Source organism: Macaca thibetana, chromosome 10 (assembly GCF_024542745.1).
Source record: "Macaca thibetana thibetana isolate TM-01 chromosome 10, ASM2454274v1, whole genome shotgun sequence".
In the NCBI taxonomy this organism is placed as follows: Eukaryota; Metazoa; Chordata; class Mammalia; order Primates; family Cercopithecidae; genus Macaca; species Macaca thibetana.
The window spans coordinates 62479836-63522335 of record NC_065587.1 but is presented as its reverse complement, the minus strand read 5'-3'; the positions used below and the strand labels follow the sequence as shown (position 1 = coordinate 63522335).

Genomic DNA, 1042500 nt, shown 5'->3' with positions numbered 1-1042500 from the left:
ACACCACACACACCTCACATACACACTACATACACACACCACATTCACACACACACAGACCACATACACACACCCAACACACACACACCACACACACACACACCACATACACACCACATGCACACCACATACACATACACACAGGCGTGCACACACATACCACAGACATACACACACACCACATACACACACCCACATACATACACCCACACACCCACATACACACACACATACACATACACACCCACATACACACATACACATACACACATACACCACATACACACACACACCCCACATACACACACACCCCCCATACACCCCACATACACGCACACACACCACACACACCTCACATACACACTACATACACACACCACATTCACACACACACAGACCACATACACACACCCAACACACACACACCACACACACACACACCACATGCACACCACATACACACTACATATACCATGAGGGATAGATGGAACTTTTCATCTTCCTCTGGGGGTGATTCCAGGGGCCTATTGACTTCTCACCCTGAAGGCAGCCTTACTTAGCCTCAGTTTCTCCATCTATAAAACACGGACCATAACGAGCCCTGCCTGCCCTCTGAGGTCGGTTGCATTCAAATGATTCAGAAGAGGGAGAGTGGTTTTTGAGAGCTGTGCCCTTTTAAAGAGTGACAACTCACCCTGGAACAGGAAGCTGACCTGTGCCCAGGGAGGAGTCTCTGGGAAGAAAAACCTTGGGGCGCCTAAGTTGCAGAGGAAGAACCATCTTTATTCCCATATTCCAGGCAAGTAAGCTGAGGCTTAGATTTGGGACATGATTATCTCTAAGTGGTATGGAGCTGGTAACAAAAACATCAGTGGGGAGGAAGGTCCCTAAGAGGAAGGGCAGGTTCCCTTAACAGACATGCCTGACCTTGTAAGTTTCCCTGGGGCAGCCCTGTACTCCCTTGCCATGGGGGTAAGGACCAGTACACACGGACTTGCCTGAGGGCTTGTTAGAAAATGTAAGTTCTGGGGTCTCACTCCATTTAGACTCGGGTGAGTCCTAATTCAGGGGTTCTGGGAACCCAACTTGAGAAACCAAAACTATTCTATCCAGAGCATGCATTCAACTGACATTCACTAACAACCCTCCCGTGTCACGCCCTGGCCAGCCTGCAGGACCCAGAGATACTCCCCAGAGACCTAAGGGTGGTATATGTGGAAACTGGCAGGCACTCCCGCCCTTCTCCCTTCTTTGGATTTATTTTGGTGTTTCTTTTCTAACTTTTGGAGTTATCATATTACTTTTCAGTCTGTTTTTTCTTTTTCTTTTTTTTAATATAAGCACTGAAGACTATATGTGTCTCTAGATACAGCTTTAGCTGCATCCCACAAATTTTGATCTATTGTATTTTCATTATCATTCATTTCTAAGTCTTTTCTTATTTTCCTTTTGGTTTTTCTTCAGCCCATGAGTTATTTCGAAATAGCAGTTTTTAAAATTTCAAACATATGGGGTCATTTTCAGTTATCTTTTGTTATAGCATTGTTTCCTTGGTATTTGCTGAGATTTGCTTTGTAGCTTAAAACTTGGCAGAGTAGGCCAGGCGTGGTGGCTCACACCTGTAACCCCAGCACTTTGGGAGGACAAGGCAGGTGGATCACCTGAGGTCAGGAGTTCAAGACTAGCCTGGCCAACATGGTGAAACCCTGTCTCTACCAAAATACAAAAATTAGCCAGATATGGTGGCGGGCATCTGTAATCCCAGCTACTCAGGAGGCTGAGGCAGGAGAATCGCTTGAACCCGGGAGGCAGAGGTTGCGGTGAGCTAAGATTGTGCCACTGCACTCCAGCCTGGGCAACAAAAAAACTTTGCCAGTTTTTGTAAATGTTACATATATGTTTGAAAAAACACATATTTGCTAATTTGGGGGTTCAAAATTCTCTCTGTTCTTGATGTCCAGTGACAACTCTGGTGTGTTAGAGAGAACCAAGGGCTGTGGGACCCAAGAGGAGATTCCTGATCCAGTCTGTGTGTCTCAGGGAAGGCCTTCTGGAGGTCCTACTTAAAAATGTAAGCGTTAGACTAGGAGGCAAGATGGGAAAAGCATTCCACCCAGAGGGAACAGCATGGGCAAAGGCATGGAGGTATGGAGTAACTCTTGGCAAAAATGGAAACACTGATAAAATTTGCTAGGAATCAGGGTGAGGTAAGATCAGTCTGGTGGAGGTGGTGGGGTCAAAGGAGTGATGTTTATTAGAGAAGATATTACCAACACAGCCATAGAAAAGAGTATATCAGGTGGCAGGAGCTGTGGAAGCAATAATACCAGCCAAGATCCCTTAAACTCTTATTGCTTGCTAGACACTATGCTAAATGTTCTATGTGATTGCCTCGTTTAACCCCCTTTAACAGCTCTGTGAGATAGATACCATTACCTCCATTTATAGATGAGGAAATGGAAACCAGAGAGGTTGAGTAACCTGCCCAAGGTCACACAGCTCCAAATGGTAGAGTCAGGATTTGAAGTCAGCCAGATACAGTCTGACTCTAGCTCCCACATTCTCAGCCACTATGCTGTGGTTCCTGGGTATGATGGGAGTTGCTGGGGAATAACGTGTGGCTGGCTGTGACTGGAGCTTGGATTACCTGAGACACAGCAAGGCTAAAAAGCACAGGCTAGCCAGGCGCGGTGGCTCATGCCTGTAATCCCAACACTTTGGGAGGCTGAGGCAGGCGGATCACTTGAGGTCAGCAGTTCAAGACCAGTCTGGGCAACAAGGCAAAACCCCATGTCTACCAAAAATACAAAAATTAGCTGGGCATGGTGGTGCATGTCTGTAGTCCCAGCTACTTGGGAGCCTGAGGCACAAGAATTGCTTGAACCCAGGAGGCGGAGGTTGCAGTGAGCCAGGAGGTTGCTGGAGGTTGCACTCCAGCCTGGGCAACAGAGTGAGACTCTGTCTCAAAAAATAAACAACAACCAAGAAAAAAAAAAAAAAAAGATGGAAAAAAAACATAAAAAGCACAGGCTGGACAAGATGAGGGCTTTACATTCAAGAGAATTGGGTTCCAGTGCTGACTACTTCCTAGCTCTGTGACCTTGGGCAAGTCACTTCCACCTGAAGAGGCTTGGTTTCCTTATCTATAAAATGGGACCCATACCCTTGCTCTGCCTGCCTCACATTCTGTGTAAGAAAAAATAAGATTATGCCTGCTTTGCAATCTCTGAAGTTCTCTGCCTGTGTCTGTCATTATTGGACCAACCCAGAGAGAGCTGGGAATGGCCAGCCAAGGGACAGAGCTGTCTGCTGCCAGCACTAGGGAGCTATGGGTGGGCCTTGAGCTGGGGAGTGGCAGGGAAGCCTGGAGCCTTATGAAAGTGAAACTAAAGAACCTCACAGACCCTACAGTTAGCTCTGTCAAATTCTGTAAGTATTTGGAAGAGTTGAATGAGTTTCAAGTTTCAGCTCATAAGCTAATTCCAGTGGGTTGCATAGAGTGCAGATTCGAGGATTCTAGGCCTTATCCCATCAGTGAGAAAGTGAGGTTTCCATTAGTTATGTCTGCCACAGGTGCAGGAAATAGAGCTGGTGGTGAGCTCTGAATCTGCTAGTCAGGCTGTAGTCCTGAGGCTCTCAAGGGCAAAGCAGCGCCTCCCAGTGGCTATTTTTGTTACCACAGTAACTGAGCAGGGGCTACTAGCGTTTAGAGGGCAGGAAACTGGTAACGTTCAGGCCAAACTTTCACAGTGAAGAATTGTCCCAGCTGCGTTCCATGTGACTTTCAAATGTCCTGCCAGCCATTCCTGTAGACAAAAATAACCAAACCGAAACAAACAAACAAAAAAACCTATTTGTAACTCCCTGATCCTGGACCCTCACTGTATTTCGTATACAAGCATGAAGTACTTTTTTACCCCGTTTTAATATACCAGGAATGTAAATGTCATGAGTGCCAAAGAATGCATGTGCTTCTTCTGTTGGTTCAGAATATTACCAAGAGTTGGTCACCATTTTAGAAGGATCATCCCTCTAGCTTGTGGTACCAGTGATATTTGAGCAGCTGATTCAACAGCACATCTTTCTCTGTCTGCATTTGTAACTGTCACGGATTCTGCGTGTAGGTGCTGGCATCCGATTCCCTCATTATGCCTTCTTGACGAGTTGTATCCCAGCATTGTGCTTTACAATATGAGTCGTATTATAAATTACTTTCCTTTCACTTCTCCTTTATATTTCAGTTAGGGCATTGCATGTTTTTAAATTATGTGTGCAGGTAGGTAATATGATCTATGAATTTTATTTCAGGAGAATGAAAGGGGACATTACAAAATATTTTCTATAAAAATGGCATTTGGGGTCTGAGGGGGTTGGGTGGGCGTGGGAACGCTGCAGCCCAACTCCTTCCTTTCTGATGGGGAAACTGAGGCTAGGGGTTAGGGAAGAGGCTTGCCTTTGTTCGTATGGAAAGTGGGAGGCAGAACTTGAAATGTATACTTTAGGAAGATCTGTTGCACTCTGGAGTGGGGGGAATCTGGGGGCAGGAGACCAATGACGTGCCTGGTACAGGAGAATAGGAGTGAGAGGAGGGGCTGCCTTTGGCAATGGCGATGAAAACCAGGTGCAGAGTTTCGAGATGTTTTGGAGGCCACCAGGCAGCTGTCATTGGGCGCTGAGGGGCCAGGGGGGAATGGGAGGTGAGGGTCAATGTGCTTTCTTGAGGAATCCCTCCCTTTGCCGGAAGAACTGGCTTTCTGTGGCTGGGAACCTCAGAGGAAATCAGGCCATCCCACAGAGAGGCCAGTCAGACTCCTCCTGCCACCGCCACCCCACACCCAACACACACACACACACCGCCCAGCAACCAGAGGCCCAACCTGGCCCTGGCCAATTGGGCAGCCTGAGGCCAAAACAGCACCCATCCAATCCTGGGCGGCAGAGGCTGCCGCTTCCTGAGAAAATGATGTGCCTATTCCGAGAAACCAAATATCCTACAATGAATCCAATTAGATTTCATAGGCACATGAAAACGCGATCCATCTTAAATGTCCTCTGCAAACCTCCAGCCACAGATAAATATTTTATTCCATTCCAAGCAGTCCCGGGCAGAATATCAATTAGCCTCCAGCTGCCTCCCTGGTGGGTCCAGACAGTCCTGGCTGAGGAGGGGCTCTGAACTGAGAGGCAAGCGACCAGTCTTTGTGACGTGCTGCTGCTTAGCCCTGGTGTCACCCCAGGCAGGTCGCTTTTCCCTCCCAGGCTGTGTGGCCTCACTTTCAGAATGGGTTTGCAACATCACCCTTCCTGCTTCTCCCCCAATGCCCTAGTGCTGAGCAAGGAAGTTCATGTTCATTCATCTGACAAAGAGTCCCTGAGCAGCTGCTGGGTGGAGCATCGTGGTTAGCGCTGGGGACACAGCCTTGAATAAGACAGGTCAGTCTCTCCCCTCTGGCAGAGCTCACAATCTGGGAAGAGGGCAGCAAAAATGAGCACATAAATGAAGACCACTTTTGACAGAGATGAGTTTTACAAAACACACAGGCTGCTGTGATAGAGAAAAAGAGGGAGCACCCACTGTAGACTGAAGAATCAGAGAAGGCCTCCCTGAGGAGGTGATGTCTGTGCCAAGATCTGAATTGGGAAAAGTATTCGAGAAAGAGGTACAGCCAGTGTGCAGGCCCTGAGGCAGGAAAGTGCTTGGTGAGTTGAAGGATCAGGAAAACCAGTGTGGCTGGAGCCAAGGGAGTGACTGGGAGTGAGGTGTGAGAAAAAGCTGGAGACAGTGGCAGGGCCAGGGTTGGGGGTGTCGGTTCATGCTACATCTCTGTTCAGTAGATGAATTGTGAAACCATTCACAACTGCAAATGAGCAGGGCCAGGAAGACACATGTCATGCCAATGGGAGGGCCACCAAGTCAGTGCAAATGCAAACCTGGCCCCAGGTTCCCTGCCAGGGTTCTACTGATGGGAATAGGCTGACAAAAAGGAACTTGCTGTTACTCAGGATATCCCTTAACCTGGTCAGAGTCATTTGGGGTTCAAATCTCATCTCCACCACTTACCAACTGGGCAAGTCACTTTGCTTCTCTGGACTCAGTTTCTTTCTCTATAAATGAAAAAAAAGGCATAATCTCATCTACACTTCGGGTTTGTTAAATGGGCTAATGTGTGTCAAGCGTCTAGTGGATCATGTGTGCCTAATGAATGAAACAGTTGCTGTTACTCCTGCGATCATCATCATTACAGTAATTCAGGCAGTGGCTCATACGTAATCCCAGCACTTTGGGAGGTCAAGATGGGAGGACTGCTTGAACCCAGGAGTTCAAGACCAGCCTGGGCAACACAGTGAGACCCTGTCTCTACAAACTATTAAAAAATTAACTGGACATGACGGTGCATGCCAGTAGTCCAGCTACTTGGGAGGCTGAGGCAGGAGGATTTCTCGAGCCCAGGAATTCCAAGCTGTGGTGGCTATCATCACAAACTCCAGCCTGGGTGATACGGCGAGACCCTGCCTCGTAAAAAAAAAAAAAAAAAAAAAAAAAATTATTAAATACAGTAATTCATTTACTCCTCTTAGTCACCCTCTGTTACTACCTTCATCTTAACAGTGGCTCAGAGAGGGGAAGAAACATACTCAAAGTTCAAACAGATGGTGGAGGAATTGGGATTTTAGCCTGGGTGTGTTGGATTCTATAGCTGGTATTACTTCCTCTTTGCCACTCAACTCTGTGATAATCTAGAACATGGCTTAAAGAGAGCACAGAGTGGGTAGAAACCTGGAGCCTTGTCCTCTGAGAAAAGAGGACAGAAAGAGGGGTGGATTTGCCCAGGGCTGTGTAGCTGGCAGAAGAAGAGATGGCTAGAGGGGATGTGTCTTAGTCCATTTTGTGTTGCTGTCCATTTTGTGCTGCTGTGGAATACCACAGGTTGGGTAATATATAATGAACAGAAATGAATCGGCTCACAGTTCTGTAGGCTGGGAAGTCCAAGATCAAGGTGGTGGCATCTGGCGAGGGCCTTCTTGCTATGTCATACATGGTGGAAGGCATCACATGGCAGAAAGTCAAAGACAGAGAGAGAAACGATGGAAAGAGGAGGTGAACCCACTCCTGCAATATCATTCATGAGGCAGAGCCTTTATGACCTAAACACATCTTAAAAGTCCTACCTCCCAAGACTGTCACAATGGCAATTAAATTTCAACATGAATTTTAGAGAGGACAAACATTCAAACCATAGCAGGATGCAATCCCTGTGTGGCCAGCCAAGGGCAAAGGGAGCTTGTGTTACCTATCATCCCAGAGGGCAAAGCTGGGGCCAAAGAAGAAACCTCAAGGAGACAGATAGTCTGAGCTGCTCAGTGGTAGAACGACTGCTTTGTGAGGTAGTGGTTTACCCATCTCTGGAAGTATACAAGCAAACTCAACGTGTTTCCAGAGGAAATTTGTATTGCTTATCTATTCCTGCAAAACAACTTTAGCAGCCTAAAACAACACTAAACACATGTTATCACACAGTTTCTGTGGATTGAGAATTTAGGACCAGCTTAGCTAGGTGGTGTTGGCTCAGGGATCTCTCATTAGGTTGCAGTCAGGATGTCAGCTAGGGCTGAAGCCATCTGAAGGCTTGACTGGGGCTGGAAGATTTGCTTCCAAGCTCACTTATAGGGCTGATGGCAGGAGGCCACATAGACCATTCCATAGGGCTGCTTGAATGCCTTTGTAACACAGTAGATGTCTTCCCCCAGAGCAAGAGATCCAAAACAGCAAGTTGGAAACTACAATATCTTTTATAATCTAGCTCTGAATGTCACATGCTGTCATTTCCACAATATCCTATTAGTTACCCGGGTCAACCCTAGTCAGTATGGGAGGAGACTGACCATTCAAGGCTGTGAATACTAGGAGACGAGACTCATCAGGGGACACCTTGGAGGCTGGCTATCACAAATTGACTGTACCTTCCAGTGTCAGGTGTCCCCTCTAAACCTCAGTTTCCCCATCTGTACAATGGAGGTTGGATTTGGTGATTCCTAAGAGTTCCTGTAGGGACCTATGGTAGGGTGAACTCAGGGTCAGTGTGTCAGAGCAGCTGCAGAGCCCCAGGTGGTGGAACTCAGGGGCAGGGCATGCCAGAGGGGGACATACAGGCCTGTGGTTACCCCCAAAGTCCCTGAGAGGCACCAATGCAGGCTGCAGGCTGCAGGCTGTTCCCCTGGAAGGTACCATCCCCAGGCACTAGACCACCTCATTGTAAAGGAGGCGTCTCGAGCAGATAGGCTGCAACTGTCACATCCCTCCACTCCTGAGAAATCCCACATAGATCCGATCCTATTTCATCCATCTCGCCTTCCAGCGAGCTTTTTCTGAAAGCTCCTCTATGAGAGACCGTGTATGAGGGGGTGGAGTGGAATGCAGTGAGCAGAGAGGATGGGCACGCATAGATGGTGTTTCTGTGTGTGACGTCAGTCTTCCCCACAAGACAGCTCTCTTAGCGAGCACTGGCCTAGCCCATGGGAGATGTTTACAAATATTTGTTGGATGGATGAATGAATGAATGAAGCAGAAACAAAAATGAGTAAGCTGCCATTGCAGCTTGTGCAGAGCCCACCAGTCCCATGGGGACCCTCATTCCAGTACAGAGTCCAGATGATCTAGCAGCCTCTGCACGGTTCGGAGCCTCCTGGAGGGAGGCAGCTGCGGCCGAGAGGGTAGTTGAGAAGCAGGTCAGGGAGGGCCTCTGGAGGAGGTGGTGTGTGCACTGGGCCTTGCTGCAGACCCGGGGGAGGAGAAGGCCAATCAAGGCAGAGGAAACACACAAACAGCCAGGAGGGAGTGTATCCTGGGAAGAGTGAATGGTGTGGGCTGGAGATGCTGCCACAGAAGTGGGCAAGGGCAGGTTGCCAAAGGCCTTGAATACCAGGGAAGCAGGGCAGCCTGGGGAGGCCCTTTAGTCAAGGAAGAGGAGGTTGGAGTCAGGAAGATGTGGACAGTGGTTAAGAGTATGGACTCTGGACTTAGACGGCCTGGGTTCAAATCCCATCTCCGTGACTAAGGCAAGTTACTTATTCTCAGTGTCTCAGTCTCCTCGCCAGCAAAATGGAGATGTTGCTAGCAGCCAACTGTCTCAAGGGGCTGTTGAGGGTGAAAGTGAGTTAACATACGTAAGGTGCTTAGAACAGAGTCTGATACATCATGAGGCAGTGTAAGTGTTAGTTATTCTAAATATTATGTACACATGCGAGGGAGGCTGGGACATTTCTGGCAGACCACATGAGAAATTCCAGGGAGTACACATGGGGCGCCTTGGTGGGAGGGAGACTTACTATTCTTTGAACACATCCTAGGCGTGTGCTATTTTAATAATGATGGTGGATGGGGCAGGGAGGCTGGAGCGGGCTGGGGACTGGTTGGGCCAGAGCTGATAGGATCCAACCATGCAGAGAACGTGGGGAGGGGAGCCAGGACTGGGTTAGGGTGTTGGGCACTGCCACCATAGAAGGACCTGGTGCCTGTTAAATGGGGAGTTGGGGAGGGAGTGGAGTGAGGGCACCCCAATGGTTACACACCTATGTTAGGACATCCAGGCCTACATGGACTCCAGGCTGAGGACCTCCAGAAAGGGGAGACCAAGAAACCATGCCAGGCTGGTCCCTGAGAGCAGGGCCCAAGGTAAGAGCAGCCCCTGGGGTGCAGCGATGCTTCTTCAAAGGTGCTGAGGCAGTGATCCAAGGAAAGTATTGGTGCCACCGGGAGTCTGGAGCTGCGGGCTCCAACTGCGACATTTGCTGTTGGAAGTTGGGGCCATAAGGAGAGCATTCAGCCCCCTGTTCCACCCATTCAGCCCCTCTCCTTGGTGGGGAGTTGGGTGGCAGTGAAAAATTCACCCTTGAAGGCCGGGCATGGTGGCTCACGCCTGTAATCCCAGCACTTTGGGAGGCCAAGGCGGGTGGATCACGAGGTCAGGAGATTGAGACCATCCTGGCTAACACAGTGAAACCCCGTCTCTACTAAAAATATAAAAAATTAGCCGGGCATGGTGGTGGGCACCTCTAGTCCCAGCTACTCGGGAGGCTGAGGCAGGAGAATTGCGGGAACCCGGGAGGCGGAGCTTGCAGTGAGCCGAGATGGCGCCACTGCACTCCAGCCTGGCGGACAGAGCAAGACTCTGTCTTTAAAAAAAAAAAAAAAAACACCCTTGAAATCATGCTGGCTGAGTCACCTCTGCTCTGCAAGGCACAGACGGTCTGCGTGTCTTGGTCACAGTGCTGGGTCTGCTCTGCAAGGCACAGACGCTCTGCATGTCTTAGTCACAGGGCTGGGAAGGGGTGACAGAGCACCTGTGGGGACCCCCAGGGGGCTGGCCGATCAGTTGTTGATGCCCCTCTTTAAAGTGGAGGTGCAGCTCATGGCAGTATGTTTGGGACCATGTTGGAACCTTGGATGGCTCCCAACGCTGGAACACAGCTTTGTAACCACAAAGTACTGTGCGCAACCCCCCTTCCCATCCCTGAGTGATGAAGGGACAGGGCGAGTCCCCTTCACCCAAGGCAGTGGGCTGGCAGACCCTGGAATCCTAGACAGTGTGAGCTGTAACAGACCTTAAAGACCCCTTTTCGGCCAGGCATGGTGGTTCACGCCTGTAAACTCAGCACTTTGAGAGGCTGAGGTGGGTGGATCACAAGGTCAGGAGATTGAGACCATTCTGGCTAACACGGTGAAACCCCGTCTCTACTAAAAATACAAAAAAAAAAAAAAAAAAAATTAGCCGGGCGTGGTGGTGGGCGCCTGTAGTCCCAGCTACTCAGGAGACTGAGGCAGGAGAATGGCATGAACCCGGGAGGTGGAGCTTGCAGTGAGCCGAGATCATGCCTGGGCGAAACAGCGAGACTCCGTCTCAAAAAAAAAAAAAGACCCCCTTTCTAGCCAACCCCCGCATTGCGTACGGAGGGAAACAGGCCCAGAGATTAACAGGGCCCAGCCTCAGATGATGTAGTGAGTTAGCGGCCCAATGAGGACCAGTCAGCAACCTCTGTGCCCGAGTTTTCTAGAGTAGGGGTGTGGGGGACAGTGGGAAGCCTACAGGAGTCCAACAGACCCAGGTTCATATCCTAGCTCTGCAACTTACCAGAGGAGCTAGAGCCTCAGTTTCCTCATCTTTCAATCAGAAGTAATAATGCCCTTTGGGAGGTTGAGGTGGGAGGATCACTTGAGGCCAGGAGTTTGAGACCAGCCAGAGCAGCATAGCAAGAACCCTGTCTCTACAAAAAGTGAAAAAATTAGCAGGGTATTGTGGCACATGCCTGTAGTCCCAGCTCCTTGGGAGGCTGAGATTGGGGGACCGCTTGAGGCCAGAGTTTAAAGCTGCAGTGAGCCATGATTGCATTGGGGCTGGAGTACTGCTGACCTTCAGTGAATGGTATTCCCCTTTAAATTGTGATTCTAAATGGTTATTCACTTCTTCCTACATTGTTCATCCATTCATTCACCTGGCTTTTACAGCACCTGCTGTATACCAGGCTCTGAGCTGGGCATATGGTCATGACTTAGAAATGCATTTGCCCTCAAGGGGCTCACAGTGTGGGAAAGAAGACTCCAGAGTTGCTAGAGGGGTGACTCGAGCACCATGTACCCCCCAAGAGTCAGAAGAAAGGGCATTTGGGCCCAGCCACTGAGATGAATAGGAGTTCCCTTGGCAATCAAGGAAAGGGAGAACATTCCAGGTAGAAGATATGGCAACCGGCTATGGTCAGTTGAGGAGCAAGTCAGGGAGGGCCTCTGGAGGAGGTGGTGTGTATGCGGGGCCTTGCTGCAGACCCGGGGGAGGAGAAGGCCAACCAAGGTGGAGGAAACACACAACAGCCAAGAGGGAGTGTGTCCTGGGAAGAGTGAATGGCATGGGCTGGAGATGCTGCTGCAGAAGTGGGCAGGGGCAGGTTGCCAAAGGCCTTGAATGCCAGGGAGGCAGGGCAGCCAGGGAGGCCCTTTAGTCAAGGAGGATGTGGTTGGAGTCGGGAAGATGTGGACGGTGGTTAAGAGCATGGTCTCTGGACTTAGGCAGCCTGGGTTTGAATCCCAGCAAAGTCATGGAAGTCTGGGACATCAGAATGTGTTCTGGAAGCTCCGAAGGGCCCTTTGTGTGTGGCTTCCAGGTGGGAAGCTGATGAGGAAGGAGACACGGGGATCTGGGCAAGGTTAGACTTAGGGGCCAGGCCAGGGGGCTTGGGTTTTATCTTAGTTTGGGTTTTCCTGGAGACCCTGAGACAAGGATTGTGGGGAGTTTGTTTGGTAGATAATCCCCGGAAACTATGGTAGGGGATGAGAAAGGGAAGAACAGGGAGAAGGGCAAGGATTATTATCCAGGCAGTTATCCCTGTTGACGGCTGGGCTCAGCTCCACTAGGAACCCCTGGAGGACCAAGCAGAATACACAAGGCAGAGTTATATGCACCCGAGGACTAAGCAGGCGGGATGTTTATCCACCAGCTCCCCATCCATCATTGGTTGAGAGCTGCTTCCGCAGGCATCGTCTCCCGGATATTTCCTGCTTGGCCCATGTCCAAGCTGAGCTTGTTCCTGTAGGCAGTCACAAGCATTTGCAGTAGGCATCTGCCACAGGTTTCATCCTGCCATTGCCTTTGCGGGAAGAGGGACCAGCCAGTGCCTGTGCTGGGGGAACCCTCAGAGTTAGAAGCCCCTGTGTGCTCTTTGCACAGCCTGGGCTCACCTTTCCCCAGGCGTGCAGCACTGAGGTGCCATCTGGTAACCCCCAGTCAGGTCATGCCTGCTGGGAAACCTTAGGACTCCCAGGAGCCTGCAGCTTATTATATTTTAAAATAAATTTTTACAATAGATAATATATTCACATGATTAAAATTCTAATGACTAAATGCAATGTGATATCCCCGATTGGATCCTGAAACAGAAAAAGGACATTAATGGAAAGATGAAATCCGAATAAAGTCTGGAATTTAGTTAATAGTAATGTACCAATGTTAATTTCAACAAATGAACTATTGTTATGTAAAATGTTAACATTAGAGGAAACCAGGTGAGGGTTATACAAGAACTCTCTGTACTATCTGTAACCTAGAATAATCTAAAACTATTGCCAAATAAAAGGCTTTTTTTTTTTTTTCGAGACAGTCTCACTCTGATGCCCAGGCTAGAGTGTGGTGGCGCCATCTTGGCTCACTGCAACTTCTACCTCCCGGATTCAAGTGATTCTCATGCCTCAGTCTTCCAAATAGCTGGGATTACAGGCATGTGCAGCCATGCCCAGCTAATTTTTTTGTATTCTTATAGTAGAGGCAGAGTTTTGGCATGTTGGTCAGGCTGGCCTCGAACTCTTAATCTCCAACTCCTGGCCTCAGCCTCCAAGCTGGGATGACAGGCATGAGCCACCACGCACAGCCTAAAAGACTTATTTTTTTCATGTGTCCCAGAACTTAAAGTATAATAAAACAAATTTTTTAAGACTTATTTTTTTTAACTCTAAAGAAACATAGACCGGGTGCGGTGGCTCATGCCTGTAATCCTATGGGAGGCTGAGGTGGGCAGATCACCTGAGGTCGGGAGTTCGAGACCAGCCTGGCAAAACCCCATCTCTACAAAAATTACAAAAATTAGCTGGGCATGGTGATGTGCACCTGTAATCCCAGCTACTAGGGAGGCTGAGGCAGGAGAATTGCTTGAACCCGGGAGACAGAGGTTGCAGTGAGCCGAGATCACACCACTGCACTCCATCCTGGACAACAGAGCAAGACTGGCTCAAAAAAAAAAAAGAAAAGAAAGAAAGAAATGTAATAAAAAGTCCTCCTCCTACTCTTTCTTCCATCCACCCTGTTCCTGTTCCTAGTTTCTTGGGTACCGTTCCACTGATAGGCAAATACGAATAATATTCTTTTGCCCCCTCTTAGAGGATTGGTAGCCACATGCTGTAGCAGATGCTGTCTGTGCCCTGCCTCTACCACCTCAAGCTCAGTTAGGTATATGCCAACCACTTCCTTCTGGAAAAATCTGCATTTCTCCAGCTGAGGGCTCTCTTTCAGCCTGCATTGGGAGGGTGGAAGTGCTGGGGTGTTCATTTCCCTAGGGGCAGCCCTCAGCCATCGCAGAAGGAAGTGGAGAATACCAACTCCCTCGCCCTTGCATGGGATAACTCTGAGATATGTGTTCTACCTGAAGTGTAGATGTGATAGTCCAATTTTGCATCACTATAAGAAATATCCGAGGCTGAGTAATGTATAAAGAAAAGAGCTTTAATTGGCTCACAGTTCTGCAAGCTATACAAGCATAGCTCCAGCATCTGCTTCTGTTGAGGGCCTCAGGAAGCTTCCAATCACGGCTGAAGGTGAATCCGTGGCAAGAGAGGGAGTGTGGGGGACAGGGGAGGTGCGTACCCTTTTAAACAACTGTATCTCTGGTGAACTACCAGAGTGAGAATTCACTCATCACCACGGTAATAGTGCTAAGCCATTCTTGAGGGATCCGCCCCCATGATCCAAACACTGCCACCAGACCCCACCTCCAACACAGGTGACCCCATTCCACATGAGATTTGGAGGGGACAGATATCCAAACCATATCAGCAGAGTTCCCAGCAGGGTTGAGCCTGGGTGTCACAGCGAGGTTGTGTAGCCTTCATTGGCTCTCCTTGTGTCCCCACCCCTACACTGTACTTCCTGGGTTCACCTCCCAAATAGATTCAAATTCTTTTTTTGTTTTGTTTTGTTTTTTGAGATGGAGTCTTGTTCTGTTGCCCAGGCTGGAGTGCAGTGGGATGATCTCGGCTCACTGCAACCTCCGCCTCCTGGGTTCAAGCAATTCTCCTGCCTCACCCTCCAAGCAGCTGGGACTACAGGCATGCGCCACCATGCCCAGCTAATTTTTGTATTTTTAGTAGAAATGGGGTTTCACTATGTTGGCCAGGCTGGTCTCAAACTCATGACCTCAGGTGATCTACCCACCTCGGCCTCCCAAAGTACTAGGATTACAGATGTGAGTCACCGCTCCTGGCATTAGATTCAAATTCTTATCTAAGGATCTGCTTCTCAGAGAACCCAAATCAAGACAGATGCCCTAACCCTGTTCTGCCCCTCGCTATTTTCACAGTACCTTTGGAGAGCTTTCCATGTCAGTACACTCAGTGCCGCCTTATTCTTTTTGACAGCTGCATAGCATTCCATAGTGTGCTAGGTGATCTTGTATCAGGTCTCCTCATGGACAGCCTTTTGGGATGTTTTCAGGCCTTTGCTAATACAAATAGTATGTCAGGAAACGCCCCACACACCCATCATTTCCCATATGCAGAAGGCAAGGCCGTTGGTAATTCCTAGAAGTGGAATTGCTGGCACCCATGGCCTTTGGGGTCTCCTCTATTTTGATGGCTGATGGCCTACAGTTTAAATCCAGAGTTCCTAGAGGGGCAGGGGGCATCAAGCCCTCCATGATCTGAGCCCAGGCATTTGCTTCCCTGTCCCCCTTAAAGCCCACGCCCACCACATGGACAGTTTGCTGTCCCCAGCTCTCCCTGAATCCCTCACCTTTGACCATGATTTTGTCTCTACTTATCCCTTTTTATGAAATGCTCTTCCCTGCACCTTCGTCTGTTGAAATCTTACTTGTCCTCAGAGATCTGGCAGAAATACCACCTCCTCCGGGGACCCTTCCTGGTGCCCCCCTGAGTATTAATCTCTCTCTTCACAGGACTGCACATCCTGGCTTCGACACTCTGGGATTTATCTTTATGTGTTATCCAAGTGCTGTGTGTATTTCTGCCTTCCTCCACTTGTCCACAAGCTCTTTAAGGGCTGGGACCATCTGAGTCACAGAGCAGGCTCCATAAATGTTGGAAGAATTGAATTAAATGTGCTGGCAATTGCTGCATTCTGACCATTTTGTTCTGCTGTTTGCCAGCATGACCTTCCAGGATGGTTCCCCAGTGGGGACCAGAAAGAAATGGGGCGAGGCAGGTGGCCTCCAGAATCCGCCTGCCCCGCAGTCAGAGCTCTGAGGCTGCAGGGCAGGGCAGCATGGACAGCCTTTGCACAGCCCTCCCCTGAGAGTCATCTCCCAGCCTGTCTGTTGGAGGAAGGTTTTGGTGAGCCCACAGTTAGAGGCTATGTTCCCTGAGCATGGACCAAGCTCAGGGTTCTGTGAGATGGTGACCAACTGAACATTGTCTCCTGAGAGCTGAGAAACAGCACAGGAAGCTCATTGGTGGCATGGGCTTTGGAGCCAAATTGACTGGGTTCAAATCCCAGCTCTGACACCTGTGTGATCTTGTACAAATCATCTCTCTGTGCCTCTGTTCTCTCTCTATAAAATGGGACCAGCAATGAAACCTCCTTCATAGGGCTGATTTGAGGATTCAAAAACATCATCCAAACAAAGTGCTTACGTGTATGTAGGAAGCACCTGATCAGTAAGCTCTGAAAAGGTCTTCATTCACAAGAGACAGGGTTTCGCCATGTTGGCCAGGATGGTCTCAAACTCCCCACCTCAGATGATCCACCCACCTCGGGCTCCCAAATTTTTGGGATTACAGGCATGAGCCACTGCACCCGGCCTTATTCCAGAACTCTTTCATCACCCCTAACAGAGACCTTGTACCCATTAAGTAGTCACTCCCCATTCCTCTGTCCTCCCAGCCCTTGGCAATTACTAATCCACTTTTTGTTCCTATCAATTTGCCTGTTCTGGACTTTTTTTTTTTTTTTTTTTTTTTTTTGAGACAGTCTCACTGCGTTGCCCAGGTTGGAGTGCAGTGGCATGATCTCAGCTCACTGCAACCTCCACCTCCTGAGTTCAAGTGATTCTCCTGCCTCAGCCTCCCAAGTAGCTGGGACTACAGGCGCCCACCACCACGCCCGGCTAATTTTTTGCATTTTTAGTAGAGACAGGGTTTCACCGTGTTAGCCAGGGTGGTCTTGAGCTCCTGACCTTGTGATCCACCCTCCTCGGCCTCCCAAAGTGCTGGGATTACAAGCATGAGCCACCGTGACTGGCCTATTCTGGACATTTCATATAAATTGAGTCCTATCTTATGTGGCCTTTGCATCTGGCTTCTGTCAGTGAGCATGTTTTTGAGGTTCATTCCTGCTGAGGCGTGGATCAGAACTTCATTCCTTCTTATGGCAGAATTATATTCCATTGTATGGCAATACAACAGGGGAAGAGGTGGAGTGAGATTTGTATCCAAGTCAGGTAGGGTCTAAACCTGTTCCCTTCCGCCTTTAGGGATGCCTGGTTTACAAGCACTTTCCCATCCAGCTGGTCCCATTTGCCCTTCACGAGAGCCCCACACTGTTGGGATAGTCAGCTCCAGTTTCAAATGAAGAAAACTGAGATGAAAAAGGTGACTTGCCTGAGGTCACAAGGTAAGGTAGCCAGGACCGGGGTCCCAGCCCTCACAAGTGCAACAACAAACACTGCTTGAAAACGGCAGCCAAGGGGGTGATCATGGTTTATCTGGATCCTGCTGGAATGGGAAGGGGGAAAGATGAATGCCTGTGCTGGTCCCCTTCCCAGCCCTATAGTTGTCCCATTGGTGACCTGGAGAGCCGTCTCTAGGGCTGATGGGTGCTCACCCTGCAGCTGTGGCCAGCTGTCCCCCACCAGCTCTTCTGCAAGGCCCCAGGAATGTCCATCCCAGGGTGTTTTTTGGTATTTATTCATCAGCAAAAAGTTGTTTCTGTTGACTAGCACTTCTGCCAAGCGTGGCCAGGCTGCTGATTCTCCAGCTTGAGTGTACAGAAAGCTCAGAGTCAGGAGAACTGAGCCCTTGGCAGCCTCCACCTGCTGTGTGACCTTGGGCAAGTGTCAGCCCCTGCCTGAGCCTAGTTAGCAAAGTGGAGCATGAGAGAGTTGGACCAGACACGACAGGTTTGGTGCTGAGTGACATCCCACAACTCATAGGCTTTAGAGAATATTCCATGGGGGCTCCAGAGGGCAGAGGCCCTGTTCCTGTCCCCATCCAGTTCCATGTAAGCCTCATGGGAAACACTGACATGCAGTAATCAAGTTCTAGGCCAGTGCTGCCTATGGAGAACCGTCTGTGCTGATGGCAGTGGTTTACATCTGCACTGTCCACAGGGTGGCCACTAGCCATTTGTGGCCACTGAGCACTTGAAATGTGACAAATGCAGCTGAAATTTTACATTTAATTCTATCTAAGTTTAATCATATGTCTAGAGCAGGTCTAGACAGTTGTGCTCTGGGAATACAAGGAGGGATGAGGGCCATGCAGAAAGAGCTCACAGCACAGAACATACCCAACCTTTGTTCGTTCAAAACCTCCAGAGAGGGCCAGGCACAGTGGCTCATGCCTATAATCCCAGCACTTTGAGAGGCCAAGGCAGGTGGATCACCTGAGGTCACGAGTTCGAGACCAGTCTGGCCAACATGGTGAAACCCCATCTCTACTAAAAATACAAAAATTAACCAGGCGTGATGGCACATGCCTGTAATCCCAGCTACCCAGGAGGCCGAGGCACGAAGATCACTTGAACCTGGAGGCAGAGGTTGTAGTGAGCCAAGGTTGTGCCACTGCACTCCAGCCTGGGTGACACAGTGAGACTCTGTCTCAAAAAACAAAAACAAAAACAAACAAAACAAACTCCAGAAACCTCCAGAGAGCACTGGCCTAGGAGTCCAGAGGTCTGGGTACAAATTGCAGCTGCCACCAGTATGCTGTGTGACTGGGCCAAATCTCAGTCCCTCTCTGAACTTCTAGATGGCTAAACAGAGACTGTGCCCAGTCCTGTCTGGCTCTAGAGCCCACCCTTCCTCTAGCACCCTGACCTCCTTGTGTAGGTGGGTCTCATTTTTAGGGATAGTAACAGCAATACTTGGGTATTTGCTGTATGCCAGCCACTGTGCTGAGAGCCATCTGTCTGTGTTAACTCATTGATCTCTCCCAACAACCCTTTGAGGACACTGGGGCTCAGGGAGGTTAGGTAAGTGGCTCAAGGTCACACAGCAAGTAAATATCAGCACCAGCATTCAAACTCGAGGAGGCTGGCTCCAGAGCCACATTCCCAGCCTCCATGCTGCATGCACACATACACTATCTGCAGGGGCGGGGTTGTACTCAACCTCCCTGTGGCCAACACATGGAGTGGCAGTGAAGCCCGGAATCTCAAGTGGTGGTCTCCAGGTGAGGCCTGGAGTTGGAGGGGAGGGGCCATTCATGATCATCATCAAGATCACCCTCTCATCCCCTCAACTCAGACTTTTACTAGGTGAGGGTGGGGGAACCTGATTCCCCAAGGGTTGAAGGGATCTTGGCTTGGGAGTCCAGGGAAGAAGCTCAGATCAGACTCATGTGCTTCACATCAGCCACAGACCTGTCTTCCTCTGCTGATGAGCATATAATTCGTTAAGCCATGACTTTTATTTATTTTTATTTATTTATTTATTATTATTTTTGGAGATGGAGTCTCGCATTGTCACCCAGGCTGGAGTGCAATGGCATGATCTTGGCTCACTGCAACCTCCACCTCCTGGGTTCAAGCAATTCTCCTGCCTCAGCCTCCCGACTAGCTGGGATTACAGGCGTGTGCCACTGTACCTGGATCATTTTTGTATTTTTAGTACAGATGGGGTTTCACCATGTTGGCCAGGCTGGTCTTGAACTCCTGACCTCAAGTGACCCGCCTGCCTTAGCCTCCCAAAGTGCTGGGGTTACAGGCGTGAGCCACCGTGCCTGGCCTAAACCATGACGTTTTTGAGAATGAAACAGCACTAACCATCGGGGACTCTGGGACAGTTGGTTGAACCTGGGCAAACCAGGATGTCTGTCACCCTCTCCGTGCACCACCATGTACAGCGGGCCAGCTCTGCACAGCGTCATTGCTTCTGGCTCAGGGGGATACTTGGGTTAATCCGTGACTCCTCATACGGGAGCTCCCATCAGGGGGAGCCCAGAGGAGGCCTTACCCACCACTTTCAAGGTCAGGGAAGATTTCTTGGAGCAGGGCGTGTCTTCTCTGAGCTTCAAGGATATTAAGCAGGGAAAGACTTGGCTAAGGACAGAGTGTTTTTAGGAATGTTCTCAGGAACAGAAATATCAGCCCAGCCTGTGTGGGATTCAGACATGGAGAAGAAGCAAAAAAAGAGATGTGGAGAGACCTAGCCATCAACTCCCTTCTCTCCCATCGGGCAGCTGCAGCTCTCTAGCTCCCCTCCCTTTGAGGCTCTGTCCGTCTGACTGCCTCATTCATTGAACAAGTGTTTATTATGCACCTACTAGGTGCCAACTCCATGCTTAGCACCAGGGATAGAGTGGAAAATGAAACAGGTGCAGTCCCTCCCCTCTCGGAGCCCACAGAGCGCAGGAGGCACTAATCAAGAATGTGAGGAGCCAAGCAGGATAACGAGAGACCCCGATACAGGTCTGGAAAGCAATCAGGAAGGGTGTCAAGAGAGCGCAGTGGGAGGGAGGTGCCTTCTAGACACAGGAGTCTGGGGAGGCCTCTGAGGAGGTGACGTTTAATCAGGGATCTAAATCAATAGAAGCAGCCGAATATGTGAAGTGTTGACGGGTGGATGGAACGGGTGGATGGAACAGGTGTATGGAACAGCATGGGCAAAGGCCCCATGGCAGGCAAGAGCTGGGAGTGCTGGGGAGGTAACTAAGAAGGAGACTGGCATGGCTGGGGAGGGCTGAGCAGGCTGGAGTTTTGGGTTGTTTGTTTTTTTTGTTTTGTTTTGTTTGTTTTTGAGATAGGGTCTCACTCTGTTGCCCAGGCTGGAGCACAGTGGCACAATCACAGCTCACTGCAGCCTCAACCTCCCAGGCTCAAGCAATCTTCCCATCACAGCCTCCTAAGTCACTAGGACTACAGGTATACACCTCTACACCTGGCTAATTTTTTTTTTTTTTAAGACGGAGTCTCGCTCTGTCGCCCAGGCTGGAGTGCAGTGGCCAGATCTCAGCTCACTGCAAGCTCCGCCTCCCGGGTTTATGCCATTCTCCTGCCTCAGCCTCCCAAGTAGCTGGGACTACAGGCGCCCGCCACCTCGCCCGGCTAGTTTTTTTGGTTTTTTTTGTGTTTTTTTTTTTTTTTTTTGGTAGAGATGGGGTTTCACCGTGTTAGCCAGGATGGTCTGGATCTCCTGACCTCGTGATCCATCCATCTCGGCCTCCCAAAGTGCTGGGATTACAGGCTTGAGCCACCGCGTCCGGCCGGCTAATTTTTTTTTAATGTTTTGGAGAGACAAGGCCTCACTATACTGCCCAGACAGATCTCAAACTGCTGGGCTCAAGTGATCCTCCCATCTCGGTCTCCCACAGTGCTGTGATTACAAGCATGAGCTGCCATGCCCAGCCTGAGGCTGGAGTTCTGCCTGAGGTTGAGGGTAGACCTTGAAGCATTTTAGGGGAACTGAGTGAAGCGATCCCATTTGAAGTTTGGTGGGGTTTTTTTGGTTTTTGTTGTTGTTGTTTGAGATGAGGTTTTGCTCTTGTCGCCCAGGCTGGAGTACAGTGGCACAATCTCAGCTCACTGCAACCTCCACCTCCCAGGTTCAAGCGATTCTCCTGCCTCAGCCTCCTGAGTAGCTGGGATTACAGGTGCTTGCCACCATGCCTGGCTAATTTTTGTATTTTTAGTGGAGAGAGGTTTCACCATGTTGGCCAGGCTAGCTTCAAACTGACCTCAGGTCACTGACCTGAGCTGACCTCAGGTGATCCGCCACCTCGGCCTCCCAAAATGCTGGGATTACAGGCGTGAGCCAACGCGCCTGGCCTCATTTGGTTGTGTGTGTGTGTGTGCGCGCGGGCGTGTGTGACAGAGTCTCGCTCTTGTCGCCCAGGCTGGAGTGCAATGGTGAGATCTTGGCTCACTGTAACCTCCCTCCGCCTCCCGCGTTCCAGCAATTCTCCTGCCTCGGCCTCCCAAGTAGCTGGGATTAAGGCACTCACCTGACTAATTTTTTATTTTTAGAAGAGACAGGGTTTCACCACGTTGACCAGGCTAATCTCGAATTCCTGACCTCAAGTGATTCACCCACCTTGACCTCCCAAAGTGCTGGGATTACAGGTGTGAGCCGCCACGCCCGGCCCGTTTGGGGTTTTTGAAGGACAACCCTCGTTCCACCTCTGTAGTCCCTTTGCTCTGAGGGTCTAGAAGCCTTCAGTTCTTAGGTCTGTGTTTTCTTATCTTTTTGGTATCTACCACAGAAAGATAAGTGCTGTGTATGGAGCCCCTGTGACCCCCAGAGTCTCTGCTGAGGCTAGGCAGGTTTCCATGGGGGTGGGGTCACAGAGAGGCCAAGTAAGCAGCTCTGTCCCTACCAAGCGCCGAGCCCCTGAGGAGCTGTGGCATCCACATCCTGGGCCCTGTGTTCAGAGTTCACTGTCAGGATGGGCCCGGGAATGCACTTCTAATGGTTGTCTTCAAGTGGAGGAAGGACCTGAGGTGGGAGCAGTGTCGGTCACACATCCCCAGCAGCCATGGCCTGCTATCTTGTTGACCAAACAACTAGTTGATTGAATGTCATGCTTTTCAGACAGTTGCTATGGACACGGACTTAGGCTGGAAACAATTCAGACCTTGAATGCATCAGGATTATGGAGCTGTCTTAGATGGAAAGAATCCTGGAATCTCAACTCAGCTTAATGGGCAGGGCCATGGGATGTGGGCTTAAAGATCAGGCTCAGATTCATACCCAGCGCCACCCCCTCCTGGATATGGGGCCTAGAGAGGTGACTTTAGCCATTGAGCTGCTGTTGCTCCTCTAACATGGGTGGATTTGCGACCTATTTCTTCCTTTCTTTCTTTTTTCTTTTTTTGAGATAGAGTCTCACTCTTGCCACCTAGGCTGGAGTGCAGTGGCAAAATCATGGCTCACTGTAGTCTCCACCTCCCAGACTCAAGCAATCCTCTCACCTCAGCCTCCTGAATAGCTGGGACTACAGCTGTGTGCCACCATACCCAGCTAATTTTCTCATGCTTTATTTTTGGTAGAGATGGGGTCTCGTTATGTTGCCCAGGCTGGTTTTGAACTCCTGGCCTCAAGTGATCTTCTTGCTCAGCCCAAAGTGCTGGGATTATAGGTGTGAGCCACTGCACTTGGTCCTCAGGGAACTATTTCTGCATAGTAAATCACCCCAAAACTTGGCCATGGTTTCCAACAATAAATATGTATCATCTCACAGAGCTTCTGGGGGTCAGGAATCGGGTAATGGCTCAGGGTCTTTCATGAGATGCAGTCAAGTTGTCAGCTGGGGCTGCTGCCATTTAACTAGGGCTGCAGGATCCCCTTCCAAGGTGGCTCACCCACAGGGCTGGCAAGTTAGTGCTGGCTGTTGGCAGGAGGCCTTAGTTCCTTCCACATGGCCCTCTCCTTAGGACTATTTGAGTGTCCTTACAACATGGTGGCTAACTTCTCCAAGGGAGCAAAGCAGAAGCTGCAGTGTCTTTCCTGACCTAGCCTCAGAGGTCACACTCAGTCATCTCCACAATATCCTATTGGTGACACCAGTCAAACCTGCTCATGTTGGGGGAGAGGGGTGTACACAAGGATGGGACTCCAGCAGGTGGGGACCACTGGGGTGTATCTTGGAGGCTGGCTGCCATGGTGGATGCAGCATTCCCAGCAGGAGGAGTTGTAGTGAGGATTAAATGAGCTCACATATGTGAAGCACCTGGTATACAATAAGCACTAATAAAGGATCACACACAGCTCTCCCCACTAGCCTGACTGGCTTGAGTGGAAAACGTAGCTGCCTCACTTTCTACATCGTTTCTTGGCGTCCCCAAGGCCTTCCAACCACTCTTTCATTCAACACAATCTTCATGAACACCTACTATATCCAGGCCCCGTGCTGGATGCTGGCGACACAGTAGTGGCAGAGACACAGTCTGTCCTTGCTATCCCAGGCTGCTTCAGGCATACATCCGAGACAGCAGAGAGGGGCTGGCAGGCGAGGAGCGCTTTGGACGGTGTGGTCAGGGATCACCTCTCAGTGGAGGTAGCCTGTGAGCCAAGCCCTGAATGAAGTGAGGGGGCATTATGTGGACACAGGAGGGAAGAGCACTCCAGGCAGCTGGATCAGGCAGGGCAAAAGCAGGAGCAAACCATCCATGTCCGAAGGACAGAATGAAGACCCAAGGGAAGAGGGGCAGGAAATGAGGTTGGGAAAGCCAGAAGAAGACTGGTTTTTAGGCCAGGCACAGTGGCCCACACCTGTAATCCCAGCACTTTTAGAGGCCAAGGCGGGAGGATCACCTGAGCCCAGGAGTTCAAGACTGGCCTGAGTAACATGGGGAAACCTTGTCCCTACAAAAAAATACAAAAATTAGGCTGGGTGCAGTGGCTCATACCGGTAATCCTAGCACTTTGGGAGGCCGAGGCAGGCTGATCACCTGAGGTCGGGAGTTCAAGACCAGCCAGACCAACATGGAGAAACCTGGTCTCTACTAAAAATACAAAATTAGCCAGGCGTGGTGCTGCATGCCTGTAATCCCAGCTACTCCGGAGGCTGAGGCAGGAGAATCGCTTGAACCCGGGAGGTGGAGGTTGCAGTGAGCTAAGATTGTTCCATTGCACTCCAGCTTGGGCAACAAGAGCGAAAACTCTGTCTCAAGGAAAAAAAAAAAAAAAAAGTAGTAGCTGTGCCTGGTGGTGCACAGCTGTAGTCCCAGCTACCCAGGAGGCTGAGACCAGAGGATCTCTTGAGTGACATATGCCTTTAATCCCAGTTATTTGGGAGGCTGAGGCAGGAGAATCGCCTGAACCTGGCAAGCAGAGGTTGCAGTGAGCCAAGATCACACAACTGCACTCTGGCCTGGGGGACAGAGCAAAACTCTGCCTCAAAAAAAAAAAAAAAAAAAATAGGTTTTAGTCCAAGGGCCATGGGAGTCTTTGAAAGGATCTGAACAGCAGTCATCTGAGTGAGAGACAGCGGGGACTTGGCCCGGGGCAGCGCTGTGGAGGTGGAGTGGAGGAACTCCGGGGAGATGTGGAAGGGAGACTTGTTTTTAAAGTATGTGCTGCTGAATGGGATGCAGGGGAAGCGAAAGAGGAGTCAAGGGTACTTTCTGGTTTCTGACCTGAACAAGCAGGAGGGTGATGTTGTCATGAGTAGAATCGGGGCAGACTGTGGGTGGAGCAGGTCAGGGCGGGTGAGAGATCCAGTGTTCTATCTTGGACCTGTCAGACATCCAGGGCAAGATGTCAAGGAGGCAGTTAGAGATCCGAGTCTGGCGTCTGAGACAGAGATTGGGCGGAAGATGTAAATTCAGGAGTTGTCAGATAGGTGGTGTTTAAAGCCACGTGTCAGGATGAGATCAGCAGGGGAGAGGGTGTGTTAGAGCAAGGCCAGGAGCACCCGGGTCCTCTAGCATTTAGATGTCAGAGGAGAGAAGTCAGCAAGAACCGGAGCAGGTATGAGAGATGTGGGTTGGGCACGGGAAGGGTGCCCAGAGACTCAGCCATGGTACAAGACAGCCAGCCACTGTCTACCTTCACCCCACCCCAGGAAGCAGCAAGGCCCTGGAGGCCCCCAGAGAATCCATCCTTCCCCTTCCACACATCGTCCCTTCAGAGGTCTAAGGCAGAGAATGTGTCCTCCGTGGACTGCTATGTGCACCCCCAGAATGTTCGGCCATTCCACCTCACTTCATTTCTAAGCCTTCATCATCCAACTCAGCGTTCAGCAGGACTACCCCTCCCTTCACTTAGACTCTCTACCTCTGTTCATGCCACCTTAGACAGAAGCAGGCTTTCTGGTAGTAGCAAATATGCAAGATATGAGTGGGGAATTGTAAGGGATCTGGGCTGGTTAAAGGGAAGGGCTGTGAAGAAAGGAAATGGGATTGGTAATGTCTGAAAAAGGGTTTAGGGTTAGATCAGTGAGGGACTTGATCGCCACACCAAGCAGTTTGGACTGAGGTGGGAAGAAGGATTCACAGAAGGTTCTGGCTTAAGGGAATGATGCAGTCAGGGGAGTTTTGTGTCAGAAAGAGCCATGCTGGGTTCTGTTCCTGGCCTTATCCCTAATTAGCTCTCCCATGCTCACAGGCCCACTCTGGCACCACGATGAGGTGAGGTAGGGCAGGGAGGTCCCACTCTGGCATGTGGGGGTGGTGGCTGCAGACACAGAGGCACCATGGAGCAGGGAGGTTCCCAGGGAGGCAGCAGCTTTGCTGGGCCCTCTGCGTTTCCATGAAGGCAATGAGGCTTATATTAATGAGCAGTAATTATGGGCACCCGGATGAGCCTAAGTATAACTCATTGAAAAAGGCAGCTTGAGGCAGCCAGCTGCTTCCCCCGAAAGGTCAAGGCCTGCCTATTTTAAGACCTCCCCAAGGTGAGGATCCTGCCACCCTGGGTGTTGGGTGGCTGAGGGCCTGGCACCCAGTGGGCCAGGAACCCTGACCAAGGGAGCTCAGAGGAGTCAGGGTGACCAGACGCTCAGACTGTCCTCATTCAAACCCCCCATTGCCTAGAGGAGGAAACCGAGGCATAGAAGGAGGAAGGGACCAGTTCAAGGTCACAGCAAATAAATAGCAGGGTTTGAATTTAAATCCAAGGGGTCAGGCGCAGTGCCTGTAATCCCAGCACTTTGGGAGGCTGAGGCAGGTGGATCACTTGAGGTCAGGAGTTCAAGACCAGCCTGGCCAATGGTGAAACCCCATCTTTACCAAAAATACAAAAATTAGCCAGACGTGGTGGCAGGCACCTGTAATCCCAGCTATTCGGGAGGCTGAGGCAGGAGAATTGCTTGAACTTGGGGGACAGAGGTTGCAGTGAGCCAAGATCACACTACTGAACTCCAGCCTGGGTGACAGAGCAAGACTCTGTCTCAAAAAAAAAAAAAAAAAAAAAAAAAAAAGATAGTATTTGAACACAGGTCCAACTACACGCAGTTTCCACCATGCTGTGCAGCATTCCTCACCTGGAAGCTTTGACCTGTCCCCAAGAAGCATAGTACAGTGAGGTGAGGAGGGGAACGGAGTGTGACTGATACTGATTGGGCATCGAAATGCCAGAGGCTTTCTATATGACATCACAGTTCAACCTTATTATAATTTTTAAAAGTAAGGATCATGGCCAGGCGCAGTGGCTCATGCCTATAATCCCAGCACTTTGGGAGGCCGAGGCGGGCGGATCATCTGAGGTCAGGAGTTCGAGACCAGCCTGGCCAACATGGAGAAACTCTGTCTCTACTAAAAATACAAAAAATTAGCTGGACACGGTGGCGCTCACCTGTAATCCCAGCTACTCGGGAGGCTGAGGCAGGGAGAATTGCTTGAACCCGGGAGGCAGAAGTTGCAGTGAGCCGAGATCATGCTGCTATACTCTAGCCTGAGCTACAGAGTGAGACTCTGTCTCAAAAAAAAAAAAAAAAAACGAAAAAGGATCATTATCCCCATGTTATAGAAGAGGAACCTGAGGCTCAGGAGGAATGACTGAATCACCAAGTGTCCTGCAGTGAGGAGGGGAAGGAGTAGAATCCAGTTCTGTCCTAGCTCAGGTTAGCTTCCCAGGAAACAGACTCAGGTTTGCATGTCGAAGTTTCCTGGGAAATCACTTCGGAACACCTGTGACAGGTGAAGGGGATAGGATTGGGCAGAGGGAAGAGTCGAACCTTGACACAGCACAACAGAGGCCTCAGCGAATCCCATGGGGAGCTCTGGAACTGGGATGGCCCTTTAGGGTTGTTCTGAATTGGGGCAAGGGAGCCACACCTTGGTACCCAAACATTGACCAGTTATTGGATGCAGGGTGCCCCTGGGAAGGAGTGTAAGGACAGACTGTGGGTAGAGCAGGTCAGGGTGGGTAGGAGAATGAGTGCTGTATCTTGGACCTGTCAGACTTCCAGGGCAAGATGTCAAGGAGGCAGTTAGAGATCCAAGTCTGGCATCTTGGGTGAGGCACCTCCCTATGGCTGAGAGCAGCTCCTAGTGGGAACTTGGCTGTAAATTGTCAGCAGCCAATGCTTTTGGCAGCTGGGGTCGTGAGTGCCTCAGTGCAGGGGGGTCCTGGGTGGCCATCACAGCATCCACTGCACATCCATCTCCAGAGCCATTCTCATTCCTCTGCCCCCAGATGAGAACTAGCCCCTGCTCTCAGGAAAGTTACGGGCACATGGACTCCTGTTTTTTTGTTTGTTTTGGTTTGGGTTTTTTTGTTTTTTGTTTTTTGTTTTGAGAGAGTCTTGCTCTGTCACTCAGGCTGGAGTGCAGTGACACAATCTCAGCTCACTGCAGCCTCCACCTCCCAGATTCAAGCGATTCTCCTGCCTCTGCCTCCCAAGTGGTTGGGATTACAGGTGCAAGCCACCACGTCTGGCTAACTGTTGTATTTTTAATAGAGATGGGGTTTCGCCATATTGGCCAGGGTGGTCTCGAACTCCTGACCTCAAGTAATCCACCCGCCTCAGCCTCCCAAAGTGCTGGGATTACAGGTGTGAGCCACCACGCCTGGCCTTACACTCCTTTTCTTTATGACGCTCACAGGCCAGGGGATGCTGGAGGAAGGGAGGCCATCAGTGCTAATGAGGAAGGAAAGAGTGAGTAAGTGGCCAGTCCTGGAAGAGGAGAAAAACACTACTGAAACCCCACAGGGACAGAATGGGAGAAAATATTTACAAACCATATATCTGTTAAGGGTTCAATATCTAGAGTATATATAAAGAATTCCTAGAGCTCAACAACAAAAATGACAAACAACCCAATTATAAAATGGGCAAAGGACTTAAATAGACATTTCTCCAAAGAAGATATACAAACAGCCAATAAGCACATGAAAAGATGCTCAACACGGTTAGTCATCGGGAAAATGCAAATCAAAGCCACAATGAGATACCAGTTCACACCTACTAGGATGACTATAATTTTTTTAAAAAGGAAATAAGTTCTGGCAAGATCTGGGAAAATTGGAACCCCTGTACGTCGCTGGTGGGAACGTCACATGGTGCAGCTGCTATGGAAAACAGTTTGGTGGTTCCGCAAAAAGTTAAACATAGAGGCCAGGCACAGTGGCTCACGCCTGTAATCCCAGCACTTTGGGAGGCCGAGGCGGGCGGATGACGAGGTCAGGCGTTCAAGAACAGCCTGGCCAAATGGCGAAAACACATCTCTACTAAAAATACAAAAAATAGCCAGGTGCCGTGATGGGCACCTATAATCCCAGCTACTCGGGTTGCTGAGGCAGAAGAATGGCTTGAACCCAGGAGGCGGAGGTTGCAGTGAGCCAAGATCGTGCCTTTGCACTCCAGCCTGAGTGACAAGAGCAAGACTCCATCTCAAAAAAAAAAAAAAAAAAAAAAAAGTTAAACATAGAATTACTATGTGATCCAGCAATTCCACTTGGATATTAACCCAAAAGAATTGAAAAAAATTGAAAACAGAGACTGAAACAGATACTTGGATGCCATTGTTTGTAGCAATATTATTCACAATAGCCAAAAGGTAGAAATAACCGAAGTGTCCAGCCATAAAATGGAATGAAGTTCTGACACACGCTACAACATGGGTGAACTTAGAAAACAAACATTATGCTACATGAAATAGGTCAGACACAAAATGACAAATGTTATATGATTCCACATATTGGGAATATTTAGCATAGGCAAATTCAGAGAGACAGGAAGTAGGTTATATATTACCAGGGGCCGCCAGGCATGGGGCTCATGCCTGTAATCCCAGCACTTTGGGAGGCCAAGGCAGGCATTTCATTTGAAGTCAAGAGTCTGAGACCAGCCTGGCCAACATGGTGAAACGCATTCTCTACTAAACATACAAAAATTATCTGGGTATGGTGGCATGCGCCTCTAATCCCAGCTACTTGGGAGGCTGAGGCATGAGAATCGCTTAAACCCAGGAGGCAGAGGTTGCAGTGAGCCAAGAGCACCACCGCACTCCAGCCTGGGTGACAGAGTGAGACTCTGAGACTGTCTCAAAAAAAATAAAGAAAAGAAAATAGAAGAAATTACCAGGGGCTAGGAGAAGGAGGAGAAAAGAAGTTTTTGCTTAATGGGTACAGAGTTTCTGTTTGGGGTGATGGAAAGGTTTTGGAAATAGATCGTGGTGATGGTTACACAACATTGTGAGTGTCCATAATGCCACTGAATTGCACACTTAAAGATGGTTCAAATGGCAAATTTTATGTTACATGTATTTTACTACAATAAAAGTAAAACCTATGGGAAATAGGAAAATTTATAGATACAGATGGTATCTATGGCCTGTGGTTGTCAGAAGCTGGGAAGAGCGGAAAATAGGGAATGACTGCTTATTGAGGATGGGGTTTGCTTTTGGGGTTATGAAAATGTTTCAGGACTGGGCATGGTGGCTCACACCAGTAATCCCAACACTGTGGGAGGCTGAGGCAGGAGCATTGCTTGAGCCCAGACCAGCCTGGGCAACATAGTGAGACTCCTGTCTGTACCAAAAAAAAAAAAAAGTTTTTTCTAATTAGCTGGGCATGTACCTGTTGTCTCAGCTACTCAAGAAGCTGAGGTGGGAGGACACTTGAGCCCAGGAGGTCAAAGCTGTGGTGAGCCATGATCACACCACTGCACTCCAGCCTGGGCAACAGAACAAGACCCTGTCTCGAAAGAAAGAGACTGGGTGCAGTGGCTCATGCCTGTAATCCCAACACTTTGGGAGGCCGAGGCGGGTGGATCACGAAGTCAGGAGTTAGAGACCAGCCTGGCCAACATACTGAAACCCCATCTCTACTAAAAAATACAAAAATTAGCTGGATGTGGTGGCATGAACCTGTAGTCCCAGCTACTCGGGAGGCTGAGGCAGGAGAATTGGTTGAACCCAGGAGGCAGAGGTTGCAGTGAACTGAGACCACGCCGTTGCACTCCAACCTGGGTGACAGAGTGAGACTCCATCAAAAGAAAGAAGAGAGAGAGGAAAGGAAAGGAAAGGAAAGGAAAGGAAAGGAAAGGAAAGGAAAGGAAAGGAAAGGAAAGGAGAAAGGAAAGGAAAGGAAAGGAGAAAGGAAAGGAGAAAGGAAAGGAGAAAGGAAGGGAGAAAGGAAAGGAGAAAGGAAAGGAGAAAAGAAAGGAAATATTTCAGAACTAGATGGAGGTAGTGATTACACAGCATTGTGAATTTACTAAATGTCACTAAATTGTACACTTTAAAATGACTAATTTTATGTTTCATTAATTTCTCCTCAATTTTTTTTAAAAAAGGACAAAAGGGCCGGGAGCAGTGGCTCACGCCTGTAATCCCAGCACTTTGAGAAGCCGAGGCAGGCAGATCACGAGGTCAGGAGATCGAGACCATCCTGGCTAACATGGTGAAACCCTGTCTCTACTAAAAGTAAAAAAAATTAGCCAGGCATGGTGGCGGGTGCCTGTAGTCCCAGCTACTTGGGAGGCTGAGGCAGGAGAATGGCGTGAACCCAGGAGGCGGAGCTTGCAGTGAGCCAAGATCGCGCCACTACACTCCAGCCTAGGCAATACAGCGAGACTCTGTCTCAAAAAAAAGAAAAAAGGACAAAAGAATGGGCACGGTGGCTTACACCTGTTATCCCAGCATTTTGGGAGGCCAAGGTGGGTGGATCACAGGAAGTCAGGAGTTCGAGACCAGCCTGGTCAACATGGTGAAAACCTGTCGCTACTACAAATACAAAAATTAGCGGGGCGTGGTGTTGCATACCTGTAATCCCAGCTACTAGGAAGGCTGAGGCACGAGAATCACTGGAACCCAGGAGGCAGAGGTTGCAGTGAGCTGAGACCGCCCCATTGCACTCCAGCCTGGGCGACAAGAGCGAGACACTGTGTCAAAAAATAAAAATAAGGCCAGGCGCGGTGGCTCACGCCTGTAATCTCAGCACTTTGGGAGGCCAAGGCGGGTGGATCACGAGGTCAGGAGATCGAGACCATCCTGGCTAAGACGGTGAAACCCCGTCTCTACTAAAAATACAAAAAATTAGCTGGGCATGGTGGCGGGCGCCTGTAGTCCCAGCTACTCGGGAGGCTGAGGCAGGAGAATGGCGTGAACCTAGGAGGCAGAGCTTGCAGTGAGCCAAGATCGCGCCACTGCACCCAGCCTGGGTGACAGAGGAGACTCCATCTCAAAAAATATAATAAAGTAAATTTAAAAAAATAAGGGAAAAAATTGGAAAAATAAAATCCATGATATGCAGCTAATAGGTACTCAGGAAAATATATAACTTTTCTGCGACACATTTATTAGAGTATAAGGAGATCAGAAAACAAATGAACTAAACTTATAACTCAAAAAGATGGAAAAGGTATTAGAATAAGAAAATGTGCTGAACCCAGCTTTAGCAGGGATGAGGGAGGGAGGCACCTTCCAAGGGGAGGGTTGAACCTCTAGGACTGGACTGTCAACCTGGCAGTCACTTGCCACATGTGCTATTTAAATTAAATGTTTTTTTTTTTGAGACAGAGTCTTGCTCTGTCGCCAGGCTGGATTTGCAGTGGTGCGATCTCGGCACACTGCAACCTCTGCCATTCTCCTGCCTCAGCCTCCCGAGTAGCTGGGACTACAGGCGCCCACCACCATGCCCAGCTAATTTTTTTGTATTTTTAGTAGAGAAGGGGTTTCACCATGTTGGCCAGGATGGTCTCGATCTCTTGACCTCCCAAAGTGCTAGGATTACAGGCGTGAGCCACCGTGCGTGGCCTAAACTTTTTAAAATACTAAAAATTCAGTTTCCCAGTTGCACTAGCTGCATGTCAAGTGCTCTGTGGCCCAGTGGCTACCATATTGGACAGCACAGATCTAGGGGAAGATGGACAAGAAACTAGAAAACAAGTAAACACATGAGAGTTTCCCAGAGCAGTGAGAGCTATGAAGAAGTCCTGAAGGGTGTGAGCTTGGCTAGCAGGTAGACAGCAAAAGATGGGGACAAGGCTGGAGAAGCTGATGGAGACTGGGCCATGCCAGGCCAGATGGACATCCACTCTTTGCTGAGGTCACGCCTGGTACTGTCCCATCCTCCTCACCCTCTGCCCCTCAGCTGGTGGATCCAGCCCCCACATTGTTCCCTTTCTTTGCACATCCTCCAGTTCAGCAGGGCCAGTGGGCTGGGTGGGGCCTGCATTAAGAGTCAAGAAGACCTGGGTTCCAGGCCTGGTTCCGTGTGACTTTGTGCTGTCTGATTCCCAGACTGGCGCACTTTGAATCATAGGATGTTCTAGTGGTCACAGTCTAAAACGGATTGCAGAGCTGCATTCTCTCTGGAAGCTCTAGGGGAGAATCCATCACTTTTTTTGAGACACAGTCTCACTTTGTTGCCCAGGCTGGTCTCAAACTCCTGGCCTCAAGCAATCCTCCTGCCTTGGCCTCCCAAAATGCTGGGATTACAGGTGTAAGCCACCGTGCCCAGCCACCTCTGCCGGCTTCTGAAGCCTGCCTGCATTCCTTGGCTCATGTCTCCACATCACTCTGATCTCTGCTTCTGTCAGCGCATCTCCTCTGACTCTGACCTTCCTGTTTATTTATTTATGTATTTATTTTTGAGACAGAGTCTCACTCTGTTGCCCAGGATGGAGTGCAATGACACAATCTTGGCTCACTGCAACCTCCACCTCCAGGTTCAAGTGATTTTCCTGTCTCAGCCTCCCAAGTAGCTGGGATTACAGGCGCACGCCACCACGCCCAGTAATTTTTGTATTTTTAGTAGAGACGGGGTTTCACTATGTTGGCCGGGCTGGTCTCAAACTCCTGACCTCAAGTGATCTGCCCCACCTTGGCCTCCAAAAGTGCTGGGATTACGTTTACGTAAAGGTGTGAGCCACCATGCCTGGCCCATGCCTGTTTCTTTTCTTTTCTTTTTTTTTTTTTGAGACAGAGTCTCATTCTGTCGCCCAGGCTGGAGTGCAGTGGCACGACCTCAGCTCACTGCAAACTCTGCCTGCTGGATTCAAGTGAATCTCCAGCAGCCTCAGCCTCCCAAGTAGCTGGCATTACAAGCACATGCCATCACACCCAGCTAAGTTTTTGTATTTTTAATAGAGACAGGGTTTCACTGTGTTGGCCAGGGTGGTCTCAAACTCCCAATCTCAAGTGATCCACCTACCTTGGCCTCTGAAAGTGCTGGGATTACAGGTGTGAGCCACCATGCCAGCCCATGCCTGTTTCTTATAGGAACCGTGTGATTAGCTTGTGCCCATCAGGATAATTCATGATAGTCTCACCATCTCAAGATCCTTAATCACATTTGCAAAATAACCACACCTGCCAAGTTCCTTTTGACAGGGTAGTGTGCATATTTGGGGACCATTATTCTGCCCTCCATGCTTGATGTCAGCCAGAGCTTTTGTGCTATGACCTGACCCAGCCCCTCCGAGAGCCCTCCCTCTACAACCCTTGTCCTCACTTGCTCTGCTTCAGCCACACTGACTCTTTGCCAATCCTCAGCACACCAGGCTCAGGCCACACCAAGTCTTGGGACTCCCACGTACAGGGCCGGTGGGGGCCGGGGGCTTAGAAACCTTGCCAACCTTTCTGCTCCATGGTAGACAGGAAGACTGAGGCCCAGGCCCAGACAAGGGAAGGGACTTACCTAAGTTTTGGACTAGTATTTCCAGGATGGTCCCATTTTACAGCAGGGGAAACTGAGGCACAGCAACTGCACCTAAGTGCCACCCTCTTGTGAGCCCTTGCCTTGTCCTGAGGATGTGCCCCCGTTATTGACTCTGAGAGCTCTATTCCAGGCTATCGTTGCTTCATCTCAATTGGAAATGATGGGCCTATGGGCTTGTTGGCCTCTTTGGTGTCTGAAGCCCTCAGCACCTGCCCAGCAGTCACACTTGGTAGACACTGGGTGAAGGGCAGAGTAGGTTTTTGCAGAGGGCTTACATTTGACATAGGAATTCCTCTGTTAAAGAGTTGGACGGTACTGCCCTCAGACCTGGATGAGATGGGCCTTGCCCTGGGTCCTGCTTTTTGGAAGGCCTCTCTAGCCAGGCACAGTGGCCCTCAGGTATAACCCCAGCACTTTGGGAGACCAAGGCTGGAGGATCACTTGATCCCAGGAGGCCAAGGCTGCAGTGAGCTGTGACCTTGTCGCAAAAAAAAAAAAAAAAAAAAAAAAAGCCAGTCATGGTGGCTCACGCCTGTAATCTTAGCACTTTGCGAGGCCAAGGCAGGCAGATCACTTGAGGTCAGGAGTTCGAGACCAGCCTGGCCAACATGGTGAAACCTTGTCTCTACTAAAAATACAAAAATTAGCCGTGCATGATGGTGTGCGCCTGTAATCCCAGCTACTGGGCAGGCTGAGGCAGGAGAATCACTTGAACCTGGGAAGACGGAGGTTGCAGTGAGCCGAGATCGCACCACTACACTCCAGCCTGGGTAACAGAGTGACTCTGTCTCTAAAAAAAAAAAAAAAAAAAAAAAAATCCTCTCTGGCCTTCTAAAAACCCCTGTTTTTCCCCATAAGGCAAGGAGAGTTCAGGAGTCCTGGGGACATGCCCACCAGCAGACTGTATTCCCCCATAGACCACCCTGGATACTGGGCACCCTGGGATTCCCTGCTAAAATGACCCAAGCCTGCCTCCAGGACCAGCACAGGGTCCTCCCATGGGAGGTGGACCCTGCCACAGGGACCATCCTGGGGTTCCAGGATGACTGTTTGGGGGCCTGTGGACAGAGCTAGGAGATGTGGGCTGGGGTATTTGCATCCATGTGGCCCCTCGGGGTGAGGGACAGAGTCAGAAACGGAAAGAGTGGAGGATGGGCAGCCCACCACTCATATTCCATCATGGAATTCAGAGGAGACCCAGAACTCTGAGTTGGAGCCTGGCTTTCCAGGTTGTTTTGAAGATACAGTCCTCAAGCTAGAAGAATGGAAGATGTTGTGTTTGTCTGATAGTCGGTAGCTTGAGTTGTAACTTTTATTTACACATAGAGTACGTGGGCCTCAGTGTGTACTCCTGTCTTCAGGCCCACAACATGGAGGACTGGCTTCAGAGATCCTCCCAGCCTGGCGATCTGGATCTGACCTTCCTGGCACCCCTCCCCCAAATCCAGCTGACCAGCTGACCGCTTTCTGTCTTCTCTCCCCAGGATAGCTGCCGCCCGGGAGAGGCGACCCGGGCGCCCTGCTAGGGTGACAGCCCCTGCCCTCGGCCCGGGATCATGAAAGGCCTCGGTGACAGCCGCCCCCGCCACCTCTCCGACAGCCTAGACCCACCCCATGAGCCCCTGTTTGCAGGGACCGACCGCAACCCCTACCTGCTGTCGCCCACGGAGGCCTTCGCCCGCGAGGCCCGCTTCCCCGGGCAGAACACCCTGCCGGGGGATGGCCTCTTTCCCCTCAACAACCAGCTGCCCCCGCCCAGCAGCACCTTTCCCCGCATCCACTACAACTCCCACTTCGAGGTGCCAGAGGAGAGCCCCTTCCCCAGCCATGCTCAGGCCACCAAGATCAACCGGCTGCCCGCCAACCTCCTGGACCAGTTTGAGAAGCAGCTGCCCATCCATCGTGATGGCTTCAGCACCCTCCAGTTCCCCCGTGGTGAGGCCAAGGCCCGTGGTGAGAGCCCTGGCCGCATCCGCCACCTGGTCCACTCAGTCCAGCGGCTTTTCTTCACCAAGGCACCCTCACTGGAGGGCACAGCGGGCAAGGTCGGTGGCAATGGCAGCAAGAAGGGTGGCATGGAGGACGGCAAGGGCCGGAGGGCCAAAAGCAAGGAGCGGGCCAAGGCTGGGGAGCCCAAACGGCGCAGCCGCTCCAACATCTCAGGCTGGTGGAGCTCCGATGACAACTTGGACGGCGAGGCCGGCGCCTTCCGCAGCAGTGGCCCAGCCTCCGGGCTGATGACACTAGGCCGCCAGGCAGAACGCAGCCAGCCACGCTACTTCATGCACGCCTACAACACCATCAGTGGGCACATGCTCAAAGCCACCAAGAACAACACTACCGAGCTGACCGCCCCACCACCCCCGCCCGCACCCCCAGCCACCTGCCCCAGCCTTGGGGTGGGCACTGACACCAACTACGTCAAACGAGGCTCCTGGTCCACTCTGACACTCAGCCACGCCCACGAGGTCTGCCAGAAGACCTCGGCCACCTTGGATAAGAGCCTGCTCAAGTCCAAATCCTGCCACCAGGGTCTAGCCTACCATTACCTGCAGGTGGGTCTCTGCCAGGGTCAGGGGTGGGGTGAGGGCTCTGGGAACGACACCAGTTTTGAGGCCTAGCTGTACCACAGATTCACTTGGCAAGTCACTTCATTCTGGGCCTCTGTGGCTCAACTATAAAATGGGTGGCCCAGTGGTACCTGCTAATCAGGGAGTCCTTCCACTGGTCATGCTCTCAAAAGAGATTAATTAGGGCCTTTCTGAGCCCAGCCCTGAGCAGGGACTAAAATATGTTCCTGCCCTTTAGAAGACAAATCTGGAAGTTGTGCCATCCCAACCCCCTCACAGAACCAATTGCATGGCCTTCTAATTGCCAGCCTCTGCCTGCCATCCCTATCAGACTGATAGCTGTTTGAGGACAGGGATCACATCTGATGCAGCCATGTGTCCCCAAGGCCCAGGACGGGGTCTGGCATGCAGGAAGTGCTCAGGAAATGTAAGTGAGGGAGGGGTAGATGGACAGATGGACAGTTAAATGAACAGAGTCAGAAATAAAGAAGACACAGTCCCAAAGATTAGGATACTGGGAAAGACATGAACGGTCATGTCAGTGTCAGCAGAGTGTCATGGGGATCAGTACCGAGAACTGCAGGGACCCAGGGGGTCCTAACCCAGCTTGGGGGAATAGCCGCCTTCTTTCAAATGCTCACACTGATTCAGGCACTTGCTGTGCATCAAGGCCACATGGCTTGAAAGGGGCAGAAGGCTGAGACATCACTGTGGCTGCACATTTCCAAGTGGCTCTCAAGGCGGGTAGAACAAGGGGCTGTGAACTGAATGGCTCCCCAGGGCAAAACCAGGCTGTGGGTGGAAATTACAGAAAGCAGATTTTAGGTGGAAGGAGGCGCTTCTGTAGGTAGTGAGCGCCTCATCTCAGGGGAATGCAAGTGCAGGCCTGGCCAGCCCTTGGGAACTCTAATGAGTCTTTTGTGGTTTTTTAGACAGTTTCATTTTTGTTGCCCAGGCTGGAATGCAGTGGCGCCATCTCAGCTCACTGCAATCTCTGCCTCCCGGGTTCAAGCAATTCTCCTGCCTCAGCCTCCCAAGTAGCTGGGATTACAGGCACCTACCACCATGCCTCGTTAATTTTTTGTATGTTTAATAGAAACGGGATTTCATCATGTTGGCCAGGCTGGTTTTGAACTCCTAACCTCCAGTCTGCCTCAGACTCCCAAAGTGCAGGGATTACAGGAGTGAGCCACTGCGCCCAGGCATTTTTTTTTTTTTTTTTTTTTTTTTTTTTTTTTTCCCGAGATGGAGTTTCAAACTTATCACCCAGTCTGGAGTACAATGGCGCAATCCTGGCTCTCCTTCCTCAGCCTCCCGAGTAGCTGGGATTATAGGTGCGAGCCACCACGCCTGGCCAATTTTTGTATTTTTAGTGGAGATGAGGTTTCATCATGTTGGCCAGGCTAGTCTCGAATTCCTGACCTCAGGTGAGGACCTGCCTCAGCCTCCCAAAGTGCTGGGATTACAGACGTGAGCCACCACGCCCAGCCATGAGATGCATTTTGAACGAGATGATATTTGGGGTCTAACAAAGCCCTGACTTCTTATCATCTTGTATGAAATACCAGAAACAGTGAGACATTTTCTTTTTCAATAGGAGGAAACTGAAATCCAGGCAGTATTTGATATATTTAGGGCTCTTGTGGTTCTGAAACTGCTTCCTTGGTTTAGAAGCATTAGGGAGGGTGATGTGTGACCGGGCTTCCTCTCAAAATGGTATGGTTGGGTCTGATCATGTAACAATGCCGCAGAAACACCATGAGAGGGTGGCCCTGTGGGCCCTGGAGTCTGTGCTGCCTGCTTGGGTGACAGGAGGTGAGTGGGTGGCTTAGCAACAGTTTCTGAGCAGTGATGTACAAGGCCACGTTCCCAAGGGACACTGGGGATAATGGGGCTGGACTAGCAAGTGGCTTGTAGGCAGAATGCACTGGTCCTAGGCTGGGCAGTCTGCTGAGGGTTTATGGGAAGGCTGGGTGGGGCAGGAGTGGGAGTCCTAGACGTTACCTTTCCTTTGTGGAAAGTGGGCCTCTGGCATGGAGGGCATGGAGAAGGGTGCCATACCTGTGTGGGCATGGCCCTTGGGCAGTGTGCGTATGTGTATGTGATAGAGAGTGGGCATGCCGTGTACACTCAGTATGTGGGCTTGGACATACTGTGGTGACATGTGTAGCCTGGTGAGGGGTATGCTGTGTGCATGTGGAGGCGGGAACAATGCAAGGTGGATACACGTTGTGTGTCCACAGTGCAGTAGTTACTGGTGCAAATGTCCAGAGGGAGGGTAGTGGGAAGGTGAGTGTGCTCTGTGTATATGTTGCATACTTGTGGAGGGGTTGCCGTGACGAAGTGGCTGCTGGTGTGTGTCCTTGGTGAGGTGTGTGGTACACTGGGGGTAGTCACTGTGGGGCATGGGGCGTATGCTTGTTCTGTACATATTGAGATATGTGTATAGGATGAGGCATGTTCACTCTGTGCACAGGCTGTGTGTGAGTGCTGAGATGTATGCATTTTTCATTACACAGTGACCGTCCACTGTGTTTCCGTAACAGTGTAAATGAAATGGCCAGGAATGTAGCCTGTGTGCACTGCCCTGGCGCAGCCAGCAGAGCCTGGCCTCAGAAGGACAGGGGAGGTCCCCTCAGTTGGTTACTGCCACCATAACCACTGGGGACTGGGGGACCAGGGCTGCCCTCACAGCCATGACCTCACCTGCCCTATCACAGCCCCATTCCGTGGACGGATTCCCTGAAGTTCAGATGGGAAAACAGCCCTTTTTCCAGCTCACCATGTGGCTACCTGAACCGGGGAAGCACTCTGCTCTCTGTATCTCAGTTTTCCCACCTTGGGACAGAGAATATCCATTGACTCTGGGACCCCATCCCCCCTCCATGCTGATGTGCCAGGGTCCTCTGATTCCCCATTCTAGGCTCAGGTTCTGGATCCAGGTCTAGGGCCTCTTTCTGCAAGTGCCTTGCATCCCTCAGGCCTGGTGTTCTCATCTGTGCAGTGGGATCATAAGCATCCCCTGAGACAGCCAGAGTGAAGTGACTGTGGGGCCAAGCAGAGATGGCTGCAGTGGAGGCCACCGTGACCACAGGGCCTAGGGCATTGCTTCTAGGGCAAACCCAGCCTGGGATCCATGGAGAAATCCGAGGCTGGAGAGACTCTGGAACCCGGGTATTCCTCCCAGCCCAGGGCTCTGCTCTGCTGCCCCTTGGTTTCAAAAGCGGGAAACCCAGCACGTGAGCCCGAACTCTGCAGGGAACAAGGGAGATTCAGGTCCCAGAGATGGGGGTTCTCGCCATCTGCTCATTTTCTGCGGTGGCCCCACTGAGTCCTGTGCCCCATCCCCAGGTACCCGGCGGCGGCGGCGAGTGGAGCACGACGCTGCTGTCCCCACGCGAGACGGATGCCGCGGCCGAGGGCCCCATCCCGTGCCGGCGCATGCGCAGCGGCAGCTACATCAAGGCCATGGGCGACGAGGACAGCGACGAGTCTGGCGGCAGCCCCAAGCCCTCACCCAAGACCGCGGCGCGGCGCCAGAGCTATCTGAGGGCCACGCAGCAGTCGCTGGGAGAGCAGAGCAACCCCCGCAGGTAGGTGCGCAGCTCCACCCCTAGGGTCCCGCCCACAGGCAAGCCCCGCCCACTACGAGTCCTGATCCCTGGGAGGACTCTCCCATTAAAATAAGCCCCGCCCGCGTGGTAGCCCCGCCCCCTTTGAGCCCCGCCCACTTATGAGTCCTGCTCCCTGAGAGAACCCCCTCATTAAAATAAGGCCCGCCCGGCCCGCTGGCTCACGCCTGTAATCCCAGAACTTTGGGAGGTCGAGGCGGGTGGATCACTTGAGGTCAAGAGTTGGCCAACATGGGGAAACCCCGTCTCTACTAAAAATACAAAAATTAGCTGGGCTGGCGGCAGGCGCCTGTAATCCCAGATACTTGGGAGACTGAGGTAGGAGAATCGCTTAAACCCGGGAGGCGGAGGTTGCAGTGAGCCGAGATCGCGTCACTGCACTCCAACCTGGGCGACTGAGCTAGACTCCGTATCAAAAAAAAAAAAAAAAAAAAGGAAGAAAGAAAGAAAAAGAAAAGCCCCGCCCGCGTGGAAGCCCCTCCCAGAGGCTTTTCTCGCTCCTTCGGGTGAGCCCCGCCCACTTGTGAGCCCTCCCGGGGAAAACCTCTTTCGGTAAGTACAAGTCCCGCTCACCCGCAAGCCTCCTCCCCTAGGTGAACCCCTCATAGATATGCCCCACCCCGGGAGCCTCGCCTTCCTCCCATTCGGTTGTCCCCCGGAGATCCCAGCCCACAGATGAATCCTGTCCCTCAGCTTCAGATCCAGGTGAACTCGCTGCTATAATGATCCAGGCCCCCTAAGTGAACCCGCGGTCAGGTTAGCTCCCTCCATGAGATCCTCAGGTTGGCCCTGCACTCTGATGAATTGACCTCGGAAGAGTCCCGCCAATTAGAGAACCACCCCTTGAGCCCCACTCACAGTTCAGCCCTGACCACAGGTGAGCCGCATCCTTTGGTAAACCCCAATAATGAAAGCCACTCTTGGGTGATAGGTCCAGGTAAACCCCTCCTACAGGAGCCACTTCCCCAGGTAAGTTCCACTCCCACAGGGGAACTGTCCCACGGGATCTTGGTCTTCAGGTTAGGAGAGCCTGCCCTAAGTGAGTGCATCACCTGTAACAGCACTGTCTAGGGAAGGACAGAGGGCGCTCTACCTTTGCCACTGTAACTGATCCCTGTGGGGAGCTCCAAGATGGGGGAGGGAGGTGAATCCAGAAGTCAAAGAGTGATAGACAGGCTTTTCCTGTCCCAGTGCCTGCCTGGAATTCACCAGCCAAGCCCCATTGTGTTGCTGTAAGGCTTGGCGGAGTTAGGGGAACAAGCTTCTCCCTAGATCTTCAACTATGGGAGACAGGAGCCAAGGCTTCATGGAGGAGGTGGCCTGGGAAGACTGAGACAGAGGGAAAAGAACAGGTCAGGTGACACTGGTACCTAGGCAGGAAGAGGGCAGTGTTCTCGGAGCAGCCAGGAGTCTAGTTGACTGGGCAGAAGACAGAGAATGGCCTCCAGGATAGAATTCAGGACACCACCAGACAATTCCAGGTCTGCCCCTCTCTTTACCTTAGTTTCTCCATCTTTTTTGTGGGGGAAGTGGGGAACAGGGTCTTGCTATGTTGCCCAGGTTGGAGTGCAATAGTGCAATCATGGCTCACTGCAACCTCGACCTCCTGCACTCAAGTGATCCTCCTACCTCAGCGTCCTGAGTAGCTGGGAGTACAGTCATGGGCCACCATGCCCAGCTAATTTTTTAAAAGAAGTTTTTGTGACTGGGCACAGTGGCTCACGCTTGTAATCCCTGCACTTTGGGAGGCCAAAGCAGGCAGATCACTTGAGGTCAGGAGTTCGACACCAGCCTGGTCAACATGGCGAAACCGCATCTCTACTAAAAATATAAAAATTAGCAGGTCATGGTGGTTCACGCCTGTAATCCCAGCTACTAGGGAGGCTGAGGCATGAAAATCACTTGAACCCAGGAGGCAGAGGTTGCAGGGAGCTGAGATCATGCCACTGCACTCCAGCCTGGGTGATAGAGTGAGACTGTCTCAAAAAAAAAAAGAAAAAAAAAAATATATATATGTATATATTGCTCTCCCCTTGCTTATCACCCCCCGCACTGCCCAGGCCGGCAGTGACTTCCGTTTTTCCCTCTGCCACTGGATGACCTTGGCCAGTCTTTTTCCCTCTGGGCCTCAGTTTCCCAGGCCTCACTATGTTGCCCAGAGTGGTGTTGAACTCCTCGGCTCAAGTGACTCTTCTGCTTTGGCCTCCCAAAGTGCTGGGATTATAGGTGTGAGCCCCCACGCCTGCTCAGTTTCCCCATCTTTTTTTTTTTTTTTTTTTGGAGACAGAGTCTTACTCTGTTGCCCTAGGCTGGAGTGCAGTGGCACAAACTTGGCTCACTACAACCTCCACCTCCCGGGTTCAAGCAATTCTCCTGCCTCAGCCTCCCGAGTAGCTGGGATTACAGGTGCACGTCATCATGCCCGGCTAATTTTTGTGTTTTAGTAGAGATGGGGTTTCACCATGTTGTCCAGGCTGGTCTCGAACTCCTGACCTCAGGTGATCCACCTGCCTCGGCCTCCCAAAGTGCTAGGGTTACAGCCACGCCCGGCCCAGTTTCCCCATCTTTAAGTGAAGGGGCTGAGCTGTAGGATCTCTAAGATCCTTTCTAGTACTGAGATCCTACTAGGATATCTATGAGTGACCAGTGGGCAGTAAGGTGGGAGAGGCAGGAAGCCCGGGGCTTAGGCCTAGATTCAAGGGAAGCAATAATAATAACAGTAGTAATAGTAGCAATAATAGTAAGAGCTGCTGTCTGTTAGCACTTGCCCGCTGGCCACTGTGCCTGACCCGATGTCCTTTAATCTGCATCACTGAATCCTCACTGCAGCCCCAGCAGGAAGGCAGCGTCATCCCCATTTTAGAGATGAGGAAACTGAGACTTAAGTAAGGGATAATGGCTTGCCCAGGGTCACCCAGCAGAGAAAGCTGGATTCCAGTCCAAACCCTTCTGTGTCAGGGGCCCGAGCTATTGGATGCTTGGATTTTATCCCCAGAATGAGGACTGGGGGAGGCCCAGGGTCAGGTAGACGTGAGAAAGATTAAAGGACTGGGGTCATGGAGATAAGGGGTGAGTCTAGGGGCCTGATAGAAGCCACTTGAACATCGCCACAGAGCTGATGCCCTTTGGGAACCCTAGGCTGTAGAACTTAACCCACCTCTGTCAGGCCTCTGGAAATGTCCCAGACCTGCAAGGAGGAAGGAAAGGGGCTGCAGAATTGGGCAGGGCCAGCCTTGGTCTTTAAACAGTCAAATGCAAGCTCGTGCTGCCACCCTGTGGCTCCAGTGGGCATCACAGGGGTGGACCACCTGTGCATCACAGATGGTCAAGGCCTCCAAAAGCTGGTTGAACAATGGGTGGGCTGAGCCCTGTCTGCTCCCCACTCCCCACCAGGAGTCTGGACCGCCTGGATTCAGTGGACATGCTGCTGCCCTCCAAGTGTCCAAGCTGGGAAGAGGACTACACCCCTGTCAGCGACAGCCTCAATGACTCCAGCTGCATCAGTCAGGTGAGGGTGGCAGGCAGGCTGGAGAGTCAGGGGGTTTGAGTACTGACTCCCGTCTGGGAAGAGTACACCCCCAGGCCCACCCCATGCTGAGTGGCCCCCAGATGTCTGCACTGTGCTTCTGTTTGGTCCTTATTCCTGAAGCCTCCTGTGTGTGTCTCTGCCCCACCGACTGTCCTGTGGCTGGAGAGCACAGTTATGGGGCCTGACCCAGGACCCCAAGGGAGGAAGCGCATACCACCATTGTAAACACAGGATGCCAGCAGGGCGCCTGTTGCTTCTCATGGGGTTCAGAACCATGAGGATAGGGAACTGGAGACCTGGGTTCGAGTCCCAGTTTTGTCACTTGACAGTATGAACCCAGGATAGTCACCTCCCCTCCCTGAGCCTCGGTTTCCTGATTTACCAGAGGAAGGTGAGCATTTCTATTTGGGGGCTGTTGAGAGGAATAAGTGGGATTGTGAAGGCGGTGTGCTCAGCAGAGGGTAGCTGCCTTTCTGGTTATTATTAGCATCTTGTGTGGCCTCCAGCAAGTGACTGCTCTACTTTGGACCTCTGTGCCCACCTACTCAGTGGGCAGTTGTGCTCCCAGGCGCAACCAGCTCTGCCTGTGTCAGTGAGGAGCACGCTGTGCTGCACGTTGAATTTGCATGCCACCCTCTCAACCATCAGCTCCTTGAGCCCTTAACCATCCCCAGAGGTGGCCTTGTTATCCATATTCCCATTTCATAGGTGAAGCAACTGAGGCTCAGAGAGGTGAGGTCATGCAGCTAGGAGAAGGCAAAGTTGGGCAGGGATCTGGGGCTGTCCAACCCAGACCTGGACCTCAGCTCCTGCCATGTACTCAGCACTTTAGGGTTTGCAAAGGGAGAACCAGTCAGGACCAAAAGGCACCCCGCGTTGTCTGGATGGGGAGATGAGCCCCCCGAGAAGGCAGACGCCTGCTGGTGGTAGCAGTTAGGCAGTGGGGCAGCCAGGTGCGAGTCCAGCCCCCTCTCAGCAGGAATAGGCCACTGTGTGCAGGCCCAGGACCAGGGTTAGAGGACTGCTTAGAAGGTTTTGGGACCCCAACTCCTCACAACTCCATTATTCCTGGCCTAGCCAAACTCCTTCCCCAGCCCCTCAGACATGGGGAGGGGTAGAGTGCCCAGCCCAGGGAACCCCCTGCCCCTGCCCCCCTCATCCAGACTCCACCAAGTCACACCTGAACTGCTGTCCTCCAATCCATACTCAGTGGCCAAATGGAGCTGTCAAAGCCACACCCCTGCTCAAGACCCTCCCTTGTCTCCCACCTCCCGCAGAGGGAAAGCCAGAGTCCTTACTTGGACCTGTGAAGCCCTGTAAGACCTAGGCCCTGCCTCCCTGTTGGACCCTGTCCCTTGCCCTGCTCCAGCCACGCTGGCCTCCTTTCTGCTCCTTATATAGGAGCATGCCACATCATTCTGCTCCAGGCCCTCTGCATTTGCTGTTTCCTCTTCTCAAATCTTTGCACAGCTGGCTCCTCGCGTTTCAGGTCTCTGCTCGAATGTCACCTCCTCAGAGAGGCTGCCTGTGATCGCTCTGTCTAAAGTAGCCCTCCCAGGCGCTGTTCCTTTACCCTGCTTAACTGACACTGCCTGGAACTAGAATCGTTTGCTTATTTACTTAATGTCTGTCTCCCTCTTAAAACTAGGATCTCCTGGGGGCGGGGGCCTTGCTGTCTTGTTGCCTGCAGTGTCCCCAGTGCCTGGCACAGTGCCTGGCACAGGGCAGCTGCTCAGTAGGTGTTTGCTGAATGGATGGCGTCCCTCCCTGTCTCTCCCATCCCACCACGTTTTCTCATCTCAGTCTTCCTGTCTGTGTCTGTCTCCGTCTGTTTTTTTTTCTCTCTCTCCCCTCATTCACATTTTTCTCTGATTCTCTCCAGTGAGTCTCCATCTCCATGTCTCTCTCTGTGTCTGTCTGTCTCTCTACACATCCCATCTCCACCCAGGCCTGGGCCTGGCACCCGGGACACCTTTGCCCTTTAACTACACAAAAAGGCTTATGAATCAGCCAGGCTGGGGGCAGCAGCAGGTCTCACCTACCACCCGCTGCCCAGTCCCAGTTCTCTCCTAGTCCAGGATCCTCTGACCCCTCACAGCCTCACCCCTAGAAGCTTGAGTGACCCAAGCCACATATTTGGCCCCAAAGTCAGAGATATCCTAGGCTGGGACAGAGCAGGCTCTGGGCTCCATCCCTAATCTGTATCTCCAGGTGGGCTGCCTGCCAGATGAGAGGCAGCAGACAGAGGATACATGGTCACAGGGGCTAGACCTAAAGAAGAACTTTTATTTTATTTGTTTGTTTATTTGTTTATTTATTTATTTTGAGACGGAGTTTCGCTCTTGTTGCCCAGGCTGGAGTACAATGGCGTGATCTCGGCTCACCGAAACCTCTGCCTCCCGGGTTCAAGTGATTCTCCTGCCTCAGCCTCCCTAGTAACTCCCACAGGCATGTACTACCATGCCTGGCTAATTTTGTATTTTTAGTAGAGATGGGGTTTCTCCATATTGGTCAGGCTGGTCTTGAACTGCCGACCTCAGGTGATCCGCCCACCTTGGCCTCCCAGAGTGCTGGGATTATAGGCATGAGCTACGGTGCCCGGCCAAGAAGGACTTTTAAACAGCAGATTATAAGTCCTCAGTAATGCCCAGCCCCAGAAGGAGTGAGCCTCCCATCCCTGGAAGAAGCCAAGTGAGACCTCCTAGCAGCTGGGTCCCAGCCAGTCTGGGGAGGAGGTTAGACCAGCCAGCTTCAAGTTTCCTTGCAACTGACCCTGAATCCCCGACCCCAGCCCCAGCCCTGGTCCTCCCATAACCCTTACCCTCTCTTTCCTGCAGATCTTTGGACAGGCCTCCCTGATCCCCCAGTTGTTTGGCCATGAGCAGCAGGTCAGTATGTTTGCCCTTCTCTTCCACCCCAATCCCAGAGTGTAGGTCTGGGTCTTAGGCCTGCCCTCTGAGTGGTCCCAGCACCCAGTCCAGGCGGGTACAAGCAGAGCCATCACCAGGAAATCCACTTCCAATGGATGGAGTTTAAGCTCACATTGGTGTCCTGACCCTCCACTCCCTGCCCTTATTGCTTCACCTCTGTGTGCCTCAGTTTCCTCCTTTTGAAGATGGGGAAGAATGAGCTAGGTGCTGTGGATGGGGCAAGAAATAACTCCAGGACTCCTGCCCTTCTCTCTCCTCCCACAAAGCCTGGGTCAGGCCTAGGGAGACTGTTGAAGTTGGACAGGTCAGGGGCTGGGGGCTGGTGATATTAGCTTCCAGGTCCCAGCCCCCAGATCCCTTGGCTTTTCTCCTTTCTGGAGCCCCAGGAGGACATTTAAGGATGCTGGGGTGTTGGAGTGAGTGTGGAGACTTTCCAGCTTCACACAGGTTGGCGAGGTTATGCTGCTTACAGCACTGTCTGGCTGCCCTAAGGGCACCACCTCCCAGACACTCCTTTCCTGCCCCTGGAAGTGTCCCTCTCCTCCCTCCCAGGCCAAAGACCAAAAACCAGGGGCAGGAAAGGTACTCTGAGATCAACCCCACTTTGAGCCAGGAGGGTGTAAGGGACTTGTGCAAGGCCACACAACCCATAGGGGCAAAACTAGGACCAGACCTCCAGCTACTGATTCCAGCCATGGCTGCCCCATGTGTCCCTCTCCCCCATGTCACAGGAGCTGTGTATTCCTCCTGAACACATGATTCAAGAAGTTGTTTAAAGAGCCCACAGTGGGCCAAGCCACCTCTTCCCCATCTACCTTTAATAGGCGAGTGGTGGCCGGGCGCGGTGGCTCAAGCCTGTAATCCCAGCACTTTGGGAGGCCGAGACGGGCGGATCACGAGGTCAGGAGATCGAGACCATCCTGGCTAACACAGTGAAACCCCGTCTCTACTAAAAATACAAAAACTTAGCCGGGCGAGGTGGCAGGCGCCTGTAGTCCCAGCTACTCGGGAGGCTGAGGCAGGAGAATGGCGTGAACCCGGGAGGCGGAGCTTGCAGTGAGCTGAGATCCGGCCACTGCACTCCAGCCTGGGTGACAGAGCGAGACTCCGTCTCAAAAAAAAAAAAAAAAAAAAAAAAAAATAGGCGAGTGGTAAGGATGTGATGCATTAACATACAAAGCCCCCAGGACAGTGCCTGCTACACAGTAAATCCTCAGTGATACACACACCAGCAGCACTGACCAGCTGGTCTCGCCTCTGATGGCTCAAGAGCATCTTAACCAACATTGACAGACTCCACGGAGTTACCTGTATTCGTGGGTAGAGGTTACTAGGTGCATACTCTCTTGGACTCTATCCTAAGCCTGTGATATGAATTCTCTCATTTCATCTTTACCACAACCCTGTGAAATGGGGACTACAGCCCCATTTTATAGGTGGGGAAACTGAGACACAAAGTGATTAAGTGACTTGCCCACGTTCATATTGCGAGGAAATGATGTTGGACCCATGGCAGTCTAGTTCCAGAGCCATGTGGTTCCTGTGTGATCCCAAAGCAAGACCTTATGCCCCCGGCAGTCACGAGGGTCTCTTCATAACTTCAGGATGCAGTTTTGGAGGAGAAACACCTATCTCTTTAACACTCCTTCTGAGTGAATTTTGGGTTTGCCACATGGCCTATATTTTAATTTATCAGTACGATACAGTAGAACTTTATGTAATGATGGAAATGTTCTATAATCCACACTGTCCAATAAGGTAGCCACTAGCTATATGTGACTTTATTTATTTACTTATTTTTGAGATACGGTCTCACTCTGTCACCCACGCTGAGTGCAGTGGTGCGATCATGGTTCACTGCAGCCTCCACCTCCCAGGCTCAGGTGATCGTCCCACCTCAACATCCTGAGTAGCTGTGACTACAGGCACGCACTACCATCCCTGGCTAATTTTTTATTAGAGACAGGGTCTCGCTATGTGGCCCAGGCTGGTCTCAAACTCGTGAACTCAAGTGATCCTCCCACGTCAGCCCCGCAAAGTGCTGAGATTACAGGCGTGAGCCACTGTGTCTGGCTTACCTGTGGTCTTGAGCAAGTCAAATGTAGCTCCTGTGACTATGGAACTTTATTTAATTTTAATCAAAAAAAAATTTTTTTTTGAGACGGAGTCTCATTTTATCACCCAGGCTGGAGTGCAGTTGCCCAATCTCAGCTCACTGCAACCTCCCCCTCCAGGGTTCCAGTGATTCTCCTGCTTCAGCCTCCCAAGTAGCTGGCACCACAGGCATGTGCCACCACGCTCGACCAATTTTGAGATTTGTAGTAGAGACGGGGTTTCGCCATGTTGGCCAGGCTGGTCTCGAACTCCTGACCTCAAGTGATCTACCCGCCTTGGCCTCCCAAAGTGCTGGGATTACAGGCATGAGCCACCACACCTGGCCTAATCAATCATTATTATCATTTTAAAATTTTTTTAGAGGCAGGATCTTGCTTTGTCCCCCAGGCTGGAGTGCAGTGTCATGATCATAGTTCACTGCAGCCTGGAACTCCTGGGCTCAAGTAACTGGGACTTGAGGTACACGCTACCACACCTGGCTAATTTTTATATTTTTAATTTCTTTTGTAGAGCTGGGGTCCCACTATGTTACCCAGGCTGAATTTTAATTAATTTAAACCTAAATAGCCATACATGGCTCGTGGCTGCCATATTGAAATGCACAGATTTGGCCAGGCGCAGTGGCTCATGCCTGTAATCCCAGCACTTTGGGAGGCCAAGGCGGGCAGATCACGAGGTCAGGAGTTTGAGACCAGCCTGGCCAATATGGTGAAACCCCATCATTACTAAAAATACAAAAATTAGCCGGGCATGGTGGCACACACCTGTAGTCCCAGCTACTCAGAAGGCCGAGGCAGAAGAATTTCTTAAACCCGGGAGGTGGAGGTTGCAGTGAGCCGAGATCGCGCTATTGCACTCCAGCCTGGGAGACAGAGCAAGATTCCATCTCAAAAGAAAAAAAAAAAAAAAAAAGCCCAGATTTAGAACTTTCCATTCACCCTCCAAATTGGGTGAACACCCATCTAATTGTTTGACCTGATGCAGTCTCAGATGAGAACATGAGCATCTATTTCACGTAGATGAGGAGAAACTGACCCAGAGAAGATGGTGATGGCCTGAGGTTACACAGCTGGGTGGGACACAGCTGGCCCCAGGCCCAGATCAATCTTTTCCTCCACATGGTCAGTCAGCTTGTGCCCCCTCCCACTCTGGCCCAGGCCAACCCCCAGGATGTCCACATCTTTGGCCAACTGACTCCCCAGCTTATCCTCTGTGGTCTTCAGTTACCAACATGGCCTGAGACATGGGTCAGATAGCCCTTCTAGAACCCTCAAAGAGTATGTGCATGGTGAGACCCCTCAAGGCCCACACCCTTGGCTTCAGATTTGCAGGGTCCTAGACAGTCATTTCTGGAGAAATACTTAGGAACCATCTACACAAAGTTGAATTAGATGCAAGATAGCAAATAGCATACACATCACCGTTTTCCATACTGTCCATGGCAGACATCATTAATCAATCCTCACTGCAACTACCCTCACTCCAGTTTTATCTTCTCCCACCAGACAATTGCTTCAGCTTCATCTCTGGCCTCAGCCTCCATTCCAGACCCCTTTCCCAACATCCATTCTGTATACCAGAGCGAGATTAATTTTCCTTAAATACATATTTGGAGTGTTGGTTCTGCCACTTCCTCACTGGGTACCTGTGGCAAATGTCTTCCCCTTACTGACCCTTGGTTTCTTTCCTTGTAAAATAAAGGGATTGGACCATAAGATGGTAAATATCCAGCATACCTACTGCCATCCCCATTCCAACATTCAGGACAGACATTGCTAATTGATTATAGACCTCTTTCACACTAAATTCAGATGTGCCCTTAAAGTCTATTAATCAGTTTGGACCCTGATTTTTATCACAGAGTTAATATCCTGAGATATTCCAACTTTGTCCTCATTATAGAGATGGGAAAATTGAGGCCCAGAGAGGTGGGGCTGTTTCTTTCTTAAGGGCTCCATCTGCCCATCACATACCCTGAGTGAGATGGAGCTGAGTGGGCTGAGGTCAGACCCCACAGACTGTCCAGCCCTGCCCTGAGCCCACCACCAAGAACCTCTCCCCCCATGATGGGCAAGATAGCCAGCCCCTCATGCCTGCCTTTGCCTGGACAGGTACGGGAGGCAGAGCTGAGTGATCAGTATGAGGCAGCCTGCGAGTCAGCCTGCAGTGAAGCAGAGTCCACAGCGGCAGAGACGCTTGACTTGCCACTGCCCAGCTACTTCCGCTCCCGCAGCCACAGCTACCTGCGTGCCATCCAGGCAGGCTGCTCGCAGGAGGAAGACAGTGTCTCCCTGCAGTCCCTCTCCCCACCGCCCAGTACTGGCAGCCTCAGCAATAGTCGCACGCTTCCGAGTGAGTACTGTGATGTGGGAAGGGTTTTTTTTTCTTTTCAAGGGGACTCTAAGGACCATGCCTGGTGGGCCAGCCTGGGAGGATACAGGGAGGAATCTGTCTCGGGCTGGCCCGCACCAGGGGGATGGTTGGGAGCAAAAGCAGGAGACCTTGGAGCTGAACTTCCAGCCAATTGGCCACTGGAGCTCAAATGGGGGTCCCAGAGGCAGATGCCACCCCTGGGAGGTGTGGGAGGTATTGGAGGGGGCTGGAGCTTGTGGGGTACTTGGTTGCTCATTGGCTTAGAGCAGCCACCTGCTGTAGTCAGGGCTTCCTGAAGCTTGACCTGCCTCTTGGAATTAGTTCAGGTAGGCAAACCTGTAGGGGAGGTTGGAACCTGGAGAGAAGCCTGCAATGAGGGTGGGGTCTGCACTGAGCCTTCTCAAAGGGATGCGTTTACAGGCTTCTTTCATATACAAAATCAGGGAATACCTTCTGGATTCTTGGGTGTTTTGTTGTTGTTGTTGTTGTTGATGAGACAGAGTCTCACTCCGTACCCAGGCTGGAGTGCAGTGGCATGATCTTGGCTAACTGAAACCTCTGCCTCCCAGGTTCAAGCAATTCTCATTCTTCAGCCTCCCAAGTAGCTGGAATTACAGGCACGTGCCACCATGCCTGGCTAATTTTTGTATTTTTAATAGAGATGGGATTTCACCATGTTGACCAGGCTGGTCTTAAACTTCTAACCTCAAGGGATCTGCTCATCGTGGCCTCTCAAAGTGCTGGGATTATAGGCATGAGCCACCACACCTGGCCCTGGATTCTTGATCTAAATCATCTGAAGATAACCCATATGTGATCAGAGAAAAAAGGGACCCCGTGTAACTGAGCAAGCCATGAAATAATAGAAAATTGCATGTTGTCACTCATAAGACGGAGGTAAACAATGAGAACACATGGACACAGGGAGGGGAACATCACACACCAGGGCCTGTCGGAGGGGGTGGTGGGAGACAAGGGGAGGGAGAGCATTAGGACAAATACCTAATGCATGCAGGGTTTAAAACCTACATGACAGGTTGATAGGTGCAGCAAACCACCATGGCACATGGATACCTTATTAAGTAGTATTAAGATGGTCAAAAAATAAAAAGAAATAATTGAAAATTAGCCGGGCGCAGTGGCTCACACCTATAATCCCAACGCTTTGGGAGGCTGAGGCAGATCACTTGAGCCTAGGAGTTGGAGACCAGCCTGGGCAACATGATGAAACCCGGACTGTAAAAAAATAAAAAATTAGCTGGTCGGGTTGGCATATACCTGTGGTCCTCGCTACTCAGGAGGCTGAAGCAGGAGGGTCATCTGAGCCCAGGAAATCAAAGGTGAAGTGAGCTGTGTCCACACCACTGCACTTCAGCCTAGGAGACAGAGCGAGACCTTGTCTCAAAATAATAATAGAAAATCAAAACCAAGGGAAAACAGCACAATTTATTGTTTATCAATAGTAGAGAGAGGTTTGAGCTTTCTCTGACAAGCTAGTTCTCCTCCCTGAGCCTCAGTTTCTCCATGTATAAATTGAGGTCATACGCCAGACCCCAGGGAGCTCTTAAGGAGATGAAATAATACTGTGCACAGGACATGTTTAGGCAGGGACTTGCTTGTGGTAGGAGCTTGGTAAGTGGTAGCTGTTATTATTGGTTCTCAGACTTCATTCTGAGCTTCCTGAAAATCAAAAGCAATTACGTGGCTCATGCCTGTAATCCCAGCACTTTGGGAAGCCAAGGTGGGCAGATCACTTGAGGTCAGGAGTTCCAGACCCACCTGGCCAACATGGCGAAACGCCGTCTCTACTAAACATATAAAAATTACCCAGGTGTGGTGGTGCATGCCTGTAGTTCTAGCTACTAAACATACAAAAATTACCCAGGTGTGGTGGTACACGCCTGCAGTTCTAGCTACTCGGGTGGCTGAGGTATGAGAATCGCTTGAATCTGGGAGGCAGAGGTTGCAATGAGCCGAGATCGAGCCATTGCGCTCCAGCCTGGGTGACAGAGCGAGACCTTGTCTCAAAGAAAAAATAAAAAAGCAATTGGGGTTGGGGTTGGATTGTTGTAGGAAGAGAGGCACTGCTTCAAGTGCTCAACCCGTGTTTGATGTAAATAAATGAACTTGAATCCCATAGATATTCTATACACAGGTAACCAATTTATTGACTGAATGAACTTCTATTTGCAGGAGGCAGAGCAAGAAACAACTGTCTCACTATTGCCTGTCGCACCCTCTCTGGTCTCCCCGCCCTGCCAATGGGTTATATCTGGGGCAGATCCTTGAACTTTTCCAGTCACTTTTAATATTTAAGGAACAGTCTCGTTTTCATTTAGTAAGGGTCCAATCTGGTCTGATTTCAAAACTTCATCCTTGTCCACCGCAAATGTCGCACACCCACGGCTAGGGCTTGACCTCAGCTGGGAAGCCCACAGCGGGGAGCTGGGTGTGGCGATCGGTGTCTTCTCTGTTCCTTGTTCACCTCTGTCGGTTTCTGGTTCCTCCACTTGGGAAGGGATGGTGGCCAGGGAGGTGTTGTCTGGCACTGGGACTCTCTGATGCCACATGGTGGCTCTTTCTCCCACCCTGCAGGGTCCCCAGTGCTGTCTTTCCTGGCATGGGCAATCTTCCTTCACCTCACTGTTTCTTATTCCCCCTCAGCTTCTCCATCTGGCAGTCTGCCTCCTCCCCACTCAGCTTCTTTCTGCTAGGGCACCTGGCTCTGCTAGTCAGGCATCTTGGGTAGAATCCTTTGAAGACAACTCCAGCACTACTTTCCCTCTTGATGACCACTTAATGCATTTGAAAACAAGGGCCTTTGCCTTATGGGACTCTGAAAGTATAGACTGGTCCGCTACAGCCTCTAGAAGTATAGACTGGCCTGCTACAGCCTTCCTTCTAGTCCTGCTGTTACCGGTAGCCCTGCCAGCCTCTCCAACTTCAAGGTCTCCAAACAGGAGCTGAGGCCCAGGTTCTGTGTCCTCCAAATCCAGAAGAGCTCTCCCAGGCTGTCCCAGACACTGCTACAATTCCAAAGGGGCCTTGGGTGAAGGATAACATCTCCCATATCCTCACACCCATGCGAAGTTCTCTAAGCATTAAGTGGGCCTGGAGGGATAGACAGCACCCCTAGCAATTCTCTTCAAATAAACCATCCCTCACCAGTTTTTCCAACCCCCGTCACTCATGAATGGACTGAAGACAGGGGATGGGCTACATGTCCCAATACTGCCTGGGTCCCTGTATTGGTCAGCTCTTGCTGCAATTATGCTGCATAACAAACAACCACAAAATCAGCGTAATACAACAATTCACATTTATTTCTTTCTCCCAAGTTTGTCAGTTGGGACAGTTCTGCTCCACATGTCTTTCATCCTCCTCCTGGGACCAAAGGGTCCTCCTGGGATCAGTGGTCTAGCCAGGGCATGTTCTCCTTATGGTGATGGCAGAAGGCAGAAGAGCAAACCTAACTAACCAAACAAGCACATTTCAAGGCCTCTGCTTATGTCACACCTGCTAACATCCTATTGGCTAACACAAGTCATATGACTGAGCTTGTAGACAAGGGATGGAGAAGTACCTGCTCACCTTTGTGTAGGAAACTATATTCATATGGCAAAGGGTATGGCCACAGGGAGGGGTAAAGAATCAGGCTTTGGCTGGGCGCGGTGGCTCATGCCTGTAATCCCAGCACTTTGGGAGGCCGAGGCGGGTGGATCACTTGAGGCCAGGAGTTTGAGACCAGCCTCGCCAACATGGCGAAACCCCGTCTCTACTGAAAATACAAAAATTAGCCAGGCGTGGTGGTGCCTGCCTGTAATTCCAGCTACTCGAGAGGCTGAGGCAGGAGAATCGCTTAAACCCAGGAGGTGGAGGTTGCAGTGAGCCAAGATTGCACCATTGCACTCCAGCCTGGGCAACAAAAGCGAGACTCCATCTCAAAAAAAAAAAGAATCAGGGTCAACAATTCAGTGCTCCATGATCCATTGTCTTGACTGTATTTACTTATGCCCTTTCCATGTAGAAAATGTTTATTCCCAAGACCCCCAAAAATCTCATCAAATCATGAGATTGGATCAGACTCTTAAGATCTATGTCAGGTCTGGATGTGGCTTCTGTTGAACAATTGACTTAATTTTTTAAAGAAACTATTTATCTACCCCACAGTCTAACCCTCCCCAACCACACAGCATACACTGGTGAAACAGGGACAGGATAACTGCAGTTAACACTCCTGTTCAGAAAAGGGGAAAATGGAGGTTCAGAGACTTACTGATCCACAGCAATTCTGAAGTTCTGAAGTCCTGAGCAACTGTTGGGCAAATGCGTTAAGGCAAATGCGTTGGGCAAATGCGTTGATAAGGTCCAAGTTCTCCCTGGGGTTGATTTTCTAGTCTGTTGTTCTCCACAGCTCTTGGTTCTGCTCTCTGAAAGCCCTTACTTCTCCATCAGCATTTTTGGCCACTTCTAAAGAGAACTTGGAGAATATAGCCTTGGGCAGTGGAACACCTTTCTTAGCTTGCTTCCTTCCTAAAGAAAGTTAGGGAACTAGATGTCCTTTGCATCTTGAATGGTCTTACTCCCTTTAGCCTAAGCTGGTCAATCTTACCCATGCACCTACCTCAAACATTTGATGAGTTTTCTATGTATTTGATTCCTTGTAATTTCAGGTGCCAAAAACCACACCCATAATTGTTTTTCAGTCATGCCTCTCTCTTGACTTGATGCTTACTTTGGGCTTCTGTGGGACTGTGGCCTTAAGTTTTTGTAGGCCCTTTTGAACAGATAATAGCATCTGCTACCTGGTATCTTGATTGATTGATTGCTTACTTGCTTGATTGAGACAGAGTCTGTCTCTCTGTCGCCCAGGCTGGAGTGCAGTGGTGCGATATTGGCTCACCACAACCTCCACCTCTCAGGTTCAAGCAATTATCATGCCTCAGCCTCCCAAGTAGCTGGGACTACAGGCGCACGCCACCATGCCTGGCTAATTTTTGTATTTTTGGTAGAGACAGGGTTTCACCATGTTGGCCAGGCTGGTGTCAAACCTCAAGTGATCCACCCGCCTCGGCCTCCCAAAGTGCTGGGATTACAGGTGTGAGCCACCACGCCTGGCTCTACTATTTTTAGAGTGTTAATAAGACATATTATAACCACACTTTGATTTGATCCTGTTCACATACTGCATCTTAACTGGCCATGACCTTGGTTTGATCTTTGCCCTGAGGATGTATCTTTTTTTTTTTTTTTTTGAGTTTCTCTCTTGTTGCCCAGGCTGGAGTACGATGGCGCGATCTCAGCTCATCGCAACCTCCGCCTCCTGGGTTCAAGCAATTCTCCTGCCTCAGCCTCCCAAGTAGCTGGGATTACAGGCATGCGCTACTACGCCCAGCTAATTTTGTATTTTTAGTAGAGATAGGGTTTCTCCATGTTGGTCAGGCTGGTCTCAAACTCCTGACCTCAGGTGATCCACCTGCCTTGGCCTCCCAAAGTGCTGGAATTACAGGTGTGAGCCACCATACCCAATGAAGCTGTATCTTAATTTGAGAATGGTTTACTGTCTAGAGGGGCTGGAGTTGACAAATTTATTTTCCAACTAAGCAAGTTCTGGTCTCCTTCCCTTTCCTCTAAACACTCCTTGAAGATCAGCTATTTTTTACTTTTTCAGACAGGATCTCCATGTGTCACCCAGGCATGGGTGCAGTGGCATGGTCATAGCTCACCATAGCCTTGACCTCCCGGGCTCAAGTGATCCTCCTGCTTCAGCCTCCTGAATACCTGGGACCAGAGGCATGCAGTACCATGCCTGGCTAATTTTTAAATTTCTTGTAGAGATGGGGTCGCCTTATGTTCTACTAGGCTGGTCTTGAACTCCTGGGCTCAAGTGATCCTCCCACCCTGGCCTTGTAAAAGTACTGGGATTATAGGTGTGAGCCATGGCACTTGGCCTAGCTATTTCTTTTGAGTTCCTCCTTTTCTTATAAATCTTTTTTTTTTTAGACAGAGTCTTGCTCTGTTGTCCAGGCTGAAGTGCACAATCTCAACTCACTGCAATCTCTACTTCCTGAATTCAAGCCATTCTCCTGCCTTAGCCTCCCAAGGAGATGGGATTACAGGGGTGTGCCACCATACCCAGCTAACTTTTGTATTTTTAGTAAAGATGGGGTTTCATCATGTTGGCTAGGCTGGTCTTGAACGTCTGACCTCAGGTGATCTACCCCCCTTGGCCTCCCAAAGTGCTGGGATTACAGGCGTGAGTCACTGCACTTGGCCTTTTTCTTGTGTAAGTCTTTTTTTTTTTTTTTTTTTTTTTTTTTGAGGCAGAGTCTCCCTCTGTCACTCAGGCTGGAGTGCAACAGCATGATCTTGGCTAACTACAACCTCCGCCTCCCAGGTTCAAGTCATTCTCCTGCCTCAGCCTCCCAAGTATCTGAGTCCGCAGGCATACACCACCATGCCTGGCTAATTTTTGTATTTTTAGTAGAGACGGGGGTTTCACCATGTTGGCCAGGCTGGTTTCGAACCCTTGACCTCAAGTGATACGCCTGCCCTGGCCTCCCAAAGTGCTGGGATTACGGGCATGAGCCACTATGCTCGGCTCCTTTGTCTTGTAAGTCTTTAACAAATGCATCCAAAAGGAGCAAGCTCAGGCCAGGTACAGTGCTGAGCATGGTGCTATAATCCCAGCACTTTCAGAGGCTGAGGTGGGAGGATCTCTTGAGGCCAGAAGTTCAAGACCAGCCTCAGCAACATAGTGAGACTCCATCTCTACAAAAAAATTTTTTTAGTTAGCCACTGCACTTCAGCCTGGGTGACAGAGCAAAACCCTGTCTAAAAAGAAACAGAGGCTGGGTGCAGTGGCTCATACCCATAATCCCAGTGCTTTGGGAGACCAAGGTGGGAGGATCACTTGAGCCCAGGAGTTCAAGACCAGCCTGGGCAACACAGTGAGAACCTGTCTCTACAAAATAAAAACATTAGCTGGGCATGGTGATTGCAGCTGCTTGGGAGGCTGAGGTGGGATTTGCTTAAGCCTGGGAGGTCGGGCTGCAGTGAGCCATGATCATGCCACTGTACTCCAGCCTGGGTAACAGAATGAGACCCTGTCTTTAAAAAAAGAAAAAAGAGGCGGGGCACGATGGGTCACACCTGTGATCCCAACACTTTGGGAGGCCAAGGCAGGTGGATCACCTGAGGTCAGGAGTTCGAGACCAGCCTGGCCAACATGGTGAAACCCTGTGTCTACTAAAAATACAAAAATTAGCTGGGTGTGGTGGCGGGTGCCTATAATCCCAGCTACTCTGGAGGTGAGGCAGAAGAATCACTTGAACCCAGGAGGCGGAAGTTGCAGTGAGCTGGGATTGCGCCATTGCACTCCAGCCTGGGCGATAAGAGTGAGACTCCGTCTCAAAAAAAAAAGAAAGAAAGAAAAGAAAAAGAAAAAAAGGCTAGGCGTGGTGGCTCACACCTGTAATCCTAGCACTTTGGGAGGCTGAGGCGGGTGGATCACCTGAGGTCAGGAGTTCGAGACCAGAATGGCCAACATGGCAAAACCCCGTCTCTACTAAAAATACAAAAATTAGCTGGGCACCTATAATCCCAGTTACTTGGGAGGCTGAGGCAGGAGAATCACTTGAACCCGGGAGGCAGAGGTTGCAGTGAGCCGAGATCGCGCCATTATACTCCAGTCTGGGTGACAGAGTGAGACTCTGTCTCAAAAAAGAAAGAAAGAAAGAAAGAAAGGACACTCCTTAAGACACTTAACTGCCATCTGTTGAAAAACTGTCAGGTCACACTTTTTATTGGAATAAGGTCCTTTACTTCCATTTGCCAGAAATTTGTCATAATAATTATATAATTAAATTATGTCTGTGTGGTGAATGGCTCCCCCCACCCCGATATGTAGCATCCTTGATCGGTATAAAACTTGTACAACCATATATGGCGAGCCTGCCCGAAATCACTCCCTCCACAGACAAACACCAGCACACACAGGCACATCCTCACCACTGCACATCCAGCCACTGTCTCCCTGCAGGGTCACCCCTGCTCAGAAGGCTGCCCCCTTACTCCTCAGCATCTGTCTCCAAGGAGTGAGCAATCAGGTCCTGTCCCCACCCCCGGGCTGTTCTGAGCCCTTACACTGCTGAGGGGCATGAAGGCTCTGTCCCTCTCACAGAGGCATCTGTGCAGGCCAGTGGGTAGATGTGGGGGAGCGGCAGTTTTGAGGCAGTGAGAGCCCCTCTCAAGCAGGGCATGGGCAGGGCGAGGAGCTGCCTTCCTGCCCACCCACCCACATGTGCCTGGCCAATTCCCCACTGCCAGTGCCACTACTGCTGTCCCCTTCTCCCTCCCCCTGTCTGACCCAGATTCCACATTCCAGAAATAGCTCTGGCAGGTGACAGGCAGGCGGGGTCAACTCTAGCTGGGATGGTGGGAGAAGCAGCCGCTGTGGATGCATGCCCCTCCCCAGCCAAAAGACCTATCTAGAAGGGGGCTTGGGGGTGCCATCACTCCCCAGTCTGCCACCTCCTGCCTCTTCTCTCTCTGTGCCTCTGAGAAAAAGAAGGAGAACAGCCTCCCTCCTCCTCCCTCCCTCCTCTTACTCTGCCCGTCTCCCTCTCTTTCTTCCAGCTTACCCTCCCTTCCTCTTCCTCTTTCTCCCCCCACCATCTTTGCCTTCTGTCTGTCTCCCTCAGTTCTCTGCTTCTCCCTCCCACCCTCTCTGCCTTCCTTCCCTCTCAGTTTCTCACCCTCCTCCCCTTCCTCCCTTTCTATGTCTCTCCCACTCCCTCTGAATCACAGGGAGGCTGTGATGGCAGCCAGGGGCCTGGGCAGGCACGGTGGTGGGCTGCGGGGTGTACCCCCATTCCTGCCAGCTGCATTCTCTGCACCTGAGTGTGTGCAAGCACACAGGCACACACACTTGGGCTCACTCCCTGACAGTGCTTGTGGCTCTAGGCTGAGCTGGGATGGGCTCCAGGCCTGGGAACCACCCTTGCTCCTTGCTCAGGGACTCTGAGATCTGTGTCACTCTGAGTGGGCTCCTGCCCTTCCCTGGCTTCCCTGGGCCTCAAAGTCTCTATCTGTGTTATGAGGCCTTGGTTTGGGGACCCACGGGTACCTCCCATCGGTGACAATCCAGTCACCAGCTGCTATGCCTGCCCCGCTTTGTCCCATCTTCCATCCCCCAGCTTCTTCTCTGACTGACTCCCTTCTTACCCCTAACCACACCCCCACACTCCATATACAGGAAGGGAGATTGATAAAATTGCAGTACACAGTCAACCCTCCAGTCAACCCTGTCCTCCAACCCTACCCTGGGCCCACCCGTCCCCTTACTCCACCACAGGCTCTTGTCAGCCCAACCCATCTAGTCCCCACAGTGTCAGGGCTAAGAGGAAACTCAAAGACCATCATGTCCAGAGATTGCAAATGGACTTCAACCACGTGTCATCTCTGATCCCTGGAGCTCAGTTCTGAGATTTGGTTAAGCAAAGAAAGGTGCCACCATCAATTCGCGATGTCTGCTGTAGCCAGAAGAGTTACATACATCTGCAATTCCTGATCTATCCCACTTATCCCAACATGCACGTGCACACACACACACACGCACACACATTTACAGATATTTCACAAACGTCAGCCTAGAGAAGGTGATTGTCTATCAAGGTCAAAGTCACGCAGCGTGTAGGCCAGGGAGCTGTTTACTACCTGGATGTGCCTGACTTCAAAGCCCTGAGTTCTCCATTGTCCCCTGTGCGTGGGAGCCACCCAGTCCTGGTAAAGAGGTACAAGCATGGGTGATGAAGGTATGTTGCAGGACTTGCAGGGGAAGTCCTCTAGCAACATGGGCAGGATGGATTAGAGGCTGAGAGGTCACTCACAGCTTGGTGCAGTGGTCTAGGTAAGTGACAGTGAGGTCAGGACAGGGGCCATAGGGTCAGAGAATAACGAGAGGACTCAGGAGGCCTCCCTAGAGTGAGTAATGAGGAACCAAAATTCCCTACTGCTGGAACAGGCGCCTCTCCACAGAGGATGCTGGGCCAAGGGCAGGCTTCCTGTCTGGGGTCCACCAAGCCTGGGACTAGGACATGCCTGATTAATCGAGTGCCTACTGTGTGCTGAGTATATGGATCCTCACTCTTCCCTGTCCCTGTTTTTGAGACAGTGTCTCACTCTGTCACCCAAATTGGAGTGCCATGGCACGATCACAGCTCACTGCAGCTTTGACCTCCTAGGCCCAAGCAATCCTCCCACCTCAGCTCCCTGAGAAGCTGAGGAACCACAGGCACATGCCACCACACCCAGCTAATTTTTTTTTTTTTTTGAGACGGAGTCTCGCTCTGTCGCCCAGGCTGGAGTGCGGTGGCTTGATCTCGGCTCACTGCAAGCTCCGCCTCCCAGGTTCACACCATTCTCCTGCCTCAGCCTCCCGTGTAGCTGGGACTACAGGCGCCCGCCACCGCACCCAGCTAATTTTTTGTATTTTTAGTAGAGACGGGGTTTCACCGTCTTAGCCAGGATGGTCTCGATCTCCTGACCTCGTGATCCGCCCGTCTTGGCCTCCCAAAGTGCTGGGATTACAGGCATGAGCCACCGCGCCCGGCCCCAATTTTTAAATTTTTGTAGAGACAGGGTCTCCCTATGTTGCCCAGGCTGGTCTTTTTTAAATAATTTATTTTTTTTGAGACGAAGTTTCGCTCTTGTTGCCCAGGCTGGAGTGCAGTGGCGCAATCTCAGCTCATCACAACCTCTACCTCCCAGGTTCAAACGATTCTCCTGCCTCAGCCTCTCAAGTAGCTGAGATTACAGACATGTGCCTCCACGCCCGGCTAATTTTGTATTTTTAGTAGAGACAGGGTTTCTCCATATTGGTGAGGCTGGTCTTGAACTCCCGACCTCAGGTGATCTGCCTGCCTTGGCCTCCCAAAGTGCTGGGATTACAGGTGTGAGCCATAGCGCCCGGCCCAGGCTGGTCTTAAACTCCTGGGCTCAAGTGATCCTCCCATCTCAGCCTCTTGAAGTGTTGGGATTACAGGTATGAGCCACCATGCCTGGCCTGAGTCTGCTTTTCTTTTCTGTTTTTCTTTTTTCTTTTTTTTTTTTGAAGAGAGTCTTGCTCTGTCACCCAGGCTGGAGTGCAATGGTGTGATCTCGGCTCACTGCAACCTCTGCCTCCCAGGTTCAAGCTATTCTCCTGCCTCAGCCTCCCGAATAGTTGGGACTACAGGCGCGCACCACCATGCCTGGCTGATTTTTGTATTTTTAGTAGAGATGGAGTTTACACCATGTTGGCTAGGCTGGTCTCGAACTCCTGACCTTGTGATCCACCCGCCTCGGCCTCCCAAAGTGCTGGGATCACAGGCGTGAGCCACCACACTCGGTCCAGAATCTGCTTTTCAATTGGTGCCCCCAGTGATCTCTATTCAGGGTGTCAATCATGGTCCACAGTTTGAAAAATCTTGCCTTGGTCCAGTTTCTCTCCAGGGAACAGATAGGGCTGGTGAGTCCCAGAGAGGGAAAGGGACTTGTTCAAGGTCACACAGGGAGTGTGTTATTGAATTTGGGAGGGTGGAGATGGAGGTGGAATAATGATATTTCGTCCTGTGCTGTATGTGCTGCCTTGGGTCATCTGGGCCCATAACAAATGTACCTTATTTTTTTCCTAAGTAAATCAACCTTGGCTCACGCCTGTAATCTCAACACTTTGGGAGGCCGAGGTGGGAGGATCGCTTGAGCCCAGGAGTTCAAGACCAGCATGAGCAACAGGCTTTTATTGTCTCTATAAAAAATAAAAATAACCAACTTAAAGTGAATAGTACAGGCGTAGCATAAGTGACTGAGGATGAAGTAAACTGTGACCTTCAAAGTGCTTAGCACAGTGCCTGGATTCAAAATGGTTGGCTAACCCTCAGTTCCATTTATTATTTTTACACCTTAATGCAAAAACCATGACAGTGGTATTGGAAATATTATCATCTTCGCCAGTCCTCAAAATATTTTGATGTGTCAAAAATTCTTTTCTCCATTTTTTGGAAAACAGATGTGAGAAAGGGAAGGACTTGCCTAGGTCACCCAGCAAGGCAGATCATGAACAAGAGTTGGGTCTGCGTCTAGCAGACCTACCATAGGTGCAGCCTGGAGAGATGAGGCCCACAAGGCAGTGACAGGACCTGGATTCACTGAGGAGAGGGGACTCACGGGGTAGAAGCCAGCAACCGGGAAGGCAAGGAGGCGTGAAGACACCACCTACTGCCAACCGGGCTCTAGCTGGTGGTCACTTTGCCCTCCATGAGATCGTAGGTGTGCTTGTTTTATTTTACGCAGGAGGAATGGAAAGCTCAGGGAGGTTGAATGCGGATGTTGTTCAAAATCACACAGGCCTCCAGAGGCGGAGCCGGGATTGGAACCCAATCTCTAGCACTCTGGGTTAGCAAAGCAAAGGAACGATGCAGTGGCGAGGACAGCTAGAAACACCTAGGACGCAGAGCAGCCAGGATCGGAGGGCCAATCTGACTATGCAGGGATGAGAGGGCCACCTCGGGCAGCTTCCTCGGAGCCTCGGTTTCCCCCCCTACAGCGAGGTGTCGCCGGGGTGAACTGGTGGGAACTCCCGCCTCGGTCCACCTCCCGCACAGAGCATGCGTCGCGTTCCAGCTGGAACCGGTTTGGCGAGGCGGTTCGAGGGGCGGAGCCCCCCGTCCTCGGGCATGCGCGTGCCGACGTGGGCGCGCGCTCCTTCCCTGGGCCGGTCGGCCTGGGCGTGGGCCGGACGCGGCGGCCCGCGCGCCTGCGCACCAGCCCGGCTGCGCGCGGCGGGCCACGTGCCAAGCGGGCTGCGCGCGCCCCCGCCCGGCCCGGGAGTCCCTGGCGACGCGCGCGCGGCTGACGCGGGGGGCGGGGCGGGGCGGGGCAGTCGCGGGGCTTTAACCCGGAGGCCCCGCCCCTCGGGCGTACAAAACCGGAGCCTCGGGCCGGGCTGCGTGAGGGAGGAGGGTGAGTGCCCGCCGCTGGCCGCAGCTGCCGCCAGTCCGTCCGTCACTCCGTCCGTCTGTCCGGTCCACGTCGTCGCCGCCACCTCCTCAGCCCGGACGCCCGGGGCCCGCCCAGCGCCGCCCGGAGCAGCCGCGGCCCCGCGAGGAGACGGGCGCCGCCCCCGCCCGACCCGGCCCTGCCCCGCCCCCGCCCTCTTCCCCGTCTGTCCGTTCGTCCGTCCGTCCGCGCTTCCGTCCTTCTGTCCAGCCGCTAGTCCTCCGGCCCGTGTCCCCGCTCCGCCCGCTTTGTCTCTCCCCGGCTCGCTGTCTCTTTGTCTCTGCCCTCGCGCTCCCCCGCAGCCCCTCCCTCGCTCCTCATCTCCGGTCCCCTTCTCAGAGCGCTCTTCAGCCCTCAGAGCCACCCTTTCTGGGCGACCCGATTCTTCGGGACTCCCCCTCAGAGCGCCCCCAGATCTTTTGGGGCTCCCCTTGAGAACACCTTCCACTCTCCCCAAGGGTTCCCCGTGAGCTTCTTGCACATCCTTTGGGGGTTCTCCTGCACCCCAAATCGCTGGGGTCTCGCCTCCTCTGAGCCCCCATTCCCCCTGGGCTTTCCCTCTTCTGGGTATTCCCCATATCCACTGGGAGCTCCTAGGTCCCTTGGGGTCTTTCTCCTTGGGACCCCCCCCAATATGTCCTCAGCTCCCTGACTTCAGGAGCCCTTCTCTGCTTTCCCCTGGTTTGTCGCCTGTCGCTGTCTCTCCTTGTTCTCTCTCAGGTCTTCGAGCACCCCCACTTCTTGGGATCGGGGTCCCCTGCTTTGCTCTCCCTGCCCCTCTGTGCCGCGACATCTGTTTCGGTGGTCTCGCCACTCTGTGTCTCTTGCGCTGAAGGTCCCCCTTTGAGCCTGCTTCTTTGCCTGGGGCCCTTGGTCCCCCCCTTGCTTTTTCTGCCCCAGCCCCCTGTCTCCCCTTCTCTCTGCTCCCTGTCTCCCTCTCCCTTTTTCTATCTTTGCCGGGTCTCTGGGTCTCTGACCCCCATCCGGCCCTCATGGCTTTGTGTCTGGAGCTCTTGAAGCAATGTGAGTGGTGGGGTGTCCGGGTCGGGCCGGAGTTGGCCCGCAGGCTGGCCGCGGCCGAGGCTCCATGGGGTTGGCGCTGGGGCAAGGGCTGGCGCTGGGGCAAGGGGGCTCTGGTGCCTCCCACAAAGGGGGGGGGAGGAGGGAGGGGCCAGGCTGTCTGGCGGAGGAGGGAGTGGGGGGCCTTCCTGCTCTGAGGCTTCTGCTTTAGTTGCTTGAGTGTGTGGAGTGCACCACGGGCTGGGCATCCCTGCCCACTTGGCCCCGCATGGCCTGGCACTTTGTGATCGCTTGTGGGCAGGCCGGGCTATTTTGGAGTCGGCAGGATGTGATATCATTTGGACGTTTATTTAGCCCCGGCTGGGTGTGGGGGCTGCGTTCTTGCCAGCTTGAGTAATGAAATTTCGCAGGGGGGGGTTTGGGGCGGTGGTCAGCCTCCTAGGCAGCTGGGTTGTGGGGTTCATGGCCAGAACTTTGCAGAACACCAGAGTGGGCAAGTGAACAAAGGTCTGTGCTGCCTGGATCTTGCTGAGACTCGATTCAGGATGAGCAGGGAGAGGACTTCTTAATCTGACCACCCCGAGGATTGGCTTTGGCAGTCTAACCTCTGGGGCCTTGGTTCTGCCAGGTTCAAGTTGTGTAACCTTGAGTGAGACCCTTGTCCTCTCTAAGTGTCAGTTTCCCAATCTGTAAAAAGTGGATGATTGTGCTGGCCTCACAGGGTTGTCATGACGATCAAATGAAACATCTGTAGACATGCTTTGTGAACTGTCAGCTTGTCTTTAAACAGCCCCATCGAGGGAGAGGAGCTTGCCCAAGGGTAAACAGCTGGCTCGCTCCTGCCAGAGCTGGGACAGGGATCCAGGCCTAGGACACTACAGTCCAAGGCTCTTTAACCTCCTCCCCACTGCCTCCTGGTTATTAGGGAATGCACCTGCCCTTCCAATAGAGCAGGGAGACGGCTGTTTCTTAATTCAGGCCCCAATCCTGCTTGCTCTTTGTTAGTCCGTTTGTAAAGATAGGTGGGCGTGCCCATCGGGATGTCTGTGCTGGGGGACAGTTGGATTTTCCATGTTCCATCCCATTGTTGTTTAAGGGTGGGCCCTGCTTGGACAGTGGCACTTGGAATAAAGTCACTTTGTAGTTGTGAGCCGTGGCTGCTTTTCCTGCTTCCCCTGTAGAGGAGGGGAACAAAGGCCTCAGCTGAGAGAGGCTCTGCAGACAGCTGGGGTTTTCTGTCAAGGAGCTTAGGATGTTCTAGAACTTTGGTGCAGAGAATGAGATCAGCTGTTCAAGCGCCTTGTCTTACAGATGAAGAGATGAGGCCAGAAGGACCAAGGACCCACAGAGGGTTGAGCCAGGACTTCTGGGTCCTGTTCCATGGCACTGCCTCTGAAGAAGTCACTGTCATGCTGTTATCACCTGCCCCTGGTGTATAATGACAATCTCTAACATCCTTTGACCTTTTTACTGTGTGCCCTGTGCTTGGTGCTTTACTTCAGCTACTTGCAGTGGGAAAGAAGAAGGGCTTGGTCCCTGGCCTGGAAGTGAGGGGTGCAGGATCCCAGTCCCCACATCTCACCCACTTTTAGGGATGTCACTTTCCTTTGGGCTTCAGCTTCCTAATCCATAAAATGGTAATAACATTCCTAATCCTAAGACTGATTCTGAAATCATGGAATCCCTCAAGAATTGTGTGAGCAGCGGCTCATTCCTGTAATCCCAGCACTTTGGGAGGCCAAGGCAGGCGGGTCACTTGACCTCAGGAGTTTGAGACCAGCTCCAAAAAATACAAAAATTAGCTGGGTATGGTGGCATGCACTTGTATTCCCAGCTACCTGGAGGAGGCTGAGGCAGGAGGATCGCTTGAATCCAGAAGGTCAGGAGGTTGAGACTGCAGTGAGCTGAGATCGTGCCACCGCACTCCAGCCTGGGTAACAAAATGAGACCCTGTCGACCGGGCGCAGTGACTCACGCCTGTAATCCCAACACTTTGGGAGGCTGAGGCAGGCGGATCACTGGAGGTCAGGAGTTCGACATCAGCCTGACCAACATGGTGAAACCCTGCCTCTACTAAAAATACAAAAATTAGCCGGGCGTAGTGGCACACACCTGTAATCCCAGCTACTTGGGAGGCTGATGCAGGAGAATCATTTGAACCTGGGAGGCGAAGGTTGCAGTGAGCTGAGATTGGGCCATTGCACTCCAGCATGGGTGACAAAAGCAAAACTCCGTCAAAAAAAAAAAAGAAAAAAAACTGTTCCAGAGAGTAGAAACTCTGGGTTTCAGAACCACAAATGCCTGGTTTTAATCAGTCTCCATCATTCACTGTGTTTGTAATCTTGGGCAAATTATTTCTTTGAGCTTCAGTTTTCTTATCTGGACTCAAGATTTATACCACAGGATTATGATGAGGATTAAATGAGATTATGTATTTTTTTAAATCTAGTACACAGTAGGCACTTAATAAATGTGAACTTTCCCTTCCCAAAAACATCTGGGTGACTTTTCTCTTTGTAGGAACTAGACAGAAGCCCAGTCTCTCCCTCCCCCCACGCCCTGTGGTTGAGGTTCAGGCAACTAGGAAAGCACCTGTGACTATTCTAATAGTAATAGGAGTGATCTTCTCATTTCTCCCAGGCTGTATGAGGCATTGTGTAATCAGCCAGGCTCTTTCCCGACCATTGTTCTCCACCAACAGGCCTGGAAGTCAGAAGCCAGTGGAGTTCTCCCTGTTTCACAGGTGAATGAAAAATAGGGGGCCCAGAGAGAGACAAGGACCTGCTCAGGGGCCCACAGCCACAGCAGTGTCAGGCAGGCTTGGAGCCCCGGCCTCTTCTCCACAGCCCACAGATTTATGGGTTCTGCCTGTTACCGTACCCCCTCAGGCCACCTTCCCTGGGTCTGTTCCCATCTGTTCTGGGAGGAGGGTTTTCTTGACATTTCCCCAGTCTCTGAGCTCATCTTGAATTTAAAAGGAGGCTATCTGGAGGCTGGGTGGGGACTGAGTCACCACCTCCCCTGGCTTTCTCATCCTGAGCAGCAACCAGACACACCCAGAGGACCACTGCTGGAGACCTGCGGGTTGTAAACGCCACACAAGCTTTCTTCCGAGAAGCTCAGATGGGCTCTTGGGGACAAGCTGCAGTTGTGGTTCCGTATGTATTTCTTCCTTCCCCTAGCCACTTTGAGAAGTTGTTGCCTGTCCTGTCCTGCTTCAGCCTTTATTAATGCTGTCCTCTTCTCCTGTAGTACCCTCTCTTCCCCTAGAGGCCCACACTGTCAAATGCCACCTTTCCCAGGAAGTCTCTCCTTGCTGGCTCTGGAGTCCCACCAGGACTCCTGAGTATGCTTAAGGTATGACCTTGGCAGATCACGTCACCTTTCTGTGCCTCAGTTTTCTCATATATAAAATTCAGGTTTCTTGTCTTTATAAAGCTCCATCCCTAGACACACTCATCTGTCAGATCTGGGGGCAGGAATCAAATGCCCCTAGGTTTTTAAACCAGCCCTCTAGAGGATGCTGGTGCTGAGAGCCTGTCAGCTACGACCTGGGAAAAGCTGAACTGAGAGGATCCTGGGTTTGTATGACAGCCTGGCTTGTTGCTGTGTGACCTTGGATTAGTCAGCTTTCTGTGCCTCAGTTTTCTTCCCTGTCAGATTGGGATGGAAATGAGAACTCATGTAGTAAAAGCCCCTCGAGAAATGGCAGTCATCACCATCATCAGCTTTGTTTTGCATGGGGATTGGTGGTTTTCAGAAGTAAATCACCCTTCCCCTACTTGGTCCTGGCAGCAGGCACTGTCAAGTCAGACTGGGCCAGGGTGCGGGCTGTGGAATTGAACAAATTGAACACCTGAGCAGGAATGAAATCTAGTCCTTACAGGAATGTAATGAGGTTGATGAAGTGTGTGGTATAAATCTCTCTCAGGTTCCCAGATTTCCCAGACCTAACTGTGGCTGCCTTTCCTCACTCAACCTGTGCTGGAATCAGCTGTGTTAATAGATAGACCCACCCATTCTTAGAAACCAAGGCTACCTTAAAGAGAGATACAAGCTACATTCTAGAGCTAAAACATGGCTGTTGTTCCACAGCACGGAAGCAGGCCCAGGGACGGGGAAGGATGGCTAGGATCCCAGAGCAAGACTAGAGCCACAGCTCTGCCTCCCTGCCCCGGGCTCCCTCGTCTCTGTACATCGCTGGCCTAGATCCCCAGGTGGAGAACTGGAGCCCTGAGGTCTGGTTTGGCCAGTGAACAGTTTCCTCACAGGACAGAAGCAAGAGAAGTGGTCCCTAGTGGTCAAAGCGAACTCGTCCTGGAGCTGAATGAGGCTTGGAAAACTCCTCCTTTTCTGGGCCCTGCCTTCCTAGCCCTGGGCCAGGCTCTGAGAGGATGGGGATTCATAGACAGACAAGGCCTCTCTGCCCTGAGGAACTTATGGTCTGACAAGAAGACAAGCCTGCAATTATGAGAGACTGTGTGACAGTCTGTAATTAAGTGTCTGCTGAGGAAAAGCATTGTCTGAGAAAGAAGAAGTAAGCATGAGCCAGAGGAAACAAGAGCCCTTTGAGGGGGGCTGGATTTGCAGAGGCAGAGGGTGGTGCTGACATTCCAGGGAGGCGGAGGTGGCAGAGGGCATAGCTGGATAAGTTTGCATTTAGGGAAACAGTGAGTGTGCTAGTTTTGCTGAGGCATCAGGGCTCTGGCTGGAAAATCTGGGCGAAGCCAGGAGGTTGTAGGCAGTGTTAAACAGCTGAAAAACAGAGGCACCGGGGAGCCATGGAAGGTTTTAGAGCAGAGGTAGCACAACTGGAGGACTTTTTCCAGAAGATGAATTAGGCTGGATAAATTGGAATGAAAAAAAATGACAACAGGGAGGAGGCTTTGCAGGCGTCCAGATGACACAAGAGGGCGAGGTTTGGGTGGGGCCCGTGGGAGTAGGAAGAGCCAGTTGGGGTAGCAGAGAATGCTTGTGTTCCCTTAGGAAAGCCTGGCCATCACCCTGATGGGCCAGAAGGGAAAATGTTGGGTGTTGCTGGTTTGGGGCAGGATGTAGCAGTCTGAGCACATTTCTTGTGCACCTGCTGTTTGCCTGGCTCTGGGCCAGGGGCTCCACAAGGGGGCTCATGAAATCTGTACAACAAGCCAGAGGCGGTGGACTTACCATCCCTGTTTTGGAGATAAGGAAAAGGTAGCTCAGACCCAAGGCCAATTGTCTCCAAACCGTGGCTCTTCCCACAGCTCAGCTCTGCTTCTTGGAAAGGGAACTCCTGCTTTTAGGGTCCAAGGGAGCTGAGCCTTCTTGTCCTTTAATTAGGAGCAAGCACATTTATCCTAAAAGCCCACAAATCCTGCTTTCTAAGGATCCTGAAGGTCAGGGTGCCAGTTTAGAATTCCTTCAAGGTGGAAGAGTCAGAGGAGCTAGGGACCCTCACACCAGCAGTTTTACATACTGGACTGTGAGAAGCTTCCGGAGTTGTGCCGTGTGTATGTCCAGCACAATATTAGGCATGTCCACCACTGAGCCTGTTGGAATTCTCAGCTAGCCACCACCAGAGAGGGGCCCAGCCGCAGTAATCAGTCACCCACAAAGGCAGGAAGGGACTTGCCTCCAAGGTGCCTCGCGCAGGAGAGCCAAGTGACAGAGCCTAGGACCCATTTCTCAGGCTGCAGCCAGGAATCCCCAGTGGACAGAGGGAAAGGGAAGGGGACTAGTGCTTACAGAGTGGCTACCATGGGAGGCAGCAATGGTTGGTCCCAGTGTACAGCCAGGAGATTGATGGCTTGGCCGGGGTCTCCCAGCCAGTCATTCTCCTCTGTGTGCAGCCCACACTCCTCTGAACACAAATTTGGTCATGAGGCAGAGCAACCACATGACAGGCACAGCCTCCAGGCGCCCCTCACCCCGCTGCTCCCTTGCCTCCAGCAGACCCCAGCATCTATATACCAGTTTGCTTTGGCAGATACTCTCTGAGCCCAGCGGTATGCAGGGTACAATTGTAACTGTAACCGTGTTCTTCATACCATAATCTGGACAAAGGTTTTGAGGAGAGATTTTTGTGCTCCTTTGGAACAGAGATGGCCTGAGAAATGGTATTTGGACTTTGGAGCAGTGGACTAGAGGGACGTATGCCATCCCTTTCCATTGTAGTAATTCATTTGATGACCATCTAGAGCCAGGTGCTTTCTCGTAATTTTGCTCATTCTCACGTATATTCTTTTTGTTTTGTTTTCAGCACGTTGGTTCTGGATCTTTAATATTTGTTTAGCCTGTTTTGATTTGCAGAGTACTTTTATATACATTATCTCCGTAGATCTTTATCCAGCTTTGAGAAGTATTACTATTCTTGTCATCCTTGTTTTTCAGAAGAGGAAACTGAGGTTCACTGGTAGAAAGAGGCTTGACCAAGGTCACTGTGGCTGAGCTACTTATTCAATAGATATTTATTAAGTGCTGCTCTGTGCCCGGCAGTGAGCTGACCCTGGGGAAACACTGACAGTCAGAGCTGCCTTAGAGACTTAGTTTCTGACTCCCAGAGTCTGCAGCAGCAGCAGCACCGAGATCTAGCCAGGATCCACCACCAGGCTCCTAACCTGCATCCTGGGCCCTCTCCACTTCAGGTCCGTGTAGTTTGGGCCTGTGGCTTAGGTCTAGACTGTTGCAGCCTGTAAGCCCTCAGCCTGGAGCATCACGGTGTAAAGCAAGCCAAGGCATAAGTCTCTGCAAACTGAACTTCCAAAGTAACAAAAGAGGCCAGGCATGGTGGCTCATGCCTGTAATCCCAGCACTTTGAGAGGCTGAGGTGGGCGGATCACCTGAGGTCAGGAGTTTGAGACCAACCTGGCCAACATGGCAAAACCCCATCTCTACTAAAAATACAAAAATTAGTTAAGCGTGGTGGTACATGCCTGTAATCCCAGCTACTTGGGAGGCTGAGGCGGGAGAATCGCTTGAACCCGGGAGGTGGAGGTTGCAATGAGTCGAGATCACGCCATTGCCCTCCAGCCTGGGCAACAGAGCAAGACTCTGTCTCAAAAAAAAAAAAAAAAAAAAGGTAACAAAAGAGGTCTTCAGGCCGGGCGCGGTGGCTCAAGCCTGTAATCCCAGCACTTTGGGAGGCCGAGACGGGCGGATCACGAGGTCAGGAGATCGAGACCATCCTGGCGAACACGGTGAAACCCCGTCTCTACTAAAAAAAAAATACAAAAAAAAAAAAAACTAGCCGGGCGAGGCGGCGGGCGCCTGTAGTCCCAGCTACTCGGGAGGCTGAGGCAGGAGAATGGCGTAAACCCGGGGGGCGGAGTTGCAGTGAGCTGAGATCCGGCCACTGCACTCCAGCCCGGGCGACAGAGCCAGACTCCGTCTCAAAAAAAAAAAAAAAAAAAAAAAAAAAAGAGGTCTTCAGTAATGGCTTAATTATTAACAGGGTGAAGAAGGGCCTCTCAGCAGAAGGCCATCTGCTCCTTCTCCCTGGGGGGATGTCGCCCAAGGGCTGCTCTACCTAAGATCCTGGTGTGAGTGTTCTGGAGCCTCCAAATATTTAATTACACTGCACAGGTGTGGAGCTCTGTGGCCATGTGCTGAGCTTGGGACCCTCCCCACCACCTTTAATATTAAATGAGATGAAATAAAGTAAGGTCCTAGGATAGCAGGTCTGGAAAGGACTCTGGCCCAGCCCCTTCCTTTCCCACGAGTTGGAACCAAACCTCGGAGGGAAGGAACTTGCCAGGATCCCATATTGAGAGACATTCCTTCCCCTTCCCTTCCCTTCCCTTATCAGTTTCACTTAATTTCCTGTCCTTCCTGATAGGAACTCTCATCCCAGCTGTACCTGTTCAACATTCAAAGCCGCCTTCAAATCTTCCCTATGCCTCAAAGTCAAGTTTTCCCTCAGTCTTCCCTGACACTCTCCTCCACACCCCAGAGCCCCACAGTGTCCAGTCTGTCTCAGTCTACTTTCAGAGGCTGACTGCCTGTTCTACAAGGCTAGACCAGCAGCCCTTGAGGAGACATTTCAAAATCTGGGTGCCTAGGTCCTGCCTCCCCTCCCAACCCAGGGAGTCTGATGCCTGAGATTTAGGAAGAGTCATCTCTGGATACATTTTGCTGAAGGGTTTTTTTTGTGTGTAAAAGTTATATTTTTACTGAAAAAGCAATACTTGTATGTTGGTTAAAAAAAATTCAAACTTGGTTAAAAAAAATAATGAAAAATTAGTCCCTGTCCTACCCAGACACCTAATCACTGTGACCAGTCTTGAGGTTTCCTTACAGAAATACTCAGCATCCACGTGCAGCTATTGTCAGTAACATCCTTTTTTGTTACTTAAACAGTGGCATATTCTCTCTCTGCTTTTCTATACCTTGCATTTTTCATGTAAGTCTCTGTTGCAGGTTATTCTTGGTGGGCACGTACAGGTTCGTGGCCACCTTTGCTCCTGAGCATGTGACTTTCCATTGACACATAGACCACCAGTTGTTTGTCCTCTACTCAAGGATGTTTAGCTTGTTCTCAGTCTTGCTGCTGTAAACAGTGCTGCAGTAAACACCCTTTCCTATGTGTCTCCATGCACGAGTGCATGTGTAGCTGTTGGAGCCATTCCTGCACATGGAATTGCTCTTTCAAGGGTCTGTGCACTTAAAATTTGTCATATATTTTTTAATTGCCTTCTTTTTCATTCTGAAAATGTGTATATTTTAAAAGGCACCCCGCCTTCACCCCCAGATTCAAATTTGTTTCTTCCATGAGCTCCTCTTGTGTTGCACCTGTTTGGCAACGGTGGGGCCAGTGAGCTCATTCAAATATTTACTGACCTTGCTGGGCATGGTGGCTCACGCCTATAATCCCAGCACTTTGAGAGGCCAAGGCAGGCAGATCACAAGGTCAGGAGTTTGAGACCAGCCTGGCCAATATGGTGAAACCCTGTCTCTACTAAAAATACAAAAATTAGCCAGGCGTGGTGGTAGGTGTCTGCAGTCCCAGATAGGAGGCTGAGGCAGGAGCATCACTTGAACCCGGGAGGCAGAGGTTTCAATGAGCTGAGATTGTGCCACTGCACTCCAGGCTGGGTGACAGAGCAAGACTCCATCTCCAAAAAAAAAAAAAAATCCTCCTGAATCCCAGTGCTGGCTTGGCAGCTATACCCCTGTCCTTCACTGAACCTCAGTTTTCCTCGTCTGAATGGTTGGGAGACTCATTCCTGCCTTTCTCATGTTCCTGGGCTATTTGGTAAACCAGCCAGTGGGAAGATGTCGTGAAATGTATTACAGTGGTCTTAGTTAGACAGAGTGGGCATGCCAGGGTCAGCAGAGATTCCGAAGTCTAGACCAGCTCCCCGGTGAGCCGTTGTCAGTCCTAGCAGATGGCCAGGTCAGCCCTCTGGCTAGAAATTTTAGGGCAGCTAGTGGTAGGTGTCTCCTCTTGCTGTGCTGAGATGGGGTCAAGATCACACTTAGGCTTTTGTTGAAAGAACATATAAGATGAGAGGGAAAAAAAAAAAGATCATACTTAGGGGCCTCCTGAATTTGCTCTGCCCTAGGTTGCTGGGACCTCTAGGACCTGTGCAGACTAAAGGAACTCAGTTGGTAGATCCAAGAGAGGTGGTCAGGGAGACCAGGAGCATGTCTACACTGCTAGCAGGCTTTTGCCTCCTCCCCCAAGGCAACAGGATGGCCCAAAAAAGCACCCCCCAGCGGATCATCTTTGCAACTCCTGTTTTAGCTCCAGTGGCAGCAGGGATGAGGAAGGTGAAGTTCTATCATTTTTTTTCTAGTTTGAAGTGACATTTAAAATCACTAGCCTAGGGGCCAGGCGTGGTGGCGCATGCCTGTTATCCCTGCACTTTGGGAAGCCAAGACGGGTGGATCACTTGAGCTCAGGAGTTCAAGACCAGCCTGGGCAACATAGTGAAACCCCGTCTCTATAAAAAATACAAAAAGTAGCTGGGTGTGGTTGTGCACACCTGTACTCTTAGCTACTTGTGGGGCTGAGGCGAAAGGATTGCTTGAGCCCAGGAGGTCAAGGCTGCAGTGAGCTGTTTGTGCCACTGCACTCCAGCCTGGGTGACAAAGCAAGACCCTGTCTCAAAAAAAAAATCACTAGCTCAGTTCCTCCCTCTTATTTTATCAGCGAGAAAACTGCAGCCTGGAGAAGTTGAGGGTCTCCTCCCAAGTCTCCCAGTGAACTTGACAGGTCTCAGCTCACTTCCGCTCAGATTAGAAGCCAGGCATTTGACTCTCCTAGTCCTTAACTCTAAACATCTTTCCCAAATTGTTCAGGTCGTAAAGTTTCACTTCGGGGTTAAAAACCAAAGTGAAAGAAAAACAGCAAAGCAGGAAGCAGCCGCTTCAGACCCAGTCCAGGCTGAGGGGAGGCTCTGAGGGACCCAGGCCCTGGTGGCTTCATGAGGAGGGGAGCCGGCCTTTTCCCTACCCACTCCCACCCTTGCTCTGGGAGCCTGACTGGGGCAGGGACTGGGTGGGGCCCCGCAGGGAGAGGCGCTAGGCTACAGACAGACAGTGGCGTCCTGGCCTGGCCCACTGCTGTCTGGGAGACAGCCAGTAGGACGGGTTCCCTAGTGAAGTCAGCCCCATGTAGGTGTGGTCCCAGCCGGGTTCCAGGTAGGCCTTTTAAACTCCGTCCTTCCGGGGCAGAGCTGAGCTGGAGCTGGGCCTCTGTCAGCTTGGGAAAGAAGTCCTGGCTTCCCAAACCCAGCTTTCACAGAGCATTTCACTCTCCCTGAAGGTAAGAGCCAGCGCCCTGTCTTTACCATGAAAACTCTTAAACTTTTGGTCACTGTGGGCACTTACCTCCTATAGTTTCTTTTTGGGACCAAGATGACTTGAAAGCCAAAGGATGGGGGAGCTGGAACTGCTGGCTTCTCACCTCTTTATGTCACTGAGTTGATGGGTGGCCTCAGGCAAGACCCTTCCCTTCTCTGGCCTGCAGATTCCTCCTTCGTTTATCAGCAGGAGGGAGCTCCTTCTGTCTCTTCTATTAAGTTGAATTTGGTTCCTGGAAGCTGGTGAGAGAGTATCGTAACACCCACTTTGGTTGGCCTGTGTATTTCAGATATTAACTGTTACCTGATTAGCTGGGGTCTCAAGTTCCTATTTCCTGTGCTTTTACTAAGGAAATTCTCAGACTTATCAATGCAAATATGGTATCAATTTTGTCGCTAGACCAAATATGATTTTTTTAAAATAGAGATATCCCACTATGCCACCCAGGCTGGTCTCAAACTCCTGGGCCCAAGCAATCTGCCTGCCTTGGCCTCCCAAAGTGCTAGGATTACAGGTGTGAGCTACCATGCCTGGCCAGCAAATATTTTTATGTACCTCTCTTCTCCCTTGCACAGTCACAGGGTCCCTAAGTACAGAGGTGGAGTCCAGTCTCTAAGGGCACCCACTGAGCATACAGTAGGTGATCAGGAAATCCACACCCCAAAGGTCATATGTACCCATAGTTAAGAGCATCTCTGTGGAGTTGGGCTGCTGGGGTTCAGTTCTTGGGCTGCTAGTTAGAGCCGTGAGACCTTGGACAAGGTACTTAACCTCTCTGGGCTTGTTTCTTCACCTGCAAAATAGAGATGCTAATAATACCTGATTGTAGTCCAGCATGAGGACAAGAGAAATGTGTGCACAGCACTAAGCACAGTGCCTAGTACAGAGGAAGCATTTAAAAAGTAATAGCTGCTGCTGTTACTGATATCCAGGGGGAAAGAAAAGACTTGAAATAGCCAAAAACTGTCCATGTCCCATGCCTGGAAAGATGTAGATGGATTGGGTGGGCTGCTTGGAGTGGAGTCAGTTATTTGATGGCTGTTTATCAAGTGCAGGGCTCTCATGGGGGAAGGTGGCCTGGGTAGGGGAGAGGCGAATGCCCTGAGTGAGGGAAGGGGAAGAAGGGCAGGCTGTCCAGGGTTCAGGACACCCAAGATCAGGCTGGAGAATCTACCCAGGGCTGTCAGAATCTGCCAGGTATGTGGAGCTAGAGTTTTGTCTGCAGGATCATCACTCCATCTGGGCAGTTTCCTACTGGGGACTGTGATGAGGACCTGTTACTGACTGCAGAGAATAGGTTTGATAGTTCTAGCCTCTCCTGGAACTTTCTTGCTTTCCCACGCTTCCTGACGTGGCTGTTGCCCTGCACAGGGGTGCGGTAATAGGAGTTGTCTGCCTGCCTGTGGAGTGCACACCAAGGTCGGGTGGGGAAGAGGGGCCTTGTCTGATATCACCCAGTAAAGGTAGGGCTGCCACCGTTGCTGCTGTCCCAGCAGTTTCTTTAAGAGAGGCACATGCAGCAGTGTGTGGGAATGGTGGGGGGTGGAGGGCAGGGATTGGGCTCCTCCCTCCTTCCCACCCCACCTCCACTTCTCTTTCCAAACAATCAGCCATTCATTTACTTGAGTGCCAAGTGCTGTGCCAGGAGCCAGGGAGAGACTAGGGAACAAGATTGACTTCCCTCCAGCTTGGAGTCCCCACCCAAGCAGGTAACAAATAATCAAGATACTATCTAATCTGTTTGTGATGAGAGCCCTAAAAGAAACAAATAGGTGCTGAGAGATTGGGGAAGGCATCTCAGGGAAGGTGACTAGGGGATGGGAAGGAGGCAGTCAGGGGCTGACTGGGAGGTGTCACTACCCTAAGGTGGGGGTATCTTGAGGGAACAGGAGAGGTAGGGGTTACATCTGGAGCAGTCTCAAGGTCAGGCAGGACCCTGGGGGTCTCGGTGAACCTAAAGAGGTGTGATAATGAATGTACTGCAAGTGAATATGTTTCTTCCCTTTTCTTTCTTTCTTTTTTTTGAGCGTTTGAGATGGAGTCCTGCTCTGTCGCCCTGGCTGGAATGTAGTGGCATGATCTCGGCTCACTGCAACCTTGCCTGCCGGGTTCAAGTGATTCCCCTGCCTCAGCCTCCTGAGTAGCTGGGATTACAGTGCCTGCTACCATGCCTGGCTAATTTTTGTATTTTTAGTAGAGACGGGGTTTCATCCTGTTGGCCAGGCTGATCTCGAACTCCTGACCTCGTGATCTGCCTACCTCGGCCTCCCAAAGTGCTGGGATTACAGGTATGGCCACTGCGCCTGGCTGTCCATACAATCTCTTACCCAGTTCCTATCCAAGGTTCTATGATACACATCCATTACTGCCTTTGTACACCTCTGATCTTTATTTTCTATTTGAATTATTTTTCTTTTATTTATATTTGCTGAATTCCAGTAAATAGATTGTAGGCAGATTATTAATCAGCCCTTGCTCACAAATACAGTTAAAACAAAATTTTTAAAAATACTTAGTTTTAAATATTTTATTTGTGACTTTTAGGTTTGGAATGGCATGCGCCACCACGCCCAGCTAAAATCAAAGCAGTTTGATAACTGCTGGGACTCATTCTTCAGTGGGCCACTCACTCGTCCATTTTTAACACTGTGTTAATGACCATCTTAACCTTTTTGTTTTGTTTTGTTTTGTTTTGAGACAGAGTCTCACTCTGTCGCCCAGGCTAGAGTGCAGTGGCGCAATCTCGGCTCACTGCAACCTTCGCCTCCCGGGTTCAAGCAATTCTCGTGCCTCAGCCTCCCAAGTAGCTGAGATTACAGGTACCTGCCACCACACCGGATTAATTTTTGTATTTTTAGTAGAGACGGGGTTTCACCATGTTGGCCAGGCTGGTCTCAAACTCCTGACCTCAGGTGATCCGCCCGCCTCAGCCTCCGAAAGTGCTGGGATTACAGGCGTGAGCCACCATGCCCGGCCCTCACTAGCCCATTTTAAGGAGATATATTTGAAGGGCAGCTGAGGGGAATGCTCTGAATAATTAACTCTTATGGTAGTGATTAATTCTCCAAGATTTTTTTTTCTTTTTTCTTTTTTTTTTTTGAGGCAGTGTCTCTGTCCCCTAGCTTGGAGTACAGTGGCATGATTTCAGCTCCCTGCAACCTCCACCTCCTGGGTTCAAGCCTCCCAGGTAGCTGGAATTACAAACACCTGCCACCACACCAGGCTAATTTTTGTATTTTCAGTAGAGAGGGGTTTCACCATGTTAGCCAGGCTGGTCTTGAACTCCTGACCTCAAGTGATCCACCTGCCTCGGCCTCCCAAAGTGCTGGGATTACAGGCATGAGCCACTGTGCCCTGGTAATTCTCCAAGTTAATGCACAATGCACATTTCAGCTTATGTGTGGCCTTATCCTGGCAGAATTGCTAAGGGACTGATCATCTGGGAGAGCCTCCTCTGCAGAGGTAGCCTTGGTTCCAAAGCCCCTGGTGGCCTGGTCACCGCCTCCTATCGAGGCAGGATAATGGGATGAGGAAGGCTGTGGATCTGATCACAGGACCCAGGCATAATTCCTTCATTAGCTATTTGCTCTAGGATTTAGGCCAAGTCCCTCCACCTGCCTCAGCCTCAGCTTCCTCTTCTGGGAAATGGGACAATACTTTCCAACATATTTATGACTCAGAGTCAGTGAGACAGATGATGGACTTCCCTTTGCAGTCTTGAGAATCCTAGCACAGTGTTTGGACACAGTTAAATGCGAGGAAAATAGGACTCCTGATCCCAATTTGTAGAAGTAGTGGAGACCCAGAGATATAGTGACTTGCCCAAGGTCATACAGCACTTCACTGATAAAATTGGGCTGAAACCCAGCTACCCTCCACAAGTTGCTATTTAAGGTTTCTTGTTGGTCAGTCTTTCAAAGGACAGTAGACTTGAAATAGATGTTTGCTTTTCCATCTTACTGGATTACTGGATTTGAAACATTTCTCAAGAAGTTCCGGTGTTGATGGGCCTGTGAGGGAGGATAGAGGGTAAAGGTTTGGGTAGGGGATAAGGACAATAATTCTGTGTCATAGGACTGGAGTCCTAAATGACTTCCATGGTGATCATCTTGTCCAGGGACAGCAAATACCTTGCACTTGGCAATTACCCCTCATACTGGACCCATGGCAGACAGCATCAACCATAGCACTCCCATTGACCCCCGGATACAGCGTGAGGAACCTTCTCAACACAGGCAAAGCCAATCAACCAGAAGTAGCATGCCCAGTGGAACCTGTGCCCTCCCCAGTCTAGTGCAGTCCCCCGCTTTTACGGATGGGTGGCAGTCCTGGGAGGGGGAAGGACTATGAAGGGCAAGTGATGTCACAGGTCTCTTTGTGAGAGCAGAAAGGAGTCTGGCAGGACAGTTTGAAGCCTTCGGAAGTATGTTTGCAAAAACATCGGGGCAGAGCAGCTCCCAGGGGGTAGGTGTTATCAAGGTAAAGTCTGTTTTCTCCAGATGTTTCTTGGGATGCTGGCTTGGCCTCAGTGTGTTTTGTGAGAGTGTACCATAGTCAGATTCCACCAACCAGAGCGGGAGGACAAACTTGTCTTTCTACAGCAGCTTCTAAGCTTTGTAGGAATGTATGTGTCAGTCTTGCCGAAGCAAGCTTGTATTTTTACTACTGTGAGACTGGATTCTGTGAAGGTTCCATTCTGGAGGTTGAAACCTGTGGGGTTTGCACTCAGTTAGCAGATAGAACACGACTCACTGTGTGATCCCGAGCAAATCCTTCAACCTCTCTGAGCCTCCTCCTTCCTTAGTAGCACAGGGGTGATGATGAAAACATCTCCTTGAGGGGATCAAATATAAGATGCAGAGGTTAGGACCTCAGATGGTGACTGGGCTACTGCAATAACCACCAATTCCTGAGCAGGTGAAAAACATCTGGCAACTATGATTATTAGCCACTAATATTCAGCCACTCCTCAGTGTGGCTGACCCCATGCCATTGTTGGGGCAGAGTTCTGTGGACAGGATGGGATGGTTGGTGACCTTCTGATTGGTAGGTGTTCTTTCAAAGAGATCTTCCCAGATGTTACCATGCTGTGCTTTCAGAGGTAGTTGAGAGGAAAATTGAATGGGGAGGGCTCTGTGGGCATGAGGGGGAACATATGGTCAAGACTTGTTCCAGCATCGCTGTCATCTGCTTGCTAAGTTGTTTCTTACTCTTCTCTACTTAGAGTCTTCAGAGTCTTCTAGGATGAGGGCTCTGCCAGCCTGTGTCATTTTTTCGGGTGAAATCAGAGGGTGGGGTTCTGCCTCCTAAGTGTCAGCAGGCATTCACCTGGGTACCTCTTTTGGGCCAGGAATGAAGGTCACAGGGATGCAGCCCTGCCTTCAGGAGGCTCAGGGTCTTAAAGGGGGAAGCAGAAGAGTAAAGAGGTTTGTAAAAACAATGTGGTGGGCAAGGACCTGTGGTGTGCCTGAATGTGGGATATTGTTCAGTGAGGGAGCCAGGGCAGGGGCCTGGGAAGACTGTCAGGGAAGGCTTTTTGGCAGGAGTGATGCTGGAACTGAGATTAAAGGAGGAGGCAGAATCAGTGAGGAAGAAGGTGTTCAGGCAGCACAGAGGCCTGGAAGCTGAGCATGGTGTGTTGGCATGAAGGGGGTGATAGAGAGTTAGAGGGGTGATTGACAAGGCAGAGAGGCCAGTGGTCTCTGCACTGAACTGTTAGAATGGTGCTACTACAGCATGGTGTGGAGGGGCTGGATGGTTGTGAGTGCTGGGCAGGGCAATGAACCTTCCCGAAATCAATCCTTGGAGAGGATGAGGCCCCTCATTTCTGCCCCAGGCCAGAAATCCTCAGCCTCTGGCGTGCAGAGTCCCGGGAGAGCCTGGGATTGGGCAACAGCTCCGTGGGCCCTTTGCTCAGGAGATGTGTAGGCTCCTCAGGCAATTGTAATGACAGTTCCTCACCTGCCAAGCCCTTTCCCACCTGTCTTAGGAAACTCACAGCAGTGGTAGGGCAGTGGACAGGGCAAGCCTCATTATTCTCATTTTATAGATGAGAGAAATTCAGACCCAGGAGCTTAAGTCACACAGTGAATGAAGGCTGGTTCCAGGGATTCCTAACCTACTGGCAGTTTCTGTCATAGCAGGTATTTTGAAGGGGGCGGGGTAGCAAGTATCAGCTGATCTCATATTCTGCTGATGGATTCATCATCTCAGATGGGAGGTCTTGTGCAGCTAGACTTCCCAGATGAAGGTGTTTTACTTCCTGACTTTGCTGTCTGAAGCCCTGGTGTGTGTTCTCACAAAATCTCTTGTGTGGCTAGGCTGTGTGAACTTTCTCCTTTTGTATTTCACTGTTTGTTGATAACAATTCTCCGGAGGTAGGGGGAAGAAAAGACCAGACACGGTGGCTCACGCCTGTAATCCCAGCCCTTGGAAAACCAAGGTAGGATGATGGCCTGAGCCCAGGAGTTGGAGATCAGTCTGGGCAACATAGCGAGACCCTGTTTCTACAAAAAATAAAAATTAAAAAAATTAGTCAGGGGCGGTGGTACATACCTGTAGTCCTAGCTACTTGGGAGGCTGATGTGGGAGGATCACTTGAGCCCAGGAAGTTGAAGCTACAATGAACTATGATCACACCCTGTACTCCAGCCTGGGTGACAGAGTGAAACCCTGTCTCTAAACAAAAAGTTGACTGGGCACGGTAACTCACGCCTGTAATCCCAGCACTTCAGGAATCCTAGGTGGGAAAATTGCTTAAGCCCAGGAGTCCAAGTCCAGCCTGGGCAACATAGTAAGACCTCATCTCTACAAAAACTAAAAAAAATTAGCCAGGCATGGTGGTGCACACCTGTGGTTCCAGTTACCTGGGAGGCTGAGGTGAGAGGATTGCTTGAGTCCGGGATGCAGTGAGCCGTGATCACGCCACTGCACTCCAGCCTGGATGACAGAGTGAGACCCTGTCTCAAAAAAAAATGTTGAACTATGAATGTCATGCACACAAAGATGATGTCTGATATCACATCCAGAACTGGACGTAAAGTAGGAGGGCAAAGAGCGTCTCAGGCCCAGTAGGAATCTTAAAGTTCACACCCATGGGGACTTCAGTTTCCTCCCTGGCATCCATCCTACCTGCATCTAGCCTGGCTGGCCGTTTTCTAGGCCCTTCCTCTGTCTTTGGCCAGCTCTGCTTCTTAGAAAACTCCTCTGTATAATTAGGAAAAATCTACTTCCCATTAACAGTCCCCATCTTCTTTTTCCCCTCTGATTGTAGTGTGACCTTCTGGGGCCACATGTGTATTTGACAGTCTTTTAAGATTTGAGGACAGTCATGCCCTTTTAAATTGTCTCTCTTCTCCAGGTGACCAGCCTAGCCTCTCCAAGCCATCCCTCACTTTACGCTAAGCACAATTTTTGGTGCATATGTGTCACATGCCCCATTTGTGACAAGTCCGTCCCAGACACACCAATCACTTGTTGAGTCAGTCCTGGGCTTTCTCATGCAACTCCATGTGACTGCCACAGTGCCCAGTCAGTGGAAGAGGCTTTTCATTGTCATATCTGCACATTCCTGTGGGTTTCTTGAGGACAAGGACTGCTCATTCTGGGTCCCTAGTGGCTGGCACTCTGCATGGCTTTCCCTCTGTAAATAAGCACTTGCTGGGATGGAGTTGAGACTTCTCCCTGTGTGGGTCACCTTCTGTCATCAGGCTCCAGTTTGACAATATCCCTTGCCTGGAGTTACCTATGATACCCTCAGTATTATCCAGAGTTCGGTGGGGACTGCGCCCTCTCTGGTCCTGTGACTTTCCTGTAACACTGCATCCTCAAACAGTGTCTGTGGTCTGCTGACATCACTAAGCCATTTTTCCACATATGCCGCTTTTCTTGTGTAATTGTGTTACTTGGGTTCCCAAACTCAGCGTCTTAATATAAGCTCTGAGGGGAAAAAAAATCCCTCTCCTTTCCTATGTCTCTGTCCCCAGGGCGTCCCTGGCACAGAGGCAGGCAGCATTACCTCTGCTGACCTGAAGTGAACTCATGGTTTTCCCCATTCAGTCCTGCACTATTCGTCTCATCCCGACTCTTGGCTGCCCAGGGATCTTGGCTCCTACTCCTGTCACCTGATATGCCACCTGCCACTCCAGGCCCAGTGAATGAGCTTGTTAACACTGCGTTTCTATTCTGGGATTCGCTTGGTCATTCAGAATGGTGAAAGAGGCCACAAATCGAGGTGTACAGGGCCTGGCAGTGTCTGGCTTTACTGGACACAGGGCCTATGACAGTTTGTGAAAGCCAGGCTTTTGTGACCTATCACCAGGGTTTGACATCAGCCCTCCAGAAGTGAGGGTAGTTGTTTTTGAGGCTCTTTCCAAGTAATACTTCCCAGGCTGGGCTCTGGGATCTTAGGGCTTTGGAAAGGTAGCAGCAAAGCTCTTATGATAGAGCCAGTATTTGAAAAGCCACATTTTGCGTTCTCTATCCTCAGTCCTTCACCAGACCAAACAGAGGCTGCACATGTCAAGTTTTTGCACTGTGCTGCAGCCGAGGCAGCTCTGAACTGGGCAGCTTCTGCTCACTAGCACCTGCTTCTAGTGGGTTGGTTTTTTGTTTTTTTGTTTTTGTTTTTGTTTTTTGAGACAGGGTCTCACTCCGTTGTTCAGGCTGGAGTGCAGTGGCGTGATCTTGGTTCACTGCAACCTCCTTCTCCCGGGTTCAAGTGATCCTCACACCTCAGCCTCCTGAGTAGCTGGGATTACTGGCAGGAGACACCATGCCCGGCTAATTTTTGTATTTTTGATAGAGACGGGGTTTCACCATGTTGGCCAGGCTGGTCTCAAACTCCTGACCTCAAGTGATCCTCCCACCTCAGCCTCCGAAAGTGCTGAGATTACAGGCATGAGTCACCATGCCCGCCCAAGTTGGTTATAGCTTTGAGAAACAAGATTGTGATTTAGTAACAGTAGCTTGGGCGCTACCATCTCTTTAAAGCTTGGACTCCTAGGGATGATGGTAATAAGGTGTCCAGGGTGGGCTGGGGCAGGGGCCACTGCAGACTCTGCAGGTGGGTCTCTGAGGATAAATAAAATGATGTTTGTGACAGATTCCAATACAGAATGGGTGAGGAGTAGATGTTTCCTGACAGGCTGCTTACTGGATATGGTTGCAGTGGTGGTAGAAATGGTTTTTCAGAAACTACATGCTATTTGGATATACTGTTTGGAGGTCAGTGGTCGGGGCTAGAGGAGGTGGAGTTTAGCTATGGGAAGGTGCCTCCCTGAATGCCTGGAACTGTGTTCTCCGGGCTGGGGGGAAACCAGGAACATTCCCACACTCAGAGCCCCAGGCAAGGGTCCCTGCTCTGCTGCCAGATCCTCAGCGAGTGCATTTGCCTTCCTGGTCCTTTTTCATGTGTACTGTGAGAGAGTGAATTAGTCTGGTAGGTCCTAGAATACCATGTGGGAATTCTATACAGAGAAAAAAGGGGAAATGGAGCTGCTCTGAGGGACCTGGGGTGGGGTGAGAGTCCAAAGAGCCTTCCCCAGGCCCCCTTGGGAATCCCTAGAACCAGACTCAGTCACACTGGAGAAGTCCTGAGTGGCTGGGAACCCATGTCAGCAGTTCCAGTGTTCCTGGTGAGAGAGTCAGAGCATGTGGGGCCATGTGTCTGGGAGCAGGACCTGAAGGAGGACAGTGGACAGCAGCAGTCACAGGCAGGGTGGGTGCCTTAGCCATGTGCTGGGGTTCTGCACCGGGGTCACCAGGCCCCTGTCCTCATGGTCAGCAAAGCCAGAGCTGCCACCCTCTAACCCACTCAGGAAATAGTCAAACCCTGCCTAAGGACCCCAGGAATAAAGGGCCCATTTAGGCCCTGACTGGGGAACTGGCCTGGCCAGGATCTCAGCCAGGCTCTGGCAGGTGGCACCTAACTCCCAGCCCTGGAGGGCGTGGCTAAAAAGCAGCTAAATGCACTGGTTCTGGGCGGAAAGCCTGGGCTCAGATTCTGGCTTTTCCACTTCCTGTCTGTGTAATCCTGGGCTACTCAGTTCTCTGAGCCTCAGGGGTTTTTTTGTTTGTTTTTTTTTTATCCTTGAAATCAGAATGGTAAGCCTGGTGAAGAGTTGGTGAGCCGATATAGTTAAAGTGCTTCATGCTAGGCCAGTTCACGTCCAGCCCTCTGTCAGTGGGAGATGTCTGGGAGCTTCTGAAGTCTCCCAGCCAGCAGACAGCTTCCCACCCACTGAGGACCTGCCACCCTGGACTGTGGGTGTGCCTAGAGGCCCACTCTTGTGGCCCCAACATGTCAGGAAAAAAGCCCCTCATACACTTGACCCCAGTTGGGGAGTGAGCAGCTCTCCTAAAGGAGCAGCTGGGGGTCGGGTGGAGGCATTGCCCTGGCAACTGAGCAGGCCCTCTCAGGCCTCTGCTCCAGGCCCCTGAAGGAGGGTGGCTGTCTGCACTCTGGATATAGCTTTCCTGCCACCTGTGTCCTGGTGCCAAGAGCCTGAAACCAGACCTGGCCTTCCGGCCAAAAGGGACTTTCTCTGCTTTCACCCAGCCGGAACTGAGACACCGCTAGAAGTTCCTCCTGGCTTTCTCCACCTCAAGGTTCCCACCGGGCTAAGAGGAGGCTCTTATGGACAGGCTTCCTGGGGAGCAAGGGAGGGGGCTGGAGCCCTAGAAGGAGCAAGGAGGTCTGGGGCAGCTGCTGTAGCAGTCCATAGACTTGTGTGCCACAGGCCACTGCCGCTGCATGCGCACCTGCATTGTATTTCTTAAAATTATGAATTAACACCATTTGAAAATGCAGAGGAGTTTTTTTGCCAGTTGATTTTTTTTTTCCACTGACTGTTTCTCAAATGATTTTTCTGTTGATATATAATAGATGTACATATTTTCAGGGTAGATGTGATATTGTAATATATCCATATAATGTGTAATGATCAAATAAGAGTAATTAGGATATCCATCACCTTAAACATTTTTCTATATGCTGGGAACGTTCAAATTCTTTGGCTGGGCAAAGTGGCTCATGCCAGTAATCCCAGCACTTTTGGAGGCCAAGTCCAGAGGATTGCTTGAGTCCAGGAGTTTGAGACCAGCTTGGGAAACATAGTGAGTTCCCATCTCTACAAAAAAATTAAAAATGAACCAGGCATGGTGGTGCACACCTGTGGCCCCAGCTACTTGGGAGACTGAGGTGGGAGAATCATTTGAGCCCAGAGGTCAAGGCTGCAGTGAGCCCTGACAGAGTGAGACCCCGTCTCAAAAAAAAAAAAAAAAAAAACTCTGCTAATTTGAAATGTATATTTTAAAATCCAGATTTCTGGTACATTTGGCAGCTCTGACAATGCTGGGCCCTGGTCTCCTACATGGCAGCTGTGAGCCAGAAAGGGTTGATGCCCTGTACACATTTGAACTGTGACCCCCATTCAGGGACAACCCACTTAGTTTACAGCTGTGGAAACTAAGGCCCAGAAGGGACTCAGGCCCTGTGCAGAGTACACAGCCCACTATGGCGAGCACTGATTTTAGATCCTGGCAGCCTGGCCTTGCAGAGCAGAGCTTTCTGCACTGCCAGTCATAAGAGTAAAAAGCCTCTTCTCCCATCTATAAAGCATCAGTGATAATTACCACTCCTCTCAGAGCTGTGTCAGGATAAAGTAGCCCCTGGCCCGGGCCTCAGTAATGATTCTTTTAAATCTGTACAAATCCTACATCTTGCCCGGAAAGTGTTGCTGGAAGCACCACATGCTTTCTCTGCCACCTTTCAGAAATGATTATTTTTCACACACTTGCCATTGCTCAGTGCTGAAGGTTTGTTGCAGTCTCATTCCCACAGCTTCACTGCCCAGCTGCAAGCAGATTTGCTCAAGGTTCTACCTCCCACCAGACTGTGCTCCTGTGTGTGGTGGGGCGTGATCTGAAGGAATTTCAAAGCCCTGGCCCTGGGCATTAGATCCAAACTAAAAGACCAGGAATAAATCATTCTGCTTCCCTGTGCCTCTGTTTACCCAGTTGTCAAATAGGGGTTTGTTCATTCATTCAGTAAGTATTTACTGAGCCCAACCATGTATTGAGCTTGCTACTGAGAAAGCACCATGATTATATGAGAGACTCAAGTTCCCCACCGTCAGGGACCTGTATCAGATACTCAGGTTCCCTGTCTGGTAGAGGAGAGAGACCAAAGACATGTGAGCTAATAAATGACCAGTGCTTGAATGAAACAAGCAGAGTCCTTAATGAAAGAATAACAGCTTTAGACGGGTGGTCAGGGAGGTCCTCGCTGAAGACATGCCACTTGAGCTGAACCTAAAATAATAATGAGAAGAAGCAGACATGCCAACATGAGGGTGAAGTTCATTTCAGACAGGGCATGGCAGGTCTAAAGGCCCCACGTGGGAGCATACTTGGAGCGTTTGAGGAATAGCAAAAGGCTGGTGTGGCTGGAATGGAATGAGGGAGGGGCGGGTGGGCCAGTTCCTATTGTAGGCTGAGGCGAGCAATGTGGATTTTATTCTGCATGGAATGGGGAGCCTTTTTTTTTTGAGATGGAGTTTCACTCTTGTTGCCCAGGCTGGAGTGTAGTGGCACAATCTCGGCTCACTGCACCCTCCACCTCCCAGGTTCAAGTGATTCACCTGTTTCAGCCCCCTGAGTAGCTGGGATTACAGGCATGTGCCACTACACCCAGCTAATTTTTTGTATTTTTAATAGAGACAGGGTTTCACCATGTTGGCCAGGCTGGTCTCAAACTCCTGACCTCCAGTGATCCGCCTGCCTCAGCCTCCCGAAGTGCTGAGATTACAGGTGTGAGCCACCTCACCCGGCCTGGAATGGGGAGCCTTTGAAAAGCTTTAGAAAAGGGGAGAAGCAGTCCAGTTTGAGCTTTTAAAAACTGTCGGGGTTCCAAGAGTGATTGTGGGTAAGATGGGCCATAGAGAAAACAGGGAGGCAAAAGACCAGGCCTGTGGGGGCAAGGAGAAGCTGGACTCTGTTAGCTGTGTTTTTGTGGTAGAGGGGTGAGGCTTTGCAGATGGAGGAGGGTGGAAGGAGGGGATAACTGAGTGCTCAGGGCCCCTCTCTGGGAGAGCAAGGCTGATGTGGAGGAGGAGAGGATTCAGATTCATTCTGGACACACTCAGCTTGAATGGCCTTGGCACTCCCTGGCAGAGCTGCCTAGTGCACTGGGACTCTCGAGATAGTAGGTGATACTCCCTCCTAACTGCTGTCAGTGTCTGTACACTGTAAAATCCTCTGCCCATGGGCCAGTCTGGAGGGACTTCATGAGAAATGGGATGTTACGGCAGGAAGAAGGTGCCTCTGTTCCCATTGCTGCTGAGAGCAGCCCCAGGAAGCTGACAGTCCTGAGAGGAGGCAGCCTTCCTTGGATCTCCTTGCCTCAATCCCTATCCTCCCTCCACCAGCTAAGGTACCTAAGTTAGACGTTTCGCCAAACCGTGCCCCACTCAGCATCTGTCTTCCCATGCTTTGGGTTGTCCTGCCCTGCTCCTTTGCTCACAGAGTATCCCTTCACCAGAAAGCTCTGTATTTCCTTGCCACTCAGTGACTCTGGCCACCCATCTAGACGCAGGCAACCTCAGTGTCTTCCAGAAAGGCCCCCAGATTGCCTCCCAGGAGGCAATCACTTTCTCCTTAATCCAGAAACCATGGTAACAAATTGGCATGGGCCCACCCCAAGATCCAAAAGTACCTCGTGCCTGTCAGCTCCTTGGCTCCTCCCCGGAGCACATTGAGTATCGCATCCTATTTTTAGGGGTAAAACAACTGCCATGTAAAAGGTAGTTAGTGCAGCAGAGGGGCCATCAGGTAGTGGTCAGCCTTCAGGCACCCTGGTTTCAGGCTGCAGCCTGAGCACTGCCTAGCTGGGAGGTGAGTGGAGGCAAATCTCCACCTCTCTGTAAAATGGGGCGTTTACATTTGAGAAATGGGAACCTCCCTCATACTGGTTTTGAGGATTCAGTCAGCTAAAGGATAGCTAAAGTAGATTCTCATTATTCACTGTAGGTTACAGAGTCATAGTGAATGCTAAACCATTGCTCTTCTGGGCAATACAGGGTCACTGCAAGCCTGTGGTCATAACGTTTCTACCAACCAACCAGTCAGTCCGTAACCTTGTGTTATGTGTATCTCTGTTGAAAGTTTTTTTTCTTTTTTTCTTTTTTTTTTTTTTTTTTTTGAGACAGGGTCTCTTATTGCCCAGGCTAGAGTGTGCAGTGGTGCAATCTTGGCTCACTGCACCCTCTGCCTCCCAGGTTCAAGTGATTCTCCCACCTCAGCCTCCCAAATAGCTGGGACTACAGGCATCGACCACCACATCCAGCTAATTTTTGTATTTTCAGTAGAGACAGGGTTTTGCTACACTGGCCAGGCTGGTCTCCTGACCTCAAGTGATCCGCCCGCCTCGGCCTCCCAAAGTGCTGGGATGACAGGCGTGAGCCACCGCGCCTGGCCGAAAGATTCTTTACTTAATATACTGTTGATTCATTAACATTGAACTCATGACTAGCAGCACTATGACTCATGCATGGATGAAGCGTACCTAACACTTTTCTCCATAAGGGACATCACAGCCTTGTTGCACTGAGAACACTGGGCAGTGCTTCAGCACTATGTGGGGGCCATTCTAAACAGTGAAGTCACCAACAGAAAGCCCACAAATGGGAAAAGTATAACACTAAATAGACCTGTGAAAGGATACTTGTTTACAGTATGAGAGCTGCAGTGAGAAGGTGGAGTGTCACCTTGTTCCACCTCAGCTGGGGATGTGTGCAGCGGGCACACGTCTGCGAGCCCCTTAAGTGTTGGTTTTGCAAGTAAATTCAAGTGAGTAGGTAATTTTGCACATATAGAATTAGTAAGTAGGATCAGCTGTATATAAAGCACTGCTCAGGCCTGGCCATGGTCAGCACTCAGTAAGCTCAGCTGTTAGCATCAGAATCATTACCGACGGGAGTGCATCCTGGCTTCTGGACCAGGCTCCAAGGACAGCTAGCTCCCTGAGCTTTGTGGCTTTGTCTTCACCAGCCTGACACCTTTTTAACTTCTTGGCTTCTGTGGATGTTGGGGTCTGAGGTAGATGCGGATCCTGGAGGCCCTGAATGCCCCCACTGAAGGTTTGGTTTGTTCCAAGTCTACAAACTGTTGAATGGTTTCAAACAGTGACATGATTGGATTCCTCAAATGGCTGGGGTGGAAGGAGGGACAGGAGGTCAGAAGGCCAGAGGGCATCTGTGGTAGTCTCAGGGAAGCTGGCTCCAGATCAGGGGGAGAAGATAAGGATGGGAGGGGCCTGGCTGTGAGGGGCGGAGGAGGATCTCCAGAAGGACTTGGGGAGGATGCTGCTGTGAGAGGGGCTGCCAGTCCCTCTTGCTGGAGTTTGAAAGTAAAGTTTGATGTTGCTAATTCTTTTTTTTTTTTTTGAGATGGAGTCTTGCTCTGTCACCCAGGCTGGAGTGCAGTGGCGCAATCCTAGCTCACTGCAACCTTCGCCTCCTGGGTTCAAGCAATTCTCTTGCCTCAGCCTCCCTAGTAGCTGGAATTACAGGTCTACACCACCATGCCCGACTGTTTTTTGTATTTTTAGTAGAGATGGGGTTACCCCATGTTGGCCAGGCTGGTCTCGATTTCCTGACCTCAGATGATCCACCCACCTCGGCCTCCCCAAACGCTGGGATTACAGGCATGAGCCTGTGCCCGGCCAGTGTTGCTAATTCTTAAGGCACAGTGAGGGAGGTGGCTCTCAGACTGAAACAGTGGGAAAGGAGAGGGTCACATGGACTGTCAACAGAGAAGGCAATCTGTCCCTGATCCTGACCTAGCTGCTTGGAATTCTCTTCCCAGCTGCTTCTGCCTTGGGCTGAAGAAACAGAGGAAAGGAGGGAGGGATTTGAGGCTGGGTGGGTGGGAGTCTTTTAGCTCTGTTTTTATCGTAGCACACAGATGAGTTGCCCAATTTAGCTGTGTGGTTTGACAAGTTACTTGCTGGCTGGGAGAGGGAGTGGGATCTTACCAGCCCTCAGCCCTCCCACTAATGAGCCTTTTCCCTAGCTTGGCAGTACCAGCAAAGGGAGTTAAGGAAGTCTGCCTGTCTCTGGGGTCAGCTTCATCCATTCATGGGGGCCTTGAGCCTGGCCCCACTGCCTTCGCTGTAAAGCCTGAGCCATGGCTTGCAGGTTGTCTGTGGCCCCATGGCATCTGTTCCTCTTGAGTTCAGACCACCTCTCCTTTGCCCCCTCATCACCTGGGAGCCAGCAGGCATGAGGCGTGTGTTAGGCCTCAGGACCAAGTTCAGCCTGGCCTCCAAAGACACATGCAGGGGACTAGCTTCTTGAGGTTGCTGTGTCCTCCACATCCCTCAGGAAATGGAGTCACAGCCACTCCTGAGTATTTGGCCATCTTATAACCTTTACAATAAAAAACAAAACGCAGGCCGGGCACGGTGGCTCACGCCTGTAATCCCAGCATTTTGGGAGGCCAAGGCGGGCAGATCACGAGGTCAGAAGTTCAAGACCAGCCTGACCAATATGGTGAAACCCTGTCTCTACTAAAAAATACAAAAATTAGCCAGGCGTGGTGGTGCACGCCCGTAATCCCAGCTACTCAGGAGGCTGAAGCAGGAGAATTGCTTAAACCTGGGAGGTGGAGGGTGCAGCGAGCTGAGATCGTGCCACTGCACTCCAGCCTGGGTAACAGAACAAGACTCCGTCTCAAAAAAAAAAAATGCAGAAACAAATTCATTCTGACCTGATAAATACAGTTTGGAGGATAAAATCTTGGGGTAGAAGACAGAAATAATGAGATAAGGAAGCTTCTCTAGAAAAAGCAAAAGACTTAGGTGCTGAGAGGCAGAGAGGCTGGACTAGATATCTGGGGCTGGGAGCAGGCTGCATAGAGGATGCATCGTACAACTGGCTTGTGTCTGGGCTGTGGCATGAGGGACCTGCATGGCTGAGAGGGGGTTGGGAGAGGCAAGCATGCAGCCCACGGGGATGGGTGGTTTCATGTGCTGTGGTTTAGGGGCTGGCAGGATGACAGGAAGCATGGAGGACAGGGGAAGGGGGCTCCAGCAGAAACCGATGCCCATGTAAAGGCTTGGACACACGGAGGTGTGCTGTGTTTGGGAATGGTGCACTGTGCATCTGGTTCTCTGAAGCTGGAAGGGGGCGGTATGCTTAGGGGGTGGGAGGGGCATGAGATGAAGCTGCCGAGATGGATGGGCAGGGACCAAGCAGAAAGGGCTCAGGTTTGGGAGGGGCCCTAGAACCTTGGATACTAAAGTGTTGGGAGCCTTTGCTGTATGGCCAAATAATCTGGGTTTTTTGCAACTAAGAGTTTTTGCAGTGATAATGAGGTTTATTTTCTCTTTCAACAAATTATTGAGAGCCTTTGTGCTTGAGGCATAACCCCAGTCCTCGCATGTGGCATGATTTGGCAGGACAGAGTTCCCTCAATTGCTCCAGGCCTGTAGCTGTCAGGTGACTCCTCCAAGCCCATGGACTGATGTGGTCAGTGCTCTGATGGAGATTCCCAGGTGGAAAAAGAGAGGGCAGTCAGGGGAGGCTCTCAGAGGAAGAAATTCTGAAACTTATGAGTAGCTGAGGGAAGCCTTCCAGGCAGAAGAATAGTATGTGTGAAGGCCCCAGCAGGGGAGGAAGTGGCCGGGGTGAGGTATTGGAAGAGGTGGGGGCGAGGTATTTCCTCACTATATTTCCTGCATTCACACACTTGAAATGAGAGCTCTCCTGTACAAGGTTAGGTCCCATCTCCCTGCTCCAGGGGGGCAATACTCAAGAGCAGAGGGGTGCCTGCCCCCCAGAGAGCCCCTGAAGCCCCCAAATCTTGTATGCTAGTCAACACCACTTATCTTACTGTGGCCTCAGAAGACATAGAGGATCCAAGATAAGCTCACTTTCCTCTTATCGAATCAGGCCTGGACTTGCTTTCTGGCTGGGTCACCTTTCCCTCTGATAACTGGCTGCCTAGGCCAGAGCTCAGGGCTTCTGAGGGTGCTTAGTAGAACTGTGGGCCTAGCAGCTCTGAGAGTGAGGCTGGAGGGTTAATCCTTTGTCCAGACCCTGGCTGTGGGCAGTCCTGTTGTCTTCCATTGTGTTCCATTGGGAAGAAGGTGTGCCTCTTCCCCACCAGACCCCCGTGAATGCTGCATGCACACTCTTCATGGACAGTGTCATCCCTACCCCACAGATGGGAACAAGGACTCTGGTGTCGCACAGCCTAAGCTAGGTTTAATGCCCAGTTCTTGCTCCCCCATACTAACTGCTGCTCTCCTAAGGGAGATATATACCCCTTTAAACATTTTGAGCAAATTGAGGTTGGCTTCAGTTTTCTGATCTAGGGCAAAAAAACCCATTTGTTTGGGACTTTAGGCCAAACAAATCCATTCCTTTCCTGAAATCCTCAATGAGTTAGTCCTTTCTCTGCTGGGCACTGGTGGCCGTAGATTTCAAGAACTGCTCTAAACGAACGTCCAGGTCTTAGGGGAAATTGTTCCTGGGCCAGAGAACCAGCCCAGACTCCCTGCCAGTGGCTGGGGAGTAGTAGAAATTTGGCTTGCCCCCTGTCCCCACCCTGTCCACAGGCCCGGTTGCCTCTGTACCAGAAATGAGGAGTCATGCCAAGCCTAGGCCTGGCCCAGCCTTAGCTTCTGCAATGCAACCTACGTAATCACGCCCTTTTTACAAGGAGGAAACTGGGGCCATACAACAGGTCAGTGACAGAGCTGGGACCTGAACTCAGGCTAGTCTGGTTCCACACTGCCCCCTGGCTTCTGGACCCTTACCACCACCAAAATGATTCAAATTAGAGAATTTCAGGCATCCGTGGAAAGGGCATTCACAGAGGGGATCTTCCCTGCAGTCACAGTGATGGGAGGCTCCACACCCGTCCTTGAGGAAGAGGATGAATGGGACAGTGCTTTGAGTTTGTCAAGGGCTGTGTGAAGACAGTATGCTGTGACCCAGTGAGAATCCCTCCCACCCTGGCTTCTGGAACAGATGAGAGTACTGAGAAGTCCAGAGGGCAAGCAGGAGCCTGGAAGCCAGGCCTCAGCCTCAGTCAAGGCCCTTTCTACTCCCACAGTCAGATTTTGGTTTGGTGTACCCCTGCAGACTGGTCCCAGGGCCCAGCAGGATGCTGTAGGGGTATGGTGATGAGTGAAGGCCCCAAACACCTGCAGCCCAGCCCAGCGAGGAGGGGCCCAAGGCCTGGAGAGCAGAGTGAGGTGGCTGTGCCATGGAGCAGATGCGGCTGCTGCTTACTCCTGCAATCTGAGCAAGTTGTCCAACCTTCCTGAGCTTCACGCCCCACCTGCAAAGTGGGCATAATCATGATCTCTACCTCACAGGCACTGAGGCTTACATTACAAAGCTGCAAAGCTGCTGAGCACAGCTTAGTAAATGACCCAGCTTTTGGCCCGCAGCCTGTGCCTTGTGGCCAGCTGAACGCAGGCGCTTCTCTTCGCTGAGCAGGCCTGTCCCCCTTCTCGCAGGATGTTGTGTTAGAGGGCCATACTCCTTTTGACCTGAGCCCTGCCTCCTGCCTCCCTGCTGCCTTTCTTCTGGCCCAGAGAGGTGGCTGTCCTTCTGCCTGCACACTGCTGTTTGGTTGGTAACCAGAGATGCAGGTGTCTGTCTGGGGGATCCCTGAGTTTTCTCAAGGCCTGAGCAGGACTGGGACATTTCGAACAGATGAGTAGGAAGTGAGTGTTCCTGGCTTGGAACTCAGAGCACTTTGTCCGCCTCTGGACTAGGTTGGGCACAAGGCACAGCATCCAGTTCCCTGGGCTTAACATCGTGGCATGTGTTACTTTCAAAGAACTCACTGCAGAGCTGTTTCTCTGCTGATGAGGGCTCCTGGCTTTCCTGGAATCCAGTACAAGGCCTTGGTTCCATAGATGTCTATTGGATGAACAGATGGCTTATTTTAAATTAAATTTTTAGGCCGGGCGCCGTGGCTCAAGCCTGTAATCCCAGCACTTTGGGAGGCCGAGACGGGCGGATCATGAGATCAGGAGATCGAGACCATCCTGGCTAACACGGTGAAACCCCGTCTCTACTAAAAAATACAAAAAACTAGCCGGGCGAGGTGGCGGGTGCCTGTAGTCCCAGCTACTCGGGAGGCTGAGGCAGGAGAATGGCATAAACTCAGGAGGCGGAGCTTGCAGTGAGCTGAGATCTGGCCACTGCACTCCAGCCTGGGCGGCAGAACGAGACTCCATCTCAAAAAAAAAAAATTAAATTTTTAATTTTTAGACAATTGTAGATTCACACGCAGTTGTAAAAATAATACAGAGGGGTTCTTCGTACCCTTTACTCAATTTCCCTCAATAGTAAGATCTTGCAAAACTGTAATACATTCTCACATCCAGAATGTCAACAGATATAATCCACCCACCTTATTCAGATTTCCCCAGTTCCACTTGTGTTCACTTGTGTGTGTGTTAGTGCTGTGCAATTTTATCACATGCATGCATTCATGTAACCATCCCCACACTCGATACAGAACTACTCTATCACTTCATACAAGGGTCCCTCTTGTTACCCTTTTATAGCCACACCTACTTCCCTCCTGCCCTCCCCTTCACCCTCTCCCTAGTGACCTCCTCTGCCCTAGCCCCTGGCAACTACTAATCTGTTCTCTATAATTAGGTCAGTTCAAGAATGTTATAGGCCAGGCACAGTGGCTCACACCTATAATCCCAGCATTTTGGGAGACTGAGGCAGGAGGATCCCTTGAGTCCAGGAATTTGAGACTAACCTGGGCAACATAGTGAGACCCCATCTCTACCAAAACTTTTTTTTTTTTTTTGAGACGTAGTTTCGCTCTTATTGCCTAGGCTGGAGTACAATGGCATGATCTCGGCTCACTGCAGCTTCTGCCTCAGTCTCCCGAGTAGCTGGGATTACAGGTGTGCACCACCATGCCTAGCTGCATGTTTAGTTTTATAAGAAAATGCCAGTGTGTTTTCCATGACAGTAGTATCACTGTTTCTCCACATTCTCAATAGCATTTGATGTTGTCACTTTTTAGCCATTCTTATAGGTTATGTGATAGTATCTCATAGTGGCAGATGGGTGGTTTCTGCAGTCCTCTGTCCACAGCTCCTATGATACTGGGCCTTGTTTTTTGAGTTTCTCCTGGGTTATCACCATCACCGTGATTGTAGCCCCTTGACGGCAGGGCTTATCTGGCTCGTGGGCCCAGACCAGGGTAGGGGCTTGTTTCAGTTCTCACAGGGCAACAGGCAGCTGGAGTTAAGGTGCTGAGAAAGGCACTAGATCCAACCTCACTCTCCTAGCAGGTAGCTACTGTTGGAAAAGCAGTTTCTATTGCCAACAGAGTTCATCGTCTGAGAAGCAAGCAGTGGGCCTTTGGTGTTTTGGGCCCCTGCTGTGGGTCAGCCCCTGGCTGGGATCGGGGTGAGATTCAGAGATGGCTCAGGTTCCTACCCATGGCAGGGCCTGGCTCTGGGAATCTCAGTGGAGAACAGGGAGGCAGACCAGTGTACAGGGTTTCCCATAAGGAGGAAGAGGTGGGGCAGGAATGGCAAGATAGGGGAGGGGGTTAGCTGGACCCTGAAGGATATGTTTGTGTGTGTGTGTGTGTGTGTGTGTGTGTGTGTTTTGAGATGGAGTTTCGCTCTTGTTCCCCAGGCTAGAACCTCGGCTCACTGCAACCTTCGCCTCCTGGGTTCAAGCAGTTCTCCTGCCTCAGCCTTCCGAGTAGCTGGGATTGCAGGCATGTGCCACCACGCCCAGCTAATTTTCTATATTTAGTAGAGACGGGGTTTCTCCCTGCTGGTCAGGCTGGTCTCAAACTCCTGACCTCAGGTGATCTGCCCGCTTCGGCCTCCCAAAGTGCTGGGATTACAGGCATGAGGCACCGTGCCCGGACGAATGTGTTCATTTTTGACCAGACGGAGAGGGGCATCCAAGCAGAGGGAATAAGGGAGAGGGAAGGTGGTGTGGAAGGAAAAGACCAGGGGAGCACTGAGTCTCTCAGTGACCTTGAAGATAGCAAGGTTAACCATTCCTTAGCTGTTTTGACATCTGCTCAGTTGTCACCACCTCCCCACGACACGGGTCAGGGTCTGTCAGAGCCTTGTGGCCCCACGCACTTCACCTAGCACATGCCCCTGCTGGATAATAAGGTTTGTGTGTGACTGACGTGGGGGATATCTTTGGCCAGTGGTGGCATCCCCTCAAGACTTTCTCTCGAATGAGGGTCGGTAGGGCCTGTGTCTGTCTGTCTTGGTCGTTGCTATCTTGACCCTCATTCTCCCTGCTCCAGAAATCCTTGTGGACAGAATGGCTGAGGCCAGAGCTAGGGCCAAGTCAGGCAGGGCTTCTGCACTGGAAGGGGCTTGAGAGGGTTGGGGGCTTCACCATCTCACCTCTCCCCTGCCCTTCTCTCATCCATCTGCAGGTTCATCATGCCTAGTGGCGTATAAGAAGACCCCGCCACCGGTCCCTCCACGCACCACTTCAAAGCCGTTCATCTCAGTCACAGTCCAGAGCAGTACTGAGTCTGCCCAGGACACCTACCTGGACAGCCAGGACCACAAGAGTGAGGTGACTAGCCAGTCGGGCCTGAGCAACTCATCGGACAGCCTGGACAGCAGTACCCGACCGCCCAGCGTGACACGTGGTGGAGTCGCCCCAGCCCCTGAAGCCCCAGAGCCACCCCCAAAACATGCATCTCTGAAAAGTGAACAAGGGACGCTGACCAGCTCTGAGTCCCACCCCGAGGCCGCCCCCAAAAGGAAACTGTCATCAATAGGAATACAAGTAGGGGCTCCTTTTGCACTGTGTGTCCTCAGCCCACTCCGTGCACCTGCCTGCGTGTAATTACATCTGGTGGAGGCCCACTAGGTCTCCTGGGAAAAGGTGGTTTGTCTCTCTATTTTGGGGGATCAGCCCCAAGTGGGCAAACCGAATTCCACCCATAGCCATGCCTCCCTGGTGTCTGCCCACACGCGCCGCTGGTCAGCAGCCGCGGGCATGTGTTTCTGCTTCTCCAGTGGGTTGTCCCAGTGAATGTAGTTACACTCAGCCAGCCATCTCCTGTCCACTGTTTGTCCACTGTCTGTCTGTCCACTCCACCCTTTGCCCTGCCAGCTGGCCCGTGGGAGGCGGGACTGGCCTAACAGTTCTCTAATCCAAGGTCAGCTCGGGTGCGGAGGCCATAGCCCCGCTTGGCAGCAGGAGCAGCATGGAGCATAGACGCTGATGGGCCAGGGGCCCAGGACCCAGGGCCCTTGAGCCATGGGGGTTGCTCGAGGGGAACTTTGCCCAGAGCCCTCTCGGGCCTTGGGGACAGGTAGGTGGCTTGAGGGACCAGGCTCGTGTCATTGAGAAAGGTGATACCGGTCTCAATGCCTCCCTCCATGGGATAGGGTCCAGGCGATGATTCCTCCAGGGCTAGGTGGCCAAAGTCAGCAGGCCCTCCATAGTCGTGGCACACAGCAGGGCAGGTGTGCCAGCTTCCCCTCCACTGCTTCATTGCACTCCTGCATGCACCCGATATCAATAATCTGTCTTGTTTGCTGAGCTGGGGAAACTTGGGCCCTGCCTTGTAGTTTTTAAGAGTTTGTCTAAATCCAGATTGAGTGGACTCTCCCTGCCCTGGCTGGACCTACAGACCAAACTAGGGCACATTCAGAGCTGTAGGGAAGGGGCAGCTACAGTGGGTGAGGGTGAGCAGGGAGACAGGCCCCCTCCAAGCCCAGGGGGTGAGTCAGGGAGGACGAGGCGTTGTGTGTTGTGGCACAGGCTGCAGGGGACTCCTCCAGCCACCCCCGAGCAATTGGATGTGGCCCAGCTGATAACAAAGCACTGAAATGCAGGAGCGTGGGACACAAACTGGAGCTTGAATGGAACAGAGAAGGCTTACTGAGCAATTTCTTGCAGTTGCCTGGACTTGTTTCCTCCAAGAGGCAAGCTCTAGGCTTCTGCTTCCCCACATACAAACAGGGAGAGAGTTGGCCAGGAGACTCTGCTGTCTGTTTTCTGGGCTTCTTAAGTGTCCAGACCCTGCCCTGCAGGTGGGATTCTCAGAAACACAGAGAGTAGCCTGATCTTTGACCCTTGGTCCTGACCACCCATATCTTTGGGCAGCCCCACCCTCTTTTTGGCCAAACCAGATGCGCTTATCTTCCCGGAAAGCCTAAGAGTTAGGACTACCCTTGATTGCTTTCACCCAGAAAATGACACCGGGATAAGGACTCTCTTAGGCCTGTCCTGGGCATCCTTTCCCTGGATTCACCCCAGCCCCATTCTTGCTCTCACTGCAGCTTCTTGGAGATCCAGTGATGCTGCATTCCTTGAGCCGGCTTTTGCCGAGGGGAAATGTGGCTGCATCCCTGTCCCAGAAAGCTTCCCTGGCCCCTACTTTTCTCCACAAGGCCAAGAGACTGAAGAGTCCCCAGTTTCTGAGGATGCCCTGAACCCTTTGGTGCCTCATGCCCTAGGCTGAGTGTGGGTTCTCCCTCATTCTTGAGTGATGATAGGAAGGCTGGCCTGGCTGCCCTGTGGCCCAGCACCTTTGTCCCGGAGAAGAAAGGCAGGCGTGGGGCATCACTGTTGTCCTGTTCCTTCCACTTCACAGGAGTGGAGGGGTGACAGCTTTCCGCTTGGCCCTGACCCCAGTCCTTCCTACTGCTCCCCAGGGCTACCCAGTGCTAAAGGTAACCTCAGCCAAGTATGAATAATGCCCAGGGACTTCGGTGGCTCCTGTCTGGGTGGCAGTTTCTGAATCGAGAACTGCTGTCCAGGGTTTGCCCTTAGTGCAGGCACCTCTGGCCTGCCCTCCAGGCTTCCACCACAGGGTTTGGGGAGTGATCTTTGCCTCAAGACAGCCGCCAGCTTCAACTACACCAGATAACGGCTGTGGCTTTGTGTGTGTGTGTGTTTTCTTTCTCTTTCGTCGTCCTTTTTTTTTCTCTCTGATGCGTGTGAAGGAGAGGACTAGAAGGAACGGTTCCCACCTCTCGGAGGACAACGGACCCAAAGCGATCGATGTGATGGCACCCTCCTCAGAGTAGGGAAAGCCAGTCATCTCCACCCCATCCCACCTCCCATCCACCTGCCCGCCCGCCTCCACGCGAATGAGCAGTGCCCGGCTTAACCTGGTCCGGCCTCGGGCCCACGTGCAGTGTCCGCATGCCTTGTGTCTGTCTGTCCACACGTCCGTTTGCGTCGTCCCACTAATGTGAATTTCAGCAGCAAGTGTGGTGTTTGTTTTTTATTTTTGTCTTTGTCTCCGTGCCGTTGCTGTCGTTGTCCTTCAATAAGGTTGACTGCATTCAGCCAGTGCCAAAAGAGGAGCCCAGTCCCGCTACCAAATTCCAGTCCATCGGGGTTCAGGTAGAGGACGATTGGCGGTAAGTCGGACAGAGGTGGCGGCTGCTTCTCCCCTCTCCTCTCCCTCCCTCCGCTCTCACCTCTCCTGCTCTCCCTAACCCACTTCTCCTTGCTGGATTTCTAATAACCAAGCTGGGTTTGGGTTGCGGGTGGTGGCCCAGGCATGGGAGGCTGGGCAGGGGCGGGCGGGTGGACAGATGAGCACTTGCTCTGTGAGACCAGTCACCCACGGGGGCCACGGCTGGGCCTGGACATGGCCTCAGCTGCCCTGATGCTGGTGGTCTTCCTGGCCCCACTGCAGTAAACAGGCAACCTTATGACCTTGTCCTCGTGTGTGTGTGCGTGTGGGCTTGGGCGGGATGGGGCAAGGGCTGAGCCAAGAATGAGATGGGGGCTGTGGGACCCGCTTCAGGCGCATGGTGAGCAGATGATGCATCCGTTTCTCTGTCTCCCGTGTGTCCGGGTCAAGGCGGCCTCTGGTCTCTGGCCCTCTTGGTGACTCACTCCTTCCTGTCCCCACCCCATCCACCCCCTACCCACAGAAGCAGCGTCCCCTCTCACAGTATGTCCTCCCGACGGGACACAGACTCGGATACCCAGGATGCCAATGACTCAAGCTGTAAGTCATCTGAGAGGAGCCTCCCGGACTGTACCCCTCACCCCAACTCCATCAGCATCGATGCCGGTCCCCGGCAGGCCCCCAAGATTGCCCAGATCAAGCGCAACCTCTCCTATGGAGACAACAGCGACCCTGCCCTAGAGGCGTCCTCGCTGCCCCCACCCGACCCCTGGCTTGAGACCTCCTCCAGCTCCCCAGCAGAGCCAGCACAGCCAGGGGCCTGCCGCCGAGACGGCTACTGGTTCCTAAAGCTACTGCAGGCAGAAACGGAGCGACTAGAAGGCTGGTGCTGCCAGATGGACAAGGAGACCAAAGAGAACAACCTCTCTGAAGAAGGTGGGTGCCACACGGATGGTCCTTGGGCAAGGGTAGAAGGTGTTCGCAGCTGGTTCTCCAGCTGGTGGCCGGCAGCTTCCGAACTTCTGAGGGGGGAGGGTCTCTTAGGTTCTCTTCTTGGGCTAGTTTTTGAGCTCCTCCTTACTTTCTTCGCATTCTTCCGTCCATCCACCTATTGAACCAAACCTCTTTTCAGAAAGGGTTGCTGGTGATAGCTGCTTGTTGTGCAGGCTGTGAGGTCACCCACACCTGAGTTTGAATCCCAGCTCCTCCCTTAGTAGTGAAGTAACCTTGGTCAGGTTACTCTGAGCCCCCATTTCCTCATCTGTAAAATGGATTCAATCCTCTGCTCACTATGTGAGCATGTTGTAAGGGTTGAATGTGGTCGTGCATGTAAAGGGCCTGACACAGAGAAAAGTGGGAGCCTAATTATGACTTCAAGAACTTCCTTTTTTTTTTTTTTGAAATGGAGTCTCGCTCTTGTCACCCAGGCTGGAGTACAGTGCCACGATCTCAGCTCACTGCAACCTCTGCCTCCCAAGTTCAAGCAGTTCTCCTGCCTCAGCCTCCTGAGTAGCTGGGACTACAGGCACGTGCCACCACACCTGGCTGACTTGTATTTTTAGTAGAGACGGGGTTTCACCATGTTGGCCAGGCTGGTCTTGAACTCTTGATCTCAGGTGATCCACCCGCCTCTGCCTCCCAGAGTGCTGGGATTACAGGCGTGAGCCACCACACTCAGCCAACAGCTTCTTCCTGAGTGCTTCCTGTGTGCCAAGTACCAGGGATCCAACTGGGTCTCAACAGGGCGTGAAGAAGTTATGCTTTTATTTCCCACTTATGTTTCTACCTATATCATGCCAGTTTCCAAAAACTCCTTTGAGAAGTTAGTTCAAGAAAGTGCTAGACATGTGTAGGGAACCTAGATTCAAAGGTGGTTGAAAGGGGATTGGGTGGTGGAAGGGAGATCCTGGGCAGCTCCAGGCTGTTGACCTGCACCCACCTGGTTCACCTGAGGTTCTGGTTCCCATTGAGCTACTCCTCCACACTCAGGAAGGACAGGTCTTCAGAGTGTCCAAATGGTGTTGACCCACATCCCATACATGATGGAGGGGCCCTGAGGACAGCAGCCTTTGATGATGCAGAAGGCTCATCAGAGTCATTGTTTTCACTGTCCTCTAGGCCAATTCCCAGCTTTGATGTCACACCCACTAGTGCAGGGGAAGTGTTGTGAGGAAAGTACCTAGTAACTTTTTACAAGAAAATTATTTTAAAAAATCAAAACAGAGACAGGGATCAGAGAGCATTAAAAGTCTTCTAAGAGAAGGCCGGGCGCGGTAGCTCACGCCTGTAATCCCAGCACTTCGGAGGCAGGCGGATCACGAGGTCAGGAGGTCGAGACCATCCTGGCTAACATGTGAAACCCCATCTCGACTAAAAATACAAAAAATTAGCCGGGCGTGGTGGCAGGTGCCTGTAGTCCCAACTACTTGGGAGGCTGAGGCAGGAGAATGGCGTGGACCTGGGTGGCAGAGTTTGCAGTGAGCCTAGATTAGACCACTGCACTCCAGCCTGGGCCACAGAGCGAGACTCCATCTCAAAAAAAAAAAAAAAAAAGTCTTCTAAGAGAAAATATCCAGCCCATCGCCCTACCTTTAGTTTTTACTAGCTATATATTCTGGTATTTGCCTTCATGTATGTTTTTAAAAATGTGACTGATTACCTTATATTTCCTCTCTAAAATTAATCATTTCTATTAATTTCCTGTTACCATAGGCATAGATGAGTGTTTAGCTCTCACACAACCTCTATCTCCCTTTCCCCCACCCTCTGTATACATCACACTTTATGGTTAAATAGTAATCAGTGTTTCTGTTTACTGAGTGTGTAAAATTGTTTATTGCAGAACTTAACAGTATATTATTATTGCATTTTCTTCTTTTTACATTTTGTTTTTCCTAAAACAGTTTGTCCTGTTGCCACATTTTAAAAATACGCTCCATTTGCTAAATTAAAAAAAAATTTTAAGAGACATGGCCTCACTGTGTCATCCAGGTTGGAAGTACAGTGGCATAAGCATAGCTCACTGCAGCCTCAAACTCCTGGGCCGAAGTAATCCTCTCGCCTCAGCTTCCTGAGTAGCAAGGGTCCACCACAGAGTGCCACCATGCTCAGCTAATTTTTTAAATTTTTTTTATAGGGACAAGGTCTCCCTGTGTTGCCTAGGCTGGTCTCAAACTCCTGGGCTCAGGTCATCCTCCTGGGTTGGCCTCCCAAAGTGCTGGGATTATAGGCATGAGCCACTGCAGCCAGCCTACAAAACTTTTTTTTGTTTGTTTGTTTTTTGAGATGGAGTCTCGCTCTGTCGCCCAGGCTGGAGTGCAGTGGCATGATCTCTGCTCACTGCAAGCTCCACCCACTGGGTTCACGCCATTCTCTTGCCTCAGCCTCCTGAGTAGCGGGGCCTACAGGCACCCGCCACCGCGCCTGGCTAATTTTTTGTATTTTTAGTAGAGACAGGGTTTCACTGTGTTAGCCAGGATGGTCTCGATCTCCTGACCTTGTGATCCGCCCACCTCGGCCTCCCAAAGTGCTGGGATTACAGGAGTGAGCCACCGCGTCTGGCCAAAACTTTTTTTTTTTTTAAAAGAAAAATTAGCTGGTCATGGTGGCACATGCCTGCAGTCCTCGCTAGTCTGGAGGCTAAGGCAGGAGGAACACTTGAGTCCGGGAGTTTGAGGCTGTGGTGAGCTATGATTGAGCCCTGCATTCCAGCCTGGGCAACAGAATGAGATCTTGTCTCAAAAAAAAAGGTGCCGGGCATGGTGGCTCATGCCTGTAATCCCAGTGCTTTGAGAGGCTAAGGTGGGCAGATCACTTGAGCCCAGGAGTTTAAGAACAGCCTGGGAAGCATAGTGAGACCTTATATCTACAGAACATTTTTTAAAACTTAGCCGGGTGTGGTGGTGGCCACCTGCAGTCCCAGCTACTCAAGAGGCTGAGGTAGGAGGATTGCTTGAGCCCTGGAGGTTGAGGCTACGGTGAGCTGTGGCACCACTGCACTCCAGCTTGGGTGACAGAATGTGACCCTGTCTAAAAAAATAATAATATATTTATACGTAAATACAATTTGTATATTTCTATGCAAATATAAAAATGATACGAAGTTAAAAATAATTTTCCCTCAGAATCTTAAAGACTCCATCTTTTTTTATTATTTTTTTGAGACAGAGTCTCGCTCTGTTGCCCAGGCTGGAGTGCAGTAGCGTGATCTCAGCTCACTGCAACCTCCACCTCCTGGGTTCAAGTGATTCTCCTGCCTCAGCCTCCCTAGTAGCTGGGATTACAGGTGTGCACCACCATGCCTGGCTAATTTTTTGTATTTTTAGTAGAGATGGGGTTTCACCATGTTGGCCAGGCTGGTCTCGAACTCCTGACCTCAGATAATCCGCCTGGCTCGGCCTCCCAGAATGCTGAGATTACAGCTGTGAGCCACTGTGCCTGGCCACCTTGTATTAATTTTTAAAAGTAATTTTCTCACTTCTATTTGTTCTGTTGTCTAGCTCTGGAATTTCTGTCAGTCAGTTGCTGTACCTGCTGGGTGGATCCTCAGGCTCTCACCTTTTCTTCCTCATGTCTTTTTGTTGGACTTTCTGGAAGGTTTTCTTTTTCTTTTCTCTTTTTCTTCTGCCCTATAATGGCTTTACTGAGATATAATTCACATACCTCAAAATTCACCCTTTTAAAGTACACATTTAATAAACTCACGGCCGGGCGCGGTGGCTCAAGCCTGTAATCCCAGCACTTTGGGAGGCCGAGACGGGCGGATCACGAGGTCAGGAGATCGAGACCATCCTGGCTAACACAATGAAACCCCGTCTCCACTAAAAATACAAAAAAATTAGCCAGGCGTGGTGGCGGCGCCTGTAGTCCCAGCTACTCGGGAGGCTGAGGCAGGAGAATGGCGGGAACCCAGGAGGCGGAGCTTGCAGTGAGCCGAGATAGCGCCACTGCACTCCAGCCTGGGCGACAGAGCAAGACTCCGCCTCAAAAATAAATAAATAAATAAATAAATAAATAAATAAATAAATAAAAAATAAACTCACAATGGCACTTAGTGTACTCACAGTGTGGTGCAACCATCACTACTGTTTAAGAACATGTTCATCGCCCCAAAAAGATGCTCTCTACTCATTAGGAGCTGCTCCTGCAGCCTTAGGCAACCTCTAATCTTTCTGTCTCTGTGGATTTGCCTATTCTGGACATTTTATATAAACAGAATAATACCATATATGGCCTTTTGTGTCTGGCTTTCACTTGGCATGTTGAGATTCATCCATGTTGTAGCATATGCAGTATTTCATTCCTTTTTGTTGCTGAATAATATTTCATTTCACACTACATTTTATTTGGCCATTCTTCTGTTGATGGACATTTGGGTTGTTTGTACTTTTTGGCTATTATGAATAATACTGCTAGAATATTCATGTACAAGTTTTTGTATGGATGTATATTCATTTCTTTTGGAGTAGAAATGCTAGGTCAAACTTCTATTTTTGTTTTCCTTTTTTGTTGTAAAATAACATATAAAATTTACCTTTTAACTGTTTTTAAGTGTGCAATTCAGTGGCATTAATTACATTCACAATATTGCTACCATCACAAGCATCTATTTCCAAAACTTTTTCATCTAAAACATAAAATCTACCCATTAAACAGTAATTCCCCACTATCCTCTCTGGCTAGCCCCTGGTATCCTCTACTTGCTGTGTCTACAAATTTGCCTTGTCCTTTTGTGTTTAGCATGTTTTCAAGGTTCATCCATGTTATAGCATGTATCAGAACTTCCTTTTTGTGGCTGAGTAATATTCCATTATGTGTACAGTATACACCACATTTTGTTCATCTATTGCTGGGCACTTGGATTGTTTCCACCTTTTGGCTATTGTGAGTAGTGCAGCTGTGAAGATGGGCGTGTTTGAGTCCCTGTTTTTAATTCTTTGGGGAGTACAATTGCTAAGTTATCTGGTAACTCTATGTTTAACTTTTTGAGGAACTGCTGAACTGTTTTCCATGGAAGCTATACCATTTTATATTCCCACCAGCAAAGCACGAAGGTTCCAGTTTCTCCACATCTTCACGAAAACTTGTCTTCTGTCTTTTAAAAAAATTATAGCCATCCTAACGGCTATGAAGTAGATGAAGTAGTATCTTATTATGATTTTGATTTGTATTTCCCTTATGACATTGAGCATCTTTTCATGTGTCTGTTGGTCATTTGTATGTCTTCTTGGAAGAAATGGCCAAGGCCTTCACCCATTTTTTAATTGGGTGATTTGTCTTTTTGTTATTGAGTTGTAAGTCCTTTATATATTCTGGGTGCTGGACCCTCATCATATATATGATTTGCAGATATTTTCTCCCATTCTTTTCACTTTCTTCCTGGTGACTTTTGATGCACAAAGGTTCTTTTTTTTGAGACAGAGTCTTGCTTTGTTGCCCAGACTGGAGTGCAGTGACGCCGTCTCGGCTAACTGCAGCTTCCACCTGCTGGATTCAGGCAATTCTGCCTCAGCCTCCTGAGTAGCTGGGATTACATGTACGTGCCACCATGCCTGGCTAATTTTTTGTATTATTAGTAGAGACGGGGTTTCACCATGCTGGCCGGGCTGGTCTCAAACTCCTGACCTCATGATCTGCCTGCCTTGGCCTCCCAAACTGCTGGGATTACAGGTGTGAGCCACCACGCCTGGCCGACACACAAAGTTTCTTAGTTTTGATGAAATCCATTTTTTCCTTTTGTTGCTTGTGTCTCCACGTTTTTTAAAAAATTATGAGCATATATTAATATAAATTTAAGATAAACAGTTGAGGCACTGAGAAGCTGACTGGCAGTTTTGTGTGGGCAGAGCTTGTTTTAAGTAGGCTTTCTATGGACCCCTTCTTAGAATAGTGGTTTTAGGCTGGGCGTGGTGGCTCAAGCCTGTAATCCCAGCACCCCAGCACTTTTCGAGGCCGAGGCGAGAGTATCTCTTGAGCCCAGTAGTTCAAGACCAGCCTGTTCAACATAGCAAGACCCCCATCTCTACCAAAAATGTAAAAATTAGCCAGGCATGATGGCATGTGCCTGTTGTTCCAGCTATTCGGGAGGCTGACAAGCAGGGAGGATTGCTTGAGCCCAGGAAGTTGAGGCTGCAGTGAGCCAAGATTGGGCCACTACATTCCAGCCTGGGTGACAGAGTGAGACCCTGTCTCAAAAGGAAAAAATCATAAGGAAGAGAAAATATATTTACTGTTCATTAAGTAGAAGCGCATCGTCATAAAGGTCTTCATCCTTGTCTTCACACTGAGTACACTGAGGAAGAGGAATGGGGAAGAGGAGGAATGTTGGTCCTGCTGTCTCAGGGGTGGCAGATGGGAAGAAAATTGATACATAAGTAGATTTGTGCAGTTCAAACCTGTGTTGTTCAAGGGTCACCTGTATTTCACCATATATTCAATATAAAATTATTGCAATATTTTATATTCCTTTTCATAGTAAGTCTTTAAAATTTAGTGTATATTTTACTCTTACAGCACATCTTAATTCAGACAAACTACATTTCAGGTGCTTACTGACCACATGTGGTTAGTAGCTGCTGTATTGAATAGCACAGATTGAGACAGTAAGCCTGGGGCAGGGTGCACAGATTGCTTCATGCCAATAGGATGATTCTGTGGGTTTGATTCCCTTTAACTTTCCTTTACTATATTAATTATAGTTATTTCTAGAGCAAGAAGATGTTTACCTGCAAAGGAAATTATGTCATGCCAAACAATATTGGTATTACCTTCCTGTCTACCTGGGAGGGAAGGGGTCTTTCGTGATGTTTCTGGATAACCACACCACAACTCCTGCAGCTGAACACTCTAGAGGGAGCCCTTTCCATAGCCCTGTAGCACTTACTGCAGCTTACAGACAGATGGAGTCACATAGCTCATGTCCCTTATCTAAAATACGTATTCTGACTGCTCAGGGAACCCAGCAGTGCCCACCCACCCAGATGGCTGCCTGTCTTGATTGGATTTTGCATTGCCCTCTTGTCTAAACCTGAAGAACTTTAAACTTGACAATGTTCTTTTCAGACAATTTCTTTTTCTGAATTGTGGTTAAATATATATATCATGAGAATTACCATTTCAACCAAGTGTACAGTCTGTGGCATTAATTAAATTCACATTGTTGTACAACCATCACCACCGTCCATCTCTAGAACTTGTTTTGTCTTCCCCAACTGAAATTCTGTGCCCATTAAACACTGACTCCCCATTCCCTCCTACCCCCCAGCCACTGGCAGCCACCACTCTACTTTGTCTCTGTGAGTTTGACTATTCTAGCTACTTCATGTAAGTGGAACCATGCAGCATTTGTTCTTTTGTGACTGGCATATTTCACTTTGCATAATGTCTTCAAGGTTCATCCATAGCATGTGTCACAATTCTCTCCCTTGTTAAGGCTGAGTAATATTCCATTGTATGTAGAGACCATATTTTATGTATCTATTAATTTGCCAATAGATGGGTGGATTGCATCTACCTTTTGGCTGTTGTGAATAATGTTTCCTGTCTCTTAAGAATGATAATTAAAACAACAAGGCTCTCTGATTAAATTCTGTACATCCACTCAAGGTCCTGACTTGTGACCACAAGTTAATTTTTTGGTATTTTGTTTGTTATGTTTTTGTGAGACAGAGTCTCACTCTGTTGCCCAGACTGGAATGCAGTGGCGCAATTTCTTCGGCTCACCACAACCTCCGCCTCCTGGGTTCAAGTGATTCTCGTGCCTCAGCCTCCTAAGTAGCTGGGATTACAGGCACGTGCCAACACGCCCAGCTAATTTTTGTATTTTTAGTAGAGACGGGGTTTCACCATGTTGGCCAGGCTGGTCTCGAACTCCTGACCTCAAGTGATCTGCCTGCCTCGCCTTCCCAAAATGCTGGGATTACAGGTGTGAGCCGCCACACCCAGCCATGGCCACAAGTTTTAAGGTCACCCCTCTTACGTCTGTGAGGAACTCCACCAAGGAGATACCATTCGTAGCTGGGCCTCAGAGAGGATCTGCAGGCTCGGGGAGAGGAAAGGCATTCCAGATGGAGGGAGCAAAGGCACAGAAGCACGAAGGGCATAACAAGTCACCCCAAACCTAATGGCATGAAACCACCATTTTATTATGGTCATGGATTCTGTTATGTCAGCAGTTCAGAAGGAGCGTGGCAGGAACATGTTGTTTCTTCTCCATAAAGCCTGGGGCTTCAGATGGGAAGGCTCAAGGGCTGGGGGTGACATGACACCTGAGGGATGGAATTACCTAAAGGTAGTTAAGGTGTGTGCCTGGCACTTAGACAAGGATGACTCAAAGGCCAGGACAGCCAGCCACAGCCCCTGTGTATGTCCCTCCACCTGCCTTTGCTCCCTCGCAGCATGACAGCCTTCCCGTGGTGGCTCCAGACCCAAGTATGTGTTGAACACTGAGGCTGCATCACCTTTTCTGACCTAGCTCTGGAAGTCACCTGGTAACTCCTTCACTGTATTTGATTGTGTCACAAGCAAGTCACAAGCCCAAGGCAGGGCTTCAGGTTGAAGGAGGGGAGTATTAGACCCTACCTATGATACTTCACAGGGAAGTATCAAGGTTCTAGAAGAGGAAGAGGGACAGGAGAGACTGTTGGGGCCTTCAGAAAATATAGTCTGCCACAGCAAAGAAGCAGTTACATCCACTGTTAAGCTGCAGTTAAAAGAACAATTTTATTTTGAACGCTATGTCTTGAACACTCTTGTCTACTTTGATACATAGAGATCTAGTTCATTTCTGTTAAATTCATACGCATATACTACATTCTCTTTGACCATTTTCCTAATGGTGTTTCGGGGGTTTTGTTTGTTTGTTTGTTTGTTTGTTTCTTTTTTTGGGACGGAGTTTCGCTCTTGTTACCCAGTCTGGAGTGCAATGGTGTGATCTAGGCTCACCGCAACCTCCCCCTCCCAGGTTCAAGCGATTCTCCTGCCTTAGCCTCCCAAGTAGCTGGAATTACAGGCATGTGCCACCACACCCGGCTAATTTTTTGTATTTTTAGTAGAGATGGGGTTTCTCCATGTTGGTCAGGCTGGTCTCGAACTCCTAACCTCCGGTGATCCGCCTGCCTGGGCCTCCCAAAGTGCTGGGATTACAGGCGTGAGCCACTGCGCCCAGGCCGTTTTGGTGTTTTCAGCGTTTCATCAACACTGGTGCATATCTTTCTACCACGACATGGGAGAATTTCTCTGGAGTACTTATCTTGGACAGAATCACTGGATGGGAGGAAACACATATTTTAATAAATTCTGCCTGATTGCTCTCCAAAGAGGTTATATCAGTTTATCCTTATACCAACTGTTTGAAAATTGCCATTTCCCTAGTATACTTATTGATAGTTGATCTTGTTGGACTTTAAATCACTTACTTGATAAGTGGAAAATTAAAACCGGTTGATATATTTCACATTTACTTGGTTACTAGAGAAGCTGTGCATATTTTAATTTTATTTATATTGGCCATTCAAACTTTACTCCTGTGAATTACTTGTATACGCTATTCATTTTTCTGTTGGATTCTCAGTATTTTTCAAATCCTCTGGGCATGGTGGCTCATGCCTTTAATCCCAGCACTTCAGGAGGCTGATGTGGGAGGATTCCTTGAGTTCAGAAGTTCAAAACTAGCCTGGGCAACATAGCGAGACCTCATGTCTACTACAAATGAAAATTAAAAAATAAAAAAAATTGGCCAGGCACGGTGGCTCATGCTTAAAATCCCAGCACTTTGGGAGGCCGAGGCGGGTGGATCACCTGAGGTCAGGAGTTCAAGACCAGCCTGGCCAACACAGCGAAAATACAAAAATTAGCTGGGTGTGGTGGCAGGCACCTGTAATCCCAGCTGGCTGAGGCAAGAGAATTGCTTGAACCCGGGAAGCAGAGGTTGCACTGAGCCAAGCGCATCACTGTACTCCAGCCTGGGTGACAGAGCTAGACTCCATCTCAAAAAAATAAATAAATAATAAAAAATAAATAAAAAATTAACTGAGCACTGTGGTGCACACCTGTAGTCCCAGTTACTCAGGAGACTAAGGTTAGAGGATTGCTTGAGTGCAGGAGAGTAAGGCTGTAGTGAGGTATGATTGTGCCAATGCACTCCAGCCTGGGCAACAGAGTGAGACCCTGTCTTTAAAAAAAAGCACTTTAGGCCGGGCGCGGTGGCTCAAGCCTGTAATCCCAGCACTTTGGGAGGCCGAGACGGGCGGATCACGAGGTCAGGAGATCGAGACCATCCTGGCTAACACGGTGAAACCCCGTCTCTACTAAAAAATACAAAAATCTAGCCGGGCGAGGTGGCGGGCGCCTGTAGTCCCAGCTGCTCGGGAGGCTGAGGCAGGAGAATGGCGTAAACCCGGGAGGCGGAGCTTGCAGTGAGCTGAGATCCGGCCACTGCAGTCCAAGCCTGGGCAACAGAGCAAGACTCCGTCTCAAAAAAAAAAAAAAAAAAAAAAAAAGCACTTTAAAAATGAATTTGTAGTTCTTTATATATATGGATAATTACACTATGCCTATTATAATATGACCAATATTTTCTGCCACATTATTGCTTGTCTTTTTTTTTTGAGACAGAGTTTTGCTCTTGTTGCTCAGGCTGGAGTGCAATGGCGCGATCTTGGATCACCACAACCTCTGCCTCCCAGGTTCAAGCGCTTCTCATCTCAGCCTCCCAAGCAGTTGGGATTACAGGCATGTGCCACCACGCCCTGCTAATTTTGTATTTTTAGTAGAGATGGGGTTTCTCCATGTTGGTCAGGCTGGTCTCGAACTCATGACCTCAAGTGATCCACCCGCCTCAGCCTCCCAAAGTGCTGAGATTACAGGCGTGAGCCACCGCTCCCAGCCTGAAGTCTCTTTCTTTCCCCAGTGTTTAGTGATGCTGGCCAGTCATTATCTGTCAGATTCCATACTTATGCAGGGGTGTGTTTCTGGGCTCTGTTCTGTTCCTCTTTTGGCTGCTTCTGTGTTAATACAACTATTTTCATTTATTTATTTAATTTTTTTTGTTTGTTTGAGAGTCTCGCTCTGGCACCCCATCTGAAGTACAGTGGCATGATCTCGGCTTACTGCAACCTCTGCCTCCCAGGTTCAAGTGATTCTCCTGCCTCAGCCTCCCAAGTAGCTGGGACTACAGGTGCATGCAACTGCACCCCGCTAATTTTTTGTAATTTTAGTAGAAATGAGGTTTTGCCATGTTGGCCAGGCTGGTCTGAAACTCCTGACCTCAGCTGACCCACCTGCCTCGGCCTCCCAAAGTGCTGGGATTATAGGTGTGAGCCATTGCGCCCAGCTGACACCTGGCTAATTTTTGTATTTCTAGTACAGATGGGGTTTCACCATGTTGGCCAGGCTGGTTTGGAATTCCTGACCTCAAGTGATCTGCCTGCCTCAGCTTCCCAAAGTGCTGGGATTACAGGAGTGAGCCACTGTGCCCAGCTGTGTTAATATAACTTTTAATTACCATGGCTTTATAGCATGCCTTGATATCTAATGGGGTGAATGCTCCTTTATCCTTTTTGTGCAAAAAGAAAAACTATTCTTGTATATTCATTCTTCCAATATAAATTATATAATTTGTATATCAAGTTCCTCAGAAAAATTCTGTTGGGATGAAAACTGGAAGTAAAGTGAGCTTATAGATTAATAGGGGAAGAATTGATAACTGTAAAACATTGAATCTTCTCAACTATAAATCAACTTTATCACTCCATTTATTCAAGAATCCTATCATATCCTTCTACCTAAGTTTGAGTAATTTCCCTATGAAGGTCTTTCATATTTTAATTTTCATTTAATTTAGTTTTTTGAGAAAAGGTCTCGCTCTGTCACCCAGGCTGGAGCACAATGGCATGATCTTGGCTTATTGCAGCCTCAGCCTCCTGGGCTCCGGTGATCCTCCTGCCTCAACCTTCCAAATAGCTGAGGCTACAGGTGTGTGCCACCATGCCCAGCTAACTTTGAGATTTTTTTGTAGAGATAGGGTCTCAGTATGTTGTCCAGGCTGGTCTTGAACTTCTGGGCTCAAGCAGTCCTCCTGCTTTAGCCTCCCAAAGTGCTGGGATTTCATGCATGAGCCACTGCATCTGGTCTCCTGCATATTTTTATTAGATTTATTCCTTGGTACTTTCTAGTAGTTTTTGTTGAGTTTTGTGAAATTGATCATTTAAAAAATATTTGTGGCCAGGCGCAGTGGCTTAGGCCTGTAATCCCAGCACTTTGGAAGGCCGAGGCAGGCAGATCATTTGAGGTCAGGAGTTCGAGACCAGCCTGGCCAACATGGTGAGACCCCATCTCTACTAAAAATACAAAAATTAGCTGGGTGTCATGGCGGGCACCTGTAATCCTAGCTACTTGGGAGGCTGAGGCAGGAGAATCACTTGAACCCAGGAGGTGGAGGTTGCGGTGAGCTGAGATCATGCCACCACATTCCCAGCCTGGGCGACAGGGAGACCCTATCTCAAAAAAAAGAGGAAAAAAAAAATTGCTTACTCTAATTAGTCACAGCTAGTAGGTAGAAATGTGTGATCCTTGTATGTTGATCTTGTGTCGGGCAACCAAGAGAATCCAACATGGTTCTCTTGGGTTTGCATCATAAATGATTATATTGTTTGCTAAGAACACGAATTTTGTCTGTCCTTATTGATATCTTGTCCAACTGTATGGCAAGGTGCTTCAGGACTGTGTGGAATAATAGGTCCCTATCTCTACCTTGGTCCTGAACGTCATTCACTCAGTAAATATTTATTGAGTACCTACCATATATGCCAGGTACTGTTGTAGCTTCTGGAGATGTAGCAGTGAACAAAACAAAATCTCTCCCCTCATGGGAAGAGATACAAATAACCAAATGTGGTAAGCAGTAACCAGGTAAGCAGTAACAAATAGCCAGGAAGGGCAAGAGCAGTATAGTGTCTGCTGCACAGGCAGGGGCAGTGTTGCTGTTGCATTGAGGGTGGTCAGGGAGGGCATCCCTGGTCAGGTGACCTGTGAGCAGAAACCTGAAGAGAGGGAGGGAGGAAGTCTGTAGAGATCTGGGGAGAAGAGAACTTTCCAGGCAGAGGGAGCAGCACCTGACTTACGGACAAGTGCTTGACATGCTCAAGGCTGAGGGAAGCCACCAGCAGGCTGAAGCCATAAGCCAGAGGAGAGGGATGGGAGATGAAGTCAGAGTGGGAGTCAGAGTGGGGGCATCCCAGATCACAGGGGATCTAAGAAGCCCTTTTTTTTTTTTTTTTGAGATGGAGTCTCACGCTTTCACCCAGGCTGGAGTGCATTGGCAGAGTTTTGGCTGACCGTAACCTCCAAGTGCCAGGCCCAAACAATCCTCCCACCTCAGCCTCCCAAGTAGCTGGGACCACAGGCCCGCCACCACACCTAGCTGGGAGTTTCACCACGATGCCCAGGCTGCTCTTGAACTCCTGAGCTCAAGTGATCCGCCCATCAGAGGCCATTATTAAAGGCTTGGTTTTACTCCAAGAAGAGCTCATCAGAGAGTTTTGAGTGCTGCAACTTGACATACTTTTTTAAAGGATTAATCTGGCTTCTCTATTCAGATGAGAACCTCCATGTACCTTTCATTGGCACACAAATGGAAGCTGGGAGATGCATTAGGAGGATTTAACAATCTGGGTGAGAGAGACTTTAATGGAGGAATCAGATTGTGGATATGTTTTGAAGATAGAACAGGATCTCTTGACAGATTAGATATGGGGTAAGAGTAAGGGAGCCAAACATGGCTTGGAGTCTGAGTGAGGAAGAGGATAGCGTTGCCACTGAAATGGGGAAAACTATAGGAGGTGTCGATCTGGGGGAAAGTGAGGAGTTTGGAACATGTTAAATTTGATATGCTTTGTTAGACATCAGAATAGAGAAGTCAAGCAGGCAGTTGGATATATTAGTCTGAGGATAGGTCCAGTTTGAAAAGTCTATTTGGGAGTCACTAGAGTATAGATTAAGTGAATGAGATGAGAATGCCTAATATGTAGAGAAGATAAGCAGTCTAAGGACTGAGCCCAGAGACATGAACACTTAGCGGTGGGAAGGGAGGAATAAACAGCAAGATCAAAGGAAGAGCAATTGGAAGCCACCTGAACAATGTTCTCAAGGAGAGAACGTTGTCAGAGGCAGCTGATGGGCTCACCAAGCCAGATCTAGAAAGGCAGAGGTCATTAGATACAAAAAGGGCCATTTTGGTGGAATGGTGATGGCGGAAGCATGGGTAAGGCAGCCTGATAGGAGGAGGATTAAGAGAAGAGAAAACAGGAGAGTAATTGGAGACCACTTGCATGGATTTTCCTGCACAAGGAAGCAGAGAAAGGGAGGGATGTAGGGTCAAAGGAGAGAGCTGGTTTGTTGTTGTTGTTGTTGTTTTGAGATAGGGTCTCACTCTGTCACCCAGGCTGAAGTACAGTGGTGCGATCATGGCTCACTGCAGCCTTGAACTCCTGGACTCCACTGATCCTCCCACCCAGCCTCCCAAGTAGCTGGGAACACAGGGGTGCACCACCACACCTGCCTAATTAAAAAAATTTTTTTTGTAGAGATGCAGTCTCGCTTTGCTGCCTAGGCTGGTCTCAAACTCCTGGGCTTAAACAGTCCCCCAGTCTCGGCCTCCTAAAGTGTTAGGATTACAGGCATGAGCCACCATGCCTGGCCTTGTTTTGTTTTTTTAATGGAGCAATATAAGCATGTTTATATGTTGTTGAGAATGACCTTGTCAGAGAAAGGGAGCTTATGCTGGAGAGAAGGGGCAACTGTTGGGGTTATCCTTAGGTAAGAAGGAATCGAATTAGTGCCCAAGTAGAGAACAGATAGCTTCTCCACAGGGACAGGAGGAAGGCCATGTCTGAGGTGAGGTGAGGTGAGGCAGGCGGGAGCAGACTCAACACCTCAGGGCGAGGAGGTGGGGAGGACGCATAGGACGTCTCTGGAGAGCAGATTTGAAACTGGCGTCCAGGAGAGAGGAGGCTCACCAGTCACTCCAAGGCCCACTGAGATTAGATGTGAAGGCAGAGCTGGAATGGGGAAGGGGTGTGTTCATCCAAAAGATGAGCTTGAGTTTACTGTTTAACATTCATTGTATGATGTCTATATCACACCACTTTCTATAAAATGGTTTGTCCATTTCTCCTTAAAATTTTGTCAATTTTTGCTTTATATATTTTTGAAGATACTGGATGGAACAAGTTTAGAATTGTAATATTCCTGGCAGATGTTCACTGATCCATTCTGTTTTTCAGAATCTATGTTTGTGTTTGCCTGAGAGTCATCTTATATGTATTATGACTATTGCAGTAGCAGCCTTCCTTTGATTAGTGTTTGTTTGGTATATCTCTTTCCATCCATTTACTTTTAACCTTTCACTGTCCTTATCAATCATGTCTCTTGTAGTCAGCATATACCTGGGTTTTATGTTTTATCTGGTTTCCTGGTTTTTATTTTAGAAATAGGTAATGTCCATTTTTATGAAGTGATTTTTATATATTTAGGTTTATTCTTACCATGTTATTTTGGGGGATTTGTACTTTTTAAATGTATTTTAATTTATTTATTTAAATAGAGACGGGCTGTCACTATGTTGCCCAGGCTGGTCTCAAACTTCTAGCCTTAAGCAATCCTCCCACCTGGGCCTCCCAAAGTGTTGGGATTACAGGTGTGAGCCACTGCGCCCAGCCTCCTTTTCTGAGGTGTCTTTTTTCCTCTTTCTTCCCTTCTTTTGGATTAACTCCTCTCCCTACTCCTCTTACAAACCCTACTAGTTTTGAGGCTATATTAATTGGGATTACTTTTGCCTACAGGTAACACTAAAACATTTCTAAAAAGTGATTTAAACAAGACTGTTTATTTCATTCTCAAGAATGTCTGAGATGGTGATGGTGGAGCCACAGGCTTTTTTTTCCCTTGCGGTTTGATGCCATTAATTGGCTTTCATTGATAAGATCTTCTCATCTGTCAGAGTGCTGCTGGATCCCAGCATCCTAAGTGCATTCCAGCCAGCAAAAGGAACCAATAGCAAAGGAGAACAAGCTGGCCCACCCACTGCTTCTGCTTCCACCCCTTTGGCCAGAATTTAGACATACAACTATGCATATCTTGCTGCAGGGGAGTCTAGGAAATGTTTGATGCCAGGCTATGTGCCCAGATAAAAATAAAAGGTCCACACAGATCACTTGTTTTCAGAAGCCTATGCTGTGCTTAGTAGACAGTGTGCACATTATAGAGAGTTGGCATAATGCTAACAACAGAAATCCGTATTCCAATCCTGATCCTAGTATAACTTGTAGGATTCTAGTACCTTGCATGCCATACCTCAGAGTTTTAATTTGACTGTACTGGCTGGGCATGGTGGCTCATGCCTGTAATCCCAGCACTTTGGGAGCCAAGGCGGAATGCCTGAGCTCAGGAGTTCGAGACCAGCCTGGGCAACGTGGTGAAACTCCATCTTTACTAAAATACAAAAAGTTAGCTGGGCGTGGCAGCGTGCGCCTGTAATCCCAGCTACTTGGAAGGCTAAGACAGGAGAATCGCTTGAACCTGGGAGGCAGAGGTTGCAGTGAGCCCAGATTGCGCCATTGCATTCTAGTCTGGGCAGCAGAGCTAGATTCCGTCTCAGGGGAAAAAAAAAAAAAAAATTGACAGTACTTTGTCCTGAGAAATTCACACTATGCCTAAAGGCTTGCTGTGTTTTCATTTCCTCTGAATAAAGTTGCTATTAGATATAAAGGAAAAAAAATCAAAACTTCTGTGTATGGCTGGGTGCGGTGGCTTATGCCTATAGTCCCAACATTGTGGGAGGCTGAGGCAGGTGGATCACTGGATCCCAAAAGTTCGAGACCAGCCTGGTCAACACAGTGAACCCCCACGAAACACCATGTAAAACACCCCACATGAAACAACATGCCTGGCTAATTTTGTATTTTGTATCTCTATAAAAAATACAAAAAAGTTATTCAGGCATGGTGGCGTGCGCTTGTAGTCCCAGCTCTTCAGGAGGCTAAGGTGGGAGTATTGCTTGAGCCTGGAGGTGGAGGTTGCAGTAAGCCAAGACTGTGCCACTGCACTCCAGCCTGGGCAACAGAGCAAGACCTTGTCTCAAAAATAAAAAGGTTCTATTTCTGAGGGGGAAGTAGAAAACAAACACTGAGGACGGCTAGCCTATCTGCCCCAGAAATCACTGTATTTGTATGCTTTCTACCCTTTAAAATTTTTATAATGTTTATTTTTTCCTGATATAATCAATGTTGAAAGAAAAAAGGCTGGGTGTGGTGGTTCACACCTGTAATCCCAGCACTTTGGGGAACTGAAAGCAGGAGGATTGCTTGAGGCCAGGAGTTCGTGACCAGCCTGGGCAACCTAAGGAGACCCCTATCTCTGAAAAAAAAAAAAAATATTTTTTGAGACAGGGTCTCCCTCTGTCACCCAGTCTGGACATGAACGCTGCTCACTGAAGCCTCAACCCCCTGTGTTCAAACAATGCTCCTGCCTTAGCCTCCCCAGTAACTGGGACGACAGACACACACCACCATACCCAGCTGTTTTTTTAATTTTCTGTAGACATGGGATTTCACCATATTGCTCAGGCTGGTCTCAAACTACTGGGCTCAAGTGATCCACCCGCCTCAGCCTTCCAAAGTTGCTGAGATTACAGGAGTGATCCGGTAGTGAGCCCTTCCTGGAAGTATTTAAATTTCATTTCCGATTGTTCATTGTTAGTGTAATAGAAATACAGTTGATTTTTGTATACTGATTTTGTATCTTGCAACCTTATTGCACTTATTTATTAGGTCTAATATTTCTTGTGGGCCAGGCTCGGTAGCTCACACCTGTAATCCCAGAACTTCGGGAGGCCAAGGTGGGTGGATCACGAGGTCAGGAGTTCAACCTGGCCAACATGGTGAAACCCCGTCTCTACTAAAAATACAAAAATTAGCTGGGCGTGGTGGCAGGCACCTGTAATCCCAGCTACTCAGGAGGCTAAGGCAGAAAATTGCTTGAACCCAGGAGGCGGAGGTTGTAGTGAACCAAGATCACACCACTGTACTCCAGCCTGGGCAACAGAGTGAGACCCTGTCTCAAAATATATATATATTCATTTATATATATATTTATATATTTCTTGTGGATTCCTTAGGATTTTGTTTATTACAAGATGATGTCATCTGAGAATACAGATGATTTTACTTTGTTCTTTCCAATATGTATTGCTTTTATTTGGTGTTTTGTCTAATGGCCCTGGCTTCAGGATAATGTTGAATAGAAGTATAAGGACAAACATCCTTCTTTTTCTTATTCCTGCTCTTAGGGGGAAATAATTTGGTCTTTCACCATTAAGTAGGATGCCAGCTGTGGATTATTATGAACGTATTTTAACTATGTCTCATGGTTCACATATACAAGGGTTTTCTAAGGTATGTACTGGGATTGGAAATGCTTGTTATAGGATATTTGTTCAGATTTATGAGAAATGCCAAATTGTTCTCCAAAATGATTATACCAAATACTACTCACTTCAGCACTGTGTGAAGGGACTGAATGTTCTATGTCTTTGATCACTCTTAGTCTATACTCTCCTGGTTAGAATTATTGAATGAAATAATCTTTTTTTACTATCCACTTAATCGTATGTTTTTTCTTTTTTAATGTAAAATGTGGTGAATTTTATTAATAGATTTTGCTCCTTTCTTGCTTTATTTTTGGATTAATCAAGTGTTTCCACTTTTCTCATGTGAACTTATGAAATTCTTTTAGTAGTCACTCTAGAGATGAGAACCTGCATCCTTGTCTTTGTAGACTAATTCAAACTAGTACTTTTATCACTTCCCAGATCAGGAAAGACGACCTTTGAACACTTTCATTCCCTTCGTTTCCCTTCATGACTTTTGCACTATTGCTGTACTATTTAAGATCTACATATATTCTAAATGCTGCAAGTCATTTTTTTTTTTTTTTTTTTTTTTGAGACAGAGTCTCACTCTGTCGCCCAGGCTGGAGTGCAGTGGCCGGATCTCAGCTCACTGCAAGCTCCGCCTCCCGGGTTCACGCCATTCTCCTGCCTCAGCCTCCGGAGTAGCTGGGACTACAGGCGCCCGCCGCCTCGCCTGGCTAGTTTTTTGTATTTTTTAGTAGAGACGGGGTTTCACCGGGTTAGCCAGGATGGTCTCGATCTCCTGACCTCGTGATCCGCCCGTCTCGGCCTCCCAAAGTGCTGGGATTACAGGCTTGAGCCACCGCGCCCGGCCAACAAGTCATTATTTTATACAATCAATATTTACTTATCTTTACCCATATGTTTACCCATTTTGTTACTTTTCACTTCTTTGTATATTTGTGTGCTTCTACCTACAATTGCTTTCATTCTGTCTAAAGAACTCCCTTTAGTATTATCTAATGCTATTTTATTTTATTTATTTATTTATTTATTTATTTATTTATTTATTTATTTATTTTGAGACAGCTTTGCTCTGTTGCCCAGGCTGGAGTGCAGTGGCACAATCTCAGCTCACTGTAACCTCCACCTCCCAGGTTCATGCAATTCTCATGCCTCAGCCCTCCCGAGTAGCTGGGATTACAGGTGCCTTCACCATGCCTGGCTAATTTTTGTATTTTAAGTAGAGATGGGGTTTCATCATGTTGGCCAGGCTGGTCATGAACTCCTGGTGGCCTCAAGTGATCTGCCCACCTCGGCCTCCCAAAGTGCTGGGATTACAGGCGTGAAGCACCACGCCCAGCCTTTTCTTTCTTGTTTTAAGACACAGGATCTCGTTCTGTCTCCTAGGCTCCAGTGCAGTAGCGCAATCATACCTCACCACAGCCTCAATCTCCTAGGCTAAAGCAATCCTCCCACCTCAGCCTCCTGAGTAGCTAAACTACAGGCACACACCACCACACCTGATTTAATTGTTTTATTTTTTGTAGAGATGGGGTCTTGTGGCTGGGCACAGACCCTCTACTTGGGCACTAATTCGATTCCTTCTCACCTAAGGACAACCCCAACAGTTGCCCCTTTTCTCTCCAGCATAATCTCCCTTTCTCTAACAAAGTCATTCTCAACAACATATAAACATGCTTATATTGCTCCATTAAAAAAACAAAGTCAGGCGCAGTAGCTCATGCTTGTAATCCTACCACTTTGGGAGGCCAAGATGGGGGGACTGTTTAAACCCAGGAGTTTGAGACCAGCCAAGGCAACAAAGTGAGACTGGGTCTCTGCAAAAAAAAAATTTTTAAATAGCTGGGTGTGGTGGTGTACCCCTGTGATCTCAGACTCCTTGGCCGTAGGCGATCTTCCCACCTCAGCCTCTCAAAGTGCTGAGATTAGACCGTGCCAGGCCTAAATGTGTCTTTGATTGTCTTCTAATTTCCAGCCTTTTTATTGAAAAGTAAGCTGTCAGTCTTACTGCTGCTCTTCTGAAGATTAATTTTATCCCCTCTATCTGCTTTTAAGATTTTCTCCTTGTGTTTTAGTTGTACAAGTTTTACTATGAGATCTAGGTATGATCTTCCTTTTATTTTTCCTGCTTGATATTCACAGGGCTTCTTGAATCTTGAACTATAATATCTTTCATGAATTTCAGAGAAGTCCTGGCCATTCCTTACTCAAATTTCTGCTCCATTATATTTCTTCTCTAATTGTGGACTCTAGTTACACATATGTTTGACCGACTGTCTTGTCTCTTTATTGTTTTGTTTATTTTTTACCTTTAGGCCTCAGTCTGGATATTTCCTACCAGATTATTTTATAGTTCAGCTATGACTAATCTGTTAAACCCATCTGTTGGCTGGGTGTGGTAGCTAAGCCTGTAATCCCAGCACTTTGGGAGGCTGAGGCAGGCAGATCCTGAGGTCAGGAGTTTGAGACCAGCCTGGCCAACAGGGTGAAACCCCATCTCTACTAAAAATACAAAAATTAACCAGGCGTGGTGGTGGCCACTTGTAATCCTGTACTCAGGAGGCTGAGACATGCGGATCACCTGAGGTCAGGAGTTCTAGACCAGCCTGGCCAATGGTGAAGCCCCGTCTCTACTAAAAATACAAAAATTAGCCAGGCGTGGTGGCGGCCACCTGTAATCCCACCTACTCGGAGCGCTGAGGCAGAAGAATTGCTTGAACCTGGGATGCAGAGGTTATAGTGAGCTGAGAAAGTACCACTGCACTGCAGCCTGGGCAACAGAACAAGACTCCATCTCAAAAAAAAAAAAAAATAATAATTTTTAAAAACCATGTGTTACATTCTTAACTTCAGTAATATACTTCTTCTAGACTTTTTGTTCGATACTTTTTTTTTTTGTTCGATACTTTTTTGATAAATTCTGGTTCTCTGCTGATCTTCATCTGTTTTCTTGTATATGTATTTATTTACAGTTATTTTAAAGCCCTTGTCCAGTAACTCTGTAGGTCTCTGTAGGTCCAGACCCTGTAGGTCTCTTTCTTTTTTTATTTTTTCTCTTTTGGTGTATAATTATTTCATCATATCTCCTGGTGTGCCTGTTAATTTTTATTCAGTGTCAGAAGTTACATTTGAAAACTAGAGGTAATTTGAGGCTCAGGATGATTTTCTGCCCTTTGAGAACTTTCGCTTCTTACAGGTAATTAGTGTATGGTGAGATCAGTTTAATCAGAATGGTATTGAGGTGATTCAGAGCTGGGTGCTTGTGACAGCTCATCTATTTCTAGTTGGCAGCGTTCACATGTCAGGGGGTCACAGTGGTAGCCAGTGGTGTTTTCCAAGCCCCTCCTTCATGGCAGACTGAGCTGCAGTTTTCCTCTGTCTCATACCTCAAGACTACTGGAAGCTTTGCTCAGCCTAATGTACTTTCCAGGTGCTGTCTGCCTCAATAGCCCTGAATTCCAGATTTTGTGTCTGTTCCCATGAAATTGCTACAAGCTCTGCTCAGCTTCTTATAAATTGGGAGATGCCTTATGGGCCCCCAGCTCACAGATGATACATAATATCAGACTTGACTATATCTTATTTCTCATTGGGATCTTGACCTCTCAAATTCTGGTTGTGCTGGTAGTTTCTTTTTCTTTTCTTTTCTTTTTTTTTTTTTTTTTTTTTTTGAGACAGTCTCGCTCTGTCACCCAGGCTGGAGTGCAGTGGCACAATCTCGGCTCACTGCGGCCTCCGCCTCCTCGGTTCAAGCAGTTCTCCTGCCTCAGCCTCCCGAGTAGCTGGGACTGCAGGCGCCCACCACCATGCCCGGTTAATTTTTGTATTTTTAGTAGAGACAGGGTTTCAATGTGTTGGCCATGTTGGTCTCGAGCTCCTGACCTCAGGTGATCCGCCCACCTCAGCCTCCCGAAGCCCTGGGATTACAGGTGTGAGCCACCGTGCCCGGCCTGGTAGTTTCTTAATGTTTTGAAAATGAGGTTTGTTGTTACTGATTTTTTTTTAATTTGTTGGTGGTGGGAGAGGTCAGCTTGTCTGACACTCACTGGTTTGTCTTAGCCAGAATCAGAAGTGATCACAATTGTCAATGTTGAATCAGTCTTGCATTCCCATAATAAACCCAGCTGAATTTATGATATATTATCATTTTAGTACACTGCCAAGTTTGGTTTATTTTGTGATTTAATAATTTTGACTTTGTTCACGAGACATTGGCTTGTAATCTTTCATTTCTATCCTTGTCCTGTTGTAGTATTAAGGTTCTCTAGCTTCATAAAATCAGTGTGGGACGTTTCCTCTTCTCATAGTCTCTGAAGGAACTTAACAGGATTTTGTCATGCGCAGTGGCCCACACCTGTAATCCCAGCACTTTGGGAGGCCGAGGTGGACAGATCACCTGAGGTCAGGAGTTCAAGACTAGCCTGGCCAACATGGTGAAACCCCATTTCTACAAAAATACAAAAATTAGCTGGGCATGATGGCGGGTGCTTGTAATCCCAGCTACTCTCAGGAGGCTGAGACGGCAGAATTGCTTGAACCCAGGAGGCAGAGGTTGCAGTGAGCTGAGATCCTGCCACTTCACTCCAGCCTGGGTGACACAACACGACTCGGTCTCAAAAAAAAAAAAAGAAAAGAAAAACAGGATTTTATTTCCTGGTTTTGTATAACTCTCGTTTTGAGTATCTTTTCTAGTATAGCTATATCACATGATCCTTTTTTCCATCCTAATCATTATTTGCATCTGTCTTCTTTTTATCTTGATCAGTCTGACAGGGTTTAATTTTATTAACCCTCTATTATTTTGATTAATTTCTCATCCCTTTGGGTTAATTGTATTATTCCCTTACTAATGTCTTAAATTGGAAGCTAATTTATTTTTTCAGCCTGTCCAAATTTTATATAAGCTTTCAGCCTGTGCATTTCTCTTTACTACTTTAGCTGTATTTGACAAGATCTGCAACTTCCACTGTTATTTCTTTGACTACTGGGTTATTTAGATGTGTAAGTCTTTGTTTTATATTGGAGTTTATTAATGTTTTCATTACTGGTTTCTAGCCTATTTATATTAATGTCAAAAAACATGATCTGGTGGCTCATGCCCGCAATCCTAGCACTTTGAAAGGCTGAGGCAGGAGGATCATTTCAGCCTAGAAGTTCAGGACCAGCCTGGGAAACACAGTAGGACCTCTTCTCTATTAAAAAAAAAATTAGGCCAGATGCAGTGGCTCACGCCTATAATCCCAGCACTTTGGGAGGCCAAGGCAGGCGGATCACCAGGTCAGGAGTTCGAGACTAGCCTTGCCAACATAGTGAAATCCCGTCTCTACTAAAAATACAAAAATTAGCCGGGTGTGGTGGCGCATGCCTGTAGTCTCAGCTACTTGACTTAGGAGTCTGAGGCAGGAGAATCACTTGAACCCAGGAGGCAGAGGTTGCAGCAAGCCGAGATTGCTCCACTGCACTCCAGCACGGGCAACAGTGCGAGACTGTCTCAAAAAAAAAAAAAAAAAATTAGCTGGGCATGGTGGCGCACACCTGTCCTAGCTACACGGGAAGCTAAGGCAGGAAAATTGCTCACGTGCAGAAGGTCAAGGCTGCAGTGAGCTATGATGGCACCACTGCACTCCAGCCTGGGTGACAAGACGGAGACCCTATCTCAAAAACAAAACACATGATCTGCATGATACCCAGTTCTTTGAAATTTATTGTATATTTTATGGCCAAGACTGGTCATTTTTAGCAAATGTTCCATGTGTGAGAAGTACATTTTATATGGGGTTTAGAGTTTTCTCTGTGCATGTGTGTGCGTGCGTGCGTGTGTGTACACACAGATGTTTTTTAGTTGAGGTCTGTTCATCTATTGACAGACACTTGGGTTGTTTCCACCTTGTGGTTACTGTGAATCAAACTGCTATAAACATTGGCGTACAAATATCTGTTTAAGTCTGTTTTCAATTCTTTCGGGTTTATACCCAGAAGTGGAATTGGTTGATCATGTGGCAGATCTATGTCTCGCTTTCTGAGGAACCACTCAGCTATTTTTCACAGCAGCTGCATCATTTTATATTCCCACCAGTAATGCACAGGGTTCCAGTTTCTCCACATCTTTGCAACACTTGCTTCCACTTTTCTTGATAGCTTTTGGGTTGTGTTTTTTTTTTTTTTGGAGACAGGGTTTCACTCTGTTGCCCAGGCTGTAGTACAATAGTGCCATCATAGCTCACTACAGCCTTGACCTTCTGGGCTCAAGCAATCCTCCCACCTCAGCCTTCTGTGTAGCTGGGACTACAGGTGTGCGCCACCATGCCCAGTTGTTTTTTTTTTTTTTGGTAGAGAAGAGGTCTTACTGTGTTGCCCAGTCTGGTCCTGAATTCCCAGGCTCAAGTGATACTCCACCTTGGCCTCCTAAAGTTCTGGGATTACAGGCAGGACCCTTGATAGCTATCTTAATGGGTATGAAGTATTATGGTTTTGATGTGCAGTTCCCTGATGACTAATGCTGTTGAGATGTTGAGCATATTTACTGAACATCTGTCTATCATTGGAGAGATGTCCTTGTATATTTGAAAACTGGGTTGTTTATCTTTTTGTTGTTCAGTTGTAGGGAATTCTTATATACATATATTCTTGATATTAAACCCTTATCAGATACATGATTTGCAGATATTTTCTCCCATTCTGTGGGTTGTCTTCATTTCTTCATATTGTCTTTTTTTCTGTGAGACAGAGTCTCGCTCTGTTGCCCAGGCTGGAGTGCAGTGGCACAATCTCAGCTCACTGCAACCTCCACCTCCCAGGTTGAAGTGATTCTCCTGCCTCAGCACCCCCGAGTAGCTGGGACTAATAGGCATGAGTCACCAGCCCAGCTAATGTTTGTATTATTAGTAGAGACAGGGTTTCACCATGTTGGCCAGGCTGGTCTCGAACTCCTGACATCAAGTGATCCACCTGCCTCAGTCTCTAAAAGGGCTGGGATTACAAGTGTGAGCCACTGCGCCCAGCTTTTTTCTTCATAGTGCCCTTCAATCCATAAAAAGTTTTCCATTTTAATGAAGTCCAGTTTTTCTGCTTTTTTTTCCTTCCTTCCTTCCTTTGCTTATGCTTTTAGTGTCTTAAGAAACCATTGCAAAATCCAAGGTCATGAAGATTTGGTCTTATGTTTTCCTCTGAGAGTTTGTTTGTTTGAGACGGAGTCTCGCTCCATCACCCAAGCCAGAGTGCAGTAGTGCAATCTCGGCTCACTGCAACCTCTGCCTCCCAGGTTCAAGCGATTCTCCTGCCTCAGACTCCCAATGCTGGGATTACAGGTGCCCGTCAACAAGCCCGGCTAATTTTTGTGTTTTTAGTAGAGATGGGGTTTCGCCATGTTGACCAGGCTGGTCTCGAACTCCTAACCTTAGGTGATCCGCCTGCCATTTATCAAAGTGACCTCTCCCCATCACATTCTTTTTTTTTTTTTTTTTAGACAGAGTCTTACTCTGTTGCAGTAGTGCAATCTTAGCTCACTGCAACCTCCACCACCTGGGTTCAAGTGATCCTCCTGCCTCAGCCTCCCCAGTAGCTGGGATTACAAGCATGTACAACTACACCCAGCTAATTTTTGCATTTCAGCTAATTTTTGCATTTTTAGTAGAGACGGGGTTTTGCCATGTTGGCCAGGCTGGTCTTGAACTCCTTACCTCAAGTGACCCACCTGCCTCAGCTTCCCAAAGTGCTAGGATTGCAGTAATGAGCCACTGTGCCTGGCATTTTTTTTTTTTTTTCTAACCTTCCACACTACACCAATGTATCCACATTCTTTTTCGTTTTTTTATTTTCTTGAGACAGGGTCTTGGCACAATCATAGCTCTCTGCCACCTCAAACTCCCAGTCTCGTGGGGTCCTCCTGCCTCAGCCTTCCAAGTAGCTGGTTCTACCCCTGCACGACCTGGCTGTTTTAAAAAATGTTTTTTAAGACATGAGGGTCTAGCTTTATTGCCCAGGCTTGCCTCCAATTCTTAGGCTTAAGCAGTCCTCCCTCTTTGACCTCCCAAAGTGCTGGGATGACAGGCATGGGCCACTGCACCCACCCCACATTCTTTTTGGTTTTGTTTTTTTTTTTTTTTGAGATGGAGTTTTGTGCTTTTGTTGCCCAGGCTGGAGCACGGTGGCACGATCTTGGCTCACTGCAACCTCTGCTTCCCAGGTTCAAGCAATTCTGCCTCAGCCTCCCAAGTAGCTGGGATTACAGGTGACTACCACCACACTCAGCTAGTATTTGTATTTTTAGTAGAGATGAGATTTCACCATGTTGGCCAGGCTGGTCTCAAACTCCTGACCTCAGATGACCTGCCCACCTCGGCCTCCCAAAGTGCTGGGATTCCACATTCATTGTTGAATAATACTTTCTCTAATGTAGAAATGTAAATTATACCTTTATCTGAATACTTTGAATATATTGTTTTACTGTTTTCATCCATTATGGTTGAGAGTTTGCTGTTAAACTCATTCCTTTGGCAGCAATTTTTCCTCGCCCTTTATTTTTTAAAATAAAAATTAATATGTAGGCCAGGCGCTGTGGCTCACACCTGTAATTCCAGTCCTTTTGGAGGCCAAAGCAGGAGGATCACTTGAGCCCAGGAGTTTGAGACAGACCTGGCTAACATAGTGAGATTTCATTCCTATAAGAAATACAAAAAAATTAGGCCAGGCACTCGTGTGGCTCACACCTGTTATCCCAGGACTTTGGAAGGCCGAGGCAGGCAGATCACCTGAGGTCAGGAGTTTGAGACCAGCCTGGTCAACATGGTGAAATGCCATTTCTACTAAAAATACAAAAATTAGCTGGATGTGGTGGCACATGCCAGTAATCCCAGCTACTCGGGAGGCTGAGGCAGGAGAATCATTTGAACCCGGGAGGCAGAGGTTGCGTGAGCCAAGATGGTGCCACTGCACTCTAGCCTGGGCGACAGAGTAAGATTCCGTCTCAAAAAGCAAAAAAAAAAAAAAAAAAAAAAAAAAAAAATAGCTGGGTCTGATGGCATGTGCATCTATAGTCCCAGTTACTTGGGAGCCCAGGAGGTTGAGGCGGCAGTGAGCTATGATGGCACCACTGTACCCCAGCCTGGACAACAGAGCAAGAGATTTTCTCAAATAAAAAATTTAAAAAGTTAATATTTGCATTATAGGAAACTGAGAAACACAAGAACAACAAAGTCATCCGCAATCACAGCTGTTTACAGTTTGACATGTTCTTCTAGGTCCTGTATGTATTTAGACACAACATCCAGTTTTATGGGATTGAGATCGTACTTTCCTCCCTCTTTCACTGCCTTTTAAGAGCTTTCTTTGTATTACTATAAGTAAGTATGGATTTTGCTTAGGATTCATTTGACTTTCTGGCTCTGAGGGCTGGAGCAATTTCTGGGGGAAAAAAAAAAAATTTTTTTTTTTCTGAGACAGTCTCACTCTGTCACCCAGGCAGGAGTGCAGTGGCACCATCTCGGCTCACTGGAACCTCTGCCTTCCAGATTCAAATGATTTTCCTGCCTCAGCCTCCTGAGTAGCTGGGATTATAGTCATGTGCCACCACACCTGGCTATTTTTTGTATTTTTAACAGAGACAGAGTTTTACCATGTTGCCCAGGTTGCTCTTGAACTCCTGGCCTCGAGTATCTGCCTGCCTTGGCCTTTGCCTTTCAAAGTGCTGGGATTACAGGCCTAAGCCTCCACATTGATAACCATGATCCCTCTGATTTCTCCCATCTCTCTGTCCCCTTTTAGAACTCTGATAGATGCATGTTCTTTCTCTTCCATGTCTCTGAATCTCTTTTTAGTAGTTTGTCTTTTTAAATACTTAGTCCCTACTTCTGTTTGTAAAAAGATAAGGTACCCAGGTACGATCTTATAATTTTTTAGGAAAGACTCCCTTTTATTCCCACACTTTAAACTAAGCCAGGCACAGGTCCCCACTGTCTACCCTGGGGGGCTCATTTTATTCCCCCCAGCTTAACTATTCGTTTAAAATAAATGTTGTGTTCTGTTCATGGGGCAGCTGAAGCACTTTGTACCTGGAGCCTTTCAGCCCTCCTCTCCCTGTAGGGCTCTGCTACTCAGGACAAGTCCTCAGCAGGGTTGAACCTCTGTGCGACCTCCAGTGTGGCCTTGTTTCTATGATGGCCTGATTTTCCTCCTGCTCTAGTTCCAGAGCCCCTGTTTTATCTCCTTCCATTGTCTCACTATCTCTGCTTTGACTTATTTTACATATTCATGGATAAATGTTACAATTTTCATCTATTCCCTGGCAACAATTTCTGGTAAGTATTCATGTGCCATTTGCTGTTCCTGTAATATCTTTAACTCCTGTGTCAGTTCCCTTTTAATTAGTAATTTCTTAATGAGGCGAATTCTTCCTTGATGAGCTCTTGTAAGTAGATCATTGTGAGATCGGGGCCAGGACTGTGTCCCAGGCCAGCAGGAATCATATGTGGGAATAGGGTGGGAATGGGTGCCTGGGAGAGTTCTATCAGGCTTTTCTTCTCCACAGGCAACTACAGGGCTGCTCACAATGCAGGGCCTCCCCAACCCTGTCATTCTCCTTGCTGCCGGCTAGGTTCAGGAAAGCTCTTGCTGCAGTCCACACTCTTTTTTGTTTTTGAGACAGGGTCTTGCTCTGTCATCCAGGCTGGAGGAATGCAGTGGTACCATCATAGCTCACTGCAGCCTTGAAACCCTGGGTTCAAGCAATCATAGAGACAGGGTTTCACTTTGTTGCCCAGGCTGTCTTGAACTCCTGGGCTCAAGTGATCCTCCTGCCTCAAGACTCCTAAAGTACTGGAATTATAGGTGTGAGCCACCATGCCCAAGCCTCCTTTTTAAATTTCAAATAAAATTGGGTGTGCTACTTTTTGTTTGATTTTTGAGATGGAGTCTTACTCTGCCACCCAAGCTGGAGTGTAGTGGGCGTAATCTTGGCTTACTGCAACCTCCGCCTCCCAGGTTCCGATTCTCCTGTCTCAGCCTCCTGAATAGCTGGAATTACAGGCATGGGCCACCACGCCTGAATAATTTTTGTATTTTTAGTAGAGACAGGGTTTTACCATGTTGGCCAGGCTGGTCTCGAACCCCTGATCTTGTGATCCCCCCACCTTGGCCTCCCCCTTCTTGTTTACTTTGTTTGCTTTTCAGTGATTTCTAAGGGGGTTGGGGATGGGTAGCATTGTCTTTATGCCAGCACCTTTTTTGTGTCTGGTGGGGGCAAGGTCTCACTTTGTCGCTCAGGCTGGAGTGCAATGCTGTCATCACAGCTCACTGCAGCCTCAATCTACCTGGTTCCAGTGATCCTCCCAAGTAGCTGGGGCTACAGGCACATGCTACCATGTCTGGCTAATTTTTGTATTTTCTGTAGAGATGGGCTTTTACCACGTGGCCTAGGCCTCTCAAAGTGCCCGGCTGTGCCAGTACTTTATGATTTTTTGAGGCAGGGGGCCTCACTCTGTCACCCAGGCTGGAGTACAGTGGCATGGTCCAAGCTCACCACAGCCTCTGCCTCCCAGGTGGCTGGGACCACAGATGCGCCCCAGCGCGCCCAGCTAATTTTTTCTGTTTTTGTCGGGGACCTCCTGCCTCCCTAAGTACTGGGATTACAGGCATGAGCCACTATGCCTGGCTGATGCCAGCACTTTAAAACTGGAAGTCACAAGACAAGATCAACCTTGTATTCCTGGGTTAAATACTTATCAATTAGGATGTTTATTTTTTTACAATTCTTCTGATAGATCCTATTTGTTTATACTTTAAGACTCCTACATTTATGTTAGTGAAAGTGGTCCATTCTTGGCATGTCTTATCTGCTGTCAGAGTTCCTAAAACAAGTTGCATCATTTTCCATGTTTATTTAATCTCTGGAACAGAATATATAAAAAAGGGATTTCCTGTTCCTTGAAAGTTTTTAATACCTCAGCTGTAAAACTTAGACCTAGTTCCTTTTTTAAGAAGAGTTCTGCTTCAGTTTCTTAAAAATATTTGAGTCTAGGCCGGGCGCGGTGGCTCAAGCCTGTAATCCCAGCACTTTGGGAGGCCGAGACGGGTGGATCACGAGGTCGGGAGATCGAGACCATCCTGGCTAACATGGTGAAACCCCGTCTCTACTAAAAATACAAAAAAACTAGCCGGGCGAGGTGGCGGGCGCCTGTAGTCCCAGCTACTGGGGAGGCTGAGGCAGGAGAATGGCGGGAACCCGGGAGGCGGAGCTTGCAGTGAGCTGAGATCCGGCCACTGCACTCCAGCCTGGGCGGCAGAGCGAGACTCCGTCTCAAAAAAAAAAAAAAATTTGAGTCTAATCAAATTTTTTCTTTTTCTTTTTTTTTTTTTTTAAAGACGGAGTCTCGCTCTGTCACCCAGCCTGGAGTGCAGTGGCACGATCTCGGCTCACTGTAACCTCCGCCCCCTGGGTTCAAATGATTCTCCTGCCTCAGCCTCCTGAGTAGCTGGGATTACAGGCACCTGCCATTATGCCCAGCTAATTTTTGTGTATTTGTAGAGACGTGGTTCCATCATGCTGCCCAGGCTGGTCTTTAACTCCCGACCTCAGGTGATCCGCCTCAGTCTCCCAAAGTGCTGGGATTACAAGTGTGAGCCACTGTACCCGGCCTCTATTTCTTAAGACCTTCTTATGTTTTTCTGGAAAATGTTTTACATTTATACTCAGTTTTCATATTTGTTGCCATAAAATATCCTCAGGAAATGGGATGGGGTTCACTTTATATTGTTTGTGTTTTTCTCAATGAGAATGGACTAATGTGTAGGTAAAATGAAGACCACCACCATCATGAAATAATGAGTTCTACCCTAAGGGAGTGTGCGGGGGGAGATCAAAAGCATGATGCCGTCCCCACAAATGCTGTGCTGTGCTAAATCAGTCTTCCCACCCTCTGCTTCTCAGTCTTAGGAAAAGTCCTCAGTGCGGTGGGCAGTGCCCAGCTACTGATGTCCCAGAAATTCCAGCAGTTCCGGGGCCTCTGTGAGCAAAACTTGGTGAGTGTGATTCTTCTTCTTCCACAGCAGGGCTTCCAGCCTTTGGCTGCCCACTACACTCTGCCACCCCCACGAAGCCTCTGTGCCCTCCTCTGTAACACAAACAGTGCGGCCAGTGGCAATGTGTGTCAGTGTCTACACAAGAAAGGGGGCGAGAGCGCATGCCTGTAATCCCAGCTACTTGGGAGGCTGAGGCAGGAGAATCGCTTGAACCCGGGAGGTGGAGGTTGTGGTGAGCTGAGATCGTGCCACTGCACTCCAGCCTGGGCAACGAGCAAAAACTCCGTCTCAAAAATTATATATATATATATATGTATGTTTTTTCTGTACCTTAGAAGACATTCAAGGTAAGAACTAAAGAAATACCACTGCTGGGATTGGTGGCTTGGCTTTCTCCCTCCCTCTTACCTGTTAGGAGGGCTGGCCCTGCTGGGGTCAAAAGCAAAGTCCTGGGCTGTTCTGCCTGTGGGAATCTGTGTGCTCCCAGTGGGACGCAGTGGAGAGTGTTTGTCTCCAAGACCTGGAGAGACCTGGGGGTTGCATTGTCATGGAACAGAGTGACACGAGGGAGACAACACGGATTCCGTGATCTTCCCCACCTGGGAGTGAATGGGGCAATCGGTGTCACTCACACCATGGCCAAAAACTTGTATTTCTTCCTTGCAAAACAACTGTCTGCTTGGCATACATTAGGGACAGGAGTGCTTTCCTCACCACAGCCCTATAGGCTGTCCCCAAGGATCTCCACCACCAAGGCTGGTGCTGACCAGAACTGGCTTAGATTCATTCATACAGATACTGACCTGGACACTAGGCCTCAAGGGCCCCCTCGGGTGCTGGTGGGGCCAGAGGAAACATGCTTCAGCAGGGCGCGGGGCGGGGGAAGCAGAGACGGCGGAGACGGGGGGTCAGGGGAGCAGGACAAGCCTCTGCTGAGCCCGCCCCACTGATCCCCATCTGGCCCACAGAACCCTGATGCCAACCCACGCCCCACAGCCCAGGACCTGGCAGGGTTCTGGGACCTGCTACAGCTGTCCATCGAGGACATCAGCATGAAGTTCGATGAACTCTACCACCTCAAGGCCAACAGCTGGCAGCTGGTGGAGACCCCCGAGAAGAGGAAGGTGAGCATGGAGCAGTGCGGAGGGGAAGTCCAGGGACAAATTCCTGGTCGGCAATAACGCTGCCCACATCGGTCAGTGCTGCTTGGCTCCCTTCTCCGTGTGTCGTCTTTGAGCTGGGGGCTCACGTCCATCACTGCGTGGGGTCCATGCTTGGCACTTGTCTAGCATGCCGCTTGCTCCGTATAGTTGAGGCTGCCCCTGAAGCATGTGTCCTGCCCTGCATGTCCAGAAAAGGGGGTCCTGGGAGAGGCACGCCCACAGCCTCAATCACGTTGTAACAGAGGAGGTAGCAAAGTGGTCCCTTGTCCTGGGGCCCTGCTGCCAGGAGTCCTGGGGTCTGGAGCCAGTTCTGTGACCTCGTGGTAGCCAGCCTCTTCCCCGAGGCCTCCTTCTGCAAACCAACAGCACCAGTGACCCCTATTGAACCATGGCCCTGTCTGCTCCCCTAGAATAGCCTGTAAAATGGGACCTGAAGCCCTAAATTTAAGTCTCTGACTGTACTCGGGCTAGCTCCTGCCTGAGTCTCAAGCTCCTGGTGGTTCAACATGAGGGTGGACACGGGGATCTGCCCATCCTGCTGCTCGAGCACCTTCGGAGTCTAGGCTTGCTTTCCGTTCCTGTGCCTTGTGCTCTTCCCACTGTCATCGCTTCTCGTGGCTTCCTGATTCCAAGTGTGTGTTGCTTGTGCCCGATGCGGGGAAGCTGGGGTGGAGACTCCAGCTGCCAGCATATGGTGGGGGTAGCGCCACACAAAACGTGGCACCTTTATTTTATTTTTGTTCCCTCCTCACTGTCTCACTAAAGGAAGAGAAGAAACCACCCCCTCCGGTCCCGAAGAAGCCAGCCAAATCCAAGCCGGCAGTGAGCCGCGACAAGGCCTCAGACGCCAGCGACAAGCAGCGCCAGGAGGCCCGCAAGAGACTCCTGGCGGCGAAGCGGGCAGCTTCTGTGCGGCAGAACTCAGCCACCGAGAGCGCAGACAGCATCGAGATTTATGTCCCGGAGGCCCAGACCAGGCTCTGAGACCGTGCAGGAGGAAAGAAATGATTTTAAATCATTAAAACCACAAAAACTAAGTGCGAATGGAACAGAGTTTTCTCAACCTTTGCTATGGTTATTCTGTCTAGAGACCCTGAGCCAACTTTCAAATTGACGCATACAAGGGCTCACATTTGGCTTTTTTGGGTCCCTCCCAGCTTTAGGTTATGAAAATTTTACTCACAAAAAATCAACAAAAATCACGAAACTAGAAAACTTTTTTTTCCTCTTGCTGGCCGTGGTGGACTAGATAGATGGACGTCGGCAACTCCCGGCCCAGCCTCCAGACTGCGGTCTTTTTACTCCTTCTATCTGACGAGAACTCACACTAGCTTGTTTACAAGATGACGACAGTCCAAGGGCAGCCTTGGGCACCTGCCATGTTCCCTCCTCCTTTCCCCAGCTACCCCCCGCTCTGACCTTGGATTTTCATTCTTATGTTTTTCTCTTTTCCCTTCAGAGCTCACACAGTGGTCACCATTGTGGCAAGCGGCTTTCTGGGTCTCAGCCCTCTCTGCGGTTTGAGGGCCCAGAGGACAGAGAGATGGACACGCGTCCCCTCCCTCCCCCGCCAAGTGCTCACACACAACCTCACACGCGCACACACACACGCAGATGGAGGCGCCTCACTGGGAGGTGCCCCGCCAGCCCTGGGCAGTGTCAGGCAGGACTCACCACTGAGCAGATGAGGGAGGTTTTAGTCTTGGAGGGGGAAATGAGACGAAGCCACAGTTATCACACTCCAGACTCCCGCCTTTTTATTCTCTCCAGCCCCTTCTTCCTTCAGCAAAATCTAGGACTCAGAGTGGCTTCCAAGGGGCTGTCTGTCCTCAGCCGCGCCTGTGTCTGGTGCCCGAGGGGCGGGCGGCGGTGTCTGTATGTATGTGTACATATGCACATAGACCTTAGAGTGTATATTTAACAAACGCCCATCTGCTCACCCATGCCCACCCAGCGCCGCCGCTGGCTCTCGGGGCACCTGGCAGGAGGCGGGTGTGTGAATAGCATATATTTTTACATGTACTATATCTAGGTGTGTGTACAAGTGTGTGTAAAAATACATACCTTGTGTGTAAGCAGCCCTCTTTTATTTTTGGTCTCCACCCCCTCCCCCCTACTCCCAAGGGCCCATCTGCCCAGCCTCTGAGTTTTCTTTTTTTTTTTTTTTTAACCCCAATTATCCTTCTCTCTCTCCAGCCCCCCAATCCCACTCCCAGGGTGTCACGAGCCCTGAGCTGCAATGGCCTGGGCCTGCAGGGCAGGGTGGGGGAGGGCAGGGGCTCAGCCCTGAAGCCAGCTCAGTACCCGAGGGGCTGCTCTACGCTGTGTATGCGCCTCTCTGGCATCCGAGACATCCTCTTGGCTGGCGCTTGCTGCAGGGGGGACTCCCCCAGGTGAACCAAGGGCCTGCTCCGGGGCCCATTTCCAGCTTGGCCGCCGTCTGTGACCTTGGGCAAGTCACTTGACCTCTGTGTGCCTCAACTTCCTCCTCTGTAAAACGGGGACAGTCCCTGCCCCTCCCTACCTCACAGGCATGTTGTGAGAATAAATGAGGTAACGTGTACCAAGGGCTTGTGGCATTATTGCAGGGGGATGAGCAGAGTGGGCCCAGGAAACTGAGCCAGACCCCCCCCAAAAGGCAAGCTCTGTGGAGACAGCCTGATGCGAGTGCCAGCCAGGATGCCAGCTGTCACATGCCAGCTCTGTGATCTGGGGCAGGAAGATGGGGCTGACAGTCCCCTCTCCCGAAAATGAGTGTGCACTTACCAGCTTCCTGTTTGAAATAAACCCTTGAAAGATAGACGCTATCACAGAAGCAAGGATAGGCTGATAAAGACCACCCTAGAGGACAGTTTACACTCCCCACAGATCCACAGTCTGCACATTCTCCAGGGCGGGGTACTCAGTATCCCCCTGCCTTGCAGCTGCTGCCACTCTGTCGGGTGTAAGCCCTGAGTGCATCTCCAGAGCACCTCTACAGGCCCAGTGCTGGGGCAGAGTTCACTCTGGTGAGGGAGACATACTGAACGTGACAGACAAGGTCAAGTCAACGACAGGTGGTGAAAAACAAGACGCAGCAGAATGAGGCTGCAGGACCCCGCAGGGCGACTGCCAAACCCAACCTGGGCAGGAGTGTTCTGGTAGAGACTGGAAGGATGAGTGGGTAGCCAGCTTTGGGGGAGGGAACGGCACGCAGTCCACACAGAAGCAGGAGGTGCCGAGCCCTGGTGGTAGGAACATGCCTTTTTTTTTTTTTTTTTTTGGAGACAGTCTTTGTCACCCAGGCTGGAGCACAGTGGCGCAATCTTGGTTCACTGCAACCCCCGCCTCCTGGGTTTCCAGGGTTCAAGCAATTCTCCTGCCTCAGCCTCCTGAGTAGCTGGGATTACAGGCGCCTGCCATCATGCCTGGCTAATTTTTGTATTTTTAGTAGAGATGGGGTTTCACCCTGTTGGCCAGGCTGGTCTTGAACTCCTGACCTCAGAATCAGCCCCCATTGGCCTCCCAAAGTGCTGGGATTACAGGCGTGAGCCACCGCACCCGGCCGGAACATGCCTTTTAGGAAGTTCTCTGGCCAGGCTCTGGAGCCACAGATTCCTGGTCTCCCTTGGCCCAACCCAGCCAAGAAGCTCATGACCTCAGGCCCAGTGGATGCACAGACCCTGCCTTCCCAGCAGCTTTGTTCAGGCTGCCCGGCCCTCCCCAGAGAGGTCCCTGGGAGCCCATCCCAACTGTGGCCAGACCCCAATACACCTGTTAGTGGTGACGGAGCATCTGGTGACCACAGGTGGCTCAGATTAACTCCGGGGCTGGCACCTTCCCAGACCTACCCCTACCCTGAGACCCAGCTGGCGGTGACTTGAAGGGTAAGTGAAGAGGTTTCCGGTTGCATCAGGCATTGAAGCAGAAGTTCAGGGGTGCAGCCAGCAGCCGGCTCTCCCGGATGGGCCATGGGGACTGGGGATGGACCCTAAGCCTTTCAGAGCCTGCTTCTCCTGTGGCAGGGGAAGGGACTTGAGGGTTAGATTAGGGTCTCAGGAGGGATCCTGCACTCTCTATTAAGCACAAGATGGGGTAGGGGTGTCTGATGTACAGAATCTGGACCCCCACGCCCAGCCCTCCTGGCACAGCAGAGAAGATGCCCCCTCCATTGAATGAACAGTATAATAATGAACACATATCCGGCGGCCAGAATCACCAATTACCGATATTTCGCTCATATGGGCATTATCCCTCTCGGATACATACACATCGTTTTCCCCGCGAGCCATCTGAGAGTCAGTGGCATACACTGATATTTCACTGCAAAACACATCACGCAACTCCCAGGCACAAGGACGTTCCTGCACAACCACAACACCATCACCACCCTCAAACTTAAGAAAGGAATGTTCCAGGGAGCCCCTCCTTTACCCAGGAGAGCACTCAGTGCACATATTAATATGGCCTAAAGCATAGTCCATACGCCAGATGCCCTCACAACCTTGTCCCTTACACCTTTTCCCTTTTATCCATCCAGGATCCCATTAAGGATCAGTCACTGCTTTCAGTTACCATGTCTGTCTGGTTTTTTTTCTTTCTTTTTTAGACAGGGTCTCACTCTGCCGCCCAGGCCGAAGTGCAGTGAGTGGTGTGATCATGGCTCACTACTGCAGCCTCAACCAACTGGGCTCAATCAATCCTCCTGCCTCAGCTTCCCAAGTAGCTGGGACCACAGGTACATGCCACCATGCCCAGCTAATTTTAAAATTTTTTGTAGAGATGGAGTCTCAGTTTGTTGCCCAGGCTGGTCTCAAACTCCTAGGCTCAAGTGATTCTCCCGCCTTGGCCTCCCAAAGTGCTGGGATCACAGGTGTGAGCCAACGTGCCAGGCCACCATGTCCTTCTAGTCTTTCTAGTCTCTTTACAAATCAAAATTTCCCTACTTTGTTGGTTTTGTTTTTCGAGATGTTGATGGTGTTTTATTTTTTTTTCATGGGTTTTTTTTGGTTTATTTTTTTTGTTTTGAGACCGTCTCGCTGCGACACCCAGGCTGGAGTGTAGTGGCGTGATCTTGGCTCACAGCAACCTCTACCTCCTGGGTTCAAATGATTCTCCTGCCTCTGCCTCCCAAGTAGCTGGGATTACAGGCATGAGCCACCTCGCCTGGCTAATTTTTGTATTTTTAGTAGAGACGGGGTTTCACCATATTGGCCAGGCTGGTTTCAAACTCCTGACCTCACGTGCTCCGCCCGCCTCGGCCTCCCGAAGTGCTGGGATTACAGGCATGAGCCACTGCGCCAGGCTGAAATGTTGGTGTTTTTGAAGTATCCAAGCACACTCTATAGAATGGTGCACCATCTGGGTTTATGTTTTCTCATGGCCAGATTCAGATTAAATGGTTTTCACAAAAGTATGACTTAGATGATGTCCCATGTCCTTGTACCTTGTTCCATCAGGGACGCATTTGTCACTTCAGGGAAAGGCTGACAGCAACTTCCCAGAGATGCTGGGAATGAGTCCTCAGCTTGTGTTTCCAAAGCCTAGTCCTTGAGGAAACAGGCGACCAGGACAGGGACAGACAGGAAGCGCCCTCCTAAAGGCTGCAGGATATGACCACAGAAGTGGCGGAGGGGACAGGAGACTGTCAGCCACCTGTAGGTCCCTGAGAACCCTACACGGCCCAGGTTTCCCTTGTAGAACCCCAAGCTCCCCAGGGTTGCATGTTTGCATATTCAGCACAGAGAAGGCTCAGCTACCACCGGGAACAGCACTGGGCGCCCAGACCTTATAGACAGGACAGTAGGACAAAGCCACTGTCACCAGGAGCCTGATGGCCAAGTACCACGCGGAGCCTGCATGGGCAAATGCTGTGGAGGACAGACCCACTGAGATGAGATTTCTAGCACCAGCAGTGGAATGGGCTTTACGACAGAAATTCTAACAGTCTCCTGCCCATCTGAATCTGTGGCTGATCTGAAAGCTGGTGTGGTCTCTGCTGCCGCCCCTGGCCCTACCATATGGTGGCCACGGGAATTTTTCTTTTTTTTTTTTTTTTGAGACAAAGAGTCTCGCTCTCTTGCCCAGGCTGGAGTACAGTGGCGTGATCTTGGCCCACTGCAAGCTCCGCCTCCCGGGTTCACGCCATTCTCCTGCCTCAGCCTCCCGAGTAGCTGGGACTACAGGCGCCCGCCACCAAGCCCGGCTAATTTCCTTTCTTTTTTTTTTTTTTTTTTGTATTTTTAGTAGAGACGGTGTTTCATCACGTTAGCCAGGATGGTCTCGATCTCCTGACCTCGTGATCTGCCCACCTCAGCCTCCCCAAGTGCTGGGATTACAGGTGTGAGCCACCGCACCCAGCCAAGAGGAATTTTCAAAATGCTGACTGGCTGCATCACCCTCTGCTTAAAACCCCTAAACCCAGGCAGGGGTTGCAGTGAGCTGAGATCCCACCACTGCATTCCAGTCTGGGCAACAGAGTGAAACTAGGTCTCAAAAGAAAAGAACCATTTGGCAACCATCATATTGTAATAATGGAATCATCCATGGATGTTAAAAGTACTGGTGGCTGGGTGCGGTGGCTCACGCTTGTAATCCCAGCACTTTGAGAGGCCAAGGTAGGTGGATCACCTGAGGTCAGGAGTTCAAGACCAGCCTGGCCAACATGGTGAAACCCATCTCTACTAAAAGTACAAAAATTAGCTGGGAGTGGTGGAACGCACCTGTAATCCCAGCTACATGGGAGGCTGAGGGAGAAGGGTTGCACTGGGATCGCCAATGAACTGTACTCCAGCTGGGCAACAAAGTGAGACTCTGTCTCAAAAAAAAAAAAAGTATTGGTTGAAATTTTTATGAGGAACAGAATATTCACAATCCCAAAGGAGCACACCACAAATTACTTATTTTCCAATGTTCATGGATTGGAAGACTTAGTATTGGTAAGATGGCAATGCTCCCCCAAATTAATCTACAGGTTTGACACAATCCTTATCAAAATCCCAGCTCCCTTTTCTGCAGAAATTGAGATGCTGACCCTAAAATTCATATGGAAATGTAAAATTTACTACAAAACTAATGTAATCAAGGCTGGGCACCATGGCTCATGCCTATAATCCCAACACTTTTGGAGGCTGGGACAGGAGGGTCACTTGAGCCCAAGAGTTTCAGACCAGCTTAGGCAACACAGTGAGATTCCATCTGTATAAAAAATACAAAAATTAACCAGGTGTGGTGACACATGCCTGTAATTCCAGCTCCTCAGGAGGCTGAGACAGAAGGATCCCTTGAGCCCAGGAGGTTGAGACTGCAGTGAGCTGTGATCACACCACTGTAGTCCAGACTGGGTGACAGAGAAAGACCCTGTCTCAAAAAATAAATAAATAATCAAGATTATGTAGTACTGGCATAAGGGTAGACATATATATCAATGAAACAGAATTAAGAGTCTAAAATAAACCCATACATTAATGGACAACTGACTTTAGACAACAGTGCCAAGGTATTCAATGGGGAAAGAAGTATCAACAAATGGTGCTAGTGTAACTGGATATCCAAATGCAAAAAAGAGAAAGCTGCACCCTTACTTGGCAACATATACAAAATTAACTCAATGTGGGTTAAAGACCTGAAAACTCCACCCTGGCTAACACAGTGAAACCCCATCTCTACTAAAAATACAAAAAATTAGCTGGGTGTGGTGGCAGGCGCCTGTAGTCCCAGCTACTCGGGAAGCTGAGGCAGAATGACGTGAACCCGGGAGGCAGAGCTTGCAGTGAGCCGAGATCGTGCCACTGCACTCTAGCCTGGGCAACAAAGCAAGACTGCATCTCAAAAAAAAAAAAAACTGAAAGCTAAAACTATCAAACTCTTAAAACAGAAGTGGGCCTGGCGCAGTGGCGCACGCCTGTAATCCCAGCACTTTGGGAGGCCAAGGTGGGCAGATCACGAGGTCAGGAGATCAAGACCATCCTGGCTAACACAGTGAAACACTGTCTCTACTAAAAATGCAAAAAATTAGCTGGCTGTGGTGGCGGGCACCTGTAGTCGCAGCTACTCGGGAGGCTGAAGCAGGAGAATAGCATGAACCTGGAAGGCGGAGCTTGCAGTGAGCCGAGATCAGGCCACTGCATTCCAGCCTGGGTGACACAGTGAAACTCCGTCTCAAAAAAAAAAAAAAAAAAAAAAAGACCTGAAAGCTAAAACTATCAAACTCTTAAAAGAAAACAGAAGTGGCCGGGCGCGGTGGCTCAAACCTGTAATCCCAGCACTTTGGGAGGCCGAGACGGGTGGATTACGAGGTCAGGAGATCGAGACCATCCTGGCTAGCACGGTGAAACCCCGTCTCTACTAAAAGATACAAAAAACTAGCCGGGCAAGGTGGCGGGTGCCTGTAGTCCCAGCTACTCAGGAGGCTGAGGCAGGAGAATGGCGTGAACCTGGGAGGCGGAGCTTGCAGTGAGCTGAGATCCGGCCACTGCACTCCAGCCTGGGCGACAGAGCGAGAGGCTCAAAAAAAAAAAAAAAAACAGAAGTGTAAACATTTATAACCTTGGATTAGGCAATGATTTCTTGGGTATGACACCAAAGCACAAACAACCAAAGAAAACACAGATAAACTAAACTTCAAGGTTAAAAACACTTGTGCTTCAGCCGGGTACGGTGGTTCACGCCTGTAATCCCAGCACTTTGGGAGGCTGAAGCCGGTGAATCACAAGGTCAGGAGTTCAAGACCAGACTGACCAAGATAGTGAAAGCCCGTCTCTACTAAAAATACAAAAATTAGCGAAGTCCCAGCTACTCAGGAGGCTGAGGCAGAAGAATCACTTGAACCTAGGGGGCAGAGGTTGCAGTGAGCCGAGATCGCACCACTGCCCTGCAGCCTGGGTGACAGAGCAAGACTCTGTCTCCAAAAAAAAAAAAAAAAAACTTGTGTTTCAAAGAACACTATCAAGAAAGTGAAAGGATAACCCATATAATATGAGAAAATATTTCCAACTCATGTATCTGATAAGGGTACAATAGCCGGGATATATAAAGAATTTCTATAGCTCAAAATCAAAAAACAAATTTTTAAATAGGTAAAGGATCTAAATCGACACTTTTTTTTTTTTTTTTTTTTTGAGACAGAGTCTCACTCTGTTGCCCAAGCTAGAGTGCAGTGGCAAGATCTTGGCTCACTGCAAACTCCACCTCCCGAGTTCAAGTGATTCTTGTGCCTCAGCCTCCCGAGTAGCTGAGACTACAGGCACCCACCACCACCCCCAGCTAACTTTTGTATTTTTAGTAGAGACAGGGTTTTGCGCCATGTTTGCCAGGCTGGTCTCAAACTCCTGACCTCAGGTGATCTGCCCGCCTCAGCCTCCCAAAGTGCTGGGACTACAGGCGTGAGCCACCACGGCCAGCCTAAACAGACACTTCTCTGAAGAAGACACACAAATCTCCAATGATAAGCATGTGAAAAATGCTCAACATCTTCAGTCACTAGACAAATGCAAATCAAAACCACAATGAGATACCACTTCACACCTGATAGGATGACTAGAATTAAAAAGACAAGCAGGGCCCGGTAGCTGTAGTCCCAGCTACCTGGGAGGCTGAGGTGGAAGGATTGCCAAGCCCAGGAGTTCAAGTCCAGCCTGGGGTAACGTAGTGAGACCCTGGCTCTAATACAAAGACAGACGAGTATTAGTGAAGAAGTAGAGAAACTGGAACCATACACTGCCGGTGGAAATTCAAAATGGTACAACATTGTGCAAAATAGTTTGGAAGTTCCTTAAAAGGTTAAACATAGAGGCGTTACCATAAGACCCAGCAGTTCCACTCTTATATACCTGAGAAAGTGAAAACGTATATCCACACATAAACTTGCAGATTAATGTTCACGGCACCATATTCATAATGGGCAAAAAGTAGAAACAACCCAAATGTCTATCAACTGACAAATGCAAAAACAAAATGTAGCATATAGCCATACAATAGAATACTATTTGGCAATGAAAAAGACTGAGGTACTGGGACATTCTACAACACGGATGAACCCTGAAAACGTTATGCTAAGTGAAAGAAGCCAGACATTGTATGACTGCATTTGTTTGAGTTTCTAGAGGAAACAAGCTGGCCAGGCGCGGTGGTTCACGCCTGTAATTCCAGCACTCTGGGAGGCTGAGGCAGGCAGATCACTTGAGGTCAGGATTTCGAGACCAGCCTGGACAACATGGTGAAAACCCATCTCTACTAAAAATACAAAAATTAGCTGGGTGTGGTAGCGGGTGCCTGTAATCCCAGCTACTAGGGCGGCTGAGGCAGAAGAATCACTTGAACTCAAGAGGCGGAGGTTGCAGTGAGCCCCGTGCACTCCTATCTGGGTGACAGGGCAAGACTCCATCTCAAAACACAAAAACAGGTTTCTACAGTAAACAAGCTGATAGAGAGGGAAAGTAGATCCATAGTCTCCAGGGTCTGGGATGAGAGGAGAATGAGAAATGACTGCTAACAGGTACAGAGTTTCTTTGGGCGATTACTTACTAAAATGTTCTGGAATTACACAGTAGTGCTGATTACATAGCTTTGTAGATACACTAAATCCATTGAACTGTACATTTCATAGGTGAATTTTATGGTTTATAAAAGATAACAATTTAGGATTTTCTTTAAAATACAGAAAACCTGTAGAACAAGAAAAATATTTGCAAATCATATCAAGGGATTAATATCCAAAATATATTTTTAAAACACCTAGAATCTTAAAAAACAAAACAAAACAAACAAAAAAAGAGCTTTTACATAGGCAAAGTTTTTTTGTTTTTGTTTTTGTTTTTTTTTGAGACCGAGTCTCACTCTGTCTACCAGGCTGGAGTGCAGCGACACGATCTCGGCTCACTGCAACCTCTCTGCCTCCTGGGTTCAAGTGAGTCTCCTGCCTGAGCCTCCCGAGTAGCTGGGATTACAGGCATGTACAACCACACCTGGCTAATTTTGGTACTTTTTATAGAGAATGGGGTTTCACCATGCTAGCCAGGCTGGTCTCAAATTCCTGGTATCAAGTGATCCGCCCACCTAGGCCTCCCAAAGTGCTGGGATTACAGGCAAGAGCAACCACACCAAGCCCCTTGCACGCTGTTGATGGGAATTGAAAATGGTACAGCCACTACAGAAAACAGTTATTGCAGTTCCTCGGGATGTTAAAAATAGAACCACCATTTGATCCAGCAATTCCATTTCTGGGCATATACCCAAAAGAATTGAAAACAGAGACTTATATGTTCACAATGTCAGGTTAAAAAAGCAACAGCAGGAACTTGAAGAGACCCACGTTCACAGAAGCATTATTCAGAATCGCCAAAAAGTGGAAGCAACCAGTGTCCATCCATGATGAATGGATAAACAAAATATGCATACAATGGAGTATTATTCAGCCTTAAAAAGGACGAGAGCCTGGGCAACATGGCAAGACCCCATTTCTACAAAAAGAATTTTTAAAAAATTAGCCGGGGCCAAGCACAGTGGCTCAGGCCTATAATCCTAGCACTTTGGGAGGTCCAGGTGGGAGGACTGCTGGAGGCTAGAGGTTTGAGACCGGGCTGGGCAACACAGGGAGACCCTGTTTCTACAAAAGCAGAAAACTTAGCTGGGTGTGCTGGCGCATGCCTGCAGCCCTAGCTACTTGAGGGGGTCGAGGCAGGGGGACTGCTTGAGCCCAGGAGGTCAAGGCTGCAGTGAGCTATAATTGTGCCACTGCATGCCACCCAGGGCAACAGAGTGAGGCCCTATCTCAACCCCCCACCCCCAAAAAGAAATTCTGATATACGCTAAACATGGATGAACCTGGAGCTTGAGAACATTATGCTGGGTGAAATAAGCCAGTGACAAAAGGTCAAATGCTATATGATTCCACTTACATGAGACTCCAATGAGTAGAGAAACTCACAGAAAACAGAGATGAGTGATGGCTGCCAGGGCCGGGAGAAGGGGGCAAGGTGGAGTTAGTGTTTAACTGGCAGGGAGTTTCGGCTGGGGAAGATGAAAGCGCTCTGGAGATGGATGGTGGTGATGGTTACACAACAAAGTGACTGCACTTAATGCCACCAAACTGTACACTTTAAAACACTGAAAACGGTAATTTTATGTTATGTATATTTTACCACAATCAAAAAATAAAATTTAAAACAGGGATACTAAAGAAACGTGATGACAAATGATCTTACTTTGGCTCTTGGACCAGAAAAAATTCCTCTAAAGGACACTATTGCGATAACCGGCACGACCTGAATATGGACTGTGAATTAGGTCATTAAATCAATGTGAAAACTGTCCTGACTTTTATCATTGTACTAGGCTTATTTAAGAGAATCTCCTTTTTAGGAAGTACTCACTGAAACACGTAGAGATAACAGGACATATGTATGGAAGAAACTCTCAAATGGTTGGGGGTGGGAATAAATAAATATAAATGTATGTATATGTATTATATATATGTATATGTATATGGAAAGCAAGAAAATATGATAAAACCCAATGGTAACAAATGGAGAATCCAGATGAAGGTATACAGGGTTCTTTGCACAGTTCTTGTAACTTTATCCTAAGTCTGAAATCATTTCAAAATAAAGTTTTTTAAAATTAATTTGTCCAAAGTAGAGTTTCTTATCCCTAAACTGCTCCACACAGCAAACCCATCTTAGAAAATGGCTGCTCTATCTTTCTGGTCGCTCAGATCAAAACTCTCAGGGTCCACCCTGACCCTTCTCTTTCACACCCATTCCAATCCACCCGCAGATCCTCCCGGGTGCACCTCGGAAACAGTTTCTGCACTCGTCCCTCGGCCTCCCCGCTAGTCCGGATCACCTTGATCCTTGCTGGGTCGCTCCTCACAGGTCCCCTGCTCGGGGACTCGGCCCCCGCTGCGCTATTTTCAACACATCACCCAAAAGGATTCCGTAAAAACCCAAGCCAGGTTGTCACTCCTTGCTCAGAACCCTCCGACACCCCACGTGGCCTATGGGGAGCCACCGAGGGGTCCCTGCTCCTTCTCAGCCCCTCCGGCTCCCGCCCCCATCCTCCTGGCCTCCTGCTGCTGGCGACCCTGAGCCCGGGAGCCCTCACCCCCGCACCTCCTGTCTGCCCAATGTCACTGCCCACAGCACCCTGCAGAACAGCCCACACGCCCCCCAGGTCCCCGCTCCTTCGAGGCCCTAGGCCGCTGAGCTACTTGTTCATGGTATTTCCCTCCACGAAACCAGTGCTTCCCGAGTGGGTCCTTCGGTCCCGCTCTGGTGGGCGGCCGCTGAAGTGGACAGAGCGAGTCATCAGGCATCGGGGTCCCTGGGGACTCCCTCACCCACCGTCTCTGCCCTCCCCCCGCCGAGAGCCGTTCCCACGGCTGCGCTCCCACGGCTCCCACGGCCCACACAAGCGGGAGGCCTCTGGGGAAGCGGCGCTGGACGTTCCGCTTGCCTCGCTGGAGGGGAAGGGGCAGCCCAGAGCGAACCCCCACTCCCCTACTCCCATTGCCTGCTCACCCCATCACCTCCCCTCCCTACAAGGCCCTCTGTGCAGCCAGGGCTGGCACAGCAAGGAAGGGGGGCTCACCCTAGAGCGCCCCCGCCTGCCAGCCCGTGGGCCGAGGCCAAATAAGGCCGGACGGCAGCGGAGGGCCCCTCCACCCCGCCCCGCGGCCCCGCCCCGTGCACATTCTTCTGCCTTGTAAGGCCCGGCCGCCACGCCCCGCCCCCGCCTAGAGTCCCAACCCGACGGCCGGCCCAGTTCCACGCACCCAGCGAGCCCGAGCGCCTTCTCCGCACCAGGTGGGAGCCGGGGCCCAGGGGTCTTGAGAATGGGCCTGATTGCCCAGGGCTGGAGATGAAAGGTGGCCCGGGCCCAACCCGCTGTCACGGGAGACAGAGGCGGGCCCCACGGACTGAGATGTGGTAGGGTCTGTTGGGCACAGATCGCGGGGTGAGCTGGGGCAGCGAGTTTGTTAGGGGCCGACAGGGACTCTGGCCAGGGGCCGGGCAGCAGGAAGACTGCTCTGGCCTCTGGGAAGCAGTGGTCCTGCAGCAAGGGAAGGCCGTCGTCCAGTCCCTGCCCCTTTGCTGAGGAGCTAGAGACGCCAAGCCCAGAGCTGCGGGGGGGCCGGGAAGCCTGGGTGCAAGGCTGCCGGGGAGGGGGGTTGCCGTCGCCAGTACCCCAGACCCAGTAAAGGCATGTGTGTCACAGATGGAGAAACAGCCCTGTGGGACTCCATGCCCCTACAGCATCCGTGTTCCCTCCCCATCTCCCATCTCCACACCCTGGGCCAGGAGAGAGGGACGGAGACCAGGGCACAGCCAGTGATGTATGCAGGGACCCAGGCTTCCCCTCTCTGGGTCATCTCGCCTGTGGGTGGGGAAGGTCTGCTGAGGGCCCTGATGGACTCACCTCTAGGGAGCAGGACGAGGACTCGGGCCTGGGAGAACCCCATACCTGCTCTTCCCAGCCCTCCAGCTGCTCTAAGGAGGAGCCTCAGATGAGGTGCACTCGAGAGGCAGGCATCTGGCCTGCCCAGCCCCAGGGGCTGGAGGTCATGGGGGCACTGCCCTGTGCTGGCTTCAGCCTGGCCTTTTCTGTTATGCTGGGAATCTGGACACCAGGATGGGGGACATGGTATATAGTCACAGCCAGGCCAAGCATCATTGCTGATCCCTGGGGTCTAGGGCCCCTGAACGGGGAAGCGATGGCCCCAAAACTAAAGGCCCCATGCCTGCCCCTCACCCCTCCACCAGTTCTAGAAGGTGCCTCTGGACACACAGAGCCCTTTCCTGCTTTGCTGCCCCAGGCCCACCTGAGGACCAGTGCTCCCTGTTTTGTTCAAGCCTCGAGGGCACCAGGAGCCAAGTTTGCTCTCCACAGACCCAAACCTAGCCCAGAAATCCTGGCTTCCAGGTGGCCCCTCCCCCTCTCATGGGCACTCCATTCCCCTTCTGGGGCCTGTTTTTCTAGCTGCACCATGGGGGGCACCCCTGCCTCTGCCCACCACTTCCCACGATTGCTGGGGTGGACATGGTGGCCTTGTGCAAGCCCGTAAGTACAGTGCCCCCAGTCACACCATGGCAGAGAGTGCAGACCGGGTGGCCATGAAGGCAGACGGGCCCAGCTGGGCTCAGACCCAGCTGTGGATGGCCTGGCCGTGCCTGCCCTGGAGCTTCATGGAGTGTGGTAGGGACAGTGATGGCCATCACAGCCTCTGTTGGGCACAGTGCACTGCCCCTCTGCATGCAGCCTTCTGTGGGCACCAGGAGTCAAAGTTCCCGAGAACACTAGACTCAGGCAAGGAATAGGCCCCTCCAAACCATGGGAGAGGAGGGGGCCGGCATCTGGGTACAATGGCACTCCCATCCAGGTCATGGGCGAGAAGGACTTCTGTCTACCTTCCTGAACCATGCAAGAAACACTGAGGGTTGGGTGTGTTGGTCCCTGGGACACAGGCAGCTACTGTCTCATGACTACAGGCAGTGATGGCCCTGGGGACCAGCTGGGGCTGGCCAGGATCCCGGTCCAGGGTTGATGATCTCAAAGGCCAAGGACCGAGAATGACTGGAACAGAGTCATGGGAGGAAGGCCTGGAAACAGCTCAAGTAGCAACCACACAGCCTAGGGTGAACAATAGGCAGAGCAGGGTTCCTGGAGGCCCTGGGCCCGGGGGTTCGGGCAGAGGAAAGAGGGGCCACAGTCCTGGAACCTTAGCCAGGCCCACTGCCCCAGCCGAGGGAAAGAGGCACTGGCTCTTCAGGCGCATATCCCCACAAGCCGTGACAAGCATTCAGGGAAAGAGTCCCAGGCCTGGCCTCAGTTTTCCCATCTGTACAGTGGAAGCAGCAGACTGGCCGTAGTTGCCTTCATATAGTCATTCGTCAAACAAGCATCTGTTAGCCCCACTATGGCCTGGGATTGGCGTAAACTGGGGGATCTATGCTGGCCCACAAGGGAGGGAGATCTTTAACTGTTTACTGTGGAAGCAAGCGTGCAGGGAACAGCTCCCCAGGAGGTGGGGGTCTCAAGAACTGGGCTGGAGAAGAAAGAGCACAGGGGAGGAGGGACCACAGAGGAAAGCCTGGAGTGTCCAGTGAACCACAGAGGTCCGGAGGGCAGGATTGTGGGTCACAAGCGGGACTCACACAGGGCCTTGAATGCCAGGATGAGGGACCCAGACTTGCTCTGAGGGACGGCAGGAACCTTCGAGGGCTTCAGAGTGACAGGTGTAGGTCGGCGTCTGTACGGGACAGAAGAGGCCGGCTGGAGGCTTAGAAGCCAGGTCTAAGCAAGAGTGAAGAAGCTGGGGTTCTCAGCCCAAGCAAGCCTCACTCCCTGATAAGCACTGGGGAGTGAGAACAAGCAGTGGGACCCAGGATCAGGCTAGACCACTCCCCACTGGGGGGCTGGTCGAGCTCCCTGAGGTGGGCAGGCAGGGGTTTGACTGCCCAGAGTCTCCTAGAACGTCAGGCGGGCAGTGGAGGGATGGAGTGGGAGGGTAAGGAACGGCAGGAATGCAGGACTGCTGATCCAGCTCCTTCCTGCTGGCCCAGGGAGCCTGGATGGCAGCCCAGGAGAGCCCTCACTGACTCCCACGAGTGGACCCACCTTGTCACATAGAAAGAGAGACGGACAGTGTAAATGCTATTAAGGATTAAAGGAGATAAAAAGCATGGTAACGGTTGGCACCAAGCCCAATCCTAAGTGTTTTACCCAAACAGTCACAGCCAAAATAGCTGACTCCATGCCCGGCACTGTTCCAGAAACTCTCCGGCACTGGGTCAGTTAATTCCTACTGCTGGGCACTCCTCATGTCCCAAGTCCCAGATGAAGACTCTCAGGCTCAGAGAGGCAGAGGAAGTTGTTCAGAATCGCACAGCCCACACTTGTCTGCTTTTGTGAAGAACTGGCTGGTGGGAGCCCCAAATCCGTGGGTAGCCTTGAATGCCAGGCCCAAGTGCTAAAAGCCGGTCTGGAGGAGGCAGGAAGTTTCCCTGGCCCAGAGTCACAGGGCCACCCGACCCCCACCCCTTCCTGCAGGGAAGCCCCACCCACCAGAAGCCAAGATGTCCAGCAAGCGGGCCAAAGCCAAGACCACCAAGAAGCGGCCACAGCGGGCCACATCCAATGTCTTCGCAATGTTTGACCAGTCCCAGATCCAGGAGTTTAAGGAGGCTTTCAACATGATTGACCAGAACCGTGATGGCTTCATTGACAAGGAGGACCTGCACGACATGCTGGCCTCGCTGGGTGAGCTGGGACAGGGACGGGGTGAGATGGATGGGGCCAGGCAGGCTCTGCCAGTCATTTACAGGGCCCCTCCTGTGTAGTGAGACGCGTGGTGTCCACCTTAGAGAATAGTTGCCATTACTTAGTCCGTTCAACAGGGAAACTGAAGCACAAAGCAGGTCCACCACTGTGTCTGAACGTAGAGAGGCTGACCCCACAGTGGGCCTGTCTTAGGCAGATTTGTGCACTGGGCTGCCAGGTATCATTTCATTGAAAGAAAGGGGTCAGCTGGCCAGGCGCGGTGGCTCACACCTGTAATGCCAGCACTTTGGGAGGCCGAGGCAGGCAGATCACGAGGTCAGAAGATCGAGATCATCCTGGCTAACATGGTGAAACCCCGTCTCTACTGAAAATACAAAAATTAGCCAGGCGTGGTGATGGGTGCCAGCTACTCAGGAGGCTGAGGCAGGAGAATGGCGTGAACCCGGGAGGCGGAGCTTGCAGTGAGCCAAGATCGCGCCACTGCACTCCAGCCTGGGCGACAGAGCAAGACTCCGTCTCAAAAAAAAAAAAAAAAAAGAAAGAAAGGGGTCAGCATCTAGATGAAAGAGCGAACGGCAGGCTGTCCACTGCACAGATGGGGAAACTGAGGCCTAGAGGGGAGGCCAGACCAGCTCCCCTCCTTCAGAGGTCACCCATTCCAGGCTCTCATAGCCTCGCTGGTCCCAGTGACTTCCTCAAGATCAGGACCTTAGAACTAAGGGTACAAAAATCAAGTTCAATTCTCTACTGCAGATGGGGAAATACAGGCCCAGAGGCAAGGCCTCCAGAGACCATGCCCCAACCCACAGGCCTGCCCCAACATCCCTCCCAAAGTGCTGGCCACAGCCAGCCACTCTCAGCCCAGTTCTCGCGCACCCCTCATGCTGGGTGACAGCATCCTGACCAGACACTGCCTGGGGGAGGGAGAGTCCAGGACCAGAGGACACAGCCCCGTGACAGTCAAGCCTCGAGCTTTGGGGCCAGAGAGTCAGTCCCTGGTACAGCCCTGTGCACATTCCTCTTCCTGTGAAATAAGGCCATGGCCCTGATGTTTACCCACGAGGTATTGAGCAGGAGAACCAGGCAACCCTGAGTGGGAGAACTGACAGCACACTGCCCCTCGCCCTGAGGACCAAACCTCTCCCAGCTTCAGGCCAGGCTCGCTTGAAGACTCCCTCTCCCAGGAGGTCACCTGGCAGGAAGTAAACCCCAGGGTTCTTTTTTTTTTTTTTTTTTTTTCCTGAGACGAAGTCTCACTCTGTTGTCCAGGCTGGAGTGCAATGGCACCATCTCGGCTCACTGCAACCTCCGCCTCACGGGTTCAAGAGATTCTCCTGCCTCAGCCTCCCCAGTAGCTGGGTTTTACAGGCGCCTGCCACCACGCCCAGCTAATTTTTGTATTTTTAGTAGAGACAGGGTTTCGCCATGTTGGCCAGGCTGGTCTCAAACTCCTGGGCTCACCCGTCTCAGCCTCCCTAACTACTGAGACTACAGGCGTGAGCCACCATGCCTCGCCAACTCCAGGGTTCTTATCTGGGGCCTTCCCAGCTTCATGGAAGGACTGAAGCCTGGTGAGAGAAGGGGCTGGGCTTAAGTACCCCACAGGAGTCCTGGTGTCACAGCTCCTCTTGGGCCTCAGCTGCCCTGGCCATACCAGGGGGACACAGCGGGGTGTGTGAGACTCAGGGACATGAAAACTTCCTATTTCCAAGGCCACACCCTGCATCCAGGCCCCTGAACTCCTGAGACTTCATGACAGCCCTGGGTGTCTACCCAAAAAAACATGCATTGTGTCTGTAGCTTGTATCAGTGGGTCTGCAGATGAGCCACACCCTCATCTTCAAGTTAAAAACAAGAGCAGCAAATATAATCATCATCATCATAATAAGCCCTGCAGGTATTATCTTAAATCTCAAAGCAATCCTGTTGAACAGATGCAATTATCATTCCTTCTTTACAAACAAGGAAACTGAGGCTCAGAGAGGTTAAGTAATTTACCCAAGGTCACACAGCTACCAAGTAGTGGGGCTGCAATAGAAACCCAGCAGTTGATTCCAGAGTCCATAGGCCTGTGCCAGTCATTGTTATGAGCCTTTTGCAACTACTGTCTTATTGTCTTCACAATTCCCCTAAGAGATGGGGGAAACCAAGGTGCACAGCTGAGATCCAAACCCAGGCCTGTCTGACAGCAAAGCACTATGTCTGTACTTAGGAGTTAGGCTGCCTGGGTTCAAATGCCAGGTCTACTCAAGTCTCCTCCTTACTTGCTGTCTGACCCTGGACAAGTTGCCTGGTCTCTCTGTGCCTCAGCTTCCGTACCTGTGAAGTGGGTAAGAATGCTGATTTCACAGGGTGGTGAAAGTTAAATGCAATAAGGCACGTGGGCCACCAACCACAGTAAGCAGTCTGCAGAGGGTTGTTTTTATTATACTTTAGTGAGCACTGCCGACTGCTGACATCCAGGCCACAGGAGGAAACTGGTGGAAGCAGCCAGGGACTCCAGGCGCCCACTGCTGTGGCTGCCCTAACGCCATGCTTTCCAGTTCACAAAACCCACTACCTCCCGTCTCACACAGAACCGTGAAGGGCAGGGGTGGGAGACGGGGGTGGAAGTTGCCCCAGCTGGGGACAGAGGGCCCAGGACCACAGGCTGGAACACCCCACCTACCACAGGGAAGAACCCCACAGACGAATACCTGGAGGGCATGATGAGCGAGGCCCCGGGGCCCATCAACTTCACCATGTTCCTCACCATGTTTGGGGAGAAGCTGAACGGCACGGACCCCGAGGATGTGATTCGCAACGCTTTTGCCTGCTTCGACGAGGAAGCCTCAGGTCTGTGGCGCCCCTACCACCACCCTGCATGCAAGTGGGGCCAGGGCCGCCCCAGGCATTCAGTGCCTCTGCCCCTAAGGGCCAGAACAGACATCACCCATCTCCCACGTTCTGTTACCACAACTATAAAAGCCAGGCCACCTCCTTATTGTACCCGCAAAGGCTAGGCCAGAACAGCCCATGCCCCAAGGCTCCTGCCTTCTTGATCTCCCCCGCTGGCCCAATGCACATTCTCCATCTGCTTTAGACCTTTCCGGAAATCAATCCATTTCATGCCTTTCTTGCCAAGAAGGTATAGAAACTGGCTCCCATCCTCAGATCTCCTAACGGACGTTTTGTCCCTCAGCTCATTTTTCCCAGGGACATGTCAGGGTAATGATGGCCATAGTAACATTGCTTGGGCCCGCACGGGCCTGACTCCCTTCACAGTCCCTCACCAGAATGGCAACATGTTCATCCCAGTTTTCTAGATTCAACAGGCACACGGAAGCTAAGGGCCTTGACTAAAGGCACACAGCTAGGGAGAATGCGAATCAGCATTTCAACTCAGGCAGCGGAACTCCAGAGTTCATGCTTAAAACAGGGCATACCCAGGGCCCCCTGTGTTCACAGCCTCAAGTTCCCCAAGTGACACCTTGGAGGCAGTCCCACTGCACAACTCCTCCCCACAGGACCCGGGCACCCCTTCACGTGGGATCCGACACCCCTTCACGTGCATCCCCACACCCCTCCTGCCTCGTCCTCATTCCTCAGACTGACCAGAGACTAAGATGGTATCTTCCCAGCCCCTCTAGGTCTGCAAGAGCTGCCGGAGGGATGAGGGATGGGGCTGCTGTGTGTGTCTCAGCCCGAGTTCCTGCTCTCACCCACCCTGCCCCTGCCCCCAGGTTTCATCCATGAGGACCACCTCCGGGAGCTGCTCACCACCATGGGTGACCGCTTCACGGACGAGGAAGTGGATGAGATGTACCGGGAGGCGCCCATTGATAAGAAAGGAAACTTCAACTACGTGGAGTTCACCCGCATCCTCAAACATGGCGCCAAGGATAAAGACGACTAGGCCACCCCAGCCCCCCAACACTCCAGCCCCTGCCAGTCACCCCTCCCCACACACACTCGTCCATACCAGCTCCCTGCCCATGACCTTCGCTCAGGGATCCCCCCTTTGAGGGATTAGGGTCCCAGCTCCCAGTGGAAGAAACAGGCCAGGAAAACGGTATGCCGAGCTGAGGCAGGTATTCCCATGGTGACCCCAGAGCCCTGGGCTGGAGTCTCTGACACCTCCAAGGAAAGACCACCTTCTGGGGACATGGGCTGGAGGGCAAGACCTAGAGGCACCGAGGGAAGACCATTCCCGGCCTGCTCCCCGAGGAGGAAAGGGCTCTGTGTGCCCCCAAGGAGAAAGAGGCCCTGGGTCCTGGGATCCTACACCCCTTCATGTGCATCCCCACACAAATGCAAGCTCACCAAGGTCTCCTCTCAGTCCCCTCCTCTACACCCTGACCAGCCACTGCCACACACCCACCCAGAGCGCGCCACCTGCCACGAGAGTGTGCTCAGGAGTTGCGGGCAGCATGGACATCTGTCCCAGAGGAGGCAGAATCTCCAATAGAGGGCTGAGCACTGCTTCTGGTCTGTGTGTCTGTGGTTGGGGTGAAATAAGGGGACCCCGGACCTGAAATCCTCTCCCACCTTCTCCTGCCATCCCCAGTTACTGCCCTGCTCCTCCCACCCTGGCCCAGGGAAGGACTGGGTGTCCTCCAGCCATATGGGCCCTGAAGCCCCTAGGGACCAGAGTCCCTAGTAAGTGGGCTCTATGTTCAGCTGAGACCAGCAGGGGCAGGGGATGGAGGGAATGGGCCTGTTGGCCTTCTCGGGGCTTGTGGGAAAGGGAGGACCACGGGAATCACCACAGCTAATCCTGTTGAGGGTTCCAGGCCTCTTGCGGGGCAGAGGTCAGGCCACACAGCCCTCAGGACTAGAGCTCCGGTTCCAGAAGAACATGGAGCCTCCAGGAACAGCAATGAGGCAGGCATCCCAGCAGCTCAAGGTTGGAGGTGGGAACGAGGGGTTTCCCAGCCCCAGGGAGCCGGAGGGCGAGTTCAGCCCCAGGACCAGCAGCGCGGCGGCCACAGCTTTCCATGCCCCTGTGTACGTAGGGTGGGCACGGCCGGGACCCCTGCTACTGGTGGATGATGGGGACACTGATGGCAGTGCCTGGGGCCTAAGAGGGGCAGAAAGAGCACTGAATGACTGAGCAGAGAATCCAGAGGGGCAGGGACTGCCTGGGTCACCCAACGGGCCTGGGGCAGAGTGAAGGCCGGACCCACCCCACCTGACCCGGGTGAGTGGACCCAGCTTGGTCCTGAGGCCTTCTCCAGAAGTCACCCAGTGCAGGCAGCTGAAGCACTCAGCAAAGGGCGACCCGAGCACCAGGGGACCCTGTGCCTGACCAGGAGGCCCTAACCTCCTGCAGGCCTCAACGCCAGGCCCTCCTCAGAGCCCGGCTAAAACTCCTCATCCTGGCTCCAAACGGAGCCCCAAAAGCCCCCGGTATCAACTCTAGAAGGGGCGAGACCCGAACAAGCTCCAAACCAGGCCCAAATAGTATCCCAAACTCGGTCCCAACCACGTTCTCACCCCTGGCCACAGGCTGCAGTCCTCCAGCTACACACACGGCCCTGGGCGACCCTCAGCCTAGCCACCTATTCGATGCTGCCAGACCCAAGGGTGTGGGAGGGGGGTCTCAGGGTGTCCCAGGGTACAGACCACACATGCCCGACACCAGGGTCATAAGGTCCTCTCAGCAGAGCCACTGCAGCACCAAAGGCATTTCTGGAAGGAGGCAAGGACGTGTCATCTAGATGTCAAGCCCCAATGTGCAATTCTGTCACAGCCCACCCCACCTCCACCCTGAGACGGAAGAGCTTCGCATACAGGCGGGAAGAGGTCAGGACCAGTCCAGCCTCACTGGCTTCAGAACTGGCCTGGGGGCTACTGTGACCCACAGGAAGGGAAGAGGAAAGCACTCTGGGCAGGGCAGGGCAGGGCCTGCAGCACCCGCAGGCCAGCAGTAAAGGACCCCCAGAACTTTGCAAGTCTAGCACAAAACACAGAAGCCACAAAGGAAAAGACTGGCAGATTTAAATGCATGAAGTCAAAATTATTTTTATAGGGCTAAAGAAACCATAAGCAAAGTGAAAAGCCAAATGCATACTGGGAGGAAATATCTGCAGCATATTTAACTAAACAAGAGTTAACACTAATCTGTATAAAGCTTCAATAATTCAATCAGAAAAACACAACGCAGTCGGAAAAAAATGGTAACGTGAAAAGGAATCTCAGAAGAAATGCATACACTTCTTTTTTTTTTTTTTGAAACAGAGTCTCGCTCTTTCTCCCAGGCTGGAGTGCAGTGGCGCAATCTTGGCTCACTGCAACCTCTGCCTCCCAGGTTCAAGCGATCCTCCTGCCTCAGCCTCCTGAGTTGCTGAGACTACAGGTACACACCACCACGCCCAGCTAATTTTTGTATTTTTAGTAGAGACGGGATTTCACCATGTTCGCCAGGATGGTCTCGATCTCTTGACCTTGTGATCCGCCTGCCTCAGCCTCCCAAAGTGCTGGGATTACAGGGGTGGGCCACCGCGCCCGGCCAAAATACGTACACTTAATAAGAACATTTTAAATACTCACCAAATACTTTTTTAAGTGCTCAACATCATTGTAAAACTATAAATTTTTCTATTTCTTCCTAGTATTTGTCTAGCTTTTTGAGACTGGGTCTCTCTTGCTCAGGCTGGAGTGCAGTGGTGTGATCATAGTTCCTACAGCCTAGAACTCCTGGGCTCAAGCAATTCTCCCACCTGAGCCTCCTGAGCAGCTGGTACTATAGACCTGTGCCACCACACCTGACTAATTTTTTTTTTTTTTTTTTTAGAGACGGGGTCTTGCTATGTTGCCCAGGCTGGTGTCAAACTCCTGGGCTCAAGCAATCCTCCCACCTTGGCCTCCCAAAGCGGTGAGATTACAAGTGTGAACCACCACGCCTGGCCTTAATTTTTAAATGTTTGTGTTTTTTCTTTTTTGAGACAGAGTTTCACTCTTGTTGCCCATGATGGAGTGCAATGGCATGATCTCAGCTCACGGCAAGCTCCACCTCCCAGGTTCAAGCAATTATCCTGCCTCAGCCTCCCAAGTAGCTGGGATTACAGACACCCACCACCACACCTGCATAATTTTTTGTATTTTTAGTAGAGACGGGGTTTCACTATGTTGGCCAGGCTGGTCTCAAACTCCTGACATAAGGTGATCTACCTGCCTTGGCCTCCCAAAGTGCTGGGATTATAGGCATGTGCCACCACACCTAGCCAATTTTTAAATTTTTGTTAGAGATGGGGTCTCACTTTGTTGCCCGGGCTGGCCTCAAACTCTTGGCCTCAAGTGATCCTCCTGAGTAGCTAAGACTACAAGCGCATACCACCACACCTGACAGGTTCCTTTTTTATTCCTCCAAAGGCTAGAACTTTTAAAACATTAGAAATTCCATTTATTTTCTGAAAATTTTTGTGTTTCCTTATCTTTCTGGCAGCCTCATTAGACCCTATAAAAGAATCAAAATGAATCTTAAATTTTTTTTTTTTTTTGAGACGGAGTTTCACTCTGTCACCCAGAATGGAGTGCAGTGGCATGATCTCAGCTCACTGCAACCTCCCCGCCTCCCAAGTTCAAGTGATTCTCCTGCCTCAGCCTCCTAAGTAGCTAGGATTACAGGCACGCACCACCATGCTCAGCTAATTTTGTATTTTTAGTAGAGTTGGGGTTTCACCATGTTGGTCAGTCTGGCCTTGAACTCCTGGCCTCAGGTGATCCACCCACCTCGGCCTCCCAAAGTGCTAGGATTACAGGTGTGAGCCCCAGCGACTGGCCGAGATCTTAAAATTTAAGAGACATTATAATTTGATATACTATGGTGGTAGAAGACTATTTCAAACTCTTATAAACACAGAGATTTGAAGCTTCAGTTCTACAATCTCATTCATATATCAAGTTAAACCAAAAAAACACAAAAACTCACTGATCCACATCTCAATGGGCTTTCTCCTTTCAATGTTTCCTTAAGTGACATGAGATCACAAGCATACAAAATAATGACCAAAAAAAATCTAACAAATCAGGTTTCCTGTCATCTCTCTCTAGATAAAAAACAGACCGCCACCATCCTGATAAACAAAGAGATCATAAAACCATTGTTGCCAGCTATGAGAAACAGCTTGGTCAAGAGCCAAACACAAAACAGAGAATCAGGCCAGCCATAGTGGCTCACGCCTGTAATCCCAGCATTTTGGGAGGCCGAGGCAGGTGGATCACATGAGGTCAGGAGTTCAAGAGTAGCCTGGCCAACATGGTGAAACCTCATCTCCACTAAACATGCAAAAATTAGCCAGGTGTGGTGGTGCACACCTGTAGTCCCAGCTACTCAGGAGGCTGAGGCAGGAGAATCACTTGAACCCAGGAGGTGGAGGTTGCAGTGAGCTGAGATCACACCACTGCACTCCAGCCTGGGCAACAGAGTGAGACTCCATTTCAAAAAAGGAAAAGAGGCTGGGGTGGGAGGATCGCTGAAAACCAGAAGTTCAAGGCTCCACTGAGCTATGATCGTGCCACTGCACACCAGCCTGGGTGACAGAGGGAGACTCTGTCTCTTAAAATATATAAATAAATAAATAAATAAACAAAAAAGGAAAGATAGACAGGTGGGGGAAAACACCAGAGTCTATGAAAGTATTTTGTTGTTGTTGTTCTTTTTTGAGATGAAGTCTCACTCTGTCACCTAGGCTGGAGTGCAGTGGGGCGATCTTGGTTCACTGCAATCTCCACCTCCTGGGTTCAAGGGATTCTCCTGCCTCAGCCTCCAGACTAGCTGGGATTACAGGCACACACCACCATGTCCAGCTAACTTTTATATTTTTAGTAGAGTCTGGGTTTCACCATGTTGGCCAGGCTGGTCTCGAACTCCTGACCTCAGGTGATCCACCCACCTCGGCCTCCCAAAGTGCTGAGATTACAGGCGTGAGCCACTGTGCCCAGTCTTACTGTATTGTTTTTTGGTGGTATTGTTATTTTTAGTGGTTTTTTCTTTTTTTGAGATGGAGTTTCGCCCTTGTTGCCCAGGCTGGAGTGCAATGGCGCGAACTCAGCTCACCGCGACCTCCGCCTCCTAGATTCAAGCGATTCTCCTGCCTCAGCCTCCCGAGTAGCTGGGATTACAGGCATGCGCCACCATGCCTTGCTAATTTTGTATTTTTAGTAGAGACGGGGTTTCACCATGTTGATCAGACTGGTCTCAAACTCCCAACCTCAGGTGATCTGCCTGCCTCAGTCTCCCAAAGTGCTGGAATTACAGGCGTGAGCCACCACGCCGCTCATTTTCTTTTTTTTTTTTTTTCTGTAGAAGCAGTCTCCCTATGTTGCCCAGGCTGGTCTCAAATTCCTGGGCTCAAGTGATCCTCCTGCCTCATGATATTTTCTATCAGAAGTTGGTTGAATCCATGGATGCAGAACCTGCAGTATGAAGGGACAACTGCAGTCAGAAAGAAAAGCAAATTAAAGATAAGAAGCCATTTTATGCCCATCAGCTTGACAAAATTTAGAGATAGGGATAATACCATTGGAAAAGATGCGGAGAAGTCTAAGGCATGGGTGATGGGAGGACACACTGGCGCACCAGTGCAGGAGAGCAACCACGCAGCACCTATGAGCAAGCAAATCCCTTCTGATGCAGCAACTCCACACTTGGAAACGAATACGAGAATTGTCCATAGGCCCAGAAGGGGCAAGAACATGTTCACTGAGGCAGCACTGACGGTAGCAGGGAATTGAAGGGAACCTACGTATCTATCAAGAGGAAAATCAGCAAGTGAAACGTGATGAATGCCTACTGTGGATACCATGCAGGATTCAATGTCCACATATCAACAAGGCTACATATCAAAAGCAATGTGAGGGAGAAAAGACAAGGGATGAGAATATCGCCCAAGAACTTCAGTGTAATTTTAAAACATGCAGACTTAACCACTGCAGAATTGCCCAAGGGACTCTTCATACATAGCCAAGGACCCATTCAAAACCCTCAAGAGTGGATTCCTAGGGTGGGGTGGGGCTTAGAGGTGGTGTCTGGGGACATAGTGATGACCTTGTGTCCTGAATGCAGTGTGTCATATGCAAGTGAGGAGGACAAGGAAAAGATGGAGCCACCCTTACTGGGAAGAGAGAAAGAGTGAAGCTTATATAAGACAGTACCTGAAATTAACAGGGTCCTACCTGATGAATAAACCTCAATAAGGACAAGCATGGATGGAGAAAGGACACAAAAACTGATGGAGGTTTATCTGCAATTCAGAAGGAACCCTGGTCATCACCCTTAACTGATGAAAAAACAAAGCCAATTGCCCGGGCGCGGTGGCTCACGCCTGTACTTCCACCACTTTGGGAGGCCAAGGCGGGCAGATTACCTGAGGTCGGGAGTTCGAGACCAGCCTGGCCAACATGGAGAAACCCCGTCTCTACTAAAAATACAAAATTAGCCACCCATGGTGGCGCATGCCTGTAATCCCAGCTACTGAGGAGCCTGAGGCAGGAAAATCGCTTGATCCTGGGAGGCGGAGGTTGCAGTGAGCCAAGATCACGCCACTGCACTCCAGCCTGGGCAACAGAGTGAAACTCTATCTCAGAAAACGAAAAAACAAAGCCAAAGTGAAGGAGGAACTCTGCCCGTGGTCTCAGGGCTAGAGATTGGGGCAAGGTAAGGAGAAGGATGTGGAGCCAGATGGAACGCGCTGCAAATGCCTCTGTGAGATCTTTTTTTTTTTTTTTTGAGACAGTCTATCTTTGTCGCCCAGAATGGAGTACAATGGTACAATCATGGCTCACTGCAGCCTTGACCCCCTGGGCTCAAGCAATCCTCCTGCCTCAGCCCCCACAAGTAACTGTGGCTACATGTGTGTGCCACCACACCTAGCTAATTCTTGTATTTTTTGTAGACACGGGGTTTCACCATGTTGCCCAGGCTGGTATATATTATTTTTAATCATTCTGTGCACAATACAAAGTTTTGACTGTGACCCATCACACCTGGTGAATTGTGGAGTATTCCATGCGTGGCGCCATGTTGGTGCTCAAAACGTTTCAAATGTTGGAGCATTTCAGACTTCAGATTTTCAGATCAGGGATGTTCAACATGTATATAGTAAGAAAACACACAGGATGTGCATTTATTGAATGAAGCCCCATTCAATAAATATAATGGTGTAAAAGCAAATACGAGAACTGCACCCAAGCAAATAACAGCAACTAAAAAGCAAGCCACAATGCAAAAAATATAAGGAGGGAATTCCTACCCAGCACCTGCTGCAAAAGTCAACAAAATCTGGCACAAAGCCACAAAACCCGTTCCTGCCGGACACGATGTTGCCACACTTCACCACTAGGGGACGACGAAGGTCACACAGCGAATTTGGGCCGCAATGCTCAGAATTCCCAGACAGGCATGGCCTCTTCAGCACCAGTAAGGTCCCCCAAGCTGAAAGATGCTAGGAAGCAATCTCAAGGGACTAGCAGCCCCAGGCCTATTAAGCCCTCAAGAGTCTAAATCAGCCTGGGGTGCCCAAGGGCCCCACTTTGTACCATTCTCTTCCATCCACAATATGGGCATGTTATAAGAAGGTAAGGAAGGCTGGGCGTGGTGGCTCACACCTGTAATCCCAGCACTTTGGGAGGCTGGGGCGGGTGCATCACTTGATGTCAGGAGTTCCAGACCAGCCTGGCCAACATGGTGAAATCCCGTCTCTAATAAAAATACAAAAATTAGCTGGGCATGGTGGCAGGCGCCTGTAAAACCCAGCTACTGAGGAGGCTGAGGCAGGAGAATCACTTGAACCCGGGAGGCAGAGGTTGCAGTGAGTGGAGTGCCTGGGCAACAGAGCAAGACTGTCTCAAAAAATAGGCCAGGCGTGGTGGTGCACGTCTGTAATCCCAGCACTTTGGGAAGCCGAAGGGGGTGGATCGCCTAAGGTCAGGAGTTTAAGACCAGCCTGACTAATATGGTAAAACCCCATCTCTACTAAATATAAAAAATTAGCCAGGTGTGGTGGCCTATGCCTGTAATCCCAGCTACTTGGGAGGCTGATGCAGGAGAATCGCTTGAACCTGGGAGGCGGAGGTTGCAGTGAACCGAGATCATGCCATTGCACTGGACAACAAAAGCAAAACTCTGTCTCAAAAAAAAGAAAAGACAGCAGGGAAGCTGCAGAACAGGCCAGGCACCGTGGCTCACAGCTGCAATGCCAGCAGTTTGGGAGGCCAAGGTAGGCGGATCACTTGAGCGCAGGAGTTCAAGACCAGCCTGGGCAACATGGCAAGACCCCATATCTACAAAAAATATAAAAATTAATCAGACATGGAGGTGCATGCCTGGAGTCCCAGCTACTAAAGAGGCTAAAGTGGGAGAATCATCTGAGTCTGGGAGGTCCAGGCCGCAGTGAGCTGAGATTGTGCCACTGCAGTCCATCTTGAGTGACACAGCGAGACTGTGTCTCAAAAAAACAAACAACAAAAAAAATCAAAATTAAAATTAAATTGCAGAAGGCATTTTTTAGAAAGGGGTAAAAGGGGTAAGTGAGTCATATGCCAGCAAACAGGATATCATCCCCACTTGAGAGATGAGGAAATAGAGGCTCAAAGAGGTAATGCAACCTATCCAGGCTCAATCATACCGCTAGGGAACATCAGAACCAGACTCAAAGCCAGGTGGGTCAGACCCTTGTCACTGGGACACTGTACCCCCAGACATATCTGTGAGAAGAGACAAACAGTCAAGAAGAGTATCTGAGGGAGGGAGGGGATATGAAGAAATGACTTCCTCCCGCAGAGACCCTCCATGCCTTCCCCAAGTGGTCCAAGAAGGCCATCCCAATTCCCCGAGCCACAACACTTGACGATGGGTGTCAGGCCTTCACTTGGCTCCCCTTCCTAGCAGGACCCCCAGAGCTACAGAGTCAGTTTGTTCATTCAGCAACGGCTCCTAAGTCTCACTCAGACATTTCCACCTTCAGTTCTCAAGTGTGACTTGATTTTCTCCCCATGTTGGCCCCTACCTTCACCCAATCCCTCTTCAAACTCTGGAAAGCTCTAAGCCAGAATCCTGCCCAAGTCACCAGACTTGTCATACTATTCCCGCTGGGCCTAGAACCCCTTTATCTGAGCTTTAAACTTTACAAGGACCACTGTGATTTTCAGTTTTTTGGTTTTTTCCTTAAATAAAGATGGAGTCTTGCCATATTACAGGGGCTGGTCTCAAACTCCTTACCTCAAGTGATCTTCCGAACTCAGCCTCCTGAGTTGCTGGGATTACAGGCAGCCACCACCATGCTCAGCTGTGATAGTCTTTTTTAAAACAATTGAAGCATGGGCTGGGTACGGTGGCTCACGCCTGTAATCCCAGCACTTTGGTAGGCTGAGGCAGGCGATCCCTTAAGCTCAGGAGTTCAAGACAAGCCTGGGTAATATGGCGAAACTCTGACTCTCCAAAAAAAATAAAAACAAAAACAAAACCTGAAGCATAATTCACGTATGGAAAAATGCATAAATGTCAAGCGTGCAACTACACGACCTGCAATGGCCTCTTAACTGGCCTTCCTGACCCTCTCCTCTACCCTCCACAGGGCCATTTCAGGTTGCACTTTCCAAGTCTATCTGACCACATCACTACCCCAGCCAAAAACCTCCAATAGTTTCTCCTGCTCTAAGGATGGAGATCCTCAGAAACAGAATTATAAGCACTCATCTTTGAGAATGAAAAATGAGGCCAGGCACAGTGGCTCACACTTGGGAGGCCAAGGCAGGCAGATCATTTGGGGTCAGGAGTTGGAGACCTGCCTAGCCAACACGGTGAAACCCCGTCTCTACTAAAAATACAAAAATTAGCCGAGCGTGCTGGCACGTACCTGTAGTCTCGGCTACTCAGGAGGCTGAGGCAGGAGAATTGCTTGAATCCGGGAGGTGGAGGTTGTAGTGAGCCAAGATTGTGTCCAGCCTGGGCAACAGAGAGAGAACAGAGAGAGATTCTGTCTCAAAAAAAAAAAAAAAGGAAAATGGAAGTCAGATCTAAATCTGCCTTTAAGAAGGGAATCCACTGGCTGGGCACGGTGGCTCACACCTGTAATCCCAGAACTTTGGGAGGCTGAGGCAGACGGATCACGAGGTCAGGAGTTCGAGACCAGCCTAGCCAACATAGTGAACTCTCGTCTCTACTAACAATACAAAAATTAGCTGGGTGTAGTGGCATGCACTTGTATTCCCAGCTACTGGGGAGGCTGAGGCAGGAGAATCGCTCGAACCCAGGAGGCGGAGGTTGCAGTGAGCCAAGATTGTGCCACTGCACTCCAGCCTGGGTGACAGAGTAAGACCCTGTCTCCAAAAAAAAAAGAAAGGAATCCACTTTAGTTAAAGGGGAACTATCAGGCACATAGTACTTTGCCTTTTTTTTTCCGTCTTTATTTTTTTTTAATTTTTTTCCCTTTATTTTTTTTCCTTCTTTCTTTTTGAGACAGGGCCTGTGTTGCTCAGACTGGAATGCAGGAGCATGATCACGGCTCACTGCAGCCTTGACCACCTGAGCTCACACTATTCTCCCACCTCAGCCTCCTGAGTGGCTGAGACTACAGGCACGCACCACCACGCCTCGCTAATTTTTGTATTTTTTGTAAACATGGGGTATCGCCATCTTGCCCAGTCTGGTCTCAAACTCCTGGGCTCAAGCAATTCACCCACCTCAGCCTCCCAAAGTGCTAGAATAACACTTGTGAGCCATCGTGCCCGGCCTTGGTACTTGGTCCTTAAAGGACACTGTTTATTATTGAAATGCTGAGCTGCAAAATGTCTCCATCTGGGGTGATGAGAAAGTAGACTTACAACCCAGTGAACCAAGAGGGTAGCTTCACTGAGTATGGCAGCTGTTGGTCGACCTCAATTTGACGTCTGATTAAGTTTAACTATTTGCTATTGTTGCATTTCCTTTTCTTTACTCTTGGTTTGTCCTTGTCCCATAGCTGTGTGGGGTTTTTAAAAACCATGTAATTTGGCCAGGCGCAGTGGATCATGCCTGTAATCCTAGCACTTTGGAAGGCTGAGGAGGAAAGAATGCTTGAGGCCAGGAGTTCAAGACCAGCCTGGCAAACATAGAAGTCCCCATCTCTATAAAACATTTAACAAATTAAGCCGGATGCAGTGGCTCACGCCTGTAATCCCAGCACTTTGGGAGGCCGAGGCAGGTGGATCACCTGAGGTCAGGAGTTCCAGACCAGCCTGGCCAACATGGTGAAACCCTGTCTCTACTAAAAATACAAAAATTAGCCGGGCGTGGTGGCATGTGCCTGTAATCCCAGCTACTTGAGAGGCTGAGGCAGGAGAATCACTTGATTCCGAGAGGTGGAGGTTGTAGTGAGCCAAGATCACGCCACTGCACTCCAGCCTGGATGACAGAGCGAGACTCTGTCTCAAAAAAAAATTTTGTATATATATATGGCTGGGTGTGGTCACTCACTCCTATAATCCCAGCACTTTGGGAGGCCGAAGCAGGTGGATCACCTGAGGTCAGGAGTTTGAGACCAGCCTGACCAACACGGTGAAAGCCCATCTCTACTAAAAATACAAAAATTAGCCAGATGGCCGGGCGTGGTGGCTCAAGCCTGTAATCCCAGCACTTTGGGAGATCGAGACAGGCGGATCATGAGGTCAGGAGATCGAGACCATCCCGGCTAACACGGTGCAACCCCGTCTCTACTAAGAAATACAAAAAATAGCCGGGCGAGGTGGCAGCGCCTGTAGTCCCAGCTACTCGGGAGGCTGAGGCCGGAGAATGGCGTGAACCCGGGAGGCGGAGCTTGCAGTGAGCTGAGATCCGGCCACTGCACTCCAGCCTGGGCTACAGAGCGAGACTCTGTCTCAAAAAAAAAAAAAAAAAATACAAAAAATACAAAAAAACTAGCCGGGCGAGGTGGCGGGCACCTGTAGTCCCAGTTACTCGGGAGGCTGAGGCAGGAGAATGGTGTAAACCCGGGAGGCGGAGCTTGCAGTGAGCCGAGATCCGGCCATTGCACTCCAGCCTGGACAACAAGCGAGACTCCGTCTCAAAAAAAAAAAAAAAAAAAAAATTAGCCAGGTGTGGTGGTGGGTGCCTGTAATCCCAGCTACTCAGGAGGCTGAGGCAGGAGAATCACTTGAACCCCAGGAGCCTGAGGTGGCAATGAGCCAAAATCGCGCCATTGCACACCAGCCTGGGAGACAGAGCAAGACTCTGTCTCAAAAAAAAAAAAAAAAAATCCTTGCATGTTAGTGCACACCTGTAGTCTCAGCTACTTGGAAGGCTGAGGCAGGAGAATCCCTTGAACCTGGGAGGTTGATGCCGCAATGAGCGCTGATTGAACCACTCAACTCCAGACTGGGCAACAGAGGCTGTGTCAAAAAAAATAATTTTTTTTTTTTTTTTGCAGTGAGCCAAGATCGTGCCACTGCACTCCAGCTCTGACAGCACGGTAAGATTCCGTCTCAAAAAAAGAAAAAAAAAAAGAAAACCCATATAATATACCCACTCTATTGGCATAATAAAATTAGTTTTGGCAAATGTTCCTTTATGCCCCTCTTTAAATCAAGCCCTTCTCCCACCCCTCACCCCAGGAAACCACTGATTTACTTTCCATAAATTTCTTTGGCTTTTCTAAAATTTTATATGAATGGGTTATACAATATTTATTATTTTGTGTCTGGCTTCTTTCACTTAGCATAATATTTGTGAGATTAGCCTATGTTATTGTGTGCAAATATAGTTTTGAATGCCGAGAAATATTCCACTGTATAGACAGAATACAACCAATTTACCCTTTTACCAGTCGATAAACATTTGGGTTGCTTATAGTTTGGGGCTATTATGAATAAGGTTATTACGAATATTCATATACAAATATTTTGCGTGGACATATGCTTTGTCCTCAACCAAAAAGGACAGATTTCTCTTTGGTGCTTCCTGCCATTCCATGTAAAACATAAATATTCTCTGTCAATTTGACTTACTACAGAAACTACTTTCTCATATGAAATACACACACACAGCCGGGCGCGGTGGCTCACACCTGTAATCCCAGCACTTTGGGAGGCCAAGGCAGGTGGATCACCTGAGGTCAGGAGTTCAAGCCAGCCTGGCCAACATAGTGAAACCCTGTCTCTACCAAAAATACAAAATTAGCTGGGTATGGTGGCGCATGCCTGTAATCCCAGCTACTTGGGAGGCTGAGGCAGGAGAATTGCTTGAACCCGGGAGGCAGAGGTTGTGGTGAGCTGAGATCACGCCATTGCACTCCAGCCTGGGCAACAAGTGTGAATCATTCACACACTTTTTTTTTTCGCTCTGCCATCCAAGCTGGAGTACCACTGTAGCGCAATCTCGGCTCACTGCAATCTCCACATCCCAGGCTCAAGTGATTCTCCTGCCTCAGCCTCCAAAGTAGCTAGGATTACAGGCACCCACCACAATGCCCAGCTACATACACACTGATTTGTGAAACACATCAGACCGACCAGGCGCGGTAGCTCATGCCCGTAATCCCAGCACTTTGGGAGGCTAAGGTGGGTAGGTTGCTTGAGCTCAGGAGTTTGAGACAATCCTGGGCAACATGGTGAAACCTCATCTCTACAAAAAATACAATTCGCCAGGCATGGTACAATGTGCTCATCATCCCAGCTACTCAGGAAGTGGAGGCGGGAGACAGAAGTTGCAGTGAGCTGAGATTGAGTCACTGCACTCCAGCCTAAGCAACAGAGTGAAACCCTGTCTCAAAAAATAAATTTTTAAAAAGAAATGCATCAGATAATTATAGAAGTCATCAAATGTGACTAGTGAAGGTGCTTTTTCTGTAACTTTCCCTACTGCTTGCCAAGCCATCGGCAGGGCATGGCAGGAGTATTTTGTTGCTTATCTCTCATGACAGCCTCAGGAAGAGACAGTGCTGCTACCCAGATGGGAAATTAGGCTCAGGGAAGGTGGGGGAATGACCCAAGGTACACCCACCTCAGGGCTCGCCGAAGTCAAGATACATCCCAGGGCAAGAGGCCTGAAGAATTGGCTCCACCACTGACTTACTGTGAGTTCTGCCTGGGCCTCAGTTTGATAATTCCCTCAGAATCACAAATCTCTCATATTCTTCTGGAAAAGTCCTGACTTCAAATATTTTGCTCCTGACAGGTGTGATGGCTCCTGCCTGTAATCCTAGCTCCTCAGGAGGCTGAGGCACAAGGATCACTTGAGCTCAGGAGTTCAAGACCAGCCTGGACAACATAGGAAGACTCATCTCAAAAAAAAAAAAAAAAAAAAATAATTATTCTCCCACCAATCATCAAAAAGTCCAGGAAATGCCAACAGTAGTCCCAGCTACTCATGAGGCTGAGGCGGAAGGGTTGCTTGAGCCCAGGAGGTGAAGGTTGCAGTAAGCCTTGATTGCGCCACTGTACTCCAGCCTGGGTGACAGAGTCAGACCCTGTCTTTAAATAAATAAATAAATAAATAAATAAAATATTTCACCCAACTACAGTAGTAAGTTGGAACAAGAAAGCCAGCATGAAATTAGCCGGGTGTGGTGCTACACACCTGTAATCCCAGCTACTTGGGAGGCTGAGGCGAAAATCTCTTAAACCCGGGAGATAGAGGTTGCAGTGAGCTGAGATCGCACCACTGCACTCCAGCCTGGGTGACACAGTGAGACCCTGTCTAAAAAAAAAAGAAAAAGCCAGCATGGAAAGCCAGGTGGGAAGTTTTCTTATCTAACTGCCTCCATATCCCTCTTACTAAATTACTCTGGGCTTAACCAAGGAAGACAGTTAGAGCCTGACCCTTGAGGGGGCCAAATAAACAAAGACAACAAAAGCAGCTGTTAAATGGCTCTGCAGGAGGCAGAGGGAGAGAAGTGTTTTTGCTCCAGAGAGGAAAGGGGAGAGGGAAGGAGGGCTGGGAAATGCACAGAAGAGGAGACCAGAGTCAGGAGCTGGATAGTGACAGGAGGCTGCATACTGGTGGGCCAAGTCAAACCCTGCAAAACCAGGGCCTAGAAGATGCCCAAGGATGGAGAACATGGAAACTGATCTCTGTCTTTTTGTCAAGTGTGCCTTTCCTCTCATCCTCCAGCACTAAAGGGCTCAATTCACTTGTGTCACCAAGGTTTGGTGACTGCAGAGTCTAAGGCGAGCCTGGCAGAGATGAAGGCGAAAGACTGAACTGTGGAAACTATCAACTTAGCCCATTTTGTGCTTCTATGACAGAATACCTGAGACTGGTAACTGATAATGAAGAGAAGTTTATTTGGCTCACAGTTCTGGAGGGTGAGAAGTCCAAGATCAAGGAACTACATCTGGTGAGGGCCTTCTTGCTGCCTCATCACATGGTGGAAGGCCTCTCACATGGTGAGAGAGTACACAGGAGAGAAGGCAAGAGAGTGCTGAACTCATATTTTACCAGGAATCCACTCCTGTGGTAACAGCATTAATCCATTCATGAGGGCAGAGCCTCTTAGAGGTCCCATCTCTCAACACTATTGCATTGGGGATTAAGTTTACAACACATGAACTTCGCGCATGGGGCACATTCAAGCCACAGCAACTACACAGCACCAGGGTATGCTGCACGCAAGCAGGCCCCAGAGGCCAAGATGATGGAGAGTGGGAACTTCTAGAATCTACAGGCATCTGGGGAAGGCCTGAGGACTTCCTCAGAGTACGGAATAAAATTTCAGCTGGTCTTATCAAGATCCAGGGCAGGAAGACCAAGTTGACAAAGATCACTTAGATGAATCCAAAATGAATGAGGATACAGGAGATGGAGAAATACCAGAGGTCACACCTTCAGGGACAGGGCAGTTGGGACAGGCATAAGAGCATGGGCTCGGGAGTCAAGATCGTCTGGGTCTAAGATAGTATTTCCTACTAAAGCAGGATATTTTATAATTTTAAAAAGGTCATTCCATCAAAAAGAGGTAACGTTTTAAACATATATGGAAACAACAGAGCACCAAAATACAGGAAGCAAAGGCTGACAAATGAAGGGAGGAAACAACAGTCAGTTGGACTTCAACTCCCACTTTCAATAATGGATAGCACAAGTAGGCAGAAGATCAATAGGAAACAGAAGACTTGAACACATGACAACACTACCAACCACCCAGACCTAACACCGATCTACAGAACACTGCACCCTACACCACCTAGACCTAACACCCATCTACAGAACACCGCACCCTACAACCACAGAATACAACACTACCCACCACCTAGACCTAACGCCCATCTACAGAACACCGCACCCTACAACCACAGAATACAACACTACCCACCACCTAGACCTAACGCCCATCTACAGAACACCGCACCCTACAACCACAGAATACAACACTACCCACCACCTAGACCTAACGCCCATCTACAGAACACCGCACCCTACAACCACAGAATACAGGTTTTTTCTTTCTCCATTTTTTTGAGATGGGATCTTGCTCTGTCAACCAGGCTGGAGTGGAGAAGTGTGATCACAGTTCCCTGCAGCCTCAACTTCCCAGGTTCAGGTTATCTCCCACCTCAGCCTCCCAAGTAGCTTGGCGTATAGGCATGTCCCATCCCAGCTAATTTTTTTATTTTTTGTAGAGATGGGGTCTCACTATGTTGCCCAGGTTGGTCTCAAACTTCTGGGCTAAAGGGATCCTCCCACCTGAGGCTCCCAAAGTGCCGGGATTACAGGCATAAGCCACCATGCCAGGGTCAGATTATTCTTAAGTGAACATGGAACATTCTCCAGGAAAGACCATATGCTAGGTCATAAAACAAACCTCAATTAATTTAAAAGGATTCAAATAATACAAAGTGTGTTCTGTGAGGACACTATAATGAAATTAGAAATTTGGGAAACATGGGAAACTCACAAATATGTGAAATATGTGGAAATTAAACAACATACTCTAAATAATGAATGATTCAAAGAAGAAATCCAAAAGGGAATTATAAAATATTATGACATGAATAAAAAGGCTTAAAATTTATGAAATGCAGCTAAAGCAGTGCTTGAAGGAAAATTCACAGCTATCAATGCCTTTTTATTCCTTTGAGACAGTGTCTTGCTTTACTGCCCACACTGGAGTACAGTCATGCAATCGGGGCTTACTGCAGCCTCACACCCCTGGGCTCAAACAATCCTCCCACCTCAGCCTCTGGAACGGCTGAAACTACGGGCGCAACCCACCGCACCTGGCTTAATTTTTCTATTTTTTGTAGGGATGGGGTCTTGTTACATTGCCCAGGCTGGTCTCAAACCCCTGAGCTCAACTGATCCTCATCTCAGCCTCCCAAAGTGCTGGTATTACAGGATGAGCCACCATGCCTGGCCATACGTGCCTTTTTTTTTTTTTTTTTTTTTTTTAATTTATTTTTGAGACGGAGTCTTGCTCTGTCACCCAGGCTGGAGTGCAATGGCACGACCTTGGCTCACTGCAACCTCTGCCTCTCAGGTTTAAGCCATTCTCCTGCCTCAGCCTCCCGAGTAGCTGGGATTACAGGCGCCCGCCACCACGCCTGGGTAATTTCCTATTTTTAGAAGCGGGGTTTTACCATGTTGGCCAGGCTGGTCTTCAACTCCTGACCTCAGGTGATCCGCCCACCTCGGCCTCCCAAAATGCTGGGATTACAGGCGTGAGCCACCGCGCTCGGCCCATACGTGCCTATTTTTTAAAAAAAATGAAGATTGTAGGCCAGGCGCAGTGGCTCACGCCTGTAATCCCAGCACTCTGGGAGGCCAAGGCGGGCAGATCACAAGGTCAGGTGACTGAGACCATCCTGGCTAACATGGTGAAACCTCGTCTCTACTAAAAATACAAAAAATTAGCCGGGCGGCCGGGCGCGGTGGCTCACGCCTGTAATCCCAGCACTTTGGGAGGCCGAGATGGGCGGATCACGAGGTCAGGAGATCGAGACCATCCTGGCTAACACGGTGAAACCCCGTCTCTACTAAAAATACAAAAAAAAAATTAGCCGGGCATGGCGGCAGGTGCCTGTAGTCCCAGTTACTCAGGAGGCTGAGGCAGGAGAATGGCGTGAACCCGGGAGGCGGAGCTTGCAGTGAGCCGAGATCACGCCACTGCACTCCAGCCTGGGCGACAGAGCAAGACTCTGTCTCAAATAAATAAATAAATAAATAAATAAATAAATAAATATTGTAAATCAATAATCTAACCTTCCACTTTAAGATACCAGAAAAATTAGAAAAGAAGAGCAGGCCGGGCGCGGTGGCTCAAGCCTGTAATCCCAGCACTTTGGGAGGCCGAGACGGGCGGATCACTAGGTCAGGAGATCGAGACCATCCTGGCTAACACGGTGAAACCCCGTCTCTACTAAAAAATACAAAAAACTAGCCGGGCGAGGTGGCGGGCGCCTGTAGTCCCAGCTACTCAGGAGGCTGAGACAGGAGAATGGCCCGAACCCGGGAGGCGGAGCTTGCAGTGAGCTGAGATCCGGCCACTGCACTCCAGCCTGGGCGACAGAGCGAGACTCCGTCTCAAAAAAAAAAAAAAAAAAAAAAGAGCAAACTAAATTTAAAGTAAGCAAAACACAAGAGGAAAAGCAACAAATGCTGGGGCAGAAATGAATGAAACAGACAACAGAAAACAATAGAGAAAATAAAACCAAAAGTTGGTTCTCTGAAAAAAGTCAAAACAACTGACGAACCTTCAGCTAGACTGACCAAGAAAAAAAGAATAAAGACTTGAAATTACTACAGTCAGAAATGGAGAAGATAATATTACCATTAACCTTTCAGGAATAAAATCCTGCCTCCTCCAATGACCAGTTTTATAACCTCAGGTGTTACTTAGCCCCTCTGTGCCTCCCTTTTCTCTAAATCTTTTTTTTTTTCCTTTTTTTTTTTTTAGACAGAGTCTCACTCTGTCGCCCAGGCTGGAGTGTAGTGGTGCAATCTCGGCTCACTGCCACCACAACCTCCACTTCCCAGGTTGACACCATTCTCCTGCCTCAGCCTCCCAAAGTGGCTGGGACTACAGGCACCTGCCATTATGCCTGGCTAATTTTTTGTATTTTTAGTAGAGACAGGGTTTCACCGTGTTAGCCAGGATCATCTTGATCTCCTGACCTTGTGATCCACCCGCCTCGGCCTCCCACAGTGCTGGGATTACAGGTGTGAGCCACCACGCCTGGCCCTTTTCTCTATTCTTTAATCCCAACACTTTGGGAGGCTGAGGCAGGTGGATCACTTGAGCACAGGAGTTCAAGAGCAGCCTGTGCAACACGGCAAAACCATGTCTCTACTAAAAATTCAAAAATTAGCTAGGTGTGGTGGCGGGCGCCTATAATCTCACCTACTTGGGAGGCTGAGCCATGAGAATCGCAGGAACCTGGGAGGCGGATGTTGCAGTGAGCAGAGATCACGTCACAGTGAGACTCTGTGTCAAAGAAAAAGAAAAAAGAAAAAAAAGCAGTGTACTCCTAGATCCTACGAAGGCTGCAACCCAGACCCTGCCAAGAGATCAGAAATTTATTTTCCAAAGAATACAGAAGGTCCTGGACTGATGGACACCAGGCACAGGAGAGGGAGAAGACAGCAACAACAAAAGGTTTATACAGAAAGTAATATACTCAGTGTTGAGGATATCCAGACCCTTAGTCTTCTTCTTCCACTCAGCTTGGGAACACCGTCAGCGAGGCACAGAGCTCACTCAGGCCTTCATGCCCCACTCAGCTCCCAGGGACCCAGACCTTCCAGTACAATGGAAAAATGAGACTATCAGGGCACAGCTCTCATCAAAGAAATTCCAGGCCTGGCACACTGGCTCACACCTGTAATCCCAACATTTTGGGAGGCCAAGGCAGGTCAGGAGTTTGAAATCAGGCTGGGCAACATGGTGGAACCCCATCTCTACTAAAAATACAAAAATTGGTCAGGTGCAGTGGCTCACACCTGTAATCCCAACACTTTGGAAGGCTGAGGTAGGTGGATCACCTGAGGTCAGGAGTTCAAGACCAGCCTTGACAACATGGTAAAACATTGTCTCTACTAAAAACTCTAAAAATTAGCAGGCGTAGGCAGGCATCTATTGTCGCAGCTACTCAGGAGGCTGAGGCAGGAGAATCACTTGGACCTGGGAAGCAGAAGTTGCAGTGAGTCGAGATCGCGCCACCGCACTCCAGCCTGGGCAAGAGCAAAACTCTGTCTCAAAGAAACACACACACAAACAAAAAACAGCCTGGACAACATCATGAAATGCCAGCTCTACAAAAAATTTTAAAAATTAGCCAGGTATAATGACGCACACCTATAGTCCCAGCTCCTCAGGAAGCTGAGGCAGAAGGATCCCTTGAGCCTGGGAGCTCAAGTTTACAATAAGCTATGACTGTGCCACTGAACTCTAGCCTGGGTGACAGAGCAAGAAGACTCTATTTCCAAAAAAAAAAAAAAAAAACCAGGCACAGGCACAGTGGCTTACACCTATAATCCCAGATCACTTGAGGCCAGGAGTTTGAGACCAGTCTGGGCAACACAGCAAGACCCCATTTTTATTAAAAATAAATAAAAAGAAAAAAATTTGGCCAGGCGCGGTGGCTCATGCCTGTAACCCTAGCACTTTGGGAGGCTGAGGCAGGCAGATCACCTGAGGTGGAGAGTTCAAGACCAGCCTGACCAACATGGAGAAACCCCATCTCTACTAAAAATACAAAATTAGCCGGGCACATGCCTGTAATCCCAGCCACTCAGGAGGCTGAGGCAGGAGAATCGCTTGAACCCGGGAGGCGGAGGTTGCGGTGAGCTGAGATCCTGCCATTGCACTCCAGCCTGGGCAACATGAGCAAAAACTCCAGTCTCCAAAAAAACAAAAAAAAAAAAGAAAAAAAATCATAGAGATAAAAAGGAGAAGAGGGGTTACCAGCAGCTTCAAGGAGGAGAGAATAGGGAGTCACTGCTTAATGGGTTCAGGGTTTCCATTTGAGAAGATGAAAAAGTACTGGAGATGGATGGCAGGTGGTTGTATAACATATGAATGTACTTAATGTCACCTGAAAATGGTTAAAATGACAAATTTAATGTTATGTCCATTTTACCATAACAAAAGAAAAATCTGAAAAACATTATTTCCAACCTAAACTTCTACCATACATTGCTGATGGGAATGCAAATGCTGAGAGTTTCTCCTACAGATAGCCTCATACTCATGTGAAATGATATATGTGCAAAGTTACTGCAGCACTGACAGTGATAACAATTCCGGCATCAAAATCCAAATGACAATTAACAAGAGAATCATCAGACGGAAGCGAGATAGCCACGTAAGGGCATAAGGACAACTGCTAAAAAAAAATGAGGAAACGGCCGGGCGCGGTGGCTCAAGCCTGTAATCCCAGCACTTTGGGAGGCCGAGACGGGCGGATCACGAGGTCAGGAGATCGAGACCATCCTGGCTGACACAGTGAAACCCCGTCTCTACTAAAAAATACAAAAAAACTAGCCGGGCGAGGTGGCGGGCGCCTGTAGTCCCAGCTACTCAGGAGGCTGAGGCAGGAGAATGGCGTGAACCCGGGAGGCGGAGCTTGCAGTGAGCCAAGATCACGCCACTGCACTCCAGCCTGGGCGGCAGAGCGAGACTCTGTCTCAAAAAAAAAAAAAAAAAATTAGGAAGCTCTTCATGTAGCGACAGAGAAAGGTCTCCAAGACATGCTGCTAAGTGAAAAAGTCAAGGTAAAGAACACAGTACATGAACTGCCCTTCACTTAATGATCCCTTTCCAAGTTTTATTTTAGGCTCGGCGCACCTGTAATCCCAACACTTTGGGAGGCCGAGGTAGGCGGATCACTTGAGATCAGGAGTTCGAGACCAGCCTGGCCAACAGGGTGAAACCACATCTCTACTAAAAATACAAAAATTAGCTGGAGGTGGTAGCCTGCGCCTGTAATCCCAGCTACTCTGGAGGCTGAGGCAGGAGAATCGCTTAAACCGGGAGGCGGAGGCTGTGAGTCGAGATCATGCCACTACACTCCAGCCTGGGCAACAGAGCAAGACTTCGTCTCAAAAAAAAAAAAGTAAGTTTTATTTTAGTGTCAAAATCACAGTATGCAGATACGACTGTATGAAAGAAGAAAAAAATAAATCAGAATAAAAGACAAGAAATTCCAATTTCCAAAGGGCCAGAAGAGACAAGTTATAACTAGATATTCTAAAAGGTTATGGCTTATCTTTGACAACATACTCATCCTAATGGTTGAAGACAGATCCAGGTTTCATGGGACCCGAACCTTCTATAATTTTTGGAGCCCCCTTTTAGAAAAAGAATGTAAAATTAAATGTACAAAATCTGGCACAAATGTGAATGTTTATTCAAAATGAGAAAAGGAAAAGAAATTATAACAGATTATAAATTTTTTTTTTTTTTTTTGAGGCGGAGTCTCGTTCTCTCACCCAGGCTGGAGTGCAATGGCCGGATCTCAGCTCACTGCAAGCTCTGCCTGCTGGGTTTACGCCATTCTTCTGCCTCAGCCTCCCGAGTAGCTGGGACTACAGGCGCCTGCCACCTCGCCCGGCTAGGTTTTTTTTGTATTTTTTAGTAGAGACGGGGTTTCACCGTGTTAACCAGGATGGTCTCGATCTCCTGACCTCCTGATCCACCCGTCTCGGCCTCCCAAAGTGCTGGGATTACAGGCTTGAGCCACCGCGCCCGGCCTATAAATTTTTTAAAGTTGACAAATATCACATCACAAAATCCAGATAGATAACATAGTATTTTAATTATTTGAATGCCTGGAACATTTCTCTTTTTCCTTTTTTATTTTTATTTTTTTTGAGACAGAGTCTTGCTCTGTCGCCCAGGCTGGCGTGCCAGTGGCGTGATCTCAGCTCACTGCAGCCTCCGCCTCCCAGGTTCAAGCAATTCTCATGCCTCAGCCTCCCAAGTAGCTGGGACTACAGGCGTGTGCCACCACGCTCAGCTAATTTTTGTATTTTTAGTAGAGATGGAGTTTTCCCATGTTGTGATCTGCCCGCCTCAGTCTCCCAAAGTGAGGTGTGAGCCACGATGCCTGGCCTTCCTACTTTTTGGGGAACATTTTTTATCGTCCTTCATATGACAGTGGTTTTACACTACCATTTTATATCGAGAAAATAAAGAAAACTCAGTGTTTCTTCTCAAGTACCTTCCTGGTAGAATAAAACTCCCTCCCCTTCTTTTTTGGAGACAGGGTTTTGCTCTGTTGCCCAGGCTTGAGTGTAGTGGCATAATCATGGTTCACTGCAGCCTTGATCTCTTGGGCTCAAACAATTCTCCCGCCATCACAAGGTCAGGAGATCGAGACCATCCTGGCCAACATGGTGAAACCCTGTCTCTACTAAAAGACAAAAAATTAGCCAGGTGTGGTGGAGCGCACCTGTAATCCAAGCTACTCAGGAAGCTGAGGCAGGGGAATCTCTTGAATCTGGGAGACGGAGGTTGCAGTGAGCTGAAATCGTGCCACTGCACTCTAGCTTCGTGACACAGCAAGACTCCGTCTCAAAAAAACAAAAACAAAAACAAATACCAATTCTCCTGCCTCAGCCTCCTGAGTAGCTGGGACCACAGGTGGGCACCATCATGCCTGGCTAATTTTTTTTTTTTTTTTTTTTGAGATGGCATCTAGCTTTGTAGCCCAGGCTGGAATGCAGTGGCGCAATCTCAGTTCACTGCAAACTCCGCCTCCCGGATTCAAGTGATTCTCCTGCCTCAGCCTCCCAAGTAGCTGGGATTACAGGCGCCTGCCACCACGCCTGGCTAATTGCTGTATTTTTAGGGGGTTTCACTGTGTTGGCCAGGCTGGTCTCGAACTCCTGACCTCATGATCCGCCCGCCTCGGCCTCCCAAAGTGCTGGGATTACAAGAGTGAGCCACCATGCCTGACCTTTTTTTTTTTTTTTGAGACAGAGTTTTTGCTCTTGTCGCCCAGGCTAGAGTGCAATGGCGTGATCTCAGCTCACGGCAGCCTCCACCTCCCAGGTTCAAAGTGACTCTCCTGCCTCAGCCTCCCGAGTAGCTGGGAGTACAGGCACCCGCCACCACGCCCAGCTAATTTTTGTACTTTTAGTAGAGATGGAGTTTCACCATGTTGGCCAGGATGGTCTTGATCTCCTGACCTCGTGATCCGCCTGCCTTGGCCTCCCAAAGTGCTGGGATTACAGGCGTAAGCCACCACGACTGGCCTATGCCTGGCTAATTTTTAAATTATTTTGTAGAGACGGGGTTTCACCATGTTGCCCAGGCTGATCAAAATCCAAACTCCTGGGCGCAAGTGATCTTCCTGCCTCAGACTTTTTTTGGATCTGGCCAAGGGTTGAGTTTGGAATACGTTTACTTTAGGTTTATCTATTTATGTGGTTTGCAGTCACTTCCATGGGCAGTTCAAATATAGATAACTGTCCTGATATAGGAAAGGCTGCCATGGCACAAAGTTGCAGGAGCAGAGGTGGGATCATGATATATAGGTGTCCTATAAGTCTGTATCAGAAGTACATGAGTAAAGTAAGACAAACGAGGTTTAAAATGATCATAGTTAGAAGCTAGTCTATGGAAAATTCTTTCAATCATTAAAACTATAAAAATGGAAATGGAGGCCAGGCACTGTGGCTCATGCCTGTAATCCCAGCACTTTGGGAGGCTGAGGCGGACAGATCACCTGAGGTCAGGAGTTCAAGACCAGCCTGGCCAACACGGTGAAACCCTATCTTTACGAAAATTACAAAACTTAGCAGGGTGTGGTGGCACACGCCTGTAGTACCAGCTACTCGGGAGACTGAGGCAGGAGAACTGCTTGAACCTGGGAGGCAGAGACTGCAGTAAGCCAAGATTGTACCACTGCGCTCCAGCCTGGGTAACAGAGCGAGACTCCATCTCAAAAAACAACAACAACAACAACAACAACAAAAAAAAAAAACGTTGCCTTAACTGATTATGATTACAATTAAAATTTCTGAATTTTGTAAATTTTATAAAAACATGACTCCTCCCAGGGCTTTGGAAGAGAATATGGGCAACTAGGATCCTTAAAGGGCACACTTCATTTGCTTCATGGGAGATATCCGTTTCCACTACAGAAATGTCGGCCTTCCCAAGCCAAAATCTGTCTTTTCATCCTCTAAAGTAGCAGTATCAAGGTAGCTCTCCTTGGGTTATACCATGAAAAATAATGTAAGAACTCAACACCTTGGAAAAGCCATGAAGAAGGGAAAGATAAGGCTGGGTGCAGTGGTCATGCCTGTAATCTCAGCACTTTGGGAGGCCGAGGTGGGTGGATCACTTGAAGTCAGGAAGGAGTTCAAGACCACCCTGGCCAACATGGTGAAACCCCGCATCTCTACTAAAAATACAAGAATGAGCTGGACGTGGTGGCAGGCACCTGTAATCCCAACTACTTGGGCGGCTGAGGCAGGAGAATTGCTTGAACACAGGAGGCGGAGGCTGCAGTGAGCTGAGATTGTGCCACTGCACTCTAGCCTGGGTGACAGAGTGAGACTCCATCTCAAAAAGAAAAAGGAAAGATAAGAAATGGTGGCTGGGCGCAGTGGCTCACGCCTGTAATCCCAGCACTTTGGGAAGCCGAGGTGGGGGGATCACGAGGTCAGGAGTTCAATACCAACCTGGCCAAGATGGTGAAACCCCGTCTCTACTAAGATACAAAAAAAAAAAGGAAAGAAGGAAATGGTGTGCAGTTCAGAAAATCAGACAAAAATAAAAAATAAAAAACCTGTAAGGATTCTTACTGCACATTGCAACCCAAAATACATTCCAGATGCAGCAAAGGGTTAAATGTTAAACAAGCCATTGAGAAACAAAATCAAAAAGAAAACATCAGATATTCTCTCTGAGACTCAATGCAATGGGTATCGTCACAAAGACTGACATTTGACCAAGTGAAAATTTTAAACCCCAAAATTAAAACACTTTAGAAAAATTTAAGGCAAACAATAATCTTAGACAAAAGGAAAACTACTTGGAGCAAATATGACAAACCAGGGTTGAGAATCCTTACCATAGCTCAGCACTGTGGCTCAGGCCTGTAATCCCAGCACTTTGGGAGGCTGAGGCAGGAGGCTCACTTGAGCCCAGGAGGTCAAGGCTGCAGTGACTGCATTCCATCCTGGGTGACAGAGCTCTTGCCCTGTCTCAAAAATGAAAAAAGAAACAAACAAACAAACAAAGAGAACCCTTACTAGTATAATAGAGCTTGTAAATCAGAAAGAAATCACTATGACTGCAAAAGATATGGAGATGATTCACAGTGACCAGTGTCCAATCATTCTGAAATTGTAAGGTGTTCAATCTCACTAATAAAAAATGCAGATTAAAAACCTAGACTACAGGAGAATGGTGTGAACCCAGGAGGCGGAGCTTGCAGTGAGCCGAGATAGCACCACTGCACTCCAGCCTGGGCGGAAGGGCTAGACTCCGTCTCAAAAAAAAAAAAAAAGAAAAAGAAAAAAAAAACCTAGGCTAGTCTTCACCCATCAAATGAGGAAAGATTAATTAACACAAAATTGCTAACAGCCGGGCGCGGTGGCTCAAGCCTGTAATCCCAGCACTTTGGGAGGCTGAGACGGGCGGATCACAAGGTCAGGAGATCGAGACCATCCTGGCTAACACGGTGAAACCCCGTCTCTACTAAAAAATACAAAAAGCTAGCCGGGCGAGGTGGCGGGCGCCTGTAGTCCCAGCTACTCGGGAGGCTGAGGCAGGAGAATGGCGTGAACCCAGGAGGCGGAGCTTGCAGTGAGCTGAGATCCGGCCACTGCACTCCAGCCGGGGTGACAGAGCGAGACTCCGTCTCAAAAAAAAAAAAAAAAAAATTGCTAACACTTGCTGTGGCTGCGGACTGGGTAAAACAAGCTCACCAACACCACAATCGCCGGCACGTGAGCACTTTGGTAATCTGCTTTCACAATATCTACCCATGCTGTCGGTCCCAGTAATTCCACTTCAGAGAATCTATTTCAGGAAATTCTCACAACTGCAGAGATGTTTATGTAGAAAGTATTAAATACAGACCTATTGAAAATTGAGGCAAAATAAAAGAGAGAGCAACAGGGAAGGCAGTATCTCTCAGGACCTGTGTGGACATCTACATGCACTTATCTGATGGTGGAAAAGAAAGAATATACACCTAATTGTCATCACTGCTAATGCTGAAGGGAGGGCTCAGGGGAGGGGTCTTCGCTTTTTCTTTGTGTGCCTCTCAAAGGTTTAACTTCCCATCCTGAACATGGTATATTTGCTCTTGTAATTTAAACGATATTCCGAGAGGTAAGAAAATTCCCACATATAAAAAGGATGAAACCATGCAAATGAAATCTGATCCCCTTCCATTCTATAGCCCTGACCCTAGTAAAAAGAATGAAGAAAATATGCTCATTAAGCTCCCTGGCCACACAATGGCCAACTCAGACCTGCTGATTTCTACTGCTCTGATTGGGGATGCCATACCCAGCTGTTTCCGGGTCCGAGCGCAGACTCCCAGTCTTCCAATGAAGCCTAGGTGTCAATGAGTGGTAATATTTCATAAGGAGCCTTTTCTGAACTGTAGGTCTCAAGAGTGGGACCTACAGTGGAACCTATATTCAGTACACTATGCTGTAAACAGATGTGCTGTTATCCAGGCTTTCTTGTTCCATTTCTGGAGCACAGGCAGAGTAATTTAGGATCTTTTTTTTTTTTTTTTTTTCTGAGATGCAGTTTCACTCTTATTGCCCAGGCTAGAGTGCAATGGCAAGATCTCGGCTCACTGCAACCTCCGCCTCCAAGGTTCAAGCGATTCTCCTGCCTCAGACTCCTGAGTAGCTGGGATTACAGGCACGCGCCACCACGCCCAGCTAATTTTGTATTTTTAGTAGAGATGCGGTTTCTCCATGTTGGTCAGGCTGGTCTCGAACTCCCTACCTCAGGTGATCCGCCCACCTTGGCCTCCCAAAGTGCTAAGATTACAGGCATAAGCCACCACGCCTGGCCAGTTTTTGAGACAGGGTCTCACTCTTTCACGCAGGCTGGAGCACAGTGGCACAATTATACCTCACTGCAGCCTCAACCTCCTGGGCTCGAGCCTTCCTCCACCTCAGCCTCCCAAGTAGCTGGAACTACAGGTATTTGCCACCATGCCCAGCTGATTATTTTTTGTTGAGACAGGGTCTTGCCATGTTGCTCAGGCTGGCCTCAAACTCCTGGGTTCAAGAGACCTTCCCGCCTCGGCCTCCTGAAGTGTTGGGATTACAGGCATGAGCCATCAGACCTAGCCAGATAGTTTTGGTTTGTTTTGAGACGGAGTCTTGCTGTCGCCCAGGCTGGAGTGTAGTGGTGTGATCTCAGTCCACTGGACCCTCTGCCTCCCAGGTTCAAGCAATTCTCCCACCTCAGCCTCCCCAGTAGCTGGGATTAGAGGTGTGAGCCACTGCACCTGGCCAATAGTTCTTGAGTGAAATTAAAAGTGCTACTCCAGAGGCAGGGCATGGTGGCTCACACCTTTAATCCCAACACTTTGGGAGGCCAAGGCAGGAGGATCACTTGAGCCCAGGAGTTGGAGGCCAGCCTGTACAACACAGCGAGACCTCACCTCTACTAAAAACTAAGAAAAAACAAAAAAGGCCTATCTTGGCTTTCAACATGCCTTTCTCACCGAGCTTAATTATTTCTAGCTCTCGATGTGAAGTGAGAGATTTGCAACACATTCTTACACTTGAACACTTAGAGGCCACTGTAGGATTACTAATTGCAAACAGCTGGTTGGTGGAGCGGTCAGAACGCATACAATATTGATGGATTAAGTTTGCTATCTTACACAGGCATCACTCATGACCCCCCAAAACAATTACAATAGTAACATCAAAGATTACTGATAGCAGATCACCATACTAGAAATAATAACAACAAAACCTTGAAATATTGCAAGAATTACCAAAATGTGGCACAGAGACACAGACTGAGCATCCTTTTGGAAAAATAATGCCGGTAGACTTTGCTCGACGCAGGGTTGCTAAAATCCTTCACTTTGTAAAAAATGCAGTACCTGCAAAGCGCAAAAAAGCAAGGCACAATAAAACAAAGGGTGTGCCTGTTTTCTTTGACTCTCACCAAAGCCTTGTATTTCCACAACATGAGAAAAGGGAGGCTCAGAAGGTGTGGATGATTATCCTAAATCACCTGGCTAGCAACCAAGTCCCAGGGCCACAGCCTTCCCACCATAAGGCACTGTCGCCCAAAGCCTTCAGGACTAAGGTTGGCTGTAGGTTTTCCAGCTGTAGGCACACAGCCAGACACAGGCGGGCACTCAGGAATTAGTTACGTGAGTAAATACCCAACAACTAGGAGAGAGCTAGGCAAATTATGGTTGACCAACAAGACACTACAAGACTTTTCAGGAGGAAGATGTGGAATTCCACTTACCAACATTAGATGAAAATGCAGAACCTAACATAACAGCCACAAATCTCCCTAGATCTCAGAGGCGGGTCTCCATCCGCCCAGCCTCAATTACCCAGAGCTGAGTCACCAACTATTCTCCCTCAGTCTCTCCCCAGCTCTCCACAGGAACCAGCTGGGGCTCTCTACTGCCCACACTGCCAAATCCAAATTCTTTATGCTGGCCTTCACGGCCCTTCCATCTCACCCAATCCAGTTGTTTCCTGAACACTTCCACTTTCCCTGGCCTTTGCTGGACTCTTCCCTCTACGCCACAGAACCCCATCTTCTCCTTTATCCTGAGACACGACTTGGCTCATGTGGATTCTCAGTAAATGCTGGTGCCTTTCCCCACTTCCATCAAAAATGGAGCGGTGGCCACGTGCAGTGGCTCACACCTGTAATCTCAGTACTTTGGGAGGCCGAGGCAGGCGGATCACCTGAGGTCAGGAGTTGAAAACCAGCCTGGCCAACATGGCGAAATTCCGTCTCTACTGAAAATACAAAATCAGCCGGGTGTGGTGGTTGCATGCCTGTAATCCCAGCTACTCAGGAGGCTGAGGCAGGAGAATCGCTTGAACCTGGGAAGCAGAGGTTGTAGTGAGCTGAGATCTTGCCACTGCACTCCAGCCTGGGCAACAAGAGCGAAACTCCGTCTCAAAAAAAAAAAGGAAATGGCTCGCCTTTTTTTTTTTTTTTTTTTTTTTACAGTGGATTTATTCATTTGAACCTACGTGATTACCAAGTTCACTAGAAACTGGCAGGATGAACCTGGAGCCTCATATCCCAGAGCCTCCGGTTTGGGTTTTTCTGGCACGGAGGCAGGGAACTGACTTAGATGACCTGGGCAGCCAGGCTGGTCTCGGCTTGGATGCCTTTCCACCTCTCCTTCCTCTCCTAGTCTATCCCCAGCTCCCTCCCGGGGTCAGGACCCCAAACTCGTATTAGGCAAGTCTCTTCTTCCCTTAGTGACCCAGTTTCTTCAAACACGGGGAAAAAAGGTGGGGGGAGCTTCTTACCACAATATTTTTTAATTTAGAAAGAGGGGGAGAAGGCTGGGCTCACACCTGTAATCCCAACACTTTGGGAGGTTGAGGCGGTGGATCACTTCAGGTCAGTTCAAGATCAGCCTGGTCAACATGGCAAAACTCCGTCTCTACTAAAAACACAAAAATTAGCTAGGCATGGTGGTGGGCACCTTTAGGCTGAGGCAGGAGAATCGCTTGAACCCGGGAGGCAGAGGTTGCAGTGAGCTGAGATCGCCCCACTGCACTCCAGCCTGGGAGACAGAGTAAGACTCTGTCTCAAAAAAAAAAAAAAAGAAAAGAAAAAAGAAAGTGGGGGAGAGAAAAATGACAATAAAATAACTTATCACTTTGAAAAAGTTTTCCCACTAAAGTTCTCACCAAGTATGTCCAAAGTCCCTCCATGTTGGGACACTGTAAGCTGTCAATAAACACACCTTGGCCATGCCTCTACATTAGCGTGCACCAACTTACCCCATTTTCAGAGCCTGCAGTAGAGAGGTCTCAGAGTTGCTATAATGGGCCAGCTCCTGGTGAGGGGTATTTAGCTGTTTGCAATCTTCCCGAATGAACAGTTCTGCAAAGAATAATCTTCTATAAGCATTTATCATTGTTGTACAGCTACTTCTAAACACAGATTCCTAGAAGTGGAATTACTGGCTTAGAGAATCCACACATTTTAAATTCTGATACTTACTAGTTGAGAAACTTTACACAGTAATTCTCAAACTCTCATTGCACTAAGGCTTTACCTGTGAAGCTTGCTTACGTGCAAAATCTGATGGGCTACCAGCCTCCCTTCACCCCTACCCCGTCCTCCAGGAGGAAGGTCTTTGTCATGCAGCTCTCAGGTGGAGGTGGAGGCAGTCACTCCCTTCCATTTCCCCAACCTCATCTAGCACCAGACTTGGGAAGAACTGGTCTAAGGGGCTGCTGCAGGCACAATTTATGGTGCGGTCTCTGCCTCTAGCCCAGGCCCCCAGTGGCTTCCCCAGAAAGGGCAGTGTGGCTCTTAGGCATACAGGAGAAAAATGCCTAGTGCAGAGTTCAAGCTCAGCAGCCACTACCGGAGCCCCCTCTCCAGGCTCACCTGATCCCACCCGTTTCCCCCTGGGGCTCCCCTCTTCTGAAGGTCCCTGTCCCATACATTTCCTAGAGGCCAAGGCCCATTGGTTTTACATTTCTTACCTAAGGCAACCCAGACATGGCTTTTTCTTTCAGAGGGCTGTGGGGGAAGCACCATTTATTGGGCCAAGAAAATTGTTTCTGACCCACACTCTGGGCCTCAGTTTCCCTGTCTGTGAAATGGAGAGCAACGGGCAGTGCCACTGACATTTCACCCGCTGCTGTGAGGAGGTTTTTAACATTTCCAGGAAGTTTGGCTTCTATGGGGTGTCCAGGTGAAACCTTAACAATCTTTTAATCGGCGTTCTGATTGGCTTAAGGCTTGCTTGCGAAAAATTAACGAGTATTGTTCCTAGAGTTCTCCCTTGCTAAAGGGCCATTAAGACCAAAAGCTGTTTTCAAGGCGATTTACAAGCTCAGGGGCCCTAGATATCTGGGCCCAGCCGTGCCCGGGTACAGGGCTGGGGGGCGTGGGGGTGCCCTAGGAGATTGGTTAACAGGTATTTCACAGTATGTGGTACCCACAGCAGACAGCGGGGGAAGAGTGTACTGACCCGGGTGGGGGAGGCCAAGGAAAACCTTCTGGAGTAGGGTGTAACCGGCAGAAGAGGAAAAAGAAACCAGACAGGAACTCTGGGAGCTCCTGGACTGATGGTTTAACGCCGAGCACAACGGGTAAGGGATCAGGCTTCACTATCGACCGACCTGGGCTGAATGACACCGGTTGACTCTGTGACAAAAGCCAATCAAGAACCTCTCTGCGGCTCATGAACAAGCCAGAGACTTACAAAGGACAACACATACCCCATCACCCAAGGATGAGACGGGATGACATACACGAAGTGACCCGCACAGCGTCGCTGCAAAACACTGGCAGTTTTCACCTCTGGCCGCCCCCTGTGAGCCCGACCATGTGCTTTTTGGGCTTAGGTCGGAGGCGGCCTCCCAGACTCTATAGGCCCTTGAGGTCATAACAGGCGTCCCCATCAGAGCCCAGTCCTTTACCAGCTGAGGGTAAGTGCCCGGACTAACTGGCCTCAGTTTCCCCTCGAAGCAACGGGAGCAATCGCACCGCCGGCAGGACATCTTGTGGGGGGCGCGAAATGACAAAAGTTACGATTTACAGAAGTTCCCCCTCGGTAACGACCCCCACTCCGGCGAGGAGCACAGTAGGCGCTCCGGAAACACCCTCCACGAGGAGGGCCGGGCCACTTCCTGCCCCCGAGCGGGCTCTCCCCGGCTGAGGCTCCCACCGCCGCTCTGGGGAGGCCATGCAGCATTCCTGAGGGCGGGGTGGGCGCAGGAAGAAGGTGCCCGCGGCCCCGCCCCCTCCGGGCGCGCTGGGCGGGGCGAAGCCCCTCGGCGCCTTCGGCCCGCCCCGCGGGGGGTGGGCGCAGCTTGTCGCGCTCCTCACAAAGTTTGTTTTCTCCCTCCGGGCGGGTGGGGGAGGGCGCGGAGGGCGCGGGGGGAGGAGAGGGGATCTGACGTCAGGCCGCGAGGTGCTTTCCAGCCGCGAGCTGTCAGGCCGAGTGTCAGGCCGGGCAGGTACGCTGCGCGCGCCCCCGGGGCCCCCCGCCCCCCGCCGGGACTCCCGGCGCCGAGCCCGAGGCCGCGTGGACCCGAAAGCCTCTCGGAAAAGTTAGTGCAGGGAGCAGGAGAGGGCCAGATGGGGGTGGGGGCGCGCGGACAACTTGGAAAGTTTCTTTTTCTCAGTCGGACGGGGGAGGGGGCGTCGTCCTGGCGCGTGCGGTTGGGGGTGTGCGAGCTCGGGGGTGTTTGTGAGTCCCGACGGCCCCCAGGGGGTGTTTGTGAGTCCCGAAGGCGCTGCGCTCCGGGGGCTGGTCGGGGGCTGTTCCAGCCCCCGGGAGGAAGCCTGCTCGGGGCCCTGGCGGGGGGCCCAGCTTCATAGGATCCCACCCCAGGAGAGGGCCGATCCTGCGCCGGACCTGAGTGAGCGCGCGGGGGGGCGGATTTGTTTGGTTTCAAAAGTGCACGTTGCTAACCGCCGGCAGGGCCCCCCCGCCGCCGAGCCGGGCAGGGGGCGGCCGAGAGTGACAGCTGGGAGTGGGGGCCGCGGTAAGGGCCCGGAGCGGGGGGGCTCTGGGGAGCCCGCGCGAGTTCCCCTTTCCTTTGGAACAAAGGAAAGTCTGTCTCTGAGGCATCTGTCACTCCCAGGCGGGCCAAGGAAGCGGGGCGCGTGAGGCCGGCGCCCCGGAGAAAGTTTGTTGGCGCCGGGACCCTCGGGCAGGCCGAGGGTGAGCCGAGCCTCCCGCAGGAGAAGCGCGCAGCCTGCGGGGCAGGGGGCGGCCAACATGGAGTCTGGGCGCAGGGCTGTGGGGGGGCGGCGCGGAGGTGGGAGCCCAGCCCCCTCCCCTCCCTTCCCCTCCCCTCCCCCTCAGGGCCGACTTCGGAGCACAAAGCCGAGCGCGCACGCTCCGCCGGCCCCGCGCCCCGAAGAGTCGGCCAGCCCCGAACTGCCGGGGAAGGGGGTGGGAACCAAACTTTTTCCTGCTCCAGGACAGACACGTGAGTTTTCTTTCTTCCAGAACCCCCGCCCCACCGGGATGGCGGGCCCGCCGGGGAGCTGGTGCGCGGAGTCGGCCAGGGGTGAGGGTATTGTGGGGTGCAGGCGCCCCAAGCGCCGGCCGATTCCTCGCCGACCGGGGAGCCATGTGCTCCGACTCGGTCTGGGCCGCGGGGGAGGTTGCGCGCTTTGTCTGCATTGCTGGGAATGCGGGCGTGAGTGCGCGGCCGGGGGGAGTGTCGGGGCCGAGCTAGGGGAGTTGTCAGAAAGTTGGTGCGGGAGTGGCTGCAGGTGGCGTCGTGGGAGTCTGTAGGAGGGTGCATGGGATGTTGTGTCGAGGGGGTGCTGCCACTGGTCACTGAGGGTAGAACTGATTGTTAGTGTGATGACGCCTGGAGTTTTCCCTGTCGGAGAAATTGGGGGTGGCCGGGTCGGTTGGAGTTCGTGGGTGGGCGGGTACAAAAGTTGGGTTAGTTGCGTGGGTCACTGTTGTTCGTGCTAGGCCTGGGTCTGTAATCTGTGCGTGTGCGTGCTGTATGTGTCGGTGATAAACCCTAGGGTTTGTAGGGCTTGAGCGATGGGTCCGGGCCAGTTATCCTAGCACTGTTGGTTAATTGCCTGGCTTGAGTGTGTCTGGGTGCGGTGTAGGGTGCATATGTGGGAAACCTCCCAGCCTATAGATGGCCCTGGGTTGCAGAACTACCGAGGTGGAGAAGTTTGTGTAGGCTGAGAGGTCGTTCCCCAGGGCCCACCCGGGGAACCCTGCAGACAGACTTGGCTGTCAGCCAGGGTGGAATTTGTACAGCTAACCTTGAGTAAACTTCTCACAGCCGGCCAGGGCTGCATCACTGAGCCCGGATCCCAGCTGCCCTGGCCATCTAGAAATGTCTGTCTGACCTCAGAAAGCGCCTGCTGTGGTGCTGTCTGAGGAGTGGCACCTCTAACCAGTGCCTGTCTCACCTCCAGGTGGCCTGGCTGTAAGGGTAGACCCTTCCCTCGAAAGCCTGGCCTAGCCAGCCCAGAGATCTGGGCGCAGGTCCAAGAAGAGGAAACAAAACCTGGGAGATGCCAGAGTCTGTTGGCTGGCCTGCTGGGGAGCTGTTAAAAGGCTGAGAAGGGAGGAGCCTTGAGATCCTGGCATCAGCCTGGCCTAGAACTTTTGCTTTTAAAATGAAAATCTGGCCGGATGCGGTGACTCAGGCCTGTAATCCCAGCACTTTGGGAGGCCGAGGCCGGCAGATCACCTGAGGTCAGGAGTTCGAGACCAGCCTGGCCAACATGGCAAAACCCCATCTCTACTAAAAAAAAAAAAAAAAATTAGCTAGGTGTGGTGGCACACACCTGTAATCCCAGCTACTCGGGAGGCTGAGGCAGAATTGCTTGAACCCAGGAGACGGAGGTTGCAGTGAGCCGAGATTGCGCCACTGCACTCCAGCCTGGGCTACAGAGCAAGACTCCATCTCAAAAAAAAAAAAGAAAATATTTTTTGCATGTGTGAAACAGAACTTTGTCGGGGGCTGAGCAGCTGATTTGGGTTATCTAGGGAAAATCCTTCCTTCATTTGACAGGTGAAGACAGGACTCAAGCCCAAAGAGGGGAGGATCCTTGCCCAGGATTACAGTGCCAAGTGGAGGGTGGGCCTTGCTCATTCATCTGGATTTTGAGTGGTTGAGTCTAGGACCAGGCCAAGGGGCCTGACAAAGGAGAATGTCCAAGAAGCAACCAGTAGAGAGATGACTCACCTCTCTCACTGCAAGGTACACAGTAGGTGCTCCTTAAATATCACATGGACTGCTGCAGGACCATGGTGATCTGTAGTTTCCGGAGTTCTCACTGGGCGTTGGGAGACCTAGGAGGCAGTACAGTATACAGCCCACAAGAGAAGGTGGGTAGACACCTGGTCCAAATCCAACTTTAGTATCCTAAGCTGGGGGTGGGATTTTTTTCCGTTACAGCTTTATTGAGATATAACTCACATACCATGCAATTCACCCATTTGAAGTATACTTATCAGCAGGTTTTGGTATGTTTGCAACTATCACTATAGTCAATTTTAGGACTTTTTTTGAGGGGGATGGGGGGACAGGGTCTTGCTCTGCCTCTCAGACTGGAGTACAGTGGTGTTATCTCATCTCATTGCAACCTCTGCCTCCAGGCTCAAGCGATTCTCCCACCTCAGCCCCCAGAGTAGCTAGGACCACAGACATGTGTTACCATGCTCAACTAATTTTTGTATTTTTTTTGCAGAGATGGGGTTTCACCGTGTTGCCCAGGCTGGTCTTGAACTACTGAGCTCAAGTGATCTACCTGCCTTGGCCTCCCAAAGTGCCAGGAGTATAGGTGTGAGCCACAGCATGTGGCTTTTTTTTTATATTATTTTATTTTTTAAAATGGGGTCTTACTATATTGTCCAAGTTGACATGCACTGGTGCGATCATAGCTCACTACAGCCTTGAACTCCTGGGTTCAAGGGATCCTCTCACCTCAGCCTCTCGAGCAGCTGGGACTACTGGCACACCATACTGGGCTAATTTTTATTTTATTTTATTTTTTATTTTAATTTTTTTTTATTTTGTTAAGACAGAGAATCGCTCTGTCACCCAGGCTGGAGTGCAATGGCATGATCCCGGCTCACTGCAACCTCCACCTCCCAGGTTCAAGCAATTCTTCTGCTTCAGCCCTCCCCTGCATAGCTGGGATTACAGGTGCCCACCACCACACCCAGCTACTTTTTGTATTTTTTGTAGAGACGGGGGTTTCACCATGTTGGCCAGGCTGGTCTCGAACTCCTGACCTCAGGTAAGCCACCCGCCTCAGCCTCCTAAAGTGCTGGGATTTCGGGTGTGAGCCACCACGCCTGGCCCCAATTTTTATTTTTTGTAGAGACAGGGTCTTCTTGTGTTGCCCAGGCTGCTATTGAACTCCTGGCCTCAGGGGATCCTCCCGCCTTGGCCTCCCAAAGCATTGGGATTACAGGCATGAGCCTGTACTACACCTGAGCCTGTATTACACCTGGCCCAGGATGTTTTTACCCCATCAGAAAGAAACTCCATACACTTTAGCTATCAGCATTCTGTCTCCACAGCCCTAATTGCAGAGCTGTTAGTTAGCTAATCTACCCTGTCTCGATAGAGTTCATGATCAGTGAAATCATATAACATGTAGTCTCTTATGACTGGCTTTTTTCCCTTAGCATAATGCTTTCAAGGCCTACTATATTGTAGCATATGTCAGGACTGACTTTTTTTTTTTTTTTTGAGACAGAGTTTCGCTCTTGTTGCCCAAGCTGGAGTGCAATGGCATAATCTCCACTCACTGCAACCTCCATCTCCTGGGTTCTAGGAATACTCCTACCTCAGCCTCCCGAGTAGCTGGGATTACAGGCTCGCACCACCACGCCCAGCTAATTTTTTTGTATTTTCAGTAGAGATGGGGTTTCACCATGTTGGCCAGGCTGGTCTTGAACTCCTGACCTCAAGTGATTCACCTGCTTCAGTCCCCCAAAATGCTGGGATTACAGGCATGAGCCACCGCTCCCGGCTATGAATTCCTTTTTTTAATGGGCGAATAAACCATTGAAAAGATAGACAACTTTTATTTTTTTTGTAGAGATGAGGTCTCACTATGTTGCCCAAGCTGGTCTTGAACTTCTGGGTTCAAATATTCCTTCTACCTCAGCCTATACTGCTGTGAATATGTGTGTATGAGGTTTTATGTGGACACAAGTTTTCATTTCTCTTGGACTATCTAGGAGTGAAATTTCTGGGTTGCATAGTAACTCCGTTTGACCACCATAGTATCTTGGGCAGCTTTTTTTTTTTTTTTTTTTTGAGATGGCGTCTCAATGTGTTGCCCAGGCTGGAGTGCAGTGGCATGATCTTGGCTTACTGCAACCTCTGCCTCCCAGGTTCAAGCGATTCTCCTGCCTCAGCCTCCTGAGTAACTGGGACTACAGGCGCTTGCCACCACAGCTGTCAAATTTTTGTATTTTTTGGTAGCAACAGAGTTTCACCATATTCGCCAGGCTGGTCTCAAACTCCTGACCTTGTGATCCACCTGCCCCGGCTTCCTGAAGTGCTGGGATTACAGGTGTGAGCCACCGCGCCCGGCCTTTTGTTTGTTTGGTTTTGTTTTTGTTCAGATGGATTCTCGCTCTGTCACCAGGCTGGAGTGCAGTGGCACCATCTCGGCTCACTGCAACCTCCGCCTCCCGGGTTTAAGCAATTCTTCTGCCTCAGCCTCTGGAATAGCTGGGACTACAGGCGCGCGCCACCACGCCCAGCTAATTTTTGATTTTTTAGTAGAAATGGGGTTTCATCATGTTGGCCAGGATGGTCTCGAGCTCTTGACCTCGTGATCTGCCTGCCTTGGCCTCCCAAAGTGCTAGGATTACAGGCATAAGCCACCGAGCTCAGCCTTTATTTTTTGAGACCTTTTTTATTTTATTGTTACCCAGGCTGAAGTGCAGTGGCACAAACACAGTTCACTGCAGCCTTGACCTCCTGGGCTCAAGCAATTCTATCTCAGTCCCACAAGTAGGTGGGCCTACAGGTGCACACCATGACGCCTGATTTTTTTTTTTTTTTTTTTTTTTTTTTGTGAGCCACTGCGCTGGCCTTGGGCAGCTGTCTTAATCTCTCTCTGTTACCTCAGCTATCAAATGATGATAATAATAGCTTCTCCCTTATTGAGGAATTGTAATTAAATGAGATAACGTGTAAAATGCTCAGTACAGGCCGGGCATGGTGGCTCACGCTTGTAATCCCAGCACTTTGGGAGGCTCAGGCTGCCAGATCACTTGAGGCCAGGAGTTCAATACCAGCCTGGCCAATATGGTGAAACCCCGTGTCTACCAAAAAATACAGAAAATTAGCCAGATGCATGCCTGTAATCGCAGCTACTCGGAGGCTGAGGTGGGAGATCACTTGAACCCAGGAGACAGAGGTTGAAGTGAGCTGAGATGGTGCCACTGCACTCCAGCCTGGGCTACAGAGTGAGACCCTGTCTCAAAAACAAAAAAAAGAAAAGAAAAAACCAAATGCTCAGTACCGAACGTGGAGAATAGTAGACCTCAGTGGAAACTGTAATTATTTCCAGTCCGAGTCCTGCTTGTGAATGAGCTGCCATTTGCTAGTCACCTACCTGTTCCATGAAGTGGAAGAACTTTGGACTCATACCTTCTAGCTTGCTTGGGCTATGTTATGGCCTGAGACTCTGAATAGCAATTACCCCATTTCTGGTGTCCCAGGCTCAAGTAATGCTGAGCATGTTTGGAGACTAGGAAAAGGCAGTACATGCTAATGATGTTCCCATCCCCTGTGTCACTTGTCCCAGGTTTACCCAAGGTCCAGCCCCCTAGGCACCATGTCGGACAGTGATCTAGGCGAGGATGAAGGCCTCCTCTCTCTGACGGGCAAAAGGAAGCGCAGGGGGAACCTGCCCAAGGAGTCGGTGAAGATCCTCCGGGACTGGCTGTACTTGCACCGCTACAACGCCTACCCCTCAGAGCAGGAGAAGCTGAGCCTTTCTGGGCAGACCAACCTGTCAGTGCTGCAGGTAAGGAGGGGATCTGGATAAGGGGGTGGTAAGAGGATCTGTGTTCTAGTCCTATTCCAGCCACGCCACTGACTCACTGTGGTCTTGGGCCAGTCACTTTCGCTGTCTGGGCTTCAGTTTCTTCTTGGGTTAGGGGAGAACACCTAACTCTCCCTGTCTCAAGGGAAGACAATGAAATAGGGTCGCTGTGGTCAATTTCAAACTTTAGATAGTCCTTTTTTTTGAGACGGAGTCTTGTGCTGTCACCTGGGCTGGAGTGCAGTGGTGCGATCTCGGCTCACTGCAACCTCCACCTCCCGGGTTCAAGCGATTCTCCTCCCTCAGCCTCCCAAGTAGCTGGAATTACAGGCGCCCGCCACCATGCCCAGCTAATTTTTTGTATTTTTAGTAGAGACAGCGTTTCACCATGTTGGCCAGGCTGGTCTTGAACTCCTGACCTTGTGATTTGCCTGCCTCAGCCTCCCAAAGTGCTGGGATTACAGGCGTGAGCCACCATGCCCGGCCCAGACTTTGGATAGTTCTGAAGAGGCAAGGAATGTAATGTTGTCAAAGTCTGGGTGTCATCATTAACTTTGGAGGCCAAGGGAAGATGAGAAGGCATCGAGCATCTAGGATTCGGCCCCCTGCCCCAACGTAGTATTGGATGGCGACTTGGTTGAAAGGGGCAGCTGTGATTTGCAGTGTGGTTAAGAGATGGAACAGAATCACAATCCAGGAAAGGACAGAAGTCAGAGGTTCTGTGTTCATAATCCAGTTCTGCCTCACGTCTTGATTTCCTCATCTGTAAAGGAGCAGGGGGTGCGCTGAATCCTCCCCTGCCTGGTGGAACTGTTGTGACAAATAGATTCAGAACTGGATGTGAAAGTGCTTTGCTAACCATGCACATGAACACACTCAAAAGAGATAGCCTTATCCCCTTTTAATCAGAGTGCAAAGTATTGTCGCCTTTGAATCGCGCCTACTGCTGACCCGCAGGTGCCTTTGTTCTGCTTTCCTGGAGCAGAGGCGGGGGACCCCGGACCACTGTTGCTTTGCCTCCAGTTTGCTTCTCCCCTTCCTAGAGACACACAGTAGCCTGTTAGCCTAACACCAGAGGCCCAGCCCTGCCCTACTGGCCCCCACTGCTCCCTTCCTGAGCCAGTCAAACCTCTCCCCCAAACTCTCCTGTTTCTCTTTCCCCCTCTGTCCTTTCTTTTTTTTTTTTTTTTTTTTTTTTTTTTTGAGGCAGAGTTTTGCTCTTGTTGCCCAGGCTGGAGGGCAATGGCATCATCTCAGCTCACCACAACCTCTGCCTCCCGGGTTCAAGCAATTCTCCTGCCTCAGCCTCCGAGTAGCTGGGATTACAGGCACCACGTCCGGCTAATTTTTTGTATTTTTAGTAGAGATGGGGTTTCTCCATGTTGGTCAGGCTGGTCTCAAACTCCTGACCTCAGGTCATCTGCCCACTTCGGCCTCCCAAAGTGCTGGGATTAAAGGCTTGAGTTACCACGCCTGGCCTCCCTCTCTGTCCTTTGATAGCTTGTTACTCCAACCTTTGGTGCTGTCTCTCCCTCCTTCCCTTATCCCCTCTGAACCTCCCACGTCTTCCCACTTCCTATCTTTCTTCCATGTAGAGACACGGTAAGTATTTCAGCCCTCAGAACTCCTGTCACCTGACTTTATACTCTGGGCAATGGTTAATCCAAGTATCTGTATGAGAAAAGCTCTAAAGTTACAGATCCTGACTCAGATTCCATCTTCTCCACAAGAGGAAGCCTGGACCTTGGCCAAGTCACTGCCTTCTCTCTGAGCCTCATTATTCCCTCATCTGAAAAAAGAGAGGTGATTGTAGCACCTTCATGAGTGTAGGGAGGAGGGGAAGAGGAGAATTCAAGGCTCACTCAGGCCCTCCCTGCACAGTGGCTCACGCCTGTAATCCCAGCACTTTGGGAGACCAAGGCAGGAGGATCACATGCGCCCAGGAGTTTGAGACCAGCCTGGGCAACATAGGGAGACCCCATCTGTACAAAACAAAAAAATTAGCTGGGCATGGTGGTACATACCTGTAGTCTCAGCTACTTGGGGAGCTAAAGTGGGAGGAAGGATTACTTGAGCCCTGGAGATGGAGGCTGCAGTGGGCTGTGATTGCACCACTGCATTCCAGACTGGGCGACGGAGTGAGATGATGTCTCAAAAAAAATGACCAGGTGTGGTGGCTCATGCCTGTAATCCCAGCACTTTGGGAGGTCAAGGCAGGTGGATCTCCTGAGGTCGGGTGTTCAAGACCAGCCTGGCCAACATGTAGAAAATCCATCTCTACTAAAAATACAAAAAAGTAGCTGGGCGTGGTGGTGCATGCCTGTAATCCCAGCTACTCAGGAGGCTTAGGCAGGAGAATCCCTTGAACCCGGGAGGCAGAGGTTGCGGTGAGCCGAGATGGCTGCATTGCACTGCAGCCTGGGCAACAAGAACGAGACTCCATCTCAAAAAAAAAAAAAAAGGCTACTGGTCAGTGTTTGGCATACAGTGGGTGTTTCTACTGTTTTCAGCTTCATGTCTCTGCCTAAGGCACAAAGTCTTGGGCTGACCCTGGGTGCCCAGCAGTGCATGGCATCTCACAGTGTACCTCCTCAGCATGGGGCTGTGCAGAGTTGGGATCCCAGAGAGGTTCCAGACACATTCTTACCCTCGAGGAGTGCGTAGACAGCCTCTTTGCGGGTCTCCCTGCCTTCAGCCTTGTTCATTTAATCCATTATTTTGAACAAAAAAGCCCAGATCTGATAGGGCCAGGCACTCCTAGACTCTACTGCCCTCAGGATAGAGTCCAGACTGATCCACAGCCTAGGTTTGGGGCTGCTGCTTATATTCCCAGTGCACCTCATCCTGTCCTGTCAAACCACTTGTCACATTCTATTGGAATTACTTTTTGTCAGGGACACTTTCTCAAACCTGAGAAATATACTCTTTTTTTTTTTTTTTGAGACGGAGTCTTGCTCTGTCGCCCAGGCTGGAGTGCAGTGGCCGGATCTCAGCTCACTGCAAGCTCCACCTCCCAGGTTCACGCCATTCTCCTGCCTCAGCCTCCCAAGTAGCTGGGACTACAGGCGCCCGCCACCACGCCCGGCTAATTTTTTATATTTTTGGTAGAGACGGGGTTTCACCGTGTTAGCCAGGATGGTCTCGATCTCCTGACCTCATGGTCTGCCTGCCTCGGCCTCCCAAAGTGCTGGGATTACAGGCGTGAGCCACCACGCCCGACCTACTAACTCCTTTAATTTATTTATTTGTGTGTATGTGTGATGGAGTCTTGCTCTGTCACCCAGGCTGGAGTGCAGTGGTGCAATGTCAGCTCACTGCAACCTCTGCCTCCTGGGTTCAAGTGGTTCTCCTGCCTCAGCCTCCTGAGTAGCTGGGATTGCAGGCGCATGCCACTGCACCCCGCTAATTTTTGTATTTTAAGTAGAGACGGGGTTTCACTGTGCTGGCCAGGCTGGTCTTGTACTCCTGGCCTCAAGTAATCCATCCACCTCAACCTCCCAAAGTGCTGGGATTACAGGCGTGAGCCACCATGCCTGGCCCATCCTTTTAAAGAAAACATTTTTCAGCCAGGAATGGTGGCTCATGCCTGTAATCCCAATACTTTGGGAGGCCGAGGCGGGCGAATCACCTGAGGTCAGGAGTTCAAGACTGGCCTGACCAACATGGTGAAACCCTGTCTCTACTAAAAATACAAAATTAGCTGGGCGTGGTGCCGCATGCCTGTATTCCCAGCTACTCAGGAGGCTAGGGCAGGAGAACCACTTGAACCCGGGAGGTGGAGGTTGCAGTGAGCCAAGATCGCACCATTGCACTCTAGCCTGGGCAACAAGAGCAAAACTGTCTCAAAAAATAAAAAAATAAAATATTTTTCGTGGGCCCATCTGCCCTCAAGATGTTAACTTGAATCATTTTTATCACATCACTTAGGTAAAACAAAACTGGGTATATTAAAAAACAAAAACCGCCTGTAATCCCAGCACTTTGGGAGGCCGAGACGGGCGGATCACGAGGTCAGGAGATCGAGACCATCCTGGCCTACACGGTGAAACCCCGTCTCTACTAAAAAATACAAAAAACTAGCCGGGCGAGGTAGCGGGCGCCTGTAGTCCCAGCTACTCGGGAGGCTGAGGCAGGAGAATAGCGTAAACCCGGGAGGCGGAGCTTGCAGTGAGCTGAGATTCCGTCACTGCACTCCAACCTGGGCAACAGAGCAAGACTCCGTCGCAAAAAAAAAAAAAAAAAAAAAAAAAAAAAAAAAACCACTTCTTTTTGCTTTTGTTCTTATACCTAACCTTAAAATCAAACTGTTTCGGCCGGGTGCGGTGGCTCAAGCCTGTAATCCCAGCACTTTGGGAGGCCGAGACGGGCGGATAACGAGGTCAGGAAATCGAGACCATCCTGGCTAACACGGTGAAACCCCGTCTCTACTAAAAAAAAAAAAAAAATACAAAAAACTAGCCGGGCGCGGTGGCGGGCGCCTGTAGTCCCAGCTACTCGGGAGGCTGAGGCAGGAGAATGGCGTGAACCCGGGAGGCGGAGCTTGCAGTGAGCTGAGATCCGGCCACTGCACTCCAGCCTGGGCGGCAGAGCGAGACTCCGTCTCAAAAAAAAAAAAAAAAAAAAAAAATCAAACTGTTTCCAAAGTAGGTAAGTGTAAAACCCGTGACGTTCCACCTGACTGTTAACTGAAGATGGCGGGTGGTGCTTTGCTGACTGCACTGCGGGATATGGTGTGACAAAGGCACAGACTCAGTAGAGTAGGTCTGGATGGCCTTAGGCCCCGATGCTCCTATTGGTGATGAAAATGGAAACCCAAAGCCAAGCATCCTTCTAGAGAACTAGCGAACCCCTCAAGGTGACACATCCACAGATCTCACCTGGAGAAATGTGAGTCTAAGGAAAGGAGACTGGACATCCCCTGGAGGGAAGGGACCCATGGTGGCTACCTGCTCTAAGTCATGCCAAGAGTTAAGAGCAGTGGGGACCACCCAGCCCTCCTTGATGGAAACTGACCATGAATCCCATGTCAGCCTCAGCTGCACACCTCTCTGGTAACTCCTCCCAGTTAGCTCATTCCCCTCAGCTCATTTGGTCAATTACCAGCTCCTGTACATTTACCCCTTAAATATTTCAGGGTTTTGGCTTCTTTCTTACCCTTGTCTAAACCATCATTATCTGATCACGATCATTTATCACTCTCCAACTTAAAACCCTTCAGGCCAGGCATGGTGGTTTGTGCCTGTAATTCCAGCACTTTGGGAGGCTAAGGCAGGCGGTTCGCTTGAGGCCAGGCTGGGTGTTTGACACCAGCCTGGCTAACACGGTTAACCTCTTCAATGCTAAAAATACAAAAATAGCCGGGCATGGTGGCACATGCCTGTAACTCCTGCTACTCAGGAGGCTGAGGTACAGGAATCACTTGAACCAGGAGGAGGAGACTGCAGTGAGATCGCACCACTGCACTCCAGCCTAGGCAACAGCAAAACTCTGTCTCAAAAAAAAAAACTTCAGTGGGCTGGCAGGGTAACTCATGCCTGTAATCCCAGCACTTTGGGAGGCTAGGATGGGAGACTCTTGAGCCCAGGAGTTCAAGGCTGCAGTGAGCTATGATCATGCCACTGCCCTCCAGCCTAGGTGACAGAGTGAGACCCTATCTCTAAAAAAAAAAAGGCTGGGCGCGGTGGCTTACATCTGTAATCCCAGCACTTTGGGAGGCCAAGGCGGGTGGATCACCTGAGGTCAGGAGTTGGGAGACCTACATGGCCAACTTCGTGAAACCTTGTCCTACTAAAAATACAAAAATTAGGCCGAGCGCAGTGGCTTACGCCTGTAATCCCAGCATTTTGGGAGGCTGAGATGGGTGGATCACCTGAAGTCAGGAGTTTGAGACCAGCCTGGCCAACATGGCGAAACCCTGTCTCTACTAAAAATATAAAAATTAACCAGATGTGGTGCTGTGTGCCTGTAATCCCAGCTACTCGGGAGTCTGAGGCAGAAGAATCGCTTGAACCTGGGAGGCAGAAGTTGGAATGAGCCGAGACTGCGCCACCGCACTCCAGCCTGGGCAACAGACTGACTCTGTCTCAAAAAAAACAAAAATTAGCTGGGCATGGTAGCAGGTACCTGTAATCCCAGCTATTTGGGAGGTTGAGGCAAGAGAATTGCTTAAACTGGGGAGGCAGAGGTTGTAGTGAGCTGAGATTGCACCATTGCACTCCACCCTGGGCAACAGAGCGAGAGTCCATCTAAAAAAAAAAAGACAAAAAAACCTTCAATGGCTTTTGCCAACCTAATGACATCACCTGCCCGTGTCTACATCTTAAACTTCAACCCTGATCCCCCACATTCCTGCTACATTGATCCACCTCCCCAGACCATTTTCCTCCTATCCCTGACCAGGAGGCTCCCATCCCCTAAAGGAGCTGTGTGCTCTCACAGCAGATAGAGGGGTCAGAGCACTGGGACACTAAACTGTAATTGCTTTTAGACTGCACCAAATTCTAGAGGTGTGGAGAGCACTGACCTAGTTTTGTTCATAGTTATAGCCCTAATGTAGCTTAGTGCTTGGTATCTAGTAGGTAGGTGCTCAGTAAATAATGTTGAAGTAGCAGAAAAGGACTATAAAGTGTTGGAAGGGTCAACAGGCAGGACCTCAGAAGTAAGGAAATGTAATGGTTCCTAATCATGAAAAATTGCCTAAAGCCTGGGAGCATCATTTTTTCCTGTATTTATTATTTTTTTAATTTTTTTTTTTTGGAGACAGAGTCACTCTGTCGCCCAGGCTGGAGTGCAGTGGCTCAATCTTAGCTCACTGCAACTTGTGCCGCTCGGGTTCAAGCAGTTCTCCTGCCCAGCCTCCCGAGTAGCTGGGATTACAGGTGCCTGCCACCAGGCCCAACTAATTTTTGCAGTTTCAGTAAAGACAGGGTTTCACCATCTTGGCCAGGCTGGTTTCGAACTCCTGACCTCAGGTGATTCGCTCGCTTCAGCCTCCCAAAGTGCTGGGATTACGGGCATGCCACTGCGCCCGGCCTCCTGTATTTAATTTTTTAAAATTTCATTTTCCATTAAGGACATTTTTTTTTTTTTTTTTTTTTTTTTGGAGACGGAGTCTCGCTCTGTCGCCCAGGCTGGAGTGCAGTGGCCGGATCTCAGCTCACTGCAAGCTCCGCCTCCCGGGTTCGGGCCATTCTCCTGTCTCAGCCTCCTGAGTAGCTGGGACTACAGGCGCCCGCCACCTCGCCCGGCTAGTTTTTTGTATTTTTTAGTAGAGACGGGGTTTCACCGTGTTAGCCAGGATGGTCTCGATCTCCTGACCTAGTGATCCGCCCGTCTCGGCCTCCCAAAGTGCTGGGATTACAGGCTTGAGCCACCGCGCCCGGCCCATTAAGGACATTTTAAGAATATCTATAAAAGCTGAGCACAGTCTATAATTCCAGCACTTTGGGAGGCTGAGGCGAGTGGATCACCTGAGGTCAGGAGTACAGGACCAGCCTGACCAACATGGAGAAACCCCATCTCTACTAAAAACTGCAAGATTAGCTGGGTATGGTGGCACATGCTTGTAGTCCCAGCTACTCTGGAGGCTGAGACTGGAGAATCACTTGAACCCAGGAGATGGAGGTTGCGGTGAGCCGAGATCGCGCCATGCACTCCAGCCTAGGCAACAAGAGTGAAACTCCATCTCAAAAAAAAAAAAAGAAAGAAAAAGAAAAACACTAGGCCCAGTGTCTCACGCCTGTAATCCCAACACTTTGGGAGGCTGAAGCGGGTATATCACTTGAGGCCAGGAGTTGGAGACCAGTCTGGCCAACATGGTGAAACTCCGTCTCTACTAAAAATAGTCCCAACTACTCAGGAGGCTGAAGCAGGAGAATCACTTGAACCTGGGGGTGTTGGAGGTTGCGGGGAGCCGAGATCACACCACTGCACTCCAGCCTGGTCGACAGAGTGGGACTCTGTCTTTAAAAAAAAAAAAAAAAAAAAAACAAAAGTAAGAGAATATAATAATCAACCACCAGCACCAGTCATTTGGCTTGAACAAGTATCAACATTTTCCTAGCTTGTTTTCTCTCTCCCTGGGGGCATCTCTTTTGATTGTCTCCTTTAACCCCCGCCCCAGGAGCGATTCATTAGCAAGTCAATGAGTCACTTAACTAACTGGTTTGCTGGTACTTGCCTGGGGCTAGGTAGTTGGGAGGGTTAGGGAAAAAGAAGTCTTTTGTAAAGGATTTTCACGGGTCCCTCTGACATCCTCTAAGCCCAATTTATTGGTTGGACTAGATCTATGACTACCTGGCAGGATTCTGGGCCCCATTCCTTTACTGTAACAACGGTTGGGGATATACCACGTGCCCAGCCCGGGACTCTGTGCTGGGGTACACAGTAGTAAGATGGGTACCTTCCCATTACTTCCTGGCTGTCGGGACTGCTTTCATATGCAGCTTCCTGAGGGAAGTCTTCCCAAAGCCAACACCAGGGCAAGGCAGCCGTCCCCCTGGCAAGGGCTATTGGGTGAGAAAGAGGCCTGGTGCAGAGGCTGTAGTGGTCAGCTGTGGGGGAGGGGTGTCCTGGCCTACCCCCAGGGCAGCCAGGGATGTAGGAGCTGCTGTTTTCTGACTCCAAAGCTAGCTGCCCTCTGATTCCTCCCCCAAGCAACTTCTGTTTTTCCTCATCTCAAGGCCTTTCATCTGTCTGTATTTTTTTTTTCAGCTTCTATGTAAGCTTTTTGGCTTAAATAAAGGGCTTGGCCTGCAAGGACAAGTAACCAGTAGGCTAAACCATTGGTTCCTAAGCCTGGGTGGCCAGACTTTCTGGGTAGCTGGTCTGAAAACACCCGACTCCACCCCTCACCCTCACTAGATCAATAAAGCCAGAGGGGAAATCACTATCTTAACAGTTTTTAAAAATCTCCCCCAGGCAGGGCGTGGTGGCTGTCTCTGTAATCCCAGCACTTTGGGAGGCCAAAGGGGGCGGATCACTTGAGGTCAGGAGTTTGAGACCAGCCTGGCCAACATAGTGAAACCCTGTCTCTATTAAAAATACGAAAATTAGTCGGGCATGTTGTCACATGCTTGTATTCCCAGCTACTTGGGAGACTGAGGCAGGAGAATTGCTTGAACCCGAGAGGCGGAGGTTGCAGTGAGCCAAGATCGTATCGTTGCACTCCAGCCTGGGCGAAGAAGCAAGACTCCATCTCAAAAAAAAAAATCTCCCCTAAGGTGATTCTAATACAGAGAACTGCCTTCAAGAGCACCTGGATATGGCGGTCCCAGCATGAATGGTGGTACCATGACGTTTGGGAAAGGCGCCTCAGTGCCTTCACTTCCTTGACATGAAAATGAGAGAGTTGGCCGGGCGCGGTGGCTCAAGCCTGTAATCCCAGCACTTTGGGAGGCCGAGACGGGCGGATCACGAGGTCAGGAGTTCGAGACCATCCTGGCTAACACGGTGAAACCCCGTCTCTACTAAAAAATACAAAAAACTAGCCGGGCGAGGTGGCGGGCGCCTGTAGTCCCGGCTACTCGGGAGGCTGAGGCAGGAGAATGGCGTAAAAACCCGGGAGGCAGAGCTTGCAGTGAGCTGAGATCCGGCCACTGCACTCCAGCCTGGGCGACACAGCGAGACTCCGTCTCAAAAAAAAAAAAAAAAAAAGAAAAAATGAGAGAGTTTGTGCCTGCATCCATTAGCTGCTGCTCCTAGCATCACAGCCCTTGTCAGCCTCCTGGTGCTCCTCCTACCCCCATTTGCCACAGTGATTCCTCCCTTGTCCCTCAGCAGCCTTTCAGATAGAGCCCTGTTTTATGGTAGAGACCGGCTTTCAGGCCCCCAGCCTATGTTACGCCACATACATCACAGAGTTCACTTTGACCTTCCTACCATCTCTCCATGACCTTGAGTGGGGACAAGTCACAGGTTCTTTTCCTGACTTAGGCACAGGCTGCGCAGCTGGAAGGGGCTGCAGAAAGGGCACTGGCAGCCACTCAGTTCCCCCGCCTTGCCTTGCCCAGCCCCTCAGCTGTGCATTTTTCTGGGCTAAGAAGACAAAACAAACAGATGCTAGGCTGCCAAGTGCTCTGGACAGGACAGTCTTGTGGGGGAGTGTGTGGAGGGGGTGTTTTTCTGTTCTCTGAATCCTCAGCCAAAATGGGAGGTACCTTTAGGGGCTAGGTGTCCACACAGCTGCTGAGGAACGCCCAGGCTTCCTTCCCTGAGACTGCCTGCTCAACAACACTCCTTCTTAGTTTGCTTGACCCAGGTCACTGTGACCTGACCATTTTTCCCCTGCATCCAGGGCTGAGGTGGAGAGGGGCAGTGTACTCCTGCAGCACAGGTACGGGAGGAGGCAGCTGTGGGAGGGAGGGAAAGAAGGCCACAGGCACTGCTCTTGTGCAAGGAAGCCTCCCTCTCACTCTTCAGCTGGCGGTGGGTGGCTGCCCAGAACCAGGCTGTCTGGATCAAACCCAGCTTTTGCACTTGTGACCTTGAACAAGTTTCTGAACCTCTCTGATGTGTTTCTTCAATGGAGATAGGCATAACCTGTCTGATAGGGTGAGATTGAATGAATAATTAGATATGAAATGTGAATAGCACCTGAGACTAGACATGGTGGCTCACACCTGTAATCCCAACACTTTGGGAGGTTGAGGTGAGCAGAAACCTGAGTTCAGGAGTTCGAGACCAGCCTGACTAACATGGAGAAACCCCATCTCTACTAAAAAAAAAAAAATGCCGGGCGCAGTGGCTCACGCCTGTAATCCCAGCACTTTGGGAGGCCAAGGTGGGTGGATCACAAGGTCAGGAGATGGAAACCATCCTGGCTAACATGGTGAAACCCCGTCTCTACTAAAAATACAAAGAAAAAAAATTAGCCAGGCATGGTGGCAGGCATCTGTAATCCCAGCTACTCGGGAGGCTGAGGCAGGAGAATCACTTGAACCCAGGAGGCAGAGGTTGCAGTGAGCCACTGCTCTCCAGTCTGGGCAACAGAATGAGACTCTGTCTCAAAAAAAAAAAAAAAAAAAAAAAGCAACTGAGGTGTTTTGTGTTCAAATGTTTGCTATCAGGATTATGATGTTTATTACTCAGCTATCCCCTTTGTTCCTCTGGAAAGACACAGCAAAGCTGGCTGGGTGCTATGGCTCATACCTGTAATCCCAGCATTTTGGGAGGCTGAGGCAGGCAGATTGCTTGAATCCAGGAGTTCAAGACCAGCCTGGCCAATGTGGTGAAACCCCATCTCTACAAAAAAGAAAAAAAAAACACTACCTGAGCGTGGTGGCACACGTCTGTGGTCCCAGCTACTCGGAAGGCTGAGGTGGGAGAATTACCTAAACCCAGGAGGTCAAGGCTGCAGTGAGCTGTGATTGCACCACTGCACTCCAGCCTGGGTGACAGAGTGAGACCTTGTCTTTAAAAAAAAAAAAAAAAAAAGACAGCACAGCAAAGCAGTGGAAGCCCTAAAGCCAGGAGGCCTCATTTTAAATCCCAGCTCTGCACTGGGAGGATGTGTGACCGCACAAGGGCTTTCTTCTCTTTGAGCTCAGTTCTCTCTAGTACTTTTGGGACATTGCCCTCTACTCTTCAGGTTGTATGCAGATTAAACATAATGCAGGTGGGGCTGGCATGATACTGCTATCAAAGGTGTTTGAATAAGTTTGTCCCCTTCCTTCATCCCACCCAGCTGTTCAGCCCTTCCTTTTTTTTTTTTTTTTTTTTTTGAGATAGAGTTGCTCTGTTGCGCAGGCTGGAGTGCAGTGTTGCGATTTCAACTCACCGCAACCTCTGCCTCCTGGGTTCAGGCAGTTCTCTCAGCCTCCTGAGTAGCTGGGACTACAGGCACACACACTGCTAAGCCCTTCCTCTCTTTAGGGTTTTCCCACAGCTCTAGCAGGATTTGGCTCAGCCAGCGTCACCGAAGCCTGCTGGTATGTGTGTGTGCATTGGAGCACCATAGTGGTGAAGAGGAGCAGTAAGAACCCCAGGGCCAGGGCCCCTCCTGGCTGGAATGGAATGGGAGAGAAGGGCCACAGAAGCCTCTGGCTCTGCCCTGCCTGTGAGCCTTCCAGGCTGACAGCCTGGTGCTGTCTTTGAGTCACCTGTGAAATAGATGCAGCTGCAGTTAGCTAGGGTAGGAGAAAAGACAGGACCAGAAGAAGGACCTAGAGTGTGAAATCTCAGTCAAGCCACCGTTTAGACCATTTAATGGTTTTCCATGGTGCTCTGGCCTGGTTGTCAGCCCTGCCCACCTCTGAGCTCCTGAGCTACCATTCACCGGTTCCTTAAGCCAACCCTTTCCTGCCTCGGTTGAGCTGTTTTGGAGGACCATAGAGGTGAAGGAGGGCAGATGAGAACCCCACGGACAGGGCCTTTCCTTGGAATTGTTTAGAACATTCTTAGCTTTCTATATGGCTGGCTCTTCCTTATCCTTACGTCTCAGCCTTCCAAAACCCTTAGCCATGGAAGTTTCTCTTATCTTTATAACCCCCCCACCTTTATTTCTGTTTCCTTTTTGGCACTTATTGGTGGTTATTCACCTAGTTGTTGTCAGTCTCCATGACTAGGTGCACTGTAAGCTCCACAGGTTGGTGTGCATGTCTGTTTAATTCACAAAGGCATCCCAGCACCAAGAACTGGGCCCAATATAGCAGGCACTCAAATGATAATTTGAATGAGCAAGAAGCCTTGAAGAGCAGCAGGAAGGTGAGAAGCTGTAACTTTTTTTTTTTTTTTAAGATGGAGTCTCATTGTGTTACCCAGGCTGGAGCGCAATGGCATGTTCTCGGCTCACTGCAACCTCCACCTCCTGGGTTCAAGCAATTCTGCCTCAGCCCCCACAAGTAGCTGGGACTGCAGGCACGCGCCACCACACCCGGCTTATTTTTGTATTTTTAGTAGAGACGGGGTTTCACTGTGTTGGCCAGGCTGGTCTCCTGACCTCGTGATCCGCCCACCTCAGCCTCCCAAAGTGCTGAGGTTACAGGCGTGAGCCACCGCACTTGACCGACATTTTTGCCTTTGAGACGAGGTCTCACGCTGTCACCCAGACTGGAGTACAGTGGCACAGTCACAGCTCACTGCAGCCTTAACCTCCTGGGCTCAATTGATCCTGTCACCACAGCCTTGCAAGCAGCTGGGACTACAGACACACACCACCATACCCAGCTAATTTTTGTACTTTTTGTAGACACAGGGTTTTGCCATGTTGACCAGGCTGGTCTGGAACTCCTGAGCGAAAGCCGTCTGCCCACTTTGGCCTCCCAAAGTACTGGGACTGCAGGCATGAGCTACAGCATCCAGCCTGACTCTCCAGGCTGGAGTACACGGGCATGATCATGGCTCACTGCAGCCTCGGCCTCCCTGACCTCAGCCTCCTGGGACTATAGGGCACGTGCCATCACAATAGCTAATTTTTTGTGTTTTTGTAGAGATGTGGTTTCACCATGTTGCCCAGGCTGGTCTCGAACCCCTGGGCTCAAGTGATCTGCCTGCTTCAGCCTCCCAAAGGCTGGAATTACAGGTGTGAGCTACCGTGCCCAGCCAGGGGAGGGTCTTCATGTCCAGGCTCTGGAGTCTGGACTTACCGTGTAGGCAGTAGGAGACAAATGGCAGTTTTCTAGAACAGGAATGACAGCCATGGCATTTTAGAAAGAACATGAAACCAGTAAAGAGGCTAGACTGAAGAGCTGTAAAGTTGGGGGCTATTCAAGAGCGTCCAGAGATAGGGGGCAGGGTGCTATAGGTGTCCCCCAAACCACATGCATATCACTTAATGGTGAGAAATTTTATACTTCTAAACAATCAACTAGATGGGAATGGGGTCAGAGTTAGTGGTAGCTTTCTCAACAGCATGTGGAAAAAAGTCAAGGATGTTGGTTGAGCGCATGTTCTGCTGAGGCTACTACTCCTGGTATTGCTGAGAAATAAGAATGACTTTCTTCCAGGCCAGGCACAGTGGCTCATGCCTGTAATCTCAGCACTTTGGGAGGCCGAGGCAGGTGGATCACTTGAGGTCAGGAGTTCGAGACCAGCCTGGCCAACATGCGAAAACCCCATCTCTACAAAAAAAATAATAATAATAAGGAAAAAATAAAGAATAACCTTCTTCCTGATAGCTCCCTTGTGCCTTTGTGGCTTTCTCCGGCCTGCAGTGAAACTCTGCACCACAAACTTGGGAATGAGTTGCCCTTAGCATCAATCCCTCTCTTCTTCTTCATCCACCCAGGCAGCAGGTCCTGCCATTCCAATATCCTAAACGCAGCAAACGTTTGTCCTCTCGCCACCTCCCTCAATGTAACCTGAACTACTAGCAGTACCCCGTCTCCCTGCTTCCAGTCTGTTCTCCACATGTTGCTCCTTACGTCAAACCCTTATATAGCTCCTCAGTACCCTTAACAATAAAGAAGCAAATCCTCCTGCTAAGAGGTAGCCTTCAGTTACCACTCTAAGCTCCAGCCACATGAAGTTTTTGTTTGTTTGCTTTTTTGAGACTGGCTCTGTCACCCAGGCTAGAGGGCAGTGATGTAATCTTGGTTCACTGCAACCTCGTCCTCCTGGGTTCAAGCAAGTCTCCTGCCTCAGCCTCCTAAGTAGCTGGGATTACAGGTGCCTGCCACCATGCCCAGCTAATTTTTCTATTTTTGGTAGAGACAGGGTTTCACCATGTTGGCCAGGCTGGTGTGTGTTCTTATTTAACTCTCTTTTCCTACTATTAACTTCTGTGTTTTCTGCTGTGTTCCCAGGTCCTAGGACATGCTTCATAGTTGTTTGTTTTGGTTTGTTTTGAAAAAGGGTCTTGTTCTGTTGCCCAGGCTGGAATACAGTGGTACGATCATAGCTCACTGCAGCTTCCACCTGTTGGGCTCCAGCGATCTTCCGACCTCAGCCTCCCAGGTAGCTGGAACCACAGGGGCGCACCACTGCACCTGGCTAACTTCTTTTGTAGAAACAGGGTCTCCCTGTGTTGCCCAGGCTGGTCTTGAACTCCTGAGTTTAAGCAATCCTCCCACCTTGACCTCCCAAATTGTTGGGATTACAGGCGTGAGCCACTGCGCCCAGCCCATAGCTGTTTTTGATTGAGCGAACTGATCGGTCTTGTATATTCATTCCAGATATGTAACTGGTTCATCAATGCCCGGCGGCGGCTTCTCCCAGACATGCTTCGGAAGGATGGCAAAGACCCTAATCAGTTTACCATTTCCCGCCGCGGGGGTAAGGCCTCAGATGTGGCCCTCCCCCGTGGCAGCAGCCCCTCTGTGCTGGCGGTGTCTGTCCCAGCCCCCACCAATGTGCTCTCCCTGTCTGTGTGCTCCATGCCGCTTCACTCAGGCCAGGGGGAAAAGCCAGCAGCCCCTTTCCCACGTGGGGAGCTGGAGTCTCCCAAGCCCCTGGTGACCCCTGGTAGCACACTTACCCTGCTGACCAGGGCTGAGGCTGGAAGCCCCACAGGTGGACTCTTCAACACGCCACCACCCACACCCCCAGAGCAGGACAAAGAGGACTTCAGCAGCTTCCAGCTGCTGGTGGAGGTGGCGCTACAGAGGGCTGCTGAGATGGAGCTTCAGAAGCAGCAGGACCCATCACTCTCATTACTACACACTCCCATCCCTTTAGTCTCTGAAAATCCCCAGTAGGCATCTGCCAACAAGGGTGCTCAAGGCTCAAGCCAGCTGTCCTGGGTTTCCGTTTTGGTTCCCTTTCATACAGAGGGTTTTCTATGGATCACTGCCAAACATTGGGATCATCTCCTCTGTCCAGAGGTCTTCAGCAGGAAGACGCCAGCTGGCACCACTGCACTGTGATGGGGGCCCTCTCCTCTGCTGACTCTGCCGTTTCTCCAGGCCTCCCCTCAGTGATGAGACCAAGAGATCGGAGACAAGCATGGTGCTGATGCTGCTGCTGCTTCTCCAGAAAATCCCTGGGACACCTTTGTTCCAGCCTGGTTTCCTGGGCTGGGCTCAGGAAAGCTGCCAAGTTCAGTCCTATGTTGGGTCCAAGCTGCCCCTGTGCTGTTTCTGTCAAGCCAGGTATGGACATTCCAAGTTCATATGCATGAACAAAAGAAAAGAGGAACCCAGTGGATGTAACAGAACCGACTCCAGTTGAATGTTTAGATTTTTGCTAAACTGTTTTCTTTTTCCCTTTTTTGCTGTGGTTTGCATTCACGGCAGTAGTTAGCCCAGGTGTGGGGAACGAGAGTGCACTGCATGATAGCGTTATGGTGAGCTGGGAAGGACCCACCACTGCCACTGGGGATTGTTTTGCAAGAAAGGAATATTTTTATTTTGGGGGCCAGCTAAGTCTCTGCAGTAGTGTGAAATTCCAAATGGTGGTTTTATCGTTGGTTTGGTTTACCCAAAAAAAGGCAGGGAAAAAAAAAAACCCATATGAGCGCATTGACTTTTCTGCCACAGGCACAGAAGGGTAGAAAGCCACAGCAGGGGGCAGTCCAGCGACTCTGACTCAACTTTCTAGGTACCTAGCAGAGAAGGATGGTAAGATCAAAAGGTGTTTGGTTTTTCTTTTCTTTTTTATTGTAGTGTTTTGGGGGGTGGGGGGAGTAAACTAGACTGAAGCGATGGATTTTTTTTTTTTTCTTTAATGTTTTTCCCTTTGTTCTTGAACATTTTTGCCCTGCAGCCTGAGTTTTGAATTCTTTTAGGAACTTGGATTAGAGGGGCCCTATGTCAGAAGCTCCCAGCACCTCCTACTTGGGAGAGAAGTGAGCCATCTGCTGGTCAGGAAGTCCTCCAAAGAGGCAGCCTTTCCCACAATGGTGGCAGGAAACTATCTGGGGAAAGCAGGAATAGTGTCCACTGCTGCCAGGGAACTGCCTTCAGAGAAGGCTGGGGCTGGAAAAGGGTTAGAAGCCTGCTAGCTGGGATTGTCTTTGTTTCAGCTTCCTTTAAATTAGAGTTACAGGGGCCCCTGCCCAGTGAACAGATCACAATTGGTCTTATGCTCCTCCCTCTCCCCCATTTTTTCTTTTGCTGTTTTGTTTTTTGTTTTTTTGAGATAGAGTCTCACTCTGTCACCCAGGCTGGAGTGCAGTGGTGCGATCTTGGCTCATTGCAGCCACAGCCTCACGAGTAGCTGGGATTATAGGCGCCGCCACCATGCCCGGCTAATTTTTGTATTTTTAGTAGCGATGGGGTTTTACCATCTTGGCCAGGCTGGTCTTGAACTCCTGACCTCGTGAGCCACCGCGCCCAGCCTCTTTTGCTGTTTCATTGCTGACAGTGTTCAACAGCAATATGTCCCATCTTTATGTATCCTAAGAAACACTAATCCTAGGTTATTGCTAGCCAAAATATTTTTGTCCTGAATAACGTCACTGGGCCAAAAGATAGATCAGTACCGCAGCCTTTAGTTTCCTGAAATCACCAGGTCAGGCACAAGGAGAAGAGAGGTTCCTGGATACTGACTAACTTGGGTGGGCCTAGCCAGGAGAAAGACAGTAACATGTGTTCTGTACTTTCTTGGAAGATCCCTGAAGCCATCACAGAGGCTCCCCAACTTCTGAGTCGCCCATCTGTTGCTGGAGTGGGAATGGATTGCTGAAGGAGAGGGAGCTTTGCTCTCTCTAGGTGGGCAAGTTTCCTGGGCTCTCTGTGTTGCCTCCCTCTGGCTTCTTCCTCCCGTGCCCTCTCCCCGTGTGCCCCAGGGGGATCAGGGATCCTCACCCTCCTGAGGCCCAGTGGGGAAGAATGAACATGGCTGCGTCCAGGTTAACTGAAGCTGCCATTTGCCCAGCCTTTTCCATCCCAGCCCTGTCAGTGAGCCCTGGTCTGGTGCAACTGCTGCAGGATGCCTGTAGTAGGGAACTCTGGAAGTGTACTGGTCTGAGGTGGGATTTTCCCTCCCCACAGTGCACTGAGCAACAGAGGGTGGTGAGGGGTGAGGGAGCCATGCTGCTGAATTCTGGTTGGCATTCCCCCATTATGCAGAGTGGGGTGTTGGCGTGGGGCAGACTCTGCTTGGGTTTGGTTGTAAGATAAACCTGGAGGAGAAGCACAGTTGTCCCATTGAATTATTTGAGCAAAAACTACTGTAAATAACTTTTTTGTCTTTTGTCAAATAAAATTGTTGTTTTGTTTTTTTAAGCAGAAACAGGGTTCTTGATGATTGATCCACCAGGGCTCAGGGCCCAGGCTTGAAGACAAGGCAGTTACTGGCTTCCTACTTTGCTTTACATCTTTTACTCTCTCTAGTAGCCAGCTGTGAGTTCTGTGCACGCTGTACCCCCATTCCCTTTCACCAGCTCCATTCTGTATCCCATTCAACTCAGGGTAAAGGGGGCCTTTGCATCCCACATTGAGCCAGTCTTCCCTGGGATCAACAGTTAAGCTTTGGGGTTGCTAAGTGGTGAGGATATAACCTTGAGGAACTGGCAGTTTTGTCCTTCCCCCCTCTCGGTAAGAAATGAGCACAACTGCAGCGTGAACCCAACACAGAGAGAAGCAGCTATGAGGTGGAAACTCCAATCATGTCTGAAACCAGGACTACCTCTAGACTTCCCTATTATGTAAGCTAGTGAATTCCCCTTTTTGCTTAAATTAGCTGTTCATACATTTCTGCCATACTGAAATGACAACACACTAACTGCAGCCCAAACTACAAAAACCAGGGTCTGCAACAGTGGGAGACTGAGTTTGGCTGAGTGGGCCTGGGCCTGGGTCTGGGTCTGTGCTGTGTTCGATCTCTCTTTTTTTTTTTTGATACAGAGTCTCTCTATCGCCAGGCTGGAGTGCAGTGGCGCAATCTCGGCTCACTGTGACCTCCACCTCCCAGGTTCAAGCGATTCTCCTACCTCAGCCTCCCAAGTAGCTGGGACTACAGGCGTGCGCCACCACGCCCGGCTAATTTTTTGTATTTTTTAGTAGAAACGGGGTTTCACCATGTTGGCCAGGATCATCTCCTGACCTCATGATCTGCCCACGTCGGCCTCCGAAAGTGCTGGGATTACAGGCGTGAGCCACTGTGCCCGGCCCCAGTTGCTTAATGTTTGTATACACACATGGAATTGAGATGCCCCAGGTAAAGAAACTGAGTGGGCTGTGGTTTGTGCCTACAGTCCCAGCTACTCCAAGGCTGAGGCTGGAGGATCACCTAAGCATGGGAGTTTGAGGGTGTGGTGAGCTGTGATTGGACCACTGCACTCCAGCCTGGGTGACTGAGACCCCTTTTTTTTTTTTTTAAGAGAGTAATTGAGTAGGGATTTAAGATACTTGCCTGATGGCCGGGCGCGGTGGCTCAAGCCTGTAATCCCAGCACTTTGGGAGGCCGAGACGGGCGGATCACAAGGTCAGGAGATCAAGACCATTCTGGCTAACACCGTGAAACCCCGTCTCTACTAAAAAAATACAAAAAACTAGCCAGGCGTGGTGGTGGGCGCCTGTAGTCCCAGCTACTTGGGAGGCTGAGGCAGGAGAATGGCGTGAACTCGGGGGGCGGAGCTTGCAGTGAGCCGAGATCGCGCCACTGCACTCCATCCTGGGGCACAGAGCAAGACTCCGTCTCAAAAAAAAAAAAAAAAAAAAAAAAAAAAGATACTTGCCTGAACTCATATAGCCCATATAAATATGGAGCTAGAATTCAAATTCAATTATGTTTTCCTTCAGGGTCACTCAGGTCTGCCCAGAACCTATCTGAATTAATATAGTGGGCAGTTATATATAGTGACCACTAATGTATTATCATCTAGCTGTCTAGAACACTGCTACGAGCTAAGCACAAGAAGTTTCTTTTCGTGAACGAAATCTTAATTTCTCCCCAGTACACCTGGATGGAGGATGTCTGGTCTTCTACAGGTCATTCTCTAGGAATTTCGAGAGAGAGCCTCCCCACTCAAGTTTCCCAGATTAAAGAGCCTCAACTCCCTTAGCCATTCACCCATGGTCCTGATTTTCCCCCACTTCTCTCTTAGTATCTCTCAAACTGCACACTTGGCTCTGGAGCTCAGCAGAATAGGCTCGTGCTGTTACGCCTTTTCAAAGTAAGTTTAATATATAATTCACATTGGCTGGGTGCAGTGGCTCATGCTTGTAATTCCAGCATTTTGGGAGGCTGAGGTGGGTACATCACTTTTGAGGTCATGAGTTGGAGACCAGCCTGGCCAACATGGTGAAACCCTGTCTCTACTAAAAATACAAAAATTGGTGGGTGTGGTGGCACACCCCTGTAATCCCAAATACTCAGGAGGCTGAGGCAAAGAGAATCGCTTGAACCACGGAGGTGGAGGTTGCAGTGAGCCGAGATCGCGCCACCGCACTCTAGCCTGAGCGACAGAGCGAGACTCTGTCTCAAAAAAAATAAAAGGAACTGAAACCAAAAGTGTCTTCTGCATCAAGCTTCAAATGAGCCCTGGAGTGAGCAAGCACTCTAGATAATGAAAGTGAACTGCGGGATAATGTGGCAAGGGCCCCTTCTCTGAAGTTGGGAACATGATCTAAGGACATCCACCTTTCTTATTATAGTCTCATTCAGGAAACAGCTTTTAAATGCATCTGCCCCGGTCGTGAATAGCTGCTCTCTGGACCTGGCTATGGATTGCCTGACGGCCTCTCTGTACCCTTGTTCTTTTCTTTTCTTTTCTTTCTTTCTTTTTTTTTTTTTTTTGAGATAGTCTCTTTATTAAAATAAAATAAAAGTAGTGGTAGTGATTGGTGGGGAGGGTGTATGCCATCCTCTAGACTGGTGGTCAGAGAAGTCCTCTTCCTTTCCACTGTTTTTGAATGGTAGTTTCTCCATGGCCCCCAGGCTTAGAACCTTTTTTTTTTTTTTTTGCATCGACTCAGCCCTATGAATAAGCATCTCTGGGGTAAGACTCAGGACTCTGGATTTTAAAAGTACAGTCTAGCTTGAAAGCTGCTACATGGACTGGGCACGGTGGCTCACGCCTGTAATCCCAACAATTTGGGAGGCCAAGGCGGGTAGATCACGAGGTCAGGAGTTCGAGACTGGCCTGGCCAAGATGGTAAAACTCCATCTCTACTAAAAATACAAAAATTAGCCTGGCACGGTGGCGGGCACCTGCAATCCCAGCTACTCGGGCGGCTGAGGCAGGAGAATTGCTTGAACCTGGGAGGCAGAGGTTGGAGTGAGCCAAGATCGCACTGCTGAACTCCAGCCTGGGCAACAGAGCAAAACTCCATCTCAAAAAAAAAAAAAAAAAAAAAAAAAGGAACGCTGCTACATGAAAACTCCCATAAGGCAGAGGCCAAGTCTGCCTTGTATGGGTGTATCCTTGCTATGTTATGCGCTAGAGCTGCAGAGGATAAGGTGTGGCACTCAAGAAGGATGCAGAAATAACCATCACTGCTGTCAGAGTTACTGATTTCAAAGGCATTTCTGTATGACCCAAGCCTGGTGTCAAATTTTTGGTCTGTCACAGATTAGTTGTCGTGACCATAGACAAGACAGTTCACTACTCCAGACTTCAGTTTTCATCATCAATAAAGTGGGAACAGTAACATCTCTTGGGAGGATGAAATGGGATAATCTATATGTTACTATCTAACCTTGCTTAGCACACAGCTGAGGGAAAAACAACCTGTAAAATAACTTACCCCATACCACACAGCTTGTAAGTGGCGGAATTGGGCCTAATTACACAGAGAAGTGATTCTCAGGCCTAAATATCCATCAAGATCATCAGGAAAGCTTATAAAGATGCATATTCCCAGACCTCACGCCCAGAGAGTCTGGGCAGGAATCTGCATTCCTCACTGATGCCACAGGAGATTCTGATGATCTTGCTCCACAGACCTTGATCATTGTCAGGACACTGACCTATCCCCAGGAAACTGCTGGGCTGGGAAAGTAGAAACTCTTTGTCTTTCAAAGTTACAAGATGAGAGGAAGAAGGGTCTCTGAACCATCTGCCATCTTGGCACTCAGGCGGCTATGGTAACTTGAAGGTTAAGTGTAGCCCTACCATTTTAATTACCAAAGTAATCCACACTCAATGTAGAGAAATTGCAAGTAAAGGTATAAAAAGAGAAGAGTTTAGTATAATGGTTAAAAGCCCAGCCAGGTTTTGGATGAAAACAAATGTGGCCAGACGCAGCGGCTTATACCTGTAATCCCATCACTTTGGAAAGACAGGCAGGTGGATCACCCAAGGTCAGGAGCTCAAGACCAGCCTGGCAAACGTGGCAAAACCCCGTCTCTACTAAAAATACAAAACTTAGCTGAGCATGGTGGCAGTTGCCTGTAGTCCCAGCTGCTCAGGAGGCTGAGGCGGGAGAATCGCTTGAACCCGGGAGGTGGAGGTTGCAGTGAGTCGAGACTGTCCCACTGCACTCCAGCCTGGGTGACAGAGTGATAACAAATGAATGTAAAACATTTAGTAAAGTGACTGGTAGCTAGTAAGGGTTCATTAAGTACTAGTATGACATTTATTGTAGGCCAAAAAAAAAAAAGGCCCGGATGCGATCTCAGACTCCATTCCAACAACAGGTGCTCTTTCCATGGCTGGTAGTTGCCCCCAGGATTTCTGATACCTGTGATCCATCAGTGCCTGTGAGGGGCCAGTCTTACCTCTCAGAACATACCTTCCTCTCCAAACCCCACTCCAAGCAGCTGGCAGTGCCCTCGGGCATTCAGCTGGGAGGAAACAGCCCTAAGGCTGAGCTCGTGTTCAACTAGTGCTAAAAAGCTACAAACTCACAAAGACAAAATTTGTCCTACTTCTAAATCTGTCTCTCCCACTTCCAAATCTGACCCTTCATCAAGTTATTTTCCATCTCAGACCACCCAAGATGTTTATTTTAACCAGATGGATTCGCTGAGATTCAGCCAGATTCCCCGCTTCCTAAGATAAGGAAACCCTTGTGTAAAAGCAAAAAGGGAACAAGTCTGAGTCCCAAAAATACCTTCTAGAGAAGGGCTTCCACTCTGCCTGCCAGCTTAGCTTTGTCTGATCCTAGAAAGGTAAGAGGAGGAACAGGGAGCAGGTTTCAGATGCCTGTTGAACTTCTAACTTCCCATATGACCTTGGGCTACACTGCAGGATTTGAGGACCTTTCTGACTAGAACTTTCTGTGACCTCTCCCAATCCCATGCAAACATAGTGGCTCTTGGAGTTACAGTCAGAGCTTCACAATGTAATACAAACATGACCTAGAGCGGGACGCAGTGTCTCATGCCTGTAATACCAGCACTTTGGGAGGCTGAGGTGGGTGGATCACTTGAGGTCAGGAGTTTGAGACCAGCCTGGCCAACATGATGAAACCCTGTCTCTACTAAAAATACAAAAATTAGCTGGGCGTAGTGGTGGGCACCTGTAATCCTAGCTACTTGGGAGGCTGAGGAGAATCCCTTGAACCTGGGAGGTGGAGGTGGCAGTGAGCCGAGATGGCACCACTGCACTCCAACCTGGGTGACAGAGCAAGACTCTGTCTCAAAAAAAAAAAGAAAAGAAAAGCAAACATGACATAAAAAGAAAAAAATACTGCCTAATGAGATGCTCAGTCATTACTAATCACTAGGGAAGTGCAAATCAAAACCACAATGAAAATACTACTTTGCACCTAGTAGGATGATTATTAACAACAGAAAAAGGCTAAGCGCAGTGGCTCGCGCCTGTAACCCAGGGAGGATTTTGGGTGGCCGAGGCAGGCGGATCATTAGGTCAGGAGTTCCAGACCAATCTGACCAACATGGCGAAACCCTGTCCCTACTAAAAATACAAAAATTAACCTAGCATAGTGGCGGACACCTGTAATCCCAACTACTTGGGAGGCTGAGGCAGAAGAATCACTTGAACCCAGGAGGCGGAGGTTGCAGTGAGCCAAGATTGCGCCATTGCCCTCCAGCCTGGGCGACAGAGCAAGACTCCTCAACAACAACAACAACAACAAAAATCATGTATCTCCGAACCCTTGTGCACTGCTGGTGGAAACGCGAAATGTTGCAGCTGCTGTGGAAAACAACAGTTCCTCAAAAAATTAAAAATGGAATTACAATATGATCTAGCAATTCCACTTCTGAGAATGTGCCCAAAATAACAAAGCAGGGACACGAACAGATATTTGTGCGCTCCAATCCATAGCAGCATTATTCAGAATAGTCAAAGTGTAAGCAACCCAAGTGTCTATCAGTGGGTAAAAGCAAAATGTGGTATGCACATACAACAGCTTTAAAAGGAAGGAAATTTTAACACATGCTACGGTATGGGTAAACCTGGAGGACATAATGCTAACTGAAACAAACCAGTCACAAAAGGACGAATACTGTACTCATATGAGATACCCATTAGAATAGTCAAATTCCTACAGAGAAAGTAGAATGGAACTGGTTTCCAGGGACTGGGGAAATGGGAGAATGAGGAGTTATTTTTAATGGGTACAGAGTTTCAATTTTATAAGATCACGAAGTTCTGAAAAATGGATGGTGGTGATGGCTGCAGAACAAAGTGAATGCACTTAATGCCACTGAACTATACACTTAAGTGTTGAAATGATAAACTTCGTTAGATATATTTTACTAAAATTTAAAAAACAATTTTTTTTTTTTTTTGACACTGAGTCTCTCTGTCACCCAGGCTTCAGTGCAGTGGGCTTAAGCGAGCCTCCCACCTCAGCCTTCAAATAGTTGGGACTACAGGCGTGTACCACCATGCCTGGCTAATTGTTTTTTTCTTTTCTTTTTTTTTTTTTTTTGTAGAAATGGGGTCTCTCTGTGTAGCCCAGGCTAGTCTTGAGCTCCTGGGTTCAAGTGATCCTCCTCTCTTGGCCTCCCAAACTGCTGGGATTACAGGCATGAACCACCATGCCAGGCCCTTAAAAATATTTTTAATTTGGCTGGGTGTGGTGGCTCACACCTGTAATCCCAGCACTTTGGAAGGCTGAGGCAGGCAGATTGCCTGAGCTCAGTAGTTCAAGACCACCCTGGGCAACACGGTGAAACCCCATGTCTACTAAAATACAAAAAATTAGGCAGGTGTGGTGGCACACACCTGTAATCCCATCTACTCTCGGAGGCTGAGGCATGAGAATCACTTGAACCTGGGAGGCAGAGGCTACAGTGAACTGAGATGGTGCCACTGCACTCCAGCCTGGGCAACAGAGTGAAACTCTGTCTCCAAAATAAATACATAAATAAATAATATGTTTAATTTAAAAAAGAATGGGCTGGGCATGGTGGCTCATGCCTGTAATCCCAGGACTTTGGGGGGCTCAGGCGGGTGGATCACCTGAGGTCAGGGGTTCAAGACCAGCCTGGCCAAACATGGTGAAACCCCGTCTCTACTAAAAATACAAAAAAAATTACCCAGACGTGGTGGTGGGCGCCTGTAATTCCAGCTACTCAGGAGGCTGAGTCAGGAGAATTGCTTGAACCTGGGAGGTGGAGGTTGCAGTGAGCCGAGATCATGCCACTGCACACCAGCTTGGGCAACAAGAATGAGACTCTTTCTCAAACAACAACAACAAAAAGAACTTTTGAATCCAGTTTTCTGCATCTTCAGTGCCCTCACCAACTCTCACCTAAATGACTTTAATAGACTTTTAACTAGTCCCCCATTCATTCTGATCCAGTCCTCCAAATAGCAGCAACCATGATCATTCTAAGATGCAAACCTGATGGCTTCCCCTACCCCTGGGATAAGAAGCAAGCTCTTCGGCATGATTTTCCCGTGCTTCCCCTCTGGTGGCTTCATTCCTTACCATTAGCCCACACGGTTTCATTTTCCTGAATGTTCTCTCCCACCTTTACCTCCCTCTTTTCCTTCTAATCTCTTCCTTCAGAGTTTAGCCTTCCCTAATCCCCCCAGATCAGGTTCCCCATTATATATCTTCACCAGGAGGAGACCTGGCAGAGTGAAAACTTACCTTTAGGCCAAGGGTTAGTCATTCTTCCTTCGTTCCGTGACAGATTCATTAGTTTGTCTTCTGAACTACATGCTAGCAGGGAGTCTGTAAAAGAGGTTTTGTAACAATGGTACACTTCCAAACAAGTCAGTTTGGAAGCTCTTGGCCCCCTGAAGTTTCCCTGAAAATCAGTAATATGAGGCAGATTGATTACCAGGAGAAAAGGCATACAATTTGATTTAACACGAATACACAGGAGTCTTCAGAATGAAGACCCAGCTCCCCAACTCCCCAGTAAGGTACAGAAGCCTCTTTTTTTTTTAGATGGAGTTTTGCTCTTGTTGCCCAAGTTGGAGTGCAATGGCATGATCTTGGCTCACTGCAACCTCCGTCTCCCAGGTTCAAGTGATTCTCCTGCCTCAGCCTCCTGAGTAGCTGGGATTACAGGTGCACCCCACCATGTTTGGCTAATTTTTTGTAAGTTTAGTAGAGATGGGGTTTCTCCATGTTGGTCAGGCTGGTCTCGAACTCCTAACCTCAGGTGATCCACCCGCCTCGGCCTCCCAAAGTGCTGGCATTACAGGTGTGAGCCACTGCACCCAGCCAGGTACAGAAGTTTCTGTACTATCTTGAGGTTACAGAAAGAATGGGGACTTGGATCCTGGTAGAACAGGTTATGGGAAGGGGGAGCACAGGAATTTTATTGAGGGACAACAAATGATTATTAGGAAGAATGGATGAGAAACAGAAGTTAAGTTGTAAACAGTTATCTTTGGAATTTAAATCATTTTTGGGGACAGTCACTACCTTGAAAAGGATCTGTTCAGGTGTGGTTACACTGTCTTATCTTCTGCAATAGAAAGTGATATAACAGGGAAAGGAACAAGAACTCTTCTCCTTGGTGGGTCAGTCATATCTTTATGTAGATAGGGGAAAAGTCTCTTCCAGCCCCCTGATCTCTAAAGGTTTTCAATTTCAGATATTCATTATGCTAGGCACAGTGGGTCATGCCTGTAATCCCAACACACTGGGAGGCTGAGATGGGAGGATTGCTTGAGCCCAGGAGTTCAAGACCAGCCTAGGCAACATAGTGAGACCCCGTCTCTACAGAAAATTAAAAAAAAAAAAGAAAGAAAAAGAAAAAACATGGCAGGGCGTGGTGGCTAATGCCTGTAATCCCAGCCCTTTGGGAGGCCAAGGCAGGCAGATCACTTGAGGTCAGGAATTTGAGACCAGCCTGGACAGGATGGCAAAACCCCATCTCTACTGAAAAATACAAAAATTAGCCAGGTGTGGTGGCACGCACCTGTAATCCCAGCTTCTGGGGAGACTGAGTCAATAGAACTTGTTGAACCTGGGAGGCGGAGGTTGCAGTGAGCTGAGATCATGCCACTGCACTCCAGCTTGGGCAACAGAGTGAGACTCTGTCTCAAAAAATAATAATAATAATCAAAATAAATAAATAAATAAACTTAGCCAGGCGTGGTGGCATGTGCCTGTGCCTGTGGCTCCAGCTACTTGGGAAGTTGAGATGGGAAGATCATTTGAGCCCAGGAGATCAAAGGTGCAGTGAGCCCTGATCATGCCACTGCATTTGAGCATGGGCAACGGAGCGAGACCCTGTCTCAGAAACTAAACTAAAATAGTCATTATATGAGGGAGCCATATTTTGGGGCAAAATATTTTGATTTCCTTCAACTGGCTAAGCTTTACCATTTCATATGGGAGGGAAACTGGATCAGAAAAGAGGCAGGGCTGAAAAGAACAAGACCCATGGGGAAACTTAGGACAAAAGGTGTGCACCCATACAATGTATACGGCCCTTCCACCAGTTCCAGACAGTAATGTGATCGCAGTATGTTTCACCTTGGGGGTCCAGCTCCACTTAATCTACTGAAACAATGTCAGGGTAGGCTTGGGGTGGAAAACAGCAGCTATGGTATTCTGGAAAAGCTCTCTAGGAGGTTCTTTTGTTTGTTTGGTTTTTGTTGTTTTTGAGACCAAGTCTTGCTCTGTTGCCAAGGCTGGAGTACAATGGCGTGATCTTGGCTCACTGCAACCTCCGCCTCCAAGGTTCAAACAATTCTCATGCCTCGAGCCTCCTGAGAAGCTGGGATTACGGGTCCCCACCACCACGCCTGGCTAGTTTTTTTGTTGTTGTTGTTTTTGTTTTTGTTTTTTTTTTTTGTATTTTTAGTACAGACGGGGTTTCAACCGTGTTGGCTAGGCTTGTCTCGAACTCCTGACCTGAAGTGATCCACCCACCTCGGCCTTCCAAGGTGCTGGGATTACAGGAGTGAGCCACTGCGCCTGGCCTCCCTACGAGGTTCTATTACTCACGAAAAGTGAAGAATTACAGCTGAATGTTGATAGGTATGCAAAAGATGCTCTGACCTCATTGATACTCTTTAAGCTTTAAAGTTTAACCGTTAAGAGCACAGATTTTGGAGTCAAGACACACCCAGGTCCAGATACATTACTTGCCTCTATAAATCCACTGTCCAGAGGCCGGGTGAGGTGGCTCATGCCTGTAATCCTAGCACTTTGGGAGTCCAAGATGGGCGGATTGCCTGAGCTCAGGAGTTCGAGACCAGCCGGGGCAACACGGTGAAACCCCCCTCTCTACTAAAATACAAAAAAAAATCAGTGGAGCGTGGTGGCGGGTGCCTATAATCCCAGCTACGTGGGACGCTGAGGCACGAGAATCGCTTGAACCTGGGAGGTGGAGGTTGCAGTGAGCAGAGACCGTGCCGTCTCAAAAAAAAAAAATCCACTGTCCAGAAGGGATGTGCCTTGGTCTCTGGACTTACCAACACAGTGCGCCTGGCACCACCTGGAGGGCTTGTTCAAACATCGGAAGGAGCCCCATCCCCAGGGGTTCTGAGTCAGTAGGTGTGGAATGGGGGCCGAGAACCTGCCACCCTATCCAGTTCCCAGGCGATGCGGCCGCTGCTGCTCTGGAAGCTCATTTTGTGAAGCACTGACGCAGCACATGGTGAGGACGCTGTATGTGAACACTCAGATATTCTGACACCTAACCCAATTCTTGTATTTGCCGCTCAGGAGTCCCCGGTTGAGTCCACCTTGCTATACGGCTTCAGAAACTCATTTCCTCTTTTGGGGTCTCAGGGCTCTCGTATGCCAAAAGAGTGTGCTGGGCAAGATGAGATGCTTAGTTATTACAGAAGAGTTAACATCTTGAACAAGGCCCTACAGAACTTGCAGGGTTAGGGGAGAAAATAAACCGGCTAAATCCTGCGGGGCAGCTTGGGGCTACCCTGGAGCAAGGTCTGGGCTCAGCCGGCGTGTAGGTCGCAAGGAAAGGTAGAGCCGCTCCTGCCCCACTCGCTGCTCGAGGGTCAGCTGTGGCCGACTGGGCGACGCTGACGTCCAGCCTCGGTGTTCCCTTACCTCCTCGGTCTCCACAGCGCCTCCTGGCGCCCATTTCAGCGTTCTACCAAGATTGTCCCTTCCCTCACACCTTACCGCGAGCCTGGCAGAGGCTGACGTCATTTCCGCCACGAGTAGCGCGCTTGCGCCAAGGCGATGGTTGCTCTTTCACTCGGACGGCTGCGCGACTGCCGATTGGCTGCGTCAGCACGTCGGCGGGAGGTCGCACGACACTGTGCCGCCCCTCCCTTCGCGGCGCCTGCTCAGTAGAGCCAGCGGAGCCGGGTAGGTTGGCCAGGTGAGAGGAACTGCAGCGCGCCGCAGGACCGGACCGCTGAGCCTGCAGCCGACCCGCGCCGTGACCCGCGACCCTAGACCCCGACTCCCTCTGGCTCAGCCCGCGCGCCCCAGGCCCGGCCCGGGCGGCGCGACGGGAGGATGAGCGGCGGGCGGCGGAAGGAGGAGCCGCCTCAGCCGCAGCTGGCCAACGGGGCCGTCAAAGTCTCCGTCTGGAGCAAGGTGCTGCGGAGCGACGCGGCCTGGGAGGACAAGGTACGGTGGAGCCCGAACAGGGCGCGGACGCGAGGAGCCGGCTGGGACTCGGGGAACGGGAAGACTGGCCTGGGCCTGCCCTCGCCCCCGTTCCGGCGCTATCGAGTAGGGCAGTGGGGCGGGTGGCCCAAGAGTATCAGAGCAAACTTGGCGGGCACTGGGCGGACAGCTGGGCTTGGAGCTCCCCGAAGGGTGGCCTAAGGCCGAAGCCCCGTAGTTATGCGGAATTGACGAGGAGCGGGGAGAGGCTTTGTCATCCGCGGGCAGGGCTTGTGCCTGAACGGGGAAAGGGAGCTGAATTCGATTCGGCCTCCGCCTTTTATGTGCAGTAGGGTTTTGAGTAAGTTACTTGTCTCTTTCGAATTAACTAGTACAAACTAACACTAATAGACTTCTACTGAGAATGCTTTCTACGTGCCAGGTGCTCTCCTTGCGGAATCTAAGTCAGAATAGCTCTGAAGTGAGGGTACGGTGGTGCGTTAAAGCCTTTTGCACATAGTGAGGCTCGCTAATCTTGAGCTGTTGTTGCCTGTTGAATGAAAAGGACTGAATACTTTGATAAGCATGAGTCAAGAGGGGAGACTGAGACCACCCACTGGGTGAGTGTGAGGTGTCGGGGTAGAGAAATGCCACCAAATACGTGTGAGAATTGGTTGGGACTTCAGGACGTTCTTACTCGTCCCATTCGGAGGATGCTTCGTAACTCTGCTCCATGATCTGGAAGGGGTGATCACAAACCGCTTGATTCCAGGTAGTTTGGAAAGAGTATTATATTTGCAGTCATTTCTTTGGTTTTCTGGGCTGCCGAAGTGGGATTTTCCTTCCTGAAGTTCCTGTAAGGGGGGATGGGAGGCACTTCCTGAAGGTGCCCTTGTTCTGCCCCCAGCCCTGCCCAACTCTTGCAAAACCTGCAGTCTCTAATCTGCTGTGTCATTTCTTTCTTTTCTTGTATAAGGACTGGTTTCTGGAATCTAGGGCAGATCAGAAACCTGAGTCGTCGTCTGTGTTCTTCCATGAAACTTAAATATGCTGGCACCTGCCTCCAGCATTTTTGCTTCTAGTCCATATGTGCGGCCAGTAGCACGATTACTATCACAATCATTTCATTACAGGTCATATTATATATGCAGCTCTAGAATTTTGATTTAGAGCATAGATTCTGGAAGTGATCGCTTAATGATGTCGAAATGTATCATTTCTATCACATTTTAAGTAAGGTGAAACAGGAAGCACATACCGTTGCCTTTGGGGGAAACAAATTTCCTGGATGTGTTTAGCAGAAAGGTTTAATATTCCCCCCTCTGGCTGTACTATGGCACCCATCCCCAGATAATTCTTGCATTTTCTGTCTTTTCTACAGGATGAATTTTTAGATGTGATCTACTGGTTCCGACAGATCATTGCTGTGGTCCTGGGTGTCATTTGGGGAGTTTTACCATTACGAGGTTTCTTGGGAATAGCAGGGTAAGTCTTGGGTATCTTACATTTTCATGGTATCATTTCTTTTTAAATAGAGGCTTTTTTTCCTGTTAGAGGAAAGGCCATTGCTGCTCTGGAGCTGTGTGTGTGTGATGAATAGAGCAAAGCAGCGGCCCTACAATGGCAGTCCTGGGTCTGGTGCACCACTCCTCAGGAGCATCTCAGGTCAGGCAGGTTACCTTCCTGCCTTCCTGAAGGCTGGGCCAGTCCATTCATTCATGGGTCTAAAGGGACCTCATGCAAGAGGCTATCACATTACTTGTTGGTGGCATGCCCTCTAGTTCTGCTGTGACCTTTGTTTCTGTGCAAGTTTGGGAAGTAGGAACTTCTGTATTTGACGACCATTTCCCTTGTGCCTGGCACTATGCTTAGTGCCAGGTGCTAAACCTTGGCTTTGGCAGAAGTTATTTCAGGTCCCTTCATTTTGTTTTTTTGAGATAGGGCCCCACTTTGTCGCCCAGGTGGGAGCACAGTGGCACCATCACGGCTGACTGCAGCCTTGACCTCCTGGATTCAAATGATTTTCCTGCCTCAGCCTCCTAAGTAACTGGAACTACAGGCGTGAGCCACAATACTTGGCTGATTTTTAAAAATTTTGTAGAGACAAGGTTTCTCTACATTGCCCAGGCTAGCCTTGAACTCTTGGGCTCAAGTGATCCTCCTTCCTCGGCCTCTCAAAGTGTTGGGATTACAGGCATGAGTCAAAATGTCTGGCATAGGTCCCTCTTTTTTTTTTTTTTTTTGAGACGGAGTCTTGCTTTGGTGCCCAGGCAGGAGTGCACTGGCATGATCTCGGCTCACTGCAACTTCCACCTCTCAGGTTCAAGCAATTCTCCTGCCTCAGACTCCCAAGTAGCTGGGACTACGGGTGCCCACCAACATGCCCGGCTTATTTTTTTGTATTTTTAGTAGAGACAGTTTCGCCATGTTGGCTGGGCTGGTCCTGAACTCCTGACCTCAGGTGATCCGCCTACTTTGGCCTCCCAAAGTGCTGGGATTACAGGCATGAGCCACCGTGCCTAGCTCATTGCTGTTCCTAGTCCCATAACTGATGGTGAGCTGAGGGCAGGAACAGTCATCTTCACATCTGCATCCTATAGCAGTAACAGACAGTGGATATCCAGAAATGGTCTCCCACTGGGAGTTGTACAGGGGGTATGCTGTTGCCTGCTCAACTAGGCTGTGAAGCAGCGGCTTCACGTGTGTTTCTCCCATAGCCTGCCTCTAGCTGGAGCTACCTGGAGGCCCATGTCAGGTTCTGTTTGGGACAGCTCAGCAGCCATTCTGTCTGTCTTCAAGGGGCTTTGGAGAACTATATAATACACATACACACACACACACACACACACACACACACAAAACATATACTTACATATGGAGTTTTGCTGTTGCCCAGGCTAGAGTGCAGTGGAATAATTTTGGCTCACTGCAACCTCTCCGCCTCTGGGTTCAAGCAGTTCTCCTGCCTCAGGCTCCTGAACAGCTGGGATTACAGGTGCCCACCACAATGCCCTGCTAGTTTTTGTATTTTTAGTAGAGACAGGGTTTCATCCTGTTGGCCAGGCTGTTCTCGAACTCCTGACCACAAGTGATCCACCTACCTCAGCCTCCCAAAGTGCTGGGATAACAGGCGTGAGCCACCACGCCCGGCCCCAAGTTCTGAGTCTTCTAGTTTATGTTTGGTACTTGTTCTCTCTTGCTCCAGATTCTGCCTGATCAATGCAGGAGTCCTGTACCTCTACTTCAGCAATTATCTACAGATTGATGAGGAAGAATATGGCGGCACGTGGGAGCTCACGAAAGAAGGGTTTATGACCTCTTTTGCCTTGTTCATGGTATGTGTAGCTGATAGTTTTATAACAGGTACTGTTCATTTCATGAGGTGTCACTTACAGGAGGGGACCCCACTGATTGAGTTACACTATGTGAACAGGGTGCTGTTTTTCTAAAGGCTTCTGAGGCTCAGGGCCATGGCCTGTGTTGAGCCACATCCTAGAAGATGTGGTCTGAAATACTGTACAGTCCCCTGTAATGTGTAAATCCAGGGCCCATCGTCAGCTTCTACATCTGATTCTCAACCCTGGCTACATATTAGAAACTAGGAGGGCCGAGCATGGTGGCTCAGGCCTGTAATCTCAGCATTTTGGGAGGCCAAGGCAGGCAGATCAACTAAGGTCAGGAGTTCAAAATCAGCCTGGCCAACATGGTGAAATCCCATCTCTACTAAAAATACAAAAAATTAGTTGGGCGTGGTGGTGGGCACCTGTAATCCCAGCTACTTGGGAGGCCGAGGCATGAGAATCTCTTGAACCTGGGAGGCAGAGGTTGCAGTGAGCTGAAATCATGCCATCACATTCCAGCCTGGGCAACAAGAGGGAAACTCCACCTCAAAAAAGAAACTAGGAAATATTTTTCATAATGGCTAAAAAGTACAAACAATCCAAATGACCATCACTTGATGAATGGATAGGATAATATATATCCATACAGTAGAATGTTATTTGGTCTTAAAAAGGAATGAAGTGGCCGGGCACGGTGGCTCACACCCGTAATCCCAGCACTTTGGGAGGCCGAAGCGGGCGGATCACAAGGTCAGGAGATCGAGACCATCGTGGCTAACAAGGTGAAACCCTGTCTCTACTAAAAAAATTAGCCGGGCTTGGTGGTGGGCGCCCATAGTCCCAGCTACTGGGGAGGCTGAGATGAGAATGGTATGAACCTGGGAGGCGGAGCTTGCAGTGAGCCAAGATTGCGCTACTGCACTCCAGCCTGGGAGACAGAGCAAGACTATCTCAAAAAAAAAAAAAAAAAAAAGAATGAAGTACCGATACATGCTGTATAACATGGATGAACCTTGAAACATTATGCTAAGTGGAAGAATCCAGATATAAAAGACCATATATTGTGTGATTCTATATGCAAAATCTCCCAGTGAGCAAATCCATTGAGGCAAAAAGTATATTAGTGCTTGCCAGTGGCTGGGAGGAGGGGAGGGAGAGTAGCTGATAAAGGAAACAGGCTCTTTTTGGAGTAATGTTTTGAAATCAGTGGTGATGTTTGCACACCTGTGCCCATATAGAAAACTTCTGAACTGTATACTATTATTTTTTTTGACACAGGGTCTCACCCTTTCACCCAGGCTGGAGTGCAGTGGCACAATCTTGGCTTACTGCAGACTCCGCCTACTGGGCTCAAGTGATCCTCCCACCTCAGTCTCCCCAGTAGTTGGGACTACAGGCGTGAGCCACCATGCCTGGATAGTTTTTGTATTTTTAGTAGAAATGGGGTTTCATCATGTTGGCCAGGCTGGTCTCAAACTCTGACCTCAAGTGATCCACCCGCTTCCGCCTCCCAAAGTACTGGGATTACAGGTGTGAGCCACCGCGCCCAGCCCATTTTTTTTTTGAGAGGGAGTCTCGCTCTGTCTCCCAGGCTGGAGTACGGTGGCCGGATCTCAGCTAGCTGCAAGCTCCGCCTCCCAGGTTTACGCCATTCTCCTGCCTCAGCCTCCCGAGTAGCTGGGACTACAGGCGCCCGCCACCTCGCCCGGCTAGTTTTTTGTATTTTTTTTAATAGAGACGGGGTTTCACCGTTTTAGCCAGGATGGTCTTGATCTGACCTCGTGATCCACCCGTCTCGGCCTCCCAAAGTGCTGGGATTACAGCACTATAGGAGGCTGAGGCAGGCAGACTGCTTGAGTCCAGGAGTTCAAGACCAGCCTGGGCAATATGGTGAAACGCATCTCTACAGGGGGAAATAAAAATAGCCAGGAGTGGTGGTGTGTACCTGTTGAGTCCCAGCAGGATTAAAAAAAAAAAACCTTATGTGTCCAGACTCTAATCCAAACCAATAAAATCTTCTGAGAGGTATTGCTGGGGCATCTATATGTTTTTTAAAGAACCAGGAGATTACAATGGGTAGACAAGGTTTGAGAATCCCTGCTTTGATATGCACCTGACAAATTATAATGGTATTTTCACACTGGTAGTTGCAGCACCTGCTAGCAGTGTAGTATGCTTTACTTGAATCATTTCCACCTCTGTACCTCAATTCCCTGGGCCTGGGGTTGCCATTTGGTAGGGGAGGAACTTATCAGGAGTTGCTTTGCAAGTGCAGGTGGGCAGTCCTGGGCTCTGTTAGTGACAGTGTGATTTCAGTGAAATTTTAACTTAGACTCCCCAAGCCGATTGTGCAATGGATAGTCCCGGGAGAGCCCTGTGTTCACATTCTCATCTGGCATTTTTGTTTTGTGGAATCAGGGCCTGTGTTAACCCAGGTGACCTATGAACAGTGCTTGTCTCCTCACTAGGTCATCTGGATCATCTTTTACACTGCCATTCATTATGACTGATGGTGTACAGCTCCCAACTGCTCCCTATCCAGTCCAAAGGACCCTCTTGATTACAGCACAGGAACTTGATCGTTGGGGAACCCCAGCCCCTTGGAACTTGGAAGACCCATGTTTCCTGGACCGCGAATCAGTGTGTTGGGCATCAGTGTTTTCTGCAAGGGTTGTGACCTGAAACTTTTTAAAAACCACCCACCTTTGGAGAAGCATTTCTGAATTTATCCGTCACCAACCATTTCTTCTTGGATACCGTCAAGTAACAGCTGTTTGCCAAGTGGAGCTGTCATTTAATTTGATGCACCTCTGGATTCAGATGAAACATTAAATTGTCTTCCTCGATTCTCCATCAGGTGTACAGTTTTTAAACTATCAGTGGCATTTAAAGTCTTCTGAAACAGCATGACTGTATGTATGTGGTCCATAGCACAGTACAGGCAGCATCTAATAACAGTTTCCATTGTAGAATGTTTTCAGATACTTGAATAAATCAAATCTTTAATTGAGAACCTGTTGATGATACCTGATAAAGCCTTTCCCACCCCACCTGTAGCTTGGGAACCCAGTAGGAACACTTGAGGTGGTACCTCCCACCCCATCCCTCGTTCTTCCTCTCCGTGCTCCCTTAGCAGATCCAGCAGACCTCTTTCTCTTTATGAGGGCAGCAGGGAAATTAAGCGCTGGATTTGGTGTAGGCTGTGGCCTCAGTCTTGGCATTGTGGAGAGAGGGCTTAGCACCTTCTGATGCCCCTGCCCAGCACTGAGGTGCCTGGCCTCACTGCAGTGTGCTAGACTTAAGAGGTGTTATTTTGTATTTGGCCACAAGATGGCAAGGCCAGTGTGCTAGGGAATGGTAAGCCACAAAATGAAATAGAGATCTGAAAGCTAGGCTGGGTACGGTCGCTTACACCTGTAATCCCAGCACTTTGAGAGGCCGAGGCGGGTGGATCACCTGAGGTCAGGAGTTCGAAACCAGCCTGGACAACATGGTGAAACCCCATCTCTATTAAAAATACAAAAAAATTAGCCAGGCATGGTGGTATGCACCTGTAATCCCAGCTATTCTGGAGGCTGAGGCAGGAGAATTGTTTGAATCCAGGAGACGGAGGTTGCAGTGAGCTGAGATCACGCCATTGCACTCCAGCCTGGGCAACAGAGCAAGACTCCGTTTCAGAAAAAAAGAGCTGGGGCTGTTGTCCTCAATGGGGGATATTTGAGGACTTAGACTGTCAGAAGTCTTTCTCATTGCTCTGGAGATCATGTAGAGGCTGGAGCACCTATGATCTGCTGCTACGGTAAGACATCATCTCCTCAGTTTTCCTTTCCCTTCTAGGCCACAGTCCTTTCTTCTGAGGTACGGTGGTGGTCTCAACGAGACTTGTCAATTTCCCGAAAATGATTTTCTCACAGAAGCTAGGGGTTGTTTCTACCTTGTGGGCGGGGCCTGGTTAACGGGGGATGTAGAACGGGGCTCAGCAGGCAGGGCATCCAGATGGTACTGGAAACAAACTCAAGAACTGACTAGGTCAGACCCGCAGGAGGCTTACTCTCTTTTTGGAACCCTGGCCCTGGTCCCAACTTCTCTGCATTTGGACTAGAGGTCGCAGGTGGGGTCATGGCACTGGGAGGAGGTAGGTGACGACTTAGGGCCAAGAGAGGAAAGAGCAAGGGTACAGGTGGGACCTTCGATGCACCTCTGTGTCCCAGCCCTCCCTCACTGAGTGCACAGCCTTGCCTCTGGGGTGCTCAGGTGGCTGGGCTGAATTGGGGTTCTAGGTGTGCAATCTTGGTTTCCCTTTCGGCCTCTCTTTTGGGCCTAGGCATCATCCAAAGAGACAGCCTCCTCATTCAGGCTGATGTAGGAGCTGAGGGACTCCCGGAGACCCTCACTGAGAAGAGACTCCTCCCCTGTGGGAACTTCAGAAAACAGGAGGGAGCTGTGGACAAAGGAAGAGAATTGGGTCAAGGAGCCTATTCCTCCTCCCTGCACTCACTACACACAAAAATGCACTGTTCTCAAAACCCCTCACTCCTGATGAGGACCTCATGGGGCTCCCCTGTTCCCTATCAGATCAGCTTCCCAGCCCCACCTGCCGAGCCTGGGCTGTGCTCCAGGAGTTGAGTCAGTGTGCCCTGGCTCCAGCTGCCAGGTGTCCCTGAGTGTGACAGGTACATTCGGGTTGTGGTTCCCAGGGGTGGGTCCTTCTAACTCTTGGTCTTGCTTTCATGTTTCCAGGAGTCCCCGACTTTACCTGTCCAGCTCTTTCCAGTTGAGTGGTGTCCTCTGTACAGTCACAGGTAGGGGTATATCCTTGCTAGGGAGCGGGCCAGCCCTCTGCAGGACACAGGGCTCCTTGAGGAGGCAGCAGATGTCATCCGCCAGCTCTGAGGAAGAGACCTCCATCCCTGACATGGCCGACTCCACCCTACTTCTCTCCAACAGCCCTCATCCTGACAGCCCCCCACACTTGGCAGGAGGGGGCATGGTTACAAAAGAGTGACAGGACATGAGCCCCAAGCTGTTGGTTTCATGGAGACAGATGCAGTCAAAGGTCTTTCTGGGCTAACTTTTGGGAGATAATCACTGTATGATTTAGGGTGAGTTCATGGACCTCCTGAGCTCAAGTTTCTGGTTAGGAAATTGCTTTGGGAAGAAGAAAGCTAAGGACTGCTCAGTCTACTTCTACTGTCTACTCCTGCATGGAGTGACCTGCAGAAAACCCCTGAGTTTTCTGAGAGTGCTCTTCCCTCTCTGCGCCCTGACGCTGTGCCCAGTGACTGCATCTTCCAGTGTCTGTTGGAGGACCGGCATCAGGAAGTACTAAGGAGAGTCAGGATTGAATCCCACACAGCAGCAGCTCTGGGTCCGGTTCCTGTGGAGAGAACTCCACCTGCTGCCAGGGGCTTTGAATCAGAACCAGGGTGGTAGGCAAGGTACTGACCAGAGCCTACACAGGAGGTATGTGGCTTTTCTGCTAGGGCACGAGGTGAAGACAAGGCTTCCAGCCTGCATTTCTTGGCATGGGGACTGGTGTGAAAATAGGGGACGCCTCTCTTCTGTCTGTCTGAATACTCCATAGCAGGTAAAATATCCGAAGACACCACTGCCTGCTCCTCCCTGCAGACTATCCCAGCCTACTCCTGGGGGCAGGGAAAGGCCATACCAGAGTAATGGTCCACCAGGGCCTGGAGTGAGGGGAAGGTGAGGCGCGGTGAGATGTACAGCCAGCCATTGTCAAGGCGCTGGATCCTGTAGTGTCTGATTCGGTCCCAGGATGCAGGGCGGCTGAGACGGACTGACAGGGAGTAAGAGCCTGAGGAGAAAAGGGTCCAGGGGTGGCGCTGAGGCCCTGCTGGGACTCAGCCCCACCCAGGTTGGGAAACGAAGATAGGCAACATGGCCATGGGGCCCCGGCAGAAGGGAAGTGTCTTGGGCAGAAGCAAGACAAAGACTTGCTCTCTTGGTCATCAATAACATGTTCATAATAGATGGGGGTCTTGTGAGGGTGAAATCAAATCACACACAGAGCCCTCAGTACAGGGTCTGGCACCGTGTGAATGAACATTCAGCGTTGGCTGTTCTTACAAAGACTCAGGTGGCAGATGTGTTAGGATGCAAAAACACTGTCAAGAAGATGCTGGCAAGGAAGTGGAGAAGTAGGACCTCCCACCCTGCTGGTGGAAGAGAAATTAGTACAACCCACCTTGGAAATAGTTTGGCATTAACTAGATGAGCTGAACATGCACGTACCTTACAACCCAGCAGTTCTACCCAGGCACATTACCTCAGAAGCACACAGGCAAGAATATGCACAGCAGCATTGTTTGTAAAAGTCAAAAACGGGCCAGGTGTGGTGGCTCACGCCTGTAATCCCAGCACTTAGGGAGGCCGAGGCGGGTGGATCACAAGGTCAGGAGATTGAGACCATCCTGGCTAACACGGTGAAACCCCATCTCTATGAAAAATACAAAAAATTAGCCGGGCGTGGTGGTGGGTGCCTGTAGTCCCAGCTACTTGGGAGGATGAAGCAGGAGAATGGCATGAACCCAGGAGGCAGAGCTTGCAGCAAGCTGAGATCGCACCACTGCACTCCAGCCTGGTTGACAGAGGGAGACTCTGTCTCAACAACAAAGTCAAAAACTGCAAACAACCCATTTATGCTCAAGAGTAGAACTGTGGATTATAGAGTGTAGTACTATACAACAGTTAAAATTAATAACTGCTACATATATAGGCATAAGGAAATCTTGGAAATAAGCAGAAAAACATTACAGAGCATACATTCAGCCCGATTCTATTTAAAGTTCAAAGACAGCCAACTGACATTATATGTTACACAGGCACACATGGCAAAGCTCTGAAGAAAAGCAACTGATTAACACAGTGAAGCATGAGAGGGGGCTACGAAGGGCTTGTTAGGTAATTTCAGCTGGCAAGTAGGCACATGGATGTCAGTTTTATTCCTGCTCCTCAACCTATATGTATATATTACATATACTGATGCATGTGACAGAGTTTTGCCAGTTTTGCATGTTTCATTTTTTCATTTTTTATTTTTTTGTGTGTGGAGACAAGAGTCTCCTTCTGTCGCCCAGGCTGGAGTGCAGTGGCGCAATCTTGGCTCACTGCAACCTCTGCCTCCCAGGTTGAAGCGATTCTCCTGCCTCAGCCTCCCGAGTAGCTGGGACTACAGGCGCCCGCCACCATGCCCGGCTAATTTTTTATATTTTTAGTAGTGACGGGGTTTCACCATATTTGCCAGGCTGGTCTGGAACTCCTGACCTTGTGATCCGCCTGCCTCGAGATTACAGGTGTGAGCCACTGCGCCCAGCCAGATTTTAATTTATTTTTAGAGCCATGCTCCCGCTCTCTTGCCCGGATGGCGTGCAGTGGCATGATGACAGCTCCCAGGCTCAAACAATCCAACTGCCTCAGCCTCCTAAGTAGCTGGGATTACAGGCGTGAGCCACCGTGCCTGGCCATAGAAGCACATTTAAAATACTGAAACAGGCTGGGCACGGTGGCTCACCCCAGTAATCTCAGTTCAAGACCAGCCTGGCCAACGTGGTGAACCCCATCTCTACTAAAATACCAAAGATAGCTGGGTGTGGTGGTACACACCTGTAGTCCCAGCTACTCGGAAGGCTGAGGCAGGAGAATCACTTGAACCCAGGAGGTGGAGGTTGCAGTGAGTTGAGATTGTGCCACTGCACTCCAGCCTTGGCAACAGAGCAAGACTCCATCTCAAATAAATAAATAAATAAACAAACCAACCAAGGCCAGTGACAGGCACGGTGGCTCATGCTTGTAATCCCAACACTTTGGGAGGTCGAGGTGGGCAGATCACCTGAGGTCAGGAGTTTGAGAATAGCCATGGTCAACATGGTGAAACCGTGTCTCTACTAAAAATACAAAAAGAAAAAATTAGCCAGGTGTGGTGGTGTGCACCTGTAGTCCCAGTTACTTGGGAGGCTGAGGCAGGAGAATTGCTTGAACCCGGGAGACAGAGGTTGTAGTGAGCCGAGATCGCACCACTGCACTTCAGCCTGGGCAACACAGCAAGACTCCCTCTCAATTAAAAAAAAAAAAAAAGGCCGGGCGCGGTGGCTCATGCCTGTAATCCCAGCACTTTGGGAGGCTGAAGTGGGCGGATCACAAGGTCAGGAGATCGAGACCATCCTGGCTAACACGGTGAAACCCTGTCTCCACTAAAAATTCAAAAAATTAGCCGGGCGTGGTGGTGGGCGCCTGTAGTCCCAGCTGCTGGGAGGTTGAGGCAGGAGAATGGCGTGAACCCAGGAGGCGGAGCTTGCAGTGAGCCAGGATCATGCCACTGCACTCCAGCCTGGGTGAGAGAGCAAGACTCTGTCTCTAAATAAATAAATAAATAAAAATAATAAAATAAATAAAATAAAAACAAGGCCAGGCAGGCAGAGTGGCTCAAGCCTGTAGTCCCAGCTACTCAGAAGGCTGAGGCAGGGGGATCATTGAGCCCGGGTGGCAAAGGTCGCAGTGAGCCAAGATTGTGTCATCCAGTCTGGATGACAGAGTGAGACCCTGTCTCAAAAAAAAAAAAAAAAAAGGCCCAGCACTTTGGGAGGTCGAGACAGGAGGATCACGAGGTCAGGAGATCGAGACCATCCTGGCTAACACAGTGAAACCCCGTCTCTACTAAAATATACAAAAAAAACTAGCCGGGCGAGGTGGTGGGCGCCTGTAGTCCCAGCTACTCGGGAGGCTGAGGCAGGAGAATGGCGCAAACCCAGGGGGCGGAGCTTGCAGTGAGCTGAGATCCGGCCACTGCACTCCAGCCCGGGCGACAGAGCGAGACTCTGTCTCAGAAAAAAAAAATAATAATAAAATAAAAATTAAAAATTAAAGGCTAAATGTAAAAAGATGGAAAAAAATATTCAGACAACCATAAGTAAGCTAGAATGGCTTATTAATGGGAGAATATTAGTGGGATATTAATATCAGACAGTAGAATTCAAAAACGAGAGTATTACCAGCAATAAAGGTACACATCAAGAAGACAAAAAGTCCTTAATTACACAGTTTCAAAATAAATGAAACCTAACAATTGCCTAGAGAAATAGACATCCATGAATGGAGATTTTAATCCTCTTCAGTAATAAGACAAAAACAATAGGGATATAGAAGACTTGAATAATGCAATCAACCAATTTGATTTGACATAAAACATGGCACCCAGAGACAGCAATACATATTTTCTTTCAAGCACACCTGGACTACTCTAGATGGATTAGTCTGGGTGGTAACAGAATTTTGGTTTTTGAGGTGGAGTCTCACTCTGGTGCCCAGGCTGGAGTGCAGTGGCGTGATCTCAGCTCACCACAACCTCCGCCTCCTGGGTTCAAGCAATTCTCCTGCCTCAGCCTCCCAAGTAACTGGGACTACAGGCGCATGCCACCATGCCCGACTTTTTTTTTCAGTAGAGACGAGGTTTCACTATGTTGGCCAGGTTGGCCTCGAACTCCTGACCTCGTGATCCGCCCACCTCAGCCTCTCAAAGTGCTGGGATTACAGCCGTGAGCCACCGCACCCGACCAACAATTTAAAAGGATTGAAATCATTAAAAGTATGTTGTCTGGCCACAATTGAATTAAATTAGAAATTAATAATGAAAATGTATCTAGGCTGGGCGTGGGGCTCAAGCCTGTAATTCCAGCACTTTGGGAGGCTGAGGCAGGTGGATCACCTGAGGTCAGGAGTTCAAGACCAGCCTGACCAACAAGGTAAAACCCCGTCTCTACTAAAAATATAAAATTAACTGGGTATGGTGGCACATGCCTGTAAATCCCAGCTACTTGGGAAACTGAGGAAGGAGAATTGCTTGAACCTGGGAGGCGGAGGTTGCAGTGAGCCAAGATCATGCCACTGCACTCCAGTCTGGGAGACAGAGCGAGATTCCACCTCAATAAAAAATAAATAAAAACAAGGCTGGGCGTGGTGGCTCATGCCTGTAATCCGAGTACTTTGGGAGGCTGAGGTGGGCAAATCACAAGGTCAGGAGTTCAAGACCAGCCTGGCTAACATGGTGAAACCCCGTCTCTACTAAAAATACAAAAATTAGCTGGGCATGGTGGTGGGCACCTGTAATCCCAGCTACTCAGGAAGCTGAGGCAGAAGAATCATTTGAACCTGGGAGGCAGAAGTTGCAGAGAGCCAAGATCTCGCCACTGCACTCCAGCTTGGGCAACAGAGCGAGACTCCATCTCAAAAAAAATAAATAAAATAAAGAAGATACAGAAGAATATAATTTGAGAGACCTTTGAAAAGTATGGCAAGATTAAAACCATAGAAGTTATGGAAGACAGGCAGAGTGGAAAAAAGGATTTGCTTTTGTAACTTTTGATAATCAAGATACAGTTGATAGAACTGTTCAGAAATATCACTTTTTTTTTTTTTTTTTTTTTTTTTTTGAGACAGAGTCTCGGACTGTTGCCCAAGCTGGAGTGCAGTGGCGAGATCTTGGCTGTCTGCAACTTCTGCCTCCCAGGTTCAAATGATTCTCCTGCCTCAGCCTCCTGAGTAGCTGGGATTACAGGCGCGTACCACCACGCCCAGCTAATTTTTGCATTTTTAGTAGAGACGGGGTTTCACTGTGTTGGTCAGGCTGGTCTCGAACTCCTGACCTCATGATCCGCCTGCCTAGGCCTCCCAAAATGCTGGGATTACAGTGCCATGTTTTATGTCAAATCAAATTGGTTGATTGCATTATTCAAGTCTTCTATATCCCTATTGTTTGAGCCACTGCACCCAGCCAGAAATACTACACTGTTAATTGGCATAATTGTGAAGTGAAAAAGGTCCTTACTAAACAAGAGATGTAGTCTGCTGTATGGCAAAGTGGTCATGGAGGTAGATCTGGCAATTTTATAGGTTACAGAAGAAACTTTGGAGGTGGTAGAGGTGATTTTAACTGTGGTGGAAACTTTGGTGGAAGAGAAGGCTGTGGTGGTGGAGGTGGTGGCAGAAAGGTAGTTATGGAGGAGGTGATGGGGTGGAGGTGGCAGCAGCAGAGGTAGTTAATGGAGGAGGTGATGGGGTGGAGGTGGCGGCAGGGGTAGTTATGGAGGAGGTGATGGGGTGGAGGTGGTGGCAGAGGTAGTTATTGAGGAGGTGATGGGGTGGAGGTGGTGGCGGCAGAGGTAGTTATGGAGGAGGTGATGGGGTGGAGGTGGCAGCAGCAGAGGTAGTTATGGAGGAGATGATGGGGTGGAGGTGGTGGCGGCAGAGGTAGTTATGGAGGAGGTGATGGGGTGGAGGTGGCGGCAGCAGAGGTAGTTATGGAGGAGGTGATGGGGTGGAGGTGGCGGCAGAGGTAGTTATGGAGGAGGTGATGGGGTGGAGGTGGCGGCAGAGGTAGTTATGGAGGAGGTGATGGGGTGGAGGTGGCGGCAGAGGTAGTTATGGAGGAGGTGATGGGGTGGAGGTGGCGGCAGCAGAGGTAGTTATGGAGGAGGTGATGGGGTGGAGGTGGCGGCAGCAGAGGTAGTTATGGAGGAGGTGATGGGGTGGAGGTGGCAGCAGAGGTAGTTATGGAGGAGGTGATGGGGTGGAGGTGGCGGCAGCAGAGGTAGTTATGGAGGAGGTGATGGGCTGGAGGTGGCGGCAGCAGAGGTAGTTATGGAGGAGATGATGGGGTGGAGGTGGCAGCAGAGGTAGTTATGGAGGAGGTGATGGGGTGGAGGTGGCAGCAGTAGAGGTAGTTATGGAGGAGGTGATGGGGTGGAGGTGGCAGCAGCAGAGGTAGTTATGGAGCAGGTGATGGGTGGGAGGTGGTGGCAGCAGAGGTAGTTATGGAGGAGGTGATGGGGTGGAGGTGGCGGCAGCAGAGGTAGTTATGGAGGAGGTGATAGTGGTATCAATGATGGTGAGCCTGCTTATAGCAGCAGAGGGGACTATGGTGATGGTGGAGCAAGATATGAAAACCAAGGTGGTGGATATGGTGGCGGTGGCAGAGAATATGATGGTTAAAATGAAGGAGGAAATTTTGGCACTGGTAACTATGGTGGTGGTGGTAACTATGATTTCAGCAATTATAGTGGACAACAGCAATCAAATTATGGACCTATGAAAGGGGGTAGTTTTGGTGGAAGAAGCTCAGGCAGTCCCTATGGTGGTACTTACGGATTGGTGGTGGAAGTGGTAAATATAGTAGCAGAAGGTTCTAAAAACAGCAGAAAAAGGCTATAGATCTCGGCTCACTGCAACCTCCTGGGTTCAAGGGATTCTCCTGCCTCAGCCTCCCAAGTAGCTGGGACTACAGGGATGCGCCACCACGCCCAGCTAATTTTTAGTAGAGATGGGGTTTCAACATGTTGGCCAGGATGTTCTCGATCTCTTGACCTCATGATCCACCCACCTCGGCCTCCCAAAATGTTGGGATTACAGGCGTGAGCCACTGCAGCTGGCCATTTTTTTGTATTTTTAGTAGAGTTGGGGTTTCACCATGTTGGCCAGGCTGGTCTCCAACTCCTGACCTCAGGTAATCCACCCGTCTTGGCCTCCCAAAGTGCTGGGATTACAGGCCTGAGCCATCACGCCCAGCCAGGGCTACAGTTCTTAGCAGGAGAGAGAGAGCAAGGAGTTGTCAGGAAAGCTGCAGGTTACTTGGAGACAGTAGTTCCAAATGCGTTAGAGGAACTTTAAAAATCCGCCACAGAAGGAACGATGGTCCATCATCAGAAAAGTTACTGCAGCTTCAATAGGAAACCCTTCTTGTGCAGGACTGTCAGAGCCGCAGTTTGCAAAAAGTGCAGCAATTGATTAATATAATATAGTGTTGTAGCCTTTTCTTTACATCAGGTATATTGCCCTGTAAATTGTGGTAGTGGTACCAGGAATAAAAATTAAGGAATTTTTAACTTTTCAAATTAAGAAAAAGATAACATGATGACCAAATTGGCTTTTTCCCAGGAATGCAGAGTTGACTTAAAAACTGAACATCACAGCCGGGCGCGGTGGCGCACTCCTGTAATCCCAGCACTTTGGGAGGCTGAGGCAGGTGGATCACGAGGTCAGGAGTTTGAGACCAGCCTGGCCAAGATGGTGAAACCCCATCTCTACTAAAAATACAAAAATTAGCCGGGCATGGTGGCGGACACCTGTAATCACAGCTACTTGGGAGGCTGAGGCAGGAGAATCGCTTGAACCCGGGAGGCAGAGGTTGCAGTGAGCCGTGATTGCGCCACTGCACTCCAGCCTGGGTGACAGAGCAGGACTCCATCTCAAAAAAAAGAAAAAGAAAAAAAAAAAGCCCACAAAAAACAAAAACTGAACATCACTTGCTTAACAATAAGGATAAATGTAAAATTAAAATTTATTTACAAAATAAGAACTGAACATTGGCCAGGGACAATGGCTAATGCCTGTAATCTAAGAACTTTGGGAGGCTGAGGTGGGAGAATCACTTAAGGCCAGCCAGGAATTTGAGACGAGTCTGGGTAACATGGTGAGAGTCTGTCTTTGCAAAAAATTTGAAAATTAGTCAGGCATGGTGGTGCGTGCCTGTGGTCCCAGCTACCCCAGAGGCTGAGGCAGGAGAATTGTTTGAGCCTGTGACATTGAGGCTGCAGTGAGCCATGACTGTGCCACTACACTCCAGCCTAGCCAACAAAGCAAGACCCTGGCTCAATCAATCAATAACTGAACATTGGCCGGTGCGGTGGCTCACACCTGTAATCCCAGCACTTTGGGAGGCCGAGGCAGGCGGATCACCTGAGGCCAGGAGTTCAAGACCAGCCTGGCCAACATGGTGAAACCCCATCTCTACAAAAATAGAAAAATTAGCCGGGCATAATGGTGGGCGCCTGTAATCTCAGGTACTCCAGAGGCTGAGGCAGGAGCATTGTTTGAACCCAGGAGGCAGAGGTTGCAGTGAGCCAAGATCGGGCCACGGCACTCCAGCCTGGGTGACAGAGTGACATTACATCTCAAAAAAAAAAAAAAAAAAAAAATCTATAACATACTTCATGGGATTATTTTCCATCTAAGATTGGGAACGAAGCAACAATGTTCTTACCAGGTCTACTCAGTGTTGCACCAAAGGCCCTAACAAGTGCAGTAAGACAAGAAAAAGAAATGTAAAGTATATGGATTGGAAAATAAAATAATACAGCTACGTTTACTTACAGATAACACAATCATATACAGATAATCCTAAGGAATCTGCCATAAAGCTACTAGAACTAAAAGTAGATTTAGCAAGGTGACCCAGAGTCAATATGCTTTGAGAAGTGTAGTGACCCCAGTGGGGTCTCTGCCTCCTTTTCTTTGGTTTCTTTGCCTGACTGAGAGCTCTTTGACCTTTGTACCCTTAATTTTTTTTTTCTTTTTATTTTTTAGAGACAGTTTCACTATGTTGCTCAGGCAGGCTTCAAACTCTGGGCTCAAGTGATCCTGTTGCCTCGGCCTCCCAAGTAGCTGGGCCTCTAGGTGTGCACCACCACGCCCGGTTTGCATTCTGTACCTTTGAGAAGAGTCTCTTCTTGAGCTGTGCTGTAACCCTGAACAAATTCTGTGGTTGGGAATGGGCTAAATATTTGAACATAGGCCCAGAAGGCCAACCAACCCAGCTGAACTAGTGACCAAGACCTTATATCTTTTGCATGGTTCTTGAACCACCCCACCCTAGCCACTGTCACCAGTTATTAGAATCAGAAAGGGTAGCTACACTTGGGATCTGGTCTCAGGGATAAAGAGGTCAGGGGTCATCCATCCCTGATTGCTTCCTCTCTCTCAGCCTCACATCCAGCCCAACAGAAAGCCCTACTGGGTGTGGTCAGAACACAGCTAAGAACCGACCACTTCTCACCTGGACAGAGCCTGCTGCAGCTTCCTGCGTGGCTTCCTCTCTTCGCAGCAGGCAGGAGGAGTCAGGTCATCTCACTCCCCTGCTCAGAATCCTCCCTGTCACACTTAAAATCAATCCCGAGTCCTCTCCCTGGAAAGGCTCTGTGTGACCTGACTCCCAACTCCCCACTCCCCTCGTCCTGTCTCCTGTGGCCGCCTGCTGAGGACGCACGCGCCTCCCTGAGGCCTGTGCTCACACTCACACCCTGGCACTCCGTGTCCTCTGAACGCTGCTTTATTTCCTCTTGGCACTTATCACTCTCACATTCTTTTCTTATTTGTTTACTGTCCACCTTGCCAACTAGATTGTGGGCAGGAATCTTGCTTTTCATACTGCAGAATCTCTGGTTTTCTGAACAGTGCCTGGCACAGAGTCAGCACACAGTATCTGTTTGTTGAATGAATGACTGAGTCTCTGTGATAAACACTCGGATGGAGCCACGATGACAAGCAGTTTTAAAGGAGAGCTCATCACCGTTTGCACTCCTACTGTCTGTGGGCACAGATGGTGTTGGGAATGATTCTTGAAGGCCTATCATTGCACGATTTGCAGCAAACACATATTGAGCATTTACTAAGCCCTACTCTGCCCTGGGGACAGAAGGCCCACCCAGAGCCAGCCCTCAGCTGAAGACAGAGTGCTGTGGGGCACACAGGTCCAGGTGACTGATGGGGGAGCAGGTCACTAGGGGTAATGGGGAGGTGACTTTGGTTCTGTCTTTGGAACTGATGCTACAAATGGCCTGAATCTTCCTGTTTGAGGGGCAGTATCCCCCAGCTCTTCATCCTCTCTCCCCCTCTCAACATGCATAGGTGTGCTGACCTGCTCATTCATTTATTCAGTAAACATCTGCTGAGCACCCACTACATGCTGGACACTCTGCTCTGGGCCCAGACACACGTATGAAATCATCACACTCGGGGGAAATAAGCGCTGTCTTGTCAGCACATCCACAGCTAGGATTTTCCTTAACGGTCCTCATTTCACGTATGTAGTTCCTGTATTATTCTCATCAGAGCATGTCCCCAGATTTTTTTTTTTTTTTTTTTTTGAGACGGAGTTTTGCTCTTGTTCCTCAGGCTGGAGTGCAATTGCACGATCTCAGCTCACTGCACCCTCCACCTCCTGCGTTCAAGCAATTCTCCTGCCTCAGCCTCCTGAGTAGCTGGGATTATAGGCACCTGCTACCATGCCTGACTAATTTTTTTGTATTTTTTAATAGAGACAGGGTTTCACCATGTTAGCCGGGATCGTCTCTCGCCAGGCCCATGGCCTCCCAAAGTGCTGGGATCTCGAATTTTTTTGTATTTTTAATAGAGACTCCCATGTTAGCCAGGCTGGTCTCGAACTCCTGACCTCAGGTGATCAACCCACCTTGGCATCTCAAAGTGCTGGGATTACAGGCATGAGCCACCGTGCCTGGCCATGATTTTGTTTCAGGAAATAAATTTAGCCAGCTGTGGTGGCTCACACCTGTAATCCCAGCACTTGGGAAGTCTGAGTGGGAGGATCGCTTGAGCCCAGGAGTTCAAGACCAGCCTGGCAACATAGTGAGATCCTGTCTCTAAAAAAAATTTTAAAGTTAGGCATGGTGGTGCACCCCCCTGTAGTTCCAGCTACTCAAGAAGCTGAGGTGGGAGGATCACTTGAGCCCAGAAGTTCAAGACTGCAGTGAACCATGATTGTGCCACTGCACTCCAACCTGGGCAATAAAGTGAAATCCTGTCTCGAAAAAAAAAAAAAAAAAAAAAAAAAAAAAAAAAGCTGGGTGTGGTGGCTCATGCCAGTAATCCTAGCACTTTGGGAGGCCAAGGTGGGTGATCTCCTGAGGTCAGGACTTTGAGACCAGCCTGGGCAACATAGCAGAACGCTGTTTCTATTCAAAATACAAAAATTACCTGGGCCAGGCATGGTGGCTCACGCCTGTAATCTTAGCACTTTGGGAGGCCAAGGTGGGTGAATCACTTGAGGTCAGAAGTTCAAGACCAGCCAAGGCAACATAGCAAAACCCCGTCTTTAAAAAAAAAATACAGGCCGGGCGCGGTGGCTCATACCTGTAATCCCAGCACTTTGGGAGGCCAAGGCGGGCAGATCACGAGGTCAGGAAATCGGGCTCATCCTGACTAACACGGTGAAACCCCATCTCTACTGAAAATACAAAAAATTATCCAGGCCTGGTGGTGGGTGCCTGTAGTCCCAGCTACTAGGGAGGCTGAGGCAGGAGAATGGCGTGAACCCGGGAGGCAGAGCTTGCAGTGAGCTGAGATTGCGCCACTGCACTCCAGCCTGGGTGACAGAGGTTCCGTCTCAAAAAAAAAGAAAAAAAAATACAGCTGGGCACAGTGGCTCATGCCTGTAATCCCAGCACTTTGCGATGCCAAGGCGGGCGGATCACAAGGTCAAGAGATCAAGACCATCCTGGCCAACATAGTGAAACCCTGTCTCTACTAAAAATACAATAATTAGCTGGGTGTGGTGGCATGCGCCTGTAATCCTAGCTACTCGGGAGGCTGAGGCAGGATAATTGCTTGAACCCGGGAGGTGTAGGTTGCAGTGAGCTGAGATCGTGCCACTGCACTCCAGCCAGATGACAGAACAAGACTCTGTCTCAAAAAAAAACCCACAAAAATTAGCCAGGCATGGTAGCATATACCTGTAGTCCCAGCTACTCAGGAGGCTGAGGTGGGAGAATCGCTTGAGCCTGGGAAGTGGAGGTTGCAGTGAGCCAAGATAGTGCCACCGCACTCCAGCTTGGGTGACCCTGTCTTTAAAAAAAAAAGAGAAACTGAAAAGAAATAAACCTATTATAGCTACAGAAGAGGTCTTTTCAAGATGCTATGGGAGTTGAGAACAAAGATTGACATAGTCTGGGAAGGCGATAATCTGGGAAGGCGATGGTCTGGGAAGGCGATGGTCTGGGAAGGTGATGGTCTGGGTAGGTGATGGTCTGGGTAGGCGATGGTCTGGGAAGGCGATGGTCTGGGAAGGTCCCATTGGAACAAATGGCGAAGGATGAGTGTGAGTTTGCCGTGAGGAGAAGCAGAGGGCAGGCTTTCCAGATGGAGGGAGGGGTATGTGTAAGGATGCAGTGGTAGAAAGAACAAGGCATGTTTACAGAGTGGCTGGTGGGCAGAGGGTCCAGAGGGAACACTGGAAGCTGTGGCTGGATGCGGGGCCTAGAGGAGGACCCACCAGAAAGAAAGGCACAGTATAAGTTCCTGGTTTCAGAAAGCTCCGGCAGGGGTAGGCAACATCACCTCTGGGACCTCTGGGGTCAGGTGGTCCAGTGACAATGCTGGGAGGGGCTATGAGAGATCAGATCAGGAGCTGCGTGTGGGAAGTGGGCCTAGTAGGACCCTCCTGAACCTTCTCTGCTGAGGCCTCTGAGAAGCTTTGGGGATGCTGAATCTGGCTGCCTCCACTGTCTGCACCCTGAGGACAAAAGCCATGACTTAGCAGGCCTGACTCAGAGGAGATGCTCAGTAAGTGTTTCCCAACTGAAAGTGGGCAGAGGTGAGCCCCACGGGGGCAGGAACGACGTCTTGCTCATCAGTCTCCCTTATAGTGCCTGATGCAGAACAGATATACAGCAGGACAGCCAGGTGGGGCTGCTGCTGGGGCCTGTCCCCAACCCTGTGCTGACCTCTGCACAATCCTGTGACCTCCACAGAGTCTTCCAGGCACCCTTCAGCGACCAAGATTTGGGGCCTGAGTAGAGCCTGGCCATGGCTGTCCCGAGGCCTGTCATATAGCCAGGTATGCCAGAGGGACTTGGGAAGATGGGGTCTTCCCGCTCCGGACTCTTGAGTAGTGTCCTGGTAGCTCAGGGCCCCAGGCCTTCCTCCTTGGTCCACACACAGGCTTGAAGCCCCTGTGGAATCAGTGCCTTTGGGCCAATGAAAAGCTGATCCTGGCATCGCTCACTCACTCACTCGGTCAATGGCTAATTCCCATTATATAAGGGAATATATATAAGGGAATATATATAAGGGAATATATATAAGAGCATACTGTAAAATACATTATCTCTTATTACTTCATTCTGGGTTCCCTAGAATGGAACTCTGTTTTCAAACTCAAGAGAACAGTAGAACCATCCAGAGAGCTTGTCCAAGAAGCAGATTTCTGACCTTTGCCCCCAAAAGTCTGATTCAGTTAGGTCTGCGGTGGGGCCCATGAGTCGACAGTGTCAACAAGTTCCCCTGATGATTTCTGTACACTCAAGTCTGAGAACCACTGTTCTCTGAGGTCACTTGGGCCCTTAGAGTCACTGCGGTGTCAAACCACAGTACAGAAGTTTACACTGTGACCCAGGACACACCTTATAAAAAATCTGAAACAAAAGTTTTATGACGCAATATTTACCCCAACCATGGTAATGTTCTCTGCTCAATTTCACTACCAACACGCACTGGTCCAGACCCACTAAATTAGTGGGTTCTGACCCTGGCTACCCATCAGAATCACCTGGGCAGCTTTTACAGTGTGCAGGCCACATCCCGGACCAGTGAGTCAGAAACCCTGGAGGTGGGGTACAGGCATCAGTAGTTGATTTATTGAATTTATTTATTTATGTATTTATTTTTTAGAGACAGGGTCTTGGTCTGTCACCCAGGCTGGAGTCCAGTGGTGTGATCATAGCTCACTGCAGCATCGACCTCTTGGGCTTAAGTAATTCTCCTGCCTCAGCTTCCCAAGTAGCTGAGACAACAGGCACATGCCGCCACACCCGGCTAACTTAAAAAAAAAATTTTTTTTTTTTTTTGAAGAGATGGGGGTCTCCCTTTGTTGCCCAGGCTGGTTTTGAACTCCTGGGCTCAAGTGATCCTCCTGCCTTGGTCTCACAACATGCTGGGATTACAGGTGTGAGACACTGCACATGGCCCCTAAACTGATTCTTGTCCCACAAATTGACCATGATCTGCAGGAAAACTTTACCTTTCCTGAAAAATTGGCAAATTCTTTTTTTCTTTCCCTGTTCACGTTTTTCGTCTTCCTCTTTGATAAGAAGAGCTGCATATTGATCCATCCCCTTTTGGAGTTGACTATGGGGACCTGGATAATCAGTCCCAGTAATTATGTGGATTTTTTTTTTTTTTTTTTTTTTTTTGGAGACACAGTCTCACTCTGTCACCCAGGCTGGAGTGTAGTGGTGCCATCTTGGCTCACTGCAACCTCCACCTCCCAGGTTCAAGCAATTCTCCAGCCTCAGCCTCCTGAGTAGCTGGGATTACAGGCACCCGCCATCACGCCCGGCTAATTTTTTTGTATTTTTAGTAGAGATGAGGTTTCGCCATGTTGGCCAGGCTGGTCTCAAACTCCTGACCTCAGGTGATCCACCCACCTTGGCCTCCGAAAGTGCTGGGATTGCAGGCCTGAGCCACCTAGCCCGGCCTTATGTGGATCTTATGGATCTTTAAAGATCTTCCTGGATCCGGCCGGGCACGGCGGGCGGCTCCGCCTGGCACGGCGGGCTTCACCGTGCCTTCTCGTTGGAAGTCTGTATTTCTGGCCGGGCGCGGCGGCTCATGCCTGCAATCCCAGCACTTTGGGAGGCCAAGGTGGGCGGATCATCCGAGGTCAGGAGTTTGAGACCAGCCTGGCCAACATGGCAAAACCCCGTTTCTAGTAAAAATACAAAAAAAAAAATAGCCCGATATGGTGCCTCATGCCTATAATCCCAGCACTTTGGGAGGCTGAGGCGGGTCAATCACCTGAGGTCAGGAGTTTGAGACCAGCCTGACCAACATGATAAAACCCTGTCTCTACTAAAATCACAAAAATTAGTTGGGCATGGTGGCACATGCCTGTCATCCCAGCTACTCAGGAGGTTGAGGCAGGAGACTCACTTGAACCCAGGAGGTAGAGGTTGCAGTGAGCCGAGATCGCGCCACTGCACTCCAGCCTGGGCAACAGAGACTCTGTCTCAAAAAAATAATAATTACCCCGGTGTGGTAGCACACGCCTGTAATCCCAGCTACCAGGGAGGCTGAGGAATGAGAATCACTTGAACCCAGGAGGCGGAGGCTGCACTGAGCCAGAATGTGCCACTTCACTCCAGCCTGGGTGACACAGTGAGACTCTGTCTCAAAAAAAAAAAAAAAAAAAAAAAAAAAAAAAAAAATTCATGGATCCATACGGCTTTCTCCTCTATCATTCACACGGTTTTCTCTTTGCGTCTGTGCCTTCTTAGGTAAGGGGCAGAGTGGCCATAAGGGCTGGCCACTATATTCTTGGGGCTGAACCAGGCCAGAGAATGGGCCAGGGGTGGGGCAGCTGAGCACTGAGCACTTCCTGTGGCTTCTCAAGCTCCGGGGGACAGTCTGCAGTGGGGCCCTGCTCCACTCCGCACCGCTGCTGTGGTTTCCTGTTTGCAGCTGCTGTGCTGGGCTGGCCTCCCCAGCCCCTCCACCAGCATATGGATGTATGTGAGGTGGGGGTGCTGATGCTGCCTAGAAAATAGCAGGAGGGGCCTCAGAGAGGTCAACCCAGGAGCGCCCAAGGGCAAGGGAGGAGACATAAAGAAGCTGGAGAGGGTCCTGGGAGGGAGACTGAGGCAGAGAACAAAGGGTCCCGACAGCCTCTCACAGTTGGTTCATATCAAGGCGGGTGCCAGGAGGTCTGTCCGCTCCTGGTACCTCCTTTCCTGGTCTGTCACTGTGCTTGCAGTGCCAACATTACTGCCCCATGTGGGCCTTTCTTGGGGGCCTGGAGTGAGAGGAGCTGTGGCTGAGTTTGAATCCTGGCTGTGCACTTACTAGCTGTGTTTCCCCAGGCAAACTATTTCTCTTCTCTAAGCCTCAGTTTTTCCATCTGTAAAATGAAGACAATGGGAGTACAATCCCCACACATTGTTTTAAGTCACTTAAAGGGTTTAACACAAATGTGGGTGCTGCTGCTCCTTCAACGTCCCTCTTTGCCTCTGCCTTAAGGGACTCGGGCAGCAGCTCAGAGGGAGGCAGGGTCATCAAAGAGACTGTCAATCAACTTTGTGTTTTCATTGCAAAAGGCCCTGCACCTGGGGTGGGAGACGTCCCACATGAATGTGTGATGTGGCACATCCCTACCCCTCTTTGGGCCTGTTTTTCAGTCTGTACGGTGGGGAGAGGAGGATCCATGAGGTGACTTCCAATGGGTTTCTAGCTCTGACTGGCTACTGACCCAAGAGATCCTGTCACTGTTTTAACGTTTTGCCAAGAGATCAGAATCATGTGGTGTTTTGGGGAGGGAGGAATCCCTCCTAGTCAGCGCAAGGAAATTCTGTGACTATACTCTATTAAAAATCCTAGTTGCCAATGTATTGGCTGAGCCTAGATCCCTACTGTGGGCCATTCACATTCACTTTTATTTTTTTAAGATGGAGTCTGGCTCTGTTGCCCAGGCTGGAGTGCAGTGATGCAGTCATGGCTCACTGCATCCTGGAACTCCTGGGCTCAAGCAATCCTCCTGCCTCAGCCTCCCAAGTAGCTCAGACTACAGGCAGGCACCACCATGCCTCACTACATTTTAAATTTTTTTGTAGAGAAGTTGTCTCATTATGTTGGCTAGGCTGGTCTCAAATTCCTGAGCACAAGTGATTCTCCCACCTCAGCCTCCCAAAGTGCTGGGATTACAGGTGTGAGCCACAGTGCCCCGCCTGTATTCGTTTTTAGAAATGCAGATTTTTGCTCTATTGCTGATAGGCTCTCATGGCAGCAACATGGCAGACAACAGCCAGACTGCTCGACACCAAGGCTAGGAACTCCAGCCCTTCACATCTGGCCTTCTGCCTGCCCCACCCTCAAGTCATATCATACTTGGCTCTCAGCATTGGAGGGGCAAGCCCTGGCATCACTGTGAATCTCAAATAGAGATTCTGTGCCATGGAACACTGGTTTCCAGTGACCTAGGAGCTCTCTGAGAGCAGGGACCATGTCCACCTCCCTTAGCAGAGATGCCTAAGGCCTGACACATACAGTAGGTCCTGTCCTTCCCTGAAGGCTCCCCACATCATGGGTGCTGGAGAAGCATTTGCTGAATGAACGAACATAGAGTGAATATTACAGGTGCTGCATGATGAAACGCTCCTGCCTTCAGAAACACTTGGGAAATGCCCAGTTAGGCAAGCGCGATGCCTTAAGAAGTCTTGTGTTAACACAGATTATGAACCTCTCAGAGAAGGATGATTTTCGGTGTCCTCTAAACTGACCCCCCATCTCCTCTATTTCTAAGCAGGTGGCCCACAGAACACACTCAGAGAGTCCCTGTAATGAATCCTCTCGTCTCCCCCAAAGCCCACGCCCAGCACCGTGTCTCTGCTGAGGAGCAGTTCCACTGCCTTGGGAGAAAACCTGAGCTTCTCAGCCCAGCATCCAAGGCCTCTATGCTGGAGCCTTGCTCACTTCTAACCTCCTATTGTCCTGAGGTACAGGCCCCTGGCCCACCCCAGCACCAATGTGTCTTGTTGCCTGGGATCCTGTGGGAACATCCTTCAAGTTTCCACTCATGGCCCACTCCTCCATGAAGCCTCCCTTGATTGCTCGAAAGTTAGCTGCCTCTCCTCTGCTTTCATGGCCTGTCTCCATCTCCCCAAGCCTGGGCCCCCCATGGCTCATATGGGCAGGACATGGAGCTGGGGCTCAGGAAATCTTGGTTGACTGAGGAGTCAGGCAAAGCCTATTTTCTGGGCCGCGCCTGCAGTCATATATCTGTGGGCTCTTTTCTTTTTTTTTTTTGAGACGGAGTCTTGCTCTGTTGCCCAGGCTGGAGTGCAATGGCTGGATCTCCACTCACTGCAAGCTCCGCCTCCCGGGTTTCCACCATTCTCCTGCCTCAGCCTCCCAAGTAGCTGGGACTATAGGCGCCCACCACCTCGCCCAGCTAGTTTTTTGTATTTTTTAGTAGAGACGGGGTTTCACCGTGTTAGCCAGGATGCTCTCAATCTCCTGACCTCGTGATACGCCCACCTCGGCCTCCCAAAGTGCTGGGATTACAGGCTTGAGCCACCGCGCCTGGCCAGGGCTCCTTTCTGAGACCTCCACGCAGGGAGGGCCTGGGCTGGCGCTGAGCTTACCCACCTCTCCTGGTCTGGCTCTCCCGGATGAGGAAGGCCCCTCCAGGGTTCCCAGGTAACAACAGCAGTTCCTCAGCTTTCTCCCTGCTTAGGCCCTCATACAGCCACCTGGAGGAGTGAGAGAGAGGGACAAGGGACAGGGTCAGCCTGGAGGAAGAGGGAAGCCAAGATTTTACCACCGCCTCTGAGTGACCCTCACAAGGCCCTCCCTCTCTGGGCCTCAAAGTTCTACCTGTTCCACAAAGAGCTGGGCTCAGGGTCTCGGAGGCCCACGCCATCTTTGTCCTCCTAGTCCTGGCTCCAGGGCCCTGGCAGGATAAACTCATGGGGACAGCCTCAGCTTTCTCTGCCTGGAGACCTCATTCCCAAGTAACCTGGGTTGGTCCCAGCCTCTCTGCTATCCCTGCTCAGTGCCCCCAGCACCCTGATTCTATCTACTCACCTTTCTAAGCCCCACCTTCCCAAGAGCTGCCCCTCTGATGTTTTTCTTTTTTAATTGAGACAGGCTCCTGCTGTGTGGCCTAGACTGGAGTGCAGTGGCACAATCACGGCTCACTGCAGCCTTGACCTTCCAGGCTCGGGCGATCATCCCACCTTAACCTCCCTAGTAGCTGGGACCACAGGTGCGCACCACTGTGCCAGGCGCTCACAGGGCATGCTCCCATCTCCTATTTGGACTTTTCAGTGTTTTCCACCATGAGATCCTGGCAACCTCCAAAGCCCAGAACTCCACACCTCCTCTATGGGCCTTCCCAAGCCCCTCCCCTGGCTCCCACGTCTCACAGGCCAACCTGTGCTAGGATGAGCTGTCTGCCCCTCTTGAGGGCAGGGCCTCAGTTCAATTCTCCTCCATCCTCAGCTTTGCTCAGCGCAGAGCCGCGCATAAAGGGGAGCTCTTGTGGGAAGAGAAAGCAGGAAGCTCCGCAAGGCGGGCCTGGGGTGGGAACTCACCCATGGGAGACTTTGGCCACGTGGACGCTGGGGATGTTGTATTCTCTGCCTGAGACTTCAGACAGCACCCTCCACCAGTCTCCATCCCTGGAGAGAGAAAAGAGTCGGGGTACCTTTTTCAGATGAGCCAAGGCCCCAGGAACTGCACATTCAGGGTTGGCAAGGAGCCTCTCAGGCTGGGTCCTGCAGCCACCTGTCCCACCTGTTTCCCAGGCTTCCCTGCATTAGCCTGTCCAGGTAGCTCCTGAGTCAGGGCTGGGGCCAGTGGTAGATGGCACGACTCCAGGCTCCCTGCTACAGGGCACTGGCCACCCACTGCCTCTCCCTGTGGGGGTGTCCAGCCGCCTGAAATTCCACCACAGGGTTCCTGTGAGCACTTCAGCAAAGGCTCGTGCTTTTCTACCTGGAGAAGGGCCCCTTCTCCCGGGACAGCATCTCTATTCCTTCCTTCCTTCATCTATTTTTATTTTTTTGAGACAGAGTTTTGCTCTTGTCGCCCAGGCTGGAGTGCAGTGGCGTGATCTCAGCTCACTGCAACCTCCGCCTCCCAGGTTCAAGTGATTCGATTCTCCTGCCTTGGCCTCCCGAGTAGCTGGGATTACAGGCACCTGCCACCAAACCTGGCTAATTTGTGTATTTTTAGTAGAGACAGGGTTTCACCATGTTGGCCAGGCTGGTCTCAAACTCCTGACCTCAGGTGATCTGCCTACCTCGGCCTCCCAAAGTGCTGGGATTACAGGTGTGAGCTAGCACACGTGGCCCATTCATTTATTTTTAAAGACAGAGTCTTGCTGTCACCCAAGCTGAAGTGCACTGGCTTGATCATAGCCCACTGCGGTCCTGAACTCCCGAGTTCAAGCGATTCTCCCACCTAAGCCTTCCAGACAGCTGGGACTACAGGCACGCACCGCCATGCCTGGCTCTATTAGTGACACCTGGGACTACAGGCACACACCACCATGCCTGGCTCTATTAGTGACACCTGGGACTACAGGCACACACCACCATGCCTGGCTCTATTAGTGACACCTGGGACTACAGGCACACACCACCATGCCTGGCTCTATTAGTGACACCTGGGACTACAGGCAGGTACCACCATGCCTGGCTCTATTAGTAACAGCTGGGACTACAGGCACGCACCACCATGCCTAGCTCTATTAGTAACAGCTGGGACTACAGGCAGGCACCACCATGCCTGGCTCTATTAGTAACAGCTGGGACTACAGGCAGGCACCACCATGCCTGGCTCTATTAGTAACAGCTGGGACTACAGGCACGCACCACCATGCCTGGCTCTATTAGTGACACCTGGGACTACAGGCAGGCACTACCATGCCTGGCTCTATTAGTGACACCTGGGACTACAGGCAGGCACCACCATGCCTGGCTCTATTAGTGACACCTGGGACTACAGGCAGGCACCACCATGCCTGGCTCTATTAGTAACAGCTGGGACTACAGGCACGCACCACCATGCCTGGCTCTATTAGTGCATATTCAGGTACCCAGTGCCCATGGACTTACTCAGAGACGATGGTCAATGGCTCCCCCAGTCTCAGCGACAGCTCGGCTGGGCCACCTGCTGGGAAACTGCCCAGGGCCACAGCTGTGGACTTGCTTCTCTCTAGATGGAGGGACAGAAATGGTCACCCACTTAGCTAGCCCTGCTCCATGCGTGACGTCTAGTGGAGTCTGGCCTGGGTCTGGCTCCCAGCATCAGCCCTCCACAAGCACCCTGACGGAGTCCCATCCACTTCCTAAGAGGGCCACCCTTGAATCAAGCTTTGCCAGCAGAGCTTTGCAGGGCCCTGACATTGCCCAGACAGAAAGAAAGAAAGAAAAGATTTGCAATTGGGTCGTGCTCCATCAGCACCGCATGTAGCCTGAGCAACAGGGCAAGATCTTATCTCTAAAAATTAGGCTCAATGCAGCCTTGACCTCCTGGGCGCAAATCCTCCAGCCTCAGCCTCCTGAGTGGCTGGGACTACAGGTGTGCACCACTACACCCAGCTAATTTAAAACCATTGTTTAGTAGAGATGAGGTCTCGCTATGTTGCCCAGGACATGATGGCCATGAGGCTCAGGATGTGGTGACCATAAGGCCCAATTTCAAGGCTGGGCCTCAGGCGGCAAGGGCACCCTCAGCACAGGACGCATGCCCTCACCCACCCCAGAGGGCAGCCTGCTCAGGCCAGCCAGACTCCCTGTGACTGCCGAGCCTTGTAGCCTGAAAATCCAGCTTTCAGCAGCTGCTGAAGGCCACCTCACTGCACCCTAGTGTCCCTCCCTTCTTCCCCCTGTCCTTTCTCTGTAAGGATTCCTGAGACACTTGTAGCACATAAACGCATTAAGTATGAGAAGCAGCCAGGGTCAGCAAGAAGGGTCCATCTGCATCCTAGACACCCTGTAGGAAGCAAGGTCTTAGAGGACTCTGGTCCTCTAAGATGGAGCTGGGACCCCAGGAAGTGGGGCAGGGGACGCAAACGAGCAGACAAGGATGTGGGGGTTGGGTGGGGGCGCCGTGTGGGCTGAAGGGCCTGTGCTCCAAGTGGGCATGGGAAGAGTGAGGCTGATTCTGGAAATGGACTAGTTCCTCCACATCCTCCCAGACACATGTGGAGACCCCTGCAGTGAACCCAGCCTGGAGAGCTCCCCAGGGGTCTCTCCTCTGAGGTCTTTGCAGCATAAGGCCTGGCCATTCCATAGTGCAGGGAAATGTCTGATGCTTGGACAAATGATGCACATCTTGTGACAGGTGCTCTCTGATGAGAATGGGAAAATGTGGCCTGGGAGGGCCCCTTTCCCTCCTGGAAGCCCTGGCCTTGCACCCCTGGGGGCAGCCACCCAGCTGCATACACTACACTGTCCCCCTGAATGGCCTCACTCTGCCTGGCTGACTTACCTTCATCCATTTCCCAACCGAAACGTCCCTTCTTCCAGGAAGCCTTCCCTGACCAGCCACTTCTGCACACACTCTTGGTCAGAATCCCTTAAAACATACTGCCACCAAAATCTAAGTTCTAGTTGGTGATTGGTTTAGCACCTGTCCCTGGGGCTCAACTGTCCCTGAAGGCATGGACTGTGCCTGTCTTGTCTACTTCTGTGTCCCCAGGTCCTGTCACAAGGCCTGGCATGTGGTAGATTTAAAGTGGTTGCAAGAGGCCGGGCGCAGGGGCTCACGCCTGCCATCTCAGCACTTTGGGAGGCCGAGGCACGTGGATCACCTGAGGTTGGGAGTTTGAGCCCAGCATGACCAACATGGTAAAACCTCATCTCTACTAAAAATACAAAATTAGCCCGGTGTGGTGGCGCATGCCTGTAATCCCAGCTACTTGAGAGGCTGAGGCAGGAGAATCACTTGAACCTGGGAGACAGAGGTTGCAGTGAGCCAAGATCACACCATTGCACTCCAGCCTGGGCAACAAGAGCTAAACTCCATCTCAAAACGAAAAAAAAAAAAAAAGGTTGCAAGACTGACCAGCCGTGGTGACTCACGCCTGTAATTCCAGCACTTTGGGAGGCCGAGGCAGGCAGATAGCCCGAGGTCGGAAGTTCCAGACCAGCCTGGCCCACATGGAGAAACCCCGTCTCTAATAAAAATACAAAAATTAGCTGGGCGTGGTGGCGGGCACCTGTAATCCCAGCTACTCAGGAGGCTGAGACAGGAGAGGCGGAGGTTGCGGTGAGCCACCATTGCGCCACTGCACTCCAGCGTGGGCGACAGAGCAAGGTTCCGTCTCCAAAAAAAAAAAAAGAAAAAAATGTGCTTCAATCTGTTTTACTGCAGTGACAGATTAATAGCTTGGTTGGCAGAATTTACTCACAATTCTAAATAATTTTTCTTTGAGGTAAGTAAATCTGCTCGGAATTGTCTTGGCTCATCAGTGTTTGCTTGTCAGCATTTTCTGTAACTGAAATAGGAGTGAGGTGACCCTTGTTCTATTAGTCAAGATCTACCTCTAAGGCATGTGTTTTTTTTTTTGGTTTTTTGAGACGGAGTCTCGCTTTGCAATCTTGGTTCACTGCAACCTCCGCCTTCCAGGTTCAAGCGATTCTCCTACCTCAGCCTCCTGAGTAGCTGGGATTACAGGCACCCACCACCACACTTGGCTACTTTTTGTATTTTTAGTAGAGATGAGGGTTCACCATGTTAGTCAGGCTGGTCTCGAACTCCTGACCTCGTGATCTGCCCGCCTCAGCCTCCCAGAGTGCTGGGATTACAGAATTGAACCACTGTGCCCAGCCTACCTCTAAGGTTTTAATCGTTTTGAACCCAGTACTCTTGTTTGAAATGTCCAGCTGTAAACTTTGCTACATATTTGTAGGCACAGTGATGTTATTTCTTCAATGTAGGCTCATAGTCTGTGAAGTTTGCTTTTTTTCTTTTGAGATAGTCCCACTCTGTCACCGAGGCTGGAGTGCAGTGGCATGATCTAGGCTCACTGCAATCTTGACTTCCCAGGTTCAAGCGATTCTCCTCCCTCAGCCTCCTGAGTAGCTGGGATTACAGGCACATACCACCATGCCTGGCTAATTTCTTTTGTACTTTTAGTAGAGACAGGTTTCTCCATGTTGTCCAGGCTGGTCTCAAACTCTTGACCTCAGGTCTGCCTGCCTCGGCCTCTTTTTTTTTTTTTTTTTTTGAGACAGAGTCTCACACTGTCACCCGGGCTGGACTGCAATGGCATGATCTTGGCTCACTGCAACCTCCACCTCCTGGGTTCAAGCGATTCTCCTGCCTCAGCCTCCCAACTAGCTGGGATTACAGGTACCCACCACCACGCATAGCTAACTTTTTGTATTTTTAGTAGAGATGGAGTTTCACTATGTTGGCCAGGTTGGTCTCGAATTCCTGACCTCATGATCTGCCCTCCTTGGCCTCTTAAAGTGCTGGGATTACAGGCATGAGCCACCACACCTGGCCTGAAGTTTGCTTTTTTTAGTCAGCTCCATAAAACAGTGTGCTAAGATTTTCACATCTTTAATTATCACATGGTTGAGGAGAGTTCTACATTACAAATGAAAAACTTGAGATGGGGAATTTAGGCGATGTATTGTTTTGTTTTGTTTTGTTTTTGAGACAGAGTCTTGCTCTGTCCCCCAGGCTGGAGTGCAGTGGTGCGATCTCGGCTCACTGCAACCTCTGCCTCCCAGGTTTAAGAAATTCTCCTGTCTCAGCCTCCAGAGTAGCTGGGACTACAGGTACATGCCACCATGCTTGGCTAACTTTTGTATTTTTAGTAGAGACAGGGTTTTACCATATTGGTTGAGCTGGTCTCAAATTCCCGAGCTCAGGTCATCCACCTGCCTCAGCCTCCCAAAGTGCTGGGATTTACAGGCATGAGCCACCACCCCTAGCCAATTTAGGTGATTTAACTAAAGTCCCAGTAGCAAAACTTGCACAAAAGCCATATAAGGCACATGTCCCTAGGCTCTGTCCAGGGGAGCGAGGAAATACTCCGTGAAGTAGTGTGATCTTGTTATCTGTGCTAGTTGATTTTATGTGTCATTGTGGCTAGGCCACACAACCCAGATATGTGGTCAAATACCAGTCTAGATGTTGCTGTGAATGAGATTGAATTTATGTATTTTTTTGAGATGAAGTTTCGCTCTTGTTGCCCAGGCTGGAGTGCAGGTGCAGTGGTGCGATCTTGGCTCACTGCAACCTCTGCCTCCCAGGTTCAAGTGATTCTCCTGCCTCAGCCTCCCAAGTAGCTGGGATTACAGGTGTGCGCCACCATGCTTGGCTAATTTTGTATTTTTAGTAGAGATGGGGTTTCACCATGTTGGTCAGGCTGGTCTCAAACTCCCAACCTCAGGTGATCCACCCACCTCGGCCTCTCAAAGTGCTGGGATTACAGGCGTGAGCCACTGCGCTCAGCCGAGATTGAATTTAAGTCAGTAGACTGAGTAATGCAGATGACCCTCCATAATGTGAGTGGGCCTCATGCAATCAGCTGAAGGTCATAAAAGAACAAGACTGACGTCCTTTGAGGAAGAGGGAATTCTGCCTCCAGACTGTGGTCGCACTCAGGACCACAGCATCAGCTCTTCCCTGGGTCTCCAGTCTGCCTTGCCGATTTCAGACGTATAGCCTCCACAATCGTGTGAGCCAGCTCCTCAAAACAAAATCTCTATACACACACACACACACACACACATTCCCCCACACATCATGTATTGGTTCTATTTCTCTGGAGAACCCTAATACATTATTGAAATCCCAATCAAGGTGTGACTTGAGAAAGGATTTGTGGCCTGTTTGGGGGAACAAGAAATAGACCTGGGGCCATAGTTCCAACATCAAAATACCAGAATTGCTAGGATATTTTTATTGTTCAACTGTCCTAGAAACTGAGAGTTTTAGTCAAGACTATATTAGAAAATCATGGTTATAGACTCAGGATATGCATTGTCTATGCTATTTTTCTACCATTAAGACAGTCCTGGCAAGGGCCAGGCGTGGTGGCTCATGCCTGAAATCTCAGCACTTTGGGAGGCCAAGGCAGGAGCATCACTTGACCCCAAGAGTTCAAGACCAGCCTGGGCAACATAGGGAGACTCCATCTCTACAAAAACATTTAAAATGGAGCCAGGCATGGTGGCATGTGCCCGTAGTCCCAGCTACTTGGGAGGCTGAGGTAGGAGGATCGCTTGAGCCTGAGAGGTTCGAGATGCAGAAAGCCATGATCACACCACTGTACTCCAGCCTGGGTGACAGAGCAAGATCATGCATTAAAAAAAAAAAAAAAAAAAAAAAAAAAAAAAGGCACAAAAATAAAAAAGACAGCCCTAATGTCACTTCAGGTAATTTCACAGTACCTGTCAGGTCCACTAGAACAGTATAGCAGAACTTTCTACAATAATAGAAATGTTCTGTAATTCTGTGCTGTCTAACAAGGTGGTCACTCGCTACATGTGCTATCAAGCACTTACTTAAAATAAATGTGGCTGGGGTGATTTAAGACTGTTTTTTTTTTTTTTTTTTTTTTGTGAGACAGATTCTCACTCTGTTGCCCAGGCTGGAGTGCAGTGGCATGATCTCGACTCACTGCAACTTCTGCCTCCCGGGTTCAAGTGATTCTCTTGCCTCAGCCTCCTAAGTAGCTGGGATTACAGGTGCCTGCCACCATGACCGGCTAATTTTTGTATTTTTAGTAGAGACAGGGTTTTACCATGTTGGCCAGGCTGGTCTTGAACTCCTGACCTCAGGTGATCTGCCTGCCTTGGCCTCCCAAAGTGCGAGATTACAGGCATGAACCACTGTGACCGACCCCGGCCTAAAATTTTAAATTTAAGCAGTTGCGTGTGGCTGGTGGCTACTGCAATGGACAGTGCAGCTCTAGGGGGCTGCAGAGGTGGGGATGGCCAGCTCGATGTTTGGATAAACAACTTGTTGAGAAGGAGGGAAGCCTTGGGAAATGCCTGGGGGTCTATCATGCCTCCTGGTTTAATATTCTGGTCAGTGCCTATTGCTTTCTCCTATTTTCTCATTTACCCCATTGTTTACTATTACTGCTAAGGTGGGCTCTATAGGAGCAGTAGGACCCTGCTGTATGGCTCAGTAGGCAGGGCCTGGTATGCAGCAGGACCTCAGTGGTGCTTATGCTGTGTTGGAGCTGCTGGCTAGGAAGGCCCACAGAGGCAGTGAAGTCTAGTACTGTGTGGGAAGGGCCTGGCTGTCACAGGCCCCGAGGCTTACCTGCTTCTGTGGTCACAGGTCCCTGGCCTTGGACAGAGGGACTCAAGCTTGGGCTTGGCAGGGATTTTCTTCTGCTGGGCAGACTTCCCATTGTTCCTCAGCAGAGCACTCAGAAGCACATCATCGACGGAAATCTGAAAGAGACACAGTGAGGGGGACAGAGCCGAGGCTTCTGGCCCAATCTCAGATAACTCTCCCTCCCCAGATCGACCCTGGCTATCTCCTCACAGAGCATGTGAATGACCTCCCTCCTGTGGGGCCAGGCTCCAGCTCCTGAAGGCTTCCTGCACACTGGACGCCGTTTTCTCCACATCTCATCTTTTTTATGCTGCAACAGGCTCAACTTTTTCTTTCTGGGCCTCTGCTTAGGTCCCTCCCATGGGCAGTTATGCCCTCTCCTCTCCGTCAGTCCTGTTTGGATCCTATTCTTCCTTCCCCAGGAAGCCTTCCCAGCCCCTAGCCTTTGTTGATCACTCCTTTGACTTCCTACGGCTCACTTAGAACCCTTTCTCTGACCAGGGATCACACTCTGCTATGGGTGGGAGGGGACAATGACAGGACAGTGAGCTCCCTCCAGGCATACCAGGACCTGTGGCTTGGGTCAGAGGTCTGCAAGGAGGGCTGGGTGTGGTGGTTCATGCCTGTAATCCCAGCACTTTGGGAGGCTGAGGCAGGTGCATGACCTGAGGTCAGGAGTTCAAGACCAGCCTGACCAGTATGGTGAAACCTCATCTCTACTAAAAATACAAAGATTAGGTGGGTGTGGTGGCATGTGCCTATAGTCCCAGCTACTCAGGAGGGAGGCTGAGATAGAATTGCTTGAACCTGGGAGACAGAGGTTGCAATGAGCCCAGATCAAGTCACTGCACTCCAGCCTAGGTGACAGAGCGAGACTCCCTCTCAAAAAAAAAAAAAAAAAAGAGGTCTGCAAGGGGGATCTAAGCAGGCGTGAGAGATGGTGTCACAGCAAGCCACGGTGACACAGATACACTTATTGGTGTCACAGTAAGAGTACCTGTCTCAGCCTCCTGAGTTGCTGGGATTACAGGCGTGAGCCACCAGGCCCTGTACTTTAAGAGGCCGAGTACTTAATCCCAGCACTTTAAGAGGCTGAGGAGGGTAGATTGCTTGAGCTTATGAGTTCCAGACCAGCCTGGCCAGCATGGCGAAATCTAGTCTCTATAAAAGAAACCACAAAAGTTAGCCGGCTGTGGTGGTGCACACCTGTAATTCCAGCTATTCGGGAGGCTGAGGTGGGAGGGCAGGAGGATTGCTTGAGCTTGGGAGGTGGAGTTCACAGTGAGCCAAGATCATACTATTACACTCCAGCCTGGGCAACAGAGTGAGATGCTGTCTCAAAAAAAAAAAAAAAAAAAAAGTACCAGGGGTTGTATGATGCAGTGATGACTTGCAAGGCTTCGGGGGACTGACTGTTGAGCCACTTCCCCTCTCTGTGCCTCCTTTCCTCATCTGAAAAATGGGGATAACAACACTCAACATACAGGTCCGAGAGATAACGCACATGAAAACCCTGGCCAGCCCCCTGTTTCCTTTACCACGTCCTGAATGTCACTTCATCAGAGGCCTCTCCTGGAAGCCTCCCCAGGAGGTCTTGCTCCGTCACCCAGGCTACAGTGTAGTGGTGCAGTCCTAGCTCATTGCACCCTTGAACTCCTGGGTTCAGGGGATCCTCCCACCTCAGCCTCCCAAGTAGCTGGGATCACAGGCATTAGCCACCACACCCAGCCTCTTTGCAAGTTTTTTTTTTTTTTTTTTTTTTTGAGACAGAGTTTTACTCTTGTTGCCCAAGCTGGAGTGCAATAGCGCGATCTCGGCTCACCACAACCCCCGCCTCCTGGCTTCAAGTGATTCTCCTTCCTCAGCCTCCCGAGTAGCTGGGATTACAGGCATGTGCCACCACGTCCGGCCAATTTTGTATTTTTAGTAGAGACAGGGTTTCTCCATATTGGTCAGGGTGGTCTCGAACTCCCGACCTCAGGTGATCTGCCCACCTCGGCCTCCCAAAGTGCTGTGATTATAGGCATAAGCCACTGCGCCCAGCCCTTTTTCTTTTTTTTAAGTTATGGGCTCTCGCCTTTTTGCCCAGGCTGTTCTTTTTTTTTTTTTTTTTTTTTGAGACGGAGTCTCGCTTTGTGGTCCAGGCTGGAGTGCAGTGGCCGGATCTCAGCTCACTGCAAGCTCCGCCTCCCGGGTTTACGCCATTCTCCTGCCTCAGCCTCCCGAGTAGCTGGGACTACAGGCACCCGCCACCTCGCCCGGCTAGTTTTTTGTATTTTTTAGTAGAGACGGGGTTTCACCGTGTTAGCCAGGATGGTCTCAATCTCCTGACCTCGTGATCCGCCCGTCTCGGCCTCCCAAAGTGCTGGGATTACAGGCTTGAGCCACCGCGCCTGGCCGCCCAGGCTGTTCTTGAACTCCTGGGCTCCATCAATCCTCCCACCTCAGCTTCCCAAAGTCCTGGGATTACAGGTGTGAGCCATGGGACCCAGCCTCTTGGGAAGTTTTCGTCATTCATTTTAGAGTTCACTTCTTTAATCTGCCACTATCCTGTAACTGCATCAGGACAAGAACTTCTTTTGTTTGCCTATTACTCAGCATTTAGGGAAGCACTCAGCACACATTAACTAAATGAGACCGCTTCGGACAGGTGTCTTATCCTTAGAATAGTTTAAATCACCAGATTTCCAGGGTAGTGCTGACTTTTCCAAACACTATATTAAAGTGTTTGGGGAGTGGGAGGCAGAGCTTTGTATTTCTTTTCAGATGGTTTCATTCTTTTCAGTAGGGACAAGGCACAATTACACATTTGGCCCAGTTCAGCTGGTATTCATGGAGTTCCTGCTCTGTGTCAGGCACCTGCCAAGGGCTGGCAGTCCCTGGAGGGGAACCCATGCTCCTTACTCTGGAGGAGCTCACTGAATGGGGTGGTGACAGAGTGGGCTCCTTCCTGGATGAGGACGGGTGTCCATCAACATCATGGAGTGATTTCTGTGGCCTCCTGGGCCAGTCCTGTCTGGGGAGTAAAGATCCTACCTTAGCGGATGGAACAGCCTCTCTGTTCTTCAGCCTCATGTCATTGACATGGGAATAACAATACCTGGGCCGGGTGCGGTGGCTCACTCCTGTAATCCCCAGCACTTTGGGAGGCTGAGGCGAGCAGATCACATGAGGTCAGGAGTTTGAGACCAGCCTGGCCAACATGGTGAAACCCTGTCTTCACTAAAAATACAAAAATGAGCCGGGTGTGGTGGTGGGTGCCTGTAATCCCAGCTACTTGAGAGGCTGAGGCAAAAGAATTGCTTGAACCTGGGAGGCAGGGGCTGCAGTGAGCCGAGACTGTGCCACTGCACTGCAGCCTGCGTGACAGAGCGAGACTCTGTACCCGCCCTGCTGCAAAACAAACAAACAAACAAACACCCAATACCTGCTTGCTGCTGCCTCCCTATGGGGAGTTCAGCATTCATCTGGAAGGGAGCTCTTGAACACAGAATGGGCATGTGGCATGGAAATGAGTCCTGACAGCCACTTCCTGCTCAGAGTTTTAGGATCCTGCAGCCTGGGTACACTGAAATGGTGCTGCTGTTCTTGAGGAGGTTTTTTGGTTTTGTTTTACATTATTGGGGTATTGCTGTGTTGCCCAGGCTGGTCTTGAACTCCTGGGCTCAAACGATCCTCCTGAGGAGGAATTTTACAAACCCAAGACCAGGAAACCCCAGGGAGAGAACCTCTGGCTTGGGTAGGGTGAGTGCCCCCTTGAACCTGGTTGGAGCTGTGTGGCCTCAGGCAAAGCATGCAAGCTTCCTGCATCTCATCTGTGAATGAGGTGCACCACAGGCGCCACAGGGCTGTGGGGAGAGTCGCAGGAGTCCGGCACAGAGTGGGTGCTCAGTAAGGCTTAGTTTCCTTTCCCCTCCTTCAGGAAGACCACAGTCACCACCTGCAATAGACCGAGAGACTCCTTCCTGCCGCAGGTGGAGCTAGGGGCTGGGCCCAAAGGCAGACGGAGACAGGGGAGCTGTACTCAGGCTGGAAGCCTCCCCAAAGTCTCTGCAGCTCCCCTCACCTGGTCAAGGACTTGGTCAGGTCAAGGCCAATAAGCCCCTGGGAGCAAAATAAAGACCATGCGATAGGCCAGCCTAGGAGGAGGCAGTATTAGCCACAACTTTTATAAGACAGCATCTAATCATTAACTACACAAATTTTTGAAAATCTTACTATGTGCCAGGCACTTTCCGGAGGACATGAGGCATCGGGTGAAAGGAAAAAGTTAGTCAACGGCAGCGGAGATCAGCTCACTGCCCAGAATATTGGTTGTTTTTTTTTTTTTCAATGTCTCACTTGGGCCCCATTTCAGATACAGTGACCAACTCCCTGAGAGGACGACCTTGTGCTTCTGGTCACATAGCCCATTCGTGAAGGGCTGGGCCTGCTGTCATGTGTATTTTGCGCTTCTGAAGATCATTTTTCAGCGGTGGGTGTAAGAGTGATGGATTTGACCAGGCACGGTGGCTCATGCCTATAATCCCAGCAATTCAGGAGGCTGAGACAGGAGGATTGCTTGAGGCCAGGAGTTTGAGACCAGCCTGGGCAACACAGTGAGACTTCCCCCCGGCCCCGCCATCTCTACAAAAATATAACAAATTAGCTGGGTATGGTGGTACATGCCTGTAGTCTCAGCTACTTGGGAGGCTAAGGTGGGAGGATCCCCTGAACCCAGGAGTTCAAGGGTGCAATGAGCTAGGACTGCACCACTACACTTGAGCCCAGGGGTTCAAGTCTATAGTCATGATTACGCCGCCGCACTCCAGCCTGGGTGACAGAACGAGACCCCAACTCAACAAAAAATAATAATGAATTTGGATCGAGTTAAAAGGAGATCTCTCCCTTTCTTTCAACTGAGAAATATCACCCTTTTGAGAGTGAGATTTCACTGTAGGCTCTCCAGCTGAACTGTCTTGAGAGATGATAGCCCTCACATTCCTGCCTTTGGAGTCTCACTGCAGTGCAGAGAGGGGCCCAAAGTCACACAGCAAATGCGCAACTGAGATGGGACTAGGACGGGCGTGAAGACAAGCTGCAGGGAAGAGCGTAGGCTCCAAGAGGCAGTCAAAGGTGGAGCAGGTGGGTCTTGGTTCTTCTGGGACCCCCAGAAACCACCCCTCTTTACAGCCACTCTCCCTTCTCCTTGAGCTGTTTTTTTCCCAATAGCAAATAAAGCCCAGACCCAGTCTGAGCCGGGGAGATCATTCTTCCTCACCTGGCTCTAGGCCATCCGAGAACAAAAGCAAGCATACTTACTGGTTTGTCATCAAAGGCTTGGGAAGACGGCTCTGCTGAGATGCATGCTCTGGCTGGACAGGTTAGGGCTTTGGGGGCCTTCTGGAAGTCTGCCAGTGTCCTTGGTCCTAGGACTCTCAGCCTGGGAGGATCTTCAGGGAGAGGCTAGGTGTCGGTTTGGGTAGCTCAGCATCCGTCTGCAGTCAGCAGTTTGTACAGCAGGTATAGATCAGCTGCCCCATGCTCCTGAGGGATTCTGGATTGGGGAACCCTCCCAAGCACAGCCGAGCCAGGGAAGGAAAGCCCAGGGCCCTCTGAGCTCTGTCACAGAGACACAGGCGTCGGGTCCTTGGAGCTCTAGCTCCGACTGCAGACTCTGTGGTTCTCACAACCACCCGTTTCCTCTGACGGCATCACAGACCATGGAGGAGCCACCTTCCCCGAGTTCCTGTTTCTAGGGGAGCAGCTGCTGCCTTGTCATGATCCTGGAGCAAAAGGTTTTTCTCTGGCTTTGTGGCATGGTCTTGTCCAAGGAACACAGGACTGAGGAAAATGAGCAGGAGTTCCCATGCTGGCCTAACCATAACACTCACTCAACCGGGCTTAATTGTAGTAATTTCTGGGATCTCCCAAACCTTCTAAATCCAAGTCACCAGACAGGGAGCCCAGGAATCTAAATTTTAAACCAAGCGATTCCCTTGACTGCCGAGTTTGGGAAGCAGTGCCTTCTCAACCTTTAGTGTGCATAGGAATCACCTGCAGATCTTGTTAAACTGCAGGCTCTGATTCAGAAGGTCTGGGGCGGAGTTCAATATTTTGCATTTCTAATAAGCTCCCAGGTGACCCCATGTTGCCAGTCTGGGGACCACACTTTGAATAGCAGTATCTGGACAGTGGTCTCCAAGTGTGGTCCCTAGACCAGCAGCCTCAGCGGGAATTTGTTAGACATGCAAATTCTCAGGCTGCATCCCAGATCCACGGAATCATACTCTGGGGGTAGGCCTGGCAAGCTGTTTTCATGCTTCCAGGTGATTCCAATGCATGCCCAGGCTTGATTTCTTCTTTAACAGGGTCTTGCTTTGTCACCCAGGATGGAATGCAGTGGCACAATCATAGCTCAGTGCAGCCTTGACCCAGGCTCAAGTAATCTTCCCTTCTCAGCCTTGAGTAGCTAGGACTACAGGTGTGCACCAGCACTCATGGCTAATTTTAAATTTTTTTTGTAGAGATGAGGTTTCACTGTGCTGCCCAGGCTGGTCTCAAACTCCCGGCCTCAATTGATCCTCCCGCCTCTGCCTCCCTAAGTGTTGGGATTACAAGCATGAGCCACGGTCCATGCCTAAGCTTGAGAGTCACTGGTCTAGGATAAAGAATCTGACTCCGGCTGAATTGTCTTTGATCAGTGTGTTACCTTCAGTCCCACCTTTCATTAAGATTTAACCACACCCTCTTGCTGCTTCCCCATTAGGGGGATTAGTACTCTTGGAGACAAAGGGCCCACTGCACTGAAATGACTCCTGACTCCAGCTCAGCCCATGCAGCCCTTTCTGGGGCCTTGCCAGCTAGAGCACTCCTGCTGAGGTTCTCCCTTGATCCTGGGGAAGGCTGGTTTGATTTTTATCTTTGTAGGCACTCGGCATAGCGAGCTGAAGGAGTCAGAGTGGAGGCACACTTCTGCACGAAAGTTCTCATCAGGATGTTAGAATGGGTGACAGCCACTCAGGGACGTAAGCCTTGGCTTGAGCCCACCTTCCCACTCCTGCTGCCATACAACTCTAATGCCCATCTTCTTATGACAGGCAAATTTCCAAAACAAGCGTCAAGGTGCAGTTCATGAATGGGGCAGGAAGTAGGGAAACTGGTCTCTTCTTAAAAGAATCCCACCGCATAACTCTCCTTTTCTACTTAGGGAGGCACCTAAGAATTACAAAATTTAAAATCCTAGGTCTTCCACTAAGAAATATGCACTGGTATTCCTCCCTGGCTCCTGGCCAGAGCTCTTAAAACCCTTCTAATTTTCTCGGTGACAGAAGTGTTTTCTGTTCTAATGAGGCAACACTTGGTGGGCTCCTGGATGCGGACTGGTCACTAGAAAGACAAAGCCATCATTATGAGCTTGGAGCTTTCAGTCCCACCCTCATCCTCTGGAGTAGGGAGAGGAGCTGGAGATTGAGTTAATGATTGATAATGCTTATGTAATGAAGCTTCTATAAAAATCCCTCAAGTACGGGGTTCAGAGAGCTTCCAGGCTGGTGAACACATCCAGCACACCAGAAGGATGGCAGACTCCAACTCCCTGGACCCCTCCAGACCTTGCTCTACATACTTTTTTTTTTTTTTTTTTTTTAAGATAAGAGTCTTGCTGTGTTGCCCAGACTGGAGTGCAGTGGTGCAATTTAGGCTCACTATATCCTTTGCTTCCTGGGTTCAAGCGATCCTCTTGCCTCAGCCTCCCGAGTAACGGGGATTACAGGTGCCCACCATTGTGGCCAGTTAATTTTTGTATTTTTAGTAGAGAGGCAGTTTCATCATGTTAGCCAGGCTGGTCTCGAACTCCTGACCTCAGGGGATCCACCCACGTTGGCTTCCTAAACTGCTGGGATTACAGGCTTGAGCCACTGTGTCCAGCCTCCTACATATATATATATATATATATATATATATATATATTTTTTTTTTTTTGAGATGGAGTTTTGCTCTTGTTGCCCAGGCTGGAGTGCAATGGTGCAATCTTGGCAACTTCAGTCTCCCAGGTTTAAGCGATTCTCCTGCCTCAGCCTCCCAAGTAGCTAGGATTACAGGCATCTGCCTCCATGCCCAGCTAATTTTTGTATTTTTAGTAGACGGGGTTTCACCATGTTGACCAGCCTCAAACTCTTGATCTTGTGATCCACCTGCCTTAGCCTCCCAAAGTGCTGGATTACAGGTGTGAGCCACCACACCCGGCCCTATATACTTCTTTATCTGGCCATTTACCTGTTGTATCCTTTATCGTATGCTTTTTTTTTTTTTTTTTTTTTTTTTTTTTTTTTTTTGAGATGGAGTCTTGCTCTGTCACCCAGGTTGGAGTGCAGTGGCACGATCTTGGCTCACTGCAAGCTCCGCCTCCCGGGTTTCCGCCATTCTCCTGCCTCAGCCTCCCGAGTAGCTGGGACTACAGGTGCCTGCCACCATGCCCAGCTAATTTTTTGTATTTTTAGTAGAAATGGGGTTTCACCATGTTAGCCAGGATGGTTTTGATCTCCTGACCTCATGATCACTATATTGCCCAGGCTGGTCTTGAACTCCTGGGTTCAAGTGATCCTCCTCCTCCCAAAGTGCTAGGATGACTGGTGTGAGCCACCGCATCCAGCCTCATATCCTTTTGAATAATAAACCAGTAAATTCAGTGTTTCCCTGAGTTCTGTGAGCCATCCTAGCAAACTATCAAACCTGAGGGGGTCCAATTTGTAGCCAGGGTGGACAGAAGTATGAATAACCTGGGGATCCACTGCTTGCAACTGGCATCTGAAGCAGGTCTTGTGGGCCTGAACCCTTAGCCTGTAGGGTCTGTGCTAACTCCAGGAAGCTGGAGTCATAACTTAGGACACCTACTCCGTGTCTAGGGTGTTGGAGAATTGGTTGGTATGGGAAAAAGCTCATACATTTGGTCACAGAAGTGTTGGAATTGTTGAGTGTGGTGGAGGAAACTGTCTCCCATACAGCCACTTACTAGTTTTGTGACCATTTACAAACTAGTTATCTCTGGACCTGTTTCTGCATCCACAAAATGGGAATAGCATGTATCTCACTGGATCAATAGAAGGAAATTTATAGGAAGGCATTAAGGGCCTGGCCTATATATAGATGCTCAATAAAGGGCTGATTCCTACACCTGTAATCCTAGCATTTTGGGAGGCTAAGGCAAGATCACTTGAGGTCAGGAGTTCAAGTCCAGCCTGGGCAACAAAGTGATACCCTGTCTCTACAAAAAATAAAAAATTAGCTAGGCATGGTGGTGCATGCCTGTAGTCTCTGTTACTCAAGAGGCTGAAGTGGGAGGATGGCTTGAGCCCAGGAGTTTGAGGCTGCAGTGAGCTATGATTACACCACTGCCATCCAGCTTGGGTGACAAAGCAAGACACTATTTAAAAAAAAAAAAAAAAGTCCCAGCGCAGTAGCTCATGCCTGTAATTTCAGCACTTTGGGAGGCTGAGGCGGGCAGATCACTAAAAGTCAGGAGTTCCAGACCAGCATGGTCAACATAGCGAAACCCCATCTCTACAAAAAATTAGCTGGGTGTGGTAGCACATGCCTGTAGTCCCAGGACTCGGGAGGCTGAGACAGGAGAATTGCTTGAACCTAGGAGGCGGAGGTTGCAGTGAGTGGATATCGTGCCACTGCAGTATAGCCTGGGCGACAGAGCGAGACTCCATGTCAAAACAAAATATAACAAAACAAAAAACAAAAAAAGGGCAACTGAGGCCATCAGATCAATTCCTTCCCACGTCAGCATTCTGTGGACCACTGGCCTGCATTGTAAGACTTCAGCTTGGTAATCTTTATCTGTTCACATACATTTGTTTCAACTCCTCTGCAAGAACGGGCAGGGTCCATGTCTTTTTTTTTTTTTTTTTTGAGACAGTCTCGCTCTGCTGCCCAGGCTGGAGTGCAGTGGTGCTATCTCTGCTGTCTGCAAGCTCTGCCTCCTGGGTTCACACCATTCTCCTGCCTCAGCCTCCCAAGTAGCTGGGACTACAGGTGCGTGCCACCACGGCCGACTAATTTTTTGTATTTTTAGTAGAGATGGGGTTTCACTGTATTAGCCAGGATGGTCTTGATCTCCTGACCTCGTGATTTGCCCACCTCAGCCTCCCAAAGTGCTGGGATTACTGGCGTGAGCCACTGCACCCTGCAGTCCATGTCATTTTTTACGAGTGCCTCTCGCAGATGTAGCAATCCACATGCACTTTTGCTGGCACTTGTCCCTGGGTCATTGAAAACTCATCTGAGATGGTGGTCTCCTGAAATGATTATTATTATTTTTTTGAGACGGAGTCTCACTCTTGTTGCCCAGGCTGGAGTGCGATGGTGCAATCTTGGCTCACTGCAACCTCCACCTCCCAGGTTCAAGTGATTCTCCTGTCTCAGCCTCCCGAGTAGATGGGATTACAGGCACATGCCACGATGCTCGGCTAATTTTTTTTTTTTTTTGTACTTTTAGTAGAGATGGGGTTTCATCATATTGGTCAGGCTGGTCTTGAACTCCTGAACTCCAGTGATCCACCCGCCTCGGCCTCCAAAAGTGCTGGGATTACAGGTGTGAGCCACCACACCTGGCTTTTTTTTTTTTTTTTTGAGACACAGTCTCGCTCTGTAGCCCAGGCTAGAGGGCAGTGGTGTGATCTTAGCTCACGGCAACCTCCAGCTCCTGGGTTCAAGTGATTCTCCTGCCTCAGCCTTCCAAGTAGCTGGGATTACAGGCACGCACCACCATGTCCGGCTAATTTTTGTATTTTTAGTAGAAACAGGGCTTCACCATGTTGGCCTGGCTGGTCTTTAACTCCTGTCCTCAGGTGATCCGCCCACCTCAGCCTCCCAGAGTGCTGGGATTACAGGTGTGAGCCGCCGCACCCGGTCTGAAATTATTCTTGATGGGTACAAATATAGCTATTTCTGGAGAAACACAGGCTGGTCTCTTAGAGGAACCCAGACAAGTGGTTGCAGATTATTAAATGAGAAGTGAGACTCAGCAATCCCACACAGGTGGTAGAGCTGTGACGTGGACCACCTTCTCAAGACCTCAGCTTCTCCATCACAAACAATACTGTCAGGCTTCTCACGATTTTTTGGCTTCAGGGAAATATAGACACATCAGATAGAATTCTGCATAATTCCCTAGGATTTGATCCTGGCTGGAGTTACTGGCTGTATGACCTTGGGCGAATGATTTATCATCAGGCTTCATTTCCTCCTATAAATGGACAGTGTCGCTTGGTGGATAAGCAATCACATGTGAAAATGCCAACACAGAACCAGCATACAGCAACTCGTCCCACCCTGAACCCCAGTGAATGGCTTGAAAGAAATACCACCAGCAATCAGGTAACAATGAGACATATACAGCTTTATTTAATAATCTGTAAAAAGTCATACTCTGGCAGAGTGATGCATTCCTTATCTCAGCAGAAAGCAAACAGTGTGTCTGAAAAGCCCCTTCCCAAGATTTGGAACTGTGTAACCCTGAGCTTACATCTCAACGTTCCCAAGAGCTGGGCTCTTGCTATGTGGCAGTTGGTCTCCACAGTTCTCTCACCCTCCAGCAATACTCTCTGTCTTGCTGTGACTTCCTCACTTAACAGTAGACAGGAGGCTGAAAACAACTTTACCTGGACAGGGCTGCCCCTACAGAGTGGCCCTTTCTCTCCTACAAAAGGGAGTTCATAGGATTAACAATCTTTCTGATGGCTGGGCAAAATGACTCATGCCTACAATCCCAGCACTTTGGGAGGCTGAGGCGGGCAGATCACCTGAGGTCAGGAGTTCCAGACCAGCCTGGCCAACATGGTGATATTCCATCTCTACTAAAAATACGTAACTTAGCTGGGCATGGTGGCAGGTGCCTGTAGTCCTAGCTACTCGGGAGGCTGAGGCAGGAGAATCGCTTGAACCCAGGGGGCAGAGGGTGAGCCAAGTTTGCGCCATTGCACTCCAGCCTGGGTGACAGAACGAGACTCTGTCTCCAAAAAAAAAAAAAAAAAAAAAAAAAAAAGATTCTGAGAAATGGGTTCTGTATCAATTTAATTTGGCTTCCATTACATCTACTGAAATCAAGGCCATACTTATTAAACATGATACTATGTTAATGGTTGTTCCTCTCTCCCCACCCATTTCTCCACCATCTACATGCTTTTTAGGCCATACCTCTCCCCTCTCTGGTAACTGAGGAATGGAGACACTCTCCGTCATAGACCTAAGAGGCACTTCTTGTGGATATGTGGATGTCCAGTATCAGATACTGCAGCGACAGCAGTTTTGCTCTTCAGAGCAGAGGCCTGGCATTTTGTTTCCACCTTCCTGTGCTAAGAGAGTCCAGTAATTAAGCCACATTCACTCCTTGGAAAAAACTCTATGTTGTATCGGAACCTCACCGATGGTTCATGGGCTTCCAGCAGAATATATTCCTCCCTTTTATTTATAGAAGAGTATACAGAAATTCACTTGGACAGAAGGAGTCTCTCTATGTAATAGGCACCCTTCTACTATTGCTCACAATCAATCAATGGTCCAGATACCAATTATGATTTTCCACATTCCTCAGAGCTGCTCTCTCCTGAAATCACTCTGCAAATTTTGTTGACCAATTTGCAAACAAAAGAGAACGCAGTGGCCTACCCAACCTAGAAATCTATTCTGCCTAATTCCCTTAAAAACACCATTGAGAATGCAAAATAAGTCCCTTTTTTGTTTTTTTGCAGAAGCACTACAAGAAAGCGTGTCTAAAACCACAGAACTATGCACACACAAACAGAGACACGTGCTCGCACACACACAGAGTTGGGATCAAAGAATCTTATCCGATACATAGTTGGGGGAGCACGGGAAAAAGCTGGCAAGAGAGGATATGGAGAGATCTGATCAGCTAAAGATGTTAGAATGTTACAGTATGGCATGGAAGTGGTTCTTGGGCTATACAAAAAAGGGGGTGGGCAGGCAGAGAGAATGATAAATCCAGGCTACTAGAGAGAGGTTCAGTGGCCATGCATGAGTTAAAGATAGTAGAGGCCAGTTTACATGGATGAAATGTTATATTATGGAGTGGTCATTTGAAGAAGGATGGACTTGCAATGGTCCAGGGGAGGAGCATCTGCTTAGCAGGACACCTCCATGGTCTGGTGTCTGTCCAGGACATCAGGGGACTCACAGGATTCTTGAGTTCCATCTGACTGATTGCTGGTGACAGACCGGCTGAAGGGACTTTCTCCAGAGCCGAGGCTACTCGAGGTTGAGTGGGTTCGTGATCGGGCGAGCCGAGTCATGCTGGCAGATGGTACTGTAACAGAGAACCAAGGGGACTAGAAGATGAAGCCCTAGTTAAGCCCAGCTAACCTAGGAGTCTCACCAAAGGCTTTATGTTTAGCTTTTCCGACTCATTTACAATGACACCCAGGACAAGATATAGCCATCCCCATTTGGTATTATTTGCTCTAGGTGAGTGGTGATATATGAGGCCACTTTAATCCTTTAGATCTGGTTGGAATCTCAGCTGATTGTAGTCACCACAGAACAAGGGGAAACCCTAAGTCCAGAGTATGGCCTCTTAGCTATGCCCACACCATTCAGACAGTGACAGAATGGAGGCTTTGGGAACTCAAACAGGTAACCAAAACCTACAGTGCATGCAAGACTAAACCAAAAGAAAAGAAAGACAAACACACAAGTATGAAGGTGTTTCACAAACACAGTGCAAGCCCGATACAACGAGACTACCATCCGTGTCCACAGGCTACCTTGCTACCAGGGAGGAGATGTGTAGGACGGTGCAGGTGAAGGGCAGGGCAGGTTGGCTTGGAGCTGACCTCGACACAGGGATGAGGTACAGGTTGCCAGGGATGGAGGAGCTCTGGGGGTAGGTGTTAAATTCAGACTCCTGTTCTGCCACTGCTTGACTCTAAGGTCCTTCCAGCTTGGCTGGGACTGGGCCTTACCTGGCATATAGCCTCCCTGCCTATCCTCCTGGGCAGCAGCCACTGTATTTCAATGCTGTATTTCAATGCTGGGGTCAGAAGGTGCTATCATCTGCAGAGTTCTCTGGGCACAGGCTCTGATCCTCCTATTTAGAGCTAAGGCTGTCCTTGGATTCCTATGTCTGGAGGTTAATTCAAGGATTAGTAGGTGGCAGTGGAAGATGTGCCCTGCCTATCAAGTTTCAGCTGCTGCTATGACCCTGGATTTAGGATGACAAGAGGAGGCCTGCCCCTTACAACCAGATCCTTTCTTCCTCCTGGGAGACCAGGGCTGGACCTGTAGGCTAAACCTCTTGGGGCGTACTGAGCCACGTTCTATCGGGCTCTCACTGCACAGGAAGACCACGGACATGCTGCAGGCAGCCAGTGCAGCCAGGAGAGACTGGAAGGCGGGGCGGGGCCAGCACAGAGGAAGGTACCTGACTCAGTGCTCAGGTGACTGAGCTGCACATACGGGACTGGAAGCAGGATGGACACAGGAAAAGGCAAGTTAGTGATCCGAGAGTGCCAAGTGGCAACCTTAGCTGCCTGGTAGACATGACAGAATACTCTAAGCCAGGGATAAAGTTTTATTTTAAGCTCCCAGAGAGGAGGTGAGGCTGACAGATACTTCAATAACATCTCAAATGTTACTTTCCCCAACTAGACAAAGGCAATTGTTTTCCCCTCGCCTATAAACAGTCATCTTGCTTTGGATCAGAAGTGGGCTGGAAGATCAGCTATTTCATAGGAAAAGGATAAAAATGGGATAGGAGAGGGGCTCCTGCTCCTCCCAGTGAGCCACAAGGCTGTGGGTGTGGGCTCGGTTGGTAGCAGCTCACAGGCAAGGATGACACAGCCACTTAAGACAAGACATACATGGTCTGCCTGGCAGGTACAGGGCTGCACCCAGGGCCCAGCTGCCCAGAGCAGCTGACCAGGCAGCTCTCCAATGACCATTATCCACACTAATACCAAAGACAGGAGAAAAATCACCCTACTGGGTAAGAAGCTCTGTACCTGGGTGAAAGAGTTTTTCTTAAAACTCCAAGAAAGGAGCAAGTGTAGATAATTCTGTGACCATGAGAAAGCTCAGGGGTCTTACAACACAAAAGACCAAGACAATGGCATATGGTATGGACACACCCTTGGACTTGCTCTAAAACACTCTCCAAGTTCATCTCCTGGAGTGGAGGAGACTTTCCCAAGTATACTGCCCTTTTCTCCTATGTCTCTGTTTCATTTCTCTTGGTCAGGAGTTATTAACCAGCTGAGTTTAAATGTAAATCATAATTTCAGATTCACACCTAGGACAGCCTAAGCTGCAGGGGTTCAAAATTGGGCTTTGGAGTCAGACTGCCAGGGTTTGAATCATGGCCCTGCAGCTGAATTTTTACCCTTGGCAATGTGCTTAGTCTCTCTGAGCCTCAGTTTCTTCTTCTATAAAATGGCACTAATAACAGAATGACCTCTTAGATTAAGAATATATAGGCTGGGTGTGGTGGCTCACACCTGTAATCCCAGCACTTTGGGAAGCCGAGGCAGGCAGATCACGAGGTCAAGAGATCAAGACCATCCTGGCCAACATGGTGAAACTCTGTCTCTCCTAAAACTACAAAAATTAGCTGGGCATGGTGGCATATGCCTGTAGTCTCAGCTACTTGGGAGGCTGAGGCAGGAGAATCGCTTGAACCCAGGAGGCAGAGGCTGCAGTGAGCCGAGATCACACCACTGCACTCCAGCCTGGCGAGAGTGACACTCCGTCTCAAAAAAAAAAAAACAAAACAGAAAACAAAAGAATATATAGTGCCTGAAAAAAGTAAGTGCTGAGTGTTAGCTTCTCATAAATATGGACAAATCAATGTTCCATAACCATTTCAGTTTCTACTTGCTTAAGGCTAGCTGCCACAGAGGTTATATCTCAGGAATTGTGGGCTCCCAGATGTGAAACTGGACCCCAATAATCCTAAATTGTTGCTAGATAGAAAGTTGTATACTACTCACTGTAGCCCATTCCCTGCAAAAAGTACTTGAAGGCCTCGGTGAGCTTCCCAGGCTGGGGGGATAAAACAAGAGGGCATTAATCTTCGCACAGACAGAGAGGCAGAATTAAATGGGTGTTTAAAAAAAAAATTTCCTTACCTGAACTACCTGGGGCAGTCCCCCACAGTCTGCCATCTAGAAAAGGAAAAACAGGCAAGTCAGCTGGGACTTACCCTTAAGAGAATTGCTCTGAACACCCCAAGTCCTTTCAAACAGAACAAGATCGAATTCTAGGTTTTAATGTTTAACTGCAAGTTTACCTACATACAAACATTTATAACCTTGGATGAAAATCTGATATCATTATTACATACTTATTCCTCAATAAGACTGAAGCCCTGACTTTCAGGCCCATGGTGGGAATTTTCTGTTGAGGTGATAGTGAAGTTAACCACTATTCTCAACCATGAAAAGCACCTGAAGAATGTTCCCTTCAGAGCCCTCGAACAGTGTGACCCTAACTTCTCTGTGCATCGTGCTTTCCAAGTCCCATTTCAACTCTACATTATCTTTCCTCCATGAGTAAGGACACTCAGCCATCAAGAGCTGATACTGATTCAGCCAGCTCGCTCAGTCAGTTACTTTCCTCTAATAGCTGGGTTTGGTAATGCTGCTTTTCACTTCATAAACATTTACAGCTGGTTATTCTCATGCGTGCAAGGATTTCTAGGATATGGCTTCGTTAGTGTGTGCTGGAATTACTTGAAGGACTTGTTAAAACTCAGATTCTTGGATTCCTGTCCCAGAGATTTTGATTTGATAGGTTTGGGGTATGGTTCACGATCATGCATTTCTGGCCAGGCGCGGTGGCTCACATCTGTAATCCCAGCACTTTGGGAGGCCGAGGCGGGGGGATCACCTGAGGTCAGGAGTTCCAGACCAGACTGGCCAACATGGTAAAACTCCATCTCTACTAAAAACACAAAAATTGGCTGGGCGCGGTGGCTCACACCTGTAATCCCAGCACTTTGGGAGGCCGAGGCGGGTGGATCACGAGGTCAGGAGATCGAGACCATCCTGGCTAACACAGTGAAACCCCGTCTCTACTAAAAATACAAAAAATTAGCCGGGTGTGGTGGCAGGCACCTGTGGTCCCAGCTACTCAGGAGGCTGAGGCAGGAGAATGGCATGAACCCTGGAGGGGGAGCTTGCAGTGAGCCGAGAGGGCGCCATTGCACTCTAGCCTGGGTGACAGAGCGAGACTCTGTCTCAAACAAACAAACAAAAAATTAGCCAGGCATGGTGGCACACACCTGTAGTCTCAGCTACTCTAGAGGCTGACACAGAAGAATTGCTTGAACTCAGGAGGCGGAGGTTGCAGTGAGCCAAAATCATGCCACTGCACTCCAACCTGGGCAACAGAGAGTCCACCTCCAAAAAAAAAAGGAACTTACAGTTCTAATAAGCTCCCAGGTGATTTGAATCTACTATCCACAGTAAAGCATTTTTAGGGCATGCTGGCCCTAGGCCTGCTCTTTCTTCTAGCTGTTACGCACTCTGGGCTCAGATGATATCCTATTCAGGCTGACTGGCTTTTTTCAAAAAGGAACATGAACCCCATGGTTTCAATTCAGTGGCATCAAAACTTATTATGAGGAGGGACTACAACTGAGGAGAATGCCACAGAAGACGTAGAAGTTTGAGATTAACAAGGGAGAGGCCGCTGAAAATTCTAAGCATAAGATTATAAACAAACATTTAATCTAACAAATATACAAAAAACCAAACCAGCACAGGCTGTATTTTCATGAAGTTTAGGAGCTGAAACCTGATCGGAATATAGAACAGGTCCCATATGCAGAGAGAATACTGGAAGAAACTATTTCCAAGATGGGTACCTATCAAATGGTTTGAGAATCAGTTCGATCTGCCATAGGAGTTATCCACTCTATTCTATGGTGTTATAGATGGGCATTTTTGCCCAAAAATAACTATGTCTATGGTTATTGTAGGGTTTAGTTTTCTGCGTTTGAATATTGATTCAAACCTGAAGTGAGAAACTAGTTTGAAACTACAAACTTAAAAAAAAATTTTTTTTTTTGAGATAAAGTCTCACTCTTGTTGCCCAGGCTGGAGTGCAATGGCACAATCTCAGCTCACTGCAACCTCTGCCTCCCAGGTTCAAGTGATTCTCCTGCCTCAGTCTCCAGAGTACCTGGGATTACAGGCGCCCGGCATCATGCCTGACTAATTTTTGTATTTTTAGTAGAGATGAGGTTTCATCATGTTGGGCAGGCTGGTCTTGAACACCTGGCCTCAGCCTCCCAAAGTGTTGGGATTACAGGCATGAGCCACCATGCCCAGCCCCTCCCCCAAATTTTTAGACCAGCCCATCAATTGCCTGGAGGGCAGAACATTTTGAATGTGGTCACCTCAGAGCATTAACCTCACATTAGATTTCTAGGAACTACAGGCTGTTTCTGGTAACAGCACTTCCCTTTCAAACACACTTCAAAGAGAAAAGGAAGATGGCAGAGGTCTTTCAGACTGAAAATGTAGCAGTAAGCAACATATGATCAGCACTGAAATCTACAGTAGTCCAAGTACAAACTAGAAGGTCAGCTACCTAAACACTTTAGTAGAGGCTCTAGGAAAAGCTAGGTTGAAACAATAACAGGTAGAAATTCTTGCCTCCTATATACTCAAAAGTGGGAGACACTTGATACTATCTCTAGATATTTAGCATAAGAGTTGGTCTGTATTTGTCCTAAGAGAAAGAAAATGCATACACTCTCATCATGAGAATTGTTACTGAAAGCTTCCTTACCAATACAGCAGCAGGGCTTTGCATATAAAGAATTTACATCCATTATGTTAATTCTCACAACATTAAATAATGTTGACAAAGTTTTTTTTTTTTGTTTTGTTTTTTTTTTTTTTTTTTGAGACGGAGTCTCGCTGTGTTGCCCAGGCTGGAGTGCAGTGGCCAGATCTCAGCTCACTGCAAGCTCCGCCTCCCAGGTTTACGCCATTTTCCTGCCTCAGCTTCCGGAGTAGCTGGGACTACAGGTGCCTGCCACCTCGCCTGGCTAGTTTTTTTTGTATTTTTTAGTAGAGATGGGTTTTCACCGTGTTAGCCAGGATGGTCTCGATCTCCTGACCTCGTGATCCGCCCCTCTTGGCCTCCCAAAGTGCTGGGATTACAGGCTTGAGCCACCGCACCCGGCCTTTTTTTTTTTTTTTTGAAACAGGGTTTTGGCCGGGCGCGGTGGCTCACACCTGTAATCCCAGCACTTTGGGAGGCCGAGGCAGGTGGATCACGAGGTCAGGAGATCGAGACTATCCTGGCTAACATGGTGAAACCCCGTCTCTACTAAAAATACAAAAAACTAGCCGGGCGTGGTGGCGGGCGCCTGTAGTCTCAGCTACTTGGGAGGCTGAGGCCGGAGAATGGCATGAACCCGGGAGGCGGAGCTTGCAGTGAGCCGAGATCACGCCACTGCACTCCAGCCTGGGAGACACAGCGAGACTCCGTCTCAAAAAAAAAAAAAAAAAAAAAAAAAAGAAACAGGGTTTCACTCTGTCACCTAGGCTGGAGCGCAGCGTCAGGAGCACAAATCCTCGAATTCCTGGGCTCAAGGAATCCTCGTGCCTCAGCTTCCTGAGTAGCTGGGGCCACAGATGCACACCACCAAGCCCAGCTAATTTTCTTACTGTTTTTGTAGAGACAGAGTCTCACTATGTTGCCCAGACTGCTCTCAAACTCCTGGCCTCCCACCTCTGCCTTCCAAAGCGCTGGGATTATAGGTGTGAGTCACTGCGCCCAGCCAAAGTTTTTAGTTACATGGGAAAGGCTATGTCATAAAGTTGAGGAAAACATACAGGGTTGTAAATACTCTCTGACAGGGTATCACTCTGTCACCCAGGCTGGTCTCAAACTCCTGTACTCAAGCGATCCACCCACCTCAGCATCCCAAAGTGTTGGGATTATAGGCATGAGCCACCGTGCCCAGCCCCTCTTTAATTTTAATGATGTAAAAATGTATAGGAAAAAGACAGCAATATTTTACCAGAGGTTTGGGTGGTAGGATTACGAATAATTTAAATTTATTTTATTCCATATCCTTTCCTCTTTTTTGCAATGCTTTACAATAAGAACATATTCAGGAAAAAAGCTTTATTTTATTTTATTTGTTTATTTATTTTTGAGATGGAGTCTTGCTCTGTCGCCCAGGCTAGAGTGCAGTGGTGTGATCTCGGCTCACTGCAACCTCTGCCTCCCGGGTTCAAGCGATTCTCCTGCCTCAGCCTCCCAGGTAGCTGGGACTACAGGTGTGAGCCACCATGCCCGGTTAATTTTTGTATTTTTAGTAGAGACGGGGTTTCACCATATTGGCTAGGCTGGTCTCAAACTCCTGACCTCATGATCCACCTGCCTCAGCCTCCCAAAGTGCTGAGATTACAGGTATGAGCCACTGCACCTGGCCAAAAGCATAATTTCAAAAAGAGAATGAAGGCTGGGCGTGGTGGCTCACACCTGTAATCCCAGCACTTTGGGAGGCCAAGGTGGATGGATCACAAGGTCAGGAGACTGAGACCATCCTGGCTAACATGGTGAAACCTCGTCTCTACTGAAAATACGAAAAATTAGCTGGGGGTGGTGGTGGGCGCCTGTATTCCCAGCTACTCAGGAGGCTGATGCAGGAGAATCGCTTGAACCCGGGAGGTGGAGGTTGCAGTGAGCCGAGATCGAGCCACTGCACTTCAGCCTGGGTGACAGAGCAGGAGTCTGTCTCAAAAAAAAAAAAAGAAGAGAATGAGATAACCAAAGAGAGGGAAGCTTTGCTTCTTTCTGGGCAATTATTCCAATGATTAATCTGAAGCATATATAAGGGTTGGAAGTGAGGAAAGAAGACACATTACCTTTAGCAAAGTTGTATTTACAGGGTTCAGGCGGGAATTGCATTCGACCTAAAATTTAAAAAAAAGGAGAAAATAATTTTATGAGTTGCTAGGAAAAAAAATGAAATAGCTCGGCATGAGAATGATCTTGCAAGATCAACAGCTCAGTTTGCAGAAGGCTGAACCAGCCAAAGAGATTACCAAAATACATAATGGGAGATATATTTATATGATATACTTTGATATTTCTGAGCAGATCTAAAAATTTAACTTATCTAATTTTCTGAATCAGTTATGTGTCTTTAAAAAACTATAAGCTGAATCTAAGTCTTCCTACTGACTAGCTATATAACATGAAAGTAGGTTACCTTACTTCTTTGAAAAATGGACTGGACCGTGGGTCCTCTCCTGCTGGAATCTCTTTAATGGCTTCTGAGCACAACTGGTTCTAATGGCTAAGCCCTGGGCACCTCCCTTGCCTCACTTTTCACCTCTTTCCTTAGTGGGTTTGCCATTCTTTATATCCTCACTCTTTTCCATCTCAAGGTCTTTGGCTATCCAGTCCAAAGTTGAACTCTTCTCATTTTTCTCTCATGGAGTCATTTAATTAAGAATCGTGGCCCTGTGCATTCACATGTCTGATATCCTGCACCCTTGTGTTCATGAAGGCAGAGATCTCAAAGAAAATGTTCTGGGGAGACAATATCTCGGTTCCGCATTGTTTTACAGCTATTTTGATCAACTGGATCTCTCCGTTTATATGTTTGCTAAGAAAATACATGTAAAACCTGTGCTTAGAATCTGGATCCAGCAGGGTGAAATATGTAATACAAAGCAAAATGAAACCACTGCAAATGCTTCGCAACTGAGCTGAGTGAACACAGAAAGAAGTGGGGTTTCTACAGGTAGATAAAGGGAAAGGGTAAGTGCTTGAGGGCTTCCAGAATTAAGGTGAAAGCATAAGCAAAGCCCCAGGGGTGGGAACAGAACAGCTACCGAGGCAAGTGTGAGGTGAGGTAGACTGAAGGTGAGGCTGGGGCACAGGCTGGAGCTGACTGTGGAAGGCAGGATGCCACAGAAGGTGTCTGAAGTGACAGGATTTGAGTTGTTTTAGGAGAGCAGTGGCCTACATGATAGACTGCAGTAGCAGCAAGCAGTGGTTAAAATTACCTAAGCAAGACCCAGTAATCCAGATGAACTTTTACTCTGGGGATTGCGGGTGGGGGGTATACAAAACTCTTCTAAAATCAGGGAAAATATAAAAGTCAGGATCACCAAATCGGAGTTTTGATTTGCTCTATACAAAGGACAATGCAGACAGTGACAAACGAATGTACCCGTTCACTACAGAATGTGCATTAACTCTAAAACGTAGAATTTAAAAACTGGATCCCTAACTGCTAGGTACAGTGCTTAGAATATAGTAGATAGACTATAAATATTTTCTGGAAGAATGAACTCTCAAATCTGGATTTAATATAATCAATCATGCTTTCCTTAGTTCACTACTTTGCAATTTCTACATTATATAAGAAGTCTTTTTTTTTTTTTTTTTTTTTTTTTTTTTTTTTTTTTTTTTTGAGACGGAGTCTCGCTCTGTCACCCAGGCTGGAGTACAGTGGCCGGATCTCAGCTCACTGCAAGCTCTGTCTCCCAGGTTTATGCCATTCTCCTGCCTCAGCCTCCCGAGTAGCTGGGACTACAGGCGCACGCCACCTCGCCCGGCTAGTTTTTTTGTATTTTGTAGTAGAGACGGGGTTTCACACGTGTTAGCCAGGATGGTCTCGATCTCCTGACCTCGTGATCCGCCCGTCTCGGCCTCCCAAAGTGCTGGGATTACAGGCTTGAGCCACCGCGCCCGGCCAGAAGTCTTGATACCTAGTAGACCAACCACAATCACTGTGGGTTTTTGTTGTTGTTGTTGTTGTTTTGTTTTGTTTTCTTTGAGATGGAGTCTTGTTCTCTCACCCAGGCTGGGGTGCAGTGGCACGATCTCAGCTCCCTGAAACCTCCGCCTCCTGGGTTCAAGCAATTCTCCCACCAAGGAGCTGGGATTACAGGTGTGTGCCATCACGCTCAGCTCATTTTTGTATTTTTAGTAGAGACAGGGTTTTGCCATGTTGGCCAGGCTGGTCTTGAACTCCTGACCTAAGGTGATCTGCCCATCTCGGCCTCCCAAAGTGCTGGGATTACAGGCATGAGCCACAACCACTGTTTTTTGACATCTACTCTCTCCCCGGCTGCCTGAATGCACTCAGTCTTACTCATTTTCATGTTCTTCATAGCAGAGTAAATAGGAAATGCTCAAAATATGATGTTGAATGAATAAGTAAGCAAGAATAGTTACTGACAATGACTAGAATTTGTAGAGTTTCTTTTTGCTCTTCAATGCATGGATATTCCTCTTAATCCCTACACACTTGTGGGATAAAATGCTCTGGCAGAGGAACTAGGTTTGACTGCGTATGAAAGAGCATCTACTTGTGGTATAGACAGGGCTGCAGAATTCTCATAAACACTGAAGGTGTGGAAATCAGAAAGAGGAAGAGCCCTTATCTATATGGCCAAATTAATACAGTCTTGAAAAATAACTGCAGAGGTTGCTTTAAGTCCACACAATTTTAAAAAGGCAAATAACTAGATACAAGATGAACAGAAATATTTAGCATTATAAGGAAATTCTGATTAAGGATATTTTCTAAAAATATTTTCCTGTATTAAGTATATATGTTCATTTTAAAATGTTTTTGATAGTTTAGAAGCATGTATCTCCACCTTTTTAGCCAGCAAACAGTGACCTTTATAAAGTTCCTTCTTGATAAATTGGGGTCACCTCTATAACCTTTTTACCTCTGGGGAATGTTTTTTGAGGAAGGGGAACTGAGCGTTATTGGCCTCTATGGGAAGTCATGCCATGTATTTCACACCAGACACGGAGTGTTTTGCAGGACAGTTCAGGGAGATGCAAATGTATCCTTTCACATCTGCATGTTCTCACCCTACAAACATTTCCCCACTCTACAAACCTTCTCAACTATGTCTACACCTCTGATTATTTGTTAGACTTCCTTTCCAAAAAGCTTTACTCCATAATGTTTTGCTCTATTTAGGGCAAAGAAATCAAGTAATTTCACAGAGATATTTAGTTAAGTTATATATGCTGTAGGAAACACATAATAAGACATATGAAAAACTATCAACTTCATTTGTAATCAAATAAATGCAAATTAAAACAGTGAGATACTATTTTTAACCTATCGAATTAACTACTAATAAAAAAAAGATTCGATGCTAGACAGTGTGCAGTGAAACAGGCATGCTTATACAGTGCTGGTGGCAATATACTGGTATATTCTTTCTGGAAAGGAACCTGGCAAAATGTATGAAAGACTTTGTAAAGATTTATAATTTTGGACACATTAATCCCACTTCTGGAAATCCATCCCAAGGAAATAATAAAAGATTCAAAGATTTTCTAAGGATGTCCAACAGTATCATTATTTTTATTTTTATTTATTTTTTTGAGACAGAGTGTCTCTCTGTCTCACCCAGGCTGGAGTGCAGTGGTGCGATCTTGGCTCACTGCAGCCTCTGACTCCCAGGTTTGAGCGATTCTCCTGTCTCAGCCTCCCAAGTAGCTGGGAATACAGGGGCATGCCACCACACCCAGCTAATTTTTTGTATTTTTAGTAGAGACGGGGTTTCACCATGTTGCCCAGGCTGGTCTTGAACTCCTGACCTCAGGTGATCCACCCACCTCGGCCTCCCAAAGTGCTGGGACTATAGGCGTGAGCCACCGCACCTGGCCAACAGTAACATTAATAGTGCAAAATCGGAATTAATCAACATGAGAACAAAGTTAAATAATGGTAAATCTACAGACATACTGATTCTGTAATGGAAAAATGCTATCAATAGTATTAAGTCAGGCCCCCAAATCTTGTATATTTAATATAATCAGGTCTACGTAAGGCAAAAAATAATACTCTGTCTTTAGGTAATAGGATCATGATTTTCCCCTCATCCTTCTATTTTTAAATTTTTTTCATATTTTCTACAATGAGCATATATCATTTTTATCCATGTGCTATGTCCTTCAGAAGGAGGCAGAGGTGGCCTTCCAGCCTGCTGGATTTATGGTGGTAATCTATTCCAGATTAAAGGCTGAGGCTGTCAGAAATCTGACAATAAGTAAACGGTGTTTAGTTGTACTACTTGCCACAAAGTGAACTACACAACACAAAGCAATCAAGAAAAAAACTGACCCCATCTAATGAAATCTAATGATGAATTAATTTTCCAAAATGTATGACAAAGAGCAAACCCTGATATGTGCAATCAGAAAGAACAAAAACTAGTATTTACCGACTGTTTCTAGTGTGTCAGCAGTGTGCTACATACTTTTTTTTTTTTTTTTTTTGAGACGGAGTCTCGCTCTGTCTCCCAGGCTGGAGTGCAGTGGCCGGATCTCAGCTCACTGCAAGCTCCGCCTCCCGGGTTCACGCCATTCTCCTGCCTCAGCCTCCCGAGTATCCGGGACTATAGGCGCCCGCCACCGCGCCCGGCTAGTTTTTTGTATTTTTTAGTAGAGACGGGGTTTCACCATGTTAGCCAGGATGGTCTCGATCTCCTGACCTCGTGATCCGCCCGCCTCGGCCTCCCAAAGTGCAGGGATTACAGGCTTGAGCCACCGCGCCCGGCCCATACTTTTTTTTTTGAGACAGGGTCTCACTCTGTCACCCAGGCTGGAGTGCAGTGGCGCAATCATGGCTCACTGCAGCCTTGACCTCCTGAGCTCAAGCAAACCTCCTACCTCAGCCTCCAGAGTAGCTGGGACTACAGGCTGTCACCATGCCAGCTAATTTTTTTTTTTATTTTTTGAGATGGAGTCTCACTCTGTTGCCCAGGCTGGAGTGCAGTGGCACGATCTTGGCTCACTGCAAGCTCTGCCTCCTGGGTTCACAGCATTCTCCTGCCTTAGCCTCCCGAGTAGCTGGGACTATAGGTGCCCGCCACCATGCCCGGCTAATTTTTTGTATTTTTAGTAGAGATGGGGTTTCACCGTGTTAACCAGGGTGGTCTCGATCTCCTGACCTCATGATCCGCCCACCTTGGCCTCCCAAAGTGCTGGGATTAGAGGCGTGAGCTACTGCGCCCGGCCACGCCAGCTAATTCTTTTAAAAAAATTGTAGAGTTAGGGTCCCACTGTGTTGCCCAGGCTAATCTCAAACTCTTGGGCTCAAGTGATCTTCCTGCCTCAGCCTCCCAAAGTGTTGGGAATACAGGCGTGAGCCACTGCACCCGGCCTATACATCTTATTACATTTTGATCTCATTCATCTTCACAGCATGAGGACATACTTACCACAGCCTCAACTGCAGGCGAATTGTCCCCTACCACCAGTAAAGTAGAACACCTAGGTAGGCAAAGTAAGAGGTGTCACTCAGCAAATAGACACATAAATTCCACTGAACACCAAATTAGTCTATGAAAGGCAAAGATATTTGGCAAGTCAGCTGAGGAAACTGAAGAACTTACTTTAATGTTTTTGATTTGTTATCATTTTGGCCCAGTATGGGTCTTTCAATCTCCAGGTCTCTGCGTCTAGAAAAACAAAGCAGAAGCAATGCCCTTTTTGGGTAAAGTCATAGCAACTCAGGTTTTCTGGTCATAAACACCAAAATTTATCAAGGAAGGTGAAACTATCTTTTCTTCACACCTGAGAAGGGAAGAGGCCTGTGACTTGGTTCTTGAGTCGCCACTTCAGTGGCATCTGGTACGGAGCAGGAAGGAGGCTCCTGGCTTAACCCTGAAGGACTCTTTGGGATGTTACAAGGAGACAGCCTCAACACTCAACAGTAACACCACTGAAACTCTCAAGTCCTAAGTGTTTAATTAATTAATTTTTTTGAGACAGAGTCTCAGTCTGTCACCCAGGCTGGAGTGCAGTGGTGTGATCTCAGCTCACTGCAATCTCCGCCTCCCAGGTTCAAGTGACTCTCCTGCCTCAGCCTCCCAAGTAGGTGAGACTACAGGCGCCCGCCACTATGCCTGGCTAATTTTTGTATTTTTGTAGAGATGGGGTTTCACTATGTTGGCCAGGCTGGTCTTGAACTCCTGACCTTGAGATCCGCCTGCCTCGGCCTCCCAAAGTGCTGGGATTATAGGCGTGAGCCACCGCGCCTGGCCCTAAGTGTTTAATTTACAGGAATAAATTCCTTAAGAGAATGACTTACATTTTGAGGAGGAGGGAGGGGTGTTTTCCTTGTAACTGAGTTTAGCACAGGGCTTAATCTTTCTGATTTCAACTAAAAATAGGGAGGCTCTGTTATACAGAGGAAAGAGCTAGAGAGACAAGGTTCAAAATCTGGCTTCACTCCTTACTGGCTGTATAACTTTGGTTAAGTTACAGCTGATCCATTTCCTCAATCTTTGTCCATGTTTCTAGAAAGCCAGAAAGGGCTCACACTTTCACCTCAGAGAAGCTCGTCCCAACATTAGATACAGTCCTCTCTCCTTCTCCCACCCTCCTCTTTTTAGAGCTGTTTACATTTAAGTGAAGAAATGGGAAAAAACTATACCCATTGTAGGAATTCAAGAAGAGCTGCAGGTTGTCTTGGTTGATGTCTTGGGCAATATGCATTCTGTAGGTTTGGATCAGGTCCAGGTTGGCCTGTAACTCTTCCTAGAACAATTTAAAGAAGACATGGGCAAGCTTTTGAGCTCCAGAATAAGTCCATCTTGTTTGGTTTGCATTTTCATTACCACGAGTCAAATCGTGCAGCTCATGATGGGAACTGGGGCAGAGCCTGGGGACTACTGATGTGCTCGTAGGCTGAATGGCTGATGATTTGCATCAGACTGGTTCAGTGCCATATTCTGTGTCAGATGAGGGCAGCAAAGGATTCAAGTACTAGTTGTGGAACTTAGGTCACCTCATCACTCTGAACCCTGATTTCTTTGTGTGTTTTTTTAATGTTCTGCCATTCTTCACAAAAACGGAGATACTATAAAATGAAGACAATAACCAGCTATCTGACAAGGCTGTTTTAAAGATTAAGTAAGAAAAGTTATAGAAACATATAAACCACAAAGTGTAAAACAAATGGAGCGTAACATTTCTTTTCTTTTTTTATGAGACAGAGTCTTGCTCAGTTACCCAGGCTGAGCAATGGTGCAGTCTCAGCTCACTGCAACCTCCACTTCCCGGGTTCAAGCGATTCTCCTGCCTCAGCCTCCTGAGTAGCTGGGATGAGGGTCATGCACCACCATGCTCAGCTAATTTTTTTGTATTTTTAGTAGAGACAGGGTCTCACCATGTTGGCCACACTGGTCTTGAACTCTTCACCTCAAGTGATCTGCTGCACCTGGCTGCATTTCTTCTAATAACCATAAATCTGTGCAATTAACTTATCTATATCTTCAATGATATAATCAGCATATTACCTATCTATATGTACCACCATTTAATATTATACACTGTATAATTATATATTCCATTGCGTTTATGACACTTTATTGATTTAGTAATTCATTATTTATTTTAATCTTTTAAATTTTATTTCAGAGATGGGGACTCACTATGCTGCTCAGGCTGGAGTGCAGTGGCGATTCACAGGCAGTATCATAAGGTACTGCAGCTTGGAACTCCTGGGCTCAAGCGATCCTCCTGCTTCAGCCTCCTGGGGAGCTGAGACAACAGGCACACTCAACTGTGCCTGGCTCATTTATTTTAATCTTATTACCAATACTTTTGAAGGTATAAAATACGAGAGAAACAAAATGGTCTATACAGTGAAAAGTCTCCCTCTCCACCACCCACTGTTTAATGGTCACTCTGTTGCTGGCCTTCTCAGATGTCATCAGAGCTAGTTGCCAGATTCTTGAGTACATAAGCATACATGTAAATACGTGTGTGCATACACACATACATCATTAAGCAGTTTTAAGCAGAAAGGAAAATTCTTGCATTGGAGGAAAGAAATAATATCAGGGATAATTAAGAAATCTGTTAATCCAGGGCAATGTGTAAAGTTCACCGGTGACCAAGCCTTGTTAGAGAAATAGAGATATGGAAAAACTTTCTTCACATTTTCACAACCATGTGGATGAAATGAACCCAGAATACAGTGGGAAACTGACAAGAGTCTACCTGAAACTGAAGGGTACGTGAATCACTACTAGAAAACTTTGTGAGAGCCCCAGTCTCATTCTAAAGATACTATAAGAAAAGTTAATACCAAATGATAGGCCAGGTGTGGTGGCTCATGCCTGTAATCCCAGCACTTTAGGAGGCTGAGGCAGGAGGATCTCTTGAGGCCAGGAGTTTGAGACCAGCGTGGGTTAACGTAGCGAGACCCCCATCTCTACAAAAAATTTTAAAACTAGCTTAGTGTGGTGGTACATGCCTGTAATACTAGCTACTCAGGAGGCTGAAGGAGAAGGATGGCTTGAGCCTAGGAGGTCGAGGCTGTAGCAAACTAAGATGGCACCACTGCACTCCAGCTCGGACAACAGAGCAAGACCCTGTCTCAACAAACAAACAAATAAACAGACTCCCATGTTTTTAAAAACACAAATTATAGTCCTCTAGACATTGTTCTACACTTGCTTTCCCTTGTAAAGTATGGTAAAGATCATTCCTTATCCGGATATATAGAGCTATCTCATTTATTTACACTACCTGTCTTCCCACATCCTTGCTAGTACAAACGTATTTTTAATTTATTTCTCTTATTGGTGAATTGAACATTATTCATGTTTAAAAACCATGTTTGTTTCCATTTCAAAGTAATACAAGCATTAACTTGCTTACATGTTTTAAAATTTATTTTTAGGCCGGGCGCGGTGGCTCAAGCCTGTAATCCCAGCACTTTGGGAGGCCAAGACGGGCGGATCACGAGGTCAGGAGATCGAGACCATTCTGGCTAACACGGTGAAACCCCGTCTCTACTAAAAAATACAAAAAACTAGCTGGGCGAGGTGGCGGGCGCCTGTAGTCCCAGCTACACGGGAGGCTGAGGCAGGAGAACTGCGTAAACCTGGGAGGCGGAGCTTGCAGTGAGCTGAGATCCGGCCACTGCATTCCAGCCCGGGCGACAGAGCATGACTCCGTCTCAAAAAAAATAAATAAAATAAAATAAAATAAAATTTATTTTTAATTTTTATTATCTTTTTGACTGGTCAAGAGTAGTAGTGAGAAAGGGGAAAGAGTAGAACAGGGAATTCAATCTGTAACTAACCGTGAACAATCAATTCAGATAATTCCCTACCTTCAGACCAGCCTGGATGCTTAAATTTTAATGAACTCTTCAGTCTTACGAAAATAAGACTTATGAAAATCCACTGTGACCTCATATGTTTTAAATTAAACATATATATGTTTAATTTATATATATGTTTTAAATTAAAAAAATATATTATATATATATTTCTCTCTCTCTCTCTTTCTCTCTCTCTCTCTATATAAAACTCTCTATATATAGTGAGGATGTTCTTGCTTTTTGGAAATTATTATTATTTTTTTTTTTTGAGACGGAGTCTCGCTCTGTCACCCAGGCTGGAGTGCAGTGGCCGGATCTCAGCTCACTGCAAGCTCCGCCTCCCGGGTTCACGCCATTCTCCTGCCTCAGCCTCCCGAGTAGCTGGGACTATAGGCGCTGCCACCTCGCCCGGCTAGTTTTTCGTAGTTTTTAGTAGAGACGGGGTTTCACCGCGTTAGCCAGGATGGTCTCGATCTCCTGACCTCGTGATCCGCCCATCTCGGCCTCCCAAAATGCTGGGATTACAGGCTTGAGCCACCACGCCCGGCCTGGAAATTATTAAATACTGGCCTTAGCTTTCCCCTCAGAGGCCTATATGAAGTAGCATTTCTTTTTGCTATGTTGCCCAGACCGGTCTCGAACTCTGGGTTCAAGTGATCCTCCCATCACAGCCTCCCAAGTAGCTGGGACCACAGGCATGTGCTACTAAGCCCGGCTGATTTTTGAAAATTTTTTTTTTTTGAGACAGAGTTTTGCTCTTGTTGCCCATGCTGGAGTGCAATGGCACGATCTTGGCTCAATGCAACCTTTGCCTCCTGGGTTCAAGCAATTCTCCTGCCTCAGCCTCCTGAGTAGCTGGGATTACAGGCATGTACCACCACACTGGGCTAATTTTTTGTTTGTTTGTTTGTTTTTCCCGAGATGGAGTCTTGCTCTGTCGCCCAGAGCTGGGGTGTAGTGGTGCAATCTCGGCTCACTGCAACCTCTGCCTCCTGGGTTCAAGCAATTCTCCTGCCTCAGCCTTCCGAGTAGCTGGTACTACAGGCGTGTGCCACCACACCTGGCTAATTTTTTTGTATTTTTAGTAGAGGTAGGGTTTCACCATGTTGGCCAGGCTGGTCTTGAACTCCTGACCTTGTGATCCACCTGCCTGGGCCTCCCAAAGTGCTGGGATTACAGGTGTGAACCACCGTGCCCAGCCTAATTTTGTATTTTTAGTAGAGGCAGGGTTTCTCCATGTTGGTCAGGCTGAACTCAAACTCCTGACCTCAGGTGATCCACCTGCCTTGGCCTCCCAAAATGCTGGGATTAGAGGTGTGAGCCATGGCACCCAGCCAATTTTTGAATTTTTATAAAGACAGGGTCCCACTATGGGGCACCTGCCTCAGCCTCCCAGGTAGCTGGCACTATAGGCATATGCCACCACGCCCTGCTAATTTTTGTATTTTTAGTAGAGACAGAGTTTCACCATGTTGGCCAGGCTGGTCTCAAACACCTGACCTCAAGTGATCTGCCCACCTCGGCCTCCCAAAGTGCTGGATTACAGATGTGGAGCCACTGCGCCCGACCCCTAATTTGTAGTATATTAATACAATGAACTGCTGCTACACAGTAATAAAAAAGAATGAACTACTGACACATGGAATGACATGGATGAATCTCAAGATAGTATGTTGAGCAAAAGAAGCTAGACTCAGAGAAGTAAACACTCTGTTATTCCATTTATATGAAGTTTAAGAACAGTCAAAATTAATCTATGGAGGTAACAGAAGAGTGAAAACGTTGTTTGGGGTGGGGAATTATTGAGTGGGAAAGGATAATGAGTAAACCTTTGTGGGGTGATGAAAATGTTTTATTTGTGTTCTGGGTGGTAGTTACAAGAAACTATACATCAGTAAATGGTCACTGAGATGCACTTAGGATGTGTGCATTACACTATGTATAAGAATTACCGGCCGGGCGCGGTGGCTCAAGCCTGTAATCCCAGCACTTTGGGAGGCCGAGACAGGCGGATCACGAGGTCGGGAGATCGAGACCATCCTGGCTAACATGGTGAAACCCCGTCTCTACTAAAAAAAAATACAAAAAACTAGCCGGGCGAGGTGGCGGGCGCCTGTAGTCCCAGCTACTGGGGAGGCTGAGGCAGAAGAATAGCGTAAACCCAGGAGGCGGAGCTTGCAGTGAGCTGAGATCCGGCCACTGCACTCCAGCCTGGGCGGCAGAGCGAGACTCCGTCTCAAAAAAAAAAAAAAAAAAAAAAAAAAAAAAGAATTACCTCAATTAAAGAGAGGGCAAGATGGAGGCAAAGCCCAAAGGAGTCAGCTGGAAGAATTAAAGTGGTTGCCACTAAAAAGCAGAATATGGGGTAGGTGACAGATTCTTTGTAATAAGCCCTGTAGAACTTCTCTACTCTAAAATATATGTGAATTTCTAACTTTGATAAAAATATGATGACATAAAAGACTATGGACTTCGGACTTAGCCTGACCTGGATTCAAATGTCAGCTCCACACTTACCATCTGGACAGTGGTGGCAAGTTATGTGGCCTCTCTGGTCTTTGGTTTCCCTATCTTAAAATCAGACTAATAGAACCATGTAAAAAGCAACTTGGTTTGCACATTTAAAGTACTTATAAATAATCAGTACTCAGAAAGGAAAAAGCTAGCAGTTTTCTTCCCATCTGCCATTTTCCTTCAGATAGTATTTTAAATTAAGCAGATTACAATTGAGCACCCATGCTCGTCTCCTCATTCCAGACACCTCACAGCTCTCTGACCTCACTGCTCATTTACTCCATCACTCCTTTGTCAGTCACCCAACTCACTTTTCCCTTTGAAGGGTCCCCCTCACCTACCAGTTAAGCTCCCTCCCCTACCCAGCAATTATGTACACGATAACTGCCACTTTCTGTGAAGACTTCGGTTTCCTCACCAGGTGAAAAACATGGGGCTTGAACAAGATAATCTCTAAGCTTCTTTCAGCACTATTATTTCACAGTTTTCCCCCCTGAAATTTCTATTTTTGTGAAGCCTTTCCCAGACCTCCTAATGGCTCTAAAGATGTCTGGGGAGGCACGTGATGTCAAACATTAACAGATGGCATGCTACTTACAGGAACAGGTAGCAGGAGATGCTATCTTCTCTCATAGCTCCACATGTCAACAGTCATGTGGCAATGAGTTAAAGATTCACCTTTGCAGGGCCACATGCCTTTCAGACTACATCGGAACTGTTATTTACTAGGGTCAGGTGAATTCTAAGGTAACCCTTCTTTCCTGAGGTAAAATAAGAATTTGCATGCAAACCAATAAACACAGCTCTTCTGGGTGGAACAGGTACTTACCGGCCCAAAGTGATGAGCCAAAATAATGTCCACAACATTGGTTGTCAGGCCAGAGAGCTGAAAAGATAAAAACTCTGTGTTAAGAACGTAAGCATATGCAAAAATTTATCAAGCTACCCAATTAAAATGAATGCACTTTATTATGTATGTTATCTCTTAAAAAACAAATGAAAAACCCTTGGCTGGGCACGGTGGCTCACACCTGTAATCCCAGCACTTTGGGAGGCTAAGATGGGCAGACCATGGTCAGGAGATCGAGACCATCCTGGCTAACATGGTGAAACCCCATCTCTACTAAAAATACAAAAAAGTTAGCTGGGCGTGGTGGCAGGTGCCTGTAGTTCCAGCTACTTTGGAGGCTGAAGCAGGAGAACGGCGTGAACCCGGGAGGCGGAGCTTGCAGTGAGCCGAGATTGTGCCACTGCACTCCAGCCTGGGCAACAGAGTGAGACTCCATCTCAAAAAAAAGAGAAAAACCCCACAATTCATTGTTATACATTTTCATGGTTTCAAAGAAACACAGAGATGAGAAACAAATCAGAAAAAACTGTCTCCTTTCCAGGGTGATAATAAAGCCTGCTGTGAAACAGGGGACTGGAAGAGACACTGAACATTCCTTCTTTGAAACCCTAAGACCTAGACCTCATGGCTGTTTGATATTTTATTCCTGTCTGTATTTCCGTATTCACACTGGACTTATGGTTGATAAGGACTAACAATCACTCCCATGACTTCCAAGAGACAAAAACAATTTTTTTCTCTTTCTTCCCGTTTTTGCTATCTTCATTTCAGGAAGTAGGAGGAAATGAGTTGTTTACAGAATGTTCTTGAGTTTTAAACATTTTTCTCCTAATTTTTCCCATTTCAAAATGATGCATCTCACAGTCTAATAAATGCAGCAATCTGTGTAAATCCACATACTGTAGTCTATTTTCAGAAAAATTTCCAACTCAAATTATGTTGCTGATTCCTGTTAAGCCTTCTTCCTTGGTTTTATGCTGAACTCGTACTGCTGATCAGGGGTGAAGTACTGAATTGGGGGTAGGCATGGAGAAGAGGCGCTGAGGGAGACAGACATGGCTATGCCTGGAGTAGGATCATATAGTCCCAGAAAGAAGTCCTGAAATCTTTGTATAGGTTATCAGTGATGCACAGGTTATGAACTAGAAAATCAGGCCGGGCGTGGTGGCTCACACCTGTAATCCCAGCACTTTGGGAGGCCAAGGCCAGCAGATCACCTGAGGTTAGGAGTTTGAGACCAGGCTGACCAACATGGTGAAAGCCCGTCTCTACTAAAAATATACAAATTAGTCAGGCATGGTGGCACGCGCCTGTAGTCCCAGCTACTCGGAAGGCTAAGGCAGGAGAATCACTTGAACCCAGGAGGTGGAGGTTGCAGCAAGCTGAGATTGTGCCACTGCACTCCAGCCTGGGCAACAGAGCAAGACTCCGTCTCAAAAAAAAAAAAAAAAAATTGTACCCACATAGTAAGAATTAGGACAGTTTGGTTGATTGACTGACAGGGTCTTGCTCTGTCACCCAGGCTGGAGTGCAGTGGCGCCATCATAGCTCACTGCAGCCTTGACCTCCCAGGCTCAAGTGTCTTCTGGCCTCAGCCACCAAGTAGCTGGGACTACAGGTGTGCACCACCACACCAGGCTAATTTTTAAATTTTTTATAGAGACAAGGTCTCACTATGTTGCCCAGGGTAGTCTTGAACTCCTGAGCTCAAGCAATCCTCCTGCCTCACCCTCCCAAAGTGCTGGGATTAGCAGTGTGAAACACTGCACCCAGCCAGGACAAATTTTAAATAAGCCAGGCTGTGAGAAGGAATTTCCACAGCATCTGGCAATAGCACTGTTAATGTGTTTCAGCTAAGAAATACCTCATTTCTCAAAAATGTAAACATAGGAAGAAATGGATATTTAGACTGCAGTTTGCTGGTGACTAGAATATTTTAACAGTTTTAATAAAAATATGCTTATCACAGAAAATTACGAAGAAACAATACAAAAGACATCATTTGTTTGTTTTGTTTTCTTTTTTTTTTTTGAGACCGGGTCTTGTTCTCTTGTTCTGTCACCCAGCCTGGAGTGAAGTGGCGCAATCCAGGCTCACTGCAACCTTCACCTCCCAGGTTCAAGTGGCTCTCCAACCTCAGCTCCCGAGTAGCTGGGACCACAGGTGTGTGCCAGCACACCTGGCTACGTTTCTGTATTTTTAGTAGAGATGGGCTTCACCATGTTGGCCAGGTGGCCAGGCTGGTCTTGAACTCCTGACCTCAAGTGATCCGCCCACTTTAATGAATGCTTTAAAGCATTAAAACAATGCTTTAATGAATATTCTGGGTCTGCAACCCCCTTACTAGCAATGTAATTTTAAGTAAATAATTTCTCTGTAGGATAGTAATAGTACCAATGGATTGCCCTGAGGATGAAAAGGTTAAGTATATCTAAAACATTTGGTTGGGCGCGGGGGCTCACGCCTGTAATCCCAGCACTTTGGGAGGCTGAGATGGGCAGATCATGAAGTCAGGAGTTAGAGACTAGCCTGACTAACATGGTGAAACCCCGTCTCTACTAAAAATACAAAACTTAGCTGGGCGTGGTGGCGTGCATCTGTAATCCTGGCTACGCAAGAGGCTGAGGCAGGAGAATCACTTGAACCCGGGAGACGGAGGGTACAGTGAGCTGAGATCATGCCATTGCACACTCCAGCCTGGGCAACAAGAGCGAAACTCCGTCTCAAAATAACAAAAAACAAAAAACAAAAAAGACATTTAAGAACAGTACCTGGTACACAGTAAGCACTATATAGGTGTTACATTAAAAAAAAAAAAATTATTATCCATCTCTTTAAATCCTTTTGTTTGTTTGTTTGTTTTTTTGAGATGGAGTCTCGCTGTGTCACCCAGGCTAGATGGAGTGCAGTGGTATAATCTTGGCTCACTGCAACCTTGCCTCCTGGGTTCAAGTGATTCTCCTGCCTCAGCCTCCTCAGTACCTGGGAATACAGGTGTGTGCTACCACGTCTGGCTAATTTTTGTATTTTTAGTAGAGATGGGGTTTCACCATGTTGGTCAGGCTGGTCTCGAATTCCTGACCTCAGGTGATCTGCCCACCTCGACCTCCCAAAGTGCTGGGATTACAGACGTGAGCCACCACGCTCTGCCCTCTTTAAATCTTTTTAAAGATCACTAACTACCTTTCAAATAAGTTCCTACATATCGACTTATTGAATCTCATGGTTTGAGTATCAATAAAGCTTTTTTTTTTTTTTTTTTTTTAGATAAGGTCTCTCTCTGTTGCCCAGGCAAGACTGCAGTAGCATGATCATGGCTCACTGCAGCCTTGAACACCTGGGTTCAAGAAATCCTTTCCCTTCAGCCTACCGAGTAGTTGGGACTACAAGCACGTACCACCTTTTACATTTTTGTAGAGACAAAGTCTTGTTCTGTTGACGAGGCTGGTCTTAAACTCCTGGACTCAAGCGATCCTCCTGCCTTGGCCTCCCAAAGTGCTATGACTACAGGCATGAGCCACCATGCCCAGCCAGATTCTTTTTTTTTTTCGAGACAGGGTCTGTCTCTGTCACCCAGGCTGGAGTCCAGTGGCATGATCATGGCTCACTACAGCCTCGACCTGCTGGGTTCAAGCATTCTTCCCACCTCAGCTTACCGAGTAGCTGGAACCACAGACGTGTGCCACCACAACTGGCTTTTTTTTTTTTTGAGACAGTCTTGTCTGCTGCCCAGGCTTGGAGTACAGTGGCACGATCTTAACTCACTGCAACCTCCGCCTCCCAGGTTCAAGCGATTCTCCTGCCTCAGCCTCCCAAGTAGCTGGGATTACAGGCATGCACCACCGGCTAATTTTGTATTTTTAGTAGAGATGGGGTTTCTCCATGTTGGTCAGGCTGGTCTCGAACTCCTGACCTCAAGTGATCCGCCCGCCTCAGCCTCCCAAAGTGCTGGGATTACAGGCGTGAGCCACCATGCCTGGCCCAAATTGTAATTTAGAACTACTGCTACACACAACTTGGATGAGTTTCACAAACACCGTGATGAATGAAAGAAACCAGACAGAGAATACATTTTCGGCCGGGCACAGTGACTCACGCCTGTAATCCCAGCACTTTGGGAGGCCAAGGTGGGCAAATCACGAGGTCAGGAGTTTGAGACCAGCCTGGCCAAAATGGTGAAACCCCATCTCTACTAAAAATACAAAAATTAGCTGGGCGTGGTGGCGCACACCTGTAGTCCCAGCTACTCGGGAGGATGAGGCAGAGAAATCGCTTGAACCAGGAGGCGGAGGTTGCAGTGAGCTGAGATCACATCACTGCACTCCAGCCTAGGCGACAGAGTGAGACTCTGTCTCAAAAAAAAAAAAAAGAAAAAAAAAAAAGGAATACATTTTCTACAATTCCAATTTAACAGATAAAACTGTTTAAAAACAGATAAAACTTATCTCTGGTGGCAACAGTCAGAACAGGTAATTTCTGGGAAGGAGAAGAAGTATCAATTAGGAAAAGATACAAAGGAATCCCCTAGTGAGCTGGGAACATTCTGAAGTATCTTGATTGGTTGGTGATTTTATATGTAAACAGTCTTCAAGCTGTATACTTAACATTTTTACCCTTAACTGTATATATACCTCAATGGAAAATTGGTAAGCTGTTTTGAGATGGGCGAAGATGAGCCGATGGACACCTTCATGTGGTACTTACTTTGGAAGCTGCCCAGTCAATCCAGCCTTTTGCACAAGGGTCAACATTAATGAGCACAAGGCCTTCCACAAGCTCTGGATGGCTGAGCTGAAAGATGAGGCAAAGACGACAGTATGAAAGCTACACTCCCACAGTTCTTCTAAATAGTTGGAACATGATTGATCAATTCTTTCTTACATGCCTTAACGCCTCACATTTGAAAGTAAAACTACAAAGAAGGAGAACATGTGGAAAAATAGCTCTTGAAATCTGACTTAGCATCTGGAAACCAGTTTCTGGTTTTACTATCAAATTACTTATTTTACTATCAAATTATCTTGCCTTGCAAAGATCTATATGCAGTTGTTCAACTCATGGTGGATCTTTCTCATTGGGAAAGTGCCGTTGGCACAAGCGGCTGATCCACACTCATATATCTTTGTTCTCAACAGGGGCTTCTAAAGTTTTTTTTTTTTTTCCCCCAAAACCACCTGAACAGTTTATATCATCCTCAGAAGACTCTCCTATCACTGAGGAGGTATTGAAAAAAATAATGATAATAATTTCTGGCCGGGCACAGTGGCTCGTGCCTGTAATCCCAGCACTTTGGGAGGGTGAGAGGGGAGGATCATGATGTCAGGAGTTACAGACCAGCCTGACCAACATGGTGAAACCCCATCTCTACTAAAAATACAAAAATTAGCCAGGAGTATTGGCGGGCACCTGTAATCCCAGCTACTTAGGGGGCTGAGGCAGGAGAATCACTTAAACCCAGGAGGCAGAGGTTGCAGAGAGCCAAGATTGTGCCATTGCACTCCAGGCTGGGTGACAGAGCAAGACTCCGGTCTCAAAAAAAAAAAAATTTCTTTAAAACAAGTTCTAGCTCTCTAGCTTATTTAATTAATTAATTTATTTATTTTGAGACAAAGTTTCACTCTTGCTGCCCAGGCTGGTGCAGTGATGCAATCTCAGCTCACGACAACCTTGGCTTCCAGGATTCATGCAATTCTCCTGCCTCAGCCTCCCAAGTAGCTAAGATTACAGGATTACAGGCACCTGTCACCATGCCTGGCTAATTTTTATATTTCTAGTGGAGATGGGGTTTCACTATGTTGGCCAGGCTGGTCCGAACTGCCGACCTCAGGTGATCTGCCCACGTCAAACTCCCGAAGTGCTAGGATTACAAGCGTGGGCCACTGCGTCCAGCCCCTAGCCTACTTTTTTTCTCTTACTACAGTGATTACATTCACTGTAGAAAATTTGATAAGCAGGCCGGGCGCGGTGGCTCAAGCCTGTAATCCCAGCACTTTGGGAGGCCGAGACGGGCGGATCACGAGGTCAGGAGATCGAGACCATCCTGGCTAACATGGTGAAACCCTGTCTCTACTAAAAAATACAAAAAAACTAGCCGGGTGAAGTGGCGGGCGCCTGTAGTCCCAGCTACTCAGGAGGCTGAGGCAGGAGAATGGCGTGAACCCGGAAGGCGGAGCTTGCAGTGAGCTGAGATCCGGCCACAGCACTCCAGCCTGGGTGACAGAGCGAGACTCCGTCTCAAAAAAAAAAAAAAAAAAAAAAAAAAAAAAAGAAAATTTGATAAGCAGAGAAATTATAAAAAGCAGAAAATAAAATTTCACATTATCTTACCACACATCAATCCATTAATATTTTTTGGTACATTTTCTTCCAGTCCTTTCCTACAGTTATGACAAACTTTACATTTTGTCATATTCTATTCTATTCTAACTTTTTTGTTAACATTATAATGTATGCAAACCATGTATCATTATAAAGCTTTTCGTAAACTTAATTTTAATGGCTGTACAAAATTCCATTATAAGCAGCATCTAGGAATGGCTTTTTATTGATGATGTACTGTCCCCATTTGTGATTTTTCAAGTATTATAAGTACAAAGCAAGGCTTTATACAACCTGCATCTAAAGCTGACAGAAGTTACAGAAAAATTGACATAAGTCCCAGAATACTGCCTGGTCATTTAACACAGCATAATAGCTGTGACCCAGGCAGTGCCTCAAGCATGTTGAGGCTAATCCTCTATATACTTACTGCAAATCTGCTGAGGATGTAAGCTCCGGCTCCAACTCCAATTCCAATGACGCTTTTCAGGCTGTGAATGGGACATAATGACAAATGACAGAGTCAACTTCATTTGGAGGCAGCACTGCATAACTGAAAGCATACAACCTGGGTTGAAATCCTGGCTCTGATATTTATTAGATGTGAGAATTTGGGCAAGTGCTTTTTTCCTTTTCCCTAACTTTCTGAGCCTCGGTTCCTTCCCTATCTATAAAACAAGGATCCCAGCTGGGCGCAGTGGTTCATGCCTGTAATCCTCATGCCTGCAATCCCAGCACTTTGGGAGGCTGAGGCAGGTGGATCACGAGGTCGGAAGATCAAGACCATCCTGGCCAACATGGTGAAACCCCGTCTCTACTAAAATACAAAAAATTAGCCAGGCATGGTGGCGTGTGCCTGTAGTCCCAGCTAAACAGGAGGCTGAGGCAGGAGAATCGTTTGAACCCGGGAGGCGGAGGCTGCAGTGAGCCAAGAGCACGCCACTGCACTCCAACCTGGTGACAGAGTGAGACTCCTTCTCAAAAACAACAACAAGAAGGATCCCACCACCTACTTTCAAGCTGGTTTTAATGGTTAAATAAAATATAACTAAGGCTGGGGGCGGTGGTTCACGCCTATGATCCCAGGACTGAGAGGCCAAGGCGGGTGGATCACTGAAGGTCAGGAGTTCAAGACCAGCCTGGCCAACATGATGAAACCCTGTCTCTACTAAAAATACTAAAAATACAAAAAAAATTAGCCAGGTATGGTGGCCTGCGCCTATAATCCCAGCTAAATGGGAGGCTGAGGCAGGAAAATCGTTTGAACCTGGGAGGCAGAGGTTGCAGTGAGCCAAGATCGCACCACTACACTCCAGACTGGGCAATGGAATCAGACTCCATCTCAAAAAAAAAAAAAAGTAGTGTATATATATATACATATATATACACACATATATATACACACACACAGACATACACACACACACACACACACACACACACACACACACACACATATAAAACTGAAACCTGGGAGTTATCCTTGGTAGCTTACTGTCAGTATCCAACCCATCAGCAAGTCAGTGGAGTCCACCTCCAGAATATATCCATCTACCTACTACTATCTACTTCAGTCATCCCCAACAGCAGCATCCAGTACCATGCTTTCATTATCTCTTGCCTGGACTATTGTTAAGTTTAACTGTTCTCCCTGCTTTCTCTGATTCCTCTCCAAAGCATTCTCTTCATAGTGAGATGAACCCCTTAAAAAAAATTTAAACAGCTTTATTTTTATTTTTTAGATACAGGGTGTCACTGTTACTCGGGCTGGAGTGCAGGGGTGGGATCACAACTCACTGTAGCCTCAAACTCCTGTCGTTAAGTGATCTTCCCACCACTGGGCCCAGCTCAAGGTAGATTTCTAAATCTTCTAGGTCTCAGCGTATGTGCCACCTTCCTAGAGTAATTCCCTCACTAGCCTTACTAATGTAGATCCTGCCCTTATTCTCCATCACAACACCCCCACTGACTTATTTTATAAAACTTTATTATTTGTTTGCTTACTTGTTACCCCACTAAGCTCTAGAAGGACAGTGACTATTGTTTTCCTAACCATCGTATCCTCTGAAACAGACACTAAAGAATTCGCCATAGAAAGTCAATAAAAACTGCACGAAAGACTACAGAATGAACCTACCTTAGGTGGGTAAGAACAGGAGGCAGCATTTCGGCCAGCTCATCCATTGTGGGGTACTGATACCTGAAATCCAGAAGGATATCTCCTGAATTAGAAAGTACTCACAATTCCCAGTTACTAGAACAGCTGGAAAGGTACAGAAGTCTTAGATAAGCTGGGCACAATGGCTCACGCCTATAATCCCAGCACTTTGGGATACCGAGGTGGGCAGATCACCTGAGTTGGGAGTTCAAGACCAGCCTGACCAACATGGAGAAACCCCATCTCTACTAAAAATACAAAATTAGCCAGGCATGGTGGTGCGTGCCTGTAATCCCAGCTACTCGGGAGGCTGAGGCAGAAGAATCGCTTGAGCCTGGGAGGTGGAGGTTGCATTGAGCAGAAATCACGCTAATGCACTCCAGCCTGGGCAACAAGAGTGAAATTTCGCCCCCCTCCAAAAAAAAAAAAAAAAAAAAAAAAAAAAGTCTTAGATAAAAGCATTTCCTTTTACCAAAGGCTCAAAGGAGGTGATGTGGCACCTGAAAATGATTGTGGCATATTGTGTAACTCTCTACAACTGCCATGCTAAGGAGAAAGTAAAAGAATCCACTGTTTCTATATCCTAACGAGCAGCCCTTGAGACCAGAGGGTGCCACATGAAAAGAATTAGTAACACAGTTCTCTCTTAGGGTATTTCCAAACCTCTAACAATCACTTCAGTTAGAGTCCAGGCTCAGTAAACCTCTGGCAGTTAAGAGTCAACTCAGTAAGTGGGTCTTGGTCTACCGCTATATTTAGACAACTAAATGCAAAAATAAACAAAGGTTTTCTAGTTATGCGCACACAGTTACAAACCCTTAGCATGAATGCTTATTTGTTTCACTTAGGCATAGAATAACATAGTTATTTTTTAAAATTTATTATTAAATTTTTAAGAGACATGGTCTCACTCCGTCACCCAGGCTGGAGTGCAGTGGTGAAATCATAGCTCACTATAACCTTGAACTCCGGGGCTCAAGCTATCCTCCTGCCTCAGTCTCCTGTGTAGGTAGGACTACAGGCGCGTGCCACCACGCCTGGCTAATTTTTCAATTTTTTGTAGAGATGGAGTCGCACTATGTTGCCAGGGCTGGTCTTGAATTCCCGGCCTCAGGTGATCCTCCTACCTCGACCTAACAAAGTGCTAGAACTACAGGTGTGAGCCACTGTGTCTGGTATGGTTATTTTACTGTTTTTGAATTTGGTTCATAGTAGGAACCATCTGATCCTAAGATATTCGAGCAAGCCCAGGAACAGACCCAGATCAGAATTCTTAGAAAAGTAGTAAGCATCTGACTGGGAGTGTTGGCTCACGCCTGTAATCCCAGCACTGTGGGAGGCTGAGGCAAGCAGATTGCTCGAGCCCAGGAGTTTGAGACCAGCCTGAGCAACAGGGCAAAACCCTGTCTCTACAGAAAATACAAAAATTGGCTGGGCATGGTGGCTCACGCCTGTAATCCCAACACTTTGGGAGGCCGAGGTGGGCAGATCATGAGGTCAGGAGATCGAGACCATCCTGGCTAACACAGTGAAACCCCATCTCTACTAAAAACACAAAAAATTAGCCGGGAGTGGTGGCAGGTGCCTGTAGTCCCAGCTACCTGGGAGGCTGATGCAGGAGAATGGTGTGAACCTGGGATGTGGAGCTTGCAGTGAGCGGAGATCTCGCCACTCCAGTCTGGGCAACAGAGTGGGACTCCATCTCACAAAAAAAAAAAAAGAAAATACAAAAATTAGCCGGACGTGCTGAAAATACAAAAATTAGCCAGGCGTGTTGGTGCACACTTGTAGTCCCAGCTAGTAGGGAGGCTGAGATGAGAGGATCACTTGAGCCCAGGAGGTTGAGGCTGCAGTGAGCCATGATCACGCCACTGTACTCCAGCCTGGGAAACAAAGCAATATCCTATCTCAAAAAGAAAAGAAAAAAAAAAAAAAGCGATTACAGAATTGAAGATGGAATTGATCCTAAGATGACCACTTATATATGAGGCAGTATCTGTTCTACATCCTGTTCTACATCTGACAGGGAAGTCAGCCTGCCTCTGCCTGAACACTTAAGGGGATGGTGTGCTGTGGAACCATTTGTGCACAAAATAGAAAAAAGGAACTGGATCCAAATCTTGCTGGATATAAACTGACCACTGGCCAATTTGCATTATAGAGTCAGAACAGCACAGATTCTGGCACCAGACTGTCTGGGTTCAAATCTTAGTTCTGCCACTTATTTGCTATGTAATGTTAGCCATGTTACTTAAGTTTTCTGGGGCCTCAGTTTCCTCACTTATAAAATGGGAATAATAGTAAACTTATCCCATAAGGTTATGAGGAGTAAATGAGTTAACAAATGTAAAGCATTTAAAGCAGTGTCTGGAACATGGTTTGAGTACTATTTAAGTATTAGCTATTATTTGTCTGCAATTGTCTATTTCCCAGCAGTCACTGGCCAAAGGCACCTCTGGAGATGAGTGAAAGGAGAAGGGAAGAATTAGCATTCCACAGTGTGTGTGCTCACTCCTCCTAAGGTCTTCTCGATAAGCACACCGTCCAGGGAACAAACAGGTAGGGAGCCTGTAACTCTGCCCTGCAAAGCAGACATAGGAGGAAGCTGAGAGTGCCAAAGCCAATCAATCGGCCCACACCTCTATCTGCCAGGACAGACTCTCAGAATAAATAGTTACACAGATAGTCAAATTTCCATGATCAGATTGAGAGTCAAATTTCCATTATCAGGATGGGGAGATGCTCCCAGGAAAGCTCAGGAGGACCTGAATTTGGGCCTAGGTAGTTGGGAGTTTTGAGGAAGGACACAAAAATGACAGTTTTGTTTTGTTTTGTTTTGTTTCTGGGGACAGGGTCTTGTTCAGTCACCCAGGCACTGCAGCCTCAATCTTCTGGGCTCAAGTGATCCTCCCACCACAGCCTCCCAAGCAGATGGGAACACAGGTGAACGACACCATGCCTGGCTGGCTAATTTTTAAATTTTTTGTAGAGACAAGGTCTTCCTATGTTATCGAGGCTGGTCTTTTTTTTTTCTTGTTTTTTTTTTTGAGACGGAGTCTCTTGCTCCATTGCCCAGGCTGGAGTGCTGTGGCTCGATCTTGGCTCACTGCAAGCTCCGCCTCCCAGGTTCAGGCCATTCTCCTGCCTCAGCCTCCTGAGTAGCTGGGACTACAGGCGCCCGCCACCACACCCAGCTAATTTTTTGTATTTTTAGTAGAGATGGGGTTTCACCATGTTAGCCAGAATGGTCTTGATCTCCTGACCTCGTGAACCGCCCACCTTGGCCTCCCAAAGTGCTGGGATTACAGGCATGAGCCACCGCACCCGGCCTGCTATCCAGGCTGGTCTTGAACTCCAGGGCTCAATCCTCCTGCCTTGGCCTCCCAAAGTGCTGGGATTATAGGTGTGAGTCACCACATCTGGCTAAAAAATGACAGCTTTCAAATAGATAAGGAAGGGAAAGATAAAGACAGTGAGAAGTAGGTGTTCCAGATACTTATGCCTTGAGATTACAGGAAAGCAGGCACCTGCTACGGAGAGCCATTCCTGGATATGGGAAAACATACAGTTTCCCCCAAAAAACTGTAAATACCAGTCCTCTCAGCCCAAGGAGAGAAAATATGAGGATGGATGGTCAATAAGTATAACCTATAGACTGTAATAAAATCAAAGGGAAGCACAAACCACTTGTCCCATTGGAGCTCAGCCAGTTGCTCTGAGTGCTTATCTCCCAGATGATCTTTTTGTGGCCTTACCCTGTTGGGAAAGAGGGTGCACCTTCCTGCTGGCCTGGGGCATCCACATGACAGACAGCAAAGTGCTGGGTGATCTCGTGCATATCCTCAAAGTTAAAGAATGCATTGAAACAGGATTTATCTATAAGAATAAAAATACCCATAAGTCACAGGCTCTCCGTATCTCCTCAATTTTCCTCCACTCAGTCAATGCCTATCATCACCTCCTTTCACTGCTTTTTAACAACCAATCCACCAAAGTGAGGTGTCTGAACAATCTGTCTGATTCAAGCTGCCCTAAAGGCTGAATATAAGACATCTCATATTGAGATACATATTGAAAATAATTCTCAATTCTAAATAATGTCTGCAAAGTAGAAATTACTTTGTTAATGTTTGGTGGCTTCCGATTATTGCACAAAATAATCTTACACCCATAATGCTGTCATTTCTCATGGACATTATTCCTCTATCTCACAAAGAGACACTGATTATATCCCAAGAGCACAGGTGGAGTGAATGTCCTGAGCTGCTCACATTCACCTCATGGGAGTTTGCCTCTCGGCAAAATTGCCAGGGTGCAGGGAGGGGCTGCTGCTTCCACTTCTACCCTCTTTGTACCTGCTTAAATCACTTCTCATGCCAAGGCGGCTACAAAAGCTTTAACACTCAACTGTAGCCTCAAATGCAGGGCATTTATGAAAGCCAGAGCAGCGTGAAAGAAAACACATGTATGCAGACTCTGTGTGTCCATGGCTGGGGCCAGAATCTTACACTACCATCTAGAAAAGTCCACTTAAAGTCACTGGTGACAGACTCGAGCAAGAACTCTTTTACTAATTCATTGAAGAGCTCACAACAAAGTTAAGTTCCAACTCTGAATTTTCTAACCTGAAACAAACAAACAAACAACAACAAAAAAAACAAAGTACAGGCTTGAAAACATGGATTTCAGTTCTACTTTCTTAAGCAATTCATTGTATAATCTTCAATCCTTTAGCAGACATGAAGGTGAGATATGATTCCAGTATCCCCAAAATATATTCCCCTGCACACTTCCCAGGAACTTTATACCATTAACAAATGTGGGAACAAGGAGGGAAGGTTACCACAGAGAGGGGAAAACCTCTGCTCTATTAGAATATTATTGTTGTTTGGTTTTTTATATACAAAGATCAAGTATGATAAGAAGGGAAGGTGTAAAATCAAATACATACGGTTGAGGCCAATGTCATGATATGTTAGTATAACTGGTCTGTTTCCTTTGGGTAAGCCTCTTATAGTGACGTGGACCACACCATGAGTTGTTTCTATGTCATGTTCCTGTAACAAGATAATATAAGGTCTCAGAAAAAGCAGAATGAACTTCCCAGGTTGCCAAAGTTTTACAATACCTGCTTTACCGCCATTTCCCACTAGCTGGGGCAGGACACATTAATAAACTACATGTTTATGCAGTGGCTCACGCCTGTAATCCCAGCAGTTTGGGAGGCTGAGGTGGGTGGATCACTTAAGGTCAGGACTTTGAGATCAGCCTGGACAACATGATGAAACCCTGTCTTTACTAAAAATACAAAAATCAGCCGGCTGTGGTGGCACACACATGTAATCCCAGCTACTTGGGAGGCTGAGGCTGGAGAATCACTTGAACCTGGGAGGCAGAGGGTGCAGTGAGATCGTGCTACTGCACTCTAGCCTGATGATAGAGCAAGACTTCATCTCAAAAAATAAAATAAAATAAAAGGAAATGGAAGATATGAAGAAGTTGCTGGGTAGCAAGTGAGAGGTTTCAGAGCTTCTGAACACATGTTCAGAAAATTTATAATTAATTTCAGTAGATAATTTCACTAGACACCTATGTGTGTGTCTGCCTAGGATCTCTTCTTTCCTGGGAGCTGCCCTTCTGTGTCATCCACACGTTACAGGGGTGGGTCTTGGCTACCACGTCTGTGGAACATAACCTTATGCCACAGCTTACTGGAGTCAGGGAGGCATCTGGCCCATGCTGAGTGAGTATCTTTCCCTAGGTATTTGTAATTGGAACTAAGAGATTCTAACTTCAGCTTGGCTCTTCTCTTGAAAAGAGGAATCAACTTGGGAGCTTTTAGTAGGCATTTCTACTACTCTACTTTCTGGTGCTAGTTGTGTGTACTTGTAAGTTCTAAGACATCCCTGATTGCCTCTGGTGTAAGCGATATTGGGTGAGTTTGTACCCTCTACTCCTAAAAGATCTTAACCAAGCCAATAAGTTAAAGATGTAGCCACAGCAAAGCTCAGGAACTGAATAAAGCAGACAAAGGATGCACCGAGCTGCTGAGAGTAGATGCCGCACTAAGAGTGGTTGGGTGGAAAAAAAAAAGGGATTACAGAAAAGTTAACTGAGATTTATTCTAGTCATGCTCAAGTTTTACATTTCTCAAAAAAAAAAAAAAAAAAAAAAAATTACCATGCTAGCCTAGTGAATTTCTGTTGATAAAGCCTGTAACTATCTCAGAAAGTCTTACATTAGGCAAGACAAGATGCACTCTGTCAATGAGAATCCCAAAAAAGGCAAAGCGCTTCCAGTTTAATTTCCTATCTAATAATGAACCTCATCAGAACTTTGGTTTCTCTGATGTGGGCCACAGAATATAATCTCAAGCTAATTGGACATCAATATATCTCAAATTACAGGCCGTAGGCTGGAGCTGATAGCCATCCCTATCAAATGAAACCATGCGTGACTCAATATTTCTGTTATTTTCTATTACTACTACCTCCTAGTCAAGTATATTCAAAGCCTTGAAAAATGAACGTAAGAAATGAAGACTAGAATAAGGTACTGTGTAGTGGCTATGAAATAAAGTACAGGCCAGGCATGGTGGCTCACACCTGTAATCCCAGCACTCTGGGAGGCCGAGGAGGGCAGATCACCTGAGGTCAGGAGTTCAAGACTAGCCTGGCCAAAATGGTGAAACCCTGTCTGTACAAATATACAAAAATTAGCCGGGCATGATGGCAGGTGCCTGTAATCCCAGCTACTTGGGAGGCTGAGGCACAAGAATTGCTTGAACCCGAGAGGTGAAGGTTGCAGTGAGCCAAGATTGTGACACTACTGCACTCCAGCCTGGGCGACAGACTGAGACTCCGTTTCAAAAAATAAATAAATAAATAAAGTATAAGGTTTGGATGGGGGAAGATAAAGAAATAACTTCCTATTTCTGTATTTCTCTTACAATAATGTCAGACTTATTAAAGGACTCACTTCCCGACCCTGGTTCATTCATTAAACATCTATTTATTGAATGCCACTCCATGCCAGACCCTAGACTGAGCTGTGGGGATAAAACAGTAAACTTGAGAAACGTGATCCCAGCCTTCACAAAGATTATGTTCTAGATAGGGAGGCACACAATAAACACAGAAACAAACCCACCCATAATAATAGCTTGTGATAGGTGCTATAAAAGAAACAAATAGAGTGCTATGATAAGAAAAGAAGACATTACCTTCACTAAACAGACAGGAAAATGGAAATTAAATTCAATAAAATACTGTTTCATACATACCACAATGGCAAAAACTTAAAGTTAGATAATGCCAAGTAGTGGCCAGGATGCAGAGAAATAAATAAGAACCAACATATACTGTTTTTTTGTTGTGTTTTCTTTTGTTTTTGAGACGGAGCCTTACTCTATTGCCCGCTCAGGCTGGAGTGCAGTGGCATGATCTCAGCTCACTTCAACCTCCACTTCCCAGGTTAAAGCAATTCTCTTGCCCGTCTCCTGAGTAGCTGGGACTACAGGTACCACCACCATGCCCCACTAATTTTTGGATTTTTAGTAGAGATGGGGTTTCACCATGTTGTCCAGGCTGGTCTCGAACTCCTGACCTCAAGTGATCCACCTGCCTCGGCCTCCCAAAGTGTTGGAATTACAGGTGTGAGCCACCGTGCCCCACAAGAATCAACATATATTGTTGGTAAGGCATATAAACTGGAACAACTACTGGGAGAATAATTTGGTAATTTCTAGTAAAGTTAAGAGGTGCCTACCCTATAGCAATTTTACATATAGATATAATCTAAGGCTGGGGCCTTAGTTTCTGGTGCTAGCTGTATGTATTTGTAAGTTCTGAGACATCCCTGGATTGCCTCTGGTTTAAGCTGTATTGGTTTGTACCCTATACTCCTAAAGGATCTTAACCAAGGCAATGGTGGTGGCTCACGCCAGTAATCCCAGCACTTTGGGAGGCTGAGGTGAGAGGATCGCTTGAACTTAGTTCGAGACCAGCCCTGGCAACATAGCGAGACCACGTATCTACACACACACACAAAAACATTAGCCAGGTGTGGTGGCATGTGCCTATAATCCCAACTATTCGAGAGGCTGAGGCAGGAGAATGGCTTGAGCCCAGGAGGTGGAGGCTGCAATGAGCTATGATCACAATACTGTACTCCAGCCTGGGTGACAGAGCAAGACCCTGTCTCAAACAACAACAACAACAACAACAACGACAACATATAATCTAAATGAACTATCAAAGATGGTCACATACACAAAAGGACACGTGCAGAGATGTACGGGTGACCCTCAAACACAAGGGTTAGTAATGCCAACCCTGCCAACCCACTGTGTAGTCAAAAATCCACATATAACTTTTGATGCCCCCAAAACTTAACTACTAATAACCTACTATTGACCAGAAGCCTTATTGATAACACAAACAGCTAACTAACACGTATTTTATATGTTATATTATATACTGCAGGGGTCCCCAACACCTGGGCCACAGACTGGTATCGGTCTGTGCCCTCTTAGGAACCGGGCCGCATAGAAGGTGAGTGGCAGGTAAGAGCGAAGCTTCATCTGTCTTAAGAGCTGCTGCCCATTGCACTGCCTGAGCTCCACCTCCTGTCAGATCAGCAGTGACCTTAGATTCTCATAGGAGCACGAACCCTATTGTGAACTAAGCATGCAAGGGATCTAGGTTGTGCACTCCTTATGAGAATCTAATGCCTGATGATCTATCACTGTCTCCCATCACCCCACATGGGATCATCTAGTTGCAGGAAAACAAGCTCAGGCCTCGCATTGATTCTACATTATGGTGAGTTGCATAATTATTTTATTATCTATTACAATGTAATAATAGAAAGTGCACAATAAATGCAATGTGTTTGAATCATCCCCAAACCATCTCCTACCCCCCAAGGATGTGGAAAAATTGTCTTCCACAAAACCGATCCCTGGTGCCAGAAAGGTTAAGGACCACTGATATACTGTATTCTTAATAAAGTAAGCTAAAGAAAAGAAAATGTTAAGAAAATCATAAGGCAGAGAAAATACATTTACTATTCATTAAGTGGAAGTGGATCATCACAAAGATCTTCATCCTTGTTATCTTGTTGAGTAGGCTGAGGATGAGGACGAACAGGAGGGGTTGGTCTTGCCATCTCAAGGGTGGCAAAGAAGGAAGAGGTGGAGGTGGCGAAAGGGGAGGCAGGCACTCTTAACGTAACTTTACAGAAACACATGGTAATTTGTCTGACTTTTTATGTCTCATTTTTCTAAAAATGTTTCTATACGGTACCAATCCTTCTTCCACTGTTTACTTTAGTTAAAGTGTGAGTATCACAGAATAGTTCCTGACATAAAAGAAGTGAAAAGCAGTCTTGAATAACTGGAACCCTTCTGCCAGGCTGTCTAATGTCAATTTGTTTTCTGGCACTGCTACTTATACATAGTCCTCATTGCCTGGCACTGGTTCAGAAGCATTCATCTCCATCAAGTTGTCTTCTGCTAATTACTCTGGTGTGGTGTCTACTAGCTCTTAAATTTCTCCAAAATCCATACCTTGAAACTCTTCATCCTATGACCCACTTTTTTTTGGTCATATTCATAATCTTTTTAATGATACTTGATTGGCTCTGTTGTAAATCCTGTGAAGTCATATACAACATCTATACACAGTTTTCTTTGGCAGAAATTTATTGTTTTTGGCTTCATGGCTTTCAAGGCTTATTTTATATTTTATTTTATTTTTATTATTTTTTTGAGACAGGGTCTCATTCTGTCACCCAAGCTGGAGTATAGTAGCGTGATCTTGGCTCACTGCATTCCCCACCTCTTGGGCTCAAGCGATTCTCCCACCTCAGCCTCTTAAGTAGCTGGGACCATAGATTCATGCCACCATGCTCGGCTAATTTTTGTACTGTTTGTAGAGTTGAGGTTTCGCCATATTGCCCAGGCTGGCCTTTAACTTTTTTTTTTTGAGATGGAGTTTCACTCTTGTTGCCCAGGTTGGAATGCAATGGTGTGATCTCGGCTCACTGCAACCTCTGCATCCCCAGTTCAAGCGATTCTCCTGCCTCAGCCTCCCAAGTAGCTGCGATTACAGGCGTGCATCCCCACGCCTGGCTAATTTTGTATTTTTAATAGAGATGGGGTTTCACCATGTTGGTCAGGCTGGTCTCAAACTCTGACCTCAGGTGATCCACCCACCTTGGCCTCCCAAAGTGCTGGGATTACAGGTTTGAGCCACTGTGCCTGGCTGGCCTTGAACTTCTAAGCTCAAGCAATCTGCCTGCCTTGGCCTCCCAAAGTGCTGGGACTGCAGGTGTGAGCCACCGCATATGGCCTCTGGCTTTTTCTTTTTCTTTTTTTGAGACGGAGTCTTGTTTTGTCGCCAGGCTGGAGTGCAGTGGCACAATCTTGGCTCACTGAAACCTCTGCCTCCCAGGTTCGAGTGATTCTTCTGCCTCAGCCTCCCAAGTAGCTGGGACTACGGGCGCGCACCTGCCTTAAAGTCTGGTACCCATTTCTCATACCCATACCACATCATTGAAGATGCCATTGTTGTTATAGAAAAGGCCAGAGGCGTTTTCTATAACCCGGGAGGTGGAGGTTGCTGTGGGCCAAGACCGCGCCATTGCACTCCAGTCTGGGCAGCAAAAGCGAAATTCTGTCTCAAAAAAAAAAAAGACTTAATACTGCATCTTTACATTTGTTTACATTTCTCTCAACCATGAATGGCGCCATGTATGATCTATAAGTGTGTGCATAAGTTTTAACTTTTTGTAACAGATTTGTGTATATTTTGTTAGTAAATGATAAAATAGACTAATGTCTACATATAGTTTATACAATCATGGCATACCTAACTTTTTCTTAATGTTTTCAATAGCTCTAGGTTACACAGTTTGCGAGGTTTTTTTCTTTTATCTTTTTTTTTTTTTTTTGAGACAGAGTCTTGCTCTGTCACCCAGGCTGGAGTGCAGTGGCCCGATCTCGACTTACTGCAACTTCCACCTCCCGGGTTCAAGCGATTTTCCTGCCTTGACCTCCTGAGTAGCTGGGACTACAGGCAGGTTCCACCACACCTGGCTGATTTTTTGTATTTTTAGTAGAGATACAGTTTCAACATGTTGGCCAGGCTGGTATCAAACTCCTGACCTCAAGTGATCCAGCTGCCTCGGCCTCCCAAAGTGCTGGGATTACAGACACGAGCCATCCCGCCCCGCTCTGGGTTTTTTCAAATTGCTATAAATCTCCAAAAGCTTTCTGACTGTGTGTGATAGCTCATGCCTATAATCCTGGCACTTTGGGAGGCTGAGACAGGAGGACTGCTCGAGCCCAGGAGTTTGAGACCAGCCTTGGCAACATGGTGAGACCCTGTCTCTACAAAAAATTTTTTACAAATAGCCAGGCCTGGTGGTGCACGCCTGTGGTCCCAGTTACTCAGAGGCTGAGGTAGGAAAGTCACTTGAGCTACAGTAAGCCGTGTTCCTGCCACTGCACTCCAGCCTGGGTGACAGAGCAAGACTCTTTCTGAAAAAAAAAAAAAAAAAAATCCAATATATGTATTGAAAAAAAGCTATGTATAAGTGGACCTATACAGTTCAAACCTGTGTTGTTCAAGGGTGTAAACATCACAACCTTCTCTATAATGTCAAAAAAATTGGAAACAGCCCAAATATTCATCAATAGGGAAATAAATGAATTATGATTTATTCATATGACATACAGATAAAAATGAACTAGAATTATTAGCATTACTATACACAGAAAATCTTGAAAAAAATGTAAAAGAGCAAGATGCAAAAGGATATATATTAAAAAATACCACTTATGACAATTTTTAAAAAAGCAACACTATAGATTCTGTTTATACATATGTGTACGCACATATACATACACATATATATTTAGAGACAGGATCTCATTCTAGTGCCCAGGCTAGAGTGCAGTGATGTGATCATAGCTCACTGCAACAGAACTCCTGGGCTCAAGCAATTCTCTCACCTCAGCCTCCCAAGTAGCTAGGACTACAGGTGCACACGCCTATACCTGGCTAACTTTTATTTTTTAGATTTCTTGGAGAGACAGGGTCTCCATATTTGCTCAGGCTAGTCTTGAATTCCTGGCCTCAAGTGATTGTCCCAAATCGGCCATCCAAAGCACTATTACAGGCATGAGCCAGCACAGCCAGCCTATAACTAAAGTATAAAAACTTGGAGGAGAAACAAGGTACACTAACTTTAGAACTTTGTTTCCTTCTGGGAGTGGATAAATTATCAACGAGAACTAAAGGAGGTTTCAGTATCTCTCATGTTTTGTTTCTTGAGAGAAATAAAGAATAAAGCGGGGGAGGGAGTAAGAAAAAGGGAGAGAAGGAGAAAGTGTCTGCCATATGAAGTGACACTACAGGCAAATCCAAGTTAAAGAGAGTGTCCAACAACTTGTCACCTTGACAATCTGGTTGCTGGAACCTGTCTTCTGTCAAACTCAAACCTTCAGTAGGGTCCTGCTTAAAGATTCCAGTTTGGCCACTACTGAGAATCGAGGGAAACACCAGTTTATACTCTGACTCTAAGCATAGCAGGACCTCGCCAAGGCCCGGTAACTGATGGTAACTAGTGGTGGTGGTGGTGGTGGTGGGGGGTGTGTGTGTGTGTGTGTGTGTGTATACACACAGGAGGTGGACAGGGATGAGACAGTGAGCTGCCAGGGAAGGTCAGGAGAAGGATGGTAAAAAGGGAGATATAACAGGTGGGGTAAAACACAATACTTTAAAAGTAGATGAGGGAGGCTGGGCACGGTGGCTCACACCTGTAAAATCCCAGCACTTTAGGAGGCTGAGGCAGGTGGATCACGAGGTCAGGAATTCAAGACCAGCCTGACCAACATGGTGAAACCCGTCTCTACTAAAAATGCAAAAATTAGCCAGGCGTGGAGGCATGCACCTGTAATTCCAGTTACTCAGGAGGCTGAGGCAGTAGAATTGCTTGAACCCAGGAGGCAGAGGTTGCAGTGAGCCGAGATTGTACCACTGTACTCCAGCCTGGGCAACAGAGTGAGATTCCATCTCAAAAAAAAAAAAAAAAAAAAAAAAAAGTAGATGAAGGAATAGGGCAAAGTTACTACTTTGTTGCCATTTCATAATTTGGATGATATTCAAAAGTAAAATTGGCTCCTTACAAAATTTCAACTTTTTAGGGATATCTCAGCCCCTACCATGCCATAATATGCCCTCAAGTCATGTAACAACCAAAGTATCAACGGCCAAGAGTCCTAGGCCCTGTTCATTGCCCTACTTGGAGCAGCCCCAAGTTGTCAATGTCTCAAAGTTCTTCATTTTCAAAGTATGTGAATGTAAATATGCTTAGCAGAATAAAAAACGAAAAGAAAGGAAGCACTCACCTCTATGGTGATGGGCATGCACATTTTTCGCGGCCTTGTGAATGAACAGCTTGAAAAAAACTCCATCTGAAGATGAATGTGCAGAGACCCTGGCTAAGGAGCTGATTCAATTGTCAGGCCACTGCAGGGAGTGACTTGCTGTTGCTACCTTTTTGTCTTAGTCAACTATCATCTGTTTTACTGGCTCTTCATCCAGTTATCTCATCTCCCATCCCAACATTCTAGAGTGTGACTACACAATGAGCCTGTGCTCAAAGAGCACAGCCTAAGGGAACATCTGGTCATAGATCTCTCCCCTCTCTCCCAGCAGTTTCTTTGCTTTTTCTTTTCTTTCTTTTTCTTCATTTACTTATTTTTTTTTGAGACAGGGTCTCGTCGTCGTCACTCAGGCTGGAGTCCAGTGGTGTGATCATAGCTCACTGTAACCTCGAATTCCTGGGCTCAAATGATTCTCCTACCTCAGCCTCCCAGGTAGCTTGGAGCACACATGCTTGCCACTATACCCAACTACTTTTTAAATTTTTTGCAGAGATGAAGTCTCCCTATATTGCCCAAGCTGATCTCAAACTCCTGGGCTCAAGTGATCTTCCTGCCACAGCCTCCCAAAGTGCTGGGAATACAGGCGTGAGCCACCATTCTCCGGCTCTCCCAGTACTTTTTGATTATTTATCATCTCCAAGGCTATGCACTTTAAACATAATCCCTTTATTCTCCATGTTTATAAAACAACCTGAAATCATAAAGGTCCTTGACATAATTCTCTATTCTGGACTGTCTCGCCCACCTAATGAAAGATGTAGTCTTAAACAGAAGGTCTTTTTAAGGTCAGGCAGGATGGCTCATGTCTGTAATCCTAGCACTCTGGGAAGCCAAAGTGAGAGTATCACTTGAGGCCAGGAGTTCAAGACCAGTCTGAGCAACATAGCAAGACCCCATCTCTATGAAAAATATATATATATTTTCTAATTAGCCAGGCACAATGGCATGTGCCTGTAGTCCTAGCTACTCAGGAGGCTGAAGCAGTTGCTTCAGCCCAGGAGTTCAAGGTTACTGTGAGCTATAATCGCGTCACTGAACCCCAGCCTAGGTGACAAAGTAAGACTCTGTATCTTTTTTTTTTTTTTTTTTTTTTTTTTTTTTGAGATGCAGTTTCACTCTTTTTGCCCAGGCTGGAGTGCAATGGTGCAATCTTGGCCTACCGCAACGTCCGCCTCCTCGGTTCAAGTGATTCTCCTGCCTCAGCCTCCTGAGTAGCTGGGATTACAAGCATGTGCTATCATGCCTGGCTAATTTTGTATTTTTCAGTAGAGGCAGGGTTTCTCCATGTTGGCCAGGCTGGTTTCAAACTCCCAACCTCAGGTGATCCGCCCGCCTCGGCCTCCCAAAGTGCTGGAATTACAGGCGTGAGCCACCGCGTCCAGCCTAGACCCTGTATCTTTAAAAAAAAAAACAAAAAGCCTTTTAAGAATGTAAGAGTTTAAGATGTTACCATTATGTGATAACCAACTTTCACTTTTTTCTTGAGTCCTCCGACTTCAATAAATGTGTTGACACCAGAATGACACGATCTGACTTGTCCCATATTTCTACACTTAACTAAATCATGATCATTTCATACCTGTTACTATTTCTTCCTCTCCCTGGCCAGTCTAAACTAGTTTTGTTATATTTGCGTGACAACATGCTCTAGAAAATGTCAACTTTTTTTTTTTTTTTGAGACAAGAGTCTCACTCTGTGGCTCAGGCTGGAGTGCAGTGGCGCGATCTCGGCTCACTGCAACCTCCACCTCCCCGGTTGACGCCATTCTCCTGCCTTAGTCTCCCGAGTAGGCGGGACTACAGGCACCCACCACCATGCCTGGCTAACTTTTTTGTACTTTTACTAGAGACGGGGTTTCACTGTGTTAGCCAGGATGGTCTCGATCTCCTGACCTCATGATCCACCCGCCTCGGTCTCCCAAAGTCCTGGGATTCCAGGTGTGAGACACTGCGCCAGCCCCTATATTTTTATTAGTATGAACTGTTATTGTTTCCAATAAGCAGGCTACTGTATGAGACTTGGGTATAGTTTTTGTTATAGAAGATTTTTTGTTTGTTTGTTTTTGAGACAGAGTTTCACTCTTGTCACCCAGGCTGCAGTGCAAACGCTCAATCTCAGCTCACTGCAACCTCTGCCTCCCGGGTTCAAGCCATTCTCCTGTCTCAGCCTCCCAAGTAGCTGGGATTATAGGCGCCTGCCACCATGCCCAGCTAATTTTTTTTTTTTTTTTTTTTTTTTTTGAGACAGAGTTTCGCTCTTGTTGACCAGGCTGGAGTGCAATGGTGCGATCTCGGCTCACTGCAACCTCCGCCTCTCAGGTTCAAGCGATTCTCCTGCCTCAGCTTCTCAAGTAGCTGGGATTACAGGCATGCGCCACCACGCCCGGCTAATTTTGTATTTTCAGGAGAGACGGGGTTTCTCCATGTTGGTCAGGCTAGTCTTGAACTCCCGACCTCAGGTGATCTGCCCACCTCAGCCTCCCAAAGTGCTAGGATGACGGGCGTGAGCCACCACACCTGTCCTAATTTTTGTATTTTCAGTAGAGACAGGGTTTCACCATGTTGGCCAGGCTGGTCTTGAACTCCTGATCTCAGGTGATCTACCCGCAGAAGTATGAGCAATCTTTATTTTTATGCTTTTCCAAGTTTTCTAAATTTGTTTCTGATTATACACAAAATAAGTGTTATTTATCTAAAGCAATATATCATATACACATATAAACTACAGCATCTATCCCAACACTCTCTCTAATATACATATATGCATACTACATGTGTATATATGTATATCATATATATGTATATTAGAGAGTGTTGCGACAGATGCTATAGTTATCTGTAATATATCTATATAGTTTACATATATGTGTGTGGGTATATATAATATACCCACATATATATATATACTGAACATAGTGAGACCCTCATCTCTAAATATATATATGTAATATTCCATCTCTAAATATATATATATTACATATAGAGAGAGAAAGACTGGGGTCTCACTATGTTGCCTAGGCTGGTCTCAAACAACTGGGCTCAAGCAATCCACTCGCCTCAGCCTCCCAAAGTGCTGGGACTACAGGCGTATGACATCATGCCCAGCTAATTTTTTATTTTTTAATTCTTTGTAGAGAAGGGGGTCTCCTTATGTTGCTCAGGCTGGTCTCAAACTCCTGGGCTCAAGCAATTCTCCTGCATCAGCCTCCCAAAGCTCTGGGATTACAGGCATGAGCCACAGCACCCAGACTTTCTATTTGTATCAGAACTGAACTAAAAGTTCTATTTCACAAGGCCAGAACATGTTACTATTTTAAAGCTTTACCCAAAGTATCAAGAATTTTTGCCAGACTATTTTTAAGCCTTAATATTACAAAGTGATTCATAATTATATTTCTAAAACTCAATTTCATATCTACAATTATATATATGTATGGAAAAAAATCTCAAATGACATATGCCAAAATATTAACAATATTAACACTGGTGAAATAACAGGTGATTTTTATTTATTTACTTTTTGGTGTTTTCTCATTTATTTTGCAACAAGTATGTAATCTATTATATTCTAATTTTCTTTTCTCTTTTATTCCTTTTTTTCGTTCGTTGAGACAGAGTCTCGCTCTGTTGCCCAGGCTGGAGTGCAGTGGCAGGATCTCGGCTCACTGCAGCGGCAGGATCTCGGCTCATTGCAGCATCTGCCTTCCGGGTTCAAGCAATTCTCCTTCCTCAGCCTCCTGAGTAGCTGGGATTACAGATGCACACCACCATGCCTGGCTAATTTTTGTATTTTTAGTAGAGGCGGGGTTTCACTATGTTGGCCAGGCTGGTCTCAAACTCCTGACCTCATGAATTCCTGACCTCAGCCTCCCAAAGTGCTGGGATTACAGGTGTGAGCCACCGCACCTGGCTATATTCTAATTTTCTTACTTCAGGGGAGGTGCTGAATTTGAAGAAAATTAATACTTCTACACTTTGGGGCAGGAGTTCACGTGTATACACATACTATTTCTGGAGTTCTTCACCTTGAATTTTACTGTCACCCTCTCTCTAATGTTTTCCTTCTAGGTAAATTATGTCAAATATTAACAGTAATCAAGCTCTACTGGTTCAACCTAGGATCCAAACCATAACTGAAGTTAGATCAAATTAAAAACAATCAAACCCAAACTTCATTGTCACTATTTATTAAAAAATAATGTAACTTACTGTTTTAGAGGAAAGGAGCCATTGCCTACAGTGAATGACTGTAACAGCACTAGGCTGATTATGTTGTATATACAAAGTACCAAATAGTTATTACAAGAGGTGTTTGCAACTGAGATTCAGAAATCTATAACTATACTATGAGCCTGACCCTTCCAAGGTGAGTCTCATCTGTTCTGCCAAGGAACCTCAGCTTTAAGAACAACTAGTTTCTTACATTTCAGCTCCGGATACGTCCAGGTTGGGAAAGAATGGGCAACAGATTCAGGAAGAATGGGGTTTTTCAATCCCAACCACTCAATGGCAAGTTATAAAACTTAATTCTTAATTTTCTGACTATAAAACAGAAATAAGAAAAACCATCTTGGCCAGGTGTGGTGGCTCATGCCTGTAATCCCAGCACTTTGGGAGGCTGAGGTGGGCGAATCATTTGAGGTCAGGGGTTCGAGACCAGTCTGACCAACATGGTGAAACCCCATTCTACTAAAAGTTCAAAAGATTTAGCTGAGCATGGTGGTGGGCGCCTGTAATCCCAGCTACTGGGAGGCTGAGGCAGGAGAATCGCTTGAATCCAGGAGGCGGAGGTTGCAGTGAGCCGATATCATGCCACTGCACTCCAGCCTGGGCGACTGAGCGAGACTCTGTCTCCAAAAAAAAAAAAAAAAAGAAAAGAAAAAGAAAAGAAAAAAAGAAACCATCTTGTAATATTGCTCTAAGTATTGAAGATACTATATGTTTATTAGGTACCCTACAGTAGCATTCAAATTATTATAACTGTTTTGCTTATAAATAGTCCTTTGTTCTGATGCTAATGCTTAGAGATTCCACTGACTTAACATAAAATGCATATTTGAAAATAACTATTTGCTGGTGGGTATACAGGTTGGCTGAATACTGGAAGCAAGGATGTTGCCAGCACTTTCCTTTCCTGCTAATACCCTCTGGGTCTACTTCATGTCACTTCTGTTGCTGCTATGGCATCTATCCCAAAAGTGGGAGGGTCAGGATGCCCAGTTTATAAGGTTTCCATTTCCCTGTACTTATTTCTTACTCCTATGTTTTCTTTTTTCTTATTTATTTCTTATTTATTTATTTATTCATTTATTGAGACAGAGAGTCCCACTCTGTTGCCCAGGCTGAAGTGCGGTGGTGTTATCTCAGCTCACTGCAACTTTTGCCTCCCAGGTTCAAGAAATTCTCCCACCTCAGCCTCCTGAGTAGCTGGGATTACAGGCACACATCACCATGTCCAGCTAATTTTTGTATTTTTAGTAGAGATGGGGTTTCACCATGCTGGCCAGGCTGGTCTCAGACTCTTGACCTCAAGTGATCTGCCTGCCTCAGCCTCCCAAAGTGCTGGGATTATAGGTGTGAGCCACTGTGCCCGGCCCTTAGTCCCATTTCTTTCAGGACCAGTCAACAGATAAAAGAGGTAGATGAACTGCTGGTTCATTTTACCGATTTCCAAACTGGCAACAGAGGTGATGCAAAAGCAGACCAGGAAGAACAGTTTCATTTAAGAAAACACTAATGAGTCAAGTTGAATTTTGCATTTCCAAACATAAACCCAAGAGAAATCTGCACATGGTATTCATAACAATTTAGGGAAAGATTTCTTTTAGGGAAAGATGTTACTGTCAAGAAATCTCTCCTCCATCTGCCCCTCTCCTATCTTCTCTGCGGTAAGGTAGCAAACCTCCATTTGCCACCTATGACAAATGAGGTTTCCAATATCATGTGAGGAAAAGAACTCTTAATCACAAAGAGACAGCTCTATTCAGTAACCTACAATCATAAAACAGGTACCTGGCAGGCAATTTCTGAACATGACAGCAAATCAGTTGGTTTTTTTTTTGTTTGTTTATTTTGTTTTGTTTTGAGATGGAGTCTTACTCTGTCACCCAGGCTGGAGTGCAGTGGCACGATCTCGGCTCACTGCAACTTCCGTCTCCCGAGTTCAAGTGATTCTCCTGCCTCAGCCTCCTGAGTAGCTGGGATTATAAGCATGCACCACTACACTTGGCTAATTTTTGTATTTTTAGTAGGGATGAGGTTTCACCATGTTGGCCGGTCTGGTCTCAAACTCCTGACCTGAAGTGATCTGTCTGCCTCAGCCTCTCAAAGTGCTGGAATTACAGGTATGAGCCACTGTGCCAATGGCCAACAATTGCAAATCATTTTAAGTGAACTTGATCCAATGACCAAACGAACATTAAGGACTCATTATTAGCTATAAGGAGAGATCCACTTCTACAAGACCACCACTACAGGAAAGGAAACACTGCAGAGATCCTGTACAGAGCCTCCTGGTTGCTTGTACAGTCCTTACCTGACAGTCAAAGTCCTGGAAGTTTCGTGTACCATTCTGTCAACAGAAGACACAAAACACAGTCAGTTTCCCCACATCGTTTCCCCACATGTGCAGCAAATTCAGTTCACAGTGAAAGCAGTGCATGTGCAGCCTTTTGGTTGCCATAAAACTGAAATGGTTCTCATCAGAAGGTTTCAGAGGCAGGGAGGGTTATGAACATGTGTTAATAAAGGCTAAATCTTCAGAGGTGAGATTATGCTTTAGCGGGCTCATGAGAAGATAAAAGGGAAGGGGCCTAGTTTTCTAGCAAGCTAATAACTTCTTACCTTCCTACCTAAGGAGAGCAGTGGGAATTTGTAGGAAGAGGGTAAAACGTGGATCATAGTCTGGAAGCATACCTTGAACACGCAAGGGAAGCACCTGGGAGGAAAGGAGTTAGAGGCCAAAGCTGAGAAGGGTGAAGGAGAACAGGTGCAGAACCAGGAATTAAAGAAAGGATCAGGAAGAGGACAAAGATATGGATGGATCAGAAATGGAAGCCTTGAAAACTAACAGAGAAGAAAGGCAGTGTTACTGAAGGAGAGAAAGAAAGACAAAACAAGGTTCTTAACACATTGGCCTGTCTGTTGCATCCTATGAAATCACTGATAGGGAAAAAGGACAAGTCATGGAATCATTTAAAAAGTAAAACATAGGCCGGGCGTGGTGGCTCAGGCCTGTAATCCCAGCACTTTGGGAGGCCGAGACGGGCGGATCACGAGGTCAGGAGATCAAGACCATCCTGGCTAACACGGTGAAACCCCGTCTCTACTAAAAAATATTAAAAAAAAAAAAAAAAAAAGGAAAACATAGTCAAAAAATCTAAGGAGAATTCACCAAGCTTCTAAAAAGGGATTATAATAATGACGATTAAGAAAAAAAAAATCAATGGCAATAATTCAGAAGCATTTTTCCAGCATTCCAGATGCCAGTATTGCAAGTCATAAGAGTATAAAAAAGGGGCCGAGTGCGGTGGCTCACGCCTGTAATCCCAGTATTTTGGGAGGCTGAGGCGGGCAGATCACCTGAGGTCAGGAGTTTGTGGGCAGCCTGATCAACACGGTGAAACCCAGTCTCTACTAAAAATACAAAAATTAGCCAATGTTGTGGTGTGTGCCTGTAATCCCAGCTACTTGGGAGGCCAAGGCAGGAGAATCGCTTGAACCTGGGAGCGGAGGTTGCAGTGCGCCGGGATCCTGCCACTGCACTCCAGCCTGGGCAACGGAGTGAGACTCTCTCCCCCAACCAAAAAAAAAAAAAAAAAGTATAAAAAAGGTGGCCAGGCGCGGTGGCTCAAGCCTGTAATCCCAGCACTTTGGGAGGCCGAGATGGGCGGATCACGAGGTCAGGAGATCGAGACCATCCTGGCTAACACGGTGAAACCCTGTCTCTACTAAAAAATACAAAAAAAAAAAAAAAAAACTAGCCGGGTGAGGTGGTGGGCGCCTGTAGTCCCAGCTACTCGGGAGGCTGAGGCAGGAGAATGGTGTAAACCCAGGAGGCGGAGCTTGCAGTGAGCTGAGATCCGGCCACTGCACTCCAGCCTGGGCGACAGAGTGAGACTCCGTCTCAAAAAAAAAAAAGGTAACAAGTGGGCCAGGCGCGATGGCTCACACCTGTAATCCCAGACCTTTGGGAGGCCGAGGAAGGTGGATCACGAGGTCAGGAGTTCAAGACCAGCCTGACCAACATGGTGAAACCCCATCTCTACTAAAAACATAAAAATTAGCCGGGCGTGGTGGTGGGCGCCTATAGTCCCAGCTACTCAGGAGGCTGAGGCAGGAGAATTGCTTGAAACTGGGAGGCGGAGGTTGCAGTGAGCCAAGATTGCACCACTGCACTCCAGCCTAGGCAACAGAGACTCCGTTTCAAAAAAAAGGAAAAAAAAATGGTAACAAGTGATGTATTTGGGAATAAAAGAAAACTTCTACTTGAATTTTCACAAAGTGTAACCCCTTTCCTGAAAAAAGTCTCCCATTATGTAGAAACTGATTTATCACGACTATTTATTCTGTCTCTACAATGACTTTCAGAAAGTTCCTAACAGCTTCCCAAAAGCTACCCCTCCAGAGATACTATAGCTATCCAATCCCCAAAAATACTAAGTAATCTCATCTCCCTTCAAGATGATCCTCCTAGAAATAGTTCTTTGGGTCCAGGCACGGTGGCTTATGCCTGTAATTCCAGCACTTTGGGAGGCTGAAACAAGTGGATCACCCAAGTTCAGGAGTTCGAGACCAGCCTGGCCAACATGGTGAAACTTCATCTCTACTAAAAAAATTACAAAAATTAGCCGGGCGCGGAGGTGCCTATAATCTCAGCTACTTGAGAGGATGAGGCAAGAGAATCACTTGAATCCAGGAGGCAGAGGTTGCGGTGAGCCGATATTGACCCATTGCGTGTCAGCCTGGATGACAGAGCGAGACTCCATCTCAAAAAAAAAAAAAAGCAATAGTTCTTTGGGATCCCACCAACTATACTGCTGGCTGGACAAAAGAGAGGTTAAAAAGCACAGCCCAGGCTGGGCGGTGGCTCATGCCTGTAATCCCAGCACTGCACTTTGGGAGGCCAAGGTGGGCAGATCACCTGAGGTCAGAAGTTTGAGACCAGCCTGACCAACATGGCGAAACCCCATCTCTACTAAAAATACAAAATTAGCCAGGTGTGGTGGCGCGTGCCTGTAATCCCAGCTACTCGGGAAGCTGAGGCAGGAGAATTGCTTGAACCGGGGAGGCAGAGGTTGTGGTGAGCTGAGATCACGCCATTGCACTCCAGCATGGGCAACAAGAGTAAAACTGTCTCAAAAAAAAAAAATCACAGCCCAGTGTGGTATAAACACCCAAATAAACAAACTATCCACTCCATAAGAGGGACTATCGAGAGCTGCACTATCCAGTATGGTAACCATTAGCCATATGTACGCTTTAAATTTAAATTCAATAAAATAAAATCTCAGTTTCTCAGTTACATTAGCCATATCTCAAGTGTTCATACTCTTGGGCAGTACAGACACAGAACATTTCCATGACTACAGAAACTTCTACTGGATAACAGTGATCTAGAAGCCAAAAGCTTCTGAAGGAATAAGGTTATGAAAGAGTAGCCCTTAACTTTCTAAAAGCGGCAGTAAACTCACAACAGATTACCAGTTATAGAGAGACTACAGATGCCACTGAGAACGGGCAAGAGAATGGTAGAGACAGTAAAGTATTATTCCTAACACGAAACTGAATTCACAAAAAGTCTGATACAGTCACAGTATGGAAAGACAACTAAGATACTGTGCAGATGGGACTGGGCAGCACATTTCCAAGGAATGTTGCTATTGATTAAAAGGAGCATAGTGTTCCATGGCTCCCACTAGCCCTAAGAAATGTCTGAGGACTTCTTCAGAGAAATCATTGTGCTTAATTTACAGATAGACTATGAGAAGCAAAAGGAAGGGCCCTCTCATGGATTAGGATAGATGGTTTTTGTAGGATATAAATGGTCAGCCAGTGAGTTTCTGGTTCCTGATTCAACTTGTACCTTCCTCCAAATATAGCACAGGGCCTGGTATAAAACAGGTGATTGATACAGATTCATAAAACAAATAAGCCAATATTAAAAAATTAAATATTGAGGAAATTCTGTTAAAATCTGGGGTTTAAAAAAAAACTTCTGCTGCATTCCAGCTTAAGATATGTATGGTTAGTAAGAACCATGTAAGGAAAAGAAAGTAGGATACAAAATAGTCTTTACAGTTTGACCTTGGCTACACTAAAAATATGTATTTAAAAAGACTAAAAGGCTGGGCACAGTGGCTCATGCCTATAATCCTATCACTTTGGGAGGCTGAGGTAGGCAGATCACTTCAGGTCAGGAGTTCAAGACCAGCATAGGCAATATGGCGAAATCCCATCTCTACAAAAAAATGCAAAAATAATTAGCCAGGCATGGTAGTGCATGCTTATAGTCCCATCTACTTGAGGGGCTGAGGTGGGAGGATCACTTGAGCCTGGGAGGTCGAGGTTGCAGTGAGCTGAGATCGCACCACTGCACTCCAGCCTGGGTGCAAAGTGAGATCCTGTCTCATAAATAAATAAACAAATAAAAGACAAAAAATTAACAACAGCAGCTGCTTCTGCAGAGAGAGTTTACGGGTGATTATAATTTTCTTCATATTATGTACAATGAGCATGTACTTCCCTTTCTGAAATTAGAAAACTAGAAAAAAAGGGTCTAGCAAACCCTAGAAAAAATACCAAATTTAGTATTTTGTAACATAAGATTTAAAGGGCTGGGTGCGGTGGCTCATGCCTGTAATTCCAACACTTTGGGAGGTTGAGGTGGGCAGATCACAAGGTCAGGAGTTCAAGACCAGATTGGCCAATATGGTGAAACTCCAACTCTACTAAAAATACAAAAATTAGGCCAGGTGCGTTGGCTCATGCCTGTAATCCCAGCACTTTGGGAAGCCAAGGCAGACAGATCACAAGGTCAGAAGTTCAAGTCCCGTCTGGCCAACATGGTGAAACCCTGTTTCTACTAAAAATACAAAAATTAGCTGGGCATGACGGCACGTGCCTGTAATTGTAGCTACTTGGCAGGCTGAGGCAGGAGAATTGTTTGAACCGGGACCCAGGAGGCGGAGGTTGCAGTGAGCTGAGATCGCGCCACTGCGCTCCAGCCTGGGCTACAGAGCAAGACTCCATCTCAAAAAAAAAAAAAAAAAAAAAAAAATTAGCCAGGCATGGTGGAGCATGCCTGTAGTCCCATCTACTCGGGAGGCTGAGGCAGGAGAATCACTTGAACCTGGGAGGCGGAGGTTGCAGTGAGCCGCCCAGACAGCACCACTGCACTCCAGCTTGGGCAACATAGCAGACTCCATCTCAAATAAATAAATAAATAAGGACTGGTGCAGTGGCTCATGCCTGTAATCCCAGCACTTTGGGAGGCTGAGGCGGGCGGATCACGAGGTCAGGAGATCAAGACTACCCTGGCTAACACATTGAAACCCCGTCTCTACTAAAAATACAAAAAATTAGCTGAGTGTGGTGGCGGGCACCTGTAGTCCCAGCTACTTGGGAGGCTGAGGCAGGAGAATGGTGTGAACCCTGGAGGCGGAGCTTGCAGTAAGCAGAGATCGTGCCACTGCACTCCAGCCTGGGCGACAGACCGAGACTCCATCTCAAAAAAATAATAATAAATAAATAGATTTAAAGATTGACCTCACCTTTTGAGGAATGATTTATAATGATGTCTAAACAGACCATATTAGGACTTCAGTCTAACAGAAGTCCCAGAGGTTCCTTTAGCGATTATTTAGAAAGATTAGAAAAAATCACTCTAGATTGAATTAAAATCTCAGTCATAGAATATAGAGCCACAAATTCTGATTAGCTCTTTGGGACGCAGCTGTCATTGTATCCATGAATTCTCCTTTCTTACAATGATGTGACCATGACCATGAGGCATTCTGTAAAGCCCTCAGTTCCTGACATGAGCACAAAGGAGCATGCCAAAAGCAGACAGGCAATGCCCTCAATAACCTCAAGCTATGTCTTATTTGTTGAGTACCTAGCAAAAAACAACTCTGTGTTCTCAATCCCATCTTCATAGCTATACTCCCAGATAAAAGGTACCAATAACTGAGGGAAGACTATTTAGCACTTGTTTTCCTGGCTTTTTATTTATTTATTTATTTTGAGATGGAGTCTCGCTCTGTCGCCCAGGCTGGAGTGTAGTGGCGCCATCTCGGTTCACTGCAAGCTCCACCTCCTGGGTTCATGCCATTCTCCTGCCACAGCCTCCCGAGTAGCTGGGACTACAGGTGCCCGCCACCACACCCGGCTAATTTTTTTTGTAGTTTTAGTAGAGATGGGGTTTCACCGTGTTAGCCAGGATGGTCTCGATCTCCTGACCTCGTGATCTGCCTGTCTCAGTCTCCCAAAGTGCTGGGATTACAGGCGTGAGCCATCGCACCCAGCCTTTTTTTTTTTGAGACAGATCCCAGACCCTCTTGGAGAAAGGCTTCCAGTTTCATGAGTAATCACCCTGGAAAATGGGAATGACTAGGTCTATGTGACAGTAATTGGCTCCAGAGTTTCTGAATGGGGATCATTAGCCGGTCCTTGATTCAACTGCGGTTAACTGAGGCCATATTATTTATTCTCGGTACTCATTAAAAGTTCAATACTTGGCTGGGTGCGGTGGCTCAAGCCTGTAATCCCAGCACTTTGGGAGGCCGAGACGGGCGGATCACGAGGTCAGGAGATCGAGACCATCCTGGCTAACACGGTGAAACCCCGTCTCTACTAAAAAATACAAAAAAAACTAGCCGGGCGCGGTGGCGGGCGCCTGTAGTCCCAACTACTCGGGAGGCTGAGGCAGGAGAATGGCGTGAACCCGGGAGGCGGAGCTTGCAGTGAGCTGATATTCGGCCACTGCACTCCAGCCTGGGCGGCAGAGCGAGACTCCGTCTCAAAAAAAAAAAAAAAAAAAAAAAAAAAAAAAAAAAAAAAAAAGTTCAATACTAGTCATTGGGGGCATTCTAAAAGGCTGAATACCTTCTGGGGCCCTTCCCTAGAGACTTCTTTTTTTTTTTTTTTTTTTTCCTGAGATAGGGTCTTGCTCTGTCAGCCGGCCTGGAATGCAGTCACATGATCACAACTCACTGCAGCATTGATCTCCCAGGCTCAGGCGATCCTCCTGCTTCAGCCACTTGAGTAGCTGGGACTATGGGCATGTGCTGCCCTGCTTGGCTAATTGTTTTTTTTTTGAGACTGAGTCTTGATCTGCTGCCCAGGCCGGAGTGCAGTGTCGCAATCTCCACTCACTGCAACCTCCGCCTGCCGGGTTCCATCGATTCTCCTGCCTCAGCCTCCAGAGTAGCTGGGATTACAGATACGTGCCACCACAACTGGCTAATTTTTGTATTTTTAACAGGGACAGGGTTTCACCATGTTGCCCAGGTGGCCTCCAACTTCTGGGCTCAAGCAATCTGCCTACCTTGGCCTCCCAAAGTGTTGGGATTACAGGCATGAGCCACTGCACTTATCCTGTTTCTTTTTCTTTTTGAGACAGAGTTTTGCTTTGTCACCCAAGCTGAAGTTGCAGTGGCATGATCATAGCTCAGTGTGGCCTTGACCTCTGGGCTCAAGCAATCCTCCTGCCTCACTTTGTTTGCTTCTGATGTTCACAGTATATGGTTCCATTCTAACAAAACTTCTAGAAATTTCAGGCTATGGGTACTTTCTTTTTTCTGTCCATTTTGAAGATGCCATTAATTCCATATTCTGAGAAATTCTTACACAAAGCAGACTTAAGCAGCAGAAAGGGATTCAAGGAAAAAATTAAAACAACAGAATAATTTGAAGAGGAAAAAAGTCAAGGAAAGCCATTAATTATTACTGAAAGTTGCAGTCAAAGTAGAAGCCAGCTAACAGGAGTGTTTTCTGATGGAGCCTAGTGGCCATATGTAGAAGGTAAATAAAGTAACCCAAAAGGTAAATTACAGCAAGTAAAACTCACAGCAAGTAAGTTACAAGCTTAGAGAATTAGCAAAAATAAACTAGAACGGGTCAATGATTAAAGTGAATTATGAAAAAAAGAAAGGGGGGTGTGAAAGGGAGAAATGTTTCAAAAACAAGTCATTCCTAGGGAGAGACATGTCGTTTCCTAACATGAGATCTGGTCAACAGGCATAGTTTCAAAAGACAGAAGCAACAGACATAATGTAAAGAAAGACGAGATAGATAAGACCTTAGACCAACTATCAATAGGAAGAGATTTCGGGTGAATTTACCTGTTCTGTGAATGTAAAGGAAAGGTCTGTGTCTGATTCACCGCTCTATTCCTGGTCCTGACACTTAATGAGTGTAACAAATATCATTTTGTAGAGGTTTTGAACATCTCAAAATAGAGATACTTGATTTGAGGAAGAAACGAATACCAAAGAGGAAAGGTTATATGTAATTGACATGCTAGGGACTAAAGTGGAGAAAGTGAGTTGTTGCAATAGTAAAAGGTTTCAGAAATAAGCTGATTCAAAAAACAAAACAAAACAAAACAAAACAAAACTGTTAAAGAGAATAAAATATGACTTTGTATTAAAAAGCCATACACAAAAAAGATAATCCTTCCCAACAAAAAGTGGAAACAAAGATGGGGGATTGTACAAGCAAAGAGTTAGATAAGCTCAGAAAATACTCCGTTTTTCTTTAATAATAAAGATTAATATAATCAATTAGTATAATAAATCAGTGTATTAAAATCATCAGCAGGGCCATGTGCGGTGGCTCACGCCTGTAATCCTAGCACTTTGTGGGGCTGAGGCAGGTGGATCACGAGATCAGGAGTTTGAGACCAGCCTGGTCAAGAGACCAGCCTGGCCAATATGGTGAAACGTCATCTCTACCTAAAAATACAAAAATTAGCAGGGTGTGGTGGCAGGCACCTATAATCCCAACTACTCGGGAGGCTAAGGCAGAAGAATTGCTTGAACCTGGGAGGCAGAGTTTGCAGTGAACCGAGATCGCATCATTGCACTCCAGCCTGGGTGACAGAGCGAGACTCCAACTCAAAAAAAAAATCATCAGCAAATCATTTTCTTTCTTTCTTTTTTTTTAGACGGAGTTTTGCTCTTCTTGCCTAGGCTGGAGTGCAATAGCACGATCTCGGCTCACAGCAACCTCTACCTCCCGGGTTCAAGCCACTCTCCTGCCTCAGCCTCTGGAGTAGCTGAGGTGGCATGTGCCACTAGGCCCGGCTAATTTTATATTTTTAGTAGAGACAGGGTTTCTCCATGTTGGTCAGGACGGTCTCGAACTCCTGACCTCAGGTGATCCGCCCGCCTCGGCCTCCCAAAGTGCTGGGATTACAGGCATGAGCCACCGCGCCTAGCCCAGCAAATCATTTTCAAGTAGAAATCAGTTCAAACTGATAATCCAGGGACAAGAATGAAAATTCTATATATACGTGCATATATATATATATATATATATATTTAAGTATCTATAGCAATCATTACCTTCAAAATATACTAAGAAACAGACTTCATAAAGAAATTTATAAAGAGGTTGGATACTTAGATAAAACTATCTACAATCAGATAATCCCCTGTAGATTGCTGAAAAAGTAGAATTTCCACTCTAAAAATCCCATGGGCATTCTGCTAAGGTGTGGCTAAGACGTGGATCACCTATTGCCTCCTGTAACTGGTTAAGGGTCATCTGGTCTGTAATGGTGGCATGGCAACTTGTTTGGGAACCCATTTCCTGCTGCAGTCCCATCTACAGCAACAGATGACAACAGATGTAACACTCTTGTCTTAGTACATTAAGGGACACCCACTCTCTAGTCCACACTAGATGTAGCACTTCATGAATATTCTTTGATGAAAATGTCAATAAATCTATTTTTAATTACAGCTGCTTTTTCTTTTCTCTCTCTCCCCCTCGTTTTTTCTTTTTTTTTTTTTTTAAACAACCTTGGAGCTGGGTGCAGTGGCTCATGCCTATAATAGCAGCACTTTGGGAGGCTGAGGCAGGAGGATTGCTTGAGCCCAGGAGTTTGAGACCAGCCTGGGCAACATAATGAGACCTCTTCTCTACAAATAATTTAAAAACTGGCCAGGCATGGTGGCGCACACCTGTGGTCCCACCTACTTAGGAGATTAAGGTGGGAAAATTGTTGAACCCAGGTGGTAGAGACTACAGCAAGCCATGGCCATGCCACTGTACTCCAACCTGGACGACAGAGACCCTGTCTCAAAAAAAAAAAAAAAAAAAAAAAAAGGCAGTGGTTCATGCCTGTAATCCTAGCACTTTGGGAGGCCAAGATGGGTGGATGGCTTGAGCCCAGGAGTTTCAACATGGCAAAGCTTGGTCTCTAAAAAAATACAAAACTTAGCCAGGCATGGTGGCAAGAGCTACTCAGGAGGCAGAGGCAGGAGGATCGCTTGAGCCCGGGAGGCTGCAATAAGCCATGATTGTGCCACTGCACTCCAGCCTGGGCAACAGAGCAAGCCCTGAGCACAAATGCTTTGGCTATCTCTGTTGTCCTGGAGGTTACAAAATGTTGTTCCCAGGGTTCTCCCTCCTCTAGTTCTAACACCCTCCTCCCTCCTCTGTTTACATGTTGCAATTAGTAGAAAAGGAAAACTTAAATTGCAGTAAAATTTACCCCACTTTCAGGTGGGTGTGGTGGCTCATGCCTGTAATCCCAGCACTTTCGGAGGCCAAGGCGGGCGGATCACTTGAGGTCAGGAGTTCAAGACCAGCCTGGCCAACATGGCGAAACCCCGTCTCTACTAAAAATACAAAAACTAGCTGGACATGGTGGCAGGTGTCTATAATCCCAGCTACTTGGGAGGCTGAGGCAGGAGAATCACTTGAATCCAGGAGGCGGAGGTTGCAGTGAGCCAAGATCATGCCACTGCACTCCAGCCTGGGCAACAGAGCGAGACTCCATCTCAAAAAACAAAACAAAACAAAAAAAGATTTACCTCACTTTCTACTGTAACAACCAAAACAAAGTACATAACTTATTTCTGTTCTCTCTACTAAACATTTATTCCCCTTTCTGCTATTTCCTCAATTCTTCAGAAGCTAAGTGTGGCCTTCTACTTGTTTTCTCAAGCCTCACCTTTTGCTTTCACAGGGTTCGGTAGCATCTGAACCAATAGTAGGTAGAGGAAGGCAGGGAAAATGAAGCAAAACAGTATACTCTCCTGTTTATTACAAGGTGTTTTGGGTGAGGAGAGTGGAGCAACCAGGTACAAGAGGCAGCAGATGGTGGGAAGAACCCTAGACCCCCAGGTCCAGGTCAAAGTCAAAAGACGTAGCTTCTATCCTGGCTTCACCAACTTAACAGACACTAGCTCTGAACAAGTCACATAACCTCTCAGTGTCATCTGTAAAATGGAGTTAAAATATCTTCAACTACTTACAAGAGACTGGAAGATTAAAATAAGATATTATTTGTGAAAGTGCTCTGAAAATAGTTAAATGCTATTTTAAAAATCACTTCATATGCCCATGGAATTTCTGCCCCGCAAAACAAAGTACTGGTGGTTGCTTCTTTTCATCACTGGAGCCAAAACAAGTATGGCAAAATTATCCACTTCTTGACAATTCTGAGCCATAGACAAAATTACAGGCTTACTAAAATAAAATGGGAAAAGTACCAACAAATGACGTGAGACAAGTTAACATAAGCCTTGCTCAAAGCTATATTGAGAATGCCTCCTTACAGTCATCTCAGGACAATTTTCACGGTAAAACGTTGGTTCTAGTCTTCCTTTAGCTTCCTGAAGCCTGGAGGATGCAGCAATGTCTTTAGCAAAAAGTATATTTATAAGGATAATGGACAGAAGGATAAGGTGAAATACTGTACATTTTTAGGCTTCTCCTTAAAAGAGACAGGGCAAGCCACAAAGGTGATGCCAAAACATCTATAGGATTAACCCAGTGGAAACGGCTCAGGTTTTAAGAGTAGGAAAGACTTTGGTTTCCGTCTGGCTTTGCCACTTCTTTACTAGGCAAACCAGCATTTCATTCGGATTTTTAATCTGTGAAGTAGGAATACTACTATCTATCTCAAAGGGATATTCTGAGAATTAGAGAGAATGTATGTAAAGCACTTGGCACATAAAAGATAATAAATAAATCACAGCAGGACAGGCAAAAACAACAACAAAACCCTCAAGCCATCTACTTCTATGCAAATCTGGAGGTTTTTCCTCTACACCAGTGGTTCTCAACCAAGGCAATTTTGCCTCCCAGGGACATCTGGCAATGTCTGGAGACATTTTTAGTTGTCCACTGGGGAGTGCTATTAGCATCTAGTGGGTAGAGGCCAAAGATGCTGCTAAACATTCTACAATGCACAGAGCAGTGTTCCACAACAAACAATGATCCAATCCAAAACATCAACAGTGAGAAATCCTGCCATACAGCAGGCATTCTTTGATACTCAATAGGAGTAAGCTACTTCACCTTTTCCAGCCTTTGTTCACTCACTAGCAATGTGGGAATAAATTTATCTGTGTTCTCTTCCTCATCAAGCTATTGGGAGGTTCAAATGAAGTAATGGATGAGAGGCATTATTATCATTATACCGTTTACCACATACACAAAACCACCCACCTGCTGGGCAGACAGAAGCATTCACGTACTGGGGAGGGGGAGAGGGAGGCTAATGGGACAGAAGTCTTTGTTTGGAAGTGCCATGATCTAAAGAGGGCCTCTTGCCTATCTACCTGCTTGGCAAGAGCCGAGAGAGTCCTCATGAACAGTGATGGCACAGGAGCACTTACATCTCAGGGAGAGAGAGGAGTAAGGTGGAATGTGGGAGGTGGGTAGGAACAGCATAGGCCTATCAAAGAGGAGCGGATAGATGTTAGGAAGTGAGACACTGCTTCGTGTCTTAGTCTACTCAGGCTGTCATAACAAAATCACATAGACTTGATGGCTTAAAAGAACAGAAATTTATTTTCTCACGGTTCTGAAGGCTGCAAAGTTCAAGATTAAGGTTCTAGAAGGGTTCAGTTTCTCATGACGAATCTCTTCCTGGTTTGTGACAGCTGCCTTCTTGCTGTGTCCCCATATGGCAGGGGAAGGGAGAGAGAAAGAGAGCCTCTTTCTCTATTTATTTATTTTTTAAGACAGGGTCTTACTCTGTTGCCCAGGCTGGAGTGCAGTGGCACAATCACAGCTCACTGCAGCCTCAACCTCCCAGGCTCAAGTGATCCTCGCAGCTCAGCCGCCCAAGTAGCTGGGACTACAGGCATCTGCTACCACACCTGGATAATTTTTTTAATTTTTTGGTAGACAGGATCTCCCTTTGTTGCCCAGGCTGGTCTTGAACTTCCAGCTTCAGGTGATCCTCCCGCATCAGCCTCCCAAAGTGCTGGAATTATAGGTGTGAGCCCGGTTATAGGTGTGTGCCTGGCTCAGATTTTATTTCCTTCCTCCTCTCCTAGGCACAACATTTTTGGAACAGCCCTCACATATACACATACACAAATAGTACTTAAAGGAGAGAGTTTTCTGGAAATATGAGGGGAAGCAGCAGAAGAAACCAAATGGAGGTTAAAAAAGCATGCAGTGGCCGGGCGCAGAGGCTGACACCTGTAATCCCAGCACTTTTGGAGGCTGAGGCGGGCAGATCAAGAGGTCAAGAGATCGAGACCATCTTGCCCAACACGGTGAAACCCCATCTCTAGTCAAAATACAAAAATTAGCTGGGTGTGGTGGTGCGCACCTGTAGTCCCAGCTACTTGGGAGGCTGAGGCAGGAGAATTGCTTGAACCCAGGAGGCAGAGGTTGCAGTGAGCCAAGATCACGCCATTGCACTTCAGCCTGGTGACAGAGCAAGACTTCGTCTCAAAAAAAAAAAAAAAAAAAAAAGCCTGCAGCTTGCCAAGGGAGAGAGAAGTCTGGTGAAAGATAAAAGAAGGGGTGGGAGTGGGAATGGAGAGGTCACAGGGATGAAAATGGGGTGGCAGGATTCCAAAGCAAACTAGCAAACACATAAGACGTCAGCAGCTCCAGAGGCTGCAGGTGAAGGGCCTTGCCTTGGGCAGATAAAAATAATAAGCAACAGATTATCTCCTGGTGTCACCCGCACATCCCCTCCCCGTCCCCCCCGTCCATCCATCTTTATCCTCATACTCCATCAACACTCCCTCAGGAAAGGATGGCATGACCTCACTCACACAAAGCTACAAGAGTACTTCAATAGAGACAATGAAAATAAACCAAAACAATAGAGTGGAAAGGAAGGAATTTCAAGCAGCTGGGCACGGTGGCTCATGCCTGTAATCCCAGCACTTTAGGAGGACAAGGCGGGTGGATCACAAGGTCAGTTTTGTAAAAATACAAAAATTAGCCAGGTGCATGCCTGTAATCCCAGCCACCCAGGAGGCTGAGGCAGGAGAATCACTTGAAACCGGGAAGTAGAGCTTGTAGTGAGCGAAGATTGTACCATTGCACTCCAGCCTGGGTGACAGAGTAAGACTCCGTCTCAAAAAAAAAAGACGGAATTTCAGGCACATTTACTGAACACTAAGGAACAAGAGAGAAAACAAAACTTTCTTTTTTCTGAGGCAGAGTCTTGCTCTGTCACCCAGGCTGGAGTGCAGGTGCATGATCTCAGCTCACTGCAACCTCTGCCTTCTGGGTTCAAGTGATTCTCCTGCCTCAGCCTCCCAAGTAGCTGGGACTACAGGCCTGCACTACCACGCCCAGCTAATTTTTGTATTTTTAGTAGAGATGGAATTTCACCATGTTGGCGAGGCTGGTCTCAAACTCCTGACCTCTAGTGATCCGTCAGCCTTGGCCTCCCAAAGTGCTGGGATTACAGGCGTCAGCCACTGCACCCGGCCAAAACCTTTCTTTTGGTAAATCATATCACACCAGTGTCTAGTGGTCATCAACTGTGCTGCTCATCTGCTCCTTGTGTAGTTCTCTGACACTAACATAAAAATGTGGTATACGACTGACATCCAGTCCTCCCTGATAAAAACTGTGATACTGACAGAAAGATCACATCATAGACTTGGCAAACTTTAGGGAGAACACTGTAGCCCACATACATCACCAGTCATGGATGGTAAATTTTCCTTATTGAAACTGAAAGTCAAGACACTTGGATTCTGAGTCAAACTCCACCCTCATACTTTCTTTTTCTTTCTTTTTTTTTTTTTTTTTTTGAGACGGAGTCTCACTGAGTCACCCAGACTGGGGTGCAGTGGTGCGATCTTGGCTTACTGCAACCTCCGCCTCCTGGGTTCTAGCAATTCTCCTGCCTCAGCCTCCCAAGTAGCTGGGATTACAGGTGCGTGCCACCACACCTAGCTAATTTTTCCATTTATAGTAGAGACAAGGTTTCACCTTGTTGTCCAGGCTGGTCTCAAACTCCTGACCTCAAGTGATCCACCTGCCTCGGCCTCCCAAAGTGCTGGGATTACAGGTGTGAGCCACTGCGCCCAGCCCCACCCTCATACTTTCTGCTTAACATTGCCACATTATTTTTTCCCTTAACATCTCTATCTGTAAAATACAAAAATCTCAAAGATAACTTGATTGAATGTGGCTCATGGAAACAAAAGTAGGAAGAAAGAAAAGAGGGGGAAACATCAAAAAGATGCTTAAGAAATAGATTTTTTTGGCCTGGCATGGTGGCTCACACCTGTAATCCCAGCACTTTGGGAGGCCGTGGCGGGTGGATCACGAGGTCAGGAGATCAAGACCATCCTGGCCAACATGATGAAACCCTGTCTCTACTAAAAATACAAAAATTAGGCCGGGCGCGGTGGCTCAAGCCTGTAATCCCAGCACTTTGGGAGGCCGAGATGGGCGGATCACTAGGTCAGGAGATCGAGACCATCCTGGCTAACACGGTGAAACCCCGTCTCTACTAAAAAATACAAAAAATTAGCCAGGCGAGGTGGTGGGTGCCTGTAGTCCCAGCTACTCCGGAGGCTGAGGCAGGAGAATGGCGTAAACCCGGGAGGCGGAGCTTGCAGTGAGCTGAGATCCGGCCACTGCACTCCAGCCTGGGAGACAGCGCGAGACTCCGTCTCAAAAAAAAAAAAAAAAAAAAAAAAAAAAAAAATTAGCTGGGCATGGTGACGTGTGCCTGTAATCCCAGCTACTCAGGAGGCTGAGGCAAGAGAATCGCTTGAACCAGGGAGTCGAAGGTTGCAGTGAGCCGAGATTGCACCACTGCACTCCAGCCTGGGGACAGAGTGAGACACCATCTCAAAAAAAAAAAAAGAAATAGATGTTTAAACTATTCCTTTCATTGAAAATCAAGCCACATATGTTTTAAGTTACTATTTAGATGATACGGAAAATGAAATACTATCAGAAGAAGAGGCTTGTCCATATTTTAGTGAAAACAGAGAAGTCTTTACCTTATCATTTAGAAGTGGTTTGATCTCTGTGAGCTGAACATCCTGAAGTTCATCCATGAGGTCAGATGACGAGAGTAGAGGAGTCTCAAGAATAAATTGGTAACTCTGAAACAGAAAAGAAAGAAGTGAAGAAAAAGGCTTAAGCCAGAAGTTGGAAACATAATAGTCACAGTACACCCATTCATTCAAATATGAGACGTACTCTGTGCCATGCCCTGCTCAGGGCGCTAAAGACGCATAGTCACGGCAGACAGACACTAACGTGGTCTGCAGGATTCTTGCCTCCTGGTATTCACACCTTTGCATAATCCCCCCAGTGAGTGTGGGTAGGGCCTGTGGCTTGCTTTTAACCATTAGAATATGGCAAAAGTGATGGAATGTATATGAGTGACTTTACATGATTACATTATATAGTATTTTCACATCTGTCTTGCTGAGGGACACTCTCTCCTGCTAGGTCTGAAGAGGCAAGCTGATGTGCTGTGAGAGGGCCACGTAACAAGGAACTGAGAGCAGCCTCCGGCAGAAAGACAGCAAGAAACCGAAACCTTCAGTTCAACAATCTGCAAGGAACTGAATGCTGCCAACAACAGGAGCCTGGAAGCAGATCCTTCCCCAGCTGAGTGTCAGATAAGAAGCTGCCCGACACCTTGATCGCCATGTTGCAGAGGACCTACGCAACCCACACCAGACTCCTGAACCACAGAAATTGTGAGACAATAAATATGTGTTGTTTTAGGCTACTACATTTGTGGTAATATTTTTATGCAGCAACAGATTAATACAATTAATAGTCTTTGCTCTCATGGAGCACACATTTTAATTACTGAAGATGGATAAAGAAACAACATACTCAAAGCTATGCTTGGAACAGACTGAAAGACGGATTAAGCGGGGACAAAAATTGAAAGTTATTACTGCCGGATGAGGCCTTGAATTAGGAATGGCAGTGGGAATGAAGGAGGAGGGAATCAAGGCTAAGCTTACTAATCCTCATTTGGGGAATCACAGCAGTGGATGAAAGGTATGGTAGTCAGCTCCAAGATGGCCTTCAACGAGCCCAGTGATCCCTGACTCCTGATATTCATTCACACATATGTATAATCCCCCACCCAAATAAATCAGGGATGGCTTGTGTAACTAATGGAATATGGAGGAAGCAACAATAGGTGACTTCTGAAGCTACATCATAAAACACATTACAGTTTCTAATTCAAGACACTATAAACTGCTAGTTCTGGGGGAAGCTAGCCACCGTATCATCAGGACACTCAAACAGCCCTCTAGAGAGGCCCATGTGGAGAGGAACCAACTTGCCAGTGCCAACCTGCTAGCCATATGCATGATTTACCTTGCAAATGAATCCTCCAGCCCCAGTCAAGAGTTTGGATGGCTACAGTCCCAGGGACATCTCACTGCAACCACATGAGAGACTCTAAGCCAGAACCACCCTACCAAGCCTGCTCCCAAGTTTCTGACCCACAGAAACCATGAGAGATAATAATTTTGTTTTAGAGTGATCTATAGCAATAGAGAGCTAATACAGAGGGAGAGCAGAATGGGGAGTTCAGAGAGAAGAGGCAAGTTGGAGAGAGATAGGCAGGGTAATGAATTACAGATTCTTCTTCTATCCCACCATGCAAGAAGCCATGGAGATAGGCTGCAAATACTCAATATTGCAGGAAAGTGATTCCCACCTAGACTTCACAGCTTCAGGCATCATCCTTTTTGTCTTGGCCCTAAACCTATCAAGTCAGGAAAAATGTTAATTCAGAGTTGGGGATTTACACTTAATAACCATTTATTGAGTACCCATTGCACTGTGGAAGATACAAAAAGGGTCCCTGCCTCTAAAGAGTAGAGATGACATTGATCTATAAATTGACAAATAAAAAGAAGGGCCATAGGAATTCAAAGGAGAAGCAATTATGTCTGATTGGTGGGAATCAAGAAAGCCTTCCAAAGATATCAGTCTAATATATACATATGTGTGTGTGTGTGTGTGTGTGTGTGTGTGTGTGTGTGTGTATATATATATATATATATTTTTTTTTTTTTTTTTTTGAGACCTAGTCTTGCTCTGTCGCCGAGGCTGGAGTGCAGTGGCACAGGCACAATCGTGGTTCACTGGAACCTCCACCTCCTGGGCTCAAGCGATTCTCGTGCCTCAGCCTCCTGAGAAGCTGGGATTATGGGCACCTGCTACCATGCCCAGCTAATTTTTGTATTTTTAGTAGAGAGAGGGTTTCACCATATTAGCCAGGCTGGTCTTGAACTCCTGCCCTCAAGTGATCCACCTACCTCAGCCTCCCAAAGTGTTGGGATCACAGGCATGAGCCACTGCGCCCAGCCTAGTGTACTATATTAATCCACTGTTTTGTTTACCTTCTAGAGATAGAATGACATGATTTTGATTTAATTACCTATGGAGAGGGTATGTGTCCCAGGCTACCTTTTAGCTATTATTTGCCAACTCACTGAAATAAATCCTGCTCCCAGCTACGCCTATGTTAGAACAGACTAACAAAAAAAGCCCTCTTATCATTTATTCAAGAGACCCAGGGGATGTCTATTGAGAACACTCCTCAGGCTATGAACCCGACATGCTAACTGTGAATATTCTAAAAGTATGAACCACCTAGAGACCACAAGCTTGATGATGTTTGACCTCCCTATAGGACAGTGGTTCTTTTGTCAGATCCCAAGCACCCAAATACTTGAATGAGCTACTTAATGCCCAGAAGTTGAATTTTTTTTGTTTATTTTTATACCAGTCACATTTCAAAAGGGGATGAGGTGGTTTGACTCTTACACAGTGAGTTTCAGCCAGCACCTACATTCTCTCTTTCACAGTCCCCACTTAACTCTCAAAATACTGGCCTAACTGGAATCTACTCCTTGCTTATTTATTAATAACACTATAAACTGTGGCTACTTTTTATTTGAACTTTGCTATTTATCAGTTATTTAAAATGGCAACTTACAACCTTTTCCCGGCCGGGCATGGTGGCTCATGCCTGTAATCCCAACACTTTGGGAGGCTGAGGCTCGATCACCTGAGGTCAGGAGTTCGAGACCAGCCTGGTCAATGTGGTGAAACACCATCTCTACTAAAAGTACAAAAATTAGCTGGATGTGGTGGCACAAACCTGTAATTCCAGCTACTCCAGCAGGCTGAGGCATGAGAATCACTTGAACCCAGGAGACAGAGGTTGCAGTGAGCCACGATCTGGCAACTGCACTCCAGCCTAGGCAACAGAACAAGACTCTGTCTCAAAAATTTAAAAACAAAACAAAACAAAACCAGCTTTTTCCCTTTTATAAAAGCAATATGTGCTCACTTTAGAAAATATGGAAATCGGCCGGGCACAGTAGCTCACACCTATAATCCAGCATTTTGGGAGGCCGAGGTAGGTGGATCATTTGAGGTCAGGTGTTCAAGACCAGCCTGGCCAACATGGAGAAACCCCATCTCTACTAAAAATAAAAAAATTAGACAGGTGTGGTGGTGCACGCCTGTAATCCCAGCTACACGGGAGGCTGAGGCAGGAGAATCGCTTGATCCTGGGAGGCGGAGGTTGCAGTGAGCCAAGATCACGCAACTGCACTCCAGCCTGGGCGACAGAGTGAGACCCTGTCTCAAAAAACAAAAAAGAAGAAAATACGGAAATCAGCTGGGAACGGTGGCTTACACCTGTAATCCCAGCATACTGGGAGGCTCACCTCAGGTCCAGAGTTCGAGACCAGACTGGACAACATGGTGAAACCCTGTCTCTACTAACAGTACAAAAATTAGCTGGGTGTGGTGGCAGGTGCTGTAATTCCAGCTACTCGGGAGGCTGAGGCAGGAGAATCACTTGAGTCCGGGAGGTAGAGGTTGCAGTGAGCCAAGATCATGCCACTGCATTCCAGCCTGGGTGACAGAACGAGACTCTGTCTCAAAAAAAAAAAAAGAAAATACAGAAATCACAGAATAACGAACAGATAATTTACTCATAGTCCTTCCATCTAAAGAAAGCCATTTTAGCCTATTTCCACTTGTTCTTTTTTCCCAGTTAAATGGTGATTTCCTGAAATTGTTTTTTCAACTCACCCACTTTATTCCCTACTTTAATTCACTGACTAGAAAGCAATGCACTTCAAGATGGGAATTATTCAAATATGACTCCACATGGGTGGGCCTGTCAAAGGGTCAGAGAAAGGCCTAAGGCGCCCTCAAGTCCAAAGTGACAGGCGTTCACCTAGTGTTCCTTTTTTTTTTTTTTTTTTTTGAGATGGGGTCTTACTCTTTCACCTAGGCTGGAATGCAGTGGCACAATCATGGCTCTCAACCTCCCAGGCTCAAGCAATTCTCCCACCCCAGCCTCTCACGTAGCTGGGACAACGGGCATGTGGCACCATGCCTTGCTAATTAAAAAAAAAATTTTTTTTTTTTTTTTTTGAGACGGAGTCCCGCTCTGTCGCCCAGGCTGGAGTGCAGTGGCCAGATCTCAGCTCACTGCAAGCTCCGCCTCCCGGGTTCACGCCCGTTCTCCTGCCTCAGCCTCCCGAGTAGCTGGGACTACAGGCGCCCGCCACCTCGCCCGGCTAGTTTTTTGTATTTTTTAGTAGAGACGGGGTTTCACCGTGTTCGCCAGGATGGTCTCGATCTCCTGACCTCGTGATCCGCCCGTCTCGGCCTCCCAAAGTGCTGGGATTACAGGCTTGAGCCACCGCGCCCGGCCTAAAAAAAAAAATTTTTTTTAGAGACAGGGGTTTCACTATGTTGTCCAGACTGGTCTTGAACTCCTAGACTCAAGCAATCCCCCTGCCTTGGCTTCCCAAAGTGCTGGGATTACAGGTGTGAGCCACCACACCCAGCACTACGTAATTTTTTTAAAGATGAAGAAAAATGCAATTTTTACACCAACAAACGAACGAAGACACAAATTAAATGAGAAGGCTGTCCCTATCAGCTAGGCCCAATGCAGGCTCGGGCAATAATGCTGTGCAGGACAGTAAGCTGCTCCAGGGTGACTCAGGATTTGGCATCACGGCAGTAGACATTCACCTTCCACGTATTAGGGGATCTAATGCATTCTTCTGGAGACTCCATTTCTGCTCCACTTTGAATGTCTCAAGCCCTTGCCAGTGAGCAGTTGTATAACATATACAAGAAAACTAAGATTCTGGTGGAAAACTCCATCTCCAGATCCCTCAGCTACACAGACAGGTTCTCTCCTGGGGATCTAAGGCCTGCAGTTCCAGCATCTGCACAAATGGTAGGGTTGCCAGATCCCATACTGGTACTAAAAGCTATTAATATTTTCAAAAGGCTAGTAGGGATTTTATAAATTGCAGTAAATAATTTTTGCCTCTTTCCTAGTCATATGAGTAGGAGGGAGGATTGACAAGGAAAAACTAGCCATCTTCAAATTAAGGAAATGAGTCTGATACCAAATGGCTAGAAAGGGAAAGGAGAAAAGGTGGCCACCTACTCTGTCAGGAATTATAATCTCGGCACTTTATGTTTAATCCTCATAACAATCCTCTCTGGTAGATATCTTTCTTTCTTTCTTTTTTTTTTTGAGACAAGAGTCTTGCTCTGTTGCCCAGGCTGGAGCGCAGTGGTGCAATCTCAGCTCACTGCAACTTCCGCCTCCCAGGTTCAAGTGATTCTCCTGCCTCAGCCTCCTGAGTAGCTGGGACTATTAGGCACATGCCTCCACGCCCAGCTAATTTTTGTATTTTTCAGTAAAGACAGGGCTTCCCTGTCAGCCAGGCTGGTCTCAAACTCATGCCCTCAAGTAATCTGCCAGCTTCAGCCTCTCAAAGTGCTGGGATTACAAGTGTGAGCCACCCTGCCCGGCCTAGATATCTTTATTTATTTATTTTTTTCTTTGAGACAGAATTTTACTCATCACATAGGTTAGAGTGCAATGGCGCAATCTCAGCTCACTGCAACCTCCACCTCTTGGGTTCAAGCGATTCTCCTGTCTCAGCCTCCAAAGTAGCTGGGATTACAGGCGCCCGCCACCAGGACTGGCTAATTTTTATATTTTTAGTAGAGATGGGGTTTCATCATGTTGGCCATGCTGGTCTCAAACTCTTGACCTCAGGTGATCCGCCTGCTTTGGCCTCCCAAAGTGGTGGGATTACAGGTGTGAGCCACCGCACCCAGCCTTTATTTCTTTATAGATGAGAAATTTAGGCTCAGAGAAGTTAAGTAACTATTCTAAAATCCCCACATCTAATAAAGAGCCAGGAGTGGTGGCATGCAACTATAGTCCCAGCTACTTGAGAGGCTAATGCAGGAGGACTGCTTGAGCCCAAGAGTTTGAGTCCAGCCTGGGCAACACAGCCAGACCCTGCCTCTAAATAAGTGAATAATAGGGAAAGGATTTTAAAACCTTTGCTCTCCCATTACAGGTTGAGCATCCCAAATTCAAAAATCTGAAATCCAAAATGCTCCAATGGGCTCCTGGAAGAAGTGACAAAGGACAGATGGATGGATAGATGGATGGATGGGTCGATGGATACATGGACACACACATACATAAACAAGCTCCAATGGGTATCTCCCTTGAACATCAAGTCCATGTTCAAAAAGATTGGGGTTTTGGAGCATTTCAGATTTCACATTTTCAGATTTGGGATGCTTAAACAGCAAGTATAATGCAAATATTGCAAAATCAGAAAAAATCCAAAATCTGAAACACTTTTGGTTCATGGCATTTTTTTGGATTTTTGGGGGGGGTTTTTTGAGACACAGTCTCACTCTGTCACCCAGGCTGGAGTGCAGTGGCTCGATCTTGGCTCAATGCAACCTCCGCCTCCTGGGCTCAAGCAATTCTCCTGCCTCCATCTCCCGAGTAGCTGGGACTATAGGCATGTACCACCATGCCCGGCTAATTTTTGTATTTTTAGTAGAGACAAGGTTTCACCATGTTGACCAGGCTGGTCTCAAACTCCTGACCTCAGGTGATCCACCGACCTCAGCCTCCCAAAGTGCTGGGATTATAGGCGTGAGCTACCACACCTAGGCTGTTCAAGGCATTTTGGATAAGGGATACTCAACTCACGTACCATAATGTCTGTGCCAGGCCCCATCTACTGATTGTAGGACCCTGAGCAAGTTTTTTTTTCTCTTTACCCACCCTGTGGCACCTCCTTGAGGTAAGAGAAGCCTAAAGCAATCCTATACATACCAACAATGACTCAGATACCTTAGAAATGAAGCTCTGAGTCATCACACCAGGACAAGAGCCCTCACTATCTCAGTAGTTATAACACTAAGGGCATAGAGGATGTGGAATGAGTAGAGAAAAGACAAATGAAGTTCTAGCTATTACTTGGCAACCAGTTTCAGAGGCAAGGGCTATTTCTTGCTTGTTAGAACAGTGAGCCTCAAAATCTATCACCTGAGAATCTTGTTTAGGATCTCAGATATAATCAGTTTTAAGTGATGAAAATCTAACATGTGCCCTCATCACTGAGGAGAGGTGGAGATAATCTGAGGTTAGGAGATGAACTGAAAGGCTTATTATTAGCAACAATCTTTTTTTTTTTTTGAGACAGAGTTTGGCTCTGTCACCCAGACTAGAGTGCATTGGCATGATCTTGGCTACCTGCAACCTCTGTCTTCCAGGCTCAAGCCATTCTCCCACTTCACCCTTCCAAGCAGCTGGGACCACAGGAACACGCGACCACGCCTGGCTAATTTTTGTACGTTTTGTAGTGTCAGGGTTTCACTTTGTTGCTCAGGCTGGTCTCTAACTCCTGAGCTGAGGCGATCCACCCACCTCAGCCTCCCAAAGTGCTAGGATTACAGGCGTGAGCCACCATGCCCAGCCAATTAGCAACAATCTTCAATAGAGATCAGTGAGGATGGGGTAAAGAAAGACTCCATTGATTTTGTCCTGCCTTATTCCAAAATTTCAGTAAACTAGATGGAACTTTTATTTTTTATTTTTAAATTTGGGGGCCGAGTATGGTGGCTCACATCTGTAATCCCAGCACTTTCGGAGGCCAAGGCGGGCGGATCATCTGAGGTCAGGAGTTTGAGACCAGCCTGGCCAACGTGGTGAAACTGGTGTCTACCAAAAGTACAAAAATTAGCCAGGCATGATGGTGCGTGCCTGTAATCCCAGCTACTCAGGAGGCAGAGGCAGGAGAATCGCTTGAACCTGGGAGGCGGAAGTTGCAGAGAACTGAGATTGTGCCACTGCACTCCAGCTCGGGCGACAGAGCGAGACTCTGTCTCAAAAAAAAAAAAAATTGTTTTTTGCTTTTCTTTTTTTTTTGAGACGGAGTCTCACTCTGGTCCCCCAGGCTGGAGTGCAATGGCACGATCTTGGCTCACCACAACCTCTGCCTCCTGGGTTCAAGCGATTCTCCTGCCTTAGCCTCCTAAGTAGCTGGGATTACAGGCGCCTGCCACCACGCCTGGCTAATTTTTTTATTTGTAGTAGAGATGGGGTTTCACCATGTTGGCCAGGCTGGTCTCGAACTCCTAACCTCAGGTGATCCGCCCGCCTCGGCCTCCCAAAGTGCTGGGATTACAGGCTTGAGCCACCACGCCCGGCCAAAAAATTGTTTTCTTTTTTGGAGACAGGGTCTTGCTCTGTCACTCAGGCTGGAGTGCAGTGGCACCATGTTACCTCACTGTAACCTTGAACTCCTAGGGTCAAGCAATCCTCCCACCTCAGCCTCCCAAGGAGCTAGGACTACAGACATATACCACTATGCCTGGCTAATTTTTGTTTTTTGGTAGAAACAGGTCTTACTAGGTTGCCCAGGCTGAGATGCGATTGTTTAAAGACTCAACAGGTCTGATCAACTAAAATGTGAATATACTGGAGAAACAAAATAGTTTGCAGAAACCTTGCTGAAAGGTAACAAGGGGCTGTTAGACTCCTGAAATTACAAAATGTCAAAAAAAAAAAAAGAGAGAGAGAGAGAGAGAGAGTGGGAGCTCTGGGATAAAAAGTTTGTAAAAATAGCACAAGGTTGGCCAGGGCACAGTGGCTCATGCCTATAATCCTAACACTGTGGGAGGCCAAGATGGGAGGATTATTTAAGGCCAGGAGTTCGAGACCAACCTGGCCAATATGGTAAAACTCTGTCACTATTAACCATATAAAAATTAGCCAGGCGTGGTAGTAATTCCAACTACGTGGGAGGCTGAGGCATGAGAATCGCTTAAAACTGGGAGAAGGAGGTTGCAGTGAGCCAAGATCGCACCACTGCACTCCAGTCTGGGCAACAGAGGGAGATGCTGTCTCGACAAAAAAAAAAAAAAGTAGAAAATAGAACAAGGTCAGAGAAGAGTTAGATTTTGCCAAAGTTTTCAGTTAGGGAGATAAAAGAATTATGGCACAATGAATGAAAATGAGTGAGCTGAGAAAAAGTAACAGAGAAACTGATTTGTTAAAAAGAAAATCAATTTCAGTCAGGAATCCAAGAGAGACCCAAGGACAACTGGGAGTGAGAATGAGTGAGGTAAGCCTCCAAATGATCACCAAACCAGAGATAAGGAGGTCTGTAGGCCTGGGCTCTTCTGAAGGACAACTCAGTGATGGAAAAGAAAGAACCAGTAAGAGACAAAGAAAAAATATTCAGAGATGCTAAAAGGCAGAAATACAATGTCAAAGAATTCAAGGGAGAAGAGAGATTTACACAAAAGTAGAGGAAAACTGTCAAATGCTGAAGAAAAAAGGAGGAGGATGAAGACTATGAAAGGGCCATTAACTCTGGACAATAAAAGTCAGTGGTGTCAAAATCTAGGAAAAATGAAGTTCAGTTCTCCATGCTGAAAAGTCCATGACTATATAGACCACTTTTTAGAAATATAGAAATTAGGCCAGGTGCAGTGGCTCACATCTGTAATCCCAGCACTCTGGGAGACTGAGACGGGTGGATGACGAGGTCAGGAGATTGAGACCATCCTGGCTAACATGGTAAAACCCCGTCTCTACTAAAAATACAAAAAAAATTAGCCGGGTGTGGTGGTGGGTGCCTGTAGTCCCAGCTACTCCGGAGGCTGAGGCAGGAGAATGGCATGAACCCAGGAGGCGAAGCTTGCAGTGAGCCGAGATCACACCACTGCGCTCCGGCCTGGGCGACAGAGCGAGACTCCATCTCAAAGAAAAGAAAAGAAAATAGTTGGCACAGTGGATTAAGTCTGTAATCCCAGCACTTTGGGAGGACGAAGTGGGAGGATCACTTGAGTCCAGGAGTTCAAGACCAGCCTGAGCAACACAGTGAGACCACATCTCTACCAAAAATTAAACAATTAGCAGGGCGTGATGGTACATGCCTGTAGCATCAGCCACTCAGGAGGCTGAGGTGGGAGGATCGCCTGAACCCAGGAGGTTGAGGCTGCAGCGAGCCACAACTGCACTGCTGCAGTCCAGCCTGGACAACAGAGTGAGACCCTGTCTCAAAATAAATAAATAAATAATAGAAATACAGAAACTAACATTTCTGAATTGAAATGCAAGCAAAAATCTCACCAGGAATCCAGGAGAGACACATACTGGGAGGGGCTTTAAAAGATCAACAAGATCAGTGACTTTCAAGTTTTACAGCAAAACTCTGAAATAGAAAACAGAAAACATGTAGAAGCTGTGCTTGAAGTGGTGGTGAGACCACTAGGGCTCTGCAGAACACAGTTTAAAGCCTGATAATACAGAGTGCAATCTTTGTTCACTCAGAAAAAAGACAAGACACGCAGAGACACATGGATTCTTCCAGTAATGGAAAGAGCCTGTAAGCACATCAGATGTGGATTCTAAACCTAGATGGGCACCTACATAGCTCAATGGCGCTAAGCAAAGCATTTTCCCTTTCTGGGCCTCAGTTACCCCATCTGTCAAGGGAAGAGATTGGGAAGGATGACCTTTTTGAGTCCCTGACAGGGTTGGCATTCTGTGATCCTGAAGCTCCCTGTAAAAGTAGTACTTCACATTCTTCCCCAGCATGAGCCTTACTACATCCTAAGCATTTCCCCAGGTATTAGCCTAGTGAGGGTCAACCCAAGAGTTTGAGACCAGCCCGGGAAACATGGCAAGACCCTGTCTCTATAAAAAATACAAAAATTAGCCGGGTGTGATGACGTGTGCCTGTAGTCCCAGCTAGTCAGGAGGCTGAGGTGGGAAGACTGCTTGAGCCCAAAAGGTGAAGGCTGCCGTGAGCTGAGATTGAACCGCTGCACTCCAGCCTGGGTTACAGAACATGACTCTGTCACACACACAAAAAAAATACACACACACACACACACACATATATATATAAAATAGATTTCTTTGTTAGTTTAATAAACACAACAAGAACAATAAGAAAGTTACTGGCTTTTGAAACTGCAAGTTGTCTTGTTTTATAGCTTTTTCCCATGACCATGTTTGGTCTATGTCAGGCCTTGCCAGGATGTGCTGACACCAGGCCACTAGCTAGTATTCTAGGGGCAGAGTCGATCACTTTTGATTTTGGCAAGATTGCAGACAGATAACCAAAACAGAATGAAGGCAACAAACAAAGGAGGCACACTGGAGAGAATAACCTGGAAGGGGTCAGCTGGAGTTGATGCTGAAGCAGTTATGGTTAGAAAGCCACAGGAAGTGGCCAGGGGACTAGCTGGGAAGGTAGTCAGCAGAGCTCCTAAGCAAACAGATTCACATCCTCTCTCTTTATACCTTTGAACAGTGGATATATGAGTAATCATTACAGCACTTTCCAATTTACAGAGCACCTTCACATTTAACATCTCACTGGAATATCATGATGGTACCATGAGCTAAAACACTGAGGCACTGGCATCATGGCTATTACAGACATGAAGAAACTAAGGCTTAAAGAGGTGACATGGCCAGGCGCAGTGGCTCATGCCTGTAATCCCAGCACTTTGGGAGGCCAAGGCGGGCGGATCACCTTTGCAGTGGGTCGAGATCGTGCCATTGTACTCCAGCCGGGGTGACAGAGCGAGACTCTGTCTAAAAGAAAAAAATAGAAGAGGTGACATGGATTGACCAAAATACCACAACTAATAAATGGCACAGCTGGAATTGAAACCCAGGTATTCTTATCCCAAATGCTCACTTTATGCCCTAAATCACACTTTCTCCCAGGTCATCACAGATGAAAAGACAGAGAGTGAAAAGAAGAGAAATTCAGAATTGAGAAGACTGCCTCACCACACACACTCCACACTGAACATGTCTTTATCTCTGCTTAAGCAGTTAGGATTAGGCCACAGGCTCTAGGATTAAGCCCTGATATGTAGTGAATAACAAGAAAGCACAGATGGAGGACTAGAATTAGTCTTCACCCATTAATTCAATTAAGTAGGGGAGATAAGGTCTATAAACAAATTGTTACAGTTCAAGGCAGTATACATATAAGCTTACGAACTGGACAAACTCAAAGGCAATTTCTCAACCTTGGCACAACTGACATTTTAGGCCAGATAATTCTTTGTTGTGGGAGGTCTGTCCTGTGCATTGTAGAATGTGTAGCAGCATCCCTGGCCTACAATACTAGATGACAGTGGCACACTCTCCCAACAGCTGTGACAACCAAAAATGTCTCCAGATAATGCCAAATGTCCTCTTTGGGGCAAAATCACTCCCAATTGAGAACCACTGCTCTAAGGGTTACAGAGGTTTACGGCATAATTGAAGCAATGCAGCTTGTGGGTGCTGGGAAGAAGTTTCATGGAGGAGGTAATATCTGAACTGCACCTTGAGAAACAGAGAAAATTTCTGTAGATGAGAATAAGAATAAAAGAAGAAATTCCAGAAAGGGAGGACAACTTAAAGGCAAGGAGATGAGAAGGCACAAGGTCTGCTGGAAATAGGAAATAAGGATAAAAATGACAGCTGGAGGCTGGTCATGGATAGCTATCCATCAACTAATATTTACAAGATATACATACATAATGAAAGAGCCAACAATACACCATATCACACGTTTAACAGTATACAAGTCACCCCAGTGGCACATATTGAGCCTCTCCAATCTGAAAATCCAAAATCCGAAATGCTTCAAAATCTAAACCTTTTTGAGCACTGACATGATGCTCAAACTAAATGCTCATTGGAGCACTCGGATTTCAGATTTTCAGATTAGGGATGCTCGACTGGTAAGTATAATTCAAATATTCCAAAATTGGAAAAAATCCAAAACCTGAAACACTTCTGGTCCCAAGCATTTTGGATAAAGGATACTCAATCTATATTTACATGTGTCCCACTCTCTGAAGGATTGAATGTTGCTTGAGTTATCACGTTTACATTGCAGTTAGTGTTTGGAACATACACTCAGAGCTAATGAAGCTCAAAACCTATGCAGAGGCAGGAGAAATAACTAAGGACTAGGATGGTCAGGAGTTTCCCAAGGGAGGGGAGAATGATGGGCCCTGAAGGGATATGTTTTGAAAAGGGGAAGGGAAGAGAGACATTACAGGTGAGGACATCAGGTTTGGGAAAGAATTAAAGACAATACATTCAGGCAGGGCACCTGTAATTCCAGCACTTTGGGAGGCTAAGGCGGGAGGATCACTTGAGGTCAGAAGTTCAAGATCAGCCTGGCCAACATGGTGATACAACATGGTGACAAATTATCACCATGTTGATAATTTGTAATACAAATTATTACAAAATTTGTATTAATTTTGTAATAATACAAAAATTAGCTGAGCATGATGGTGCATGCCTTAATCCCAGCTCGGAATGTTGAGGCTTGAACCCAGAGGGTTGAGGTTGCAGTGAGCCAAGATCGCGCCATTGCACTCCAGCCTGGGCAGCAGAGCGAGGCTCTGTCTCAAAAAAAAAAAAAAAAAAAAAAAAAGACAATACATTCAGGAGACACCAAGAACAATGTAGCTGGACAAGAAGACAAGCTGCAGAAGTAGGCTGGGTCAGAACGCAGAGCACCTGAGCTGGACTTTACCACACAGACAACCCCTGAAGGTTTCTGAGGAGCATAATGACACAGAAGCTTAACTTTTTTTTTGTTTAAAATTTGGTCATGTTGGCCGGGCGCGGTGGCTCAAGCCTGTAATCCCAGAACTTTGGGAGGCCGAGACGGGCGGATCACGAGGTCAGGAGATCGAGACCATCCTGGCTAACACAGTGAAACCCCATCTCTACTAAAAATACAAAAACTTAGCCGGGCGAGGTGGCAGGCGCCTGTAGTCCCAGCTACTTGGGAGGCTGAGGCAGGAGAATGGCGTGAACCTGGGAGGCGGAGCTTGCAGTGAGCTGAGATCCGGCCACTGCACTCCAGCCTGGGTGACAGAGCGAGACTCCGTCTCAAAAAAAAATAAAAATAAAAATAAATAAATAAAATAAAATAAAATTTGGTCATGTTGTGCACATAGTTATCTTAGCTACACTTAAACCTGGGAAGCAGAGAAGATTATCAACGACTCAGCCTCAACCTTAAAGATCCAATTTAATTGGGCTAATGTAGGGCCTGAGTATTGTTTTTAAAGCTTCACAGGTAATTCTTACATGCAGCCAGGGCTAAGAACCACTGGTTTACAGTAATGCCCTCATTCTCCAGTGAGGAAAGAGGCCCAGAAAATTGAAGTGATTTCTGAATTCACGCAGCCAGCTAGGTGTGGAGCTGGAACTAGCATGTGGATTCCTAGCTCAGCTCTGAAAGAGATCCCAGAGTACTGGGCTAAATTCCATACTTCAGTCTAGAAGATGCACAATTATCTGAAGACTTGGCTCTTAAGTTTCCTCAGGGTTAAAGCCTGAATTAATCTAATCATAAAACTATTGACTTAAACATCCCCTCAAGTGTCTACGGTAACGGTAACGGATGTTGGTTCTATTGCTGTCTCCTGGGGGCCCTTAGGAAAGCAAAGGATCTCAGGGGACTCCCCCAGGAAGCCAGATAAACAAGCCAAACCACCCAGCTCCATGGAACACTTTTAAAAATACAGTTCACTGAGATTTTTCACTGCATAAAGGAAAGTCTGGGTACCTCTTCGCCAGAAGAAATACTCTCAGAGACGCTATCCCCCCTATCTCCATAAGCTAAGGGGTGGGAAGGATCAAAGGCAGCTACTTAAGTAGCCCATATGCTCACAGATCCTCACCGTAACAGGAAGTACCCCTGCTCATCCTCAGGCCTAGATAAGAGCCATTCACACCCCTCATATTTTCCTGAAAGGAAAAGGGCAGCAATCCCTGCAATAGGCCCACCTTCCTGTTGTGTCACTCCTGGGTTCTGGCAGAAGGTGGTAAATGAGAGGTTTGTAGAGACTGCCAAGCTGGGAATCTGAGTCTGTCCTATATATTAATTCTATCCATCCCAGGGTCCTGGTATAAATAACTGCTAGAACAAAGCAAGATCCATCTAGAAGCCTTCTGGTTAATCCCAGACACCCATCGGCCAGCAGAAGTTTTAACACAGGAGTCATACTAAGGTAACTCTAAAAGCAGAAGCACAACCCCCTGCCTTCCACTCCTGAAGAAGGCCACTCAGGACACGAGGAAAGCTACCACCAGCAAAGCCCTTGGGCGTGCTCTTAGATGGCACCGGGTTCCTGACAGCTGTAAGGCGGAATCCCTGAAAACAATTTGTACTTTAAGGCGGCCTGAGTGAGGTAAAGGACAAACAAGAGCCCTAAAATGCAGTATATAATACTCATACTAGCCAAATTTATTGAGCACTTACATTATGCCAGGTACCGTGATAAGCACTTTATCGACTCATGATTTCATTTTGCTTCCCAACATATTTAGCTAGGTACTGTAATCCACCCCATTTTACAGATGAAATTTGTTGTAATTTGCCAAAGGTCACACAGCTAGCAAGCAGCAGAGCAAGGATATGAACCTGAGCAATCTGCATCCTGACCTCTATAACCAATTTTCCCCACTTGATGCCATCTGATCATTAATCCTTCTAATGCACACTCTCAGGTTAGGTTACTGGAGCTTACCAGGATGTTACTATAAAATAATTCTGAAAATTGGCTGGGCGCAGTGGTTCACGCCTGCAATACCAGCACTTTGAGAGGCTGAGGTGGGCGGAGTTTGAGACCAGCCTGGCCAACATGTCGAAACCCCGTCTCTACTAAAAATACAAAAAATTAGCTGGGCGTGGTGGCGGTCACCTGTAGTCTCAGCTACTCAGGAGGCTGAGGCATGAGAATTGCTTGAACCTAGTGGGTGGAGGTTGCAGTGAGCTGAGACTGTGCCACTGCACTCCAGCCTGGTGACAGAGCAAGACTGTCTCAAAAAAAAAAAAAAAAAATTTCTGAACGTTGAAAAGCCCCATACAAAATTTAGGTACTGTTATTATCATTACTACTTTAATATGAGACTTGTACCTATCTGGGGGTATTGGAAATGCAATACACCCTGTGGACTAATCATCCAAAGTTATATTTTAGTGAACACCCTGGTTAAAACCATCCAAACAAAATGACTTAAAAGCAACACTTTCTCCCAGCACTTTGGGAGGTCGAGGCAGGAGTTCGAGACCAGCCTGGCCAACATGGCGAAACTCCGTCTCTACTAAAAATACAAAAAGTAGCCAGGCGTGGTGCTGCATGCCTGTAATCCCAGCTACTTGGGAGCCTGAGGCAGGTGAATCACTTGAACCCGGGAGGCGGAGGTTGCAGTGAGCCAAGATCGTGCCATTGCACACCAGCCTGGACAACAAAAGCGAAACTCCGTCTCAAAAAAAACAAAAAAAATAAAACCAACAACAACAACAAAAATATATATATGTATATATATTTGTAGAAGCACTATCATGCAAAACAGTAGAAATCTCAACACATTCACACCTGGTTCTAGTTACCCAGTAGTATTACTTGTGTGCAATTAAACAGATGTGATCAAAAACTCTGTTTTAAGGTGTTTATTGTAGTGGAGTAATGTGTTTGCAGTAATAAGTCATACTTTTCCACTGAAAGGGAGGGCTTCGGAATCCCCGAGACTAGCTAAAGTTAAGTTGTTGGAAGAATTCCTTGACTGAAAATTTTACCTTTGTGTTTTGTTGCTCTGTTTCCTGAAAATAACTTGGGGATGCTCCTGGTTTGTCCATCTACTGCTTTGATTCCTTGGATCCCACCCATTTTTTCGCTTTAAGAAAAAACAAATAATTGTTCCAGAAGTCTCCGTATTTTGCAGCTGCCCTTTTGTAAGAAGCACCTTCCCTGACCCCCCCAAAAAAAAAAAAAAAAAAAAATATATATATATATGGAAGCACTGTAAGGATAAAACTGTCATTTTAAATAAACAGGCCGGGCGCGGTGGCTCAAGCCTGTAATCCCAGCACTTTGGGAGGCCGAGACGGGCGGATCACGAGGTCAGGAGATCAAGACTATCCTGGCTAACACGGTGAAACAAAAAACCGACAGAGCGAGACTCCGTCTCAAAAAAATAAAAATACAAAAAAAAAAAAAAAAAATACAAAAAACTAGCCGGGCGAGGTGGTGGGCTCCTGTAGTCCCAGCTACTCGGGAGGCTGAGGCAGGAGAATGGCGTGAACCCGGGAGGCGGAGCTTGCAGTGAGCTGAGATCCGGCCATTGCACTCCAGCCTGGGCAACAGAGCGAGACTCCGTCTCAAAAAAATAAAAACAAATAAATAAACAACCATATCTGTTTCGAAAGCACGCATTTCTGGAAAGATTACCACATGATGATTACAAATTAAAGGAAAAGCAGACATGATTTCTAACCTTTTTTGAGCAGGAGTCTCACTATGCTGCCCAGGCTGGTCTCAAACTTCTGGGCTCAAGTGATCTTCTCACCTCAGCCTGTAAGTAGCTGGGACTACAGAGACTGGCCTGATTTCTGATCTTTTTTTTTTTTTTTTTTTTTTGAGACGGAGTCTCGCTCTGTGCCCCAGGCTGGAGTGCAGTGGTGCAATTTCGGCTCACTGAAAGCAGGTTCAGCCATTCTCCCTGCCTCAGCCTCCTGAGTAGCTGGGACTTTTTTGTATTTTTAGTAGAGACGGGGTTTCACCGTGTTAGCCAGGATGGTTTGATCTTAAATTATTACTAGAAATGAGAAGGCCAGGCATGGTGGTTCACACCTGTAATCCCAGCACTGTGGGAGGCCGAGGTGGGCAGATCACAAGGTCAAGAGATCAAGACCATCCTGGCCAACGCAGTGAAACCCCGTCTCTACTAAAAGTATAAAAATTAGCTGGGCGTGGTGGTGTGCGCCTATAGTCCCAGCTATTTGGGAGGCTGAGGCAGGAGAATAGCTTGAGCCTGGGAAGCAGAGGTTGCAGTGAGCCAAGATCATGCCAGTGCACCTCCAGCCTGGCAACAGAGCGATACTTCATCTCAAAAAAAAAAAAAAAAAAAAAAAAAAAAAAGGAAATGGGAAGCAATTTCATGTTATCTTTATGAGCTACATATAATTTTTCTTACTCTGATTTATTGGGTTTATGATTTTCTTAGGCCATCACACTAGCGGTACCCCCAAAATGACAGCTATTGCCCTAAAACTAAAAACAGCAGCATCTTTTGAAAAAACACTGCAGGCCAGGCACGGTGGCTCACACCTGTAATCCCAGCACTTTGGGAGGCCAAAGCGGGTGGATCATGAGGTGAAGAGATTGAGACCACGGTGAAACCCCATCTCTACTAAAAATACAAAAACTTAGCCGGGCGTGGTGGCGGACACCTGTAGTCCCAGCTACTCAGGAGGCTAAGGCAGGAGAATGGCGTGAACTAGGGAGGCGGAGCTTGCAGTGAGCTGAGACTGCACCACTGCACTCCAGCCTTGGTGACAGAGCGAGAATCCGTCTAAAAAAAAACAAAAAAACAAAAAACACTGCAAGACTTACAATAGAAAAACGTAATAAGTAATAAAATTAAGTATAAAGAGTGGCTATATCCAGAATTTTACTTGATCAATTGAAAACCCCAGACTGTAGACCATGGGTACTTTTAGGTAATAAGGGGATTATTGTCAAATGCTATAGCTAAAGCCTGGTGGAAACCACCACTGTACTTAGAAAATTAATCTTCATTTACTATATTAAATCTCTAGGGAAGATAAAAAGTGGCACCTCCACACAAAAAGACTCCATATAACACATTGTTCCCAAATCCAGGGAGGACATCAGCTCCCTATCAAAAACATTAATTAATGTTTGCCATTGTAATTAGTGTTTATACAGAATTAAATTCAGAAGGCAAAGAAGCTGGATTCCTCCAAAGTGCACCCCATTGGGCCAACAACAATTATTTATTTATTTTTTTTTTTTTAAGACGGAGTCTCACTCTGTCACCCAAGCTGGAGTGTAATAGTATGATCTTGGCTCACTACAACCTCTGCCTCCCAGGTTCAAGCGATTCTCCTGCCTCAGCCTCCTGAGTAGCTGGGACTACAGACGCGTGACACCATACCCAGCTAATTTTTGTATTTTTAGTAGAGACATTTTGCCATGTTGGCCAGGCTGGTCTTGAACTCCTGACCTGGTGATCCGCTTGCCTCAGCCTCCCAAAATGCTGGAATTACAGGCATGAGCCACCACACCTGGGCAACAAATTTTTGTTTATGACTGATAAAATGTCAAATTCTGTCAGTTACTATGAGACATATCACAGAACTTTGAGTAGACTACTAGCCCTTTCACTGAAGAGATAAAATCAAAAGACATAATACTACCCACTTTTGTATAACATTTAAAACATCCTTCATATATCAGTTAATTTCACATGAATGAGAGAACAATTAATTGTAGGTAAATATTATACATTAGTTTTATAGAATTAGCACTGTGATTTTTAAAAATTCATTTACCAAAGAAAGCTCTGAAACCTGGTAAACATCCATAATCAAGCTAGCTAAGTTTTTGTGTGCTATTTTCAAGCGCTATTAAAAAAGAAATGTGGGGGGGGCATCTTTTAGAAGAAACAATTTGACATCCAGTTCTGCAGTAAACCCAAAATGTTATCAATCTTTGTACTTGAAAGTACTTTTTGATGCACCCCTTCTTTTCACCATTCCTATCCAGGCTTGCCTGTTTTCTTCCAGAATCTCCCATTTGGCCTTTTTTTCTTTCCTTCTGTCTTCAATTCTTACCTGGATTTGCTCATTCATTCATCATTTACTAAGTGCCTATTATCAGCCAAGCACAGAGCTAGACCCTGGTCCCTGCTCCTAGGAAGCTCACATGATACTAACTAAAGCTGTTATCTGCCCATCTCAATCACCATCACCAGCCTGCAAGCTTTAGCAAAGGCTTTGCATTTCCAGAAGCTAGCAGCATCTGGCACATAGCAGACACTCTAAAAATGTTTGTTGGATGACACCAGATTACTTTAGCAAGGTCTTTTTTTAATCCATAAATATTTTACTATATATCTTCAAAAAAGATTCTTATTTTTCTTTCATTTTTAAAACACAAAAGCTTTATGTGCACAATACAAAAATAATACAGAAAGGTAAAAAAGTAAATTCCCCAAGTCTCTAAATCCCACTCCCAGAAGTGAGGACCATTAGAGCTTGGTATGTATCTTTCCAGAACTCTCCCATGTCAGTATACCCTCACATCTGACACACATGCACTTTTTTGGAACAAGTTATTTGACAGTTTCTGATTCTAGCTTCTCAACCTTCTAATCAAGTGGTTCTCAAAGTGTGATCCTTAGACTAGCAGCATCAGCATCATCTGGGAACTTGTTAGAACTGCAAATTCTCCGGTTCCACTCCAGAGCTAATGAATCAGAAACTCTGAAGGTCAAGCCCAGGAATATGGGTTTTTTTGTGTTTTTTTTTTTTTTTTTTTTTTTTTTTTTTTTTTTTTTTGAGACGGAGTCTGGCTCTGTCGCCCAGGCTGGAGTGCAGTGGCCGGATCTCAGCTCACTGCAAGCTCCGTCTCCCGGGTTCACGCCATTCTCCTGCCTCAGGCTCCCGAGTAGCCGGGACTACAGGCGCCCGCCACCGCGCCCGGCTAGTTTTTTTTTGTATTTTTTACTAGAGACGGGGTTTCACCATGTTAGCCAGGATGGTCTCGATCTCCTGACCTCGTGATCCACCTGTCTTGGCCTCCCAAAGTGCTGGGATTACAGGCTTGAGCCACCGCGCCCGGCCGAATATGGGTTTTAATAAGCTCTCCAGGTGATGCTGGTGCACATTAAAGGCTGAGAACCACTGCTCTAAGCCAGTCAAGCCAATTTTTTTACTGTCCGTTAAACATGGTAGGCACTGCTATCTGGTCTGTTTTATCAGCCCCTGATTCAAAATGTTTTGCTGTCCTTTTGATTAATGCTGACCCTATCCACCTGTCAAAGCCCAGAAAGTCAAAACCCAAAGTGGTCTCACCACCACATCTCATACTGATCCTTCTTGCCCCCCTTTCCCCAGCTCCCATGATACAACTAGTCCCTCTACCATACAATTTAACAATTACATATATGCTGACTTCAACATTAGAGAACAGTGCTTTACTCTTCCCCAACAGACCATAACTTCCTTGAAGACATGGATCATGTTTCTGTATGTCTTCTCCCACCCCTGTTCTAAGCACATAAATGGAATCTTTTTTTTTTTTTTTTTTTTTTTTTTTTTTTTTGAGATGGAGTCTCGCTCTGTAGCCCAGGCCGTAGTGCAGTGGCCGGATCTCAATGCAAGCTCCGCCTCCCGTTCTCCGGCCTCAGCCTCTTTTTTTTTTTTTTCTTTTTTTGAGAGGATGGATCTCCTGTCTCGCCCATCTGTTGCTGGGATTACAGCTTCAGGCTGGAGTGCAGACGGAGTGGTTGCGCAGGCTGGAGTGCAGTGGCCGGATCTCAGCTCACTGCAAGCTCCGCCTCCCGGGTTTACGCCATTCTCCTGCCTCAGCCTCCCGAGTAGCTGGGACTACAGGGGTCCACCACCTCGCCCGGCTAGTTTTTTTAATTTTTAGTAGAGACGGGGTTTCACCGTATTAGCCAGGATGGTCTCGATCTCCTGACCTCGTGATCCGCCCGTCTCGGCCTCCCAAAGTGCTGGGATTACAGGCTTGAGCCACCGCGCCCGGCCTGGTTAATGTCTTTAAGGATGAATTCACTGAGAAAAATACTGATAAACCTTTAGTGGCTAAAAAGTCTGGAATTTCAAGTCGTAGCCCCAGTTCTGCGACCGTGGACAAGTTCAATTCTCAGGATGATGCCCCCCGCCACCTTTCTTTCTTAACAGCACTTGAAAATAGCACACAAAAACTTAGTTAGGTTGATTATGGATATTTACCAGGTTTCAGGGCTTTCTTTGGTAAATTAACTTTTTTAAATCACAGTGCTAAGTGAGAAGGTCACTTAATGGGCCGGGCGCGGTGGCTCAAGCCTGTAATCCCTGCACTTTGAGAGGCCGAGGCGGGCGGATCACGAGGTCACGAGATCGAGACCATCCTGGCTAACATGGTGAAACCCCGTCTCTACTAAAAAATACAAAAAACTAGCCGGGCGCGGTGGCGGGCGCCTATAGTCCCGGCTACTCGGGAGGCTGAGGCAGGAGAATCGCTTGAACCCGGGAGGCGGAGCTTGCAGTGAGCCGAGATCTGGCCACTGCACTACGGCCTGGGCGACAGAGCGAGACTCCGTCTCAAAAAAAAAAAAAAAAAAAAGAAAAGGTCACTTAATGACTCAATGCTCCTTTTCAGCCTGAATAACATACAATTTTATGAAACACCCCATGTAGGAATATCTTATTCCATTATAGTCTAATATTGCTTTGTTTGTAACATTAATATGAGAATGTTTAGACTTGATTTTAGTACAGTTAGATACAATGTTTCCCAATTAGCTAGTAAGCTCTCTCAACAAGACCCTGTTTGATTCAACTGCGAATCTTCCACCACATCAGGCGCCACACATCCATGCCTTACCCATAGTTAATATATTTACAGAAAATTATTTGGAAAAACTTTTAGAAGCTTCATTTAAATAGAGAATCTATGCATATATCTGCTGCCTCCCAAAGGACTCTTTTGAATATTTGTTATTATAAATTCCATGTAATGATATACAGTAAAAATTGTGATTACTTTGATACAACCAGGGGCAATCAGCCACAGAAGGTAAAAGAATGTAAAAATGGATCTCTCAAGCATTTAGGGACAGACTAAAGGAGTATAAGCCTCAGGCTATCCTACTGCAACATGCAAATGAAAACTGACCTGTACATCGAAACAGCATATACCAACTCCACTGTTGAGGATAAACAGGCATTTTTCCCTGCTCAAAAGTAACAATTTAGAATAAAACAAAAGCAGCCGGGCTCGGTGGCTCACGCCTCTAATCCCACCACTTTGGGAGGCGGAGGCAAGCGGATCACCTGAGGTCAGGAATTCAAGACCAGCTTGGTCAACATGGTGAAAATCCATCTCTATTAAAAATGCAAAAAATAGCTGGGCATGGTGGCGGGCACCTGTAATTCCAGCTACTTGGGAGGCTGAGGCAGGAAAATTGCTTGAACCTGGGACGGGGAGGTTGCAGTGAGCCAAGATTGCGCCATTGCACTCCAGCCTGGGCAACAAGAGCAAAACTCTGTCTCAAAATAATAATAATAATAATAATAATAATAACAACAACAACAACAACAAAACAAAAGCAGCTCGGCCGGGTCTGGTGGCTCACGCCTGTACAATCCCAGCACTATGGGAGGCCGAGGTGGGTGGATCACGAGGTCAGGAGATCGACACCATACTGGCTAACACAGTGAAACCCCGTCTCTACTAAAAAAACAGAAAAAATTAGCCGGGCGTGGTGGCGGGCGCCCGTAGTCCTGGCTACGCGGGAGGCTGAGGCAGGAGAATGGCGTGAACCCGGGGGGCGGAATTTGCAGTGAGCCGAGATCACGCCACTACACTCCAGCCTGGGCGACAGAGCGAGACTCCGTCTCAACAAACAAACAAGAAAAACCAAAAGCAGCTCAACTATGAGTGCACGTTCGAGTAACATAAACAGGCTTTTTTTTTTTTTTTTTTTTTTTTTTTTTTTTTTTTTTTGAGACGGAGCCATCCTCCAGGGTGGATGGAGGCCTTTGAGTGGTAAATGGTGATGACAAGTTGAATCTAAAGGAAGGGACAAGCAAAGAGAAACTGAAGGGCAGGAAGGAGGAACAGAAGGGCAGAACACCACCCTTTGAGTAATGAAAAGGGGCAGTGGAAATTCACTGAGTCCTTACCAAGGATCTACTGTGAGCCAGGCATCTGGAGCTGCAAAGATGGACCATGCCCTCAAGGGGCTAGAAGTCCGCAGGGTAAGACTGAGGCTAAGACCCTGTTTTGTGAACGTGTAATTCTAACTGGGAAAATCAAGCAGGGAAGGCTTCACAGAGAAGGTGGTGATTTAGTGGAGCCTTTGAAACGTGGAGGAGGATTTGCTAAGGGAGAAAAACGACAGTTTGAGCTAGTTATTTTGGGGGAGAAACATTCACATATTTTTATAGCTGTTCATTTGGAACTTTAAATCATGGGAGACTTCTTAAATTCAGCACCACTCTATCAATGTTCTCTTTCTCTTCTTACTTTATCTTAAATACTGAAATGTTCAAGCCTAACCTTAGGGCAGAACCAGAAAGCCCCGGAATGAGGTGAGTGCTAGCCAAATCTGCTCTGTCACCTCCAAATCCAGCCTGCCCAGCTAGCCCAGTCAGCCCAGTCCTGCTGTCTGGGCAGCCGAGAAAGGACGGCTAATAATATCCCCTGAGGGCCAGGTAAGGGAGGGGGGCGCGGGGCGGGGGGGGGGGGCGGATCTGGATGCCCGTAGGGAAGGATCACTCTTGTTCTGTCAGTAAGCCACCAAAGGAGAGCTTCCCTGCCTCCTAAGCCATGGGGCTCCTACCTGTGATAGGGAGGCCAGCTCTGCAGGAAAAAAAAAAAAAAAAAAAAGGGCTTCATGACAAGGAAGGGGGCAGCATTTGGATTGGGACATGCAGAGGTGGTTATGCGAGGTTATCTTAATAAAATGCTTAGCAAGACCCCTGGCACACAGCAAGCGTTGGAAGAACGTTAGCTCTTATATTAATAACACTATTACTATTACAATAACACCTCAATTGTACTCCGACAACAAGAAAATCTTCTTTGTGCAGCCTACTTTTATGACGTTCGAGAGTAACTTCAGAGATGACAAGTGATTTCAAAATTTTTTCAAAGGTACGAGATCAAATTCCAACCGCACTGGCCTGAGAGCCCGAGACCCTGAGTTGAGAGCTGACCCTGCCACTTGTCAGCTGCGTGACCTTGGGCATGGCACTTCACCTTTCCGTGCCTCAGTTTCCTCGGGTGTTAAGTGGGGCTAAGAAGCCTCTCCCCGGTAGGGCAGTAGTAGGGTCCCGTTAGAGGATGCCCTCTGCTGCTTTGGGGCCGGACGGGTGCAACGGCTGCTCACAGTCCCTCTTCCAAGCATCTGGGCTCTTGGAGCGGGCGAGGTAGATGGATGAACAACCCCAAGGCCCACCGAGCTCTGCTGCCTGCAGAGCCGGAGCGAGAGAAAGGTTCGCGCCTGCGGGGGGCGTCCCTGTGACCTAGGGCGTTGAGCCCGGAGAGAGGCTCTCTTGCTGCCCGCACGCTGTCGCCGGCGGGCTGGGCTCGGGGAGCCGCCGAAGAAAGCCGGGCTGACCTGGGTCCGGCGGGCGGGGCGGGGCAGAGGGCCCCGGGGGTAAGGGGGAGGCAGGCAGCACGGGCCCCCAGGGCCTCGCTGTGCCACGGAGATGATACAGTGAAGGAGCAGGGCAAAGGAACGACGCCCCCGCATGCGGCGCCGCGCGCCCCCCGCGGGCCGGGCGGAGGCGCTCACTCACCTGAGGCGCGGGCACCCGCCGTGAGTGCAGCAGCAGCGGCAGCGGCGTCGGCGGCGGCGGCGGCGGCGGCGGCGGCGGGGGGGCGGGGGAGGTGCTGCGGCCGCGCAGGCGCGCCGAGGACGCCAGGGCCGCTCATGCGTGCTGTGCCCGTCCACCTCGGGAACTACCGAGAAGATGGTGGCTGAGCCGGGAGAGGCCGGCGGCGCCATCTTTGATGTAGTTTTTCTTGCTGCGGAGTTTCCACAGGGTAGAATCTCAGATTTTGGAGGCGCTGGGCGGGAGGGCCGTAGACCGCTGCGTCTGGAGCGCTTCTCTCCGTTCTCTGAGTCGCATCCTTATGAAATCCCTAAAAGCTCTTGCAGGGTATGGCATTCTCCTTTTAAGGTGCCCTAGAGCCATACCCAAGGTCACAGGGCGCCTAGCACAGTGCTGGGCACGTGGAAAGAGCTTAGTAAATTTTTGGTGAATGAACATAGTAATTTAAGAACTAGACTCCAAGACTCTGGGCTCCGAATTATCAGTCCTCCATTGTATCACCCCTATTACAACTGTCAGCCAAATCATATACTTTCTTGAATACAACATTAGAGATGGAATTTTTTTTCCCAGAATGATTGCAGATATTAAACTTAATGACCCAACAATTTAAACAACACCAAAATGTATAGGACACACTCTCTTCCTCTATTATCTATTATTTCTTTCGCATTAAGTACTAGTGACTAAAAGTTATTTTTGTTTTTTGTTTTTGTTTTTTTTTTGAGACGGAGTCTCGCTCTGTCACCAGGCTGGAGTGCACTAGCGCGATCTCGGCTCACTGCAACCTCTGCCTCCTGGGTTCAAGCGATTCTCCTGCCTCAGCCTCTCGAGTAGCTGGGACCACAGGCGTGTGCCACCAGGCCTTGCTAATTTTTCTATTATTAGTAGAGACAGATTTTCACCGTGTTGGCCAGGATGGTCTCCATCTCTTGACCTAGTGATCTGCCCGCCTCGGCTTCCCAAAGTGCTGGGATTACAGGTGTGAGCCACCGCGCCCAGCCCCTCCCCACTCTCCCCGCCCCCTTTTTTTTTAAACCAGAGCCAGTGGCAGCATCTCGGTTCACTGCAACTCTGCCTCCCGGATTCAACCGATTCTCCTGCCTCAGCCTCCCAAGTAGCTGGGACTACAGGCGCAGGCCACCATGTCCGGGTAATGTTTGTATTTTTTTTTTTTTTTTTTTTTTTTTTTTATAGTAGAGATGGGGTTTCACCATGTTGTCCAAGCTGGTCTCAAACTGCTGACCTCAAGTGATCTGCCCTCTTCAGCCTCCCAAAGTGCTGGGATTACAGGCTTGAGCCACCGTGCCCGAAGTATATTCTTTTAATTAAGGCAAACTGAACAAATAAATATTACCGAACATCTCAGAGGGCAACGATAATATTGTTATTCATCAAGCACAATTCCTGAACCAAATTTAGTTGGAGGGAAAACTAACATTAATTGATCACAGCCATTTATTATATGATTTATGTTTGTTAACATTTACTGAATTCAAATTAGTTCTAGTTTACCATCCACTATGTATCCATATGTCCTTGGTTAGACGATTAAGTCTCTCCATGCCTCTCCATGCCCCAGTTCCTCATCTATAGTCACACACCCAGAAATAGAAGTTACAAGGTTGTGGCAAAGACTGAATGATAATATGCATGTAAAATGCTTAGAGTTCAGTAAGTATTATTTTTCTTTATTCTCTCCTGTTTTGCTGTTGTTGAAGATACAAAACATACTTCTTGAGTTTGAACAAATCCTCATAAGCAAAAAATGCAATACAATGTAATAAATAAAATGAGGGAGGGTATAATCATCTTTAGAGAGATAATCTATCCCCATTTTACAGATGAGGAGATTGAGGATAAAATGAAAATTCGCAGCCGGGCGCGGTGGCTCACGCTTGCAATTCCAGCAGGCCAAAGTGGGTGGATCACGAGGTCAGGAGCTCGAGACCATCCTGGCTAACAAGGTGAAACCCTATGTCTACCAAAAATACAAAAATTAGCCAGGCATGGTGGCGAGCACCTTTAGTCCCAGCTACTCGGGAGGCTGAGGCAGGAGAATGGTGTGAACCCGGGAAGCGGAGCTTGCAGTGAGCTGAGATTGTGCCACTGCACTCCAGCCTGGGCAACAGAGCAAGACTCCGTCTCAAAAAAAAAAAGAAAAAAGAAAATTCACTCCAACTCTCTCCATTATACTACTTTGTTTATGAAACAGTAGGCAATTAAGAGCATTTCTCTGATTCTTGAGATACAGATAAATAGAGATAGATATAGATGAGGGTCTCACCATGTTGCCCAGGCTGGTCTAGAACTCTTGGACTCAAGCAATCCTCAAGCAAGCCTAGGCCTCCCAAAGTTCTGGGATTACAGGCATGAGCCATTGTGTCCTGCCCTCCTCTGATTCTTAAATGTTGGATTTCCATGAGACCATCCAAACTTTCCCTTCTTGCTCTACTGTGGACTATATCATTCATTCTCAAGTCATCAATAACTAGACATCAACAACTCTCAAATGTTATTTCCAGTACAGATTTCTCCACCCAGTTCTCCACCTGTGTTATTTGACAGACCAGTTGATTTCTCCATTTGGTATCCCAAATAGAACTAGTTTTCCCATCTCTAACTGCTCCATCATCTATCCACTGTTCAAGCTTCACCTTCTGCAGCATACTGATACCACTAAACTTTTATATTATTTAATCCTTATAGCATCCTTGTGATACAGGTTCTATAATTCTCTCAACCTTCGAGATAAGAGATTAAATAAATTTCTCAGTTACAGTTAATAAATGGCAGAAGGGCCGGGCGCAGTGGCTCACGCCTGTGATCCCAGCACTTTGGGAGGCTGAGGTGGGTGGATCACGAGGTCAGGAGTTCCAGACCGGTCTGGCTAACATGGTGAAAACCCTGTCTCTACTAAAATGCAAAATTTAGCTGGACGTGGTGGTGTACGCCTGTAATCCCAGCTACTGGGGAGGCTGAGGCAGGAAAATGGCTTGAACCCAGGAGGTGGAGGTTGCAGTGAGCCAATTGTGCCACTGCACTCCAGCCTGGGTGACAGAACAAGACTCCATCTCATAAATAAATGGCAGAGTTAGGTGCTTTTTGTTTTTTGGTTTTTTTTTGAGACAGAGTCTTGCTCTGTTGCCCAGGTTGGAGTGCAATGGCGCGATCTCAGCTCACTGCAACCTCCACCTCCCGGGTTCAAGCGATTCTCCCAGCCTCCCGAGTAGCTGGGATTACAGACGCCCACCACCACGTCCAGCTAATTTTTTTTTTTTTTTTTTTTGTATTTTTAGCAGAGACGGGGTTTCACCATGTTGGCCAGGCTGGTCTGGAACTCCTAACCTCGTGAGCCCACCTCAGCTTCCCAAAGTGCTGGGATTACAGGCGTGAGCCACCGCGCCCGGCAGAGTTAGGGTTTTTTTTTGAAACAGAGTCTTGCTCTGTCGCCCAGACTAGAGTGCAGTGGCACAATCTTGGCTCACTACAACCTTCGCCCCCTCCCGGGTTCAAGCGATTCTCCCACCTCAGCCTCCTAAGTAGCTGGGATTACAGGCACCTGCCATCATGCTAGGCTAATTTTTGTATTTTTGAGGAGATGGGGTTTCACCATGTTGCCCAGGCTGGTCTTGAACTCCTGACCTCAGGTGATCCACCTGCCTCAGCCTCCCAAAGTGCTGGGATTACAGGTGTGAGCCACCATACCTGGCTAGAGTAAGGTTTTTAATACCTAGGTTCCATGTCTATGTTCCAGACACTGTGGGCAACAGAAGCAGTCTCACCCCACTCGTCCACTGCAAACACCCAGCACAAGCTGTCATTTCTGTCCTTGATGCCTGCAATAACCTAACTGGTCTCTCACACCCACACCTTGCTTGCTTCTGTCTTTTCCCCACACCGCAACTAGAGTAATCTTTTTTTTTTTTTTTTTTTTTTGAGATGGAGTTTCACTCTTGTGGCCCAGGCTGGAGTGCAGTGGCACGATCTCCGGTCTTCCTGTTTCAAGCGAGTCTCCTGCCTCAGCCTCTTGAGTAGCTGGGACTACAGGCACGTGACACCACGTCCAGCTAATTTTTTTTTTTTTTTTTTTTTTTTTTTTGAGACGGAGTCTCGCTGTGTCACCCAGGCTGGAGTGCAGTGGCGCGATCTCAGCTCACTGCAAGCTCCACCTCCCGGGTTTACGCCATTCTCCTGCCTCAGCCTCCGAGTAGCTGGGACTACAGGCGCCCGCCACCTCGCCCGGCTAGTTTTTTGTATTTTTAGTAGAGACGGGGTTTCACCATGTTGGCCAGGATGGTCTTGATCTCTTGACCTCGTGATCCACCCACCTCAGCCTACCAAAGTGCTGGGATTACAGGTGTGAGCCACTGCGCTCGGCCGAGTAATCTTTTAAAAATAAAGTTCTGTCCTCTCGCCCTTTCTTGAAACCTTCTAATAACTTTCTTTTTTTTTTTTTTTTTTTTTTGTTGTTGTTGTTGTTGAGATGGAGTCTCGCTCTGTCGCCCGGGCTGGAGTGCAGTGGCCGGATCTCAGCTCACTGCAAGCTCCGCCTCCCGGGTTTACGCCATTCTCCTGCCTCAGCCTCCCGTGTAGCTGGGACTACAGGCGCCCGCCACCTCGCCCGGCTAATTTTTTGTATTTTTAGTAGAGACGGGGTTTCACCGTGTTAGCCAGGATGGTCTTGATCTCCTGACCTCGTGATCCGCCCGTCTCGGCCTCCCAAAGTGCTAGGATTACAGGCTTGAGCCACCGCGCCCGGCCATAACTTTCAATTATACTTGTTTCAGGCCAGTCTTCTGCTGGTGCCCAGCACTCCTGCTTTATTCTTTTTTTTTTTTTTTTTTTTTTTTTGAGATGGAGTCTTGCTCTGTAGCCCAGGCTGGAGTGCAGTGGTGGGATCTCGGCTCACTGCAAGCTCCGCCTCCCGGGTTCACGCCATTTTCCTGCCTTAGCCTCCCCAGTAGCTGGGACTACAGGCGCCCGCCACCACGCCCAGCTAATTTTTCTTTTTATTTTTTAGTAGAGACGGGGTTTCACCATGTTAGCCAGGATGACCTCGATCTCCTGACCTTGTGATCTGCCCGCCTCAGCCTCCCAAAGTGCTGGGATTACAGGCGTGAGCCACCACGCCCGGCCTTTTTTTTTTTTTTTTTTTTTTTTTTTTTTTTTTTTTAAGTATCCTAGCATGCTCCACTCTGCTCTTCAAGCCTTTGAAAATTGCATCTCCTTTTGCCTGAAATGTCCCATTTAACTCCTTCATCTTTCTCAAGTCAACTGAAATATCTCTTCTGCAGTGTTTTTTCTTGGTCCTTGTGTCGTCAGGAAACTGAGCATCTTGAGAAAGAACCCATGTGTTTTTGCTCTTTGCTTGCCCCTCCAATCCTAGAACTGTGTGTGGCATATGGCAGGTCCTCAGTAAATATATAAAGGAATAAAGAACAAATGTAGGTCAAAGCAAGGAGATGTCATCTCTTATTAACTGGCACTTGCGCCAAGGTTTAAGACTTAAGATTAAGACTGGGTGTTTAACTGAAATGGGATTTGTCCCTTTAGTGGGATCAGAGAATAAGAAACATTTTATTTTGGCTGAGCACAGTGGCTCACACTTGTAATCTCAGCATTTTGGGAGGCTGAGGTGGGTGGATATCTTGAGTCCAGTTTGAGACCAGCCTGGGCAACATGGAGAAACCCCATTCCAACGACAGTACAACAGTTAGGTCAGGGCCGGGCGTGGTGGCTCACGCCTGTAATCCCAGCACTTTGGGAGGCCGAGGCAGGCAGATCACGAAGTCAGGAGATCGAGAGCATCCTGGCTAAAACGGTGAAACCCCGTCTCTACTAAAAATACAAAAAAAATTAGCCAGGCATGGTGGCGGGCGCCTGTAGTCCCAGCTACTCGGGAAGCTGAGGCAGGAGAATGGTGTGAACCCGGGAGGCGGAGCTTGCAGTGAGCCGAGATCGTGCCACTGCCCTCCAGCCTGGGTGACAGAGCAAGACTCCGTCTAAAAAAAGGTTAGGTCGGCCGGGCGCGGTGGCTCAAGCCTGTAATCCCAGCACTTTGGGAGGCCGAGACGGGCGGATCATGAGGTCAGGAGATCGAGACCATCCTGGCTGACACGGTGAAACCCCGTCTCTACTAAAAAATACAAAAAAACTAGCCGGGCGAGGTGGCGGGCGCCTGTAGTCCCAGCTACTCGGGAGGCTGAGGCAGGAGAATGGCGTGAACCCGGGAGGCGGAGCTTGCAGTGAGCCAAGATCACGCCACTGCACTCCAGCCTGGGCAGCAGAGCGAGACTCTGTCTCACAAAAAAAAAAAAAAAAAAAAAAAAAAGGTTAGGTCAGGTGCAGTGGCTCACGCCTGTAATCCCAACACTTTGGGAGGCTAAGACGGGTGGCTCACCTAAGGTCAGAAGTTCAAGACCAGCCTGGACAACATGGTGAAACCCCCTCTCTACTAAATATACAAAAATTAGCTGGGTGTGGTGGTGCGTGTGTGTAATCCCATGCACTCAGGAGCCTGAGGCAGGAGAATCACTTAAAGCCAGGAGGCAGATGTTGGAGTGAGCCAAGATGGCACTGCTGCACTCCAGCCTGGGCAACAGAGGGAGACTCCTCTCAAACAAAACAAAAATTAGTCAGATGTGGTGGTGCACACCTGTAGTCCCAGCTGTTTGAGCTGGTTGAGCTCAGGAGGTTGAGGGTCCAGTGAGCCATAAGCGTGCCATGGCACCTACTGCCTGGATTTATTTATTTATTTAGTTAGTTAGTTAGCTTTTGAGCCAGGGTCTTGCTGTTGTCCAGGCTGGAGTGCAGTGGCACAATCATAGCTCGCTGCAGCCTTGAACTCCTGAGCTCAAGGGATCTTCCTGCCCCAGCCTCCTGAGTAGCTGGGACTACAGGCATGAGCACTATAGGCACGCACCATCAAGCCTGGCTAATTTTTAAAATTTTTGAAGGGATGAGGGTCTCACCATCTTGCCTAGGCTGATCTCGAACTCCTAGTTTCAAGTGATCTCTACTTCAGCTTCTCAAAATGCTGGATTACGGGTGTGAGCCACCATGCCTGGCCAGAATAAGAAACGTAAGTAATAAATTAGATGGTGGGTTTTTGTGTGTGTGTGTGGCTTTTTAATTTAATTTAATTTATTTAATTAATTTATTGTTTTGAGACGGAGTCTCACTCTGTTGCCCAGGCTGGAGTGCCGTGGCGTGATCTTGGCTCACTGCAAGCTCCGCCTCCTGAGTTGACACCATTCTCCTGCCTTAGCCTCCCACGTAGCTGGGACTACAGGCACCCGCCACCATGCCTGGATAATTTTTTGTGTTTTTAGTAGAGATGGGGTTTCACCATGTTAGCCAGGATGGTCTTGATCTCCTGACGTCATGATTCACCCGCCTCGGCCTCCCAAAGTGCTGGGATTACAGGTGTGGGCCACCGCGCCTGGCCCTTTTTTATTTTTATTTTTATTTATTTTTAATTTTTTTAATTTTGAGATAGGGTCTCACTTTGTTGCCCAGGCTGGAATGCAGTACTACGATCATGTCTTGCTGCAGCCTTGGCCTTCCAGGCTCAATTGATCCTCTCACTTCAGCCTCCCAAGTAGCTGGAAATACAGGTATGCACCACCACTCTCAGCCAATTTTTGTATTTTTTGTAGACCGGGTTTCGGCATGCTGCTCATGGCTGGCCTCAAACTCCTGGGCTCAAGCGACCACTCACCTCAGCCTCCCAAAGTGCCTGGCCTAGTTGGTGTTCTACTGGTAATTAATGCAGAGGTATAGCTCAACACTACTGTTCACTTCAGCATCTTGGCAAAGAATCCTATTTTCTGTTAAACCCTCCTACTCTTTTGTTTTGTTTTGTTTTGTTTTTTGAGACAGAGTCTTGCCTTTTCGCCCAGGATAAAGCACTGCCCATGAGTGCAGTGGCACAAGCTCTGCCTCCTGGGTTCAAGTGATTCTCCTGCCTCAGCCTCCCAAGTAGCTGGGATTACAGGTATGTGCCACCATATCTGGCTATTTTTTTTGTATTTTTTGTAGATATGGGAATTCACCATGTTGGCCAGGGTGGTCTCGGACTCCTGACCTCAAGTGATCCACCTGCCTCGGCCTCCCAAAGTGCTGGGATTACAGGTGTGAGCCACCATGCCCAGCCCTCCGTTTTTTTTTTGAGATAGAGTCTCACTCTGTCACCCAGGCTGGAGTGCAATGGCACGATCTCAGCTCACTGCAACCTCCACCTCCCAAGTTCAAGCAATTCTTCTGCCTCAGCCTCCCAAGTAGCTGGGATTACAGGTGTGCACCAACACAGCCGGCTAATTTTTTTTTTTTTTTTTTTGAGACGGAGTCTCGCTCTGTCACCCAGGCTGGAGTGCAGTGGCACAATCTCGGCTCACTGCAAGCTCCGCCCTCCAGGTTCATGCCATTCTCCTGCCTCAGCCTCCCGAGTAGCTGAGACTACAGGTGCCTGCCACCACGCCCGGCTAATTTTTTTTTTTGTATTTTTAGTAGAGACGGGGTTTCACCGTATTAGCCAGGATGGTCTCGATGTCCTGACCTCATGATCTGCCCATCTCGGCCTCCCAAAGTAATTCTCGTATTTTTAATAGAGACGGTGTTTCACTATGTTGGGCAGTCTGGTCTTGAACTCCTGACCTCGTGATCTGCCCACCTTGGCCTCCCAAAGTGCTGGGGTTACAGGTGTGAGCCACTGGGCCCTGCCCTCCCTTTTATTTGAGATGGAGTCTCACTCTTTTGCCCCGGCTGGAGTGCAGTGGTGTGATCTTGGCTCACTGCAACCTCCGCCTCCCGGGTTCAATCAATTCTCCTGCCTCAGCCCCCTGAGTAGCTGGAACTACTTACTGGTGCATGCCACCATGCCCAGCTAATTTTTTTTTTTTTTTTAGTAGAGACAGGGTTTCACTATGTTGCCCAGGCTGGTCGTGAACTCCTGAGCTCAGACAATCTGCCCGCCTAGGCCTCCTAAAGTGCTGGGATTATAGGCGTGAGCCACCGTGCCCAGTACTCCCTTTTTGTTTATACACACAAAACACAGACAAAGACAAGGGAAAGCTTTTAATTATGTGCAAGTTTACAATACAGATTATAAACAAATAGAACAATGAATAGTAGTACTTAGTCTTTCTTGTCATGAATCTAGGATTTAGGAGGTCAACTCAATATTAAAAACGGAAGCACACTACAGACAACAGGATATAGAGAATGAGTGGTATTTCCTTCAAATTGAACATCTTGTGAAGTGACATATGTATCCCAATGATGCAAACAATGCTCAAAACTTTTCCATTTTTTTTTTTTAACAATTTTTAATTTTTTTTAAGACACTTGTCTCACTCTGTTGCTCAGGCTGGAGTGCACTGGCGCAATTAGAGCTCACTGCAGCCTCAACCTCCTGGGCTCAAGTAATCCTCCCACCTCAGCTTTCTGAGTAGCTGGCACTACAGGCGCATGCCACCACACCCAGCTAACTTCTTGTATTTTTTGTAGACAGGGTTTCACCTTATTTCTCAGGCTGGTCTTGAACCTCTGGGCTCTAGCAATCCACCCGCCTCAGTCTCCCAAAGTGCAAGGATTACAGGCATGAGCCACTATGCCCAGCTTCAAAACTCTTCTACCTAAAATCACCTTCAGAGCCATGCTAGAAAATTAGTATCATTCCTTTACAACCAGAATCCAAGATGGCCACTAAAATGTTTCCTTAGACTTGGTCCTAAATGATTTTTGGATTGTTTCAAAACCTGAAAAACATCTTCATAGGATAAAGATAAAAGAATGGGCCACTGGATCTGAAGAGCATTTCAAAAAAGAAGTTTGAACTTTCAAGAATTTTGTACATTCCTGGGAAAAACGTCTATACAATATTCATTTGACATACAAATTCCATCACTTTTTGAAAAAAGTCAAAGTGCTCTATAGTCAGTCCAGCCAGTTATCTTCAAAGGCAACAGAGCAGAAATCACACAGTCTCCATGTGCTGGGGCACTCTTCCCATTCTTCTCCTCTTGGGCAACTTGTGGCAGGAAAGCTCATAAGGTCACTGACAAGATCCAGATCCACGTGTGGCAGGTGGGTTCTGCAGCTGAAGCTTCAACAGTTTTCGAGCTGGTGAGGGATCTAATTGTTGCAAGCTTCTCTTCCCTGCAGAGAGAAGAGGCCAAAAAAATAAATTTCAATTGAAATAACATAACATTTATTGAAAACTTAATGTATGGACATTGTGCCAGACATGGAAGGGCATTACAAAGACAAATAAGAGAGTCTCTGGCCTCAAGGAGATGACAATTTGGTAAGAATTGTCATCTTACCACAGCTGGGCAAGGTGGCTCACGCCTGTAATCCCAGCACTTTGGGAAACCAAGGCGGGAAGACTGAAGTTTGAGACTAGCCTGGGCAACACAGTAAGACCTTGTCTCTACAAAAAAAAAAAAAAAAAAAAAAAAAATTAGCCTAGCATGGTCCTAGCATGATCATCCAGCTACATGGGAGGCAAGAGGATCAGCTGGGAGCCCAGAAAGTTGAGGCTGCAATGAGTCATGACTGCACCCCTGTATTCCAGCCTGGGCGACAGAGCAAGACCCTATCTTAAAAAAAAAAAAAAAAAAAAAAAAAGGGTGGTTCATGTCTGTAATCCCAACACTTTGGAAAGCCAAAGTGGGTGGATCACTTGCAGTCAGAAGTTCAAGATCAGCCTGACCAATGTGGTGAAAACCTATCTCTACTAAAAATACAAAAATTAGCCAGGTATGGTGGCACATGCCTGTAATCCCAGCTACTCAGGAGAATGAGGTGGGAGAGTATCTTGAACTCAGGAGGCGGAGGTTGCAGGGAGCCAAGATCATGGCACTGCACTCTAGCCTGGGCAACAGAGCGAGACTCTGTCTGAAAAAAAAAAGCCAGCTACCACTACAATCACAATACAACATGATCAGTAAGAAGATGGAGGCCGGGCGCAGTGGCTCAAGCCTGTAATCCCAGCACTTTGGGAGGCCAAGGCAGGTGGATCACCTGAAGTCAGGAGTTAGAGACCAGCCTGACCAACATGGAGAAACCCCATCTCTACTAAAAATACAAAATTAGCCGGGCATGGTGGAGCATGCCTATAATCCCAGCTACTCGGGAGGCTGAGGTAGGAGAATCACTTGAACCCAGGAAGCAGAGGTTGCAGTGAGCCGAGATCTCGCCATTGCACTCTACCCTGGGCAACAAGAGCGAAACTCCTTCTCAAAACAAATAAACAAACAAACAAATAAAATGATGGTCAGGCGCAGTGGCTCACACTTATAATCCCAGCACTCTGGGGGGCCAAGGCAGGAGGATCACTTGAGCCCAGGAGTTGAAGACCATCCTGGACAACACAGCCTGGACCATCTCTACAAAAAAATTAAAAATTTAGCTGGGTGTGGTGGTGCACGCTTTTAGTCCCAGCTACTCTGGGAGCCTGAGGTGAAAGGACTGCTTGAGCCTATCAGGTTTAGGCTGCAGTGAGCTGTGCAGTCATTGCACCACTGCACTCCAACCTGGATGAGAGCAAGAGTGAGACTTTGCCTCAAAAAAAGAAGAAGAAAAAAAAAAAAAAGAAAGAAAATGAAGGTACATATAGCAAATAATTAAGGGCTGAGAGGAGGTCAGGAAAAGCTAGGGAGGAGTAATGTCAGTGTCACTTAGTGAATTCTTGAGAAATGAGGAGGGAAAAAGCAATGGGTGGGTATTTCTTAAGTCTTGGATTTACCAGAACAACAACATATTTCATGGGGATTTAATTTTCAGTCTACTGTGCTTCTGTAGAATTTACATCTAGAAATTTCCTATCAAATAGTATATATCAATAACATACTGTTTATTGTGGGGAGAAAAACAAATCACCTCATATAGGTCTTACCCTCTTGGACCATAGGCTTTGAAGGGCAGTTTGTATCCCAAAAGCTATCAGATGGAAAACAGCCCAAACTCTGGTCCCCTCAAGAGACAAGCTTACCAAGCTGTACTGACACCTTCTGGAAGCACTGGGTACTTTCCTCCATAAAGGCCCGCAGCTGTTTCACTGACCCTTGCAGCTCATCCATCTGCAGAAAAAAGACAGCCGTGAGCTGTAAAGGTCCATGGCTTCTTGGATGTTCCTCAAACCCGACAAGCAAGCTCTTGTTCAGGAGCTTTGGGCTTGCTGTTCTTTCAGCCTGGAATGCTTATGCCAGATACTCTGTTTGTTCCTCCAAAGTCACACCACATTCTTCTCCAGGTTGCTCTATGCTCCAGGAGGCTGACCCGTGTAACCTCTACCAACAGGATGCCTAAGTGGGAAGGAGCTGAACGAGTCATCTTGAGTTGGCTCTCTCAAATCAGCTAACTATGTGACTTTCTCCCATTAGGTGCCACAGTAACTGCTACTCCCTCCTCCCTTTCAGGCCTACGGGGAGTAAGAGCTCTGCTGCCTATAAGCCCCAGGTTACTCTACTAACCCTTGTGGTTCTCCAATACCCATATCTATTTAGCTTTTTTGAAAATAAACTCTCATTGAATTGTCCTTTCAAATACCATCTGCTTGCTGTTAATACCTGGATTGACACAATACTATTCCCTCAAATGTCCTCATGGTTCATTTCCTTCAAGTCTGTTAAAATGGCACCTCAAAGGGGCCTTCAATAACCTTGCTATATAAAATAGCAACCCATCAACCTCCCTATACTGTCCTTCCCTCTTACCTGCTTCATCAGCATTTACCACTATATATTCATTTTTTAATTTTTTAATTTTTTTTTTTTTTTGAGACGGAGTCTCGCTCTCACCCAGGCTGGAGTGTAGTGGCGCGATCTCGGCTCACTGCAACCTCTGCCTCCTGGGTTCACACCATTCTCCTGCCTCAGCCTCCTGAGTAGCTGGGACCACAGGCGCCCACCACCACGCCCGGCTAATTTTTTGTATTTTTAGTAGAGATGGGGTTTCACCATGTTGGCCAGGCTGGTCTCGAACTCCTGACCTCGTGATCCGCCCACCTCGGCCTCCCAAAGTGCTAGGATTACAGGTGTGAGTCACCACACCCGGCCTGTTTATTATTTTTTAATTGTCTCTCCATGTTTTCCCAAGGTAGAGCTGAATATACTTATTCAACTTACACTTATACATATTCTCCAGGTCTTTTAATTTCCAAGGATTACAAGGTGGCAAGCTGGATAACTCAACCAAATAAACATGAGCCCACTTACCACCAACTCCATACAATCAAAGACTTTGCTCTGGTTCTGTAATATTTTCTGGTAGTCAGGCTTTGTATTAAGAACTTCATTCTGAGAAGACCCACGATATGTCATAGGTTCCACTTTGACCTCAGTAATTTTGGCCTCAGCTGATCCTCTAAAAACAAAACAAAAGTGCTTTCGAGGGATTTTGTAATTATTTTCTGGAAGAGATACCAAAGATTATCCTATAAAGCTGCATCAGTATTCCTCAACTCTACACTAGGTATAGGCTCTCTTAACAGGAAGTTTTTTTTTTTGAGACTGAGTCTCACTCTGTTGCCTAGGCTGGAATGAAGTGGCGTGGTCTCAGCTCACTGAAACCTCTGCCTCCCGGGTTCAAGCGATTTTCCTGTCTCAGCCTCCCAAGTAGCTGGGATTTCAGGCGCCTGCCACCATGCCCAGCTAATTTTTTGTATTTTTAGTAGAGATGGGGTTTCACCATGTTGGCCAGGCTGGTCTCGAACTCCTGAACTTGTGATCCACCTGCCTCGGCCTCCCAAAGTGCTAGAATTACAGGCATGAACCACCGCGCCTGGCCTTAACAAGAAGTTCTGAAACAACTGTCTAGTATTCATGTCTTTATACCTCTGGACTCCAGGAAATGCTAGAAGCTTCCAGTCAGTTGAATCCACTTAATAGTAAGGTCCATATACCAGAAAGACTATACTTGGGAGAGAGTGAAGCCAAAGCTTGCTATCCTAAAGTCAGGGTCTATGATTGTTTACCAAAACACGCTGGCCTACCTCAATTATCTAAAATAACTGAACAGGACTGAGAGTTCATGAAAACTGATGAACAACAACTTTAATAACAACAACTACTACAATTTACTGAGTGCTAAGTAGGTGCCAGACACTACTGGGTACTTTACATTTAACCTAATTTGACACTTACAATAACCCAATGAGGAAGGTACTAATATCATCCCCATTTTCAAATGAGGAACCTCAGGCTCATTCAAGACTAAGTGATTTGCCCAAGGTCACAAAACTAAGGAACAGTTAGAGTCTGAACAGACAGTCTGCTTCTAGAACCATTCCTTTTAACCTATAAGCTTTGCCACAAAAGTTTTTATATGAAACTGGCATCTTACACATTATCTTTCTTCATAAACAGAGTATGTAAGGGGTGAAAAGTAACTGATAACCATCATTACCTGGACTGGGAAAGTTTTTCAAACCATGGTCCTCAGAGACCCTCTCTACTGAGAGGCCACTTCTGCAATTAGGGTTTTGACTAACATTTTGTCGTTGGGATTCTAGCTGAGATTTTATTTTGGAAAAAAAAAAAAAAAAAAAAAAAAAAAAAAAAGCTTAAAACCATGGCTTAAATGTTCATCTAAGTAAAAATCTAGCATTTTCTGGCCAGGTGCTGTGGCTTACACCTGTAATCTCAACACTTTGGGAGGCCAAGATAGGCAGATCACTTGAGGCCAGGAGTTCATGACCAGCCTGGCCAACATGGCAAAACCATGGTGTGGTGGAACATGCCTGCAATCCCAGCTACTCAGGAGGCTGAGGCAGGAGAATTGCTTGAACCTGGGAGGTGGAGGCTGCAGTGAGCTGAGATCGTGCCACTGCACTCCAGCCTGGGCAACACAGCAAAAAAACGAAAAAACAACAAAAAACACCCAGCCCAGCTTGGCCAACATGGTGAAATCCTGTGTCTACTAAAAATACAAAAATTAGCCCGGCATCATGGCACACACCTGTAGTCCCAGCTACTCAGGAGGCTGAGGCAGGAGAATTGCTTGAACACGGGAGGTGGAGTGAGTTGAGATAGCACCATGCACTCCAGCCTGGGCAACAGAGCAAGAGTCTGTCTCCAAAACAAAACAAAACAAACAAACAAACAAACACCTAGCACTTTCCTACTTTTCCTCTACCTTCAAGACCCAAAGATCCTCTCTTTCCTCACATCCTCCTCATCACCCACTTTCATGTCTTTCTGTTTCCAAGAAGGCCCTGGCCAAGGGCATCCCCCAAACATGCAGCTCATAGGCCATGTGCTCACTGAAGCCCCTTGATTACTGTTCTTGGCCCAGCCCCAGGCTGCCAGGTACAATGTAGAGATGTGCCTGTCTCCCCCAGGATATGAAATGGTAGCCAAGGACACAGAACAGAAGCAATTGTGTTTTGGACCGAAAATAGTGACACCAACTCTTCCTTCTTCTCACTCACTTCCCGTTTATGGTCAGAGAGTGCTAATACACACTACAGAATTTGATTAGCTTACTGGCCTGTGAGAAAGGATTCATCTTTCAATTTGTACTAACAGAACTGAAATAAACCCCAATCAAACTCCATAAGGTTTTTAAAGACAGTTTTTACAGTTCATAGAGCTAACCTGGACAATATCTCTTCAGCCGCCTGCTGGTAGTGCACCAAGAGCTGATCCCAAATCTGACGTTCTAAAGAAAACCTGTAAGAATGAGGAAAAAAAATTCAGTTAATTTTTTTTTTTTTTTTTTTTTTTTTTTTTTTGGAGACGGAGTCTTGCTCTGTCGCCCAGGCTGGAGTGCAGTGGCCGGATCTCAGCTCACTGCAAGCTGCCTCCCGGGTCTACCCATTCTCCTGCCTCAATAGCTGGGACGGCGCCCGCCACCTCGCCCGGCTAGTTTTTTTGTATTTTTTAGTAGAAACTGTGTTAGCCAGGATGGTCTCAATCTCCTGACCTCGTGAAAAAATTACAGGCTTGAGCAGTCAGTTAATTTTTATAATCTTATTCTGAATCACTCACGGTAACAATAAGTATGTTAGGTGTACAATCTAGATGTAAAATGTGAGTTGAAGGTCATTACAGGATTAGAAAGCCTGACCAATTCAGAGGATATTTAATCATACCAAACCTCAGTTCTTCAAATCAAATTAATATTTGTGTTCTCTAGATTCCATTCTGTGAAACTGATCATTAGTAGAGTCCATAAAAATCTCAATACGAGCCTTCTAACTTCTAGTATTGGTGCACTAATGCTGACTCTCCAAACACAATGCTTACTATTCATTTTTTCCAAGTTAGTTAATTTCCCCAGATAGGAGAATGAATTTAGATTTTCTAACAAAGGTTAACTTACTTTGTTATGTATTCCTTCATCTCAGCCACAGATGCTTCCAGGGAAAAATCTGATGCTTTTCTGGAAAACAGATAGGATTACGACATAAATCTTTCAAGAAATATTTGCTTTAATATAATCGCTTATAAATTATTTATTTGATACAGAGTTTCGCTCTTGTTGCCCAGGCTGGAGTGCAATGGCACAATCTCGGCTCACTGAAACTTCTGCCTCCCTGGTTCAACAGATTCTCCTACCTCAGCCTCCAGAGTAGCTGGGATCACAGGCATGCACCACCACACCCAGCTACTTTTGTATTTTTAGTAGAGATGGGGTTTCTCCATGTTGGTCAGGTTGGTCTCAAACTCCCGACCTCAGATGATCCGCCTGCCTCAGCCTCTCAAAGTGCTGGGATTATAGGCGTGAGAAACAGCGCCCGGCTATTTATTTATTTTTGAGACGGAGTCTGGCTCTGTCACCCAGGCGGGAGTACAGTGGCTCAATCTCAGCTTGCTGCAACCTCCGCCTCCCGGGTTCAAGTGATTTTCCTGCCTCAGCCTCCAGAGTAGCTGGGATAACAGGCGCCCACCACCACGCCCAGCTAATTTTTGTATTTTTGGTAGAGATGGGGTTTCACTATGTTGGCCAGGCTGGTCTCGAACTCCTGACCTCATGATCCACCCACCTCAGCCTCCCAAAGTGCTGGGATTACAGGTGTGAGCCACCGCACCCAGTCTTTTATTTATTTTTAGTAAAGATGCAGTCTCTCCATGTTGCCCAGGTCTCAAACTCCTGGGCTCAAGTGATCCTCCCACCTCAGTTACAGGTGGGAGCCACCATGCCCAGACTCCCTTACATAATTTTTGTCTTTCAAAAAATACTTAATGTTGGACTCGGTTTCTCAAGCCTGTAATCCCAGCACTTTTTTTTTTTTTCCGAGATGAAGTCTCGGGCGGTCACAAGGTCAGGAGATCGAGACCATCCTGGCGAACACAAGGTTCGAAACCCCAGTCTCTACTAAAAAATACAAAAAACTGCCGGGCAGGTGGCGGGTGCCTGTATGCCCAGCTAATTTTTTGTAGGCTTTAGGCAGGAGAATGGCGTAAACCCGGGAGGCGGAGCTTGCAGTGAGCTGAGATCTGGCCACTGCACTCCAGCCTGGACCACAAAGCGAGACTCCGTCTCAAAAAAAAAAAAAAAAAAAAAAAAAAAAAAAAACAAAAAATAATTAATGTTGGACTCTAAGCTATACTTTTAGCTAGGTAATAGCTTTCTTTTTTTTTTTTTTCCTGATGAATTCCTCTGTCACATCAGGCCAGAGTGCAGTGACGCTTAAAATCTTTCTCACTGCAAGGTTCGCCTCCCTTCACGCCATTCTCCTGCCTCAGCCTCAGGCGTGGTGGCTCACGCCTGTACATGCCCAGCTAATTTTTTGTATTTTTAGTAAGGGTGGGTTTCATCACCTGGTTAGCCAGGATGTCTCGATCTCCTGACCTTGTGATCCGCCTGCCTCGGCCTCCCAAACAGATGGGATTACAGGTGTGAGCAACCGTGCCCAGCTTGCACTAGGTAATAGCTTTCTAAGCTATAGGTAATAGCTAGGTAATAGCTTTCTAAGTGGTCTCTTTATATTCTGTTTCACTTATCAATTCCAATTCACATCATGGCCAGATTAACCTTTCTTAAAATATTTCTCTAATTTTTTTTCCTTGCTTAAAAACTCGGTGTCTCTTGGCCGGGCGTGGTGGCTCACGCCTGTAATCCCAGCACTTTGGGAGGCTCAAACGGGTGGATCACCTGGGGTCAGGAGTTCAAGATCAGCCTGGCTAACATGGTGAAACCTCGTTTCTATAAAAATACAAAAAATAAGTCGAGCATGGTGGGGCACACCTGTAATACCAGCTGCGCGGGAGGCTGAGGCAGGAGAATTGCTTAAACCCGGGAGACAGAGGTTAGTCAGCCACGACTGCGCCATTGCACTCCAGCCTGGGCAACAGAGCAAGACTCTGTCTCAAAACACAAAAATTAAAAAAAAAAAAAACATAAGCTGGGCATGGTGGCTCACGTCTGTAATCCCAGCACTTTGGGAGGCTGAGGTGGGTGGATTACTTGAGGTCAGGAGCTTGAGACCAGCCTGGTCAGCATGGTGAAACCCCATCTCTACTAAAAATACAAAAAAATTAGCCAGGCATGGTGGTGCATGCCTGTAGTCCCAGCTACCTGAGAGGCTGAGGCAGAAGAATGGTTTGAACCCGGGAGATGGAGGTTACAGTGAGCCAAGGTAACACCATTGCACTCCAGCCTGGGGGACAGAGCAAGGTTCTGAACCAAAAAATAAATAAATAAATAAAAAGAGAAGATGCTGAATAAATGTTTGTTGGTAAATGAACAACTATCTAATTATAACAAAAGTCCTAATTCTTTTTTTTTTTTTTTGAGACGGAGTCTCTCTGTCTCCCAGGCTGGAGTGCAGCGGCCCAATCTCGGCTCACTGCAAGCTCCGCCTCCTGGGTTCATGCCATACTCCTGCCTCAGCCTCCCGAGTAGCTTGGACTACAGGTGCCTGCCACCACGCCTGGCTAATTTTTTTTATTTTTTTTTTTGTATTTTTAGTAGAGATGGGGTTTCACCATGTTAGCCAAGATGGTCTTGATCTTCTGACCTTGTGATCTGCCCACCTCGGCTTCCCAAAGTGTTGGGATTACAGGCGTTAGCCACAGCGCCCGGCCAAAAGTCTTAATTCAATCATAATTTAGGACAGAAGGGGAACTGCTCTTACCCATTTGAATGTTCGAAACATTTTTGTAGAGTTCCATCAGTTTCTAGTCCGTCTGCAAAATGTTTCAATTCTTCAGAAAGAGAAGATGCTAGACAGAACAAATTTACGTGTCATAAAATAAAGAAAATATACATTTTCACAGTGAGATGCTGACAAAGGTATATTAAGGTAGTCTCAGCTCAAGGGTCTGCTGTTACATGTTGGTCCTCAAGCCCACCCAAAAGTGTGGAGTTAAGTATGTAGAAAGACTGTATCTTTTTTTTCTGGTAGGTATAGATAAAATGAAAGACAACTAATTTTTATCTATTTATTTAGACAGACTCTCGCTTTGTCACCTAGGCTGAAGTGCAGTGGTGTGATCTCAGCTCACTGCAACCTCCACCTTCTGGGCTCAAGCAATATAACCCCCGCCTCAGCCTCCCTATTTGCTGGGAATACAGGCAGCACCACCATGCCCAGCTAATTTTTGTATTTTCTGTAGAAATGGGGTTTTACCATGTTGCCTAGGCTGGTCTCCAGCTCCTGGGCTCAAGTGATTCGCCTGCCTCAGCCTCCCAAAGTCCTGGGATTATAGGCGTAAGTAAGCCACTGTGCCGAGCCTTTATGACATTTATGATGTTTCTATAAATGACCTGTGAAAAAGCAGTTTAAAAGGTGTATCTGAGGCTGGGCACAGTGGCTCACACCTGTAATCCCAGCACTTTTGGAGGCCACGGCAGGCGGACCACTTGAGGTCAGGAGTTCGAGACCAGCCAGGCCAACATGATGAAACCCTGTCTCCACTAAAAATACAAAAATTAGCTGGGTGTGGTGGTGCACGCCTGTAATCCCAGCTACTCGGGAGGCTGAGGCAGGGGAATCGCTTGAACCTGGGTGGCAGAGGTTGCAGTGAGCTGAGATGGTGCCACTGCACACCAGCCTGGGCTAGAATGAGACTCTATGTCAAAAAAAACAAAAACAAACAAACAAAAAAAACTCAGGCAATAGGCAAGAGAGTAATACGAAACAAGGAGGCAAATAAAAAATTACGGGCATAGCCAGGCATAGTGCTTGTAGTCCCAGCTACTTAGGAGGCTAAGGCAGGAGGATTGCTTGAGCCCAGCACAGCCTGAGCAACATAGTGAACCCCCATCTCTTTATTAGAAAAAGAAAACCAGGCTGGGCGCCGTGGCTCATGCTTATTATCCCAGCACTTTGGGAGGCCAAGGCGGGCAGATCACGAGGTCAAGAGATCAAGACCATCCTGGCCAACATGGTGAAACCCAGTCTCTACTAAAAACGTAAAACTTAGCTGAGAATGGTGGCGCCTGTAGTCCCAGCTACTCGGGAGACTGAGGCAGGAGAATCGCTTGAACCTGGGAGGTAAAGGTTACAGTGAGCCGAGATTGCACCACTGCACTCCAGTTTGGCAACAGAGCAAGACTCCGCCTAAAAAAAAAAAAAAAAAAAAAAAAAAAGGGAAAGGAAAGGAAACGGAGGGGAGGGAAGGGAAACCAAAAAGGCCAGGCACAGTGCCTCACTGCTATAATCCCAGAACTTTGGGATGCTGAGGTGGGTGAATTGCCTGAGGTCAGGAGTTCGAGACCAGCCTGGCCAACATGGCAAAACCCTGTCTCTACTAGAAATACTGGGTGACAGAGTGCAACTCCATCTCAAAAAAAAAAGAAAAAGAAAGCAATAAATATTTCTGCAAGGATACACAAGAAACTGGTGACCATAGTTACATTTGGGGAGAGGAACTGAGACTGGGGGTCAGAGTGGAAGGGAAGATTATTTTCCACTTTCATACCACCTGAGCTTCATAAGCATATATTCTTGCAAGTTAAAAAAAGTGGGGGGCTGGACACAGTGGCTCATGCCTGTAATCCCAGCACGTTGGGAGGCCAAGATGGGCAGATCACTTGAGGTAAGGAGTTCAAGACCAGCCTGGCCAACATGGTGAAACCTCTTCTCTACTAAAAATACAAAAATTAGCCAGGCATGGTGGCTTCCAGCTACTCGGGAGGCTCAGGCAGGAGAACTGCTTGAACCCAGGAGGCAGAGGCTGTAGTGAGCCAAGATCACCCCACTGCACTCCAGTCTGGGCAACAGAATGAGACTCTGTCTTTAAAAAAAAAAAAAGGGGGGCCAGGCGTGGTGGCTCAAGCCTGTAATCCCAGCACTTTGGGAGGCCGAGGCGGGTGGATCATGAGGTCAGGAGATCGAGACCATCCTGGCTAACACACTGAAACCCTGTCTCTACCGAAAATACAAAAAATTAGCCGGCAGTGGTGGCGGACGCCTGTAGTCCCAGCTACTCGGGAGGCTGAGGCAGGAGAATGGCGTGAATCTGGGAGGCGGAGCTTGCAGTGAGCAGATATCGCGCCACTGTACTCCAGCCTGGGCGACAGAGCGAGACTCCATCTCAAAAAAAAAAAAAAAAAGGTGGGGGAGCTAGTTTTATAAGGCAGCAGCTTCTGTAAATGGGGATGCTGTGAGCAAAGCTTTGACTGCCCAGGGTCAAAGCTCACTTATCTGTTAGCAACTTACCTTTGGCTCTAAAACTTTCAAGACTGAAGCCCTTAATGTCCCTTAGGAAAGGTTCAAGTTTCTGAATAGAGAACTAAATAAAAGAAAAGCATTTTTAGTACAACCACCAAAAATTTCCAGGCCAGTCCTAAATTTATGTCACTTTATGATGTTTAATAAATATGAAACTAAATACTAAATATGATTAATTTTTACACATAAGACTTTTCACAGAAACAAATAAATAGATAAGAAAACAAAAACAAAAACAAAAACCTCTTTGTTGACCAGGCACAGTGGCTCATGCCTGTAATCCCAGCACTTTGGGAGGCTGAGGCAGGCGGATCATAAGGTCAGGAGATGGAGACCATCCTGGCCAACATGGTGAAACCCCGTCTCTACTAAAAATACAAAAAAAATTAGCTGGGCATGGTGGCGCATGCCTGTAGTCCCAGCTACTTGGGAGGGTGAGGCAGGAGAACTTCTTGAACCTGGGAGGCGGAGGTTGCAGTGAGCCAAGATTGTGCCACTGCACTCCAGGCTGGTGATAGAGCGAGACTCCATCTCAAAAAAACAAAAAACAAACAAAAAAATCCTTTGTTGCTTGGACTATAGATTTTGACTTTCCGTTAGGAAAAAAAAAAGGTTATTTAATTCATACAAATTACCTGCTTATCTAAACTGATGTAAGTACCTGGTAGCCACATAATACACAATACAACTTAAAAAAAGTCTGGGCGCGGTGGCTCACACCTGTAATCCTAGCACTTTGGGAGGCCGAGGTGGGTGGACTGCCTGAGCTCAGGTGTTCAAGACTAGCCTGGGCAACACGGTGAAACCTCATCTTTACTAAAATACAAAAAATTAAGGGCTGGATACGGTGGCTCATGCCTGAAATCCCAGCACTTTAGGAGGCCAAGGCGGGCAGATCAGGAGGTCAGGAGATCGAGACCATTCTGTCCAACACAGTGAAATCCCATCTCTACTAAAAGTACAAAAATTAGCTGGGCATGGTGGCACGTGCCTGTAGTCCCAGCTACTCAGGAGGCTGAGGCAGGAGAATCACTTGAACCTGTGAGGTGGAGGTTGCAGTGAGTCAGGATCATACCACTGCACTCTAGCCTGGGTGACAGAATCAGAATCCATCTTAAAAAAAAAAGATAGTCACAATAGCAGTTAACAAACACAAAAACATTTCCCAGCTACAAGAACCTCACCTGGAAACTGGAAAGCAGGAGACAGCCAAGCCGTTTGCTTTCTGCTAAATCGACACTGATAGACCGGCTGAGCTCTAACATAAAACATAGCCACATTTAAGGAGATGGATAGTTAGCAACTAACAAAACTAAAAAGTGTCCTCCCTCTTGATAAATCCAACTTAAGGCAAGAATAGCCTTCTTTAGTTAAAGACAGAATTCTAATTTTTGCAGGATCACTGAGGAATGAAGTTTACCCATTTGTGCACCCAAACTTAAAAAAAAAAGTTATAGGAATCTTTGTATTGGCTGGGTACGGTGGCTCACGCCTATAGTCCCAACACTCTGGGGCCAAGGCATGGGATCACTTGAGACCACGAGCTGGAGACCAGCCTGGACAACATGGTGAAATCCTGTCTCTACTAACAACAGAAAAATCAGCCAGGAGTGGTGGCATGCGCCTGTAATCCTAGCTACTCCAGAGGCTGAGGCACGAGAATCAAAAGGGCCCAGGAGGCAGAGGCTGCAGTGAGCTGAGAGGTTGCAGTAGCTGGGACTACAAGCATGCGCCACCAAACCCAGGCAATTTTTTATATTTTTAGTAGAGACAGGGCTTCCCCATGTTGGCCAGGCTGGTCTTGAACTCCTGGCCTCAGGTGATCTGCCCACCTTGGCCTTCCAAAGTGCTGGGATTACAGGTGTGAGCCACCGTGCCTGGCCACATTTGAGCATTTTTATAAGACAGGCACTGCAATGTGCTTTAAACACTTTGTACTGTAAGAGTACTATTATAAAGTTCCATTTTACAAATGGGAAAACTGCAGCTCTGAGGGGAAATGACTTGTTTGAGGCCAGAAACTGGAAATTGGTGGAGCCAGAATTCAAACCCAAGTCTGTCACTAATATCTGTGTTTTTCCCACTATTACCACACTGCCTCTCTATAATGACCTAATAATAGCATTGATAGCTAACATTTTTTGAATACTTGCTATATAAAAAGGATTTTATGAAATGCTATATACATATTTCATTAAACCTTGAGGCAAGTATCCTATGAATTCCATTCAGATGACAGATAATGACACAGGCACAAAGTAAAAGGTAACTTGCCCAAGGTCATACAGTGAGTTATCAGACTGAACTGGGTGAGCATTTTACATAATTATGCAACTGAATCCCTAACCAATCGCAAGATGTAGATACCGTTTTTTAAAATTATGTCCATTTGAAAACAATTATTACATAGAAAGGAATTTTGCTTTGTGAATTATGAGAGCTACATGTCTTTTTGCCCTCTAGGTTCAGCTGGTTGTGTTTTTAAAGTTCTTGTCTCTTAATTGTCACTGCTGTTAGTCAAGAAAAACAGGATACTTTCTGCCTATAACCAAGGAAACCTGGCAAGTTGCCAGAAATAACCAGGCAATAACCAGCCTTATTACATTGGTGCTTTTCTGTTTAAGTCTAAATGCTCTGGCATAGAGCTAAAGGTAGGGCTAATCCTGGGATGCACTGATGTTTTCTCAGCACATCTAAGGACTAAAGTACAAGGGCCTTGTGGCAGCAATTTTCTGATGTGCTAAGTGGCTATCTTTACCCAGATTTCCTTCTGTGCATCAGACCACTTGGAAATGGGATGATACCTTAAAACTAATCACAACAGCTTAACATTTCAGGGCTTACTATCTGCCAAATACTGTGTTATATAAGATAGGTACTATTTCACCTCTAAGCTGCTGATGAGGACCTTAAGGCAAAGAAGGTTAAGTAATTTACTCAACACCACAGAACTAGTATAGTCTTCCTGAAATATGCAAGCCTTTCCACGTTATATTCTGTACTTTGATGCTTACTAAGATATAGTTACTATTGTAAATTCACACAAAATGACACAAATCACATTCTGTATAGCATCCCTAAAAACTAAGTTTTTCACTCTAGATACACACACACACACACATAGAGAGAGAGAGAGAGAGAAAGTGAGGCGGGGTGGGGGGTGCAGCAAGGGAGGAGGGAAGAGAGAGGGAGTAGGGAAAAAGAGACGAAGTTTTTTAGAGACAGGGTCTTACTTTGTCACCCAGCATAGATTGAGTGACACAATCATAGCTCACTGCTGTCTTGAATTCCTGGGCCCAAGTGATCCTCTTGCCTCAGCCTCTCTCCAGTAGCTGGGACTACAGGTACATGCCACAATGCCCTGCTATTTTTTTAAAAACTTTTTGTAGAGATGGGGTCTTGCCATTTTGCCTAGGTTGTCCTTAAACTCCTGGACTCAAGCAATCCTCCTGCCTCCCAAAGTGCTAGGATTACAGGCATGGCCCACTCTAGATATTTGTATGTGCATCTTCCCTGAGATATTTTCAGTTATAAAGGCTAAAATCAGGTATCAACCCAACTATCTTCTGCTCCACTTTAGGGTATGAGATAGAAAACCACAGAAAGAAATCTTTAATGTCTCTCATCCTAGCAGGTGAATATTGAATAATTAGAAATTTATTTGTGGCAGCTAATAACATAAGTAGTAAACCAGGTGCAGTGGCTCATGCCTGTAGTCCCAGCTACTTGGGAGGCGGAACTGGGACGACTGCTTGAGCCCAGAAGTTCAAGTCCAGCCTAGACAGCACAGCAACATCCTGTCTCTTAAAAAGAAATAGCAGTAATACTGAACATTTACTAGGTGTTCGACATCAGTACTTATAAAGTAGCAAGTCATGTCTATTCTCCTACACTTTCTGCCATACCTCACTGCCTCTTATCTGAGCTGGAACCTGTCTCTTATCTGAGCTGGAACCTCACTGTCTTGTGTACACAGCACCCCACCTGTGATGCCCTGGTGAATGGGATGCAGCGACTTCCGCCGGTTCGTTTCTTTCATACTTGATCGCCGCCAGGATTGCCTCCTGTCTTGATAACTGGCAGATCGTTCTTGAGGGGACAAATGAAGGGACTTTGACTGAAGTCTTTCCTGGTGGCTGAGATCACAATTTTCCCCTTTTTTAGGGATAGAGCCAAGGTGAATTCTTTCCTCTGAAACGCCTTGATGCATCTCCAGGGAGGCAGATGTTTTAGTAAACACTTCCACAGGACTGAGACTTGATTCCAATTGATGATCATGAGTCTTAGACATCACTGGTCCTTTTTCTAGCATTTGTTATAAAAAAGTCAAAATACAAAATCAAACCCGCCACAACTATTTGTGCAAAAAAGTGGAAAAAGTCAATGTATGCCCCTAGATCGTGGAAACATAAATAAAGCATCTCTGCAAATGAGTATGTGATTCCAAATCCACCAGGAGCCAGGAAAGATTTGGGTATAGCTCAGAAGCCTGAACCCAAGGTAAGAGGTACTGAATTTCACTATAGTACTTACCATCTATGATCTCTGATCTAGTCACTGAAGTCATCCTAGGTGGGAAACTCTGAAAATAGGAAAATGAAGTGATCTGTTCTTCACATTTCAGCTGCAGTCTTAGGCCGTGTGCTTTCCAGCCTCTCCGAGCTACCCTTGTCCACCTTCCTGACAGAGAATATCAGCAGGGGCCATCACCTCCTCTTCTGAATTTCTATACACTTTATTGCTAGAAATATTCAAATCTCCCTGAACACACACGCTACCTTACTTCCCAGTTACTTTGTGTTTAACTAGTCCCTAATTCCATTGATGACATTATGGTCTACCTGGTCTTCCAAACTAGAAAAACCACATCATCCATTACTTCTCATTCTTAGTTCTCCAGATCCAAAGTCCTAACTGTTCTATAAACAGTCTCTAAATCTTTTATCCATTCTCACTGTTACTGGTTTATTTATTATTTTGAGACACGGTCTTGCTCTGTTGCCCAGGCTGGAGTGCAGTGGCGCAATCTTGGCTCACTGAAACCTCCTCTTCCCCAGTTCAGGTGATTCTCCTGCCTCAGCCTCCTGAGTAGCTGGGATTACAGGCGTGCACCACCATGCCTGGCTAATTTGTGCATTTTTAGTAGAGACAGGGTTTCCCCATGTTGGCCAGTCTGGTCTCAAACTCCTGGCCTCAAGTGACCAACCAGCCTAGGCCTCCCAAAGTCCTGGGATTACAGGCGTGAGCCACCACGCCCAGCCTCACTGTTACTAGTTTAGTTCAAGTCTCATAATTTCTGGTCCCTCCCACTATCTAACAGTCTCTCCACTAGTTTGTCTACCTCCAGCTGCCCCTCTCCAGTCTATTCTTTGTTTTTGTTTTTTTTTTGAGGTGGAGTCTCACTCCGTCACCGAGGCTGGAGTGCAGTGGCGCAGTCTCGGCTCACTGCAACGTCCACCTCCCAGGTTCAAGCAATTATCCTGCCTCAGTTTCCTGAGTAGCTGGGATTACAGGTGCCCGCCACCACACTCAGCTAATTTTTGTATTTGTAGTAGAGATGGGGTTTCCCCATATTGGCCAGGCTGGTCTCGAACGCTTGACCTCAGGTGATCCGCCCGACTCGGCCTCCCAAAGTGCTGGGATTACAGGCCTGAGCCACCATGCCCGGCCCAGTCTATTCCTTAGACAGCTGCCGGGACTTTTCCAAAGGGTATTCAACACCTTAGGTAAACTAGCCCCAATTTACCCATTCCTGCTCTCTCCTCCCACTCCTATTCCCTGTATTACTTCTGAATCTTTGCACATATCTGTCCTTCTACCTGTTAAACTTATTCATCCTTCCCAACCTAGCTCAAATATGAAGCTTTCACATCACTTCTCTTTGGCAGAGTTGGTGGCTACGCCCCTTGGCCTTCGTAGCATTGGCTATAAAATTTGTTTACCTATCTGTCTCCCCAGCCAGGCTGTATTTGTATTCCTAGTGCCTGTCATGAACAACTGACTGGAAGAATGCAGGGATGTGACCTAGGCATCTCTTCATCGTCCCCTCCCTCCCAGCAGAAATCCGTCTGTGGGTGATGCTAAGTAAAAAGATATGAATATATGCAGAGGGACAAAAAGGAAAAGATAACAAGGAGGGGTCGGTCAAGGATCTGAATCCTCCACAGTCCTTATGATCGTATCACACAGATCCAGACTTGGATAATAACGACTGTATCACACAGATCCAAGCTTAGAAAAGCAACAACTGTCAACTGTTAAATGCTTATTCTGTGCTAGAATCTGTGCTACGTAAGCGCTTTACCTGCGTCGTTATTCCACTTAATCCTTTCCACAACTCCGTAAGCACCATTAACTCCACTTTGCAGACAGGGGAACTGAGGTTCAGAGGGGCAAAAAGCCTGGCCCAAGCTTGTGACACAGCCAGCCTGGGGGCAGAAGGGAAATTCGAACCCAGGCCTGTCACCCCAGGCCTCTGCCTAGTCCTCACCCGTTTCTGGAGCCTAGACCCCTGGCTCGGCAGATATGTCTCTAATGGGGTTGATAAGGGGGACTGCCCTTGGGTTTCACTTCACCTGGGAGGAGCTCGCAGCGCCCCCGGGGCCTCCCAGTGTCCACGGTCGGGGCCGGGGGTGCGGCGGGTCGAGCTGGGCCGAGGAGTACGACGCCAAAGAGATTAGTGCGGCGGCGGGCGGAGCCCCATCAGAGAACAAGCCTGTGACTTCCTGACCTCAGGGCGACGCCCGTCCAGTCCGGAGCCTCCGTACCTGAAACACAAGGCCACGGGTCCCGCTCCACAACCCCAGGTCACTCCTGGACGCCTTGCGCCCCTGCAGCAGACCCTCCCTGCTCGGGGTCAAGCGGTCTCCGCCTTCTACGTCACTGTCACCGCCTCCGAAACTCCCGCCAACCAAGGACGCATGCGCGACCGTCAGCTTCTCGGGCACGCGCGCGCAGAGCGCCTGCGCCTGAGGATGCGCATGCGTACACCGCCGTCCAACGCTCCTGCCACCTCCGCTCCTCTTGTCCAACTGCTTTAGGTCCTGTCCGGCTACGTCACCACCTCCCTCCAACACTCCGCCCGGGGAGTCCCTTTCCGGGACCCGCCACACTATCGTGTCCTTTTGCGCCCGACGGCCCCAGAGCCCATCTAAGATGGGGGAAACAGAGGCCCGGAGAGATTCTTGCCGGAGGAATGCAGCGCCTCAAAAGGCATCTGATGGCCTGTCCCCGTTGCTAGGCTCTGGTTCCCACTCCCTTTATCTTCTTAACTCCCAAAATGTGGACCGTGACTCTCCCCAGGGGGGACTGGAGCTCTGAGCTCAGTTTGCCTCAGTCTATCCCACTGCTGCTCTAGGACTTTTTCTCTCTCATTTCCAGGCCACCCCCTCAAACGGCTTGCTTTACTTGCTTGGTGGAGGGGGGGCCTGCCCTCGGGTTTCATTTCACCCGGGAGGAGGTCGCAGCGCCCCCTGTGGTTGCAGTGTCCACGGTCGGGGCCCGTGGGTGCGGCGGGTCGGGCTGGGCCTAGGGGCACGACGGGGACAGGGCAGCAGGTGCCCTTTGAGGCGCTGTATTCCCAGGCGCTCTTCCCTCTGCCTGGGAAGGCTTTCCCTGCTTTTCGTGGGGACATCCTCCAATTTTTTTGTATTTTGAGACGGAGTCTCGCTCTGTCGCCCAGGCTGGAGTGCAGTGGCGCGATCTTGGCTCCCTGCAACCTCCACCTCCCGGGTTCGGGTTCAAGCGATTCTCCCGCCTCAGCCTCCCGAGTAGCTGGGATTACAGGCGTCCACCACCATGCCTGGCTAGTTTTTTTTATTTTTAGTAGAAACGGGGTTTTGCCATGTTGGCCAGGCTGGTCGCAAACTCCTGACCTCACGTGATCCACCCACCTCGGCCTCCCAAAGTGCTGGAATTACAGGCATGAGCCACCGTGCCCGGCCACATCCTCCAATTTTAAGCCTTAGCTAAGGAATGATTGATTTCTCTCCAAGCCTTCTTTCTGGCCTTAGGCTGAAAACCAACTGTCCTTTCTGTGCTCCCAGGAGCCCAACCTGTGCCTGCTCCACTATCCCATGCTGGCCTAGGAGGCTCCAGAAAGCGGGCTGCTTCCTCAGCACTCAGCATGATGCAACCAAAATGTCCCCTTGGATGTGCACAGTCCTTTCTTTCACAAGGAAACTTCCAAATATTGAATTATAAGTAGCCCACTAAGTCCAAAAGAGGGGTTGGAGAGAGGCAACTGGAGCTGACTGTGGTCATCCTTCCATGGCAGTTGTGGTCCTTGGAAAAGTTTTCTGGTGGGAGACAAAAATCTGCCTGCCTGAAATTTCCACCCTGTGGTTCCAGCCTGCTGGCTGCAGCAGCCATTCTGAAAGCAGAGATTTGCCCTTGGCTCCCTGAATATCACTTTCTGGGGTTGAGAGGTACCCAGTTCCTTTTATGTTTGCCTGCCTCTTAAACAACTCTCTGTCAATGTCCCAGGAAGAGAACTCAGTGTTCCTTCGCAGCTAGGGCTGGCCATCCTGGGGCACCGTGAGAAAATGATTTCATGGAATCCAGACCCAATACATCTTCTACATCATTTCCCTGCTTTGAGTTGTTGCATGGCTCCCTCCTGTCCACAGCAGGCACACTTTTTTTTTTTTGTTTTCTCCCATAGGGCACTGTGTCATTAGGCTGGGTGTGGTGGCTCACGCCTCTAATCCCAGCAGTTTGAGAGGCCAAGGCCTGCAGATCACTTGAGATCAGGAGTTAGAGAGCAGCCTGGCCAACATAACAAAACCCCATCTCTACTAAAAACACAAAAATTAGCTGGGCGTGGTGGTATGCACCGTAATCCCCATTACTTGAGAGGCCGAAGCAGGGGAATCACTTGAACCTGGGAGGCCGGGGTTGCAGTGAGCTGAGATCATGCCACTCTACTCCAGTCTGGGCAACAGAGCAAGACTCCAGCTCAAAAAAAAATAAGGAAAAAGAAAAAAGGCACTGTGTGATCTGACCCAGCCTCTTCTTTCAGTTCCCCAGTTCTGCTCTGCTCTCTTTCTACGAGGCTTTCACACATGCTATTCCCTCTCCCTGGAACCACTTCCCCTCAGTCTCCTGCCTACAACACACCACCATGGCCTTCATCTGGTCAACATCTCAATTTTAGGTGTCATTCAGATGTCCTTTCCTCTGTGAAGCCTTTCTTGTTTCCTCCGGGCTGGCTGAGCACCCTGGGCTCCCCCTGCCATTGACATTTGATTTCACATCTTCCAGGCCCATCCATTGTATCCTCAATACCCAGCACATGCCTGGCTGTTATTAGCCCCTCATAAAAGAGATACATGAAAGTATCATGTAGCCAGCTTCTAAGATGGCCCCCAATGATCCCTGCTTCCTGGTGTTCATGCCATTGTGTAGTCCCCTCCCATGCTGAAGAATGCTGGTCTATATAACCAATTAGATACTGCAGACATTATAGTCTGTGACTTTTTTTTTTTTTGAGACGGAGTTTTGCTCTTGTTGCCCAGGCTAGAGTACAATGGTGCGATCTTGGTTCATAGCAACCCCTGCCTCCCGGGTTCAAGAGATTATCTTGCCTCAGCCTCCCAAGTAGCTGGGATTATAGGCATGCACCACCACAGCCAGCTAATTTTGTATTTTTAGTAGAGACGGGGTTTCTCCATGTCGGTCAGGCTGGTCTCGAACTCCCGACCTCAGGTGATCCACCCGCCTTGGCCTCCCAAAGTGCTGGGATTACAGGCGTGAGCCACTGCGCCCGGCCTAGTCTGTGACTTTCAAGGGTTAGCTATAAAAGACATCATGACTTCCTCCCTGCTCTCTCACAGATGACATGCTGTGGGGGAAGCTAGCCGCCATGTTGTGAAGGCACGCAAGCAGTCCTACAGAGGTCCACATGGTGAGGAACTGAGGCCTCCTGCAGCCAGCCAGCACTGTCTTGCCAGCCATGAGAAGTAGCTACTTTGCAAATGGATCTTCCAGTCCATCAGTCCATCAGGCATTCAAATGACTGTAGCCTGACTGACAACTGACTTCAACCTCCTGAGACCTTGAATCAGAACTACCCAGCTCCCAAATTCCTGACCCATAGCATCTGTGGGGTATAAGAAATGTTTCAGAATAATTAATTACATTTCAATAGACAATTGACACACATCTAAAAGTATCTTTTTCTTGCATAAAATTGTTAAAGTCTTTTGTGGTTCAATTCTATTTTTCTTCTTTTTGAAGACTGCATTTGTTTCTCAGTGTTCACATCACACTGTGTGGGAAACGCTGAAGTATCAGCAGGCAGCAGCCAGAACACCTGGTGGCCCCTCCCACATGACTTCAAACCAGCCAGCTGGCTGTGGCACTCCCTGGGCTCCCCACTTCCCAGGCAGCTGGGAGTGGGGAAAAGTTAGGTTTCAAATCTGCTGGGGCCCCCACCCACCTCATTAGAAAAATCAGAGAGGAGGCCAAGTCCATGGCAACTGTTCATATGACATACTTTATTTCCAATCTACAACCATTAAAAACGCTTTATAAGTTTACACTGTACAGTTATTCTCATGTCTGAAATAAGACACAGGGGCAGGGAGAGCTGGTGGATTGGACTGCAGTTGTCCTAGCACCCGATCCATCCTGGGAAGGAGCCTTTTGAAGACAGAAGTGGAAAGGAGAGAACAGTGGACAAGAGAGGTGGACAGTTGGCCCAAGGATGCCCTTGGTCCCTTCCCTCCCATGGGCCTTGCCCTGGGGGTCCCCCAGGGCCCACGACTGCAGGACCCTCACCAGGAAACCAGGCTGAGTGGGAAGGGGGTTCACAGTATTGGCGGGGGCTGGGGAGGGGCCAGGATGAGGAGGAAGGGCAGCTTCTGGCTCTCTTCCCAGCTGCTGGGGGTTGGAGCTGTTTTTTGGCACTGTCTACAAGGTATCCCTGGGGTTGGGAGGAGGAGGAACTGGGGATTTCAGCTTCTTTCCTTGTGGAGTTAAGATTTCTTTCCATTTGAAGAGGGGCTATCTGGCCTATGGTGAGGTTCCCAAGGGATAAACAGTCAGGGTCTTCTGCCTCCTGCCTCCCCAGGACTCCCACACCCTCCCTGGCTGGCACCATCCACACAGCCTTTTGTAAAACCGAGACAAGTGCAGAAGCAGGGAAAGAAACGATGTATGCTTTCTCCAGGCCCTCCAACTTCTCTTCCTCTTCCGAGAGGAGCGACTATAGGGTTGGTTTTTGTTGGCGGTGATTCCCAATCTCAGGAGTCCAGATGAGGCTGGTGTTTTCCACCTGTTCTTGGCCTAGCCAGTCCCAGTCCCTCCCCAGGCTATACTAATGGCTAGCCCAGATCAGCAGTTGGCATATTCTTATGCATGTCAGAATCATCTGGAGGGCTCCTTAAAATCCCAGCTTGTAAGGCCCCACTCCATAAGCTCTAATTCAGTGAGTCTTGGGTGGGGCCAATAATTTGCACTTCTATCAAGTTCCCAGGTGATATCCCTGCTGCTGGAATGCAATACAAGAACCACTGGCTGAGAATGGTGCCCGCAGTCACCTCATTCTCAGCAACCTGGTGCCTCCTGGGCAGCACTAAGGAGCTGGGTCACAGCTGGCAAAGCCCAGCCTTGGGGCATGATATCACCTGGGAAGCTGCTGGAAATGGTCTTGGGGTGAGTCCCCCGTGCAGAGAAGTAAACTAAGGCACAGAGATCAGCGGCAGAGCTGAGAGGAGCCAGGATACCAGGGCCCAGTAGAGAATGGATGGGCTGCAAAACCCTACAGCAAGAGGGGTGCTCTAGGGCCCACAGGACCATCCTGGTGCTCATCACAGGATCACAAGACTGGGAGGGTGGGAGAAGTGGAGACACCTGCCCAGACCTGGGCCAGGTTTCCAGATTGCCAGCTGAGGCCCCTCTTCTTGGGAATGGTTTGAGTAGCTTCCAAATAGTGACAAGGCAGCTGGCCCTGACTGCTTCAGCCCTTCAAAGATGTTTAGAGAAAACTAAAGGTCCCTTCCTCAGGGCATGGTGTCCAGAAAGCTGGTGAAGGGCAAGAAGGGAGGGGAGCAGGGCCATTGGGATAGACAAGCAGCAGAGGAGGCTCCAAGGAGGGTGAGGAAGGAGCGGCAGGGCTGGCGGTGGAGAGAAGCCCTGAGCAGGAGACATGGGCCCAGCATCATGTCCTCACTCCCCTTAGGACCTTGGGTCTGTGGATTTTGCAAACTGCAAATACTGTTGGGTTGGGAGGGGTAAGGGGTAGAGTCGGGGTGAACTGTAGATTCTGCCAGGACAAGCAGCTCTGAGAGTGGTGAGGTCCAGAGGAGAATGGAGAGGATGGTTGGATACTGAATGGACAAAGAGATGGATCGATGACCAGGGACAGGGAGAGAAGAACCTGTCAGGCAGCACCTGCTTTACAACCAAGGCCATCTGGGACTGGGCAGGGCAGAGGAGGAAAAAGGAGGGATCCAAGCCCCCCACCCACCACCACACACATGCCCACTGCAAAGTGCTGGGGCTGCTGCTGGCAGGCTGCTTACAGAGAAGACAGCATGGCTCAAGGGTGGGACGCAGGGGTTGCTGGGGAGGGGTGAGCCCAATGAGAAGGCCTGGCAGGGCTGGTGCCTCCTGATGCATTGGAGGAAGAGGCTTTTTTTTTTTTTTTTTTTTTTTTTTTTGGTGTGAGAAAACACAAAATAAATAAACACAGAACCAGGACACCACCACATTTGAGAGCAAATATCAGAGCTGGGAAACCACAGACGCGACAGGAAGGCTTCCCTGGTAGGAAGCAGGGGGATGGGAAGCGAGTTACTGAGGTTACAGGAAAATCCGCAGGAGGGAGCAGTGCTGGGAAGAACATCCTGGGAGGACTGAGGGCTGAATTCTACAGTGAGCCCCAGACCCAGAAGAAGAAAATCTGGCATGGGCCAGGGCCACTCCATCTGCTGGTAGGAACCAGCCAAGGAGAAAAGGAGGCAGGAGGACAAGAGACTTTGGAGGGAGATGATAAAGAAAGAATGGGTGAGTGGTAGGAAACAGACTGAGCCCAGAGAGAGGAAGGGGCTAAACCAAGATTACAGAAAGTCGAAGCAGTGTCTCATTCACTACTGGGGATGCAAGACCTGTTGGGAGTCAGGAAACCTGGGTTCTGGTCTTGGCTCTGCCTGTGGTTTGCTGTGTGACCTTGGGTGAGCCACTGCCTTCTCTGGACCTGATTCCTTATCTCAAAAAATGAGGGCGCTGGACACAAAAGGACAAATACCGTATGATTCTACTTAAAAGAGATACCTAGAATAGGCTAATCCACAGAGGAAAAAAAAAAAAAGTAGAATAGAGGTTACCAGGGGCTGGGGACAGGGGGAATGGGGAGTTATTGTTTAGTGGGTACAGAGTTTCAGTTTGGGGTGATGAAAAAGTTCTGGAGGTGGCGGTTACACGTTGTGAATGTACTTCAAGCCACTTAGAAATCTTTAAAATGGAAAATTTAATGTTATGCATATTTTGCCATAATTTTTTTAAAAAGGAAGGGGTTTAGACCAAATTATGTTATGGCCTCCTTGCTATTCATGAAGACTAGTGAATGGAGTAAAGAGGGTATTGTCCCCCACCCCAGGGCCAGGGCACTGAAAGGCTGGGCTGGGGACACTGAGTGTGGTCAGACCACTCTCCATTTGTGTAGAACCTGACACTTTTCCAAGGGGACTCGCAGGCACAGTGTTGCAGTTGGTCCTCACCACAGTTACATGGGGTGGGACGTTATCCTCACTTTATAGACGGGGAAACTGAGGTATAGACTAGCCACATGATCTTGCCAAGGTCATTCACGTCGGTGGATTTTTTACTTTTTAAATAGTCACCTGGAAAACATCCTTGCATCTTAGGTTCACCCGTTGACTCACCAACTGGCTCAGTGGCCCTAGATGAAAGGATACATGCTATAAATTAGTAGAAGAGTTCATCTCCTGGGGCAAACATGCTTGCTTCCCATAATTGGATGATGAAAATTATAAATCCTGATGTGTTTCTCTTTTTACCATGGCTGCCAGGAAACTCAAGAGTAAAATTTAATTGCATGATTATGGGAATTACACGTTAGATTTAGATAATAATTTGTCTTTTTTTTTTACTTCCTATTTTTATTTTATTGAACCCCTCTGACTAATATTGTAAATAGCCTCTGATCCTTTTTGAAAATCCTTTTTGAGTAATAAAATCAGTTTGGTTGGGGACTCGATCCCTTAAGTCCCTGCTCAGGGCTTAGTGCTCTTTTTAAGATACGGCATCATGTTTCTTGGTTAAAAGAAAGATAAGGCTGGACGTGGTGGCACATGCCTATAATCCCAGTACTTTGGGAGGCCAAGGTGGGTGGATCACATGAAGTCAGGAGTTCAAGACCAGCCTGGCCAACATGGTGAAACCCTGTCTCTACTAAAAGTACAAAAATTAGTCAGGCATGGTGGCACGCACCTGTAATACCAGTTACTTGGGAGGCTGAGGCAGGAGAATTGCTTGAACCAGGGAGGTGGAGGCTGCAGTGAGCCGAGATGGCGCCACTGTACTCCAGCCTGAGCGACAGAGCAAGACTCTGTCTCAAAAAAAAAAAAAGAAAAAGGAAGATGACCTGGCACGGTGGCTGATGCCTGGAACCCCAGCACTTTGGGAGGCTAAGAAGGGCAGATCACTTGAGCCCAGGAGTTTGAAACCAGCCTGGGCAACATAGGGAGACCCCCCGTCTCTAAAATAATAATAATAGTAATAATAATAATAAATAATAAATAAATAAATAAAATAAAAACTAAATTTAAAAAAACTTAAGAAAGATAGCCTAATGATCAGGGCCAAGAACACCAATGGTGTGGCCAATAGTGCCCAGGATCCCTCTGGGAGGGCGGTTTTTGTTTTGTTTTGTTTTTTGAGACAAGACTCGTTCTGTTGCTCAGGCTAGAATACATTGGCACAATCTCGGCTCACTGCAACCTCTGCTCCCCCCGGGGTTCGAGTGATTTCTCCTGCCTCAGTCTCCTGAATAGCTGGGATTACAGGCATGTGCTACCACACTTGGCTAATTTTTGTATTTTTAGTAGAGACGGGGTTTCACCAGGTTGGCCAGGCTGGTCTCGAACTCCTGAGCTCAAGTGATCACCCACCTCGGCCTCCGAAAGTGCTGGGATTACAGGTGTGACCGCTGCGCCCACCCCCCAACCCCAGGAGAGTTTGTTAAGCATGCAGATTCAAGGTGGGGTCCAGGAATCTGCATTCTGAACATGCCCTCAGAGAATTCTGCTGAATGGGGACCTCAGATCACCCTCTGGCATACACAGGCTCAGTGATCTGGAATGGACTTGTTTTATGCCTGGGTTGGCCAGTAGCATATTCTGGGTATTCTGGACCCACAAAAAGCCCCCAGTAGGGCAGTGGATTTGCACAGCAAACAGGACAGAGTTGGACTCAAGTTCTCATCTAAACTCAGTGTGACTTCTTGTGCTCTGGGATGAGAACTGTGCCTCAGTTTCCTCATCTGCAAAATGGGTGCACTAACCCATGTCCTACCAAGGCTGCCTCCACGAGTTGTCCCTGAGAGGTCTGAAGGAGATGTGGGGTGGGAAACGATTTCTTTTTTGAGACAGGGTCTCACTCTGTCATCCAGGCTGGAGTGCAGTGGCGCGATCTCTGCTCCCACAACCTCTGTCTCCTGGACTCAAGCGATTCTCCCACCTCAGCCTCCCGAGTAACTGGGATTACAGGTGTGCACCACCACACTCAGCTCATTTTTTGTATTTTTAGTAGAGACAGGGTTTCAATACGTTGGCCAGGCTGGCCTTGAACTCCTGACCTCAAGTGATCCGCCTACCTCAGTCTCCCAAAGAGCTGGGATTACAGGAGTGAGCCACCGTGCCCAGCCAGGGGACACGTTTTCTAAATAGTAAAGTGCTTTAGGTGGGATGTGTAGGGGATGATGATGACAATTATTATTACTATTATTAAGGAAGAAGTAGTGGGAGCTTGGGGGGTCTGGTGAGGCTAGAAGCAGGTGACATTCTAGATAGGAGGGGAGAGGGAGAAAGAGCCTGGACGCTGGGTGGGCCAGAGGAGAAGAGGCTGGGTGATGAAACCATAAAAGTGCATGTGGGTGGACATGATGGAACCATGTCAGCACAGGGTGTAAGAGGGTCAGGTCTTTGAGCCCTTGGCCTTGTCACATCGGAAGCCAACTTGTAGAACAGTGCCCCTGGGGATGCCTACAGGTGGGCTCCATCTTGAGTTCACAGAAAGCAAGACCTCTTAAAGTCAGCCTTTGGTGGGAAATAAACTGGGGGAAAGGGCTGGCACAGGGTCAGGGAATTGGATTCTGATGTCTCGTGCATGCAGGTCTAAGAGCCACTGATGCACCGAAATGACTTGATTTGCATTCCAATGAAGTCATCATTCCGAAAGGGGCTGATTTGGCTCTGGAAAGAGGTCAGACATATGAAACATGAGGTTTCCCAGTTTAGGACCAATCATGCCAACTGGTCCCCCATTTCCCCCAACCAACTGGTGCCAACCCCATGGACCCAAGCCAAGTGGTCTATGGGGGATTGGGACCCGAGGGTTCCTTGGGACTTTGGTTGAAGAGAGAGTGGAGATGGGGAAAGGAGAAAGAAGGATAAAGGAGGAGGAGGAAGGGGCTAGCAGTAAAAGGCAGAGAGGCAGGAGGAAGGGGGGAGAAAGGGTTCGAGAAGGGCAGCATTCCTTCTTGGGACCCCGATTCTCCAGGGAATCCCCACTGTGGGTCAGGCAGTTTTCTGCTTTGGGAATGTTACCAAGACTTAAAAGGCATTTGAAGAAAGAAACAAACTTAGAAATTACATTCCAAAAGAGTAGAGAGTTTTTACAAACCAATCCCCCCACCCCAAAAAAGAAAACACAACCAGTTACCAAGTAAAATGCTAAAAACCGAACCAAACCAATATTTACATGTAACGTTTTCAACCCCATCCAGCCCCACGTCCGGAGGCTTCTGCAGGAACAGTGATGAGTGGCCTTGCACAGTGGCATGCAGGAAGTAGAAACGGGCTTTACGGAAAACCAAGGTCTGGCTGAGACAACGAAGATGGCAAGGACAATCTTGGATAGTATGATGGTAAGGCTGAGTGGTCCGTAGGTCTTGGGGCTCATGTCCCACGGGGATTTCTCCCCGAGGCTGGGTACGCAGCCTCCCTGGCTCTCTGTCGCTCTGGGAGGTGGCAGAAGGCCTCTGGTGACATGTGGCCTGATGTGAATCCCCTCACCTGGAGATAACCTTGGCGGGCCCCCCTGACCTCATGGGCGAGAGCAGCAGCATCCCAGAGTGGAACTGGCCCACAGCTCCACTGGCTGCCTGCTCTGCCCACACAAGTCACTGGGGCATGGAGGAAGTGGCTGGCGGGACTGGCATGACCCTGGTGTTCAGCCTGCAGGGAAGGGAGATGCAGGACTTGGGGTAACTGGTCCAGGTGATCCCGAATGGATGGGTCTGGGAACTGGCAGGTGGAGGTGGGAGTGCATGGGCGCCTCCAGAGTCCTGGGGGCAAATCAGCAAAGCTACTGGCTTTTGGTCTTCCTGATGGGCAATTCTGCAGACAAGCTGATCCATACTGGTGTTTCCACTCTGGGTCCCCAGTCAGTTACAGGAAGGCTGCATGTCTATGTGTGTCGGGGGAGCATGTGTGCAACCAAAAGGGGTTCACCGGCACCAAGGGGAGGCCATGGGAGGCACTCCCCCACATGCTGCAATGAGCCACGTTGAAATCCAACCAATAGCTCAGGCAGCTCACGGAGGACGTGAGAAAGGGCAGGCAGCAGAGCTGGGGCAGGGAGAAGAGCCGTGAAAGGCCATAAGGCTAAGGAGAGAGGCTGGTGAAAAGGCTGGCAGGCTGGTGAGAACCGAGGCAGGCTGGGAGACACTCAGGTTCATGTGCAAAGCTGCGATAAACCACATTATCAAAGTTCAGTCCTGTTTTCCTGCGAGTTCTCATTTGGGAAACTTGGAAGGATCTCCACGCTCTTGATAGAGCCTTAGTAATCCACATTCAACTCATGAAGAAAGGTGTCAGAGGGAGGGAGGGAAATGAGACAGACAAGGAGAATGTCTGGGGAGTGGTGATGGCTGTTCAGCCCTCCACCTTGTCAGTGAGTATTTACAGACTGACAGCTGGGGTTGGCCAAGTACCAGGCATTGAGTAATAAGTAGTGTTCTGAGGCCACATGGCCAGCAGTGTTGGGGTACAGGGCTCCAGCTCTGTTGAGGGGCCCTCCAAAACTGACCAGGAGACCAGGTCTCCAAACCTGGCTGCCAAGCTGCCTTGTCCACCCGGGGGACCCCGTGGCTGTCCATGCCATTAGAAGCCCCATGTTGTCCCAGTGGCAAGAATGCATGTTTCAACCTCCAATAAATTACCTTAAGGACTTTGGGGTAAATTAAATTATTAAAATAAAGTAAATCACCTTAAATATTTATAGTATGAAAAATTCAAATAAACAATCTAGGCAAGATATGTGTTTCCAGGCCCCAGTCTATTGCTGTGTCCTGGGCTCTGGCCTCTCGGTGTTCTCCTGGGCCTGACCTGGCCAACCAAGAGTCTCTTACTGGGAATATCTTTGCCCCCCTACCAGCTGCAGGATGTAAACACAGTGGAGATGTAGTGCCTACCCCCTCTTAGGGTGCCAGGGAGAGGCCTCTAAGATCAAGATCAAGGCAGTGTATTCAGGCATTTATCTATGCACCAGGTCTTGAGACTGACTCTACCTATTTCTATCCTCAAAGGGTCTGCTGGGAACATTGGGGTCCCAAGTCACTTTGGCAAGGAAGGCAATTGCAATCACTCCCCAACCCTGAGCCCTGCAGATTTCCACTTTGCCTCCCAGCTCTTGCTGCAGCCAGGCTATGGGCAGGGAGATCCAGGGCTCCAGGACTCCAAGCAGATACTTGGCCCTGGCTACTGCCCTATCATGCCCCCTAGTGTCCCAGCAATCTAGAGCAGTGGGCCTGGGAGGAGGAGGTGGTGGAGAGAAGGAGGTGATGGTGATGATGCCCAGCAGTGCTCCACCAGGAACCCAACATGGAGCCCTAGAGCAAAGCCTGTTCTTCTCAGCAGTGTCTCCTCCTGAATGAAGGGGTGGATGGTCAGCAGGAAACATCTCTCTGACTCCTTTTCCCCAAAGGCATGGCCAGACATGTATCCTTCTTGGGCTCTTCCAAGAGGGAGGCATGGGCAGAACCAGGCAAGGCTCTCTCTTAGAACCCAGGGATCGGCTCTTGACGGATCTCTCAGTGGATGCTTGGGAAGCCCAGTTTTGGTCTCTCTCCCACTCACTGCCTTCCCCTGGGAAGTCGGAGCTAACCACCCAGGGGCCAGCAGGAGACCCGGCTTTACCTTGATGTGAAAGCTGCATTCTGGCAGTGGCATCGCTGCTGTCCCTCCAGGGCCAGGCAATGCTGAGGACACAGCCCCTCGCCTCACCTCGTCTCGTCTCCGCTGGTTCCCTTCTGCTATCCAGGGGCTTGGCTGGTTGAGGCGGGGAATTTGGCTGCTCGGTCACTCGCTGAGGGGGAGTGCCCTCTCCTCCCCACCCCAGCTGGACTCTGAAGGGTGCAGCCTGCACTTGGAAGGAGAGTGGCGGATGGCAGAGCGGGACGAACGGGCGAAGCAGGAGGTGAGAGACTGGGTGCTACAGTCACAAACAGCATCCTAGGAAGAGGGAGGCAGGAAGTCAAGAGGAGCCAGGAGATATGGGCCACCGTGCGCTGGGTGATGAGCCAGGCAAGGAACTGAGACTCAGCCATAAACCAGTTCCCAAGGGCTGAAGCTCCTCACTGGACCAATTTTTTCTTTCTGTTGTTCTTCTCCCATTAGAGCAGTAATGGATATTCATTGTAATATATTCTAGGCTATACAGAGAGGACAGTGGACACTGTCCATGGTCCTGTACACCAAAGAGATTCTCAACATACATTTACCAAAATGACAACTTATTTTGCAACTGTAAAACATGAACACTTTTCTGTCACTAGGTATGTCTAGATTTCCTTCCTTTTTATCACTTTTTTTTCGTTTGAGACAGGGTCTCACTATGTTGCTCAGGCTGGTCTTGAACTCCTGGGCTCAAACGATCCTCCTGCCTCAGCCTCGCAAACTGCTGGAATTAGCACCTTTGGGTGCTCAAGGCTCCCAAAGGCATGAGCCACCATGCCTGTCCGATCTCCTTCTTTTTTAGTGTCTCTATACCATTTCACCAGATAGAAATAACTGATTTATGTACCCAATTCACTTTTTAAATTTTTTTATTTTTTGGACAGAATCTTGCTCTGTTGCCCAGGCTGGAATGCAGTGGCACAATCTTGACTCACTACAACCTCCACCTCCCGGATTCAAGTGATTCTTGCCCCTCAGCCTCCCAAGTAGCTGAGATTACAAGCGTGTGCCACCACGTCTAGCTAATTTTTGTATTTTTAGTAGAGATGGGACTTCAGCATGTTGGTCAGGCTGGTCTCAAACCCCTAACCTCTAGTGATCTGCCCACCTCAGCCTCCCAAAGTGGTGGGATTGCAGGCGTGAGCCACTGTGCCTGGCCCAAATTCACTTTTGATGTACATTTGGGTAGTTTCTAATTTTTTACTATTACCAATAAACAGAAATAACGATCAAAAGTGCTGCTGCTGGGCGTGGTGGCTCACGCCTGTAATCCCAGCACTTTGGGAGGCTGAGGCGGGTAGATCACGAGGTCAGGAGATCGAGACCATCCTGGCCAACACGGTGAAACCCCATCTCTACTAAAAATTAGCTGGGCGTGGTGGCGTGAACCTATAGTCCCAGCTACTCAGGAGGCTGAGGCAGGAGAATCGCTTGAACCCAGGAGGGGTGGAGACTGCAGTGAGCTGAGATTGCACCACTGTACTCCAGCCTGGGTGAAACAGAGAGACTCCATCTCAAAAAAAAAAACAAAAAAACAACAAAAAAAAGTGCTGCTGGGCAGCTGGGTATGGTGGCTCACACCTGTAATGCCAGCACTTTGGGAGGCTAAGGCAGGTGGATCACCTGAGGTCAGGAGTTTGAGACCAGGCTGGCAAACATGGTGAAACCCCATCTCAACTCAAAATACAAAAATTAGCTGGGCATGGTGGCACGCACCTGTAGTCCCAGCTACTCAAAGACTGAGGCAGGAGAATTGCTTGAACCCAGGAGGTGGAGGTTGCAGTGAGCTGAGATCCGCATCACTGCACTCCAGCCTGGGGCAGAGAGTGAGACACCATCTCAAAAAAAAAAAAAAAAAAAAAAAGTGCTGCTGGGCTAGGCCATGTGGGAGGCTGAGACAGGAGGATCCTTTGAGCCCAGGAATTCAAGGCAGCAGTGAGCTATGATTGTGCCACTGGACTCTGGCTTGGGCAACAGAGTGACACCCCATCTTTTCAAAAAATAAAAAGGCCTGGGCGTGGTGGCTCACGCCTGTAATCCCAGCATTTTGGGAGGCCGAGGCAGGCAGATCACGAGGTCAGGAGATTGAGACCAGCCTGGCTAACACAGTGAAACCCCGTCTCTACTAAAAATACAAAAAATTAGCCGGACGTGGTGGTGGGCGCCTGTAGTCCCAGCTACTCGGGAGGCTGAGGCAGGAGAATGGCGTGAACCCAGGAGGCAGAGCTTGCAGTGAGCCGAGATTGTGCCACTGCACTCCAGCCTGGGCAACAGAGTGAGACTCTGTCTCAAAAATAAATAAATAAATACAAAATAAATAAAATAAAAGTGCTGCGATAGAGCCAAGCTGCTTGGTTAAAATCCCAGCTTTGCCAATTACTAGCTGTGTGACCTTGGCAGAGTTACTTAACCTCTCTTGAGCTTTGATTTCCTCCCCTCTCTCTCTTTTTATTTTTCTATTTATTTATTTATTTATTTTTGAGATGGAGTTTCGTTCTTGTTGCCCAGGCTGGAGTGCAATGGCACAATCTCAGCTCATCGCAACCTCCGCCTCCCGGGTTTAAGTGATTCTCCTGCCTCAGCCTCCCAAGTAGCTGGGATTACAGGCATGCGCCACCATGCCCAGCTAATTTTGTATTTTTAGTAGAAATGGGGTTTCTCGGTGTTGGTCAGGCTGGTCTCAAACTCCCAACCTCAGGTGATCTGCCTGCCTCGGCCTCCTAAAGCCTTGGGATTACAGGCGTGAGCCCAGCCTCTTTTTATTTTTCTTTATCCATGTTTGTGAATATTTCCACAGGCTACATTCCTAAAAGAACTACTGGGTCAATGGGTAGCATGCACATTTTACATACTGGACAATATTTGGATCAACTTTAAAATCAACATTCAAAATCCAGCCAGCTTTGTGCTGTTGTTTCTTGATGTGGTACTGGTTATATGGAAGTGATGGTTACTTTTATATATCAAGATGACTGGGTGCCGAGATATTACGTAAAACATTGTTCTGGGTGTTTCTGTGAGTGTTTTGAGATGAGATTAACATCGAAATTCTCAGCCAGGCGCAGTGGCTCACCTCTGTAATCCCACCACTTTGGGAGGCTGAGGTGGGCAGATCACTTGAGATCAGGAGTTTAAGACCAGCCTGGCCAACATGGTAAAACCCTATCTCTACTAAAAATAAAAAATTAGCCAGGCATGGTGGTGTGTGCCTGTAATCCCAGCTACTTGGGAGCCTGAGGTACGAGAATCGCTTGAGCCTGGGAGGCAGAGGTTGCAGTGAGCCAAGATCACGCCACTGCATTCCAACCTGGATGAGAGAGTGAGGTTCCGTCTGAAAAAAAAGTAAATTCTCCTTAACATGAACCCCATCCAGTCAGTTAAAGGCTTGAACGGAACAAGAGGGCTTACTCTCCCTCAAGTAAGAGAATTCTTCCTGCCTGACAGCCTTCAGACTGAGACACTTGCTTTTTTCCTGCCTTCAGACTTTATTATTTATTTATTTAAGACAGAGTCTCACTCTCTTGCTCAGGCTGGAGTGCAGTGGTGCGATATTGGCTCACTGCCTCCTGGATTCAAGCAATTCTCATGCCTCAATCTCCCAAGTGGCTGGGACTATAAGCACGCACCACCATGCCCAGCTAATTTTTGTATTTTTTTAGTAGAGACAGGGTTTTGCTATGTTGGCAAGGCTGGTCTCAAACTCCTGGTCTCAAGCAATCCACCTCTTTCGGCCTTCCAAAGTGCTGGGATTATAGGTGTGAGCCACTGTGAGGCCCTGCCTTCAGACTTGAAGTAAAACATCTGCTCTTTCTAGGTCACTGGGCTGTTGGCCTTTGGAGTGAAACTAAACGACCAGCTTTCTTGGTTCCAGGTCTTTGGACTAAACCATTGGCTCTCTTGGGTCTCCACTTGCTGATTCACCCTGAAATCTTGGGACTTGCCAGACTCCAGAATCACATGAGCCATTTCATTATAATCAATCAATCAATCTCTTTCTCTCTCTCCTTGCCCTCTATTCTCTCTCTATCCTCTTGGTTCTGTTTCTCTAGAGAACCCAGACTATTGTAATGGCCGTGTTCAGTTTATGAGAATTCAGTGAGCTATACTCTTACAGTATACTAAGTATAAATATTAAACTTAATAGTTTTGGGGGTTTTCTTTTGGAGATGGAGTTTTGCCCTGTTGCCCAGGTTGGGGTACAGTGGTGCGATCTTGGCTCACTGCAACTTCTGCCTCCTAGGTTCAAGAGATTCTCGTGCCTCAGCCTCCCAAGTAGCTGGGATTACAGGCGCCTGCCACCATGCTTGGCTATTTTTTTTATTTTTAGTAGAGATGGGGTGTCACCAAGGTGGCCAGGCTGGTCTCAAATTCCTGACCTCAGGTGATCCACCCGCCTCAGCCTCCCAAAGTGATGGGATCACAGGCGTGAGCTACTGCGCCAGGCCAAACTTAACAGTTTTTCAAAAGTTACAAAAATAGGCCAGGCACAGTGGCTCATGCTTGTAATCCCATCACTTTGGGAGGCTGATCACCTGCGGTCAGGAGTTCGAGACCAGCCTGGCCAACATGGTGAAACCCCGTCTCTACAAAAACCACAAAACTTAGCCGGGCGCGGTGGCTCAGGCTTTCAGTTCCAGCTACTTGGGAGGCTGAAGCAGGATAATCGCTTGAACCCAGGAGGTGGAGGTTGCTCGTACCACTGCACTCTAGCCTGGGTGACAGAATGTGTGAGACTGTCTCAAAAAAAAAAAAAAAAAATTACAAAAAAAGAAATAAATATATTTTTTCTTTTTGGAGACAAGGTCTCTCGCTCTGTTGCCCTGGCTGGAGTGCAGCGGCACAATCATGGCTTACTGCAGCCTCAACCTCAGGGCTTTAGGGATCTTCCCTCCTCAGTCTCCCAAGCAGCTGGGACCACAGGCACGCAGCACCACCATGCCTGGCTTTTTTTTTTTTTTCTCAGATGGAGTTTCGCTCTGCTGCCCAGGCTGGAGTGTAATGGCATGGCCTTGGCTCACCGCAACCTCCACCTCCCAGGTTCAAGCAATTATCCTGCCTCAGCCTCCCAAGTAGCTGGGATTACAGGCGCTCATCACTACACTCGGATAATTTTTGTATTTTAAGTAGACACGGGGTTTCACCATGTTGGCCAGGCTGGTCTCAAACTCCTGACCTCAAGTGATCCACCCACCTCGGCCTCCCAAAGTTCTGGGATTACAGGTGTGAGCCACCATGCCTGGCCTTTTTTTTTTAAAAAAAAAAAAAAAAAAAAAAAAAAAGATGGGAGTCTTGCTCTGTCACCCAGGCTGGAGTGCAGTGGCGCATTCTCAGCTCATTGCAATCTCCGCCTCCCAGCTTCAAGCAATTCTCCTGCCTCAGCCTCCCGAGTAGCTGGGACTATAGGTGTATGCTGCCACACCCAGCTAATTTTTTATATTTTTTAGTAGAGATGGGGTTTCACTTTGCTGCCCAGGCTGGTCTCGAACTCCTGAGCTCAAGCAATCCACCTGCCTTGGCCTCCCGAAGTGGTAGGATTACAGGCGTAAGCCACCGTGCCTGGCCGCTTTTTTTTTTTTTTTTAATGTAGAGATGAGATCTCACCATGTTGCTCAGACTGGTCTTGAACTCCTAGCTCAAGTGATCTGCCCACCTCGGTCTCCCAAAGTGCTGGGATTAGAGACATGAGCCATTGTGCCTGGCCAAAAAAGGAATAAATATTTAAGAGATGTTTTAAAATGTCAGCCAGCTGACTGAGAGTATAGAAAAGTAACGCACTCGCCACACACTGCTGGAGGCTGTAGAAATGGCACACTTTTGAAAAACAATTTGGCAGTATTTAACAAATAACTTTAAAACATTTATATTCTTTTTTTGTGGAGACGGAGTCTCACCTGTCACCCAGGCTGGAGCACAGTGATGCCATCTCGGCTCACTGTAGCCTCCGCCTCCTGAGTTCAAGCGATTCTCCTGCCTCAGCCTCCTGAGTAGCTGGGACTACAGGCGACCGCCACCACACCCGTCTAATTTTTGTAGAGAGAGGGTTTCACCATATTGGCCAGGCTGATCTCGAACTCCTGACCTTGGAGCCGCCCAACTCAGCTTCCCAAAGTGCTGGGATTACAGGCATGAGCCACTGCGCCCGGCCACATTTATATTCTTTCATCCTTTTTTTTTTTTTTTTTTTTTTTTTTTTGAGACGGAGTCTCGCTCTGTCGCCCAGGCTGGAGTGCAGTGGCCGGATCTCAGCTCATTGCAAGCTCCTCCTCCCGGGTTTACGCCATTCTCCTGCCTCAGCCTCCCGAGTAGCTGGGACTACGGGCGCCTGCCACCACGCCCAGCTAGTTTTTTGTATTTTTAGTAGAGACGGGGTTTCACCATGTCAGCCAGGATGGTCTCGATCTCCTGACCTCATGATCCGCCCGTCTCGGCCTCCCAAAGTGCTGGGATTACAGGCTTGAGCCACCGCGCCCGGCCTATTCTTTCATCCTTTAATCTCATTTCTGCAACTTACACCTAAGGAAATAGTCTGAAATGTAAAAAAATGATTTTGTACCAAGATGTTCACCACAGTATTATTATTATTATTATTATTATTTTTGACATGGAGTCTTGCTCTATCGCCCAGGCTGGCGTGCAGTGGCACGATCTCAGCTCACTGCACCCTCTGCCTCCCGGGTTCACGCCATTCTCCTGCCTCAGCCTCCCGAGTAGCTGGGACTACAGGCACCCGCCACCACACCCAGCTAATTTTTTTTTTTTTGTATTTTTAGTAGAGACGGGGTTTCACCATGTTAGGCAGGATGGTCTCAATCTCCTGACCTCATGATCCGCCTGCCTCAGCCTCCCAAAGTGCTGGGATTACAGGGGTGAGCCACTGCCCTCGGCCTATACCGCAGCATTATTTACAATAGGGAAAAACTAGAAACCACCTAAATGTACAATAATAGAAAAGTAGAATGTTTAAGTCCATCACAGCCCATTCCACACATAGCCCTTCTCATGTCTCTGTGCCCCCACTGAGTCCACAGCAGACCACATGGTACCACTCCCAGCCACAGCTGACTGGACCAAGGGGTACACTTGCCTCTAGATGCACCAATCAGTTTCCTTCTTTCAGAAATGTAGAATTGGGAGAGGGATTTGTGTCAGTGTCTCCTAGGGGCTTGAACTGGAAAATGTTATAAAGCCAGAGCTGGGACAGCCCACCCTGTCCTTGTGCAAATGTAACAGAGAGAGAAAGAGAGAAAAAGGAGGAATATGATATCAGAGAGGGTGAAGCTTAAGAGAGAGGAGAGGAAGACAGGGAGAAGCTGCTGAGGTCATTAGGATCCTACTCTTGGGTTTTGTAAAATATGCTAACCTTCAAATACATTTCCTTCCCTTTCTACAAAGTTAACTTATGCACGTTCTAACATTCAAATAATGCTCACTAACATTTAAATAAGGTTTACTAACTAACTTATAAGAAATTGATAGCAGGAATGGGGTGTGCAGCAAAAGATTCTCAGAGGAAATATGAGCACTTAGGTGTGAAGTCTTGATGGGGGTGGGGGTATATCCGCTAATGTTTAACAATTAGTTTTCCAGAAGTGACAGGAGGAGCCCTGATTTGTAGTGTTTACTAATTTTTATGCTGTAAATCCTCCCACTGCGGCCAATCTCAAGGTACCAAGGTCATGTTAAACACAGAGATGCGGTTGGGCGCGGTGGCTCACGCCTGTAATCCCTGCACTTTGGGAGGCCAAGGTGGGCGGATCACCTGAGGTCGGGAGTTCAAGACCAGCCTGACCAACATGGAAAAACCCTGTCTCTACTAAAAATACAAAATTAGCCGGGCGTGGTGGCACATGCCTGTAATCACAGCTACCTGGGCGACTGAAGCAGGAGAATCACTTGAACCCAGGAGGCAGAGGTTGCGGTGAGCCGAGATCACACCATTGCACTCCAGCCTGGGAAACAAGAGCAAAACTCCACCTCAAAAAACAAAAAACAAAAAACAGAAAAACAAAAAACAAAGAACCACAGTGATGCTGACAATTGGCTCCCACAAGCCAAACAAGCTGGCTCCAACACACCACCGGGTTGCAGGAGAGCAGTAACGCCCCCTCCCTGGAGAGGATGCTGGCAGTCTCCGATGGGTGGTGCAAAAGCTACTAGTTAAGCCATGCTCACTAGTCTCTTGGAATTCAGACCATGTGACCATCAAGTGTGTGTTGTTCCAGGTCTGGGACCTTCCAACTCTATCCCCAGACCAGCATAAGAACTTCCTGGGACACATGGCCATATCCCTGAATTTTTATTTTATTTATATATATATAAAGATATATAAATAGATATAAACATATAGATATATTTATATTATTTATATCTATTTATATATAAATAAGTATAATATAAATATATATTTATAATATTGTATTTATATATTATATATTATATAATATATATTTATATATTATATATGTATTTATATATTATATATTTATAAAAATATATTTATATTATATATATTTATATATTTTTATCTCTATATATGTATATATAAACATATAAACATCTATATACATATATAGAGACAAAAATATATAAAAATATATATATCGGCCGGGCACGGTGGCTCAAGCCTGTAATCCCAGCACTTTGGGAGGCCGAGGCGGGCGGATCACAAGGTCAGGAGATCGAGACCACAGTGAAACCCCGTCTCTCCTAAAAATACAAAAAATTAGCCGGGCGCGGTGGCGGGCGCCTGTAGTCCCAGCTACTCAGGAGGCTGAGGCAGGAGAATGGCGGGAACCCGGGAGGCGGAGCTTGCAGTGAGCCGAGATCGCGCCACTGCACTCCAGCCTGGGCAACAGCGTGAGACTCCGTCTCAAAAAAAAAAAAAAATATATATATATATATATATATATATCTGTTTTTTGAGACTGAGTCTTACTCTGTCACCCAGGCTGGAGTGCAGTGGCACAATCTCAGCTCACTGCCGCCTCCGCCTACTGTGTTTAAGTGATTCTCCTGCCTCAGCCTCCCGAGTAGCTGGGATGACAGGTGCACGCCACCACGCCCGGCCAATCTTTGTATTTTTAGTAGAGATGGGGTTTTCACCATGTTGGCCAGACCGGTCTCAAATTCCTGATCTCAGGTGATCCGCCCGCCTCAGCCCATACTTCTGAACTTAAAAACCCAAAGAGCTTGGACCTTATATACTAACTCCACCTACCAAGAGAAAGGACAGATCTCACCCACCTACCTCACTGGGAAGGACCACGGCTCCATCTCCGTCCCGGAGGACACCATCCTTCCCCACCTGGGGGAGCATGGTGAGTCTGGCCTCCTCGCTGCTGACCGACTTGGCTGCCTTCTTGTTCAGGATCCTGGCCACACCCTCCGGCTGATGGTAGCTGGCTGGGGAGAGGGGTTCTGGCTTCTTGGTGCCCTCCTCTCCTGCTGCCGAGGTGGGGCTTGGTGCCCGGCCACACACATTACGGAAGAACTCCTGCACAATGCCATACTTGGGAGGCTCGGGCTTGGCCCGCGTCTCAGACATGCCCAGTTTCCAGACAGACTCCGTGCTCCCTGAGTGCTCCACCACACTGAAGAGGCTGGAGAGTCCATCATTGATGTTTCTCAATACAGGGCTGTCCCGCGTGGTGGTGGAGCGGGCCCAGGCCGAGCCGTTCTGCTTGCCCTGGTGCAGGTTCCACAGGCTGCGGTCCTTGCCGCCATCCAGCTTGGACACAGACCGCCTCTGGAGCTTTGGCGAGCCATACTTGGGGGAGCAGCAGGGCCGCTCGATGCGTGAATGGACCTTGTCCAGGGAGGAGGAGATCTGCTTGCTGCGCACAGACATGAGTGAAGAGCTTCGAGGTGACCAGGCCTTGCCGTGGAGGCTGCTGCGGGGTGGGTCGGTCTGCAGGCCCACGCTGACCGTGCGGATGGTCTGTGTGCCCACACTGGCCAGGCCCACCGTCTGGCTGGACGTGCTCTTCACTTTCCTCTCCAGCGAGCCGGAGCGCATGGCCTGGCGCACGCAGTTGGTGATCTCCTTCATGTCATCACTCATGTTGCCTGACATCTCGAAGTCATGCAGGGCCGCTGGGAAGCTAGGCCCGGCTGCTGAGGGGCTGCTGGCTGAGCCTCCGTCTAGGCGCTGCCGTGAGAAGTTGCAGAGCCACCGACCATAGGAGCTCTCAGCCAGCCCATCAGCCTCAGCCGACTCTTTGGGCTTGGCTGTGGTGAAGAGGAAGCCGGGCTCGATAATGATCTTGCCCTCTTTGTCATGAACCACAGGGACTCCCAGGCGCCGGGCCACCGGGGGGCTATAGTAGACTCGGATGCCCGTCTTGTCGGGAGCTGTGTAGCTGCGCTGCATCTGCCTCCCTGGGGGGTCCTGGCAGGCCAGGGCACCCAGGTGGTTGCAGTCCCTCGATGAGAGCCCAGGCTTCTCCTTGGTGTCTTTTTCTGGATCCCCAGGCTCAGAACTCACAAAGCCAAAGGCAGGGTTGTTAGGCAGCTTCTTGCCTCGGGCGTCTCCGCCAGCAAGGTAAGGGGAACAGTCGAGCAAACTTTCAAACTCAGACATGGAGGAAACAGATTTGGTTCTGCAAAGGGCAGGAGAAAACGTGGTTATTAGTGGAAGTAACACTGAGGACACACTCTGGTCTACCACCCTGGTCCGTGTGCTGCGCGAGGGCAGAGACCAGGACTGTCTTGTTCACCTCTTGTAGAAGATGTTGTTGGTGCCCAGCCCCACATTCTGTCTGCATTTTCTTTCTTTCTTTTTTTTTTTTTCCCAAACAGGTCTTGAAATGTCACCCAGGCTGGAATGCAGTGGTGATATCACAGCTCACTGCAGCCTTAAACTCCTGGGCTCGAGTGATCCTCCCATTTCAGCCTCCAGAGCAGCTGGGACTACAGGGGTACACCACCATATCTGGCTAATTTTGTGTGGTTTTTTTTTTTTTTTTTTTGAGACAGAGTCTCGTTCTGTCACCCAGGCTGGAGTGCAGTGGCATGATCTCCGCTCACTACAACTTCCACCCTCTGGGTTCAAGCAATTCTCCTGTCTCCGACTCTGGAGCAGATGAAATTACAGGCGTGCACTACCACGTCTGGCTAATTTTTATATTTTTAGTAGAGGCGGGGTTTCTCCATGTTGGCCAGGCTGGTCTGGAACTCCTGACGTCAGGTGATCCACCTGCCTCAGCCTCCCAAAGTACTGGGATTACAGACATGAGCCACCGTGCCCAGCCTAATGCCTGGCTAATTTTTTAAAAAATTTTTGTAGAGATGGGGGTCTCCCTATGTTGCCCAGGCTGGTCTCAAACTCCTGGCCTCAAGCAGTCTTCCTGCCTCTGCCTCTCAAAATGCTGGGATTACAGGCATGAGCCACTGCACCTGGCCTCTCTCTGTACTTTCACCTATACACCTAAAACTGCATACTCTGAACTGCATACTCCACCATTCTCTACCTGATGGCTTTTTTTCTGCCTGTGGGATCATACTTGGCTGTCCTCCACATAGAAGAAGCTAGACCCAGCACTTTGGGATGCTGAGGCAGGCAGATCACCTGAGGTCAGGAATTTGAGACCAGCCTGACCAAGATGGTGAAACCCTGTCTCTTACTAAAAATACAAAAATTAGCCGAGCGTGGTGGTGTGCGCCTGTAACCCCAGCTACTCAGGAGGCTGAGGCAGGAGAATCGCTTGAACCTGGGAGGCAGAGGTTGCAGCGAACTAAGATCGTGCCATTGTACTCCACCCTGGGAGACAGAGCAAAACTTCATTTCAAAAAAAAAACAACAACCCAAACCGAAGCTAGAAATAGCACAGAGTTAAGGAGTGAATGCCCCTAAACACAGCCCTCGACAAACAATAGGTGGGATATGGTGAACAAGTGCCCCAGCCTCCTTGTTTCTCGGGCGGGATGACTCTAAGCTGCACATTCTACTCTGGCTCCCTGAGTTCCTCCGACAGCCTGAACTCCAGTTGCCCGTGGGATAACCTGGATGAAGCTCCTTTTATTGGCTGCCTTCCCTTCCCTGTCTCACTTCCAAGTGTTTCCTGAAATTCTGTCCCAAATAAACCATTTGCACTTAAATCCTTGTCTCAGAGTTTGCTTATGGGGGAACCCAAACTAAGACGCCATGAAGCTCCTGGCACACATATTGCCTGAATCACTGAACATGCCAGGCATATGGAAATGCATGTGTCAGACCACTCTGATGAACTCCAAGAGGCAGCTCATATCATCCCCACTAGACAGAGATGGGAAGTACTGCTCAAGGTCAAGGTCATAGAGCTAGAACTGGCAGGGTTGGCATTCAAACCTGGCCCTCTGGCTCCAGCCTGTCCTGCCTGCCTTGCTTCTGGGCTGGTCTGATGGCAGCTGGGGGTTCTGTTTCCCTGACTCCTTTCATGGGTTTCCTAACAGTGGAGACGTGGTCCTTACAGTCTTGGGGTAGGGGTTTCCTTGGCCACAGCACAGGGCTGGGCCCAAAGGATGCTGCTCAATAATCCCAGGAATGGAGGTCCATCTCGACTCTCCTCACTCCAGAGACAGGAGAAAAGAATCCCAAGAGGAGCTAAATGGTTTGCTTCCACCTGTGTTCCATTCCCAGACTCAAACAACATGCAGCAGCCTGGAATTCCCACTACCCCAAGCTTTCCAGCTCCTGCGTGGTTCAGGTTCCAGAGAAACCATATCCCGATGCTCTCCCAACTCGGATGCGGGGAGGGTGGCAGCAGGAAGAGGGCAAAGGGGTGGGGCAGGGCTGCAGCAAAGGCAGGCAGAGTGGGTGCAGGGCCCAGCAGGGAGCGAAGAGGGGTGAGGCTGTGGGGCGGGACAGAGAGGCAGAGCGGGGGACCAGGATGCAAGCACCTCTTTAACCCGTTTCCTCCAAGCTCAACTTCGGAAACAGCTTCCTTGTCGTGGATCTTCTCACTGCGTGTCTGTCAAGGAGGAGAGACAGGAAGGGTCAGTTCCGGCCACGAGAGCACTAAGGGCGTGGAACGCGAGACCAGCCCGGACCTCAATGCCTGAATCTCCTCATCTGGAGAGCAGGAACGATGTCATCATTCTAGCATGGTCAGTTTCTGGCTCCATTGCATCTAATTCCTCCACCAAATGTGATCCAGGCTGGGCCAATCAGAGCTCCAAGAGTGACCCACCCAAGGAAAGGGACCACTTAGAATTTAATCCAAATGTGGTGACTGCAACAAAGCATCCAGTGGCCCCTGCTCAGCTGGCGGTGGGCTTGTCTTCTCCCTCCTCAACCCTACTCCCTCACTTAGCCCAGTCCCTGGGTGTTCTTTGTCTTTTTTTTTTTTTTTGAGGCAGGAACCATGAGATACAGACTCTAGGGCTGAGGGGCCCAAGGTGCAAGGGTGTGACCTGTGAGACAGGGTTAGCAACTTCTGTCATGTCCCCCACGAGCAGGGACCTTTATGGTGTAGCCAGGGGCCAAGATAACATGGCAGCAGCCGCCCCACTCACCTCCTTCCAGCTGTTGTCCTGCTTCTCCAGCTCCGAGTGCTTCAGGACCCAGGGGTCGGCAGCCTTCTGCAGCTGGGCAAGGGCAGAGAGGGTGGGTCGGTAATGGGCAAAGCTAGTAAGCAGAACCCCACTCTAAGCAAAGCCACTCCCCAGACTCTACTCTGCAGCCCACATAACCTACATCATGGACCAGGGGCCACCTTCTCAGTGGGTAGCAGCTCAGAGCACGCCCCTCTGCCTGGTGGATTTGGAAAATGATAATAAAAGCAATTACTTGCAGAGATCCTTCTAGATGTCATTATACCTAATATAGGAACAGCCATTACTATGTGAATTCATTGCACAATTCACAGAACAGCTAGACCAGCTAAGCAGCAGCCACATCCAATCAGAGTGGCAAATGTAAGATCCAGGCACCCCCACTGCTCCATCCACAGTGGCCATCATTCACAGATCCCAGCACTCTTTCCCGCTGGGCCTTGAGGGGCCTCTGCTTCCCTCCCTTCTTGGAGGTCCATCACCTCCAGGTGGCTTGTGATGGAACCCATCTCCTATGCACACATTAGTTAATTTTTTTTTTTTTTTTTTTCCCGAGACAGAGTCTTACTCTGTTGCCCAGACTAGAGTGCCGTGGTACGATCTCAGCTCACTGCAACCTCTGCCTCCCAGGTTCAAGCGATTCTCCTGCCTCAGCCTCCAGAGTAGCTGGCATTACAGGGATGCACCACCTTGCCTGGCTAATTTTTGTATTTTTAGTAGAGACGGGGTGTCACCATGTTGGCCAGGTTGGTCTTGAACTCCTGACTCAGGTGATCCACCCGCCTCAACCTCCCAAAGTGCTGGGATTACAGGCATGAACCACTGCGTCCAGCTGCATTAGTTAATTTAATTCTCACAGAAACTGTGTATGGTAGGTGTTCCTGTGGTTATTTCCATTTGGCAGATGAGAGGATCAAGACTGAGAGAAGAGGTCGGGCAGCTGACTGAGTGAATGATCGTAACACCAGTGTAGCACTTCCCATTGCTGGTGACTCCATCTGTACCATCTGGCACTACAGCCTTCTCTGGAGGACTGCCTTGGGTAACCAGGACCCAATCACTGCCAATGACGGACAAAGACAGGGGTCCAGAAGACTGGCCCTAAAGGTGGACCCCTTGCCTTAAGGTGGACTAAACTGTGGGGTGATTTACTGTTTATACTCCTGGGCACATCATGGGGTCAGGCCAAGGGCAGATTTCATCTGAAAGCGTATCTTACATGGTTTCTTCCCCTTCCCCATCCTGGCTCCATCCGTTAACAAATCACTTGCACACAGGGTAACCAACTCATCTTGGTTTGCCCAGGACTTTCTCAGTGTTTGTACTGAAAGTCCCATGTCCCAGAACCCTCAGTTCTAAAAAAAACTAGGAGGCTACGGCTAGGACTATTCTAGTTTTAAAAGTCACAGTCTCGGGAATGCCCTCAGTCCCAGGCAAGCCGGCATGGGTTGGTCACCTTACTTGTACTTGAATCCATGTCTAGAGCTTTGCTTCTTAGAAACCCAACATGAGACAAACAGGGCAACAATGAAAATAACACTAGGCCAGGTGTGGCAGCTCACAACTGTAATCCAGCACTTCCAGAGGCTGAGGTGGGAGGATCACTTGAGCCTAGCAGTTTAAGATCAGCCTGGGCAACACAGGGAAACCCCATGTCTAAAAAAAAAACCACAAAAGTTGCTGGGCATGGTGGCTCACGCCTGTAATCCCAGCACTTTGAGAGGTCGAGGCAGGTGGATCACCTGAAGTTGGGAGTTCAAGACCAGCCTGACCAACATGGAGAAACCCTGTCTCTACTAAAAATACAAAAAATTAGCCGGGTGTGGTGGCGCATGCCTGTAATCCCAGCTACCCAGGAAGCTGAGGCAGGAGAATCGCTTGAACCCATGAGGCGGAGGTTGCGGTAAGCCAAGATTGTGCCATTGCACTTCAGCCTGGGAAATAAGAGCGAAACTCCATCTCAAAAATAAATAAGTAAATAAATACACAAAAGTTATCCAGGCGTGTTAGAGTGTGCTCCCAGCTACATGAGAGGCTGAGGTGGGAGGATCACTTGTGCCTGGGAGGCAGAGCTTGCAGTGAGCTGAGATGGTGCCACTGCACTCCAGCCTGAGTGATGGAGCAAGACCTTGTCTCAAAATAAGAAAAGAAAGAAACTAAGAAAGGAAGAAGAAGGGAGGGAGGGAGGGAAAGGAAGGGAGGGGGGAAATAATACTAACATCAGTGAACAGCAATGACAGATGAAGACCACAGAATCAAACCAAGCCCCAGACAAGGGTGGGCTTAGGAAGCACTTTGATTCTTGTGGTTATCTCACTTTATTTCCATAGCTGCCCTGAAAAATGAGAACGTCAAGTATGGTCATCTTTATTTTACAGATGAGGCCCAGAGATCAGAGGTGACTTGACTGGGGTTGTACCTGGTGGAGCCAGGTAAGGACTGGGGACTCCTGGTCAGAAGCTCTTTCCCACCAGCCACTCTGCTACTTTCACCAGTCTGGCTTAATCGTCAGTCCAGTGTAAAGAATGCTGCTTTGGGGGATTTGGTTTAAAGTGCAGGAGGAAGAGGAATGTCAGAGAGACACAAGAGGCTAGAGGGCTGGCAAGTCCCTGATGTGAAAACAACAGCAGGACATGGAATCTGTGCCCTGATGAGCTGACAAGACATGCCTGTGGGCTGATATGTCCCCCAGGGATGACACGAAGCTTGTTTCATAATTTCAAAATCATTTTAGAAATTTAGAAATATTTTGTTGTTAATAAAATAAGAAGGAATTATTCTTTTACAAACAGGAATTTGGCTTGATGGTGCAAACAGATGCATGCATCTGACCTGCTTTCCACATGGTACCTGGATTGTTCTGGAACTTGTTAGTCATCCTGCCATCCTGCACTCCCCAAGCACAGGCTCCTAGCAGGTGTGAACCTCACAGGAGCTCTGTCCCTGCAGGAGAGTGGGCATGGCCCAGGACCAGGAACTTTCCAGATTTGGGAGTTCTGCCAGATTCTGGTCCTCTCCCTTACTCACTTTATGACCTTGGGCCAATCACTTTGCCTCTGTCTCCTCATCTGAAAAAGGAGTTTCATGAACGTGACCTTGCAGGGCTGTTGAAGTACTGAAGAGAACATTAGGAAGAGGAAATACCTAAGATCAATAAACTCATGAAAAATGCTCACCTTCAGTAAGTCAGAGAAATGCAAAGTAAAGCAATGAGATAGCATTTCACACCCTAATTTGGGCAGACGTTTCAAAGACTGGTAATCACAGCAACTGGCAAAGATGGAGCAAAAAGGGCCTTCTCGTCCTTCTAACTGTGCAGCTGGTGGGAGGGTACAAGGGCAAAGCTTTTCTAGAAGGCAGCCTGGCAGTTACTATCAACTATAAATGCTTATGCCCTTGGATTTAGCAATTTAACCTCTAGGAATCTATCCTACTGAAATATTTATGCGTGTGCAGAAATATATGTGTGGAGATGTTCACTGAGGCACAACTTGAACTTTTTTTTCTTTTTTTAGATACCTTCGTATCTAAAAAAAAGTCTCACTCTGTTGCCCAGGCTGGAGTGCAGTGGCACAATCACGGCTCACTGCAGTCTTGATCTCCCGAGTTCAAGCAATCCACCCACCTCGGCCTCCCATGTAGCTGGGACTACAGGCGCACACTGCCACATCCAGCTTCAGGTCACAACTTTCAATAGTGAAAAACTGGAAACAATCTAGATTTAATCACTGTAGATAACAAATCATAGTATCTCCACACTGGGAACACCAGGCACCAGGCACACTGAATGAGGAAGGCCTCCGTACTCTTTTGTAAACAGCTCTCCAGGAAAGAGGCAAAGTATAAATAAATGGACATTACAACTTGATTAATGATTTTAAAACAAACGAACAAAACCCTGTAAATATAAATAGCAAGAAAGGCCCAGCTACCTGGGACGCTGAGGTAGGAGGATGGCTTGAGACCAGGAGCTCAAGCCCAGCCTGGGCCATACAGTAAGACCCCATTTCTTACTGTGAGCCACTGCACCTGGCCTAAAAAAATTTTTTTAATTAACAAAAAATGACAAGAAATGGAGGGAGTAGGTTGAAATATGCCTTTGTAATATTTGGACCTTATATAAAGATGAAGTCCTGGTTTATGTGATTAAAATTAAAAGTAAGGCCAGGCGCGGTGGCTCACGCCTGTAATCCCAGCACTTTGGAAGGCCGAGGTGGGCGGATCATCTGAGGTCAGGAGTTCGAGACCAGCCTGGCCAACATGGTGAAACCCCATCTCTACTAAAAATAAAAATTAGCCGGGTGGGGTGGCAAGCGCCTGTAGTCCCAGCTACTCGGGAGGCTGAGGCAGGAGAACTGCTTGAACCCGGGAGGCAGAGGTTGCAGTGAGCCGAGATCGCACCTCTGCATTCCAGTCTGGGTGACAGAGTGAGACTGTCTCAAAGAAAAAATAAATTAATTTAAAAAAATAAAATAAAAGTAAGGCTGGGCATGGTGGCTCACGCCTGTAATCATAGCACTTTGGGGGGCTGAGGCGGGAGGATCACTTGAGGCCAGGAGTTCGAGACCAGCCTGGCCAACATGGTGAAACCCTATCTCTACTAAAAACGTAAAAATTAGCCAGCCGTGGTAGCACACGCCTGTAATGCCAGCTACTGAGGAGGCTGAGGCGCATGAATCACTTGAACCTGGGAGGCGGAGGCTGCAGTGAGCCAAGCGTGCACACTGCACTCTAATAAATAAGTAAATAAAAATATAAGTGAAAGGAAGGGAAAAGTCAAAATCAAGAGTGGAGCAGAGCAGCATATGGTAGGTGGCGGCTGGCTGCATGAAGTGAACTATAATGGGGAGTGAGGGTCAATGATTGCTTTTCCTTTCCTCCTTCTTTTGATTGAAGGCCTCCCAATTTTCCCATGGGAACCACTCTTAGTTCCTCCCTCTTGGTTCCTGAGTTTGGGTAGGCTCCAGGGATGGGCACAGGACCCATATCTGGCCAATCCACTGTACTTGCTAAGCTGTAAGATATGAGCATGAAACTAATGGTGGCCATATTTGGGAACAGCTTGTTTAAAAGTAAAGCTAACACAGAGGAAAGCAGGCCTGACAGGCAGAGGCAGAAAGGAAGATCTAGTTCCCACTGCATTCTCTAAGTGCCTGGATCCAGCTATACCCGAAGGAGATGCTGTGCCAGACCTCACTGGATGAGCACCTAGATCCAGCTATACCTGAAGGAGTTCCTGCTTCTGAATCATTTCTGTAGCAACTCTCCCTTGCGGGTGGAAGTAGCTTGGCAGGGGTGGGCCTCACCTGGCTTAGGCGGTTCTGCAGCTCCTTCACCTGCTGCTCCACCTGCTGCTTCTCACCCTGCAGCCGCTCCACCAGCTGCAGCTTCTCCTGGCTCCAGTTGCGCTCGCTGATCTGCAGCTGCCGCGTCAGCTCCATGACAGCGCTGTAGGACTCAGCCAGGAGGTGCTGCTGCTCCTCACGCTCCCTCTGTAGGGCTGCCTTCCAGTCGGGCCCTGCCCGCTCCCCAGCCCCCTTCCCCGCCTTCAGCTCCATCTGCGGAAAGAAGCAGACTGAGCAGCTGGCAGCAGGAGGCCACTCCTCTCGGCCCTCCTCTCTCCTTCCCTCCCAGGTGCCAGCAGGGGAAAAGGAGAGAGGTCCCTCAGAAGACCCCTCACCAGGGACTAACCCAGCTTAGTCCTCCCCACTCAGAACTAACCCCTAACCCCTCCACACAATAAGGGTTTGAAGAGTTCTTTCTATAAGCCAAGCTCTGCTGTGGGCTTTTCAGGTATGATGTCATTATCCTCATGAAAACTCTGCAAGATTACTAGTGGTCACTCCAGCAAGAGTGACCTCAGGGTGGCAGGAAGGGGAATGTGCAACCTTTAGACTCAGTGCCCCGCATTAACCCCCATGGGCTGGTCAGGTTCTTGGTGGGAGGAGCACCTGAAATGCCCAGGTCTTTAGGGGCAGCAGGTATAGTGGACAGTGCAGATGGAGGGAGCTGTGAGAGCTGCAGAGAGGGTTAGGAGGGGAGAGTAGTGGCCCCAGGAAGCAGCCAGGAGACTGTGAGCAGTGGGAAGAAGGTGGAATTGGGGCTGGGCATGGTGGGTCACGCCTGTACTCCCAGAATTTTGGGAGGCCGAGGCGGGCAGATCACTTGAGATCAGAAGTTCAAGACTAGCCTGGCCAACATGGTGAAACCCTATCTCTACTAAAAATACAAAAATTAGCTGGGTGTGGTGGTATGCCATCTATAATCCCAGTTACTTTGGAGGCTGAGGCAGGAGAATCGCTTGAACTCGGGTGGCAGAGGTTGCAGTGAGCCGAGATTGCACCACTGCACTCCAGCCTGGGTGACACAGTGAGATTCTGTCTCAAAAAAAATAATAAATAAATAAAAAAGGAGGTGGAATTGGGGTCACAGGGAGCCAGGGGTTAGAGGTTTGGGGGAGCAAGGGCCAGTCTGCCACTTATTAGCCGGGTGACCTTGGGAGATAAATTTAACTCATCTGTGCCAGTTTTGTCACCTGTCCAGCAGAGACCATCGGAGTGCCTGCCTCCCAGAGGCTGCTGCTGCCTGGGAAGACAGTTTGCGGCAGGGGCAGGCTGGATGGAAGAGGCTGGAGCCTGAGCTGTGGGGTCAGAGCATTCTCTCCGAGTGGGAGGAAGCCTACCCTCTCACTCTTCAGGCCAAAGGAGGCGGCAAGTCAGCCTCAGGCGCACAGCAGACCCCAAACCCAAACCCCCAGGGCTCCCGGTTAAAGCTCCTTTGGGCACGCTGGGGAGTTGCGGGGGGCCCCCAGTTTGAGTGGAGGGAGCAAAACAGAGCCAGGTAGTGGGGGCTGAAGGAGTGTTTATGAGGAAAGGAAGGAGCAAATGAGGACAGCAGGCAGTGGGGGTGCGCGCCAGCCTCACCTGTGAGCCCAGGGTGCAATCCCTCACCTTCCTTCCCTTCCCCCATGACTCCCATTCCCCACCGTTTCTGATACCCTTGCTGTGTGACTTTAGGCAAGTCTCTTGCCCTCTCTGGGCCACAGGTGAAGCAAAGGGGCTCTTATTCCTCTAGGAGCATGGCCTTGGCATCCTACTCCGATCTGACAGCTAAAGGCTTGGGTGAGAGGGGAGAGGCCTCTGACAGGTGGGGGGCTCACCTGGGTGGTATGGCCCTTGAGCTCTGCCCGCTCTGTCTCCCAGGTAGCCTTGGCCTTAGCAAATTGTTGCTGAAGCTCCGTCAGACCACGGCGTTCATCCCGGAGAAGCCAGCACAGCTCCTTCAGCGTCACCTTCATGTCGGCCAGTGTCTTGATGTACTCATTGGGCTGCAGACAGAAGGCAAAACCTGAGTCAAGAGCCTCGGCGGGTAGGGGGGGGAATCTGGGCTCAGAGAACTCACCTAGGAGTCCAGCTTGGGACTCCACGAGGCCTCAGGCAAGTCCCACGGCCTCTCTAGGTCATCTCACCCATAACATGGGAATGACAAGCCCAGCCCTGGCTACCTCCTAGGCTGACATGAGTCCCAAATCTGACACCAAGAAAAAAAACCCTGCAGTTACAATAATAATTATTCAGCCTAACTCTGAGCTGAATCATCTGGCTTCTTCAAGGCTCTGTAGCGTCTGGGCCGTGGGTCTTTCTCCTCACTCAGGATCCTCTCTGACACACGCAGGCCAGTGTGGGGTCAAATTCATGCAGACTCCCTCAGTTTGCCTGACTTGGTCCCAAATCTTCTTTCCTGGGCCCATGCTCTCATTTCCCATCCCTACCCCAGCTTACCGTGTGTGACCCTGGGATCCGGACCACACTGTTCTCTCTGACTTATGGCTTGATTTGAAGGTTCCTGACCCTAGACCACAAGGCCCCTCTTCAGATGCCTCTAGCCTGATGTCCTTACCCTCACCATGTACCTCCCAAGCCATACTCAATACCAAAACACCTTGCCACACCTTAGCACACACAGTTCTCTTGGTCCAGAATAGTCCCCATTCTCTATTAGGTAAACTCCTATACATCCTTCAAAACCCATCATCCATGACCCCTTCACTGTGATGCTGTCCCCTATACTGCAAAGAGAATTACTTGCTGTCTTGCTTATGACCCCACAGTCCATCATCTGGATTCTGTTACTGCCCTGGGATGACCAGGCAATAACCTTCTGCAACTCCAGTGTCCAGGAATGGGGTCAGAGAAAGCAGTAGGAATTGATCACTGAGCAGACAAAGGAATGAATGGACACAACAGGACCGCGAAGGGGCTGGAAACACACCGTGTTCTGGGTCCAGCTGTCTCCCGTGCAGGCCTTGTTATCAGAATGCTGAGCGTTTATCTCCTCTTCCTCCATCAGCAGGTACAGCTCCTTCATGCTGTTCACCTGTTTTTTAAAAACCATGCTTAACTGCAGGTGGGAAGTTTTCCCAAATTTTAATTCCAACCTTGGGCACCGTATAGGTTGAGGAGCACGGTCGGACAGTCAGGCCCTCCTAGCCTCCCACGACATCTATTCTGCCCCAAAGACCAGGAAGCATCCCTGAGAGTCACTCTGAAATAACCATGTTGACAGGCTGGGTCAAGGCAGGCACTGCGGTTGAAATGAAAAGGCCATGTGCACTCCCACAATGCTACATAAGGGTGACCAAAGGTTTGGGTGGACAGAAGTGATCTTGCTGGGGGCTTGGATTTATTGCTGATGGATTCTGGGCAAGAGTCCAGGGCCAGCCAAGGAGATCAGGGACCTAGTTTAGGATGGAAATAAGGCAAAAGGGAATGAGTCATCTTCTGTGCTCAAGCAATCCTCCTGCCTCAGCCTCCCAAAATGCGGGGATTATAGGTGCGAGCCACCGTGCCTAGCATGATTATGTTTATATCTTATTAATTATGCCTATTTTGGTAAATGTACATATTTCTTAATTAGAGGCATATATGTTATGTAATTTTCTGTGTCTCTTTATTTTTTTTGAGACGGAGTGTCACTGTGTCACCCAGGCTGGAGTGCAATGGCATGATCTTGGCTCACTGCAACCTCTGCCTTGCAGGTTCAAGAGATTCTCCTGCTTCAGGCTCCCAAGCAGCTGGAACTACCGGTGTGCGCCACCGTTCCCAGCTAATTTTTGTATTTTTAGTAGAGATGGGGTTTCACCATGTTGGCCAGGCTGGTCTCTAACTCCTGACCTCAAGTGATCTGCCCACCTTAGCCTCTCGAAGTGCTGAGATTACAGGCGTGAGCCACTGCACCTGGCCAATTTTCTGTTTATACTCTATTTTTTCCTTTCCTAAAGTAAGTTTCTTTCTCTTTTACTCTAGGATATGGAAATGGCTAGAAAGGTTTTCACCAAATGTGGAGGGTTCAAGTCAGACAAACTGACTTAAAATACAGACTGTGTGGCCTGCAGGTCATTCCCTTAAACTGGGCTTCGTCCAGAGGACCGTGAGACTTCCAAACAGGTGAGAGGGCTCCTCTGTTTCCAAACGTCACAGAAGAGACAGCTTCAGACAAGAGGCTCGAGGCTGATGCTCCCAGGGCGGCCCTGTGTCAGGCACTGCAGGGTCCGGGCAGCAGGGTGTGGGCCCATGGAATGGCGGCAGGGACTCTCCCATGAGGCCCTGGGGAGGAGCTAGTGGCCTTCGAGAATGATGAGCTCCACTGAGATAGGGTGATGCAGGGTCTTGCTATACACTCAGGTCTAACTGTCATGCCTGGCTCCTAGGGCATCTGGGCTCCTCTGGAGTACCCCTGATGGCGTACATGGCAACTTGAGGCATGCCAATGCTCCCTATTTGATCTGGAAAGGGGCCTACAGACAGTAGCCTGGACGAGGAGGGCCAAGCCTGGGCTAGATTCGAGGTACCTGAACCCAAAAGGACAAGGCCAAAGTGAGCAGTGTCAACTAAGATGAGTGTGACCAAGGTCTGACATCCTTGTAAGTCCCCTTCTCCTCCCTGCTGCTGTGCTGATGACAGGAGACAGGGGCTTTGAGCAGCAGAGGGTCCTGCACAGACTGGGGCACGAATGGGCCAGGTGGGTCCTTTCTAAGCTTCACACATTCCCAAAGCTCTGCCCCCACACATTTCCTGCCACACCCTAATACCACCTGTACTATCACCAGTGTTTTTAAGCCAGCCTACTCCCTCTTGTTAAATAAACATATCTTTCGGCTGGGCATGGTGGCTCATGCCTGTAATCCCAGCACTTTGGGAGACCAAGGGGGATGGATTACTTGAGGTCAGGAGTTCAAGAGACCAGCCTGGCCAACATGGAGAAAACCTGTCTTTACTAAAAATACAAAAATTAGCTGGGTATGGTGCCACGTGCCTGTAATCCCAGCTACTCGGTAGGCTGAGGCAGAATTCCTTGAACCCGGGAGGTGGAGATTGCAGTGAGCCAAGATCGTGGCACTGCACTCCAGCCTGGGTAACAGAGTGAGACTCTGTCTCAAAAAAAAAAAAAAAAAAAAAAAAAAAAATTCTGGGAAGGGGCCCAGGGCACTGAATAAAAATGTATACCTGTACCTGATGCTACTACAAAACTAGATTCCTACATTCACCTCGATACTGCTGCCTCTGAGGACTCTGTGTTAAAGACCTGCCAGCCCCAAGGATCCTTTCTGCTATTGAGGCCGGGACGAAGCGTGTCATCTTCCTCATGGTACCCCCAGCAAGCACCCTCCACATGCCCAGTAAAGAGCAACGATGGCCAGGTGCGGTGGCTAACACCTGTAATCCCAGCACTTTGGGAGGCTGAGGCGGGCGGATCACATGGTCAGGAGTTCGAGAGCAGCCTGGTCAACATGGTGAAACCCCATCTCTACAAAAACTAGCAGGGCATGGTGGCAGGCGCCTGTAGTCCCAGCTACTCGGGAGGCTGAGGCAGGAGAATTGCTTGAACCTGGGAGACGGACGGAGATTGCAGTGAGCCGAGACTGTGCCACTTCACTCAGGCCTGGGCGACAGAGAGAGACTCCATCTCAAAAAAAAAAAAAGGAGCAACGAATGCAGAGAAGGAAGCTTGCATGCTGATGGCAGGTATGCGAGTCTAGGAGCTGTGTCAAATCCAGCTGGGCGTCCCTTTCCTGTCCCTCTCTCCCCAGCCCATACTCCCAGTCCCAGTCCCAGGCCCAATCTTACCTCGAGGAAGTCATCCCCCTCGCTGGGCAAAACTTTGCCCTGCCGCCAGCGCTTGAGGAACCACCTGAGCTTCATGAAGAGCAGCAAGAAGTTGTGCTTGAACTGCTGGGACTCCTGCACCAGCATGTTCTTCTCCTGGCTCCAGAATTTCTGCTCCAGCCTCCGCTGGAGGCTCAGACTCTGCAGCTCAAACTCCCGCCTCAGGAGCGCCCTCTGCTGGTCCTCCTTCAGCTGCCGGGGGACAAGAGCTTGAGCAATCCCAGGGCCCTTCCCTCTCCCCCACCCCTTTCCGGGCCCCTGGAGTGGGGCAGGGAGGAAAGTCTGGGTGGTGCCTGTGAGTGATCCCTGCCCGGGATCCCACCACGCGTGGCGCAGTCTATTCAGATGAGCACTGCCCTCTGCTACTGCAGCCACAGTGACACATCACTGAAGGAGCTGGGATTTGACCCTGGCTCTGACTAAAAAAACATGACATCATATACTGAGCACCTCCTGGGAACCAAATGTCTCACGTGGACTCTCATGTTCAGTGAGGAACCTGCGAGGGTGAGCGATGATAGCAGGGAGGGGTGACGCGTGGAGAGCAAAGGGCATGCCAGGGTTGAGGATGGCTGATGACTGGGCAACACCCTAGGAAAAAATGCAGAGTCACGGCTAACAGAGGGACCTGGATTAGAGGCCCAGCTCCGCTGCGCTCTGGATGTGCAACCCTGGGCAGAGCACTCTGGCTCTCTGGGCATCAGTTTCCCCATCTGCAAAATGGTGATAAGGGAGGGCACAAGGATTAAAAGACATAATGGGTGGAAAGTGCATTAGACAGGCCCAGCATACAGAAAGGGCTTAACAAATGTTATTCCAGAACTATTATCTTGATTAGAAGCCAGGTCTGATGAGGGCACCATTTCATAAATGGGAAACTGAGGTCCTGAGAGAAAACAGGACTGGCCCCAGGTCCCACAGGCAGCCAATGATAGTCCTATTACACAGCTAATGCACAATGGCACGTGCAATAACATCCCAGCAGGGCAAAGGGGCTGAAGACTCAGGTTTCCCTTAATTCTTTCATTCCTTTTTTTTTTTTTTGAGATCACTCTGTCACCCAGGCTAGACTGCAGTGGGACGATCTTGGCTCACTGTAACCTCTGCCTCCTGGGTTCAAGCGATTCTCTTGCCTCAGCCTCCCGAGTAGCTGGGATTACAGGCACGCACAAGCATGCCTGGCTAATTTTTGTATTTTTAGTAGAGGTGGGGTTTCACCATGTTGACCAGGCTGGTCTCAAACTCCTGGCCTCAAGTGATCTGCCTGCCTCGACCTCCCAAAGTGCTGGGATTACAAGGGTAAGCCACCACGCCTAGCCTCCCCTAACATTCTTAACTTCAGAGGGCCCATAGATCCTCAAGGCCTCTGCTTCCAGCTCAAAGAGGCTGTAGGAATAGCTGCCTGGAAAGCGCTGGGCACCACGCACCTGGACCATTTTCTGGTTGAAATTGTCGGCCTCCTCCTTTCGCAGCTGCCGCTCCTGGGAGAGCTGCTCTTGCAAGCCCCGGAGGCTGTCGTGGGCCTCAGCCAGCACCAGCTGCAGCTCCTTGATCTGTGGTGTGGACAGGGGACACAGATAATGAGGAGGGAGAGAGGGGAAGAAGTGGATAGAAATTGTGATCTCAGGATGACAGTGGTAGGGGAACGATGGGAAGTTGGACCCAAGCTGTCCAAATACAAATCAGGCAGAATGACTGTCCCCACCTTAGAGGGTCGTCATGATGATTAAATGAAACAGTACATATCAAATCTGGCTTTTGTTACCATTGGAACTTGATCTTTTCTCTTTGAAATTTATCTTAATAAGGTACTGGGGAAACTAAGTTTGATTCACAAAGATGTTCATTGTTTCATTGTTTATAATTGCAATATTTTAGAAACAACTTAGATACGAAATGATGAGACTTAAAAGACGTTTAATGGATCTATACATATGTAACAATCCATTCAGGGGTACCCTTAAGGACAGTGTCCTTATTTTATGTATGTTATTATGTTATACTTCAACAGAAAGTAGAAAAACAAAACCAAAAAAGCTATAGACCTCCATAGAAAAACATATAAAGGACATGGACACACACTAAATGTAACCATGGGAACTGTGTGAAGACCTTCTGACCTCTGACCTTCACCCTCCCCTCCCTCCCTCCCTCCCTCCTTTCCTTCCTTCCTTCCCTTCCCTTCCCTCCATCCCTCCTCTCTCTCTCTCTCTCTCAATGGAGTTTTGCCAGACTTGAGCACGATCTTGGCTCACTGCAACCTCTGCCTCCCAGGTTCAAGCAATTCTCCTGCCTCAGCCTCTCAAGTAACTGGGATTACAGGCGCCCGCCATCATACCTGGCTAATTTTTATATATTTTTGGTAGAGACAGGATTTTGCCATGTTGCCCAGGCTCATCTTGAACTCCTAGGCTTAAGCAATCTGCCCACCTGGGTCTTCCAAAGTGCTGAAATTACAGGTGTGAGTTACAGTGCCTGGCCCCAGAACTCCTACATAAAACATTCCTAGGTATGGCAAATGTCCCTCTGTGAAAGTAAACATTCATTATATGGTCAATAATATGATGATTTGGCAGTGGAAGGCACAGTGACTTGAGGTATATCTTCTATATCTGTTTTGCATTAAAAATTTTTGCAGGGCTACATACCGTCTGCTCCCTGGTATCCTCCTTGAACTCAGTGTTCAACAGCACTGGGCAATTGTCACTGCTCAATAAAGAGTGACTGAATGAAACAAATAATTGAATGTGTGCAGGAAATTATTTTTTCTACAGGTAAGCCTATAGAATAGGCCTACTTCCTGGCAGGGCACGGTGGTTCACGCCTGCAATACCAGCACTCTCGGAGGCCGAGACGGGAGGATCACTTGAGCCCCAGAGTTTGAGACCAGCCTCCTGGGCAACATGACAAAACCCTGTCTCTACTAAAAATATGAAAATTAGCTGGGCATGGTGGCACACGCCTATAGTACCACCTAATCAGGAGGGCTGAGGCATGAGATTCATTTGAACTCAGGAAATGGAGGTTACAGTGAGCCAAGATCATACCACTGCACTCCAGACTGGACGACAGAGCAAGACTCAGTCTAAAAAAAAAAAAAAAAAAAAAAAAAAAGAATAGGCCTATTTCCTTTTCTCAGAAAATGAGAACTGAGTTATCTCAGTTTTTTCTCTTTTTGCCATGGCTTCCAGGAGGCTCACTTAGAGAGTCTGATCCATCAGCTTCAAGTGAGCTTCTCCTTCCTACATAGTCATGGGCTGGCCTTCCTGGGACCACAGAGTTATCTTCCAAGAGATGCTCAGAAAAGTACTCAGGCTGGAAAATACACAGGACTCTGCAAGGTTCAGGGTTTCAGAGATACTCCACCCAGTCCACAGGAGCCTTTTCCTGCTTCAGGCTCATTATGAAAAGCAAGGAGAAGCTCAGTAGGCTTAGAAGGGGCTCAGAACTACCCAGAATTCCCTGAGGATCAAAGAATCCTAGCAATTCGATAGCCACCATTCACTCTAACCCTCCCATGTTACCAACAGGGAAGCTGTGGCCAGAAGGTAGAAACCTGTCCACGGTCACACAGGAACACTGGCAGAACTGAGACTTGAAGTCAGGTCAAGTCTGAATCCCACAGATGTGTCATTATCATCATAATCATCATCCTCCTCCTCATCCTCACCCAATGTGGGCCAGGCCTTAAGCTATGGCTTTTCATGTATTTAATCCTTTCAACAACCCTGTGAGGCACCTTCATTTTACAGGTGAGAAAACTGAGAATCAGAGAGGTAAGATGACTTATCCAAGATCTCACAGCCAGGTAAAGAGTGGATCCACAATTGAAACTCAAACTGCCTGACTATAGAGACTGCTGCCTTCCTGCTACATAAATAAGTAGTTCCATTAAATTACATAAGTTGTACTTTGGGAGGCTGAGGCAGGCGGATCACAAGGTCAGTAGATTGAGACCACGGTGAAACCCCGTCTCTACTAAAATTACAAAAAATTAGCCGGGCACGTTGGCGGGTGCCTGTAGTCCCAGCTACTCAGGAGGCTGAGGCAGGAGAATGGCATGATCCCGGGAGGCGGAGCTTGCAGTGAGCCAAGATCGCGCCACTGCACTCCAGTCAGGGGGACAGAGCGAGTCTCCATCTCAAAAACAAACAAACAAAAAATTACATAAATTGTTAAATTCCCAGTGGAATTTAATACAGAAAAAAAAAATAATTTATGAAGATGAGTTTATAAGTTTCCTTGGAACAGGCCATGAGAATGTCCCAAACTTCCTTATTTCCCCAAACCCATATCCTCACCAGCTAAGTGATATATGCACCACTCTGCTTTTGACAGGCCTCAGTCACTTTCCTCCTACCCAATCCCCTGCTTGCTCAGGCCTAGACCCACCTCAGAGGCATAGGAATCATTGTCTTCAGCTCGGTAAGGCCTGAAGCTCCGGCTGAGGTCGGGCTTAGAGTCCAAGTCACCAGTGCGGAAGGCCTCTCGGATCCTGGGTTCCCATTCCGGCAGGTCCCTGAAGTCAGGTGGCTGCACCCAGAGGCACAGGCAGAACAAACCAAATATCACCATGGGGAGGGGCCCGAGGGGTGCCAGAAACACCCACCCCAGGCCTCTGCGCTCCCTAAGAGGCTTGAACCACCCATCGGAGGGCTAGGACCCTGGTAGATTCACCTCTGCAACCCAGACCCAGCCCTGGCTGGAGCACTGCTGCCATTCAGTGAATGCTTGCAGAAAGGATGAATGACTAGGTCAGTGGGAAGTGATTTTGTGAATGTGTGTCTTGTGCACAAACCTTCTGAGTCAGCCCCAACTATCCTATCACACGTGTGACCTCTGTTCATCCCTCTTTCAAGAAGAACCAAGAGGGAGATAACAGAGCAATCTATGGGCACATGCCTATAATTCCATCTACAATTTGAGGCTGCAGCAAGCTGTGATCATACCAATGCCCTCCAGCCTGGGCAACAGAGCAGGACTGTTTCTTAAAAAAAAAAAAAAAAAAAAGGCAGTGTGCTTGCTTAAACAAGTAAGATGAAACTGGATCAACAGGTCTTGAGTTAAAGAAATTATGGCACATATCACTGTATAGTTATTAAAAAGAAAGTGCTAAATCTCGGAAGGGCGCGATGGCTCACACCTGTAATCCCAGCACTTTGGGAGGCCGAGGCGGGCGGATCACAAGGTCAGGAGATCGAGACCACAGTGAAACCCCGTCTCTACTAAAAATACAAAAAATTAGCCGGGCGCGGTGGCGGGCGCCTGTAGTCCCAGCTACTCAGGAGGCTGAGGCAGGAGAATGGCGGGAACCCGGGAGGCGGAGCTTGCAGTGAGCCGAGATCGCGCCACTGCACTCCAGCCTGGGCAACAGCGTGAGACTCCGTCTCAAAAAAAAAAAAAAAAAAAAAAAAAAAAAAAAAAAAAAGAAAGTGCTAAATCTCGGAAGGGCGCGATGGCTCACACCTGTAATCCCAGCACTTTGGGAGGCCAAGGCGGGTGGATCACCTGAGGTCAGGAGTTCAAGACCAGCCTGGCCAACATCACGAAACCCCGTCTCTACTAAAAACACAAAAATTAGCCAGATGTGGTGGGACATGCCTGTAATCCCAGCTACTTGGGAGGCTGAGGCAGGAGAATCACTTGAACCTGAGAGGTGGAGGTAGCAGTGAGCTGAGATCGTGCCACTGCACTCCAGCCTGGGTGACAGAGTGAGACTCCGTCTCAAAAAAAAAAAAAAAAAAGAAGAAGAAAAGAAAGAAAAAAAGAAAGCGCTAAGTCACTCTCTTTCCCTGGAAATGAAAAATTCCCTGCCATTGCTCTGAGGATGAAGATCAAATCTCCCCCATGCTCAGTGCAGTCCAGCTTCATGTTGTCTCTTCACTCAGCGCCCTGGACACACCACACTCCTTCCGCCTCTGATCTGAGCTGTGCCTTTGTACAGGCTAGTTCCTCTGCTGAAAACCCTGTTCCCCCAGCCATTCATCCCTCTGACCTCTGGTCAGATCAGACGCCCTCCCTCAGCACAGGGTCCAGGTCAAGTTCCTTGTTCATAAAACCATGTACCTTTCCTTCAGATTCCTCTCTCAGTGTCTAATTGCACATTCACTGACGTGATATTTTGGATGACTCTGCCCACTAGATGATAAGGGCAATGAGAGGGGGAATCATATCTGTTTTTGCTAATCATGACACCTTCAGCAGTGAGCACAAAAAGTGTGTGAACAACAGACAAGCATCATAAATGAACAAACTGATACACTGCGTAAAAAATATAAGGTGTATAGTAACAACAGATATAAAACAATCTGGGTGGAAAAACAAATATATGATACATATGTAGACAATGATTTAGAAGGGCAAGTTGCCAAGGATGAAATATTTTAGATCCACTCCACTAGACACACAAAAATACTGACCATTTAAAATGTGACTATCAGGCCACGCACAGTGGCTCACACCTATAGTCCTAGCACATTGGGAGGCTGAGGCTGGTGGATCACTTGAGCTCAGGAGTTCAAGACCAGCCTGGGCAACATGGCGCGATCCCATCTCTACAAAAAAATTTAAAAATTATGGCCAGGCACAGTGGCTCAGGCCTGTAATCCCAGAACTTTGGGAGGCAAAGGTGGGCCGATCACTTAAGGTCAGGAGTTCGAGACCAGCCTGGCCAACATGGTGAAACCCCATCTCTATCAAAAATACAAAAATTAGCCAGGTGTGATAGAGGGCGCCTGTAATCGCGGCTACTTGGGAGGCTAAGGGAGTAGAATCGCTTGAACCTGGGAGTTGAAGGTTACAGTGAGCCGAAATTGCACCACTGCATTCCAGCCTGGCTGACAGAGCAAGACTCCGTCTCAAAGCATAAAAAATAAAAATTAGCTGGGTGTGGTGGTGCTCACTTGTAGTCCCAGGTACTCAGGAGGGTGAGGGGTGAGAATGGCTAGAGCCCAGGATATCAAGGCTGCAGGGAGCTGAGACTGCACCACTGCACTTCAGCCTGGCTGGCAGGGAGAGACCCTCTCTCAAGAAAAACAAAACAAAACAAAGGAAAAAAATAAATAATAGGATTTGTGCATGAGACACCTTACCTGAAAGTCTGAGCCAAGGTCTTTTGCCAGAAGAATCTCCTTGGAGAGCCCCTGGGAGCCCAAGGGGGGCAGTGATGAGAAGGACTCCTGCTGCTCCTTGACAGAGTCCCCGAGGACTGCGTCTGCCTTCCGCGTGAAGGCGTTCAGCTCCTGCTGCAGCATGCTCAGGCGCACCAGGATGGCATGGATGAGCTTGGTGTCCCTGGGGCCCTCGCTGTTGTCCGGGGCCTCATGCAGCCGGAAGTCAGCACACTCATTGTCCAGACACAGTCGGAGGCTAGCCGAGAAGCCATTGGCATCAGCCACCAGGACATCGATGGCCTTACTGACCAGGGCGGCCTGCTCCCTCAGCCCAGGCAGCGCCTCAGCCTCCCTGGCTCTGCAGAGGCGGGCCGCATGGGACTCGTGTGTCTCGCCCAGGGGAGCAGGCACACACTGGGCAGAGTCCCCGGCCTCGGCGTCCGTCTCCAGCATGGGCCGCGTACTCTGGCAGGAGGCGAGGTCGCAGCGCTGGAGGTTGGAGAGGAGCACGCGGTTCTCGTACTGCAGCTTCTTGACCTTGCCGCTGAGCTCGCCGATCTGCAGCTTGGCGGCCGCCAGCTCCTCCTGCGAAGGTTCGCTGAGCACGGAGCAACTGTCCTCCGACAGCGCCACGTCCAGCTCGTGCTCCGAGCGGAACTTGGCCAGCTCGTTCAGCAGCAGCTTGTTCTGGTCCTCAAGCTCGGCAGAAGAGCGCCGCAGCAGCTCAGCCTCCTCTTCCACGAACTGCAGGTGTCGCCGCAGCTCTGCCAAGCTCTCCCCGCACTCGCTGCCACCCAGCGCGGAGAAGGCCAGGCGTGCCTCAGGACCCCCACAGCCACCTCCGTGATCCTTCATGTCGTCCATCTCAGCCCGCAGGCCTCGGTTCTCCACCTCCAGCTCGACAATGCGGCGGCTCAGCAGATTGGCTTCCTCCTCCACCAGCTTCAGGTGCACCTTCAGCTCGGTCTCCCGCGAGTGGGGGGCATCCGCCAGCTCCTCGGCTGACAGCGCACTGTCCAGGTCCCCATAGAGCGAGCGGTACTTCAGCAGCTCCTCCTTCATGCTGTCGTTCTCCTTGGCAAGCTTAGTGAGCTTCTTGCACATGAGGGCCGACTCCTCCTTTGCAAAGTGCAGCTGGCACTTCAGGTCTGCACTGTCCTCCTGGGGCCACGGAGACAGACACAACCCAGGAAGGTTAGTGCTGGGAGGCTCAGTACCAGCCACGGCATTTTGGGGAGCACTAACTATATGCTGGGAACACAGGGTTGAATCAGACACAGCCACACCCTCAAGGAAGTAAGGGTCCTGGGGAGATGCAGAGGGGTAGACGTTGAAATGACAGCAAGGATGGGGCACCACACATAGCCTGGGAGTCCAGGAGCAGGTGACATATTGATGAGCAACTGCTGCTACTACAGCTTCATCAGTAAAATGCGGCAGTAACATTACCTCCCTCCTAGAGCCACAGAGGGGATTAAATGAGCTAAGGATGAAAAGGGCCTGGCATTCTGACAATCCCAGACTACTAGGAGCTAACGGTATGTGGCCTTTGCTGCATATAGTAGTACTTTATCCAATTCTTCCAATGAACCCCAAGACAGGGATAGAGAGGGAATGGAGCCCAGAAACTCAAAATGACTCACCCCAATCACATGGCAGTCAAGTGGCAGAGCCAAGATTCAAGCCTCGGTCTCCAACTCTAGACCTTTGGATTTGACTGTAGTGCTGCTTGCTAAGTTCCTGGCTGGGGTGGGGAGTGAGTATCTAAGCATCTAAGAACCATGGGCTCAGGATGTGGTTTTGGGAAATAAAGTGGGCAGTGAAACTAAGAAAATGAGCAAGGGGGCCGGGCGCAGTGGCTCACAACTGTAATCCCAGCACTTTGGGAGGCCGAGGCAGGTACATTGCTTGAGGCCAGGAGTTCAAGATCAGCCTGGCCAGCATGGTGAAACCCTATCTCTACTAAAAATACAAAAATTAGCCAGATGTGGTGGTGCACACCTGTAGTCCCAGCTACTTGTAGTCCCAGCTAACTTTTCAGGCTGAGGCATGAAAATTGCTTGAACCTGGGAGGTAGAGGTTGCAGTGAGCCGAGATTGTGCCACTGCACTGCAGCCTGGGCAAGAGAGTGAGACTCTGTCTCAAAAAAAAAAAAAAAAAAAAAAAAGAGAAAGAAAAAAAGAAAAGAAAATGAGCAAGGGGAGGACAGGGCAGAATCTGGGATCCCCAGGCCACTTAAGAGTCAGGCTCAGGTCTTCAGAATAAAACCTTCCTACGGGGGCTGCTGGGAATTACCTGCACTGAAGGCTTCTTATCGGCCTTCCCCAGGGAGCGGGTTCCTCTTTTCTTCAAGGAATGCTGAAGGGAGAATTAAAAAAAAAAAAAAGTCAGGACTGAAAGCTCATAGGGTGATGCACATGCAGACAGCTGTCACAGTGCCCAGGGTCCAGGGAGGGCCCCAGTCCCCAGGCCACCCCACCCTGACGGCACTGACTGTTGAGTAAGAGGAGCCCTCCAGATTACCCAGTGAGCAGCAATGGGAGACAGGCCAGAAGCACTGGAGATGATTCTGAAAACACCTGCTCAGGGCTCCTCCCCTATAGCCCATTCCCATGTGTGACCCAGCTGGTCTCGGCTAAGACTTGGAAAGCTGTGTTTCTGTTCTTGCTTGTCTTTCATGAAAGGATTTCCTGAGCACCTATCATGCGCCAGGTAGGTAGGTGTACAGAACACAGCAGTGAACCATGGAGGATGTTGCGGTGCTTTGCCCAGATTCCCCTTCGGAACTGAGACACTCATTCTCAGAGCTGAGACTTCAAAGCTGAGTACCCCTCCCAGCGGCAGCCACTGGCTGAGGGGAACCACCTTGTCCAAGGGCAGGTGCCATCCGTGGATGGAGCCCACATCCAGGGACGGGTCCATAACCTCTTGCCTCAGCTCTACAGGGAGGGCCATCCTAGCTCCGGAGCTCCCCATGGGATCTACCGGGATCACTGGCGTAATTCAGCTTCCAGCTCTGCCTCACTCCCTGGGGTGTTGTTCCCCAAGAGACTCTTCCATAAAGCTCAGTAGGCAAATCTCCACCTCAGAGAAAATCCTGTCCTCATGAAACTGACATCTAGTGGGAACTTTAATTTAGAATGAATACTAATGGATAAAATGAAAATGAGGGCTGGATGTGGTAGCTCATGCCTGTAATCCAACACTTTGGGAGGCCAAGACAGGAGGATTCCTGAGGCCAAGAGTTCGAGACCAGCCTGGGCAACACAGCAAGACCCTGTCTCAAAAAACAAATCCAGAAGCTAGCCAGGCATAGTGACTCATGCCTGTAATCCCAGTACTTTGGGAGGCTGAGGTGAGAGGACTGCTTGCGTTGAGGAGTTTGAGACCAGCCTGGGCAACACAGCAGGACTCTGCCTCAAAAAAATAAGATGTTTAAAATCCAGAAGCAATAGAGGAAAATATAGATACATTTGATTACACAAGCAAATTCTACATGGAAATAAAAACACCCTAAGAAAAGTAAAAATATAAATGACAAACTCTGAAAAAATATCTGTAATGTATAACACCAACAAAGGGTTGATATCCTAAATATGGAAAGAGTTTCACAAACAGAGCATTAAAAAGGTCACCAGACCTGTAGGAAAATAGGCTAGAGATATGAAAAAACAGTTCTCAGGAAAAGAAAGGCAAATGGATCATGGCACATGAAGATATCAAGGCACAAGAAGATATTCAACCCCACTCCTGTTAGATAAACGCAAATTAAAATTACACTGAGATACCGTTTCTCACCTATCAGATTGGCAAAAATCCAAATATCTGACGACATAGTCTATTGGTGAAGCTATGGAGAAACAAAAAGGTTCATAAATTGCTGGCAAGAATGCCAAATGGCACAAGCCCTACAGAGGGAATTGGAGGAAATGTTACAATAACAATTACTGAAGTTTCTCAATGTTTAAAGAAGTCATTCAATTAGATGCACGATTCCATTGAGCGCTTCCTCCCAAGAGAGGAGGGGAGATTCATGGTGGCGGTGGATGTATAAAACCATGCTTACAGGTTGTTTTGACTTTTCAAGGTGGGCTGGTATATTTCTGAAAATGGTCCCAGGTGATTTGGATACGTGCTTGCTCCCATCCCCGCCTCTCACACCCCATCCCTGAAAGTGACAGCCACTGATCTAATCCGAGTCCTATTTTTCTGAAACCAAGAGAGAGGGGCAGGGACTTGTCCAAGGTCTCACAGCACACCCACAGCTCACCTGGGACCAGTTCTTGACATAGCTCTTAATCAAATTCCAAAGAGTTGGTAGGAAAAAATGTGACTTCGCTGATGAGGGCCAGAGTGTAGCTAGCACAGTGGTTCTCAACCTGGTACACATGAGAATTACTTAAAAAAAAAAAAAAATACTGGTGGTCTGGGGTAGGTCTGAGACATCAGTATTTTTTAAATGCTTTCAGGTGATTCTGAAATGCAGGTCGGATCCACTGTGCCAGGCAAGGAGAGCTCCAGATGGACCCTTAAGTACAGAGTATCTGAAAGCCCAATCAAATCCTAAAGAGACCTTTTGAAATGCAAATGAGGCAGGAAGGCAGAGGCTGATATTTCAGACGCTGGGTGCCAAGAGCCAGGAGCCAGTATTTGAGAAGTGCTGACCTGGGAGCTTTCAAAAGCTGGAAGGGAAGGGGATGAAACAGGGCTATGGGTCAGAAAAGGAGTCCTTCCACAAGAGCCAGGAGGCAGCAGACAAATGCAGCCAGTGGGGCCCTGGACAGGGCACACAGAAGCAGACCCTGTGGCGAGTGCAAGGTGGGGGCTCTGGGCTCAGACCGTCAGGCTATGGAAGGATCTGGGCCCGCCTATTACAAGCTGAGTGGGAAGGGCTGTGGCCTCAGCTGGGAGTTGAACCCTGGGGCCCTTGCGACGCTGAGTTTATGATCCCTGGGTGAACCCCTTCCTCTCCCTGAAATTCCATTTTCTCATTTATAACATTGGACCATGGATTAGGTGACCAGAGCCACGCCAAGGACTGCAGGCTCCCTGGAGGAAGGAAGTGAAGCGACAGAGAGGAGAACCAGGGGTCTCCACAGGTACCAAGGGGTCAGGCATCACATGTGAATGAATGAGATCACCTAAAAGCCATTCATAGGACTGAGCGATCATGAGATTCACTGACATGGGAAAGTCTCCCAGACACTCTGTTAAGGGAAAGAAGTAACCAGCAAAACAAAACCTATAACCCAAATATGTCCACTAACTTTAGAATGGATAAAAAAACATGTGGTCTATCCACACAACAGAATATTTACTCAGCCACAGAAAGAAGAAAGAGGCTGGGTGCAGTGGCTCATGCCTGTAATCCCAGCACTTTGGGAGGCTGAGGCGGGCGGATCACCTGAGATCAGGAGTTTGAGACCAGCCTGGCCAACATAGTGAAAATGCGTCTCTACTAAAAATACAAAAAATTAGCTGGGAGTGGTGGCAGACTAGCAACATGGAGAAACCCCATCTCTACGAAAAATACAAAATCAGCCAGGCGTGGTGGCGCATGCCTGTAATCGCAGCTACTTGGGAGGCGGAGGTTGCAGTGAGCCGAGAGCGTGCCATTGCACTCCAGCCTGGGCAACAAGAATGAAACTCCGTTTCAAAAAAAAAAAAAAAAAAAAAAAAGAAAGAAAGAAAGAAATGGCTGGGTGTGGTGGCTCACACCTGTAATTCCAGCACTTGCGGAGGCCAATGCGGGTGGATCACCTGAGGCCAGGAGTTTGAGACCAGCCTGGCCAACATAGTGAAAATGCATCTCTACTAAAAATACAAAAAATTAGCTGGGAGTGGTGGCAGGCGCCTGTAATCCCAGCTACTAGGGAAACTGAGGCAGGAGACTTGGTTGAACCCGTGAGGCAGTGGTTGCAGTGAGCTGAGAGCACACCACTGCACTCCAGTCTGGGCAACAGAGCAAGACTCTGTCTCAAAAAAAAAAAAAAAAAAAAAAAGAGTTTCAAAATCTATAGAACTCTGCATTGAATGAGACTAGAGAAAGGCCTGGAAAGATACAAAGCAAACTGCTGATGCTGGGTCCGGCTGAGGAGTCAAACTGAAGACTTTCTTCTTTAATGTACGGGTTTTATTATTTCTATTATTTTTGAATAGATAACAAAGTCACATGGTTCAACATTCAAAAAGTACATAAAAGAATACAGTGAACCCAGTCACCCAGTTATCCTGCCCAAGGCAACCAACATAACCAGAGTGCTGCAGCTTGTCCTTAGAGGTATGCTAGGTATGCATCTGTGTGCTTTTCTAATGATATTTTTTTTTTTTTTTTTTTTTTTTTTTTTTTTTTTTTTTTTGAGACGGAGTCTCGCTCTGTCGCCCAGGCTGGAGTGCAGTGGCGCGATCTCGGCTCACTGCAAGCTCCGCCTCCCGGGTTCACGCCATTCTCCTGCCTCAGCCTCCCGAGTAGCTGGGACTACAGGCGCCCACAACCGCGCCTGGCTAATTTTTTGTATTTTTAGTAGAGACGGGGTTTCACCGTGGTCTCGATCTCCTGACCTTGTGATCCGCCCGCCTCGGCCTCCCAAAGTGCTGGGATTACAGGCGTGAGCCACCGCGCCCGGCCTTCTAATGATATTTTTGCTTCACTGAGTTTGTATTACTTTTTTAGATTAAAAAAATGCATATTCTGGCCAGACATGGTGGCTCACGCCTATAATCCCAGCACTTTGGGAGGCCGAGGCGGGTGGATCACCTGAAGTCGGGAGTTCAAGACCAGCCTAACCAACATGGAGAAACCCTGTCTCTACTAAAAATACAAAAGAAAAATTAGCCAGGCATGGTGGTGCATGCCTGTAATCCCAGCTACTTGGGAGGCTGAGGCAGGAGAATCGCTTGAACCCAGGAGGCAGAGGTGGCAGTGAGCTGAGATTGCACCATTGCACTCTAGCCTGGGCAACAAGAGCGAAACTCCGTCTCAAAAACAAAAATAAAAACAAAAACAAAACAAACAAAATGCATATTCTTAGCTGGGTGTTGTGGCACGTGCCTGTAGTCCTAGCTGCTCGGGAGGCTGAGGTGGAAGGATCACTTGAGTCCGGGAGGCAGAGGTTACACTGAGCCAAGATCACATCCCTGCACTCCAGCCTGGGCAATAGAGCCAGACCTTATCTCCAAAAAAGAAAAAAAGCATATTCACATTTACATTTAAATACACATATATGTATACATAGAAAAACTTATTGGAAGTATATGCACCTCCCCATCCACACAGAAATTCCCTATGGCTTATTTGAATCTTCTAATCTTTTTCTGCTTGCTAAGTATATACTAACTACCTATTGTGGGGAAGGGAAAAGTCATTATAAAAGGTTTTTAAAATATACTTTCCCCAAGAAGTCACCGCACACCTTTCCAGCAGGCAGAGAAAAGGTGTGAATGAGCTGAGTGGCTTGAATCTCACTAGAAAGCAGGGCAGTGGGCAGAGGAGACGAGTTCCACCCTTTTCTGGTGGGACCTGACACTTCCCCCACCTTACCTAAGCCATGTGGGTTCCCACACAGCCCTGCCATTCTGGAGGGAACACAAGGCGGGCTCAGAGTGCACAAAGACCTTCCTCCCCTCTGCAGGGCAGTAGCTGGCCAGGCGGCTGGGGGGCTGCCACCCCTCAAGAAAGCCAGGGCCTGTCAGAGCCCCTTTGTGGAGCCCCCAGGGATGAAGTCAGTCTCTGCCCAAGAGGCAGATGTTCTGGCTCTGGGCCTTGAGAGGGTGGGACAGGGCAGGGTGGTGCCTGGACACCAGCAGGAATGCAGTCGCAAAGCCTGGGGACATGCCCAGCCCTGAGGACAAACTGTGGCCTGGCATGCAACAGGGGCTTCCCCACTCGCCAGCAACTCACAAGGCTGTCTTTGAGCAGCCAGGGTGGTGCCTCCAAGCATCCCTGGTCTATAGGCTTCTAGGAGAAGCCTGAGCTATGTTCTCCCTTGTCTTTCCTTCAGCCCAGGAGAGAGCTCCTGAGCACAGCTCTGGAGGGGCCTCTACACTCAAACACCTTCCTGCGCCACTTCAGCCAAGAAACAAAGGCCAACCTTCCAAGGAACAAAATGAACCTTCTGCCAAAACAGCGAGGCAGATTTTCACCAAATCTGGAGGAGGAGATGTTTGGAAAGGTCTCAATGAAAGCACAGACTGTGCTTCAGGTACAAAATTTACTTTTTTTTTTTTTTTTTTTTTTTTGAGACAGGGTCTCACTCTGTCGCCTAGGCTGGAGTACCACGGCATGATCTCGGCTCACTGCAACCTCTGCCTCACAGGTTCAAGCAATTGTCATGCCTCAGCCTCCTGACCAGCTGAGACTACAGGCGTGCACCACCACATCTGGCTACTTTTTTGTATTTTTTGTAGGAATTGGATGTCACCATGTTGCCCAGGCTGGTCTGCCCTGAACCCAAGTGATCCACCTGCCTCGACCTCCCAAAGCGTTGGGATTACAGATATAAGCCACTGTGCCTGGCCTACTCTAGATTCTAGAAGGAAACCAGGGTTGGGGGTGCACCTCAAAGATTTAGGCTCATTCTTCCTCCAGAATGGCTGATATGGCCACACAGAGAGGCCATGTGACTCTTGGTTAGGGAGAGATCATTTGGGGAAGAAAACAAAGAGTGGTTTAAACATTGGCCCCAAATCAAATGTCACAAGGACAGATGGAGCCAACTGCACGTGAAGATTGGCAACGTAGCTGCTCCTTTCCCGGGCAACTGGCAGCTCTAGACAGAGAGCTCCTTGCCAGAGGCAGCAGAAATGTATTTATTCAACTAAGGCAAATGCTTCTCCAGACCCGCAGCCCTCACGGTGGTTGTGGCAGTAACGAAAATAATAAGTCCTTAGTCTGTGTTAAGCACTTTACTTGCTTGTCTTGTTTAATTTTCACAAACACCTCTGAGAAGTAGGGATAATATTCCAATTTTATAAATAAACAAACTGGGCTGGGTACGATGGCTCATGCCTGTAATCCCAGAACTTTGGAAGCTGAGGTGGGCAGATCACTTGAGTCCAGGAGTTTGAGACCAGCCTGGGCAACATAGCGAGAGACGCTATCTCTTTAAAAATTACAAAATTAGCCAGGTGTGGTGGCGTGCGCCTATAGTCCCAGCAACTTGGGATGGTGAGGCAGGAGGATCTCTTGAGCCCGGAAGTTTGAGGCTGCAACAAGCCATGATCATGCCACTACACTCTAGCCTGAGTGACACAGCAAGACTCTTGTCTCCCCCAATAATAATAATAAAATAAATAAACAAACTAAGCACTAGAGCAGTTATATCATTTCCCCAAAGGTTACAGTCACTTGCGAGTAAGTGCCAAAGCCGGAAAAAACGTAGAACCAGGCTTTGAACTATCAGCCCCTTCCTAGCCCACCAGGTAGGAAATCTGGATGAGAAGGCTGTGCCAGCGAGGGAAGCAGTCACTGGAGTGGGCAGCCTCTTCCAGGATTCTGCAGACACCTGAGGGTCCTAGGAAAGCAAGCGTGGGGCAAGGAGTGTAGGGGCAACACCAGAAAAGTCAGTGTGAGTTTGGGAGATGTGGAGTCCTGGGTTTGAATCCCATCTTTGTCTTTCCCCAGTTGAGTCTACATCCTGCGGTTCTACTCCCTGGATCTACACAAGAGAACACACACAGAATCTCAGAAACGTGCACATGAGTGTTCCCAGCAGCATTATTCATAGTAGCCAAAGCAACCCAGATAAATGGACAAATCTAATGTGGTTATATACCCACACAATGGATGATTACTCAGCCATAAAGAGGAATGAGGTCCTGCTACATTCTTCAACATGGATGGATAAACCTTGAAAACCTGATGCTAAGTAAAAGAAGCCAGTCACCAAAGACTCCATTTGGATGAAGCATCCAGAACAGGCAAATCCAGAGACACAAAGCGGACAAGTGGCTGCTGGGGGCAAGAGGGAAAGGGGGCGTGGGGAGTGACTGTTCACAGGCATGAGGTTACTTTTTGGGGTCATGGAAATGTTCTGGAAGTAGATAATGGTGACACTACACAACATCATGAATATAATAAAAATCACTGAATTATACACTGTTTTGTTGTTTTTATTTTTATTATTATTTTTTCAGACAGGGTCTTGCGCTGTCACCCAGACTGGAGTACACTGGCGTGATCTCGGCTCACTGAAACCTCCGTTTCCCAAGCTCAAGTAATTCTCCCACCTCAGCCTCTTGAGTAGCTGGAACCATAGGCTTGTGCCATCATGCCAGCTAATTTTTAAACTGTTTGTAGAGATGGGGGTCTTACTATATTGCCCAGGCTGGTCTCAAACTCCTGGGCTCAAGCAATCACCCTGCCTCGGCCTCCCAAAGTGCTATGCCTGGTCTGAATTGCACGCTTTTTTTTTTTTTTTGAGACAGAGCCTCACTCTGTTGCCCAGGCTGGAGTGCAATGATGGGATGTCGGCTCACTGCAACTTCCAGCTCCCAGGTTCAAGCAATTCTTCTCCTATCTCAACCTCCCAGGTAGCTGGGATTACAGGCGCCCACCACCACACCCATCTAATTTTTGTATTTTTAGTACAGATGGGGTTTCATCATGTTGGTCAGGCTGGTCTCGAACTCCTGACCTCAGGTGATCTGCCCACCTCGGCCTCCCAAAGTGCTGGGATTACAGTCGTGAGCCACCGCGCCCAGCCTGAACTGAGTACTTTTAAATGGTGAATTGTATGATATGGGAATTAAATCATGATTTTAAAATTGCCAACAAACAGTGGCACCTATAAAATAAGACAACCACACCGTGTCTGTGGGAAGGCGGTTGGAGGGTTAAATGTGCTGGTGTGGTCAAGGCTTGTGTGGTGCCTGGCACAGAGTGAGGGCTCAGACACAGCAGCTATATCATAATAAATCACGTCAACACTCGTATTGGCTTTCTGCCTAAAACACAAGGAGGGGTGTGACACTGGAAGAGGGGTAGCTGGGCAACAGTGCCACCGCAGCCCTCGGCTGGGGCCTGCCACCTCCCTTCTCTCTAGCAGAGAGCTGTCTCCATGGCAACCACATCAGCTCAGGCCAGGGGCTCCTGTTCCCAGCCGGGTGACAGCACCGCCTCGGCAGCCTGTCAGGATGGCAACGGCAGATCGTGATGATGGGACTGAGGCTCTGGCAGAAGAATTGCTCAGGGACCCTCGTCTCCATAGAAACCATGTCAGGAAAGAGAGGGAGGAGGGAGAGGATAAACAGCAAATAATAAACACAGGCTCCCGCCTTCTGCGCACAAGCCTGAGACACCACAGGGCACGTGAGGAGAGCTAGACCAGCCTCACTGACAGCAGCCGCAGAGGGATGTGAACCAGTGTTTCTTGAGCACCTACTCTGTACCAGGCACCACAAAGAGCTCTTTACAAGTCTGACCTCTTTTAAAATTTCACAAATAAATTCCAAATACTTTCTTTTCTTTTTTTGAGATGAAGTCTCGCTCCATCGCCCAGGCTGGAGTGCAGGGGCGCAATCTAGGCTCACTGCAAGCTCCGCCTCCCGGGTTCACACCATTCTCCTGCCTCAGCCTCCTGAGTAGCTGGAACTACAGGCGCGCGCCACCGTGTCTGACTAATTTTTTTGTATTTTTAGTAGAGACGGGGTTTCACCGTGTTAGCCAGGATAGTCTTGATCTCCTGATCTCATGATCCGCCGGCCTCGGCCTCCCAAAGTGCTGGTCTTTTCTGTTCTGTTCTGTTTTCCTCCCTCTCCCTCTCCCTCTCGATGCAGGGTCTCACTCTATAGCCCAGGCCAGAGTCCAGGGGTGCCACCATAGCTCACTGAAGCCTCAACCTCTTGGGCTCAAGCAATCCTCCCACCTCAACCTCCCTAGTAGCTGGGACTACAGGCATGCACCACCATGCCTGGCTAAATTTTGTATTTTTTATAGAGATGGGGTTTTGCCATGTTGCTCAGGTTGGTCTTGAGCTCCTGGTCCCAACCAATCTGCCCACCTCTGCCTCCCAGAAGGCTGGGATTACAGCATGAGCCATCATACCCAGCTTCATTCCTTCGTAAGGTTGAAGAGTTTTCCATTACACATGTACACTACACTATGTTCATCCATTCATCCGCTGATGAACATTTGGGTTGCTCCTATCTTCTGGCTATTGTGAGTTATGCTCCTCTGAACATGGATGTGTAAATATCTCTTTGAGTCTCTGCTTTCATTTCTTTTGGGGATATACCTAGAAGTGAGAATGCTGGATCATATGATTGTTCTGTTTAATTTTTGAGGAACTGCCATACTATCTTATTCTTCTTAATTTCTTCATAGTATTCCATGGTTACATAATCTTATTCATGATCCTAAACAACCTCATAGGCTGCGTACAGTTATCACCCTGTTTTATTTATTTATTTATTTATTTATTTATTTATTTATTTGAGACGGAGTTTCGCTTTTGTCGCCCAGGCTGGAGTGAGTGCAATGGCGTGATCTTGGCTCACTGCAACCACCACCTCCCGGGTTCAAGAGATTCTCCTACCTCAGCCTCCCAAGTACCTGGGATTACAGGTGCCCGCCACCACGCCCAGCTAAATTTTTTTTTTTGGTATTTTTAGTAGACACAGGATTTCGCCATGTTGGCTAGGCTGGTCTCGAACTCCTGACCTCAGGTGATCCACCCGCCTCAGCCTCCTAAAGTGCTGGGATTACAGGCATGAGCCACTGTGCCTGGACCCCTTTTATCTTTTTTTTTTGAGACAGGGTCTCACTCTATCTCCCAGGCTGGAGTGCAGTGGTACAATCTCACCTCACTACAGCCTCCACCTCCTAAGTAGCTGGGACTACAGGCAGGCACCACCAAGCCTGGCTAATTTTTGCATTCTTTATAGAGACAGGGTTTTGCTATGTTGCCCAGGCTGGTCTTGAACTCTTAGGCTCAAGAGATCTGCCTACCTCGGCCTTCCAAAGTGCTGGGATTATAGGTGTGAGCCACCATGCAGGCTTTGCTTGTTTGTTTGCTTATCCTGATGTCACAGATAAAGAAACTGAGACTTAGAGAAGGGAAGTGGCTTCAGGGTTCCAGCCACATCTCTGCTAAGTACAGGCTGGGTGAACTCAGGCAAGTTGTTCCTCCCGGAGCCTCAGTTTCATCACTTGTACTGTGACCTTAAGATGCTTTCAGAAATTGTCTCCCCTTTTCACTATCAAGGGTAGCAGCAGCAAGACGGTGTGAAGAGGGTGCTCTGTGTTATGGGCCAGGCCGTGGGAGCGGGCAGCTGAATGAAGGGAGGGGGCTAGCCACCCCTAGCAGCAAACGCCTCCTCTCCCTGCACACTGAGAGGGCACTGGCACATCACACCAACACGCCCAGTGGGAAGGATGGCTGGAGGAATGTTCTGGCCTCGGGCTGTGGTGTCTCAGTCCAGGGACACTGGCAGGCTCGCCCTCGGGGGAGGAAGGCAGGCAGCGCCTGCAGCGAGGAGTGTGCCCTGGAAGAATGCATGATCCTCATACCTCATCAGCAGGCAGAGAGCTAAGGCCTGGCTCTGCCTCTAGGGCCAGAAGCCACCCCAGACCATTTGGAACACAGACCCCTGGAATGGGGGGATTCCAGCCTTTAAGGGACACCTAGGTTGATGGTTTCTAGTTGGCATTCTGCAGAACCCCCTCAGCCCTGCATGACCTTGAGGTCATCCCTCCCTCTCTCAAGGGCTGTTTGCTCATCCATAAAATGGGCATGATTGCAACCTTGTTAGCATGAAAATGTTTGAGATAAACTGTCAAGCAGGGCGCATACTATATGTTGTGTATACCCAACACACAACAGGAGGAGGAGGTCTGCCGGGGGAGGAACTGGCATGAACAAAGACAGACAGGATTGTGTCTCAGGGTCACATTGAGGAAGCACCAGTACCCCAGCGACACCGGCCTGAGACCCAGCCCCCGCACTGACTTCACGCCAAATGGCAGACCTGGCAGTCTCTTGCAGCCACTCCACATGTGCGTTATTCCTGTTGGTCCTCACAATGACTCAGGGCACCACTGCCCCATTTTACAGGTAAGGAAACTGAGGCACAGAGGGCTGAGCCCCATGCCTGACATTGTTGCATGTTTTCTCAGTGAATCCTCCCACAGCGGCTGTGGTTCTTTGATGAATGACTCCCTCTCGTTACCCTGTGAGCTCCCTGAGGACAGGAACTGGGTGTATTTTGTTCACCATAGTAACCTTAGTGTCCAGCACACAGTTTACACAGTAGGTGCTCAGGAAATGCATGTTGGAGGAATGAATGAATAAACGACCTTGCCAGGGAGGCATAAACTGCCCATTTCCCACAAGTGGGGGCTCGCAGAGACACTGGCTTGTGGGGGCTTGCATGTGCCGGCCTGCCCTAGGCTGGCCCTGCTGGATGCGCGAAGTCCTCACCTCTCTCGGTCGCTCCAGCTCTGTCTGTAGCACCTGCTTAGCCAGCTCAGTCTCGATGAGCCGCTGACGAAGTTCTTCGTTCTCCTCCTCCAGCCGCGCCCGTTTCTTCTCCACCACCTCGAGTTCCTTATGCAGCCGCATGGAGATGTCCTTAGAGACCTGTGCAGGGGTGGGAGAGAGAAGGGTGTGAGGAGGCTGAGGAGAGCCCCCACTGCAAGTCCCATTGACCACCCGACGTTCACAGCAGGGCAACCCCAGAGACAGGCAGGAGCTCAGGCAGGTTCCTATTGCATCACTGCCACACTGCAGATGAGCAAACTGAGGCACAAAGAGACCAAGAAACTCATGAAGGAAGCAGCAGAACCAAAACCCAAACCTAGGTACCACAAGCTCCCGGTGTCTGTATCACAGCACAGCCCCAGAAAGCTGGGAAGACCCTATTCTCAGAAATGCCTTTTCATTTACCTGGGGCCTTTTTTTTTTTTTTTTTTGAGACAGGGTCTCACTATATCTTCCAGATTGGAGTGTAGTGGTGCAATGATGTCTCACTGCAGGCTTGAACTCCAGGGCTCAAGCAATCCTCTCACCTCAGCCTCCGGAATAGCTAGGACTACAGGTATGCATAACCACACCTGGTTAATTTTGCATTTTTTTGTAGAAACAGGGTCTCAGCCGGGCATGGTGGCTCACACCTGTAATCCCAGCACTTTGGGAGGTCGAGGCAGGTGGATCACCTGAGGTCAGGAGTTCGAGGTCAGACTGGCCAACATGGTGAAACCCCATCTCTACGAAAAATACAAAAAATTAGCCGGGCATGGTGGCAGGTGCCTGTAATCCCAGCACTTTGGGAGGCTGAAGCAGGAGAATTGCTTGAACCAGGGAGGCAGAGGCTACAGTGAGCTGAAATCATGCCACTGCACTCCAGCCTGGGCAACAAGAGTAAAACTCTGTCTCTAAATAAATAAATAAAAAGAAACGGGGTCTCACTATGTGGTCCAGGAGAATCTTGAACTTCTGGCCTCAAGGGATTCTCCTGCCTCAGCCTCCTGAGTAGCTGAGATTATAGGCATGAGCCACTGTGCCCGGCTACCTGGGCTCTTCACACTTCCAAAGCCTCTCCCAGCCACCTCTTACCCAGTCCTCACAAAAGCCTGTAGGAGGGCCAGAAGCTTTTCTTAAAGGGAGAAGACTGAGGAGCTGGGTACAGTAGCTCACACCTGTAATCCCAACACTTTGAGGGGCTGGACACGGTAGCTCACACCTGTAATCCCACACTTTGAGAGGCTTGAGGCAGGAGGATCGCTTGAGCCCAGGAATTCGAGATCTGCCTGGGGAACATAGCAAGACTCCATCTCTATAAAGAAACCAAAAAAGTTAGCTTGGCATGGTGGCACACACCTACAGGCCAGGCTACTTAGGAAGCCAAGATGGAAGAATCACTTGGGCCCTGGAGTTCAAGGCTGCAGTGAGCTATGATTGTGCCACTGCATTCTAGCCTGGGCAACAGAGCGAGACCCTATCTCCTAAACACAAAACAAAACAAAACAGAGAGGGGATTAAGCTGCAGTGGAAACCCAGAGCAAGATGGGCCCCAGACCACTGAATCCCATCTCTGCCAGTGACCAGCCTGTAGTCCTGGGCAAGTCAATTTCCCTCTCTGCACCTCAGTCTCCTCAACTATAAAGTGAACACAGTAATAACAGGATCAAACTTACAAGCCTGACAGGATAATTGAACCAGCTATTGCACAAAAGCCTTGGCCTGGGCCCTGCACAGTGAGTTCTTGGTGACTCGTGCCTGCTGCTCCAAGGAGCTGAAGCCCAGAGAAGGGCATGATGGCTGGAGGTCACAGTGTGACCCTGAGACCTGTATCTAGTTGTCTGGGATGTAGAACAGGCCCGATATGACAAAGGGCGGGCAGATGTCCAAGTCATCCCTACAGAAAGACGATAGAGGAGCTGCAATCTCTGATCCTGGTCCAGGACTCTGTAGCAATAGCACCCCATTCCTGGCACACACCCTCTGTTCTGTTCCCTGCTGGCTGGTTGAGGGAAGCCAGGAAAGGAGGCCTGCAGGGATGAGGATGGAAGGCTCTTCTGAGCTGGGAAATTGCAACCAGACTCCATCACTGTGTAGGCTGGGAACTACTGTTTGGTGAAGACTTACTGCATGCCAAACTCACCCATCTTCACCCCAATCCTATCCCCATTTTACAAGGAAACTGGAGCTCAGAGCAGAAGTGACTCGCTCAGTGTCATGCAAAGCCAGTGTGGGCTGAGCTGGGCTGGAAGCCCCAGGGGTTTGGCTGAGGGGCCGGTATAGCCCAGGGTCTCCCACAAGTGCCCAGGTTTCGCTAGCAGGAACTCCATGTGGGGCAGAGAGCCCAGCGCCCCGTGCCTGCTGGTCTCGGAAATGACTGTGGTGCCTCCTCCCTGCCGGAAGGGAAGAGGGCCCTCCCTGGCTCTGTCCTCTGCCTGGGCCCAAGCCCAGCTCGGCACAGACCCCTTGGCAGTGTATGAGGCAGGCCAGGAAAAACAACGACCGAAAGGAAACCAGGCACGGCCTCTCCCTCCCTCCACTGCCACTGCCTCTTTCTGCCCCTGAGGATCTCGTAGGACAGCCAGGAGCGGGACCATGAGGCTCCTCCCACAGCCTCTCTGGGCACCAGACCTTCCTCATCCATAAGTGGGGAGAACAACCCCTCAGTATCAGAACAAGGGTTTTGCAGATGGGAAAACTAGATTCAAGCCCAGTTCTAGCATTTACTGGCTATGTGACCCAGTACAAGTTATTTAAACGTGGTCCCTGGTTTGGGGCTGGTTAGGTCACCCAGTAAGCCCCTGTCCTGATCAACTCTCCATTCACTCACTCACTCCTCACTCACTCATCCTGCTTAAGCACTTGAGGCAGGAGTGGTGGGGTACAGAGATCAAGGCCGCAGACGTACTTGGCCTCATTCACATCTATGTGTCCCAGCAGTGGCACAGCGTCAGGCACACACTAAGTGCCTAATAAATGCTTGTTGGATGAACAAATAAATCCAAGGGTCCAACAAGTGAAAAGGGAGGGGAGATGAACGAGTGAATGACTGAATATACATGGGGAGTGGCACCTGCCATCGCAGGGCTGAAGAGGCTGCCCTCAAATGCCAACTCCACCCACTGTCCGGGAAGGGCTACACTCCTGGCTGGAGGGCTCCGCTCTCAAATGAGCTCCTATCTGGGCCAGCTCCTCTCCACCTGCGGGGATGCTGCATCTCCACCATGTCCTCCACCTGGGGAGGCTACCAGTTCCCATCAAGAAGTCACAATCCATGTGGATTTCTGGATCCTCTGGGGTTCATGAACAACTCTATGAATTTTATCCCCTCCCATCCCCTCCATGATTCCCCAGTTCTCTTCTACCCCATTCTCCGTGGAATCCCTTCCCTATTTACTCTCTTCCCCTGATGGCTGCTATATCAAAAGAAAGCACAGGCCGGGCACGGTGGCTCATGCCTATAATCCCAACACTTTGGGAGGCTGAGACGGGTGGATCACTTGAGGTCACGAGTTCAGGACCAGCCTGGCCAACATGGTAAAATCCTGTCTTTACTGTCTCTACTTAAATACAAAAATTAGCCAGGCGTGGTGGCACATGCCTGTAATCCCAGCTACTCGGAAAGCTGAGGCAGGAAAATTGCTCGAACCCAGGAGACGGAGGTTGCAGTGAGCTGAGATGCCGCCACTGCACTCCAGCCTGGGCAACAGAGCAAGACTTTGTCTCAGAGGAAAAAAAAAAAAAAAAAACACAACTCCAGGCAGCCAGACTAGGAGGCAGGAGCACTGTGGCCTGCCCTCGTCCCTGCTCCTCAGTGAGCCTCAGTGGTCCTGGGCCTCCTCAGCCCTCACAATTGATTTACAGAATCAGCTAGCACATTCCCTGGGAGGGCGGGTCAACACATGCTTTTCATCCCATTGGGAAGCACTTTGATTATTATCCCCATTCTGAGGCTCAGAAAGGAAAGGTCACTTCCCAAGGTCACACAGCTAGGAAGGCTGTAGAACCAAGGTTTGAAATCGAGTGGATCAACTCTAAAGTCTCACTCTCAGCCTGATCCTGCCGTACAGGCCCAATGCGTGAAAACACATTACATTAACATCAACAATAAAAGTATTAATAATAAACCCCAACAGTGGGCTTACTGTGTCAGGCACTTGAAGCGCCCCACGTGTCTGTCTCATTTGATCCTCCCAGCTACCCTCAAGGTAGGGGGGTTGAGATGCTAAGGGAGGCGCGGCAGCTGTGGCTTCCGGAAACCAGGGCAAATCCCCAAAGCACAAACAAATGCACTCAGCCATGAAGTCACTGTTTACAGCACTAGGGCCTGGCTCCTGCCAAGTACAACTAGCAGCCTCCAGTCCCTGCTCCCCAGGCATCAGGCCCCTCGGCTCATAGGCCTCTGTCATCCTGATCCTCAGGGAGAGGGATGGAAGCTCTCACAAAAGAGCAGCCCCTGGCCGGGCATGGTGGCTGATGCCTGTAATTCCAATACTTTGGGAGGTTAAGTTAGGAGGACTGTTTGAGGCCAGGAGTTCAAGACCAGACTGAGCAAAACAGGGAGACTCCCATCTCTATAAGAATTTTTTAAATTAGCAGGGCATGATGGCGTGTGCCTGTAGTATCAGCCACTTGGGAGGCTGAGGCAGGAGGATCCCTTGAGAGTCCAGGAGGTCAAGGCTGCAGTGAGCTGTGATCTGCCACTGCACTGCAGCCTGGGTGACAAAGCGAGACTATGTTTCAAGAAAGAAAGAAAGAAACAAAGAAACAAGGCCGGGGGCGTGGTGGCTCATGCCTGTAATTCTGGCCCTTTGGGAGGCCGAGGCCAGCGGATCACTTGAGGTCAGGAGTTCGAGACCAGACTGGCCAACACGGTGAAACCCCGTCTCTACTAAAAAAATACAAAAATTAGCTGGGTATGGTGGCGTGCCTATAATCACAGCTACTTGGAAGGCTGAGGCAGGAGAATTGCCTGAACCCGGGAGCTGGAAGTTGCAGTGAGTCGAGATCACGCTACTGCACTCCAGCCTGGGTAACAGAGCAAGGCTTCGTCTCAAAAAAACGAAAAAAAGCAAGAGCATGCCCTGGCCAGGCAGCATTCTGGACTCCGTGTGGCTGAATCCTCCTACAAACCCCAGGAGGGTTGGAATGTCACCCCCACTCTACAGATGAGGAAACTGAGGCTCAAAGAAGGGAGGTAACCTGCACAGGTCACCTAGGAATTAAACCCAAAGCCAGAACATTTTCTCCAACAACATCTGTATCTGAGGAAGGGGGTGTGCTCCTGGTGCGTCCTTGGCTTCCTACAGGAGTTGTCTCCTGGTGTGTCCTTGGCTTCCTACAGGAGTCACTTTAGATAAGAATTTAGATCCCAGATTCCCTGGAACTGAACTCCTCGTACCTAGTCTCAGCTCCTGAGAGGTCCTGGGAATCTGCATTGTGAACAAGCTCTCCTGGTGATTTTTATCCATCCAGGGAGGCTGAGATCCTGGCCTACCCTTGCCCCCAGACTACTAGTCTACTACTACTACCAACCAGTCCTACTAGTCTACTACTACTGCTAGTCCTACTGATGTAAGTATACACAGTAAGTATAAGTTCTTCTGAGCAATAAGAAAACCACAACCAGACCAGGCGCGGTGGCTCACACCTGTAATCCCAGCACTTTGGGAGGCCGACATGGGTAGATCACCTGAAGGCAGGAGTTAGAGACCAGCCTGGCCAACATAGGGAAACCTCATCTCTACTAAAAATACAAAAATTAGCTGGACACGGTGGCACATGCCTGTAAACCCAGCTACTTGGGAGGCTAAGGTAGGAGAATTGCTAGAACCCAGGAGGCAGAGGTTGCAGTGAGCCGAGATCACACCACGGCACTCCAACTTGGGTGACAGAGTGAGACCCTGTCTCAAAAAAAAAAAAAAAAGAAAAGAAAAAAGAAAAAGAAAACCATAACCAATACATGTTTATTTCCAGACCTAGTGTTCATTACTCTGTTCACTTGACTTATTTCATCCTCACAAAAACCTCTAGAGGGAGGGACTCATTTTATCTCCATTTTCCACAGGAGGAAACAGGCTCAGAGATGTGAAGGAACCTACCCAAGGCCACACAGCAAACAAGTGGCACAGCGGCTCTCCACCCTGTGACCTCACCCTCCTCATGCTGGGCAAAGGCCCCACCGAGGTTCTGTAGGTCCTGTCAATGGTGAGGACCAGCACAGAGGGAGAGCCTGGGGGTTGAGGGGGGGCACTGAGGCCTGTGGTTTTATTCATGACCCCCCACCCCCATCCCACCAATACCCCTCTGCTCCATAAAACCACTGGAGCTCAAAAGCCCTGAAGATTCAGCTGGTCAAAAGCCACATTTAACAGAAGGGGAAAATGAGGCACCAAGCTGTAGGGGCCAGTCAGGACACGGGCCAAGGAGCGGGCAGAGCAAGTCGGAGGAGTCCCCCAAGCAAGGGGGAAGGCAACATTCCGATAACTTCCCAAAACCCCCAGAACGACCCCAGCACATGGGGCTCAGGGTGGTGACCAGAGGAGTCCATCCAGCTCAGGCCCCAGGCCGGCAGATGAGCTCAGCGCTCCAGCTGCAGGGTGGGGAGGGGAGGGAGGGAAGGGGCAAGAGGGACGCTGATTGGCTAATTCAAATCCCAACAGAAAGGGCCCCTCCTCTCCGCCCGGACTCCGAGAGCCACCCACCCGCTCCCTACACCAGCTCCCCACACCCTCCTCCCCACCGCTGCTCTGGCCCCACCCACGGAGGCACCGCAGCCCCGCAGCTCATTCCAGGTCCCAGCCTCTCCTCCGCCCCTTCCTCATCTTTCTGAAGTCTGACATTTTTTTGTGTCCCTCCCATGAATCCTCCACTATACAGGCCCAAACGCAGATTCCTCTGAGCTTCTCCAGCTATTCCCTCCCCCTCCCCACCTCCTCCCTCCTGCTTTCCCTCACCACCCCCCACCCCTCCCAACCCAGTGATTGGAATCTGAATATGCCCGGGAGCTGCCCTGTCAAGTAGAAGTACGCTTTGAACTTGGAAACTAACTCATTCTTTTTTTTTCTTTTAGAGAGAGACAAGGTTTCTCTCTGTCTCCCAGTCTGGAGTACAGTGGTGCAATCATAGCTCACTGCAACCTTTAACTCCAGGACTCAAGCAATCCTCTGGCCTTGGCCTCGCAAATAGCCGGGACTATAGGCACTTACCACCACACCCTGCTAATTTTTTTTTTTTTTTTTGAGACAGAGTTTTACTCTGTCACCCAGGCTGGATTGCAATAGTGTGATCTCAGCTCACTGCAACTTCGGCCTCCCAGGTTCAAGCGATTCATCTGCCTCAGTCTCCTGAGTAGTGGGGAGTACAGACCTGTACCACCACACCCGGCTCATTTTGTATTTTTAGTAGAGCTGGGGTTTCACCATGTTGGCCAGGCTGGTCTTAAACTCCTGGCTTCAGGTGATCCATCCGCCTTGGCCTGCCAAAGTGCTGGGATTACAGGTGTGAGCCACCACCCCCAGCCTCTGCTAATTTTTTTTATTTTTTGTAGAGACAGGGTCTTGCTATGTTGCCCAGCCTGATTTCCAACTATTGGCCTCTAGCGATCCTCCCACTTCAGCCTCCCAAAGCGCTGGGATTCTGGGATTACAGGCATGAGCCTCCACCTCTGGCGGAGACATATCCATTGGTTGTCTCATGTGTAGAATAGCACTACAATCCCACTGTGCACCAACAAGACCACAGGAGGCGCCAGTGGCTTCCTGGAGCAGGCACTCCTCTTTACTTCCCCTGGCCCTGCTGGCCTCTGAAATCCTGGCTCTCCCTGGTCCCTTAATGAGGGTTTTTCTTTTATATTCCACTGGAAAGGCTCTAGGGCTTGAGTTTGCCAGTGTCTTCCAACAGAAGGGACTTCTCCCCAGGTAAGTGTGTGACCGACTCCCATCCTGCCGCTCCCCTGGGTCCTCACAGGGGCCATCTTCTGCCACCTTCCTCTCTACCCCTTCCTGGCTCAGGCCCACTTCTCCCTTGGACCTTTGCTCAGAAGTCACCCCTGCAGGAAGCCTCCCTAGGACCCCATCCCAGTTCCTCCTGTCACTGGATCACACTGGGCTGAGTTCCGAGGGCAGTGGGCCGGGCCTGGGGGCCCCGGAGTTCTCACCACCAGACCAGAGCTTCCGAAGACAGGCAGGGGGACATCCCACCTGCCAACGTCCCACCCACCCTTCCCCTGCTTCCTGAAGCAGACAGCAGTGAGGCCAAGCTGGAAGCTTGGGAGGCTGATGAGCCTGGGCTCTGCCACCAACACGCTGAGCGCTCCTTGACCTTGGGCAGGTATTGCCTTTCTCTGAACCTCAGATTCCTCATAAGAAAATGGAAATAATAATAATAGCTAACATTTTTGAGTCCTTATGCTGGCATTTTACCCACATTATTTCTTTTTTTTCTTTTTGGGAGACAGAGTCTCACTCTGTCACCTAGGCTGGAGTGCAGTGGTGCGATATCAGCTCACTGAAACCTCCGCCTCACAGGTTCAAGTGATTCTCCTGTCTCAGCCCGAGTAGCTGGGATTACAGGCGGGAACCACCACACTCAGCTAATCTGTGTATTTTTAGTAGAGATGGGGTTTCACCATGTTGACCAGGCTGGTCTCGAACTCCTGATCTCAGGTGATCTGCCCACCTCAGCCTCCCAAACTGCTGGGATTACAGGCATGAGCCACTGTGCCCAGCCCACATTATTTCATTTAATCTTCATAGAACCCTGTAACATAGAGATTGCTGCAAACCCATTTTATGGATGAGGACACTGAAACAGGTGACTTTGCTCAAAATAATAAAGTTCAGATATATTGGAGCCAAGATTTAAACCAGGCTTGACCAACTCTAGGCCTTCACTACTTTCTTTTTTTTTTGTTTTGTTTTGTTTTTTTTGAGACCGAGTCTCACTCTGTCGCCCAGGCTGGAGTGCAGTGACACGATCTTGGCTCAGTGACACGATCTTGGCTCACTGCAAGCTCTGCCTCCCAGGTTCACGCCATTCTCCTGCCTCAGCCTCCTGAGTAGCTGGGACTACATGTGCCTGCCACCATGCCCAGCTAATTTTTTGTATTTTTAGTAGAGACGGGGTTTTGCTGTGTTAGCCAGGATGGTCTTGAGGCCTTCACTACTTTTCATTAACATAATTAAGGAACCTCTGCCTGGCACCATGGCTCATCCTTGTAATCCCAGCACTTTGGGAGGCCAAGGCAGGAGGATCACTTGAGCCCAGGAGTTTGAGACCAGCCTGGGCAACATAATGAGACCCCATCTTTACAACATATAGAAAAATTAGCCAGGTGCGGTGGTGTGTGCCTGTAGTCCCAGCTACTCAGGAGGCTGAGGTGGGGGGATCCCTCGAGCCCAGGAGGTGGAGGCTACAGTGAGCTATGATCACATCACTGCCTGATACCTAGGCAACAGAGCAAGACCTTGTCTCTAAAAAAACAAACAAGGAAAAGAAACCTCCATGGAACTGTGCAGGGACAAATTGGAGCCTAACACCAGGTGTGTGGTTGATAATAAATAGTAGCTTCTCAGCCGGGCGCGGTGGCTCATGCCTGTAATCCCAGCACTTTGGGAGGCCAAGGCGGGTGGATCACCTGAGGTCAGGAGTTGGAGACCAGGCTGGCCAACATGGTGAAACCCTGTCTCTACCTAAAAATACAAAAATTAGCTGGGTGTGGTGGCCGGCGCCTGTAATCCTAGCTACTCGGGAGGCTGAGGCAAGAGAATCGCTTGAACCCGGGAGGCGGAAGTTGCAGTGAGCCAAGATCGCACCATTGCATTCCAGCCAGGGCAACAAGAGAGAAACTCTGTCTCAAAGAAAAAAGAAAAAAAAAAACAGTAGCTGCTGGTAGTAGGAAGGATTCATATTATAATATCATTTTGGGGCACCCTTGATAGAAGCCCTGTGGATTCACCAGGAATTCCTACTTAGATGAGGAAACTGAGGCCCAGAGAGGTAGTAGAACTTGGCCACGGACACACGGAAGTGATATGCAAGGCCAACCTGGGCCTCACTTAGACTTGTGGTCTCATCCAGCAACAAGGGCACCTGGGCCCAGGCTGACCTTGACATCCTGCTCCAGACCACGGATAAGCTCGCCGTCCACCTGGCCAGTCTGGGCGGCACGGAGACTGCGGCGCTCGGCTTTGCGCAGCCGGTATTGCAGGATGCGGCAGGTCTTGCTGGCCTGGTCCAGCTGCTGTCGCAGCTCCTGCAGCTGATACACGTCCTCCTCCATATAGACGTCTCGCATCTCCAGCATCTCGGCCCGCAGCTCCTCAATCTCGTCCTGTGGAGGGAAGGAAGGGTCAGGTTACTGGGCCCACAGTAGCAGCTAGGAGGCCTGAGTGCTGACCACACCCAGTGCTGAACGAAGCACAGTGGGGGACCTGGATGTGGCAGGCTGAATGACAGACCTCCAAAGATGTCCATGTCCACATTCCCAGAATCTGTGAATGTTACCTTACGTGGCAAAAGGGACTTTGCAAATATGAGTAAATTAAGGATCCCAAGACAGGGAAACAGAAGCAGAGGCTGGAGTGAGATGCTTTGATGCTGGAGGAAGGGGCTGTGATGATGGAGGGAGGGGGTGCCTCTAGAAGGCAAGGAAAAGGATTTTGCCCTGGGGTCTTCCCAAAAAATGCAGTCCTGCCCAAACCTTGACACCTCCAGGATCAGAGGATAATAATCCGGTGTTCTTTTTTTTTGAGACAGTCTCACTCTGTTGCCCAGGCTGGAGTGTAATAGCGCGATCTCAGCTCACTGCAACCTCCTCCTCCCTACTTCAAGTAATTCTCCCTGCCTCAGACTCCCAAGTAGTTAGGATTACAAGTGCCCACCACCACACCCAGCTGATTTTTTATATTTTTAGTGGAGATGGGGTTTCGCCATGTTGGCCAGGCTGGTCTTGAACTCCTGACCTCAAGCGATCTGCCTGCCTTGGCCTCCCAAAGTGCTGGGATTCATTACAGGTGTGAGCCACCGCACCCAACCTGGTGGTCTTTTAAGCCACTAAATTTGTAGTGATTTGTTACAGAAGCAACAGGAACACACTGGGGAAGCAGGAGATGCCATTTAAGAAACACGGATGAAGCCGGGCACGGTGGCTCATGCCTGTAATCCCAGCACTTTGGGAGGCCGAGGCAGGCAGATCACAGATCGTGAGGTCAGGAGATCGAGACCATCCTGACTAACACGATGAAACCCCGTCTCTACTAAAAATACAAAAAAATTGCCGGGCCTGGTGGTGGGCGCCTGTAGTCCCAGCTACTCAGGAGGCTAAAGCAGGAGAATGGCATGAATGCAGGAGGCGGAGCTTGCAGTGAGCCGAGATCGCGCCACTGCACCCCAGCCTGGGCGACAGAGCAAGACTCCATCTCAAAAAAAAAAAAGAAATATGGATGAGCATCAACTATGTAAGTACTAGGCCCTGTGCTAAGTGCAGGGGTAGGGAGGGACAGTGGGTCCAACCCCTTCTATATATTCTGTATGGAGCCCCAAGTTTCACCAGGAAGATACACAGTAAACCAGCAAATAATAATAATAACAAAAAACACCTGGCTGGGCTCAGTGGCTCACACCTGTAATCTCAGCACTTTGGGAGGCCAAGGCAGGTGGATCATTTGAGGTCAGGAGTTTGAGACCAGCCTGGCCAACATGGTGAAACCCTGTCTCTACTAAAAACACCAAAAAAAAAAAAAAAAAAAAAAAAGAGCCAAGCATGGTGGTGCGTGCCTGTAATCCTAGTTACTCGGGAGGTTGAGGCATGAGAATCACTTGAACCCAGGAGGCAGAGGTTGCAGTGAGCTGAGATTATACCATTGCACTCCAGCCTGGGAGACAGAGTGAGACCCTATCTCCAAGAAAGAAATAAAAAAAAAACCTCAGATGCTGTTAAGTGCTATAAAGACAAAACCAAAACGAAACCAAACAACGTGAGTTATATGACAGAGTGATGTGGAGGGTGCTATGTTAGGGGACATGATCAGGGAGGCCATCTCTACAAAAGAGACATTTGAGCTGAGACAAGAAGGAAGAGCCAGAAAAGCTAGGGGGAGAGGTTATTCCAGGCAGAGGGAACAGTGCGTGCCAAGGCTCAGAGGCAGGAAAGATACAGCAAGGTACAGCAAGGCGTGTGTGTGTCAAGGTACAGCAAGGAGGGCAGGGCAGCTACTGGGTTAATTTCAGGCTGAGGAAACTGACAGGAGTCAACCACCTGGGGCTTTGAAGGGCAAAATAGAATCTGGGTTTGGGGTTTGCTTGTTTTGAGAGGGGGTCTCACTCTGTCACCCAGGCTGGAGTGCAGTGACAAAATCTCAGCTCACTGCAACCTCTGCCTCCCAGGCTCAAGCCACCCTCCCACCTTAGTCGCTCAAGCCACCCTCCCACCTTAGTCTCCCAAGTAGTTGGGACCAAAGGCACACAACCCCGCATCCCGCTAGTGTGTGTGTGTGTGTGTGTGTGTGTGTGTGTGTGTGTGTGTGTGTGTAGAGACAGGGTTTTGCCGTGTGTGTGTGTGTGTGTGTGTGTGTGTGTGTGTGTGTGTGTGTGTGTGTAGAGACAGGGTTTTGCCATGTTGCCCAGGCTGGTCATGAATTCCTGAGCTCAAGCAATCTGCCCAGCTGGGATTACAGGCAACAAGCCCCGCACCCGCTGCCTGGTGTGGTGTGTGTTTGCATTTTGTGTGTGTGTGTGTGTGTGTGTGTAGCAGAGAGGACAGGGTTTTGCCATGTTGCCCAGGCAAGTAGCTGGGATGACCTCATTTTAAGCAGAGAGGGTAACAGTATGACCTCACTTCCTCAAGGCAGCTTCTGCTACCGCTGTCATCAGCTTCCAGCTGTTCCTCACTTCTCCTTTATAATCATTATTAGCAAATCTGCAATTCTATGTTTAATAGTTTGTCTTCCAGCCAAACCATGAGTGCCTGGAGGCCATCCCATTTGGTCTAGCAGGCAGTAGGCTCCCAACAAATATTAACTGAATGGGTGCATGCATGTTTAGTTAGGTCAAAAACAACAAAAAGACATACCAATGTCTTTATCATTAGATACTAAGTGTAAAGGGGGAGGGAAGTAGAATTACGCAGAAGAAATGCATAATTATTATGTCTCATACAAATGTGCAAACCCAGTCACAAATGGGAATAATACTTACACTTAGTGTGACCAAATGATTTAAATAAGATTGTATACTAAGAAGGGAAACTGGCCAGGTGCAGTGGCTCATGCCTCTAATCCCGGCACTTTGGGAGGCCAAGGCAGTCAGATCGCCTGAGGCCAGAAATTCAAGACCAGCCTGGCCAACATGGTGAAACCCTGTCTCTACTAAAAATACAAAAATTAGCCGGGCGTGGTGGTGGGCGCCTGTAGTCCCAGCTACTCGGGAGGCTGAGGCAGGAGAATCGTTGGAACCTGGGAGGCAGAGGTGGCAGTGAGTCAAGATCATACCACTGCACTCCAGCCTGGGCAGCAGAGCCAGACTCTGTCTCAAAAAATAAAAAAAGAGAAACAGAGTCACCAGGGATGAATGAACTGCTAAAGGCATCCCTGAGGAGCCAGGGGGAAGCACCGAGGATGGCGGTGATGGAAGCAGGGGTTGGGGGGTCCAAGGGGCAAAAAGGCCTCTGCGGGTCCTGGAGAGGGCAGATCTGGAGAGCCGGATTCCTCAGCCCTCCCTACCTGCCTTTCCCCAAAGGAAACGGAAAGGAAGGGACTGGGAAGTGGGGTCTCGTATTCCTCCCTCCTCATGCTGCCACTGGGAGGAGGAAGCGTCCACTCTGCTCCCATCGGAGGGACACCTCTGGCTTCTGTCCGAGCACCCCTCACTATACCCCCGCTGGGGCTGGGAGGAAGGGGGGAACTGACCTTGCGCCTGGGAAAGGAACAAACATGGAAGTCTCTCTCTTCACTCCTGCCTGCCCAGAGGGCAAGGACAGCTCTGCTCTTCCAATGGTCAGCCTGGTAAGATGGCTCCCGGTGAGGAAGCGGGTATGGCTGGGGTTGCCTCCGCCCCCTGAGGCTGGATGGATTTAATTCAGGGTCGGGGTTAGGGAGCCCTACCCTCCAGGCTAGTTCTCAGAAGCTTGGGAGGTTTTCCTGCCCATCGGTTTGACTCCTGGGGCTGCAGAGGAACAGTCACTCGGCCAGGCCCCCCCAACCCCCATCCTCACAGACACACAGACTCACCACCCCACCAGCACACCATGTGGACAGAACAAGTGGAAAGGAGGAAGTGGAACAGTAAATGATCACACCAGTTAAAAAATGAGGAAGTGAAGGATCCACGCGCTGTTTCAGGCAGCTGATGAAGGAAGCATGAAGGAAAGAGAACTCAGGAAGTGCAAGCCAGTCGGCTAAATCCAGACTAGGCCAGCCTCCAGATGGATCTGTGTTCAAATCCTAGCCATGCCGATCATCAGCACCCCACTTATTCTCTCTAGAAAGTTAAAATGACAGGATATGGTGATGGAAAGAATAGGAGGGTCTAAGTGGACCTCAAGCTCAGGCTGAACCAAGGGGAAATGCACACAACCCTATGATGCTGGGCTACATTAACAGATGCACGACATTCAGATCATGGGAGGTGACGTCTCTCACATAAGATGACACCCACAGCGCTAGAGTCATTTTTGGAATCACTTTTTTACCTTTTAAATAACTGATTTTCTTATTTATAAAACAGGGCAGGCCGGAGGCGATGGCTCACGCCTGTAATCCCAACACTTTGGGATGCCAAGACCGGCAGATCATGAGGTCAGAAGTTTGAGACCAGCCTGGCCAACATGGTGAAACCCCATCTCTACTAAAAATACAAAAATTATCCGGTTGTGGTGGTGCACGCCTGTAATCCTAGCTACTCAGGAGGCTGAGGCAGGAGAACTGCTTGAACCCGGGAGGTGGAGGTTGCAGTGAGCCGAGATCATGCAACTGTACTCCAGCCTGAGCAACAGAGCGAGACTCTGTCTTGGAAAAAAAGCAAAGTAAAATAAAATAAAATAAAGCATTGGCAGGGCACAATGGCTCACCCCTGTAACCCCAGCACTCTGAGAAGCTGAGGCAGGAGGATCACTTGAGCCCAGGAGTTCAAGATCAGCCTGGGTAACATAGTGAGACCTCATCTCTACAAAAAATAACAACAACAACAACAATAGTAATATATTACATCCAAACAGGCCGTGACTTTAAAAATGGCTATCATTGGCCAGGTGCAGTGGCTCATGCCTGTAATCCCAGCACTTTGGGAGGCTGAGGCGAATGGATTACCTGGCCTGGAAGTACACCTGTGGCCCCAGCTACTTGGGAGGCTGGGGTGGGAGGATTGTTTGAGCCCAGGAGGTTGGGGTTACGCTGAACTATGATTGTACCACTGCACTCCAGCCTGGGCAACAGAGCAAGAACCTGTCTCTAAAAAAACAAAAAAAGTAAAACATGATCATAGAGACAGTTGTGAAAATAGAGAAAACAGGCCAAGTGCAGTGGCTCACACCTGTAATCCCAGCACTTTGGGGAGGCCAAGGCGGGTGGACCATTTGAGGTCAGGAGTTTGAGACCAGCCTGGGCACCTTGGTGAAACCCTGTCTCTACTAAAAATACAAAATTAGCCAGGCGTGGTGGCAGGTGCCTGTAATCCCAGCTACTGAGGCAGGAGAATTGCTTGAACCCAGGACACGGAGGTTGCAGTGAGCTGAGATCATACCACTGTACTCCACTCTAGGCGACAGAGCGAGATTCTGTCTCAGAAAAAAAAAAGAAAAAGAAAAGAGAAAGAAAATATAATCCGTGCATAATTCCAATACCTGAATCACAGTGGCTCTCAAAGTACAGTTCCTGGACCAGTAGCATCAGCATCACTGGTGAATTTGTGAGAAATTCTAATGTCCCAACCCAGACTTGCTGAATCAGAAACTCCTAGGGTGAGCCCCCCAAGGGATTCTGATGAAGGGCATTTCCTTCTAGCCTTTTTCCCCCCCTGCTAAAAGGGCAAGAGTCAGATCTCTGAGGACAAGTCCCCAAGCCAGGGCCTGACACAGAGCAGGATCTCAGTAAGCATCCTTTGAATAAGTGAATGAATGAATGATAGTTCTCACATGAGCAGCTGTCTCCCCAGGGCCTGCCCTTCACCACAGTCAATTTGTGACAGCGCAAGATGTTGCATTCACACCAGTTCCATCTCTCCAGGGGGGCCTAGGCCTCTCGGGGGGGCTAGTCCCAGCTGCAGGCAGAATGCCCGTCAGCCCCTGCTGGCACGGCCCCACGTGAGAGGGTGAGCTGACAAAGACAGGCTTGTGGCCCCAGGCTGGGTCTGCAGGGACGTGGGCGGGAGAGGCTGGCGAATGCAGGACTTAGGCAGGGGCGCTGAGCTTTCAGGGCCCCAGGTGGGGCTAGGAGAGAGGCTGCTGGAGCTTGGGGAGGGGACCCAGAGGGTGGGCCCTTGTTCTGCTCAAGAGGTTCACAGTCCTCAGGGAGCATAAGAATGCTCTGGGGCTCTGCGGTCACGCAGTCTGGGCCCCCATCCCAGGAGAGCTCTCCAGTGACAGATCCAACTGAAGGAGCTGGGGGTGAGAGGCCCTGGGAGGTGGGGGTGAGGAGCACAGGCTTCCCAGCTCCTTCACAGACAGCTCAGTGGTTCTGAAGAGCCTCTCCCAGCTCCCAGACCCCCTAACTGTGTGGAAATGGGGAGGGAGAGGCCCAGCTCCACTGGACTCAGTAGGCCTTGTGGCTATAGAACAAGGTTGTAGACATGGTGAAACCTTGTCTCTACTAAAAATACAAAATTTAGCCAGGTGGGGTGGCTCACGCCTGTAATCCCAGCTGTTTGGGAGGCTGAGGCAAGAGAATTGCTTGAACCTGGGAGGCAGAGGTTGCAGTGAGCCGAGATCACGCCATTGCACTCCAGCCTGGGCAACAGAGCGAGACTGTCTCAAAAAAAAAATCCCCTCAACACCACCCGGGAAACCCCAAGCCTCATCCTCTGCCAGACAACAAAAGGACACAGTGCCTGGCAGTGCCCACCTCAGAGCCCTGGGACCCCTGACCCTCAGCCCCACCACGCCTGGCCACCTCCTTCAAGTTGACCTCTTCACCTTAAAGGCTACTCTTGAAGCTAACCCAGACTTTTTAGCTGGAATGGAAACGGGGAATAGGAGCATGGAGGAGGATGGGAGACCAGGGCACCCACACTGCTGCCAGGATAGGCAGTGCTTCCCTTTCTAGAGAATGCTTTTTTGCTCTGATTACACAGTTAATAGCTGTTTTTGGAGAAATCTGAAGAAGGTAGACGGCTTTCTATCTCTTCTACCAGTTCTCACCAGCTTCTGCTTCAGGTCCAAGTCCCCTTACTGGGCCCTGAGCCAGCCCCTGGTCTCCTCCCTACTCCTGCCTTACCCCTGCCCTCCAGCATCCAAATAGGCTGTGACTTTAAAAATGGCTACCATTGGCCGGGCGCGGTGGCTCAAGCCTGTAATCCCAGCACTTTGGGAGGCCGAGACGGGCGGATCACGAGGTCAGGAGATCGAGACCATCCTGGGTAACACAGTGAAACCCCGTCTCTACTAAAAATACAAAAACTAGCCGGGCGAGGTGGCAGGCGCCTGTAGTCCCAGCTACTCGGGAGGCTGAGGCAGGAGAATGGCGGGAACCCGGGAGGCAGAGCTTGCAGTGAGCTGAGATCCGGCCACTGCACTCCAGCCTGGGTGACAGAGCAAGACTCCGTCTCAAAAAAAAAAAAAAAAAAAAAAAAAATGGCTACCACTGGCCGGGCACGGCAGCTCATGCCTGTAATCCCAGCAATTTGGAAGGCCGAGGTGGATGGATTACCTGAGTTCAGGAGTTCGAGACTAGCCTGACCAACATGGTGAAACCCCATCTCTACAAAAAAACACAAAAAAATTAGCCAGGTGTGGTGGCGGGTGCCTGTAATCCCAGCTACTCGGGAGACTGAGGCAGGAGAATCGCTTGAACCCCAGAGGCAGAGGTTGCAGTGAGCTGAGATCGCACCACTACACTTGAGCCTGGGCGACAGAGACAGACTGTTTCAACAAACGAAACATGGCTACCACCTATTAGGAGGCTCACTAATTACCAGGCCCCAGCACAGGCAGTACGTGCATTATCGGTTGACAGTTTAATCCTCTTACCAACCCTGTGAGGTAGGTGCTGAAAATGTTCCTATTTTGCAGATGAGAAGACGAGGCTCAGAAGCTTCGCAGAGCTGCTTGAGCAAGGGACCTGCGGTGCTGGATTCCATACCAGCCACGTGGCCCTGGGTCAGTGCGTCATAACTGTGCTCTTCCAGACTGTTCAGCTATTCCCTCTGATAGAACGGCCTTTGCCAGGCTGACTCCCGACTATCTCATCCTTCCAGAACATTTCCTCCCCGCAATCTGATTCAAACCCTACACTCTGAAATCTATGGTCCGTTGTGCTGGTAGTTTTAGGTTGTATTTGTCTGTTTTCATGTCAGTCTTCCCCAAGAGCTAGGGAGAAGGGCTGGGGCTGGTTTGTGTCTAGTCCCCAGCATCACCCAGGGCAGGCCGTGGTACAGAGCAGGTACCATCACTGTCTATGGGTAGATGTAGGAATTAAAGAATGAGTATGGGGCCAGGCGTGGTGGCTCACGCGTGTAATTGCAACACTTTGGGGGGCCAAAGAGGGAGGATCCCTTGAGCTCAGGAGTTCAAGACCAGCCTGGACAACATCGCGAGACCCCATCTCTACAAAAAAATTTAAAAATTAGCCAGGCATGGTGGTGCACACCTGTAGCCTCAGATACTCAGGAGCCTGCAACAGGAGGATCACTTGAGTTTGGGAGGTTGAGGCTGCAATAAGTAAGGATTGCGCCACTACACTCCAGCCTAAGTGACACAGAGAGAGTCTGACCCCCCCCAAAAAAAAAAAATTGAATATAGCTTCTGTCCTGCCCAGTCCACAACTCCAGGTCAGCTGCAAAGAGTTAGGAAGACAGAAGTTCAAGACCAGCCTTGGCAACGCAGTGAGTCTCCGTCTCTACAAAAAAATAAAAAATTTTAAAAATGTAGCTGGGCATGTGCCTGTAATCCCTAGGACTCAGGAGGCTGAGGCAGGAGGATCACTTGAGCCCAGGAGTTCCAGGCTGCTGTGAGCCATGACTGCACCACTGCACTCCAGGCTGGGTGACAGAGTGAGACCCCTGTCTCTAAAAATAAAAGAGGGAGAGCCTGGGCAGATCAGAACTAGTCTCAGATCTCTATGCCACCCAAGGAGGGTAGGCAGGGTCTGTCTGCACAGGGAACCTCCTGCTCACCCACCCACTCCCTGCCCACAAAGTGCATCTCTGTCCACCCCCTGCCAAACCATGAACTCAGCCTGCAGGAAGCAGCCTCTCAGAGGCAAACCTGCTCCCCTCGATGGACTGATTCCCAAGAATCCTGGGAGAATTGTCCAGGAAGAGCCTCTTGGTCCCGGCTGGGCCAGATGGCCAAACATGAGCTCACACTACTGCTAATAATAGCAAGATCTTGCACAGCAGCAGAGGGCTTCACCATTTACAAAGACATTCCAGCTGAATCATCCCACAGATCCTCATTGAAACCCCCCCAGTGAGGAGAGACAGGAACCATCATCCATGTTCTACAGATGAAGAACTTCAGAGAAGCACTGGGAAGGTGGGTCATGCCCAAGCACATGCAAACGGGCAGGGGGAGGGGGTGAGACCTCCAATCAGGACTCAAACTCCAACCACTGACTTCAAGATCTTTCTTTGGAACCAGAACTCAGGGAGTCCATGAACTTGGAATATCACATCTTTCTTTTGAGTGACCTCTAAGTAAAATGTAGCATTTCCTTCTATTCTGGGCCTATAAACAAACCATCATTATATAAGTAATACCTGTGACTTTGCCACTAAAAAAAAAAATCACAGATATTTTCATATCATATAACAGTTGCTGCAAAAATGTCAAAATATTATTTACATTCATCAGTAGTTTGAAATTATGCTAGTTAGATCTGTCATCAGAATTTATGAGTTAATAAGCACATATATTACTATGTTGTAATTTAAAAATACTTTAATAACTGTATTTCAATAGAGTTGGTTTCCTTTTTTTTTTTTTTTTTTTTGAGTTTTGCTCTCGTTGCCCAGGCTGGGGTCCAGTGGCGCGATCTCAGCTCACCACAATCTTTGCCTCTGGAGTTCACGCGATTCTCCTACCTCAGCCTCCTAAGTAGCTGGGATTACAAACATGCGCCACCAAGCTCAGCTAATTTTTGTATTTTTAGTAGAGACGGGGTTTTGCCATGTTATCCAGTCTGGTCTTGAACTCCTGACCTCAGGTGATCCACCCGCCTCGGCCTCCCAAAGTGCTGGGATTACAGGCGTGAGCCATCGCACCCAGCCAAAATAAGATATAACTTTAAATGTTTAAAATGACATATAGACAGGAGAAGCAGAGCTCCGCTTTCAAATCACACTTTTTACTTATTTATTTTATTTTTTGAGACGGGGTCTCACTGTGTCACCCAGGCTGGAGCACAGTGACTTGATCACAGCTCACTGCAGCCTTGACCTCTTGGGCTAAAGTGATCCTCTTACTTCAGCCTCCTGAGCAGCTGGGACTACAGGCACACACCACCATACCTAGCTGAATTTTGTATTTTCTGTAAAGAGGGGGTCTTGCTTTATTGCCCAGGCTGATAAATCACATATAAGTGTTCTAAGAAAGATTATTTTCTATGAGAAACCCACACAGATATAAAATGATTTCACCTTTGTACACTGAGGACAGCAGGGGGAAGTTTAGATTTGGGGCCACTGGAACCTTCGCACGTGGCTCCAGATGCACGGCTATGATGGAATTGGCCTGCAGCAGCTGGGGAGCTGTGGGGCTGGAGATGAAAGTGACCGAACACCTGGACCCTCTGCAGAAACACAGCAAGTGGCAGCGTGTGGTCTGAATCCAGCAGCAGCTCCCAGCTGGGAGGACGGGGAGAACCAAGGGGACATGAGGTTCCTGAAGGCAGGAGCAGGTTGCCTCTTGCAGCCACCAAGGAAGAGACTTCCAGAGCGGAAGTCCCTCAGCTACCTCCCACCCAAGAGTCAGCCCCTGGTGTCCCTGGGGAACTCTGATATGACCCCTACAGACCACATTCTAGAAACCCTAGATATGCCAAGGCTGGCTCAGGGGCGGAAGCTGCAATCTGAGCCCACCTAGCTGCCATGGGACTCTGTACTGCCTGGGCCTCCTACTCCACACCTGTTTCCCACCTCAAAAGCCACCTCCAGCAGAGCGCGGTGGCTCACACCTGTAATCCCAGCACTTTGGGAGGCCAAGACGGGCAGATTACTTGAGGTCAGGACTTTGAGACCAGCCTGGCCAACACGGTGAAACCCTGTCTCTACAAAAATACAAAAAATTAGCCGGGGGTGGTGGTGCACACCTGTAATCCCAGCTGCTCCGGAGGCTGAGGCAGGAGAATCGCTTGAACCCAGGAGGTGGAGGTTGCAGTGAGCCGAGATGGCACCACTATACTCCAGCCAGGACAACAGAATGAGACTGTATCTGACAAAAAAAAAAAAGAAAAAAGCCACCTCCACCAAGAAGCCTCCCTGACTGCCCCAGGGCAGAGCCCTTTTGTTTGAACAATTACTGAGTACCTATGGTGGGCCAGACCCATCACCAAATTATTGGATTTAATCCTTATGATGGGCACTCTGCTCCCAACTAATTTGTACAGTGAGTGATTTTTTCTAAAACCATGTTTAAAATGTGGTTAAAACTGTTTAAAATTCTCCAATGATCACCAAAACCTGGGAACCACCCAAATGTCCCTCAGCTGGTGAATGATAAACTGTGGTACGTCCACGCAATAGAATACTACTCAGCGATGAAAAGGAAAGAACTGCTGACACCTGCAACATGGAGGAAGCTCACATGCAGGAAGCTTAGGGAAGGAAGCCAGACTGAGTATGCTACACACTGTATGAGTCGATTTTTGACACTCTGGAAAAGGCAAGGCTATAGAGACAGAAAACAGTCCCAGTGGTAGTCAGGGTCTGAAACCGAAAGAGGAACTGACCTCACAGGGCGAAATTTGGGGTGTGAAGGAACTGTTCTGTATCTTGGTTGTGGTGGTGGCTGCAGAACTGGATGCATTTGCCAAAATTCATTTTATTGTATATATTTGTACAACTGTATATATTGTATATATATGCCCAGTACACCTGACCTAAAACCCCAAAAAGCAAAAAGCAAAGCAAAACAAAACCTCCAGTGACTTTTTATCACACACAAAAGAAAACCCAAATCCCATCATAGGGCATACAGGCGCTGTCTGGCCTGAGTCCTGTTCACTTCTCCATCTTCATCTCCCTCGACTCCTCCTCTCACTGGCAACACAGCAGCCACTTGGGTCTTAGGCAACCAGCAACTGCCTCACCTGTCCCACCCCAAAGCCTTTGGCCTTGCAGTTTCCTCTGCCTGGATTTCCCTGCCCCCATCTCTGCACTGCTGGCTTGTCTTCTGCCTCAAGTCTCCACTGAACTGCCACCTCCTCTGAGAAGCCTTCCATGCTCCTCTAGTCCCATTATGTCCATCTTAACCCCTTGTTTCTTTCTTGGCATGTATCACAGGTTTATTTGTGATATTCATCGTTTTGTCTGTTTGCCTGCAGAATGTCAGTCTCTACCACTAGGATGTGATGTCAGGAGGACAGAGCCCAGCACAGTGCCTGGGACACACCGAACAGCTCAATAAAGAGGTGCTGAATGAATACACAGGCCCTCAGAGGGGAGAAGAATCCCCCTGTTCTACTTCCCTACAGAAAACCACTTCTAGTCCGCGATCCTGTGTCTGAATCTAATTCCTTGATTTCTGTGAAGCTAATGCCCACGGGTGCTTCGGACCCCAGTGGCAGGGCTCAAATCCCAGCCCAGCAACACCCAGGCCACAGCCCTGCCAGATTCCAAACCTTACCCAAATGTACCACCTCCTCCCCAGGTTCCAGGGGCCCAACAAGCCCTCTGACGGGCAGACCAACCCAAAAGAATGACAGAGCTGAGCTGAGAGGCCCGGAACCCTCGCTCTGCACGGCAGCAACCACACTATAGAGGAACGGAAGCCTCCGCCTGGCCCGCCTGCTCCCACATTGCCCTGGCCACCACGGTCCCTCCCTCAGGCCGAGGCCTGGGCTGCCTCCCATCTGCCACCCTGGCTCTGGGCCACTCGTCTCCTGCCCGGGCCCAGGCCACTCACCCCAGCCCCGGAAGGGCTGCTTTGCGGAGTGGGCCGGCAGTGGCCACAGGGGCGGCATGCCAGCCCCACCCAAGAGGCCAGGGCAGCCATCTGCCATCCCTTCTGCCAGTCCCCCAGGAGTCTGTCAAGGCTCCAGATGAGATCATCGCACTTGGACCCCAAAAAAGGGTATGCAAAAAACTCCACAGAGCTCCACTTCTCAGCTCAAATGCAAACACTCTGGGCACAGCAGCAGGGGAGGAAACCCAAAGACTCCATCCCTTCATACCCAGGGACACAGAGGCCTCGAGAAGGACAGGGGACAATCCCACAGTCCCTGGAGGGGATAGCACTGAGCGGGCGGGCGGGCTCTGGGCACCTGTCTCCCATCCCAGAGCTCAATCTAGCTTAGCATCCTTGGAAAGAAGCTGGGGTCCAGTTTTTGGGGAGTTGCATCAAAGGTCCTGATGAGACTGGGCGTGGTGGCTCACACCTGTAATCCCAGCACTTTGGGAGACTGAGGCGGGTGGATCACCTGAGGTCAGGAGTTCAAGCCCAGCCTGGCCAACATGGTGAAACCCCATCTCTACTAAAAATGCAAAAATTAGCCGGGCGTGGCAGCACATACCTGTAATCCCAGCTACTTGGGAGGCTGGGGCAGGAGAATCGCTTGAACCCAGGAGACAGAGGTTGCAGTGAGCCAAGATCACACCACTGCACTCCAGCCTGGGCGACAGATAAGACTTCATCTCCAGTTAAAAAAAAAAAAAAAAAAAAAAAAAAAAGTCCCAGGGAAAGAAGGCCAGTACACCCAGCCCAGCATTGCTGTGCCACAAAACTTCCCCACTCCAGCCGACACGGAGACTGCTTGGCCCTGGAGACCCACCGCATCCTACTCCTCTGGTTAGGAATAACGAGGGAAGACTGGGGCCTGGACCCGCCTCTCCACTGCCAAGAAATAAGAGGAGATGCTCCCTGGGCACTCCCCCTCCCCGCCAGGCAGCGCACATTCTCTCACTGCAGTCCAAGCAATCCCCGATGGGAGAGGAACCTCAGAGAGGTCAAGTACGTTGCCCAAGGCCACACACAGTTAAGTGGCACAGCCAGGATTCAGGTCCAGTTGGAGCTCCTGTAAGCTGGACCAGACAGTCTTATAATGAACAATGGTGACGATAACAATAGCTAACATTGACAAGTGTTTAATGTGTTCCAGACACCGGACTGAGACAGAAAGGCCATTATCTCTTGCTCAGTGATGAACCTTAGAGGCAGGCGCTATGACTATCTTATCCCCATTTCACAGGTGAGCAAACGGAGGCCCAGGAAGATGAGGTCTATGCAGCCAATCAGGAGTGAGCCTCCCAGATCTGTCTGGTACAGCTCTGCATAGGAGACTACAGATGCTCTATCAGGGAGGGGTGTGTGTGTGTGTATGTGGTGGTTGTTGTTGGTAAGGAGATGCCCAGAGACCACTGCCCACCAAGGCCACATCTGGCTTGTCATTGTTGTCACTGTCCCATTCAAGGCCTTACCTGGCAGAGCAGGGACATATCCACAGGCCCTACGGCCTCTGGGACATTCATGTCAGGAAGCGCCTGACAGTTTCCTTCCATCCTTTCCATGTGAACAGGAAGGAAGGCAGCATCTGGACCTGGATGTGTTTAAAACATCCCCCAAACACCTTCTGGGTTGTAGCGAAATCTCTAACTCAGAGCAGGGGTCTGAGGTCTTTAGGGATAGAAGGCAAAGCTCCAAAGATAGTGGCCTAAGACCACACAGCCTGAAGCTCCAGGACACCCCAGCACTTTACACACCTGCCATTCCCCCTGCCTGGCATCCTGGAGAGAAGCACAAGACCCCAGTCTTGCCTCTTGCCACTTACAGGCTGCATGACCTCTAACTAGCCCCCTAACCTCTCTGGGCCTCAGTTTCTCCCTTTGTAAAAGGAAGGAGCTAAACACCCTGGAAGGTCCCTGCCCTCATGCAGGGCAAGGTGGGGCGGTGGTGGCATGAAACCTGTCATTACCCCATTAATAATCTAATCACCATCATGGTAAATGCTCCAAAGGAAGCTCCAGGGAACTCCAAGGTGTCCGACACAGGAGCCTGGCCTGGGGAGTTGCTGCTGGGGCTGAGTGCTCTAAGGTGGAGGAAGAAACTAAGGGAAAGAGCCAGGAACTGCAAGCACAAAGGCCAGGTGGCAAGAGCACGGGACAGAGGCTGGGGTGTGTCCCGCATGCACCTGTAGAGCTTGGGCTGGGCAGGGGTGGGCGAGGCTGCGGGAGGCAGGACCACACAGGTTGCTCCACCATGAGGCAGGGTCGAGGAGAGGCTGGTGCAACCGACTCAAGCCCAGAAGATCCAAAGCAGGCCTGGGCCCCAACCAGAGTAAAGATGTTCAGCTAACCCAGCCTAGCTAGGGAACCCCAGACTTTTTTCCATAGAGGCTGAGCTTTTCCTTGTGGCTCAGGCGATGAGAGATGATTCACCTCCATTTGAGAATGAGGGGCCCCCAAAGGTGTCCTTCCATTAGCAAATGTGTATCACCAGTTACTAAGCTGGTGGCACTAGCCTGGGTCATTCAGGGAAGAGTGACACAATGCCGTAGGGGAGGGGAGGGGGGACACAGACAGGGAGATATGTTTGGGGGTACCCAAAATGCAGTGCAGCTCTGTGCATACCACTCCGACTGATGCCCCAAGCCAACACCCACGGGGGGACACCCAGAGCCAAGCACAGCCCCTGCTGTCAAGGACCCAGCTTAACCTGGGGTCACCGGGGTCACACCAGGGCCAGATAGAACAGGCAAGCGCTTGGCTGTTGGGTCCTTCCGAGGAGCCAGACCTCGCTAATGGGACCCGTACATGCACTCTTTCTCTTATGGAACCCTCACGGCAACATGCGCAGCAAGGACATCCACATCCCCATTCTACAGATGAGGAGACTGAGGCTCAGAAAGGGAAAGCTCAGAAAGGAAAAGGCAGAGCTGGGATTCGAGCCCAGTCAGCTTGGCTCCAGATCACAGTGCTCTCTCCCAACCACCCTGGACCTCAGAGAAGGAAGGGCTGGCCTGCTGCTCCCACCCGCTCCGACCCCCTGCTGCGCCCCACTGCCGCAAAGCAGGCAGATGCAGTGCTGACGGAGGCCTCCAGTGATGCCAGGGTCAGCCTGGCATGGAGCACCCCAGCTCCAAGTTCCTTCCGGCACCAAGGGGAGTGAACGTGACCACGGATGAGGTCATGCATGTGGGGACTAGGGGAATGACCTCAGTGAAAAACTTGGCTGCTGGGCAGGCCCTTGCCTTGAACTTAGCTGCGCCCCTCCCCTGGGGGACTCTCTCTCTGTCCGGAGGCTATGCAGGACATGGGGCCTCCTCTCCTCCTCTGTGCCAGGATGGTGCTAGGGGCACAGAACACCTGAGCTCTCAACCTCCCAAGCGCCCCACTAGAAACGATCACATCCCATTTTACAGGAGGAACACGGAGGCTTGAGGAGGGACCATGCAGGGACAGCATGCACAGGGAGAAGGTGACACAGTGAAGTTTGGCTCCAGACTTGACTCCAGAGATGGAGTTTGCCCCTGAGACCACACAGCGTTGCTCTCCTCTCCGGCAGGGCAGGCCTCAGGCCCAGGGCTGCAGACACATAAAAGGAGGTGGCTGCAGGTTTGCTGCCACAAGACCCCTCCCAGCAAGGTGCTCGCACGGCTTCGGCCTGGCATTCAGTGCCCATCCCAAGCCGGCCCAACTCCCCTTCCCAGACTCTCCTCAACCCTGCCAGCTCCCACCACTCCCTCCAGCTTTTCTGTTTCAAGCCTGTGGTCCACCTCCAGGCCCTGCCTACTGCCTTTCACTTAATTGCACACATATTTATTGAGCTCCTACAACGTGGCAGGCACTGTTCTAAGAGCTGGGCACAGAGACAGCCACTTGAGGCTAACTCCCCAGCTCCAAGGACACCTCCTTCTCCAGGAAGCCTGCCAAGCCCCTTCTCTGAGCTCCCATACCTCCTCTAGCCACCTCTACCCTGGCCTCCATCATTCCCCAGCCAGAACTGGGCACCCTTTACAGATGGGAGTGGCATGGCCCTCCGCAGCCCCCAGCAAGGGAACAGGGGGAGATAGGGCCAGCAGGAAATTCCAAGGAGATTAGAAGGGAGTTGCCCCCGGGCAGTGTTTCTTCTGTGGGCAGCCTGACAATCAGTCCACTTCACTCGGCCCCACTGGCCCTGGGCATCAGGGACCTGGGGGACTTCAGTGCAGCTTCTTCTGACTTCAAGACCTACTAGCCCCCAACCACCCACCACCCAGGATCCCAGGACCCCCAGCTCCAGAAGGTTACAAAGTTAAGCCCCTGGCCACACTCCTCAGTGTTCCCAGCAGCCTTGTGGAAGGAAGCCTAGTGAGCCACTAAAAACAGTTTAGTTTGTACACATTAGCTCCAGGGAGACACAGACCAGGATTTCCTGTTTCTGTGTGTGGATGAAATGTCACAGCCCGCGTGTGTGTGTGTGTGTGTGTGTGTGTGTGTGTAGGTTCCCTGGTTTGAGAGCCTCTGGCTCCTGTTGGCAAATGCTACATGCCTAATGTTTGCATGCCAGACTGTGCCGTGTCCCTGCTGATGTGCATGTGACTGTGTGTGCTATCTGTGTGTAAATGTCTGCGTGGGAGTCCCCTTGGTGGGTGTCTGTAAGCCTCGGGTAAGTGTGCAAGTCTCTGCTGCTCTCTTTGTGGAAGAGGCAGGGGAGGTACCTGGGTGGTGAGCTTGTGCCTGGGCCAGCCTGGCAAGCGTAGATGTGTCGACTTCCGTGGTGTGTGTGTATAATGTCTGCGTGGGTTTGTATCCCCGCCTTCATGTGTACTTCTGATGAGTCTGAGTGTGTCTGCAGGATGTCAGTCTCTGGGGCATATCCGGGTGTGTCTGGGGGTGTAAGACGTGTATATGAGGATGTGTTTCTGACCTGGGGGTTGCAACAGGGTCTCAGCCTCCATTGTGTCTGTGTGGTGATGCGTGGGTGTGATGGAACGGGAGTTGTGTAGCTGCTTGGGTGTGTGCACTTCTCTGAGTGAGCATCCTCTCTAATATGTCTGGAAGCGTGCTTCCGAAAGCATCCAACACCAGCGAGTCACTGGATGGGTCTGTGAGACATGTGCCAGTGGTTGTGTGTCTCTGAGCTTGAGCTGTGAATACATATATGTGCATTTGTATATACAAGAGAGAGTGTGCCCAGGGACACAGGCTCGGCCCCTGGGAGGCTGAGGCTGGGCCTCAGGATAGGGAGCAGCCAAGAGTTTTGCTGACTGTGGTAACCTTGTCTCCTCCACCCAGTGACAGACTGGAGTCCTCCCCTGTAGCTCCTGGGAGCCGAGAAGAGAAGAGCTACATGCAGAAGCCTACTACGTGGTCACTGAGTCCAGACACCCAGCACAGGGCCTGGTACCCCGGACCCACTGGGGAAATATGTGTTGAATGAATGAATGAATGCCTGGAGAAACAGACAAGGGAACGGCAATGACTGGGAAGGACACTAACATTCACTGTGCACTCTATCTGCATCCTCACACTGAAAAGGGTCCTCACGGCCCCGGGTGGGCATGCTTGTCCCCCATGTTACAGAAGAAGGAACAATCTCACACGTGTGCACACACAAACGTCCTCCACTAACCCCCACCTCCCCCAGGCTCCGGGCCCCCAGCATGCCTTAGCCTAGAGCCTGGCCCATGACAGGATTCCTCTCACCAACCTGTGTCCCAGCCTAGACACGCTAGTTAGCAACCAAAAGCTCACTGCTCTGGTCACACTGCAGAAAGAACAGGCCCAGAGTTAGACCAACCTGGTTGGAATCCTGGTTATGTAACTTAGAGCCTCCATTTACTGATCTGTAAAATGGCAAGCGGGGATGGATTAGGTGCTTCCTCCAGGCCCTTCTGAGCTGACACCTAGACTGGCTGCACTTCAAACACTCACATCTAGAATCACCCAGGAGGGAGCCCACACACACGGCAGGGAAGGTGATCACACCTTCCCATCCTCCCTGGGGCAGCTACTGATGTATCAACATTCTAAAACTAAGGAAATCCACCCTCCTGCATTCTCCCAGTTCCTCCAAGAATGCAGACACAGACCTCCTGTCTGCCCATTGGCTATGAATAACAACAATTCCTCAGGTGACTTGGGATTTCACTGCTAGCAAAATGTTTTCTTGTCTATTCATACTTCCCTGATTCCTGATGACAATCATATGAGATTGTCCGGGCAGGTTCCATCACCTTTACTTATTTTTTTTTTAAGACAGAGTTTCACTCTGTTTCCCAGGCTACAGTGCAGTGGCGCGATCTCAGCTCACTGCAACCTCCGCCTCCCACGGTCAAGTGATTCTCCTGCCTCAGCCTCCTGAGTAGCTGGGATTACAGGCGCGTGCCACCACGCCTGGGTAATTGTTGTATTTTTAGTAGAGATGGGGTTTCACCATGTTGGCCAGCCTGGTTTTGAGCTCCTGACCTCAGATGATCCGCTCGCCTCGGCCTCCCAAAATGCTGGCATTACAGGCATGAGTCACCGCGCCAGGCCCCATCACCTTTATTATATAGATGAGAAAAAAAGCAGCTCAGAGAAGCCAGGTAACTTGCCCATGGCCACACAGTAAATGGGAGAGTCAGGTTTCAAAGTCAGGTCTTCAGGCTCCAACTCTCAGACTCCTCCATCCACACCCAGTGGGTTCCTACATGTCCTGGTCACATGGTACATGCTTAACGGTTAGTGGTGATGAAAGGCTGGAAGACCTCAGATCACCGGGTCTTTGAAGGTCACAGGTGACGTGTCTGCTCTGCAGCTAAAGCTGCATCTTAGCATCCTGGAACCTCAGTAGTTAATAACCTTCAGACTTCCTTGGCTAGAAGGGACCCAAGGTCAGGCAGCTCAGCTGCAGCCACCACATCAATCTCCCTCTGAACCCTCCTCAAGCAATCATTCCACAAACCCTCTGTCTTTATCCAAGCATGAAAGGTCATCTGGCCTCTTTCTGAATAATTAAAGTGACAGTAAGCTCACTACCTTCTCTGTAGAAGCTCCTTCTATCTTCTCACTGGGAGACAGCTGCCCAATTTATGCTTTCCTCACTTGGGCCCCAGAGCAGGCCACACCAGACTGGAGATCACGCAAGAGTCCTTCCCAGTAGACAGTTCCCAGTGACCCCTACAAGGGGGAGGTAAGCCTGAGCAGGGCCATCCACCAGACGTGGTGGGACCTCCTTCAACTCTGCTCCTGCAGGGGACATTCTGGGGATTTGGAGTCCTTTCCCTTGTACTCAGTTTCCGCATCTTAGAGGCAAAGTAGTCCAGAAAGGCAGAAAACACATCGAGTCTAACAAGCCTGTAATCCCAGCACTTTGGGAGGCCGAGACGGGCGGATCACGAGGTCAGGAGATCGAGACCATCCTGGCTAACACGGTGAAACCCCGTCTCTACTGAAAAATACAAAAAACTAGCCGGGCAAGGTGGCGGGCGCCTGTAGTCCCAGCTACTCGGGAGGCTGAGGCCGGAGAATGGTGTAAACCCGGGAGGCGGAGCTTGCGGTGAGCGGGGATCCTGCCACTGCACTCCAGCCTGGGCGACAGAGACTCCGTCTCAAAAAAAAAAAAAAAAAACAAGTCTAACACATGCTGCCGGGCGCGGTGGCTCACGCCTGTAATCCCAGCACTTTGGGAGGCCAGGGAGGTAGATCACCTGAGGTCCAGAGTTCAAGACCAGCCTGACCAACATGGAGAAACCCCATCTCTACTAAAAATACAAAATTAGCCAGGCGTGGTGGCACGTGCCTGTAATCCCAGCTACTCCGGAGGCTGAGGCAGGAGAAAGGCTTAAACCCAGGAGGCGGAGGTTGCTGTGAGCCGAGAGTGCACCATTGCACTCTAGCCTGGGCAACAAGAGTGAAATTCCATCTCAAAAAAAAAAAAGAGTCTAACACACGCTTACTCCAAGCCCTGGCAGCCTAGATTCCCGGCTCTGGGACCCGGAGCAAGTCTCTTCCCCACTCTGGCCACAGTTTTCCCATCTGTGGAATAAACAAAACAACACCTCCAGTAATAACCCCTCTGTGGTCCACGTTCAATCTCTGGATTTTGACCCTGCCTCTGTGAGGCTGGCGGCTGGGATACACAGATATCCAGACAAGTTAAGGGGCTAACCCAAATGTATACACAGTGAGAAGTGGCATGGGCTGGCCTTGCTCTCCTCTCTCACCCACACTCCTTCCCCTCTCTGGCCTCAGCGCTGTTCTTGAACTCAACAAGCTCTTTCCAATTTCCCTCAGCCTGAAATCTTCTTACCTCAGCCCCCACCTTTGTGTGCTCCTGGCAAACTGTCCCCTTCACCCTCATTATGATCTGCGTTGTGATTTCTTGTATGACTATTGTTTAATTCCGGTCTCCCCCAAAGCTCTACGAAAACAGACACCTCACCCTCTCTCGTCCACGGCTGTATCCCAGATCTGTGCTGGCACACAGCAGGTTCTAAATAAACAGCGGGCGAATGAACCAAGGAGGGGCCGGGAGAAAGAGCCCAGCCTGCTTTAGGCGATGAAGAGGATCTATTCTGCCCTCACAGAACCCACAAGAGAACAGGCTGGGTGCACATGGAAACGTGTCCCATGCCACTGACAAGAGCAGTGATCGGAGGCTTACTACATACCAGGTGCTCTAATGGCATTTGCAGGCATCAGCTCATTTAACCCTTGAGGTTGGAAAGCGTGTTACTGTCCCATTTTTACAAATGAGAAATCTAAGGTCCAGGGCTGTTAAGTAACTTGCCAAAGATCAGGCAGTCAGGAAGCGACAGACCCCAGACCCAACAGCAGCACGAAGCCTGAGCCACTGAATGAAGAGTGGAAATTATGGCTCCATGCTGGCCCAGATGTGGGATGTCCCCAGCTGGGCCCTGGCCCCTGTGAGATCCCGGGCTCAACCCCCAGCCTCCTGGGATTGTTTTCCCCTTTAAACAGTCATGGGTGCCTCAAATGGACTTTGGGTCGGAGCCTGATGACTTCCTGGGACGGAGAGGAGCCCATGGGGATGGGTGCCTAGGAGCCCTGAAGCAAAGCTCTGCAACCCATCCCCCCCTCACCAGAGTGAGTAGCAGGAACTGGAAGGCAGGGGTGAGGAGCTCAGAGTTTCGGTTAACGCCAATTCAGGCAGCACTCACTGGAAGCAGCTCAGAGCACCAAGAGGGCAGGAGCAAAAGACCCTTGTCCTGGCTGGTCGCCTCCCTCTTCCTCCTCACCTTCCACTTGCCCTCTCCTTACCACCAGCTTCTGAAGACTCTAAGAGCCGACTGAACTCCCAGTTGCCAACACCGAACCGGGCCCTTGGGAAGACATCCTCCCATTTAACAGATGAGGAGACTGAGGCCTGGCTTGGGGAACGGTGTCTCTTGATTCAGAGAGACCTTGTCCTTCCACACTACAAGCATTTACAGAACTCAAGCTGGAGAGCAGATCCCGGGGAAAATGGGGAGACAGAGACACAGTTGAGCAAGACACCAACACTCTAATGAGGGAGAAGCCCATTTGGCCAGAATAGCCACAAGGAAAAGTTAAAAGCTAAGTGCTGCAGGGCAGACATAAATCAGCAGCATGCTGTGAGCGCCACAGCCAGGGGCACTCTGGGTGTTGTGCCAGGCCATTCACTGTCAAGAGTCGGCAACATTTCAGCCTCCTCCAAAACCGTGCCCAGCCAGCGGCAGGAGAGCTCAGGAAGCTTCTAGCCTCCCAGGGAGAGGTCAACACGTGCAAGCTGGGCTGTCCCTAAAGTTGCCACAGCACCAGGAAGCGCGCAGATGGAGCCTGGCCGGCACCCAGTAGGTGCTCACATCCACTGAAAAAGCAAAGCCTGCTGTCCGGGGGAAGCCCTGGGGTCCCCACATGGCCACAGGGAAGGCCCCTTCCAGGTGGGCAGCTACCCTCCTCTCACTGGGAACATGGAAAGGCACTGGCCACGAGGGGCCAGTGGAGCTGCTGTGTGCACAAGGTCTGCCCCAGGGAGGGCAAAACACAGCCCTGGGATTTAGGAAGCTGCCTCTGAACCGGTTCTCCCACGACATCATCCTCCAGGCTGTGGGACCGTTAGGCTGGGCGGAAGTGGACTCCAGCCAAGGGGATGTTCCCAGATGTCATGCTTTCAAACTGGACCCGCCCAGAAAGGCAGGCAGAGACAGGCCTGCGCCCGGGAAAGCCCTGGGTAACGACTCAGGGTGGCATTCAGGCCTCTCCTGGGCAGGGGATGGCCACAGGCTTCCCTGGCGGCGGTGCCCACCAATCTTGTCCCAGGAAGGAGAGCCTGGGTGTGGAGGTTCTGGGCAGCTGAAGGCAGAGATTCATCCCTTCCCTGCCTACCCACCCCTTCCCTGCCTACCCACCCCCAGCCCAGCAACGCCCCCCAGAACGCTCCAAAGCTGTTTTCTCAAGTCCCCGCTCCCAGGTTAGGGCCCTGTGGCCAGTTCCAAGGTCTTTTTCAGGAGCATGCTTCCCAAATAAAGTTGAGGCGGTGGGGAATGAGGGAGCCCCAGATCCACCTCAGAGTGGTCCCCAGAGGGCTTGGGCCTCTTTCTCCGGATTCTTCAGTGGGAAGGAGGGCCGGCTGGTGCCTCAGGCCCGCGGGACTGTGACAGCCGGTGCCCCCCGCGGTCCCCCTTTTCCCCGGGCGCCCCCACCTTGAGATAGTCGTTCTCCGAGCGCAGCTCCTCCAGCTCCCGCACCAAACCGCCGGGCCCGCAGTCCAGCATCTCCTCGGTGAGGTCGGAGAAGGCGAGCGAGGCGCTGAGCGGCAGGCGGCTGCTGCCCACCGACGACGCAGCCACCGACGGCTCGTCCGGGGAGGCGGGCGGCCGCGGGGGCTGCTGCGCCGAAGGCGCCGCCTGGGCCGGCTGCCCTGTGCGGACCCCCGCCGGGCCTCCGGCCGCGGACTCGGCGTCGCTGCTCAGCGCCAGCTCCAGGCCCAGCAGGCGCGCTTCCTCCGACGCGCAGTCCGACACCTCCGAGCTGCTATCCGTGAGGCTGGGAGGTGGCGGTGGCGGTCGCGGCCCCGCACCCGGCCGCGGACGGCCCTTGGCACGGACCCCGGTGCGGACCCCAGCCACCCGCGCCCCCGCGCCCCGTGCCCCGGGCGCCACCGCGCGCCCCTTCTTGTCCGGCCGTGCGGAGGACGCGGCGCTGCAGGCGACGGCTGCGCCCGGGCCTGGGCCGCGGCGGCCCTTAGCCAGCGACCAGCCGGCCACGTCTTTGGGCCGGGCCGGCGACGGCGCGCGGTGGCTCTTTTTCCTCTCCGGGGCGGGCGCGGGTGCGGGCGCGGGCTGGGGACCGCAGCCCCGGACCGGGGGCTCGGTCGCCGGCGCCTCCATCGCGGCCTCCCTCGGCCTCAGCGAGCTGCGCGCATGGCCCAGGCCCGCCCGGCCTCGACGTCCCTGGGGAGGGACCCGGCGCGGCTCCGGCCGCTCGGGCTGCGGCTGCTCTCGGCCCACCTCGGCCCCGACACCGCGTCTCCGCCCCAAGCCCCGCCGCGCGGTCTCTCCGCTGCTCTGGGCTCGGAGAGTGCGGCCCGACCGCCTCCAGGCGCCCCGGCTCCGGCTGCGGCTCCGCCCGGCGCCCGCCCCCTCGGCCTCGCCGCGCCCCCGGAGCGCGCCCGGGCCCCCGCCGCCCGCACGCCGATCGCTCCCTCGGGCTCCGAGTCCGGCTGCGGCCCGGGCCCCGGCTCCGCCCGGCGCGGCCCGCCCCCCGCGCAGCCCCGCCAGCTCCCCGCCCCGCCGCCTCGGCTCGGGGGCGCGCGGTTCCGCGAACAAAAGGCGGACGCGGCGAGAGCGGCAGGGAGGGACGCAAGCAGGGAGCGAGGGAGGGATCTGCGAGGCAACAGCGACCCCCTCGAGGGTCAGGCGGGCGCGGGCAGCCGCTGCCCGGGCTCCCTCCTCCTCCGCTCCGCCGCCTCCTTCCCTGCCCGCCCGGGGAACGCACCCGGCGGAGGCGCCCCTGCGCCCGGCGTCCGGGCAGGGCCCGCGAGAGCGGCGGGAGCCGGGACTCCCGGGCCGAGGCCGCGCGGACCTCAGTTCGCAGGAGCCCGTATCCATGCACACCCAGCGCACCTCGCCCCTCGCCCGGTGCAGAGCGTGCGCGAACTCCGCCCCCTCAGCCGGCACCGCCGGAGCAGCGATCCCATCGCACAGATGCGTAAACTGAAGCCCGGGGTGCACGCGCCAAGCTCACGGTCTAGACGGTGCCGATGGAACCCAAAGCTCACACCTCCCGGGCGCGCTCGGGCTCCCCCTGCCTCAGCTTGCCTCCCCTGGGGTAGGGACCGTGGAGCCCTGCGTGCATGTCTGGCTCGCGCACCTTGACCGGCGAAGATTATTCCCCATGCGCCCCCCGACCCGGGTTTCAGGCTATGTAAGGCTAAAATGGAAGCGACCTGTGGCCGGGCGCGGTGGCTCATGCCTGTAATCCCAGCACTTTGGGAGGCCTAGGCGGGCGGATCACGAGGTCAGTAGTTCGAGACCAGCCTGACCAACATGGTGAAACCCCGTCTCTACTAAAAATACAAAATTAGCCGGGCGTGGTGGGGATGCCTGTAATCCCAGGTACTCGGGAAGCTGAGGCAGGAGAATCGCTTGAACCTGCGAGGCAGAGGTTGCAGTGAGCCGAGATCGCGCCATTGCACTCCAGGCTGTATGACAGAGCTAGACTCCATCTCAAAAAAATAAATAAATAAATAAATACAAAAATAAAATGGAGGCGACCCATTACGAGATGTCAGCCTAGCGGATGCTTTGGAAGGCGGTTTTGGCCCCGGTGGGGGCTGGCATGGGCTGGGACGGTTGCCCTGACCCCACATGTCCCCACCAGGAGCATCGCAGGAGGACTTGAGCTCTGGTGGGTGTGTTTTCTTTCCTCCCAGGCGTCTGGGCGTCTCCTTGGCTCCTGGCCGTGTTGATTTTCCCGTGTCTCTCACACCTTCCCCAGCCCCCACGCCACCTGGCTGCTGTGCCCCATCCCTGAGCCACTGCAGGGCAGAGCTGGATTGAGTCCTTTGCCCCACAGATGGACCCTCGGCCTCAGGACGCCCCACACCCCTTGCCACCAGGAGGGCAGGACTGTTTTTGCCCCTCTGCAGCCTCTTCCTCCTCCTGTTCTCTTCTCCCCCTCCCATTTATCCCCTGCTCTATTTTCCTCCTTCTTCTCCCACCTTTCCCCTTCCTTCCCCCCTCCTTTTCCAAGTCTTCCTTTTCCTCCTCTTTCCCCTCTTCTTCCTCCTGCCTATTTTCTCCTTCTTCCTCCCCCAATCCCCTTCCTTCACCTCTGCACCTGCCTGTGACACAGCAGGCACCAGGTCCACTTCTTTGTCTCTGTCCCACCTCCCCCACACGCAGTGAATACACTCCTGGAGCATCCCCTCTCTCCAGAGGCGTGACTCCATCTGGATCCAGGCGTGTGACTGCTCCTCCACCCCAACGCTAAGTGCCCTCCACGCGGCCAAGTGAGGAGCGGGCACTCAGCAGGCTCTTGGCAAATACTTCCGCAGGGGCATCCCCACCCTTCCTGGCAAGACACCAACTCGCCTCACCCCCCACTGACTGTCCACAAACCCTGTTTGCACAGGCGCCACGTACACTGAGGGACGCAGTGGTGGGCATGTCAGTGCCTGACCTCGTGGAGCACACAGTGTGTGTGGGGGACCACAAAAGACTCAGCACAAACAGGGTGGCATGGCACGGCATGGGGGGCAGGAGTGTTGGAGAAGGATGTGGGAGCCGCAGGCTAGTGACCCAGGGCAGGCCTTCCCACATTCCGGGCCTCAGAGTCCCCAGCTGCTCTGGTCTAATGCAATAGATGACGGGATCCGTCCAGCTCAGATGCCCCTGGCTCTAGTAGGCTGCATCTAGTCTGGCACAGAAAGGTGCTGTGAAGCTCTTGGAAAGCGTGTCCTCTCTCTATGCTTCAGTTTCTCCCACTATGCAGAACATGGACTTGGAGGTGTTGGGTGGTGTGAATGCAGGGACATAGCAGACCAGGCTGGCTCAGCCACTCCTGACACATCCTTGGTCACATCAGTGGTCCTGAGATTAAAGTGGCCTGCATCTCTCTACTAGGGCGGGGATCTGAGTCCTGGCTGTACCATGTATCCTCTCTGGGCCCAACACTCATGGCTGGCCGGGAAGGGGCCTGTGACTCCCACCTGCTGTGATGTTCTTTGGATTTGGGGAGTCAAGAATCTATATTGCAGACCCAGGGAAGCCTTGAGAACAACAGGGCCCTGGTGGGGAGGGTTTAGGTGGGGCTGATGTAGGGACTCTGGACTCAGGGTCAGTTCAGACCAGGGATACCACAAAGGAGATGAGACTTATTGAGAGTCCAGAACTGGCTACATTGTAGACAGGGTGACCGTCCTTGCTGCCAGCACATCCTGCAGCTGTGTGACATGTGGCCTCTCTCTGCGTGCCGGGCTCTATGCTCCACATTTCAGTAAAGGATCTCCAAAAGGTGAAGATACTTCTTGTAGCTGATTAATATTTTCCAAAGGGTGTATCTCATCCCGGTTGCTTTTCTTACAATGTGTCACTGGTGCTCCTCCGATTGAGCAGCACGGTCTGTGTGCCCCCACCTTGAATCTCAGCAGATCTTGTGACTGCCTCAACCAACAGAGTATGGCAGAAGTGTTCATCTGTGACTTCCAACGTTAGGTCATAAAAAGCAACATGATTCCACCCAGCTTGTTTCTCTCTCTCTTTCTCTCTCTCCCTCTCTCTGGCCACTCACCCACCATGATGGGAGGAAGCCCAGGCCTCATGTGGAGACCGCACGAAGGTGATCTAGCCAACAACTCCAGCTCTGGTCCCCACTAACCACCAGACATGTGAGAGAGTGAGCCTGTAGATGATTCAGCCCCCAGGCTTGGAGCCACCCCAGTGGACAAGTAGAGCAGAAATGAACTGTTTCACCAACCCCGCCCAAACTGCAAAATAAATATTGTTGTTTCAGCCACTAAGTTTTGGGGTCATTTGTTACGTAGCACTGGGTAGCAGGAATGCATGACCAATACTTATACAGCTCGGAAGTAGAAGGGCCGGGATTGACTTGAACCCAGGACTGCCTGATTCCAGAGCCTGTTGTGGTACCCAATTGGGCTGCGAAGTGCCCAGTGCAGGCACATAGTGTGTGCTGCAGAAAGCTCTACTCAAAAAAGACTGAAGCATTACATTGTAAGAATTATACAACATAAGAAGTGAAGATGCTGATTACCCAAGTGGAAAAAAGGTTTCATTTCTCCCATTCAAGCTGCTAAATTGACCAACGTGATGAAAACTGAATGGAGACTCACTCCTGGAAAGCTTCCAAGAGGAGGTGTGTTTTTTTCTTTTAGACAAAAGTTGTTTTGTTTTCTTTGTTTTCTTTTTTTTTTTTTTTTCACTATACAAATGAAAGAAACAAGCAACTCTGGCTATGGGAGAATTAGAGGAACTGGTCAGGAAACCTCTTTAAACAGGGGAGTCAGGAAGGCCTCTTGGAGGAGGCAGCCTTTTTTTTTTTGAGATGGAGTCTAGCTCTGTTGCCAGGCTGGAGTGCAGTGGCGCAATCTCAGCTCACTGCAACCTCTGCCTCCTGGGTTCAAGCGATTCTCCTGCCTCAGCCTCCCTAGTAGCTGGGATTACAGGCATGAGCTGCCACGCCCAGCTAATTTTTGTATTTTTAGTAGAGATGGGGTTTCACCATGTTGGTCAGGATGGTCTGGATATCCTGACCTCGTGATCAGCCCACCTTGGCCTCTCAAAGTGCTGGGATTACAGGTGTGAGCCACTGCACCCAGCTGAGGAGGCAGCCTTTAAACTGAATTATTCTTTTTTTTTTTTTCTGAGACAGAGTCTCGCTCTGTCGCCCACGCTAGAGTACAGTGGTGCAATCTTGGCTCACTGTAAACTCTGCCTCCCAGGTTCACGCCATTCTCCTGCCTCAGCCTCCCAAGTAGCTGGGATTACAGGTGCCCGCCACCACGCCCGGCCAATTTAGAGACGGGATTTCACCGTGTTAGCCAGGATGGTTTTGATCTCCTGACGTTGTGATCCGCCTGCCTCTGCCTCCCAAAGTGCTGGGATTACAGCCCCGAGCCACCGTGCCTGGCCTAAACTGAGTTATTCAAGGAGTCACTGAATAGTTAGGGCCTTGCTTTTTTTTTTTTTTTTTTTTTTTTTTTTGAGACTGAGTGTTGCTCAGGCTGGAGTGCCGTGGTGTGATCTTGGCTCACTGCAACCTCCACCTCCCGGGTTCAAGCTATTCTCCTGTCTCAGCCTCCCGAATAGCTGGGATTACAGGCACCCACCACCACACCTGGATAATTTTTTTGTATTTTTAGTAGAGACAGAATTTGACTATGATGGCCAGGCTGGTCTCGAACTCCTAACCTCAAGATCCGCCCGCCTTGGCCTCCCAAAGTGCTGGGATTACAGGTGTGAGCCACAGTGCCCAGCTGCTGCTTTGTTTGTTTGTTTGAGACAGAGTCTCACTCTGTCGCCCAGGCTGGAGTGCAGTTGCACGATCTCAGCTCACTGCAACCTCCGCCTCCCGAGCTCAAGTGATTCTCCTGCCTCAGCCTCCCGAGTAGCTGGGATTACAGGCACCCACCACCATGCCTAGTGAATTTTTTTTTTTTTAGATGCAGTCTCGCTTTGCCACCCAGGCTGGAGTGCAGTGGCACCATCTCAGTTCACTGCAACCTCCGCCTCCCAGGTTCAAGTAATTCTCCTGCCTCAGCCTCCCAAGTAACTGGGACTACAGATGCCTGCCATCATGCCTGGCTAACTTTTGTATTTTTAGTAGAGACAGGGTTTTACCGTGTTGGGCAGGCTGGTCTCAAACTCCTGACCTCAAGTGATCCACCCACCTCAACCTCCCAAAGTGCTGGGATTACAGTTATGAGCCACAGTGCCTGGCCCACTTCTGTTTTCTCAATGAAGAATGCAGTTGCCAGCCATTCAAGAGTAAGGGAAAGAAGAGATCTCAGAGAGTGAAAATCAAAACTTCCGGCACATGTCAGAGAGTGTCTGGTCATCTTATACTGACCTGAGGTTCAAAGGGGAGCCAGTCAGCCCAGTGAAGACTGGGTGTATTCCCTTTTAATCATTTTCTCTTTGCTAATTTCAAGTTTGATTTGCATAGCTGAAATCTTACTGCCTATGCAATTTGTGTACTGCTTTTTCACTTAATAGGGTAGCAGAAGCATATCCCCACACATTTATAACACATTTATAAGCTCTTTGCAAACATCACTTTCATACTTAGAAATAATCCACTGGGCTGGGCGCGGTGGCTCACACCTGTAATCCCAGCACTTTGGGAGGCTGAGGCGGGCGGATCACAAGGTCAGGAGATCAAGACCATTCAATACGGTGAAACCCCATCTCTACTAAAAATACAAAAAAATTAGCCGGGCGTGGTGGTGCGTATACCTGTAATCCCAGCTACTCAGGAGGCTGAGGCAGGAGAATGGCTTGAACCCGGGAGGTGGAGGTTGTGGTGAGCCAAGATCATGCCATTGCACTCCAGCCTGGGCAACAAGAGGAAAACTCTGTCAAAACACACACACACACACACACACACACACACACACACACACACAGAAATAATCCATTGAATTGATGATGTTCCATGAATCACCTCACCTTTCCCCCTTTTATTGGACACTTAAATTGTTTCCTGGATGACTATTGCAGTTCTGAAACAGGCAGCATGAGGTCTGGCCAAGAAGGCAAATTGCTGGTCACAGTGGCAGCGCATATAGTCCCAGCTACTGGAGAGGCTGAGGCAAGACAATGGCTGGAGCCCTGGAGTTCTGGGCTAGAGTGCACTATGTTGATTTAGTGTCTGCACTAAGTTCAGCATTAGCATGGTGACCTCCCCAGAACAGGGACCACTAGGTTGCCCAAGGAGGAGTGAACTGACCCAGGTGAGAAATAGTAGATCAAAACTCCCATGCTGGACCAGGTGCGGTGGCTCATGCCTGTAATCCCAGTACTTTGGGAGGCCAAGGCAGGTGCATTGCTTGAGGTCAGGAGTTTGAGACCAGCCTGGCCAACATGGTGAAACCCTGTCTCTACTAAAAAAATGCAAATTAGCTGGGCATGGTGGCACACACCTGTAGTCCCAGCTATTTGGGAGGCTGAGGCAGGAGAATTGCTTGAACCCAGGAGGGAGTGGTTGCTATGAGCCAAGATCATGCCATTCCACTGGATGACAAGATCATGCCATTCCACTCCTTCTCCAGAAGGAGACTCCGTCAAAAAAAAAAAAAAAAAAGAAAAAGAAAGAAAGAAAGAAAGAAAGAAAGAAAGAAAGAAAGAAAGAAAGAAAGAAAATTTAAAATAGGCTGAGTGCAGTGGCTCACACCCGTAATGTCAACAGTGGAGGCTGAGGTGGGAGGCTCACTCGAGACCAGGAGTTCAAGACCAGCCTTAGCAACACAGTGAGACCCTGTCTCCACAAAAATAAATAAATAAACAAAAGAAATTAGCAGGGCATGATGGCGCATGCCTGTAGTCCTAGCTACTCAGGAGGCTGAGGGAGGAGGATTGTGTGAGCCCAGGAGACTGGCTGCACTGAGCTGTGATCATGTTATTGCACTCCAGGCTGAGTAACAGAGCAAGAACCCGTCTCAAAAATAAAGTAAAATAAATAAATAAATAAATAAATAAATAGAGATATAAACATATAAAAAGAAGGTAAACTTCAAGGCCTCAGCATCCAGACATCTGTCAGGCCCTCTGGTATCTGGAATTCCATCATAGAAGTTTTTGTTGTTGTTGTTGTTGTTTTGAGACAGAGTCTTGCTCTGTCGCCCAGGCTGGAGTGCAGTGGTGTGATCTCAGCTCACTGCAACTTTTGCCTCCTGGGTTCAAGCGAGTATCCTGCCTCAGCCTCCCAAGTACATGGGACTACAGGCGTGTGCCCCCACAACCAGCTATGTTTTTTTTTTGTATTTTTAGTAGAGATGGGATTTTGCCACATTGGCCAGGATGGTCTTGAACTCCTGACCTCAAGCAATCCACCTGCCTCGGCCTCCCAAAATATTAGGATTACAGGTGTGAGCCAATGCGCCCAGCCTTTTTTTTTTTTTTTTTTTTTTTTTTTTTTTTTTTTTTGAGTCAAAGAGTCTCACTCTGTCGCTCAGGACGGAGTGCAGTGGCGTAATGTTGGCTCACTGCAACCCCCGCCTCCTGGGTTCAGGCGATTCTCCTGCCTCAACCTTCCAAGGAGCTGGGACTACAGGCATGCGCCACCACACTCAGCTAAATTTTTTTTGTATTTTTAGTAGAAATGGGGTTTTGCCATGTTGGCCAGGCTGGTCTTGAAGTCCCGACCTCAGGTGATCTGCCCATGTTGGCCTCCCAATGTGCTGGGATTACAGGCATGAGCCACCGTGCCCAGTCTCCATCATGGAAGCTTTCTAGCATCTGGTTATGTGGCAGTTGATGTTGTTGCCAGATCACACGCTGAGTTTTCCTGACCATGAGGACAAATAATGGGACAGCAAGGCAAACCCCACTGGCTTCTCAAAGCGCTCAGCGGTTCAGGTGTTGAGCTTGGAGGAGGGGTGGCTAGAAGTGCTAGGCATGCGATCCCCAAGCCGTTTATAGCTTAAACACACATTGCAACAGCCATGTTTGAGGTGGCAACAGGGCCCTTCGCTTACTTGTTTTCCCCATAATACATGTCCTTTTGGCATCCCACACTTCCCGGAGGGAACATTGCCCCAGGACACCCGGCCATGAGCAGGGCATCTGGGGACCCGGGTCCTCTCCACCAAGTCCAGCAGAACAGGGTCTCTTCCAGCTGTGGGAAGATGGCACAAGCCATCTGTGAAATGGTGGGCTCACCCACCTAACAGGCCTGTGACCTGGGCGCATTCCCCAGGGATTCCCACCCCAGGGGCAGGCTACTGAAGCCCCTTTGAGCGTTGAAGTTCTGTGAGACAACAGCAGAGCAGTCATGGAGATCTTACTGTGAGCTGGGGACGGAGAAGTAGTCCCCTCTTCAATGGAGCGTCTACTGCATGCTCAACATGGCTTCCTGTGTGTAACCTTACCTAATGTCACCACGGTCCAGTGAGAAACGTCCTCATCTCATCTGAGAGGGAACCAGCAGGGGCCGAGCCTACCAGGCCTGGAGCACAGGGTGACTGACGGAGAACCCCACAACCTCACCCTTTCCTGTAGTGTTTGTAGACCACAGACTTTATTTTCTTTTATTTTTGAGACAGGGTCTCACCCTGTTGCTCAGGCTGGAGTGCAGTGATGTGATTTCAGCTCATTGCAGCCTCGACTTTCCCAGGCTCAGGTGATCCTCCCATCTCAGCCTCCCAAGTAGCTGGGACTACAGGCATGTGCCACCACACCCGGCTAATTTTTAAAAAATTTTTTTGTAGAGATGGAGTTGCGTTGTGCCATGTTGTCCAGGCTGTTCTCAAATTCCTGGGCTCAAGCGATCCTCCCACCTGAGACTCCCCAAATCCTAGGATTACAGGTATGAGCCACCATGTCCAGTCATATCGCAGATTTTAACCTCAAGGGAATGGTCTTCAGTGGTGGGCATCAAGCTCCAGGACCTGGTGTCTGGCAGCTGTGGTGAGAGGCTTCAGGAGAGCCAAGATGCCTGGTATCCCCACCCCTTCGGGCTGTTGGGGGCAGGGCTGGGGGCCAGGGGGATGGCAAGGTCTTGTTTGTGTGTGCTTGTGGGATTTGAGTTTCTGATGTGTCGTAATCACTGCCAGGCCTTCCCAGTTGGAACCAGAGTGGGCACAGGGCCAAGGCTTGCTGCCCTCTGGGCAGATATAAGAGCTAGGGAGGAGAGCCCGGAGCCAGAGCCGGGGCAGAGGGCCAGCCACCTACCCGGGGACCAGGGATCGGAGCTAAACCGGCCGCATACAGACCACCAGGTGGGCAGGGTCAGTGCCATGTGTGGCCCCCTCTCTGGGGATCAGGGAGATACGCTAAAGGCTGGGTGAGTACATCCTTCCACGGCTCCCCTATTTCCCTTCTCCCTCTGAGTTCCTCACCCTGCAACTGACCAAGTGACTGCCTGTCCCAGAGGCACCCAGGTGGAGGCTGAGGGGCCACTTGTCAGGGATTCGAACCCTAGACTCTCAAAGAGTCAGTGTAGGGAGATTGTAATAAGTATTGCCACTCACCCAGCACCCACAAACAACATAAGGTACTGTTATCTCACCAAACCGAGGTCAGTAGGTTGGATGCCTGGCTTAGCACCCTAGCTCTCTAGGATTTAACTTCATTTACTCTTACAACCAGCCCTGATGTAGGCGTATATATTAATATTACAGGTGAGGTGACTGAAGCACAGAGATGTAAAGTAATTTTCCCAAGGCCACACAGCAAAGTAAGTGACAAAACCAGGATTTGAACTCCCTGACTCTAGAGCTTGTCCTCTTAACTGCTGTACTACAATGTCAAGTGACTGATGAGTTCCTTCCCTTTTCTGAATGGCAGTTTCCTTATCTCTAGTCCGAGGGTTTTAAGGTTTGATGACCAGAAAGATACTACCTTGAGCTTCCCTAAAAGTACTCGGACATGGGTCAACTTTAAGCACCTGGGTAACTTTGTTGGAAACACTTATCAAGAACTATGTGTATGGCCTTTGATCCAGCATTCAACTTTTGAAATTTATCTTAAAGGGTGCAATCAGTTTTATGAACAACGTTCATTGCAGTTTTGCTAATAATTAGAGAAAATTAGAAGTAAACAAAATGTCCAACAGCAGGGGGAACAAATGATGAATGTCCCGTGATTAAATACTGCGCAGCCACTCCAGGAATCATGCACTCCAAGAGCGTAGGGTACCTTGGAGAATTCTTGATTGTTGTTAGTAGAAAAAGTACTTTATAAAACTGTGTGGTTGGACGGGCGCAGTGGCTCAGGCCTGTAATCCCAGCACTTTGGGAGGCTGAGGAGGGCAGATCATCTGAGGTCAGGAGTTCGAGACCAGCCTGACCAACATGGAGAAACCTCGTCTCTACTAAAAATACAAAAATTAGCTGGGTGTGTTGGTGCACGCCTCTAATCCCAGCTATTTGGGAGGCTGAGAGAGGAGAATCTCTTGAACCCGGGAGGCAGAGGTTGCAGCAAGCTGAGATCATGTCACTGCACTCCAGCCTGAGCGACAGAGCAAGATTCTGTCTCAAAAACAAACAAAAAAAACAAACAAAAAAAACTGTGTGGTCAATATGGTATGAACACATGGTGTGATCCCTTTGCAAATGTGTATACATGTGTCTATGTGAAATAAATATAAAAGACTGGAACATACACCCTTGGGGGTTAAGAGTTTATTTGTGACAGATAGAATTGTGAACATTTTTATATTCTTATTCTTTTCTGGTTTCTCAAATTTTCTACAATATCTAAATATCACTTTTTAATTAGAAAAAAAAAAAAAAGCTTTGGCCGGGCAAGGTGGCTCATGCCTGTAATCCCAGCACTTTGGGAGGGTGAGGCGGGTGGATCACCTGATGTCAGGAGTTCGAGACCAGCCTGACCAACATGGAGAAACCCCATCTCTATTAAAAATACAAAATTAGCTGGGTGGAGGCTGAGGCAAAATAATTGCTTGAACCCGGGAGGCGGAGGTTGCGGTGAGCCCAGATGGCGCCACTGCACTCCAGCCTGGGCAACAAGAGTGAAACTCCATCTCAAAAATAAATAAATAAATAAATAAATAAATAATTTTAAAAATCTTTTAAAATAATCTATTCTTTTCTTTTTTTTTTTTACTGAACATTAACAAAAGTTTATTTATGTTTCAATTTAGAATTGCATGTTTCCCCCACCCCCATCTGAAACTAAATATGGAAAAAGAAACAAAGACTTAGTAAAGAAACTTTCTGTTAAGTGACAAGCAAAGCAATGATGAAAGCCTAAAATACATTTATGTTTAGGATGCAAAGTAAAAATAGCTTTTTTTTTTTTTTGGAGACAGGGCCTCACTCTGTCACCCAGGCTGGAGTGCAGTGGCGCAGTCTCGGCTCCCTGCAGCCTCCTCCCCTCAGGCTCAGGTGATCCTCCCACCTCAGTCTTCCGAGGAGCTGGGATTAAGGCACACGACACCACGGCCAGTTAATCTTTGTTTTGTTTTTTTTTGTAGAGACAGGGTTTCACCATGTTGCCCAGGCTGGTCTCAAACTCCTGGACTCAAGTTATCCACCTCCCTCAGCCTACCAGCATGAGCCACCGCACACAGCCAGATTATTCCTTTGGTCTAGGCATGCCCCCTTCTAGCTTCCGTTCTAATGCACTCATCGGCGTGGAGAGGGAAGTGAATGGCAGCCTGTCAGTCCCGCAAAGGCTTCTGAGATTATCTGGTTCGACATGTTACGTGTGGTAAAACTGAGGCTCAGGAGTTCAAATGGGCTTATGCAAGGTCATACGGGGAACTAGAGGCCCCAGACCTCCAGCCTGGGCCTTAGTCATCTGGCCAATGGCCCACAGTCCCCAGGCCAGGCTGCCAGAAGGGCAAGGAGGTGGAAAGGAATTGCAACTAGAATTTATGGTGTATGGTTAATACATGTTAGATGCTAACTGCAATGAGGCCTTGAATGCCGAGTTGCTCACAGACCCACCCAGCAGCAGCTCGGCCTGGGAGTGACAGGTGAGAGGGAGCAAAGGGCAGCTGGGTGGGCATGGAGCCGGCTGGGTGTGTCCCAGGCCTCTCCCTCTCATCTCTAGGCCTCACCTATCAGCGCTTCCTTCCTGGGCAGGGCTGAGGATTCACTCACTGCCCACGGCCGGCCGGGCAGGGACAGGAGAATGAGAGGCCTCCGCTGGCGTTACACTCGGCTGGTAAGGGTTCCAGCTCTGGCTGTGGTGCAGGTTAGGAGGTGGAAGGAGGCGAGGTCTCTGGCAGGCTGGGGCCTGGGCTAGGGTTGGATGCGGGTGGTGACTTGTTCCCCTCTCCAGTCCCTCCCTGGCAGGCCTGTGGTTTGGAGCAAGGACTGACTCAGGAACGTGGGGTCTTAACCCCCCTGCTCCAAGGTCCTCAAGGAGAACAGACCGATGTCCCTGTCCCTTCCTCCCTGGAGTGGGTGCTGGATGCAGCTCTGTTCAGAGCCACACACAGCTAGCCCCTGCCTCAGGCCTGAGCCTGGAAAACAGAGCGGGGCAGGAGAGGGGGTCCTGTCCATCTCTCAGCCCCTGAGAGGTCTCTTCTTCCTGGGAAAAGCCTGCAAGGTCATTGTGTGGAGGCGCGCGCACACATACATATACACACTCACACACATACGCATGCACACACACACACTCAAACACACTCAAATGCACTCAGACACACATGCACTCAAATACACACACACACACACACTCAAATGCACTCACACTCACACATACAGACATACACACATTCAAACACACACACTAAACACGCACATACACACACTCTGGTACAGAGTGGAAGCTCAATTGAATGAATGAGTGAGTGATTAATGATGCCCCTGATGGCTGTACATATTTACACCATCCCAACTCACACAAACACATTGATATATAAGTACACACATTTACACTCAGTACCTCCTCACATTGATGTGCCCACACAACTCTATTCCAAGCCAACATACAATTCACATAGACAAACACATTTTACATGAACTTACATATATGATCTCACATATGACTGCGTGCATCATTTCATGGGCTTCATGGGGAAACCTTTGGGCTTCCTTTTCTTCCTTTGGAAAATGCTGATAAATAAGCCGGGGGTGGTGGCTCACGCCTATAATCCCAGCACTTTGGGAGGCCGAGCCAGGCGGATCACCTGAGGTCAGGAGTTCGAGACCAGCCTGGCCAACATGAGGAAACAGGCATGCTGGTGGGCATCTGTAGTCCTGGCTACTTGGGAGGCTGAGACAAGAGAATTGCTTGAACCTGGGAGCCGGAGGTCACAGTGAGCCAAGATTGCACCACTGAACTCCAGCCTGGGTGACAGAGCAAGATCCTGTCTCAAAAAAAAAAAAAAAAAAAAAGATGAAGAAGAAGAAATACACAGAGATCACAGACAGCGCACACTGAACACACTGAACACAGGCCTGGGCGAGGATGGGCTTTTTGTTGTTTTCATTATTTAATGTACAAACACACACAATTGAAGTTCCCAGGGCTGGGCCACCATCTGCCTTCTCCTCTGCTCCCAAGCTTAGAACTTGATCCCTGCCACCCACCCAGGATCCAGGGCAAACAGGCCGACAAACTGCAGGGCCCATGGCCCCATCTGAGCCTTGTGGGGTGCTGGCGGGGGTCGGGTGACTGTGCTCCAGCCCTGAGCCGGCAGGGACCAGGGAGGAAGCAGGCTGGCAGCAGGGGCAGCATCCTGTCTGTTGTGGAAACCCCCAAATACTCTGGGCTGGGCTGGGGGTTACAGGCACATGGGCAGGGAGTGATGAGGGGGCCCGAGGAGGCTCCTGGGCTCAGGAGATGGTAGAAGCTGGGACCTCCTGTCCCTGGACCCACCAGGCCTCTTTGTGTTTTCGCAGCCCACCCAGGTGGAGGACACCCTGTCTGGGGAGGAGGGTAACGAGGAGGAAGAGGAGGAGGAGGCAGCTCCAGACCCAGCTGCTGCTCCTGAGGATCCCATGGTGCCCCAGCTGACAGAAGCCAGCCAAGTTTTGAGTGCCTCAGATATTAGGCAGGTCCGGACACTGCCCATGGCACAAGAATTTCAGCCCTAAACCTGAGTCTCACCCTCCTGCCTTATACCAGCCACACCCAGGGGCACCTAGAGTCATCCTTGCTCTGTTCTCATCATGCATTACTTCTGGCAAATTGCTTCTTCTCTCGGGGCTTTGCTTCCTTTCTTGTAAAATCATCCAGTGTTGCTAGCACCTCCCTCTACACTGGGCCAGGAGGTTAAGGAGGTAAAGAAAGAGGCTAGGACAGGCGCGGTGGCTCATGCCTGTAATCCCAGCACTTTGGAAGGCCAAGGCAGGGGGATTGCTTGAGGCCAGGAGTTGGAGACCAGCCTGGCCAACATGGCAAAATCCTTTCTCTACTAAAAATACAAAAATTAGCCTGGCGTGGTGGTGCGCACCTGTAGTTTCAGCTACTCGGGAGGCTGAGGCACGAGATTTGCTTGGACCCAGGAGGCGAAGGTTGCAGTGAGCTGAGATTGTGTCGCTCTACTCCAGCCTGGGTGACAGAGTGAGACTCTGTCTCAAAGGAAAAAAAAGAAAGAGACTAATTCCTACATAGAACCAGCCCTTGGGAACTGAGGCCAAAGTCGGAGAGGGGGGAGCGGATGAGACGATGGATCAGGAGGAGGGGTTCAGCATCTTTCCTATTCTCTGGCCTCTGGGGGCCGGGGTGACCGAGCAGAAACAGTCCTGAGAGTCCTGACCCGGGTTCAAATCCTGGCTCTGCCATTCACTACCCACGTGAGCTTTGGGCTAGTTGTTCCACCTCCCTGAGCCTCAGTTTCCTCATCTGTAACATGGGAATAACAACCCTTATCTCCGAGGGCTATTGCTAATGGCATGAAAGTCCCTAGAATCAGCAAACTGCTCTATTGTCTATAAAGCACTGGGCTGGATGCATGGTGGCTGTGCAAGCCCATCCCCAGGATATGGCAGGAGGGAGCAAGAACTCCTCCATTCACCTCCAGCCCTGTCCCCAGCTCAGCTTTCACTTCCCACCAAGAGTCACCGGCCATCCCTGGAGTCTGGTCTTCTGCACATCGAGGGACGGTTTCAGCCTGCAGAGCCTGTACCGGCGGATGGAGGGCTGCAGCGGGCCAGTGCTGCTGGTGCTCAGGGACCAGGACGGGCAGGTGAGCTGGGCAGGGGTGCCACCCGAGGCTCTGGGGGCACCCCACCAGGTACCCATGGGCCCTGACCCAGGGCAGCTCAGGGACAAGCAGACAGAGTGAAAGACTAAGTCACCTGTAACGGACACTGATGATGGCAATGGGACCTGCCCACTCAGAGCCATTCCCCCATTTATGCATTCAACACATCTACATGGGGCGCCTTCTGTGTGCCAGGTGAGAGGTGGGATAGAGCAGAATCAACCCAGAAGCAGCCCCAGCTCTCTTGGAGCTAATGGTCTAATAGGGGAAGGGTCAGACAATTAAGCAAATAATCGTTTGACTGTAAAACTGCATCTTCATCCTCAGAAGTAGAAGAAAGTGTGGGGGTTGCTGGGCACGGTGGCTCACACCTGTAATCCCAGCACTTTGGGAGGCTGAAGCAGGAGAATTGCTTCAGTCCAGGAGTTCAAGACCAGCCTGGACAACATAGCCAGACCCTGTCTCTAAAAAAAAACCAAAACCAAAAACAAACAACAACAACAAAATTCGCCAGGTGTGGTGGTGTTTGCCTATAGTCCCAGCAACTGCAGCTGGGGGCATTGTAGGGGGGTTGAGGCTGCAGTGAGCCATGATCACACCACTGCACTCCAGCCTGGGTGACAGAGTGAGACCCTGTCTGAAGAAAAAAAAAAAAAAAATATATATATATATATATATACACACACATACACACACACTGGCATTAAACTGATGTCAGAAGGAAATATACCAAAATATTAAGAGTGATTATCTTGGGGAAGAATGAGGGGGATTGGGAGATGGCTTTACTTTATTTTGCTTCTCTATAACTGCTACTTTTTTCCACGATTACTTGCATAGAATGAATATATATACACATATATATACACACACACATATATATATATATAATTTTTTTTTAAGATGGAGTCTCGCTCTGTCACCCAGACTGGAGTGTAGTGGCGTGATCTCGACTCACTGCAACCTCCACCTCCTGGGTTCAAGCAATTCTCCTAACTCAGCCTCCCAAGTAGCTGGGATTACAAGTGCCCACCACCACACCTGGCTAATTTTTGTATGTTTAGTAGAGACAGGATTTCGCTATGTTGGCCAGGCTGGTCTCGAACTCCTGACCTCAGGTGATCAGCCCACCCTTGTCTCCCCAAAGTGTTGGGATTACAGGCGTGAGCCATTGCACTCAGCCTAGAGTAAGTATATTTAAGAAAAAGGAGGGCCCTGACTGCCCAGAGGAGGAAGCCAGCAGGACCTCTTCCTTGGGGAGCATTAAGGGAAAGGATGCATGAGGATTCCTGCTCTTGGGTGGGGAGCCCCCATGCCCCAGCTCTGCCCCAGCTTCCCAGGTGCCCTCTAGGATGAGCCTGTATTACTAAACCCAAAGAATGAGGGTCGTCAGAGGACCCCCAGCTCCCCTCCAGCTGCAGACTGCAACTTCCGCTTTCCAGATATTTGGAGCCTTCTCCTCCTCGGCTATCCAACTCAGCAAAGGCTTCTATGGTACCGGCGAGACATTCCTCTTCTCCTTCTCACCACAGCTGAAGGTGATGTTCCCAACCTTCCGTGGGGGGAGTGGGGCGTGTGGTGAGACAAAGCTCCTTGGGTCCCAGTGGCCCCCAGCACCATCCTCCACGATGGGCTGCCTGGTGTGCCACTATCTTTCCACAGGGGTAATGAGCAGGGCAGTGGTGGGCAGAGCATCCCCCTTGACCTGTCTGTCCTGCATTTAAAACATACTTGGTGGATTTGGCTGGGCGCGGTGGCTCACGCCTGTAATCCCAGCACTTTGGGAGGCCGAGGCGGGTGGATCACTTGGTCAGGAGATCGAGACCATCCTGGCTAACATGGTGAAATCCTGTCTCTACTAAAAATACAAAAAATTAGCCAGGCGTGGTGGCTGGCGCCTGTAGTCCCAGCTATTCGGGAGGCTGAGGCAGGAGAATGGCATGAACCTGGGAGGCGGAGCTTGCAGTGAGCCGAGATAGAGCCACTGCACTCCAGCCTGGGCGACAGAGCAAGACTCCATCTCAAAAACAAACAAAACAAAACAAAACAAAACATACTTGGTGGGTCTCTGGCAACCGCTGACTGGCTGAGAGGAGGGAGGACCATGCTTTCCAGGCACAGGCTGGGAAGACAAGATAGGCCTGAGGGCGTGGTGGCAGGATGACGAAGAAGGACACAGCCAGTGGCTTCTCAGGAAGCATGGGGGCCAGGCACCGTGGCTCATGCCTGTAATCCTACTTTGGGAGGCCAACGAAGGTGGACTGCTTGAGTCCAGGATTTCAAGACCTGCCTGGGCAACATAGTGAGACCCCATCTCTACAAAAAATACAAAAATTAGCCAGACACAGTAGAGCACACCTGTAGTCCCAGCTACTTGAGAGGCTGATGCAGGAGGATCGCTTAAGCCTGGAAGGTTGAGGCTGTAGTGAGCCGTGATCGCACCACTGCATTCCAGCCTGGGCAACAGAGCAAGACCCTGTCTCTAAAAAAAAAAAAAAAAAGAAATACAGGGTGAGGTCATTGCTGGAGGAAGGTGAAGGATCGGGTATCGCAGTCATCACAGGTGTGGGAAGGGAGGGAAGCCTGCTGGAGAACACCGGAGCAGCAGAAGTGCCGCTGGGCCGTGCGAGTGGCGGCTTGGGTTGTGAGGTTAGGGCGCCGCCACTTCTGCGCCTGCTTCTTCAGCAGCATCGGCTGCTCGGCGCAGGCCTGCAGAGAGGGGACACCAGAGAGTGGACTGCAGAGAGCGGGCAGCCAGGGTTAGGGGTTTTGCCCAACTGGTTTAACAGCGGCAGAGAGGGAAAGGAAGTTGAAGGGAGTGACAATACAACATGGACCACAGAACCTAGACTGGAGAAGGAAGGGAGGGAAGCAGGGGGCACTGCGGGACACCAAGGCAAAGGTGGGCTTGGCCTGAGAGGTCTCCCTGACGTCAAAGGCTTGGAGCAGGGACAGCAGTTGGACAATGTGTTGGAAGACAGGATACAGCGGACAGAGAGAGGGACATTTGAAATAGGCTGTGGAAGAGCCACCTGCCATCCTTGCTGAGGACAAATTCTCAGATGTGACCATGGAAGACAGCAGCAGAAACGCATTCTAGGGCAGGGCCTGGACAGGTCCGCGTGGATAGTGAAGTTTACCAGAGAGCTGTGAAGGGTTGGGGGTGGTGAGTCAGAGCTCAAGTTTCTAATTAATGACGAATGGGAGAGTGAAAGGCACAAGATGACTGGTATAGTCGGGTGGCTCGACCTGCCTAGGAGCTGGGTGAGAATAATAGTCCCAAACGCCTTCCATCCAAAGATTTCCTGCCTCTGGGTTATTTATCCACTAAAGCTACTGAGCAGTACCTGCTTGGCACAGAGCAGACTATTTTTACTACTAGTAAAAATGGCCAGGCCAAGCGCTGTGACTCATGCCTATAATCCCAGCACTCTTAGGGAGGCAGAGGCAGGAGGATCACTTGAGCCCAGGAGTTCAAGACCAGCCTGGGCAACAGAGCAAGATGCTATTTTCCACAAAAAGGGAAAAACAAAAACAAAACAAAAAATGACCAGGTGCGGTGGCTGGCTCACACCTGTAATCCTAGCATTTTGCGGGACTGAGGTGGGAGGATTGCTTGAGCTCAGGAGTTCAAGACCAGCCTGGGCAACAGAGTGAGATGCTGTCTCTTAAAAAAAATTTTTTTTTAATTGTTCAATGGATGAAGTCGTTCCAGGTATTTTGCTATTAGAGATCTCTCCAATGCACAGACTAAGATTCCTTCAGACACATCCAATCACACGGTCATCTGGTCTCATGACAGGGAGTTCACAAGGAGCTATGGACTGCTTTGCTAAAGGCAAAATATACCATATCTATTGCATTGCTGCCATCAGCTGGAGGGGCTCCATCAAGCTTCCCAGGATCTAGGAAAGGGTGAGGGAGGCATGGTGAGCCAGTGCTGGTACTACTCATCACCACTTGCCTTCCTGAACTTAAGTCTTAGTTCTAAAGGTCTAGAATTTTCCTTCCATTGCACTGACAGCTCCTAGTAGAATCTTTTGCTGGTTCCTCCTCATCTCCCCAGTCTTTCAACATCAGAGCTCAGGTGTTGGTTCTCGTATCTTCTCTAGCGGCCCTCATTTATTCTGTGGTCTCATCCATTCCCACAGCTCTTCATGCTGCCTGTATGCTAATGGCCTCTTCCCTGACTCCAAACTCACATATATCCAACAACTGCCCATCATCTCTCTCTGCATCTCAAACATGGCATTTCTTTTCTCTTTTTTTTCTGAGACAGAGTCTCACTCTGTCACCCAGGCTGGAGTACAGTGGCGCCATCTCAGCTCACCGCAGCCTCCACCTCCTGGGCTCAACTGATCCTCCTGCCTCAGCCTCCCAAGTAGCTGGGACTACAGGCACATGCCACCATGCCTGGCTAATTTTTGTATTTTTTGTAGAGATGGGGTTTCACCATGTTGCCCAGGCTGGTTTTGAATTCCTGAGCTCAAGTGATCTGCCTGCTTCCACCTCCCAAAGTGCTGGTATTACAGGTATAAGCGCTGCATCTGGCCCCAAACATGGCATTTCCAGCTTATCATGTCCCAAACAGACCTCCTGGCTTTCCCTCACAAAGCCTCCTCCTCCTGCTGTCTTCCCCCATCAAATGAATGGCATCTCCCTCTCCTGCTGCTGAGATAGAAAGTCTTGAAGTCCTCCTTAACTGTCTTTCACAACTTTACATCTGAACTGTCAGCGAATCCTGACAGCTCTGCCTTCTGTCTATATTCGGGATCCACCACTGCCATGTCCATTGCTGGCATCTTGGTTCAAGCCACCATCATTACTTGTGTGTCCCTGCTATTGCCTCCTAAAAGGTCTCTCATTGCCTCCACTTCAGTCAGCACAGTAGCTGGAGCGATCCTTTCAAAAGGGAAGCCAGGGCAGGGCGCAGTGGCTCATGCCTGTAATCCCAGCACTTTGGGAGGCCGAGGTGGGTGGATCACTTGAGGTCAGGAGTTTGAGACCCATCTGGCCAACATGGTGAAACCCCAGCTCTACTAAAAACACAAAAATTAGCCAGGCATGGTAGTATGTGCCTGTAATCCCAGCTACTCGGTAGGCTGAGGCATGAGAATCTCTTGAACCTGGAGGAGGCGGAGGTTGCAGTGAGTTGAGATCGTGCCACTGCACTCCAGCCAGGGTGACAGAGTGAGACTCTGTCTTAACACAAATTTAAAAAAAGGTGGGGGGAAGCTAGAACTCATAGCATGTCACTCCTTGGCTTCCTCTTTCACTTGGGGAAGAGCCAAAGTGTGTCCAATGATCTACATCCCTACGCCTTCTGGCCTCTCTCTGAATGGCATTTCTTGCTACTCTTCCTTTCCCTCACTCTGTTCCAACCACACTGGCCTCTGAGCTGGTCTGCAAACATGGAACTTCACGTCTTTAATATAAATAAAGAGAAATAAAACAGGGTCTGGGAGGAAGGGCTACTTCAGATAGGGTGGTCCAGGAAATTTCTCTGAGATGACATTTGGGCTGAAGGATGAGAGGTGGGCCCTCTGAGGATCTGGGGGAAGAGCATTCTGGGCAGAGGGATTCTAGGGCAGGAATGGGAATGGGCTTTGGGTGTTCCAGGGATGGAAAGACTGGTGTAGCTAAAGTGTAGTCAATAAGGGGGAAAAGGGGCCAGAGAGAAAATCAGGGGTTAGAGCTGGCTGCACTTTTAAGTTTTGACAGTTTTTTTTTGTTTGTTTTTTAGAGTTGGGGTCTTGCTCTGTTACCCACGCCAGAGTGCAGTGGTGCAATCATAGCTCACCGTAGCCTCCACTCCTGGGCTGAAGTGATCCTTCCACCTTAGCCTCCCTAATAGCTGGGACTATAGGTGCACACCACCATGACCAGCTAGGTTTAAAAAAATTTTTTTAGGGCCGGGCACAGTGACTCACGCCTGTAATCCCAGCTCTTTGGGAGGCTGAGGCAGGCAGATCATGAGGTCAGTAGATTGAGACCAGCCTGGGCAACATGGTGAAACCCGTCTCTACTAAAAGCTGGGCGTGGTGGCGCATGCCTGTAGTCCCAGCTACTCGGGAGGCTGAGGCAGGGGAATCGTTTGAACTCTGGAGGCGAAGGTTGCAGTGAGCCGAGATTGCGCCACTACACTCCAGCCTGGTGACAGAGCGAGACTCCGTGTCAAAAGAGAGAAAGAGAAAAAAAATTTTTTAGAGATAAGGGAGGGTCTTACTTTGTTGCCCTGGTTGGTCTAGAACTCCTGACCTCGAGGAAACTCCTGGCCTCAAGCGATCCTTCTGCCTCAGCCTACTGAGTAGCTGGGATTACAGGTGCACACCATCACACCTGGCTAGTTAAAAAATTGCTGGGATTACAGGCATGAGCCACTGCACCAGGCCCAGGCTGCACTTCTGGCCATTGTTAAGTTGAATTTTATCCCCACTGCAATGGGAAGCCATTGGAGGACTTAGGCAAAGGGAACATCTGATTTGGACGTCGAACAGATCACGCAGATTGCAGTGTGGGTATGGCTGTAGGTACAGGCAGTGGAGGCAGAGGGACCAGCTGGGAGGCTGTGATCCAAGCAGAGGACGGGATAGAAATGGCGGCAGGCAGGCTATGTCTAGAGCTGCGAGGCTTGTGGATGAGCTGGATGTGAGGCAGCGCTGAAGCGCAGGCGGGCTGGTGTTGTCCGGGTGAGGCAGTATCAGTCCCCACTCCTGGCCTGGACTGTTCCCCTCCTCCCTCCAGCTTTGGAAGCAGGAAGCCTCAGAGGTTGTTGTCCTATTCTAGAACAAAGTGGCTTCTAGGCTGTAGGAATTCAAACTAAAGGGCATGTGGCGGTGACTCCAAAGAGACTGAGAAGAGAAACTCCAAGATCCCTGAACCCCGAGTCCCACCTGCGTCTCGGCTGCGGCCTGGATGCTGTTCCCGCCACAACATTGCCACCCAGTGGTTCGGGGTCAAACTGCAAGGGCGGGACTCGCTCCCGTAGTAACCTGAGCCTTTCCCTATCACCCAGGTCTTTAAGTGGACTGGAAGCAACTCTTTCTTTGTGAAGGGAGACTTGGATTCACTGATGATGGGCAGTGGCAGGTGAGTGTCTCAGTCCTCCTGAGTCTTGGGGTGGTCTGTGTTCTGGTCCCTTTCCCTCTGCTGAACTGCTGGGCGAGGCTGCCCTTGATGCAATGGGGAGGCTGGTGGGAACTCTCAGGCTGTTCCCTTCATTGCTCAGCCTCCCAGCCAACCCCCTCACCCTCACGCTAAGCCAGTATTAAGCAGAAAGGATGGATGAGTGCCCCCACCGAAGTGTTACAGCTGGTGACAGTTTAGTCTGAATGTATGCAACTTTTGGAATTCCACATGGTTGGATGAGGCTAGCGTCAAGAGATGAGTGTGCCTCGTTTTTCCATCAGCCCAGGAATTGCAGGGGACATAACTCATTGCAGGAGCCTCCCTTGGTGAGGACAGCGGGTAGAGAGAGGTAGGAAAAAAAAGTTGTTGATCTCATCCTGGTGTGACCTTCACATTCAGGGGGCATGCATCTTATCCTGAGGGCAGGGATGAGAGCATTGCTTGATTAGTACCAGGCAAATTCTTTGCTCTCCCAACTTCCTGAAAAGCCTCCACTGAGGGGCAGCTTGGCAGAGAACACATCAGCCATTGCTGATCTGCAGGAATTCACTTCCTAGCTCCGGCTGAGGTTTTCTACCAAATAAGGGGATTTGAATGGATGCTCTGAAGTATTTGGGCTCTCAGAGTTTGCACCCCGAGATGTACTAGCTTTGGTTAAAGAATTGCCATTTTTATTTTTTATTTTTTAATTTTTTTTGAGACAGAGTCTCGCTCTGTCGCCCAGGCTGGAGTGCAGTGGCGTGATCTCAGCTCACTGTAACTTCCCCCTCCCAGGTTCAAGTGATTCTCCTGCCTCAGCCTCTGGAGTAGCTGGGGACTACAGGTGCCCACCACCACACTCGACTAATTTTTGTATTAAGAACTGCCATCTTGGGCCAGGATCATGCCTGTAATCCCAGCACTTTGGGAGGCCAAGGTGGGCAGATCATGAGGTCGGGAGATCGAGGCCATTCTGGCTAACACGGTGAAACCCCGTCTCTACTAAAAATACAAAAAAATTAGCTGGGCGTGGTGGCTGGCGCCTGTAGTCCCAGCTACTTGGGAGGCTGAGGCAGGAGAATGGCGTGAACCCGGGAGGCGGAGCTTGCAGTGAGCTGAGATTGCACCGCTGCACTTCAGCCTGGGCAACAGAGCGAGACTCCTACCGAAAAAAAAAAAATTGCCATCTTGGCCGGGTGCGGTGGCTCATGCCTGTAATTCCAGCACTTTGGCATGAGATGGGCAGATCACTTGAGGTCAGGAGTTCGAGAGCAGTCTGGCCAATGTGGTGAAACCCCGTCTCTACTAAAAAATACAAAAATTAGCTGAGCATGGTGGCAGGCATCTGTAGTCCCAGCTACTCGGGAGGCTGAGGTGGGAGAATTGCTTCAACCTGGAAGGCGGAGGTTGCAGTGAGCTGAGATCACACATTGCACTCCTGGGCGACAGAGCGAGACTCTGTCTCAAAAAAAAAAAAAAAAAAAAAAGAATTGCCACCTTAAAAATGCTCCAAATGTTCTAAAACTGGGCTGTGGTGACAGTTGCGCCACTGTATATACTTATTAAAATACTGAACTGTTCAAAAAATACTCTTAGTCAGGCGTGGTGGCTCACGCCTGTAATCCCAGCACTTTGGGAGGCCAAGGCAGGCAGATCGCTTGAGGTCAGGAGTTCAAGACCAGCCTGGCCAACACAGCAAAACCCCATCTCTACTAAACGTACAAAAATTAACCAGGTATAGTGGTGGGTGGCCTGTAATCCCAGTTACTCGGGAGGCCGAGGTAGGAGAACTGCTTGAACCCGGGAGGTAGAGGTTGTGGTGAGCCAAGGTTGTGCCACTGCACTCCAGCCTGGGTAACAAAGCAAGACTCTGTCTCAATAAATAAATAAACAAACAAATAAACAAATACTCTCAACCCCATGGGGAACAATGTGCTGAGTCCCCAGTAATTCAGTATAAATTGCTTTAAGGGGAGGTAAGACAGGTGAAACTGGGCTGCCGTCCTGGCATGGCCAAGAGCTGATTGGCATGGCCAGTCAGTGGCAGAGCCTGAGGGTTTCAGCACACAGGGGTAAGCTGCACCAAGACTGTCCTCTTCTCTAGTGGCCGGTTTGGGCTGTGGTTGGATGGAGACTTGTTTCACGGGGGAAGCTCCCCTTGCGCAACCTTTAACAACGAGGTGCTGGCCCGGCGGGAGCAGTTCTGCGTCCAGGAGCTGGAGGCCTGGCTTCTCAGCTGATGGCCCTGCGGCAACAGGTACTCAGCCCTGCTCACGATGCCACCCAGGCCTTCCTGACCCACGGCAGCCTGCGCTGTTCGAAACACAGATGCTGAAGGGCCCTAGAGTTGGCTGAGGCTGCTGGCCAGCCTCCTTGTGGCCTGGGGACCCAAGATACAGGTGGGGGCAGGCACTGCTGTTTTGCAGAGGTGACTCTGAAGGATTAAAAGATGCTTACACCTTACCCAAGCAGCACCGAGACCCTAAGCTAACAGGGCCTTAGAAAACTAAGAAAAATCCGCATCCCTTCCCATGCTAGTGCCTGCCTCCTGGCAAAGGGAAGATTTTTCACTATGCTGTTCCCCGCCAGCTACTGAACGAGGAAAACCAACCTCATGAACATTATCATTTTAGAGGTTCTACAACGAATTCATGTTTATAGTAGAAAAACCAGAAGACATTAAAAAAAATGAAAATTGCCTAAAATTCAACCCCCCCCAACTCTAACATTTTCATGTATATCCTTCCAGACAATGTTCCATGAATATGTGTGTGTGTGTGTATTCTTACAGAAACGGGATTCTACTCTGTATGTGTGGGAATGATTTTAACTTACAGAATATTGTCAAACCTTAGAAACCCGGGCTTGAGCACTGGAACTAATGAAGACTCTAGCAGCATCATTCCTCCTCTGGCCTGCTGCAGAACGTTGAGGCCCTTTTGTCTGCCACCAGTGCCAGGTTCTTGTGAATCTGCTATTTAATTTCATGAGGAAGGTATGAAAGGAGCAAATGAGTAATATGCATATTCAGACAAGGAGGTCGAAAGCTTTGTGGAACACAACTTTCAAGATGGAGATACATTCACGAAGCTTTATTGCAGCTGTTTCCCTTACCCAGTTGAAGTGGCCAGTCATTTTAATTTGCAGTTCTATTTACATTCCCAGGGTAACCACGTTCAGTAACTCTCTAGAGGCTAAGCTGTTAAAATTTCCATTTTTATACAAATAGCGAAGATGTTTCTTTCCTTCTTTTTTTTTTTTTTTTTTTGTTTGAGACAGAGTTTCGTTCTTGACTCCCAGGTTGGAGCGTAGTAGCGATCTTGGCTCACTGCACACTCCACCTCCCCGGTTCAAGTGATTCTCCTGCCTCGGCCTCCCGAGTAGCTGGGATTACAAGCACACACCACCACAATTTCGCCTGGCTAATTTCTGTATTTTTAGCAGAGACTAGGTTTCGCCATGTTGGCCAGGCTGGTCTCGAACTCTTTACCTCAAGTGATCCGCCCACCTCGGCCTCCCAACGTGCTGGGATTATAGGTGTGAGCCACTTCGCCTGGCCAAGATGTTTCTTAAGGAAAATGTAACCTTGTAAATAGCGCAGAGTTATCATAATGAAAACAGTTGCAAAGAACATAAAGTATAGCTGCCTTACATGTAACAAAAGATGCAAACAAAATCCATTCAAGTTGTTTCACAGACAGCACAGTGACACAGTATTAGGACTACAGAATCTCAGAGTAAATCACAATGATTTAAAGGTAAGATACACAGAAATAAAATGATTTTAACACAATATGACATTCCTGAGGCACCTTGGTTAAAATGGGAATGACTTAGTGCCATGGCTGACCTCACTTGTGCGTTGCTGAGCCCATATGTGAACAGATCGCCCCAATACCATGGTAGGCATGAGAGGAGAAGGGTTTTAACTATTCTCTTATGAATTGTAACCAACCCCTATTATCTACTGATGGATGGAGTGGAGGGGGGCGGTGGGGGGGTGGGGTGATCATACAGGATGGCAGACATTCCAAGTACTCTTCACCCCAGTGTGGACGGAACAGAATCTGGCTACACGGTGGCCAGTGACAGACTACTGGGAAATCTGCTGGCCTGTGGTCTGAGTTCCCCTACACGCTCAGGCTGCCCCTCACTCCCAGTGTGCCAGGGAGGCTTAGTCCGGGGAGCACCAGAGCGGAAGACATTCGGGGCTCATGGCTCCTATCCCCACTAGCCTGCATCTTCAGCACCCTCTGGCCACCACCAGCTTTGGCTCTAACTGCAGACTTTTTTTTTTTTTTGAGACGGAGTCTCGCTCTGTCACCCAGGCTGGAGTGCAGTGGCTCTATCTCGGCTCACTGCAAGCTCCGCCTCCCGGGTTCATGCCATTCTCCTGCCTCAGGAGACTACCACGCCTGGCTAATTTTTTGTATTTTTAGTAGAGATGGGGTTTCACCATGTGAGCCAGAATGGTCTTGATCTCCTGACCTTGTGATCCGCCCGCCCCGGCCTCCCAAAGTGCTGGGATTATAGACATGAGCCACTGCGCCTGGCCCTGCAGACTTTGTTCTTGGTGAATTGCTATAGAACTGGGAATAAGGTGTGCCCTGGGCACAGGGACACTGCCCCACCAAGGTGGTGCCCCCTCCACTGCTGGGAAAACGAAGTTACCTAGGGGAGCCTGGAACCCACTGGGCAGTCACTAATTTCCCCACAGGCAGTGCAGTGTTTGCACTTTTTTTTTTTTTTTTCTTTTTTTTTGGAGATGGAGTCTCACTCTGTCACCCAGGCTGGAGTGCAATGGCGTGATCTTGGCTCACTGCAACCTCCGCCTCCCGGTTTCAAGCGATTCTCCTGCCTCAGCCTCCCAAGTAGCTGGGACTACAGGCGCCCGCCGCCACGCCCGGCTAGTGTTTGCTCTTAAATACACAAAATGCACCGAACCAGCAAAAACAAAGTCCCAGGTCTGAGGAGCTCTGAGGATGGTGCCTGTGACAGCCTCTAGCCAGCTCTCCAGGATACTCAGAGAGCAGGTCAGGGGAGGCTTTCTCCAGGCGGGGCAGTGGGAAGGCCCTCTGGACCGGGGGAGTGAGTATTCAGGAGACAAAGGCACTGCCCAGGTCTGGAACCGCCACGGAGCCAGGGCACAGCCTAGTTTGGGGCATTCCTCTGTCACTGGGGGTAGGGATCTCCCAACAAGAGGCGGCTTTAGGCTCCACTCATGAGGAGGCCTGAGCTCTCAGATCTTCCCCAAAACCTAATCAGGCCTCTCACCAGTGTGTTGGAGGCCACTCCTGGCCATCATCTCCAACTGTTTACCTCAACTTGGCACCTTGTAGGGGGCTAAAAGGGTGAGGGGAGGTGTTTTTCGCCTATGCTTGAAGAGGACTGTCCTCAAACTTGAAGTGATAGGGAACTCTTCACCGGGGTAGGATCTGATGTTTTGTTTTTAGCCATGTTTGTCTATGACAATGTCAACTTCTAATTCCAATTTGTACCCTTGTCTCATTTCTACATTAAAAACAAAAAACAATCATCCGTCATAAAAGTTCAGAGTAAGCTGGGTGTGGTGGCACGTGCCTATAGTCCCAGCTACTTGGGAAGCTAAGGCAGGAGGGTCACTTGAGCCCAGGAAAGTGCGAGTCCAGCCTGGGCAACAGAGCAAAACCTTGTCTTTTAAAAAAGAAAAAAAAGAGAGTTCAGAGTAGATAAAAGAGTTGTTATTCTAAGAAAATAGACTACCGAAGGAGAAAGACTTTAATAATACTAAAAATAGGCAAGGTAATACTTTTCATAGTATAGTAAGATTTGCCTAATACCATCTTATTTCTTTGATTAAAAATTACTTAGCTTTAGCATGCGTGTACATTCAAACTGCAAAATTAAAGCATGAGTTATCATAATTGTGCAGAATTCTAGGAGTGAAGCCCCTAAATGAATTGTGCAGGGGAGGGAGTTTGTAAACAGCCGACTACAGACGTTCACTTTGGGTCATCTTTAAAAAGCTGGAGTCTGCTTTTGGATGCTTCTCGGAGGCGAGTTGGACTTTGGACTGAAGTCCTGTAGTTCCATTCCTTTTTCTGAGGTGTTATGAGTGGGGCTATAACATCGCCATCCTATTAGAAGGAGGGAGAAAAACAGAGAACAGAGAAAAGCCAGTTTCCATCATCTTATTTGTGAGTGAAAGTCTCAGGTGCGCACATCCTCATCTTGCATATAGATTGCTTCTAGATGTCCTCACTCCAGGGAAACTCCAAATTACCTATGCCCTGTGGTTGGGACCAATTAGAAACACTACAGTCTTATGCAGGAAGAGCCTTCATGAAAACAGACACTGGCCTCTGCAGAGATGACGGGAAGCAGCATACCACTGCCCACCTCTATGGCCTCCTTCACACACCTTCATGGAGCACAAACCCTGTCCTATTTGCCCAGGAGAAAGACAGGATGCACTGAACCCTTAGGTTCTCTCTCGCCTGGTCCCCTCTGTAATAAATGGCCCAGGTCTACAAGATGACAAAGAAGGGGAGAAAAGACAGTATGTACCTGCAGAATTAAAATTTTTCTCTGTATCAAAGCTCTAACGTTGGCCCCATCAGCATAGGCTCCAGCCAAAGGACCTCCTCCACCCAAAATAAGGGAGAGATCCAAAGGGAGGTGATACAATGACCTGAAACCACAGAGGTAAGAAGAAGCAAGGCCTCCTAATACTCGACTCTATGCTAACTGTTCTGAACTTGTGTGTAGATCCTCTTTGGTTACGAGAGGATGCAGGATCTTGGAGAGCTTCTGTTGTATCAGGAATATAATGCTGGTAGGAGGATTCGTGCTCCTCATCTGCCTGTTTGCTCTCAGATCCATTCTTCACTCCTCCTCTCCCTACTCTGTTTCACTGGAGCCACTCCGGTAAATTACATCTCTCAGCTCCCATGACTGCTGGTTTCCAGTTAGGTTTGGTCTCTCTGGTGGGAGACGAGGTGAGAAGAGGGCAGAGAAATCAGGTTATTTCTCTCCCTACCTCCTCTGGCATGAGCGGCAGTGGCAGTGACTCTTTTGTGGTTCTAGCTTCTGCAGGTGGCCCCAGCTCCAGGACTCCCACCTGCTCCCTTGGTCTCTCCTATCCTAGAGGTGGTAGCAGCTTCCTGCTTTTGAATCACCATCCTCTGTACTCATTTAGCTCTGCCAGAACTTTTGTATCTCATCCCCCATGTTAAATTTCTTCTGTTGAACCACACTGGATCTGACTTGATAGAACCATTAAAAACAGTATTTTAAAAATTTATCATTATTATGTTTTTGAGATGGAATCTTGCTCTGTCACCCATGCTGGAGTGCAGTGGCACGATTTCAGCTCATTGCAACCTCCACCTCCAGGGTTCAAGCGATTCTCCCGCCTCAGCCTCCCAAGTAGCTGGGATTACAGGTGTGCACCACCATGGCTAATTTTTGTATTTTTAGTAAAGATGGGGTTTCACTATGTTGGCCAGGATGGTCTCAAACTCCTGATCTCAGTAAAGGCAATCATTTAGGCCAGGTGTGGTGGCTCACGCCTGTAATCCTAGCACTTTGGGGGGCCAAGGCAGGTGGATCACTTGAGGTTGGGAGTTCAAGACCAGCCTGGGCAACACGGTGAGACCCTGTCTCTACTAAAAATACAAAAATTAGCTGGGCATGGTGGTGCATGCCTGTAGTCCCAGCTACTCAGGAGGCTGAGGCAGGAGAATCACTTCAACCCAGGAGGCGGAGCTTGCAGTGAGTTGAGACCATACCACTGCACTCCAGCCTGGGCAACAAAGTAAGACTCCGTCTCAAAAAAAAAAGTCATTCTATTGCTGTGATACTTGTTCTTAAAGGTCTATTTCAAAATCGACAGTTTTTATTTGTCTTTAAACTCATCTCTATTTCTTTTTTTTTACTGAGATGGAGTCTTGCTCTGTCGCCCAGACTGGAGTGCTGTGGCGCAATCTCGGCTCACTGCAAGCTCTGGTTCCCGGGTTCACGCCATTCTCCTGCCTCAGCCTCCCAAGAAGCTGGGACTACAGGCGCCCGCCACCACGCCTGGCTAATTTGTATTTTTTAGTAGAGACAGGGTTTCACCATGTTAGCCAGGATGGCCTCGATCTCCTGACCTCATGATCTACCCACCGCGGCCTCCCCCGCACCCAGCCTCATCTCTATTTCTACCCACTTTCCTTCCTTCCTTCTTCCTTTCCTTCTTCCTTTCCCTTCCCTTCCCTTCCCTTCCCTTCCCTTCCCTTCCCTCCCCTCCCCTCCCCTCCCCTCCCCTTCCCTTCCTTTTCTTCCTTTTCTTTTCTTTCTTTTCTTTCTTTCTTTGAGACAGCATCTTGCTCTGTCAACCAGGCTGGAGTGTAGTGGTGTGATCATAGCTCACTGCAGCCTCAGACTCCTAGGCTCAAACAATCCTCCCACCTCAGCCTCCCAAAGTGCTAGGATTATAGATGTGAGCCACCATGCCTAGCATATAGCCAACTTTTTTATTTCCACTCATTCTAATTTCAATTCTAGTGAATTTTATAAATGTAAACAAATATGTCACTTTCCTGCTTAAAACCCTTCAGTGCTGATGCTCCCTACTGCTCTTGGCTGACAGGACTGTGCATAAAGCCCCAGACACCTCCACATTCTATGCTCCTTCCTGAAATACACCATATTCTTTCTCATCTTCTGAATTAATCCTGTGGTGTCTATGCCTCAACCCCTCCCCTACCGCCACCTCCTGCTGCCAGCCCTTAACCCAGACGACTCCTCACTCAACCTTCAGGTCTCAGTTTATAAGCCCTTCTTTAAATCAGCTTTTCCTGACCAACTAAGACCAGCTAAATCCTCTTTGTTTTTCCTCCTCTAAGACTGTGTACTCACCCTACACCCAAAGTACTTACCATGCTCCTATAATTATTAATTTTTGGAGTAAAATTAATAATTATTATTATCCCCAACTAGATTGTTATCCCCAACCTGAATGGGATCCATGGGTTATTAGGAACTCTCTATCTTACGTACTATTCCAGGTACCTAACAAGGGCATGGCAAAATACTCACTCAGTGAGTAAATGTACCAAATTTATAGTAGTTACCATGACACAGCCAAACTTTAATAGCCTCTCTTGACTCTCTGTTTCCAGCCTCTCCAAGTTCCAGTCTACCTGCAGCTAGAGTTCTCAGTGATTTAGTTTCAGTGATTTAATTTCACAGTACCTAGGAGAGACATACAGCTGACCCTCTGCATCCATGGGCAGATTCAACCAACTGTAGATAGAAAATGTGAGGGGGGGAGAAATGGATGCCTGTGTCTATACTAAGCATGTACAGAGTTTCTTCTTGTCATGATTCCCTAAACAATACAGTATTAACAACTATTTACATAGGATTTACATTGTAGTAGGTTTTATAAGTAATCTAGAGATATTTAAAGTATAAAAGAGGATATGCATAGGTCATATGCAATCACTACACCATTTTATATAAGGGACTTGAGCTTCCGTGGATTTTTCTATCTGTGGGGTCTGTGGGGGTCCTGGAGCCAGTTCCCCACAGATGCCAAGGGACAATTCTACTCTTATTCCCTCGGGTTTCACTGTAGTTGGAGCAGACACACATTCAGGCAGATCCTACAGAGCATGGCAACTCTTGAATGTGCTCGGTGATCCCCTCCCCACTGTACGGGGAAAAGAATCTCCCAGCCAATTATCCAAGGTTCTCCATAATCCAGTCCACTCTTCCCATTTAACCTCTCCACACTTAACAGTAAGAATTTTCTGGCTGGGCATGGCGGCTTCCACCTGTAATCCCAGCACTTTGGGGGGCCGAGGTGGGCGGATCACAAGGTCAGGAGATCGAGACCATCCTGGCTAACATAATGAAACCCTGTCTCTACTAAAATTCAAAAATTTAGCCAGGCATTGTGGCACATGCCTACTTGGGAGGCTGAGGCAGGGGAATTGCTTGAACCCGGGAGGCAGAGGTTGCAGTAAGTGCAGTTGTCACTGCAGCCTGGGTGACAAAGCAAGACTCCATCCCAAAAAAATGAATGAATGAATGAATTAAAAAAAATAATTTTCTACCCTGGACAGACAGGTCTCCTCATGGTCCCCTAAATACTCTCAGCTCATTCCAGCTTCATGCCTTTGTTTATGCTCCTCCCATTGCCAAATATACCCTTCATTCTCCCTGCTGCTCATCCAAAAAACCCTGCCTTCTAGATCTAGCAGATCCCGCCCCTTCACCAGGCTTCTCCCAGAGATCTCCCAACTCTCTGAATCCTCAGAGATCTTGCCTGGGTCATGCTGTGTGGCACTTGATAAAGCACCGACATCCTGAGCTATGCTTTCATGTCTCACCCTATACTTTGTTCCCTTTAGCACCTGACACACAGGGAGGTGTGAGGGAGAGTTCCAGACTAGGCAGTAAAGCACTGTTTCCCTGCTTGCCAATTATATTCATTCATTCAGTCAATAAATGCCAACTGGCCACATTGTCTGCGCAGACACCTACTATGTGTAGGTCAGTTAGAGACAATTTTAACAACATTCTCTACAGGGTTGGCAACTGTGGCTTGGCTCCTCTTCCCTCTACTCTCATTCTTGATCATTTAAATAGTTAACTAATACACAGAAGTAACCAGGTTTAGAAACATGAAGTCTATTATCAATTGTATGTTAAACAAGTTAACTACTCAGCTTTGGTAACCTCTGAAAGATGGAGACACTGAACAACTTTCCAGGGCCACTGGTGAACAACATTAGAAAGCATTATTTACATGTTCACATTTTTATCTTTTATTATTAGGACAATAATGCTAAACAGTATCCATTCCCAGCTCCTGTAGGAAGAAATCACTGGCTGACACAGATTCAGACATTTTAAAAGGAAAGAAAGTGAAAGACCTTATTTTCAAAACCATAACCAAGTGACTACAACTTAAATGGGAACTTTTCAGCAGATAGAATTATTTTTGGTTTTTACTTAAAAATAAAAAATTGTGCAAAGTTTGTGAGTAACAGTCCACCCACCTGAGGCTTGGTGAAATTTCTGTCTGCGCACCACTGAACAAAATGTTGTTTTGCGGCATACAAACTCTTTCTGTCCATCTTCTTACAATATACTCGAATCAGCTGCTCTGCAAATTTCTCTGGCAGAAGTCGTGAAACCTTTTTAAAATGAAGAGATTTCACTATCACCTTGAATTCACACATTGGAGATACTAGCTGGTCCCTAGGCTCCTAACTATTTCTTTTTTTTCTTTTTCTTTTTTTTTTTTTTTTTTTTTGAGGCGGAGTCTCGCTCTGTCACCCAGGCTGGAGTGCAGTGGCGCGATCTCGGCTCACTGCAAGCTCCGCCTCCCGGGTTCACGCCATTCTCCTGCCTCAGCCTCCCGAGTAGCTGGGACTACAGGCGCCGCCACCACGCCCGGCTAATTTTTTTTTTTTGTATTTTTAGTGGAGACGGGGTTTCATTGTGTTAGCCAGGATGGTCTCGATCTCCTGACCTCGTGATCCGCCCGTCTCGGCCTCCCAAAGTGCTGGGATTACAGGCTTGAGCCACCGCGCCCGGCCTATTTCTTTTTTTTCGAGACAAGGTCTCCCTGTCATCCAGGCTGGAGTGCAGTGGCACAATCACAGCTCACCGAGGCCTTGACCTCCCAGGCTGAAGCAATCCTCCCACCTCAGCCTCCTAAGTAGCTGGAACTACAGGCATTAGCTACCATGCCTAAGTTTTTTATTTTTTATAGAGATGGGGTCTCGCTTTGTTGGCCAGGCTGATCTTAAGCTCTCAGTCTCAAGTGATCCTCCCGCTTCAGCCTCCCAAAGCACTGGGATTACAGGTATGAGCTACTGTGCCAGGCCCACTTTAATTGTAAAGATACGCCTTAAAACCTAATTTGCATATAAAATGCTAATTTACCATAAAGATTTGCTACATGCCATTACAGTATATTTGTTTTGCCTAAGTAGTTACCTGGTTTTTCGTAATCCTGATTGGTGTGTTGGGGTCAGTCTTACAATAGAAGCTAACATGATCAATTGGATTATTTTCTTGCATTCCATAATCCATGTTGATAACCTAAATAAAAGCAATACATAAGTAATCATATAGCAACCAGGAGAACTGAATTCAGGGCTGTAGGAGCATAACAAGAAATGGAACAGAGGCTGGGCACGGTGGCTCAGGCCTGTAATCCCAGCATTTTGGGAGGCCAAGGCAGGTAAATCATGAGGTCAGGAGTTCAAGACCAGCCTGGCCAACATACTGAAACCCCCGTCTCTACTAAAAATACAAAAATTAACTGGGCATGGTGGCATGCGCCTGTAACCCCAGTTACTCGGGAGACTGAGGCAGGAGAATTGCTTGAACCTGGGAGGTGGAGGTTGCAGTGAGCTGAGATCGCACCACTGCACTCCAGCCTGGCAACAGAGTAAGACTGTGTCCCCCCACCCCTCCCCAAAAAAAAAGAAAAGAAAAAGAAATAGAACAGAGCCTTCTGGGGATTCGGAAGTAAGAATGTTGATAAGGTGACTCATGATGGAATAAAAATAACTGGTTCATGACCACTCTTAGGGATTTGGTATTGAAATCTGGGGAAGAATGGGAAATGTACTTGTGTGTTCAATCTAAGTATGGTGTAAACTCAATCCCTGCTATGTGACAGATACAGGTAGACACTAGAGGTACAACAAGGACACTTTAAAATAAAATCCCAGACCGAACACAGTAGGTCACTTGAGACCAGGAGTTCGAGACTACCCTGGTCAACATGGTGAAACACTGTCTCTACCAAAAATACAAAACAAAACAAAACAAAACAAAATTAGCCAGATATGGTGTTATGTACCTGTGGTCCAAGCTACTTGGGAGGCTGAGGCACAAGAATTGCTTGAACCTGGCAGGCGGAGGTTACAGTGAGTTGAGATTGCGCCACTGCACTCCAGCCTAGGCAACAGAGCGAGATTCTGCCTCCAAAAATAAATCAGTAAAGAAAATTCTAGCCCCCACAAACCAGGCAGCCCTAGATTAAAGTTCAACAAATAATTATAAAAGTATGCAACCACAGTTGAAAAGCAAAGAGTGCTTTGAAATGTTCTAACAGGGTACCTGATGTAGCCTAGGGTGCCCGGACAATGACTGAAAACATTTTCCTGGGAAAGTGACTTTACTAAGTGAGCAAGAAACAAACAGGCTTAGGTGGGAAGAAAAAGAATTGCAGGCAGAAGAAAAAGAATTGCAGGCAGAAGAAACAGCTCAGAGGCAGAGAGTACTGAAACTATCTCCCGGATTTAGCAACTCTGAAGTCACTGGAGATCCTGGAGAGAGTATAGTGATGGCAACAGAGAAAAAGATTCCAGAGAAAATGAGAAACAGAAATGTAAGAGGCGTGATGGCTCATGCCTGTAATCCCAGCACTTTGGGAGGTCGACGCGAGCGGATCACAAGGTCAGGAGATCAAGACCAGCCTGGCCAATATCGTGAAACCCCATCTCAACTAAAAATACAAAAATTAGCTGGATGTGGTGGCAGGCACCTGTAGTCCTGGCTACTCAGGAGGCTGAGGCAGGAGAATTGCTTGAACCCAGGAGGTGGAGGTTGTAGTGAGCCAAGATCGGGCCACTGCACTCCAGCCTGAGCGACACAGTGAGACTCTGCCTCAAAAAAAAAAAAAAAAAAAAAAAAGTAAGAGAAGGCAACTCTTAGAAGTTTGGCTGTTCAGAGGAGGCAAGACGTTAAAGAAAACAAAATTACAGCTAGATAGGAGGAGTAAGTTCTAGGGTTCTATAGTTCTGTAGGATGACTACGACTATAGTTAACAGTAATTTCCTTTGTTTTGACATAGAGCCTTGCTCTGTTGCTCTGACTGGACTGCAGTGGCACAATCTTGGCACACTGCAACCTCCGCCTCCTGGGTTCAAGTGATTCTCCTGCCTCAGCCTCCTAAGTAGCTGGGATTACAGGCATGCACCACCACACCCAGCTAAGTTTTGTATTTTTAGTAGAGATGGGGTTTCACCATGTTGACCAGGCTGGTCTCAAACTCCTGGCCTCAAGTGATTCACCCGCCTCGGCCTCCCAAAGTGCTGTGATTACAGGCATGAGCCACCATGGCCGGCCTAGTTAACAGTAATCTATTACACAGTTTTTTTGTTATCTTTGATATGGAGTCTCTCTGTCGCCAGGTTGGAATGCAGTGGCTCGATCTCGGCTCACTGCAACCTCCGCCTCCCAGGTTCAAGCAATTTTCCTGCCTCAGCCTCCCAAGTAGCTGGGACAACAGGCGCATGCCATCACACCTGGCTAATTTTTTTTATTTTATTTTAGTAGAGACAGGGTTCCACCATGTTGGCCAGGATGGTCTCGATCTCCTGACCTCGTGATCCACCTGCCTCGGCCTCCCAAAGTGCTGGGATTACAGGCATGAGCCACTGTGCCCGGCTTATTACATAGTTTTAAATAGCTTGAAGGAAAATATTAAATGTCCCCAACACAGAGAAATGATAAATGTTTTAGATGATGCATATGCTAACTGCCCTGATCTGATCATCAGACATTTATATACACTATGTACCCCATAAAAATGGGACAGTTATCATTTGTCAGTTTAAAAAATACATAAAATAAAAACATAAAGGAAAAAAAAGACAGCAAGAAAGAAGTACCTGGAGAGGAATTTGGTACCTTAGAAAGGTAAGGGAAGATGAGTCTGACCCTGAAAAAGAGGAGAGGGGTGAAGAGCAGTGTGGTGTTCATGATTTTCTTGAGACAGGCTCTTGGTATGTCGCCTAGGCTAGAGTGCAGTGGTGCGATATCAGCTCACTGCAACCTCCACCTCCTGGGCTCAAGCGATCTTCCCACCTTGGCCTCCTGAGTAGCTGGGACTATAGGCATGCACCACCACACCTGGATAATTTTTGTGTTTTTGGTACAGATGGGGTTTTGCTGCAGCAAGCCATGATCATGCCACTGCACTTCAGCCTGGGACACAGACAGAGACCCTGTCTCAAAATAAACAAAAGTTTAAACTAACATTGGTTGGGTGCAGTGGCTCATGCCCATAATCTCAGCACTTTAGGAGGCTAAGGCAGCAAGATTGCTTGAGGCCAGGAGTTTGAGACCAGCCTGGGCAACAGAGTGAGACCCTATCTATACAAAAAATTTAAAAATTAGCTGGGTATGGTGGCATGTATCTGTTGTCCTAGCTACTCAGGAGGCTGAGGTGGGAGGATCGCTCGAGCCCAGGAGTTTGAGGTTATAATGAGCTGTGACTACATCACTGCATTCCAGCCTGGGCAACAGAGCAAGACCCTGTCTCTAAAAAATAAACAAATAACACTAAATACAATAAAAAATGAAGTTATTCAGTTACAGCAACCACATTTCAGGTACTCAACACCCGCATGCAGCTAGTGGCTATGAAAAGGGACAGCACTGACCAAGAATATCTCTGTCACTGCAGAAAGTTCTATGGGACAACACTTCTCTAGAACACAAGTAGAATTACCCTAAGCCCTTGACAAGAACAAAGCTGTTTCCCCAGTATACAAATGGGAATACTGAATACAGTTGCAGATGGAGGCAGGCTTGTTTCTTTGGTGAGAAAGGTATAAGGAGTTGCTACCTAATGGCCTATAGTTTATCTTGGAAATAAGAGTCAAAGGTTGGGTTATTCATGAGGGTGAATATAGCTGGAGGTGGGAAGCATGGTTGGAGTTCTGAGAGGAGGGAGGACAGTTTGAAATGATGATGATTATTATTAGTAGTATTACTTTTTGAGATGGGGGTCTTGCTCTATTGCCCAGGCTGGAGTGCAGTGGCAGGATCTTGGCAGGATCACTGCAACCTCCGCCTCCCAGGTTCACGTGATTCTCCTGCCTCAGCCTCCTTGAGTAGCTGAGATTATAGGCACCCACCACCATCCCTGGCTAATTTTTTTTTTTTTTTTTTGAGACGGAGTCTTGCTGTGTCTCCCAGGCTGGAGTGCAGTGGCGTGATCTCAGCTCACTGCAAGCTCCGCCTCCCGGGTTCATGCCATTCTCCCGCCTCAGCCTCCCAAGTAGCTGGGACTACAGGCGCCCGCCACCACGCCCGGCTAGTTTTTTGTATTTTTAGTAGAGATGGGGTTTCACCATGTTAGCCAGGATAGTCTCGATCTCCTGACCTCGTGATCCACCCGCCTCGGCCTCCCAAAGTGCTGGGATTACAGGCTTGAGCCACCGCGCCTGGCCTTAATTTTTGTATTTTTAGTAGAGATGGGGTTTTGCCATGTTGGCCAGGCTGGTCTCGAACTCCTGACCTCAGGTGATCTGCCCGCCTCAGCCTCCCAAAGTGCTGGGATTGCAGGTGTGAGCCACCGTGCCTGGCCTGAAATGATTATTAGAGACTGGGAGAATCACACTAAGCCTGCCAGAAGGCCCAGCTTAGTTTCGTGACCGGGAATTTATAGATATGCCTGTACGGTGATGGTATCCAGGAGCATTTATGTGTCCAGGTATAGGTGTGGAGATGTTTAGATTTGATTCATCTAGGTTGTATGACCTTCTGCTAGGTAGATGCAAAGAAGAAAAAGAGAGTTGAGGGTAACTGCAGAAAAATGAGTGAATTACTGTATCACAATATCCAAGATACTTTTTTTTTTTTTTTTTTTTTTTTGAGATGGAGTCTCACTCTGTCGCCCAGGCTGGAGTGCAGTGGTGTGATCTCAGCTCACTGCAACCTCTGCCTCCTGGGTTCAAGCGATTCTCCTGCCTCAGCTTCTCAAGTAACTGGGATTACAGGCATGGGCCACCACGCCTGGCTAATTTTTTGTATTTTTAGTAGAGATGGGGTTTCGCCGTGTTGGCCAGGCTGGTCTCGAACTCCTGACTTCAAGTGATTCACCCTCCTTGGCCTCCCAAGGTGCTGGGATTATAGGCGTGAGCCATTGCACCCGGCCTACATGTGGAGAGAAATGAAGATAGAAGGCCACTGACAAGCTCGAAGAAAGTGAGGACACAATAAACTGGAGGGCCCGATGAGCTACGAAAACGTGGATGAGGAGGAAAGGGGTTTGTGGACAGAGAAAAGTATGTTTAAACTAGTGATTTTACAGGGAGGGCAGTTTTGAATGATGATAAGGTCCAGGGTGTAATCTGCTGAGACTATTGGCCTGAGGTGCAGTGCTGTCTAGCTCTGTCACCCAGGCTGGAGTGCAGTGGTGTGGTATCGGCTCACTGCAACCTCCGCCTCCCAGGTTCAAGTGATTCTCCTGCCTCAGCCTCCTGAGTAGCTGGGACTACAGACACATACCACCACACCCAGCTAATTTTTGTATTTTTAGTAGCAATGGGGGTTTCACCATGTTGGCCAGGATGGTCTCAATCTCCTGACTTTGTGATCAACCTGCCTCAGCTTCCCGAAGTGCTAGGATTACAGTCATGAGCCACTGTGCCCAGCTCTTTTTTTTTTTTCTTTTTCTTTTTCTTTTGGAGACAGAGTCTTACTCTGCTGCTCAGGCTGGAGTGCAGTGGCGTGATCTCAGCTTGCTGCAATCTCTGCCTCCCGGGTTCAAGCAATCCTCCTGCCTCAGCCTCAGTAGCTGGGACAATAGGCGCGAGCCACCAAACCCGGCTAATTTTTTTGTATTTTCACTAGAAACGGGGTTTTGCCTTGTTGGCCAGGCTGGTTTCGAACTCCTGACTCAGGTGATCCACCCACCTTGGCCTCCCAAAGTGCTGGGATTATAGGCGTGAGCCACAGTGCCTGGCCCTACAACTTTTTCCTCTGTGTTTGTATGCAGGCAACAACAACAAAAAATTAAAATGTGTTACTTGTGTAATTAAAAAATTTTAATATAGACAATGTAATCACATGACCACAATTATACTAAAAATAATGGCAAAATATCATAAATAAAATGTTTTTGTGGTTAATAATATTGGTTCTCTTTATAAGGGCACATATGACTTCCTTTTATCTTTCTGCATTTTTCTAAGTAATTATAATGAACACGTACTACTTTTATAATGGTGAGTGCTTTATCTTTAAAAAATTATTCACTCAGTTTATTACTGGACTAATTACTTACATCCACTATAAAATCTTCAGCCTCCAGTTTTACTTCCAGCAATTCTCTGGGTTTAGCAGCGGCAACCTCTTTTGGAAGAGATTCATAGTCCTCCTAGAAAACACAAGACTCCCCATGTTGGAATCCATTTTTCCTCATTAAGCCTTTATGCCACAAACAGGTTCTCTTTAAGAAAATGGCACCTAACTAAGAAAAATGATTAGAGATATCCTTAACAAATATAGCTCCTACCAATATCACCCGTTAAACAAATAGAGCAATTTTTATAAAAAATTGTAAAAAGTGGCCAGGCATAGTGGCTCATGCCTATAATCCAAGCACTTTGGGAGGCCGAGGTGGGCGGATCATGAGGTCAGGAGTTCAAGACCAGCCTGACCAACATGGTGGAACCCCGTCTCTACTAAAAATACAAAAATTAGCTGGGCGTGGTGGCGGGTGCCTATAATCCCAGCTACTCGGGAGGCTGAGGCAGGAGAATTGCTTGAACCCAGGAGGTGGAGGGTACAGTGAGCTGAGATCACGCCACTGCACTCTAGCCTGGGTGACAAAGTGAGACTGTCAAAATAAAAAAATTCACATTTTGAAAAAAAAAAAAAGTGGCATTAACCTATTAGTACAACAAGAGGAAGTACAACCCAAGAAATTATTGAGGTAGGATGTGGTTATAAGTATGACTTGTGTTATAGCTTTCTGGCAAAGAGAAAACTCTTCAACAAGTAGGAGGTGAAAATAGATATTTGAGTTAAAGAAGACAGGTGTGTGCCATCTGGGAGACTGATATCCTGTGAAGGAACCAAGTCATTACAACAGGTCACCACAGCCTCAATGAAGCCCATGCAGGCACTTTCTTTGGAGGTCCCTTTCCCTTATATTCATTTTCCCATGCTTGAATCTAGCCAAAATTAGAGACCCACTCTCACTTCCTGGATGAGAGCAAAGATTTGGAGTTAAGTTAGACCTGGCTTTTGAATCCTGGCTAAATATGCTTTCATGAGCAAGTTATTTAATCTCAGTGAAGCCTCAGTTTCTCTATCTGTAAAACAGGCCTAAGACCCCTGCACTGCTGTAAAGATTAAATGAGAGTAAATGTAAAGCACTTAGTACAGAGTCATAGTATCATGATAGGTTAGTGGTTTCCTCTTGGAGGACAGAGGTAACCTTTCACTAATGGAAAGATGCCTGATAACTCACCTTTTTAATCTTTACTTGTTCCGTTGGCTGGGTCTCACCCACATACTTGAATAGATTACGGTATTCAATTTGTTTTAAAATCTCTCGTGCGTCTTTCAATTTGGGATCAGTAGAGTGTAAAATCTCCAGAAAAATGTTATCTGCCAATTTGATGACATTTCAGTTACATTAAAATAAAAACACAGAGTTAAAGAATTACATAGTGCTATTCTACTGAAATGATCTTAACAGGCAGGTAAATTATTATTTTGGCAATATGAGAAAAATTTTTAAAATATTTAAGTGAAAAAACCTTTTAAAACTGTTCCAGTTGACCAGTCACAGTGGCTCATGCCTGCAATCCCAGCACTTTGAGAGGCCGAGGTGGGCGGATCACTTGAGGTCAGGAGTTCGAGACCAGCCTGTCCAACATGGTGAAACCCCGTCTCTACTAACAATAGAAAAAAAATTAGCTGGGTGTGGTGGCGGGCACCTGTAATCCCAGCTACTCAGGAGGCTGAGGCAGGAGAATTGCTTGAGCCTGGAAAGTGGAGGTTGCAGTGAGCCAAGATTGCGCCATTGTACTCAAGCGTGGGCAACAAGAGTGAGACTCTGTCTCAAAAATAAAAGTTCCTGTCAATGACTTGGATTTAATTCCAGGTAATCCGGAGAGTGGGGAAGGATAGAGAGAAATAAGACTGCATTGGAGTTGATGACTGCTGAGCTGGGTGATGGGTACATAAAGGTGTATGGATTTATTGTTGACATGTTTTATTTTGTCTTTAAAAGAGAATGGTGGCTAGGCACTGTGGCTCACATCTGTGATCTCAGCAATTTGGGAGGCCAAGGCAGGTGGATCACCTGAGGTCAGGAGCTCGAGACCAGCCTGACCAACATGGCAAAACCCTGCCTCTACCAAAAATGCAAAAATTAGCTGGGCATGGCGGCGCATGCCTGTGGTCCCAACTACTCAGGAGGCAGAGGCAGGAGAATTGCTTGAACCCTGGGGGTGGAGGTTGCAGTGAGCCGAGATGGCACCACTGCACTCCCACCTGGGTGACAGAGTGACACTATCTCAAAAAAAAAAAAAAAAAAAAAAGAGAACGGTCCTGAAATATTTACAAGCAAAATTATGTCTAGGATCTGCTTCAAAATAGTCCAGTGTTTGACATGAGTGGGTAGATGAGGAGATGAGGCAAAACTGCCATGTGTTGATAACTGTTGAAGCTAAGTGACAGGTACATGGCTTTGTAAATTTCTATAATAATAAAACAACGATTTTTTAAGTGTCCCATTTGATGATGAGAGTAGAAGAAATGTTTTTCCTTTCTTTCATTTTCTCCCAATTTTTATTTTGAAAAATTTCAAAATAAAATATCCTTCACTTAAATTCAACAATTGTTAATGTTTTTCTGCATGCACTTTCTCCATATATATATCCCTGTGCAATTTTTTTTTTTTTTTTTTTTTGAGACAGAGTCTTGCTTTGTCACCTAGGCTGGCATGCAGTGGTGTGATCTTGGCTCACTGCAACCTCTGCCTCCCAGGTTCAAGTGATTCTCTTGCCCCAGCCTCCTGAGTAGCTGGGACTACAGGTGTGTGCCACCATGCCCAGCTAATTTCTGTATTTTCAGTAGAGATTGGGTTTTGCCACGTTGGTCATACTGGTCTCAAACTCCTGGCCTCAAGTGATCCACCCGCCTCAGCCTCCCAAAGTGCTGGGATTCCAGGTGTGAGCCACTTCACCTGACCTTTTTCTTTGTTTTTTTTCTTCTTTTTAAGGTCAGGTTCTGTGGCCTAGGCTGAAGTGCAGTGGTGTGATCATAGTTCACTGCAGCATCAAAGTCCTGTGCTCAAGGCATCCTCCTGCCTTAGCCCTTGAGTAGCTGGGACTACAGATGTGTACCACCATGCCTGGCTAGATTTTTTTTTTTTTTTTTTGAGACAGGGTCTCGCTGTGTCATCAGGCTGGAGTGAAGTGGCATATGATTATGGCTCACTGCATTCTTGACCTCCTGGGCTCAGGCAATCCTCCTGCCTCAGCCTCCTGAGTAACTGGGACTACAGGCACATGCCACCATGCCCAGCTAAATCAAAAGCTAGTTTAAATGTAAACATAATTTGAAAAAATTAATCTTCCTGCCTCAGTCTCCTGAACAGCTGGGACTAAAGACACATGCCACTACACCTGGATAAAGATGATTTTTTTTTTTTTTTGAGACAGAATCTCACCCTGTTGCCCAGGCTGGAGTGCAATGGTGCGATCTCGGCTCACTGCAACCTCCACCCCCTGGGTTCAAATGATTCTCCTGTCTCAGCCTCCGGAGTAGCTGGGATTACAGGCACCAGGCTGGTCTCAAACTCCTGACCTCATATTCGCCCGCTTCGGCCTCCCAAAATGCCGGGATTACAGGCGTGAGCCACCGTGCCCGGCTGACTTTTTAAAATGTGGCATCACTTGCATTATTATGAATGAAAATTAAAAGTATCCTCAACTTGTTCAATTTTTTTTTTCTTTTTACTTTTATGTTATTTATTTATTTATTTCATGTTTGAGATGGAATCTCGCTCTGTCATCCAGGCTGGAATGCAGTGGTGCGACCTTGGCTTACTCCAACCTCTGCCTCCTGGGTTCAAGTGATTCTCGTGCCTCAGTCTCTGAGTAGCTGCGACTATAGGCACCCGCCACCACGCCAAGCTAATAATTTGTATTTTTAGTAGAGACAGGGTTTCACCATGTTGGAAAGGCTGGTCTTGAACTCCTGACCTCAAGTGATCCGCCTGCCTCAGCCTCCCAAAGTGTTGGGATTATAGGCATGAGTCACCCTGCCTAGCCTTACATATATATTTTTAAAGAACAATGTATACAGTTCTTGTAAGTTAATTTTTTATTTTTTTCTCTATTATTATTATTATTTGATACAGGGTCTTGCTCTGTTACCCAGGCTGGACTGCAGTGATGCAGTCTTGGCTCACTGCAACCCCCACCTCCTGGGCTCCAATGATTCTCCAACCTCAGCGTCCTGAGTAGCTGGGACTACAGGCATGTACCATCATGGCTAATTTTTAAATTTTTTATAGAAACAGGGTTTCAGCATGTTGCCCAGGCTGATCTCAAACTCCTGGGCTCAAGCGATCCATCTGCCTTGGTCTCCTAGAGTGCTGGGATTATAGGCATGAGCCACCTTGTCTGGCCTATTATGTATTTTTGATTGAATTTACTGAAAGGTAATGTGAAGTCTGTCAAGTTGAATAATAAAAATTTGGGCTTGTATTTTACGTGCCTTTTCCCCCCATTTCGTTTTTCTAGTAATTCATTTTTATCATACTTTACAGAAATAACAATCTGCATGGGGTTGGTAATTTAAAAAACTGGTTCTTCAAAGACAGTTTAGGTTTCATTTTGTCAGTGTGCAGCAAATAGAATCCAGCTGCCATAGAAGTAGCACTCTAGGCAGGAAGCTATGGTAGAGTGATTTGGCTGTGTCTTAGGTCACTTAGCTTCTGTTGTTTTTCTCCATTTTCAGAGCCTCCAACCTTTCCACGGATTCTGTAAGCTATGTGATTGCTTTCCAATTTTATTTTTATTTTTTGTTTATTTATTTATTTATTTTTGAGACAGAGTCTTGCTCTGTTGCCCAGGCTGGAGTGCAGTGGTGCGATCTCGGCTCACTACAACCTCTGCCTCCTGGGTTCAAGCGATTCTCCTGCCTCAGCCTCCTGAGTAGCTGAGATTACAGGTATGCGCCACCATGCCTAGCTAATCTTTGTATTTGTAGTAGAGACAGGGTTTTACAATTTTGGACAGGATGGTCTCGAACTCCTGACCTCAGGTAATCTGCCCTCCTTGGCCTCCCAAAGTGCTGGGATTACAGGCATGAGCCACCATGCCTGGCCCAATTTTATTTTTAGTCAAACAGTTTCATAATTTGTAACTAAGAACTCTGACTGGTGTATACTTTTCATTTTACTTCTTTTGCTTTATCTCAGTCAATACTTTCCCACATTAAAGAACTAGCTGTGGCTGGGTGCAGTGGCTCACACCTGTAATCCCACCACTTTGGGAGGCCGAGGCAGGTGGATCATCTGAGGTCAGGAGTTCCAGACCAGCCTGGCTGACATGGTGAAACCCCGTCTCTACTAAACATACAAAAAAAAAATTAGCTGGGTGTGGTGTAATCCCAGCTACTCGGGAGGCTGAGGAAGGAGAATCGCTTGTACTCGGGAGGTGGAGGCTGCAGTGAGCCGACATCATGCCATTGCATTCCCGACTGGGCTACAAGAGCAAAACTCTGTCCCACACTAAAAAAAAAAAAAGAACCTTTCCACACTAAGCTGCAGATTTTGTTTTTGCAGAAGCGTGGATATGTTCCTGGCATCTTGTGTTTTTGTAATGAAAATAATGTTAAATGGTCAAGTCGGTTTTTTGGTGTTCAATAGTAGTCCAGGTATGAGTTAAACAATGACAAGTCTGGGCAACATAGTGGGACCCTGTCTCTACAAAAATTGAAAAAATTACCCAGGTGTGGTAGCACATGCCTATAGTCCCAGCTACTTGGCTGAGGCTGAGGCTGAGGCAAGAGGATCACTTGAGCCCGGGAGGTTGAGGCTGCAATAAGCTATGATGGCACCACTGCACTCCAGCCTGGATGACAGAATAAAATCCTGTCTCAAAATAAAAAAAAAAAAAAAAAATTAAATTAAAAAGTTAAATAATGGGCCAGGCTTGGTGGCTCACACCTGTAATCCCAGCACTCTGAGAGATTGAGGCAGATGAATCACATGAGGTCACGAGTTCGAGACCAGCCTGGCCAATATGGTGAAACCCCGTCTCTACTGAAAATACAAAAATTAGCTGGGCATGGTGGGGCATGCCTGTAATCCCAGCTACCCAGGAAACTGAGGCAGAAGAATTGCTGAAACCCAAGAGGTGGAGGTTGCAGTGAGCCAAGATTGCACCAGTGCACTCCAGCCTAGGTGACAGAGCGAGACTCCATCTGCAGGAAAAAAAAAAAAAAAAAAAAAAAAAGTTAAATAATGTATATTGAGTACTTATGTGTCAAGTCTATACTAGGTGCTATGCCTCATTTAAACATCACAACAAAACTATATACTAGGTATCATTACCCTCATTTTACAGATGAAAGATTCAGATAGGTCAAATCCCTTTATCAAGGTCACTTTATCGGTACAAGACAGAAATAAAACTCAAATTCAAAAGGAGATAATTACTTGGGAAGCTAAAATCCTTCCACCGGCTGTGTACAGTGGGTCACACCTGTAATCCTGGCACTTTGGGAGGTCAAGGCAGGAAGATCGCTTGAGCCCAGGAGTTTGAGAGATGCCTGGGCAATATAGTGAGACCCTTTCTTTCTTTTTTTCCAATTAAATAGTTATTTTGAAAAATGAAAAATAAAAGAAAGAAAAATAACTCACTGGCAATTCAAGGACATCTTATAGTTTATCTGAGATGGACCATCTATGTTACCTGTTACTTCTTACCTGTCAGCTTAGTATAGGCTTCCATGTCATCAATTGCTGTAGAAATGCGATACTTTTTTCCTCCAGCACCTGTAATCTCTATATAGTCGTCTGCTTTGAGGAAAGCATCTGTAATCCTAAAAATCATTTTGCAAAAATTTATGCTTATGAGAAATTTTGAATATTTGCCTTATGTCTTACTTAAGGAAATCTTTCTACTTTAGGGAAATAAAATAACGAGGCACAATGTTCTAAAGACAACTGTGTCTCCACCATACCAAATTTGTGCTTGGTGACCTGTGAGCTACCGTGCTTACTGTGTTCCAGGCACTGTGGCAGGGCTTTACATTCACCATCTTATTTAATCTTCCCAACAATAAGGTAGGTGTATTCAGCCCTCATTTTATAGATGCAGAAATGAAGTAAATTTTGATTTAACCAAGTTAGGAAGAAACAGGGCCAGGCTTTGAACCTAGATCTCTCTGAATTACAAAACAACAACAACAACAACAAAAACTCTTACCAAAGTATTAACATACAAATAGGAGAATGTACTCCAAGTAATCTGCTCATGACAAAGGATAGGTAAAAATAGGAATGAAGCTAAACTTCCTCAACACAACTGTGAAAACGAACATGAAAGGTTAATTAATTTAAGGCTATTTTAGAGACATGAAAGAAGTAACTTGACTCACACCCAGTGTTTGATAACTCCTCATGGAATCTTTGAGTCACGGGGAGACCTGGCTGTATAGTTTTCTGCTATGGTTCTGACTGGGTTAGGAAGAGGTAAAATTGCTGTTGGTTTTACCACTTGGTACTAATTTTGATAAATATTTGACAGGATACAAATAGACATTAATCTTAATCCTTAAAGTTAATTTTTGTAATTAATCTCAGAATTCAAATATTCACGTCCTACCTCCCATTCTGCTGATGACTAATATGTGGTACGTAAGTGACTAGCTGTGCCGAGGTCCTGGGTGATCTCAGCACTGCCGCTTCACGTCTGGCCTAAGTCCCTTTATCCACTTCTCTCCTTTTCCTCCAACTAAATTAACTCTATGCTAGATTTTTTTCTTGAAGGAAACCACTTTAAATTTAATCACTTAATATTTACTTGAACTTATCTAGAAATGTCTAGTTGAGCCTAGTATGATACTCTAGCCAAGTATCAAGGAAAATTTTATAGGGAAATGACAATCAAGTTTCTTACATTGTATCAATAATGTTGCCAACTTTGTGTTGATAAGCTCTACGGTGTAAAGAGTTGCGAGTGTGGAACATGTCATACAGGTTTCCAACTTCCTGCAGGAAAACATGAAGTAAATATTAATAGGATCAGATTATGTTAACCTTATTAGAGACAAGTATACAGGACAAGGAAAAGGGATTGTGGCAGACAAGAGGGCTTTGAACAAGGACTTCTTCATTAACACCTTTGACCCCACTACAAAATGAGGAGGCAGATTAGTAAAGCCATTTATTGGCTTGAAACTTTCATTCTTTTTTATTTTTATTTTTTATTTTTTTAAAGACAAAGTCTTGCTATGTTACTCAGGCTGGTCTTAAGTGATCTTCCCACCTCAACCTTGCTGGGATAACATGCATCAGCCACTGTGCCCAGCTAACTTTCATTCTTTGTTTTTTTTTTTTTTTTTTTTTAGACGGAGTCTTGCTCTGTTGGCCAGGCTGTAGTACAAGTCTTTCATTGCAAGAACTTTCATTCTTTTTCTTTTCTTTTCTTTTCTTTTTTTTTTGAGATGGAGTCTCGCTCTGTCGCCCAGGCTGGAGTGCAGTGGCTTGATCTCGGCTCACTGCAAACTCTGCTTCCTGGGTTCACGCCGTTCTCCCGCCTCAGCCTCCTGAGTAGCTGGGACTACAGGCACCTGCCACCACGGCCGGTTAATTTTTTTGTATGTTTTTTAGTAGAGACGAGGTTTCACTGTGTTAGCCAGGATGGTCTCGATCTCCTGACCTCGTGATCCACCCGTCTCGGCCTCCCAAAGTGCTGGGATTACAGGCTTGAGCCACCGCGCCCAGCCAGAACTTTCATTCTTAATAAACTAGGCCAGGCACGATGGCTCACACCTGTAACCCTAGCACTTTGGGAGGCCGAGGTGGGCAGATCACCTGAGGTCAGGAGTTCAAGATCAGCTTGGCCAATATGGTGAAACCCTGTCTCTACAAAAATACAAAAATTAGCCAGGCATGATGACAGGTGCCTGTAATCCCAGCTAATAGGGAGGCTGAGGTGGGAGAATCGCTTGAACCCAGGAGGCAGAGGTTGCAGTGAGCTGAGACCACGCCATTGTACTCCAGCCTGGGCCACAGAGCAAGACTCCATCTCAAAAAAAAATAAAACGTGGCTGGGCGCGGTGACTCACGCCTGTAATCCCAGCACTTTGGGAGGCTGAGGCAGGTGGATCCCGAGGTCAGGAGATTGAAACCATCCTGGCTTACACGGTGAAACCCCGCCTCTATTAAAAATACAAAAAAATTAGCTGGGCGTGGTGGCAGGCGCCTGTAGTCCCAGCTACTCAGGAGGCTGAGGCAGGAGAATGGCGTGAACCTGGGAGGCGGAGCTTGCAGTGAGCCGAGATCGAGCCACTGCACTCCAGCCTGGGTGACAGAGCGAGATTCTGTCTCAAAAAACAAAAAACAAAAAAAAACAAACCCCTAAAATCTACTACATGCTCAAACTCTGTGACAGGTTCTGTTTCAGGCATATATATATGCATATATATGTATATAAATATATATTTTAATCCTCCCAATAACTGTAGGAAATAGGTATCACTATTCTTATGTTCTTCATTCTTGACTTTTTCTTTTTTTTCTTTTTTTTAGACAGCCTCGCTCTGTCACCCAGGTTGGAATGCAATGGCACACAATCTTGGCTCACTGCAACCTCCACTTCCCAGGTGGAAGTGATTCTCGTACCTCAGCCTCCTGAGTAGCTGGGATTACAGGTGTATGCTACCACACCTGGCTAATTTTTGTATTTTCAGTAGAGACGGGGTTTCACCATGTTGGCCAGGCTGGTCTCAAACTTGTAAGCTTAAGCGATCTGCCCACCTCGGCCTCACGAAGTAGTGGGATTATGGGATTACAGGTATGAGTCACCACACCTAGCCGTACTTGACTTTCTATAGTATAGTACTATACTACTTTTTGATTACATGACTGCCATCTAACAGGGACCTAGTGATTTCACTTGTTTAACTACAGTTGACCTTTAACAACACATGTTTGAACTGTAAGAGTTCATTTATACAGATTTTCTTGCCCCGCTGCCACCCCTGAGACAGTAAGACCAACCCCTCCTCTTCCTGAGTCTATTTAATGTGAAGATGATGAGGATGAAGACCTTTATGATCATCCACTTCCACTTAATGAATAGTAAATATACTTTCTCTGCCTTATGTTTTTTTTTTTTTTTTTTGAGAGGAGTCTTGCTCTGTCACACAGGCTGGAGTGCAGTGGCGCAATCTCGGCTCACCACAACCTCTGCCTCCCAGGTTCAAATGATTTTTCTGCCTCAGCCTCCCAAGTAGCTGGGATTACAGGTGCTCACCACTGCACCCAGCTAATTTTTGTATTTTGAGTAGAGACAGGGTTTCACCATGTTGCTCAGGTTGGGCAGGCTGGTCTTGAACTCTTAATCTCAGGTGATTCACCCACCTTGGCCTCCTAAAGTGCTGGGATTACAGGCGTGAGCCACTGTGCCTGGCCTTGCCTTATGATTTTCTTAATAACATTTTCTTTTCTTTAGCTTACTTTATTGTAAGAATACAGTAGATGGGGCATGGTGGCTCCAACATGTAATACCAGCACTTTGGGAGGCTAAGGAGGGCAAATCGCTTCAGGTCAGGAGTTCGAGACCAGTCTGGGGAACATAGCAAAACCCTCTCTCTACAAAAAAAATAGAAAAATTAGCCTGGTATAGTGGCATGTGCCTGTGGTTGCAGCTACTTGGGAAGGTGAAGTGGGAGATTTGCTTGAGCTGGAAAGGTGGAGGTTGCCGTGATTGGAGATTGCACCACTATACTCCAATCTGGGTGACAGAGTAAGATCCTGTATCAAAATAATAATAATAATAATAATAATAATAATAATAATATAGTATATGATGCATGTAACATTCAAAATAGGCTGGGTACAGTGGCTCATACCTATAATCATAGCACTTTAGGAGGCTGAGGTGGGTGGGTTGCTTGATCCCAGGAGTTTGAGACCAGCCTGGGCAACACAGTGAAATCCCACCTCTATAAAATAAATTCCAAAATTAGCCAAGCATAGGCCTGTAGTCCCAGCTACTCAAGAGGCAGAGGAGGAAGGATCAGTTGAGCCCAGGAAGTCAAGGCTACGTGCACTATGATAGTGTCACTGTACTCCAGCCTGAGTGATAGAGCAAGACCCTGTCTGGAAACAAAACAAAAACCAAAAAAACATACAAAATGTGTGTAACTGACCATTAAAGTTATCAATAAGGCTTCTGGTCAACAGGAGGCTATTAGTAGTTTAAGTTTTGGGGAAGTCAGAAGTTGTATGCAGGCCGCAGGCCAGGCACAGTGGCTCACACCTATAATCCCAGCACTTTGGGAGGCCAAAGTGGGTGGATCACTTGAGGTCAGGAGTTTGAGACCAGCCTGGCCAACACGGTGAAACCCCGTTGTCTAATAAAAAGACAAAAATTAGCTGGGCGTGGTGGCATGTACCTGTAAACCTAGCTAGTCATGAGGCTGAGGCAGAAGAATCACTTGAACCCAGGAGGCAGAACTTGCAGTGAGCCAAGATCGTGCCACTGCACCCCAGCCTAGGCAACAGAAGGAGACTCTGACACCAAAAAAAAAAAAAAAAAAAAAAAGAAAAGTTATATATAGATTTTCAACTAGGAGAGGGGGTAGCACCCCTAAACACGATTTTGTTCAGGTGTTAACTGTATAAAATTTTTCAACACTAATATAGTGATTAAAAATGAGACTCTGGGCCGGGCACGGTGGCTCATGCCTATAATCACAGCACTTTGGGAGGCTGAGGCAGCCGGATCACGAGGTCAGGAGATCGAGATCATCCTGGCTAACATGGTGAAACCCCATCTCTACTAAAAATACAAAAAAAAAAACTAGCCGGGCGAGGTGGCGGGCGCCTGTAGTCCCAGCTACCAGGGAGGCTGAGGCAGGAGAATGGCGTGAACCCGGGAGGCGGAGCTTGCAGTGAGCTGAGAAGGTGCCACTGCACTTTGGGTGGTGGAGTGAGACTCCATCTCAAAAAAAAAAAAAGAGAGAGACTCTGGAAACAAATTTTTTGGGTTGAGATTCCAACTCTACTACTTGTTAATTATATGCCTTCTCTGTGCCTTAATTTGCTCACCTGTTGAATGGAATAATAGTATCTATCTCACAGGGTTATCCGGAATAAGTTGATCCGTCCAAAGCACTTAAAATAATGCCTCATACAAGCCAGGCATGATAATGTGCACTCCCAGCTACTTGGGAGGCTGAGGAGGGAGGATCACTTGAGCTCAGGAGTTCAATACTAGCCTGGGGAACACAGTGAGATCCTATTTCAAAAAAAATGCAACCAACCAAACAGAAAAACCCCAAAACCAGTGTCTGACTCAAAACTTAATAAATGTCCATTTTAATTTTATTATTATTTAATAATGCAGTAGGAGGGAAGAGACTAAAGATATTTACAAATCCTAGGAATTAAGTAAAGAGATTGTCAATTTACCAATTATTCCAAATTGTCAAATGGTTATTTCCAAATTTCAGACCAGGAACAACACTCTTCTTATTATCTCCTCTGGCAGAGCTTACCTTATCTCTAGCACAAATACGCAACTCATTGTCTACTTCACAGACACGGGCAAACTTAATGAAGCGCTTGTAATCAAAATTATTTTGGATTCCAAGATGATGGCAGTCCCTAGAAGGATTCCAAAGCAGAGATATGAAATTTTTCAACAAGGAAGCTGTACCTTAAATAGTAATACTAAATTTATATAAATATTTTAGCCAACTTTTCAGAAGTGTTCAGTGCATACCTGGCAAAATAATCCCATTTGTCCACATCAATGCCATTTCTTTTATTAGACACTATCTCATAAAGGAAGCTTTTCCTTTCAGGACGCCCTTTATATGGCCACTGGAAGGCAAGAAAACCCACTGGAAGTTTTAGGACAGGCACCAAATCTATTTATAATCAAAGCAAAGCAATTTTATTAATCTGTAAATTATAAACAGATACCTGAATGGGAATATAAGATAAACTAGAAGGTTCTATTCCTTCTTCCACTTCATTTCAAAACTAGTAGAAAGGGAAAAGAAATGCTAAGGTATATGATACCTTATTGTTACCACATTTTCTTTTCTTGTGCCACTGAAAAGATCTTAACTGTATTACATTTCCCAAAACCAACAACAACTGTGTTTTCTTGGTTTATAAACCAAGTTTTTGAAAAATATAAAATCTAGGCCAGGCGCAGTGGCTCATGCCTGTAATCCCATCACTTTGGGAGGCCGAGGAGGGCAGATAACGAGGTCACGAGTTCAAGACCAGCCTGGCCAAGATGGTGAAACCTCGTCTCTACTAAAAATACAAAAATTAGCCAGGCTAGGTAGCAAATGCCTGTAATCCCAGCTACTCGGGAGGCTGAGGTAGGAGAATCACCTGAACTCAGGAGGTGGAAGTTGCAGTGAGCTGAGGTTACACTACTGCCCTCTAGCCTGGGTAACACAGCAAGACTCCGTCTCAAAAATAAAAAAATAAAAAAAAATATAAAATCTAATAATAAACTAATGGTGCTTGAATTCATGCATTAAAATAGTACTATCTTTCAAAGTAGCTACACACCTAGTCTAAATAATATGCATTGTTGAATGTATTCTTTGAGCTCAATTGTTTTGGAAATAGGATATTTGCTACAAAACCCATCTCTTTATCTTATACTGTAAGTACACTTGTATATATTTGAGGAAACAACCCTAAAAGTCTCAGGGGGAAATTATTTTCCAACTTTATTTTTAATTTAAAAAATACAAAATATCAAAAAGGAAACAAAACAGATTTTCCATTGAACCAGTTCAACTTTTTTGTAGATCTTCATATATTTAAATATTTCAAATGTGATTTTTTTTTTTTATTTGGAGACAGGGTATAGCTCTGTTGCCCAGGCTGGAGTGCAGTTGCACAATCACAGATCACTGCAGGCTGCCTCAGCCTCCCAAGCATCTGAGACAACAGGCATGAGACAGGGTTTCAGTATGTTACCCAGGCTGATCTCAAACTCCAGGACTCAAGTGATCCTCTCATCATGGCCTCCCAAAGTGCTGGGATTACAGGCATGAGCCACTGAGCCTGGCCAAATATGTTCATTTTAATGGCTAGATGAAACATACACATTTACATTCCAAACAAAATTACTTTAGGCTTCTACATAAAATACTGCAGGCCAGGTATGGTGGCTCACGCCTGTAATCCCAGCACTTTGGGAGGCCAAAGTGGGAGAATTACTTGAGCCCAGGAATTCGAAACCAGCTTAGGCAACACAGTGAGACCACATCTCTAAAAAAAATTTTTTTAAATGAATAAAATACTGCATATATATTCACTAAAAAATAATTTATGGCCGGGCACAGTGGCTCACGCCTGTAATCCCAGCACTTTGGGAAGCCGAGGTGGGTGGATCACCTGAGGTCAGGAGTTTGAGACCAGCCTGGGCAACATGGTGAAACCTCATCTCTACTAAAAATCCAAAGATTAGCCAGGCGTGGTGGCACACACCTGTAATCCCAGCTACATGGGAGGCTGAGGCAGGAGAATTGCTTGGGCCTGGGAGACGGAGGTTGCACTGAACTGAGATCGTGCCACTGCACTCCAGCCTCGCCGACAGAGTAAGACTCTGTCTAAAAAAAAAGAAAGAAAGAGGCCGGGCGCGGTGGCTCAAGCCTGTAATCCCAGCACTTTGGGAGGCCGAGACGGGCGAATCACTAGGTCAGGAGATCGAGACCATCCTGGCTAACACGGTGAAACCCTGTCTCTACTAAAAAATACAAAAAAATAGCCGGGCGAGGTGGCGGGTGCCTGTAGTCCCAGCTACTCGGGAGGCTGAGGCAGGAGAATGGCGTAAACCTGGGAGGCGGAGCTTGCAGTGAGCTGAGATCCGGCCACTGCACTCCAGCCTGGGTGACAGAGCCAGACTCTGTCTCAAAAAAAAAAAAAAAAAAAAAAAAAGAAAGAAAGAAAGAAAGAAAAGAAAAGAATTTATGCCAAGCACAGTGGCTCACACCTGTAATCCCAGCACTTTCAGAGGCAGAGCTGGGCAGATCACTTGAGCTCAGGATTTCAAGACTGGCCTGGGCAATGTGACAAAACCCTATCTCTACAAAAAATACAAAAATTAACTGGGCATGGTAGTGCACATTTGTGGTCCCAGCTACTCAGGAGGCTGAGGTGGGAGGATCGCTTGAGCCTGGGAGGTGGAAGTTGCAGTGAGCTGAGATTGCACCACTGCACTCCAGTCTGTGTGACAGAGTAAGACCCTGTCTCAAAAAAAAAAAAAAAAAAGAATTTCTGTATATATAGTTTTGGGAAGTAAGTTCTAAATAATTCAGTTGAGAGGTAGAAAAAAATATAAGCCTTTTATTTTTTGCATTAAACAGTAGAAACATAGAACTCATATTTTACCATTTAGCCTCTAAAATAGCCAAATGTATAACTCAGAAGGGATCATGAAAAGGCTAGATGAAAAGCACCAGTCAGTTAAAATTAAGTTGTACATAAACTTACCAAAACACCTTTGACAGGTGATTCAAGTGGTCCTACAATTTGTTCCTTGATAAAGCAAATATCTTCTTCAGGGATGAGACCATAGTGTTCCATGACAGGCTTGATTCCATTAGAATTAATAAGGTGCTCAAACATCATAACTGAGCCTTGTTCATGCTAGGAAAAGTAAGCACAATATGATGTGTTAAAGATTCTAGCCCACTGGAAGTCCTGATTAACAAAATTATCCTCGGCCGGGCACGGTGGCTCAAGCCTGTAATCCCAGCACTTTGGGAGGCTGAGACGGGCGGATCACAAGGTCAGGAGATCGAGACCATCCTGGCTAACATGGTGAAACCCCATCTCTACTAAAAATACAAAAAACTAGCCGGGCGAGGTGGCGGGCGCCTGTAGTCCCAGCTACTCGGGAGGCTGAGGCAGGAGAATGGCGTAAACCCGGGAGGCGGAGCTTGCAGTGAGCTGAGATCTGGCCACTGCACTCTAGCCTGGGCGACAGAGCGAGACTCCGTCTCAAAAAAAAAAAAAAAAAAAAAAAAAAAAAAAAAAAAAAAAAAAAAAAAAAAAAAAATTATCCTCAATTCCAAGTAATTCTGAGATAAGGGTCTATTGCATATTAATTCTCTAGTTTCTAACCACAATCTTAGGAACATTTTTAAAAACCTGTCAGATTTTTCATGATTTTACTAGTCTACAAAACTTTTACAAAACTTATTTCATAAACATATTTAATGCATTTTATGATATAATCACTTACAGTATCTAAGTGAATATTACAAGATCATGTAGATAGAATTACATTTAATAAATATCATCATAAAATTGAATTTTATTTTTTCATCAGCCTTTGAACATGTGCAGTTATAAGCTCTGTTAGGCACTACCATCTAGTGGTGAAAAGGGGTAACTGCAAACTTGCCAGTAAAAACAAAGCTCTCCCTTGAAATCTCAAATTGGCCTGTTTGCTCATCTCTGCTCACTGATTCACAATCAATGTAATGGATCAAATGAACTCCTGAAGACATCTGCCCTTTCCTAGGTCCTACCATAAACTAACTCAAGATGAAAAACAAAACCTGAATTGTCCTGTAACTTTTTTTTTTTTTTTTAAAGAGACAGGGAATCGCTCTGTTGCCCTGGCTAGAGTCCAGTGGTATGATCATGGGGGTCACTGTAGCCTTGAACTCCTGGGCTCAAGTGATCCTCCCGTTTCAGCCTCCTGAGTAGGTGAAACCACAGGTGTGCACCACCCTACCCAGCTAATTTTTAAATTTTTTTGTAGAGGCAGGGTCTTGATTTGTTGACCAGGTTGGTCTTGAACTCCTAGGCCCAAGTAATCCTCCTGTCTCAGCCTCCCAAAGTGGTGGGATTACAAGCACCTTGCCTTGTAACTATTCTTCCCCCCTGCCCAGAAACAATTCTTGCTCCAGAAATTATTCTTTTTTTTTTTTTTGAGATGGAGTCTCACTCTGTCACCCAGGCTGGAGTGCAGTGCCGCCATCTTGGCTCACTGCAAGCTCCACCTCCTAGGTTCACGCCATTGTCCTGCTTCAGCCTCCTGAGTAGCTGGGACTACAGGCACGTGCCACCACGCCCGGATAATTTTTTTGTATTTTTAGTAGAGACGGGGTTTCACTATGTTAGCCAGTATGGCCTTGATCTCCTGACTTCGTGATCCGCCCGCCTCGGCCCCCCAAAGTGCTGGGATTACAGACGTGAGCCACCGTGCCCAGCTGAAACTATTCTTAAAAACAGAATCAGGGCTGGATGCTGTGGCTCACACCTGTAATCCCAGCATTTTGGGAGGCTGAGGTGGGCGGATCACTTGAGGTCAGGAGTCCAAGTTTGGCCAACATGGCAAAACCCTGTGTCTACTAAAAAATACAAAATTAGCCAGGCACGTAGTGCGCACCTATAATCCCAGCTACTTGGGGGACTGAGGCAGATGAATCACTTGAACCCCGAGGGTGGAGGTTGCAGCGAGCCGATATCGCCCTGCACTCCAGCCTGGGTGGGCGACACAGTGAGACTCTGTCTCAAAAACAAACAACAACAACAACAAAAACCCCACAAAAACAGAATCAGGCTGGGTGCAGTGGCTCACATTTATAATCCCAGCATTTTTTTGAGAGGCAAAGGTGGGAGGATTGCTTGAGCCCAGGAGGTCGAGACCAGCCTGGGCAACAAAGCAAGACCCTGTTTCTACAAAAAGATAAAAAAATTGGCTGGGTATAGTGGCATGCACCTGTGGTCCCAGCTACTTGGGAGACTAATGCGGGAGGATTGCTTGAGCCCAGGTGGTTGAGGCTGCAGTTAGCTGTGTTCATGCCTGCACTCCAACCTAGGCAACAGAGAAAGACCTTGTCTCCAAAAAACAACAACAACAAACAAATTGGCCGGGAGCAGTAGCTCACGCATGTAATCCCAGCACTTTGGGAGGCAGAGGTGGGCGGATCACGAGGTCAGGAGATCGAGATCATCCTGCCCAACATGGTGACACCCTATCTCTACTAAAAATACAAAAATTAGCTGGGCGTGGTGGCACGCGCCTATAGTCCCAGCTACTCAGGAGGCTGAGGCAGGAGAAATGCTTGAACCCAGGAGGTGGAGGTTATGGTGAGCTGAGATTGTGCCACTGCACTACAGGCTGGGCGACAGAGCGAGACTCCGTCTCAAAAAAGCAAAACAAAGCAAAACAAAGCAAAACAAAATAAAGACCAAATTGAATCAAGATATATGTAATTACAAAGAGGAAAAATAGTAACTTTATAGTGGAGAAATTTGACAGACAATGCCTTAATCAAGTAATCAGAATTAATATCACTGGTATTGGCTCAACTAGGTTTTATGTGCCTCCTGAGATACACTATCAAGGATGTATCACCTTTTTTTTGGAGACAGAGTCTAGCTCTGTCGCCCAGGCTGGAGTGCAGTGGCGTGATCTCGGCTTACTGCAATCTCCGCCTCCTGGGCTCAAGCAATTCTCCTTCCTCAGCCTCCCAAGTAGGCATGTGCCACCACACCCAGCTAATTTTTTTTGTGTTTTTTTTTTTTCGCTCTCGTTTCCCAGGCTGGAGTGAAATGGCGTGATCTTGGCTCACGGCAACCTCCACCTCCTGGGTTCAGGTGATTCTCCTGCCTCAGCCTCCTGAGTAGCTGGGATTACAGGTGACCATCACCACGCCCAGATAATTTTTATATTTTTAGTAGAGACAGGGTTTCGCCATGTTGGGCAGGCTGGTCTTGAACTCCTGACCTCAGGTGACCAACCCACCTCGGCCACCCAAAGTGCTGGAATTACAGACGTGAGCCACCGCATCCGACCTGGACACATCACTTTTGTGGCATTCTACCAAAAATGCATGGCTTGAATCTATGAGGAAACATCACACTGAAACTCAAATTGATGAATATTCCACAAAATAGCTCACTTGCTCTTTAAAAAAAATGACAAAGTCACTAACGATAAAGACTGAAGAATTGTTCTCAAAAGAAATTAGAAAAATGGCAACCAAATGCAATACGTATTTCTGGACCAGGGGAAAAAAGTTTTTTTCCTCTTTTTCTATATGAACAATTGGTAAAATTTGAAAGTCTGAATTAGATAAGAGTACTGTATCAACATTAATTTACTGATTTTGACAATTATACTATGGTTATATAAGAAAATGTTGTTTTTAGGAAATACCCACTGAAGTATTTAGAAATAAAATATTTCAACAATTTACATTCTTTGAGAGACAGGGCTCTTGCTCTATCACCCAGGCTGGAGCTCAGTGGCGTAGTCATAGCTCAGTGTATCCTTGAACTCCTGGATTCAAGCAATCCTCCCATCTCAGCCTTCTCAGTAGCTAGGACTACAGGTGTGCACCACCATGACCAGCTGATGTTTTCATAATTTTGTAGAAACAGAGTTTCACTATGTTGCCCAGGCTGGTCTTGAACTCCTGGCCTCAAAGCTATCCTCCTGCCTCAGCCTCCCAAACTGTTGGGATTACAGGTGTGAGCCACTGTGTTCAGTCTAAAAATGAACTTTCTTTCTTTGAGACAGGTTCTCACTCTATTATCTACTTTGGAGTGCAGTAGCACAATCACAGCTCATTGCAGCCTCGACCTCCCAGGCTCAAGCAATCCTGCCACCCCACCATGCCAGGCTAATTTTTAAATTTTTTTGTAGAGACGGGGTTTCACCATGTTGTCCAGGCTGGTCTTGAACTCCTGGGCTCAAGCGATCTGCCCACCTTAGCCTCCCAAAATGTTAGTATTACAACCATGAGCCACTGTGCCTGGTCAAAACTTACTTTCTAATGATTCAGAAAAAAAATTTATATATGAAGAGAGAGTATTTTAAAAAATAAAAATGAGGTGGATCACTTGAACCTGGGAGGCGGAGGTTGCAGTGAGCTTAGATGACATCACTGAGCTCCTGCCCGCGTGACAAGGCAAGACCCTGTCTCAAAAACAATAAAATAAAAATAAATAAATAAATAAATAAATAAATAAATAAAATAAGTAAGGGATTTTCAAAAGAGTAGTTTTAAATATATCAATGCCAACTGTGAATATAATGGCAAACAGAAAAAAATAAGTTTCATAAAGCTAGCACAGACCATAATAACACTAATAACTAAAATTATAAGGAACTTAGGAGTAAGTATAACAAAGATGTATGACTTTCGTGGCCAGCCTAGGCAACATAGTAAGACTCCATCTCTACAAATAAAAACCCAGGTGTGATGGTGCAGGCCTGTGGTCTCAGCTACTTGGGAGGCTGAGGTGCAAGGATTGCATGAGTCTGGAGGTCAAGACCAGCCTGGGCAACATAGTAAGACTGTTCTCCACAGAAAAGAAAAAATAAAAACATAAATCTTATTATAAAGTATGTCAACCTAAAAGGAAGGAGCTGAGGAATATTTAATATAGAGAGTTTACTTGGGCCAAGGTTGAGGACACATTTACAAATTGCCTTGGGGAATGCTTGGGGAGAACAAAAGAGAGGCTCAAGTTATTAAAGAAAAAAGGACTGGCCAGGTGTGGTGGCTTAGGCCTGTAATCTCAGCACTTTAGGAGGCCAAGGTGGGCAGATAGCTTGAGCTCGGCAGTTGAGACCAGCCTGGGCAACACAGTGAGACCTGCCTCTACAAAAAACACAAAAAATTAGCTGGGCATGGTAGTGTGTGCTTGTAGTCCCAGCTACTTTGGGAGGATGAAGTGGGAGAATTGCTTGAGCCTTGGAAGTCAAGGTTGCAGTAAGCTGTGTTTGCACCACTGCACTCCACTCTGGGTGACAAAGCAAGATCCTGTGGAGGGGAGGTGAGAGGAGAGAAGGGGAGGGGGAGGGGAAGGGAAGGAGAAGGGGAGGGGAAAGGGAGGGGGAGGGGAGGGGGAGGAGAGGGGGAAGGGGAGGGGAAGGGGGGGAAAAAGAAAAGGAAGGGAAAGAAGGGAAGGAAGGGAAGGAAAGGAAGGTAGGAAGGGAAAAAGAGAGAGAAAGAGTGAGAAAGAGAGAAAGTGAGGAAGAGAAAAAGAGAGAGAAAGACAGAAAGGAAGGAGAGAAAGAAAAGAAAAAGAAAAGGGCACAAATCAGGAGGAGGAGATCACAAAGAGGAGGTGATCACGAAAGCTGTTAGGAGGCCGGGCGCGGTGGCTCAAGCCTGTAATCCCAGCACTTTGGGAGGCCGAGACGGGCGGATCACGAGGTCAGGAGATCGAGACCATTCTGGCTAACACGGTGAAACCCCGTCTCTACTAAAAAATACAAAAAACTAGCCGGGCGAGGTGGCGGGCGCCTGTAGTCCCAGCTACTCGGGAGGCTGAGGCAGGAGAATGGCGTAAACCCGGGAGGCGGAGCTTGTAGTGAGCTGAGATCCGGCCACTGCACTCCAGCCTGGGCGACAGAGCGAGACTCCGTCTCAAAAAAAAAAAAAAAAAAAAGAAAGCTGTTAGGAGTGTTCACTGGCTTACAGAAGTTAGTTAGTGAGGCCGGGCGCGGTGGCTCACGCCTGTAATCCCAGCACTTTGGGAGGCGAGGCAGGCGGATCACAAGGTCAGGAGATCGAGACCACGGTGAAACCCCGTCTCTACTAAAAAAAAAAAAAGCCGGGCGTTGTGGCGGGCGCCTGTAGTCCCAGCTACTCAGGAGGCTGAGGCAGGAGAATGGCGTAAACCCAGGAGGCGGAGCTTGCAGTGAGCCGAGATCGCGCCACTGCACTCCAGCCTGGGCGACAGAGCGAGACTCCGTCTCAAAAAAAAAAAAAAAAAAAAAAAAAAAAAGTTAGTTAGTGATTGGCTACATCTTATGAAGTACAGGGTGTATGGCATTATATGGTTACCTGGCATCCCACACAGCAGCTGACTTCAAGAGGTAATAGTTATTTAGCTCCAGGGGGTGTGACATGATTGCTGTTCTATTTCGAGGCCTCTCTGGGCCTGATCATGTAAAGGGGCTCATATTTTTCAGATACAAATTTCTTTTCTTTTTTTTTTCCTCCCCAAGTAACAAGTGTGGAAACAGAACAGAATGCAGAATGATTCATTATATATGGGAAGTTAATAAATGTTGGGGTTGGTATTACGGTCAGTGGGGATAGGATGAACTATTTAAAAATTAGATTTCTTGGCCAGGCACGGTGGCTCACGTCTGTAATCCCAGCACTTTAGGAGACCTAGGCGGGTGGATCATGAAATCAGGAGTTCGAGACCAGCCTAACCAACATGGTGAAACCCCATCTCTACTAAAAATACAAAAGTTAGCCGGGTGTGGTAGCACACGCCTGTGTTACCAGGTACTCAGGAGGCTGAGGCAGGAGAATTGCTTGAACCCGTGAGGCGGAGGTTGTAGTGAGCAAAAATTGCACCACTGCACTCCAGCCTGGGTGATAGAGTGAGACTCCATCTCAAAAAAAAAAGAAAAAAAGAGTTCTCCCATTTACTTACACAAAAATAAATTGTACATGAGCTAAGGATTTAAACATGAAAGGCAAAATACTTAAAGGAAAATACTTGGTAATGATTGAGTAGATCCTATTAGATCAACTGCAGGAGAAAACAACTATAAGCTCTGGACAACTCCCTGAAGGTCCTGGAGAGAGACCAAAACCAAGCGGATGTTAGACCTCAATACTTAGAAGGGAGAAGTACTAGGTGACATTCCGGTTTTATGGTCTTGAGCCTCAGGGCAGGCCCCAAGACAGAAAAAGTGGTAAGAAACTACCCATTTTACTGGCTTGAAGAACCAGAGTACTTCATCAAAATTGAAAATGTCTGTTTTTCAAAAGGCACCATGAAAAAATGAATTGGCCAAGCCAGACACTGGGGAAAAATATTCACAATACATATACCTAACCATACATATATAAAGAATTCCACAACTCAATAATCAAAGAGCAAGCAATCAAACTTTTTAAATGAGTAAAATGCTAAGAGTTCTTTGCAGAAGAAGATATGTCAATAACAAAGTACAAAGTACAGGAAATAGTATTCAACATACATTAGAAAATCGAACCATGAAATACCGGCCGGGCGCGGTGGCTCAAGCCTGTAATCCCAGCACTTTGGGAGGCCGAGATGGGTGGATCATGAGGTCAGGAGATCGAGACCATCCTGGCTAACACGGTGAAACCCCATCTCTACTAAAAATAAAAAAAAAAAAACTAGCCGGGCGAGGTGGCGGGCGCCTGTAGTCCCAGCTACTCGGGAGGCTGAGGCAGGAGAATGGCGTAAACCCGGGAGGCGGAGCTTGCAGTGAGCTGAGATCCGGCCACTGCACTCCAGCCTGGGCGACAGAGCGAGACTCCGTCTCAAAAAAAAAAAAAAAAAAAAAAAAAAAAAAAAGAAATACCATTTGACACTCATTAGAAGGGCTAATCTGAAAGGCCAAATGTTGGTGAGGCTATAAAACAACTGGAACTCCAATACGTTGCGGATGGGAGTGTAAAATGGTACAGCCACATTGGAAAACCCTGGTAGTTTCTTACAGAATTAAATACACATCTACCATATGACCCAGCAATTCTAACTCCTCGGTATTTACCTAAGCGAAGTGAAAATGTGTTTCTTTATCTATTTTTATGTTTATAAAATAAAATAATACATTTCTGCTGAACATATTTCTTGTTTTAAAAACGTAATTAACTTTCCACACTACAACACAGAAAATGTATTTCTACCAAAATGTTATACGATAATGTGCACAACAACCTTATTTATAACAGTCAAAACCTGAAAACAATCCAAATGCCAACAAAACAAGAAAGGGTAAACAAATTGTGACTTATTCGCACAATGTCACATCACATAGGTGATAAAAAAAAAAGGATCAACTACTGAGGCATACAACATGAACAAATCTCAAAACCATTATGTGGAGTAAATAAAGCAAGGCATAAAATAGAACCTCCTATATGATTCGGCTTAATCAAGTCTAAGAACAACAAAATTCATTTATGTTTGTGAAAATCAGAAGGTGATGGTGGGGTGAGGGGGAGTGGGAATTGACTGGGAAAAAGAACATGGGAATTTTTCAGGAAGATGAAAATGTTCTATATCCTGACTGGGTAATAGTCATATGGATGCATACACCTGTCAAAACTCACTGAACTTAAGATCTGGACAACTTATTGTGTGTGAACTATACCTCAAAAAAAGAGAGAGAAAGAGATAAAAAAGTGGTTGACATGTAAGAAGTTTTCAATATATATTAATATCATTTTCTATTCCCGTTCCAGAAATACAGTGTAGTAAAAACCAACCTAATTTTACTTCTCAAAAATTGATCCCAAAATATGAGACAGCCACCTGCAAATGCCTAATTTTAAAATGATTCACTTGATATATATGACTTGGCTGGTAACAGTTAGTTCATGGTCATACCAAATGTGTCAGAATTGGAGTTGGCCTTTTAACATACAGTAGTACAGTTGAGCAGAAGGAGCATTAAACTGGCAACCGGTTTTGTATTGCTGATTCCAATAGTTAACAGCTTTGTGATTTTTGACGCATCAATACACATCCAAGAGTTTCCAGTTCCTTTATTTGTAAAAAGGGAGATAATGATAACTTCCTTACAGACTACTGTGAGGACCAAACAAAAACATATATACATATGTGAATGAAAGCACCCTGGACACTGTAATGGGGAAGTATTTTATAACACAGTAGTGGAACCAAACAGATAAATTAACTGAATAACCTGCTTAAATAATCTTTCTTTTTATTGACTATTGAATGTGTGAATACATACCGTCCATTTCACCTCCGGGCGAGCAAGTGGAATAAATCGTCCATCAAACATGTGAGAAAATGGCCCATGACCTTAAAAACAAAATCAGCCTTAGAACAAGAGAAACATCTGTAAAATAACATAAACTTTTTTCTTTCTTTTTTTTTTTTTTTGAGACGGAGTTTCGCTCTTGTTGCCCAGGCTGGAGTGTAGTGGTGCGATCTTGGCTCAACACAACCTCCACTCCCCAGGTTCAAGCAATTCTCGTGCCTCAGGCTCCCGAGTAGCTGAGATTACAGGCGCGTGCCACCACACCCAGCTAATTTTGCAGTTTTAGTAGAGATGGGGTTTCTCCATGTTGGTCAGGCTGGTCTCGAACTCCTGACCTCAGGTGATCCGCCCATCTCAGCCTTCCAAAGTGCTGGGATTATAGGCGTGAGCCACCACACTTGGCCAAACTGAATTCTTTAATCTTTTTAGTTTAACTTGAATAGCAACAGAAATTAATAATCTAAAAATACAATCACAAAAAGGGACAAACCCTTCCTATTTCTAAAACAGGAGAACAGGAAGCAGAAACATGGAAAAGTAAGCTCTCCATCGAGCGGTCTCCAGTCACCAGGGCTTACATAAATCTGATAAAAGGGCAGTTTTTGTTGTTTTATGAAGAGACAGAGTCCTGCTATGTTGTTCAGGCTGGAGTGCAGTGGCTATTCACAAGCATGATCATTATGCACTGTAGCCTTGGACTCCTGACCTCAAGTCATCCTCCTACCTCAGCCACCTGAATAGCTGGGACTACAGGCATGCACCACCACGCAGGGCTTGATAAATGGACAATTCCATGTAACTGAAAAGAATGTTAATGCCAAAAACTTTTTGAAATCTTCAGATTGAAAATATCTGGATTAAAATAGCAGTTTCAGGAAAATCACTGGGGCCAGGTGTGGTGGCTCATGCCTGTAATCTCAGCACTTTGGGAGGCTGAGGCAGGTGGATCACTTCAAGTCAGGAGTTCGAGACCAGCCTGGCCAACATGGTAAAAACCCTGTCTCTACTAAAAATACAAAAAATTGGCTGGGCTTGGTGGCGGGCACCTGTAGTCCCAGCTACTGAGGAAGCTGAGGCAGGAGAATGGCGTGAACCCAAGAGGCGGAGCTTGCAGTGAGCCGAGATCACACCACTGAACCCCAGCCTGGGCGACAGAGCAAGACTCCACATCAAAATTTTTAAAAAAGGGGCTTGGCACAGTGGCTCATGCCTGTAATCCCAGCACTTTGGGAGGCCAAGGCAGGTGGATCATGAGGTCAGGAGTTCGAGACAAGCCTGGCCAAGATGGTGAAACCCCGTCTCTACTAAAAATACAAAAATTAGCCGAGTGTGGTGGCAGGCACCTGTAATCCTACCTACTCAGGAGGCTGAGGTAGGAGAATCGCTTAAACCCGGGAGGCGGAGGTTGCAGTGAGCTGAGATTGTGCCACTGTACTCCAACCTGGGCAACAGAGTGAGATTCTGTCTTGGGGAAAAAAAAAAAAAAGAAAGAAAATCCACTGGGGTGCAGAAGAAAAAATTAGAATTTATCTTATTACTCCCAAGCTTAAAAAAATCTATCTTTGGCCGGGTGTGGTGGCTCATGCCTGTAATCCCAGCACTTTGGGAGGCTGAGGCACATGGATCACCTGAGGTCTAGAGTTTGAGACCAGCCTGACCAATATGGTGAAACCCTGTCTCTACTAAAATTATAATAATTAGCTGGGCATGGTGGCGTGTGCCTGTAGTCCCAACTACTCAGGAGGCTGAGGCAGGAGAATTGCTTGAACCCAGGAGGTGAGGTTGTGGTAAGCTAAGATCGCACAATTGCACTCCAGCCTGGGCAACAGAGTGAGACTGCATCTAAAAAAAAAAAAAAAAGAAAAGAAGTGAGCCACTTAACTGGAGAGGGAAGTCTACCTAGACTAGCCCTGGTCCTTCTCTGCAAGTCATAGGCTACACATAAAGGCTGGCTAATGCAGTGCTCAGGCTCCTGGGGACTGGTAAAGGTTTCCCAATGATTCTCTCTCAAAATACCAAGAATCCATCAAATTTATCATTTAGGGGCTGGTATTGGTTCTCTGGAAGTTTCCAGGGGGACATAAAAAGAGAGCCTATTTGCTTTAAGTATCTAGCTATCTAAACAGGGGCACCTCCCTTCCCCTGCCCTGAGGGTACACACAAACTCTCAGGGTCCCTGAATAAGTAGGAATAAACTATAAGGATAGAGGTAAAAACCCCCATGATTTAAAAGGGACAGTCCCGGCCCAACATGGTGACTCATGCCTGTATTCCCAACACTTTGGGAGGCCGAAGGAGGTGAATTACTTGAGATCAGGAGTTCGAGACCAGTTTCAACAACATGATGAAACTACATCTCTACTAAAAATACAAAAAAATGAGCCAGGCGCTACTTGGGAAGCTGAGGCAGGAGAGTCACTTGAATCCAGGAGGTGAGATTGCAGTGAGCCGAGATTGTGCCAACTGCACTCCAGTCTGTGTGACAGAGCAAGACTCAAATAAATAAATAAATAAATAAATAAATAAATAAATGGGACAGTCCCCTTTCTCTCTGTCACAGGAAAAGGATGATACTCTTTTGCTTGGATTAAAGTGGCCCAAGACTTCACGTGGATCAGAAAACACAAGGAGTTCTCTAAATATGTTAATCCACTTGGGCAGATTAGAGATTATAAATATGAAAAAAAATGGATTTGACCAAATAACTGTAGGAAAAATGGTGATTTTATTTAAAAAGGAGGATAAAAGAAAAGTAAAATTCACACACCATCCTAAAAACAGTAGTAAGAAAAACTCATTATCAAAACGCCCTTTCATATAACCTGTAATAAAGATGATGGCCGGGCACGGTGGCTCCTGCCTGTAATCTCAGCGCTTTGGGATTTGGGAGGCTGAGGCTGGTGGATCACCTGAGTTCAGGAGTTCGAGACCAGCCTGGCCAACATGGTGAAACTCTGTCTCTGCTAAAAATACAAAAATTAGCTGGATATGATGGTGCATGCCCGTAATCCCAGCTACTCGGGAGGCTGAAGCACGAGAATTGCTTGAAACCAGGAAGCAGAGGTTACAGTGAGCCGATAATGAGCCGCTACACTCCAGCCTGGGCAACAGAGCAAGACTCCGTCTCAAAACAAAACAAAACAAACAAACAAAAAAACACTTTTAGCAAAGATGTCTAACATGAGAAATTCACTGAAAGATGCCAAGAATATAAAATAGCAATGTTTTCTACTTATGAATCATTCTAGGAAGAAGCAACAGTACATTTATACTAATGTCAACTGAAGAATTAAAATACAACTTCCATATTCTCTTGGTTGATCTGATTTTTTAATGTCAAAGAGAGGTAACATATGTTACGATTTTACATAACAACTTTGTCTCTTTGTACGGCTTACCGAGATCATGACAAAGTCCAGCAATCTGAACACAGAGAATATCTCGTTCACTTATCTGCAGCTCTGGTTGTTTTTCACCCAGGGCCCGAACTAGACATCCTGCTAGATACCCCACCCTGCAGAGCAAAAACACAAAAAGTCACTCTTCCGTTTGCAAGAGGAGTGATGGTTCTGGTCCTCAAGAACTTCCTCAAATATTCTAACGTATCTTCAGGGCAACTTTACTCAACAGTCTATTTCAGAACGAGGCAGGTAGACACACAAACGGAATCCCAAAAGCAGGACCTCTGGCTCAGTATCACCAATCATTAGAGGAATGCAAATCAAAACCACAGTGAGATACCACTTCACACCCCTTAGGATAGCTACTGTTAAAAAAAGAAAACCAGAAAATAACAAGTGTTGGACATGATGTGGAGAAATTGGAACCCTGTGCACTGTTAGTGGGGATGTATTATGGTGTAGTTGCCATGGAAATCAGTATGGGTGCTCCACAAAAATTAAAAATGGAATTACCACAGTGATTTAGCAATTTCACTTCTGGGTATACACCCACAATAACAAAGCAGGGTCTTGGAAAGATTGGCTGGGCTCAGTGGCTCACGCCTGTAATACCAGCACTTTGGGAGGCTGAGGCGGGCAGATCACTTGAGGTCAGGGGTTTGAGACCAGCCTGGCCAACATGTTGAAGCCCTATCACTACTAAAAAATACAAAAATTAGCTGAGCGTCGTGGCAGGTACCTGTAATTTCAGCTACTTGGGAGGGTGAGGCAGGAGAATTGTTTGAACCCAGGAGGCACAGGTTGCAGTGAGCCAAGATCGCACCATTGCACTCCAGCCTGGGCAACAGAACAAGACTCCGTACCGCACCCCCCCAAAAAAAGAAAGAAAATATATTTGTACCGACATGTTCATAGCAGCACTACTCAAAATAGCCAAGAAGTAAAAGCAACAGGTATCCATCAACAAATGAATAAACAAAATGTGGTGTATACATATGATAAATATTATTCAACCTTAAAAAGGAAATAAAAAATAAATTAATTAAAAAACTAATAAAAAAGAAGGAAATACTGACACATGCTACAACATGGATGAACTTTGAGGAAATTATGCTAAGTGAAATATGCCAGTGACAAAAAGACAAATATTGTATGATTTCATTAAGATGAGGTACCTAGAGTAGTCAAATACATAAACAGAAAGAAGAGGGTCAGGCGTGGTGGCTCATGTCTGTAATCCCAACACTTTGGGAGGCTGAGGTGGGCGGATCACCTGAGGTCGGGAGTTCGAGACCGGCCTGGCCAACATGATGAAACTCTACCTCCACTAAAAATACAAAATTAGCCGGGAGTGGTGGCGTGTGCCACCATGCCTAGCCTAAGATAACTATTTCATGAGACAGAGGAAATACCTAAAAACTGCAAGTTCCCCACCCCATTCCCTTCTTACCCTAGACTATGCTCAAATCGATTGTGTGAAGCTCCTGGAAAAACATAGTAACCACCTCCCAGCTGTTTGATGTATCGAAGACGTTGAAATTGAGGTGTGTCAATGATTCGGACGAGGAGAGGGTGGAGCTCAATGTGGCCATGGATAGGATCATTAATAACCTGGAAAATTATGTTTAATTAATATGAGTAATAACATGTAAGTCCACCTGAAATTTGTGTGCAGCCATTCCTAATTATAGTGCAAAGTCAAAGCTATTTGATTTTTCAAGTAAAAATACTAAGGAAAATGACAAGATGTTAACATCATTACCTTATTTAGGTATCACTATCAGACACATCAAGTATATTGGATCTGAGTATATTTTACTTCTTCTTAATGGATGCGAATAACAGAAAAATAAGGATTTTGATTTTTTTATTATGTATATGACTTAATCTTTAATAATTTTGTCTTGTATTCAAGTTAAATATACATATTCATTTCGATTTAAACACATTCATTCACATCATGTAAGCCATATCACTATAGGTATTATGTCTAAATTTTTTTTTTTTTTGACACGGAGTCTCACTGTGTCACCCAGGCTGGAGTGCAGTGGCACAATCTCGGCTCACTGCAACCTCTGCCTCCCAAGTTCAAGTTATTCTCCTGCCTCAGCCTCCCGAGTAGCTGGGACTACTGGGGTGTGCCACCACACTCAGCTAATTTTTGTATTTTGAGTAGAGACGGGGTTTCTCTGTGTTGGCCAGGCTGACCTCAAACTCCTGACCTAAAGTGATCCGCCCACCTTGGCCTCCCAAGGTGTTGGGATTACAGGCGTGAGCCACAGCACCCAGCCTAAATTTTTTTTTTTTTTTTTTTTTTTTTTTGAGACGGAGTCTCGCTCTGTCGCCGAGACTGGAGTGCAGTGGCCGGATCTCGGCTCACTGCAAGCTCCGCCTCCCGGGTTTACGCCATTCTCCTGCCTCAGCCTCCCGAGTAGCTGGGACTACAGACGCTCGCCACCTCGCCCGGCTATTTTTTTGTATTTTTTTTTACTAGAGACGGGGTTTCACCGGGTTAGCCAGGATGGTCTTGATCTCCTGACCTCGTGATCCGCCCGTCTCGGCCTCCCAAAGTGCTGGGATTACAGGCTTGAGCCACCGCGCCCGGCCCAATTTTTTTTTTCTAAATGTGTCTGTACAGTACTCATCATTAAAACAGAAAGGAAAGAAGGGAGGGAGGGAAAGAAAGAAAGATGGAAATTCTTCTACCATATAGATAAGAAATCATGCAGGTCGGAGTGCAGGGGCTCACATCTGTAATTCCAGCACTTTGGGAGGCCAAGAGTTTGAGACTAGTCTGGGCAACATAGTGAGACCTCATCTCTTAAAAAAAAAAAAAAAATGCCGGGCGCGGTGGCTCAAGCCTGTAATCCCAGCACTTTGGGAGGCCGAGGCGGGCGGATCACGAGGTCAGGAGATCGAGACCATCCTGGTTAACATGGTGAAACCCCGTCTCTACTAAAAATACAAAGAAATTAGCCAGGCGTGGTGGCAGGAGCCTGTGGTTCCAGCTACTCGGGAGGCTGAGGCAGGAGAATGGAGTGAACCTGGGAGGCAGAGCTCGCAGTGAGCCGAGATTGTGCCACTGCACTCCAGAATGGACAACAGAGCGAGACTCCATCTCAAAAAAAAAAAAAAAAAAAAAAAATGCAGTGGCACACATCTGTAGTCCCAGGTACTCTAGAGGCTGAGGTAGGAAGATCCCTTGAGTCCCAGGGCATCAAGGCTGCAGTAACCTACTATTGTGCCACAACACTTCAGCCTGGGCGACAGAGAGAAACTGTGTCTCAAAAAAAGAAGATAAAAAGAAAGAAAATAATTTTGTACAGCTGAACGATGTATTTGTGTGTGTGTGTTGTTTTTGTTAGAGACAGGGTCTCGTTTTCTCACCAGGCTGCAGTGCGTTGGCTATTCACAGTCACAACCATAGCTTACTGTAGCCTCAAACTCTGAGGCCCAAGGGATCCTCCCGCCTCAGCCTCCCAAATAGCTGGGACTGCAGGCATGTACCACCATGCCTAGCTAATTTATTTTTATTCTTTGTGGAGACAAGGTCTTGCTATATTGCCCAGGCTGGTCTCCAACTCCTGGCCTCAAGCAATCATTGCACCTTTGGCCTCCTAAAGGGTTTACAAAAAAAAAAATCATTTTTACCATAGTTTTACTGCCTTTTCTAAGTTTAGATATACAAATATGGCCAGGTGCGGTGGCTCATGTCTGTAATCCCAGCACTTTGGGAGGCTGAGGTGAACGGATCACGATGTTAGGAGATAGAGACCACAGCACCCAGCTATTTCTTTATTTTTGAGACAGAGTCTCACTCTGTCACCTAGGCTGGAGTTCAGTGGTGCAGTCTTGGCTCACTGCAACCTCCGCCTCCTGGGTTCAAGCGATTCTCCTGCCTCAGCCTCCTAAGTAGCTGGGACTACCGGCGTGCACCACCATGCCCAGCTAATTTTTTTTTGTATTTTTAGTTGAGACGGGGTTTCACCATATTGGCCAAACTGGTCTCGAACTCCTGACCTCATGATCCGCCCGCCTCAGCCTCCCAAAGTGCTGGAATTATAGGCACGAGTCACAGCGCGTGGCTAAAATCTACTTTTAAACCATTTAAGGACCTAAAAGCCTTCACTGTAAATTTTTCAGGTTGTAATAACTGTCTTTTTTTTGTTTTTGTTTTTTTTGAGACAGAGTCTAGCTCTATCACATAGGCTGGAGTACAGTGGTACAATCATGGCTCACTGCAACCTCTGCCTCCCAAGTTCAAGCGATCCTCCCACCTCAGCTTCCCAAGTAGCTGGAACTATACCATGCCTGTCTAATTTTTCTTTTTTTGGTAGAGATAGGGTTTCTGGCAGGGCATGGTGGCTCACGCCTGTAATGCCAGCACTTTGGGAGGCTGAGGCAGGTGGATTACCTGAGGTCAGGAGTTCGCGACCAGCCTGACCAACATGACAAAATCCCATCTCTACTAAAAATACAAAAATTAGCCAGGAGTGATGGTGGGCGCCTGTTATCCCAGCTACTCAGGAGGCTGAGGCAGGAAAATCACTTGAACCTGGGAGGCGAAGGTTGCAGTGAGCTGAGATTGTGCCACTGCACTCCAGCTTGGGCAACAGAGCAAGACTCTGTCTCAAAAAAAAAAAAGATTCATTGATACATTTGAAAAATTAGTCCTCATTATGTCAAACACTGCACTCCCTCTTCACCATTACACAATCTCAGCTTCAGAGGCCAACTGAACTAAATTTAGCATAAAGAACACTGTGACAAGAACAAACCATGGTGACCTTGGGTTCGGCAATGGTTTCTTAAATATGACACTAAAAGTACAAGACACAAATGAACAAAAAAATATAAATTGGATTACATAAAAACTTAAAACTTTTATGATCCAAAGACCACCACCAAAAAAGTAAAAAGACAACCCACAGACTAGGAAAAATTATTTGTGTATCATATCTCCCATAAGGATTTACATCCAGAACATGTAAAGAACTCTTACAACTCAAATAAAATTGTGTGTGATTGAACAACACTGTGAACTTTCTAAAAAGCACTGTCTTGCACACTAAAAATGAGTGAATCATACAACTTGTGAATTATATCTCAATAAAGCTATTTATGTTTTAAGTATCAAGTTAGGTAGGTATCAGATTAGGGAAGAAATCCTTGAGGGCTACAACTGAGTAGCAAACTAGGTGAATTCTTTGCTGAACTGCACTGCTGATGAAGTTAAATTCATTTAAGGTATTGATTTCATTACTAGGCAGTGATTCGGTAGTTTGAAAATCTGTTTCCAACAACTATCATTTATAATTTATAAATGAGGTTAAATAATGTTGGTGGGTTTTTTTTTTTGAGACAGGGTCTCACTCTGTTGCCCAGGCTGGAGTACAGTGGTGTGATCATGGCTCACTGAAGCCTCGACCTCCGTGGGTTCAGGTGATTTTCCTAAATCAGCCTCCCAAGTAGCTGGGAATACAAGTGTGCACCACCACACCCAGCTAATTTTTCTATTGTTTGTAGATGGAGTTTCACCATGTTGCCCAGGCTGGTCTTGAACTTAGGGGCTCAAGTGATCCACCCACCTTAGCCTCCCAAAGTGCTGGGATTACTGTGTGAGCCACCATGCCTGGTCAACAAAAAGAAAAAAACTATTTTTCTTTTTAAAGAAAAATAGAAAAAAGAATAAAAGTGGGCAATTGAAACCACTGACTGCCTTAAATATTACTTCAAAAATATATTATTGGCCGGGCACAGTGGCTCATGCCTGTAATCCCAACACTTTGGAAGGCCGAGGCAGGCAGATCATGAGGTCAGGAGTTTGAGGTCAGCCTGGCCAACATGTAACTTGCAAAAGCAAAATTAAAGTATGTATTTGAGTTATTTCAGATCCTGCTCTATAAGATCGTGCCACTGCACTCCAGCCTGGGCAACAGAGCAGACTCCATATCAAAAAAAAAAAAAATACAAAAATTAGCCAGGTGTGGTGGCGTGCACCCATAGTTCAAGCTACTGGGGTGGCTGAGATGGAAGGATCACTTGAGCCAGGGAGACGGAGGTTGGAGTGAGCTGAGATTGCGCCACTGTACTCCAGCCTGGATGACAGAGCAAGACCCAATTACATTAAAAAATAAAAATAAAAATAAAAAAGAATGTACAAAGGAGGTCTTCAATAATTTCTAATATTTTGCTCTAAAAATAACAGACTTGAAGCAAATTAGGCAAAATATTAAGATTGGACAAGTTGGGTAGTGGTCTACTTATGCTTTTCTGTATGCATAACATATTTTAGTTCTTCTTCTGATTTAAATACTCTGTGCTCATTTTAGAAAGTGCAGAAAGTTTAGAAAAGATCCACTACTCGCCAGGCGCGGTGGCTCACGCCTGTAATCCCAGAACTTTGGGAGGCCAAGGCGGGTGGATCAGGAGGTCAGGAGATCGAGACCATCCTGGCTAACACAGTGAAACCCCGTCTCTACTAAAAATACAAAAAATTAGCCCGGCATGGTGGCGGGAGCTTGTAGTCCCAGCTACTCGGGAGGCTGAGGCAGGAGAATGGCGTGAACCCAGGAGGCGGAGCTTGCAGTGAGCCGAGATTGCGCCACTGCACTCCAGAATGGGCAACAGAGTGAGACTCCGTCTCAAACAAAAAAAAAAGAAAAGATCTACTACTCGCAGTTCCATCACTGAGAAGCAGATTTCCTCCTATTCTCTTCAAAATGAATTTTACATAATTGAGTTATATCACTTTACATTCAAAAAACATAACAAACTCAGATCCTCTTACCTTCATTGTATCAACGTGGATTTGACCCGATCGCTGGATATAACTAAGCAGCTTCTTCCTCTCCCCCAAGGAACTGAAATTACAACAGGATAAGCAAGTCTATCATTATTTGCTTAATAATAATCCCTGCAGTATATAGTAGACATAATCAACTTCAGATAACCTACAGTAACACTGAAGTTAGATTGGAAGGAATAATCAATAATTCAAACATACTCCTCCTAGAAACTGTCTCCTTCCTTTGCTGCTAAGATAGGGAACTCTCCTGCTGAATCAATGTAGGCCTCCCCCAGGCTTCTGTCCTTGACCCTCTTCTCTCTTGATAAACTTACGACTTGAAAAAGTCCACATCTTGGCCGGGCGCGGTGGCTCAAGCCTGTAATCCCAGCACTTTGGGAGGCCGAGACGGGCGGATCACTAGGTCAGGAGATCAAGACCATCCTGGCTAACACGGTGAAACCCTGTCTCTACTAAAAAAACAAACAAAACAAAACAAAACAAAACTAGCCGGGCAAAGTGGCGGGCGCCTGTAGTCCCGGCTACTCAGGAGGCTGAGGCAGGAGAATGGCGTAAAGCCGGGAGGCGGAGCTTGCAGTGAGCTGAGATCCGGCCACTGTACTCGAGCCTGGGCAGCAGAGCAAGACTCCGTCTCAAAAAAAAAAAAAAAAAAAGAAAAGAAAAAGAAAAAGTAAAAGTCCACATCTGCTTCATGTCTACTCAATGCTCATGCTGTACTTCATTTTAACCAGACTGAAGTCAACATCTACCCTCATAATCCTGGATTGATTTATGAGTACCAGGTAAGACTCAAGCATGAATGAAATACATATGAAGGCCTTAACTTTATTTATATTCATTTTCCATTGTCAGTAATCCCTCATTAATGCTCCAGTTTCAAGAAAATACATAATGGGAATTAAATTTGAACAGCTCAAAGTCCTGTGATTCATCATCCTGCTTCATTTACAATTACTAGTTGGACCCAGCATATCCTCCTCCCTCCTGGCTGGGTGTCAACAGAGAGTGCAGGCGAAGGGTTTTACTGATCTACTAGCTAAGCAGATTGAAAAAAAGTATCTTTCTATAAGTCATACACAGACTGGGAGTCAGAGGCTCTACACTGGCCTCTATTGGTGTACCCTGAGACCCACGGTAATAAGAACACTTAAGAATGATTTCTTGGGATACACAGAAGCATTATTACAACTGATAAATTAAAAAGCAGCATATTTTGTGTTTTCCCATTCCCCTATCCTCCTCATCAGTTTGACATAACAAGCACAGTGCAAAGCTAGGCTTTCAGAAGTACTTATAGGTGGACTCAGGTTAAGGGGAGTCACATAGTTGAGCATAACCAGAGTCACAGCATGAAGTATCAAACCTAAACTAACCCCATGGCCACCTACTGTTTTCCTAAACTGACACTCAGTATTCATCACTTAAAACCCAAAAATCAGCCAGGCACAGCACAGTGGCTTACGCCTGTAATCCCAGCACTTTGGGACGCCAAGGTGGGCGGATCACCTGAGGTCGGGAGTTCGAGACAAGCCTGACCAACATGGAGAAATCCCATCTCTACTGAAAATACAAAATTAGCCAGGCGTGGTGGTGGTGCGTGCCTATAATCCCAGCTACTCGGGAGGCTGAGGCAGGAGAATTGCTTGAACCCAGGAGGCAGAGGTTGCGGTAAGCCGAGATTGCGCCATTGCACCCCAGCCTGGGCAACAAGAGCAAAACTCTGTCTCAAAAACAAAACAAAACAAAACCAAAATCACTAATTAGAGTATATAGAAATAACCACCCAAAACCAGGGGGTTGTTTTGTTTTGTTTAGCAAAGGACATGGCGTTAAATAAACATTTAAAGAAGTCATGGGCCAGGATATTTAGACTACAAAATAATTTTATTCCTGTGTTCCAACATTTCTGAAATTTAATGCTTCTTACAACTGACATGTATATTTAATGTGACAATGTTTCTTACCTCTCTTTTTTTTTTGAAATGGAGTCTTACTCTGTCGCCCAGGCTGGAGTGCAGTGACACAATTTTGGCTCACTGCAAGCTCCACCTCCCGGGTTCACGCCATTCTCCCACCTCAGCCTCCGAGTAGGTGGGACTAGAGCTGCCCGTCACCACGCCCAGCTAATTTTTTTTTGTTTTTGTATTTTTAGTAGAGACAGGGTTTCACTGTGTTAGCCAGGATGGTCTCGATCTCCTGACCTTGTGATCTGCCCGCCTTGGCCTCCCAAAGTGCTGGGATTACAGGCCTGAGCCACCACGCCTGGCCTGTTTCTTACTTCTTAAAAAAACCTTTATAAATCAATGGTTGTTCATAAAATTGACAGGCTACTAGGAGTGCTTGTCTAAGCTGGATTCTCCCTAGAAAGCAGGGTCCAGGATAAGAGCTTGCAAGTAATTAATCTTGGGGTGTGAACTCTGGGCACAGGAATTGGGGGGTCTAGGGAGGGTAAAGTAGGAAATTAGATAAAAATGGTACAAAGGTCCATTAACCAGTCAATTGCATTGGTATTAACCGTGAGCAACTGGATGGAGTGGTGGGTAGGGCTAATCCCACTGGCAACCTGTAAGGCAGCACTGTCCAGTAGAACTTTCTGTGATGATGGAAATGTTCTATATCTGCTCTGTCCAACACAGTAGCCGCTAGCCATAGTGACTACTGAGTACTTGAAATATGACTAGTGTAACTGAGGAATTTTTTATTTAATTTACTTCTAATTAATTTAAACATGAAGCTAGTTGTTACGATACAGAACAATACAGCTCTAAGGAGTCCTACAGAATTTGAGTTATGAGGTGGGGCACAGAGACGTGCAATATAGTGTTCCTTCTAGAATTTTGTCTGTTTTGTTCACTCATGTGCCCCAAGTTCATGGAAGAATGCCTAGTACATAGCTTTCCAAAAATATTCACTGAATGAATCAATAGCACTTGGGTCCACAAAGACACACATGGCTCCCTTGAAAAGAAAGACTGTATTGGAACAAATTCCATTCAGGCCCAATAGTAAGCAACTATTATATACAAGAAATAAGTAATAAGGGGGGCTTTGAGAGGACTGAGAGAGCTGAAATGTGGTTACGAAAGAGGCATGCCAGGCACGGTGACTCACGCCCTTAATCCCAGCACTTTGGGAGGCTGAGGTGGGCGGATCACAAGGTCAGGAGTTCAAGACCACCCCGGCCAACATAGTGAAACCCTGTCTCTACTAAAAATACGAAAATTAGCCGGGCATGGTGGTGCACACCTGTAGTCCCAGCTACTTGCGAGGCTGAGGTGGTAGAATCACTTGAACCTGGGAGGTGGAGGGTGCAGTGAGCCAAGATCACGCCACTGCACTCCAGCCTGAGTGACAGAGCAAGACTCCATCTCAAAATAAAACAAAACAAAACAAAAAAAAACAAACTTTGGGAGGCCGAGGCGGGCAGATGACAAGATCGGGAGACTGAGACCATCGTGGCTAACACGGTGAAACCCCATCTCTACTAAACATACAAAAAATTAGCTGAGCGTGGTGGCACACGCCGGTAGTCCCAGTTACTTAGGAGGCGGAGGTTGCAATGAGCCGAGATTGCACTACTGAACTCGAACTCCAGCCTGGGCAACAGAAAGAGACGTCGTCTCAAAAAAAAAAAAAAAAAAAAAAAAAAGCGAGCCAAGTTGAGGTCCCTAGAGATTCTGATCCAAAGGATATTTACTGGAAGTCAGTTAAGTGTTCTGCAGTGATCTTGTTTCATGATCTACTTCTGTTATCAATTACTAAGCAACAGTGCAGGAAGTAATTCAGTATAATCCTTTGTTTTTATTCTTTGGTTACTGTTACCACAAACAACATGTAACTAAGTAAAATTTCAGCAGAGAAGGCCAATTCTCTAATAGAAACAAAATTTTCATTTTAAGAAGTATTTAAGGCTGGCGCAGTGGCTCACATCTGTAATCCCAGAACTTTTGGGAGGCAGAGGTGGATGGATCACCCGAGGTCAGGAGTTCGAGACCAGCCTGACCAACATAGAGAAACACCGTCTCTACCAAAAATACAAAATTAACTGGGCGTGGTGGCACATGCCTGTAATCCCAGCTACTTGGGAGGCTGAGGCAAGAGAATCGCTTGAACCTGGGAGGTGGAGGTTACGGTGAGCTGATATTGTACCATTGCACTCCAGCCTGGGCAACAAGAGCGAAACTCCGTCTCAAAAAAAAAAAAAAAAAAAAAAGAAGTATTTAAACACCAGATCCTCAACTGAGATCTTTAAAGGAGCCCCACTCTAATTTAGACACTAGAACCTACAGCCATACACAGAGATGGATCCATGGAACTAGGTATGTATGTATGTATGTATCTATCTATCTATCTCTCTACCTACCTACCTACCTATCTACCTACCTATCTGAGATAGGGTCTTATTCTGCTGCTCAGGCTGGAGTCCAGGAGCTTATCATAGATCACTACAACCTTGAACTCCTGGGCTCAAGGGATCTTCCTGCTTCAGCCTCCTGAGTAGGTGGGACTACAGGTGCATGCACAGTCCCCGGCTAATTTTTTAATTTTCTGTAGAGATGGGGTCTTGCTTTATCACTATCTATAAAATTTACTAAGGGTTAATCATATGCTTCATCACTTTATGTACATCATCTCGTTATTGCTATCCATTTTACAGGTACAGAAACTGAAGGGTTAAATGACTTCTCCCAAATTATACAACTAAAAAGTGCCTGTTTTGCATAGAGTCTTTTAATCTAATACGAGGGCATATTTCAATCTTTAGGAAAACCTAGAAATATGCTCAAGATAGGGATGTAGCCTTGATTTTCTTACTAACATTTTTTCCCTGTTGGTTCTTATGTATTTCCCAGTGTGTATAATTCAATTATTCTGAACTTGAGAGTAAAAAGTTGGTCATTACAAACTTGATGAAGGTTTGTCTGCAAAATTATTTGAAATAGGAATAAGGCCGGACAAGGTGGCTTACACCTGTAATCGCAGCACTTTGGGAGGCCAAGGCGGGCAGATCACCTGAGGTCAGGAGTTCGAGACCAGCCTGGCCAACATAGTGAAACCCCGTCTCTACTAAAAATACAAAACTTAGCCAGGCATGGTGGTGTGTGCCTGTAATCCCAGCTACTCAGGAAGCTGAGGCAAGAGAATGGTTTGAACCCAGGGGGTTCAGTGAGCTGAGATCACACCATTGCACTCCAGTCTGGGTGACAGAGTGAGACTCTGTCTCAAAAAATAAATAAATAAATAAATAAAATTAAAAATAAACTAAAATAGGAATAAACAGTAATAGCAAACATAGGATTTGCACAGCGAAAACAAACAGCAGGTGGCCAGGTGCGGTGGCTCACACCTGTAATCCCAGCACTTTGGGAGGCAGAGGAGGGTGGATCACTTGAGGCCAGGAGTTCAAGACAAGTCCGGCCAACATGGCGAAACCCCATCTCTACTAAAAGTACAAAAATTAGTGGGGCAGCCTAGCATGGTAATCCCAGCACTTTGGGAGGCCGAGGCAGGCGGATCACGAGGTCAGGAGATAGAGACCATTCTGGCTAACATGGTGAAACCCTGTCTCTACTAAAAACACAAAAAATTAGCCAGGCGTGGTGGTGGGCGCCTGTAGTCCCAGCTACTCAGGAGGCTGAGGCAGGAGAATGGCGTGAACCCGGGGGGCAGAGCTTGCAGTGAGCCAAGATCACGCCACTGCACTTCAGCCTGGGCGACACAGCAAGACTCCATCTCAAAAAACAAAAACAAAAACAAAAACAAACAACAACAAAAAAAATTAGTGGGGCATGGTGGTGGGCACCTGTAATCCTAGCTACTCAGGAGGCTGAGGCAGGAGAATAACTTGAAGCCAAGAGGCGGAGGTTGTAGTGAGCCGAGATACTCCAGCCTGGGTGAACAAGAGACTGTCTCAAAAAAACAAACGAACAAACAAAACCAGCAGGCAAGGGATTCTGCTGTTTTAAAGCACTTCAAAGATTTAAAATGAGGACAGTTTATATCAGAGATTTTGGGCTTTGTCCCTGAAAGATGGATAAAGTGTGTTTGGTTATAATGTGAATTTATTTCTTCATTCTTACCTTACTCCAAGATTTTCAAAATGAGACTCATCAAGACAGGGCAGTAATGCGCCTGTGATTTTGTTTTCTATGGAAGAAAAAAGACAAATTCAATGTATACAACATATGCTTTTCATTTTCTTTCAATTTGGATCCACCAACATTTACCCAGATCCACATAATAGAGTACCCACTACAGGCAATGGACTGTGCCAAGTACCACTTTTTTGATCTGCTACTTGTAAAGACTTAATTTTAATTAAATAACTAAACCAAGAAGCATTTTTTGATAAATCACGTGAAAATTTCAAAATTATTTGTGTAAATTAGTTCCAAGAAAAACCAGTTGCAAAAAGGAAAGTGAAACCTGACTACCTGTTGGGGTTTTGCCAGGTCAGCAGCTTCCTTTTAAACAGGAAAGGTTTGAGTTGGGGAGGGAAGGAAATGTAAGTCTATTGTTCTTAGAATTAACAAGTTAAAACCACGGATTCAAGAGTGCTTAAAGTGTTGATTTTTCTCAAACCTCCTGGGAAAGCACTCAATACTCCGTGATTTGAGAGAGTCCTATCTCTCTCTCTCTCTCTCTCTCTCTATGTGTGTATGTGTGTGTATAGTTGGGTTTTTTCCTTTCTCTTTCTATACAATTAATTCTGATCTTTCCTGACCTCAAATTCCAGAACTCTGGGCTATTTTCTTTTATTTTATTTTCTTTGAGACAGGGTTTTGCTTTGTTGCCCAGGTTGGAGTGCAGTGGTGCGATCACAGCTCACTGCAGCCTTGACCTCCTGGGCTCAAGCGATCCTCCTGCCTCAGCCTCCTGAGTAGCTGGGACCACAGGTGTGTACCACTGCACCTAGCTAATTTTTTATTTATTATATTTTTTGTAAAGTTGAGGTCTCCTGATGTTGCCCAGGCTGGTCTTGAACTCCTGGGCTCAAGTGATCTTCCCACATTGGCCTCCCAAAGTGCTGAGATTATAAGTGTGAGCTACTGGGCCAGGCCTCCAGTGGTTTTTGATGAGAACGCTTGTTAAGGTATAGATCATATGAGTTCTGGAGTCCAAAGACCTAACCTTAAAAAATCTAGCTCTTTTTTGTAGTGGTGTGATCTCTGAAAAGTTACTTTACATCTTTGGACCTCGCATACGTCATTGGTAAAATGTGTTGAGTATAGCAACTTATTTCAGACTTCTTGTGAGGCTGTACTCCATAATGAGAAAAGGGACACTGTACCCTGTGCTTGGCTTGTCAAAAAAAAAAAAAAAAATTGGACTTAGATAAAGAGAGACTTTTTTTTTTTTTTGAGATGGAGTCTCACTCTGTTGTCCAGGCTGGAGTGCAGTGGTGCGATCTTGGCTCACTGCAACCTCCCCCTCCTGGGTTCAAGTGATTCTCCTGCCTCAGCTTCCCAAGTAGCTGGGACTACAGGCACATACCACCATGCCCGGCTAAATTATGTATTTTTAGTATAGACGGGGTTTCACCATGTTGGCCAGGCTGGGCTTGAATTCCTGATCTCAGGTGATCTGCCTGCCTCGGCCTCCCAAAGTGCTAGGATTACAGGTGTGAGCCACCATTCCCAGCCAAGGGAAACTATTAGAAAGAAAGACGGGGCCGGGCGCGGTGGCTCACGCCTGTAATCCCGGCACTTTGGGAGGCTAAGGCAGGCGGATCAGGAGGTCAGGAGATGGAGACCATCCTGGGCAACATGGTGAAACCCCATCTCTACTAAAAATACAAAAAAAATTAGCTGGGCATGGTGGTGCATGCCTGTAATCCCAGCTACTTGGGAGGCTGAGGCAGGAGAATCGCTTGAACCAGGCAGTTAGAGGTTGCACTGGGCCCAGATGACGCCACTGCACTCCAGCCTGGCAACAGAGCAAGACTCCGTCTCAAAAAAAAAAAAAAAGAATCTAAGAGAAAAATGGTCTTCTTTTATAATGGTAAAGGATGGGCAAGCAGAAGTAAGCAGAATCTTTGGAAGGGAACCTGGATGAGCAAGGGAAAATGAGCAGTGTAGCCCAACAGGACAGCATCCTACTGTGGTCAGTCAGTTCTCAAACGAAACTGACCAGAGGGACGCATATTGCACTGCTTTAGGGCCTGCCTGCTCAGATCTGGGGGTAAGCAAGAGTTGAGGGGCTCATAAGGGAAGACAGAAGTCCGAATAAAGTTTGGTCAAGACAAAGCAGAAGGTAAGACATGAGCAACTGGGAACAGTTGGTCAGTTTTTACCAAATGAAAGCACATAGTGTCTTTGATAGCACTGGGTTGTGGGTTCAAGAGAACACACATCATTCTGGAGGGTAACAAGTTAATCTACAGACCACTGAAACAGAGAGCCAACCACATTCTGAGACAGAAAATTTGGAACTACTTCACTCCACTTGTTGCTAGTCAAAGAAAATAAAGCAATAATCCATCCCAGCAGTGAAGGGAAACGAAAGGGCAAAAGGGGGAAAAAAAAGAAAAAAGAAGAAATGCAATTTCCCATACCCATTCAAGCTATCTTTGGGTCCTGAACCACTAATGTTCCTCCTACCCCAGTTTCCAACCTAGCCAAACAGGGCTCCACCTAACAAATGCAAAAATTTACTAAATTTGCAAATCCCAACCACCAAAGAACCACCTTCCTATTGAACACCTAGAGGATATAAGGCAGGAGTCAAATCTCACATCCACCTTAAAAAGTTGAGCAGACTTCACAAGGATGGATGCTTGGACACGAATCAGTAAAATGTGCTTAAAACTCAACCTAAACACTTCTCCAGGTGATGTGGCCAAATTGTGGCATGCTGGGAATTAAGGGGTTAACTGAACAACTCCAGGGTTCAGATTTTGGAGGGGAACCTGCTTTTAATGAGCAAAACACGATCCTTACTATGTTCTGCAAGTGCAGTCAACACACGCCCATCGGGCGCTACTGGGATGCCAAGGAAGGTGACGGGAATTCAGAGATTAACCAAGCCAGTTCCTTCCTCTTCAGGAAAAGCCTCAATTCAGGGAGGAAACAGAAACCTAAAAGCCCCAGAACATCCTCTGATGTGGCAAGTGTTCAAGGAGCTGCGGTTAGCGCGGAGGGGTCCCGCGAGCCTGGATGACAGCAAGCCGCCCACCAAGGTCTGGGGAAAAATCTCCTTCTAACTAAAAAAAAAGGGACCCGAGTCTCGCCTGTCCGGCGCCGGGGTGGCAAGTTAGTGAAGAAACCCACCAGAGTGAGATCCCAATCTATTACTGCCCCTCCTAGGTCCTCAATCCTGGCAGCCTGCTCCCATCCTACGGATCGCCTACCCCAGGCGACCCCATGTCTTCTTCCTCAGCCTCGGGGAGTCAGTCCCGGGCGCCCCATGCCGCAGGCCCTCCTGGGAACCCCCGCCGCAGGGCTCCCTTCCCCGCCTCGGGTCTTCCCTCCCTCCGCGCCCCCAGCGCAGGTCCGCCCTCCCGGGCGCCTCCCGCCGCAGGGCTCGCTCCCCGGCCTGGGTCCTCTCGTGGGGCCCCCTCCCTTAGGGCGCCTGGCCCGCGCCCCAGGTCGCCGCCCCTCGCCCCTCAGCCCCTCCGGAGCCGCTACCTCGGATGTTCTTCAGCAGCGCCGGCTCTCCAAAGCCACCGCGCCTGAGGAAGAAGCACACCTGCTCCGGACCCCATGTCTTGTAGTCGGGATGGAGTTCCAGGCCCGGGGAGCAGTCTGCCTCTGCGGAAGGGGTGTTTGAGGGGGTTCTTGGGCTGTCATCGAAACGGGGACGCTTGGAGGGCTGGTCGGAGTCGGCTTGCTGCATGGCTACACCCGGCGTCCAGCACAGCAAAGTCAAGAACCTCGGCGCCTGGCCCGCGCGCAGGCGCACTGACAGCAGGGCCCTGGCGGGGAGTCCAAGCAGTATTGGCAGCCTATTAGCCTCCTGCGCAGGCTCACTGACAGTTGAGCCCTTCGGGCAGGGCAGCCTAGCGGCTCTAGCCTTGGGCTCCTTGCGCAGGCGTAATGGCAGTCCAGTCGTCCTCAATCAATCCTGCCGGGACGCTGGACGTGAACGCGAAAGGGCGTGGCTAGAAGCAGAACTGAGGGTAGTGCTGGTGGAAGGGGGGACGAAAGAGCGCCCGGCCCCGCACCCACAATTAGGGGCTCGTCTGGTGAATTGGGGGTATTCTTTGAATGAGGTACACTACCCGCCGCACCTTAGCCGGGTTTCAGATGCCCCAAACTTAAAAGAAACCTAAAAGGCCGTTAGGCTGCCAGCACCTTCCCAGTGAAGAGGAAAACAGCCAAGGTGCTGAACTGGAAGAACCCGGAATGATTTCAAATGTGACTTGAGGGTGTCTTCATTTCACAGTATTGCTGGGCAACGAGAGGGCCCTGGGATACCTGTTGTCTGGTGTCCACACAGGAGGGGACTTAGGATTTCTTTCCAACTGGAGACAGAGCCCTCCATCCCAACTGCATTCCCAGGGGAAGGGAAGTGGCCAGTCTGATTACTTAAAATTTAACTTCTGAGGACTTTTACTGCCTGGTTGTAACAGCATGTGAAAATGGCAGGCATTTTCCTATCATTTAACCCCTCTGCGGCAGGGCTCAAACTTCTCTATAAATACTGGTCCATGCAATTGCCTGGTAAAAGGACATATCACTATTACTGCTAATAAAATCAACGCACCTTCCTAGCAACCAAGTCATAGACCTGTTTAGGGGGTCAAGGATGAATGAGGCGGATTAGCTTATCATCAAGCAGTATGAACTAGTGGTCTACTGGTGAGCCAAAATATTATTTGCAAACAGAGCTTTACTGTGTGCCAGGCACGGTTCTTAAGGGCTTTACAAATATAAAATAATTTTATATTTATACATAATACTTAACGAATTAAATACATTCATTAAATTATTTAAATATTAAATAATTTTTATAACTTCTAAGGGTTTTACAAATATTGTAAAGTTCTAAGGGCTTTACACATATTACTTCATTTAATTATCACAATTACCTTAGGATGTAGGAAAAAGTAATTTGCCACAGGTCATTTTTTTTTTTTTTTTTTTTGAGACGGAGTCTTGCTCTGTTTCCCAAGCTGGAGTGCAGTGGCGGGATCTCAGCTAACTGCAACCTCCGCCTCCCAGGTTCAAGTGATTCTCGTGCCTCAGACTCCCAAGTAGATGGGACTACAGGCGCCCGCCATCACACCTAGCTAATTTTTGTATTTTTAGTAGAGACAGGATTTCACCATGTTGGCCAGGCTTGTCTTGAACTCCTGACCTCAGGTGATTCCCACACCTCAGCCTCCCAAAGTGCTGGGATTACACAGCCATGCCCGGCTGCCCAAGGTCTTACAGCTAGGAAATGATGAAGCCTATATTCAAACCCAGGAGATGTAACCTGGCTCCAAAATCCATGGTCTTGATAACTTGCCAACCACTGCTTGTTAAAGGGGGTTTGGGGCTGGGTGCAGTGGCTCATGCCTGTAATCCCAGCACTTTGGGAGGCCGAGGTGGGCGGATCACCTGAGGTCAGGAGTTTGAGACCAACCTGGCCAACATGGCAAAACCCCGTGTCTACTAAAATTACAAAAATTAGCCAGGTGTGGCTGGGCACATAGCTCACGCCTATAATCCCAGCACTCTGGGAGGCCGAGGTGGGTGCATCAGAAGGTCAGGAGTTCCAGACCAGTCTGGCCAACATGATGAAACCCTGTCTCTACTAAAAATACAAAAAAATTAGCCAGGCTTCATAGCAGGCCCCTGTCATCCCAGCTACTCGAGAGGCTGAGGCAGAGAATTGCTTGAACCCAGGAGGTGCAGGTTGCAGTGAGCTTAGATTGTGCCACTGCACTCTAGCCTGGGCAACAGAGCAAGACTCCGTCTCAAAAAAAAAAAATTAGCCGGGTGTGGTGGCAGCCGCCTGTAATCCCAGCTACTTAGGAGGCTGAGGCAGGAGAATCGCTTGAACCTGGGAGGCGGAGGTTGCAGTAAGCCATAGCCTGGGAGACAAAAGCAAAACTCCATCTCAAAAAAAAAAAAAAAAAAAAAAGAGGTGTTTTCCATCTGCACAGAAGGCCAGGCCCCCAAAAAACATGCCTTCAAACACTAGAGAACTTTGTGAAAAGACCTGACAGTTGCCAAGACTTGTGAAACTAAAACAAGGGTGTAAGAAAACAAATACCATATGTATGAAAGACTTAATCTCAAGTCAGAAATGGCTGATTTAAAAACTTGTGTTTATAAGACTTGTGGGGAAACCTGCCCTGACAGCAAGGTTTCCTGGACAATAGAAGGTGTTATAGCAGGGTTTTTAGTTTAATCAACTGTGTTTGTTCAAAGCAGTTGCTTTTGAATTGCAAAGTTGGGCCAAAAAAATTTTTTTTAAGTATTGATTTTCTTACCTGTTAAAAATAATGCTCAAGTGGGCCAGGCGCAGTGGCTCACGCCTGTAATCTCAACACTTTGGGAGGCCAAGGCGGGCAGATGACCTGAGGTCAGGAGTTCAAAACCAGCCTGGCCAAAATGGTGAAATCCCGTCTCTACTAAAAATACAAAAATTAGCCAGGTGCATGTCTGTAATCCCAGCTACTCAGGAGACTGAGGCAGGAGAATCACTTGAACCTGGAAGGTGGAGGGGTTGCAGTGAGCCGAGATCGCACCACCATACTCTAGCCTGGGCACCAAAGCGAGACTCCATCTCAGAAAATAAAATAAAATAATAAAATAAAATAATTAGTGCTCAAGAAAGAAAACTTGAACTGGGTGTGGTGGCTCTTGCCTGTAATCCTAGCACCTTGGGTGGATGTGGTGGGTGTGTCCCTTGAGCTCAGGAGTTTGAGACCAGCCTGGACAATGTGACAAAACTCTGTCTCTATTAAAAATATAATACAAAAAAAAAATTACCTGTGTGTGGTGGCTCGTGCCTGTAATCCCAGACACTAGGGAAGCTGAGGTGGGAAGAGCATGTGAGCTTGGGTAGTTGAGGCCGCAATGAGCCGAGATCAAGCCACTGCACTCTAGCCTGGGCAAAGGAAGTAAGACCCTACCTCAAAGGAAAAAAAAAGAAAAAGAAAGAAAGAACACTAGGCCAGGTGTGGTGGCACATGCCTATAATCCCAGCACTTTGGAAGGCTGAAGTAAGAGGGTTGCATGAGACCAGGAGTTGGAGAGCAGCCTGGACAACATAGCAAAACCCTGCCTCTATAAAAAATAAAAATAAAAAAATAAAAAAGTCCGGGCACGGTAGCTCATGCCTGTAATACCAGCACTTTGGGAGGCCAAGGTGGGCAGATCACTTGAGCTCAGGAGTTTGAGACCAACCTGAGCAACATAGTCAGAACCCGTCTCTACAAAAAAATACAAAAATTAGCCTGGCATGGTGACGTATGCCTGTAGTCCCAACTACTCAGGAGGCTGAGGTGGGAGGATCACCTGAGTTTGGAGAGGTTGAGGCTACAGTGAGCCACGATTATGCCACTACACTCCAGCCTGAGCGACAGGGTGAGATCCTGTCTCAAAATAATAATAATAATAATAATAATAATAAAATTAGAAAGAGAGAGAAAGAAAGGAAACTTAGAGCCAGGCATGGTGACTGGCTCCTGTAATCCCAGCTACTCAGGAGGCTGAAGCAGCAGAATCACTTGAGTGCAGAAGGTCAAGGCTGCCGTGAGCTATGGTTGTGCCACAGCACTCCAGCGTGGGTGAAAGAGTAAGACCTTATCTCAAAAAAATAAAAAATAAATTAAAAAGGAAAGAAACCATAGAAAACAAATACACAAAATATATACACACATACAGAGCCAAAGGTCGCCTTTGAGTATGTTCACTATCAGTCCTTTTGTGTTCATAGATGTAGAAACATACATTCTAGTTGAGATAGGTAGGAGACTGGCAATGAGTAATAATAATATAAATAACAATAATGAACTTAGATTATATGGTAGAAGTTAGTGCTATGGAAAATAAAAACAGAGCAAGGTAAGAGATTAGGAGTAGAGGAGTGGGTGGGCACAGTGGCTCATGCCTGTAATCCCAGCGCTTAGTGAGGTCAAGGTGGGAGGATCATTTGAGTCCAGGAGTTTGAGACTAGCCTGGGCAACTTGGCGAAACCTCGTCTCCACAAAAAATACAAAAATTAGCTTAGCCGGGCGTAGTGGTGCCTGCTTCTAGTCCCAGCTACTCCAGAGGCTGAGGTAGGAGAATCATCTGAGCCCAGGAGGCAGAGGTTGCAGTGAGCCCAGATTGCACCACTGCACTCCAGCCTGGGCGACAGAGTGAGAGCCTGTCTCAAAAAAAAGAAAGAAAGAAAAAAGAAAGAAAGGGCCGGGTGCAGTGGCTCACGTCTGTAATCCTAGCACTTGAGTAGGCGGAAGCAGGGCGGATCACGAGGTCAGGAGATAGAGACCATCCTGGCTAACATGGTGAAACCCGGTCTCTACTAAAAAAATAAAGAATTAGCTGGGCGTGGTGGCGTGCACCTGTAGTCCCAGATACTTGGGAGGCTTGAGGCAGGACAATCACTTGAACCCGGGAGGCAGAGGTTGCAGTGAGCCAAGATCATGCCACTGCACTCTAGCCTGGGCGACAGAGTGAGACTCCGTCGAAAGAAAAGAAAAGAGAGAAAAAAAAAGAAAAGAGGAATAGAGAGGAGGATAGGGTCACCGTCACCATTTCAGATAGAGTATTCAGGATAGGTCTTTGAGAAGGTGACATCTGAGCAGAGAGTTGAAGGAAACGAAAGAATCAGCTTTGCAGATGTCTGGAAGAAAAGCATTGCAGAAAAGGGAAAGAGGAAGTCCAAAGGTCCTGAAGCAGAAGCATGCCCGGATTTGAGCAATACCAAGCAGGCCACTGTGGATGGGGTAGAGTGAGTAAAATGTGAAGTAGTAAGAGATGAGCTCAAACGATGGGGCCAAATAGCTCTCAAATCCCATTCTTAGGGCTCCACATCTAGAGGGGAGAGAAAGCCTCCGCTTCTCCAGTTCCAACGGAAAAATTGCAAGGGAATAACGTCAACAAGTTCAGTTCAGCATCCACTGCTGGACCAGTCACTGTGGACAAGGTCATAAAATGATTGACCAAATCAGGTCACATGTTTACCCTTCGGGTCACAGGGAAAAGACTACTCCTAGGAGGAAAGGAATTGGTTTCGGACAAAGTTCCCAGGTGTTTTTATACCCATTTAACAGACAAAGAAATGAAGCTCAGAGAGGTAAAATGACTCGTCCAGGGTTACACACATGTATTAATATTAAGTTCTCGGGCTTGCACCAATATCTGCCTTGAAAACTATTGCTCACCCTGGACGTGGTGGCTTGTGCCAGTAATCCCAGCACTTTGGGAGGCTGAGGTGGGCAGATCATCTGAGGTCAGGAGTTCGAGACCAGCCTGGCCAACATGGCAAAACCCCGTCTCTACTAAAAATACAAAAGTTAGCCAGGCATGGTGGCACAGGCTTGTAATCCCAGCTACTCAGAAGGTTGAGGCAGGAGAATTGCTTGAACCTGGGAGGCAAAGTTGCAGTGAGCTGAGATTGTGCCACTGCACTCTGCCCTTGGTGACAGAGTGAGACTCTTTCTCAGTAAAACAAAACAAAAGAAAGGAAACAAAAAAACCACTATTTCTCTTTTCTGCAACTCAAGCTGAGTACAAGGTCTGTTGCTTTTAAATTATTTCAGGGAGAGAAGCCATCTCATCCTATAGAGCGTAGTGTGACTCCCTGCGAATGGCTCAGTGCTTGGGGTGGGAGTGACTGTGTCATTTGGAGTTTGGGATGCTCAAACATACAAGGGAGTGGCCAGACTTCCCTTAGGAGCCTAGGGTATCCTTGGGTAAATAAGTCATGGATCTTTCAATTAATTAATTTATTTATTTATTTGAGACAGGATCTCAGTCTTGCCCCGACTGGAGTGCAGTGGTATATCGCAGCTCACTGCAACCTCAACCTCCCAAGGCTCAAGTGATCCACCTACCTCGGTCTCCCGAGTAGCTGAGACCAAAGGCACACACCACCTCGCCCAGCTAACTTTTACAAATATTTTGTAGAGACGGTGTCTCACTTTGTTGCCCAGGCTGGTCTTAAACTCCCAAACTAAAGCAATCCTCCTGCTTCAGCCTCTCAAAGTGCTGGAATTATAAGCATAAGCCACCATGCCTGGCCTAGATCCTTTTAAAAGACATTGCTAAGAGTCATTTACAACTCATATTTCAAACACAGCACTGTTTCCTAAACTCAAATGGTAATTGCATCAGCGAGTCTTTTTTGTTTTGTTTTGTTTTGTTTTGTTTTGAGACAGAGTCTTGCTCTGTTGCCCAGGCTGGAGTGTAGTGATGTGATCTCAGCTCACTGCAACCTCCCCTTCCCGAGTTCAAGCAATTCTCCTGCTTCAGCCTCCCAGGTAGCTGGGATTACAGATGCATGCCACCATGCTAATTTTTGTACTTTTAGTACAGACAGAGTTTCACCATGTTGGTCAGGTTGGTCTCGAACTCCTGACCTCAGGTGATCTGCCTACCTCGGTCTCCTAAAGTGCTGGGATTACAGGCGTGACCCATCACGCCTGGCCTGAGCCACCGTGCCCAGCCAGCGAGTCTTAATCCCACATAAATTTGCTTGAGATCCCCTGTGTTACAACAAAAGGGGAATTTGCCATCCTAAAACCATTAGAAGAGGTTTATGAAGAAGCAATCGCTATGGAAAGACTTTAGGCCTTTGATGAGAATATTCAGCCATTTGCTCAACCAACCAAAAAGTCCACCCTATCTTTGTACTTCTGTGGCAGGAAAATGCGGTCTGGAGTCAGGTAACATAAGGCCGATTCACACTTCAGCTATGACAGGAAATATCCTCTCCATACAGCGTATGCTGAGTCGTATGTCAAGTACATGACTTTGTAACTTTCATCCTCTTCGTTTACGTAGGGCGTACACCAAGTGACCAGTGGAAATCCCTAGAGGGTATTTGAACCCCCCACAAATTCTTTTTTTTTTTTTTTGAGACAAAATCTCGCTCTTGTTCCCTAGCCTGGAGTGTGCAATGGCGCGATCTCGGCTCACTGCAACCTCTGGTTCCCGGGTTCAAGGGATTCTCCTGCCTCAGCCTACCAAATAGCTGGGATTACAACCACACCCGGCTAATTTTTTGTATTTTTAGTAGAGACAGGGTTTCACCATGTTGGCCAGGCTGGTCTCAAACTCCTGACCTCAGGTGATCCGCCCACCTCAGCCTCCCAAAGTGCTGGGATTACAGGCGTGAGCCACTGCGCCCGGCCAAAACCCCCACACATTCTGTAATGGGGCCCTTTCATCCCCTAAGCCTGGGCCACTCCCATACTGTGTTGTGTACTTTCATTTTCAGTAAATCTCTTCATTCCTGCCTCGCTTTGTGTGTTTTGTCCAATTCTCTGTTCAAGATGCCAAGAGCCTGGACACTCTCTACCAGTAACACTTCCCACTACATGAGCCAGTAAAATTTCCTTCATTCTGAAGCCAGTATTATTTGAACTTTCTCTTGCTTGTGTGTATGTTGAATTTTTATATATTTTTTTCTCCTTCGTAACTGACAGCATCCCTGAAACACTTTGCAACTCCAACATCTGACACTCAGCTCCAGGTACCCAGTGTTATCTAGCTGGTTTTCACCTTGTAGTGACACTTGTGTGCAGTCCAGTCTACCCCAATTCCTCATCATCTCATGTCCTACTGTCTCTAGGGAATAGCACTGTCCATCAGTCAATCACAAAGATCCTTTCCTCTGAGAAATTCCTGGTTTCTCCCTGAGTGAACCCACAGCATTATGGACTGAATTGTGACCTCCCTGTCCCCTGCATTCATATGCTGAAGCCCCAAACCTCAGTGTCACTATATTTGGAGACAGGGCCTGTAAGGAGGTAATTAAGGTTAAATGAGACCAATAGGGTAGGATTCTGGTAGGAGCAGTGTCCTTATAAGATGAACAGACACCAGAGATCTTTCTTTTCCTGCTCACATACCAAAGGGAGGCCATGGGACGATACGGCAAGAAGGCAGCCTTCTGCAAATCAGGAAGAGTGACCTCACCAGGAACCAGCCCTGCTGGCCCCTGGTCTTGTAATTCCAGCCTCCAGAACTGTGAGAAAATACATTCCTCTTGTTTGAGCTGGTATCAACCACAGATTCTTCGACTCTCGTGTGATAGAAATTGATGGGAGGCAGAGCAAGTTTCCCAGACAAGGTGTTTATTAGGCGCTTATTTTCTTTTTCTTTCTTTTTTTTTTTTTTTTTTTCCCGAGAAGGAGTTTCATTCTTGTTGCCAGGCTGGAGTGCAATGGTGTGATCTCAGCTCACTGTAACTTCTGCCTCCTGGGTTCAAGTGATTCTCCTTCCTCAGTCTCCCAAGTAGCTGGGATTATAGGCATGTGCCAGGCTGCTCTCAAACTCCCAACCTCAGGTGGTCCACCCACCTCGGCCTCCCAAAGTGCTGGGATTAGAGGCGTGAGCCACTGTGCGCAGCCTAGGGGCTTATTTTTGAACACAGAGAAGACAGCACAAGAGAGAGAATTATCTGACTGGTTCCCCAAAGAGAGTCAGAAGAGTACTTTTTTGTTGTTGTTTTTTGAGATGGAGTCTTGCTCTGTTGCCCAAGCTGGAGTGCAGTGGTGACATCTCAGCTCACTGCAGCCTCTGTCTCCCAGGTTCAAGCGATTCTCCTGCCTCAGCCTCCCGAGTAGCTGGGACTACAAGTGCCCACCACATCCCACTAATTTTTGTTATTTTTAGTGGAGAGGAGGTTTCACCATATTGGTTAGCCTGGTCACAAAATCCTGACCTCAAGTGATCTGTCTGCTCACCCAAAGTGCTGGGATTACATGTATCAGCCACCATGCCCAGCTAGGAGAGTAATTGTAAAGTGGCAAAAAGCAGGAAGGGAGTGACATTTACACATGTAGAGGCAGAGAACTACTGGCACCTAAGCAGTATTGGGAACAGGTCCCCCAAAATCTGGCCATAAACTGGCCGCCAAACTGGCCATAAACAAAATCTCTGCAGCACTGTGACATGTTCATGATGGCCATGACACCCACACTGGAAGGTTGTGGGTTTACTGGAATGAGGGCAAGGAACACCTGGCCCACCCAGGGTGGAAAACCGCTTAAAAGTGTTCTTAAACCACAAAAAATAGCATGAGTGGTCTGTGCCTTAAGGACATGCTCCTGCTGCAGATAACTAGCCAAACCCATCCCTTTATTTCCCATAAGGAATACTTTTAGTTAGTCTATAATCTATAGAAACAAGGCTTATCACTGGCTTGCTGTCAGAAAATACATAGGTAAATCTCTGTTCGAGGATCTCAGCTCTGAAGGTTGTGAGACCCCTGATTTCCCACTCCACACCTCTGTATTTCTGTGTGTGTCTTTAGTTCCTCTAGCGCTGCTGGGTTAGGGTCTCCACCACCAAGCTGGTCTCGGCAAAGCGGTTCGGTTACATGCTTCTTCCTGCATTGCATGTCTCATTAGCATGTTAAATCTTCACCCCTGGGTGTGATTTTTCCTATTATCATCTTGCTAGGATTAAGGATCGGTCATTCTCCAGGACTTGTGTGCATGCGGGTGGTGGGGTTAGTTTTCTTGAGCAGGATTTATGGTGGAATGCTTCTTATCTTGGTTTCTTCAGATAGCTTGCAGCAGCTGCAAGATTTTGACCACAGGTAAGGTGCCAGGGTGGTGGTGGTACAAGGTCTGGTAGTTAGGAGGTATGTCTAGAGGAATGCAGAAATGCATTAGTTGGGGCGGCACTATAGGAGACACACCGAGGGCAGTCCCTACCCCATCTCAGAACCACCCAATCTGTGATATTTTGTTATGGTGGTCCTAACAGACGAATAATATGTATACTAACATGTGTGTACTATGCAATGTCCACTCCTGAGTTGATGCTCTAAAGTTGGACGTTTTGACTCAGTGGTTCCCAAACTTTGGGCCCCAGGCTTCTGAGGCATTATGGAGCTCATTATTATCAGGAACCCCTGTATCTTTAAGGATCTGATGCAGGTTGGGTGCAGTGGCTGAAACCTGCAACCCCAGCACTTTGGGAGCCCAAGCCAGGTGGATTGCTAGGAGCCCGAGGCAGGTGGATTGCCAGGAGTTTGAGACCAGCCTCGCCAACATGGTGAAACCGTGTTTCCACTAAAAATATAAAGATTAGTTGGACATTGTGGTGCACGCTTGTAATCCCAGCTATTCCGGAGGTTGAGGCACAAGACTCCCTTAAACCCAGGAGGCAGAGATTGCAGTGAGCCAAGATCTCATCACTGCACTCCAGACTGGTGACAGAACGAGATGCTGTAGTTAAAAAGAAAAAAAAAAAAGGTATGAAAAAGATATGATCCAAAATAAAGTCCCACACATACTTATCTATTTCTTTATACTAAGTGTGTTACGATTATTAACAAAATATACATTGATTAAAGTGTTAAGGAAGGCTTTGATCACTTTTTAACATTCCTTTCTCAAAGATAAATATGTTGCTTGCATGGTGATCCTTACCTTGGCCCCTGTCCCAAGACCTGAAGTCATTCCTTGCTTGGGACCTGGTTATCACTGTGATTCAGAAGCAAAGGAACAGTAGCTTCAGAATTTCTCTAATTCTAGCTCTGATCCTTATTTAGAGAGAGAACTAAAGAATGTCTTCAATTCCTTAAAACTAGTAACCTATGTGGGACTGGGAGAGTGACGTTTGAAGCTGCATTTGTGTAACATGCATATTGTGTTTACCTATATTGTGACTTCGAGTAGACCAATAAACATAGTAATGTTAAGATGATCTTATTCACAGTTTTTACAAGACTGAGAACACCTTGGTTGTTATTCACATTAAAGAGGAGTAGGCCGGGTGCAGTGGCTCACACCTGTAATCCCGGCACTTTGGGAGGCTGAGGTGGGAGGATCACGAGGTCAGGAGTTCGAGACCAGCCTGGCCAACGTGGTGAAACCCCATCTCTACTAAAAATACAGAAATTAGCCAGACATGGTGGTATGCGCCTGTAGTCCCAGCTACTCAGGAGGCTGAGGCAGGAGAATCGCTTGAACCTGGGAGGCAGAGGTTGCAGTGAGCCAAGATCGTGCCATTCCACTCCAGCCTGGCCGACGGAGCAAGACCCTGTCTGGAAAAATAAAAAGAGGAGTATTATTTTCAGTTTGGGTGGCTGTAGGGAAGTGAGGTTTCCCCTCGCAAGCATGCTCCGAGTGTCAGGGAGGAAACTGGCACTAGATTCTGAGGGAGAGAGCAGCTCTTCCTTAGGGGAAATACCCTTTTCCTTGGGCAAGAGGTTAAGGTGGCACTGAGCCTTCGGCGTGTGGGTAGAAGCTGGTGCTAAGCTTCGGAGGTGGAAAGCTTAGAGAGGTCACAGTAAAGGTGAGGAGTTGGGGATTCCCAGAAGACGATCAGGGAGAGAAGGTGTGGAAGACAAGGAACAGCGAGGAGAGAGCCAGAGGATTGTGTAAAGGGAGAAGATTCATTGGAACACATTCTCCATCCCTAGAAAGGTTTGTTGTGATAAAAATCTTTCAAGGGCCGGGCGCGGTGGCTCAAGCCTGTAATCCCAGCACTTTGGGAGGCCGAGATGGGCGGATCACGAGGTCAGGAGATCGAGACCATCCTGGCTAACACGGTGAAACCCCGTCTCTACTAAAAAGTACAAAAAACTAGCCGGGCGAGGTGGCGGGCGCCTGTAGTCCCAGCTACTCGGGAGGCTGAGGCAGGAGAATGGCGTGAACCCGGGAGGCGGAGCTTGCAGTGAGCCGAGATCCAGCCACTGCACTCCAGCCTGGGCGACAGAGCAAGACTCCATCTCAAAAAAAAAAAAAAAAAAAAATCTTTCAACAAGCTGAGTTTCTTCTGTGTGCGATAGGGGTGAGAAGGAAGATTTACTCCAAAATAGAGATAACAAATGAGGATGTTTTCCAGGGCAAAGGAAGACAAGCTTGAGAAACAAAGAAGACAGCCTAGGAATTCCCAAAATGTGGGGGATACTTATAGAAATCTGAGTCAGCCCAAGACTGTTATCAAAAGACACAGTGTAGGCCGTGTGCAATGGTTCACACCTGTAATCCCAGCACATTGGGACTCCGAGGTAGGAGAATTCTTGGCTCCAGGAGTTTCAAGACCAGTCCAGGCTACATAAGGAGACCCTGTCTCTACAAAAAATAAAATTAGACAGGCGTGGTGGTGCATGCCTGTGGTCCCAGCTACTCAGGAGGCTGAGGTGGGAGGATCACTTGAGCCCAGGAGGTTGAGGCTGCAGTGAGCTATGATTACACTACTGCACACCAACCTGGGTGCCAGAGTGAAATGCTGTCTCAAAAAAAAAAAAAAAAAAAAAGTGAGCCTGTGGAACCACAGTGCTTGGTTTTGAATCCTAATGTGAACTTGGGCAAGTTACTTAAAAACTCTTGAGCTTTATTTATTTATTTATTTATTTATTTGAGACGGAGTCTCACTCTGTCGCTCAGGCTGGAATGCAGTGGTATGATCTGGGATCACTGCAGCCTCCGCTTCCCGAGTTCATGCCATTCTCCTGCCTTGGCCTCCCAAGTAGCTGGGACTACAGGTGCCTGCCACCATGCCTGGTTAATTTTTTTTGTATTTTTAGAAGAGACGGGGTTTCACCATGTTACCCAGGATGGTCTCGATCTCCTGACCTCGTGATCCCTCCCAAAGTGCTGGGATTACAGGCGTGAGCCACCACGCCTGGCTAACTCTTGAGCTTTAATTTCTTCGTTTGTAAAATAGAAATAATGGCTTTATTATAGAGTGTTACGAGAATTGGGCCTGGCCCATAGAACATGCTGAATACATGTGAGATCCAGTTATTATAAAAAGTATGCTTGCGGCCAGGCGTGGTGGCTCATGCCTGTAATCCCAGCACTTTGAAAGGCCGAGGTGGGTGGATCACTTGAAGTCAGGAGTTCCAGACCAGCCTGGCCAACATGGTGAAACTCCTTCTTACTAAAAATACAAAAATTAGCCGGGCATGCTGTCGCACACCTATAATCCCAGCTACTCAGGAGGCTGACTCAGAAGAATTGCTTGAACCTGGGAGGCAGAGGTTGCAGTGAGCCAAGATAGTGCCACTGCACTCCAGCCTGGGCGACGACAGAGTGAGACTCTATCTGAAAAAGTAAAAAGTATGCTGGGGCCTCCTTCTTTTTTTTTTTTTTTTTTTTTTTTGTGAGACGGAGTCTCGCTCTGTCACCCAGGCTGGAGTGCAGTAGCCTAATTTCAGCTCACTGCAAGCTCCGCCTCCCGGGTTCACGCCATTCTCCTGCCTCAGCCTCCCGAGTAGCTGGGACTACAGGCGCCCGCCACCTCACCCAGCTAGTTTTTTGTATCTTTTTTTAGTAGAGACGGGGTTTCACCGTGTTAGCCAGGATGGTCTCGATCTCCTGACCTCGTGATCCGCCTGTCTCGGCCTCCCAAAGTGCTGGGATTACAGGGCCTCTCCTTCTTAAATTCATTAATTTCACAAATATCAAGTCCATGTTTAATTATTTAATCTACGCATCAGTCTATACCCTGGGAAAACCACATTAAAAAAATACTGCCTACGGAGCTCATATTCTAGTGGGGGAGTCAGCTAGTACATGAGTAGAAAAGAAGTGCTAGGAAGAAAATACAACAGGATAAGAGTGTAGGGAAAGCTGAATTGGTCTAGGAAATGTGACCTGACATTTGAGCACAAATATCGTTTTTTTTTTGAGACGGAGTCTCACTCTGTCACCAGGCTGGAGTGCAGTGGCACGATCTTGGCTTACTTCAGCCTCCACCTCCCAGGTTCAAGCGATTCTCCTGCCTCAGCCTCCCGAGTAGCTGGGACTGTAGGTGTGTGCCACTACACCGGGCTAATTTTTTTTTTTTTTTTGTAATTTAGTAGAGATGGGGTTTCACCATGTTGGCCAGGATGGTCTTGATCTCCTGACCTCGTGATGTGCCCGCCTCGGCTTCCCAAAATACTGGGATTACAGGCATGAGCCACTATGCCTAGCCAAAAATACCTTTATGTGATGAAATACCTTTAGTATTTTAGCAATCCTGTATCATGTTATAGATTAGCCAATACCTGATTTATAACTTTGCAAACTTTAGACTCACTAAACGAAGTTTATTCCAAATGCCAATATCAGAAATAAATCCAACCAAAATCCTCCTTACCCTTTTTATCTTTCCTTGTTTGGTAATAAATAATGGGAGAGGCTGGGCGCGGTGGCTCACACCTGTAATCCCAGCACTTTGGGAGGCCAAGGCAGGTGGATTATTTGAGGTCAGGAGTTGGAGACCAGCCTGGCCAACCCGGTGAAACCCTGTCTCTACTAAAAATACAAAAATTAGCCAGGCACAGTGGTGGGTGCCTATAATCCCAGCTACTCAGGAGGCTGAGGCAGGAGAATCGCTTGAACCTGGGAGGCAGAGGTTGCAGTGAGCCAAGATTGTGCCATGGCACTCCGACCTGGGTAACAAGAGCAAAACTCCATCTCAAAAAAAAATAATAAATTAATACATTAATAAATAATGAGAGATTCATATATTGGAACACAGCATTAAAATTGTCACAGAACGTCAGGTGCAGTGGCTCACGCCTGTAATCCCAGCACTTTGGGAGGCCGAGGCGGGTGAATCACAAGGTCAGGAGATCAAGATAATCCTGGCTTACATGGTGAAACCCCGTCTCTACTAAAAATACAAAAAAAAAAAATTAATCGGGCGTGGTGGTGGGCACCTGTAGTCCCAGCTACTAGGGAGGCTGAGGCAGGAGAATGGCGTGAACCCAGGAGGCAGAGCTTGCAGTGAGCCGAGATTGTGCCACTGTACTCCAGCCTCGGTGACAGAACAAGACTCCATCTGGAAAAAAAAAAAAAAAAAGGATTGTCACAGAAGTATAATTTAGACAATACAAGGATGATCTTGATATATTCAGTGATATGTGTGAACCATTTTTACATTAAAAATACATAATATATGCATGTTCTTTAAAGTCTGGGAAGATTCACTTCTAAAGATGGCCTTGATGTAGAACAACTAGAACTTTTACACACTGCTGGTTGGAATGCAAAATGGGTAGCCACTTTGGTAAAGAATATGGCAATATCTTAGGAAGTTTAACATATACTTGCCATTGGACCCATGAATCCAACGCATACAAAATTAAAGGGAAAGAAAAATGTATGGTCAGGCCGGGGGCGGTGGCTCATGCTTGTTGTGATCCCAGCACATTGGGAGGCTGGGGCGGATGGGTCACTTGAGGCCAGGAGTTCAAGAACAACCCAGGCAACATGGCGTGACTCTGGCTCTACAAAACATACAAAAAGTGGCGCACGCCTGTAGTCCCCGCTACTTAGGAGACTGAAGTACGAGGATTGCTTAAGCCCAGGAAGATGAGGCTGCCGTGAGCCATGATCACATCACTGCACTCCAGTCTGGGCAACAGAGGGAAAAAAATGTTCAAAGACTGCACACAAATGTTTATATTGATAGTTATTCATATTAATCAAAACCTGGAAACAACCCAAACATTCATCAACTGGTTACGAAGGAAGATTGCTCAGCAATAGAAAATAAGTATTTATACATGCAGCAAAGATGAATATCAAAAACACATACCAAGTGAAAGAACTGAAACACAAAAGACTACATACTTTGCATATGTAAATATTTACATGCAATTTTTATTATTTATTTATTTATTTATTTATTTTTTGAGACGGAGTCTCGCTCTGTTGCCCAGGCTGGAGTGCAGTGGCGCGATCTCGGCTCACTGCAAGTTCTGCTTCCCGGGTTCATGCCATTCTCCTGCCTCAGCCTCCTGAGTAGCTGGGACTACAGGCACGCCTGGCTAATTTTTGTATTTTTAATACAGACGAGGTTTCACCATATTGCCCAGGCTGGTCTCGATCCCCTCACCTTGTGATCCGCCTGCCTTGGCCTCCCAAAGTGCTGGGATTATAAGCTTGAGTCACTGTGCCCGGCCTACAAAGCTTTTTTTTTGAGATCGAGTCCTGCTCTGTGGCCCAGGCTAGAGTGCAGTTGCACGATCTCAATGCAACCTCCGCCCTCCAGGTTCCACTTTCTCCTGCCTCGGCCTCCCACATAGCTGGGACTACAGGCGAGCACCACCATGTCTGGCTAATTTTTGTATTTTTAGTAGAGACAGGGTTTTGCCATGTTGGCCAGGAGGGTCTGGAACTCCTGACCTCAAGTGATCCGTCCACCTTGGCCTGCAAAAGTGCTGGGATTACAGGTATGAGCCACTGCGCCCAGCCTGTGTTTACTATTATTAAAATTAAGTATTAAGTAGTAATAAAAAAAACTCAGACTTTCTAGCGATTTTTGATCCTAAGCCTTCTATCACCATCAGGCCTTCATTTGTGTACTTAAAATCAATATATGTACCAGTGTTGCACTGGTTTAAAGATTCTAATGGTTAGGCCGGGCGCAGTGGCTCAAGCCTGTAATCCCAGCACTTTGGGAGGCCGAGACGGGCGGATCACGAGGTCAGGAGATCGAGACCATCCTGGCTGACACGGTGAAACCCTGTCTCTACTAAAAAATACAAAAAACTAGCCAGGCGAGGTGGCGGGCGCCTGTAGTCCCAGCTACTCGGGAGGCTGAGGCAGGAGAATGGCGTGAACCTGGGAGGCGGAGCTTGCAGTGAGCTGAGATCCGGCCACTGCACTCCAGCCTGGGTGGCAGAGCGAGACTCCGTCTCACAAAAAAAAAAAAAAAAAAAAAAAAAATTCTAATGGTGAAAGTTACCTAATTACTGTATCTAGAAACCAATCTTGGAAATGTGAGATGATGCTCTTTTTTCTTTTTTAATTTACTTAAATATTTTTTCTTTAAATTATTTATTTATTTTTTCAAGATGGAGTCTTGCTCTGTTGCCTAGGTTGGAGTACAGTGGTGCGATCTCGGCTCACTGCAGTCTCCGTCTCCCGGGTTCAAGTGATTCTCGTGCTTCAGCCTCCTGAGTAGTTAGGATTACTGGTGCGGGCCACCACGCACAGCTACTTTTTTTTTTTTTTTTTTTTTTTTTTTGAGACAGAGTCTCGCTCTGTCACCCAGGCTGGAGTGCTGTGGCCGGATCTCAGCTCACTGCAAGCTCCGCCTCCCGGGTTCACGCCATTCTCCTGCCTCAGCCTCCGGAGTAGCTGGGACTACAGGCGCCCGCCACCTCGCCCGGCTAGTTTTTTGTATTTTTTAGTAGAGATGGGGTTTCACCGTGTTAGCCAGGATGGTCTCGATCTCCTGACCTCGTGATCCGCCCGTCTCGGCCTCCCAAAGTGCTGGGATTACAGGCTTGAGCCACCGCACCCGGCCACAGCTACTTTTTTGTATTTTAGTTTCGCTATGTTCATCAGGTTGGTCTTGAACTCCTGACCTCAGGTGATCCGCCGGTCTCGGCCTCCCAATGTGTTGTTGGGATTACAGGTGTGAGCCACCGTGCCTGTCATTAAATTTTTTTCTCTTGTTTAATTAACTTCAATTCTGCCACTTCCTAGATGCGCTTTTAGAATAGCTGAAATTATTGTGTGCTTAGTTTCACTCTGTCCTTGTTTTGTTGTATAGTATTTTTTATTTTATTTTATTTTTTGAGATGGAGTCTTGCTCTGTCACCCAGGCTGGAGTGCAGTGGTGTGATCTCAGCTCACTGCAACCTCTGCTTGAACCAGATTCAAGCAATTCTCCTGTCTTAGCCTCACGAGTCGCTGGGATTACAGGCACGCATCACCACACCCGGCTAATTTTGTATTTTTAGTAGAGACGGAGTTTTACCATGTTGGTCAGGCTGATCTCCAACTCAGTTGGTCTGCCTGCCTCTGCCTCCCAAAGTGCTGAGATTATAGGTGTGAGCCACCACACCCGGCCTGTTATATAGTATTTAAATGAAAGGGACATAGAAGAAAATAGTTGTTGAGGTTTTAAGATAATCATTCCTACTTTCTCTGTTACTCTATTTAAAATGATGACGAGAAAAATTAATTGTCGGCCGGGCGCGGTGGCTCACGCCTGTAATCCCAGCACTTTGGAAGGCCGAGGCGGGCGGATCACAAGGTCAGGAGATCGAGACCATGGTGAAACCCCGTCTCTACTAAAAATAGAAAAAATTAGCCGGGCGCAGTGGCGGGCGCCTGTAGTCCCAGCTACTCGGGAGGCTGAGGCAGGAGAATGGCGTGAACCCGGGAGGCGGAGCTTGCAGTGAGCCGAGATTGCGCCACTGCACTCCAGCTTGGGCGACAGAGCAAGACTCCGTCTCAAAAAAAAAAAAAAAAAAAATTAATTGTCTTTGCTAAGTTTGGCATAGGAGCTGTCGTTCTTCTTTTTTTTCTTTTTTGAGACAGGGTCTCACCATGTTGCCTAGGCTGGAGCGCAGTGGTGTAATCTCGGCTCACTGCAATCTCCGCCTCTCAGGTTCAAGCAATTTTCTGGACTCAGCCTCCCAAGTAGGTGGGATTACAGGGGTGTGCCACCACACCCTGCTAATTTTTGTATTTGTAGTAGAGATGGGGTTTCACCATGTTGGCCAGGATGGTCTTGATCTCTTGACCTCATGATCCGCTTGCCTTGGCCTCCCAAAGTGCTGGAATTTCAGGCGTGAGCCTCCGCAACTGGCCTCCCATGTTCTTTATATGGACGAGAAGCCTGTTTTTCAGTTAACTGATGCAAGGGGGCTGGACTTCTCTCCTTTCAAATAAAACCTTGAAGGTCCTGATGTATATTGAAAAGGGCAGCTGGGTGCAGTAGCTCGCACCTGTAATCTCAGCACTTTGATGTGGGGAAAAGAAAGAGAGATCAGACTGTTACTGTGTCTATGTAGAAAAAGGAAGACATAAGAAATTCCATTTTGATCTGTACTAAGAAAAGTTCTTCTGCCTTGAGATGCTGCTAATCTGTAATCTTAACAACCTGTGCTCACAGAAACATATGCTGTACTGACTCAAGGTTTAATGGATTTAGGGTTGTGTAAGATACGCTTTGTTAAAAATCTGTTTGCAGGCAGTATGCCTGGTAAAAGTCATCACCATTCTCCATTCTCCATTACGCAGGGACACAATGCACTGCGCAAGGCCACAGGGACCTCTGCCCAAGAAAGCCTGGGTATTGTCCAAGGTTTCCCCCTACTGAGACAGCCTGAGATATGGCCTCGTGGGAAGGGAAAGACCTGACTGTCCCCCAGCCCGACACCCGTAAAGGGTCTGTGCTGAGGAGGATTAGTGAAGAGGAAGGCCTCAGCCAGGCACGGTGGTTCATGCCTGTAATCCCAGCACTTCGGGAGGCTGAGGTGGGTGGATCATGAGGTCAGGAAATTGAGACCATCCTGGCTAACACAGTGAAACTCTGTCTCCACTAAAAATACAAAAAAAATTAGCCGGGCGTGGTGGCAGGCACCTGTAGTCCCAGCTGCTGGGGAGGCTGAGGCAGGAGAATGGCGTGAACCCGGGAGGCGGAGCTTGCAGTAAGCCGAGATCACGCCACTGCACTCCAGCCTGGGAGACAGAGCGAGACTCTGTCTCAAAAAAAAAAAAAGAGGAAGGCCTTTTTGCAGTTGAGATAAGAGGAAAGCATCTGTCTCCTGCTCGTCCCTGGGAACGGAATGTCTCAGTGTAAAACCCGACCATACATTCTATTTACTATTTACATAGTAAATATTTACATACATTCTATTTACTGAGATAGGAGAAAACTGCCTCATGGTTGGAGGTGAGACATGCGGGCGACAATACTGCTCTTTACTGCACTGACATGTTTGTGTAAAGTCAAACGTAAATCTGGCCTACATGCACATCCAGGCACAGCACTTTTCCTTAAACTTATTTATGACACAGACTCCTTTGCTCACATTTTCCTGCTGATCCTCTCCCTACCATTACTCTATAGTCCTGCCACATCCCCCTTGCCGAGATAGTAGAGAGAGTGATCAATAAATACTGAGGGAATTCAGAGACCAGCGCCGGTGCAGGTCCTCACTTGCTGAGCGCCGGTCTCCTGGGCCCACTTTTCTATACTCTGTCCTCTATACTCTGTCTCTGTGTCTTATTTCACTTTCTCAGTCTCTCGTCTCCACCTTGCGAGAAATACCCAGAGGTGTGGAGGGGCAGGCCCCTTTCACTTCGGGAGGCCAAGGCAGGTGGATCACTTGAGGTCAGGAGTTCGAGACCAGCCTGGCCAACATGGTGAAACCCCATCTCTGCTAAAAATGCAAAAATTAGCCAGGAATGGTGGTACACGCCTGTGATCCCAGCTACTCTGGAGGCTGAGGCAGAAGAATTGCTTGAACCTGGAAGGCGGAGGTTGCAGGGAGCCTAGATTATACCACTGCACACTAGCCTGGGCAACAGAGCAAGACTCCATCTCAAAGAAAAGAAAAAAAAAAAAAAGGTAAAAAGAAAAGAGCATGGAAGTGATTAGAGAAATGGAGGAACATTTATATTTGGGGTTCCTTGTCCCCCCAGGGTAACATGCAGAACGAATGCTTAAACAGACAAGAAAGTCCCTCTACTATAGGAGGAAGTGAGAGATACTCATGGAAAGCCTTCACATACTCACAAAAACAGCAGCTGTTGGATTCAAGTGAGCAGTGTTGACTTGCCCCCTTGACATAAAGAAGGAACCTCCAGAGGACTTGGGGCTTGGGATAAGGGCTCGAAAATGGCAAAGCGGTGCTAACTCGAAAAAAAAGCCAGTAGGTAGGGTCATTAAAGGGCCACAGAATAAAGCCCTATGTAGGTAGACAAATTGCTTCAAAAGCCGCCAAAAAACTTGGGCTTGGAGTGTAACAGGGATGAAAAGTGTATGGTAAGTCACAAGGAGCTGGCAGAGCCTGGCTTCCAACTAGTGCTTGTCCTGGCAATGAACCAACAGACAGGGGAAGGTTAGGAGCTGGAGGGTCAAAACAACTACAAATCTCAAGGGTCATCCACAAGGGAGACCGGCTCTTTGCCTGCTACACAAATGCAACAAAGGCCGTGGGAGCACAAATAACAAACAGGGATTGTGTGTTTAAGGCAGAGAAGGAAGTCATGCGTCATGCAAAGTGAAAGCAGAGAAAAGGCAGACTTGCTTGCAAGGCAGACAGTCTGATGGGTGCACCAGGTCATTTCAGAATACACACAGAGAAAACGAGAATAGACAGTGTAGGATTTGGGGAAAGAGCTGATTTTCGTTGAAGAAGCAAATGTAGCCTCACACATGATGTGGTGGCCTTTACCCTACCACTCCCACAATCCTCCTGTCTCAAGGGCCATTAGTGTCTCAGGTCTACTCAGTGTGGAATACAAGGTCCTTCCCACCCCCACAAGCCATCCATGAGGGTGAGCTGAGAGATTAGCCAGGAGGACCAGAGCCACTGTGGCTGAGAGGAATCATTCTAGAGGATGGTTAGTAAACAGGAGAGCAAAAGGGGAGAAGGAAACTGCATATCGGGGTTAAACACCTCCAGTGGAAGAAGGCAAGGTATAGAGGCGTCTATTAGTCTGTTCTCAAGCTGCTAATAAAGACATACCCAAGGGTGGGTATTTTATAAAGGAAAGAGGTTTAATGGACTCACAGTTCCGCATGGCTGGGAGGCCTCACAATCACGGCGGAAGGCAAAGGAGAAGCAAAGGCACATCCTATGTGGCAGCAGGCAAGAGAGTATGTTCAGGGGAACTCCGCTTTATTAAACCATCAGATCTTGTGAGACTTATTCACTATCACAAGAACAGCACGGAAAAAAAAAACCAAAACACTCCCATGATTCAATGACCTCCCACAAGATCCCTCCCACCATATGTGAGGATTATTATAATTCAAGGTGAAATTTGTGCGGGGACACAGAACCAAACCATATCAAGGTTTCTTACCACTAGGGAATGTATCTTAGTCGCGACACCAAAGCAGGTTACCAGCAGCAAATTTGTACAGATCTGCAGCAAACTCAATCCTTGCCTCCCCAGAGGAAAGCATTTGGCAGGGGCAGAAGTAGTTTTAAGGCAGAGCAAGAGACTGAGGCAAGCTTAAGAGCGGGAATGAAAGTTTATTAAAAAGCATTACAGCAGGAGCAAAGGAAGCAAAGTACATTTGGAAGAGGGAGAAGTGGGCGACTTGGGAGATTCAAGTGCCCTGTTCAGCCCTTGACTTGGGGATTTATACACTGGCATGGTTCCAGGGTTTTCTTTTCTTACTTGATCTTTCCCCGCTCCTTGACTGCTGCATGCGCAGGGTCGTTCAGCACTTGGGAGGCTGACCGCATGCACAGTGCATTTACTGAGGTTGTGCACATGTGCTGTAGGTGCAGTTTTCCTTTACCAGTCGAACAACTGCAGAGGAAGATCAGACATGGGCCATTTTGCCTCTTAATGAGCCAGTCTGGTCTTAAACTCCTGACCTCAGGTGATCTGCCCGTCTTGGCCTCCCAAAGTGCTGAGATTACAGGCCTAAGCCACCGTGCCCAATTTTTATGTTTTTAGTAGAGACATGTTTCGTCATTCTGGCTAGGCTGGTTTTGAACTCCTGGCGTCAAGTGATCCACCTACCTCAGCCTCCCAGACTGCTGAGATTATAGGCGTGAGCCACTGCACCCAGCAGAACCTATCACATTTGTGATGCTTTTGATCACAGTTCTGTCACTAGATTGCTAGCAATTAGACATATACAATGAGTAACCTAATACAGTGATTTGAAGTACTTCAGGCAGTAACTACTAGACACCAAATCACAGTATTTTAATCTGTGACATGTTAGAGAGAATGTCAGGACTTTCTGCAGTATAAATGTTCTATTAACGAATTCTTTTTTTTTTTTTTTTTTTTTTTTGAGACGGAGTCTCGCTCTGTCACCCAGGCTGGAGTGCAGTGGCCGGATCTCAGCTCACTGCAAGCTCCGCCTCCCAGGTTCACGCCATTCTCCTGCCTCAGCCTCCCGAGTAGCTGGGACTACAGGCGCCTGCCACCTCGCCCGGCTAAGTTTTTGTATTTTTAGTAGAGACGGGGTTTCACTGTGTTAGCCAGGATGGTCTCGATCTCCTGACCTCGTGATCCGCCCGTCTCGGCCTCCCAAAGTGCTGGGATTACAGGCTTGAGCCACCTCGCCCGGCCTATTAACGAATTCTTGTCCTGCTAAATTATAGGGCTTTGGCTCCTGGGTCTGTAAAAGACACCAGTTCCTACTAAATCTTAAGAAACATTGACACCAGTCGATGCCTTGTCTTCAGACCCCAAGAAGATGACAATCAAAATGAAGTGCTTTCATGAGATATGGGGCCAGAAACTGAAACCATTCAATCCCTCCAGGTTCAGGGACTATTACTGAAGAGGTGGGTTTGTGATATTATAGTTAGAGCCAATTTTGAGGGATAAAATTATCTCAGAGTTTTTCTCTAAATTAAACATTAGCATCCAAAGCATGCTGACACAAGGCAGGTGTCTGGGTTCCTGTATCAGAATAATGGGGTTTTCTTAGGGCATTGATTTGATTTGTAATAAAAAAAAATTATAGGCGAGTTGTAATGTAATCTGAGCACTTTGGGAGACCTACGCAAAAAGATTAGAAGAGGCCAGGAGTTTGAGACCAGCCTGGGCAACATAGTGATGTTAGAGTAGGTAGTTAGACAGACATGAGCAGGGCAGGAAAAGGCCCCAAGTAATGTCAGGCAACCATCAGGTAACTGTGAGTTGGTTGTTAAAATGCTCCTCTGGGCTGGGCGTGGTGGTTCACACCTGTAATCCCAGCACTTTGGGAGCTCAGAGGGGTGGATCACCTGAGGTCAGGAGTTCAAGACCAGCCTGGTGAAAATGGTGAAACCCTGTCTCTACTAAAAATAAAAAAATTAGCAGGGCGTGATGGCACACACCAGTAATCCCAGCTACTTGGGAGGCTGAGACAGGAGAATCGATAGAACCCAGGAGGCAGAGGTTGCAGTGAGCCGCGATCATGCCACTGCATTCAAGCCTGGCCAACAGGGCGAGACTCCATCTAAAAAAAAAGTGTCCGTCTAAAATAATAATTGGTAACAGTCAGTGCCAGAGGAAGAGACAGTCTCCCAATAGATAGAAACACCTGGCACTGGTGATCAGCAGCTTCCTGATAAGCTCTCAGGAGTTGGGTGAGTAGGCTCAAGCATGCGCATTAATCCTGTTGCCCACTCCAGCCTGGGCAACAGGAGCAAAACAGTGTCTCAAAAAAAAAAAATTAGCCGGTCGTAGTGGCGCATGCCTGTAACAGCAACCACCCAGGAGGCTGAGTCCTGAAAATTGCTTGAACCTGAGAGGTGGAGATTGCACCACTGCGCTCCAGACTAGGCAACATGGTGAGACCCTGTCTCAAAAAAAAAAAAAAAGAGTGACAGCTCCTATGCCAAACTTAGCAAAGTAAGACAATTAATTTTTCTCGTCATCATTTTAAATAGAGTAACAGAGAAAGTAGGAATGATTATCTTAAAACCACAACAACTATTTTCTTCTATGTCCCTTTCATTTAAAAACTATATAACAGGCCGGGTGTGGTGGCTCACACCTGTTATCTCAGCACTTTGGGAGGCAGAGGCAGGCAGACCAACTGAGGTCAGGAGTTCGAGATTAGCCGGACCAACATGGTAAAACTCCGTCTCTACTAAAAATACAAAATTAGCCGGGTGTGGTGATGCGTGCCTGTAATCCCAGCGACTCGTGAGGCTAAGACAGGAGAATTGCTTGAATCTGGTTCAAGCAGAGGTTGCAGTGAGCTGAGATCACACCACTGCACTCCAGCCTGGGTGACAGAGCAAGACTCCATCTCAAAAAATAAAATAAATAAAAAATACTATACAACAAAACAAGGACAGAGTGAAACTAAGCACACAATAATTTCAGCTATTCTAAAAGCGCATCTAGGAAGTGGCAGAATTGAAGTTAATTAAACAAGAGAAAAAAAAAAAAAAACAAGAGAAAAAAATTTAATGACAGGCACGGTGGCTCACACCTGTAATCCCAACAAAACATTGGGAGGCGTAGACCGGAGGATCACCTGAGGTCAGGAGTTCAAGACCAGCCTGATGAACATAGTGAAACTAAAATACAAAAAAGTAGCTGTGCGTGGTGGCCCACACCAGTAATCCTAACTACTCAGGAGGCTGAAGCACGAGAATCACTTGAACCCAGGAGGCGGAGACTGCAGTGAGCCGAGATCGCACCACTGTACTCCAACCTAGGCAACAGAGCAAGACTCCATCTCAAAAAAAAAAAAAAAAAAAAAAAAAAAAAAAAAGGTAGGTGAAATGCTGTTTGCCTGTAGTCCCAGCTACTCGAGAGCTGAGGTGGCAGGATTGCTTGAGCCCAGAAGGCTGCAAGGAGCCCTAATCATGCCACTGTACTCCAGCCTGGGTGACACATTGTGAGCCTGTCTCAAAAACTAATAAAAATAAAATTAAATTAATTTTGAAGTTAAGCTGCTCCATTACAAGAGGTCACCTGTTTTTGTTTATTACAATTATTTTTTTACACGAAGGAAATTATGCAAATCTTAAGTCATAAAACATGATGAATTTTTCCAGCTTTATTACATGCAATAAAATACATACAATAAAATTCACCCATCTTAAATGTAGAGTTTGATGAATTTTATTGATGCATATAGCTGTATAACTCCCACCACAAACAAAATATAGAATATTTCCATCACTCTAAAAAGTTTTCTCATGCCTTTTGATCTCCTACCCTGCCCTACCCACATCCTTCCTACCATAGGACCCGGCAACTGTTGCTCTATTTTACAGCACTACGATTTTGCCTTTTTGAAAATTTCATGTAAGTATTTATACATATGCAAAGTATATAGTCTTTTGTATTTTAGTTCTTTTACTTGGTATGTGTTTTTGAGATTCATCTTTGCTGCATGTATAAATACTTATTTTCTATTGCTGAGCAATCTTCCTTCGTAACCAGTTGATGAATGTTTGGGTTGTTTCCAGGTTTTGATTAATATGAATAACTATCAATATAAACATTTGTGTGCAGTCTTTGAACATTTTTTTCCCTCTGTTGCCCAGACTGGAGTGCAGTGATGTGATCATGGCTCACGGCAGCCTCATCTTCCTGGGCTTAAGCAATCCTCGTACTTCAGTCTCCTAAGTAGCGGGGACTACAGGCGTGCGCCACTTTTTGTATGTTTTGTAGAGCCAGAGTCACGCCATGTTGCCTGGGTTGTTCTTGAACTCCTGGCCTCAAGTGACCTCCGCCCCAGCCTCCCAATGTGCTGGGATCACAACAAGCATGAGCCACCGCCCCCGGCCTGACCATACATTTTTCTTTCCCTTTAATTTTGTATGCGTTGGATTCATGGGTCCAATGGCAAGTATATGTTAAACTTCCTAAGATATTGCCATATTCTTTACCAAAGTGGCTACCCATTTTGCATTCCAACCAGCAGTGTGTAAAAGTTCTAGTTGTTCTACATCAAGGCCATCTTTAGAAGTGAATCTTCCCAGACTTTAAAGAACATGCATATATTATGTATTTTTAATGTAAAAATGGTTCACACATATCACTGAATATATCAGGATCATCCTTGTATTGTCTAAATTATACTTCTGTGACAATTTTTTTTTAATTAATTATTTCTTTTGAGATGGAGTTTCACTCCTGTTGCCCAGGCTGGAGTGCAATGGCGCGATCTTGGCTCACCGCAACCTCCGCCTCCCAGGTTCAAGCGATTCTCCTGCCTCAGCCTCACGAGTAGCTGGGATTATCGGGATGCGCCACCATGCCCGTCTAATTTTTTTGTATTTTAGTAGGGACGGGGTTTCTCCATGCTGGTCAGGCTGGTCTCGAATTTCTGACCTCAGGTGATCCACCCTCCTCGGCCTCCCAAAGTGCTGGGATTACAGGCGTGAGCCACCGCGCCTGGCGTTCTGTGACAATTTTAATGCTGTGTTCCAATGTATGAATCTCCCATTATTTATGTATTTATTATTATTATTATTATTTTTTGAGATGGAGTTTTGCTCGTCGCCAGGTTGGAGTGCCACGGCACAATCTTGGCTCACTGCAACCTCTGCCTCCCAAGTTCAAACAATTTTCCTGCCTCAGCCTCCTGAGCAGCTGGGATTATAGGCACCCACCACCGTGCCCGGCTAACTTTTGTATTTTTAGTAGAGATGGGGTTTCACCAGGTTGGCCAGACTGGTCTCCAACTCCTGATCTCAGATCTACCTGCCTCGGCCTCCTAAAGTGCTGGGATTACAGGCGTGAGCCACCGCACCCAGCCTCTCCCATTATTTATTACCAAACAAGGAAAGATAAAAAGAATGAGAAGGATTTTCGTTGGATTTATTCCTGATATTGGCATTTGGAATAAATTTTGTTTAGTGAGTCTAAGGTTTGCAAAGTTAAAAATCAGGTATTGGCTAATGTATAACATCATGATACAGGCTTTTTTTTTTTTTTTTTTTTTTTTTTTTGACACAGAGTCTCACTCTGTCCCTCAGGCTGCAGTGCAGTGGCGCAATCTCAGCTCACTGCAAGCTCTGCCTCCCAGGTTCACACCATTCTCCTGCCTCAGCCTTCCGAGTAGCTGGGACTACAGGCGCCCACAACCACACCCAGTTATTTTTTTGTATTTTTAGTTGAGATGGGGTTTCACCGTGTTAGCCAGGATGGTCTCGATCTCCTGAACTCGTGATCTGCCTGCCTCGGCCTCCCAAACTGCTGGGATTACAAGCATGAGCCACCATGACTGACCGATACAGGATTGTTAAAATACTGAAGATATTTCATCACATAAAGGTATCTTTGGCCAGGCATGGTGTCTCACGCCTGTAATCCCAGCATTTTGGGAAGCTGAGGCGGGCAGATCATGAAGTCAGCTTATCGAGACCATCCTGGCCAACATGGTGAAACTCCATCTCTACTAAAATACAAACAAAACAAAACAAAACAAAATATTAGCCCGATGCGGTGGCACGCACCTGTAGTCCCAGCTACTTGGGAGGCTGAGGCGGGAGAATCTCTTGAACCCGGGAGGAGGAGGTTGCAGTGAGCCAAGTTCCCGCCACTGCACTCCAGGCTGGTAACAGAGCAAGACTCGGTCTCGAAGGAAAATAAAAAAGGTATTTGTGTTCAAGTGTCCGGTCACATTTCCCAGACCAATTCAGCTTTCCCTACACTCTTATCCTGTTGTATTTTCTTCCTAGCACTTATCTACTCATGTACTAGCTGACTCCCCCACTAGAGTATGAGCTCCATGTAGGCAGTATTTTTTTAATGTGGTTTTCCCAGGGTATAGACTGATGCATAGATTAAATAATTAAATATGGACTTGATATTTATGAAATTAATGAATTTAAGAAGGAGGCCCAAGCATACTTTTTATTTTTTCAGACAGAGTCTCACTCTGTCGTCGCCCAGGCTGGAGTGCAGTGGCACTATCTTGGCTCACTGCAACCTCTGCCTCCCAGGTTCAAGCAATTCTTCTGAGTCAGCCTCCTGAGTAGCTGGGATTATAGGTGTGCGACAGCATGCCCGGCTAATTTTTGTATTTTTAGTAAGATGGGGTTTCACCATGTTGGCCAGGCTGGTCTGGAACTCCTGACTTCAAGTGATCCACCCACCTCGGCCTTTCAAAGTGCTGGGATTACAGGCGTGAGCCACCACGCCTGGCCGCAAGCATACTTTTTATAATAACTGTATCTCACATGTATTCAGCATTTTCTATGGGCCAGGCCCAATTCTCGTAACACTCTATAATAAAGCCATTACTTCTATTTTACAAACGAAGAAATTAAAGCTCAAGAGTTAGCCAGGCGTGGTGGCTCACGCCTGTAATCCCAGCACTTTGGGAGGGATCACGAGGTCAGGAGATCGAGACCATCCTGGGTAACATGGTGAAACCCCGTCTCTACTAAAAATACAAAAAAAATTAACCAGGCATGGTGGCAGGCACCTGTAGTCCCAGCTACTTGGGAGGCCAAGGCAGGAGAATGGCATGAACTCGGGAAGCGGAGGCTGCAGTGATCCCAGATCATGCCACTGCATTCCAGCCTGGGCGACACAGTGAGACTCCGTCTCAAATAAATAAATAAATAAATAAATAAATAAATAAAGCTCAAGAGTTTTTAAGTAACTTGCAGGAGAATGGCGTGAACTCGGGAAGCGGAGGCTGCAGTGATCCCAGATCATGCCACTGCATTCCAGCCTGGGCGACACAGTGAGACTCCGTCTCAAATAAATAAATAAATAAATAAATAAAGCTCAAGAGTTTTTAAGTAACTTGCCCAAGTTCACATTAGGATTCAAAACCAAGCACTGTGGTTCCACAGGCCCACTTTTTTTTTTTTGAGACAGCATTTCACTCTGGCACTCAGGTTGGTGTGCAGTAGTGTAATCATAGCTCACTGCAGCCTCAACCTCCTGGGCTCAAGTGATCCTCCCACCTCAGCCTCCTGAGTAGCTGGGACCACAGGCATGCACCACCACGCCTGTCTAATTTTATTTTTTTGTAGAGACAGGGTCTCCTTATGTAGCCTGGGCTGGTCTTGAAACTCCTGGAGCCAAGGAATTCTCCTACCTCGGAGTCCCAATGTGCTGGGATTACAGGTGTGAACCATTGCACACGGCCTACACTGTGTCTTTTGATAACAGTCTTGGGCTGACTCAGATTTCTATAAGTATCCCCCACATTTTGGGAATTCCTAGGCTGTCTTCTTTGTTTCTCAAGCTTGTCTTCCTTTGCCCTGGAAAACATCCTCATTTGTTATCTCTATTTTGGAGTAAATCTTCCTTCTCACCCCTATCGCACACAGAAGAAACTCAGCTTGTTGAAAGATTTTTATCACAACAAACCTTTCTAGGGATGGAGAATGTGTTCCAATGAATCTTCTCCCTTTACACAATCTTCTGGTTCTCTCCTCGCTGTTCCTTGTCTTCCACACCTTCTCTCCCTGATCGTCTGGGAATCCCCAACTCCTCACCTTTACTGTGACCTCTCTAAGCTTTCCACCTCCGAAGCTTAGCACCAGCTTCTACCCACACGCCGAAGGCTCAGTGCCACCTTAACCTCTTGCCCAAGGAAAAGGGTATTTCCCCTAAGGAAGAGCTGCTCTCTCCCTCAGAATCTAGTGCCAGTTTCCTCCCTGACACTCGGAGCATGCTTGCGAGGGGAAACCTCACTTCCCTACAGCCACCCAAACTGAAAATAATACTCCTCTTTTTTTATTTTTCCAGACAGGGTCTTGCTCCGTCGGCCAGGCTGGAGTGGAATGGCACGATCTTGGCTCACTGCAACCTCTGCCTCCCAGGTTCAAGCGATTCTCCTGCCTCAGCCTCCTGAGTAGCTGGGACTACAGGCGCATACCACCATGTCTGGCTAATTTCTGTATTTTTAGTAGAGATGGGGTTTCACCACGTTGGCCAGGCTGGTCTCGAACTCCTGACCTCGTGATCCTCCCACCTCAGCCTCCCAAAGTGCTAGGATTACAGGTGTGAGCCACTGCGCCCGGCCTACTCCTCTTTAATGTGAATAATAACCAAGGTGTTCTCAGTCTTGTAAAAACTGTGAATAAGATCATCTTAAACATTACTATGTTTATTGGTCTACTCGAAGTCACAATATAGGTAAACACAATATGCATGTTACACAAATACAGCTTCAAATGTCACTCTCCCAGTCCCACCTAGGTTACTAGTTTTAAAGAATTAGAGAAATTACAGGCCTGAGCCACCATGCCCGGCCAATTTTTGTATTTTTAGTAGAGACATGGTTTCTTCATTTTGGCCAGGCTGGCATCAAATTCCTGACCTCAAGTGAGAGGTCAAGCCTGCCTCAGCATCCCAAAGTGCTGAGATTACAGGTGCGAGCTACCGCACCCAGCCGGCCTTTTCAATATACATCTGGACCTTCAAGGTTTTATTTGAAAGGAGAAGTCCAGCCCCCTTGTGTCAGTTGAAAAACAGGCTTCTTGTCTACATAAAGAACATGGGAGGCCAGGCGCTGTGGCTCACGCCTGTAATCCCAGCACTTTGGGAGGCCGAGACAAGCAGATCACCAGGTCAAGAGATCAAGACCATCCTGGCCAACATGGTGAAATCCCATCTCTACTACAAATACAAAAATTAGGTGGGCGTGATGGGGCGCACCTGTAGTCCCAGCTACTTGGGAGGCTGAGGCTGGTGAGTTGTTTGAACCCAGGAGGCAGAGGTTGCAGTGAGCCAAGATCGTGCCACTGCACTCCAGCCTGGCGAAAGAGCGAGACTCCATCTTAAAAAAAAAAGAATATGGGAATTGGGAATATGAGAAAAGAGATAATAATTTTGTTATTAAAATGCTCAGAACAAGAGTCACTATAGGTCATGGAGACAATGATACAGAGTGGCCCCAAACCACAGGTGCAAGGGACCAAAGTACCCAAAGAACAGCGATGAAGGCGAGTCCGCAGCTATAGGCACAAAACACGTTACTCCTAGGTTGAAGGCTGGTCCCAGAAATGGGATGAGACCAGGGTTAGGGGGACCCAGTAAGCACTGGTTCATTCTGGAACCCCTAGGATAAAGGGGGGACACCCTGTTCAATCCAGTCTGCCATAAGTGCAGGAAAAAGATAGTAGGGAAACTAGAAGAGATGCCTTTTCCCTTCTCTCTTCTGTTCTCTCTTCACAGATGGGTAATCACGTCTCCATACCACAAGACGTGCCCTTTGGATACATCTCAAGAACTGGGATAAGTTCAACCCCCAAACCCTAAAATGAAAAACTAATTTTCCTTTGCAAAACCAGAAGAACTCTGGCCAAAAGTACAAATTTTAATTTTTTTTTTTTTTGAGATAGAGTCTTGCTCTTTCGCCCAGGTTGGAGTGGCGCCATCTCGGCTCACTGCAAGCTCCGCCTCTCAGGTTCATGCCATTCTCCTGCTTCAGCCTCCCCAGTAGCCAGGACTACGCCCGGCTAATTTTTTGTATTTTTAGTAGAGACAGGGTTTCACTGTGTTAGCCAGGAGGGTCTCGATCTCCTGACCTCGTGATCTGCCCACCTCGGCCTCCCAAAGTGCTGGCATTACAGGCGCGGGCCACCGCGCCTGGCAAAAGTACAAATTTTAATACCGTCCTCCAGCTGGACCTTTCCTGCCACCATCAGGGCAAATAGTCAGAGGTCCTCTATTTACAAACCTTCATGGCCTGAAGGAAAAACCCCACTCCTTATAAAGCTTGTAAGGCAAACCCCACTGTCCTAGCTATGCTTAGCTGCCTTTTCCAGGGCTCTCCATTGGGACTCCCCTGCTGACTCCCTTCTCCTCCAAAAGCCAAGGGGAAAAATTGCCTCCTCCTCCTCCACAGGTCAAAAAGTGAAAAACAGCCAACCAGCTCCTCCGCTGTTTATCTCACTCCCAGAACTTGGCAATAAGCCCTGCCCTACACAGAGCCCCTTAGTTCTCCCTCCAGGCTCTGCCTGTTAGAGGAAGTAAGTGAGCCAGTTGGACCCATCCAAATCCTCATCTCCTTTTCAGCCTGGACCTCTGGCAAATTAAAAAAAAACAAAACAAAAAACAAAAAACAAAAACCTAGGAAAGTTCTCAAATGACCCTGAGAGGCTCATTGAAGGTTCCCAAATATTGGCCCTTACATTTATTTATTTATTTATTTTTTGAGACAGAGTGTCGCTCTGTCACCCAAGCTGGAGTGCAGTGGTATGATCTCGGCTCACTGCAACCTCCACCTCCTGGGTTCAAGCGATTGTCCTCCCTCAGCCTCCCGAGTAGCTGGGACTACAGATGCACGCCACCCATGCCCAGCTAATTTTTCTGTTCTTAGTAGAGACAGGGTTTCGCCATGTTGGTCAGGCTGGTCTCGAACTCCTGACCTCAGGTGACCCACTTGCCTCAGCCTCTCAAAGTGCTGGGATTATAGGCATGAGCCACTGTGCCCGGCCAGCCCTTACATTTAGATTAACTTGAAAGGACATAAATATCCTCCTGGGACAAGCCCTCTTACGAGAAGAAAGAGAAACCAGAATCTGTGAAGCAGTCAGACACTGTGGGGATGAATTACACCTGGCAAACGTCAACTACTCTCGAGGGGCTACAGCTGTTCCCCAACAAGACCCCAACTGGGACTACAATATCCAAGCAAAAATATGGGCTGGGAACCACATGCTGCTGTGTCTAATAGAGGGAATATAATAAAGTAAGGTTAAGTCTATAAACTCTAGTAAGTTAGCCACCATAAACCAGGGGCCAACCAAAAATCCTATAGCCTTTCTCAAAAGACTACAGGAAACCCATATTAAGCATACCAACTTAAACCCAGAATCCCCCAAGGGACAACTAGTCCTAAAGGACCATTTCTTTACCCAAGCCATCCTGGATATCAGGAAAAATTACAAAAGTCAGCCTTAGGACCCAGTGCTCCTATGCCAGAAATCCTCAAATGAGCCTCCTTGATCTTTTATAACCAAAATCAGGACAAGGAGGACAGAGCTAAGGAAAACGAAAATGTAGGGACAAGAGGCAGGCTTAACTACTAGCTGTTGTGCAAGCCCACCAGCCCCCTCCAGGTTGCCTTCAAGACACTCCTCCAGGTAACTGCCATCAGTGGGGAAGACTAGGCCACTAGAGAAGGAATTGCCCAAATGGAAGGATGCCACGCATAGCCTGCCCAATCTGCCATAAGCTCGGCCACGGGAAAGACTGTCCCAGGAGACAAAAGGCCTCCCGGTCAGATCTCCACCCAATAATAGCCTTGAACTGAAGAGGCTCTCTGCTCACCAGCTTCCAAATCAGACATCGTCATTAAAGGAACAAAGCCAAGGGCAACTCTGGAAGTGGCAGGTAGGACTCTATACATTTCCTTCAAAATACAAGAGCTGTCTACTTTATGCTAACCTCCTTCTCCAGGCAGCTTTCCTCCAAATCCTGTCGGGTAATGGGGGCAAGTGGCACCCCTTTCTTTCTTTTTTTTTTTTGAGACAGAGTCTTGCTCTGTTGCCCAGTCTGGAGTACAGTGGCGCAATCTCGGCTCACTGCAAGCTCCACCTCCCAGGTTCACGCCATTCGCCTGCCTCAGCCTCCCGAGTAGCTGGGACTACAGGTGCCCACCACCATGCCCGGCTAATTTTGTTTTTGTATTGTTAGTAGAGACAGGGTTTCACCGTGTTAGCCAGGATGGTCTCAATCTCCTGACCTCGTAATCCGCCCGCCTCAGCCTCCCAAAGTGCTGGGATTACAAGCATGAGCCATTGTGCCCGGCCCCCTTTATTTCTTTTTGACATCCCTACTTAAGACCCGAGGAGCCTTCTATATTTGTGGCCAGTTATTTCACCAATGCCTCTACACTAACTGAACTGGAATGTGAACCATAGGCTGTGTATCCCCAGACATCTTCAGAGCCCCTGGCAATCTCTCTTCAGTACCAATCTATGGATCTATGTGCAGTGGCACGATCTCAGCTCATTGCAACCTCTGCCTCCCAGGTTCAAGTGATCCTCCTGCCTCAGCCCCCCTAGTAGCTGGGATTACAGGTATGTGCCCAGCTAAATTTTGTATTTATAGTAGAGACAGAGTTTCACCATGTTGGCCAGGCTGGTCTCAAACTCCTGACCTCAGGTGATCCACCTACCTCAGCCTCCCAAAGTGCTGGGGTTACAGGCGTGAGCCACCGCACCCGGCCCAGGCATTCCATCTTGCCCAGGGTGAAGAGGGCTATCCAATTAATTCCCCTTCTTGCTCAACGTGGCATTATATCCAGTATGGGAACCAGAATTGCCGAAGTCATAGAAGCCTCCTTGACCATATCTCAGCAGACAGCCAACACTGATGCCACAGCTAAAACCTTAATAGCCGTGCAAGAACAAATTGACTCATTAGCAGCCATAGTCCTCCTAAATTGCTGAGGACTATATATGTTAATGGCAGCACAGGGAATCATTTGTTTAGCCTTAGATGAAAAATGTTGCTTTTGGTTGAATCAATTGGAAAAGTATAAGGCAACATCAGACACCTTGTAAATTGAGTCTCCTATTTATGGGAACAAGCCTCTCAGGGTTGGTTAGATTGGGAGGGAACATGGAAATGTTTCTCCTGGTTTGTCCTCTTTTATGCCTACTTGTTAGTCTCCTACTTTTGCTTCTTTTTGGTCCATGTCTTCTAAATCTGATAACCCAATGTTTCCTGTCACCTCTGGCCATCAAGCTCCAGATGACCCCCAGTGAGGGATACCATCCTCTCAATATTCAAGAGTCACCCTTCTACAGAGGACCCTTAGACGACCCATCAATGAGACACAACAGAGGCGAAATCCTGCCCATCTCCCTTGGACCTGGCTAGATAGCACTTTCACCAACCCGCAAAGCCACCCTTGCTGGAATCATATACGCCTCTTGAGATTTTGGTCCATGAAGACATGGACCCAAAAACAGCAAAAGTGGGCCGGGTGTGGTGGTTCACGCCTGTAATCCCAGCACTTTGGGAGGCCGAGGTGGGTGGATCACCTGTGGTGGGAAGTTAGAGACCAGCCTGGCCAACACAGTGAAACCCTGTTTCTACTAAAAATATGAAAATTAGCTGGGCGTGGTGGTGTGTGCCTGTAATCCCAGGTACTCAGGAGGCTGAAGCGGGGGAATTGCTTGAATCTGGGAGGTGGAGGTTGCAGTGAGCTGAGATTGCACCACTGCACTCCAGGCTGGGTGACAGAGAGACTCCATCTTAAAAAAAAAAAAAAATCAATGATCAGATTCTCCATGATTAAGGAATTGATACAAATAGAAAGTTGGGGGAGGGGACTAAAACTGGCCCAATTGTCCCATAGAACTGATGTCAATTGCTTAATGGGACTAATGCTTATAGTTTCTTTTCAATAAAAGAAAATGGACTCAGTCTTAAAACTTAAGAAAGTTACATTTATTTTATCTGAGCTCCTTTCTCAGGAAACCAACCATCAGGGCTTCCAGATAGTATCTAGGAACTGAAACTCACCAGGATCACTGCATGAGGACAGAGAGGTGCCAGACCCTTCACCCATCATGATTCTCTATCCAACTACCTGTTTGACCAGCTCCTCTTCCTTATCCCACTTTAATTTCCATTTTTCTGTATGAAGTTATATTTCTTCCCTGATAAATAAATGCCTGAATTTAATTGCTTAGGGAGATGGATTTGAAACTGATCTACCATCTCCTCAACTGCAGTATGATTAAAGCCCTCTTCTCTGGCAATACTTGTCTCAGTGATGGGCTTTTTTTTCTTTTCTTTCCTTTTTTTTTTTTTTTTGAGACAGAGTTTTGCTTTTGTTGCCCAGGCTGGAGTGCAATGGTGAGATCTTGGCTCTCCCCAACCTCCGCCTCCCAGGTTCAAGCGATTCTCTTGTCTCAGCCTCCCGAGTAGCTGGGATTACAGGTGCATGCCACCACGCCTGGCTAATTTTTGTATTTTAGTAGAGACAGGGTTTCATCAGATTGGTCAGGCTGGTCTCAAACTCCTGACCTCAGGTGATCTTCCTGCTTTGGCCTCCCAAAGTGCTGGGATTACAGGCGTGAGCCACTGTGCCCAGCAGCGATTGGCTTTCTATGCAGCCAGCAACAAGACCAAGATAGAACTCGTGGTGTTTCAGCAACATTTCCCTGGAGATTATGATTTCACTGGTCAAAGGCAGAGCCTAGGAATCAGTATTGTTAACATGTCTCTCAGATAATCCTTGTCCTTGCTCATTAGGAAACTGCAACTCTAAAATAAACATCAGATTTTGTCATTGTAGATCTATTTAAAATTAAAACCTCTTCAGTGGCTCCCTGATATGGTTTAGATTTGTGTCCCTACCCAAATCTCATGTCAAACTGTAATCCCCAGTGTTGGAAGAGGGTGTCAGGTTCCAACCTGAGCTGGGGTCCAAAAGGAGCTGGTGGATGGGTGGTGGGTAGCTGAAAGAATACTCTAGGGACCATAGGCAGTTGGGACATGGTCTTATTATCTCTCTCTCTCCCACAGAGTCAGCAGTGCAGTTATATTTTTCACAGACAATAGTGGCTCAAAGCCAGGTATGAGCTCACACAAACAGGATACATCAAAATGGCTACATAAATGTGATTACATAGTGCATGGAATTGTGCACCTGTGGTCCCAACCTGCTGTCATGATGTACTGGATGTCTGCCTCAGCCTACTCCTGACTGAAGCACAGCCATTTTCCTTACAGAGGGGCCTGGTGGAAGGTGATTGCATCATGGGGGCACATTTCCCTCTTTCTGTTCTCGTGATAGTGATTTCTCACAAGATCTGGTAGCTTAAAAGTGTGTAGCCCCTTCTCCTGCTCTCTATTCCTCCTGCTCTGGCCACATAAGATGTGCCTTCTTCCTCTTCACCTTCCGCCATGACTGTAAGTTTCCTGAGGCCTCTCCAGCCAGCTTCCTGTATAGCCCAAAGAACTGTGAGCCAACTAAACCTCTTTTCTTATAAATTACCCAGTTTCAGGTATTCATTTATAGCTGTGAGAGAACAAACTAATACAGAAAATTGGTACTGGAAAGTGGGGGCATTGCTATAAAGATACCTGAATATATGGAAGCAGCTTTGGAATTGGGTACTGGGTAGAGGTTGGAATGGATTGGAGGCTCAGAAATGACAGAAAGATGAGGGAGAGTTTGGAACTTCCTAGAGACTTGTTAAATTGTAATCTAAATGCTGAGAGTGATCTGGACAATGAAGTCCAGGGTGAGGTGGTCTCAGATGGAGATAAGGAACTTATTGGGAACTGGAGTAAAGGTCACTCTTGCTATGCTTTAGCAAAGATACTGGTGGCATTGTGCCGCTGCCCTAGAGATCTGTGGAGATTTGAACTTGACAGAGATGATACAGGGTATCTGGTGGAAGAAATTTCTAGGCAGCAAAGCATTAGAGATGTGGCCTGACTGCTTCTAATAGTGTATGCTTATATGTGTGAATAAAGAGTTGATCTACAACTGGAACTTATATTTAAAAGGCAAGCAGAGCATGAAAGTGTGGAAAATTTGCAGCCTGGCCATGTGGTAGAAAAGAAAAACCCTTGGGAGCCTGAGGCGGGTGGATCACCTGAGGTCAGGAGTTGGAGACCAGACTGATTGACAATGTGGTGAAATCCCAACTCTACTAAAAATACAAAAGTTAGCCGGATGCGTTGGCATGTGGCTATAGTACCAGCTACTTGGGAGGGTGAGGCAGAAGAATCACTTGAACCTGGAGGGTGGAGGTTGCAGTGAGCCAAAAACACGTCATTGCACTCCAGCCTGGGCCACAAGAGGGAAACTCTGTCTCAAAAGAAAAAACAAAAAACAAAAAAACAAAATCCATTTTCAGGACAGAAATTCAAGCCAGCTACAGAAATTTGCAGAAGTAAAGAGGAGCCAAGTGCTAATAGCTAAGACAGTGAGAAAAAGGCCTCAAAGGCATTTCAGAGACCTTTGCAGCAGCCCCACCCAGAAAAATGGGGGCAGAGGCCTAGGAGGGAAGAATGGTTTTGCAAGCCAGGCCCAGGGTCCTGCTGCCCTGCGCCTTTTGCCATGATGCCTCCCCAGCCATGCTTCAAGTACAGCCTTTGGAACGATGAGCCAATGAAACCTGTTTTTTTTTTTTTTTTTTTTTTTTTTTTTTTTTTTTTTAAGACAGAGTCCCGTTCTGTCGCCCAGGCTGGAGTGCAATGGCGTGATCTTGGCTCACTGCAACCTCTGCCTCCCAAGTTCAAGCAATTCTCCTGCCTCAGCCTCCCTCCCGAATAGCTTGGATTACAGGCTGTCAGGCCTCTGAGCTGAAGCTCAGTCATTATAACCCCTGTGACCTGCACATACACATCCAGGTGGCCTGCAGGAGCCAAAAAATCTGGAGCAGCAAAAGAAAAAAACTACAAAGAAGTAAAACAGCCAGTTCCTGCCTTAACTGATTAACTAACATTACAATATTTTACTATTGTGACTTGTCCCTGCCCTACCTTAGCTAATCGATTGACTTTGTGACATTCTTCTTCTGGACAATGTGTCTTATGATTTCTCCACCATGCACCTTCTCCACCATGGTGCCTTCTCCCCCAGGCACCATGCACCTCTGCTAACAATAGATAACCACCTTTTGCTGTAATTTTCCATTACCTACTCAACTCCTATAAAGCAACCCCTTCCCCATCTCCCTTCGCTGACTCTCTTTTCGGACTCAGCTCACTTGCACTCAAGTGAATAAACAGCTTTATTGCTCACACAAAGCCCGTTTGGTGGTCTCTTCACACGGACGCGCTTGACACAGGCGTCCGCCATCATGCCTGGCTAATTTTTGTATTTTTAGTAGAGATGGGGTTTCACCACGTTGGCCAGGCTGGTCTCGAACTCCTGACCTCAAGTGATCCACCTTCCTCAGCCTCCCAAAGTGTTGGGATTATAGGCGTGAGCCACCGTGCCTGGCTGAAACCTCTCTTCTTGTAAATTACCCAGTTTCAGGTTTTTTTTTTTTTTTTTTTGAGATGGAGTCTCAGTCTTGTCACCCAGGCTGGAGTGCAGTTGCTCAATCTCGGGTCACTGCAACCTCCATCTTCTGGGTTCAAGCTATTCTCCTGCCTCAGTCTCCTGAATAGGTAGCACATGCCCATAGTCCCAGCTACTTGGGAGGCTGAGGCTGGTGGATTGCTTGAACCCAGGAGGTGGGGGTTGCAGATCATGCCACTGCACTCCAGCCTGGGTAACAGTGACAGTCCATCTTAAAAAAAAAAAAAAAAAAAAAAAAAAAAAAAAAAAAGAAAGAAAAATTCCCCAGGTGCAGCCAATGTTGAGAACCACCAGAAATAATCAAGCCTGAGCTGTTTAACCTGTTGTTGAAAGCCCAACCATGAAAGTCTCCTGCCTGCCTTTCTAGCCCTATTTTCTATGACACTTGTGCATATGCACGCTACAGTCCAGCCTTGCCAAATTATCTTCAAATAGGGTCATGTAAAGATTTAAAAAATTGGCCAGGTGCGGTGGCTCAAGCCTGTAATCCCAGCACTTTGGGAGGCTGAGACGGGCAGATTACAAGGTCAGGAGATCGAGACCATCCTGGCTAACACGATGAAACCCCGTCTCTACTAAAAAATACAAAAAAACTCGCCGGGTGAGGTGGCGGGCACCTGTAGTCCCAGCTACTTGGGAGGCTGAGGCGGAGAATGGCGTAAACCCGGGAGGCGGAGCTTGCAGTGAGCCCAGATCCGACCACTACACTCCAGCCTGGGTGACAGAGCGAGACTCCGTCTCAAAAAAAAAAAAAAAAAAAAAAAAAAAAAAGATTAAAAAAATTAAATTACCTGTAATTCCCAAACCTATGTACTTTCATACATCTAGGTCTTTCCACAATTTATCCTCACTTTGTCTTGAATACTTTTACTGTCCTGGCAAACAGTTATTCTCCCACAAGGATGAAATTCCTGGTTGGGCACTGTGGCTCACGTCTGTAATCTCAGCACTTTGAGAAGCAGAGGCAGGCGGATCACTTGAGGTCAGGAGTTCAAGAGCAGCCTAACCAACATGGTGAAACCTCGTCTCTACTTAAAAATACAAAAGTTAGCCGGGCATGGTGGCAGGTGCCTGTAATCCCAGCTACTCAGAAGGCTGAGGCAGGACAATTGCTTGAACCCAGGAGGTTGAGGTTGTAGTCAGCGGAGATTGTGTGACTGCACTCCAGGCTGGGCAATGGAGCAAGACTCTCCTTTTGGAGGTTCCTCTGGCACATGTGCTCAGGCAGAGTAAAACACTTCCTTCTTTGTGCTAAACTACCCCTCTTGGCACAGAGCTGTATTACTATAATTATCACAGCAATATTATATCTTGAGCACAGGAACTATGTCTGGTTCATCTTTATATCCCTTGCACCTAGCAGAGGGTAGGAACAGAGCAGGGAGCCAATAAATGCTTGTTGACTTAGTGAAAGCACTCACAAGAAACAAAATTAAAACAAGCAGGAACATTACCCTTTTTAGAAAAATCTGAATATAATCTAATCATCTAACCCTCTTTTTGTTTTTGTAGAGACAGGTGTCTCACTATGTTTCTTAGGCTGGTCTTCAACTCTTGGCCTCAAGTGATCCTTCTGCCTTGGCCTCCCAAAGTGTTGGGATTACAGGCATGAGTCACCACACTTGGCCCATATTAAGATCTTAATTAGGAAATAATTTTTAAGGCCAGGTGTGGTGGCTCATGCCTGTAATCCCAGCACTTTGGGAGGCGCCAAGGCAGGTGGATCACCTGAGGTCAGGAGTTTGAGACCAGCCTGGCCAACATGGTGAAACCCTGTCTCTACTAATAAAAATACAAAAAATTAGCTGGGTATAGTGGTGGGAGCCTATAATCCCAGCTACTCAGGAGGCTGAGGCAGAATTGCTTGAACCCAGGAGGCAGAGGCTGCAGTGAGCTGAGATCACGCCATTGCACTCCAGCCTGGGCAACAAGTGCGAGACACCCTCTCAAAAAAAAAATAAATAAAAATAATTTTTTTTTTTTTTTTGAGACGGAGTCTCGTTCTGTCACCCAGGCTGGAGTGCAGTGGCCGGATCTCAGCTCACTGCAAGCTCCGCCTCCCAGGTTTACACCATTCTCCTGCCTCAGCCTCCCGAGTAGCTGGGGACTGCAGGCGCCCGCCACCTCGCCGGGCTAGTTTTTTATATTTTTTAGTAGAGACGGGGTTTCACGGGGTTAGCCAGGATGGTCTCGATCTCCTGACCTCATGATCCGCCCGTCTCGGCCTCCCAAAGTGCTGGGATTACAGGCCTGAGCCACCGCGCCCGGCCAATAAAAAGAATTTTTAAGCTGTAGGTCTCCTGTGGAGAAATACACCTTGAAAGCACTCCAAAGACAGTAATAAGCCATTTCCTTAATTAACTATCATAACTTAGTTTGCATGTTCATTCCAAGGCCTTGAAATAATCCTGTTTCTTCATATGTATCTGATATGGCTTGGGTGTGTCCCCATTCAAAACTCATTTTGAATTGTAACTCTCACAATTCCCATGTGTCACGGGAGGAACCTGGTGGCAAGTGATTGAATTATGGGGGCGGGTCTTTCCTGGGCTGTTCTCATGATAGTGAATACATCTCACAAAATCTGATGGTCTTAAAAATGGGAGTTTCCCTGCACAAACTCTCTCTTTGCCTGCCACCATACATGTAAGATGTGACTTGCTCTTTGCCTTTTGCCATGATTGAGAGGCCTACCCAGCCATGTGAAACTAAGTCCATTAAACCTTTTTTACTTCTGTCTTAGGTATGTCTTTATTAGCAGCATGAAAATGGATTAATACAGCAATTTGGTACCAGAAGTGGAGTGCTGCTGAAAAGATACGCGAATATGTGGAAGTGACTTTGGAACTGGGAAATAGGCAGAGGTTGGAACAATTTGGAGGGTCAGAAGAAGAGAGGAAAACGTGGGACAGTTTTGAATTTCCTAGAAACTTGCTGAATGGCTTTGACCAAAATGCTGATAATAATACGGACAATGAAATCCAGGATGCAGTGCTCTTAGATGGAGATAAGAAACTCGTTGCAAACTGGAGCAAAGGTGACTCTTGTTATGTTTTAGCAAATCTACTGGTGGCATTTTGCCCCTGCCCTAGAGACTGGTGGAACTTTGAACTTCAGAAAGATGATTTAAGGTATCTGGTGGAAGAAATTTCTAAGCAGCAAAGCATTCAAGAGGTGACTTGGGTGCTGTTAAAGGCATTCAGTTTTTTTTTTTTTGAGATGGAGTCTTGCTCTGTTGCTACCTGGAAAAGAATGGCGCAATCTCGGCTCACTGCAACCTCCACCTCCCCGGTTCAAGCATTTCTCCTGCCTCAGCCTCCTGAGTAGCTGGGATTACATGAGTGCACCACCACGCCAAGCTAATTTTTGTATTTTTAAGTAGAGACAGGGTTTTACCATGTTGGCTAGGATGGTCTTGATCTCCTGATCTGCCCACCTTGGCCTTCCAGAGTGCTGGGATTACAGGCGTGAGCCACTGTGCCCGGCTGGCATTCAGTTTTATAAGGGAAGCAAAGCATAAAAGTTCAGAAAATTTGCAGACTGACAATGTGATAAAAAAGAAAATCCTGGCCAGGTGTGGTGGCTCATGCCTGTAATCCCAGCACTTTGGGAGGCCAAGGCAGGTGGATTACCTGAGTTTGGGAGTTCAAGACCAGTCTGACCAACATGGAGAAACAATGTCTCTACTAAAGATAGAAAATTAGCTGGGCTTGGTGGCACATGCCTGTAGTCCCAGCCACTTGGGAGGCTGAGGCATGAGAATTACTTGAACCTGGGAGGTGGAGGTTGTGGTGAGCTGAGTTTGCACCACTGTACTCCAGCCTGGGCAACAAGAGCGAAACTCCATCTCAAAACAAAAAACAAACAAAAAAAGAAAATCCCATTTTCTGAGGAGAAATTCAAGCTGGCTGCAGAAATTTGCATAAGCAATGAGGAGCTGAATGTTAATCACCAAGACAATGGGGAAAGTCTTCAGGGCATGTGAGAAGTCTTCATCATACCCGCTCCCCCACTCCACCATTCACAGGCCTGGAGGCTTAAGAGGAAAAAGTGGTTTTGTGGGCTGGGCCCAGGGTCTCCATGCTGGTTGCAGCCTAGGGACTTGGTGCTGTACGTCCCAGCTGCTCAGCCATGACTGAAGGGGGCTAATGTAGAGCTTGGGCCATACAGAGGGTGTACGCCTCAAGCCTTGGCAGCTTTCACATGGTGTGCACAGAAGTCAAAATTGAGGTTTGGGAACCTCTGCCTAGACTTCAGAGGATGCATGAAAATGCCTGGATGTCCAGGTAGAAGTTTGCTGCAGGGGCAGGGCTCTCATGGAGAACCTCGGCTAGGGCAGTATGGAAAAGAAATGTGGGGTTGGAGTCCCTACAAAGAGTCCCTACTGGGGCACCACCTAGTGGAGCTGAGAGAAGAGGGCCACTGTCCTCCAGACCCCAGAATGGTAGATCCACTGACAGCTTGCACCATGTGCCTTGAAAAATCACAGACACTCAACACCATCCTGTGAAAGCAGGTGGGAGGGAGGCTGGGAGGTAAAGTCACAGGGGTGGAGCTGCCCAAGACTATGGGAACCCACCTCTTGCATCAGCATGACCTGGATGTGAAACATGGAGTCAAAAGAGGTCATTTTGGAGCGTTAAGATTTAATTGCCCCACTCAATTTCAGACTTGCAAGTGGCCTGTAGCCCCTTTGTTTTGGCCAATTTTTCTCATTTGAAACGGCTGTATTTACCCAGTGCCCATGCCCCTATTGTAGCTTGGAAGTAACTTACCTGCTTTTGATTTTACAGGCTCACAGATGGAAGTGACTTGCCTTATCTCAGATGAAATGTTGAACTGTGGAGTTTTGAGTTAAAGCTGAAATAAGACTTTGGGGGACTGTTAGGAAGGCATGATTGGTTTTGAAATGTGAGGACATGAAATTTGGGAGGGGCCAGGGTAAGAATGATATGGTTTGGCTGTGTCTCCACCCAAATCTCACTGTGAATTGTAACTCCCACAATTCCCACATGTTGTGGAAGAAACCTGGTGGGAGGTGATTGAATTATGGGGTCAGGTCTTTCCTGGGCTCTTCTCATGATAGTGAATATGTCCCAAGAGATCTGATTCTTTTAAAAATGGGAGTTTCCACCGGGCATGGTGGCTCACGCATGTAATCCCAGCACTTTGGGAAGCCGAGGCAGGCAGATCACGAGGTCAAGCGATCAAGACCATCCCGGCCAACATGGTGAAGCCCTGTCTCCACAAAAATACAAAAATTAGCTTAGCTGGGCGTGCTGGCATGCACCTGTAGTCCCAGCTATGTGGGAGGCTGAGGCAGGAGAATCACTTGAACCCAGGAGGCAGAGGTTTCAGTGAGCCAAGATCCTACCATTGCACTCCAGCCTGGTGACAGTGCAAGACTCTGTCTCAAAAACAAACATACAAACAAAAAACAGGAGTTTCCCTGCACAAGCTCTCTCTTTGCCTGCCACCATCCACATAAGATGTGACTTGCTCCTCCTTGCCTTTTGCCATGATTGTGAGGCCTCCCCAGCCATGTGGAACTGTAAATCCATTAAACCTCTTTTTCTTCCCAGTCTCGGTCGGGTATTTCTTTATCAGCAGCGTGAAAATGGACTAATACAGTATCTAAGACTTAAAAAAAAAATTTAAGGTGAAATTTACGTAACACAAACTCAACCATTTTAAAACGTACAATACAGTGGCATTTAGTAAATTCACAATGTTATGCAACTACCCCACCTATATCAAGTTCCAAAATAGTTTCATCACTCCCTGCAAAAAAAACTCTGTATCCATTAAGCAGTTATTTTTCATTTTCCCCCTAGACCCTGGAAACCACAGGAACATTAACTTTTAAGTTATTCTAAGGAATTTTAAAGTCATAAAGTAGATATTAAAACAGATTTTAGATGGCTGTGCAACTGCTTCCAGTCATATAGAAAAGAGTTTTTTTCAATAATCTCAATTCCAGTTTTTATTAGCCATTTTATGTACATTGATACCAAGTCCTGAAAACTGATAAAAACATGTCCAGAATTCTTTTTTTCCTTTTCTGAGAAAGGGTCTTGACCTCTCACCCAGGATAGAGTATAGTGGTGCAATCACAGCTCACTGCAGCCTCAATCTCCCAGCCTCAAGTGATCCCCCCATGTCAGTCTCCTGAATAGCTGGGACTACAGGCACATGCATCACACCCAACTAATTTTTTTATTTTTTGTAGAGATGAGGGCTCACTATGTTGCCCAGGTTAGTCTTGAACTCCTGGACTGAAGTGATCCTCCTGCCTTGGCCTCCCAAAGTGTTGGGATTACAGGCATGAGCCACAGGACCCGGCCCATGGTTTCTTATACAGTCAATGTACAAATGCTCATTTATATTTTGCACAATAATGAAGATAAAAATAACAATTACAGCAACATACAAATATGTACAAGGATTCAAGACAGACTTTGTTTTTTGGCTTATAACAATGTGTAGATACTACACAAAGAATGAGGATGTAATTTTCATTTACAAGCAAAATGTGACCAAAATCCCTTTTCTTCTTAAAATTGAAAAATGAAATTCTTGAGAATACTAATTAGTGACAGCCAAATCTGACTATTTTAAATTAGCCATGGTTAAACATAGGTGAGTTAAACATTATGCCTTTCCAAAATTAACGTTTGCAGTTAGAAACATAAACATTTGATAAAACTTCTCAAAATTAATTATAAGTGGCTTTTTCATGTCCTCTGGATTCCAGACACATACTAGAAAAAGTAAATGTAAAAGAGGTGATATTTTGGAAAGCATCCCTAGTACTGAAAAGCATCCCTAGCACTGAAAAAAGCATCCCTAATACTGAAAATCATCCCTAGTATGGAAAAACATCTTCAGGAGTACCCAGTGGTACACCAGCAGGAAACTCATGATGTACTAAAAATACTGAGAACAAAGTGGGAGAAGTAACAAGCAGCTATTTTACTGATGTATTAAATATACTGGAATTATGAGGCATAAGATGATATTTATGTGGTTTTTAAAAGGTTTAAGGGCCGGGCGCGGTGGCTCAAGCCTGTAATCCCAGCACTTTGGGAGGCCGAGATGGGCGGATCACTAGGTCAGGAGATCGAGACCATCCTGGTTAACACGGTGAAACCCCGTCTCTACTAAAAAATACAAAAAACTAGCCGGGCGAGGCGGCGGGCGCCTGTAGTCCCAGCTACTCGGGAGGCTGAGGCAGGAGAATGGCGTAAACCCGGGGGGCGGAGCTTGCAGTGAGCTGAGATCCGGCCACTGCACTCCAGCCCGGGCGACAGAGCCAGACTCCGTCTCAAAAAAAAAAAAAAAAAAAAAAAGGTTTAAAGGCCGGGCGCGGTGGCTCAAGCCTGTAATCCCAGCACTTTGGGAGGCCGAGACGGGTGAATCACAAGGTCAGGAGATCGAGACCATCCTGGCTAACACAGTGAAACCCCGTCTCTACTAAAAAATACAAAAAAAACTAGCCGGGCGAGCTGGCGGGTGCCTGTGGTCCCAGCTACTCGGGAGGCTGAGGCAGGAGAATGGCGTGAACCCGGGAGGCGGAGCTTGCAGTGAGCTGAGATCCGGCCACTGCACTCCAGCCTGGGCGACAGAGTGAGACTCCATCTCAAAAAAAAAAAAAAAAAAAAAAAAAAAAAAAAGGTTTAAAATATTCTTAGGGACTCAATTAGATATTGAGAATGACTGATACTATGATCTCAAAAATAGTATAACACACATAATCATGGTGTTACCTTACTAACAGGAATTTAGTTTTTAATAACTAACTGAATTTTATTCTACTGGCTTGAGAAGCAGCTGCCTATTTTGAGAACTACATGAGTTAGTATGATCATATATAATTAAGTTAATGTCACAGAAACCAAAATGATAATAGTTTACAAAAGAAGAAAGTGCCCATTTATTGGGTTGTGACATCAGGCTGAGATGGCTTAGGGCTGGAAAGCAAGGATGAGTGTAGCATTGGGGCTCAGGTACAAATCTGTTTATAAAGCTCAAGGAGAGAAAAGGCACGAGAAGGAGACAACCCTGAATGGTGGTAGCACCTGGATGTGGAATTACCACAGTGGGCCAGAGACAGGCTGGTACATAACCCTCTGGCCAGGTACTATGGGAACCAACCCCTTCCTTCAATATTAAATTGAGAATACAAATATCTCAAAGCATGCTTACCAAAAGTAGATTATTTATCCTCATATTACAACACACAGGAGGAGGAGACATTTATTTTTAAAAGAGAGCTAAAAAGTTATGGGGTTTCTCCTAATTTCAACTTGAAAACTAACTTAAGGAGCAAACATTAAAAAAAAAAATCCCTATTAATATATACATATTTTTGAGATGGAGTTTTACTCTTGTTGCCCAGGCTGAAGTGCAGAGGCGCAACCTAGGCTCACCACAACCTCCGCTTCCTGAGTTCAAGCAATTCTGCCTCAGCCTCCCAAGTAGCTGGGATTACAGGCATGTGCCACCACACCTGGCTAATTTTGTATTTTTAGTAGAGATGGGGTTTCTCCATGTTGGTCAGGCTAGTCTCAAACTCCTGACCTCAGGTGATCTGCCCGCCTTGGCCTCCCAAAGTCCTGGGATTACAGGCGTGAGCCACTGCATCTAGCCGGACTATTAGTATTTTTAAAAGGCACTTAAAATATTCCTTTCCAGTCCAACTCAAAATACATCTCTGTCAATTACATTTTGGATAAATATTTTAAAAAGCACATTTTTGTGCAATTTTTTTCTTATAATCCAGCAATATTTACCATCCATAGGGCTAAAAGGTTTGAAGGACAGAGCTCCAACTTTCTGCAGAACAATCTGAAAGTGCTTTTATCATAGAAGCAAGAACATTAATGATTTGCTCTTTCACTGACAACATCCTGTAGTCGTTTCAGTAAAACATCATCATTTTCTTGACAGACGCGTTTGGCAGGGGATTCTGCATCACTATCGATGGCTATTACTCGCTTCTTGGTTCTCTGTTCACCTTGCCTTATCATGTTGTTGATCTCTTTCAAACTCTGTGCAGAAATAGAGAACGTGTGTGAGTAAAAGAGGGAGAAGGGAAATGGCAGCAAACAACCAAGTGAATTGTTTTTTCCTGTGTTCTATCCTCTATCCAAATCTTCACACTGGGATAAGGATTCTTTTTAAAACTTAGAACAACCTCATAAGGGATGGCTTGAACTAATCTTTTCAGGTGGCTTAAAAATTAGATTTAAGGCCAGGTGTGGTGGCCTGTAATACCAGCACTTTGGGAGGCCAAGATGGTTCAATCACTTGAGCCCAGGAGTTTGAGATCAGCCTGGGCAACATGGCAAACCTGGTCTCTACAAAAAATACAAAAATTAGGCAGGTGTGGTGGCCTGTGCCTGTAGTCTCAGCTACTCGGGAGGCTAAGGAGCATCACCTGAGCCTGGGGAGGTTGCGGCTGCAGTAAGCAGTGATCATGCCACTGTACTCCAGCTTGGGAAACAGAGTGAGACCCTGTCTCAAAAACAAAACCAAAACAACTGAATTCACTGTATAATAGTAGTTCTCGATGTGTAGTACCCAGACCAGAAGCAGAAGAAGCATCTATAATTTTTTTATTTTTTGAGACAGGTTCTCTCTCTGTTGCCCAGGCTGGAGTGCAGGGCATGATCTTGGCTCACTGCAAGCTTCGCCTCCTGGGCTCAAGCTATTCTCCTGCCTCAGCCTCCCTAGCTGGGACTACAGGCACATGCCACCATGCCTGGCTATTTTTTTGTATTTTTAGTAGAGACAGGATTTTGTCATGTTGGCCAGGCTGGTCTTGAACTCCCGGCCTCAAGTGATCCCCCAACCTTGGCCTCCCAAAGTGCTGGGATTACAGGGGTGAGCCACCATGCCTGGCCTTATCTGTTTTTTTTTTGTTTGTTTTTGAGACGAAGTCTTGTTCTTGTCGCCCAGGCTGGAGTGCAATGGCACGATCTCAGCTCACTGCAACCTCTGCCTACTGGGTTCAAGCGATTCTCCTGCCTCAGCCTCCTGAGTAGCTGGGATTATAGGTGCCCACCACCATGCCTGGCTAATTTTTGTATTTTTAGTAGAGACGGGGTTTCGCCATGTTGGCCAGGCTGGTCTTGAACTCCTGATCTCGTGATCTGCCTGCCTCGGCCTCCCAAAGTGCTGGGATTACAGGCGTGAGCCACTGCGACCAGCCCTAATCTGTTTTAACAAGCCCTCCCAATGATTTTAAAGCTCCCTACAGTTTGAGATCCTCTTCCTTAGAGTAATGCTTTTCAATTTTTTTTTTTTTTTTGAGACAGAGTCTTCTTCTGTCGCCCAGGCTGGAGTGAAAAAGGGGTGATCTCGGCTCACTGCAACCTCCGCCTCCTGGGCTCAAGCGATTCTCCTGCCTCAGCCTCCTGGGCAGAGTAGCTGAGATTACAGGTGCGGACCATCATGCCTGGCTAATTTTTTGTATTTTTAGTAGAGATGGGGTTTCGCCATGTTGCCCAGGCTGGTCTTGAACTCCTGAGATCAGGCAATCCGCCTGCCTTGGCCTCCCAAAGTGCTAGGATTATAGGCTTGAGCCACTGTGTCCAGTCAGGTATATTATCTTAGCCAACTTTGTCAAGTATAGTGAGAACTCTGTAGGCATCTGTATAACTTAATAGGAAAGTAATAAGAAGGAGCCAATGTATTTGGACTGAATTACAATATGCCCCACTACAATTTCTTCCAGTTTATACTGATTCTGACTTCTGGAGACATACTGAACAGATCTGCTTGACAGTCCATGAAGTATCTGAAAACAGCAATCATGTCCATATCACATCTTCACCACTCAACAAGGATAAGGATGAGATGATCACAGAGTTGTCTATGTACATAAGAGGAGGCTTGTGTTTTCAGACGTCTTCCTATCTTGGGTGCCATCTACCAAATGCACTTTCACTTCCAATGCCTTTCTTTCAACTTGACATCCCCCAGGTCTGACCACTTGCAGATGTTGCTTTACTGGTCCCTTCTCAAGATCTTGCTTGAACAGGAAAACATGCTGGACTTTAAAAATGAACTCCACAAATACCATGTCAATAATAATGGATTAAACTACCTCAAACTGAATATACTGCTCTTGATGAGAGGAGACATGCCATAGTTAACATTTCATATTTTATTAGTATAGTAGAAACTTGGCCAAAAACAAAAAAAGAGGCAAGATTAACAGTTACTGACTGTTAATGTGAAATCCAGCTTTTAGCCTATTCACCTTACCTTAGAAGGGCTGCCATTGAACTTGTACAGCAGAGTGCTTCTTGGTGTAAGGCCTGACCCATTCTTGTGTGGGGAAATATAAATGGAGTGCTGTTGGGAAATGCGGCGTGGTGAGCCTGGCTGTTGTTTAATATGTGGAAAAGGAGAGAGTGGTGGAGCATCCATCTAAAATAACCCAAAAGTCAGATTTTTTAGATAAAAGTTTTTCTTTGTTTTTGAATCCCATATTTTTATTCTTTTTTTTTTTTTTTTTTTTTTTTGAGACGGAGTCTAGCTCTGTCACCCAGGCTGGAGTACAGTGACCGGATCTCGGCTCACTGCAAGCTCCGCCTCCCGGGTTTATGCCATTCTCCTGCCTCAGCCTCCCAAGTAGCTGGGACTACAGGCGCCCGCCACCTCGCCCGGCTAGGTTTTTTTTGTATTTTTTAGTAGAGACGGGGTTTCACCGTGTTAACCAGGATGGTCTCGATCTCCTGACCTTGTGATCCGCCTGTCTCGGCCTCCCAAAGTGCTGGGATTACAGGCTTGAGCCACTGCGCCCGGCCATTTTTATTCTTATGATATCTCCTAGTTAGGAATCAGTTATACTATAAAAGCTCATTTATGGTTGAGAAAAGCAAAAAAAAAAAAAGATCTGTTACTTCTTCTTTTTTTTTTTTTTTTTTTTTTTTTACAACAACAACAGATAAAGTAGAATTTATTTTCTTGGATCTTTTTTTTTTTTTGAGATGAAGTATCTCTCGCTCTTGTTGCCCAGGCTAGAGTAAGATGGTGCAATCTAGGCTCACTGCAACCTCTGCCTCCCAGGTTCAAGCGATTCTCCTGCCTCAACCTCCCAAGTAGCTGAGATTACAGGCATGTGCCACCACGCCCAGCTAATTTTGTATTTTTAATAGAGATGACCATCTTGGCCAGGCTGGTCTCCAACTCCTGACCTCAGGTGATCCACCCACCTCGGCCTCCCAAAGTGCTGGGATTATAGGTGTGAGCCACTATGCCCTGCCTATTTTCCTGGATCTTTCAGGAAGTCCTATAACTAGTATTAAGAATTCTGGCCGGGTGTGGTGGCTCACACTTGTAATCCCAGCACTTTGGGAGGCCGAGGTGGGTGGATCACCTGAGGTCAGGAGTTTGAGACCAGCGTGGCCAGCATGGTGACACTCTGTCTCCACTAAAAATGCAAAAATTAGCTGGGCGTGGTGGCACATGCCTGTAATCCGAGCTATTCGGGAGGCTGAGGCACTAGAATTGCTTGAACCCAGGAGGCAGAGGTGTTGCAGTAAGCCCAGATTGTGCCACTGCACTCCATCCTAGGTGACAGAGCAAGAATCTGCCTCCAAAAAAAAAAAAAAAAAAAAAGATTTCTGGGGCCAGGTGCAGTGGCTCACTCCTATAATCCAGCACTTTGGGAGGCCAACATGCTCTGATCACTTGAGGCCAGGAGTTGGAGACTAGTCTGGCCAACATGGCAAAACCCCACTTCAGCCTCCTGAGTAGCTCCTAAAAATATAAAAATTAGCCAGGTATGGTGGCATGCGCCTGTAGTCCCAGCCACTTGGGAGGCTGAGCATGACAACTGTTTGAACCCAGGAGGCAGAGGTTGCAGTGAGCCGAGTTTATGTCACTGCACTCCTCCCTAGGTGACAGAGTGAGACTCTGTCTCAAAAGAAAAAAAAAAAATTCTGGACAAGACACCAGGAGTTAAGCCACGAGCACGAGAACCTCATATTCATGCTTAAAAAGTAAGGACAGGCTGGGCAGGGTGGCTCACGCTTGTAATCTCAGCACTTTGGGAGGCCGAGGTGGGTGGATCATGAGGTCAAGAGTTCAAGACCAGCCTGGCCAAGATGGTGAAATCCTGTCTCTACTAAAAATACGAAAATCAGCTGGGCGTGGTGACAGGCGCCTGTAATGCCAGCTACTCAGGAGGCTGAGGCACAGAATTGCCTGAAGCCGGGAGGTAGAGGTTGCAGTGAGCCAAGACTGTGGCCACTGCACTCCAGCCTGGGCAACAGAGCGAGACTCCTTCTCCAAAAAAAAAAAAAAAAAAGTAGGGACAAAGAATAACTAATCTTCTAACACTTGCTATAACAATCTCTCTCTACACACACACAAAATCTCTCTCTACCCCACAACCAAAGCAGTAGCAGAGAGAATAAAAGAGGCAGAGAATTCTATAAGCCAGCAGAATGATTCTGACATGGAAAAAAATCTGTTAATGAAATGGGAAACACTTCATATGGAAATGGAAAATATTTAGAAATAAGTTGGATGAGCAAGGATTTCATTTTCTTTAATATCCTGTATAATGGAAATAAATTAAGATGGTAGAGATATTCAGAGTATATAGACAGAGGGGAAGTGAAACTGGAGTAGGATGAACAGTTATGACCTCTGAGGATAGTCATAGACCATATTCCATGAAAAGAGGAAGAACAGAAATGTACAGATGCACACAGATACATAGAAACAGCTATTGGCTGGCTGCAGCTTCTGCTAGGGCCTTCTTTTCTTTTCTTTTTTTGAGGCAGGGTCTTGCTCTGTTGCCCAGACTGGAGTGCAGTGATGCGACTGTGGTTCATTGCAGCCTTGACCTCCTGGGCCCAAGCGATCCTCCTACCTTAGCTTGCTGAGTAGTTGGGACCACTACTTGGGTGTATACCAGCCACTACATGGCTAATTTGTAGAGTTTTTTTTTTTTTTTAAAGAGACAGGGCCTTCTTATTTTTCCAGGCTGGTCTCAAATTCCTGGGCTCAAGCAATCCTCCAGGCTTAGCTTCCCAAAGTGCTGGGATTACAGGCTTGGGAAGTGCCTGGCTGGTCTCTTTTTCTTAGAGCTAAAGTCTGGTCTTCTGGGAAGCAACCTCAGCTTACACACTGGTAACACTTTCTCAGGCCTGCTGCGACTGCCAAAACTGGGGTCTGCATAATTTTTTTTTTTTTTTGAGACGGAGTCTCGCTCTGTTGCTTGGGCTGGAGTGCAGTGGCATGATCTTGGCTCACCGCAAGCTCCACCTCCCCGGTTCACGCCATTCTCCTGCCTCAGCCTCCCTAGAAGCTGGGACTACAGGCGCCCGACACTATGCCCGGCTAATTTTTTTTTTTGTCTTTTCAGTAGAGACAGGGTTTCACTGTGTTAGCCAGGATGGTCTCAATCTCCTGACCTCGTGATCCGCCTGCCTTGGCCTCCCAGAGTGCTGGGATCACAACCGTGAGCCACCACGCCTGGCCTGCATAAAAATTTCTTAGTGGTGCCTCTATTAATGATCCAGGCCTATCTACTTCCTTTTGCCTTTTTTTTTTGAGACGGAGTCTTGCTCTGTTGTCCAGGCTGGTGTGCAATCGTGCAATCTTGGCTCACTGCAACTCTGCCTCTCGGATTCAAGTGATTCTCCTGTCTTAGCCTCTCACGTAGCTGGGATTACGGGTGCCTACCACCATGCCCGGCTAATTTTTGTATTTTTAGTAGAGATGGGGTTTCACCATGTTGACCAGGCTGGTCTTGAACTCCTGACCTCACGTGATCCACCTGCCTCGGCCTCCCAAAGCGCTGGGATTACAGGCATGAGCCACAGCGCCTGACCTCCTTTTGTCTTTTTTTTTTTTTTGAGATGGAGTTTCCTTCTTGTCACCCAGGCTGGAGTGCAGTGGCACAATTTCTGCTCACTACAACCTCTGCTTCCTGGGTTCAAGTGATTCTCCTGCCTCAGCCTCCCGAGTAGCTGGGATTACAGGTGCCTGCCACCACGCCACCTAATTTTTGGTAGAGATGGGATTTCACCATGTTGGCCAGGCTGGTCTTGAACTCCTGACCTCTGGTGATCCACCCACCTCGGTCTCCCAAAGTGCTGGGATTACAGGCATGAGCCACCACACCTGGCCCCTTCTGTCTTTAACTTGAGAAAAACATTAATCTCACAATGTAACAACAGAAAAATTTACCAAATTTGCTGGGCGCAGTGGCTCATGCCTATAATCCCAGCACTCTGGGAGGCTGAGGTGGGCGGATCACGAGGTCAGGAGTTCAAGACCAGCCTGACCAACATGGTGAAACCCTGTCTCTACTAAAGATACAAAAAATTAGCCAGGTGTAGTGACATGCTCCTGTAATACCAGCTACTGGGGAGGCTGAGGCAGGAGAATCACTTGAACCTGGGAGGCGGAGGTTGCAGTTGAGCTGAGATCGTGCCATTGCACTCCAGCCTGGGTGACGGGGTGAGACTCTGTCTCAAAATAAATAAATAAATAAATACAAACAAATGAATTGTTTTAATATTCATGTTCCCATCAAGTTCTTACCCATATGTACACGGAATTTCTAGTAACATAATCATGGTATAGATAAACTTTCTGCCAGGCGTGGTGTTTCACACCTGTAATCCCATCACTTTGGGAGTCTGAGGTGGGTAGATTGCTTAAGTCCAGGAGTTCCAGACCAGCCTGGCCAACATGGTGAAACCCTGTATCTACTAAAAATACAAAAAAATTAGCCAGGCGTGGTGGTGGCACGCAGCTGTCCTACCAGCTACTTGGGAGGCTGGGGTGGGAGCATCGCTTGAGCCCTGGAAGCAAAGGTTGCAGTAAGCCAGGATCTCACCACTGCACTGTAGCCAGGGCAACAGATTCCATGATTTCCTCTGGTCTCTGTTGTACCATAGCCTTAATCACCGATTAAGTTACTAGTCATGCTCTGATTAATTGCTAGTAATTTTACTTTGACATACTTATCTAGCAAAATAAACTTACAGTAATTCAACTATGACAGCGAATAATAATAAAGTAGTAAAACATAAAACATACCACATGGTCCTGATTTGACAAGTCGTATTTCAGTGCAAATGACTTCACTCTTCCTACATATATTGTATTGTAAAATTTTATAAGATCACCTCTTTCCTCTTTCACTGGTCCACTGGAACAGTCAGGTGTTTTTGTAGCATCTTCCAAGTCTGTTAAAAAGAATGCAATGTTGTGATACAAAGCATACTTTTTATTTTATTTTTTTTGAGACAGGGTCTCACTTTGTCACCCAGGGTGGAGTGCAGTGGTGCAACGTTGGCGCACTGCAACCCCAACCTCCTGGATTCAAGTGATCCTCCCACCTCAGCCTCCTGAGTAGCTGGGACTACAGGCACGCACCACCATGCCTGGCTATTTTTTATTTTTAGTAGAGACGGCGTTTATTTTTAGTAGAGACGGCAATATTTCCATGTTGCCCAGGATGGTTTCCAACTCCTGGGCTCAAGTGATCTGCCAGCCTCAGCCTCTCAAAGTGCAGGGATTACAGGCGTGAGCCACCATGCCCAGCCACAAAGCATACTTTAATATACAAGTCAGCAATTTAAATTACCTTTCTACAATATTAAAAAAAACTCACAAGTCTTTACATAGAGAAATTAATATTTTCAGAGAAGGTTCAGAAATCCATCTGTATTACTTATAAGTCAAATTGGAATCTAGAGAAATGCAAACATATCAATTGAAGGTGGTGCTCTCTTCTCTAGATGCCACTTCAGAATGTTTTCACAACCATAGCTTTTGAGCTGACTGTCATTAGTGGCTTTTAGAGGGGCAACAGCCCTGAGCTGGTGTTATCTAAGTTCTACAGTATGGGAGGCAGTGGCAAACCTCAGCTTCATAAAACTAAAAGGCCTGCAGATATTCTTCTTGTGTCTTTGAGAAAGGTAGAAAGATTCTAAAAGGTAAAGCATATCCTGAGAGGTTAGGGAAGAAGCAAAATGAATTACATTTATTTCTCTGCAAATACATGGCAGGTGACAGGTGTTCTAAGAGCCTTATTGTACCACGTACAACAGGAACCCTGATCAGGAACCAGTGTTCAGGTTTTACTGAGCACTCCCAATAGTAAAATAACAGCTTGCCCCAACGTAGTTTCCTACTTAATGGTGCAACTCTGGGATAGCTTGTGAAACTAGGCAGAAATTTGTCCTACTATTTTTTGGGGAAGGAAAAGTATTATAGAGTATTACAAACTATCATTTGCTTGTATATACAAGAACCATGTGTTTAGAAGAGTTAAGAAAACCACTACCAATTAAAAACAACTTAGCATTTATTTGAAAAAAGTTCTCATTCTCAATTCACTGGCCTACAAACATTGAGAACATGGGTAGAAGCAATGCCTTCACCTTAGGAAAACCAGAAAATACAAACATGGTTCAAAGACCAAACGGCCCCAGGGGATCTCAGTCTTAATTTGGATGTCTCTTTCACTTCTGCTATTTCTAAAGGATCTTGACTAGGGTGGGAGGGGAGGGGAGCTATGTGGTTAAATAAAGTTGAGGAAATGCTGTACATTATATTAGAAATTCAGAAATGCATGTTAGTATAAGGCTCTGAGAAGTACTGCAGTTTGGGAAAAAAAAAAACTCTCATGTTCACTTTAATTCCATACTTCCCCAATTTTTTATGTATAGTCTCTTTCCCCAAAACACTTTTGTTTTTGAGAGGGAGTCTTGCTCTGTCGCCCAGCCTGGAGTGCAGTGGCGCAATCTTGGCTCACTGCAGTCTCTCTGCCCGCTGGGATCCAGCAATTCTCCTGCCTCAGCCTCCTGGGTATTTGGGATTACAGGAGCATGCCACCACATCTGGCTAATTTTTGTATTTTCAGTAGAGATGGGGTTTCATCATGCTGGACAGGCTGGTCTCAAACTCCTGACCTCAGGTGATCCGCCTGCTTTGGCCTCCCAAAGTGCTGGGATTACAGGCATAAACCACTGCGCCTGGACCCCCCAAAACACTTATACTACCATTCTGGGAAACACTGTTCCAAAGGATACTGGTATGTTAACAGCTCTTCTAGGTTATTCTCATTATATGGATCAATTAAAATTATTTCTTTTTGTTTTGTTTTTATGACAGGTTCTTGATCCTCTTGCCTCAGCCTCCCGAGTAGCTGGGACTACAGGTGAATGCTGCCACACCAGGCTAATTTTTTTTTACTTTTTGTAGAGACAGGGTCTCCTTATGTTTTCTAGGCTGGTCTCTAACTCCTGGGCTCAAGTGATCCTCCCACTTCGGTCTCCCAAAGTGCTGGGATTACAGATGTGAGCGACCACGCCTGGCCTAAAATTATTTAATGTCCTCCTTGTATTAGAAATTTATTGAGACAGAGACTATAGTGTCTCCATGTTTCTGTGTCATTCCAATTCCAGCTGTTAATATTTATGTAAGGTAAGGAGCTATACTTTACTTGAATGAACCAAACATTTAAAATTGTGGGAGGCTGGATGTGGTGAAACCCTGTCTCTATAAAAAAAAAAAAATTAAGGGGCCGGGCGCGGTGGCTCATGCCTGTAATCCCAGCACTTTGGGAGGCCAAGGCGGGCGGATCACAAGGTCAGGAGATCGAGACCATCCTGGCTAACACAGTGAAACCCCGTCTCTACTAAAAATACAAAAAATTAGCCGGGCGCGGTGGCGGGTGCCTGTAGTCCCAGCTACTCAGGAGGCTGAGGCAGGAGAATGGCGTGAACCCCGGGGGCGGAGCTTGCAGTGAGCCGAGATTGCGCCACTGCACTCCAGCCTGGGCGACAGAGCGAGACTCCGTCTCAAAAAAAAAAAAAAAAAAAAAAAAAAATTAATAAATTTAAAAACTAGGTGTGGTGGCACGCACTTTTATCCCTAGCTACTCGGGAGGCTGAGATGAGAGGATCGCTTGAACCCAGGAAATCAAGGTTGCAGTGAGCTATGATTACCCTATTACATTCCAGCCTGGGCAACAGAGCAAGATCTCATCTCTAAAATTTAAAAAAACTAAAGAAAAAAAAGACATTAAAAAAAACATACTCGTCCAGGTGTGGTGGCTCACGCCTGTAATTCCAGCACTTTGGGAGGCCGAGGTGGGAGGATCACTTGAGCCCAAGAGTTCAAGACCAGTCTGGGAAACACACTGAGATCCCATCTCGGTCTCCCAAAGTGTTGGGATTACAGGTGTGAGCCACCATGTCCGGCCAGAAATGGGTTTTTACTGATGAAAATAGTGAATGGTTTATTAAGTGGGACTAATGCTAAAAAAACCATACTCATTAATATAATAAATTTGATATTGCTTATAAATAATAGCTATTACTAAGGCCTTACTATGAACAAAGCTTGTATTAAATATTATATATATGCATATGTGTATACATAGTTGTGTATTGCATAATGATGGGTTATCTTCTCAGAAATGCATTGTTGAAATGATTTTGTCATGAGAATACTATAGAGTATACTTACACAAACCTAGATTGTATGACCAACTACACACCTAGGCTGAATGGTATAGCATATTGCTCCTAAGTTACAAAACTGTACAGCATGTTACTGTCCTGAATACCACACGCAATTGTATCACAATGGCAAGTATTTGTGCATCTAAATATATCTAAACATAGAAAAGGTATAGTAAAAATACAGCATTATAATCTTATAGGACCACTGTTGTATGTGTGGGCCATCACTGACTGAAACATCATTATACGGCACATGACTGTGTGTGTGTGTGTGTGTATGCACACACATACATATATATACATATAGTTATATTTTTTATTTTTAGAGACAAGATCTTGCTCTATCACCCTGGCTGAAGTGCAGTGGTGCGATCATAGTTCACTACAATCTCAAATTCCTGGATTCAAGTGATCTTCCTGCCTCAGTCTCCCAAGTAGTTGGGACTACAGGTGTCAGCCACCATGCCCAGCTAATTTTTTCTTTTCATTTGTTGCAGATGGGGGTCTTGCTGTGTTGCTCTTGCTGGTCTTTAATTCCTGGGCTCAAAGGATCCTCTTGCCTCAGCCTTCCATAGTGCTGGGAGATTACAGGCATGAGTCACGACACCCAGCCTAAATATAATTATTTTTAATCCGTAAAATAAGTTTCTAAGGAAGTAATGTAAAGTTTTCAGTTAACTACAATACACTTGAGGACAGTGTTACGTTTGTGTTACTTAGGTTAAGCTATAACCTAGGTCTCACAAGTATTCTAATTAAGACTGCCGCTCTGGAGTGGTCTGCTAACATGACAATGAAGAATTCATAGCCCATGAGGAGTGAGCTGGTGTTTTAATCAGGAAATTCTTTCTCCACTCCAACAGTTTCTGTTAGGCATATCTCAATCGATGACCAATGCTTTGCTCATTAACATACTCAAATTCAGAATTTTTTTTTTTTGAGAAAGAGTCTTGCTCTGTTGCCCAGGCTAAAGTGCAGTGGCACAATCTCAGCTCACTGCAACCTCAGCCTCCAGTGTTCAAGCAATTCTCCTGCCTCAGCCTCCTAAGTGGCAGGGATTACAAGTGCTCACCACCATGCCTGGCTAATTTTTGTATTTTTAGTAAAGATGGGGTTTCACCATGTCAGCAAGACTGGTCTCAAACTCCTGACCTCAAGTGATCCACCCGCCTTGGTCTCCCAAAGTGCTGGGATTACAGGTGTGAGCCACCATGTCCGGCCAGAAATGGGTTTTTATTGATGAAAATAGTGAATGCTTATTAAGTATGACTAATGCTAAAAATGAGCTCATGTTCAGGAAATAAAAAGTATTTAAGATAAGCAGATTGGTTAAAATATTTGAGACACTACCCTCAATAGCCAGGAAAGTGATGAAAGATCCAGTGAAGTCTCTAGGCTTTACTCTTAGGGATAATAACGTTAAGGCTAAAAGCTCTAAGAAGTCCTGTGTCCAGCCCTGAATTCTGATCCACGGTATTTGCTTGATGCTAGCCGTAAGGTTGACTGAATCCTGCATCTGAAATCTTGGCACCCATTCTTGAGCAAATCTTTTCCTTGGGTGGTGGTCAGACATAGAACTGGGATATATGAACTTACTGCATAGGATATATAAATTGTGTGTGTGCTTTTTAAACAGTAATTATTTTACAACCCATAATGAATTTGTTTATAGAACCAGAACTGTTCTTCCCAAGTCGGTGTTCTTTGGTGTGTCCAAATCTGGGTCATAGCATCTAGACATAGCTCTAAGAACTGGAAGGTGACTTATCTGAATATAGACTTGTCTGATTGCATATCCTCCTACATAACTTTCTCTCTCTCTCTCTTTTTTTTTTTTTTGAGACAGGGTCTTGCTCTGTCTGGAGTACAGTGGCAAGATCATGGCTCACTGTAGCCTTGACATCCTGGGCTCAAGCCAACCTCCCAATTCAGCCTCCTGAGTAGCTTGGACTATAGATGCCACCATGTGTGGCTATTTTAAAAAAATTTTTTGTAGCAATGGGCTCTCACTATGCTACCCACAATGGTCTTGAACTCCTGGGTTCAAGCCACCCTCCTGGCTTGGCCTCCCGAAGTGCTGGGATTATAGACGTAAGTCACTGTGCTCTCACTCTCTTTATGAGTGCCAGAATTCCTGAGTTCATCATCACTGGATATTCTCCCTGCCCCGTGCCACCACCACTGTACAGGACCTGTAACAATGATTGTTTGCTTATTTGCTAATAAATATAGTTAATAACTGTATATAAGACAGAGTGCGGTGACTCACACCTGTAATCCCAGCACTTTGGGAGGCCAAGGCAGACGGATCACTTGAACCCAGGAGTTCAAGACTGGCCTTGGCAACATGGTGAAACCCCATCTCTACAAAAAATATAAAAATTAGCCAGGCCGTGGCTGAGCCGAGAATCACTTGGGCCTGGGAGGTCAAGGCTGCAGTGAGCTGTGACTGTCCCACTGTACTCCAGCCTGGGTGACAGAGCAAGACATGGTCTCAAAAAAACAAACAAACAAACAAACAAACAAAAGGTCAGGTGCAGTGGCTGACGCCTGAAATCCCAGCACTTTGGGAGGCCAAGGTGGGCGGATCACCTGAGATCTGGAGCTCAAGACCAGCCTGGCCAACATGGCAAAACCCCGTCTCTACTAAAAATACAAAAATTAGCTGGGCGTGGTGGCAGGTATCTGTAATCCCAGCTACTTGGGAGGCTGAGGCAGGAGAATCACTTGAACCTGGGAGGCGGAGGTTGCAGTGAGCCGAGATCGCACCATTGCACTCCAGCCTGGGCCACAAGAGTGAGACTGTATCTCAAAAAAAAAAAAAAAAAAGAAATTGTGTAGCAGAATTTGATCTGAAACCTATATATACAGGAAGTGGCGAACTCTCAGTCACCTCAAGTTTCTTTGGCAGACACTTATCAAAAAGAAAACAAAACAGAAAACGACATCATCTATTATCTTTTGCTTCTACTCTCTACTTCACTGCTCTTGTAGCTCAGATACTTGCTAGCAGTTAGTTTCGTATAGAAAAAACACAAAACAGGCAAGGGATCCACAGCTTTCTAGCTAACCTGATGTCTGGTTTTGTAGGAACAGAAAAACCACCCCAGATAGGTAAGCAACATGTATAACAAATACAGAAAAAGGCTTTTTAATAGTTTGTCAGGGTTACTGTCTGCATTTGTTGTTGTTGTTTTGTTTTTTTGAGATGGAGTCTCACTCTGTCACCCAGACTGGAGTGCAGTGGCAGGATCTTGGCTCACTGCAACCTCTGCCACCCAAGTTCAAGTGATTCTCCTGCCTCAGTCTCCTGAGTAGTTGGCATTACAGGTGCCTGCCACTGCACCCACTGCACCTGGCTAATTTTTGTAGTTTTAGTAGAGACGGGTTTCACCATCTTGGCCAGGCTGGTCTCGAACTCCTGATCTCATGATCCACCCACCTCGGCATCCCAAAGTACTGGGATTACAGGTGTGAGCCACCGCGCCTGGCCAGGGTTACTGTCTTATATACTCCTCATTGCCTTGAAAAGGCTCCAGAATAACACACTTATGTAAAAAGAATTGAGTTTGGCCTATTATCCTCAAAAAGTCAGATTCTAGGACATTATTAAAAGATCTTTTTGGTGAATGAAATCTTAAAAGTTTATATCCCAGTGGACATCATAATGATTATGGATATTTTTATAATTTAAAAACTTGTTTTAATTCATCAGATTTTCTTTTAAGAATTTATCCTAAGGATGTGGCCTAAATATTTAAGCTACAAATGATACTCATCACAGAGCTGTGCATAACTAGAAGCAACCTGGCCAGGCGTGGTGGCTTACACCTGTCAGCCCAGAACTTTGGGAGGCCAAGGTAGGGAGATTGCTTGAGTCCAAGAGTTGGAGACCAACTTGGGCAACATGGCAAAATCCCACCTCTACAAAAAATTAGTTGGGTGTGACAGCAAGACTGAGATGAAAGGAACGGGGGAGGTCAGGGCTGCAGTGAGCCATGATTGTGCCACTGCATTCCTGCCTGGGTAACAGAGTGAGATCCTGTCTCAGAAAAGAAAAAAAGAAAAGAAAAGAAAAAAGAAAAGAGAAAGGAGGGCAGGGGAGGGGGAGGGGAGGAGAAGGGATGGGGATGGGGAGAAGAGAGGAAAGGAGAGTGGGGGATAGGAGAGGACAAGACAAGACAAGACAAGAAAAGAAAAGAGAAGAAAAAAGGAGAAATGACCTAAATGTCTCACACTGTGGTATTAAAGAAATCACAGTACCTAGGCTTGGCACAGTGGCTCATGCCTGTAATCCTAGTACTTTGGGAGGCCAAGGTGGACGGGTCACTTGAGCTCACGATTTCAAGACCAGCCTGAGCAAACATGGCAAAATCCTGTCTCTACAAAAAATATAAAAATTAGCCAGGGTGATGGCGCATGCCTGTAGTTGCAGCTATTCGGGAGGCTGAGGTGGAAGGATTACTTGAGTCTGCGAGGTCGATGCTGCAGTGAGTCATGATCATACCACTGCACTCCAGTGTAGGTGACAGAACAAAACCCTATCTCAAACAAAGCAAAACAAAAAAAAAAAATCACAGTATATACACATGTATATATTACATACACCTTAAATACATGGAAAGATGAGACAAGGGAAAGGAGGTAGACAGAAGAGGTGTATGAATACTAACCATTTGATTTTCTTTTCTTTAAAAAAGATTACTAGTGCCTGAAGTCTTAGCATGATGGTGGCAAGAGGGTGCAGTCTTGCCTGTGGTAGCAGAATTACCTATAATACTTATATGAATAGGACATTTTCTTTTGAGTGTGTGTGTGCGACAGAGTCTCACTCTGCTGCCAGGCTGGAGTGCAGTGGCGTGATCTCAGCTCACTGCAACCTCTGACTCCCGGGTTCAAGTGATTCTCCTGCCTCAGGCTCCTGAGTAGCTGGGACTACAGATGCATACCCCACAACTAGTTAATTTTTGTATTTTTTAAAGTAGAGATGGAGTTTCACCATGTTGGCCAGGATGGCCTTGATCTCTTGACCTCGTGATCTGACCGCCTTGGCCTCCTAAAGTGCTGGGATTACAGGCGTGAACCACCACGCCCAGCCAGGACATTTTCTTAATAGACTCCTCGGGAAGATTACTGTCAGCTACCTTGTTTTCCCTGTCATTCAGATTTAAGAATTTTATTAAGTCTCTTTTATATGTTTCATTAACATGTATAAGTAGACTAGAAAATTTCTTCCAAAACACAATTAACGGGGGACAAATTAATGGTTTCAATAAACTATACCAGCACATTCTAATCTCAAACATAATTGTTTTCAAAACGTGTGTGTATTGTCTACCTCACCTCCTCATGATTCACATTTCCATGTTGTCTGACACCCACTGTATTATGTACAGTGTGATCCAATGTGTTTTACATATGTTAAATTGGATAACTTACCACAATCTATCATTTCAAAGTCATCATTTATATTTTTATTATATGCCACAAATTCTCTTGGAATACTTTTCAGCAGAACACTTCTATATACCTACACACCAGAGGAGAAAAAAAGAACTGCTCAGTCACAGAGGTACATGTTAAACAAAATCAAAGTGAGAAGAGCAAAATATCAAGCCAATAAAAAACTATTTGTCTGTATAAGTGATACTCAAGGATAAAATGTTATTAGCTCTAGTAAGCATAGATTATAACACATACCATAAAAGAGGGGATACTGGAGAAGAGCTTACCATCTAAGATGGGCTTAGTTTATAAAATAGAAGAAATAGCAACTAAAGACTGATGATTGGGTTTTACTAAATAAAAGCAACTTCAAAGACCTGAGTTTGGTCAGGTGCAGTGGCTCACACCTGTAATCCCAGCACTTTGGGAGGCCAAGGCGGGCAGATCACTTGAGGCCAGGCATTCAAGACCAGCCTGGCCAACATGGTGAAAGCCCGTCTCTACTAAAAATATAAAAATTAGCTGGGCATGGTAGCACATACTTGTAATTCCAGCTACTAGGGAGGCTGAGGCAGGAGAACTGCTTGAAGCCAGGGGGTGAAGGTTGCACTGAGCTGAGATTGTACCACTGCGCTCCAGCCTGGACAACAGAGCAAGACTCTGTCCCAAATACAAAACAAAAGAAAACAAACAAACAAACAAACAAACAAAAAACAAAAGACCTGAATTAATTCCTCCTTTTTAATTCCTTACACAACAATCGATTGGTCTTTTTTTTTTCTTTTGAGAGACAGGGTCTCACTCCATGGCTCAGACTGGAGTGCAGTGGCACAATTATGGCTCACTGTAGCATTGACCTCCTGGGCTCAAGCAATCTGCCTGCCTTGGCTTCCTTAACTGGTGGGATTACAGGCGTGAGCCACTGTGCCTGGCCAAGGTCGTTTGTTCTTAAAGCAGCTTGTTTTTCTGCCCCCAGCCCATTCCCATCTCCTTTCAGATGGCCACATGAAAATCTTTTCCCTTCCCTGCCCCTGAACTATCTCACCTCTGAGATAGCTGGAAAGGCATGATCCATTCCCCCTTGTACTATATTATAGGTTACTGGTATTAAGAGGATATTCAGGGAGCCATGGCTTGGCCCATTTTTGACTCACACTAATCTCACCTTAATGATCTTCAAGGACAATCTAGAGCTTTCTAGGCTCTGTTCCTGAGGGATTTTCCTGAAGAAGCCCAGAAAATCTTAGCTTATCACAGGATATAACAAATGCCTGCACTTGGTTCTTCAAATGTCTCTATATTGCTTGCTATAATGTATTTTAGGGCTTAAAGCTCTCTTAGAAGGGGATATAACTACTAATACTGAGGCCACATCTCTGTGTTGGTCTGCAATCTAGGCCACTCTCACTCTCTTTCTGGCTACAATTTCCAGGGCCAGAGAAGAGACCATTATGCTTCCTAAGAGCAGAGCAACCAGGTTCTTGAATGATCAAACCCTTAGGGTAATTTACTTGTGTTCTTCAGGTACAATAATAACAACAATATGACATTAACATTCATTAAATGCTTATTGTGTGCCAGTCCACTCTGCTACTATGACTGAAAGGTTTCATGCAATTTTCACCACAGCGAGAACAATATAATCAGAAATGTTTAACATCTATTCAAAGATGCAAACATTAGGGTGCTTAGCAGATGGCAAAAGAAGCTGTAGTTAGGTTAATGAACCCTAAAATTTCACTGGGTTTAAATATCATTAAAAAAAATAAAATTATGGCCGGGCGCGGTGGCTCAAGCCTGTAATCCCAGCACTTTGGGAGGCCGAGACGGGCGGATCACGAGGTCAGGAGATCGAGACCATCCTGGCTAACACGGTGAAACCCCGTCTCTACTAAAAAATACAAAAAACTAGCCGGGCGAGGTGGCGGGCGCCTGTAGTCCCAGCTACTCGGGAGGCTGAGGCAGGAGAATGGCGTAAACCCGAGAGGCGGAGCTTGCAGTGAGCCGAGATCGCGCCACTGCACTCCAGCCTGGGTGACAGAGCCAGACTCCGTCTCAAAAAAAAAAAAAAAATAAAATAAAATAAAGTTATATAATTAAAGAATATTATTATTATACATATCTTTTTTTTTTTTTTTCTGAGATAGAGTCTCGCTCTGTCGGCCAGGCTGGAGTGCAGTGGAACAATCTTGGCTCACGGCAACCTCCGCCTCCCGGGCTCAAGCAATTCTCCTGCATCAGCCTCCCGAGTAGCTGGGATTACAGGCGTGTGCCACCATGCCTGGCTAATTTCTGTATTTTTAGTAGAGACAGGATTTTACCATGTTGGCCAGACTGGTCTCGAACTCCTGACCTCAGGTAATCCACCTGACTCCGCCTCCCAAAGTGCTGGGATTACAGGCGTGAGCCATTATACATATCTTTCATTAAATGAACAAATAGAATGGCAGAACTTATGAGAAGTATATGAAAGTATATGGATGAATCGGAAACAGTTAGATTTCCTGGCTTCTACTGAAATTGTCCTTTGATGAAATTATCTCTTGAGTTTTAATGTTATCCATTAAAATAGAAAATCTGAAGTATATTAAAGCTATAAAATAAGTTTACCTTTTATATAACTTGTCAGTGGAAAACAGTAAATCTATTTTTGGACAGTAGGAGAAATAATGTAACTCACGTGACTATTAGCTTGGGGCTGATTCCTGTAACTTTTCATAATTTCTTGAAAAGTTCTTTCTTCTTTTGTTACCTAAGGAAAATAAAAACTGCATTTATCAAATGCTTTTTGAAAGAAAAATGACTCTGAACAAAACTTCAATTATAAGTTGGCACTGAGAGCAACCTTGCAGAAAACCATTAACCCCAGGCCAGTCCATGACTAAAAACCACTAACATTTATGATTTTTTTCTACCTTTACAGTTCAGGCTTTGTAGCCTGTGGGGAATCACTTAATAGTTTCATTAATCAAAAAGCACTGAAACTGTTATGGTGTGACTCTACTGAAAATCCATTTCTTTATATAAAAAAAGATATAAGAAAACTCAGATCTGTTTAATGCCCTGCAGTCTCCAGTTTTATTAATTTTAAGTACTTACTTAAAAGTAAATTAACTACATACAAAGGATTAAAAATATCTTACAGTGATGATCCTCAATCAAACTGAGTGGCTATTATAGGATTAGGTTTTAACATTTCAGGACAGACTGTAGGGTTTCTTTTTTTTTTTTTGAGACGGAGTCTCGCTGTGTCTCCCAGGCTGGAGTGCAGCGGCGCGATCTCGGCTCGCTGCAAGCTCCGCCTCCCGGGTTCACGCCATTCTCCCGCCTCAGCCTCCGAGTAGCTGGGACTACAGGCGCCCGCCACCACGCCCGGCTAATTTTTTGTATTTTTAGTAGAGACGGGGTTTCACCGTGTTAGCCAGGATGGTCTTGATCTCCTGACCTCGTGATCCGCCCGTCTCGGCCTCCCAAAGTGCTGGGATTACAGGCTTGAGCCACCGCGCCCGGCCCAGACTGTAGGGTTTCTAATGTTTAGACAGAAGTCACAGTGGTGGCCAAAAGGAAGAAAAAGGAATTCCTTCTGGGATCTCTGTGATCATAAACTTCACTTAAGTTACTCCTTTCCCTTGCTTCACTGTCCATTAGTGCTAACCCTGTTCTCTATAATGATGAGCTAGAAATGGCAAAGCCTGAACTCTAACAGTCTTCTGGAAAACACACGATTAGCTAGTAACATTTATCTTTTAAGTTTTTAATTTTTTTTTTCTTTTTTTGAGATAGAGTCTCGCTCTGTCATCTAGGCTAGAGTGCAGTGGCGTGATCTTGGCTTACTGCAACCTCCGCCTCCCGGGTTCAAGTGATTCTCCTGCCTCAGGAGACCTTCCTGAGTAGCTGGGACTACAGGAGTGTGCCACCACGCCCAGCTAATTTTTGTATTTTTAGTAGAGACAGGGTTTCACCGTGTTAGCCAGGATGGTCTCGATCTCCTGACCTCGTGATCTGCCTGCCTTAGCCTCCCAAAGTGCTGGGATTATAGGCGTGAGCCCACGCCCGGCCCATCAGGTTGAGTTTTCTAACTGCAACTTCACCATTCTGCAAATCAGCAAGATTCACTTCAAACACATGACTCTTGAGGCTATCAGATGCAATTTGGTTCCTTGAGTCCAGGTAACTAGTGTCTTTCCAGTATTTCTTGTATTGAACATACTCGGTGCTTTTTTACATCAAACTAATCTTTCTTAAAAAATGAATCAACCATTTTCTTGTTGGCTCCCTTTTAGTTGCCTTTTGTATGGTGCATGTTCTCGTTAACTGCCATAGTGCTGCAGACACAATTACTAAGACCTATTATTTATTTATTTATTTGAGACGGAGTCGTGCTCTGTCGCGCAGGCTGGAGTGCAGTGGCGCAATCTCGGCTCACTGCAAGCTCCGCCTCCCAGGTTCACGCCGTTCTCCTGCCTCAGCCTCCTGAGTAGCTGGGACTACAGGCGCCCACCACCACGATCGGCTAATTTTTTGTATTTTTAGTAGAGACGGGGTTTCACCGTGTTAGCCAGGATGGTCTTGATCTCCTGACCTTGTGATCCATCCGCCTTGGGCTTCCAAAGTGCTGGGATTACAGGCGTGAGCCACCGCGCCCGGCCTAAGACCTATTTTTTACAGAGATTTCAAAGAGGCATTCTGGGAGGAGGGGTCACAAAGGAGTTTAAAAACATATGCTCTGTCTCAAAAAGCTGAAAAATCAAATCTTAACTGTATATATCTGCTAGGACTGCCAGTGTGGCCAGTGTGGTAAAGACAAATGATTGTATCAGATATATGAGAATTTTAAAAAACAAGCAAGATATGTTATTCTATGACTTAAAACACGTTGTAGCAACTAGAAAGTAAAATGCTCTTCTGGGGCAGCACAATAAATCACGAGAAAGCAATATGCAATATGGTACAGAAACTTTTTTTTTCTTGAGACAGGGGTCTTGCTCTATTGCCCAGACTGAAGTGCAGTGTCATGATCTCGGGTCACTGCAACCTTGGCCTCCTGGGCTCAAGAGATCCTCCCACCTCAGTCTCCCAAGTAGCTGGGCCTATAGGTGCAAGCAACAATGCCCAGCTAACTTTTACATTTTTTACAGAGACAAGGTTTCACCATGTTGCCCAAGCTGATCTCGAAATCTTGGGCTCAAGTGATCTCCTTGCCTTGACCTCCCAAAGTGCTAGGATTATACGTGTGAGCCACCATGCCCAGCCTCTTCTCCCAATGTATACATTACCTTTGCCATGATATAAAAGGCACAAAGGAGGAGCTGATCCAAATGCCTGTCTTTCATTAGATCAGGGCAGTGAACTAAAGTGAATTCAAAACACGTCCATATCTTCCTTCGTAACTCATTTGAAACATCCAGTTTTAGACATAGATCACGTAAGCGTACACTTGCCAAATGATAGACCTAAAATAGAAGGTAATACATTGATGCAAAACACCAAGTAAATCATTTCTCAAATTTTTATGTCTTACCATGAACATGGGCTTTCAGACCAAGATTAAAAACATAGGCTGTTGATATACTAAATTAAATAAAATTTCTGTTCTATAGCACTAGTTCACTGCTATGGCAGGAGGATATAGATTAAAGCAAAGCTACTTGAAAATTTTTTTTAAAGATGTCATCTATTACTCTATGCTGCCAACTATGTAAAGAAAAACTGAAATATAGATTTACCTGCATCATGACAATTATGAATACATAATTTTTCCTTTTTTTTTTTTCTTCTTAGGTGGATTCTCGCTTTGTCACCCAGGCTGGAGTGCAGTGGCACCATCTTGCCTCACTGCAACCTCTGCCTTCTGTGTAAAGCAGTTACTGCCTTAGCCTCCCGAGTAACTGGACATACAGTTGCAGGCCACCATGCCTAGCTAATTTTTGTATTTTTCGTAGAGACAGGGTTTGATCATGTTGGCCAGGCTTGTCTTTAACTCCTGACTTCAAGTAACCCACGCACTGCAGCCTCCCAAAGTAATGGGATTACAGGTGTGAGCCACTGTGCCCGGCCCGAACGCATAATTTTTCAAAGCTCAGAAGTCTCTGTCTATTCTCTTTGGGTTCAGGTAAAATTGATAGGAGGCCTAACATGCCAAATAATATACGTTTGACTCCAAAATGAGTCAGAAAGCAAAACCATTTAAAAATTGCTCCTATAGGCCGGGCGCGGTGGCTCACGCTTGTAATCCCAGCACTTTGGGAGGCCGAGGCGGGCGGATCACAAGGTCAGGAGATCGAGACCATGGTGAAACCCCCTCTCTACTAAAAATGGAAAAAATTAGCCGGGCGCAGTGGCGGGCGCCTGTAGTCCCAGCTACTCGGGAGGCTGAGGCAGGAGAATGGCGTGAACCCGGGAGGCGCAGCTTGCAGTGAGCCGAGATTGCGCCACTGCACTCCAGCCTGGGAGACAGAGCGAGACTCCGTCTCAAAAAAAAAAAAAAAAAAAAAAAAAAAATTGCTCCTATATTCTACACTTTTTATGAGCACAATGGGAACAAAACAGGAATGTTAAATAAGATACAAAGCTTTTTTTTTTAAAGCATGTGAAAATAAATTCAGTTCAGTTCCCTGGCCCTAAGATCCTGCAAGACTTTTATTATTTTAAGAATTGATAACCCTGATGTGGTATTCCTAAACCAGACTGTTCTATTCAAACTCTTTTTTTTTTTTTTTGAGACAGAGTCTTACTCTGTAGCCTAAGTTGGAGTGCAGTGGCACGATCTTGGCTCACTGCAACCTCCGCCTCCGGGCTCAAGTGATTCTCGTGTCTTATCCTCCCAAGTAGCTGGGACTACAGGCAAGCATCACCATGCCTGGCTAATTTTTTTTTTTTTTTGTATTTGAGTAGAGATGTGGTTTCACCATGTTGCCCAGAGTGGTCTCAAACTCCTGAGGTCAGGCGATCTGCCTGCCTCGGCCTCCCAAAGTGCTGGGATTACAGGGTGAGTCACCGCACCCGGCCCAAACTATGTCTTTAAATTTTCAGAGAGGAAAAAAAAAGAAAGTAAGTTACCCCTTACAGAAAATTATCTTTGTCAGAAAAATACCTACAAACTGAGCTTAAAAACTAATTTAAGCTACTCAGTAATCTAATATAAAGAGAGACAAATAGTTGACTCCAAAGCCACCAGTGATTTATTTTATAGCAAACAAATTTTCTGTATCCTCTCCCCTTGTTTCTGGTCCAGCCATGCTGAGGAAACAGTAGGGTCAGAGCAAAGGGAAAGACACTAGAACTTTATATTCATGAAAGGATAAGATAAGAGATATAGTCCTAGCTAGAAGAATTAAAAATAATATGTAATTAAGTAACACTTGGTAAAGTATCTTTTACAGAACTGATCCAATGCTTACAGGATACACATATGCTGGCAGGCTTCTGATTCTAACATTCACGGTAAATTCTATGTAGGCATAGAACACCAGCATCACACTGAGTTCAGCATAGATAATCGTTATAATTTACTCAGTGAATGGTTATTTTGAATTTATTATAGATTCAGACATTTCAGTTCCTTTTATATTTTCTAGCTTCTTATCTATACTGAGTAGGTTATAATTAAATGAAAGGAAAAGGATGTTAGATTCTAAAACAACATTCAAAATGAAGAATTCACCAAAAAAAGCCTACTTCTTTCAAACTTAGGTTAATTATCAGAGGCAATAATTTGCCATTTTGAAAATTAAAAACGGTAAGTAAATGGGGAAACCGCTATATTTTCAAGCTCTGTAAACAGTCCTTAGGCATAGGAGGGGGTGGAGGGACAGAGAAGAGAAGCCAGTAAAGGTGGTGAAAAGAGCAAGACTCTCCCTCAACCATCCTAATTGTCAACCAAAGCAGCCCTGCTTTCATATGTTTTGTTTATACTTCTGGAGACTATTTCATTCAAAGAAGGGGTTTCCCTAAAAGATGAAATTCCTTGGAGAATCAGTTGCTCCAAAACCCACAATGTAATGAAAATAAATGAGCTATAATTGAAAGGAACAGAAGACAAAGAATGGTTGTAGAAGCTATAAATGAGTTGTTTTCCAGTGTCTGTCTCCTCTTCTGCAATAACAGAACCCTTGACATTTACACCTGGCTTCCTGTAATAAAGACTATATTTGCCCCTTTGAAAATTCTGCCTGGGCACGGTGGCTCACATCTGTAATCCCAGCACATTGGGAAGGTGAGGTGGATGGACTGGTTGAGTCCAGGAGTTTGAAACCATCCTAAGCAACATAGCGAAACACCTTATCTACAAAAAATTAAAAAATTAGCTGGGTGTGGTAGCCTGTGCCTATAGTCCCAGCTACTCAGGAGGCTGAGGTGAGAGGATCGCTTGAGCCCAGGAGGTTGAGGCTGCAGTGAGCCATGATCTTGCCACTGCACCCCAGCATGGGTGACTGAGCGAGACCTTGTCTCCAAAAAATAAATAAATAAATAAATAAATTCTACAAGTGGCTACATGACTAAGTGGGAAATAAACAGCACTGGTGTATGTAACTTCTGGGACAGGTTCTGAAGGTGAGGAGGCATGCTCTTTTTCTTCCTGCTGGCTAGAATGCAGATATGATATCTGGAAGGGAAGCAGTCATCATGGACTGAGTTAGAAACCTTGTGTTGAGAATGGCCAAAAAATCCTTGAAGGGACCTGGGTTTTTTTATTTTTTGAGATGGAGTCTTGCTCTGTCGCCCAGGCTAGAGTGTGGTGTCGCAATCTCGGCTCACTGCAACCCCGTTGCCCAGGTTCACGCCATTCTCCTGCTTCAGCCTTCTGATTAGCTGGGACTACAGGTGCCTGCTACCATGCCCGGGTAATTTTTTTGTATTTTTAGTAGAGATGGGGTTTCACCATGTTAGCCAGGATAGTCTCGAACTCCTGACCTCGTGATCTGCCCATCCCGGCCTCCCAAAGTGCTAGGATTACAGGCGTCAACCACCACGCCTGGCCAGGACCTGGGTTCCTAATGGTCATGGTAACCACAGCAGTCCCATACTACTTACACAGACTTTACGTGAAAGATAAATTCTCTTGTTTAAGCTACTATTATTTTCAAACAGCTAAACTGAAATCTAAGAAATAAATAGATAATCACTATGCCCAAGGTCAGAAAATACGTTAGCGGTACTGTGAAAGAAATAGGATTTGATATAAAAACGTAAAAAATAATCCTCGGCCGGGTGCGGTAGCTCACGACTGTAATCCCAGCACTTTGGGAGGCCGAGGCGGGCAGATCACGAGGTCAGGAGATCGAGGCCATCCTGGTGAACACGGTGAAATCCCACCTCTACTGAAAATGCAAAAAAAAAAATTAGCCGGGCGTGGTGGTGGGCGCCTGTATTCCCAGCTTCTAGGGAGGCTGAGGCAGGAGAATGGCGTGAACCCGGGAGGCGACGGAGCCTGCAGTGAGCCGAGATCGTGTCACTGCACTCCAGCCTGGGCGACAGAGTGAGACTCCATCTCAAAAAAAAAAAAAAAATAAATTCCTCATGTTTTATCTTAATATAAAACTATAATTCAGAGCGTGAGCTAAGACTTTCCATGATAGCAAGTGACAAAAGAATGGAGAAAAACATGATTGAGGAAGAGTATAAATTAAGGAAGATTTATTTAGCATAGAGAAAAGAGGACATATAAAAAATTATTGCTGGGCACAGTGGCTCACGCCTGTAATCCCAGCACTTTGGGAGGCTGAGACGGGTGGGTCACAAGGTCAGGAGTTCAAGACCAGCCTGGCTAAGATGCTGAAATCCCGTCTCTACTAAAAATACAAAAATTAGCCGGGCGTGGTGGCACACACCTGTAATCCCAGCTACTTAGGACGCTGAGGCAGGAGAATTGCTTAAACCCGGGCGGCAGTGAGCCAAGATCGCGCCACTGCACTCCAGCCTGGGTGACAGAGCAAGACTCCGTCTCAAAAAAAAAAAAAAAATTATTAGGCCAGGCGCGGTGGCTCACACCTGTAATACTAGTACTTTGGGAGGCTGAGGCAGTGGATCACGAGGTCAGGAGATTGAGACCGTCCTGATCAACATGGTGAAACCCTGTCTCTACTAAAAACAAAAAAAATTGGCCGGGCGCGGTGGCTCACGCCTGTAATCCCAGCATTTTGGGAGGCCGAGGCGGGAGGATCACAAGGTCAGGAGATCGAGACCACGGTGAAACCCCGTCTCTACTAAAAACAACAAAAAATTAGCCGGGTGCGGTTGCGGGCGCCTGTAGTCCCAGCTACTCGGGAGGCTGAGGCAGGAGAATGGCGGGAATCCGGGAGGTGGAGCTTGCAGTGCGCCGAGATCGCACCACTGCACTCCAGCCTGGCGACAGACCGAGACTCCATCTTAAAAAAAAAAAAAATTGCCGGGCGCGGTGGCTCAAGCCTGTAATCCCAGCACTTTGGGAGGCCGAGGCGGGCGGATCACGAGGTCAGGAGATCGAGACCATCCTGGCTAACACGGTGAAACCCCGTCTCTACTAAAAATACAAAAAACTAGCCCGGCGCGGTGGCGGGCGCCTGTAGTCCCAGCTACTCAGGAGGCTGAGGCAGGAGAATGGCGTAAACCCGGGAGGTGGAGCTTGCAGTGAGCTGAGATCCGGCCACTGCACTCCAGCCTGGGTGACAGAGCAAGACTCCGTCTCCAAAAAAAAAAAAAAAAAAAAAAATTATTACAAGAACAATTGGTTGGGCATGGTGGCTCACACCCGTAATCCCAGCCACTTCGGGAGGCTGAGGTGGGAGGATCGCTTGAGCCCAGGAGTTAGAGACCAGCCTGGGAAACACAGTGAGACTCTCTTTCTAAAAAAAAAAAAAAAAAAAAAAAATCTAGCTGGATGGGGTGGTGCACGCCTGTGGTCCTACTACTCAGGAGGCAGGAGGAGCTCTTGAGCCCGGGAGGTAGACTGCAGTGAGCCATTATCGTGCCTCTGCATTCTAGTCTGGGCGACAGAGCAAGACCCTGTCTCAAAATAATAATAATAAAACGATTAGTAGAGAAATACACTTAAATTTGCCTGTAGACCCAGCTTCTTGGAGGGTAATGAAGGAGGATCACTTGAGCCTAGTAGTTTGGGCTGTAGCGTGCTGTAACTGTGCTTGTGAATAGTCACTGTACTCCAACCTGGGCAACAGAATGGGCTAGCCAACCATCTAGTTGTGGGATACACTGCAGTCATGTTTGGTTATAAATATCTGATTAACATGTCTATCTTATCAGAAGCTGATGATTCAAAATGTGCTTGTAAGAGATAGGACAAATTCAAGTTATTGTCTAAGGTCAACAGTTTTTAGTCCTTTTCCATTAATATTAAAATAATTTAAGTATTATAATAAGAACTGGTCATATGCTAATTTAAAAGGTAACACACTAGATTTATTTTATTTATTTTTTATTTTTGGAGATGGGGTCTTACTCTGTTTCTTGGGCTGGAGTGTAGTAGCACCTTCTTAGCTCACTGCAGCCTTGAAATCATGGGCTCATGTTATCCTTCCACTTTAGCCTCCTGAGTAGCTGGGACTACAGGCATGTGCCACTATGCTGGCTAATTTTTTAAGTTTTTGGTAGAGACTGGGTCTCGCTATGTTGCCCAAGCTGGTCTTAAACTGCAAGCCTCGAGTAATCCTCCTGCCTCGGCCTCTGAAATACTGAGATTACAGGCATGAGCCACCATGCCTGGCCTAGATTTATAATAAAAATTATGAGTAACAGCTAGGCATGGTGGCACATGCCTGTAATCCCAGCACTTTGGGAGGCTGTGGTGGGCGGATCACCTGAGGTCAGGAGTTTGAGACCAGGCTGGCCAATATGGTGAAACCCTGTTTCTACTAAAAATACAAAAATTAGCCAGGTGTGGTGGTGCACACCTGTAGTCCCAGCTACTTGGGAGGGTGAGGCAAGTGAATCGCTTGAACCTGGGAGACAGAAGCTGTAGTGAGCCAAGATCATGCTACTGCATTCCAGCCTGGGAGACAGAGTAAGTCTCAAAAGTAAATAAATAAATAATGGCTTGGGCATGGTGACTCACACAGTAATCCCAATGCTTTGGGAGGTCAAAGAGGGAGGATCACTTGAGCCCAGGAGTTCAAGGCTACAGTGAGCCATATTCATGCCACTGCACTATAGCTTTGGTAACAGAACAAGACCTTGTCTCTAAAAAAAAAACAATTAAAAAGAATATATAGCCTTCTCACAGTATCCCATCAATCTTTAGAATGATTCTTCGCTGATTCAGATTCACCCATGAGATCCAACATGTATTTGTCCCACAGTGAACTCCATTCTACAGCAACATAACACAATGGAGTTTCAGTTAATTCCAGAGGCTGGCCAACTACTTACTCAAAGTTGCAAAAGAATACAAGCTAGCAAAAAACGTAAGTTAGATCTGAAAACAGAATCAAATCCTGTGAGCCTGAGTCTAAACTTACAGCTCACCAGGATCATAATATTCTCTTGAAAGGTCAAATGTATTTTTTAAGTGGCTAAAGGTACATCACTTGACAGCAAAGCCAGACTAAGCATAAGAAAAAATACAGACCACTATCTCTTGTGAATATTGGTGCAAAAATCCTCAACTAAATACTAGCAAAACAAATTCAACAGCATATGAAGAGGGTTATACACCATGACCAAGTAGAACTTATTCTTAGAAGGTAAGGATAATTTGAAATAAGGAAATCAATCTGTATAACACACCATATTAAAAGGACAAAGGGAAAATGGCCACATAATCATTTCAAGTGATACAGGAAAGCATTTGACAAAATTTAACACCCTTTCATGATAAAAAATACTCCAAAAGCTAGGAAGAGAGAAGGAAACTACCTAAACAAAATAAAGGATATACAGTAATCCCTTGGTATACACAGGAGATTTCTTCCAGGAGCCCCTGCATATACCTGAATCTATGCATACTCAAGTCCTCCATTTCGCCCTGTAGAATCCCCATGTACAAAAAGATGGCCCTCTATATACACAGGTATCACATCCCTCAAATACTGTATTTTCATTCTGTGTCGGCTGAAAAAAATTTGTATACAAGTGGACTTGTACAGTGCAAAAACATGTTGTTCAAGGGTCAACTGTATATAAAAAACCCACAGCTAACATCATTCTCAAATTGAAAACCTGAAAGGTGTTCCTCTAAGATCAGGAGTAAAACAAGGATGTTTGCTTTCACCACTTGTATTCAACATAGAACTGGAATTCCTAGCCAGAGCAATTAGGCAGGAAAAAGAAATTCAAATTGGAAAGAAAGAAGTAAAATTATCTTTGTTCATAGATGACAAAATCTTATGTATGGAAAACTCAAAAAACCTAAAGAACCCATAAAACCTGACAGAACTAATAAATAAATCAGCAAAGCTTCAAGATAAGAAAATCAATACAACATCACTTGTGTTCCTTTACATTACATTAATGAACAATCTAAAAAATGAAATTAAGACAATTCCACTTACTTACAATAGCATCAAAAATAATACAATACTTAGGAATAATCTTAAGCAAGGACTTGTCTTACAAAAGACATATACTGAAAACTACAAAATGTTGCTGAAGAAATTAAAGAAGACGTGAATGAAAAGACATCCTATGATCATGGACTGGAAGACTTAATATTCTTAAGATGTCAATGCTAGCCAATGCAATGTCCATATTCAAGGCAATCTCTGTCAAAATTCCAACAATGTTTTTGCAGAAAGAGAAAAATCTATCCTAAAACTCATACAGACTCTCAAGAAATCTTGAATAGCTAAAACAATCTTAAGAAAGAAAAATAAAGTTGGAGGTCTCACATCTCCTGATTTTAAAACTTTTGACACAAAGCTATGGTTATCAAAACAGTGTGGTACTGAATACAGATAGACATATAGTCCAATTAATAGAATAGAGGGTCCAGAATTAAACTCCCATATCTATGCTCAAGTGACTTTTCAACAAGGATTCTAAGCTCATTCAATGGGAAAGGGCAGTCTTTCAACAAATAGTGCTGGGAAAAGATATCCATGTGTAAAAGAATGACTTTAGACCCTTATCTAACACCATATACAAAAATTAAAATGGGCTGGGTGTAGTGGCTCATGGCTGTAATCCCAGCACTTTGGGAGGCTGAGGCGGGCAGATCACTTAAGCTCACAAGTTCCAGACCTGCCTGGGCAACATGCTGAAACCCCGTCTCTACAAAAAAAATGCAAAAACAGGTCAGGTGTGGTGGCTCATGCCTGTAATCCTAGCACTTTGGGAGGCCAAGGTGGCTGAATCACCTGAGGTCAGTAGTTTGAAACCAGCCTAACCAGTATGGTGAAACCTCGTCTCTACTAAAAATACAAAAATTAAACGGGCGTGGTGGCATGTGCCTGTAGTCCCAGTTACTCAGGAGGCTGAGACAGGAGAATTGCTTGAACCCAGGAGGCAGAGGTTGCAGTGAGCCGAGACTGTGCCACTGCACTCCAGCCTGGGCAACAGAGTGAGACTCTGTCTCAAAAAAAAAAAAAGAAAATTAGCTGGGCATGGTGGCACATGCCTGTAGTCTCAGCTGCTCGGGGCGTTGAGGTGGGAGGATCATTTGAATCCGGGAGGCGGAGGCTGCAGTGAGCTGTGACTGCGCGACTGCACTCCAGCCTGGGTGACAAAGTGAGACTGTCTCAAAAAAAAATAGACATAATAAATATAAGAGCTAAAAACTATAAAACTCTTAGATGAAAACATAGGGGAGAAGTTTTATAATACTGGATTTGGCAATTATTTCTTGTATATGACACCAAAAACAGAGACAAAAAATGAAAAGAATAAATTGACTTTATTAAAATTAAAAACTTTCATGTGTCAAGAACACCATCAATGGGATGAAAAGACAACCCATAGAATGGGAGAAAATACTTGTAAATAGTATATTTTATAGGGGATTAATATCTAGAATACATAAAGAACTCCTACAATTCAACAAAAACAAAACCCATAATTTAAAAAATGGGCAAAAGACTTGAATAGACATTTCTACAATGAAGATATATAGATGAGCAAAAACACATGAAAAGATACTCAATATTACTAATCAGTAGGGAAATGAAAATCGAAATTATAATAAGATGTATCTTTACACCCATTGGATGGCCATTATCAAAAAAACAAACAAACCAGAAAACACGAAATGTTGGCAAGGATGTGAAGAACTTGGAACACTTGCGCCTTGCTGGTGGGAATATAAAATGGTCCAGCCACTGTGGAAAACGGTACGGTGGTTCCTCAGAAAATGAAATACTAAATTACTCTCCCATTTCTGGGAATATACCCAAAGAAATTGAAAGCAGAGACTTGAATAGATATTTGTTGCTATTTTTTTTTCTTCTTAAGACAGGGCCTTGTTCTGTTGCCCAGGCTGGAGTGCAGTGGTGCGATCTTGGCTCACTGTAGCTTCAACCTCCTGGGCTCAAGTGATCCTCACACCTCAGCCTCCAAAATAGACAGGACTATAGGCATCTGCCACCACACCTGGCTGTTTTTTTTTTTTTTTTTTTTTTTTAAATAGAGATAGGGTCTCACTGTGTTGCCCAGAGTGGTCTCAAACCCCTGGGTTCAAGTGATCCTCCTGCCTCAGCCTCACAAAGCGCTGGGTTTACAGGCATGAGCAACCATGCCTGGTTTGAATAGACACCTGTACACAAATGTTCACAGCAGCATTATTCACAATAGCCAAAAGGTAGAAGCAACCCAAATGCCCATCAACAGATGAATGAATAAACAAAATGTGGTATTAAATAGAAAGCATATTCATACGATGGAATATTTTTTCTTTTGTTCTTTTTTTCTTTTCTTCATACAATGGAATATTATTCAGCCTTGAAAAGGAAGGAAATTCTGGCACAAGCTATATGGATGAACCTAGAAAACATTATGCTAAGCCAGTCACACACAAAAAAACAAAAAACAAATACCGTATGATTTCACTCATATGAGGAACCTAGAGTAGTCAAATTCACAGAAACAGAAAGTAGAATAGTAGTTGCCAGAAGCTGGGGAAAGGGAGAAATGGATACAGAATTTCAGAATGAGAAGATGAAAAAGTTCTGAAGATAGATGGTAGTAATACTGAAAAGCTGCACAACAATGTGAATGTATTTAATACCATTGAATTGTACACTTAAAAATGGTTAAAATGGTAAATTTTGTGTTATGTATATTAGGAAAAAAACAGACCAAAGTCTGTCTCTGTTACTCAATCTTTCTTCCATATTATTTAATATAAACTCTTTTTAAATGCTGTAAAAACACATACCTTTCTGTAAAAGAGTGCTAAGGACCCAGTTCTCTTTGGCCTGCTTATTCCAGTTGAATGTACCTCTTGTGCTTTAGTCAGACTGGTCTGTTTTGGAGAAGCACCAATTAATGAATGAGCAGTAAGTGATACAGGACTCTTGACTTTGGACTCTTGATTTGTATTCATGGAAATAGGTAGTGTGATCTCTGCAGCATCATTTGCAACACCTGAATGTATAAGCATTATTAGAAATAATCTGCATATGTTCTAGGAAAGTTGTCAACTATATATATTTTGTCAATTATATATATACATATATGTGTGTGTAAGAAGGCTACAAAATAGTAATTCTAGGTTATGATTGATTTTTTTTTTCTTTTTTGAGACAGGATCTCCCTTGGTCACTCAGGCTGGAGTGCAGTGGCGCCATCTCAGCTCACTGTGGCCTCGACCTTCTGGGCTCAAGTGATCCTCCCACCTCAAGCCCTGCAAATAGCTGGGACTACAGGTGCAAGCCACCAGGCCTGGCTTTTTTTTTTTTTGAGGTGGAGTCTTGCTTTGTCACCCAGGCTGGAGTGCAGTGGTGTGATCTCAGCTCATTGCAACCTCTGCCTCCCAGGTTCAATTCTCCTGCCTCAGCCTCCTGAGTAGCTGTAACTACAGGCGCATGCCACCACACCCAGCTAATTTTTAAAATATTTTCAGTAGAGACGGGTTTCACCATGTTAGCCAGAATGTCTCGATCTCCTACCTCGTGATCCACCCTCCTTGGCCTCCCAAAGTGCTGGGATTACAGTCGTGAGCCACCGTGTCCGGCCTATATTTTTTTAGAGATGGGAGTTTTGCCATATCACCCAGGTTAGTCTCGAACTCATGAGCTCAAGCCATTTGCCTGCCTCGGCCTCCCAAAATGCTAGGATTATAGGCATGAGCCGCTGCAGCTAGCCATTTTTTTTTTTTTTTTGAGATGGAGTCCCACTCTGTCACCCAGGTGGGAGTGCAGTGGTCTGATCTCGGCTCACTGAGACCTCTGCCTCCCAGGTTCAAGCAATTCTCCTGCCTCAGCCTCCTGAGTAGCTAGGATTATAGGCATGCACCACCACACCCGGCTAATATTTTTTCTGTATTTTTAGTAGAGACAGGGTTTCACCACGTTTGCCAGGCTGGTCTCAAACTCCTGACTTCAAGTGATCCACCTACCTCAGCCTCCCAAAGTGCTAGAATTACAGGCATGAGCCACTGTGCCGGGTATCCCCACCTTTTTTTTTTTTTTTTTTTAAGACAACGTCTTGCTCTGTTGTCCTGGCTGGAGTACAGTTGCGTGATCACGGCTCACTGTAGCCTCAAATTCCCAGGCTCAAGTGATTCTCCTGCCTCAGCCTCCCAAGTAGCTGGGACCACAGGCACACATCACCACGCCAGCTAATTTAATTTTTTGTAGAGATAGGATATTGCTATGTTGCCCAGTCTGGGTCTCAAACTCTTGGGCTAAAGTGATCCTCTTGCCTCAGTCTCCCAAAGTGCTGGGATTACAGGTGAAAGCTACCATGCCCCATATAAATTCTTATTTTCCAGAAACAAGAATATTCGGTTTTGTTTTCCTACTTTAAATTTATTGAAAAAAAAGCAAATTTTGTTCTCATTTTGTATGTGCCTGTGATGCGTTTATAGTTTAAATTTATTGGAAAAAAAAGCAAATTTTTAAACATTTTGAGCACTTGAGATGTTAGTCAAAAAACAGAATTTTTGCTCAGTACATACATATTGGTAAGCTCAGATAAGAACATTTTAAAAGTAGCTCAGAAGTTCGAGACCTGGGCAACATGGTAAAACCCCATCTGTACCACAAATACAAAAAAATTAGCTGGGAGTGGTGGCACTTGCCTGTGGTCCCAGCTACTCAGGAGGCTGAGGTGGGACAATCACTTGAGCCTGGGAGCAGAGGTTGCAGTGAGATGAGATCATGCTGCTGTACTCCAGCGTGGGTGACAGAGTGAGATCCTGTCTCAAAAAATAAAAACAGAAGAAAAGAAAAAGTAAAATCAGTCTAAACAAACAAAGAGGACAGTAAATTTATAAAATTTGAAAAAAAAAAACAACTATAGATTCAAAACAAAAGACAAGGTGGAGCACAGAGGATTTATAGGGCAGTGAAACTACTCTGTATGCAGCTATAGTGACAGCCACATGTCATTATACATTCTCAAAATCAATAAATTATTCAATACCAAGAGTGAACCCTAATGTAAACTATGGGCTTTGGGTAATGTGTCAATAATGTAGGTTCATCAACTGTAACAAATGTAGCATTCTGGTGTGGAATACTGATAATGGGGGAGGCTCTACATGCCTCTGGTAGGAGAAGGGGGAATATGAGAAATGTCTGTACCTTCCTCTGAATTTTGCTGTGAATCTACAACTGCTCTAAAAAATCAAATCTATTAAAAAAAAAAGTATAGATTCAAGAGAAAATAATGAGTTAGAAAAACCGGCCGGGCGCGGTGGCTCAAGCCTGTAATCCCAGCACTTTGGGAGGCTGAGATGGGCGGATCACGAGGTCAGGAGATCGAGACCATCCTGGCTAACACGGTGAAACCCCGTCTCTACTAAGAAATACAAAAAATAGCCGGGCGAGGTGGCAGCGCCTGTAGTCCCAGCTACTCGGGAGGCTGAGGCCAGAGAATGGCGTGAACCCGGGAGGCGGAGCTTGCAGTGAGCTGAGATCCGGCCACTGCACTCCAGCCTGGGCTGCAGAGCGAGACTCCGTCTCAAAAAAAAAAAAAAAAAAAAACCATGTGATCTAATCCACTAAGACATTTCTTAAATTTTTATCTCAGAAAAAATATAAAACAAATGCACTATAACGTTACCATGTGATGGAATTATAACTTTATGTCCTGTTGTTCCTGTTAATGGGGCTGTGGCCATTGTTAGAAGAGTTTGACCAGGTAAAATTGATACATTTTCAGCAGTAATGCTTGAAGAAGGAGCGATTTTCAATTTTGTTCCTTCTGTTATGATCTTGCCCATAAGCATTTCCTTTGGGGGGTCCTCTCCAAAGAGTCTTCTCTTAGCACTCCCTGCGGTAGGAGAACTGTAGCGTTCATGGACAGAAATTGGAGACAATGGTTGCATATCTAAAAAAAAAATAATAAATTTAAAACAGAAATGTATTCCAAAATAATAAATTAGGTTTACTCATTCACTCAACAGATAGTGAGTTGAGATACTTATGCTGGGCACTAGCTAGATATGAATAACATGGCCTTTGCCCTCATGGAATATATAGTCTACTGGGAGAAAGAGGCATGAAATAAGTCACTATGGTAAAACGTGAAAATTACGATCACTCATCTTCCTGGTTTCTTGAACCTCTGCCTAAATTAAAGGAGCAAAACATTAAGGATAAAGTAGAGGCTGAGAGGTAGAATGATGTGAGCACTAAATTTTAGTAATAGTCCAATATCTCCCAATCATACCTAGTAAAGAGCACCTGAGAAGAAGGGAAGCAAAAGCAAAATCAGGAATTTGGGTCACAGTTTTGCCTCTTTGTGCATATTTGCACTCCCAGCAATTTAAGGCAGTAGCTCTGGCTTTCTAATTCAGTAGATATGGAATCATCTTCAGTAAATCCATCAGAAGATATGAGTAAAGATGATATAAATCTGCTTACCTTGGCCAGGCGCGGTGGCTCAAGCCTGTAATCCCAGCACTTTGGGAGGCCGAGACGGGCGGATCACGAGGTCAGGAGATCGAGACCATCCTGGCTAATATGGTGAAACCCCGTCTCTACTAAAAATACAAAAAACTAGCCGGGCGAGGTGGTGGGCGCCTGTAGTCCCAGCTACTCGGGAGGCTGAGGCAGGAGAATGGCGTAAACCCGGGAGGCGGAGCTTGCAGTGAGCTGAGATCCGGCCACTGCACTCCAGCCTGGGCGACAAAGCGAGACTCCGTCTCAAAAAATAAATAAATAAATAAATAAATAAATAAATCTGCTTACCTTGCCTTAATCTGAAGGTTGGCAGTAGTGTGTTGATCAAAAATAAAGTAAGGATTATGGATTTTGCCTTTCTTCCTGTGCTATCCTTTCACAGGATCTGCTTTCCATTCCCTCTCTACCAGCTGCACGGCTTTTTCTAGCCCCTTACAACCCTACATCTTTTCTAAATCTTTTTCCACAATTCTTCCCTCAACCAATGATTCCTTACAGGTAGGTCAATAATATGCTTTTAAAGCAAAAGTATTTATTTATGAGAATGGAGTCTCGCTGGACTGCAGTGGTGCAATCTCAGCCTACTGTGACCTCCACCTCCTGGGTTCAAGCAATTCTCCTGCCTCAGCCTCCCAAGTAGCTGGGACTACAGGCGTGTGCCACCATGCCTGGCTAATTTTTCTATTTTCAGTAGAGACAGGGTTTCGCCATGTTGGCCAGGCTGGTCTTGAACTCCTGACCTCAGGTGATCTACCTGCCTCAGTTGGGATTACAAGCTTGAGTCACCATGCCCAGCCTTCATTATTTATTTTTACATTCACTAATTAGATAGTCATGTAATCTACTTTCTTTTTCTTTTTTTTTGAGATGGAGTCTTGCTCTGTTGCCCAGGCTGGAGTGCAGTGGTATGATCTCAGCTCACTGCAAGCTCCATCTCCTGGGTTCACACCATTCTCTTGCCTAAGCCTCCCGAGTAGCTGGGACTACAGGCGGCCACCACCACACTCAGCTAATTTTTTGTATTTTTAGTAGAGATGGGGTTTCACCGTGTTAGCCAGGATGGTCTCGATCTCCTGACCTCGTGACCTGCCCACCTTGGCCTCCCACAGTGCTGGGATTACAGGCATAAGCCACCGTGCCTGGCCCTGTAATCCATTTTCAAAACATGCTTAAAAGGTATTAAAATGACCCCTAGCGATGATTTAGAAGCTCTCTGTATTAGTGAGATGATTGGGAAAATAGTAACAGTTTAATAAAAATCTTTCCATAATTCTTGGGCTTATGAAAGTAGCTTTTACTTCCCGTCTTCAGTAAACAAGTGCAAATTTCTATAGTAGTTTCCATTACTCCTTTACAAGAGTTCATGTGAATGCCTTATATCTAAGAAATCCACGTAAGCCCTTGAATCTGACTAGGTACATTCAAAGGTGACATTTCAAGGCAAGACTCGAGCTGAAGCCATAAAGTTAGCTGCAAATCCCTTGAAATGATCTTTACTATTCTTGGTAAGTTTTTAAAAAAGAAAATAATTCCCAATATTTTGAAAGTTTTAAATTATAGTATACTGAATATTTTTACTATTTTTTCATTTATCTAAACATTAATAACTGACAGTAAGAAGAGCCTTTTTTTGTTTAACATTTTGACAAGATTTGTAAAGGTCAAAAAACAATTATAATTATTCCCAATAATTAAAATTACTGAGTATTCACATCTTATGCAATCTTGTTGTTTTTTTTTTTTTTTTTTTTTTTTTCCGGAGACGGAGTCTCACTCTGTTGCCAGGCTGGACGCAGTGGCACAGTCTCGGCTCACTGCAACCTCCACTCCTGGGTTCCAGCAATTCTCTTGCCTCACTCTTGTCTTAGCCTCCCAAGTAGCTGGGACTACAGGGGCACACTGCCATGCTTGGCTAATTTTTTGTATTTTAGTAGGGTCTGGTTTCCACTGTGTTGCCCGGGCTGGTCTTGAACTCCTGAGCTCAGGCAATCCGCCTGCCTCAGCTTCCCAAAGTGCTAGGATTACAGGTGTAAGCCACTGCGCCAGGCTATTTTTTTTTTTTTGAGATAGAGTCTTGCTGTGTACCCAGGCTGGAGTACAGTGGTACCATCGCTGCTCACTGCAAACTCCATCCCCTGGGTTCAAGCAATTCTCTTGCCTTAGCCACCTGAGCAGTTGGGATTACAGGTGTGTACCACCATGCCTGGCTAATTTTTGTATTTTTAGTAGAGACGGGGTTTCACCATGTTAGCCAGGCTGGTCTCAAACTCCTGACCTCAGATGATCCACCTGCCTCGGCCTCTCAAAGTGCTGGGATTACAGGCGTGAGCCACTATGCCTGACTTTACGCCCTTACGCAATCTTTTTTTTTTTAGGGATGGAGTCTCGCTTTGTCACCCAGGCTAGAGGGCAATGGTGTGATCTCAGCTCACTGCAACCTCCGTCTTCCAGGTTCAAGTGATTCTCTGCCTCAGCCTCCGGAATAGCTGGGATTACAGGCACCCGCCACCACGCCCAGCTAATTTTTGTATTTTTAGTAGAGATGGGGTTTCTCCATCTTGGCCAGGCTGGTCTTGAACTCCTGACCTCATGATCCACCCGCCTCAGCCTCCCAAAGTGCTGGGATTACAGGCGTGAGCCACTGCGCCCGGCCTTTTTTTTTTCTTTTTGAGACAGAGTCTTGCTCCATCCCCCAGGTTGGGGTCCAGTGGTGTGATCTTGGCTCACTGCAACCTCCTGGGTTCAAGTGATTCTCCTGCCTCAGCCTCCTGAGTAGCAGGGATTACAGGCACTCGCCACCACATCCAGCTAATTTTTGTGTTTTGAGTAGAGACAGGGTTTCATCATGTTGGCTAGGCTGGTCTTGAACTCCTGACCTCAGGTGATCTGCCCGCCTCGGCCTCACAAAGTGCTGGGATTACAGGTGTGAGCCACTGTGCCTGGCCTGCAGTCGTTCTTATGATCCTGCATTGCATGTAAAGCAAAGACTGCAGATGGGCAGACAGACAAACACACATACACAATCACACAGAGTCCAAAAATGGATGTACCATACTATGTAACCTGGATACTTGTTCATCTAAGATTTGTTAAGGGATACTATGTGGTCAGGAGATTTTAACTGATTTTTTAAAATCCAAGAACTATATAATCCACAAGATGCACACATCAGCTCGCTACGTCACAAGAGAAAATAAGGAAGAATGAACTAAAATATTTCTATTGGTGAGTTTCAAAATGAACTATTTTAAGAGTATAAATAACTAGTTTATTAGATGAACTTAAGCATTCCAAAGATAATACAAATTTTATTTTGCTTTAAATGTTTTTCTACAGAGACATACACAGGCAAAGCAAGAATATAAATTTGTGAAATTTGGAAAAGTAGGTATTTAGCTTAGTGATACGGTTTGGCTGCATCCCCACCCAAATCTCATCTTGATTGTCATTCCCATAATTCCGTGTCATGGGAGGGACCAGGTGGGAGGTCATTGAATCATGGGGGTGGGTCTTTCCCATGCTGTTCTCCTGATAGTGAATAAGTCTCACGAGATCTGATGATTTTATCAAGGGGAGTTCCCCTGCACAAGCTCTCTTGCCTGCTGCCATGTAAGAGGTGCCTTTGCTCTTCCTTTGCCTTCCACCATGATTGTGAGGCCTCCCCAGTCATGTGGAACTGTGAGTAAATCAAACCTCTTTCCTTTATAAATTACCTAGCTTTGGGTATGTCTTTATTAGCAGCATGAGAAGAGACTAATACACTTATCTTTTTTTTTTCCTTTCTTCTTTTTCTTTTTTTTTGGGACATGAGGGGGGGTCTCACTATTTTGCCCAGGCTGGGTTCAAACACAATCCTCAATCCTCCTGCCTCAGCCTCCTGAGTAGCTAGGACTACAGAAAGATGCCATCATGCCTGACGTTAGCTTATTTAAACAGTTCTCCATTAGCATTCAGGAAAGATTACATACATTTATTAAATAAATTATATTTAAAATTCTATTAATATAGTATACACTATAGTATATAATATATATATTATAGTATATAATGTAGTGTACAATGAGCTACACAGGGGTGCTGGCACAAGCATCAAGCTCCTTTTTGAATCCTGCTGAAAAAATTAGATTTCTTAATAATATACTCACAAGACTTAAAATTTTCTCTGAAAAAAAACCCAAATACCCTTTGTTACTTTTTCATTCCTTTACCAATGTTGAACCTACCTCTTCGAAGACTCCCACTGTCAGTTCGAACTTCCTTGACTCTTGGGTGCATTAGAGGAGACATTGGCATCATGGGAAGATGTCCCTGTACATTTCCTCCATTTCCTGTTTCAAAGTTATTTGGGAATATAACCTGTAGAAAACAAAAACCCTTGGGTTTACATATAAACTTGCTGATTAAAACTTATTAAAAATGTTTTATTTTCTTTTCTTTTTTTGAGATAAAGTCTCACTCTGTTGCCCAGGTTGGAGTGCAGTGGCACGATTTCGGCTCACTGCAACCTCCACCTCTCGGGTTCAAGTAATTCTCCTGCCTCAGCCTCCTGAGTAGCTAGGACTACAGGTGCATGCCATCACACCCAGCTAATTTTTGTATTTTTAGTAGAGACGAGGTTTCACCATGTTGGCCAGGCTGATCTCGAACTCCTGACTTCAGATGATCCACCCACCTCAGCCTCCCAAAGTGCTGGGATTACAGGCGCGAGTCACTGTGCCTGGCCGAAAAAGTGTTTTCTTAACTTTTATTTTTTACTATTTTATTTCTCTTTCTCACTTCTTCACAAAATACAACTTGGATAAAGTGCTCAATTCTTAATGTTAACAAACTTATGGAAAGAGTTCATTTCATTTAACCTTATAATTTATATAGGTAAGTTACCAACCACAAGAACTAAACTTATGAGGTAGGCAGTATCATTCTCCATTTAGGGATGAGAAAATTGAGGATCTGAAGGTGAAATTTGCCCAAGGTCATACAACTAGTAAGTTATAAGAGCAACGGCTTCAATACTAATCCTTCTTCGAGTTCACAGCTTTTTTGAACTTGAAGGAGTTTGAAGTTCTTCAATGGAAATAAACTGATGAACACTGAAGAGTGGCCCAGTAAGTTACTGTCTGCTGCAAAAGACCAAAGAAGTATGGAAGAGAGATTTCAAGCAACCATCTTCTTTTCAATTCCTCCTGGCCTTGGATAGCTCTAGTAGTTTGGGATTAGGGAAAAATTTAAGAAGACTAATGAAGTACATAAGGAGACAAAACAAAGAAGAATCAAAAGACAGGAGTTACAAAAGAATAACAGAAGTAGAGAAAAAAAAACACCTCGATTTCTCACATGATACTACTATTAAAAATGCAATTTGTGTACAACTCTGGGCACACATTTTTAATTTTTATTTATTTATTTAATTTTTTTTGAGACAGAGTCTTGCTCTGTTGTCCAGGCTGGAGTGCAACAGCACCATCTCAGCTCACTGCAACCTCCGCCTCCCGGGTTCAAGCAATTCTCCTGCCTCAGCCTCCCAAGTAGCTGGGATTATAGGTGTGTGCCACCATGCCCGGCTAATTTTTTTGTATTTTTAGTAGAGACAGGGTTTCACCATGTTGGCCAGCCTGGTCTCAAACTCCTGACCTCAGGCAATCCACCCGCCTTGGCCTCCCAAAGTGCTGGGATTACAGTCATGAGCCATTGTGGCTGGCCTTTGTTTTTTATTTTTTAATTCTAAATGCCACTAATGAAAAGTGTTCAATCTTTATACAGACATTTGAAAAATTTTAAATAAGTTTAACGGTTTCCTAGACATGATACCAAAAAGCACAAGCAGAAGAAAAAAATATCTGAATTGGACACCATCAAAATTAAAAATATTTGCATTTCAAAGACACCATCAAGAAAGTGAAGACAGGCCAGGCGCAGTGCCTCATACCTGTAATCCCAGCACTTTGGAAGACCATCCTAGCTAACACGGTGAAACCCCTTCTCTACTAAAAATACAAAGAAATCAGCTGGGCGTGGTGGTGGGTGCCTATAGTCCCAGTTACTCGGGAGGCTGAGGCAGAGAATTGCTTGAACCGGGAGGCAGATGTTGCAGTGAGCCGAGATTGCGCCACTGCATTCCAGCCTGGGTGACAGAGCAAGACTCCGTCTTAAAAAAAGAAAAACAGAAAGAAAAAAAAATTAGCCGGGTTTGGGTGTGGTGGTATGTGCCTGTGGTCTCAGCTACTTGAGAGGCAGAAGGGCCGTTTGGGCCGAGGAAGTTGAGGGTGCAGTCAGTGTGCCACATTTGCAACACTGCACACCAGCCCGGGCAACAGAGGGAAACCCCACCTTAAAAAAAAAGAGGAAATGAAATACTGATACATTCTACAACATGGATGAACCTTAAAAACATTATGCTAAGCGACAGACACCCAGTCAAAAGGAACTACATTTTTATGATTCCATTTATATGAAATGTCTAGAATAGGCAAATTTACGGAGACAGAAAGTAGATTAGCAGTTACTTAGAGCTAGGGAGAAGATATAGGGGTAGGGAAGTGATAGCTAAAGGATGTACGTTTCTTTTTGAAGTGATGAATATATTCTAAAATTGTGGTTATGGCTGCACATATCTATTTATATACTAAAACCACTGAATTGTACACTTAAAATGGGTGAACTGTATGGCATAGGAATTCTCTCTCAATAAAGCTGTTTTATTTTTTATTTTTTATTTTTTTTAATGATAGGATTATCAGCCTTGCCCAGACTCACTTCTTCACAGGTAGGAACTTTGTTTGCAGAAACCTGGAGAGCCTCCCATAGTGCAGAATCATGACTCCATGCTAAACTCTCCAAAATCTGTTCTTCAATGCTGTTCAGGTGTTTCACCATGTCCCTCGAGAGCCCCTCTTCTGAGCGGATCACCACCTCAATAACCTGCAGAGGAGAAAGGTGAGAAGGCAATGTGGTTTCAAGCAGTTAGTTCTAGTCTGGACTTGCATGTAGGACTAGCTGTGGCTTTCTTCTTCTTTTTGAGACAGAGTTTCCCTCTATTGCCCAGGCTGGAGAGCAGTGGTGCAATCTTGGCTCACTGCAACCTCTGCCTCACGGGTTCAAATGATTCTCCTGCCTCAGACTCCCGAGTAGCTGGGATTACAGGCACCTGCCACCACACCTGGCAAATTTTTGTAGTTTTTAGTAGAGCTGAGGTTTCACCATGTTGGCCAGGCTGGTCTAGAACTCCTGACCTCAGGTGATCTGCCCGCCTAGGCCTCCCAAAGTGTTGGGATTACAGGTGTGAGTCACTGCACCCGGCCACTGTGGCCTTATTCTGTGGCACAGAACCAAAATCATCTTTGAACCATAATTCTGTGGCTTACTAACATCTTCTAATTTATAAAGGAGCTTTTAAGTTCTTTAAAATATGTTCACATACATTTCTGTTTTTCACGTTTTATTTTATAAATGACAACCTGAGGCAATGACAGGTGATAACTGGTCAACAGCCCAACAGTGGGAGAAGTCAGGTGTTAGGTTCCAAGTCTAGTTCTATTTTAAATGTATTGTTCCTTTCCAGACTATTTTTTCCGCTAACTCAAAATAACAGAATGAATGAACTATTTAAAGTGACTTTGCTTATATATACTATAATTCTATTTTAATAAGGGAAGTATCCAGAAAAAGTTTATATACATAAAATATTAATAATAGGAGTAATAATTAGATTATGATGTATGACTTTAATATTCACATTTATTTATTTATTTATTTTGAGACGGAGTCTTGCTGTATGGCGCCATCTCGGCTCACTGCAATCTCTGCCTCCCAGGTTCAAGCCATTCTCCTGCCTTAGCCTCCCAGGTAGCTGGGACTACAGGCACGTGCCACGATGCCCGGCTAATTTTTTGTATTTTTAGTAGAGATGGGGTTTTGCCATATTAGCCAGGATGGTCTCAATCTCCTGATCTCATGATCTGCCTGCCTCGGCCTCCCAAGTGCTGGGATTATAGGTGTGAGCCATTGCGCCTGGCCCACATTTATGTTTATGATTTTCTTCAAGCAGCACACATCATTTATGTCGTTTAAAAAAACAAAGGAGGGCGACACAGTGACTCATGCCTGTAATCCCAACACTTTGGGAGGCCACAGTGAGAGGACTGCTTGAGCCCAGGAGTTCGAGACCAGCCTGGGCAACATAGTGAAACCGAGTCTCTACAAAAAAAAAAAAGGCATTTAGCTTCTTGAATAAAATAAGGATGTTACAAATAAAAACAAATTAGTATGAGGTTGTTGACAAAACTAAACTTTTTCCTAATGGCAAAAGTTGAATATATACATTAACATTAAAGTAAGTGTATAGTAGAATCACTTCTCCCTAAGAAACCTAAAAATACTTTAATCACACTCAATAATTCACAGAGATAAGCTTTCCAATGACCTGCATTTTCTACAACTTTAATTCAGGCATACTTTAGGTATAAAAATTTAACTCTTCAAACCAATTTTTCCATCACCAGTAGAAAAGTAGCCTAGATGAATAAATATTAACTAAATCATGCCAAGAAGCATAACAGTAGCATTAGTCTTAAATTTCGATACTATGTAACATTAAACGTTATTGACTGTGATGACTAAATGTTATTGAGGGTGATGATGTAGTTCAATAGCTATGACCTCTGTTTTATTTTGAAAAGATAATAAAAATAGTTGTAGTAAGAAAAATACTTAAGATTCATTCACACTGAATTAGCTCAAACTTGGGGAAGAAGCATAATCTATTATTACAGCTTTATTAGTTAGACTATCACCAAAATCAATTTTAGGTCTTTTTTCCTCTTGGTAGAAAGTTTTTTGTTCTTCACCACGCATTTGTTTAACAGGATTATAATTTTCATTCATAAATAGGGAAAATATGAAGTTAAGTACTAGTTCCAGGTCATATTTTCAAGTCTGTGATAACAAAGGAACTGAAGCTATAAGATTGACTTAATTTACCTTCTCACCTTCTCTCTCTCCTTTTTTTTGTTTGAAACAAGGTCTTGCTTAGGTGCCCAGGCTGGAGTGGTGTGGTGGCACAATCATAGCTCACTGTAACCTCAAACTCCTGGACTCAAGCCATCCTCCAGCCTCAGTTTTCCTAAGTGCTGGGATTATAGATGTGAGCCACTGTATGCTCAACTGTCTCTTGTGTTCCTGGTTTCACCCAAAAGGAATACATATTATCATTTTTTTTTCTTGAGACAGAATTTTGCTCTTGTCATCTAGGCTGGAGTGCAAACCTCCACCTCCCAGGTTCAAGCAATTCTCCTGCCTCAGCCTCCTGAGCAGCTGAGATTACAGGTGCTCGCCACTATGCCCGGCTACTTTTTTTTGGTATTTTTAGTAGAGATGGAGTTTCACCATGTTGGCCAGGCTGGTCTCGAACTCCTGACCTCAGGTGATCCTCCCACCTTGGCCTTCCAAAGTGCTGGGATTACAGGCATGAGCCACTGTACCTAGCCAGGAATATATATTTTCAGAACACATCTGGAAACATTTTCCAGATATCACAACAGTGTTTTTCTTCAGCACTAAGATAAATACAATGTTTCTGTGAGAAACACCGTTTTCATCTCATAACAGAACTTTGTTTTCATCTTACCTTATAGAAGTAAAATGGTTGCAAGTTGAGAACTTCAATAATCCAAGGAAAAGTACGAGGTGAGCTATAGGCAAAGAGCACAATTTCCAAACAACAAGCCATCAAGGAATGATGAAATATATCTTGCTCTAAAAGAACCTGGGGGAAGAGAAAGACCACAGTTTAATATTCTTCAGCAATTTCAGTCTTCGCCATTGTACAAAGAAAACTATGGAAACAAGAAACAATAACGTGCAAATTATATTATACTAGATTACTGGAAATAAAAATTTGAGTTCTCAAACTGGTAGTTTTCCTGTAATACCTAATCTTGCTCAGTGGTAGGTAATAAATTTAAATAAGGTGTACATAACAATCTGCTTTGAAATCTGAACAAATAATATGTCAGTATTCCCATCAACAGAAAAGCATGAGAATTGGTTGTTTTTTTTCTTAATGACAGTTAATTGTTTTGTCAACATAAGGATTTATTTATCAAAACAGAAATGAAAGGTAATATGCCACATTAGACAAAAATGTTTAGAAAAAGAAATATTTCACTGAGAAAATAAAAGTCCTACTTTACCATTACATTTAATATAAGTTTTCAGTTTTAAAAACAGTGTTTGTTGCCTTCTTTCTTTCAAATATCACCCCAGATTAGCTGAGCGTGGTGGCTCTCCCCTGTAATCTCAGCACTTTGGGAGGCCGAGGCAGGTGGATTACTTGAGGTCAGGAGTTCAAGACCAGCTTGGCCATCATGGTGAAACCCTGTCTCTACTAAAAATACAAAAATTAGCTGGGTGTGGTGGCACATGCCTGTAATCCCAGTTACTCCGGAGGCTGAGGCAGTGGAATCACTTAAACCTGGGAGGCAGAGGTTGCAGTGAGCCGAGATCACACCACCACACTCCAGACTGGGTAACAGAGCGAGACTCAGTCTCAGAAAAAAACAAAAAACAAAAACAAAAAAACCAAATATCACCCCAAATCAAGAAAGGATAAAAAACAGAAACTCCATCATCAGTTAAACTAGGAGTCATCTGTAACTGTAAACCACAATATATGAAGGATGACAAATTACTCAGCAGAAGGGATGATGGTCAAGCCTAAGGACCTGCAGTGAGACATTTAAAACAAATGAATCTGCTCTAAAAGACATAGCAACTGAGGACACAGGCAGAATGGGAAGTAGGGGTGAAGCACTGGGTGGGTGATCTGAAAGTCTTAGGATCCTCAGGTCCCCACACAACTCCCACTCTATGGGATCAGATGACAGACCTCTATTCTGTCTCCACAGGAATCTACAGGATTATTCTCCAGAGAAATTGAACTGAAGACTCAGAGGTAGAGAACATCAGGCACAGAAAAGACTAAGGTTTTAGTCTTTAGAGACTCTGCAGACTGAACCATAAGATCAAATTTCCCTTCCTTCTTCTGATCCACAACACCAGCAGCCAGGCAAGATGTTAACAGATATGTCTCTGGAGAAACTGAGACATTCCAGAAAAGTTTTATGGGCACCAGCAGATGAGATTCTCTAACACTCTGTGATCATCTGAGGTCAATGGACTTTTTATTTCCACTCTTGAAATAAAAGAGCTTTGAAACAAACTTTTACTGCCTCACTCACACAGCTTTGAACACAAGTTTTTGTGTCTCATTCAAATTTAAGTGGACAACCAAGAATTATCCGACATTTGAGGAAAACCTCTTAACTGAAAAACATAGGTCAAAACAAACAGAAAAGCGAGGTGCAGCAGCATGTACCTGTAGTCCCAGCTACTTGGGAAGCTGAGGCAGGAGGATCACTTGAACCCAGCAGTTGACACTAGCCTGAGCAACATAGCGAGACACCATCGTACTAAAAAAAAAAAGAAAAAAAAAAGCCAGGTGCGGTGGCTCACTCCTGTAACCCCAGCACTTTGAAAGGCCGAGGCGGGTGGATTAGCTGAGGTCAGGAGTTCGAGACCAGCTTGGCCAACATGGTAAAACCCCATCTCTACCAAAAAATACAAAAATTTGCTGGGCGTGGTAGCATATGCCTATAATCCCAGCTACTCAAGAGGCTGAGGCAGGAGAATCGTTTGAATCCGTTGAGGCGAAGCTTACAGTGAGCCAAGATCATGCTACTGCACTCCAGCCAGGGCGACAGAGCGAGACTCTGTCCCCCTTCCCCGCCAAAAAAATTAAAGATCCGCTATCTGCAAATGCAGATTTTCGTGAAAACCCTTACAGGGAAGACCATCACCCTTGAGGTTGAACCCTTGAACACAACAGAAAATGTAAAGGCCAATATCCAGGATAAGGAAGGAATTCCTCCTGATCAGCAAAGACTGATCTTTGCTGGCAAGCAATTGGAAGATGTCTGACTACAACATTCAAAAGGAGTCTACTCTTCATCTTGTGTTGAGACTTCGTGGTGGTGCTAAGAAAAGGAAGAAGTCTTACACCACTCCCAAGAAGAATAAGCACAAGAGAAAGAAAGAAGGTTAAGCTGGCTATCCTGAAATATTATAAGGTAGATGAGAATGGCAAAATTAGTTGCTTTCGTCGAGAGTGCCCTTCTGATGAATGTGGTGCTGGAGTGTTTATGGCAAGTCACTTTGACAGACGTTATTGTGGCAAATGTCTGACTTACTGCTTCAACAAACCAGATGTCAAGTAACTGTGTATGAGTTAATAAAAAACATAAACTAATATTTTAAAAAAATTAAAAATATTTTTTAAAAAGAGAGAAAAAAGGCTGGACACAGTGGCTCATACCTGTAATCCCAGTGCTTTGGGAGGCTGAGGTGGGTGGATCACCTGAGGTCAGGAGTTGGAGACCAGCCTGACCAACATGGAGAAACCCTATCTCTACTAAAAATACAAAAGTAGCCAGGTGTGGTGGCGCATCCCTGTAATCCCAGCTGCTCGGGAGACTGAGGCAGGAGTATCGCTGGAATCCGGGAGGCGGAGGTTGTGGTAAGCCAAGATCTTACCATTGCACTCCAGCCTGGGCAACAAGAGTGAAACTCTGTCTCAAAAAAAAGAAAGAAAACAAAAAAAAAGAAAAAAGAAAGAGAGAAAAATGGAGAAAAATTCAGGAGAAACAGAGGTGAAGCAGTTAAGAAAACTTCAAATAAATCTAAATTAGTAACTTTAGAGAACATGAAAGAGAAATGAAAATGTAGTTGAAATTAAAAGTTCATTGGGACGAGATGAAAAGTAAATATCTTTAAAAGTAGAATAAAAGAGATAAAGAAATGGAAAATAAGAGAAGAAATTAAGAAGGTCAATTCAGAAGGTCCATCATCTGAAAAATAGAAGTTCCAGAAAGATAAATCAGTGGGCAATATATCATCGAAGAAATAACACAATAAAATGACCAAAACTGCAGGGCATAAATTTCTAGACTAAATGGGCAACTCTGTGGGAATGACAAATACATGAATGAAAAAAACACAGTCAGATACATTTTTACAAATTTAAGAATATCAGTGATAAAAGATAAAGATTCCAGAAAAAAAAACAGGTCACATACTACTAAGTGAGAATGCGAATGTCACTGGACTTCTCATTAGTAACAGTGGAATTTATAATAGAAAATAATGCAACAGTGCCTTCAAACTCATAAAGGAAAATGATTGTCAGTCTAAAATTATTTTCTTTTTTTAAGTTAATTTTTTGTTTTTAGGGATGGGGACTTGTTATGTTGCCTAGGTTGGAGTACAGTAGCTATTCACAGTACAATCATCCTACACAGTGTACATACAGTACATATTACAACCTCAAACTCCTGGGCTCAAGCAATCCTCTTGTCTCAGCCTCCCACCAATCTTTTTTTCTTTTTTTGTCTGAGATGGAGTGTTGCTCTTGTTGCCCAGGCTGGAGTGCAATGGCGTGATCTCGGCTCACTGCAACCTCTGTCTCCTGGGTTAAAACAATCCTGCCTCAGCCTTTCCCTAGTAGCTGGGATTACAGGCATGTGCCACCACGCCTGGTTCATTTTGTATTTTTTAGTAGAGACAGGGTTTCACCATGTTGGTCAGGCTGGTCTAGAACTCCTGACCTTAGGTGATCCACCTGCCTTGGCCTCCCAAAGTGTTGGGATTACAGAGGTGAGCCACAGCACCCGGCCTCTCCCATCAATCTTGAATTCTGTACATAGACAACTATCAATCAATTATGAGTCTAAAATAAAGGTACTTATGCAAAATCTTTAAAAGGGACTTTAAGTGAGGTAAGGTTTCTATACTTTACTTAAATTAGTTAAATGGCTATATAAAACATCTATTAAAAAAAAAACTTTACGAGGCTCTAAAAAATGTTCAAGTTACCACAGGAAGGGAGGAAAAAGAAAACAAAATTTAAAAAAAGAGTGAGAACAAAGAGAAAACAAAAATAAAATGGCAGACTTAAGCACTAACATAACAATTACTAAATGTAAGTCATCTAAATTTACTAATTAAATGACAGAGATTAGCAAAGATTAGGGAAAAAAAAATGACCCAACTATATACTGACTATAAGAAATTCACTTCAAAGATCACTTGAAAAAGGATGAAAAAAAATATGCCACGCAAACATTAATGAAAAGAAGGCAGGAGTGGTTGTGCATAAACATCAGGTAGATTTCAGAGCAAAGAAAATTACCATGGACAGAGAGGAACATTTTATTTATTTATTTAATTTTTAATTTTTTTTTTGAGATGGAGTCTCACTCTGTTGCCCAGGCTGGAGTGCAGTGGCGCAATCTTGGCTCACCACAACCTCCGCCTCCCAGGTTCAAGAGATTCTCCTGTCTCAGCCTCCCGAGTAGCTGGGATTACAGGTGCACGCCACTATGCCTGGCTAATTTTTGTATTTTTAGTAGAGACGGGGTTTCACTATGTTGGCCAGGCTGGTCTCGAACTGCTGACCTTGTGATCCACCCAGCTTGGCCTCCCAAAGTGCTGGGATTATAGGCGTGAGTCACCATGTCCAGCCTTATTTATTTATTTTGAGATGCAGTCTTGCTCTGTCTTCCAGGCAGGAGTGCAGTGGTGTGATCTTGGCTCACTGCAACCTCTGCCTCCCGGGCTCAAGCAATTCTCCTGCTCCAGCCTCCCAAGTAGCTGGGATTGCAGGCACCTGCCACCATGCCCGGCTAATTTTTGTATTTTTATTTATTTGTTTTTTTGAGATGGAGTCTTACTCTGTTGCACAGGGTGGAGTGCAGTGGTGCGATCTTGGCTCACTGCAGCCTCCACCTCCTAGGTTCAAGCTATTCTCCTGTCTCAAACTCCTGAGTAGCTGGGACTATGGGCACTCACCACCACCCCTGGCTAATTTTTGTATTTTTAGTTGAGATAGGGTTTTGCCATGTTGGTCAGGCTGGTCTCGAACTCCTGACCTCAGGTGATCCACCTGCCTCGGTCTCCTAAAGTGCTGGGATTAGAGATGTAAGCCACCATGCTCAGCCTTTTATATTTTTAGTAGAGACCGTGTTTCGCCATGTTGGCCAGGCTGGTCTCGAACTACTGACCTCAGGTGACCCACCTGCCTCAGTCTCCCAAAGTGCTGGGATTACAGGCGTGGGCCACTGCACCTGGCCAGGGAGTAACATTTTATAATGATTACAGAGTCAATTCATTAAGAAGGCAGACAGCAATCCTAAATGTGTAAGCATCAAACAGCAGAGCTTCAAAATATGTGGAGAAAAGCTGACAGACTTGAAAGAAATAGACAAATCTATAATCATACATGAATACTTCAACATCCTCTATCAACAACTGATATAACAACTAGACTGGAAATCATGAAGAATATAAAATAACAACATCAACCAACAAGATAAAATTGACATTTACAGAATACTCCATCCGAACATAGCAGAATACAGCAGATCCTTGAATAACAACATTTCGCTCAACATCGTTTTGTCATAACAATGAAAAATAACGGATTCCCAGCTGGGGCCACTGTATGAAATTTGTACATTCTCCTATGTCTGCATGAGCTCTCTCTGGGTACTCTGGTTTCTTCTTACATTTCAAAGATATGTACATTAGCTTAACTGACGTATCTAAATTGTGACAGTGTAAGTGTGGGTGTGTGTGTGTCCTATGATGAAATGGTGTCCTGACTAGGATTGGGTCCCGCCTTTCATCTTGAGCTGCTGAGGTAGGCTCCAGCCACTCATGACCTTGAACAGGAATAACTGGGTAAGTAATAATCTTCCTTATTTTTATTACTCTTTCTCTTATTTATTTCAACGTTTAACGTTGTAAGTGTTTTGTCTTTATTTAGAAGTTTGGTGATGTTTTTGTGACTAGACGTATGCCAAAGGAACTTAAACTCTTGCTTATATCAGTTAGCCTGTGGTAAAATTGGTTTCATTGTGTGTTGTTTTTGCTTAAAGTCAGTTTCCAAGAACCTACTGACAAGGTTAAATGTGAGGATTTACATTCTTTTCAAGTGGCCACAGAACATTCACCATGATAAACCATATCCTGGGCTACAAAATAACTAAAACAAATTGAAAAGAATTGAATTCATACAGAGTATGTAGAAGTGGGAAACAGTAATGGCTGAGAGGAGTAAGTGTAACTAACTATAAACGGGTAGCAGGAAGGAGATCTTTAACAGTTCAGTATCTTTATTTTGGTGATGGTTACATAATCTCTGCATATGATACAATTTTATACACACACACACATACACACTGTTTTAATGTCAATTCCCCAGTTCTGATACTGCAGTATATAAAACTGTAACCACTGGGGAAACTGGATATAGGATGTGTGGGACCTCTCTGTACTACTTTTGCAACTTTCTGTGAATCTGGAATTATTTCAAAATAAAAAGTTGGCCGGGTGCAGTGGCTCACACCTGTAATCCCAGCACTTTGGGAGGCTGAGGCAGGTGGATCACGAGGTCAGGAGTTCAAGACCAGCCTGGCCAAGATGGTGAAACCCTGTCTCTACTAAAAATACAAAAAAATTAGCCGAGTGTGGTGGCGAGTGCCTGCAATCTTGCCTGGAATCTTGGGATTCCAGCTAGTCGGAAGGCTGTGGCAGAGAATTGCTTGAACTCAGGAGGCGGAGGTTACAGTGAGCTGAGATTGTGCTACTGCACTCCAGCCTGGGCGACAGAGCGAGATTACATATCAAAATAAATAAATAAATAAATAAAAATAAAAAAATTAAAATAAATAAAGTTAAAAAATTTACTTCTTTCAGCTAGGTGAGGTGGCTGTAATCCTAGCACTTTGGGAGGCTGAGGCGGGCAGATCACTTGAGGTCAGGAGTTCAAGACCAGCCTGGCCAACATGGTAAAACCCTGTCTTTACTAAAAATACAAAAATTAGCCAGGCGTGGTGGTGGGCACCTGTAACCCCAGCTACTCGGGAGGCTAAGGCATGAGAATCGCTTGAACCCAGGAGATGGAGGTTGCAGTGAGCCAAGATCGTGCCACTGCACTCCAGCCTAGGCGACAGAGCAAGACTCAGTCTAAAAAAAAAAAAATACATATATATATATATATATGTATATTTACTTATTTCTCAGAAAGCCATGGGATTGTATGCACCATCAAGATTATTAGTGTAAACTATGAAAGAGAAAGACACAGAATCCAGGAAAAAGAGAAACCAACACAGAAAATATATGAAAAAAATTTCCAGGTAAACACAAAGAGAAATTCTATTACAATAGTTACGCAGCATCCTTAAGACATCAACCTGTTCCTATTGGGATAGAAAGTTAGAAGACTCCAAGAGTGACTGCAGAGGGAAATAATGAAGGAAGAGGAAACAAAGATCATATGATAGGTTTGAATTTGTAGAAAAATTCTTTTATACAGCTTATTGGAGAGAGTGGTCTGACTTGGTCAAATAGTTAAAGAACCAAAACAAACCGCCCCCCCTCCCCCCACCATTTTATAATCCAAAATCCTTGGAAGGTATGGACAAATGTCTTAACTAACAGTTGCTTTAACAGATGGAGGGATCACTAGCTGGGAATGAAGGACAAAAACAAAAAACAAAACAAAAAAAACTTAAAACACACTGACGTGTACCAAAGATGAACTTTATGTTATTTCACATTTCTGCCTAGATGTGATTAGCCTTGCATGTGCTAAAGTCAACTAAATGTCATCCTGGCCAAGTGTGTCCTAGATTGGTGACCCCCACAATGCCTTACAGAGCCTCTCAAAACACTGCTTCCAGGCTGCGACTTTTGGACCTTGCCAGTAGCGCAGAGAGTGGATTTACTTACTGACATGTCCATTCCATGAAGTCTTCGTGTTTCCTGAACCATTACGGTCTCTAGTATTTTATAATACAAAATTTCTGCCAGCTTTAGTCTGTTTACAGCAAAGTCTATTGGGGAAATACAGAGAAAACATGTGTTAATGAATTTTAGTTGTTAAGGACTGAAAAGCAAAAATTATACATAAACTTAAATCTGATACATTAAGAATAGCAGGGTAGCCTGGGAGTGGTGGCTCACACCTGCAATCCTAGCACTCTGGGAGGCCTAGGAGAGCAGATCACCTGAGGTCCGGAGTCTGAGACCAGCCTGACCAACACGGTGAAACTCCGTCTCTACTAAAAATACAAAATTAGCCCGTGTGGTGGTGGGTGCCTGTAATAGCAGCTACTTGGTAGGCTGAGGCAGAAGAATTGCTTGAACCTGGGAGGAGGAGGTTGCAGTGAGTCAAGATCGCGTCACTGTACTCCAGCCTGGGCAACTTGGTCTCAAAAAAAAAAAAAAAGAAAGAAAGAAAGAAGAATAACGGGAGAGGAAAAAACTTGAATTTCTAATTTTGGGGGGATTACTTATTTTCAATGCTATGCCAACTTTAGTTTTCTTTTCTTACCTATGTGAGATCCTGGCTGTTCATCTGTTGATTGAGTATAGTGTTGGCAGAAAGTCTCTCCCATTCCTTTTAGTATTTTCATAATGTTTTCCATAGGATTACGCACACAAGATCTACAAAATACAAGAGGACCCTAATTACAAAAACAAACAAACAAACAAAAAAACAACTCTACACCACAGTATTAACATGCCTTCTTTTTTTTTGTTTTTTTGAGACGGGGTCTCACTCTGTTGCCCAGGCTGGAGTGCAATGACGCAATCTCAGCTCACTGTAACCTCTGCCTCCCAGGTTTAAGCGATTCTCCCGTCTCAACCTCCCAAGTAGCTGGGATTACAGGCGCGCGCCACCATACCCGGCTAATTTTTGTAGTTTTAGTAGAGATGGGTTTCACCATGTTGCCCAAGTTGGTCTAGATCTCCTGACCTTGTGATCCACCCACCTCAGCCTCCCAAAATGCTGAAGTAATAGGTGTGAGCCACCATGCCTGGCCCACATGCCTTCTTTCAAGAATTGGTTTTTAGCAGCCAAAGTTGTATTCTCAGTTGGAAATCTACATATGTAAACAAAGCTTTATATGATAACATATTTTAACATGTAAATTACATAATAAAAATACAGATTGTATACACATGTAATATAACTTTGCTGCTGTAAGTTTGACCATACTATGTACCCTATATGAGTGGAATCATGCAGTATTTTGTCTTTTTGTGATTGACTAACTTCACTTAACATAATGTACTAAAGGTTCATCCATGTTGTAGCAAATGGCAGGATTTCCTTCTTTTATAAGGCTGAATAATATTGCATCTCATATCTATATGTGTATCTATATATATACACACACACACAAATACACACACAGTATTTTGTCTATCAATGGACACTTAAGGTGTTTCCACATCTTGGTTATTGGGAATAATGCTGCAGTGAACATGACGTGCAAATATCCCTTTGAGATGCTGTTTTTAATTCTTTTGGATGTATACCCAGAAGTGGTATTGCTGAGTCATATGGTACTTCTATTTTTAATTTTTTGAGGAACCTCCATACTGTTTTCCATAGTGGCTGCACCACTTTACAATTCTACTAACAGTGTGTAAGCGTTCCTATTTCTCCACATCCTTACCAACACCTGCTATTTTGGGTTTTTTGGGGTGATGAGTGGGAAGTGGCTATGCTGATATGTGAGGTATTATCTCATTGTGATTTTGATTTGCAACTCCCTGATAAGTGATATCAGATTTTTTTTCATATGCTTTTGGCCAGTTGCATATATTCTTTGGAGAAATATCTACTCAATCCTTTATACATTTTTAAATTGAGTTATTTGTTGTTCTTGAGTTTTAGGAGTTCTTTACATATTCTGAGTATGAACCCCTCATCTAATATACGGTTTACAATTACTTTTCCCATTCTATAGGCTGTTTTTTTACTCTGTTGATTGTTTTCTTTGCTATGTTAAAGCTTTCAGGTTTGAGGCTGGGCATGGTGGCTCATACCTATATTCTCAGCACTTCAGGAGGCCAAGGTGGGTAGATCACTTGAGGCCAGGAGTTGGAGACCAGCCTGGCCAACATGGTGAAACCCTGTCTCTACTAAAAATACAAAAATTGGCCAGGCCTGGTGGCTAACGCCTGTTGTAATCCCAGCACTTTTGGAGGCCAAGGTGGTGGATTACTTGAGGTCAGCAGTTCAAGACCAGCCTGACCAACATGGTAAAACCCCATCTCTACTAAATACAAAAAATTAGCCGGGCATGGTGGTGCATGCCTGTCATCCAGCTACTTGGGAGGCTGAGACAGAAGAATCAATTGAACCTGGGAGGTGGAGATTGCAGTGAGCTGAGATCGAGCCATTGCACTCCAGCCTGGGCAATAACAGCGAAACTCTCTCAAAAAAAAAAAAAAAAAAAAAAAAAAAAAAAAAAAAATGTTGGGCGTGGTGGCTTATGCCTATAATCCCAGCACTTCAGGAGGCCAAGGCAGGAGGATCATGAGGTCAGGAGATTGAGAACATCCTGGTCAAGACGGTGAAACCCCATCTCTACTAAAAATACAAAAATTAGCTGGGCATAGTGGCAGGTGCCTGTAGTCTCAGCTAGAGGCTGAGGCAGGAAAATTGCTTGAACCTGGGAGGCAGAGTTTGCAGTGAGCCGAGATCACGTCATTGCATTCCAGCCTGGTGACAGAGCAAGACTACGTTCCAAAACAAACAAACAAACAAACAATGGCCACAATGGCTAAGTTTTATTTATTTTGTTTTTTGTAAAGATGAGGTCTTGCTATGTTGCCCGGGCTAGTCTCAAACTCCTGAGCTCAAGCAAAACACCCACCCTGGCCTATCAAAGTCCTGGGATTACAGATATGTGCCATTGCACCTGGCCTCTAATATAGATATCTTAACAATATTAAGTCTTCCAGTCCACAAACACAGATGTCTTTCTTTCTTTTTTTTTTTTTTTTTGAGATAGGGTCTCGCTCTGTTGCCCAGGTTAGAGTACAATGGTGTGATCATGGCTGAGCTCAAGCGACTCTCCCATCTCAGCCTCCCAAGTAGTTGGAATGCATATCACCATGACTAATTTTTAAATTTTTTCTGAGAGACAGGGTCCCATCATGTTGCTCAGGCTGGTCTTAAACTCCTGGGCTCAACTGATCCTCTTGCCTCAGCCTCCCAAAGTGCTGCAATTACAGGCATGAGCCACAACACCTAGTGTTGCCATTTGTGTCTAGACTTTTTCTTTTGCATTCTGTACTTCCTTCTTTTCCCTTATTGACATATTTGTATAGTTGCTTTGTCACTGCTTTTCAACTTACTCATGTTTGAACAGTAGTTCAATCCAGATCTATTTACTCAAATGATATGGAAGGTAGATCCAGGACAGTCTTCCTACCTTACCGGCAGTATGCTTTTCTTCTGAGCTATTTCTGAGGCTGGAGATTGTTCCGTCTACTTTCTTGTATCCCGAACGTTTGAGGAATGGGGGAGAACTCAGCTATGTTCAGCTTTTCTTGGAGAACTAGGGTTTTGCTTTGTCTTCTGAGATTTAGTTAAATACTCCCATTCCAGGGTTCACCATTCCTAGTCAGGGACGTCTAGTTATATGAGGATCTCTCCCCCATATCATCATGGAACGTTGGAAAATGGCAGCCCTTGGCAGTTGTTTATATTTCTGCTGGGATCCTGGTGGTGGTACATACAAACTTTTCACTTGGGGAGATTTGTATGACTTTTTATCTGTCTGCCTGCTCCCCCACTTGTTTCTCTCCAAATCTGAAGTATTGATGAGAATTCTCAAGATCTATCACTATACCCTCTTTCTCCAACACTGCTTAGGGATAGGGATACCAGAATCATCAATTTTCTTTTTGATCTCTACTTTGGAAATTTATGTCATGAAATCATCTCTCTCTCCTCATTTGGTTGCCACTGATAAATATTTTGCTGGTTTTTACTATTCTCTTATTTTATTAGGTATTAGGAAAGAAGGTTCTCTGATCTGGCTTCATTCTACCATCTTTACCAGGAATCATGCTTCCTCAAAAAAGAAAAAGTCCGGGCGCGGTGGCTCAAGCCTGTAATCCCAGCACTTTGGGAGGCCGAGACGGACGGATCACGAGGTCAGGAGATCGAGACCATCCTGGCTAACACGGTGAAACCCCGTCTCTACTAAAAAAATACAAAAAACTAGCCAGGCGAAGTGGCGGGCGCCTGTAGTCCCAGCTACTCGCGAGGCTGAGGCAGGAGAATGGCGTAAACCCAGGAGGTGGAGCTTGCAGTGAGCTGAGATCCGGCCACTGCACTCCAGCCTGGGCGACAGAGCGAGACTCCATCTCAAAAAAAAAACAAAAAAACCTGTATAAAATTCCATTTTATGGGCTGGGCACGGTGGCTCATGCCTATAATCCCAGCACTTTGGGAGGCCCAGGAGGGCAGATTACCTGAGGTCGGGAGTTCAAGACCAGCCTGACCAACGTGGAGAAACCCCATCTCTACTAAAAATACAAAATTAGCCGGGCATGGTGGCGCATGCCCGTAATCCCAGCTATTCAGGAGGCTGAGGCAGGAGAATCGCTTGAACCCACTAGGCAGAGGTTGCAGTGAGCCGAGATTGTGCCATTGCACTCCAGCCTGGGCAACAAGAGCAAAACTCTGTCTCAAAAATAAATAAATAAATAATTTCATTTTTATGGCTGTACCACCAATATGCAATTAGTCCCCTATCTAATGGACATTTAGAATCGAATGGACATTTAGAATGTCCCCATTTAAAATTAATGTATGCCCTTATACAGGTGATCTTTAGAAACAAACATAAAAATAAATTAAAAAATAAAGTCAATGTAAAATCAAAACATGCATAACTCAGGGGTAGTTAAAGAGTGAAATATCAGTGCTAAATAATCTTTAAGGTACACTTATCTCTAAAAGTCTATACTCCCATGAAATAACATTATATATAACTATTTTTAAGAGATAAGGTTGGCCTGGCATGGTTGCTCATGCCTGTAATCCCAGCACTTTGGGAGGCCAAGGCAGTTGGATCACTTGAGCTCAGAAGTTCAAGATCAGCCTGAGCAACATGACAAAACCCTGTCTCTACAAAAAATATAAAAAATTAGGCATGGTGGCTTGCACCTGTAGTTCTAGCTACTTGGGGGACTGAGGTGGGAGAGTTGCTTGAGCCCAGGAGGTGGAGGCTGCAGTAAGCTGTGATTGCGGCACTGCACTCCAGCCTGGGAGACAGCGAGACCCTGTTTCAAAAAAAAAAAAAGGGAGCGATAAGGTCTCCCTATCTTGGCCAAGCTGGAATTAGTCTCACTATGTTGGCCAAACTAGCTTCCCAAGTAGCTGGGACTACAGGTGTGTGCCACTGTGCCCGACTGTTATACATAATTTTTAATAGGTACTTCAATATGGATTTAGGTCAATATATTTTGTGATTGAAATGGTATAGTAAAACTTGCCAGATGAACATCCACTATCTTGAGAATTCTGAATATACTAAAAACAGAATGGAATAAGAAATCTAATTTTAAAAAGACATTTGAAAAAGTAACAGTATTATACATACTCAAAAATATTTGTAAGTTGGTCACTTGGTGCATTTTTCAGACCAGCCACAATACTCTGTAACCGGCTGACACTTTGGGTGGCTGATGCAACAGGAGTAATGACTGCTTCTTTTTCTCGTAAATATCTCCGTCCTGTCAGAGGGGTAGAAGGTGCAAATGACCTTTTCTGTCAGAAAAGAAAAATCTGTGAGTTTTTAAAAGTTACCATCTTCCTTATTATATGTTTAATTCAGTGCATTTACCATCTTCTCTACTCATATTTAAAATATCCATGAAATTTTTAGCAATACTATGCTAATAACATCCTTATATTTGAATAACACTTTTTTAAAGCACTTTCTACCTATAATTTCATTTAATCTTCACACCACTGATTTGAAAGATAATGTATACATACTTTAATTCTATATATGAGGAAATAGGAACAGAGAAATTTAAAAACGTGTTTCAGTTGACTAAGTTAATGTCAAAGCTTGGACAAAAACTTAGGTTTTACTATGTTCTAGACAAGTGAATTTTCCATTAGATCTCTTCCTCCAACCCATTTTACACATAAATACAGGGTTAAGCCTTGGCCATTAACAATCAAGTCCAGAGTTTTATGGCTGAAGTTACAGAAAAACACATAGTTTGTGTCATGGGTAGGAAAGCAAGCTAAAATGTAAAGCAATGTAACAGAGGCTAAGTTGAAGCAAAGAAAGAACGGTAAGAAAGGAAAACTTCCTCTTCATGCCAAAAGACATATACTCTACTAATAAACCCAGGCATGCTGGGAAAATGGATATAAAATATGAAAATAGTAAGAAATAAGGTAAAAATACTAAATGCCAGTTTTAAAAATTACCTTTTAAGGCTTTCATGGGAAATATGAATTAGTAGAAGAAACTCAAGATTTAACTTGAAAGATGCTTCTGCTGTTAGTAGAATCAGACACACAGAGAAAAAGATCATTCAAGATTGAGGCCAGGCTAGGTTATATTACTTTTTCAAAGTGTTGTTGAAGGTTATACTCCACATTAGCCTGTGCGGTCAGTTTCCCTAATGGGGTGTCACCAGTGAACTTTCGAGGTGTTCCAATTTCCTCTTCTGCGTCTGCCCCCAAAAAGATCCTCTCATCAAAATCACCAACAGTTAGAACATACTCTTCGTACTCCTTATTCACTGCTTTGCTGCAAAGAGAATTATTATAAGCTGTAATACTAAGTTACACAATGGATTTATTTTGACTTGAAGATAGATTTAGTGTTTACAGCTTAGAAAATCTGACAACTTTCTAATTTTTATTAACTCTGCCCATCTAACAATATCAGAGGGTCCTACCTGATTATGGACATTCTTCACATTCACACAACCAATAAATTACTTTGAAAAGTGAGAGACTACATATACTTAATCTGAAAACTAGTTGAATCTAATTATGAAAATGGTTTCTGATCACTAAGGAAACAATAGTGGCTTTGAAATATGGCAGGTGGAGGTTGCAGTGAGCCAAGATTGCGCCACTGCCCTCCAGCCTGGCAACAGAGCAAGACTCCGTCTCAAAAAACAAAAGGGCCGGGCGCAGTGGCTCACGCCTGTAATCCCAGCATTTTGGGAAGCCGAGGTGGGCAGATCATGAGGTCAGGAGATCGAGACCATCCTGGCTAACATGGTGAAATCCCATATCTACTAAAAATACAAAAAATTAGCCAGGTGTGGTGGCAGGCGCCTGTTGTCCCAGCTACTCAGGAGGGTGAGGCAAGAGAATGGCCTGAACCTGGGAGGTGGAGCTTGCAGTGAGCCAAGATCGCGTCACTGCACTCCAGCCTGGGCAACAGAGCGAGATTCCGTCTCAGAAAAAAAAAAAAATATGGGTACTGCCAACAAGTGATTAGTGAAAGAATGTAAAGTGAAATACAGAGTCATTGGGTTCATTTATTAGTTTCTCAAGAGAACAGCTGTTTTTTATTTGTTTGTTTGTTTGTTTGTTTGTTTTGAGACAGAGTCTCGCTTAGTTGCCCAGGCTGGAGTGCAGTGGCGCGATCTCGGCTCACTGCAAGCTCCGCCTCCCGGGTTCACGCCATTCTCCTGCCTCAGCCTCCCGAGTAGCTGGGACTACAGGCGCCCGCCGCCTCGCCCGGCTAATTTTTTGCATTTTTAGTAGAGACGGGGTTTCACAGTGTTAGCCAGGATGGTCTCGATCTCCTGACCTTGTGATCCGCCCGCCTCGGCCTCCCAAAGTGCTGGGATTACAGGCGTGAGCCACCGCGCCCGGCCTGTTTGTTTGTTTTTAAGACAGAGTCTCACTCTGTCACCCGGGCTGGAATGCAGTGATGCGATCTTGGCTCACTGCAGCCTCTACCTCCCAGGTTTAAGCAATTCTTCTGCCTTAGCCTCCCGAGTAGCTGGGACTACAGGCTTGCACCACCATGCCCGGCTAGTTTTTGTACTTTTAGTAGAGATGGGGTTTCACCACATTGGCCAGGATAGTCTCGATCTCCTGACCTTGTGATCTGCCCACCTCAGTCTCCCAAAGTGCTAGGATTACAGGTGTGAGCCACCACGCGCCTGGCCGAGTAGCTGTTTTAAATGCCAATTGGCTGGGTGTGGTGGGTCATGCCTGTAATCCTAGCACTTCGGGAGGCTATGGTGAGAGGATTGCTTGAGGCCAGGAATTCGAGGCCAGCCTGGGCAACACAGTGAGATCCCATCTCTAAAAAAATAAAAATAAAAATAAATACGTAAGTGTCAATGATTTTTTTTTTTTTTTTTTGAGATGGAATCTTGCTCTGTCACCTAGGCTAGAGTGCACTGGTGTGATCTCAGCTCACTGCAACCTCTGCCTCTTGGGTTCAAGTGATTCTCCTGCCTCAGTCTCCCAAGCAGCTGGGATTACAGGTGCCACCACACCCAGATAATTTTTGTATTTTTAGTAGAGATGGGGTTTCACCATGTTGGCCAGGCTGATCTCAAACTCCTGACCTCAAGTGATCAGCCCACCCCGGCCTCCCAAAGTGTTGGGATTACGGGCGTGAGCCACCATGCCCGGCCTCTTTCTTTTTTTCTTGGTTTATTTTTGGAAACACGGTCTCGCTCCGTTACCCAGGCTGAAGTGCAGTGGTGCAATCATAGCTCACTGCAACCTCAACCTCCCAGATTAAAATGATCCTTCCACCTCAGCCTCCCAAGTAGCTGGGACTACAGGCTCACACCACTACGTCCAGCTGATTTGTGTATTTTTCGTAAAGACAGGGTTTCACCATGTTCCCCAGGCTGGTCTCCAACCTTCTGAGCTCAAGCGATCTGCCTGCCTTGGTCTTCCAAAGTGCTGGGATTACAGGTGTGAGCCACTGTGCCCAGCCTTGATTTTTATTTTTATTTGAGACGAGTCTTGCTCTGTTGCCCAGGATGGAGTGCAGTGGTGCAATCTCAGCTCACTGCAACCTCCACCTCTTGGGTTCAAGCGATCCGCCTACCTCAGCCTCCCAAGTAGCTGGGACTACAGGCATGTGCCACCATGCCCAGCTAATTTTTCTATTTTTAGTACAGACCGGGTTTCACCATTTTGGCCAGGATGATCTCAATCTCCTGACCTCGTGATCTGCCTGCCTCGGCCTCCCAAAGTGCTAGGATTATAGGCATGAGCCACCACGCGCCTGGCCGGGTAGCTGTTTTAAATGTCAATTCGCTGGCTGTGGTGGGTCATGCCTGTAATCCTAGCACTTTGGGAGGCTATGGCGAGAGGATTGCTTGAGGCCAGGAATTCGAGATCAGCCTGGGCAACACAGTGAGATCCTGTCTCTAAAAAAATAAAAATAAAAATAAATACCTAAGTGTCAATAATTTTTTTTTTCCCTGAGATGGAATCTCACTCTGTTGCCTAGGCTAGAGTGCAGTGGCATGATCTCGGCTCACTGCAACCTGTGCCTCCTGGGTTCAAGCAATTCTCCTGCCTCAGCCTCCCAAGTAGCTGGAATTACAGGTACCTGCCACCACACTCAGTTAATTTTTGTATTTTTAGTAAAGATGGGGTTTCACCATGTTGGCCAGGCTGATCTCAAACTCCTGACCTCAAGTGATCGGCCCGCCTTGGCCTCTTGAAGTGTTGGGATTATAGGTGTGAGCCACCATGCCCGGCCTCTTTCTTTTTTCCTTTTTCTTTTTGTTTTTTGGAAATAGGGTCTCACTCTGTCACCCAGACCGAAGTGCAGTAGTGCAATCACAGCTCATTGCAACCTCAATCTCCCAGATTCAAACGATCCTCTCACCTAAGCCTCCCAAGTAGCTGGGACTACAGGCTCACACCACTATGTCCGGCTGATTTTTGTATTTTTTGTAGAGACAGGGTTTCACCATGTTGCCCAGGCTGGTCTCCAACTTTCTGAGCTCAAGCAATCTGCCTGCCTTGGCCTTCCAAAGTGCTGGGATTACAGGTGTGGGCCACCGTGCCCAGCCTTGATTTCTTTTTTTTTTTTTTTTTTTTGAGACGGAGTCTCACGCTGTTGCCCAGGCTGGAGTGCAGTGGCGCGATCTCGGCTCACTGCAAGCTCCGCCTCCTGGGTTCACGCCATTCTCCTGCCTCAGCCTCCTGAGTAGCTAGGACTACAGGCGCCCGCCACCGCGCCCGGCTAATTTTTTGTATTTTTAGTAGAGACGGGGTTTCACTGTGGTCTCGATCTCCTGACCTTGTGATCCGCCCGCCTCGGCCTCCCAAAGTGCTGGGATTACAGGCTTGAGCCACCGCGCCCAGCCCAGCCTTGATTTCTTAAAATAAATGTATTTAAAGCCAACAAGTCTTAGTGACAATACCCATTCAATGCCACTAAAGCAGACAGAACTTGAATTTGGAGGTCTTACTTTGATATAATGTTATGCTTAACAAATTTCAACAAATCAACACATACGACAGCTTGTGATATGCCAGGCACCACTAGTACCAGATATTTACCTATTATCAGTAAAACTTGAAAGGTCCAGGAGGCATTCTCCTTTTAATATCTGTGAAGAAAAAATTATTTTGGGACACTATATAATTAAGCATATTAATACACACACAAACATGAAATTTATCTAAATTTCCATATTGTTATAACACACACACACAAAACAGAATAATTAAATATTTCTTTCAGACTAGGATAAACTATTTAGCATGCAAATAACATTAAAAAAAAATTTTTTTTTGAGACAGGGTTTGGTTCTGTCACCAGGCCTGGAGTGCAGTGGTACAATCATGGCTCACTGCAGCCTCAGCCTGCCAAGTAGCTGGGACTACAAGCATGCACCACCACACCCTACTAATTTTTGTATTGTTTGTAGAGACGAGGTTTTGCCATGTTGCCCAGGCTCGTCTGGAACTCTTGGGCTCAAGCAATCCACCTGCTTTGGCCTCCCAAGGTGTTGGCATTACAGGCGTGAGCCACCTCGCCCAGTCCCTGGGATCCTTTAAAAAAAGTTTACTTTGCTAGAGATGTTTAGCATACAGACAATGGGCCATAATATAGATATCTGAGGAACACAAAACTGAATACAAAAGTTTGCATAAAAGAAGAAGAAACCAGTAAGGGAAGAATTTATGCTTAAAGAAAAATCTCTTAATATTTGAAAAGTGGGATACGTAATCCAAACCCCTCCTTTTACCAAAGAGAAATCTTGAGGCCTAACTACATTTAATGGCTTGATGTTGGGGAAGTAAGAAATTGAGACCCAGAGGAACAAGCCAATTCATAAATATAGAAATAGCTAAGTTAATTACTAAGGAGAAAATGTCCAGAATGCACACAGATAGCTTACAAGTGGCTACAAAACTATCATGGATTTTCTGCTCGATTTACATGGAATTAAAACTGTGGTTGTTGGCCGGGCACGGTGGCTCAAGCCTGTAATCCCAGCACTTTGGGAGGCCAAGACAGGCGGATCACGAGGTCAGGAGATTGAGACTATCCTGGCTAATATGGTGAAACCCCGTCTCTACTAAAAAAATACAAAAAAAAAAAAAAACTAGCCGGGCGAGGTGGCGGGCGCCTGTAGTCCCAGCTACTCGGGAGGCTGAGGCAGGAGAATGGCGTAAACCCGGGAGGCGGAGCTTGCAGTGAGCTGAGATCCGGCCACTGCACTCCAGCCTGGGTGACAGAGCGAGACTCTGTCTCAAAAAAAAAACAAAAAACAAAAAACTGTGGTTGTTATACATCATCCGACTTTTATTCAACAGTCAGCCGTTATTCAAATTGTGGCAGTAAATTAGTCAGCTTATTCTGACTTCCTGTTTTTCCTAATTCTTTGTCAGCCCTACTCTGTGTTCTGTTCTTTACAATTCTTTATCAGTACCTCCTACACAGTCCCTGATAGCTGGGACTGCGGTTGCCTCTGACAGTATGTTTACCTAACAGAACATATAGTTGGTCACATTTTTCAACAGCTCTGTTTCTCACATCACACAAGATCATAAGGAAATTCCGAATCACAGTAGAGGCTAAAGCCTGGGAATCCTGACCCTAAGTTCTATAATGCTGAGAACTTGCTTAAAACTTTTTTTTCTTCTGACACTACTGCTGCTGACCTGTAAACATCTCAGTCATCTAAGTACAGTACCTTCCTGTCAAAGAGTTTTGAAATATATGGCTTAAAGTAGTGCTCCTTTATTCCTTTTGCTTCTACTAGAAGTCCATCATGCAGTTCACACAGTACAGCAATGATGCAGGGCGGCTCTTCAGAAGCCCTAAAGTCAGCAGTATGAAAATCAGACGGTAAACCTAGTTTGACAGTGTAGGAAGAGCAGAGGGAAAAAAAAAATATGCTCAACTTTCAAAAATCTTTTTCCAAAAACTGATAATCAGTTTTCAAAAATAAATAAAAGGTCTTACCTTTAAATGATGGATTTAGCAAGTCTTGTCTATTTGGGCACATAATCGCATTGGCAAAAATCAGATCCAAGCAGCATAGAAGTAAATGATAAGAGTTTACTAAGTCATCCCCAATCATCCGAAAATTACCTTTATAAGGGGGGAAAAAAAGAAAAGACACAAAAACCAGAAACCTCTCAAGTCAAATAGAACCAAGTTCCCACAGTAGAAATGTAAGACCACTGAAAGTGTCATCTTACCCTTAGTATAAACAAAAAGTGTCCAACAGAAATTAAACAGATCCTTAACACTGCAAGGAATCCTCCTAAAAAGGGAAAAAAATTACTTTTTGTCTGACTAGCTTGCTAAATATCATGTAAACTGAAATAGTAAATATAAATATCAAATAGATCAAATTACACATGAAATTCCATTCATGAAGAAAAGTTATCTACTATTTATGAAATGGACTTAAGTAAGCCTTTACAATCTACATAAAATAATCAGAACATAGGGCCAGGTGCGGTGGCTCACGTCTGTAATCCCAGCACTTTGGGAGGTCGAGGTGGGTGGGTCACCTGAGGTTATGAGTTGGAGACCATCTTGGCCAACACGGTGAAACCCCATCTCTACTAAAAATATAAAAAATCAGCCAGACAGGCTGTGTAGCACCAGCACACCTGTGACCCCAGCTACTCAGGAGGCTGAGATAGGAGAATTGCTTGAACCTGGGAGACAGAGGTTGCAGTGAGCTGAGATCACGACACTGCACTCCAGCCTGGGCAGCAGAGCAAGACTCCATCTCAAAAAAAAAAAAAAAGAAAAATAAGTAAAAGTATTAGTCTGAATTTCCAAATATGGATAATTGTACATGGATTTAAAAAGAAAATAATTAAGCTCTTTGCAGGAATACTTTTCATAAAAAACAGATTTTCGAAAAAGTACATTCTCTTAGTTTGTATCATAATCTTTTTGTCAATTATGTAAGGATTAAGGGCTCACCTCTGCTTCCGGCTTCGCAGTAACTTTGGTGGTTCTTCATATGGATTTTGAAATATATCTAAAAAAATTGGCTCATATTTTTTGAATATTACAGTAGACACCTCAAAATTTCTCTCTAGCCTTTCTATACGTTCACGAAATTCTTGTGGTAGATTTGACATGTCCATCCACTTCTTCATTTTACTAAAAAATTGTATTAAACTAAAAAAAAAAAGGGAGGAGAAAAAAGTCACCTTTAAAATTCATTTATATAACGGATTGAAAGGAAATATTCTATTCACGACTAAGATTCTTTATTAAAAAGCCAGACCTCCCAGGCAACATAGTAAGACCCCAACTCTACAAAAATTAAAAAAATTATCTGGGTGTGGTGGCATGTGCCTGTAGCTCCAGTTACTCCGGAGGCTGAGGTGGGAGAATTGCTTGAGTCTAGGATGTCGAGGCTGCAGTGAGCCTCGATCATGCACTCCAGCCTGGGTCACAAAGCAAGACACTGTCTCACATGAACAAAGAACAAACACCATCCCTCAAGCCTAAATTTAATTAAAAAAGAATCCTCATTATGAAACCACTTTGGTTCCCAGGATCACCAGGAGAATACAGGTTATTAATTAGTGGTCATCACATAGAGCGTTACTTCTATGGAGGGAGCAAGAGCGCCTATCTACTTCCTTTATTCTCTATATTACCTAGACAGTATTCTGCATAAAATTTACAAAGTTAATGTTAGTTAACAGATTGATAGGTTATAAAATTAGTTTGAGGAAAAACAGAAGTCTCCCAAATGGAAAGACAATTTCATTTTCCAAATGGGAATTTGATTATGAAGCACCAGATTGTTATAGGTTAGGAGTAAAACTCAAGAGTTTGAGTTCCAATGCGTGGTTCCACCACCAAAAGTAAAGGTAGCACATACTCAGAAAAAAACTTAATAGCTCTGCTGCCCAGGCTGGAGTGCAGTGGCACCATCTTGGTTCACTGCAACTTCCACCTCCTGTGTTCAGGCAAGCCACCGCGCCCAGCCCAATTCTGGGTATATTTTTTTATGTCTGTATGTTAGTGTGGTCTTAGATAGAAAACTTGCAATGTCAAAGCTCACTTAATTAAAGGTCTAGCAATATACACAGAATAATACTTGTAATTTTTTTTTTTTTTTTTTTGAGATGGAGTCTCACTCTGTCACCCAGGCTGGAGTGTAGTAGCATGATCTTGGCTCACTGCAACCTCTGCCTCCCAGCTTCAAGCAATTTTCCTGCCTCCACCTCCTGAAAGCTGGGACTACAGGCACGCACCACCATGCCCGGCTAATTTTTGTATTTTTAGTAGACGAAGTTTCACCATGTTGGCCAGGATGGTCTTGAACTCCTGACCTCAGATGATCCAACTGCCTCAGCCTCCCAAAGTGCTGGGATTACAGGCGTGAGCCACTGCACTCGGCCCTATGTTCTGATTATTTCATGTAGATTGGAAAGGCTTACTTAAGTCCATTTCGCCCAGCCAATACTTATAATTTCTTTTTAAGGTGACAGAAGACATTAACAGAAAATTATCCAATGCTATGTAATATGGTTTGGATGTTTTGTCCCCTCCAAATCTCATGTTGCAATGTAATTTCCTTGGCTGGGCATGGTAGCTCATGCCTGTAATCCCAACACTTTGGGAGGGTGAGGCTGGAGGATCATCTGAGTCCACCAGTTTGAGACCAGCTTGGGCAACACAGTGAGACCTCGTCCCTACAAAAAATGTAAAAGTTAGCAAAACATGGTGGTGTGTGCCTGTGGGCCCAGCTACTCAGGGAGCTGAGGCAGGAGGATCACTTGAGCCTGAGGGGTTGAAGCTGCAGTGAGTCATGAACATGCTATTGCCTGGGCAAGAGAGTAAAAGACTTTCAAAAAAATAAAAAAGAGGCCGGGCGCGGTGGCTCACGCCTGTAATCCCAGCACTTTGGGAGGCCGAGGCGGGTGGATCACGAGGTCAGGAGATTGAGACCATCCTGGCTAACAAGGTGAAACTCTGTTTCTACTAAAAATTAGCTGGGTATGGTGGCGTGAGCCTATAGTCCCAGCTACTCAGGAGGCTGAGGCAGGATAATGGCGTGAACCCAGGAGGCGGAGGTTGCAGTGAGCCGAGATTGTGCCACTGCACTCCAGCCTGGGCGACAGAGCAAGACTCCGTCTCAAAAAAATAAATAAATAAATAAAAATAAAATAAAATAGAATAAAAAAGAAAAGTGACCTCCAATGTTGGAGGTGGGCCTAGTGGGAGGTGTCTGGGTCATCAGAGCAGATCCCTCATGAATGGCTTGGTGCTGTCCTCATGGTAATGAGTTTAGTTGTCACTCACCTGAGATCTGGCTGTTTAAAAGTGTGGCACTTCCCACCCTCAATTGCTCCTGCTCTCATCATGCAATGTGCCTCCTCCCCCTTCACATTCCACCATGACTGTAAACTTCCTGAGGCCCTCACCAGGAGCAGATGCCAGCCCCATGCTTCCTACACGGCCTGCAGAACCCTGGGCCAATTAAATTTCTTTTTTTAAATAAGTCACTCAGCCTCAGGTATTCCTTCATAGCAATGTAAAATGTCCTAATACAGCATTCAAACTCTGGACATGCTGATTAAAATCTGACACTCTTAAGAACCTCATTAAAAGATTCTTATCAATAGCAGCAAAACATTCGTCAGATTACTAAACATTTTTTTGGCTTACAAAAAATTATGCTCCCTTACAAAGGACTTCAAAAATGTTGTTTTTTGGCCAGTGCAGTGGCTCACACCTGTAATCCCAGCACTTTGGGAGGCCAAGGCAGGTGGACGACCTGAGTTCAGGAGCTTGAGACCAGCCTGACCAACATGGAGAAACCCTGTCTCTACTAAAAACACAAAATTAGCCAGGCGTGGTGGCGCATGCCTGTAGTCCCAGCTACTCGGGAGGCTGAGACAGGAGAATTGCTTGAACCTGGGAGGCGAAGTTGCGGTGAGCCGAGATCGCACCATTGCACTCCAGCCTGGGCAACAAGAGCGAAACTCCATCTTAAAAAAAAAAAAAATTGTTTTTATATGTGGATGATCACATTTTGCATGTGAAACCCTTTGCTTTGAGGACATTTCCACTTTTGAGCCCTGTCTACCACTAGACAGATCAGCTTTACTGGAAGCTAGGATGAAGGCATATAATCATATTCTTTGTCAGATACATCTGCCTGAGATTTTGAATCTGAAGCTGGTGGTGCAGAGAAGTGAAGAAGTGGTAATTTCTTACAGCAGGATCAAGCTCCCGGCACAAATAAAGTGGCAATGTCCAGGGACAGCATTGCTAGCTATGCAAACTGTGTCCTTGCTAGATGGATTCTGTGATACGGTTTTTGGCTGTGTGGCCACCCTCCTTTTGTTCCTGGCCTTTTCTAAGCCTAGTTTTCTTAAGTCATCCTAAAGATTTTATCACCTATCCAATACTTCTTTTAAGTCAGCCGAAGTTGATAAGTGACATCTTTTATTTTTTTGAGATAGGGTCCTGCTCTGTCACTCAGGCTGGAGTACAGCGGCGTGATCGTGGCTCACTGCAGGCTCGACTTCCTGGGCTCAAGTAATCAATCCTCCCGCTCCAGCCTCCCAAGTAGCTGGGACAACAGGTATGTGCCCCCACACCCAGCTAATTTTAAAATGTTTTTTAGAGACAGGGGTCTCACCTTTTGTTGCCTAGACTGATACCCGCTTTTTATAAACAAGAGCCTTGACTACTACACCATCATATAATCTATTGCACATACTGCTCTCCCAAGAATGGTTTTCCTAACCTGGAACAAAATGCATCAGAATGTTTGAAAACAAAAAAACCTTATAGCACTGTTATAACTTAAACCATGATTACAGTTTTTAAAACTAAAATAAGAAGCAAAGTAAACTTCACAGCTTTCAATTCATTGGGATTCTGTTATAAAGAATATGATACTGCTGGGTGTGGTGGCTCATACCTATAATCCCAGCACTTTGGGTGACTGAGGTGGGAGGATTGCTTGAGCCCAGGAGTTTGAGACCAGCCTGGGCAACCTAGTGGGACCTCATCTCTTCAAAATATTGAAAAATTAATTAGACTTGGTAGTGTGCACCTATAGTCCCAGCTACTCAAGAGGCTGCGGTGGGAAGATTGCTTGAGCCCAGGAGGTCAAGGCTGCAGTGAGCTGTAATCACATCACTTAACTCCAGCCTGGATGACAGAGCGATGATTATAGGTGTGAGCCACCATGACTGGCTCGCAGTGAACTTGCAAAATAAGTTTTAGTAATATATTTGGCCTGATTATTTGCATAGGGGGCAATAAGAATAGTGAGTGGCCACCTAGGCTCTTTTAAGTTGGTTTTGTTGGAACATTCATAAGGAATTTTGGATTAGACTTTTAAAAGCCTTGAGGCTAAGAAGACAAGCCAAGGATCCATCATCAGACTGTTCCCATAATACCTGTATGCACTGGGTGAAATCCTCTCTTCCTGAAGTCCCCAGAATATCTTGAGGTTCCTGGGCTTGTGAGAAAGTGACATTTTTTACTTATTGCAAGGTCAGGAACCTTGTTAGGGAATCTTTGAACAATGATTGCTCAAGGAATTGCTTTGATCAAAAGGACAGTCATGTAGTCTGAAACAGGTTCCAGGATCACTTCTCTCTTGTTTAAAATTCAGCTTTGGTCCTTCGTAATATTACCCCCTCCATTGGACTCAACTTCTTAGGAATGAACCTTCCTTATGATGTGAGATATTGACCTAAATATGACCCAAATACATGATTGTTCTGCAATGGCGAGTCAATCTTCCCAATCTTTTTTATCAGCTCTATAAAGTAAACCTTGGCTGGTGCAGTGGCTCACACCTGTAATCCCAGTGCTTTAGTGCTTTAGGAGGCAAAGGCAGGAGGATCTCCTGAAGCCAGAAGTTTAAGACCAACCTGGGCAACAAAGCCAGACCCAGTCTCTAAGAAAAAACAAAAAACAAAACAAAACAAAAAGTTAGCCAGGCACGGTGGAGTGCACCTACAGCCCCAGCTACTTAGGTCACTGAGTCAAGAGGACAACTTGACCCCCAGAGTTTGAGGCTGTAGTGAGCTATGATCATGCCATTGCACTCCAGCCTGAGCAACAGAGTAAAAGCCTGTCTCTAAAAAAACAAAAACAACCTCAATGTTTTAAAGCAGTCTGGTTATATCTGAAAATATGCCATTCCAATCAAAGTCTAGGTAAAATAACCAGTGTCTATGATTGTGTCCTTAAAAGCAGAACTTTAATTCCAGCTCCATCAAGTGTGGAATTGGTTGCTTGAATAAAGTATGAATCTCAAACCAAAATTAGGTTTGAAACCTGAGAGAAGACTCACCAGAGACCCCTGCTGGCCCAGTGAGATTGGGTGATAGGTACCAAGGCTCCAACTATAATATCAGCAAATGGAGGCTCCCTTCAGGTCCCTTCATGGTTGCCAAAATGTCAAGCAGCCACTAGACGACAGCACAGAGCATGTGTCTCTCTGCGGGAGGAGCCTGTGAGGCTGGGCCAGGATTATAAGGTTTCTGCTTCACGAAGGGACAACGCAGAGGCCCAGGAACAAAAATACCAGAACCAGAAACCCCAGGGACCTGCATACCTCCTTCTTTTCCTCCTCCTCAGGCTGGGGCCAGCCATCCCTCCTGCTGGTGCTGACACAGTCAGCCCTGCACCTCAGTGGAGCAGAGCACAGCATAGTTCACTGAGGCAGAGCTGGGCTGGACTAACAGCTAAACAGCTGAGTTACCATTTAATGTGTATAGTTTGGGAAGACAAGAAAGTTCGGGAGATGGTGGTGGTGATGGTTGAACAATGTGAAGGTGAAGGTATATAATGTCACTGAACTTAAAAATTGTCAATTTTATGAATTTTATGATATATATTTTACCCTACCACCAACACCACACACACACATGCACACACTCTCACTCTTTCTCTCTCTAGAGTTTACCCTCCATATCTGTGAGTTCCACATAAATGGATTCAACCAACTACACATCAAAAATATTTGGAAAAAAAGGATGATTGTGTCCGTATTGAACATATACCAACTTCATTTCTTGTGATTATTCCCTAAAGTATACAGTGTAACAACTACTTACATAGTATTTACATTGTATTAGGTACAAATAATCTAGAGACGGGACCAAGTATGGTGGTTCACACCTGTAATCCCTGCACTTTGGAAGGTGAAGGCGGGCAGATCACTTGAGCTCAGGACTTCAAGACCAGCTTGGGGAACACGGTGAAACCCCATCTCTAAAAAAAAAACCAGAGCTACAAAAATTAGCTGGGCATGGTGGCACATACCTGTAGTCCCAGCTACTCGGGAGGGTGAGGTGGGAGGATTGCTTGAATCTGGAAGGCAGAGGTAGAAGGGAGCTGAGATCATGTTACTGTACTCTAGCCTGGGAAACAGAGTAAGACCCTGACTCAAATAATAATAATAATAATAATAAAAGTTTAAAAATTATATTTAAATTGAAATTTTGAAAATAGCCCAAATTATTATAAGTCAAAACAAATAAAATCATTTGAAATTTTTGTTTATTTCTCTGAATGAACACATTGATGCTGGGTAACTGCTCTTTTAGCATTAAAAATTTGACACTTAAAAATGTTTTGGGGGAGGCTGGGTGCGGTGGCTCATGCCTGTAATCTTAACACTTTGGGAGGCTGAGGTGGGTGGATCACTTGAGGCCAAGAGTTTGAGACCAGCCTGGCCAAAATGGTGAAACCCTGTCTCAACTAAAAATACAAAAATTCCCTGAGCGTGGTGAAATGCACCTGTAGTCCCAGCTACTCAGGAGGCTGAGGTGGGAGGATCGCTTGAGCCCAGAAGGCGGAGGTTGCAAGTGAGCTGAGATCATGACACAGCACTCCAGCCTGGGTGACAAAGTGAGACCCTGTCTCAAAAAACACAAACAAAAAATAAAATAGATAAAAACAGGCTGGGCGCGGTGGCTCACGCCTGTAATCCCGACACTCTGGGAGGCCGAGGTGGGTGGATCACGAGGTTAGGAGTTCAAGATCAGCCTTGCCAAAATAGTGAAACCCCGTCTCTATTAAAAATACAAAAATTAGCCGGGTGTGGTGGCACATGCCTGTAGTCCCAGCTACTGGGGAGGCTGAGGCAGGAGAATCACTTGAACCCAGGAAGCAAAGGCTGCAGTGAGCAGAGACTGTGCCATTGCACTCCAGCCTGGGAAATAGAGCAAGATTCTATCTCAAAAATAAATAAATAAATAAAATATAAAAACATTTTGGGGGAAAGGGACTTTGAGAATATCAATCCACATTTTAAAAAGACTTAGGGTTTTTTTTTTTTTTTTTTCCCATAAGTTTATAACTATTTTTAATGGATTTTTTTTTTTTTTGAGAGTAGGTCTTGCTTTACCAGCCTGGCTGGAGTAGAGTGGCATGATCATAACTCACTGCAGCCTCCACCTCCTGGGTTCAAGTGATTCTCCCACCTCAGCCTCCCAAGTAGCTGGGATTACAGGCATGCACCACCACGCCTGGCTAATTTTTGTATTTTTTGTAGAGACAGGGTATCACCCTGTTGCCCAGGCTGGTCTTGAACTCTTGGGTTCAAGAGATCTGCCCACCTCAGCCTCCCAAAGTGCTGGGATTACAGGTGTGTGCCACTGAGCCTGACCAAAAAAGACATATCTTTTGACCCTTTTTTAGGAATAATACATATTTTTGGAATTTATCAGAAATATCACCTTTACAATGATGTTTATTTGTCTGCAACTACAAAGGACTGGATACAATTGAAATGGCCATAAGGCATGGCTAAATATATGAAAGATCCTTATATCCTAAAATATCCTAGAATAGTTAAAAAAAATTAATGAGGTAGAACTACATATGCTGATATAGAAGAATTTCCAAAATATAAAGAAAAATAACTGTAATATTTTTTATTACATAAAAAATAACATATAATATATGCAACACATATAGTATAATTTCATTTATGTTTTAAAAAGAAAAAACACCAGCCTGGGCAACATGGTGAGACCCCTCTCTCTACAAAAAATATAAAATTTGCCAAGCATGGTGGCGTACACCGATGGTCCCAGCTACTCGGGAGGCTGAAGTAAGGGATCGCTTGAGCCTGTGAGGTCTAGGCTGCAGTGAGCTGTGATCACACCACTATACTCCATCCTGAGTGACAGAGCAAGACTCTGTCTCAAAAAAATAAAGAGAAAAGAAAATAAAAAGAAAAAATACCAAAAAATAGGTTTATATGTTTGTACATAAGAAGGTTTTTTTTTTTTTTTTTTTTTTGAGGCAGAGTTTTGCTCTTGTTGCCCAAGCTGGAGTGTAATAGCACAATCTCGGTTCACTGCAACCTCCACCTCCCAGGTTCAAGAAATTCTCCTGCCGGGCGCGGTGGCTCACGCCTGTAATCCCAGCACTTTGGGAGGCCGAGGCGGGCGGATCACAAGGTCAGGAGATCGAGACCACGGTGAAACCCCGTCTCTACTAAAAATACAAAAAATTAGCTGGGCGCGGTTGTGGGCGCCTGTAGTCCCAGCTACTCGGGAGGCTGAGGCAGGAGAATGGCGTGAACCCGGGAGGCGGAGCTTGCAGTGAGCCGAGATCGCGCCACTGCACTCCAGCCTGGGCGACAGAGCGAGACTCCGTCTCAAAAAAAAAAAAAAAAAAAAAAAAAAAAAAAAAAAAAAAAGAAATTCTCCTGCCTCAGCCTCCCAAGTAGCTGGAATTACAGGTGTGCCCCACCACGCTTGACTAATTTTTTGTATTTTTATAGAAACAAGGTTTCACCATGTTAGCCAGGCTGATCTTGAACTCCTGACCCCATGTGATCCGCCCGTCTAAGCCTCCCAAAGTGCTGGGATTACATGCGTGAGCTACTGCGCCCAGCCAGAAGAAATTATTAATAATGGTTAATTATGGAGAGTGCCAAAAGGAGACGCCTTCCCCCCTCCCTCCCTCCCTCCCTTCCTTTCTTTCTTTCAGATGGAGTTTCACTCTTGTCACCCACACTGGAGTACAATGGCATGATCTCTGCTTACTGCAACATCTGTTTCCTGGGTTCAAGCGATTCTCCTCCCTCAGCCTCCCCAGTAGCTGGGATTACAGGCGCCCACTACCATGCCCAGCTAACTTTTTTGTATTTTTAGTAAAGACGGTGTTTCATCATGTTGGCTAGGCTGGTCTTGAACTCCTGACCTCAGGCGATCTGCCCGCCTCAAAAGTGCTGGGATTACAGGTGTGAGACACTGTGCATGGCCAAGGAGACTCCTTTCTACTTATAAGCCTTCTGTATTATTTAAAAATTTTGAAAATACATTTGTGTGTGTGTGTGTGTGTGTGTGTGTGTGTGTGTGTGTGTGTGTGCGCGCGCGCGCGGTAAAACATACATAACAAACAACCTTTACCATTGCAACCATTGTTAAGTCTATAGTTCAGTAGCATTAAGTACATTCACATTGTGCAATCATCACTACCATCTATCCCCAGAGTTTGTTTCATTATTTGAAATTTGATTTTTTTTTTTTTTTTTTTTTTTTGGAGACGTAGTCTCGCCGTCGCCCAGGCTGGAGTGCAGTGGCGCGATCCTGGCTCACTGCAAGCTCCACCCCCTGGGTTCACACCATTCTCCCGCCTCAGCCTCCTGAGTAGGTGGGACTACAGGTGCCCACCCGGCTAATTTTGTTTTTGTATTTTTAGTAGAGATGGGGTTTCACTTATTAGCCAGGATGGTCTCAATCTCCTGACCTTGTGATCCACCTGGCTCGGTTTCCCAAAGTGCTGGGATTACAGGCGTGAGCCACCGCGCCCGGCCTTGTCTTTTTTTTTTTTTTTTTGAGACGGAGTCTTGCTCTGCTGCCCAGGCTGGGGTGCAGTGGCCGGATCTCAGCTCACTGCAAGCTCCGCCTCCCAGGTTTACGCCATTCTCCTGCCTCAGCCTCCCGAGTAGCTGGGACTACAGGCGCCCGCCACCTCACCCGGCTACTTTTTTATATTTTTTAGTAGAGAGGGGTTTCACCGTGTTAGCCAGGATGGTCTCGATCTCCTGACCTCGTGATCTGCCGGGGCCTTGTCTTTTTATTTGAGATGGAGTCTTGCTCTGTTGCCCAGGCTGGAGTGCAGTGGCGCTATCTCAGCTCACTGCAACCTCCACCTCCAACGTTCAAGTGATTCTCCTGCAATGTACTGCTCTACAGTTTTTGTTGTAATTCTTTTTTGTTCAGTTTCCCCCAGAATTTATTATTACAAAGATTTTTGAAATTATATGAACAATGATGAGAAACATTGACAGAAAAAGATCAGATTGTTTTATACTAACAATGATAATGTCTTGCTCAATTAAAAAATTAATCCCATTGATCTTCATTTACTTTTTATCATCTTATTTTATTTTTAGAACCAAAATTGTTTAAAAACATTTTTTTTTAGGCTGGACATGGTGACTCACATCTGTAGTCCCAGCACTTTGGGAGGCTGAGGCAGGTGGATCACCTGAGGTCAGGAGTTTGAAACCAGCCCGGCCAACATGGTGAAACCCTGTCTCTATTAAAAATACAAAAAATTAGCCAGGCGTGGTGGCAGACACCTGTAATCCCAGCTACTGGGGAAGCTGAGGCAGGAGAATCACTTGAACCTGGGAGTCAGAGGCTACGGTGAGCCGAGATCAGGCCATTGCACTCTAGCCTGGGCAACAAGAGTGAAACTCCATCTCAAAAAAAAAAAAAAAAAAATTTAAATTTAGCATGAACTAAAATCTATTTGCCATTCCTGGATAGGGCTTTAAACTTTGCTCCTCTTCTATTCTGGAAACCCAGGAATAGCAAATAGACAATGACCACAAATAGTTTTGTCCCAGAAACAAAGAATATTATTATATTCATTAGCATGAATCTAAACTGGATCGCTAAATTTGTTTCGTTTCCTATCCAGCCAAATAATTCTATATGCTTGATACTAGAGTAAGTAAAAGATGTATCTGAGACCCATTGAGTAGCTGCAAGGGGAAAAAAATTAATATACAGTACAGAAATAGGACAACATCTTGACCAGATGATAAAAATTAACATCACCAATGAGATGAAGGTGGATAACACGTGCCATCATCAGATGTGATCTCCTTAGGACACAAAATCACTTATATAGTTTTCCATCACGGAATGAATAACCTGCATCTTATCAAAAGTTAATAGGAGACAAATCCAAAATTGGGAACCATCTATTCAAAGAGGGGATGAGGGTGGGCACAGTGGCTCATGCCTGTAATCCCAGCACTTTGGGAGGCTGAGGCGGGTGGATCACAAGGTCAGGAGTTTGAGACCAGCCTGGCCAATATGGTGAAACTCCATCTCTACCAAAAATACAAAAATTAGCTGGGTGTGGTGGCATGTGCCTATAGTCCCAGCTACTCAGGAGGCGGAGGTTGCGATGAGCTGAGATCGCACCACTGCACTCCAGCCTGGGCAACAGAGTGAGACTCTGTCCCAAAAAAAAAAAGGCTGAGGCAAGAGGATCACTTGAGGTCAGGACTTTGAGACAAGCGTGAGTAACACAGTGAGACCCTGTCTCTATAAAAAGATTTTTAAATATCAGTCAGGCATGGTGGCACATGATTGTAGTTTCAGCTACTTGGGAGGCTGAAGCAGGAGGATCATTTGAGCTGAGGAGTTTGAGCTAAAAAGGTGCCACTGTACTCGAGGCCTGGGCAGAGCAAGATCCGGTCTCTAAAAAATTTTTTTTAATTAAAGAAAGGGACAAAGTGATTGTGGATAATATTCCTCCAAAATGGTAATGTCATAAAAGAAAAAGAAAGGCTGTGGAAATGTTCCTAATTAAAGAAGAATAAATACACATGATAAGCAAATGCAATACTTGATCCTTAATTAGAAATTGTACTTCCAGAAAAAAAAAGCTATAAAGAACATTATTGAATCAACTAACAAAACTAGAACAGAGATATCTGGTTAGATAAAATTATTTTATTAGTGTTAATTTTGCTGAAGTTGGTAACTGTACTGTAGTTATTTAAAGAAATACACAGTGAAGTATTTTGGGGTAAAAGGCTATAAATGTATGCTACTTAGATTGAAATGGTTGAGGAAAAAAAGAGGAAGGTCTAGCCGGAAAGGTTGGCTCACGCCTGTAATCCCAGTACTTAGGGAAGCCGAGGCAGGTGGATCACCTGAGGTTGGGAGTTCGAGACCAGCCCGACCAACATGGAGAAACCCATCTCTACTAAAAATACAAAATTAGCCAGGCGTGGTGGCACATGCCTGTAATCCCAGCTACTCGGGAGGCTGAGGCAGGAGAATCGCTTGAACCCGGGAGGCAGAGGTTACGGTGAGCCAAGATTGCACCACTGCACTCTAGCCTGGGCAACAAGAGCGAAACTCCGTCTCGAAAAAAAAAAAAGAGAGAAAGAGAGACAGATCTATATATTGAAGAAAAAAAAATCAAATGAGAAAGCAAAAGGGGTAAAATGTCAATAACAGGTGACTCTGAGTCAAGGATATATGGGTATTGTCCTTTTCTTATTTTTGCAACTTTTCTGTAAGCCTAAAATTATTTCCAAATTTTAAAAAATTAATTAAAAAAATATAGCTAAAGATTTAACACAGAGGTTTCTAGCAGAATTTGTGAAAGGCAGAGAAAGAATATGAAAATTGGGAAAGGATTATCTACGTTATAACAAACTTAGAATTAAATGAAGTCACACAGTGGCTCACGTCTGTAATCCTATAGCACTTTGGGAGGCCAACGTAGGCAGATCACTTGAGGTCAGGAGTTCGAGAACAGCCTGAGCAACATGGTGAAACCCCATCTCTACTAAAAAAAAATACAAAAAATTAGCCGGGCTTAGTGGTGTGTGTCTGTAATCCCAGATACTTGGGAGGCTGAGGCATGAGAATCATTTGAACCCAGGAGGCAGAGATTGCAGTAAGCCAAGACTGCGCCACTGCATTCCAGCCTGGCTGGCACAGTGAGACTCTGTCTCAAAAATAAATAAATAAATAAATAAAATAAAAATTAAATGAAGTCAAATGATTTCAAAACAAGAGAAAACTGATTCTAAAATTTAGAGCTTATATAACACTTAAAAACATGAAAGAGGTTTACCTTAATTTAGCTGAACGTAGTATTCTGGTAAGTGAAACACAGTTGCCTTCCATGATACCCTTTCCAACCGTGGGAATAATGCTTTTGCGGCATGCAACGTATAATGAACATGCCAACCAGTGTGTAACTTCTCCCTGGCAAGCAAAAGACAAACAGAAAAACAGATATAATATTACGTTAAAATGCTTTAATTCTGGAAAGAAGAGATGTAGAATTATCTGGTCTCAGTTTTCCTTATGTAGATAAAGGGCCAGAGAAGTGAAGATATTTGCCCAAGGTCACAAAGCTGCTAGCTGTAGTAATGGGTATAAAACTCCTTACTCTTAGTTCTGTGCTTTTACAACTATAACATGATAAATTAATATTAATCTAAAGATAAAAGCCTGACTTGGTGGCTCATGTTTATAATCCCAGTAACTCGGGAGGCTGAAGTGGGAGTATCACTTGAGGCCAGGAGTTCAAGACTAGCCAGGGCAATGTAGTGAGACCCTGACTCTAAAAACGAAAATAAAAAAATTAACCAGGCATGGTGGTGCTTGCCTGCAGTCCCAGCTACTTGGGTGGCTGAGATAAGAGGATCGCTTAAGCTCAGGAATGCAAGACTGCAGTGAGCTATGTTTGTGCCACTACATTCCAAGACAGGTAACTGAGCGAGATCCTGTCTCTTTAAAAAAAAAAAAAAAAAAAAAAAAAGATAACTCTTTCACTTCCACCTACACTCCAAATCTAATACAGGCATATGCCACATAACATTTTGGTCAACAGTGGACCACATATACAATGGTGGTCACTTAAGATTATAATACTGGCCAGGCACGGTGGCTCATGCCTGGGAGGCTGGAGCAGGTGAATCACTTGAGGCCAGGAGTTCAAGACCAGCCTGGCCAACATGGCAAAACTCCATCTCTACTAAAAATGCAAAAAATTAGCTGGGTGTAATGGCACGCACCTGTAGTCCCACCTACTTGGGAGGCTGAGGCAGGAGAATAGCTTGAACCCGGGAGGCAGAGGTTGCAGTGAGCAGAGATTGTGCCACTGCACTCTAGCCTGGGCAACACAGGGACACTCCGTCCCAAAAAAAAAAAAAAAAAAGGATTATAATACTGTATGTTCTAACTGTTCTATATATATATATATATTTTTTTTTTTTTTTTTTTTTTTTTGAGACGGAGTCTGGCTCTGTTGCCCAGGCTGGAGTGCAGTGGCCGGATCTCAGCTCACTGCAAGCCCCGCCTCCCGGGTTCACGCCATTCTCCTGCCTCAGCCTCCCGAGTAGCTGGGAGTACAGGCGCCCGCCACCTCGCCCGGCTAATTTTTTTTGTATTTTAGTAGAGACGGGGTTTCACCGTGTTAGCCAGGATGGTCTCGATCTCCTGAACTCGTGATTCGCCCGTCTCGGCCTCCCAAAGTGCTGGGATTACAGGCTTGAGCCACCGCGCCCGGCCGTTTTTTTTTTTATTTTTTTTAGTAGAGACGGGGTTTCACCATGTTAGCCAGGATGATCTTGATCTCCTGACCTCGTGATCCGCCCGTCTCGGCCTCCCAAAGTGCTGGGATTACAGGCTTGAGCCACCGCACCCGGCTGTTCTATATATTTAAAAAATTATAATTTACTGTACCCCTTTTATGTTTAGATACATACATACTTACCATTATAGTTGCCTACAGTATTCAGTACAGAAACATGACGAACAAATTTGCAGCCCAAGAGCAACAGGCTACATTATTCAGCCTAGGTGTGTAGTAGACTATACTATCTAGGTTCGCATAAGTATACTCTGTGAAGTTCACACAACAAAATCACCTAATGTTGCATTTCTTAGACCATGTCCCTGTCATTAAGTGAAGCATGTCTGAATTATCAGAAGAGTTCTCCTAAAATTTGTCAGCATGACTTCCTTGATTTTAAGAAACGGACTCGATGATCCTGAAGTTTCTTTCTACCATTTTTGCTTTATGTTTCTCTTTAACTAGTCTGGCAGGGAAAGGCAAGAACAGAGTAAAAAGTTGTCAAGGGAGTCACACATAAAAAAATTAATACTAGGCTGGGCGTGGTGGCTCACACCTGTAATCCCAGCACTTTGGGAGGCCGAGGTGGGCGGATCACGAGGTCAGGAGATCAAGACCATCCTGGCTAACACGGTGAAACCCCGTCTCTGCTAAAAATACAAAAAATGAGCTGGGCATGGTGGCGGGTACCTGTAGTCCAGCTACTCGGAAGGCTGAGGCAGGAGAATGGCAGGAGAAACCCGGGAGGCAGAGCTTGCAGTGAGCCGAGATCGCGCCACTGCACTCCAGCCTAAGCGACAAAGCGAGACTCCGTCACAAAAAAAAAAAAAAAAAAAATTTAATACTAATCTCATGCAACATAAAGGAGACTGTCATTTTTATGAGGTAAAAATTTGGGGAATTATTTACTCCAAAACATGTCATCTTTAAAATACAGTCATATGCATTGCTTAATGACAGGGATATATTCTGAGAAATGCAACATTAGGCAATTTTGTTGTGCAAACATAGCATAGCCTACTAAACCTAGGCTATATGATATGCTTATTGTTTCTAGGCTACAAACCTGTGGAAAATGTTACTATACTGAATACTGTTGGCAAATGTAACACAATAGTAATTACTTGTATATCTAAACACAGAAAACATATAGTAAAAATAAAGTATGTGTGGTTCATCACTGACCAAAATGTTCTGCGGTACACGACCATAGTAAGCATGGCTCTCCATATTTGTAGATATCTCAATTTACAATGCCACAAAAAGGTGACATTTGGGAATTCAACAATTTTCTACATTAGACTTCAGAGATCTCCAAGCTACAGTCAGTTCATGACTTCATTGCTGAAATACAATAGGTGAAGTTTAAGGATTAAGAATTACGGATAGGCTGGTGCGGTGCCGCACGCCTGTAATCCTAGCACTTTGGGAGGCCGAGGCAGGTGGATCACCTGAGGTCAGGAGTTCAAGAGCATCCTGGCCAACATGGCGAAACCCCGTCTCTACTAAAAAATACAAAAATTAGCCAGGCATGGTGGTGCATGCCTGTAATCCCAGCTTCTTGGGAGGCTGAGGAAGGAGAATCACTTGAACCTGGGAGGTGGGGGTTGCAGTGAGCTGAGATTGCGCCTCCAGCCTGCGCGATGGGAGTGAGATTCCATCTCAAAAATAAATAAATAAATAAATTACAGATAAAGACCAGGCACAGTGGCTCATGCTCGTAATCCCAGCACTTTGGAAGGCTGAGACAGATAATCGCTTGAGCTCAGAATTTCAAGATCAGCCTAGGAAACAAAGTGAGACCCGCATCTGTACAAAAGAGGAAAAAATTAGCCGGGCATGTGGCACATGCCTGTAGTTAAAGCTACCTGGGGAACTGAGATGGGAGGATCATTTGAGCCCAGAAGGTTAAGGCTGCAGTGAGCTGTGACTGACCCATTGGACTCTCGCAAGGGTGAAAGAACGAGACCCTATCTCAAAAAAAAAAAAAAAAAAAAATTACAGATGTAAATCTCATAGCACAACACAATAGTGTTCTTGTACACTGTTCCACAGACTCTCTTTAAGACCAAACCCTAGAAGGATAAAAAGATTGATTAAAAGATTTCTTACAATAATCTGAAAGGGGTCGGTAGAAATGGGTGGCCATCAATAAACCCAATGTTCCTACCCCGAAGGAATGAGAAGTTTTATTTTCTCAAAGCACTAAATGAGGCAGGTAAGCTTAAGGGTGAATATTTTTGTAAGCTTTGATTAATGAATTGCTTGGGAATAGGGTCTGGTCATGGTGGCCTACGCATATAGTCCTAGCACTTTGGGAAGCTGATGTGGGTGGACTGCTTGAGTTCAGGGGTTCGAGACTAGCTTGGGTAACACGGCAAAACCCCATCTCTACAAAATACAAAAAAAATTAGCAGGACGTGGTGGTATGCGCCTATAGTCCCAGCTACTCTGGAGGCTGAGATGGGAGAAGTGCTTGAGACACTTTTTTCTCTCAAAAAAGAAAAAGAGAAAGAGTTGTTTGGGAATAGCATCTAAGTACTATAGAGCCTTTGGATACAGGCTACTAAATGAAAATTCTAGCAAGATGGTGAAAATATAACTCCTAAAATTATTGTTTCGATTTTTTTTTTTTTAGGCGTTAAAGAATACGCTTTTTATTTTACTTTTTAAAACAGGGTCTCATTATGTTGCCCCAGGCTGCAGTGCAGTGATGCTATCAGGGCCACTGCAGCCTTGACTTCCCAGGAATCAGGGCCATTGCGGCCTCAACCTCCCAGGCTCAAACAATCCCCCCCCTTAGCCTCTGGAGTAGTTGGGACTAAAGGCACATGCCACCACACCCAGCTAATTTTTGTAGAGATGGGAGCCCAAGCTGGTCTCAAACTCCTGGGCTCAAGTGATCTGCCTGCCTCAGCCTCCCAAAACGTTGGGATAACAGGTGTGAGCCACCATTCCCAGTCTATTTTATTTTTTGTAGCGACAGGGTCTCACTATGCTGTTGAGGCTGGTCTTAAACTCCTGGGCTCAAGAGATCCTCCTGCCTCAGCCTCCCAAAGTGCTGGGATTATAGGTGTGAGCCACTGTGCCTGGCCTGATTTTCTTTCCTTAAAAAAGTCAACTATTTTATTCCATGAGAACAAAATAGAATACAATTATATTTGATAAAATCCTATTTCATAAAAATTCTATGAATTCTACGATATCAGAAACCGGTTTTTTTTGCATTTCTAAGGCCTACTTACCAGGCCTTAGAAATGCAAAAAAAGGCTTCTGATCTCACAGAACTTCACATCTGGAGCTAAGAAGAGGAACAGATACTATTATTTATAATTGGTGAGATATAGAAGCTATAAGAAGAATTGAAAAAGTGTTGTAGGAGAATATAGTGCAGTGAATAACTGATTTTGACTAGAGTTTAGAGAAGGCCTCACAAAAGGAGACAAAATTTGTAAATCACTAAAAATGTAAGCAGGAGTTTGTCAGGTAGACTAGAGAGGGGTACGGATTGGAGAAAGACTTCTTAGGAAGCATCTGAGATATATGAAAATGACTACTCCAAATGTCTTTAACAAAAATTGATTTTAAAAAAAGGGGAAAATAAAACACTGGATAGAATAAACACAAAATTTCAGTTCACATATTTGTGCTTTCTAAAGCAAGCATTGGGCTGGGCACGGTGGCTCATGCCTGTAATCCCAATGCTCTGGGAGGCTGCAGCACAAGAATCACTTGAGGCCAGTTCAAGACCAGCTTGGGCAACATAGTCAGATACTATCTCCATAAAAAATTGAAAAATTAGCTGAGCACGGTGGCGTATGCCTGTAGTCCCAGCTACTGGGGAGGCTGAAGCAGGAAGATCACTTGAGCCTAGGAGTTTGAGTTTACAGTGAGCTACAATTGCACCACTGCATTCCAGGCCTGGTCAAAAGAGCAAGACTCTGTTTCTTTTCTTTTCTTTTTTTTTTTTTTTTTTGTGACGGAGTTTTACTCTTGTTGTGCAGGGTGGAGTGCAATGGTGCAATCTCGTCTCACTGCAACCTCTACCTCCCAGGTTCAAGTGATTCTCCTGCCTCAGCCTCCCCAGTAGCTGGAATTACAGGCGCATGTCACCATGCCCGGCTAATTTTACATTTTTAGTAGAGACGGGGTTTCACCATGCTGGCCAGGCTGGTCTTGGACCTAAGAAGATCTGCCCACTTCGGCCTCCCAAAGTGCTGCGATTACAGACGTGAGCCACCGTGTGCCCAGCCAAGACCCTGTTTCTAAGGAAGAAAAAAAGAAAGAAAGAAAAAAAAAAAACAATAAATAAATAAATAAAGCAAACATTGAAGTTGTCTTATTCAACTCTGCCTAATTAGAGATTTAGCTCTCAACCTTTCCTGGTGTTGGGGGTGATGGGAAAGATTCCAGGCAGAGGGAACGGCACGGATATACCAGAAAACTGGGAACAAGCTTGTCATATTCAAGAATCTGAAACAGGTGCACGCCTTGACCGTTTTGACACAGTAAATACTTATTCAATGACAGATGGTGTGACCTTGGGCAAGAGAGACCAAATGAGACTAGGATGTCAGAAATGCTTTTTCAGGCTTTCAAAAATCAATCTGTTTTCAATTGAGAGGCCATTCATTCTAATCTGTCTTTTTTTTTTTCTTTTTTTTTTTTTTGAGACAGAGTCTCACTCTGTGGCCCAGGCTGGAGTGCAGTCGTGCCATCTCGGCTCACTGCAAGCCCCGCCTCCCGGGTTCAGGCCATTCTCCTGTCTCAGCCTCCTGAGTAGCTGGGACTACAGGTGCCCGCCACCATGCCCGGCTAATTCTTTGTATTTTCAGTAGAGATGGGGTTTCACTGTGTTAGCCAGGATGGTCTCAATCTCCTGACCTCGTGATCTGCCCGCCTTGGCCTCCCAAAGAGCTGGGATTACAAGCATGAGCCACCGTCTCTGGCTAATCTCCCTTACTTTCTTATTCTTCTCACAGCTTTCCAGTCATGCCACCCACGGATGTGGACCATTGTCCTTTACCCAGTCTATCCAGTCTGGAAGACTTTTTCAGGTACTTTTCCTTCATATATAGGCACACAGTCAATATACATCCAACTCTATGCCTTTGAACCCAGCAATTATTTCACTGGGTGGTGAGTCAGTGGTGCACCCTGGGAGTTGGTCCAGCGCCCTTGGCACATGAAAGCCTTTGAACATGGGGCCAGTGGAGTGCTACATGAAATACACTCCATCAGGCTTATGCTCATCTTGCTCTCTTTAGATAGAGTCTTGCTCTGTCGCCCAGGCTGGAGTGCAGTGGTGTGATCTCTGCTCACTGCAGCTTATGCCTCCTGGGTTCAAGCAATTCTCCTGCCTCAGCCTTCCAAGTAGCTGGGATTACAGGCAGGCGCCAACACACCCAGCTAATTTTTGTAGTTTTTAGTAGAGACGGGGTTTCGCCATGTTGCCCAGGTTGGTCTCAAACTCCTGGCCTCAAATGATCCGCCCGCCTTGGCCTCCCAAAGTGCTGGGATTACAGGCGTGAGCCACCACGCCCAGCCTGGGTTTCTGTATTAGAATAACCCTGGGCAAGACAACCTTCTGAGCCTTGCCATTATCACCTGGAAAGCAGGTCTAATACTCATTGCCATGCCATGTTCACAGGGCTGTTGTGAAGATAAAATGCAAGAATGATGGGGAAAAAAATTGAGTAATTATAACTGACATTTGTTTTATTCAGAGCTAGACGCTGATGCAAAGCATCAGGACGATGCTCTGACAGAGGAGGAAACGCAGGGCTGAGATCAGCTTCGTATGCACACTGGCTTTGATCAAACCGCTGCACAGCAACCAGCAGCTCCACCCTGATGAAGCAGAGGGTGGAGGTTAAACGGCTCAGACCCTGGGTCTGGCTCCATCTCTAACCGCGTGACCTTGGGCCTGTAGCTTAACCTGTCTGGGGTTCCGCTTCCTCTTGCGTGGAACGGGGATCACAGAAGGGGTTCAGACGGAACTGAGAGGGTCCATTTAAAGCTCTGGCCAGTGTTGTCTCGGTAGGCAGTTCATTTTCACTTTACCATTATATTTGTTCTTACCGATTTAAGGGCACCACCATGACGTTTGTGGCGCTTAGCGGGGTAAAGTGTGGTCAGGAAGACCGGGGTTTGAGTGGCGCAGGGCCTAGGCCGCTCCTTTCCTGGGCTTCAGTTTCCCGCCTCAAAATGATGGGCGGATTGGTTGAGCAACACCCACCCTTCCCGCCCCTCGGCGCCTGGCTGCGCAGCGACCCTCCTAGATGGGGAAACTCCCACCACCCCATAGGCCGGGGAAGGGGCGGGGCAGGGGTGGGGCCTGGCGAGGGTAGGGTCCGGCCGCCCTACCTGCTGCCGCTCACCTCTAGGCTGTAGTTGCCTCGGATGGCAGTAAAGTCGTCCAGGGCTTCGGCCGCGCTCCCCTCGTCCAGGTTCAGCTCCTGGCACAGGGCTTGTAGCGCCTCCCCGGCTGCGGCGACCACCGCCACCCCCTCAGCGTGGGACTCGTCCTCGAACATCCCTTCAGGCCCCGCGGGCGGCGCGCCACGGCCCCCGACTTCTTTCTCCCTCCCAGGCGCGCTACCCACAACCACCTGCGCCAAAGCGCGCGAAAACTTGCAGTTGCGGGGGTGCTTCGTCATGCACCGTCTGCCTCCGCTTTTCTCCTCAAAAAAAAGTCCGTTTTTCCTCCGGAGCTCCTAGCCGTCCCTCCCCGGAAATGTGATAAGAATACGGACCTCAGATTCTGAAATACCTGGCCTTAGCCCTTGGCTTGTCGCGGGGGGCCGAGCCGGCAGGACAGAAAAAAGAGCGGAGGGATCCTCAGCCTGCGCGCGGAGCCTGCTGGGAGATGTAGTCCATCTCCTGGGAGATGAAGCCCGCGGCCTCCCCCTGTCTTCCTGGTTAGGCTCCTGGGTTTTTGGGCAGGCCTGGGCTGCCTACTGCGAGGTGGCCTCGTGCAGCGTAGTGAGATGCCTCCTCTATCCACGGGCCCTGGGTTTGTCACTGTCCCGGGGCGCCAAACATAATCTGACTGAGCTGTACCCCTTGAGTTAGGAGATGGAGGCTGGAAGAGAAAAAAAATAGCCCCTGGACGAAGAGGGGCCTCCTGGGACTCTCCCCAAAGTCCCAGTGCCCAGTGAGCGGTTCGCTAAATGACGGAGGGGAAGGACTGGTGAGGGATATTAGAAGATGGATCCTCATCTTATGTTAGTCGCTAAAAGACGCGGGCAGAGAAGACTGCAGTAATGAGGCAGGAGAATAGGGTCTGGAGGCAGGGAACCTATGGCTGTTTCACGTGACTTCCTAGAACTAAATTGAAAGGAAAACCCCAACTTTCCACGCCTAAGTAACAAAAGAACCAGAGGTTATTCCCTTGGACCTTTCATGCATGGCAGATGGGAAATTGACCGTCCACAAGAAACCACACTGAGCGCCTTCCAGTCTTCATTTGCAACTTTGTAACTTCACTCCAGCCTCTGAATGGTTGTGAGAGGTGACAATGTGCTAGCAGCCCTCACTCTCAGCGCCTCCTCGGCCTCAGCGTCCACTCTGGCGGCGCCTGAGGAGCCCTTCAGCCCGCCATGGCACCGTGGGCGCCCCTCTCTGGGCTGGCTGAGGCTGGAGCCGCCTCCCTCTGCTTGCAGGGAGGTGTGGAGGGAGAGGTGCGGGTGGGAACCGGGGCTGCGCCCGGGGCTCGCGGGCCAGTGTAAGTTCCAGCGGGCGCGGGCTGGGGATCGGCGGGCCCCGCACACGGAGCGGCCAGCTGGCGCCGCCGGCCCAGGGCAGTGAGGGGCTTAGCACCCGGGCCAGCAGCTGCGGAAGTTGCGCTGGGTCCCCCAGCAGTGCCGGCACGCCCGCGCCGCACTCAAATTCTCGTTGGGCCTTAGCTGTCTCCCCGCGGGGCAGGGCTAGGGACCTACAGCCCGCCATGTCTGAGCTCCACCCCCTGCGGTGGGCTCCTGCGTGGCCTGAGCCTCCCCGACGGGAGCCGCCCCCTGCTCAGTGAGGCCCGGTCCCATCGACCGCCCAAGGACTGAGGAGTGCAGGCGCGGCTCCGGACTGGCGGGCAGCTCCCCCTGCAGCCCCCGTGCAGGATCCACTAGGTGAAGCCAGCTAGGATCCTGAGCAGGATGGGGACTTGGAGAACTTTTATGGCTAGAGGATCGTAAATACACCAATCAGCACTCTGTGTCTAGCTCAAGGTTTGTAAATACACCAATTGATAATCTGTATCTAGCTAACTCAGTGTCTAGCTAACCTAGTGGGGACTTGGAGAACTTTTCCATCTAGCACTCTGTGTCTAGCTCAAGGATTGTTAATCAGCACTCTGTCAAAACGGACCAATCAGTTCTCTGTAAAATAGACCAATCAGCTCTCTGTAAAATGGACCAATCAGCAGGATGTGGGTGGGGTCAGATAAGGGAATAAAAGCAGGCTGCTCGAACCAGTAGTGGCAACCGGTTTGGGGTCCCTTTCCATGGTGTGGAAGCTTTGTTGTTTCGCGCTTTGCAATAAATCTTGCTGCTGCTCAGTCTTTGGGTCCACGCTGCCTTTATTGCAAAGGTCTGCAACTTCACTCCTGAAGCCAACGAGACCACGAACCCACTGGGAAGAACAAACAACTCCAGACGCGCTGCCTTTAAGAGCTGTAACACTCACCAGGGAAGCAGCTTCACTACTGACAGTGAGACGACAAACCCACCAGAAGGAAGAAGCTCCAGACACATCTGAACGTCTGAAGAAAGAAACTCCGGACACACCATCTTTAAGAACTGTAACACCGCGAGGGTCTCCGGCTTCATTCTTGAAGTCAGTGAGACCAAGAACCCACCCATTCTGGACACAGTTGCTGTCCACAACCAATCAGACTGATGGCGGGAGAGTCTCCGTTTGCATAATAGTATAATTTTGTAACTTCACCCTGGCCTCTGATTGGTTGCTTTCTGCAACCACTCAGACTGATTGTGGGCTACCACTTCAGTTACACTGAGTAAGCATAAAGTGACCAATGGGAAACTTCTAGGGGGTATTTGGACCCAAGAAGATTCTGTATCTGGGCCCTGGAGCTGCTGTGTGGGTCTGCTTCCCCACTATGGAGTGTACTTTTGTTTTCAAGAAATCCCTGTCTTCGTTCTTTTGTTGTTTCATTGTTTATTTGCTTTGCCTGTAATCCCAGTACTTTGAGAGGCCGAGGCAGGTGGATCACTTGAGGCCAGGAGTTCGAGACCAGCCAGGACAACAAGGCAAAACTCCGTCACTACTAAAAATACAAAAATTAGCTGGGCGTGTGGGTGCACCTGTGTAATCCCAGCAACCTGGGCAACTGAAACATGAGAATTGAGAATTGCTTGAACCGGGGATGCAGAGGCTGTAGTAAGCCAAGATTGCACCACTGTACTCCACTCTGGGTTACAGAGACTCTGTCTCAAAAACAACCAACCAACCAGCTGAGGACACATCTGTCAAACCCAGCCTCACCTACTTGCATTTAAAACCCGAAATCAATATGCTCTTCCTTATACTGATTTTATTTTTTCTGATTATCCCAGGGCATGCCCATGTAACCCAAAATTGAGCTTTTCTGAATAGAAAATGAAGTATGGCAGGCCGGGCGTGGAGGCTCACGCCTGTAATCCCAGCACTTTGGGAGGCTGAGGCGGGCGGGTCACCAGGTCAGGAGATCGAGATCATCCTGGCCAATATGGTGAAACACCGTCTCTACTAAAAATAAAAAAATTAGCTGGGCATGGTGGCGGGCGCTTGTAATCCCAGCTACTTGGCAGGCTGAGGTAGAAGAATAGCTGGAACCCGGGAGGCGGAGGTTGCAGTGAGCCAAGATCGTGCCACTGCACTCCAGCCTGGTGACAGAGAAAGAAAAAGAAAATGAAGTATGGGTAGTGAAATAGATTTACTCTGCCCTTCATTTTTGATTCAGATACATATGAAGGTTGTTTCTATTTTGATCCCATTGTGTGATAGATAGCCTCTATGATTAGCCTCCCTGTTGTGGTTTAATATTTCAGAGTTCTCCCAAAGCATGTGGTTGGAGCCTGATTATGACCTTTAAGGATTCCAAGACGAAAAAGATTATAGTGTGCACCTAAATGTACTTAAAAATATATGCAATTCTAAATCACAAAGTAAGTGTAAGAAAGTACAAGAAAGGTCTAATTAATTTTCTGAAGATGTCTCTTTCATTTTGAAATTCTTAATTTTTTTTTCCTTTTTTGTCTTCCAGCTTTGCTATGCCTTAAGCAGAAAATCAGTCTGCACTTGCCCCTCTCAGGACAAACTGCTTGTCTAACCTTCTTGTTTTTTGTTTTTTTTTAAAGCAGTTGATAGTTGTGGGGGAGGGGCAAGACCCGACATCACTTTTTTTTTTTTTTTTTTTTTTTTTTTTTTTTTTGGAGACAGTCTCACTCTGTCACCCAGGCTGGAGTGCAGTGGCAAGATCTCAGCTCACTGCAACTTCTGCCTCCTGAGTTCAAGCAATTCTCCTTCCTCAGCCCCCCGAGTAACTAGGACTACAGGTGCACGCCACCACACCCGGTTTTTTTTTTTTTTTTTAATTCATTTTTAGTAGAGATGGGGTTTCACCATGATGGCCAGGCTGGTCTTGAACTCCTGACCCCAGGAGATCCACCCGCCTCGGCCTCCCAAAATGCTGGGATTATAGGCGTGAGTTACTATGCCTGGCTGGACCTCACCATTCTTTTTTTTTTGAGACGGAGTCTCACTCGGTCGCCCAGGTTGGAGTGCAGTGGCATGATCTCCGCTCACTGCAAGCTCCGCATCCTGGGTTCACGCCATTCTCCTGCCTCAGCCTCCTGAGTGGCTGGGACTACAGGCGCCCGCCACCACGCCCGGCTAATTTTTTTTTGTATTTTTAGTAGAGACGGGGTTTCACCGTGTTAGCCAGGATGGTCTTGATCTCCTGACCTCGTGATCTGCCCACCTCGGCCTCCCTAAGTGCTGGGATTACAGGCGTGAGCCACAGTGCCTGGCCGACCTCACCATTCTTAATCTTCTTTTTCCTCAGAGGAAAAACTAAAGTGGTGATCTTTAAGCTGGGTCTGCACTGTAGAAGTAGTGCGTTACAAAGATTAATAAAGCCTCTCCACCCACAAAACGGGGAAAGGATTTGCATACAATCTTAGAAAAGCAAATGTAAATGGCTTTTAGATGTGAAAAGATGCCCAACTTTTTTTCTTTCTTCCTTTCCTTTCCTTTCTTTCCTTTCTGTTTCTTTCTTTCCTTCCTTCCTCCCTTCCTCCTTCCCTCCCTTCCTTCCTTACTTCCTCCCTTCCTTCCTTTTATTTATTTATTTATTTATTTATTTATTTATTTATTTATTGAGATGGAGTCTCACTCTGGTCACCCAGGCTGGAGTGCAATGATGCAATATCGGCTCATTGCAACTTCCACCTCCTGGTTTCAAGCAATTCTCCTGCCTCAGCCTCCTGAGCAGCTGGGACTACAGGCATGCGCCACCATGCCACGGTAAATTTTGTAGCTTTTAGTAGAGATGGAGTTTCACCATGTTGGCCAGGATGGTCTCAATCTCTTGACCTTGTGATCTGCCCGCCTCGGCCTCCCAAAGTGCTGGGGTTACAGGCGTGAGCCACTGCGCCCGGCCCCAACCTTTCTAATAGGAAAAATATATATATGCAAGTTTAAGCCAGTGTAAAACCATATTTTAAATCTATTCAATTGTCAAAAATCCAAAAGTTTGAAAATGTTCCAGCGACTCCCCATTTCTTTCAGGGTTAAGCCAAGCTCCTTGTCCTGGCCTACAAGGCACTGAGGGTCTGGTGGTCCCCTGTCTAACTCTGCCTTCATTTGCTACTCTCCCCTTTCTCACCCTACCCTAGTCATATTTGTGATTCCTTATGGCTACCTTTTTTTCCTTTAATTTGGAAAAATGCAAACTCAATTTTTATTTAGTCATAACCACAATGTTTAAAAAAAGTAAAGCATTTTATCCAAATCACTAACTAAAAGATAATAGCTAAGAATACTTAAACCAGATATCAAAGAATTGGGGGAAATGGGGGCCAGGCATGGTGGCTCATGCCTGTAATCCCAGCATTTTGGGAGGCTGAGGTGGACAGATCACTTGAGGCCAGGAGTTCAAGCCCAGCCTGGCCAAAATGGCAAAACCCTGTCTCTACTAAAAATACAAAAATTAGTTGGGCATGATGATGCTCGCCTGTAGTCCCAGCTACTCGGGAGGCTGAGGCAGGAGGAGAATCACTTGAACCGGGAAGGCAGAGGTTGCAGTAAGCTGAGATTACACCACTGCACTCCAGCCTGGGCAACAGAGCGACACTCCGTCTCGAAAAAAAAAAAAAAAAAAATTTAATGCAATTAACCATTAGATATTTCCATTCTTCACCTGCCAGTTGTTCCATTTCCTTTCTTTTTTTCCCATATCACCTCCAAAATGTCCCTCCATTGCCCTAGATAGCTCAGCTCTGGCTCTCTGTGTATATTCTTCAACCAAACAAGAGCCTGAGAATCAGATTGATGGTGACTATTTCTAATTAGTTCAGTGTTCCTCTTGGGGGTCTCCCACAATTCCACATGCAACTTACAAAAGTGGTCGCCCAGCACAAACTAATCTCTTTTCCCAGAAAATTTCTGCTTGTAAGAAATTTTTCTCCATTTATGCTTAAAGCAGACAGTAGGTACTCAACAAATAATAGTTCCTATCCTAGAGCCATTTGAGGATCTGACATCGGTTATAGGAGAGGGAATCATGAAAATGGAAAAAAGGGGAGAAGGAGTGGAAAACTTGGATATATTGGGATATATTTACCATTACACCAATTCAGAGATTTTTTTTCTTGTTTGGAGGTTTTTTCCTTTTTTTTTTTTTTTTATTAGACGGAGTCTTGTACTGTCGCCTGGGCTGGAGTGCAGTGGCATGATCTTGGCTCACTGCAACCTCTGCCTCCTGGGTTAAAGTGATTCTTCTGCCTCAGCCTCCTGAGTAGGTGAGACTACAGGCACATGACACCATGCCCGGGTATTTGCATTTTTAGTAGAGACAGGGTTTCGCTATGTTGGCCAGGTTGGTCTGAAACTCCTGACCTCATGATCTGCCTGCCTCGGGCTTCCAAAGTGCTGGGATTACAGGCATGAGCCACTGCACCTGGCCACTTGGAGTTTTTAAGGGAAAGGAAAAGGAAGAAGACAGGGCCATAAAGGATTTCACAAAAATACATCATTAAATATGAAACTATTAGAATGGATTGCTGGCCAGGCATGGTAGCTCACATCTGTAATCCCAGCACTTAGGAGGCCAAGGTGAGCAGATTACTTAAACTCAGGAATTTGAGACTATCCTGGGCAACACGGCAAAACCCCATCTCTACCAAAAATACAAAAAATTAGCTGGGCATGGTGGCACACACCTGTAGTCCCAGCTATTTGGGAGGCTCAGTGGGGAGGATCACTTGAGCCCAGGAGGCTGAGGTTGCAGTGAGTCATCATCGTGCCACTGCACTCCAGCCTGGGTAAATGAGTGAGACCCTGTCTCAAAAAAAAAAAAAGTTATTTTATTCTTAATATTGTTGGCAATTAAGCAGACATACTAACATTGTAACATTAACATTTATTTAGAATCTCTTTTCAAGCTGTCCTTGACCTGCTTCTCAAGACTGGAATTCTGCTGGGTGCGGTGGTACATGCTTGTAATCTCAGCACTTTGGGAGGCTGACACAGGAGGTTGACTTGAGGCCATGAGTTCAAGACTAGCCTACCTGCACAACATAGCAAGATTCTGTCCTACAAAAAAAAAAAAAGAAAAAAAATTAGCTTATTCATCTGTAGTTCTTAGTCCCTGGTGCGAGTCCAGTACAAGGGGGAGGACGGGGAATTAACAATCACTAAATATGTACTCTGTGCTCAATCTGTCTAATACCTCTTACACATACTCTTTCATTTATTCCTTTCAACAAGCCTTTAGTTAGAAAACGCTATCTCCATTTTTTACATAAACCTGCAGTTGAGAAATAATTTTTTTTAATGTTTCCAGAAAGTCAGCTATAATGCTGGCATTTGATCCCAGACCTGTACGCTCTGAACTTCATATTTCCACTGTATTATTTTGCCTATTCCAAATATAGCTCTATCTACAGAGCAAATAATTGTGCTGCTATTTGGTAAGATAGCATGTGCAATATAAAATCCAGTTTATGATTTAAATGGAGGCAGAAGATGTAGATATAGGCAAACCCTAACATCACCTATATTAGCTCTTGTTTCTGTTTTGCCTTTCCCATTTGACAAAGAACGGTTTGTAGCAGTTAAGGGCTATCTTATTTTCTGAGATGGAGACAACAGCATGAAGGGCTATTTAACAGGTATGGTTGGTTATATGTGCCTGTAGTTCCAGCTACTTAGTAGGCTGAGGCAGGAGGCCAGGACTTCGAGGTTAGTGAGTTGTGATCATGCCATTGCACTTGAACTTGGGTGACAGAGGGAGACCCTATCTCTAAAAGAAATCAAACAAACAAACAAAAAAAGATGTGAACTTTTTTTTTTTTTTTTTTGAGACAGAGTCTTACTCTGTCACCCAGGCTGGAATGCAGTGGCGTGACTTTGGCTCATTGCAACCTCTGCCTCCTGGGTTCAAGCGGTTCTCCTGCCTCGGCCTCCCAAGTACCTGGGATTACAGGTGCCTGCCACCATGCCTAGCTAATTTTTGTATTTTAAGTAGAGACGGGGTTTCATCATGTTGGCCAGGCTGGTCTCAAACTCCTGACCTCAAGTGATCTGCCTGCCTTGGAGTCCCAAAGTGCTGGGATTATAGGCGTGAGGTACCATGCCCGGCCAAAAACTCTGTAGATTTTTAAACTGTATCTGCAATTTTAAACTAAGAACTGCCCTCCTCTATATCTTCTTCAAGGTTTTGAAAGCAAAAAACACGTTGGAGGTAATTAAATGGGTAGAGGTGGCTTAATGCTGGCATTGTTTTAAGTCTGAAAAAAGGGGGGCTGGCATCAGTGACTTCTGTGGTTTCTGAAAGGATTGGTTTTTACCTGATGTTGCTTGCCTTGTGTTTCTAGGCAGAGGACCTGCCCATGAGCTTCTGCAACCAGTTCACTCTCTGCTTAGGTTTTGGTTCGGCGCTTGCCATCTGGACTAGTAACAGAGTCTGGGAGGTGATGATGCACAGCGAGGGCTCAGGGTCACACAGCAGGTCTCTCAGATCTAGCGGCAGGCAAACACAGGTTGGAGGTAAAAGCCCCTGAGATCTATGGAAATGAACGAAGGTCTAGATAGCAAAAAGCTTACATGCCCATAGCAGCTTAGATTACAGGTCCAACTGTCTAAAAGTTTATATATCAGTGAATTGATTCCAATTTTGATCTACAAAACCTACTGGTTTCTGAGTTGCCAAACATTTCACTCTTCTGCAATAATCACATTCCAAGTAGTCTTTCTAAAGTCAAATTATCTGGACCTCCCAAGCCATGTCTAATGTTAATATCTAAGTTCCTGTGTTGGTCCTAGAAGTAACTCTTACATCACTATCCTCTTTTAATTACAAAAAACAAACAAACAAACAAAAAAAACCACAAAAAACTTTTAGTTTTTAATGTTTTCTTTTTTTTTTCTTTTTTTTTTTTTTTTGAGATGAAGTCTCCTTCTGTTGCCCAGGCTGGAGTGCAGTGACACGATCTTGGCTCACCATGTTTCACCATGTTGGCCAGGCTGGTCTTGAACTCCTGACCTCAAGTGATCCGCCCACCTTGGCCTCCCAAAGTGCTGGGATTACAGGTGTGAGCTACCGTGCCAAGCAGTTTTTATGTTTTCATATTACAAAATAAATACATGTTCATTGTGCAGAAAATTTAGATATTACATGTAAGCACAAGAAGAAAAGTCACCCATAATCCTACCATCTAGAGGTAACTACTGTTATTTTCAATGTATATCTTTCTGGTCTTTTTTTTCATACATTTATATTTACATATATATGCTTTTACTTTTTGTCCAAACGGAACCATATGACCTAGGAATTGCAAATGCTGGTTTTATTTAATGATACCACATCATCATTTATCTGAGTCATTTAAAAATTATTCTAGCACTTTGGGAAGCCTAGGGAGGTGGATCACCTGAGCCCAGGAGTTCAAAACCAGCCTGGGCAACACGGCAAAACCCTATGCCTACATAATATCAAAACATAAAACACTAGCCAGGTGTGGTGCCTTGTGCCTGTAGTCCCAGCTACTTGGGAGACTGAGGTGGGAGGATCCCTTCAGCCTAGGAGGTAGAGATTGCAATGAACTGAGATCGTGCCACTGCATTCCAGCCTGGGCAACAGGCTGAGATCCTGTTTCAAAATAAATAAATAAATAAATAAAATGGAAATTATTCTATAATATTTTTCATGGCTATTCAGGTTGAGGATCCCGTATCCAAAATGTTTGGAAGCAGAAGTGTTTTGGAAATTAGACTGTTTCGGATTTTGGAAGACGTGCATATACATAATGAGATATTTTGGGGATAGGACTGAAGTCTAAACACAAATTTCATTTATGTTTCATATACACCTTATAAATATACCCTGAAGGTAATTTTATATTATACAATATTTTAAATAGTTTTGTGCATGAAACAAAGTTTTGACTGTGTGTGTGTGTGTGTGTGTGTGTGTGTGTTTTAAACAGAGTCTCACTCTGTCACCCAGAGTGACAGATCTTGGCTCACTGCAACCTCCGTCTCCCGGGTTGAAGCGATTCTCCTGCCTCAGGCTCCTGAGTAGCTGGGATTATAGGTGCGCACCATTACGCCCAGCTACTTTTTGTATTTTTAGTAGACAGGGCTTCACCATGTTGGCCAGGCTGGTCTTGAACTCCTGACCTCAGATGATCTGCCTGCCTTGGCGTCCCAAAGTGCTAGGATTACAGGTGTGAGCCACCACAACTGCTTGATTGTGTTTTGTCTAATGAGGTAGGTCAGGTATGGAATTTTCCCATTGTGGTGTCACGTTAACACTCAAGAAGTTTCAGGGTGGACAGCATTTCAGATTTTGGATTTTTCTGATTAGGGATGCTCAACCTGTATATAATTCTACAATATGAATATGCTATAATTTATTTAATTATCTGTTGTTTCCAATCTAGATTATTTCCCATTTTTGTTATTCTAAATAACACTAAAATGAACATTCCTGTAATTATTTCTGCTTATTTTCATAGATTAAATTCCTAAATAAGAATTGATAAGTCAGGTTGGGCACGGTGGCTTGCGCCTGTAATCCCAGGATTTTGGAAGGCCGAGGCGGGCAGCTCACGAGGTCAGAAGTTCGAGACCAGCCTGACCAACATGGTGAAACCCCATCTCTATTAAAATACAAAAAATAGCCGGGCATGGCGCCTGTAATCCCAGGTACTCAGGAGGCAGAGGCAGGAGAATCTCCCTCTTTTTTTTTTTTGAGACGAAGTCTCACTCTGTCACCCAGGCTGGAGTGCAGTGGCACGATCTCGGCTCACTGCAATCTCCGCCTCCCAGGTTGAAGCGATTCTCCTTGAATCACACCTGGCTAATTTTTGTATTTTTAGTAGAGATGGGGTTTCACCATGTTGGCCAGGTTGGTCTCAAACTCCTGACCTTAGGTGATCCACCCACCTGGGCCTCCCAAACTGCTGGGATTACAGGCATGAGCCATTGTGTCCGGCTTGAAGTTTATTAATTGGTAATCTTTGCCATTTCGACAGAAAAACGCATACTGGCATCTCATCATGATTTATTTTGCAAACCTCTGATTACTAGTAATATCAAATATCTTTCATCTATTTATTGGCCATTTGTAATTATTCTATGAACCGCTTATTCATATTGTTTGCCACTTTTCTTTTGAGGATTTCTAATTTGATTTAAGGGTATTAACCCTTTAGCATGTTGCAAATATTTCCCTTCATATTATTGTTTGCATTTCACTTTTAACTATTTCTCTCTTTTTCAAAGTTGGTTTTTAAAATTTTGATGTAGACAAATCTACCATTCTTTTATTTTATGGATATGCCTTTGGTATCATACCTAGAAAAGGATCTTTTTTATTTTTATTTTATTTATTTAATTAATTTTTTGTTTTGAGACAGAGTCTTGCTCTGCTGCTCCAGCTGGAGTGCAGTGTCACGTTCTTGACTCACTGCAACCTCTGCCTCCCAGGTTCAAGCAGTTCTCATGTCTCAGCCTCCTGAGTAGCTGGGATTACAGGTGCACATCAATATGCCCAGCTAATTTTTGTATTTTTAGTAGAGACGGGGTTTTGCCATGTTGGCCAGGCTGGTCTTGAACTCCTGGCCTCAGGTGATCTACCACCTCAGCCTTCCAAAGTGCTGGGAATACAGGCATGAGCCACTATGCCGGGCCAGGTTCTCTTTTTTATGTATAATTCTCCAAGCTCTCAAAAACGCTCAAGACCTCTTCATAATTTGGAGCTTTATACTTATTAAGCAGTGTTTTGCCTTTAAATTCATCTTGTTTGCTTCCAAAATGTAACACTTCACTAGTTTGTAGTTTCTTTCACTTGTTGCATTGAGGTCTGTCCACATGTTCCACAGAACATTCATTATTTATTTATTTATTTATTTATTATTTTTTGAGATGAAGGCTCACTCTGTCCCTAGGCTGGAGTGCAATGGCGCATCTCGGCTCACTGAAACCTCCGCCTCCCAGGTTCATGTGATTCTCCTGCTTCTGTCTCCCGAGTAGCTGGACTACAGGCATGCACCATGTGCCATCACACCTGGCTAATTTTGTATTTTTAGTAGAGAGGGGATTTCACCATGTTAGCCAGGCTGGTCTTGAACTTCTGACCTAAGGTGATCCACCTGCCTGGGCCTCCCAAAGTGCTGGGATTACAGGCGTGAGCCACCACACCTGGCCATGTTCCACAGAACATGAAATGTTAATCACATATGGTTCATTCTAATCTATATGCACATAATTATATATATTTTCTAGATCTTTCTTTTTTTTTTTTTTTTTTTTTTGAGGCGGAGTCTCGCTCTGTCGCCCAGGCTGGAGTGCAGTGGCGCGATCTCGGCTCACTGCAAGCTCCGCCTCCCGGGTTCCCGCCATTCTCCTGCCTCAGCCTCCCGAGTAGCTGGGACTACAGGCGCCGCCACCACGCCCGGCTAATTTTTTTGTAATTTTAGTGGAGACGGGGTTTCATTGTGTTAGCCAGGATGGTCTCGATCTCCTGACCTCGTGATCCGCCCGTCTCGGCCTCCCAAAGTGCTGGGATTACAGGCTTGAGCCACCGCGCCTGGCCTAGATCTTTCATATAGATAACTTTTGAATGGAAAAGGAAGTTTCGTCCCCCTTTTAGATTAGAAAATAATTTCCTTTTATTTGAACAGAATCAGCCACGTAGAATCCTATCCCTTGGAATAATCTCCCTTCCTCCCTCTCTCCCTCCCTCCCTCCCTCCTCCCTCCCTCCTCCCTCCTCTCTTCCTCTCTTTCTCTCTTTGACGGAATCTTACTCTGTCACCCAGGCTGGAGTGCAGTGGTGCAGTCTCGGCTCACTGAAGCCTTGACCTCCTGGGCTCAAACAATGTTCCCGCTTTGGCCTCCTGAGTAGCTGGAACCACAGGCACATACCACCACACCGACTAATTTTCTTTTTTTAATAGAGGCCAGGTGCAGTGGCTCATGCCTGTAATCCTGGCACTTTGGGAGGCTGAGGCAGGCGGATCACCTGAAGTAAGAAGTTCAAGAACAGCCTGGACAACATGGAGAAACCCATCTCTACTAAAAATATAAAAATTAGCCAGGCATGGTGGCGGGCACCTGTAATCCCAGCTACCTGGGAGACTGAGGCACGAGAATCATTTGAAACCAGGAGGTGGAGGCTGCAGTGAGCTGAGATTGCACCACTGCACTCCAGCCTCGGCAACAGAGCGAGACTCCATCTCAAAAAAAAAAAAAAAAAAAAAAAAAAAAAATATATATATATATATATATATATATATATATAGAGAGAGAGAGAGAGAGAGAGAGAGAGAGAGAGAGAGAGAGAGACACGAAGTCTCACTATGTTGCCCTGGCTGGTCTTGAACTCCTGGGCTCCAGTAATCCTCCCACCTCAGCCTCCCTAAGTGCTGGAATTACAGGTGTGAGCCATTGCACCCAGCCTCCTTTCTTTGCTTCTGGTATCTGTGAGGAAGTGGGAGACCTTAGAGAAAAGTGGCATGATCTTTCTTAAATAAACTTTAGCTGCTAGCCGTTTCACCAGTTATGTTTTTATTTTATAAGTAATGAATTGCTCAGGATTTTGATTAGATTCTGCAAGTAATAATTTTGGATTGTAAGACAGCATCATATGGCATTTTCTAATGGTAGGACTACTTCTTAGTGGGAATAAAGAATGCCTGTTTTGGCCGGGCGCAGTGGCTCATGCCTGTAATCCCAGCACTTTGGGAGGCTGAGGTGGGTGGATCACCTGAGGCCAAGAGTTTGAGACCAGCCTGACCAATATGGTGAAATCCCATCTCTACCAAAAATACAAAAATTAGCAGGGCGTGGTAGCACGTGCCTGTAATCCCAGCTACTCAGGAGGCTGAGGCAGGAGAATCACTTGAACCTGGGAGGTGGAGGCTGCAGTGAGCCGATATCAGGCTACTGTACTCAACTGTGCGACAGAGCAAGACTCCGTCTCGAAAGAAAAAAAAAGAATGCCTGTGTCTCAGAACAGGGGATTTGAAAGAAAAACATTAAAGAAAAAAATTAAAGAAAAATGTGACTATAAAGCATCTCTATTACCAAGTCCTACCTACGTTACAGGACAACTGCTTATAGAAAATAGTGCTGCAGTCATCTCTGTGGTACTTGTGAGGAATCATCATAATTTCCTAAGATAGTATTTCTAGGTAATGTCTTATTTGCTGACAGACAAGGCTCAGGAACTGTCCCCAAGACTCATCAAAGCTAGTTTCCAGACAAATAGGGTCATGTCCTTTCCTAAAGGGAAACTGGACTGGAATGGGACTGTCATTCAGCTGAAATCACCAATAGCACTCCTGCTACAAAAGCCAGGTTTTCTAGAGCTCAGGGTCTCAGCTCTGCTATAAAGCCTTCCCACAGCGGCTGCCTCAGATACCTTCCAAAATATGGGTACACCCCAAATTCAAGGACTGTTATCACTTACCATCCTCTATCCGGTCAGTACCCATCCTCCTGAGCTCATTGTGATCCATGTACTTCGATAAAAGGCCTAAAGGCAGGATAAAGTCAATGAGTACTGTGATCTGGCTTTTGCTCTGGGAAATGAATATCTAAAAGTTTTTATCATTAAGACATCTAAGCAGCTGGTGGAATCAGCCTTCTGATAATTAAGCAGATTCCAAAAACTGGGCTTCCACGTGCCTGGTAGTTACCTATAGGTAGCAGAGCCCCTTTTTCCAAGGTCATCTTCATAAAGAATGGGGATACTTGGCCATGTGCAGTGACTCACAGCCGGGTACGGTGACTAACGCCTGTAATCCCAGCACTTTGGGAGGCTGAGGCGGGAAGACTGCTTGAGCCCAGGAGTTTAAGACCAGTCTGGGCAATGTAGCAAGACCTTGTCTCTTAAAAAAAAAAAAAAAAAAAAATCGGCTGCGCATGGTGGCACATGCCTATAGTCCCAGCTACTCAAGAGGCTGAGGGAGGTAGGAGGATTGCTTGAGCCTAGGATGTTGAGGCTGCAGCGAGCCATTATCGTGCCACTGTGCTTCAACTTGGGCAACAAAGTGAGACCTTGTCTCAAACCACCACCCCTGCCCACACATATAAAACCCCCACACCATACATACATAAAAATGGGGATACTGACTGGGTGTGGTGGCTTACGCTTGTAATCCCAGCACTTTGGGAAGCTGAGGCAGGTGGATCACCTGAGGTCTGGAGTTCAAGACTAGCCTGGCCAACACGGTGAAGTCCCATCTTTACTAAAAACACAAAAATTAGGCCGGATGCAGTGGCTCATGCCTGTAATCCCAGCACTTTGGGAGGCTGAGGCGGGTGGATCACCTGAGGTCAGGAGTTCGAGACCAGCCTGGCCAACATGGTGATACCCCGTCTCTACTAAAAGTTACAAAAATTAGCAGGGTATAGTGGCAGGCAGCTGAATCCCAGCTACTTGGGAGGCAAAGGCAGGAGAATTGTTTGAACCCGGGAGGCAGAGGTTGCAGTGAGCTGAGATCAAGCCATTGCACTCAAACCTGGGGGACAAGAGCGAGACTTTTCTCAAAAATAAAAATAAAAATAAAAATAAAAATAAAATTAGCCAGGTGTGGTGGCAGGTGCCTGTAATCCCAGCTATTCAGGAGGCTGAGGCAAGAGAATCACATGAATCCGGAAGATGGAGGTGGCAGTGAACTGAGATCACGCCACTGCACTCCAACCTGGGTGACAGAGTGAGACTCCTCAAAAAAAAAAAAAAAAAAAAAAAAAGAAAGAAAGAAAGGAAGAAGGAAAAGAAAAAAAGAAGAGATGCTTGCCAACACAATTTGGGAAAGTATAGGACAAAAGTGACTATAGGAATGAAAGGGCGTTCTTTGTACCTACAAACAAGACTGCTGATCTTCTGACGGAAAGTTTTGGATTCTTGGAGTATATCAGTGTTTGTTCTAGGATGTTAATTTTCCCCTTGCACTTTTTTTCCTAAGTGGGGAAAAAATAAGTATAAAGTAATGAAGCAGCAGCACTCTTTTGATCAGACTTACCATAGTTTCTGGGGTTGGAGACTCTATCAGAAAGAGTACAGTAGTGTTTGAAATAACTACAGTTGCTGAATGAGTATTATACCAGAATAACAAGCCCCTAGACCAAGTTATTCTAAATCCTGTGAATGTCCCATCTTGGCTTCTCTGTATTTAAGTCTTGTTCTTTAAGCTTCACCTTGAGTTCTGCCTCCCTATGAGCTTGTCCCTGACTGTTTGCCTGCCTGACCTAACCCTGCTCTGAGCATTTTGCAGGTATTCCTCTCCTGGCACGCACTTTTTTACATCGAGGTTTTATCTCCCTTGCTAGCTTGCAGGCTCCCTTCAGGAAGTTTTTTTTTTTTTTTCTTCAGAATGAGCCTCGTTCTGTTACCCAGGCTGGAGTGCAGTGGCGCAGTCTTGGCTCACTGCAACCTCCACCTCCCGGGTTCAAGCGATTCTCCTGCCTCAGCCTCCCGAGTAGCTGGGACTATAGGTGCTCAAGCTAATTTTCTTTTTTGTATTTTTGGTAGAGACAGGGTTTCACCATATTGGCCAGGCTGGTCTTGAATTCCTGACCTTGTGATCCGCCTGCCTCGGCCTCCCAAAGTGCTGGGATTACAGGCGTGAGCCACTGCACCTGGCCCCCTCAGAAAGTTTTAATCCTCGGGTTCTCTATGGCCTGTCATGGCTTTTGGGTGAATGAAGGCACCTCTCAGTGGATCTTGTATAGGGACGGCACCTCAAGAATAGGAGGGGGAGGCTGGGTGCGGTGGCTCATGCCTGTAATCCCAGCACTTTAGGAGGTAGAGCAGTGTGGATCACCTGAGGTCAAGAGTTCCAGACCAGCCTGGCCAACATGGCAAAACCCCAGCTCTACTAAAAAAATACAAAACTTAGCCAGACATGGTGGTGTGGGCCTGTAATCCCAGCTACTTGGGAGGCCAAGGCCTGGGCAACTGAGTGAGACTCTGTTTCAAAAAAAAAAAATAGGAGGGGGAAAATAGGATTTATTTTGATAGAACTTATGGCATAATTAACATGGACAACTTGTAGTTGACAGCACCAAATTTTCTTCTGTAAATGCTGTCATCAGTGCATCAGCTATAGGTTTGGGTGGAGATCAGACAGATAATCCCTAATGGAATCCCCGACACAAGGGCACTGCAAGTCTGATCAGAGAAAGCTTCTGTGGGTCCTAAAGAGGTGGTACATATGGGAGACTCCTGGGAATAGTCAGTCATTCCTAGGGTCTGCTAGGTGGTTCTAGGGTCAGCTTCTAGAAAACCATGGATGGGCTTGTGGAGGCTGCCCGGGCTCAAGCTTGACCCTGGGATCAGCCACAGTAGCTTCTGTGGAGTTCATGAAGAGAAATGACACCATCTGGGTCCTGGCAGAACAAGTGGCATGCTGCCATCATGCTGCATGGCCACACTGCACAGCAGCCCTTGCTTGGGACTCCCTGGACATGCCCTGATGGACAGTAAAACAATCCGTTCTAGTCAAGGAAAGGATTCAAGATAGTTATAAAAGCAATATATAACTCCATTTCAATTCAGTCCATAAGTAACTTTTTCAGCATCAACCTGACCTTGTAGCCTCTGACCCATGTTAGAAGGGCTCCAAAGAGTCCACCAGTCTTTTCGTGACTAAGGGTAGCAATCGAAATTAAATTTGTGACTCAGTTGGGAGGGAACTATAGAAACATAGATCCACAATAAAAAACAGGTCATAGGCCGGGCGTGGTGGCTCACGCATGTAATCCCAGCACTTTGGGAGGCCGAGGCGAGGAGATCACAAGGTCAGGAGATTGAGACCATCCTGGCTAACATAGTGAAACTCCATCTCTACTAAAAATACAAAAAATTAGCTGGGCACGGTGGCGGGCGCCTGTAGTCCCAGATACTCAGGAGGCTGAGGCAGGAGAATGGCGTGAACCCGGGAGGCGGAGCTTGCAGTGAGCTGAAATCACGCCACTGCACTACAGCCTGGGCGACAGAGCGAGACTCCATCTCAAAAAAAAAAAAAAAAACAAACAAACAAACAAACAAAAAAACCAAAAAACTGCTCATAGATATCAACTGCTGATGTGAAAAGAAATGGGAAATATTTATTGTATGCCATGTTCTGTCATTAAACAGTGTGTCAGAAGAAAATAGGTCTCTCAGTATGTTAAAGAGTTAACAAAGCCATTATTGCTCACATACAAAGAATCTGCAGATTGTTCCTGCTTCAGTAGGTTTGATGTGCCAGGGATCTTTAGAGTACACTTCTTGGGGCAGCTTCCACTTCAGGAACTGGGCACATATAGTTAGGACTCGCCTGCTCTCCTGTGAAAGAGATGATCATAGATCAGCATTTTCAAACATTTTTATTTTTTTGAGATGGAATCTCGTGCTGTTGCCCAGGCTGGACTGCAGTGGTGCCATCTTGGCTCACTGCAACCTCCATCTCCCAGGTTCAAGCGATTCTCTTCCCTCAGCCTCCTGAGTAGCTGGGATTACAGGTGCCCAACACCACGCCTGGTTAATTTTTGTATTTTTAGATAGAGACAGGGTTTTGTCATGTTGGCCAGGCTGGTCTTGAACTCCTGACCTTGGGTGATCCACCCACCCTGGCCTCCCAAAGTGCTGGGATTACAGGCGTGAATCACCATGCCCAGCCTCATTTTTAAACAGAGGTAATCTTTCTTCAATAAAACTAGTACTAAAGTGCAATATGAAAAGCTGATAAAAGAGAGAAGGGCAGAAAGGAACTAGAATCCTGCCCTCCTCCTCCTCCTCCAACTTCCCCAAATAGTCCTTACATGGAATCCACAAAAACCCTAGGGTTCTGGGGAGAATGTAGAAACCACTGGTGCTGGGCAAAAGTGACAGCTTGCAGATGCAATCCCTAGACCAGAGGTTTGGGCAGGAGTTCCCATTACCGTGTGCCCTAGAGATGAAGCGCCCACCTCCACTTAACTGTTCCTATGCCATTTTTCTGTCACTCTACAAAGGAAGTGCAGCTCCTGACTTCTGTCCTTGTGGCATCTCTGGGTTGGAAGGAAGGAATTCCAGAGGACTGATCTCTTCCTGATCCACATCCTTGAGCAAAATTTAGCAAGTTCGTTGTTCTCAGAATGCCACCCATGCACCATGCAACACCTCTGATGAATCTCCAAGCCAGTATTTTATCTCAGGTCCACTAGATGTTTGGGCCATAAGAATTCCTTTGGCTACTGATGGGCATATAAATTACTTCAGCCACTATATTTAGTGATTTATAAATATCTAATAAAAAGTTAAAGACACCTAGATACTCTACTTCTGGGTTTATGCCCTCAAGAAACTCTCATATGCGTGCACAAGGAAATAGGTAAAATAATTGCAGCACTGTAATAATGAAAAATTGAAATGTCAGGCCAGGCGCGGTGGCTCATGCTTGTAATCCCAGCACTTTGGGAGGCCAAGGCAGGTGGATCACTTGAGGTCAGGAGTTTGAGACCAGCCTGGCCAACATGGCGAAACCCCATCTCTACTAAAAATACGAAAATTAGCCAGGCATGGTCGTGGACAGCTGTTAAGCCCAGCTACCTGGGAGGCTGAGGCAGGAGAACTGCTTGAACCCAGGAGGTGGAGGTTGCAGTGAGCTGAGATCACACCGCTGCACTCCAGCCTGGGTGACAGAGACCCTGTCTCAAAAATATATACACACACACACATATATACACACACACATATATACACACACACATATATACACACACACACACATATACATATATATATATGAATGCTTCTTTTCTTTGCAGCGTTGGCTCTGAATTTGAAGTCATTGAGGGATGAGAGACCCCAACAGTAGGCATTACCTCAGCTACTGAATCATTTTCATCCTGAGAATACAAAAGTAGTGGGACCAAGCTGTCCAGGACTTGTTTCTCTACACTCTTCTTATCTGGGTTTTTTACAGACTTTATGGCGGCTCCAAAGAGAGTCATGGAGAAACGATGAACATCAGGTCTCACCTAGGAAGGGAGTAGACAAAGGGAAGCAACTCACTGAATGTGTGCATGCTTAGCTTGTAAGAACTTGGGAGGGGGTGAAAAGCCAGTCCTGGTATGACGCTATTTAGCTGTATGTAGCTGAGGGCAAGAAATAAAATATACGTGCACACAGGCCAGGCGCAGTGGCTCACGCCTGTAATCCCAGCACTTTGGGAGGCTGAGGTGGGCAGATCACTTGAGGTCAGGAGTGCAAGACCAGCCTGGCCAATATGGGGAAACCCCGTCTCCACTAAAAATACAAAAGTTAGCCGGGCGTGGTGACACATGCCTGTAGTCCCAGCTACTCGGGAGGCTGAGGCAGGAGAATCACTTGAACCTGGGAGGCGGAGGTTGCAGTGGGCCAAGATCACACCACTGCACTCCAGCCTGGGCAACAGAGCAAGCCTCCATCTCCCTCCCTGTCATATATATATGGACACAGTAAGACTTGCTGCTTTGGCACTACTTGTTTTCTCACTCTACAAGTGAGAGATGCACACAGTCTCACCTGTAGTCAGCAAACCTTGTGCCTGGTACAGGCAGGAACCATTCACACAGGCTGTTTTGCGGAAATCTGAAATCCCAGCCTTGGTATGTTTTACTCTTCCAAGGATGCTGTCACTGTGCTCCATGTATTTCCTCTTGAGAAATATATGGGATTTGGGACAGGGACATAAATATCATCCACCATCTTGACCCAGTTCTGATAGTTCTTGAAGGGAAAGAATGTTTTCCCCTTCCCCATCACAAAGCAGGGTAGTACCTTAGCAAGTTTCTAGGTTCAGTTTTTTGTTGTTGTTGTGGTTGTTAAATCTGAAAAACAATAACATCTGCCCTATCAACATCACAGGTTACCTGGAAGGGTCTTAAGAGAGCAGGTTTGAAATGCTCTGAAAGTAAAAGTCCTACACCTAGTAGAGTATATTTATTACTGTACCAACTTCTGTTTGCTGTTATGCCCATTACCCTCCTCCTAGGAAAGTCTCTCCTCTCTGATTATCTTACATCACCAAATAAGGAGAACAGAGTCCTCATCATGGCAGCCAGGGTAGTGAAATCCATTGTTCTAACAAGTTGCAGGAGTATCTGGATGGCTGACAGAACGATCTTCTTATCGGTTTCACGCAAGCTGTCTACGATGTACGGCAACAGGCTCTTGATGTCTTCTCTCTGTGTGGCCAAAGGGAGCACATCAGCTTTTCTCCTGATCGCACGTCACCTGGTACCAAAGGGGGTGCTCCCCATCTTTACTTAGCACCTAGTGCTCACTGATTTTTGTTAGGGCTGGCAGATCCAGAAGGGAGAAGAAGGGGATATGATGGCCCTCTCTCAGTACTGGCGGGTCTGATACATAGAGGTGGGGCAGAGCTGCTTTGAGTTGCCTCAAGGGCAAAAGTGGGACCAGGCAGGGAAGGTCTAGGGCTATGGGCTTGGGCTAACTGTAAGGAAGAGCTCTGCTAACAAGGGAAAGTGGAACAGGTAGCTCAGGCCACGGTGAGCTCCCAAACACACAAGGTATCCAAACAGAGGCTCAAAGATCCTGATATGGTTTGGCTCTGTGTCCCCACCTAAATTTCATCTTGAATGATAATTCCCACATGTAGAGGGAGGGACTTGGTGGGAAGTGATTGGCTCATGAGGGTGGCTTCCCCCACGCTGTTCTCATGATAGTGAGGGAGGTCTCAGGAGATCTGATGGTTTTAAAGTGGCAGTTTTGGCTGGGCGCGGAGGCTCATGCCTGTAATCCCAGCACTTTGGGAGGCCAAGGCAGGTGAATCACTCGAGATCAGGAGTTCGAGACCATTCTGGCAATATGGCGAAACCCCATCTCTACTAAAAATACAAAAATTAGGCCCAGCGCGGTGGCTCACGCCTGTAATCCCAGCACTCTGGGAAGCCGAGGCGGGTGAATCACCTGAGGTCAGGAGTTGCCTAACCAACATGGCAAAACCCTGTCTCTACTAAAAATACAAAAATTAGCCAGGCATGGTAGCACATACCTGTAATCCCAGGTACTCAGGAGGCTGAGACAGGAGAATTGCTTGAACCCGGCAGACGAAGGCTGCAGTGAGCCGAGATCGCACCACTGCACTACAGCCTGGGTAACAAGAGCAAAACTCTGTCTCCAAAAAAAAAAAAAAGCCTGGCACGGTGGTGCGTGCCTGTGGTCCCAGCTACTCAGGAGGCTGAGGCAGGAGAATTGCTTAGCTTGAACTCAGATGGCAGAGGTTGCAGTGAACCGAGATCACACCACTGCACTCCACCCTAGGTGACACAGCGAGACTCGGTCTCAAAAAAAATAAAATAAAATAAAAGTAGCAGTTTCCCCTGCTTTCTGTCTCTCTCCTGCTCTACCGTTGTGAAGATGTATCTGCTTCCCCTTTGCCTTCCGCCATGATTGTAAGTTTCCTGAGGCCTCCCTAGCCGTGCGGAATTGAGAGTCTAGTAAACCTCCTTTGTTTATAAATTACCCAGTCTCAGGGAGTATCTTTATAGCAGTGTGAAAACAGATCCCCGGGCAGGAATTCAAGCAGAATTTGACTGAGGACTTAAGGGTTCTTCTCATTCTGAAAAGGGATTCTGCTCTTCTGAAACTACTGAAAGCAAGCAGTCTCAGGGTTGTAAAGTTTAAACAAACACATGAAAAAGTAAGTAGAATATAAACACAAGTTAGGAAGTCAATTTTTTAAAAAAAGAAAAAGTAAGTAGAATAAAGCAATAGATATTAATGTATCCAATCAACCAGAATTAACATACATTGACATTTGTCATTTTTGCTTCAGAAATACATTTTTTTTTTAAGACAGGGTGTCGCTCTGTCATTCAGGCTGGAGTGCAGTGGTGCGATCTTGGCTCACTACAACCTCTGCTTCACGGGTTTAAGCAATTCTCCTGCCTCAGCCTCCCAACTAGCTGGGACTACAGGCATATGCTACCATGGCTAATTTTTGCATTTTTAGTAGAGATGGAGTTTCACTACATTGGCCAGGTTGGTCTGAAACTCCTGACATCAGGTGATCTGCTCGCCTCGGCCTCCCGAAGTGCTGGGATTACAGGCGTGAGCCACTGCACCTGGCCCCAAATATTTTTAAATAAAATATTTGGTGAAGTGGTTCACACCTGTAATCCCAGCTACTCTGGAGGCTGAGGTAAGAGGACTGCTTAAGGCCAGGAGTTCAAGGCTGCAGTGAGCCATGATCATGTCACTGTACTCTAGCCTGGGCAACAGAGCAGGACCCTGTCTCTAAAAAAAAATTTAAAAAGTAAAAATAGGCCAGGCGCAGTGGCTCATGCCTGTAATCCCAGCACTTTGGGAGGCCGAGACGGGCGGATCATGAGGTTGAGACCATCCTGGCTAACACATGAAACCCCATCTCTAGTAAAAAATACAAAAAATTAGCCAGGCATGGTGGCAGGTGCACATCATCCCAGCTACTTGGGAGGCTGAGGCAGGAGAATGGTATGAACCTGAGAGGCAGAGCCTTGCAGTAAGCCAAGATCACGCCACTGCACTCCAGCCTGGGCGACAGAGCCAGACTCCATCTCAAAAAAATATAAAATAAAATAAAATAAAAATAAATAAACAAATAAATAAAATAGAACTCCAGACCACCTGTGGTGGCTCACACCTGTAATCCCAGCACTTTGGAAGGGTGAGGCAGGCAGATCACTTGAGACCAGCCTGGCCAACATGGTGAAACTCTGTCCCTACTAAAACATACAAAAATTAGCCAGGCATAATGGCAGACGCCTGTAATCCCAGGTACTTGGAAAGCTGGGACTTGGAGACTTGGAGAATCGCTTGAACCCAGGAGGCAGAGGTTGCGGTGAGCCAAGATTATGCCAATGCACTCTAGCCTGGGTGACAAAGAGAGTCCCTGTCCCAAAAAAAAAAAAAAAAAGAAAGAAAAGAAAAAGAAAAAGAAAGAAAGAAAAAGAAATAGAACTCCAGTGACAAAACTGAAGCTTCAGAAATTCCTCATGTCTTCTGGCTTAGGCTTAGTTTTCTGATCAGGCCTATGGAAGATGAGCTTTCTTCCAACATGAATGTCAGGGATCTTTTTTTTATATGACAAGCATCTTGGGAGCATATCAATGGTCTTTTCAATCTACTCCATGGGGCAACATGGTACAAGGCATAAAACAATACCTAAATGCTATCCAGGTTGTGATAATGAGTATACCTCCCATGCAAATTGCAGCTATCAACTATTATGAATATATATGATTTGGATTTTTAATTTATTTCATCTAATTCCATTAACTTTTTTTTTCTTTTTTTTTGTGGGGCAGAGTTTTGCTCTTGTTGCCCAGGCTGGAGTGCAATGGTGCAATCTCTGTTCACTGCAACCTCCGCTTCCCAGGTTCAAATGATTCTCCTGCCTTAGCCTCCCGAGTAGCTGGGATTATAGGCATGCGCCACCATGCCTGGCTAATTTTGTATTCTTAGCAGAGATGGGGTTTCTCCATGTTGGTTAGGCTGGTCTTGAACTCTTGACCTCAGGTGATTCACCCGCCTCGGCTCCCAAAGTGTTAGTATTATAGGATTATAGGCGTGAGCCACCGCGTCTGGCCTAACTTTTTTTTCTGAGATGGAGTCTTGCTCTGGAGCAAGACTGGAGTGCAGTGGTGCCATCTCGGCTCACTGCAACCTCCGCCTCCCGGGTTCATGCGATTCTCCTGCCTCAGTCTACTGAGTAGCTGGAATTACAGGCGTGTGCCACCATGCCCGGCTAATTTTTGTATTTTTAGCAGAGACGGGGTTTCACCATGTTGGCCAGGCTAGCCTCAAACTCCTCACCATGTGATCCACCTGCCACGGCTTCCCAAAGTGCTGTGATTATAGGCGTGAGCCATCGTGCCCGGCCAATTTCATTAGTTTTTAAATAGACACTACTTGCCTATTTCTTAGGCATAAAATTTTAAATGATACAAAAGGACGTGCAGGCAAAAAGACCCTCTCCCACCTACTCCTGTCCCCAGGTTACCCAACTGTCCTCAGCTGTTTTCAGTTTCTTAGGTGCTGTTTTGGGTGATTTATTTGTATCTTAGGAATCAGTGGTCTGGGCCAGGAGCTGTGGCTCACACCTGTAATCCCAATATTTTGGGAGGCTGAGGTAGGCAGATCACTTGAGCCCAGGAGTTTGAGAACAGCCCTGGCAACACAGTGAAACTCTGTCTCTATCAAAATTTTAAAAATCAGCTGGGCATAGTGGCATGCGCCTGTGGTCCTTGCTACTCAGGAGGCTGAGACAGGAGGATCACTTGAGCCCGGGAGGTTGAAGCTGTAGCGTGCAGTGATGGTGTCACTGAACTCCAGCCTGGGCAACAAAGCAAGACCCTATCTCAAAAAAAGAAAAAAAAAAAGAAGAAAAGAAAGAAGAAAGAGAGAAAGAGAGAGAATGAGAGAAAGAAAGAAAGAAAGAAAGAAAGAAAGAAAGAAAGAAAGAAAGAAAGAAAGAAAGAAAAGAAAGAGAAGGAAAGGAAGAAAGGAAGGAAAGAAAGCAAAGAAAGAAAGGAAGGAAGAAAAAGAGAGAAAGAGAAAGAAAGCAAGAAAGCAAGCAAGAAAGAAAAGAAAAGAAAAGGAAAAGGAAAAGAAAAGAAAAGAAAAGAAAAGAAAAGAAAAGAATCCATGGTCTGGGGGCCCCTCCTACCATCTCCTGGTGTCCAACAAGATTATACAGTCCCCTCAGGCCGAGAATTCTAAAGAGATGATTTCCATCTTGTAGCCAGTCTTTAAAGCGGGCAACAGAGTATATGCTGGGCAGTCTCTTGGCCACTGGACTCCGGAGAAGCTGAAAGAACCCAGAGATCAGCCAAAAAAATGATCTTTCTTTCATGTGGGGAACTACCTTCCCACCAATGCTAAAGCATATATTTTCCTTTTAAATCTCTACAATACAGAACATACAGGATATTTATTTACCCTATAGGTACACAAGGAATACTGAATTATGCACGTGTGGAAAGAAGAATTTCGAGAGGCTTGAATCTGAAAATTCTTTCTTTTTTGTGGTTTTTTGTTTTGTTTTTCTGAGATGGAGTCTCACTCTGTTGCCCAGGCTGGAGTGCAGTGGTGTGATCTTGGCTCACTGCAACCTCTGCCTCCTGGGTTCAAGCGATTCTCGTGCCTCAGCCTCCCGAATAGCTGAGATTACAGGAGCCTGTCACCAAGCCCAGCTAATTATGTTGTATTTTTAGTACAGACAGGGTTTCACCATGTTGGCCAGGTTAGTTTTGAACTCCTGAACTCAGGTGATCTGCCTGCTTCAGCCTCCCAAAATGCTGGGATTACAGGCATGAGCCACCGCGCCCAGCCTTGAATCTGAAAATTATTTCTATCTTACTCTTGAAACAGATCCCAACATGCCACTAACTCGAAGTAGCCTAGGAAGGCAGGGATTGCTAAGCTTCCTGAATCCAGCTTCTAAAGAATGAGTCTTACCTCCACAAAAAACCCTGCAGATGTGAGTTTATGTTTATCATTCCCTCGGTTAAGAAAAGGCACTAATAAGTACATGACCTTCTGTGCAAGGAGCCGATTTCTTTCCAGCAATGCGCTGCAAAACACAACACCAACAGAATGACTCTCAGATATGCTCCCATCCAGAGGGCATTGTCTCAGGGCTGGGGACCCTCTGGAAGTTCTTGCCCAGCTACAGGACAGTATATGGTAGGGCCAGGACCTCTGAAAAATTTGCCTAGCATTATGGATATTTGCCCACCCTCTTATAAGGAGGTTATTCAACCTTAGTTGCTGTGATAACTAGAAGGGAAATAAATACCCAAAACAATGCTGATTTAGAACAGGTGGGTGTATGCATGACAAGGAAGCCTCACTTGGCAAGGAGAAATACTCCCTGAAGATGGCAATCTTTTCCTCCCAGGAGAGCCCATCCTTTATTCTTTTCCATGATGTTGAATTCCTGCAAGCAGCATGTTCTGAGGAGGAGAGTCTTTGTAGCCTGCATGGCAAAGCTAAATCAAACAAAAACAGTGTGGGTGATTTGAGTAGGTCCCTCCAACTGCCCAGCACACAATCACCCCATTCTCACAGAGGAGGGCCATGCATTGACAACTGCTGGACTATAATTCTCTCCTTCCCAGACTGCCCAAAAGACTCTTCTCTTTTTTCTTTTACTTTCTTCTTCTTCTTCTTTTTTTTTTGTTTTGAGACGGAGGCTTGCTCTGTTGCTCAGGCAGGAGTGCAGTGGTGAGATCGTGGCTTGCTGCAACCTCCGCCTCCCTGGTTCAAGCAATTCTCCTGCCTCAGCGTCCTGAGTAGCTGGGATTACAGGCGCGCGCCACCACACCCAGCTAATTTTTGTATTTTTAATAGAGAAGGGGTTTCACCATGTTGGTCAGGCTGGTCTCAAACTCCTGACCTCAGATGATATGCCCATCTCGGCCTCCCAAAGTGTTGGAATTACAGGCATGAGCCACCATGCCCGGCCTACTTTCAAGACTAGTCAAGTGCAGTAGTGAGACCAAAAGAGTCTTAATGCTCTAATAACTTGCAAGGCCCTTTACACAAGATCTCAGCATAAAGAAATCTAACTAGGTCTCATTTCCCCAGGAGTTTAGAAGGAAATCTATGATAAAAGAAATGATCTGGGATGCTAAACAGACACACACTGCTTTTTTTTTTTAAGTTTTACTGAGATACAATTTACCCCACACAATTTATCTCCACTGTTTTTATTATTTATTTATTTATTGAGACAGGGTCTTGTTCTGTCACCCAAACTGGAGGGCAAGGGTGCCATCGTGGCTCACTGCAGCCTTGAGCTCCTGGGCTCAAGTGATCCTCCTGCCTCAGCATCCAGAGTAGCTGTAATTACAGGCATGTGCCATCTGGCTCCGATAATTTAAGAAAAAAAATTGTTTTGAGACAGGGTCTGGTTCTGTCGCCCAGGTTGGAGTGCAGTGGCATGATTTCTGCTCACTGCAGTCTCGATCTCCTAGGCTCAAGCAATCTTCCCACCTCAGCCTCCCGAGTAGTTGGGACCACAAGTGTGTGCCAACATGCTTGGCTAATTTTTGTAGAGACAGGGTTTCACCATGTTGCCCAGGCTGGTCCTGAACTCCTGAGCTCAAGTAGTCCTCCTGCCTCAGACTCCCAAAGTGTTGGAATTACACATGTGGGCCACTGCACCCAGCCTAAAAATTTTTTGTAGAGACAGGGTCTTGCCCTGTTGCCTAGGCTGTTCTTAAACTCCTAGCTTCAAATGATCCTCCTGCCTTGGCCTCCCAAAGTGCTGGGATTACAGGAATGAGCCATTGTGCCTGGCCCTCCACTGTCTTTAAAAGCTACTTACTGAACTGTTATCCCATACCTAGCATCAGAGAATCTTAAAGCTGGAAGGAGCCTGAGCAACACAGTGAGACCCCTTCTCTACAAAAAATAAAAATAATTAGCTGGGCATGGTGGCAGGCAACTGTGGTTCAGCTACGCAGGAGGCTGAGGTGGGAGGATCACGTGAACCCAGGATGTTGAGGCTGCAGTGAGCCATGATCATGCCACTGCACTCCAGCCTGGGTGACAGACAGAGACCCTGTCTCAAAAAATAAAACAAAATAATAAATAAAGCTGGAAGGGTCCTTCAAGATCACCTTGCCTGACCTTTTCATTTATAGATAAGGAAACGGAGGCACAGAACAATAGATTTGCTCAGGGTATAGAACTAGTTGAATGGATGAATGAGAACTGCACTAGAACTCAGGTCTACTGACTTAGTCAGGTGTTCTTAAATATGTCACATTATAGTACTTTCTCTGAAAGAAATCCATGTACCATAGCAACACTAAAAAACTTCTTTATTATTATTATTATTTTTTTAGACAGAATCTCGCTCTGTTGCCCAGGCTGGAGTACAATGGTATGATCTCGGCTCACCGTAGTCTCTGTCTCCCAGGTTCAAGTGATTCTCCTGCCTCAGCCTCCTGAGTAGCTGGGATTACAGGCATGTGCCAGTACACCCCGCTAATTTTTGTATTTTTAGTAGAGACAGAGTTTCACCATGTTGGCCAGGCTGGTCTCAAACTCCTGACCTCAGGTGATCCACCTGCCTCAGCCTCCCAAAGTGCTGGGATTACAGGCATGAGCCACCACACCCGACCAACACCACTAAGAAATTTCTACTGAGACTCTAATGGAACTTAAAAATCTCTCTCCGGCTGGGCGCGGTGGCTCACGCCTGTAATCCCAGCACTTTCGGAGGCCAAGATGGGTGGATCATGAGGTCAGGAGATTGAGACCATCCTGGCTAACAAGGTGAAACCCTGTCTCTACTAAAAATACAAAAAATTAGCTGGGCGTGGTGGCGGGCACCTGTACTCCCAGCGACTCAGGAGGCTGAGGCAGGAGAATGGTGTGAACCCGGGAGGCGGAGCTTGCAGTGAGCTGAGGTCGTGCCACTGCGCTCCAGCCTGGGCAACTGAGCAAGACTCCATCTCCAAAAAAAAAAAAAAAATCACTGCATGGTGCATCAGTTTTGGAGGTAGGTTTAGGCTGTTTTGTTTCCATCTCTACTTGATTTGTTAGGAAAGGGTTAACAAAATACCACATTTGGCTAACCCAGATATAACCCAGATAGCCAAATTTACCTTGTTACCAATAAAACCAAAGATAACCAATGAAAGCTCAGAATGATTCCTGGGCATTTCATCTTGATGGCTCATGAGGATTGAAGGTTGTAAGCTCCCCTCCAGTTGGAACTACATCTTGGCTATCCCTGTGTTTACCACAGTGCCCAGTCCTTAGTACATGTTACTTAATGTCAATGAAATAATGATGGGCAGTACCACAAAGGGGTGACCTCTGAAGACACTTCCTGTTCTGTGTACAGGCCACTTGGGATGTCGACATCAGACATGGTGAGGCCGATGCTATGATGAATCTGGATGAGCAGTGTCATGAGAAGCTGAGGAAAGAGTCGGAATGTAGCTGCTCGAAGCCTGTTTCCCAAAAACACCTCATAAAGGGCATCTGTTGCCTGTGGTGGAAAAGACAGAGCGGAACTAAGCACCTGCCATTTTGAAATACAGAAGTCATGAAGTCATGAAGGAAACTATTAATATATTTGACTACATACAAATATAAAGCCAGGGCAACATTTACCATAAAGTTAGATGACAACAGGCCAGGTGCAGTAGCTCATGCCTGTAATCCCAGCACTGTGGGAGGCCAAGGTGGGTGGATCACCTTAGGTCAGGAGTTTGAGACCAGCTTGGTCAACATAGTGAAACCCCATCTCTACTAAAAATACAGAAAAATTAGCCAGGTGTGGTGGCTCATGCCTGTAATCCCAGCTACTCAGGAGGCAGAGGCAGGAGAATCGCTTAAACCTGAGAGGTGGAGGTTGCAGTGAGCCAAGATTGTGCCATTGCACTCCAGTTTGGGTGACAGAGTGAGACCCCGTCTCAAAAAAAAGAAAAAGAGTTAGATGACAACAACCTGGAGAAGTATTTGTATCAATATATTATTCTTACTATATAAAATGCTCTTACATAGCAGTAAAAAAAAGTGAAGGCTTATTGGTCAAAGGGTAGGCCGCATACCAGTAGCTCTGTCATCACCTGGGAGCTGGTTAAACAGGGAGAATCTCAAGCCCCATCCCAGACCTTCCACATCAGAACCTGCATTTTAATAATATCCCCAAGTGATTGCGGTTTGTGTGCATATTAAATCTGAGAAGGACTGGTGTACAGGAAATGAACAAACAAGTCATAAAAGAAATATAAATGGCCAATTAAAAACATATACAAGGCTGGGTGTGGTGGCTCACGTCTGTAATCTCAGCATTTTGGGAGGCTGAGGCAGGAGGATTGTTTGAGCCCAGGAGTTCGAGACCAGATAGGGCAACATGGGGAATCCCCGTCTCTACCAAAAAATACAAAAATTAACCAGGCATGGTGACACTCTCTTGTATTCCCAGCTACTCAGGGAGGCTGATGTGGGAGGATCGCTTGAACCCAGGAGGAACAGGTCGCAGTGAGCTGAGATCATGCCACTGCAGTCCAGCCTGGGCAACAGAGTGAGACCCTGTCTCGAAAAGAAAAATAACAATAATTGAGAGCACAGAAAGCTGAACCATAAACTGGTCGGGGAGAAAATAAAGTAAAAAGTAAATGTTGATAGTGGAGCAGGCTGTGTGTGTGTGGAGGCAGAAGGTTTATGGGAACGCCGTACTGTCTGCTCAGTTTTTCTGTGAACTTAAAACTGCTCTAAAAAATAAAGTATTTAAAAGGAAAAAATGTATACCAAATAGATACACCAAAAGTTTATATATGTATAAAGACTTCTGGAAAGTTCATTTTTAGGGAGATTGTTACAGATATGAGCTAAGAAAGGTTTTTACACTTTTTAAAAAAAGGATTGTTTAAAAAAAATCCAAAGAATATGTGACAGAGACTATATGGGGCCTACAAAGCTTAAAATACTTACCATCTGGTCTTTTACAGAAAGCTTGCCAACCTCTGCTCAGGGAGATCTGCACTTTCTTTCTTTTTTTTTTTTTTTTTTTGAGACAGAGTCTCGCTCTGTCACCCAGGCTGGAGTACAGTGGCATGATCTCGGCGCACTGCAACCTCTGCCTCCCGGGCTCAAGTAATTCTCCTGCCTTAATCTCCTGAGTAGCTGGGATTACAGGTGGCCGCCACCATGCCTGGCTAATTTTTGTATTTTAAGTAGAGATGGGGTTGCATCATGTTGGGGTCAGGTTGGTCTCAAACTCCTGACCTCAAGTGATCGGCCCGCCTTGGCCTCCCAAAGTGTTGGAATTACAGGTGAGAGTCACTGTGCCTGGTCTTTTTTTTTTTTTTTTTTTTTTTTTTTCTGAGATGGAGTCTTACTCTGTTGCCCAGGCTGGAGTGTGGTAGCATGCAATCTTGGCTCACTGCAACCTCTGCCTCCCAGGTTCAAGCAATTCTCCTGCCTCAGCCTCTTGAATAGCTGGGATTACAGGTAAGCACCACTATACCCGGCTAATTTTTGTATTTTAGTAGAGATGGGGTTTCACCATATTGGCCAGGCTGGTCTTGAACTCCTGACCTCAGGTGATCTACCTGCCTTGGTCTCCCAAAGTGTTGGGATTATAGGCGTGAGCCACTGCATCTGGTCTGCACTTTGTTTTATACAGTTCTACAATATTTGAAGTTTTTTTCCCACAAGTTTGCATTGTTCTTTAACTATGATGATACATATTTTTTAGAATATGAGGGAAGGAATGTTTTAAACATATTAAACCAGGGATGTTTCCAAGGCACAGATGACAGTCATGGGTTCTTAATTTCTGTTTCTGGTTGGGCCAACAAAGCCCGTTCCTCATCCCTCTTTTCCACTTATCACTAGAGACAGAAATTAAACACCATGGCTTCAGGCTGTCAAAAGCCTAAAACAAAACCAAACAGAATAACAAAAACAAAAAAAGGCAGGTTGGACAAGTTTGTATTAAAGCATTCTGACTCCTTCACTTTCCCCATCTCCCTCCATGTCAATCCCTTGGCAGAAACACTGTAGACTTATAAATGGATGACAGATGCAGGCTTTGAGAGGGACCAAAAGGAACACTCTCCACTGGGGTGTGGGGTCAGTCATCCTGGGAGGGGCTGACATTAGAGGGGCAGAGTTCAAGGGCTTACAGCCACAGCCACATATGCCATCTTCTCCTGCGAGGGCTCATTATGGCATTTCTGCAGCTTCCTCAGGAGCCTCCACAGAATCCAGGTCGTGTTAGGAAGCTCCACTGCCAGCATTCTCCACACCTCAGCCAGGTGCCTGGAAATCCCAAAGAGCAAGAGGGTTCAGGAGAAAGGCTGATTCCAATGCAATCTACAAGAGGTTCTCCTCTCTACTCAGTTCTTCAGGGTGTCAAAAGACTGATTTTGATTTCATAACAGTAACTCCCCAGGTTTTTTTGATTCCTTCTTGTGAGACCCTGTCCCCTACCAAAAAACAAACAAACAAACAAAAAAAGTGGTTGTATCCATTATTTGCCAACAAGCAGAGTAGGATTCCTATTGCTCCGTATTTTCTTTTATTTACTTATTTACTTTTTAAAATTTTATTATTATTCTTATTTTGACATGGAGTCTTGCTGTGTCACTCAGGCTGGAGTCAGTGGCACAATCTCATCTCACTGCAACCTCTGTTTCCTGGGTTCAGTCAATTCCCTTGCTTCAGTCTCCCGAGTAGCTGGGATTACAGGTACCTGCCACCAGCCCGGCTAATTTTTGTATTTTTAGTAGAGCTAAGGTGCCGCCATGTTGGCCAGGCTGGTCTCAAACTCCTGACCTCAAGTGATCTGCCCACCCTGGCCTCCCAAAGTGCTGGGATTACAGGCTGAGCCACTGCACCCAGCCAATTTTTTAAGTTTTAATTTAAGTTCCACTTTAAGTTCAGGGATACATGTGCAGAATGTGCAGGTTTGTTACATAGGTATCCATGTGCCATGGTGGTTTGCTATACCCATCAACCCGTCATCTAGGTGTTAAGCCCACACGTGTTAGGTATTTGTCCTGATGGTCTCCCTCCCCTTGCCCCCCACCCCCAAACCCGCCAGGTTTTATCGAATCGAGTTCCCATTGCCTCAGCATGGACTTCAAGGCCATTCATAACCTGGTCCTGACTTAACTTTTCAGCCCCACCACTTCCCCATCACACACTCTGTGCTCAAACCATCCAGACCATTCAGACCATTCACCTTTACCTAATAAAACTCAACTTTGAAAACCCTATACCTTTGCTTATGTCACTATCTTTTTTTTTTTAATTTTTTTTTTTAAGACAGGGTCTCACTCTGTCACCTGGGCTGGAGTGCAGTGGTGCCATACACAGCTCACTGCAGCCTTGAACTCCTGGGCTCAAGCAATCCTCCTGCCTCAGCCACCCGAATAGCTGGGACCACAAGCATGTGCCACCATACCTGGCTAATTTTTAAATTTGTTTTTGTAGAGACGGGGTCTCGCCATGTTGCCCAGACTGGTCTTCAACTCCTGGGCTCAAGCGATCCACCCGCCTCAGCCTCCCAAAGTGCTGGGATTATAGGCATGAGCCACCGTACCCGATCCTTATGTCACTTTCTTAAACTGGAAGACCCTTTCCAAAACTCTTCTCTGCCCATCAAAATCCTTCAAGGTCCAGCTCCAGCATCACGTCTCCTAGGAATCCTTGTTTGCTTCTTCACCATGTCTTTCATAAGAGTTCTCATAGCACTTAAAAAATTTCTTTTTCTTAGAGGTCGCTTCAATCTTATGTGTGCTATCATCAGTTCTTTATGTGTGTATCTGTTCCCTCTGAAGGAAAGGATTCTTTCTGGCTCTTCTTCTAGGAATTCCTCAGGGACTTGCACAATGCCAGGTTCATAGAAGGCATTATAGACACATGTATTCAATCTGGTCTGTGGTCCTCAAATTTTGGCTAAAGTTAATCTTTGAAATAAAGCTTCGATCTTGCTTAGAAGAGATAGCTTCTAAAGAAAAATAATATGTAATAACTTCTCTGTCATTGATTCAAATGTAGGACCTGAGAGTTACGTAAACATTGTGGAAGAACATTACAGTGGGAAGAAAATTGGGAGTTACTCATGCTTTTAATCCATTCTTGTATTTTCAGAATCTACTTAGGCATCTTTGTATGCTAGAGTAAGTTTTTAAAGTGTGAGCTTTCAGGCCAGATGTGGTGGCCTATAATCCTGTAATCCCAGCACTTTGGGAGGCTGAGATGGGAGGATTGCTTGAGCCTAGGAGTTCAACACCAGCCTGGGAAACATGGCGAAACCCTGTCTCTACAAAAAAAGTAAAATTAGCCAGGTGTGGTGGTGTGTGCCTGTAGACCCAGCTACTCAGGAGGCTGAGGTGGGAGGATCATTTGAACCCAGGAGGCAGAGACTGAGGTGAGACAAAATCATACCACTGCACTCCAGCCTGCGTGGCAGGGTGAGACTCTGTCTCGGGGGGAGAAAAAAGAAAAGAAAAGAAAAAGAAAGAAAAAAAAGTGTGGTCTTCCAACTGTGAGAATCATCCTAAAACTTGAGAGGCTTAAAGACTATCCCAACATTTCACTCCTCACCTCAGTGATTCTAATTTGTGAATAAAACAAAGTAAGAAGATCCTAAAGAACTTCTAAAGAAAAGGCCAGAAAGGCAATATAGGATGCTGAAAAAGCTCACAGCTGCAGAATGATGAGATGGCAGAATAGGAACATTCATCTGGGATGACATAAAGAAATTCCCATGTTTACTTACCCTCAGTTATTTTCTCTGAATTCCTGAGGGAGTAAATGAAGTGCTTTGAGAAGCTGTTTATTGTGAGAGAAGTGGTACAAAATGCTTTTGGTTGGCCGCACATTTTAAGTGTGCTGAAAATGCTTCTGAATTTAGAAAGTGCACAGCCTTTAAGCCAATGGTTCACGAATTTCAATGCGAGAAACACCTGGAGAGTTTGTTTAAAATATGGGAAAAAAATCTTCCCACCTCCAGTGATTCTGATTCTGTAGTTGTGACATGGGTTTTGTTTGCCCATCATTCCTCTGGAAAACTACCTTTTCAAGATCCTTAATAATAATCCTATTTGGTTCGTGTAGTTTGGTGGGAGCTGACTCCAAGCCAGGCTAACCAGAGTCCTGCCCAGGACATCTGTCAGAGCTAAAAAGGAAATGACACACCCTTTCCGCTGCAGTTTTGAGCTGATGGTAACCATTTTTGCCACCTTTAGTGCAAGTCCATCTGAGAGATTAATGGAGCCCTGATGAAAGAAACTGAGTCTCGGGATTCAATCCTGACGACAGACCCTTGGACTTTGCTGTAATATAAGCCTATACAATTCCTTAAGGTAGTGTGAGCTCAGTTTCTGCTACTTCCAACCAAGAGTCCTGACTAATATAGTAGGTCTGATGTAGGGTCTCGGAAAATGCTTTTTTTCTTTGAGACAGGGTTTTACTCTGACACTCAAGTTGGAGTGCAGTGGCATGATCATAGCTCACTGCAGTCTCAATTTCCCGGGCTCAGGTAATTCTCCCACCTCAGCCTCCTGAGTATTTGGAACTATAGGGGTGTGCCACCACAACTCGCTAATTTTGCACTTTCTGTAGAGACAGGGTTTCACCATATTGCTCAGGCTGGTCTTGAACTCTTGGGCTCAAGCCATCTACCCATCTCAACCTCCTAAAGTGCTAGGTTTACAGGTATGAGCCATCATACCTTGCCAGAAGATGCATTTTTTTTTAAACAAGCTTCATAGGGGATTCTGAAGCAATGTGTCAGATACTTTAACAAACACTGCACTAGGAGACCAAAGAAGCCTACATCTTTAAGAACAAATATCTTGTTGTAGCGTCCTTACAGAATAGAAAGAGAAACAGCCTCTTGTCTCTTCTGGTGGAATGCTGGGGCAGAGCACTGCACCAGGGTAGTATGAGGGACATATGTTACATACGCACTCTATGACTTCTTTGGTCCTGCATTAGTGAACTGAGTTTCTCAAAGTATTTCAAGTCCCATAGAGAAACAGTCAGTGGTGAAAATGTAGTGTAATTCCTGTGTCAGTAAATGATATCACCATTAACTTGGCCTCCAAAGTCAAAAACTGAGGAGTGGGGAGTTAGCCTGAATGCCTTCTTCCTCCCTGCCATTCCTTTCCGATTCAATCAAGGTCTGCCTACAGATGCTCCTATTTCTTTTTTTCTTTTTCTTTTTTTTTGAAACAGAGTTTCGCTCTGTTGCCCAGGCTGGAGTGAAGTGGTGCAATCTTGGCTCACTGCAACCTCCGCCTCCTGGGTTCAAGCAATTCTCCTGCCTCAGCCTGCAGAGTAGCTGGGATTACAGGCACACGCCACCAAGCCTGGCTAATTTTTTTACTTTTAGTAGAGACGGGGTTCGCCATGTTGGCCAGAATGATCTGGAACTCCTGACCTCAGGTGATCCACTCGCCTTGGCCACCCAAAGTGCTAGGATTACAGGTGTGAGCCACGGCGTCTGGCCAATGCTCCTGCTTCTTTACTCCCTCCTCCTCTCCATCTCTGGAGCCACTGCCCTAATCAGGACATCATCATCTTTTGCCTGAAAAGGTGCAACTGCTTCAATGCCTGTCCTTCTTCCTGTCTGGCAGAACAGGCTCTAATCCATCTCCACCAGAGTCACACTAAAAATCCACATCTGATGATGTAAGTCCCTTAACTAAAGTTCTTCAGTGGCTTCCCAACTCCTGTAATACCAAGTTCACTATCCCAATTCTTAGTTGGTCCCAATCTATCGCTACTAACTTCTGGCCACTTTTTAAAAGCAGCTTTAGTGACTGGGCATGGTAGCTCACACCTGAAATCCTAGCACTTTGGGAGGCCGAAGCGGGCGGATCACGAGGTCAGGAGATTGAGACCATCCTGGCCAACATGCTTCAGCTCTAGCCATCACATCACTCTCCAGGTGGCAGGAAGAAGAAACATGATGAGCCCACTCTCTCCCTTTAAGAGTCTTTGTCATAGGTTGCATGTACTACTTCAATTTGCATCCAGAATTTAGACAAACGGTCACACCTATATGCAAAACGTCTAGGAAATAAGAGTATTTCAAATACCCAGCTAAAGTTCAGGGATTCTATTACTATAGAAAATGAAAAAATAATTAGTGAATACTGTCTTAAGTATACAACTCACTGACTTTTAGTAAATTTACAAAGTTGTGCAACCATGATGACAATCCAATTTTAGAACATTTCCATCACTGCAAAAAGATCCCTGGTGTCTGAGCCCTTCTTACTATCCACTTTTCTCTCCAGCCACTTTGATCTGCATCTGGCTTTGAGCGTTCATCAGCTTGGGGGCAGCTCTGCTTTCAGAAATCATTTCCTGACCCTTCGTTTAATTAAGTCCCAACCCAGGGGCTTCCACAGAACTCCCTACTTAGCTTTAGAATACTTATGCATCTGCGTGGCTACCAGATGGTGCTGCTTAAGGGCGGGGTGCATGTCCTGTCCATTACTTATAGGGCCTAATAGCACTTTGCACATAGTTGATGCTTTAGGTAGCCTCCTAAGAACAATCACCCTAATCTATATGTAAATCCACTAACACGTGGAGTCCTAACTAGGGAAAGGAAGCCAGGCTGGTGGGAGCAGGGGAAAGAAAAAAGAAAAAGCAGATAAACTGTAAGTCTGCCTTTCTTCATGGTCTAGGACACGGCCCTTCTGCATAATTAACTCACCATCTTCCTCTGCCCAACTATCGCCAGACACCTGCAAATTAGCTCACTGCATCTTGGCATTATCTATACTGCACAAGGCCCTCTTCAACACACAGCATGAACACTATGCTGTAAAATCTCCACCAAGCCTTTGTCTCCTGGCAGTTGGCTTCTCTTTTGCAGGCTGCCCGTTGTCTCTCTGGCACCGTTATTTTCCTACTTTCTCTAATAAATCTGCCTTCCTCTACCCACAGCTGTCTTGGTAAATTCTTTTACCCGAGCGCCACCGGCCCAGTCATTGCTCCCCTGTGACATAATGAACTTCAAGTAAATGATAAAAATATAATCAGAATAACATTTCCTGGCCAGGCGCGGTGGCTCACGCCTGTAATCTCAGCACTTCGGGAGGTCGAGGAGGGCAGATCACGAGGTCAGGAGGTCGAGACCACGGTGAAACCCCGTCTCTACTAAAAATATAAAAAATTAGCCAGGCGTGGTGGTGGGCGCCTGTAGTCCCAGCTACTCTGGAGGCTGAGGCAGGAGAATGGCGTGAACCCAGGAGGCGGAGCTTGCAGTGAGCCGAGATCACGCCACTGCACTCCAGTCTGGGCAACACAGCGAGACTCCATCTCAAAAAAATAAATAAATAAATAACATTTCCTGAGTAAAGTCAGTTAAATTTTTAAAAGACTCCATAGTTGGCATATGATCTACAGCAGTTCTCAAAGTCCTCCCAGAGGTAGAACAAATACAATTAATAGAATAACACTAAAAGTATACTTAAAAAAATTAAATAGGGTAGCACACGGTGGCTCACGTCTGTCACCCTAGCACTTTGGGAGGCTGCAACAGGTGGATCACTTGAGCCCAGAAGTTTGAGACCAGTCTGGGTATCATCAAGAAACCACAAAAAATAAAAAATTTAGCTGGGCCTAGTGGTGTGAGCCTGTAGTCCCAGTTGCTCCAGTGGCTGAGGTGGGAAGATTCTTTGAGCCTGGAAGGTTGAGGCTGCAGCAAACTATGACTGTGTCACTACATTGCAGCCTGGGTGACAGAGAAAGACTCTGTCTCAAAACAAACAAACAAACAAAAAACAAAACTAAATATATTTAATATTTTGTACTTAGATTTATTTATTTATTTATTTATTTATTTAGAGACAGAGTCTTGCTCTGTCTCCCAGGCTGGAGTGCATTGGCACGATCTCGGCTCACTGCAACCTCCACCTCCCAGGTTCAAGAGATTCTCCTGCCTCAGCCTCCCAAGTAGCTGGGATTACAGGTGCGCACCACCACACCAGGCTAATTTTTGTGTTTTTGTTTTTTTTTTTTGAGACAGAGTCTCACTTAGTCACCCAGGCTGGAGTGCAGTGGCATGATCTCAACTCACTGCAACCTCCGCCTCCCGGGTTGACACCATTCTCCTGTCTCAGCCTCCCTAGTAGCTGGGACTACAGGTGCCCACCACTGCACCCAGCTAATTTTTTTGTGTTTTCACTAGAGACGGGGTTTCACTCTGTTAGCCAGGATGGTCTCGATCTCCTGACCTCGTAATCTGCCCGTCTCAGCCTCCCAAAGTGCTGGGATTACAAGCGTGAGCCACTGTGCCTGGCCTAAGTTTTGTATTTTTTTTAGTAGAGATGGGGTTTCACCATGTTGGCCAGGCTGGTCTGGAACTCCTGACCTCCGGTGATCCACCCACTTCAGCCTCTGAAAGATTTATTTTTAAGTAAGAGTTGAGTACAGATAAGCTGTAGCAAGTACCAAACATTTAAGAACAATTTGTTAGAGAAATATACAAAAGCAAGCTCAAAAAAATTTTAAAAAATTTAAAAAGCTTGAGTGTGGTGGTACACACCTGTAGTCTCAGCTACTCAGGCGGCTAAGGTGGGAAGATCACTTGAGCCCAGGAGTTCAAGGCTGCAGTGAGCTATGATTGAGACACCGTCTCTTAAAAAAAAAAAAAGTAAGACTGTTACTCTAGGCTGGAGTGCAGTGGCTATTCACAAGTCCAATCATCATGTACTATGGCCCCAAACTCCTGGGCTCAAGTGATTTTCCTGCCTTAGGCTCCTGAGTAGCTGGGACTACAGGTGCGTGCCACCATGCCCAGCTTTAAAAAAAATCTGCATTAATTTTTTCTCTGGATGGGTAAAAGTATTCTGTTATTCGATTTAGTTCAGTTTAGAGAACATAATAAGCACTACACCAAGATATTATGTGACAGCGATTCACTTAAAAGAATACTTTTCAAATAGTTTAAAGCAGAGAAATCTCTTCTTAAATAAAATAGTTGCCCAGAATCACAATAGAGAAAGCAGATAAAAAGAGGCGTTGCTCTGGTTAAAGTGGGGTGGGGGCATGGGACTTTATTCTGAAGCCTTCCTGCCTCTTCCATAGGCATCTTTGTGGAAATTTCCAGGGTGCCTCCAAATGTGAAAAACACTAATCAAAAATACCATCTTTATACCTACTATGTACCCACAAAAATAAACAAAAAAATCCATCCTGTTTGATCCTTTCTCTGATTCCAGTCTTCTTTATGTATGCATATTTACTTTTTAAATGTATATATTTATTGCCTTATTTTTAGGCAAAATCATTCTCAAGTGAGTTGCAGACATTATAACACTTTATCCCTAAATAACTTTAGTATCTTATCTCCTAAGAATAAGGACATCCTTCTGTATAACCACAGTATTTCATACCTAAGAAAATTACACTAATTTTTTTTGTTTGTTTGTCTGAGACAGAGTCTCACTCTGTCACCCAGGCTGGAGTGCAGTGGTGTGATCTCGGCTCACTGCAACCTCCTCCTCCTGGGTTCAAGTGATTCTCCTGCCTCAGCCTCCCAAATAGCTGGGATGAGAGCCATCTGCCACCATGCCTGGGTAAATTTTGTATTTTTAGTAAATTTTGTATTTTTTGTATTCACCATGTTGGCCAGGCTGGTCCTGAACCCCTGGCCTTAAGTGATCTGCCCACTTCTGCCTCCCAAAGTGCTGGGATTGCAGGTGTCAGCCACTGTGCCTACCCAGAAAATTACACCAATTTAATATTCTAGTATAGAGTCCATATTTAAATTTTCTCCAAGCTTTCTTTTATAGCTTTTGTTTTTGAACCAGGATCCAATCAAGGTCACACAGTGCATTTGGGTATGTTTTTGAGTATCTTTTTATCTAGGACAGTTCCCTCACCACCAGTTTTACTTCCATGATGTTAACTTTTTTGAAGAGTCCAGTTCAATTATCTTACAGAATGTTCTTCATTTGGGATTTGTGGGATTCTTTTCTGATGATTATATATTATATTCTGATTTATATCACCAGCTTTATGTATATCGTGTCTTCTCTACAATAGAATCATTAGATTTTTGAGGGCAACCATCTTTCACAATACCCAGAGCTGTGTCACATACTCCAGTTTAATCCAGAGGCTGTACGGGGTTCTGTTACCTGTTATATGGCACTGGATGACACAGAAGGAAGCTGAGCACTATATCTGTATACTTGGGTCTGGATATAAATAAACTCACGGTATTTATGATTTGTTGGCGGACTCTAGGCTGGCTGATTATGGATAACTGGGCACAGATAACTCCCATAATTTCTGGCACCTGAAGAGGAAAAAGAAATTACTAAGACTGTAATCCTGTAGGACACTGATGGCTATTGAGGATATTGTGGCCATTTCTGAAAGGTCCTAGGGGAGTGACTTTTTCTTAAAGACAGGGTCTTGCTCTGTTGCCCAGCCTGGAATGCAGCGGTACAAACACAGCTCACTGCAGCCTTGAGCCCTTGGCCTCAAATGATCCTCCCACTTCCGCCTCCCGAGTAGCTGGGACTATAGGCACACACCACCACACCCAGGTCATTGTTGTATTTTTTGTAGAGACAAGGTCTCTCTACGTTGCCCAGGCTGGTCTCGAACTCCTGGGCTCAAGTGATCCTCCTTCCTTGGCCTCCCAAAGTGCTGGAATTACAGGTAGGAGCCACTGCACCCAACCCCTAGGGGGTGACTTTTAAACAAACTGTTTATTATTTTTTAAAGTTTATAATCAAGATCACTTAAAATATATCTGTATGTGTGTATACATATATAAAGGATTTGGAAGGATTTATAATGAAAGCTGTCAATACTGTATTTTTGAGTGATAGAATATTAGATTTTTTGCTTCTGTATTTTTTCTAATTTTTCCTCAATAATTGATGTATTGATTTTACAACAAGACAAACTAATAAAAGTGTTGCAAGGAAGCTGGGCTTTTTTCCACTGTGACTCTTGAGAATGGCAGTGGAGTCCTTACCTATCTTCCTCCCAGAGATGTCCATCAGGCTCAGGTAAGGGAAACTGGAGCCATTGGGCTTTGGTCCATTTCTCTGCTTGGACCAGTCTTCCTACCCACAGATGCATGGGTTCCTGTCTCTGTGGAAATGTCACCTTCTCAGAGAGGCACACCTCAACCACTTAATATAAAACGGCCATCATCAGCACCAGTAGGCTGGGCACGGTGTCTCATGTCTCATGGCGGTAATCCCAGTACTTTGGGAGGCTGAGGCAGGCGGATCACTTGAGGTCAGGAGTTTGAGACCAGCCTTGCCAACATGGTGAAACCCCATCTCTGCTAAAAATACAAAAAATTAGCTGGGCATCATGGCAGGCACCTGTAATCCCAGCTACTTGGGAGGCTGAGGTGGAAGAATCACAGCAACCTGGGAGGTGGAGGTTGCAGTGAGCCGAGACTGCACCACTGCACTCAAGCTTGAGCAACACAGCAAAATGCTGTCTCCAAAAAAAAAAAAATCTGGCTAACACAAGGGTAAATTTACTGAGGTTTTGGGGAAAGATTCTCTTCCCTGAATAAAGACATAAAAAGGAAGGCAACATCTTTCTTCTTCTTGGACATAGTCTACTCTGCTCAGACAGTCCAAAATTGCTCCGACTACCTTATGACCACATGAATAGACAAGGTAGAAGGATGAAGAAACTCCTGGGTCTTTGATAACACCATTAAAACACTGAATTAATCTTGGAAAATACTCTGTGTCCAGACTTGTTATTATGTGAGAGAATAAATCCTTTGGCTAAGCTTCTACCTGCTGGGCTTTTTTGCTGCTAAAAGCACCCAACTGATACAAATGCCCATCTCACCATGCTCGTATAATGTCATTCTTTTTGCATCTTTGCGATTTTAATAGGGTAAAAAAAAGGGTGCTTATCATTTGTTGTTGTTGTTTTTAAATTTGTTTTATTTGTTGCTGTTTTTTGAGACAAGATCTTCTGTCGCCCAGGCTGGAATGTAAAGGCATGATCATGGCTCCCTGCAGCCTTGTCTTACTGGGCTCAAGCACTCCTCCTGCCTCAGCTTCCCAAGTAGCTGGCAACACAGGTGTGTGCCACCATGCCTGACTAATTTTTAAAAATTTTTTTGTAGAGATGGGGTCTCACTATGTTGCCCAGGCTGGTCTTGAACTTCTGGGTTCAAGCAATTTGCCTGCCTCAACCTCCCAAACTGCTGGGATTATAAGTGTGAGCCACTACACCCGGCCGGTTCTCATCATTCTTAAATTACTTTTTATTTGTACCCAAGTACAATATGGGAACACAATTTAAAAAGTCCAGTGGCATTTCAAGCTTCTTTCCTCCCTCTTCCTCGGGTCTGTTCTCCAGAGACAAGGGTTCTTTTATCCCTTTTGTCTCTTCCAGCATGTCCTTCTCTATTTCTAAATAACATAACTATATAGTTACTTCTTGATGTTTTAATTTTAGATACATTTAGATAAATTCTCTTAATTTTGATTTCTAAGTCTGCCTCCTTCTAGGGTCACTTATGGCTTTTTATTTACTTTTATTTATTTATTTATTTATTTTGAGGCAGGGTCTCACTCTGTCGCCCAAGCTGGGGGGCAGTGGTGCAATCTCAGCTCACTGCAGCCTCCGCCTCCTGGGTTCAAGCAATTCTCCTGCCTCAGCCATCCAAATAGCAGGTGTGCACCATCATGCCTGGCTAATTTTTGTATTTTAAGTAGAGACAGGGTTTCGCTATGTTGCTGAGGCTGATTTTGAACTCTTGAGCTCAAGCCATCTACCCGCCTTGGGCTCCCAAAGTGCTGGGATTACGTGCATGAGCCACTGCGCCCGACCACTTACAGCTTTTTAAATCTTGATACCTTTAACCCATCTGGATGAGTATCTAAATTAAAGTATTCTCATATGTGTTAGTTATATCTCCCCAGAAAAACTCTACTCTTATAGAAAATATGGACCACATCTTTTTTTTTTTTTTTTTTTTTTTTTTGAGATGGAGTCTCGCTCTGTCGCCCAGGCTGGAGTGCAGTGGTGCGATCTTGGCTCACTGCAACCTCCACCTCCCGGGTTTAAGCGATTCTCCTGCCTCAACCTCCCAAGTACCTGGGACTACAGGCACATGCCACCACGCCCAGCTAATTTTTGTATTTTTAGTAGAGACAGCGTTTCACCGTGTTGGCCAGGATGGTCTTGATTTCTTGACCTCGTGATCCACCCACCTCAGCCTCCCAAAGTGCTGGGATTACAGATGTGAGTCACCGCACCCCGTCATGGACCACATCTTAGATTTAAAAAAAAATCTCCCTCCCTAGTTACATACACAGTGATTGTTTGGTATATGTTTATAGAATGGATATTTGTGACTAAACAGACTAAGGCTTTGACCCTGTATCCACGAGTAGTCATTCTCAGCTGAATAGGACAAGCAGAGACTTCAGTAGCTGCAGAGATGAAGAAGTCCTACTGGCTTTTTGAACCCAGGAAACAGACACTGAAAGTTTACCTTCTCAAATCGGGATTCTGCATTTTTCGCCAAAGTTAGCAGTAATTCTCCTGCTGATCGCTGGATGCAGGGATGATTCAGGTTTTTCAGGGTATCAAATGTAGTCATTATAAACTGGCAGAGCTCATTTGAATCGAGAAAACCTTCAAAGACCTGAAATGATGTAGGAAAATGAATTTCCAAGAAATATGGAAATATAGTATGATAGAAAGTGCCCTGAACAAGGACTCGAGTCTAAGTTAACAATTAGAGAAGTGGACAAAGATGTACAAGGCTGTTTTATTTGAGTCTTGTGGTTTGGTTTTGTTTTTGGAGATAGCATCTTACTCTGTCACCCAGGCAGAGGCACAATCACGGCTCACTGTAGCCTCAACCTCTTGGGCTCAAGTGATCCTCCTGCCTCAGCCTTCTGAGTAGCTGAGGCTACAGGCACCTGCTACCACACTCTGATAATTTTTAGTTTTTGGTAAAGACAGGGGTCTCACTATGTTGCCCAGGCTGGCTGTGAACTCTTGGCTCAAGTGATCCTCCCGCCTCAGCCTCCCAAAGTGTTGGGATTATAGGCGTGAGCCATGCACCCAGGCCAGTCTCGTTTATTATGGTAAAAAGGTGGAAGCAATCCAAATGTCCACTGCTAGCATCTGTGCATGGACTTTTGCTGCTCCAACAATGAGGCTGGAGTGCAGTGGTGTGATCACAGCTCACTGCAGCCTGGACTGCCAGGCTCAAGTAATCCTCCGACTTGTTTCCTGAGAAGCTAGGACTACAGGTATGCATCATCACACCCAGCTAATTTTTTTATTTGTAGAGATGGGTCTCGCTATGTTGCCCAGGATGGTCTGGAATCCTGGGCTCAAGTGATCCTTCCGCCTCAGCCTCCCTAAGTGCTAGGATGACAGGGGTGAGCCACTGCACCTAGCCTGCTGCTCTGACATTTAGAAAGAAGTTTTATTGGCCAGGTACAGTGGCTCATGCCTGTAATCCCAGCTCTTTGGGAGCCTAAAGCGGGAGAAACACTTGAGCCCACGATTCGAGACTAGCTGCTTGGCCAACATGAAGAAACCCCGTCTCTACTAAAAATACAAAACTTAGTTGGGTGTGGTGGTGCATGTCTGTAATCCCAGCTACTTGGGAGGCTGAGGGAGGAGAATCACTTGAACCTGGGAGGCAGAGGTTGCAGTGAGATGAGATCGTGCCACTGCACTTCAGCCTGGGTGACAGAGCGAGACTCCGTCTCAAAAATAAAATAAAATAAAATAAAATAAAATAAAATAAAATAAGCCTGGCATAGTGGCTCACGTCTGCAATCCCACTACTTTGGGAGGCTGAGGCAGGTGGATCACCTGAGGTCAGAGTTCAAGACCAGCCTGACAAACATGGAGAAACCCTGTCTCTACTAAAAATACAAAATTAGCTGGGCGTGGTAGTGAATCCCAGCTACTCAAGAGGCTGAGGCAGGAGAATCGCTTGAACCCAGGAGGCGGAGGTTGCAGCGAGCCAAGATTGAGCCATTGCACTCCAGCCTGGGCGACAAGAGTGAAACTCCGTCTCAAAGAAACACCTCCCCACAAACAAAACAAAACAAAACAAAACAAAACAAGAAAAGAAAAAGAAGCTCAGAAAGAGTCACACTTTTATAGGATAGAACTTAAAAAACAAAGGCCCTAATGTTACACAGCTGACAGGTTCCCAGGCATAATTAAAATGCCTTGTCTGGAGACAACATACTAAAAAATGTGTCATTCTGTCTTTCTTTGCATTTAGTAGTAGATAAAGTCCTTCACATGATTATAATAGGCTTAATTTACTGGGCACTTACTAGTAAATTTTTTTTTTTTTTTGAGACGGAGTCTCGCTCTGTCACCCAGGCTGGAGTACAGTGGCCGGATCTCAGCTCACTGCAAGCTCCGCCTCCCGGGTTCCTGCCCTTCTCCTGCCTCAGCCTACCGAGTACCTGGGACTACAGGCGCCCACCATCTCGCCCGGCTAGATTTTTTGTATTTTTTAGTAGAGACAGGGTTTCACCGTGTTAGCCAGGATGGTCTCGATCTCCTGACCTCGTGATCCACCCGTCTCAGCCTCCCAACGTGTTGGGATTACAGGCTTGAGCCACCGCGCCCGGCCGTAAATTTTTTTTTTTTACAATTTACACTGTTTACAATTCAGTCGTGGTTTAGCAAAGCATTTTCCATACGATATCTCATTTAACCACGACTGAATTGTAAACAGTGTAAATTAAAAAAAAAAAAAAATCGTAAAACCTGTCCCAATTTTTACAGATCTCCATCGTGCAGATGAGAAAATTGATGTGCAGAGAGATGAAATTACTTGGTACTTTTCACCCTACATGAGTAAGATCCGTGGATTTTCTTTATTTTCCCCTAGCCCCTAGAATGCCTGGTACCTAGTGGATGTATAAGTATTTATTGAATAATGCATAACTACATTAATTTAAAAGTGTCTGGCTTGTTGGATCAACCATACTCTCTTGCAGCTCCTTTTTGGGACCAGCATTTACGTTTGCAAGACACTGGCGATTATTAATAGTAGGAGCAGAGCTGGTATGAAGTGAAATCCAGGGATACTGGCCTCAGTGGCAGGTTGACCTTAACCCCCAAACTAAGAGGGCAAGGGGTATATGGGCCAGGATCCTGGTGCCTTGTCTTCAAACTATGGAATGTTTAGAGACCACATTCCTTGGGCAATTGTGTATGGTTTTGTTTTATAAGAAATGACCAGAACTTTTTCCAGAGTGGTTTTTACTATTTTACATTTCCATGAATAAATGCAGGAGACTTCTGGTTGTTCCCCACCGTTGCCAACACTTCTGGCTATGGTTGTAATTTTAGCCATTCTTATTACCTGGGCAATTCTGAAGGGACAGCTGTAGAAGCATTTAGCGGCCGAGCTGTAGAGCTCCAGGAATTCTCGACATTTTGTCAATGCTCTTTTTAAGTTTTGCTGATTTTTCTTGTCATGTATGATATCTGAAAAGAAAATATAAAATATGAATACTTTCTGGCTTCTTTTTTTCTTCTTGATTTTACAGGTCTGCTTGATCTCCAGTTTAAAGTGGATCCCAAGATCTTACTCTTCTTTTTCACTTGAACAAAAATGCCTGGGGGAGGGAGTATGTGTTCATCTGAAGGCTGATTTATTTCTCTTTTCTTATAGAACAATATATAAAAAGAGCCAAAAGAAAAAGCAAAGAGGAGGTCGAGGCAGGTGGATCACTTGAAGTCAAGAGTGTGAGACAACCCTGGCCAACATGGTGAAACTCTGACTCTACAGAAAAATAAAAAAATTAGCCGGGCATGGTGGCACTCTCCTGTAGTCCCAGCTACCTGGGAGGCTGAGGTGGGAAGATCACTGGAACCCAGGAGGCAGAGCTTGCAGTGAGCCGAGATCACACCACTGCACTCCAGCCTGGGTGACAGAGTAAGACCCTGTGGTTTTTTTTTTTTTTTTTTTGAGACAGAATTTCATTCTTGTTGCCCAGGCTGGAGTGCAATGGCGTGATCTTGGCTCACTGCAACCTCTGCCTCCTGGGTTCAAGCGATTCTCCTGCCTCAGCCTCTTGAGTAGCTGGGATTACAGGCATGTGCCACCACACCCAGCTAATTTTGTATTTTTAGTAGAGACGGGGTTTCTCCATTTTGGTCAGGCTGGTCTCGAACTCCTGACCTCAGGTGATCCACCCACCTTGGCCTCCCAAAGTGGTGGGATTACAGGCATGAGCCACAACACCCAGCCGACCCTGTCTTTTTTTTTAAAAAAAAAAAAAACAAAAGCAAAGAGTTTTTTGTAAGAGCAGAGCATTTGAGTGATTTGTGAGTACAACCAAAGCATGCTACCTTATTTCCCCCCACTGGTGAGGAATGGTGAGGGGTCTCCCTATGAAGCTTAGGTTCCCAGAAAAAATTGCCCAACTTTGTATTACGTATGATAATTCTGATATCAGAACTCTTCATCATTGTCTAGTTTTGCTGATCATTGTAGTGTCTTGTTTTTCTCGTGTTTTATTGTGACCTCATATTTGCTGGAAATTTGTAGATGGAAAATTTATCTTTGAGCCCTTGGCTGAGGATACTCTCTCTCCAACTAGAAAATAAGCTCCCTGAGGGAAGGTATCTTGTCTGTCTCGTTTAGTGATGCATCACTAGAACAATAAATGCTTCATAACTATTTGCTGAATCAATAATCAACTGTATTTCTTTGGCTGTACACCTGGTAGAGACTGCTCATATTCAGAGGTGCCCAATGACAGGACAGTTGCTTTGGGAAGCATGGAGCTTCCTTATCCATGTGAAGCGCAAACCCAGGCAGAGGAATTACAGTTGTGTGTGGCTTAACAATTGGGATACATTCTGAGAAATGCACTGTCAGGCTACTGCATTACTGCATGAACATCACATAGAGTATACTTTTTTTTTTTTAGACAGAGTCTCTCACTCTGTCACCCAGACTGGAGTGTAGTGGTGCAATCTCGGCTCACTGCAACCTCCACCTCCCAGGTTTAAGCGATTCACTTGCCTCAGCCTCCTGAGTAGCTGGGACTACAGGCATGCACCACCACACCAGGCTAATTTTTGTACTTTTAGTAGAAACGGGGTTTTGCCCTGTTGGCCAGGCTGGTCTTGAATTCCTGACCTCAGGTGATGGACCCTCCTCGGCCTACCAAAGTGCTGGGATTACAGGCATGAGCCACTGCGCCTGGCCTAATTTTTTTTTTTTTTTTTTTTTACATTCTAAAGTGTTTTTGTTAAAAACTAAGACAAAAACACACACACTAGCCTAGGCCTACACGAGATCAGGATAATCAATACCACTGTCTTCCATCTTCATATCCTGCCCCACTGGAAGGTATTCAGGGCAGTAACACGCATGGAGCTGTCATCTCCTATGATAACGCCTTCTTCAGGAATACCTCCTGAAGGGCCTGCCTGGGGCTGTTTCATAGTTAACTGTTTTTTTAATAAGTAGAAGGAGTACATGCTAAAATAATCATAAAATGTATAGTAAATAAATAAACCAGTAAATAGTTATTATCATTACCAAGGATATGTACTGTACATAATTGTAGGTTCTATACTTTTATATGACTGGTAGTGCAGTAGGTTTGTTTACACCAGTATCACCACAAACGTGAGTAATGCATTGTGCCATAATGTTATGATGGTTACAATGTCACTAGGTGATACAAAATTTTCAGCTCAGCTGGGTATGGTGGTGGACACCCATAGTCCCAGCACTTTAGAAGGCTGGGGTAGGAGCACTGCTTGAGCTCAGGAGTTGGAGACCAGCCTAGGCAACATAGTGAGACTTCGTTTCTTTTTATTCTTTCTCTCTTTCTCTCTCTCTCTCTCTTTCTTTCAGATGGAGTCTCGCTCCGTCACCAGGCTGGAGTGCAGTGACATGATCTCAGCTCACTGCAACCTCTGCCTCCCAGGTTCAAGTGATTCTCCTGCCTCAGCCTCCCAAGTAGCTGGGACTACAGGCATGTGCCACCCCACCCAGCTAATTTTTGTGTTTTTAGTAGAGACGGGGTTTCATCAGGTTGGCCAGGATGGTCTTGATCTCTTGACCTTGTGATCCGCCTGCCTCGGCCTCCCAAAGTGCTGGAATTACAGGTATGAGCCACCGTGCCAAGCCGAGACTTCCTTTCTTTTAAAAAAAAAAAAAATAATAAGGCTGGGCGTGGTGGTTCATGCTGTAATCCTAGCACGTTGGGATGCCGAGGCGGGCAGATCACTTGAGGTCAGGAGTTCGAGACCAGCCTGGCCAACATTAAGTAACATTTAGCAGAGATGTTGAAACCCCATCTCTACTAAAAATACAAAAATGAGCCAGGTGTGGTGGCAGCTGCCTGTAATCCCAGCTACTCGGGAGGCTGAGGCACAAGAACTGCTTGAACCTGGGAGGTGGAGATTGCAGTGAGCCGAGATCACACCACTGCACTCCAGCCTGGGCAACAGAGCGAGACTCCATCTCAAAATAAGATAAAATAAAATAAAAAGAAAAATTTCAGCTCCATTCTAATCTTATGTGACCCATACATGATCAGTTGTTGACTGAAATGTCATTATATGCTGCATGACTGTACTTGGCAGGGATAGAGTAGACTGAGATTCAAACACCGGGGGAATGCTGGGTTAGATATCTTCTAAAGTCCCTTCTTATCATGGAAGTCAGTGACTCATGCCTTGACCACACTGGCCCTCTCTCTATTTTTCAAACTCCTCAAGCTCACGCCTACCAAGGATCCTTTCCTTAGTCATTCCTTCTGCCTAATACACTCTTCTTACCTCTCCAGGTGGCAAACTGCTCTTTATTCTCTGGATTACCTTTTCTGAACCCTGCAACTAGATTTGATTCTTACTCATGGCCCCTGTAATTTCCCTTCATAAGGACATTAATTCTCCTGCAGCCTCGACCTCCTGGGCTCAAGTGATTCTCCCACCTTCACCTCCTGAGTAGCTGAGATCATAGGCATACTCCACCATGCCAGCTAATTTTTAAAATTTTTTGTAGAGAAGGGTTTTTGCCATGTTGCCCAGGCTGGTCTTGAACTCCTGGGCCCAAGCGGTCCTCCCGGCTTGGCCTGGCAAAATGCTATGAATATAGGAGTGAACCACTGCGCCCAGCCTCACTCCTACTTCTGACCAAACTAATCACTCTAGTTTGTCCACAGAGCCACGTTTAGCCACTCCCTGGCTATGCAGATGGATGACAATAGTGGGTCTGATCTAGTATTAGGATTCTAATTATTAAGTCAGTGTTGCTTCATCTCTGCCTATGGACTATGTATCTTTCTCTTTATGAACTACTGTAAAAGGCCTTTCCAGAACATGGGGACTGAATCAATGTGTAAGGAGGGCTGGTGCTTATGTTGTGCTGGAGAATTCACTCAGGACCTCGTGGCCTTCAGCAGTGTCTTACACTTCAGCCTCAGGGTGATATGCAGCAGGTAGTGAATGCTCTCTGCAGCCTCCTCAGCCACATTTTCCTGTGGGTCCCCACAGAGCAGTGCCATCAGAGCCACTAGGTGCCCAAGTCTTTGGAATCGCAGTGGAAGCTTGAGAAAGAAAAAGAAAGATGTCATCAGAATACATGTGCATTTAGTGCCTTCGATTTGAATTGTTGAGAAGTAATCCCAATTCTACTCTCAACTTAAGGGAAGTGTAAGGGTCGCAATCAGCCTGTGGATCTCTGTAGGGTTCATATTTCACATAGGTAGACACGGTATAGCCAGTAGATGGTGTTATTAAGAAATAGGGGAATTCTAACCTAAGTAAACAATCTGAAAAATGAAAAAGCTTTGTGCATGAAGATGTTAATTCTAGCACTGTTTTTATTTTTATTTTTTAATTTTAATTTTTCAGAGTACATAGTAGGTCTATGTATTTGTGGGGTATATAGGCCTGCAATGCATAATAATCACATCATGGAAAACGGAGTATCCACCCCCTCAAGCATTTATTCTTTGTGTTATAAACAGTCCAATTATATTCTTTTAGTTATTTTAATAATTTTTTTTTTTGAAACAGAGTTTTGCCCTTTTTGCTCAGGCTGGAGTGCAGTGGCGCGATCTCAGCTCACTGCAACCTCCGCCTCCCGGGTTCAAGTGATTCTCTCGCCTCAGCCTCCCAAATAGTTGGAATTACAAGTGTGAGCCACTGCACCCAGGTGATTTTTGTATTTTTAGTAGAGATGGGGTTTCGCTGTGTTGGCCAGGCTGGTCTCAAACTCTGAACCTCAAGTGATCCACCCGCCTCAGTCTCCCAAATTACACACCTGAGCCACCACAGCTGGCCAAATATACGTACATTTAATATTGCCAAATAAAAATGTATTACATTTTTAATATTATTAAAAAATTACTAATGCACAATAGTCACCCTGTTGTGCTATAAAATATTAGGTCTTATTCATTCTAACAATGTTTTTGGTATCTATTAACCATCCCTACCTCTCCCCAACCCTGCCACCACCCTTCCCAGTCTCTGATAACCTTCCATTTTCTATCTTCATGAATTAAACTGTTTTGATTTTCAGATCCCACAATATGTGAGAACATGTGATGTTTGTCTTTCTATGCCCGGTATATTTCACTTAGCATAACGACCTCCAGTTCCATCCATGTTGTTGCGAATGACAGGATCTCACTCTTTTTATGGTTGAAGAGTACTTCATTGTGTATAAGTACTTCACTGTGTATTCTTTATCCATTCATCTGTTGATGAACACTTACGCTGCTTCCAAACTTTGGCTATTGTGAAGAGTGTCGCAACAAACAAGGGAGTGCAGATATCGCTTCCATATACTGATTTCCTTTCTTTGGGGTATACACCCAGCAGTGGTCTAAAGACCACACTTTGGAAATAATTGCATGACAATAGTAAAGGGAATTATCCTACAGCCAGTCTACGAATACGACCATTAAAAATCAAGTATCTAAGAAATGTATAATGTGTTATTCTGCTAAGTAAAAAAGCTGAACGCGGCCAGGCTTGGTGGCTCATGCCAGTAATCCCAGCACTTTGGGAGGCCAAGGTGGGCAGATCACCTGAGGTCAGGGATTCGAGACCAGCCTGCCTCGCCAACATGGCGAAACCCCATCTCTACTAAAAGGACAAAAATCAGCCAGGCGTGGTGGCAGGCAACTGTAATCCCAGCTATTCAGGAGGCTGAGGCAGGAGAATTGCTTGAACCTGGGAGACGCAGGTTGTAGTGAGCCAAGATCACGCCACTGCACTCTAGCCTGGGTGACAAGAGTGAGACTCCACCTCAAAATTAATAATACATACATATATAAAGTAAAAAATAAAAATAAAAAGCTGAATGCAAAGTTGAGATATAGCACTTAATTCTATTTATAAAATTCATTTTTTAAATATCCTGCTTGATTATGGAAAAAAAATCCATGTAATGTAGCTGGCAAAAATCATACCAGAAAAGGAAATATAACTTGAAATAAATACTGAAGAAAACTGGATAAATTAAAAAATTGGCTGGGCGCGGTGGCTCACACCTATAACCCCAGTACTTTGGGAGACCAAGGCGAACGTATTATTTGAGGCCAGGAGTTCAAGACCTGCCTGGCCAACATGGTGAAACCCCGTATCTACTAAAAATACAGAAAAATTAGCTGGGCGTGGTGGTGCATGCCTGTAATCCCAGCTACTCGGGAGGCTGAGGCAGGCGAATTGCTTGAGCCTGGTAGGTGGAGGTGGCAGTCAGCCAAGATCGCACCACTGCACTCCAGCCGGGGCGACAGAATGAGACTCCATCTCAAAATAAATAAATAAATAAAAATTAAAAACTTAAAAATAATAAAAATAAAACATTAAAGTAGAAAAGATAAATGAAGTCAGGAATTTGGTTGGCATGCAGAATGCATAATCATTTGCTTGAGGCAGGCCGTGGAGCAAGGCTCTGAACTCTCTCATGGCGAATGTAGACGCATACACAATGGTCCACAGAACATGATTCACGCTGCCCTTGAGATAACAATCGGCCGGGCGCGGTGGCTCACGCCTGTAATCCCAGCACTTTGGGAGGCCGAGGCAGGTGGATCACGAGGTCAGGAGATCAAGACCATCCTGGCTAACACGGTGAAACCCCGTCTCTACTACAAATACAAAAAATTAGCCAGGTGTGGTGGTGGGCACCTGTAGTCCCAGCTACTTGGGAGGCTGAGGCAGGAGAATGGCGTGAACCCGGGAGGCGAAGCTTGCAGTGAGCCGAGAGGGCACCACTGCACTGCAGACTGGGTGACAGAGCGAGACTCCGTCTCAAAAAAAAAAAAAAAAAAAAGAAGATAACAAGCAACTAGCCATGCAGAGGAAGCACAGCTTTTCCTAGGGTTGAGATGGAAAGAAATTTTTTCTGTGGCTCTACAGAAATAAGACACAGAAATATTGTGAACAGCCTTTACAACCTATTTACAGTAAACACAGCAACACACAAAGCTGTGTAACATCTTTAATTCACTGATATAACCTTCATTCATTCAATCAACCAATAAATACGGTGTCAGTTATGTGCCAGGAACTATGACTGGCACTGGGGATATAAGCAGTGAACAAAAGAGAATATCCCTGCTTGCGGAGGTGATGATCTAGTTAGGGAAACACAAAGTAAACAAAATAGATATGTAAAATGTTATTATGTATCAAATGATGATAAATGTCATGATTAACAAAAATTCAGGGGAAAGGGTAAGAATTGTTTAGGATAGTCAGGGAAGGCCTCACTAATACTGAAATAAGAGACTGAGCCACGGAGATACCCAGGAGAAGAGCATTCTGGGCAGAGAGAATGCCAAGTGCCAAGGACTGAGATGGGTGTGTTTGGTGTTTCTGAGGAACCATAAGTAGGTGAGATTGGCTGGAGCAATGTAAATGAGAAGGAAAGAAATAGAAAGTAGATGAAGAATGGGCCAGAAGGTGTTGCAACCTGCAGAACGTGGTGAGGACTTTGGCCAGCGGAGGGTCTTGAGCAGAGAAGGGACACGGGTTGACTTACATTTACTCAATCAATACTGAATTGAGCATCAACCACATGGCAGATTCTGTGCTAGGCAGGCACTGGGGCTACTGTGGTGAACAAGACAAGTATAATTGCAAGGTACAGTGGCTCATGTCTATAATCCCAGCATTTTGGAAGGCAGAGGTGGGAGGATTGTTTGACCCCAAGAGTTTGAGACCAGCTTGGGCAATATAGTGAGACCCCATCTTTATAAAAAATTAAAAAATTAACCAGGCATGGTGGTACATGCCTGTAGTCCCAGCTACTAGGGAGGCTAAGGCAGGAGCATTGCTTAAGGCCAGGAGGTTGAGGCTGCAGTAAGCCATGATCGCACTACTGCACTCCAATCTGGGTGACAGAGCGAGACCCTGTCTCACAAAAAAAAAAGGAAAGAAAAGAAAAAAAAAAAACAACAGAGGAGCATAATCACTGGTAGAATTTATACTTTATTAGTGGGAAACAGATAACACAGCAACAAAGGAAGAATCAAGCCAGATAACCTCTGATTCTAGACAGCCCTAGGAAGGAGAGAGAGATGAGACAGAGAGCAAACGTAGGTCTGTCTGTGGTGAGCAGAGGCCCTTTTGAGGTCAACACATCTGAACACAGTGCTAAGGAACCAGGAGAGGCTGGCTCTGGGCAGAGCTAGGGAAGGTCACTCCAAGCAGAGAAGGCAGCAAGTGCAAAGGCCATGAGGCAACATGAGCCTTATGTGGGAAGGAACATAAAGGCGGCTGCTCTGTGGTAAGTCAGGGGACTTAGGTGTAGAGAGGCAGGCAGAGCTACATCAGACACGACCCCATATTCTAAGATCAGTTTGGAAATCACTGGATCAAACAAGTGACATGAGGAAAAAAAAGAAAATGAAGAAAAAGAAAAACAGAGGAGAAAGCAAAGAAACAAGCAAGAATGACATGGGTCTGAAGAGGATGACTCTGGCTATATGCAGAGAACAAATTGGGAGTGGAAGCCCCCACCCCAACACACTCATGCACAAAAAAGAACTTGGAAGGTGTCAGGCATGGTGGGTCTGCCTGTAATCCCAGCACTGTGGGAGGCCGAGGCAGGCAGATCACTTGAGGCCAGGGATTTGAGACCAGCCTGGCCAACATAGTGAGACTCTGTCTCTACTAAAACTACAAAAATTAGCCAGGCGTGGTGGCCTGCACCTGTCACTGAATGACAAACAGTTAATAAGTTTTATAATCATAATATTAAGAACCCCAAACTTTATCAAGACAAAAAAGGCCACTGAAGAATTATGCTCCTAGTTTGATTACTAAATGCTTCTTTAATATTTCCTTTTTTCATTCTTTATTCTTTAGGTTTCTTTGAGAATATGAGAAAAGTTAGAGACCCAAATAATATATATCTGTCAAAACTCATTGAACTATACACTTAAATTGGATAAATTCATTGTACATAAATTATACCTCAATAAAATTGGTTTAAAAAAAACTATGGACCTTCCTCAGAAAAATCCAGAAGAGGACGGGTGCGGTGGCTCATGTCTGTAATCCCAGCACTTTGGGAAGCCAAGGGAAGAGGATCACTTGAGCCCGGGAGTTTGAGACCGGCCAGGGCAACATGGTGAAACTCCATCTCTACAAAAATGTATACAAAAATTAGCCAGGCGCGGTGGTGTGTGCTTGTAGTCCCAGCTACTAGGGAGGCTGAGGCAGGAGGATTGCTTGGGCCTGGGAGGTCAAGGCTTCAGTGAGCCATGATCATGCCACTGTACTACAGCCTAGGTGACAGAATGAGATCCTGTCTCAAAAAAAAAAAAAAAAAAAAAGGAAAACCCAGAAGACTGCACCGCACCACATACTGCACACTCTGCAGACAACTTGTGGATGTTCACAGACCCCAGTGGCACCCAGGTTAACCACTCTCATATTTGCATCTCTCTCTCTCTGTTTTTTTGTTTTGTTTTATTTTTTTTGAGATGGAGTCTTGCTCTGTAGCCCAGGCTGGAGTTCAGTGGTATCATCTCAGCTCCCTGCAGCCTCCATCTCCCAGCTTCAAGTGATTTTCCTGCCTCAGCCTCCTGGATAGCTGGGATTACAGGTGCCCGCCACCACGCCTGGCTAATTTTTGTATTTTTAATAGAGATGGGGTTTCACCGTGTTGGCCAGGCTGGTCTCGAACTCCTGAGCTCAAGTGATCCACTTGCCTCGGCCTCCTAAAGTGCTGGGATTGCAGACATAAGCTACTCCTCCCGGCCCCATATTTGCAACTCTTTCCAGGAAAAAAATACCCTAAGGAAGATCTCCAGGACTTGGAGAGAGATTAACGTATAGGAGGGAATCATCTGAAACTCTCCTCTTTAATCTGTTGCCAAAATTAGAGGTCGAGGGTTGTGGAAGGAAGAACAATGCATTGTTGGTATAGAATAATAGGGTAGTCAGTGATGGCCAGAAGTTACTTGCTTTTATTCACTAAAGAGAAAAAAGGAAGTAGCATAGTTGGAGGGGCTGCACTTACTTTAGTAAGTTTGGATATCGTTTCAATGTGAGAAATAAAGGACCGACTGGAATACAGTCCTTTTAAACATGACTGTTAGAACATCTGTATCAGGAACAAAAAAGTATCTTCCCTCTTGTGCTTTGGGGAGGGAAAAAAAAAGGGAAAAAGATAAAAAAGAAAAGAAAAGAGAAGAAAAGAGAAAAGAAAAGAAAAGAACAAATTATCTAAGGAAAATTTTGGTATAAGGACCTAGCATTCCTACCCTACCAACCTCTCTTCCAATTCCCAGGCCTTACTATGCAGGTTGGAGAAATGATCGATGGAGACAGGAGACACTCCAATGGCTAGAAAACCTGCTCAGGGAAGGGCAAAGAGATTATCAGGTAGAAAAAGGAGTAGACCCAGGAAGGAGGAACGAAGTTTTGAGGAATTCTTGTTAGGAGTTACGGAGAGGATTCTCAACCAAGAAGTGAGTGAGTGAGTGAAAAATAAAGACTTTTTTGTTTGTGTGTTTGTTTGTTTGTTTGTTTGTTTTTGAGATGGAGTTTTGCTCTTTGTTGCCCAGGCTGGAGTGCAGTGGCATGATCTTGGCTCATTGCAACCTCTGTCGCCCAGGTTCAAGCAATTCAAGGAGATTTTTTAAAAAGAGATAAGGCTGGGTGCAGTGGCTCATGCCTGTAATCCCAGTGCTTTGGGAGGCTGAGGCAGGAGGATTACTTGAAGCCAGGAGTCAACACCAGCCTGGACAACAAAGCGAGACCCCATCTCTACAAAAAAAAAAAAATTGTTTTTATTTGAGACGGAGTCTTGCTCTGTCACCCAGACTGGAGTGCAGTGGCGCAATCTCAGTTCACCACAAGCTCTGCCTCCCGGGTTCACACCATTCTCCTGCCTCAGCCTCCCAAGTAGCTGGGACTACAGGTGCCCGCCACCACGCTCAGCTAATTTTTTTTTTTTTTTTTTGTAGAGACAGGGTTTCACCATGTTAGCCAGGATGATCTCGATCTCCTGACCTCGTGATCCACCTGCCTTGGCCTCCCAAAGTGCTGGGATTACAGGCGTTAGCCACCGTGCCCAGCCCACAGAAAATTTTAAAAATTAGCCAGGCGTGGTGGCGTGTGGCTGTAGTCCCAGCTACTTGGAAGGCTGAGGCAGGAAGATTGCTTGAGGCCAGGAGTTCAAGGCTGCAGTGAGCTACGATGGCCCCATTGCACTCCAGCCTGAGTGATGGATCAAGACCCTGCCTTGAATAATGATAATAATAATAATGAGATGCCATAGGGGAGATGACTCAGAACTGAGAAGTGAGAGAGAGAAAGAGAAATGTGAGGATCTGAAAAGAGGTGCTCTAGTATCATGCTCTGAGTTGCTGGGAGATACTGAAGTCGATTTATTTAAATTTGCCTGCTGTACTGAAATATAATACTATACAGACACTAGGCCACCGTGGGCCTCAGGTATTTTCAGGTTATAGTTACTATATCATTATGTTCCAGCTGTTGTGCTAAGCAATGGGGATGCAAAGATTAATCAACACAGCAACTGGCCCCAAGCTGCTCAGGAGAAGAGCAGATATGAAGACAATGCTAAGTGCTATGATAGTACATGAGCACGAAGGGGACACAGAACCAGCCTGGGGAGTCACAAAGAGGAGGGGAAATAGGCAGAGAGGGAATGGCTTTGGATCTTTCCTCCTCTGCAACTGAAGGGCTGCTCACCTTCAAGCTGAGATGTCTGGATAAGCACTTCAGAACCTGAGTCATACTGGCCGTGGCCCGTTCCCGCTCATGGTCTTTGACTGACTGTAACCAGGGGTCCAAGTGCTGTGAGAAACAAAGGGAGGCTAAATGGCTTATCAGGAAGATTTGGGATACCATCTTTATTGTGTTTAGAAAGAAATGTAGAGAGACAAGTTCCATGTTGCTACTGATCTGAAAATACTTTGCTAAATGCTATTATAGCTCGGGTGCTATGCCAAGCGAGCCACAAAGACATGGGTGGTGGGTGGTTTGGTTGTTATATAGGAGCTTAGGAGCTTCTTCTTTTTTTTTTCTTTTCTTTTTGAGATGGAGTCTCGCTCTGTTGCCCAGGCTGGAGTGCAATAGCATGATCTCAACTCACTGCAACCTCCGCCTCCTGATTTCAAGTGATTCTCTTGCCTCAGCCTCTCGAGTAGCTGGGACTACAGGCACCCGCCACCACGCTCGGCTAATTTCTGTATTTTTGTAGAGATGGGGTTTCACCGTGTTGGCCAGGCTGATCTTGAACTCCTGATCTCAGGTGACCCACCCGCCTTGGCCCCACAAAGTGCTGGGATTACAGGTGTGAGCCACTATGCCTGGCTAGAGCTTATTTTCTAGACTTATTTTCTCTTCAGCCCAATTCTTCAATTAATTATTCTGTACTTTTGAATGTTTTTAGCCCTTTCAAATCTGCTTTGGAAAGAAATAAAGTTAATAACATGCTACTGATATTAAAGTTTAACTCTGAGGACAGCCAGGTGTGGTTGCTCATGCCTGTAATCCCAGCACGGCGGGAGGGATTATACAGATGGAGCCCAGGATTTGGAGACCAGCCTGGGCAACATGGTGAAACCCCATCTCTACAAAAAAATACAAAAATTAGCTGGGCATGGTGGCATGCGCCTGTAGTCCCAGCTGCTTGGGAGGCTGAGGTGGGGTGACTGCTTGAGTCCAAGAGCTGGAGACTGCAGTGAGCTGAAATCGCACCACTGTAATCCAGCCTAAGTGACAGAGCAAGATCCTGTCTCAAAAAAAGAAAAAAAGAAAGGCTTGAATTAAGCTGCCAAAGCAGGAAAGTACAAAGTACAATTGGATAGAGAGGAGAAACCCAATCTGGCTGGTATGCTAACGTACAAATAAAAGAGGAATGAGAAATAGTACTAAGGTCAGTTAGGACAAGAATAAATGCCCATCAAAGCATTTAAGAAAATAAGCTAGAAAATAAGCTTCTGAAGCAGCCAAACTACCCAACTGCCTAGGTCTTTGTGCCTTGCTTGTCAGTTAGGACAACAATAAATGCATCATTTGGGTGCAAACGATTAATAATAGCTTAAAGGGTTATTCCTTTCTGGGATATTTATATCTTAAAAAAGGGTAAGAAAAATAAAAACAACAACAGTAAAAAAAGGGTAGGAGAGCAAGATACCTGAACGTAGTCAGTGAATGCCAATGAATCAGTCTCTAGTGATGGAACAGCATATATAGGAACAGGTGCAGGTCAGAGCAGTTGGTCATTACAATCTTTGAGTACCATCTGGTAGGAAGCTACTTATTTACTAGCTCTTTTTTTGTTTTGTTTTTGAGAAGTCATCTCACTCTACCACCTAGGCTGGAGTACAGTGGCACAATCTTGGCTCACTGCAACCTCCACCCCTGGGTTCAAGCAATTCTCCTGCCTCAGTCTCCCGAGTAGCTGGGACTACAGGCATGTGCCACCACGCCTGGCTAATTTTGCATTTTTAGTAGGGACAGGTTTTTACCATGTTAGCCAGGCTGGTCTCAAACTCCTGACCTCAAATGATTGATTTGCCTGCCTTGGCCTCCCCAAGTGCTGGGATTACAGGCATGAGCCACCATGCCTGGCCTTACTAACTCTTGAGGCTGACCCTTCCCTCGTCACTGAATAAAACCCTTCTATGCTAGTAAGGAATAATAATTTTTTTTTTTTTTGAGACAGTCTCTCTCTGTCACCCAGGCTGGAGTGTAGTGCTATGATCTCTGCTCACTGCAACCTCTGCCTCCTGTGTTCAAGTGATTCTCGTGCCTCAGCCTCCTGAGTAGCTGGGATTACAGGTGTGCACCACCACTCCTGGCTTTTTTTTTTTTTTTTTTTTTTAGTAGAGTCAGGGTTTCGCCATGTTGGCGAGGCTGGTCTCAAACTCCTGGCCTCAAGTGATCCCCCCACCTTGGCCTCCCAAAGTGCTGGGATTACAGGCGTGAAACACTGTGCCCCACCCCCAGGAATACTAATTTAAAGAATAATTATAGCAACCATTTAAACAATTTATTGTAGCTGGGTGCAGTAGCTCATGCCTATAATCCCAGCATTTTGGGAGGCTGAGGTGGGAGGATAACTTGAGGCCAAGAATTCGAGGCGGCTGGGAGCTATAATGGTGCCACTGCACCCCAGCCTGGGCAATAGAGCAAGACTCTGTCTCTGAAAATAAACAAACAATTTATTGAAGGTCATTTATTCAATATTCACAGTAATTATTATCTCCATGTAAATGTGAAGAAATGCAACTCTGAGCAAGCAAATTCCTTGCAGAATTTCTAGAGGGAGGACTTGTAACCAATGAATGGCAGAGTCAGCATTTGAACCCAAGTCTCTGACTCAAAGTTGATAGCTGATACTCTTTACTGTGCTGCCTCTTACATTGAATCCTTCCACATTTTCATCTCCCACTTTCACCAGTTAATAGGAACCATTTCCCATTCTCCCTTGATATCTTGTTTACCTTAATAATGGTGTCAAGATTTTCCAAATATGGGTCTTTTACCACCAAACTCTGGAGCATCTCAGAGAACGCCTGAAATGTCTGCCTGTAAAGACACTGAAAAGGCACAGGATCAGCAATGCTCCCACCCCACGTGAAGTTCCCCTAGCATGGGACAGTTGGGATGCTCTTCATGTGACCCTAAGACTTTACTCAAAGTTGCAGAACCAGTGTAAAGGCACTAGTAGATTGTTTGTGGCATGAGGTAAAAAGGAGTACATGTTCATTTCAAACGGACGCCTCGGCATTAGAGGGATCACAGCTGACTGAGTCTTAACGGCTTAGGGGTCACTAAGATTCTTTAAAGTTGGCTTGTGACTCTTTCTGATATCTTCAAACAGAGGGGAATAAAGTTCTCTTGGGTAACTGCTTGACCAACCAGTTTATTTGCCACTGAAGAAGAGATCAAGGCCTGCACGTACCCTGTCCTCTGCTTGAAAGTTTTCTCTCCAGACATACCCACACCTCTCTTCTTTCAATTATCACCCCATTATGAAGGCTTTGCCTGACCACCCATGTGCCTCCCAACCTCAGGGCTCTTTATCTTGCTCTTTCCCTGCTTTACATTTTCATAACACTTATTATCAGCTGACATCTTATATTTATGTATCAACAGTTTTTCTCTCTGCACTAGAATGTAAGCTCCGTGAGTGGGACTGGACTGCTGTATTCCTACTGCCTATCATAATTTTTGGCATATGATGATATATGGCATATTGTATGCTTAAATAAATGTTAAGCATACAAGCGAGTGCTCCCACCTTATTTTAAAGCCAAAAAGAGGGAAAGAATAAAGGGAAAAGGAAAGAAAACAAAATGAAGGGTTGAAAGAAGCTATCTTCTAATTTAGCCACCTATTTTATTTGCCAGATTTAGCTTATGGTTTTTGTCCAGTTTCAAAATATCAAATGCACTCTCCAAAGGCCAAGATCAGTTGACCCTGTGGATGGAAAGTTGCTAAAGCAAAGCATGAGTTACCTCTGTGTTGCAGGTCCCATTGGGCATGATTTCCTGTATCTGGGTGAGAGTCCTTACAGAGGGCAGAGTGATTATACTCTTGATGACAAGACTGAACAACTCAGCTCGATCTTCAGAGCCAAACAGCAAATGGACATCTTGGTAACTAAGAAAAGACAGTTTGGGAACAGCAAGCTGGGAAGAAGGTTTGATTTGATATTGATAAGCAGAGATCAACTAAAAAGGAAAGGGTAGACAGGCTGGTGTACTGTTCTGATGGGAGAGATAAATGGCATAGCTTGTCAGCCTGTTCAGATAAATCTCACAAAAGGTTAGAGGAAGAGTTTTCCCCCAAGAAGTTACTGGAATAATATCCTTCCAGGCTTCCCTTCAGTTCAGCCACAGGGGGAAGCCTGCTACAGTCTAACGTAGTAAGCCACAATTTTCCAAAGCACATTCTGCTGAATGTTCATTTGGGGAATCATGGGTTGAATCTAGTTAAAGAACTTTTTAACCACAAAACTTCTCAGGGCCTTTGATCAGTTTAATCACTACCATATAACTCTCTGAGAGGTAAACAACAGGCAGCACTTCCAAGTTTCTTAGAAGTCGGAACTCTAATGTCATGAAACATATATGGGAGTAACTTCCCGCCAAATATACTTTGGATAAAACTGAACTCCAAAGAGATTCCAATAAAGTCTTTCAGATATGGATAGTGGCATATATGAAATCAAAGTGCTTACTCAAAAACACAGATTTAGCTTCCTCTTTTCTTTTCTTTTTTTTTTTTTTTTTTTTGAGACGGAGTCTCGCTCTGTAGCCCAGGCTGGAGTGCAGTGGCCGGATCTCAGCTCACTGCAAGCTCCGCCTCCTGGGTTCACGCCATTCTCCGGCCTCAGCCTCCCGAGTAGCTGGGACTACAGGCGCTGCCACCTCGCCCAGCTATTTTTTGTATTTCTTAGTAGAGACGGGGTTTCACCGTGTTAGCCAGGATGGTCTCGATCTCCTGACCTCGTGATCCGCCCATCTCGGCCTCCCAAAGTGCTGGGATTACAAGCTTGAGCCACCGCGCCGGGCCCCTCTTTTCTATATGAACAGTTTCCAAAAGTTAAAAATATGGATCACGGCCAGGTGCAGTGGCTCATGCCTGTAATCCCAGCACTTTTGGAAGCTGAGGCAGGTGGATCACTTGAGGTCAGGAATTTGAGACGAGCCTGGCCAACATGGCAAAACCCCGTCTCTGCTAAAAATACAAAAATTAGCCAGGCATGGTAGTACACACCTGTAATCTCAGCTACTCGGGAAGCTGAGTGAGGCAGGAGAACTGCTTGAACCCAGGGGGCAGAGGTTGCAGTGACTCAAGATCATGCCACTGCACTCCAGCCTGGGGGACAGAGAGAGAGACTCCATTTAAAAAAAAAAAAAAAGGGTCATGTCAGTTGGACCTGGCATTGGCCCTGAGTGGAACCAAGATGCCTGTGTAAGGGGCATGTGGGCATCACCTGAGATCAGCGATGGTGACAAAGACCTCCTGGCGCACGAGACTGGACAGAGAATGTGGGCGCTCCTCTTGTACCAGTACCTGCAGTGAGAGTTGAGAAAGTACCCATTCATTAGGCCAGCGATGATCAGAGAGTGGGTGGCCAGCAAGAACCACAACAGGTCCTTCAGCCAGCCCTGCTCTTAGGCCCTAGATGCCTGGCAGCAGGACAGTGACAGGGATAGGGGTTTATTCTCTTGAGCCAGACCCCAGACCCTGGCTCTGCCTCTTACCAGCTGTTTGAGCTGACACAAATTATTTAACCTCCTTGTGCCTCAGTTTGCTCATCTGTAAAACCAGAAAACAGTAATACTTACCTCCATGGGGTGGCTGTGAGTACTCACTGAGCAAATTCATGACACCCAGCAGTGCTGTGTAATTGTTAGTGTCTGTTATTCGTTCTTTTTATCACCAGGGATTATTTCTAGTTTAGGCATTCTAACTCCTCCTCCACTAAACCAGCCATCTCTCTACAATCACGTCTAATATTCTGAGTTACTTGTCCTGGAAAAAGAACAACTTTCCAAATTACAAACTGGCAGAGGGAAAGCTGCCTTACTGTGCTGGAGTGATAAGCAGGGGCTTTGGAGTGGGACAGTCCCTGGGCTGCGCACTGGCTCTGCCGCTCACTCACTGTGTGAGCCGGAATGTGTCGTTTAATTCCCTGTGCCTGAGTTGCCTTATCTGTACAGAGAAAATGAGCTGATGTAAATGACTGTAGCTGACCGGATGCAGTGGCTCACGCCTGTAATCCTAGCACTTTGGGAGGCTGAGGAGGGTGGATCACCTGAGGTCAGGAGTTCGAAAGCAGGTGCCTACAATCCCAGCTACTCGGGAGGCTGAGGTAGGAGAATCGCTGGAACCCGGGAGGTGGAGGTTCCAGTGAGCCGAAGTCACACCACTGCACCCCAGCCTGGGGGAAAGAGTGAAACTCTGTCTCAAAAAAAAAAAAAAAAAAAAAAAAAGACTGTAGCAGAAGCCTTGCTGGACTGTCCACCAGGCCCCTCTGGGGACTGTCCCCAACCCATAGAAATGGGCACCTCAAAGTTACGTGTCTGCTAGGTCGTTCTGTCCCACTGGCCACAGCTCATCTGTCCCAGAGTAGACACCAAGGTCTATTAGACTCTCTCTGGAATCTGGAACTGGGACACAGAGCTTCAATCTCAGTCTGGATGGTCTTCTAAAGGAAAAAATTTAAAATTTGGAAGCACTGGTCCCTATGAATAAGGCAACTGAGAGGGCCAATTTTGGGGAGAAAAGATGGAGGAGAGGGAGACGGGGTGGGGGCAGGGGGAGAGAGAGAGAGAGAGAGAGAGAGAGAGAGAGAGGAGAAATGGAAATTCATACAAAGGAGCAAAAACGAGATTGAAAGTTCTCCTTGAGTATGTGGAAGCTATTTATTTTCTAGATTCATTCCCTTCCTGGGTCAGGCTGCTCCTCCTGTCAAGGTGTTCTGGGAAACACTCAGTGATCCTTAGAACAAATCTCACCTTTTGCGCTTCAGCTGCTTCTAGAGGATTTCTCTTACCTGCAACCAAAAAGATCTCACTAGGAACTTAGGATGCAGGCCAGGCGCGGTGGATCGTGCCTGTAATCCAAGCACTTTGGGAGGCTGAGGCAAGTGGATCACCTGAGGTCAGGAGTTCGAGATCAGCCTGGCCAACATGGTGAAACCCCGTCTCATCTTAAAGTACAAAAATTAGCCAGGCATGGTGGTGTGTGCCTGTAGTCCCAGCTACTAGGGAGGCTGAGGCAGGAGAATCACTCGAACTCGGGAGGCAGAGGTTGCAGTGAGCTGAGATGGTGCCATTGTACTCCAGCCTGGGCAACGAGAGTGAAACTCCATCTCAAAAACAACAAAAAAACTTAGGATGCAGTAAGTGCTCAATAAACACTACAAGGTTCCCTCTCTGAGTTTTTCTCCTCTTACTTTCCAGCTCTGGTCTGACTCCGATCTTGCTGGTGGGCTGCTGCTTTCTTTCCTTTTTTCCTCAAGGAGTGCATTTATTCTTGTGGTTTTATAGTCTGGAAGGGATGAAGCCTAAGACTCTGTCTTCAGCCCTGACAGCTCTCCCAGGGCTCTACTCGACTGCATCCGGTTATCTCAAGGGCACAGCCACTAACATCCCCAGAATTTTGGCATTAAAGTCAGTTCACTGTGGTCCCCGTGCAAAGAACACAGCTTCCTGTCCTATAATAGTTGTCAATTGTTCCCTTTCCCAGGGCTCACTAAAAAGGTGATTTATGCTTTTTTTCTTTTGTTCAAGCCCTACATCCCATTAGTTATAGCATCAGCCACCCCCTGCTCTGCACGGTTTCTGTGACTCTCCATTCCTGGAGCCATACACCTTCATGTGGATGAAAGCAGCATCTCTTAGCTGAAGCCCCAGGCTTGCAATCCCCTCTGACTTCAATTGACTTGATCCACTTCTGCCAGAATCATCTTTTCTTTATTTAATCAGTTGGATATTGAAGGTTTATTATTTGTTCACAGTTATGCTAGCCTCTACAGGGAATTCAGAAGTGAGAGGGTATTTTTTGTTAGTAGAGTATGTGTGTAGCAGGAACTTCCTGGGTGACTGCCCAGATCACAGCAATCACCCCTTCTCCCTGGGAATGCCTCCAAAACGCAGGGTGGGACACCCAGAAGTCATATCATTACTACATGATCTTGTCCCCCGGCAAACCTTATTGATGCAGGGTGGGGAACAGACCAGTCTGGGTCAATCAGATTTTCTCTTGCAGAATTTGGAATCTTACAGTCACAGGCACAAAGCAGGAGTTGCTACAGGGTTGAGTCATGGTGATGGTAGCGAAGCCCCTGCCTCTGAGACCTCTGGAGCTGTCCCGGAGCTTACTTTTCTGGAGACTTGTTTAAACCTCTGAGAGTCTAAGAGAGAGATCCCAGCATCTTTTTTTGTAACTTACTTGAGCCAGAGGTGATTTTTGTTTCGTGCCTGAAGAATCCTAACTAATCCAAACAAAATCAGAAGTTTTGTCTCAAAGGTCTTTTTTTGTTGTTGTTGTTTGTTTGTTTTTTGTGAGACAGAGTCTGGCTCTGTCGCCCAGGCTGGAGTGCAATGGTGTGATCTTGGCTTACTGCAACCTCCGCCTCCCAAGTTCAAGCGATTCTCCTGCCTCAGCCTCCTGAGTAGCTGGGACTACAGGTGCCTACCACCGTGCCTGGTTAATTTTTGTATTTTCAGTAGAGATGGGGTTTCACCATGTTGGCCAGGCTGGTCTCAAACTCCTGACATCAGGTGATCCTCCCACCTCAGCCTCCCAAAATGCCGGGATTACAGACGTGAGCCACTGTGCCCTGGCCTGTCTCAAAGGTCTTAACAAAAGTCGAGTGATCCACCTGGACTAATTTCACCCTAATCCTGCTGTCACTTTATATCCCAGTTGCCACAGCCTGCCTCCCTTCCCTTTCCTTCCTTCCTTTCTCTTTTTCTTTTTTTCTTTTCTTTCTTCTTTCTTTTCTTTCTTTCTCTTTTTCTTTCTTTCCTTTGTCTTTTTCTTTCTCTTCTTCCTCTTTCCTTTCTTTCTCTTTCCTCTTTCTCTCCTTCCTTCCTTCATCTTTTTCTTTCCTTTTTCTTTCTCTCCTTCCTTCCTTTCCCCTTTGTTCCTACCTTCCCTCCCTCCCTCTTCTTTCTCCCTTTCCCTTCCCTTCCCTCCCTCCCTCCTTCTCTCTCCCTCTTTTTCTCTCCCTCCCTCCTCCTTCTCTCCCTCTCTCTGTCTCCCTTTCCCTCTCTCTCTCTCTTTCTTTAAAGATGGAGGTCTTACTATGTTCCTGAGGCTGGAGTGCACTAGCTATTCATAAGCACGATCATAGCTCACTACAGCCTCCAACTTCTGGGCTCAAGCGTTCCTCCTGCCTCAGCCTCCAGAGTGACTGGGACTACAGGCAGGTGCTACCACACCCAGGCTCTTTTTATTTTTCATGAAAGTTCTCAACATTATATACTGTATATATTGTATATTTTTATATTATATTACATATCGTATATATTTTACAATATACAATAAACTGTACATATTTAAAGCATACAGTTTGATGATTTTTGATACATGTATATATCCATGAAACCATCACCATCCTCAAGAGAATGAACATTTCTATCACTCCCAAAAGTTTATTTGTGCTACTTTGTAATTCCTCGCTCCTTCTCCTCCTCATTCAACCTCCACCTCTAGGTTACCGCTGCTCTGCTGTCACTATAGATGCATTGGCATCTTCTCAAATTTCATATAAATAGAATCACGCAGTATATCCTCTTTTTAAAATGTTTGGCTTCTTTCACTCAGCATAACTATTTTGAGATTGTTCCAAGTTGTAGCATATTTCCATAGTTCCTTTTTATTCTCAAGTAGTATTCCATTATATGGATATACAATACCACAATTTGTTTATCCATTCACCTGCTAATGAACACTTGGGTTTCTTCTAGGGTTTGGCTTTTACATATAGAGCTGCTGTGAACATTTGTGCATACATCTTTGTGTGGACATATGCTTCATTTTACCTAGGAGTGAAATTGCTGGGTCATATGGTAAGTATATGTTTCACTTTTTAAGAAACTGCCAAATTGTTTTCCAAAGTGGTTGTGTCATTTCACATTCCTGGCAGCAACGTATGAGAATTTTAGTTGCTTCATATCCTTGCCAATATTTGGTATTGCCTTTCTTCTTTATTTTAGCCATTTTAGTAGGTGTATAGTTGAAGCTTACTGTTGTTTTAGTTTGCCTTTCCCTAATCACAATGATCAGCATCTTTTCATGTGCTTATTTAGAAATTTTTGGTGAACTCATGCCTGTCATCCCAGTACTTTGATAGGCTGAGGCAGGCAGATCACCTGAGGTCAGGAGTTCAAGACCAGCCTGGGCTGGTCTCTACTGTGAAACCCTGTCTCTAATAAAACTGCACAAAATTAGCTGGGTATAGTGGCAGGTGCCTGTAATCCCAGCTACTTGGGAGGCTGAGGCAGGAGAATCACTTGAACCCGGGATGCAGAGGTTGCAGTAACCCCAGCTACTTGGGAGGCTGAGGCAGGAGAATCACTTGAACCCGGGATGCGGAGGTTGCAGTAACCCGAAATTGTGCCACTGCACTCCAGTCTGAGTGACAGAATCAGATTCTGTCTCAGAAAAACAAAAACAAAAAAAAAACAAAAAAACAAAAAAGAAAAATATTTGGTGAAGTGCCATAACAATTTTTTCCCCTTCCTTCCACTTTCTGTTGTTGGTTTCCCGGGCTTTTTTTCATTTGGATACTTGGAGCCATGCACTGGTTTGGGTCACGAGCACTGGTAAATGCCTTAAAGTTTTCTTTCTCTATAATGACCCTGGCTTTTTCCTCCTTGTCGGTTCCTCAGCAGAACTGCTTCTCCTCTTGGGCACTTCTCCCCTTGGTTGCTGGGAGCTGTGCTTTTTCAGCACCCCCGTGTGGGCCTGTGGGGACTTTGTAGACTTATGCAATGCTGTAGTGATCCATGCAATTTTCTCATGGATACTAGCTACCTTTAACTCTTCTAGGCTGAATCCCTTGCCAGTCTATACTTTGGTTGACATCTGATGCAGGCATTTTATTACTGGGTGGACAGATTCAAATGCAGAATTCAGTGTGCAATTCAGTGCATTGTTGCTGTTGAGACTTGTATTTGTGGATTTTATGGACTGGCTGGTTGAACCATGTGGCAACCTATTGTTGCCAAGTCTGGTGAAAATAGAGCTCTGGAAACATGCCACTCTGGCTGGGTCCTATGATCCTGTGGTTGCCTATATCCCTTTTCCCAAGGAGTACAGCCAAGTAGAAAGCTGCATTTGGTTTTTGTTTTGTTTTGTTTCTTAAGATGGGATGTCACTCTGTCACCCAGGCTGGAGTAGAGTGGCATGATCTCGGCTCACTACAACCTCTGTCTCCTGGACTCAGCTGATCCTCCCACCTTAGCCTTCTGAGTAGCTGGGACTACAGACATGCACCACCACACCTGGCTAATTTTTGTATTTTTTTTTAGAGATTGAGTTTTACCACATTGCCCAAACTGGTCTCAAACTGTTTGTTTGTTTGTTTCTTTTTTTCTCTCTTTTTTGAGACAGAGTCTCGCTCTGTTGCCCAGGCTGGAGTGCCGTGGTGTCATCTCAGCTCACTGCAACCTCCACCTCCCAGGTTTAAGCGATTCTCCTGTCTCAGGAGAAGCTGAGATTACAGGCGCCTGCCACCATGCCTGGCTATTTTTTGTATTTTTAGTAGAGACGGGGTTTCACCGTGTTGGCCAGGCTGCTCTCAAACTCCTTACCTCAAGTGATTCGCCCACCTTGGCCTCCCAGAGTGCTGGAATTACATGCATGAGCTGCCGCGTTTTATTGTTAAATCTGTATTATATCATTCTGTTCTTTTTTTTTTTTTTTTTTTTTTTTTTTTTGAGACGGAGTCTCGCACTGTCGCCCAGGCTGGAGTGCAGTGGCAGGAGCTCAGCTCACTGCAAGCTCCGCCTCCTGGCTTTACGCCATTCTCCTGCCTCAGCCTCCCGAGTAGCTGGGACTATAGGCGCCCACTACCTCGCCCGGCTAATTTTTTTGTACTTTTTAGTAGAGACGGGGTTTCGCCGTGTTAGCCAGGATGGTCTCGATCTCCTGACCTCGTGATCCGCCTGTCTCAGCCTCCCAAGGCGCTGGGCTTAAGCCACCGTGCCCGGCCCATCGTGTTCTTCTTAATATATTATTTGGAATAGTTCTCAACCTATTTACTTTTTGAAGTGTAGCTACTTACAGATGGATCCTAAACCCTTCAAGGGCAAGGATTAAGGTTTCCAGGAAATGTGTAACCTTTATCAAAGCACCACAGTGTGCTTAATAACTGTCCATTACTCAAAACTGTTAGCTGGTTAGCCTTGAATTATAAAAGCTATCAGTCTAATCAGCCTTATAAATCTGTGATATGAGAAAGAACTACTCATATTCCTGGAGTATGTAAGAAACTTCAACATCGGAATTTTAAAGCTTTAGAGAAACTGAAGGAGACATTTCACAGACGAGAAAACTAAAGCATCAAGAAGTACTTGCTTGAATGCATCAGCTCCTTTGCAAAGCCCTTCTGGATCCTTTGACATGGAACTGACCATTCACTGTCTCCTCTGTGACCCCCATATGCCCATTTAAACTTGTCACAGTCCCTGTGACATTTTATTATACCTTGCTTAGCTGCATAAATAGGGATTTTGTCTTCTTTGTCTTTGTAGCCCAAATTCCCAAGACAGTTCCTGGAACTGTCAGGCACTTAATGAGTGAACGAACGGATGAGTTGGTGGCAGTACAAACAGCAGAAAATACGATAACAATAATACAGTCATGTGTGTTAGGTACCAAGGTACATGGCTTATATTTATTTTGAATTTAATGGTCACAATAGCTCTGTGAAGTAGATATAGCTATTCTTGTTTTATAGATGAGGAAACTGAGGCATTGAGAAGTGAAGTAATTTCCTACAGTTTCACAGTTATAAAGAGGCAGGGCTGTCAGCCGAACCTAGGCATTTGATTATGGGGACTGTCTGGGAACTACTGCTTGATTCATGAGAATGTAGCATTGGCCTTGCTGAGAAATTCAAATGCTGTTGCTGTCCTTTTTACTCTTCTTTTAATTGGTTTTTAAGGGTGATTACATGTGTGGGGTAGCCATGAATACTGCTCCTCCATGTGGAGATACTGATACGAGAAGAGTTCAAGTGAATTGATAACATAGGTGAAGCCACTAAACAAATGCTTCGGCCAAGTCACTGAATTTACGTGATCCCAGTCATTTGTGATAAGGTCATAATACTTACATTTAAGGTATGCACAATGTCTGCTATATGGCTGTGAATGAATGATTCTGTGGTTTCATCATAAGGTAAAGCTCGGCTGAGAGAAGACAGAGATCCTAGGAATGTCAGCTTTTCAAGTTCACCCTGAATTTGTGGAAAAATGATAAAAATATAATTATATGTTATAATCTTATTTGAATAACTGTGAAGAGCTTTTGAAAAGTTTCTTGGAATGCTTTAAATATCTGACATCTCTTTCAATCCAATATCAGTCTTTTATTACAAGGAATGAGTAAATTATGGAAGATGTCAGTGAAATTCCTTGTCTACTGGCCCTGCCTTGCTTTGGGACCTCAGCTCTCCTCTCAGCTTCTTGTTCCATCCTGGCTCTCCCCACTCTTAGTCTTTGCTTTCTACCTGCCTGTCCTGGGTAGTGCTGCCTGATTAAGCTTCCTAGGCTGGGCACAGTGGCTCATGCCTGTAATCCCAACATTTTGGGAGGCCAAGGTGGACAGATCACTTGAAGTCAGGAGTTCCAGACCAGAGTGGCCAACATGGTGAAATCCTGTCTTTACTAAAAATACAAAACAGGAGCCAGGCATGGTGGCACGTGCCTGTAGTCCCAGCTACTCGGGAGGCTAAGGCACGAGAATCACTTGAACCCGGGAAGTGGAGGTTGCAGTGAGCTGAGACAGCGCCAGTGCACTCCAGCCTGGGTGACAGAGTGAGACTCTGCCTCGAAAACAAAAAAGCTTCCTAAAGGTGACCTCTCTGATTCTGTTACTTCTAGTTCTTTCGATATCATTAAAAATTCATTATTTTGCCTTTAAAATTTCCTATTAAAATCCAAGTTCTGATTGGAAGAATAAAATATCTGAGTACTAACATTCTCTTTTTCTTTTTTCTTTTATTATTATTTTTTAAAGACAGGGTCTTGCTCTGTTGCCCAGGCTGGAGTGCAGTGGTGTGATCTCAGCTTACTGCAGCCTCAACCTCCTGGGCTCAAGCAATCCTCCCGCCTCAGCCTCCCAAGTAGCTAGGACCACAGGCACGCACCACCACGTCCAGCTAATTATTTGTATTATGTTGCCCAGGCTGGTCTCAAACTCCTGAGCTCAAGTGACCCGCCTGCCTTGGCCTCCCAAAGTGCCGGGATGACAGGTGTGAACCACCACGCCTGGCCTCTCTTTTTCTTTTTTTTTTTGAGATGGAGTCATGCTCTATCACCCAGGCTGGAGTGCAGTGGTGTGCCTGGGTTCAAATGATTCTCCTGCAGCAGCCTCCCAAGTAGCTGGGATTATAGGCATGTGCTACCATACCCAGCTAATTTTTGTATTTTTAGTAGAAATGGGGTTTTACCATCTTGGCCAGGATGGTCTCGAACTCCTGACCTCAGATGATCCGCCTGCCTCGGCTTCCCAAAGTACTGGGATTACAGGTGTGAGCCACTGCAACCGGCCTCTTTTTCTAATTATTTATATAAAACCTATTTATCGTAGAACCTTTTTTTTTTTTTTTTTTTTTAAGACAGGGTCTCACTCTGTCATCCAGGCTGGAGTGCAGTGGCAAGATCACCGCTCACTGCAGTCTACATCTCCTGGGCTCATGGGATCCTTGTACTTCAGCCTCCCGAGTAGTTGGGACTACAGGTGCACTTGAACCTGGGAGATGGAGGTTGCGGTGAGCCAAAATGTGCCACTGCACTATAGCTTGGGCAACAGAGCAAGACTCTGTCTCAAAAAAGAAAAAAAAATCTCTATATATCTTAAGACTTGGAGAATGCGTTTGCTCCTGAAGCAGGGTCCAGTGTCCTTTCTCTTTTTTCTTTTGAGACAGAGTCTCACCCTGTTGCCCAGGCTGGAGTGCAATGGCATGGTCTCGGCTCACTGCAACCTCCGCCTCCCAGGTTCAAGCTATTCTCCTGTCTCAGCCTGCCGAGTAGCTGGGATTACAGGCGCCCGCCACCACGCCCGGCTAATTTTTTGTATCTTTAATAGAGATGGGGGTTTCACCATGTTAGCCAGGCTGGTGTTGAACTCCTGATCTCGTGATCCGCCCGCCTTGGCCTACCAAAGTGCTGGGATTACAGGCGTGAGCCACTGCGACTGGCTGGTCCAGTGTCCTTTCTAAGTGTATCTACAAACCACATGAATAAATTGCTATCATGGCACTTGCGATCCTCCAACATAATGACCTTCTTATTAATCTATTTCCCTGATTGACTGTGGAATCAGCTCAAGGCAGGGAATGGGCTTTTTTTGTTTCGATTCACTGCAGCGATCCAAGCCCTTCATTAACTACAAAGAAATCGAAAGAAAACCATGCTGATATGAAGTATAATGATTAGCTGAAGTCAAAAGTGAAGGCCAACATGCTGACTTTAAATGTTTTACTTTTATTTTTCATTGGTATTCTACATAAAGAAAATGTACAGGTCAGTGGATTTTCACAAACCAAAAAACACCCTGTAGCCAGCAACAGATTATTACCAGCATTCCTGAAGTCTCCCTCATCCTCCTTCCAGCGGAGCCTCTGTGTGTATGTGTGTTTCTTTTGTGTGTGTGTGTGTTGGTAAATTGACAAACTATGGTTGTGTATATTTATGTGGTACAAAGTGATAACATGATTTTTAAAAAAGTATCATACAGTAAAACTGATTTTGGTGGGGAGCACATGGTTCCATGTGTTATAACACACACATACACATGTGTAACCATCACCACAATCAGGATACGGAACAGTTCCACCATCCCCTAAATTTCCCTCCTGCTATCCCTTTTTAGTCACACCCTCTCCCCACCCTAATTCCTAGGAATCACTGATCTGTTCTCCATCACTATGGTTTTGTCTTTTCAAGAATGTCACACAACTGGAATCACACAGTCTATAACCTTTTCTGATTGGTTTCTTTCACTCAACACAATGCCTCTGCGATTCATCTCTGCTGTTGTATCAATAGTTCCCTCCTTTTATTGCTGAATAGTATTATACTTTTTGAGACAGGGTCTTGGTCTGTTTGTGGCTCAGTTTGTTTATCTGTGAAAAGTCTGTAATCTTACTACTCCAACTTCTTCCCTGCATCTAGCACAGTGCCTTATAAATGGTAGCTGTTCATTCATTACTTGTTGATTGGGTGAATGGGACTTAAAAGCCATAGAGGACTGGGCACAGTGGCTCATGCCTGTAATCCCAGCACTTTGGAAGGCCAAGGCAGGTTGACTGCTTGAGGTCAGGAGTTCAAGACCTGCTTGGCCAACATGGTAAAACCCGTCTTTACTAAAACTACAAAAATTAGCTGGGCAAAGGTGGCATGTGCCTGTAATCCCAGCTACTCAGGAGGCTGAGGCAGGAGAATCGCTTGAACCTGGGAGGCAGAGGTTGCAGTGAGCTGAGATCGTGCCACTGCACTCCAGCCTGGGCGACAGAGTGAGACACTGTCTCAGAAAAAAAAAAAAGTCTAAAAAAAATAAATAAAAGGTCAGCAGTAGTTATTTGAGGAGACTGGAATTAGAGAAGATCAGCTTTTAATTTTTATTATGGTTTTGTTTTTACATTAATTTCATAACATATAAGGTATAAATATATGTAAATATATGTATTATAAATATAAATATAAACATGTTTTATAACCTATAATATAAAATTATTTGCATAATCGAGAAATAATATGTTTAAAATATTTGTTAAATGGAGGAATAAGTTGGATAACTCATAAAAATTGCTTGTGTATACCTTTAGCTCACCACTGAAACCCCTCTGGATGGACTGGATCAGCTTGTCAACAATGGCCTCATTGAGCGGGTCCTGTCGGGTCAGGTGTCTGGGGCTATCTGACAGGGGCTCACAATGGAGTCCAGGGATGTCAGGGATGTCCAAGTCTAACATTGAAAAGAAAGACACTGGATGATGCCTCCGTACTATGTAAAGTGATGAGGTTTAGTGGGGAGTACCTCTGGCTCTCACCTTTGCTACTTGCCCTGTGATCTTAACCAAGTCCCATCCTATCTCCTAGATTCAGTTTTCTCAATTATAAATTCAATGTTCTCTAAGGGCCTCCTAGGCTACAAAAGCCTTTGGGACTGAGCTGTAGCAGAATGGTTAAGGGCACGGACTTTAAATCTCAGTTTGAGACTAGTTTGACTCTTGGCTCTACCACTTACTACTTGTATGACCTTTATCAAGTTAGTTTGCCTCCTGAAACCTGTTTCCTCATCTGTAAAACAAGGTTATTATAACAATTAAATGAGGTAATACATGCAAAGAACTGATCCCAGTAGTACTTCCCCTTTAACACCTCTTTCATCTGAAGATTTTTACCATTCTTTTTTTTTTTTTTTTTTTTTTTTTTTGAGACAGAGTCTCACTCTGTTGCTCAGGCTGGAGTACAGTGGCGCAATCTTGGCTCACTGCAACCTCTGCCTCCTGGGTTCAAGCGATTCTTGTGCCTCAGACTCCCAAGTAGCTGGGATTACAGGCATATGCCACCACCCCCGGGTAATTTTTGTATTTTTAGTAGAGACAGGGTTTCGCTATGTTGGCCAGGCAAAGTCTCGAACTCCTAACCTCAGGTGATCCACCCGCCTCGGCCTCCCAAAGTACTGGGATTACAGACGTGAGCCACCACGCCCGGCCACCACTCGACTTTTATATTTTTTGATTTCTTGAATGCCTCTTCTGCAAACTCTACCCACTTCCTGCCATACTCCTATCATCCACTAATTGCAATAATTGAAGCCATGTTCTCATTCTGATCTTTGCACGGGCTGTTCCTTCTGCCTGAGTTTTTCTCCTTCTTCTCCCCCACCTTCCCTTATCTATCTTTGCCTTGCTAACTCCTACTCATCCTTCAAGTCGCAGCTCCAGGATGCCTTTCTTGTATCCCTTTTTGCCCATTTTGGCTACGTATCCCCTAGTCACTAATAAACCGCTCTATATCCACTCTGGCTCCCCTAGCCCCATCACACTGATTACACTGAGTTCCATTTGCCTGTTCATCCATAGGTATACTGTGTCTGTTCTGTTCGATGCTGTATCTCCAGCTGCTAGATTTAAGCTTAGAGCACAGGAGGGCTTCATTAAGTATTTGCTGAATGAATGTGTGAATGAATGAAGGTAGTTCTTCAAACACACCAGGATCTTTCCTGTGTCATGCACATGCTGTCCCGTCTATCTGTAGTACTCCCTATACTCTATCTGTAATACTCCCTATACTCACATGAGTTACTCTGATATCTTTCAGGCCTCCTTTAGGTTTAAATACCGCTTGCTGTCTCATACAGGTGTTCTCTGACAACCAGAGTTTCAAGTAGGTTCCTACTGCCCTTATTTTTGGTGTCAGCCTGTTCTTCCATACTGCTTACTACAAGTTGTAATTACTTCAGTGACTGTCTGTTTACTCTTTTTGGTCTCTTCTCTGCACCATAATGTAAGTTCTATGAGGGCAGTGACCATGTCGGTCATGTCCACTGTTGTATTCTCAGCTCCTGGTACTCAATAAATGTTTTGTAGAATGAAAGTTATTCTGAAGCCCAATCCAGATCCCACCTTCTGCATGAAGTCCTCCCACTCCAAGGCATCCCACGCTGCCCTTTCCCTCCTCAGAATCCCTCAAGCACTCAGACTCTTCTGCAGAACTCAGGACCAACCTTAGTTTCCTGGACATCACGAACCATGTATGTCATCTTATTTTGCCAACCGTATTTTAAGGTCTCAAAGTCAGGGACCAAATTCATCATCAAAGTCTAGTCAAGGGCTGGTCACCCATCAAGTACTCAATCAATATGTCTTGGCCCAAGTTGAAAATAGATTCTCTTTTCCCCTCCCCTCCCCTTTCTAGTCCTTTCTCTTTTTTACCTGTCAGTTCAATGCTACTGGAGCCTTTTTTAATAGTCTCTAAGTTGCTCAGCTCCAAATCCACACTTCCTGAATCATTGTCATAGGCATAAGGGATCACTACTTCTTCCTGACTACAGATCCTAGGAAGAAAGAGAGGATGTGAAAAATTAGTTTTCCAGGACTGCTTCTGTCTCATCATTCATTTGAAAGCCTAAATGTCACTTTTTGAGAGAGGCATTTATTCAGCACCAATCTAGACTAAGTAGCTCCCACCATCCTGGTCCCACAGTTACCTTCTTATTTTTTTCTTTTTTTTTTTTTTTTTTTTTTTTTTGGAGACGGAGTCTCGCTCTGTCGCCCAGGCTGGAGTGCAGTGGCCGGATCTCAGCTCACTGCAAGCTCCGCCTCCCGGGTCTACACCATTCTCCTGCCTCAGCCTCCCGAGTAGCTGGGACTACAGGCGCCCGCCACCTCGCCCGGCTAGTTTTTTGTATTTTTTAGTAGAGACGGGGTTTCACTGTGTTAGCCAGGATGGTCTCGATCTCCTGACCTCATGATCCGCCCGTCTCGGCCTCCCAAAGTGCTGGGATTACAGGCTTGAGCCACCGCGCCCGGCCCACCTTCTTATTTTTTTCATAGTATTTAACCATTACCTGCAATTACCTTGTTCATTTGCTATAAACTCCATTAAAGAGAAACCTTGTCTACATGGTCACCGTTGTATCCCCAGTACCTAGCATGTTGTCAGTCTCATTACGAGTGAATGGACAGGTAAGAAATACTATGCTGCTGTTAAAAACAACGTTGGGTGTTGGTGGCTCACGCCTATAATCCCAGCACTTTGGGAGGCCGAGGCGGGCAGATAACCTGAGATCAGGAGTTTGAGACAAGCCTGGCCAACATGGCGAAACCGAGTTTCTACTAAAAATACAAAAAATAGCTGGGTGTGGTGGCGCATGCCTGTAATCCCAGCTACTCGGGAGACTGAGGCAGGAGAATCGCTTGAACTGGGAGGTGGAAGGTGTAGTGAAGCCGAGATTGCGCCACTGCACTCCACCTTGGGTGACACAGCGAGACTCCATCTGAAAAAACAAACAAACACACAAAAACCAGATTGAGGTAGAACACCTTGCCAAACTCCCTCTATCCTCCTTAACCTTTCTTTTTCTTTTTACCATAGCACGTAACACCTTCCAATATATCTTTCACTTATTTATGGTGTTCATTGTTTGTCATTTATTTCCTCCTGCTAAAATGTAAACTTCATGAGGGCAAGAATCTTTGGCTGCTTTGTTCATGAATGTATCCTAGGAGTCTAGAACAGTGACATACGGAAGTGCTCAACAATTACTGGTAGCGTGAATGACTGAGCAGGTCTCTATTTACTGAATGTTTAGCATATTTAGCATATTTAGCATATCTCTACTGAATGTTTAGCATATTTCATTAATGAATGAAAAAGCAAGCTGTCAAACAATGGATATGACACTTTTTATTAAAACAAAACAGTATTTTCACAAAAGTAATTAAGTATATGTCTATACACACAGAAACACACACACACACAAATGCTGGCATACGTGAAAAAAAAATGTATGGAGGGTGGGCATGGTGGCTCACTCTGTAATATCAGCATTTTGGGAGGATGAAGAGGGAGGACTGCTTGAGCTCAGGACTTTGAGACTAGCCTGGGCAACATGGTGAGACCTCATCTCTACAAAAAAGTAAAAAATTAGCTAGGTATGGTGGCATGTGCCTGTAGTCCTAGCTACTCAGGAGCTGAGGCAGGAGGATCCCTTGAGCCCAGGACTTTAAGACTGCAGTGAGCTATGATGGCACCACTGCACTCCAGCTTAATTGACAGAGAGAACCTGTCTCTAGAAGAAAAACAAAAGCAAAAACACTACTTATAGAATTCATTTTTTAAAATTATTTTTAATTTTTATTTTTTTTGACACAGAGTCTCACTTTGTCGCCCAGGCTGGAGTGCAGTGGTGTAATCTCGGCTCACTGCAACCTCTCTGCTTCCTGGGTTCAAGTGATTCTCCTGCCTCAGCCTCCCGAGTAGCTGGGATTACAGGTGCCCGCCACCACGCCCGGCTAATTTTTATATTTTTAGTAGAGACAGGGTTTCATCATGTTAGCCAGGCTGGTCTCAAACTCCTGACCTCAGGTGATCTGCCCACTTTGGCCTCCCAAAGTTTGGAGATTATAGGTGTAAGCCACCGTGCCCAGCCAGTAAAACAATTTTGGAAGGAAACCCCAAACCAATGAAGTTTGAACTTTGTCCTGTATGCATATATTTCTTTAATAAAAAATGAGTTCATTAAAAACAAACCCTCTAGAAGCAGAATGGTTGTGTTGTATGGTAGACTGTATAACTGACTTCTTAAGACGCTTACTGGCCACATGCTATGTTTCATGCCTATATTCCCGGTGCCTTTGGGAGGCTAAGGCGAAAGAATTGCCTGAGACTACGAGTTTGAGACAAGCCTGGGTAACATAGCAAAATCCAATCTCTACAAAAAATTTAAAAAATCTGATCTCTACAAAAAATTAGCTGAGGGTGGTGGCATGTGCCTGTAGTGCTAGTCACTCAGGAAGCCAAGGCAAGAGGATCCTAGAGTCCAAGAGTTGAAGGTGGCCGTGAGCTATGATTCCATCACTGTACTCCAGCCTGAGCGACAGATACAGACCTTGCCTCTTAGAAAACAACAACCAGTGGCTCACGCCTGTAATCCAAGCACTTCAGGAGGCTGAGGTGGGTGGATCACTAGATGTCAGGAGTTTGAGACCAGCCTGGCCAACATGGTGAAACCCCGTCTCTACTAAAAATACAAAAAAATTTCGCTGGGCAGTGTGGTGGCATGCACCTGTAATCCCAGCTACTCGGGAGGCTGAGACAGGAGAATTGCTTGAATCCAGGAGGCGGAGGTTGCAGTGAACTAAGATTGTGCCATTGCACTCCAGCCTGGGTGACAGAGGGAGACTCTGTTTCAAAACAAACAAACAACAACAAAGAAGCTGTCAATCTGTTTCCAAAATGGTTGTACCACTTTACATTTCCATCAGCAGGATATGAGAGATCCTGTGCTCCACATCCTTGCCAACATTTGTTATTGTTGGTCTTTTTCTTTTTCATGAGTCAGGTGTGGTGGCTCCCATCTGTGGCCCACAGTTAGTCACTAGGACCACAGATGCGAGCCACCACACCTGGCTAATTAAAAATATTTTTTGTAGAGGCAGGGTCTTGCTGTGTTGCCCAGACAGGTCTCGAACTCCTGGACTCAAGTGATCCTCCTACCTCAGCCTCCCAAAAGCTCTGGGATTATAGACTGAGCCACCATTCCTGGCTGCATATGCTAAGTCTGTGGTGTAAATACTCCTATCATGGCCAAAATCAAGCTACCGATACTACCTTGGGAAGAGATGTGCAATGGCATACCGCCATATATTTCCATCACACAGTTTCAACAGATATAAGCAACCACAAAAGCACAGAAAATGTAAAATGTAGTGAAATAATTAGGAAATAATGAGTTTTGTTTTCAATATAGTTTATTTCATCCTAAGTTGATATAATTTTCTAAATGGCTATATTTAACCAATTTGCAAAATTACTGAAAATTTAACAATGGACTCTCTCAAGACAGTATGAGACAACTCCAGCACACCACTGGTTGGTTGTCTTATTCTTGAGTTGGGAGAATTCTTTATATACTCTACATCAGCACTGCCCAATGGAACTTTGTGCGATAATGAAGATGTCCTATACTTTTGAGCTGTCAAAACTGATATCCACTAGTTATCTGTGGCTACTGAGCACTTGAAATGTGGCTACTACAAATGAGAGACTGAATTTTAAATTTTACTTAATTTTAAACCATTTAAATTCAAATTTAAATATCCACATAAGGCTAGTGGCTATCATAATAGACACACAGAAAGAACTGACTCTCTCCCATGTAGGATAACATGTGGGACAATAATAACGTTAATAAGAGTTATATTGTGCATACTTTATACGTTCATAAAACTGTAGTTAAAAGCACAGATTCTGGAGTCAGACTGCCTAGGTTCAAATCTGTTTCCTTCTCTTTAAAATGGGATTAGCCTGTAATCTCAGCACTTTGGGAGGCTAAGGCTGGAGGATCGTTTGAGCCCAGGAGTTCCAGACCAACTTGGGGAACAAAGCGAGATGTGGTATCTACCAAAAATAATTTTAAAAGATTAGCTGGGCGTGGTGGCGCGTGGCAGCAGTCCCAGCTACTTGGGAGGCTGAGGCAGGAGGATCGCTTGAGCCCAGGATGTCGAGGCTGCAGTGAGCTATGATCACACCACTGCACTCCAGCCCAGGCGACAGAGCAAGATCCCGTATCAATAAAAAAGGAAAGAAAAGAAATAATCTTTGTAGAGCCCTCGGCACAGTGTCGGGTTATACTGTAAACATTCAGTAATTGGCGCTAGTTATTAGAGCGGTGTTCCTGGGTGAGCCACTTCCGTGATGAGCCTGTAAAACTGGCCTAATATGTTCTCTATGAGTTACTGCATTGCTCTGCAAATCAGATAAAACGTCACTCGTAGGTCAGTTATTAACAACCCAAGGGATAATCTTTGGAAAAAACTGACATAATTTTCTTTCTTTTTTTTTTGGTGAGACGGAGATTTATTCTTGTTGCAAAGGCTGGAGTGCAATGGCGCAATCTCGGCTCACCGCATCCTCCGCCTCCGAGGTTCAAGAGGTTCACTTGCCTCAGCCTCTCGAGTAGCTGGGATTACAGGCAAGTGTCACCACGCTCGGCTAATTTTGTATTTTTAGTAATGATGGGGTTTCACCGTATTGCCTAGGCTGATCTCCAACTCCTGAGCTCAGGTGATCCGCCCGCCTCGGCCTCCCAAAGTGCTGGGATTACAGCCGTGAGCCACTGCGCCCGGCCAGAAACTGCCACAATTTACTAGAGGGGAAAAAAAAAAAAAAAAAAAAAAAAAAAAAAAAAAAAAAAATTCCCTTCTAAGCTATCCCCTCCTGTCGAGACCCTTCCTTTTCCTTTAAAATGGGCCGGGCAGCAGAAAGACGAGTGAGTGACAGCAGATGCGCCAATCAGAAGCGGCCCCGTCTCGGGCCCACCCCGAGGCCTGGCCCAACCACGTCCCGGTAGCTCCCGGAATAGGAGCGTTGCGAGACGGTCGGTTCCAAGTGGGCCTGGGCGCGGGGGGGAGGCGGGTCTGTCCTCGGGAACTGCAAGGCCCTGTGCGCGGGAGGACTGAGATCCCGGCCGCGGCTGCTGGAAGCGTCGAAGTTCAGCGGGGCCGCCGACACTGACCTGTGCTTAGAACTCATCCTGGCCCGCAGAGCCTGCCGCGAGTCCCTGGCGTCCCCTGTGGCGGGCTCTTGGAGCCACTTTCCCGAGCGGAAGTCAGCCTGCGGCTCGGACTCCGGCGGGACCTGCTCGGAGGAATGGCGCCGCCGGGTGAGGAGTTGCGCGTGGCTTATCGATAGGGCCCCACGGCCAGCACTCTTTGGGGAGAGGGCTGTCGCCCGCGGGAGGCTACTCGTCGCCGCTCGAGAGCCGGCCAGGCGGGATCCCCTTCCCCTGCGGGACAGGGGCATGGGCACAAGCTCTGGCTGGGGCGCTGTCGGGGCGAGGGTCCGAAGGAGGGCTGCGAGCTGGTGGGAGTGCCCGCGACCTGGAGGGGTTGGTGCCTGGGGGAGGGGTGCAGCGGGGAGCTACGGGTCGCCCCGAGGCCCAGCCGTGGGGACTGCGGCCGCCCTTAGCCATAGGCCTGGCCTCACTCATTCATTTCATTCGCGCGGGCTCCTGGGCCAGGCGGCCTAAGGTTCTGGTCCCGGTGCTGCCCCTTACTCCGTGTGAGTTTCGGCCAGATTGTCCTTTCGGCTGTAGTTTCCCCTTCAGTGAAAGGGGCAAAGAAAACCCCTCACTTCTCTCTGGGAGCCTGGAGCATAAGTTCTGAAGTGACACTGTGGGTGCAAACTTGCAGTCGGCCACGTATTCATTGTGTAACCCAAAGCAGGTTACTTAACCCCTCTGCACCTCAGTTTCTCATGTGTAAAGTAAGTTAGTCAAATTAGTCACGTTGTCTGCTTCGTTGAGTTGCTCTATTAAGTGAAATAATCTTCGTGCATAGTTTAGAACAGCGCATGGCCCTAAGAACTCAGTAAAGTTAACTGCATCGGAAGTTACTGAGTAGACGCCGTGCAGGGTGGAATCTCATGTAGCCTCATCGTAACTTTGGAAGCATGTACTCTTGTTACTACCATTTGACAGATGAGAAGTTGGAATCCCACAGAAGGGAACTTACTTGCCCAGGGTGACACATGAATGAGTCAGTGGCTCACCGTTTCATTATTTGAGAAGTTTAGAATAGTAAAGTGGTTAAAAGCAGACTTTGGATTCAAATTGCCTGAAGTTTGATTCTCAGCGATGTGTCCTAGGGCAGGTAACTACTTCTGAGTCTCACTTTCCTGGTCTGTGAAATGCAGAAGATAGCCACCTTACTTAGATGTGAGGATTTAATGATTTGGTGTGTGCAAAGCACAGCATAGCGTGGGCATACCCAACATGCTAAGTGCTCGACTTTTAGTCAGAAAAGTTACTGCTCTCATTAACATGGAGTGAGAAGATTAGGATTCTGACACAGGAACTGTTTTAGGGGAATTTACGGTCTAGGTGGGAAAATACTAGTCACAGCCATTCACTAGATCTTCATATATTGTGTGCCTGCCTGTACACAAGGCATTGGGGATTCAGCATTGGTGTCTTGACTCCTCTTTCTCTTAGGTCTTTCTGTCCATTGGCAGTTCTGATAGGCTTTGACTTTGAATTCTAGCCAGACTAACTCTCATCACTTCTCATCATGTTCACTGCTGTTGCCCTGGTTTGGGCCACCATCATCTTCTGGCTTGGATTATAGCGGTAATCTCCCAACCGGTGTCCCCCACTCTGTCCTTGCACCTGCATGGTCTGTTCTCCACACAGTATTGTTTATTCTCAACACGGTAATACCATTAGAGTGTAAATCAAATCACACCTCTGCTTAGAACTTTCCAGTGGCTTCCAGCCAGGTGCGGTAGCTCACACCTGTAATCCTAGCACTTTGGGAGGCCGAGGCGGGCGGATCATGAGGTCAAGAGATCAAGACCATCCTGGCCAACATGGTGATCCCCCATCTCTACTAAAAAGACAAAAATTAGCTGGGCATGGTGGCACTTGCCTGTCGTCCCAGCTACTTGGGAGGCTGAGGCAGGAGAATCGCTTGAACCCGGGAGGCTGCGGCTACAGTGAGCTGAGATCGCACCACTGCACTGCACTCCAGACTGGCAACAGAGTGAGACTCTGTCTAAGAAAAAAGAAAGAAACTTTCCAGTGGCTTCCACTGTGGTGGTACATAAGGCCCTCTGGATCTGTCCTCTGCTACCTCTGTTACCTCATCTACTTCTTAACTTTTGCTTACTCTGCTCAAGCTATACTGTCCTTGCTGATCTCAAAAAACACTGTATGTGTACGTACTCCTGATTCAGAATCTTTGCATTTGGTTTTTCTTTTCTTTTTTTTTGAGACAGAGCCCCAGACTGGAGTGCAGTGGCACCATCTCAGCTCACCGCCCACTCTGCTTCCCGGTTCAAGTGATTCTTATGCCTCAGCCTCCCGAGTAGCTGGGATTACAGGCACAAGTCACCATGCCCGGCTCATGTCTTGTATTTTTGGTAGAGATGAGGTTTCACCATGTTGGCTAGGCTGGTCTCGAGCTCCTGACCTCAGGTTATCCTTCTTCCTCGGCCTCCCGAAGTGCTGGGGTTAGAGGTGTGAGCCACCACACCTGGCCATATTGGGTTTTTCTTCTTAGCATAATTTCCCACCAGATATCTTTATGACTTGCTTCTCCTTCAGGTCTATACTCCATATGTTTATTTCTTAGGCCTTTACAGACTACTGTATTTAAAATGTAGACTTTCCCAAATATCTCTTCTGTACTTTATTTTTTTCTGTAGCACTTTTACCTTCTAATGTGATAAATAATGTTCTTATTTTTATTTATTTATTTATTTATTTATTTATTTATTTTTGCATTTGCAGGATTTAATAGAGTGAAATAGAGTGAAAACAGAGCTCCCATATAAGGGGAGGGGACCCAAAGGGGGTTGCCCAATAATATTCTTATTTCATGTGATGTCTTTTGCCACTAGAATACAGGCTCTTTGAGGATGGGAGTTTTGTTTGTTTCCTGCTGTGTTTTTAACACCGAAAGTAGTGTGTGGCACATAGTAGCTCAGTATACATTTGATGAATATGCCACATGATAGATTTTTTTCTTTTTCTTATTTTATTTTATTCATTTATTTTTATTATTTTTTTTGAGATGGAGTCTCACTGTGTTGCCCCGGCTGTAGTGCAGTGGCGCGATCTCAGCTCACTGCAATTTCCACCTCCTGGGTTTAAGTGATTCTGCTGCCTCAGTCTCCCAAGTAGCTTGGATTACAGGCGCCCACCACCACGCCTGGCTAATTTTTGTCTTTTTAGTAGAGACAGGGTTTCACCATGTTGGCCAGGCTGGTCTTAAACTCCTGACCTCAAGTGATCTGCCTACCTCGGCCTCCCAAAGTGCTGGAATTACAGGCGTGAGCTACCGCACCCGGCCGTCTTTTATTTTTTTGAGACAGGGTCTCTCTTTGTCCCCCAGGGTGGAGTGCAGTGGTGCAATCCCAGCTCACTGCAGTCTGCACCTCCCAGGCTCAAGTGATCCTCCTACCTCAGCCTCCCAAGTAGTGGGACTACAGGCACGCGCCACCATGCCTGGCTAATTTTTGTATTTTCTTTTTTATAGAGAAAGGATTTCGCCATGTTGCCTGGTCTAGTCTTGAACTCCTGGGCTCAAGCAATCCACCCGCCTCAGCCTCCCAAAGTATTGGGATTACAGACGTGAGCCACTGCCTCTGGCCAGTAGTGCCTTTTTTCAAGGATTCTAGTTCAAGCTTAATTTAACACTAAAGGCAAAAGATTTAGGGCCACTCATGTTAGCCTAGTGATTATTTGTTATTACTGTTACTTGGGTGCTAGACAATGCACTTTATCAAGAAGCAGCCCATTCAAAAGTGTTTTTTGTTTTGTTTTTTAAATAAATGAAGTAGAAATGTACCACTCCTGCAGCTCCCTGTCCCCTGGGGCATCATAGATGGGGATTAATTTTTCTTTCCATTTATTCAGCAAATATTTATTCAGTACCTGCTATGTGCCAGGCAGTGTGCAAGACTTGGAAATACTGGGATGAACAAAAGAAGCAGTCTTTATCCTCATGGAACTTACAGTTTAGCAGAGAAATCAGACATTACACTGTTAAAGTTGTGGAAAATTCCACATAGAAGTACAGATTCCTATGAGTGGATATCACAACAACAATAATAATAGTAGTAGAAGTAGTAGCTAATATTGATATAGCACTTGTTATGTGCCAGTCATTATTCTAAGTTTTTTTTTTTTGAGACGGAGTTTTGCTCGTCTCCCGAGTTGGAGTACAATGGCGCAATCTCAGCTCACTGCAACCTGTCTCCCGGGTTCAAGCGATTCTCCTGCCTCAGCCTCCCGAGTAGCTGGGATTACAGGCACCTACCATCACGCCCGGCTAATTTTTTTGTATTTTTAGTAGAGACGGGGTTTCACCATGTTGGCCAGGCTGGCCTCAAATTCCTGGCCTCAGGTGATCCACCTGCCTTGGCCTCCCAAAGTGCTGGCCTGGCCAGATCTTTCTATATTAACTCGTGCAATCATTTCTGAGGTAGATACTATTATTATCCCACTTTACACTTGAGGAAACTGAGGCACCAGCTGGTTGAATAACTGCCAAGGGCATATTGCTAATAAATGGCAGAGCTGTGATTTAAGCCTGGCCCCAGAGCCTGGGTTCTTCCTTACTTTATTGTACTGGGGACCTAATCCTAGAGAGAGCTTCTTAAGGAAGAGGTGCTTGAGCTGAATTCTGAAAGTAAAAATTAAGCAAAGTTGAGGTAGGGGAAAGCATGAAAAAATGCTGGGCAGGAACGAACCTGGCTTTTTAGAGGACAGAGAAGCCAGAGAGCAACAGATGGCAGGAAGTGCGAGGGAGGAGAGCTGGTTGAGAGGCTGACAAGGTGTGAGGATTCAGGATTGGGTTTGTCCTTAGAGGCAGAGGACTTAATGGGAATAGTAGGATAAGGCCTGTGCTTTAGATGCCTGGAGGCTGCTGGCAGGACTGTCCTTCCACCAGTTGAAGAGCAGGCTCCCTGGCTTCTCCTCAGGTTAAACCCCTGGGTTCCCTCACCCTTCCCCATGTGATTTGGTTCCCAGATCTTGGTGTGCGTCATCACTGGGACTGTGTATAGCACCTTGGAAGAGTGTGGAGTGTACTGAATGGTCGTTTCCCCCCAAGGTTCAAGCACTGTCTTCCTGTTGGCCCTGACAATCATAGCCAGCACCTGGGCTCTGACGCCCACTCACTACCTCACCAAGCATGACGTGGAGAGACTGAAAGCCTCGCTGGATCGCCCTTTCACAAATTTGGAATCTGCCTTCTACTCCATCGTGGGACTCAGCAGCCTTGGTGCCCAGGTGCCAGATGCAAAGGTAAGGCTGTTTTTGTCCTGGTGGTCAGAGTGGTTCAGGAGGACCTTCATCCCCTCACTGTATTCCTTTGGGGTGGTTCAAAACTAACTCTTGCTCATTTGAGGATAACCAAGGTTAATCCAGTATAAGAAATATTTGGCTGGGCGTGGTGGCTCACGCCTGTAATGCCAGCACTTTGGGAGGTCAAGGCAGGTGGATCATGAGGTCAGGAGTTTGAGACCAGCCTATCTAATGCAGTGAAACCCTGTCTCTACTAAAAATAGAAAAAATTAGCTGGGTGTGGTGGTGCATGCCTATAATCCCAGCTACTCAGGAGGCTGAGGCAGGAGAATCGTGTGAACCCAGGAGGCAGATGTTGCAGTGAGCTGAGATGGCGCCATTGCACTCTAGCCCAGGCAGCAGTGAGACTCAGTCTCAAAAAAAGAAGTTTATTTCAGTTTGACAGGTCTGTTTTTGTTTTTGTTTTTTTGCCTAATGTATGTTAAGGATCATGCCAGATCAGTTATTTTTAGTGGGATGTCAAGAAGAGCAAGTCATAGATCATCTAGAAACTTTTACTTCAGCTCTGGGAGTGAGACTGTTCAATACCATGTGTACTTACTAAGTGCCCCCATATGTGTGTGACATAATAAGGGAATTCAAGGTAGAAGGCACTCACATGTATTAAATAATGGTAGTCACTACATCAGGCAATTTTGAGACATGTTTTTGGACTAATGGTGAGGAAAATGCATCATGATTAAAATCTTTCCTGGATTCAGAACAGTTTTGTTTTTTTTTTTTGTTTTTGTTTTGTTTGTTTTTTTTGAGACAGAGTGTGGCTCAGCCAGGCTGGAGTGCAGTGGCATGGTCATGACTCACTGCAACCTCTGTCTCCTGGGCTCAAGCCAGCCACCTCAGCTTCCCTGGTTGCTGGGACTACAGGTGTGCACCACCACGCCTGGCTAATTTTTTGTGTTGTTTGGTAGAGATGGGGTTTCGCCATGTTGGCTAGGCTGGTCTTGAACTCCTGACCTCAAGTGATCTGCCCTCCTGGGCCTTCCAAAGTGCTGGGATTACAGGCATGAGCCACTGTGCCCAGCCCCTTGATTATTTTTAAATACTCTGTTTTATATCTTCTATTGGCTGTTTAGATCTAATTTTTTTTTTTAGTGTTTGTCTAGTTTTGTTTAGAGATTTTAATATGCATCCTTAATTTCTCACAGTATACCGTGAATTATTATTTTGCCATGTCACAAATAATGAAAGAACCCTATAACTGAATTTCCATTTAAATTCCCATTATTTCTGGTATCATTGTCATACTTTTTGTCTGTTTTGTTTTTGTTTTTGAGACGAAGACTCGCTCTGTCACCAGGCTGGAGTCCAGTGGCTCGATCTCACTGCACTGCTTGATCTCATTGCTTGATCTCACCGCAGTCGCTCACTGCAATTGCATCCCCACCTCCCAGGTTCAAGCAGTTCCCCTGCCTCAGCGTCCCAGGTAGCTGGGACTACAGGCACACACTACCACGCCAGCTAATTTTTTGTATTTTAGTAGAGATGAGGTTTCACTGTGTTGGCCAGGATAGTCTCGATCTCCTGACCTTGTGATCCACCCTCCTTGGCCTCCCAAAGTGCTGGGATTACAGGTGTGAGCCACTGCGCCCAGCCCATTGTGATACTTTTTAACCTTCTTTAAAGGATCCCAGCCTTTGCTGTCTGTTGTTCGGTGTCTCAATTTCATATATTTCAAACAGTTTGATAGTTATTTATGGTAGGAGGGGAAGTTCAATATCTTTAATTCTGTCTAGGGCAGCACTGATAGTCCCAATTGGTGTCTTTCTTTTTTTTTTCTGAGACAAGGCCTCGCTATGTTGCCCAGGCTGGAGTGCAGTGGTGCGATCATGGTGCACTACAGCCTCAAACTCCTGGACTCAGGTGATCCTTCACCTCAGCCCCCCAAGTAGCTGGGACTACAGTCACATGCCACCATGCCTAGCTAATTTTTTTTTTTTTTTTTTTTTTTTAATATTTGTAGAGACAGGGTGTTGCCATGTTGCCCAGACTTGTCTCAAACTCCTCGGGTCAAGCCATCCTCCCGCCTCTGCCACCCAAAGTGCTGGGATTACAGATGTGAACCACTGTGCCCAGCCTCCAATTGATGTCTTTTTTTGTTGTTTGTTTGACATGGAGTCTTACTGTCATACAGGCTGGAGTGCAGTTTTGCAGTCTCAGCTCACTGCAACCTCCGCCTCCTAGGTTCAAGCGACCTTCCGGCCTCAGTCTCCCAAGTAGCTGGGACTACAGGCATTCTCCACCACGCCTGGCTAATTTTTGTATTTTTTGGTAGTGACAGGGTTTTGCCATGTTGGCCAGGCTGGTCCCGAACTCTTAACCTCAGGTGATCCACCCACCTTGGCCTCCCAAAGTGCTGGGATTATAGAACCCCTCTCGGCTGCAATTGGTATCTTTCAATCCATTTCGATTGTTATTCTTTTTGATGCTCAAAATGTTCCATTTTTGCCAATGGGCCAAACTGTGTGTGTGTGTGTGTGTGAACATGCATTCATTTACACATTAGGTACAACTGTTTTTCAGTTTAACTGTAGAGTTAAATAGTTACTAGGCTGGCCATAAAGCCTGAAGTATGGCTGGGCGTGGTGACTCAAGCCTGTAATCCCAGCACTTTGGGAGGCCGAGACAGGCGGATCTCGAGGTCAGGAGATCAAGACCATCCTGGCTAACACGGTGAAACCCCGTCTCTACTAAAAATATAAAATATAAAAAACTAGCTGGGCGAGGTGGCGGGCGCCTGTAGTCCCAGCTACTCGGGAGGCTAAGGCAGGAGAATGGCGTAGACCCGGGAGGCGGAGCTTGCAGTGAGCTGAGATCCGGCCACCGCACTCCAGCCTGGGTGACAGAGCCAGACTCCGTCTCGAAAAAAAAAAAAAGCCTGAAGTATTTACCAACTGGTCCTTTACAGAAAAAGTTTGCTGATCCCAGCTATATGAGATCCAGCTTACTCAAATTTTTTCCTAACAACCAGCTCTCCGTTTCTGCCCAATGTTTTCTTCCTGTGTGTGATTCTGTTAAAGAAACAGACTTTTCCTCATGATTTCACTCTTATAAACCCTAAAGGTGAATGTACCTCCTGATAAAATTAGTTCTTCTCAAAAGTAAGAGTATACACATCAGAGTCAGTTAACCCAAGCTTTTAATTCTGGCTCCACCTCTCTGAAAAGGGAGTTATGAAGCCTACCTCACTGAATCATTGTAAGAAGAAAGTGAAATTACAGTATGCCCCTCAAAGGAAATGGTAGCTATTATCGTTCTTACACTGAAAAGGTTTGCTTCTATTTATACTTTGTTTAGGTGAGTTCAGACAGTGCCTGGCACAGACACTGTATTCACGGTGCCTTTTGTAGTGATGCTTTGTATTTCTGCTCTGGTTTTCGGTGATGTCTTTAGAGGCCCTGGGGAGAAAGAGCAAATTGACTAGAGGTTTTATATTGTGAGGTATAGGAGATAACATTGGAATAGTAATGTTGACCTTTGGCAGGATCTGAATGCAGGATGAAAAGTTTCTCCTGAAGGTTTTCAAACTTTAGTGGAACCACAGGATTCAGTGTAGGGGAGTCACGGATGAATGAGGTGCTCCCACTTCATCCAGAGCATGTCTTTTGATCTGTGTCGTGATTTGGAGTTCTGTAGGAGATTTAGGTCGAAGACATACCCCCAAAGCTATTCTCTGCCATCATCACAAGTTTGCGGGATGTTGGTTAGGGCTGAAGATGTAGATTGAGAGGCATCCGGACAGCTGCTATGCAGTGTGACTTGCGTTAATTACATGATTGGGCTGGCTGTGGCTTTATGTTTACAATACAGACACTGAAGTCAGAGAGCTTGGCTTCAAGGTGTTGACTTCAAAACTTCACACCGGAGTCACCTGTGCAGCTTCCTTAACCTTTCAAAATGTTTGTTCTGTCATCGGTAAGATGGAGACAATAATACTAAGTTTACAGGTAATGTGTGCGGGGTCGTTAGCACGTTGATGGCATGTGGTAATATGTAGTATTAACCTTATGATTAGCATGACTATATATAAATAGTAGTAGCAGTTGGTACACATTGATTGACACTGTTTTTTCAGACTGTCATCCCCACTGCTTAGCATACCTCTGACACACAGGTGTCTAACAAATATTTGAACTGTAAAACTTCAGCTCAATCAAAATGGGAGCTCTCTAAATGTGCCTGCTAATCAGAAAATAAATGAGTTAATCACATACTGCATTCTAATTGCTTATGAAATGTGCTCTGTTGATTAGGTAGTGTATGCATTATAAGTAATGGAAGAAAGGGAATTATACGGATGTTTCAGAGCTGTTGAATTTCCTCATTAGATGTGCAAACTACATAAATCCATTGAGAGAAAGTCTTCATTACTATCACTTCCGTGTAGTGGTGCATGTCCTGCTCAGCCGTTGTTGCCTTCAGCTCAGTAGAGAGAACTCCCTGGGCTCCACTAGATACACTGTTGATTGTTCTCACAGATTGATCTTTGGAGAGATTTTGGTTATTATCTCACAAGAGGTTTTAGCAGCGAAACTGGGAGAAATGGGGTTTACTGAGAATAGAAACTATGGAGACAGCAGTGTGGAATGAGAGTTGATTTTAGTTGTTAAAAAGATTACAGGCCTGTAATCTCAGCACTTTGGGAGGCTGAGGTCGGTGGATCCCTTGAGGTCAGGAGTTCGAGACCAGCCTGGCCAACACGGCAAAACCCTGTCTCTACTAAAAATACAAAAGTTAGCCAGACGTGGTGGGCATGCCTATAATCCCAGCTACTCGGGAGGCCGAGGCAGGAGAATCACTTGAACCCAGAGGCAGAGGTTGCAGTGAGCCGAGATCGTGCTGCTACACTCCAGCCTAGGTGACAGAGTGAGACCCTGTCTCAAAAAAAAAAAAAAAACAAAAGGCCGGTCACAGTGCCTCACACATGTAATCCCAGCACTTTGGGAGGCCAAGGCGTGTGGATCACGAGGTCAGGAGATCAAGACCATCCTGGCTAATAAAGTGAAACCCCGTCTCTATTAAAAATACAAAAAAATTAGCTAGCTGTGGTGGCGGACACCTGTAGTCCCAGCTACTCGGGAGGCCAAGGCAGGAAAATGGCGTGAACCTGGGAGGTAGAGCTTAAAGTGGGCCGAGATCACACGACTACACTCCAGCATGGGTGATAGAGCGAGATTCTGTCTCAAAAAAAAAAAAAAAAAAGAGTGAGCATTTTTCATTTGAGTTATATTTATATAAAACATAAGCATATCAGAATGGTGATTTTATGGATATCATTGTTTAGCTTTTTACAAGATTAAGAACATGCTGGGCACAGTGGCTCATGCCTGTAATTCCAGCACTTTGGGAGGCTGGGGTGGGAGGATCATTTGAGGCCAGGAGTTCGAGACCAGCCTGGGCAACATGGTGAGACCCCCCCCCCTTCCCGCCCAATTTCTGCAAAAAATGAAAGAAATTAGCTGGGCATGGTGGCATGCACCTCTAGTCCTAGCTACTTAGGTGGCTGAGGCAGGAAGGCAGGGAGATCGCTTGAGCCCAGGAGTTTAAGGCTGCAGTTAGCTGTGATGGCACCAGTGCGCTCCAGCCTGGGCAACAAAGCAAGACCCTGTCTCAAAAAAAAAACAAATTATTTTTACAAAATGCATCCCTTATAAAGTGTTGTGAGCACTAAATGAGATAATAAGTATAAAGTGCTTAGCATAGTGCCTGGCACATGACGAGTGCATATAGTAGTAAGTATATTTGTTTGTGGCTCAAGCACTCAGTTCATTCCTGGGGAGAGCAGAGAATGAGGCAATCTTTCAGGCAGTGATCGTTTATGGAGCCTCTGCTGTGTGCTAGACATTGTGCTAAATGCAGAGAAGACAAGAGAGCTCATTATCCACTGAGAGTACGGTAATACAGTGCTGAGTGCAAAGAGGCAGACGGGCTGTTTGTGGAAAGTACCACGGGAGTCCAGCAGAGGGAGCTGGCACTCACACTGTATGCCAAATCTTGCACAGTGGGTGTTGCCATGTGTGCTGGCTGGTGCAGGTTTCATTTGATCATTCAGCAAATATGTAGTGAGTTTCTGCTATGCACTAGGTATAGTGCTAGGCACTGGGGATTTACTCTTGAACCATAAAGAGGGAGAGGGCCCCTGCACTCTTAAGAATATATTGTCTAATAGCTGAGATAGGCATTAGTCATGTAATCAAATATATGCACGAATATTTGTAACAGTGGTAAGTTTTATGAAGGTGAAATATGTGCTGTTATAAATAGGGGACTTTTATAGGGATAGAATAGGGTACTTTGATTTGCCAGGAAAGGCTTTCCTGAGGAAATCTCCGAATTTAGATCTCATTCTGGGCTGGGTGTGTTGGCTCACACCTGTAATACTAGTACTTTGGAAGGCTGAGGTGGGAGGATTGCCTGAAGCCAGGAGTCTGAAAACAGCCTGGGCAACAAAACGAGACCCTGTCTCTACAAAAAAGTTAAAAAATTATCTGACATAATGGTGTGTGCCTGTAGTCCCAACCACTCAGAAGGCTGAGGACGGAGGATTGCTGGAGCCCAGGAGTTGGAGGCTACAGTGAGCTACGATCATGCCACTGCACTCCAGCCTGTGTGAGAGGGCAAGACCCTGTCTCAAAACAAACAAAAACAAAACAAACCCCAAACCCAAAACTCAAACCTCTCTACATCACCCTAATCTCACTCTACTTCTTAAGGGCAGGGACTTTGTCCATTTTATTTGTTGTGTATCCCCAGTTCCTAGAACAGCACCTGGCATGTGGTAGGCACTGGAGTGAAGGAAGGTATGATGGATCTGAATTCTAAAGGGAGAGGAGGAGTTAACTGTGAGACGAAGGAGGGAAGGGACTTCAGGCAGAGGGAACAGCCTGTGCGGAGGATAGAGAGCAGGTTACATTTGAGATTGAAAGGAGGAGGTGTGTGGAACAGAGTGGGAGGGAGGGAGACGAGTGAGGCAGGCTGGGGCCAAGCCACAGTGCCTTGGCCCACACAGGAAGAGTTCTGATCTGTTTCCAATGAGCAATAGATTTTAAATAGCTAGTATCGTGATTCAACTTGCATTTCGGAAAGATTTCGCTCTTGCTTTTTGGGAGACAGACCATAGCAGGGGGCTACAGGGCAAGATTGAATGCAGGAGGGGTACAAAAGATAACACCTGGCCTTTCTGCTTCTGCTGCATGGATGGGTGATTGGGCCATTCCATAAGATAGCAACACAGGAAAAGAATGGGATTTGTCTGGGAAAGATCACGAATTTGTTCTTTACCATGGTGAGCTTGAAATACCTTTGAGTCATGTAAGTGACTATTGAGAGAGTCTGGGCTGGAGTTAAGGGTCTGAGAATTATCTGCATAGAAGTTTAGGATGAAGCCATGGGCACGGATGGAATGGCCTAGGGAGGCAGGAGGTGGTGGGATGAGAGCCCAGCCTAGGAGTTGAGAAAACAGCAGGAGAGCTTGAAACTGAGGGAGGAGCTGCCAGAGAAGTAGGAGACCCAGGAAGGGTGCGGTGGTATCCCAGAAGGCTACGGGCGCGCATGTTTCCCAGTGAGGATGTGATTGGTCTGTCCATCGTTGAGGAGTGAGCACTGGAAAATATCCTCTGCTTTGACAATCTGGAGGTTGCCACTGGTGTGCTGGGGGCAGAAGCCAAAGTGGAGTGAGTGGAAGTGAGGACATGAAGACTGGAGCAGTGTGGCTGTGTGGGAAGAGAGAAGGTGGCACTGGAGGGGAGAGAAGGGTTGAGGGAAGTTGTTGTTTGAAAGTTTTGCTCTTGTCACCCAGGCTAGCGTGCAGTGGCTCGATCTCGGTTCACTGTAACCGCCGCCTCCCGGGTTCAAGCGATTCTCCTGCCTCAGCCTCCCAACTAGCTGGGACTACAGGCACGCACCCCCACGCCTGGCTAATATTTGTAGTTTTAGTAGAGATGGAGTTTCACTATGTTGGTCAGGCTGGTCTCGAACTCCTGACCTCAGGTGATCCACCCGCCTCAGCCTCCCAAAGTGCTGGGATTATAGCCATCATGCCTGGTCAGGAAGTTGTATTTTAAAATAAGTCTTGAGTTTTGTTCATACGTTATAGGAGAAGTTGAATTGACGAGGTAATGGGCTTCCAGATGGAGAGAACAGGGTGTGCAAAGCCTGGAGGCTTCCAAGTGCTTGTTGTGCTTTGGGGCAGTGAGGTGCTTTCGCAGCTGGAGCAGAGGTGGGTGGGGAAGTGCAGGAAGAAGCACCTGGGGAAAAGTGGGCCCGGTTAGAAAGGGTCTGGTATGGGGCCCCAGCCAGTGTGTGCCTGGGCAGCACATCACAGTAACAAAGTCTGAAGAGATTACAAAGCACAGTCTGAGAGGCAGCGAGAGTAGCGGGGAGCTGTTTATGGAGGAAATAGGGGAGGGGAGGGCAGATGAGAGAGATTTGCTGTCTTTTCTGTAGGACTCCATGTTTGATTCAGTTCAGAGAGTTGTAGGGGAAAACCTACGATGGAAGAAATCACTGCTGTTCTTTTTGCTCAAGAGGGTATTTGATTAATTGGAGTATTAGCACAGAAAGTTGGAAGCAAGCAGATTGGGGGTGGACATTTAGGGGGCAGTTTTCAGCCTTCAGTGGGGAAGATGAGTCTAGAACGTTGGAGGGCAGCTGGAGTCAAAGTTTCCAGTCCCCCGAGAGCGGCTGGCTGAAGCCTCAGCACTGGGTGGGCTCGCTGAGCAGGCTGAGCAGTTCTGGGAGGTCTCCCTGCTTCTGCTGCCCTGTGAACTCTGCTGTCAACATCTTGGGCTTTGAAGCCACTGAACACTGGACCGGTTTACCTTGATTTGTCTTTGCAAAGTGTAGGAATGATGCTTGTCTTACTCCAGAATAGATTGCTTTTAGTGGGCTCTTGAGAAGTAGAGGTTTTATAGCTCAGACACCAGAGCCAGGCTATTCTGGAGCCAGGGAATTCTAGTTCCCCTAGTTAAAAGCTGAGTGACTTTGGACAGGTTACTTTGCCTTTCTAATGCCTCAGTTTTCTTATCTGTAAACTTAAGGTAATAAGAATGCCCGATGCATGAGATAGATTGGGGATTAAATGGGAAATGCACATAAAGCACTTCGAACAGCTTTTGACACATTTTAAGTGCTCAGAAGGAGGTAATGGTAAAGGTAGAAGTAACCGTAGTCATTGTTTTGGGGTCTCCAGTGTTGTTCCATTGTTACAGCACCAGATGGCGACAAAGCACACGTTTTCAGCTTCCTCGCATTCCACCGCTAGGGCTCTTTGAGTAGCTTTACTTGTTCTCTTCAGATTCCTAATTGATGCAAAAAAAAAAAAAATTCATTCATAAAATTAAAAAAAAAAGTTTTGGTTGGAGTAGCATGTACACACAGTAAAACATTGGACAATACAAAATAGCTGTTAGTGAAAGGCAGCGTGCTGCCCCTGCCCTCCACCCTGTCCTACTCTCCAGGAGCACCCCCTACTTTTTTTTTTGGCGGGAGAGAAGGAGTCTCACTCTGTCGTCCAGGCTGGAGTGTGGTGGCACGATCTCAGCTCACTGCAACCTCCGCCTCCCGGGCTCAAGTGACTCTCCTGCCTCAGCCTCCTGAGTAGCTGGAACTACAGGCAAGTGCCACCGCGCCCAGCACCCCCAATTTTTTTTTTTTTTTGAGACAGAGTCTCACTCTGTCGCCCAGGCTGGAGTGCAGTGGTGTGATCTTGGCTCATTGCAAGCTCCGCCTCCTGGGTTCACGCTTCTGCCTCAGCCTCCCGAGTAATTGGGACTACAGGTGCCCGCCACCACGCCTGGCTAATTTTGTTTTTGTATTTTTAGTAGAGATGGGGTTTCACCGTGTTAGCTAGGATGGTCTTGATCTCCTGACCTTGTGATCCGCCCGCCTTGGCCTCCCAAAGTGCTGAGATTACAGGTGTGCGCCACCGTGCCCAGCCTTTTTCTTTTTTTTGAGACAGGTTGTTGCCCTGCCACCCATGCCAGACTGCAGTGGTGCAATCACAGCTCACCACAGCCTCAAACAATTCTTCAGCCTCACCTTCCTAAAGTTTTAGAATTATAGGCGTGAGCCACTGTGCCCAACCAGCACCCACTTTTAACTGTTACTATTACCACATCTTTTTGAATAGCTGAATTTTATATTACTTCAACCAAAATATTGGTAGTCTAATGGTTTGATACTGTTTCTTGGAGTCGAGGAGAGTCGCAGTACCAGGAGTTTGGGGGTTTTGTGATGTGCTTCCTCTGTGCCAGTCACTGTGATGGGCATTTGGCAAAGTCCCTGATCTTGGGCCACTAGTCACTGGGGGAACTAGTAAGTACGGTGTGGTATGTGCTTTGGGGGAGCACTTGAGAGGGTGGATACCTGGCCTCTTCTGGGAGGACTGTCTGGAAGAGGTGAACATCTGAGCAGAGTTGAAGGTAGGGCCTGGTTTGGCTGGCAGGAAGGACAAGGAAAAGGTGCTCCCGGCAGGGCAGGGTGGGTAGCAGCGTCAAATGTGAAATGGCAAGAGCGTGGTATAGCTGCAGGAGGCTGGAGGGTAAGATTTTGGAGTTGGAATTAGGGCTATGGTGATGAAGGCAGCATGGAGAGGGAGGGTCAGTCATGAGGGCCTTTCATGCTGAGTCAGAAGTTGGATCTTGTCTGAGAAAAATAGGGAACCACTGGAGGATTTTAAAGGTAAAGCAACACGGTTACACTTGTATTTTGTGAAGATCAGTCTTGAAGCAGTGTGCAGAATGGATTGCATGGCTTTAGACCACTTAGGAGATTACTGGGACAATCTAGGTGAGAAAGGGCAAGGGCCTGCCCTAAGGCAGTGACAGAAACCAGAGGCGGGACTGGGCCTGAGAAATGAAAAAGAGGTAGACTTGATAGTCTTGGAGGGGTAGGGAAAAGTCAAGGATGGTTCCCAGATTTCTGGTTTGGGTTGCTGGATGCATGGCATTACCTGTGCATGAGCTGGGAAGTCCTGGTGAAGAAATAGAAAGTTTTAAGCTCATTTTATTTTTTATTTTTATTTTTTGGGGGACTGAGTCTCGCTTTGTCTCCCAGGCTGGAGTGTAGTGGCATGAACATGACTCACTGCAGCCTCAACTTCAAGCAGTCCTCCTACCTCAGCCTCCCAGGTAGGTGGGACCACAGGTACCCGCCACCTGCTCAGCTAATGTTTGAATTTTTTGTGGAGATGGGATCTTACCATGTTACCCAGGCTGTTCTCGAACTCCTGAGCTCAAGCGGTCCTCCTGCCTCAGCCTCCCAAAGGCCTGGGATTACAGATGTGAGCCACTGCACCCAGCCTTAAGCTCATTTTAGATTTGTTGAGCCTGACTTGGCCTTGGTGACATCTAAGTGGAAATGCCAGTACAGTTGGAATCAGAAGAGACTCTGCCACTTAGTAGCTTTGTCACCTTCATCAGATTACTTACCAATTTCAAGCCCCAGTTTCTTTTTCAGGTAAATGGGGATAGTGATAATCTCTACCAAAGGGTCGTTATGTCATTAAAATGAAGAGCTTCATAAATACCCAGCACAGGCCATGGCCAGACAGGTGATTCGGGAAGTGGTTTCCTTCTTTCCTTTCTAAGATTCAGAAGGACTCAAGTGCCTTTAGACTTACTGCTGTTTGTACGAAGTCAGCAATTTTGGGTAAAACCGTGTCCTATGGAAAGTAACTACTTAAAAACTAAATTCATGTAGCTCCTTCTTCAAGCCATCTATAATGACTTCGAATGTTATCTAAAAATGCCTTTGCTTTTCCTGGTTCACTACATGTATCACCACTTAACACTGACTTTTCCCTGCTGTGTAGAAAGCATGTACCTACATCAGATCTAACCTTGATCCCAGCAATGTGGATTCCCTCTTCTATGCCGCCCAGGCCAGCCAGGCCCTCTCAGGATGTGAGGTGAGTCCGGGTTCCTACACTGACAATGACTTTTAACTATTTAAAAAAAAAAAAAAAATAGTGCATTTTTAAAGGGGAAGGGTCATGTCAAAAATCCTTTTTTTAACAATGAGAGTCCATTGTTGCGGAGAGTCCGTTGCTTTTCCTTAAGAAAGTGTAGTTTATGTTTCTCCTATGTTTTTACTTTTCAAGGGTTTTAAATAACCTTTTCATACAGTTTTTACCTTTCTTCTGGGAGGTCTTGATTTTTTCCTTTCATCTCCCTTTAACATTTAAAACTGTTCGAAGTGTACCCCTACATGAGGTTTCTGAAAAGTCATTTTATTGAACACAGGAGAACCGTATAAGTAGAAAGGTAATTTGTCAGCATCTTTTCAGATGGGGGTGTCGTACCGAGGTTTTACAAACATTTCATCCTGGTATCTGGGGATTAGAGGGGAATCAGCGTACATGAGGCGGAGGTGACTTTGGCAGCTGCTCTGCATGCTGTCTTTGCCATGCCTGCCACAAATTGCCAAGACCTGTTCTAAAACTCTGTGTCTGCCAATTCTTTCTTAGATCTCTATTTCAAATGAGACCAAAGATCTGCTTCTGGCAGCTGTCAGTGAGGACTCATCTGTTAACCAGATCTACCATGCAGTTGCAGCTCTAAGCGGCTTTGGCCTTCCTTTGGCATCCCAAGAAGCACTCAGTGCCCTTACTGCTCGTCTCAGCAAGGAGGAGACTGTGCTGGCGTGAGTTGTCATCTCGAGCACTTCTCAGGCTTCATTTGTCTCGGGCCCTATCCTAAGAGGGCTCATTCATTGGTTCAGCAAATACTTCCTGGGCAAGTACTTCAGTAAATACTTCTGTGTGCCAGGTGCTGTGCAAGGCACCGCAGGCATGATTGCACGAAGGCAGGTAAGGTCCCTGTTCTCATGGAGCTCACATGGACGCAGTCTTCTGCACGCCTTGCAAACAGAAGGCAGGTGCTGAGCCGGAGTATGAGCACGCCATCACCTAGAGATCCAGCTGCCTTGTGAGGTTGGAGGGCTAGAGCAAGGGCAGATAACTCAGAAGGAGCCACGTGCATGTTTTGTTGAGGCTTGGCCAGGGCAAGATGGCATGTTGGCAGTGGAGGCTCTGCAAAGTGCTGGCTCCAGGATCCCTGGAAGTTGTGAGAGGTAGCATCTGGTGAGGGAGGTGGTTGCTCAGAGGGTGGAGTGTTCTAGGAATCAGACTCTACTACTCTGCAAAAAGCTTAGATGAAGGAGAAGCACCTTACCTGTTTGTTATAAATGGAAATGTTATAACTCCAGGGTGTTTTTTGCTAAGCTCTTAAGTGATAATATATGTAGTTTCAAATTTTTATTTATTTAGAAACAGGATCTCACTCTGTCACCCAGGCTGAAGTGCAATGGTATGATCACAACTCACTGCAGCCTTGAAGTCTGGGCTCAAGTGATCCTCCTGCCTCAGCCTCCCGAGTAGCTGGACTACAGGTGCAAAGTACCACGCCTGGCTAATTGTTTTTTTTTTTTTTTTTTTTTTTGAGACGGAGTCTTACCCTGTTACCCAGGCTGGAGTGCAGTGATGTGATCTCAGCTCACTGCAACCTCCGCCTCCCGAGTTCAAGCAGTTCTCCTGCCTCAGCGTCTTCAGTGGCTAGGATTACAGGCACGCCACCATGCCTGGCTAATTTTTGTATTTTTAGTAGAGACGGGGTTTTACTACATTGGCCAGGCTCGTCTTGAACTCCTGACCTCAAGCAATCCACCTGCCTCGGCCTCCCAAATTGCTGGGATTACAGGTATGAGCCACTGCGCCTGGCTGCCCGGCTAATTTTTTGTTTTTAGTGGAGATGGGGCCTCTCTGTGTTGTCCAGGCCGGTTATATATATATATATTTTTTTTTCCTTAAAAACACTGAAACTCCTCATTTAAAACAATGATTTTGTTGTTATTTTATTTGTGTTCACCATTTAATTGCAACCCTGAAGGAGGGTGTGGAGTACATTTCTGGAATCCTGTTCATTGTTTAGCAAGAGTTTGGTGATATCAATTCCCCCGTTCAAAACAGTGAGATTGTTTCTCAGGTTTTTCTGTTTGTTTTTTGTGTTTTTGCTAACAATCAGATTTTTCTGTAAACTTAAAAGCTTTGTTAAGGACAGGGTTCACAGGCAGTTGACATTCCTCTATGTCATCCTCACACCCTCCTCATATTCACATATTCTAACTTCTCTGAGCCTCGCCTTTAAAATGAAACCCATAATTCTTACATCAGAGCACCTGACAGGATTAAGTGAGATAATAGGTGTGAAGACCCTAGCACAGTGCTTGGTTCTTGGTGGGCATGTAGGAAACGGAGTTCCTTTTCTGGACCATTTGTTTCTTAGGTTCCTAACAAACAGGTCCCCTTTCTTAGAGAGTTTGTTACTTCCTTCGTTGTTATTTGTATGTTAGATCATAAGCTTTTTTTTTGAGACAGAGTCTCCCTCTGTCATCTAGGCTGCAGTGCAATGCGATCATACAACCTCAAACTCCTGGGCTTGAGCAATCCTCCCACCTCCGCCTCCTGAGTAGCTGGGATTATAATCACGCGCCACCACACCCAGCCATAAACTTTATTTGCAGTGCTTAGAGAGCCTGGCACATGGTCTGTATCCAAAGGAGTTAATAAAGGATGAAACTATACTTTTGTGTTTCTGCTGTCTTGTAGAAAGCTTATAGGTAGGAAGAACATATGCTTTGGAGTAGAAACAAGTGTGTTCAAATCCACTCTTCTACTCAACCGCTGTAACCATGAGTAGGTTGTTTAGCCCCGCTAAGCCTCAGTGTTTTCATATGCAAACCTGGAGAATGACTCATAGGGTCATTGTGAAATCCAACTGGTCGGATGCCTTATATTACTACTAATTTGCCCTATTAAAGGCAATCTGATATAAATTAGAACTCTTCTAAGTGGGCCTTCTATATTCAAATAGGCTTTTTCTAGGAAGTGAATGTTTGTAAACTTGTCTTGAATGGAAAACAAGAAAATACTTGTAGGTTTGAATGAACCATCTGAGAAGATCTCATTGTTGTCTCTCATAAATCAATTTCTCTGAATCATCTGCTATATATTAGCAAGATAAGATCTGCTTTCTTAATGTTTGAATACAGTACTATGCTCCAGAGAAAAAGAAATTGCTGGCTGGGGAATAAGTAATTAAAGCCAGTGACAAAACTTTCTAAAACTCAGTGGATTAATTTCGTTCTAAAACTTCTGAGGTTGTTACCATGCGGCACTCGCTCATTCCAAAGAGAAAAAAATGATATCTTAATTGAGAAGTTCTTTCTGGGCTATCTTAACCCCCTTTTCTGAGCACAGCATTTATCACGGGCAGATGTGTGATTTTTATCTCGTTTGGAAATTCAGGTTTCATTTTCTCAAGTGTATTATAACAACAAGCATCCCATAGGTGTCGTTGAGTACTCTAGGGCTTGTCTCTCTGTAAATTGTGACTCTGCTGTTTTCCAACTTGTCATCTTAATGGAATTAGTTTCCCATGGAGAGAATCTAAATTGTTATGATCTTGACATAAGCAGACAGATTCTTGCTCTACATTCCTTGACACATTGACTTGGTAAGTGGAGGTTTTACACAAGGGCCCAGTCATCTCTTAGGAATTAGGAAACCATTGGGGTGGCAGTAGCAGTCGGTTAACCACCAGGGGGCTTCTCCTTTCCCCATTTTATCCAGAAAAGCACCATTTATGTTTTCCAAATTATCTGCTTTAAGAGAACAGAATCTAACAAGTCTTACATGTATACACCTATCATGTTCCATCTTAAAAAGCTTATCTTCCAGAATTATAGATAAAATTGTATGAATAAGCCATAAAAAGGAATGAAGTGCAGATACATGCTACAACATGGATGAGCCTTGAAAACATTCTGCTGAGCGAAAGAAGCCAGACATAAAAGGATGCAGATTGTATGATTCCATTTCTATGAAATAGCAGAGTAGGCAAATCCGTAGAGCTAGAACATGGATTACTGGTTGCCGGGGTCAAAGGGGAGACACAATGGGGAGAAACTGTTCAGTGGGTTTTGTTTATCTATTTTTTTGGAGACAGGGTCTCACTCTGTCACCTAGACTGAGTGCAGTGGTGCAATCACAGCTCACTGAAGCCTTGACCTCCCTAGCTCAAGTGATCCAGGTAATTTTTTAATTTTTTGTGAAGATGAGGTCTCACTATATTGCCCAGGCTGGTTTCGAACCCCCAGGCTTAAGTGATCCTCCTGCCTCGGCCTCCCAAAGTATTGGGATTACAGGTGTGAGCCACCATGCTCAACCAGTGGGTTTTATTTTAGACTGATGGAAATATTTGGGAACTAGACAGGTGGTGGTTGCACAACATTGTGAATATAGTAAGCATCCCTGCATTGTTCACTTTAAAATCGTTAATTTTATATGAATTTTGCTTCAATCTTTTTTTTTTCTTCTGAGACAGGGTCTCACTCTGTTGCTCAGGCTGGAGTGCAGTGGCTCACTGCAACCTCTGCATCTTGGGCTCAAGCGATCCTCCCACCTCAGCCTCCCAAGTAGTTGGGACTACAAGCACACGCCACCACACCTGGCTCATTTTCAGTATTTTTAGTAGAGATGGGGTTTCACCATGTTGCCCAAGCTGGTCTTGAACTCCTGGGCTCAAGGAATTTGCCTGCTTCAGTCTCCCAAAGTGCTGGGATTACAGGCGTGAGCCACTGCGCCCGGCCCAAGGCCCACGCTTCTTCTTGCCAGTTCTGTTGCCTGCGTTGCCTTCTCAGCTGTGATGATCTTTTCCGGGTTTTGTCATACCTATCCTAACTGGATTATAAGTAAACTCCTTAAAGGCTGAGACCAACTTGTACTTCTAAAGAACAAGAGTGGGATATTTGTGAAAGTGTCCCAAGTACGGGAAGGGGTGAGTAGATGAAAGAAGACTTGCCATTCATTGGGGTTCTACTCTTTACCTTCCAGAACGGTCCAGGCTCTGCAGACAGCATCCCACCTGTCCCAGCAGGCTGACCTGAGGAGCATCGTGGAGGAGATTGAGGTGTGAATCTTTTGCCAAATACATTTCCCAGCTCCTATCTTTGATATGCTGTAGAAGAGTCTTGCAGATAGCCATGCATGATGTGTTAGGATCAGTTACATTGCTTCTTATATCCATGGCACACTTGTGTTCTTTGTATTAGGGTACTGTGTCCTGAGCAATATTTGTACCTATTACATAATAGGTGCTCAGGACGTGGTGATGGTGGTTTTTATTATTGCTCTATCCTTGCCTTTGTCCAGAATATCATGCTTCTCTGGGGCCTCTTTCATGGACTGCCTGGCAGGGCTGACAAGCAGTCCTGATGGTGTTTTCACTGGATGCTTCACAGACACGTTGGTTGCCTAGTCATGTTGCCTAGGAGAGCAGTGTGTCTCTCTTTGTCTTTTGGAGCATTAAGAAATTCTGGGAAACGCCATGCTTTGTAGGTTGTATTCAGATGGATGGCCACGGACTCCATCTGTGTCACGATGCTTCCTGGGTGCACGGCAGCCTGGCCCACTGGCCTTCCACCCAAAGTAGCTGGAGCCTTCCCTGCCATGACTCCTGGGCTTGGGCCTGCATACACGGGGCCAAGGAAGGAACCCTCCCAGAAGTGCAGAAGACATCTCCTCACATGTCTGTTTGATATACTTTACTCTGCCTAAGGACCATTTTTGAGAAAGTATTAAGTGACTGAGGTGGTCTTCAGATTTAGAGTGAGAGATGTCACGAAGCTGTCTGCAGTGGGGTTGACAGTGGTTCGTGCATCTCATTTCTGCTGTTACTTGACATCCAGCATGTTTCTGTTTTGTTATGGCAGGACCTTGTTGCTCGTCTGGATGAACTGGGGGGCGTGTATCTCCAGTTTGAAGAAGGACTGGAAACAACAGCGTTATTTGTGGCTGCCACCTACAAGCTCATGGATCATGTGGGGACTGAGCCATCCATTAAGGAGGTACCCATCTAACAGTTTTCAGGCATGAAACCCAAAGGGGTCATCAGCTTTATCTGCTAAGGATAGCTTTTATTAGAGAGGAATGTTCAGACATACCTTGGGATGTTGTCACTCAGTGTCCTGGGTTAGGGATTAAGAATGAGAAATAGAAAGATGTAATGCCTATCTTCAAGAAATGGGTTGCTAGTGAGACAGACGTGTAAACAAACCACACTTGCTTTAAATGGGGTATGTACATGTCACGAGGTAATATCAAAGAAGCCACGTGTATTACTCCTGTTTCATCTTCCTTTCTTCCCAATACCCCTTTCTGCTTGTCTCCTGAATGCTTTCCACTCTGGTGGCCCATTCACATCCTTCCCTGGGCTCATAATTGCTTCTCCTCCCTCCCCCTTATCCTCAGCAACGGCTAAATCTTAGCTAATCTTTGCTGATGGACATAGTTCACTGAGAGGCATGTGTGTCTATCACACATCCGCCAAGAGTTCATTCTTTTTCTCAAGAGGAGGTTGTTAACCTGAAAGAACCTTTAGTTGGAATGCATGTGGGAAGTCTTTTTGAGTGGGACCGTCTTTGTACCCCTTGTCTGTGAGAAGTTACCAGCCCTTAATCTAAAGTACTTAAAATACAAGCTGCTTTTATTTAAATTTTAGGAGGAGAGATTTGGGTTTTAAGTGAGAACTTTTCATTTCTTTATGCATTACAAGTTTTGTGCCAAGTTTCTTTAAGTAAATAATTATCTGTCTTGGATAACTGGAATTAATTTCATATTTTCTCCAGAGGATATGGTCAAATAAGTTATTCAAGTGTTTACATTCTTTTTGTGTCTCTCTTCCTTTGTCCTAAGTGTAGCAGGTCTAGAAATATACTCCCTTTTAATTTCTGTTATGGGTGAAAGTGCAAGAGTGTGGGGTCTTGGGGTACAGATTGTTTGCTGATTGTCCTATACACAGTAAAGTAGATGAATTAATGGTATTGTACATATACAACTTAAACATTTTCTTCCTTTATTTCCAAGCTGCTGCTAACCAGGTACTTGGCTGGAGTAATTTCGCTGTCACTGCTTTTGACACAACAGTTCTGGTGAACAGTCACCCATTTTAACATGTCAGCAGCCTAGTAATGGAAAATTGTAATTGGTCCAATTAAAGAAAATTCTTTCATGTTGACTGTGAATAACACTGTCAGGAGTAAGAGAGCTCTTTGGTTGGATGGTAGATTTTGAAAAACAAAACTGATTGAAGGGGAAAATGTTTCCTTCTAAGCAAACAACCTCCAGAATTTTAGTAATGCCTTTTAGGTTCCACTTTTTAAAAAAAAACTGCTTTTAGTTTTCTCCTCTAAGCAGCCCGTTAGTTCTTAATGGAGAGTTATTTTAGTTTCTTTTTAATGTACATTTTAGCTATAACGTTTGGTCTTATAAATAAAAACTTTGCCTCAATGTACTACTTACAAGTAGGTTGGGAGGAAAGGTAGCTTAGCTGGGAGGATAATGGGAACCAGGAAAGAACAGATGTTCTTGCAGAAGGACTTCGGAGACAAACAATCCTACAATTGAATGTTGGTCTTGCTAATGTTGTTGTAACTTGCAGAAGTTACTTAGCCTCCTTTAGCCTCAGTTTCGTTTTTTGGGAAACATTGATAATAGCAGTCTTTTATAGTTTTTGTCAAAATTTGAGTTAATGCATGTAAGCACCTATCATGGTGCCTGGCATATATAGACATTTAACAAATAATTACTATTATGTGTATTTCATAATATAGTTTCATATCTCAGTAGTTATCTGGAATTACCCTGCATTTGTGTAGTAAGCATTATTATGATTTTTTTTTCAGACAGTCTTTCTCTGTCGTCCAGGTTGGAGTGCAGTGGTGTGATCTTGGCTCACTGCAACCTCCACCTCCCGGGTTCAAGCAGTTCTCGTGCCTCAGCCTCCTGAGTAGATGGGATTATAGGCGCATGCCACCATGCCTGGCTAATTTTGGTATTTTTAGTAGAGATGGGGTTTTTCACTATGTTGGCCAGACTGGTCTCGAACTCCTGACCTCAAGTGATCCACCCGCCTTGGCCTCCCAAAGTGCTGGGATTATAGGCATGAGTCTCCGTGCCTGGCCTGTATAGTAAGCACTTATTAAATAACTGACAAATCATGAATTTCAGTTTATAACGGAAGATGGGAAAAAAACAACCACATCCAAGTTCTAAGTTTAAATGCAGAATATTTGTGTTTTCTCCATCTACGAATTTGGATCATTGACCAAAAGACCTCCCATGTGAACCCCTGAAACCGATAAGGAGTGACTTTCCTCTACAGCAGTGGCCCTCCCACCTTCCCAGCAGAGGAAGAGAAATGGCTGCATTTCATGTTTCTTTCAGGATCAGGTCATCCAGCTGATGAACGCAATCTTCAGCAAGAAGAACTTTGAGTCCCTCTCCGAAGCCTTCAGCGTGGCCTCTGCGGCTGCTGTACTTTCCCATAATCGCTACCACGTGCCGGTTGTGGTTGTGCCCGAGGGCTCTGCTTCCGACACTCACGAACAGGCTATCCTGAGGGTAAGACATTCATCCTCAAAGTGTGCCTCTCTGATTGTCATTCCTAGTGGAAGGCTTTCAGAAATCGGGACTATGGTCACAGCCAATTGTAGCCTTTACAAGGACATACCCATTAAATGGAGGGCAAGGCTCATTTCCCTGAGCCTTGAAATGGAGACGTGACCACTGGGTGAACTAGCCACAGAACCCTTCAACTCTATTTAAAAAAATTTTTTTTTCCTGGAGGATTTTTAATTTTTATTTTTATTGCTTTTTTTGAGACAGAGTCTTGCTCTGTCACACAGGCTGGAGAGTAGTGGCATGACTTTGGTTCATTGCTGCCTCCACCTCCTGGTTTCAAGTGATTCTTGTGCCTCAGTCTCCCAAGTAGCTGGGATCACAGGCACACACCACCATGCCTGGCTAATTTTTGTATTTTTAGTAGAGATGGAGTTTTGCCATGATGGCCAGGCTGGCCTTGAACTAGCCTCCCAAAGTGCTGAGATTACAGGTATGAGCCACCGTGCCTGGCCTCTCCCTAGAGGATTTTAAATAGTACAGGCTTGGCTGGGCGTAGTGGCTCACGCCTGTAATCCCAGCACTTTGAGAGGCCGAGGCGGGCGGATCACGAGGTCAAGAGATTGAGACCATCTTGGCCAATATGGTAAAACCCCGTCTCTACTAAGAATACAAAAATTAGCAGGGCATGGTGGCGGGCACCTGTAGTCCCAGCTACTCAGGAGGCTGAGGCAGGAGAATCGCTTGAACCTGGGAGGCGGAGGTTGCAGTGAGCCGAGATTGCGGCACTGCACTCTAGCCTGGTGACAGAGCGAGACCCTGTCTCAAAAAAAAAAAAAGTATAGGCTTTCAATAAGTGCAGGAATATTGCATTTCTAGGCCTGTAACTCCAGATGTATAGAGAAGTCTTGCTTCTAAAATGTTTTTCCCAATACCAAACTTTCTTTGTCGTATTTTTTTGTTTTGTTTTGTTTTTTTGGACAGGGTCTCGCTGTATCATGCAGGCTGGGGTGCTGTGGCACGATCATGGCCCACTGCAGCATAGACTTCCTCCAGTACCCAAATTTTCTAACTATATTATTTTACAACAGCTGTTTTAATTCTCAAGTAATTCTGGTGTTTATGGTTGATCAGTTCTCTTCTTCCCTGGTCCCGATGGGATATCTTTTTGCCTCTTTATAGCACAGTCCTCCCTTTCACTCAGCAGTAAGCATAGACTTCTCCTTTGTGTTAACTCTTTGAACAGAGCAAATGCACAGATCTTGAATATGCTTAGAACTTTCATCTCAAATGAGGCATTTTGTTGCTGTTGTTTGGGAACCAGTGATAAGCTAAGATCTTCATGAGAAATTAGCATTTTATTTTTATGTCTAAGTGTTGGGTTTCCACTTAGGACAGTCCTGTCTGTCCCATTAGATCTACTTTGGTGGCCCCTGCAGATAGCCTCCTGAGTGAGTACCCTGTTCTTCAAAATTGCCCATTTTCTCTCTACATACAACTTGTATGCCCTCAACGAAGACTTGGGTAGAAAGTAACCCGATGAACATAGTTTGCTGTGAGTCAAGAGGGGCTAAGAGGACAAAGTGGAAAAATAATTGACTCGGAAACTAAATAGATGGTTTGAGTCCTGGCTCAACTACTTAACCGGCCATGTGACCTTTGGCAGTCCCTTAACCTCTTACGGCTTGTTTCTTCACCTGTGCAATAAGGATTATTCTATCTGTGTCATACTATTGATAGGAGAATATATGTAAAGGGCCTAGCCTGGTATATGCATATAGTTGACTTTCAACAAATGATAGTTATTAATGTTATCCATATTTCTTTAATTTTCCCATTGCTGGTACCATCCTAAAGTATTTTTCTGGCTGATTTATTTATTTATTTGTTTGGTAGAGACAAGGTCTCACTGTGTTGCCCAGGCTGGTCCCAAACTCCTGGCCTTAAATGATAATCACTCCCATCTCGGCCTCCCAAAGTACTGCAGTTACAGGCGTGAGCCACTGCACCCAGCCTGGCTGAGACATTTATTTTTTTCTTTTTCAGAGACAGGGTTTCCCTCTGTTTCCCAGGCTGGAGTATAGTGGCACAGTCATAGCTCATGCTAACTCTTGGGCTCAAGCAATCCTCCTGCCTCAACCTCTTCAGTATCTGGGACTATAAGCACATGACACCATGCCCAGCTAATTTTTTAGTTTAAAAAACCTTTTTTTTTTTTTTTTTAGTAGAAACGGCGTCTTGCCATGTTGCCCACGTTGGTCTTGAACTCCTGGCATCAAGTGATCCTCCTGACTCAGCCTCCCAAAGCACTGCAATTACAGGCATGAGCCACCATGCCCAGTCTGATAAATTCTTTTAAAGATTCTGTAGCAGAGTGGATAGAATAGGGAATCAGAAAGAAGGAAATATATTGACCAGGTGTGGTGACTCACACCTGTAATAATCCATTTTAGGATTAGGCAGCAGACCCAAGGTCTGTGAAGATTTCCCAAAGCAGGGGTTTGCTCTCCTGCAGAGCTTACAACCTATAGATAAAGCACCCCAGTAACAAAATTCTCTGCTCCTGTAGCCTTTGTTGTAACAAATAATTTTTTATTTATTTCCAGTTGCAAGTCACCAATGTTTTGTCTCAGCCTCTGACTCAGGCCACTGTTAAACTAGAACATGCTAAATCCGTTGCTTCCAGAGCCACTGTCCTCCAGAAGACATCCTTCACCCCTGTAGGGTAAGTCTTGGCCATGTTTTGGCAGGGCGCTGACCTCTTTGTTTTGGAAAGTTAGCCTGCAGCCAGTGTAACAGATTAATATAGATGTCACCATGATCATAAAACCAAATTTACCGAAGTTTCAGTTAGGTAAATTTGATCTACTAGTATCAAAAGCCTACAATTAAATATAAGAAAATGATTTTTAAAATGAAGATCATTTGGTTTTACTGTTTCATTCTCTATTTCTAGTTGGCTCTGTCTTATTGTGATATAAGTAGCTATTTTAAAATTTAATATTTATCGATTTTTTTCTGATAAATGTTTATTATAGGAAAAATACAGAAAAGCACAAAAAAGAAAATGTAACTCACCCATAATTCTACCATTCAGAGATAACTTTTGCTAACTTTTTTTTTTTTTTTTTTGAGGCGGAGTTTTGCTCTTGTTGCCCAGACTGGAGTGCAATGGTGCAATCTCAGCTCACCACAAACTCTGCCTCCTGGATTCAAGCAATTCTCCTGCCTCAGCCTTCCGACTAGCTGGGATTACAGGTGCCCGCCACCATGCCTGGCTAATTTTTTGTATTTTTAGTAGAGACAGGGTTTCACCATGTTGGCCAGGATGGTTTCGAACTCCTGACCTCAAGTGATCCACCCACCTCGGCCTTCCAAAGTGCTGGGATTACAGGTGTGAGCCATTGCACCTGGCCTTTTTAAAAAATTTTTTTAAAAATTAGAGATGGGGGCCGGGTGTAGTGGCTCACGCCTGCAATCCCAGCACTTTGGGAGGCCGAGGTGGGTGGATCACTTGAGGTCAGGAGTTCAAAAACAGCCTGGTCAACACGGCGAAAACCCATCTCTACTAAAAATACAAAAAATTAGACGTCGTGGCGCATGCCTATAGTCCCAGCTACTTCGGAGGCTGAGGCAAGAGAATCGCTTCAACCCGGGTGGCAGAGGTTGGCAGTGAGCTGAGATGGCGCCATTGCTCTCCAGCCTGGGTGACAGTGAGGTTCCATCTCTATTTAAAAAAAAAAAAAAAAAATCAGGATATGCTTTATATGTAACAATGTGCCACAAACTTCTTTTTTTTTTTTTGAGGCAGAGTCTCGCTCTGTCCCCCAGGCTGGAGTGCAGTGGCACGATCTTGGCTCACTGCAAGCTCCGCCTCCTGGGTTCACACCATTCTCCTGCCTCAGCCTCCTGAGTAGCTGGGACTACAGGCGCCTGCCACCATGCCTGGCTAATTTTTTGTATTTTTAGTAGAGATGGGGTTTCACCATGTTAGCCAGGATGGTCTCAATCTCCTGACCTCGTGATCCACCCACCTCGGCCTCCCAAACACAAACTTCTTTTTATAGGATTAAATATTCTTTTACAATTTTTTTTTTTTTTTTGAGATGGAGTTTTCTTCTTGTTGCCCAGGCTGGAGTGCAATGGTGTGTTCTCGGCTCATTGCAATCTCTACCTCCCAGGTTCAAATGATTCTCCTACCTCAGCCTCCTGAGTAGCTGGGATTACAGGCACCCGCCACCACACCTGGCTAATTTTTGTATTTTCAGTAGAGATGGGGTTTTATCATGTTGGCCAGGCTGGTCTCTAACTGCCTCAGCGTCCCCAGTGGCTGGGATTACAGGCATGTGACCTCAGGTGCTCCTCCCACCTCAGCCTCCAAAGTGCTGGGATTACATGTGTGAGCCACCATGTCCGGCCTTTACAATGATTTTCAATGACTGCATATTATTGCTATGTAATTTTTTAAAAACTAAGGCCCAATTTACTGGGTATGGTGGCTCGCCTATAGTTCCGGCTACTTGGGAGGCTGAGGTGGGAAGATCGCTTGAGGCTGGGAGGTCTAGGCTGTAGTGAGCCATGATCATACCATATCATTCTAGCCTGGGTGACAGAGAGAGACTCTGTCTCAAAAACAAAAACAAAAAATTAAAGGTAAAGCTGGGCACAGTAGCAGGTACTTGTAGTCCCAGCTACTTGGAGGTTGAGGCAGGAAGATCATTTGAACTGAGGAGCTTAAGATCAGTCTGGGCAACATAGTAAGACCTGTCTCTAAAAGAAAAAAATTAAGGGTCAATTTTTATATGAATTAGTGTTTTTCCCAGCTAACTGCTTTTTTTTTTTTTTTTTTTTTTTTTTTGAGACAGTCTCACTCTGTTGCCCAGGCTGGAGTGCAGTGGCGTGATCTCAGTTCACTGCAACTTCTGCCTCCCAGGTAGAATTCTCCTGCCTCAGTCTCCCAATTAGCTGGAATTACAGGCACCCGCCACCACACCCGGCTAATTTTTTTTTATTTGTAGTAGGGATGGGGTTTCACCATGTTGCCCAGGCTGGTTTTGAACCCCTGACCAAAAGTGACCCGCCTGCCTCGGCCTCCCAAAGTGCTGGGATTACAGGCGTGAGCCACTGGCCCTGTATGGAACTTTTTGAAGTGTTAAATTAGTTTGTAAGTTATTGAGATCAGGAGTTTTCAATTTTAGAGAGAAAATGCATTTCTTAATCATAAGCATGGAAAGGTCGAAATTATACCAAAAAATTAGCCACAATTATACTGTTGTACACCAACCTCTTTGTACATTTTGGAGTATTTTCTTCTACATTTTTGTTGTTGTCATTGTGAAACATAATTGGGATCATACTGTAAAAAAAACTTCCCAATTTTACATTACACTGTGGAAAGCTACCAGAAGGAGTTTGAATTTTAGGAGTGATGGGAGTAACAAAGGAAAAGAAAATGTAGGAAACCTAGAGGTGTTCATTTTAGATACTTTTCTCCACATTCCAATCTGTGATTAAGCATGAGGATTGGGCACGGTGGCTCACGCCCCAGCCTGCACTTAGGGAGGCTGAGGCGTGTGGATCACTTGATCTCAGGACCCTGTCTCTACAAAAAAAACCCAAAATTATCTGGTCATGATGGGGTGTGCCTGCCGTCCCAACTTTTGGGGAGGCTGAGGTGGGAGGATCAATTGAGCCTAGGAGTTTGAGGCTGTGGTGAGCTGTGATCGCGCCACTGTACTCCAGCCTGGGTGACAGAGTGAGAACCTGTCTCAAAATAAAATAAAAGTGACAAGCTGTCTCAAAATAAATAAAATAAAATAAAATAAAATAAGCATGAGATTGCCCAAGTGAGGTGGGAAGTCAAAAAGGTAGGGAGTGGGCTAGCCTTGAACAGTCTTCAGGAGACATTTTGTAGCTCCTGTTTGTTATATCCATGACTTTCCTACCTGAGTTCTTGCTAAGCCCATTGTCATTCTTAACAGGGATGTTTTTGAACTAAACTTCATGAACGTCAAATTTTCCAGTGGTTATTATGACTTCCTTGTCAAAGTTGAAGGTGACAACCGTTACATTGCAAATACCGTAGAGGTAGGTGTTTTTCTTTCCTTCCCATTGCCATGTTAGTATATCCAAGGAAATGGCCACACTGACACTGTATTAATCGTCTGGTCCATTGAGTTTTATCTACAACCAAGCTAATGCGTTTATGTGGAGCGAGGGCTGCGTTCAATCTTTGCTGTTTGACAGGCTTAGCCAAGGCAGTAACTCAAGAACTTGGTCATAGTGAATTTTATTTTATTTGTAAGTTTTTCATTTTCCATTATAATTTAGCATTACTATCTTACATGAAATTTAGTTAGTGGAAAAAATAAAAATCACCCATAATTCCACCGAGGCTTAAACTCTTAAAGTGTTTTGTGTGATAGGCTTTGGTGGGTTTAGAAAAGTGCTTGATGCCAAGTAGATGACAAAAAGCATCAAATGACACATATATAACACTATAATGAAGCTATTTGGATAAAGGATAAAAGAAAATCGGTAATCTTTTATAATGAACTGTGTTTCAGATGTTTAGCTAACTCTAGCTGGGTTAAAGGTCAAAGTAGCTTTAAGGATAGAAAGCCTTATATACCTGATGCTTTGTGGGAATGAGGTAGTTCACATGAGTATTTTTCCCAGCTAATTGAAATTTACCCCATCTGGCACCGTGGCTTTCATTGTAATCTTTTTAGATAGAAGTTTATTTAAGATGAGTTACACATTTTCCTACTTTCTTACTTCCAATTTAAGATGGTTTCTTTGTCTTTCATGACCTTGATGCTTGAAGAGAACTGGCTCTCAATTTGTAGAATGTCTCTCAGTTTGTGTTTGTCTGATGTTTCTTCATGATCGGATTCGGGTCATGCATTTTCCTCAGTTCTATCCCAAAAGTAATGCTCTGCCCTACTCAGAGCATGAAGTGTATGATGTTGATATGTCTCATTACAGGTAATGTTAACCTTGATCACTTGAGTAAGGTGATTGTGTGCTAGGTTTCTCTGCTGTAAAGTTGCTGTTTTTCTGCTTGTATTTAAGTGTCTTGTGGGGTGATACTTTGAGACTCTGTAAGGATCTTCATGATCTTGTCTGTAATAGTTATTACTGTGGTGTTTGCCAAAGGGTGATTTTCTCTTTCATTGGTTCTACATTTTTAAAATTGGAATACTGTAAGAAAATAACTGTTTTTTATCCTGTTTATTTATTTATAACTATAATAATTCTTTATCGTAACATGTTTGTAATGTAATATATTATCTATAATTCATATGTTTACAATAATTGCATCATGGATATTTATTTTACTATATACATTGTGATCCATGACTGTCATTTATCTTGTTGCTCATTTTATCCTAGGTTTGGCCTTTGGAGAGCTCCTCAAATTGGCTCCTGTGACACTTGCTTTCTTTTAATGACAGAATTAACAGCTAGAAAGTTTGACCTTTTCAAAAATGGGGCATTACTTCCCATAGATAGATTCAACACTTGCATTTAAAGTTTGGCAGAAAGGAAGATGTTTTCTGGAACTCGAATCTGTCCACCTCATGTGTTGACCTTTTAAGCATGAGACATCTGATCTTAGTCCGTTCACTATGGATAGAAACTATTGTAGAGTGTGCCTTGATCCTTTCAAATCCACATTCTTTTAATGTTAGTTTCCTACGTTAAGAGGACGTATTTGCAACTGAACAAATTAAAAGGAAAGTTCTTTTTTTTTTTTTCTTGAAACCTCTTCTTCCCTCTACTGCCAGTCCATCTTAAATGCCAGGCTTATACCTCACAGTTCTAAACCCCTTCCTTTCTTGTGACTTCTACCTTCTAGTCAGTTACCAGGTCCTATTGATCCCACCTCTGATTGTCTTTTCCATGAGTCTTTTGTTGTTACAGTCACCAAATTACTCTTTTCTCCATATTCGTACCAATATTTGATATTTTTAGGTTTTGGTAATCTGATGCATATGAAAAGGTATCTTGTTTTAATGTCTTTCCTTGGTTACTGGTAAAGTTAAACATCTTTTTTTGTATTTATTAGCCAATTAGGTTTCCTTTCTAGTGAATTGTTTCATATCTTTGCCTGGTTTTCTTTTGGTTTGTTAGTCTTATTACTGATTTTTAGGAGTGATATATGTTTAGTTGTGAGCATAGGATATCTTCCCCTAGAATTGCTTTATGGCATCTCTTGATGCACAAAATTTAATTTTAATGAAGCTTAATTTAAGCATCTTTTCCTGGGGCCAGGTGAGGTGGCTCATGCCTGTAATCCCAGCAGTTTGGGAGGCTGAGGTGGGTGGATCACTTGAGGCCAGGAGTTCAAGAGCAGCCTGGCCAATATAGCAAAATCCTGGCTCTACTGAAAATACAAAAATTAGCCAGGCGTGGTGGCACGCACCTGTAATCCCAGCTACTTGGGAGGCTGAAGCAGGAGAATCACTTGAACCTGGGAGGTGGAGGTTGCAGTGAGCCAAAATCACACCACCGCACTCCAGCCTGGGCAACAGAGCGAGACTGTCTCAAAAAAATAAGTAAATAAATAAAATATAAGTTTTTTGCTAGTCTGTGTTTTTTGTGTCTTCTTTAAGATGATCCTGTGCTACCCCAAAGTCAAAAAGATATTCTCCAGTTTTTTCTTTTTTCTTTTTTTTTATTTTTGAGACAGAGTCTCACTCTGTCACTCAGGCTAGAGTATAGTGGCGCGATCTTGGCTCACTACAACCTCTGCCTCCCGGGTTCAAGCAGTTCTCCTGCCTCAGCCTCCCAAGTAGCTGGGACTACAGGTATGTGCCACCACACCCAGCTAATTTTTGCATTTTTAGTAGATACAGGGTTTTGCCGTATTGGCCAGGCTGGTCTCCAACTCTTGGCCTCCCAAAGTGTTGGGATTACAGGCGTGAGCCACTGCACCTGGCCCTCCAGTGTCTTCTGAACAGTTTTTAAGTTGTTTTCCCCTTATATTTGAGGCTTCGGTCTATCCGAAGTTCATTTTTGTTGCTGTAGTATTTTACACCCTGTCTATAGTTGTACTTATTGCATTATATTACCATTGTTTATATGCATTGCTTTTTCTTTTTCTTTTTTTTTTTTTTTTTTTTTTGAGACAAGGTCTCATTTTACCATCCAGGCTGGAGTGCACTGGTGTGATCATGTCTCACTGCAGCCTTGACCTACTGGGCTCAGGTGATCCTCCCACCTCAACCTGCCAGGTAGCTGGGACTACAGGCATGTACCACCATGCCAGCTAATTTTTGTATTTTTTTCTAGAGACTGGATTTTGCCATGTTGCCCAGGCTGCTCTTGAACTCCTGGGCTCAAGTGATCTGCCCACCTTTGCCTCCCAAAGTACTGGGATTATAGGCGTGAACCACCACCTGCATTGCTTTTTCACTGGGCTGAGAACTCCTATGGATGGAAACTAAATCTTCTTCTTCTTTTTCTTCTTCCTATTTTATTTATTTATTTATTTATTTTGAGACAGTCTCGCTCTGTTGCCAGGCTGGAATGCAGTGGTGCAATCCTGGGTCACTGGAACCTCTGCCTCCCAGGTTCAAGCAATTCTTCTGCCTCAGCCTCCTGAGTAGCTGGGACTACAGGCATGCGCCACCACACCCAGCTAATTTTTGTATTTTTAGTAGAGACGGGGTCTCACCATGTTGGCCAGGATGGTCTTGATCTCTTGACCTTGTGATCCGCCCAGAAGTGCTGGGATTACAGGCGTGAGCCACCATGCCCGGCCTAAATCTTATTTTTTCAGTGCTTGGTTCCCATCTAGCATCACTTAGAGGAAGAACAGGATGGAGTGGTGTAAAGACGTTTTCCCACATTGCGGGCCCTTCAGAACTTTGGCAATCTTCCAGACTTAGCTTTTTTTTTTTTTTTTGAGACGGAATCGCACTCTGTCGTCCAGGCTAGAGTACAGTGGCACGATCTTAGCTCACTGCAACCTTCGTCTCCGCCTCCTGGGTTCAACTGATTCTCCTGCCTCGGCCTCCTGAGGAGCTGGGATTACAGGTGCACACCACCTTGCCAGGCTAATTTTTTTGTAGTTTTAGTAGAGACGGGGTTTTGCCATGTTGGCCAGGCTGGTCTCAAACTCCTGACCTCAGGTGATCCGCTCCCCCACTCGGCCTCCGAAAGTGCTGGGATTACAGATGTGAGCCACTAGGCCTGGCCGAGACTTAGCTTTTATTTATTGATTTAATAACAGCTTTATTGAGGTATAATTCTCATACCATAAAATTTATCAATTTAAAGTATGTAATTCAGACTGGGCATGAGCCACCATGCTTATAATCGCAGCACTTTGGGAGACTGAGGTGGGATGATCACTTGAGCCCAGGAGTTAGAGACAAGCATCCCAGCACTTTAGGAGGCTGAGGAGGGAGGATCGCTTGAGTCCAGGAGTTAGAGACAAGCGTCCCAGCACTTTGGGAGGCTGAGGCGGGAGGATCACTTGAGCCCAGGAGTTAGAGACAACTTGGGCAACACAGGGAGATCCCATCTCTACCAAAAATTTAAAAATAAATTAGCCGGGTATGGTGGCATGTACCTGTAGTCCCAGCTACTTGAGAGGCTGAGGCAAGAGGATCCCTTGAGCCTAGGAGTTTGAGGCTGCAGTGAACTGTGATCACACTACTGCACTCTAGCCTGGGCAACAGAGTGAGACCTTGTCTCAAAAAAACAAAAAGACTGAGTGCGTGGCTTATACCTATAATCCCAGCACTTTGGGAGGCCGAGGCGAGTGGATCGCCTGAGATCAGGAATTCGAGACCAGCCTGGTCAGCATGGTAAAACCCCGTCTCTGCCAAAAAAAAAAAAAAAAAAAAAAAAACTAAACTAAACTAGGCAATCCAGTGTTTTTAGTATATTCACAGGCGTGTGCAACCCTTACCAGAATGCCATTCCAGAATATTTTTATCACCCTGGAGAGCAGCGTTATGTCTTTAGTAGTCACTCCCGTTCTCTGCTCCTACTTTCTGCTTTCTTTCTCTCTGGTTGCCTATTTGGGACATTTTGTATAAATGGAATCATACAATATGTTACCTTTTGTGTCTGGCTTTTTTGTTTTTTCACTTAACCTAATACTTTTAAGGTTCTTCCATGTTGTAGCATGTATTAGTACTTTATTTCTTTTTATGGCAAAATAATATTCCATTGTATGGATATATCACATTTTGTTTACCTACTCATTAGTTAATAACATTTGAGGTATTTCTCCTTTTTGGCTCTTATGAGTAATGCTACTGTGAACATTTGTATATAACTTTTTGTTTGAACACAGTTCTTTCAGGTGTATGCTTAGGAATAGAATTCTTGCGTCATATGGTAACTCAGTGTTTCACTTTTCAAGAAACAAGTTTTCAAAGCAGCTGTACCATTTTACGTTTCTACCAGCAATGTATGAGAGTTCCAATTTTACTACATCCTCACCAACACTTGTTATTATCTGACTTTTTGATTCTAGCCATCGTAGTGGGTATAAAGTGGTATCTCATTATGGTTTTGATTTCCATTTCTCTGATGGGTAATAATGTTGAGTATCTCTTTATGTGCTTATTGGTCTTTTGTATATCTTCTTTAAAAGAATGTCTATTCAAATCCATTGTCCATTGAAAAAAATGTTTTTGGTCTTTTTTTCTTCCTTCCACAATCTATATACCTCTTATTTCCTTTCATTTATCTTTATCTTTATTTGTCTTTATCTTTTTATTATCTTTTTGTATTCTTGAGTTGTAAGAGTTTCTCTGGTTAGAGGTTCCTTATTAGATACATGATTTGCAAATATTTTCTCACAGTCTGAAGGTTGTATTTTCACTTTCATGATGTTGTCTTTTGAAGCATAAAAAATTTTAATTTTGATTAAGTTCAGTTTTAAAATTTTGTTGTTGTTGTTGTTGTTGTTTGTGCTTTAGGTGTCATGTCTAAGAAACCATTGTCTGATCCAAAGTTATGAAGATTTACTGCTATGTTCAAAAGTAGAAAAAGAATTTTATACTTTTGGTTCTTACCCTTAGGTTTCTGATTCATTGTGAGTTAATTTTTGTGTATGGTGTGACGTAGGGGGTCCAGTCTTATTTTGCAGTTGTCCTAGAACCATTTGTTGAAAAGACTGTGCTTTCCCTAACGAATGGCCTTGGCACATACATCCTTGTAGGAATCACTTGACCATAAATGTAAGGGTTGATTTCTGGACTCATAATTCTATTTCATTAATCTGTATTTTTGTCCTTATGCCAATACCACGCCGTCTTGATTACTGTAACAGCTTGGCATTTTGTGACATCAAATCTGGTGTTTGTCCAAGTGTTTCTGTGATTGTTGGAAAAATTATCTAAGTACAAAATAGCAGAAATGGCTAATAGGTGTTGTTCATGCAATGATAATAAGCCCCCATTGAGGCCATTTGCTGTCCTTTTCCTCCCTAGTGATGGAGTAAGCATTACAAAATCTTCTGTCTTCCTCCTTATTACATTAGAGGGGTGTGTGTGTGTGTGTGTGTGTGTGTGTTTGTGTGTGTGTGAGAGAGAGAGAGGGAGAGAGAGTCGGCTCTGACCTTTGCCATATATGCAAATTTTCTTTGTAATTTCAGTAATAGTCACACTTAGAGCCTCAGAGCAGGTCACTGGGTCCTGTTTGTCCTCCCAGGAGATGCTCGACATTGGTCAGAGTGCATTAACGGTGGTTTGTTGTGGAAGTCCTGTAATAGCCCTCATTGACATTGGACTGGCTGTCAGGGGAAGCATGGGTTTTGGAAGCTTTCATTAGCATTAATTGCCCCTAATGCACCATCATTTTTGACAGTAATAAGCTAAACAGGGGTGTTATTACTCCCAGCAGAAAGACTGCATTTCCTGGCATTAGAACATTTTTTGAGATGTATATGGCATGTGGTGCAAGCAGAGAAAGGAATAGCATGATCCAGTGTAAAGCAGGCTTAGCTGCATTTCAAGTAGAGAAATAAGTCCCTTTCCTATTGTAAAAATGAATCCTGCAGTGTTACTTGGAAGGAAGAAGCAGCTAATCAACAGGGTTCCTACACTGAACTCTTTAAAGAGGACTTTGGAAAAAGTTACGATTTTTATTTCTAAATTTGCTTTAAAAGAGTAGCATGAAAATGCTTTTCTTTTGAGTGTTTCCAGAGACCCATTTATAGTGAGATTTTAGGAGCAGAAGGATTTGTTTTAAACTGTTCCCTATTTAAGAACAGCCCTACGGGTGTTTATGTGCAACAAAGAAAGCTGTAACTTAGGAAGGCTTTTTAAATTAGGGCTGAGAGCAAACCAAGAATGATGCAAGTTCACTGCAGTTTGCCCTTTGCTCACTCCATGTGTCTGCATTGTTGGGTGATGCTCAGGATGTCTTTAGAACACACACGAAGCTGGATCCTGATTAGCGGGCTTTAGTGGCTAAGTTAGTGCTGAGAGTTTAGAGCCAGGATTCTAAGTGAAAACCTAAAAGCTGATAGCTTCCTTATCGCTATCATTAGGAGACACTGAAGACTTTACACAATTCTTTTTTTTTTTTCTTTTGAGGCGGAGCCTTGCCCTATTGCCCAGGCTGGAGTGCAGTGGCGTGATCTTGGCTCACTGCAACCTCCGCCTTCCGGGTTCAAACTATTTTCCTGTCCCAGCCTCCCGAGTAGCTGGGACTACAGGCGTGCGTCACCACGTCTGGCTAATTTTTTTGTATTTTTAGTAGAGACAAGGTTTTGCCATGTCAGTCAGGCTGGTCTCGAACTCCTGACCTCAAATGATCCACCTCCCAAAGTGCTGGATTACAGGCATGAGCCATCACGCCCAGCCTAGTCTGTTCTTTTTAATTGCTCCATGGTAATTAATAATACGCATGTATCATTCTTTATTTAGCTAGTCTCCTGTTTATGGACGTTTCAGTGGGATGATGATTCCAAGATCACATTTACAAATTAAATGAATGAGTTCTTAAGAGTGAGTTACAGAAATAACAAGGGAATTATCTAGTTAACGTTGATGAAGATTGCAGAGTAGTTAACTATGAAGACAGATTATTTTTATAGCATAGAGTATTGCTAATCCTCCTATCTCTCCCAAAATTGGAGGGCTGCTAAGCCCATCAAGCCTCCTCCTTAGTCTTCTTGCTATGGAATGTTTCCTACTCCCCAGTCGGGGCCACCCATGGGCAGACTTGGGTCACAGTTCCTTCTCCTGTGCTTTCATAACACTTTGTACATACATTAAAGCAGCAACCTGGTTCCTTGTCATTATGGTTTGTGTATGGAACAGGAAGGATTTCTTGCCATCTCTGTGTATTCCCTGCACATAGGTGCTCCACATACTACAGGGAAAGTGTTCTCAGCGGGTGTCAAATCAAACCTCTCTGGCCACTTCTTTGGCTGAGCCTTCCATTCCAGTTTGTCTTCCAGTGGAAATGTCAGTACTTGTCGGGTTGTGCTTTATGCAAAAAAGCTTGCTCTGGTTCTGATCCTTGTGTGAGTTGTAATGCTGTTAACTCAGCAGAGAGCCCAGAGAGCCAAAGTAGAGGCTCCAAGCTCCCTTCTTGGGGGTGTCTATTCAACCTGATGGGCCATCTTCCCTCCTCCACTGCCATAATTTCACCCAGTTGCCTAGACTCAATGACAGGCAATGATCCTAAACATAATTCTGCTAATAGGTGGCTATGAATTCAAATGTAGGTGGTAATATCGTTACAGCTTCTGGTAATAAATCTTTACAGTTTTTTTTAAGCAAAACAGAACACCTCTATTCAACATGATAATTGAGGCTGTTGTCATAAAATAGTTATTATAGAGGCAGGAAAGAAGGCTATTAGAAGGAATTACTTTCTTATTAAAGGAATCTTTATCTCTTTTTAATTTTTCTTCTTTGCCCTTGATTTGAGGTTGTCACACCTCAATATGGTATTTTAGAAAACCGCCGAAGCTATCCTTCAATTATTTGCCCATCCCTTTATCTCTATTCCTTGATCCTGACTTAGACTATAAACCAGTGGATTTGGCAAGGATTTCCTTAAGTGTTACATTCAAACCTATCAAATATTTGGAAGGCTTACAGATCTGTTTGCACATAAAAGCGCCTTGGGGTTGCATAATTTGCACATTCAAACTTGGGTTTTAATTCAGAAATTTAACATGTTTTCTGTCTCTTTTGGATGTTTACATTGATTTTAATCTAATTTTAAATTTTCTTATTTATTGACATTAGTCCCTCTTAGTGAAGATGTTTATACGGGACATACAGAATTCAAACACTCTAAGAGTCAACATGGATTGGTTTGTGCTTATAACAAACTCCCAATCTCAGTGGCTTAAAACAACGAAGGTTTATTTTTTGCCCATGCTAGATTCTTTAGGTGGTCAACTGGAGGCTCTGCTTCATGATATCTTTGCTCCAGGACCGTGGCTGAAGGATCAAGCATCTGGACATTGTGTCCATGTCAGAGGAAAAGAGAGAATCACGCATTGATTCTTAAAGCTTTCACTTCTGCCCACGTTTCATTGGCCACACTTGACTCCATGGGGGCAGGGAAGTAGAATTCTACCACATGCTCAGAAGGAGAATGAGAAGTACTTGGAGAACAGTACAGATAACTACCATGGCTGTCTAACAAGGAGCTGAAGTGCGTGGATTCTGAGTCAGAGTGCCTGAGCTCGACAATGGCCTGATCACTTCCTCGCGGTCTGATCTTGAGCAGAGCAGCTTCATCTCTCTCATCTTTTATTTCCTTATCTGAAAAGCAATACCTTACAGAATTGTGAGGATTAAATGAGATAGTCTTTACAAAACCAGTGCCTTTCACATGGTAAGCACTCAATAAATCCTAGCTATCATTAGAACCAAATTCTTACTGATTCGAATGAAAGGTACTGCTTAAGGAATTTTTCCCCTTATTTATTTTAAAGGATACATGAAATGATTTACTTTTTTTTTTTTTTCCTTTTTCTTCTTTTTTTCTTTTTCTTTTATTTATTTATTTATTTATTTATTTATTTATTTTTGGTGTATACCGTCCATCCAAAGCCAGAAAAAGACATTTTAGGCCTCGGAATGGGAGAGGTTGGAAATATTACTGGGCTGGGTCAGTAATCTTTACTGGGCTGAGTCATGCCTTTCTCACCTTGAAGAATAGAAAACTTTATATCTGCATGTGAATTCCTGTACACCCACCAGTTGACCTGGCAACTGTCTTCTCTATTTTCATCTAGCTCAGAGTCAAGATCTCCACTGAAGTTGGCATCACAAATGTTGATCTTTCCACTGTGGATAAGGATCAGAGCATTGCACCCAAAACTACCCGGTAGGTGGGATGCCACCTGATCCCTCGGGGAGCTGAGGCTCAAGAGCTAAGAGGAGTATGCTGAGGCACTGAGCCCTCCAGGCATCATTTCTGTATCAGCAGCCATCCAGCTTGCACCCTAAATTAAAGAGTCTGTAGTTCCACTGGTCCTGCACCAGGGATTCTGCCAGGCATCTAAGTGGATTTGGAGGTTTTATATACCAGTGTTTAGTCCATGCACAAACTGTTTATTACCAGTCCGCAACAAGGTAAAGCGCTTACCTCAGGATGTTAGTCTGAGTCAGCTATGTCACTAAGCATATTATTTAGTTCAGATGACAATTTTTAAGATATAAGACCTTCTCAGTGAAGGAAGCAAGGTATTAATTTACATTCTGGTGCGATCTCATCATCACAGTCCTGAATTTGCTTTTAGTGACCTAATGGCAAGTCTCTCTGGCCCATGATGGGTCTGAAATTAGCTGGAAGCCTCGTAGGTGCTTAAAATTAAGATGGCAGATACCCAGCACTAGGGCTGCCATTTCCCCCTCCCAAGTCCATGGAGGCAGTACTAAGAAGTCATAGAGCATTTGCTCCCACCAAACTCAGACACAGCCTCAGAATCTTTTTTTTAAACATAATCTTCTAAGTAGACACTAACAATTGATCAGAGTTGGGCCAGAATGCTGTACGAAGCCTGCTCATCAGCCCTCCCCCAGATCCTTACTGGCGTAGGGGGGATCCAGATCTCTGGGTATAGTCCAGACCCCAACTTTACTCAACTAGGGTAGCTATAGAGGCCAGAAGACAGTAGGGTGAACCCTTAAGGCTCTTTGAAAATGGGATGTTAGCCAGAGGCTAGAAGCCAAGCAGCTGTTCCTTTTAAATCACGTAGAGTTGGCCTTTGTGTCTCTGGCTTGGCTATTTTTGTAGTGATATTGGAGATAAGAGCACTGTTTGAGAATCCACTGAAGTAATGTCTGTGCGAGCACTTTGCTGTTTAATTCTCTGCATAGATGAAGAGTTGGTCTTACTTATAAGTAAATATAAAATATGAGTATAAAATAAAGCCAGGTCTGAGCTCTGTAACCATTTGGCTGGTTTATTCCCTGGCCATCTTACCCTAAAATCCCAGGAGATAGCTGTGAAAAGAAGTTTTCCTCATCAAGTCTGCCTGTTGGGAAAATGACTTTTTAAAACCCAGTTTCAGGGCAGAAAAGTAAATTGAAACAGTGTCCAGGAAAAAAATTTGGCATTAAAAAAAGACAAAGCCAAAAGTACCCTTCTTTCCTTTGTGTCTCCTACCTGTCTTGTCTCTCTACCTTGCTCACGTGTGCTGCTGGCATCAATCCTGTGATAATTTCTCCTTGTGGTTCTGCCAGCTCGGCTCTTCTGTGTGCCTGCAGAGGCCACACGTGAGCTCTGCTGGTGCCTGACTTTGGTGGAGTTGAGAGCCTTGGGTCCTTGAATTGAAAGCTCAGAGGTACAAGCATCTGCACACAGCATTTCCCCAGATCCTGTTGGAAGTTTATTCTGCGCTTTTCTCAGTCCAGGCTTTATCAGTCCAATTTGCCCCCAGGCTGCAGACAGTTCTCCACATCTGTCTGTCCACAACAGAAGTGTTACTATGGGAGAGGGAGGATTAGGCAATGAAGTGAAGTATGTATTTTCCGCCTGTTCTCAGAGATATACTGATCCTCTCTGAAGACTGACTCTATATGCCTCTTTCAGGGTGACGTACCCAGCCAAAGCCAAGGGCACATTCATCGCAGACAGCCACCAGAACTTTGCCTTGTTCTTCCAGCTGGTAGATGTGAACACTGGTGCTGAACTCACTCCTCACCAGGTCAGGAAGACGCCTAGACAGTTCTCTTAACCTGAAATGTGAATGGATACTAGCGTTTACAATGTGGTCTGTAACATGGACTAGAGAGAATTCCACGTTCCTGCTTTCAGATCTTGACCGAACCCTGACAGTCCATCAGGTTCTCCCACGTGACACTCTCACCCTTATACTGGTTGTAATCCTTCACCTGGGATACACGCTTCTTTCTAAAAAATTAGCTGGTATTGAGGAGAGGTACTTAAGCAGATTTGCACTTAATTAAGGTCCTTCCTTCCTCCCTCCCTCAGACAGAGTCTCGCTCTGTCACCCAGGATGGAGTGCAGTGGTGTGATCTCAGCTCACTGCAACCTCAGCCTCCCGAGTAGCTGGGACTACAGGCATGCATTACTATGCCCAGCTAATTTTTGTATTTTTAGCAGAGACAGGGTTTCACCATGTTGGCCAGGCTGTTCTCCATCTCCTGACCTCAGGTGATCCGCCTGCCTCAGCCTCCCAAAGTGGTGGGATTATAAGCCTGAGCTACACCATCCATCCTGAGGCTTTTTCTTTCTGATTTAAAAAAGGGAATATACTGGCCAGGCATGGTGGCTCACGCCTGTAATCCCAACACTTTGGAGGCTGAGGTGGGAGGATCACTCGCGTCCAGGAGTTGGAGACCAGTTTGGGCAATATGGTGAGACCTCGTATGTATGTATGTATGTATGTATGTATATAGGTATGTATGTATGTATGTATAAATAAATAAGGGAATATACTGAAATAATTTCGAAAGAAGACCCAAAGCTTTTTTTTTATTCTGGCCAAAGCAGATTTTGTATTTGTGGGACTCTGAAGAATAGCCCTTTTAACTTGTGCCTACTTTGTGTTATGAAAGCAATAGGCTTTATTTTTTTCATAGAGTAATGAAAATTATTATTTAAAAGATTTTCGAACCATACACTCTTTCCCCTGAGAACCTAATATGGCCCCATGTCCAATCAGACATCCCCACTCCCACACTACCTATCATCCCCCTTGATGGAGAGTAACCTGCCTTTAGTGTTATGTGAAGGAAGGTTCAGATAAATACTTTGAATGCTGAAAGACAAAAATGCGGTACCTAGTTTGGTATGGGGTACCCCGTACCGATGCTTTAGCAAGGACCAGCAGAGTTGTTGCCTTGAGGCAGCTTCCGGGCAGACCTCAGAGGCAACTGGATTTACTTGGGAACCTTCTTGCTTTCTGTTTCTTGCAGCTGCAGCTGTTGCACTTGTGCCCCAGGAGCACGTTCCTCTATTGCCACAGTCCCGGGAGTCCTCTGCTCCTCTCTCCTCCCTACTCCCAAACTCCAGACAGCTTGATTAGGGCCCTTAGCCAAACTTAACTGACCTTTGAGTACTTTGGCCCCTTACCATTTCCCAGCTTCTTACCAGAATGACATTTGCCGGCCAAATAGCACAAGGGAAGGAAGAGTTGTACAAAAAGAAGAAATTAGAAGACTAAATGGTAGGATCAGATTAGAGCAGGGAGAATTAGTGAGGAAGTGTAACTTTCACTGAATACTTGTCTCATCCAAAATTCTGTTGTAGAATCATGGCTTAGAGACCTTCCAGGTGGAGGTGGCATTTTGGGGATGAACCTGAAGGAGATCTGGCATCTGGACTCCCCATTCCATTCCTGGCCAAGACTAATTGCTATAGTTGGGATGCTTCATGTCTCTGGGCCCCTTTCCCTAAATGCTTTGGTGGTGTTTCTTTGTTGTTCAGGTATAGATTAACAAATGAGATGTGTATTTTCTGTAGATGCAGTGCTGGCTCTGTCACCATGCCAACTCATTTAATGCTTGTGCCTTATGATCTGTAAATTGGATCTGTAAACCTACCTGCCTTGTTGAATTCTTTATTTTGAAACACCTGAAAGAAAAGCTCTGGGTGGTTATCAAGTTTTGGTCCAGTTCTAATGTGCAGATACCTTTTTTTCTTGTGCCATTAGGGGAGATAAAATGATTAGACTCATTACCATCGTATTGCTATTAACCCTTGTTGACTAGCTAGCATAAAGCATTCCCTGCACTAATGCTCAGCATACGGTATTGCAAATCTTCACACAGATATGCTACATCTGGAAGTTAATTTCTGTGCTGTAAAGTTGAAGAAATCAAAGCACAAGGAGGTTAAGTAACTTGCTCAGCTAGTAAGTAGTGGAAGCAAATCTGTCTGTCTTCCAAGCTGAGGCGCTCTCCATGAAACTGGGTTGCCCTGCTTGATTAGGACTCTGCCTTACTATCAATATCCAAGCCTCCTCACTAAATCTTTAGCTGGAGGCACTAGGAAATTGAAAATGGACCTCTTACAGTTCCACCTCATTTCCCTTCTTTTCACCCTCTGGTGAAGCAGTTAATTGGGCAGCAAAGTGACCAAAAGGCTGGCGGGAAAAAGAAATTGCAGCGATAGCAAAGGGCTTAAATCATCCGCAAACTGGGCACTCAGCCTCCGACTAGTCGAGAATTGGCTGGACCCATAAGTTAAATTTACTTCCTTGTACCAGCAAAAAGTTATCTCTGAGCTAGGAACTAGGGTGGCATGGCCACTCCTTCTGCTCTCTGGGGCAGGTCTGGCAGATCTGAGAGCTCTCACTGTGACAGAGAGCTAACTGTCTGCTGCCCGGTGGATTCAATGTTAGGCCCAGGGAGAATTTTGAAATTTTCAGATGAAAGGTTGGATTATTCTTCCATCTAGACATTCGTCCGACTCCATAACCAGAAGACTGGCCAGGAAGTGGTGTTTGTTGCCGAGCCAGACAACAAGAACGTGTACAAGTTTGAACTGGATACCTCTGAAAGAAAGATCGAATTTGACTCTGCCTCTGGCACCTACACTCTCTACTTAATCATTGGAGATGCTACTTTGAAGAACCCAATCCTCTGGAATGTGGTATGTGCCTGAATGTACCCCGACTCAGGTGACAGTGGCTGTGCCCCAGGCACTGGTGGCTCCTTTTCAGGGGCGTGGGGCTCTTCACCTTCGCCTTGCCTGTGCCTCCTATAGTGTGATAAAGAAGCTTGGGAGGTGAGGCACTGTGTGCGGGCTCCATAAATAGTCCTGGGGTCATGCATATGGCTTGGCAACATGGTACGTGCTTAATAAATATTAAGTGAGTGAAGGAAGTATAAACTTTTGTGAGTGCTAGTATCTGTGAATTTCTATAAACGTTATACAGAAAGGCCGTGTTCATATTATAGCAAGGCACTATGGGGGTTACATAGATGTGAAAGTTAAGATCTTTGAGATATGGCATAGCTCTTAGAGAGATGAGATCTGAATTCTGATAACAATTTTAACTAATAACCAACTAACTGATTAACTAATAGCCATGTGTAGCATGTTGTCGTTTACATAGTGCCTCCCTTCATGCCTCACTTTGGATTGGTGTGATGAGAGTAAATGTCGTGCAAGACAGGGCATTTGAGCAAGGGGTTGAAGAATGGCAAGAGTTTATCAGATCTGGGGCTGTGGGGTGATCATTGAGGAAGAGCCTGCAGAAAGCTCAAGGTGCTTTCAGTGCGATGGGAGCGGTTGTGTTTTGCCAGAGCACCTGACTCCTGTCAAAAGCGGGAGGTGATGAGCTTGGAAAGGTGGCAGAGGCCAAATTGCAGGCTTTGAATGGTGGTTGACTCACTTTGCAAGACAAAGGGGCAGCTGCGTTTTCTCGTATGGTATTCAAGACTTCTTTTCTTCTCCTGGACTTCAGGCTGTTTTTGCACCAGAGCACATACTCATTTCTTTCTCTCTTTTTCAAATGTGACTAAATCACACTTCCCAGGGACACCAAGCAGTTTCTGATTGCAACTGTAACAGCCTGTGTACCAGCTGGGATTTTTGTATTAAGCAGCTCTATGGGGCTACTATACCAGCAGAAAATTAGAAGTCTTGCTCTAAAAAGCATTTTCAACAAATACTTGTTTTGTTCTTGAAGTTTTTACTGCCTCAATTTGTCAGCTAATGGATCAGAAGTGATTGGGACTGCCTGGACCTTTTTTCAGTTATGGTCTTAGACGTGAGTCAGAGAATATTATCTATTGAGTTTCACTCACTTCTCTGCCCCTGTGCTTTTAAAGACTGTCCTTATTTTTCTAGGCTGATGTGGTCATCAAGTTCCCTGAGGAAGAAGCTCCCTCGACTGTCTTGTCCCAGAACCTTTTCACTCCAAAACAGGAAATTCAGGTATATCCCAAAGGGCTTATCCGCTAAACATGGGGGAGAAGAGAGGGCAGCAAAGCCCTGGACTGTGTCTCTGCTCCCTTTAACTTGTTTTATGATATTTGGTAGTTTGATCCTCACACCCTGTGGATTAGGCAGGGTACATGGCAACCCTATCTTTGAACTGAGCAAACAGGTTTAAAGAGTCCAGTGACTAACCCCCAGAAGGCAGAGAGTGGAAGATGAAATCAGAACCTGAGTCTGGTTTTCCTGACATCCAGCAGGTTCAACCCTCGGACCACAGCTTGTTAGCTATGAGCGCAGATGGTTTTAGCGTTTATCCTCCCTGCTTCTGCATAAATCAGGGCTGATGGGGCGACAGGTGGGAAAACTCACCTGGGAGAACAGGGCTCTACTTTCTTAGGCAAGTCCTTGGATAAGCAAGCCTGGTCCTGCCCTGCACACAGGACTGTTGTGAGAATCAAAGTTGATAACAGATGAGTAAAGAAAGGCTTTCAAATGTTTCTAAAGCCCTTTACAAAATAAACACAATAATTTTATTTGGGTACTGGTTAAGGAAACTGAGGTGGATCCACTCAGTGGACTATTTTGCAATCTTGAGAAATGATTGTACTTGGAAACCTACATACAAATTAATGTTGAAGTGTCAAAAACAGACTACCTGTTGTCATTCCACTTTAAAAAAAACAAGTGCCCAAAGGGTAGAGTAGTAGGATTGTTTATAAAACTCCTCTTCATATTGGTACAGCATTATTTAAGAACGTAAAATGCAGCTAACTGATAGGCGTGATTGTGATGATGATGAAGGGTGCCGGCTGAAGTAGGTGGCAACAGCTGCTATAATGTTAGAAAATCCTTTAATGGCAGCGGCAGCAAAGAAGAGCAGAGGTGAAAATTTAGGAACAGGAGGCTCAAGTGGGGCTGCCTCATCATGGAGCTGGAGTGGCTGGGCATTGGCAAGCAGAAAAGGCAGGCACAAGTTGACACATTGGAGGAAAAATCTTTTTTGAAAAGTTCTATTTGCATAATGAGTTGCAGCTTACAAAGCATAATCAAATGCACTATTTCGTTTGGTCTTTAGAGTATCTTTACAAGCCTAGCAGGGTGGTCATGACCCTCCCCACCCCCAGTTTTCCAGCTGGAAACTGAGGTGAAGAGTGGGACAGCGACTTCCCTCCTGGTCACACAGCCATACATATCAGTTTGGGCCTAAACAGAGGTCTCCAGATTCCCACACCATTTCTACTTCTGCTAGGTCACACTATCTAGGTGAGCGTTGTAAAGAGAATTCATGTAGAATTGCTCAGGGAAAAAAAAAATAAAACCAAGAAATATCATCAGAATGCTTGTCCAGCCTTCTGGTTTAACTCTGGAAATCAGAGTTGGGCCAGGCATGGTGGCTAACACCTGTAATCCCACTTTGCAGGGCCAAGGAGGGAGGATCACTTGAGGTCGGGAGTTCGAGACCTAGTGAGACTCTGTCTCTACAGAGAATTTAAAAATTAAGCTGGGTGTGGTGGCGCATACCTGTAGTCCCAACTACTCGGGAGGCTAAGGCGGTAGAATCTTTTGAGCCCAGGAGTTTGAGGTTACAGCGAGCTATGATGGTGCTACTACACTTCAGCCTGGGTGACAGAGTGAGGTCCTGTCTCTTTTAAAAAAAAAAAGAAGAAGAAATGAGAGCGGGAAATTTGTTTAGGGCTTCCTTAGAGCCATGGCTCAGGGAGAGAGGGATGAATTATGGTTGGAAAGATTTGTAGTGAGGCTCTGTTACCTTTTAAAAAGAGATGGTGTTACCACCATTAGCCAATTAAGTGGGGCAGCAGCATATGCCAGGGCCACCCTAGGAACCCAGAAACGTTGCGAGTCCAGAGTCCTGCCTCAGTCGTGTCACTCAGGCCATCTATATACCTGGGCACCCTCTTTGGCACTAGCCAGATGCCACGTGATGGCTTGCATTCTCTGGCCTCTAAATGGCAGTGAGTCTTTGAGGGGAATAAAGGGTTGGCCAAGCAGTGAGCTGGGGTTGATGTAGTCTCTGTGGAAGGGAGACCTCTGGGATCAAGACAGCATTGAGAAGAGGCAAAAGGCCACGCGGCCACTTGTTGCCAAGTATGCCATAGCCTCTGGGTGGCATATCCTCTTCATGACTGACATTGATGCTTTGGTCCCTGGTATACATGGCTGCCCCAGCTGGGAAGGGCACATTCTTAAATCTTCTCGGTTTGTCTTTCGGCAGCACCTGTTCCGCGAGCCTGAGAAGAGGCCCCCCACCGTGGTGTCCAATACATTCACTGCCCTGATCCTCTCGCCGTTGCTTCTGCTCTTCGCTCTGGTGAGTGGCCGTAATTAGCGTGGGCAGCATGCGTCTGGCGCCAGACCCAGCAGATGCATTCCTTCCAAAGGAGGCTGTGTTGTTTGGCCTCAGCAAAGCTCCAGAGGGGTCCAGCAGCTGTGACCTGAACTGATGCTTAAGACATTTTAGAGTGACCAAAAGTTCCCACTGTGGAGGAGTGGCCAAATAAACTGCCCCATTAACAAGTGGGCATGAGAAAGTACTTAACAGCCACTAGGAATGACAAAAGTGGATGGACTGTGATGCTATAGGAGAGTTCAGATGAGATCTAGTGTGAACAGAGTGAGACCCGATGCTGGTAGCTATAAAAAACAACACAAAGGCTGTGCATTTCAGCACTGCTTGGGGCAGAAAACCAGAAACAACCTAAAGTCCATACGATGGAATAATATGCAGCTTTTCAAAGAATGGATAGATTTATATGCCAATAGGACAAGATTGCCAAGATGTGTTACTGAGTGAAAAAGGCAAGGGGTAGGGTAGTGTGTTTAGTATGATCCTCTGTAAAGTTTTAAAGGGTGGCCGGGTGTGGTGGCTCATGCCTGTAATCCCAGCACTTTGGGAGGCCGAGGTGGGAGGCTTGCTTGAGCTCAGGTGTTTGAGTTCAGCATGGGCAACATAGCAAGATCCTATCTCTACTAAAATTAGAAAATTAGAAAGAAAAAAAATTAATGGTGACGTATGCCTGTAGTCTCGGCTACTTGAGGGGCTGAGGTGGGAAGATCACATGAGCCTGGGAAGTTGAGGCTGCAGTGAGCCCTGCATTCTAACCTGGGTGACAGAGTGAGACCCTGTCAAAAAAAATAAGTTTTAAAAGGCGACATGTGTTAGTGTTGGTCATCTCTGAGGAGAGGACATTCTGGAGAATGTAGAGGAAGTAACTTTTACCTTTTCTCCTTTTCAGTACCATTTGAATTTTTTTTTAAGCCAATTGTGTTTTTTTCTTTTTTCTAATTATAAACAAACATAAATGCATATCCTCAAAGCTCAGAGAATTTTGAGAAAACACTCATTAGATCTTACTTTTGGAAAGTTGCCTATGTTCCTAATTAATTTGTTGCTTTTAATAAAAGAATTACTGTTTAAATCTAGATAAATCTAGAAGCCTTGCTACAGATTTTCAGAAACCAGACCTAGGTTATGAGCACCTGTTCTTATATTTGAGTGATGAGAATTTCAAAAGACATGGAACCAACAGCAAAAGCATGAATGCCACCAGCTGCCGGCGGGTTTATCTTACCAATTCTTAGAGAACTTAATGGGGGTGTCAGTTACCTTATAAATGCAGTTTCTGACCTTTCAGCTTCATGATCTCACCTGTTTTAAAACAGTAGGGTTTGCCATCATTAAAAATGATGTTCAGGTTTGAGTTACATGAGCCCATTTGAGAGCAGGTGCTGAATGCCTTTCTAAAGAAAAAAGGAAACAGGTTTTCCCGAGGGCTTATAATAGGGTGGTTGTCACTTGGAAGAATTCCCTGTCTTTCTAGGATGCATGAACATTGAAGCCTTGGGGCTGTTGATGGGATTAGCATTGGTGTGGTTTGTGTTGCCTCCCTTTTAAGTTCTAATGCCTTTTAAATTTATTTCTCCCCATCATTCAGTGGATCCGGATTGGTGCCAATGTCTCCAACTTCACTTTCGCTCCTAGCACGATTATATTTCACCTGGGACATGCTGGTAAGTGCCCCAGACTGCTAATTCCATTTAACCTCCTCTGACATTTAGCCTGCCCACACAAAAGCCCTGTTAAGTAGACCCACAACCTATTAACTATAATGACTTAATAGCATAACATTTCCCTTTTCCTCCTGGCCTTTTAGGACAGTTAATATGATGATAAACCTGTTTGGTCCATCACTTAGAACAGCTGTCATTATATTGGACTTCGTTGTACTGCGCCACTGTTGGCAGACCATTTACCCTCAGTTAATAACCCTGTTTATTTCCAGAGATTACTCACTTATCGTATCTTTACATTGAGCAATCTTCCTGGATGAAGAGCATTAATGCAGTTTCCAAAGGTTATCTTTCCCCACCCTATCGATCTTCACATTTGCTGGCGGCTCTGTCTGTGCAGTAATAGAAAACAGTCCTTTCCACAGTCAGATATGCTGTCCTGCATCGTTCTCTGGAGACCTGAGGACTTCAACAGCCTAAACATAACGAGATAGTAAATTCACAAATCACTTAAGAGGCTTTTGATGCTATTGGATCGGGGTGCCTTGCATTTCACTGTGACTTTAATATTTTTTGTTCTTTTTTTTTTTTTTTTTTTGAGACAAGGTCTTACTCTGTCACCTAGGCTGGAGTGCAGTGGTGCACTCACCACTCACTGGAGCCTCGACCTCCCAGACTCAGGTCATCCTCCCACCTCAGCCTCCAGAGTAGCTGGGACTGCAGGCGTGTGCCACCACATTTGGCTAATATTTGTATTTTTTTGTAGAGATGGGGTCTTGCTGTGTTCAGAGCTGGTCATGAACTCCTTGGCTCAAGCAGTCTTCCTGCCTTTGGCCTCCCAGAGTGCTAGGATTATGGGTGTGAGCCACCACCACGCCTGGCCTGACCTTAACATTTTTAAAATTATTTGCCTCTTTCAGGAGTCACTATCTGTATGCCCATAGTAAACAGATTCTGTAGGGGTGTGTAGATAAGTCCCTTGAAATTGTAGGCAAATGTTTGTATTTGTCTGGGGAAAGAGAGAGTTGTGACTTTGATCAGATTATTATGGTGCAGTGGTCCGTGACCTCAGAAATGGTTGGGAACCCCGCTGTAGTTCATCCGTCATCTGTCTGGGCAAAACTGACAGGATGACCTTTCTCTCTGGCTCAGTTCCTGGATATGAATGATAGCCCTCTGGGGTCAGACCGAGAAGAAAACCTGAATATAAATTTGTTGAGAGCGTGGCTTTTCTTGCCGGTGTGCTTTTTGTGCATGTTTTCTCATTTGATTCTCATCATAGCCCTGATGAGGGTGACTGGGGAATTATGATCCCTTTTGACAAGTTGGGAGAATTTGGGCTCAGAGAAGTTAAGCGGCTGGTAAGGACAGGGCCTGGACCAGACCCCAGGGCTCTCCGTTCCCAGCTCTGAGCCCTTTTCACTCAGCCTTCTTCCTGAGACCTCCTTGCTTCCTTCCTGGTCACAGTGGCAAATTATACTTACAGGTTTTTTGGGGTTTTTTTTTCCCCCATAAAAAAGGAAATTATTCAGTTATTTATATCCTGGTTTTTTAAATTTATTTTTTATTTTTTATTTTTGAAATGGAGTCTTGCTCTGTCTCTCCCAGGCTGTAGTGCGATGGTGCGATCTTGGCTCACTGCAGCCTCTGCCTCCGCCTCCCGGGTTCAGGCAATTCTCCCACCTCAGCCTCCCAAGTATCTGGGATTATAGGCGTGCACCACCACACCTGGCTAATTTTGTAGTTTTAGTAGAGACGGGGTTTCACCATGTTGGTCAGGCTGGTCTCGAATGCCTGACCTCAGGTGATTCTCCCGCCTCGGCCTCCCAAAGTTCTAGGATTACAGGTATGACTCCCACACCCGGCCTGTTTATATCCTGTGTATTTTTGTTAAGAATTTGAAAAATGAAATGAATCCTAAATGTAACATGACAGAGAAGTTTTAAACAAAAGCAGAGAAATAGGTATAAGCAGGAACATGGCACAGGTCACTGAAGTCCAGTTGTTAACCCTGTTTTTTTGTTTTTTGTTTTTTGTTTTTTTTGAGATGAGGTATCACTCTGTCACCCAGGCTAAAGTACAGTGGTGTGATCAAGCTCACTGCATCCTCGACTTCCCAGGCTCAAGCAATCTTCCTACCTCAGCCTCCTAAGTAGCTGGGACTATAGACATGGGCCATTACGCCTGACTAATTTTTTGAATTTTAGTAGACATGAGGTCTCACTGTTTGCCCAGGATGGTCTTGAACTCCTGAGCTAAAGCAGTCCTCCTGCCTCAGCCTCCCAAAATGTTGGGATTACAGGTGTGAGCCATTGTGCCTGCCACCCTGGATTTCTTGGTGGCCACAGCTGAGAGGCTAGTATATTGAGTTAGCTACTTTTTGGCATCCGAGCAAAGGAATGAAACAAAGGAATGAAAAATGTGTAGGACTACAGACCTTTTCATGATCCAGCAGTTGCTGCCCCTAACTTTCCTCAACCCCGGGGCAGCATTACGTTTCATTTAATTGGATGTCATGACACCTCTTCTTGCAGCTATGCTGGGGCTCATGTATGTGTACTGGACTCAGCTCAACATGTTCCAGACCTTGAAGTACCTGGCCATCTTGGGCAGTGTGACGTTTCTGGCTGGCAATCGGATGCTGGCCCAGCAGGCAGTCAAGAGGTAAGGCTGGACATGGGCCAGGGATCTAGAGTAGGGTTAGAAATACTCAGCTCTACCAGCCTAGCTCTTTGAAGGGTAGGTGGCAAAATGATTTGTGTTCTTAGGGGCAAGTCTGGCACCTTAACCTAGCCCAATACAGAAGCCATAAGCACTTTGAAGTCAAAAAAGGGGCCTTAGTGGTCAGCTTTGAATGTATTACAACCATAGTAATTTATGCCCCAATACAATAGAATGAGGGAGGAAAATTATTGCTTTATGAAGATGAAAGTGCATTCATAGATGTGGCAGAAGATTAATTCTTTAGCTGTGTAAAAATTCTCTGCTGCCACAGAGAATCCTGCCCTGCCCTTCCCACCCTCAACATGTCCCAGAGAGTTGCTCCTCTGTAATCCTCACAGCTCCAGGAGCTTGTCCCAGAAGCACGAGGTCTGTGTTATTTCCCACAGAAGCTGAGGCCGGTTTTGCAGAGGCTCCCGGCAAGGAGTATCTCCTCAGTAGCCTCCGCCTCCCCAGGACCCAGACAACCTTAGAGTCACACGGGTGGTCAGACAGACCTTGACGTGAGCAGCTTGCTGGCAGCTTGACTTGCTAAACAGAATTGGAGGCAAATTTAAATGTCACAAAGGTGTTTCTCATTGATTTGACTTTATTAGAACCTGAGTGATTTCAGCCACGCAAAGGCCAATAAGAAAAGATCAGAATTGCTTTCACCTCTGGAAATCGTTTTCAGATGTGCCGCTTTCTTGTATCCAGGACGTTTGTTGGAAGAATGTAACTCGATAGTGTACCCTCAACGTGGCTGCCAGTTAGGGTGCTGGGATCAGAGAGAGGCTTTTTCAGGGAGACCATCAGTGGGTGGGAGAAGGTGTCTCATCTCCGCCCGAGTCTCCATTGTGAACTTTCTGAGCATTTCACCATGGAGACTCGGCACAGACGTGTTCCTTGGCTTTCCTGTAGGAATCCAGGGCCCACCAGAGCTTCCCTTAGCACCAGCAGTGGCAGCTGGTTCATTTTTTCCACCTTCCAGTAGCCTTTTCCTGGTGGCTCTGCATTGTACCTGAGAAAGAGCCAGGACTCAGTTGTTTTTGCAAAGCAGAACGCTGTTCCCGTGCAGCACCTGCCTGGGCCCCCAGAGAGCCAAAAGACTGTGCTCTGCTAAGTTCTCTCTTTTCTGGAAGTCGCCCACTCAAGAAGAATGAAATCTGCCGGGCACGGTGGCTTATGCCTGCAATCCCAGCACTTTGGGAGGCTAAGGCCGGAGGATCGCTTGAGCTCAGGAGTTCGAGACCAGCCTGGGCAACACAGTGAGACCTCATCTCTAAAAAAAATTGTGAAAATAAAAAATAAGAACAAAATCAAGGTGAGAATTGAGTAGAAACCATTTGGTTTACATCCTACTTAGCAGGAGTTCCTAATCTGGAATCCTAAAGTTGTATGCATTTTCTGGGGAGAGACTATGGTTTTTATCAGAATCCCAGAAGGATCAGTAACTCCTCCCTCTCCCCTACTCATGTATTCCGTTCAGAAGCTTAAAGCCCACTCTTTCCTTGTCAGTCCTAGAATGAACTCTACCCTGGAAAAATCGGTGACCCTAATGGAAGCTCTGGTTGGGTGTTTGTCATTTCTTTCCTCAGCTGATTTCTCCCCTCGCTGTCCTTTCTTGATTCTCAAACCCTCTTTCCTTTGGCAGGATCGCTGCAGAGCAGAGCAGTAGATTGGCAAAATATAGGACACTACGGTAAAGATGAAGGGTGGACTCATCCCAGAAGCAGGGTCCCTTCCCCGTCTTGCCCGCCTCATGCATGTCAGTTATCTCTCTAGTTTTCAGCCCACTTGCTCTTCCCACCCCTCCCTACGACACAGCTGAATTCTGAGGCTGCTTTTCAAGTTGCTAGATGAGGTTGTGACTGGACCAGGGCAAAAGCTTCCTGAATTAGCCCAGCTGATGGGATAACTTTGCAATGAGCAGCTTTGGCCTGGCTTTGACTGTATAAGACTTCATTCTCCCTCATATCCCATGGGGTACTTATTTATTTATAGACAAGCCTCTTTCTCTCTGTTTCCAGGACAGCTGAGATGAGGATAAGACAAACCCAAAATTCATTAAATGATGGTCCCGTGGCAAATCCTGGCACACCTTGTCACTGTTTCTAGACTTTTCTGTAACACCAATCTCTAGTTGGGCTAAAGAGTGTGGTTTGGGGAGACTGTAAATTATGAAGGACTGATGGCCACAGATCAAAGCTAGCATCAGAATCCAGGTTCCTAGCACTCAGGGTATGTTAAAAGGGCTGCTCCCCATGTGACTAAAATGTGAAGTGAAATCCCACTCATTCTCCTTCTGCATCTCAGTCCGAGGATGGGAGGGAAGTGGAGGGAAGGAAAGCGAGTGTCTGATGCTTCATTGATCTGCTCCTCTAGACCAGGGACTGGCAAAAGTTTTCTGTAAAGAGCCAGATAGTATTTTAGGCTTAACTGGCCATATGGTCTCTTGGCACCAACTACTCAGCTCTGTCACTGTCATGTGAAAGCAGCCATAGACTGTATAAACAAATGGGCGTGGCTGTGTTCCAACAAAACTTTATTCATCAAGACAGGTGGTGGGCTGGATTTGGCCTGAGTGGCACAGTTTGCTGACCCCTGCCCTAGACCAACAAAGGGAGGGAGGTATTTGAATTTTCAAGTCATGTTCTCTTTTATCCTTTGCCTTGGAAATGGCTTTCCCTGCCAAAGTCACAAAACCATCTAATTTCTAATCCTCTGAAAATAGGAGAGATCAACAAAAGCATAGGATTTGGAGCCTTTCCACGGATGTGTGAGCATAAGCTGGGTCACCTATCCTCAACACAGAAGGGAACTGCATTTGTTTTGTTTGTTTTTGTTTGTTTTTTCCAGGTTTTAATGGAGTTATAATTTATCTGCAGAAAAATGTACCCAAGTGTACAATTCTGTAAATCCTGAAAAACCTATGTAGTCATGTAACCACCACCTCAATCAAGATATAGATATTGCCACACTCCAAAGAGTTCCCCAGTGCCCCTTTTAGAGTCACAGCCTTCTCCCACCCCCATTCTGTGGCTATGCCCATTTGATTTTATCCTAAATTACGGTCACTCTGTCTGAGATTTGCTTTCAGAAATTGTCCTTTCTGCTAAATGTTGAGTTATTTAATTGTTTAACTCAATTTTCTTTTCTTGATTAAGAAGAACTTTTTTTTTATAGAGATGGTGTCTCATTGTGTTGCCCTAGCCGGTCTCAAGCTCCTGGGCTCAAGCAATCCTCCTGCTTTGGCCCCTAAAAGTGCTGGGATTATAGGCGTGAGCCACCTTACTTGGCCTCTTGATTTTTAAAGTCAGTTCCTACCCTGCTATCCCCAAATCATTGCTTGAGGAAGAGGAAAGTCACTTGACCATTTGGACATTTGGTACTTCCTAGTATTTGAAAGGAAACCCCCTGGTAGCAAAGTGTTCTCGATCTGAGGGCAGACATTGATTTGAGCAGACATAATGTGGGACATAGTTCTAGCCACAGTCGGTGGTTGTGGGCCACTACCCTTCAGCTGTTCTTATTTCATACTCGTGCTATCCCTTCTGCATGAACGTTTCTGAATGCACATATTTTAGTGTACCTAGGAACTTCTGAATGTTGGCAAGGAATTAGGGGTGCACACCCCAGCCCTCAAGATTAATTCTGTGCCTGTGCATGTCTTTTGGAACTGCTTTATTAATGGGTTTGGAGCCTGCCATTCTGCAAGACTGGGTCATTATCACCTTAGTCCTCACCCCTGGGAAGAGCTGCCACTGAAGGATGGATGCTGTGTGTCGGCAACCCTGCCTCTGCTTGCTGGAGCCTGCCGGCATCGGTTACTCACTGCAACCATCTCCTCAGCTGCACAGTCTGGCTAGATTGTCATTTGCATTCATTGTGTTTCCCCATCCCTCCTTAGAATCTAGGGAAAGGCAGCAGAAGGGAAAAAGAGAATACAGGAGATAGGTTTTTATCGCCTTTAACACTTTCTGTGAGCTGAGTCCCGTTTTTGAGAATCTTTCTGTGTTAGATCTGAGTGTGACTTGGCAAGAACACGGCCACACGGCAGGAATGTGCAGGTTTCTGTAATGAATGGTCAGGATGTCATCTAAGCTACAGAAGGGCCACATGTTGGTTGGCAGAGCTGGAGTCTGGGAGATTGATGAGCATTCTTTAAACTTTCCTCTCTGTTCATCTAATTGAAATTTACACTATGTTTTTGGCCTTGCACGGTGAGAGGTGTGCCTGGAATTACCTCATCTCCTTATGTTATCGCATACCACTTTCTTAGTTATTATTGAGTTTGTTTTGTTGTTTGTATTTAAGTTGTCATCAGCTTAATTATGAACTAGCCGTCTCATGTTCTTTTGTAAAATGAGATGGGGCATACATAAATAGACTTGGTAGATAAATGATTATTCCCTTATAAATGGGCTCTTAAGAGCGGGAGAGTACCTTGGTGTCTCTGTTGTCATCAGTTAGGAACTGTAACTGTGAACTGAAACCCTCAGTAATTCTGTGTTTGTCTCCATTTTCTTTCAGAACAGCACATTAGTTCCAGAAGAAGGATGGAAATTCTGAAAACTGAATGTCAAGAAAAGGAGTCAAGAACAATTCACAGTATGAAAAGAATGCAAAAAAAAAAACTTTATTTAAAAAAGAAAAAAGTCCAGATTGTAGTTATACTTTTGCTTGTTGTTTTTCAGTTTCCCGAACACAGAGCAGATACCTGGTGAGCTCAGATAGTCTCTTTCTCTGGCACTGTGCAAGATGCTGTGAATATTCCTAAGTTACACCCATATGTTGCATTTGAAAAGTTGAAATGTGTAATTGTTTTGGAATAAAGAGGATAATAATAGGAACAAAGGCCTGATTGAGAGCTTATTCTCGTACTTTTGGGTGGTGGGGTCCTTGGGTATATGACATGAGGACTTAGTTGGAAATGCTGTTGATGCCAGCATATTTCTCCAGGCCTTTATACGTTGGTTCTTCTTGCCCCTTGCTCCCTAACAGAATAGACAACTGCCTGGAAAGGCCAGCTTCCTTTCTTCTTCTCCAGCAGTGAGCACCAGCTGTCTGCATAGGAGTCCTGTTGGTATCTGAAGGTGCCATTTGGACTTCTAGGAGTCCAAGGGGATGGGTTTTTATCCCCTTTAACATTTTCTGTGAGCTGAGTCCCATTTTTGAGAATCTTTCTGTGTTAGGTTAAATACTGAGTGTGACTTGGCAAGAACACAGCTACACAACAGGAATGTGCAGGTGGACCGCAGCTAGGATCTCTGCGCAGCTAGGACCTCTGCTCAAGGCTCTTGTCTTGGGGCCGGGCGCAGTGGCTCACGCCTGTAATCCCAGCACTTTAGGAGGCCGAGGCAGGCGGATCACTTGAGGTCAGGAGTTTTGAGACCAGCCTGGCCAACATGGTGAAACCCTGTCTCTACTAAAAATACCAAAATTAGCTGAGCATTGTGGTGCACGCCTATAATCCCAACTACTTGGGAGGCTGAGGCAGGAGAATAGCTTGAACCTGGGAGGCAGAGGTTGCAGTCGGCTGAGATCGTGCCATTGCACTCCAGCCTGACTCCATCTCAAAAAAAAAAAAAAAAGACTGTCGCATGGGGATTTGTTGCAACATCAATTTTCAAGGGACACAAATTCAAACCATGGCACTGACCACTTGAGTGACTTTAGGCTAGAAGGCCACACTCATCTCAAGAATGCCCCGTTTGAAGTTGTGCCCTAGGGCCACCATTACATGAGGTTATACAATAGCACAGAGAGAATTAATACTGCCTGGCATGGTTAACTGCATAGACTTTGGAGCCAGGCAAACCTTGTGTTGCCACTTACTAGGGTGAGGGACCTTGAGCAAGTAGATTAACCTCCATAAATCTTTTGTGTTTCTGTAAAAGAGCGATAACTACGTACCTCATAGGATTGAAGGAGTTGAAATCTGACGCGGCTTACCACTTGGCATCTTTCCTGATTGACCCACAGTTATGTGCCTTGGCCCATTGCCTCTAGTTCTAGAATGGCAAAAACCGCAATTACTTTTGCACCAACCTAATATTAATTGAAACATGATATGTTTAGTTAACTTTTGAAATATAGTAATCCTCATACTATTTATTGAATTGGGGGGCTGGAAGTTGTTTTATTTGAATCAGATTGCTCCCCAACCTAGCTGGACCTTACTACAGTGAAGAAATTGGGATTTTGATTGGGAAAAAGGGAAAGAAGATTCTCGAACTCTACGCTGGTTCTGAATGGGATCCTACAGGTGAGAGGATGATGTGGGCAGTTATAGGGATGCCTCTAAGATGGGAAGGAGGCTTCTCCTTCCCAGAGGTTGCAAACTTGTGACCTGTAGTGTTTTCTTTTTAATTGAGTAAGTTACCAACGTTTGAAGACAGATTTTGTATACAAATCTTGGTTTTGGATTCTGGATTCTCCTGAAAGAGAAAATTAGCTGTCCCTGGCGGGCCTGATTCCTGAACAGTGGCAGTCAGCTGACACTGAATAGCAGCTCCTCTCTTTGGATGGAGCCTACAAGCTCCAGCTTGTCAGCCCCGCCCCCCACAGGTGTCCATGTACAGGACACCTGTGCCAGTCCACCTGGCAACTGTGCTTCTCTGATATCTGCCTGGCTCCCATAGGCATATGTCTTTGGGACCCTCTGCTTTTAGTTTCTTTTTTTTTTTTTTTTTTTTTTTTTTTTTTTTTTTTTTTTTTTTTTGACGGAGTCTCGCTCTGCCGCCCAGGCTGGAGTGCAGTGGCCGGATCTCAGCTCACTGCAGGCTCCGCCTCCCGGGTTCACGCAATTCTCCTGCCTCAGCCTCCCCAGTAGCTGGGACTACAGGGCGCCCGCCACCTCGCCCGGCTAGTTTTTTTTTGTATTTTTTAGTAGAGACGGGGTTTCACCGTGTCAGCCAGGATGGTCTCGATCTCCTGACCTCGTGATCCGCCCGCCTCGGCCTCCCAAAGTGCTGGGATTACAGGCTTGAGCCACCGCGCCCGGCCTGCTTTTAGTTTCTTATCCCACTCTGAGGGGAAGGGGTGATGGTGGCTTCCTGTTGCTCTTAGGTGGCTCCTAGTGTTCCTACTTAGGTGTGCTGGGACCTCAGCCGCTCAGACTGGTGAGGAAAGAGAGCACCAGCAGCGTGTGGGATGAGAGCAGGGGCACTTCCCACCTATCACCAGACCTGTGCAGGCCTGGGAGATAGACTGGATGCCAGGCTGGTGGACAGTGGTGTGGAGGAGGGGTGGGTGGAGCAGGGCTGGGTGGACAGTGGTGTGGAGCGGGGCTGGGTTGAGCAGGGCTGGGTGGACAGTAGTGTGGAGCAGGGCTGGGTGGACAGTAGTGTGGAACAGGGATGGGTGGACAGTGGTGTGGAGCAGGGGTGGGTGGAGCAGGGCTGGGTGGAGCAGGGCTGGGTGGACAGTAGTGTGGAGCAGGGGTGGGTGAGCGGAGGGGGGCGTTGGTGTGGAGCAGGGGTGGGTGGGTGGGTGGTGTGGAGCAGGGGTGGGTAGTAGGACCCGAGGGTGGAAGTATAAAGGGTGCCGGGTGTCCTGGTCACTGGGAACAAAGGACAGCCACTGGCTGGCAGGAAGGAAGTCAGGAAACAGCTTTTTGGAGAAAGGGCTGGCACAGCTAAGGGGTTCCCGGGCTGGTTTGGGGCTGGCCTGCAGACTCAAGACAGGAGCTGGAGAACAGAGCCCAGTAAACACTGCCACGTGCCAGGCTGTGTTCTGTGTCCAGAGCTACCACAGCGAGCAAGACGGATCCAGTCCCTGCCCTTGGTGCAGGTACAGCTCACGGGCAGGCTGGCTGAGGGAGAAAGGGAACAGTGACCACACATGTGAGAAGGGCCTCAGACGAAGCAGTTCTTACCTAGATGGCTCGGGAGGGCTTAGCCGAGACCTGAAGAATGAGAAGGCGCCTATACCAAGCTGGGGAAGAGCACTCCGGCCAGAGAATCAGCCAGTGCGGAGGTTCTGGGGCAAGAGCACGGCACATTCCGACTGGAAGCAGGCCAAGCAGCCAGAGTGTCACTGGCAGGAACAGCATCCTCGCTGGGGCAGAAGCCAGAATAAACTTGGCTTTTAGGGGCTATGGTAAAGGGATTGATTTTTCTCTTAGGACCTTTTTTTAAAAAAAAAAAAAAAAAGAGAGAGAGAGATGGGGTCTCACTATGTTGCCCAGGCTGACCTTGAACTCAAGGGATCCTCTTGCCTGGGCCTCCTGAGTAGCTGGGACTACAAGCATGCACCACCACGCCTGGCCAGCCTGAGTTTTATATTGGGGTATAGCAGAGGCAGATGCTGTCTGTCTGATCCTACCCACTGGGCGAAGCCCTTTTTTTTTTTTTTTTTTTTTTTTTTTTTGAGACAGGGTCTTGCTCTGTCACTCAGGCCAGAATGCAGTGGTGCAATCACAACTCACTGCAACTTCAACCTCCCAGGCTCAGGTGATTTCCCCACCTCAGCCTCTGGAGTAGCTGGGACTACAGGTGCGTGCCACCACACTGGGCTAATTTTTGTATTTTTAGTAGAGATGGGATTTTGCAATGTTGCCCAGGCTGGTCTCATACTCCTGAGCTCAAGCAATCTGCCCTACCTCCCAAGGTGTTAGGATTACAGGCAGGAGCCACTGTACCTGGCCTCTTAAAGGGACTCGGCTCTCAGTGCTGGAGCAGTGCTGTAGGGGAAGAACCTGGCTGCTATAGCCAAGACGGTCTGGGAGTCCAGAGCTGACAGCAGGCCTCTCTCCTATAATTCATGAAATCCACTGGATTCATCACTCAAGTGATTCACTGCAGTAGCGCCTGGGCCTGGCCTTCTCTGAGGAGTACAAGACACATCAGCTTTAGAGTCAGAGCTGCTTTGAGTTCCCCCATTAGCTGTGTGTCCTTTTGTACCTTCCTTTACCTCTCTGGGCCTTGGTTGCCCATCAGTAAAAATGGGGATCATACCTCTGAGGGCTTTATAGGGATTAGAGGAGTTCACAGCCACAACACATACCACAGTGCCTGACACTTAGCATTGAGTCGGTGTTCGCTCTCAATAGCGCAGATATTGTCATTATTACTTCCTAGGTGGTGGTAGCAGGAGCCCAGTCAACAGTCTGTAGCAGGTCTACATTCACCTGTTAGTTCAAGTCACTTGACTCCCCAGCTCCCTCATTTCCTCCCCAGCATTTCCTGAGGGGCCTGGGGTCTTAAAGCAGCCTTTTCGAGAGAGTGCTGCCTTGCCTTCCCGCCCCATCAGTCCCGTCCTGCCGACCTGGAGCGACTCTCCTTGAATCTGACCTCTAGTTGAATCCAGCTGGGCCAGTGTGCCCTGCTCTGCCTTCCTCAGGGGCCTGTTGTAGAGAACAAATGAAGTAATGGATGGGAAGCCTCTTTGTGAACTTTAAGTTAATACAAACAGAAGAGATTATCATTAAAAGCGACAAGTCCCCCATTGATTAGAGCATTTCTTTAGGGAGAAAAATAGCACTCCGTCTTCAGTAGGACCCTCCCGGGAGTGGGAAGCTCCCAGCTCCTCTGCAGGGCAAGTGGAGTCTTTTGGACGCCATTCGTGCCGTGGTTAATGGTATGGAGCCCTGGAGTTGTTGCCATGGCGGTTTTCCCCCTATAATTGCATTCACCTCAAAAACCACAAGTAGCAGCAGGTCCCAGCAGTCATTCTTTTATTTGAAAAACTAATTGGAAGTTGAGAGAGCCCTCAGCTTTTGTTTTGTCGGGACAGGCCAAGGAAAGATATGAGCAGGTGGGTCTGGGAGGAAGGAGGGCGTCTCGGGGCAGGCCAGGCGCGCCTCCCATTCACAGCCCCCTCCTTTGTGCCCGCCTCTCTTGGTTGAAGTGGGCCGCCTGCCGTCAAAGGCCAGCCTTTTCCTCCGAGGGGCTTTTGTCTCCCATTGTTCTGATTGTCTCCTCGGTGGAGCCGCCTCAGTGGCCCCCTGCAGACGGTTTCCCAGGCTTCACAGTTTTTTTTTTCTCGGGCGCCCAGGGAGAGCAGGTGGTCTTTACCCTGGGAGGAACCGAGTTGGTTGCATAGTTCTGGTGCTGGGAGACTGGAGACCTGGCTGCCAGGGCCTTGGAGCTTGGGTCATTCCTTCCCTGGCAACACTGTCTTAGGCTGCACAACAGAGAGGTGGGATTGTTCACCCCATCAATGTTAAGAGGCTGTGATTCTTTTTGCACTTTTTTTTTTTTTTTTTGAGACAGAGTCTTGCTCGGTCACCCAGGCTGGAGTACAGTGGCGTCATCTCTGCTCACTGCAACCTCCGCCTCCTAGGTTCACGTGATTCTCCTGCCTCAGCCTCCCTAGTAGCTGGGATTACAGGTACGTGCCACCACGCCCGGCTAATGTTTGTAGTTTTAGTAGAGACGGGGTTTCACCATGTTACCCAGGCTAGTCTGGAACTCCTGACCTCAAATGATCCGCCCACCTTGGCCTCCCAAAGTGCTGGGATTACAGACTTGAGCCACCGCGCCTGGCCCTCTTTTGCACTTTTTAAATCAAAACAGACATCCCATCATCCAGACTTTTCACAGTTGTCAGGGTTTTTTTTTTAGGTTTAATTTACTCACAGCAAAATGCACAGATCCTAAGTGAACAACTGAATGAATTTTTGTATGTAACAACACTGGTATAACTACCATTCAAATCGAAATATAGAATATTTCAGTCACCCCAGAAAGTTCATAGATTCTGATCAGAGGCACGCAGAGGGTAGGTGATGTGTGGGAATATTTGGCCCCGATAAAATGGCTCATGAATAGCAAAAGTTGGGTAATCACTGATGCAGGGGCCTCGGGTCAGTGGCTCCAGTTCTCTGCTTCCCTTTATAGCAAAATTTCTCAAAAAAATCATCTCTACCAGCGCTGTCCAATAGAAATACAAGGCAAGCTACATAGGGGATTTTACATTTTCTGGAAACCAAGATAAAAAAGTTAAAAAGAAACAGGTGAAATTAATTTTAATATCTTTAACCCAGTGTATCTAAAATATCATTTTAATATGTGATCAGTATAAAAATATTGAGGTATTTTGTATTTTTTCATGTTAAATCTGAGTGATTCCTTACTTGCACCTTTAACCTGTGGGGTGCTTTGTTTTATGTTTTTTTTTTTTTTTTTAGAGACAGAGTCTCACTCTGTTGCCCAGGCTGGAGTGCAGTGGTACAGTCATAGTTCACTGCAGCCTCAAACTCCTGGGCTCAACAGTTCTCCCACCTCAGCCTCCCAAGTGGCTGGGACTGCAGGTGTGTGTCACCACGCCTGGACAATTTGTTTTGAATTTGTATTTGTAGAGGCAGAGTCTGGCTATGTTGCCCAGGCTAGTCTTGAACTCCTATCCTCAAGTGATCCTCCCCACTGGGCCTCCCAAAAATGCTGGGATTGCAGGCATGAGCCACCACGCCCCAGTGTTTATTTTATACTTAAAGTACATCTCAGATTGTACCAGCTACATTTCAAGTGTTCATTAGCCACGTATGTCTAGGGGCCACCATATTGCACAGCCAAGTCTATACTCACCAGCTCTGGTTCCTCTTCTCCCATTTCTCCCACTCAAACCAGATTTCGGCCTTCACTACTTCACCCGATTTCTCTTTGCCGAGGTCATCAGTGGCTTCCACAGTCACTTCCGTGGTCCGTTCTCAACCGACTTGTCCCATCAGCAGCATTTAGCAGAGCGGATCACCCCTTTCTTCTAGAAACACCCTTCATTTGACTTCTGGGATTCTTCTGTGAAGTGGTTTTCCTGTTACTTCACTGTCTGCTACTTCTCAGCCTCCTTTGCTGGTTCCTCATCTTTCCTCAAACCTTTTTTTTTTTTCTTTTTTTGAGACAGTCTTGCTCTGTTGCCCAGACTGGAGTGCAGTGGTACGATCACGGCTCACTGCAACCTCTGCCTCCCAGGTTCAAATGATTCTCCTGCCTCAGCCTCCTGAGTAGCTGGGATTACAAGTGTGCGCCACCATGCCCAGCTAATTTTTGTATTTTTAGTAGAGATAGGGTTTCACCATTTTGGCCAGGCTGGTCTTGAACTCCTGGCCTCAAGTGATCGACCTGCCTTGGCCTCCCAAAATGCTGGGATTCCAGGCATGAGCCACTGTGCCTGGCCCTCTTCTAAACTTTAAATGTAGGGTTTCCGGGGGATCAATCCCTGGACTCTACTCTTCCCACATTCTTCCTTAGTAATCTAACTAGTCTTTTGACTTTAAAGACTGACTGTCTAAATGGTGACAACTACCAAACCAAACCAGCTGTCCAGACCTCTCCCCCGAACTCAGGGGACTCTCCTGAACTAGGACCTGTACAGCCATGTGCCTACTCAGCTTCCTCACTTGCATCTTTCATAGGCACCTCACACTCAACGTTCAAACCTAAACTCTTAATATTGCCCCAGCCCCCAAAGCTGCTAAGTGGCAACTCCATCCTCACACCCTCCATCCTCAGGCCAAAAACGCGGGAGTCATTCTTAACTTCTCTCCAATCCCTACACCCTGTGTATCAGCAAATGGCTTCTGCCCTAAGAATGTATCTAGAGTTTGACCATTTCTTAGAGTGATTTTCAACATAGGTCACAGCATATCATTCTTCTGCTTAAACTCCACCATGGCTTTCATCTCACCAAGTGTGGGATCCAAATCCTTACTGTGACCTTGTTAACGAACATTTATGGGAGGCCGCTGTTTCGAACTGAGCTCTTGCACTAGGTGGGCCCCAACAAACCAGACCCAACCAGAATAGAGTCACTCATGACCTGCTAAGTGCCATATCATCAAACAGAACATTAAATGGTCCAGTTTTCCAAAATATGAAATTCACAGCAGCCAATCAGAAGGGGTCCAGTTGGGCCAGGCACAGTGGCTCATGCCTGTAATCCCAGCACTTTGGGAGGCTGAGGCAGGTGGATCGCCTGAGGTCAGGAGTTCGAGACCAGGCTGGCCAATGTGGTGAAACCCTGTCTCTACTAAAAATACAAAAATTAGCCAGGCTTGGTGGCAGGCGTCTATAATCCCAGCTACTCGGGAGGCTGAAGTAGGAGAATCGCTTGAACCTGGAACGGGGAGGTTGCAGTGAACTTAGATCACACCAGCCTGGGGGACAGAGCGAGACTCCGTCTCAAAAAAAAAAAAAAAAAAAAAAAGAAGGGGCCCAGTCTACCTTAGCTTGCATAATCAGGAAGTCCCCTCTGCTTTAACCCCAGAAGGAAGGTAACTTTGAAATGACCAGTCTGCTTTTCATGTCCTGTTTCTGCTTCAGCCCCTTTTTGCCTGTAAGGCTCACTCCCACTCAGCTTGTCAGAGCCCCCCGCGGGATGCTGCCCAGTTCATGAACTGCTCACAAACGCCAATTCAATCTTTAAAACTCTATTTGGGTCGGGGGTGGTGGTTCACACCTGTAATCCCAGCTACTTGGGAAGCTGAGGCAGGAGAATCACTTGAACCCTGGTGGTGGAGGTTGCAGTGAGCCGAGATCGTGCCAGAGCACTCCAGCCTGGGCGACAGAGTGAGACTCCATCTCAAAACAAAACAAAACAAAACAAAAAACCAAAAGACTCAATTTGTTACTTTTTTTGTTTTGTTTTAACACTTCTAAGTGTCCCCATGAGCTGGCCTCCTGCTCCTCCAGGACTTTTTTCTCTCCACTGACATCCTTGCTCTGGCCCAGGTAGCCACATTGACCCCCTTGCTAGTCCTTCCACACTCCTGCCTCTAAGCCTTTGTTGAGTTTTCACTCTGCCTGGAATGTTCTTTACTCTGATATTTACAAAGCCAATTCCCTCTCTTCCTCAGGTCTTTACTCAAATGTCACATCAGTGAGGCCTTCACATATACACAGTGTAGATCAAATTATACCCCCAGCACTCCCTGGCCCTTTAAAGCTTTATCCTTTGCACTTGCCAACATCTGACATATTCTATATTGACTTGTGTTTATTATTCTCTTCCCCACCACACACACATTGGAATATAAGCTCTATAAGGTCAGGGACCTTGTTCATGACTATCTCTCCAGTGCCCAGACAGTACCTGGCACAGAGTGGGTGTTCTATAAATGTTTGTTGAATGAAGGCCGGGTGCGGTGGCTCATGCCTGTAATCCCAACACTTTGGGAGGCCGAGGCGGGCAGATCACCTGAGGTTGGGAGTTTGAGACCAGCCTGACCAACATGCAGAAATCCCATCTCTACTGAAAATACAAAATTAGCTGGGCGTGGTGGCACATGCCTGTAATCCCAGCTACTCGGGAGGCTGAGGCAGGAGAATCGCCTGAACCCAGGAGGCAGAGGTTGCAGTGAGCCGAGATCATGCCATTGCACTCCAGCCTGGGCAACAAGAGTGAAACTCCATCTCAAAAAAAAAAAAAAAAGTTTGTTGAATGACTAAATGGTGTTGTTTATAGAAAAGCAAGTCACACGTGGGTGAAGGATGACTGTGATCGAAGTTAGTTGAATGTGGTTAAGAGCTGGTTCTGGGTTGGACTTGCCTGGATTTGAATCCCAGCTTTCTCATTTGCCAGGTGTGACTGTGGGCAATTGGGTTACAGTTTCTGTGCCTCAGTTCTTTGTCTGTGAAAGGAGGAGGATGCCAATACCCTCCATCAGCCTGTGTAAGGAGCATATGAGGTTCTATGCACGAAGCTGCCTGCTTTGCACTCTGCGTGCTTGGTAAATGTTAGCTTTTTTTTTTTTTTTTTTTTTTTTTCTTGAGACGGAGTCTCGCTCTGTCGCCCAGGCTGGAGTGCAGTGGCCGGATCTCAGCTCACTGCAAGCTCCGCCTCCCGGGTTTACGCCATTCTCCTGCCTCAGCCTCCGGAGTAGCTGGGACTACAGGCGCCCGCCACCTCGCCCGGCTAGTTTTTTGTATTTTTAGTAGAGACGGGGTTTCACGGTGTTAGCCAGGATGGTCTCGATCTCCTGACCTTGTGATCCGCCCGTCTCGGCCTCCCAAAGTGCTGGGATTACAGGCTTGAGCCACCGCGCCCGGCCGGTAAATGTTAGCTTTAAACAAAATTATACCTTGTAATGCCACTTTGGGAAATGTAACTATATAAAACACAGAAAAAATAAGGCCGAAGAGAAAAGAACATTTAAATGCACACCGATATGGGGGATTTTATTGTATTTACAAAGGAAAAAGTGGGTCAGAAATGAAAGAGGATTAACTGGATCCAGTTGCGTTTTGGCTACAGGTAGCCCAGGTCACAGGAGGAATCTTCATCCCTGGGAGTTCCTGCTACAGAAAGAAAGATCAAGCTCAATCCGGGGAATTGAAGTGAGGGTGACTAGAGTGGGATGCATGGAACCAGGGCTATGGGTGCTCCCATGGCAGGAGCTGGCCTTTCGGATTCCAAAAGAGGCTGTGTGGGGTGGAGGGAAGGATGTGCAAGCGTGCCAGCGAGGTCAGTCCCAGGCTTAGCCCCTGCTCTCTGCTCTGCCAGCCAACTCCCACCAAGACCCTGGGCCAGTCACTTCCCCTTGAAGAAGCTGCCTCTAATCCCCAGACAGGCTCAGCGTTCTCCCAGCCTCACTGTCACCACTTCCCAGCGTCTCTTCCCACTCATCACAATGAAGTAATTGACTGTACGAGAACGTTATCTAGTTCCTTGCTGCCTTGGTGCATTATGAATTCCGTGAAAGCAGGGGTCGCTGCCGTCCTGTACCCTGCTATGCCTCCGGTCCAGAGCGTGGCATGTCACAGTCACTGGATGGTCTTTACAGGGGTGGGAGGATGGCTAAACCCGAGCCTCAGTTTCCTTACAGGGCCGTTACATGGACACAATGTATGATGGGTGCAAAAGTGAGCCATCTGTCACATGGCTCTCCTCTGCACTCTAAAGCAGGAACTTATTCCTGCTCACCAGTGATATCCTGGTATTTGCAGCAGTCCAGCTGGAGGGGGAACAATGGCTGTAGCAGCCTTCAGGACCCTTCCTGCCAGCTCTGCGGGCTCTATGACTTCAATCTCTGTGAAGCCTCTGGCTTTTAACTGGCAGGAACAAAGCCTGCATTCTTAGGATTAGCCCTCCCTGGAGCCATCCACCCTACCGGGGCCTGATGAGAGCCATAGCAGGTGAACAATTACCTAATCCCAGCCTGCGAGGCACAGAGGAGGCATTCTTCTTAGAGACATTATTTTTGAACTCTAGTCTTGCGGACCCTAGAGATGGTAAGAGCTAACCCCTCCTTTCACAGAGTCGAAACTAAGAAGCGAGTTGCTGTGCCGCTAGTTGCGGAACCAGGCCTGGGGTCCAGGCATTCTTCCCGCCTCCCAGCCTGGTTGTCGCCCCTCCTGTCATCTGCCGTAGGCCTGGTGCTGCTTGTAGATGGTGAAATCTCTGGGCTGGTGGTGTCTAATCGGGTTGGGAAGAAGGGGAGAGAGGCCACGGAGAGCTCTGCTGGGAACTGGATTTGCTTAATAGATTGGACCAGAAGTGCCCAGCAGAGCCACACTGGGACCTGCTTGTGCTCGCAGTTCAATCAGGCTCTAGGCCGGCTGTGGTGGCTCACACCTGTAATCCCAGCACTTTGGGAGGCCAAGGCAGGTGGATCACCTGAGGTCAGGAGTTCGAGACCAGCCTGGCCAGCATGATGAAACCCCATCTCTACTAAAAGTACAAAAAGTTAGCCGGGTGTGGTGGCGGGTGCCTGTAATCCCAGCACTTAGGGAGGCTGAGGAGGGCGGATCACCTGAGGTCAGGAGTTCACTACTAAAAGTACAAAAATCAACTGGGCATGGTGGCAGGCACCTAATCCCAGCTACTCGGGAGGCTGAGAATCACTTGAACCCTGGAGGCGGAGGTTGTAGTGAGTTGAGATCACGCTACTGCACTCCAGCCCGGGTGATGAGAGTGAAACTGCATCCCAACAACAACAACAACAACAACAACAAATCAGGTTCTAAACCCCAGCAGAGTTTCTCCAAACAGCCAAGACATTTTTGGGAAACTTTGCCCATGAAGTGGGGCTTTGTGCAAAGAACAGGTCTTGGGCCTGCCAGTCCCTGACTTGGGGCCAGCTGCCACCCCCTCTTTGCCTCACTTTTCCTCCTCTGTAAAATGAGGTAACTCATTTCCGATCTCCCCTGACTCCCAGGAGAAACATGAGGGCCAGTGAGCTGGGGAACGACAGTCATCACGTCTCTCGTCTGCTGATCGTGTGTCTGTGCACACTCATCTACCACAGTGTGTGGGAGGGCTGGTCTGTCTTTGGCTTTATAGTTTTTTGAACTTGGCAAGGGATCCAGAGCATGCCTGTCAGTTCACCTGCAGCCAAATCCTTGGGGACACCTGTTAAAATTCAGATTTCTGGGTCGTATCCCGGAACCATTCAGTGAGTAACATTTTTGGGCATGGACACTGAGCCTGGCCTCTGGCTCCGCACTGGGATACAGCCGTGGATAAGATGCGGTCTCCATCAGACACTTCCCACCCGTCATGTCTAAAGAACTCTCCTAGTATTGATTGATTGATTGAGACGAGATCTCACTATATTGGGCAAGCTGGTCTCAAACTCCTGGCCTCAAGTGGTTCTTCCCCATCAGCCTCCCAAAGTGCTGGGATTACAGGCATGAGCCACCACACCCAGGCACTTTCCTAGTTTTTTTTTTTTTTTTTTTTGAGACGGAGTCTCGCTCTGTCGCCCAGGCTGGAGTGCAGTGGCCGGATCTCAGCTCACTGCAAGCTCCGCCTCCCGGGTTCACGCCATTCTCCTGCCTCAGCCTCCTGAGAAGCTGGGACTACAGGCGCCCGCCACCTCGCCCGGCTAGTTTTTTGTATTTTTTAGTAGAGACGGGGTTTCACCGTGTTAGCCAGCATGGTCTCGATCTCCTGACCTCGTGATCCGCCCGTCTCGGCCTCCCAAAGTGCTGGGATTACAGGCTTGAGCCACTGTGCCCGGCCTTTTTTTTTTTTTTTAGACAGAGTCTTACTCTGTTGCCCAGGCTGGAGTGCAATGGCGCCATCTCAGCTCACTGACACCTCCGCCTCCCAGCTTCAAGCGATTCTCCTGCCTCAGCCTCCCAAGTGGCTGGGATTACAGGCGTGAGCCACTACGCCTGGCTAATTTTTGTATTTTTAGTAAAGACAGGGTTTCGCCATGTTGGCCAGGTTGGTGTCGATCTCCTGACCTCAGATGATCCACCCACCTCGGCCTCACAAAGTGCTGGGATTACAGGCCTGAGCCACCATGCCCAGCCATTCTCCTAGTTCTTAATGTCTGTCAGGAGGGTCCTTGTTCTTGGTTTGTTTGGCAGAGCCCCATACCTTCAGAGAGGAGTGGATTTTTTCCTTTTCCCAGCAAACCATGGAGTAGGAAGCCCTGAAGTCCCTAGAAGCACACATGCACACACACCCATACCTGTGCTTCTGCAGCAGGGCCACCAGGATGCTCTCCAATTCCATTTGCTTTTGTTCTGCCCACACACTGTCCACCTGACGGCCAAGCCGTGCCCTTGCTCCTCGCTCTTGGTTTCTCTCTCTGTGTGGTTAGAAAAAGAGAACTAGTTGCTATTTGGGTAGGATGTGGAGAGGCAGAGGTATATATCCCTACACCTATTTCAATATCTGGTGTGGACTCTTCTACCCAACTGAATTAGATTCAGCCACACTTAGGGAGGCAGTATATATACTAGTGAAGAGTACAGTAGTACAAATGTATACAGTTGCAAAACGTCTCCCCACAGATTATGAATTATAGAGGGAAAAATAACTTTATAGAGGAGAAACCTGGCAGACACCATGTTAACCAACTGATCGAAGTTACCATCTACCAATAATCCACCAATAATGGCACAAGTTGCCATCCTGTGCCTCCTGATACCAGGCACTGAGAAGGACACAACATTACTTCTGTGAGTGCATCACCTGATTCCTCTAATCATCATTAGAGGAATGCATCCTCTAATCATGGGGATATGTCTGGCAAATTCAACATGAGAGACATTCTATAAATCATTAGCCTTTAGTAATCAAAACTGTCAATGTCATGAAAGACCGAGGAACAATTCCAGATTAAAAGAAACTGAAGAGACATGACAACTAAATGGTATCCATGATCCCAGATTGGGTCCCAGATCAGAAAAAGAAATAATTGTCATAAAGGACATTTTGGGACAACTGGTAAAATTTGAAAATGGATTATAACTGACAATTATATTATGATTATGTAAGGAAATGTCCTTTGGTTAGGTATTAGGAGACACATACAGAAGTACCTAAAGGTAGAGGGTCATGATGACTGCAATTTACTCTCAAATGGTTCAGCAAAAATGATAACAACACTTAATGTGCATATGTGTTTCTGTGGTATGTATCTATATCTAGCTATAGATATAGAGTAAGCAAATGTGATAAAATGTTAGGAATTGGAAGGGTATATGGAAGTCCATTGTGCTTTTGTTGCAACTTTTTTGTAAGTTTGAGATTTTTTCAAAGTAAGAACTAAAAAACATACAGGCTATAGAGTCAGGCAGTTTTGCTCCAAACTCTGCCACTCTTTGTGTGTCCTTTAAGAGCTATTAACCCTAGGCCTAGACACAGTGGCTCATGCCTGTAATCCCAGCACGTTGGGAGGCTGAGGCGGGCAGATCACGAGGTCAGGAGATCGAGACTGTCCTGGTTAACATGGTGAAACCTTGTCTCTACTAAAATATACAAAAATTAGCCAGGTGTGGTGGCGGGCACCTGTAGTCCCAGCTACTCGGGAGGCTGAGGCAGGAGAATGGTGTGAACCCGGGAGACAGAGCTTGCAGTGAGCTGAGATTGTGCCACTGCACTCCAGCCTGGGCGACAGAGCGAGACTCCGTCTCAAAAAAAAAAAAAAAAAAAAAAGCTATTACCCCTGTATAATGGGGATAAGGGTTGTTATGAAGATTAAAGAAGAAACTAAAAGCTGGGCAAGGTGGCTTACAACTGTAATCCCAATGCTTTGGGAGGCCAAGGTGGGAGGATCGCTTGAGGCCAGGAGTTCAAGACCAGCCTGGACAACATAGTGAGACGCCATCTCTACAAAAAATAAAATTGTCGGTTGTGGTGGTGCATACTGGTAGTCCCAGCTACTTGGGAGGCTAAGATGGGAGGATCATTTGAGTCCAGGCATTTGAGTTTACAATGAGGCATGATCATTCCACTGCACTCCAGCCTGGGCAACAGAATGAGACCCTGTCTCTAAAAAAAAGAAAGCAAGAAACTAAGAATAATAGTAGCTGACACTACCAAGGGCATCCTGTGTGCCCAGCACTGTGCCAAGTGTCTGTAAATGTCCCAGGGCAGAGCCTTTGTTTTTGGCATGGAGTCATGATTAAATGGTAACTACCACCAGTGTGGTTACTGTCAGAGCCTAGCCGGAAGAGGCACATGGTAGGTGTGGAGGTAAGCTGAGGTTTAACGCTGGAACCCTTTTGCTATGGGAAGTCCAGAAATGACACTTGCTGTGCCAAGGAAGAGATCTGACTTGGTCCCTGGTCTCCTGTAGGGAACAAGATCCTGGAGACTCTGCTGCAGAGTGTGGGAAGAAGTCACTAGAACTCCTGCTTACCCCTGCTGCCTGCTCATGATGTCTTGGAGCAGCTTGCGGGCGGACAGCTGGCCCAGCACCTTCCGGTAGCTGTTGGTGAAGATGGCATCTGCATACCGCCGCATCCTGTGCAGAAGGAGTCAGGGGTCAGAGGGCGGGGTGGAGGCCAGGCGAGGGGACAGTCACGGCTGCATTCGCCATGTCTCTGCAAGATCCTTCTGTTGTCATCTGTCCCACTCACCCCAAGAGAGACTCAGACCCCTCTGAGTGACCTCTGTGAAGCTGTGTCTGCCTCCTCTGCAAGGACGGGCAGTGGGTGCTGCCTGGAGACATAGCCGGGGCCCAGCTAATGGGCTGAGTCTGCATTCACTAACGCCTGCCCCATGGCAGGGATGGCTTGGGAGTGGTGGGAACTTTCCCCAGGGGCTGCTTACCTGAGAGTCAAAGGGGGAGGTGGGGAGCAGTGGGAGCTGCTGCTGAGGGTGAGGATCACAAAGAAGAACACCCAGAGTGGCATCCTTCACCTGGGGCTGGCACCTGCAGAGTGACAGGAGAGGAAGGTCAGGTGTAGCCACAGCCATCGGGATGGCCTTTACTGGCCCAGCCCTGGGCTTGACTCCATGGCAAGCCTTGGTTCTTGATTTTTGGAAACTGTGGGATGGGAAAAAGAATTCGGACTCTGGAAGTCAGACAGACCCGGGTTCACATTCTGCCTCTGCCAGCCACCCGCTCTGACTTCACTTTCTTCATCTGTAGAATGGGTATGATGGAGCTACCCTGCCAACCACATAGGGTTGAACTGAAAACCAGTGACGGTAGAGAAATTTCCCCTTGCCATAAGGCATTAGAAGTGGGATTTGGGGCCAGGCACGGTGGCTCATGCCTATAATCCCAGCACTTTGGGAGGCTGAGGTGAGCGGATCACCTGAGGCCAGGAGTTTGAGACCAGCCTGGCCAACCTGGTGAAACCCTGTCTCTACTAAAATTACAAAAATAAGACAGGAGTGGTGGCATGTGCCTGTAATCCCAGCTACTCGGGAGGCTGAGGCATGAGAATCCCTTGAACCCGGGAGGCGCAGGTTGCAGTGAGCCAAGATCATGCCATGCACTCCACACTGGGTGACAAAGTGAGACCCTGTTTCAAAAAAAAAAAAAAAAAATTAAATAAATAAAATAAAATGGGATCCCTTAGCAAGGAATGGGGAAGGTCAAAGAATCTTCTCTCAATGCCCCCTCATTCAACCCCATCCAGTGTGGCAGTGACGGCAGGCAGCAAGGGCAACTGCTCCGCTCTGAGTCAGACAAACTGGAAATTCAAATCCTAGCTCAGCTGTCATTAGCTGTGTGTCCCAGGACAAGTGGCTTCCCCTCTCTGAGCCTTATTTTCCCTGGCCATAAAACCGAGATGGTAACTAGACCTCCTCCTTTGGCTCCTGTAAGGATCTGGTGAGGTGAGGTGCCTGAACCAATAGGGAATTCTCTAGAAACCTTTGCTGTGGCTACCTAAGACTGACCCTCTGAGAGGGCAGGCTCTTCCTGTTTTAATTTTGTTTGGAGTTGGAGAGAGGGGAGAAGGGCTCTAAGTCTTGCTCCAGACGCTTAGATTTCGCTGAAGGGTTTTAGTCCTGGAAGAGACCGAAGAGCCGGGGGAGCCAGCGTGGCACAGTCGTCCCATAGGTCCTGTAACTACCCTTAATTGGGGCCTGCGGACACCATGCTCTGCAATTAGGGGAAGAACAGCCAGCAGGGGACAGAGCCCGCCCCTGCGCAAGTGCCACTGTGTCGGCCCAGACCTGCCTGAGCGTGGAAACACGGCTGCCATCGGGGGACTTGGCCCCCTAGGAATTCGGTCCTCCCATCTCCATGGGTTTCTCCCTCTCAGCAGGATGTCTCCTCCATGGGGGTGTAGATCCATCCAGGGGCCCAGCCGGCCCCGGAGATGGCCAGCACCCCCGCCTTTCCCACGATCTCCCGACATGGCTTCCTTCCCTCCCGCTCCTGGGTCCTGCTGAGGAGTTCCGGCAGGCAGGGCCAGCGCTGGCAGAACCCAGCTTGTTCTCCCGGCCCTCTCAGAGTATCGCCCTCCTTTCCGAAGGCACTGAAATCTCCTCTAACCCAGGGATGCCTTGGCCCCCAGGCAGCACTCTCAGGGACCGCTCATTGCAACCTGAGACCCTGTGCCTGCAGAGCTGGAGGGAGCAGCAGCCCAGGCCTCAGCGATCAGTCCCTCCCTCCCTGACACAAGCATCCCCACTCCCCTACCCCGCCCCGACCGCACACTGGCCGTCCTCCACTTCCTGCTCTGCTCGAGTGAGCACTGGCTGCCAGCGAATGACAGGGAGCTCACTACCCCCAGCCCTGGGGCTTACTTCCAAGTGGTTCTTTATTTATTTATTTTGAGACAGGGTCTCACTCTGTGGCCCAGGCTGAGATAGAGTGGTGCAATCATGGCCTCAAACTCCTGGCCTCAAGCAATCCTCCTGCCTCAGCCTCCTGAGTAGCCGGGACTGCAGGCATGTGCCATCATGCCCAGCTAATTTTGAAATTTTCTGTAAAGATAAAGTCTCACGATATTGCCGAGGCTGGTTTCAAACCCCCGGGCTTAAGCAATCCCCCCGCCTCAGCCTCACAAAGTGTTGGGATTACAGGCATGAGCCACCATGCCCGGCCCAGGCAGTTCTTATTGTTAGGAAGTTTGTCTCATCATGTCAAGCCCAAATCTCCTTCTTCTGCAAATATTCGTTAAGCCTCTACTGTTCCGGTAAGGACTGGGGCTAGAGAAAAGATGAGAACATGGGATCTGCCCCGAGGGCTGGCTGTGTAACTTCCGCCTGCTGGGCCAGAGCCTCTGCACCTGCAGCCAAACGACCAGCCCTTTAGATACGTCTCGCATCTGACTTAAGCCTTTGTTCCTCAGACCAAGGCTCGGCAGCCTTCCGTCCTCCTCATCGCACCATACCATGTCTGGTCCCCCTTCTCCCCACCTGGTCCAGGCTGCCTCTCCAGAAGTGGAATTTCCTAAGCTGGGAGACCTTTGGACACAAGCAGCGCCCCTTGACAGAAGCCACTGCCTTTCCTGTCTCTCCGCTGCGGCCTGGCTTTCTTGCCTTCTTTGCTGCTGATGTTTAAAGATTCAGGCAGATCTGGGTCCCCGATCACCTCCCTCCCCTGCTCAGAAGCCCCTGGCTCCCCACTCCCTCCAGAATAAAGCTCAAACCCCTTGTCTTGACTTAAGCTTTCCCTCTGCCTCCTGAGCTCCTGCCCCTTCTCCCAAGGACTGGCACAAGGGATTCCCAGCCCCTGTGCCCTACCGGGCTCTACAACCCACCCTTGCACTCTCCCTCTGGAGCAGGCATCCCCATGCTCCTCTTACAGCTGAGGAAAAGAGCCCAGAGGGGACAAGGACCTTTTCCATGGTCCTCCATCAAATTAGTTTTGGAGTGGGCACTTCAGAATGGGCCTCCCCATTCCCAGGCCAGCAGACTTCCTCCCGCTCCATGCAGCAGCTTCCCAGGTACAATGCTCTATTCACAGCATTCCCCGTTCACAAGGGGCCTCAGCCTCCATCGCCCGCACGTGGGAAAGGGTCTGAAAAAAAGGAAAACTTCTTGCTCTTTGTCGTTGGGCCTCTGGGGAAGAAAGAATGGAGACAGACAGGAACACCTGCTTGACTGGCCCCTCCCTATGCACACCCGGTAGTTTCAAGGAGTTGAAAATAACCTTATAGAAGGGCAGACTTTGATGGCGAGGGCAAGTCACAGTAAACATGATAATACCCCGCTCATTCAAGATAAGGCTCAGTAACTGCACAGGCTAACCAAGGGGCTCAACATTTGCCACAAATCCTGTGCCCCAGGCATAGGTCAAGACACCATGGCAACCTCTGAGCTATGAGAACCTAATCCATGGGTTTGCAGATCCCACTGGATGAAAATGGGAAACAACAAGAATTACCCAGTGTAGGGTAAGATAAGAATAGAGGTTATGTCACTAAGGATAAAAAAGCTCCAGCCTGAGCAACATAGCGAGACCCCATCTCTACAAAAAATAAAATAAAATAAATTATCTAGGCATGGTGGCACATGCCTGTAGTCCCAGCTACTCTGGAGGCTGATATGGGAGGATTGCTTGAGCACAAGAGGTTAAGTCTGCAGTGATCCATGATAGTGTCACTGCACTGTAGCCTAAGTGCCAGAGCAAGACCTTATCTCAAAGAATAAAATAAAATAGCTGTCAACAGACACATTCCACATGACAACTTAAGGAGTCAAAATTCACCGAATGAAGTGTAGCCAAGCCCAACAGCATTGCTGACAACGCTGATGACTGAAGGCACTCCAGAGTTTATAATCTATCATGATCATTGGTTAGCTTCCTGCAGTGCTTACTGATTCTGTGATTAGATGTACTTGAGATTGCCTGGATTCAGGATAAACAGGCACTTAATCTACATCCGTTGGCACCTTTTGCCAGCCTTCATGTCAGGAATGTCAGGAGAATTCTGCAGATTCACCTGCAGCTAACGACAGAGGTCAGGTCCCAAGCACCCAAATTCGCAAGGGCATTTTTGAAAACCCAGGGAAAGAACATCTTTAACTTTCCTTGAACATTCCCCTTTGAAATTTGAGCACCCCAAAGCATCGACATCCTGATCTGGTTTATAAACTGTTTCACCGACAGCACTCTAAGTTAAAAGAAATCTAAGTTTTTAATGAGGAAGCATCTTGAACTGTCATTCAAAAGAGTGATACTCCAGCTCATTCCAGAAGGGGTTTGAGGCGGTCTATGGTGAAAGACACAAATACTTCAGGATCATTAAAGCAAGGATCAGGAGACAGGCGTGGGGTAGCGGAGGACTCCAAGGGCAGATAATTGTGTCTAAAACCTGGAGTAAAGAGTGCGGCTGCAATTGAGCAAGAAAGCAAAATGTTATCAATTTCCCAGCAATTACATTGAATCAGTTCTGAGTGATCAATGAGCAGTATTGATTTGCACAGCCACTTGGCTCATCTCTGATCCATGGCAGAATCCCATCGCTGACAGGAAAATCAAGCCAACTCACATTTGCCCCCGAAGCCTGCCCACGCACCCTTGAAGGAGCACTGAGACCTCAACGCCTGCGACAGACACCTGGAGCCAGTCCGCCACGCGCCCAAGTTAAGAGAAGCCCCAAACAGCACCATCAAAAGCCTATTCCAGAGCCTCTATTGAGGGGTGGTTTTATCCAGAGAGGGGCTCAGATGTACTCACCCGTCCATGAGTAAAGAGGATGGTGGTGGGCCTCTTGGACTCAGTGTTTCTGAGTTGGTGAGAAGGTTAACTTTTCTTGCCCCCAACCAGCCCAGCCCCCAAGGGCCACCCCTCTCACCTGATGCGGCAGATCTCCCCCTGCTCCGAGGCACTGCTCCAGTCCACGGGCCCTGAGCTGGGTGTTGGCTCCGGCAGCCGCCTGGCGTCCCCATCATTTATCCCTTCATTTTCCTAAGCGTTGTCAGCGTCAGAGAATCAATTACCCACAAGTCAACCAAAGGACTGTTTTTAGCATCACATCACACTGACAAACCCTAATAGGTGAAAGAGGTTTGGCCCCTTGCAAATTAAGACTCCTGGTAAAGTCTCCCTTTACCTTTGACAGGGTGGACAGAGTACAAAGTTGTAACATCATTCCAAGAGGATATAGAGAATATATACTGCCATAATAATGATCGGAGAACTCGGCTGGGCGCGGTGGCTCACACCTGCCATCCTAGCACTTTGGGAGGCTGAGGCGGGTGGATTGCCTGAGCTCAGAAGTTTGAGACCAACCTGGGCAACATAATGAGACCCCGTCTCTACAAAAAATTTAAAAATTAGCTGGGCGTGGTGGCACACGGCTGTTGTCCCAGCTACTCAGGTGGCTGAGGCAGGAGTGTCACCTAAGCCTGGGAGGCGGAGGTTGCAGTGAGCCAAGACCACACTATTGCACTCCAGCTTGGGTGAAAGAGCAAGACTCTATCTCAAAAAATATATTTTTTAAAAAAGAAAAAATATGTGTTAAAAATAATTGGAATACTCATAAGACTGAAACACCAAGAGTTTATTGATTCCCCAAGATAAATGTGCCTTTTTAAAAGTTCCTATAATTTAGTTTTGTCCCTGTGTAATTTTATTTCACTTTTGGGAAGACACATTACGAATAAACGTTATTCTCTCCTTAGTAGGGAATTCGTTCACTATCTCCCTTGTCGTCCAATTATCAGAATTCTGCACTATTTGATTTACACCTGCTTGGTCACCCGCTGTTTTCAACAGCTAACGTGGGAGCATCCGTCGTCATTTGTCAAGGCAGCCAGACATTGGCAGTTGCCTCAGAGAAGTGTGAAGTGAGAGGGAAGAGATGGAAAACCGTGGGAGAGTTGTGCTTCCAGATTTCCCTAGCCTATAGCTAAGAAATCCTCACGAATGACATAAAAGCATAGGAGGCAGAAGCTCTGGTTTCCCAGGCAGCCATTGTGAAAGTGTGGAAAGAGCTCCAAGCCTCGAGTCTAGGGACCTGCTACCTCTTCCAAGCCTGTCAATCATGACCTCTATGACCCTTAGGAAGTTACTTCTACCTGGCTGGGCACGGTGGCTCACACCTGTAATCCCAGTGCTTTGGGGGCCTGAGGTGGGTGGGTCACGAGGTCAGGGGTTCGAGACCAGCCTGACCAACATGGTGAAACCCTGTCTCTACTAAAAATGCAAAAATTAGCTGGGTGTGATGGTGGATGCCTGTAACCCCAGCTACTCAGGAGGCTGAGGCAGGAGAATTGCTTGAACCCGGGAGATGGAGGTTGCAGTGAGCTGATATCGCGCCACTACACTCCAACCTGGGTGACAGAGCGAGACTCTGTCTCAAAAAAAAAAAAAAAAAAGGAAGTTACTTCTACCCTCCAGGCCTTAGTTTCTATCTGGAAACTTGAGAGTTGACATAGAATAGCAACTTCCAAACTTTTTTTTTTGAAAGGGAGTCTCTCTTTGTCGCCCAGGTTGGAGTGCAGTGGCGTAATCTCGACTCGATGCAACCTCCACCTCCCAGGTTCAAGTGATTCTCCTGCCTCAGCCTCCAGAGTAGCTGGGATTACAGGCGCGTACCACCACGCCTGGCTAAGTTTTGTATTTTAGTAGAGATGGGATTTTGCCATGTTGGCCAGGCTGGTCTCGAACTTCTGACCTCAGGTGATCCACCCCCCCTCGGCCTCCCAAAGTACTGGGATGACAAGTGTAAGCCACTGCACCCAGCCCAAACTTTTTTTAAAAAGTGGCAAAACTCTTTCTTTGGAAACCTACAGAAACAGGTTTTTAATATGGGGCTACTGTGGTTGAAGAGGGGGAAGTGGAGTGGAGACCACCTTGCCTACCCCTGAGGTACCTCAGTGGGTCACAATTACAAGCCAGTAGTTTCCAAGAGTCCCCTTAGCAACACTATTTTGTGTTTCTGCTTCTTATCCTGCACTGAGCCATGTTCTCGGCATCTAGCAAATACGGGATGTTTCTCATAGAAGCAAAGCTTGAGTGGTATGTCACCTTGCTGGCCAGGATATGAAGTGGTCAGGTCAGGCCAGATCCCCAAGGATTAAAAATGGGCTGATAGTGGTCAGGTGCAGTGGCTCATGCCTGTAATCCCAGCACTTTGGGAGGCCAAGGCGGGCGGACTGCCTGAGCTCAGGAGTTCGAGATCACACTGGGCAACATGGTGAAACTCCGTCTCTACTAAAATACAAAAAAATTAGCTGGGCATAGTGGCACGTGCCTGTAATCCCAGCTACTGGGGAGGCTGAGACACAAGAATCGCTTAAGCCCCAGAGGCAGAGGTTGCATGAGCCGAGATGGCGCCACTGCACTTCAGCTTGGATGACAGAGTGAGACTGTCTCAAAAAAAGTAAAAATAAAAGGCAGGGCGTGGTGGTTCATGTCTGTAATCCCAGCACCTTGGGAGGCCGAGGCGGGCGGATCACGAGGTCAGGAGATCAAGATCATCCTGGCTAACTTGGTGAAACCCTGTCTGTACCAAAAATACAAAAGAATTAGCCAGGCGGCCGGGCGCGGTGGCTCAAGCCTGTAATCCCAGCACTTTGGGAGGCCGAGGCGGGTGGATCACGAGGTCAGGAGATCGAGACTATCCTGGCTAACACGGTGAAACCCCGTCTCTACTAAAAATACAAAAAATTAGCCGGGCGTGGTAGCGGGCGCCTGTAGTCCCAGCTACTTGGGAGGCTGAGGCGGGAGAATGGCGTGAACCAAGGGGGCGGAGCTTGCAGTGAGCCGAGATCGCACCACTGCACTCCAGCCTGGGTGACAGAGCGAGACTGTCTCAAAAAATAATAAATAAGTAAATAAATAAATAAGCTGATAGCTTTAAATTAATTATTATTATTATTTGTTTAATTTTTTGGAGACAGGGTCTCGCTCAGGCTGGAGTGCAGTGGCGAGATCTCAGCTCACTGCAGCCTTGACCTCCTGGGCTCGAGCAATCCCCAACCTCAGCCTCCTGAGTAGCTGGGACTGCAGTTGCATGCTACCATGCCCAGCTAAGTTTGTTTTAGTAGAGATGAGGTCTCACTATGTTGCCCTGGCCAAAAATTAAATACTACTTAAAAAAAAAAAAAAGTGCAGATCACAGCATCAGGGAGCAGACAAAAACGTTGGGAGACCCAGGGCTATGGGCTCTCGCACAGTCAGGAAGTGTGGGGTGACTCCTGGAAATGCAAAGTGTGGACCATTCAGAGCTGGGCACCCAGAGTGGATGCTGGGCCAGGGCACAGATGCAGGTTACACGGAGTTGGCTGGAGAAGCCATGGGACTCAGAATCCAGTCTCGGTTGAAACTGTGTGCCAGGCATTGTGCTACAGACTTCACGCCCTACCTCAGTTTTCTTATTTGTAAAATGGGAGTGATAGAGCTCAACTTATGAGTCTGTTGGGTGAAGATTATTGTGACATTGCATAAGGGGCAGACCTGGCAGAGGACAGACCTCACAGTTTAGCTTTGACAATTGCTATTCTTGTCATTGCGATAAATGAGGAAACAGGCATAGAAGGCTACGTGCTCAGCCACAGCCACAGAGCTAGTCAGTAACTGGAAGAGCTATGAGTCAAACATGTTTTCTGACTTCCTTGCAGCCCCAGCTACTCGGGAGGCTGAGGCAGGAGGATCACTTGAGCCCAGGAGTTGGAGGCCACAGTGAGCTATGTTCATGCCACCATACTCCAGCCTGGGCAATGGAGTGACACCCTCCCTGTCTCTACTGAAAAAAAAAAGGAAAAAAAAGTTTTCTGATTTCCGATTTTTTTTTTTTTTTTTTTTTTTTTTTGCCCCACAATATGGCCCTTCCTGGGCCTACCAGTTCTAAATTTTTTTTAAAAAAAGAACTTTAACAGTTTGGCTGGGCACGGTGGCTCACGCATGTAATCCCAGCACTTTGGGAGGCTGAGGCAGGCAGACTGCCTGAGGTCAGGAGTTGGAGACCAATCTGGTCAACATGGTGAAACACCATCTCTACTAAAAATACAAAAAAATTAGCCAGACCAGGTGGCATGCGCCTGTAATCCCAGCTGCTTGGGCGGCTGAGGCAGGGGAGTTGCTTGAACCAGGGAGGTTGTAGTGAGCTAAGATCGCAGCACTGTGCTCCATCCTGGGTGACACAGTGAGACTCCGTCTCAAAAACAAACAAACAAAAAACAATTCACGTATCATAAAGCTCACTTGTTTTAAGTCTATGGCTGCATGAGTTTTCATACATTTATACAGTGGTGCCACCATTGCCACAATCCTGTTTTGGAACGCTTCTGTCCCTCCAAAAGTTCCCTGTAGCCCATTTGCTCTCAGTCCCCATTCCTGCCCCCCACCCTAGGCAACCCCCAATCTGCTGTCTCACAGTTTTTCCTTTTCCTAGGAAATTCCTGTAAATTGAATCTTTTATATGATGAGTAAATCATAATAAATCAAATAAAGTACGCACTTTTTGGTGCCAGGCTTCTTTCACCCAGCACAATGTTTTTGTTTATTTGTTTGTTTGTTTGTTTTGAGACGGAGTCTCGCTCTGTCGCCCAGGCTGGAGTGCAGTGACCGGATCTCGGCTCATGCAAGCTCCGCCTCCCGGGTTCACGCCATTCTCCCGCCTCAGCCTCCCGAGTAGCTGGGACTACAGGCGTCCGCCACTTCGCCCGGCTAGTTTTTTGTATATTTTGGTAGAGATGGGGTTTCACCGTGTTAGCCAGGATGGTCTGGATCTCCTGACCTCGTGATCCGCCTGTCTCGGCCTCCCAAAGTGCTGGGATTACAGGCTTCAGCTACCGCGCCTGGCCTCAGCACAATGTTTTGATCTTCATCCATGCTGATCCAGGTATTAACAGTTTGTTCCTTTTTATTCCATTGTATGGATGTATGACTGTTTGTTTACCCATTCACCTTGATGGACATTTAGGTTGATTCCAGTTTGGGGCTACTATGAATTATGCTGCTATGAACTTTTTTTTTTTTTTTTTTTTTTGAGACAGGATCTTGCTCTGTCGCGTAGCCTGGAGTACAGTGGCACAAGCTTAGCTCAATGCAGCCTTGACTTCCTGTGCTCAAGTGATCCTCCCACCTCAGCCTCCTGAGTAGCTGGGACCACATGTGTGAGCCACTGCACCCAGCTAATTAAAAAAAAAAATTTTTTTTGTAGCAGTGGGGTCTCTCTATATTGCCCAGGGTCTCTCTCTATCAAACTCTTGGGTTAAAGTGATCCTCCCACCTCGGCCTCCCAAAGTGTTGAGATTACAGGTGTGAGTCACCCTGCCCGGCCTGCTATGAACATTTCAGTAGGAGACCTTGTGTGAACATGTTTTCATTAATCTTGGGTGGGTACCTAGGAGGGGAATCGCTGGGTCATATAATGAGGGTTTAGCTTTTTCAGAAACTGCCAGTCTTTTCCAAAATGGCTGTACCACTGACTTTCTCCCCAGCAGCGATGGGGGTCTGTCCCTGAAATTCTTAAATGAGCATCTATTTCCTCATCTCACAAACCTCTCTTAAGCAACTAATTAGGCCCACGTAGAGCTTGCTGGATTAGCTGTCCAGCTCCGAGTGGCTTGGTCCCTTTTGTGCAGTTACGGGAGTGGGGCGGGCCTCTCCCCTCCGCATAGCATCTTCTGGGGTGCTATGAGGAACGTAGAGTGTTTGGACACAGTGCTTGTCTTCAAAGAGCTACAGGAGGAAGCTGAATCACTACCCCGGGTAGGTAGATCCAGAGAGGGACACAGTATCAGTATAAACGCTCCAAGAATCGAGAGAAGGGAGAAGTCACATAAACCCAGGAGTTCATCAGACACGAGTAGGGAGAAGCTTAAAATGGGAGCACAGGTTTAGGGGACAAATGGATTTGGATTTGAAACCAACTCTGCCATTTGCCCCATGTGAGATTCTAGGCAAGCTCAATCCCTTAATCTCTCTGAGCCTCAGTTACTACATCTGTACAATGGGGTGATAAGAACTACCACTCCAGGTTGTTGTGAGAACCAGAAATACGCTTGGCCAGGCACGGTGGCTCACATCTGTAGTCCCAACACTGGGAGGCAGAGGCAGGCAGGTTGCTTGAGCCCAGGAGTTCGAGACCAGCTTGGGCAACACAGCGAGACCCCCGTCTCCACAAAAAGAAAGAAAGAAAAAGAAATATGCATGTTGGTGTCTGATATGTAAGTGTCTTGGCAAATGGTAGCAGTTATTGTAGTTTTTCAGAGCTGAGCTCTGAAAAAACAGGCAGCTTGGTGGCAGCCTGGCGGCGGGAAGGGCTGGGAGCCATCCTGGTGACAGGCTTTATTTGCAGTAAATTCTCAAACCCACTGAGAAAGAGCATAGTGGGGCGGGGGGTGGGGGAGGATGGGGAGCTAGAAAGAACCCAGAGAATGAAAACCCAGCCCCTTCCACCGATTCCCACCGCCGCCTTGTCCTTGTCCTCCGAGTGGTGATGAGAACGCCTCGGTCGCCGCCCAGCTCACTTTCCCAGGACGTGTTTTAACCCAGCGTTAATTAGTGATTGTGGCTGCATCTAGGGCTGGGGGCTTGAGCTGAAGAAAGAAAGTGCCCCAGAGAAAGGCAGACTTTAAAAGGCCCCAAAAGGCTGGGGCAGTGAGGCTCTGCGGAGAAGGAGACAAGCCGTGCATTTGTGTTGCAAATTTCCAGTGTGTGCAAGCCAGCCATTCAAAGAGGGCGATGCTACTGGCAGCCGGCATGGGGGTGGGGAGGGAAAGGAAGTCCACAAAGGGGGCCTGTCTGAGGACCTCAGACCCTGCTTTGTGAAAGCTGCTTTCATCCCCCTCCCTGGTTGATGGCAGTGTTCCCAGTCCAAGGCCACTGTGCAAGGATGCAGAGGCCTGGACCCCAGACTCCCAGATTATCTTGACCCTCCCTGCTTGCCCTTCTAGGCCTGTTTTTGTGGCATCAGCAACAGCAGGTGTCTGAGTGCTCCCGGGTACTGTGTCAGAGGAGACCAGGTTTAAGTGGTGTGGGCTTGCTAGGTGGCTTCAGGCAAAGTCACTTGACCTCCCTGAGTGTCAGTTTCCTCTTCTGTAAAATGGAGCTGATGTGGTCCTTTCTCCTGCTTCACAGGGTCCTACCCAAACAGAAGGGCCTGTGATTGGATGGCAGCTCAGAGCTTCATTTCTTTCTGAAAAAGTCTGCATCTGGGAAAGTCATTAGAAGAGCTCTTTTAATGAAGAGATGAGGTCAGTTGTACTTAGCGAATCAATGATGCAACTCTGGTCTCCTTGGAAATGTTACTCCCATGAGTATTTTAATTTTTTTTTTTTGAGACGGAGTTTAGCCCAGGCTGGAGTGCAATGGCACGATCTCAGCTCACAGCAACCTCAGCCTCCCGGGTTCAAGCGATTCTCCTGCCTCTGCCTCCCCAGTAGCTGGGATTACAGGCATGTGCCACCACACCCAACTAATTTTGTATTTTTAGTAGAGATGGAATTTCACCATGTTGGCCAGGCTGGTCTTGAACTCCACTCACCTCAGGCTCCCAAAGGGCTGGGATTACAGGCATGAGCCACCGCGCCCAGTTCAATTTTTTTTTTTTTTTAGACAGAATCTTGTTTTGTCACCCAGGCTGGAGTGCAGTGGTGTGATCTCTGCCCACTGTAACCTCCGCCTTCCAGGTTCAAGCGATTCTCCTGCCTCAGCTTCCCAAGTAGCTGGGACTACGGGCATGAGCCACCATGTCCAGCTAATTTTTGTATTTTTAGTAGAGACAGGGTTTCACCATGTTGGCCAGGCTGGTCTTGAACTCCTGACCTCAAGTGATTCGCCCGCCTCGGCCTCCCAAAGTGCTGGGATTACAGGCATGAGCCACTGCACCTGGCCCATGAGTATTTTGAACATTCACCGTGCTTGGAAACTTTGGGCCTGCCACAAGTCAATGAGGCACGCTAGCCAGGTTGGTTTTTGAGTTGGTAGACTTGGTGCAGGTGCCAAGCTGCTTCATAGGAGGCTGTCCCCAGCTGATCCTCGGGCAACCTCTCCCTGGTGAAGATCCGACCATACTTCAAAAGCCTCTTGGAGGCCATCTCTCCAAGAAGCATTCTCCCTCCCTGGCCTTGCCTGTGGTTGAGTGATTTTGTAATTTTATATGCAGAAAAATGTCTGCTTTCCTGAGACCCTTGGGATGCCTGGGACAAATCTTTGAGCCCTCTAAAGCTTTCTAATCAAAGTGTGGTCCATAGACCAGCAGTATTGACAGTACCTTGGGGCTTGTTAGGAGTGCACAATGTCAGGCTCCACTCTGGACCAACTGAATCAGACGCTAAAATCTGTGAGGATTCTAAAGGCATCAGGCACCCTGCTGTGTAAACGCCCAGGATTCTGATCAGGTAAGAGGGCCATGGCCTCAGGCAGCCGGGAGATGTCGCTGTTCCCCAGTCATTGGCGTTGTCAGGTTTTACTACCAGTGCCAGAGGCCCCGCGTGTGGGGCTTTGTTCGCTGTGAAATCCCAGGACCACGAAAGGGTCAGGTCAGGTTTGTCATGCCACCCTTTTGTCGGCCACTCAACCTGCCCCTCCTCCCATCTCTCCTTGCCTGTTCCTGTCCTGGGTTCCCAGCGATGTTTCCAGATAGGGAAGACTGTGTGATCCCCAAGCCCAGCCCTGCCCCAGGATCTCAGGAGAAAGCCCACAGGAGATAGTGCATCTGGCCGGGCGCAATGGCTCATGCCTGTAATCCCAGCACTTTGGGAGGCCGAGGTGGGTGGATCACTTGAGGCCAGGAGTTTGAGACCAACGTGGTGAAACCCATCTCTGCTAAAAATACAAAAATTAGCCGAGCATGGTGGCATGCGCCTGTAATCCCAGCTACACGGGAGGCTGAAGCAGAAGAATCACTTGAACTTGGGAGAAGGAGGTTGCAGTGAGCCGAGATCGTGCCACTGCACTCCAGTTCGGACAACAGAGTAAGACTGTCTCAAAAACAAAACAAAACAAAACCAAAAAAAACCCCCGAAAAACCAGAAGTGTATCCTACAGGGTCTCCCTCAGCCTGACTCATCAGACAAGAAGAGCTCAGACCAGCAAGAAGGAGGTGTCTACAGGGACGACCCGCCTCGCTTGGAATCTCTGAGTTGGGGGATCTTAGTGACAAGAGGACCTGCAGACACAGTGGGAAGAATTCCCATGATTTGAGTGTCCACAGGCAAAAGTCAAGGCCTGCCTGGGACTTCAGTTTCCAGTTTCTATTTTCTGTGTCAGGAGCCAAGTTATCTCATGGCCTTACTTCCCCTCTGTGGTTACAGTGCAGCTAAAGGAACCCTGATAGCCTTGACTGCGGCAAACTCAGGTTCGAGTCAGGGCCAAACGGACCTCACTCCAGACTAGAAGCAGAGTCACTGGGGTTTCCCTCCAGGGCCTGGAGCTCCCACTCTCTGGGCCTTTCCCACCCTGCCTGGTTTAGCCCCTGAACACCCAGGCCACAGAGCAGAAGGAAGAGCAGCCTCCACACCCAGGCCCCCCAGCTCCTGACTCCCCAGTGGCTGCGCCCTGTTGAAGCTGGAACCTCCTCTAAGGCCCAGAACCTGGGATCCATGGCTGAGACCTGGCTTCCTGCCTAGCTCCTGTGCCCCCGGGGTCAGCCCCAGTCACCACCACCCAGTGACTCACGGAGTCCAGCTGTCCTGGATTTCCGCAGTCTAGCAGTAACATCTACGTGCCAGTCACGTAACATATATGATCTCATCTCATTCAACAACCTTGAGCCTTAGGGACACATAGTGCTCTCATTTCATGGTGGAAGAAGCTGAGTCTTGGAGATACTGGGTAACTCATCCAATCTCATACAGATAGTACATGGAGAGGCCAGGGTTAGGAGTGGGGCTTGCCTGCCTCCAGACAAGCCCACCTGCCCCAGAACAGTGCTATCCCTGACCCTGCCTCAGCAGCCTACAGGTGATTTCTGCCAGCTTGATTTCCCATGGCTTGGTATCAGTAGGGTCTCTGTGGGTCCTGCGAGGTGGAGTGATAAAGGTGACGTGAGGATTTCCTATAGCAATGACAAGGACCCTGCAATGGAAGATGGCACTGCACTTTACACTCGCGCTTGTCATGGTGATAGTGACATTTCTGATTAACATCAGAACTTTGGTCTGCTGATTTCACCCGTGAACCTGGAGCCAGAAGCCCCAGGATCCCATCTGACCTCTGACCCAATTCCCACATCCTTCAGGTGAGAGATGGTTCCAGGCATGCACAAACATTCCAGAATATTAATTGATGATGAAAAGTCATCATTAATTTATTGGCATATTTTATCTTTTATTCCTGCCTCCTTCCATCCTTTGATAATTTATCCATCAGATATCAATGTAGTAATACACATCAGGTGCTAAGTGCCGTGTTTGGTGTCCAGGAGCCAAGGAAGAGTAAAGCACAATTCAAATGAATTGATATTTATCAGGTACCGCTCTGTGCCATTCACTGAGTTGGGGGCTCCAGACATTCTGTGGACTTGCTTTGATGCAATTTTCATCCTAGCTAGACAAGTGGGCAAACAGATAATTACACAGTGTGATATACACAGTCTCTAATCGAGGTGCATACAAGGAGCTGTGGGAGCAGAGTGGGTGGGGACTTCTCCCTGCTAAGGAGCAGGAAAGGCTTTGCCTAGGATGTAACGTTTTTTTGGGGGGGCGGTTGGGGGGACAGGGTCTCACTGTCACACAGACTGGAGTGCAGTGGCATGATCTTGTCTCACTGCAAACTCTGCTTCCCGGGCTCAAGCGATTCTCCTGCCTCAGCCTCCGGAGTAGCTGGAATTACAGGTGCGCGTCACTACTGCCCGGCTAATTTTTGTATTTTTAGCAGAGACGGGGTTTCACCATGTTGGCCAGGCTGGTCTTGAACTCCTGACCTCAAATGATCCACCCCCCTCAGCCTCCCAAAGTGTTGGGATTATAGATGTGAGCCACCTCATCTGGCTTCTTTTTTTTTTTTGAAACAGGGTCTCACTCTGTCACCCAGGCTGGAGTGCAGTGGCTTGATCTGGGCTCACTGTAACCTCTGCCTCCTGGGCTTGGGTGATGCCCCCACCTCAGCCTCCTGATTAGCTGGGACTACAGGCACGTGCCACTATGCCAGGCTACTTTTGTATTTTTTGTAGAAACGGGGTTCCTCCATGTTGCCCAGGATGGTCTAGAACCTGTGGGGTCAAGCAATCCACCTGCCTCAGCCACCCAAAGTGCTGGCATTATAGATGTGAGTCACTATGCCTGGCCAGGATGTGACTTTTAAGCTGGATCTTGAAGAAAGAGGAAAAATTAATCCAGCCCGAGCAAACACCTGGTTAGTGAATAGCAAATTATTTGGTGTAGCTGGAGTGAAGGTTCTCACATCCTTTTGGGCTTCGGACCTGGACCCCAGATTCAGTTGTCCAGGGTAGGGCCCAGGGTTCTGAATTTCTAATCAGGGCCTCACGTGGTTCTGGTACAGGTGTGAGGGTCCACAGACTAGGGGACCTAGGCCTGTGGTTTCAGCGGCAAGAAACGTGGATGAATCTGGAATAATGCATTAGGGCCAAGCTATGCAGGGTGTCAAATGCCATGCTAAGGAATTTGGACCTGTCCTGTTCTCAGTGGAGACAGTCCACTGGAGGCTTTCAAGTCCTGCAGTGGTGGTTTGGAAGGAGAACACTGCCAGCAGCCTGGTGGGCGGAACAGAGACCTGAGAGGCTGGAGGGAAGAGGTTCAGTGAGGAAGCTGTCACAGCTGTCCAGGCCAGCCATCCTGGAGGCCTGAGCCAGGGGGTTGAGGGGGCAGTGGGCAAGGAGCATGGGAGTGGAGGCACTGGATTTGAGAGGGCTCTGAAAAATGGGGCCCAGGCCTGCAGTAGATGGATGAGGAAGGTAAAGGAGAGGTTGTTGAGAATGGGCTGGGGAGCCCCAAGGGCTGATCAGGATGCACCAGGGGGCAGTGGATTGAGGGGAGGAGCAACAGAGCCGATTTGCACGTGTTGAGTTTTTCACTCATGGGACCTCCAGGAGGATGTGGGTAACAGGCATTGGATCTTGTCTGAAGCTTGGAGAAGGTGGTTGAAGTTGAGGGGAGAGTATTTTTTTTTTCCCCTGGAGACAAAGTTTTGCTCTTGTTGCCCAGGCTGGAGTGCAGTGGTGCGATCTCGACTCACCACAACCTCCGCCTCACTGGTTCAAGCGATTCTCCTGCCTCAGCCTCCCAAGTAGCTGGGACTACAGGCATGCGCCACCACACCTGGCTAATTTTGTATTTTTAGTAGAGACGGGGTTTCTCCATGTTGGTCAGGCTGGTCTTGAACTCCCAACCTCAGGTGATCCGCCCACCTCGGTCTCCCAGAGTGCTGGGATTACAGGTGTGATCCACCTCATCCAGCTGAGCCTTTGAAGAGCAAAGAGGTATTGGAGGACTGTAAACTGCTTACGAATCTTCAGGGCGCATGGAAGCAGAATTAGAAAAAGAGGCCAGGTGTGCTGGGCCACACCCGTAAGCCCAGCATTTTGGGTGGCCAAGGTGGGAGGATTGCTTGAGGCCCGGAGTTTGAGACCAACCTGGGCAACAAAGCAAGACCCCCCCTTCCCATGGCGAAAGAAAGAAAAGAGGCAAGAAGAACCCACTAGAAAAGTAGGCTGTTTGGCTGTTTGTCAATTTATTATCTCCACTTTGCAGATGGGGAAACTGGGACTCAATTAAATAACTTGTCCATGGCCACTAGGCTCATCAGGGTAAGGCTGGAGTTTTGAACCTAAGTCTCTTTGGCTCCAGTGCCCATATTCTCTTGACTGAGTCTCCGGGAGGCAAATCCTGTCCCCAGACACAAAATAAACAAATTCAAAGACTGGGGGTGAATGGGTGGAGGTGAGGAAGATGCAGCAAAAAGAACTTGCAGGAGGCCGAGCGCAGTGGCTCATGCCTGTAATCCCAGCACTTTGGGAGGCCGAGACAGATGGATCTCCTGAGTTCAGGAGTTTGAGACCAGCCTGGCCAACGTAGTGAAACCCCGTCTCTACTAAAAATACAAAAATTACCCGGGTGTGGGGGCAGGCACCTGTAATCCCAGGTACTCAGGAGGCTGAGGCAAGAGAATCACTTGAATCCGGGAGGCAGTTTGTAGTGAGCCGAGATCATGCCATTGCACTCCAGCCTGGGGGACAGAGCGAGACTCCATCTGAAAAAAAAAAAAGAATAACTTGCAGGACAGAGGCAGGGGAGACCAGCACACCAAGTGAGCCTATTTTTCATTCCTTCTCCCACTAGAATATATTAAAGCAAATCCCAGACTTCACATTATTTCATCCATAAATATTTCAGTATGTATCTTAAAAAGATAAGGCTCTTTTTTAGACATAGTCACAACCCCATTATCACACTTTAAAAAAAAAAATCTAACAATAATTCCTATTAAGGGAACCTATTGAAGACAATCTGACAAGACCTCAGAATGGAAGTGGGCTTGTGTATCTTGAGCCGGCACTGTCACAAAGCCATGATAAGGAATTTAAATTTTCCCAAGATAATTACAGCCAAGGCGAACAGGGGATTGGAAATGCAGGAGATTTGAGAAGCTTGTCTGGCTCTGGAAAGAAAATGTTATAAAGGAAGAAAAAAAAAAAAAAAAAGACTGGAAAGGTTTACAGAGTACAAAAGACAAGACTCTCTTTCTGACTTCCCCTTTCCTCATGCGAGGGTCTTTAGTCATAAATGAGAAATAGGAACCCGGGCTAGAGTGAAACCAAATGGATAAAAATAACACAGCAAATACAGTATTGCTAAATGCAATGATACAGGCATGGGGTTTATTTCCCACCAAGGCCGTGCAAACTGCTCACTTCTTAGATAAAGGCTAATAGTTGCTGCTATTCAGAATCCCAGCTTCCTGAGAGGTCACGTCCATTGTTTATTAACTGGCTATTGTGGATGCTGACCTTCTACTAGGTAGGCATCAAGAAATCAGATTTCTAGACCAGGCGCAGGCTCACACCTGTAATCCCAGCACTTTGTGGGGCCGACGCAGGTAGATCCCTTGAGGTCAGGAGTTCGAGACTCAGACTGGCCAACATGGCGAAACCCCGTCTCTACTAAAAATACAAAAATTAGCCAGGCGAGCCAGGCACAGTGGCTAATGCCTTTAATCCCAGGACTTTGGGAGGACGCGGCGGGTGGATCACCTGAGGTCAGGAGTTTGAGACCAGCCTGTCTAACATGGCGGAACCCCGTATCTACTACAAGTACACAAATTAGCAGGGCGCGGTGGTGGGTGCCTGTAATCCCAGCTACTCAGGAGGCTGAGGCAGGAGAATCGCTTGAACCTGGGAGGTGGAGGTTGCAGTGAGCCGAGATCGTGCCACTGCACTCCAGCCTGTGCGACAAGAGCGAGACTCCGTCTCAAAAGAAAAAAAAAATAGCCAGATGTGGTCTCTATTAAAGATACAAAAATTAGCCAGGCATGGTGGCAAGCACCTGTAATCCCAGCTACTTGGGAGACCAAGGCACAAGAATCGCTTGAGCCAGTGAGCTGAGATCGTGCCACTGCCTCCAAAGGCAACAGAGTGACTTTGTCTCCAAAAAAAAAAAAATTTATATATATATATATTGGTCCAACTCCTCCATGAAATTGCTCTGTGACCTTGGACAACTTCCTTGACTTACCCGAGCTGTCTGTAAAGTGAGGGTATTAGATTATAAGACCTCGTCGTTTCCTTTAAGATCTGAGTTCTCTGATTCAGTGAATACCTAGTAAAACAGTGCTTACTTCCTAGGGTTTAGAAAGCCTTACTAGGATTTGGCTCAATGTTACGCTGCATCTGCAAAATGCTTGGATTGGCTGGGTGTGGTGGCTCACGCCCTGTAATCCCAGCACTTTGGGAGGCCGAGGTGGGTGGATCACCTGAGATGAGGAGTTCAAGAGCAGCCTGGCCAACATGGTAAAACCCCGTCTCTACTAAAAATACAAAAATTAGCCTGGTATGGTGGCGGGTGCCTGAAATGCCAGCTACTTGGGAGGCTGAGGCAGGAGAATCGCTTGAACCCAGGAGGCAGAGGTTGCAGTGAGCCGAGATCATGCCACTACACTCTAGCCTGGGTGATAGAGTGAGACTCTGTCTTAAAAAAAAAAAAAAAAAAAAAAAAGAATATTTGGCTAACCTCGATGAAGGATGCTATGGAGATGCCATGTGTTGATCATGCAGGTTCATGCTACAAAATCACCCAGCATTGCTCTTGGCTGATCCCCCAGAGGAAATCCGAAAGGCAGCACTACGTGAGGTCTCTGGAAATGGACAGTGGATGGAGAGCATGTGGAAACTGCACAGAGCCATCCACAGATGGAGCTGGCTGCCTGAGGCCCAGGAAGCAAATTGAAGAAATAAGTTGAAACGACAGCCCAATGTGGTTTTTTTGTTGTTTTGTTTCATTTTAATGGCAGGTAAAGGGGTTGATGGACGGTGACCAGGGATGTGGGACTGAGATGGAGCTAAAGGGAAGGCGGCTGTGAAAGCAGTTGCCATATGTTGCTGGGATTCTGGGACTTTGACCTGGGGAACTGCATTTGAGCAGAGTCTTAAGAACTTGAGATTGGAGGGGAGCCAGAGGAAGATGCAGAAGAACTTGAACCAGAAAGGGCAGGGGAGAAACAAAACAGACCCCATCCTGGGCCAGAAGAGAAGCCCTTTTCTGACACCTTGCCCTCTGTCCGGCTCATCATCACGTGAGGAAGGAAAGGCTGTGTGGCTCATGGCTCCAGCTGCTCTGATTTCTTTCTTCAGTTCCTCCTAGGTGCTCTGTTCTTTCTCCCTGCACGGCCTCTGCTGTGTCCTCTCCCTGGAAGGCAGCTCTTTCTCCCGATCAACTTCCACTCAGACCTTAGCTTAAATCTATTGCCTCCAGGAAGCCCTCCTTGGCCTTCTGATAAGACAACCACTTCATTTTAAGTCCTTACATCATTATTATAGTGCTCCTCACTGTTATCATTCTTATTTATGTGATTTTATCATTCTTTAATGTATTTAATGAATTTATGTGTATTATGTGATTTATGTGTTTCTAAAAAAATGTCTAATTTTGAAATAATATCAAGCTTTTAGAAAAGTTGCAAGAATAATACAAAAAACTCCATGGGCTGGGGGCGGTGGCTCACGCCTGTAATCCCAGCATTTTGGGAAGCCCAGGCAGGTGGATCACTTGAGCCCAGGGGTTCAAGACCAGCCTCGGCAACATAGCGAGACCTCATCTTTACAAAAACCAAAATAAGCAAATTAGCTGGGTGTGATGGCACGAGCCTGCAGTCCCAGCTACTTGGGAGGTTACGATGGGAGGACTGCTTGACCCAGGAGTTCAAGGCTGCAGTGAGCTATGACTGTGCTGCAGCACTCCAGCAAGACCTTGTGTCTAAAAAAATAATATTTCAAAAATTAAATAATTTAAATTAAATTAATTTTATTTATGTATTTATGGAGATAAGGTCTCACTCCGACACCCAGGCTGGGGTGCAGTGGCACAATCTCGGCTCATTGCAGCCTCAACTTTCAGGGTTCAGGTACTTCTCCCACCTTAGTCTCCTGAGTAGCTGGAACTCTAGGCGTGCACCACCATACCCAGTTAATTTTGTGTGTATATATGTGTGTGTGTATATATATATACACACTTTTTTTTTTTTTTGAGACAGAGTCTCGCTCTGTCACCCAGGCTGGAGTGCAGTGGTGCAATTTCATCTCCCTGCAAGCTCTGCCTCCCGGGTTCACCCCATTCTCCTGCCTCAGCCTCCCAAGTAGCTGGGACTACAGGCACCTGCCACCACACCCAGCTAATTTTTTGTATTTTTAGTTTACAAGTGTGAGCAATTGTGCCTGGCTTAAATTACCTTTACCTTAATTAAATAAATTAAATTTTATTCAATTTTTAAAATTAAATAAAAATAAAAATAAAAAGAACTCCTGGCTGGGTGGGGTGGCTCAAAGCCCAGCACTTTTGGAGGCCAAGGTGGGTAGATCACTTGAGCCCAGGAGTTCAAGACCAACCTGGCCCACATGGTAAAACCCCGTCTCTACAAAAAAGTACAAAAAATTAACTAGGCATGGTGGTGCACACCTATAGTCCCAGAGACTTGAGAGGCTGAGGTGGGTCTCTTGAGCCCATGAGGTGGAGGTTGCAGTGAGCTGAGATTGCGCCACTACACTCCAGCCTGGATGACAGAGTGAAACTCTGTCTCAAAAAAAAAACAATAAAAAAATTTTTAAAACTCCCAGATTCAACAATTGTTAACATTTTGTCACATTTCCTTTGTGATTCTCTCACCCCGTCTCTTCATATATATGTATATGTATAGATTATATGTCACATACTTACATACACGTAATATATGACTGTTATTTTTTCTGAACCTCTTAAGCGTAATTTGCAGATATCTTGCTCCTTTACCCCTAAACATTTAAGCATTATTTCCCAAGAACAAGATCATTCACTTATACAGCCACAGTTGTATAAATGATCGGATTTTTGGAATAACATCTGTTTTGACTTAAATGTAGGTTCCATGAGGGTGCAGCAGTATCTTGCTTTTCACCCATGTGTGTGTCTCCTAGCATAGTGCCTGGTGCATAGCTGGGACTCAAAATATTTGTTGAATGTACGAGAATTCCTGAATTCCAAGGGCTTGTCATTAATATGGTATTCTTGCCCCGCGGCCAGCTTTCTCACTCAGCCCGCTGTGCATGTTGGATGGGGTTGGGTGTTCAGACTTCTCCTGTCCATCTCTCAGTGGGGAATCAGGATCCCATCAAGGTAAATCAGTGCCTGAAGATTTGGCTTCTGTCATTTCTGTCAAATCCTCTCCAGCCAGCTCTGACCCTTGCCGAGCTACATTCCTTTTTTTTTTTTTTGAGATGGAGTTTTGCTCTTGTCCCCCAGGCTGGAGTACAGTGGCATGATCATGGCTCATTGCAACCTCTGCCTCCTGGGTTTAAGTGATTCTCCTGCCTCAGCCTCCCGAGTAGCTGGAATTGCAGGCGTGCGCCACCACCCCTAGCTAATTTTTGCATTTTTAGTAGTGATAGGGTTTCATCATGTTGGCCAGGCCAGTCTAGAACTCCTGACCTCAAGTGATCTGCCTGCCCTGGCCTCCCAAAATGCTAGGATTACAGGCGTGAGCCACCGTGCCTGGCCCTGAGCTATATCCTTGACTGGCAGCCGCCTCTCCTCTGGCTCAGTGGCAACTATTAGCCATCACACCCAGTTAATTGACCCCATGAGAGAGTTCTGGCAAAGGCAGCTGAAATGCTGGCCAATCTTCCCAGGCAGTTGCCTCTGTGAGGGACTGGCCTCAGCCTTGGAAACTGCCCTCTGTGCCCTTGGCCCACCAGGTGCTTCAGTCTACCTTACCGCCCGTGTTATGCTCTCCTGTTAGGATGTCATAGCTTTTAGTACAGAGGAGGCCAATGGAGGGCATGATGTACTCAGGGAAAGTAGGAGCTGGGGCCCACAGCCCACCGAATCCTGAGTTGGAGAGGCTTTTAGATATCAGGTAGGACAGTGGTTTTCCAAATGTGGCCCCCAGTCAGCAGCAGCCGTGCCTCCTGGGCACTTGGTAGACGTGCCCCACCCCAGCTCTATTGAATCAGGAGCTGATTAGGGCAGGGCACAACTGTCTGTGTTGTAATCAGCCCTTCAGGAGGTTGAGATGCATGCTCAGGTCTGCAACCCTTTGCTTTAGGCCCACCCTGCAGTTTTCAGGGTGGGGGTGGCGGGTTCACTCTGCTCCCTCCTCTCACATAGCACATTCTCTGCTCGTTCTTGCCCATCTGCAGCTACCGGCTTTTTAAAACAATGTTTTCAGAATAAAAAATAAGCTTATCACGGAGTTATTACATTACCATGGCAACCTGGCAGCTGACTAGACAGAAGCAGGTAGCACAACTGCCTTGGGGTCTCAGTGGCACTAAAGTAATCGTGGATTTTTGCTCTGTGGGCTGTTCTGCCTATGCACAGCTTCGTTTCTCTTGTCTTTTCCTCCTTTTTTCTCCTCTTTTCTGTTTGGACCCTTATTCCTCTCTCATCTCATCAGGAGCAACAAGTGTTCTCATTGTTTTAGATTTTCCAAGAGGCTGCCACATCTGACCTCTCCTTTGAAACCGACAATAACCCCAGGAGGTAGCTGATATGAGCAGGGCTGTTTGACTGCGTTTTTTGTTTGTTTGTTTGTTTTATTTTTTTAGATGGAGTTTCGTTCTTGTGGCCCAGGTTGGACTGTAATGGCACAGTCTTGGCTCACTGCAACCTCCGCTTCCCGGGTTCAAGCGATTCTCCTGCCTTAGCCTCTCGAGTAGCTGGGATTACAGGCATGGGCCGCCATGTCCAGCTAATTTTGTGTTTTTAGAAGAGATGTGTTTGTCAGGCTAGTCTTGAACTCCCGACCTTAGGTGATCCACCCTCCTTGGCCTCCCAAAGTGCTGGGATTACAGGTGTGAGCCACTGCGCCAGGCCTTGACTATGTTTTTATCCTCATCAAAATGTTGTATTAAAATTTTCTTGAATCGATTGGTTTATATTTCAAGAAGGAACATGCACAGAAGGCAAAATTCAAAAGGTACAAAATGGTGCATGTTCAGAGTAAGTCTCTGCGTGATTCTGTGTCCAGGTCTCCTCCCTGGGGTGGGGGTCCCATGATCTGTTTCTTGTGCTTCCTTACTGGCTTGCTGAGATAGCCTACACACATAAAAGGTTTTTTTAAAAAAACCTTCTTTCACCTTTGTTATTTACACAAATGGCAGGTTCCATCCCCACCGCTCAGTACCTTGCTTCCTTCATGCAGTCTGTCTTAGGTATCCTTCTCCAGTGTTTAGAGTTGCCTTATGCATTTTATTTATTAATTAAATTAATTTTTTAAAAATTTGAGACAGTCTTGCTCTGTTGTCCAGGTTGGAGTACAGTGGTGCGATCTTGGCTCACAGCAACCTCTGCCTCCCAGGTTCAAGTGATTCTCATGCCTCCGCTTCCGAGTAGCTGCGATCACAGGTGAGCACTAATTTTGTGTTTTTAGTAGAGATGGGATTTCACCATGTTGGCCAGACTGGTCTTGAACTCTCAACATCAAATGATCTGCCCGCCTTGGCCTCCCAAAGTGCTAGGATTTCAGGCATGAGCCATCGCACCCAGCCGCCTTGTGCTTTTTAATAGTCTATTCCATAGTGTAGATGTATTATCATTTAAGCAGTCCCCTGTTGATAAATATTTGGGTTGCTCCTAGTCTTCTGCTATTTTCATCCTCATTTAACAGCTAGAAAAACTGTGATTCAGAGAGGGACATGACCTGTGAAAGTTCCCAAAGCAAACGTTGGCATCTTCAGGCATTGCTTAGCTACAGAATGTAAGAAAAAAGGAAGAGATGACTGACCCCTGAATTAGAGAAAAGACAGAGCCATCCAGGGACCCAATTTCCTCTTCCGCCGCACTAGTGTCTTAACTAGTTCAGTTAAATTCTTCTAACATTGCCTGATATGTAATTAAATAATCATTTATGGAAGTATTTTAAATCTGTCTTCCTTGCTAGACAGTAACCTTTGTCAGGCCAGGGGCTATGTTTTCCTCACTCCTTCATCCCTAGGAAGGACTACACTCCTAGCAAGTACTGAGCATATAGTAGGTGCTCAATAAATACCTGTTAAATGAATGAACGAATGGATCAGGATCGTGTGTGGTTAAGACAGTGGACTTAAGAGATCTCGCTTTAGAGATCCTGGGTTTCACAGTTATTATTATGTAATCCTAGATCTATCATCCAACTCCTCAATACCTCCATTTCCTTAGGTGTGACATGGAAACGCTCCCTTGGGATTGCTGGATCAGGTGAGCAAATGCAGGTCAGGTATCCATCACAGGGCCTGTGTGCAGTGAGGCCTCAGCCATTTCTCCTAAGCCAGAGCTTCTTCCAACATCATATGCTGCCTGGAAATTCTGATGAAGGAACCTAAGAATCTTCAAGGCGGAGGTAATTTGAGCTGGGCCCTGAAGGAGGAGTAAGATTCCAGCTTATGTGGCCAGGGCCAGATTTCTTTACTGAGTTCATCCAACTACAAAATGGAGACGATGACACCCAGTTTCTGTCTCCCTCTGGGAGCACTGGTCTGGCTTAAAGTCTCTCAAGAGGATAAACATCATACAATTAAAAGGCACCATCATTACTCAAGTGGAAAAGTGCCCTCCCGGGACAAGTGATTCTGCTTGTGCTGTGTATGACTGGATATTTGGTGTGGATTTAACCCAGGGCGTCAACTGTGCTGTCACTTAGAGCTAAGTGTAACGGGGCACTTAGTAAATGTGGAGGTAGATAAAGCCGTCCAGATGCTGGATGTGGGTGAGCTTTGTGCTGCCTCTGGGACTGAAGTGCTTTAGAGAGATGAAGTTCTGGAGTCTCTTCTTGAGGGGCACTGGGAGTGTAAGCCCCAGCTTGGGCCTTTGCTGCTGCTGTACTCTTCTGCTGGAGACTAAAAGACACCTATTCTGGGAAGCCTTCCCTGATCACCAAGACAGAGTCTGATGTTCTGGGTTTTTCTGTCACCCCACACACTTCTCACAATATCCTATTGTCTTAGTTTGTTTCTCTGCCCATCTTCCCCAACCAGAGCCCAAGATATTGTCCCTAGGATTTTTCTGACATACAGTCGGTGCTCAACAAGTGTCTGCTGAATGAAGCTTTTCACTTTTCACAACCGTGGGAAATGTTGAGTCTCAAGAACAGATCAAGGGGTTTGATTTTCCTGGGAAGGGTAGACCCTGTGTGGTTTTGGCATGTGATCCCTCTTCTGATGGAAATTCTGTTTGATGCCCTTTCTAATAAGCCCAGGGTGGAAACGTGAGCCTATCCTCCTTTGCAGCAGACCTGAGCCTGCAGATTTACAGATATCTGAGTGTGGAATCCAGCCTTGAGTCCCTACCTTGTAGAAAGCAGGAGGAGAGCAGGCCTTGAACAACTGAAGTTGCTTATCTGCTATGAACCTCCTGGATGCCCAGAGAAAGAATCCAGAACGTGGCGAGTCTCCACTGCTGCCTGGGCCCTGTTGGCTCAAAGATGAACCTGTTGCTGGCTTTTCTGGCACACGGAGACTGTCCCCACTGCCCGGAGAGGCCCCTCCTTGTGGTCCTGCATTCTGGATTCAGTGGGATCCACCACACTCAGCATTCTTGGCTTCATGCTGGAGCTGAGCATAAGGCGAGAAGGAGTTGCTGGGAACACTGTGATACCTGGCTCAGGCAGGAACCACCCAAGTCAGGTGTGATGAGATCTTGGACTGAGAGCCGCCTGCTCTGAACAAGGCCCTGGACTCTGGACTTACCACCATCTCTGACCAACCCTTCCAGCTGGTCTTTCTGCCTCTGGATTCAGAGTCTGGAGTCGGGCTTCTGGCTGGTCATGGTTAGGTCCAGTGTCCACGCTCCAGCAGGAATTGAGGGGAGCGTGTCCACCCCATTCGTCTGCATTTATCTCCCTGCTTCTTGGGATTCCCACAATGGGGGCTCAGATGCTGGGCAGCCCAAGTGACAAATACTAGCAGGGTTCCCCTTCTATGAACTTAATATTCTCTTCTGGAGGGCTCCATCTCCCAAGCCCATCTCTGCCCCATGCGGTGTCTGCTGAGGTGCCTAAGTCTGGAGAATCCACTTTCAAGATAGTTTCTTTGTTCAAAAAATGTTTTATTTCTTAATTTTTATTTGAGACGGAGTCTCATTCTGCCACCCAGGCTGCAGTGCAGTGGCGCGATCTCAGCTCACTGCAACCTCCAACTCCCTGGTTCAAACAATTCTCCTGTCTCAGCCTCCTGAGTAGCTGGGATTATAGGCACACGCAACCAGCTAATTTTTGTATTTTAGTAGAGACGGGGTTTCACGATGTTGGCCAGGTTGGTCTCAAACTCCTGACCTCGTGATCTGCCTGCCTTGGCTTCCCAAAGTGCTGGGATTACAGGCGTGAGCCACTGTGCCTGGCCCAACATTTTAAAATGAAAAATTAAAACATATACAAAAAAGCCAAAAGAATTGTTCAAAAAACACTATACCCACCATCTATTAAGTTGGAACAAAAGTAACTGCGGTTTTTGCCATTCCTTAACCTAACAGATTCTACGCTTCACTTTCATTCTGCCACATTTACTTTATCACACATGCATCCATCTCTCCACCGCCCCGAGGTGGCTGCTTCTCTCTTGGGTCTGATGCCTGATGCTCCCTGCACTCTTTCTCCCTATGTGACCTGGGCTTCTCACAGCTCGGTGGTCTCTGGGTAGTCATTCTTTTTACATAGTGGCTGATTTCCAGGCCAGTTCAACACCATGCTTGAAACTGACACATCATCTCTTCCATAGTTGTCTACTGCTCAAAGCAGTCACTGGGTAGAAGAGCATGTGGGATGGGGAATACCAGCCATCCTTAGGATAAACAGTCAGCTGCAAAGGGTGGTCAGTGGAGCCTTGAAAAGGAGGTATTGGGGCTTGGTGTGGTGGCTTGGGGCTTGGTGTGGTGGCTTACGCCTGTAATTCCAGACCTTTGGGATGCCGAGGCAGGTGGATCGCTTGAGCTCGCGAGTTAGAGACCAGCCTAGTTAACATGACAAAACCCCATCTCTATCAAAAATACAAAAATTAGCCGGGTGTGGTGGCACATATCTGTGGTGCCAGCTACTCAGGAGGCTGAGGTGGAAGGATTGCTTGAGCTGGGGAGGTGGAGGTTGCAGTGAGCTGAGATCATGCCACTGCACTCCAGCCTGGGAGACAGAGTGAGACCCTGTCTCAAAAAAAAAAAAAAGAAAAAATGAAAGAGAGAGAAAGAGGGAAGAAGGGGAGGGGAGGGGAAGGGAGGGGAGGGCAGGGGAGGGGAGGGTAGGGCAGGGGAGGGGAGGGGACGGGAGGGCAGGGGAGGGGAGGGGAGGGCAGGGGAGGGCAGGGGAGGGCAGGGGAGGGGAGGGGAGGGGAGGGGAGGGGAGGGAAGGGAAGGGAAGGGAAGGGAAGGGAAGGGAAGGGAAGGGAAGGGAAGGGAAGGGAAGGGAAGGGAAGGGAAGGGAAGGGTGGGAAGGATTGGGGCTAAATCCTAAGGAAAGAGAATGAACTTGTCTTGTGGACAGCCAGAAGAGAGCATTCTAGACAGAGAGACCAACAAAGGCAATGACTTGAAGTGGAAAAGCGAATCTTGTACCTCTACTTTCCCTTTTCCACATCCATATCCAGCCCATCATTCGGGACCCACATGGAGCTGCCTCCCCCACGAAGCCTTCCTCGATACTTCAGTCCCTGCTGATCCTTCCCCTCTTCCTAGAGCCTTCATGTGTGTACACTCATCTGACTTGCACAGGAAGGCTGGGTAGTGCAAAGGTTATGCACGCAGTCTCTGCGAGGCCTTAGGGAAGTTGCTTAACTTTTCCAGCCTTAGGTTTCTTCACCTGTAATGCCTATTTTATAGGGGTGCTGGGGGAGAATATTGATATGTGTAAAGTGCTTGGCACCTTTACACATATGAATATGCAATAAACAGCAGCTACAATTAATACAAAACTGGCTCACTCGGTCAAGTGTGACTCTAAGAAAATATTTTTCAGAGCAGAGGTTATGGCTTTTTTGGATTTTTCCTTCATTGTGCAATCACTGTGCCTTGCATAGATATTAGGATAGAAATAAGCCTGCCACAAAGCTCTCCACCGTGCTGTGGTGCTCATGGAGCCATGCAGGGAATAGAGACAGCAAAACTCAGCTGCAGGCCTCTAGGAGCTTCTAGAGAGTGAGCAAGTAGCTGTGCCTGTCACTGGGCCTGCAGCAGTCACTCGGGCGATCTTTTACATTTGGATACAGAGAGTAACAGGTTTCAAAGCACCTGCACACTCGGATTAGCATGCAGGGGCTGCTCTAACAAAGTCCCACAAACGGAGTGGTTTAAACAACAGATATTTACTTTTTCCCGGTTTTGGGGGCTAGGAATCTGAAATCAAAGTGTCTGTGGCACCTTCTGAGGACTGTGAGGAGCCTGTCCTATGCCTCTTGCCTAGCTTCTGGTGGCCTGCTGGCCATCTGTGGTGTTCCTTAGCTGTAGAGGCATCGTCCTGATATCTAACTTCATGTTCACATGACGTTTTATGTGTGCATCTGTGTCCATGTTCCCCCTCTTTTAAAATAAATTCTTTTCTTTCTTAGAGACAGGGTCTTGCTCTGTCACCCAGGCTGGAGTGCAGAGGTGAGATCGTAACTCACTTCAGCCTCCAACTCCTAAGCTCAAGCGATCCTCTCATCTCAGCCTCCCAAAGTGCTGGGATTATGGACAAGAGCCATCAAGCCCTGTCGAAATTTCCCCTTTTCGTAAGTATAGCAGTCATACTGGATTAGGGACTACCCTAACACTCTCATTTTAACTTGATTACCTTTGTAAAGCTCCTATCTCCAAATAAGATCCCATTGCGAGGTACTGGGGGTTAGGGCTCAAACACAGCTTTTTGGAGGGACACAATTCAACCCAGAAAACACTCTCCTCACTCACACCCCGCAGTGAGTCCAGGGCAAGTACCAAGTCCCGTCCTAAACATGTGCACCCTGCAGGCCTCAGTGTAACCCCCTCAGCTATTCTTACGCCCCAATCCATTTCTCACTACCCAGCCTTTCCACTACCCATCGTGCTTTTTCCTCCTCCTCTTTGCCTGGCAAAGTCCTCCTCATTCTTCATTTCTTTTCTTGAGATGGAGTATCACTTTGTTGCCCATGCTGGAGTGCAGTGGTGCGACCTCGGCTCACTGCAACCTCTGCCTCCCAGGTTCAAGCAATTCTCCTGCCTCAACCTCCCAAGTAGCTGAGACTGCAGGTGCACACCACCATACCTGGATAATTTTTCGGGTATTTTTTGTAGAGACGGGGTTTCGTCATGTAGACCAGGCTGATCTCAAACTCCTGGGCTCAAGCAATCTGCCCACCTAGCTTCCCAAAATGCTGGGATTATAGATGTGAGCCACCACTCCTGGCCTCATTCTTCATTTCTTACCAGAAATGCGATCTCCTCAGGGACGTCTTCCCCGATCACTTCTCTTGATTGTATCTCCCGTGTTATTTCGTCTCTCACGGTTCCCCCTTCTTCCTTCCCAACACATCTCTTGGTTTTTAAGTGTGCATTTATCTGTGTGAATGATTAGTGGGGGTGACACATTGACCCCTAGTCTATAAGCACAATCAGGGTAGGGACCCACCTACTCACCATTGTCTTCCCAGTTTCATAGTGCATGATTCAGAGTAGAAACTCCATAAATATTTGTTAAATGAATAAATTATGCATTTTGGGTTCCCCATGCCACCTCACATAGTATGGGATTAGTGAATGTTGAGTGAATTATTTGTCTTCCTAGAGAGTGAATTCCTTTAGGGCAAGATATAGGTCTCTTTTTGTTTTTTGTTTTTTTTTTTTTTGAGTCTCTGGTATCTAACCTCTGTTCCTTGAGCCTCTATGTATGTTATACTGCATAACCAATTATCCTAAGACTTAGGAGTTTAAAACAGTATCATTTAGTATTTCACAACTTCTGTGAGGCAGGCATTCAAGTGACGTTGCCAGGTGTTTCTGGCTCAAGGTTGCTCTTAAGTTTATATTGAAGATTTTGGCCAGGCCACAGTCATTTGAAAGCTTGACTAGGACTGCTGGAGCCACCTGGCTCATACACACGGCTGGCAAGTTAGAGCTGGTTGTTGGCAGGCAGTTCAGTTACTCCCCATGTGAGCCTCTCCACAGGACTGCTTGAGTGTCCTCACAACACGGATTCCCCACGAGTGATCAAGACAGAGCAAAGAGGAAGTTCCAAAGTCTTTTATGACTTTATCTTGGAACTCGTGCTCCAAGATTTCCGCAATATCTTAGAACTCGTGCTCCAAGATTTCCGGGTTATAGAGGTCAGTCCTATTCATGGTGGGAGGTGACTACGGAAGGGTATGGATACTAGGAGCCAAGAATCATCGGGGTTTATGGAGGAGGCTGGTTATCACACTCTCATCTAGGTTTCTTTTTCTCCTACTACTTGCCCCCCACCCCTTCTTAATCATGGAACACTGTTCTTTGCCTTCAAAAAACTTATCCTGTTATATGATTACACATTCATTTAATTAGTCTGTCTCCTTCCAACAGACTGTAAGCACCACAAGGGCAGAGACTGTACGTGCCTGGTTTAGCACTGTGTCCTCAGTTACCAGCACAAAGCATAGAGTAGGCGCTCCGTGAATGCTTTTTGAATGAATTATGATTTGCTTCTGTCTGAATTATAAGAGGTGTTTCTGTTTGTCTCCTCTCTGCATTGTAGGCTCCTAGCTTAGGACCTGGCATAAAATTAAGGAAATGAATGTGAGAAACACTTTTGAAATGGTGACAACACATACATATTAACATTTTGCAGGACATCTGCACACCCGTTTTAGCTCACCAGCTACCAGTTGTGACTGTGCTCTGCTCTGGGAGACGGCTTAGCTTTGCATAGGACAAAATTCTAATCTAGTTTTGCGCAGTTCTTAGGAATTTGTTACAATGAGACGGGCCAGGCTATACAGCCCATTGCTATGAATAAGTAACTTTTTTTTTTTTTTTTTTTTTGAGGCAGAGTCCCATTCTGCTGCCCAGTCTGGAGTGCAGTGGCGTAATCTCGGCTCACTGCAACCTCTGCCTCCCGGGATCAAGAGATTCTCTTGCCTCAGCCTCCCAAGCAGCTGGGATTACAAGCGCCCGCCACCACACCTGGCTAATTTTTGCATTTTTGGTAGAGACGGGGTTTCACCATGTTGACCAGGCTGGTCTCGAACTCCTGACCTCAAGTGATCCGTCCAACTCGGCCACCCAAAGTGCTGGGATTACAGGCGTGAGCCACCGTGCCCAGCCCCTAGAAATAACTTCTTTTGTTTCAATTAAAAAAAAAATGTGCTGAAACGAGCTGAGGATATAGGAGCTTAAAAAATTGACAAGTTCGGGATTTCGTTTCCCCAAACCTCTTTGTCTAGCTCAAATCCACAGAACAGGGACAAAAGTCGACAAAACCCATCGGTGGCTCACCCAGAAAGCAGGCAACGCGGGCGGAACAGAGCCCGTTGGTTGCTCAGTGCGCGTCACTTCCGGGACTCAGGGTCGCGGGGAACTACTTCCAGGGGAGCGGCGCGGCGGCGCGGGAGGTGAGTGCAGAGGCCTCGCGGCGGGGCGGGAACCGAGAGAGAGCCCTGCTTGTCGCAGCGGTCTGGCTTTTCCGGCCGGCGTGTCCCCAGCGGCGCCGCTCAGCGGGCCAGGCTGTCGCTCCGCTCAGGGCCTGAATAAGTTCCCGCGGCGGTCGTTCAAAAATTACTTCCGGAGGGGAGTTTGAGCCCCCCGGGAGGCGGAGGGCCTCGCCTGGTGCAGCCCTGCGCTGTCGTGCGGAGGCTGGACCAGAACCCAGGGCTCCTCATGGCCTGGTCCGGGCCTTTCCTCCCACGGGTGGAGCAGTAGGAGAACCCTGAGCTCCAGAGTGAGTCTGGCTAGGGTTGGAATCCATATGGCTGTGTTACCGTGGGCAAGTCACGGTTCCTATCTGGCCCTCAGTTTCGTCCTCTAAAATGGATATACACTCTTGTACTGCGGGTAAAGCGAGGTGGTAAATGTGAAGCCCTTAGTAGGTGCACAGTGCGTGTTTGTTGGACGAATTCTTTTTAAGAGAAGCGAGAAATGAATATGAGAAACACTTTTAAAATGGTGACAACACATTTAGATTAATAATTATATTTTGCAGGGCATCTGCACACCAGTTTCAGCCCACCAGCTACCAGTGTGACTTTGCCCAGAGAAGTGGCTTAGCTTTGCATTCTAATCTAGTTTTGCGCAGTTCTTAGGAATTTGTTATAATGGGACAGGCCAGGCTATACAGCCCATTGCCGTAAAGCGGTAACTTATTTTCTTTTTTTAAAAAGCCATTCTATTTATTTATTTAGAGATGGAATCCCTCTGTCGCCCACGCTGAAGGGCAGTGGCGGGATCTCGGCTCACTGCAACCTCCGCTTCTTGGGTTCATACGATTCTCCTGCCTCAGCTTCCTGAGTAGCTGGGATTACAGACGTGTGCCACCACGTGTGGCTAATTTTTGTATCTTTAGTAGAGAAAGGGTTTCACCATGTTGGCCAGACTGGTCTCAAACTCCCGACCTCTGGTGATCCACCAGCCTCGGCCTCCCAAAGTGTTGGGATTACAGGTGGGAGCCACCACACCCAGCTTTTTTTTTTTTTTTTTGAGACGGAGTCTCGCTGTGTCCCCCAGGCTGGAGTGCAGTGGCCGGATCTCAGCTCACTGCAAGCTCTGCCTCCCGGGTTTTTACGCCATTCTCCTGCCTCAGCCTCCCGAGTAGCCGGGACTACAGGCGCCCGCCACCTCGCCCGGCTAGTTTTTTGTATTTTTTAGTAGAGACGGGGTTTCACCGTGTTAGCCAGGATGGTCTCGAACTCCTGACCTCGTGATCCGCCCGTCTCGGCCTCCCAAAGTGCTGGGATTACAGGCTTGAGCCACCGCGCCCGGCCTTTTTTTTCTTTTTAATTAAAAAAAAAAAAAAAGTTCAAATAGAGATGGAGTCTCACTATGTTGCCCAGGCTGGTCTCGAACTTCTGGAGGCAAGATATCCTCCCTCCTGGATCTCCCAAAGTGTTTGGGATTACGAGCGTGAGCCACTGTGCCTGGGCTAAAACAGTAGCTTCTGACACTGGTTTCTACTCCCCAGTCTGTTTTCAGTTGAATTTTCACAACAGAATTTAAACTTACTTCATTAGAAGCCAAGAATGGCCTACTAGCACAGTACACAACGTTGGGAGATGGTAAGGCCTGTGGCAGTTGTGAAATCTGAGTTTTTTAGTCTTAGGAGAAGATTTAGTATTTGCTAAGTCTTGAGAGCTATACTTGTCTCAGTGGTTATTTATTTGTTTTGAAATGTTGACCCATTCTTTTTTTCCCCAGTAACATTTTTGTTTTAGAATAATTTTAGATTTACAAAGTTATCGCAGAGATACTTAAGTGAGTGCCCATATAGCCTACATTTCCCCTATTATTAACATCTTACATGTTGTCACAATTACTGAACCAATATTGATACCTTATTATTAACTCTAATCCGTACTTTATTCGTATTTCCTTAGTTTTTCCCTAATGTCATTTTTCTGTTCCAGTGTTATCCGGGGCACCCTATTACATTTAGTCATCATATCTCCTTAAGCTCCTCTTCTCTGTGATCGTTTCTCAGACTTTCCTTGTTTTAGATGAACTTGAGGGTTTTGAAGATAGTACTGACTGGTCAGATATTTTGCAGAAGGACCTTTAATTAGGATTTGCCTATTTTTGACATGAGTAAGATCAGGGTAGTAGGTTTTGGGGGAGGAGGACCACTGATAGGGTTTGGCTGTGTCCTCACCCAAATCTCATCTTGAATTGTAACTCCCATAATGCCCACATTTGAGAGGGATCCGATGGGAGGTCATTGAAACATGGAGGTGGGTTTTTCCCATGCTATTCTCCTGATAGTAAGTCTCAGGAGATCTGATGGTTTTATAAAGGGCAGTTTCCCTGCACATGCTCTCTTGCCTGCCGTCACGTAAGACGTGCCTTTGCCTCCCCTTTGCCTTTCGCCATGATTGTGAGACCTCCCCAGCCATGTGGAACTGTGAGTCCATTAAACCTCTTTTATTAATTACCCAGTCTCGGGTATTTCTTCAAAGCGGTATGAAAATGGACTAATCCAACCAAGGAGGTAAAGTGCTGTTCTCATCATATCATATCAAGGGTACATACTATCATTATGAGTTATCATTGACATCTGTTGACTTGGGCCACCTGGCTTGAGGTAGTAGTCAGGCTTTTCCAGTGTAGAGTTACTTTTCCTCCTGCACTTTCTGCACTGTACTTTTTGAGAAAGTCATTATGTACAGCACACATTTAAGGAGTATGGAATTATGCCCTATGCTTAAAGGCAGAATGTTACGCAAATTTTTTGGAGTTCTTCTCTGTGGGACATTTGTCTGTTCCCCTATTTATTTTTTGCTTACAGAGCCATTTATTTGTATCGGTGTGAACTCATGGATTTGTTTTGTTTTGTTTTGTTTTGAGACAGCCTGTTGCCCAGGCTGGAGTGCAGTAGTGCAATCTTGGCACACTGCAATCTCCACCTCCCGAGTTCAAGCGATTCTCCTGCCTCAGCCTCCTGAGTAGCTGGGATTACAGGCACCCACCACCATGGCTGGCTAATTTTTGTATTTTTAGTAGAGTTTCACCATGTTGGCCAGGCTGGTCTTGAACTCCTGACTTCAGATGATCCACCTGCCTTGGCCTCCTGAACTGCTGGGATTACAGGCGTGAGCCACCACACCTGGCCTGAACTCATGGATGTTTATTTTATACTTTGGACCAGAATCCAGTGCTACTTTATTTTGTTGCTCAAATTATTCCTCCATTGGCCATTGGGAGCTCTTCCACTTGGCTCCTGTATCCCTTTGACATATCCCCCTCTATGTGTTTTGCTTTGTTTTGTTTTGTTGAGCACCTTCTTTCTATTCCAGACTCATCTAGTGTGTTTCTGCCCCAGTCCTAGAATTAGCCATTTCCCAAGGTGCCCTGGCTCCTTTTATTGGAGAATGGCCCAGAAAACAAGATCTGGGCTGTAGGTACGCTCAGTGCTTCTCAATGTCCTTGCTTCTAGGCCTTCGCAGTGGACAGAGCAAGAGACATATATATAGATGCCCAGATGTAGAAGTATTTCCATATATAACCACCTGTATCTGTGTTCAGCTAAACATAACTGATGTCCAGCTCTTATCATGACCACGTGGATTGTTCTAGCTCAGCAGTCCCCAACCTTTTTGGCACCAGGGACCTGTTTCGTGGAAGACAATTTTTCCACAGACTTGGGGGTGGGGATGGTTTTGGGATGATTCAAGTGCATTACATTTATTGTGTACTTTATTTCTGTTACTATTACATTGTAATATATAATGGAATGACCATACAACTCACCATAATGTAGAATCAGTGGGAGCCCCGAGCTTGTTTTCCTACAATTAGACAGTCCCGTCTGGGGGTGATGGGAGACAGTGACAGATCATCAGGCAATAGATTCTTATAAGGAGCACTCAGCCTAGATCCCTCACATGTGCAGTTCACAGTAGGGTTTGTGTTTCTATGAGAATCTGATGCAGCCGCTGATCTGATAGGAGGTGGAGCTCAGACAGTAATGTGAGTGATGGGGAGCGGCTGTAAATACAGATGACGCTTTGCTTGCTCACCTGCCGCTCACCTCCTGCTGTGCGGCCTGGTTCCTGACAGGCCATGGACTGGTACTGGTCTGTGGCCTGGGGATTGGGGACCCCTGTTCTAGCTTCCTTTTCTTTCTTTTTTTTTTTTTGAGACGGAGTCTCGCTCTGTCGCCCAGACTGGAGTGCAGTGGCGCGATCTCGGCTCACTGCAAGCTCCGCCTCCCGGGTTCACGCCATTCTCCTGCCTCAGCCTCCGGAGTAGCTGGGACTACAGGCGCCCGCCACCACGCCCGGCTAATTTCTTTTTGTATTTTTAGTAGAGACGGGGTTTCACCGTGTTAGCCAGGATGGTCTCGATCTCCTGACCTCATGATCCGCCCGCCTCGGCCTCCCAAAGTGCTGGGATTACAGGCTTGAGCCACCGCGCCCGGCCTGTAGCTTCCTTTTCTTGCTTATCTGTAACCTCGAACTCCACCTGTGATGAACCCGACTCCCACCATTCACCATACATTTACTTAATTGTTCATCTTAGCATACATGTATCATGGTTTTAGAATTGCTCCGCCTGTATCCCCTGTGGGAAACAACTTATCAGCTAGAGTACAGTGTGTATGTGCAGTTCCTTTTGCCTTCAGTCTTACGGCTCCACTCATTTTCAAAGTTACTTAGGTCAGCACCCTATTCCCCTGCCACCCTTTCAGTGAAGTTGTTTAATACATTTAGATTCAAAATGTCACATTCTGCATTCCATCCTGGAACACCCTGACTTCATGCGTATGTGTGTTGGTGTGTTTTAAAAACCGGGTCTCACTATGTTGCACAAGCTGGTCTAAACTCCTGGGCTCAAGCAGTCTTCCTGCCTTGGCCTCTCACAGTTCTGGGATTATGGGTGTGAGCCACTGCCACGGCCTTCCTATGTGTTTGTAAAAATATTTGCATACATTAAAAAGTTTACGCTTTGTGCTGTCAAGTTTTTTGGGTTTTGACAAATGCTTAATATTTTGTATTCCTAATTATGGTGTCATACAGGATAGTTTCCCCTCCTTCAGGGATTATTTTTAACTTCTTTCAGATTTCACCTCAGCATTCCTGTTGCTTTTCTCCAAAATATATCTATAAGCTGAGAATTTACCACCTCCATAGCTACCACCCTGGTACAAGTGTGTCTTTTGACTGTTAAAGTAGCCTCTTCACTGGTCTCCTTGCTTTCAGTCTTGTCCCCTACAGTCTATTGTCAACAAAACAGCCAGAGGCATCATTTTTTTTTTTTTTTTTTTTTTTTTTTTTTTTTTTTTGAGAAGGAGTCTCGCTCTGTCACCCAGGCTGGAGTGCTGTGGCCGGATCTCAGCTCACTGCAAGCTCCGCCTCCCGGGTTCACGCCATTCTCCTGCCTCAGCCTCCTGAGTAGCTGGGACTACAGGCACCCGCCACCTCACCCGGCTAGTTTTTTTGTATTTTTTAGTAGAGACAGGGTTTCACCGTGTTAGCCAGGATGGTCTCGATCTCCTGACCTCGTGATCCGCCCGTCTCGGCCTCCCAAAGTGCTGGGATTACAGGCTTGAGCCACCGCGCCCGGCCCAGAGGCATCATTTTGAAATGAGTCAGACCATGTGATTTCTTTGCTAAGAACCTTCCAGTAGCTCCCTTTTCACTCAGAGAATGGCCAGAGTCCTCATAACGGCCTGCAGCTTGCTTACTTGACTGTTCTTGATCATGACGCTTATTCCTGCCTCAGGAACTTGGCCCTTGCTGTCCCTCCATCCTGGGATACTCTGGCAGATGTTTAAATGACTTATTCCTTTGCTTTCTTCTTTCCTCTGTTGAAATGTCACCTTCGCAGAGAGGCCCTTCCCCGACCACTTCATATTAAATAGTACCCTCTTCCTCCTTCCTGTATGTATTGTAATACTCACCCCTGACATTGCATGTGTATGTGTGTGTTTGAGTACTTCCAGTTGAATGGAAACTCCGTGACAAGGACTAGACCAGTGCCTGGCACATAGTAGATTCACAGTAAATATTTGTCCAATGAATTAATGTCTTCTGTCAGCAGTGTCTGGCACTCAGGGGTGAACTTTGCAGTGTCTAGTAACCTCACGAAATTATTTGCCTCATTCAGTAATAAATAATTAGGCACCTTTTGTTAAATTCTGATAGAGGTATGAAAGTCTCCCGGTGTATGAAAACCTCTACCCGTAAGCAAGTCTGGAGCAGGACAAGGCTAGAGGCCAGGATAGCAGCTCTGCCCTGACTCACCAGTAGAGTCTAGGGAAACCTCGTGGCCTCTCAGCTCCTCCTTGTTGTTAAATGATGACGCTGTTGGTTGAGGCATCTGCTCTTGCTTTCAAGGTGGGAAACAGAGGCATAGGCTTAGTCATTTACCAGATATTTACGAGTCAGGACCTGGCATAAACTCAAGATATACTCAAGATCCTTGCTGTTCAAGAGATTACAATGGATCAAGTAGAAAACAGTAGATTCCAGTGTAATATTTCTCAAAGAATAAGAAATAACATTCTAAAATTTGATCCAGCACATACATGCTCAGATGTAGATGGGTGTTTAAAAAGCTTCAGCATATAATACCGGCCCTTAATGTGATACTCTCTGATATTTTCTATTGTTATTTACCTACTTAAATAAAGTGCTGCCTAATAAAAGAAAAAATGCTGGTTGCAGCCCCCTAAATGGTTTTCGTGGCTCACTAATGAGCCACAGCCTACAGTTTGAAAACAATTGACATAGTGGGTAAGAGCCCTGGCTCTGGAGAAGCCGGCCCCTTTGAATCTTGCCTTTGCCACTTACCAGCCAGGTTATCCCTGGGTAGCTCACATAACCTCTCCAAGCCTTGGTTTCGTCATCCTCATTAGTAATACCACCTCCCAGCGTGGTGGCGAAGTGCATGAGTTGCTGCCTGTAAAGTGCTGTTCACAACACCTGGCCATTCATTTGCCGACTGCTGCTGCTGCTGGGACAATGGCCGGGGAACAAAGCCTGTCACAGCGAGTTGAAGGGGTAAGTGTCTCCTAGTTGAGATCTGCAGGATGAATAGGACTTGTTTGACTTTGGTCATCAGGAAAGAAAACTCAGAAATACTGGCGGGAGAGCTGGGAAGTAAAGCGCAGAGGTGCAGAGAGAACTAGATGAGAGCTGTACAGCGCACACAGTATGTGTAGAGCAGTTTGTTTTCCAGAACCTTTTCACAACCAGCCTCCTATTATACCTGTGCTGTCCAGTAGGGAAACTGTGGCCACATGTGGCTTTTTATGGTTAATTAGTTAAATAAAATTAAAAATTTAGTTTCTCTGTAACCTCATTTAAGTTTTCTTTTTTTTTTTTTTTTTTTTGAGACGGAGTCTCGCTCTGCCACCCAGGCTGGAGTGCAGTGGCGCGATCTCAGCTCACTGCAAGCTCCACCTCCTGGGTTCACACCATTCTCCTGCCTCAGCCTCCCGAGTAGCTGGGACTACAGGCACCCGCCACCTCGCCCGGCTAGTTTTTTTTGTATTTTTTAGTAGAGACGGGGTTTCACCGTGTTAGCCAGGATGGTCTCGATCTCCTGACCTCATGATCCGCCCGTCTCGGCCTCCCAAAGTGCTGGGATTACAGGCTTGAGCCACCGCGCCCGGCCAACTCATTTAAGTTTTCAATAGCCACATGTGGCTGGTGGCTACCATTTGAAGAACACAAATACAGAACATTTCCATCACTGCAGAAAGTTTTATTGGACAATGTGTCAGTATACCCTAACAAAAGTCTTGTGAAGGAAGTAGGTAGGGCATAGATTTTTCTTAGATACTTTATTGTTTCATAACAGTCCAAAAAATTAAAACTCATGACTTCACCGTAACAGCAACTATTTATTTCTGTGGCCTCTTTTGATCTTTGGCCCATGAAATCAGCTTGTAGATGGTTCCAATCATAGTGTTTATACAATTGCTTATTTTTTTTTCAATTAATGTTACTTTGCAAAGACTTTCCACTGAGCTGATCCACAATGTTTGTGTTTGCCATGTTAGTGAAGAGGGATTATACGGTGATGTACCCTCACTGGGTTAACTGCTTGCTGATTGCTGGACGCTGGCTTGCTTCCTGTTTTTCGGTATTATGAATAGTGCTGCCGTGAACTTTTTTCTACCTGAAGGCTTTTTCTTCTTTTGAATTGTTTCCTTACTATAAATTCTAGGAAGTAAGTTATTCAGTCAAAGGATATAATCACTATTATGGCTCTTGTTATATTTTGTCTAATTGCCTTTTTTTTTTTAAAGGCCTAAATGTATTATAGGTATTATTCTTGCTTGGCTCATGAGAACATCCTGTCTCCAGAGGTCAAGGGATTATTAGCCCGAAGTGTAGCTACTTGCAGATAGAGCCGGGGCTTTTGTCCTCTGCTTCCCGACTCTTGCCCTATCTTTCTATTGTACCACTCCAAATATTTATTATCACAATGTTGCTGTTAGTAGTAACACTAGTGAATCCGGGTATTTATAACCTCATAAAGCTTGTTACAGCCTTAAGCAAAAAGCTTGGGGCCAAGGGCATTTTAAAAAATGCACACTTTATGAGGTGCAACTGCGGAGAAATGAGAACGCATTCTTAAGCGTTGGTATTCACGTGGTGGTGCTGGTAGAGGCAGTTACATTTCTTCCAGTGAAGCTGTTCTTGCAGCCGCCTTGGAATTTACTTCAGGGCCAGTTTATGAGCCACCCCAAGTAATCTGCTTGGAGTCTGAGCATCATACCTTGTATTTGACCAAAAATGGTATTCCTGAGCTCAGTGCCACCTGATTCACTGCACTTGGAACCAGATGATGTTGGGCTCTTTCCAGAAGTCAAATCCTTCCTGGGAGGATGAAGATCTGCCAGCTCTGAGGATTCTGGAAAAAAAAAAAAAAAAAAAAAAAGAGCCTCAAGCTTTGAAGGCCATTTCCATGGTAGACAGACTGATGTGAAAAGTGGCCATCCTGTTGCCCCAGGCACATGACCTTCCAAAGTGACCAGGTTGAAAGGGAAGCAATATCGTGTGTGAGTCCTGCTCTGTTTACCTACGAAGGTCGTTTTTATTATTCTCGGTGACTTCATGTTGGAAACATGGTGCAAAGCAGTGAAGCAGCAGAGCCAAGGTGGAGACAGGCCTTTTTTTTTCAGATGGAGTTTCACTCTTGTTGCCCAGGCTGGAGTGCAATGGCGTGATCTCAGCTCACTGCAACCTCCATCTCCCGGGTTCAAGCAATTCTCCTGCCTCAGCCTCCCAAGTAGCTGGGATTACAGGTGCCTGCCACCATGCCTGGCTAATTTTTTTGTATTTTTAGTAGAGATGGGGTTTCTCTGTGTTGGTCAGGCTGGTCTCAAACTCCTGATCTCAGGTGATCCGCCCGCCTCAGCCTCCCAAAGTGCTGGGATTACAGGCGTGAGCCACCGCACCCTGCGAGGCAGGTCTTTAGGATTGTCTCTACCCCAGGGCTTCCCCATGGAAATATACAAGCTATGTATAATTTTACATTTTCCAGTAGCCACATTTAAAAAGCAAAAAGGGGCAATGCCTGTAATCCCAACACTTTGGGAGGCTCAGGCGGGAGGATTGCTTGAGCCTAAGAGTTTGAGGTTACAGTGAGATATGTTTGTGCCATTGTACTCCAGCCTGGGTGACAGAGTGAGACCCTGTCTCTAAATAAATAAATAAATAAATGGGTAAAAAGAAACAGATTTTTAAAAAATTGTGACAAAATATATGTAACAAATTTACCATTTTAACCATTCTTAAGTTTAAGATTCAGTGGTATTTGCAGTGTTGTATAACCGTCATCACTGTCTATTTCTAGAACTTTTTCATCTTTGCAAACTGAAACTCTGTACCCACTAAACAGTAACTCCCCGTTTCCCTTCCCTCCAGCCCTTGGTAACCTCAATTCTACTTTCTGTCTCTGAATTTGCCTGTTCCAGGTACCTCATATAAGAGCATTCATACAATATGTGTTCTTTTGTGTCTAGCTTATTTCATATATATTTATTCAAAGCTCATAATGTTTTCAAGGTTCATTCATGTTGTAGCATGTATCAGAATTACATTTCCTTTATGGCTGAGTAATATTCCATTGTATGTATATACTACGTTTTGTTTATCCATTTTTCTGTTTATGGACTCTTAGTTATTTCCATCTTTTGGCTATTGTGAATAATGGTGCTATGAACATTAGTATCTTGAGTCCTTGCTTTCAATTCGATTTTTTAAAATTTTAAACAGGGTCTCTCACCCTGTCACTCAGGGTGGAGTGTAGTGACGCAATCACGACTCACTAACTCACTGCAGCCTCGACCTCCCAGCTGAAGCAATTCTCCTGCCTCAGCCTTCTGAGTAGCTGGGACTACAGGTGTGCACCACCATGTCTGGCTAATGTTTAAATTTTTTATAGCGACAGGTTCCCACTCTGTTGCCCAGGCTGGTTTTGAACTCCTGGGCTCAAGTGATACATTTGCCTTGGCCTGTCAAAGTGTTGGGCTTACAGACGTAACCCACCGTGCCCAGCCAATTGTTTTTTACGTGTATTTTTTGGTGTCATGGTGGGATGGGGGCAGGGTCTCGCGCTGTCACCCAGGCTGGAGTGCAGTGGCATGATCACGGCTCACTGCCTTGAGCTCCTGGGCTCAAGTGATCCTCCCACCTCAGCCTCTGGAGTAGCTGGGAATACAGGAGTGAGCCACCACTCCTGGCTAATTTATTATTTTTTTTGTAGAGATGGGGTCTCGCTATGTTGTCCAGGCTGGTCTCGAACTCCTGAGCCCAAGTGATCTGCCCACTGTGGCCTCCCAAAGTGCTGGGATTACAGATGTGAGCCACTGCAGTCATTTCAACATGTAATCAATATGAAAACATTATGAATGAGATAGATTACATTCTTATTTTCATACTAAGTCTTTGAAAATGGGTGTCTAATTAGCATCTAAATTCAAACTCGCTGCGTTTCAAGTCGTAATAGTCGTGTATGGCTCATGGCCACCATATTGGATAGCTCAGACTTAGCAAAACATTGCATTGTGGCACAGATCTCTGGAAACACAAAGGGTTTTAGATTCAGATAGGCCTGATTCCAAAGTAAATTTGCCCCTTTATCATTGGGATGGGCAGAAGAAAGCCACTGATGGGTGCTGTGGTAGAGGGGGAGCAGTTCAGTCATGCCAGTGAAAGAGGAGGGTGACAAGAAAGGCATGTTGAAGAGATGACACTTGAGCTCAGCCTTAGAGGCAGAGTTGGGGCTTTGTCAAGCAGTCAAAGTAGGAAAGGACATTCTTTGCAGAGTATGCAGCTTGAGCAGAGGCCCAGGATTTTGAAAGAGCCCAGTGCTCTTGGAGAACCACAGCAGTTCTTTCAGCTCTACCAGGATATTAGGAGCGGGGGCCCTGCCGAGAGGAGAGGCTGGAGAGCTGGGCTGAGGCAGGACCTTGCACCACTGGCCACCACTGCCCCTGTCATTCACGCCATCAGCAGCTCTTGTCTGGCTTATTGGCAGGGGCCTCCTCCTGGCTCTCCCTGTGTCCACTTTGCCCCTCCCCTTGTTGTCCCTCCTCCATTTAAAAATGGAAGTCAGATCATGTCACTTTTCTGCTCAAAACCCTTCAGTGGCTTTACATTTTACTCAATCAAATTGGAGGTATCAGGGTCTGACCCCGTTCCTCTCTGATCTTACCTCCTTCCACCCTCCCTCCTGATCACTTCTCTCCCTGTATTGGCCTCATTTCCCCACCCTGGGGCCTCCACACTTGCTTTTTTCCCTGCCTGGAACATGTTTCCCTCAGATTCTCAAATGGCTCACTCTCTCACTTCTTATCTCTTCCACTCTATTCCCATCTCTGTTCTTCAGAGACAGCCTTCTTGTCACAAAATAAAGTGATGCCCTTAAGTTTTTTCCAAAATGCTTATCACTACCTGGCATATCACATCTCAATGTGTTCATTGTCTCCTTCCATCCTGAGCATGTAGGCCCCAAGAAAGCAGGGGTTTGTCTGTTTTGCTCATTCTTCGGTGCTTGGTATTCAAGAAATACTTGTTGAATGGATGACTAGATGAATAAATAAACAACAAAACCTGAAACATGGCAAGCCTTTAGTAAATGTATGTTGATTTGAGATTTTTGTTGAAGTGCTTCCCTTTGCATTTATTTATTTTTCTCAACTTTATGTTTGGAAAACATCAGACGTACAGAAAAGTTGAAAGAATGGTTCAGTGACTAACCATATGTCCCCAGCTTAGATTCAAGAATTGTTAACATTTCACAATTCCTGTATATATTCTTGGGGGGATGTGTGTGTTTGTTCAAGCTAAAAGTCAGTTGCTGGGTGCGGTGGCTCACGCCTGTAGTCCTAGCACTTTGGCAGGCTGAGGCGGGCAGATCACCTGGGGTCAGGAGTTTGAGACCAGCGTGGCCAACATGGTAAAACCCTGTCTCTACTGAAAATACAAAAATCATCCGAGTGTGGTGGCCCATACCTCAGCTACTCAGGAGGCTGAGTAATCTCAGCTACTCGGGAGGCTGAGGCAAGAGAATGGCTTGAACCCAGGAGGCCAAAGTTGCAGTGAGCCGAGATCATGCCATTGCATTCCAGCCTGGGTGACAGAGTGAGACTCCATCTCAATAAATAAATAAATAAATAAATAAAAGTCAGTTACAGAAATATGACACTGACCCTTTGCATTTACAAGTTGGCTCTGAAGAGTGGCGAGTCAGAAGAGACATCAGGCAGCCAGCAACTTGGGCCATGGCCTCTGACCTAGACTTCTCACCTCCGGAGGTGCCCGAGCCCACTTTCCTGGAGAACTTGCTACGGTACGGACTCTTCCTGGGAGCCATCTTCCAGCTCATCTGTGTGCTGGCCATCATCGTACCCATTCCCAAGTCCCACGAGGCGGTGAGTGTTTCCTTGGGAGCTTGAGCTCCTCTGAGTGCCAGGCTGGATTCTGAGTACTAACAGTAGATGCCACCGCAACTAAAATCAGCGGGGTCTACAGTGGGCCTTTTTGATTTAGCGCGCCCCTGAGTTCCCACCTGGTGGGTTGAACCACATAGTTAATACTTTATTTGTTCATGTACCCATTAAGGAGATTTTTATTTAGTGCCTACTACATTTCAGATTCTGCTGAAAGATGTAGTGTCTGCACCTGAGGAGCATCTAGTCCTTGGGAGGAAGGCAGATAACAAAAATATACCCCCATGTGCTCCCATGAGAAGTACAGAGTACATCGAGGGTATATAACAAGGGGGAGAGACCTGATCTTACCCTGGGCTGTGGTCCCTGACAAGGAGACAGTGTTTGAGCTGAGACTGAAGGAATGAGCAGGCTTCTGCCAGGCGAAGTGGGCAAGGGGCGAGGGCAACATTCCAGGGAGAGGGCATTGCACGTGCAAGGGACTCAGAATAAAGGAAGGGGCTAGTTCAAGGAACCGAATGAAGGTGACTGTGGCCAGAGCACAGAGGGACATGATGAGAGGTGCAGCCAGAGGTGTGGACAGGGGCCAGAGGGTTTTAAGTATGAGAATGATGTCAAATTGGCTTTTTTGTTGTTGACTCTTCCTCTGTAAATATCTTCATAACTATACACCCTCCTTCTGCCCATTTTCTTGCCCACTCATTTGCTGATGGCATTGATTTGTTGGAGAAAGCAGGTCATCTATCATGTGGGATACCTACATCCCAGGAATTGGCTATTGCTTCTCTGTGGTGTCATTTAACATGTTTCTCTGTTCCCTGTGTTTCCTATCAACAGGCGTTCTATGTAGAGGACTGATTCCATTCCAATCAGGTTATTGGGTGTGAATACCTCAGAGCTGGTGCTGTGTACTCCCTACTATGTGGCATCAACAGGCATGTGATGTCTGGCTGCTGCACATTTAGAGATTCTAGGATTGATCGGTGGGTTTAGGTGGTACCAGCTGATGAAAATCCCCTGTCAGTCTTTCATCTAAGTGATTTTAGCATCCATTGATGGTCGTTGCTTAGATCCATTATTTCCTTCTGCATCTGTTAGCTGGAATTCTTTTTTTTTTTTTTTTTTTTTTTTTTTTTTTTGAGATGGAGTCTCGCTCTGTCGCCCAGGCTGGAGTGCAGTGGCGCGATCTCGGCTCACTGCAAGCTCCGCCTCCCGGGTTCACGCCATTCTCCTGCCTCAGCCTCCCGAGTAGCTGGGACTACAGGCGCCCACAACCGCGCCCGGCTAATTTTTTGTATTTTTAGTAGAGACGGGGTTTCACCGTGGTCTCGATCTCCTGACCTTGTGATCCGCCCGTCTCGGCCTCCCAAAGTGCTGGGATTACAGGCGTGAGCCACCGCGCCCGGCAGCTGGAATTCTTTAACAAAGACTTTTTCCTTATCACCTGTATGATTACTCTGAATTACTCTTCATAATGAAGAGCAGGAAAAATGCTTGGTTCTTTCCCTTTATTTATCAATTTTCAAAGTTGTGAATTCAGGCTCTAGCAACCTCCAGTGTTGACCAGTGAAGCTTTGGTTTTCATAGCATTTTGAACATATTTTTTATATATTTGATATGTTTTAGTTGTTTTTTTTTTTTTTAGGGCACTTGTCTGCCATTAGTTTGTTTTTTATGTTCAGTGGGAGCCCCTTTAAGTTGGTATCTTTGTTCTTTGTCAACTTCATTAGTCTTTGATATTTCCTTGCTTCATGGTTCAGTAAGATGTCACAGGCTCTTTGTGTGTGTGTGTGTGTGAGGCAGGTTCTTGTCTGTTGCCCAGGCTGGAGTGCAGTAGCACAATCACAGCTCACTGCAACCTCTGCCTCCCAAGTTCAAGCAATTCTCCTGCCTCAGCTTCCCAAGTAGCTGGGACTACAGGTGTGCCACCATGGCTGGCTAGTTTTTGTATTTTTAGTAGAGACAAGGTTTTGCCATGTTGCCCAGGCTGGTCACAAACTCATGGGCTCAAGCCATCCACTTGCCTTGACCTCCCAAAGTGCTGAAATTATAGGCATGAGCCGCTGCGCCTGGCCCCAGGCTCATTTCCTGCCCCAGACTTGGAATCAGTCATTTCTCTAAAATGCTCTAGTTCTTTTTAGTTAGAAAATAGTATTTAGAAGCTACAGTTGGGGCATTAGAAATTCTTGGTGCTACTGAGCTCTTACTGCATCTAGGCCTTTCAATAAACGGAAATAGAAAATAAACATTTTTTAAGAAATGAAAAAGTTGTGAGTTCATACTAGTATTTCCAATTCAAATGTAAGGTGATAGTGTTTCTATTTATTTGATTTTATACTAGAGTCTCGTATTTCTTTATCTTATGCTGGAAATCTTGTTCTCAATAACATTAACAAAGTGATGTGTCTGCTAGAGCCTTCTGTATCCGAGGTCCTCAGGACCACCCCAGGTTCAGTGATGCAGTAGGGGGACTCTCAGCTGTGGCAGTGAAATGGTACCAGGTATGGCAGCACAGGGAAAAGGTACATGGGGCAGAGACTGGAGGAAACAGGCACAGGCATCTGCATGCTCTCCCATTGGACACCCAGAGGAAGGAGTTGCGGCAATGTGTGTGAAGTGTTATCTAGCAGGGAAGCTCGTTAGAGACTCAGTGCCCACAGCTCTTATTCAGGACTGGTCACAGAAGCACCCTTGGCCTACCATGTACCAAAATTCCATATTTCCAGAAAGCAAGCAGGTGTTCAGCGTGAACCGTATTGTTTACACAGTTTAGGCGTGGTGAGCCACTCTTATCATTTCTGGGAATTGTGAGAACCACCTGGAATCCAAGTTCCCAGATGCCAGTCAAGGGCCAACCTTGCAAGCATGCTTCTCTAAGATTAGCGATGTATATTAACTTTATTCTGCACATCTACAATATGCCAGTTACATTTTTAAAATAACTATATGTTTACTACTAAGATTCAGAATGAAATTTAGACTTCTTTGTGGTTCTTCTTTGGCCTTAAAATATGTCTCTGTGGAGATATAAGGTCAAAGTGCTGTGTTTAGTAACTATTTTTCTCTGTGTAGGTCTCCCATCATGAGATATAGTTCGGTTAATTTGCTTCAATCTGTTTTTAATTTTTAGGTATTTTTAACATTTTTATTTAATTTGTTTTAATTATATAATACATTTATATACAATATTTCTCAAAGTCAAAACTATATAACAAGGTATATTCACAGAAGTTTGCTTTAATCTCATTCTCCTCCACCCTGTTCTCTTCCTTCCCACATAGTTAACAGTTATTTGTTTATCTTTTCTTTGTTTCTTTTTGAAAACAGTAACAAATGCATATATATGTGTGTGGTGTGTACATATATATTTCTATTCCCTCATTTATTAAATAAAAGATAGCATGCTATTAAACACAGTTTTGCAACTTTCTTTTCTCACTTAATGTACCCAATATGTTCTGGAGATCCATATATCTTGGAGATCACTGTTCCTGGAGATCCTGCTTCTGTAGCTGGGAGGATGATGGGGAATTACTGATACAGTGTGGAACCTATTGATGCAGTGGGGAACTATGGTGAAGGAACAGGCTTAGGGTGGGTGCAGGGAAGGAACATACCAAGTTCAGTTTTAAACAGACGCTTTAACATATCCAGGTGGTTCTGTCAAGAAAGTTGGTGGATTTACAGGTCTCTAGCAGGAGGAGTGCATAGACTGAGTGTTGACCAGCATGTGAGTGTTGATAAGATGTCATCTGAAGCCATGAGAAGGGACAGGGTCTCCTAAGGAGAGAATATGGAGGGAGATGAGAAGAGGGCCTAGGCCAGAGCCTGGCGGGGCTCCAGCGTAAAGGGGACAGGCAGGGGAGGAGCAGCCAGCAAGGGTGGGAAAACCTTGGTGAACAGGGACAAGTTTGTGGCCTCTAGGTTGTCTTGTCCATCTGTTATTCTGGTGTCTTGAGAAAGATCACGATTGGAGTTCTTCCACCCACAATTGTATCACATTTTAAAAACATCACCCCTGTGCTCTTGGGCTCTGCCCCCACAGATGTGTGCTATTCGGTATTATAAATAACAAACGTGGTTGTTGGTGGTGGCTGATGAGGCCTGCAGAGAGTCTTGAGGGAGGGAGGTGATGAGCCTTCTTGTTTTATAGGCAGAGTTGTGTGGCTGTTTGGAGAGCAGGGAGGCTGCTCACCTCCTGTTGTGCTTGAAGCCCTTAGAGGTAAGCCACAGAAGCCTGGGTTAGTTCAGCAAACTTCAGAAAAGGAGCCCCTTTATTGTTCTCTTTAAGGTTTTCGGTGGGATAGTGTGTTAAAGTCTTTTGAGGCAGGGAGTTGACAAAGGGTTCAAAAATATGCCACCAAACCCCCCCCACCCACTGCCATTTAGAGGTTAATTTTGGACAACAGCCTCATCTTTTTAAATTTAAATATAGTACATGACATCTCTCATTTTTATTAATCTTGCATTTAGGGAAACAAGGCTCACACAAGTGAATTGTCTTCATAACTGAAGCTTACTGTTTTAACTTTTTTTTTTTTTTTTAGCTTTTCAATGGATCAGTAGCAAAAAAATACAGTACTGTTAATCTTAACTTTTTACTGGTGCATCAGGGGAGCAAATGGCCCCAGGTTACACAGGGGGCTCTATTGCTAGCTCTCTGTGTGTCTCCATAAGGCAACCTTTCTCACTCCCCAAACTCCTAACTAGATAGAAAGGGAACACAGCATTCTGTGCATAAACAGGATTACAAAGAGAGGGTAAGTGCTGAGACTGTGCTGCTTAGAAGTTGTCCCTAATAGTTGAGATTTGGAAGGAGTTTGGAGGGGAAAGAAAGGGGTTTTAATATGGGGATGGGGTACTTTTAAGGAGAAAGGGAGCCCATGGGAGCGCGGGCAGCTTGTAAGACTCTAGGCAGCCTGAAGGCAGTTGGGAGATACGTGGAAGTGGAGGGTGGCAGGAGGTAGGGGAGGGAGCAGAAGTGAGGGTGGGAGGACCCAGAGAACAGTCTTGCCGCCTTTGCCGTTTTGCTTAGGGCAAAATCTTCCCTCTTGCTTAGCCTATAGAAACAAGGTTTATTAGTGGCTTTTTGGGTCAGAAGATAATATTTTTGGCTCCAGATGATGGGAAAGCCTTTGAAAAGCAAAAGAATGCCTTTCCTGTTGTTCCAGTAAGCCGATTTTTTGCAACTCGCTTATGACTTCAGTACTTCAATACTTAGCAGATTATTTGAAAGCTCTTTTGGGGTTAATCATGGAGGAAAAAAGGGAACACATACAAATGCTTCCCACCCCACCCCCTTCCTTTTCATAGTAGGAGCAAGAATCAGTTCGTAAAATGAAAACCCATGTCCCTAGAATCGTAAGCCAAATGAAAAGGTTTTCTTATTGGTACCTCATTAAACTCAGACCTAAAAAAACAAACATTTGTTTGAGCCTGATGGAGGTGTGGGCCACACTTAATCCAAGCATTTTCTTGTAGGCTGGATTCTAAAATAGAAGATAATAGGTCCTAGTACCATTTCCATCTAGTCCAGGTTAGCAGGTAAGTTTCATCTCTCATGCCAAGTCTGATCGATTGCATGGTGGCCATGGTGAAAAGGATTCTGGGGGCTGTTGCTTTGCTCTGGAGGAAAGAAATTGATCGATGCTATCTGTTCACTGTGAGCTGGGATTAGAGAATGAGAGTGCTGGTCTTTGGACTGGTCAATGATTCTCCACGAGGCTGCACATTAGAACCATCTGGGGAACTTTCAAAGGCCTAGACCTCACCCAGAGATTCTGATTCAGTTGTTCTCTGAAGCCTTGGATCAGTATTTTCTTTTTATTTATGTAGAGACACGGTCTTGCTCTGTTGCCCAGGCTGAAGTGCAGTGGCATAATCGTAGCTCACTGCAGCCTTGACCTCCTGGACTCAAGTAATCCTCCCTTCCTCTGCCTCCTTGGTAGCTGGGACTACAGGTTTACTCCACCACACCTGGCTAATTTTTAAATAATTTTTTGTAGAGACGTGGTTTCACTATGTTGCCCAGGCTGGTCTTGAACTCCTGGGCTCAGGTGATCCTCTCACCTTGGCCTCCCAAAGTGATGGGATTACAAGCATGAGCCAGTGTGCCCGGCTTGGATCAGTATTTTTTTTTAAAGTGTCCAGGTGATTGTAATATGCAGCCACTGCTCAAGTCTTTAGATGATTTCCCTCAAACAGAAACCAATTTTAGGAGGACAGGATATGTTCAGTTCTTAGATGTGTTGTTTGAAATAATAGCAAAATGTTCCATGTGGGAAAGGAAAAGTGAACAAGAAGTTGGGAAATAGAGACCTGATAATTATTTTATTAACAGAGCATTATGATGTCTGGAATCCCAGCACTTGGGAGGCTGAAGTGGGTGGATCACTTGAGGTCAGGAGTTCAAGACCAGCGTGGCCAATATGGTGAAACCCTGTCTCTACTAACAACACAAAAATTAGCCAGGCGTGGTGGTGCGTGCTTGTAATCTCAGTTGCTAGAGAGGCTGAGGCAGGAGAATCACTTGAATCTGGGAGGTGGAGGTTGCAGTGAGCTGAGATCGCGCCACTGCACTCCAGCCTGGGCGACAGAGCGAGACTCCATCTCAAAAACAAACAAACAAAAAAAAACCAAACCAAACAAATACAGCATTATTACTTGAAACCCAAGAATGAGTTGCTAAGTTTTTCAAGGGAAATGAAGATCCAGGAAAGACGTGAACTTGGAGCATACCCAACCTGTTGAAGTAGTTTCCTTGCAATGTAGGTAGACTGAGAAGGTGCAGGTGCTGTCCTAGAACCCAAGAGCAGGAGTGCGGCAGCGCCTCCGGAAGTGGCGGGAACTGGAACTTACTGCTCATCACCGGCATGCCCTCTGCCTCCCTTCCTGTTCCTCTCCTGCCTTTTGCTTTTCTAACGAGGACCCTGCTTCTCTGCTTGCTGGCCCTGTGATGAGATGCAGCACAGACACTAAACATAACCATGCCTTCCTGCCGGACTCAGTTCCAGAATCCCCAGGGAAGGAACTGTGGCTGACCCAGCTTGGGACAGCTGTGGCCAGTGTGGGGGAGGGGAGGGTTCTGTGGCGTGACCTCTTGAGTGGGGATGGGAAGGTCCATTCCCACAGGGGGAGTGCTGGGCAGAGAAAGCTGGGGTCTCCATTTCTCTCCCTCTCTCAAGTGACAGAGCAGTGGGCAGGGGAGCAGGACAGTGTGGCCTGCCTGAAGTCCACCGAGTGGTCCATGGAGAGCACATGTGAGACCAGTGCCCTGGAGATGATTGAGGAAAGCCGGCCCAATCTGACGCCACCACTGTGTTCCAGCTGCTCTTCTTCAGAGTTGGGTTTCAGTAGAAGAAAGTTCTCAGTAGGGAGTTCCTGGCTTTCTAGGGAAGTCTCGGGATAGTTTGAGGGTCTGTGATCCCTGTCAAGTTGTGTACAAGAATGTGAGGTTTATATGCCCAGGCATATTTTCTGGGGGAGATGGTCCATAGCCTCTCTACATGGAGTGCAGTGGGAAGTGGGGGCAGGTTTCTTCTCAAAGTAGGGAGCCTGTCTCCCTCCTCCCCATAACCCTCCTCCAAGCCTCTTTCGGATCGATTTCTACATCGAGTGTTGATTCAGCCAACCCTAACTAAGCATGTGGGTGTTGACTCTGAGTTCAGCAACTTGTGTGGCGGATGGTCAGTCATACACGGTAGTGAATCAGAAACTCTCCTAGCTTCAGCGTTGACTATTCTCATCTGTTCATGTGCTTATGGCACATCTTGTCAGCTCACAGTCAGCTGTCTGCTTCTAGAAGGCAGGTCCTTTCACTTCCATACTGCTATGTTTGTTGATTGCCACCGTCTTGTATTAGTGGGGACTCTTCCTGTTGCAAGTTCAGAAACTCAGCTCCAGCAGCTTCTCCGAATGAAAACAGTATTGGCTCTTGGAACTGGGAATTTCAAGGCACAGCTGGATTTAGGGGTTCAAGGGGTCTCCAGGGCTCCATCTATCTGTCTCCTGGCTTTCCCGGGAGTGCTGGCTTCCTTCCTGGGCCCTTGCTCTGTGTTGGGAAAGATGGCTGCAGCAGCCACAGTCAGTGCCCTTATCAGTCAGGATTGACAGGTGAGAAAAGCCATTTTTCTGCCTCTCCTCACCTTCTGAGTCTCATGGAAGGCCTCTCCTTGGCCACATACACCTTGCCCCACAGGTGGGAAATGGGAATGAGTACTGTCTTTGGCCAGGCCACATGTAGCTGCCTACTCTTGTGACCCCAGTGACTGAGAGTCCCCCTGAACCCCATGGGATAGGGAAAGGGCAGGGCCCCCATGGAAAAGAGGTGCTGGGAAGACAGATAGCTGATGGCCAGCATTGCGATCTAGTGGAGGACTCACCACAGGTGATGGTGAGAGTGGTGGCTCCCAATGTGATGCCCGTGGCGACTTCACAACCAACCAGAAAGCCCTGCAGTGTTTAGACCCCTGATGATGTTTTGTCTCATCAGGGTGGTGAGCCACCTGCACCTACTGCACCACAGGTGGCTCATTCCTGTGGTGCAGTAGGACAGTGGCCTAGAAGGTCAGGACTCTTCTGGACAATTTTGCACAAGGGTCTTGATTTTAAACGAGGCCCCTGGTTTCCAGTGAGGCCTGCTGTAAATAAATAATGAACCGCAGGCAAGCATCCACCAATTCTCAACACCTCAGGACACAGGCTCACAGAAGCAACTTTGCATTTCTGCTCAGTGTGGTTTTAAAGCTTGGGAGGAGGTTGCAGTTGAATTGGGAGGCAGGCTGTTTTTTGCTTAATGACCCGTTCTGGGGATATTGCCGTGTGGTGGGCAGGATGAGGGTATAAACATGCTCCCACCAGCCTGTGGTCTGGAGATGTGTACCGACCGGTTCTTGGGAGAGACGGCTGGACACACAAGGAGCCGCAGAGCAGTCAGTGGGGAGGGCCGGCAGAGTCGTGCTGAATTGTGTCTGGAATGAGTTCCCAAAGGCTGTTCTTTCTAATCACAATTCTCCCTGCCTGCCAAGTGCGTCCTGGACTCCGTGTCTCTGTTTGCCTTGTTGAGTCCACATGGATGGCCTCCCCTGCTCTGTTTCAGCCAGTCCTATCTTTGCTTAAGGCCACTGCTAGTTTCATCTCTGCGAGGACTTCTCAGCTCCCACCCTGTCTCAGGCCCTCATGGCCCGCTGGGATGGGCAGCACCTTCAGCGTTAGGCAGACTGGTCTGAGTGCTGACCTGCTCTTAGTCTGCCTCCGTCATCAGAAGAGGATCTTCCTGCCCAACTCCATTGTTCTTAGAGGGTCGTGCAAGATAAGGTGCACGAGGGTGCCTGAGTGTAGCAGAATGGTTTTCTTTCCCTGGGCCATTTTCAAGGAAAGAGTGGCCTGTGTAGAATGACATTTTGTCCTGATTTACAGTACTAAATCCACATTGAACTGTAGAGTGGAAATCATAAAATTCAATGCACTTTTCTTGCTGGAAGGGATGTGATGTATTGTGGCACAGATTCGATTATTCGAATCTGATGAATAGCAGCAATTTTCTGGCTTGGTAAGCGCTACAGAGCTACTTCATTATTGATGGGGCCTTTGTCCACAGAGGACGCCTCCGTGGACCCAGGAGCCTCCTGGCCGCGGGAGTTTTTTATATGTGACATGCGATTGCTGAGGAAACTTGAGGCTTGCTTCAGAGGAAGCGCAGTGCTCCCAGATTTAAAGGCGGGGCTGTCGGCTTTGTAGTCTGCTGTCTGTGTGGCTGGACTGGCAGCGTACATTTGAGGAGAAATGAAAAGGCAGCCCTTCATTCAGAGTCATTCTTTTCAGTGAAGAACTTGGAGCTACAGGCCCTGTGTGGCTGCCAGGACTCCAGGGCCCAGGTCATGTGGGTCACGGCTGCCTTTGCTTCCCTGCAGCTTGCATGGGGCTGTCACCTGGCCTCAGGGAGCCTGAGTGGCCTTGCCAGTGGAGTGTGGCTCGTGGTGGCTGGCTCACCAGGGCAATGGAGAGGCTCGGGGAGCATCCACACACAGACCCGCTAAGTGTGCATTCTCCTCTTCATTCCCCATGGGCACAGTGCCCACATGTACTGGATGCAGGTAGAGATACAGAGGAGGAAAGGGAGCAGAGTACTGGGAGACACTGGCTGGCCAATAGCCCAGGGTGACAAGAGTGGGCTGTGCAAGGGGGCCTGCCTGGAGACAGGGGCCAAGACTGAGCGAGAGGCCCGGAGCCCCTGCCGAGTGTCTTGGAATTTATCTCACACAAAGGGGAACCAGCAAGGTTTTTAAAGGAGGAAACAGACACGATTGGGATTGTTGTTGTCATTGTTTTTTTTATTTGTTTGTTTGTTTTTGTTTTGAATGAAACTTTTTTTGAGTTTTGCTCTTGTTGCCCAGGCTGGAGTACAATGGCACAATCTTGGCTCACGTCAACCTCCTGGGTTCAAGCTATTCTCCTGCCTTAGCGTCCCGAGTAGCTGGGATTACAGGCATGCACCACCACGCCTGGCTAATTTTGTATTTTTAATAGCGATGGCGTTTCTCCATGTTGGTCAGGCTGGTCTTGAACTCCCGACCTCAGGTGATCCACCCGCCTTGGCCTCCCAAAGTGCTGGGATTACAGGCATGAGCCACTGCGCCTGGCGTGTTGTCATTGTATTAGGAAAATTGACTCTGAAAGTAACATAAAGTAAACTCTGATGAATATGGGGAGGTAGAGGCATGGGCAGGAGAATCTGTGGGAGTTGGATGCAACCAGCGGGGCTGGCAGGGGACCTGGGTCTGAGCTGGGCAGTGGAGTGTGTCCAGAGGGGACTGGCTGGGTCTAGAGCCCGCTGGAAAGTGGAATGGACAGACCTTGGGGATAGGTTGGATGCTGAGAACTCATAAATGACTTGGAGGTGTCTAGCTTGGGTAACTGGGTGCATGACGGCTCTAAAAGCTGAGGTGGGGAAGAGAGGAGGAGGTCTGGGGTGAGGAGGAGACAGATCACGCATTCAGATGACTCGATAACTGTAATATGTACACACACCCACAGAAGACTGCCTTCAGCTGTAAAAAATCAAGTGATCTGGAGTACAAACCCACTTTTCTGACTCCTATAGGGACTTTAGTCACAAACAAGGGGTTTTAAGTGACCCATCGACAGATAGGTCCTCAGAGGAGCTGTACTTATCGTTCCAGAGGCAGCTTGTGGTTCTGGGGGCTGCTAAACAGAGAGTAGGTTTCACAGTTAACTCAGATTCAACGTATTCCTACCCCTGAGGACCCCAGGAAACCTGAGAGAGGCTGGACTCTGTACCCATGAAGAGGTTAGGTTCAAATCTTGGGTCTGCTACTCACCAGCTAAGACCTTAGGCAAGTCATATGACCTGAGTGTCTGTTCCTTTGTTTATAAATTGGGCCTCATTATGGCACTTTGTGAGGCCGTCATGTCCAGACACATAACACAGGGCCTGGCATATTATAAACAATAAATAATTAGCAGCTGTTGTGGCTCTTGTTATTTTTTAGAGAGGGAGTCTCACTCTGTTGCCCAGGCTGGAGTGTAGTAGCTATTTATAGACACAGTCATAGCACACTATAGCCTCAAACTCTTGGGCTTCAGTGATCCTCCTGTCTCAACCTCTCAAGTAGCTGGGAGGACAGGTATGTGCCACCACGCCCAGCTGTTGTTGTTATTATTGGCAGCTATCCTTAGGCATACTTTAGGCCAGGGTATGTATATTGGGTTTTAAGTCTGTTCATATCCTCTGTGATCATGGAAAAGTGAGGCCTAGTTTTAAGTGCTGTATTTTCATGGGAATAAACAAGAATGAAGTTCTCATGGTTACTGGGAGACTTGGCTGTTCTTTCATTTCATTCATTCATTCATTCATTCATTCACTCATTCATTCATTCAGCAACAGTTGAAGCTATCCCAAAGTGCTCATGGGCTAATAGGGGCTAACGTGAAAACATGTAACTATGGGAAAATAATAGTGGCATTGTGGGCTGGGCGAAGTGGCTCACACCTGTAATCCCAGCACTGTGGGAGGCTGAGGCGGTTGGATCATTTGAGGTCAGGAGTTCGAGACCAGCTTGGCCAACGTGACAAAACCCCATCTCTACTTAAAATATAAAAAATTAGCTGTGCGTGGTGGCGGGTGCCTCTAATTCTAGCTACTCAGGAGACTGAGGCAGGAGAATCGCTTGAACCTGGGAGGTGGAGGTTGCAATGAACTAAGATCGAGCCACTGCACTCCAGCCTGGGCAAAAGAGTGAGACCCTGTCTTAAAAAAAATAGTGGCATTATAAGGTTCCTGGGTGCCTAGGGGCCCGAGGAAGGAGGAGGGGCTGCCCCCAGCTGGAGGGAGGAGCAGGGAAGGAAGGCTAGACAGTGAGTAGGAGTGTATTCATGGACAGGGCCAAACAATGGGAGCAGCTTGCCAGGTGGCCAAGGAAGCAGGTATTCCTGTTGATGAAGGTGACCAGCGGAAGCTCTGGGGCCTGACTTAGTGTGGGGGATAAAGAGGAGCCCGGGTGAGGCTGGAGAAGCGGTCTCCTTAGATGCCGTTCCACAGAGAGCCACTGGAAGCTTTCAGGTGGAAGGTGCAGTGGCCAGAACTGCACTTTAGAGTGGTTCCTTTGGTGGGTGCATGAGGAATGGACAGAGACAGCAGGCACTTCGCTTAGCGGTGGGCAGAACTGAAGGGGGAATTGGACGCCGGAGAGAGTAGCAGAATCAAGAGGTAGAGGGGGTCATGTCAGCAGGACATGGTGACCCACTGGACAGTGGGGAGCAGAGAGACGGTGAGGTCACCGGGTCTCTGGTTGCTCCACCAGTGGGAGGAGGGCTGGGCCTTCTGGGGTCAGGGACAGTTCAGTTGGAGGTGCCTTAGAGACGCCAGTCCCGATCTTCTGGCAGACAGCTGGATCAAGGGAGAGGTCTGGGAGGTGCCAGAAGGGTTGAGGCTCCAGAGAGAGGGCCTGTGGAGTGAGGGAGGCACTAGGGTGGCAACTGGGTCTCACTGTCCCTGTGGTCTCTGAACTGAGCCCCATTGAAACTGGAGGAGCCCCCAGCCTTGAACTCAGAAGGCAGACTCCTTCCTAGAGATCCAGGCAGGCCTTGCAAATTTTGTTTTGTTTTGTTTTGGCCAAGTTACATAAACAGAGTAGGGGACCTTCAGATCATTTTGACTTTTGGCGGGAGGAGGTTCAGCAGGCCAAGGGAATCCAGCGCTGCAGTGAGAGGCTGGGGAGGGGAAGCCCTTCGGTTATCTTGGGACAGTCACTCCTTGGGGGCCTGAGACCTCACTGGCTCTTCATAACTGGTTTTCTCGCCCAGGCGGGAGACAAGTGTTGGCTGATAGGAGGGAGCTGACAGGCCTCTGGATCAGATCCGAGGCAGGGACTGCCCTCCCCTGCATGGGCCCTCCTCTTCTGTAGGGTGGGCTGAGGCTTGGGCCATGGGCCAATGGGGCAAGCAAGGAAGGTCAGGGAGTGTAGTGAGCTGGAAGCCGGGTTGGGAAATGAAACACAGAGGGGTTTTTTCCTCATCTGGAAGTATCCCCCCTCCCAGGAATCTTAGTCTGCTTCATATTTTCCTATTTCTCATAAAGAACACGGGCACTGAGAAACATTTCCCAATCAGTGCTGGGGGCGGCGGGGTGTGGGGGCATGGTCGGCACCTGAAAAGGGGCAGCGCCTCCTCAGCCCATCGCTGCCACGAGGGAATGCAGGGCCAGTGTCACCGGACAGTTAGTTTCAAGAGAATCTAGGAATCCAGATTTAATGGGAAATCTCCCAATTGGCTTGAGTTTTTAAATAAACACTGCAGGCCAAATGAAGTCTGTGGCCTGAACAAGGCCTGTGGGCTGTGGTTGGCGTTCTCTGGGCTAGCCCGGCCTCTCTGACGTCCATCCTTTCTGGCCACAGCACACTGCAAGTTATCACTCAGAGGAGGAGAGGACACTAGACAGGAGCACACGGAGCCTGTTCCAGATTCTTCTCTGACATGAGCCTGAGTGGCCTGGGCCAAGCTGTGTCCCTTCGCTGGAGTCTACCTTCCTTATCAGCACAGTAAAGGCCAGGGCTGGATCTGTGGGTTTGAACCTTTTATTCCTTAGCAGCAGAACTTTGTTTCATTTAAATCTTACAAGGGACAGATCACAGTGTATGAAATAGATTGAAAATCAGAGCTGCTCCTGTCGCCAGGGGAGTCTGGAATTCTGCCCCAAGGCTCTCTGCCCTCCCCCACAGAGGCACCTCTGCCAGGCTCCGCAGAACACAGTGTGGAACTGCGTACCTGCTGGCGGGCCCTCTGTACCCCTCCCAGCCCTGGCATTCTGTGGGTTGAATGGGAGGACAAGAATGGCAGCCAGAGGAGGGCAAGCCACAGCGAGTCTGCCCCACAGCCAGCTCCTCGCCCACATTTTGTCCAGTCCCTGACACAGGATGATCGGCCAGCCACTGGATGCAGCTGGCACTTCCTGGCTGCTTTCCACGTAGTTTTGCCTCCTCACATCAGTCCTGTAAGGCGGGCGTGGCTATTTCCATTTCACAGGTGAGTAAACCAAGACACAGAAAGGGGAAGTGAGTTTCCCACAAAGTCAGTTGGCTGGAAAGGGAAGGATCCCAGGTTCTGCCTGGGCGTCTGAGATCCCACAAGCTGCCCCCTCCCCGTGGGGCCTCCTTTATTCTCCACTGAGAGCCACGATGCTCCCGGGGCAGTCCCACATACATGTGGGTGCTAGGTCCCGGGAATGACGATTTCCATCTCTTGTGTTTCTGTGGCATGCTTCTTTGCTTTCAGATGTGCTCTCCTTTTGCTGGCATCAGGCTTGATCCATCTAAGCAGGACTCTCCTTTTTATCACCTCACAGGAGGCCGAACCATCTGAGCCCAGAAGTGCTGAGGTGACGAGGAAGCCCAAGGCTGCTGTTCCTTCTGTGAACAAGAGGCCCAAGAAAGAGACTAAGAAGAAGCGGTAGAAGAGGAGGCCCGAAGAGCCGGGCAGGCAGGGAGAGGGTCTTGGGGACAGCCCTCCTGGGAATCTACATCCTGTTCCCCCCGATCCCAGGCTCGGGATCTGAGGAGGCTGTGACGCCCTCGGACCACAGAGATCTAGACAGTCATGACAGTCCCTAGGCTCCAGCTCGGCAATCCATCACTTCCTCTTCCTTCTGCTTCTGTGACGGTTTAGAGTCAAGGGGACTGAAACTGTGAGCATAGACTGTATTAGGTTTGTTCAGAAGCCAGTTCAGCTCACAGAGTCACATTTTCTTAATTAGTCATGTGTCCATCCTTGAGTCGCCCCCTCCTTGTGGGTTTACACTACATTTTGGCGTCATTATCTAACGCTGACAAGCACACCCTCCCCCATTATTTGTGCACTGCAAATCTCCTGCTAATCAGTCACTTTTGTTGCTGCTGTGTAGACAGAGCCAGGCCTCACCTGTTTGTTTAGGCCAAGATGCCATGGCCACGCAATGTTAGTGATCCCACTGGCTGCGACAGCCAGGCCCAGAAAATGCCTGGCGTGAGAGCCAGCAGACGGCCAGGCCAGGGTAGGCAGTGCCTGCCTCTGCTCCGTCAGGTGCAGGGTATTTGGCTGAAGGTGTGCATATTTCCTGGGCACAAACTTCCTGAGCCTCCGAAATGGGAGGCTCATCAATTTCAGACCAACCTCTTTTCAACCCATCATAGCACATTCAAGGTGTGCCTTTTACTTCTACTTGTACATCCCCCATCCCTTCAATTCTTTCATTCCCTGACCAGTGAGCGAGTTCCTGGGGGAAGTGTGAATAAACTGACATGCAAGCTTCAGAACCTGCCTGTGTTGTCTTTTGCTGAGGGAGAGCGGAAGCCTAGGGCCCTGCCCTGGGGATGAGGGAAAGGCTTGCCCCCCAGAGAAGTGGGACAGTGGGGGCGAAGCTGGCCATAATGGGGTGGCTTTGGCAAGAGCAGCTCTGCAGGCTGAGCCATTCTGGAAGAAGTTTTCAGGAAGGGTCCGGCTAAGTGCTTCGTGTGGCCTTTAGTCACTGGAAACACTTGTGAATGGCCATGGGTGTGTGAGAGTTTCCACTGGGTCCAGGCCCTGCTCATTCCCCACGTTCCTTCTGAGGAAGATGCTGCTTGTCGTCAAAGTGGCTTGAGGAAAACCAAGTGCAATACGGTAAAAGGCCTTATGTGGCATTGGCCAGGTGTAGTCACTTGCCCTGAATCAGCTGCTGAGGAAAAGCCCTGGCCCCTTGGTAACTCAGATTTGCCCAGCTCGTTTATAGCCCGCTGGACAACTTTCCCAAATGTCAGGACTGATGAGGATCTTAAGGGATGAGCGACTGTCATCTCCGTTTTGGAGATGGGAAACTGAAGTCCAGACTACTTGAGAATGTCCAAGCCGGGGATTTGGACCCAGCCCACGGCACATTCCTTGGTATTTAACAGGTATTTAGCGAGTGCTATGAGGGTCCTGCTCTGCTGCAGAGGGGCTTGGCAAGATCTCCCAGCACTTGAGGTTTCAGGAGAGGAAGTCCAGGGGCTGGAGCTTGTGCATAATGAAGGGCCAGTCTTGGCTAGATACTGGCTTGAGGAGGAGCTTCTGCGGAGTGTTGCTGTTTCGCAACACTTTAATGAGAGTTTCAATGCCAGGCCCCATGCTAGGAACTGAGGATGCAGAAATAAGGAACCTTCCCAGAAACCCAGAGTGCACCTGGCCAAGTGGGAGACTCAGACATGTAAGCAGGTTTGATGTGGGGAGTTTCTCCAACAGAGGAGCTATTTCTCCAACAGTGTTCCCAGGGGCACCCAGCTCAATCTCGAGGGGTTAGGTGCAGCCATCTGGCAGAGTGGAAGTGATGGAGCTGAGTCTTAAAGGCTCAGCAGGACTTGAGACCACAGGGAAATGAGGCTGGGAGAGCAGGGGCCAGAGCTGTAGTGCAGACCTGTTTCAGCTTGTGGGGGAGAGACAGCTTCTGGCTCTGGGGAGCAGTGCCACCTCAATAGATCCTCTCCCTTAAAGGCTGGGCCAGAGAATAGCCCTCAGAAAGCAAGGGCTGTCATCCTCTGCTCCACCAAACCCTTCTTCCACATGTACTGTGGGCAGAGTTTGCGGCATTTGGTTCTCTTGGTTTTCAGGACCCATCCTCTCCGGATTTCCCTCCTGCATTACTAGTTCCTGCTCATGAGAGGGACCCAGGCTTCAGTCCTTAGTCCTCTATCGTCTGTTATACAGAAGCTCCAGTCCCTAGACTTCCTCTCTGCACGCACTCCTTTGAAGATCTCAACTAGGCTCGAGGCTTTAAATACCACCCATATTAGGATTTTCCAGAGAAACATGGAAGGAGACTTTAAAAGTTTGGTTTTTTGAGATGGAGTCTTGCTCTGTCGCCCAGGTTGGAGTGCAGTGGTGCGATCTCAGCTCACTGCAGCCTCTGTCTCCCAGGTTCAAGCGATTCTCCTGCCTCAGCCTCCCGAGTAGCTGGGATTACAGGCACGTGCCACCACGCCCAGCTAGTTTTTGTATTTTTAGTAGAGGTGGGGTTTGGCCATGTTGGCCAGGCCGGTCTCGAACTCCCGGCCACAAGTGATCCACCTGCCTCAGCCTCCCAGAGTGCTGGGATTACAGACGTGAGCCACCGTACCCAGCGAGATTTCTTATAAGATATTGTCTCCAGTGATTATGGAGGCCGAGAAGTCCCACAGTCTGCTGCCTGCAAGCTGGAAACCCAAGAAAGCCAGTAAAGGGCCGATGGTGTAGATCCTGTCTGAGTCTGAAGGCTGAGAACCTGGAGTGCTGTGAGCAGAAGACAGACGTCCCAGCTCGTGCAGTCAGACAGTGGGAGGGCGAGTCCAACCTTCCTCCATCTTTTTGTTCTGGTCAGGCCCTTAAATGGATGAGGCCCACCCGCTTTACTCACTCCACAGATTCAAATGCTAATCTCTTCCGGAACACAGACACACCCAGAAATACTATTTAATCAGATATCTGCATGTCCTGTGGCCCAGTCAAGCTGACATGTAAAATTAACCATCACGCGGCTCACATGCTGAAGGCTCCCCGACGGATCTCTCCAGCCCCTCTCCTGAGCTCCAGACTCACGAATCTGACTTCCTACTCCTTATCTCCATTTGAATACACAGCAGGCATCTCAAAGCACATTCCTGATCTCACCAGCAGCCCCAGGCCTGCTCTTTCTGTGGTCTTTCCTATCTTAAAGAGCATCTTAAAAAAAAACAAAGTATATATTTAAAGTGTACAACTTGCTGATTTGATATATGTATATGTTGTGAAATAATCACCACAATCAAGCTAATTAAAATACCCATCACCTCACATCGTTGTGTGTGTGTGTGTGTGTCTCGGGCGGTGGGGGGTGGGGTGAGAACACTTAAGATCTTAGAAAATTTCAAGTATATACAGTTGACCCTTGAGCAACATGGGTTTGCACTGTGTGGTCCATTTATACGCAGCTTTTTTTCAGTAAATAAAATTCCTTCATAGCCACATCCACATCTACAACCAAAAGCAGATCAAAAATAGTGTTTGTGGGATGTGAAATTCACGTATATGGAGGGCTAACTTCTCCTAGAGGCGGGTTTCACAGGGCCCACCTCGAGACTTGAATATGTGTGGGTTTTGATGTCTGCGGGAGTCCTGAAACAAATCCCAGGCAGATACCCAGGGATGACTGTACAGTATCGTCTATAGTCACCATGCTATACATTAGATCTCCAACACTCTTTTATCTGGCATAACTGAAACTTTGTGCCCCTTAACCAACAGCTCCCCATCACCCACTACTCCTAGCCCTTAACAACCTCCATTCTACTCTCTGATTCTATAGGTTTGACTATTTTAGATTCTACATATAAATGAGATCATGCAATATTTCTCTCTGTGTGTCTGGCTTATTTCACAGGTCCATTTGTGTTTTTGCAAATGGCAGAATTTCCCTTTTTTTTTGAGACGGAGTCTCGCTTTGTCACCCAGACTGGAGTGCAGTGGTGCAATCTTGGCTCACTGCAACCTTCACCTCCTGGGTTCAAGTAATTCTCCTGCCTCAGCCTCCTGAGTAGCCAGGACTACAGGCATGCGCTACCATGCCCGGCTAATTTTTGTATTTTTAGTAGAGACGGGGTTTCATCATGTTGGCCAGGCTGGTCTTGAACTCCCGACCTCGTGACCTGCCCACCTCGGCCTCTGGGGTTATAGGTGTAAGCCACTGTGCCTGGCCTGGATTTCCTTTTTTTTTTTTTTTTTTTTTTGAGATAGAGCCTTGCTCTGTCACCCAGGCTGGAGTGCAGTGGTCCGATCTCGGTTCACTGTAAGCTCTGCTTCCCAGGTTCACACCATTCTCCTGCCTCAGCCTCCCGATTAGCTGGGACTACAGGCGTCCACCACCACGCCCGGCTAATTTTTTGTGTTTTTAGTAGAGACAGGTTTCACCCTGTTAGCCAAGATGGTCTTGATCTCCTGACCTCGAGATCCGTCCGCCTTGGCCTCCCAAAGTGCTGGGATTACAGGCGTGAGCAACCATGTCCGGCCTCCTTTTTCTTTTTTTTTTTTTTTAAGGCTTAATAATATTCCATTGTATGTATACACCACATTTCCTTTATCCATTCATCAGTTGATGAACATTTAGGTTGTTTCTGTATCTTATCTATTATGAATAATGCTGCAATAAACACAGGAATGTAGCATTTCTTTGAGATACTATTTAATTTCCTTTGGATAAATACCCAGAAGTGGGATTGTTGGATCATTTGGTAGTTCTTTTTTTTTTTTTTTTTTTTTTTTTTTTGAGACGGAGTCTCGCTCTGTCGCCCAGGCTGGAGTGCAGTGGCGCTATCTCGGCTCACTGCAAGCTCCGCCTCCCGGGTTCACGCCATTCTCCTGCCTCAGCCTCCCGAGTAGCTGGGACTACAGGCGCCCGCCACCTCGCCCGGCTAATTTTTTTGTATTTTTAGTAGAGACGGGGTTTCATTGTGTTAGCCAGGATGGTCTCGATCTCCTGACCTCGTGATCCGCCCGTCTCGGCCTCCCAAAGTGCTGGGATTACAGGCTTGAGCCACCGCGCCCGGCCTCTTTTTTTTTTTTTTTATCTTTTGAGGACCCTCCATACCGTTTTCTATAATGGCTATACCAATTTTCATTCCCATCAGTAGAGTACCAGGGTTCCAATTTCTTCACATCTTTGCCAACAGTTACCTTTTGTCTTTAAAATAATAGCCCCTCTAATAGGTGTGAGGTGATATCTCTTGGTTTTGATTTGCATTATTTAGTGATGTTGATAACCTTTCCATAGAACCTGTTGGCCATTAGTATGTCTTCTTTGGAAAACTGTCTATTTAGGTCCTTTGACCATTTAAAAAATTGGGTTCATTGGGTTGTTATTTTGCTATGGAGTTGTATGAGTTTCTTTTTTCTTTTTTCTTTTTTTTTTTTGAGACGGAGTCTCGTTCTGTAGCCCAGGCTGGAGTGCAGTGGCCGGATCTCAGCTCACTGCAAGCTCCACCTCCCGAGTTTATGCCATTCTCCTGCCTCAGCCTCCCGAGTACCTGGGACTACAGGCACCCGCCACCTCGCCCAGCTAGTTTTTTGTATTTTTTAGTAGAGACGGGGTTTCACCGTGTTAGCCAGGATGGTCTTGATCTCCTGACCTCGTGATCCGCCCGTCTCGGCCTCCCAAGGTGCTGGGATTACAGGCTTGAGCCACCGCGCCCGGCCCTGTATGAGTTTCTTATATATTTTGGACATTAATGCCCTATCAAATATATGATTTGCAAACATTTCCTTCCATTCTGTAGATTGCCTTTTCATTTTGTTGATTGTTTCCTTTGCTGTGTGGAAACTTTTTAGTTTCATGCAGTCCTTTTTTTTTTATTTTTGTGTTTGTTGCCTGTGCTTTAGTTGCCATATCCAAAAAATTGTTGCCAAGGCCAATATCAGAATGCTTTTTCCCAACTGGGTGTGGTGGCTCACACTTATAATCCCAGCACTTTGGGAGGCCTAGCTGGGAAGACATTTGGGGCCAGGAGTTTGAGACCAGCCTGGGCAACATAGAACTTAGTGAGACACCATCTCTGCAAAAAATAAACAAATAAATAAATTACATATATATGATTTTAAAAAGCTTTTTCCCTGTTTTCTTCTAGGAGTTTTACAATTTCAGATTTTATATTTAAGTGTTTAATCTATTTTGAGATGATTTTTATATATAGTATAAAGGTTCAATTTCATTATTTTGTAGGTGGCTATCTAGTTTTCCAAGCACTATTTATTTATTTATTTATTTTGAGACAGAATCTCTTTATTGCCCAGGCTGGAGTGCAATGGCACAATCATGGCTCATTGCAGCCAAAGACTCCAGCTATCTTCCTGCCTCAGCCTCTCAAGTAGCTGGGACTACAGGTGCACACCACCACACCCAGCTATTTTTTAAATTTTTTGTAGAGACGGAGTCCCAGTATGTTGCCTAGGGTGGTCTTGAACTCCTGGGTTTAAGTAATCCTCCTGCCTCAGCTTCCCAAAGGTCTAAGATTACAGGCTTGAGCCACTGTGCCCAGCCCAACACCATTTATTGAAGAGGTTGTCTTTCCCCTTTTGTGTATTCTTAGTGCCCTTGTCAAAAATTAGTTGACCATATATGCTTGGGTCTGTTTCCAGGCTCTTTGCTCTTTTCAATTGGATTATGTATTTGTTTTTATGTCAGCACCATATTGTTTTGATTACTGTAGCTTTGTGATATAATTTGAAATCAGGAAGTGTGATGCCTCCTCCAACTTTGTTCTTTCTCAAGATTGCTCTGGCTATGTGAGATCTTTTGTGGGTTATATGAATTTTAGGATTTTCTTTTTTATTTCTGTGAAAAGTGCCATTGGAATTTTGATAGGAATTACATTTCATCTGTGGGTTGCTTTGGATAATATGGATATTTTAGCAATATTAATTCTTCCAATCCGTGAACATTGGATATCTTTCACTTATTTGTGTCTTAAAGAACATCTTAATTCTTCCAGTTGCTTGGGCCAAAAACCTTGAAGTTATTCTTTTTTTCTTTTTTTTTTTTTTTGAGACGGAGTCTTGCTCTGTCTCAGGCTGAAGTGCAGTGGCCGGATCTCAGCTCACTGCAAGCTCCGCCTCCCGGGTTCATGCCATTCTCCTGCCTCAGCCTCCCGAGTAGCTGGGACTACAGGCGCCCGCCACCTCGCCTGGCTAGTTTTTTGTATTTTTTTTAGTAGAGACGGGGTTTCACCGTGTTAGCCAGGATGGTCTCGATCTCCTGACCTCGTGATCCACCTGTCTCGGCCTCCCAAAGTGCTGGGATTACAGGCTTGAGCCACCGCGCCCGGCCGAAGTTATTCTTAACTTCCCTCTCTCTGTCACATTCCACTTCTGACTCTTAAGTATCTCCTTGCCACTCAACCTTAAAAATCCAGAATGACACTATCTCATCACTTCACTACCCTTATCTCACCTGGATATTGCAGCACCCTCCTCATGGGTAGTCTGTTCTCAAAACAGCAACCAGAGGGATCCTTTTAAAACTTGTGAGATCACCTCCATCACCTGTCCCCATCTCACTCAGGTAAAGGCCAAAGTCCTCACTGGGACCTACAGAGCCTGCAAGAACCACTTCGCCTCCTTCGCCTCTCTGACTTCATTTCCCCCCACTCCTCCTTGCCCACTTCACTATCTAAAGGACTAAATCACTAATGGTAAAATTGTGCTCGTCAGTGAGGAAGAGACTCTAGAGAAGAGTTTTGTTTTTATTTTTTAACGTATTGGAGTAAAAGTCACATGACATAAAATTGACCATTTTAAATAAGCATACAATTCAGCAGCATTTTAGTGCTTTCACAGTGTTGTACAGCCACCACCTCTATCTTCTTCCAAATTTATATATTTTTTAGAGGCAGGGTCTTGCTTTTTTACCCAGGCTGGAGTGCAGTTACACCATCATAGCTCACTGCAGCCTCGATGTCCTGGTTCCAAGCAATCCTCCTGCCTCAGCTTTCTGACAGAGTAGCTGGGGCTACAGGTGCATACCACCACCCCCGACTAATTTTTAAATTGTTTGTAGAGACAGGATCTCACTATGTTGCCCAGGCTGATCTTGAACTACTGACCTCAATTCATCCTCCCACCTTGGCCTCCCAAAGCCTTGGGATTACAGGCATGAGCCACCATCCCCCACCAGTAGAGCCACTTTAGAAAACTGGGGTTTCTGGGAGCTAAATGATGAGAACTTATGAACGGAAAAAAGGAAACAACAGACACTGGGGTCTACTTGAGGGGGGAGGATGGGAGGAGGAGAAGAGCAAAAAAGATCACTATTGGGTACTGGGCTTAATAACTGGGTGATGGAATGATATGTACAACAAACTCCCATGATACATGTTTGCATATGTAACAAACCTTCACATGTACCCCCAAACCTAAAAGTTAAAAAAATTAAAGAAAACTGGAGTTTCTTTTAAAAATTTAACATACATCTAAGCTATGAGCCAGCATTCTGCTCCTAGATATTACCCAAGAGAGGCGAAAATATTTGTCCACAAAAATTTGTGCTAAATTCAAGCTAGATTGTTCATAGCAGCTTTATTCATAGTAGTCAAAAACTAAAAATAGCCCTGATGTTCATCAACAATAGAATGAGTGAAATGCAGCATATTTATACAATGAAATACTACACACCATCAAGTAATGATTGACTGTCAGGCATAGTGGCTCAAGCTCGTAATCCCAGCTACTCAGGAAGCTGAGGTGGAAGGATCCCTTGAGCCCTGGAGTTCGAGGCTGCAGGGAACTATGATTGCACCACTGCATTCCAGTCTGGGTGTCAGAATGAAATCCCATCTCTAAAAAAAAAAAAAAAAAAAAAAAAAAAAAAGAAAGAAATGATTACAGATATGCACAATATGAATACGGATGATTTTCTACTTTAATTTTTCAACTTTATGATCCTGTGAAAGAGATACACGTTCAGTAGAAACCGTATTTTGAGTACCCATACAACCATTCTGTTTTTCACTTTCAGTATAGTATTCAATAAATTACCTAAGATATTCAACACATCACTATAGAATAGGCTTTGTGTTCGATGATTTTGCCCAGCTGTAAGCTATTGTAAGTGTTCGGAGCACGTTCAAGGTAGGCTAGGCTATGCTAGGATGTTTGGTAGGTTAGGCGTATTAAATGCATTTTTTTTTAACTTTTTTTTTTTTTGTAAAGGCAGGGTCTCACTCTGTCATCCAGGCTGGAGTGCTGTGGTATGATCATAGCTCACTGTAGCCTCTAACTCCTGGGCTCAAGCCATCCTTTCACCTCGGCTTCCGTATAGTTGGGACTAGTGGCTTATACCACCACGCGTGGCTAATTTTTTAAATTATATTTTTTTGGTAGAGGTGGGGTCTTACTATGTTGCCCAGGTTGGTCTTGAACTCATGGCATTCAAGGCACTGAGATTATAGCTGTGAGCCATTGTGCCTGGCCTAAATGCACTAACAATTTTTATTTTGTTGGTATAGTAGGTGTATAGATTTATGGGGTACTTGAGATATTTTAATACAAGCACACAATGTGTCATAATCACATTGAGGTAAGCATCTATCATTTCTTTGTGTTACAAACAGTCCAGTTATACTCTTGTAGTTATTTTAAAATGTATAACAAATTATTGTTGACTATAGTCACCTTGTTGTGCTATCAAATACTAGATCTTATTCATTCTACCTAACTCTAACCATTCTACCTAACCATTGTCCCTTCCCCTGCCAAATGCATTTTTGACTTAATGACATTTTCTATTTAGGATGGGTTTATCAGGATGTGACACCACTGCAAGTTAAGGAACATCTGTATACAGTCTGGTTCTATTCCAGTGAAATTCTAAAATAGACACAACTAACCTGTGGTGATAGAAATCAGATCTGTGGCTACTTCTGGGAAGAGGGTTGAGTAGGAAAAGGCATGAGAAAACTATCTGGGATGATGAATTTTTTCTTTTCTTTTTTGAGGCAGGGTCTCGCTCTGTCACCCAGGCTGGAGTGCGGTGGTGGGATCTCAGCTGACTACAACCTCTCCCTCCTAGGCTCAAGTGATCCTCACACCTCAGCGTCCCGCGTAGCCAGGACCACAGGCGTGTGCTACCACACCCAACTAACGTTTTGTATTTTTTGTAGAGACAGGGTCTTGCCATATTACCCAAGCTGGTCATTAACTCTTGGGCTCAAGTCATCCACCCCCTTGGCCTCCCAAAGTGCTGGGATCACCTGCTGGAAATGTTTTATACCTTGATATGCAGTCATCAAAATTGACTGAATGCTTCAGATCTGAGCACTTCACTATTTGTAAATTGCTTTTTCCTAAAATATTTTCCTAGGCTGAGGTGGGCGGATCACTTAAGCCCAGGAGACTAGGCTGAGCCACATAGTCAGGCCCTGTCTCTATTTAAAAAACAAAACAAAACAAAACAAAAACAAAAACAAAAACTTAAAAAAAATTTTCCTGTGGGTCAAGACATAAGCTATGTGTTTGAGATACATTATGTCATTTAACTTGTAAGCAAATTCCTTATGGTAGATATTATTGTCTCTGCCTTAGAAACTGAAGGCTTTTCTCAGAAGGGCTAAACAACTTGCCTCATTAAGAAAGGTGGAATTAAAACCCAGCACTATGACCCCAAAGCCCATACCTCAAGGGTTACCTCTTCTCTCTAACCCATTCTTTTCCTTAAGATTTTACAAAAAGGGAAATTGAGTCCCAAAGAGGGTTGGAGACATGCTCAATGCCACTTAGCTCTTTGGAATCAGAATGGAACTAGGTTTCCAGAGCTTTCTTACTGCATCCCACTTGGGCAAAGAGGTCAAACTCACTCCCACCTCCACCCAGCTGGAGGTTGGGAGCTCAAAGTATAATTTTTAAGGACTTGAGTATAACATTCATGTTATGGGAGGCCCAAATTCAGGGCATAGATATCCTGTGACTTCAAAATGAGAGACTGTGCTTTCCATCTGTCTTTGTATTATTGGAGTCGTTCCAGGCTGGTTTTTGAATCATGGAGGCTTGCCATCCGCCCTGCTGCAATTATCACATTTTACACCCAGGATCCCTAACCAGACTCACCTATTCCCTCCCTCCATGGCTTTTTGGGTGGCAAGATTTCTAATCCAACACATTCCACACGCTTCCCTCTACTTAATTTAAGAGGAGCCAGTATGAGTTTCTCATCTTCTCCTTGACACTCGGAGTTCTGACATGGATTCATGTCAAGAACAACAAAACAGCCAATCAAATTTAGTTTTAACCCACATCCAATCAACCAACAATAAGAGCGGCCGTTGTCAGGTTCAGCCTATCACATTGTTCAAAAAGTGATGTCGTCTCTTGTGTTGCTAGAAGGTACCATCTTGTGTTTTGAGAGAATTAGGCTTGAATGATGATAGATTCCTCCCAAAAAAGCTTGGTTCTCTGGGAGGAAAAAAATACGTGTCCCAGCTTCTTTGGCCATCTTCTGCTAAAGAGAAATTTCGTTAAAAAATGCTGGCCTGGTGTGGTAGCTAATGCCTGAAATCCCAGCACTTTGGGAGGCCAAGGCGGAAAGACTGTTTGAGCCCAGGAGTTCAAAAGCAGCCTGGGCAACATGGCAAGACCCCAGCTCTAAAAAAAACCACCACCCAAAATTAGCCAGGCATGGTGGTGCACGCCTGTAGTCCCAGGAGGCTGAGAAGAGAGGATCACTTGAGCCCAGGGAGGTGGAGGCTGCAGTGAGCTGTGATGGTGTCACTGCCCTCCAGCCTGGGTGATAGAGAGAGACCAGGTCTCCAAAAAAAAAAAAAAAAAATTTTCCTCCTCCTTAAAAGTCACAGAGTGTGTTTCACGGGCTGCCTTTTCTCTGGAACTGGCAAGTGGTGCTGTGAATGAATCACCCTGTTTCTTGGGAATGTTTTGCTCCCAGAGCTCAAGGGGGTACAACAAGATGATAAACAGCTTCTTGAAAGTGCCTCTCCTCCCCCCGCTGCGGGGCTGGGAGCCTGTGAGTTCATGGAACTGGACAGTGGCCGAACTTTCAGAGACCGCTGAGTCCAACTCAGTTGTGCAGACGAGGAAACCTGGGCTTTCACATTTATGGAAAGGGAGCCAGGAGCAGGGCCGAGGCCATCTGAGTATGACCCATCCCCACTGCTGGCGGGCCTGTGGTTCGTACCCTCGTCCCTCTAAGTTTCACCCTCCTTCTCTGGAAGATGAGGGCAGGATGCCTGATGTTCCCTGTGGGTTCCTATCATTTAGGGACCCTGAGTCTTTGCTCCTATGTAGTCACCTGATAGAAATGCCAAATCTGAAATGTGGTACTTTGCTTCTCAAGCCAGAGAAAGATCCAGGCTTATGGCCCTTAGCAAGAGCCCAAGTGATTCAGTTCAGCTCAGGCAGGTTCAACAAATACACCCACACCCTGGCCCTATTCAACCTCTATGCTGGGCACCGGGATGCCAGGTGGGTCAGATCCGGCTCCTGCCTCCAGTCAGTGGGGCTAGGCAGACGCACAGAAAGACTATGACCATAGGCTGTGGCAAGCCTGGGGGTATTGGCCTAAGGGGCTTTGGGAACACAGGCGAGGGCCTAACCAAGCCTAGGGGAGAGCCAAGGAAGGCCTCTGGGGGCAGGTAACCATGCTGGAGGGTTTGCATCTGGCGGCACTGAGGAGGTGATGGACAAATGGGATGAGACCTTGGGCAAGGCCCTTCCCGTCTAGGCCTGGGTCTCCCCAGAATGCACTTGCAGGGGCTGGCGGAGGTCTCCCTACCTCTGGACTTCTGGGGTGGGGAAAGTGTTAATGTTCATTGTGAGCTTGGAGGGCGCCTGTCCATGGCCAGGAGAGACTATCCTATCCTGGCACCCAAGGCTGTGGTCTTCTTCTCCTGTAGGTCCAGAGTCCTCTGGGAACATAAGGGCGCTGCCTGGCAGCCCTCTCAGTTCTGACCGAGTCCCAGTGTGTGTGGGAACACCCCGAGCTGGGAGAGGGGAGAGTGAGGCACCCTGCCCTCTCCTGACCCCTGCCTTGTCCTCAGTCCATTGGAGAATTGCCACAGGCAAGAAATAGCCCTCGATAATACACAGGTTAACTCGGAAGTGCACAGCTGCTGATCAATACCAAAAATGAAATTCTTTTTTTTTTTTTTTGAGACAGTCTCCCTCTGTTGCCCAGGCTGGAGTGCAGTGGCATGATCTTGGCTCACTGCAACCTCCACCTCCCAGGTTCAAACAATTCTCGTGCCTCAGCCTTAAAGTAGCCCGGGACAGCAAGCGTGCGCCACCATGCCTGGCTAATTTTTTTTTTTTTTTTTTCCGAGTCTGAGTCTGGCTCTGTTGCCCAGGCTAGAGTGCAATGGTGCGATCTCGGCTCACTGCAACCTCTGCTTCCCGGGTTCAAGCGATTCTCCTGCCTCAGCCTCCTGAGTAGCTGGGACTACAGGTGCCCGCCACCACGCCCGGCTAATTTTTGTATTCTTAGTAGAGACAGAGTTTCACCATGTTGCCCATGCTGGTCTCGAACTCCTGACCTCAGGTGATCTACTCACCTCAACCTCCCAAAGTGCTGGGATTACAGGCGTGAGCCACCACGCCTAGACTCAGAAAGGAAATTCTTATTCTAAAGTGTCCATCTCTTTGACAAATCCCTGGAGTCTCTGGCCCTAGATGGGCAGGGGAGCATCCTGGGACCGTCTGTCCCTGTAAGCAGCGTCTGTCTCCTGCCCTCCCCAGCCAGGCTTAGCTCCCTCCACCTTCTCTTCTCCCACTCCCTCCAGGACATCTAGCAGTCCAGCTCCCGTCTCTATTCCCCTGAAACCTCACTCTCTGAGGTCAGCTGGAGCTGCTTTGTGATTGGTGGCTTAATGCCCTGGACACTTTATTGACCCTATCTTATCTCACATGGTCTCCCAGCAACATCTAATCCAAGAACAACATCCTTCCAGAAAGCTTAGAACCCTCATTGGAGGCCTCTTCCTGCAGCCTATTAGACATGAGGACTCCCCAGGGCTCTGCGTGGCTTTCTCATCCTTTACAAAACATCATATTCTGAGCCTCAGTTTCACCGTCAGTGAAATGGGAATAATGATACAGGTTGAGCACCTCAAATTGAGCACCTCAAATTCAAAAATATGCCATCCAAAATGCTTTAAAATATGAAACTTTCTGAGCACTGAGATGACATTCAATGGAAATATTCACTGGAGCATTTCAGATTTCATTTTTTTATTTTTTGGATTAGGGAAATATTTCAAAATCCAAAAAAATTCAAAATTGAAACACCTCTGGTCCCAAGCATTTCAGATAAGGGAGACTGAACCTGTAGCACCTTTTCCAATGGGTTGCAATGAGTTAATGCATATAAGGCACTTGGCAACTGATGCAGTGTGTTCAAAAGTGTTGGTTAAATTATTCATTTTTTTTCAACATCTCCATGGATATCTAACAGGTTTGCCCAAAATAATTTGGCCAAAACCAAACTCGTGACTTTTTGGCCTCAGTGGGCTCCTACCCAGACTTCCCCATCTCAGTAAGTGCACCTCCACTCACCCACCTAAAGCCTGAGAATCCGTCTTGAGCTGCCCTCTCTGTGCCCACACCCCTCATCCATCAGCAGGGACTGTCGGAGTTTCCTCCTAATGCGCTCAAGTCATCCACTCTCGCCACCTCCCCTGCCAGGCTTGCAGCACTTTCACCCCCTCCTGGAGGATATCCCAGCCTCCTTGCTGACCTCCCTGCCTCCACCCACCTCCCTTAATCCCGCTTTATGCAGCTGCCGGCAGGGCCTTGCAAAAACATGCATTGGTGGCTCATGCCTGTAATCCCAGCACTTTGGGAGGCCAAGGCGGGTAGATGCCTTGAGCTCAGGAGTTCGAGACCAGCCTGGGCAACAAAGGGAGACCCTGTCTCTACAGAAAAAAAAAAAAAAAATACATTACATCTTGTCACCAACACCTGTCTCCTCCCTTAACATCCACTGTGGTCCCCCAGGGCCTGGAAGTAAAGCTCAAGCCCCTTCTCATACCGGAGGAGGCTCTAGTCCCTGTGAAAAGCTCTGGTTCCATCTCCCATTAATCTTCCTCCACCCATTCTCCATCCAGATCCAGTATACCCAGTTCCCACCTTGAGGGCCTTCCCCTGAATGTTCTTTTCCTCAAATCATTTTCTTTTACTTTTTAATTTTATTTGAGATGGGATCTCGCTTTATCACCCAGGCTGGAGTGCAGTGGCACGATCGTAGCTCACTGCAGCCTCAACCTCCTGGGCTCAAGTGGTCCTCCCGCTTCAGCCTCCCAAAGTGCTGGAATTACACCGTGCCCAGCTCTCCCGAATCTTTATATGGTCACTCTTTTTCATCCTTCAAGGTTTAGCTGCACAACTGTAGTCCCAGCTGCTTGGGAGGCTGAGGCGGGAAGATCACTTGAGCCCAGGAGTTTGAGGTTGCAGTGAGTCAGGATTGTACCACTGTACTCCAGCCTGGGCAACAGAGCAAGACCCTCTAAAAAGCAATAAGAACAATAAAAACCAAGCTTTAGCTACTTTCCTCTGGGAAGCCTTTCTGACTTGCTGTCCTAAGAGCTCCTCACCTCCTCCTCACCCTGTCCCTCACTGACTCCCATCCTAGCAGGTAGCACATTCTGCATTTCTGCAACAATTGGGTCAATTTTTTTTACCGACCGCCTCTCACACCAACCTGTGAAATCCACAAAGGCAGGGGCCGTGTGCATTTTATTAACCAACGTGCCCCCACCACCAGACACTCAGCAAATGCTTCACCCGGTCCCAAGGCCTCAAGCAGATCTCCAGACCTGGGCTCTGTGGCCTTGGGGAAGTTACTCACCCTCTCTGGGCCTGTCTGGCAGGTAGAGGGGCCTGGCTGGTGATGTATGCCTCCTCTTATCCCTGGCCCACGTTGTGGCAGGGAGGGGAGGCTGCCCAGGCTGGCCCTTCATGTGCTGGGTACTTCTCAGGGCAAGCTTCCACAGACAGAGCTCCCTGAGTGTTTGCTGAGTTGAACAGAAGGACCTGGAAACCTCGATGCCAACACCTCCAGGAATGAGAAGGCTGCAGGGGAGCCAGCTTAAGGCCCAGGGAGCTAATTGCACCATTAGATGATTAAAGATGTTTAATGAGGGGGATGCAGCTGTGGTACAAAGTTAAGCACAGACCACAAGCGGCCCGAGGCTTGGTTCAAATTTGGGGTGTGGGAAGGAGCCTCCCCCAGATCCAACCATCTGGATAGGAGAGGTCACAGCCACAGCCTGTGGCCCCAGGCAGCTGAGGCCTGAGCCAGCACTGGGGCTGGGCTCCTTCCGGGCTCCTTGGGGATCCCTGCCTCTGGAGTCCTCCCTGAGCTGGCGGGGCCCTGGGAGAAGGTGAGGCCAGACTCAGGGTGTGACGTGGGGCAGGGTGGCTGGCTTAGTTCCTGCTCTGGAAGCCAAGCTAATGTGCTAGCCTCAGACAGGGGCTGAGATGGGCCTGGCATGGCGCCAGCCAATCTGGGGAATCCAGGCCTGAAATTCCTGTCCCAACAAGTGTTGGGGCCTGTTCAGCGTCAAGTGCTGGTCTGAGCAATGCTGGAACATGACGATGACCCAGCCCACCCTCTCCCCGCTGGTGAAACATCCACTGTGAGGAGTGCAGATGGGATCCACGAAGCTTTGACCCAGGCTGGGGGGTCAGGGGAGGGACCAAAGAATGGAAGAGGAGTGAGCGGGGGATTAGAGACAGGAAGGACATCCCAGCAGACGGCAAGCAGGAGCAGGGCCCACTGGGAGACAGTGGCAGGGGCAGGGACGCGGGGTGGTGGAGGTTCAGCCGTTTAGCCCTGCAGGCAGATGATATGGGACTGGAGAGGCTGGCGGGGACCTGGTGGCCTCTTAAGTGTGAGCTTTGGCCTAAGGCCCCTGGAGAGCCACCGAAGGCTCTTAGATCTTAGCTGGGTAGTTAGTCCCTTCTCGAGCCTACAGCAGTGACCTCCAGAGTGCTCCATGTATTGGATTTTCTCCTTCCCTGCCTTTCTCTTCCTGCTCCTTTGCTCCAGCTTCCTGGGGTCACTTCCCAAAAGAGTAGTCTCAGGCTCTGCTTCAGGAGAACCTGAACTAAGATAGAGTGAAGCTGAAGCCACCAGACAGTTGGCTGACTCCTCTTAGGCTAACACTGGCTGTGTGCTCAGCCCAGGCCCAGTGCAAAGGAGCCCACCTTCCTCATTACCCACTTCTGCCCTACCTTGGGAACGTGTGTGGATGTAGAAAGGGTGAGTCAAGGTCAAGGGGAAGGGGAAGGGGACATCCCAGAATGTCATGGAGAAGAACTGGGCACTTCCACCTGGGGGTAGCACTCTCTCGTCAGTGGTGCCAGGACAGGTACAAAATGCACAACAGACGTCACAGAGCATCCCCAGCAGGTGCCCCCAGAGGGACCAGCCCAGAGGGGCTGCGGAAAGGCCAAGTGCATGACCAGCTGCCTTGAGGACTTTGGCCCCCAGGAACCTTGGGCCGTGGACTAGGCCTCATACTTGGGCTTCCCAACTAGTTGGGAAGCAAAGATCTGTGTGAGTAGAGGGCACTAGATGGCACTTTAAAAATAACTCATAGGCCGGGTGCAGTGGCTCACGTCTGTAATCCTAGCACTTTGGGAGGCCAAAGAAGGAGGATCACTTGAGCCCAGGAATTCAAGATCAGCCTGGGCAACATAGGGAGACCCTCGTCTTTACAAAAAAAAAAAAAAAATTAGCAAGGCATGGTGGCAGTTGCCTGTGGTCCCAGCTACTTGGGAGGCTGAAGTGGCAGGATCACTTGAGCCCAGGAGTTCAGGACCAGCCTGGGCAAAATGGCGACACCCTATCTCTAAACAAACAAACAAACAAACAAACAAAAAGAAAAAAGAAAGAAGGAAGAAATGAAAGAAAGGAGGAACGAAGGAAGAAAGGAAGAGAAAAAGAGAGAAAGACAAAGAAAAAGAAAGACAGAAAGACAGAAAGAGAAAGAAAGAAAGAAAGAAAAAAGAAAGAAAGAAAGAAAAAAAAAAGAAAGAAAGAAAGAAAGAAAGAAAGAAAGAAAGAAAGAAAGAAAGAAAGAAAAAAAAAAAGAAAGAAAGAAAGAGAAAGAAAAGAAAAGAAAAGAAAAGACAAGCCAGGTGTGGTGGCGCTCATCTCTAGTCCCAGCTACTCTGGAGGCTGAGGTGGGAGGATCTCCTGAGCCCTGGAGGCTGAGGCTGCAGTGAGCCATGATTGTGCCATTGCACTCCAGCCTAGGTGACAGAGCAAGACCTTTTCTCAAAAGAACTAAATAAGAAAATAAAGGTTATATGGATCTACATTATTAATTTTAAGGCTGTCATAATTATCTACTTTATTAAGGGACTTCTCCGGCTGTACCAGAAATAATAATGATATGCATTTACTGGCTATCTAACATGTGTATCATTACACAGCCATATGAGGTGCATACAAGTATCCCTGTTTTACCAGTGAGAGAAATGAGAGTCGGGGGTTAATGACTTCCAAGGCCACACAGCTACCAAGGCAGGATTCAAACCCAGGTCTGCTCTTAACTGTGATGTTCAGCCACCTGGCAGGTCCCTCCCACTGACCCCTATATATTTGTTTCTGAAAAAAGTTCTGATGAGTCAGAGCCCCGTGTGTACATTTTACCAGTTCCACTTGGAGGGAAACTTTATTTGCAGGACATTACATTGGGGCAGGCAGGGTTGGGGGAGCAGTCATCACCATCCCTCCTGCCTGCCCCCTGGACATCACACTGCTTCCCTTAGCAGCTATGGAAACCACGCTGGCCAGAGAAGGGAAGGGACTTGCCCAAGGCCACACTGTTCAGAGGCTGCTCAGGACTGCGGTCCTGGCTTCCGATTCCCCACCCGGGTGTGGATGAAGCATGCGGGACACACGGGACATAGGGATTAGAGACCCAAGCTCCAAAGGGCAGGGACGGTGCCAGTCTTGGTCATTCACTGCTCACTCATCTGTCCCCAGCTCCAGCACAGGAGCTGACATGCAGGCCTGAATGGATAAAGACCATAAGGAAGCCAAGATTGGGAGGGATCTCTGTGGAAGATTTCTAGGAGGGGCCGGGGGTGGGCCAAGGGGGAGTGGGGTTTGGACCATGGTACCTCGTGGGCAGGTGTGTGGAGGAGGGAGGAGACCTGGCCTGCCGAGGGCAGAAATGGGTCTGGGAGCAGGCCGACCAGCCAGATGGGGGTGAGTCTGGGAGTGGCCAGAGCAGACTGAGGAGGCTCCAGGCCCTGTCTCTGGGGCAGCCCCTGTCCCCGAGTCCCGCCACAGAGCCCTGCCTGGGTAATTCCTGAACAGGAACAGAAGGAGGAAGTTCTACAAGTGACACTCAGCTGGTAAGTGGGAGGCAGGGTTTGGTTTCCTTTCCAGATGAGCCCTGGGTTTGTTCAGCCCTGGTGCCTGCCCCCACCCCTCCCCCTCCGCTGCTGCCTGTGCCCTTGGCTCAGGCACTGGTGAATCTCAGAGGCCAGGGAGGCCAGGAAGGAGCCATCCAGGCCAGGAAATGGGGAAGTCCTGCTGCGTGGGAATCCCCTGGGAGGGTGGCTTGACGTGTCCCCTTCTCTCTCGGACCAGACTGTGAGAACTGAAAGCTGGGGCCGCAGCTTTCACATCCTTCCGGTGTGGCAAACTCCTTTCCATCCTTCGGGACCCAATCTATTTTATTTTTTTACTTTGGAGATGGGATCTTGCTTTGCTGCCCAGGCTGGAGCGTAGTGGCACAATCATGGCTCACTGCAGCCTCAAACTCTTGGGCTCAAGTGATCCTCCTGCCTCAACCTCCTGAGTAGCTGGGAGTACAGGCACACCCACCACACCTGGCTAATTTTTAATCATTTTTGTAGATACGGGACCTCGCTATGTGGCCCAGGCTGATTTCAAACTCCTGGGCTCAAGCGATTCTCCTGCCTCAGCCTCCTAAAATGTTGGGATTACAGGTGTGAGCCTCTGCACTCAGCCAAGACTCAATCTAAATGTCCCTCGTTTGGTAAACTCTCTGAGAATCCCCTATCAAGGCAAACTGACAGATGCTCCCCACCCCTGAACTCCTGTAGCACTCAGAACACACTTAAAAATAAAAAGAATCACTGTTTCTTGGGAGTCCACAATGCACAGGGTCTCACATTTCACCTCCTTGTACCTCTCGGCATCACTGACAATTGGCACTGTCCTTAGTTCCATTTTACTGAGCAGCTCAGTGGGGCTCAGGGAGGTTGCAGGGTTGCAGGCAGTGGGGCTGCGTCTCCTGGATACCAAAGTGTGTTGCTCTCTGGCCCTCCTGCTCATAGCGTTTCAGGGTCTGTTTCGTCCTCTGGCTTGGAGCCTTCAAAGGGCAGAGTCCGTGTCCCTGGGGACCTGGCCGTGGGGAGGTGTTGACCCATGGACAAATCTTTGAACCTCCCCACCAACCTTCACCATGATGAGGACTTAGACTGGTGCCCTGTATACAGTAGGCTGTTACTGAATTCTTGTGACATTGAGAAAGCTTGATCTTAAATTTGTCATAAACGTGCAGTTTGAGCTTGGGTAAGTCACTTCTATTCTCTGGTCCTAAGTTTCCCCGAGTTTAGAAGGAAATGTTTACAGACAAGTGTCTTAGCTTCCTCCCTGTCCGAAAATTCAGTCCTTTGCTCTAGAACATGGCACATACCCCACACTAAATTTCCCTGATATTTCCCTTATATTGTTATATTAATTTTTTTTCTCAAGTGGGCTTTCTAGGGAATCCCTTATTATTAATATCCATGATAGTATAGTATATTTGTTACAATTAATGAACCAATATTGATACATTATTATTAACTAAAGTCCATATTTGATATGGAGTTTCTTAGTTTTTCCCTAGTGTCTTTTTTTTTGTTTTTTTTAGATGGTGTCTCTATCTGTTGCCCAGGCTGGAGTGCAGTGGCACGATCTCGGCTCACTGCAGCCTCCACCTCCTGGGTTCCAGATATCCTCTTGCCTTAGCCTCCTGGGTAGCTGGGATTATAGGCACACACCACCATGCCTGGCTAATTTTTGTACTTTTAACAGAGACGGGGTTTCACCATGTTGGCCAGGCTGGTCTCGAACTCCTGATCTCAGGTGTTCCACCCGCTTTGACCTCCCAAAGTGCTGGGAATCCAGGTGTGAGCCACTGCACCCGGCCCCTATGTCCTTTTTCTCTTCCAGGATCATGTCTCCTCTTGGCTTTGATAGTTTCTCAGACTTTTCTTTTTTTGATGACCCTGACAGTTTTGAGGAGTACTAGTTAGGTGTTCTGTTTTTTGTTTTTTGTGTTTGTTTGTTTGTTTTTTGAGATGGATTTTCGCTCTGTTGCCAGGACAGAGTACAGTGGTGTGATCTCAGCTCACTGCAACATCTACCTCCTGGGTTCAAGCGATTCTCCTGCCTCAGCCTCCCCAGTAGCTGGGACTACATGTGCCCGCCGCCAGGCCCAGCTAATTTTTGTATTTTTAGTAGAGATGGCGTTTCACCATATTGGCCAGGATGGTCTCGATCTTTTGACCTTGTGATCCGCCTGCCTCAGCCTCCCAAAGTGCTGGGATCACAGGCGTGAGTCACTGCGCCCAACCTTTTTTGTTTTTTGTTTTTTGAGATAGTGTCTCACTCTGTCACCTAGGCTGGAGTACCGTGGCACAATCATAGCTCACTGGAGCCTGCACCTCCCAGGCTCAAGCGATTCTCCCACCTCAGCCTCCTAAGTAGCTGGGACTACAGGCATGTGCCCCCACGCCTAGCTAATTTTTTTTAAAAATTTGTTTTTTGGTAGAGTTAGGGTCTCGCCATGTCACCCAGGTTGGTCTTGAAGTCCTGGCCTCAAGCGATCCTCCCGCCTTGGCCTCCCAAAGTGCTGGGATTATAGACGTGAGACACAGTGCCTGGCCTAGTCTGGTGTTCTGTAGAATGCCCCGCTATTGGAATCTGTCTGAAGCTTTTCTCATGGCTAGACTGGGGTTCTGGGTTCTGAGGAGAAAGACCACAGAGGTAAAATGCCATTCTCATCACATCATTTCAAGGGCAAATGTTATCAGCAGGCCTGTTGGCCCTGATCACCTGGCTGAGATAGCGTTCGTAAGGTTCCTGCACTGCAAAGGCACCACCCCCACCCCTCTTTCCACCCTGAATTCTTTGGAAGGGGGCCACCAAGCACAGCCCACACCTAGGGACTGGGGAGTCATGCTCCCCCTCCTTGAGGGTGGAGTATAGCCTGAACATTTTTTCTTCTATCTACTTTTCAAAGTACTCCCACAAAGCATTGCTACATTGTATCTTCCCAATGCCTAGGAAATGTGGAGGATGGAGGCATTCCACTGAGGTGGAGGCCAGTGCTCAGAGGGGCTGCAGTGGTTCCCTGCCCGGCCCTGTGGATCCGGCCTTTCGCTCTTGGATATGAAATACGTGAGCTTCGAGGTTCACAGACCCGGGTAGCACAGAACTGCAGTGCCGGAGTTCCAGATTCAGGAAGCCTTAAATTTTTTTTTTTTTTTGAGAGGGAGTCCCGCTCTGTCGCCCAGGCTGGAGTGCAGTGGTGCAATCTCAGCTCACTGCAATCTCAGCTCTGCTTCTTGGATTCAGGCAATTCTCCTGCCTCAGGCTCCTGAGTAGCTGGGACTACAGGCACCCGCCACCACGCCCGGTTAATTTTTGTATTTTTAGTAGAGACGGGGTTTCACCATGTTGGCCAGGCTGGTCTCATCTCCTGACCTCTGGGAACCACCTGCCTCGGCCTCCCACACTGCTGGGATTACAGGCGTGAGCCACCGCGCCCAGCCAGGAAGGCTTGAATTTTGCCTGGGTTTGCATTCAAGTTCCTGCCCTTCCTCACCACGTCATGTCACCTCCCTGAGTCTCAGTTTCCTCATCTGTACGGTGGGATAACAATAGCTCCTACCTTGTTGCGTTGTGAAGAATGAACTAGATACTACTTCCAGGGTCCCTGGAAGCAATTCCCTGCTCAGGAAACTCCTTGCACCAGGACTGTGAGCCGTGGTGATTATTTTTACAATGATTCTTTCAGCCCTCCTGTCGTGACCGTCTCCTCTCTGTGCGGCGGGTTTCTCGCCCCCTGTGGACTGTGGGGTCACAGCTCTAGCTGCAGATTTCCGGCTGCCCTCTGCCCTCCCGTCAGGCCAGGCAGATCAAGGGCCCAGCCTCCTTTCATCTTTTCTCACAAACATTCTGGGATGTGGCGGAAGGAGGACTGGGCTGGGGTGGGGTGGTGGCTCTGCCTGCCAGCGACTCTCTGTGTGACCTTGGAAGAATGCCTGTCCCTCTCTGGGCCTCTTCTGCAGCCTGAGGTGAGTGAGGTGATGAGTGGCTGAGTTTCTTGGCACTTGGCCGTCACGTGAGCCCAGTGGGGCCAGGCGTCTCCCCCATTTTCACATGGACAGGTCTTTTCTGCCTTTGACGTCAGTGTTTTGTCTCCAGATTCTGGGCTGGGTAGAGACACTTTTGAGCCTGAGGTGCCCATCTGAGAACCGGCCACACAGCCCAGAAGGTCCGGCTGTGGGGTTTGAGTGTGTGGGGCTGTACTCAGTGGTTAACGCCGTTTGTAGGTCACCACTTGGGCGCCACCTGCTCAGCTGCTGCTGTCTCCATCTCTTCCCTGATGGGGACACATTTGTTATGATTAATGAAGCAATACAATATTGATACATTATTATTATTTTAAAAAATTTCAGAGGCAGAGTCTCACTCTGTTTGCTAGGCTAGAGTGCAGTGGCATGATCACAGCTCACCGCAGCCTTGACCTCCTGGGCTCAAGCGATCCTCCTGCCTCGGCCTCCCAAGTAGCTGGGATACAGGTGCACACCACCATGCCTAGCTAATTTTTTGTTGTTTTTTGTGGAGACAGGGGTCTCACTGTGTGCCCAGGCTAATCTTGAACTCCTAGACTCAAGTGATCCTCCTGCCTCAGCCTCGATGCTGGGATTACAGGCGTGAGCCACTGCCCCTGGCCTGATATATTATTATAACTGAAGTCCATGCTTTAGTCAGACTTCCTAAGTCTTTCCCTAATGTCTTTTTTCTGCCCCAGGATCATGTCTCCTCTTTGCTCTGATAGTTTTTCAGATTTTTCTTTCCTGCCTCTGACATCCATGTTATGGACGCCCCTCCTGGTGCTGGCCGCTGCGGGAGAACAAGCTCATCGGCTCCTGGCTCCTGACTCCCATGTGGCTGGGAGTCTCTAGTGTCTTGGTTTCCCACCTTCGGCCAGTTTGGCCTCACTTCCCGGAACACAGATATATGCCCATGCACACACTCCTGTATGAGCCAGGCCTTCTGCCTTAACTGGGTCCCTGCTGCTCCTCAGCACAGAGGCCTCCTGACTGCCCCCTCCCTGTCCCCTAATGTGGCTGCCACTCCACATCTCCCCAGGCCCTGCTCTGCTCACCACCCTCCATGGCTCCCACCACCTCCAGGACGGAAGCCACGACTGGCACTTAGGGATCCTCAGGTTCCCCTGCCACCCTGCCCACCTTACTTTCCTGACTCCAGCCCAGCCACCATGCTGTGCTTTGCAAACACCACGTGCTTCTGCATGGAGTTCCAGACGCAGCGGCATCCCCATCTCTGTCCTGCTCATGCTGTCCCTCTACCTGCACACTGGCCCTGTCCTGTTTGTTATTATAATTATTTTTTTTTTGAGACAGGGTCTTGCTCTGTCACCCAGGCTAGAGTACAGTGGTACGATCATGGCTCACTGCAGCCTCAATCTCCTGGGTTCAAGTTATCTTCCCAGTTCAGCCTTCCCAGTACCTAGGACCACAGGTGCATACCATCACATCTGGCTAATTTTTAGGGTTTTTTTTGTAGAGACAGGGCCTCACTGTGTTGCCCAGGCTGGTCTCAAACTCCTGGGCTCAAGTGATCCTCCTGCTTCAGCCTCCCGAAGTGTTGGGATTATAGGCATGACCCACCATGCCCTGCCTCCCTGTCTCATTTTCACCTGGCAACCATTTCCCCAGGCTTCTAAACTCTCCATAGACAACTCTCTCCTCAACACACATGCTGGGTTAGGGGCCTCACTCTGGGCCCTGCAGCCCCTATACTTGCCCATCCCTGACTCCTCTAAGTTAGAGACCAGAGACCAGCCTTGGTTTTTTCACTGCTGTATCCCAGCATGTAGCGCAGACCCTAGCACATAGTAGATGCTCAATAAATGACCACTGCAGGTGGAAGGATGAGTGCAGCCCAGCCAAGGGCCAGGGGGTGGGAACCTTCCAGGCAGAGGGATCAGCACGTGCAAAGGCCTCAGGACAGGGACTGCTTGTGGAGGGACAGCAGGAGGCAGGTAGAGGAGGGGAGGGGACCAGGGCCTGCACGGCAGGACATCTCTGTGGAAACTGTGAAGTGCAGTGCCAGGGGAGGTGCCAAGCCCATTCCACAGCCTCAGGCTAGAGCCCATCCCTCACCCAACCCTATCCTGTAGCCCTGAGCCCGGTGGCTTCAACTAGACCACTCACAGCACACCATGTGGAGAATGGCGGAGCTGGTCTGGAATTTCCCACTGAGGCCTGTGATGGGTCCAGTTTCCTGGCTGCTGCAGCAAGGGTGAGCTGGGCTGGGGCTGGGCATGGCAGATCAGCCACCATTGAGCCAGAGTCACCAGGGCACTAGGTGTGGTGTGGGCAGCACCTCTAATCCCATGTGATGGGACAACTCTGACTGGTGGGTTCACTGCCTCACCCTACCTCCTCCACCCTCCCCTCAGTTGTGGCTTTGACCCACCCAGGTTGAGAGAAGGAGGGAAGAGGAGGTTTCTGGAGACAGAGGACTATACGACCAGCACTCACCATCTCAGCAATATTGACGTCAGTAGCATCTATCATCTGCTGGGTGCTTTTGGGTTGGGAAGTGGTTCCTGTTGGCGTTCTAAGACTGGTCTGGGGCCATGTATACAGTTGGTAGTCAATAAATGCTTGCTGTCCATTAATGATGATTTGCAGGAATTAAGCAGTGAGTTGCTGCTTTACCAACAAAGAATGTTTTAAGCAAAATAATTTGCACAAAGAGTCACTTATCCACCAGGCCAGACCCGCAACTCCCAACTGCATAATCCTGGAGCTTGCCAGGGTTGTTACCCTCGTTTTACTGATGAGTACACTGAGGCCCAGAGAAGGCAGGTTCACATAGTCACTGAAGGGAAGAGCTGGAACTTGAACTCTTGTCTGTAGGTCCTAAGTCAGTGTGTGCTGCCTGGCCAACTGGGCAGTGCCTGCTCTGTGCTGGGCATGGGCCAGGCCTTGGTCACTGCCCTCAGGGTGGGGACAGACACACTCAGAATGGACTTGGCACGTGCCTCCATCAGGGTGTGTCAGGAAGCATGTTGTGGAGAAGGTGGCATTTACTCTGGACTTTGAAGAACAAGGCGAGGTAGCCAGGGACAGGGGCTGAGCATTCCTGGCAGGGGTTACAGCCTGAGCAAAAGCCCAGAGGGGTGGTTAAAAATAAAGAGCGCTTCAAACGCTCAATAATGAAACCATTGTGCTGGCCACATCCTCCTGAGAACCTCAGCCGCTGAGCCAGGCCCTTGAAGCCGGCGGTAGCTTCAGGTGCGAAGCTGCATCTGCCTGCAGAACCCTTACTTGTCTGAGTTGCCTCCTCTCTGATAAGAGCGTGTAGGGTATGAATGAGAATGAGATTTCACATGTGCTGAGCGGGCATCACCTCATTTCATCCTTACGTGCGTCTTCTGGGGGCTGTGATATCTTTAGCCCACTGTTCAGGTTGGCATACTGAGGCTTCTTACATTATCTGCAAAGTGGCAGAGTTGAGACTTGAACCTGGGTCTGGTCCAAAATCTGTACTTTTAAGCTCTCTGTCATCCCAGTTCTCGAAAAGCCCAGAATTTTCTGTTGAACTCCTGGGGATGAATTTAGTGATGTGCTGGTACATATTGAACAACCAGCTCTGTGGAAGAAAAAAGAGGCTTCATTGGTAGCGTATTCTGATGTCCAAGGGGTAAATACTCCCACTGTGGCTGACATGGAGCTAACCAGTGTGACATTCTTGAATATGGACTTGGGAAGAGATGAGCACAGTCGGTTCTTGCAAGTAGGTAAGGGCCAGCTCCAGCGTGTCACTGGGTGAATATACCTGCCTCCCCCAGAGCCCAGTATGGCCAGTAAAGGCCTTTAGACATGTCTAAGGAATGGAAGAGGGCTGAGAAACCTGCTCCTCCAGCCGGGGGCCCGCCTAGCCCTGGGAAGCTGCGGTTAATCTTTAAGCCAGCCTTGCAAACAAGGGCAGCCATTTCGCCTGGCTTCTGCTGTTGACTGGCTGTGGCACCTCAAGCAGCCCCTTTCCCCTTTGGCCTCAGTTTATCACCGGAAGAGCTACTATTCATCTAGCACAACCCGACCATCCTCACACTGGTCAGTTTCAGCCTTCCCAGGAATCTTCTCTGGCCATGTTCACTCCGGTTTTACAGGTGAGGGGGCTGGGCTGGGAAGCTGATGGACTTGTCCACCCCACAACAGAGGGGCAGCTAGCCTAGATGCGAACCTAGATCAGTGTAGAGTAAGGCTTTGCTCATTCCTGGTCTCCTGGAAGGTATTTTGTACCCAGAGGCCTTTGCCTTCCACATTCTAGGGTGCTCCTCCCGGCTCCTCTCAGCGGGGACCTTTGCCCAGAGAATAGAAGCCTGGCAAAGGCTTCTATTTGTCTTTGACCTGGCTGGGCCTTAATTTCCCATCTGTGAAATGGGAGAACTTTCAAAGAAGGAACATGGAGGCAGGTGTGATATTTAAAGCAGGACCCAGGTCCACCTTTCCCTGTGCTAGGATTCCAGGACAGGTGAGGAGCCAAGGGTGGGGTGCCCAGCCCCAAAAGGATAGCCCTGGAGCCTGTGCCAGGGGGTGATGGGGAGTCTTTGTGGCCTAAAGCAGCATTTCCTCAATGTCCTGTTTTTCCGCTACACTTCCTGCCCTGGTTCGGAGATACTTAGCCTCTTTACTTACTTGGAAGTGTGAGTGCCACTCCGATGCCCTGGCCAACCCCTCCTAAGCAGTAATAACTGGAACTAGGGTACTTCCAATGGGCTGCCAGGGATGTTTTTTCCTTACGCACTTTTTAAAATGAACCCACAACTATTAAAATAAAGGTCGCTCCTCCCCACCCTGTCCCTCCTGCCCCAGCCCCCACTTTGAGAAACTCAGGTCAAGGTTAAAGTCCAGGGCCTGGTTCTTGTCAGTGCCTCAGTTTCCCCATCTGTAAAGTGGGGCGATCTTCCGCCACTCAGGCCAGGTGGTGGTTAGGATTAAACCCTGAAGTCGACCTGAGCACCTTAGCCTGGCGCCTGGCCCAGAGCGGGCGCTCCACGCCCGCTGATATTATTACTAATTGTGATTTCGGGAGAGGCAGATTTGGGGCGTAGAGGGTGGGTGGGTCGAGGAGGGCATTTTGGCCTGGGGGCTGATGCGGCCCGCGGGGTGGGACGCCCTGGCGGAGTGGGAGGCGGGGCTTCTGTGCCCGGTGTCCCCACCCCGCCCGGACCCCGGCCGTGCCTGGGTCTCTCCCGGGTCACCGGCGGGGAATCCGTCCCCGCGCGCTTCCTCCTTCCTCCTCCTCCCGGCTGCCTGCCGGGCCCCTCCTCCCAGCTCGCGCGCTCCCTCCCTCCTCTTCCCCTCCCCAGGCCGCCGCCGCCTCCTCCTCCTCCTCCTCCTCCCTTTCTCTCTCGATTTGTCTCTCCCAGCCCGGAATCCATTCCGGCCTGGGAGCCGGAGCGGCCAGGCCGCCGTCTGCCCTACCCGCCGGCCGTCCCGCGGTCCGCCCTTCCGTGCGTCCGTCTGCCGGTGCGCCAGCCCGCCCGCCGGCCCAGGTGAGCGCCCCCCGCCCCTCCGCGGGCCCCCAGTCCCGGCCAGCGCGGGGGAGCCCCCGCCCTGGACCACCTGGCGTCGGATCGCGGGCCCGCGGGGGCTCCTGTCCACCCCCCAATTCCCACCCCCCGGGCCGAGCCGCGATACCCGAGCGCCGGGCGGGCGCACAGGGCCATGCCCAGCGCGGCCTTTTGTTGTGATGCCGCGGGGGGAGGGGACTGGGCGGGGGGACGCAGGGGTCCTGGCTGCGTGGGGACCCCCTCCAGCTAGTGCTCCCCATAGGATCCCCCAGAGAAGCGGGTGAGCTGGGCCCTAGCCCCCGGGCCAGGTCTAGGCCAAATCTGAAATCTGAGCCAGTCGGCGCCGCCTCTGGCTGGGCTGCCCGGTCCTGCGCCCCCCGGCCCAGGGTGGGAGGTGGAGGGGCTCGGCAGGGCAGGCTGAGGGGCCCCGGGGTCAGGGCGCCAGGCCGAACCACCAGGACCTCCCTGCCCTCTTGGGGCCTCGGGTAGGGCCTGGTGCTGCCGGCCTGGAAGGGACTGGGCCAGACTGCGTTTAGTCTCCACTGCCCACAGCCCCCAGCCTCGCCCCAGAGCAGGCCCAGCCACCAGCCGGCTCAGAAGTTGGCAAAAGTTTTGGGTGTTGGCCACCGGGCCAGGTCCACCTGTCTGCCTGGACTGGGATTGGGGGTGGGTTTGAGTCCTGCACCAGGGCTGCCACTTGCCCTGCTGTGTGTCCTCAGACAACTGCCTGCCTCTCTGAACTGGGGTCCTCATTGGTGGCAGGTGGGCCTGGCTGGAATTGCTGGGCTGGTGGAAGGATGGGGTGAACAGAAGGGGCTCACCTTTGTGGTATCCTTTCAGCACCTGTGTCCTTCAGGTGGACTTAGGAGTGGACAGAGCCTGTGTGTGCCCCTGGGCAAGGCCTCCTGAACTTCATGGACTCTGTACAATTTGGGGCAGTGGTTGCTGGGTCACCTGGGGTAAGTCCAGGCCCAGCCACAGCCACAGTGCAGCTGGGATCAGACTTGGTTTCTAGGGTGGGCCAGGCTGGTCCTTTTGCAGACCCTCTTCTCAGCCCCCTGGCTGGGGAGTCAAGGCACTGAGGCTTCTTGTCTTGCCCAGTGACCTGGGCCAAGAGACTGCCCCACTAAGTCCCCATACGTGAAATGAGAATCCTCAGGTGAAGATTCTAAGCGCTTCTGCAGGTAGAGGCTTGGCATGTAATAGATGCTCAATAAATGAATTGTTCACTGGACGCATTGGCTGAGAAAGATGAGTGAGATGTGAGGTTGCTGGCTAGTTCATCCTAGAAGAAGATGGGTTGGTGCCTTGAGAAAGAAACAGCCCTGGCACCATCCTGCCAGCCAGCAGCTGGGTGACTGTAAGCAACTCACTTTTCCCTTCTGGCCTCAGTTTTGCCACGTATAAAACTGGGCCAATGGTAATGACAGCTGCCAACATCTACTGAACACCTTTTAGGAGGTAAGGACTCTTGTTTATCCTCATTTTGCTGATGGGGAAACTGAGGCTAAGAGAGGGGAAGTGACTTGACCAAGGCCATACAGTTGCAAGCTGGAATGAAAGCCCCTACCTCAGAGATCACAGTCTGGCTGCCCTTGCATCCCTCCAGTGATGGGGCAGCGGAGGCTCCCAAGACAGGACTGCGCACACAGCAGGGCTGGAAAAGACTGTTGTGCCGAGGGATTGAATGAAAGCCACGAGGCCTTTTTGGTGATGTGGTGATGTGGTCTTTCCACCCAAGGAAATGATTTATAGTGTGTCACCTCTCTCAGCTGACTGCCTGCCTAGGCCCTCCCGCGTGCCCCTGGGCCTTTGCTTCTAAACAGTGTCCCTCCCAGAGTGCCCTCTCCTCCAGGTGCTGCTTATCTACCCTTGCCCCACCAGGCTTAGCTTAGGCCCATCTCTTCTAGGAAGAAGGGCCCTGGCTGTCTCTCCCTGTCCCCTAGCTCTTCTTGGAGCATGACTTACCCACAGCTCAGCCTGGTTCCTGCTTTTGCTTCTCTGATTGTGACCTGGGGGGTGGGGTGGAGGGATGTCTGGCTCCCTCAAGCCCCAGGAACCGGAGAGGAGATGGCTCGGTGACCTGTTGAGGGACCTCATGCCCATCTCTCTGGTCCTCAGCTGACCCCATTTTCTCAGACCTCCCCATGTATAAGCATTTGTGACCCCTGTATTGAGCACCTGCTGTGTACCAGGAACTTGGAACTGGGGCTGAGCAGTATTGTGCTGGAGTTAGTAGGGAGTGGGAGCTGTGGGAGTCTTGGAGGCTTCTAGAAGGTGGCAGGGCCTGAGCTGAGGACTAGCAAGAGTTCACTCAGCAAAGAAGGGGAGAGGGAGCTCTTTTTCCCTTCCCAGGGGCCCTGGGGTGGTGGGGTGTGGTCAGCCTGGTTGGATACTTGCTGGGAGCCTGGGAACAGGTCCTTGGCCTCCCATAAGTTTGAATCTGGAGGGTGAGCAAAGTTGCAAACAAGTTGCCAGTTGAGTTACTGTATAATCACAGATATGATAAGGGCTCAGGGAGAGAGGCCTGGGGTACAGAGGAATCTTGAAGGAGGCATGTAGGGGTTGACCAGGCATAGAGTTAGGGAAAGGGCTTGCCAGGCAGCAGGAAGTGCACGTGCAAAGGCCCTGGGGTGTGTGCCAAGATGTGTGCTGTCATGGAGAATCAGTGGGAGAAGCTGTGAGGCTGGAGTGTACACAATGAAGGGGAGTGGGTAAGAGGTAGAACGAGCGGGTGTATCAGCAGGGCCGGACCATGCTGGGGCCTTGTGGGCCCTGGGGAGGAGTTTGGCCTTCATCGTCACACAGGGGGCTGATTGGTGTCCCCTGTGTGAACAGCCTCAGGCTGGAGGCCAGAGGTACAGAGCTGACCAATAGAAAGATCTGACGACAGAACTAGATTTGTGGGCTGGACTCCAGTATTTTATGGAGGCCTAGATCAGGTCTCAAGAGGATCGGGTATTTGAGGCTGGGCTTTGGAAGTGGAGTAGAAGTTCACTAGCAGCAAGGCTGGAAAGGATGAGAGCCGGGGGTGTGGGAAGTGCAATGCTGGGTGGCGGGAAGCTGGGAGTGAGGTGGGGAGCAGGGAGGGGTCAGCCCAAGAGATGGGGACCAAAGATTTGATAAGGGCTCAGGAGTCAGACAGGCCTGGGTTTATGTTGCAACCGTCCCACTTGCTGTGTGTCTTTGGATCATTTACTGTATCTTTTGAGAGACTTAGTTTCTTTGTCATGAAAATGGGGACAATAGCTATCTCCTTGTTAGATTAGGGTTAAAGGAGGGCTGTGTGCCCAGTGTCTGGCACCGGTAGGTACTTGGCAAATGGGACCTGCTTTGCACTGTTGCATTGGACAGGTCACTTGGCCTCTCTGGGTCTGGCCCTGCCATCTCTGTGGTCAAGCCTTTGCCTGGCTGATCTCATTGAGTCTGAAGATGCCGGTTGGGGCAGGGCTGGCTCAGGAGAGGATGTTGGCAGCCAAGGCTGCCAATGTGCAGGGTGACTTTGAGTCCTGCCTTGCACTCTCTTTGCCTTCTCTGTGTGTGAAGAGGCTGAAGGGGGGAGAATGCCATGTGTCTAGCCTAGCCCCGCTTCTTCAAAGCCTGCCTTCGGTGCAATTGGCCCCATTTTCCAGTTGTAAGTACTAAGACCCGGGAAGAGAAAGCCACTTGCCTAGGGTCTCCCAGTTGCCAAGTGACAGGGTCAGGCCTTGGCTGTAGGGCTCTGGACTCCTAGTCCAGTAGAGCCACTGAAAAAGGCTGCCACTTCCCTGCTCTGGGCCTTTTGCCGGAGCTTCATTTCCTGCCTCGGTGTGTGTCCCCACATCTCTATCTCCCTTCGGATTCCCACAGCCCTTTCCTTCCCCTCCCAGGCTCCCACCCCTTATCTCCATGGAAAACCCCTCTGGCTTCCCCTTGAACTCCTGGGGGCCACTTCCTCTGGGGAGCCTCAGTTTCTTCATCCCTGAAGTAGGATAGTGAGTCATGGTTCCCAGGATGTCCCAAGAGGACAGAAATAAAGTGCTTAGCACACATTAGGGACTCAATCAGTGGAGGCGGGGGAGGGCCAGGCACCTGCTCAAGTCCTGCCTCCTCTGGCAGCTGATTCCCTGTCCTGTGATTCAGTTTCTGAAGCTGTGAAATGGGCCTAGGGCTTGTACCTAGTAAGGCTAACAAGAGGATGGTATGAGGCTGTACCTTAGGTCCCCACCTGGTGGCTGGCTCCATGTCTCTGTTCCTGGGGGAGGGATACCCAGTAGAGGCCTCCTCTGTGTTCAAGGCCTCATTCCCCGCTGTTTGTCCAAAGCCAAGTCACTTAGTCTCTCTCAACCTCAGCCTCTGCACACCTCCCTTGTGAGGATTAAATCAGCTAATGTATTCCCAGTGGCTCAAATCTACTGGGTGCTTGGAAATTTTTATATTTTTCTTTCCCCATTCTTTTCCCTCTTGGGGACTCAGATATTATCTAGTTTAGGAAAGGCTCTGAGCTTTCATCCCCCTGGCCTAGAGTGCTGTGTTGAGAAGCATTCTGAGGCTTAGTGTTGGCTTCATGGGAAAGAGTGCTATGATAGATTAGTCATGTCTGCCATGGGCAGACGATAAGAGAGTATTGTATATGTGCCATGAGTTTGTCATTCTTGATCTATTCTGACCTTCTCCTTTCACAGATGGGGGGGATTGAGGCCAGAAAGACCCAGGGCAAATCATCTAAGCTGGGAAAAAAATGCAGAGCTCTTGTCTTTGATCCAGGACTCTCCCCAGCCAGCCAGCCTCCTCCTTCCCACAGTACAGCCTGGTAAGGCTGAGTCAGGGATAGATGACTGGGGAGCATCTCAGAGCTGGGAGCCAGACCTCCATCTCCCTACTCCTTGCTCTGGGTCCTTGAGCAAGTGATTTTCCCCCAACCTTGGTTCCTTTGGTCTTCCTTCTCCCTTGGAACTACCCAGAGAAGTTCCAGAGTAAAAGGAGAAGCCAGAAGGGAGGAGAAGTTGAATGATATTGGCCAAATCCCTTCCTGTCTGGTCCTCAGTTTCCTCAGTATGGTGAGGACTCCTCCCATTGAGGCTCTGTGATGGTAATCCTAGCTGGGGAGTGTTCCAGGGGCAGGCCCAGTGGAGTCCTCTTAGATGCTCATGTAGGGGTGGGGATGTCTGTGGTGGGTGGGTGGTGATATCTGTGGACCCACTGAGAAACTTTAGGAATGGGTTCTTTTGAACCCTTGGACCTGCTGGGCTATGAGGCCAACACAGGCAGAATCCAGTTGCTGGGAGTGGAAATTAAGCTGGAGTGGCTTCGGGAAGCATGGCTTCCCTGTTGGGGTCTGATTAGCTTCTCTTAGGCTGCTTTGCCCAAATTCATGGCCTTGACTTTTACCTTATCTGATATTGATATCTTCATGTCATGCCCTTCTGAGCTGGATCATAATAAAGTGACCCATCGTGTCCCTTGCTCCATCCTGGGAGCAGTCAAACTCTTATTCCTGTTACATGGAAAAGGAAACTGAAGCTCAGAGAGGCTAAGAGCTGGGGCCATAGGAGCGCAGCAAAGTGAGGTGTGAGCCCAGATTTCTGGTTGCTGAGTAATTTGTGGGGATCTGATTCCTATTAAGTGTGTACCCAGTGTGGCTAAAACTTTTCCCAGGTATAGGAGGGGTGTGTTGCTGGGGCCAGGTGACCCTGACTCTCTGGGTTCCAGCTCTGGCTGATGGATTCCCCAGTCGGACCTGGAGTACTGGGATCTTGGGTGCTCAAGGGTGCTTATGCCATAAAGGGTAATGGAATTAGCAAAGCCTTTGAAGGCAGTTGGTTCTGGGTTCATATCCTGGCTTGGCCACTTGTTTGCTGTGTATGATTTTACAGCTTAGAACCTCAGTTTCCCCATCTGTGAAATGGGGATGATGAGGCTGGCACCAGCTTTGACAAGATGGCATGAGGATCCGGTGAGCCAATGTGTGCCAAGTGCTTGGGTGCGGGGCCTGCACTCAGGAAGTGTGTGATATTTATGAATGCCTGTTAGAAAGGTGATTCCCTGATGAGGCAGGAATCCTGGGCCTCTGCAGGTCGATTGATCCAGAAATCCCCAGGGCAGTGACCGGCCACCTTTGTCTGTGGTTGGCTTGTTCTGTGGGGAAGGGAGTGGGGGGAAGATTAACTAGAGACAGACAAACTTGGTGGCTGGATCCATTGGAAGCCACCAGCTCCCTCCAGCCTCCCTGAGCCTGGCTCCTGCCTTAGCCCTTGCCTGCCTGTGACCTAGCATAGCCTCCCAGTGCCCTGATGCCTCACCCTGGCCTCCTTCCTCCCCCTCACTGAATGGGCCCCTCTCTTCAAAGGTGGATTCTATTTGAGCATCCTTGCCTGTTTGACCTGAGAGGCAGGACCTGTTCCTGCTCTTGTTTTTTGGGAGGCAGCTGAAACTCAGAGAGAGGCAGGGATGGGCTTAGGCTGCACATCAAGGGCTGTAGCTATCTTCCTGCCTGCCTGGGATTGTCGGGCCACACACCTTTGCCTCTGCAGCTCCCACTGCCTGGTGTGCCCTCCCTCTCAGTACCCCTCCAGTGGCTGAGATGCCTCTGGCTTCAGAAAGCCTTTGTGACCACCCTCCCAGTCCCACTGAGTCCATGAGTCCGTACTGACCCCACATCTGCCGCTGAACTTCACCTTGTCCCTTCTTTGCCCTTCCTCATGGCTCTGACACATTCTGCCTTAGATGGCAAGTCATAGGATTCTTTTTGCCTCTAAGGGAATATGGTAATCATCACTCCAAGGGCACAGCCCTTTACAGTTTACAAAGAACTTCCCGCAGTTACCTCTGTGCATCCCTAGCACCAGCGGGGCTGAGACAGGCAGAACCACCGTCATAAACTTTGTGTGGCAGATGAGGAAACTGTGACCTCAAGTCAGGGTCATGCCAGGTGCTCTCTCTGCTTGGGCAAATGGAACTGGACTCTTGCCCCACCGAGCCCGTCTCCTCAGTCCGGAACCCCTCTCCCAGAGCCCTGTGAAAAGCATGACTTATTGTCAAAAGGAGGATTTGGAGGTTCAGAGAGGTAAAGTGACTTGCCTGAGGTCACGCAGCTCTGAAGGGACTTGGAGGGTTCCTTCTAAGAATCAGAGAAGAGGCAGATTAGGCCAGTTTTCTTCCCACTTCTGAAGGGAGGACCAGACACGCCCGGGACCCTGAAGGAGCAGTGAGCCACGGTGAGCCCTGGTGGTCCCTTCAGCCAGCGTTCGTTCCTCCAGCACGGAGTTGAGCCCTTCTGCAGTGCCAGGCAAATGGTTGTCTCATGCTCACAGCAGCCCCGCAGGGTAGTGGTCCTGGCCCCATTTCACCAAAGAGGAAGCTCAGGAGCCAGGGGACTTGCCTAAGGTCATCCAGTGCATGGATTTGAACCCAGGGCCTCCTGGGCATGTCAGGCCTGCCCTGCTTCATCTGGGCTGAGCCCTTCTCTGCTTCCACAGACCCTTGATCAGCCCTTCAGCCCTCCCCACAGTTCCTCACTGGGCAGCGTGAAGACTGGGAGACTTCTCCTCTACCTCCAACTGCTGTCACCCACTAGCCGCGTGGCTTTGGTGAGTCAGTTTAACCGCTCTGTGCCTCAGTTTCCCCATCTGAAAAATGAGCCTAGTGGTAGAACCCACCCCATGGGCTTGTTCCAAGGATGAAGTCTTGCGTCCAATGCTCTCAGCAATGCCAGCACATAGTAAGTGTTCGATGCGTGTTGTTATTTTATTGTAATTTGTATTGACCTGGGGAAGAAGGGAAAGACCACCCCGTTATCCAGATGGGAAGATGGAGAGAAAGGAAATAACATCCGCCAGGTCACAATGTGATGTCACAGCCAGAAGTCTCTTGGGGCGCATTCTGCTTTCCAGAGGGGGAACTGAGGCCTGGAACCTGAGAAGGGACTCAATCAAGGTCCTAATTTCTTGCCTTCAGTTTGGGTTGCAGCCTCCTTGTCCACCTGCTTGCCCTGGGACTATGGGTCAGTTGCTTCCCCTCGCTGAGGCTCAGTTTCCTCATCTGGGAAATGAGGGTAACAAGCGTGCATCCAGTGGGGCTGGGCTGGGGACTGGGTACAGTCATCTCCATGAAGCATTTAGTTCAAGGCCTGGCCTGGAGGCAGCACTCAACAAATAGCTGCAGGGACGGACTTCCAGGGCTCCATTTTCTCATCTGTGCCATGCTCTGTGCATGTTTCTGGGGAGACAGTTCCATCACGCCTCGCCAGTGTGGCTCCTCAGTCTCTTAGAAGCCACCCTAGGCAGGGGCAGGGGCTGGGGAGGTGAGGTCTGGCTTTCTCTTCTGCCTGGGAGGCCAGGGCTGTGCCTTGTGGACTTTTTCCCTGAGTTGTGCCAAGTCCTCAAGGCTGGGCCTGGTTGGGAGGCTGCACCAATCCCCACCAGGCCTTCTGGGTGCCCTGTGGTTGCCAGCACCCAGATCCTGCCACATCGCTGCGTCTGCCTGCCTTTGCTGCCGCGTGCCCCAGGTGGGGCTTCGCTTTCTGAGCCTTGGTTTTCTCACCTATGAGATGGGGTCAGGAGTCTTCCTCACCAGACTGTTGGGAAGGCTTGATGTGCTCATTCTCCCCATGCCAGGCTTATAGACAGTGTCACTGTTAATGGGCATGGCTGTGAGGACGGGTAGGATCCTGACTGGCAGGAGGGGCGAACGGCATCCTGGGTAGAGGATACACATGAGCACAGGCTTGGAGGTGGCACAGTTTTGGGGAGCACCCTGTAGCCAGGTGGGTGAAGTGGGAGAGGACCCCATAATGTGGGGATTTGGACTGGCACTGCGTGAAGTGGGCAGGACCTCAGCGCCAACTGTGGTGATTTTGGGTGATGCTGACTCCCCTGCCCTCTAAACTTTAGATTTCTGTTTGAAGCCTCGGGAGCAGCCTCCTGCCCTCCCCACCCCCACCCCGCCAGGTGTTCCCGAAGGCCCCGGAACCAGATGAGACATAGTTCTATTTGGGGACAATACTGCTGTTCCCGTTTCTCTCCTGTGCCCTAGTTTTAGAAATGGAGTGGGTTTGGTTACCAGTTGGCCATTTGCAGAGAGCTCCCCCCTCCGCCCACTCCACCCATACCTTAGAGCTGTGGGCATCACGGGCAAAATAGGACTCAGTGCTGTCACTGGGAGCGGCTCCTGGGCTCTGCCCCTGGGTTCTCTGGGTAGGGAGTTGGCAGCTGGACTCTCGCTTGTCCACCGGTGATATCTGGGCCTTGTGATGGCTGCTGGGAACCCTAAGGATGTGCTTGGGACATAGCTTATATTTTGGGGGAGCCAGACACAGACCCCAATAATTTTCCTATGGCACCACGGGGTAGGGGCCATATGAACTATGGTAGCCCAGCACAATGCCAGGAGAGCTTCCCGGAGGAGGTGATATCTGGCCTGGGTCTTAAAGGGTGAGCAGGAGCTCATGAGAAAAACAATAAGGGCAAGGGTGGGCCAGGAAGAAGGTACCGTGTGCACAAAAGCCTGAGGGTAGGTAGTAGCCAGAAGGTGTGGATAGCCGGGGAGGTGGGAAGCAGCAGGAGTGTACGGGGGGTTAAAATGTGGCTTGGCTGATCAGGCAGAGCCTCACACTCTCACAAGGCACTCAGGCTTGGGCCTGGGGCTGATGAGAGCAGAGCAGGTTGAGGCCGGACTCCTGCTGCAGGTGTGGAGGACAGGGAAGGATCAGATCAGCCTCAGGGGCTCAATTACTTTTGCCAAGTAAAGGCAGCCCACAGAGGCTAGGGTTCAAGACAGGGATCAAAAACCTCTCCCTGGGGCAAAAGGTGGAGGCTGGCCTGGGTCCTTGGAGGGAGTGGGTCGGGGAAGACTTCCTGGGGGAGGAGATACTCTGACGGAAGGATGGGAGGGACCTCTAGCGGGGCATAGAGCTTGACAAAGGGCCTGAAGGTGCCTCTCGGAGGTCCGAGGAGCCGTGGAGTCTGGACTTGGGTCAGTTGGCTGGTGCCAATGGGTAGAGGGCCTGGGGGGCCTGCTCCTCGGGCAGTGAGGAGGGGCTACTGGACGAGAGTCATGTATCCCACGTTCTGGGTAGTGCCTAACTCAGGGTCAATGTGGCTTCAGTGAGGTGACCCTGGTGGCCACACTGAGAACAGATGGGCCTGGAGAGAAGGGGGGTACTGGCAGGGGAAATGGCCAGGTCTGGGATGGACAGGGGAGTGGTGGGGGGCAGGGTGGGAGCCTCTGCCCCTGGGTCCTTCTGCCTGTCCATCCTTTTCTCGAAGACGCCCACCTGGCAGGAAGTGGTGGAGACGTGCTGCAGCCCAACTGGCAGATTCCCAAGGTGCCTGGGGCATTGGGCAAGGGCTGTGGGGTTAGGGCCTGGCCTCTCTTCCTTTTCGGGTAAACCTCACCAGGGCAAAGCTCCCCTACTCGGGTGAAGGGCTAGGCCTGATGGCCTCTATAAAGACCCCCTCTTCCCTCTTGAACCCAGAGGGTCTGGACTCTAGACAGGGGGAGTTGAGAGCCGTGGCTGTTGGCACTGGTGCCAGGTGAGCCTGGATTAGAATCCAGGCTTTGTTACCTGCTGGCTGGCAGACATTGGCCTTTGAGAGCCTCAGTTTCCCCATCCGCAAAAATGGGGGTCACACTAGAGCTTCCCTCCTACAGCTCCTGAGAAAATGAAATGATCCTGTGAAGAGCTGTGCCAGCACTCTGCCCGCCTCAGGGGTCTGTGACTAGAGCTGTTGCTCTAGCCGGCTCGGGGACTGAGATTTGCTGGGCTGTGGAGGGCCGCTTCCGGTCTACCCTGGGCTCTCAGCACAGAGGACAAAGCCCCTTTGTGGAGGGCGGATGGAGCCTGAGAGCCCCCGTACTTGGGGAGCAGGGGACTGCTTGCCCCTTCTCTTCACTCAGCTCCCCCGGGAGAAGGACCTTCCTCAGACACAGAGGGTGGGAAACGAAAGTTGGGCTGTGCAGGAGGAGAGGCTGGGCTGGCTGCGGCTGCCCTGGCCAACCTCTGGCTGTGAGCTCGGGTGGGCCCTTCTTTTCTCTGGGCCACTTTCTCAGGCAAGTCCCAGGTCCACCGTGGGTGCCCTGCTTACTCCTCCATCCATCCATCCATCCATCCATCCATCCATCCATCCATCCATCCATGATCAGGTACTCACTCCATGCTGGGCTGTGTGCCTTTGGCCAGTGTCTGTTCTGACCCGCTGGTACCCAAGCATCCCAGCTGTTCATTGTTTTGAATATTACACCTGCTGCAGAGTATTCAACTATAGGGAAGACAGAAGTGGCCCCGTCCCCATGAGACGGGTTCTCACACAGTGAGTTTTGTCAGCAGAGCTGTGATCATCCATGCAAGGAAGCGGAAGCTGAAGATCCTCACTGAGACTGGGGTTTGAGGGAGGCTTTCTGTGAGGAAGTGGCTTTGGAGCTGAGACTTGGAGAACAGAGTTGGCCGGTGTATCAAGAAACAGGTGGTCGAGGCAGGCCTGTCTGAGCAGGTGGCTGAGTCCTGAAGACCTGAAGGAGGCAAGAGAGTTGAGTGAGCCTCCCGATGCACTGTAGGGGACTGTATCTCTTCCTGCTGGGGACCCGATGCCCTGCATATGCGATGTGTTCAGTCGTTAGTGAGGATTTTGATTACTGTTGTTTTTGTGGGGAGTAAGGGCCTGTGTGTGGGCTCAGGCTCACAAGGGAGGCAAGTGTAGGTGCGGGTGGAGTGTGCTGCCGGTGCGGGAATAGCAGGTGCAAAGGCTCTGAGGCAGGAGTATGCTAGCTTCTCAGGGAAGGGGCAGGCGGCCGGTGTGGATGGAATAGAGTGAGGGGAGGGATGGGGTTGGTGGAGGCCACTGAGGGCCCTGGAGGCCTCTGTGACGACTTTGGCCTTTGTGTCAGGAGTGTGGGTACTGTGGGTGGTATTAAGCAGGAGCGAAGGGTTCAGACATCTCAGAAGGGTTCCCTGCTCCATATTAGCCAGCCTGAGAGGAGGAGGCTGGGTCTGGCTGAGGATGTGGTCATGGTGGGAGGGAGGGAAGTGGATTCAGAGTGTGTTGGAGGTGAAACTGACAGGGCTTGGAGCTGGGGAACAGCGGGACAAGAGGAATCATCGTTCCTCTTTTGGGCAGCTGGTGGTGAAGGGCAGCATCCCCTCACAGACAACGGTGGGCTTCTGGTCCATGTGGGCCGCCCTGCCCACATGCATCTGGAGCTACACAGCCCCAGGGCTTCCCCACCTGGCCCTGAGCGCTGGCCCAAGTCCTCTGGGTCCTGCAGCTTCCGATACTGGATGTACCTTAGGTGAAGCTGTCAGGATTCTACCCATTTTACAGGTGAAAATACTGAGACTGTGAGTGGCACACCCATGGCCTGGGTTACACAGAGGGGCAGGGGTGGGTCTCAGCCTCCCCAGGACCAAGGGGAGCTATGGACTTGGGGAATATGGACTCTGTCCCCTAAACGCCAGCCAGCGACTTCAGAGCATACCTGGGACAGTACCTGTCTCAGGGAGATGGAGGCTGCACAGTGTGACCTTGGGGATGGGGCCAGGAGGCCTGAACTCCAACTTGCCATGTGAATTGGGCCTCAGCTTCCCTTCCTGTGAAATGGGCACAGTAACGGTCCCTACCTCGCAGTGCTGGCAGGAGGAGCCGACGAGGCTGAGTGTGAAGTGCTGGCCCGATGCCCTGCATGCGCAATGTGTTCAGTAGTGAGTGAGGATTTTGATTACTGTTGTTTTTGTGGGGAGTAAGGGCATGTGTGTGCGCCCGGGCTCTGGCCGTGGTCATCCCAGAGCTGGGCTTCGGGGAGGGGCTGGAGGGCTGAGTGGCCTCTTACAGGTAACTCAGCACTTTGGGATTCACAGTCCTGGAATCCATCCCAACGCCACTTTCCACACCGGGAAACAGAGTCCAGAAGGGCTTGTGGATGCACTCAAGGCCCCCCAGCACCTTGGGACAGATCAGGGTTTCCGTGCCAGGCGGTCTCTGCGCAGCCCAGGGCTCACCTCTCCTTGCCCTGTTCAGGCGCTACCCACTTCCAGGCAGTATGCTTCCTTGGAGGGCTTCCAGGCCCTGCACAGGCCCCGGTGGGAAGGGATACAGGCCCCTACAGTGCAGGCCAGGGGCTGGGGTCTGAAAGAAGCCCCTTTTTTGCCTGGGAGGAAGCTGAAGAGCGGCCGGGGCTGGGACAGTTGTACTCTACAGGGTGTGAGTTGGTAGGAGCTCCTGGCCCCCCTGCTGGGCCTCTGCCCTTTCTGGGCTGCAGGCCCCATCCCCAGTGCACCCCTCCATCTCTGTCGGTGTCTGCCCCAGCCTGCCGTCTCCACCCCAGCCCCACTGGCAGAGCCGGTTTGAGCCTACTGTCCCTGAGCATGTTCGCGCCGCGGACACGGGACCAGACATGTTCCGGCTGCCCTGGCCCGCGCACGGCCCCTTGCTCACTCTTCACTCACTCTTTGCTCACTCAGCAAACATCCCCTGGGACCTCAGTTCCCGGCCTGGGCTGTGCTGGGCGGGGATCAGGGCCTAGAGTTGTCTCAGACTTGCTTATGCCCTGTGTAAGCCAGGGTGGGCAGAAGCTCTGCCCCAGAGATGGACCAGGCCGGCGGCAGAAGGGCACAGTGGCGGGGCATAGGCTGTGAGACTGGACAGATCTGGGGCCGGGGCCTGCCACCTCTTATTCCTGTGGGGCCCTGGGTGGGGCCCATCGGTCTGTCTATCCATCCCACAAATATTTTCTGTGCTCAACAATGTTCTACAGGCTGCAGATAGCAAGGAAACAACCAAAGATCCCTGCTTTTGCAAAACTCACATTCTAGAGGGGGAGACAGAAAAACACAACAAATAAGGAAACTGCACACATAGCCCATAAGAAGGGGGTAAGGGCCACGAATCCATAATGCAGGGAAGCGGGTGGGCCTGCTGGCGGGCTCGTGGAGGATGGGTCGCAATTAGATGGTGGCCAGGGAAGGCCTCACACCTCAAGGAAGCTCACAACAAAGGAGGGGAGGAAGGAGCCATGCAGCTCCTTGGGGAGGGAACAGCCAGTGCGGAGACCCCGAGGCAGGGGAGAGCCTGGAGTGCTGGTGAAACTGAAGGGGGCCAGGGTACAGAGTGAGGAAGGGGAAGAACAGGGGAAGAATGGAGGGAGAGGAGGGCAGATCGGGGGGGCCCCTGAGCCATCTAAAATGCAGGCTTTGGACTTGGAGCCAGATGGGGTCACACGAGGGTTCTGGGTGCACCTGGTTGCTGTGTGAAAAGCAGACTAGGGGGTGAGAGTGGTGGCGGGTGGACCAGTGAGGTGGCTGCTGCATTAGTCTGGGGGGTGGCGGTTCTCTCAGTAAAGTCAGTAACTTTCCTAAGGTCACACAGCAAGGAAGGGGTAGTTGTTGGGAGGGTTAAGGGTCCAAGCATTTTTTTTTCTTTGCATCATTTAAGTTAGTCTTGCTTTTCCCATTCTATGCTGGAGGCATGTTCATAGAATGAGACCCATGAACCCATCGCTGAGCCAAGCACCACTACCCGTGGCCAGTCCCGCCTCCTCCACACCTGTTCTATCCCATCCTATCTTGTGTCGTTTTAGAGCAAATCACAGGCATCATATTTCATATGTAAAATATTTCAGTGTGTATCTCTAAAAGACAAGGACTCTTGTGTTTAAAAAGTAGCCATACAACTATAGTCCATATAAAATAAGTTAACCATTTCTTTCTCTCTCTCTCTGTTTTTTTTTTTTTTTTTTTTTTTTTTTTTTTTTTTTTTTTTTTTTTTTTTTTTTGTGAGACAGGGTCTCACTCTGTCAATGAGGCTGGAGTGCAGTGGTGCGATCTCAGCCCACTGCAGCCTCAAGCTCCTGGGCTTGAGCGATCCTTCCACCTCAGCCTCCTGAGTAACTGGGACTACAGGTGCATACCACCACACCTGGCAAGTTCTTAAAATTTTTAATTTGTAGCGATGAGGTCTCTCTATGTTACCCAGACTGGTCATTCCTGAGTCAATTCCTGACTCAAGTGCTCCTCCTGCCTCTGCCTCCCAAAGTGCTGGATTACAGCCGTGAGCCACCGCCTAATGGCTAACTTCTTAATATCAGCAAAAGTCCCCTCCTCTCCCAGATATACTCTGATGGTGCCACTGATGTCTCTGGGCTTCCCCTCCTTGCCATAAAGTGAGGTTCGTAATAGCCACCACTGTCATGCTATTGTGAGATCATTCAAGTAGGACGCCTAGCACAGGCCCAGCACATAGGTGCTCAACAAGGAATAGCTACTCCTACTATTTTGACTGATAGCAAACACTTAGGGCACACTTGCTAGGGTCTGGGCCCAGTCCTGTGTGCTTCACAGATACAAACATATTTAATCCTCACAACAGTCCTTTGAAGTAGATGATGTTTATCACTATTTTATGAGAGGAAGTGGAGCCACAGAGAGGTGGAGTAACTTTCCCAAGGTCACACAGCAAGGAAGGGCCAGAGCTGAGTTTTGAATCCTGGCAGTCTAGCTCTTAATCCCTATGTGGTGGAGGCTATGTGAGCCCAGAAAAGGGTGGGGGTCCCTCTCTCAGCTTGTGGGGGGGCAGGCAAGGTCAGACACTGCCTGTGGTCAGGCCCAAAGGGTGCACTGTAGTTCATGGGGGGCAGGAAAAGGGGAGGTGGGTCGTGGAGCTTAGGGGAGGGAAGAGCATGTGCAAAGGCTTGGAGGCTAGAGGGTAGTTAGGAGTTTAAGGGAGGGTCAAGGGATGGGAGCTTGTGGCAGGCCCCCTCCACCCCAGTTTGACCTTGGTCCTGTGATCACCAGGCTGGAGTGTAGAGCGTTTTTATCATCTTACGATCACCGTCCCCGGCCTGAGTCTCGGATGCCCTCTCCTTCCTCTGAGACCTGCCAGGACCCCATTTCATGGATGAGTAAAGGGAGGCTGACCTTCCTGTGACCACACTGCCAGGGGTAGGCCACCTGCAGGCTTGAACGGGGCCGGGGGGTGGGTTTGGAGCTCAGACTGGGTTGTGTGGAGGGGCCTGGCCACTAGGCGCTCCTGCCCACCAGTGTCCCTGGAGGGAGATACTGCATGGGTGTGGGCGTGGAGGAGGGGGCACTGTGTGTTCCCAGAGCAGCTGGCAGGGAACAGCGGGTGCTGTGGGCAGGGGCCGGCTGGCGGCCATCTCCACAAAGCACATCAGCCATCAGCCATCGGGGTGGGGCAGCTGGGGGCTCTGGGAGAGATGACTTACCACTGGGAGAGAGCAAAACTTGCCACCTCAGTGTTCCCTGTGGTCCTTTCCTGACGCTGAGCAGGGGTGGGGGTGCTGCTGACGGTCTCTGTGTGTGGGTAGAGGTGTCGGGGGGTCTCTGTGTGCGGGTAGAGGTGTCGGGGTGTCTGTGTGCGGGTAGAGGTGTCGGGGTGTCTGTGTGCGGGTAGAGGTGTCGGGGTGTCTGTGTGCGGGTAGAGATCCTGGGGTGTCTGTGTGCGGGTAGAGGTGTCGGGGTCTCTGTGTGCGGGTAGAGGTGTCGGGTCTCTGTGTGCGGGTAGAGGTGTCGGGGGTGTCTGTGTGCGGGTAGAGGTGTCGGGGTGTCTGTGTGCGGGTAGAGGTGTCGGGGTGTCTGTGTGCGGGTAGAGGTGTCGGGGTGTCTGTGTGCGGGTAGAGGTGCCGGGTACTCTGTGTGCGGGTAGAGGTGTCGGGGTGTCTGTGTGCGGGTAGAGGTGTCGGGTCCTCTGTGTGCGGGTAGAGGTGTCGGGGTGTCTGTGTGCGGGTAGAGGTGTCGGGTCCTCTGTGTGCGGGTAGAGGTGTCGGGGTGTCTGTGTGCGGGTAGAGGTGTCGGGGTGTCTGTGTGCGGGTAGAGGTGCCGGGGGTGTCTGTGTGCGGGTAGAGGTGTCGGGGTGTCTGTGTGCGGGTAGAGGTGCCGGGGGTGTCTGTGTGCGGGTAGAGGTGTCGGGGTGTCTGTGTGCGGGTAGAGGTGTCGGGGGTGTCTGTGTGCGGGTAGAGGTGTCGGGGGTGTGTGTGTGTGCGGGCAGAGGTGTCGGGGTGTGTGTGTGTGCGGGTAGAGGTGTCGGGGTGTGTGTGTGCGGGTAGAGGTGTCGGGGGTGTGTGTGTGCGGGCAGAGGTGTCGGGGGTGTGTGTGTGCGGGCAGAGGTGTCGGGGTGTCTGTGTGCGGGTAGAGGTTCTGGGGTGTCTGTGTGCGGGTAGAGGTGTCGGGGGTGTGTGTGTGCGGGCAGAGGTGTCGGGGTGTCTGTGTGCGGGTAGAGGTGTCGGGGTGTCTGTGTGCGGGTAGAGGTGTCGGGGTGTCTGTGTGCGGGTAGAGGTGTCGGGGGGGTGTGTGTGCGGGTAGAGGTGTCGGGGTGTCTGTGTGCGGGTAGAGGTGTCGGGGGTGTCTGTGTGCGGGTAGAGGTTCTGGGGTGTCTGTGTGCGGGTAGAGGTGTCGGGTGTCTGTGTGCGGGTAGAGGTTCTGGGGTGTCTGTGTGCGGGTAGAGGTGTCGGGGTGTGTGTGTGCGGGTAGAGGTGTCGGGGTGTCTGTGTACGGGTAGAGGTGTCGGGGTGTCTGTGCGGGTAGAGGTGTCGGGGTGTCTGTGTGCGGGTAGAGGTGTCGGGGGTGTCTGTGCGGGTAGAGGTGTCGGGGTGTGTGTGTGTGCGGGTAGAGGTGTCGGGGTGTCTGTGTGCGGGTAGAGGTGTCGGGGTGTCTGTGTTCGGGTAGAGGTGTCGGGGGTGTGTGTGTGCGGGTAGAGGTGTCGGGGTGTCTGTGTGCGGGTAGAGGTTCTGGGGTGTGTGTGTGCGGGTAGAGGTGTCGGGGTGTGTGTGTGCGGGTAGAGGTGTCGGGGTGTCTCTGTGCGGGTAGAGGTGTCGGGGTGTCTGTGTGCGGGTAGAGGTGTCGGGGTGTCTGTGTGCGGGCAGAGGTGTCGGGGTGTCTGTGTGCGGGTAGAGGTGTCGGGGTGTCTGTGTGCGGGTAGAGGTGTCGGGGTGTCTGTGTGCGGGTAGAGGTGTCGGGGGTGTGTGTGTGCGGGCAGAGGTGTCGGGGGTGTGTGTGTGTGTGCGGGCAGAGGTGTCGGGGTGTCTGTGTGCGGGTAGAGGTTCTGGGGTGTCTGTGTGCGGGTAGAGGTGTCGGGGGTGTGTGTGTGCGGGCAGAGGTGTCGGGGTGTCTGTGTGCGGGTAGAGGTGTCGGGGTGTCTGTGTGCGGGTAGAGGTGTCGGGGTGTCTGTGTGCGGGTAGAGGTGTCGGGGTGTGTGTGTGCGGGTAGAGGTGTCGGGGTGTCTGTGTGCGGGTAGAGGTGTCGGGGGTGTCTGTGTGCGGGTAGAGGTTCTGGGGTGTCTGTGTGCGGGTAGAGGTGTCGGGGGTGTCTGTGTGCGGGTAGAGGTTCTGGGGTCTCTGTGTGCGGGTAGAGGTGTCGGGGTGTGTGTGTGTGCGGGTAGAGGTGTCGGGGTGTCTGTGTACGGGTAGAGGTGTCGGGGTGTCTGTGCGGGTAGAGGTGTCGGGGTGTCTGTGTGCGGGTAGAGGTGTCGGGGGTGTCTGTGCGGGTAGAGGGGTGTCGGGGTGTGTGTGTGCGGGTAGAGGTGTCGGGGTGTCTGTGTGCGGGTAGAGGTGTCGGGGTGTCTGTGTGCGGGTAGAGGTGTCGGGGTGTCTGTGTGCGGGTAGAGGTGTGGGGTGTGTGTGTGCGGGTAGAGGTGTCGGGGTGTCTGTGTGCGGGTAGAGGTGTCGGGGTGTCTGTGTGCGGGTAGAGGTGTCGGGGTGTGTGTGCGGGTAGAGGTGTCGGGGGTGTGTGTGCGGGTAGAGGTGTCGGGGGTGTCTGTGTGCGGGTAGAGGTGTCGGGGTGTGTGTGTGCGGGTAGAGGTGTCGGGGTGTGTGTGTGCGGGTAGAGGTGTCGGGTCTCTGTGTGCGGGTAGAGGTGTCGGGGTGTCTGTGTGCGGGTAGAGGTGTCGGGGTGTCTGTGTGCGGGTAGAGGTGTCGGGGGTGTGTGTGTGCGGGTAGAGGTGTCGGGGTCTCTGTGTGCGGGTAGAGGTGTCGGGGTGTGTGTGTGCGGGTAGAGGTGTCGGGGTGTCTGTGTGCGGGTAGAGGTGTCGGGGTGTCTGTGTGCGGGTAGAGGTGTGTGCGGGTAGAGGTGTCTGTGTGCGGGTAGAGGTGTCGGGGTGTCTGTGTGCGGGTAGAGGTGTCGGGGTGTCCGTGTGCGGGTAGAGGTTTCGGGGGTGTCTGTGTGCGGGTAGAGGTGTCGGGGTGTCTGTGTGCGGGTAGAGGTGTCGGGGGTGTCTGTGTGCGGGTAGAGGTGTCGGGGTGTAGAGGTGTCGGGGTGTCTGGTGTGCGGGTAGAGGTGTCTGGGGTGTGTGTGCGGGTAGAGGTGTCGGGGTGTCTGTGTGCGGGTAGAGGTGTCGGGGGTGTCTGTGTGCGGGTAGAGGTGTCGGGGGTGTGTGTGTGCGGGTAGAGGTGTCGGGGGTGTCTGTGTGCGGGTAGAGGTGTCGGGGTGTGTGTGTGCGGGTAGAGGTGTCGGGGTGTGTGTGTGTGCGGGTAGAGGTGTCGGGGTGTGTGTGTGTGCGGGTAGAGGTGTCGGGGTGTCTGTGTGCGGGTAGAGGTGTCGGGGTGTCTGTGTGCGGGTAGAGGTGTCGGGGGTGTGTGTGTGCGGGTAGAGGTGTCGGGGGTGTGTGTGTGCGGGTAGAGGTGTCGGGGGTGTGTGTGTGCGGGCAGAGGTGTCGGGGTGTCTGTGTGCGGGTAGAGGTGTCGGGGTGTCTGTGTGCGGGTAGAGGTGTCGGGGGTGTGTGTGTGCGGGTAGAGGTGTCGGGGTGTCTGTGTGCGGGCAGAGGTGTCGGGGTGTCTGTGTGCGGGTAGAGGTGTCGGGGGTGTCTGTGTGCGGGTAGAGGTGTCGGGTCTCTGTGTGCGGGTAGAGGTTCTGGGGTGTCTGTGTGCGGGTAGAGGTGTCGGGGTGTCTGTGTGCGGGTAGAGGTGTCGGGGTGTGTGTGTGTGTGCGGGCAGAGGTGTCGGGGTGTGTGTGTGCGGGCAGAGGTGTCGGGGTGTCTGTGTGCGGGTAGAGGTGTCGGGGGTGTCTGTGTGCGGGTAGAGGTGTCGGGTCTCTGTGTGCGGGTAGAGGTTCTCGGGGTGTCTGTGTGCGGGTAGAGGTGTCGGGGTGTCTGTGTGCGGGTAGAGGTGTCGGGGGTGTGTGTGTGCGGGTAGAGGTGTCGGGTCTCTGTGTGCGGGTAGAGGTGTCGGGGTGTGTGTGTGCGGGCAGAGGTGTCGGGGTGTGTGTGTGCGGGCAGAGGTGTCGGGGTGTCTGTGTGCGGGTAGAGGTGTCGGGGGTGTCTGTGTGCGGGTAGAGGTGTCGGGGTGTCTGTGTGCGGGTAGAGGTGTCGGGGGTGTCTGTGTGCGGGTAGAGGTTCTGGGGTGTCTGTGTGCGGGTAGAGGTGTCGGGGGTGTCTGTGTGCGGGTAGAGGTGTCGGGGTGTCTGTGTGCGGGTAGAGGTGTCGGGGGTGTGTGTGTGCGGGTAGAGGTGTCGGGGGTGTGTGTGTGGGGGTAGAGGTTCGGGGTGTGTGTGTGCGGGTAGAGGTTCTGGGGTGTGTGTGTGCGGGTAGAGGTGTCGGGGTGTCTGTGTGCGGGTAGAGGTGTCGGGGTGTCTGTGTGCGGGTAGTCGGGGTGTCGGGGTAGAGGTGTCGGGGGTGTCTGTGTGCGGGTAGAGGTGTCGGGGTGTCTGTGTGCGGGTAGAGGTGTCGGGGTGTCTGTGTGCGGGTAGAGGTTCTGGGGTGTCTGTGTGCGGGTAGAGGTGTCGGGGTGTCTGTGTGCGGGTAGAGGTGTCGGGGTGTGTGTGTGCGGGTAGAGGTGTCGGGGTGTGTGTGTGCGGGTAGAGGTGTCGGGGTGTGTGTGTGCGGGTAGAGGTGTCGGGGTGTCTGTGTGCGGGCAGAGGTGTCGGGTCTCTGTGTGCGGGGTAGAGGTGTCGGGGTGTGTGTGTGCGGGTAGAGGTGTCGGGGTGTCTGTGTGCGGGTAGAGGTGTCGGGGTGTCTGTGTGCGGGTAGAGGTGTCGGGGTGTCTGTGTGCGGGTAGAGGTGTCGGGGTGTCTGTGTGCGGGTAGAGGTGTCGGGGGTGTCTGTGTGCGGGTAGAGGTGTCGGGGGTGTCTGTGTGCGGGTAGAGGTGTCGGGGTGTCTGTGTGCGGGTAGAGGTTCTGGGGTGTCTGTGTGCGGGTAGAGGTGTGGGGTGTCTGTGTGCGGGTAGAGGTTCTGGGGTGTGTGTGCGGGTAGAGGTTTCGGGGTGTCTGTGTGCGGGTAGAGGTGTCGGGGTGTCTGTGTGCGGGTAGAGGTGTCGGGGTGTCTGTGTGCGGGTAGAGGTGTCGGGGTGTGTGTGTGCGGGTAGAGGTGTCGGGGGTGTGTGTGTGTGCGGGTAGAGGTGTCGGGGTGTCTGTGTGCGGGTAGAGGTGTCGGGGGTGTCTGTGTGCGGGTAGAGGTTCGGGGTGTCTGTGTGCGGGTAGAGGTTCTGGGGTGTCTGTGTGCGGGTAGAGGTTCTGGGGTGTGTCGGTCGGGGTGTCTGTGTGCGGGTAGAGGTGTCGGGGTGTCTGTGTGCGGGTAGAGGTGTCGGTAGAGGTGTCGGGGTGTCTGTGTGCGGGTAGAGGTGTCGGGGGTGTCTGTGTGCCGGTAGAGGTGTCGGGTCTCTGTGTGCGGGTAGAGGTGTCGGGGTGTCTGTGTGCGGGTAGAGGTGTCGGGTCTCTGTGTGCGGGTAGAGGTTCTCGGGGTGTCTGTGTGCGGGTAGAGGTGTCGGGGTGTCTCTGTGTGCGGGTAGAGGTTCTGGGGTGTCTGTGTGTGGGCAGAGGTGTCGGGGTGTCTGTGTGCGGGTAGAGGTGTCGGGGGTGTGTGTGTGCGGGTAGAGGTTCTGGGGTGTGTGTGTGCGGGTAGAGGTGTCGGGGTGTGTGTGTGCGGGCAGAGGTGTCGGGGTGTCTGTGTGCGGGTAGAGGTGTCGGGGTGTCTGTGTGCGGGTAGAGGTGTCGGGGTGTCTGTGTGCGGGTAGAGGTGTCGGGGGTGTGTGTGTGCGGGTAGAGGTGTCGGGGGTGTGTGTGTGCGGGTAGAGGTGTCGGGGTGTGTGTGTGTGCGGGTAGAGGTGTCGGGTCTCTGTGTGCGGGTAGAGGTGTCGGGGTGTCTGTGTGCGGGTAGAGGTGTCGGGGTGTCTGTGTGCGGGTAGAGGTGTCGGGGTGTCTGTGTGCGGGTAGAGGTGTCGTCTGTGTGCGGGTAGAGGTGTCGGGTGTCTGTGTGCGGGTAGAGGTGTCGGGGTGTCTGTGTGCGGGTAGAGGTGTCGGGGTGTCTGTGTGCGGGTAGAGGTGTCGGGGTGTCTGTGTGCGGGTAGAGGTGTCGGGGTGTCTGTGTGCGGGTAGAGGTGTCGGGGGTGTGTGTGTGCGGGTAGAGGTGTCGGGGTGTGTGTGTGCGGGTAGAGGTGTCGGGGGTGTGTGTGTGCGGGCAGAGGTGTCGGGGTGTCTGTGTGCGGGTAGAGGTGTCGGGGTGTCTGTGTGCGGGTAGAGGTGTCGGGGTGTCTGTGTGCGGGTAGAGGTGTCGGGGTGTGTGTGTGCGGGTAGAGGTGTCGGGGGTGTGTGTGTGCGGGCAGAGGTGTCGGGGTGTCTGTGTGCGGGTAGAGGTGTCGGGGTGTCTGTGTGCAGGTAGAGGTGTCGGGGTGTCTGTGTGCGGGTAGAGGTGTCGGGGTGTGTGTGTGCGGGCAGAGGTGTCGGGGTGTGTGTGTGCGGGTAGAGGTGTCGGGGTGTGTGTGTGCGGGTAGAGGTGTCGGGGTGTGTGTGTGCGGGCAGAGGTGTCGGGGGTGTGTGTGTGCGGGGGCAGAGGTGTCGGGGGTGTCTGTGTGCGGGTAGAGGTTCTGGGGTGTCTGTGTGCGGGTAGAGGTGTCGGGGTGTGTGTGTGCGGGTAGAGGTGTCGGGGTGTCTGTGTGCGGGTAGAGGTGTCGGGGTGTCTGTGTGCGGGTAGAGGTGTCGGGGTGTCTGTGTGCGGGTAGAGGTGTCGGGGGGTGTGTGTGCGGGTAGAGGTGTCGGGGTGTCTGTGTGCGGGTAGAGGTGTCGGGGTGTCTGTGTGCGGGTAGAGGTGTCTGGGGTGTCTGTGTGCGGGTAGAGGTGTCGGGGTGTGTGTGTGCGGGTAGAGGTGTCGGGGTGTCTGTGTGCGGGTAGAGGTGTCGGGGTGTGTGTGTGCGGGTAGAGGTGTCGGGGTGTCTGTGTGCGGGTAGAGGTGTCGGGGTGTCTGTGTGCGGGTAGAGGTGTCGGGGGTGTGTGTGTGCGGGTAGAGGTGTCGGGGTGTCTGTGCGGGTAGAGGTGTCGGGGTGTGTGTGTGCGGGCAGAGGTGTCGGGGTGTCTGTGTGCGGGTAGAGGTGTCGGGGTGTCTGTGTGCGGGTAGAGGTGTCGGGGGTGTGTGTGTGCGGGTAGAGGTGTCGGGGTGTCTGTGTGCGGGTAGAGGTGTCTGGGGTGTGTGTGTGCGGGTAGAGGTGTCGGGGTGTGTGTGTGCGGGTAGAGGTGTCGGGGTGTCTGTGTGCGGGTAGAGGTGTCGGGGTGTCTGTGTGCGGGCAGAGGTGTCGGGGTGTCTGTGTGCGGGTAGAGGTGTCGGGGTGTCTGTGTGCGGGTAGAGGTGTCGGGGTGTCTGTGTGCGGGTAGAGGTGTCGGGGTGTCTGTGTGCGGGTAGAGGTGTCGGGGGTGTGTGTGTGCGGGCAGAGGTGTCGGGGGTGTCTGTGTGCGGGTAGAGGTGTCTGGGGTGTCTGTGTGCGGGTAGAGGTGTCGGGGGTGTGTGTGTGCGGGCAGAGGTGTCGGGGTGTCTGTGTGTGGGGTAGAGGTGTCGGGGTGTCTGTGTGCGGGTAGAGGTGTCGGGGTGTCTGTGTGCGGGTAGAGGTGTCGGGGGGGGGTGTGTGTGCGGGTAGAGGTGTCGGGGTGTCTGTGTGCGGGTAGAGGTGTCGGGGGTGTCTGTGTGCGGGTAGAGGTTCGGGGGGTGTGTGTGTGCGGGTAGAGGTGTCGGGGTGTCTGTGTGCGGGTAGAGGTTCTGGGGTGTCTGTGTGCGGGTAGAGGTGTCGGGGTGTGTGTGTGCGGGTAGAGGTGTCGGGGTGTCTGTGTACGGGTAGAGGTGTCGGGGTGTCTGTGCGGGTAGAGGTGTCGGGGTGTGTCTGTGTGCGGGTAGAGGTGTCGGGGGTGTCTGTGTGCGGGTAGAGGTGTCGGGGTGTGTGTGTGCGGGTAGAGGTGTCGGGGTGTCTGTGTGCGGGTAGAGGTGTCGGGGTGTGTGTGTGCGGGTAGAGGTGTCGGGGGTGTGTGTGTGCGGGTAGAGGTGTCGGGGTGTGTGTGCGGGTAGAGGTGTCTGGGGTGTGTGTGTGCGGGTAGAGGTGTCGGGGTCTGTGTGCGGGTAGAGGTGTCGGGGTGTCTGTGTGCGGGTAGAGGTGTCGGGGTGTGTGTGTGCGGGTAGAGGTGTCGGGGTGTCTGTGTGCGGGTAGAGGTGTCGGGGTGTCTGTGTGCGGGTAGAGGTGTCGGGGTGTGTGTGTGTGCGGGTAGAGGTGTCGGGTGTCTGTGTGCGGGTAGAGGTGTCGGGGTGTCTGTGTGCGGGTAGAGGTGTCGGGGTGTCTGTGTGCGGGTAGAGGTGTCGGGGGTGTGTGTGCGGGTAGAGGTGTCGGGGGGGTGGGTGTGCGGGTAGAGGTGTCGGGGTGTCGGTGTGCGGGTAGAGGTGTCGGGGTGTCTGTGTGCGGGTAGAGGTTTCGGGGTGTCTGTGTGCGGGTAGAGGTGTCGGGGTGTCTGTGTGCGGGTAGAGGTGTCGGGGTGTCTGTGTGCGGGTAGAGGTGTCGGGGTGTCTGTGTGCGCGGGTAGAGGTGTCGGGGTGTCTGTGTGCGGGTAGAGGTGTCGGGGGTGTCTGTGTGCGGGTAGAGGTGTCGGGGTGTCTGTGTGCGGGTAGAGGTGTCGGGGGTGTCTGTGTGCGGGTAGAGGTTCTGGGGTGTGTGTGTGCGGGTAGAGGTGTCGGGGGTGTCTGTGTGCGGGTAGAGGTGTCGGGTGTCGGGGTGTCTGTGTGCGGGTAGAGGTGTCGGGGGTGTCTGTGTGCGGGTAGAGGTGTCGGGGGTGTCTGTGTGCGGGTAGAGGTGTCGGGGTGTGTGTGTGCGGGTAGAGGTGTCGGGGGTGTCTGTGTGCGGGTAGAGGTGTCGGGGTGTCTGTGTGCGGGTAGAGGTGTCGGGGTGTCTGTGTGCGGGTAGAGGTGTCGGGGGTGTGTGTGTGCGGGCAGAGGTGTCGGGGGTGTGTGTGTGCGGGCAGAGGTGTCGGGGTGTCTGTGTGCGGGTAGAGGTGTCGGGGGTGTCTGTGTGCGGGTAGAGGTGTCGGTCTCTGTGTGCGGGTAGAGGTTCTGGGGTGTCTGTGTGCGGGTAGAGGTGTCGGGGTGTGTGTGTGCGGGCAGAGGTGTCGGGGTGTCTGTGTGCGGGTAGAGGTGTCGGGGTGTCTGTGTGCGGGTAGAGGTGTCGGGTCTCTGTGTGCGGGTAGAGGTTCTGGGGGGTCGGTGTGCGGGTAGTGGTGTCGGGGTGTGTGTGTGCGGGTAGAGGTGTCGGGGGTGTGTGTGTGCGGGCAGAGGTGTCGGGGGTGTGTGTGTGCGGGCAGAGGTGTCGGGGTGTCTGTGTGCGGGTAGAGGTGTCGGGGGTGTCTGTGTGCGGGTAGAGGTGTCGGGGGTCTCTGTGTGCGGGTAGAGGTGTCTGGGTGTCTGTGTGCGGGTAGAGGTTCTGGGGTGTCTGTGTGCGGGTAGAGGTTCGGGGTGTCTGTGTGCGGGTAGAGGTGTCGGGGTGTGTGTGTGCGGGTAGAGGTGTCGGGGTGTGTGTGTGCGGGTAGAGGTGTCGGGGTGTCTGTGTGCGGGTAGAGGTGTCGGGGTGTCTGTGTGCGGGTAGAGGTGTCGGGGGTGTCTGTGTGCGGGTCGAGGTGCCGGGGGTGTCTGTGTGCGGGTAGAGGTGTCGGGGTGTGTGTGTGCGGGTAGAGGTGTCGGGGGTGTCTGTGTGCGGGTAGAGGTGTCGGGGTGTCTGTGTGCGGGTAGAGGTGTCGGGGGTGTGTGTGTGCGGGTAGAGGTGTCGGGTCTCTGTGTGCGGGTAGAGGTGTCGGGGTGTGTGTGTGCGGGCAGAGGTGTCGGGGTGTGTGTGTGCGGGCAGAGGTGTCGGGGGTGTCTGTGTGCGGGTAGAGGTGTCGGGGGTGTCTGTGTGCGGGTAGAGGTGTCGGGGTGTCTGTGTGCGGGTAGAGGTGTCGGGGTGTCTGTGTGCGGGTAGAGGTGTCGGGGTGTCTGTGTGCGGGTAGAGGTGTCGGGGTGTGTGTGTGCGGGTAGAGGTGTCGGGGGTGTGTGTGTGCGGGCAGAGGTGTCGGGGTGTCTGTGTGCGGGTAGAGGTGTCGGGGTGTCTGTGTGCAGGTAGAGGTGTCGGGGTGTCTGTGTGCGGGTAGAGGTGTCGGGGGTGTGTGTGTGCGGGCAGAGGTGTCGGGGTGTGTGTGTGCGGGTAGAGGTGTCGGGGTGTCTGTGTGCGGGTAGAGGTGTCGGGGGTGTGTGTGTGCGGGCAGAGGTGTCGGGGGTGTGTGTGTGCGGGCAGAGGTGTCGGGGTGTCTGTGTGCGGGTAGAGGTTCTGGGGTGTCTGTGTGCGGGTAGAGGTGTCGGGGTGTGTGTGTGCGGGCAGAGGTGTCGGGGTGTCTGTGTGCGGGTAGAGGTGTCGGGGTGTCTGTGTGCGGGTAGAGGTGTCGGGGTGTCTGTGTGCGGGTAGAGGTGTCGGGGGGGTGTGTGTGCGGGTAGAGGTGTCGGGGTGTCTGTGTGCGGGTAGAGGTGTCGGGGGTGTCTGTGTGCGGGTAGAGGTTCTGGGGTGTCTGTGTGCGGGTAGAGGTGTCGGGTGTCTGTGTGCGGGTAGAGGTTCTGGGGTGTCTGTGTGCGGGTAGAGGTGTCGGGGTGTGTGTGTGCGGGTAGAGGTGTCGGGGTGTCTGTGTACGGGTAGAGGTGTCGGGGTGTCTGTGCGGGTAGAGGTGTCGGGGTGTCTGTGTGCGGGTAGAGGTGTCGGGGGTGTCTGTGCGGGTAGAGGTGTCGGGGTGTGTGTGTGCGGGTAGAGGTGTCGGGGTGTCTGTGTGCGGGTAGAGGTGTCGGGGTGTCTGTGTTCGGGTAGAGGTGTCGGGGGTGTGTGTGTGCGGGTAGAGGTGTCGGGGTGTCTGTGTGCGGGTAGAGGTTCTGGGGTGTGTGTGTGCGGGTAGAGGTGTCGGGGTGTGTGTGTGCGGGTAGAGGTGTTGGGGTGTCTGTGTGCGGGTAGAGGTGTCGGGGTGTCTGTGTGCGGGCAGAGGTGTCGGGGTGTCTGTGTGCGGGTAGAGGTGTCGGGGTGTCTGTGTGCGGGTAGAGGTGTCGGGGTGTCTGTGTGCGGGTAGAGGTGTCGGGGGTGTGTGTGTGCGGGCAGAGGTGTCGGGGGTGTGTGTGTGCGGGCAGAGGTGTCGGGGTGTCTGTGTGCGGGTAGAGGTTCTGGGGTGTCTGTGTGCGGGTAGAGGTGTCGGGGGTGTGTGTGTGCGGGCAGAGGTGTCGGGGTGTCTGTGTGCGGGTAGAGGTGTCGGGGTGTCTGTGTGCGGGTAGAGGTGTCGGGGTGTCTGTGTGCGGGTAGAGGTGTCGGGGGGGTGTGTGTGCGGGTAGAGGTGTCGGGGTGTGTGTGTGCGGGTAGAGGTGTCGGGGGTGTCTGTGTGCGGGTAGAGGTTCTGGGGTGTCTGTGTGCGGGTAGAGGTGTCGGGGGTGTCTGTGTGCGGGTAGAGGTTCTGGGGTGTCTGTGTGCGGGTAGAGGTGTCGGGGTGTGTGTGTGCGGGTAGAGGTGTCGGGGTGTCTGTGTACGGGTAGAGGTGTCGGGGTGTCTGTGCGGGTAGAGGTGTCGGGGTGTCTGTGTGCGGGTAGAGGTGTCGGGGGTGTCTGTGCGGGTAGAGGTGTCGGGGTGTGTGTGTGCGGGTAGAGGTGTCGGGGTGTCTGTGTGCGGGTAGAGGTGTCGGGGTGTCTGTGTGCGGGTAGAGGTGTCGGGGGTGTGTGTGTGCGGGTAGAGGTGTCGGGGTGTCTGTGTGCGGGTAGAGGTTCTGGGGTGTGTGTGTGCGGGTAGAGGTGTCGGGGTCTCTGTGTGCGGGTAGAGGTGTCGGGGGTGTCTGTGTGCGGGTAGAGGTGTCGGGGTGTGTGTGTGCGGGTAGAGGTGTCGGGGGTGTCTGTGTGCGGGTAGAGGTGTCGGGGTGTGTGTGTGCGGGTAGAGGTGTCGGGGTGTGTGTGTGCGGGTAGAGGTGTCGGGTCTCTGTGTGCGGGTAGAGGTGTCGGGGTGTCTGTGTGCGGGTAGAGGTGTCGGGGTGTCTGTGTGCGGGTAGAGGTGTCGGGGATGTGTGTGTGCGGGTAGAGGTGTCGGGTCTCTGTGTGCGGGTAGAGGTGTCGGGGTGTCTGTGTGCGGGTAGAGGTTTCGGGGTGTCTGTGTGCGGGTAGAGGTGTCGGGGGTGTCTGTGTGCGGGTAGAGGTTTCGGGGTGTCTGTGTGCGGGTAGAGGTGTCGGGGGGTGTCTGTGTGCGGGTAGAGGTGTCGGGGTGTCCGTGTGCGGGTAGAGGTGTCGGGGGTGTCTGTGTGCGGGTAGAGGTGTCGGGGTGTCTGTGTGCGGGTAGAGGTGTCGGGGGTGTCTGTGTGCGGGTAGAGGTTCTGGGGTGTGTGTGTGCGGGTAGAGGTGTCGGGGGTGTCTGTGTGCGGGTAGAGGTGTCGGGGTGTCTGTGTGCGGGTAGAGGTGTCGGGGGTGTCTGTGTGCGGGTAGAGGTGTCGGGGGTGTCTGTGTGCGGGTAGAGGTGTCGGGGGTGTGTGTGTGCGGGTAGAGGTGTCGGGGGTGTCTGTGTGCGGGTAGAGGTGTCGGGGTGTCTGTGTGCGGGTAGAGGTGTCGGGGTGTCTGTGTGCGGGTAGAGGTGTCGGGGGTGTGTGTGTGCGGGCAGAGGTGTCGGGGGTGTGTGTGTGCGGGCAGAGGTGTCGGGGTGTCTGTGTGCGGGTAGAGGTGTCGGGGGTGTCTGTGTGCGGGTAGAGGTGTCGGGTCTCTGTGTGCGGGTAGAGGTTCTGGGGTGTCTGTGTGCGGGTAGAGGTGTCGGGGTGTCTGTGTGCGGGCAGAGGTGTCGGGGTGTCTGTGTGCGGGTAGAGGTGTCGGGGTGTCTGTGTGCGGGTAGAGGTGTCGGGTCTCTGTGTGCGGGTAGAGGTTCTGGGGTGTCTGTGTGCGGGTAGAGGTGTCGGGGTGTGTGTGTGCGGGTAGAGGTGTCGGGGGTGTGTGTGTGCGGGCAGAGGTGTCGGGGGTGTGTGTGTGCGGGCAGAGGTGTCGGGGTGTCTGTGTGCGGGGTAGAGGTGTCGGGGGTGTCTGTGTGCGGGTAGAGGTGTCGGGTCTCTGTGTGCGGGTAGAGGTTCTGGGGTGTGTGTGTGCGGGTAGAGGTTCTGGGGTGTCTGTGTGCGGGTAGAGGTGTCGGGGTGTCTGTGTGCGGGTAGAGGTGTCGGGGTGTGTGTGTGCGGGTAGAGGTGTCGGGGGTGTCTGTGTGCGGGTAGAGGTGTCGGGGTGTCTGTGTGCGGGTAGAGGTGTCGGGGGTGTCTGTGTGCGGGTAGAGGTGTCGGGGGTGTCTGTGTGCGGGTAGAGGTGTCGGGGTGTCTGTGTGCGGGTAGAGGTGTCGGGGTGTCTGTGTGCGGGTAGAGGTGTCGGGGGTGTCTGTGTGCGGGTAGAGGTGTCGGGGTGTCTGTGTGCGGGTAGAGGTGTCGGGGGGTGTGTGTGTGTGCGGGTAGAGGTGTCGGGTCTCTGTGTGCGGGTAGAGGTGTCGGGGTGTGTGTGTGCGGGCAGAGGTGTCGGGGTGTGTGTGTGCGGGCAGAGGTGTCGGGGGTGTCTGTGTGCGGGTAGAGGTGTCGGGGGTGTCTGTGTGCGGGTAGAGGTGTCGGGGGTGTCTGTGTGCGGGTAGAGGTGTCGGGGGTGTCTGTGTGCGGGTAGAGGTGTCGGGGGTGTGTGTGTGCGGGTAGAGGTGTCGGGGTGTCTGTGTGCGGGTAGAGGTGTCGGGGTGTCTGTGTGCGGGTAGAGGTGTCGGGGGTGTCTGTGTGCGGGTAGAGGTGTCGGGGTGTCTGTGTGCGGGTAGAGGTGTCGGGGTGTCTGTGTGCGGGTAGAGGTTCTGGGGTGTCTGTGTGCGGGTAGAGGTGTCGGGGTGTCTGTGTGCGGGTAGAGGTGTCGGGGTGTGTGTGTGCGGGTAGAGGTGTCGGGGTGTGTGTGTGCGGGTAGAGGTTCTGGGGTGTCTGTGTGCGGGTAGAGGTGTCGGGGTGTGTGTGTGCGGGTAGAGGTGTCGGGGGTGTGTGTGTGCGGGCAGAGGTGTCGGGGGTGTGTGTGTGCGGGCAGAGGTGTCGGGGTGTCTGTGTGCGGGTAGAGGTGTCGGGGTGTCTGTGTGCGGGTAGAGGTTCTGGGGTGTCTGTGTGCGGGTAGAGGTTCTGGGGTGTCTGTGTGCGGGTAGAGGTTCTGGGGTGTCTGTGTGCGGGTAGAGGTTTCGGGGTGTCTGTGTGCGGGTAGAGGTGTCGGGGTGTCTGTGTGCGGGTAGAGGTGTCGGGGTGTGTGTGTGCGGGTAGAGGTGTCGGGGGTGTGTGTGTGCGGGGGTAGAGGTGTCGGGGGTGTCTGTGTGCGGGTAGAGGTGTCGGGGGTGTCTGTGTGCGGGTAGAGGTTCTGGGGTGTCTGTGTGCGGGTAGAGGTTCTGGGGTGTCTGTGTGCGGGCAGAGGTGTCGGGGTGTCTGTGTGCGGGTAGAGGTGTCGGGGGTGTGTGTGTGCGGGTAGAGGTGTCGGGGTGTGTGTGTGCGGGTAGAGGTGTCGGGCGTGTCTTGTGCGGGTAGAGGTTCTGGGGTGTCTGTGTGCGGGTAGAGGTGTCGGGGTGTCTGTGTGCGGGTAGAGGGTGTCGGGGTGTCTGTGTGCGGGTAGAGGTGTCGGGGTGTCTGTGTGCGGGTAGAGGTGTCGGGGGTGTCTGTGTGCGGGTAGAGGTGTCGGGGTGTCTGTGTGCGGGTAGAGGTGTCGGGGGTGTCTGTGTGCGGGTAGAGGTGTCGGGGGTGTCTGTGTGCGGGTAGAGGTTCTGGGGTGTCTGTGTGCGGGTAGAGGTTCTGGGGTGTCTGTGTGCGGGCAGAGGTGTCGGGGTGTCTGTGTGCGGGTAGAGGTGTCGGGGGTGTGTGTGTGCGGGTAGAGGTGTCGGGGTGTGTGTGTGCGGGTAGAGGTGTCGGGGTGTCTGTGTGCGGGTAGAGGTTCTGGGGTGTCTGTGTGCGGGTAGAGGTGTCGGGGTGTCTGTGTGCGGGTAGAGGTGTCGGGGTGTCTGTGTGCGGGTAGAGGTGTCGGGGGTGTCTGTGTGCGGGTAGAGGTGTCGGGGGTGTGTGTGTGCGGGCAGAGGTGTCGGGGTGTCTGTGTGCGGGTAGAGGTGTCGGGGTGTCTGTGTACGGGTAGAGGTGTCGGGGTGTCTGTGTGCGGGTAGAGGTGTCGGGGTGTCTGTGTGCGGGTAGAGGTGTCGGTAGAGGTGTCGGGGTGTCTGTGTGCGGGTAGAGGTGTCGGGTGTCTGTGTGCGGGTAGAGGTGTCGGGTCTCTGTGTGCGGGTAGAGGTGTCGGGTGTCTGTGTGCGGGTAGAGGTGTCGGGTCTCTGTGTGCGGGTAGAGGTTCTGGGGTGTCTGTGTGCGGGTAGAGGTGTCGGGGTGTCTGTGTGCGGGTAGAGGTGTCGGGGTGTCTGTGTGCGGGTAGAGGTTCTGGGGTGTCTGTGTGCGGGTAGAGGTGTCGGGGGTGTCTGTGTGCGGGTAGAGGTGTCGGGGTGTCTGTGTGCGGGTAGAGGTGTCGGGGTGTCTGTGTGCGGGTAGAGGTTCTGGGGTGTCTGTGTGCGGGTAGAGGTGTCGGGGGTGTCTGTGTGCGGGTAGAGGTGTCGGGGTGTCTGTGTGCGGGTAGAGGTGTCGGGGTGTCTGTGTGCGGGTAGAGGTTCTGGGGTGTGTGTGTGCGGGTAGAGGTGTCGGGGTGTCTGTGTGCGGGTAGAGGTGTCGGGGTGTCTGTGTGCGGGTAGAGGTTCTGGGGTGTCTGTGTGCGGGTAGAGGTGTCGGGGTGTCTGTGTGCGGGTAGAGGTGTCGGGGGTGTCTGTGTGCGGGTAGAGGTGTCGGGGTGTCTGTGTGCGGGTAGAGGTGTCGGGGTGTCTGTGTGCGGGTAGAGGTTCTGGGGTGTCTGTGTGCGGGTAGAGGTGTCGGGGGTGTCTGTGTGCGGGTAGAGGTGTCGGGGTGTCTGTGTGCGGGTAGAGGTGTCGGGGTGTCTGTGTGCGGGTAGAGGTTCTGGGGTGTGTGTGTGCGGGTAGAGGTGTCGGGGTGTCTGTGTGCGGGTAGAGGTGTCGGGGTGTCTGTGTGCGGGTAGAGGTTCTGGGGTGTCTGTGTGCGGGTAGAGGTGTCGGGGTGTCTGTGTGCGGGTAGAGGTGTCGGGGGTGTCTGTGTGCGGGTAGAGGTGCTGAAGCCCAGGTTAGCTCTTCTTCTTTTATTTTTTTCTGAGACAAGGTCTCACTGGGTCGCCCAGGTTGGAATGCAGTGGTGTAATCGTAGCTCACTGCAGCCTCAAACTCCTGGTTGCAAGCCATCCTCCCACCTCGGCTTCCCGAGTAGCTGGAACTCTTGGGTACCAGTATGACCGGTTACATTTTTTTTCTATTTTTTTTGTGGAGATGGGGGTCTCGCTTTGTTGCCCAGGCTGGTCTCAAACTCTTGGCCTCAAGCGATCCTCCCATCTTGGCCTCCCGAGTCACTGGGATTACAGGCGCAAGCCGCTGCTCCCGGCACACAGTGATTCTGATGGAAGCCTTCACTCAGCTACGTGGTGGTTAGCCCTCAGCAGGCCGGCCCCAAGGCTTTGTCTCCTCTTCCAGTTTCTCCTCAGCTCAGTGCTTTGGGGCCTGGTGCCCCCAGAATCTTATCCTCAGTGCCATTGCCCCCAGCCCACACCCTTATTTCAGGGCAGGCCTTGGCCTTGTTGTGTGACCAAGGGCTGGCAGCCCCCTCTCAGCTTTAGCCTCCTCATCTGCCAAGGAGAAGGGCCCACAAAGGCTCCCGGGGGTTGGGGCTGTGACCTCCGGGCCTTGTGAGCTGCCCTACCCACCCCGAGACGGGGCTGCCTGCTGATAGACAGATAGATAGGGATGGTACCTGGAGTGGGGTGGGGAGGTCTGTGAAGCCTCCTCACTCCTCCAACTCACCAGTCCCTAGATACTGTCTCCTTCTCAGTGACCTCACTCCGGGGCATGGGAGCCTGGAGGAGGGAGAGATGGTGGGAAGTGGGTATAGGGAAGAGGGAGCCACCCCCGTGTGTCTGTCTTTCCCCCATTTTGCTGCTGAGGAGACTGAGGCTGCAGGACTGAAATGGACATAGCTCCCTCACCTTTCTCTAAGCGGTCGCAGCTGCAGGCCCTGTCAAAGCCGTCCCACCTACCTGGGTCACACTCACCACCCTCTCTTCACAAACCGCCTAGCCTTTGGGCCTCAGCTGAGATACCCCCTCCTCTGGGAAGGCCACCATGGTTTAGGTGTCTCCTCTTGCCCCTCAGGCCCTTTGGAGCTGGAGATGACTGTCCCTGAGAAGACACTGGGGGAAGGGCCACTGTGCCCTGACCTCCAGCTCCCAGGGGCCTGAGAAAAGCTTCCTGGCCCTGCTCTCAGTTTTGCAGGCCTTCGTGACTTGCATTGCTGAACATATCCCTCTGGGGGTCTCCCCTGGGCCCCCTCGTGCCTAGGCCAAGGGCCAGCAGTGACCCAGTTACACCGGAACCCACTCTGGCCAGACCTCGCTCTGGACAAGGCCCTGCCCACCTGGCACTCTGGTCCGCTTGTGCCTCTGCACCCAGGCTCCCTCCTGGGCCGCCCTTGCTGTGCTCCTCGCAGTGGAGGTAGGGGAGGGTGGGCTCTGGTGTCCCTCAGATCTGGTTGGCATCCTGGCTGTCTGCCTTCTTGCTGGGGCAGCCTCCTGGAGCCCCCATGGCCTTGTGTGTGAAACGAGTGTGGCCACAGCTTGCTACAGGCTGCTGGCAGCTTTGGAGGGGAGCGTGAACTCCAGGCGGAAGGATGTGAGGGGGAAAAGCTGATGGGGAGAAGCATGGGTTTCTGCACTCCCGTCAGCACACCCCATTCCACCCCTGGCCTGGACCAGAGCAGCTGGTAACATTGGGTTTTGCCAGGAGGAGCCCAGGCTCCTTCCTTTGGGTGTTTCCAGGGCCCTGGGTGGCCGTCCTGGTTAGGAAGACATGCAGAGGGTTAGGGGTTGTCACTTGGCTGCTAAGAGTTGGGATCTCAGGCACACCATTTAACCTGTCTGTGCTTCGGTTTCCTCATCTGTGCGATGGGGTGATGAGTGTGGCGCATGGCAGGTGATGCATGAATATCAGCCACCCTTGCTGTCAGTGTTCGTATCCCTTGCTGTGAAGCCTGTGCCTTTCTGAATTTCTACACTTGTAGAAAAACACTGCGGGTGAGCAGGTCATTCTTTTTTTTTTGAGACGGAGTCTCGCTGTGTCTCCCAGGCTGGAGTGCAGTGGTGGGATCTCCACTCACTGCAAGCTCCGCCTCCCGGGTTCACGCCATTCTCCTGCCTCAGCCTCCCATGTAGCTGGGACTACAGGCGCCTGCCACCACGCCCGGCTAATTTTTGTATTTGTAGTAGAGACGGGGTTTCACTGTGTTAGCCAGGATGGTCTCGATTTTTTGACCTCGTGATCCGCCTGTCTCGGCCTCCCAGAGTGCTGGGATTACAGGCGTGAGCCACCGCGCCCAGCCGGGCAGGTCGTTCTTTTGATAGCGGGAAGGAAAAAGAGAAGCAGGGGAAGATCCCTGCCCACGGGGAGCTTCCACTCCAGTGTGAGGGGCAGGAAGAGGGTGTTGGGCTTGGAGGAAGGCGGTGCCCATCTGTGAAATGGGCAGGCTGCGCCCCCTCATACTTCTCCCAGCCTCAGCCTTGCTGTCTCTGGATGCGGCCAGTGCTGGCAGGGTGCCCTGACCCCCAAGGTTGTTGCAGTGGCCTGGGCCCTGGTGGCTGCTCCCTGCCCTATTACTGCCCTATTCCTAGCTCTGTGGCCTTGGGCCAGCCACTTTCCCTGTCTGGCTTTCCATTTCCCCTTTTGGAAAATGGGCCAGCCATGGGGCTCTGCTTAGTCCCTGGCGTAATTTCCAGCTGGGAGAGTGGCCTTGGGGAGCAGTGCCCACACTGGCCTGGGGCATCAGCTGGCCATCTGCTGTCTTGGACGGGCCCCAGGCATCTCACTTGGCTTCTCTGAGTCCCTCTCTGTGCCCCCATCTGGAAAGAGGGGCAGGTTGTTGCTGTGTAGCAGGGTCTTGGTGAGAATAGAAGTCTGAACAGTACCAGTGAGAATCTAAGGTTAGGGGCACAGCAGGGACCTCTGTTCATGGGGCATGGCCTGTGTGCCCAGGTCTTGGCGTGGATTCACCTGTTAGCCTTTGCAACTACCTGAGGGTGACTATGGGCATCTCCATGGTACTGAAGGAAACTTCAGTCCATGTGCCCAGAGTCCTCCTGTGGTGGCAGCAGGGTCCCCTTAACCATGATGCCCCCACCTGGCTTGGGCAGGTGCCTGACAAGCCCTTCTGTTCTCCCGTCAGAGAGAGGATGGCTGCCAAAGGGCCAAGTCCCTGCCCGCCGCCTTCCCCCTTCATCCCCGCACAGGCCTGACACTACACCCACTGCTGCTCTTCCCTGGCCGGCCTCCCACCTTTCCCCCACCACTGGGGCACTGTTATCAGGAGGCATTCCAGGACTGGCTGAGAACAGCTTCCACCCTGGGCCCTTCTGAGCGGATGTGATCACTGATAGGATGCCCTGCTGGGGCCTCCTTTAAGGAATGGGCTCTGGGGTACGAGACGGTGGAACCCAGATAGTCTGGGTTTGCCTCCCAGTGCTGTGTCTTATGAGCTGTGTGACATCAGGCAAGCAGCTCCACCTCTCTGTGCTTCAGTTTCCTCATCTGCAAATCAGGGCCCGCCACAGAGGGCTGGGGTGGTTCACTGAGTTCCTAAGCATGGTGCGCGCCACCCAGCAACACCGTGATGGTGACGCTGTAGCTGTTGTTATCCTCTGAGGATCAACCATCCCTCCTCCTTGTGGGGCCCCTGGTTTATTTGGCCTCTGTGTCCACCCCCTGATGAGGGCATGGCCGGAGGACCCCTCTGGACTTTCTCTTCTCCAGGTCTAGAGGACAAGGAGAGGGTGAAGCTGAGAGAGGCTATGTTCAGAAATTGGGAACCTGCTGTGTGATCTTGGATGGCCCCTCTCCCTTTCTGAGCCTCCATTTCCCGGCCTGCTCTATGAGCCTGTGGACCTGGCCCCTCGTTATCCCTGTCACGATACTTTCTGTAGTTCCTCCCTCGGCCAGCCCAGCTACATGGCTTTTGACTGTCTTTCCCACTATGGCATCAGTAGGTGCTCAGCTAAGCCTTGTTGGAGGAGCCTGGCAGTGCACCATTGAGTGACTGTCCAGGGCTTTCCCACTCCTGGCCTTTTGCTTGTGTGGCCCCCTTTGCCAAGAATGTGGCCCCCATTCATCTCTACTTGTGGAAATCCTTCTTGTCCTCGAAGCCCTTCGCAAATGCTGCCTCCCCCAGGAAGCCTTTCCCAGTTTCTCCCAGCCAGAGGGGATGCTGGTCCTTGGAACACTTGCTCTGAGGCTCTCTGGTGGTCCCTGTTACAGTGCACTGCAGTGTCCATAGTTACAGATGAATGGCAAACAGGGACTGTGCACTTACTAGGAGCCAGGCACGGGGCGGGGGGCCCTGAGCTTGTGCTGTCTTATTTCATCTTCCACACCAACCTTGCAAGGTGGATATTAATCCTATTATCCCTCCCTTTACAGAACAGAGAACAGAGGCTCAGAGAAGTGAAGCAACTTGGCCAGCTATGAGAGACAGAGCCAGGATTTGAAACCAGGTAAGTTTGTGTTTTTTCTTTAAAAAGGAAAGAAAAAACATCACACACACACACACACACATACACACACACGACAGGGAAAAGTAAGTCTCTCTCACACCCAGGTCTCCTTGCCAGAGTCAACCACTTGAAAAAATTTCTGGTGTATCCTTCCAGGGAGATCCAGGCATATATAAGCATGTATATTAACAATTTTTTTAGCATAATGTGAATTTCAATAATGATGGGAATGCCAGGTGTTGATATTTTTAGCTTCCGCACTTGACTCAATATTACACATTTGCAAAGAATTTTGTTTTTTTCTTAGGGTCTTACTCTGTTGCCCAGGCTGTAGTGCAGTGTCACAATCTTGCTTACTGAGGCCTCGAACTCCTGGGCTCAAACGATCCTCCCACCTCAGCGTCCCAAGGAGCTGGGACTGCAGGGAAATGCACCACACCCAGCTAATTATTTATTTTTTTGTAGAAGCAGAGTCTCACTATGTTGCCTAGGCTGGTCTTGAATGTCTGGGCTCAAGCAGTCCTCCTGTCTTAGCCTCCCAAAGTACTGGGATTATAGGTGTGAGCCATCACCCCCAGCTGGAAATTTTTTTCTCTTTTTTAGACAAATGATAGCACACAGTCTACCCTGTCCTCAACTGACTTTTTTCTCTTGACAGTGTACCTCAGAGGTCATTTATTTGTGCTGCATTTTTCTTGTTCATGGTTGCGTAGTATTCCACTGCATGTACGGTGGTCACACTGTACTTAACTAAGGACAGATATTTTGGTTGTTTCCAGCCTTTTGCTTGTTCTAGACAATTCCACAAATGAATATCCTCAATCATATGCCTTGTGTTTGTGTGTTCTTTTAGGATTAATTCCACACTGCAGGGTCAGTGGGTGTGTAATTGTGATAGGTATTGCCAAATTGTCCTTCAGAGAGATTGCGCTGGTGTCCCCACACCTTCTGTTCTCCTCACTCTCACCAGCATAGGATGTTACCAAATTTGGGGATAAATTGCATAAGTGCAATTTGCCGAGCTGATAGGTGAACAGTGGCCCCCAGTGTAGTTTATTTGAAAAATGTGTATCACAGCTTTACTGAGATAAAATTCACATAGCATACAATTTATCTATTTAAAGTATACAATTTGGTGGTTTTTAGTAGAGTCACAGAGTTGTACAATCGTCACCACAGTCAAATTTAGAACATTTTCATTACCCTACAAAGAAACTTTACCCATTACAGTTACTCCCCACTTCCCCCTAAACTTCCCTCCCCTAGACCTAGGCAGCAACTAATCTAGTTTCTGTTTCTATAGATTTGCCTATTCTGGGCATTTAATAGAAATGAAATCATTCAAGTGTACTCTTTTGCGGCTGACTTCTTTCACTTAGCATAATGTTTTCAAGATTCACTCATGTTGTAGCATGGATCAATATTTCATTCTTTTTTTCTTGCCAAATAATATTCTATCATATGGATATACCATATTTTATTTATCCATTCATCAGTTGATGGACATTTGGGCTTTCTGGCTATTACGGGTAATACTGTTCTGGACATTCATGTGCAAGTTTTTGTGTAGATATATGTTTTTCATTTCTCTTGAGTGTGTACCTACGAGTAGAATTGCTAGATCATATGGTAATTCCATGTTTAACTTTCTGAGGAACTGCCAGATTGTTTTGCAAAGCAGCTGCACCATTTTACATTCCCATCAGCAATGTCTGAGGGTTCCAGTTTCTCCACGTCCTTGCCAACATTTGTCTTTTAGATTCTAGTCATCCGTCCTAGTGTCTGTGAAGTGGCATCTCACGGTGGTTCTGATTTTTTTTTTTTTGGACAGGGTCTCAGTCTGTTGCCGAGGCTCACTGCAGCCTCAAACTCTTGGGCTCTAACAATCCTCTCATCTCAGCCTCCTGAGCAGCTGGGACCAAAAGTGTGTGCCACCACACCTGGCTCAGGCTCATTTTTTTTTTTTTTAGTTTGTAGAGATAGGGTCTCACCGTGTTGCCCAGGCTGGTCTTGAACTCCTGGGCTCAAATGATCCTCGCACCTCGGCCTCCCAAAGTGCTGGGTTTACAGGCATGTGCCACTGTACTCAGCCGTTTTGATTTTTATTTCCCTAATTACTAGTGACATTAAGCATCTTTTCATGTGCTTATTGGCCATTTGTATATCTTCTTTGGAGGAATGTCTATTCAAGTTCTTTGCCTACTTTTATTATTAATGTAATCTATTTTTTTTTGTCTTAGCAACAGGGTCTCACTATGTTGCCCAGGCTAGTCCAGAAGTCCTGGCCTCAAGTGATCCCCCTGCCTCAGCCTCCCAAGTAGCTAGGACTATAAGCGTGTGCCACCATGCCTGGCTTAATTTTTTTTTAATTTTGTAGAGATAGGATCTTACTCTGCCACTCAGGCTGGAGTGCAATGGTGTGATCATAGCTGACTGTAACCTCAAATTCTTGGGCTCAGCCTCCTGAGTAGATAGGACCACAGGCATGCAACACCACGCCCGGCTAATTTTTTTTTTAAATTTTTAGTAGGGGTCTCACTGTGTTTCCGAGGCTGGTCTCAAGCTCCTGGCCTCAAGAGATCCTCCTGTCTTGGCTTCCAAAGCACTGGGATTACATGCATGAGCCACTGTAAGAGATATTTATATATTGTAGATACAAGTATATGATTTACAAATATTTTCTCCTATTCTGTGGGTTGTCCTTTTACTTTCTTGATGTTGTTCTTTGGAAAACAAAAGTTTTTTGTTGCTGGATCCAGTTTTCTAGTATTTTGTAGAATATTTATATGTATGTAATACATATATTCATTTTCATAAAAGTTACTGGTCTGTAATTTTCTTTTCTTGTGATGTCTTTGTGTGGTTATGGGATCGGGTAATACCGGCTTCAGAAAATGAGTTGGGAAGTATTTCCTAGAGAAGAACTGGTATTATTTCTTCTTCAAATATTTGGTAGAATTCACCAGTCCAGCTATCTGGGCCTGGGCTGCTTCTGTGAGAAAATTTAAAATTAATAATTCCATCTCCTTATTGCTTTAGATTTATTCGAATTTTCTATTTCTTCTTCTTCTTCTTCTTCTTCTTCTTCTTCTTCTTCTTTTTTTTTTTTTTTTTTTGAGATGAAGTTTCATTCTTGTTGCCCAGGCTGAAGTGCAATGGCACTATCTCGGCCCACCTCAACCTCCGCCTCCTGGGTTCAAGCAATTCTCCTGTGTCAGCCTCCCGAGTAGCTGGGATTACAGGCACGTGCCACCACGCCCGGCTGGTTTTTCATTTTTAGTGGAGACAGGGTTTCACCATGTGGGCCAGGCTGGTCTTGAACTCCTGAACTCAGGTGATCCGCCCGCCTCGGCCTCCCAAAGTGCTGGGATTACAGGCGTGAGCCACCGCACCCAGCCTATTTCTTCTAATTTTTGATAATTTGTGTTTATTTCTAGGAATTTCATCTAAGTTATCTAGTTTACTGACATAGAATTATTCACAGTAGTCTCTTATAATCTTTGGTTCTTTAAGGTTAGTAATAATGTCTTCCCTTTCATTCCTGAGTTTAGTCATTTGAGTCTTCCCTTTTTTTCTTGTTCAATCTAGCTAAAGATTTGTCAATTTTGTTGATCTTTTCAAAGAATCACCTTTTGGTTTTGTTGATTTTCCCTATTGCTTTTTATTTTTGATTTCATTAATTTGTGCTCTAATCTGTATTCTTTCCTTCCTTGTACTAGCTTTAGATTTAGTTTGCTCTTCTTTTCCCAGTATCTTAAGGTAGAAGTTTAGGTTATTGATTTGAAATCTTTCTCCTTTTTATTTTTATTTATTTATTTTTTTTTGAGACAGAATTTCACTCTTGTTGTCCAGGCTGGAGTGCAATGGTATAATCTCGGCTCACTGCAACCTCTGCCTCCGGGGTTCAAGCAGTTCTCCTGCCTCAGCCTCCCGAGTAGCTGGGATTATAGGCATCCGCCACCACGCCCTGCTGATTTTTGTATTTTTAGTAGAGATGGGATTTCACCATGTTGGCCAGGCCGGTCTCAAACTCCTGACCTCAGGTAATCCGTCCCCCTCGGCCTCCTAAAGTGCTGGGATTACAGGCGTGAGCCACTGCACTTGGCCTATGTTTATTTTTTGAGACAGGGCCTCACTCTGTTGCCCAGGCTGGAGTGTAAGTGGCATGATCATGGCTCATTGCAGTTCTGAACTCCAGGGCTCAAGCAGTCCTCCCGCCTCAGCCTCCCGAGTAGCTGGGACTACTGGCAGGTGCCAGCACGCCTGATGATTTTTTAAATTTTTTTATTTTTTAGAGACAGGGGCTTCACTATGTTGCTCACGCTAGTCTCGAACTCCTGAGCTCAAGCGATCCATCTGCCCCAGCCTCCCAAAGTGCTGGGATTACAGGCATGAGACACCACATCTAGACGGTTTTTTTTTTTTAATATAGGATTTTACAGCTAGAAATTTCCCTTTAAGTTCTCTTTTACCACATCCTTACATTTGGATATGTTGCATCTTCATTTTCTTTCATCTCTAAGTATTTTCTAAGCTTTTTGGTGATTTATTCTTTGACTCACTGGTTATTGAGGAACGTGTTGTTTAGTTTTCACATATTTTAATTTTCCAAATTTCTTTCTGTTATTGATTTCTTCATTCTATTGTGGTTGGAAACATACTTTGTATGATTTCACTCCTTTTAAATTTATTGAGCCTTGTTTTATGGTGTAGCATATGGTCTGTCCCAGAGAATGTTCCATGTGCACTCGAGAAGAACGTGTATCTGCTGTTGTTGGGTGGCTGGTATGATTTGAATTTGCATTTATCTTATGAGTGAGGTTGAGCATCTTGTCATATGTTTGTGAGCCATTTGTTGGCTTTTTCTTCAAACTATATGTTGTCGTTTTTCTTATTTTATGGGAGCTTATTATATACATGCTAAGAAAAAAAACACCCTTACCTATCATAGAGTTGCAATTATTTTTCTTAGTTTGTTGTTTGTCCTTTGAACTTGTTTACTGTTGAGCTACACAACCGTTTCAGTTTTTATATAGAGTGATTTATCATTTAAAGAATGATTTCTGGCCGGGCGCAGTGGCTCAAGCCTGTAATCCCAGCACTTTGGGAGGCCGAGACGGGCGGATCACGAGGTCAGGAGATCAAGACCATCCTGGCTAAAATGGTGAAACCCCGTCTCTACTAAAAAATACAAAAAGCTAGCCGGGCAAGGTGGTAGGCGCCTGTAGTCCCAGCTACTCAGGAGGCTGAGGCAGGAGAATGGCGTAAACTCAGGAGGCGGAGCTTGCAGTGAGCTGAGATCCGGCCACTGCCCTCCAGCCTGGGCGACAGAGCGAGACTCCGTCTCAAAAAAAATAAAAATAAAAATAAAAAAATAAAGAATGATTTCTAGGTCTTATGTCATGTTTAGGAATGCTTTCCCCATTCAGAGATAAGAAAATTTATTATCTTTCCCCCTTTACACACACACACATACACACACACACACACACACACACACACATATTTTGTGGATATGAGATTTTGCCGTGTTGTTCAGGCTGGTCTCAAACTCCTGGACTCAAGCAGCTCTCCTGCCTTGGCCTCCCAAAGTGTTGGGATTACAGGTGTGAGCCACCGCACCTGGCTCCTCCCCTTTTTAGAGCTTTATGGTTTGAGTATTTTGTGGTTTAAATCTGATTGATTTGTAATTTATTGGCATATATAGTGAGACTGAGATCCAGCTTTGTTTTCTGATGTCAGACTGTTGGTCCTAACTCCATCTTAAAAATCATCCACCTTTTTCTCACTGGTACAAACTGCCATCTTCATTATATAGTAAATTCCCGTATGTTTCAGGACAACTTTTGGAATCTCTATTCTGTTCCCCTGATTTACTGATGTGCCAATAGCACACAGTTTTAATTACTGTATCTTTGTAGTAAGGTTTACTGTCTGGTTGGGCTGTTTCTCCCTCATTACTCTTCTTTTTAAGAATTCTCTGGCTACTCTTATTCAATATTTTTACTTACAAATTTAGAAATTGACTTGCCTAGTTAAAAAAAAAATCTTGTTGGGTTTTTTTAATTGGGATCACATTGAACTTTTAGATTGATTTGTGAATAATTTTTTTTTGACAGAGTCTTGCACTGTCGCCCAGGCTGGAGTGCAGTGGCATTATCTTGGCTCACTGCAACCTCCACCTCCCGGGTTCAAGTGATTCTTCTGCCTCAGCCTCCCGAGTAGCTAGGACTACAGGCACGCACCACCATACCCTGCTAATTTTTGTATTTTTACTAGAGACAGGGTTTCGCCATATTGGCCAGGGTGGTCTCGAACTCCTGACCTTGTGATTCGCCCACCTCGGCCTCCCAAAGTGCTGGAATTACAGGCATGAGCTACTGCACCTGGCCAATATTTTTATAATGCTAAGCTTTCTTTCATTTTATTTTCTAATTGCAATTGGTGTATATACACATAATTGATTTGGGAATGTTAACTTAATTCCCTGCCACTTTACTTAATTTGCTTTTGGTTTAATAGTTTTGCAGTAGGTTATCTTGGATTTCCCAGATCTATACCTATACCAAATACTATAATAATACTCTTTTTTGGTGTTGTTTTTGAGACAGAGTCTTGCCCTGTTGCGCAGGCTGGAGTGCAGTGGCGCAATCTTGGCTCACTGCAACCTCTGCCTCCTGGGTTCAAGCGATTCTCCTGTCTCAGCCCCCAGAGTAGTTGGGATTACAGGCATGTGCCACCACACCAGCTAATTTTTGTACTTTTAGTAGAGACGGGGTTTTACCATGTTGGCCAGGCTGATCTCGAATTCCCAACTTCAGGTGATCCACCTACCTCTGCCTCCCAAAGTGTTGGGATTACGGGTGTGAGCCACCGCACCTGGCCAATAATAATACTCTTACTTTCTCTTTTCTAATTCCATTTTATTCTTCAATTTCTTTTTCTAGTCTTCTTTTTTTTTTTTTTTTTGAGACAGAGTCTCACTCTGTCACCCAGGCTGGAGTGTAGTGCCATGATCTCCGCTCACTGCAACCGCTGCCTCCTGGGTTCACATGATTCTCCTGCCTCAGCCTCTCAAGTAGCTGAGATTACAGGTGTGCACCACCACGCCTAATTTTTGTATTTTTAGTAGAGATGGGATTTCACCATGTTGGCTAGGCTGATCTCGAACTCCTGACCTCAGGTGATCCACCTGCCTCGACCTCCCAAAGTGCTGGGATTACAGGCATGAGCCACGGCGCCCGGCCTCTTTCCTTTTTTTTGAGACAGTCTCACTCTGTTGCTCAGGCTGGAGTGCACTGGTGCGGTAATAGCTCACTGCAGCCTCAACTTTCCAGACTCAGGCGATTCTCTCACTTCAGCCTCCTGAGTAGCTGGGACTACAGGTGCATGCCATCATGCCTGGCTAATTTCTTTAGTGTATTTTTTGTGGAAATGGGGTTTCACCATGCTGCCCAGGCTAGTCTGAAACCCCTTAGTCTCATACGATCCTCCTGCCTCCGCCTCACAAGGTATTGGGATTTCATGCGTGAGCCAACACACCTGGCCAAATTTTTGTGTTTTTTTTGTAGAGATGATGTTTTACCATGTTGCCCAGGAAAACTCATGGGTCCCAGCAATCCGTCTGCCTCAGCCTCCCAAAGTGCTGGGATTACAGGTGTGAGCCACCACACCCAGCCTTCTTTTTCTAAGCTAATTGTACTGACAAGTATCTTAGAGTGGGGTTAACTGATGGACTTGTATCTTAGTTCATTCAGGCTGCTATAACAAAATACCATAGACTGGGCAGCTTAAACCATGAACATTTATTTCTCACAGCTCTGAAGGCTGGAGAGTCCAATATCAAGGTGGCAGCAGATTCAGTGTCTGATGAGGACTGTCTTCCTGGTTTGCAAACGGCCACCTTCTTAATGTGTCCTCACATGGCAGAGAGAGACAGGGCTCTGGTCTCCTCTTCTCGTAAGGGCACTAATCCCATCATAAGGACTCCATCCTTATGACTCATCTGAACCTAATCACCTCCCAAGGCTGACCTCCAAACACCATCACACTGGGGATTAGGGCTTCAACATGTGAATCTGGGGTGAGGGAAACGCATTCAGTCCATAGTGATATCCTTGTCTTTTCTGGGTTCTTTCCCTGTAAAGTGGCATTTGTAGGCCTTGGCTCCTAATCAACTCCACCAGACAAGCCCCGCCAGGACCATGCACAGGGCATGGCGCATATAGTAGGCATTTTGGAGGCCTAACTATGAAATTGACTGCAAAAGAGAGCAAGTGTCTGAACAAGATCTTCCACAGAAATCATAATAATTGCTAATTAGATATTGAGCACTTTCTATGTGCCAGGTACTTTACAAATATGATGCCATGCTTTCCTCACAGTGAGCCCCAAATTATGTAGGAAAAATCACACCAGTTCCCATTTCCCGAGGCTGCATGGCTAGGAAGTTGCAAGCTGGCATCTGAACCTGGCATTGTGGTCCCAGGCCACCTGAATTTTTTTTTTTTTTTTTTGAGATGGAGTTTTGCTCTTGTTGCCCAGGCTGGAGTGCAATGGCATAATGTCTGCTCACTGCAACCCCCACCTCCCTGGTTCAAGTGATTCTCCTACCTCAGCCTATCAAGTAGCTGGGATTACAGGCGTGCGCCACCATGCCCAGCTCATTTTGTATGTTTAGTAGAGACGGGGTTTCACCATGTTGGCCATGCTGGTCTCAAACTCCTGACCTCAGGTGATCCACCCGCCTTGGCCTCCCAAAGTGCTGGGATTACAGGCATGAGCCATTGCGCCCGGCTCCACCTGTAGTTTTTGACTGCTCTGTGATGCTTTTGCTTCCCTGGAGGGTCTAAGATGTGGGCGATGAGGTCATAGGTTGCCCTCTGACCCCCGTGTTGCTTTGGGCTGTGGGGTCATTGGCACGGTGGGCGGGGCACCAGAGGTAGGTTCTGACACCTCTCTCCTGAACCGTGAGCATCCCAGCTCTGCTGCACTGACTTGCTGTGTGGCCTTGGACAAGGTTTTAGTTTCTCTGAACCATCTGTAAAATGGGTGCAGTTACAGTCCCTGCTTCGTTGTGCTGTTGGGACAATTAAGAACCAGCCGTGTGTAAAGCGCCAAAGTGCCCAGCCTTGTGCTTGGTGTTCAAGGCCCTGCCACTGCCTCCTCTTATTCCCTGGAATGATCATAACAACAGTAAACAACATCGTGTGCTGTTTATCGTGCATTTATTCTTTTCCTGCCACATGGACTCTCACTCGTACTTTTCAGTTGTTAGGTTTCTAACCCCATTTTAAAGGGCAGGAAACTCACAGGCAAAGTGACTTGCGCAAGAAAATGTAGCTACTAAGAAGTGCAGCCAGGACTCTAACCCAGGTTTGACTGGAGTCCTCACTCTCAGCTCCTAAGCTCCTGGCCTGCTCTCCACCCTTAGAAGAGGTGGAGATGATGTTCTTCAGTGTCAGGAAGGAAGGGGCTGGTGTGTAGTGGCTGAACAGCAGTGTGGTCTGAGCATCTGTGAGCCAGGAGGTGAGAGAGAGTGTGTGGTGCCCTGTGGTTGGGCAGATCACTGTGGGAGGCTGGGACATGCTCTGGGAGGCTGGGACACGCCATGGGAGGATGGGACACGCCATGGGAGGAGGGGACATGCTCTGGGAGGCTGGGACACGCCGTGGGAGGATGAGACACGCCGTGGGATGATGGGACACGCCGTGGGAGGCTGGGACACGCCGTGGGAGGATGGGACACGCCGTGGGAGGATGGGACACGCCCTGGGAGGACGGGACACGCCGTGGGAGGACGGGAAATGCCGTGGGAGGATGGGACACGCCGTGGGAGGATGGGACACGCCGTGGGAGGATGGGACATGCTGTGGGAGGATGGGACACGCTGTGGGAGATGGCAGCAACACCAGCTGCAGGGCCGTGTGACCCAGGTGATGGCTTTAGGCCTCATCCACAGGGTTATGATGGGAAGCTCTTGAATATTTAAAAAAAATTCTCATTTTAGAAAATCATGACAAAGTCATTTCTAAATGTCAACTGATACAGGGTGTAAAGTGAAAAGGGATTTTCCTCTCCCCATCCCACACTTTTGAGATGAAACATTGTGATGAATTTGGAATCCTTCCAGAGCTTTCTTTTTTAAAAGTTTTTTTAAATTTTTAATTTGTATGGGTACATAGTAGGTGTACATATTTATGGGGTACATGAGATATATTGATACAGGCATACACTATGTAATAATCACATCAGGGGAAGTAGGGTATCCGTCACCTCAAGCATCTATCATTCCTTTGTGTTACAAACAATCCAATTCTACTTTTTTTTTTTTTTTTTTTTTTTTGAGACATGGTCTCACTCTGTCGCCCAGGCAGAGTGCATGTATGTGTGCAATTTTCTTTCTTTCTTTCTTCTTCTTCTTCTTCTTCTTCTTTTTTTTTCTTTTTGAGACAGGGTCTCGTTCTCTCACCCAGGCTGGAGTGTAGTGGCGTGATGACAGCTCACTGCAGCCTCAAACTCCAGGGCTCAAGTGATCCCCCCACCTCAGCCTCCCAAGTAGCTGGGACTACAGGCTAATTTTTAATTTTCTATAGACATAGGGTCTCACTATGTTGCCCAGGCGCAATCTTCTTTACAGAGATAATAGCAGCTCATGTTTGCTACAGGCCAGACACCACACTAAGCCCATTGCCTGCATTATCATGTTTGATTGCTGACAACCCTTTTCCAGAGGAGGAAACTGAGGTCACTCCTCACCGCGGGCTCTGGACTCCTCAGCAGACAGGGCCTGCTCTATGCCTCGCTCCCTCACGAGGTGCCGGGTTGCTGCCATACGAACTTTTCCCTCAGTGTTCCCAGTGCCTTGAGCTCAGCAGGTCCCCAAGTGGCCAAGCACCTCCCGCTAAGCCTGCATCCCCCCACCCCCATCCCCATCACTGACTCAGCGACACCACTGCACGTCCCATCCCAGTCATTCCCCAGGTGTTCGCAGAGCACCTGCCACGTGCCGAGCCCCACACAGGGCGGGGAGAGGAGGAGATTCTACACTGCCACCACCTTCTTTTCACTGAAACAGTGTGTTGGGGCTTCTTCTCAGGCCACTCTCAGCTCTCATTCTTTATAATGGCTGCACTACTGTGCACTTGGTGACTGCAGCCCCTTTATTTAACCAGCCCCTCTCTGAGGAACACGTAGGTTGTTAGTGGCTTTCCGTGGAGTTTTAGGCGGGGGAGGCCCGGCTGTCTGTGAGGTTTACGGAGCCACCTCTGGCTGCGGGGGGAGGGTGGGCTGGAGGGACCCACACTGCTGTGTCCAGGCCCAGGACCACAGGGCCCTGGCCTGAAAGACTGGAGATAGACAGCGTGGCGGGGAGGGATGCGCTTGAGGAAGATTCAGGAGCTGCCCCAGGGCTCCCCACAGGCAGAGCCCCGCACAGGGCTTGGCACATGGCAGGTGCTCTGCAAACACCTGGGGAATGACTGGGATGGGACGTGCAGTGGTGTCGCTGAGTCAGTGATGGGGATGGGGGTGGGGGGGATGCAGGCTTAGCGGGAGGTGCTTGGCCACTTGGGGACCTGCTGAGCTCAAGGCACTGGGAACACTGAGGGAAAAGTTCGTATGGCAGCAACCCGGCACCTCGTGAGGGAGCGAGGCATAGAGCAGGCCCTGTCTGCTGAGGAGTCCAGAGCCCGCGGTGAGGAGTGACTTCCCACAGGAAAGGGGCCACCTTTCCCTGGGAACCTCAGGCAGCCCCAGTACAGGGCCCGCACTGCTTCCCCTTGACCCCCGCAAGGGTCTATCTCTACCTTGGAGGCTGCAAGTGGCGGAAGAGATGAGGGGAGGTTGGCCCCCCTCCAAGGAGCAACTCATGGTGACTTGTCGGTTGGGCCGCAGAATCAGGAAGCCCAAGGACAGAGCTCTGCGTCAGGGAAGAGGGTGGTCTCTCCTGAGGTCCCACAGCATGGAAGCAGCCCCCCGAGACTAACTCCCACCCTCACTGAGTCATCGAGTGAATAGCTGTGCAGCTTTCGAGACCAGCCGGGCCAACATGGTAAAACCCCATCTCTACTAAAAATACAAAAAAAATTAGCAAGGCATGGCCAGGCGCAGTGGCTCACGCCTGTAATCCCAGAACTTTGGGAGGCCGAGGCGGGTGGATCACGAGGTCAGGAGTTTGAGACCGGCCTGACCAACATGGTGAAACCCCGTCTCTACTAAAAATACCAGAATTAGCTGTGAGTGGTGGCGGGCACCTGTAATCGCAGCTACTCAGGAGGCTGAGGCAGTAGAATTGCTTGAACCCGGGAGGCGAATGTTGCAGCAAGCCGAGATCATACCATTGCACCCCAGCCTCGGCAACAGAGTGAGACTCCATCTCAAAAAAAAAAAAAAAAAAAAAAAAAAAAGAATGAGAGAGCTCAAAGTGGCCTGAGAAGATGCTCCGAACACACTAACACACTAAGTGAAAAGAGGGAGGCGGCAGTGTAGAATCTCCTCTGGGTATCTCAGGCCTCAGTTTCCTCATCTGGAAAGTGGGGGCCACAATGCTACCCGCATGACCCTCAGTGGGCCATTCTTGCTCAAGCACGTTCTGCTTGGAGCTTTCTCAGGCTTTCTCTTGGACTGGGGCGGGCTGCTTTATTCTCTCACGCCTCTGCCAAGGCCATCTGGCTGCTTTGTGAGAGAGAGTCCCCGGAGGTAGGAGGTGTGGCCCGTGAGTTTCCCCACCAGACCCGGTGAGCAGCCCCTGATTCCCACCTGCCTAGTGTAGTTCCCTGGCCCCTTTTCACTCACCCATGCTGTGCGACCTCAGGCAAGTTCTTCAACCTCTCTGTGTCTTAATGTCCTCAACAGTAAGATAAAGACGTGATTAGTATTTACCTCCTAGATTATCATGAGGAGCCGATGAGTCAATGTTTGCAAAGTACTTAGAGCAAGGTCCAATTCAAGGTCTGAGCTCTGGGAGTGTTTGAATACCACGGAATGATATTTAGTCTTTTCAGTGCGGCATTGCAGGAACAAAACAGGATGCAAATTATACATCCATGCTCATTTAGTCTTTTGTCTATTCTGCAAATATTTCCAGAGCACCTAGTGGGTGTCAGGCCCATCCCGGTCTCTGGGGGCCTGGAGATGGATCCTGCCTGGCCCTGCCAGTCGCAGGTGCACAGTGGAAGTTACTGGGTGGACCCCAGTTTGTTGAGTCTTGCGTTGCTGTGAAGCTGAAAGGAAATGCACCACCACACCCAGGTGGTTGTCTTGTAGGGGCAGAATTCTGGGGCATTTTCTTTTCTTTTTCTTCTTTTTTTAAATCTTCCGGTAGTTCCCAAAGAGTCCACTCTGAATGATAAAAGTTACCATTTACGGAGGCCTGGCAACGTTCTGCGCCATCCTGAGCGTGTTCCGTGTACTTCCCTCACGGATTCTCCCAGCAGCCCTGACATGGGTGTTATCTCCGATCGATAGAGAGGAAAACTGAGGCGAAGGGCAGCAGGCCAGGATTCAAACCAGGGAGTCCGTCCAGCACTCCAGCTCTTAACCTCGACCGTCTGCCTCTCCACAAACACCAGGACCAAGCACCAAGACCAAAAAAACTGTCCCACAAAGCAACAAACATTGTACTTGGTGGCTCAGGTCCCCTTAGCTTCGTCTTAAAGGTCCTTGTTATGCTTTTTCTGAGTGCCCCAGTGGGGAGTGGTCTTCGTGTTCATGTAAGAGTGCAGGGGTCAGGGGCTGTGTCTTTTCTTCTTGTCCCCTTCCAAGAGGGGACATGTATCCTTGATACTGGAAGGGCATTCAAGGTCTAGCCCTGGCTCTCTGTCTCCCTTCATGGCATAGCAGCCAAGTACCCATTCTCCTGTCTTTGATTACCTCCAGTGACAGGGAGCTCACTCCTCAACATTTATTTTATTCTGAAGAAAATTCAGGCTCTTAGATAGTTCTTCCTACATAAAATTTTTAAAAAAAATGTTTACTTCCTCTCAAGGTCACATAAACAAGTCCCCCGCTTTGGGGTCCTGAGGCAGGACCTGGCTAATTCGTCTCTATGTCCCCCTATAGTGAGGAGCACAGGGCCTGCTAGTAGGTACTATAAATGCTGCACCAAGAAGCAAGTGGCTAGGAGGTGGGCTGGTTGGGCCCCCATAAAGCCTCGGGCTGCAGGTAACCAGGTCAGCAGGTCCTGCGGGACACCAGCTGGGTGAGTGCTGATGGGCACCGTGACCTCAATGGAATGGGTTGCCACAGAAACTGACTTTCCCTATCCCCAGGTTCATTGATGTGTCCCTCAGGAGACCGTGGTAAACCCTTGGGCTGTTGAGCAGGTCTCCCCAGGGCCTCCCCAACCCCACATTCTCAGAGCTGGGTGGTCCCCAAGGAGCATGCAAGCCATATCCCCATTGTGCAGCTGGGTAGCCGGAGGCCCCGCGGAAACAGGGGACAGGCTGAAGTTCACACAGGCAGGGGGCGTCTCATAGCTGGACTGGGTGCTCAGGGCAAACAGTCTTGCCTGAGGACCCAGCCAGTGGGTGTTTTCCCCACTCATGGGTTCTCAGAGGAAATTCTGGACTAATTCCCAGGCCATCTGCCTCCCCAGAGAATAATTGGAACCCACCTCCCTGGTGTGTCCAGGATCACACAATATCAATAACGGCTGAGGTGCAGGGTGACCTGCTATGCCCCTAGCACTCTACAGTGCCTCATGCACTTACCACAATGACCCCATCGTTATAGATGGGAAAACAGGGCATAGAGAGAAGTGAAGTCACATGCCTAAGGTCACATAGTTATTTAGGGTTAGAGCCAGGATCTGGACGTGGAGAGCCTAGCTCCAGAGCCACGCTCAGCGCCATGCCATGCCCTGCCTCACTCTTGCTTTGAGAGGGTTGAAAGAGCTTTGGGAGGGTTGAAGGGTACTTTAGGTCTAGGAGACTCAGCACTGGGCCAGAGCCACAGTCTGATGGACAGTGATTGGAGAGTGGACGCCATTGGGATTTCTCTTTCTAACGACATCCTCAAAACAGTGCTGAGATGTCTGCTTTATCCCTGCTTTGCAGATGAGGACACTGAGGCTCAGAGAGGGGAAGTCACTTGCCTAGGGACACACAGCGGGGAGAGGTGGAGGAGGGCTTCTAGTTCGAGACCCCTGACTTCACACCTGGTGTTCGTGCCAAGACTCCAGGCTGCCTCCCAGGTCCTCTGGGACAGCCCCTGCCTTCTACCAGGTGAGATGATGGCCCTATCAGGGTTTAAGATGGGTGGGGAGACCCAGGCCAGTCTGAGTGGGAGCTGGGACCAGCCAGGGTCCAGGGCCTGCGGATGGGGAAGTGGGAGGCAGAGGGTGGTGGCAGGACTGTGGGTGTCAGGGGGAGTATTCAACTTCGTTTATTCTGTGTTTCCCTCTCTCTGGAGCTCCCAGGTTTCTGGCTCTAAAGTCCCTTAGCTCTTAAATAGTAATTCATTCGTTCAACTGTTTACTGAGCACCTACTGTGTGCCACACCCCATGCTAGGCACTGGTAGCACAGCAGTGAACAAGATGAACAAAAGCCCATGACAGTAGTCACATAACCACATGAATTCAAACAACAAAAACAAAACAGGACCACATGTTATCAAAGAGAGACAGAAGTCAGGGGGACCCAGTGAAAGGGTTTGGGGGACACTTCCCAAGGAGGGGACTTTTGAGTTGAGAACGGAAGGAAGCACCAGTTACCCCGATGAAGTGGCCAGGCAAGAGCATCTGGGCAGTGGGAATGGTATGCACGAAGGCCCTGTGGCTGGAGTTAGCTGCCAGTCATCTCTGCTTCAAACCTCCCACTGTACGGCCTTGACTGCCACTTTTAGCACCTTTCCCCAGCATTAGGCAATTCCCATCAGCCACATATTCATTCAACAAACCCTCAGTGAGCCCCCTCCATGTGCTAGGTGCCCGGGACATAGGCGTGGCTCAGATACTGTCCCTGCCAGGAGGGAGGGAAACAGTGACTCAGGGGGAGGTGGGTAGGTAAGGTCAGGGCTTCTGATTATGAGGCATTTATTCCGTTCCTGGCCCTGGACCGAGGAGGCCCTTTGTGGATGGATGCCATCCTTACGCTCATTTTACAGATGAAGCCATCGAGGTTTTGAGAGGCTAACTCTCCCAAAGAGGCTGGTGCCCCCGTCCCCCCGGTTTTTTCTCTTTTTTTTTTTTTTTTGAGACGGAGGCTTCCTCTGACGCCCAGGCTGGAGTGCAGTGGCAGGATCTGGGCTCACTGCAGCCTCTGCCTCCCCTGTTCAGCGGTTCTCCTGAGTAGCTGGGACTACAGGCGCGTGCCACCATGCCCGGCTAATTTTTGGATTCTTTTTTTAGTAGAGACGGGGTTTCTGCATGTTGGCCAGGCTGGTCTCGAACTCCTGACCTCAAGTGATCCGCCCGCCTCGACTTCCCAAAGTGCTGGAATTACAGGCGTGAGCCACCGTGCCGGGCCCTGGTGCCTCTCTTTGGGCCTCGTTTTCCCCATCTGTGGGATGGGTGGGAGGGAGGCCGGCCAAGGGGCCCCGGCAACCCTACCTGTTCCAGTGTCTCCTCTCTTTCCAGCCAGGACCATGGGCAGCAACAAGAGCAAGCCCAAGGATGCCAGCCAGCGGCGCCGCAGCCTGGAGCCCGCCGAGAACGCGCATGGCGCTGGCGGGGGCGCTTTCCCCGCCTCCCAGACCCCCAGCAAGCCAGCCTCGGCCGACGGCCACCGCGGCCCCAGCGCGGCCTTCGCCCCCGCGGCCGCCGAGCCCAAGCTGTTCGGAGGCTTCAACTCCTCGGACACCGTCACCTCCCCGCAGAGGGCGGGCCCGCTGGCCGGTCAGTGCGCGGGCGGCGCTGGGTCCTCGCCCTCCTGGGGCCACGGCGGGGAGGCGGCGGGGCTGTGTGCCCGGGGTCGCCTCCTCTGCGCAGGCCCTTACTCTAGCCAGGGGAAGCGCCCCTGGGTGACTTGGGTGTGCGGGAGGGCAGTACCCACTGTGAAGCGCTCCGCGCCGCCGCCGCGGCCTTTGGGGTGGAGCAGGCGCAGAGGACGCGAGGTCTGGTGAAGGGAACCTAGTGGAACGCTGAGGCTCAGAGAGAGGGGCGGCGCGGGGACCGGGCCTGAAGCTGCTGCCTGGCGCCCAGGCCTTTTTCGTTGCCCCGGTCCGCCCAGAAATGAGTCGGGACCCGTGGCCCACGTGCGGCGGAGGGGTCGCCCGGGGAACTGGGCACCGGGCGGCCCCGGCTGGGCCCGCGCCAGGATGCGCCCCTGCGCCCTCTGCTGGCGCTCTGCGGTCACCGCAGCCCCGGAGAGGGCCGCTTGGAGAGCCGCGGCCATGCCCCAGACACTCCACGCAGACTTCACTCAGACCCGTGCACTCTCTCCACACTCACACGCTGGGCCACACACACGGCTACACCCCTGCCCGGGACACGCACACATGCGGAGTGGAGACAGGGTCACAGACACCCGCGGACACATCCCCAACGCAGATGTACCCAGATACAAACTCACATACATGCACAGGTGACGTCACACTCGTAGATGAAGACACACGCGCATGCCGTCAGACGCGCATTCAAAGACACACACAAGACACAGACACATGCTCAGCTGGAAGTCACCATCGTGGCCGCCCAGACGACAGATGCACACGGGTGCATCGAGAACATGCGAACACTCAGAGACACACGGACAGGGCTGGACCCCTCAGATGCAGACGCATGCCCGAGAGAGAAACAGATCCACAGACACACCATTCATTTGTTCAAGAAGTATATATGGAGCTCCTACTACCGGCCGGGGCTCCTCTGCTGGGCAGACGGAACCCACCTGGGGGAAGGAAGCACAGGGCAGCTTGTGGAGGGCGTTAGAAGTGGCCCTGCGGCCAAGACACAAAACAGGCAGGGAGGGAGGGCTGGGGGATGTGTGGAGGTGGAGGCTGTAGCTTAAAATGGTGGAAGGGGGTACGGGGGCCTTTTTGAGGGGACAGTTACTTGGAGCCAAATCTTCCTGGACACCAGGAGCGCCCAGAGTGACACACTTTACGGAGAGAGAGCAAGTCTCCCTGGGGCAGTGTTCTTCATTCACCGCTTTGTTCAGCCTACAGCTCTTTCTTGAGCACCTACTATGTGCCTGGCTCTGGAAACAAAACAAAGATGCTTGTTATTGGGGACTTCTGGTCCTAGAGTAAGACAGGCACCAAACAGATAAGCCGGGACCCAGCACTGCCCAAAGCCCCGGGGGCGGACACGGACAGGAAGGGATGCTCCCGCTCCCACATGCCCTTGCAGGGATGCGCAGACACACGGATGCAGTGGACACATGCACAGGCCCATCTTCACTGAACCTGACCGTGTCTTTGGGCTGGGCGCTTGTGGTGTGTGGGAGACAAATCCCCACTCCTCCTGGGCACAGGGCCCTCCTGCCCACGCCTTCCCTGGGTGTGGCTCCACCATTCTGACACACCCCACTCCTCTCTGCAGGTGGAGTGACCACCTTTGTGGCCCTCTATGACTATGAGTCTAGGACGGAGACAGACCTGTCCTTCAAGAAAGGCGAGCGGCTCCAGATTGTCAACAACACGTGAGTGCCCCCTTCCCTACTGCCCATCAGGGCTGGGTGGTGGGACTTCAAAGCGGGCAGGGGCTCATGCAGGATCTGGCATCAGGGCAGCGCAGTGCGGAGCCCAGGGCAGTGCGGAGCCGGGCGCTTGCTGCACTCTCGCCCTGGGCAGCACCTGCTGTCGCTCCCCCAGCCGTGGGGAACTCCTCCCAATCCCTGGCTCTTGCTTGCTCCCTCCAGCCCTCTCTCAGCTTCTTCCTCTCTCTGCTTCTCTCTTGCTGGCCCTTAGGAGGAAGGTGGATGTCAGGTGTGTACATGCTCTGTGGGCGGCGGGCTGGGCAGGGTGCTTTGCGGGGGGTGGGGGCTGCTGTCTGCATGTGCTTCCACTCCCTGCCTGTGATCTCTGGCTCTCTTGGCTGCTCCTCACCTCCCAGCTTCTCCTCTCCCCCCCACCAATTGATTAGGTCCTGGACCTTAACCCCAGGCTGTGATCAGGGGCCTCTCCGTTGCACTCTCCTGCACACCTCCTCCCCATCCACCTTCCTACTCACTCACCCTCCCATTCTGCCCCGTCAGCCCACCCGAGTGTCCGCTGCATGCAGGACCCAGTGCTGTGACTGGGATGGCCTCGGTGGAGAAGGCCTTGGCCACGCCCTCCTGGAGCCAGCATGTGGCCAGGGAGACAGCCCATGGCCCCAGTCCAGGCCAAGAGTCAGGCAGTGGACGAGCCCAGAGTCAGCTCCTGGAGCCCCTGCTGTGGGCCTGTCTCTGGTGATGACCACAGGGATTGGGAGGGTCAAGGGCCTCAAAGGAAAGCCAGTGAAGTTCTCTGGCAGGTGGCAGTGGTGGAAGGGCAGCTTGCGGGAGGGGGCCGGGCTGGAGGGGGCTGACGCCTTCGCGGGTGTGAGAGGCAGAGAGGTTCTAGAGGGCGGAGGAGAATCGATCCCTGGGTGTCCTCGAAGGCCTGGCTAAGGAAGTTGGGGGTTTCCACTGCCCCGAGCGTGTCTGGCTTGCTCATACCCCACTTACTTGCCTTGCGCATGCTCTTCCCTTTGCCTGAAATGCCCTTTCTCCGGTGTCTGCCTGGAGAACTCCTGTTCATGGCTCAAGATCAGTGCAGGACTGCCTTCTCAGGGGGCAAAAGGGAACAGAGGTGCCAGTTGCCATGCCAGTCGTCTCCACCCGTGTCCTCGTATTGACTCCTCTCTGCAGTCTAGCCAGGGTTGAAGTGATCAGGGAGGGGCTGTCTCCATTTTGCAGATGAGGAAACTGAGGCTCAGCGATGTGAAGGTCCTTGTCCAAGGTCACACAGCTGCCAAGTAGCAAAGCCAGGACTGGAACTGAAGCAGCAACTTTCTGCCCTCCTCAAGCTGCTCTTGGCGGCGGGGGAGGGGGGTGCGTGGAGGGGAGGGGCTCTCCCAGCTCCCCCTCCCCCCTTGCATGGCAGAGTCCTGGTGCGAAGCTACAGTTTTCTTATTGTCACCAGCTGTTTGTGTCTGCTTCCCCCCTAAACTGGGAGCTGCTGGAGGGCAGCTCTCTGGTGCACCTCACTTCTGGGTCCCCATAGCACCTGTAACTCAGCACAGTGGCGGGTGCCCAGCAGGTGATGGTGAACAGGATGAATGAACAGCAGTGACAAAGTCACCATTTCTTGTGCTCTCTATGTGAGCCTGCTGAGTGCTTGAAGTCGCATTATTTTATTTATGCATCACCATAGCCTTGAGAAATGGGAAGTCTTACTTGCACCGTTTTACAGATGAGGAAGCTGAGGTCCAGAGAGGTGAAATGACTTGCCCAAGGTCACATGGCTAGTAGTGGCAGAGCTGGAAGACTAGGCTGGCCCTCCGACCCATGGTCCTTTCAGAAAGGCTCAGTGGAGGTGCAGCAGAGGCCACAGGCGGGAGGGGCCTGTGCAGGGGAGGGGCGCCAGCAGGATGGCTTTGAAGTCCTGGTGGAGTCTCTACCAAGCGTCTCAGACTGGGTGACAGCTGGGGCAGAGGTGTGGAGGCAGGAAGGGCTTGGATAACTTTGGTTCTGCCTTTTTCACCTGGAGTCAGAGGGCAGCCCCATGCTTGCCTTTTTCCAGCCCTTTCCCTCCACTCTTCTTGCCTTCCGGGGGGGGTGCACTGGGGGAGATTTGGCCAGGAGGCTGGGGCTGCCAGGAGGCCTGGAAGTGATGGAATCTCATTCAGGGAAGACCCTGGGTAGACTGGGAGATGGGGGTGGGTGGATTGGGAGCCCCTCCTCATATCACAGTGCTCCAATGTTCCTTCACTTAGACGTCAGAGATGGTGGCTGAGCGCGGTGGCTCACAAATGTAATCCCAGCGCTTTGGGAGGCTGAGGCAGGAGGATCGCTTGAACCGAAAAGTTTGAGACCAGCCTGGGCAACATAGGGAGATCTGGCCTCTACAAAATATAAAATTAAATTAGCTAGGTGTGGTGGTGCGTGCCGGTGGTCCCAGCTATTCAGGAGCCTGAGGTGGGAGGATCGCTTGAGCCAGGAGTTCAAGGCTGCAGTGAGCCGTGATCATGCTACTGCACTCCAGCCTGAGTGACAGAGCAAGACTGTCTCAAAAAAAAAAAAAAAAAAGAAGTGAAAGAGTGGGATGTAGGTGGGGGCTGGTATTAGTAGAAGAGGAGAGGGAAAGGGATTTGGGGGCGGGGCTTGGTAGGAGATGGGCCACCTGAATTTAGGTGTTCGAGTCTCCCACCTCACCCGGGTCCCGCCTGCATGCACATCCTTCCGCCATCAGTGCTCAGGGCCTTTTACGGTGTAGTGCCTCCCCCACCCTGTAAGAGTGAGGGACTTTCTGAATCTAGTATGGGGCCCAGGCATGTGTGGGGGCTGAGCTGGCTGTCAGGGCAGTAGAGAGAGAGGAGGAACCTGTCTGTGGATGGGGTCTGGCTAAGTGGGAGTCCTCACAGTAGCAGACCCAGAGACCCCCCGCCATGGATCTTGGTGCCACGTGGCCCTGGGTCCTGGTGTTCTGGGTACCGTGTGGCCCTGGGCATGAGGAAGCCCTCTGGGGCTGACGTCTGACTGCCTCAAGCTCCCTGACCTGACATCCGAGTCTCAGGAGTCAGGACTCCTCTGGGTCTGATTCTCGGTTGCTCCCTGAACTGCCCCTTCCTCCCACCCAAATTCCAGGAGCTTCTTTTGGGAGTTTTCTGGCCGGCGCTTCCGGGCAACAGCGCCTCAACTGGCCTCTGCCTCCTTGCCCTGCTCATGGCGGCAGGGGGCACCTCGGGAGTCCAGAGCCTCGGGGCCCTGCCTTCATGCTCTCCTCCAGAGACCTGAGCTGGCTTCACCCCTGCCTCGCTCCTCCCTCACCCCACAGACCATGTGCCCCAGGCCTTGGGGCTTGGAAACTTGGCCTCCTGCCCACTGCCCGCCCGGCCAGCCTCAGCCGTGGTGCACCAGCTCAGCGGCCATCCGCAGAGCCCTCCCAACCAGTCCCAACAGCCCAAGGGAGCGAATGTCAGTGCCCACACTGGCACATGTCCTGGGTTCCAAAGCTGCCGTGCCCCTGAGCCACATGCCACCCTGGCTGGAACCCAAGGATTAGGGCCCCAAAAGAGGATCCTGGGGCTCAGAGAGGTGAGGTCAGTTGCTTAAGGGCCACACAGCTGGTGACCAGCAGTTGTGAAAAATCACAGCTCTGGGACTCTTGGCCCCTCTTCTAGCCACGGGTGGGAAGGCAAGGGGTCGGGCAGGAATGCGCGATTCCCTTCCTTCCCTGCTTGCTGCCCGCCTTATGAGGACCAGGCCCCAGGGAAGGTGCTGGATGCAGTAGAACTCCTCACCCTGATGGCTTGATGCTGCTGTGACTGACGACCGTAGCCACCAGAGGCAGGTTTGAGCCTCCCAAGCCCCTGACATGGGAAGATGGGGATTGATACCTCCATTTCACAGGTGGGCAAACTGAGGCTCAGATGATCATCACGGTCATTATCTCAGTTTACTCTGAGCCCAGCTTGACCCTCACTGTTTACACACTTTGCCTGCAAGGGAGATTCTGTGAATATTGTCTCCTTTTTACATATGAGGAAACTAAGACCCAGAGAGGGCAGGGTACTTGCCCAAGGTCACACAGCAAATCTTTGTTGGAGACCAGGACTGTGCTGCTTTGGTTTTTAAAACTGTGCTGCTTTGGTTTTGGGGAGTAGGAAGGGGCACTGTGGAAATATCGATTTAGTTGTTTCTAGTTTTATTTTTTAGCTAAATCCAGATCTAACAACTGATGCATGTTGTGCTGGGCTCTGATACAGCTTTTTTTTTTTTTTTTTTGAGACCGAGTCTTGCTCTGTGACCCAGGCTGGAGTGCAGTGGTGCGATCTTGGCTCACTGCAATCCCTGCCTCCTGGGTTCAAGTGATTCTCCTGCCTCAGCTTCCCAAGTAACTGAGATTACAGATGTACACCACCACGCCCAGCTAATTTTTATATTTTTATTAGAGAAGGGGTTTCGCCATGTTGCCAGGCTGGTCTCGAACTCCTGACTTCAAGTGATCCATCTACCTCGGTCTCCCAAAGTGTTGAGATTACAGGCATGAGCCACCGTGCACTGTCTGTTCTGGCATTTTATATCCTGGGAGGGAGACATGGCTAACCCTGCAAATGAGGAAACTGAGACTGGTGAGTGTGGTGTGGAGGGGCCAAGGTCACACAGCCAGCAAGTGGTGAGCTGGGATGGTGTCTAGGGCAGCCCAGCACTGGAGCTCATGCCCTCAGACCCCTCTAAATCAGGGGCCAGGCTGAGACTGGATCTTGGGTCCTTCAGTAAAACTGGAGTGCATCTCATCTCTCTCCCTGTCCCCTGTGAAATGAAACCCCCGGACTGGACCATGAAACCCCAGACTCACAGGTGGGCTGACTCTGGGGAGTGAGAACCCTGCTTACTGAAATCTGGGTAGTGTCAGCTGCGCTCCTCTCGTTCTTGGGCCCTGCTTGGCTGGCCTCCGATCATAGGCCTCCTGCCAGCCTTTCACTCTGAGTGGGTGACTGGAGGCTCCCCAGAGGCTGACCAGCCTGCAGACGGTAGCTTTGTCAAACGGCCTCAATTTTTAGCATCTGGCCTTAGACTTTGGCCCCTTCCCACTGTGACCTGTCCTCTGCCCCAGCCCTGCAGCCTCCTCTTTCATCTGCCACTGACTTTCCCAAAGGTCTCAGCCTCTCTGGGGCCTGGGGAGGCCTACTGTGCCTGGCTGTGGACAGTCAGGGGCACTGCTTCCCACTCTTGCTCTGCCGTTGATTGACCGTGTGGCAAATCACTGGCCTGTCTGTGCCTCGTTTTCCCCCATTGGTAAATGGAGGCTTTGAACTGAAAGGTCTCAGAGAGCTGTTTTCTGTGATTTGAGTCCTTGCTTTGTAGCTTTGGGCAAGTCCCTGCACCTCTCTGTCCCTCAGTTTCTCCAACTCTCTAAAGAAAGTGCTGGCCGGGGGTGGTGGCTCACACCTGTAATCCCAGCACTTTTGGAGGCCGAGGCAGGCAGATCACTTGAGGTCAGGAGTTCGAGACCAGCCTGGCCAACATGGTGAAACCTCGTCTCTACTAAAAATACAAAAAATAGCTGGGCTTGATGGCGCTCGCCTGTAATCCCAGCTACTTGAGAGGCTGAGGCAGGAGAATCGCTTGAACCCAGGAGGTGAAGGTTGCAGTGAGCCGAGATCACGCTGTTGCACTCCAGCCTGGGCGATAAAGCAAGACTCCATCTCGAATAAATAAATAAATAAAGTGCTGGGCTACTCTGGCCTGGGTGCTGTGTGCCCCTGCGCTGATCCCTTGACACTTCTGAGCCACAGTTTCTTCATCTGGGGGCCCTGTCTTCCTCCCTTGCAGGGTGGCCTTGAGGGTCAGTGGGAGAGACAAGTGTGGACACCCCGGGTGGGTATACAACAAGGAGGTAGGTGGGGATTTGGGACATCCAAAGGCTTCTTTCCTTGAGGTGGATCTTGCCCCCTTACTCCAGGGTCCTCCCTCCAGTAACCCCACATAGCTTACTTCCCTGCCTGAGTGTGTGTCCAGCCATCACAGAGCCGAGACAGGCCACACAGCCCCAGTCACACGCCCTCGCCTCACTCCATCAGGAGGGGACACCACACCCTCTGGCTCACTTCTGGCAGAACCCCAGGGTCTCAGGTGCTCACCTGTCCTCTGACAGGTCCCTGGAGAGCTCCCCAAGCTCTGCTCCCTCCTGGCCTCAACTCCATCTTCTATATGGGCTGAAGAATATGGCCAGGGGCAGCTCAGAAGAACTGGGAGCCAGGGATCCAGGTTCAAGTTCAGATTGTGTGACTGTAGGCAAGGGCCTTTCTCTCTCTGGGCCCTGGTGGTGGGTGGGGGCCACCCTGCCTGCAGCGTGTCTTCTCAGGGTCGTGGTGAAGTGCAAAAGTGGCCTTGGATTGAGAAGAGCCCAGCAAGCTGTCAAGCCCTGTTGCACCCTGTAGGGGGCACTCCTTCTATCTGGGAGTCAGGAGCCCCGGCCTGGCTGTGTGACCTTGAGCAAAGAGGCCTTTGCTTCTCTGGCCTCAGTCTTCCCAGCTGTACAGTGGGAATGAGAGGGGGCTGGACCCTAGTTCCCAGGTCTCCCTGCCCATTGACCTCTCCTCACTCCCTGTGGACCCTGTCCCTGTCCCCTTGGTTGCTTTGGATGTGAGGCCTCTGTGGCTGCCCCCTCGTCCCCTGTCCCCAGCACCGCCTGGCTCTCCCGCTCTCTCCCCTGCTCTTTCTGCCACTCTCCGCCTCTCACCACCCCCATCTCTGCCTCTTCTCTCCTGTTGGGCTCTCGCTCTCTCCTCCCTCCTCTGTGTCTCTGGACCCCCGCTCCAGCCAGACCTGGTTCACATTCAGATGGCTGCAAAGGTACTTCCGCCCCTCCCCGCTCCCACCCAGGCCCAGGGGACCCAACCACGCCGGGAGCTCCTCCTGCCCCATCCCCATCACCCGCCCCCCCCCCCCCCCCCCCTTTTCCTCACTTTCGCATAGAAGTGCCCTGGGCATCGGGGCTCTGCCACCTCACCCCCTCTGACAGGGCTCACTGTGTGACTTTGGGCAAGTCCCAGCCCCCTCTGGCCTCAGTTTCCCCCTGCAGATGGGTAGGCTGGAGGAGGGGGCCTGTAGTTTTCAACTGAGGAGCCCTTTAGGTGTGACCCGTGATTTGGGACAGAGGCAAGCCTTGCTCTCGTTTGCAGGGTTGGGGCCTGGATGGTCACTGGGTCCCAGAAGGGCCCTGCTTGCCTCCACCCAGGTCTCACCAGCTCCCAGGAGCAGGCTTCCGAATCTCAGAGCATGGGGACACTTTCAAGTCTCACTTGACTTTCTCTCAGGCAGGAATCTCTTCTATTACAACCTTGCTTGCCCGCAGAGACAGGGGGCTCCCTCCCTCCCTCCCAAGGCAGCTCTCCTCATCTTGAGATGTCTTGGTACATCTGAAAGGAAGCGACTTTCTTCCTGTCCCGGGACTCCTCCCCTGTGGATTTGAGCCTCAGATGACTAAGGCCAGTCCTGCCCTGGTCCTAGACAAAGTCCATCTGATCCAGCTTCGGCAGAAAGGCGTCTGGGCCAGGGAGGGGAGGAGTTCCAGGCCAGCTGGACCTGGCATGCTGCGGGGACTCATGCTGGCCCCACCACCTCCCTGGGCCTCCCTCAGCCACTAGAGCCCTGAGCACAGCACCTAGGAGGATGGTGGGTGCTGGGCTTGTGGCTGACGGCTCCTTTCTCCTTTTCTCCCTCCTTCTGTCCCTGCTCAGAGAGGGAGACTGGTGGCTGGCCCACTCGCTCAGCACGGGACAGACAGGCTACATTCCCAGCAACTACGTGGCGCCCTCCGACTCCATCCAGGCCGAGGAGTGAGTACTGTCTCTGGCTGCCTCTACCCGTCGTCCCTGGACACTGCCGGTGCAGAGCACCTCTCCTGGGCTGGGGTGGGAGGTCTGGCTGCCCAGCGCCCCAGCCATATCCAGGGAGAAGTGCTATGAGTGGGCAGAAGCCCGGACAGTCAGCAACATCCTCCGTCCTCCCACTCCCAGGTGGTATTTTGGCAAGATCACCAGACGGGAGTCAGAGCGGTTACTGCTCAATGCGGAGAACCCGAGAGGGACCTTCCTCGTGCGAGAAAGTGAGACCACAAAAGGTACGAGCACTCTCGTTGGCCAATGGATACTGAGTCTTCTGTGAGTGGTTTGAGCTGAGTGTTGAGGAATGAGCAGGAGTTTGGTTTGTGGAGTAGGGAGGGAAGAGCCTTCCAGGTGGAGGTAACGGCAGGATCAAAGTCAGGGAGGTGCATTTGAGGAACGCTGAGTAACCTGCGGTGGCCAGATGTCCAGAGAAAGATGAGGCTTAGCCTCTCTGGCCTCAGTTTTCTCAAATGAAAGATGGGCATAGGTTGTCTGGAGGTTTTTCTGAGTGTCACACAGTAACAGGCTTGTTCCCAGGGTAGGTGCTGCTACAAAGAGCCCTGCTTCTTCCCCTTCCCCAGGGGTCCCTGGGCTGCACTGGATTCTGGAGGCTGGCTTTGCCCTCCCCCAACCGCAGTCCTGATCCCTGCCCCTCTCATGTCCCTCCCCTGAGCCAGAGAATGAAGACCATCCCCTTTCTCTCCAGCCCCTCTGAGAGTGGGTTGCAGGCGCCCATCACCATGGGGCCAAGCTGGGCTGCTTCCTGTGGGCCTGGGGCTCAGCGGGAGATGGGGAGCAGAGCATCCATGTCGAGCTGTGCATTTACGTACAGTTGTGCGGCCGTGTGCGGGTGTGCACGCTGTGTGTACGTCTGGGCGTGTGTGTGTGTGTGCATGTGGGGTGGAATTGTCTGTGTGTCGCTGTGTGGGAATGGACTGTTGTGGTTTGTCTGGTGCCCGAGGGCCTGGGGAGCGTGTACCTGTATGAGCATGTGGCCACTGGGCACGGGCATGCCTGTATGTGTATGCACATATGGCCAGGGTTGGCTTCAGTCTCAGGCCTGTGGCTTCCACATGCACCAGCCAGGCTGTCCGTAGAAAATCACGGTCGCCCAAGGCAGGTTTTGAGTCCTCGGGTGTGGGTTTGAGCCCCAGCCCTGTCTCTGGCTTGCCGGGTGACCCCAGGCTGGCCACTCCCCTCTCTGGACCTCATTTCTTCTGTACGCTGGGATCGTAACCTCCTCCTGAAGATTGCAAAGGGGAGGTCTGTGGGCTAGGAGGGCTGGGCTTCCCCCATGCCTATGCACTGCCTGGCCAGGCTCCTGGGAAGGCCGTTCCTGGCCGCTGGAGCCTCTGCCCTTGCCTCCAGGGCTCAGCCTTGTTCCCTGATGCCATTTGGGCGTCTCTTGGCCTCTGGTCCTACCTGGGCCTGCTGGATGGGAGGAAACTTTTCTGGCCAAAAGCTTTTCTAGGCTCAAGAGAAAGAGGGGAGGCACCAGGGCTGGCCCTGCTTGACCCAGGCAGCCTTCAGGCCACACCCAGCCAGTGGTCTCCTGCCCACGACAGCCAGCCTCTGCCAACCACCCCCTCCCGCCTGACCCTGGGCCTGTCTTCAGAAAGGAGGTGGGGGGGGACACGGACAGTGCCCCCGTGAGCCGATCCAGAGAGGGAAAGCAGTTAGGCCAGGGCCACACAGCAACAGGGAGCCACTCACAGGCTCCCAGCAAACAGTTATTGAGTGCCTACTGTGTGCCTGGCCCTTTTATATGTGGTGGCATGGAATCTCCCCAGCAGCCCTGGGAGCACCCGCATTGTGCAGAGGAGGAAACTGAGGCCCAGAGAGAGCCAGCAACCCCTCCAAGTTCCATAGCTAGGATGCCCACCTGAGATATGGGGGTCTTGCTGGGGCCAAGGGTGCGTGGCAGGACGTTCCAATCAAGTGTCTCTTGGGTCCCTTGGCCCTACCTCTGTGGCTGCCCCGGGGCTGGCTGTTGAGAGACAGGGTGGGCCGGGGGCCCCGCCTGGGCCTCCCTTCCCTCCAATGTCAGGCAGGCACAGAATGGTGTCCAGAGCAGCGCTGAGTGCTGCGGCCTGCGGGAGAGAGGGCGTGGCGGTCACGGCTCCCCTCTGTGCCCCGCAGGTGCCTACTGCCTCTCAGTGTCCGACTTCGACAACGCCAAGGGCCTCAACGTGAAGCACTACAAGATCCGCAAGCTGGACAGCGGCGGCTTCTACATCACCTCCCGCACCCAGTTCAACAGCCTGCAGCAGCTGGTGGCCTACTACTCCAGTGAGCCAGCCTCGGAGGGCGGGCGGGCAGAGCCTCAGCTGCAGACCCTGGGGAGGGGCTTTGGAGCCTAGAAGGGTGGGGTCTTCTGTTATCCTGTGATGCCAGGTTTCCTGCTCCCCTCCCCACTTTCTCCCTCCCCCTTCCCTTCCTCTCTCCTCCGTTTTCCCTACTTTCCTCCGTCTCCTTCTTCTTCCTCTTCTTTCCCCCGACCCGCTCCTCCCAGTCCCCATCTCTCCCTGCTCCTGCTCTGCAGCTGGCTGGTATGGAGGGGGCTGCCCTGAGGAGCCCAAGAGTGAGCTGGAAGGGAGGGGACGGAGGCTGGTGTCGTTTGTCTATGTAGCCCTAGGACCGGTCTGAACCGGTTGCTGGGAGAGGAGGAGGGGGCGGCCAGATCGATTGCAGCAGAGACGGAGAGAGCGGCAGAGGGAGCTCGCGGGGCTTGCGTGCTGGGTGAGGGCTCGGGCGTGGGCGCAGTGCTGTAGCCCACCCACCTGGGCGTCCGGAGCTGACTGCAGTGTCGGGGCCTGTGGGTGCCTGTGTGCCCATGTGTCTGTGGCACGCGTGGCCTCTGTGTGCAGGTGTTGGTCCACTTCCCACCCCAAGTCTCCTCCTCCTCTCAGCTCGGCCTCCTGACTTCCTCTGGGATCACCCACCATGCTCTTGTCTCTTCGGCCACCGCTGTGTGGCTCAAGCTGAACCCCGTTCCCTCAGATCAGAACTCTCCAGGGGTTGTCTTGGAATCTTGGGATAAAGACCCCCACCAGCCCCCGAGTGGTCTAATCCCAGCTGCCTCCCCACCTCCGCCTGGTGCCGCCCTTCCCCACCTGCTCCCTGCAGCTCCTTTTGCCTCCGCTTCTTCAGCCCTGCAGCTATTCTTTCCTCAGAGCCTTTGCTCTGGCTGTGCCCCTGCCTGGAGGGCTCTTCCCTGCTTAACCCCTCACCCTCCTGCACATCCAAGCTCAGTTGCTGCTTCCTCCAGGAAGCCTCCCAGGACCCTCCTGCTGTTGCGCGAACAGCTCTCCTCCAGTCACATTCATGTCTGTGGTCCTGGGAGGTGATTAGGGAATTGAGGCTCCTCCCTGGACTCCGAGTTCCTGAGGGTAGATTCCCTGGACTTGTTCCCCACAGGGTCCCTGGCACCCCCTACTGTCTGCTGAATGACTGACTCAGCAGATGCATAAAGCACTGTGGGCCTGTGTGGGGGTGGGACTGTGTGCACATAGATGTAGATGCCTGGCTTTGAGGGCGCCCTGGGTGTCTCCTGAAATCTGCGTGCATCTGGCATGTAGGGTGACACACACTGAGGGGCAGGGAGGCCCCAGGGCAGAAGCCCCCCTTAACTGCTCCTCTTGCCTCCTCCTCAGAACACGCCGACGGCCTGTGCCACCGCCTCACCACTGTGTGCCCCACATCCAAGCCTCAGACTCAGGGCCTGGCCAAGGATGCCTGGGAGATCCCTCGGGAGTCGCTGCGGCTGGAGGTCAAGCTGGGCCAGGGCTGCTTTGGCGAGGTGTGGATGGGTAAGGCCTGGCCCCTGCCCTCGGGAGAGGCATCCATCCCCCACCCCGTGTGGCAGCTCTGGGCTCTGTTGGTCCCTTTGCCTTTAGCTGCCTCTGCTGGACGACGGGGCCCTGTTGTAAATCTGGAGCCCCCCAGCGGTGGCTGGCACCGAGTTGGAATGTGGCCCCCCAAGTGCTGTGCCCCAGACCGTGTAAACCATAGCACCTGATTCCAAGATCCGCACAGGGCTGGGCATTGCACAGACCTGCTGTGTAGGCTGGGCCCGGTGGCCTCACTCGGAGTCTCAGTCTTCCTGACTATGAATGGGGCTGGTGACAGTGGGACCTATGGGAGGCTGTGGAGGCCCTGGCCCAGTGCATTGTCCACACACCAGCTGTTAGCCATGGAGAGGGAAGCCTGGCTCGTGGGAGGAGGTGCTGGGAAGCTTAGTTCTGGCATGGTCTGAGCCTGTTAGTGATTTCCTGTCTAACCCTGGAGAAACAGCAAAGCATGAGCACCGTGCAGCCCTGACAAAACCCAGGCCCCTTGTCCACCGGTTGCTTTCTGCTCACACAGAGGGACCAGAGGCCAGGGTGGAGGTGGGACAGCACTTGTAAGCTCGTAAGCCCATGGTGCTAGCGGGGATCACGGTGTGCTGTTTTCAAGGTGGTTTCATCTGAGCCGCATCTCTGCTCAGTCCCACTGCCTCCACTCTCCACCCTCCAGAGTGCTGATGGAGGACAGCAGAGAGGCCTCCTGGGTGGAAGGCACTGCAGGGACAGAGGCCTGGAGGCTGGAGGTCAGGCCGTCTGGAAGGAGGAGGCGTGGGCTTTGAGCTGGTGAGAGGGGAGAGGGGTGAGAAGCCAGGGTGTGAGCACAGCCACAAAGTGAGGACTTGAGCGAAACCTGGGTGAATGCACAGCGTCAGCCATTCTGGTGGCTGCAAAACTCATTTCTGGCTTCGGTGAGTGGTGATGACCCTGGGAAGGGCCTCACTTCCTCCCTGGGTGCTCCAGGTCGACTCATGAAGTGCCACATGCAGATGGCTTGAGCCAGGAGGACCACAGAGGTGGGCCTGAGCCCTAACCCTCGGAGAGAGGCCCAGTGACTGGGAGGAATGGGCCCAAGGTCACACAGCAAAGGAACCTTGAGTCCTGCTGGCACAAGAACCTGGATTAAACATGCTGGTCTAGAATACAGCTTCCCCCAGAGCCCCCAGTTAGCAAAGCAGATAGTAGTGAAACGATAACCGCATTACTTACTGAGCCCTCACGGTGGGGCTGGCCCAGTGGTTAAAATCTCATTCAGTCCTCAAACAGCTCCACCAATAGACACTGTGGAATCCCCATTTTCCAGATGAGATAACTGAGGCTTAGAGAGGGGAACTGACTCTCCCATTGTCCCTCTGCTGGCTGGAGGTGAAGGTGGGAGTCAGGCTCTGGCCAGCCTGACCCCCAAACCCTCATGCTTAGGACAGTGTCTCACTTTTTGGGATGGGTGGGCTCCAGAGGTGACCTCTTGTTCTGGCAGCAGCCTCCGCAGTCCCTGGGCCAGCTCCACGTCACCCCTGGCCTCCACCAGTACATATTGCATGCTAACACATGAGGCACGTTCAAAGTCCTGCCAGAGGGAACATGACCAACCCAGGAGTGACACTGGTTGAGTTGGAACCTTGGTCCCCTATCTGTCATGCTAATAAGCTGCTTTTAAGGACTTATAGATAGGCTCTCACTCTATCACCCAGGCTGGAGTGCAGTGGCGTGATTTCGGCTCACTGCACCCTCCACCTTCCAGGCTCAAGCCATTCTCCTACCTCAGCCTCCCAAGTACCCAGTATTACAGGCACACACCACTACCGCCTGGCTAATTTTTGTATTTTTAGTGAAGACAGGGTTTCACCATGTTGGCCAGGCTGGTCTTGAACTCCTGACCTCAAATGATCCACACGCCTCGACTCCCTAAAGTGCTGGGATTACAGGCGTGAGCTACCACGCCCAGCCTGGACATTCTTAATAATCACAGTCCAGGCTGGGCGCGGTGGCTCACGCCTGTAATCCCAGCACTTTGGGAGGCCAAGGCGGGTGGTTCGAGACCATCCTGGCTAACACCGTGAAACCCCGTCTCTACTGAAAATACAAAAAAATTAGCCGGGCGTGGTGGCAGGCGCCTATAGTCCCAGCCATTCAGGAGGCTGAGACAGGAGAATGGTGTGAAGCTGGGAGGCGGAGCTTGCAGTGAGCCAAGTTCGTGCCACTGCACTCCAGCCTGGGCGACAGAGCGAGACTCTGTCTCAAAAAATCAATCAATCAATCAATCAATCAATCAATCAATCACAGTCCCGACAACAGCTACTGGTTCTTGAGCATTTAATCCTAGTAACAATCCTGTGAGGAGTACCCTGCCATTGTACCCATTGTACAGATGGGGAGACTGAGGCTCAGAAAGGGCCCAGGCTTTGACTGGGTTTGTCACATGGCTGTGGAGGCCACAGCTGACACCAACACCCAGGCGAGCAGATCCTGGATCCCTGTGCAGTAGGAGTTGAGGGGCTCCACTGAGGCAGCCTGCATCCCTCCTCAACAGGGACCTGGAACGGCACTACCAGGGTGGCCATCAAAACCCTGAAGCCTGGCACGATGTCTCCAGAGGCCTTCCTGCAGGAGGCCCAGGTCATGAAGAAGCTGAGGCATGAGAAGCTGGTGCAGTTGTATGCTGTGGTTTCGGAGGAGCCCATTTACATCGTCACAGAGTACATGAGCAAGGGTGAGGCCTGGGCGGCCGGGCAGGGGCAGGGGGCATGAGCCTCGTTTCCCCTCATGTCTAGAATGGGCATCTTCAAAGATGAAATGCGGTAGAGCCAAATCCTGGGTCTCCTGGGCCGGAGTGCAGTGGTACAGTCGTAGCTCACTTCAGCCTCAACCTTCCAGGCTCAAGCCATCCTCCCATCTCAGCCCCCCAAGTAGCTGGGACCACAGGTGTGTGTCACCAGGCCCAGCTAATTTTTTATTTTTTGTAGAGATGGGACACTATGTTGCCCAGGCTGGTCTCGAACTCTTGGGCTCAAGCAATCCTCCCACCTCCACCTCCCAAAGTGTTGGGATTACAGGTGTGAGCCATAGTAATTTTTAAACTAATTAGTTAGTTTTCAAAATTCCACTTTTTGAAGGTATAGTTTACATACGATAAAATATACCCCTTTTAAGTGTTCAGTTCAGTGAGTTTTAACAAGTGGATTTACTGTGTACCCCTAACCATAATGAAATTATGTAACATCTCCATCACCCAGAAAGTTCCTTGTGCCCTTTGCAGACAGTACCGTCCAGCCCCAAACCCATGCACCCACTGATCTGCTTTCTGTCATTATAGATTTGTTTTATTTATTCTAGAATTTATTACATGGAATCTTTTACATCTGGGATGCATCCTTTTTTTACTTTTTTAATTTTAATTTTTTATTTTTTGAGATGAGGTCTCGCTATGTTGCCCAGGCTAGAGTGCAGTGGTGTGATCATAGCTCACTGCAGCCTTGATCTCCCAGGCTTAATTGATCTTCCCATCTCAGCCTCTCAAGTAGCTGGGACTACAGGTGCACACCACCCTGCCCAGCTACTTTTTTTTTTTTTTTTTTGGTATTTTTTGTACAGACAGAGTCTTACTGTGTAGCTCAGGCTGGTCTCAAACTACTGGGCTCAAGTGATCTTCCCGCCTCGGCCTCCCACAGTGCTGGGATTGCAGGCAGGAGCCACCACGCTCGGCCTGAAATGCATCCCTGTTGTGTCTCCCAGCGGTTTGTTCCTGTTGTCGCTGAGCAGGACTCTGCTGTCTGCATTAGTACAGTTTACCTGTTCACCTGGAGGTGGACTTCTGGTTGTTTCCCGTCCTGCTTGCCTTTTGAGTGAGAAGCACTGAGTGAGGCCTTGCTGTGCTGGTTAAAGCAAGGCCAGCCACCTGGGAGGACGGGTTTTGGGAATCACTGCATCCTGGCAGAGGGACAGGGCAGGAGCTGGAGCTGGATCTCTCTCTGCCCAGGGAGTTTGCTGGACTTTCTCAAGGGGGAGACGGGCAAGTACCTGCGGCTACCTCAGCTGGTGGACATGGCTGCTCAGGTGAGTCAGCCCTTCCCGCCTCCGCACACCCTTGGTCCTCAAGCACCCAATCCCATCTGGTGCAGCCATTTCTGGCCTCTTGAGTGCCCCCTCCAAGAAGCCTACCTTGATTGCCTCCACACTCATTGATCTTGCTGCACGTATTTACCAGGTCTGCTTATAGATGCCCTGAGTGGTGATTCTGGGCAACAGAAAGCCCTTACCTGGGCACCAGGGGTCACTGACTTACTGTGGGACCTCGGGCCTCAGTTGTCGTCTGTATAAAGGTCATGTAGCGCTCAGCAGACATGTGTTCGCGCTGGCTGCAGGCAGTGCTCAACAAGTGTTTTTTTTCATTTAATCCTCATCACGACCGGGAGTGACGAGGATTGGCTGTTATTCCCACTGGACGGATGAGAAAACAGGCTCAGAGAGACTTGGGCAGCAGGCAGGACCTGGCACTCATCTGTGTCTGGGTCCGCTGGGGCCTCTTTCCATGGTCACCTCGCTTTCTTGGCTGCATCTAATCTTGTGCCTCCCTTTGACCTTTGCCCTCTACCCTCTGCCCTGTGCTCCCTATTCCCGCAGAGCACTGCTCCTGCTTTCGATGCCAACAGCATTTACTGTGAACTGACCTCACTTGCCTGAAGAAGTGTGGGGAGGGTGGGGAAGGGGTGGTTGGCTTTCCAGCCCCGGGGTGCTATGTGGCCCTGGGAGGGCATGGGTGGCACCTGAGCCGGGCTCCCGCGGTTCTACCTGCAGATCGCCTCAGGCATGGCATACGTGGAGCGGATGAACTATGTCCACCGGGATCTTCGTGCAGCCAACATCCTGGTGGGAGAGAACCTGGTGTGCAAAGTGGCTGACTTCGGGCTGGCTCGGCTCATCGAAGACAATGAGTACACGGCCCGGCAAGGTGAGCAGGGACTGTGTGGTATGCTGCGCTTGGCCTGGGACAGGTCACGTCCCGCTCCGAGTCTGTTTCCTCATCTGTCATTCCTCATGGTGCTTATCTACCAGAGTGGTTGTGACAGGAGGTCAGAGCTGCCCCGACCTTTCTCATTCCTGCAGGTGCCAAATTCCCCATCAAGTGGACAGCTCCGGAAGCTGCCCTGTATGGCCGCTTCACCATCAAGTCGGACGTGTGGTCCTTTGGGATCCTGCTGACTGAGCTCACCACAAAGGGACGGGTGCCCTACCCTGGTAAGAAGGTCCTCATGGCCCGTCTCTAGTCCCCAAACCCGTCTGCCCTGGTGGCCTTGGGCAAGTCATGACTCCTGCTGGGCCCGTTTCCCCATCCGTACAACAAAGAAGTTGAGCATCTGATGTTAGGCTCTCCCGATGGTCCATGCTCTCAGCTTCGGGGACAGGACCTACCTATGGTCACACTCAACCTGTCCTAGGCAGGAAGCCCTCGCTGTCCTCCCCATCAGCTTCCCCCACCCCACTTTCCTCACTGGAGCCGGGCTCCCCATGCCTTGCTCTGCCCACAGGGATGGTGAACCGCGAGGTGCTGGACCAGGTGGAACGGGGCTACCGGATGCCCTGCCCACCGGAGTGTCCCGAGTCCCTGCACGACCTCATGTGCCAGTGCTGGCGGAAGGAGCCTGAGGAGCGGCCCACCTTCGAGTACCTGCAGGCCTTCCTGGAGGACTACTTCACGTCCACCGAGCCCCAGTACCAGCCCGGGGAGAACCTCTAGGTGCAGGCGGGCCCAGACCGGCTTCTCGGCTTGGATTCTGGGCTGGGTGGCCCCTGTCTCGGGGCTTGCCTCGCTCTGCCTGCCTGCTGTTGGTCCTCTCTCTGTGGGGCTGAATTGTCAGGGGCGAGGCCCCTCCCTCTTTGGTGGCATGGAAGGGGCTTCTGGACCTAGGGTGGCCCGAGAGGGCGGCAGGCGTGCGAGACCAGCACAGTGACTCTGTCCGGCTCCCGCTGTAGCCGCACGCTCCTCCCCGTACTCCCTCCTGGAGCTCTGTGGGTCTCTGGAAGAAGAACCGGGAGAAGGGCTGGGTCTGGGGCTGAGGGTGCCCTTTTCCAGCCTCAGCCTACTCCACTCACTGAACTCCTTCCCCACTTCTGTGCCACCGCCGGTCTATGTCGAGAGCTGGCCAAAGAGCCTTTCCAAAGAGGGCCCTGGCCCTGCCTGCCTGCCACCCTGCCCCTCGCCATCCGTTCTGGAAACACCTGTAGGCGGAGGCTGCCGAGACAGACCCTCTGCCGCTGCTCCCAGGCTGGGCAGCACGAGGCCTCGCCTGACCTGATGATGGTGGGTGGGTGGGATGAATACCCCCTCAAACCCTGCCCTCCTTAGACCTGATGGACCCTTTGAGATCATCACTTCCTTGCCCCCATTTCACCCATGGGGAGGCAGTCGAGAGAGGGGATGTGACATGCCCAAGGCCACGGAGCAGTTCAGAGTGGAGGTGGGCTTGGAACCTGGTGCTCCCTCTGTCTTCCTCAGGAACCAACAGTTCGTCAGAGGAATCATGGAAAGACTGGGACAGTCCAGGAGACAAAGGGTCTGAGGATGCATTCGAGGCGGCAGATTCCCACTGCCGCTGCCCGCTCAGCCCAGCTGTCGGGAACAGCATGGAGGCAGATGTGGGGCTGAGCTGGGAATCAGGGTGAAAGGTGCAAGTGTGGAGAGAGAGGCTTCAATCAGCTTGTGGGTGATTTTTGACCTTCAGAGCCAGCCGGCCATGAAAGGGAGTGAGCCCTGGGGCTCTGGAGGCAATCAAACAGACATAGAAGAGCCAAGAGTCCAGGAGGCCCTGGTCCTGGCCTCCTTCCCCGTACTTTGTCCTGTGGCATTTCAATTCCTGGCCCTGTTCTTCTCCCCAAGTTGGCACCCTTTAACTCATCAGGAGAGAAAAGAGTGCCTAGGCAGGGATGAAAGAGGACGTGTTACCCCCTGCCATGCACCAGGACTGGCTGTGTAACCTTGGGTGGCCCCTGCTTTCTCTCTGGGCTGCAGCGTCTGCCCCACATGTGGCCATGGCCTCTGCAACTGCTCAGCTCCAGTCCAGGCCCTGTGGCAGGACATCCATGGTGAGCCCAGCCCTGGGACGTCACGAGACTGGGCTCTGGCTCTGTTCAGCCTTAGGGTGTGTGGTAGATTCTCCCTGGGCCTCAGTGTGCCCATGTGTAAAGGGGCAGCTGACAGTTTGTGGCATCTTGCCAAGGGTCCCTGTGTGTGTGTGCGTGTGCATGTGTGTGTGTCTCCATGTGCGTCCATATTTAACATGTAAAAATGCCCCCCCTGCTCCGTCCCCCAAACATGTACATTTCACCATGGCCCCCTCGTCATAGCAATAACATTCCCACTGCCAAGGGTTCTTGAGCCAGCCAGGCCCTGCCAGTGGGGAAGGAGGTCAAGCAGTGCCTGCCTATGAAATTTCAACTTTTCCTTTCGTACATGTTTATTACCCAAGTCTTCTCCCGTCCATTCCAGTCAAGTCTGGGCTCACCCACCCCAGCGAGTTCTCAAATCCCTCTCCAACTGCCTAAGGCCCTTTGTGTAAGGTGTCTTAATACTGTCCTTTTTTTTTTTTTTTTTTAACAGTGTTTTGTAGATTTCAGATGACTATGCAGAGGCCTGGGGGACCCCTGGCTCTGGGCCGGGTCTGGGGGTCCCAAATTCCAAGGCCCAGACATGGGGGGGTGGGGGTATCCAGAATTGGTTGTAAATACTTTGCATATTGTCTGATTAAACACAAGCAGACCTCAGAATTTGATCAACAGTTTATTGAACATCTACTGTGTGCTGGAGAGCGAGATGGGGCGGAATATGTGAGAACAAACTGCCCCTCGAGGGGTCTTTGGGCAGTACTAGTAGCTGGAGGGCTTTAGGCCAAGGCAGGGGTGACATGATCAGACTGGAGACAGCTACAGCAGAATGTGGCTGTTTGTGCACATCTGCACCTGTGTTTGGGGGTGAGCACCTGGGAGAAGGACAAGGCACATCACAGGACTTCCCCGAGCATGACAAGTTCAGGACTCAAATGTCCGTGGTGGATGGTAGCAGTGACACTGGGGAGTGGGTGGGGCTGTCAGGCCTGCCTATAGGAGATCACAAATACACGACAAGAATGCCACTGTGTGTGCTCTTCACGTGTTTCCTAGGAGTGCAGGGCAGGGGTGCTGGATTGATCCACAAAAGTCCTGAAAATGCTGAAGAAACACCCAAAGACCCTTCCCCTCCTCCCTCCTTCCCCACCACCAAAGCATGCAGTCTTGAAGGTTGATTTGCAACTGTCTATACGAACACATTTATTTTACACAAATATACATCAGATCACACACCTGTACACCGGAGTCAACTCTGGCTGCAACATCGCTTAATTAAAAACGAATTTCAACAAATCATAGTGTCCGGGTCAGGGTGGCATCTGGAGATCACGGGGGTGTGTGTGTGGGTGTGCGTGTCTCGGGAGTAGAGATGATCTGGATGTGAGGTTGTGGCAGGTGTTCTCTGCTTGCTAGTGGGAGCGTACCTGGATGCGTGTGCCTTTCTGTTCATGGGAGTATGTGCGTGGGCTCTGTTCGCAGACATGGTGTTTGGATGTTTGTGTGTGAGCAGCTGTCTAGGTGGTCTGTGAGCCTGGGCTCATGGAGATGTGTCCCAGATGTGTGTGCTTGGGCATTAACGGGATGAGGTGAGCCGGTCCGCTTGCTCTGGCTGTGTGTGTACTGTGTGAACACAGATCCACGGGGTTCACGAGCCTGTGGGCTCCTGGGGTGTGTGGGCACCGAGGTGTGCAGCTGGGTTCACGTGGATGTGGGTGGGGACAGCATGCGTGCCCGTGTGGACCCGTGTGAGCTTGGGCTCCCACCCGCAGCGCTGGCCACTCCCGGCGGGACCCACGTGTGCCCGGGGGCGCAGGGCCACGTGCGAGCACGCCGGGGACAAAGCTCTCGCCCGTGCTGCCGCGGCAGGTCAGGAGTGCGCATGCGCGGCGTGGCAGGGTCCAACCCCAACCCCCCGCCCCGGCACAGGCGGGACCCGCCACGGCGGGGCCTCTCTCCTCTTCGTTGTCCGTCTGAGCGTTTCTCTGTCTTCCTCTCTCTTGTCTGTCAGTGCCTCTTCAGCCCTCTCTGGCCTTACATCAATTTCCTGTTTCTTCTTTTTTAAGTTTTAAAAATTTCAATAGCTTTTGGGGTTACAAGTGGTTTTTGGTTACATGGATAAATTATATACGGGTGAATTTTGTAGTATACTCGTCATCCGAGTAGCGTACGTTGTACCTAATATGTAAGTTTTAAAAATCCCACACCCCACCTTCCTTGCTTTTTTCTTTCTTTCTCTTTCCTTTTCTTTTATTTCCCTTTCCCCTCCCTCCCTCCCTTTTTTTGAGATGGAGTCTTGTTCTGTCCCCAGGCTGGAGTGCAGTGGCTCACTGCAACCTCCACCTCCTGGGCTCAAGGCATTCTCCTGCCTCAGCCTCCCGAGTAGCTGGAACCGCAGGTGCGCGCCCTCATACCCTGGCTAATTGTGTGTGTGTGTGTGTGTGTGTGTGTGTGTGTGTGTGTGTGTGTGTGTGTGTGTAGAGACGGGGTCTTGCTAGTTGCCCAGACTGGTCTTGAGCTCCTGGGCTCAGGTGATCTGCCCCCTCGGGCTCCCAAAGTGTAGCAATTATAGGCGTGAGTCACTGCGCCTGGTTGATTTTCCTTTTCTTTCTCTATGTGTCTTTCTGTCTCACTGTTGCTAATTTCTGTCTCTTTTCCTCTTTGCCTGGATGCTGTCTCTCTTTAGTCCCCACCCTCCCTTTCTGCCTCTCACATTTTTCTCCCCATCCACCTCTTCCCATCTCTGACTCTTCCCAGGCCCTCCCACACCTCCATGCCTTTGCCCAGGCTGTTTTCACCGCTGGGAATGCCCTTTCTTCCCGCTGTACAACCTGGCAAACTCCTATTCATCCTGCAGAGCACATCTCTGAGGCCACAGACCGGCCCTGGGAGCTCTCCCTGATGCCCTGGAATCCGCAGAGGTTGTCAGCCTGCCCACTAGAACAAGCACTTGAGGGACTGGGTGACGTTCTCCCTGATGATCCCAGGCCTGGCCACATGGGTAACTCAGGGGAGGCAGGTGGGAAAGTTGCTCTCTCTCTCCCCCTCCTGTCTCTGGCTCCTTCTCTGGTTGGGACCTCCTCACTCTGGGCCTGTATCCAGTTGGCTTGTACTGTACTCGGTGTGTAAGGGAGACAGAGAGAGACACACAGAGATGCAGTGTAGAGGCAAGAGATGTCATCCACTCTGCCTGGGCCATAGTCTCCTGGCCCCACTGTCCCCTCCTTCAGCCCTGTGTAGTGTCCAGGTGTCTCCAGGGGAAATGCTACCCCAGAGCTCCATGTCCCCTCAACCTTCCTTTTCTGCCTTCAGTTGGTTTTACTGTTAATTCTGCGTGCATTTTTTTCTTTCTGAGAAAAATAAAATGTTTCCCCCATGACAAAAAATAATATATACTCTTTCTGGCAAAGTAGGAAAGATAGAGGAAAACACAAACCAACCAACCACATTTCACACCCCCTGCGCCGCCCCCCCCATTTGGAGTCTGGGGCATGTCTCTAGGGTGCGTGCAGGGGGTGTGTGGTGGGTGGTGTGTGTAGGGGTGTGCGGCATATGCGTGTCCCTGCTCCTGTGGCCTCCCAGGCTTCGTCCTATGAGCTTCGAAAGTCTCTTTGTTCATCCTCTGCTTCTCTCATCCCCTCTCTTCCTCCCACCCTAGTTACATTCTCCAGACCAGACTTCATGCTGGGTGCACGCATGCACAGACACGCACAGACATGCACACACACACGCATACACACACACACGCATACACACACACACACACACAGAGTTTCTTCTCTGCATTTTCTATCATCTCTGTCTTCTTTTCCCATTTTTCTCTCGGAGGCTCTGAAACGCTGTGGTTCATAGAGAGAAAAAGAGCAGAGACTCAGAGATTCAGACAGGACAGACAGGAAAAGGGGATGGAGACAGAGGGGCTGGAATTGGGGGTGGGAAGGGAGCGATAGGCACAGAAACTTTTTGTCCATCTGTTTGTCGTCTGTGAGGTCCATCCCGATTCTCACTCCCCGCAGCCGTCCTCTTTCTGCTGCTTTTCCCACCCAGCCCTTGGAGCGTGTCTCCTGGGATCCTGGGGCTGTGTCCATCTGTCCGTCTGTGTGTCAGCCTCTGCCTCTCGCCTGCCTCTTGCTGTGGTCTCATTAAATGCTCATCTCTTTCTTTGATTGTTCCACCCCCAGGTTGTGTGTATGGGCACATGTGCCTCTGTCCATGTGTCCAGATCTCTGTGCCTTTGTGTCTGTCCATCTACCTCCCACCTGACTTCCCCTTCTCCCTCCCTCCTGTTCTTGCCGCCATGTCAGTGTTTGTGTGCATCTGTGTACATGTGTGTCTGTGCATGAATCGCTCTCTCACCTCACTTCCCCTGTCCCAGAGGCCCCTGGACTTGGTCTCTGGGGTGTTCTTCTCCTCATTCCCCATCCTGGTCCAGCCTCAGCCTCAAGGCTTGCCTCCTGGACAATTTCCCTGGCAACCATCCCTGGACATCTTACCTGCAACCTCTGAAAACTCAACTCACCTGTCCACTCCCACTGTGTCTGCAGGGGGACCTCCAGCACAGAGCCACGTGCCCTGGGTGGCTCAGCTGTCTCTCACTTACACTCTGCTGTGGCTTTCACTTCCTCTTCCCACTTCTGGCCCCACTCAGAGCCCTGTGTCTCCCTCACCTGCCGTTCTGGCCTGGCTCCGGCTGACCTGTGGCATCCTGATCCCGACCATGCAGGCGTTGCTCACGGTGCCTCTGCCTGACATCTTTCCTTTCTTTTTTTTTTTTTTTGAGTCAGAGGCTCACTCTGCTGCCCAGGCTGGAGTGCAATGGTGCAATCTTGGCTCATTGCAACCTCCGCCTCCTGAGTTCAAGCAATTCTCCTGCCTCAGCCTCCCAAGTAGCTGGGACTACAAGTGTGCACCACTACGCTCAGCTAATTTTTGTATTTTTAATAGAGACGGGGTTTCACCCTGTTGGTTGGCCAGGATGGTCTTGATCTTTTGACCTCGTGATCTGCCCGCCTCAGCCTCCCAAAGTGCTGGGATTACAGGCATGAGCCACCGCGCCTGGCCAACGTCTTTCCTTTCTTCAGCCTGCAAATCCCACCTCCTCTGGGAAGCCCCCCTGATAACCCCCTTTGCTGGGTTCCCTTGTCTCTGATACTCCCTGCAGTGAGATCTGTCCTGACCTTGGTCTTGTCGCAGGCTGGGCACCCACCTGGAGTCCCATTTGGACTTTTGTGGGCCTAGGCACATTTGCCCTTTCCTTAGAAAAGAAAATTAAAAATTACATGTTACGATAGCATTGGTATCAACATGAATATATTAATAGGACATACTGAAACATTTTCTTTGAGTTAAAAGTTCATTTTTCTTCTGATTTTAAAAGAAATTGAAACCTTTTCTTGGGGTCCCAAAAGTATGGTGCCTGGGCTACAGATTCACTGGGTCCCTCGTCTTGCCAGGCCTGGGCGAATGCCGTGCCGGGCAGGCTGTGGATGCTGCCCACCTTCTGCCCTCTCTGTGTCTGTCGTCTTCATTTTGCTCCTGCAGTTTGTCCTTGCGTGAGTGCATCAAAGCAAGACGATGCGTGTGTGTGTATGTATGTGTGCGTGTGTGTGTGCGCGCGCACGCATGCCACATCCTCCCTCTTCATCTCTGTGTCCATCTGTCTATGTTTTTTGTTTGTTTGTTTGTTTGGACACATGGTCTTGCTCTATCTGCCAGGCCAGAATGCAGTGGTGCAATCACAGCTTACTGCAGCCTTGACCTCCTGGGCTCAAGTGATCCTCCCACCTCAGTCTCCTGAGTAGCTGGGACTGCAGGCGTGCACAACCATTCCTGGCTATTTTCTTTTTAAATAGAAACAGGGTCTCACTATGTTGCTCAGGCTGGTCTTGAACTCCCGGGCTCAAGAGATCCACCCACCTCAGCCTCCTAAAGTGCTGGGATCACAGGCATGAGCCACTGTGCCTGGCTTGTGTTCGTCTTTTTCACCATAACAGGTTTGTCTCTTTCTCCGGAGTCCTCTCATTCATTCATTCATTCATTCATTCATTCATTCATTCATTCCTGCAACAAACACCTGTCCCTGTGTGTGTCGGCATGTCTGCCAGGGAGCAGGGAGCAGGGGTCTTGGTTCCTCATCTTTCCCCAGGTCTCCTGCCCTCCCAGATCTGCAGGCTGTGAGCTTTCCAGGGTGGGCCATGCTTCCTGCTCCCGACCCTTTGCCTGCCCGCCCCACCTTGCTCCAGCGTTGGGGTCACTGCCATGGGTGGGGTTGTTTTCCCTCTCTCCCTTGGTTCTTCCCAGAACACCATGCAGCAGCTGCTCCTGCCCAGCACGGTGTGCGTGTGTGTGTGTGTGTGTATGGGATGGAGTGAGAGAGAGGGCCAGGCCAACATATAGACAGACAGACACCAAGAGAGGATGACAAGTGCACAGCCGGCACCTATCTCTCCTGTATTGGCCTTCTGTCTCCTTCCCTCTCCTCTCTGGGGTTTTGCTGGCATTTTGTCTTTTCTCTGGGCTGCCTGCATTTGTGTGTGTGTGTCCGTGTATGAGTGAGTGTGTGTGTACGCATGTGCACGTGGCATGCTCAGGTCTGGGTCCCCCCTTCCTCACCCTTCGTGTGTCCCCTCCATCCCCACACCTTCTCTACCGCAGTCCAGTTGTGAGTGTGGTCTGCGGTGTGTGGTGCGTGTGTTGCATGGTTGTGTATTGTGTGGTTTGGGTGGTGTGGATGTGGTGCAGTGTGTGTGCAGCATGGCATGTGTGTGGCGTGGCCGCGGCCTGTGGTCCCTTACTGTTGCCTGCATCCATCGAGGGCTGTGCTGAGGCCCCTCCCACCCATTGAGGCCTCTCCTCCTTTCTTTCTTTCATTCATTCACTTGCTCCTTCGTAAAATCCTGACTGAGCCGTTCCCATGAGGCAGCCCCGGTGGCCAGGGCGCGCTTCTCTCTCTGGGTCGTTCTCTGTCTCCTTCTCTCTCTTTTCCTGTCTTTGGCTCCGTCTCTGCGTCTTTTTCTGGCTCTGTTTTATTTTGTTCTCTCTGTTGTCTGAGTCTTTGTCTCTTTGTTTCTATCTTTGCCTCTTGGTTTTAGCCAAACCCATTCAGGCACTAATTAGTTGTTCCCATTAGGAAGTGGCTGAAAAGTCGTGTATGTGTGTGTGGGGTGTGTGTGTGAAAGTGTGCATGTGAGTGTATGTGCGTGTGTGAGTATACGTGTGTGTGTGGATGTGTGTATGCATGTGTGTATATGTGTATATGTGTGCATGTGAGTGTATGTGCATGTGTGAGTATACGTGTGTATGTGGATGTGTGTATGTGTGTATATGTGTATATGTGTGCATGTGAGTGTATGTGCCTGTGTGAGTATACGTGTGTGTGTATGTGTGCATGTGAGTGTATGTGCCTGTGTGAGTATACGTTTGTGTGTATGTGTACATGTGAGTGTATGTGCCTGTGTGAGTATACGTGTGTGTGTGGATGTGTGTATGCATGTGTGTATATGTGTATATGTGTGCATGTGAGTGTATGTGCATGTGTGAGTATACGTGTGTATGTGGATGTGTGTATGTATGTGTGTATATGTGTATATGTGTGCATGTGAGTGTATGTGCCTGTGTGAGTATACGTGTGTATGTGTGTGTGTATGTGTGCATGTGAGTGTATGTGCCTGAGTGCGTGTGAGTGCATGTGTATGTGTGTACATAAGTGTGTGTTTGTGTGTGTGTGACTGTGTGTATGAGTGTGTGTGAGTGTGCGCGTGTGAATGTGTATGAATGAGTGTGTCTGTGTTCTTGTTCTCTTTCCAACAGGTTTGGCCATGACTCCATCTCCCATTCGTTTCCTAAGCACCC

At 48.0% G+C, this 1042500-nt stretch overlaps 17 protein-coding genes, 1 long non-coding RNA gene and 1 pseudogene across 72 annotated transcripts in view; 10 read left to right on the top strand and 9 right to left on the bottom strand.

The window, feature by feature from the left end:
• DLGAP4 (DLG associated protein 4) overlaps positions 1-138110 on the top strand; it is a 234343-nt gene extending 96233 nt beyond the window's left edge. The window contains exons 2-12 of one of the 7 annotated variants that reach the window (XM_050807025.1): positions 36018-37088; positions 40455-40696; positions 44129-44243; positions 47102-47152; positions 51421-51661; positions 98987-99348; positions 101854-101942; positions 102465-102877; positions 134293-134384; positions 135353-135508; positions 136313-138110. In XM_050807025.1, coding sequence (XP_050662982.1) covers positions 36090-37088; positions 40455-40696; positions 44129-44243; positions 47102-47152; positions 51421-51661; positions 98987-99348; positions 101854-101942; positions 102465-102877; positions 134293-134384; positions 135353-135508; positions 136313-136531 — 2979 coding nt within the window. In that variant the 5' untranslated portion in view covers positions 36018-36089 and the 3' untranslated portion in view covers positions 136532-138110. Of the gene's footprint in view, positions 1-36017; positions 37089-40454; positions 40697-44128; positions 44244-47101; positions 47153-51420; positions 51662-64803; positions 65744-74745; positions 76485-98986; positions 99349-101519; positions 101600-101853; positions 101943-102464; positions 102878-134292; positions 134385-135352; positions 135509-136312 lie in introns of those variants that run through there. The other 6 variants (XM_050807026.1, XM_050807028.1, XM_050807027.1 and 3 more) reach the window with 6 other exon arrangements.
• MYL9 (myosin light chain 9) overlaps positions 1-157264 on the top strand; it is a 345283-nt gene extending 188019 nt beyond the window's left edge. Inside the window, exons 2-5 of one of the 2 annotated variants that reach the window (XM_050807337.1) lie at positions 149294-149328; positions 152573-152782; positions 155477-155638; positions 156526-157264. In XM_050807337.1, the coding sequence (XP_050663294.1) occupies positions 152599-152782; positions 155477-155638; positions 156526-156698 (519 nt within the window). In that variant the 5' untranslated portion in view covers positions 149294-149328; positions 152573-152598 and the 3' untranslated portion in view covers positions 156699-157264. The remainder of the gene's footprint in view (positions 1-149293; positions 149329-152572; positions 152783-155476; positions 155639-156525) is intronic. The other variant, XM_050807338.1, reaches the window with a different exon arrangement.
• A 7292-nt stretch (positions 157265-164556) lies between these two features.
• Positions 164557-189626, bottom strand: LOC126964355 (uncharacterized). Of its 2 annotated transcripts, none has more exons than XR_007729344.1 (3): positions 189345-189626; positions 187689-187791; positions 164557-166730 (listed from the first exon to the last, which is right to left on the bottom strand). It is a non-coding gene; the product is annotated as an uncharacterized LOC126964355 (long non-coding RNA). The 2 variants fall into 2 exon arrangements; XR_007729345.1 differs by lacking the exon at positions 164557-166730 and adding an exon at positions 184509-185797 and having other exon boundaries at positions 187257-187791.
• Positions 189627-189712: 86 nt separating this feature from the next.
• Positions 189713-214545, top strand: TGIF2 (TGFB induced factor homeobox 2). 6 transcript variants are annotated; one of them, XM_050807274.1, is made up of 3 exons: positions 189713-189756; positions 196198-196419; positions 211548-214545. In XM_050807274.1, exons 2-3 carry the CDS (start codon positions 196228-196230, stop codon positions 212067-212069), a joined length of 714 nt encoding a protein of 237 aa, XP_050663231.1. In that variant the 5' UTR covers positions 189713-189756; positions 196198-196227; the 3' UTR covers positions 212070-214545. The 6 variants fall into 6 exon arrangements, with proteins under 6 accessions (XP_050663231.1, XP_050663232.1, XP_050663233.1 ...); XM_050807275.1 differs by lacking the exon at positions 189713-189756 and adding an exon at positions 189815-189884; XM_050807276.1 differs by lacking the exon at positions 189713-189756 and adding an exon at positions 189836-189977.
• Positions 214546-225790: 11245 nt separating this feature from the next.
• Positions 225791-232523, top strand: RAB5IF (RAB5 interacting factor). 2 transcript variants are annotated; one of them, XM_050807365.1, is made up of 4 exons: positions 225791-226190; positions 227551-227654; positions 229375-229504; positions 231979-232523. In XM_050807365.1, exons 1-4 carry the CDS (start codon positions 226077-226079, stop codon positions 232018-232020), a joined length of 390 nt encoding a protein of 129 aa, XP_050663322.1. In that variant the 5' UTR covers positions 225791-226076; the 3' UTR covers positions 232021-232523. The 2 variants fall into 2 exon arrangements, with proteins under 2 accessions (XP_050663322.1, XP_050663323.1); XM_050807366.1 differs by lacking the exon at positions 229375-229504.
• Positions 232235-269741, bottom strand: SLA2 (Src like adaptor 2). Of its 3 annotated transcripts, XM_050807280.1 has the most exons (9): positions 267422-269730; positions 263485-263572; positions 262103-262236; positions 255925-256024; positions 254398-254484; positions 253451-253554; positions 235179-235328; positions 234267-234399; positions 232235-232458 (listed from the first exon to the last, which is right to left on the bottom strand). In XM_050807280.1, the coding sequence occupies exons 3-9, from the start codon at positions 262191-262193 to the stop codon at positions 232305-232307; spliced, it is 819 nt and encodes a 272-aa protein (XP_050663237.1). In that variant the 5' UTR covers positions 262194-262236; positions 263485-263572; positions 267422-269730; the 3' UTR covers positions 232235-232304. The 3 variants fall into 3 exon arrangements, with proteins under 3 accessions (XP_050663237.1, XP_050663238.1, XP_050663236.1); XM_050807281.1 differs by lacking the exon at positions 263485-263572 and having other exon boundaries at positions 232235-233951; positions 267422-269741; XM_050807279.1 differs by lacking the exon at positions 263485-263572 and having other exon boundaries at positions 267422-269729.
• A 3744-nt stretch (positions 269742-273485) lies between these two features.
• Positions 273486-365858, bottom strand: NDRG3 (NDRG family member 3). 3 transcript variants are annotated; one of them, XM_050807189.1, is made up of 16 exons: positions 365750-365858; positions 340004-340108; positions 324082-324117; positions 309045-309150; positions 307849-307969; positions 304073-304135; positions 302366-302426; positions 300322-300408; positions 295597-295653; positions 289572-289675; positions 288529-288594; positions 288355-288406; positions 283012-283059; positions 278248-278283; positions 278110-278161; positions 273486-275432 (listed from the first exon to the last, which is right to left on the bottom strand). In XM_050807189.1, the coding sequence occupies exons 2-16, from the start codon at positions 340058-340060 to the stop codon at positions 275251-275253; spliced, it is 1128 nt and encodes a 375-aa protein (XP_050663146.1). In that variant the 5' UTR covers positions 340061-340108; positions 365750-365858; the 3' UTR covers positions 273486-275250. The 3 variants fall into 3 exon arrangements, with proteins under 3 accessions (XP_050663146.1, XP_050663148.1, XP_050663147.1); XM_050807191.1 differs by lacking the exon at positions 324082-324117; XM_050807190.1 differs by lacking the exons at positions 324082-324117; positions 340004-340108; positions 365750-365858 and adding an exon at positions 317508-317771.
• MANBAL (mannosidase beta like) lies at positions 298071-932343 on the top strand. 14 transcript variants are annotated; one of them, XM_050807398.1, is made up of 4 exons: positions 298071-298074; positions 903511-903536; positions 916314-916519; positions 931398-932343. In XM_050807398.1, exons 3-4 carry the CDS (start codon positions 916370-916372, stop codon positions 931503-931505), a joined length of 258 nt encoding a protein of 85 aa, XP_050663355.1. In that variant the 5' UTR covers positions 298071-298074; positions 903511-903536; positions 916314-916369; the 3' UTR covers positions 931506-932343. The 14 variants fall into 14 exon arrangements, with proteins under 14 accessions (XP_050663355.1, XP_050663344.1, XP_050663356.1 ...); XM_050807387.1 differs by lacking the exon at positions 298071-298074 and adding an exon at positions 310999-311003 and having other exon boundaries at positions 903506-903536; XM_050807399.1 differs by lacking the exon at positions 298071-298074 and adding an exon at positions 364687-364690 and having other exon boundaries at positions 903505-903536.
• Positions 374847-394340, bottom strand: DSN1 (DSN1 component of MIS12 kinetochore complex). Of its 5 annotated transcripts, XM_050807209.1 has the most exons (11): positions 394181-394339; positions 391947-391995; positions 391398-391718; positions 388598-388671; positions 387402-387474; positions 384873-384960; positions 382115-382174; positions 381388-381462; positions 379009-379156; positions 377784-377871; positions 374847-375946 (listed from the first exon to the last, which is right to left on the bottom strand). In XM_050807209.1, the coding sequence occupies exons 2-11, from the start codon at positions 391978-391980 to the stop codon at positions 375843-375845; spliced, it is 1065 nt and encodes a 354-aa protein (XP_050663166.1). In that variant the 5' UTR covers positions 391981-391995; positions 394181-394339; the 3' UTR covers positions 374847-375842. The 5 variants fall into 5 exon arrangements, with proteins under 5 accessions (XP_050663166.1, XP_050663170.1, XP_050663167.1 ...); XM_050807213.1 differs by lacking the exon at positions 391398-391718; XM_050807210.1 differs by lacking the exon at positions 391947-391995.
• SOGA1 (suppressor of glucose, autophagy associated 1) lies at positions 397892-487931 on the bottom strand. Its single transcript, XM_050806989.1, has 15 exons — positions 487051-487931; positions 463206-463430; positions 453059-453217; positions 440937-440999; positions 438621-439802; positions 435922-436062; positions 432957-433082; positions 431491-431721; positions 428636-428740; positions 427524-427691; positions 425671-425922; positions 420326-420397; positions 419711-419781; positions 416082-417432; positions 397892-407110 (listed from the first exon to the last, which is right to left on the bottom strand). Exons 1-15 carry the CDS (start codon positions 487735-487737, stop codon positions 406958-406960), a joined length of 4986 nt encoding a protein of 1661 aa, XP_050662946.1. The 5' UTR covers positions 487738-487931; the 3' UTR covers positions 397892-406957.
• On the top strand, positions 497243-513307 carry TLDC2 (TBC/LysM-associated domain containing 2). 4 transcript variants are annotated; one of them, XM_050807294.1, is made up of 8 exons: positions 497275-497371; positions 497709-497764; positions 500139-500220; positions 501906-502061; positions 503030-503194; positions 504655-504750; positions 510228-510301; positions 512424-513307. In XM_050807294.1, the coding sequence occupies exons 3-8, from the start codon at positions 500188-500190 to the stop codon at positions 512557-512559; spliced, it is 660 nt and encodes a 219-aa protein (XP_050663251.1). In that variant the 5' UTR covers positions 497275-497371; positions 497709-497764; positions 500139-500187; the 3' UTR covers positions 512560-513307. The 4 variants fall into 4 exon arrangements, with proteins under 4 accessions (XP_050663250.1, XP_050663249.1, XP_050663252.1 ...); XM_050807293.1 differs by lacking the exon at positions 497709-497764 and having other exon boundaries at positions 497243-497371; positions 503042-503194; XM_050807292.1 differs by lacking the exon at positions 497709-497764 and having other exon boundaries at positions 497243-497371.
• SAMHD1 (SAM and HD domain containing deoxynucleoside triphosphate triphosphohydrolase 1) lies at positions 513400-573403 on the bottom strand. The gene is made up of 16 exons (XM_050807097.1): positions 572937-573403; positions 569391-569457; positions 563293-563365; positions 557953-558113; positions 556500-556615; positions 553072-553142; positions 543837-543992; positions 541093-541193; positions 540866-540974; positions 536257-536348; positions 535062-535177; positions 529581-529720; positions 528390-528482; positions 522296-522400; positions 521350-521487; positions 513400-516435 (listed from the first exon to the last, which is right to left on the bottom strand). Exons 1-16 carry the CDS (start codon positions 573142-573144, stop codon positions 516301-516303), a joined length of 1881 nt encoding a protein of 626 aa, XP_050663054.1. The 5' UTR covers positions 573145-573403; the 3' UTR covers positions 513400-516300.
• RBL1 (RB transcriptional corepressor like 1) lies at positions 620251-710354 on the bottom strand. Of its 8 annotated transcripts, none has more exons than XM_050807018.1 (23): positions 710115-710205; positions 702240-702373; positions 692782-695477; positions 689094-689294; positions 688352-688416; positions 688113-688241; positions 687841-688001; positions 686198-686247; positions 682253-682439; positions 681270-681436; positions 676190-676302; positions 675586-675689; positions 667364-667501; positions 664495-664659; positions 661965-662097; positions 656900-657166; positions 654048-654256; positions 643024-643200; positions 640428-640499; positions 637742-637832; positions 628866-629014; positions 624066-624230; positions 620252-621844 (listed from the first exon to the last, which is right to left on the bottom strand). In XM_050807018.1, exons 4-23 carry the CDS (start codon positions 689270-689272, stop codon positions 621674-621676), a joined length of 2892 nt encoding a protein of 963 aa, XP_050662975.1. In that variant the 5' UTR covers positions 689273-689294; positions 692782-695477; positions 702240-702373; positions 710115-710205; the 3' UTR covers positions 620252-621673. The 8 variants fall into 8 exon arrangements, with proteins under 8 accessions (XP_050662977.1, XP_050662978.1, XP_050662975.1 ...); XM_050807019.1 differs by having other exon boundaries at positions 692782-692889; XM_050807013.1 differs by lacking the exon at positions 692782-695477 and having other exon boundaries at positions 710129-710354.
• LOC126964347 (ubiquitin-40S ribosomal protein S27a-like) lies at positions 669529-670010 on the top strand (annotated as a pseudogene).
• MROH8 (maestro heat like repeat family member 8) lies at positions 717370-794845 on the bottom strand. 5 transcript variants are annotated; one of them, XM_050807036.1, is made up of 24 exons: positions 794463-794845; positions 789157-789278; positions 787036-787181; positions 783325-783447; positions 775462-775541; positions 773978-774122; positions 772961-773056; positions 770199-770303; positions 762424-762559; positions 758347-758471; positions 755485-755637; positions 752129-752289; positions 743141-743276; positions 740303-740493; positions 737339-737476; positions 736944-737058; positions 736153-736293; positions 731504-731668; positions 730325-730480; positions 728682-728804; positions 726337-726436; positions 724941-725006; positions 718814-718985; positions 717370-717557 (listed from the first exon to the last, which is right to left on the bottom strand). In XM_050807036.1, the coding sequence occupies exons 1-23, from the start codon at positions 794747-794749 to the stop codon at positions 718837-718839; spliced, it is 3159 nt and encodes a 1052-aa protein (XP_050662993.1). In that variant the 5' UTR covers positions 794750-794845; the 3' UTR covers positions 717370-717557; positions 718814-718836. The 5 variants fall into 5 exon arrangements, 4 of the variants coding, with proteins under 4 accessions (XP_050662993.1, XP_050662989.1, XP_050662992.1 ...); XR_007729328.1 differs by lacking the exon at positions 794463-794845 and having other exon boundaries at positions 718814-719029; positions 789157-789377; XM_050807032.1 differs by lacking the exons at positions 717370-717557; positions 794463-794845 and having other exon boundaries at positions 718891-718985; positions 726341-726436; positions 789157-789376.
• RPN2 (ribophorin II) lies at positions 794531-854204 on the top strand. Of its 2 annotated transcripts, XM_050807088.1 has the most exons (18): positions 794531-794609; positions 799561-799754; positions 811624-811719; positions 812278-812453; positions 816703-816778; positions 817581-817715; positions 820093-820269; positions 822873-822991; positions 826248-826353; positions 836501-836592; positions 838303-838417; positions 841135-841329; positions 842533-842619; positions 844856-844951; positions 846576-846651; positions 849186-849315; positions 851006-851053; positions 853885-854204. In XM_050807088.1, exons 1-18 carry the CDS (start codon positions 794597-794599, stop codon positions 853895-853897), a joined length of 1944 nt encoding a protein of 647 aa, XP_050663045.1. In that variant the 5' UTR covers positions 794531-794596; the 3' UTR covers positions 853898-854204. The 2 variants fall into 2 exon arrangements, with proteins under 2 accessions (XP_050663045.1, XP_050663046.1); XM_050807089.1 differs by lacking the exon at positions 851006-851053.
• On the bottom strand, positions 864350-875308 carry GHRH (growth hormone releasing hormone). Of its 2 annotated transcripts, none has more exons than XM_050807377.1 (5): positions 875238-875308; positions 870304-870406; positions 869891-869995; positions 867713-867832; positions 864350-864587 (listed from the first exon to the last, which is right to left on the bottom strand). In XM_050807377.1, exons 2-5 carry the CDS (start codon positions 870384-870386, stop codon positions 864572-864574), a joined length of 324 nt encoding a protein of 107 aa, XP_050663334.1. In that variant the 5' UTR covers positions 870387-870406; positions 875238-875308; the 3' UTR covers positions 864350-864571. The 2 variants fall into 2 exon arrangements, with proteins under 2 accessions (XP_050663334.1, XP_050663333.1); XM_050807376.1 differs by having other exon boundaries at positions 864387-864590.
• Positions 932344-960080: 27737 nt separating the features above from the next.
• On the top strand, positions 960081-1035312 carry SRC (SRC proto-oncogene, non-receptor tyrosine kinase). Of its 4 annotated transcripts, XM_050807119.1 has the most exons (16): positions 960081-960399; positions 997178-997251; positions 1012307-1012474; positions 1013828-1014085; positions 1015733-1015832; positions 1016101-1016118; positions 1022643-1022675; positions 1023563-1023661; positions 1023842-1023945; positions 1025849-1025998; positions 1027363-1027518; positions 1030082-1030261; positions 1031528-1031604; positions 1032346-1032499; positions 1032655-1032786; positions 1033077-1033581. In XM_050807119.1, exons 4-16 carry the CDS (start codon positions 1013836-1013838, stop codon positions 1033283-1033285), a joined length of 1662 nt encoding a protein of 553 aa, XP_050663076.1. In that variant the 5' UTR covers positions 960081-960399; positions 997178-997251; positions 1012307-1012474; positions 1013828-1013835; the 3' UTR covers positions 1033286-1033581. The 4 variants fall into 4 exon arrangements, with proteins under 4 accessions (XP_050663076.1, XP_050663075.1, XP_050663077.1 ...); XM_050807118.1 differs by lacking the exon at positions 960081-960399 and having other exon boundaries at positions 996359-997251; XM_050807120.1 differs by lacking the exons at positions 960081-960399; positions 1022643-1022675 and having other exon boundaries at positions 996360-997251.
• The window catches only part of NNAT (neuronatin), a 165760-nt gene continuing 109508 nt past the window's right edge, over positions 986249-1042500 (top strand). The window contains exon 1 of the mRNA XM_050807404.1: positions 986249-986254. The gene's annotated coding sequence lies outside the window, so the exon portion shown is untranslated. The remainder of the gene's footprint in view (positions 986255-1042500) is intronic.

Coding starts and splice junctions, on each gene's coding strand:
- RAB5IF (XM_050807366.1), top strand. CDS start 226,077: ATGAGCGGCGGGCGGCGGAAGGAGGAGCCGCCTCAGCCGCAGCTGGCC. Junction 226,191..227,550: donor ACGCGGCCTGGGAGGACAAG/GTACGGTGGAGC, acceptor TCTTTTCTACAG/GATGAATTTTTAGATGTGAT. Junction 227,655..231,978: donor GGTTTCTTGGGAATAGCAGG/GTAAGTCTTGGG, acceptor TCTCCTCACTAG/GTCATCTGGATCATCTTTTA.
- TGIF2 (XM_050807273.1), top strand. CDS start 192,650: ATGGACTGCTGCAGGACCATGGTGATCTGTAGTTTCCGGAGTTCTCAC. Junction 192,749..196,197: donor TATACAGCCCACAAGAGAAG/GTGGGTAGACAC, acceptor CACTTGTCCCAG/GTTTACCCAAGGTCCAGCCC. Junction 196,420..211,547: donor CCAACCTGTCAGTGCTGCAG/GTAAGGAGGGGA, acceptor TATTCATTCCAG/ATATGTAACTGGTTCATCAA.
- DSN1 (XM_050807209.1), bottom strand. CDS start 391,980: ATGACTTCAGTGACTAGATCAGAGATCATAGATG. Junction 388,672..391,397: donor CATTCACCAGGGCATCACAG/GTGGGGTGCTGT, acceptor GTTTTATGTTAG/AGCTCAGCCGGTCTATCAGT. Junction 387,475..388,597: donor TCCTGCTTTCCAGTTTCCAG/GTGAGGTTCTTG, acceptor TCTTTTATTTAG/TTCTCTATTCAGAAACTTGA.
- SRC (XM_050807119.1), top strand. CDS start 1,013,836: ATGGGCAGCAACAAGAGCAAGCCCAAGGATGCCAGCCAGCGGCGCCGC. Junction 1,023,946..1,025,848: donor AGAAAGTGAGACCACAAAAG/GTACGAGCACTC, acceptor TGTGCCCCGCAG/GTGCCTACTGCCTCTCAGTG. Junction 1,025,999..1,027,362: donor GCTGGTGGCCTACTACTCCA/GTGAGCCAGCCT, acceptor CCTCCTCCTCAG/AACACGCCGACGGCCTGTGC.
- SOGA1 (XM_050806989.1), bottom strand. CDS start 487,737: ATGGAGGCGCCGGCGACCGAGCCCCCGGTCCGGGGCTGCGGTCCCCAG. Junction 433,083..435,921: donor ATGATTCCTATGCCTCTGAG/GTGGGTCTAGGC, acceptor TCCACACCACAG/ATCAAGGAGCTGCAGCTGGT. Junction 419,782..420,325: donor AGGACAACAGCTGGAAGGAG/GTGAGTGGGGCG, acceptor CCTCCTTGACAG/ACACGCAGTGAGAAGATCCA.
- RBL1 (XM_050807013.1), bottom strand. CDS start 710,284: ATGTTCGAGGACGAGTCCCACGCTGAGGGGGTGGCGGTGGTCGCCGCA. Junction 688,417..689,093: donor CTGCGAAGCCGGAAGCAGAG/GTGAGCCCTTAA, acceptor TTCCCTTTTTAG/GAGGATTCCTTGCAGTGTTA. Junction 664,660..667,363: donor AACCATTTTACTTCTATAAG/GTAAGATGAAAA, acceptor TCTCCTCTGCAG/GTTATTGAGGTGGTGATCCG.
- NDRG3 (XM_050807189.1), bottom strand. CDS start 340,060: ATGGATGAACTTCAGGATGTTCAGCTCACAGAGATCAAACCACTTCTA. Junction 300,409..302,365: donor ACATCCTCAGCAGATTTGCA/GTAAGTATATAG, acceptor CTCATCTTTCAG/CTCAGCCATCCAGAGCTTGT. Junction 288,595..289,571: donor TTCTTGAATTCCTACAATGG/GTATAGTTTTTT, acceptor TTGTTTTTCTAG/ACGCAGAGACCTGGAGATTG.
- RPN2 (XM_050807088.1), top strand. Junction 812,454..816,702: donor AAGGAGGAGACTGTGCTGGC/GTGAGTTGTCAT, acceptor TTTACCTTCCAG/AACGGTCCAGGCTCTGCAGA. Junction 822,992..826,247: donor ACATCCTTCACCCCTGTAGG/GTAAGTCTTGGC, acceptor CATTCTTAACAG/GGATGTTTTTGAACTAAACT.
- MANBAL (XM_050807398.1), top strand. CDS start 916,370: ATGGCCTCTGACCTAGACTTCTCACCTCCGGAGGTGCCCGAGCCCACT. Junction 916,520..931,397: donor TTCCCAAGTCCCACGAGGCG/GTGAGTGTTTCC, acceptor ATCACCTCACAG/GAGGCCGAACCATCTGAGCC.
- SAMHD1 (XM_050807097.1), bottom strand. CDS start 573,144: ATGCAGCAAGCCGACTCCGACCAGCCCTCCAAGCGTCCCCGTTTCGAT. Junction 558,114..563,292: donor TCCACGTTGATACAATGAAG/GTAAGAGGATCT, acceptor ATAATTTTCCAG/GTTATTAATGATCCTATCCA. Junction 556,616..557,952: donor CGATTTGAGCATAGTCTAGG/GTAAGAAGGGAA, acceptor TTTGCTCTGCAG/GGTGGGGTATCTAGCAGGAT.
- SLA2 (XM_050807280.1), bottom strand. CDS start 262,193: ATGGGAAGTCTGCCCAGCAGAAGAAAATCCCTGCCAAGCCCAAGCTTG. Junction 254,485..255,924: donor CCATTGACCATCGTCTCTGA/GTAAGTCCATGG, acceptor TTCTCTCTCCAG/GGATGGAGACTGGTGGAGGG. Junction 232,459..234,266: donor AACTGGAAAGAGCTGGACAG/GTAAAGTCGGGG, acceptor AACTGTTATTAG/ATGCTGCCTGTACTGTGCTA.
- TLDC2 (XM_050807292.1), top strand. CDS start 497,325: ATGTGTGGCCCCCTCTCTGGGGATCAGGGAGATACGCTAAAGGCTGG. Junction 497,372..500,138: donor GGAGATACGCTAAAGGCTGG/GTGAGTACATCC, acceptor CTTCCTGGGCAG/GGCTGAGGATTCACTCACTG. Junction 500,221..501,905: donor GCTGGCGTTACACTCGGCTG/GTAAGGGTTCCA, acceptor GTGTTTTCGCAG/CCCACCCAGGTGGAGGACAC.
- MROH8 (XM_050807036.1), bottom strand. CDS start 794,749: ATGCCCCTGTCCCGCAGGGGAAGGGGATCCCGCCTGGCCGGCTCTCGA. Junction 743,277..752,128: donor CATCCAGTGCCATATAACAG/GTAACAGAACCC, acceptor TGGGATTTCCAG/GCACCTGGCTGAGGTGTGGA. Junction 737,477..740,302: donor TCAGAGGTCACCCCTTTGTG/GTACTGCCCATC, acceptor TGTTTGATTTAG/CTTTGCCATGCAGGCTACAA.
- GHRH (XM_050807376.1), bottom strand. CDS start 870,386: ATGCCACTCTGGGTGTTCTTCTTTGTGATCCTCACCCTCAGCAGCAGC. Junction 869,996..870,303: donor CCTCCCCCTTTGACTCTCAG/GTAAGCAGCCCC, acceptor CCTTCTGCACAG/GATGCGGCGGTATGCAGATG. Junction 867,833..869,890: donor ATCATGAGCAGGCAGCAGGG/GTAAGCAGGAGT, acceptor CTAACCACACAG/AGAGAGAAACCAAGAGCGAG.